At 46.6% G+C, this 1,032,367-nt stretch overlaps 2 protein-coding genes across 4 annotated transcripts; one reads left to right on the top strand and one right to left on the bottom strand.

The window, feature by feature from the left end:
• The first annotated feature begins 338,615 nt into the window (after positions 1–338,615).
• On the top strand, positions 338,616–874,908 carry LOC138491618 (E3 ubiquitin-protein ligase DDB_G0292642-like). Of its 3 annotated transcripts, XM_069618245.1 has the most exons (6): positions 539,700–539,796; positions 539,909–540,061; positions 540,153–540,248; positions 736,314–736,408; positions 829,441–829,608; positions 872,390–874,908. In XM_069618245.1, exons 4-6 carry the CDS (start codon positions 736,343–736,345, stop codon positions 872,852–872,854), a joined length of 699 nt encoding a protein of 232 aa, XP_069474346.1. In that variant the 5' UTR covers positions 539,700–539,796; positions 539,909–540,061; positions 540,153–540,248; positions 736,314–736,342; the 3' UTR covers positions 872,855–874,908. The 3 variants fall into 3 exon arrangements, with proteins under 3 accessions (XP_069474345.1, XP_069474346.1, XP_069474344.1); XM_069618244.1 differs by lacking the exons at positions 539,700–539,796; positions 539,909–540,061; positions 540,153–540,248 and adding exons at positions 338,616–338,654; positions 341,151–341,205; XM_069618243.1 differs by lacking the exons at positions 539,700–539,796; positions 539,909–540,061; positions 540,153–540,248 and adding an exon at positions 681,452–681,639.
• Positions 417,545–567,711, bottom strand: LOC138491617 (E3 ubiquitin-protein ligase DDB_G0292642-like). The gene is made up of 4 exons (XM_069618242.1): positions 567,519–567,711; positions 521,505–521,599; positions 476,163–476,330; positions 417,545–418,323 (listed from the first exon to the last, which is right to left on the bottom strand). Exons 1-4 carry the CDS (start codon positions 567,595–567,597, stop codon positions 417,769–417,771), a joined length of 897 nt encoding a protein of 298 aa, XP_069474343.1. The 5' UTR covers positions 567,598–567,711; the 3' UTR covers positions 417,545–417,768.
• Positions 874,909–1,032,367: the final 157,459 nt, after the last annotated feature.

Raw genomic sequence — 1,032,367 nt, 5'->3', positions numbered from 1 at the left:
TGACTGTAACACCTGGTCAAGATGTGAGGGCCATTTCTGGAAGAAAGTTCTGCAGATACCACAAAGCACGCCAACTGCTTGTGTCCTGTATGAAATGGGAATATCCACACTCAACGCCAGAATAATTTGGAATAGACTAACATTATTCCGAAAGACCAATGCTGATGCAAAATTAGCACCTTTTAATATATTAATTGACAAAAACCAACCAGGGAACTCAGCTTTGGCGGAATGGAGAGAACAAAGCAAGAACATTTTAAATCAACTAAACACCGATGAACTTCTACTATGGAATAACCCTGCCACAGTCAAAAAGAAGTTACTGGAGCTTGACTGGATTGAAATCGGCGAGAGAAGATCAGCCCATAAATCCATGAGAAACTCACCCATTGAGGCCAGAAGGGTTAACACGATGCCAAAATATCTAACGCTAGCCCCATGTAAACATCTAAGAAGACCGTATCTGAAATTCCGCCTCAACATATTTGAAACCAAAGAAATTTTGGAAAACAGGAAGATGATTCGCACAAACAATATAACATGTAGATTTTGCCTAAAAGAAGACGAAAACTTAAAACATCTAATTATCACATGCAGTAAACTGAGCGAACATCGGGAGACATGCCTGAGGAAGGAAATGGACAAACATCAGACCTACACTGAAGAAGAATGGTGGCGCCAGCTCCACAACTGTGAGAGTAAATCATTGATGCTGGCAATAATGAAATTTCTAGCACAACTGCAGTTGCTGTTGGATCAGATATCCCCCAGCACGATTAGTATATAAGCCCTGCCGGTAATTGCATAGATTGAGAGCAAAAGGTCTCCACCCTTCACTCAGAGACTTATCCCTCTTTCTCTTTATATTGTTTTAAGATATATGTAACTTAGTGTAGGGTTTTTGTGAGAACTGTTTTAAGATATATGTAATTTAGTGTAGGGTTTCCGTGAGAACCGTAAAAATGTGGGGGTTTTTTCAAAAGTTTGTTTAAACTATATGAAAATAAAATAAAAAAATAAATAAAAAACAATGTAATGAAGATTGCCAGTAAGTGGGCCAGTTTCTGTTTCTGTATTTTTCTTTGGTAGTTCTCTCGGAGCAATTCTTCCGACATTGGCTATGAGGATTTGCCAAGGCCAGCTGTTGATGGAACTGAAGTTGTGCCACACAAACTGCATTCCTGAATGTAAAGCATTGGCGGAAATGGAAAAGAAAATTATTTGGGACGAGTAGTTAGGGTCCTGTAGCGACATGCAACTTTTTGATATTAGTCACTTAATAATGTAAGTAGAGTCTCCAGACCTCGCAAAACCCCATGCCCATACCTGAGAAGGATATTCAATCCTGTTTTTTTCCTTTTGGATACTGGGACTAGTAGATTTTTTTTCTTAATTGAAAATTAGGAAAAATACAAGTCCCAGAATTCAAAGCAACACCAGGGCTAGATGGCTTCTCACAAATGGCCACAGGAAACTTGAGACCTCTGTGTCTATTCGCAAAGAGTAAGGGTACATTGTGCAGAATTGCTAGTATTTAGAAGGTGAACAATAAATATGTAATTAATCCTACCTCTTAAACTTGGGCACCTACCCATACATCCCCCCTTCTCCATCATTTCTAAATTCTGGAACCAACAAACATTCTCTCATTCCCCCATGCCACCTCTCAATGACACGTTCCTTGTATTTTAGATAAGGAGGCGCATCAGGAGCAGTCCATAATCCACATGGATCCATACAGTGTCATGGTGCACGTGGATCCATACAGTGTCATTTGTGCCCATCTTTTCCCCATGCATCCCGTTTTTGGTAACATTGGTGGCAAATGCCTTTCCAACACATTAAATAAGCACATCCCGCAAACTGGTTAGCTACCATAAACGAGTAGGGTGGTCAACAGTCCCGTATTTTGCAGGACTATCCCGATTTCAGATGCTTTGTCCCCCGTCCTACACACAGCCTGCCGGGGACAGATAAAAGGCTTGACTTGGCTCCTCTGCAGCAGGATACTCTCTCCAAAGCCTTACCAGCTCAGACCTCACACTTTTTTTGCGTGATTGTTCAAATCTCAGGGAAGCACAGCCACTCTCCCTGAGGTCTTGCTATGTGACAACAAAGCATTACAATAATCACCAATATGGGCATAGGCAACCAGTGCCCAGGGAAGGTCTATTGTCCGTTAAGAGGTGCAAATATTAGGTGATAATAAACGTGAGGAGAGCACACCACTACATGTGTGGCTGTATGAAATAATGACTCATGCAGATGACTTCAGATTGCCTTGCATTTTTTTTCATGGTGGATACATGTTTAAAACCCATAGGCTCCTACTGTGATTTTTCATTCAGGATCAGGAAAATGAAAGCTATATTAATTCTCTTGCTCAACATGTTTCTATAAAAATTCAGATTGGTCGGAGTTTAATTACGCTGGACAGTTGTGAGTCTATTAATTGCATGGGGGTGAGTATTATTCTTTCCTTTTATTTTTCAACAGCAAGACAAATGCAAACAAAAAAACTGCTGTTCTAACTGTTCATACCACCTTCTTTATCTCTTCTCTTCATCCTATGAACTTGATCTCCTTTCTCGCTCACTCCTCCTCATTCTGCTTGTGCCGTCACCGATTGCTTCATGACGTGCAGAGACCATCCATCAAGGACCCAAAAGTTCCTTCTTCAAAAGAAATCTTGCCCTGATCGCCCTGTTGAATATGTTTATGGACAGCAATTAATGCGGGGAGTGCAGTTCCCCCCTCCCATAAAAAGGGCCACACCAATATGCCTGTGATGAAATTCAATCTAGTCCTGTCTGTGACTCATACAGAACCATTTAGATCCCTCACACCTGTGCCGTAAATAAGCCAAGAATCAGGCCGGTATGTAGAAAGAATATATATTTAGTAATGAATAGGAAAATGTATATTTGTACAAAATCACAAATTACACCACCTCATTCCGTGGCCCAAATGCTTTTCTTCCTAAAAATTCTCTCTTCATGCAAATTGAAAAAACAAGTTGGATTAGGATAACACAGATCAGACTCTTTAACCCTGCAACATGTACAGTTTCCTACATTCATTATTTCCACCCTGGTTACATAGAGACACGGATCTATAGAATACTTCAGATATGTCACTCACAGAATACTCTTAATGTACAGAATTGTGTAGCACACTAGACATGACAAAGGGCCTCATTACGACTCAGGCGGTACGGGTTTTACGGCGGCGTAAACAGCGCCGACCCTTACCGCCTGAGTACGAGGTCCCTTAGCGCCATGGCGGACTTAACACCTGCTTTTAGCAGGTGTTAAAATCCATGGCGCTAAGGGACCATGGAGTTAATTACGCCACCGTAATTTACGGTGGCGTAATTAACGCCTTCCCCACTCCCATTAAGCCCTATGGGGCAAAAATGGGAATGGGGAAGGGTAAATGGGGATTGGGGACTTATCACCCCGCCAAACTCGGAATGGGGCGGTAAGTCCACCAACCACCATGGCGTAAACGTAGTTTACGCCATGCTGGTAAAGTCACGGCCCAGGCGGTAACTTACCGCCTGGGTCGTAATGAGGCCCAAACAGTTTAACTTTCCCTGTATACTTTGCAAGGGGTTTACTTTAAATGACATGCAACACTTGCCTATGGGCAAAAACAGTTTCACACATGCACAACACTTTTTAAAGCACAACACATTTTATATATATGGAACCCAATGCCATGAGGAATCTCTCTTCTAGCACTTTCAGTAGAGAGTATGCTTTTCAGTCAGGGACTTCACTTGATTTAATTTTGGCAAGACACATTTCTGCCCCAGCACAAAACCACAGATATTCAGTTTACATTCAGCACCCCAGTGCTTTAGGGCAGGGTCTGAGGAATGGTGAATAGTAAGGAATTTTGTTTTTAGGCACCCCTCACTTTAGGGAATTTTGGGGTTGGCAAAAAGAAATAGGCGTACCCAATTACTTTAACCAACTATATTTTTATCCACACTGGAAGCGTTGTTGTTGATTTCGAAATTTCAACAAAATCACCATGGGCCCGTTGGCTATAGGGGAACTAATTAAATGATTACTTGGAAAGTAAATGCTAGGGATCTACTTTGTCTGCCCACCCAATAAATTCTGAAATATATGAAATCAAACCGATCCCCACAAGACTTTTTTTGGTTGGACAGGTTTATTTACATAGAATCTCTCTGGGTTGAGGAAAAAGACATCAAGTCTGGATCATCTCGTAGGGAACGGACAGGTATCTGGTCAGATGGCCTCTCCAGGTTCAATCGTGAATACCTTGAGCATCAATTCCCTTTGATTTGCCTCTACTGCTATGGGTCCCAGCTTAAGGCTATCCCTGGTTTTCCACCTCCTAGGCAATCTGGGTTCTACAATAGTCCCACTCAGATTGTATCAGACAGCTCTCCTTGATTCCCATTGTGCGTCACCTTATAAATCTTTAACCACTCCCCAAATTATCAGGTGCCAGCTCATTGGTTAGTGATTAGGATCAGACATCTATTGTCCACCCCCATTGCAATCATTGGTTGCTGTAGGTACTTGGTTTCATCCCTGTGAATGTATGACTCCATCCAGATTGGATAGCATTTTCATAGTTTCAAATATGCAGTGAAAAACTACAACATGGTAAAAAACTTGAATTTACAAATAAGCATCCTATAATAGGTATGTGTGGATGTGTCTGATCATACCAGACTTAATGAAATGAGTCCTGTGTAGGCAAGAGGTTACGGGTTCGAATGACAGTTCTTTGTGAATTACTAAATAATGATAACAGTCAGTGTCACAAAATGTTACCTACAGTTAAATAATTTGCTAAGCTACTATCTCCCAGAATCTCGGCTTTGTGACATTTTCTGGGAAGCTATCATCACATTCAGCTCATAACTTTAGTTCCCAAAGTTGAATCTTTAGGGGAATGGTGTAATTAGATGGGTCTATAAATAAGCATTTTAATGCTACTTGGACCATTATTGTGCAATTTATGGTTCCAAAGATAAAAGACAAAGTATGATCCTCCATTTAACCTATTGCAATCTACGAATATGAATAATATTATAGCCACAGAATAGTACAACAAACTTCACATGTGATTTGGCCATCTGATTCCTTTGTTGACACAGTTGTTGCAATAAAAGTCATTTACCGTCTTTTTCCTAGAGATAAGGATCATCTGTTGCTTATCTTTAAGAGCAGAGAGGATTGCTCCACCTCCATTCTCATGGGAAATCCCTCAGGGACAGATCTGCTATCATTATCTCCAAGCAGAGACAATACATTTGGATTTTATTTTCAAGGATTATTCAGAGTTCAACTCATTAAGGGCTGCCTTTTGTTTTAACAGGGCCATCTGTTGACCTATTCAATGCTTTAGTCCAGCACAAGCCCTGCCCCTTTCATTGGCTCTGTGAACTTCAAAGACATTCCTTGACTCTGATGAGGATAGGGGGGTGGAGAGCAGTGCCTGGTCCTTCGAATATTATGAGACAATATCGTTTTGGGCTTGCACAGCTTTTCTTCATGCACAGAAAATGGGTATTTTTGAATGTGCCAATTCCTTGAATAGCCGGTAAGATGGTTCATCGAATTAAACACTGGTTGCTGTGATCTGTGTTTGATTTGCAGGTTGCAAGTTCAAATCCCGGCAAGGCCAACTCAGTCTTTCATCCTTTCGAGGTCTATAATGAGTACCAATTTCAATTGGGTAATAATAGTAATGTATGTAAATATGTCCTATGCCAAGCGCTTTAGAAAGCACTATATAAAAACTAATTATTATTATCCTTCACATTCACCCATTGGCCTGGTTTAATATCTTGCATCATGCAATCAATGTCCAACTTTAAATTCTACTTTAGATTAAACGGGCACAGACACTGGAGTTTCACTTGTAAACAGTTCCTTTCAGTCCCAGATGCAATTATCTTCATTTTTCCATGCTGCAGAATGGGTTCATTTCTATTTTTCCGTGGCAGCTTTCTTTTTGTGAAAAGTGCCTTTCCTTTTTCATAATGTAATGAAAGGTAGGCCTCATTTCTTTTCAGCCTTGTTGTTCGCACAGCTGGCACACTTAATTTTAATCTTCCTGCTTCTGACAACACTGTTGGTGTATTTGGCAGGGTTGAAATGTCCATGCTGGCCTACTGTATCTCTCAACCCCTCTGCTCGATGCCAGTGGAAGGGGATATGGAGTTTTTACTTTACCGCTAGAATCCCCCACATCTTGGTCATCAACCCGCTGGTAAAATGACTTCCTTGGTCTGACTCAATCCTTTGTGGGAGGCCTAAATGAGAGAAGATGTGGTTGATCATTAACAAAGCAGCTGTTTCCGCCTTACAATTCAGGGTGGGAAGACATTCTACCCACTTTGTAAACAAGTATGTTACAGTCAACATGTACTTGTTTCCTCTAGAGGAGCAAATTACTGGCCCAATAAAATTGAGTTGCAAATGTGACCATGGCAGTGTCATTGCCCTTTTTTGTAGGGGAGCTCTATGTGTGGTGGAATTTGGCTGAAAATATGCACACACAGGACACCCTTTAAATATATGTTAAGGTCCTGGCCCACGTTTGGGCAGTATACAACCTCTCGCAACATTTCCAATGCCATGTGAAAACCCCTATGACCGGCAGTAGCAGCGCCGTGGGCATGATTCAACATCAGGCTCCAGAATGAGGTAGGAACCACCCACTGGTCACATCCAGATAGGCATCTCTGTACCAACAAATCGTCTTGGATTCGAAACATTTTGGAAACTGTCTTCAACACCCAGAGATCCTGTTTATCAGCACAATCCAATTCTGTTAGAGGAAACTCCTGGCGTCTTCAATGTGTTGATAGATATTTCCAATAAAAGGTTCCTCTTTTTGTGCAGTGATCAAATCTGCATACGGGGCATCTTTACTCCACTGAGCAGTTGCGAATTCACTGTTGGCACACATTTGGGACCGGACTACAGCTGTGTTTTGAATTTCACTCAGCAGGGACACGGATCTATGAAATCCCCCTGCAGGACTCCAGTTTTAGCCAACTGGTCTGCCAGGTCATTCCCAGTCTTATCCGTACCCACTATTTTCAAATTACCTCTTATCTTTTTTCAATATATGGTCATTGATTAGAGGCCACCAGATCATCAATAGACTGGATTAGTTTCCCTTGTTTTAATGGTTTATTGTTAGCACAAACCATGCCTCTATTCTTCCAGTTTATCAGGTGTTTCACGAACCCATTCCTGACATAGTCAGAGTCAGTGATTATCACCAGTTCTTTGAGTTGGTGGTGTACTTGTCAGGCTGAGATCCTGGTGTCTGCAGAAGCTGCTGAGCCCCCGACAATCCACCCAAAATGTGGCACTCTGAGCTGATACTATAAACTGCTCAGTTTACCTCACTTCCAGGGGAAAGGGGGAAGGGACAAATTAACAAACACCAGGCTGGAAGCTAAGACTAGCTGGTTCTTCACCTGTGGTAAAACATAAACATATAATACACCTTGCTATTCATGAGGCACTATACTAACCTTAAGTATCAATATCCTTTACCAAATAAAGTAAAAACCATACCTGGAACTTCTCTACAAAATGCCCAGAGAAGTGATAAGCTGACTAGACTTCCTTACTAGTTGACTTGAATCTCAACGATCATTCAGCCTTCTTAGTAGGTCCATGAATGTGAAATTAACTTTGCAGGTAATCTTCTTTAAACTCAAGAAGCTTGAACAAAGTCTTAAGTTCATTAAAAGTAAATGGAAGTTCTAGTGTTTCTGGAAAGTATTTATATTTCTTCTTATTAATTTCTTTTTAGAGTGTTTTTACTTAAATAAACAGTTCTTGAAACTTGCGTCAAAAATCTCACGTGGAAATCTCTTGAACTCGCATAGGGATCCAAACTGAGTGAAGATCGTCGAAGCGCTGTAGGTTAATCCGCAGGAAAAAACCACACGCGCTTATCCAAGGAGCGAGTAAACTCACACGCGCTGAAATCGAACCGCGAGAGAAAAAACCACACGCGCTTTGTCCAGAATGCGAAAACACTCACACGCGCTAAGTCGAAATCGCGGGAAAAAATCCACACGCGATTAAACGAAAACACGCACACGCGCTGAAGTTCAACCGCGGGAAATATCCACACGCGCTTAGTCCAAGATGCGAGCACACGCGCTGACGACAAACCGCGGGTAAAAATCCACACGCGCTTAGTCCAAGATGCGATCACACGCACACGCGCTAAAGTCGGAACAGCGGGAAAAATCCACACGCGCTTAATACAAGATGCACACGCGTGGAAATCCAACCGCGGGTAGAAAAAACACACGCACAAGAGTATCACGCGACACCATAGAGCTTGCGCTAGATACTCAAGCGAAGACTCTCACGCGCAGGCTTTTGTTAACGGAAAAACCACGCGCTTGATAGAAAACGTAGCGTAGCAAAGCCAAACATGCGACAGCAATATAGTTCTTAGTTAATATTTTTCATATGAACTTGAAAATCAGATTAAATCTTCTACAATGACATTATAGAAAGAGTCTTGAGTTTTAAAAGGACTTATCTTGTGAAGAGTCTTTGAAACTTTTTTCTTTTTGGATAACACGAAATCTTCTTACTCCTGTTCAGTGCCAAAATGAATCTCCGCAAGATTCCTGTTTGCTTTTCCAAATAAGCCGCTCGACCGCTTGAAACTTGAAACCCCTGAACAAGTTAAGCAGGAGCAGCTTAATACACGACCTCTCAGCTGGGCAAAGACGATGAAAGGCAGTTTAGAATGTTCACTGTCTTCCCTATAAACAATCACCAGCCAATCAGAACTTAGACTGAGGACCTCCATCTTGGCTTGGGGCATTCTCCATAGACTGCAATGAATGTTAAGGGCAAAATTGGCTGTTTTAAAATTAAACTCATAATAACTTCCAAAAACCTTTCTATACTAATTTTCCCCAGACCTAATGTCTCAGAATATGTCACTGTATCCTAACAGTACCTGACAGTACCCCCCTTCTAACGCCCAGTCCCTGGGCCTTTTTTCAATGGAAATTTCTTATGGAATTTTTCAACCAAATGAGGAGCATATACATCACTTGCTTTCTCCCAAGTGCGTTCTTCAGGACCAAAACCCTCCCAATCAATGAGATACTGTAGCTTTCCTCTCACTATTCTAGAGTCCAGAATTTTCTTCACTACAAATTATTCTGAATCATCTTCCTCAAATACAACTGGTGAATGAGTAGGTGTCAATCTAGTTCCTTTAACCACAGGTTTCAACAAACTAACATGAAAATTTGGGTGAGTTTTCATATGTCTTGGTAATCTAAGGCGAACAGCCACTGGATTTATCACCCTTTCAACAACAAACGGCCCTACAAAACGAGGGCAAAACTTATTTCTTCCCTTAATTCTCAAAAATTTGGTTGATAACCATACCAAATCTCCCACCCTATACTGGGGACTAGTCTTTCTTTTAAGGTCCGCAAATCTTTTATATTTTTGTTTACTCTCCACCAACACCCCTTTTGCCTTCTCCAAATTTCTTTTCATGATCTCTAGTCTCTTTTCCACTTCCGGGTTTTCAGCATCATAATCGATCTCTATACTAAGAAAACGAGGATGAAAACCTCGTCCCAAATAAAATGGAGACATTGAGGTGGCATCCTTACTACAGTTGTTATATGCAAATTCTGCCACCCACAACATATCTACCCACTCTTCCCCTGTCTGTAGATAACATCTCAAATATTTCTCCAACTCCTGATTTATCCTTTCCACTTGCCCATTGGTTTCGGGATGGTAACCGGATGATAGACATACCTCAACTCCCAATCTCTTACAGAAAGCTCTCCAAAATTTAGAAATAAATTGAGACCCTCTGTCTGAGATGACCTGACTGGGAATTCCATGCAGTTTAACTACTTCTTTCAAGAAACTGTGAGCTAAACTATCAGCGGTAACCTCTCCCTTCATTGGAATGAAATGTGCTTCTTTAGTGAGTAAATCCACTACAACCAATACTGATGTACACCCCTTATCTAGTGGTAGATCCGTGATGAAATCTAAAGACACTGAATACCAAGGCCGCGGTGGAACTGGCAACGGTTCCAATAACCCAGAAGGCTTTCCGATGAGGTTCTTAGATCTAGCACAAACTTCACAGGTCTTAACAAAATTAAGAGTATCTTGTCGAATTTTCTCCCACCAAAAATGTCTTCTGACCAACTCAAGGGTTTTTCGATATCCTGGATGTCCTGCCAGAACTGAATCGTGACATTCCTTCAAAATCTTTTCTCTAAGTTCAATAGATGGTAAATAGAGTCTGTCGTCTAGATAGGGTAAACCATCTTTAATCTTGCGAGCTGGATCCAAACGAACCCAATGTTCAAGTTGTCTCTCAGATATGGATTCTCGTACTTGTTTAAAGATTTCGTTTTCTTTCTCAGTTCCACCAAGAACAAAACGTTCTGGAGCGATCAGAGGAAGTGACTCACAAACCGACTTAACTTCACTTTCTGGAAATTGCCGTGACAGAGCATCTGCTTTTTTATTTTGATTTCCTGGCTTAAAAGTAACTTTAAAATCATAATCTGCAAAAAATAAAGACCACCTTAGTTGTCGAGGTGTCAGAGTTCTTGCTGTCTTCAAAAAAAGTAAGTTTCGGTGATCAGTTAATACTGTCACAGGGTGATGTGCTCCTTTTAAAAAATGTCGCTTTTCTTCAAATGCTGCTTTGATAGCAAGAAGCTCGCGATCTGAAATGGTATAATTTTCTTCCGCTGGTAAGAACCTCTTAGAAAAGTAGGCCACTGGATGCAATTGTCCAGTAACATTATGCCTCTGCGACAACACTGCTCCCATTGCCACATTGGAAGCATCAGCCTCTACAAAAAATGGCTTGGAAGTATCAGGATGAATCAAGATAGGAGTAGTTATGAATTTCTCCTTCAATACTTTAAAAGCCTCATTAGCCTTAACGTCCCAAACAAAAGGAACTCCTTTCTTCAAAAGTCGAGTAATTGGAGTCACCAAACTGGAGAAGCCTTCAATGAATCTTCGGTAAAAGTTGGCAAATCCCAAAAAACTCTGGATCTCCTTCACCTTCGTTGGAATAGGCCAATCACGAACCGCTTCCACCTTTTTCGGATTCATTTCCAGACCACTAGGAGTGATCACAAAACCTAAAAATTCCACTGAATTCGTATGGAACTGACTCTTCTCCAATTTAGCGTAAAGATTATTCTCTCTCAATTTTCTCAAGACCTGCCGAACGTGAATTTTGTGTTTCTCCAAACTTTGGGAAAAAATCAAAATATCGTCAATATAAACAATAACAAAAATATCAAGAAATTCCCGAAGAACCTCATCGATAAAAAATTGATCTGGCCTTTCATTCTGTCAGGCTGAGATCCTGGTGTCTGCAGAAGCTGCTGAGCCCCCGACAATCCACCCAAAATGTGGCACTCTGAGCTGATACTATAAACTGCTCAGTTTACCTCACTTCCAGGGGAAAGGGGGAAGGGACAAATTAACAAACACCAGGCTGGAAGCTAAGACTAGCTGGTTCTTCACCTGTGGTAAAACATAAACATATAATACACCTTGTTATTCATGAGGCACTATACTAACCTTAAGTATCAATATCCTTTACCAAATAAAGTAAAAACCATACCTGGAACTTCTCTACAAAATGCCCAGAGAAGTGATAAGCTGACTAGACTTCCTTACTAGTTGACTTGAATCTCAACGATCATTCAGCCTTCTTAGTAGGTCCATGAATGTGAAATTAACTTTGCAGGTAATCTTCTTTAAACTCAAGAAGCTTGAACAAAGTCTTAAGTTCATTAAAAGTAAATGGAAGTTCTAGTGTTTCTGGAAAGTATTTATATTTCTTCTTATTAATTTCTTTTTAGAGTGTTTTTACTTAAATAAACAGTTCTTGAAACTTGCGTCAAAAATCTCACGTGGAAATCTCTTGAACTTGCATAGGGATCCAAACTGAGTGAAGATCGTTGAAGCGCTGTAGGTTAATCCGCAGGAAAAAACCACACGCGCTTATCCAGGGAGCGAGTAAACTCACACGCGCTGAAATCGAACCGCGAGAGAAAAAACCACACGCGCTTTGTCCAGAATGCGAAAACACTCACACGCGCTAAGTCGAAACCGCGGGAAAAAATCCACACGCGATTAAACGAAAACACGCACACGCGCTGAAGTTCAACCGCGGGAAATATCCACACGCGCTTAGTCCAAGATGCGAGCACACGCACACGCGCTGACGACAAACCGCGGGTAAAAATCCACACGCGCTTAGTCTAAGATGCGATCACACGCACACGCGCTAAAGTCGGAACAGCGGGAAAAATCCACACGCGCTTAATACAAGATGCACACGCGCGGAAATACAACCGCGGGTAGAAAAAACACACGCACAAGAGTATCACGCGACACCATAGAGCTCGCGCTAGATACTCAAGCGAAGACTCTCACGCGCAGGCTTTTGTTAACGGAAAAACCACACGCTTGATAGAAAACGTAGCGTAGCAAAGCCAAACATGCGACAGCAATATAGTTCTTAGTAAATATTTTTCATATGAACTTGAAAATCAGATTAAATCTTCTACAATGACATTATAGAAAGAGTCTTGAGTTTTAAAAGGACTTATCTTGTGAAGAGTCTTTGAAACTTTTTTCTTTTTGGATAACACGAAATCTTCTTACTCCTGTTCAGTGCCAAAATGAATCTCCGCAAGATTCCTGTTTGCTTTTCCAAATAAGCCGCTCGACCGCTTGAAACTTGAAACCCCTGAACAAGTTAAGCAGGAGCAGCTTAATACACGACCTCTCAGCTGGGCAAAGACGATGAAAGGCAGTTTAGAATGTTCACTGTCTTCCCTATAAACAATCACCAGCCAATCAGAACTTAGACTGAGGACCTCCATCTTGGCTTGGGGCATTCTCCATAGACTGCAATGAATGTTAAGGGCAAAATTGGCTGTTTTAAAATTAAACTCATAATAACTTCCAAAAACCTTTCTATACTAATTTTCCCCAGACCTAATGTCTCAGAATATGTCACTGTATCCTAACAGTACCTGACAGTACTGCAGTGAGGATGGCTTGATGTACGGCCATAAACTCTGCCACCTGACTACATTGGGGTCCTATTTTGTAACCATCAGAGGGATCCATGGTATCATTAACCCTGGCATTCCCAATGCCACCCACTAGATCTTTTCCTCCGTTATTGCCAACATGGTAGGAACACCCATACATGTAAACTGTGGGTATCCCCTGACAAGTGTATTCTTCATTGACTGTGTGTGGGGATGTTAGGTACACCTCCATATTGTCTTTGGTCAGTAGACCTTCGTCCTCGAGACAGTTTTCTTGAGCCCAGTCATGCAAGTCTGCCAATCCTTGCGCTAGAGGACTCTTCTTGTTTTGGCCATATCTGACCTCCACAGGAAAGCCTTGCGTGGACAGAATCCAGGAAGAAATTCTGGAATTGCTCACATTCACTGCTCAGATGCTATCACTTGGTAAGTACTGCAAGTGTTGGTAAGGAGTCGCTACAATGATGTGTTCTCCCCGGGATAAATGGGTGGTAATTATTCAATGCCCATACCGTTGCCAGTAGTGCCTTTTCACAGTCGTTGAATTTTTCCTCCACAGAGGACAAAGTTTTGCTCACATAAGAGATAACATTTGACCTTGTTGTGCTTTTGGTATAATATTGCTGTTAGGCGGGCATCTGAAAACCCTGTCGCCAAGTAGAACTCCTATTCCTTAATGGGGTAAGCCAAACAAGGACCTTGGAAAAGGATTTTGTTCAGTTGTTTAACTGCCTCAGCTTTCTCTGGACCCCACTCCCACTTGACTCTGGCCTTTAATAAATGGACCAAGGGTTGAGTGACCGCTGCATAGTGTTCAATGAACTTTCGACTACAATTAGTGAGCCCAAGAAGGCCTCTCAATTCTCGCAGAGTAGGAGTCTTTTAATTTCAATAAGGCTTCCACTTTCTTCGCCTGGGGTTTGAGACTCTCAGGGTTTATTTCATCCCCTAGAAAGTTCATTGGGCAAGAACATAGCACATGTCATGATTCCTAACTCCGGGCATCCGGACCAGGTCCATCTGTCCCGGGAGCAGGCATCCAGATACTTGGGAAAAACCCAGCAGCCCCGGCTAGGGGCTATCTGGGTACAGTCCTGACGCCGTAGGCGCCAGGCTCATAGAAGGGGTCAGTCCTGGCGCCATAGGTGCCAGGCTCATTTGCTTTCACTTACCTCATGCAGACCATGCTGCTCAGCATTCAAGACAATGTGAAGTCTGAAGGGGGACTACTTTATTTCAGGGACTATTTTCTTACTCGGGTGTGGTCTTGGGAACTTCTTACCTGGGACTACTTTGAAGGCTATTTAAACCACGCCCGAAGAGTAGCTCACGCTTCTCGTTATTCTGGATCCAGCAGCGTAACTCTCACCGTGCCTGCCAGCCAGCATCCAGTCTTCTGCCACACCCGTCTCGAGTCTGGAGCTCCTAGAAAAAAGGGAGAAAGAAGGAAAAAGGTTAGAACAAGAACAATACTTATTTCCTCACCTGATTCTGGATCCATCGCGCCTTCGAATAGGAAGAAAGACGTTATTTGATGCGTGTCGCATCGCCTGCTGCAGCGCCGTGCTATACTCACCAGTCTTCGCAGCACCTCCACGATCCACCTCTGTCTTCATCATTTCTTCGCCAAACTCCGGCACCTAAGGGGAATAAAGAACAGCAAGGTGAGCCAAGAGAATAATAAGGCAATATTAGTCACCACAATAGACTTACCTGATTTTACCGCCGGAGGCATTCTTCATCTCCACGGGCCGGCGCCGCCTCCATTCATCTTCGCCGAACTCCGGCACCTAAGGGGAACAAAAGGACAGCCAGGTGAGCCGAAAGAACAAACCAAAGGAATCTCTTTCACCATAATAGACTTACCTGATTTTACCGCCGGAGGTATTATACCTCAAAACGCCATCATTTCTCACTCTGCACCTGTAATAAGGGAGAAAGCAACAGATTACATACAGGTGTCATTTACCGGACAGTGTTGGATAATACAGACTCTTACCTGAACTTTACGAGCCGCATGAGGCAATCTTCTCTAGGGTCAAGCTGCAAGGAATTGGACAAGAGTGAAAGTCAGACATTTTGAACTCTTACGAACTATATACTTACTGCTCCTCGCCAGGAACCTCACAGTCAATATTGTTCTGGAACTCTCCAATTCCTTCGGACCAGTGAAGTAACTAGTTATCCACGCGCCCCTGCATTCTACGCAGGATGGAGAGCTCATCCTTTAAAAACCTAAGGTGAGAATATAAAAAGAGACATCAGAGGTGATTAGAGGGGAGAACAGTGTGGGGGGGGAGGGTTATCACTCAAATCCACGGGTGGCTAATTCCCTTTCTCCACTTTCAGGAGAATACTTCTTCGGGTCAAGCAGACGAGATTAGGTGGGCCAGTCCAGTCTGTCATGTCTGCACTACGCGTCACGTGGGTGGAAACCGCAGCTGTCCAGTTCCGATCGACGCCCCTGTGGGAGCCAGGTGAGCGTAACAGCACATTTCTGCAATATGTTCTTCCACAGTTGAACTCTTCATCAATACATCATCTACAAAGGCCTGGGTTCCCCTTTCACCCAAATCAGGCATGGCCCTAGGCAGGACGATATTGAACTAATTTCTGGAGTTTATACTCACGGGTACTGTCCAGTAACCGTTGGTTAAATCAATGGCTGGATATACGTTTGACCCTTAGATCTGTGCCACCCCTTCATCGATGTAGGGAAGTGGCTGTCAAGGCACTCTGGTGCTAGGCGCAGGAGCGACGCAATACCAACCACCCCCACTATGGTCGTGGAGCCTGCAAGTCGAAGCTTACGCAGGCTACCCGGACCAGAGCAGGGAAGGAGGGTTAGGGTCTCGCTGGTTGGATAGGTTGGGGGGTTTTAGGAAAACCGGATTGAGGATTGGGTAGTGGTTGTGGATAGGACGGGGAATTTTTAGGGAAAGGGCTGATTTTTGCACACTTTAGATGTACTTGGTACCAAGTAGCTATTCGCACCCCAATTCCACATAGTCAGACTTAGGCCCCCTCACTGGTTAATCTAACGTACAAGTCTAACCCATGCACCTAGTTCAGTCCACAATTAAATAGCATTACTTTCCAGCATGCACACTTAGCTCTGGTTTTCAGTGTCCTGTCCGTGGTGGAGCCGTCAAGTCTTGTGGCAGGTCCGTAGTGTTCTGTGCTGGTCCAAGCTAAAAGAAATAACACAAGTTAAGTTTTTGCCTCTGAATTCTGGTAACCTTCACATTCATTCCTCATACGCATTCAAACCACACAACATTCATTGCTGCCACCCGAGCTCTGATCACGGGCTTTTGAGTGTGCCAAAGTTCACCACTTCTCTGGGGCTTTTCCACTAGTTCCTGATGTGGAAAATTGCCAGTTTTAAACTCCACAGGGGTCGTCCTTCAGACCGCCGCGGAAAGTTGCCACATGTGTTTTCGCCTCCCGTGCGCCTTGTTCTCCCTGGTCCCAGGAGGTGGGAACACACGTACACGTTGGGTACGGATATTTCCGTACACTTCACTTCCCCACAACAATACAATCGCGGATCGGCGACGCGCCAAGAATACACGCCCACTTATCTTTTCAGTAGGCGCAGGGGCTAGGAATGGGCGGGCTAAAGCCCCCTGCGCTTCTCCCCCGATCCCTCTGATTCCCAAGATGGGTAAATGGACTTATCTTGTGGGAGCGAGGGGCTGGACTGCTTCTCCGGTGGGGCGGGGCCCCTCGCGAATGATTCTGGTGGAGCTGGGCTCTGCACGTCCTCTTCTTCCGAAGTCTCAAGCGCAAGCCCCGTGCCTCGGGGCTTGCGCATGCGCGTTGACGAGCCACACCCTGCTGGGCTCCTGATTGGCCCGCAGCGGCCCCGGGCATGCTGGGAGTTGTAGGCAGGAGACTGCTTCTGCTGGGAGATGTAGTCTTTTAGGGCTGCTTTTCTGCAGAAGGGGCACAGCAACCTTTTAAATGGATACAACTTTCTAGACACAGCTCGTACGCCCTGTCTAAGCATCACAGCCCCCACCATGCCCCTCTGTATCCCTTGTCTTGGTCTGGTCTTGGCTTTAGCCCTGACAGTGGCCATCTTGACATGTAGACCCGTTTGTTCCAGTCCCTCAGGTCTAGTCCCCATTACCTATTTGGTTTTAGTAACCCCAGTACCAGGTTGTTAAAGGTACTGTGGATCGGACAAATTATCCCACTGGATTCCAAATTGTTAATAATCTCTGTGAGTGGCTCCATGGACGGTATCATTTAACGAATACTAGAGCCATCTCTGGGTCTGTGGGTATGGTGGTGAATGGATAGATGTACGTCCACAGTCATGAATTTACTGAAAAAATATCCTGAAACTTCAAGAACACCAATTTCAGCTTCTGTCTCTGCTCCTCAGTCTCACAGACATCAGGAAGATTGATCCATTCTTCGACCATCTGCCTGAAACCTGAAAAGACTGTGGGATTCAAAATTTCAGCTGTATTCTCAGTTAGGTGGAGAGATCTCTTTTAATGGTCTCTACCTGGACATGAGGTTCCTTGGATCGAGGTAGTTGTTGTTAACTCTAAATATCACCTTATCCTTCCTGATGTCACAGTTTACCTCCTCTATCCCATAAGGGCAAGAAGAGTACACCAAGAATTTCCCCTATGACAGGTACAAATATTTTCTGGAGGAATACCATCACTGGTGTCGAAACAGTTGTTCGTGATTGGTCTGATGATTTAATTCCCAAAATCAATAGAATAGTGTTTGGCATCAATCGCCATTCCAACAGAGGCGTCTACACCCAAAGTGATACTTTGAGGGTCACTGTTATCCACCAATATTTGAATGGTGATGTGTTGTAGATCCACTAAAGGGGTTGGATGTAAATCTAAACCTTGGTGGAGGTGAGAATTCAAGTTTATATAGGCATCTTTATGTTTGAGGTTCTGACCTCGCTTAATTTTGAGGGGAAGGGTGAATTGTCACACCTGTCCTGGGATGGTGATCTCTTCTCCCACTTGAAGTTGAACGACATAAGGCAGCAATTGAGCTGACCGAAATGCTCTTTCAGCGTTGTCAAAGTGCATGAGGCTACCTCCTAGCCGTGACCATACTTTGTTATTGATCAATTCTAGACTAATTGTGAATCAATTTAGAATGTCACTACCTAAATACAAATCAGAAGGGATATCTCTAATGACCTAACAATTGTGTTCTGTAATTTTGTTGTCAATAGACATTTTTAGCATACACCTGCTAGGTAGGAAATGTTTAGAATTTGGTATTTCCAGACCCACTTCCCATTTGTCAGTCATCTTAAAGGTTGGAATGGTTTGGTCTTTTTGGAGTCTGCTGAATAATTCTTAACTGATGAAGCTTTTTTCCTTTATTCAGGCATACACTGGCGAGTATTGGCTCCTCACCCTCATTTATCTGTATATGGAAAGACAAGTATGTGCCCTTTTTCTGAATGTCAGTCAGACTTTCAGCTGGTTTTTCAGCTTGCTGTCCAAGAACCACAAGCTCCACTACATAAAAGGTCCACTTTTATTCTGGGTCACATGCTGTTTTTTTCCCTGCAGGGCCTCCACGTGCCTACAGGTCGGACGTGGCCTTAGGAGTGAATTGGGCCGCACGTGCAGTTTCCTCTAGGAGTGGCAGGGTGGGGCCACGAGTCAAAACAAATGGGCGTGGCTGGGACCAGGCTATTTAAGCCTGCCCCGCCTCCATGCAAGCGCTTCGTGTTAGTCTGCTTATAGCAGCGTAACGCTCAGAGCCGCCTGAAGCGCAGCCTTACCTGATTCCAGCAGCAACGGAAGTCGGAGCACATCCTTACCTGATTCCAGCAGCAACCACAGTCAGAGCGCATCCTTACCTGATTCCAGCAGCAACCGCAGTCGGAGCGCATCCTTACCTGATTCCAGCACCAACTGCAGTCGGAGCGCATCCTTACCTGATTCCGGCTCCTAGCCACAACACTTACTCAGGAGTCCACTTTTGGCCAGCATCATCGCAGATCCAGGCATCCTTCACCCACCGGCAGATCTTCGGATAACTGTATTCCAGTCCGACATCTCCAAACAATCCCTGCAAGAGAAAAAGACAAAACAAGGTTAGAAAAGCGATAAAGACATTACACTAAGGTTCCGCTTAGCCCAATCCTCGCGCTTGACCTTAAAATCAAACTTACCACCTATTGGGACATTGTGAACTCCCTTTTCTTCCATTGGGGCTCGCTTCTTGCACCGCAACTATCGCTGGGCCTCATACCAACTATTGGGGAAAAGGAAAGACATTACAAAAGATATGGACAATAATCAAGGAAAGACATTACAAAAGGATACGGACAATAATCATTTTTGAAAGGATACTTACCTTTGGAGTGGTTCAGCCACAGCCGGTCTGGTCTGCCACACCCATGGACCAGTGAAGAAACACGGTCTATCTAAAGCACCCCTGTAGTGAGAAGCAGGACGGAGAGCTTGCCATCATAATTAAACAAGTGAGACTATATGGGTCGGCGCATGCTCACCACATTCTGGGGAGAAGGGCTCGAGTGGGACCACAGTCATATCACAGCATTCTCAATGCCTCTCATATTCTTGAAGGGGCAGTGCCAACAACCAGCGCAGTCCACAACACAAGAGCTGGGGAAGAAGCCTGACCAAGGGGAGCCAGTGCCAGGGAGGGCTGCAACCGTGCCCCAATGTCCCCACAGAGACAAGGTGAGCGTAACATTTCCTCTTTCAAGGGATTCAGTGTTCCTTCTAACATTTCACTCGTATACAATTTTCAAAGTGTTCTCTTCCAGTGTGGTATGCCACTTGCACCTGGGAGGAAGGTTGTTTTTCAATAGTTGAGAAGGGTTCCCACCACCAGTTTATTCTCCCCAGTGATGATGGTGATTTCTGGGACTTGATTATTCTGGAAATGAAATTCCAATTGATAGGTATACCACTCAATAAGGTGGCAGGTGCTATTCGGACTCACATAAATTGTACTTCTCTTTAATTTGATGGGCTGGTTAGTCTGGGTCCAGAGGACCTTGTTCACACAGTCGATCAGAGGTGATAACCTCCGAAGGAACTCCTTTCCCAGTAAACAATAAGTGCCCTCTGGAGTCACGACTATCACCAGGTGTTTTAAACAATGTCAGCCAATTATTATTTCTAGATATGCAGCCCCTTCGACAGGAATACTGTTCCCATCAAAGTTTTGGAGTTATCCAGGAATAGGTATGAGGGGAATCTGGTGACTCTTTCCCCCTTCCTAAATTCAGTCAGTCAAAAGTCGTTTTGAACTGGAGAGTAGCTTGGGATCCAGTATCCACCAGAGGTGATAATTCACACTGACCCTGTTACATGACCTAGGTATAACATCTGCCCTCTTTTTCCTCAAGAGTACAAAGAAAGTGTGAGTTATTTGCCAGCTCGGCGGCCACTTTCTTAATATTGAACTCTGTTACGATTTTATCTTAGGTAATGTTCTGTGTTGGAGATCGGGAACCTGTAGGAAGGAACTTACATTTGGAAATCGTATGTGTAGTAGGGGGAACCTCTTTCTCTCCAGATGCTTTTCTGTCCCCCTTTGTCTGAAAACAGTTCTCAGATCCTGTTTGTGGGGAGGATACCTCTACAGTCTCTGTATGATCTGGCTTGCACAGTTAGGGTCTGGGAATCTCTCAATCGGGGTCAGTCTCTATACCTACACTATTGGATTCAGGGTCTCTTGGAACCCATATTTCTTTTAGAGAGATACCCCATTCCTAAAAGAGTATATTTGCTTACCTGAATCCTCTGGGCACCCTTCTCTTTCAAAGGGAATAGTTAGGGAATAGTTTTTTTGTTTCTTCACAATGTGAGTTTTTCTTTGACCTCTTCTACTTACCCTTTGTTCTTTTGGTTCTACCCTCCTGGGAGTAGAAGAGTCACTATCAGGCTGAGTGGTTTCCATGGGTTCTATTGTGGTAAGAAAGGAAGCTTCCTCAAGGGCTTGGCATTTCCCTTCAACCAGGGCCCCATCCTCAGGAACCTGTTGATAGTCAGGACTCTCCTTCAGTCATTTCCCCCATGGGGCATCAGCCCCAGTGTTGGGAGATTCTGGGAATCATCGTTAGGTTGAGGGTTCGGATGTGCCCCAGGTTGTCAGTCCATTGTTGGACCTGTCGCTCAAGTTGCATAATTCTCTCTTGGTTGGAGGGCGGTATCTGCTTATACTTCTGCTGTTCCTTAAAAGGTTAACTGTGCCTTCTAGAGAAGTAGCTCAGATATTGGACATTTCCACCATAGTTTTCTTTTGTGGTTCACACTTCTCCTGGGTTCAGAGATCTAGTCCTGGACCCGGGTCGGATGAGGAGGATTGTTTTGCAAGTTAGGATTGTGAGGGTACTAGTTGAAAAAATACAGGTTGGGAGGTGGCTTGGTACTTATCTCTGGTGGATAATTTGAAGTGAAGTTTCCCAGGAAAGTACGTACCTGACTGGGCCCCCCCTTTTGTCATGGGGGCATGTACACATACCCCAGGATCAGTCCTGTTCCCTTGTATTAAGGATTTACATAGGTGGCAGGATCAGGGGGACATTTTGCTGATACTCTGCCTGGCTACCATTCGATTGTCTCTCATTCAGCTTAGCAGCTGGAGAAGTATTTTTAGGCCCCTCCCATCACCAGGTCCAAAGGAGGGGTGGATTTTACCTCTGCCACTTTCTCAGCAGCAGGTGTGGTAGTTGGCTTAGTAGTTTTAGGGTTGTTTTTACTGTCCATGGGTTAATGGACCGCATATATCCTGGTGGCTTGCTCTATTACCCAATCCAGTGTGCTGCGCTCATGGAAATCGCAAGCTAGTTGGGTAATTATATATTTGAGAAGACTGTGGAAGTATGTAGTCAGAAATTCCCTGCTATTCGTATTCACCAACCTGGAAGTCTGCACAAATGCACGTTTTAATTGTTGTGCAAACTCCCTAGGTATCTGATCTTCCCCACATTGTAAATTATATGCAGCCTTGAGTGCCTCTTTTTGGTTCTTGTGAGTGGAGAAGAGTTTAAAAATGGTCACCATTTGTAATGATCCTGGCCTTCTGGTCCTGAATAGAAACTCGCATTCTCCGGAGAAAACGTCCAGTTCACAAACTCCATGTAATTGACTTCATTTTTAATTCCAAATGATGTCATCATTTGTTCATACATTTCCAAATGTTCCCACACCAAATACTTGGCGTTCTTGTAGTATGGGGTTAAAAAGCTCTTTATGGCCTTAATTTGCCAGATTGGATCTTTAACTAAACCCCTTTCTCTGTTTTGTAGTTTTTTCTGGCCCTGAACCTGAGTCCATTCACCTTCAGAATCAGAGCTGCCATTTGAAATCCAGTCCCTGTCTTCTAGGCGCTCTGTATCTCTATGAGATTAGGAATACCTTTCAGAATCATGGGATCTGGACTCCTTTTGCCTGTGCCACATGAGCTCTCAGGGTAATTTTTCCTGTTGTCACTTTTTGATGCAGGATAGAACACAGTTTCTTCAGACTGTTGCCAATGTGTGCTATACCTCCTTCCAAATTGTCTGGGGGAATCTACCCATTCACCCTAAATGCCCTTCCTGGGCTGAAGGTTTTGCTTTTGTCTTTCATTGAAGCGGGCTAGGTGTTCTGTTTGCAATATCATTTTCTATAAATGTAATTCTCTGATTTTCTTATCCTATGAGTTTTCAGGGTCAGAAGTACTCACAGGACTATTTTTGGTCTCCGGTCACCTTCTGGGGGTTTGGTAGAGGTGAATATTCATCAATGTCGATAATGACTGGCCTTCCTGACCAGGTTGGCTAGGAATAGGCAAGGACATCTGCCTCCTGTGGCCCTGTTCCCTTTAAGTGGTGTGAATGAGGTCAGTTCCACTCTGTATCTGGGAGTTTGTGGTTTGTGGGTAACTGGCATGTTGCTCTTGATGGGAGGGGCATCTCTCCTTGGTCAGAGGGCCCTATCCCATACCATGATTGGTCAGGGTGTCTCAATGCCTGTTTATATTTTTGGATTTCACTATTGAAATTCTCACAGGTGTTTCTCTCTGCAGGGATTTCCTGCTTATTCAGAGAGTTGAGCTTTCAACTCTGACACAGATGTTTGGCTGGCTTCAAGCACACTGCTCTGAGCCACCAATCAATTCTTTATTTTCTGGACCTCTTCATGAAGGGTTTCATATTCCCTCAGAGATTCTTGTGTTATGTGTGCATGTTCACTGCTCTTTTCTTTTAAACGGACAAGTTCTCGATCTTGAGTGTCTCTACTATGCAATGCCTGCAATAGGTCAGCCGCTGCTTGTCTCAGACTCTCCCTAAAATTGATATTTTCTTCCCCAATTCTGGTCAGCTCCGGAAAACCAGGCTGACCTTTTTCTGCATCCATTTTCATCTGATTCACTTTTTTCAACAGGACATTGTTATCCTGGTATAAGAAGTATTTTTCCTTAATCAGTTGCATTTTCTGTTTCTGAATATTTACAATTTCGTGCATATGATCAAAGTAGTTTTGGGAGTCAACCCCTTTTATAATTAGCAGACTATTTTCTTCTTTACTCTTTTATGGACTGTTTAAAGGGCGCAATTTCATCCAACAATGCTCTACTGTGAATAGTCTGGTCATTCGATTGGTGTTAAAGGTGGCTTATTGTTTCTGTACTCTCTTTATGTGTGTCTTGCAGTGCAGCAAATTCAATTTCTTGCTCTGTGCTGGCCTGTAGGCAGGTTCTTACCTCATTTTGAATTTGCTCAATGAGGTTTTCTTGTTTTATTTTAAAAATGTGGCTAATTTCTCATTTAGCCTCTAGCTTCTAGCTGTGTGAGTGATTGTTGGATTCGAAGAAAATAGTGCCTTTTTTATGTATTATCTATTTATTTGTTTTGGTTTTAAGAAGAAAACCTTTCCAAAATAGACTTCATATAACGACAAATAACAATTTTAAACCAACTAAATTCATTTTTCAAAAAGAATATTACATATAACATATTACATAATTATTTCCTAAAACATGTTCATTAAACTACTCCATTACCAATTTCGTTTTTACACACATTGAAAAGAACTTAATGTAGGCAAAATTAATGCAACAACATGTAGCAGTTTTAAGCCTAATAAATTCATTTTTACAGGGAGAATATTTCACATTACATATCACAAACTACATAAATCTTTCTTGAAACATGTCCATAAAATTACTCAATTCATTAAAAATGTTGCACACATATTTTAAAAACCTCAGAACAGTCCGAATTAATGACACTGAAGTTCCATGCATAATGTTCATCGATAAAAGATCTAAAGATACCCATTCAGTGTTCGATACATATTTACTCAAATATTCAATTCTAGGTAATCTCAGTTCCGGATAACAAAGCAAGAGATATGTCTCCCCTTCCTCATTGTTTTGGCAATGTCTACAGCTAGATTTTTATTTCTGTACTTCTTACTATTAAGATTTCATTTGTTGGAAGAACATTAAGTCTAAAACACATAAAATCATTCCTCAATGCTTTACTAGGGAAGCATTTCAGATAAGGTTCCATTGTGCCTGGTTCTTTATAGTGAGGCGCCACATGTACATAAAGCCTAGTACCTAAAATTATACCCACTGTGTTGCCCCAGTCTCTCAACTGTATCATTTTCTTAACCTTTAAGGGCTTCATTAAGAATACTTCCATAGAGACACCTGCTGTATACAATGTGTCTAGGGTCTCCTTATGCAGCTCATAAATGAAGCCCTTTTTTGTATTTCCTGTATCACTGCTCAGCAGGGAATATAATGAGCTTTCCCCCGTTTATGTATAATTTTCAGGTCAGGATAAGTCTTTTCCATACAATAATGCTCTGAATCGAGTATAAACCCAATTCATAGCTCAGTACAGCTTAAGTGATGCTTTTCGGAATGTAATATAAGACGGACCTCCAAATTAGGGCCTCATAGTAGTCAAGCTCATCCAGAATTCAAAGGGGAAAAAAATCCAATCCGTAATAACATTTCGGAACGACCGTTGCAAGATAGAATCTGATAGAGGGTATCATGAACTTGCCATATCTCCTATCTATGTATCTCAATTGAATTGCTAGTTTGCTAGCCTTATCCCTCAAATAGTTTCTTTAAAAACCCTTCAAGGGGTTCGCTATGATGGGATAACCCAAGTACCTCATGTTGGGTTTTGTACCAACATAGTCCCATCAAGACGCCAAACATTTTTATTTTTAAGACACTTAGATTTCGAAAGTTTAAGAATAACAGTTTTTGCTGGATTAATTTTCAAATTATTGAGAGACATATATTGGTCAAATGTGCTACTCAGTCTCTGTAGATCAATAGGGGTGAGATCAAATAGAACAAAGTCATCTGCATATGCAATCCATGCTATTTTTAAACCTCCAATTTTATAAATTAGGTGTTAGTATGCAGCCTTGTCTAAGACCGTTGGAAGTTGTTATAGGCCTTGTTAATTGTCCCTCTGAATTAAGCATCACCTCTATCCATGAGTCAGCATCCAAATAGACCAAAATGTTTAGTAGACCTCCTTGGATACCTAATTTGTCCACTTTTTGCCACAGGGTACGTCTATCCACACTATCAAAGGCCATAGATGGTATTCATGGATGTAACAAAAATGGACTGGCATGGGATTCCCATGCCATACCCTGCAAACTGCACATTAGTAAACCACCACAGACTGTCACCATTGAACTCCTAAAACCAATTTGATGATAGTCTAGGATTTTATTCTCAACACACCAGACATCAACATGTTCTAGAGGTATGGAAGCAAATATCTTTGAATCATCGTACATAATTCCTATCGGCCTATAATTTACAGGATTAGTTTGTAAACCTTTTTTATAGATAGGAATCACATGAGAGGTCTTCCAGCTTTCCGGCATTTCCTCAAGTAGCAAAAGGTCTGTAAATAAAACACTTTAGACCTGTGACCACAAATCAGCATTTTTTAAAAAAAGAATATTGGTTAGTTAATTAGGGCCCCCTGAATGAGCTAGACTTCATCCAAAAGATTGTTCCATTAGAGATATTAAGCTTCCAATTTTTGTAAGTAATCTCTTTCTGTATATATAGCGATAACCATTCTGTATACATGCTATGAAAATGGTCTATCCAAATCTGGTCAGGAAATGGATTTGTTTGAGCAGGGCATTGATTATTTTCTAATTCATTGATCTTAGACCAGAAAGCTCTACAGGAATTGTCATCATTCACTCACAACCCTGTTGGTATAGCTGATGACGATAAAAAAATCAACCAATATTTATGTTGTTGATTCACTTTATTTATCATCCTTTGGGTTTCGATACTCCATTTAAATTCCCTCTTAATCACTCGTTATTGCGGAGGCAGTTCTTTTTCTCCTGGACCTGATAGTCAAAATTATGTCTATGGGGCCTCCTGTTTAAGGCTCTTTCTGATATCATTTTCCCCAAAATATATTTAGCCATTTCATTCAAATAGTCTTGAAAATTAGAATGAGAAAATCTAACTATCTTTACTTCCATGTTTGATTCTTCAAAGTCCTTCAACATGAGAATGTTGAATTTCCCCATGATATTCCTATTTCAGATTAGGCGATTACCCTGGACATTCGTATTTAGTATTAAGTTGTCATATCAGTGGTATCAGTGACTTCCCTACCGAAAGCAAAACTCAGTATGGCATGGTCAATGTGTTTGGTACATTGTACATCAGTATTGAGAATACAATCATATACCATTTTACTGACAAATATGTAGTCAATAGTTGATGAAACCCCCCTCGCAGACCAAGTCGGGGAGTCCAGCCACATATTAAATAGACCCCAACTTTCAAGAACAGTACTTCATTTGGCCCCCTGCAACCTTTTATGTAGAAAGTGCGAAGCTTGCATGCACTTAGCACTCTCCTGCTCCCTATTTTTTTAAGTCAACATGACAATGTCAGTATATGCCTTAGTATTGCAATCCACATTGAAGTCCCCTGCAACAATGATGTCCCCCCTTGTGGGCACTTAGCCACTCTTCGACCTTCACTAAGTATATCCAGAATTTTGTCTAGATTGTCATTGGGAGTCCAATAAATATTTATTAAAAGAATGTCTCCTATATTGGAAAGAGGCAATCAATAGAGGCACAGCAAGGGTGCATCTATAAATCCTCCATACATCTAATTTACGGATGCCCAGTCCGTTTTGTGTGGCAACAACTAGTCCAGCCACTGTCTGCCTAAAGTCCCTTGCACTGCTAGCATGCTAGTTAGTTCATATCCATCAATAGTCAATAAACCCACATGCTGTGTTTCTTGCATAAAGAATATAGAAACGGTTTGTAGATATTCACAAAGCTTTGGTCCAGTGGACAGCCAAGAGAAGCCTCGCACATTCCAAAACATAAATGTAATGTGAGGTTATAATCAGAGCTAAAACTGATGTTTAATGTCTTTTAGTTGTAAAATAGAATCCTTCAGGGTTAGTGCCAGCCACCATCAGTTAATCTCATCTTTATTATTGTTGGCTTCATTTGGCTTCTCTATTTCATAGGGTTCCCTTCTGGTTTGAAATTTAGTTAATACCTTTCTTTCATGTTCAATATTACCTGTATCATTAATAGTTACACAGTTAAAGGGAAGTAAATCATAGCCACATTTGTGCAAGTTCTCTGTTTCTTTAACAAGTAAATCATACACAAGCTTTGGTGGAATAACCAACCTCACATAATCGTATCATAATGAGTGAATAAAGTCAACAAGTCTAATATCTTTAGACGAAATTAGTCTTAGGCCCGGAATCTCATTAAACAAACTTTAGATTCTAGTACCGTTCAGGGTCGGGGGACCACCACGTTTAAACATGAAGCTTAGAATCTTTCCCAAGGTCCTCGGGAAAGATGGTCTCTCTCAAGTTCACCAAATCATACCCTCTCTCACTTGTGATTTTCAATCTGGACCCTGACACAACACAGTCCCATGGCAAACATTGTATGGGAGCGTCTCTAGTAGATCAGAGGAAGGCAGAGTGATTATTCACCCGTGTGCCAGGTAGGCCAGGTCCCCCCTCAGATGGTAAAGAACAGACTGCTCTCCCTGCCATGACTCCTACGGATCTACCACCCAAATCATTATCTTCCCACCTTGTTGATTCCTTCCCCCCGAGAGTTACAATATTTAGCCCTATCCATGAAAGGATGTTGAACGTGTTTATCCATGTCCCACTTTTTGCTCCCACCAGTAAGTTCCATAGGAGCTTCTTGTTCAAATGTAGTCATGATTTGATATGGTAGTTCATTTATATAGCGCCTATACACAATGTGTTTCAAAGCGCTTCAAGGCGAGGGAGGGAACAAGGGAAAATAAAATGACATTCTTACAGGCCATGAACAGTAAGGATGTGAAATTAACTATCGTACTCGGCCTGACGACATTTCAGATAGTGCAAGAGCTAAGACATAGATAAGGAAGGGAGGGGGAGAGTGGGAAGGAAATAGAAACAGACAGGCGACTACCGTACTAGGCCTGACGACATTTCTAGTAGGGCCAGAGAAAAACAAAAGGTGACGGAGAGTGTTGAAGAAAGGTGGGGGGAGGAACAAAACAAGTGACTATCATACTAGGCCTGACGACATTTCAGATAGTGCTGGGGGGGAATGGAGGCAAAAACCAGTAAGGGGAGGAGGGAGGAGACAGAGGAGGTTGCTATCATACTGGGTCCAGGTACAATTCTGATAGAGTAAGTGCATAGAAGAAAGTAAGGGGAGAAGATAGGAAAATGGAGAAGGAAAAAGAGGAGGGAATAGAGAGTTAGCAGTCAAAAGAGTGGAGAAGCAAGAGGGGAGAGTGAATACAATTGCAGAAGTCAGTAGTAACACATTACGAGGAGGGCGGTTAGGGATTAATGGCGCCGGTAAAGGTGCCGGAGCCGTTAACCCCTTACCGCCCCATTACGAGGTCCGCTCGCGGGACCCGCTCAGGACACCTGGTTTTACCAGACGTCCTTAGAGGGTCCCACGAGCAGCCCAGGATGCTAACAACAGGCCCGTCATTAACGGGCCCATTGTTAGCATGCTTCCCATTTCCATTGAGTCCTATGGGGGCTCAAATGGGAATGGACCGGGTCCGGGTTCCCTGATTGGGGAAATACCGTGCCCTCCAAGGTCGGAATGGCCCGGTATTTCCCCATTCAGGGAACCCGGATCCGGATTTGGGGGTAGCCATGCCCTTCTACCTCCAAACTCGTAATGAGGCCCATAATGTTGCAAGCCAGCATACAAGATGAAGATGGGAACAGCATGATTCAGGGCCACCATGAGTACAAGATGCAAAGGAAGTCCAGCATGAGAGTTGAGAAAGGGTGACGCACAGTGAATGAATGAAGTCCATAAAAGTCAAATCCAGCATTAGCCACAAGACGGTGATGGTGAAACCAGAATTTATCAGGACAGACTCCTGCAGAAGTAGGCTTGAGGGTGTTGAGGGGGGAGCAGGGCAGAAGAATTAAGCAAAACAGGCAACACCTGTGTGCGAGAATGGTGGAGGCACAAGGGAACATCACAGGGGGACCAGAGGGGGTGGGGATGGCCTGTGAGGACAGAGGGAGTAACACATGTTGGTGCATGCTTACCTGCTGTCTGAGCAGGGGGTCGGGCCCTGGGTCCTCCTGGTCTGAACAGGTCCAAACAGGAATTGCCCTTTTTTTTGTCTGCACTTCACTTAGGACGCACGGGCGAGATACGCTCTTGATCTAATAGTTAAGAGCAGGAAGGAAGAGGCAGGGCTAAGAAGGTGGGTGGTGCTTAGACCAGGTGACCTAGATCCACATGCACCTGCTCCCCATCTACAAAGGAAAACAGGCTGGAGGGCTCCTTAAGTAGGGAAAAGGAGTGGCACGCAGGAAGTCTCCAGGTGCTCAGGGCTTGCTAAGTGGTGAAAAGAGCGGTAAGCAGGAAGGCACCAGGTGGGCGGGGCTTGCTAAGTGGTGAAAAAGAGCGGCAAGTAGGAAGGCACCAGGTGGCCAGGGCTAAGGCCAGGTGACCTAGATCCACTTGCACCTGCTCCCCATCTGCAAAGGAAAAGAGGCTGGAGGGCTCCTTAAGTAGGGAAAAAGAGCAGCAGGCAGGAAGGCACCAGGTGGGCGGGGCTTAGGCCAGCTGACCTTGATCCACTTGCACCTGCTCCCCATCTGCAAAGGAAAAGAGGCTGGAGGGCTCCTTAAGTAGGGAAAAAGAGCGGCAAGCAGGAAGCCACCAGGTAGGTGGGGCTTGCTAAGTGGTGAAACGAGCGGCAAGCAGGAAGGCACCAGGTGGGCGGGGCTTGCTAAGTGGTGAAAAGGAGCAGCAAGCAGGAAGACACCAGGTGGGCGGGGCTTAGGCCATGGTTAATGATATTCCTCACCAGCTCACTTAACTCCTATTTTGAGATGGTCAAAGGTAAATCTTTAGTTTCCATAGTTTCTTTACCCAGGGACAGATTTGGACAAGAATCCTGCTCTCATCTAGTCTTACTTTTTCCTCTCACATTCTTGCATTTTACTCTTCCTCCCGCTCTTACCTCCTCTAACATCTACTACTCCCTTGCACACCTCTGCCCCTCCCTACTCCCTCCTCACCTCTGCAATATTGTAAATTGTTCTTTATACTGTTTTCGAGTTGTGATTCAATTGTCATCTTATGCTTGCTGTATGTTACTTGTTCTCATGTAAAGCACTTTGGAGTAAAGGGCTATATAAATTCAATAAAATACAAAATACAAATACAAGAGATTAGAGGGGGGCGCTCTTGCACACAAAGCCAAATGCTGCCTCATGTGTGAGCTCCAGCGGTGAGCTCAGGTCCTGGACAAACAGCAGTAATATCGTTTGGATTCAGCCCTTATTTGATATGTGGGTGCATGAAGGTCCCAGGCACCTTCTGACGGGAAATCCTGGACAACGGATTGCTAGGAAAGAAGTTACGCTGTTTTCCGACCTGACCCTGTGATGCTTTGTTCATGGAGCACGTCGCCGTCTCTGACTACGCTCTGTGGTGAGCTGTAAAACTACATGAACTGCACCAGACCTGCAGAGCCTAAAACCCTGTAGCCGGTCGGACGTACTGCCAACCCTGAACACGGTTGGGGAAAGGCCCCAGTATACTCACAGAGAGTGAGTGGACTTTTATGATAAGAAGCTGTACGCAGCTCTCTGTGGATTCCCCCCTTGGCCTCACCCGGCCCCCATGCTGACACTGGCCGCAACGAGGGCGAATCCGTCCAATACTGAAGTTAAGGGCTACAAGGAAGTCAGACAGGGCACCCTCTGAATTCCCAGCTGGAACAATAGGTGAGGTGGAGTGACCGACAACACTGTGCGAGAGGCTGAGCTTTTAGTAGGAGAGACGCGTGGCCCGGATGGGAACGCAACTTTAAGGCATAAACACCGCCCCGAGCAGTGCAGACCAAGGCTTCTCCGGCTGCATGTGTGGGACACGAGCCGACAGAACATCAGCTGAGCAGCAACACTGACGAGACCCCACTGCCCGTTCAGATGTGGGTGTGGACCTAAGCGTGCCTCGACATGGGAGAGAATAGTGAAGGCAATGGGCGTGCCACTACTGTCATGACCCCTACCTCTGACCACCACTGGCAAGTCAGCTTGCCAGGTAGAGCCGGGTTTCGGGGTTGCATTATGGGCTCAAAGGCCTTAAAACCTCATTCGAGACTCTCTTGGAGTCAGCCCTGGCACCTTTGGCTCCAGGCTCATAGTCATTATGCAGAGCACCTTTAAGTTGGGACTATTGAACTTGGACTACTTTCTTTGGGGCTTCAGTCAACATGGAGGCTCTCACATAGCTCAGTTACCAAGAACTGAGCTATGCAGTCTAGTGTTTAGGGTGTGATTGGCCTGGGACTACTTTACCTGGACTACTTTCCTAAAAACTATTTAAGCCACACCCAAACAGCAGAACACACTTTGCGTTATTCTGCTGTTTGCAACGTAACGCGCACTGTGTCCAGTCGGGCCTCCAGCATTCTTTGGAGCCAGTTATTCTTGGACCTGCGTGCCTGCAGCGAGATAAAGAACATTGTTATTGGTGTCTTACCTGCGAGTAGCATCCTGTCTTCAGCCCATCGTTAGCTCCTGATTCTGCTTACCCAGAGACAATTGATCCAGCAAACTCCATCTTCAGGGCACCGCATGTTTTCTGGAGCGCTGCAACCTGAAAAGGAGAGAGAAGAACAGCATTATTGAGTGCATACTCACGAATCCACGAGAACAGCTAAAACCAAAAGATTCATACCTGGTTAGTCACCTCTTGGTCAGCATCGCTCCGGAACATCAATACAACCAGCGAAGAGTACTGCGACCTACGAAGGAAGGGGAAAGACACAGGTTAGCAATAACAAGGCAAAACAGGGCCGTATATTGCACATTACTTACCGGACAGCTTCGCTCACACTGCTCCTTCATTTTCCAGCTCGTGCTTAACTCCAACCTGCACGAAAAAGGCCAGAATCTCTTGCACACCTAAAAGAAAAAGAATAAGACATTAATAACAATAAGAGGAAGGAAAAACAAAATAGAATACAAAGACTGGAAAGCAGCAAGACCTACCTTAAAGACAATCAAAAGGGGCTTGCACCAGTGAAGCAACTTGGTCGCTCATGCCCACACGAGACTATGCACCCCTGCCACGAAGAGCGGGACAGAGAGCATGCCTTCTAAAGAATTAAGGCTCAACTTCCGTCGGAGGCACTACCCAGGGATCGGAAATAGGGCTTGAGGCGCATAACATCCAACCAGGGCTGCATGGCGTCCCCGTGGATACCAGGTGAGCGTAACAGAACGCAAAGCCTAAAAACAACTTAATCCACCTGGAGACATCAGAAATGGACCAATTGGCACAGTTGCTGGGACAGTTATGTGCCGAAGTACAGTCAGCCAGGCAAGAAACCAATGCTCTCAGGAGGGAATTAATTGATTGTTACTAAAGATCATAACGATGAACTCAGTAGACAATTACTCCAATCAGAGGCAGGACAAACCCCATTGCCTGGAAACATTCCGCCGGCACAAGCACCAACCTCATCAACCAGTCCAGTACAAATAACTCTTCCTGGGGCAGTTCCGTTAGCACCACCCAAATGATTCAAGGGGGATCCCAGGAAGTATGCTATGTTCATGAACCAGTGTCATCTTCATTTCCTCTGCAGACCTGGTGCATTTCCCAACGACCAGGCGCGGGTTGCTTTTGTTTTGTCGTATCTGAGTGTTAGTGCTGCAAATTGGTCGGTACCATTTGTAAGTCAGGATGATCCATTGTTATATGACTTTGGGGGGTTTCAGATAGAAATGGAAAACTCTTTGCTTGACATATCCAAAGACAAGCGTTAGGCAACAAACTTTTATCATTCCATCAAGGAAATTAAGACTTGTTAATGTATATAGCAACCTTTAACAGATTAGTCGTTGAAGCTCGATGGCCTGAAAGTAAAAGAAGCACATTATTTCACAGAGGTCTAAGGGGAGAATTGAAGGACGACCTAGCTCAGATGGTTGACCCACATAAAGACTGTGCTAAATTCTTCAATCTGGTTGTGCAACTAGATCACAGACTACAAGACTGAAAGGCAGACCAGACTAGATTAAACACTTGGGCAATGTATGTTCGGTCTAAGGATAATGTCTCACGAGTATCAGAAAACACTGTAGAACCCAGGCAAATCGGAGGTGTACGACCCCCGTTAACAAAAAACGAAAGAGACAAGAGAAGGCAACAGCAACTATGTTTGTATTGCAGAAAATCAGGTCACTTCCTCAAAGACTGTCCAGTGAAACCTCCAAGGAGATGTGTAGGGGCCACAGAAAAGGAAGAAACTAAGGAGTCAGAAAACTACCAAGATCGGCAAGCATAGAGGTCAGTTTGTAGAGGGAGAAGAATGAGCCATCGACCTCACACTTTGCATTACCAGTGAACCTAGTCAATCACCAGCAACCGTCTTGGATGCATGCCATCGAAGCATACATAGACAGCGGAGCAGTTGAGAATTACATAGATCAAGAACTGGCAGCAGAGATGGGGCTTCCCTTATGTTCAAAGTCGACCACTGAAAAGGTTACCACTGGGGAATGGACAGAAATAGCTTCCATACCAATAACCCAATATACAGCAGCACTAACTCTACTGTAGCAGGACGGACACCGAGAATCTATTTCCTTTGATCTCATCAAGGCTCCTCAGTTTCGACTAATATTAGGGATGCCATGGTTAGTAGCTCACAATCCTCAAATAGACTGGCGTGCCAAGAAGCTGGCCTTTTCCGATGACTGTGCTCTTACCTGCTATTATCGTGAAAAGAAGGAATCTGACTTAGGCATATCTGCAACTTCCAGCGCAACAGCATTAGTACTTGGCGCAACTAGTACCTTACCAAGTGAATACCAAGATTTTCAGGATGTGTTCCAGAAAGAACAGGCTAATACACTGCCACCGCACAGGGCTTACGACTGTCAGATTGACCTCATACCTGGTGCACAAACTCCTTGTAGCAGAATCTATGCACTCACTGAACCAGAAAATCTCCATTTGAAATCTTACCTAGACCAGTACCTGGTAAATGGGTTTATCCGCCCGTCTAAATCACCGTCAGCCAGTCCCTTATTCTTCGTACCAAAGAAGGAAGGAGATTTGAGGACTTGCATTGACTATCACGCATTAAACCAGATCACCGTAAAGAATCGTTATCCATGCTGCTCATTCCCGAATTATTAGACCAAGTCAAGGACGTTCAAATTTATACCAAACTAGACCTTAGAGGAGCATATCACCTCGTCCGGGTAAAGAAAGGAGATGAATGGAAAACCACTTTTCGTACTAAATATGGCTTGTACGAATATCAGGTAATGCCTTTTGGACTTTGCAACGCTCTCGCCGCATTTCTGTACTTCATGAACGATGTCTTACGGGAATTGATCGACATTTGTGCCTTGTTTTACATAGATGACATCTTAGCGTATTCTGCCTCAGAACAGGACCATGTCAAGCACGTCCGCTCCGTTCTTACCGAGCTCCGCCAACACCACCTGTATGCTAAACTCAAAAATGCTTTTTTCATGTAACCGAAGTTGAGATCCTTGGTTTCATCCTTACTCCGAAAGGCATCACAATGGATATGCACAAGGTAGATGCAATTCTGAGTTGGCCGTCATCAACTTCGCTTAAGGGAGTCCAGAGCATGCTGGGTTTTGCAAACCTTTACCGCCGATTCATCCCAGATTTCTCTCAAATTGTGCATCTGATTACGTCACTACTGCGAAAAAACAATATGAAGTTTGTTTGGACCGAAGAAGCAGAGAAGGCCTAACAAGAGCTTAAGGAAAAATTCACTTCCGCCCCAGTCTTACGACACCCTCGTCCAGACGTCCCTTACATTGTAAAAACAGATGCCTCCAGTATGGCTATGGGAGCTGGTCTCTCACAAAGGGACCCTGAAACCGGCCAGTTACATCCCGTGGCCTTCTGGTCGTGAAAGTTTTCGCCTCAAGAGCTCAACTACGCTATCACAGACAAAGAACTTTTGGCTATTAAATCCGCTTTTAAGGCTTGGTGACTTTATCTCCTTGGAGCCAGACATACAGTCACAGTAATAACGGATCATCGAAACCTGCAATACCTAACAACTGCAAAGGCTCAATCCTCACGTCAACTGCGGTGGGCCCTGTTCTTTGCCGAATATGATTATTCGGCTGTTTGCAACTTAACGCTCACTGTGTCCAGTCTGGCCTCCAGCATTCTTTGGAGCCAGCTATTCTTGGAACTGCGTGCCTGCAGGGAGATAAAGAACATCGTTATTGGAATCTTACCTGCGAGAAACATCCTGTCTTCAGCCCATCGTCCGCTCCTGATTCTGCTTACCCAGAGACAATCGATCCAGCGAACTCCATCTTTAGGGCACCGTATGCTTTCCGGAGTGCAGCAACCCGAAAATGAGAGAGAAGAACTGCGTAAGTGAGTGCATACTCATGAATCCACGCTAACAGTTAAAACCACAAGATTCATACCTAGTTAGTCGCCTCTTGGTCAGCATCGCTCCAGAACATCAATACAACCGGCGAAGAGTACTGCGAACTACGACGGAAGGGGAAATACACAGTTTAGCATATACAAGGCAAAACAGCGCAGCGTATCGCTCATTACTTACCGGAGAGCTTCGCGCACACCATGCCTTCATTTACTGGCTCGTGCTTAACTCCAACCCGCATGAAAAAGGCCAGAATCTCTTGCACACCTAAAAGAGAAGGAATAAGACATTAATAACAATAAGAGGAAGGAAGGAAAGAACAAAATAGAATACAAAGACTGAAAAGCAGCAAGACCTACCTTAAAGACAATCAAAAGGGCCTCGCACCAGTGAAGCAACTTGGTGGCTCACGCCCACACAAGACTACGCACCCCTGCCACGAAGAGCAGGATGGAGAGCACGCCTTCTAAAGAATTAATGCTCAACTTCCGCCGGAGGCACTACCCGGGGATCGGGAAGAGGGCTTGAGGTGCATAACATCCAACCAGGGCTGTGTGGCGTCCCCGTGGATACCAGGTGAGCGTAACAACTACTCTTTGTGTAACACCACGAATGCAGGGAACCTAGTGGGACACTTTTTTTTTTTTTAACTTTTGTTTATTCAGCTTGGTACAACAGGCACAGGCAAGTTACAGTAAAGCATGTAAAATCAACAGAAATGCAAAGGGGATCATGTTCATCACAGATCAATATGGTACAATTGAAGAAATCACATAAGGCAATACAGGGAACAACGTACACCTATGGGGGGCACATGCGAGGACAGAACAAAGACAGTTGGGAGAGAATCAAGAGTCATCTGGAGCTGAGGCAAGAGAAGGGTCCGGGGATGCAGGGTCAGAGTCGGTGACGGTGGAGGACATGTATGAGCGGAATTTTTGCCATATATTCCTAGGTCTGGAGTGGGCGGACTGTTGCATCGTCCAGGACTCCTTGGTGTCAGAGGCCCACGTGGCTGCCCTGAGCCACTGTGCGTGAGTAGGGGCGTTCGGCCGAAGCCAGCAGAGTATGATTGTACGCACAGCTAGTAGCATGCAGAGGCTAGCCAGTTTCCTGGAATCACGGTGAAGTTCAGGGAAATCATGAAATAGACACTGCATTGGGGATGGGGAGATGGGGCACTCGAGAATAGATGAGATAGTGGAGCATACTGAGGTCCAAAATTGGGTGAGTCGGCGGCAAGACCAGATCATGTGTATATACCCCGCTTCTTCACCGCCACATCTAGGGCACCTAGGGGAGGAGTCACTTGACATACGGTGTAACCTAGCCGGGGTATAATGATATCTGTGGAGCACCTTAAATTGAATTAATTTGAATCGGGAGTTAAAGGAGATCAACTGGGTGCGTGCACACATATGGGTCCACAGCTCGTCAGATATTTCGGAGCCGAGATCTGACTCCCAGGCGTACCTCAGTTTGGAGAATGCGGGGGGTGATCTGGTTTGAAGCAGGGTGTATAGCCTGGAGGTTTTTCCCCTCATAGGAGAAGGCGAGGATAGTTCGGTAATTGCAGGTTCATCTGGTGGCAGTGCCGGAAAACTTATGTATTTGCGCTTGAGTACCCCCCGGAGAGATGAGTATTGGAGCCAAGCGGAGGGTCTCCGCCTAAGGGAGGCCGGGAGGTCGGGCCATTCTATAAAGTTTCCCTGTTTGAATATGTCGCGTAGCAGTTCGTATCCCGCCTCAGCCCATGTGCGGACCACCGAGGGAGGGAAATGTAGGACTTCCGGGAGGAAGTTCCAAATCGGAAAGTTGCCGTGAAAGGGATGAATGGTACCCAGTATTTGCCAAGATTTATGTAAGGCTAGGGATGTTCAAGCCGTAGGATCCAGCGAGTCCGACACCACCGGCATGGGCGTGACCACTAGAGATCGGATATCACGGTCACTGACCGATAACCTTTCCAATCTGACGTGGGGGGGATCCGATACATTGAACCAGTGTGCAGTGTGTTGGAGTTGTACCGCCAGCCAATAATTAAGGAAGTCCGGAGCTCCAAATCCTCCAGCCTCCATGGGGGTGGCAAGGATCTTGAGCTTTAGACGGACCGCACCTGAGTGCCACAGGAAGAGTTGAGGATACATGTCAATGATTGAAAGAATTCGGTTCCCGGCCATAGCGGGACATTCGCAAATCTATACAGGAGCTGGGGAAGTACCACCATCTTCAGTACCCCTATCCTGCCCGCCAGCGAAATCGGCAACTTGGCCCAGCCCTGTAGTTTTGTGATGAGGTTTGTAAGGTATGTCTGATAATTCTCCTCGCGGACCCGTTCGGTGTGACGAGCCACCACTATACCTAAGTAAGTAATTTTAAATTGGGCCCAAGCGAACCCCATGGTATCAGGGGGGGGAAGTGTGCTGGGAGTAAGCGGGAAGAGGGTTGATTTAGAGCAGTTTACCGTGAGACCGGAGATGTGGCCGAAGAAGGCAATATCCTTCAGTATTGGGGCCAGGTTGGTCTCGGGGGAACGGATGAAAAGAAGAGCATCATCAGCATACAGGGAAACTATGTCTGAGATACCGGAAGTACGTAGACCCCTATGCGCATGGTTACCCCTGGAATCTCAAACGGCATTCAGAAGCTGGCAGATGTGAACACTCTGATCCCATTGTGTGGGCGTTCTAGAACTCTTAGTGTGAATAGCACTGGACAAAGATAGGTATAAATTGCCAAGTTCTGGGGATTGGGGATGCATAACATTCCTTGTACAGCTTGGCAACACCAAAGCTATGGAAACTCCAGATAACATGACAACAGCGCTATAGGTCTTTGTGCAGAGAGCACGGCAGGGCAATGAAACAAGTCGAGTGCACCCTTTGGTGATGGTTGGGCCACCGATGCGTGCATGAACTGATTTGATTGAGTGTCCTCTGGGCTAAAGGGCCCACACCCTACGAATTGAGCACCACAAGGGCCATACCGCGGCACCCGCTACGGTGAGCCCAGGCACTGAGATATTATTACAGCGAGTGGGGGCTGAACCTGGGGCCCGGGGGGACCACACACCACCTGGAATGCTCGTACTCATGTTAGCAGCGTAGGGACTGCATGCTGCAGCAATTTAGTTACATCCTGAGGGTAAGTCACCGGTGGCAGTGTTCCACAAAGAGGTGAACTCTGCAACAAGTGCGGATACCTTTGAGTGGAAGGGGAAGACCTAGACAAATGACTGTGCTACCGGAGAGCAAAGTGTGTACGAGAATATTGAGATGGCACTCCAACGTCGCAGCGGGACTCAAGTGGTCACACATTCACACAAGCAGAGCCCATTCTTGGTGTGTCACAGGGGCTTACGTGGCTTGGGAGAGGCCCAGGGAGGAGTGGTCGGTATTCCCTCAGTGCCTAGAGACACCCCGCATCTAAGGGACTCTGTCCCCAGTGAACAAGAAAATGTCCAAAGGGGCACACTCAAAGAAGAGTGCAATGGATAGGTTCAGCACACTCACTAACAAGACAGGGGACAGTGGAGCCAGCAGCGCCAACGCCCCAGAACCACAGCCATCGAACCAGACATCTGCCGCCATGGACCCGCAAAGTGTTTTCACCTTAATGCAGCAAGGCTTTGCAGCTATTAACAACAGGTTAGATGGTATCAACGTGAACGTCACAACAATTCGCAATCATCTGGAAAAAGCTATGCAGCGCATAACGGAGACAGACACGAGGATCAGCACTGCCGAGGATTCTCTGGTGGCGCTGCAGAACACTGTGACAACCATGGCAAAGGATCTGGGCACGGTTAAGCTGAACTTCGAGGACTTAGAGGCGAGATCCCAACAGAACAATATAAGGATAGTCGAGGTCCCGGAGGACGCACTGAAGGGCCTGATGGAACTGGCTGTTGAAGAGCTCCTGAAAGACCTTTTGGGAGATCCCAGCTGGTCACCAATGTTTCTGGTAGAATCCGCACACAGATCCATGGTGGCGAGACCAAAGCCCGGGCCTTCCCCATGCCGATAATAACAACGATTATGAACTACCGAGATAGAGATCTGATGCTACAAGCCACACGTGACAAGTTATAGCTGAAGATGGGGTCCAGTGTCATCTGCATTTTCCCCGATTACACCCTGGCAGACCAGCAAGAAAGACGCATGTTCACAGGGGTGAAGAAATTGCTAAGGGAATGCAGAATACCATATGCAATGCTATACCCGGCCAGGCTGCACATGTAGTATAAAAATAAGACGTACTTCTTCATTTTTCCTGAGGCGGCAGTAACCTTTGTGGAAGCGAACATACCCCTACCCGAAAAGCTACCAACGGAGGCAGAGGAGGGCTAACAGGAAGGGACAGCCGACCGAAAGCAGAAGGGGTCGGAGGCGTCTGGCAGACCAAACTTCTACATAATGTGTAATGGTAAAGTACTTGATGATGTAGACAGGCTTTAACCGACGAGACATTTATGTGATACCAGGACCTTGGCCGGCACTGCAGTGACTGCATCCTATGTGTGTGCATAGTCTAGTTAAGTGTGTTGGGGAGGTAGGAGGAGGGACATTTGTAGTGTTGCGTTAAGCATAGTTGAAGTTCGGGGGAACTATAAGGGAGGGGGCTGTGGAGGGGTGTTTGGATGAAAATGTTGGAAAACTGCACCGATTCATTGCTAGATACACATATGTTATCAGTAAACTGCATGGGGTTGTGGGAACCAAAGGGAAATGATGTCAGATAGAGAACCAGGGGGAATAAAGTTGCTTAGCTGGAATGTGAGTGGCCTTGGAATGCCGGTAAAAAAGAGGAAAGTAATGGCTTATGTGAACAGACAGGGGGCACGGATGATATTCCTACAGGAGATGCACTTGCTTGATTACCAGGCTGGCAAAATTGCCCCCTGGTGGAGGATCACCTGTATTACACCTCATATTCCACTAGGGTGCGCGGAGTCATGACTGATACCTAGATCGCTCCCATTTGTACATTGCACCACAGAGGTTGATCCCAAGGGCAGATACATGTTGGTACATGGGAGATTGGTGGGTGTGGACATTTTACTGATCAACGTCTGTGGTCCGAATATAGATGACCCTGAGTACTATGCAGAAGTTTTCCAGCGGTGTGCTAAGTACCCCACTGCACAGGTTATTTGTGGCAGTGATTTCAATACCATACTCGATGTGATCCTAGACCGAACTTCTGTAGCTCCCAGAACCCTCACAAATGCAGCACACATTATACAAACACACATTAACGACCTGGGATTGAGGGATACCTGGCGGCCAATACGTGGCGGGCGTGTAGGGCTTACACCTTATTCGTCAGTCCATGATATGCATTCAAGGATAGATCTTTGGCTGGTATCCTAAAGAGTATTGGGCTGGGTAAGGGAGACTGGGATACTGCCCAGAGCACTGTCAGACCATTCACCTATCACATTGCTACTGGATATTCCAAAGGGGATTCCGCAGAAAGCACCCTGGCAGTTAAAGGCAGCAGCGCTGACAGACCCAGTGTATAGATCTAACATTGCGAGACATATTTGTGAATTTTTTAAAAAAATTGTGGGATCAGTGTCCAGACAAGAGGTCCTGCGGCAAGCATTTAAGATCTACATTAGAGGCATCTCTATGTGAACAGAGCTGGGAGTCCTTCGCAATATTCGCAGGGATCTCAGAAGGAGGGAGGAAGTGCTAGCTAACCTACATGCGCAGTACGCAACCAGACTGTCGGATCAGATCACTGCTGATATAAAGACAGGTTCCGCGAATCAGCTGAAAGTGAGCTGTGGTATTTTCATAGGCCTGCTGCAGTGCGCCGTTATGGGGAGCTGGAAAGGTCAGACAAACTTCTGGCACATATGGTATGTAATGAGAGAGGGAGTATAAACTTACCGTGTATAGCAAGGACAGACGGGGTGGTTACTAAACAAGAGGAGGTCAGCGAAGTGTTCTATGACTTCTACGCCAAATTATATTCCCCCCCCCAAGCACTGCGACGAATGGGGACATAGATAGCTATTTGGAAACAATACCCACTACGCTATTGTTGCCCTAAGCACCAGAGCCCCTAGACGGACCGGTGACACTGCATTAGATATAGGAGGCTATTAAGAGACTTCCTGCTGGGAAGGCCCCTGGCTCTGATGGATTGAGTGCAGAATTTTATAACGAATTTTACATATTGTCTCCCCATCTTCTTGAGATGTGGGCTGATGCGTTAGAAATTGGCCAATTACCAGACACGACACGTGAGGCAATCATTACTTTACTGCTAAAACCGGGCAAGCCTCCTGAAGAGTGTGGATCCATTTGTCCGCTATCACTCATTAATACTGACGCGAAGATATTCGATAAAACACTAGCCTCTCGACTAAACCCCCTGATGCCACATATGGTGCATGAGGACCAAGCAGGATTTGTGCAAGGCAGATCCACGGCAACCAATATAAGGAGATGCTATAATATGCTGGCAAAAATCCCAAAAGACACCAGTGGGGCGGCAGTCACTCCGTATATTCAGAAGACCTTTGATACAGTTTATTGTCCCTTCCTGTTCAGGGTACTGAATAATTATGGGTTTGGCTCAAATTTTATCAAGTGGGTGCGCATTCTTTATAAGCGACCGTTTGCGAGGGTGAGTGTGAATGGGGTATTGTCACAAATTTTGGCATTGGGGGGCAGTAGACAGGGCTGCCCGTTATCACCATTACTGTTTGCATTAATATATGGGGTAGCTGCTGGTACTCTTGATCAAAGGAAGTTTGCCTGGCATTTCGGTGCTGGACTAGCCTTATGGGCGCGAAACATTTTTATTTTGCAAATGGATATTTCTCCTTTGTGAATAGTACAGTGAGCAAAAAGCGATGGCTGCAGACTCTCATTGTGGGTAAAAACCACTCAACAGGTTATCATGCCATGTTCTTTCTAGAGAGGGGCGTCTGCTACCTTTTTTGTATTTTTGCAAGGGACTTGGAGTTGGTCACCTTAAGTTGCCTGGGGGGAATCCAGACATGGACCCCTTGCTCACTGTGCTCAGAGAGGCACAGCTTCACCTCACTGATAAGGCCCAACATGGCTGAAACACGTGTATGGGGTTGCTGTTGGTACTCTTGTTCAAAGGAGGTTTGCCTGGCATTTCGGTGCTCGACTGCCCTTATGGGCGAGACAAAGACTGATATACAAATGGGTATTCCTCCTTTGTGAATAGTTCAGTGAGCAAAAAGCGATGTCTGCAGACTCTCAAAGTGGGTAAAAACCACTAAACAGGTTATCATGTCATGTTCTTTCTAGAGAGAGGCGCCTGTTACCTTTTTTGTACAATACTTTAAGCACTTATTCTTCAATGGGCAATTAGTTACCTGGGATAGAATCAAGACTACCATTGGGAATACTACACTAAAGAAATTGCAGTACCTCAGATTACGCTCAGCGCCAGCATCCACGTGGGCCGGGTTCCCCAGTAAGCCGCCCTCTCACCCAGGCTTGAGGTATGTACTATCCCCCAGCACTGTGAAGAAGATTGCATCTGCGCTGTATAAGATAACTCTGTCAACTAGGAAGTCACAGACACCAGATGTTAAAGGGGAGTGGGAAACAGATTTGGAAACTACGATTACAGATATACAATGGGTGCAACACTGCAGTCTAACCAAACATATATCATGTAACTCTAAGTATTGTTTTATTCACTTTAAGATAATCAATAGACTGTATCTTACTCCAGCTCGCCTCAGGAAAATATACTCTGTGACAGATGGGAAGTGCCCTAGATGTGGGAATGAGGAGGCAGATATTATGCACATGCTGTGGTTGTGCCATGCACTTACAATGTAATTGACAGATGTCTGTAAGGCACTGGAAGCAATTATTGATCTCCCCATGGAGTGGGAAGCCAGTTTCTGCATGCTGGGCTATGTAGGCAAAATGAACACTGTACGCTGCAGGCTCCTGAACCTTGGCCTGCTTTTAGCTAAGTGGGCTATACTGATGTGTTAGAAATGTAGGAACCTCCCCTCATTGAAAGAGTGGATGAGTGATATGACCTGGGCAAATGAAAATGAGGAAGTGTATTCTACTTTGCTCCCTATGTTGAGCCTTCTGAAAGATATATGGGGGGATTCAGACAGTATTTGCATGATAATAGTGAAAATACGGGCAGCCAGTTTGAAGTGGTGTGACGGATGTAATATGGTATCTACCTGACTATTCATATGTATAATCTGACCACTGTATGGCGTAACTGCAATATTGTAATGTGATGAATGAGTGAAAAGTTAAATAAAAGTTAAAAAAAAAGAAGGTAGATAATTTAACTCCCCAGACATGACCGATGGGGCCCCACCCTCCCCACCCTTCCGCTTGTCCCTTTGTATACCTTGTCCTTTATTCCATTGTCTATTACCTTTGAATACCTTTGAATATTTCATTTAAGTTGTTATCACTGAAGAGGGATGGACAAATTCACCCCTCCTCCCCCTCCTATAAGGTACATGATGCGAAAGAAGGCCAGGAGACATCATGAACACTCATACTATTTTGGACCAATTCCTAATGCTTCATTGATTGATAGGTATGTAGTGAGGTACTTACTCAGCCAGCCCTACAGACCAGGTGTGGTACAAATCTTCCCTAGAGTGGACGAGGAGCCTCAGGCTGCAACTAAAGAGAGATCAATTGTCAATATTGGCTAAAGAGTGCTGAGAAGCCAAAGCCACTGACGTCATTAGAGACACCACGACTTAGCAGCGTTAGACAGGAAGCACACGTGCCATCCTCACACCGGGAAAAAGCACACACTCAAATACATGAAAAACACGAGCGTACAGGTCTATAGTTGGAGAACAAATACATATACATACTGTCATTGCTTTTATTATTTTGTCATTGTCTTAATGCAGCAACATGGAAACCGCAAGAAGCAAGAGATCCTGAGTACAGCTTGCAGATGTTTATATGCAATTAACCTTATGGAACTGCGGGAGCACCGATGGGACCTGACAGAGCCAAGTGTGACTAACGTATGGACAATATAGAATAGCATGGACACTGTAGGAACCGCATCATGATTTAGGAAAATTACAGCAGGCCTCAAGCCTCTCAACAAGAGATGAGCTGAGCCGAATTCAGGCTGAACAGAGAGCCAACATGTGAGGCAGGACCCACTGCCAAGGCCACCAGTTAGGAACAACATTCCCTGAACGACAATAACACCAGCTGCAATAAATGCATACAATCCCTCCTAATTCAGAGCTGCAAAAGCTCCAAATCCTGTTCTCTGAACACGTGACCCGGCCGACTCAGACGATGAATAGAAACCAGAGCCGGGAAAGAGAGTCGATCTTACGCCGCCAGACAGAGGCTTGCAACAAGGATGTTACAATGTGAGACAAGTGTTGCACGAGATGAACAAGCACTCTCATAGTCTAAGGTGGTGCACACAAGTTACAATACAGACATATAGTCATTCTTATTACCTTGAGAAGGTACACCAAGAGCTGAGAACCTTTGCAGATCCCAGGCCTTGGGGACGCCAGCTCTAGCCAAGCACAGTTCAGTATCCTAGGAGTGGAGAGCAATGGGCAAGAACCAATGGTAAGACCCTCACACTGCCACATTCTATAGAGATACTAATTTGGGGACGGACCAGGCCAGCCACCTGACATGCAAGGGCCAGTAGAGTAACTCATATAGGGGATTATATAGGTTGTTAGACTCCTGACAACCAATCCAGTAGGCTGATAGGTTTTTCTGGAGAGGGGCCCAGATTGTGACATCATTCTGATGTAGTTTTGGGACAAAACTGGCCTGAGAGCCAGGAGACATTGCGATGTCTGTGGATTTCTTCTATCTGTGTACTGATACCTGTTGGCTTTGGCTGTAATAAACCACAGTTTGAACTTGCTCTCTGACTGGGCCTATGTTCCTTTTGGGGTAAGGGGTTGGGCCTTCCAAGAGATTGCGAACTCCTAATAAAGAAAAATATAATAATTATTACCCTAGTAGCCCTCAAACCTACCTGGGAGTTTGTCCCCAACAGGTTGGTAGCCAGAGGATGGTTGACTGCGCCAGCCTGGCACCAAGTTGACTCCTTCGCCGCCGAACCTGAGAGGCTGTGTGACCTTTGCATATTTTGAGAAAGACAGGAAAATGCGTGCCTGTTTAAAGGTCGTCAGGAGCCCTTTGGAAATGATCCTGCCCGAGATGGGTGAGTTTTCCAGGCAGACCAGGACAGGGGGGCAAGCACCTTGGCGGGGAGCCGGCAGCCAAGCAGCACCAACACAGCACGGAATGTAAGTATCGATCCAGTCTGACAGCAACTGTGGGTGTGAGGGATGGTATTGAGTATTGTGGAGCATCGTTTAGTATTGTCAAGTATTGTTGAAGTATTGTTTAGTAGTGTCATAGCATCGTTTAGCACTGTTGCAGTGAGTAGGGACAGGAGCGGAGGTAGAAGTCCTTTTTACGTGTTTAGGGCACATTTGATTTTCGAGGTAAAAGGTTTTGGTGAATTCCCGTAAGGATTAGAAAGGGAGTCCTAGATTGCGGAAGGTGAGTCGGCTGGTTAAGTCTCCTGGAGAGAGGCGTTTCACGCGTTACGCGACCCAACGGGTGCAGTTCGATCACAAGATAATATTGGTATACTCTGCCTGGAGAGCAGGAAGACAGCTGTGGGGGTTTTCTGTGAGTTTGGGAGTAACGGGCTATTATTGCGTGCTCATGATATTCAATTTACCTATATTGTGTTGATAGTTAGGTGTACATATAGGACATAGAGAGCTTGAGGCAGTGAGGAACTAGTGTTGCGAATGTGGGCTTGGCAGACGAGGTGAACCAGTGGCGGTGTGTGGAAGGCACATTCACAGGATTGTGGTTGTGGGCCTGAGGAGGCAGCGATTGTGAAGGAGGGGTGGTGTGCAAAGCACACCTGATAAAGTGTAGAGCCAGAGAGGCTCATAGAAACTGGAAAGTATTACCATTGTATTGTGACTTTTATCCCTGAACAGCGGATTATCGAAAACCTTGGCTTGAGGTCAGGTAAGAGGTATTGAAATGTATGCAGGTCATGGTGGGGGGTTACTCCCCTCCAGCATTTGTGTAAAACACTTCCACCTTAGAATGAGAAAATCTGTAAATATAGTATAGAATGGTCCAAAAGTACAGAAGGGTAAATCAACCAAACCATGGCCACCTTGTGGAAGTTTCTCGAAAGACATGCAGCAATCGCTAGTGACACACATACAGGGTGCTTACAAGGGGAAGAAATTGACCAAATGCATAGCCATATTTGAGTTGTGGCACATGTTGCAGAGGGAGAGGGGGACACTGCAAGGCGTCAGTGAATGCTAAACCAGCAGGAGGTGATGAACCAAGGGACTCATCCCTCTGCACCTCCCCCTTCCCCTCCAAGTGTAGTATCTGATGATCTGATGATACAGATGAACAGGGAATGTATCCAATGAGGTAACTAAGGGCAGCAGAGGGGTACTCAAATCTGACATATAAGCCACCACCATACACTAAAGAAGAAAAGCCGAAAGGTGCAGGACAGCCAGCTAGTGATGCGGGGCGAGCAGCGAGGTGCAGCAGTGTGCATAGGAGGAGTTTGAGAGCATAAGCACAAATTAATGGATAGCAGCGCAGGTACTCTTAAAACTTCAAGGGAAAACAACTGGAGAGGCAGAAGGGGCGACTGAGGCAATAGACAACCTGAAGCGGGACAGTGACACGACAGACTGGGCAGAACTGATGGAAGAGGAGGACAGAAGGGAGAAGGACAGGGAAGTGAGGTTAGAGCATGAGGACAGGGAGAAGAAGAGAGGAGAAACTGGAGTGGGAAGACCAGGAGTGAAGAAGGGAAGAAGAGAGGGAGCATTTGGAAAGCGAATGAGAAGAAATGATAGAAAGGGATCTGAAGGAAAAGAAGAGAGCTGAAAGAACTGGAGAAGGCAGAAAGGTGGAGAGAGATAGTAGAGCAAGAAAAACGCAAGTTAGCAGAGAGGGAACAGAGGAAGTTGCATTTGGACAGACTGACAAGAGAACGAGCACGCAGGGAGGAAGATGAACGGGCAATAAGGGCAGTGAGGATGCAGGCAGCATTGGATAGTGAACAGAATAGGTGCAAGGAGGACAGACGAGCTGAGCCAGATAGCACAAATTCAAGAGGCAGGAGCATGACAGAAGGAAGTGGAGCAGGCGTAAGGGCCTGGGCCAGAGGCAGCAAGTATGATTTAGTAGACATCAATCTTAGCATGAAATCTAACACATACTTGACATCGAGGAGACTACGTTTTGCCGATGATTTCTGTAGTAACATGCACACAGGATCCGACAATGATGACAAACACACTGGGGAAGCATCACACACAACACATATGTTAATAGACTAAGGAATCTCCCATGACATCAGAGGCAGGAGATCACGATAGCTTGTTCGAGAGGACAATTGTCTAGAGCTTATGACGATAACAGAGTACCCACATTGGAACCAGCAGATATATGCACAGACATTGAGAACGAGAGAGGGCCTCGACAAATTAGACTGTACCGAAGGACACAGGTAGAGACGGCGACATACTCAGAGATGCCTTTATTAGAAAGTGGAGGGGCGAGACCTTAGTATGTGCCATGGAAGCACTCAGACAATGAGAATGTGAAGAGTGGGTTACCAACATTGAGCGCGGGATCGGGAAATGGATTTATGAGATGGAGAAGATGACAGCCAATCACAGATTAGCAGTGGGTGACGTAAAGGGTCTATTAGTATGGATACTAGGAGATGTAGTGGATGACGTAAGGAAGAGGGTAGGGTTCCCAGTGGTGACTACACCGAACATAGAGCACAATAGGGTACCATTTGTAAACTGTAGGGCAGCAGTATGACAAGCATTACAAACACAGTACCCAGACATGTCAGACATTGGGGCGATTATGTCGCACAAAATGAGGGAAGAGGAAGATCCCGTGCAGTACATTCAGGAGAGTCAAGAGTGTTGGCGCCTTGAAACTCGTGAGCCTTGGGACATAACAATAGCAATATTTTATCACATTTTAGTGCACGGACTACAATAACCAGTACAGAGGAATTTCAAGAAATTGGTGGGGATGGAAGCAAAGGGATAGCCAGAAATATAGCTCACAATAGTGCACCATTGTAGATTGCGGCAGGAGAAGGTTAAGCAAAAGGCGGAAGATAGGAAGGCAGATGAGGTCAAACTAGTGCAGCGGAAGCTATTGAAGTATGCGATGGAAGGGCCGGTTATAACCAGCCCCACCCCACAGCAGCAGTATCAACAACCACAACACTTTGCACCACCCTCTTGACGCTGGGCCAGCAAACCTTACTTGAATTCTCCTTCGCCATCAGCTGTTTTATTCAACTGCGCCACACTTTTAGGCCACTCCATTCACACGGTTTCAAGTTTGCTAAAGTGCATTGTGGAACATCCAGATTCTATACATACCTATGAGTATACATTGGCTCATCGCCTGCATTCACATTCACTATGTAGCCAGCCTTATGATCACTTTGTCTACTTGCGTTTCAGCATCTGTACAGTTATAAAACGACTTTGCATTTTCTTCAGTGCTTCTTCGCACAAGCAATCTTCATTTTGATCCCAAAATGTTGCTTTTCTTTAATACTTCATCATCAGATTCTCTGTAATGTCTATATTCTTCTTTGACATCTCTTCTGAGTGTGTCAGTTCTACTTCGCATGACATCACCGTCTTCTTTCTCGTCCATTTTCACACTTCTTCTGGGATTTCTTCCAGAAGACCATTATTTCTTTGTGCATGCATATAGGGTTTTCTTAATGGATACCTTGTTTCAAGAATTGTTTGCAGCATAGGTGCCCTCACTGGTACTGCGCATGTCGCAATTTCCGGTTCCCAACATATAGGCAACATGGGGGCGGAACATTTGGTTGAGGTACTTGGCTCCTCCTCTACACTCCCCCTTCTGGCCGATTCATGGACCACTCTCTCATCAGTCTTCACATCCAGACATCTTTTTCTGAAATAGTGCTTCTTTGGAGTCCATATCTTCATGACTCCCTTCAGACATCCTGCTGATTTCACATGCTCATCAATGCTCCAGGACTTGTGACTGAATTGTCCATTCGGACTGCAATAGATTCATCTTCCCACCTACTTCTGGTGGTTCCTTCGGGTATAGGAACTTCGTTCCCTCAGGTGCCTGAATACTGGTCTTCACATAGTCTCTGATCTCTTCTTCTGTCAGCTCTTTAGGTTTGAATCCAGATTCAACATCGATCACAATCTTCATTCCTACTGCTTTCTTTGCAGTATTCTTGCATTGTGTGATTATTATCCTGATCAAGGAACGTGAAAATATTTGCCATACATTGTGGAACCTATGAGGAGATCGATGCAAACTGTCATCTACAACATCTTCTACTTCATCTTCCCTCTTAATGTGCAAGTTTGTCAGCATCATTATGGCCTGTGTCAAGGTGCCATTCTCTTCATCGTGAGAAGGTATGAATGTGCAACAAAATTCTCCAATTTTGGCACAAACATCTCCATCCATTGCTGTGCTCATATCCAAGACATATCTATTCTGGAGAGTCATCAGTCATATAGCTCTCCGCTCTTCCTTGATAGCATTGAATCCCTTTATGGTAGTGTTGACCGGCTGCAAAAGCTCCCATCTGGTAATCTGCAACCACTTGGCATTTGCCATCATCTGTATCCCAGGCATAACGATTGTTGTGAACACTGCTGAAGTCTGGCTGAACAGTCTATTCATGGAATAGCATTGAAAACTTCTATCGATTTTGCTGAGAAATAATTCTTCCTCTTTGTTCGATTGAGAAATCCAACTGATCTCCTCTTCCTTAGATGTGCATCTGCTTTTGAAAAATCTCCAATATTCTGGTCACTCTTTGATATCACCAAAGCTGGAACATGGACAATCACTGTAGAACATAGTCCTCCCCAATTCCTGGGCAGCTTTATGTAAGCTCTGGATCCGCAGGCCCAGTAGTGATCCATTATCACCACTGTCCCATCCTTCATTCCTGGTACATCGAAGATTCGACCACAATGTCGATTCTCTCCAACTTTTCTTGTGCCATTATTTCTAAAGCATAGCTCTGCACAAGCCAAAGGCACTATCTGCAACAGGCTTCCTTTGTCTTCGACCCATGTCAGCAACTTTACAAGCCTCCACCAGAGAGGTTTGCATCCTTTCTCCTATAAATGGTTTATGATGACCAGTTACTGCCACATCTCTCCATATGACTGCTCCTTCCCCCCAGCCATCAGGAGAAAGTACTGTTGCCCAGATTTGCATCTGATCTCTTTCCTTGCAGCTTCATATTTCTTCATCAGTCTTTCCTTGACAATTGAGCTTTCCATTTACTTCCCATCTGATTCCTGCTCCTTTCATTCCAGGCTGTTTGTACATTATCACATGATTCCTGGTGAACGTTCTTGCTCTTGTCTTTAAATCTTGAACATAATCATCCCCATCTGGTGCAGACCATTCCATCATCCATACCAAAGAGGTTGTTCGACCCTGGAATTGACCTCTTGTAAGACAGAGTGCACGGTGAGTCAGGCAATGAGCTGTCTGAACATCTATATCTATAGCTATGAATATCTTGGACTTTCCCATAGCATAAGGTAGGAGAGAGCACATACTTAGCAGTCCTCCTCAGAAGACTCTTTCCCACTTCTTTCATGTGCTGATACCACATTTTGCTTCCCAAATGTGCTGTACTATCTAACTAATCATTTAATCCATAATCATCTACCCTTGCACTTCTCTTAGGTCTCTTTCTTGCCTGATGAGCCCGTATAAGAAACTAACTAAACACATCAGTATACATCCTTCCTACAGGGGAAATCATAGGAACACTTGTCAGAGAAATCAGTGACTTTTCATGTGTCACTGGTGTGGGGACGATCACATATGGTCTTGGCTTTCTTGCAATCTCTAGCTCTGCAGAGATCACTGGAGTAGGAAGGATCAAAGGGACTCTCTCTTAGCACCAACAAAGTACACAGTGTGAATCAATAGATGCAGGAAAACAATAATAAATGCCAAACATGCATATATTATGCACCAGTATGTTAGACCCCACCATCAGTGTCTCTCCGCGCATTATTGAGCCTGCTGACTTTCTGGAATGGCATTATGTTCAATAGACCACATCATGCTGTAATTACTTTTAAGGAAGGAAAAAACCTTTTTAATCAGACAATCTCGTTATACTCTCAGGCAGCAGTCTTATCTGCTCCATTATTTCCATCAGCAACCTCCTAATTGCAGGACGATTTATAGGATCTTGTTAAAACACATAAGTGTTATTATTTTGCCAAAGAAGGTAAGGATGAAATTGAACTATGTACATAAAACTAGTAATAAGTAGTTTGTGAGCATTGCCATCAGATAATACCATATGGCCAACCAAAGAGAAACTCAGTGAAAAACGAGTCTGGAAAACTGCTCCCTTTTCCAGTCGTCGAAAATATAGTCAAGATCTGGCATCCTTTTAGTCTATTAACACCTTGCCAAAGTTCAATGTAAAAGATCTCTGTGACTCAGCAACAAGTGTGCACGCCTGCTGTAATATCTATAAGGAGTGTCCAGAAAAAGCCACAGTCCAAATGCACATTTGCATTAATCTAATCTGCAGTGTTTGCATCCTTCTTCCTCATCATCGATCGAGTCTGCACGTGCTGATCTTCTTTTTCTTGACTTGCTTCTGAATGGGGTGGGGGTGTGACGGCCTCACCAGCATACATCTTTACATCTCCCAAGTGTATACAAGCTTGCCTCTCTTGGACTTTAACTGCTAATGGAGTAATGTCTTCCACTACAAACGGGCCACTGAATCTGGACTTGTGCCACTTTCTAGTGAAATTCTTAATTAAAATAGAGTCTCAGACATTAAAGTTTAGGAACACATAGCTCTTTATGTCTGGTTGCTGTATTGTCTTCATCTGTGTCCTGAGCCTGACACCCCTTTCGCTTCAGTTGATCTGAAATGACAGCGATACTAACGGTCATACATGTTAAGTATGCATGTAACTCAGTTCCTAACAATTCTGCAGTTGTCTGGGCATCACTTCTATTCATCGATGGAGGAGTCAGAGGCGTTCTCATCTGCTTCCCTGTAACTAGTTCATGTGCTATAAGGTGGTGGTCCGACCCGGGCGGATTCCTTAATACATATAATGCAAGGGGCTGGTAATGTAGCCACTCCTTCTCCAGTGTGAATTTAAGCTTGGCTATTTCCTCTTTGAGAAGACCATTGAGTCTCTCGCATATTCTGTTCGCTTGCGTGTGATAAGCAGAAGAAAACGTATGTTCAATACTGAGTAAAAGGCTTTTCTGTTCAAATGCCTTGTTTGCAAAAATGGACACCATTGTCGGACCTTAGCACCTCTCATACTCCCCATCTAGGGAATACTTCTTGAACTAAAAGCTTTGCAGCGCAAGTGGCATCAGGATGCATGGACCATCTTCAATTCATCTCGAAAAGGGGCACACCACCATTATCGTGTACCTGTAACCATTACATACTTGCAGCATATCAACATAGTCAATATGTTAATGCTGAAAAGGACCATTTGGAAGAGAAATCACTCCTCTGATTGTTTGCAGTGTGTGCCCAGCAGTAAACTTTTGACATCCAATGCAATTTACTACATAGAAAGCAACAGGTTCTAGCAGGTTATGTATGAACCAGTCCTCCACAGTTGATGCTGCGAGGATCTCCCTAGTTACATGCACAGGGTAGTGTAGATGTTCTTACACCACCCTTAATAAGGCTACAGGCATCACCGGCTTTCCAGTGCTGTCCTGCTGCCACAATGCCTCAGAGGGGGATAAAGAGCACCCTCTCCATGTTCTTAGTTCTTTATCTTCCTGTGGAGCACAGCCTTGATCTTCCATCAATTGCATTCTAGACAAATGGTTAAACCCTCAATTTACAATCATAATCGTGACATTTTTTTCTTTCACATTTGGAGCATCAGGACTCATAATTTCAGGTGAATATGCAACTCTTTTGGCCTTTTCATCTGCTGCTTGGTTACAGCGTGATATAAAGTCATTTCTCTTAGTGTGTACTGCACATTTAACTATTGCTATGGCTACTGGGAGTTGTAGTGCCTTAATGAGCCTGTTCAATAATGCAGCGTTGTTGCACAGGAGGGCCATCAGCTCAGAGGTAGCCCCTCTTGCAACGTGCTAACCCTTCATGCACGGTTGACATCACATAGGCGGATTCACTATACACCGTCACTTCCTGCTCTGCATGGTTTTCGAGTGCAACAATAGGCGCTACCAATTCTGCAGCTTGTGCCATAAAGTGAGACGTAGTCTTGCACTCGTCATTACCTCAAAATCCCCATTAGCTCTGTGCCTTACCACGGCAGTACCTGAATGCCTTTATCCATTAGTTTGATCAATTTTCGAAGAGCTGTCAATAAAGAAAACCTTCCCTCCTGTTAGAGCATTCTCCTTGTTTGTTTGTTTGTTTGTTTATTTGTTAATGCGTGCCAAACCGGTGGGTAGCCGGGCGCAACAGTTTACATGAAGACTTAAGCTTGTTACAATGTTAGGCATGAGTATGTACAACACAATGGCAAAAGAGAGCAAATATAAGTGAGACTAGGTACAATCATATAAAAGCAAGCAGCAAAAAGCAGATATATACAGGAATATATACAAGTAGGTACCCAGAGGGCATGTCTTAGGGTGTCTAGGCAAAGGTAGGTCGTGGCTAGGTAGGAGGTAGGGTAGAAGTTATGTGTCATTGGCACGCAGCCAATTGATTATCTTGTACCTGAACTTCGGGTATGGTTGTTCCGTTCTGAGTTCAAGTGGTAGTTTGTTCCAGCAGTGAGCAGCTTTAACGGGAAAGCTGGATCCTCCTGCGGTAGAACGTTTAAACCTTGCAATCTCTAGTTTAGAGGTGTTAGCCGATCTTTTGGGTCACAAGGAAGTTTTCCTGTTAATTTTTTCCATGAGATACGGAGGGGCTAGGTTGTTTAGACATTTAGATGTGAGGGATACTGTTTTAAGTAGGATTCTGTTGGTTATTTTTAACCAGTTGACCTCTTTCCTGAAATTAGTGATGTGCTCTCTGTACGGGATATTTAGTGCTGCTCTTAAGGCATTGTTCTGTAGTCTTTGAAGTTTATCGGTGATATATTTGTTGGTTCCAGAGTACAGGGCATTACAGTAGTCTAACCTAGACATGATAAGGTCATTGGCTAAAGTGATGCAGCTGGTAGTAGAGAGATAAGGTCTAGCTGTACGGATAAGTTTGCAGGTGTAGTTGGTGGAGGAGGCGAGGGAGTTGACCTGTTACTTTAGGGTAAGGGAGGAGTCCAGATAGTATCCAAGGGTTTTTACCACAGACATCACCTTGATAGGGTTGTTATCAATGCTGAAGGATGTGTAGTTTGGGCATAGTTTTTCGATGTTTACTTCAGAGCCTAAGATTAGTAGTTCTGTTTTATCGTCATTCAGGCAGAGGCCATGTGCGGCCATCCATGCCTGAATGATGGTGTATATCTCGTTCACCAAGGCTAAGTCTGACTTGTAATTGCCCGAAAGGGGTATGAGGATCTGGGTGTCATCTGCGTAGTTCGTGTAGATGACACCCACACCGTCCAATTTGTCAAACAAAGGCTTGGTGAAGATATTATACATGGTGGGGGAGACACAGGATCCTTCTGGGACACCGCAGGGTATTTTGATGGGGTCAGCTGAATTGGTAGTGGAGAAGACTGGTATGGTTGCGATTTGCTAAAAATGATTGGACCCATGCTATAGCATCACCAGTGAAGTTGGCAGCAGATTCAAGGTGGTTGCATAAGATTGCATGGTCCACCAGGTCGAATGCAGCCAACAGGTCCAGCAGGAGGAGCAAGGTTGTTTTCCCGTTGTCCTTAAGTTCCTCAATTTGAGTCTTGAGATCTAACAGAGCTGTTTCCGTGCCGTGGAGTGGGCAGAAACCAGATTTCCGTGAGCCAAGCAGGTGGTTAGCCTCTAGGTAATCCTGGTTTTGAATGTAGGCAGCTTGGTCTAGGATTTTTAGTAGGAAAGGCACTGTGGTGATAGGTCTATAGGTGGGGATGGTGGGATCAAGAGTTTGTTTTTTCAATAGTGGTAGGACCCATGATTCTTGGTTGGTACCGTGTTGGATTTAAAGGAAGAGTTTATAAGCTTGGTAATGAAGGGAGCTAGATCCCTAGCTGCATCCTTTATTAGTTGTGCAGGACAGAGGTCGCCCTTACAGTTTGAGGGTTTGAGGGAGAGTATTATTTTTTCTGTGTCAATTATGGAGATAGATTTGAATCTAAATGGTGTATTGCTCTTATTCTCCTGGGATTGGGGTATTTGAAGGTGCAGGGATGGAAGAGTAGCCTTTTTTTTAGCAATTTTACATTGTAACAAGGAAATTTTGTTAGCAAGGGCATTTTGTATATTTGTGCACCAGGCTTTGTTTTAGGGGCGTTGTCTATTGGTTGAATGGGGGATTGCATCTCACGGAGGATGGTGAAGAGCTCTTTAGTATTGGAATTAGCTTTAGCAATCCTGTCATTAAAGGTGTTCTTCTTAGTTTAGATAATTTCTTTTTTGTACAGTTTGGCAAATTCGGTTAGGTTATTTTTGTTGTAATCAGTGGGAGAGTGGCGCCAGATAGATTGGAGCTTTCTTTTTTGTAGTCTTAGGGATATGAGATGGGGCGTGAACCAGACATTTAAATGGGTTTCCTGTTTAGCTTTACATAGTTTGGCTGGAGCAACTGCGTCTAGTGCTTTGGTCATAGAATTATTAAAAGTATTTACCAGGGTGTCTGGGTTGTTGCTTTCCAAACTAGATATGGCTGGAAGTAGGAGGGGGATAATGTTTTCAGCAGTCATGTCCTTCTTGCTTCTGGTCAGGAGAGGGGGAGCCATGTTGTTGATTTTGGGGCTGAGGAGATCCAGAGTGGCGGAGAAGGTTATTAAGTAGTGATCCGTCCATGTTTGTGGAGCAATATCGGTTATATTGAGGTTACAGTTTAGTTCTGATACCCAATCGAGGGTCCTTCCTTTGATGTGGGTGGGGGAGAGGATTTTTTGGACAAGGCCGTGGTCCTTGAGCAGGGCTGCAACTGACTCTGCATGTTTATTGTCAGTTTCATTAAAGCCAATGTTAAAGTCTCCCAGTAATAAGGTTTGGGATTGGTCTTTAGTGTTGATGGCTATAAGGCTAGTTAGGTCATCTTCAAAGGTGCCTAGTGGCCCTGTGGGTCTGTATATTAAGAGGATTGAGAGCGTGCGGTTGTTAGAGAGGGGCATTTTGGCTGCAAGTACTTCACAGGATGGGTAGGAGACTGCTGTGGCCTGTCTGATGGGAAGGGTAGATTTGCAGATGATGGCTTGTCCGCCGCCTCTGGCATTAGGCCTGTCTGCTCTGAGAATTTGGTAGTTATCGGGCACTGCTAGCATCAATGTTGGACCTGCCACCTCGTGAAGCCAAGTCTCAGTTATGGCCAATAGATCTAGGTTGTCCTTATTTAGGATGTCCGCAATTTCTGTGGCATGGGCCACCATAGATCTCGCATTGATGAGGGATCCTAGTAATGTTAGAGAACTATTAGGTTTGCTAGTTTGAGAGATTTTGAGTGATCGGGTGTCCAAAGTTGCGCAAGTTATGGTGGGGGTTTGATCATTGGTGTAGTTGGATTGTATGTGTGAGTAGTGCAGGTTTTTAGGTTGGGTAGTGGTGCGTCTGTTGGCAATATTCTGGTGGTTTCCTACAGGTTCATAGATGCTAGGTAGTCTGGACCTAAGTCTCAGGTTTCTGTCCTTAGAAGGGCTAGTTTTGGGAGTGACGGCCATAGTACTAACTATAGCAGTGAATAGTATTAGTGTCAAGGTGAGGTTCGTGGGGAACATTTCTTAGCTATTCCAGAGATGTACTGTGAACTGGCCTCTAGATATTAAGTAGATGCTTCAGTGATATACCTGAGTCATTCGTGTCTGGGAGGTACAATGGACTAATATTTGGTATGTTTGTCTTGTGGAAATGAAGTCAGGGTGTTCAAGCAAGCTGGCATCTAGGTTTGATTTTAGCACAGGACCTAGTACACTGGTAACTGGAGAGTAGCAATTAGTACATTTAGGTTCAGTTAGGTTGTGGAGATGCATGAGGGATTTCGGGTGACATGTGCAAGCTGGTGCCGTAGACCAGAAGGGTTCGCCTGAATGCAGAGTTCACAGGTGAGGCTCATAATGGCATGTACAAGCAGGTACAGTAGACCTGAGGGGTTCACCTAGATGCAGAATTCACGGGTAGGGCTAACAGTGGCATGTGCAAGCAGGTACAATAGACCAGAGGGGTTCACCTAAATGAGGAATTCACAGGTAAGGCTAACAGTGGCATGTGCAAGCAGGTACAACAGACCAGAGGGGTTCACCTAAATGCCTAAACGAAATACAGAATTCACAGGTAAGGCTAACAATGGCATGTGCAACTGAGTGCACTAAATATAGTTAACCAGAGGGGTTCACCTAAATGCAGAATTCACAGGTAAGGCTAAAGTGGCATATGCAACTAAATGCACTAAATACAGTTGACCAGAAGGGTTCCCTAAGTGCAAATTCACAGGTAAGGCTAACAATGGCATGTGCAAGCAGGTACAATAGACCAGAGGGGTTCGCATAGATGCAAAGTATACAGGTGATGATGAGGTGGCATACGCAATGCAGTACAGGTTAGTTACGATGGCGGGTTAGCAGGTGGATGCGTTCATATAAGTGAATTGGCTACCGTGTTTGCAGCATTAGCGCTCAGCATATCGGGCTAAAGCATAGTTAAAGACTATGGGCCTCATCACGAGTTGGGCTGTAGCCCTTAAATGCGGTGGTAACGGTATTACAGCCGCATTTAAGGGCTGGCCCTATCATGAGTTGGGCGCTAAATGGGCTGTTTTACCTCCAACCTTTCTCTGGAGGTGAAAATCCCCTGTTTTCGGCTGTATTACCGCCGGCTGTATTAGCCCGCATAATTAGCGCTGAAAATACCCCATTGAATCCAATGGACCCAATTGGGAATGGGGATTTACCGTTAACACCCAACTCGTGATCCAGCGGTAATACAGCCAGACCGTTCGGTGTTAGGGCTATTACAGTTGGTGGTATTACAGCCGGGAATACAGCCCAACTCGTGATGAGGCCCTATGGGCCTCATCACGACTTCAGCGGTAACCCTTAAATCCGGCAGTAGCGCTATTACCGCCAGATTTAAGGGTTCCCTAAGTGCAAATTCACAGGTAAGGCTAACAATGGCATGTGCAAGCAGGTACAATAGACCAGAGGGGTTCGCCTAGATGCAAAGTATACAGGTGATGATGAGATGGCATACGCAATGCAGTACAGGTTAGTTACGATGGCGGGTTAGCAGGTGGATGCGTTCATATAAGTGAATTGGCTACCGTGTTTGCAGCATTAGCGCTCAGCATATCGGGCTAAAGCATAGTTAAAGACTATGGGCCTCATCACGACTTCGGCGGTAACCCTTAAATCCGGCAGTAGCGCTATTACCGCCGGATTTAAGGGTCCGCTGAATCAGGGCTTCGGCGGATTTCGCCCCAGCTCTGAGCTGAGGGGAAATCCGCCGAAGGTTTGCGCTATTACCGCCGGCGGGAAATCCGCCGGCGGTATTAGCGCGAAGATTCCCCATTGAGCCCAATGGGGAATGGGGCATTCCCGAATGGGCTCAGTGGGGAATGGGGACTTATATTACTGCCAAACTCGTGATCCGGCGGTAGGGCTAAGCCTGCAAAAGGGGTCTTGTATAGGAACTATAATCAAACACCCATGCTCTGACATAATTGCACAGTCCCAGAAACTGCTGTATTTGCTTTATCATGTGCGGTTTTGGCGTATTCATAATCACCTAGCCCTTTCAGGTGTAACTTTCTTCTCTTCAGGCGAAATCAACTGGCCTATGTACATTACCTCTTCTTGACAATATTGCAATTCCTCCTTGTCCAGTTTATATCTGTTATCTGCAAGGATAGTCATCAAGAGAATCGAGTCTCGTCTACACTCTTCTTCTGTTGTGCTACAAACTAAAATGTCATCTACGTACCGTAACACAACAATTGGCAAATCAACAATGCTCAGGTCCATCTGCAGGACGCTATTAAAAATTGATGGAGACTCACAACACCCCTGGGACAAACTTGTGCTTTTCAGCTTCATCTGACAAAATGTAAATTACGTAAGGTCTTGGGATTCCTTATGCAATGGGATTGATTATGTATCCTGCGTAATCCTAAGTATACTATCTGATAGGATGGGGTAAAGGTGTTACAAGGAAGGGGATACCACGTCTCGCCATCTAATGTCCCACTCCCTGAAGACCCCTCGCCCAGGTGATCCTCCCACACTGGTCCACCCGCAGGAACTGGATCCAAAAACGATGTCCGTGTCCTGGCCACCTGCATAACAGATCCTCAGGGATCAGTGAGTGAGACACCTTCTGGTTTCTCACACCCAGCACAAAAACACAGATATTCAGTTTACATTCAGCACCACTCTACTTTAAGGCCAGTTATGAGGAATGAGGAATGGTGAACAGTTAGGAATTTCATTTTTTAGGCACACCTCACTTTAGGGAATTTTGGGGTTGTCAAAAAGAAATAATAGTACCCAATTACTTTAACAGCCTTTATTTGTATCCACACTGGAAGCGATGTTGTTGATTTCAAATTTCATTGATTTTCAAATATCTCAGGAGGCAATATGCTTACCTTGGCAGCAAGATGACACTAGCAACACAGGTTCAATCCTCAGGTCCACGCTTAGAAACCTCTGGGTATTAAGCACGTTATAAATAACCTATCATATCATAACAAAATCACCCTTTGTGCATAGGCTATAGGGGAACTAATTAAATGATCACTTGGTAAGTAGGGATCTACTTTGTCAACCCACCCAATCAATAATGGAAGATAATAAATCAAACATATCCCCACAAGACTTGGTTTGGTTAGAAAAGTTTAATTGCATAGAATCTCTCAGGGTTTCATGCCAGCTCATTTGTTAGCTATTAGCACTGGACATCCATTGTCCAACCCCACTGCAATTATTGGTTCCTGTAGGTACTAGGTATAATCCCTGTGAATTTATGACTCCACCCATCTGGGATACCATTTCCATAGTTTCAAATATGCAGTGAAAAACTACAACATGGCAAAAAACTTTAATTTACAAATAAGCATCCTATTTTGGAATTTTTCTTATTATGCCGGAGTTTATGATATGAGTCCTGTGTCGGCACAAGCTTGCAGGTTTGAATTACAGTTTTTCGTGAATTACTCATGAATGCTAAAAGTCAGTGGGCGTTGTTATAAATCGGCCGGTCCGGAAACAGCAGTGCCATTAAGTCTACCGGCACCGTTGTTTCTGGCCCGGCAAACTACAAGTCTGCCTTCTGGAGCCGCTGTGCCCGACAGGTCAGACCCAGCCGGGTGCACCGACCAAGGTAGGCAGACGTGGCACGGGAGCACTGGCACCATTTTTAATGGTGCCAGAGCTCCTGTATCCCCATTCCCATAGAGTCCTACAGGACTCTATGGTAATGGAGATTTATGAAATTGCCAGTGCCTGACTTCCCGGCAGCCGGACTTGGAATAGCCCGGTGGCACCAGGAAGTCAGGCGCTGGTAATTAATTCAGAGTCTTGCGGCAACCCACCGGACACAGAATGAGGCCCTGTGTCACAACATTTTACATACAGTTAAATAATTCACTAAGATGCTATCTCCCTAAATTGCTGCTTCGCGACATTTTCTAGGAATCTGCCATTCTGTTTCAGCTTATAACTTTAATTCCCAAGGGGGAATTATCAGGGGAATGGGCTAATTAGACGGGTCTGCTCATAAACTTTGTAACGATACTTTGACCGTTTTTGTGTTGTTTTTCGTTCATGAGATAATGGACAAAGTATGATCCTCCATGTAACCTATGGCAATATACTGAAATGCATAACAGTATAGCCACAAAATAGTACAACACACTTCACATGTGATTTGGCCAACTGATTCCTTTGTTGACACAGTTGTTGCAAAAAAGTCATTTGCAGTCTTTCTCCCAGAGCTAATGGATCATCTATTGCTTATCTTTAAGAGCATAGAGGATTGCTTCACCTCCATGCTCATGGGCAATCCCTCGGGAACAGGTCTGGTATCATTATCTCTGAGCAGAGACCACACATTTGGATTTTATTTTCAAGGATTATTCAGAGTTCAACCCATTAAGGACTGCCTTTTGTTTCAACAGGGCCATTTGTAGACCTCATCAACCCTTTAGTCCAGCACAAGCCCCGTCCCTTTTCTTGGCACTGTGAGCTTCAAAAACATTCCCTGACTCTGATAAGGATAGAGGGAACAGGGGCAGTACATTTCATGAGACAATACCATTTTGGGCTAGCACAGCTTTTCTTCATGCGCTGACAACTAACATTTTTGATTGTTGTAATTCCTTCACAAACTGGCCTGCTTTAATATCTTGCATCATGACATCAATGTCCAACTTTAATATATACTTTAGATTAAACTGGCCCAGGTACTGGAGTTTCACATGTTAACATTTATTTTTAATCCCGGATGTTCCATGCTGCAGACTGAATTTATTTCTATTTTTCCATGGCAGCTTTCTTTTTCTGAAAAGTGTCATTACTTTTTCATAAAGTAATGAAAGGTAGGCCTCATTTCTTTTCAATCAAAACTTCGGGCTCCTGGTATGGAACCTATTCTACCCAGGAGGGTTAAATCAGAAACAAAATACACCAATGAATAGGTTCAAGGGTACTCATACACAAAGGGCTCCCACAATTGGTTTGAATAGACATCATCAATGGTTTGTTGGACCATAACAGAACATAAACGTAAATGCTTTAAAACACCATTTACCACCAATGCTCGGCACAAAGTTGAAAATGGTGTGTGTGCAACAAACCCAACCTCTGTGGAGGTTTGTCAAAACAGACACAGTTCAATTGTGAAACAATTCAAAGCGGAATTCTAAAGACAACTTAAAACAACTAAGAGGCAACAGATAAGATTTTTCATGTGTGAACAGCAATCAATGTGCTGTGAATTCGGGGAGTAGTGTGTCTACAACAGGTGTTTCGGCCGTTTAGAATTGGGCTAAATGAGCCTCAACTTTGGGATGGCCATCATAAGGACAAGGTTCTGTACACGGGACGTCTAAGCTGTGGGGAAGGGAGATCACAATCAGGTGGGTGTATGAGCCACAGAACTAATTTAAATTGACTGAATAAAAAATGTGTAGTCACAAAATAGAAAACACACAGCTTATCTATGTAGCAATTGATAGGCACTGTATTAGAGATCCATACGCCACACTGGGCTGGTCTCTAGGTACTCCTGTTGTGTTAAACAGAAAAAAGGGGGGGAGTGAGTCTAAACCCCAACCGTTATGTACATAATAAATATAAATGTATACAAAGCATAAAAGGTATCTTACCTTTCACCGAATAACTACAGGTGAAAAGGTCCAATGTGTTGTAAAGCGGTCAGCCATCAAAGGTATGGCTGCAAGTAAACAGAAAGTCACAGTTAAATGTCTGAATGTAACGACTGCTCATGTGGAACTAAAAGTGCCAATGCTGGCGAATTTACCTTTGGTGGTGGGCTAGATAGGCTGTCAAAAGGCTGCATGCAGAGAGCGGGGCATCTTCGAGTGACTGAAGGAGCACACTGCACAACGTGGGAAAAAGCTGTTGCCAAGGCTGCATGAGTGTTTTATATGGCAGCCATGTTAGGATCAGGCTGAAATCGAGCAGCCAGAGAAAAAATGTATAGCGCTCGAACTGGTGGAGCATAATGATAATAAATCAATTTAGAGGGCACACGGGATACACATCTGTCTTAAAAATTAATTTAGGAGCTAAAATTAGCCAACTGGTTGTCATGGTAACCGTCATGTGACTCATACAAAAAAATCATATATCAACAGAGTGTAAGATGACCTCATGGGAATGTTAACAAATTTGTTGAAAAGTCGGCGCATGATTAGAAAATGAGCCCAATATGTACAGCTCTTGGAATGCATAGGCAAATAGTAAAGCAATAATAAATACATGGCACATAATGCAGGTACATAATTGCATAGTCATAGAAAGCCGCAAAATGCATTAATAGGTACAACTCTTGGAATGCATAGGCAATAGTAAAGCAATAATAAATACAAGGCACATGGTGCAGGTACATAATTGCATAGTCATAGAGAGCCACAGAGTGTACTGATGAAATACCAGCCGTGGGCAAAAGAACATATAAATTGTACCGTTATCCTAAATAGATGGCAAAAGAGAGCCGCAAGAAAATGCTCACTAAATGTGCACACAGACATAAGAATTGGACTGGATGGAAATCGATGTATAGAAAACTGAAAAAACAGTAGCATTTGTTGGAAAACCATTCTAGTAGGCATACCGGGCACATAATTTGGTCCAGATGTAAAAATATCTAAACAAATGAATGTTCAAGAAACCAAAACACAACATTTTTTTAGAACAGTGTTACAATGGACATTCAAGTGTGTCAAAGATGGTTTAAACAAAAGACTTCCATTCCACTGAAATGTTTAAGCCAGAATTTACAGTGTTAAGTCTGTGCACCCACCGTTGCTCTAACTGAGTCAATGTTTTATTCAAATCCCCACCCCTCCTTGTCGGGTTCACTTTCTGAAGAACAAACCACCTTAAATCTGTGTCTTTGTTATTTTTACTAGTAAAATGTTCTACTAGGGGCTTGTCTGATATTTTGTTCCTTATGCAGGAACGATGCTCGGAAATGCGCATTTTAATTGCACGTACTGTTTTCCCCATGTATAGAAGATTGCATGGACACTGTATGATGTGTATAACACCCTTGGTGTTACAAATGGTGAAATCATTCATAGTCCATTGCACCTTATCGTGTTCAAATGATTTCTTTTGTAGGGTCAGAGGGCAGACGACACACTGGCCGCACCTATGGTGTCCAGAGACAGGTGGTAGATCCCAGAGTGTGCACTGTGGTTGGGAGGATGGCTCTGTGAAAGTATGGATGAGAGCATCTTTTAAACTTCTGTTTTTCTTAAATGCGAAACATGGTACATGCTGCGATGTGCCGGGATGGGTTACCAAGTGCCAATTCTTTTCAATCGTTTTCTGGATCAGTGGACTCAAGGGTCCAAAAGTGGTGACACACACAAGTCTACCCAGGTCTTTTTTTGGTTTTGTGCTCAAACAGATCTCTCTGGGAGTATATCTTGCTCTTTTTTTCGCTTGGTTGATGGCTTTTTTGGATAGCCTATTTCAATGAGTCGTTGGGTTAATCCTTCTGCATGTAGATGAAACTTTTCCAACTCTGAACAATTTCTACGAATACGTAGGAACTGTCCATAGGGTAAGTTATACTTGAGGCCCATTGGATGGTAGCTGGTAAAGTGCAATAAAGTATTGCGGTCTGTTGGCTTGCGAAAGAGCTCAGTTTTCAGTCGGTCTTCTGTTTTATAGATGTGAAGATCAAGGGATTCTATGTGATGGTGGTCCCACTGCATCGTGAAGTTGATGTGGGTATTTCTCAAATTGATCCCTGTATGAAAATCTTGTAGTTCAGCAGGTGTCCCTTGCCAGATGATAATTACATCGTCAATGTACCTTTTCCATAGTACGATGTGATCCTGGAAAGGATTTCCTGGTGTTAAGACATAGTTGGCTTCATACCGGACCATATAGAGATTGGCAATATCGGGGGCAAAAGTAGCACCCATACTCACGCCCTTCACCTGTTTGTAGATCTGGTCTTGAAACATAAAGAAGTTTTCTGACATTGCAAGTCTAATGCACTCGAGAATGAAATTAGTGGGTGTAGATTCTTGGTCCGCTCTTGTGTTAAAAAAATCACGTATCGTTTCAAGGCATTCTTGTTGGGATATGTATTTGTAAAGGGCCTCAACTTCCATTGTGACCTAAAGGGTATCGGTGGTGAGGACAATGTCATCAAGTAAATTGATTGTGCTAGTAGTGTCCTTAAGGTAGGACGGCATCTTCATTACAAAGGGTTTCAGAAAAAAATCTGTGTGCCTACTAGAATGCTTTTCCAAAAAATGCCACTGTTTTTTCGGTTTTCTATACATCGATTTCCATCCAGTCCAATTCTTATGTCTGTGTGCACATTTAGTGAGCATTTTGTTGCGGTTCTCTTTTGCCATCTATTTAGGATAGCGGTACAATTTATATGTTCTTTTGCCCACGGCTGGCATTTCATCAGTACACTCTGTGGCTCTCTATGACTATGCAATTATGTACCTGCACCACGTGCCTTGTATTTATTATTGCTTTACTATTGCCTATGCATTCCAAGAGCTGTACATATTGGGCCCATTTTCTAATCATGCGCCGACTTTTCAACGAATTTGTTAACATCCCCATGAGGTCATCTTACACTCTGTTGATGCATGATTTTTTTGAATGAGTCACATGACGGTTACCATGACAACCAGTTGGCTAATTTTAGCTCCTAAATTAATTTTTAAGACAAATGTGTATCCCGTGTGCCCTCTAAATTGATTTATCATCACTATGCTCCACCAGTTCGAGCGCTATACATTGTTTTTCTGGCTGCTTGATTTCAGCAACATCTTTTTCCCACGCTGTGCAGTGTGCTCCTTCAGTCACTCGAAGATGCCCCGCTCTCTTCACGCAGCCTTTTGACAGCCTATCTGGCCCACCACCAAAGGTAAATTCGCCAGCATGGGCACTTTTAGTTCCACATGAGCAGTCATTACATTCAGACACTTAAATGTGACTTTCTGTTTACTTGCAGCCATACCTTTGATGGCTGACCGCTTTACAACACATTGGACCTTTTCATCTGTAGTTATTCGGTGAAAGGTAAGACACGTTTTATGCTTTGTGTACATTTATATTTATTATGTACATAACGGTTGGGGTTTAGACTCACCCCCCCCTTTTTTCTGTTTAACACAACAGGAGTACCTAGAGACCAGCCCAGTGTGGCATACGGATCTCTAATACAGTGCCTATCAATTGCTACATAGGTAAGCTGTGTGTTTTCTATTTTGCGACTACACATTTTTGATTCAGTCAATTTAAATTAGTTCTGCGGCTCATACACCCACCTGATTGTGATCTCCCTTTCCCACAGCTTAGACATCCCCTGTACAGAACCTTGTCCTGATGATGGCCGTCCCAAAGATGAGGCTCATTTAGCCCAATTCTAAACGGCCGAAACACCTGGTGTAGACATACTACTCCCCGAATTCACAGCACATTGATTGCTGTTCACACATGAAAAATCTTATCTGTTGCCTCTTATTTGTTTTACGTTGTCTTTAGAATTCCGATTTGAATTGTTTCACAATTGAACTGTGTCTGTTTTGACAAACCTCCACAGAGGTTGGGTTTGTTGCACACACACCATTTTCAACTTTGTCCCAAGCATTGGTGGTAAATGGTGTTTTAAAGCATTTACGTTTATGTTCTGTTATGGTCCAACAAACCATTGATGATTACTATTCTCTCTCTGTAAATTGTGTTGTTGTGTTTTTGACTCATGCAATTACAACATAAAAAGTCCTCTAGAGATCTTTCTCTATGATAACAATTTCGAAGAGTCATTTTTTTAAACCAATTGTGGGAGCCCTTCGTGTATGAGTACCCTTGAACCTATTCATTAGTGTATTTTGTTTCTCATTTCTTTTCAGCCTTGTTGTTCGCACACCTGGCACACTTAATTTTAATCTTCCTGTTTCTGACAACATTGTTGGTGTATTTGGCAGTGTTGAAATGTCCATGCTGGCCGTTCAGTCTACCAGTAAAAAAGTGTGCTTTCAAATTCCAGGACAGTATTTGTGTATTTTTATGCCTGTCAGATGAACACGGTTTCCTTTTGTCTTCAGGCTACCTTTAAACCCCACAGCCAATATTTCATAAGAAAAAAGGAAAACGTATGAACATGTGAGGGTAAAGGGAGTTTTAATACTCACCTCAGTGCCATTAATAGAATCACACCTGTCCGTCATAATCATACTCTGACCAATCGGAATGGTAAGGCATGACACAGAGGTTCTGTTATGCAGCTTTTATGAAACTTGAGACCAGCCCACAGTCTTGAGACTATCCTCCAATCTGGTGCCTGCCCCAAAGGCATTAGAAGCCATAGCAACCGTACATGAGTGAGCCCCCAAAACCGGTATGTCCACATCAGTTTCTGCATAGCCATTTGACTGAATTGCTCGTGCAGAGAGCCTGTCCAGGATGGATAAAAGTCCTGTATTGTTCATCTGAAGCAGTATTAGCTGGCAGATGCCTTCTCAGTTTAGCAGGGAAGCACAGCATCTGCCTGTAAAATGCTTCATGTCAACAAAGCTTTGCAATGAGAGGGATGAAGGGGTTAATGTGCCAGCACAGGAGTGCATGCTGAAAGACTATTATCCCCTTAAGAGGTGTGAATGGTGGCTCATAAATGGGAGGGGAGCACAACACTGCATACTGTTTGGAATAATGACAGAAGCGGGATCCCACAAACTACTCTGCTTTTTTTTTCACTGCGAACAGTTTGAAATCCCAAATGAGAGTGAAGACAGTTTGAAATCCAAATGAGATTTGTTTAGGATTGCATAACTTTGGAGGCTGCTACTGTAATCTTGCATTCCAGATGGGAAAAATAAAGCTGTATGACTGTTTTGCTTGACATGTTTCTATAACAATATATATAGTCAGGTTAGTTTCTTATGAGATTTTATTTTTACTTTTCAAGGCATTGCTATAAAACGAAATATTATTTCATTTTAACCCAAAACCCCAAAAAATACTTATAACAACTATAGCTGTGAAGATATGTGGTCAAGACTGAAAACACAGTCTGAACCTTATTCCTCGTTTCACGGATTGGGGTTGTTTGACCGAATGTATTTGCCCGTGGACGATTTGTTCAAATTATTTTTTGTGGTTGTTTTGACTGCAAATGTATGCAGGAGATCCCCCCAGCCCTCCCCCAAAGCTCCCATATTGTTTATTAACCCAAACCCACCGCACACATATATTTGCAGTAAAAATAAACTCCCTAAATTCGGTCAAATCGACCTTGGGCAAATCATCTGCGGTCAACTTGGGTAATACCGGTTTCACTGCTTAAGCAATGTGTGTGATTCGGAGCAAATCATTTAACTCTACATTGCCCGATCTGCCAAATTTGAAAGTCCCTAAGGGATTTAGTGAGTAGCTTTTGATATTCAAACATCCTCTCTCTTGGTTTACTGAGCTTAAGAGTTGTTACATATAATCAATTTTGAGCATTCACATATTGCATACCACAAAGTTATTTGTCTCTTGGTTTATACAGGGCAGGGAGGATAGCTTTGGGGCAATGCGGTTGTCTTGGAAGCGAGACCACGCAGAGCAGCACAGGTAAGTATTCCGGTCCTGTGCTTAGCGACTGGTCTCTGGTATTAAACGCATTAAAGGTCACTGTCTATACAGATCCAAACTAGTGGGTTTGCAAGTGTTTTGTTGCATAGGAACTTGTAAATCCTGAAGAAATGCTTTGAAGAGAAATCTAACTGGTCGGTCCCATTATGCATAAAACTCCTATAGTCGTTTTATTTTTTTGTGCAGTGCTTTTGTTAACAGGCCTTCTGCAAATAAAGTTACCATAAAAGTGGTTGGGGCGTAGGAAAAGGGGGAGTGCGAAGGGTGACGTCTGGAACATCGTGCACCACAGCATCTGAAATGTCCTGTGAAACAATTTTATAAAGTTGGCCATCCTATCAGAAATCAGTAATGGTGGCCTCCAGGAATGAAAATGGCAGCCAATAATTGCAATGAATTCGTATGGATTGCACTAACCTTTTTCAGGATAAAAAAAACAAATGCACAATCCTTATGAATTCAGCCTCTCTGCCAGCATCAGAAAACGGACATTTCAAAGTTTCATGTGGTTTTCCTGCCAATGTTTTTCATTCCATGGAGGAAATCAAATCAAATCCACAATGGTGTAGATGCAGGAAAACGTTTTTTCTGCATGGCTGTTTGAGTATAATCAGATGTAATTCGAGAATACCTATTGACTAATCAGGATTCAGATCAGTGTTTTCTAGCAGCTGACCTTCTCTCATTCCTGTTCCGCCGCAGACCTCCCTGCCAAAATCCCGGCTTTCCAATATGCACGTAGCTGCCCTCTGATACCTCCGGAAGCGCCCTGGTGACACAAATAGCAGAGCTCTCAAGTTTGCCACTGCTATGCATTCGAAGGCCATCTAATCCTTTTTTTTCTTCCATTGAATTCGGGGTCTTCTAGTTTTCTTCTTTTCCATTTTGAATTAGGAAAACTGCAAGTCCAAGAATTTCAAGGAAAAGAAACAGTGCTGGATGGTCTTCTCACACATGGCAAGAGGAAACTTGAGAGCTCTGGAAAGGTTGTGTTGATGACATCCCAGGTCTCTGCTATCGGACCGTTAGGGGGAGCCAGATTTTAAACTGGCTGAGCTGCCGGAGAGTTGGGCTTTCTTGTGGTCTTTTTTTCGTGCGAGCAAACTGGGCATTAGTAGATAGCGGAATGCAGTGCCAGCAGGCTTGATCGGGTCAAAGGTGGAGGGTGGGCATTCCATGGTCATAAGCGGGGAGTAGCCTGTGTTTGTTACAAAGGAGATCCCACCCACTGCACACAGAGAAGAATGCAGCAAGTGTATTGGACCAGTGGTAGTCACAGGTTAAAATGCGAAAATCCAGTTTGTTGGCAATAGGGAAAACACAACCCGTAGTGGAATCCTGGAGAAAAAACTCTTTATTCTTTAATATTATGTACGATCAACGAATTATGGTCATTGTTGTCAATCTTTTAGTTTAAGAAAAATCGCACTTTTACTAATCAGTCGTATTGGTGATCAGCCTGTACATAATCATCCAGATGGAATAATCAGTTCAGTAGGTGAGCTACATGCAAACAACATAACCCAAACCAAGTTATCATTATATGGAATCAAGATGTAGTGATATCATCCAGGTTACCTTTATGTATTAAGGGCTCTAAAAGAGACCCAAGCATTAATTTGTTGATGCCTGCTAATTGCAACTAGGTGAAATTTGGTGGGTATTTGAATATTTAGGCAAATTTATCAAATCTAAATGTAAAATATTTTGACATGCTTTTAGATAGCAATGATTGAGAGGATAGGCGATTGTAACTATTGTTTATAATTATTTAATAACATTGCCAGTGATTCCGATATAATTGAAAATAAGCACTCTTGCTACCTAAATTATCGTGTGGACCTCATGTGCAATGATGTCAAGATTGACAAAGTTAACTTAATTTGTTGATCGTTATTATGACATCACGCGAGAGCCTAGTGGACACAACAAGCCATGTGCAAGCACACCCAGGAACATTCGCCTAGAGGGGAGATGCAGAGAATGCAGGAGAAATGCAAAGAACAGTAATAGAGGCCAATACATTCACCTAGATGAGAAAATGCAGAACATGCAGGTGAAAGCAGAGAAACAGTGATGCAGGCCAAAAACAATCATCTAGATGATAAAATAAATGCGGAAGATGCAAAAGAAATGCAGACAAACAGTTGCAAAGCCAACAGAAAACAAACTATGGCTTCCGGGGAAAGGGACAGCCTAGTGGATGCTTAGAGACAGTGCAGGGTGAGATTCGCAATGAAATGGAAATAAGCGCGAGGGAGGGCAGTTTAGTAGGACGAAGTAATGGCTGCGTCCCGCACCTGTCTCTGCTAATAGCAGCTGCCCTGCATGCTCACACTCTGCTTTGTAACTCCATTGGCGCCAAACACCTGTGTCGCACAACACCACAGCCTTGTCCTGCGAGTGCTTTCACACAGCGAGTCCGATCCTCGGTTCTTAAAGGTTTGATGCATGAACATAGTGCAATATGCTATGTATCGACGTTAGCGTCTCCTGCAGTCCTGCGTCGAACAACACTGCAGCTTTGTCCTGCGAGGGCTAGATAGTGTGAGCGTCTGCTGCAGAGGTCTGGATGCCACTTGGAGTTTGCAGGATGAAGTTTGCAGAATGGAATTTATTAAAAAGCACAATATGCACTTCTACCAGGCATGTTCTCCGCCTCAATGAGCAACCATTTCTCCATCATCCATGTTGAGTTTATCTCATGCAGATGGCACTGCCTGCACTCCCTAATGAATTAATGAATGTTAAATAAGAGATGGCGCAAACAGATACATTCAAACCTGGCAACAAATGCTTAAAGCAGTAAAGACTTGATAGTCTTGACAGTCTGTGCATCCAACAACAGAAGATCCTTTTCATAGTATTCAGATTGATTTTATATGGCTTAAAGGGTGTCTTATTTATGATTACTGTTTGATAGTGGTGGACCTGTTTACAGTGTAGGTAGATGCATACCCATACCAGCGGCAGACTCTATGGTATATGACGATTTTACCAAAAGAAAATGACCAAAGGTTCTAAAAATGCTACCACCAAAGGTTCGAACACCAAAAGTTTGAACCTTTGGTGGTCGCATTGTAAAAAAACGAGGGCTGTGGGGGTGTACGGGGCTGCGGTGGTGTCCTCCGCATCGCCCCCCTCACTACACTTCATGGTATAGTGAGCAGGGGTTGCGGGGGGAACCCCGCAGCCTTCCGTTTAAAAAAATACAAAAATGTAAAAAAAAGAAACAGGGGCTGTGGGGGTGTCCCCCGCATCGCCCCGCTCACTATTCTTTATGGTACAGTGAGCGGGGGCTGCGCAGGACACCCCGCAGCCTTCTGTTAAAAAAAAAAGAAAAGGACCCTGTTGTGCCGGTTCCCGATCACAGAAGTGAAAGGGAACTGGCGCTGCAGGAACCCAGCATGAAGATGAAGGTAAGTGGGGTTTGTTTATGTTGGGGGTGTGGGTGGGGGTGTGCTGAGGGTGTCGGTGGGGGGGTGTTATGGGTGTTGTGTCTGTGAGTATGTATGTGTGTTTGCATGAGAAAGGTGCAAACTTGTGGTGGTTCGCACCTTTCTCATGCAAACGTTTTGCTCGCGGGCAATCTCTTAGATTCAGACTCTATCACTGTTGCCAAAAAGATTTTTACGAAATGTATTCCTCGATTTGGTCTTCCTGCTGTTTTCAACAGTGACAGAGCACACATTTCACTGGGCAGATGGTTATATGTATTTGTGAGGTCTTGAACATCTCTCTGCATTTTCATTGTGCCTATCATCTACAATCCATTGGAGCATTAGAATGCTGCATTAGGGAAATCAACAATAGGTTGTCTAAAGGATTCAAAGACACTGGCCTTAAATGGTCCAAAGCCCAACCACTGGTGCTGCAGAGGCAAAATAACCCATACAAAAAACATGAGCCCTCACCATAAGAGATTTTGACTGTGTGCATTAAATGCATGGTCATATCCCCTCCTTTAAAACTAAAGCACTATGTTTGGATTTACATTTGGAAAATAGCTGTATTTTGAATCACTGGTTAAAATTGCTGCAGATGTTCCTTTTATTAGAGAGACCCCAGTACCGCTTTTAAGTTACACTGATGATTCTGTCCTTATTGTTAGAACGCCTGTTAGTGTACAAAAGCTAATCAAGCGTTAGAGTCAGATATTTGTGCTTGTGGTCTTCCTATACAAAAAGTAAAACTAAAATATTAATTGTCGATAGAAGGAAATACTCACCCAAGTTTTATTTAAACACCACCACTTTGGAAAGGGAGAAAAGTTTTAACTATTTTGGTGTCTCATTCACTGAGAAATTGGGGGGCATCGACCATTTTTATTAATTCAACAACACTCAAATGAAACAGGTGGTGCTGAGCAAGTTTATTTAAAGCTCATGATTTAATTAAAGAAACACTCTGTACCAATGTTACAACATATCTACCAATGTCATAGGGGGCTGCATTGCGGCAGGTGTAGGGTCGTGTCTGGGGGGGCCTGAACCTGCCTGAGCACTTTGACTTAAATCAAGAAATATGTATAAAACAAGAACAAGCTGAGCTGCAGCCCTATGTCCAGCTTCCCCACCTATTGCCAGATGTGCTTCTCGCCCACGCACTCTGTCCTTGATCATAAAAATCTGTGTTTGATATTTAAAACAATTTGCCAGCTCCACGCTGGCGCCTCATGCATTGGCAATCAAAAGCCGGTCTCATCAACCAGCATGACCAGTTCCAGTCCAGGGGAGTAGAAAATGGTACCCCGCTCTCATTGCCCCATCAGGACCTCAAGACCATGGAAGCAGCAGCGTTACCTTGAACCAAGGTAAGTCAAAACAAACAAAGCGTTTGTATGTATGCTTGCGTTTAGAATGTGTTGCATTGTGTGCATGTTTTGTAATGTGTATGAGCGTGTATATATTTGTCTGAGTGGTTGTGTGAATGAGTTATTCAATAAGGATCTATTCATGGAATTGTGCTCATTGACCTCGCAAAGCATGTGGGTCGAGAATGACACTGCGTGAGCCTGCACGCAGTAGGAAATCTACATGCACTGCATACTCATAGATTCAAACGCGCATTTCAACCTGACCCGCAAAGGGAATCGAGCTGTGCGAGAAACGCCCACAACATGCACCCACACAAACCAACAACATAGCCATCGACCAACCTTTACGCAAAGCTCTGTTTCCACCTCTGACACTACATCCAGCACCCCAGCCACTCAGCGCAAGGTTCCATGTAAGGAACAGCTGCACCCCAGCGACTCTCCGCGAGGTCCCACATAAGTAACGGCTGCACTCCAGCTACTCTGCACAAGGTCAAACGTACGTAATGGCTGCACCCCAGCTACTCTGTGCAAGGTCCCACGTAAGTAACAGCTGCACCCCAGCTACTCTGCGTGAGGTCCCACGTAAGTAACGGCTGCACCCCAGATACTCTGCATGAGGCCCCACTTAAGTAACCTCTGCACCCCAGCTACTCTTCGCAAGGTCACACGCAAGGTCCCACGCAAGTAACGGCTGCACCCAAGCTACCCTTCGCAAGGTCCCACGTAAGTAACAGCTGCACCCCAGCTACTCTGCATGAGGTCCCACGTAAGTAACGGCTGCACCCTAGCTACTCTGCGCATGGTCCCACGTAGGTAACGGCTGCACCCCAGCTACTCTGTGAGAGGTCCCACGTAAGAACAGCTGCACCCCAACTACTCTGCGCAAGGTCCCACGTAAGTAATGGCTGCACCCCTATGAACAGTCACCCTTACTCCTACCTCACACAAACTGCTGGCACATACCCCATCTGCACATGAAACACTTGTGTATGGGCGCATTATAAATGCCATATCATATATCATATCACAGCAGCCCGCTAAAGTCCAGACACCACCCACCAACCCCCTCACTTCTGCAACTACCCAGGCAGCCCCCTCAAGTTTTGGCACCATCCACCAGTCCCCCTCGTAGCTGACACTTACCCAGGCAGCACGCACAAGTCCTGACACTGCCCACCAGCCCCACCCCCACCTCTGACACTACCCCAGGCATCCCCCTCAGGTCCAGACACTACCCACCAGCCCCCTTCAACTCCCACACTACCCAAGGCATTCCCCTCAGTTCTGGACACCACCCACCAGCCCCCCTCACCTCTGCCACTACCCCAGGCAGGCCCCTCAAGTCCTGACAACACCCACCAGCCCCCCTCACCTCCACCACTGCTCCAGGCAGCCCCCTCAAGTCCTGACACAACCCACCAGCCCCCCACCTCTGACACTACCCCATGCATCCCCCCTCAGGCCTAGCCACCATCCACCAGCCCCACTCACCTCCGCCACTGCTCCAGGGAGCCCCCTCAGGCCCAGCCACCATCCACCAGCCCCTATCACCTCCACCTCTACCCCAGACAGCCCCCTCAAGTCCTGATACAACCCCCAGCCACCCCCTCCTTTGACACCACACCAGGCATCCCCCTCAAGTCCTGACATCACCCACCAGCCCCCTGACCTCTGCCACTACCTCAGGTAACCCGCCCCAATTCCTGACAGCACCCTCCAACCCCCATCACCTCTGACACCACCCCCAGGTATCCCTCTCAAGTAATGACACCACCCACAAGCCCCCCTAACCTCTGCCTCTACCCTAGGCAGCCCCCACAAGTCCTGATACCACCCACCAGCCCCCCTCACCTCCGACATGTCAAGGGTTTTGACCCATGTTGAATCCTTAGACTGGGTAGATGTGGGGATGAGCTGTCACCGCCCATTATTCTATCCCAGAACAAACTAAATCTATAGACTGGGTGGATGTGGGGATGAGCTATCGCCGCCCACATTCACGCCAGAATCCAGGAGAACTGCGCAGTTGGCACAAGACCACTACAAAGATACAACCTTCTTGTGGGGGGTTCCACATCACCACTCTACTGTAAGGATGCCATCAAAACAATGTTAAGCAGGGGTCCTATACTATCAAGCAAAAGACCACTCTATTGAAATGCAGTAATTCAAGACAGATCCCAAAAACAGATGCAATACCGGCACTCACCACTATCAGAAAGACGGCGTTTTAAAACCACCAGACTTTTGTGTAAAACTGAACAAATTAACCGAAACCAGACCAAGGAAACACTTGCTAAGAGGTGGATACAATGTAAAACTATATTCTGAAATGACTTGAAGGAAGTAATTATTTAATGTATATGTAAAAATTGTAAGTTTGATTTACACTGGGAACTAAAGTGACATTTAGCTGAATTCTGCCTGACAACTACCCCCGACAGGAGAAACCTGCTCAGCCACTCTTCCCAGGCCTAGCTGGATCCTGCTTCCCCACCAAAAGGAGTTGAGACCTCTCTGATTAGATTAGGCAGGGGCACCTGCAGGAGGTTGCACAAAGCCTTGTCCTGGACTCAGGCAAATGTTATATTGGAGGGGCCGTAAAGTGGCTTCCTCTTGGGAGAAGTGGGAGGAGAAGTGCCTCTGGGAGCCACCCGAGCTGGAGGCGGGGACAGACAGAAGCTTCCCCCATGTGCTTTGGAACCTAAACCACACCCATTTGGGCCAGAGCATAATTTTAAAAAGATAGATAACTCATAGTGCGGTCTGGTCAAAATAATTTAAATAATATCATTATTCTGGTGATTTTTCTGTGCACGTTTTAAGAGGTGTTAGGACCCTGTGGTGTATTCTGGGGGGTTGCTAGCGGAAAATAGGGTCTTACTCCAAATGTCTGCATGTTAAAAATCTGACACTTCATCAATTAATGTCCATACTCCTTGCGCACATGTGTGTAATTTTTGGTAAATGTCCGATATTGGTAAACCAGTCAAAAAGCGCGAAATGTTGTCATTTTTTAATGCAAGCCCCCAGGAAGATCAGAGGCGGACAAGCATAGACCATAAGGAATATATAATGTGTACATGTAATTTCAACAAATTGTGTATCTGGGAAATATGTATTTGAATCAAATATAGATTTGTGGGCAAATTGATCAGGGGAGGATCCTCTGACCCATAAACGGACCTCATCATGATGACAATCCATTTCCTTCCCCCAATCATGGGAGAGGGGAGAATTGGGCCAATGACAAGTAGAGAGGGGCAGGCTTAGCTAGGCCCACGCACACACCCACTTTCAAAACACATAAAAGGAACATTGAAACCCAGGTAGGGACATTCAATTCCATTTGCTGCGGAGCGTGCTGTCCGACGACTTCACATCCAGAGATCCAATACTTAGACTTCCAAGCTAAACAGAGACTACAGAACTTTGAACCAAGAAGGCCCACTGCAGGCAAAAGTATTTGTCAGCAGGCCTCAAAATCTTTTGCAAACTATTCCACAGCCGGGCGAGCTGTCTGAATTCTTTGCCAAGAACATTTGCCAGTACCCAGAAAGCAGTGTTACATCCAGAATCCACTTGATCCAGACCGGAAAGCAGAGCAGTATCCAGAACCAGAGACCGCTGTATCCAGAGAGGCTAGACCAGCAGAGCAGAGCTGACCCAGACGCTGTGAGCAGAACCGCCCGAAGTCCAGTCAAGTTGACCAGATCCGTGACGAGGTCCATTCATTTGAAAATTAGGAGTGAGTATCCGCCAGAACTGTGCAGAACCCAATCTCTTAGTTAAAATAATCTAATCCAAACTATTTTAACCTAATTAGAACAGCCTCCTAGAAATCGTGTCATCTGTCATTTTTAAAGCTGCACAACTGTCACCTTTTTTTTTTTTTTTTTTTGTAAATTATAGTTTATTACAAACTTTTGTTACAGAACATTCACTTTGATTACAACATTTACTTCAGCACTATTCCCATTTTCTCATTCCCATCTCTATTTAATTGTATTTCGGTGGTCTCGCCGTTCTTCGCTATCGTCGACATCACTTTCTGTTCAAAGTATCACTGAATCCATGAAGTTTACGATTGCACATGTCAAGTGGACCGAGCTTCCACTTAAAACGCGAAACCACCACTCGTCCATATTCGTGTGTGAGGGCGCAAACTTCGCTAGATGGAGTGTTCGTAGATCTTTGAGAGTTGCACATTCTGCTATTAGATGTCTAGAGGGTTCTACTGCATCTCCACAATGTCTACAGATATTATCCAAAGTGGACTGATCATGTCTCATAAATAGCATTTCCTTTACTTTGATGACATTTAGTCGGAGGCGGAGGAATTTGTCTCGATGGTAACGTGATGGAAATTGCACCAAGTAGCTTGGCATTACATTCCGTTGAATCTTGATAGGTCCAAGTTTTAGTGCAGATACTAACTTATCTAGTTTCCCTAAGTTTGTCATCCAAGCCCATTCATATAACTTGCGTTTTGCAATTTGGGGTTGCCCAAGGAGCAACTCCATCTTGATGTCTGCAGCAAGCATGATCTCCCTTACTCCTTGGACCCATTTTGAAGTTACATCTGTGTGCGGGTGTCCGATTGATGAGGCAAATATTTCATACGCTGGTTCGGGATTTGGGATCTTCATCTTTCGTAGAAGCGCTAAAGATTTCCAAAGGACGCTAGAGTATAATTCATCTAGTGCCAACTCGTGTCGAATGGCAATAATTGAAACATGTTTTGGTAGCTGAAGCACTGTCTTCCAAAACATGCTTTCAAGCTTGGCCCAAATTTGATAGTCTAAGTTCCACCCAGCTTCTGACCCGAAGGTGATGGCGGGTATTGCCTTTTGATAGTAGAATGTTCTAACAGGTGTTAGCGAAAATTTGCCATAAAGATTGTGAATTCGACGCCCTTGAATTGCCAGCGTTTTCATACGTTGTGTGATATCCTGTGCCCAGCTCCATTCTCGAATCGATTTGTTTAACATTATCCCAAGATATCGGATTTCGTTAACTTCAGCAATTGGATTAGCGTTGATCTTCCACACAAATTTTTTATTTTTGGTGCCTTTTGCCAATCCAATTTGCATTATCTTAGTTTTCTTTACATTTATTTTTAAGTCGTTTGTGGTCATGTATTGGTGTAGTTTAGTTAAGAGACGTTGCAGTCCTATCTGGGTTGTATCAACTAGAACAATGTCGTCAGCATACGTTAAACAGTTGATGTGCTGTCCATTTACTTTAGGCGGGAAACACTTTACATTTTTCAGTGCCAACGGCAATTCCGCGATGTAGAGTTTAAATAAGCACGCGGCAATCTGACAACCTTGTTTCACGCCCCTATGGGTCATCACTGAGTCTGACAAAGTTCCTTTTTCGTTTAGTCGGATCTGTATAGATGTTGTCGTGTGTAGGGCTTTAATGGGTTGTAATAAGTTCTCTGGGCAGCCCCAAATGGTTAGCTTCTGCCATAGTTTTGTGCGATTTATTGTATCGAATGCTTGATGCATATCGATAAAGGCCATGAATAACTTTGACCGTTTTTCTAAGGAATTCAATTTTAGTATATTTACCAAGGTCAAGTTGATTTCTGTGCCGACTCCCTTGGTAAAGCCGGTTTGACGGCAGTCATTGATATTCTTCGACTTAGCCCAGGCAGAAAGTTTCTTTTGTAAGAAGCCAGCAAACACCTTTCCAATTGTGTCAAGTAAAGCGATTGGGCGGTAATTTGCCGGATCCGCCCGATTACCCTTCTTGAAAATGGGTACTATGATCGCTGTTGTCCAAGAAGGCGGGATTTTTCTCAGCTCTGCAAACTTTATGAACAGGTTACAGATGAAGGCCGCCCATTCTTGTTTGTTGGCTTTCAGCATCATATTGGTGATGCCATCTGGGCCCGCTGCACGGGAGTTGTTAAGTTTTAGTATGGCCACAATGATGTCTTCGATATTCTCATCACAGTCCCATTTAGCTTTGGATTCTATTTGGACAGGGATCATTTGGTTAATTTCAGTCGCAAACACTTTGCTAAAGTGGCTTTTCCAGTCACTCTCAGCGACTCCACTAGCCATTGTGTCGGCTTGATTACGAGCAAATTTGTTCATGATTCGCCAAATTTCTCTACAGTTGTTTGTTTTTATGAGCTTCAACATGGCTTCACCACGTTCTTGGTCGCGCATGTGGGCATAAGATTTCACACAGTTGCGGTATTTTTGTTTACGTTTTTTTATCCTTAACTCAGTTTCCACCCCTCCCTCAATTTTTAGTCTATGTATGTCTTTATGCAGTTTCTTTTTTTCCATCTTGACTTTGAGGCTCCAATCATGGGCATGTGTTTTGTGAGGTGGCAACTTCAAAAGAGAAATTTCTTTCCTGCATGGTAAGAGCATACAATAATTTAGCACTGTATCCTTGGTCCATATCAAGTTTTGGAAGTCTATGTCCAGCCTAGTTATTTGTTTGCTGTTTATTCTTAATCTATTATGCCCATTGTTTATCTCTAGGTTCTGGTTCATTTTCATTCCATCTGATTTTGAAGGGAGAATCATAGTTAGAACTAGAGCATCATGATCGCTATTTAATGTCTCCAAAATTCTCAAGTTCTTGATTTTATGCCATGAGTGCTTTGAGATCCAGAAATAGTCCAAAATTTTTTTGTGGCCCATATTGTTCCAGGTATATTTCGGTGGTATGTCGCCCTCCACATGTCCATTTATCATTTCGCAATCTCGTGCTTCCATTGCGAGAGACCATAGTGCACTTCTCGATTGTTGGCATGACACTTCTTTCCTGGTTTCTACGATATAGCATCTATTTGAGTCAAACCAGGATGTGTTCATGTCGCCGCAAATAAGAATGCAAATTTCACCATCTATTTGTTGATATTTATCTATGGTCTTCGTTACGGAAGATATGAATTTTTTTGGAGTTATTTGAGCAGGATTCCAATATATATTAATTATCAGGATGTACTGGTTATTGGAGTTTTTCCCGTTTTGGTGTTGTAATAACGTACTTTGTACGAAGATGTTTGGGTTGTCCGTTTCGATAATTTCCCAGGCGGTTCCGATTTTAATCATGGTTATGAGTCCAGAAAACGGGCGGCCCTGTGCATTTTTCTTTGCCGGATTTAACAGGGTCACATATCCATCTTTAGTCGGTAAGGTCCTCAACCATGTTTCTTGTAGACAAATGGCTAGATTGTTGGTCAAATCGTCCGGAAAGTCAGCATACAAATGATGGAATCCTCGAGTGTTCCAGGAAATCAGTGTCAGCGGGATTCCTTCCCAACTCTGGCATAGCTAATAATTAGTCCTTCCTGATTTCCACTTGCTTGTCGACGGTTGTGGTCCTGGGGCAGTCATTAGATGCTGGCGTAACTCTTCGCGGCGATTTGCATGGCCCGATATGTTCAAGGCTTTTAGTCTGATTTCTGACTGGATGTGAGTTTTTTCAGTCTGCACTTCAGAGACTTCGAAACCCAAGAATAAGAGTTCATCTTTTGCCGATACGATTGTCTTGCGCACCGCCTGTGATTTTATATGGAGGTAGACTCTGTCTGCATGTGTCTCAGAGATGTACTCGACAATTTGGATGTCCTGAGAGGACACCGTTCTGAGTGAAAAAGTCGAATAACATTTGCTCTATTTAGATTGACCTCATTTTCGTCTACAAAAACATTTTCAATATGAATTTTTGTTACCATGGCATTATTCTCCTTGGGCGTTGCCTGTTCAAAGTGTTTTTGTGCTTTAAGTCTCTGTGTGGCCGTTTGTTTCGGGTTCAAAGTCTCCTTCATTACTGAGATCCGCTCGTCGCTACCAGGGCGTTGTACTTGTTTAGCTGCTTGGCGAGGAGCTGCTGATTTCCCCGTCAGTTGTGCTTCAGATGCTCTCAATTTCACATGTTCAGGTACAGTATCGTTTTTGCCAGACTTCGAGATTGCGAGCCATGGGTTTAGTGTTGTCTTCCTGGCCAATTCGACCACACCTTCCATCTTGTTTTGAACGATTGTAGTATCGATAAGTTCCTCCCCGCTTGGCTCGTCCTCATTCTCATCGTAGTATGTAGAGAGATTACATAAATCATCAGATGACGAGTCTGAATGAACGGATTCGACATCTGAGTCTATTCTTTGACGTTTTTTAGAGTTGTTTTTTTGAGGTGTAATCGATTTGGATTTCACCAGTTTCATTTCTTTTGTGTATCTCGGTTTTACTAACTCACCTTTAGTACCTCTTTCGAAGAGTCCAAGTTTGGCAGGTGTAGTTGTAGTCAAGTTTCTTATAAACTTCTTTGATTTACTGGTTTGCTTGTTTACTGTACAATGCTTCTTTTTTTCTTTTTGTTTCTTGTTAATAGGACCAGAACTGATCCCTTGCAGATTCTGTGTTGGGATCTTAGTCGTCAGCGTTTTAGCTGGCCCATTGAAAATTCCGAATGATGTTTTTGCTGACGAACACTGGGCAACAACTGGTGGATGAGGTATTTCGGTTGTTTCAGGATGCTGATTGGTTGCTATTGTAACTACATTGACGATTGAGTCAGGAGCAGGTGCTGCATTTAACCAGCTGTGGAGTTGATTAGCAGTTGTGACGGAGGTAGGATCGCTCAGAATAACGGCACTCTGGACTGCGGGAGTCACGCTCGCCCCGGGGATCTTGATGCCCTTTCCAAGGTTTAGTTGATAACTCCCGTCGCTCAAGGTGGAAGCCGCATCCACTTCAGGCGGATTTGAAATGGGAGTCGTTTTATTAGCTTCCATAGTACCCAATTCAGTCAAACTAACTTGCTTTACACTCTTAATTTCCAACAGGTGTTTCATACATGCAGTTATTGTATCCATCATTGTTTTTCTTTCGGCAGTGTCTTTTCCTGTGATTTCATTCAATCTGTTATGCCACAGTTTAGAGGTTTCAGCTTCTTTGTCCAGACGGTCTTGCAACATCAAATTCATAGTTTCTAGTTTTGAGAGCTTGGTGTTAAGCTGGACCATGTATGCACCGTTGTTTTGGACTGCTTCGTGGAGATTCTCATATAGTTTTGTAAATGGAATTAAAGCTAGTGAAGTTGCTGCGAGGACATTGTTGTGTATCTGTATCGCGGCTGCGGCTGACAGATTTGATTTCGAAGATGAAAGGGCCTCCTTATGGAGATGGGCTGAGTTGTTTTCATCGAGCAATATGCTCGAGTCGGAGATGCCTTGCGCTGCGTGGTCCGCAGTCCCTTTCCCCGACTTAGATGCTCTATTCATGTGTTGTTGTATGTTTGGAGTGGAGTAGTATGAGGAGCTCCTTGCTGTCGATGAGTTTGTGAGTCGATTCAAGTTAAGCGTGTTTGCTTGATTGATGGTGTTTTGATTCCGGGGAGACAGATTTTCACCACAGCTAGCATCGCCATTTTTGTTCCGCATATGGTCATCTGAACATTGTTGAGCTGTACTATTCGAAGCTGTGTTCTGAAGAGCATTTGTCCATTCATCCATCAGAGATTTGACATTTGAGGAGCACACTGTTTTTTTTGTTTGTTTTTATCAATTATGAAGCTCTCAGACAGGCGTTCCTTCATTTTTTCAAAGTCAGCTTTTAGGCGTTCAGTCAGCCTGGCTTCACGACCTGCTAAGTCTACTCCAAGAGTGTTTATCTTTGGGATACTGGACTCTGCTAATACCAATTGGGAATTTGATCTTGACGGCGTGTTTTGTATTAGGGTGCCAGGTGCTCCCTTTCCTCTCTCTGGCTTTAGTTTTTTTGCTTCCAACAAGGGGTCTTGATTTATATTGAGCGTACTTGTCGATGGCGGCGTTTTAGGTGTTTGCTCCAGGGCCTGATTTGCATCACGTGTTGTAGATGTAGGGTGTACCGGGTTGGACCGGCTTGCGCTGTCATCAAGGACATTACAGGGAAAAGTGAATTTGACCAGGCCGGAATCGCTCTGGTTTACAGGTACCTCTAATTCTAGTAACTCGATATCGGTTACGTCAAACGGCGATTGGAAGGCCGTTATGTTCACTTCAATCACGTTTATAGCGCTTTCTATGTTATTCTCCAAGTTCCAGGTAGTCCGGCCGTCGATCGTTGTCTTTGCGGTGGCGCTAAGGTCCGCTTCCACGGCTGCCACACGTGGCGAGACCTCTGCTTCCACCCGCAATGCGCCATCGGCGGGGTCGGCTGGAGGACGAAGTGGAAGCTCATTTCTTAGCCATGGTCGTTTAGGGAACATGTCGGTTTCATCAGCTGGTCTGGAGGCTATTTTTGAAGTCCTTAGACTCTCTGACACAATGTGTACTAAAGTTTTTGGTTGTTCACTTGTTAGGTCCAATGCTGGTATATTGCATACTTTCTGGTTTAACCCATTGGATGGATTACATGCGAGTGTTTGTCCTTCCACACGCTCATCGAGCTCTCCTCTTGACCAATCATACCCTTCAAGCGACCCTGTTTGGTCAGGTCTCCCCCCTAGCTCGCATGGTGACCTCATGTTAACATTATAGTCACGCATTTGTAATGACTGTTTTAGTTTAGCACGAGTTTGAGGGCCCTGATCGGCCATTTAGAGGACTTACCTCTTCACTCTTGGTTTCGCCGCAGACTGCTTCCCACACGGCTCTGGCCTGTATTGTGTACTTGGTTGTATCTTCCCAGCTCGCCTAACAGCCGCACAACAGCCCTGCTATCGGCCTTGTCCCCGCCGGGCTTAACGCCGCAAGGGCAGTAGCTTCGGTGTTATATGCGCCTCAGTAGTCACGTGACGAGTCACGTGGGCGAAGTAGCCCCGCCTCCTCCAGGAAGCGAGGGGAAATCCGGCAAGAGCAGAGGAGCCGCTCGCAGTGTCGGTCCGCCGGTAGGTTTTTTCAATTAACTGATCAGCGTTTGTCCTCAGGGCAAAAAGAAACACACACGAAGCAGGCAGCAGCTTCGGTGTTATATGCGCCTCAGTAGTCACGTGACGAGTCACGTGGGCGAAGTAGCCCCGCCTCCTCCAGGAAGCGAGGGGAAATCCGGCAAGAGCAGAGGAGCCGCTCGCAGTGTCGGTCCGCCGGTAGGTTTTTTCAATTAACTGATCAGCGTTTGTCCTCAGGGCAAAAAGAAACACACACGAAGCAGGCAGCAGCTTCGGTGTTATATGCGCCTCAGTAGTCACGTGACGAGTCACGTGGGCGAAGTAGCCCCGCCTCCTCCAGGAAGCGAGGGGAAATCCGGCAAGAGCAGAGGAGCCGCTCGCAGTGTCGGTCCGCCGTTAGGTTTTTTCAATTAACTGATCAGCGTTTGTCCTCAGGGCAAAAAGAAACACACACGAAGCAGGCAGCAGCTTCGGTGTTATATGCGCCTCAGTAGTCACGTGACGAGTCACGTGGGCGAAGTAGCCCCGCCTCCTCCAGGAAGCGAGGGGAAATCCGGCAAGAGCAGAGGAGCCGCTCGCAGTGTCGGTCCGCCGGTAGGTTTTTTCAATTAACTGATCAGCGTTTGTCCTCAGGGCAAAAAGAAACACACACGAAGCAGGCAGCAGCATCGGTGTTATATGCGCCTCAGTAGTCACGTGACGAGTCACGTGGGCGAAGTAGCCCCGCCTCCTCCAGGAAGCGAGGGGAAATCCGGCAAGAGCAGAGGAGCCGCTCGCAGTGTCGGTCCGCCGGTAGGTTTTTTCAATTAACTGATCAGCGTTTGTCCTCAGGGCAAAAAGAAACACACACGAAGCAGGCAGCAGCTTCGGTGTTATATGCGCCTCAGTAGTCACGTGACGAGTCACGTGGGCGAAGTAGCCCCGCCTCCTCCAGGAAGCGAGGGGAAATCCGGCAAGAGCAGAGGAGCCGCTCGCAGTGTCGGTCCGCCGGTAGGTTTTTTCAATTAACTGATCAGCGTTTGTCCTCAGGGCAAAAAGAAACACACACGAAGCAGGCAGCAGCTTCGGTGTTATATGCGCCTCAGTAGTCACGTGACGAGTCACGTGGGCGAAGTAGCCCCGCCTCCTCCAGGAAGCGAGGGGAAATCCGGCAAGAGCAGAGGAGCCGCTCGCAGTGTCGGTCCGCCGGTAGGTTTTTTCAATTAACTGATCAGCGTTTGTCCTCAGGGCAAAAAGAAACACAATCAACATGTCAATTCTGCAGCTGCAAGCTGTCACCTGTCATTTTGAGTTTACTTTAAATCCAAAAAACTACCTTTATTAAATCGTCCGTATCTCCGGAACTGTTTGTGCTATGAACGAGATTTAACTTTCATCTTAAAGCTAGGATTCTAGGATTTCCGACTTCCTACTCCTTATAGTGCCTCCGTAATTACGCTCGATGCGCGCGAGTAAATTTGCCGCGATTTGACATTTTGCACAATTTCAGCCATCTGTAAAAATCAGCAGCTTTTTGCTTCTCTTTGCTAAAATTCGTTTGCAATCTGCTAATCATTCATAGAGTATTGTTAAAGTGAGCCTGAACTAATATAAAGTAGCCATCACCTACCCTGAACCTCTAGAGGGAATTAAAAGCAATTTTAGCACCTTTTAACTTCCTTGAAAACCACATTAAAGTAATTCGCCTGTGTTTAACACTCATACCTGTTTTCTCTAAGCTTGCTGGGGGAACTGGAACTGTGTATTGCATTACAAAGTGTGATTTGTTGGGATTCTTGAAGACTGTGTGCTCTCCTTCCATTTCTTGTATTGCATAGGGGGGGAATGAATTGTCAAAAGAAAAAGTGATCATATTACCTTTTGCTAAAATCATAAAAAGTTATTTCTGTACTGCATTTTATTCCACCTTGCATTTCCTTGAAACCATCGAGCATTTTCAGCTACCTCATCCTCTACACTACTCCTAAGTAACCAAATCAGTGTACCCCTGTAACATTATCCATTGTTGATCACGGTCATATTCTGAAGTGTGATATCAGTTATCAATTTATTTATAAAGTGTGAAATATATATATTGTTTAAATTTTCAAATAAACCTTTTAATTTGCAAAACAAACCTACTTCTTGGCTCAGTGGGGTCAGGGGGATTCTAAGAGGGGGGTGTTATACAAGGGTTGTCATCCAGAGTACTGAACTGGACATAAAAATACATCAATAAGGGTTTTCCTCAGCATCCCAGACTAGGCATTGACTTAGCTGTAGTGTTGATTGAATATCGCTTACAAAGTGGGGGCTCGCAGCCGGGATATTCTGGGTTAGATTTACCACTTGTGCAGATTAATACAGTGTGCCAACTGACCAGATACACATATCCGGTTAGATCACCACGCTGTTTTACACTGTGAAAGCACCCCTCAAAGGAACGCTCTAAGGAAACGGTCTGTTTTGCAAAATAAAATACTAACTGTTGTAAGTCAGGAGGGAGATCAATCTCCAGCATGACGACCGTGGTAGATATGAAAATAGCGAAGGAGCACCTCTTACATAAGCTATTTGTGAGAGGTGAGTGGACTCATCAGGACCAGGTGGTCTGGTTGCAGGCAATCGCGCCACAGCTCACTGAAACAGGGTCAGATACACGGAGAGATCAGGGTCCCCTACATGTGGCCCTGAGCAAACTATATATGGCCCCTAAGGCAAAAGATGAACACAATAAGATTGCCAGGATAGCTGCATATTTGTATCTATATATGGAAGTCATGCAGGACAAATGTGCTGAAGGCCAAGATCTGGCAAATAGGCAACAGATGGCGTTAGAAAAGGCCCAATCTGACCTGGTCTCTTCTGAGCAGAGGCTGCACGGGAGCCAGGAGTCAGAAAATGACAGCAGACAGTACATCACTAAAATAAAGGAGGATATGGATAGGCTGCAACAGGAAAAGGCTGACCAGGATACCAGATTTCTGGCCTTGCAGAAGGAGTACCAAGAAGGTTTGGACTACCTTCTGCAGAGCCAGAAAAAGCTGGAGCAACAACTGGACTTCAACAGGGCATGCACAGAGCAGGTAGCCACCCTGCAAATTTGATTAGACAGAGAGAAAAAGGAAAGCAATAAATTGATTCTGAAAGACCTGGATACCCAGGCAGAGTTTGATCAGGAGCACCAGAAAGCTGGTGCCTTCCAAAGGCAAAGGGACGACCTGGCAGCACAGATGCAGGCTCTTAGTCAGGAAAGGGATATCTTAGGCCAGGAAGTCTGCCACTTAAAAAGGAAAATGGATGAAAATCACCTGGCCCTCCAGGGACTGGGTGACCTCCAAAAAGAACACCAGAACTTGTTAGAGCACACCAGGAGGGTGGAGGATGCTCTGGCAAGAAAGGAGCAGGCCAATAGGGACACAGCTCAGGAGGTAACCCTCCTTCAGCAAAGACTGGCCCAGTACTCCAGGACCAATCAGGAGGCACAGAGAGAGAATGAGGCTCTCTGCCAGCACAATGATAGGCTCCAGCAACAGGTAGCCACGAAGGAGAGACTGATAGAGTCTAGTAAGGCCTTAACTGAGGAACTGAAAGCGCAGGCTCTTGCATTGCAACAGGGAGCAGGGGCGGATAGAGATGAGGTTCGCTGGGAGAGAGAAACTCCTGAGCATAACCTCAGGAGCCCTAGTGCCAGAGGCCTTCACCTCTACCAGTCCCTGGACTCTGCCACCCCCGTGTTCCCTGGCGCACATGAGCACGGGGCCACAGGGATGGCAGATTACTATCCAGCTAAAAGTATGGGGCTCATAGGCCAGTACCACCCTTGAATGGAGGGGCGGGCATCCGGGTATGGGCACCCAAGCACAGTGCAATTTAGTGGGGAACCACAGGAGAGTAGGCCCACTAAGGGCATCCTGAAAACCTCTGCCCAGTTAGGTCAGTGGGGGGATATCCATCAAATCCTGGTAGCAAGGAGGGATCTGAAGACTCCTCTGAGCGTCACAGGACACAAGAGACCAGATCCCCACATTCTGCCAGCCATTCCCAGGCTCGCAGAATCAGGGAGAACCTGGAAGATCAGACGGGCACCTCTGGGAGCAACGCTTCTGAGTCAGAGGATGAATGGACCAGGGTTACCAAAAGCAAAAAGGCCAATAAGGCAAAAAGGGCCTTGCTTAAGGACCCATTGAAACAAATAAAGGCAATAAGGAGTGGCATCACGCCTTATCATAAGAACGCCAAGTATTCTGTTTGGGAACACATGGAGCTCTATGAGCAAATGATGGAGACTTCCCATTTGAAGGACAGCCAAAGCTGTATTCAATATGTAAAGTGGACCTTCTCACCAGAATACTCCAGTTTCTTTGCGGGGCTGGAGGATCAAAACCATTCAAGGTGGTCCACATACAGGGAGGCCATCTTGAAACATTGTTCTGTGCACAGAAATCCTCAAGAGGCTCGCAAGGCCGCCTACAATTTGCAATGTGGGGAGGATCAGGCCCCACAAGAATTTGTGCAGGAGTTAAAGCGTGCTTTTGCACAGACTACAAAAAGGGTGTGCACAGACAGCAAAAAGTTTGTTAATACTTTTTTCCATGCCTTGCCCAAATACATCATGACCCAGCTAGTGAGAGATTTTCACGAGAAGAGGTCACTAGACTGGGTCATTGAACAGGCCACCCGGATCTATGAGGTGCAGAAGCCCATAGAAAATAAAAATAATGCGCAGAAAAACCCCAAAACCAACAGCACCCCTGCTGCTGCCAAGGTGGCAGAGGTAAATGTTGCCCCCGATTTAGATTTGGAGATGGGGGGGCCTAAAAACCTGCCTGCACCAAATAATTCACAGCCTAGAAGGCCCTCAGGCCAGTCACAGACAGGGAGTCGAGGAGGTAGTCCCACAAATGGGGTCCCTCGCTCCCCTGATTATGTAAGTCCCCGCAACAAGGGAAACCGACCCATCCTGGGTTATGTGTGGACTCCTCCAGCCCAAGGAGGGGGATCCAGCCAAGCACCTGACCCAGGGAACTTCCCTCCTAACGTCCCCCAGGAGGGCCGAAATTCACCAAATCCTGGGCAGAACTTTTTCCCCAGGTATCCACCCAATTTCCAGCCCCAAAATCATCCATCCTTCTTTCCCCAATTCCCTGAGCCCAGACAACCTAATCCGGGAGAGGGTAGGCCAAGGGTGGAGGGGTACCCGAATCTTCCCAACCCAGGGTATTACCAGAGAAGGGATAGCTACCCTTCCCGGGATCAGCCCAGGGGAGAAAATAAAGCCCCGTATCAGCCTGAGCGGGTTTCCCAGTTAGAGCGCCAGGTCCAAAATATGGCACGGGATCTAGGTCACATACTGAGGGCTCAACAGAACCCTCAGATGAGCATGCCACCGCAGAATGCCCCAAACTCTGGACCTGGTGCTCCAGAACAATGACGGGGGCAGCACCCTGATAACCCACTGGTTCCCAGGGAGGAGGCACAAGGGGAAGGGGGGTGTAAAGCCTTGGAGGAAGCTTCCTTCCCAACTTGTAAACAGCCTCTGGAAAACCAGGAACGGGAAACAAAATCTCCTGCCCCTGAAAGCCTGCCTCCCGAGGAGCAGAGGGGGAGTAGGAGAAACAAAGGACCCAAACAGACCCAGTTTGTGGAGGAGGTACAGATCTTCCAATTTGAGGGAGAGGGATCCTCAGAGGATCCTGGGGAAAGGATCTTCTCCTTTAGAGATGGGGGAACTCCTCCCAAAGAAAAATGGGTCCCAAGGGATTCCAATCCAGACTGGGGAGATGTGGAGACTGAGCTACCGCCGCCCATCATCTCATCCCAGAACCGACAATACCAAAATCCCATGGGTCAAACCCATCCTGATGACTGCCTCCAAAAAGGGGGGGGGGCGGCCCAGAACCCGAAACCATTTCCAGTTGCCAACTTTTTCTTTCAGATTCCCCAGGCTCTCCACAGAATTCTGCCCAAATCTCTTCGCTAGCAATGTCCAAAACCAGAAAGTTAGCCCACCAGTTGTCCAAAAATGTACATTATCTGTGCCCCCTTGAGGAGAAGGAGGGAAGATATTATACCCCGGTGCAAGTACAGGGGCAGGGTACAATTTCGGCACTGGTGGACACTGGATCCGAAGCTACCCTTCTGTCCAAAAGGGCCTTTGATGAACTAAATGCAGGAAGGGGGGAGAATTACCGTATTCCTCTCACCTCTCATCCTGGACAACTGCAGAACTTTGACGGGAAGGAAATTCCTGTCGAGGGGACTGCAGATTTGGACATCAAAATTGGGCGACACAAGGTGAAACACCCGGTCATAGTAGTGACTCCAGAGGCACCCCTTGTTTACTAGGGAATGACCTCTTGAGAAGGTTGTCACCCCTAATAGATTGCGTAAACAATGTCCTCTGGACCCAGACTAGCTGACCAATAAAATTAAAACAGAGTGTCAACCATGTTAGTTTAAATGGCACCTGCCACATGGTTGAACAAAAATCTGACCAAGTAGAATTTCACTTCCAGAACAACCAAATTCCAGACGTGACAGTAATAGCAGTAGGGCAACAGACTGGTGATGGGGGGTCCTCTCTATTTCTGAAAATCAACCTTCCTTCCAGTTTAAGGTGGTATTCTACACTGGAAGGAAACACTCTGAAATTCTTTACCAATCCACAATCAGACACCCCCACTCCTATAGTCCAGAAAGATGTGAAATCAGCTCAGAGCCTGATATTCAGCAAATTGGAGAGCAGTTGTTCATCCCTGTTCAGTTAAATGATGGGAAGGACTCTGTTCTCGCTCGAGTGTGTGTGAACAATGATAAGAGCTTCATCAGCGAAGCCATGTTCCGCCAACTCCCAAAAGATCCAGCCATTCCCACATTCAAACTGATAGACAAATGGGAAATGGACCTGGAAGCACCTAATTCCAAACATCTCCTGCCAAGCAGGTGTATGCTCAAAATCTCCATTGGCAACAAGAGCATAGTCCATAATTGTTGGGTCGTGCGAGACGTCATTGCCGCCTTTTACTTAGGCAGTGACATTCTCAATCGCTTTGCCATTAGTTTGGACCTAATAAACTTCAAAGCTTGGTCCCGATTAGCGGATAATCACATGGGCTTTGATGATCAAGAAAAAGCATTTAGGTCAGCTCAATTGCTACCTTATGCAGTTGAAATTCAGCTTAAAGAGGAATTCACCATCCCAGAAAGGACCCGACAATTCTCCCTGGAAGTGAAAGTTAAAAGAGGACAAAAATTGAAGAACTCTGATGCTTATATACATCTAAATGCTTCTCTCCAACAGCAAGGGTTAGGGGTAAACCCAACACCATTAGTCAACATAGAACATGACACCATTCCAATAGAGGTGGATAACAGCGACTTAAAGAGTATTACGCTAGCCGCAGGCACCATTATTGGAATGGCGTTTGATGACCGACATTTCTCCATTGATTTAGGAAATGAACTGTTAGGACCAATCCCCAAGGACGGTTTTGACAGTGATAGTGATGACAATACAACACCAGACAGGATTTTCACCCGGCATGGGGGGAACTTCCTGGTGTACACTTCTTGCCCTTATGGTAAGGAAGATGTGACTTGTGACTTCAGGAGGGATGAGGTGATTTTCCAGGTCCATGAGGGCTGCCTTTCCCACCTGGGGCCTCCAGTCCAAATCAGCACTCTGACCAGGGACTTCTCCACCAAGCTGGAGGAGGCCACTGAGATAGCAAAACCAGAAGTCTTTCCAGGCTTAAGGCAGATGGTGGAAGAGAGGGTCAACCTAGCTGATGCCTGCGTGACTCTGGAACAGAAGCAAAAGTTGAAATAAGCTTTCTTGGATTTCCAAGATCTCTTTGCGGTAGACTCATATGACTGTGGTCGCACCGACATCCACACAACAACAATTCCCACGGACCCTGACATGACTCCAGTGTTTGTGAGGCAATATCGCTTGCCTCTCGCATCCATGGAGTCCCTTACTGAAATAATTAAGAACCTTGAGTCCCGGGGAATAATCCGTCCAGTCCATAGCACCTTCAATAATCTGGTGCTGGGAATATTGAAGCCAAACGGCCAGTGGAGACCCTGCGCCGACCTTAGGGAGCTCAACAAACGGGTCCATACTTCCCGATGGCCTCTTCCCTACATTGACCAAGGGCTGGCCCCAGATTCAGGGGTCACAGGTATTCACTGCAATAGACCTGACCAATGGTTACTGGACCGTGCCTGTCAGTAGGGAGGACCAATACAAACTGGCTTTTACCTTTGGGGGCCAGCAGTACACATGGACCCGGACTCCCTTCGGATACCTCAACTCCGGCAATGAATTCAACATTTTCCTGCATAAGGCCATGCCCGACCTGGGTGCGAGGGGTAACCTGGCTTATGTAGATGATGTCCTCATCAAAAGTTCATCTGTGGAGGAACACATAGCCGAGATCCGTTATGTTCTGACACAGTTGAGGGCCGCCGGAGCAAAACCTTCCTTTCAGAAGGCACAGTGGTGTAGAACCCGTGTTAATTTCTTGGGGCATGAGATTACTCCTCAGGCTCTCTGTCCCCAAGAAAAGAAAGCGGAAGCACTTCAGAAACTGAAAGACCCCACCACTCTGCGGGAACTAAGGAGCCTCCTTGGACTGACTAATTACAGCAGAAAGTTCATTGAGGGCTACGCAGAGATCACCAGACCCCTGATTCATCTCTTGAAGGGGGGGTCAAGTGGGAATGGGGTCCAGAACAATCCGAGGCAGTAAGACAACTCAAGAGAAGCCTCTCACAAGCTCCTTGCCTAGCTTACCCTGTCAAAAACAAGGAGTTCTTCCTGGAGACAGGGTTCTCTAATACGTGCTTGACGGCAGTATTATACCAAAAGCATGACAAGGTCAATAAAGTAATCTCCTATGCGAGCAAAACTTTATCCTCTGTGGAGGAAAAATTCAACTATTGTGAGAAGGCACTCCTGGCAACGGTGTGGGCATTGAAGAATTACCGCCCGTTTATCCAGGGGGAACACATCATAGTGGAGACTCCACACCAGCCTCTGCAATACCTCCAAAGTGACAGAATCCGGGCCGGAAATGTGAGTAATTCCCGAATTACTTCCTGGATTCTGTCAATGCAAGGCTTTCCTGTGGAGGTCAGATATGGCCAAAACAAGAAGAGTCCCCTTGCGCAAGGTCTGGCTGACTTGCATGATTGTGCCAGAGAAAACTGTCTCAAGGACGAAAGTCTAAAAGTCAAGGACAACATGGAGGCATACCTCAATTCCCCACACAAAGTCTTTGAAGAGGACAAGTGTGAGGGAATGCCCACTGTCTATGTGGATGGATGCTCTTACCATGTTGACAACCACGGGGAGAAAGAACTGATGGCCGGCGTAGGGAATGCATGGGTGAAGGAGTTTCCTGAACCCTCCGCTGGGTACAAAATTGGTCCCCGAAGTAGTCAGGTGGCAGAGTTGATGGCTTTGCATCAGGCCATCCTCACTGCCGTCCAACATCAACTCCACAAACTGGTCATAATCACAGACTCGGATTATGTACGGAACGGGTTTGTGGAGCACCTGGTTAATTGGAAAGCCAGAGGCATGTTATGTGCTAATAACAAACCCTTGAAACATGGGAAGTTAATCCAAAACATTGATGATCTGGTCACCTCAAATGGGATGACCATCTACTGGAAAAAGATCAAGGGTCATTCCAAAGTAGAGGGACCAGACAAAACTGGAAATTACTTAGCTGATCAGCTGGCCAAAACCGGGGCCCTCCAAGGGGATCTAATAGAAATAGAGTCCCTGTTGGGGGAAATCCAGGTCACTGCGATCACTAGGTCCCAGACAAATGCTCACAATGATCTCTCAACTGCACAATGGAGTAAGGAGACCCCTGATGCTGATTTGATTACAGCTAAGAAGGGGGATCCAATAATTGGTAAGTTTTACCAACACATTGAGGACCCTGAGAACTTTCCCCTGACGGATACCGATTGCATCGGGAAAGAGGACCTAAGAGTGTTGATGAAATGTCCAAAAAGGTTCCGAATCCAAGACGGTTTGTTGGTAAGGAAATCCCAAGCTGGCCATGATCAGTGGGTGGTCCCTACCTCATTCCGAAGCCTGATGTTAAGTCACGCCCATGATGCGGCCACCATAGGGGGTTTCACACAACACTGGAAATCTTAAGAGAGGTTGCATACTGCCCACACATGGGGCAGGACCTCGGCCAATACTTGAAGGGGTGTCCTGTGTGTGCACAATTTCAGCCATCATCCCTCACACACCGTGCGCCTCTCCAAAAGAGGGGGATGACACTGCCATGGTCAGATTTGCAAATCGACTTTGTAGGCCCTGTAATTCGCTCGTCTAGAGGAAACAAGTACATGTTGACTGTTACATGCTTGTTTACCAAGTGGGTGGAATGTCTCCCAGCCCCAAACTGCAAGGCAGAAACAGCAGCTGCCCTGATGATTAACCACATCTTTTCCCGTTTTGGTCTACCTCAAAGGATTGAGTCAGACAGAGGTAGCCACTTCACCAGTGAAGTAATGACAAAGATGTGGGAGATACTGGGGGTTAAAAGGAAGCTACATATTGCTTACCGGCCAGCTTCTTCTGGAGCAGTGGAGAGATACAACCGAACCATTGTGAGCATCTTAAAAAAGTTTGTGGCAGATTCTGGGCCAAGTTGGGCTATCCGATTACCTCTGGTCCTAATGGCCATCAGATCTACCCCTTCATCTGCAACCAAAATGTCACCATTTGAGTTGATGATTGGACGCAAGACGGTGCTTCCTCAATATCTGCTCTACAGGACCCAAGAGCAGACACTGATAAATGCCTCCACAACTCATGAGTATGTGGAGAATTTAAGGAAACACCTTCAGCATGCTTTTGCCTATGCTCAGCGGAATCTAGAAAGATCAGCTGATAGCATGAAAACCCACTACGACCTGAAGACCATCAGGAAGGAATATACTGTGGGGGACCGGGTCTATCTATACAATTTCCAAAGGAACCAGGCCAAACAGCGAAAATGTTTGCCTACATGGAAGGGACCGTTTGAAATTATAGACAAGATCTCCCCTGTAGCGTACAAGATCCACATCCCCAAAGGCAGTTCGGCGGAAGGGGAAGACAAGTGGGTACATATAAATCAGCTAAAGTGTTGCCATCCCAGGCACACGCTGCAGCAACTGGAGGAGTCCTCTGCAATACCAGAGGGGACCGCTCCAGATTAAGTTAGTTCAAACTCTAAAATATTCCACATATCAAAAATATAGTAACGTAATGCAAATGTTCCCTGTTATATATTGTTTTTAAAATCAGATTGCAAAATGCATTCGGATGTATAAAATGTACATGTTCGCCACACCATTAATAGTGGTGGAAAAATGTCTAGAAATGTGTATTGCCGCTTTTGCTTTATCATCCTAGGAGAGAGGAAACCATGGAGACTGACCAAGGAGGACGACCAGGGACCGGGAGCAGAGACCCGAGGGGCCCGGGGTACCGCCCAATATTCCCATCAGGACCGGCGAGGAGAACCGATCGATCCAACTGGGTGGAGGAAAAGATGCTGAACTGTGCCATCTACAGAATTGGAAGAAGATAATGCAGACATACCAGCACAGGGCTCAAAACATCCTTGGCACCCGACTTCCCCTCAACTTGAATCAAAGCGCAGTCGGGCAGGGGGTTTTGTCAAGGGTTTTGACCCATGTTGAATCCTCAGACTGGGTAGATGTGGGGATGAGCTGTCGCCGCCCATTATTCTATCCCAGAACAAACTAAATCTATAGACTGGGTGGATGTGGGGATGAGCTATCGCCGCCCACATTCACGCCAGCATCCAGGAGAACTGCGCAGTTGGCACAAGACCACTCCAAATATACAACCTTCTTGTGGGGGGTTCCACATCACCACTCTACTGTAAGGATGCCATCAAAACAATGTTAAGCAAGGGTCCTATACTATCAAGCAAAAGACCACTCTATTGAAATGCAGTAATTCAAGACAGATCCCAAAAATGGATGCAATACCGGTACTCACCACTATCAGAAAGCCAGAGTTTTAAAACCACCAGTGTTTTGTGTAAAACTGAACAAATGAACCGAAACCAGGCCAAGGAAAGATTTGCTAAGAGGTGGATACAATGTAAAACTATATTCTGAAATGACTTGAAGGAAGTAATTATTTAATGTATATGTAAAAATTGTAAGTTCGATTTACATTGGGAACTAAAGTGACATTTAGCTGAATTCTGCCTGACAACTACCCCCGACAGGAGAAACCTGCTCAGCCATGCTTCCCAGGCCTAGCTGCATCCTGCTTCCCCACCAAAAGGAGTTGACACCTCTCTGATTAGATTAGGGGAGGGGCACCTGCAGGAGGTTGCACAAAGCCTTGTCCTGGACTCAGGCAAATGTTATATTGGGGGGTCCGTAAAGTGGATTCCTCTTGGGAGAAGTGGGAGGAGAAGTGCCTCTGGGAGCCACCCGAGCTGGAGGCGGGGACAGACAGAAGCTTCCCCCATGTGCTTTGGAACCTAAACCACACGCATTTGGGCCAGAGCATAATTTTAAAAAGATAGGTAACTCATAGTGAGGACTGGTCAAAATTATATAAATAATATCATTATTCTGGTGATTTTTCTGTGCACGTTTTAAGAGGTGTAAGGACCCTGTGGTGTATTCTGGGGGGTTGCTAGCGGAAAATAGGGTCTTACTCCAAATGTCTGCATGTTAAAAATCTGACACTTCATCAATTAATGTCCATACTCCTTGCGCACATGTGTGTAATTTTTGGTAAATGTCCGATATTGGTAAACGAGTCAAAAAGCGCGAAATGTTGTCATTTTTGAATGCAAGCCCCCAGGAAGATCAGAGGCGGACAAGCATAGACCATAAGGAATATATAATGTGTACATGTAATTTCAACAAATTGTGTATCTGGGAAATATGTATTTGAATCAAATATAGATTTGTGGGCAAATTGACCAGGGGAGGATCCTCTGACCCATAAACAGACCTCATCATGATGGCAATCCATTTCCTTCCCCCAATCATGGGAGAGGGGAGAATTGGGCCAATGACAAGTAGAGAGGGGCAGGCTTAGCTAGGCCCACGCACACACCCACTTTCAAAACACATAAAAGGACTTTTGGAACCCAGGTAGGGACATTCAATTCCATTTGCTGCGGAGCGTGCTGACCGACGACTTCACATCCAGAGATCCAATACTTAGACTTCCAAGCTAAACAAAGACTACAGAACTTTGAACCAAGAAGGCCCACTGCAAGCAAAAGTATTTGTCAGCAGGCCTCAAAATCTTTTGCAAACTATTCCACAGCCGGGCGAGCTGTCTGAATTCTTTGCCAAGAACATTTGCCAGTACCCAGAAAGCAGTGTTACATCCAGAATCCACTTGATCCGGACCGGAAAGCAGAGCAGTATCCAGAACCAGAGGCCACTGTATCCAGAGAGGCTAGACCAGCAGAGCAGAGCTGACCCAGACGCTGTCAGCAGAACCGCCCGAAGTCCAGTCAAGTTGACCAGATCCGTGACGAGGCCCATTCATTTCAAAATTAGGAGTGAGTATCCGCCAGAACTGTGCAGAACCCAATCTCTTAGTTAAAATAATCTACTCCAAACTATTTTAACCTAATTAGAACAGCCTCCTAGAAATCGTGTCATTTGTCATTTTTAAAGCTGCACAACTGTCACCTGTCAATTCTGCAGCTGCAAGCTGTCACCTGTCATTTTGAGTTTACTTTAAATCCGAAAAACTACCTTTATTAAATCGTCCGTATCTCCGGAACCGTTTGTGCTAGGAACGAGATTTAACTTTCATCTTAAAGCTAAGATTCTAGGCTTTCCGACTTCCTACTCCTTATAGTGCCTTCGTAATTACACTCGACGCGCACAAGTAAATTTGCAGCGATTTGACATTTTGCACAATTTCAGTCATCTGTAAAAATCAGCAGCTTTTTGCTTCTCTTTGCTAAAATTAGTTTGCAATCTGCTGATCATTCATAGAGTATTGTTAAAGTGAGCCTGAACTAATGTAAAGTAGCCATCACCTACCCTGAACTTCTAGAGGGAATTAAAAGCAATTTTAGCACCTTTTCACTTCCTTGCAAACCACATTAAAGTAATGTGCCTGTGTTTAACACTCATACCTGTTTTCTCTAAGCTTGCTGGGGGAACTGGAACTGTGCATTATAAAGTGTGATTTGTTGGGATTCTTGAAGACTGTGTGCTCTCCTTCCATTTCTTGTATTGCATAGGGGGGAGTGAATTGTCAAAAGAAAAAGTGATCATATTACCTTTTGCTAAAATCATAACAAGTTATTTCTGTACTGCATTTTATTCCACCTTGCATTTCCTTGAAACCATCAAGCATTTTCAGCTGCCTCATCCTCTACACTACTCCTAAGTAACCAAATCAGTGTACCCCTGTAACATTATCCATTGTTGATCACGGTCATATTCTGAAGTGTGATATCAGTTATCAATTTATTTATAAAGTGTGATATATATATATGTTGTTTAAATTTTCAAATAAACCTTTTAATTTGCAAAACAAACCTACTTCTTGGCTCAGTGAGGTCAGGGGGATTCTAATAGGGGGTGTTATACAAGGGTTGTCATCCAGAGTACTGAACTGGACATAAAAATACATCAATAAGGGTTTTCCTCAGCATCCCAGACTAGGCTTTGACTTAGCTGTAGTGTTGATTGAATATCGCTTACAGACACCACCCCCGGGTATCCCCATCAAGTCCTGGCACCACCCACCAGCCCCCTTCACCTCTGACACCACCCCAGCCATCCCCCTCAAGTCCTGACACCACCCACCAGCCCCCTCACCTCCAATACCAACCCAGCCTGGCCCTGCCACATAATCTCCCTACCAGCGCAATGCTCAGCAACAATTTACCTCAACTCCACTGGCCTGCCACCAACATGAAGCATGAGAGCCACATACCCAACAACTGGGGGCACTAATGCAGAATCCATATCTGTAGCTCATCACAGGACTCCTGGTACATCCCAACCAGTGGCACGCAACAGGACAGCAGAATCTAGGAGCAGCTACACAGTCAAAGCACCATGCACATGTCACACAGTAAAGCAATTTGATGCATTGTGACATATCATTGTGCCCATGTGTCATTGCCTCAAACTGCCATATGTGAATGACCTAGGAGGTCACTAGTCCAAGACATAACTGTTAGGACAGAGTCACATGTAATGTCAGTGTATAGTAGCAAACAACAATCAATGAATGAAGGGACTAAGGTAGGAAAACATAGCATTCAAATCCCCTGCAACTAACACAAGTTGAACAGGCATGTTTTGGGGTAATGCGAAGGAAATCTGAGGGTGTGTGAGCCAATCAGGTGAATCATGGGTACAGCCACATATAAACATACTCACATGTGATGAAGCATTACAGTGGCAGATGTGCTGCATGACATGAGAGCACCCACTGGTTGGTAGCTGATGTGTGTTGGTGGGTGTCCATGCATTGTGAGGCACCCCCAAACCCCCACTGCATAAAAGATGAGCGTATGCCACACATTGACAGTTAGGCCCCCAAGCCATGTGACAGTCACATAACAAATGCATAGCAAAATCAAAGTAAACCAGATGCAGCACATGAACAAAGAGACAAGAGCAACTGTGTGATGAATAACGAGAAACTTTATTAACAATATTTTAACTATGAAAAAATACTATGTGGAAAGGGGAAATGTCCAAGGGAAAAAATGAACAAAAATCCAAAAGCACACAATGAACTATCTACATAGACAGTGGGCTCAATAGTCTGCCACGATGTCCTCCCGGGCGGAGTTGCATTCCTTGTCCTCCACTTGGACGCGGGTCACTGTTCTGTCCTGGGTGGCTTGACGACTCGCCTTCACCCTACTCACCTCATCCCCTGCATCCCTGTAAGCCTGCTCCAATATGGCAACCCGCCTCAGTGTCCTTCTTTCCACCACCTCTACCGTGGCCCTAGCCACCTGTGCCATCTTGGCCTGCTGCCCCTTTAACATCAGCTGCATCCTCAACTCCATCCAGATGCACACCAATTGCCTAAAGCGGCGGCGCTCCTCTTGCGAGGTGTCCGAACGTTGCTGTGTTGCTTGCCTTCCCGATGTTGTAGGGCCCTGTGATGATTGCTTCTGGCCCCTCCTATACTGCTGCTGCCTGGCCAAGCGTACACTGTGCATGCACCCCCGCCATCTGGGTATTGCACCACAGGGGGGTACAGTACAAACAGGAGGTTGGGCAGCTCCCTCCACAGTGCACTGCACATCCTCCTGCCCCTGGCCCAGGGGTGCAGCCTGAGCACCCTCCTGGATGCCCTCTTCTGGCCCTGTACGCTGGCCTTCATCTACCTCCTCCACCACCTCCACCTCCCTGAATGACTCTAGAGAGCCTTCCTCCCTGGATGGCCCACAGCCATGGAGGAGTCCCCCACCACAACAACCTCCTGGGACGTACACCCAGCAGCTCCGCCCGATGGAACTTGCTTTCCCCCAGCCAACTCACCCTTGTATGATGTGGACTCAAGTCTGGCTGACCGAGGTGTGTGCTTTGTGCTTTGGTCTGGTGGATTTGTCCCTGCCCTTCTGCTCCACTGTGAGGCCTCCACCTTCTTCATGAGCTGCAGCAACTGCAGAAAACATGTAAAAAAAACATTGACATCAGAAAACGTCGTCAGTGGGTGTGTGAGATACACAAAATAAACATGACAAAACATGCATCATGTTTCAACCATGAACTGACACACACACAATGCACACACAAATGTGTGTGCCCTGGCAAACTGCATTGCAAATGTTGCATGAGTGTAGTGTGAAGGCTCAATCACAGTCATGACCCATGCACATGTGAACAAAGCACATTGTAGAGTGTCCAACAACATATGACCTAAAACAGGCAATGCCATCATACCAATGACCAACCAACACAAGAATGACATGCAGCCATGGTCATGGGTACAGCACCAGGGCACCAGCCCACACAAACACAGTTACCAATGAACACATGCAACAGCATGACCTGCAAGCAAGCAACATGTACCGCCACACATATCGGGGAACAAATTGCAATGATAGGTTGCATCCCAGTCCCGGGGGCGTCAATACATTAATTCCACATACGCAGGCACCAATGCACATGTATCACTGTCAGCTGATGTGCCTGCATGGATGCACTGTCAGGTGGGCCACACATGGACTCAGACATCATGCATGTCACTCACATGTCCACAACATAGCATGTCCACATCTATCTTGTCCAAGCATTTCTCCATGCTCACACACTGCACGTGCCCAAGTACAACAAGCCATGAATGCGCAATCTGCCAATATGGAAATGCCAGTATACAATGACGCCACAAATGGCTTGCATTGGCATGAGGCAGCAATCAGCTGCGTCTCACAACACATACAAACCATGAACAGGATGTAGCATTTGCAAACATGCATGTCACACATAGGCCATAGAGCATTGTCCCACATGGGTACTCACCAGCAGCATCCAGTCGACTTCTCCAGGCCAAGAACTGCGAGTGGAGGTTGAGATAGAACCTCTCAAGGAACCGTAGCTGTATCTGGGTGAACCAGTGGCAGCCAGCACGTTATACCTCCATGGTGGGTTCTGCGTCAAGGGCTGCCACCACCTTGGTATGGCTATCAGTGATGAGGTTGTCCTAACGTTTCCAGACCATGTGCCTGGGGTGGACTGCCACCCGCTCTGCATTGATGGCAGCCATGACCTTGTCCAAGATCCTCAGCCTTGCGTCGGTGCCCAGTGGTGTAGCTCGGTTGAAGAGGGCATCATAGGCACCTGGGACCCGATCCACCAGAATGCTAACTTTGGTGCTGGTGGAGTTGGCAGCCCTCTGCCTCAGTGTTGGGGTGTTGCACTCCCCAGATTTATTTATTTATTCAAATGTGTAGAGCGTGCAACAGCCATAAGGCATCGGAGTGCTTGTTACAGACAGATTTCTTGGTTACAGAGAACTATGAGAAGCATAGACAGATTACATAGATGGGGCAGGCATGGGACCCCCAATGCAGGTATGGACTTCCTATGTCTTGGGTAGGTGCTGTGGAGCTTTGGTGGTGTTGGAAGAGGTGGAAGTGCCAGCAAGTGCAGAGGTGGTAGTTGCAGGCCAAAGACAGGAGTCCAAGCAAAAGTGGGACAGCTGGCACACCAAAACTGTGTTGGTTGCAGGCAGGCACTCACACTCAAGAGGCAAAGCAGGGCAAGAGGAGGCAAATTCAGCAGTAGGTAGGCAGGAAGAACAGTGATGTGTGTCTTGCATCTGCAGCAGCTGATAGCAGAGTAAAGGCCCTTAACACGTAATCTATGTCCTACGTGCAGTGATGCTGCGCACCTACGAGGCACACCTATGCAGCTCACGGCAATGATGATTGATATAAGGCACGCAACGCGAATCACGGGTTGTGCGTGTGAAGGTTACGATCCTGATGAGTTTCGCAGACATAATTTGTTGTGCTATGAAATCCTTCCCTTCAGGGTCCGCGTACCACATTTTTCTTTGGGGGGTTTTGCCTCTGCGTATATGCGCATGTTTTCGTGAACTTTTTTAGGCCTACGTTGTGTCGCGTATGCAATATTTGTATTTCTGGGTGCCTCTGCATATCGCATACCACTTTTCTGACTTGATGGAAGCTTTCCCGGTATCACGTATGTAATTTCTGTGTTTGGGGGTGCCACTGCGTATCGTGTACCATATATTTTTCCCATCTCGGGTACATTTGAGCCTTGCTGGACCACACATCTATGTCGCACATTTCATTTCACAAAGTTTTTTGCGCACGACAATAACTCGGTGTGCCTTCCATGCATCTGTTACACCTGTGACATGAGTGGAAAGGCCCCAAAAGGGAAAGGGGGCAGATGTGGTCGGGGTGGGGGACAAGGTGAGGACACATATGCCTCAGCGCAAGGGGACAGGGACGTGGTGTGGAGACATCTGCCCCAGCCCCAAGGGGGTTGGGGACGTGGTATGGAGACATCTGCCCTAGCCACAGGAGGACATGACAGGCCCCAGTCCACAGGTGGCCCGGCGCCTGGACACCTACGTGGTCCCAGGCAGACAAGGGCAGCACCAACACCTGGTGCCTCTTGGGCAAAGAAGGGACACCATGCATAGCAGGAAGAGGCTCAACCCCAAGACACGGAACAAGACACTGGCTCACAGAGGAAGAAGAACTTCACTGATGAGGAGGTCCAGATCCTCATTGACTATGTGACCGATCCCCATCTTGACATATGCCTATATGTGGGGATCACCCATACACCTGCACAATGTATGGTGCATTGGCAGTGGGTCACGGACCACATCAATTTCTTAGGGGTGGAGATGTGCACTGCTGGAAGCGCTGGAATGATCTCATCTGTCGCACCAAGCACAAGCTCAGAAACAACCTGTCCTCCGCACTGGCAACTGGAGAGGGGGCCACCAGAGTAGCTGACACCTCATGAAGAAGCCACAAGCCAATTCATCCTCCTTGAGCAGGTGCAAGACGTGGGAGGCCTGGAGAAGTATGGGGACACAGTGGCTGTCATTGTGCATTGTATGTTTTGCCAGTCATGCATGACCCACCTTATTTGTGTACTGGCACATCTGGCTGCATTTGTATGGCATCCCTGGGTAATGCATGTTTGCAGGCGTTCAGACTCATGTCACATGGCCATCATTCAGCGAGTTCCCTGTGTGGTGGATATGTGTGGCACCAGTCTGTGTGACAGTACACATCAAACACACGGTACTCCCCCCGTCCCTGGGCACCATGAGAAACCAACATGTACTGTTGTGTGGTACATTCTTTTGGCATGTCACTCTGCACTGCTAGACAGGTACATGTGATTGATGGTGAACTATCACATTATGTTCTGCTGAGTTGCATGTTCCATGTCACCTGCTCCTATGGAATGCCTTGTCATGATGCATATCTGAGCTGTCTGTCACCACGCCTTGTGGTGTGCCCAGAGTGAAGGTGCATAAGTACCCACAGACCTCAGCCCCGAGTTGCAGGCATGATGTTGGTGCAAATTCAAAGGAGTGTAGTAAGGGGTTACGCCATAAACTACATGGTGACCAATAGCTGGTGGTGGGCGGTGTAAGGAAGGCATGGTAACAAAGTTAGACAGACACAAGTGATCACAGTTGAAGGGTGTTTATTAAACTGTAAACATGGGTGAAATAAACACCTAATCTAAACCTAAATCTAAGATAGGAGCAAGCTCCGACCATCAAATAATAATAATAATACTGTCCAAGTGGAGTCTAGTCAAATAAAGTGGGCCTATACTACAAAACACTATTGCCAATCCTTACCACAGTGCTACAAAATAGTGTGGGATAATGTTCACAGGAAAAGAAATGAATGTTTACAAAATGATAAGTCAGTATTTTAAGGATAGGGGTCTCTACGTTTTTAGCACGGGACAAGTGGGACTCTTGAGCACAGCACACTCCATGTGGCTTCTGCGACATGAGGTTACAGTTCTTTTGCTAAATATCATGGCCTCCTGTACCCAAGTCTCTTTCATGCAATGTCTCTTGCTTTAGAGGGCCTGATGTGCCATAACAACAACAAAAAAGTTCCTTCTACTAATCTTCAGGTTGGGCGATTACTCTTCACCCTTGGATCACCCTCAGCCAGGCTCCAATCCTTCTGGCAACGTTAGCCACCCTCAGTCGGGCTCAGACCAACAACTCACTGTGGACATCCCTCATCGAGTTCACGTTTGTCATCACAATGTTCATGGGTTCACCCTAATTTGTAGACATCCCTCAGCGGGGTTCACACTTGATCTTCTACTATTTGTTGGCTCAGAGACTTTCGAGTGGGCGAGGACTTTTACGTGAACCCCAGCCTGCCCACTTTGACCATTATTCCACTCTAATCATTCCTTGTGTGCTCTTCCCTTAGTCGGGCTCGAGCTGTACTCTTTTTCATGTTTGCCCCAGTCTCTTGGGACTTGAAGTTTCTTTATATTTACTGTACCCCTCCTGCCTCACTCCTGCGTTCCAGCCACCCATATGCTTAACGGGTTCCTCTCTTCATCTGTCGTGAGACTTACTCGGCTAGCGTGGCGCTGGTGGGTAGCTCCCTGGGTGAGGGATGAGTTCTGGTAGGAGGTCAGGGTCTCACCACCTGCTCCTCCTGCACCTGGACTTCTGTTAAGCTGCAGGGATATTCATCATTGGGTCTATGTATCCAACTGTAAAATGGCGCTTACCCTAGCAAATTGAAGTATCAAAGATGTGCACTGTATCTAGTGCTTCTACTGTAGAGCCTGCGAAGAAATGTAACTTGACATAATTACTACTTGTGAGTTCCACAGCTGGTTGTGATATAAAAATGTTTACATTGTCCACTGGGAAGGGAGTAAGTGTGGATTAGTAGTGGCTTGGCCATGCAGGGTCGAGTTATGGTTAGGGTGTATTCTATGCCCAGATGAATGCCCATGTTCCTTATCCATGTAAAACCCTTCCTAATTCGCTGTTTGATGAGGAATACCTCTGAGCTCTGAATACAGATTCTCAGACCTCAGCAGTGACACTGTCACCTGATACTGTTACTAACACCAAATCCACAGATCTATGCAAACCCCTGAAGTGTCTGAACTGTACCCAGAACCATCCAATTTTTCTGACTTGATACATTTTTTATGTGCTGTCCTCTTTTCTAGGAAAGGTAATTGAGTGATCTTCAAAACTATTTGTTGGTACACACACGTTCCAGGTACTACGGTGGTGACAAGGAAGACAGGAGGTGGTAATGGTAGTGAGGCGACAGATGCGGTAAACCTGCCTCTCAGGATGCACTGTGTCATAGTGCCAAGGCAATGTAAGATTGAAGATCCAAGTGCGTCGTTAGGGAGGAGTTCAGAGCGATTTCTTGCAGTGTTATTTATTGATTTCTCCAGAGGCCAATATTAGGTCATTTATTAGGTATACCAAACCAAAGTGCATAGTCAGGCTTTTCTGGTGCACCACAATGACAAACTTAAATAGGTCAGGGTATAGGTAACTTGTGTTGAATGCTGTATTATCAGCACTCATGTTTGCTGTGTCCCTTTCTGTCTTCCAGGTCACCATCCGTTTCCCCAATTGTACAGAGTGTGCAGCCATCCTTCTCCAGCAGCAGAAGGAGATATACAGAGGACGACAGTGAAGAGAAGGAGCAGATGAGAGATGGAATGGGGCTAATGTAGCCCCAGCTGGATACATTATAATTGTTCTTTTATAACATGCACGGATCGGGATTCGAACCTGTGTTGTCTGTGCTGTCTTGCTACGCCTTGCCCATGAGCTATCCTTCCTCTTCAGGAATACGGAGGTGCCCCACACCTTTAAAATAAAATCATTGTTAAACAGGGGATGGGCTATGCCCTGAGTTCTTACCTTATGCATTCTTAGGACACAGACAACAAGGTGGATTTTATAGGGCTTCCAATGGGGACCCCTCTCTATTTTTAAATTGAACATTCCTATATTTCTAACATCTAATTCCCTTTCTTAAGTTCCCCTGCCGTGAGTTCTTTTTAAATGGGTCAGGGATCTTCCCTTTCAGCCCATTCTTCCTTGGCGGGGTCACAGGCCACAGGCCATAGGGTAGGACTGACAATGCAGACCCCTTTCCTAACTGATGCATGAGACCAGAAGATGGTCTTGGCGGCCACAGGCAGGCTGCCACTTCAATCACTCTTACCAGAGTACTCTGCCCTCTAATCCCCAAACTTAATTATTTAAACCCACACCTACATAACATCTACCCCATATATAATTCCCCCTACATAACATTCCCCTTCTTCCCACTAATATACTCTATGCGCTATGCATTCTTACAACTATAAACCGTAATCACCCTATATACATAAATATACATGACAAACAATGACATAGAAACATATATGTCATTTTACGCGGGTGACTGCTGCAGTCAGCCACCCAAGTTATCTGCCCCTGTTGAAATGGAGAGCCCACTTTTCTTTTTCTCGATGGCCCCATCCAGCACGTGGGGCCAGCCTCTCTCGCTACACACAGCCCTCACTCATGGATCATCTCTTGGGTGGTCCCCTGCCTGAGTGGGAGTAAGCCTGTCCTCACTGCAGCACCCACGGCATGTTTGTTTTTTCGTGGTGTCTCCATAGCATGGGGACCACGCCCCCCGGCGCTCACCGCTGCACAAGTGGCACAAGCCCTGTTTTTTCAGTGGCCCCAATGGCCTGGCGGGGCAGCCCCACATCACTCCCACAGCCCAGGGCCCTTGTTCAATCTTCTGGGTGGTGCCATAGCCTGGGGGTGGCCCACGTCACAACTGCAGTGCCATCTTGCCTTCAGGTGGCATCCCCATTTTTATGGATGCCGCCAGTAACATTGCGGTCCGCCCCCTCTATATTGCGTTGAATGGACACTTCTCTTCACCTGTTTTGCTCTGCTGTAGCAGGCCGGGACTTTTCTTCAATCAGGCTTCCCTGACAAGCAGCCCGGGACTCTGCTGGCTTCTCTCTTCATCCAGGCTGCCAGGGCAGCCTTCTTGCAGTGCCCTCTCACTGGCTACGAGGTGGGCCGACACAGGGCACGGCCGGGTTGCCCAGGTCAGCAGACCCCAGCAACTCATACTGGGCAGCTATACATAATTCACCGGTGCAGCACTGTGCACATTGCTCGGGGCCTTTACTCTAGATGGGCCCGTCTGGTCTGGCCCCGGGTAGGCTGACAGCCGCATGATCCTGTGGGTGCCCAGGCTGCTCTGGGCACGCAGCCCCAGCCCCCAGACCCTCGAGACGACCATGTTAGCTGGTGAGAACAGGTAAGCCCGCACATAAGGCTTGCATGAGGATATGTATTTTTAGAAATACCCGTTAGCCTACTAATTTATACACGTGTCCTTCGTTCAGAGGGGACCAGCCACATGCAACATACCGCCTCGTGATGTCTTTATAGGATTAAACACAGAGCATTCCTTACCGGCGGCCGGATGAGGTAAGACAGTACATTTATTGATGCTTGTGGTCTCCCACAATATACTGTTAAATAACACGCAAGCAATCTCTTTGGTATTAGGGTACATAATTCAAGTTCATATAAAGCACAGCACTGTTGATTTTTTGCAGACTTTCTGGGAATGTACCAATACCATGTAGTTCTAAACAAGAATCGCCCGTAGACATCACAGATTGTGAGTTGAAGATATTGAACTAAAGAGAAAAGCATACATGAAATTGGCAGGTATGTGTTATTTCAGTGGCATGTATAATTGCAAAAGTATACAAATGGATGTGGATAAAATACGAATTGCTTTGTTTGGTTTAAGTTGATTGTATCTGGGGTGTAGTTAACCCCAAGTTGTTAATGTTTTTTAGAAACTCGCCCTGACGAAGGACACAGTCCAAAATGCATCGCCAAGGGCTTCTGCCATTATGATGACAAAGAGAAATTTGAAAATAACGATGGATAAATGATTGAAATATAACCAAACAACACGTGTCGATCTATGGTAGATTGACTACTAACAAAGTGGCACTAAACAAAGTTTGAAAGCTTAACTGCAATACAATTGAACTAGTATTTACTACACCAACAGGCGTCTCCGAAGCCCAGTGGAAGCTCCACTGAGCTGTTCTTTCCTCCAGCCCACAGTTCACTCACTCGGTCACCAGGCACACGTGTCCTGGTGCAGAATTTTCTTTGAGCCCCAGGAGGGCGCTCGAGGTTGTGGCTCCCCAGAGCTGTTTTTTCTTTTCTCCCTGCTCTCCTTTCTTTCTTCCTCCTTCTCTTGTTTCTTTTTATCTCTCTGTTAATATTTTTTTTCCTGTTCCAAAGGTTTCTTTTCCTTGTCTAGAATCCAAAAAGTGGACTGGGCAGGGGAGTACTTTTTCTTTTTCTTTCTTTGTCCAAGCATTCCATCCAACCCCCTTGGTGAGCTGGGTGGATCAGTTCTATGGATGGATGCACTGTCATGTGGGCCACACATGGACTCAGACATCATGCACGTCACTCACATGTCCACAACATAGCATGTCCACATCTATCATGTCCAAGCACTTCTCCATGCTCACACACTGCACGTGCCCAAGTACAACAAGCCATGATTGTGCAATCTGCCAATATGGAAATGCCAGTATACAATGACGCCACAAATGGCTTGCATTGGCATGATGCAGCAATCAGCTGTGTCTCACAACACATACAAACCACGAACAGGATGTAGCGTCTGCAAACATGCATGTCACACACAGGTCATTGAGCATTGTCCCACATGGGTACTCACCAGCAGCATCCAGTCGACTTCTCCAGGCCAAGAACTGGGAGTGGAGGTTGAGATAGAACCTCTCAAGTAACCGCAGCTGTATCTGGGTGAAACAGTGGCAGACAGCACGTTATACCTCCATGGTGGGTTCTGCGTCAAGGGCTGCCACCACCTTGGTGTGGCTATCAGTCATGAGGTTGTCCCAACGTTTCCAGATCATGTGCCTGGGGTGGACTGCCACCCGCTCTGCATGGATGGCAGCCATGACCTTGTCCAAAATCCTCAGCCTTGCGTCGGTGCCCAGTGGTGTATCTGGGTTGAAGGGGGCATCGTAGGCACCTGGGACCCGATCCACCAGAATGCTAACTTTGGTGCTGGTGGAGTTGGCAGCCCTCTGCCTCAGCTTTGGGGTGCTGCACTCCCCAGATTTATTTATTTATTTCTTCAAATGTGTAGAGCGTGCAACAGCCAGAAGGCATCTTGGCGCTTGTTACAGACAGATTTCTTGGTTACAGAGAACTATGAGAAGCATAGACAGATGACATAGATGGGGCAGACATGGGACCCCCAATGGAGGTATGGGCTTCCTGTGTCTTGGGTAGGTGCTGTGGAGCTTTGGTGGTGTTGGCAGAGGTGGAAGTGCCAGCAAGTGCAGAGGTGATAGTCGCAGGCCCAAGACAGGAGTCCAAGCAAAAGTGGGACAGCTGGCACACCAAAACTGTGTTGGTTGCAGGCAGGCACTCACTCTCGAGCAGGCTGCAACAGTATAGGAGTGAGTGAGTGAGGCAAAGCAGGGCCAGAGGAGGCAAATTCAGCAGTAGGTAGGCAGGAAGAAAAGTGATGCATGTCTTGCATCCGCAGCAGCTGATAGCAGAGTAAAGGCCCTAAACACGTAAGCTATGTCCTATGTGCAGTGATGCTGCACACCTACAAGGCACACCTATGCAGCTCACGGCAATGACAATTGATATAAGGCACGCAACGCGCATCACGGGTTGTGCGTGTGAAGGTTACGATCCTGATGAGTTTCGCAGACATAATTTGTTGTGCTATGAAATCTTTCCCTTCAGGGTCCGCGTACCACATTTTTCTTTGGGGGGTTTTGTCTCTGCACATATGCACATGTTTTCGTGAACTTTTTGAGGCCTACATTGTGTCGCGTATGCAATATTTGTATTTCTGGGTGCCTCTGAGTATCGCATACCACTTTTCTGACTTGATGGAAGCTTTCCCGGTATCATGTATGTCATTTCTGTGTTTGGGGGTGCCACTGCGTATCGTGTACCATATACTTTTCCAATCTGGGGTACATTTGAGCCTTGCTGGACCACTCATCTCTGTCGCACATTTCACAAAGTGTTTTGCACACGACAATGACTCGGTGTGCCTTCCATGCATCTGTTACACCTGTGACATGAGTGGAAAGGCCCCAAAAGGGAAAGGGGGTGGATGGGGTCGGGGTGGGGGACATGGTGAGGACACATATGCCTCAGCGCAAGGGGACAGGGACGTGGTGTGGATACATCTGCCCCAGTCCCAGGGGGGTTGGGGACGTGGTATGGAGACATCTGCCCCAGCCACAGGAGGACATGACAGGCCCCAGTCCACAGGTGGCCTGGCACCTGGACACCTACGTGGTCCCAGCCAGACAGGGGCAGCACCAACACCTGGTGTCTCTTGGGCAAAGAAAGGACACACTGCATAGAGGCTCAACCCCAAGACACGGTACAAGATACTGGCTCACAGAGGAAGAAGAACTTCACTGATGAGGAGGTCCAGATCCTCATTCACTATATGACCGATCCCCATCTTGACATATGCCTATATGTGGGCAGCACCCATACACCTGCACAATATATGGTGCGTTGGCAGTGGGTCACGGACCACATCAATTTCTTAGGGGTGGAGATGAGCACTGCTAGAAGCGCTGGAATGATCTCATCTGTCGCACCAAGCACAAGCTCAGAGTCAACCTGTCCTCCGCACTGGCAACTGGAGGGGGACCACCAGAGCAGCTGACACCTCATGAAGAAGCCACAAGCCAATTCATCCTCCTTGAGCAGGTGCAAGACATGGGAGGCCTGGAGAAGTATGGGGACACAGTGGCTGTCATTGTGCATTGTATGTTTTGCCAGTCATGCATGACCCACCTTATTTGTGTACTGACACATCTGGCTGCATTTGTATGGCATCCCTGGGTAATGCATGTTTGCAGGCGTTCAGACACATGTCACATGGCCATCATTCAGGGAGTACCCTGTGTGGTGGACATGTGTGGCACCAGTCTGTGTGACAGTACACATCAACCACAGGGTACTCTCCCGGTCCATGGGCACCATGAGAAACCAACATGTACTGTTGTGTGCTACATTATTTTGGCATGTCACTCTGCACTGTTAGACAGGTACATGCGATTGATGGTGAACTATCACATCATGTCCTGCTGAGTTGCATGTTCCATGTCACCTGCTCCTATGGAATGCCTTGTCATGATGCATATCTGAGCTGTCTGTCAACACGCCTTGTGGTGTGCCCAGAGTGAAGGTGCATAAGTACCCACAGACCCCAGCCCCGAGCTGCAGGCATGATGTTGGTGCAAATTCAAAGGAGTGTAGTAAGGGGTTACGCCATAAACTACATGGTGACCAATAGCTGATGGTGGGCGGTGTAAGGAAGGCATGCATGGTATCAAAGTAAGACAGACACAAGTGATCACAGTTGAAGGGTGTTTATTAAACTGTAAACATGGGTGAGATAAACACCTAATCTAAACCTAAATCTAAGATGGGAACAAGCTACGACCATCAAATAATATTAATAATACTGTCCAAGTGGAGTCTAGTCAAATAAAGAGGGCCTATACTAAAAAACACTATTGCCAATCCTTACCACTGTGCTACAAAATAGTGTGGGATAATGTTCACAGGAAAAGAAAGGAATTTTTACAAAATACGCCATAAACTGCATGGTGACCCATAGCTGATGGTGGGCAGTGTGAGGAAGGCATGGTATCAAAGTAAGACAGACACAAGTGATCACAGTTGAAGGGTGTTTATTAAACTGAATGTTAAGCTGCAGAATGCTAACTTTGGTGCTGGTGGAGTTGGCAGCCCTCTGCCTCAGCGTTGGGGTGCTGCACTCCCCAGATTTATTTATTTATTTCTTCAAATGTGTAGAGCGTGCAACAGCCAGAAGGCATCTTGGCGCTTGTTACAGACAGATTTCTTGGTTACAGAGAACTATGAGAAGCATAGACAGATGACATAGATGGGGCAGACATGGGACCCCCAATGGAGGTATGGGCTTCCTGTGTCTTGGGTAGGTGCTGTGGAGCTTTGGTGGTGTTGGCAGAGGTGGAAGTGCCAGCAAGTGCAGAGGTGATAGTCGCAGGTCCAAGACAGGAGTCCAAGCAAAAGTGGGACAGCTGGCACACCAAAACTGTGTTGGTTGCAGGCAGGCACTCACTCTCGAGCAGGCTGCAACAGTATAGGAGTGAGTGAGTGAGGCAAAGCAGGGCCAGAGGAGGCAAATTCAGCAGTAGGTAGGCAGGAAGAAAAGTGATGCATGTCTTGCATCCGCAGCAGCTGATAGCAGAGTAAAGGCCCTAAACATGTAAGCTATGTCCTATGTGCAGTGATGCTGCGCACCTACAAGGCACACCTATGCAGCTCACGGCAATGACAATTGATATAAGGCACGCAACGCGCATCACGGGTTGTGCGTGTGAAGGTTACGATCCTGATGAGTTTCGCAGACATAATTTGTTGTGCTATGAAATCTTTCCCTTCAGGGTCCGCGTACCACATTTTTCTTTGGGGGGTTTTGTCTCTGCACATATGCACATGTTTTCGTGAACTTTTTGAGGCCTACATTGTGTCGCGTATGCAATATTTGTATTTCTGGGTGCCTCTGAGTATCGCATACCACTTTTCTGACTTGATGGAAGCTTTCCCGGTATCACGTATGTAATTTCTGTGTTTGGGGGTGCCACTGCGTATCGTGTACCATATACTTTTCCAATCTGGGGTACATTTGAGCCTTGCTGGACCACTCATCTCTGTCGCACATTTCACAAAGTGTTTTGCACACGACAATGACTCGGTGTGCCTTCCATGCATCTGTTACACCTGTGACATGAGTGGAAAGGCCCCAAAAGGGAAAGGGGGTGGATGGGGTCGGGGTGGGGGACATGGTGAGGACACATATGCCTCAGCGCAAGGGGACAGGGACATGGTGTGGAGACATCTGCCCCAGTCCCAGGGGGGTTGGGGACGTGGTATGGAGACATCTGCCCCAGCCACAGGAGGACATGACAGGCCCCAGTCCACAGGTGGCCTGGCACCTGGACACCTACTTGGTCCCAGCCAGACAGGGGCAGCACCAACACCTGGTGCCTCTTGGGCAAAGAAAGGACACACTGCATAGCAGGAAGAGGCTCAACCCCAAGACACGGTACAAGATACTGGCTCACAGAGGAAGAAGAACTTCACTGATGAGGAGGTCCAGATCCTCATTCACTATATGACCGATCCCCATCTTGACATATGCCTATATGTGGGCAGCACCCATACACCTGCACAATATATGGTGCATTGGCAGTGGGTCACGGACCACATCAATTTCTTAGGGGTGGAGATGAGCACTGCTAGAAGCGCTGGAATGATCTCATCTGTCGCACCAAGCACAAGCTCAGAGTCAACCTGTCCTCCGCACTGGCAACTGGAGGGGGACCACCAGAGCAGCTGACACCTCATGAAGAAGCCACAAGCCAATTCATCCTCCTTGAGCAGGTGCAAGACGTGGGAGGCCTGGAGAAGTATGGGGACACAGTGGCTGTCATTGTGCATTGTATGTTTTGCCAGTCATGCATGACCCACCTTATTTGTGTACTGACACATCTGGCTGCATTTGTATGGCATCCCTGGGTAATGCATGTTTGCAGGCGTTCAGACTCATGTCACATGGCCATCATTCAGGGAGTACCCTGTGTGGTGGACATGTGTGGCACCAGTCTGTGTGACAGTACACATCAACCACAGGGTACTCTCCCGGTCCATGGGCACCATGAGAAACCAACATGTACTGTTGTGTGCTACATTATTTTGGCATGTCACTCTGCACTGTTAGACAGGTACATTCGATTGATGGTGAACTATCACATCATGTCCTGCTGAGTTGCATGTTCCATGTCACCTGCTCCTATGGAATGCCTTGTCATGATGCATATCTGAGCTGTCTGTCAACACGCCTTGTGGTGTGCCCAGAGTGAAGGTGCATAAGTACCCACAGACCCCAGCCCCGAGCTGCAGGCCTGATGTTGGTGCAAATTCAAAGGAGTGTAGTAAGGGGTTACGCCATAAACTACATGGTGACCAATAGCTGATGGTGGGCGGTGTAAGGAAGGCATGGTATCAAAGTAAGACAGACACAAGTGATCACAGTTGAAGGGTGTTTATTAAACTGTAAACATGGGTGAGATAAACACCTAATCTAAACCTAAATCTAAGATGGGAACAAGCTACGACCATCAAATAATATAAATAATACTGTCCAAGTGGAGTCTAGTCAAATAAAGAGGGCCTATACTAAAAAACACTATTGCCAATCCTTACCACTGTGCTACAAAATAGTGTGGGATAATGTTCACAGGAAAAGAAAGGAATTTTTACAAAATACGCCATAAACTGCATGGTGACCAATAGCTGATGGTGGGCAGTGTGAGGAAGGCATGGTATCAAAGTAAGACAGACACAAGTGATCACAGTTGAAGGGTGTTTATTAAACTGTAAACATGGGTGAGATAAACACCTAATCTAAACCTAAATCTAAGATGGGAGCAAGCTACGACCATCAAATAATATTAATAATACTGTCCAAGTGGAGTCTAGTCAAATAAAGAGGGCCTATACTAAAAAACACTATTGCCAATCCTTACCACTGTGCTACAAAATAGTGTGGGATAATGTTCACAGGAAAAGAAAGGAATGTTTACAAAATGATAAGTCAGGATTTTAAGGATAGGGGTCTCCCGTCTCTACATTTTTAGCACAGGACAAGCGGGACTCTTGTGCACAGCACACTCCATGTGGCTTCTGCGACATGAGGTTACAGTTATTTTGCTAAATATCATGGCCTCCTGTACCCAAGTCTCTTTCATGCAATGTCTCTTGCTTTAGAGGGCCTGATGTACCATACCAACAAAACCAAAGTTCCTTATACTTATCTTCACGTCGGGCGATTACTCTTCACCCTTGGATCACCCTCAGCCGGGCTCCAATCCTTCTGGCAACGTTAGCCACCCTCAGTCAGGCTCAGACCAACAACTCACTGTGGACATCCATCATCGACTTCACATTTGTCATCACAATGTTCATGGGTGCATTACTCTTCACCCTAATTTGCAGGCATCCCTCAGCGAGGTTCACATTTGCTAAAATAACACTGTTCACTTAGTTTTCTCACAATGTGGGATTCACTTCCCTTAGCTTTCTCCTGGCATCCCTCCATCGGGTTCACATTGCCATTTTAATACAGTTAAAAAAGAAAGTCATTCTAGACCCCCTAGGTTCTTCCCTTACCCAGGTCTGGGTCTCAGCCCCCAGTCAGGCTTTCCTTTAAGACCTCAGTCAGGCTTTCTCTTCATCCCCCAGTCAGGCTTTCCACAGTATCACATACGTTTTCCCTCCATTGGGCTCAAACCTTTCTCAGTGGCTCTTACGCCTTGGCTTCCCTCTGTCGAGCTCGAGGCACTTGACCTTCCACTATTTGTTGGGTCAGAGACTTTCGAGTGGGCAAGGACTTTTACGTGAACCCCAGCCTGCTCACTTTGACCATTATTCCACTCTAATCATTCTTTTTGTGCGCTTCCCTCAGTCGGGCTCGAGCTGTACTCTTTTTCACGTTTGCCCCAGTCTCTTGGGACTTGTAGTTTCTTTATATTTACTTGAGGTTTCCCTTTCTCGCACTCGTGTACCCCTCCTGCCTCACTCCTGCGTTCCAGCCACCCATATGCTTAACGGGTTCCTCTCTTCATCTGTCGTGAGACTTACTCGGCTAGCGTGGCGCTGGTGGGTAGCTCGCTGGGTGAGGGATGAGTTCTGGTAGGAGGCCAGGGTCTCACCACCTGCTCCTCCTGCACCTGGACTTCTGTTAAGCTGCAGGGATATTCACTATGGGTCTATGTATCCCACTGTAAAATGGCGCTTACCCTAGCAAATTGAAGTATCAAAGATGTGCACTGTATCTAGTGCTTCTACTGTAGAGCCTGCGAAGAAATGTAACTTGACATAATTACTACTTCTGAGTTCCACAGCTGGTTGTGATATAAAAATGTTTACATTGTCCACTGGGAAGGGAGTAAGTGTGGATTAGTAGTGGCTTGGCCATGCAGGGTCGAGTTATGGTTAGGGTGTATTCTATGCCCAGATGAGTGCCCATGTTCCTTATCCATGTAAAACCCTTCCTAATTCGCTGTTAGATGAGGAATACCTCTGAGCTCTGAATACAGATTCTCAGACCTCAGCAGTGACACTGTCACCTGATACTGTTACTAACACCAAATCCACAGATCTATGCAAACCCCTGAAGTGTCTGAACTGTACCCAGAACCATCCAATTTTTCTGACTTCATACATTTTTTATGTGCTGTCCTCTTTTCTAGGAAAGGTAATTGAGTGATCTTCAAAACTATTTGTTGGTACACACACGTTCCAGGTACTACGGTGGTGACAAGGAAGACAGGAGGTGGTAATGGTAGTGAGGCGACAGATGCGGTAAACCTGCCTCTCAGGATGCACTGTGTCATAGTGCCAAGGCAATGTAAGATTGAAGATCCAAGTGCGTCGTTAGGGAGGAGTTCAGAGCGATTTCTTGCAGTGTTATTTATTGATTTCTCCAGAGGCCAATATTAGGTCATTTATTAGGTATACCAAACCAAAGTGCATAGTCAGGCTTTTCTGGTGCACCACAATGACAAACTTAAATAGGTCAGGGTATAGGTAACTTGTGTTGAATGCTATATTATCAGAACTCATGTTTACTGTGTCCCTTTCTGTCTTCCAGGTCACCATCCGTTTCCCCAATTGTACAGAGTGTGCAGCCATCCTTCTCCAGCAGCAGAAGGAGATATACAGAGGACGACAGTGAAGAGAAGGAGCAGATGAGAGATGGAATGGGGCTAATGTAGCCCCAGCTGGATACATTATAATTGTTCTTTTATAACACGCACGGGATCGGGATTCGAACCTGTGTTGTCTGTGCTGTCTTGCTTCCAAAATAAACGCGTTGCCCATGAGCTATCCTTCCTCTTCAGGGATACGGAGGTGCCCCGCACCTGTAAAATAAAATCATTGTTAAAGAGGGGATGGGCTATGCCCTGAGTTCTTACCTTATGCATTCTTAGGACACAGACAACAAGGTGGATTTTATAGGGCTTCCAATGGGGACCCCTCTCTATTTATTTTTAAATTGAACATTCCTATATTTCTAACATCTAATTCCCTTTCTTAAGTTCCCCTGCCGTGAGTTCTTTTTAAATGGGTCAGGGATCTTCCCTTTCAGCCCATTCTTCCTTGGGGGGGTCACAGGGAGACCCATAGGGTAGGACTGACAATGCAGGCCCCTTTTCTAACTGATGCATGAGACCAGAAGATGGTCTTGGCGGCCCCAGGCAGGCTGCCACTTCAATCTCTCTTACCAGAGTACTCTGCCCTCTAATCCCCAAACTTAATTCTTTAAACCCACACCTACATAACATCTACCCCATATATAATTCCCCCTACATAACATTCCCCATCTTCCCACTAATATACTCTATGCGCTATGCATTCTTACAACTATAAACCGTAATCACCCTATATACATAAATATACATGATAAACACTGACATAGAAACATATGCCATTTTACATGGGTGACTGCTGCAGTCAGCCACCCATGTTATCTGCCCCTGTTGAAATGGGGACCCCACCGTTCTTTTTCTGGGTGGCCCCATCCGGCACGTGGGGCCAGCCTCTCTCGCTACACGCAGCCCTCACTCATGGATCATCTCTTGGGTGGTCCCCTGCCTGAGTGACTCACTGCAGCACCCACGGCATGTTTGTTTTTTCGTGGTGTCTCCATAGCATGGGGACCACGCCCCCCGGCGCTCACCGCTGCACAAGTGGCACAAGCCCTGTTTTTTCAGTGGCCCCACTGGCCTGGTGGGGCGGCCCCACATCACTCCTACAGCCCAGGGCCCTTCTTCAATCTTCTGGGTGGTGCCATAGCCTGGGGGTGGCCCACGTCACAACTGCAGTGCCATCTTGCATTCAGGTGGCATCCCCATTCTTATGGATGCCACCAGTAACATTGCGGCCTGCCTCCTCTATATTGTGTTGAATGGACACTTCTCTTCACCTGTTTTGCTCTGCTGTAGCAGGCCGGGACTTTTCTTCAATCAGACTTCCCTGACAAGCAGCCCGGGACTCTGCTGTCTTCTCTCATCATCCAGGCTGCCAGGGCGGCCTTCTTGCAGTGCCCTCTCACTGGCTACGAGGTGGGCCGACACAGGGCACGGCCGGGTTGCCCAGGTCAGCAGACCCCAGCAACTCGTACTGGGCAGCTATACATACTTCACCGGTGGCAGCACTGTGCACACTGCTCGGGGCCTTTACTCTAGATGGGCCCGTCTGGTCTGGCCCCGGGTGGGCTGACAGCCGCATGATCCTGAGGGTGCCCAGGCTGCTCTGGGCACGCAGCCCCAGCCCCCAGACCCTCGAGACGACCACGTTAGCTGGTGAGAACAGGTAAGCGCGCATATAAGGCTTGCATGAGGATATGTATTTTTAAAAATACCCGTTAGCCTACTAATTTATACACGTCTCCTTCTTTCAGAGGGGACCAGCCACATGCAACATACCGCCTCGTGATGTCTTTATAGGATTAGACACAGCATTCCTCACCGGCGGCCGGATGAGGTAAGACAGTACATTTATTGATGCTTGTGGTCTCCTACAATATACTGTTAAATAACACGCAAGCGATCTCTTTGGGATTAGGGTACATAATTCAAGTTCATATAAAGCGTAGCACTGTTGATTTTTTAGTTCTAAACAAGAATCGCCCGTAGACATCACAGATTGTGAGTTGAAGATATTGAACTAAAGAGAAAAGCATACTTGAAATTGGCAGGTATGTGTTATTTCAGTGGCATGTATAATTGCAAAAGTATACAAATGGATGTGGATAAAATACAAATTGCTTTGTTTGGTTTAAGTTGATTGTATCTGGGGTGTAGTTAACCCCAAGTTGTTAATGTTTTTTAGAAACTCGCCCTGACGAAGGACACAGTCCGAAATGCATCGGCAAGGTCTTCTGCCATTATGATGACAATAAAGAGAAATTTGAAAATAACGATGGATAAATGATTGAAATATAACCAAACAACACGCGTCGATCTATGGTAGATTGACTACTAACAAAGTGCCACTAAACAAAGTTTGAAAGCTTAACTGCAATACAATTGAAGTAGTATGTACTACACCAACAGGCGTCTCCGAAGCTTAGTGGAAGTTCCACTGAGCTGTTCTTTCCTCCAGCCCACAGTTCACTCACTCGGTTACCAGGCACACGTGTCCTGGAGCAGCATTTTCTTTGAGCCCCAGGAGGGTGCTCGAGGTTGTGGCTCCGCAGAGTTGTTTTTTCTTTTCTCCCCGCTCTCCTTTCTTTCTTCCTCCTTCTCTTGTTTCTTTTTATCTCTCTGTCATTGTTTTTTTCCTGTTCCAAAGGTTTCTTTTTCTTGTCTAGAATCCCAAAAGTGGACTGGGCAGGGGAGTACTTTTTCTTTTTCTTTCTTTGTCCAAACATTCCATCCAGCTGGGTGGATCAGTTCTATCCACTTAAAACACGAACACACACACGTCACATTAATAAAGTAGTGTATTAAAAACCCTGGCATCTGTGTCTTTATTTCTAGGTTTCCCTTAGGGAACAAGCATGTAGCCCTATCTAGCCGGGCCCTAATTGGGCAATGGCTGCACACATACTGCCCTTGCATCTTAGGGTATTAAGAAGGGTCCCAATCTAGATAGTCGCCTAGATCATGTAGAGGAAGTCACTGGGTTAATATGTGAGGCCAAACTGTCCAACATCAGCACAAATATTGTCAAGTTATATGTGATAGATAGCTCAGCTGGTTGACCAGCGAATCACTGCAGGAGTTGATGAAAAGCATACTGACAGCAGAATTTGAGCTAGAGTGTGATATGACAGTACACAAGGAGGTGCAAGACTATCTGAACTCTGAACTATTCTCCTTCAAAGAAGACATTCAACACAACAGCTGGCTGAGATTGCTGGGAAATGATTCAAGACGGCCAGAATGCCTGTGGCCCTGGAGAAACCTATGGTAATCCACTTGCTTTTCTGCAAACTTGAAAGACTGCACCTTTATATCCAAAGGCCCAATCAAAGGTCTGTGAGCCCTAGCTAGCAGGATACTTCCCTGCTCTTGGGCAGGATGTATCTGGCAGTGTATGACAGACCGAGAAGTGTGGGAAGTAAAACAGCCTGATAGTGCTGCCTGGTAACTCACGTCTACTGCAGGACTAACCGGTGGTTTGTCTTTTGGAATTGGCTCGACTTTGAAATTGTGCCCCTGCAGCCGCACCAGTTGCAATTTATTTATTTATTGAATATTTGTAAGGCGCCTATAGAACAAATGGTGTTTCAAGTTACAACAGGGCCGAATATTGCTCCTGTGAAATAGAATATGTTGGGCAGAGGAGGCATCTGGGCTAGCTCTGTCAGGTAGAAGGCTGTTTCGAGGTAAAGATGAACACGTAGAGCTTGTCTTAGTGCCTGAAACATATGCCTACTTCATAGTTCATACTGAAACTAGACATGAATGTTGACCAGCAGTGGAGAAGAGGTCAGGTGTGCTTCATGTAGAATGTTTGAGAAAATTGCCCAGATTAGTACTTAAGAGGTTTGAAGAGAAAGAAAGTGTCTAGTCAGAGATTTGAAAGATAACTGGTATAAAGCGAAGACTGCAGATGTTAGAATTAGTGTTTGATGAGCAGACACGTACCTTTGAGCTATCTCATCGCACAGCAGCTCTGTGCTCTCCAGGGGACATCATTTGAACAGTTCATCAAGAAGCATATGATTGACATTACATTATCAATACTGTGCCTATTACCATCATCCTTTTGATTTTGGCAGAAATCATGTCCTGTTGTCGTAGATGTTGCAGTAGTATTGATCTAGTGGGGATCAATACGGCACCCTCCAAATCAGCTCCACTTGGATCAACCACCAAAATGAATGCTTCCTTCGTCTTTTGGAAATCCATAAAGAAACTCAATCCCTTGAGCAACGGTTGGACAATTTAATGAGGAATAGATAGAGTGGATAATATTAAAGTCATTGCTTGCCATTGTAAAAGTGGGGAAAAACAAGAAATAAAAAATAAGTGTGTCTTTTTAGGCCTTTTCAAATTCCTTGTGCAAACGAAAAACAGGAGAATTATGGGAGAAAACATTGTTTTAGGAGTGTAGTGTTTGTTTTGCAGCAAGAGCAAAAAGGGGTCTGTCAATGCCGACACCCTCTCTTTAGGTTTCAATAAAATTATAATATGCCACTATGATAACCTGACAGGTATACTTTTTACAATTCTTTTTAAGCGGTCTGCAAAGCTTACCCCTTCCATATGTGGATATGCGTGTGTGTCTGTTCGAAATGTTCGGCATACTTCCCAGCATGCAACACACCTGAAATATGGCATGTGGGTAGGTTCCATAGTGTACACAATCTAATAAGTATAAAAAAATACATTTTCCTAATTTTATTTAAGTGATCTGCAATGCCAATTTCCAAGTATTGGTGCGTTACCACAGATACCTTAGGCGCAAGTCATCCAGATGTATGTTGCATATCGGATCATAGGACTAGAGGTTCTTCGCCATACCACCACTGCCATTACCGTATGTCGACATAGAGTGAAAAAAGGCGACATGCAACATACATCTGGATGACTTGCGCCTAAGGTATCTGTGGTAACGCACCAATACTTGGAAACTGGGCCTCCTTCTCCCCCAACCCCTCCTTTGTAACCACTCAATGGTTTCATATTAGGGGCTGGGTAAAAACTGGTTTTCACATACAAAAATGGAACGATACCTCACGGGTGTTGTGTGCACCTTGCATGCTTGGGACAAGGTAACACCTACAAATGTCTATGCACAGATTCATTGGTGTTTTTGCATTAAACGCACATGGTTTTAAAGCATTCTATACAGTAGTAAAGAACCCAGCCTTAAAACAGGTTCATTTTCACTATGCTAGGTGGGTTATGGAGTACCATCACGTCTGACGGATGGAGGACTCATGCCCATATAAAAAGAAATTGGTCCTGACGAAGATGATTTAAGAATATATCTTTGAAACCGGTAGACCTAATACTCTGTGGATGCCTCTAACTTATATGAGACACATGTTGAGAACAACCATCTTTTAATGCCTGCGATCTATATGATAAATGAATGACTTTTTTTAGAATGTATACTGTAACCTTCAATAAACAGCTTTAAGATAGTATGTAAGATTATTCTTGGCATACGAAATTGTGCATGAAAGTGACAGATGCACATGATATGATATGAAAATACAATGGGCCTCATTACGACCCAGGCGGTAATCTTCCGTCATTACCGCCATGGCGTAATGAGCGTTTACGCCGTGGCCCGATGGCGTAAAGAGCGCCACATTACGACCCATCACGCACGAGCATTATGCCATGGCGGTAATGCAATTAACGCCATGGCGGAAAAGGCCCCTACCGGCATCGTAAAGCGAGCAAGGTGCACTTCCGCCATCGTAAGTAGCGGCCACCGTAATTAGCGGCCACCGTAATTAGCGGCCACCGTAATTTGCGGTGGCCGTAAAAAGCAGAACCGGAAATAGCGTCATCGCGACGGAACGGGAAACAGCACGTCTTTAAAAACACAATCCATTGCCATCCTACCGGACAACACCAGATCCAACCCTGACACCTGTCCCAACCAATCACCCACCCATCCAACTACCCAAAAATGCCTAAAGCTGTTAAGAAGGCATGTGACCACCAGCGCCAGGAGAGATTCAGCCGGGAGGAACTCTGCATGCTTGCGGAGACCCTGCAAGACAACGCAGCTGTCGTTTTCACCCCGGAAATGACCAGGACAGCGATAGGGAAAAAGAAGGCCATCTGGGCCCTGGTGGCCGAGCGCGTCAGCGCGGTGGGGACTGTACCCCGCACCCCACAGCAGTGCAGGAAGCGCTGGGACGACCTTCGCATACGGGTCAGAGCCGTCATCTCTGCGAAGCGCAACCTTGCCCTGGGTACGGGTGGAGGGTCGGAATCCCCACTAAAACTCCAACCGTGGGAGGAGATTTGTGCAACCACGATTGGCATGGAAGCCATTGAAGGCGTCGGAGGGATGGAAAGGGGAGCTCCGACATCAGGCGATGAAGGTAGGTGCCTCAAACAAGACATGCCATAGTCACTGCAGTCCATTCATGTTTAGCACAATGTTGCCCTAGAGTGTAAATGCAACACATTTCCACACTGCCCATAGCCACATGCGAGCACCACCCTGTATACACTGCTGGCACCCGCATACCTGCATCCACATTCCACACTAAAAGGAGACAACCTGCATGGCCCTGCCTGAAATCTGCCTCATCTACTGACCAGAATAATGTCTATCATTGTCATTCCAAAGTCTGCAGACCCATCAATAACGCCCTCCCTCCTTTGCTCCACCACAGGCACAGATTCACACCCCGAGGACCAGGACACCCCTGCGACGAAGAGAGCCAAGAAGGCCAATAATACCGTCCCTGCACCCTCAACCTCAGCTGCAGTGAGGCAGACCCCACAACAAGCAGGACCCACTGCAAGCATACCGGACGTCCCACCGGCAAGCACCCCTGTAGTCAGCAGGCCAGCAGCAGCTGCTCCACCTCTGCCAACATTGACTGCCACAGAAGGCACCGGGTCAGCGGCCAGCAGCAACATGGGTGAGACAGCTGCAATAGCTGCATGTTCAGACTCAGACATTGAGGAGCATGAAGACAGAAGCCCCACTGACCTACTACATTCCCCCTGTTTGTCAGACGCCAGCCCACATGAGGATCACACACAGGGGCACACAGAGGTAGAGGAGTGGCCTTCTACCCCATGCCCAGTCCTCAGTCCAAAGGAGGGGAGCAGCCCCTCCATCACACCACCAGCACTGGCCATGGGCCAGCAGGGGCAGCAGTCCCTCGAGGACATCACAGAACGGCAGCAACAACTGTCCACGATGCTGGCTGAGCATGCCGCGGAATGTGTGGGGGCTAGGGCAAACATTGAACAGGCCACGGAGACCCTAAGGGCCGAAGTAGCGCAGAGCACTGCCACCCTGAGGGATGCCATGCAGGCCATGTCCAGGGACATCTGTGCTGAGCTTGCCGGCTTGCGTCGTGCGCTCACTGAGCTCACCCACACCCTACAGGATGTGCATGCACCGGGGCAGGCAGGGACATCCTCCACTGCCAGTTCTGCACAGAGCAGCCCCGTCCGACGTTCCGGACGTAACCTGCGCTCCACAGCCAGGGGTGCCCCGGGAGCCGGGAGAGGGGGCTTGTAACAGCCTGTGGCCACTGTCACAGGCATCTGTTGACACCTACATGGGGTGTGTTGGGGTGTGCAGGGGGGAGGGGGTGTGTTGGGGTGTGCAGGGGGGGAGGGGGTGTGTTGGGGTGTGCAGGGGGGAGGGGGTGTGTTGGGGTGTGCAGGGGGGAGGTGGGAGGGGTTGTGTCACGACGTTTCATAGTTTAAATACACTTTTTTCTTTCCCAAAATGAAATGTGTGGACATTTTCATTGCGTATGTGTGCTTTATTGGTGTCCAGTCCACAGTGTGCATGTCCCAGAGACACACAGTGCCCCAAGTGCAGTCTCCATGTGATTCACACCAGCCGTGTGTGCTAGAAGCAGTGGTCGATGATACTTTGGCGCATTGCACGCCCCTCCTGTGCGTCGCCTCCTCCATGGGGTGCCGCCCCATCTGCACCCTCCTCATCCTCATCGTCAGGTGGTTGCAGTTCTGCGTAAGGGGGCAGGGGCACATTCCGTCTGACGCACATATTGTGTAGCATGACACATGTCATGACGATCTTTGCCACCTTCTCATGGTGGTACAGGAGTGCCCCACCAGACCTGCTGAGGCTTCGGAACCGTGCCTTCAATAGGCCGAATGTCTGCTCTATGACCACACGAGTACGTGTATGTGCACGGTTGAAGTCCTCCTCGTGCTGGTTCTGCGGGTTCCGGACTGGTGTAAGGAGCCACCTCTTCAGGGGATAGCCTGCATCAGCTGTATGTAGGCGAGAATGTATGCGTCAATCATGTCGTCTGATCAAGAACATGATGTGCCACCATGGCTTGCATCCAACTGTTACTTTGGCTCACTTCTACATGCACTAATTGATTCACACAATGCAACCAGTATATGCTCATGGCTCCCATGGCCTGTTTTGCATGCCATCACCCAATGTATGCAGAGGGGTTGAGTGCATTGTGAGTGCCCATCCTCTGTCTCCGTTCTCTGTGTTACTCACAGCCAGTATGCATCATCCCCCCCCCCTTTCAGCCAGGTGGAGTATGCATCATTCCCCCCCCCCTTTCAGCCAGGTGGAGTATGCATCATTCCCCCCCCCTTTCAGCCGGGTGGAGTATGCATCATTCCCCCCCCCTATCAGCCAGGTGGAGTATGCATCATCCCCCCCTATCAGCCAGGTGGAGTATGCATCACCCCCCCCCTTTCAGCCAGGTGGATTATGCATCGGTACGTCATTCACCTGCCCACTTCCATGACATTGGACTCACCGAGTAACCAGGATCTTGGGCCTGCATGTCGCTCCATGTAGCGTGGTATTGTGGAGTTCCTCAGGACCATAGAATCATGGGTTGATCCGGGGAATCGGGCACAACAATGTGTGATGATCATGTTGGAGTCACAGACCATTTGCACGTTGATTGAGTGGAACTGTTTCCGGTTGCGGTACGGTACCTCCATGGCACGTGGAACCACCAATTCCACATGGGTGCAGTCGATGGCACCAATGCAACCGGGTATGCCGGCTAGTGCATGGAAACCCACTTTGGTGTTTGCAATGTCCTGGGCAGTCCGTGGTAATGAGATGTGGTCGTCTGTGTGCTTGAGGAGGGCATCGAGCACTTGGATGAGTGTTCGTGAGAATAATGGTTGTGAAATGCCATGCAAGTGCCCCACTGTGTGCTGGTAGGTGCCTGTGGCCAGGAAGTGGAGTACAGACACTACCTTCAGTAGGGGGGGATGGCGGTTGGAGTTTCTATCATGCTGACGATGTCGTTGTGTATCATGTCTACGATGGCGGTGATGGTGTCCCGGTCCAAACGGTACAGGGTGTGGATCTGCTCAGCAGTGAGGTTGAATGGATTGGCTCTGATGCGTGGGATTGGGGGCTGCCTGCGTGGTGGCACTGGCTGTGTTGGTGGGGCTTGCTGGGCCTGCCTTGCCCTCCTTCTCCTCCTGCGTCTCCTCTGTGCTGCCTGTTGTTGTTGTTGCTGTTGTAGCACATGCATTGCTATCAGGTCCTCCAGCCCCAACATTGCTAGTCGTATTGGTATCATTGTGGAGTGTGACTGGGTGTGGGAAGGGGTGGGGTGTGCTCTTTTTGTACTTCCTGAGTCTGTATTGCCTTCACCTGTGCTGTTTCTGTGCACCTGTGGCAGCTGCATTCACTTTACATGGCCCTTTACGGTTGGTTCGCGATGGCGTAATTAGCACCATGGCGGTAAGGTACTTAACGGGCTGGGTGATGGCGTTAGGTGCATGTCCGCTTGGGTCGGCATTTGCGTACCTTTCCGCCATGGCGCTAAGTATGGTGTGGCCGGTCGCGTGCGCGCACCCTTAGCGCAGTTAGCGGCAGCGTTAACTACGATGCCGCTAATGGCATCGTAGTTAACGGTCACGGGTCATGATCGGACCTGGCGGAAAACGATGGCGGTAACCATTTACCACCATCGTTTTTCACTTAGCGCCAGGGTCGTAATGAGGCCCAATGACCTTCTCACAGGCCATGAACAGTAAGGATGTGAAATTAACTATCGTACTCGGCCTGACGACATTTCAGATAGTGCAAGAGCTAAGACATAGATCAGGAAGGGAGGGGGAGAGTAGGAAGGAAATGGAAACAGACAGGCGACTACCGTACTAGGCCTGACGACAAATCTGGTGGAGCCGTTGAAAAACAAAAGGTGAGGGAGAGGGGTGCAGAAAGGGAGGGGAGGAACAAAACAAGCGACTATCATACTAGGCCCCTGAGGGGGGATGGGAGGAAATAAACAGTAATGGGAGGGTGGAGGAAACAGACGATGTTGCTATCAAATTCGGTCCAGGGACAATTCTGATAGAGTAAGTGCATAGAAGAAAGTAAGGGGAGGAAATAGGAAAAGGGAGAAGGTAAAGGAGGAGAGAACAGAGAGTAAGCAGTCAAAAAGAGTGGAGAAGCCAGAGTGGAGAGTGAATACAATTGCAGAAGTCAGTAGTAACACATAATGTTGCAAGCCAGGATACAAGATGAAGATAGGAACAGCATGATTCAGGGCCACCATGAGTACAAGATGCAAAGGAAGTCCAGCATGAGAGTTGAGAAAGGGTGACGCACCCTGAATGAATGAAGTCCATAAAAGTCAAATCCAGCATTGGCCACAAGACGGTGATGGTGAAACCAGAATGTATCAGGACAGACTCCTGCAGAAGTGGGCTGGAGGGCATTAAGGGGGAGCAGGGTAGAAGAATCAAGCAAAACAGGCAACACCTGTGTGCGAGAAGGGGGGGGCACAAGAGAACATCACAGGGGGATTAGAGGGGGTGGGGATGGCCTGTGGGGACAGAGGGGGTAACACATGTTGGTGCATGCATAACTGCTGTCTGAGCAGGGGGTCGGGCCCTGGGTCCTCCTAGTCGAACAGGTCCAAACATGAGACACCACAAAGGTAACAAAGTTTTTTAAAAATATTGTGGAAATTGCACTTGCTTGACCCAATATTGTAGGTGGGTAGGTGAAGCAAAAAATGAAGGAGTGTGAATAAAACAAAAAATTCCCTCGCGGACTGTCACACCCAATAAACACCCACTTTTTATGTCCCTTTTGGGACCGTTTTTTGAATTCAGTTTGCTATGCAAATCCATTATTCATTGTAGAATTAGGGTCAGCTTCCCTCTTGTCTATCCCTCTTAGATAGGTGGTACACCACTCTCGAACTAGGGACAGAGCACCCCACAGGGTCAGGGTGTTCTTCCAGCCAGGGCAACAATAGCTAACACATTAGTAGCATTGCCAACAAAAGAGATGATAGCAATGACTACATTCCTGTTCCTGCTTTGTGTGATATTGTGAATGATTGTGACAGGAAGGTCTATATCCCTTGAGGAGTTATATTTTTTTAGAAATTGTCATCCCCTGAGTGTTTCTCTGTTCAAAATGTTCTGCATACTTCCCAACATCCTACACACCTAAAATCTGGCATGTGGGTAGGTTCCATGGTGAAGACAATGTAATAAGTATAAAATATACATTTTCTGGATTTTCTTTTTTAAGCTCTCTGTAATGCACCACTAACATATGTGGATATGTGTGTGTTCAAAATGTTCAGCATACTTCCCAACATGCTACAAACACTGGTATGTGGGTAGGTTCCAAGGTGTAGACAATGTAAAAATGTATAAAAGAAAAAGCGTTCTGCAATGCTTACCCTTGCCATATGTGGATATATTTGTGTGTGTGTGTGTGTCTGTTCGAAATGTTCAGCATACTTCCCAACAGGGTACGAACCAGAAAGTTGGCATGTTGGTAGGTTCCCTGGGGTAGACAATGTAAAAAGTATAAAATATACATTTTCCTATTTTTTCTTTTTTTTAGCAGTCTGCAATGCTATGTGTGTGTGTGTCTGTTCGAAATGTTCGGCATACTTCCCAACATGCTACAAACCTGAAATTTGGCATGTGGGTACGTTCCATGGTGTAGACAATGTAAAATTTATGAAATATACCTTTTTCGGATTTTATTTTTTAAGCTTTCTGCAATGCTTACCCCTGCCATATGTGGATATTTATTATTTAGAATTTAGTATTTAGTTTATTTGTATAGCGTGCCTGGCCCAAAGGCATCTGGGAGCATATCTTAGGTTACATAATGTTACATTGACATAGTATATACAAAACAGTCAAGCTGAATAAGCATGTAAAAATACTAAAGCTAGTTACATACAAAATACTTAAAGTTAATGACAGCTAGTTACATACAAGTTGCTTACAAGATAGGTACAGTGAATATACATTAGTATTTACATAGCGAATGCTAGTAGGCGACTTTGAGGGTCATTAAGTGGAGGAATTATGGACAAAGAGGCCGGTGGTTTGCGTGTCTTGTTCAATAAGCCACAGTTTGGCATTGTTTTTGAAGGAGTGAAAGGAAGGTTCTGATCTCAGAGGGTTGGGAAGTGAATTCCATAATTTGGAGGCAAGGACAGGAAAGCTGGTCCTGCACGCTTTCTGAAGCTTCAATCTGGGTATGGCTAGGCCATTAGCTTGGGCAGCTCTCCGAGGAGCGGCAAGAGGTATGGGGTGTGAACTGGCGTGCCAGATAGTTGGGAGCCTGGTTGGCAAGACATTTGTGCATAAGAGCAAGTGATTTGAGAGAGATTCTTTGGACTACTGAGAGCCAGTGTAGCCTGCGTCTGGTGTCTGATATGTGCTGATTCCTATGAATATTCAGTGCTGCCCTGATAGCGTTATTTTGAGTGACCTGAAGCTTGCAGAGATTTGGTTGGCTGGTCCCTAGATAGAGTGCATTACAGTAGTCGAGTTTCAACATAATAAGGGTTCTAGCGAGGGTGATGAAGTTATATGCAGTGAGGAAGGGACAGGAGGCTGTGATAAGTTTCCACGTGTAGGCGCATGCTGAGATTACAGCATTAGTTTGTCTGGAAAGTGATAGGGTGGAATCAAGGTAGATGCCTAGGGTTTTAGTATCGTTAGATACTGTGATGGTGTTGCCATCGATGATGAAAGACTTGAAAATGGGGTCAAGTCTACTGAGTCGGTGGTGGGAGCCTAGGATGAGGCGCTCTGTCTTATCATCATTAAGACAGAGCTCGTGTTGAGCCATCCAAGCATGAATGACCAGATAGACATCATTTAAGGCTTTAGTGTCCAATGTGTGATCTCCTGTGATAAGGATGAGTATCTGGGTGTCATCTGCGTAGTTAGTGTAGGTGACACCCAGAAAGTCAAAAATGTCAAACAGTGGTTTTGTGAACACATTATAGAGTGTGGGTGAAACGCATGATCCCTGAGGTACCCCACAAGGTACTGGAGAGGGTTCAGCGGCGGCAGACCCCCGGCATTACATGCATGTAATGTCATCTGCAAAGGTATTGATAGGGCCTGGAGGCCAATAGATGCGATGCAGGCTGGCAGTTTGGTTGGGTGAGATAGGTAGCTTGACCAAGAGTAACTTTGCAGAGGCAATGTAATGGTTGGGGATGAGTCTGAGCCCGAGGGAATTTTTGTGACTAATGGCAACAACTCCGCCTTTAGTTTGATTGGTGTTACGGTCACATCTAATGATGGAATATCCACTGGGGATGGCGTGGGAGAGTAGGGGACCTGAAGCTGCGTGAAGCCAGGTCTCAGTGATAGCAATGTAGTCTAATTCATGCAATGTGATATAGTCAACAACATCCAATCATTGATCTGTTGACCAAGAAGGAACTAATCCACGTGGTAGCTTTGTCTGAAAAGTGGGCTGCTGATTTTAGATGTTGGCAGCGAATTTGGTGGTTGACCAAATCAAATGCAGTCGATAAGTCAAGGAATAGCAGGAGGGACAGTTTACCGTTGTCTTTTAAGTCCTCAATTTGGGTTTCCAGGTCAATGAGGGCGGTTTCAGTTCTGTGCCTTGGTCGGAATCCGGATTGTCTGAGACTGAGTAGTTTGTTAGTTTCCAGGTAGTTCTGGATCTGCAGATAAGCAGCTTGGTCTAAGATTTTTAGCAGAAAAGGGATGGTGGTGATGGGCCTGTAACTGGTGGGTATGCTAGGGTCTAAGGAAGGTTTTTTTAGTAGTGGGATGACCCAAGAATCCTTGAGGTTGTGTAACGCTCACCTGGTATCCACGGGGACGTCACTCAGCCTGTTCTGACATCTTACGACCTCGAACCCTTCCTTGGAGGCTATTCGACTGGAGACTGGGCCTGAAACACAGGATTGGTAGAGTTTAACTCCCTATTGTCTCTGTGTGCTTGAACCCCTTCTTCCCCGGGGTCCAACCCTTCCCTTTGATCCACAGCTCACCTTGTTTTCTTGGATAGTGTGCTCTCCGTCCTGCCATCAGCGCAGGGGCGCGTTGATTGATGCGGGCTTGTTGCTGCCTAGTTACTTCACTGGCAAGAGTCCTACAGTTAAGTATAATCAGTCTTTTGAACAGTTCTCTAACTTCGTTCCTTTCCTTCCTTAGATGATAGCTTGCGTCCGGGGATGGTGGCGTGCTGCTGAGATGAGTAGCACTGAAGGTGAGTGAGAGAGCGATGTGCGATGCACCCCTTTCGTATTTGCATTGAACTGAGTTATTTTTCTGTGTCTTTTAGGTGCCGCAACATTTTCAGCGAGGATGCCGGTTATGAAAAACAAATGCAGTGGGTAAGTGTGGTATGCGGCGCCTCTTGATGTTTCCACGCTAACCTGGAGTGTCTTTTCCCTCTTGCAGATGGATGAGAAGTTCCAGAGACAGAGTTCCCCCACAGTGGCTGGGATTCAGGTAAGCGTTTGAAGCTCGTATAGTATTTAAAAATTAGCGAAGATTTGCAGAATGCTTACTGATGCCTTTTTTCTGTTCTTTTCCCTTTTCCTTAGGAAGCAGCGTCCCGGGATGGGAATGACACCGCCGAAGATGCCCGCAGAACAGAAGGAGCGATGACTGATGGGCAGAAGCGCCGCAAGGTAAGGCTGTTCCTAAAAGTGTTTTTGTTCTTGCAGGAGCTGAGCGCAGAAGAAAGATGCAGGCCTACTGGAGACCGATCCGAACACGGTGAGTGTCACGCTGCAGGTGCAGAAAACGTAAAGCATGTTTCTCAGCCTGGGTGTGGCTCTGGGTATCCCAGGTGCCTCTGAAAGACTAGACCGCACATGCAGTTCTGGGAACCGAAATATGTGGGGGCATCCATCTTGTCCCCATCAATGCACTACAAGTCCAATCCCCAATGTTATCCTATGGGAGTGAGTGAGTCTGGTGCCACAAGCGCCAAGTCTGACTCCAAGTGGGTCTTTGGAGGGATGGAGAGGCCCTTGAGGGCCATGTAGGTGATCGTGGCCTGGCTCCAGCCTGACATCTTGGAGAGCTGGGGCCATGAGGGTCAGGAATCATGACAGATTGTCAGGGACTATGCCTGTGCTAAATGAGGAGTTTATGAATGCAGTGATAAATGGGGCTAGTTCGTGGGTGGCCTCCTTGATGATGGGGGCAGGGCATGAATCACCCTGGCAGTTGGATGGTTTGAGAGTTTGTTGATAATATTTTCAACCTCAGAGATTCTTAAAGGGAAGAAGCTGAAAGGTTTGAGGGTGTGGGGTATTGGGGCAGTATCCCCGGAGAGGGAGTGGGTGGGGGTGGAATTAGGCTGCAGATCAATCTGTAGGCTGTTTTTTTGGCGTTAATTTTGGATTGGAGTGTAGCGATTTTGTTGAGGAGCGCTTTTTGAATATTCGAACACCATTCGAATATTCGAACATCTTTGCTACAGGTATCAGGAGAAGTGGAAGGTGATTCAAGTTCTTTAAGTATCATAAAGCGCTCTTTAGTATTGTATTCGGCTTGCAAAATACACTTGTTATAGGTCTCTTTTTTGGCTTGAAAGATAGCCTCTTTGTAGTTAAGGGAGGCTACAATAAGACTGTCTTTATTAGCATCAGAGGGATGACTTTTCCAGCGGGCTTCAATGTTTCTCTTTTCTTTGTGAAGCACTCTCAGTTGTGGCGTAAACCAGGAATTGAGGTGTGCACGCGGTTTGGGTTTCCTCAGTTTTATAGGGGCAATGGAGTTCATAGCTTTAAGCATGATGTGATTGTAAGTATCTACTAAGACTGTGGGGTCTGTGCATGACAATGAAACATTGTTTAATGTGGGTAAGATGAGAGGGAGGAGTTTCTCTCGTGTTATGTCCTTCTTATTTCTAGTGCAGATTGCGGGTGCAATGTCCTGGCTATGCCATTGGTCGTTGGCTGAAATTGTGTGGTGGTCGGACCAAATGCATGGTGAATTAGCCACTAGATTAATGGTGCACGTCGAATCGACCAGCCAATCAAGGGTTCTCTCTTTGTTGTGGTTGGGCTCGAGAATGTGATGGAAGAAGCCCATGTCTGTTAGTGTACTGGCAATGTCAAGAGCTTTTAGGTCGTTGGGGTCGTGGAGACCAAGATTGCAATCTCATAGCATGATAATTTGCGATTTGGACGTGGTGTTGTCTGCAAGGGTGGATGTAATGTCATCTGCAAAGGTAGTGATAGGGCCTGGGGGCCTATAGATGAGATGCAGGGTGGCAGTTTGGTTGGGTGAGATAGGTAGTTTGACCAAGAGTAACTCTGCAGAGGCAATTTATTGGTTGGGGATGACTCTGAGCCCGAAGGAAGTTTTGTGCATAATAATGGCAACACCTCCGCCTTTAGTTTGATTGGTGTTACGGTCTCATCTAATGATGGAATATCCACTGGGGATGGCGAGGGAGAGTAAGGAACCTGAAGCTGCGTGAAGCCAGGTCTCAGTGATAGCAATGAAGTTTAATTCATGCAATGTGATATAGTCAACAATGTTCACTGCATGAGCAGGGAGGAACCTGGCGTTGACAAGGCCACCTTTAATCAGGGACTTTTTAGGTGTTCGTGTTTTAGTCATGTTACTATTGGAAGGGCCTGCGGGAGAGGAGTTAGTAAGGCCTAATGCCTTAGGGCTATGTGTGTTAGTGCCTCTAATGCTCAGGGATTTCGTGGTAGTGTTGAGAGTGTGAGCGTGGCGAACTACGCAGGAGAATCTGGAACCTAGTCTGGTGTTCCTGAGAGGCACAGAGCAAGGTTGATTAGGGGTGGGTTTGGCTGCAAAGTGTCCCAGCCATAAGGCAGGGGAATTCAGGTAAGGATTAGTGGGTTGTTGTATGGATGTGGTCTTGGTGCTGGTGCTGTACAGCAGGCTGTTAGGCAAGAGTGAGGAGGGGCGATGTACTCTTGGGTAGGATAGCCTAGAAGAGCCTAGAGTGCTGGCATGACCCAGCATGGTGAGATTAGGTTTCCTGATGAGGGTGGACTGGATAGGGGAGCACTACTGTTGTGGATGAGTGTCCCAGCTAGAGATTTTATTGAGTAGTGTAGCAAAAGAAAGCTGCATAGTAAATGCCATGGACATAGTGAAGTGAGTTCTATGATATCATATGATATGGCATTTGTAACGCGCCTATACATAGCGCCTATGTAGTATGGACCAGTTGAGGCAAGGTGGGCAGTACAGTAGTGTGCTAGGTTTGGCGTCAAATGCGAACCAATAAACACGGTTACGGTCAGAAGGTGCACAAAGGTGAGCTATTTGGGTATGGAGGCACCCAGTTCGCAGCTAGTAGTAAGTAGCAAGAGCGGGAAGTATTTACAGGAGCGCAGAAAGGCAGTCCGGTATAGCGTGCAACATAAGCATCAGAAAACAAAGCATCACGCTAGCAAACAACAAAGTAGGCTAATCCAGTATTAGGGCATTGGGCCGAAACAACATGGTGCATAGGAAGTAGGCTATTCCAACATTAAGTGATAGGGCCAACAAGAGCAATGTAGGCTATTCCAACATTAGAATATTGGGCCAAACAACATGGTGCATAGGAAGTAGGCTAATCCAACATTTATGCCATTGTGTATGCCATTGTGAGCAAGATGCGGGGTCGAGAATACAAGGCAAGTACAATGGGAGTGGGTACACGTCCTAATGAGTGAGAGTAGCAGAAGTACAGGAGCCTAGAATTACTTATGCATAACAGGCGTAACATATGCGTAACAGGCAATGCAGTTAGAAATCAGCGGGTAAAGTCATATGCAAGGCAGGCCAGGCGATTGGAAGAAATCAACGTTTGAAATGCACGACATATGCTAACTTTGAATACAGGTTCCTAGTACAGTAAGTGAGCAAATATCATGGTAAACTGGAATTGCTAAAATACTCTCATTAATCAACAAATTGTGTACTTCGAAAATGTGGTCGATATCCGACTACTATGCCTAGGTGGATTTAAGATAGTATGCGCAAATGTACTAAGGGTAGCTAGCGGGCAAGGTGCAAAGTTTGAATGCTTAGTATACAGGAGTAGTCAGACATGGCTCTTACTTGTGATGCATGTGAGCCACTAGGTGCACGTGGATGACTGCCGAAGTTAATTCTATAGTAGTGCAAGGGCGGGCTAAATCAGGTAAGTATATTCGTAACTCGCGGGTAATGACGAAGCATTAGCAGAGATGCTAATGCTTGGACAGACATGTGATGACTACACAGAAAGCATAATGTAGTAGTCTCACCAAGCATTTAGGTAAAAGCAATCAGTTCATGGTATTGCAGGGTCTAAGATGATGGTGGGCTTCAGTCATGCATTTCCTAGGCGGAGGTTGTGATGCGATTTAGAGAACACAGTTCGAACAATGTCTGAAGGTGCGAGTATAGAGGGGGTGTCTCGCTCTGAGCCCGCCACGCTTCGTCAGCTCAGTCAGGAGCCTTGAACTCCTGCCATAAACAAATGCCAGCTCACGCCTGCCGGTCGTGATTGATTGGATATGAGGAGGTGCCTGACCAATCCGAGGTCAGAGGCACTTCCTTGCTTCAGGGGTACAGATTAAAATGCGGAGGCCATTTTAGGCGGTGCAAACCATGCGGTTTTTGCAATGTGAACGTGATTGGTTTCCGAAGTATTTTGAAAATAGCAAATATGTTGCACTTACAGCGCGGATTTGAGAGGGCCCATGTGAAAATGGGAATGAGGAAGGCTGAATTCAGTGTAGCATGCAGATCTTTGTAAGGACTGCTGGCTATTTCAGTAATACCAGAGCCCTTACCAGTAAGCTGCTGTCGGGTTGAAGTTGGTTGGCTAGCTGCTCCAGCAGCTCACAGGCGAAGGGGAGCTCCTGCTCCTAGGGTGCTGGTTGGAATATGATATGTGTGTGTGTGAGTGTCTGTGTGTGTGTGTTCGAAATGTTCAGCATACTTCCCAACATGTTACAAACCTGAAATTTGGCATGTGGGTAGGTACCATGGTGCAGATAATGTAAAAAGTATAAAAGATAAGCGGCCTGCAATGCTTACCCCTGCCATACGTGTAGTGTGTGACTGTTGGAAATGTTCGCCATGCTTCCCAACATACTACAAACTGGAAATTCGGCATATTAGTAGGTTCCATGATGCACACAATGTGAAAAGTATAAAATGTACATATTGCAAATGTTTGCGTTCTGCAATTCTTGGATATGTGTGTGTGTGTCTGTTAGAAATGTTTAGCATACTTCCCAACATGCTACAAACCTAAAATGTAGGTAGGCTCTATGGTGTTAATTTTCCTAATTCTTTTGTTTTTTTAAGTGGTCTGCAATGCTTACCCCTGCCATATGGCTCTTCGCGCTGTAGTTCTGTCGTAGTCCTACTTAGACTTCAGCAGTTTATTGTTCCTAAACTTTCCACACTATCAGCATTCTAGCTGTCATTAGCGGCACCCACTTTTGAAGTCATATAGGTGACAACAAAGAGTGCTTTTATAGTAATGCGGGTGACAGGATACGGTGCATGTCTCTTCAATAGTGTCTGCAATGGCATTGTCTGTTACATCATGGCCAATCTCTCATGATAATTACAGCAACACAAAATGCGCAAGTTTCAACCGGCCAAGACAATGGAACTTTCACAGGGACAGGAAATTGGTCAGGGTGTGGCGAACCTACCACTCTCGCCATAGGATGGTGGGACCGTAAGTCGACACGCCTGCTGAGCTGAAACGGAAGTACTTCATCATATGACGTCTGAAGGGTATGGAGATCAACGACAAACTACTGCAAGAATAACAGGGTGTTCTTTGTTCTGAGGAGGTGGGAACAATGTGCTATAAGGTCTAAGTAGGACTCTTTGAAGATATGGGGTCGAGTATCTTGAGGGGTGTAATGACAGCGGAGGGAAGAGCGGGTTGTTTGGGTCTGCAGTGTTAGAATGGGAATCTGCTCATATTCTTGCAAGATCACTAGGTTAAGACATCTTTGCCTGTTCACACCCTGAGACTTAGCCTGGCTTATTTTCTGCTACGTTGATAGATGGTGCTTGCAACTTGGACATGTTATACAATGCTGTATGGCATCAGACATTGGGCTAGCTCCTCCTGATGACCCCTGCATGCACCGCAAAGAAGGCAGGAGTCCTTGTTAAAAACTCCAGGGGGCTGTTGCAATCAGGCTTCCAGGCCCAGTGTTAAGGATTCCAATCGGGCGTCACATACTGGACCAGGACACTTGGTTTTAGCCTGGGATGTGGTGCTCAATAATAATGCTTTTTCTTTAATTTAAATGAATTCAAATTTCACACCGCCTTTTACAAATACACTAGGTCACAATGGACCAGGAACCAGGCCGGTTGGTGAAAATAGAATATTTATTTATTTTAAAATTCACAAAAAATCACACACATTTTAATATTGGGCAGAAATCACCAATGGGGTGATAATTACAATAAAAACTACTGAACTACACTTGGTTAACTACACTTGGTTAACCTTCTACAAGAACATATCCAAAGCACAATTGAATAGGAGCACTTTTTGAATTAGGATAGATAGCACCCAAGTTAAGGTTTCCCCCTGCAATGTTCCCTCAACCGACAAATAAGCTAAGATCCAGTTTTGACATAAATGGCACATTTGTACAGTTGGGGCATCTTAACACATTACATAAGCAAGTTACATATTTTATGCAGAGTATGCCAGTCCAACTCTCCAATTTGTACGACATTGCTTCGCCCGTCTAATAATATTTGTTCATTTTTAGTGTGAAGTATTAGGCCTAAAATTCTATAACTTTATACATGTGTATGGATCATCATTAGGCATGTCAGTATTGCATTTCACATTGGTATTATGTACACTTTCCTTGGAATACCCAATTCTCTGTCATTTCCGTTCCCAAGGTGTCAGTGAAGGCTACCACGTCTTAAATTAAAACCCACAAAATTACATAAAAACTGTTAACTTTTTACATTCCTGCGAATTTCTGTTGCAAAAATAACTGTCTTCAAAGTTTCTTAATAAAATAGTCTTTTGAAACAAATGGCTGGCCTTTCTCCTTCACTGGACTATTTTTATTCTCTTCAGCTACCACCAACTGTCACTTCAGCCCTGTCTGGGATGGGGGTTTCCCAGTTTGATTGACGGTTTATGGCCCCCTCCACTTCACAGGTTGGGTTTTAGAACTTCCATTGTAAGAGGCCTCAGCCCAGACCAAAGTCTGCCAAGGTAGCAATTAGCACTTGTGTGTTCCAGCATCTACTGTGAAGGGCCTTCTGTTACTAGCAACCCCCCAAGCAGAAACCTGTTTGGGGCTGATTTCCCGCATGTATCCAATGCAATTTAAAGGAATGGTTCGGTCAAAAATTTGTATTGCCCCTACGGGTCGGCCATGTGTTTTTAAGCCTAAGTCGCTCGATTTTAGAAAAATTTCCTATGGACCTTACCCGAGTTTTCGTCCATTAAACGCACGCGAAAACAGGCATCAGGGAGCTTCCATTTTGTGATAATCCTATCATTTCCCCCATCGCCCTGGCTGACCTGCTTTTGCGGCACTAAATCATATCCCCCGCCCCTGAGCCTGTCATCAGCAGATGCGTACCGCCCGTTTCACAACGCCAAAGCACGTCTCGTGTCAACATTTGCTGCGCTTCAGCTAATGACGTGTCGCCATGGAAATGGCAGGACGCCTCTTTCCTCAATAAGTATAAACAGACCGTTTCACAACACACAGCAGCAGATTTTCGATTCCATTCCTCTCTCTGTGTTACTTTGAGTATTCTGTGACTCGTTTCTGTGCTCTGGTCAGCTACCTTCGTTGCTTGTAGCCCGTGTGAACAGATACCAGTAACACCGCTATAAATTATTTTAGTTTGTTTAACACACAATGGCTACAATAATGCCCTACATGTACGAGCCCGAGTATACCGAGGAGGAACTACTGGAAAGGGAAACACGCGAAAACGATGGGTCTTCGGATGGCAGTTGGGAGGACGATTCAACAGCTGAAGAGCCTGGACTTAGTCGCATGGACGGTGTTTCTACCTGGTGCACATGCAATCGGTGCGAGCTAATGCCAACCGAGAATGAGAACTGCTGCTGCTGTGAAAACTCGGGATGCGTGGCCTACATTTCGGAAGGCGAGCGACGACCGCAATGCATCTCCGAGCTTCCAGACTTCAGGGCAGCCTGCCTCACACGGTCCGTGTTGCTTATGCACGAACTTCGCGCAACTGTTCGACCTTGTAATCCGAGTAACGAGTAAGTATACTCTGCTTGTCATGCCACTCCTATTTCATGGTCTTCTACTATATCCAAAATTATATATACATATTGTAACGCATGAAATTCGTTCAATAGTGTGCAGTGTCTAGATAGCATTTGTCCGAGCAGAATGCCATTAGTTACAAGAATTGTCATTGACAACAAATGTTTATTAAACTTATCTTGGTCATTTAAAAACAGTTTGTTTCATTCCTTTTCACAGGTGGTACAGGCTGGTGGCCTATCGTTCCTTTACATGGTGGCTTCACGGGAGGCTTGGACACCGCGTTCGAAGAGTGATACCCGCCTGTGCCGTTCGTGCCATAAGAGAAATATTCCCGAGTGACAGCGGTCAGTACAGGGGATTTTCTCTCGCTGTGCTGCAACCTGACCTGTACAATGTTTAAAGTCTTGTATTTTTCTGTCATCAAAATAAGATACAAAATAAAACACCACATATATTTTAACAATGGTTGTTTTGTTTTTTTAAATGAATCAAGTGTGTCTCCATTCAAGGATGGACGTCAGACATCTGTGCTCCTAATGGGGAAGGTCAGGTCGCTGTGAAGCAGCGTGGTCACTATCTAAGCTAACATAATATATTCTCAATAATGCATGCACCAAATAACACTTGTTCAAAGTCTTTCAATCGGTTATGTCTCTATAAAAGTCACACATATATCTATACTATCAATTAACATTGGATTATACAGGCCTTAGGTTAAGGGTCTTGACCACTATAATACACTGTTTGAAGTGTGGGTCTGTGCTCACAAAAATCTCCGGTATGTGGCATTTGTTATTGATAGGCAAAGATATACTGCAGTAGGGGTCTAATGTTAGTTGGGGATCTGCTAGGTGGGCATCATGGCATGGTCAGTGGTCTGGCACATGAAGAGAATACCTTGCAGGGACACAGGGTCAGAATGGCAGTAAGTGTCCACTGGCGAGGGTGCGTGGGCAAGGACACGTTTGTGGAGATGAACGAGCTATGTGCTTAGTTCAGGCTGGTTCACATGCAGGACCGTAATCTCAGAGGAAGAGTGATGTGTTACATTTATTAGCTGTTGCAAATACCTCTGGAGTTTTCCAGTCAGAGTGGGAACGAGGGTGGGTGCCATGTGCTCTGCGCAGTGAGGCCTGGTCACCAAGATGGAGTGGAAAGGGCGTACAAAAATGGATGCCCCGTGTCCTGCTCAGTGGTCCCATCTACGTGAATGTCATCCAAAGTTAACATCACATAAGGGCAAGGGGCGGACCCACTACTGGAGGCACTTGGTACGAGTTTCTACTGAGAAGTAAAGGATGAGAGGGGCCTGATGGCCCCTCGCTCCCACACACTTGCCTGCACGCCCCAGGCCCATCCATCCCACCCCCCTCTATCAAAGGCGGTTCGGACCCGGGAATGAGCGCTGGCATAGGGGGCTGTCTCGGGCGCAAATGGCCAAGGTGCCAAACGCATGTACACTTCAAAAGGTATCCCACGCCCAGGGGCCATCGCTCACATGGCCTCCTCAGACCCCGTGTCTCCAGGCAGGCCTCCCCTGAGCAGGCCTCCCCCCTGCAATCAACATAAGTGTGTCTCCATTCAGCAGTCTTCCTGTGCCTTATCTGCACGCCCCAGACCCATCCATCCCACCCCCTCTATCAAAGGCGGTTCGCACCCGGGGATGAGCGCTGGCATGAGGGGCTGTCACAGGCGCAAACGGCCAAGATGTCAAACAGCATGTACACTTCAAAAGGTATCCCACGCACAGGGGCCATTGCTCACATGGCCTCCTCAGACCCCGTGTCTCCAGGCAGGCCTCCTCTGAGGCAGGCCCTCCCTGCAAACCACATAATAGCACGACATACACACGTCATTCATTCACAAACACACCTCTGTTTCTAATACTTTATAAACCACTTGATATGTCTCATGAGAACATCTTTGTGCATTGCAAGTCAACTCCTGAACCTTCTACCTGAGAAGCACTGAGATCTATGCTAATCTGCTTGCCGTCGTGCTATCTGTGACCGCTTCGAGCAAACTCGTCAGTGTACTACCTGTGGCCATCTACCTGTTCTCCTGCAACATACTGCTCGGCCTGCTGAATCCAACTGTTTGTTGGTCAAGGTAAGGCCATGTATCCTAGTCATATTTCGGTCATTGGTCTCATTGCTATTGACTTGAGTTTCAATTATTATTCTATCAATAGATCTATTTATTTTCATCTGTGTCAATTGTTATCGAATTGCATCCTTCGGGGGTCCAGTCTATAATGTAAGCATGTTTCCTTTACGTGCAAGTCAGAACATCCAATGGACGAGTGTTAAGATGGATTTCTGAACTCTGTCCTGGAGGGGCAGAGGTTCAGAAGGCCAGCCCAGTTTCTTGGAACAGGGTAACCTCTGGACAAGCCAGACCAATCAGGGTAGCGGTCGCGGCGGTCAAGACTAGGTCTCAAGAGGGGTGAGGGTGACTGAAAGCCCGCAATGAGCACACAAAGCAAGAACACTTACAAATTACTCCAAGCAGGTGTTATGTTAAAAATATAGACACATTTATTACAAGGCTTTTGTAACATTGACCGTAGCGAGAAATCCCAATAAAAGTCAAGTAAACCAACACATACCAATCAAATCCAATATATATACAAATACAAACGAGTCTAACGAGTTAGACGCATGAAATGTGTAGACCAACTAGATGGGGAGGAAAACAGGCAGTGCGAATAATAATTAGACCCAGTCCGCCTTCAGAGGCACCTAACTAAAAGGAAGTCCGAGCCCTACGAAGAGTGGAGCCTTGTGCTCAAAAGTACCTGCACATGCGGGTGCCAACGGGCAAAAGGGGAGCCTCCTCGAGGGAATCAGGCAGTTCAGTTCGGTGAACAAATGAAGATGAACAGAGCTCCGCGACTCAAGCGCAGCCTCCACTGGGGCCGAAGCAGAGCGCGAGTACGGAAAGGCGTGCTGTTAGACACAGCGGGGAAAAGCTAAGGGCTACTGCAGGAGGGTGACCTGTTCCTAGCGATGCTACTCACCGGTCCCCGATGCAGGCAGATCCAGGCTTCTCTGCGTCAGTTTCAGTGCTGGCAGGTTCAGATACGAGCAGGGGATAGATTCCACAGCAGCAGAAGTTAGAGTTGAGGATGTCCCAAACGCAGTGAACCCGCACAGATTGTTACCACAGCAGGGCAACGGAGTGGCCGTGTGTATTTCAGCCCGATGTACACTTCTCACTTCAGACCTGGGAATGCCAAGTGTACGAATCGTGTGAGAGTGGCAAGGACTTGTAATACAACACAACCTGATGGCGGTTACAGTGCAAGACTCATGGGTAGGCTGGTCAGTCTGCTGGATGGCCCAGAGACACTTCCGAAGGCTTACGTGCAGGAGATGGTGAAGATGGCGAGAATAGTTGTTCCCACTATTCCAAGGGTTCGAAGTACCAGTACAGGCCTTCTCGTTCGATCAGAGGTAGAGAGGGTTTCACAAAGCGACAGCAATGCAGAGGAGCAGTCCTTCAGCGGGTCACCAGCGATTCCTCGGTTCAGCCTCGTAGTTGCAGGATACTTGGCTCCTGTATTCCTTCGTTCGTGAGAACTCAGGAGATCGACATGGTAGTGGTGTTTCCAGCCCCCTCTTATCCACGGTTCCCTTCGCGCCAAAACGGAGGGTACCAAATGGAAGATCTGCTCACAAAACACTCACACCATACGTGGACCTATCATGGACCACGGTGGTCCCAGGCATTCACGACACACTAGACTCTCTGGCACCCAGGATGTGTATTGGGACCAGACATCCCAGCCCACATCCTGGAGCACACACAAGACCTGTAGAAGCCCGCGAAAGCATCTGTGTTTCGCGGGAAAGTACATGCCCAAATAAGGAAGGCCCCGGGTTGGCTCGACCTGGGGAAGCTGAAGGGGGCAAGACGGTCAGCGGACAGGACAAAGAGCCTCGTGGTCTGGCCCTTTTGGGAGCCAAGCCACCATTTTGGGCTAAGCGCGAGAAACACGCTTAAACACCAAAAGGAGCTCAAAAACACAAAGAAACGATCGCTGCCACTAGTCCCGTCCGTGATTCACTTGCACCGTTCATTAACAATCCAAAGAGAGTATCTAGGGCCGGTAGAAGACTAGAGACCCAAGAGAGCAGTACCTTAGCTCACAGTGCCCTCTTGTGCCATGTTGCGCGAAAGCTACAACATGATAAAAGAACTACGGAAAACAACGTTTCCCGGTACTGACTGTCTTAAGGGCATGTCAGTTTCCCCGTAAAAATGATGCGAAAGCCCAGAGGAGTGCGGCAGAAGGCTGTACTTCTCTGGCAAAGTCTAGATCCTGGTGAAAACAACAGCAAAAAGTTTAGGGGTTGCCACATGGAAGGAAAATTACCCACAATTAAGAAATCTTTGCTAACAGTCGCCCCTCCCAGACTATGGACAGGGGGAACTAATCCACCCCTGGATGAGTCTCTTGTTCAGGTCGGTTAAACATTCTGGACAACCCATCAGCATTGCTATGTTGGACACCTGGCCTATGCTCAATAGTGAAGTCGAAGCCTTGTAGACTTATGGACCACCTAAGCAACTTTGGATTCTCTCCCTTCATGTTCATTAGCCACTTTAAGGGCTTATGGTCAGTTTGCACAGTGAAGTGGGTCACATAGAGGTAGGGCCTCAGCTTCCATAGGGCCCACACAACAGAGAAACATTCTTTCTCCACTGTGGACCATCTGAGCTCTCTGTCCTTAAGCTGGCGACTAATAAAACCAATAGGGTGTTCCTTACCCTTCTCATCTACTTGCGATAGTACAGCTCCTATCCCAGTGTCAGAGGCGTCCGTCTGCACAATAAAAGGTCTTTGATAATCAGGGGTTAGGGGTCCTGAGGACAGGGGCCTGGCACAAGGATTCTTTTAAGCCGTTGACGGCCTTCTCACACTCGTCAGTCCAATTTACCTTCTTGGGTTTCTTCGGAGTGGTGAGGGAAATCAGAGGGGCAGCTATGGTGCCATAGTCTGCCATGAAGTTGTGGTAATACCCTGTGAGTCCTAAGAAGGCTCTCACTTGGGTCTGTGTAGTGGGGGTAGGCCAGTCTTGTACTGCTTGTACTTTACTGGGAAGAGGCTGTATCCTCCCTCCACCTACTTCATGTCCAAGGTAAACCACTGAGCCTTGTCCAATCTGGCATTTACCAGCCTTTATGGTCAAGTGTGCTTTCTGAAGAGCCTGGAGCACTATCCCGAGGTGTTTCACATGGTCTTCCCAGGTGGCATTGAAAACTGCTATATCATCCAGATATGCATGACAGAATTCGTCCAACCCATTCAACACATAATTCACAAGCCTCTGAAAAGTGGCAGGTACATTCTTCAACCCGAACGGCATTACCCTGAATTGGTAAAGGCCGTCTGGAGTAGAAAACGCTGTCTTATCCTTGGCATGTTCTGCTAAAGCCATTTGCCAATAGCCAGCAGTGAGGTCAAACGTGCTGAGGTACTTGGAGGCACCCAAAGTCTCCACCAGCTCATCTGTTTGAGGCAAGGGGTGTGCATCTGTCTTGGTGACAGCATTCAGAGCCCTGTAATCCACGCAGAACCTCAGTTCAGAAGTGCCTGCCTTTGAAACCAAAACCACAGGGCTGGACCAGGGACTACTAGAGGGTTCAATCACCCCAAGGTCTAACATCTTGTTGACCTCGGTCTTAATGTAAGACCGTACTTTGTCTGACATCCGGTATCCCCTACTCTTGGTAGGTACACTGTCTCCTGTGTCTATGTTATGTTTGCACCAAGGTGTCAAACCAGGCGACTGTGAAAACAGGGGGGAAAACTGCCTAAGCAAACTTTTCACCTCATCCTGCTGATCAGAAGTCAGGTGAGGGGCCACTCGGACACCCTCAAAGAAGCTATCTGAAGGACCGCTTTGGAACAGGTCGGGGAGAGGTTCAGACTCCTCTTCCTCAACATCTGAAGCCAGTAGCAGTGCTGCGATTTCGACTCTTGGGACGAAAGCCTTCAGCCTATTTATGTGGAACACTTTTGGAGCCTGTCCAGGCCTTCCAAGGTCCACTAAATAGTTAACCTCACCCAGGTGCTCCACCACTGTGTAAGGGCCTGACCATTTGTCCTGTAAAGCTCGAGGCCTTATGGGATTCATGATCAGGACTTGCTGACCAGGTGTAAAGTAGATGAGGGAAGCTTTCTGGTCGTACCAATGTTTCACCAGCGCTTGCCCTGCCTTCAATTTATCACTAGCCAAGCCCATCAGAAGTACCATCTGTTTTCTGAGCCCCAGCACATAATCTACTACGTTGGTAGTAACAGGGGGAGTGGGCATCTCCCATCCCTCTTTGACTATGGCTAAGGGTCCCCATACAGGATGACCGAACAGAAGTTTGAAGGGGCTGAAGCCAACACCCTCCTGTGGTACATCTCGGTAGGCAAACAGTAAGCATGGTAAAAGAAGATCCCACTTTCTTCTCTGAGGTTCTTCCAGAGCCCCAATCATGCTCTTTAATGTTCTGTTGAAACGTTCCACCAAACCATTGGTCTGGGGGTGGTATGCAGAAGAGAACTTGTAGGTGACCCCACATTCTTACCACATAGCCTGCATATACTTCGACATAAAGTTGCTGCCTCTATCAAACACAACTTCTTTAGGGAAGCCAACCCTAGTAAAGATGCCAAGTAACGCTTTTGCAACCGACTTGGCAGTTACAGTTTTCAATGGGATGGCCTCAGGATATCTGGTAGCATAGTCGACTAGCACCAAGATAAACCTATTGCCTGAGGATGTCTGCGGGTCAAGGGGACCAACAATGTCGATCCCTACCCTTTCGAAGGGTATTCCCACAACTGGGAGTGGTACCAATGGAGCTTGGATTGTTGAGCCACTCTTACCAGATAACTGGCAGGAGGCACAACTCCTGCAGTGACTTTCTACTTGCACCCCCATCTTGGGCCAGTAGAAGTGCAAGGATAACCTTTCCTTGGTCCTCTTAATACCAAGGTGACCAGCAAGGGGCACTTCATGCGCCAGCTGCAGGAGGAAGGGTCTTAAAGCAAGGGGAACCACCAACCTCCTATGGTCTCCTTCTATTGACTCTGTGGGCTCACTATACAGGAGTCCACCTTCCCAATAAATCTGATGCATCCCAGGAGGTTCACCCTCAAGCTGGGAGCAGGCCTGTCTCCTTAGGCCTTCCAGAGATGGGCACTCACGTTGGCCTTTACTGAATTCTTCCCTTTCAGGATCACCTTCTACTAACAAGTCTTTTAGTTCAGGATGGTCGTTGGGGTCAAATACTTCAGGCATCGCCACCTCCTCGTCAGGCCATGGCGATTGACCAACTTCCTCCACCGCAGTGGTAGGCGAGTTTGGGGGAATGTTCTCTTTCCCTTGTCTTGACTTGCTTACTCCTTTCGCCTTAGGTTTCCCCTTCGGCTGGGGTGGCGTATTGGTCTTGGCCAATGCTGCCCGTGTTTGAGACCGTGTGCAGGGTCTGTCGTCAGTGTCTCCTACGAGCCCTAAAGCTCTGAGATCATTGCCTAACAAGACCTTTCCTGGGACGTTTCTCTGAATGCTCACTGGAATCCTGACTGCTGTACCATATAAAGTAAGATTTACAGGTATTACATGCGAGGTGGGCCGTCAGCCAACTTAGTGGGCATCAGAGTAGCCCTGGCAACTTCCTCTGAGTCTACCAAGGTAGAATCCACTACAGTTCGACTGCACCCACTATCCCTAAGAGCTGGAGTATCCACTCCATTGATCAGCACACTGTCTTTAAAGTAGTGCTTGGTATTATCTGGAATCCTAGCATAAGCCTCTGCGACTTTAGGCTCCCAGGAACCCAGGGAAACTAAAACTACCTCAGCCTCTATCCCGTGGGGAAGGAGTCTGAAGAGAAGGAAGCTCCTGTAAACTCTTCTTCCTCGTAGGAGGAGAAGGCCAGATTAGCGGAGTGAACCCCCAAAGGTTTAACCTTACACCGGGGATCCCCCTTCACGTGGTCAGTTGCTCCACAAGCAAAACAAGATCCATTGGGTCTGTTTACATAGGGAGGCTTATTGTAACCAGAGTTCTGTTTCGGAGGCTGACCTCCACTACCCTGTGAGTTCTCTTGTGTCTTACCCTTATTTTTCTTTTTGTGGCCCTTTTGAGAAGAAGATTTCTCAGATTCTCCACCCTCCTTATCTTTAGACTTTTTCCCTTCCTCCTGCTTACTAGGATGAGTTTTGTCCTTATGGGACACTCGATGTGACACCCATAAATCTGCGGCAATGGCAAGCTTCTTAGGATCTATCTCCTTCGAATCGGCCAAATGCTGCTTAAGCTCCGGGGAAGAAGATGCAAAAATATTTTCCAGCATGACAAGACTTATCATGCCTTCAAAGGTAGAAACCTTATAACCTTTGACCCAGCCAGTCAAGCTTTTTAAGGATTCGGTTACATAAGATACCCAAGTACCACCTACTTTTTTCTTATACTCTCGGAATCGTTTTAAATATTGGGCAGGAGTCTTTCCAAACTTTAAAATGAGAGTTTGCTTTAGCATTGCGAAATCCGCTCGCTCAGCCTTTGACATTTCCATAATGGCACTATAGCCAGAATGGGACAGTCTGCTGAGTAACCAGGGAATCTTATCAGCATTGTCAACTTGTTAAACTTCACATGCATACTCAAATGTATTCAGCCAGTCCATAATGTCATTCTTTTCCTCATACACACTGAGCAGATCTTTCGGAAACTGTGGATGAGAGGAGGCCCCAGACCCATGTCCAGGACCCTTGGATCCATTTGTAACCTGAAGCTTGGCCAGTTCCAGCTGGTGATCCCTGTCTTTCTGTTTTTCGGCCTGTTCAATTTTTAGTTTGGTCATGTTGAAATGAAGCTCCTTCTGCCTAAACAGCAGATCTAGCTTCTTGAATTCAAGCATGGCCTCCCCATCAACACTGGCAGAGGAAACATTAGACATCTCATCCTCCCTGTCCTCGTGGTCTACCAGTGAGAGCAGCCCCACCTCCTTCTGCACTGTCCTCAGAAGTTATAGCGTCAAGCTGCGCTTCTTGCCACGCCACGATTGTTTGGATCATATCCATTTTGGTGCCTTGAGAGGAGACACCTCTCTCCGCACACATCTTTTTCAATGTTTCGGATTTAGAAGCATTGAAAGTTAACAAGGTATTTGTTTCCATACTGTTAGATAGGACTATGGCCTTTCAAAAGTTATACTACGACAGTTCACTACGTGTCCTGGTAGGAATAACTTGAAATGCCTTTGCTCGTGCGCAACACTGGATACCTTCAGTCGTATCCCACCGCTGTACACCAATTTGTTAAGATGGATTTCTGAACTCTGTCCTGGAGGGGCAGAGGTTCAAAAGGCCAGCCTAGTTTCTTGGAGCAGGGTAACCTCTGGACAAGCCAGACCAATCAGGGTAGCGATCGCGATGGTCAAGACTAGGTCTCAAGAGGGGTGAGGGTGACTGAAAGCCCTCAATGAGCACACAAAGCAAGGACACTTACAAATTACTCCAAGCAGGTGTTATATTAAAAATATAGACACATTTATTACAAGGCCTTTGTAACATTGGCCGTAGCGAGAAATCACAATAAAACTCAAGTAAACCAACACATACCAATCAAATCCAATATATATACAAATACAAACGAGTCTAATGAGTTAGACGCACGAAATGTGTAGACCACCTAGATGGGGAGGAAAACAGGCAGTGCGAATAATAATTAGACCCAGTCCGCCTTCAGAGGCACCTAACTAAAAGGAAGTCCGAGCCCTACGAAGAGTGGAGCCTTGTGCTCAAAATTCCCTGCACACGTGGGTGCCAACGGGCAAAAGGGGAGCCTCCTCGAGGGAATCAGGCAGTTCAGTTCGGTGAACAAATGAAGATGAACAGAGCTCCGTGACTCAAGCGCAGCCTCCACTGGGGGCAGAGCGCGAGTACGGAAAGGCGTGCTGTTAGACACAGCGGGGAAAAGCTAAGGGCTACTGCAGGAGGGCGACCAGTTCCTAGCGATGCTACTCACCGGTCCCGATGCAGGCAGATCCAAGCTTCTCCGCGTCAGTTTCAGTGCTGGCAGGTTCAGATACGAGCAGAGGACGTCTCTGCATCGTGTAGATTCCGCAGCTGCATAAGTTAGAGTTGAGGATGTCCCAAACGCAGTGAACCCGCACAGATTGTTACCACAGCAGGGCAACGGAGCGGCTGTGTGTTTTTCAGCCCGATGTACACTTCTCACTTCAGACCTGGGAATGCCAAGTGTACGAATCGTGTGAGAGTGGCAAGGACTCGTAATACAACACAACCTGACGCGGGTTACAGAGCAAGACTCCTGGGTAGGCTGGTCAGTCTGCTGGATGGCCCAGAGATACTTCCGAAGGCTTACGTGCAGGAGATGGTGAAGATGCCGAGAATAGTTGTTTCCACTATTCCAAGGGGTCGAAGTACCAGTACAGGCCTTCTCGTTCGATCAGAGGTAGAAAGTGTTTCACAAAGCGACAGCAATGCAGAGGAGCAGTCCTTCAGCGGGTCACCAGCGATTCCTCGGTTCAGCCTCGTAGTTGCAGGATACTTGGCTCCTGTATTCCTTTGTTCGTGAGAACTCAGGAGATCGACATGGTAGTGGTGTTTCCAGCCCCCTCTTATCCATGGTTCCCTTCGCGCCAAAACAGAGGCGACCCAATGGGAGATCTGCTCACAATACACTCACACCATACGTGGACCTATCACGGACCACGGTGGTCCCAGGCATGCACGACACACTAGACTCTCTGGCACCCAGGATGTGTATTGGGACCAGACATCCCAGCCCACATCCTGGAGCACACACAAGACCTGTAGAAGCCCGCGAAAGCATCTGTGTTTTGTGGGAAAGTACATGCCCAAATAAGGAAGGTCCTGGGTCGGCTCGACCTGGGGAAGGTGAAGGGGGCAAGACGGTCAGCTGACAGGACAAAGAGCCTTGTGGTCTGGCCATTTTGGGAGCCAGGCCACCATTTTGGGCTAAGCGTGAGAAACACGCTTAAACGCCAAAAGGAGCTCAAAAACACAAATAAACGGTCGCTGCCACCAGTCCCGTCCGTGATTCACTTGCACCGTTCATTAACAATCCAAAGAGAGTATCTAGGGCCTGTAGAAGACTAGAGACCCAAGAGAGCAGTAACTTAGCTTACAGTGCCATATTGTGCCATGTTGCGCGAAAGCTGCAACATGATAAAAGAACTACGGAAAACAACGTTTCCCGGTACTGACTGTCTTAAGGGCATGTCAGTTTCCCCGTAAGAATGGAGCGAAAGCCCAGAGGAGTGCGGCAGAAGGCTGCACTTCTCTGGCAAAGTCTAGATCCTGGTGAAAACAACAGCAAAAAGTTTAGGAGTTGCCACATGGAAGGAAAATTACCCACAATTAAGAAATCTTTCTTAACAACGAGTCACATGTTCAGAGTTTAGTCGCATAATTAAAAAGAAATCTGTAATTTATGCAAATAATAAGCCGCACATGATCAACTGGTATAGTTCCGGCGACCAAAACAAACCTTGTATTGAGCATGGTATGGTTCATTTACTTTTTTATGACATTTTTATTCATCAAGGTTTTATAATAATCTTGATATTTACTTTTCAGAATTTTCAACAATGCCTGCCTGTTCGATTAGCAGTTGCCCTTCGAAGACCTATGCTAAATCTGAAGGCACTACAATGCATGTATTCCCGAAAACTGTTGATCAAATAAGAGAATGGGTCAGACATTGCGGATATCCACTGGATGAACTGGAAAGTAGAGTCCAACAAGTCTTTGAGGACAAGAGGGGTGATCGATACCGCATCTGCAGCCGGCACTTTCCCTCGAACATGTACACCACATCTTGGGTAACAAAGAAGAATAAATGGCGATTGACACGAAAATTGCTCGCAAACGCTATTCCCACTCTATTCGTCCATATTCCTCCACTGGTGAGTGCAGTGTCCGTTTTTAGCTTTACGCCTTGCAGTAGTGTGTAGGTAGCCGAATGGATTCATTGATATTTTAGGTGTTGTTTCCAATTTGTAATACTTTCGACATTGATATGAGTATATAGCTTTTTGAATAATGACATTTATCAATGTATTATTTTTAAATTACAAAACCCACAAACGAAATCTATATATGGGCACGGGGAAATGTGCTATATTGCGCATTACTCAAGTATTCTGTCTCCTTATATGGCAATTTTAAATATTGGCATTTCATTATCAAACAATATTTTACCATTACAACTTCTTGACTATCACTTGAATCTGAAGCAAGAACATTCTACTTCTGTGACGTGCTCGCAGTTATCAACCACTTCTAGCATGTATCAGCTAATCATACTTGGCTATTCCGCTACAGACTTGTTTTATGCATGTCAAGTAATAATTTTTATGTATCGTGTGATTATTTTACCAATTGTTTGGTTAGTGCTTTCCAATTGATATACACCTTAGTTGTCGTCCCCTGGTGTTTGTTTTCAGTTATAATTAGTGTTATCCATACTAATGCAAGTACTGTCTTTCAGGGAGATGCTGAAGTGTCCACCACATTGACAACAGCCCTAGATGTTCTTCAGCAGCACGAGGTATGGATACTGACAGCTCCATCGACCGTGATAATCAGGACTGGAACACTTGTCATTTGATTGTTCTACACCATGTTTCATTTGTGGTTAGCCATTGATATGTACCTGTGCGGCCGACCCCAAGTGTGTGTTTTGTTTTCAATATTGTAATCCTTACTAATGCAAATACTATGTTTCAGGCAGTTGTTGAAGCATCAACCCACGCACTTGATGCAGAGCCTGACATTCAAGTAATTCCAGGGGAAGCGGGACCATGCGGATACGAATCGGCGCAACAGCTTTCGGAAGTGCGCACCACATTGACAACAGCCCTAGATATTCTTCAGCAGCACGAGGTATGGATACTGACAGCTCCATCAAGCGTGATCATATAACGTGATTCCATTTGCTATACTTTCTTCCCTATTAACGCAAGTACTGTGTTTCAGGGAGACGATGGAGCTTCCACTTCAATCACAAGATCCCATTTAGATGATGCAGATGTAAAGAAATCGGAGAAATAAGTCGATTAAATCTGATCATATTTAAATATTCCTTGATTCTTTTCGACAATGCAACATTTGTGGTTATCTCTTTAATTGTACCTGTGCCGTCGACCCCAAGTGTGTGTTATGTTTACAATATTGAAAACCATACTAACGCAAGTACTGTGTTTCAGGGAGTTGCTGATGCCTCCTCTTCAATACAATCATTCGTGGCAGTCCATGCAGAGCCAGAGGTATGCATACTGACAGCTCCATCGAACTAGGTCATCAGAGATCGAATACTTGTCGTTTGATTGTTCCACACAATGTTTAAATCGTGTTTGGCTATTGAGATGTACATGTGTGTTCGTCCTCAAGTGTGTCTTATGCTAACAATATTTTGATACACAGTAATGAAAATACTATGTTTCAGGGAGTCGATGGAGCCTCATTCCGTGCTGTCTATGCGGATACAGAAAATATAGTCGTTGCAGCGCAAGAGGAAGGGGAGACATGCGGATACGAATCGGAGCAACAGCGTGCAGATGTTGAAGGTCGAGTCAAAAAAGTTGCAAAGAAAAGAAACAAAAATATGGTTAGTTACAAACAGTTCATAACTTTAGAATTTTTTTTGTGCTGGGGACTATTTTATGTTTTTTTCCAGTCGATTCTACTATACTTTATCTTGTGTTTAAACTGAACATCCCTTTTCCAATCTGTCCTCTAGTTACCCGTGGGTCTGCGAACTATACATACACAGACAGTGAAGCAAATGAGAGATGTTGCTTGCCAGACCATTTACACTATGGAGGCTATGGAGGAACTATTAATTCAGACGCAGCATGTTGAGACTCGGGATGCTCATGTCCAATGGCTAGAAAATAAAATGAATGTGTCCGGAGAATCCAGCAAAGTTGTATTGGACCATTGCTACAGTACGACCGCACCACCGCAACAACATGATACTGGATGCATTGAAGATAGCTCTGAAGTAGTCGCAGATCAATTCACACAATGTACACCCGCCAAAAAATTGCAACCAAAAAAGCTGTCAACATTGTTGTGTTCTCCCATCAATGTTGAAGTAGCAGATGTTGAAATGACAGAGAATGAACCAGCAGCAGCATTCACTGACGCATCAGAACTTGATAGCAGCGATATTTCTTTCAAATGTGGTGATATGTCCTCAACGTCACAGGCCGAAACAACTTTGACGCAGGATGACAGTCTCATGGAAGAGGGCAAATACATAATATTCGACAGTGGTTTGATGGATACTATAAGTATGCTGAAATGTGGGCATTCCATCAGAGGGAAAGTATGTGGGAAGCCATTGATTCATGTGACTCGTCAAAAACAAGGCAGTAACGTCACAATACATGCCGCCTGTAGATTAAATCATACATTCTCCTGGTCTGCACAACCGATGCTGGGGAAACTGCCAGCAGGCAATCTACTGTGTGCAGCTGCATTACTTTTTAGTGGCTCCAGTTTTAGAAAGTTAGAGTCTTTCTTTCAGTTTGTGGGACTCCATTTCATTTAAAAAACGCAGTACTACAAATACCAACATGATTATCTGTTTCCGGCCATTAGTGATGCTTGGAAAATTGAACAATTGTCTCTAGCAAGTACATTCGAAGGCGAACGATTCAGGCAAGCCGGCGATGGACAGTGCGACAGCCCTGGATTTTCTGCCAAGTACTGCACCTACCACTTTCAGGACATGGATAGTAAGAAAATTGTGAGTTCGGTGGTCGTGCAGGTAACACAATGTACATCCTCAGTGGCCATGGAGAAACTAGGATTTATAAAATCAGTAGAATATCTGCAATCGAGGGGAATGCACATCGACCTCATAGCCACGGACAGACAGGTTTCAATTGCCAAGACAATGAGAGAGCAGTTCCCACATTTTAAACATCAATTTGACGTATGGCATCTTGCTAAATCAATCAATAAGAAAATCTCGGCTGCAGGGAAAAAAAGGTTTGGAAAGCATTTCAGAGTGGTCCCAGTCTATCAGCAACCATCTTTGGTGGAGCTCCAAAACTTGTAAAGGGTCAGTGGAAATACTACTTGAAAAATGGCGGTCACTGATTCACTACTGTACCAACGTGCACCGCTGGTCAGAAAACCTACATTTCCACCAATGTGAACATGGCCCTTTGTCCCCAGTGGAGGCACGGAAGAAGAAGTGGTTAAATCCATCTTCACCGACACACAAAGCCATTGAGAAGATTGTTTTCGATAAAACTCTATCAAGAGATTTGAGGGGACTGACAGAATTGTCTCACACAGGAGGTTTGGAGGTGTTCCACAATATGTGCCTAAAGTACAGGTCAAAGCTCTTACATTTCAGCATACAGGGCATGAGACATAGGACTCTACTTGCCGTCTTGGCCCATAACGAGAATCTCGGCCGTGAACAATCTAGGACTACGGGTAATGTAAGGATGCCTCGCTACACTAAGGCCTTTTCAAAAAGAAGTAAGCAATGGGTGATCAAACCAGTCTATGAGGAAATGGAGTTCGACTTTGTCAAAGGCCTTATTGTTGCTGTATTAGAGAAGCACAGATATGGAATTTTGAATGTTTCTGTGCAGAGCACTGATCCATTGCCACCCAACATTGCCACTGTGCCATGTCCACCCAAAGGAGAGCTGGTTGTGAAGTACAAATCCCGGTTTAAATAATTGTAATACGATTGTCTTTTTGTAAATAAATGTTATTGTACAGTGTGCATACAAAGTATGCTAACCCTAACCCCTACCTTCACCATCCTGGGTGCAGAACAACCTGGGTATCATCTTTGACTTCTCTCTCTATTCACCTCATATTGCTGACCTTGTCTATAAGTGTATGTATATATTTTTTTGGATGTAACTAATTTTCGCAATCTCTAGTAAATGCTGCGCACTGTTAACTGAGGGGAGGCTTGCGTATTGCAAATAATAAAACAAACAAACAATAAATCTCACTTGCAACTCAACTCCTCGGGTACTTTATACTTTCCCTGACCTTCCCCAAAAAATTAAAAGTCTCAATAGTTATGGTTCTTTGGGGCTTCAAAGCTCGCAGACAACGAGAACAAAATTGGTGGCCTTAGAACGCGCCAAGCGAGCCGTTGCAGATGGGAGAGAAGCCAGTTCGCATTTGCACATTGAGGCGCAGTACATAGATGGATTTGAAACTTCAAGTTCTTACAGATGGCTTTACTACGGGATGTTGCAAAGAAAGAATGTATGCTCATTTCTAGTGAAGGTCAGCGGCTTTGATTTTCAGCTCGCTCCCTGAAGAGGCCCAAAAGTCGCACTGGCAGTATAAGGTTCTATTGTTTTTTGACCTTGAGAGACAGGGACCATGGCAAAAGAACTTCATTTGAAGGTGGGTGGGGGGTGCAATAACGTAAGAGACGATAAGGCAGAAAATTCTGAAACTAGACCGAGTTTCATGTTAGTTCAGTATACGAAAAATCGTTGTCAAGAGCACAGTGGGATTTACGGACTGCATTACGCAGAGACACAATGGAAATTGCAAATATAATGTAAGTAACTCTTTAGACGCTTTTATACCAGAATGAAGAAATTAATGAATGGATGCATGAATAAATGAATGAATGAAGAGCTTTGAAAAGGTTTGTGGGATCGTTCTTATAGCGGGCACATGGGCATGCAGTTCCACATTCCACACGATTGTAGAGCCTAACATACTCCATTGCACTATCCTTGAAGCAAATAGTTTCAGCTCGGCCGTAATAAATAAAATGAATAATATTAATAAAGATCGGCTGGCGAGACTAATTATAAATGTTATGTTTTCAAAACAGGTATATCCTTCCCTTTTGCTACTGCCACCAGTTTCAGACACCGGCAGATGTTTTTTTCAACCACCAGCTGCAGCTTAATGTAAACAACTGCACAATTCTGATGATTTTATGGGATGATCGCCAAGGGCCCATATGCCCTTACGCGGTACTAGCGGCTAGAAGCAACATATCAATCTTTACGCTGGCCTAGTGCCTACTTGATGGAACAGACTTGCGGTTCAACGTGCGACAAAAGTGCTTCTTTTAACGAAAACCAACACCCTGTGTACCATAAAGGAACAGCGCATGACTCACAATAAACTTTTACGGATTTAAGGATAGAGATAAAAGAAAATAAATGGCTTTCGGAGTTCAAATGGCAATTGCTGAATATTCTATAAACATTTAATGTCAAATAAATGTACTTTACCAAATGTACCGTTTCATATTCTGAATTGTGGAGCGCTGTGTTGTGAGTTGATCTGTGGTGGTTTCCGGGTTCTGTGTGAAGTCGCGTAGAAGACAACTGGGCACGTTTGCCTACGCAGCACAGAAACGTCACAGAGAGAGGCGGGGAATATGAATGTTTTGATAATGTCAGGCTCAGGGGCGGGGGTATGATTTAGTGCCGCAAAAGCAGGTCAGCCAGGGCGATGGGGGAAATGATAGGATTATCACAAAATGGCAGCTCCCTGATGCCTGTTTTCACGTGCGTTTAATGGACAAAAACCCGGGTAAGGTCCATAGGAAATTTTTCTAAAATCGAGTGACTTAGGCTTAAAAACACATGGCCAACCCGTAGGGGCAATAAACATTTTTCACTGAACCATTCCTTTAATTCCTTATTTTATTTATTTTTGTGATGAATCAGAATAAAGCCTGTTGAATAAAATCTCTTATATATCTTTCACAGCACAAACACCTTCACATTGCTAGATAAGGGCAGAGCCTTATCCAACATACACTTTTAAACAAGTATTTTTCTTTAATTGCAAAAGTACATTTAAACATGTGGTGACTGCTGACATTGTCCTTGCAAATTCGATTTTTCTCTTCCATTTGGATTCCCACATTGTTTTGTAGCCATAGTTAGTTTCTTTTATGCAGTAATTTGTTAAAAACACAGATGCACTGAAATTGACAGAGGCCCAGAAAGCCAGGGCCTCTTTGACGCATTGATGTTTGATATTTTGAATCCCAAAAGTAACGTATTTGCCGTGTAGTTGAAGTAAAGCTTCTTTTGATTTCTTCAAACCTGAGCAACAGCCTGTCATTCAGGCATACTGCTCTTGTCTGCTGGAGCACAATGTGAATGTGAATGGGCATGGCAGGGTCTCATTAATAAAAGTAGTGTGATGAGGAATCAGAGGACAAGAGCATCAGAGCGGCATCATTTCTAAATGGAACTTTGGGCTTTGCAGCAAAGCAGCACTGCTTTTTCAGTCCCCTTCTTTTGTATATGTAAGAACACACTGCCAGGCTTTCTCAGTGTGCCCCCTTGTTCCATCCTGCCCAATATGTGCTTGGTAAGATGGTGCAGCCATCCTTTTGTAACCGCAAAACGCAGTTTTGATGTGAGGCAGTGTTGCTCACAGGAGCCAGCGCAACCATTTTGCTGTTTCTGCTGAAGTGCAGCTTGGTTGTGGATGGGAGTACTGCTGAGTGGGTAAATATATCCCACACCAGTGAGCATGCATCTGGGGCCACACAGGGAAACCAAGGGTATTTTCTTAGATACAGGGATAGACATGCAAAGAGGGGATTTGTTTAGTGGTTATGCTGAAATTGGATGGCGGTTCTGGTGTGAATACATTGTTTTTGCCTGTTTTATTGTAATGGCTTTTACAATTGCTAATTACTTCTGTCCTGGAATAGGTCTGGCAAAATTTTAGGATTGAACGACTAGGTAGGCTGGTTTTAATGTGTGTCTGATATTAGGACCGGATACCTTTAGAACCTGGTAAGAGGAGGTATCTGTAGGAAAACTCTCTCTATTATCTGTATTTGCGTTGCTGGTTTAGAATACGGAACAATAAAAAGGGGGATGTTCGGAATTTGAAATATTGAAGCCTGGTTAAATAGAAACAGAGCACGGTTTGCAGGTTGAGTGGCCCATAACCCTGTTAAACCACTCCTTGGTGTTTCTGGTTATCGGTCCATTCCCTTCTCAGGGCCGCAAAGGAGTGTAGTAAAAGAGTGAATTATACAGTGGCCTTGTGTAACAGGGCAATTGATCCAGGACGAGTGACAAAAAGTACAGAAAGAAATGCGCAGAGAACAGTCAAAGCGGGCAGAGGAACCCCAAAGGCTTCGCCCTACCATTACATGTTTACCCATTTTAATTGTACTACGTGTGATTTTGTAGATTCCTCACATTACTTGACTCAACAGAATAACCATACTCAATTTCTGATTGAACAGACTTTATAGTTAGACAGACTGGGAGATGTTACATGGAAGTCGATGAGTCTGCCTAGCTGAACCGGGGGTGCTTTATCACATGACGTCTGAAGGGTGTGGAGGTAACTAATGGACTACTACAAGGATACATGGGTGGTCTTTGTTCTGGGGAGACAGGATCAATGTGCCGGAAGGCCTACATAGGACACTTTGAAGATAAGGGGTCGAGTGTCTTGAGGGGTATAGGGACAGCCCACCTGGTGGGCGGAGCGAGTTGGTTAGTTCTGCAGGGATGCTGTTTGTTTTCTTTAAAGATCACAAGGTTAATAAACTTTTGTCTGTGCACCTCCCAAGACTTAAATTGGCCTATTTTCCATTACATTGAGAAAGCCATACACAGCATGGAAATTTAACACAGAAGTGATATTTCATTAAAGAGGCTAAGTGAAAGCAAATGTATAGCCACGTTTCTCATATGCAGGATTTTGCGTGACTGAGGCAATCTGGACTATTTGTGGATGGCCTGCTTTCCTCTAGAGCTTGAGCAGTTAGTTGTATGTCATGGCAGATTCTGCTTTATTGTGTGAGATTAGCGAAAGACCATTCATACACATTGAAATTAGGAATGGAGAGTGAGGACCCTTGTGGATGCACCCATGTTAGCAAACCACTTCGAGATCAATATGTCCCCTAGCTCGAATTCATTTTATTGCATTTCAGAAAGACGATAAAAGACATACATTATAAGCTTCAGCCACCATTGTTAAGGTTGGCATGTAGGTATGAATAGCAAAACAATGAAGTACATAATAAATAGTGCAATTCGGACCAAAGATGTCCAGTAATGGCAAGAATTGCCATTTTCTGCATGTGTGAATGTAAAGGTCAACAGATCTCCTAAAATCGACGAGTTCTTGGTCATTTCTAAATAGGATCTTTCGTAATACGATCATTACAACTGCGCTAGAAGTATATTGAAAAGGGGTTCTGCAATTCCCGATGGCCTTTGATTTCTTGATGTTGCCAGGTTATAATGAATTTTAAACTATGAACAAGACAGACACGTTGTGGGATCTAATGAGCAAATAATTATTTCCGATCCAAATCCACTACCGACTCATAAAATGTCTGCTACCAGCTAACAGTTTTTAGCCAGAAAATGCTAATTTGTAGGCAATAGTATGGCATATGAAGAACGTATCCTTATGGAATATGTTGGGGTCCATGTGTCTGGAAAGTAGAACGTTAATTTCCATAAATGTGGCCTGTTAATAGCCATGTCGAGAGTCTAGGATAAAGACGCAAGGGCTACAAGAGGAGGGAAGATTCAGACACGTTTCAGGCAATTTGGGGTACATTCCTGAAAATATATGGTTAAGTCAACGTGAAGGCCACCTCCATAGGTGGTGCCTGGCAACATTTGTGTACAGGCGCGTTACAATTACTTATCATATCATATCGTCACACACCTTACACTACCAAACTACCAATACTTCATTTGAATCCCATACTATAACACAACTCGAGACTTCTGCTGATACCCATTTCCACACTCTACCCCTGGGCCGGCTATTTGTATCTCACGCTGATATCATTCTACTCCTTTCCTATCTATTACTCTACCACACATACCATCCTCCCTTTTCATTCTGAAAGGCCTACAACTGCTTACCCTTCATAACAGAAGGTTTGTTTAGATGGATCCTGTTTTAAAGGTTTGATTCTTATATTGTTACTTCAACCTATGCTTATATTTCCTCCTATCTTCTTGCCTGCAACCAGTTACTATGAATTACATATGATGTGACATTTCGATAAAATATCTTTTTTTAAATGTAAAGACGCAAAGGCCCCCATCAACTGCAACAGCTCTAAGACCATTTCTCATTTGGAGATATATAACAATTCTATGACAAAACAGGATGCTCATATTATGCATTACAATCTTTATTCTGAAACCACAGCAGCAAAGAAAAAACCTTTACAAACAAAAAAAAAGTTGTAAAGAACAGAACTAAATAGAGTTCAATGTCAATGTAAGGGAGCTCCCCAATCCATCATGGAGGACAGGTCATGTCCTGCGGGAGACCAATGAGCAGGGACCCTTCCATATATAAGTCCATTACTCTAAACCCAACTCCTCTTTCTTTGCTGCTGACACCACAGCTAAGTTACTCCTTTTCGTTGAGTCTTGCATGTTAGTCAGTAGTGGGCCTTGTTAGTACATTAGGCCTTCAAAATGTGTAAATATAATGTATTTCTTAATTTTTATTGGGTTCCTCTATCATGTGAGGAATATTTATGGTTTTGTCATTGTATCTGGAAAGGCCTTGCGGCAGTTACTTTTGCTAATGTGTTTTCTTTTCACAATGTAGCTCTCGCACTGGTATGCCTCTGACTATTAACCCTGTTTGATAATGTTTCCTTTCTAGTGTTTATTTAGCCTGCATGCGCTGGTCTAATGGAATCTTCTGCTTCTCTCCAGGCACGTGCAGGCCTCTTTGATTAATTACTGTCCTGGGAATTCCAGGTGCTGATGCTGGGCCTGCTGTGCGCATTGGTCTCATAGGAAGCTACCGCTTCAGACATGGTGCTCACAGGCCTTTGTTGTTGTTTCAGGAAGCCTCCTTGTGTTAGGAGACATTGGGGAATACTAGGTCTGGTCCATGAGAAATGTATGCTTCAGTCCCAGTGCGTGGCCCCACTGGAATGTTCGTAGGGGGTGTCCTGAGGACGCTGTCCGTATTGTTCTCTGTCAAGTTGAATGTGTCCTAAGAACACTCGCGGTGTCCTGAAATGTTCACAAATAAACAAGATGGTTGTGTTCTGAAGAAGCTTCTAAGAACACTCGCGGTGTCCGGGGAGTGTTCGTAGGGGGTGTCCTGAGGACGCTGTCCGTATTGTTCTCTGTCAAGTTGAATGTGTTCTAAGAACACCCGCGGTGTCCTGAAATGTTCGCAAATAAACAAAATGGGGGTGTTCTGAAGACGTTTTTGAGAACACTCCCGGTATCCTGGAATGTTCGTAGGGGGTGTCCTTAGGACGCTGTCCGTATTGTTCGTTGTTAAGTTGAAAGTGTCCTAAGAACGATCGCGTTGTTCTGAAATGTTCGTAGGGGGTGTCCTGAAAACGGTATCCATATTATTCACTGGCAAGTTCAAAGTGTTCTAAGAACACTCACATTGTTCGCGGACATTAAAAGTTTCCCATAGATCATAGTTGAAATGTTTGACTCTATGGATGTGATATGCTGCGGTGGTTGTTGCCAGGGCATAGAGTCTTGGGTGCATGGCCATTTGGCCATGCACCCAAGACTCTATGCCCTGGCAACAACCACCGCAGCATATCACATTCATATTTGCTTATAACTTTGGGTGAAAAACAAATGTATAAGGAACAAAGGTATTAGATACTATGGATGTGATATGCTGCTATGGTTGTCCTTATTATTGTATACTTACTCTGTTTGGTCTAGTAATGGGAGTCCATGTTTTTCTTCTTCATTTCTGTGATTAAAGAAAATAGCATGTTAGTATTAGTATTTTGTAATGACTTATTACATTGTATAAGCAATATACTTTTATTTTTTTTCGACCCTCATATTTAGTAGAGTACAAATCAGAGTACTGTGCAATTTGCTCAGTTTCTGTATTTGTTGCTAAAATCATTGGGTCTGTGGGAGAAATAAAAATCCATGTTGGATTAAAAAAAAAAACTTTTTCTGTTATGCTACAGTTTATTTGTTTGTTTGTTTTCAGTGTTCACTTGTTGTTTCTGACTAATGCTTTATACTTTGCTTTGTTGTATTTTTTTTGGCGCCGTAACAGATTCTTCATTTGTTTTGATATTATAAAATTTTGGAGCAGTTAGATACCAATTGGCGTATTCTAACTGTCTATTTTTTTAATATGTTTTAGTGGTTTTGATTTATCTATTTGGATATTGTTAAATTTTGGGACAGTTAGATACCAATTGGCGTATTCTAACTGTGTATTTTTTGGCCTAATTTAGTGGTATTCATTTATCTGATTAGCTGTTGTAGAATCTTTGAGCTGTTAGATAGCTTTTGGAGTATTCTAACAGTTTATATTATTTTAACACAAATTTATAATTTTGGGATAGTTAGATACCAATTGGCGTATTCTAACTGTGTATTTTTTGGTCTAATTTAGTGGTATTCATTTATCTGATTAGTTGTTGTAGAATCTTTGAGCAGTTAGATAGCTTTTGGAGTATTCAAACAGTTTATATTTTTTTAACACAAATTTACTTAAAGGTTTAAATACAGTTTATTTATCAAATTTTGGTTTTAAGAACATCAAATAAGCGTTTGTAAGATTTGCTGGTAATCTCTGCTTTAGAGTAATGGTACTATCATTACATTCAAACCATCCACATTTCTTTTTTATATATGCCGTGTAGTGCGCTGAATTGGTTGTGGCTCCCGCGTGGTAGATTATACCTATTGTTGTGAAGGTTTTCTTACCAAGTGATATTTGACAATGTGTGAATCCAGTCAGATTGCAGTTGTTTTTGGTACCATCTGCAATGTAACGTAGAAGCATTAGTATTGCGTATTTACTATGTGCTTGTGAGGTAATTATGTTGGAAGCCAATTTATCTTCTTGTGGTATATTCCATTTCAGAACATATTGTATTTAAATGAATGGTTAGTGTGTTACATATATGGGTTACATTTGTTATGTATTACTATATATAATGTGTTTGTGTGCTGCTTTTTGAATTTGTTAAATGTTCCTATATTATGATATAACAATCAAACATACCCCCTCCACCCCCCCCCACAGTTTTTAGGTAGTGGTACTGTTCTCCGAACATGTCTGCGAACATTAAATAAGTTTGCGGACATCAAGTTCATAAGAAGAGATCTAGTCAGTTCCATATGACATGTATATAAAGTCAAAGTCATTATTGTTAAGTTGTGCTACTAAAAAACTATGAAATTCAGTGAAAAAACGTTATTAAAGGGACGTTATGGTTCCAAGTAAAACCGAAAAACCCTTGAAATTCGCCAGTTATGGTAAGCTAAGCAACCATAACTCGCGCCACCACCGTGCACTGCTAAGACTAACACCCAGGACATCAAAGATGACATCACAAATGTCATTGATGACATCACTGATGACATCACATGTGTATGTACTTCTCATGAAATATGTGTAGAAGGGATTCTTATTCTGTTGCGAAAAAAGTGTCAAGAATCATTGCAAGAAATATACCCTAATAAGTGCATTGAACGATGCATTGATATAAATAGCATCCTATTATGGGGTTCTATCTAGTATACTAAGCTACTCATACAGAAACATAACATTGTGTGCAGCGTACAAGATGAAGGTATGATATTCGTAATGTTAATATGTTGAATAATGAAATGATAATTGTTTTCTTAATAGATTTTTGTGTACTGTGAAATATGTAATAAGTAGCTAATAAAACCCATGTATTACATAATTGCATTACTATAGACAAAACACAAAGACACAAGAACACATACCAATATGGGTATATACAGGGAAAGTGAAGTTAGCAAAAAAGCACAAGTAGTAGCAGAAACAATTCATAACTTAACTGATTAGTTTCATGCAAATAAATGATTGCTCTGTTTCAAAGCTGCTATTTACCCTATGTATATGTATCACTTGATGTGATTGGACCCTAAGGAAAGTAGTGTGAGTACAATGTATACAAATATGACCATATACAGGGAAAGTACAGCCATAAAAAAAACAACAAAACTATCAGAAAGTGCTCATAAGTCTAGTGATTATCTTTATGCACAAAAAGGATTGCTGTCTTTCAAGCTTGTGTTTTCCCATATGTATATGTTTCATATGATGTGACTGTACTCTAAGGGAATTACTGTAAGAACCTACTAGAAGGATATGTCTACAAATAAAATAAAATTCTTAGTTTCTGACTGTTACTGAAGAAAACCATGTGGCCTAGATATGTCAGCAAAAGAAAAAATAGTGAGCCAGACATGTGATGTCATCAGTGATGTCATCAATGACATTTGTGATGTCATCTTTGATGTCCTGGGTGTTAGTCTTAGCAGTGCACGGTGGTGGCGCGAGTTATGGTTGCTTAGCTTACCATAACTGGCGAATTTCAAGGGTTTTTCGGTTTTACTTGGAACCATAACGTCCCTTTAGCAAAGTTTTTTCACTGAATATATATATATATATATACATGTATATATATATATTACATGGCCACGGTAGTGGCCATGTAGTTATGGTTAAGTTGGTGTTTCCATAGGAAGAGCACTTTTTGGGTGGCTTATAACTTCGCTCCCCCTGGACGAATCCACACCAAACTTTGCAAAAAAAAGTATATGGCACACTCCTCAAAGTTTGGTGAGGATTCGTCCAGGGGGGGGAAAGTTATAGGGGGGGTCCCAAAACTTTTTTTTCCCCCATAGACTGAATGGGAAACAACTTTGCGCACGGCTACCGCCCGAACCGCTGGACGGATTTACACCAACTTTGCGGCAGGAGCGGCGGCCTGGTCCCAAAAGCGTGCTTTTGCAAATTTGGTGTAAATCCGTCCAGTAATTTTTTTTAAAAATGACCAAAATGTAAGGCAAAAGAATTAGTGATATCTGTGGTCGCTTCACGGACGGACTTCCCTGTTCGCTCCGCGGACAGCACCCCGATTGGCCCATGGCCTTGTGTCATGTCCGCGGACATGTGACGTGTTCGCTGATTGGACGGCGAGGGGCGTGGAGCGCGTCAGATTTTCTGTGGCGCCCACCATCTTGTATTCGCCGTCCACTGCGTACAGCGCGGTGAAATGTGGATAAACATTTTTATTTAGTGCCCTGTGTTGGTGTGTAAGAGTGTTTGGGGAGGGTGGGGGAGTATGAGATAGGTTCAATGTTTTGTTTTTTTATTTGCTAGACGTTTTTGTTGCGTTCGATTTGTCCGCGGAGAACACGGCTGTTCTGACATTTTGTAAATAAACTAAATGGTGGGGTGTTTAGAGGACGGAGTATGTGTCATTTCTGTTCGCAAGGAAGGTAAAAATGAGCTATGAACACTCGCGGTGTACTTAATTGTTCGTAAATACACAAACTGGGGGTGTCCTCAGGACGCTGTCCGTATTGTAATCTGTCTAGTTGAATGTGTTCTAAGAACACTTGCGGTGTCCCGAAATGGTTGCAATTACACAAAATGGGGGTGTTCTGAGAATGTTGTTTGTATTGTTCGTTGTCAAGGTGAAAGTGTTTTAAGACCACTCCTTTTGTCCGCTAGTAGTACAATTTCCTATGGGCGTCAACCAACTTTTTGTCCAGTAAAGAAACGATAAATCCGGCTGGTGTGCGCCGACATTATGTGATAATCCTATGACTGGCGCTATTGACCTGGCTGACTTGCTTTTGCGACACTAAATCATATCTCCCGCCCCTAGGCCTGATATTATCAAAGCATTCATATTCCCCGCCTCTCTCCGTGATGTTACAGGGTGCGTCATCAAACGCGCCCAGTCCTCTCCAGTCCTAAGTGACTTTACACAGAACCCGGAAGACAACACATATTATGTCACAACACAGCGCGCCACAATTCGGAATATAAAACAGTGATTTAAAAGCAAACAGCGAGATTGTAAATTTTGTAAAGTACATTTATTTGACATCAAATGTTTAGAGAATATTCAGCAATTTGCATTTGTCTTTGTTGTCGATCCGCAAAAGTTCATGTTGAGGCACACGATGTTCCTTTGCGGTACAGAGGGTGTTGGATCAGCTTAGAACTCAGTGCGCCACAATTCGGAATATGAAACTGTGGTTTAAAAGTAAACAGCAGGATTGTACATTTGGTAAAGTACATTTATTTCACATGAAATGTTTAGTGAATATTCAGCGATTTGCTATTGTCTCTGCTGTCGATCAGCAAAAGTTTATTTGGAGCCACGCGTTGTTCCTTTACGGTAGATAGGCTGTTGGTTTATGATAAAAGCAGTAAATGGTCGCTCTGATAATCGGAAGGTTGCTCCAAAAACGAGCCATTAGACCACCCTATTGGTTGGTATGTTGTTTGTAGCCGCTAGTACTGCGTAAGGGCATATTGGTCCTTGGCGATTGTCTCATAAAATGGTGAGGGTCATGAAGTTGCATATTTGGACCTGCACCTGGCAGTTGAAGACCCCACCCGCTGAAGTCTGTAAATCGTGACATAGGCAAAATGGGGCCACATACCTGTTTTAAAAAAACATAAATTAGTCTCACCAGCCGATCTTCATTAAAAATCATCATTTTATTTATTAGGGCGTGAAACTATTTGCTATCGAAGATAGTGCAACGGAGTATGTTAATAATAAAATAATAATATTTTCCCATTCATATAGCGCTAAGAACCGTGAGGTATCTAAGTGGTGCTTATTATTAACCACGGTGTGTGGTGCTCATTTATCGACCACGGAAGGATGAAAGGCTGAGTTTGGCCTTGCCACGATTCGAACTTGCGTTAGCAAGCTGTGCATGGATGTCAAAGCGAGCGTTGTACTCGCTGTGCCACTTGACAGGCTACAGTGAAGTGGCACAGCGAGTAGAGCGCTTGACCGCCTATAGACCGGTTAAATTATTTATATTAACCCACACTGTGTTGTCTGCCTTTTTCAGAGCCCTCTAAACAACAGGGGATCAATTTGGCGGTGATAGTGCGCGGCAGAAAACATTATGCCACTTTCAACGAACAAGTTCAACTTGAGCGGTCTTTAATGCTACGCTATTGTAATTATATTTGGTATAAAATAATCGAAAGGGTTACTTACAGTACAATTGTAATTTCCATTGTCTACGAGTGGTGCAGTCCCAAAATACGACTCTGTGTGTGCCAACGAACTTTCGCATAGTGATATAATATATAAAAGTGGTTTTGTTTCATAAATTTCCTCCTTATCTTCTCTTACGTTTTAGCAACACTCCTTCAAGAGAAGTCTTTCATCACAATCTCTGTCTGTCAAGGTCAAAACACAATAAAACCTTATAGTCTGCTTCGTGAGCCTCTCGGGGCCCGAGAAAAAAATGGAAGCAGCTGACCTTCACTGTGAACGAGCATAAATTCTTACTTTGCAACATTCTGTGTAAAGCCATCTGTAGAAGTTGGTTTTTGCACGCCATGTTTGTATATTGTTTGCGTGATATTAAAAAAAGTTTGTTTAAAGGACGGTATGGTTTTAAGTACAGCCGAAAGACCCCTGAAAACCGCAAGTTATGGTAAGCTATGAAAAATAACTCGCGCCACCACCGTGCACTGCTAAGACTAACACTGAGGACATCAAAGATGACATTGCAAATGTCATTGATGAAATCACTGATGACATCACATGTGTATGTACTTTTCATGGATTTTGTGTACTAGGGATTTTTATTATAATGTTGCGAAAAAAGAGTCAAGGATATTGCAATAAATATAATACCGTTATTAGTGCTTTGAACGATGCATTGATATAAATAGCATTGTATTATGGGATTCTATCTAGTATACTGAGCTACTAATGGAGAAACATAGCATTGTGTGCAGAGTACAAGATGAAAGTATAACATTTGTAATGTTAATATGTTGAATAATGAAATGATAATTGTCCTGAAATGTTTGAAAATTCACAAAATGGGAGTGTTCTGAGGACGTTATTCGTATTGTGTGATTGCTTAGCTGTATGCAATGAGGGAATGGCACGGAGAGTAAAGTGGAAGCCGTCCGCGGACACCGCGGCTGTTCGTGGACAGGGCGTGCTACATCCGGCTTTTTCCAGGAAATCCAACATGGAAAGAAGACTGTATGGATCAGCCAATCAGATGTCGAGGTTGTGGATTTGTGTTGAAAGAGACTGTGTGTGGTGAAGATGGCAGAAATGGAGAAAGTCAGGGTGTTGGTGCTCGGAGATATGTTTGTGCATGGTTTACAGCAGTACGCTGAATGCAGGCATGTTGCAAAGAACTTTGATGTGAAAGGAGTGGAGGTGGTGTGGAGCACTGTGCCTGATTGCAATGTACAGGGAATTGTACAAGTTTGTGAGGATATGGCCACGATGAAGAGTCCGCATGTGGTAGTTTTGCACTATGGTGCTTTCCATTTGGACAACGTCAGTGCCCCTACTTTGTTGGCTGATTTGGAACGCTTGGTTCAAGCCGTAATGGAGATCCTTCCAAATGCGAAAGTAATTTTTTCTGGATTACTACCTAGGGCAATATGGGACAATAGTTCAGTTTTTTGTCCTCAGCAAAACATTGCTAGGTGTGTCATCAACCGAGGCATGTGTGCCTTCATGCTTAGAGCTGGTATGTTCTTCTGTAACAATGAGAATATTGATGCCAGTAATGCTGTTAATTTTAAAGAAGATGGCATTTCTTTATATTTTACGGGAAATGCCTTTCTATTTTGGAATGTAAGGGTTGCTTTGGAGAAGGTTATGTGAAGATTTTAGGAGTAAAGTAAGAAAAAAAAACAAGAAAAAAATACAAAATAACAGGTGTCTGTCAAGCATCTGTAAAAAAAAACGGCTTTTTTCAGTGCCAACTCCAAAGGGGAAATGGGGCACACTATTTAAATTTACATTCACCACGCTCAGATTTTCAATGTGTCCGCGGACATGGCGGTAGTCCGCGGACATGAAAATCACTACGAGGGGGTTAGTATGTTCTATGTTACATGTATATGAAGTCAGGGATATTATGGTTAAGTTGTGCTACTAAAAACCTATGAAATTCAGTGAAAAAACTTTGTTAAAGGGACGTTATGGTTAAGTTGCGCTACTAAAAACCTATGAAATTCAGTAAAAAAAGTTCGTTAAAGGGACGTTATGGTTAAGTTGCGCTACTAAAAACCTATGAAATTCAGTGAAAAAACTTTGTTAAAGGGACGTTATGGTTCAAAGTAAAACCGAAAAACCCCTGAAATTCGGCAGTTATGGTAAGATAAGCAACCATAACTCACGCCGCCACCGTGCACTCCTAACACTAACACCCAGGACATCAAAGATGACATCACAAATGTCATTGATGACATCACTGATGACATCACGTGGCTGGCTCTCCCTTTTTTTACTTTCCTGACATATCTAGGCCACATGATTTTCTTCAGTAACAGTCAGGAACTAAAAATTATAAATTACTATATTCGTAGACTTATCCTTCAAGTATGTTCTTAGAATAATTCCCTTATAGTCCAGTCATATCATATGAAACATATACATAGGAAAAGTCACAACCTTGAAAGACAGCAATCCTTTTTGTGCATTAAAAATATCAGTAGATTTATCAGCACTTTCTGATACTTTTGATGTTTTTTTATTACTGTACTTTCCCTGTATATGCTCATATTTTTATATGTTGTACTCACACTATTTTCCTTAGGGTCCAGACACATCATGTGATATATATATAGATAGGGTAAGTAACAGCTTTGAAACAAAGCAATCATTTCTCTCCATAAAGGTAATCAGTTAGGTTATGAACACTTTCTGCTACTATTGCTGTTTCTTTTTCCTACTTCAATTCCCTTGTATATATTCATATTTGTATGTGGTGTTGTCTCTTTGTGATTTGTGTATAATAATGCAATTATGTAGTAAGTGGGTTTTATTACCTACTTATCACAAGTTTCACTGTACGCAAAACTCTAATATGAAAACAGTTATCATTTCAATATACAACATGGCAAGCTTATGAATATTGCACCTCCATCATGTATGCTGCACACAATGCCTATGTTTCTACATGAGTACCTTAGTATACTGGATTGAAGTTAATAATAGAATGCTATTTATATCAATGCATAGCTTAATGCACTGATTAGCACTTGATATTTATTCCAATAATCTTTGACACTTTTTTTATTAACATTACACTAAGAATCCCTTGTACAGACTTTTCATGAAAGGTAAATGCACATGTGATGTCATCAGTGATGTCATCAATGACATTTGTGATGTCATCTTTGATGTCCTGGGTGTTAGTTTTAGCAGTGCACGGTGGCGGCGCGAGTTATGGTCGCTTATCTTACCATAACTGCCGAATTTCCGAATTTCAGGGTTTTTTCGGTTTTACTTTGAACCATAACGTCCCTTTAACAAAGTTTTTTCACTGAATATATATATATATATATAAATATATATATATATATGGGTTTATTTTTTCTGCTTTAACTTGGCCCTTAATTGTGGGGAAGGCTTCTGTTTTTGCACATAAGCGAGCTGGCTCCATAAGGAGGCTGCAGGTTTACCATGCAGAGGGACCTGGGTTCGCTTCACGCCATTGACTTTTTGTTTTGTTTTTAAATTGATATTTTCAGCTATATTGACACTAGTTCGCCTACTGAAGAGCATCATACGCTGCCAATCTGTGTTTTATTTATTTATTTAAGCGCTGCACAAGGCATAGGTGATTTGCCTTCACTGTAGGTGCCATAACCTCTTCGGTTTCAGGTTCTGCCTGAGTTCTAATATGAGGTTAACCCCTCGTGTACTGCTGGTTACCACACCCTGCTGGGGTGAGCAGTTTGAGGTACACTTGCTCAGTGTATTCCACCCTTAAACTTGGCAGTTTTGTTTTGGTGCTGCTTGTGGCAGATGTCATTATCTTGCCCTTAAGGGTGCCGTCACCTGCACGGTGGCAGGCTTTGCCTGTGTTCTTCTGCGAGGTGACCCCTCGTATACTGCTGGTTCCACACCCAGCTAGGGTGAGCAGTTTGAGGTGCACTTGCTCAGTGTATTCCTCGCTCAAAAGTCGGCAACTTTGTTTGTGTGCTGCATATGGCATTGGTGATTACCTTAACTGTTTGTGTGCCATAACCTGCTCGGTTTCAGGTTCTGCCTGAGTTCTAATGCGAGGTTACCCCCTCATGTACTGCTGGTTGTCACGCCCTGCTCGGGTGAGCAGTTGGAGGTACACTTGCTCAGTGTATTCCTCCCTTAAAATCGCCAGCTTTGTTTTGATTAGGTGCTGCATGTGGCAGTTGTCATTATCTTTCCTGTAGGTGTGCTGTCACCTGCTCGGTGGTAGGCTTTATCTCTGTTCTTCTGCGAGGCTGGTTCCACACCCTGCTAGGGTGAGCGGTTGAGGTGCACTTGCTCAGTGTACTTTTTTGCTAAACAATATGTTTAAGTGATGCCTGGAACACATTTGCGTTTTTAGAATTGTCAGTAGCCCGGATAGCTCAGTAGGTATCAGCTTCTATAAGGGCTGGGGTTTGGACCCCTGTGAGGGCATAACCCCTCTTCCTTGGATATTTTATATTTTATATTATTTATATTATTTATTTATTTATTAAGTACTTAAAAGAAAAGAGTGTGTGGAGGTAGTTGTAAAGAGACCCATGTGGGGGGTTGTACCTTCCTCTCTAGCCATCACTCTGGTGTTAACCTTCATCTTTTAGTTAAAATTCTGTCACCTTTTATCTTAGTTAGTTTTAGGACAACTCAGTCCTTTCCTTAGGTTTTGCTTTCCCCAATAACAATTGCTCCACCCAATACCAGTGCTGATTAAGCTGCAGAATTTTCTCTCCACATGAGGAAGAAAAAATGAGGTGTTATGCCCCTATTGAGGTCTGCAGGGCTTGATGCTTTCTTTAGTGGGTGATGTGTTCCCCTTACTATTTGTCCCATTATGACATTCATTATACTATTTGGACTATTGGTGGAGACAAGGTCAGCTCGTGGGTATCTGTTCAGTTTTGTTGCAAGGCAAGTTGAGCAACCATGTTCTAATTGGATGGAGTGTTTGGAAACACATGTTGGTATCAGAGGGACGAGTTGCCAAATAATAACTTTCTGACGCCTGCCCCATGGTTTTCCTCCAAGGGCTTGGCCTGTTTTCAGCTATCCGGCTAGCAGTATGTTACAATTTCTCCTCTGCTCAAGGAGTACAAGCAGGCGCCTGTACCTTCAAGAGAGTTGTTTAACCGCTTTCTTTATATATAAATATTTTTCTACAGTGCAGCGGATAGAGTGTTGGCTTTCAGATCTGTGCTGAGCCTACTGATGCAGGTTTCTAATTTGGGAGGGTCTAAATCAGTCTTTCATCCTGCTGACATCGATAGGTGAATACCTCACACCACACCGTTGGTAGTAGTGATGAGCAACACTAGTATACCTGAGGGTTTGTAGCACTATATAAGTGCTATTTTGCTATGGGCAATGTGCTTAATGTTTTCCTTCCCCTGATCCCCATAGTGGCCAGTCAGCCTCACATGCATACAGAGACTCAGACCTCAGTGTTTGAAGGGACAGTGGTCCCAGTATTCTTTCACAATCTTTCATTTATGGGGCATGATAGTTATCCCAAAGTCCTTTTTCCCCTCATTCCCCTTCCCGCCATCCTTGAGGGAGATGGCATCATAATATTACACCTCTTGGAGTAACACCTGATGGTTTCTGTTTTTCCTTTTACAGGAGTTCTGACTCATGACCAGTGCAGACTCGCACTGAGCATTTCCCTCCCGTCAGTTTACTTTCCTTTGCGCTACTTCCTGGTATTTCACTAAGTTAAGCGGAGCCCCCTTCCACTGTCAGGAGGTTGGTTAGAAGTGTAAGAGTGTATTTATCTTAAGGGTGTAAAGCAGGGCTTTAGTGTGGTCCTTAGCCTTCTTCTGGGTTGCAAGGTTTTTCCTTAGATAAGTGGGGGAGGTTTTCTGCTCCTTTGGGAAGGCACAATATCCCTTGGTGGGATAGAGGGGTCTGGGAGTGCTACTCATCTTCCATCCAAGTTATTACGGCCCTCTATCACAAGGCGTTCCAACATCTCTACATTATCTATCTCAGAAGGTGTCTGTCAGTGCGATCTCCAGAGGGCTAGGATATATATTTAGTTATTGGCTTGTCTCTCCTAGTCACCTGCATGGCAGGTAGAGCTTTTGGGTTTTCACAGGAGATTGTTTTGCAATAAAGTGCCAGCACAGGGTGCTGGGGGCTTCAAGGTTCTTCGGATTGGCTAAGGTAGAGGTTAGTCTTCTTCTGGTGAGCAACTTCATTTTAACTGTTTAGTGATCAGTTCTTTGCAGTTTAGAGTCTTTGCTAAAACTATGGAATTTAGTGGTCTTCCTTCGGTTAGTTTATGATCCTATCTATCTATCTATCTATCTATCTATCTATCTATCTATCTATCTATCTATCTATCTAAATTCTTGTATTGCGCCACAAACCTGAGGGCCTCAGGGCGCACACAGGAGAAGGAAAGAGACAGACAACAGATAACAAGAACAATTAAAAAAACGTAAAACGCAATACAACCAAAGGAATCCAGTACTCACAGAAGCCAAAGTAAAGGTAAAATATGGCGAGATACAAGATACAGTGCGAAGGCACTGTACAGGGAAGATGAATATGTCTTAACCTTTGTCAAACAAGGAGGTCTTTAGTTGTTTCTTAAAGATGAGCAAGGAGCCACTACTAGCAAGGTGTTTGGGAAGTGAATTCTATAGGGCCCGGGCCCATGAATCAAAGCTTGTGCCTCCAAATCTTTTCAAGGTGAATGGAGGTTGAACCAGGATAGTATTACTGCTTGAGCGCAGAGAACGACCAACTGATTTCTTTTTTAGCCTTGCAGTAAGATAGGATGGAGCTATACCATATAGGCATTTAAACACAATGGTTAAACCTTTATGTTGTAATCGTTGTTGAACTGGCAGCCAATGTAGGCTACACCTAGCTTCGGAAACATGCATATTGCGCTTGAGGCCCATTACAGCACATACTGCACTATTCTGTTTGACCTGTAGAGTCTTAAGATTACCCTGCGAGGAACCAATCAGAAGACTGTTGCAGTAATCCAACTTACAGTTTACAATTGCAGCTGCGATCAGAGCAAGATTTTCTTTAGACAGATATGGACGTATCTGCCATTAGAGCTGGATATAGTAATGGCAAGAGGATTTAAGGTAGTTGGTCTGTTGGGTAAAGGATAACTGAGGGTCAAAAAAGACCCCCAGAGTTTTTACAGATTTAGATATAGGAATAACATGTTGACCAATCAAGAAGTTGTCATATTTTGTGTCAAGTTTCTTTAACCTCTGCTGAGTGCCTAATATCAACAGCTCAGTTTTGGCATTATTGAGGGCTAGAGAGTTTAACGCCATCCATTTCTGAATTTCAGCAAAGATGTGATTAATGTGCTCTAAATCTTTCAGATACTCACCGGTAAGTTTGATGACAATCTGCGTGTCGTCAGCATAGTTGGCGAAATAAATGCCCATAGCTGACAAAAGAGCGCAGAGGATATGTGAGTAAAGGGTAAAGGGTAAAGAGTAAAGGCGAAAGACATGAGCCCTGCGGAACACCACATAGTAGTAAGGATGCCATAGAGTAAGCATTGTCCTTTGTTGCCTTCATGTTCCATGGACCCAGGAATGATTTGAACCAGGGTGATGCTTCAGATGAGCAGTCTATCCTCCAGAAGAAATCCTCTAGGGGATTTATCAACCATGGAGGAGGGAACAAGGTCCAAGCACCTGCAACATCTACAAAGTGGTTCAGATATCACCATAATGGTAGCGATTGGATGTAAGATGCATTTTTTCTCCTTACCAAGTTTGGTCTCTTAAGGGTCAGGGTTTTGTAAATATCTTCCTTTTGTCAGGGTAGCAGAGTCCTTCTTCAAGAGCTTGGGAGATCCGTTGGTCTCCGTCTTGGCGGTTTGGCAGGTTTAACTTTTCAGGTGGGACCCCTCTCTTCCATACTGCTTCTGCCTCCAGAAGACATACCTTTCTTAGTATACATATATGTCTGGGGACAATTGTGTGTTAAGTCTATTGCTTCAGCTCCGCTCAGGATAGGTCGTCCTATTACAGATTAATAAAATTACCTTTTACTCCCATTTTACCTTTTATGAAGATTTGTCTTTCCCACTTGGTTCCCCAGTGTAGTTATGTGACATGTCCTGTTTCTAATACGATATCTTCCTTTAACACATGGGATGGAACTTACAAAGCTTTCACCCCCTAAGGGGTATTTTTCTTTATCTCCAGGAGAGCTAAGTGTTTATCTTCTTTTGTTTGCTATCTAGGTTCCCAAAGATGGTATGAATTTAAGTGTTTTAATTGTTTGATTGGACAACAGGGGAGTTTATTACTCTGATAGGTTTTTTCCTAACCTATTAGTATAGGAAAACTTTGTTCAGTGTTTTCCCCTCTCTTTTTAACCAGTTGGTTTTGGTGGCCTGGAAGGAACGCTGGAATTGGCACATCTTCCAGTTGTTTTTCTTGTAGTGTATTTGGCTATGCCTTGTAAGACAGTTATTCGGCCAGCCTAGCTTTGGGCAATACTCTTGTGGTCAGCTGATTGATCAAATGAAAACATTTTAAAACATTTCTTCTCCTAATATTTTTATTAAATTGTCACTATTGTATTGATCATGTTGTACTAATGGGATGCAAGGGCTTCAAACTTGCATAATATGAGCCTCCTTTCTTGTCATAGAATGGCTAATCCCCCTCACTAACGCGAGATGGGGGTTTAGATTCTATTAAAGACAAGGAGGCGAGTATTATCCCACCCACCCACCTTTGATATGATATGATATGATATGATATGATATGATATGATATGATATGGCAGTTATGACACGCACATACACAGGTGTTTCAAGAGAGAAAATTCTTTGGTATGTTGTTCTTCCCATCCACCCACCCTTCTTGCTTCTGGTTCTTACAGCTATGAGTTGAGGTTCTGATCAGGAGTGTGGATCACAGTTACAAGATGTGGAGGGCGTGATACGAGAGCTTCGCTGGATTTGTCGTCATCCATTATCATCTGATCTGTGCAGTGGACGTCTGGTTCAAGACAGCTACAGAAAGAGGAGTTGGGTTTAGAGTAATGGACTTATATAAGGAAAGGTCCCTGCTCATTGGTCTCCTGCATCGCATGACCTGTCCTCCATGATGGATTGGGGAGCTCCCTTACATTGACATTGAACTCTATTTAGGTCTGTTCTTTACAACTTTTTTTTTTTGTTTGTTAAAGTTTTTTCTTTGCTGCTGTGGTTTCAGAGTAAAGATTGTAATGCATAATACTCGCCTCGTCTTTAATAGAATCTAAACCCCCATCTCACGTTAGTGTGGGGGATTAGCCATTCCATAATCTGCGTAGGCGCTTGCATAATGAATGATGCACAATAAGATCAAGGGTGCCTTTGCAGTTGACTGAACTGAATTGAGCATTTGGCGGGTAGAGTTGCACTTAAAGAGCCACTTAAAACAGAAGTCTGATTTCCACAATGACAACCAAAGATGCAAGCTTTGTCAATTGACATCCATTTTATGGACACCTCTTTTTATTTAGAGCAGTTCATTGGTTTAACAAAGATACAATTCAATCATATTCTCAAATTATATCAGTGGTGCAAAACAGAGCAAAGCCGTGGGGAGAGAAGCAGGGGAAGGAGAGGAGAGAAAAAGGGGAACATGAACGGAAGTAGATTGACATTTCTTTTCAGCATATTCATTGTTGATATATATATATATATCGAATCTGATTATGTGTGATTTACCAGTCAGTGTGCCAAGAAGCCCAATCAATATGCAAGGTAGGCGAGACAAGTAGCCATTCATAGTGCTGTATATATATATATTAAATGGCCTGCGGTAGCGGCCCTCTTGTTATAGTTAAGTTGCTCATCTCATGGGAAGAACACTTTTTGGGCGGCTTATAACTTCACTCCCCCTGGACGAATCCTCACAACTTTTGCAAAATAAGTATATTGCCCATTCTGAATTGTTTTGCAAAGTTTGGTGAGGTTTGGTCCAGGGGGGGCCAAGTTATAGGGGGGGTCCCAACATTTATTTTTTTCCCATAGACATAATGGGAAAAAACTTTGCTCACGCCTACAGCCCAAACCGCTGTACGGAAATAGGTACAGATATCCTAGGACATCTGAAGTGTCCACGAACACCACAGGACTGCCCCAGGACATCTGGAGTGTTCGTGGACTGTCGGGGGTGAAACGACCCGTTTTTTGGCTTCTTATGGCCATATCCAATCCAACCCTCACCCCCCCCCACACCCCCAGAGATTGTTTGTTGAATTTGACAAGTGAAATGCTTCTTTTTTCAAAAATGTTTTCACTGCGCTGTCCGCGGACCCCACAAAAAGTCTGCGAATCCAAGATGGCGGGCGCTACATGAAAACCGGCGCATTTCACGTTTTCTCACCAGCCAATCAGCGGCCGTGCCCCGATGTCCGCAGACCACGCAAAAGTCAGCGAATTTTCGAACCGAGAAGTGAGTCCGCGGAGCGGACATAGATATCACACATTCTTTTGCCTCACGTTTTGGTCATTTTAAAAAAAACTACTGGACGGATTTACACCAAATTAAAAAAAGCACGCTTTCGGGACCAAGCCACCACTCCTGCTGCAAATTTGGTGAAGATCCTGCATTACAGGGTTGGGGAAAAACAGTTTTTGGATGGCTCGTAACTTTTGCGCCACTCAGTGAAACTGCATGTAATTTTGCAACTGTATTCTAGAACTAATCCTGAATGGTTTTGCAAAGTTTTGTGGGATTCTGTCAAGAGGGGGCAAAATTAGAGGAGGGATCCCAAAATATTGTAAAGGCATAGAAATGTGGCATCATTTGACGAATCTGCACAACATTTGGCAAAACGATTTTGGATCTAGATATAAATGGTTTTCTAAAGTGTGGTGGGATTTTCTCAAGGGTGGCGAAATTAGAGGAGGGTCTTAACATTTTTAGATGGCTTATAACTTTTTTGCTATTTGATGAATGTGGACAAAGGTTTTGAGAAAGATGATAGACCCAACCTTCAATGTTTGTGTAAAGACTGAATGGATTTTGTCAAGTGGGGGCTACGTTATATGACTATTGTATGTACATACATTTTGACACTTTTTAAAAAATAAAACATGGGTGGATTTCAAGCAAACTCGTGAGCAGTATTGGCAAGGACATTAAAGCATGGTTTTACAAATGTGCCCGTGTTTTATTTTTTTACAAGTGTAATAATGTAGGTACAAAAAATAGTCATATACCTTTGGTGACTGAGGTATAGCCTGTGGCTGTGGGCAGTAGCCAGATTGTCTGGGTCATGGCATAAGGTCATGATGCAGGCAATCTGGCTACTGGCCATGACCGCTAGGGACGAAACCTGGTGTTAAAGTGGCTATGTCTACCTGGGACTGGCTATGTGGTAAAGTTATTTGAAGGTAGGATAGGTTTGAAAATGAAAAAAGTGCTTGTGGTAATATGTTCATAGGGTTTTGCAGGCTGCCATGGCAAGGGAAGAGGGCCTGTGTAGGGAGCCCTGCCTTCTCTTTCCATGTTGGCTGTCTTGGAAAAGGATGTTCCTTCCTACAGCGGGACGCTGCAGGCGTCCCGCTATAGGAAGAAACATCTATGTTTTAGCACCCTGGGTTCCCGCTTTGGGAACCAGGGGTGCTAATGGCCTTTATCCCCCATTTCAGTGGCTGCAATAGACGATAATGGTTCGTAGCCCTCCTTATTTATTTATTTATTTATTTATAACGCACCAATGCCCTCAAACATCAGGCTGTGTGGTTACAGTATTTGTTGAGGAAGATGAGGTGGAGGAAGACAGCTTACTACTTGCTCAGAAAGGAACAACCTTTCTGAGTGCATTGCGGTCATTGGATTTGGTGTGGTGGCGCATGGAGGTGTTCCCGTAGGAGTACTGTCCAGGTAGTCTGCGACTGAGTCACTCAGTGCATTTCACTTTGGTAGCTTTAGCCTTTGGTACACTCCCAACAGTAACAAATAACTGCCACACCCATGATTCGATCTTGGTGCTAGAAGTAGCCACTTCCTCTACCTCATCTTCTTGGTCCTCTTCATTGTCTTTGAAAGTACTGTGCTTTTTTTCATTGTGAAGGTCCTCCAGCTGGTGGTGGTGGTGGCTCTTGGGGAGGAGGGATGGCAATAACTGATGCCATTTTTAAGATAAATAGCCGTTTTGATAACATTCTTCCAAGTGTGTACTGTGTACTAGATTGGTAATGGATAATATGAACAGGTGTAAGAGGTGTGCAAGGGAAATTTTGAAGTTGAAAGTTCCTAGATCAGTAGAAAATGCAGTTCTGAACTGTCAGCAAAGGACGGATCTTATCGTGAAGTGCAGACGGGTTCTCGGACACGTCATCATGCCGCGCGCCAGGGCATGGACATGTGACGCTGTCCGGAAGGTCCGCAGTCAGATGTTCGTAGACGTCTAGGGATGCAAAACTAGTTGAAATAGTTGCAGAAAGTGTATAGAAGTGTTAAAAATGATTCTAGAAGGTGGGGAAGGTGGGAAAAATGATTCTAGAAGGTGGGGAATGGCAGAGTTTTAAGTTGAAACTTTGTAAATTGGACACAAAAATTGTTATATTTGGTAAGTATGATATTAGTAAGTTGTAGGAAAATTGCATGCTCTGGTAAAAAAACATGAAATTCACTGAAAAACGTTGTTAAAGGGACGTTATAGTTAAGTTTGACTAATAAAAACCTATGAAATTCAATGAAACAACTTTGTTAAAGGGATGTTATGGTTAATGGTTAAGTTGCACTAATAAAAACCTAACGTCCCTTTATGGTTAAGTTGCACTAATAAAAACCTATGCAATTCAGTGAAAAAACGTTGTTAAAGGGACGTTATGGTTAAGTTGCACTAATAAAAACCTATGAAATTCAGTGAAAAAACTTTGTTAAAGGGACATTATGGTTAAGTTGGACTAATAAAAACCTATGAAATTCAATGAAAAAACTTTGTTAAAGGGACGTTATGGTTAAGTTGCACTAATAAAAACCTATGAAATTAATTAAAAACATTGTTAAAAGGATGTTATAGTTACAAGTAAATTCGAAAAACCCCTGAAATTCGTCAGTTATGGTAAACTAAGCAACCATAACTCGCGCCACCACCGTGCACTGCTAAGACTAACACCCAGGACATCAAAGATGACATCACAAATATCATTGATGACATCACTGATGACATCACATGTGCATTTATTTTTCATACAAGGGATTATCGGGAAATGTGTAATAAACTACATACTTCATTACGCAATGTAGTGTTCAAAAGAACATTCCATTGCAGTGTTCTTTCTAGTCCAAGAACCTACACATACAGAAATTTAGGTATTGGCTGCAGCATATGCCACAGAGGTGCTATATTTGTAATTTTCCAAAGTTTTATAATAAAACGGTGAATGTTCTGTATCAGACTTTTCCGTACTGTGAAACATGTACTAAGTAGCTAATAATACATCACTTACTACATATTTCTATTAATACACACAAAACATAAATAGACTACAATGCATACAAATATGGGGCTTATATATGGAGAGTAAAGTAAGCAAACAAGAGGCAGTGTCATTAGCAACTGTGTATAATCTACATGATTGTATTCACGCACAAAAATGATTGCTGTGTTTCAGGCCTGCTTCTTCTTCTATATATGTCCATCATAAGATGTGATTAAAATCTAAGGAAAGTAGTGTAAGAACATGTGAGAATAGCAATATCTATAAATGCAATAACTTTTGAAAGTTAAGTTTTTGACTGTCAGTAAATAAAACCACCTGTCCTAGATATGGCAGTGAACAAAAAAGAAGGGGCTAGACATGTGATGTCATCAGTGATGTCAACAATGATATTTGTGATGCCATCTTTGATGTCCTGGATGTTAGTCTTAGCAGTGCACGGTGGTGGCCGGAGTTACGATTGCTTAGCTTACCATAACTGGTGAATTTCAGTTTTGTTTCCGAATTTACTTGTAACCATAACGTACTTTTAACAACGTTTTTTTACTGAATGTCATAGGTTTTATTAGTGCAACCTAACCATGACGTCCCTTTAATAAAGTTTTTTCAGTGGATTTCATAGGTTTTTATTAGTGCAACTTAACCATAACGTCCCCTTAACAAAGTGTTTTCATTGAATTTCATAGGTTTTTATTAGTGCAACTTAACCATAACGTCCCTTTAACAAAGTTTTTTCCTTGAATATATATATATGTATATATATATATATATATATATATAACAACGGCAGGGTAACTGACTCTGGCATTATCTGATCGCAAAATGGGGAAAAGATTTCAGCCTACAAATGCTAGCTAGGAGTGGATCTTGTTATAATCTTACATTTCTCAAATGGTTATCTAATTTGAACTGCTGAGAGGTCTTTGTCAGGAAGTAAACGCTGACGGTGATGCCAGGTAGACCTTTCAGCTCCTCAGATGCAAAGATCCATATTAACTAAAACCAGCGTTCGAGTAGGATTCATGTTAGGAGGCACAGGCCCCTCTCTTAAGTAGCCTGTAATAAAGGGAAGGTACCATTTCATAATGATGCATGACTACTCTGTGGTTCAGTAGATGTAGTGTATTGCTCGGCTACAGTTCCAGCTTCACCTGAGCACATAAGAGAGGGTCACGAGCCGGATCATTCATTCTGTCAGGCATCTTCACTCCAGCTATGAAACAGTCACTCACTCCAGCATTCTACTCTGCCTCATATACATGACACCACAGACATCCCAAGCCTCAGCACCCAGACAGGACACATAAGCAAATTGCAGCAACTCTCCCTGTAGCATTGAAAGGTGAATGCAAGCAAACCCAAGAAAAATAAGTGCATGTCGAGCCTGTAACCCTTCACAGGCACTAGGCCTTATTACGAGTTGGGCAGTATCCCAGCGATAAATTTGCCGGAATACCGCCCAGACGTATCACCATTACCACCACTTGGTCCGGCGTAATTTCTGCCGGATTACAAGTGGTGGTGGCCATGTAATTCCCTATTTAATTTGAGTCCATTGGACTCAATGGGGATTTTTTTGGGCGAAATTCCGCCGCAGTAATTCTGTCAATTCTGCTGATTTTTTGGCGGTGAATTGGAAGATTTACCTCCATGATTTTCCTGGAGGCAAATCCTGCACTCCATGCCCAAACTGGTAATTTGGCATAATGGTACAGTTGGTGGTAACAGACTGTCAGGACGATCACCGGGACCAGCAGAGGAAGGGTATCACTCACTCAGGCCTTGCGTACTAAGGGCATGTGTGTATATCCGGAATTCCCCTAAGGAATCATTGTAGGCTCCACCCACTCCCGGACTCCGTCAACGATGAAGGGCTGACACCAGTTAAACTACAATATGAAGAATTCACAGTGAACAGCCTTGCTCTGACTTTCCCATCCAGAATACTCATTCAAAGCACTTACACCCACATTGCACTCTCTCGTGTTCACAACATCGTTAACATCACAGCCATTGCCAACATAAGTCATTCCAATCTATAGGTGCTTATCCAGTCCTGTTTTTTTCTAGGCATATTGCCAATTGTAGTACGAGTTTGATCATTGGAAAAGTGGAACTAGAAGTCCCAGAATGCAAAGAAAAAAACAGGACTGGATAAACACCTACAGATTGGAATGAGTCATGTTGGCAAGTATGATACACGAGCATTCGTGCACAACACATAAAACGTTACAACATACACTAGTGGCTGAATCCCAATTAGGGGATTGCATTCGTGATAACTGCCCTATTCCCCTTGAAACAACCAGTGCGTTGAAGATTGTTCAAACATTTGCCTGGATGCAGAGTACAAGATCGGTTTCTCGAGGGCGGGAGAAGCTGCACTATTTTTCTTAGCATTGTGCAGGTGCCCTGCTTTAAGGAGTGCCAATATCGGGGATCAGTGCAATGAAATTACTGGTAACCTTTTGAGAACTCATTCTAAGTAGAAAGGATCAGGAAAACAAGAGCCTGTGATATATTTAGAAGCGCTCGGCAAAGTTATTTTCTGTAAAGTTGCTGAATTCGTTCAGTGACCAATGAAGCCAAGTGTCAATGGTGGTCGTCCCAGACCATGCAGGTATCTTCTGTGACGTCTGGAACGTTACCTCAGGACCCCCGCAGAAGGACTGGGAGCAGCTTTGTTGTTGGGTAAAGGCATTGTAGGGCTGGAGAGATTTGCACAGATTTTTGAAAGCCTAGTTGTGCTTTTAGTTGCATCCACGTGGCTCGCGACACATTGGGTGTTGTTGTCCTCCTTAGGTGAATTTGCCATGTCCGTTCATCTGTCTCTGCTCCTGTTCCCCGCAAAATTCCGTATTTCCCATTATTAGAGTGAGGCGTTTGAAGGCATTTAATTCCATGAGGTACAGATTTCCTTCAGCGTAGTCTACTTCCAGTGGCACACCTGATGTCATCTGCTGCTTGCCTGGCCAGGTGATCTCTTAACGCCTGCCCCCTGGCAGCCTGAGAACCATGCAGATGCTTGACTTAGGCTTGATTTCATTTTGACCAAAGGTTTCCTCATCGTGTACCAGTTGCTTAGCATTAAACACAAGGTTAAAGTCGAGAGGCTGTGCAGAAAAAAAGACAGGGGAACATTTAGTAAACCAATACATATGCAGAATAATCAATCAGTGTATCAAACAATGAATACATTCAGGAGTTGCTTTATTCGATCGTCTAGAGATGGGAAACCCCAAATAAATGAATTGGTTAACAGACTCCAATTTATCTTTACCACTCCACCAAACATGTCCTTTTCATTTTCGTTTCTTGGTACATTGAAGAACCTTAGTTTTCCTGGTGTTAATAGATAGGCTGTTTTTCAAAGCATTTCTACCAAAGGCATCAATTAGTTCTAAAAAAAAATCATCTGGTAGGACAGCCATGTTAATCTTTGCTGGCTAACTGTAGGTGAGACAAATGCTGATTTGGGTAACAACTCTCCCATGTCAGACACATAGAGGTTAAGGAGACAGAGGGCAAGTATGCACTACTGCCTAACTCCTATATAAGTAGAGATGTTTGGTGTCAGGGTTATTTGATGGTTCATTCTCACTTTGATGTTCGACTGAGAGTAAATGGCAATAATTAGTCGCAGCACCCCCTGAGGGATTCCCCATGAGGCTAACTTCCACCACAAGTGATTTCTATTGACCATGTCAAATGCAGCAGATAAATCGATAGTTACCACATATATCGCCTTGACGTTTCAACTCCAGGCAAGGTTTTGGGCAAATTTAAGAATCACACCATTAAGATTCGTGCTATGGTTTTTTCTAATCCCTGTCTGCCATTTTTATATCCTCCCCACCTCGCAAGACCAAGCCAGAAGATGTTGTAACAGCAAGGCTGCAAAGACCTTGCTGTCAGCGTCCAGAATCAAAATTGGCCTATAATTTTTAGGGTCATTGTGGCTACCTCTTTTGAAGACTGGAATCACAAAAGCAGTGTGCCAGGAAGAGGGCAAGATCTGAGTGCCAACCACTTGCCTGAAGTGTATGATTAGAATTGATGACCAGGTAGCATGGTCTTCCTTAAAGACAACTTTTTCTAGCCTATTAAACGGGACAATCCCCACTCCGAGCCTCCCCATGGCTGGAGGCTTCCTTCGTCCCCCGCCGGGGACTCAGGTAAGAATTTTTTTTTTCCTCCCTCCTCCCACCTCCCACCCCACCCGACTTAGCGGGTCCATCCCCGCTCCAAGCCTCCACACGGCTGGAGGCTTCCATCGTCCCCCGCCGGAGACCGCGGTACTTTTTTTTTCTTTTTTTTCCTTCCCAATCTCCCTCCCTTCCGCCCTACCAACCCCACTTACCTTCTTTTTTCTTCTGGTCTTGGGAGCGAACACGCTGGGAACACTTGTGTTCCCAGCGCGACCGCTCCCGATGGCCGCTATGGAAAGGGAAAACGGACTACATTTTCCCCTTCCCGGCGGCCATTTATTTTTTTTATTAACTTTTTTTGTTTTTCTGTTACAAAACAAGCGAAACAGAAAAAAAAATGCCATTAGCACCCCAGTCTAACGTGCCGGGGTGCTAATGGCAATAAGACCCTCAGCGGTGGGGCCAATACCGCCCACAGTAATGCCCCGAGGCTTCGTTAGGCCCTCTCTACTCTCTGGCCTGTAACTACGGTCCCGGGGGCATTACCTGGGGCAGTATTGGCCCGTCGCCTCAGGTCTTATTGCCACAATAATGTCCTGAAGGGAGAAGATCCACCTACAATCGAAATAAACACCCACTGAGGCACTGCCCAAATTGTACATTTATTTGGACAGGGTCTTCTGAGGCATGTTGCTTGGCACCCAATACCAACTTCAAGAACATGTCTCACTGCAATGGCAATAACTCACATACAAATGGCATTAATTCACAACACAGAACCACAGGAAGCTAGGCCATTAAAGGGATTGAGATTTCATTTTTTTCACATCCTCTTTGAATAAAACACCTCAAACGGAATTTCTAATATATCAGTCAGTAAAATCTGTTAAACCCACTGAAAAGCAATGACAATGCCCAGGCTATTACTGTGGTCTTCTCCCTCTTAAAGGGTCTTCCTGATTACCAGTAAGCAATCCCATTTCAGATACTGAAGACGTCTGCAACGCATGCGTGGGTCTCCACAGAACTAAAGGATAGGGAATTCCAGGCGTTTATTAATGAAATCTCCTAGTCCTGGGACATTTGCCTTGATCCTCATACCAAAAACATCTGCTTCTTTGTGTCTCCTGCCTCCAACCTTTTCATCTCCTCTCAGGATGAAATGCCAAAATGTCTTTCCCTGAATGGCTCTCCCACGTGTCAATCCTGAATGTGTCCCTCTCAGGTTTCATAATGTACGTGAAGGTAGCACTGCCCTCTGCAAGAAATGTACTCCAACGCAGGTCCTGCAGCTGGCCAATAAAAAGGACCACTGACGTGGTCTCGCTTGCTCGCCGGGAAGGGACGAGGGATTAACCCTCTGACAGCCACTAGCGGCTGTCCAAAGGAAACAAAACTAGCCAGAAACAGCACAGAGGCTACTACTCTCCACCCATGTTATCAGGGGGCTTGATAAAGTTCTTACATCACATGCTATGCAGTGCTCAGAAAACCCTCAGACCAGATACACGGTTTATTAAATGCAGAGATTGCAAGTTTCCTATACAGAAGGTCTCCAGTCTTGCGTTTTATTTCCCTTTGGATTCTGGGACTTGTAATACTTTCCTTACCATTTGAAATTTAGGAAAACTTCAAGTTCCAGAATTCCTAGCAAAAATCAGGACTGACAGCCTTCTCATGCATGGCCACGAAAAACTTGAGAGCTCTGCAAATGCATTTAATGAATACATAATTAATTTTGTATTGTCTGAATAAACCTCCAGTTGTGTATGCTGATTTTTAGGTAAATGGAAGAAAAAAAAATGTATGTGAGGTTGTTGACATAACTGGTAATTAAATGGTGAAATATCGCTGGACGTCATTTCAGTGTCGGCAGGGTTAGCAGCTGCGGCCCCTGGCTCCCTGTTTAGTGCCCTTGCACCACCTCCAGTTCAGGTAAACATCTCAAGAACAGTGTCCAGGAGAGAAGGCAAAACACGGCACATGAGCCTTGGCTGGGTGGAAGTCTCAACAGAGCAGAAGTGCAGCCAGAGAGAAAAGTTCAGTGGGACAGATTTGCCAAGTGTTTTTCAATGGGATTTTCCCATTGAAAGCACTTTTATAAATTAGGCCAATTGTCTTTTGCGCTGTTACGGTTTGGTGGACTGGGAGGATTTGCCTCGTGTCATATTTTTTTGTTTTTATGCATTCGTTGTTTGGCTAAAGTGTTGTACTGAAACATGAGGTCAATTAGCTCTATTCAATGACCTTATGATCACATGTAATGATGACTTTTGAAAGTCACAATAATAGCTTTCGGGCAAACCTTAGTACACTTTTGACTCATGCAATGACAGTATAGGTTTTCCTGATGTATTTAAACGATAATTTGCACAGGGCTTCATATGTCATATTTTAAGAATTTCCTGCTTATATTTCAAACATCAATAAAGTGTGTTGGTGAAAATACTTCCTGACTCGCTGGGATGAATTTGATTGCATGCATATTTTTTGTAAGTACACATTTGCTACTGCCTACATGCCTCATGTCATTCTGGAATTGCTTATCCAGTCCTGCTTTTTTCTTGCATTCTGGGACTTGTAGTCCTTGGTGTATAATGGGACAAGAAAAGAAAAAAGCAAGCAAGGGACTGATTGAGCATTTTCTAAATTACAATTATAAGAACATTTCACATTTCGGAGTCAGTTTTTAATCAATTATGGCAGCTTCGCAATGCCCCCTTATATAATACTGTCAAGTCAGTGTAAACGGAGTTCAGAATTAAAACGTTACCATTACGACCCGTCTTCTCCCCTTTGTGGGTGGAAAGGTCATTCTAGGTTAGTTACACACATATGGTCATTTTCCTGGGTGCATAGTGGTCCGCAAGCTATGCTCTCCATAGAGTTGGAACTCCGCATACAGATACCAATTGCACGGCAGTTCCCTGGCCACCACGCTGTGAGCGGACTCGCCAGATGCTCATGGCACGTCTGAGAATTGTGTAAACACCCCCCATTTCTGGCACAATTCTCTAGAATATTAATTTGTGAGGGCATGTGAGACACACACACACGATTATATCAGGGGTTCGTGGGAGAATGATGGCGCTGATGTGGGCTGCAGCGGGTTGGGGGAGGAATTAAAGCATTTGCTCTTGATTTGCACTTCCAACTAACCCATAAAATGGATGGAAGAAGACATGCACGCTTCTAAGTGCGATTTACAAGAGTCCGCCCCACCTTTAGAAGCTGGAAAGGAGAAAGGTGGCCAGAAAGAGTGAAGGGGTATTAATGAATTGCGCTGGAAAGATTTTAGGAGCAGTGCTGAGAACTGAAACGCATTGGCAAAGCCAATAGTTTGGGCGTTTGTAGTTGTTTAATTGCATTTTACATTTAGCATAGAGGGAAGGAATGAGGAATGAAGATCAGTGACAAAGGGTGAGAGAAGTACTGTGGGGGAGGGAGAATATAAAAATCCAATAGATGAAGGGTAAGCCAGCAATGGTACACAGGAGCATTGCACATTATTTGAAGGAAGGAGTGACAGCACAAATGGGGGGAAGGAGTGACACAGCAAAGGGGCATGAGGCAGAGCAACAGCACAAGGGGGGCTGACCGACAGCACAAAGGTGGGCAGAGTGACAGCGCTAGCAGGGGAAGGAGCGACAGCACAATGAGGGAAGGAGCAAACGCACAAGGGGGAGGAAGAACAGTGCAAGGGGGAGGAGCAACAGCGCAAGGGGGAGGTACGACCATGTGCATGGGGTGGAGCGACAGCGCAGGACAGGGACAGCGCCAGTGGGACGTGGGACAGCGCAAGGGGGATGCAGAGAAAGCGCAAGGCCGCAGAGGGAAAGCGCAAGGGGGAGGAGGGAAAGCACAATGGGGAGGAGGGAAAGCGCAAGGGGGAGGAGGGAAAGCGCAAGGGGGACATCACAAGGGGGAAGGAGCGACAGCGCAAGGTGGAAGGAGAGACAGTAAAAAGGGGAGGTACAACAGCACAAGGGGGCAGGCTCAACAGCCCAAGTGGGGGAGGAGCGCAAGGGTTGAAGGAGGGCAGCACAAGTGGGGAAGGAGGGACAACACAAGGGGGAGGAGGGACAGCGCAAGGGGAGGAGGGACAGCACAAGGGGGGAGGAGGGACAGCGCAAGGGGGGAGGAGGGACAGTGCAAGAGGGGGCAGCGCAAAGAGGAAGTAGGGTGGCGTAAGAGGGCAGCGCCAGGGGGAAGGACGGACAGCACAATGGGGTGGAAGGAAAGCACAAGGGGGACAGCATAAGGGGTGAGAAGGACCAGCGCAAGTGGGTGAGAAGGAACAGCACAAGGGGGAAGGGTAAGGAAGAAAAGCACAAGGGGAGAGGAGGGAACGTGCAAGTTGGGAGGAGAGACAGCACAAGGAGGGACGAGCGATAGCACCGGGGGAGGAGCAACAGCACCAGGGGAAGGAGCGACAGCAGAAGAGGTGGGGAGGAGAACAGCGCAAGGGAAGGAGGAGGGAGCTCAAGCGGGAGGAGGGCAGCACAAGGGGAGGCGGAACAGCACACGGGGAAAGGAGCAACAGCACAAGAGGGGAGTGACATCTGTTGGTTGTATGTGTAATTTCAGGCTTTGGTCGTAGTTGTTTTCCATTGTAGTTTTGATTTCAATGTGATTTCTTGCAAGGACACCTGTATGTTGTCAGTGGTACTGCACATATCCAATGAACTACAATCTGCAAATGTTCTCACAACTTATTTTATTGGAGAGGTGCAAAGCCACTGCCAACATACAGATGTTCTCATAGAAATCTTATGAGGACATCTGTATGTTGTCGTTGTCAGTGGTTCTGCACCTGTCAAAAAAATAATAGCTTGTATGTTAATACTATCCATAAAGGGAAACCTACATGTAGCCCAACGCGGTCAGGAAAGTAGCCCAAATACAGCCAACTCCCTCTAGCTGAGAAAAGAAAGCTCACTACCCATCCCAGCTTTAAAACTGACATAGTCACATGACATGGTAGAGAACACCTGTTTGGGAGACGCTTATTTAAACAAGCCGCTACTGGATTACATTTGCATAATAGAACAAGAAATAACATGTAGGACCTAATGCACAGAAGCATTTTATAACGGCGCAATCCGATAGGAAAACACTCTGTGAATCAGACCCTTAGTGTGTCGGTCGATTATGCCACAGCATTTCCAGTTGGCATTGTAACCACAAAGTCAGCTTTCTGGCACCCCTTCACAATGGTGTCGCCGATATTTTGGTGGCTACGTACAAACTAAAAATGAACAGTTACAGATGTCATCATTGGTAAAAGCTGTGCAAATATTTTTATTTTAAAAAGCAATAAAACAACATGCAATTCTGTTTATGATTGAAGGATGTTTTTTGCATGTCTGTATGCATCCTTTGCAATCTCTTGGAGCGCCGCTGCTCGAAAAACTCTGCTTCTCTGATCCAGTCATACAAAACAGACTCAAGGGAAACAGTGCCTCCACGTCAGCACAGAAGCGGCAGTACTTACCTGAACGTGGCCCCCGAGGTTTGGAATTGCCCCATTGTTTTGTTGTTCAGCCACCACCTCCTTGAACTTCCCGATAGTGGTATTTTTGAACTCTTCCTCACTGTTGGCCACATCGATGGTGTAATTACGGTGCAGACCCAAGTGAAAGACCTGGTAGCCCACACACATCCTTGCAACTCAAAGCTCTGGGTTTTGCTGCTCGGCTGCTTTCTGCTTGTGATCAGGAGGTAGGAATGTATAAAGACTGCTCAGCTCCTTTCACTTTCACGGTGACTCATGCTCAGAACTCCCTAAAAGATTTGTATTGTTATTGATTGTTGTTAACCATTTCGGTCTCTGAAATGTCATCAGTGTTTACTTTCCTCCCTTTGGTATGGTTCCCAGTCTTTGGGTATTTGGGTGTTTTTACAGGTGGACTATTATTATAAGCTTGGTTTACAGTGACCTTCCTGTCAGGGCCTCCTGTGCAGTCCTACCTGCGTGTGAGTTTGAACCAAAACAGACCATTTGGGCTCTGCTCCAGCAAAAGCCTTTGTCTTCCCTGGGAAAGGGTTGACCCCTTCCTGGAAGACAGGAAATGACCCCAAGGGGCAGGGTAAGGTCCGGTGCTTTAAGTCGAGGCTCTGCCAGGCCAAGAGAACTCACACCAGGGTTGTAATGAACAGTGACTCTTTGATGTAGGCAGACAGAAGGAGGGGTTAGAGTAGCCAGGAGAGAAGCATTGGTCAACAGAATGATCATACATCCTGGATTCTCTCTTGGCTCCTAAAGTTCCTTTAACGATTCCTCATTAATGCAGAGAAAATACTCTGGGTATGACATCACCAGGCACACAATTCTGAAACAGCATCTCTGGCTGACCCCCCTAGAGAAGGATAGGAGGGATCGGATCTGCTGTACACATTGCTTATTTACAGTGTTCTAGGGAGGGCCAACCCCCTGTTAAATTGTCTTTGGACCTATGAAGGAGAAGGATTACATCTGGACCTTTATTAGGTGTACATCCTGCTCCAATGCCCTCTACCTTAGCGGTGAAGATAAAGGTTTCAAGAAGGCACAAATACCTTTCCCTTAACTATCCCCGATGAATGTTTGGTGTGAGATTCTGGCTGAACATGTCTTAGTGCAGCTGAGACCACTAGTACCCAGGAACCTGCTCACTTGAGGGCATAGACCTCTACAAGAATATTCCGGCATTTGCAAGTCACCAATTAATATCACTAAAAATTTACAATATCTATTCCCTATTCCCTACTGTAATCAAAAAGTTAATCACGGCAAAAATATTAGGATCATTCAAGGGGTTTTTGCAAAAATCAAGAGCCTCAATCACAGTGCGTATTTTGTGAGACTGTAGAACAGGATTCAACCAAGTACATCTAATATCGCAAAGCATAGAACAACAAAATATAAATTGACAATCATCTTGCCAGCTGCAGTCGCACATAGGGCATGACTGGTCAGGTTATCCAGACCAGGCTCGAGTAAAGGAATGTAACAGTAATATGCCCAGACAAAGCCTGACAAACACATTCCTCTCAGTCAAGGTTTGGATCAAGGCCAGCATTTGACTTTTTCTTTAAGTATTTTCTAAAGGTAATTTTATGTCCATTCCGGCCCTAGAAATCAATTAGGACCCAGTCCCAACATGCTTTCTTTACAAGGTCTAGTTCAGTGTCATCCAACGTCTCTGGTCTTTTCCATAAGGAGCCAAGACCAATCTTACAAAGCATCTGTTTAACATGTGCAAACCATCCCCATCCATGAGTGTTACAGAAAACATGCTGCATAGCTTCTTTGTAAGCAATACATTCCCGTTCAGTCCAGATTTTGATCCATATACCCTGGGACGTCTTTATGAGAGGGCAAAAGGGGAATGTGCCTCGGGCCCACAGAGCTGCCTGATCAGGATATTTTATGACACGCTGCTGCGTTTCCAAACCTGCTGCTTGTCTGCTGTTGACAAGTACATTCTGCTCTGACCAATCGTGTATTGCCTTTTGTGTTGTCTGTAGCATACACAGTTTGTGCGTTCACTACAGCTCAGCTCCTGTAGCATTCTCACCTTTCTGTGGGGATTATATTGATTATTTTCAATAGCCCAAGTAGAAATACAAATGAATACATTTAAATGCTGTGTTGGTTAAGAAGATATGTCAGTGTGTAAAGTACTCATTGCAGAGATTTGTAATCATATGCAAGATTCAAAAAGCAAAGTCCGGCAAGCCCGCCTCAGAGTTTCCTATGTCTGAAGTTGATAAACCTGCGTGTATATGTACTTTGTTTTGTATCAATAGGTGCTATTATTACCACTTGCACGATTTGGTATAAAAACGAACATGGCCTCAGTATGGTGAAGGTATAGAAATCGGGTCAATCTGACATAGGGTTGTAAAACCTAGGTTGCCACCCCAATGATAAGCATAAAGTGTTCGTCCGGAGAAGTAATTATATGTCCAAATTCAAGACTGGAACCAAAGCACGCATGCTCGTATTCTGGCTTTGCCAGCTATTGATAAAGTGATCCTAGACACAGATTCTAGTTATCTTATATCACTAACAGTACTGTGCTGTCTTCGGTGAAAAGGTTTGCTTTCTCACATGCTAGTGGAATTGTTTAGCCCATTACTTGATTTTGCTTTTCATGAAGGCCATTTGAGTGGAAGGGGTTGTAGACAGAAGAGAGCGTATTCAGTATCACAGGCACCTGGCAAGTATATTTTAAGGTAAGCTTATTTGATACAAAAACGGTTTGTTGTACAATTCAAAGGTTCTTCTGCACAACACAAATAACAATCCACAAGCCTGTGCTTTCAGTGTATTTAAAGCTTTAAAATGCAAAAGAGAAACCCAGATTAAATATTTTGACATCACATCAATTAGTATGCTGGGACTTGAATAATTCCCTTGATGATGGAGACAATGAAGTTAAAATAATTAACATTTTGCATAATATGCTTCTATAACGTGTTGTTTTTAGACATGGTCATGTTGGGTTACGTAATTTGTGTACTTTCTAAGTCAGTTCTATGAAATGGGAATATTTTAGTTAATGAAAGTGCTTCATTAACAACAAATCGCACCTTGCTTATGTTAAGAACTGGAAAAGAGAGTAATTAAGTGCAGACAGTTCAGATTGGGCACAAATCCCCGCTTCACCTCTTAACCAATGTGTGGTCCTGGGCATTTTATTTAATCTCACATTGCCTGATCTGTCAACATTGCCAGTCCATAAATCTTTCATAATTGCCAGCCCTTCAGAGTGATTTTGTTCTCAGGGTATGATCTTCATAAAAGCCTCACAATAGATTCACTGGCTATAGTGTTGTTTCATCTAGAATAATAGGGAGGGTTGATATGTTGCACACAATGTTTTAGGGAGTGCTGTAGGACACAGAACCCCCCAAGAAATACACAAACGCTGAGAGGTGTGCTCACTGTGACTGGTGCCCCTGCCTGGGTGGGTCCTTCTTTATTCGTTACGCTGATGTAAGGCATGCCATGTCATCAGGGTCGTCCTACATCATAACATCCCTCCCAACCTATCATAAACAGAATAAAAGAACAACAACAATCATAAATAAACCGTCCTATACCACTTGGCACCGCCCCAGCACCTCTAATCCCATACCGAGTCCTGGAAAGGCCCTGGTAGTTTTCGCTCTGGTCGCAAAGGGTACTAGACACCCTTGTGTCCTCCTTTCCTGGTTCTAACTCACTTTGCTCGGTCCCGCCTTCCCGAATCTTCTCCCAGATTCCTTGGTGACTTGGGCGCGACCTAAGGCACATAGGCACCACCCGAATTATGTTCCACTCAATCCTCCTGTGGAGTTCCTTGGAATCTGTGAAACCAAATGGCCCTCTCCGTCATCACCATTGAACCATGCTTTCGGGTAGCAACCCAGAGGCTTGTTTCATATGGCAGACACAGCTTGTGGCCCGGGTTCTGCATGCGAGAAAGAACTGTGTCTCCTACTCCCATAGTTGTCTTCTCCAGGCATCTTTGGTTCGTCTCCTTGGCATTGACCTTTTCTTGGTCTATCGAAGCTCCTCTAGATTCAGCAGTACCAGTCCCCTCAACTCATGGTCTGGGATCAGTGACTGCACTCTCTGCCCCAGGAAGGCCTCTGCAAGGGCAACTTCAGTTGTGGCATGCAGCGCTGTCTTATTCGCCATGAGGAACAGCGTCAGGGCCTCCTCCAAATGATGTTCTTTATCCTGGGCAATGATTAACGCCTTGCTGATGGTCCACATGCAACATTCAACATCTCTGTTGGCCTTCGGCCGCCAGGGCGTGATGCGCCGGTGATCCATGCCATAGAACTGCAGGTTCCTAGACACGCTCCTGTCCACCTTTCCCGCATTCCAAATATTCTTCCAGATTCCTCAGTGGCATGGATCGACCTCAGTCACGTAGGCGCCACCCGAATACTAGTCCACTCGATCCTCCTGTGGACTTCCTTGGAATCAGCACAACCAACTGCAGTTTTGGGTGAGGGATTGTCTGCCTCTCTGCACTGTCACCACTGAACACTGCTTTCGGGTCACAACCCAAGGGCTGGTTTTGTATGGCAGACATAGCTTGTGGCAGGGGTTCTGCATGTGAGAGAGAACTGTGTATCCCACTTCCATAGGAGTTCCTCTGTATTCAGCAGTACCAGTCCCCTTGACTCATGGTTTGGGATCAGTAGCTGCACTCTCTGCCCCAGGAAGGCCTGTGCAGGGGCGACTCCAGTCGTGGCATACAACGTTGTCCTATCCGCCATGAGGAACGATTCCAGGCCCTCCTCCAAATGCTGTTTTTTATCCTGGGCGATCCGGGATTCCTTGCTGATGGTCCACATGAACCGATCGACATCTCCGTTGGCCCTCAGGCAAGCAGAGTGTGATGTGTTGGTGAACCACGGCATAGAACTGCAGGAACCGAGCAAAGTCCTCCCCTTGAAAAGGTGGGCGATTGTCTAACCTAACAGACTCCAGGATCCCATGACCAGTGAATAACCCCTACAAGACCGGAACTACTTCACCTGCAGCCTAGGATGCCACAAAGCATATCCTCGGGTACCGGGAAAATTCATCCAACACTACTAGAAAATGCCTTGACTGCTGCACTGTCTCAGAGTCCAGATTGATAGCTTTCCAAGGCACTGTACCCTTTCTGATGATGCTATGGAGACTTCTTAGCTACGGGTGTAGCTGCCTGTCACCAGACCCAGCAGCCAAGGGAACTGTGCACCTTGGCCTCCAGATCTGGAAACCACGCCTTCTCTCGGAGATGCACCCTTGTTTTGCTCGCTCCCTGGGGTCCCACATGGTCTAGGTCCAGCACCTGCCACTGTAGTTCCAGAGGAATGACCAGCTGGGAGCCTTGTAGGATCACCCCCTCAAGGCCAATGGACAGCTCTCCTCTCACTTTACGGCCCTGAAAAAAGGCTCGAGCCGTCAGGATTCTGTGTTTCATGTTGGCCAGGAACGAATTCCACTGGCCTGACTGCAGTTAGACCAGGAGATCCTGTAAGCTCTTATCTCTGCGTGTCAGCCACAATATCTGTCAACCGCACTATCTGTCACTAACATGGATTTTGGGATGGCAGCCATGGTAATCACGCCACCAAAGCCTTCCACCTCCTTGTCTGCATCGTCACAGTTCTTGGCAAGCAGTAGAAGGTGAAGCGACATGTAGTCAGCTCGGTTATCAGCCTCAGCTCTAACCAGAGCATCACACAGTACTGCTGAAGCTGCAAAAGCCATCACTTGAGCATGATCTCAGCATAATGGGGACCAGCTGCTTGTGATCCATAAACACGGTTACCGGGTGACCGCAGATGTGAGGTGGAAGTGCCAGCAGCCATAAAGGACCGCAAGCATTTCCCTCTCTATCTGCGAGTATCAGCATTCCTTAGCAGTAAGGGCTTTACTGGCTGAAGTGGCTTAAAAGATGGAGCACATGTCACCCTGCAAGAGTACCGCCCCTAGCCCCACCGGTTTGGCATCTACCACCAACTCTGTGGCGTGGGATGGGTTGCAGTATGCCATTGGCGTCTCTGCTGCCTTAGTGCCATTGAATGCCTCCTTCTCCGCGTGGCCCCCTTTCCAGTCCTGGTCCTTCTTTGTGAGGATGCTGAGAGGCTCCATCAACATGGCCTTATTGGAGATGAAACACCCACAGAGGTTCACCATCCCCAAGAAGCTACGCACCTCCGACTGGGACATAGGTGGTTTCCACTTCCTTTATGTCATGAACATTGCTGAGGTCCGGGGAGAGGCCCTTCTATTGAGAAACAAATCGGCAAAAATGCACCCAGGTTTGAAGAAAACAACATGTCCTCCTGTTGAGTGTCAGCCCATGCTGCGCAAGCCTCTGAAGTACTGCAGCCAGCCTCACCACGTGCTCCTTCTGTTGTGATGCAAATTTCAGGAAGTCATCGCTCATGTTCAGTACTCCAGGTACTCCTGCCAACACAACCCTGATCGTGTCCTGGAACACCTCTGCAGATGATGCCACCACAAAGCTGAGCCGGTTGTAGCAAAACAGCCCAACCTGAGATGAAAATGTCATTATGGGACCCAAGTCTTTAAGTAGCGGCACATGATGGTATCCAGACTTCAGGTCGATCATCGAGAAGAACTTGGCACCCTGCAGATTAGCCAGGATGTCATCGAGGATGGGTGTGGGATGACGCTCCCTGCGGATAACCTTGTTGGGGAGCCGCATGTCACCTTTTCTAGTTTGTCGAGTTCCTCCTTGACCTTCTTCAGCAGGTGAAACAGGATTCTGCAGTGACGCAGTGCCAGCTGTTGGACCGACAGGGCTACGTGACCTCATCTCCTGCCCTTTGAGGCAGCCCACCCCATCAAAGAGCAATTGGAACTCCTTCAGGAGACAGTCAGTGTCTGTCTGGTACAGCTTATCCATGAAATGTATGAGGCCTAGGTCCTATACGGTGGTGCAGCTAAGGAGAGTGCCAGTAGCCACGGGCATCACATTGAAGGTTGCAGGAACCAACGCCTTGTCATGCGTCACCCTAGTGTGATGAGCACCATCCAGCAGCAGGGGCAAAGACTCCCATTGGTGAAAATACAGATATGCAGCATGGCCAGCCTCAGGGGTGGGCTCAATGTGCAGAATTGCGATAGTGCATGACGGTGAGCGACACTCTGGTGTCAATGAGGTTCGGCACCATCTCTGAAAGAATGGATACAGAGCATTGGGGCTGCCGACACTTGCTCTGGCCCCCCAGGCATATGGCTCAGATGAAAAAGACATCTTCCACATCGGCCACCCCTTCAAGTCGTGAAAAAACCTTCAGAGTAATCGTCCAAGGCGGCCACCTGCTGTTGGCGTGGAGGTGGTGGAGTCAGCTGCGGGCGGCTGGGCTGCAGGACTGGCCGAGGAGCGCAGCACAGCCTGGCAAGATGGTTGGGTTTACCACAGCAGCTACACACTTGTCCAGTCATCAGACATACTTGATCATGTGGTAGAACACCCCTGCATATATCACAGTATGTGTGTATCTCATCTGTGGGATTTCAAGCTCCCTGTCGTGCCTTCTGGTTATTCTTGCTGCATGGTCCCTCTTGGTACTTTGAAATGACAACATGAGCCACTTCTGATCTTTCCAGTTTGGAAACCTCCTCCATGAGGTGCGCTCAGTGCCAAACTCAAGAATCTGTGTCAGTGGGATGTGTGGTTCCTTCAAAACTTGAAGATGCAGCATTGAGGATGCGCAGTGCTGAATGATCTGTGCACTTATTTCATCGGTCTCATCATTCAGCCTAAAAGACTCTACCAAAGGTTGAAGACTGCCTTTATAAGCATTAAGGGACTTAGATCCTGATGGGCTTGGCGTAGACAAAACCTCTTGTAATCCCAATTAAACATCAGGCAAAAATATGTTTGGAGTGACTCCCTCGCCGGCCTCATACGAATCATACCTCGACAGGGTCTTAAAGATCTGGTGTACCTCACTCCTGGCATAAAGCAGCATTATAGCTTTCTTTGCCACGTCGTCAGTTTCTCTCAGGGTCACAAAGAGTATTTCTAGACATTCAACCCACAGGTCCCAATGGTGGCCTAACATCGCCGGGGCACCTGTGACATCAATTTCACCCACAGGTTTTCCCACAAAGGCTCAAGGGTGTCCCATGTTTGGGGATCGTGTCGGCCACTGTGCGTGCGGGCCTGAAGAAGTGGCCGAGGATGATGAAGACACTTTCTTTTTCCTTATCCAGATTAATTCTGTATCACCACTAGCAGTCGTGTTGAAGTGTCCCACAATGCCCAATGGCATGAGAATCCTAGATAGGGCCGCAAGCTGGAACCACCAGTGTACAAAGGTAGTCACTGGAGTGGGGACGTGGGAGGACATCACCATGCACACTTTTTGACCTCACCAGTCTCAGGGGCACAAGCACCCTCGATCAGGGCGCAAGCTGGTGCCACTTGCCCAGGGAGGTCTTCACAGGGGTGGAGACATGGGATGTATTGCTAGGTTCCACATACCCTCATGCACCGCAAAGGTAGCACTGGTCCTGGTGTACCGGGCCCTCAGTCCAGTCAGCTCCACACACCACTAACGGGAACACTCAGGGCATGCACACCACACCACTTATCTGACAGCTCTGCCAAGGCCCAAGCTCCAGACTGGGAGTGAGGGCGGCCCGCATATTAGCAGTGTGGAAACCGCAGGGCTGCTAAGTGTGGTGTGTTGCTTTAAGGTAACACACATGATGGAGTGGCGTAACTCTGTTGTGTGTGAATGAATGGGGCGTTCCCACGATGTGCCAGAGCATGCGCGGATCTCGGACAGAAAGCAGCTTGTATTGTGTAGTCTGTGGGGCCAGAGGGGCTCGCGGTACACCAGGCCCTATGGGCACCTTCTACATTGGCGAAAAGAGAAGGTCTACATCCGTCACACGGCCCCCATGGTTGGGCCAGGCAGCAGTGACTCAGAGCTCAGGTTCATACTGCCGACGTCCCCGGCCGAGGAGTTGACTCTTGCGTCATCGTGAGAGGCTTCTCGTTTTTCATGGTCGCAGAGGTTGCAGCTCCCTAGTGGAGTGCCTTGTGTCTCACCTTTCAATTTTTGGAGCATCCATGGATGCAGGGACAGTTTTATTTTCTTTTTTTTCTTAAAATAGAAAAGGAATAAACATAGTAAAGGGGACTCCACAGTTCGTTTTTGTTTGCCTTCATAGCACCGTCCAACAAGTATAACGGTGCATGTCTGGGGAAGAGGAAGGAGGGAGGGGTTTTCTCCCATTGTTTTTCTGTGCTTCCCATATTTTTTTTCCTTCTCTCATCTGTCTCATGTGGAGGAGGGCCTGACCAACCAGGTGGACTTCAGAGGATACATGTACTTTCCTGGGTTGTGGCCCCTGTCATAGAGGGGGTGCTCGTGTGCCCACGTTTGGAGCTGGTTTGTGCCCAGTGTCAACAGTAAAGGCCTGCACACCCAACGCCCATTTTTGTCAGCATGCAGGACGATCAAGGAGGGCAGGATGCTGCTGGTGAGAGCACGAGTGCCGCGCCACCAAGGTTTGTTGGTCCCTATGCAGGAATTTTATGTCTCAGGGGCGCCATCCAGCCTAGGACCGAGGTCGAACTTGTGGATCGACCACCTTGATATGTATTTTAAGGCCACAGGGGAACTGATAATGAAAGCAAAGTGGCGACCCTCATATATGCGGCTGGTCCTGCTGTCCATCAGATCTTCAAAACTTTACAACCTGCAGATGAGTCTCACGCTGCAGCGAAGAATGCGCTGATGTATGTACGCTCACCGGGACTGGTGCTCGTGGCTGGGCGAGTCCCTTTTTTATTTGTTACGTTCAGTGGTCCAAGTGTAAGAAAACAAGTAGTGGAACTATGTTCCCTACTGGTCTGCAACGCTCCCCACAAACCCCATTGCCATGCCCCCTCCCAAGCACAATACAAACCCCAAAGCACCTGCGCCTGCTGTTTAGGGGAACGTTCAGTGCAGTGCACTGAAAGTGCAAGTTTCCACTTCTTCTTTATTTTGAAAACAAAACCATCTGGAACGGTTTCTTTTTAAAATAAAAGTATAGGAACAGTAAAACTTAATTTAAAGAAGTAGGGTAGCAGCCCTCCCGACCGCTCCCGCCCTCTTCGACCACTGGTTACGTTGACGTAGGATGTGCCCTGTCACCGGCGGTGTACTACATCACCACACCAAACAAAGCTGCTTTTTTTCTTTGCCCTCTTATGCCAACACCACCTGAAAACCATGTCCCTCTTCTAATCTTAGTCTGGATGCAAACACCTGCCCGGTGGCTTCTAAAATGCCCCCACTATCAGACCTGCATAACGAACAGGTGTTTCCCGGAGACTCCTGGTTTTCAGGGTTTTCTCTGGGTCGTTGGGGAAGAGCACTAAACCTCTGGGTTTATTAGGGGCTGCAATAAAATGCGGCCGTTGTCTTTACTCTGCAGAGGTCACAGGATTCCTCTGAGAGACACAAATATCTGCTCAGGCAGCAAAGCTCACAGGGACCCCACTGGGTCAGTTAAACACTTAACGCCTCTTTATAATGAGAAGTGATAAGAACTGAAGGGGCATTCCCTATTTTGCATCAGAAAGGCAAAATAAAGCTTCAGGTAAATTATCCAAGTGGGTGCTTTTTTTCGTGACAAAAACATTTTAACTGTCTCCCATTTCCATTATGTCAAATAAGACATAATGGAAACGAGACACAGTTAAACGTGTTTCTTATGGGGCTTTAAGTGTTGAGAGTATGTTTGCAAAACCTAACGTCATTTTTAAGCTAGCATTTCTTTGCATTCTGAAATTTGTATTCCTCTATTCAAGAGGGGTGGCAGGGGCAAAAAGGTACAATTAACCTATTTTTGCTTAACTTTTCTATTTGGATTTATATATTTGTCAAGATGTTTTATTCGGATTTCTGTACTCCTCAAGTCATTTTGGTAATAGAGTACTCCTCAAGTCATTTTGGTGATACAGAGCATTCTTAAAAGCAAAACATTAGCATATACTCCTACCAAATGCACCGGAGAAGATATGCGGTCACGTGCTTAGTTAGCAGACTGGTCTGAATTCCTGGCTTCATCACTTAACTAAAGATTGTGATCATGGTCAAATAGTATTATCTCACAGTGCCTTTTCTATAGATTCTTAATGAAAAATACGTAAAACCTGCGTGTGCCCTGAATATATGAGGATATTAAACAGAACACATCTGTGCAGTCGATTTTAATTATTAACAAACCAGGAATATTGAAATGTACCCAGATGGAAATAAATTATAGATGCTAATAGTAAATTGCAATGGCTGTGTTATTTTATTTCAGATGTGTGTGTGCGTGTGTGTTTGCGTATGTGCCCCACTTTTTAACTGAGGGTCTGGTCAGGGCAATGTTTATAGTACCTATAGGTGCTGTGAGACGTGTGCGCAGCAGAGGCCACAGAAATCTCGGGGTTTTCGATTTTCAAATCTAGTCATGTCTGCCTACTGTCTGTACAGTATGTGCACCTTTCACATATGATATGTGGCCTGCATTTATAATACAGCCTGTATACTTTCCTCATAACTGCTATTTATTAAAACAAAGTGTCTAGTACCTATACTAGAACACAGGTACCCTTGGTGTGGAATGCTAATGTAGCCCTTGAAATGCTACTTGTTTATTATTCTGATTACAGCAAGAATTAACAGGGTAAGGAAGTACCCATGCCTATTTTGATGGCTGCGAGGCAGCATATGAAGCTATGGGTTATGATTGCGACGATTGCACGACCAAATATTATGGGTCCCTTTAATTTCTTTGTTTCGGTGGATGGGCCATCCTTTGGGCCCCAAAAGTGCTTAAGATGCCTCTGGGATTACTTACAGTTCTCATAGCCCACCATTCCAGTAAATGGAAGGGTCCATGATCCCACTGGGAAAAGTAACTGAGGGTTTATGGGACACGCAGGTGGACTAGGTTAGTGGATTAAGTGCTCACTTGACTTCTACAATCTGTGTGTGTGATCTGCAGATTGTAGGTTCACATTTTGGCAAGGCCAACTCAACCTTTCATCCTTTCAAGGTCATTAGTGTGGTGTAGAGAAAGGGGCCTGTGAACGTCATGACGTCATGACGTCTGATGCCATGACTCGAACGAGGGGAGCAGAGAAACAAATAAAAAGGGTTGGCCAGCGAACATGGGGTCAGTGGCAGTAATCCTGTTACAGTGTGTGGGTGTCAGTTATTTCGGAACGCACTCCGGCGATAGCTGGCCACCCCCCCAGAGGAAGAAAAAAAACTTGAAATAAACAATCGATCACCTCAGCAAGACACAGATACGTGGAGGCACCCAACGCAAGCAACACCGGAACGAATCAGCAGACTGAGCAGAAGGCGCAAAAATAGCGGTGGCATTACACCAACACAAGGAGCCTCAGCCAATGTGGGTGCAGCCACACCAGCCCCAGGGCAAAATAAAATAAACAAACCACAGCTCACAGAGACACACTTTGGCATGACATAAGTGTGCCTCAGAGGGAAACATAAGAGCGCCGAACAAACGCTGCCAACAGGCGTGTGGGAGACAATTCCCACAGAACACCAAACGTGAGGATGTCAGACGCCCAACAAACAACACCAGCAAGAAAGGGGCCCATAGGTCAAGGGGAGAACCATGGGGTGGGGGTGGGGAGCGAGGCCCGCATTTAAAAGCATATTTGTGGCGAGACTCATCACAAGGCTCCTTCATGAAGGCATTTTCCCCATGCGCAGAAGCCGCTGTTGGGGGGCGGTCCTGAGCCCCCCACTGCGTTCCCATAAGCCCCCCCACCTGAAAGGACACACACACACAGCCTTTCGGTTCGGGCTTCCCGGTCGCTCTGCTCGCGGCCGGGATCGCCCCTTTATTTATACACTCGGCGGCGGCGTGCAACGTCACGCCGCCGCGTAAGCCCGTCATTATGGGCAGCGCCACACTCCTCCTTTTTCGGGAGGAACCACAACAACGGCACTTTTAATGATCATAACTTTTAACACACAGCTACACTGTAAACCACCACTGCACACCCAACACCCCTTTATTGTCAACCACCCGGATCCCTTCATCACAGTTTGCACGCTAAGTGTCCAAGAACATGCTCGCTGAGGTAAGCAGGTTTCCCTTGCCCAGCCCTCTGGGGGTGCCTCCTGCCTACCTCCGGCCCGTGGTGTCCCTCAGCCGCGGCTCCCCGGATCGGGGAGTCGAGGACCTCGTCCCGGACATCTCCAGCGTCGGGGTCCTCTGGTGGGTCAGGTTCAGGCGGAGTCTCAGTCCGGGGATCACCCAGTTTCTTGAAGAAGCTCACATTCCGGGTGACGGCAGATCGCCCACCCGAGGCCGTCACCATGGATCCCTTGACAGCCACAACATCCAAAGGCTCGGGTTCATAGGGGAGTGAGAGTTTCCCATGGGGGTGTCGGTTGCGGACTAGAACTTCGTATCCCGGCTCAAGCCGTTGAGGCCGGAGACCCCTTCGCAGGTTTTCTTGGTCAATTCTCACTCGCCTTTCCATTGCAACCCGCTGGTTGTCAATCACTCCCGGTTCTTTCTCCCCAACCTCGGGTAGCAGACCCCGGGGACATCTCTTGAACAGCGCTTCTGCAGGAGCCACTCCAGTTGAGGCATGCGGGGTGGTTCGATACACCCGCAGGAATTGGTACAGGGCCCGTTGTAGGGGTTGACCCTGTCCCTGGGCGATTTGGAATGTCTTATTAAGAGTCCGCATGAGTCTCTCCGCATCGCCATTGGCTCGGGGCCACAGCGGTGACACCTTCCTGTGCTGCACCCCGCAGCTCTCCATTAGCTCGGAGAACCTCTCACTTTGGAAAGGAGCCCCATTGTCTGAGCACAGGGTGTGGGGAAACCCGTGGGCTGCAAAGATCTTCTCCACCGCAACCACCACATGCTCAAACGCCACGGATTCGACAAACTCCACCTCTGGATATCTAGAGTACTCATCGACAATTGCCAGGAAGTGGGTGCCCACCGACGTCGATCCAAAGTCCGCATGGACGACCTCCCAAGGCCGGGTGCCTCGGGGCATCACTTCTATTGCTGGCTCCCGTTGCAGAGGAGAGGCTACCTGACACCACACACATGCCGCTACAAAGTCATCAACCCTCTTCCCTAGTTCAGGAAACCAGACCTTCAACCGGAGTCGCGCCTTGGTCTTGGCTGCGCCTTGATGTCCATGGTGTGCCAACGTGATGACCTCCCTCACTTTTTTTTTTTTTTTTATAAAGTATTTTATTGTTATTAACATAGTACAATGGTCATAATAACAAAGCAACAAGCAAACAAAAACAACTTCAGACTGTCATAGTCGTTCACAATCAGAAAAGGTACCCTGAGCATCAACAGTTGAGCGATCATCTCATCACATGCAATAATGTATAGTATGGTACAAGCACAAAACAAAACCCCCAGTGCACATTCCCCCGCCTGTACATGGGACACTCAGGCCACACCTTCCTCCCACCTGTCCCATATTTTCGACGCTTTGTTGGGACAGCCTCGCGCCGAGTAAATCCTACGCTCCATCATAGCGCATATGTCCATATCCAATTTCCATTGTTCCAGCGTTGGGGAGTCAGGGGCACCCCATTTCTGCGCGATATTGCGCTTAACCAGCCCCATCGCCGTGTGTAGGAGCAATCTTTCCCACTTATTAGCTTCTATCTCATCGGGCACGCCCAGAAGCAAAGCCCTTGGGTCCAGTGGTATGGTGCGAGTCAGAACTCGGGAGAGTTCCCTACAGCATGCGTTCCAAAAAGTTTGTATCTGGGGACACAGCCACAAAATGTGAATAAAGGTCCCCTCCCCATCCCCACACCGCAAACAGTTTGGGTCAGAAGCCCGTTTCCAGCCATATAGACGTGTCCTAGGGTAATAAACCCGGTGTAGTATTTTCAACTGCACTAATCGAAGCCTAGAGGAAATGGCGATTTCCCGGGGATGCATAAGGACTTGTATCCAATCCTCAGGATCTATCACCCCCACATCTACTTCCCATTTTGCCTTTAGTTCATTCAATTCGGGGGTAGCAAAGGAGGATATAGCATTGTAAAGGATGGAAGTGCATTTGGTAGGGATATGCGCCGGAAGGATGTTACGCTCTATGGGGGTATAGTCCGGTAACTGCGTATCTGCTGTCAGGTAGGGTCTCAAAGCATGGGCGAGGCGAATGTAGTGGTAATGTTCCGTATTCGGAATCTGGAATCGCAATTGTAGGTCATCAAATGAGGCCAAACACCCCTGTGTAAGCATGTCCCCAATCCTGGCAATCCCCGCATTCACCCACCTAGGCCACGGCTCCAACTTCTGGGTCTCAGCTAGGTTGTTGTTCCGCCAGAGGGGTTGTGCTCTAGTAGCTTTATTTTCCCACCCAATGAATCGGTGTGCCTGTCTCCACACTGTGATCATATGCGTAGTGGTTGTGGGCGGAGAGGTTCTCGAAAGGGGCTGATAGAGGAGAAGCAGCGGGTCAGTGTTGCGCATAGTGGCTATCTCAGCCCGTATATGGGGCAGGTCTCGGTCCCCGTGGAGAAGGTCATTAACCACCACCAGTTGTGATGCCCAGTAATACGTTTGAAGGCGGGGAACTCCTATTCCTCCCTCCCAAATAGATCTTTGAAGTGTAGTTAACGCAATTCGTGACTGGCCTCCCCCCCATATGAGGTCTCTGAGAAGTGTCTCCACCTGGTGGAACTCCGAGTCGGGGACTTTAAGTGGGGCATTTTGAAGGACATAGAGGAATCTAGGAAGGGTCATCATTTTAAAAAGTGCCGCTCTTCCCATAAGTGTCAGGGGGAGGAGTTTCCAGTGCCGGACATCAACAATAAAGCGGTCTGTGATTGGTCGGAGATTGTTCCTTATATAGCTTGTTAAATCCCCGGATATCCATATTCCCAGGTAACGAAACCCCTGTCGTTCCACCCGGTACGGGCAGTCCTGGGGGATTGCCTGTTCCCCACCCTTCACCGGAAAGAGGACTGATTTCCCCCAGTTGATTCTGAGTCCGCTGAGTTCCCCAAAGCGGACTAACATTTGCGTTACAATGGCAGAGGATGTTAGTGGGTCACCCAGGTACACCAGGAGGTCATCCGCATACAGGGATGTACGATCCTCGTGTCCCTCCGGCCATCTGAATCCTCTCCAGGCGGTGTTTTGGCGAAGCCAAAGAGCTAATGGCTCGATAGCAAGGGCGAACAAAAGAGGGGACAAAGGGCATCCCTGTCGCGTACCACGGCCCAGGGGGAAGGACCCAGAGGACCAGCCATTCACTCTCACTTCCGCCTTGATGTTAACATAAAGTAGCTGCACCCAGCCTAAATAGGCCTCTCCGAACCCCATGCGGCGCATTATTTCCCAAAGGTAGTCCCATCGAATGGAGTCGAACGCCTTTTCAAAATCGATTGCCAACAAGGCCAAGGGTTCGTTTATAATCGGGGATCTCTCCAATGCTAAATGGAGGCGGCGCAGATTCATCCGAGTCGATTTGGCAGGCATAAAACCACACTGATCCGGATGGATCAAGGAGGATGTGACTAACTGCAACCGATTCGCTAATAGCTTAGCAAGGACCTTAGCTTCCCCGTTAATCAGCGATATAGGTCTATAAGAAGCACAATCATGTGGAGGTTTGCCAGGCTTGGGAATGACCACAATGGTGGCCTTGCAAAGATCTGGTGGGAGGGTACCCTGTTCCCGGGCAGCAAGAAACATCCTATGTAGAGGACCGGCCATTTTGTCTACTCCTAGCTTCTGCCAAGTTTCAACTGGGAATCCGTTCGGGCCCGGTGCCTTTCCCGACTGGAGCTGAGACAGTGCCTCTGCAATCTCAGCCTCTGATAAAGCAGAGTCCAGCTGGTCCCTCTGTTGCCCCGAAAGGATCGGCAGCGTCACCTCATCTAGGAGGCAGGGGTTTAGCGGTGAGGTCGGAGCCCGATACAAATCTGCGTAAAACTCTGTGAAGGCCTCGGCAATCCCAGAGTCCGAATGTTGGGTGTCGCCCTGTGCCGTGACAATTTCCCGGACATGGCGCTGCCCCTCGTCTCTCCTCTGCAGCCAAGCGAGCAGTTTACCCGACTTATCCCCAAGTTCATACACCCTCGCCCTAGCCTGCCAATGGGCCTGCTTGGCGTCATCCATCGTTCTGTTACGGAGGCACTCCTGGGCGCGCTGGAGGGATCGGTGGGTCTCAGGCGTAGGATCGGATATATGCTCAATCTCCCTGTCTCTCACTTCCTCTTCGGCCTTTAATATTTCCCGGAACCGGATGTTTCTTTTATGTGTCGTCCAAGAAAGGATTTCACCCCTTAGCACTGTTTTATAGGCCTCCCATAATATCACGGGGCTGTCCACCGACTTCTCGTTAATTTCGAAATATTCACCAGAAACTTCCTCGAGGCGATCTATCAGTTCCGGGGACCCCAGATAATAATTGTTAAGTCTCCACGTTCTAGGGGGAAGGGGACCCTGCATACGCAATTCAACTAAGAGGGGGGAGTGGTCCGAAATGCCCCGGGGGAGTAAATCTGCGGACATTGCCCTATGGAGGTCGGTATGTGGCAAGAAGAAGTAGTCCAGTCTGGACATGGAGCCGTGAGCGCCGGAATGGAAGGAGTACTCCCTATCAGTCGGGTGTAACTCTCTCCATACATCTCGGAGCCCAAGGGCCGATGCAAAACTGGCCAATCTAGTCGAGGTGTCAGGGTTGCGATTTCGGAGATGGGAACGGTCAAAGTTATCATTCATGGTATCATTAAAATCACCCCCCAGAATGAACGTATCAGGATGGTGTTTCCCTATAAGGGTAGTAAGATCGTCCAGTAATTCCTGTCCCAACCCGGGTGGGGAATAAATTGCGGCAATGGCCATCGTCTGACCCCAGATGGTCCCCATGACGAACACGTATCGACCCCTTGGGTCGCGCTCAACCAATTGCTGAGTAAATGGAATGCGCTTGTGTATCAGGATGAGGGTGCCCCTGGAGCCCATTGTGTACCCCGCCTGAAGGGCAAGGTGGTAATTAGTCCTCTGAAAAAAGGCACAGTGTGATCCGGCCAGGTGGGTTTCTGTCAAAAGGGCCACATCAGGGGAGTGTCTATTTAGAAATTGCCTAAGCAGGCGCCGTTTAATCCCGGACCCCATCCCATTCACGTTCCAGGTGAGGAACTTCAGGGATTTGGTGTGGCGCATGGGTGTCCCGTGAGTCTGTGCACAGGATATCTATCACACATGATGGGGGTCTGTACGATTGTAGCAATCAGTGAGAGATGGTGAAGTGGTAACTTCGACCAAAGACAGTGGTTCGTGTCCGTTATAAACATATGACAGTCTTGAAGTAACAAACAAACTTCCAAACATTCCCAACTTACCCCCACCCTATACTCCACCCCAACACGAAGTACCTGTCGCCCAAACATAGCTGGACCTTCAACTTAAGGTAGCAGCTCAAAAACCCAGACCCTAGAGCCGGGTCTAGATAAACAAGAAAGAGGGGGGGGGAAAAGGGAGAAGGAGAAGGAGAAGGAAAGGAGGAAGTTCGGCTAGGGGGGGGGGGTTTTCAGAGGCTCCTCCAGAGTCCCCTCCCATGCGCCAGTGTCAACATCTTCCATGGTGGACTACTCATGCGTCCGGCTTAAGAATACAAACAAAGAAAGAATACTTCAAAGCGCCATTACTAGGCCAGAGGGGCGACAGTCCGGTCAATGTCCTCGCTGATCTGCATCGGGGTCCAGGACCCCCTGTTCATTCCTCTCCGGGTTTCCTCTCGGGGAGGCGTGCCTGGGCCTCGGTCTTCCTCTCGGCCTCCTCGGTCTCGCAGTCCAATCACCTTCTATATGGGCCTCCGCCCATTTCCATGCCTCCTGCGGGTCGCTGAAATGAACCGTGGTTCCACCATGATATATCTTCAGTTGGGCCGGGAAGAGCAGGCCATATTTCACATTTAGTTGGGCCAGCTGTCTCTTGAGTGGCTCAAACGATTGTCGTGCCCGCTGCACTTCTCGGGTGTAGTCCGGGAAAAAGGCGATTCGGGAGCCGTTATGGGTAATCGAGCCTTGTGCCCGCGACAGTTGCAGGAGGGCATCCCTATCTCGGTAGTTGAGTAAGCGGGCGATGATAGTACGTGGCGGGGCACCCGGGGGTGGTCTACCCGCCGGCATTCTGTGAGCCCTCTCCACTGAGAAGAACTTTGAAAAGGATGTGGCCTCGAAGATGTCTACAAGCCACTGCTCCAAGAACAGCTCCATACACTGTCCCTCCTCCCCTTCTGGCAGACCCAGGATACGGACATTATTGCGACGGGATCGCCCCTCTCCATCCTCCACTCTTGATTCAAGGGTCTTAAGGCGGTTTAAGGCCTGGGACAGTTGGCGGTTAATCCCGCCTATATTGTCTTCCACTTCAGAAATACGTTGTTCCGCCTCTCCCGTTCTGGAGGTTAGTTTCTGTAGATCGTGGCGTAGGAAGGAGACGTCTGCCGCCATGCTATCTATTTTGGTCTCCATGGAGGATCGGGAATTAGCAATGGCCGCCATTACATCATGGAGAGAAAGAGGGCCCTCCCCATTGGGGGAGTTCGGTCGCGTTGCTGGGGCCGCCGGGGCCGGGGTGGTGGCGACGGCAAATTGGTCCATGCTGCTCTGTGTGGAGGGTTTCTTCTGCCTTTCTTTCCCCATAGTTCCGGGGAGGCGTGGGGCGTCCGGCACGGCAGGTCGAACAGTGCTAATTACGCCCTTATGGATCTACTCCGGTGTACCGTGTCGCAGCCCCGCAACAGGCCAGGTGGAAGGCCTCGGGGTCCTCCAAACACCTTCCAACACGCAGGTTCCACGAATCCACCGTCTGTATGGAGCAGGGGGGGGGGGAGAGTTAATCCCACCTACCTCTAGCTCTGTCGGGCCAGGCCGCTGCCGTCCTCCACCACTCGGGGCTGGGTCGAAACAGCCCAAGAGCAGGAGCCGTTTGTCCGGGCGACCTCCGGTTGTAAGAAAAGTCAGTGTCCACTGCGTGTGCCGCACCACACCAGGCCGCTTCAAGCCCCAATCAGACAGGAGGTGGTCTGCCCTCAAGCTCCGGCGGCCATCTTGGTTTCGCAGTTCGGGGCCCCCGGCCTTCAGTAGATTGCAGATTATGGCCCTCCAAACGGGCAGACCACAGCCCGGATTTCCGCCGGTCGTAGCCCCCAGCTTCACGGGCACAATCGTGGCGTTGATGTCGCTCGATGTCCCCAGGAATCAGGATAAAGGTACAGGATTGTGTCGGCGCTTACGGGAGCTCACTCAGCTCACGTCCGCATCGCTCGCGCGCTAGCCACGCCCCGCGACCTCCCTCACTTTTGACAGGGGGACGACAATCCGGTCACCCCGGAGCAGCAGGCCCGACTCCCAAAACGACAACTCGTCCTTCACTTTCCACAGCTGCTCAAGTGTTGTTTTGGCCTCATGTGTCCGCCCGGCCACAGCCTCGAGGACGGACTTCCAGGAGCCGTGTTGCATCAAGTGCCTCAGTACTTGAAAACATTCGTCTTGGGCCGCCGCGGCCTCCAGCTCCGCCAGCGGCATCGCGTTTGGTGTGGCCGCCTCCACCACCATCCGTACATGGCTGTCAGCCTCTTCTTCACAGACATCATGCCCCTCTCCCCCGCACACCCCCGGGTGGCGGGACAGGTAGTCCACCGCATTGTTGGCCCCGGGCCGGTACACCAGGGTAACAGAATACTCAAGGAGGGCGAGCATCCACCTCTCAATCCTTGCCGGTGGCTTTGACGATGACCCAACCAGGATTGGAAGCAACGGCTTGTGATCAGTTACCACCATCACCGGATGACCCAAGACATGGAGTCGAAAATGTCTGCAGCCCCACAGCACCGCAAGGGCCTCCCGCTCAATCTGGGAGTACCTCTGCTCAGTCTCTGAGAGTGCCTTGCTGGCATATGCCACGGGCCGAACTCCCCCGTTGCGATCCACCTGAGTTAGCACGGCCCCCAGGCCAAACGGACTGGCATCAACAACGATCTCTGACTCCAGGGCTGGGTCGAAGAATGCCATGGTGTCTTCCGTCGTGAGGGCAGCTTTGATGTCCTCGAACGCGGCCTGCTCAAGTGGGCCCCAGTGCCACGCTGACTCCTTCTTCGTCAGGGCCCGGAGTGGTTCCGACCTTGAGGCGAGGTTTTGGATGAAACGTCCACAGTAGGTCACCATCCCCAGAAAACTCCTCACATCAGACACCGACTCGGGAGGTTGTGCCGATTTGATGTCCTGGACCTTTCTTGGATGGGGCGATACCCCTCCCTCCTTGAACACAAAACCGAAGAATTCAATGGAGGTGCGCATGAACTCGCATTTTTCTTTATGAAGGGTAAGGCCCAGTGATTGGAGTCGTTCCAGGGTCTTACCAAGCCTCCTCATATGGGCTACCTCTGTCTTCGCGAACACCAGAATGTCATCGCTGATGTTGAGGACGCCCTCGAGATCTGCCAGGGCGCCCCTGATGATGTTCTGGAACACCTCGGCGGCAGATGACACTCCAAAACTCAACCTCTTGTATCGGTACAACCCCCGGTGGGTGGTAAACGTTGTTATGTACCTGGACTCAGGGTGGAGAACGACCTGGTGGTAACCTGCTCGGAGATCCAATTTCGAGAAGAACTGAGCCCCTTGTACTTCCGCAATTATGTCGTCGATCGTGGGTGTGAGATGCCCCTCCCTCTTTATTGCCTTGTTAGGGAGCCTCATGTCGACACAGATGCGGACCGAACCAGATTGCTTAGGTCTTCTGGCCACCACGATCGGAGACACCCAGGGGGTCGGGCCCTCCACCTTTTCGATGATGTCCAGGTTTACCAAACTGTCCAGCTCCTTGTCCACTTGCTCTCTCAGATGAAACAGTACCCTACGATGTTTCAGGGCAATCGGTTGGACCGACTCATCAATGTGAAGCCGAACCGGTTTGTCGGTCATCTTCCCGATCCCACTGAAGAGTGCTGCGTACTTGTCTAGGAGATCATTGATGTCTTCCATATAGACTGAATAGGCGAAACTGACAATCCCCAGGGCCTCGGCAGCGGCACAGCTGAGCAGGGTGTTGTCACTCACAGGAGTCACATAGAAGCGAGCCTTGATCTGTGAGCCGTCATGTTCAACACAGGCTACAAAGGCACCATCCAGTGGTATCGGTTCCAGCCCTCCAAACGCAAATATGGGAGCCTTCGGTGTGTCCAGACCTGGGAGGGGTTCAAGCGTGTCATAATGTCCTCTGGCCATTACATTGACGGAGGCCCCCGTATCCACGAGCACCGGGACTGGGGAGTGGTTGACCTCCACCACACATCTGGGCTGTCTCCGGCTCTTCCTTTTCAGAATTTCCACGCTCGAGACGAAAAAGATGTTCTCCTCATCCTCCTCCTCGGCACCCTCCACCTGGGGATCCACTTCTCCCTGATCCACCTGGGCCACATTCGGCGGCGGGTTCTGGCGTGGAATCCACGTCCGTGGCTGGCCTCTCGGCACCATCACGGGCAGGGCTGCACGGCATACCCTTGAAAAGTGATCGGCCAGTCCACATCTGCCACAGGTCTTTCCCACCGCCGGACATTCTGTCGGGTGAGGAAGGTCGTACCCGCATTTCTGGCACGACTCCGCGGCTCTGCCTGCCCTGTCACGGGGTCCACCACCAGGACGTCTCATGCCTCTGCCACCTCGCCACAAAGCGCACACCTCCTCCGATCTCACTGACCGGGATCCTGCCTCCATCTTATTGGCCCGAGCCTCTGCCACCTCATGGCAACGGCCGAGCTCCAGTATGCGGGGCAGAGTGATGCCTGGCTCTCTGAGGACCTGCCTCCTGAGTTTGCCGGAGGAGCATGCCTGGATTAACATCGTGCGCATCATGTCTTCTGCGTCCGTCCACGCACATCCTAGGGAGAGGCGGCGCAAACGACCATAGAAGGTGTCCAGTGTCTCATCATCCTTCTGTTTGGCCGATAGCATAACAAATCTCTCATAGTCCACATTAGCAAGGGGGAGGAAATGTGCAAGGAGTGCCGCCTTGGCCGCATCATATGAGGCATTAGCAGGTGTGAGGGATTCAAATATCTCCTGGACCGCAGGCCCTGCGGAATACAGCATGGTGGCCACTCTGCTGTCATCGTCCGTCACCTGAGAGGCCCTGAAATACATATCAAGGCGACTCATCCATCTCCTCCACCGGGGGCCCATGCTCAAAGGTGGCCCAGATGCATCAAATTCCGGAATGGGCTGCAGAGCAGCGTGGGCCGCAGGTGCTCTCTCCTGAGCCATGATGGGGATTCCAGGTTGGGCAGCTGGCAGAACTGCGGGAGGTCCTTTCAGGGGCAGCTGTGGAGCCGGTACCGGCTGTTGCATTGAAATTACTGGAGGCTGCCCAGGCTGTTGAGGAATCGGCGCAGCCCGTGCCCCGTCATCCGAGTCTTCAGAGTCAAGCATAGGTCTGAGCGCACAGTCACCCCCACCAGTTGTTCTGGAGGCCGCAACTCAGCCACCCTTCACCAACCACAGTGTGAGTGCATCTAACAGTCAAATCCGATACCAGGTACACACTACGAGCCTGGCAGCTCACCTGGGACGGGCACCAGCTCCAAGGACCAAGAACACAGCATGCAGGCGTGAATGTCTCTCAATCACAACCTTCTCCGATGATGAAGAGGATGAAGAAGATACCACAGCGACTTGATGATGAAGGGGACGAAGAAAACTGCTGTCTCCATCCGCTGGCATCCACCAATATATAGGTGTCCCAAAAATTAAGCCATGAGCATGGAGTAGGCTAAGCAGATCCAGCCATATTAACCCTTCTCCTGGCTTTCACATGACGTAGTTGCACCAAAACTACATAAAAATTCACAATCCAAACATGGGTGTGCAGATCAAGCTGCCTGCAAGCAGAATTGCCAAAAATTTGGCCCGGATTCACTTCCCCCGCCAAACCGGAGCTCGGAGAATATCCGCGGCCTGTCAGACAAAATGGCCGCTGGCCGCATGTACGAGCCGCAGCCACGGCGTAAGACGGAGCATCCAGGTGCTCCGTTTATGCAGAAAAATTCGGAAGCCTGCACCGCTGGGCCCGGGCATCCGCACTCGCTCGTCGCCACTGTTGGGGGGAGGTCCTGAGCCCTCCACTGCGTTTCCGTAAGCCCCCCCACCTGAAAGGACACACACACACAGCCTTTCGGTTCGGGCTTCCCGGTCGCTCTGCTCGCGGCCGGGAACGCCCCTTTATTTATACACTCGGCGGCGGCGTGCAAAGTCACGCCGCCGCGTAAGCCCGTCATTACGGGCAGCGCCACAGCCGCCACCCTGCGCTGTGAGCTGTGGCTGCAGCAATTCGAGCTCCATGTCAAATCAAGAAACACCCGAAGATAAACACACCTTCCTTATGCTAAATCTAGGAATGCTGGCCCTTTGACTATTAAACGCGTTGCCCAATCGAAGTTCGGAAGATGACTATGAGGGGGCTAAAACAGCCCTCAACAATAAATTCAAGCCACAGCTAAATCCAGATTACAAGCATTTTCAGTTAAGCCTGGCGATACAAAGACCCACTGAAAAAAATCAATGATTACCACGCAAGAGTACGGGAGATGGCCGGGGGGTGCAAATTCCCTGATGAGGAGTTTGCGGTCCGGCAACAAATCATACACAGCATTTTGTCCGACAAGCTCAGAAAGGCCATTTTATCAGAGAGATTTTTTTTTTTAACTTTCTTTATTAACGCACTTGGCATCACACATTACAAAGTAATATCACAGAAAATAGAAAAGGCAAGGAGTCCTAGCAATATGAAAACAGATTGAGGTGAAAATCAGCAGAGGAGTAATTCAGTACAAGCAGGAGACAGAGGCAGTATTAAATGGTGTAGACTTATCACATTTATAAACAGATATATACCCTGGGTTCCGGCCACCTGCGAGTCAATAGTGGTGTCTTGTGATGGTGGTACGCGCAGAAGATACACTTTGAACTGACCCCATATATCTTTTGTGAGGGATTTGACAGGTTATATAAGAGCCCATTGTTCTTCCATATCGTTAGCCCAGGTAACGGATCGCAGCCAGTGATCTTTTGTCAGAGCCCCTGTGTTAATCCATTGCAGCAATATATACCGCTTGGCAAGTAAGTGATGTAAGTGGACACATTTCTGCATGTGACCTGTATTGGGTTCAAAAACATGCAATGGGCATTGCATAGGGGAGGCAACCATGTCCTTGCTAGTCATTACAGACAACGCCATGCATACATCATTCCAAAAGGATAGAAGTAGTGGGCAATCCCATATCATATGACAATAGTGACCGTCAGCAATTACTCGTCCCCATCTGTGAGAAAGGTTTTAGTCTAGCCGGTGTATAATGGTACCGATGCAGCACTTTCAATTGTATAAGGCTGAATTGCGAGTTGTATGATACATTATTATGTGTTTGTGTTCACATATCTGTCCAAAGATCATCTGTAATGTCTAGTTGCATGTCGCTTACCCATTTGCAGTGGGCGTTAGTTAACGGTACTAGCATACAGTCTTGGATAGACGATATAACAATGAGACCAGGCCACGGCTCCCACTCGCAATCAAAATATAACCTAGGACTGTGTCGTTTTCATGTTCACTGGAAACCCACTCCATAGCTGATTTACATTGCAACGGTATAGGTATATCAGTAGCGGGTATAAAATTCCCATCTGAATACATATTCCCCAGCAAACTGAATATGCATTGCACCCAGCTGCGTCAAGAAACCATGTCCACCTGAGGCAAGGAGGGTATACAGTTCCAAAGTGGGAAATCCCTATTGAACGGGGTAGACACACCCATCACTCTCCATAGCTTACGTCAGGTCAATGGGGTCACGCTGGTAGGATCAAACACACAGTCATCCTCAAACCGAGTGGGAAAAAACAGTGATTCAAGGTCTCTATCGCCGGCAGAGTATCTCTTGTGAGAAACCAGAGGGTATTCTCACTCCTACTCCCCTTGTATCCTTTAAGCAGGTGGCCAGGGAAAGGCCATCACTTTTGGATCCTCCCCCTGGGGATGGAAAAGCAAAGGAGGGCCACCTGGGTGGGGGGTCCTTGGGGATTAAAGTCGGATGCTCTTAGGTGAGACGCAGTATTCCACAACTTCCTTTCAGGAGCGAACCCCTATCCCAGAAGTGGTTTTGGCATATTGTGCCCCACATCATCTTGTTCCTGAGAAGGACAGGAGATATTATCCACCCAGAGGTACTAGAAAGAGGAGGAGAAGGATTGGGAGTGTGGTACCTTTGGACGAGGCACAGTATCCCCCTTATCCTAGTGACAACCAGTCTAACCCTTTCTGAACCTTTATGGGTTACTGTAGATCAGCTCCCCTTTACTCTCCTCTTGGGGTACCTGACAGTACTGAGATGAGGAAGAAACAACTGAGAGTAATGAACACTACACACTCCCCCCACTCTAGCACTGAGACGAGGAAGAAGCAACTGAGAGTAATGAACATCACTTACTCTCACCACTTTGGTAATGAGACAAAGAAGATGCAGGAAAGGTATGAAGGTCAGGCATGCCCTCTTAATCAGAGTCAGGCAGCATTGAATGATGGAACACATATGCAGCCCATTGAAGGACCACAGGTGTATAAAAAGGGGAGTACAGAAGCACATAGAGGAAGCAGCAGCAGAAGAAAGAGAAACCTGGGAAATTTGGGCAAAGATCAATATAATACCTAGGGAATTCGCAGTAATTGCTGTGCTGAGGACTGAGAAGCCAAGATGCTGACACGCTGATGAAGATCCCGAGAGTTTTGCTGAGGTGACTGTGCAGGACTGGTATATCTTGTGCGGGAATGCCAGCAAGACTGCGATTCTTCCTATTGGGACTCATGTTCCCTCTTTTCTCCTCTCACTTTGGCTACCCTCAATGGTTTCTCACCCTCCCCTTCGTCTGAGATCAGAAACCTGGGAGTTATCTTCCACTCCTCTCTCTCCTTCATTCCTCACATCTTCGGCCTTGCCAAGAAGGCCCATTTCCAACTGTACCTCCTCAGAGGCATCCTCACATTCCCCAAGAAGTTCAATGTCACCAGAACCCTGGTACTCTCCAGGCTGGATTACTGCAACAGCCTCTTCCTTAATCTTCCTTCTTCTTCTATCCGCCCCCTCCAGGTAATCCAGAGTGGGGCTGCAAGACTTATCCTTGGCCTTAAACCCAGGGACCGTATCTCTCCAGCTCTAAAATCTCTCCACTGGCTCCCAGTTGCTGCAAGGATCAAATTTAAATACCTCAGCATCATCCATAAGGCTATGAGGGGCCAGGGACCATGCTATCTTCAACTTGCTCTCACCAAATACTCTCCTTCCAGATCCCTCCAATCCCACGGCTCAAACTCTCTGCTTGTCAAGCGCTTCTCCAAGCAAAGAGCGGGTGGTAGTTCCTTCTCCTCAGCTGGCTCCCTTCTCTGGAATAGCCTCCCCCTTTCACTCCGTCTTGAGCCGGATCTCCTCAAGTTCTGCAAGCACCTCAAGACTTTCCTCTTTTCCTCTCGCTTCCCTCTCTCTCCCGTGCTAAACCCTACAGTAGCTGTGATTGGTAGGCTGGGCCCTTATGTGTCTTTCTGGGACCTGGCCTTCTGTCTGATCATCTGCAGCACCCGCCCTCCCCCTGCACTTGCCTTCGGACACCACTCGGCCTGTGCTGCCTCACAGGCCTTCACTTATTGATAGGCTGGTGTCCCATCCTCCACCCATTGCTCATGCCTGGTACTTACCTGTTGCCTTAGCAACAGGCTTCCGCACTTACCTTTTGCCTTGCAACTACCTCACTGGCACTTCACTCCTCTTGGATCATCTAGCACTTACCCCTTTCCCCAGTCCCTTCTCTCTCTCTGCACCTGCACAATCCAAATGTTAACAAGGCCTAGTAGAACCGCTTGTTTCTGTATTGGCGTATTCCATTGTCTTGATGTCTCCCTTGTTCCCTTCTCTTTGCCATGTGGGCGCTTTGAAACACCATTTTCATGATGTATGAGCGCCTTAAAAATGCCAAATAAATAAATACTTAAAGGCGGACAGCAGGGAGCAGAGGCGTAGCCCAGCATGAAGGCCGGCATGTGCTGAGCGAAGCACCCGGGAAACTGGCGAGTTGTTTCTCCCACTCAGGCATGAACTGCCGAACGGAGCTGCAGAAACCTGGTAAGTGTCAGAAGACACTAGGAACACTTGGGCGCTCCAAGGAACCTTGGAAATGGCAACGGTCCACAGAAACAGTGAAATATTGCACTTTCTGAATGCTGTACTGAATGAAAGGTACTGTTTAAGCTCGCACAATTGAGAACTGCTAATGTTGAATACCGAACAGAATGAAAAGAGCAAAACTGCTAATATTGAACACTGAATTGAATGAAAAAAACAAACACTATATTGAATAAAAATAGCAAACCTGCTAATATTGAATAAGGAACTGAATGCAAATAGCAAACCTGCTAACGTGAAATAATGTACTGAAAGAAAACAGGAAACTAAATCATCAAATGAAGGGCTCGACTGCAGAGTTGAAGTCAAGTCTGAGAAACTGTTTATTTTTAAACTGCAATTGAGAAACCACTTGTTGATTGAATGTTGAATTATTCAAAGAAAACTCAAGGTTCCTGGTTACAAGACCTGTAATGGGTGGAACGTGTGGTCTAACAACTAAGCCAAGAGAGAGCACCCCTATATGCTAACATGGAAACCTGGTATGGTATCAAAAGGAAACTCACTGTTGCTGCATCTAAGAGTTGGGGAAGGGAACCCTGAGATGTGAAGAATTGTTGAAAATCAGTTTAAATACAAAGCTTCAAGATACTTCTTTTTGTAGCAGCTTCTGATATTGAACTTGGGGAAGGAAACCATGAGACTTGCTGCCAAAGAACTATATTGAACTTGGGGAATGGTGTCCTGAGGTGTGGAACTATATTAATTTGAATCCGAAAGAAGGTAACTTGAACATTCTGTTGAACTTGATGACATTTGGGGAAAAGAAGCCGAATAATAAGCCTGAGATAGAAATAGCTCAGAACTTCACTTTTGGAGCACTGTTTAGTTTATGGTTGATATCCCTACACATTGTTTCGGCTTAGATGCAAGGGCAAGAAAAGGTTTTGGACACAGACTTTTCAGTTGAACCAATTGACACAGACTATCCTTAGTTTCTTCAGTTAGGGAAATCCCACCTTAGCATTGGGCAAGTTAGGCCTTTTACCATCCTGACATTTAAGTTAATAAAGCCTTTTGTTACATATTGAATCTGTTATCTGTGTCTCCTTCCATGATGCCAACCTCACACTCTCCAGTGTGACATGTGGGAGAGGCATGCCCTCCGCGAACCAAAAAGATGCAAACTACACCTGTGCTACAATCCATTACAAATGGAAATCATGTGCCACAAATCCCCCCCTCTCGTGAGACTGGGTTAGCGTGGCCCATTTCAGTCACACTGTACCCGAGTGCCATACAAACTTGCTGATTTCAACCTCCAGTTCCTTCAAAAATGACATTCTAGGCCATAGTGGAGCATTTTGGAAGAGGTAGAGAAGTTTTGGGAGTACAACCATTTTAATTAATGCTATCTTAACGGCCATAGTCATAGGTAACTGCCCAGACCCTCAATTTAGGCACAAGGTGTGTCATATTCTCACTATAGTTACAATTGTATAGCGCATCGCTCTGTCTGGCGACTACGATCCCTAAGTAGTAGATGAGGCCCATGCGAAACCGTGCAGGTTGTAAGGTTTAACAGTGGCTTGCGTTAGTGGGAAAACCTCTGGCTTATTTCACTTCACCTGCAATCCCGACAGCTCCCCAAAGTTAAGAACATCTCCCATAAGAATCCTTGTGTCCCACTTAGAAACTGGTCTCCGGTATTACGTACGTTATAAAGAACAATTATAACTATAATTATAATTGGCGTTCGGAGAATATGGGGGTCCCTGGTGTATAATATCGCATCATCGGCATAAAGGGATATATTTCAGGAACTTCAGCCCTCCTGATTCTCCTATGTCTATGTTTATACCTTAAAAGGTCTGCTAGAGGTTTGATGGCTATGGCAAATAACAGAGGCGACAGGGGGTAACCCTGCAGGGTACCGCTAGCTATCACAAACTTTGCCAGGTGAAAATATTCACCAGTTACAGCATCCACTGGCTGATCACAATTGTGCTCTAAAAGTACTAATATGGGACTTCAGACCACTATACAACTTAACAGGTTGATAATCATGTCACTCTGCTCGCACTGCACTTATATAGTAATGTACATGTACGGCGCCTGGTGCGTCGGTAATACTGACAGCGGAGCCTTTTGCTGATCAATCAGGGATAGATTCCCTCTTTTACATGCGTCACTCACGCTGAAAGAGGCCGACACGCACGTAAGGCATCGGTCTATTTGTTCTTTCCCGAAATTCCCTACGTGCACACACACGCTGTGGTTCCCATGGATACAACACAGCGGGTCCCATGGGTACACATAACTTCAGAGAGAGACGTGAGGCTCACACAGAGAAAACGCTGCAAGCCTGCAAGATCGAGTCATGGATAAACAGGTAATTTCAATCACCATACTTATAAAACCTCACTATAAAAACACAGACAGGGGGCGTGGCTAACCGCCATGTAGGAAGGACGTGTTCGGCGCAGCTCCGCTCGATACGATTACGGATCCGCCACCAACTACCGCTTAAACTTGACTGCAGCCACTTGAAAACAGAATATAGGTCGTGTGAAGGAGTGTTCCGCCTGTTGACGAAGTTTGGGAGCCTCACGACCCTCTGAGGGCCCGCACCATCAAAAAGAAACGGAACGTCGTACGAGGACAGAAAATGGCGGCCATGACGATGCCCAGCCTGACGCTGTAGCGGAGCCCTGTGACCGACCGGGAGGAACCCGCAAGGGGCCAGCCTTTATGGAACTCGATCTGAAGTGGCAGAGATTGCCTAAGCTGAGACCTGTGCTCCTGTGTCCCGAAGAAGAGCAGCGAGGAGACGGAGGGGGGAGCGCCTGATGCGGCCTTAACTACACCCTCACCGGGCCCTGCTGAGCGGCCCACTGGCGCAGCCCGGCGGGCGGCCGACGCACAACCCCCCCCACGAAGCATCCCCAGCACGGCGCCATCGGACACAGACTGTGTAGTGCCTGCCGAGGCCTGACGGACCACGAAGATAGGACATGACCACTAAGGGCGCCCGAAGCAGACACCGCCAAACTACCATGGAGTCCTTCGCGGCCGCTGGAGCGATCGGACCCGCGGAGGCTTCTGCCCCTGTGGAGGTGCCGGGCGCCGCGAGACCCGAGCCAGCTAACTCCCAACTGCTAGAGGCCATCAAGACACTCCAGAAAACTATGGAGGACAAGATTGATGCGGTTGCGATCGACCTGAATTTACTGAGGCAGGATGTGCGCTCTATCACCGGCAGAACGGACGCTCTCGAGATCCAAGTCCGAGACAATACCGATGCCAAAACTCAACTTTTAAAGGATGTAGACATTTTGGCGCAGAAAGTGAAGAACCTAGAGGACAGGGCTGAGGAGGCCGAAGGAAGGGCCCGCAGAAACAATATCAGAATTATCGGCCTGCCCGAGGGCATCGAGGGCAACGACCCTACCAACTACGTCGAGAACCTGCTCATACAGGAAATTGGGGCCGGGAAACTGTCGCAGGGCTTCACTATTGAAAGAGCCCATCGCTCCTTAGCCAGGAGGCCCCCACCGGGGACCCCACCAAGACCCATAATAGCCAAAGTCCTCAACTATAGGGACAGGGAATCCATTTTGGCCTTCACCAGGATGGGCGGATCCATACAGAGGGACGCCGCAAAGATAGCAATCTACCCTGACTACACCCTGCAGGTTCAAAGGAGCAGGGCCCAGTTCCACCACACCAAGGCGAGACTCAAGGAAGCAGGCCTGCGCTATCTACTCCTCTACCCGGCTAGACTCAAGGTCCTGCGCAACAACAAGGCCCACTTGTTTGATAACCCAGCAGAGGCCTGCGAATGGATGGACAGAGAACAGATCCCGGACATCGAACGGAAGCAGCGCGGGCCCTAGCCGCCCGCAACATAGGAACTTCTCCACTCATTGACTGCAGTCGCCGATTGTACATTCATATGACAATAGTCGTGGCGACACTGATGGAACCGGAGCCGCGCCGGTCGTGGCGCACCTCCTGACAACACCTTCGGAGGCAGCCCCCTTCCTAACCCCAGGATACTTTGGGTGAGTTCACCCGCCCGTAGGGCACCGGAAGACCCTGGTCTGATGGGGCAGAAACGGGGATGTCAGAGCAAGGGCAACCTCGCTAGACGTGTTATGTTTGAAGTTGTGTTTTTTGTTAAGTTAGACGTTGTTGTTTGTGGGGGTTCGAACCCCAAGTTGGGATTGCAGTTTGAATTGGACACAAACCGGACCGGGACCAAGCGCAGCAGAATTGCAACCAGGACGACCAGGTTCGTCAAACCCCTCAACCTCACGCTTCCCACAGCCGCACGACCACACACAGACCATGGCTGAGAGGATCAGAGTCATGTCCTGGAACGTCAGGGGGCTAAACAGCTATATCAAACAGCGACGCATCCACGCCTACATGAAACGCCACAGGGTCGGAATCGCCCTCCTTCAGGAGACCCACTTATGTGGCCCTAAGCTTGCAGCGTTGGCCAAGGTCTGGCGGGGCACCCTAGTGGGCTCCCCCTACTCCACCTACGCCAGAGGCGTCTTGATATGGATCGCCCCCTCTGTCCCAGTCAAGCTGACCCACACCAAAACGGACAATGAAGGTAGGATGGCCCTGGTTCAGGGCACCATAGAGGGGAGGGACGTCCGCCTGATTTGCACCTATGCCCCGAATCACGATGCCACTGTTTTCTTTCGCTCGCTGTACGCTCGGCTGACCCCGAGTGATGAATGCATAACGATATGGGGAGGTGACAATAACTGTACCCTGAACCCTTGCATAGACAGGTCGGATGGTAAACACGGGGACCCCTCCCCACCCGCCAAGATATTGAACGCCCTCACGCAGCAATATGCCCTGAAAGACCTGTGGAGAGTGCAAAACCCCGAAACCAGAGGCTACTCCTTTTACTCCCCCCCACATAAGGTCCATACCAGGATAGACTGCCTGTTCATTAGCGAAGAGCATGTGGCGGGATTTGAGGACACGCAGTACCTAGCCAGGGTACTTTCAGACCATTCCCCTTTGATGACCTCGTGGGTGACCACGACGCCCAGGCCCCCCATCCCCACGTGGAAATTGAGAAGCGAAGCGCTGTTGGACAAAGCCTTCAGCGAACAAATCAGGGAGGGTTCCACACATTACTGGCAGACCAACATTGATAGCGTCAGATACTTAGGCACAGCCTGGGAAGCCTACAAGGTGGTAACTAGGGGGGAAATGATAGCCGCGGCTGGAGGGGCCCTAAAATCCGTCACGTCCCTGCTAGCGCACGCTGAGACTGAACTCCAAGATCTCGAAGCCACCCCGTCCCCTGATCCCGCCCACTTGCAAAAGATGATTGATCTTAAACAAACATGCCTAACACACTGGGAGACGCTGGGGAAGTTGAGCTATACTAAATTCACGGAGAGGAATCATGCCCTGGGCGATAAACCCGGGAAGCTTCTTGCATGGCTTTATAAACGAGAAACCCCCAGATACCCCATTTGCTCCATTCGTAATACAGACGGCCTGACCCTCCACACGCAAGTGGGTATCAATGCAGCGTTCAAACAATATTACCAAACCCTTTACTCCGATCCAGCCCCGCCCCCTGACCACGCGATCGAGGACGCCCTAGACGCCATCTGGCTCCCATGCCTGGAGGACCACTTGGCAGATCCCCTCGGAGCCCCCGTCACCCCTGACGAGGTCACAGCCACCATTAGGTCATTGCCCTCGGGTAAAACGCCGGGACCGGACGGTCTCCCGAGCGAATTTTATAAGGCCTATGAGGATATACTGGCCCCCCTGTTGTCCAAAGTATATAACGAGGCGTATGACATAGGCCACCTCCCCGACACCATGATTGAAGCCACCATCATCCCCCTACTTAAGCCCGACAAGGACAGCTCTGACTGCGGCTCATACCGCCCACTATCCATGTTGAATGTAGACAACAAAATCCTCACCGCATTACTGGCCAGAAGGCTTCGTGCAGCCGTCCCATACCTCATACACCAGGATCAGACGGGCTACATGCAGGGTCGCTCTATGTCCGAGAACCTGCGAAGGCTGCACCACGTGATACACAGCACAAACGGCATGCCCGGTAAATATGCAGTTGTGTCCCTCGACGCCTCTAAAGCCTTTGATTCGGTCCGATGGACATGGCTTTATGCCACCTTAGCAAAGATGGGGATCGGAAAGGCTTTTTTGAACTGGGTAAAACTCATTTACACCAACCCCACCGCCAGAGTGCGTACCAACAACACTTTTTCTGAAAAATGGAGCCTGGCCAGGGGCACTCGACAAGGGTGCCCCCTATCCCCTCTACTTTACATCTTAGCGATTGAACCAGTGGCAGCATACCTTAGGCAGGAATACGGTGACGGGGGAATAACGATAAATGGTGTGAACCACCTTGTCTCCATGTATGCGGATGACATGCTCCTCTACCTGAGGGATCCCGAACACCTTCTCCCCTACATCCTGGAAACCCTAGACGGGTTCCACAGATGTACAGGGGTCCAGATTAACCACAGCAAGTCTTGCTTATTCCCCCTGGCTGCACTTAGTGGAACCAAGGAAGAACACCTCCCCCCTTTGGCCCTTAAATGGGAACCCACTACGTTCAAATATCTGGGCGTCGTGATCCACCGGGACCCTGAGACCGAACATGTTCTGAACACGGGCAGGGCTAAGGAGGGACTGGCTAAATCAATCGACCTATGGTGCAAACTGCCCCTTTCGATGGCTGGTAGGGCGGGACTCCTTAAAATGGTAGCACTCCCCCGTCTCCTACACTTCTTCACCAACGTCCCCTACAACATCCCCCAGCGTTTTTTCAAAGACCTGGCCATGCTATGTAGGAAACTCTTATGGCGGGAGGGGAGGCACAGAGTTGCCCTAGACATTACTCAAAGACCGTACGAGAGGGGAGGCCTGAACACACCTAACTTTGAGCTCTACTACATAGCGGCCCAGCTTAAGCACGTGATCCAGTGGATGGCTGATGATGCCATGACGGACACACGCCTATTGCAGCCCCCAGACGCACCATGGCTGCTCAGGGACCTCCTCTGGATCGGACCAATGCCCAAAACGCTGGACGCGCACCTCATCCGCCTAGGCACTCAAATTTGGAGTCGGGCCTGCAAGTTGGTCAAGCTGTCCGACCCTTACTCCCCACAGATCCCTATAGCCGCCATCATGTTCACTAGGCCGGAAGACCGGAGGGCGATCCGGAATATATGGGAGCCCTCTGGCGTCGCCACTCTGGGCGATCTGGTGGATGACCAGGGCATCCACACATTTCCCGAGCTGCACGAATTGACTGGGGTCCCACTGGGTCAGTTCCTTCTATACGGGGCGGTGCTGGACAGACTTAGGAGGCGATGGCCGGATGCAGAATCCCAATGCGCCGGACACGAGGCCATAGAGAACCTGATAGGTGTGGCAGAAGGGGGACACGAAACCTCTAGGCTTTATGAGATCCTAATTGACAACACCACACATAGCGAACTCACATGCAAGAGCAAATGGGAGGCCGAGCTGAACACACTATTTGGCGACACGGAGTGGGAAACAATAACACACTATCACAAAAAGGTCTCTAGGAATGCCCGATTTCAACTTATCCAATTTTACATCATCCATAGGGCCTACCTTACCCCAGCTGTCATCTCGAGATTCAATGGCGCTGGTGTGGTGCGGTGCCCCAAGTGCCAAGAACCTGCGGCCTCCCTGACCCACATGTTTTGGGCCTGCCCGAACATACGAACCTTCTGGTCGCAAATTCAGACCAAGGTAGCAGAGGAGGACATAACGCTAGACGTGCAATCCCCCAAGGCATGTCTATTGGGCTCGTACCCACGAGGGAAAAAAAACAAATCTCTCAACAGGCTCAAAGATTTGATGTACATCCTCGCTAAAAGGCGCATCGCAATGGCCTGGAAGTGTCCCAGAGCCCCTAAACTTGTAACATGGTGGGAGGACCTTCGCAGATGGACTGTGGCTGAAACCGGGGCCTGGGAGCTGGCGCAAAGACAGCAAAAAATAAATGACTCGGAGGACCTCCTGCAGTGGATTGCCCTCACGACGGCCCTGTTCAGTCCTAAGGAAGCCAGCACCTCAGGTGAGGACCCGGACAGCCCGGGCTCACCCTAATGCCAGCAGCAGACTGCGTAACCCCGGTCCGGGTTCACTTGGGGAGGGAGGGAATGGGAATTATTGCGGATATTTAATTGATTGTCGTGTTGATGATACTGGTTGTATGTTTCTTGAAAAAAACAATAAAAATATATTTAAAAAAAAAAAAAAAAAAAACACAGACAGATTCGTTAACGAGACCGCGCTGTCTCGATCCAGCACCCGTTAATCTAGAAATTTCTATTTATTCAGAGCAAACAGTGAATACTGCACCAGAGAAGCCATTTACGCCTCCCACTTCTACTACTAGGAGAGGTCACCACATATACTTTGGGTAAGGAGCTCCATTGGTGAGAGCACAGTAAATGTATTACCCTTTCTTTATTATATGTGACCGCAGCAAACAAAAAATACCAAAATACATATATATATATACATTTTTTTACATTCCTTTGGTCCTGACTTACACTGGGGAAGGATTTAGTCCACACTATGGGCCTCATGACAACCCAGGCGGAAAACCATGGTGAAAATAGCACCATGGTCCATGCCGGCAACTTACAGACTCCGCCATGGAGAAAGGGGGAATTACCACCCCATTACAAGGTTGGCGGGGCGGTAATTCCCCGTTCCTCCATGGCCCTTCCCCATTCCCATTTTTGACCCATAGGGCTCAATGGGAATGGGGAAGGCGCTAAGTACAGTACCGCAAATTGCGGTACCGTACTTAGCACCAAGGTCCCTCTGCGGGTCCCTACTTTAACAGCTGGTGTAGACCAGCCGTTAAGGTCGGGTCCCACAAAGGGACCTCGTAATCAGGCGCTAATGGGTTAACGGTGTCGCAGCCTTTTACTGTACCTAACCCATTAGCACCAGGGTCGTAATGAGGACCTATATCTGCTGAACTTGATTCCTAAACCATGAACGCTCAAGCCACGCAACTCCACCCTAAGGACCAGGGACCCTCATGAACTGCGGGTAAGAATACCCCCAACAGCTTTCATTGACATCATTAAATTCGGCATTTGCTCCAACTAAAAGTAGCATCCTGTATTGCAGGTCTGCCAAAAACCTGGAAAAGAACTCCCGCTCTATCTGTTGATAAGCTATTGAACTGAAATAACAACTTATCAGACACTGAGCGCGGACAACACGCAACACACATCCTAAGGTGAGTGAATACGGAGGATCGCCCTATAAAGCTTAGGCCACACAGTAAAGTTGTACCTCTACCTAACACAGACATTACGTGTTCCTGTAGGGTTCACTGGTAAACCATTGTCCCGACGAAGGCGAGGAAGGACTCCCATCTCGCCGAAACATCTCTACACTTACGCCAACAGTTGGGGGGGGCACACTTTATAAGGATTTGCCCCACAGAGACATTGACCCCCTAAATGACCCTTTGCTTATTGTGTTTTGAGCATTAGAACTATGGAAACAGTATTGATTCATACAGATGTTTCCTTTTGAATTGCAATTTAAGCTCACAGAAAAAGTATATGAGCAATAACAGTGGACATACATGTCTTATTTTCAAAAGAATACGTGATGACCTTTTGTATATAAGATGTATATAAGATTCCTGTGAGCAAGCAGTTAGTGTAACATTACACAAGGATCACTGAAAATCAAAACTGTAGAGAACATTGCAGTTTGATTGCTTTATTGAATTGTAGGTCACATGGGGAAATGGTCATTCTTTTCTGTCCTCAACTTTCTTCTTTTCACACCTCACTTTTAAATCTTAATTTAAGGTTGTGACACAATTTTAGTTTTAATATATGAAATTGGTATGAAAAAAGAATGTACAGATTTATAGTAAAATGACTTTTTCACACATAAAGACTGTGTTTTATTGCCTAATTTGCAATATTTGTTCAAAAATTGTTTTTCTAGCAATGAGAAAATCTTGATTTAAACTACATATTAGCACTTGCTGGCACACTATTAACAAGTGGTCTGATCAATTACAGTATAGCACTCTTTATGAGGCTCAGAGAAATAATGTAAAAATAACAAAATCATGTACCCTGTCATTGGCATATTCATGTTGTTTATTGGTTTACACTTGCACTAGCCAACGCCAGTAGGGGAACTCCCTTCAGTAGATTTTGTCTGCAGGTTCCCCCTCCCCTAGCTGAAAATTAGAACTACGGCATAGAGCTCATAAGAGCTAGTTTAAAAGTTGATGGTGTGACCACACCGGTTCGTGCAAAGTCTCTGAGACACAATTAAGTTTAAAAAATTCAGTACTTGGATAACTACAGGTCCTCTCATGCACATTGGCAGAAGCAAACATACTCAGTTTCAGTGATGAAGACATTTCAAAAGTTATTAGGGGTGCCTCTATGTTTAACCCGACAGGGTCCGACCAACCATAGACTTTGTCAGCAACAGCAGTGGACCTGTTGAAATTGAAGAAAAGGTACTTCCGGACAGAATTGCATGGCCACTTCCTCCGGGAGTACCTCAAAGCTAACATCACACCCATGGGTTTAATTGTGCGAAATGAACCAGTTTTGTTTCTTGACAATATGTAATACAGGACTAGCTTTATAGCAACAAAGTGCAGTGGGGAACTCATGGTCCTTAAAATAACGACAGCACAAAGGGTTGCAGGCAACATCATAAAAGACTTAGAGAATGGAGAAAAAAAGGTTTGGCGAAAATACTATTATCCAAGATGTCCAGTCAAAACTTCGAGAAACACACTCACAGTTTGGTTCGTTCAAAACTATAACACTAAAAAAAAAAAGAAAAAAACTCACCAAAGATATCGAAGAGTTTAAGTCTACCCGTACTTGTCAGAACATTAGAGAGTCGTAGCAGTGACAATGATTACTAAACACATGACCAACCACGCCAAAGACACTGGAGGGTGTCTTTGCCTTTTTTAGCCTGGGGTGGGGGCCCAAAGGACGATCCTGGGACCCCTAACCAGAAGAGTAATACCCCCCACAGATGTTCATGTGATTCTGCCCACAGAGATGCCCTTGGAGGAGATAGATCCCTCATTGACAATCTCAGTGTTCAATCTATTGGGGATAGCGTTGACTCAATCAGAGGAACACGTATTGGCAAAGGGGCTGACTTTTGTACCATCAAACCCCACAAACTGGTTTGTAGCAGAGTCTGAACTGCCCTAGATTTTAAGAAAACTGAGAATGAAATGATTTTCTCTTGACAATGAGCCCACTAATAATGAGGATGATACAGGGTTCAAGGTCAAGTCCATTATTGCCCTTCTGATAACCAAACACCTAAAGAACTGCTTACCTTTGAAAAGTGCATACTACAGGAAAGACAGTCCACACCCGGCACAATTTAAGCAACTCACAATGAGCATCTTTAAAGAGCCTCAACTCCAACAGAGACCTTATAATCAAACCAGCTGACAAGGGTGGGAGGGTTGTGGTTTTAAACTAAACCTAGTACTGCAGCATGGCTATGGATTTGCTTGAGAAATAAGGGGATTACACCAAACTACATCGAGCTCCCACTAGCAATATCAAGCAACACATTTTGGAAACCACACAATTTGGCCTAGAACGGGACTGAATTTCTCCTAGTGAGTATAAATTCCTCAACCACTCCAAAGGTAAAATCCCCTCTTTCTATGGAATCCCCAAAATACATAAGGACCAGGACCATCCCACGGGCAGGCCCATCATGTCAGGCTGTGGCTCTGTGTTAGAGCCTATCTGTAAGTTCATTGATCACTTCTTGAAGCACATCAGCGCAAGGACTGAATCTTTCTTGCAAGACCCGATGCAAACTATCCAGTGTTTTGAGGACGACATTTTTGATCCAACTAGCGATTGGCTTGTCACCATAGACATCAAAGTGCTCTTTAGGAGCATTCCCCAGGATCACACAATTGAATGTGCCAGGGACTTTTTGACCAGACCAGAAACCTCTCTCCAAATGCCAGCAGAATTTATCTTGGATCTATTAGATATGGCTCTTACTAAAAACTATTTTGTATTTGACAATGTATTTTACATGCAAATGTGTGGTACGGTCATGGGCACCGCTTTCACACACTGGGCCTCATTACACGGAAGGCGGTAATCCAGGGTGCTATTAGCACCCTGGACCATGCCGGTAAATTACCGGCACCGCCTTGGCGGAAAGGGGATTTACCGCCCCATTCCAAGGTTGGAGGGGCGGTAAATCCCCTTTCCGCCATTGCCCTTCCCCATTCCCATTTCTGCCCCATAGGGCTCTATGGGAATGGGGAAGGCGCTAATTACGGCACCGCAATTTTGCGGTGCCGTAATTAGCTCCGAGGTCCCTTAGCGGGTTGGTTTTTAACGCCTGCAAGAAGCAGGCGTTAATTCCTCCAACCCGCAAAGGGACCTCGTAGTACGGCGGTAAGGGTTAACGGTCACCGTTGCCATTAACGGTGACCGTTAACCCTTACCGCCGTCCGTGTAATGAGGCCCACTGTCTTGCCATAGTATACATGGCTTGGTTTGAGGAGAAATGTGTGTACAACAATGCTGACCCATTTAAACACCAAATCAGAAAATAGGCATTGGTTCATAGATTATGTAATCTTTATCTAGAATGGTTCCACACAGTCACTCTCGGACTTCCACACATGGATCAACCAATGTAATACTAAACTTGAATTTACTATTGCTCAGCACTGTAAGGAAGGCATGGTATCAAACAGTGAAGACAGACACAAGTGATCACAGTTCAGGAGTGTTTATTGAACTTCAATGGGTTGGACAAACCCCTATCTAAGCCTAAATCTAAGGATGGGAGCAAGCTACGACCATCAAATAATAATAAAGCAATCCTAGTGGAGTCTGTCAAAATAAAAGGGCCTATACTAGAAACCTATTGCCAACCCTTACCTCTAAATGCAAAATGGTGTGGGATAACAATGTACGTAAAAGAAAAGTGTTCAAGAAATGATATGTCGATTTTCGAAGATGGCTGCCGTACCGTGAGATCGCATACTCACGCCCTCTGTCAAGCCCTAAAGAAGCTGGCCCTTGGGCCGACATGAAGCACTAATATCCAGACCCTAAATACGCAGAGACAATCGCTCCCCAGATCGGGTGAAGAAGGAAACGGCAGATAGTTCGCCCAGCGACACTGCAGTGATTGCAGAATTAAAGAAGATAGCAGTCGCTGAGGAATCAACCACCCCCTAGCCCCCCGGCATGGCTGCCGGAGGAGAGGTGTGAGAGGGGGGCTAGGAGAGCGGACCGGAAACCACCCACTGCAGGGATCCACAGAGCATAGGTGCCCTCACCTACACTGCAACCTCCAGAAAGAGAGTAGCCACCTGGGAAGCTGTCGCCTCGGCAAAACATTTGAAGCTACTGGCACCCCCACCCACCTCAGTGCGGCTGCCGAAGGTGAGGTGTGAGAGGAGGGGAGTTCGGAGAGCGGACCGGCATCCACCCACTGTGGGGGACCACAGAGCGGAGGTGCCCCCACCGAGCCCCTACATACAAAGCGCTGGCACTGCAAGCCTCAGCAGGAGAGAGAGGAGGCGGAGAGGGCTTGATTGGCAGCACGAGAAGAGGAGGGAAGAAGCGAACGACAAGCCGCCGGGGCCCGCTCCCGTGAAACGGTAAGGAGCAGGCACAGCACCCCCAAGGGGCTCAACAGGGTGCAACACATTAACAAGGAAGTGGGACAGCCAACTCCAGAGTGAATCTCGGGCCCGAGGGGTGAAAATAACACCGGAGAGACAGGCACTGGCTGGGAAGCAGAGGGAGTGAGACAACCCAGGGCAAGGGGGGATTCCAAAGGAACACCAGGAAGGAGAAAACGTTCCGGAAGGAAAGGGGAACTTGAGAGCCCCCAGGTGGAATCTCCACTAATACTTATCCACTCACAAGGAAGCCAATCACTCCATGCTACAGCACCCACCAGGGCAGGAGGGGCAGTGACTCACTCAGGGTTGGAGGATGGCGACAAGGGGGAAAAGGAGAAACAACTCAGGAGACCATGGGCCAACAGAGCATCAAAGAAGCTGATCACACCTCCACACAAATAAGGGCTCTATAACCCAGCCAATGAAAATCATCAATGCACCGGAACTAAGGTAACGAAATACAGACCCCTCACACTCCAGATCACTACAGGAGTTCAAGTGCGAGTGGGGAAGGCCTCCATACCCAGGGGTCTGAATGAAAGAGCTGCATCCCAGACAACTAAGCAGGAAGGAGAGGAAGGGAGTAAAACCCTCCAAATGCCAGGGGTGCGCAGCAAAAACCCACAGAGCAAAAGTAAAGCATTCAATGCCCTGCTAGCAGAACCACTAGAACGCTGCTGGGGCCAACATCACGAAGAAGGGGCCCAGAGTGATGCAGAAGCCTTCCAAAAAGAGGAAAACAGGGGAGAAGACTCCCACACCATGGCTTGCCCTGAACAAAGAGGAATCAATGGAGTGCCTGAAGGGCATGGAAGATAGAATGGTTAACTCCTTCCAAGACCAATTGAACAAAATGCAAGTGGACTTACGAAGTTCCCTACAAGATGTGCGTCATGAGATCAACGACCTGGAAGCCAGAGTCGATGTGACGAAGCAGGGCCTATCGAACATCATGCAAAGAGGTCAGACAAAATAGTGAACGCTTGGTTCAGGTGGCCAAAGCGACACACAATCTAGAGAGACAAGCGGAAGACCTGGAAAATCGCTCCCGTAGATCTAACATCCGTGTGAAGGGCCTCAGTGAGGTGACCCTAGAGGAAGATTTGAAAAGCACAATGCAGCAATGATTCGGGGTGCTTCTGACGGACACACGTCCACAAGAAATTCTAATGGATTGCATCCATAGAGTAGGCCCGAAGAGGATGGGACCAGGTCTTTGGCCTCGCAACGTTCTGATTGCTTTAACGCCGTTTGTGGTGAAGAAAAAATATTAAGAGCACCCAGAGCTAGTACATAGATCAAGGTGAATGGCTCCCTGGTGCGGCCATACCAGGATCTAGAGCAAACCACTCTACAAAAACGGCAAGAGATGTACCCTGTGACGACAGCACTCAAAGCGAAGCAAATTGCTTATAAGTGGACCTTTCCATTTGACCTCCTCTTCTTCTGGGAGGGCTGACAGCAGAAGGTGTGCACATGCGAAGAGGGGATGTCAGCTCCACATCCGCTCCCACAAAAAACTCCAGTACTTGGGAATGGTCCAGAGTCTGCAGAGGGAGAACCAATAGAGAGAAAAGGCTTCTAGGCCCTCAAGGCAAGAAAGGAACACCAGGACCCCCAGAATAAGAGCGAGCCGTATTTCTGGTCCATCATCAAAGACGGAGGCACTATTATTAAGAGATAAGTCTAGAAAGGAGGGGAATCCACAGACACTACACCCGGGGATGGATGTTGTAACAATAATTCTAGGCTGAGCCGGAGGGACATGGCCTGCTGTTTTTTGGAATCACCAGAGGGGTGTAGTATCTCCGGGGATATACTAGGTCTGATACCCCAGATTAGAAACTAGAGTGGTTCTCGGGACCACAGGCCCTGGCCGGGGTAGGGGAGGAGGGAGGAGGGCAAATGGGGAGCGAGAGGGGATGAAGAGGGGAGGAGCTGGGGAAGGGTAGGGGGGAGGACCAGAGGGAGGGTGGAAGGGGAGGGGTGTGACCCAGAGGAGCATCCACAAATCACTGGTAACAGATGACAGGGTATAAGAGCAAAGCCCCAGAGAGATATATGGCGCCAAAAATACACAGGTTACGATGGGCTACAATATATCATCCTATAATGTCAGGGGGTTGAACTCCCCATTAAAGCACAAAAAGGTGGAGGGACAAGAGAAACGTATGACGGGCGACATGATAATACTACAAAAAACTCACATAAAAAGAACTGATAAAACAATCCCGCACTTTCACCACTTCACGCAAATATACTAGGCGTACGCCTAGGGGAAAACGGTGAGGGTAATGATTGAGCTTAGAGACACACTTCACGCACAGGTCTGGCAAGCTATGAGAAATCCTCAGGGACGCTATGTCTTCATGACAGTACTGATAGATCACAAACCGGTGACCCTGGCCACGTTATACTCTCCCAATGTAGGCCAAGACGGGTTCCTCCGAGACGTCATGCAGAAATTAGAAAAATTTGCAATAGGATAGATTTTTTTAACAGGGGATCTAAACCTAGCTTGGGACCCCACAATAGACAGAAGCGCAGGCAGATCCCAAGGGGACCGACCAGTATCTAAGACCCTGAGAAAGGCATTTGATAATCTCACTCTGAGGGATATTTGGCGGCACAGAAAGGGAATGGAAAATGGATACACCTGTTTTTCACATGTGCACCAGACACTATACAGAATAGACTATGGGCCTCATTACTAGTGTGGCGGTAAGGGGTTAACCCCTTACCGCCGCATTCTGAGGTCCCTTAGCGGGTCCCACTAAGGCTGGTTGGTTTTACCAGCCACCCTTAGCGGGAGCCGCTAAGGGACGAGGGAGCTAATAACGGGCCCGCTATTTGCGGGCCCGTTATTAGCTCCTTCCCCATTCCCATTGAGCCCTATGGGGGCTCGAATGGGAATGGGGAATGGTTTTCAGAATGGGGACTTACCGGGTCCTCCAAGGTTGGAATGACCTGCTAAGTCCCCATTCTGAGAACCCAGACATGGGTTTGGAGGCAGCCATGGCGCTAATAGCGCCATGGCTACCTCCAAACTCGTAATGACCCCATGTGTGGATGACCCCAACAATCCTGGGGGAGGTCGAGGATATTCAGGTTGGGGCCATATCGCTATCAGACCAAGCCCTGCCGACGGTAAAAGTGACAATGCAAGACCAACACAGGGGCCTATCAGCCTGGATGTTTCCCAGGGAAATACTGGAGGACAGGGTGACGGCAGATATCATTAGGGGGAAAATAGATGAGTATTTTCAACATAATGACAACCAGGAGGCCACGCAGGAAGGGTTCTGAGATGCCTTCAAGGCAGTAATGAGAGGGGAAGCTATCCCGATCCAAGCTCAGAAATGTAGACTGAGGAAAGCGATGTAAGAAGAGTTAGAGGGCCGACTAAAGGAGGCAACAGTAGAGGTGACGAGGAACAAGACCAAAGTGGCGATGAGGCAGATGAAGGAGATTAGAACCCAGATCGAGATACTAAGGACCCGCAATGCAGAAAGGACTCTGCTGTCAGTACGCCAAACGGTATTGCATTGGTGCCAACAAAGCAGGGAGGCTATTAGCGAGACAAGTAGGGAAGGCGGAAGCAAAACGCACTATACAAGGCCTTAGACATCTGGATGGTACACTAGCAAAGGATACAGGGACAATTATAAGCTCCTTTGAGAAATTCTATGGGAACTTGTATTCACTAGACGCTGAAAAGGCCTTTGACTGGGTAAAGTGGCCTGTCCTGATGGAAGCTTTACGTGAAATGGGGCAGGGACCTAAATTCATACGGGTGGTGGAGGCAAATTGCGCAGAGCCCTCTATGAGGATTGCAATTAACTCCCACCTATTGAATAAGATCTCCATCACTCGCGGCATGAGGCAGGGATGCCCGCTGTCGCCTCTTCTGTATGCTATGTATTTAGAGCCACACCTGGCCACCATTAGGAGTAATCCAGCGATTCAAGGTATAAAGTTCGGGGGGGTGGGGAACACAAGGTAGAGGCCTTCACAGAGGATATGCTGCTAACCGTGATGGAGGGCGACACCTCTCTGGTTCAGGTTCTGGAGGAGGTGGAAAAGGTCTCCAGGCTAAAAATCAACCAAACCAAAACAGAACTCTTTTGGCTGGGACCTCAGAGGGCATGTAACTGGGAGAACATCTCGGCAGCCGTTCAATTTAGCAATGGGGCCCCATAACCTACCTGGTTATACAACTGATACCACTAATCTCTGAGATATATGAAGCAAACTACCTGGCACTCCTGTCTAGTTTTTAAATCTCTTTACGGACTTGCTCCTCACTGCCTTGCATCTCTCCTTTCATTTTATTCTCCTTCTCGCTCCCTCTGCTCTGCTGGTCTTTTTAGACTTAATGTCCCCCGTCTCCCTGTGCTCAATCCCGCTTTCGTTCTTTCCAGCTCCTTGCCCCTCTTCACTGCAACATGCTCTCTCTGTCTCTTCGCTCTATTACTTCCTATCCTCTGTTCCGTTCCTCTCTAAAAACTCAACTGCTTCAGTCCTCTGATTGATTGGTACTGGATGTATATGAACGGTGGTTTGCATTTCTGATTTTATGTACTGTTGATCGTCCAATGTAAAGCGATTTGGACAAAGGTGCTATATAAAGCATGATAAAAATACAAATACAAATACAAATACAAATACAAAACGTACCTCTAGGTATGGACCCCCCTACACATTTCTTGGCTAGGGAGAATAGCTACAATTAAAATTATCATACTACCAAGTTTATTATATCCTTTGCAAGTGCTCCCCATTGCAATACCGACGACGTTCTTCAAAGTGCTCGATAGAATCATCTCTCAATTTATATGGCAAAATAAAAAAACGAGATTGGCCATGGAAACCATGATGGCCCCCAAAGCATGAGGTGGACTGAGTCTCCTGAAATTCATAAAGTATTACGAGGCAGCCCAACTTAGGGTGATAAAGGAATGGCTAACAGAAGATAGTATTAGGCAATGGGCAAGGATGGATGGGACAGTGGCAATGATGCCGCTAGCAAGGCTTTTGTGGCTAGATAGACCAGATCAACCCCAAAATCAGGCATAGCCAGATACTAACAGTAACATGCAAGGTGTGGGATTGCCTTCTATGGAAAGGGCACCTGTCAACGCGGCCCTCTCCCTTTACCACACTCTACTTCAATCCACGATTATTCCCTGGGACGAAACAGGGGACGTTCCGTAGATGGAGGGCAAAGGGATGTAGGAAAGTGGGTGACGTGGTGGGGGAAGAGGTGGGAGTTATGACATTTGAGGAGTGCAAGACCAGACTTGACCTAACTGAAAGAAACAGGCTGGAATATTACCAATTACGCCACTGGTTGATGCAGCCCAGAATTAAAACGGTGATGATAAGAACCCTGAGCCATTTGAGAAGTTCACAATGATGCACTCAGGTGGTAAACAACTAATCACGCACCTATACTCAATTCTAATGGGGGAGGGATACAACCCTACCTGGCCATACATGAACAGATGGGAGAAAACACAAGAGGAAGTGATTCCGAGACCACACTGGGAACACCTCTGGGTTAATATCACCAAGCTGACAAGATCCATACAGACCAGAGAAATATGGTACAAAGTCAAGTTCCAATGGCACTATACACCCGAAAGGCTAAACTGTATATACCCAAACACAACCCAAGAATGCTGGCACAGGTGTTCTGGGAAGGGGGACTGGAGACATATATGGTGGGACTGACCGGCTCTAGAATCCTTCAGGGGAGAGGTGCTCAACCAAATACAACAGACGACCAAAAGTCCGCAAAAGTACTCCCCTAAAGAATGGCTATGCAGGGTAATGGAGCCCGACTTGCAAATCCCCACAAAACCCCTTAAAAAAGGCCTCCATGCTTCTAGTGATAGCAGCCTGGTTGGTGATGGCCAGGAAATGGAAACAGCAAGCCCCCCAAACTAACATTGAATGGCTTTGTAAAATATGGGGCATAGTGGCCTTGGAATGGAAAACATACAGAATCAAAGGAGAAAGAGACAAATTCAGGAACCACTGGGGCAAGATAGGGGACTTTCTTAAAGGGGACTACGTCCAACAATGGTGCCCTCAAAATCTGAAACTGTTGAACATATCGTAAAAAATGGGAAAGTTGAAAGCGCTACTCTATGTATACCCTGTTGTTCTGAATGGACTGTGGAGGGAGGGATGGAAGGAGGGAGGGAGGGAGAGAGGGAGGCAGAGGGGAGGGGAAGTGGGGGCAACCTTTGTACAATTCAACTAAAAATCAATAAAAACAAGTTAAAAAAGAAAAAAAAAGAAATGATATGTCAGGATAGTTGAGCAGTTAGCTTCTCTTTCCCACGTTTTCAGCACGGGGCAAGGCGGCATGATGTGGGTTTTGCACACACTTTAGCTTCTTTGCCACGAGCTAACAGTTCAACACATAGCCATCAGGGCCTTCTGCCCAAAGTCTCTCTCATAATGACAATCTCTTAATGCAGAGGGCCTGATGCAGCAAACAAAACACATATAGGTTATTTTCCTTTGCCAAGGTTTCACTTTCACAAGTTCAAGACTAGTCTCCCTCCTTCGGGCTCAGACCACAGGTACCCCTCATCCAGACTCAGACAACCTTTTCTTCAAGATTCACAACTTGGTCTCCCTCTGTTGGGCTCGGACCATGGATCCCCCTCGTTAGGGCTCAGATCCCCTTTTGATACCAGATTCAAAGACTTTCGAATGTGCAACGGGTTTTGCTGAACCCGTTGCATGACCACTTTGATTCACTTCACACAATTACACTACACATGTATCTTCTGCTTTTGTTTCCTTTTGCCAACATACCGTACAGAGACCTTGGATTGAGCACATTCACAGTCCCAGACCACTCGGTCAACGGTATCGTATCTTCTTCTAATGTTCAAATATTCACCAGCAACTTAGATTCGATCGTGTCTTTCATCACACGTGTTTAATAATGTTTCTTCTTGTGCTCACTTTATAATGTTGCCACTTGCAATCTTGACATCAACACAAACCGGTCTCCCCAACTCACCGGCTCTGTTGTTCTCAGTCGCGTCTTTGTTCTTGGAGCCAGGGACGATACCACAGCATATGCTGTTCATCCCTGCCTTGGTCAGTTCAGCGGGAGGACCCTCGATATCTCCAACACACAATGCAGGATTATTTAGCCTTGTTTTCTGGTCTTACGTTTTCTGCTTTGAAGTTTTCTTGAAAGTAACAGCTTCCTGTCAACGAGGTCAAGGGTGTTGCCCCTCTCACGACCCTCTCGTGCCTGGCCATCTTTCTTCTATCGAAACAGGCGTACCTTTGTGTGTTTTACCTCGCTCAGAGTGTGCTCTTGTGCTCTGCCTTTTATCCGAGTGGGGAAATGTAATGGAAGGCAGGTGTGAGTGATTGTCGATAATTGCCTGACCTCTTCTGTCCATAGTATTGGGATATGTCAGGTACACGGCTGAGTGTGAGTCTGTTTTCTCCCAGAACGGGCTGTCCATGAGAAAGTGAGAATGTGTTCATGCAGGAAAAGGGGGAGGTGGGGGAGAGTGTCTAAATATCCCATCCGATAAAATGGGATAAAGGTGTTACAGGGAAGAGGGGGATACTGTGTTTCACCATCCAGTGTCCCACTCCCCGAGGACCCCTCACCCAGGTGGACCTCCCGCACTGGTCCACCTCCAGGGTCTGGATCCAAAGGCAATGGCTGTGCCCTGGCACCCTGCGAGAGAGACCCGCAGGGACTAGCGGGTGAGACACCTTCGGGTTTCTCACATACCCTTTCCCTATGGGATGTAGCCGCATCTGTTTCACAGGGAAACCGGGAAAGGAAATAGGCGTTCCCTTGATCTTTGCCTTTTCGGTGTTCCACAGTGAAGCAGTAGTGTCGCAGGTCTAAGAACCATTGCATGACTCAAGGGTTAGAGTCCTTTCATTGGCTTATCCATACTAACGGTGAATGGTCTGTGATAAGGGTGAAGTTCCTTCCTAAAAGGTAGTATCTTAGATGAGTGATTGCCTATTTGAGAGCAAGGGTTTCTAACTCTAATACGGAGTAGTTCTTTTCACGAGGGAAGAGTTTGCGACTAGTGAATAGGATAGGATGTTCTAATCCATCACAAATTCGTGATAAAACAGCTCCTAACCCTGTGAGAGAGGCATCAGTTTGTAACACAAACTCCTTTGAAAAATCTACCACCTTTAGGATTGGGTTCTGGCACAAGGTTTGTTTTAAGTGATTGTATCATATGTCATTCTCATCACGCCAATGAAGCTTCTGGGGTTCAGCGTTCTTTAATTTATCAGTTAGTCTAGCTGTTTTATCCCAAAAATTGGGAATTAATTTACGGTAATAACCAATCAATCCTAGGAACGCCCTAAGGTCTCTCTTAATCTTATTTGTGGGGGTATTAAGGGCGGCTTTCACTTTTTCTTGTTGTGGCTGGACACTGCCATTCCCTATAAAGAAGCCGAGGTATTTCACAGCTTATTGGGCCAGCTTACATTTCGATGGATCGGGCAGCTAAACCGGCTTCTCTGAGGGTTCTCATGATGGTATACAAGTGGAAGAGATGGTCTTCCCAAGTCTTGCTGTTAATGACTATGTTATCAATATAAACCCCACAGAAATTGGAATAGGGCTGTAATGTCCTGTTCATAAGCCGTTGGAAAATGGCTGGAGCCCCATGCAGGCCAAAAGGGAGGAATTTAAACTGGAATAGTCCAAGGGGCATTAGGAAGGCTGTCCTTTCTTTATCAGGCCCATGTACAGGGTGCTTCCAATACCCCTTGGCCAAATCTAGGGTCGATAAAAATAGTTTATCAATTCATTAATCTATACGTGGCATAGGATAGGCATTGAAGGTGGAGATGGCGTTAACCTGCCTGAAGTCAATGCAAAACCACCAAGAATGATCTGGTTTGGTTACCAATACAATAGGGAAGGATCATGGGCTGGAAGAAGGTTCGATAATATTTGCCCTCAGCATCTTTTTAACTTCCTCTACCACTCTTTGTTTTCGGGCTTAAGGGAGTCTGTAAGGTTTTAAATGAACCACCTTTCCCTTTGGAGTTCTTATATAATGATAAGTACCTTGTACTCTCACAGGCTTTTCGCAGAATAGAATGGGGAATGTCATGACTAGGTCATTTAAGTCTTCTTGCTTCTGTCTAGCTAGCACTTGGGGAAGAAGTTCTGAGTTGTCTATCACCTCCGGTATCACACAAGGCAATATCGAGGTAGAGGTAGAACTTTTCAGTCCTTTAAGAGATTTACACGGTAAAGGTGGGTCTTTTGCTTTTTATCAGGTTGGGCTATTTTATTGGTAAAGGTCCCTGTTTGCTCTAGTACTTCGTATGGCCAGTGCCACTTTGAGACAAGTCTATTTTCAGAGGTAGGTAAAGGGACTAATATCTTTTGTCTTACTGAAAAGATCCTTAAATTTACTTTCTGTTCATAGGTGGATTTTTGTTCGGCCTGAGCTTTTTCCATGTGAGTATGAACTAAAGTTCGAACAAGGTTCATATGCTCTCGTAATCGGGTAGCTGTTTGTGAAAGGGGAATAGGTGCCTTGTCCCTTTCTTCCCAGGTCTCTCGGAGCATGTCTAGGACATCTCTTAGTTCTCTACCGTAAAGTAGTTCAAAGAGAGAGAAACCAGTAGATGCCGGAGGGGTTTTCCTCACTGCAAATAGGGCCCAGGGATGATACTGTCCCAGTCCTTTCCATCCTGATCTACCAATTTTCTCAAAAACGTCTTAAGGGTTTTATTGAATCTCTCAACCAGCCCATCCATTTGAGGATAGTAAACTGAGGTTCTTAAGGTGTAGATACGTAGTAATTCCTTGACTTCACTCATCCGTTTGCTTATAAAGTTAGATTCCTGATCCATTCGAATTTCCTTGGGGAAACCAACCCTAGAAAAGCATGGTAAGAGGTGTTTTAAGGTTTGTTGTGTTGTGTTGTTCCGCATAGGGAACGCCTCTGGGTATCGGGTAGCGTGATCATCGATTACGAGGACATATTTACTACCCAGTATAGAGTTCTCCAATGGCCCAATGATGTCTATCCCAATTCTGCAGAAGGGCACTTCGATGATGGATAAGGGATTCAGAGGGGCAGGTAAGGGAATATGTACACTGGCTTTCTGGCATATCTCACATGTCTGGATAAAGTTCTTTATGTCCACATGGATACCAGGCCAGTAGAACGTCCCACTTATGTGAGCCTGGGTCTTGGATTGTCCTAAATGTCCCCCGTCAAATGAGAATGTGCAATCTCTAACACAATCTTACGATGGGTCTTGGGGATTATTAATTGCACCTTACTTAGAACTTTTCTGAAGGTTTCCTTTCTATACATTAATCCCTGTTTCAGGAAGAAAAAGGGACTTGCCCTTTCTTGTCCTTCTCCCTCAGGAATCATCTGTACAAAAGCCTCTGCGAGTGCTGGATCATTTCTCTGGGCGAACGCTAAATCAGGAAGGATGGTAGGTTCTTCTTTCCTCCTTGCTTCAATGGTGGATGGTTCATCAGCCTCTCCAAGGCCTAAGCTACCTCTCTCAGTTTCGTCTGGTTTACTTTCTTCTTTAAAATGGGGAAATAGAGCCTTCTCAAGAATTCCCTGTGCAATTTTGTCCTCATGACATATTTAAAATGGAGTTTCACCATGATTCTGTAGGAGAACCTTTACGTCTCCCCGGAAGTTAGGATCTATGACGCCTGCTAAGACATCCAGACCAAACATCCGGGCTAGGCCAGATTGAGGGGCCAATCTTATATAACAACCCTTAGGGGGTATTAGAACTAAGTCTGTGGGGACCATCCCTCTTTTCTCTGGAGGGATAGTACTATCTCTGCTACTACAAATGTCAAAGCCTATGGATTATTTCATGGAGGTGAGGGATCTGAAGCTGTGCGACTATGTTTCTGGAATTTTAGGGTCCCCCAATTTGTCTCAATTGAGTCACATCCTATTCCTGACACCACATGCAAGGAAGGCATGGTATTAAACAGTGAAGACAGACACAAGTGATCACAGTTCAAGGGTGTTTATTGAACTTCAATGGGTTGGTCAAATGCCTATCTAAGCCTAAACCTAAGGATGTGAGCAAGCTACGACCATCAAATAATAATAACACAGTCCTAGTGGAGTCTGTCAAAATAAAAGGGCCTATGCTAATAAACCTATTGCCATTCCTAACTTCTAAATACAAAATGGTGTGGGATAGCAATATACGTAAAAGAAAAGTGTTAGAGAAATTAAATATCAGGAGAGTTGAGCAGTTAGCTTCCCTTCCCCACGTTTTCAGCATGGGGCAAGGCAGCATGTGTGGGCTTCGCACACACTCTAGCTTCTTGGCCACGAGATAACAGTTCAACACATAGGCATCAAAGCCTTCTGCCCAAAGTCTCTCTTGCAATGACAGTCTCTTAATGCAGAGGGCCTGATGAAGCAAACAAAACACAAACGTTCCTTTCCTTTGCCAAGGTTTCACTTTCACAAGTTCAAGACTGGTCTCCCTCTTTTGGGCTCGGACCACGGGTCCCCCTTGTCCGTGCTCAGACCCCCTTTTCTACAATGTTCACAGTTTGGTCTCCCTCGTTCGGGCTCGGACCATGGATCCCCCTCATTCGGGCTCAGATCCCCTGTTGATACCAGAATCGAAGACTTTCGAATGTGCAATGAGTTTTGCTGAAACCTTCGCAGGACCACTTTGATTCACTTTACACAATTACACTTCACATGTATCTTCTACTTTTGTTGCCTTTCGCCAAGATACCGTACAGAGACCTTCCATTGAGCACATTCACGGTACCGGACCACTCTGTCAACGGTATCGTATCTCTTCTTCTAATGTTCAAATATTCACCAGCAATTTAGCTTCACTCGCATCTTTCATCACATGCGTTTAACAATGTTTCTTCTTTGCTCACTTTATAATGTTGCCGCTTGCAACCTTGACTTCAACACAGACCGGTCTCCCCAACTCACTGGCTGTGTTGTTCTCTGTCGCTGCTTTGTTCTTGGAGCCAAGGACGATACCACGGCATCTGCTGCTCTTCCCCACCTTGGTCACTTCCGCAGGAGGATCCTCGATATCTCTGACACACAATTGAGGATTCTTTAGCCTTGTTTCCTAATCTTACATTTTCTGCTTTGAAGGCTTCTCGAAAGTAATGGCTTCCTGTCAACAAGGTCAAGGGTGTTGCCCTTCTCACGTCTCGTGCCTGGCCGTCTTTCTCCCCTTGTTCAACTGCCAACTCCAAACTGCTGTACCTTTGTGTGTTTTACCTCGCTCAGAGTGTGTTCTAATGCTCCACCTTTTATCCGAATAGGGATGTGTAATGGAAGTCAGGTGTGAGTGATTGTCAATAATTGCCTGACCTCGCCTAACCATAGTATTGGGACATGTCATGTACATGGCTTGAGTGTGAGTCTGTTTTCTCCCAGATCGTGCTGTCCGTGAGAAGGTGTTCATGCAGGAAAAGGGGGGGGTTAGGTTTCTAAATATACCATCCGGTAAGATGGGATAAAGGTGTTACAGGGAAGAGAGGGATACCACATCTCACCATCCGGTGTCCCAGTCCCACTCCTTGAGGACCCCTCACCCAGGTGACCCTCCCGCACTGGTCCACCCCAAGGGTCTGGATCCAAAGACAATAGCCATGCCCTGGCCACCTGAGAGAGTGATCCGCAGCGACTAGCGGATGAGACACCTTCAGGTTTCAAGTACCCCCAAGAGATTCCCTTTTTAGACCTCAATATTTTCCTTCAACAAGGTGAACTGGTGTGTAGTCTATACAAAATAATTACTGATTGTAATACATTACTGCATTACAACAGCTTTCTCCCGAAAACACTTAAAGATAATCTGCCCTACGGTCAATATCTCCGACTGAGACGCAATTGCGCACATTTGAAAGATTTCTACACGCACGCAGGCGAACTAGACCAGCGTCTTAAAGCAAGGGGCTAACCCTCCAAGATCATCTCAAGATCACACAAAAGGGCCTGGTTCACGCCACATGAAGCATTATTACACCCCCACAGGGAAAAATGCACGGAAGAAAAGATGACATGCATGACCACGATTTGCAACAATACTTCACAATTCCGGGGGTGAATCAAGAAATGTAGGCCTGCAGTCCGCCTGGCTCTTCCAAATGAACCACTACCCGGCATGGCACATAAGAGATAGGAAAATTTACAGGAGTATCTCACCCGCTCCCAGTTCCAAAAAAGTACCCCACAAAAGAACACTTTGGAACCTTAGAGAAACCATCTTATTTGACGTCATAGGAGTCTAGATTTACTGCTCGGACCATCTTACTGGAACCATTGATCTATTGGCATCTTGATTTATCTACAATTCTATGATTGCTGTCCTGTCTGTTCTATGTTTTTCTGTCAGCGCTCTGAGGCCTGCAGGCGAGCTAGCGCTTTGCAAGAGTCAAATCGAATAGAATAGAATAGACATTGTGGGTCACTATCTTTGTGGCTCATGCACAGTATGTAGATTTAGCATAAAGTGCAAATAATTTGAAGTACAAGGCAAGACGTGGAAAGTAAAATACTTCTTCAGTTGTAAAACTGGCAACACAATTTATTGAGTAGAATGCCCGTACGGCAAGCGGAATATAGGCCAAACAAGCAGGCCTGTCCATAAACGAATAATTGAGCACTGATCACGCATTAGGTGCAAGAAACTGGACACCCCCATAGTGGCACACTTCGTTGAACAAAGACACACACCTGTTGACATTGCCTGGTGGGTGGTTGATGTAGCACAAGCTGGAGCATATATGGCAGGGTCATTGGAATACAAGGAATTATGGTGGATATATAAAATCAGATGACACATTTCTGGCCTGATCGAAGACCTGCCATTCCACTGAATAGTCAATTCATTTATAGATTTCCCAATTTAGGGTTACCTCATACGTTCCCTTAGGAATGAGCAAGTAAATGCACAATTGGAACCGCCACTAGTGATCACTGCACCTTGATTTCTGATCTTTATCAATACGACCCCATTGGCAACAACTACCTAATCAATGTGCACAACTCTGACGTATCAGTTCACAGGTGCCTTTTATACGTAGTTGCACATATGTCTGTTTGGTTTGCATTTCTCCTACACAGGGATAACATTATCCCTCCATCAATTGACATCGTGAACCCACCTGGATTATTCTATAAAATCCAGCATGCTGATGCAGTTTTTAGCCAGGTGAAAATATTAACCAGTTGCAGCCATCCATTGGCTGCTCACATTGGGCTCTATAAGTACTAATATGGGACCTCCGACCACTATACAACTTAACAGGTTAATAATCATGTCACTCTGCTCGCACTGTATCCAAGCCAACCACCACCACACCTTTAGACTTCTTGTGAGAAGCATAAACCTCAAATATGTCTTCAACATCCAAGCCAAGTGCATTTTTGAAAGCCCCAACTCTCCCATACCACCCCCCGCCCACATCCCCCTTAAAACTTGGGTGATGAATCCCTGGAAACAACATACCCCATCACTATTGCTACATTGCATGGAGAGGCTAATGTGAGGGAGTGGGCCCGGGCCAAAGAACAGACTTTGGGATATGAAAGAACAAGTGTTCACATGTTTCCTATATCAATTCAAACCTTCAAGGTGTTAGGGGATACATTGAGACATATCACATCTGCTTTAACTTTCCCCTCAGTATATTATCTTAGTGTGATTAAACTGCCTAGGTTAGCATAGGAGAACGAGGGTAAACCAACAATCAAACGTAGGCAATAAGATATTAAAATCATGTTGCAGTTAAATTCTCATCTAGGAACTTCATAGCTTCCTCCGGTAGAGTGAAAAAATAAACCTTGCTGTTCTATTCAATTCGCAGCTTGGCAGGGTATAGCATAGCATATTTCGGGCCTTTGTCACATAGCTTCTTCACTGACAAAAACTATTTCATCTCTTGCTGCACGGTCACCGAGAAGTCAGGGTAAATATGTAGCCTGCTTGAACCCAACAAGAGGTCCTCCTGCACTCGGGCAGCTCGACGGATGGCATTGGGTACTGATAATTAAGCATCCCAGCTATTATCGGACACAGTGGTGCTCCCGGTTTGGGCTTAGGTGCAAGGATCTATGGGTACGCTCCGCTGTGAATTGTGGCGAGACCTTGGGATTGCCCAGGATTGAGAGGCAAGTGTCCTCAATTAATCATTCCAGTGAGTTTTCTGTGTTATCTTCACGGACACCGATATTCCAAATGTTATTGCGGCGTAACTGCGATTCAAGCTTGTCGTTCTTCTTGGTTGACCTCTTTTGATAGCGTTGCCACCTCAATTTTTAAAGTAGATATATCATCTCCAACTATGCCCACTCTTGTCTCATCCTCTGTCAGCCTCTGGTCCGTTTTCTCCAGGCTTGACTTAATGTGCCCAGTTGTGCTTCTAATGTCCTCCAGCTTGCTATGCACAGCGAAGAACCCCTCCTGCATACAAGCCATCATTCGCTGCATTTCAGTGAGTTCAGTTGGTGCAGCGATGGTGTCCATGGCTGTGGTCAATCCCGCAGTTTCAGAAATCTTCAGGGTGGTCTTGGCATATAAGTTTATAGAGCACTGTTTCTACGCATTGCCTTTCGTCATATTGACAGGCTGAATGCAGTGTTTCTTGATGGTAAGCAACTCAATGTAAAACTTTAAATGCGCACTACGGAGCACCGAGCAAGTAAAGCAGCAGCTCCCCAGGTGCCTCTCTACATCTCCTTGGGGTGGTCAAGCCAAGCTGTGATACAGGTGCTATGTGAGTTATGCTTCATGTATGTATTCTCTGCACTCAAGTCCCTGTGCGCCATTATCCTGGTTGCAGCGTGATTCCCACACCAGAGCCAATACACAGTGTCTTCAATTGTAGCAGGCAATTAACTACCATCGCCTCGCCCCAGCTGGAGCCCGCAGGCACTATCCAGATCAATGTCACAGTGACCTTGTCCTTGTAAAATACCGGCACCGCCTTGGTGGAAAGGGGAATTACCGCCCCATTTCAAGGTTGGTGGGGCGGTAATTCCCCCTTCCCCATTGCCCTTCCCCATTCCCATTTTTGCCCCATAGGGCATAATGGGAATGGGGAAGGTGCTAATTACGGCACCGCAAATTGCGGTACCGTAATTAGCTCCCTGGTCCCTTTGCGGGTTGGTTTTTAACGCCTGCAAAAAGCAGGCGTTAAAGTCTCCAACCCGCAAAGGGACCTCGTAGTAAGGCGGTAAGGGTTAACGGTCACCGGTACCATTAACGGTGACCGTTAACCCTTACCGCCGAATGTGAATTATTATGTTCACACAATAGACTCGATTTTTAAAGACATCCATAATGGAGTATTTAGAATGTCTTATCTAAATATGATTTGTTACAGAAATGGGACAAGTTGCATTCGGTACCACTGAATGCACTTTTCTCTTACTGAAACTCTCTCACATTGATTCAAAACCACCTCTACAAGATCCCTCCTGCCATGTATGACATGACTTTATCTGGATCTGAGACTTGTATCATGACCATCAGAGGTTGAGACCCCAACATACACTCCACTTTCCTGGAAGACGGGGTTGAGAACACTTGGACCCGTTTTACAGAATCTTTGCACTAGTGCAACTGCTGTTTGCACTGTATGAACACTATCTCAGACATATGGTAGTGCTGTAATTGCTTTCCATCGGCACTAGGGCAAACATAGCCCTGGTACAAAAATGCATTGCATGTTTTGCCCTAGAACACTGGTGCAATGTTTCTGTAATTCGGGCATTCATCAGGGACGTCAATTCACCCAAATGCAGGGGTAGCGGAAGCGACATCACATGCCCCTTGACCACTGATGACATCACAGGAAGTGATGTCATTCAACCCCCACCCCGAAGAGACATCAAGGGAAGCGATGGAACATGACCTTTCATCCCTCGACAAAACAGGAAGTGGCATCACAAAGCATTGTTTCTAAGTACACTAAGAAAAATATGGTTAAGATATCACTGTAAAGTGATATACATTTCATACAAGAATGGATCACCATATGTATTGTTAATAACAGTGCGTATAGGCTCATATTAACAAATCACTGTGAATGCAAGCATACGTACAAGGCCAAATGATAATGATGTGTTATTATATAACACTTACGCTTAAGCGCTTCATATAGAGAAAATATACATACAATGTAACTCAACCTGTGTTGGTACTCATTTATCAACCTCAGCAGGATGAAAGGATGAGTTGACCTTGCCTGGAGTCGAACCTGCAACCTGCAGATCAAACAAACATTGCAGCAGCCAGCACTCAACCCACTGAGCTATCCTTCTGGCTATAGCTATCAGAAAACCAGCCATTCCAGAAACAAAGGGCCACATGCCGCTGGCCACAGCACATGAGCCTGAATTTAAAATAAAAACACTTATTTTTTAGAGATAGCAAGTGAGACCACAGGGGTAGCAAGCGAGACTTCCGATGCAGATGCGACCCCTGGCGACCCCTAAATAATGTCCATAGCATAAGTCCTTCCACAATATTCATCGGAAATATTATCTTCACTCTCTCTGTCACCCTCTTTCCCTGAGAGTGGACTTAGTTTACCCACGTTTGCTGCCATTCACCCTGCTGACCTGGAACACACACCAATGGTGCTTGCCTTTTTTTCAAGCCTTTTGGGAACCAGTATTCAAGACTGTGCTAAAAACCAAATACAAAGAGACATCAGTGAAAAATTAAACAAAGCATAAGTTGAAAAAGATAGCCAAAATATTTTACTTGCTTCACAGATTCAGCAATGTTCCTTTCTGTGCATTGCTCGAATTACCTCCTTCATAGTTTTTCAAAACATTGAAGTAATCACCAATTGCAACTAAGAGAACAGCAATACACTTATACAAATATTTTAACTATCCCCAGGAATGAGGCTAGTTGGCCTCTGAAGCAAGATATTTTACAGCTACTTTTATGCAGCTCGTTTTGTTTTTAAATAAGTAATTGGGGCTGCAGGGATGATAATGGAAATTATCCATAATAGATTTGCCTTCACTGCACTTAAAGGGGTAGTTAGTTCAGAAATGTTATTGGCACAATGGATCGGGCATGTATTTTAGAGCATACATCGATCGTTCTTAAAAAAAATTCCAGTGCAACTTACCCAAGTTTTTTTCACTTTAACACATGTGAAAACGACAGGTTGGGCACCGCCATCTTGTCCTAATCTTATCCGTTGATCTTTCGCCCTAAATTCAAGTGCCCTTGCGCCACTAATTCAGATCACCTGCCCCTCAAGCTGACATCACTAGGCGCTCACCATGGGCTCCACCTATTTTAATGACGTTAGGGGCCAGCGCATCGAAACTTACCCTGCCATCACCAACATCATAACCTTATCTAACGCAGAATCAGGAATATAAAAACGCATACTCACAAAAAACACTAAACATTTGTTTCTTTTCACAAAAATGATTAAAACTTTATTTTGAAGAAAACAGCCATAGTTGGGAGCGTAACAAATACTTTTAATTTTGACATAACGCTGAAAAGAGGTCATTAAGTTCATGCAAACATGGATAACCTTTCCCAATAGTGGTTACAGCTAGCAAACATGGCATGGTTCTCTGGTGATCTTATAATGCTCATTACGTTCATCGATCGAGTAATCCCAGTCTTTGCATTCTTCACAGAAAGTTATTATTTTCCATCGCCGATTTCTGGTCGATGCACATGGAGTTCCATTACAGAGAAGAAATTAGTTGTTTAAATTTCAAATGCAACACTTTCACATGTGCATATTTTCAGAACCTTTAGTCTGCCATGTTGCTCCTTATCACTGCAACTGCAAAAGGACAGATTGGTGTCTGGTGATCACCACAGATAATGGTTATCACAGATGCGTTGTTGATGATTATTGTCCAATTGTGGTTTTAGAAGCCGTTGACCGGTAAACTGTACCCATGACAGGCGCACAATTGGTATAATATAACTATGTAAATATATTTCAGTACCCAATTTATAATTGTATATACACAGTACATATTTATTTTAACTATCAATTTAAGTTACAATTAACACTTACAATGTCGATTATTTGCGTCAAATTGAACATTCATACGTCACAACGTAAATCATGTAGCATACAGCACACTTGCCATCCTCACCTGCATAAATGTTATTTAAAACTTTGCTTACATTGTGTCTTGTGTTTCCATTCTCCCTATGTGACGGACGTCCAACCGCTTCGAAAGACAGGTCTTAGTACTAGAAACTTAACATTCCTACATAAGCTTTCAATATAATGAATCTTATCGCTTCTTTGTGGATATTCAACACATTTTGGCCTTCAAATGAAATATTTTAAGTATCCCACATATGGAAATATTTACTTCCATTGGAACGGTATCAATGCGCCTGGTCCACAAGATTTACGTATTCTTTCAAAGATGACCTTGGGCGAGGTGCAGACAGGCTTGGATTTCCCTATACTTCAATAGGGCAATGCCCGAAAAAATAATAATAATATTAGTATGGGGCCATTATTTGGGCCAAACGGGGCCACTTCTTTTCTGAAATAAACAGAATTTGAATACAAAAGTGGTGGGTTAATGTATAAAAATGGCACAGACGGACCGGGTAGAGTGGGGGAAGTGGCGATTCCGCACCAGGTTGTGTGGAATGTTGCAGCCAGGACAACATGTGCAATGAGCAACAATGAAAAGAAAACAAAGTTTACATCACTAAAATTCCAGCATGCCTCGAATGAGTGCAGTTTTGAAAGGCTTACTTTGGTTTCAGATTAGAATTAGTAATTTATTGAATTTACTGAAAAATTCTTTCATCAGTGATCCTTCAAAGTTATATTGATGTAGACGTGCACAACTGATTTTGCCAGAAGGCCGAATGTACCTTACATGCTGCCTATAGTGGGCTGAAAAGTAAATGTGGTAGGTAACAGTAGGCGGGGTGGGGTGTGGCAGAAGGCTTTTTCAACTCCCAATTTTTATTAAACACATGGAAAAATAATACGCTTTTGAGGTGTACCGATCTTTATATGTATTTCAAATTTAAATTTGTACTACACCTTTTCCATTCCACTTTTATCATTTCTTTCTTTCCAAATTACATATTGGCAATAGTAGAAAAAATAGGCAAATCATAAAGGAGGAAAACACTGTGCACAAAAATTTCACACGCTATGTTGCTTTAGATTTGTAAGGCACAAGCTCTGCCATTTTGCACAACATCTGGCACGGCTGTAAATGAGCAATGAACCATGAGTATTTGGAAATGTTGCAAACATTTCCAAAAAAAGGTAGCAGGCGCTCTTCTCCAGAAAGAACATGGCATGATAACCTGTTCTGAGATGAGAGTTTGCAGCACACTCTTTTTGCTCACTGCACCTTTCACAGATGGGAAATATCCATTTGCATATCAGTCTTTGTCCCGCCCACATGGGCAGTCCAGCACCCAAATGCTATGGCAATTCCTCTCTGAACAAGAGTACCAACAGCAACCCCATACATGTGTTTCAGCCTTGTTGGGCCTCATCAGTGAGGTGAAGCTTTGTCTCTCTGAGTACAGTGAGCAGGGAGTCCACTTCTGGTTGCCCCCAGGTAACTCAGGTTGACCAACCCCAAGTTCCTTTCAAATATTTCAAAAAAGGTAGCAGGCGCTCCTCTCCAGAAAGAACATGGCATGATAACCTGTTCTGAGATGAGAGTTTGCAGCACACGCTTTTTGCTCATTGTACCTTTCACAGATGGGAAATATCCATTTGCATATCAGTCTTTGTCCCGCCCACATGGGCAGTCCAGCACCCAAATGCTATGGCAATTCCTCTCTGAACAAGAGTACCAACAGCAGCCCCATACATGTGTTTCAGCCTTGTTGGGCCTCATCAGTGAGGTGAAGCTGCGCCTCTCTGAGCACAGTGAGCAGGGAGTCCACGTCTGGTTGCCCCCAGGTAACTTAGGGAGACCAGCCCCAAGTTCCTTGCAAATATTTCAAAGAAAAGGTAGCAGGCGCTCCTCTCCAGAACGAACATGGCATGATAACCTGTTCTGAGATGAGAGTTTGCAGCACACGCTTTTTGCTCACTGTACCTTTCACCGATGGGAAATATCCATTTGCATATCAGTCTTTGTCCCGCCCACATGGGCAGTCCAGCACCGAAATGCTATGGCAATTCCTCTCTGAACAAGAGTACCATCAGCAACCCCATACACGTGTTTCTGCCTTGTTGGGCCTCATCAGTGAGGTGAAGCTGCGCCTCTCTGAGCACAGTGAGCAGGGAGTCCACGTCTGGTTGCCCAAGTTCCTTGCAAATATTTCAACAAAAAAAAAAAAGGTAGCAGCCGCTCCTCTCCAGAAAGAACATTGCATGATAACCTGTTCTAAGATGAGAGTTTGCAGTTTGGAAATGTTGTTTATTTTTTTAAGTGGGAGATGAACAGTGAACCAGACATACTTGATCAGTTAGAAACATTGCAGCGTTTCTCAGCTGTCAGTTTCTGGATCTCGGGTTCCAGTGATGTTGTGCCTAATTTCAGAATAGCATGTATATGGTGGTCAGTGAGTCTTGTCCTTAGCCTGGATTTATGCAATTTCAACCGTGAGAAAACGTGCTCTCAAATGTAGGTACTGTCAAACATGGACACCATCTTAAATGCTTCCCGGGACAGATTGGGAAATTGAGCAGTGTTCAGAGACTGGTAAAAGGCTAATAAAGGCATCTCTCTGTGTTTATTTTTTAGGACACTACAGCACTGAAGTTCAATCACTTCCAGTTAAAGTTCAGGTGGCACATTTTCAACATCAGCAGAGACAGGGTCTGCAAAAAGTTTAAAAGAGGCTTGCTGTGATTTAAATTGTGTGGAGCGATTCCCAAAAACAACTTGCAATTCATTCAGGACCTTCACATGCCGATGTCATCCTACATAACTCTCATGGGGGAAAGCCTCTGCACATGCGGGGAAGTGTACCAGCATCCCTTTCTCCAGTTGGACTGTCAGAAGACTTAACTTTATTTCAAAAGCACAAACTGCCTCAAACATATCAAAGAATATAGTTTGGCTTCCTTGCAACTTCAAATTTAAATAATTCAAATGGCCTGTCAGGTCAGTCAGAAAAGCAAAGAGAGCTATCCAGTCAATATCTTGCATGACAGAAGCGTCCATTAGTGTTTCATCAAGGAATGCTTTTGTTTCCTGTCGTAAAGCAAATAATCACTTCAGAACATTGCCACGACTCAGCCATCAGTGTGATATAGGACACCACCATAATCCGCCTTTGCCTTTTCTAATAACGCCTGAAACAATCTGTGGTTTAAAGAGTGTGCACAGATAAAAATGTATTGTTTTCACAATGAAAGCTATGATTTCTGTGAATTGCAAATGTTTTTCACATAATGCCTCCTGATGTATGATGCAATGATCATTTTTAAAATAGACAACCTTCTCACCCAAGTGTCTTTTCAAGCAGTCAATAAAACCATTTCGCTCTTCAACCATGGCTGGGGCCCCATCAGTGGTCCCGGCTACCAGATTATCCCATGACTTTTTGAAAAGCATTAAAAATTTCAACACCAGTAGTTCTGCCATGTAAAGAAACCAGGGAAGCCAGTTCCTGAAATACTTTGCACTCGTTATTGACCCCACAAATGAAAATTAAGAGCTGGGCTGTGTCACTTGCATCTGTGCTCTCATCAAGGGCAGCATTTTCAGTTGGCTCTAACAATTGTCAGCTATGTCTACAATATGCCACTGAATACTCATCAGTGAAAGGGGAACATATCTAAAAGCATCTTTTTTTCTTTGCTCACTGCCTCGCAACTCACCATCAGGCAGTCGTTTACGAAATCCCCATTTGCGAAAGGCTGTGCTGACCTTGCAATAAGCTGTGCAGCCCTGCACTTGCACAATCTCAATGTCAGCTGGCCTAGTAGGATTGCTGTCTCTGTCTTTCCTCTGTTTCCCCTCCATTGCCTGGCTGCGCCTTGAAACACTTGTCTATAGGCGCGTTATAAATGCCATATCATATCATATCATATAACTAGCTAAGGTGGCACATTCAGATTCTTTTTTTTCCTGCGCAATAACACCTTGTTGCTTAGTCAGCTGTGTTCTTAGCTCACCGCTTTCTTTATTCTCGCTTCCCCCTGCAAATCCTTATATTGTGAATGTTTCTTTTCACAATGTCGGCGGATATTATATTCTGTGCGGACTGCTATGCACTCGAGACAAATAAGGCATGAGTACACATTAGGTTTGGACTCAATGAAAAAAACTTTTCAGTCCACTCATCCTTAAATTGACGGTGCTCCTGGTCAATTTTTCTTTTTTTAACAGCACTAGAATTTGGCAGGGACATCTTTGGAGCACCAACAGTGATTCACTGCACACCATGGCCTGTGCACTGAGATGGAGTACCAATGATAAAGGGTAGGTTCAATGGTAAATTGGCCAAGATAGGAACTCCACTGTTATGCTCCCATTACGACAGTCCAGGTGTAGAGTATATACAAATTATATACTTTTTAGAAAAGCCTACAAGCAGGAGGGGGCACTGTTGCGCACAATCAAGATGGCCGCCTGATCAGAGAGTTCTGATCCCATGAACATCCTGCTTTAAAATTAATCCTAATTTGGGCCAAAAATACAGGAAATAACCTTCCTGTCTGGTGCCTTATTATACATGGCACACCTGGAGCAGATTTGGGCAAAAACCGTGGTGGCTCCGCGGAGTTCTCAGCACAATTTGTAGAGGCGGGCCGGTCCGCTGTCTGAGAGCAGCCACAGCGAGCCAGAGAGAGCCTGCGCCACACCACGGTCGCATGACCAGCACAGGGCCATGTGGGGGAGGAGCGTTCTCACATACGCAGTAACACGGAGGTGCCCGCTCACTTCGCGCTTCTGCAATAGCAGTCGGAGGCGGCCCACGTGTGCCGGTAGCAAAATCCTGGGTCGGGCGACGGATCGGCCGCAGGAACCATCTGATCCCTGACACACTGCTCCAGTGGGCAGGCCACCATCCGCGCAGGGACCCCTGCTGGTTCCCGGCTGATGTCCCAGCACAATCCATGCCCTCCAAGGAACGCCGCGAAGACCCGCGGAAGAGACTATCTGTACACAGACCCTTAGACAAGGAGGAGGAGGGACGGACAAGATGAGCGGCGAGCCGCGGCCACATCGGAGAGCGGGACACGGCCCGCCAACATTGCATAGGTACGCGCCCCGCACCTCAGGGGAGAAGCCATTATTAATTGGACAGTTTTCCATGTTCCCATCATACGTGGGAGGATACAACCCATCCGGGTGAGGGCCAGGAAGTTGTAAACATCTAGAAGTCCTACATATTGGCGATGGGTGTGGGAGATTGGTGGAACGGCCCAGCAACAGCTAACTCTATGAGGGGCCTGCATTTTTCAAATCCGGAGGCCCGCACTTGGCTCCAACCAAGCCACCATCTGTGCGGGGACCCCTGCTGGTTCCTGGCTGACATCCCAGCACAATCCGCGCCCTCCAAGGAATGCTGCGGAGACCTGCGGAAGAGACAATCCGAACACAGACCCTTAGACAAGGAGGAGGAGGGCTAGACAAGGCGAGCGGCTAGCCGCAACCACATTGGAGAGCAGGACACGGCCCGCCAACACTGCAAAGGTACGCGCCCCGCACCACAGGGGGGGAGCCACTATTAACTGGACAGTTTTCCACGTCCCCATAATACGTGGGAGGATACAACCCATCCGGGTGAGGGCCAGAAAGTTGCTGAACACCTAGAACTCCTATATATTGGCACTGGGTGTGGGAGATTGGTGGAACGGCCCAGCAGCACCTGACATTACGAGGGGCCTGCATTTTCACACACGGAGGCCCGCACTCGGCTCCAATCCAAGCCAGCATGCAGGTGGCACATGCCGGTCGCAGGGGTGATTCTGGTCCACAGCCCTTACATTTTCAGCTACCATACCTCCAACGCCCTTGGCCTGACATTAAACAAGCCCTGTTTTACAGGATCACGCATCTCTGAATGATCCTGTGCTAAGTCCTGCAGTTGGGGTCCCCCGCGCTCACAACGGGAGGGTGAAGACAACACGAGGTGTCCCAAAAGGAAAGTGGCTCAAGGCTCCTCTACCACTATTTTCAACCTTGAAGTGCAAGGGGAACACAAGACAAATCACCCCTCCAAGCTGGCTACAACTAAACAAGGGCCTGCCTTGAAAAGAAATCAAACATGTTCTTCACTCCATAGCTGGGATCTCACCCATGTGAAGGCTTAACATTTACGGAAGGGAGACAATAACTAGGAGGGGCTCAGGTGACACAACCCAGTGGTATTGCACCCAATCGCCTTGACAATAACGCTGATGGCTTGCAGAGTGGCCTACCAAATTGGAACCCAGCAGGTAGGAACGTGCAGGCCAGCAACCCGATCTGTTTAGGCTGCAATAAACCAGTATAAGATTCCATTCCAATGTAATCCGCTCTTGATTGTTGCCGGCGACACATGGGCCGCCACGATAAGAAGAGTACAGGTGCGAGGAAAACTGGCCCAATGGACCCAATGGACCTTTGCTAGATCGCCAACCTCATGGGACGCCCGCCAACACATCGATGGGGATGTATAACCCTGCTGACGCAAGAGAAGACCGCCTAATGACTACGGTTCAAAATGGCTTTCTAGCAGTGAATGTCAAGCTAGACGATATTGTCGCAACAATCAGCTCTCTCAAGGCTGGAGTGGACAAGGAAAGCGCTCGCATCGCATCACAGACGCCGAGAACAGGATCAGTACAAACGACGATGCGATAACCCAACACAGCAGGGACATTGCACAATTTTTTGATTAAACACTTTTATTGCTTTTATTGCATAATACACAAAAAATAATGACCCTGAAGGGGTCTAGCAACAAAAAACATCACAAAAGTACATAAGGTCCAGAATTCAGCAACACAAGGTTATGTTAGCAATTACATGTTCACTCTTACATTTCATTTACATTCCGGCCACAGGCCTGTGTTGTACAAAAGTCTTATTGGGCGTTCTACCACTTTTCCCAGATTTTCCCCGCTTTCCCAGGACAACCTCTGGTGGCATACACTCTTCGCTCCATCGCAATGCATGCATCTACATCATCTATCCATTGTGCATGCTCAGGGGTTACACCCAAACCCCATAGCTTGGCAATGTTGCGTTTGATCAGTGCCGTGGTGGTTGCAAACAGTAGCTTGTCAGTGCGAGACATCTCACCCTCGTCCTCGACACCCAGCAACATCAATTTCGGATCTCTGGGCACGATCCGACCCAGTACCTTAGTAAGTGTGTTGCAGCAGTGTTGCCAGTATAGCGTGATATGCGGACAGTCCCATATGATGTGGAAAAAGGTGCCCTCTTCCTGGTGGCAGCGCAGGCAATTCGGGTCTGTGGTTTTACCCCATCGGTACAATCCTACCCTCGGATAGTAAATTCTATGCAGGATTTTGAACTGGACAAGGCGTAGTCTGGCCGAAATGGCAGTTTCTCTCGGGTACATTAGGATCGTTATCCAGTCTTCAGGCAGTATCTCTCCCACATCCCTTTCCCACTTAGACTTTAGACTCGATAGCTCCGGTGTGGCAAATGAGGTGAGAACATTATACATCACCGAGGTGATTTTGGCATCTATGCTATCTAGGACCAGGTTCCTCTCTATAGGGGTGCAGTCTGCCATGTCACGCAGGTCAGGCAAGTGCCGCTGTAGGGCATGACTTAATTGCGTATGTCGGTATCAGTCAGTGACAGGGACCAACCCCTCAAATGGCACAATTACCCCATCCTGAATCACATCCCCCACTTTTGTTATTCCCGCAGTTATCCAATTCCGCCATTTTGGGAGCCTGTCCAGCTCAGGGATATGTTTATTTGTCCACAGTGGCTGTACCGGTGTGGTTTTCCCTTCCCAGTTTATATGTTTATGCGCCTCTGCCCAGATTAGTGCCCGGTGAGCAGCCATTGTTTTGGTGGTGTTGGTGTTAATTTTCCGGTATAGGGACTCTAGTGGGGTTATGTTCGCTCCATCTAGGGTGTCGGATTTAATGTGAGGTAGCGAGGGATTGCCGTGTAATAGGTCGTTTATTACTGCCATCTGACTCGCCCAATAGTACGTCTGTAATCGCGGCAATCCTATGCCTTCCTCCCAGATGGAACGCTGCAGGGTGTGGAGCGCTATTCTCGGGTGTCCATTGTTCGATAAGAGTTTCCGGAAGATTCTGTCGATTCTGTGAAACTCCCGTGTGGGGATGTGTAACAGGGCATTTTGGAGGATGTACAGGAATCTAGGCAGTGCCATCATTTTAAATAGTGCTGCTCTCCCCAGCAGGGTCAGTGGAAGGGCGTTCCAATGTTTGACGTCCTCTGCAAAGCGGTTTATGATTGGGTGGAGGTTTTTCTCTACGTAATCGTTTAAGTTTGTTGTTATCTGAACCCCCAGGTATCGAAATTGGTTAACTTCTATACGAAAGGGGCAATTCTGTATCCCTATGCTACCTATCTCTTTCAATGGAAACAGTATGGATTTCGACCAGTTTACCCTCAAACCACTAAAAGATTTGTATTCATTCAGTAAGCGTATTACTGTTGGGCAAGAAGTTATGGGGTCTGATAGATACAGGAGCAGGTCATCTGCATATAATGAGACCTTATCCTCCCAATCATCTGTCTACCGGAAACCCTTCCACAATTGTGATTCTCTTAACAGAATCGCCAATGGCTCTATGGCAAGCGCAAAAAGCATTGCAGACAAGGGGCAGCCCTGTCGTGTCCCCTTGCCCAATCTAAATGGCTGCGAGAGCCACCCATTAACTCTGGTCATGGCCTCTGGGGACTTGTATAGCAGCTGCACCCATCCCAGGAATTGGTCACCGAAACCCATTCGACGCATTATCTCCCACAGTGCTGGCCAGTGCACCGAGTCGAAGGCTTTCTCAAAGTCTATTGTTAATAACGCTAAGGGACCCTGCAGGAAGGAGGATTTTTCGAGTGCAGCGTGCAGTCTGTGTATATTCATACACGTAGACCTCTGGGGCATAAAGCTGCACTGGTCTGGATGTATCAGTGACAGGATATCTTTCTGCAGTCCGTTTGCTAATGCTTTCGCTAGGATCTTGGTTTCAGTTTTGATTAACGAGATCGGCCTGAACGAACTACATTTTTCTGGGGGCCTATCTGGTTTGGGGATCACTATTATGGTTGCTCTCCGTAGGTCTGGGGGGAGCTGTCCCTGCTCCCTCACATGTGTGTACATCTGCAGGAGATGTGGAAGTATTGCACTTGGTTCTATCCTTTTCCATGTTTCCACTGGGAAGCCGTTCGGCCCCGGTGTTTTCCCAGGGTGTAGTTGTGACATGGCCAACCCTAGCTCTTCTTCAGTAATGGTTGCTTCCAGTAGTTCTCTCTGTGCGCCCGTTAGGGTAGGGAGGGTAATCCCATTTAATACGGAGAGGTTGGTGGGGGCTTCCGGTGACCCATAGAGTGTCGCATAGTAAGCTGCGAAACCTTCTGCAATATCCTGATCTGTCCACAGCAGTTCCGAATTATCGGGTTTGATCATCCTGACCTGCTTATGCCCTTCATCTCTGTGCTCCAGCCAGGCTAACATTTTACCCACTTTATCTCCATCTCATATAATCTGGCGCGCATCGTAGTGTGTGCCTGTTTAGCGTTGTCTAGGGCTACATTGTGCATTTTATTTTGGGCAAGGACCAGTGCTCGGTTAGTTTCAGGCAGGTCTCGTGCCAGATGTGCGCGTTCTGCACATTCCACCTGTTCTTCAGCCTCTTTTACTTTTTGTACTTGAGCTTTTTTGTGCGCCGTTGTCCAGGAGATAATTTCTCCCCGCAACACCGGCTTATACGCTTCCCATAACAATCCTGGGTTATCAATTGACCCTGCGTTTAGTTCAAAGTAATTGGTTGTAGTTTCTTGAATGCGTTCTACAAGCTGCGGGAAGCCTAAGTAATAATTGTTAAGGTGCCATGAAGGTGGAGGGATTGGCCTTGTCGTTGATAGTTCTATTAGTAGGGGCGAGTGGTCAGAGATTCCACGCGGGAGTAGGGTGGCGTTAAGTACTCTTTGCACCTCTGTGGTTGGTACGAAAAAGTAGTCAAGTCTAGAGAGGGATGCATGGACGCCCGAGTGGAATGAGTATTCTCGATTCTCGGGGTGAAGGTCGTGCTATACGTCCTTCAGCCCCAGTGCTGATGTGAAGGTGGCTAGCCTTGTGTGAGTGTCTGGATTCCTGCCCCTTAGGTGTGTGCGGTCCATTCCCAGGTTCATAACATCATTAAATTCGCCACCGAGAATTAGTGTGTCTGAGGAGTCCTGCATTATCAGGGGAGTTATCTCTTCTATGAGATTTGGCAACAACGTGGGTGGTGCGTAAATGGCTAGTATTGTTATGGTTTGATTCCATAGGGTTCCTGTCATGTGCACGAATCTGCCTCCTGTGTCCTGTGACACACTAGAAAGTGTGAGAGGTAGCTTCTTAAGGATCAGTATGAGGACCCCTCTTGAGCCTGAAATAAAACCTGAGTGCAGTGCTGTGCAATAGTTACCACGTTTAAATAGGTTGCATGTGGTGCCCGTCAGGTGTGTTTCTGTGAGCAGCACCACATCCGGTGCTTGCCTGTTTAACGCTTGGGTGACCAATCTGCATTTTATCCCACTACCCAACCCACTGACATTCCATGTCAGGAGACGTAGTGATTTTGTATCAGATCCAGCTCTTGTCATCTGGGTGGGGGGCGGGTTACTGTTGGGCAGTATATGTAGGGTTCCGGGAAGAAACCCAGTCTGTTGTTTCGCCGTGTGGTGCGGATTCGAAGGAGTGAGTGTTTAGTGTTGTTGGACCATACATGAAAAGGGATAAAAACAAAACCCAAAGCAAAAACAAAAACTCCCCCTCCCCCCAGCTCCGTCCCTCGTTCCCCTGGAGGCATCTACTGCCTCTGTAGTATATAGTGTTACCTGACCCCCCTCCCTATACTCCCACCCAACCTGGAGTATCTGTCGCCCGAAATTGAAACAGAACAAGTAAACCTTAACTAAGCCACCCTCAGTGGCACATGAACTTCGTAAACTTTACAGCACCTTCCTGTGGTGCCGGCGCAGACTTCTTAGTTTTAGTCTTAGTCTTAGCTCGTGGGGCGGGTGGCTGTTCGGCCACTGGCCTGATTGTATTCCGTGAGTAGATTGGCGTGGGGAGCGAGAAGTTTGTGGTGCTCCTAGGTTTAGTAGCCTTGGCATTCTGCCCAAAACTGCACCCATTTCATACTTCTTCCCGCTGCGGATTTCCTGGTTGTGGCCGTTGCTGTTGGTCCTGTTCTGGCGGTTGTTCTGGGCTAGGACTATTGCGTCTATCCCTCCCTCTTCTCTCCGTGTTCCAGTTCCCTTCTATGTGCCGTTCGGCCCGGCTCCACGCCTCTCTGGGGTCGGTGAAGTGCACGGTCATGCCCCCATGGAATATCTTGAGTTGGGCAGAGAAAAGCAGTCCATATTTGACACCCATTGATTGCAGGCGTTTCTTGAGCGGGTCAAATGACTGTTGTACTTTCTGTACCTCCCTGGTGAAATCGGGGAAAAAGGCTATTTTCGATCCGTTGAATGTGACCGTGCCCTTCGATCTTGCCAGTTGGAGTACAGTGTCCCTATCTCTATAGTTCCAAAAATCTGGCAATTACTGTGCGTGGTGGAGCTCCTGGTGTCACTTTGCCAGCTGGGATACGGTGGGCCCGCTCAATGGAGAAGAATTTAGAGAATGACTCTCCGTCATAGATATTCGCCAACCAGTCCTCAACAAAGAGTTCCATGCATTTCCCTTCGGCTTTTTCCGGCAGGCCGATTATACGGATGTTATTGCGCCGGGATCTACCCTTGCTATCGTCCACTCTTGCTTCCAGGGTCTTTATCCGTGCTAGCATACTCGTCACTTGCCGATTTACACCTTGCAGGCCATCCTCAGTTTCAGAGATTCGTGTCTCTGCCTCTCCCGTACGGGAGGTCAGCTTTTGCAGATCATGGCGCAACAGGGACACGTCTGCACCAATACTATCCATCATTTTTCCCATCGAGGTCCTGGAGTTGGTAATGGTGCTCATGATGTCTCTTAAGGAAATTTTGACCACATGATCTGGGTCGACCGATGGTCGCCTCTCTGGTGAGCGGGGTGCTGGTATGGCTGCATATTGCTCGATCCTGCTCTGTGTGGATGTTTTCCTGGGCTTATCCTTACCCATTTTCTGCTTGTTGGGGTACTGGTGTAGTACGCTGATGTCTGGTCCCGGAGGAGGGGGGTCCGCCAGGCGCTGGGGATAGGCACTATTGGTAAGTTGCTGATGGTGGCCGCAGTGGCACCGGGCACGTTGCGACCAGCAGGTATTTATGCTTGTGCTAACTTTACAGTTCCCTTGTCCAAACACTGTCTATTAGCCACACATTCAGCAGCTCTTAGGGTCAAGGCGGTGTAGGTGCGCGTATTTGTGAAACGCGAATCGGTCACAGCTTTATAGCACCCACCGGGGCCCTGTGGTTCTGTCCATTGGTAGCAGCCACACGCGCTGGGCAGCGCGCCGCTGTGACAGGGTGTCGCAGGCTGGGCGCCACCGGGTCTGACACCAGTCTACGTCGTGCTCCGCTGGATGATCCCTCTAAAGGGAAGGATGGTTTTCAATGGGGTCGCTTTCAGATTTTCAGTAGGGGTTTACGACTTTTCCTTCGTTGTCAGTGCTGGGGCACTTGTTCTTAACAATGTGGGATCGCCTGTTGTGTCCCAGAAGTGAGAGGAGGTTCACAGCCCAGGTTGTCAGCAGGCGCCGGTAGGGATTGCGGCCCCGGGTGGAGGGCCTTCGCCCGTGGGGGAAGGGAGGGGTGGGTCGCCAGCACTCTCTATGCCACCTTCCCCACTCCTTACCACGTCGCCGGATGTTCCAGGTCTCGAGTAGCGGGTCCGCGTCTCCGGTTGCAGGGGACATGCTAGTCGAAGCGCCCCCCGGTGTGCCGCGTGTCATCCTCAGCTCCAATACTGTCACGCCAAGCGTCCCACTCCGGGCCCGCTCAGGGTCCCCGGACCGAAAGGGTTTCCACGCAGGCAGAGACGCTCACCTCATAGCCGACAGCACGGCACGATCTCGCGGCGGGCGAGCTGCACCTGCGATCGCCGCACCGCCTTGCCACTGTGGTCAGGATATTGTCTGCAGAGCCCGCCAGAGCTGTTCCTGGTGTGCGCCCATGCCGGTGGAGATCGTTGTTTCCCTCTCGGACCGTCAGCTAGTGCACGGTCGCAGTTATGGCGGCCATCTTGGGCTCCGCGCTTGTTAAGGTTCCTGTAACTTCCACTCGATCGGGACGGCGATTCCCCTTACGGATTTAAATCGGAGCGATTCGGTGTAGGAAAGTCTCACACACCGCTGGAGTATTTCAAGGTTCAGCACGGATATATTTTTGTGCAGGATTTCGGCAGGATAAGGCCAGTGGCGCGGGAGCAGCACGGGCTCACGTCCTCATCGGATGGCTGCTGGCCACGCCCCGACATTGCACAATTGAAGGGAGAACTATGCAAAACTCAAGCTAAATGTGAGGACCGAGATCCAGGAGGAACAATGTCTGTATTGTCGGCATCTCAGAATCCTTCTGTAAGGGCCCGATGGAGCGACGTGTGGCAAGTGAGCTGAAAACACTTTTAGGCCCAGAATCCTTCTCAGATCACTTTCTCGTTGAAAGGGCACATCGCACCCTGGCACCACCACCCAAACCTGGGGCACGCCCCGCACAATCATTGTTCATTTACTCAACTACAGAGACATAGACGCAATCCTGAGGCTGTACAGAGAAAAAGGTACCCTACACTATGAGAAAACAGAGTGCACATCTATCCAGATTTTTCGACCAGCGTCCAGACACAAAGGAGATCCTACAAACAGGTCAAGAGACAACTAAGGCTTCGCCGCGTCCCCTATGCTCTCATCTTTCCGGCAAAGTTGTAAATCCAACACGGAGGCAGATCGCACTTCTTCAAGAACCCCACCGAAGCTATGACATACATGGAGGCGTCTGTCCCTATTCCCCCCAGGGATCAGGCACGGTATCAGAACATGCTACCGTGACCAGATGATGACAGACTAGCCCAGCTGACTGAGCTGGGTCTACAGTAATATCCTTTTACGTGCTGCAGGGCCCCCAGCTGGGATGAATGGCTCCAATTGATAATAAATTGTTAAAGTTGGGATTAAGGACCTCTGCTGATGGAGGCCATGCAGCTGCAACGTGCAACCCTCAGGAAAGTTCCACAGGTTATGGGGAATGGGTCACATCATCGGGTTGGGGTTGATGGTGCAGGAGGGGGTGGGGACTGGGCACAAAGTTTGGCCACAATTGGCAATTGTTTAAAATCAGAGAGTTCAGTTTCATCGAGCATAGCAGCAATGGCTGACAGCACCCATAGCCTAAGTCACATAATTGTAATGAAGGAAGACTATGGCGCAGGTTGATAGGAGAATAACCATCAAACTCCTTTCATGGAACGTTCGTGGCCTCAATAACCCGATAAAGGCCCGAAAACTGCAGCATATATTACCAGACATAACCCCCAGATCATACTACTGCAGGAAACGCATGCACTTGGTCAAGTCTGTACTTACTTTCTTCCAAGGTGGGGCCAACTAAGATATTATACTGAATACTCCTCCCATTCCGGGGGGTTCTCACTCTGATAAACCCTGAAACTGGGTTTCCGCCTTCGTGATACCAAAGTAGATACCCAGGGGAGATATGTATTGGTCTGGGGAGAGGTGGCAGAGCGAGAGGTGGTTATAGTCAACACATATGGTCCCAACATCGATGATCCCGATTTTTACACCACCATTCATAACATGATAACCACTGCTGATGATGCAACAGTAATTTGGGTGGGAGACTTCCATACAATCCTTGACACCGCCCTTGACCGGTCCTCAACTTTCTTCCGGTCTCCTATCTAAGACTGCATTAGCCTTACGGCAAATAATGCAACAAATGTCCATGGTAGATATATGGCGGGAACTCCACCCCCAGGAGAAACGTTTCACTTCTTATTCAACAGTACATGATTCCGAGTCCCGCATTGATACCTGGCTTATTAGCTCAACCCTTTCAAACACGGTCTTGACCTGTGAGATGTACCCACGTATGCTCTCGGACCACTCCCCAATATCAATTACTTTAACTATCTGCAACACTACACTGCAGACCAAGCACTGGAGAATGCCCCTCGCTATGTTAAGAGACCCACACATGTGTGAATCATTACACATCGAAATAGAGGAATTCTTTCAATTGAACAAAGGATCTGTAGACCGATATGCCACAATATGGGGAAACATTCAAAGTATGGGTACGTGGCGCAATCATGGCCATGTCCACCAGACTACTGAGATATGTCAGGAAAGAATTAGACACTATGGAAGCTAAGCTCGAACTACTTGAGTTTGAGTACACCACCACACATGGCAAAGAAGCCCTTTCTGGCATACACACGACATTGGGTGAATTCAATAAACTTGCTGAGCGGGAGGTCCAGTACATGGCTGCCCCGGCCCGGGCTCGACGATATGGGGAAAGCAATAAGACAGGGACATTGCTGGCTCAGATTCTCAGGGCTGAGAGCCGCCATACCCCCATCGCCGCCATCCAGACGCTCAATGGGAACATGGCGAATCGTGATCAAGACATCAATGATAAGTTTATCGAATTTTACAAGACACTATACTCCAACCAAGACACCAAATCAAAGGAGGAGATAACAGATTATTTGCATACACTCGATCTCCCGACTCTCACCTCAGAAAAACAAATGATATTGGATACCCCCATATCGCTAGAGGAAATAACAGAGGCGATTAAAATGTTAACCCCAGGCAGGGCCCCGGGAACCGACAGTCTGGGAGCCGAACTATATAAAGAATTTCAAAACATGCTAGCCCCAGCTCTGCTAAAAGTTTGGGAAGAGGCAATGGAACGGGGAATACTGCCGGACTCTATGCGTGAGCCAGTGATAACGGTCCTCCTCAAGCCCCTGGCGGCCCCCAGAAAGCATGGGCTTGTACAGACCCCTTTCACTTATCAATACAGACTTGAAGATTTTTGCAAAAATTCTGGCGACCAGACAATGGCCATATATGCCCATATTGGTTCATCCCGACCAAGCCGGCTTCATACTGACTAGGTCCAAGGCCCTGAATCTGAGACGACTATTCGGAGTGATGGCACAAATAAACCCAAGGGCGAATGCGATTATAGCGTTGTTAGATGCCGAGAAGGCTTTCGATTCTGTCTCTGGTCCTACCTATTTTTGGTCCTCGAGAGATTTGGGCTGGGTCAATACTTTGTAAAATGTGTTCGGCTACTCTACACGTGCCCGGGTGCGAGAGTACTATCCAACCAAACTATGTCACCATTATTCCTGCTAGGCAGAGGTACCAGGCAGGGCTGCCCCTTCTCCCCCATTCTGTTTGCACTCACAATAGAGCCTACGGCTGAATAGGCATAACCATGCACACAGGGGTCTCAGAGTGACCGGGGCATCGCAAATAATTTCTCTCTATGTTCGAATATCGCTTCTCAAAATGGTGGTGCTCCCCAAACTATTATATCTTTTCTGTAACATCCTGATCTGGCCGGGCAGAACATTCTTTACAAAACTCAACACATTAACCACAACATTTGCGTGGGGGTGGGGCGCCTGCAAGGCTTAAATGGTCCAAAATGGCAGAACCTTTCCCAAAGGGAGGGATCTCGGTGCCTGATTTCAAACTCTATTACTTAGCATCACAGGCACACTTTACAAGACATTGGTTCGACTTGGAGGATACAGCAACGCATATCCCCTTGGAAAGATATGCAGCATCCCCCTCAGATTTACAAGCAGTGATGTTCGATCCCAAACGGAAAGACCCCTGCAAATATGACCCCGTGAACACTACTGCACAAGCATGGTTTAAGATTTACAGGAGAATTGATCTCACAACCCCATACGACCCAGAAATACCATTATGTCGTCCCTGGTACAACACCCACATGTGATAAGGCACTACAGAGGGCGTGGGTCCTGAAGAAAAAGTTTAAGATGCGTGACATGTTCCCGAGAGGCAGGTTTTATGAACTAGAAGATTTTACTGAGGCAATGGGTGGGGGATACCTTAAGCAATTTCAATTTCATAGAATGAAAGCCGCCTTTACTGCTAAATGGCCCTCATTTCCAGCAGGACCACCCATATACAAATGTATCGGTGCCATCACAGAAACAGGTGGGCACAGGAAAAGTGTGTCTGCACTATACAATTTAGTTCAAACACACTCCAAGATGTGTAATAACATTAAAGAGACCTGGGAGCGGGATTTAGGAGTGGAATTGTGTGAAACCACTTGGCTGAGGTACTTTGAGCTGACTAAACATGTTTCTATGAACTCAGGGCTGCGCCTGGTCCAATTTAAGATACTACATCAACTTCACTATACCCCTGCCAAGTTGGCTAAGTTTATAGACAGTCATACGGGGAAATGCCCCAAGTGCGATGCCCCTAAGGCGGACTCTTACCATGTGTACTGGGCCTGCCCACCCGTGGCTAAATTTTGGGGGAAGGTGGCAGAAATCCTAAAAGACATCACCACAATTCCGGCCACACCCTCACTACGGAAGTACCTATTTGGGGATATCGGCAAAGTGGCGGTAACCACTAGAGGTTTGTTTAACGTGGTATGTGTTGTTGCAAAGCGAAACATACAGAAATGCTGGAAATCCACAGAAGCCCCTAGGAGGGTAGACTTGTTGAAAGACTTGTCAATGATCAACGAGTGTGAGGAACAGTTTATTATAACCCTACCATCGGCATGCCGACCTAAGGACATTTGGGCACTGTTCAGACTTTATCTGTGTAACATGCTTCCTGAAGAAGAAAACCATGCGCCTTCGCCTTCCTAAACACATGTGTACAATATGACATATGTAAACAGATATGTGTATAGTTCCTTGTTTTGTATTTGTTGCTGTAATGTGCCGTTCACCGGCACTTTCAGTCTTGATGTAACTCTCTTTGAACAAAAATAAAAATTAGTTTAAAAAAAAGAAAGACTACAAGCAACAAAAGAACAAGATCAGATAAAGAACATAGGGCCTCATTACAAGTAGGGAGGTAAGGGTTAACGGTCACCGGTAACGAGACCGGTGCCGTTAAACCCTTATCGCCCTACTACGAGTTCCCTTTCCGGGTCCATCCTTAACGGCTGCTTTTAGCAGGCGTTAAGGACGTGACCCGCAAAGGGACTCTAGAGCTGATAACGGTACCACAATTTGCTGTACCGTTATTAGCGCCTTCCCCTTTCCCATTGAGCCCTATCGGGGCTCAAATGGGAATGGGAAAGGGCCCTGGTGAATGGGGAATTACCGGTCCCGCCAACCTTGGAATGGACCGGTAATTGCTCCATTCACCAGGGCGGAGTCGGTAGGGTTTTGGAGGCAGCCATGGCGCTAATAGCGCCATAGCTACCTCCAACCTCGTAATGAGGCCCATAGCCTCGTTGGCATACCTTTTCATGCGCTTATTGATGGATACTTGCTTCTTGAATAGCAGGCTGCAAGGCATATCAAGCTGCGATGTAATAGATTAAGGTGGTGAATGCAGGGATTGCCTGGCCATAATACAGTAGTCATTTGCAGTTTCAAAGTGGCAGAGCCACACATACAAATCCCACCTTTGAAACACACATTGACCCAGAGCACAAAATGTAGAAACTAGTACAAATGCACTGTTGGAATCCTCTTCTTTCTAAAAAAAAGTCATATTTACCCAATTGCAACTGCCAGAAAATGTACATACCCTGGAAAGATAGTGCTCAATGTAGGAGGGCAGCAGCGGGGACAGTGTGGAGCAGCACTACCGCACCATTCTGTGTTAATGCTGCAAACGTACCTAGACAGTGTGAGCATCTGCCGCAGAGATCAGGATGCCACTTGGAGTTTGCAGGATGGAATGTATTCTTCAGCTGGAAGGAACGAGAGAGGAATGTCACATACCAGAGGGAAACCGTGGTTGCCCAGTATAAACAATGATTGCCCCGTATACACCCTTTATGCCTTCATCAAACAGATCTTTCACTCTCCTCCCCTTTCTCCACCCCACTTTCCTGGTCAGACTGCTCTCTCCTCTCCTGGGTTCTCTTGGCCCTCTGACCGTGCCCCCCCAGCCATGCCAACCTCGTTCACGAGCATCCATCCGATGAAACGAGTGTCTGTTGCTGCCTTCGCATCTACCTTCACCCCCATCTCTCTCCCCACTCCAGACTCTACCTCTGACTCTGCTTTCAGCAACCTCCATCTTGCCATTACTAATACCCTTGACATTCTAGCCCCAGTCATGAGGAACCACCTAAAACATGCCTCTAAGCGTAACACCTGATACAACTCCGAACTTGCAGCCCTGAAACGCAAGTGCAGAGCTGCAGAACGGAAGTGGCAGACCTCAGGCTCACCCTCTGATAAACTGGCCTATCGCATGATCCAAAGGCAATAGACTCTCCATCCGCACCAAGAAAAGGGCCACATCCAGGCTCCCATCTCTGGTGCATCCAACAACAGTGCTGAATTTTTTAAAATCTGCCGGGAACTAGCCAACCCCTCTGCAGTCTCCTCCTCACCTCTTCCCTCCCATGCCATTTGCAACTCACTGGCCACACACTTCACTGCAAAAACACAAGACATCCTGAGCACCCTGCATCTCCCTCCCCATTCCCCACCTCCTTGCCTCCTATCCTCCCATCCCCCCTCTGCCTTTCTATCTTCCTTCTCTCTTATCACAGCTGATGAGGTCACCAGCGTTGTCTGCTCCATCAAGGTCTCCTCCAAACAGGTTTTCCCCTGCTCCTACAGAACCTTTAAGGACGACATCGGCTCCCTTGCCCCTGTACTCGCTGATTTCTGCAACCACTCTTTTGCTACTGGATCTTTCCCCTCCTCCTTCAAGCACTCCTTCATGCGCCCTCTCCTGAAAAAAACATACTGCAGACCTGTCCTGTCCAGCCAACTACTGCCTCATATCTATCAGCCCCTCCCTCTTGGAGAAACTGGTCTTTCCCCAACTGACCCAGTACACTGAACCTGTTGGTTGCCTCCATGACCATCAATCAAGATTTCGAGCATCCAGAAGCACAGAAACTGCTCTTCCTAACACACATGAGGAATTGATCTAATCTTTTGACTCCAACTCTCCAGCTGTTCTCATTCTACTTGATCTCTCCTCCGCATTTGATACGGTCAACCATTCCATCCTCATAAAAAGACTCTACGATACGCTTGGTATCTCGAAGCAGACACTGGACTGGCTGACCTCCTTCATCAGTGACCGTCCATCCCTGGTTACTCTGGGCTCTTTCTCCCACCCACCTCTATCTCCACCTACGGCATCCATCAGGGCTCCAACATTTTTCCAAGGCTCTTTAACAACTACCTTGCTCCTCTTGCACACCTCATTGCTGCCTTCTCCCCACCCTGCCAGTGTTATGCAGATGACACACAACTATTCTTCAAACTTCCCTCTGATTCTCTTCTTACTGCCTCCTTCATGCCTGACTGCTATCTGCTATCCAGTCCTGGTGTACTTCCATTGATCTCTGCCTCAACGCCAGCAAGACTGAGATGCTTTCAATTGGGACTCCTGTTCACTCTTTCTGTCCCTCACTCTGGCCATCTTCTATGGGCTCTCCCCCTCCTCCACCTGAAGTCAGAAACCTTGGGGTCATCTTCGACTCCTCTCTTTCCTTCATCCCTCACATTCAGGACCTTGCCAAGACTCCCACTTTCAACTCCACCTGCTCAACTCAAAGGAATTCTCCCTTCCCTCACTTTCCCGCAGAAGCTCAATGTCTCTAGAGCTCTGGTTCTCTCTAGGCTAGACTACTGCAATAGCCTCTTCTTTAATATACCCTCTTCTTTGCTGAGACCCCTCCAGCTAATCCAGAATAGGGCTGCAAGACTTATCATTGGCCTCAAGACCAGGGACTGCATCTCTCCAGCCCTAAAAACTCTCCACTGGCTCCTGGTTGCTCAAGGATCAAATTCAAATACCTATGCATCATCCACAAGGCTGTTGGGGCCGGGGACCACACTATCTACAACTTACTCTCACTAAATACTCTCCCTCTAGATCTTTACGTTCCTCCAGCACCAACTCTCTGTGTGTTATGCGCTTCGCTAAACAGCGGGCGGGTGGCCGATCTTGTTCCTCAGCAGGCTCTCTCCTAAGGAGCAGCTTCCTCTTCCTCTCCATCTTGAGCCGGAGCTCCTCAAATTCCGGCAGCTCCTCAAGACTCTCCTTTTCACCTCCTCCTTCCCTTCCTCCCTCATTTGCTAATCCCACAGTTGCTTAGATTGATGACCAGGGCCCTTATGTGTCCTCCCAGGTCCTGGCCTCCCACACCCAATCAGCCTGCACCCCTCCCAGCACATTGCCTTACCCTATGTCACTAGGGGCCTGCACTTACTTATTTATTGACGGCTGACCACTCCACCTATGCACTTACAGCTAGCTGCTCACTCCCTAGCACTTCCCTCTTGATGCACCTAGCACTTACCACCCACTCCCTCTTCCCTCCCTCCCTTTCTCTCTGCACTTGCACATTCTGAATGCTCACAAAGCCTAGTAGGTCTGCATCTAGCTTTTATTGTTATGTTTTTGTCATTCCCATGCCCCTCCTTTATGCCCTGTGGGTGCTTTGAAACACAATATACTTGATGTTTTAGTGCCTTACAAATGCACAGTAAAATTAAAATAAATAAAATGTACAGAAATAGCTTAGGGAGAATATTGGCCAGGATAGCCTGCTTAACACCCCTTATCAGCCATGACCCCAGAACATGCGCATAAATGGCCCAGATTTTATACTCCATGAACTCAAAGACTGTCACTGGCAAAACTAAGTTTGTTCACAACGATTTCACAAAAAAGAGGGGCAAGATAAAGAAACAATGACTTTCCTTCTTTTAGATGGCAAGCGCCCTGCACCCCGGTTGAACTGGAGATGTAGCTATCAGGCCCAAGACAGAAGGAGGGGCTGTGCAGCACGCTCCCGACCCTACTGTATGACAGGCCCCCAGCAACTGCATGTTTGCTGGAAGCGTGTTGCACTGAGACAGGCTCTTAATGGGCACATCTCTGTGAAATTAGTGAAGAAAACACTTGGTCAGGTTTCCACAAAAGGCAAAGGCGGTACATCTCCTATCTGTGCCTGTTTTAGCTTTATGATTAGGTTCACTATTGGATTGTGAGGGCTGAGTAGGTGCTTCAGCCCCACAAGTAAACACTATGTCCCATGAGCCCCACAGCAAATGCTATGCCCCATGGGCCCCCACCCTTAAGAAAGCACTGTGCTCCATGAGCCCCATGACCCCCTACCCAAAAAAACACTATGCCCCATGAGATCCACAGAAAACTCCTGAACTCCCTTTACTCTAGGCTGCCACTCGAGAGCCCTAGACCTGCCACACCCAGGCACAAACCATGCTCTTCCCTGACCAACTACACAACCAACCACAACCCGGTCGAACTTAGAAGCCACCACAATTCGACCACCCACAAATAACAACCAATTCCAGGACTTTACCAAACCAAGACTGGTCACGATAAACCACATAATAAAACTAAATCAGGCCAAATCTGAAATCAGGTATGACTGAATACACACAACCAGATGTATACACCACAAAACAGAGCTCCAACCAGAAGGTGAACTACCAATACAAATAAATGCAAAATAACTGTCACCTCGACTCACATTCCAACACACCTTCGACACCACCCCCACCAACATAGTCAACAACCTCACCTGCATCATGAGGGGACCGCCCATACATTCAGACAAATAGGCCATACCACAACCATACCTTAAGTAACAACCCAAAGGAAGCACACAAAGCACCCTAATCCCAATATGTCCCAACAAACCCCAAAATACTGCAACGCATAACCCGCACCTGATGGAAACCTAAATTTCAACCACCAAATTGACCCAACATTGCTGCACATGGCCCCTGTAACCAAAGATGCCAGCTGAACAAACCTGATGCCTTACATGGCTCCCAAACCAACCATGCCAAACAGACCACAACCCGATGCAGCACCTCACTGCATCCCTGACATGGGACACAGCACCTCACCGTGGCCATGCACACCCCTGCAGAAAACCACTGCACCCAAACACAAAACACAGCACCACATCCATGAAACCCATGCAGCACACACTGAGCAAACCAGCAGACAAATCACCCCACTGCTCCATAGTGCCTGAACAAAAAAGAAATGTGCATTCCCAATGACCACCAATTGAAAGCTTCCCTAAAGATGAACAGAGTCCAAAACGTTTCCAAAATGACTACAAGGTCCATAAGCTTTCCAGCGATAATATATGACAATAATGTCCCATGACCAACCAACCACCCCTCGCTCTCATGTCCAAGGAAAACATAAGGTGAAAATGTCCAAAAAGATTAGAAGACACAACGAATATTCTCACCAGAGCTTCTGTCCCAACAAACCACGCTCATACTTAACAAAATACTGTTCTATGGATCTTAAACGTTTCATTATACGTTTACGTCTGAACCCTTTAACTACTATAGAGCATATTGGGTCTTGGACGAACACACAAATGGAAAAGCGCATCTGTCGCTTCTGCCACATCCAAGTTGAGACAGGTCGACGTATATTGACCATTTGTCCTTGCCTCAAAGAACGTTATGAAAAAGGCTATGGCAAATGTGTCACTAACATTGAGGCTGTTGCACAGGATCAATTCTGGGCTGTGCTATTCGGAGCATAACCAATCATCATCACAGCAGCTGCATATGATATTTGGCATAAAGTAACAACGTTTTTTAAAGATTTACTTAGTTTACATTTTCTTTTATAGAAAAATATTAAATGTACTGTAAGTATTATTTCTGGCTGCTTTTCTTTCTTTCTCTTCTATATATCTGCTTAATGTGGTCTTTTGCAATGTTCTTCTTTTTTGTTCTATGTGCTTAAAGTTTTCAAATGTAAACTAATGCACAATAAACAAAAACAAAAAAAAGGAAACATTCCCACACCCGCATGTCCAAAACCACAAAGAGAGATACAACCAAATCTGTTAATCGGAAGAAAACCCCAGAAACATGTTAAACAGAAAAATGTGCACATAAACATAATAAATCTAGTTTCCTAAAACATGTGCCTACACGAGGCCATAAGACAAACAGCATGAAATAATGCAGGCCCCAAAACCTAAACATTCACCCCATCCTCCCCCGGAGAGTTATAACACTTACCTATACCCCAGGATACCACAACACACACACACGAAAACGAACGCAAAGCAAGTCTAGAAACTGGCCTCCAAAACAAAACATCCTACCCCAAAGTCAGTTTCCTCCTTCTGCTTGCGCAGTCTGAGTCGGCCCTACTGCTATTTGAACCTGTGACAGCAGGCTGCACATAGAAACAGACCCTTAAATTCTACCCACGAGCATGGAAGAAGTGAACCACGTGCCTCAGTTCACACTGAGTGACCGCTGGGGACCCAGATTCTAGGTTGCTGCCGAAATGCCAGTCTTTCTTGACAGTTTTATGGATTTCTTTGCACAAGAACATTCGTACATCTCCCATTCCGCTGTCTCTGGCACCGATCTCCTGACGTAATGCCCTTCACCCCCCACAGCCTGGTCTTTGCCCCATCCTCAATCTGTTCTATGGCTCTCCTCCCCAACAGCACCACCCCACCCCCCTTACCCCCGATTCAAGAAATGGCCCTACTCCTCTCACTGCGACCTGTACTGCCACTGCCTTCCTAATTTGGGGGGGTCGATGGGGAAACTCACCAACTCCCCTGCATGACTCTCCCCATTCCTCCCTCCATCTCTCCCTGCCTCCATGCTTAGTGCCATCTGCTCCATTCCCACTTACACCCCTCTATAATCCTCCCTATAATCCCCCCACTTGTTTGCACATGTTGCCCCTTCAGAAATATTTTTCAGCGATGGCCACCGGAGGCCGTAATACCGTGGTGACCTGCGCATTTATATTGGTGACCTGCTACAGCTGACATAAAGACCACCATAATGGTAACAACAGGGGTCTTTTTTTTAGACCACCAGAGCTGACAAAAACAACAGATTACTCAACTCAAAGATGCTCATTTTATCAGCCTCAGAAGGACGACAGGTCGAGTGGTCCAGGGGTTTTGCAGTTTGAGCAAACATAGCAAACAGACAGAGGCACACAGACCCAAACATACCCCCCTTCCATCTCCGCCATGATTCACATCTCGGCACACATGGGGTAGCATACAAAATACAGGTCCAATCATACGGACCCCACCGCCCGGCACTATTCTCAAATCTCAGCACACAAGGAGGTTGCAAACATACAGCCCACAACATACAGACACCCCCCACAATGTACTTAGCAGACGGAACGTGCTGCAATGCGGGCTAGCTGGATGGCTGGCGTGTTCTCGATGTGGCGTGATGGCGAGCAGACCTCTCCTATTGCGGCTGGCGTGGCAAGGCTGAAATGATTTCCTTCCAGCAACAAGCCTTATTGGCCACGCCAGCCGCAGTTCTGGCCCTCTATTGGTTGCAGCACACACGGACTATGCAACTCATAAGAGCTACATTCTACATGTGCACTGAACCAATGAGGGTCAGTGTTATTCCCGGCCCGCCAAGGTAATGGAAGGCAGCCTTTGCTGCTTGTGGGCCGCCCTCTATTAGCAACGTCTTGAACCTGCGGGCCGTATGTTGCGCACACGTGTTGTAGAGGAACAACATATTATGTTAGCCGTCTCTGCTGTCAAATACACAACATATATAGAGTGAACATACTCGTTTCTTGGATTACGAGGGCGAACTGTAGCACAAAATTCATGCGTAAGGACCATCATCATTCGGAACATGGATCTTGTAAGGTAGGCGACTCTGAAGTACAGTGTCAGTGCCTATAAAGTTTGAAGTTCAAATGGGCTACATGCGTCAGAGGGGCCCCAATGTCAGGGTTCCATTGTATGCCTCCTCGGATAATCAGAGGAGGAGTTCACGTAATAACAAACTGTCTAGTAAACCCAGGGGAACTAACATTTTTGGGTCCAAGTTGAGAGGGTCTGCTATGACTCAGACCCATGCTTCCTTGTTTCTTGCACGTCCTTTTGCAGAACGCTATGGATTACCATGGAAACGCTGGCGGCCATGGTATTCGCGTAGATGCTCAGGTCTACAGCGCCGTCCCATGCGTAAGGTCAGGTGACCAGTATTTAAGCCGCGCCTCCGCGCACGGCGGCGCTTCTGAATTTGTCTATTTTCAAAGCTCCTTACCTTGTATCTTGTTTTCTTGGCTTCTTGAATCCCCGGCCCGCCTTGTTACCTCCATTGCTTCTTCCTTGTCATTGCTATCAAGTCTTACCTGCTCATACCCGACCCTAAACGGCCATGGACTTCCTTTCGTCTAAACCCTCAAGTCCTACATGTTCAGACCTGACCCGGAACGGCCACGGATTGCAATCAGCTAACTCCTCAAGTCTTACCTGCTCATACAGACCCGGAACGGCAACGGACTGCATTTGTCTAAACCCTCAAGTCTTACCTGCTCATACCAGACCCAGAACGGCCACGGACTGCGCTGGTCTAAATCCTCAAGTCTTACCTGCTCATACCAGACCCGGAACGGCAACGGACTGCATTCCTCTAAACCCTCAAGTCTTACCTGCTCATACCAGACCCGGAACGGCCACGGACTGCATTCGTCTAAACCCTCAAGTCTTACCTGCTCATACCAGACCCGGACCAGCCACGGACTGCATTCCTCTAAATCCTCAAGTCTTACCTGCTCATACCAGACCCGGAACGGCCACGGACTGCATTCGTCTGAACCCTCAAGTCTTACCTGCTCACACTAGACCCGGAACGGCCCCGGACTGCATTCGTCTAACCATTTAAGTCTTAACTGCTCTTACCAAACCCGGAACGTCCACGGATTGCAACTTCTTCATCCCACAAGTCTTACCTGTGTCATATCTCCTTTCTGGAACTGTCAAACGACTTTTTGGACATTCAGGATTACCGCGCAACAGCGCAAGGACCAAAGGACATTGGCACATCGGCGCAGGATCTAAAGGACATCAGCGCAACGGCGTCCGGATCAATTAACTCTTTTAGGCGTCCTCGTGCCGGTGGGTATAGGAAAACCAAAGAAATTGTGTTTCCCGGACTGCCAACTCATTTCCCACATTTCTGCAGCAACTATCCAGGACACTCATTTGGTAAGCACAAGACTATTGTTTATTCCTTCCTTGCTATTTCTGTACTCTTGGTAACAGTCCCTTTTTCTTGCTTTCAGGGTACTCACTAATCTAACTTGGAACATTCGGTCCCAGTCTGCTTTTCTTGTTTGTGAGTATCAGTTCAGTATCTTGCTTTGGAGATCCCATTGCATCAAGCTTCATGTTAATGTCTGATTAATTTTCTTGCAGCCAGTTGTTGGAGTACCAGAGTGTACCATATTTTCGGGCAATGCTCACCTCAAACTGTCCTTATGTACTCTTGAGGGGTATATTGTCAGAAAGCCTAAATTGCATCACGACGTGTCAAGCCACCACTTAACACCCAAGCAGCTGTCCAGATGCTGGCAGTCTTATGACAAAGCAAAATACTCCTTTTATTCAGTACATTGAAAAGTGCGCTTTGCAGTGTGCACTTTTCAGACTGCATTTGCTGATGCCTTCAGGCTGATACTTTCCTGGACCTCTTGCAGTATCCAGCAACAGTCTTATCACCAAGTTGCCTTTTTACTCCTGTTTTGTGTACTTTAGCATCTTTCTGATGAAGAGCCCCATAGGTTTTCAGTGGACATTTTTTCTGCTCCCTGCTGGTTGCCTGCCCTGTGGAAATCTGCAGCTATTAACCCCCTACCTGCATTAATGTATCTCTCCATTATAATTTAGGCACCCCACAGGTGCCTCAGATTGATTTTCACAGGAAGAAGGCCCCCAAGCATAGCATAATTTTGAAACGGGCACCAACAAGCTCTGACAGATCATAAGTCGGCTCGGCCTATAAGTATACTCTAGCAACAAAGGGAGTGACCAGGAAAGGGCTGGCGATGCAACTTAGAAAGACATGTTTGGTGCCCAGAGTGAACACAGAATGGCTGCAGGGTTTCTTACAATGTCAGTTGAAACTCTAGCCTTCTGAGCAAGTTACTATTAAAGTGCCTCACTGAGAATACTCATGGGAAGGAGCAGCAGGAGTGGGCATCTGGGTCTGGACCCTGAGGTACGAACAAGAAACCAATACTCACAAGACTATAGCTTGTATAGGTTCAGCAAGAACAGAACAGTGACTTCCTCCTAAAATAGGAACCAGAGCACATTTACAAATATAGCAGAATGGACATTACAGAAACTCAACAAAGAAAAGCAACAAAGACTGCCTGCAGGGAATTGAGCAGCCAACCGCTGGACAAAGGACTTACTTAAGCACAAGTGAGGACAAGTAGAAAAATACAAACCAACTCAGAATATTGCAGCAAAAGAACAGGAAGGCTAAGGGTTTCCTACAATGGAGAAAACAGTGTTAGCAAGAGTACTGCAGAATAAGAACACGGGTACAGTGGACTGGAACTGCAGACTCCACACTATGAACTGGAATCAAAGAACCGCAGACTGAACTATAGGCTTGAATTAAGGAAACTACGGACTGATAATATGGACTGGAATCAAGGACACTTTGGACATAAACAACAGACTAGAATCAAGGAAACTATGCACTGAAACTACATACTGAAACTGTAATCTAGACTTGTGAAAACTGATCTAGGTTACAGGAAACCATGGAAAGAAACCACAAACTGATATCAGGGAATACAAGCAGGGAGGGACTGCAGGGAAGAGGCCTAAAAAGCTTCAGGGCAGCCAAGGCAAAGGGCTTGAGGGATGAAGAGGTGAAGAGCTGCAGGTGTGAGGAGCAAAGGCCTGTGATGGTGAGGAGAAAAGGGCTGCAAGGACGAAGGAGCCGAAGGCTGCAGGGGAGACAAGGCAAAGGGATGGAGGGATGAGGAGCAGAAGAGCTGCAGGAGTGAGGAAGCAAAGGGCTTCAGGTGTGAGGAGCAAAGGGCTGTGATGGTGAGGAGAAAAGGGCTGCAAGAAAGAGGGAGCAAAGGGCTGCAAGGACGAAGGAGCTAGAGGCTGCAGGGGAGACAAGGCAAAGGGCTGGAGGGATGAGGAGCAGAAGAGATGCAGGAGTGAGGAAGCAAAGGGCTGCAGGTGTGAGAAGCAAAGGGCTGTGAGGGTGAGGAGAAAAAGACTACAAGGCAGAGGGAGCAAAGGGCTACAGGGACTAAGGAGACAAGGGCTGCAGGGGAGACATGGCAAAGGGCTGAAGGGATGAGGAGCAGAAGAGCTGCAGGAGTGAGGAAGCAAAGGGCTGCAGGTGTGAGGAGGAAAGGGCTGCAAGGGTGAGGAGAAAAACACTGCAAGGCAGAGGGAGCAAGGGGCTGCAAGGACGAAGGAGCCCAGGGCTGCAGGGGAGACAAGGCAAAGGGCTAAAAGGATGAGGAGCAGAAGAGCTGCAGGAGGGAGGAAGCAAATGGCTGCAGGTGTGAGGAGGAAAGGGCTGCAAGGGTGAGGAGAAAAACACTGCAAGGCAGAGGGAGCAATGGGCTGCGGGGACAAAGGGATGTGCATGAAAAGAGTTCAGGGTGGGTTGTGGCAATGTATGTTGAGTCACAGCAAGTCAGCTGAGTACTCCTTCTTATGCGCAAGAAACATAGTCATGGCAGTGGGTCACTAAGTCTAAGGTGTTAAGTGCTAGACTGCGGTCTATAGTGTCAAAAACCATGAAATATCCAACATGACCAGTAGGATCCCATTCCCGTTATCAACCATGGTTGGGGCATCGTCCCAGAAACCGAATTGTGATCACCCTTCTCTATTCCCAGCATGAAACCTAGGTTGTGTGTCTGAAAGACATGTAGAGGAGTCGAGGAATGACTGTAGCTGATTCACAAATACTTTGCTATTAGGTGTGGCTACCATGGCCAGATTAGTGATTGGTCTGAAATTATCTAGAACAGTGAGGCCCAGGGCAGGGAAGATGTATCAGGATCTATGAAACCTATTTATTTATTTCTAAACAATGCAGAGAGTGTGAAACATTAACTGTAAGATGTCTTCCCTCAAAAGACAACTTCAGTTCTAAACTATGTTATTTTTTACAAGTTTGTTGTTGTTCTTGAACGGTACTTGGTGAGTACTTAAATTTAAATAAAATATAAAAAGCTTCAGGGCAGCCAAGGCAAAGGGCTTGAGGGATGAAGAGGTGAAGAGCTGCAGGGGTGAGGAAGCGAAGGGCTGCAGGTGTGAGGAGAAAAGGCCTGTGATGGTGAGGAGAAAAGGGCTGCAAGGACGAAGGAGCCGAAGGCTGCAGGAGAGACAAGGCAAAGGGATGGAGGGATGAGGAGCAGAAGAGCTGCAGGAGTGAGGAAGCAAAGGGCTTCAGGTGTGAGGAGCAAAGGGCTGTGATGGTGAGGAGAAAAGGGCTGCAAGAAAGCGGGAGCAAAGGGCTGCAAGGACGAAGGAGCTAGAGGCTGCAGGGGAGACAAGGCAAAGGGCTGGAGGGATGAGGAGCAGAAGAGATGCAGGAGTGAGGAAGCAAAGGGCTGCAGGTGTGAGGAGCAAAGGGCTGTGAGGGTGAGGAGAAAAAGACTACAAGGCAGAGGGAGCAAAGGGCTACAGGGACTAAGGAGCCAAGGGCTGCAAGGGAGACATGGCAAAGGGCTGAAGGGATGAGGAGCAGAAGAGCTGCAGGAGTGAGGAAGCAAAGGGCTGCAGGTGTGAGGAGGACAGGGCTGCAAGGGTGAGGAGAAAAACACTGCAAGGCAGAGGGAGAAAGGGGCTGCAAGGACGAAGGAGCCAAGGGCTGCAGGGGAGACAAGGCAAAGGGCTAAAAGGATGAGGAGCAGAAGAGCTGCAGGAGGGAGGAAACAAAGGGCTGCAGGTGTGAGGAGCAAAGGGCTGTGAGGGTGAGGAGAAAAAGACTACAAGGCAGAGGGAGCAAAGGGCAACAGGGACTAAGGAGCCAAGGGCTGCAGGGGAGACATGGCAAAGGGCTGAAGGGATGAGAAGCAGAAGAGCTGCAGGAGTGAGGAAGCAAAGGGCTGTAGGTGTGAGGAGGAAAGGGCTGCAAGGGTGAGGAGAAAAACACTGCAAGGCAGAGGGAGCAATGGGCTGCGGGGACAAAGGGATGTGCATGAAAAGAGTTCAGGGTGGGCTGTGGCAATGTATGTTGAGTCACAGCAAGTCAGCTGAGTACTCCTTCTTATGCCAAGAAACATAGTCATGGCAGTGGGTCACTAAGTCTAAGGTGTTAAGTGCTAGACTGCGGTCTATAGTGTCAAAAACCATGAAATATCCAACATGACCAGTAGGATCCCGTTCCCGTTATCAACCATGGTTGGGGCATCGTCCCAGAAACCGAATTGTGATCACCCTTCTCTATTCCCAGCATGAAACCTAGGTTGTGTGTCTGAAAGACATGTAGAGGAGTCGAGGAATGACTGTAGCTGATTCACAAATACTTTGCTATTAGGTGTGGCTACCATGGCCAGATTAGTGATTGGTCTGAAATTATCTAGAACAGTGAGGCCCAGGGCAGGGAAGATGTATCAGGATCTATGAAACCTATTTATTTATTTCTAAACAATGCAGAGAGTGTGAAACATTAACTGTAAGATGTCTTCCCTCAAAAGACAACTTCAGTTCTAAACTATGTTATTTTTTACAAGTTTGTTGTTGTTCTTGAACGGTACTTGGTGAGTACTTAAATTTAAATAAAATATGCCTGTGAGTTCCCCTTTGACCTAACAGGTGGCACAGCTGTGTAAGGAGTCCGTTTTTAAGATGCCTGTGCCTGTAGGCAAGGCCAAAAGGAGGACCCAGACACTGGGGATGAAGATGACCTCATCAGGCATCCGCCCCTCCCACTGGTCACGGAAGGTATATGCTATGTCATCGCCTAGGAATGGGGAGTGTTAGGGAATCTAAGGTACTTTCAGCTTCAGTGACGAGAATGTCTGATTTACAAAGACAAGCTCTGTACGTGTCCTGTCAGCCTATTGGGATACCACCTAGTTATAAATAAATACTGCGTTGTTGTCGTCTTTGTTTGGCTACTTTGTGACCTTACCTTTAGGCATACTGGGGGTAGGGGGAGGGGGGCAAACCAGGGGGCACAAATAAAAAAAGGGGGTGGCACAAACAAAGAAGGGTCAACCGGTCAAATTGCTTTAAGTCAACATATATTTTACCAAGATTTTTGTAGTTATAAAAAATGTGGCAATGTGCAAGTTCAGAATAGGCTTAAGAAAATAAAAGGTTTCAAAAGAATCTTATGTTCAGCAGTTGCAAAAATGCCCAAAAAGTGTTTTACTGTGTGTGTTTTATTTTGACCACATTTTATCATATTTTGTTGCTGTAGCTTTAAATCAATTAATGAACAGATACAATACAAACAAAATAAACAGTCTGAAGTCCCACACGTCTCCTTTATCGGGTACCTTGAAGGTCACCCTGAAATGCACCTCAGCAAAACGTGCATATTACAACTGCAACATGACAGTTCCAAAGATCTTCCACTCAGTCTGGAAAGCGGCTTGCACCGTGAGCCCCCCTGGCCAACAGACGACACATGAGGCTCTGCTTCCCATCTGGGCTTCATGTGTGCTCTGGCGAGCGCACGTGACGCGCCCCATTTATTGAAATCCACACGCAGAGTTACATCACTCCACCGCGTGTGCTTGTTAAAGGGACACCACACGCCTCCTTTTTCATAACAATAACAACATCACAAAACCACCACCCACACACAACACATGGCAAATCAAATCACACCCATAACCAAACCAGGTGAAACACTCTCCAGCAACTCCTGGCTGCTTGATTCAGGGGTCCAGTACATAGTCATTCAGTTGGGCCGATCTACCCCCCCCAGCCCGCTGGGGATACTGTCTGCCCCCTTCCCACCTCGGCCTCTCCTCACCTGCATCCCTTCGGTCCAGGGGAATCTGAGAGCAGTCAGCCCCACCACCTTCATCGGGTTCCTCAGCACACTCTCTGCCCGGTGATGCCCCCAGCCGTGTGCCATCTCTCAGCCTCTTGAAGAATCTGGCGTTCCTGGTACCGGTGGCTGTTCCATCCGAGGCTGTCACCGTCGACCCCTGCCACCATGTCCATGGGGCTCAGTTCATATGTCAATGACAGTTTCCCTTGGGGGTGCCTATTTCTTACTATCACCTCATCTCCCAGGGATAATTGGTGCTGTCAAAGCCCCCTTCTCATGTTCTCGCCCTCATTTCAGTATCTCCTCTCCTCCTCCATTTGGGCGTCATCAATCACAGCCGGTTCCGGTCACCCGCATCTAGCAAGAGGCCCCTCGGGCATCTCCTAAACATTGCATCTGCTGGGGCTACTCCGGTCGAGCAATGAGGAGTTGCTCGATATTCCCTGAGGAACTGGTATAAGGCCCTTCAAAGGCACTGACCCTGCCCATGGGCGATCCTAAACACCTTGTTGAGGGTCCTCATGAACTGTTCCGCTTCGCTGTTGGCCCGTGGCCAAACCGGAGTGATCTCCCTATGGTGTACACCATACTCCTTCAGAAACTGGCCGAAGCTCCCTCCTTGGAAGGGCGGTCTGTTCTCGGAGCACAGGGTCTGTGGCAGACCATGGGTTGCGAAGATCTTTTCCAGCGCCACCGCCACATTGTTGAATGACACAGAGTCCAAAAACTCGACCTCCGGGTACCTTGACCACTGGTCTACCACCACCAGGAAGTGGACGTCTCTCCCCGTGGACCCAAAGCCCACATGTACCGCCTCCCATGGCCGGGTTCCTTGAGCTATGGACTCAATCAGGAGGTCCCTCTGCACCGGGGATGCCGCATGGCACCACACCACACACAGGCCACTACAAACTCCTCTACTCTCCTTTCCAAATCGGGGAACCACACCTTCAGCCGCAGTCAGGCTTTGGTCTTGGCCATTCTTTGGTGGCCTTGATGCGCCAGATCAATCACCTGCTGTATCTTTTGAGCAGGCACGACCATCCTGTCCCCTTGCAGAAGTAGCCCTGAGCCTGTGAATGTCAGCTCATTTCAGACCCTCCACAGCTGTTCCAGAGTCACTCGAGCTTCCTGGGTCCTCTTACTCAATGCGTCACTGAGGATCCGGCAGCATTCGTCACTTTCTGATGCCCTTTCCAGCTCCTGGATGGGCAATGAGTTCAGAGTAGCCGACTCCACAATGATTTACACTTGCTTGTCGACCTCCTCGACACTGGACGCGTCCTCTCCATCACCTCCATCCTGGGGGTGGTGTGACAAAAAGTCAGCCGTGTTGTTTGCCCCTGGGCGTTTCACCAGCGATAGGCCAGACTCCAGCAGCACCAGCATCCACCTTTCAATTCGGGCTGGCAGCTTCGATGATGAGCCCGCCATGATGGGCAGCAAAGGCTTGTGATCCATCACCAGCATCACCGGCCTCCCCAGCACATACAGCCGAAAATGCCTGCGCCCCCACAGCACTGCAAGAGCCTTGCACTCAATCTGGGAGTACCTCTGTTCAGTCTCCGACAAAGCAAGGCTAGCATAGGAAAAGTACCTTACTTCTCCCTCGGTGTCCATCAGCGTTCAAACCGCTCCCAGACCAAACGGACTGGCATCCACCACCACTTCAGATGGAAGAGACGGGTCGAAGAACGCCATCATATCTTCAGCCGTGAGGGCCCTTTTCACACCCTTGAATGCTGCTTGCTCAAGAGGGCCCCATTACCAGGTGGTATTCTTCCTTTTGAGGCCCTTCAGGGGTTCTGACCACGTAGCCAGGTTCCTTATGAACCGCCCACATAAGTCACCATGCCCAGGAATCAAAATTATGTCATATTCTCCGGAGGCCTTGCTTCCATTATGACCTTGACCTTGTGGTGGTCAGGGGACACCCCTCTTTCTTTAAACACAAAGCCAAAGAACTCAGTGCTTGTCCGCAGGAATTCACACTTCTCCTGATGCAGCGTTAAGCCCAGTGCTTGTATGTGTTCAAGGGTCCTCGCCAGGCATGCCATGTGCTCTACCTCCGACTTGGCAAACACTAGAATATCATCACTGATGTCAAATTCTGGAACACTTCAGCAGCTGACAATACACCGAAGCTGAGGCGTTTGTATCGGTACAGTGCCCGGTGTGTCGTGAAGGTCGTCATGTACCTGGACTCTGGGTGTAACACGACCTGGTGGTATCCAGTTTGGAGAAAAACCTTGCACCATGCAGCTCTGCGATGATGTCATCAATTGATCAATTGTCGGGGTAAGGTGTCTCTCCCGCTTGATCGCCTAGTTGGGCAATCGCATGTCCACACAGATACTAACAGAGTCAGGCTACTTGGGGTTTTGAGCAGTCACGATGGGCGACCCCCAGGGGGTCGGGCCTGCCACCTTTTCAATTATGTCCAAGTTCACGAGATTCTCCAGCTCCTTGTCCACTAGTTCACGTAAGTGAAACGGGACCCTTTGCTGCTTCAAGGCCACTGGTTGGATGGACTCATCAATGTGCAATCTCACTGGCTCACCGACCATCTAGCCGATCCCCACAAATAGCTCCTCAGACCTTTTGAGGACCACCTGCACATCTTCCACATATACACTATATGCAAAGCTGACGATGCCCAATGCTTCTGCCATATGCACAGCTCAGGAGAGAGTTGGTGCTCACATCAGTCACAAAGAAAAGTGCCTTGATCAAAATGCGGTCATGCTCCACCTTCGACACAAATGCCCCCACCAACGGGAGGGGCTGATCTCCCCAAAAGTGAAAATGCGTGCCTGTGGATGTTGCAGGGTTGGGGGTTCTCTCATGGCTTCGTAATGCACCCAGGCCATGACATTGACTGAAGCGCCCGTGTCCACCAACACCGGCACTGGCGACCCATCCACCTGCAACATGCATTTCGGCTGCCTACTGGCCTTCGATCTCAGGACCCTCACACTCGAGATAAAGAAGATGTTCTTGTCATCCTCCAGGTCCTGTGCGGCTCCTTCATCCTCCTGATCGACGAGGGCCACATTTTGTGGACGATGCTGTCTTAAGAACCCAGCCCGGATGGCGCTTCTCTGGACCACCACTGGTACCGGAGCCCTGCACATGTGAGCATAATGGTCCATCGTACCGCACCTTCCGCAGGCTTTTTCTTTTGCCGGACACTCCGCCGGGTGCAGCAGGTCATACCCACACATCAGACATGACTCAGACGACTGATTGTTCCTCTCCCTCTGCGGCGAAGCGGGCCGACGGGCCCCTCCTGCCCCAAGTCCACGGCCAATGGCACACTCCTCCGACTTGCTGGTGCGAATCTCGCCATCCATCTTGGACGCATGTTTCTCTGCCACCTCATGCAACCATCCATGCTACAGGATACCGGGCAGCATGAGGCCTGGCTCACGTAGCACTTGACGCCAGAGTTTTCCAGACACACAACCTTGGATCAGCTGATTACGAATCATTGCCTGCTTATTGTCCCAGGCACACAATATTGCAATGCACCGGAGGCGGCAATGAAAGACATCCAATGACTCATTATCCTTCTGCCTCGCACTACACATAGTTCTCGTTCGCGAGAGGCATAAAGTGTTCACGCAGCACATTCTTCGCCTCGGCATAGGATGCATACACTGGTTGCTCAGACTGGAATATCTGATGCACTGCCGGGCCAGCCTAGTACAAAAGTGTAGCCACCTTACTTTCTTCATCAGTCTCTCCAGTGGCCTTGAAATATATGTCCATATGGTCGATCCATGACTTCCACCGCGGACACAGGATCGATGGTGTCCCTGAGACATCAAACTCAGGCATTGCGGCTAGTGCACCCTGTTGGTGCGGAATGCAGGCACCCCCACCGCAGCCAGTGCAGCTCCAGCAGGGGCCCCACCTGCAATTTGATCATCAGCCATGTTGGTGAGCGCACAAGTACCCCTGCCTTGTTAGGGGCCACAACCCAAACTGGAACCAGAGTAGAAAACCCAACACGGTGTCTTGCACCACAAAATATGCTGCAGTCCCCCAAGGTGTCCTGCTCCTCTGCACCATGCAGAGTGGCCATAGTAAAATTGAGCAAGCTGACAGTTGCTGTGCTTCCCAGCTGCACTCAGCACAAGAACAAAGTCACTGGTGAAAATTCCACCCCACCAAAGAGGAAAAACACACAAAAAAGAAGAGAGAGAGAAAAAAAAAATCCCACCTCCTCCTGCCAAGTCACACGTCCCCCTCACCTTCCTTACACTGGATGAGAGATCCAAACTCCCAATTTACAGTAAAAACCCAACGTGGCAGTGGGTTTTCCAAAAATTTGGCGTGGAAGGCGCACAAGCTCTCCTCTAGGGAGCCGCAACCTCCCCCACCAGTATGGCAGAAAATGGCAGCCGAAAAGGCTGCATGCGCCGGCTCTGCGGCCTGAGAGAAAGTTATTTCATCGAGACGCAGCTCTTATCTCACCGCCGCCTTAGCCCAGCAGGTCTGTGCCAGCATGGACGACCACCTCGTCGCCAATGTGGAAGGGGGACCCCCTGCTAGGAGGCCTCCCATTGCACTGTGAGCCCCCATGGCCAACAGATGACACATGAGGCTCTGCTTCCCGTCTGGGCTCCATGCGTGCTCTGGCAAGCGCACGTGACGAGCCCCATTTATTTAAATCCACACGCGGCAGAGTTACGTCTCTCTGTCGCGTGTCCTTGTTAAAGGGACACCACACTCAGTGCTTTTGACCGATAATCCATTACAATTTTCCATCTAACCTTGCTTCATTTTCTGAGTTTACAGAAGAGAGGCTTAGTGGACAGGGACAGAGAGGAGGCAACTGCCCCTTTAGTTCTTTAGCCATGGTGACAGGATCCTCACTTTCCCTCTATAAAGATGTTTACAGTTTTCAGTTTCAATATACACTGTAACTGAGACTTTACGGTGTCAGTGTAGCTGAAAATGCAAATTCTATTGCTTTTTTTACAGTCACGTATGTACTAAAGCAGAATGCTTCCTATATTGCTCAGATGTTATCAAAGAGGTCTCTAAATCCTATTACTTTTTGCAGTTTGTTATAAGAAATATGTGCTTTAAAATGCATTGTTCGACGAGGGCAGGTGTTGGGCTGGTTGCTTGCTCGTGGTCAGGATGAGGGTGCTGCCCCCATCATTAAAATAGAACGTTGGCACCCAAGAAGGCACAGTTCAGTTTCCTAATAACTGCTATCTGGGTGATAGAAACATTTAATTTCGATTGTGCAGTTTCACATGCCATTATCAAATTTAGAAGTGCCATACAATAAAATAAAACGTAAAGGAATGAGTACAAAAATGCAGGGTATTTGCACACAGTTTAAAAAAAATGAACTGGTGGCTTTAACCTGTTTCACTTTGAAAATGTCTTGGTTTTTTCATGTAAAATTGTAGGCAGAGCCTATGGGAAACAGTGTGGGATGTCCAGCATAAATGACCCGCACCCCAGTGAAATTCATGGACCATTCATTCGTGTTGTGTCTGCCACTGGTGAAGTGGGGGCACCCAAAGCCACGGCTGTTTGGGGCCCCTGCCACACAATATCCTGGGGGGGGATTGCACTCTGACTTCCCACAGAAATTATTTCTTTCTGAAGATGGACTGCATGCACTCCAGTTGAAGCATGGCACTCCAGCTCCACTGCGCATGACAGAAACCAGGAAGCTCTTCCTGCTTCCTGGATCCTGTCAGTGTGGTGGAGGCTGTATTGCGGGAGCTGGATGCCATGGAGGACTCCCTCGGTGAAAACCGATTCGGGTCAGGAAACAGACAACAATACAAAAGTATTTTTTGTAAGCGTGTGTACTGCATGTTTATGATGGATGTATGTTTTTATGTATGTGTGCATGCATGCAAGGGTTTGTTATGTATTATTTAATGCATGTGTGAATGAGTGAGTGTAGGGATGTGAATGAGCGAGTGAACGGTGTTAGTAAATAAGCGAATGAATGTTGTGTAAATGGGTGTGTGCGTGCGTTTGTGCTGGGCCTGCTGACAGGGAGCTGCTTTTTGGCAGGTGGGAGATAAGGGGTGCATTACTAAGGCACTTGTAATGGGCATCCACCCATGTTTGTTTGTTTGTTTATTTATTTGTAGAGCGCACCAGACCCGAAGGTATCAGGGTGCAGGAACAAAAGTACTTTAGGCTTACAAGTTGCTTATAGTTACATAGGTTACAAAGACAAAAATGTAGATACGTACGAGTACAGCAGGTAATACATATGCATTACAAATGAATATTCAATACAATAGGTAGTCAAAATGCAGTGCAGGTGCGGGTCGCGCACAAAGGTCAAAAAGTCCAATTTGTTTGCTAGGTCAACATGATAAAGCAAGCATGTTATGTGTTATTATGTGGCTAGACTGGCATTTTGGTGCAGCCAATCCAGCCATGTCATACTGTGACATGACCTCTTTTACTGGGTATTTTTTATTTTACTCTTTATTATGTTTTAGAACATTCAACATAAACAACAATGCAACAAACATTATAACAAACATACGAATGGCACTACTTGTGGAGAGTCTCTCCCAATTGCGATAATCGTGGCGCTTGCTCGTTTCACTATGCACGATTCTCGGGTATTCATTTCCTGGCTGCATGTACATTCGCCCAAGTCCATGAGCCAACGTTCGTATGGCACCCACAGCTAGTTAGATGCCCTCGTTGGGGTTTTCCTCTTGGTCTATCGGGTTTGCAACCACGCTTTCCAGCCCATCAGGGTGCTCAATACCTCTGCTTTCTCTGGATCCCAGCATATCCTGTAGGAGTGTGTTCCAAGCCAATAGCTTGTCACTACTTTCCTTTTTTTCAAAAACTTTATAGATGGTCACGTCTTGCTACAGCACGATAAAAATAAAGTAACAGAGGAAAGGCACGTACAAGGCATTACATAATATGTCAGACATTTTCAAGGCGAGGGCATTGGCAAGCCTTCATCATCGGATATCAATTCACAGAGATATATTCTAAATGGAGTTGAGATGTCTTTAGGTCGACTCGTTCTGGGAAGTGTCATAACATACTGTTCCTCACATTCATTTACGTACGTGAGTTCTCTGAGGAAGTGGTCTATGCGTGGTGCTTGAGGGCTTTTCCAACTTTGGAGCATACATTTTTTCGCTACCACACAAGACACGTTAAACAATCTTCTTGTGACTTCCGCTGTTTTCCCTATGTCCCCAAACAAATATTTCTGGGGGGTGAGAAAGGCCGGAATCTTTGTTATTTCCTCTATGATCGTAGCAACCTCCCTCCAAAACCGAGTGATCAGCGGGCAGGCCCAGTACATGTGGAACGAGTCCGCCAGCGGGTCGCCACACTTCTGGCAACCCCCGGTGCAATCCTCGGTGAACTTGGCCATCTTGGCTGGCGTGTAGTGCAATTTGTTTAAGATTTTGAATTGGATCAGGCAGAGGACAGCGTTGAGTGATACGGACTTAGATAGCTGACAGTACCTAAACCACTTCTTATCTGTGATTGTGCCCCCCATGTGTGCCTCCCAAGTGGCCTTGACTGTGTTCAATGAGGGAGAGTGTGTTTGTATTGTGGTGTATAATTTGGAAACGCTGGGTCCAGTCCCAGAGCACAGGGCCCGTAAGCATTCGTGTGACGGTGGTTCGTCTGGAAATAGCGGCCATCTGCCACTGAATGCTGCTTTTATGCGATAATATTGGAGCATTCTGAGCTGTCCTCCCCCCACTGTGTTCACAAAGTCTTCCAGGGTCACAAATTTCCCATTTGGAAACATATCCCGCATTTTCATTTCCCTGTTGGGGTCCCACATTCTCTGTATATCTGCATCGAATGTCTGCAAAATTCTGGGGGAGTTCCATAGGGGCGCGTCTGGATCATAGGGTGAATCTATCTGTACTCTTTTATAGATCATGGACCAGGCGTGGACGGTTGTGCTGACAGGGTAGAATTTACAAGAATCCTTATGTCATACTTTAAATAAGATGGAACGAAGGTTGATTGGGAGTGCAGAATGTCGTTCTATCAGGATATGTGGTGCTGTGTCTAGTGGGTCGTACCAGTGCTTAGTGAATTGGGCTTGTGCCACAATAATATAGCTCGAAAGCTGGCGCTGCAATGCCCCCTGCGTTGTATGGCTCAACCAGCTTCTCCCACTTCCTACTGGCCGCCCCCCGTTCCATATAAACGAAGTGGCCATGGACCGCAATTTGTCAAAAAACACCCTAACCGCCCAGATCGGGATGCTCCCAAAAATGAACAGGAATTTGGGGAGGACCACCATTTTCAGGATTGCAATACAACCTAGTAATGATATGGGGAGCCTAGCCCATAATTGTAGTTTGGTTGCAAGTGCGTGCAGAAGCTGGTCATGATTGTCAGTGTATAGGGACATTTTATCCTTGGACACAATTATGCCCAGGTATCGTATTTGATACCATTTGAGTACACAGATGTTGGTTGGACATTCGGTTGCGGTCATCAATGGAAATATTTCAGACTTAGAGTTGTTGATCTTGTAGCCTGAGTACTCGGCGAACTCGTGCATGACCTTCATGATGGGGTCTAGGTTAACTTCAGGTTCTCAAATGTAGAGAAGCGTGTTGTCTGCATATAACGACATAGATTGGGTTAAACCTGCCATTCTGATGCCTCTCTGCCCCTGACTCTTTCAAACAGAAGTCGCTACTGGTTCGATTGTCAAAACAAACATTATAGGGGAGAACGGGCAGCCCTGTCTAGTACCCCTTCCTAGTGGGAAGGTTTTGGAGACAGTACGGTTGACAAGGACGTTGGCTCCTGGTTCTGTGTACAGTAACCTGACACATTTAAGAAAGTAGGGGCCCATCCCGAATTTCCCAAGCACAGCAAACATGTATTTCCAGGACACTGAATCGAAAGCCTTTTCGGATCCAGGGAAATCACTGCTGCCTGCACCTCTGGATTAATCTGTGCCAATACCCCTAATAATCTGCGTAGGTTCAACGCAGTCGACCTCATTGGGATGAAGCCACATTGGTCCGGGTGGACCAGCCTGGGCATGTTCGGTAGGAGCCTGGTAGCCAGTACTTTAGCGAATATTTTTGAATCATAATTAATTAATGAGAGGGGCCTATATGAGGACATCATGTGGGGTGGATTCCTAGGCTTCAATAGCGCAGTTATTATCGCTTCCCGCATAGATTCTGGCAGAATTCCCTGGTCTAGCGCCTCCTCCCACACCAGCAACAATATCGGGGCGAGTTCAGCGTGGTACTCCTATATAATTCCACGCCCAAGCTGTCCGACCCGGGCACCTTCCCAGATGTTGAGGATTTTATTGCTTCCGTTATTTCCTCACATGTGATCGGTTGGTCTAGGGCAAGGTTGTCTTCTAGTGGGAGTTTAGGGAGTGTTAAAGCATTCAAATAGTTATCTCTTTCCGCAATGGATTTTACGTCTCGGTTTGCATAGAGCTCAGAGTAGAAGTGAGTAAATTCCTGATTAATACCGTCCTCCCCAATAATTACATTGCCGTTTTTTGTGTTTATGCTAGAGATGGATGAATGATGCTGTTCAACCTTCAGCAAGTTAGCCAAAGAGTGCACTACCTTGTTGCCTTCACCGTACTTGCGTGCCCTCACAGGGTCTAACATATATTGTATTTTGCCTGGCCACCAGCCTGTTGAAGTCCTGCAACAGGATGCTAATATCCGCAAGGGTTTTTTTTTCATGGGTTTCACTATATCTTAGTTCCAGATCCTGTATGCACTTCTCCGCGTCCACCAATTTCGATCTAACGGTTTTTAGTAACCCAGTGGTTTTAGAAAGTTTCCCAGAGCGTCGTGTGTCGATCTATGGAGCCCTTATTTATAGCAAAACATTCGCCGATCTCTGTGTGGAGTGACTCTATTACCTTGGGGTATTTCAGGATGTCGGGTGGCATTCTCCATCTCCTAACTGGTGGGCGCACATCTTGTAGTTCCACTTCCAGGGATATCGGAGAATGGTCGACAGTGTATCTGGGTGTATGTCGCAGCTTATCAGCATATTGGAAAGATAGGAGGAGAGAAGCCAATAATCAACTCGGGATTCGGTATCATGTACAGAGGAGTAATATGAATATTGTCTCTCAAGCGGGTGTAGGGTCCACCATGCATCGATTAGGGGTATCTGCAGTAAAATCTGGTGTAGAGTGGTAGCCGCCCGGGTGGGTTCCCTGTGCGTATTAGATGATCGGTCGAGGCAGCCATCCAAGATTGTGTTAAAGTTGCCCCCCCACAATACCCAAGCATCATCTGCCGGGGCGAGTATATCTAAGATATTTATATAGAAATCAGGGTCATCTATGTTTGGCCCGTAGGTTTTGACTAGAACCACTGCCTTCTCAGCTATGTTGCCCCACACCATCACGCATCGTCCCTGGGGGTCGATTTTGCTGTTCGTGAATTGAAAGCCCAACGAGGGGTGTATTAGTGTGAGTACTCCTCTAGCTTGAGTGGAGTATTCAGTGCAATACCCTTGCGGGCCCCAGTGTGGGAGAAGGTTGGCATTTACTTTTCGGAGTGCATGTGTCTCCTGTAACATCACAATGTGTGGGTGATGTCTGGCGATGTATGCACCAACTTTTTTAGATTTTGTCTGGTTATTGAGCCCTCAGACATTCCAAGACAGGAGTCTAACTTTTAGTCCCTTAGTTGTTGGATTGTTGTGCACCATATGTGCAGGTTTTGGTTATCCTTAACTGTACATGCAATTTCTAAACGGGTGCCGCCTGCAGCGACGTGACCATACATGTTAATGCAATTAACCACCTCACCAGGTCCCCAACTCCCCAGCTTTCCCCACCCCCTTTACGTGTCTTGTAAAATGCCCAACATCCCTCCCCCCGATTCCCCTCCTGCATCATTATCTACATGGCTCCCGCCCTCGAGCGCTCTCGATCCGGGTTTAACAATTTTGTGGTCAGCACCACCCAATAACATAACTAATCAACTATTAAAAAGGATATCCACATATGTATCAATCAGTCCGCAGGGTCTCGTCGTTCCTCGCCCATCTGTGGTCTCATGTTTTGGTCGGCCCCACAGTCTCTGGGGGGCAGCGGGGTGAAGGCCTCCACATACTCCATAGCTTCCGTCAGGGTTTCGAAGAAGTGCTCCTTCCCCCGTGTTGAATCTTCAATTTGGCCGGAAAGATCAGAGTGAAGGGGTCATGGCGCAGCTGCAATTGTCTCTTAATAGGGTTCATACAATCTCCTTTGTGTCTGTACACTCGCTGCGAAGTCTGGGTAGATGTGTATTCTGTTTTCCTTATAGTGTAGCGCTCCTTTTTCTCTGGCCAGTCTGAGGATGGTGTCTCTGTACCTGTAATTCAGGAGGTGGGCAATTATTGTGGGGGGTGGTGCTCTGGGCCTAGGAACGGGGCAAGGGTGCGGTGGGCTCTCTCAACAAGAAAGTGCTCTGAGAAAGATTTTGTATCGAACAAGTATTTCAGAAGGGTTTCTACGTGACCTTCCATCGGGCCCTGGCAGAACGACTCCGAGACCCTGACTATCCGGATGTTGTTTCTCCTGGATCTGGATTCGAGATCCTTGCATTTGTTCTGCATCTTGGATAAGTCCCCTTTAAGTTGTGCTATGTCTCGGCTATGCTGGGCGATCACATCTTCATTCGTGCTGATCCTTCCCTCTGCTTCGGTAGTATGGGTGCTTTCCTTGTCCACCCTTGCCTTGAGGGAGCAGATGGTTGCCACGATATCGTCTAATTTGATATTTACTGCCAGGAAACCATTCTGTATGATTGCCGTCAGGCGGTCTTCTCTTGAGTCATCAGGCATCTCGGTCTGTGTGTTGACTGCTGCCGATGTCGTCGCCGTAGGCCCCTGGGGCTGAGAATTCGTAAAGGAGCTCATTGGGCCTGTTCTTTTGCCACCTGCGCCTTTCTTCTCTTTTCGGCCCATATGTTGTTATCTGTGGAATGGACTGTGCTCTCCCACGTTGTAGAACAGAGATTTCTTTCATTCCCAGATTGCCCAGTGGAGCCCTGTGGTCTCAGCTTGATTGTACTGCTGCCGCATGGACCAACAAGTGCTTTGCTCAGGCGACGTTACCAGCCACCTAGATGTTCTCAACTCAGTCCGTTGTTGTGTCCACTCAATTATATTCCACTCATGTCTACCCTTTGAGAAGGGTGTTTTTCATCAGGTGCGCCTGTATAGATGTGCATTTTATACTGCAGATACAGGCACCGCCACAGCAGTCGTTTGTATAGTGTTGTGTCTCCCCACGTGTGGTTAGTTCAGTATGGTGGGCTTCGCTTTCACGTTTGCTGCAGTGCTGTTTATCCCATTAAAGGATATACCTGCGGGCGTATGGTGACGTGGATTTTTAGCTCAGAAATAGTATCGACCTGTGCAGGTTGTTGCATCCGCACAGGTGTCCCCTCTATATGCCACTGATCATGTGTTCAGCTGTCACTTTGAGGTACAGGTCTGCATTATAGCCTATCTTGCCAGAGTCGAGTGAGCATCGCAGCTCAAAGGCACAATATCCAAGCTTCCACTGAGGTTTCTGTTATTACGAACGATATGGCGCAGCTACTGACAAGACCCCTCTCAGCAGGTCTGCTACCTGTATGGCCAAACGTTGTGCAGGAGGGTATTGTGACGTAGGACTGCGGCCCCAATGCCGTATTCTTCATGGATATATGGGGACAGTGATTGTCAGTATTAGTGCGACCTGGTAGCAGTGGATGAGATATCGGATAGATACTGTCTCCGTTTTTGTCACTGCATACTGGGGCAATAGATGTAATCCTACGTGCTGCTCAAGCGGTGTCAATTGCAGTGCGGGGGGAGCCGTCCCCTACTTCAGATGTAGTGATCAAGACCTGGCCACTCGCAGCACAGTTCCGCAGATAATACACCACTGGTGCCTAGGTACCACAGTGGCCGCGCAATACCGCTCTTATCATGTGCCGTGCAGGTGGGTAAACTGCTTCCTCTCTCTGCAAGCGGTGTTGAGCTGATACGGATTCCAGCTACACCTCCTTCTTTGGTGGTACACGTTTGCGCTCTCCCCTGCTGCGGCAAACGTATGGGGCCAGCCTGGTGTTCGGGGGAGGGTCTTGTGGGCCGTGCCTCCGCACTAGGTTCGCAGTATGTGTGTAGTGCCGGTTGCTCCTTCATTTATTTTTTCAGTTTTATAGTTTGGGTTTAGCTGGTACCCAGGGTTGGTGATTGTGAAAGTCTGATCTCCTTAACCTTAACTACAAAGTGTCAATTGGGCCAGCTTACTGGGCGATGCCAGTGCTCTGTTGTCTCCCTCAAGCACCAGGCTCGGGCGAGGGCTCCGTACTACAAAGTCTTCTCCTGCCAACGGGGCTACAGCCCCTCATTCCGGATGTAATGCGGGTATACTTCCACATCCCGCCCGTACCACACGCCCAGCCTGGCCACGGTCCCGGCAGGGGGGCCTCAGGGCTGGTGTAGTGGCTCCCGTTGGCCGCTGTAGTCTGGCTCTGCCGATCCGACCCCTCCCCTGCCCAGGGCCAGGGTCAGCACAGGAGCGAAGAGGATCCGGGAGGCCAGATAGGCACGTTCACCCCTTCCCAGACCAGGGAATTCACTTGCAGGCAGAGGGTGTGTGCATGTCCTGGACGTATTTCCATTCTGCTGCATCTCAGGGGGGAGCAGTGCTTCGGATGAGTGCACGGTACAAAGGGCTCCGTAAGCTGGAAAGTCCTGGTCGCACCAGCCGTTGGGTCCAGGTTTGTCAGTCGCAGCCGAGTAGTGTTGGGGCAGCGTTTAAGATAGCTACACGGCCGTTCGGCCTGTTCACCAGGTGTAAGGGGTCGCAGGAGCATTGTGTAGGTCGTCGCTCACTCAAAAGAGTATGTCCTGTGCCCGCAGACTGGCAGTGTCTTGGGCTCCTCCCACAGCGCAGCCCAGGGGTGTCTTCTCTCCTGCGGGCTATAGTTGTTTCACTGTGGTACCCTCCTTTGGTGTCCGCTCTCCCTTTTTTCCCGCCAAACCTTATTGTACGGATATCTCAGCGAAACGATGTCGGATTTGCATCAGAGTTTCTCCGGAGGGACTTCCATATGTCCTGAATCTACATCAAGCAGTTTTTTCTCTCTGGGTGGCTCTGTATGAGGATGTTTAATAGCTAAGGATGTGAGCCAGAGAGGAGCTTGATGGTTAGGCAGCCATTTTCGTGCGTGCTTAACAGTGCACCCACTACTTTCTCTTGACCCTCTCTGTACTGCGCTGGTCCATACTACCGTCTCTGCCAATGCCCAACAATTCAAGTCAGCCCACCATGTTTCAAATCTGGGCCCTGTGTCCATCTTCCTTGCCATGGCGATCCGGCATTTTGCCAAGATGCACATCAAGTCCTTCATCTTGGCTACATGTGTTCTTTGTTTGTCACCCCTTGGGAACAGTCCTAGCAAGTATTTTTCTGATGTCCATTGTCAAATTTGCACTCTGCCCATAGTCGCCCTTGCTTTCATATCTTCCCAAAATGTTTGTATTACTGGGTACCCCCAGAACATGTGAAGCATGTCTGCATTTTCCACGGCACACCTGGGGCAGATTTTAGTGACTTTGTTCCCCATTTTGGACAATCTTTTTGGGGTGAGGTACGCTCTATGGGTAACATAGAGCTGTGGCAGCTTGAATCTTGCATTTCTCGAGACCGTTTTTGTATATTTTAGGACTCTTGACCACTCCTGATCCGTAAAGGCCTTCAGGAGTTCCAACTCCCATTGGTCTCGCACATGCAGTTTCTTGATGTTATTAGTTCCCATGAGCTGTACGTACAGCCTTGATATCGTGTGTCCTCCTTCAGAGATGTAATACCACGTATCTAGGTCACCCTGTAGTTCCTCCTCCTTGGCGAGGTCTGGCCACCTCCTCTTGATAGTCTGAACCATGCTATTGTGCAGCATAAACTGTCATGTGTGAATTTCATTTTCTTCTGTAAGGGTGTTGAAATCCACCCCTTTACCCTCCTTCCACAGGTCTCCTACATGTGCCACTCCTTTAGCTTCCCAGTGTGTCCTGTATGTAGCCAGAGCTTCTGGTGCAGTGCCCGCTGTTAGGAAAGATTTCATAATTGTATGTAATTTTCCCTCCATGAGTCAACCCCCAAACGTTTTGCTGCTGTTTACTCACCATTGACTGACTTTGCCAGAGAAGCACAGCCTTCAGCTGCACTCCTCTGGGCTTTTGCTCACTTTTTATTGGGAAACTGACATGCCCTTAAGACAGTCAGTACTGGGAGACTTTGTTTCCCTTAGTCCTCTCCTCATGTTGCAGCTTTTGTGCAACATGTAACCAGTGTGCACTGTATTTTATCATACAGCACACTTGGGTCTCTAGTCATTTTCAAAGGCCCTAGAAACTCTTGCTGGACTTTTTATGAACTGTGCAGATGTGTCATGGACAGGACTAGTGGCAGCTGTCGTTTTGCATTATTTTTAACCCTTTCCTGCCATGTTAACCGCGTTAACCGCGTTTGGCACGAATAGGTGACCTGGCTCCAAAATGACCATGCCATGAGGTTCTTTGTCCTGTCCTTTGGCCATCTTGCCCCTTCCCTTTCCCCAGGTCGAGTTGACCCGGGTCAGTCCTTATTTGGTCATGCACTTTCCCGCGAAACCCCATGCTTTCGCGAGCTTCTGCATGCCTAGTGTGTGTGCCTCCAGGATGTGGGCTGGAATGTCTGGTCCCAATACACATCCTGGGTGCCAGAGAGTCTGGAGTGTCCTGAATGCCTGAGACCACCGTGGTCTGTGATTGGTCCACGTATGGAGTGTGTGTCTGTGAGCAGATCTCCCATTGGGTCCTCTCCGTTTTGGTGCGGGGGTAACTTTGGATAAGAGGAGGCTGAAAACATCACTAGCATGTCGATCTCCTGAGTTCTCACTGAATGAAGGATAGGATCCAAGTATCCTGCAACTAAGAAGCTGAGTCGAGGAACCGCTGGTGACCCGCTGGAAGGTTTGGCACCCTGCACCCGCTGTCGTCCCGTGGGACTCCTCTGCATCTGATTGTCCTAGAAGGTCTGCGAAGGTGCTACCACCCCTTGGAATAGTGGGACCAACTATTCTCGGCACCTTCACCAAAAACTGCAAGTAAGCTTTCTCGGAAGTTTCCCTGGGCAAACCAGTGGGCTGACCAGCTTACGCAAGTCCTTTGCTCTGTCCCCGCCGTCATTTTGAGGAGGCCCTCGAAACTTGGTATACTACTAGCTCTGTGTCCACTGCACCCACACACCGACTTTCGTACACTTGGCATTCCCAGGTCTGAAGTGAGACGAGTGCGCCAGGACCGGAGTGAATGCGGTTACCCTGTTGCCCTGCCGCGGTAACGTCCTTTGCAATTCTGCTGCATTTGTGACCCTCTTGCCCCTGAAGCCTGTTGCAGTGAAACTGGGTCGATTCATCCACCCGTAGCGGAGAAATCGCCACTGTCCCGTTTGGGGATAATCGCTGTACTCAATACCCCAACCGGTGGCCCCTGGCGCAAGGGCCCATTTTTACGCACAAGTGGCCCCTGAGGGCCCCTGGCCTTTCCACTACTACTGCGAAATAGCAACTCCATCCCGACCTGTCGAACTGCCTCTGCCTTCAAGTGGAGGTCCTTCTTGAATAGTGAGAACATATTCTTCATCGCCTCACCCACCTTCCTGAGCTGCTAGAGACCCCTGAAGAGACCCCTTTTTGCCCATTGGAACAACCGCATGTGCTTGCATTGCATGTACTATTGAGCACAAGGCTCCCCTCTTCTTAGGGCTTGGACTGCCTCTTAGGTGTATTTTCGATGTCAAAGGGGCCTAAAGATTACCTGCACTGCCTGTTTCCCTCCCCTCTACTTTGTCAACATATTTCGTGCAGTTAACCCTTTGGACCCCAATGGTCTTGTATATATAATGTATAGATTGTGATGTGTTGGTTTACTTAGTGTTACTGTGATTCTTTTGCTATGGTCAATGTTACAAAGGCCTTGTAATAAATGTGTCTATATTTTTAATATAACACCTGCCTGGAGTAATTTGTAAGTGTCCTTGCTCTGTGTCCTCATTGAGGTCTTTCAGTCACCCTCACCCCTCCTGAGACTTAGTCTTGACCGCCTGCCAAAGCTACCTTGATTGGTCTGGCTTGTCCAGAGGTTACCCTGTTCCAAGAAACTAGGCTGGCCTTCTGAACTCCTGCCCACCAGGTCGGAGTTTGGAAATCCATCTTAACACCCCAAGTGTCGCCAAAGGAATCTGCAGGGAGCATGGATCTTGGGTTCCTTGGATCTTCCACGCCCTTTTCCATAGCACTAGCCCCAGTCTGAGCAGGGCAGGCAGGCCTTTGGCCCAGGGTTTTTCATCCAGATAAGTTCTGGTAAGTAGCAGTTCTGCAGTGCCGGCTGGAATAGTAGTGAGTCCATGGATTCCTCATCCCCCAACCATCGGACCACAAATTGCAGCTGCCCTGTTCGATAATATCTCTCGTAGTCCGGCACATTGATTCCCCAGGACAGGTAGTCCCTTTGTAGAGCGTGTAGAGCCAGTCTGTTCCGCCCTCCTCCCCACAGGAATTCGTGCACTATCGTGTTCAATTTCTTAAAAGATGTACCAGGTATGTTGTAGGGTATGTTTGTAAAATAATATAACAGACGGAGAAGGAACGTCATTTTTAACAGGTCTGCTCTCCCTATCATCCCCAATGGGAATGTCCTCCAAAATTCCATGGACTTCCTTGTTTTCTCTTGGGCCGTTTGCATGTTGGCAGTGTGTGTGTGTGTGCAGGATTGTGATGTGTGTCTATACCCAAATATCGGAAGGTGTGTGGTGCCCACGTGAGACCCAAGTGTGGCAACTGCTCTATGGGAACCTGTCTCCTGTCTAAGTTCTGCGAGGGGGTATACAGTGAATTTTGCTTTGTTTATGGAGATGCTCGATAGTTTGGCGTAGACGTCTATTACCTCTAGCAGGTCAGGAAGGTTTTCGCGAGGGTTTGTGATGGACAAAAGCATATTGTCAGCATATAGTGACATGAGGTGTGTGACATTGTCTATGCATAGCCCTGTGTCTACATATGCTGCTCGCAGGAATACCGCTAATGGTTCCAAAGCCAATATAGGTAGCATTGGGGATAGCGGGCTGCCCTGTTTCGTGCCCCTGTGTATCATCCATGCTTCCGAGATATGCCATCCTGTCTTAACTCTGGCCTTAGGGTCTTTGTATAGTAACCTGATCCACCCAAGAAAGCCCTCGTCCACAACAAAGTGGGCCAGCACCCTGAGCAGCCAATTCCAATTCACAGAATCAAAGGTCTTAACAGCATCTAAAGACGCTATTGTGCATTCGCCCTGTTCACCATTGGTTTGATCCACCACGTGGTGTAGTCTCTGCAAGTTCCATGTGGTGTTACGCCCCGGGACATAGCCTGTTTGGTAGCCCATCGGGTCCTGGCATCTTGGATGCCGGGAGGCTGTCTATTACTTCTTCCAATTCCTCTGCTGTTAAGGGGGCCTCAAGCATCTGTGCATGTTCTACATCCAACTTTGGGAGGTCAATTTGGTCTAGGGCATCTGCAATGTCTGAGTTATCTGCTTCACGGGTGCTCATGTGTAGGGTCTCATAGAATTGCTAAAAGACTTGGTTTATTCCTTCCTGGGTCCTCACCTCTTCTCCAGCATTGATCGGGACTTTCTTAACCTCCTGTTTGGTTAACCAGGCCAAGAGCCTCCACGGTTTATTCCCTTCAGCATGTAGTCTTTGTCTATATTTTGCATAATTTAGATTCCCCAGTTTCTCCCAGGTTGCCTTGCACTGTATCGTAAGGGATACCAGTTCAGGTGGTTCCTCCTCGAGTGAACCCGCTTGCGATTCCATCCTCTCTATTTCCCATTCAATCTCCCCCAGTTCTGTCAGGACCCTCTCTTCAGGGACGTCATTTAGGGGTCGCCAGAGGTCGCAACTGTGACCTCTGAGGTCTCCCTTGCGATATATATATATATATATTTTTGTAATGCAAGCTCCTGGGCTGTGGCCAGCACCCTGTGGCTCTTTACTTCTGGAGTGGCTGGCTTTCTTGTTCAGGCCCCTTAAAAAAAGAATAAAAATAAGAACAGGAGTGCCATAAGTCAGCACTGACCATAAATATAAAGAATAGGAATACCAAATAATGTTTCTTTCTGGAATTCTATACAATAATTGCTAGACTCTTTAAAGGTTTATTTCAGGCACAATTCAGGGGGTGAGTCACTGATTTAGTCTGTTCTTAAACTACTCAACTCAGCATTTCATCCTTCTGAGGATGATAAATGAGTACCAACACAGGTTGGGTGATATTGGGTGTATATTTTTTCTATATAAAGCGCTTAAGGGTAAGTGCTATATAATAACACATCATTATCATTTGGTCATGGACGTCTACTTGCATTCACAGTAATTTGGTAATATGGGCCTATACACACTAATCTTAACGATACATATGGCGATCCATTCTTGTATGAAATGTACATCACATTATAGTGATATCGTAACCATATCTTTCATAGAGTAAAATGCTATGTAATGCCACTTCCTGTTTTGTCAACGGGTGAAAGGTTGTGTTCCATGGCTTCCCGCGATATCACTTCGCGGCGGGGTCAAATGACATCACTTCCTGTGATGTCATCAGCAGTCAAGGGTCGTGTGATGTCACTTCTGCTACCCCTGGCATTTTGGTGAAATGACGTCCCTGCCTCTCTTTAAAACCCACTGTCTACCCAATTGCTGCACCCCTGCCAACTACCTTAAAGGCGTCCCACAATGTTACCGATCTGTCTACGCTACCTGTGTTGAGTTGAATGTAATCATCTATTGTATCTTGCAGATGCCCCTGGACCTCCCCTTCTGGCAGTGTCTCTGCTCTCAATCTCCAGGTCGGTGTTGGGGCCTTCCTGTGCCTGTACGCCCATGTAATTGTCACCGGGGTATGATCTGAGAGTGTTCTTGCTCTGTGATGCACGCTAATGAATTCCCCTAGTGTCTCACTGCCAGTAAAGAGGTAATCTATGTGTGTAAACGTACTGTGTGGGGCGCTATAGTTGGAGTATCCCTCTTGTCTGCATGCAGGTTCCTCCAGACGTCCTCCAGTTTTAGCTGCGTCAAAATGTTTCAGAGTGTTTTCAACGGCGGAGCCAGCTTCTTGTATTTATCATCAGATCGGTCCAGGAGCGGGTCCAATGCACAGTTAAAATCACCGTCCCAAATGAATGTGTCATGGTCACCTGCCCTAGGACACAGACCCCACACCATCAGTAGATGGGGGCAATGGGTCACATAACCCAATGTCACCCCTTTGGGACGTATCAACACAGGGGGCCCGGCTGGACTCAGTCCTGGCGCCTTTGGCGCCAGGCTCATGTAAGAATATAAATGGGAATGCTTCATTAAAGCACCAGAGCGCTTTATTGTACCAGACTATCCATTTGCTTTTACTTCAAGAGCAGTTCCACGTTTAGACTATTTTGGGCATGACTCCCAGGGCTGGGCTGCACGTGCAGAATTCTAGGAGTGGCAGGGTGTGGCAGGCAAGCTAGCACTAGTGGGCATGGCCTCCAGAACTGAACTCAGCTATATAAGCTGTTCCATCCCCTAGGCCAACGCTTCGCGTTACTTTGCACTTGCGTGCAACGTAACGCTCACCGCCGCCTGAGTTATCAGACTTACCTCTTGGATCCAGCATCTTACCTGGGAGTCCGGCGTCCATCCTGCCATCTGCAGATTCATTCTCTGGAACTCTCGATCCTGATCTTCATACTACCGCACATCACGCTCTTCGTTCTCGAAGCCAATTCCTGTGGAAGAAATGAAAGACAAGGTTAGAACATTATTCAACACTCCATTTGGGGTTGCGCCTCAGTCAATCCTTGCGCGTATCCCTAAGGACCACTTACCTGTGGCCGGACCATCTTAGAGCCATCTTTGTTCCCTCCGGATTCCGCCCCGTGCCTCGCAGCTGCAGCAGGGTCCACATCATCGCCTATACGGGGAAAAGGCAAAACAGAGACATTACTTACGGAGCAAACAGCAATACTGGAACGAACAATACAAACACTGCTAAAGCAGACTGAAAGCCGACAGGCAAGAAGAGACAAAGAGAGAGAAACCAAACAACACTTACCTGAAGTGACGTGGAATAGTCGCAGCTGGACTGGGCTACCACATACGAGGGACTAGTGAAGGAACTCGAATCCCGACATCAAGCGCCCCTGCCGATCTCCTGCAGCAACAGTTTTTCAACATAGTTCGTGGGGTCCCTGCCCTCCTCCCCCTCTGGCAGTCCAACAATCCAGACATTATTTCTTCGAGCCCTCCCCTCTGCATCTTCCACTCTGTGCTCAAGGGTCTTTACTTATTGTAATACATCTGACATTTGGGACTGGCTGGTGACAATGTTGGTGGTATTTTTCTGTACCTGCTGTTCCGCTGTACCCACATGGTCCACCAGGGTCCTTACATCCTGCGAAGGAGGCTCTTATCCACCATAACCACATCCAGTTTGTTTTCCATGGAAGCCTTCAGGACCGCTATAGACTCTAGTATAGGGTTGTTGCCTCGGCCTCCTACCTGCTTTCTGGAGCTATTCGCCGCCGCATTTGTGTCTGACGAGGTGGGTTGGCTTTTGTCGTGTTTCTTGCCAAAAGATTCCATGCTGGTCTGTTTGTCTCTTCCACCTTTTGATTTGTCAGGCATTCTTCTCCCTGTGGCATTATGCAAGGCTCGGCCCACCTCCAGCACCTGGACCGTGGCCCCCCTACCCCCGGTGGCATTATCACGTGGACGTCTGAAGGCATCTCTTCCCTGCTATGTGGTCTTCTGTGAAAGTTTGTGGCGTCAGTTTAGTGCTGCCAGCTCAGGCTGGGGTCTTACGCCCCCTTTATTTCTTCCTAGGTCCGTGGGTCCAATTCTTGTGCCCTTCTACAGTGTCTCTGCCCTTCTCTGAGGATTCCTTGGGGTTCGCTTTGTGTCTGTTTGCTATGCATTACTCAATGTCCTACGTCGCAGATGCCCTTCTCCGGACTGGGCGTTGCCCCCTCTCGTGTTTGTTGTGGCCAGCTACCGCCACCTCCCAAGGGGTGTATGCTTGCTTGCGGGGTGCACCTGTCCCGTATGCCATGTGGGTATAGTTCAGTTAGCTCGGGGAACCACTGTGGGTTGTGCTTTCCCACGTATCAACTCATTATGTGCAGTTATTTCTATTGCGTACATCAAGTAATGTCCGGAGGCAATTAACTTCCCATTATGTCTGGCTAGGTCCTGTAGTAGCCTTGCAATACACACCTCAGCCGTTCTACAGGCCGTGTTCTCAGGATTGTATACACAAAGTATGCCCTTGACCTTTATCTGCTGTGTCAGGTGGTGCAGGTGTGATTCAGTTGACCTCCAGGGGGACAATGGACTGCGCCCTCCCACCTATCAAGTTTTGTGTTTTCTTGCCTGTTTCAGGTGCTTATTCCATCTGTTATTCAGAGATGAGCTTCCCTCCTCGTCCTTAGCTAGCTTCCCCTGCGGCCTAGGTTGCGTGCGCCTCACTCGTGTGGTGGGCTGTGTTGATGAGTATCCCTCTGTCTTTGCCGCTGTGTACTGAGGGGGGCCCGCTCTATGTCTGGCATGCCCACACGCACTTTGGGGTGATCCGTGCGATGGTTGCGCCTTCTGGCTGGCGAACTTATCAGGTGCCCACGTATTGTGTCTTCTACCCCTCCTGTACAGGATGGAGGGTTTGGCGTGTTCCAGCGGTCCATTCTTGGCCCCACCCGCTGGATAAATCTTCTGGCTTCTGTGTACTCCTGTGGTGGGCTTGGGGCTAGCTTTGCTCTCAGGCATCTATTTGTTGCCGTGTCACTCACCTCCCTGTGGGTCTGGCCAGCTTCTGCGGGTCCCTCAGGCTCTTCTGCTCACCTTCGAGGCGCTGTGTTGGCTCACGGAAGCGGACTTGCTACCTTCCCACATGCTGGGGCTGCGGGAGTTGTTGCTGTCATGGTGCGGGCCGGCGGGTGTGGGCTCCTTGCTGGTCTTGCCCCAACTCTAGGCAGCCTCCAGGCCTATCAGCCCCTGCTGCGTGTTATACAAGTAGGTGCTGTTTTGCCCTTATGCTGTTGTCCCCCGGGCGGTGTTGCTCCCTCCCCGGGGAGGGCTGGTGTTGCTTGCCGGTGGGGTTGCTCTGGGTTGTTGTAGGTCCCCACGGGGTGGAGGAGGAGGGACGACAGGTCTCTGGGTCTCCTCCGTTACACCTCTGGCCCCCGGACCGCCCTGGCTTTATGCATGCTGGTGAGTGTTTCCCCACTCCACCGCTTCCATTGGGCCGCGCCAAGCCAGTTCCCAGCGCCGGCTCTTCCTCACCATGCGTCCCAGTAACCAGCGCCCTGCTCCTTCACCTGGAATCCTCTGGCGCACTGTGATCTTTGCCCTCACAGGGCGGGCTGGGTACCTCTCAGCCCACCGAGGTCCCGTTAGGAGTCTTCTGGTCTTGGTGTGCTCCCGGGGCTCCGGCCGTGGTGCAGCTGTCCCGCTAGTCGTGCCGCCACTTGCCTCTTGTCCCCAGCTGAACCGCCATCGGCTTCCTCACTGAGACGGTTCCCCTAGATTAGCCGCGCAGCATGCACCAGCCATCTTGGATTTGGCAGGGAGGATCTTCAGCGTTCTCGATTTGCTTGTTTCGCCCTCCGGTTCGCAACGGGAAGATCCCCAGCCGTTCCCTGGACACTCCGCCACCCGGTCATTGCAGCTTGATCGATTTTCATTCAGGATCATCACAGAGCTCACAAGCCCTGCAGCCTACCGCATGACTGCCAAGCCACTCCCCCTTTACTGGGCATTTATAATATAGAAAGCATGATAAGTGTTCTTACATGGCTAGAAGGCATTTTGGTGCAGCGAGTCTGGCCATTTCTTACTGTGGCATGACATTTTTTATTGGGCGTCTGTGATAAAGCAAGTATGGTATGTGTTATTATGTGACTGCACTGGCATTTTAATACAGCCAGTCTAGCTTTTTCTTATTGTGGCATGGCATTTTATTTTGGGCATCTATGATAATGTAAGCATGATACATGTTATGAAAATGTGTTAAGAAAGGCTACTGTGCACTCTTGGTTAGTTGCATCTATTGGATGTTTGGATTGGTGTTACCCTACAAACCCAACTCGACACTGTCTGGCTTTTTACCCAGTTTTCACAGAAAGTGTGCTGTATAATGCACCATTTTAGAACATTGTTAAAATAATTTTCTCAGGGGGAGAACTCCCCACCCAACCCCTAGAACCGCCTTTGGTTGCTTGGTTGGTTGGTTGGTGTCTCCCTCGCTACACTTGGTCACATATTTGTGGGAAATGTTTGCGCCCCCTTAAATAAAAAATTCACCAGTCGCCACTGAGTGCGTGGCTGGTGGCTGAATGGGTATAAACGTGTGAAGGCTGGCGCCTATTCAAAAGACATTGAAGCATGGATGTTTTCTGGCATGTTTTACTGGAATTTTTGGGCAAAGTCATCTTGATGAAGGTTATTACAAGGATGAGGGTTTGAGGTGGGGGTTTATAGCACAATGTGGCAGGAAGTCTGGTGGACATTTTCTTTCTGTCGCCTCACATTTTTTACTCACATAAGAGAAAAGGCTAATATGATATGTGTTCTGACATGGGGTGCATGGCAGCATATGTGCAGTCAGCAAGTAAATGTTTTTGTGGTTCTATGTTCTTTCATCGACACCTATTTTTTGATGGGTTTTTTAATGAACATTTTTCACAGAAAAAAAACATCGAAAAAATATGTTTTCATTTTTGGGGGGTTCACCCCCAAGCCACCCCTCCCGTATCGTTTCTTTTACTATTCCAGAATCCTTAACCGTTTATACGCCTGCCCTGAGATTTTTCGATGGGTTTTTTCAGGGGAAAAGTTTCATTAAAAAACCTGTTGAAAAAATAGCTTTTGATGAAAGAATGGTATACGGTTTTCGTACTGTGGCATTGCATGTTTTACTGGTGTTAAGAGCAAATTCAACATGAAAAGTATTCTTACACGGTGATGCAGGGATTTGGCAAGCATGTGTGCAGCAGCAATAACAGGTTTTCTTCCTGTTGCAGGAGATTTTCTACTGTCATTAAGAGCAAAGCCAAAAAGGGAATGTTTGTACTTGGGGACAGTGCACATACTGACAGAGCCAGCAAGTACATATTTTCTTATGGTATTATCACTGTGCCTAGTATTACTGACCATGCAGAGTTGACTGGTACATTTGGGTGTGAGGACGCTGGAGCTCGCCAGAGCCGCCTTGTTTCTACGTCAGGTGAAAGATTTAAGGTTTGATTAAAACACATACTTACCTCTTTCACCCAGTGCACTGTGTGTCCTGCACCTGCACAGCATGAACATCATGTGCATTGCGCAGGCGCGGGGGTCTAGGGAGGCATGGAGTGTGGCTTGGCCTGTGCTTTGTTGCTCAGCTTCGGGGGCCCACATCATGGCTAGCAAAGGGCTCCCACATTTTGTGTTATGCCTCTCTTCCCAGAGACCGTATAGAGATAGATGTGTGCTATAATAAATCAAGTATAATATGCTTATTATTCAACTCTTAAGTGCAGTGAAGGCAAGTCTATTGTGGATACTTTCCATTGGGATCCCTGCGCCCCTAATCTCTTATTTCAAAACAAAACAAGCCGTGTGAAAGTAACTGTAAAATATCTTCCCACAGAGGCCAAACAGCCTCACACCTGGGGACAGTTAACGTATTTGTAGAAGTCTATTGGTGTCCTCTCAGGTGCAATTGGTGATTACTTCAATGTTTTAAAAACAGTGCAAAGGCAGTTATTCGAGGAATGCATACACAGAGGGGTACATTGCGGAATCTATAAAGTAAGACACATTTCTTTGGTTATCTTTTCCGAATTATGCTTTGTTTTATTTCTGATGTATGTATCTTTGTTTTTCGATTTCCGGACAGAATTATGAAAAAGTCAAGCAGCATTGGGATGTGTTGCAGGTCGGCAACCTTTGTTAGGAGAATTCAGCAGGATGAATGGCAGCACAGGCGGGTAAACAAAGTCCACTCTCGGGGAGAGAGTGACAAGTGAGGGGACAGAAAGCGAAGACAATATATCCGATTAATTAGAAGGACTCATGTCGTTTTTGCATGAGATGATATGATAGGTTATTTATAACGCGGTTCATACCCAGAAGTTTCTAAACACAGACTCAGGAATCGAACCCGTGTTGCTCAGTGTCATCTTGCTTCCAAGGCGAGCATGTTGCCCCTGAGCTATCCTCCCTGCCTCTGAGCTGTTCTCTCGATAGCAATTGCACCAGTGTTGTAGTGCAAAACAAAGTATTCTTTCAATGGCCCTCATTACGATACCTATTAGCACCATGGTTGGTGCCGGTATCGTAACGTGTCCGCAATGGTGAAATAGGGAAATACCGCCCCATTCCAAGGTTGGCGGGGCGGTATTTCCCCATGGCCCTTCCCCATTCCCATTTTTGCTCCATAGGGCATAATGGGAATGGCGAAGGCGCTAAGTACGGTACCGCAAATTGCGGTACCATACTTACCGCGAAGGTCCCTTTGCGGGTCCCTACTTTAACGGCTGGTCTAAACCAGCCGTTAAGGTCGGGTCCCGCAAAGGGACCTCGTAATTAGGCGCTAATGGGTTAACGGCGCCGCAGCCTTTTACGGTGCCGTTAACCCATTAGCGCCAGGGTCGTAATGAGGCCCAATGTATTTTTGCACCAGTGTAATGAATAGTTCAGCGCCAATAGAAAACAATAATAGCACTACAGTATGTCTCCCCTAGTGTTAGTATATATTAGAAATTGCATTTGCACTGGTGCAAAGAATCTGTAATATGGGTCCAAGTGTTCACAATCCCATCCTCCAGAAGTGGAGTCTGTATAGGGGTCTCAACCTCTGATCACTGTGATACAAGGCCCAGTACCACATGAAGTAATGTCATACATAGCACGGGGTGTTATTTTGTTCTCAGTGCATTGCGGCGCAATTTCTACAAAAAAACATACTGGGAAGACACTCTAAACTCAACGATGGCTGGCTCCGAAAAACAACGCTATACGGAGAACAAAAGAATTCACATAACGTGCTTAAAATAGACCCGTCATATATTTTCAAAACAATCTAGGGAGGAAAACACCTTTCTGGGAACTATCGAGCACTCTGCTGTGCTTGCTGATGCCCTGGCCTTCAAAATGCAAGTCATTCTTAGCCTCGAATTCATTATAATGTTATCTAAATTCAGTTTTCATGTTCTGCCTTTTCTGGGAATTGGCTTGTTTATGAGATGCTGTAAAACTGACTAATACCGAAACTGAAAGCAAATGCTGCACTGCCAAAAAATAGCCGGAAGGCGGAGGGGAATTCCGAACACAGCAGAACTAGAAAGGGGAAAGTTAATGCTACATACAATTGACCACCGCAATAGGGGTAGGCTGTCTTGCGGGGAAAGAACAACACCGAGTTCCCCGCCCCTGATCTGCTGTTGCCCTGATGAGCCTCTGTTTTAAAATAATTGAATTACTTACTGGTAATCTTAATCCTAGTCCTACTCTTCCTCTACACAGTACTTACCAGTGAGATATTATCCTCCATGGCAGAACCCATGCCCAATTCAAATTAGTTCTGCTCCTTTCTCCTGCGAAGTTATTATATCTCCAGTACATTCATTTGTTATTTATTTTGCGCTTTCTCCAAATCACTTTACATAGATAATTTGTATATAAAATAATTTTTGGCTGATTGCAGTTGGTGCTTATTCAATGATCCCAGAAGGATGAAAGATTGAGCTCGATTCGCTGGGATTTTAACCTGTCACCTATGATTTGTGAACTGCTAAAGACACACATATCCCAGCAGTGAGCTCTTAATCCGCACAGTATTTTTTTTACTGGTGTTTCTCATAATCCCTTAGTTATTTTTCCCAGTAGGATCATGGAGCAGAATGGTGAGACGGGCAGTCAGAACTGTGACACAGCAGAGTAGGACTGCAGCAATGAAGATTACTGGCACGTGATCCAATCATTACTTCCACGTCTCTCTTCTTAGTCCCAGTACTTTAGTACACGCCATACCAAGAAAAAAAGGGGAGTCGCCTATTACAAGCCGCACAGACCACACCATCACTAATTTATCGTGACATAATTCTGCCCTCTGTATTCAGTTCATTCCAGAGCACAAACACTTGTGCCAAATGTACTTGCGGCCTGACCAGCTGATGAGAATCCACCCTGAAGAACTTTGTCAAACGCTTTTTTGAAATGTGGCAACCTGTCTTTCGAGCGATAGACTCTCCCTGCCTTTGTGCCAAACTGTGCCCCAATAAATGTTAGTGTCTGTAAAGTCTCCAAATGGGACGTCTCCTGAGTTATCAGGAGCCCCGACTGAGACAAGCACTGGTTTGTCCTCTGTACTTGGCATGATGCTATAGTCCTAGATAATGGCCTGACCAACAGTCATCCAAAGATGCAAATATGCGGACACCGCCTAGGTACAAAAAACACTAGAGGAGCCAGAAGTTTGCTAAAAACCTGGGGTGCTTTTTTAGCCCATGTGGAAGTATCCTGAATTCAATCACAGCTAATCATCTAAGCCAGTTCGGAACACGATAATCAACGCCCTAAGGATCTATTGTCCCCCGCAGATATGAACACCATTATCTTTTATAATCTGATTTTACAATAAGCTGGTAAAGCATCCTCAAGCCCAACTGCCCTCTGAAGGTCCCTGACATAAACACCATAACTATTATTAAGTAGAACCACTGTCCTCTGCTCTCAGGACTCTCATTATTACTTCCTTGACCCACACATTTTGTGTTGCTAGCAATATAGCTCGTCCTTGATGTTGTTCCTTTGGGGCAGATTTAGCACTACCCCCAAGTGTTAGGGGGAGACAGAGTTTAATCTGATAACCATATCAGTCTGTTCTGCTGGCCCACACATCTGATGAGGATTTGGCCTAAATCCTGAAAAAGTGATGATGCCTGCCTCATACTGGCCCACTTTGTTTGTCGAATTCTCACTCTCGGGAGGATAGCTCAGGGGTAACATGCTCACCTTGGAAACAAGATGGCTCAGAGCAACACAGTTTCAATTCCCGGGTCCGTGCTTAGAAACCTCTGGATATTAAGTGTGTTATAAATAACCAATTACAATTTAGGGGGAGACTCCAATTTCCTCTTTTTGTGCTGGAATCTTTCCTTGTGCTCTGACCAAACGTGCTCCTGGAAGAAATATGGATCTTTGGACAGCTGCTATCCTCAACTTGCATGAGATGTTATCTTTCCTCAGCAATTCATGAGCGTGTTTGTTAGCTTTCAAAACCTTGTGGTTGTTCTCTTCCAAGGTGTGCACAAGCATCTTGTTTCCTATGAATGGCAACTTCAGTGCAATTGACTCCGGGGAGCTATCTTTGTGTCATTCTCTTATATGCACATGCCTTCTTCAAGAGATGGAGACTCCCCATCTCCACAGCCGCTCCTCTGACCATGTCAATGGAGAAATCAGACTATTTCCAACTGTTTCTGCATCTCTCTTAGGATAAGGAACAGTCCGTCCCATCTTCAATTGCTTCATGCAACCTCTTAAAGCCTCCCAGAACCTATTCTGCAATGTATGAACCATGCAATTGGCTTTTAGTGTGAGATGGGTCTGAGCATATGACGTCTTAAACGCCATGTCAATTTTTCTGTTTGCTCAGTCTCAGTCCGCTGCTCCCATAGAAGACCGGCCCACCAATCTACTGACTCTGGAAGTGTCGCGTCCCCCCATTTGAGTAGACAAGACATGCTATCTCATGGGTCTTTCAACAAAAAGTACAACACTATGCACACCTAATGTTAAATAAATACTGGTAGTGGTATTGGCGATTTTATGATCAAATGCATCTAATGATTATTTAAAAATATTTGAGGTGCGGGGGAGATAATCTCAACCTTGGCATCTGGGTTGGTACATAAACGAAAAAAGAGGTGGTTGTTCCCAAGATGGGGAACTCCCGTCCCCTGCCCACTGTCTAGGGTCTGTATAAACAGATAAATTATTTAACAATATGGTGTGTATTATATGGGCAATATAATATTGCCCATATAATACACACCATATTGTTAAATTATTTATATATTTATTTATTTATTATAATATTATAATATTGCCCATATAATACACACCATATTGTTGAATTATTTATCTGTTTATACAGACCCTAAACAGTGTGCAAGGGACAGGAGTTATCTCATGGTCTTTCCACAGATCCATGTAATAATGTTGCAGTGAAAAAGCCGTCAGGTTCTGGCAACATTTTCCTGGCTACCAAAATGTTTTCCCCAAATATTGTATGAGGGGTATAATTATATATTATTACCTCCAGTCCTAGAATATTTGGGGAAAGTGTTTGATAGGCTGGAGGGTGCATCATTTAGTTTTTTTTAAAGTCACCAACCTTTCGACTTTTTTCATGGCGACATTATTACCTTTCCACTCCTTCTTTATCTTACCTCTCATGGCAGATGGCAGAAAGAGACCAGCCTTGCACCAATAACATGATGTACTAATATCATGATGATTGATCTTCTATTGATCTTTTGATCCTCTATTGATATTGTTGTGTGTGTGTGCTGTGTGTGTTTGTGTGTAATTGGTGGAAATGTAGAAAAAAGGGTAGAGTAGAAAAAACTATTGGGAATAAACTGGATTGTGCAAACCAAATGGGGGATGTGAAAGTACACTTACACTGGGAATAGTTCTTAGAAGATTGTCAGAAGAGGATTATACAGCCCTTTGTAAAATAGATCAGCTGCAATTGTCCAGACAGGAAATATACTAGGATAAATCAAACTGACAATATCTAAGGCGCTCACGGTATCCCATTTCAGGCATTAGTAGCTCATCCAATTCAGTTTTTCTTTTGTGCATTCTGGGACTTCCAGTCATCTTAGCATAATATGAAAGATGACACTGTAACTCACATAATGCAAACAAGAAAACTTCGGCTGGATGGGCTACTCATGCCTGGAAAGGGACTGATTACCTGAGAGTGCCATATCTAGCAGACTGTGCTTGTGTGACCTATCAATGGCCTCTGCATGGTTAGGACCTGGGCCTATTAAATAACATCTCAATTTAGCCGGCAGCACCCTGGCATGCTTCCCCCACGCTCGTGTTCCTGCAATCACCCTGGCATTGTATTACTAAACCAAGCACACTAACTAGCTGCACTAATACTGATAGCACCCTGAAATATTTGAGAAGCAGCCGGATATATATGGTCGCCCCTTGCAATATGATGCCACTAATTCTGATGTTTTTTTGATTTCTTGCACAGGGTGTATGATATTTACTGGCACTGGAAAACTGTTTTTTTATCACTTGGCACAAGCTTTGCGTCTGATGCTAATCTAATGCATGATTTGTGATTGCTATGTTATCAGCTGGCCACAATGCACAGATTTGGCTGATGTTTATCTAATGGCAACAATATTTTACCAGATAGCGAATGGTCTTAGGTGCAATATATTTATGTTAGGCCTATAAAAATGTGTGCAATTCAGTTTCCATCTGTCACTTGCCCACGTTTTGTGGGATCAAAACAAATATACACGTTTTTGTAAAATATATTTTATAATACTGTATATATAAAAAGGGTAACATATGTGGATGTGTTTTCATGCAAAACTTGTTCTATGTAACTGTACATGGAGAGTTTTACAGTAGTGAATTAGTATATTTTCACCGCAATGCGTTACAATGAGTTACTTAGTTCCTGTAATAAGAAAACACGAGACCACTTAAGAAAATATAATGTACCTTGTTTGGTCATTTGTTCTCAAATGACCGCCATTGGCATGTCCGGCAAGAAAAACAACAGACTCCAACCGACAGAAAAGCTGTAAATACTGGACATCACTCTGCTGAGAGCCTGGAGTACCGAAGTACCAAAGTACTGAGGCTTTCATAATACAGATGCCTGGTGGGTTTGATGTCAGTTAACCGAGCATTCCCTGTCAGCCTTTCCTGAAGTCCTGCCCCAGCCTCCTTTGGTGCTTCTCCAGGGCCTCAATGGAGCCGACTCTCCATGCCAGCCCTCTCACTTGGTCGCAGACAACTGGGGAAAGAATACCGGCTGGCTTTTGGTCCAGCACAAATCAAGGCAGCGTGTTCGTGCAAAGACTGTTGATAAGGTTAAAAGGGGATCATTCTGTTCCTCACTTTCACTCATTCTGAAGTGGACACGCGTTTGCTGGGTAGCTGGTGCTTAACAGTTGGAAACGTCCTACCACGCAGGAGAAACGGGTCTGATAATAAGAAAAGAAGTGTCTGGACATGATTTGATCATTAAAATAACCAGCAGCAAACCCCTGGACTGCTTGATTGTCCTCAGCTCTGCCAGGATTTGGGAAAGGGCTCTTATGACCATCATCTCTTCAAGACTTCTATCTACTTGCCGAGGCCGGTGTAAGGCTGGTGTTGCTAGCTGCAAAGACATCCGGATGCTGCACAAGCAATGAAAGGCCTGAGACTAAGAAAACCGAGAGAAGGGATGGGAATCGAGAGCAGCAGACAATGAGTCATCGAATCTGCAGGGACCTGTCTCGCTCCCTGTCCCCTCCCGCTAACATCACCAGCAGCACATGAGCATGCCCATTAATCCACTGAGCAACCCTGGGCATGCATCAACATTAAGTGAGTCATGATGCCCCATTTGCTTCTCTAGCACTCACACTCCATGCAAACCAGAGAATAAAACAAAGCGCAGGGCTCTCAAAACCTCTCTTTAATGTATGTGACGGGTGCACCATCAAGGAAAAAACACCAAAGAAGATATCAAGAACTGGCGCCAACACTGGGACGAGCATAGATCTTTTCTATTTCTATGAGCACTTAATTAATGAGTCCCTGCCGACTTCCCACTGCCCCCTTGCTATGTGCAGTCAATCTTCCCTGCCATAAGCACAGGGAAATCTGTCGTCGTTCGTAAGGGCAGCAAGAAAAATCATGTATGCAGCAAAAAGAAATGCAATGTTGCCTGAGCAGGGAAAACAAATAATCAGAATTAAGAGTGCAGTGGGGCCCCTGAGCAGACACAACATCAGGAACAATTGCCCCCCACAAATCAGTATATGGACCTTTGCGGATACATTTTACAACAAAATGTATCTATAAGAGTAACTTGGTTATTTTTAATACAAAATACATTATAATATATATCAAAACTTAAACGCTGTAGTTAATATTTTTTTTAAAGCACCAAACAAGTCAAATAACGTTTTATTAACATTAACATATGGTGGCTGCCACTTTGGAAGTAAAAATGGCTGACAAATTCAGCACACAATTCAAATGCAGGCAAAGAGTGCAAAACGGGTGTGGTTTTGGGTGGGAATTCATATAGATTTGACTTAAAGATGGGTGTAAAATGGGTGGCCACATAGCCAAAAAAACACAAATGCATCCTCATATGACATCTGCATTGAGAATCATTAGAGAGACCCTCATTCAAAGCCCCTATTTGAAGCTCGTATGTTAAAGCTCTCATTTTAGTGGCAATAGTTTTGGCTTAATGGTAGTGCTTTTAGTGTCACCTAATAGCCAAAACGAATCATCTGAGAGGCGTTGATTTGGAGAAGCATTGTGGGTATTCTTTTTAAGTATGCCTTGTCAACTTTATTTTTCAAAGTTTCAGTAAACAGCCTGTAACACTCAAGATTAGCCACAAGATGGCAGACTATGTCTAACAAGCGAATCGAAAACAGATGCATAGACATATATACACGTACACACGTAAACATTTTACGTTCCCTTCCAAAGCCCCTGAAAACCCTGCTACCTCCAGCCTAAATTTTGAAAATGGTCTGCATAATGAAAGGTTAAGGCATAGGGTTTCAGGCGTACAGTGGTGCAGTAAAAACGGCAGTAAAGTGACTGCAATTCTGATCCACAACTTCACTGCCACATTTCCTTTTCGCCATACTACGAGTTTCAGCAGTAAGGTGTACGATATACCCCAAGCAAAAAGCTAGAGATAAATAATCATCCTTACTGCTGAAACTCATCAGTATTACCACTTGCGGTAATTCAGAAATGAGTTTCCCCTGGAGTGCTATGGACTCCAAAAATTGAGACTAACACCACCACGTGCCAACCTTCATAATCCTGTCGAAATGCCACGAAGTGGCAGTAAAGGTAAACAACTTTGTAATTACTGAGATTTACCACCAAATTCGTAATTGAGCCAATAGCCAGTTCTGGGATTTTGGATCTTATGAAGGATAGACTCTCTGAAATAAATGTGGATGATCTGTTTCTCTTTCAAGCTTGAGGACTTGTGCGTCAACAAGAACAATCTTGAAACGGATGCAATGTCACTGAAATCAGCACACGAGGGCAAGCAAGCGCCATTCCACAACCTCAATGGTGAGACAAACACAGATTGACATGGCTCCTAGTTTTGGTTCAAAATAATTTAATTGAATTTAAGGACAAACAACCCCAAATAAAATCACGAGAATAAAATGGCTCCCAAGAATAAAACTACAAGTCATCAATCAATCAAAGCTTCAATCGTTACACAATAAGGCATTTATTAATAAGTATGATTAAAACAATTAATTTCAAGTCTTATCATATTCTCACTGCATAGAAGTCCGGTTCTCAAATATTTTGCCTGGCTCGTTAGGATACCCAGTATCAACCCAAAATAGAACAAACTACTTTGAAAAGCATTAAACAAAATCTGAAAAATGTTTACTTTTGTGTGCAAGGAAAGGGATTAGACTTCCCATAAAGCAGTGGTATTCAAACCTTTGTATACTCAGGCCAACCTTGAGTAACAATATCGTTTCCGGCTTCCCTCTCCCCCACAAGGTATAACTGCTTATATTTTCTATTAGTACACAGAACGGGTTACTATAAATGAGACAAACTCACCGATTGGTGCGTTTGCGAGCCTGCCCAGACAGTAAGCCCGCTCATGTCCTTGTGCGTCCCTAATGCCAGACTTAGTTTTTTTTTTCCTCAGGCAACCATCCACGTAGTTTCTTCTCCCTGTTCCATGGCAGCCATTTTTGGTGTTTGCATTGTTTTCTATTTACTTGAATGGCCGTCATGGAAAGAGAGAAGGGGCAACGTGTAGTCCCTTCATCTCTTCCATGGTGGTTATTTTCTTTGTTTACTATGGCTGCCACGGAAAGGGAAAACTGACAATGTTTCCTAGTACACTGCGGCCATTGTTTTTCTTTTTTTTCCGGCTACGGCATGTAACGCATCTCGCAACCGAAAAAACCCACCATTAGTACCCCGGTCTAATGGGCCGGGGTACTAATGGCAATAAACCACTCGCGTAAGGTAATGCCCCTGGGGCCTTCATTATGTAACTATGGGCCCTGGGGGGCATTACCTTACATGTTAATGGCCTGCCGGCTCAGGGCTTATTGCCTAATTAAAGGCCATCACTGTAATCCCTTTTTAGAGCATCGTGCCCCCCTGGACATTCTTCGGGCTAACCTAAGAGGTCAGGCCCACAGTTTCAAGACCCTTGCTACAAAGGGATAGGTATTCAATGTGCTCTGTGAAAGCGACTACACAAGGTTTACGATAGAGCAGCAGAGGTCTCCATCTTACATAAATCTCTGAAGACCATTTTAGAAACATAAGGATTCCATAATCTTTAGAGTTTTGCAAAATGAATAATGCACGCTGGGTTCTGTAAAACGAATAATGTACGCATGTATTCAGGGATTAAGAATGGCTTAATTGCCTAGTGAAATAAAATGAGCATTTTGTAACAAGGGCTGAACTTGTAGATCCCCCAATTAAAAAAATGTGCTTTCCACAATGACAAACCTGCTTGGAAATATTCGCCACTTAAATATACTACATATCGTTTTTCTCAGTAATGGTTGTTGTGGATATCCCAGTAAAAAATCAATCTGTGTGCAAAATTTGGGAGTTAAGTAGCGAGTGGTGGTGCTGCAGCCTTCCAATGACAGAGTAAGTCAGGCTTTCCTTTTCCGATGTACATTCGGGCTACAAGATGAGCCTACAAACACCAAGGCACCAGATCTCAGTTTCTGGAAATGATAAATAATGTCCGTTTCCATGATTTTCTCTACAGCACTTAGCAATTTGTTGCACTAAGGTTTTTAATGCATTTCGTTCTTTAAGTACAACATTCCTTCGGCTGGCCCTTTCCCTCATCACAGCCGTGAATCCACCCACTGCTTCCTTGGCGGAGGCGCGGGGAGGGTTTAGCATCTGCCCCCTGGGAGTGAGAGAATCATGAAGACGCTTGACTTGGGTAGGATTCCACTTTCATCAAAGGTTGCCTCATCTTCTTGCAGTGGCTTGTCTGCAAACACGAGGCGAATGTCATCAGTGTCTGCAAATAAGAGAGAGAAACAGTGAACTAATAATTAATTATACAGAATAATCATGGGTGACTTGATAAATGGGAAGAACAAGGACTGAGGTCTGTTTGTACCAAGCACTTGTCACAAGATTGGTAGTTCAGTGGTGATATGAACAAAACACTGAACTTCCAAATCGGTGTACTATTAGCATCCTGATAGGCACATAATGAAGGACACCAGGGGATTTAATGTGCTCAGAGAGGAATGGGAAGTCTCTTTAACGCCTGCAAATGTTAACAGGGACGGTTTCCCTCATCCAAAGCAATGAAAAGTACTAACAATCATGCACACAGCACAAGACGTGCATTTTTCGCTATAGGAAAGCATTTTAGCTTGCACTTTTTAGTTTTGCTTATTGCTCCACCTATAAGGCAAACCTATTGCCTTAGAGTACAGATAGGGAGAAATGGCATTTGATGAATGACAGAAAGCCTGTAGGTTTTGTTTGTTTATTCGACCAGCCATTGACTGTCCATGGCTATGCTAATCCCTTTGGCGATTCCCGTCCAGTTCCTGCACCTCTCTGTCCAAAACACCTCCTCATGGGAACTCTTTGAGCTCACTTTAATTAAGCCTTACCATCAAACTGTGTACTCAAATTGCCTGCCAGTGTTTTTTTCAAAGCAGTCTTCTAAGAGTTAATGGGCCTCATTACGACCCAGGCGGTAAGTTACCGCCTGGGTCGTACCCTTACCACCATGGTGCAAACTACGTTTACACCATGGTGGATGGCGGATTTACCGCCTCATTCCAAGGTGAGTGGGGCGGTAAATCCCCATTTCCCATTTTACCCTTCCCCATTTTTTCCCCATAGGGCATAATGGGAGTGGGGAAGGCACTAATTACGCCACCGTAAATTACGGTGGCGTAATTAGCACCATGGTCCCTTAGCGCCATAGATTTTAATGCCTGCAAAAAGCAGGCGTTAAACTCACCATGGCGCTAAGGGACCTCGTACTCAGGCGGTAAGGGTCGGCGCTGTTTACGCCGCCGTAAAACCCTTACCGCCTGAGTCGTAATGAGGCCCCTTGTAATCAGGCGTTAAGGGTCGGCGCCGTTTACGGCGCCGTTAACCCCTTAACTCCTGACTCGTAATGAGGCCCAATGACTTAATTGGAACTGTACCCATGATACTGGGTGTAATACAAATGCCTTAACCAGGTCTGCCTTCAGCCACTCGATTTGTAAGCACTACCCTTCACTGAAGTCCTGCTAAAAACAACCATTAGCAAAGCCAACAGTTTTGTGATGTGTATACGTTTTGGGCATTTGCCAGGCACTGCTATTAGATGCCCAGGTACTCATCATTTTGCACCTACTACCATTAATGGGCAGTAAATACCACTACGGCAGTGCCAGGCAAGTGCCTTTCACATGCCTACACAAAAGTCCAAACTGTTGCCATTGCCAATGCTTGTATAATGTGGTATCCGCAGTTTGCATGCTTTGATTTCTCCAAATGTATGTACTTTGTACGTTTCTTCTGTGGACAGCACGAATCGCAAATGCTGATGTCCGGGGTATCAAAGCAACACATACTCCCTACATCCACAGCATCCAGCACAGTACATAGTTCCTCTGCACCACTACCATGCCCTCTCCCCCAGGCGAAAGTGTGTACGATTAATTATCCATGATACATCACAGTCTTGAATAAAGACATGAACCACACCCCTGATAAAGGCAACGTGTTGCTTTAAAAAGAAAAATGTTGCTTAGACTTCTTATCAATGCTGCCGTTTCGATCTCCAGGAAGGAAATAATGTATTTCCATTAATTTAAGGATTCAACTAATGGGTTTTTCGACTTGTTTTCGTCTTATTTTCATTCTATAGGTAGACCACTTGCTCCCCTAGCGGGGTCTGAAACACCCAGGCCCCAAGGTCCTTGACTTCAAGATTGACTCTTGCTGCCTGTCTGTGATACTGCATGAGTCACCCCGGCTGCTTCGCTCCCGAACCAGCAGGAAGACTGATGACACAGGAGCACATTGCAGTACCTTACGGTAGCCTTCTAGACAAAGGGAGGGGTCATTATCGCAGGATAGCGACCCTCTGCCAGATTATGGCCTGAGGAAAAGCCGAGGGCCATAAACTGGGTAAGGGTGATTATCCCAAGTGATAATGAGACCTCCTGAGCAGTAATAGCAATACATGTTTGAAGTTTGACAGTGAAGTCAATAATTTCACTTTAATAGTGGATTAAGTAAATAGACAAACTGAGGTGTAAATGCATGTGGCAGAGTGCATAATTTGCACTAGCCACTGGCTAGTGATATTCCACTCTTGGCGAGTAAGAAATGGTGGCTGTGTGTATGCATAGAATTGAGGTGGGGAGTAACATTCCTATGGCTCGCTAGAAACTGGGAATATGAGGATGTTTGAAACTTTTATTTGACATTTACTACAAACAAACATAGTTTTCAGTAAATGCAAATACAAGTTTCACTGCATGGCTGGCCTTTGTTTATGAGCATTGCACCATATGTGAAGTGTGCTAATGGTGACATGCACCATTTTACAAAAAATACTGGTAAATATTTGGTCATCCGTCACCATGAGGCGAGTGCATTTCTTTTAGATCAAGTATATAAAATAAGGAATTCCACCTGCAGATCTAGTGGTATTTTTAAGATGATGTGTCATGTAAAGGCAAACAGTTTCTCTCTAAGAAAGAAAAAGTATTTTCCCATATTTTAGCTTTCTCTTTCATTTCTTAAATGGGATTACAGCAACAACAAAAAAGGTCCTCCCAGAGAGGAACCGTCTTTTTTTTAAAGAAATTGTGCCTAAGAATTGCACTACGGTTTTCTTGTCTACTTTTGTAGACAGAAAATTCATAATGCAGTCAATACCAGAAATGAGTGACTGTACTCTAAATATTCTGATTGGTTGAAAGGAGGTCAATAATAATTTCTGGGTGCATATAAGGGTTAACCCTAGGGCCAGATTGTCACTTGAATGTTTCTTTGGACTGACATTGGGCCTCATTACGACCCAGGCGGTAAGTTACCGCCTGGGCCGTGACTTTACCACCATGGCGTAAACTAAGTTTACGCCATGGTGGTTGGCGGACTTACCGCCCCATTCCGACCTTGGCGGGGCGGTAAGTCCCCAATCCCCATTTACCCTTCCCCATTCCCATTTTTGCCCCATAGGGCATAATGGGAGTGGGGAAGGCGTTAATTACGCCACCGTAAATTACGGTGGCTTAATTAACTCCATGGTCCCTTAGCGCCATGGATTTTAACACCTGCTAAAAGCAGGTGTTAAATCCGCCATGGCGCTAAGGGACCTCGTACTCAGGCGGTAAGGGTCGGCGCTGTTTACGCTGCCGTAAACCCCTTACCGCCTGGGTCGTAATGAGGCCCATTGTTACTATCTTGACTGTGTGTTACACGAAACATGAATTGTTTCCAAATGGAATATGTATTTGTTTTCTAAGTATTTATTTAAAAAATGTTGATTGCATTAAGTCTATACAAACAGTGTGAGTGCGGTATTGACTTCACAGTTATTCTGTGCAACTTTCTTACACAGATTGTAACATCACCAAAACGGATGGCAGACTACAAAAGAGGTAGCAAGGAGATGGACCAGGGAGTTTTGGAAGCAAAACAGGATATCTGACGTTGTTATGTAACACTGCCGGCCGGAAAATCACATCCCTGCAAACGACTTTCATCCAACCTGCACCCTGCACATGAAGCAAACCTGCTGCAGGGTTTATGTCTCGTTGCGGCTCACCGTGATGTTTTTCCGCTGCCCACAGGATGGAATGTGCCACTTGCAGCCTCAGTAGCACAGTTCCCACAATGCTGTTTTCTTTTTCCAAACCTGATTCATGTGATCTCACGGAATCGTGCAAGATGGGTCACCCCGGCGGTATTCCCTCTTAGGTACTGTTTATTATGACATCTAACAAATATGCAAGTGACTCCTTAACCCTCTTAAATCATTTTGTCAGTGTTTGTCACATTTTTCAGGCAGCAGACGGACACATATGATTAAAATAATTCCTGAAACAATTGCTCTTGTGCCTCATCATTGCTGAAGACACGTCAAACTCAGACAACCTAGGAGCGGACGCGTTGGGAAGTCGACCTCCTTGTAACATGGGTGACACCCAAGCTTCTGGCCCTAAATAGGAACCATGGATTAAATTATTTAGAGGCGCAAATTAAAAATGACTCTGAAAAATACGTCAGATGCTTATTTGCCAATCTGGTTGGTGATGAAGTAGAATATCTACTTTCCAATAAGATAATGTAACCAATAACGAACTAAATGCCTGAAAGTATTTTTTTACCTGAAAAGGAGCATTGATCATGTGAGACATACTTTTAACATGCAATGTCACCTTCCATACAAATATTTGTTTCAAGATTTTGCAAATTAGTAGCCTACTGTGTCTTCCACAAGTTCTCCAATGACGAAGCAATGCATCTAAGGATCACTGGAGAATGGCGGTCATTACAACCTTGGTACTAAGTGCACCAACTTTACCACCATGGTGTAAACTCCGTTTACGCCATGGTGGATGGCGGATTTACCGCCCCATTCCAAGGTGAGTGGGGCGGTAAATCCCCATTTCCCATTTTCCCTTCCCCATTCCCATTTTTGCCCCATAGGGCATAATGGGAGTGGGAAAGGCGCTAATTACGCCGCCGTAATTTACGGCGGCGTAATTAGCACCATGGCGGGTTAGCGCCATGGATTTTAACGCCTGCTAAAAGCAGGCATTGAAATCAGAATCAGGCGTTAAGGGTTAACGGTGGCGTTAACCCTTAACGCCTGAGTTGTAATGAGGGCCAATGTCTTTCATCTTCCTTCAGGAATAAATTACTCTAAGAACCTCATCCTCTAGCCATGCCCGTGACTGAAGCCAGAGCAAAAGAACAAGATGCAAATATGGAACCAAACAAGTCTCATAATACAGAACCAATGTACAACATGGTAAAAGTGTGCGGTACTCTAGAAGCAACAACTCTATAATGAATGAACAACCGTGTGAGTTTGTAAAAAGTGAGTTCACTTTCTTTAACATGTGTTTTCTGAAGTGGGCATAGGGCCAATTCAAGACTTGAGTGTGAAGCTGCCTACTTGAAGATCAAAAGTGATGGTGTATCTACCGAACACTAATCATTCCTCTCTCTGCACAAAACTAGTACTTTAAGCGAGCCTGCTAGGGCTAGGAGCAAACCTTGCTAAACATGGCAAGACACCTAGTTTCGTATACCAGCAAGATCCTGTCTGAAACAGAGAAAGCATACTCTCAACCCAAAAAAGAGAGGCTTGCCATTATTTGGGCCTGTGAGCACTATCATCTCCATTTATGGAAAACCAATTCACAGATCACTGAGCAATGGTAAACATGTATGGCAGTGGCAAATGCAAGATGCCCCGGAAAATAGAAAGATGGGGTCTCAGATTACAAGAGTATGATTTTAAATTCATGCACAAGCCTGGCTGAGAATTTAATCCTACTTATTAAATGTCTCATAGAATGAGAACGTTATTATTGTCATTGGTTTAAGAATATTTCAGATTTTAAATTCATGCACAAGCCTGGCTGAGAATTTAATCCTACTTATTAAATGTCTCATAGAATGAGAACGTTATTATTGTCATTGGTTTAAGAATATTTCAGATTCCTTCTTTACTAAATAATTTGTTTTCAGGCTTTCAGCCACACACATAAAAAGACATATACACATTGTGACAAGGCCAGTAAGCTGACCTTGTGGTTGGGAGGCAAATGAATATGTCATCTATGACTTCTGCTCCTTCCCCAGCACAATACTGCACAACTCACTGAGGTAACCATACTGCCCTTACCCCAGGCAGGTGCAACAGGACATAGAGATAATTTAAGCTAAAGATAACTAAAGCGGTCAAACCAATGTTGTAACAGTAACAAGTGCATGCATTAGACACAAAGCACATATGCACTCCACATGAAGAGCAAGTACAATAGGTAATATATGCATTTATGTATTTATAAATGAAGAATATTAACATAGCATCCACAGACATGAAGAACACTAACATAACCAATGTATAAGCTGAGTACAAGAACTATACGCAAATATGGCTTACTAACATAGAAACATAGTGTAGTTAGGCAGCCATCTTCTTAGAAATGGAAGTCACAGCACGCTTTTAAATAACCAAAGGCCTCAAGTCTTTGAGAGAATTCAAAATGCTGAATTCACAGAAATACAAATCCTTGCAGAGCTCAGGCAGTAGCTGCCAATTAGTGCCAAGGTTAGAATGAAATAGGGAGGATAGGCACAGTGGAACAAAGGCACAAGATAGCAGTCACCAAGACAAAAGCAGGATACTCCCAGATGAATTAAAGTTTTATAAGAATACAACCAGTTTTGTTAACAGGTGCAACACAGCCGTAAGCCAAAAGACTCCATGAAGAGTAACTCACGAGTGTCCACAGTGGTAATGGAGAACATGACACGCGTTAATAAGAGCTAAAATCTCAATAAATAGGAGGTAATTCCATTTCAAACATGGTCTCGTAGCATGTGACCCATAATTGGAGAACATTGACTATCGATTAGAAGCAAACAAAGATAATACACCTGTAGCATTCCATTAACGCGCAGGTAGACACGAGACACCACACCAGGCCACGTACAAAGGGCAGTCTCAAGACGAGAGAATGGGGGATGGTAACTCTAATTGGAGGAAGAACGTTTCATGGGCCTCTTTCCCCCTACCCTATATCTGGCTCATATCCTGATGACCTGCCAAGTGTCTAAGGTTGGTAATCAATGTGCCAAACTATCAAAATCCTGAGAGACACGCCGCCGATCAAGTAGTATGCCAACCAACACTGTGTTGTGAAGATTATGTAGTTTAACCTTTATCAATATAGGGGTGGTTCAAGGTGGAGCCATCAGATATGTGTAATCTAATGAAAATGTTTAACCCCTATAGAAGCCATATGTAGCCAAGCTCACTAACCTATCCCCAATCCCCGTAGGTTTTTGTAAAGTGAGATTTTGTTATGACGTCACTGATGACACATCTGCAGTATGTAGGCTGCTGTTTTTAATTTGTATTTCGGGAGTCACAAGATTTCAATGCTTGTATGCAGTCCCTGCTTTATTTGGATTATAATAAAGCAATGTTTTGCCACACACATTGTCCACTCCTTCATTTCAGCCTGGTTTTGGATTTACTCCTGTTACTTTGGAACTTTTTGGGACCATTTTAACATTGTCAAGAGGGGACAGCAATCCCTCCAAGCCGGAGATGAGAGGTGTACTAGTGGGCGACCCAGAGCCAGTCCTACCCCTGGGGTAGAAGGTGACAGCAGAGAGGGACCCAATTATTTCCCCCATGTGCCAGCATGTTTGTGTGCAGACCTTTAACTCCAGCCTTACCTCCTTTATTAGATAATTGCCAGAGTTTATCTGTTACTCTTAGAATGCCTGCATCTGAAGTCAACAAAGCAGCCACAAAAGAAGAGAAGGCATCACCCTCGCCAAGAAGAAGTTGGTCAAGGGAGGAGAGAGAGCCGCCGAAGAGAACCGAAGCTCAGCCACTGAAGAGCACTCGAGGTCCCAGCGTTACATAACACAGAGAGAGAAGCCGTGGCCCTAGATGGTAGAACGGAGGGTCTCGCAAAGCTGCCGGAGGGAGTCGGTGAGCCTGCACATGAGCATGAAAATCCCCTAGATCTCCAGGAAACAAAAAAGGAGCAAATCCCAGCCTCCCTCGAGAGACTTAGCTGGGGAACCCATTGAACGTGGACCTGGAACAATTTGATACGCAGCAAACCCATGCAGAGAAAGTAGGTGGGCTTGGCCCCCTTTTCAATATTTTCCCTTGCACATACACGTGCGTTTGGGAAGACAGGGCCAGATTGGCCCGGGAAAGGTGGCCAATCATCAGAGCGGTAAGAGGATTTAAGCAGTGGGCAGGAAGCAGGAACTGTGGGTTTTGTGGGTAGAGTCCAAGGTAGAGGATAACCAAGAGACAAGCAAGGGCAGGGAGTGAGCAGCAGCTTGTGGAAGATATTTGTGGAGCAGGTGAGGTATTTGCTTAGGAGTGAAAGTGTCTCTGCAGTGTCAGTGTGTGTGGTTGTGTGGAGAGTGTTTAAATAGGGTAGTTTAAGGAGTGATTGGAAAGTGAATGGTTATAGGGTGTTTTGAGTAGTGGGAGGAGAGTAGTAGTGGGAGGAGAGAGCAGTAGTGAAGAGGAGAGCAGCAGTAATTAGGGAGACGGACTAGTGAAGTGGTGGAGTGGGAGAAGTAACATCAAAGGATGCAGGCAAGAACTAGGAGGAGCGAAACATTAGAAGGACAGAATATTGGTGGGAGGAGTAAGCCAGAGTGGTGCGGTAAACCAGAGGGGTGCGGTAGTAGGAGTAGAAGGGAATAGGTGAGGACAGATGTGATTGAAATAGCCTTAATACAACCAGGTAAGTGCAAGCCACTGTTCCAATTTTCATTAGAAAACCTTTGGTTAGAGTAGAAAGAGTTAGGAAGTCCCTGAGGGAGTTTAGAAAGGAACCATCGTTAGAAGAAGACAGTGTTTAGCCAGTAGGGGTCAACATACGGTAGCGCTAACATGGGGGTGTGGATGACTGGGTTAGAGCGGTGGGTCGTTACAAAACAATAGAGACTGGGACGGCCCTAAGTCTGACAAGGAAAATTAAAACCTTTGTACTATCTCAAAAATGTGTGTGTCATCCGTGACAACATAATAAACATCACTTATAGCTAAAAACATCTAAAAAATCTATAACTTATAACATATCGAATTAACTGGGGGAATTGTATAATAACTACAGCACACCGTAGCACAAACAATTGGTTATAATAAAAGCTTTCTTTCCAGAAAAAAAGCAGGACAAATAAAAATAACATGATAACATCCTGAACATTACACCGAGTACAAAAATGTTCCGTTTTAGGAATCTTCTCCATGTTCCTTCTACCGAATGTGGTTTTAATTTGCCAAGTTTTATAATGATATAACATATTTGTAAATCTTGATCAAACATTTCCCTCAGGTATCTTTGTTCCCCTTCCTGGTTTGATGTTTTTTTTAAACTCGTTCTAAATTATGGTGTAGACTACAATGCTTACATTGCACCTGGCAATTTATTCTAAAAAGATTTTTTTTTTATTATTAAGTTATGCTTAAAAAATCTTAAATTCTTCCTCTGATATATCCAAATTCTTTAAAGCTAGCTAGATTGCTGGATTTTATTAGAGGAGTGCCAATTATGTAATTTAAATTAAATTCCAATTTCTTATCAATTCCCTTAAATCTTTAAATTATATTCTATACATCACCACCACCTCCACCCTTTTTGCTTGAATTGCAGTCAACTTTCGTAAATGGCGAAATCTTTTCCTGCTTTGCCTCCAATACATTTAAACTTTTGATTGACAGATGATCCAAGACATGATGTGTCATATCGAAACGCATGTATTTCTGCCATATACACTTGTTTAAATGAACAACTGAGCAGCCGCCATAATGTTAAGGAAACTTGTTTAAAGCTAAAATATTTACATCTGCTTTCAAATAATGACTTTTACATGGGCTTTTCAGGTCAAATGGAAATGAAAGCTCATGCATACCAAAATGACTATAACTTATATTGTTTCGAATTTCTCAGAGTTTAAAACCCATTCAAATGTTACTTTTTCCCCCCCAGAAGAATTAAACATCATTGCTTTAGTTTGAGAGCTATGAATCTTTAGGTTTACAGAACAATATTTTCCAAATGCTGTGACTGAATGTTGTAGCACTATATGTGCCTTATCCAGTAGTATAGCCTCATTTGCATATGATAGTCACCTTAATGGCATGTCTGATAACTTTGGTACATTCTTGTAATGCGCATGGTATATGTCTAGCAAAAAATACTCAGGAGTCATCTAATAAGATTATTATCCTATAAGTAGCAGCAACATGTTGCTTATCTTTTTGTGGACAGGAATAATAATATTACATTCCCAGGATTTAGGAAAAGTATTTCCTAAAATACATGCTTTAAATAAAGTTTCTAACACCATAGACCATTCCTCAATTTGCATTTGTATTGGGAATGTCAATATCCGATCTGGGCTCTGTCGCCCAGACTGTTCATCAGCTTTATCAGGTGGCATACTTCTTTAATAGTGGGCAGTGGCGAACATGCATAATCCTTACATTTAGGTCTCACTATTGGAGGTAAGATCTGCAGTTTCGCCCCCTGCCCCATTTTGTGACTAAAACTGTATGTTGTGTTTTGCGCTCTCCCCCACGCGCCTCCCGTGTATCATCAGCACCATAGCGGTGTGTTTATTGTGAAGGTCTCACCTACCGGACCTCCCCCGGCCTGTGATTGCCACTTTCCAACTGTACAGAGCTAATGACTGGCTAATAGGGCTTCCTTAAGCACTCCCTGTTGGGCAGCCCCCTGCCCACTGCATCCCCCACAGCAAAGGGCTGAGGTGTCTGCAGGTGAAGCAAGCATCCACCTACCACAATTACAAGAACTGTCTGCGCCAGTGCCCCTGGTGTTGACACCACTCACGGCCAAGCTCAAGGTGCAGGAGAGTGTACCTGGCAATTAGCGTCTGCCTACTGCTGGGTTTTCCGCTTCATCCCCCCACCCCAAGCAGCAACCCACCATGCCCTCGTGCCCCCTACTCATCTGGGTGGTTGCCAAGGCATAATCCCTTCATCAGCCTTGATCGTACCCCCACAAGGCTCGCCGCAAGACGTCACCCCTCTGCCCATCGCAGGCCCTAGAGCAGAGGAACCAAGGCTGGGGACTGCTCCAGTAGAAGCAGCTCACAACAGTATCTGCACGTGCCAAAGGGGGAACAGACAGCCAACATGCGTCAAATGGCAAGGTAGGCAAAAGACTTGAAATAACAGTTAATGAGCCCCTCCATTTGAACTCTAAAGCACCGATACCTGCACTAGAAACAACATCCACTAACCGAAAGCACACAGGACATCCTCTAGGAACTCAAGTGTTAATACCATCTCGTTTGAATGCCTACTGTATTGTGAAACCTAGGCCTTTTTTCCCCACTATACAGGAAACTCCAAACGAGGTGTGTTTCTCTCGTATTGCCCATTCTTTTGAAACCTAGCCCCTTTCCCCACTATCCAGATAATTCAAATCTAGATGCGTTTTATTTTTTCCTTGCAGCCTTTTTTCCCTAGTTAGGGTGCTATTTTCATTAAATTTCTAAATGTATTCAGCTCTTGTCTTTGAAACCATCTTGTTAGCGTGCCACATACAATCAACTTGTTGAATTTCAATGTCACCCCAGCAGGAGCTTTGTCTTCTCGTGCTGTGCCATTTCAACAAGTAGTTGAACATACTGAAAACAGACCCTACACTCTGCAAAGTGTATGAATGGATCCTAACGCAACAATGCAGGCGCGTTCCTATTGCAGGGATGTTGAGGCAACTGAATTGTATTTAAACAGAGTAACTGCGGAGTAATAGGGTGTTACGGGAAGTACAGGGTAATGAGAGAATGCAAGTGAAGGGAGGGTCGGGGGGAGAGAAGAGGGCCACAGGGGCTACGCGAGTGCTAAGTGGAGGTCAGGAGGGCAAGTGCCAGGGATTGCATGAAGTGCAAAGGGTGAGGGTCCAGATGCTAAGTGTGAAGAGGGGGGTGAAGTGGGCGGGGTGGCTGGTGCCCAATAGAACTCAACAGAACCATGCAGCCAGTCACTGCGGCAGACGGGGGAGTTATCAGTGGATGTGCAGAGTGAAGGAAGAAGAGAAAAGGAGGGTCTTGTGCTGCTTCAGGAATTTAAGGAGATCTGACTCAAGCCTGAGAGGGGCAGGGAAACCATTCAAGAGGGGGGCTCCTGCGGAGGAGAGATCTACCCCCCACTCTTTACTTAGAGAAACGTCTGATCTGCAGAGAGTTGGAGCTAGCGGACTGAACAAGCCAGTGCTGGACTCTAACACTGCAAACAGGTTTATCAAACTGTGCTCACCCTTTCCCCAAAATTCCTGGCACTACTGCTGGCGGCACAAAGGCAAGCATTTGAAGAGTTGAAAATGTAATAGGCTGTGGTCATCCTCCCCCAGTCTGGCTAGCTATATACATTGGAGTCACCACAAGAATTCAGAGCACCCGCTGTAGGCCAGTTGGTTGAGGACTATGGGCCTCATTCCGAGTACGGCGCTAACCAATGGCGCTATTAGCGCCTTGGTTGACGCCGTACCCGGACCGGCAGCGCCTTGGTGGATGGCGGAATTACCGCCCCATTCCAAGGTTGGCGGGGCGGTAATTCCCCATTCACCAAGGCTCTTCCCCATTCCCAAATCAGCCCCCATAGGGCTCAATGGGAATGGGGAAGATGCAAATAACGGTGACCGTTCATTACGGTCACCGTTATTGGCTTGGAGGCCCCTTTGCGCCCTAGACTTTAACACCTGCTCAAAGCAGGCGTTAAGGGCGAAGGCGCAAAGGGAACTCGGAGTATGGCGGTAAGGGATCACCGCCACCGGTCTCGTTACCGGTGGCCGCTATCCCTTACCGCCATACTCGGAATGAGGCCCTATGTTCCCAACACATGCTAACTAGATTTTCTGCAATTCTGGTTTGACAAAAAGTCACTGTCGCCATCTGTAATTGCTCAATTAGCTGTGGAAAGCAAATGCTGCCAACTACATAGCATGCAGTGAGAACAGGTTGTTAGGACTGCTGGGTTACTGAGGAAACGCCACCATGACACGCCCGTGAGAGAGCTTATTGCCATAAAAAGGAATTCACATTTTACCACTGAAAGCTGCAATGGGAGGAAATATCAGGCCTGTGGGAGGCCACACAACACATTCCTCAGATGATAAAGATCTGTGTGTCAGCCAGCTACAGTCACGAGTATGAAGTAGCATGGGGAAAGGTTATGAAGACTCTGACAGTAGTGGTTGAGTGCATTAGGTAAATCTTTTGTTTTACCTTCATACTTAATTTATTTGCCTCTGCCAACCAGCAGAGGCCATCTCTAATTCCTAGAACCGCGCTCCCAATGTGCAGGTTCTGTCTCAATTTATTTCGCATGACCAAGCAATGGAGCCACTCTCTGACTCCTAGAACGTAGTTGGGCCTGGATACCTTGAGCTTAAAGGAATTACTATTTACAATTTGGTTTGTAGTGGATTGCATGCATTATATTTGCATAATTTAAGTGGTCAGCCAAAACGTGGTTCGACCACCCATGGTCTTTATTAAGGCTGAATTAATACATTTTGAATTATTTGTGCAGCCTATTGTGATACATTGTGTCAGTGATTGTTAGTATTCAGTGTTAGGTATAGTTTTGTAGCATGGTTAAAAACACGTTCATTTACAAAGTATTTATGAGGACATCGTGATTAAGACATTCACAACGAACAGTGGGGGGAGAGAGAAGGGAGGGAAGAGGAGAGGCAACATTGTGTAGTTGTTATCTTGTGTTAATTGCAGTGTTTTCACACTTGCAGAGCCTTACTCGAAGGATGGTGAGTTGTTTGAGCTGACACGGAAAGCCTTACCTAGTACATTGAGTCTCGTTGCCAGTTGGTGGGTCTTTGTGGATGGTGTGTTAGGCCAAACAACTCACCAGCCTTCGAGTAAGGCTCTGTTTACAACTATAGACTTTTCACACCAAACGGTCTAGATTAGCCACTTGGACAGAATGGGCATGATTCTGGTTCTCGCCCTATATCGAGACGTATAGTAATATTGTGCTATATAGGGAACTATAAGGAAAACCACAACACGTGAAATAGCTCACTAGCTAAGAGATACTCTGGGGGTACGTTGGACCTATGACCATTGTGAGTGAACTGACAGACAGAAGAGGAATTAAACTATTCCTTTCTGCTTTCCTTCCCTCCCACCTTTCTCAAACTGATAGTATTGACATAGCAACAATCGCAGAATATATAGAAGTATGTGCTGAGATTTAACTCTATGATACACTAAGAATTGTGAATGTATTAGGCATGTATGGAAAAAAGGAAAGAAAATGTACATGTGATAAGAAACTGTTGTATTGAATGTTAGCTTCGATACCTAGGGGTATTTGAATACAAACTGAACAAATTTGACGTAAACTGAAACCACGAAGCTTCCACGCTACCTTTCATCCTCTTTTGCTTTGGGTGTTTGTTTTTTTATAGCTGAATTAATGCACACATGTTGAATAAAATGTACAGAACTTAAATTCTTAGGGCATGATTTAGTGGGATTCTCTTAGTCTTTTTTTCAGAGGACTGAGGTGTACAGTTTTCATTGTTCATGCTGTGGCAATAGTTTCTCTTTGGGTAATGGGGGAGTAGATGGAAGGTGAGAGGGATTGGGGACTGATGGAAGATACTAGTGAATGGAAGGTGAAAGGAGCGGGGCACTTATTGATGAAGACAAGGGAGCAGATGGAAGAGGAGAGACACTTAGAGGAAAAGCCTTTTTAAACTGGATCTGAACCCCCACTCCCTTGCTTCCCCCCTGGTGTCCACTAAGCTCTCTAGCATCTTGCTGGCACACCAATACCCCCCCAACCTGCCCCCCGGCACCAAAAGCTGCCTCCGCCACTGGGAGAAGGGAACATTTCGGAAGGGGTACAGGAGAATCTGTGATTTTGGAAGTGATGAGCAGATAAAAGGGGACAGCAGAGTTTTCACTTGCACTGCATAGGGCGATAGATCCGTGAGCTTTCTCCACTACAAGGGCACTTCTCTGTGAAATTTATATTGGTGAGGTTTAATATCTCCATCATATATTTCCTTATCCCACTGATTGGGTGACGTTACACATGTCACCCAAAAGACGTGTCAAATCGAGTGATCGTGGGCAAACACTATGTAGGCTGTTTCCAACCAGTCATATACCTAAACACACTCCAATGATAGAAAAAGATAATTTTAAAAACATGCAACATTTGTCCCTAAATTCATCATTGCCGCACTCGTGACTGCTATTAACTCACCCCACCCTAAGTCCACTGCACCTACACAGGCCCCTCTGGCACTCTTGCCGCTGTTCTTAGGCCACGGGGTGTGGGGTAAAGGAGTTTTGGGAGGGACAATATGGCCCTGGGAAGCACCTGGGTTCAGGGGCACAGGGAGGACTGATGGGGCACAAGGAGGGCCATTGGGGCTACTGGGAAAGGTCAAGTGGGCACATAAGGGGCACGGGGCTCATAATGAGTGCCACGTTTTTGTCGCAAAAACTGCTCATTACATTTTTCTTAGCAACAAAACAAGTGATTTGGCAAAGACGTAAACAGGGACGTCATTTGGGAGTCGCCAGGGTTATCAACTGCGACCCCTGGAGGCCACATCTGCAACCCATGGGGACACCCTTAAGACCTCAGCTTTAAAAAAATAAAAAAAGAAAATACATACAAAATAAAAAAAGGGTGCTCCTGGTGTAGCGGGCCCTCGCCACACCGGGTTTGGTGGGTCCCCGGCCCAGTCCTCACCACTCAGGGTGAAGGCTGGGCCGTGGAGGCATTCAGTAGGGGTTGGAGCTGACCATGACATGTGGCACATGTCACGTTCAGCTCCAACCCCTTCTCTCTCGGCGTCCTTGCAGCTCACATACAGGAACCAGAAATCTCTCGCAGCTTCCTGGTTCTTGTTTGGGAGCAGCACGGAGGAGCCGAGGGGGCCTTGAAGTATGGACCGAAGCTGCAAGAAAAAGGTAAGATTGCGTTTTTTGGGTAATATGATGTGGGTTTTGCATGTGTGAAGTGCACGTCAGATGTATGTATGTGAATGGAGGGTGAATGAGAAGTGATATAATGTGTGTTTTTGAATGTTCTGGGTGGGTGTGTGCCTGTGTAGAGAATGCAATAAGTGGATGTAAGAGATGGTGTGAATGACTGGTGGGTGAATGAGAAGTGATGTGATGTAAGTTTTTGAATGTTCATTGTGTGCCTGTATGCAGAGAATGTAATGAGTGGATGTAAGAGAAAGTGTGAGTGACTGGTGGGTGAATTAGAGGTGATGTGTGTTTTTTAATTTTCTGGTTGGGTGGGTGTGTGCCTGTGTAGAGAATGTAATGAGTGGATGCAAGAGAAAGTGTGTGACTGGTGGGTGAATTAGAAGTGATGTGATGTGTGTTTTTTAATGTTCTGCCAGGGTGAGTGTGTGCCTGTGTAGAGAATGCAATGAGTGGAGATGTAAGAGAATGTGTGTGTGAGTGACTTGTGGGTGAATGAGTATGCATGTGATGGTGTGTTTTTGAATGTTCTGGGTGAGTGTGTGCCTTTGTAGAGAATGTAATGAGTGGATGCAAGAGAAAGTGTTAGTGACTGGTGGGTGAATGAGAAGTAATGTGATGTGTGTTTTTGAATATTCTGCCAGGGTGGGTGTGTGCCTGTGTAGAGAATGCAATGAGTGGAGATACAAAAACGTGTATGATTGAGTGACTGGTGGGTGAATGAGCATACATGTGGTAGTGTGTGTTTGAATGTTCTGGGTGGGGTTTAGTGTGTGCCTGTGTGGTGAATCCAGTGTGAGTGCAAGAGGAGATGTATGGGTGAGTGACCGGTGGGAGAAAGGGGATGAATGTATGTGTAAGGCCTTGGGGACTGGGGATCACTGGAGCATGTTTGCCATGTTCTTTATTGACTTTACATGTTTTACTGGTATTTTTGGGCAAAGGCAAGTTGATGTTTGCTATTCCCTGGCTAGACTGTCATTTTGGTGCAGTCAGTCTAGCCATTGCTTACTGTTGCATGACATTTATTAATCTGCGTCTTTAAAAAAGCAAGCATAAGTAGTGTTACCTCGCTAGACTGATGACACGGTATAGCGGCCTGTGTACTCTCCACTGTAGCATGAATTTTTAATAACTGAGCATCTATGATGAATCAAGCAAGGTAAGTATTCTTATGGGTCTAGAATGGCTTAAATTGGAACCAATTTAGACAGGTTATCCTATTATTACATGTCACTTTTAATGGCCAAACCAACGGGAGTATGTACTTACATAGGAGTACTGGCATATATTGGCAGAGCCCATTTTGTACCCAATGCCAGTAATGATACTATAAACAAACGTCTTAAAGCGAACATAAGTATGGTCTTATATGGGACTAGCATATGTTGGTGGAGCCAGCATGGAAATGTATGGGCACAGCCAGCATACAAATGTTTTTTTATACTGGCATATATTGCAGGGACCAGGGACCGGCATGATAATGCATTGGGAAATGCCCTATGCACCTTCGGTGACTTGCATGTATTGTACCTTTATGACAATTTACCCTACACCCTAAAAAACTGATTGTTGGCCTTTTACCCACATTGTTGGCCATTTACCCAAATTTTCCCAGAAAGTGTGCTGTGTACTGCACTATTTTAATCCATTATTCAAAACATTTATTCTGGGGAGGGAGAAGAATCCCCCCCGGGACCTCCCCAACCCATTTTCGTTAGTTTGGACTCCATTGCTATGCTCAGTCGCAATCACATACTTGCGGCAAATATTTACACCCTCCAAATAAACAACTCACCACCCACCACTGGTGGCTGGTATATTTGTGGACCAGGCACCGCCCCTTCTCTCTATATTATGTTAAAGATGTATGCTTTGATTAAAAAACATATTTACTTCTTTCACTTGCAGTAGTGAATGCCCCTGCAGCAACATAATCATCATGGACATTGCGCACAGATGGCGGTCCAGACCTGTCCAGCATGTGGCGCGCACTGTGCTTTGTTAAGGAGCTTGGGGGAGTCCACACAGCGTGGCTCGCAGGGGAGCTGCCAGATGTTGTGCTATGTCATTGGGCACCACTGGGTCTGACAAAGGGGTAGTGTGCAGTGCACGCCTTGAAATCTGTCAGTCAGTCCCCGGTGAAAAGCAACTTGTGGGTGTTTTCAATTTTAAATAACTCTGAATTTATCTGTGCAGCAATGATATCACATTAAATGGTGTTTTGTTTTAAAGTCCTCTGGCACCCAGTATTACGCTTAGATAATACAAACTATAGGGGGTCTTGGGTATATTGAAAGAACCTTTCCCAGGTATTATACTCCAGCAAAGATAACATTATCAGGTTCACTCCCCTCTGTGTACACAGACCAGTCTAATAGGGTTCCTCTATCGTAATGGTAGATGAATCCTATATACATTTATAACCAGGGAATTTTGTTGATACTAAATCCTCGGCAATTATTTAATTTCCAGGTCTTGCTCATGCAGCATTTCTCTCCTGGTGAAACAGCAGGGCCCGCCTCTCCAGGTCAGTGCTTTTTTGGCTTGTTTAACACAGCAATCCCACAGATAACACGTACTTCTATGTCCATTGATCTATAGAGGTTTCATACACTAGCTGTACCCTGCGTTACAGATTTTGGTTACCCTGTTAGAAATACTGCATTATGTATGTTTTACGTATAGACCCCACGCCGAATGTGGAAGATGGCATTCCCCAAATGTGTAATTGTGGACAAATCATGCCTCCCTCTATACCTCGGTTCTCATATCTGGCTGAAATGAGAGCTCCTGGAAACACGAGTGCTAGATGCATCTAAAAAATCTGAAGGTCGTTTGCCATCACTTCCTGTGATATCACTTGGGACATGTCAAACTACATCACTTCCTGTGATGTCATCAGGGGGTCAAGGGCCGTGTGATGTCACTTCTGCTATCCCTGGCATTTTTGTGAAATCACGTCCCTGGACGTACATTTGTCTGGATACTGTGCAAGATATTTAAAACAAATACAATGAGACTTTTCCCTGTTTATAGCCATAGCTCTCAACTCACACGCTTTTGGCGCGTGTCACCCGCCTTGTAAACAGCTGACTCACCCGCCAAGCCAACTTCACGCCCATTCGTTTCACTGGGCCTCTCACCCGCCAAAAATAAAATCGGGTGTTTTCACCCGCCTTTGCGACATAAATGGTTGAGAGCTATGTTATAGCTCACGTGTAAAAAGCAAGAACTCGACAATTAAAGTAGAGGCTCGAGAGAAACGTCTGTCCCTCGGAACGGAGACGCCAGCACTTACCTAAATTTCCTACATTTGCCACCTCGTTTAATTTTTTGGCCACCAGCTCCTTGAATCGCTTGATAGTTGTACTTTTGAAGTATTCCTCGGAGTTGGCAACGTCGATGGTGTGTTTACTGTTCAGACCGTTCAGAAAGACCTGGAACACCTCACCCTGATCGCTCATCTTTGAAGCTCGAAGGAAAGAGTCCTGCGTATGTCTCGCTAATCTCGGCTTCGGTGTTTAGTGAGAGGCGGCAGTTGATCGCAAGCACCGACCGCTATTCCTTTCGGTTTCATTTCAGACTGCTTCTGAAGGCGTTTCCTCTCACATTCATACATGTTTAACCGACTGTGTTCCTGAAACTTGATTTGTTCTATTGCTTAGTTCCCTTTCAGTCGTTTCCCAACAAATCTCTCAAACGTTGCCACATTTTTGTAGCATGCGCTTGCCAAACCAGGCGAGAAATTCCTGGGGCTCAGAACCGATGCCCGTGTAAAGTAAATGAAAATATGACGAGCAGCAGCACTGGTTTTCCTCAGTTGTTGTCACTATCAGCCATGTTTAAAATCACGTAAACAGATACATACGTTTGGAATTATTGTGTTTTTTTAACACGTGAAGGAAAAATATAGAAAACGCATTGCTTGATTTTTGGAAAGCAGAAATTCTGTCATTGGATTGATTTAATACAATTAAAACATTAAAACATACCAATCATGCATTTCCTTCAAAAGAACTGAAGGACTGAATGTCAGTTAAAGGTTCTTTAACTTCTTGTGATGATGAGGCCGCACCAGACAGTTCTAAGGCATCGGGCAGCACCAAACAGTTAGAAGGTGTTATGGGTGACCCTCCCAATGTGCATTGCCCCTTTAAGGGGATGTGTCCCTCCCACGTGTGTATTGCCCCCTTTAAGGGGCAAGCTAATAAAAGGAGCTCCTGCAGGCACGTGAGACAGAGCGGCTGCAGACTCCCAAAGAGGAACGACTGAGTCCGTGTCTCATTATTGATGTAGGCCGCAGGCCTACACGTGTAGGCGCAGTCCTGCATGCCCTGAACCCGTGGGGCCCGCATGCCAGGATGGCAGCCGATGTCCGCACGGTCAGAGGCCTGGCAGGCTGTGACCCCACCTCATGGTGATGATGTCCCATAGCACCAGGGGCCCTGCCGGATGTCCAGGGCAGGCCCCAAACCCCCACAGATAGTGGGCCTGTGTCGTGCTCACAGAGATAGCACCCAGGGGCGACTGCCGGACGACCATGGCAGGCGACCCCCAACAGAAGGCATCTCCCCCAAATATTTTTTGGTGACATGCCTCGTTTTTGTATCCCACATAAAGCTCTGATACAAACATTTTGCTTCCCCGAAGATAGTCAAATGGTCGTACAGACACAGAAGATAGAAACTCTTCATACTCGGGATAGGAAGCCTAATAAGTTAGCTGAACATGATATGATGATATGGCATTTATAACGCGCCTATACACAAGTGTTTCAAGGCGCGACGAGGCAAGGGAGGGGAACAAAGGGAGCACGGACAACGATCCTACTAGGCCAGGTGTCATTCAGGTCGCGTTAGTACATGTTGTGAATACTCACTGAGGAGTGCTGAAGAATGGTGGCACTTGATGTTTACGGGCTCCAACACAAAACTGACAAGGGCGCTGACCTTATTTTTGCATGAGATTGAAAGGAGCCTTGAGTTATCTGACGCCGCAGTACAGGGACTTCAGGGTAGTGCTTAACACTGTGTAAACTCTCAGATGAAGTCCATAGGGACCTTCTCGATAAGGCTCTGCTAGCACCAAAGGCTTGATCCCTGACAAAAGGATGGAACTTTACCTCATGCTTATCTCATGCTTATATGTTCTGCCTTGTCTAGTCTTGTCTTGCTTTGTATTTACGATTGGATTCTGACAAACGATGTATTTTAAAGGTTTGTACAAACCAAAAAAAAATAAAGAAAAAAAACAAAAAAAAAAAACATGTTGATATCTCTCAACCTTTTTACCCTCTTTCTGCTGCAACCTTTCTAGGATTATCGCCCGGGAAGGACAAAAAACATAAAACATTGTAAAGCTTCCAGATTATGTAACATTCTGATCACCCAACAAGTTAATCTAATGTTAGGTGGCTGTTGTGAGGACCCCGGGAGTGGTGGTCAGCACGGCTCGAGGCTCCCGCACGCTCAAGGAGACCAGGAAGCAGAGGGTACATTCATGGACTCCCTCCCGTCTCCGTGCTTACCCAGACGACCAGGGCTGCCCCTTTCATTACCTCTGCGTCATCACCCATGCGCAATGACGTCTCGGGAGTGCTCTCGGGGAATGGGTATAGCATTAGGACATAACATTCCTTTTCCAAATAAATAAAATTAACTAGCTGAGGCTGCAACAGTGAAGGGCGGTGCCTTACGAACAGGTAACCTCTGAGTCTTACTGAAGGTGCCAGGCTGCATGTAGGGAGTACCTTTCGCGATGCCGGGGTGACTGTAGTGTTGGACTGATCTCTTCTGGGGTTACCTTGACCTCTGGCGGGGACTGTTCGGGATTTATAATTTTAGTTAGTTATTTATAACACACACAGCTCTTCGTAGTCTTGCTTCCAAGGCGAGCGCTTTGCCCCTGAGCTATCCTCCCGAGCCCAACATTTGTCTCTGGCTCCTTCCTTAGGGGTGCTTTTTCCTTGTTGGCTAAATCCAAACAGACTGCAGGGTATCCACTTTCCTCGGCTGGGTCCATACTAGTCACTGGGGCCGGTGTTTCTAACCACACTTGCTGTGGCAGCTTCTTGAACCATGACAAACTCCTGGAAATTAGGTCCGGGCCTCGACTGGCGGTGACCATAGTGCCATGTTTGTCCACTACTGTCCATTGTGCGTCGTCAAACAGTAGCCTTACTTTTGCTCTGTTAGGGTTTTTGAGAGCCAGAAAGTGGTCTCTCGCTAGATGGCATGATGTTTTTGTGTATCTCTTGTCACTGATGCGTGCTTTGGACTGTACTCGTTTGGAATGCACTTTCTGAGGGTCAGTGGTCTTTGTCGGGATCGGCTGGTGCAGTATGGATGAGTTTAAGACAGCTCTGAACATGAGGCCGGACAGTGGGACGTTCGTAAAAGTGTGTGGGGTGAGTCTGTAGTTCCTCAGAAACTGGTAAAGTTCTAGTTACCAGGGGAGACTTTGAGCTTTGGCAATCAAGGATTATGTGCATCGGATACAAGTGAGGCCTTGTGCCATCCCTGTGAAACCCAAGGTTTGTTCATTCCCGGCCACTGTGTGCAGTGCACCGAAGGACCGCAATGGCTTCCTTCTCGATGAGTACCTTTGCTCAGTGGGATTGAGCGCCCTGGATGCATATGCAATGGGTGTGACTTCCCCTGCCGTGGACTTTTGGACTAACACTGCTCCCAAACTTACTGGGCTTGCGTCATCGTAGAGATCTGTCTGAAGTTCTGTATTGTAATAAGCCATTGTGGTTTCAGCAGACAGAGAGTCCTTTATAGCCTGGAATGCTTCTTGGCACTTGTTCCAGTTCCACTTTGTAGAGGTTTTGGTCAAATCTGGCAGAAGCTCAGACAGTGTGGCTAGGTTGTTGATGAAACGGCCACAGTATGTCGCCATGCCCAAGAAAACTCTGACTTTGATGGGCGTTGTTGGGGCGAGGCTGCCTTTATGACCACCACTTTAAGAAGGTCAGCCGATACTTCCTTGCTTTTGAAGATGTAAAAGAAGGATAGTTCTTCTTTAAACAATTCACATTTTTCATGTGTAGGGCGAGTCCTGCATCGTCCAAACAGTCCAACAAAGCTGCCAACCGTGAAAGGTGTTCCCCCTTGTCGGCTGCGAATATGAGGATGTCATCACTGACATTAAGGACCCTAGGGAGTCCTTGCAGGACCGTCTGGATGGCCTGTATGAAGACTTCAGCCGCTTGTATCTCTGCAGTCCGAGGTGGGATGAAAAAGTGGTTATGTATTGGGAGTCCTTGTGGAGTTTTAACTGGTGGTAGCCAGCAAAGAGGTCCAGTTTGGACCATACTTGTGACCCTGTCAGATCTGCAAAGTTTTCATCGAGTGTGGGGGTGACATGTCACTCTCTGATCATGGCAGTCTTTGGGAGACGCATGTCGATGCAAACTTGCACCTATTCGGCTCTTTCGGTTTGTGGGTGACAAACATGGGTGAGACCCTGGGAGGGAGTCCCGTCATATTTTCAATGATGTCCGCTTTCTCCAGTTCTTGGAGTTCCTTATCCACTAAGGGCTGCATGTGGAACGGCGTCCTCCTGTGCCGAACAGCCTTACGTTGCACTGAGGTGTCGATGTGGAGCTTCACTAATCAACCCTTTAGGCATCCAATGCCACGTAGCATGTTACAAGGTTTGGCGAGGAGGGCCTGGACTTCGTCGGCCATGGACACATCACAGACTAAATGAATGAGATCTAGATCTTCAGCGGCTTTCCAGCTTAGTATACATTTCAATCCCATGTTGACAACACAGATTTTAGACTGTACGCTGACATCCCCTCTAGCGAGCTCCGTGAGAAAAACACCCAAAAACTGGCAGGGGTTTCTTGCTGCCATAGACATAGAGAAGTGTGTCTGTGGTTTTTAGGACTGAACGGGGGAGCATCCTTGTGAGCGTCGAGAGGGGCATACCTTTGACAGATGCCCTTGTATTGATAGTCAGCATGATGTCTTATCTGGATATGTGGATCACACACCTGGGCTACTTTCTCTTGGTCAGCTTGCTGCCTCAGTTCAGAGCTGAGATCATGTGTACTTTGCCTTTCCGCTTTGTTGTGGGGTGTGTCTGCACAGCCACGTTGCTGCCTACTCTTCATCGCCTGTTTCTGACGTGGAGGAGTCCTCATCTGCGTCCACTTGGCAAGCTTTTTTCTGTTTTCTCTTTGGCTTGAGCCTCATCTGTGGAGGGAGGTTCAGTGATGGTGGCGCAGATGAGCGGCACACTTTGGCACCACAGGTTGTGCCCTGTGCTGGGCAGTCTCTTCTCATGTAGCGTGGTTCACCACACCAGCCGCATTCCTTAGACATGGATGGGCTTGAGCGCCAATGTGTGAGGCTGTTTGACTCCCTGTTGTGTTTCCCCTGCTGGGATGGTCAGACACAGTCATGATGGTGGTCGCTTGAGCAACTTTCAGTTTCTTCAATGTGATTTCCATTTCTGCTGCGATGACATGGGAGAATTTGGGAACAACGCAAAGAATATACTCAGAGACATGTGGACTGAATATACCAAAAGCAAGAAAGTGCAAGACACATTTGTGTAAGAAAAGGAACTCCACCTTTACAAGGACATTCAGATTGCTAGAACAGCTGAAAAAACACCAATTAGATGCAAAATAATGGTGGAATGCTCGTCCACCAATGAAATACATGTGCTACAAATCAGGAGAGGCACAGAATAATGCATTACAGTGACACTAAAGAAGGAGAGGACAAGAGGAGAGAAATATTGAGGTGTGACAGATGTGGCAGTTCTAGGCATTTAGCCAATGATAGCCTGCGCCCAGAAAAATGCAAGGAAAGTGCAAAATGTGGAAGAGTAGTACACTTTGCCAAAGTGCGCAGGACAAGGAGCAGCAAAGTAACGGCAATGGAAACAAGAGAAGACAAGACTGATAAGGAGTCCTCGAAAGACGATGTGTCGACAATACTGATGGTCAGTATGGGAAAGGCAAAAGAGACATTCCCATTGTATAATGAGGGTAGATGTAAAAGAAACAAGAGTCATGGCCGACTCTGGATCAGACTCATTGCCAGTAGATATCTATAAAGCAATGCTAGCACGATAAAAGGTTGCAGTCAACAAAACAAGAAGGTAGCGAAAAGTATTTTGGGTAAAAAGTATTCCGCTGCTGGGATACATCAGGTGCTGGATATTGGATATAGATGTTAGCAGGGTCAGAGTACTTGGGCGTCCAATAGCAGTTCCTGGCAAATGCCCAATACTTATACACAAGCCAAAACTGTTGGCTTTCTCAATGCTTCCTTTTAACAGGAATTTAGTGAAGGACATGCATAGAGCTTACAAATTCAGTGGCTGAAGGCAGACTTGGTTAAGACATTTTGATGACACTAGTAGAGCATTTACAACTCCAATTAAGTTATTAACTCTCAAGAGACTGCTTTGAGAAAACACGGGCAATGACTTCGAGTGCAAAGCTTGATGGTAAGGTTTGATTAGAGTGATCTCAAAGAGTTCCCAAGAGGAGGTGTTTTGGGCACATAGGGGCAGGAACTGGGTGGGAATGGCCATATGAATAAACATGACCATGGGCAGCCATTGGGTGGGTAAATAACCAAACAACACCTACAAGTTTTTTGTCTCTCCTCATATGCCATTTCTCCCTATCTGTACTCGAATGTAATAGTTTTGGCTTAATAGCCCAAACTAAAAAAATCTATCCAGTGCTTTTCTCCGATTCATTAGGAGGTATCAAGGATTATGTGCATTGGATACAAGTGAGGTCTTGCGCCGTCCCTGTGAAACCCAAGGTTCGTTCTGTCCCGGCCACTGTGTGCAGTGCACTCAAGGAACAAATACAGAAAATGTTACAAGAAGGCACCAACGAGCCTGTGGAGTCAGCGGAGTGGTTGAGCTTGGTGGTTTTAATTAATACATCTCAGTCGAATGTGTTGACGATATGCATTGACTTGCACAGCCTGAACCAGGACGTAGCATTGGCCAGCTACCAATTAGCTAGTATGTACTTGATTTTAATGATGATGAAGGAAGTACAGTTCTTCTCCAAACTTAATATGGGCGACACATGTTATCACATTTGTCTATATAAGTAACCCAGAGCCCTAGCACCTTTTCTCACGCTGTTTGAAATTTTCTAATTTATATGCATGTCGTTTGGTTTCAGTTTTTCTAAGAATAATGGACTCTGTTTTAAGCAAAGTGGCAAATGTGTCATCATTTTAGGAGGGAATCCTGGTGTTTGCAGTGTATGAACAGACACATGACATGGCATTAAGAGAAGTATTAGAACAATTACAGGCAGCTGGACTCAAATTGAAGCAGGGCAAAAGCCAGACCAAGACCAACAAAGCTGAGTACTTGGGGTACACAATCTTAGCAAGTGGAATAAAGTCCAAAAGGAATCTATTCCAAGCCATACTGGATGCACCATTTCTAAAAAACAAGGATGAGCTCCGATCCGTTCTGGGGCTGGCAGTGCAAAGTTTGTACCACAGATCTCAGCATTAACTGTCAACATGAGAAGCCTGGTGAAGAAAGGCACTGATTTTGAATAGTATTAAAAAAAATGGATCTTGGTAGTGAGGTTGACGCAACACACTATACACAAAAGTCAATACTAATTCATCAGTTTAGTTCAAATATTATATCACAAAGTTAAAAATCAACTAATATGCATAATAAATCATGTTTTTGGACATCTACCATTTCCCACCTTTCATACTCATTCAAACTAACACACATCCAATGTCAAACAACATACACTCGAACCACAGGAAAGTCCAACTACCATTGAGGTCTTTCTTGTATTCATAAACAAAACAATATATTCTTTCTTTTACACCCTTGATTCTAGATGGTGTGCAAAAAAGTCCAATTGCATTGCTCATAGACTGCGTCTACATATGTTTCGGTCGGATATCAGTAGGCCTGAAGTTATAGCCCAAGGTAGTTCCGACCTTCTGCAGGACAAAAATGGGTGAGGAACTTCCCTCGTACTCGTGACAGATATTGGTGGAAGATGTCTTCAACAGTTTCTTTCTACATAAAACATAAACACATAAACAACATCTATTTACAACCCAACCTCATTTCTTTTTAACAGCATATAACCTTATGCATATCAACCAAAAATGGTTGTCAAGGCTGACACTCACCTCCAATTTTGATTGTTAGGGGTGGCGCAAGCCGTGGGAGTGAATCCAAAGTGCTCCAGAGGGCAATATACTGAGGAGCCTGAAAAACACATAGGCCCAGAATTAACCTACAGGTAACCCAGTATAATTTAGGCTAACCTAGCATTGTTGCGAATATGACAAGACATACCTGTTAATATAAATTGAAACTTGATCCAAATGGCATTAATCGGCTAGATAACTAGTCAGTTGGCCTTCACAGTGATGTGCGTCATGTAAATCCTGACATCTATATTACCTGAAACACAATTAGATAGTGTAACACTTTAGTATCTACACCAGTGAACACTTAACAATTGTGCAACATGTTAGGGAGAATTCTCAAAATGTGCTAATTCCCCTTACCTTTTGAGACCCCCAGCAACTTTGCTGGATTTCTAGGATTTTATTTTTTTGACCTGGGAAGAGTGTGAACCTTTTTTCCCACTCTTCCATGTATTTTGTGTGTGTTTTACTTTTGTGTTCTTTGGTTATGGAGTTTTAAACAACTACATAGGCATTTTCTTTTTATATGTTTCACACAGCACCTTATGTGCAGTGGCACAGGGGTGTCTTTCTGGCTCCCCAAGGTTTAAATACCTTCTCTGGGACTGACTACTGTCTACCAGAGCCTGTAAAGTTAAATTGGCTTTACTATTCTGTTTAAATTTAATTACCCAGCACACACTAACTTCCTATAGAGTGCTGGAATGGTTGCTTAGCTTCCCCTGAGTCAAAAAACTCATGTAACAGTCAAATGTTACCCTTTCCTACTTTAAATGGCTGGTAGCAGTGGTTTAGATCAACTACTGTGATTTTTCCCGACTGCTAAAAACGGTAGCTAAAAATCGGTTCAGCCAAGTTTTTCAATATGGCGCCCAAGACCTATCTGTAAAAACAGACTCTGGTCATCTTTTTTTGCCATTTCTTTTAGGAAAGGTCCTTCTTGTGTTTGTCTCTGCACGCCAAACCAGATTTGTACCCTTGGTTCGTTGGCCTTTGGCAAGCTTCAGTGCTGAAGCCCTCCTCTGGCGCCTGAGTGTCTAGGATGGACAGGATTTGAGGGAGGTGCCCAAAACTCCCTGTGCTTAGTCTCCTAGGAGACCTGAATGAACTCTGGTGTGATTGGCCGGCTGACTGTCCAGCAAGGACAGCCATCCTGCTGTGTGATTGACAGCCAGGATGGAATGAATGGGGAAAACTGTTTAAAAGCAGAGTCTGACCACTCTACCAGTAATTATCCGTGCGCACAACCTCTCTTGTTACAACTACGCCGACGATACCCAAATTATCCTAAGAATTCCCAAGACTAACACCAACCCACGCTCTGACCTTGAGGCTTGTCTCCGAGATATTGACCGATGGATGACTTGTCACCACCTCCTTTTGAACCCCGATAAAACTGAAATCGTGGTGTGCGGCAATGCCACCTTTCTCCCACAACCACTCCCTACAACGGCCCACCTCCCTCTCCCTCCGATATATAGTCAAAAACCTAGGCTGCACTAAGGACTCAGGCCTAACCCTCTCCCGTCAGATCAATAATGTTTCAAAATGCTATCACTATCACCTTAAACTTCTAAGCCGCATCTTTCCTTAGCTCTCCTACCCCAACATACTCGCCGCTGTTATGTCTATTGTTATGTCGAGACTGGACTATGCCAACCCCTTATACCTGGGAGCACTGGCATACCAACTCAACAAACTACAAAGAGCCCAAAACGCTGCCGCCAAACTCCTCCTCGCCCTGGGACAAAGAGACCACATCTCTCCCACTCTTTGAACCCTCCACTGGCTCCCAGTCAGATGAAGGGCCACCTTCAAGACCCTATGCATTACCCACCGAGCAGTGCACAAGACCGGCCCAACATACCTACAAGAAAAGATAAAACTTTACCTCCCATCACGCATCCTCAGATCAAGCACTGCCCTCTTTTTAGCAATTCCAACCACCAACTCTGCCAGGATCTGCTTTTTCAACTTTAGCCCCTATTCTGTGGAACTCTCTCCTTGCTCATATTCGACAAACCCACAACTACATGGCATTTCGCAAAGTTCTAAAACCATGGCTATTTCCATAATGCCGAATATGACCATCTAAGACTGCTGAAACCTTACTACTTAACAAAAACAAAACATTTTCTGAAATCCTGAGCAATAATGCCACTGAAGACGGCTAATAAATTATGAATAAGTTTACTCTGAATGCAGCAATCGCAAACACGGACCTTCATTCCAGAACAGCGATTCCGCTAGATCAAACCCTCCTCCCATACACTCACATCTCATATTGCTACGTTCACTCTCTTCTCTACACCAAAACACAATTAGGATGCAGCTACACCCCTCGCTCAATTTCGTCCTAGCTGCACACACAAGGATCCTAAACAGGCCTAACGCAGCCAGAACCCAGTCCTGGTAACCATGCCCTGACTGCACACATTATACTGATATCAAATACCACCACACCTAATGTTAGGATGCAGCTACCATCGCACAGTCACTTCAGCTGCACACATAATTGGTCCACCCATGCACAAATTTAGATCAAGAGAATGTAAGGAACCAGAACTTCAGGAGGCAAAACAAAAAGTGGATCAAAAAGAACATGCTCAATTGTTAACACCAAAAAGCCAAGACACCAAGACCGATACACAACTAGTGTTTGTGAGCAAGTAGAGCATCCAATCTAATAGGATCAAGAAAACAATATTGAAACACTGGTCATTACTAGCATGCGATACAAAATGACAAGGTAACCTTAACAATAAACCAATTTTTCCCTTTCAATGAAGTGATAATCTAAAAGATCTTCTAGTTGATACCAACCCCAATCGAACCAAAAAACAACGCAGCAAGCACACAGGAACTTATCCTTGCCTTTCGTGCAACAATTGCAACAATGTGACTAAGGGCAACATCATAACACACTCACGTACCGGTGAAAGAATTCCATTGAAGGACTATGCTACATGTGAATCACAGAATGTAGTGTATGCAATTAAATGCCCATGTGGTCTCACATATGTTGGACAAACCAGCCGCAAAGCGTGCATACGCTCGAATGAACACAAATCTAACGTAAGAATGAACAATCGTCATTCACCTATAGCAAGACACTTTCAAGATTATAAACACAAGCTCTCGCAAATGATGTTCCAAATCTTGGAAGTAATCAGAACCAAAGACTTGCGTATGAACACAACAAAAAAACTTGAACAACGTGAAGCATATTGGATAGATAGGCTAGAAACAGTTGCACCAACAGGTTTGAATGAAGAGCTGGATCTATTTTGTTTTTTATGAACTTAGTATGATGAAAGATGTCCCCACAAAAGAACAGGAAAATAAGGGGAAATAAGAATAAGCATTGGACATAAGTTTGACTCAGTTCATAAGTATCAAAGCAAAATGCCATGCCATTTTATTATCACAACGAATATGAGCAATTATGAGTATTTATGTGATATGTAAATAACATTGGACAATGGATTACCACACTATGCCATAGAAGTTGTATGTATAATGAGTATATAGCAAATCACATCTACAGCTATTACGAATTATAGTATAAGTACAATTGATGGCACTGAGCAAATGTTACACTTTCATTAGGAATTATTGACACATATTTAAAACACTTAAATATTTACACAGGATCTGACAGTTGCTGCAATTTGCAACACAGCAACATATCACAGATACGACAAACATTATGTCTTTGAGATCATGGATGCTATCACATCAGAGGGTATGGCCATTAGAACCACTTAGTTTAAACACTATAACCTATGGCGAATCATGTGAGGAACATAAACGTGTTGATTTGAGATATCAACATCATGTACTTGAGCTCTAAGAATTGACAGGTATCACCATGTGGACAGGTAATGTCCTCTGAGCTTCATTAACACAGTTATGGACACACAAGTATCCTGCACGCGAGATGCATTGATCGTATTGCCTTGGGTAACGAACATTGCATATTAGAGTCATACTGAATTTCACCAGACACCATACATTTCTAATCAGCTTGTGAGCAACACACACACTTTAAATACCTACGGTGCACACCGTTATGACTTTTGAGGTTGTTCGGACTAATTTGGCTCCATAAGCAAAATCTCACAGAACTACAATTCCCTAACAAAAACGGACCACAATTCAGCATCATTGTGTGCACGACCCGATGACGTGAAAAATTTAACGATGGTCCACAGCCCGCAGCGTTCTGTTGCCTCGGGGAACCATTGTTGTCCCAGACACCACAATGCTGCAGACCCTCGGAGCAAGCCCGGATGGAAGCGCTAACAAGTAAACATTCCTACAACGATCAGCCCGTGTAATTAGAATTCTCTTGGTATACTTTCGGTTTCTAACTAAGTCACGTGTCCTCGTTAAGAAAGTACCGGCTGATTGATAAAGAGAACTTCGAGTCTCCATTACTGAATCTCCTTAGGAGCACATCTTGTCAGCGTCTTGATGAGGTGAGCAAACGCAGTGATTTATCTTTTTAATTTTCTTGCAATACGTTCTAGCTAGCAAGTTGGCAAACACCATTATCAGAGTATGGACATTAAAGAATAGAAATGTGGTGTTTTGGTTTCTTTACAGAACATTTCCTCATATAGAAATAACCATTTGCACAACCACATTCAGCACCAAACTGAATATGGGCCTCATTCCGAGATTGGAGGTAGCCATGGCGCTATTTGCGCCATGGCTGCCTCCAATACCGGGTGTGGAACCGGTTTTGTTCAATGGGGACTTACCGGTCCATTTCGACCCTGGAGGGACCGGTAAGTCCCCATTGAACAAACTATTCCCCATTCCCATTTGAGCCAACATAGGGCTCAATGGGAATGGGGAGGGCGCTAATAACGGGCTCGCGAATAGCAAGCCCGTTATTAGCGCGTTGGTCCCTTAGAGGGACCCGTAAAGGACGTGTGGTCCAACCACACGTCCCTTACGGTTCCCGCTAAGGGACCTCGGAATTGGGCGGTAGGGGTTACCGGCACCGGTCTCCTTACCGGTGCCGGTAATCCCTTACCGCCCAATTCATAATGATCCCCTATATCTTGGTATGCTCTTAAGGAATGTAACACAGGAGTGCACGACAGAATTATTTCGCAGCTAAAAAGTGTGCAATATACAATTGTGAATTCAAGAAATTGATTAATAAGGAAAGTACACAACAATCTGGCAGGTATGTGTTAATTTGATGAAAAAGGATTGTGAATGTTGAAAAATGTGATTTGTGATGTTGATCTTGAATTTATGATATTAGGGGTGAAGTTAACCCCTGGCTGTTAATGTTTTTTAGAACCAGCCCTGAGGAAGGACACAGCCGGAAATGCATCGGCAAGGGCTTCTGCTATAAGGATTACAATAAAGAATATTTAAATATGAAAATGCAAAAGTGATTGAAATTCAAGCAAACAATGGTTGTCGATCTGCTAACGATTGACTATTTGTAAAACATGATAAATTCAAACCTTATATGGAAGCACATTTGAAGTAGTAATTACTACAAAAGTAGGCGTCTACAAGCTCAGTGGAAGTTCCACTGAGCTATCCCCTCCCACCTATGCACCGTATGCCACCTCACTCTCTCAACTGACCTGGAACACGGTCCCTGAGGGCGTTCAACCTACCAGCGCTTTCAGGTCAAACCAATGATATATAGAGCGCTATATAAATGCCAAATAAACACACATCTCCTTTGCCAATGAATCCATGGCCTACTGTGATGTTGATGCTCAGTGTACCAATCTGATACATGACTCACTGTGATTTTGCACCAGAGTAGTACAGTGTGGGTCATACCATACTGTGAATTTTCCCACAGCAGCCAGATTATCTAACATGTGCACCCATTCAATAAACTGATGCTAACTAGATAATGAATGACCTGGGTTTGTTCCAAATAGTATTATCTAAAAAACATTTGCAGTATGGCATAAATGACTATTCTTTTTGTACTGCAATGCATACCGAATGAATACATATGTATTTTCCTGAAAATATTGTTATTCTTGTACAATAAACAATTAATATATGGCCTGAAATAATGCTGCATACACATACACCCGAGTGAATCAATATACTGGGCGTAATCTCTATGCATGCAGAGGTTTTGTGTATTTTCATGATGCAAAGTGTAGAAATTATTGTGACATGATAGGAAAATAAATGGGGTACATGCAAAACAAAAATGTATCAGGTAGGGTGAAAATGGCACCAGAATGACTACAGAAAACTAGCAATCTCAGTTCAGTACTAATGTTGCCATGCAAAATAAAACCATTGCTGCAACCCTCGAAGATAAGGACAGGTGTACAATGATTGTCAATATCCCATTTGAATGAGGATAATTGTGGGCATTCACAGCACAGCTCTTGCACCACTCAAAGAGATACATAAAATTACTGCTAGACTAATTAATGGCACCAAAATATGTGAATAAAATGGCCCTACATTTTGAAACTTACATTGGTAACCAATAAAAACCTGTAATATAATCAAGAAAGCTTAGATGGCATAAAAACCTGTCAGCACTTAAGTGATGCCATGCCTAACAGAAGAACTTGTGAAATTGGAAGTATTTCACAATTACCAAAGATACATCATGGAGAGATAAACACATTACATTAGAAAAGAAAGAATCATTTTATGGCTATTGTTAGCTCAGTGTTTGGGACAGCCTCCCCTCTATGATCGGGAAGGCATCATCGGTTTTGCAGTTTAGGAAACATGATAAGTGGCTGGCCAAATCATTTCTGAAATAAGTTTATGAAGCTCGATATGGAGCTGGTCATTACCACCATGTAGTCATACTATGCCAATGTTCCATACTTGTTATGTATTGTGCATTTTCTAATGCACTCCACAGATTAAGAACAAAATGTACATTTTATGTGTCACATACATACATAGATATACATTCATACAGAGAGGAGATCACATTTCAAATATGCTTATTTAAAAATTACCTTTATCGATCTTAAACATTGCATACACAGTTGCATTTTTTGTAATGAGTTTTGGGTGAAGAAGTAAAGGCGCTGCCGGTCCTGGGCAGCATGGACAATGTGTTTCCAGTGGAACACATTTTAATGGTGTTTTTTGTCTTCCACAGTCAAATTCTGAGGGAGTTCTTCTGGAATTCTTTTTTTTATATGTAAATATTCAACCATTTTCTTCACGTGCATACTGTTTGGTGGGTACTCACTGCCTTCCAGCAATGAATCAACAGTAATTAGATCATCTGAGGGAGCATCATCACTGTAAATACCAGGAATATTGTTGTTGATATTTTCATAGTCTTCACCTTCCAATAACTTTGGATGTTCCTGGAAAAGCCACCACATTGGAAGGTATCTGTGAACGCAGCTAGGATCCTTACGGCTGCATTTACAATGACAGTGCCAATTTTGGATTTTTGTATCAAATGTGACATGGGTTCTTTTGAAAATGCACCACTACTCTTGCTTGCCAGTGTACACAGAGACATATACAAATCGAACTCAAAAACCTTGATCTTCATACAAACACAGGTACACAACACATACCCCTGCATCACTCGCAGCTGCAACTATTTCCTGGCATTCTTTTTCACTTGTTGAGGAAATAAGGTTTTTGTTCATCATTTCTTTTAATGAGTTTACCTGCAGTTCATTAGGGAACTGAAATAGGTCTGTTTTTTTTTTGCCATTTCCATATGTTTGCGTCCTAGTGTTGGATGTCCACTGCGGCAAGCCATTGCCTTAAATTCCCTACATTCGGAAATTTTACAAGCCAATGTTTGTCAGATGTTTTTTGTATATGTATTTGTGCTCTTTGTCCACTTTTAGCACAGGGCAAAAAATATATTACATTTTTGTAATCCACGCAGTGAACATGATCCGAGGTAATACCATGGGTTTGCTGCTGGTGTCGTCTCAGTGAAGACTACATGGAAAATTGAGCATCACAATGATCACACTGTATTGTTTTAGAAGATTGTTCACGCTTATTTGTTTCAATAGGGGTACCTTCCTGTTCCCCTGATTCATGTGGTGATGAGTAATGTGATCCACTGGAATTAAAATAGGCATAATGGTTATTGCAAGCCTGTTACTGCTGATGAATTAAGCTAAGTTAATTCCACAAGATACCTAGGCATCTTTATAAATGATTGAAAGTAAAACGTAAACTTACACATAACAGCATAATGGCTAAATGTACATATGGTAGCCGATTTAAGTACAGGTTTGAAATTCTTATATTGTAGACATTTTCATTAGTTCCAAAGTAACCATGTTTTAGATAGTTTTAAGCATTTCAGTAAAAAAATGAAATTTAAGATGCTAATTTAAATTAAACCATACCTTGTTAGGAATCATTTTCTCTCAATGTATAACCTCTAAAACATAGTGTAACATATTTGTATATCCAGATAATATTAAGAAAACGTTTTGAAATCATTATTTCCTATTTTTGTGTGATACTGAATGATAACTGCACCTTGCAACCACAAGCTACTGACTGAACACGTGTATTTTTAAAAGACCTTGGATTGATGTGTGGTAGATGGGATGGAGATTGGCTGTCAAAAACCGGGGTAACTGGCGCGTATGGGAAAAATGGAGACTTGGCCACCAATAAAATATGCTGTTACGTTTTTTGTTTCACGTACTTCCAGCGGTCTAGTTTCTTTGCAACATGGCCACCGCCGAGTGCCATTTAGTCATTCTGCATTCGGCGTTTGGCGCGTTGCAACGTTCTGGATTCCTCTCCTGTTTTGTTAGCGCTCCGTGTTATTTCTCTTGGCGGTGTTCCGCCCTTCCTTCTATTTACTTTATTTTATTTCCCTCTTGCCTACTGCTCGCCTTCCATTCCTTTCCTTGACTCCTCCCTCTTCCATCCTTCCTTGCACTCCACCGCTGCTATTCTTTCTCTGCCTGTACTTGCCTTGCTCTGTTTCTTCCGCTTCTTCGCTCCGGCGAGGCTTCTCAGTTTCATTCCGGTCCAGCTGCTTCCTCCCTCCGGAGTTGTTGTTCACTATGTTCCTTCTAGGAATCCTCGGATTTCCGGTGTGATTGACATTGGTTCTTGCTTGCGGTGCTATCCTTAGTTTCCGGCCATTCTTCCACTTCTTGCAGTCCTGTGATTGTACATTTGGCGCCCATCCTACCTTCGGTTTTTTTTTCTGCCAGTGGCTTTTTCCCCCCGCAACGTTTCTCGGCTGCTTCGGGAGAGAAGTCACTGGACTGCCAAGATTTGGGTCACAGTGGCTTCCTCTTGAGGCAGACCCTACCTGCATAAAAAAAATAAGGAGATACCACCAAGAAGAAGAAAGAAAGGATTGGAGATCTCACCACTTTCCTCAGGTGAGGAGGAGGGGGAGGAAAGGGAATTCTTCCTCTCAGAAGGGGAGGAGGACATAACAGATATTTTTGATATTGGCTGCCAAGCTCTGCCTATGGGAATGTCTTACAGCCCTGGTGTAAGACTTGGGATTGCCTTGTGTGGAGCTGCTTGCTCATAACAAACTGTAACACTGCCTTTCCTTCTCTCTGTGTGATAAGAGAAGCAATGTGTGCTGGCTTGATATAGGGAACTTGGGAGTCATAGATTCCTGATTTTTGGTGGGTATCTAATGTCAGCTGCACTGCGGCTTCAGGAAACCCACCTGACGTGTTGATGCTCATAATTTGCTTTTTTTCATGTTGCTGGGGTTGAGACTGCTTGACTAGACATGCCCTGGCCTACTGCAGGTCTCCCTCTTTTTTTGGTGTGGATTCTGTAGACATTTCGACAACCACGTGGGGGCACCTGAGCGTACTGGAGTTGCCGTCTCTGCAGAAACACCCCTCCTGCTTTGTGTTAAAGGGACGAGCATAGCTATGCTTACACAGTGACAAAGGCCTGGCTTCTGCATGTGGCATGGTGGTGGTAGCCCTGGGCTACTCACAATGCTGCCTTTGCTCCCAACATAAAGAAATCGCTTGTGGGGGCACCCAACACACATGGCATACACACTATCCACCAACACGATCAGGCATGGCATTTCATCCCATAATGCATAAATTGCACTGGGTATGTTCCAGGGAGTACTTTCTGCAAAAAAGGTTAACCGTTCAAGCCCCCATTAAAGTATTACATGAGTATCACTGTTACACATTATATAACCAGTAACTAAGCTAGGGCTGTGGCTGGTGACAGGGTAAAAGGTCTGAGCCTGTCAAAGGGGGATGGGGACCCCTCTGAATCTGGGGCAGAAGGCCCAACAGTCTGTTATCCAGAGCCAATTGTACCAGAGAGGTGGTGCACGGGAGCTGGAAGTGCCCCAATGTCTGTCCCTTCTACATCTACCACTTCTGATCCCCCATACCTGACATACCACATGGTAGCCAGTGTTTCTCTCTTGCCTTTCATGACAGCCGAAACCAGAGTTCCTAGAGACATAGAACCGAACGTGCAGCTCACCAGTCAGAGAGGAGACCATCTTGCACTACAGACTGGCAATGCAGACACTCAGTGTACAAAAAATACAAACACAGAGACTGACTTTGTTTTTAGCCGGACACCATTGCAGACAAAGGTGGTAGGACAATAGAATAGGGGGCATGGCTGAAGTGGGGCGTTATGCTTTTCCAGCTCTGCAACCCAGGCCGAGGTGCAGAGTAACGTGGACACTGGAGCAAAGAACTAGTTGAGGCACAGAGACAATGGAAGGATTAGGGGATGATAAAAGGGGACCACGTGGGTTATTCAGATGAGGGGAATGATTGAGTAAGCAGACTTCAAGACTTGGCGGATGAAGGTCAGTGAAGAGGATGATGGAAGGGAATTACAGAGCGCATGTGCAAAGTGAGCTATTGGCTGTTGAGAGAAAGTGCTACTTGGGTGTGAGAGTGTGCGTAGGGTGAGTGAAGAGAGTGGCTCAGGTTAAGTGTAAGAGTAGGTGGAGTAAATGAGAGTGAGTGGGAAAAGGTGAACGTAGTATAGTGGAGAGTAGTGGGAGAGGAGTGTAGTAGGGGGCATTGAAAGGAGAGTGTAGTACAGTGTAGTAGAGAGTAGTGGGAGGAGAGAGTAGTGGGAGGAGAGGGCAGAGTATTAGAGTGGAAAGGGAGAGTAGCAGTAGACATAAGACTGAAGAACATCATAGGGACTGTCTGAGGAAGAAAGAGAGAGAATAAGTTAGAGTGAGAGTACGAGAAGGGAGGACTAAACAAGGAAGGGAGAGGAAGGAAGAACTGGGCAAGGAGTATGAGAACTGGTGAAGTATAGATACAGTAAGTCCTGCGTGATTGGACGGCACCATTTGTTGATATCTTTCTTCTTCTGGGACACCAGGTTCGGATCCTCTGGGCGGACCCTGGAGGACTAAGAGAGATACGGTGGTTGTCTTTAGGTCATCATATCTAGTCATCAAATGTAAACTTAGGGATCTAAGGGATAGGGTGGAGGGACACATCAGTTGGGTCATATTAAAACATTTAATAAAAACCCTTGAACATTTTCTGAGAGTAGGTGTGTTCTGTGAGTGGTCAGAAATGTGAGGCGGACACAAAGTTGTAATTTTCTCATGATCAGACACCTTTATTAAACAGACATGGGTTGGATAAACGCCTCTCTATTCTTACCCTAAGGAGAGTGCCCCTACCTAAGAAACTAAAACTAAAGACCAGTCTGGTTCAAGTCATTAAACTTATAAACTATCCTTGTGTCCAAAACATTCTAATCTGGCCTTCCCACTAGAACTGAACAACTAAGGGTGTAAGGAAATGTGTCATAATCTGTGCTGGGCTGGATTATGGCTATGTGTATGTTATGATGGTGTGGTGATGTCAATTACATTCCATTTGGAGTGTTGGTGTGGTGATGTCATTGATATTCTGGTGGAGTGTTGATGGTTGTTTGGAGTGCTGGGTTCCACTGGTGTCAGTTGAACTTAATGTGCTGGGCTGGATGGACATCCCAGTGCTTTCTCTACTTGCCAACTAAGATAAATAAACCTACATATAAACTACATACCTTCTAGGGTTCCTTATGGGGAAGGAGGCTTAGTTTATATCACTGGCGACGAGGATGGTTCTGGTGCTGCTGGGAAGCGGCAGCTGGCGTGAAGTGCTGCTTTCCAAGGAGACATCTATCCAACAGCAAGAAGCTGCGGGCCGGGCGGTGCAGTGGAAGTTCAACCCAGGGTCCAGGTCGGTGATCCTGTGAATATCCTGCAAGTTGGGCGGTTGCAAGAACAGCGGAGGTGGTCAACCGGTGGCCCTGAGGTGTTTGGAAGGGGGCACGTTGTCGTGTGGTCCAGAGGTTAGATGCTGCTGTGTACAGCTGTCATCTGAGCAAATGGGACGGCTGTCAGCTAAGGGTCCCAAACGGACAGAGGTGGTCGCGTGAGTGGAGGTTGCCGTTGTGGAGGTTTGGCAATCCGGAGCGGGAGAGGGAAGACATCAGAATCCCTTGGGCTGTCGGGAAGCCTAGGGGGCAGCTGTTGGTGTGCAGGATTGACATTTGACTTGAGCCAGCAAGGAACGGGCCGGTGTGTATGTCGGCGTGGTCTGTGTTCTTGCGCTCCTACTGCGTTTCTGGGGTACTTGGTGCCGTTGACACGGTAACTGCGGTAGCAACGGACGTCAAGGTTTACTCCTCGCTGCCAGAGGACGGACTGATGACGTCAGCAGCCTGGGGGTGTATGTTCCAGCATGGAGGGCTGGAACGCGGCGCCGTCGCAGCATTCCAGCATGGAGGGCTGTAACGCGATGCTGCCGCGGCATTCCAGCACGGAGGGCTGGAACGTGACGCTGCTGTGGCATTCCAGCATGGAGGGTTGGAACACAACATTGCCAAGGTTGTTCGTTTGGAAGTTCGACAGGTGCTGCGAGAATGTTGCGCAACCGAAGGGCTGGTCATGTGGACTGCTAGCGAGGATCGAGTCAATGGGCAGAGGAATGGAGAAATGGGAACGGTGTGGAAATGGTTCTCGGGCCGTGCCGATTGTTGTGAGGATGGGTCTAGCCAGTGCGCGGACGTCGATGGACACTTCACGTGTGCTCCGGTGTGGAGTTGGTGTCGGGAATCTTACATCCAGTGCGGATATTGGTGCCATATCTATGTGCTGCATTGGATAGAGTTGGATCCAGATTCATGGGGACACACACAACTGGAAGGCTGCAGTGAATAGGAGGTTTAGTCGGAGGTAGGTGTTGGGTGAGGCCGGTCTTAACTGTTAATGCCATTGTTTATGTGTTGTGGCCTCCGGGGTTAGTAAATATATGGGTCGGGGCTTTGGGTTAATGTTAGCAGTTTAAGGCCTGTCAATTTGTGTACTGCTGTTGTGTTTATGTGGTGGCTTAATGTTTAGGACTTTCCTCTGGGTAACATTTTGGGCTCGTAGGTGGGTTCATGGGCAATGTTTGTAAGGTTTACAATGTTTTCCTTGCAGGATGGTTTAATTGGACATGGGGGTGTGGGGGTGGCGCAGGGACTTTAGCGCCGTGTCATATTTGCATGTGTTTGCCTTCACTCCATGGACATGCTGGGATTGGCGCAGGTACTTCAGCGCCAAGGATTTTCGGCCAAGGGTTTTGCATTTAATGTTTTGCATTTCAGGGATATTTTGGGGTTGGCGCAGGGACTTTGGTGCCATAAGGTTCTATATATGTACATGGGGTTTGTATGTTGTCTCATGTGTGTTCTGTTGTTTGCCGTTCGTGGGGGTATGTCCCCTGGTTATGTGTGGATGGTGCCGGTGTTTTGGGGGTAGTGAGGTGCTTGTCATTTTCAGGCCCTGCATTTTGTTATCAAGTTGGTGCTATGGGACTTTAGGGCCATTCTACCTGTACTTGTCTTGCAGCTATTGCTGTGCGTTTTAAGGACAGGTTGGGGTTGGAGCAGGGACTTGACATTGTTGATTGGTTATTGTGGGGCTTTATGTGTTGTTCTTTGGTGTTATATGGGCTTTCGTAGGGGCATGTCCCCATGTCATATTTTTAGGGTGCTGTCTGGTGCTCACATGGGGCAGTGAAGTGAACAGGGTAATGTGAGATGCTGCCCGGTGTTTTGGGGGCAGTGATGTTAGGGGTGGGGTAGCGATGTTTCTATTTAGTGTTGCTCTGGTTTTGGGTTTAGGAGCAGCAGCGATGTTTCTATTTAGTGTTGCTCTGGTTTTGGATTTAGGGGCAGCATTGCGTTCTATGTTGTGGGGTTAAGGTACAGAGTGGTGCTGTCCACGTTGTGGTTGTATGGGTAGTGAGGTACTGCCTGGGATTTTAGAGGTTTAGTGAGGTGCTGTGGTTTGGTTTCACGCATTAGTTTCAGGGAGTTATTTTGGGGTAGTCTAATGAGGTGTTGCTGCCTAGTTATTGGTTGTTAGTTGTTAGTGCTGTCCCTTTTGTGTTAGGGGGCTTATGTGCTGTGGTTAAGGGGGAGTGAGATGCTCCATGTTGTGGTTAAGGGGCAGTTGGGCTGTCTACTTTGGGGTTAAAGGGCAGTGTGGGGCTGTGTGTGTTTCAGTAGGTGCTGTTCGTTGCTTCAGGAGGGGCTGTGTGGTGATGCAGTCGTGAGGGCAGTAAGGTGCTGTTGTTGATTTGGGCAGTGAGGTGCTGTGTAGGGTACTGTTAGGGGTGGTTAGTGCTTTCTGGTTATTTTAGGGGTAGTGATGTGCTATCTGGTGATTCCAAGGGGCACTGGGGTGCTTTTTGCAGTCGTAAGGGCAGTAAGGTGCTGTTGTTGATTTGAGCAGTGAGGTGCTGTCTAGGGTCCGGTTAGGGGTGGTTAGTGCTTTCTGGCTATTTTAGGGGTAGTGAGGTGCTGTCTGGTGGTTCCAAGGGGCACTGAGGTGTTTTTTGTCCATTTGTGGGGCAGTGTAGGCTGTTTATATTTTGGTTAAGGGGCTGCTTGGTGCCATGTATGTTTTGGTTAAGGGGCAGTTAGGTGATGTATGGTTTTGGTTAAGGGGTAGTTGGGTGCTTCTGGTTATTCTAGGGGTAGTGAGGTGCTAAGTGTGCAGTGAGGTGCTGTCCAGTTGTTTTAGGAAGGATGGTCAGGTGTTGCGTGTTCCAGGAGGTACAGTGAGGTGCTACCTAAGGTCTGGTTAAGGGGCAGTTGGGCTGTCTACTTTGGGGTTAACGGGCAATGTGGGGCTGTGTGTGTTTCAGTAGGTGTTGTTCGTTGCTTCCGGAGGGGATGTGTGGTGATGCAGTCATAAGGGCAGTAAGCTGCTGTTGTTGATTTGGGCAGTGAGGTGCTGTCTATGGTCCGGTTAGGGGTGGTTAGTGCTTTCTGGATAGTTTAGGGGTAGTGAGGTGCAATCTGGTGGTTCCAAGGGGCACTGAGGTGTTTTTTTGTCCATTTGTGGGGCAGTGTAGGCTGTTTATATTTTAGTTAAGGGGCTGCTTGGTGCTGTTTATGTTGTGGTTAAGGGGCATCTAGTGTGCGGTGAGGTGCTGTCCGGTTGTTTTACGAAGGACGGTTAGGTGTTGCGTGTTCCAGGAGGTACAGTGAGGTGCTGCTTAAGGTCTGGTTAAGGGGCAGTTGGACTGTCTACTTTGGGGTTAAAGGGCTGCTTGGTGCCGTTTATGTTTTGGTTAAGGGGCAGTTAGGTGATGTATGGTGGTTTCAAGGAGCAGTGGGGTGTTGTTAACGCTGTTCATGTTTTGAGTTAAGGGGCTGTGAGGTGCTTTCTATGTTTTGGTTATTGGCTAAGGGGCAGTTAGTGCTCTATCGTCATATTGAGATGCTATCTAAGTTGCTGATATGCTGTGGTTAGGGGTAGCGAGGTGCTGTCATGTTTTGTTAGGTAGGTGCTCTCTGGTTATTTTGAGATGCTGTCAAGTTTGGTCAAGGGCAGTTAGAGCTGCCCGGTTACTTTAAGGGGGCAGTGAGGTGCTGTCTGGTGGTTTCAATGGGGCACTGAGTTGCTGTGTATGTTTTGGTTAATGGGCAGTTAGGTGATGTCTGTGTGTTGGTTAAGGGGCAGTTAGGTGATGTCTGGTCATAGGTAGGTTATGGGGATAGTGTGTTCTTGAGTGGTCTTGTGGTAGGATCAGAAGTTCTGGGTTTTGTTTTGTGTTTTCAATCGAGATTTTGGCTAGATTTGTGGTGTAGCACAAGGGCTCAGTTGGGAAGTGTTTCTGAGTTGATATGAGCTATTTAGTTCTGCGTGATGAGTGAGGTTTCATCCAATGTTGTGGTCTGTGGTGTTAGGGGTGTTGTGATGTGTTAGTGTAAGGGAAGGAGATGTGTCATAATCTGTGCTGGGCTGGATTATGGCTATATGTGTGTTATGATGGTGTGGTGATGTCAATTACATTCCATGTGGAGTGTTGGTGTGGTGATGTCATTGATATTCTGGTGGAGTGTTGATGGTTGTTTGGAGTGCTGGGTTCCACTGGTGTCAGTTGAACTTAATGTGCTTGGCTGGATGGACATCCCAGTGCTTTCTCTACTTGCCAACTAAGACAAATAAACCTACATGTAAATTGCATACCTTCTAGTGTTCCTTATGGGGAAGGAGGCTTAGTTTATATCAAAATGTCTCTGATTTTATGATTGACAAAAATTGTTCATGATCAAAGTAAATAGATACATCTATCAGAAAAGTATTTTCCAAGGAGAAACCCTTGGATCCAGAAGGTAGTTACCTTCCCCTAGATATTTAGGTAGAATACCGAAAGTGTCTCTTCCAAACAACAGTTTCTTCATGTTTAAGAAGGATGGCAAAAGTGTCTCTTTCAAATAACAGTTTATTTGGTACTTTGAGCTAGTTTCAGAAAGTTCTTATGTGGATAATACGTTCAATATTATTCAACTCTTCCTTGGTTTCCTTGTACTGAGTTTATAAAAGTAATTTTTCAACTGAGGAATTTCACACAAGGTTTTCTTTAACATCGCCTGTATTTTTGCGGATTACCTTATGTGTTTCTTTATCAGGACACCTCTTGTGAACTCTTCAGATTTCCTGGTGTACTCCCCTGCCAGGAGTCACAATGGAATGGAACTCTGCCTTGTCATTGTCACAATATCAAAATGTCTTTGTTCGACTTCACAACTTCAAATGCCTGGTGCATCTATACACCAAAACCTCCTCCATGTGTTCTCAGTTTCCCTAGTATACTTATCTGCCAGGTGCAACATGGGTACATTTCTTTCTATAACTTTAATGGACTTCCTGATAAACTCCAGTAACAGGAATCCTTTGGTGCATTCTTCAGATCCCCAGGTGTACTCTCCTACCAGGTATCTTCTGACAATTTTAAGGTGCATATTCAATTTCAAAGTGACTGGTCTATTTGGCTACTAGAACTTCTTCTTTGGACTTCCTAGATCCCATGGTATACTCCCCTGCCAGGCATCTAGTAAAGATTTCTTATAACTTCATATGCTCCCGGTGGACGGCCTGATATACTCCCCTGCCAGGAATCCGTTTTTGGGTGTTCTTCTCTGCCAGGTATACCCCCCCTCTCCAAATGTCAATTGCCTGGTATACTCCTTTCACCAGGACTGCTAATGAATTTCATTGTCCTTCAATATGCCACAGTTGCATTACTTCGCTGTATTTCTATTTGTTTGCTTAGGGTAATACTTGTTCCAACTTTCCCCACATAGACATCTCACACATAGGGATTTGTTGCACTTTATCTTGTTGGTATTCAAATATTCTTAATCCATTCACTTTTTATATGCCTGTCCGCACACCCCATGGTCACCAATGGCTCTGGGTAGACTCACAGGTGATTTACATTGTCCCCGACCTGTGGCGTGTCTCTGCAATGAAGCTTCCTCTGTGGGACCGCCAAATTCACGCTGCAGACCTTCTTCCAGTGTGTCTTTCAGCTCCGCGCTCGCCCACCGGTTTCTCTCGCTGGCCTGGACCGGAGAATGCTGCATCCCAGCATGACCATATCTCTGGGGGCCCTGTTGCTGCTCCCTGTGCTCTGACGGTCCTCCAAAGGTGCCTTCTCTATCCCTCGCACCAAGTCGGTATGTGACTCTTGCGTTTCCAAGCTGCCGCATGGACATGCCTGTTCACTCGACTTCCTCTGGCACGGCCCTCTGCCATTCTGTCTGCATTTTGAGTGCAGATGTCATGCCTGCTGATTCCTGCTCCCCTGTCCTCACTGGTGCTAGGGGTTCTGCTGGTCCACGTACAGAACGACTGCCGTCTACTTATAGAACGGCTGCCAGACCGTTCTTTACTCCATGGAGACTGTCAGGTAGGTTGCCATGGCGATGTTGTCGCGTTCCGGTATGCCGGTCGGGAACTATTCCACACCTCTCCATGGTCCCGTGACATGGACAGTGTCTCACGCCAGTGCTGCGTCCTATCAAGACTCTACTTAGACCTTTTGGGTACAGTGATCAGGTGCTTCTGATTGTTGTCAAACCAAGCTTTGTTTGTATAGTACCCGATTCCTTGCATTCCTTGATTGATACTCCTGACGACTCAGCACTGTTATACGGACTGCTTCTGACTCTGCCCATGGTCTTTGTTTGCTGTGTTCCCTGATGACTTAGGCTCGCGCAACGGATTGTCTACTCTTTCTGGATTGATACTTTTCTGCCTGCATATTGCGATCCCGTTTTCTACAGCGGGTTACAAGCGTCCGGTTCTTCTGAACATTCCTCGTTGCTCGGAGCCCTATGTTAACCTCCCACTCCAACCCGCGGCTCTCTTGAACCCCTCGTCACTCAGACCGCAACATAGCCTCACCTTCCATTCCGGGGTTACATTGAAGATACCACATTGCACAGACTTCTGCCTCATCTCTCCAGTATCAGACGCTTCCTGTGCAGTGCACTACTTGCAGTTAAAATACCTTTCGTTATATATTGCACACTCAGTTTACCTCTCGAGGATCCACGATCAACCAATCACCTCCTTACCCTCGCTACTGTTCCACGGATTGTAACCAATGCACCAGACTATTTGGACGCTCTGCTGCTTGACCCTCCCAGTGCACCAACCCGGCTCTAGCACGTCCCTGGTGCCGTACGGGTTATAGTCCCTTAAAAACCTTTCCCTCCTATCTTCCTCATTTTTTCCAACTTCCGTACTACATCTTGGACAAGTACAGTGGATTGCCAGCAGACCTCTCCTACGGTAAGAGATCTGAACAGTGGGGCTACTCAGAGGCAAGAGGGGCGTAGGGAATTGAAAGGTTTTTACCACTTAATCCTAATGATTTGCCTTACTAGGGGGAGTCAAGGAAGAGGTCCTACACTATCACCAAGGAAGGTCTGGATCCCTATATTCAGGTTAGTCTAGCTTCTTCCAGAGTTGTCTTGATCTTAAGAAGGATAGTTACTGACTTATCACTCTTTGTTCCAGCCTGGTGTTTTTCCTTTTCTTGTGGATTCCTCGCCCTTTCCAAAGATTGACTCCTCTAGCTTTTCTTCTTGTTAGCAGTTAGTGAGGTGCATCATTGGGAAGGTCTCTTTCTTCAGTTTAGAAGTACCCATAGTATCTGAGGCCGGGCCGAAATCCACACCAGGACCCAGCAGGTATTCACTTACCACTAAAGGACTTGTCGTTGTTCCTGGTAAGTCATACCTTCTTTCAAATTCAATACTGTAAGGTTTGTGACTAATTGTGACAGCAGAAGCCATTTTTAAAGGTCCTGCATACTCGTGATTCAATCAAACAACTAGTCTGCATATTCAGTTTTGTGTTTTTTTCAATCCGCATCAACTCCTTCCTCCTCTTCCTAGTCTCAGTACTTGAGGTTTTAATGGAGTTGAAGTCCATAGAGATCATGGGATTTCTAAATGGCTGTTGGTTAGAATGTCTTATTTAGAAGAACACTGGATATGAGAGATTGTAGGTGTGTTATGTATGTTTGAGGTATGAATGGAACTCTGTCTAGAGTGACTGAAAGGAATGGGTTCTATAATAAGGAGGATTTGTGGGGTGGCAGCAAGCCATCAAAACGTGGGTATTATAAGATCTTCAGTGGGAGGTGTAGAAAACCGTCTCTCATCTAATGGAGTCACCACCTTCCCCCGATAGCTGTCCCCCCGTGTGATCCTCCCTCATATTACCATACCCAGAGTCAGGATCAGGTAGCGACTGCCGTCTCCTGGTCACATGGGAAGAGATCATCACCAGGGAATCAGTGATGACTCCACAGGATTCATCACAGTTCTTAAAGCCATCTGTGACAGGCTTTAAACTGAAATGTGATGGGATTACATCTAGTTCAAGCACAGGTGGTTGCTAAACTTTGTAGAAGCAATATGATTCGAATAGCCAAATAAATAATGAAAAGCACTGACAAGGAACAGGATTGAGCATGTGGATAATTAAGTTTAATAGTCACATTTTAAGCAATATTTAATCTAGTCTATTGTAAAGTTTCTGATTGCTGGGGAGAAACAAAATCACTGACTTACGATTTGCAATCCTTAAAGGGGAAGTGCGCTCAACAATTTTATTGTGCCGATCGATCAGCTATGTACTGTTAAGTATGCTGTAATCAATCATAAAACTTTTTCCTATGCATCTTATCTTAGTTTTCCTCACTTTTACACATGCAAAAACAAGGGGTTGGGCGTGGCCACCTTGTGCTAATCTTGTCCGTTGAAGCATCGCCCTAAATTCAAGTGCCCTCGCGGCAAGAATACAGACCGCCCGCCCATTAAGCTGACATCACTTGTCTGAACGATCGGCCCCACCTATTTTCATGACTTTCGTGGCCAGCGTAGCCAAGTGCCCCCTCATCACCCACGCCAGAACTTTACTTAACGCAGAACCGGGAAGATAAACACAGACATCCTCACACACATCGTACCTTCTCTTTTTTGCCCGAAATACCATTGGAATATAGAATTCTTTAGGAAAACATCAATAGTCTGCAATGTACCAAGTGCTTTTTTTCCATATAGGTTATAGCTAACGAACATTGCATGACTCAAATGTAGTTTCTCCAATTCTTGTGTGTCCTTATGTTTCACCAGCAAAACATTCGAATGACCCACACGGTGCTCCTTGTGGGAGAAGAGCTGGATTCTTTGCACTTTCGAGCGCAACGCTTACGCTTCTGCAGGTTGCTACATCTGGAAGGCTGACAGGTTGCTCCTTGTTGCTGGTACCGCCAAAGGGCAGATTGGTCCTTGTTGGTCATCCCACATAACGGTAATGGAAAAGCGCTGTTATGGTTATCCGCCAATGTTGATTGAAGAATCCATCCGACGATACCTGAAAACTATGGCAGACACAGAACGGTATAATATATCTGTGTACATAATAGAATAAAAGAATATATTTCAGTAGCCGTTCTGTAATCGAATATAACAAGTTACTGTATATCATAACCGGATGAAACCTAATCATGAACACAAACCACATATATTTAACAGACACATGGCAACATGGGGGAGTATTAGAGACCACGAGGTGCATAAAAGGTTAGCGCTGTGAAGTAGGTATAGCTCCCAATGGGATGCAGAGCCAAATGCAGAAAACAAGGACAAAGATAGCAACCTTTTAGGTTGAACCACAGACAGATGGCATTATAACGAAACTCATAAGATTACCGATCGAAAAGCAAACCAAGTGCCCACGGAAAATGTTCATCCCCTGCCCGAACACCGACTTTATGATGCTCAATGATACAATGGTATGTTCCATGGGACAACGCGGTTTAGATATCACTAACCTGCATATAGGTGGTGTTTGCGTGACATCGATGAATAATCGTCACAATATGCTCCAGCTAACAACCCAAAACAAGGCCAGTAAGCAATACTGCCATAAAAATCAAACCTCTATTCACTCCTCTTTATACTATACACAAACTACAATCAATACTAGACAGATAAACAAACTGCCAGTTATGCAATCGTTTTGTTACACTGCGCAGTATAAATATAAACTAACAGAACATTCCAGGTGATCTCATACCTAGGCAAGCTTCCCTACTTCTCTCCACCTCTTTCCACCATATTCTGCCAGCTTCTCTGAAACCTCTTTAAAGCTATGTGACATGCTTGCATCTCCTTCCCTTCTTAACTTCATCCTATTACGGCTAAAACCTGCCTGCTCATTTCTCTACCTCTGCCCCATATTGACTGATAATGATTTGTTTATTTATATAGTACTTACGCTTAAGCGCTGTACATAGAACAAATTTACATAAATCATCCCAACCGAGGTCGGTACTCATTTATTGACCTCAGAAGGATGAAAGGCTGAGTTGGCTTTGCCGGGATTCGAACCTGTGAGAAGCTAATCAGACATAGATCGCTGCTGCGAGTGCTCAACCCGCTGAGCTATCTTAATGGCTTACTTCAACATGTCTCCTCCTTCTCTCTTCCCTTCCCTTTCTTTGTATATCTCGCCACCGCTCCTTCTTGAGGTATCTCCCAACTTCCATCAACGTATGCCCTTTTACTCTCTGATTCTTTCCCTCTTTTGACTCTCTCCACCTCTGGGTCTTCTTCCTGCTTCTTACTCTTCACCTCCACGTTCTGATTCTCACCTCTTCTTGGTTATTTACCACTTTGTTGCTTGTCACCTTTTCATTGGTTATTATCTCTTAGCTCCACTCCCCGTCCTCCTTCGTATTCTCCATCTCCTCTTTGATGGACTTGCTCACCTCATCCTCTTTAATTCCCTCTTCCTCTTTGCTTTCCTCTTCCTCCACTCTGTCCTCCTTTCTACAGGCCTGGTTTCTTTTCCAGCTCCAACTCCTCTTGTTTGGCCTCCTACTGCCTCAAACATGATCTTGTACTGCCCCACTATTGTCTCCAAGTGCCCACACTCTCCTGACACAACTCATACCAAATGTAGGGGCCTGGATTCGCCTCCGGGAACTTCCTTTTTACGACACCAATGGGGGACAGTCAGGATACCCTTGTACCTCTTTGCCACAGGGTCACTACAACTGTTTAAGGACTAGGAACTACGAGAGCATGGGACAAAGGCCCTGAGCCAGTGTTAACCCACACACACACAAAAAACAGCGCAAACCCAGACCCATGGCAGGAAAGTGTAATCAGCTGCCTGACAAGGATCCTCCGGTAAAAGGTGAGAAAATATCTTCCAGTGGACCCAGTAGTTGGGCAGGGAGATAGCCCAATTTTAAATTACCCCAAGGGGAGCGAATAACCCCAGTGATAGTGTGAAACTCACTATGTTGCTTTTGAAGTGAGTGGATTTAAACCCGAAGTAAGGAAAAATCTGGATACAGGGTGCACTCATCTGAGTATTTGAAACGTTTATGATCTATTGGTATAGATTAGGACTAGACTTTTACAAGATACATTTAGGAGTTTTGTGTTTGACTAAGGATTCCGAACCTCTTGCTGTCAGAAAGGGTTAGGCCAGAGGCTAAGGGGATCATTCCGAGTTGGGCAGTAAGGGTTAACGGGCACCGGTAATGATGCTGGTGCCTGTAAACCCTTACCACACAATTCTGAGGTCCCTTAGCGGGAACCGCAAAAGACGTGCGGTCAGACCACACGTCCTTAGCAGGTCCTGTTAAGGGACCTTTGAGCTAATAACGGTACCGCAATTTGCTGTACCGTTATTAGCTCCTTCCCCATTCCCATTGAGCCCTATGAGGGCTCAAATGGGGAATGTGGAATGGTTTACTGAATGGGGACTTACCAGGTCCTCCAGGGTCGGAATGACCCGGTAAGTCCCCATTCAGCTAGACCAGACCCGGTATTGGAGGCAGCCTTGGTGCTAATAGCACCATGGCTACCTCCAATCTCGGAATGACCCCCTAAGTCTTCATAAGCTTAAATTGTAACTTTTGTTGGCCATCGTTGGACTCTTGTTTGGATTAGATTAGGGCATCCCCAGTGGGACAGTGACTCATTAAGACTAGGGGCTTCATTACGAGTTTGGTGGTAAATCTGGTGAATTACCACCAAACTGGCTTATCGTTACCGCCACTTGGTCCCGCTGATTAACCGTGGGATTACAACTGGCGGCAGGTCAGTGTTGATTCCCATTTTCAGGATTTCAGCAGAATTACCAGCTACGGTAAATCCGCAGGCAGCAATTCTGCTGATTTTGCCAACTTTTGGCAGTAAGGTGGAGGATTTACCGCCAGCTTTTTGATTTGGGTAAATCCAGCAAATTTGTAGTACTGCCGTGCAGTAATGCAACGATAAAAGAATTACTGCTACATTAGCGCCTTTTTTACCTGCACCGCTGTACTTGGAGGTTTCTTATTTATGTTATGACCACAAAATCATCTTCAGGGGTGAGGACAACACCTACCAAACCCTTTATTGTTGAGTTATCCTTTCATTTGTATTTTATTTTAGTTGTCTCTTATTATTTTTACACAAAACCCATAGGGCCTTTAGGCATTCCTCCATCCTGACCTTGATTTAAAATAAACCTAACACATTTCCCTTGGCTTCTGTCTATCCCTTTTCAGCAACCTACCGGAACCCATGAGCCTAAGGTGGCTAGGGGGCAGATATTGCCTTTTAGTGATGCAGGACGTTCTTTCAGTTGGGGCTCTTCTCTGCCCAAACTGAAACCTAGGGGCAAAGATCTGTAGACCAGTCTGCACGGGGCTGATGGTGGAGGACCCTAACAGTCTGGGCCATCTAATCCCACTCTGACACCACCTACCACCAAGCTGAGTGGGACCAACATCACACAGCCATGGTAATAAGAATGCAAGTAAAGTTTTATTCTGGTAGTTATAATGTTGGGCCTAATACAAAGTAAAAATGCCCTCCACAACAGCTGCTTCCCTGATCGCTAGCATTTTCTTTAAGCAACTATAATAATGGGTAATCAGTTGAAAATCTTCTCTTGTGCACAAAAAAAACTCCCAGAACCAGGATTGTTTTACCACCAAGTCTCTTGAGTTTTGTGACCCTCAACCTAGGGATTCCTTCCTGGGATCATGGGAGGTGTTGTCAATTCACATTAATGCAAATATATATCAACAACTATATATCATATACTTGGGGTTTAACCATAAATGTCTCTGGGCTTCCAACCCACAATCAAAGGCGATTACATCCCAGGATACCGCTTCACAGCTCTGTCACTCATATTCCCGGGTGTGTAAGTGTGGTATACATAGAAAAAAGCCTATCCAAAAAAATCAAGGTAGAAATGACAGATTTATTTGGCCATTTTTTTCCGAAATGTTGGTTTAGTTTTATTAAAATATAGGTGTGGGGTGGGCCAAGGGTATTAGTTAGGGTAGGGTGAGGATCGTGGAGTTGCAGGGGTCTCCCCGCATTATAAAAATAAAGAGCAAAAAGCAAGTAGGAATTTTGGTTTTTCTACCCAAAAAATGCGGTAATTTCTCTGTTCGTTGTTTTTTATTTGTTTTTTTGAATGGACAACCTGTAAGTGTTGCACATTTCTTTCTTGGCTCTACTGATTCAAATTCTCTGCTTCACCTCCTAGATTTCTGGGGGAACCACATGGATCTTGGACACAGTAGGCCTGCGCAGAGGCAAAGGGTAAGGCTGGGTGATTCCAGATGAGCCCCAGAACTTCCACCAGGAGGCTAGCCACAGATGCTTGTCTATATGAAGTGTCTGGTTATGTACTATTCCTTCCTGTCTTAGGATCCTGGCCGTACTCCACAATGGCTAAGAGAACCTCTCACACTCCCTCTGATGTACCTCATTTTCATCTGCTCACTTCCACCTTACTCTTCATATTCTCCTGGGTCTACACCATCTACTTACTCTCAACCACATCCTTTTTCTTCACCACTTCCTTACATTCCTCTTCCTCCCTACTCTTCACTGCCTCATTTCTCCGCACAACGACCTTACTTTTCACTATGTTCTTACCAGGCACTACCTCCAGGCTCCTTTCTTGTACTTTGGCCTTCCCAGCTTCCCTCCCCATTATCAATGCGACCTTCATAATTCACACATCTTTAATTCCCCTCCCCTTCCTTCCTCCCTCCCCACCCACCCCAAGACCACTGTTTGTCCATCAGTCCTCATTGTGCCAGCTTTCGTGCCTGGGCTACCTGCTTCGTCTGAGGTAGCGCCTGTCGCGCTGGGATGGAGCAAAGGCACTGTTAGCGCTATCCACCAGTGCAGGTCTCCACTGGTGTCCAGCCTCTGTTCTTGTATTGCAGTTTCCCATACTCCGGTTTCGGCTGTTATCCACCTTGTAAGGTCCCCCACCACTGTGCCACTCTTGGATTTGTGGGGCTCTTCCATCCCATGGCTATGCGTCTTTTCACCGTTATGTACATTAGGTCCTTAAGCCTGTTCAGTGGCTTGTTTTTTCTGCTTCGTTTGTATCTGCCCAAGATGCAGGCCGCTGGTGTTTGCACTTCCACTTCAATGCCCACTCCTGCCACTCTTGCCACAGCTTGCGTCCAAAATCCCTGTATCGCTGGGCAAACCCAGAACATGTGGGACATTCCTGCCCTGGGTTCGTTACATTTGGGCATACTTGGGTTCTTGCTCCGCTGAACCTTGATATGGCTTCTGGTGTGAGGTATGCTCTATTAGTGATGTAAAGCTGTATAAGTTGCAAGCGGGCGTTTCTGGAGATCTTTTTGTGACAGTGGGTTATTTTCTCCCATTCTTTGTCTTCAAATTCTAGGCCCAGTTCGTTCTCCCACTTCGCCCTGCATTTGAGTTCATTTCTGGTTGTGCCCTCCATTAGTGCCTCGTAAAGTCGTGAGGTTTCGTGGCCCCCTTCAGCCGTGTTTAGCATGGATTCGATGACCTCGTGCTCTGATACTAGGTTTGTGGTTTCTGGCCATCTGTCCACCATACTCTGCACCACTGCTCTATGGAGCAAGAACTGTCCTGTAGGCAGTCCTGTGGCCTCGTTGAGTTCAGCGAATGTTAGGATCTCTTGTTCTTGTATCAGGTCCCCTAGTGTAGCCACACTGTGGGGCTCCCATTGGCTACAAGTTTCTATTTTTCCCCAGGGGCTGTTTGCCATGATTGCTGCTATGGGGATTTGTGGGGAGTACAGGTCTTACACCCTCACTGTCCTGCAGGCACGTCTCCAAAGCTGGGTCCCCAATTTGACCCGGTATGGCAGCCGAGGCAGGGCCGGTTGTAGGAGTCGGGTGTCTGTTGTGGTCTCGTCCGCCATCCACCTCACTACATGCCTCAGTTGACTCGCTAAGTAGTATAGTTCAAAGTCTGGGATTTTCAAACCTCCCTTTTTGTAGGGTCTCTGTAGTGACTCCAACACCACTCTGTGTATGCCTCCCTGCCAGAGGAACCTTCTGCAGAGTTTATTTATTTCTCTAAAGAATTGAGGGGGATATTGAATGGGCCATTGGTGAAGTTATGTAGTACCACCATTTTAAGGAGACCCGCCCTCCCTGCCACAGAGAGCGGCAGTTTACCCCAAAAGTCCATCGATTTCTCGAGGGCATCTTTGGCTCTAACCGTGTTAAAGATGTGTTTAGTTTTAGGGTTTCGGTGTATAGTGATTCCCAAGTATCTGAAGGAAGTTGTCTGCCATTGAAGGGCCATGGGGGGAGGGATCTGGATTCATTACCATGTAGTGCAGAGAGAGGGTAGAGGCAAGACTTGTCCTTATTAATCTGAATCCCCGTGTATCTATGGAATCCTTCTAGAGTATCTAGGATATAAGGCAGGAGGTGTTCCGGGTTGTGTAGATATAGTAGTGTGTCGTCAGCGTACATTGAAATAAGGTGGGTTACGCTGTCTATCTCAATGCCCCAATCTCCGTGTTCTTGCCTTAGGTAAGCCACCATGGGTTCAATGGCGATGATATATAACATGGGGGATAGCGGGCATCCCCACCCTTGCCTAACTTTATTCAGGTGTTTGTTTGTTTGACTCAAAGCCAGACTGGTTTGGCTGTGACAGTTTTCAGCTTTGCAGTCATCACAGGAACTTGGTCTGAATCTTGATACAGGCCACACCCCATTTTGGAATTCATTTTCATGCAAGTGTGGAACAGGGCTGTTGCAGCGGAGCTCCATGCTCCATGCCCAGCATTGTTCGACTGTGTACCTAGATCAAGAAACTGAAGGTTTTTTAGTGTGAGGTTGCTCACATCTGATGTTTGGTTGTAGGACTCTACTCCTTTATCTGCAGCCGGCCACGTATTCCCTAACCCTATAACTTCCAAAATAATGTCCTCTTTGCAGGCAGCATTTTGTAATCCCCTGTCTCGAGCAACCCTTATGTTACCATGCAGGAGTTAAGTTTGCCCTGTCTGAACTTCACTTGGGAGGTGGAAGTACTGCTAATCCTTAAAGGGACGAGGCATGTTCTCGTCCACCTTTGACATGCCCTTTCAAGATGGCCAAGGCATGGTGGAGTAGGCCAGGGGATCCTCCTCCCACTGCCAGTGGGCCAATTAAAGCAGAGTGAGCGGCAGTACCTGGGCCCCATGTCCACCCCACTCTTTAACCCAAGGCTCAGGCAGGGAATATTGTTACAGTTCCCACTGCTCTTACTTTATGTTCTACAGAAAATAACAGTAGTTCTTCATGGCTGAGACAGCTTACTCTGGACGGTGTGTTTTAATGCGAGGGACCATTGCTGGAGCTAAATATACACTGGTGAGCTGTGCCCTTCAGCTTTAGGATCCATGCAACATCATGCCGTTTTGGCTGCCTCTTTTTGTCCTCTGGCTGCCATTTGTAGCTGTGTCCCTCCTTTCCATGTGCACCTCATCTGCTGAGTGCTCTATTTCTCTGCTTTGCTGTAGTGTAGCAATATATGGAGTGCTGTGTTCAGCATTCACCATGAAACATACCGCTTTGCAAAGAGTCAGTAAGCTGAGGAAGTAGGTCCCAGTGATAACATTGTGTATGGTGGGGCTGCTGATGATGGCAACAAGTAACAGTACCAGTGCAATATCAGTTTTTGTTTGAGATTGCTGGGAACCCTGGGGAGGTCCTCTAAAGGTTTTCATCTCAGTGCTATGCATGATGTCATTTTTTCTTGCTTGCCCAACAGCGGTCAGCTTGTGACTCATTTAGTTTGTGATTTAGATGACTCAAGAAGTCTTGAGCGGATAATCATGCAAGATATGAGGATTCATGAAGTACAGAACCCAACAAACCCTGAAAACAAAGAAAGGAGAGTGGAGTGAGTCGCAGTCTTCCATGTCTCCCTGTGAAGTCTGACTGCTACTTCTACACTTTGTGGGTGGATCCCATAAAACCCTTGGTACGCCGCGGAGCGGCTGCGGAGTGGAGTGAGTCACATTCTTGCAGTCTCCCTGTGAATTCGGATTGCTACCTCTACACTTTGTGGGCGGATCCCATAAAACCCTTGGTATGTCGCAGAGTGGCCGCGGAGAGTCGAGTGCATCGCAGTCTTGCAGTCTCCCTGTGACGTCTGACTGCTACCTCTACACTTTGTGGACGGATCCCATAAAACCCTTGGTACGCCGCGGAGTGGCCGCGGAGTGTCGAGTGAGTCGGAGTCTTGCAGTCCTGCAGACTTGCCGCTCACTACCGAGCTGAATATGGATGAAGGATGTCTCCTGAGAAGCTCAAAAAGGCGGGGCGAGGAGCTAACTTCCAACCCGGATCTCCCGGTCGGTGTAGACCCGACGCCCAAAGGTAAGCTACCTGTGGAGGCCGCCTTAAATACAAATTTGCCAGCTGACTTGTTACCGGACTTTACTCTCAACCCTGTTTCACAAGCACCAGCGACAGATACAACTGTACTGACAGGTGTGATTGGGGAAAGTAACATCCCGAAAACACACGACAAAGCTTTCCTGTCTGTCCCCCCACCTACCACCCACCGACCACCCCATCCCACCTACAAACAAGAGGAGGGGGGGACCACATGAGAGGGTTGGTTGAGGAAGTGGGGGGAGGGGAGGGGATTACAACAAACGGCCCACACTAAGTAATAAGCAGAGGGGGAGGACCGGTACCACCAGCCCTACAACAGCCGTAACTGCAGACACCATCCATTGGAACTCAGCTGGTACAAAACACCAGGAATACAACAGCAGAAATACATCATATACGAAGAGAACCAAACGGCGTGTTTCCTGTAGCGGGTGTAAACCTCAGCGACCTAAATGAACGTATCAACGGCGATTGTTTTTCCCCCTCAGACGAAACCTCATCTGAGAATGACCCACAATGTCCCAGTTGTGACAAGCACCCCCCTAACAAGACACCCTTTGAGGATGTACTCGATACGGGAAGTACAACGAGTGAAAACTTGTAAAAAGAACCGCAAATTGAAAAACTCAAAACCAACAAGCACTAAATCAAGACCCTCCAAATGCACAAAAAATAAGTTGAAGAGACAGATGAAAGAAAATAAAGTGCCAGTGCCTCCTGTAAATCAGAACGAAAACACAACAGGAAAGACAGTGAAAGAAAACCTCCCTGTGAACCACCTTGGGGTGGACTCCATTCCACTTGAAAAATCTCGAACCTACAGGAAAATTGTCCCAAAAAGAACTTTGCTATCAGGAAACCTGGCAAACTTTTTCTTCAAGCACAAGTTATCAAACCAGATACCGACTGAAATGGAACCTCTTGCGGCACACAAACTATCCAATGCTGAGCTGTTAGAAAACACAACAGACGAGGCAGAAGAGATTGGCCTACAGTGACTTTCCAGAGGATGACTTAGGGCCACCCGAAGGCATGAATCAAGCAGCTGGGCTCGCAGACTCTCAATCATTGGCTAAACCTGACAGCTTCTTCTGAATCTCGGATTACCGATGGTTGAGCAAGCAGTTCTAACCTTGAGCAGCGATACATCATTGACAACAATCCTGCAAGCCTTCAAAAAGGCCCCAAAACCGGGGTATCCCATGTTTAACAGAGAAATCAGTCAGCACCAGCTGTCATGGCCATGGGCCCCAGAACACAAATACCACACCATCTAGTGATGGGGGCAATGGGTCACTTGAGTCACTTATGTCCCTTTTTGACCTATAAACACAGGGGCCATGGCTGGACTCAGTCCTGGCGCCTCTGGTGCCAGGCTTATATAGAGATGTGAGCAGGAGTACTTTATTTCAGTGCAGGAGTGCTTTTACTTTATTTCAGTGCAGGAGTGCTTTTATTTTACAAGAACTTTCCAGGAGCTGAAAGCCTTTATTCCAGAGAACATCCTCATGTGCTGACTCATCGGGTGTGGCTCCCTAGGCCTGTTCTTCATGTGCTGACTCATCGGGTGTGGCAGGCTGAACCTGGTGGGGGTGGCTTCAGAAGATCAGCTATATAAGCTGCTCCATCCTTAAGGACGGTGCTTTGCGTTACTGTGCACTTGGGTGCAACGTGACGCTCACCGCTGCTTGCACCCGTTTACTTACCTTTGGAAACCAGGCGTTCTCCTGCATACTCACCTCCAGGAAACTGGTTCTTCATTGCTTCATCTGCAGACTCATCTCCTGACATCCAGTGATCTTGATCCTGACGCTGCAGCACCACACTCCGCATCCACAAACTCAGACCCTGTGAAGAAGAAGAAAGACATGGTTAGAACATCCGTCCTAGGGCAGCACCGCATTTGAACCCTGCGTGCCTTCTAGTTAACAATTTAACAGCTACTGTACCACTGCAAATTCTTTCCTCACTCCCTTCGGCTGTCGGCTCGAGCTCCGCAGCTTCTGCCGGGCCGGCAACATCCCTAACAAGGGAAGAAAGCAAAAGAGGAAATATCAAAAGTGGAACCGACAGCAATACAAGATAACAAACTTTACAATACAACAAAAACAGACGAGGAAAGACAAAGGCAAACAGGAACACTTACCTGAAGTATAGTGGTTTAGTCGCAGCAGGTCTGGACTACCACGTGCAATGGACCAGTGAAGGAACTCGGTCCAGATCATACAAGTGCCCCTGCCAGAAGCAGCAGAACGGAGTGCTCGCCAAAACTAATCAACAGGTGAGCTTTCCAGCGACAGCGCATCCCACAGGTACCACGGTTTGGGAGAAGGGGTTTGGAAGGGGATCAGGCGCACAAGCTGGCATACTCACGCCCCCTATTCTCCACGCAGGAGCAGTCCCGAGCAGCATCACCTATTACCACCAGTCACCACATAAGCGCAGAGGGTGAAGTCGGACCCAAGCGACCCCTCCCCCGGGAGGGCTGCAACCGTGCCCCAAAGCCTCTGCAGAGACCAGGTGAGCGTAACACCTGCTTGCGATTCCAAATGATCCTAAAAGGAATTTCCGGGCTCGAAACTTGCCTTTTAGTAAACCAGCAACGGACTCAGGGAAACCTGGAACAGGCGTAAACCACACATTGGACGGCCAAATAAGGCAACCTACAACAACCTCCTTAGATCCTACCGCCAGACTCCCACTAATAAACTACAGAACGACATCTCAAAATATGGGCAGAAGCAATACTTACGAGCCGCAAAAATGGTATAACAACCAAAACTCTCCAACAAAAGAAACCAGTACAAGAAAACCAATTAACAGCACAATGGCTTCAACACACCAGTATTGGGCCCTAGGTATGGAACCAACCTTGCTAGGCTCTGATGATTAATGTGGTGTCCTGATTTGATTTCTCTGCTAGTTCACAGGATGGGGTTGAGGTGAAGCCCACAACTCGTTTTTTTAGTGTTCAGGGTTTTTATCCTGGATACCTTGCGTTTTATTTGCTGTCTTAAAGGGATGGTCTAGTAAACATTTTTATTTAAAAAATAGATAGGCCACATTAAAAAAAAAATACTAGCATCCTCCGTTTTAAAACTTCCTATGTAAAGTTTTGAGCTATTCAAGCTCAAAATTTGAAAAAGCAAGCACAGGGGCGCAGCCATTTTGTGAAATGGAGGCCCTCCTGTGCTGGCTTTTGCTTTTGCAGCACTAATGAAGGAAAAGCCAGCCAGCTGTAGTAAACAAAGTCTACCGCTGGGTGGCTTTCCCTTCATTAGTGCCGGGACTCGGAGGACGCGGACCGGAGACCAGAGCAGGAAAGCTGCAGCTGAATCTCGGTAAGTGCTATTTATTTTTTTTACAAAAAATAAGCACTAGCTGCGTTTTTTTTCCTAAGTTTTCCGGGCTGGAGGAGCCCGGAAAACTTAGAAATAAAACCGCAGCTTTAAAAACGTATTTATGTTTGCGGTCGCTTTTGAAGCGACCGCAAACATAAATAAAACATTGTTGTGTTGGAAAACGCTGCAGTTTTAAAACCGCAGCGTTTTCCAACACAACCGCCTTGTGTCTGCCTGAATCTGCTTTACCATTTGGGGCTCTCGGGCTCCCGGGGAGCCCGAGAGCCCCAAATGGAAAAGCAGATTCAGGCAGACACAACGCGGCATTGCGGAAAACAACCGTGTTGTGTCTGCCTGAATCTGCTTTCCCATTTGGGGCTCTCGGGCTCCCCACGGGGAGCCCGAGACCCCCAAATGGGAAAGCAGATTTAGGCAGACAACGCAGCATTTAGCATTTCCCATTTGGGGCTCTCGGGCTCCCCACGGGGAGCCCGAGAGCCCCAAATGGGAAATCAGCTGCAGGTAGAAACACTACGCGGCATGTAAACATAACCGCGTGTGTTTCTGCCTGCTGTGGCTTTCACTTTGGGTCTCCGGTGCTCCTGGGAGCACCGGAGACCCAAAGTGATAGCCACAGAAGGCAGAAACACACGCGGTTGTGTTGGAGAACGCTGCGGTTTTAAAACCGCAGCGTTTTCCAACACAATAACGTTGTATTTATGTTTGCGGTCGCTTCAAAAGCGACCGCAAACATAAATACAACGTTTTTAAAGCTGCGGTTTTATTTCTAAGTTTTCCGGGCTCCTCCAGCCCGGAAAACCTAGAAAAAAACCTGCAGTTAGTGCTTATTTTTTGTAAAAAAAATAAATAGCACTTACCGAGATTCAGCTGCAGCTTTCCTGCTCTGGTCTCCGGTCCGCGTCCTCCGAGTCCCGGCACTAATGAAGGGAAAGCCACCCAGCGGTAGACTTTGTTTACTACAGCTGGCTGGCTTTTCCTTCATTAGTGCCGCAAAAGCAAAAGCGAGCACAGGAGGGCCTCCATTTCACAAAATGGCTGCGCCCCTGTGCTTGCTTTTTCGAATTTTGAGCTTGAATAGCTCAAAATTTTACATAGGAAGTTTTAAAACGGAGGATGCTAGTATATTTTTTTTTATGTGGCCAATCTATTTTTTAAATAAAAGTTTTTACTAGATCATCCCTTTAAGGAAGTGGATTTACCTCACTTAGCACAAAAAGTCTGTTTTACGTGAAATTTAACTTTATTTATCAATTGTTTCATATGGACTCATAGTCCCAATTGTGGTCAGCCGACACGTGTTTCAACTGCGTGGGCGTGGGTCTTTACCAAGGCAATTAAATTGAAATAGACTGCTCCAAGTGAGGTACGATGCTGGTGAGCTTTCAGACCGATGGATGACAGCTGGGCATCAATTATGCCCTTGAATAGATTCAATGCGGACGCATAAGTGCGTCTTGGTCAGCTGTCCAAGAACCACAAGGCAACATATCTATTCCTTCCACGCACTTATCCTCAAGTGTAACTATTGGATCTTCAACACCATCGAGAAACCAGACTTCTAGGAGGCTTAAAGAGCAAGTCCCGGGAGAAAACGTCTGAAAGTCCGACCTTCTGTCAGTTATGTCTACAGTGACTATAGCTTTGGCACCATTCTCCAAACTATATGAGTCAATCCATGAGACATTAAAAGATCACACCTCACTCATTGCAACGATGAACAGCAAACCTTTATTTTTAGAAGGATTTGTGACAGCACTGGAAATAAACAGAAAAGCCTATTACCACACTAAAACAGAGGCAAGTTCACAAACCACACCACAGGAAGGTGAAAGCAGACCCAACTCAAATGCCGTGCACCACCCGGAGGGTTATAACGAAAACAACTGCTATCAAACAGTTGGCCAGATTGATCTAACAACGGAAACAACACAGCAACTGAATCCTGACATCCAGTCAGCAAGTAAAGGAAATCTCAGGAAAAAAGAGACCAGAACCGTGCAAACGGCCATAATACGGAAACCAGCAATAACAAACCATGATAAAAGTATCAAGGCATATTTAATCTCTGAAAATCTAAAAAATATCAGAGGTGATAAACTGAAGAACCCAAAACAACAAAGCAGCGGGGCAACCTCAACACTCCCTAGAATTGTCGACAGAGAGACCCTAGAAGGGAAGAATCACAGCAACCTCTACCTCATGCGCACGCATCTACGACCAAAGACACAGAACTTGAAACAGTGGTGGTGAATTCACCAGACCCAAGAAGGGTGGTACTGGTATTAAATAAAGACCTGGAGGGTTCACCTGATCTGATGGACGTCTCAGAATATTCATTTGAAAACTCAGAGTCTGAAATTCCAGAGCCTGTAGAGACGATCACTTCGAACGTGAGCGCAGAAACTATCAGTAATACTCCTTGCCAGCACTCAGCGGAGCAGAGAGACACTGGTACTCTCAACCACAAAGGAGACTCCACGACTGATACTCCTAATCACAAAGGAACTCCCACAAAAGAAACTTCTTCCTCGCCTTCCTTCCCCTTTATGACCTTGTCTGAAAAAAGGAAAAAAGCCCAACAGAAAGCCGTCTTAGCGAAAAAGGCCGAATAAAAGAAGGACTGCCAGGTGCTGAAGTTTCCAAAAAAAGAGTCGAAAAGCTCAATACTCGGGACACGAAACTCAGTCCAGACAGGCGAGACAAAGGGAGATCCATCGAACAACAGACTACACATAGAAGAGACAAGGAAAGACCTAAAATTAAGGAAGGGAGACAAGAGAGACCTCTGTGGTCTAACGATAGCAACCCCAAAGAAGTACAGCAGACCTCACATCCATCAAGTAGTCTGAGGCCACTAAAGCTATCAAGAATATTGGGGTAAAAAGACAACTTGATCTTAAATCCCAACGCCATTTTGCAGTTCTTTCATTGTGTGCCCAATTCGAGATTGATATCCACGGACGACATCCAAATAGTGGAATTTGGTGAAAAGCATGTCACTGACACAGTATCCCTCCACATCAAATCACTAGTGGTTACAGATACTCTTATTGAGGCAACTGATCACCTCTGTAAAGTGGGCTTCGATCTAAAATCGCTCAACCGGCTCGACAAGCAGTTAGATCTCTCGCGCAGAGGATTGTATGTTGTAACACGAGAAGAGAAAGATCGACCAGACAACTGTAATAGAAATTGACACATTACAGATCCTAAAATCCGAAGTGAGAAACAAACCAACATTTTGAGAAAGGATCAGACACGAGAAGTCTCATTCAAAACCATTTCAAATCTGGACACTCCTCAAAGCCCGGTTATGACACAAGACCAAAAACAAAAAATACAGTCAGGAGCTGAGCGTAGTCCAAGTCAATCGAGGGAGACAATTAGTCCAATCTTAAAGATCACATTCAACCAAGATAATCCGGAGGAAGAAAGGCGGGTCTACATTGATGATCAACAAATAAGACACAAGAACATTTCTGTGACACAATGGAGGTGGATCTCAAAGGTTCATCCACACATTCTGAACAAATAGCAACCCAAGAAGGAATTTCAGTGGGAAAACAAGTTTGCTACTACCAACAATACGAACTACAAAGAAAACTGAAACTGGGATCATGGAATACAAGGGGGTTCAAACATTTGACAGCACCCAGTGATTTAAACTTGGGAGCATTCGACATTCTTTGTCTTCAAGAAACATGGTTGACTACTCCCCCCCTAATGGATGGCTAGGACACAAGACTCTCTCCAGCAAATAAAGGACCCAAGGGGCACCCTATCCCTGGGCTCCTGATGGCCATAAAATCGGGCTCAGGCTTATCTATACAAGAAGTGCTGGTCTGTGAGCTTTTGCTCCTGGCATTACGAGTTGACTGGACCACGAACGACCACTCGAAAACTGAGACCAACACTCAAAGTCTAATCGTCATCAACTGTTAATGGATCCCTGAGTTGACTTCGAATGGGACCTTCATGGAGCTAATCACTGCAACAATTGACATGGCCTTAATCAAATATGATATCCCACTGTTCATAATATGTGGATACCTAAACTCTATCTGTTATATGTACCCTCTCCCTGCGATTATACACAAACTGAAATCACCAAGAGAAGTGAGAGGGAAATGATGGTCTGCAGCCATGAGATCAAGGAACATAATCTCAACGGAGCAGTGTAACCCAGTAGCGAATCCTGCGATTCCATTTTGGCTCAGAGGGGACTAGTCAGCAGACATAGGGCCTCATTACACAGAAGGCGGTAAGGGTTAACGGTCACCGGTAAGGGTACCAGTGACCGTTAACCCTTACCGCCTTACTACGAGGTCCCTTTGCGGGACCCGACCTTAACGGCTGGTGTAGTTGGGATCCGCAAAGGGACCTTGGTGCTAATTACGGTACCGCAATTTGCAGTACCATAATTAGCTCCTTCCGCATTCCCATTATGCCCTATGGGGCAAAAATGGGAATGGGGAAGAGCCATGGAGAAAGTGGAAATTACCGCCCGCCAACTTTGGAATGGGGTGGTAATTCCCCTTTTCTCCATGGTGGTACCGGTATGGTACCGGCGGCAACCATGGTGCTAATAGCACCATGGTTTACCACCTACCGTGTAATGAGGCCCATAGATCAAGTGTTTATTTCTGCAGAACTGCCACACCACATCACTGAGCACGAGATTATCCAAACCAAGAGAACAGTGACCACAACTTGATACTAGTGACCTTGGTGAAGGGAATTGAAACCCTGAAGCAAATGATGAAAGCAGAGGTCACAGTGAATAACGGAGTCAATTGCCTCCAGATGAAATCGAACTACATTAAAACCATAACTGGAAAATATGTTATGACATCGAACAGATTTTGTGGTTCTACTTGACCACTACAAAACTTCAAAATCAGGTCAGATAAAAGTGGAAAAAACGACGCAACACTTCTACAACAAGGTATTAGTGGAAAAATGCAAAATAATCAGACGTCTTAAAAAAGCTGTTGCCAGGTCCAACTCCAGAAAACTAAAAACAGAAGTTAAGACTGCTATACAAACTTATAAAAACTGGATAACCGGATGCAAAAGAACTGTCCTCCAGAAGGATGCCGAGCACATGCTCAAAGCTTTGAGCAAGAAGGACTCGAGAGACTTCTGGCAGCTGATAAAACAAGATCAACCACCCACCTATGATAACCAACAGAATTATGTCAGTGAGTCAGCATGGGAACAACATTTCCTGGCTTTGTTCAAAGATGTAGGAGAAACTCCAGCCCCTACAATAACACCTAGCACCAAAGCTTGGAATTTGGGTATTAACTTGAATTGGAAGAGATCCAATTGAAAATCAAAAAAACTAACCACAACAAGAGCACTGGGTCCTGATGGCCTAAGTAACACAATGATAAAAGAAAACCTGGAGGAATGGGTGACTTTCATGAATGCCGTCTTCGAGAAAATCTGCAGAACACAACAAATACACTGTTCTTGGAAGACTGCAACAATCGTCCCAATTTTTAAAAAAGAGAGAAAAGATGAATGCCAGAACTACCGCCCAATTGCGCAACTGTTCGTCATAGGTAAGATCTTTGGCTCCTTTCTTCTCACTAAATTCACCAGCTGGACTACCACCAACGGCTGGACTGACCCTTTTCAAACAGGGTTTATACAGAACATTGGCACAGTAGCAAATATTGTGCTACTTAACATCTAGAAAGCACAGAGTCATCAGTCGGGCACCAGGATTTTTATCATTTTCGTGGACTTAACGCAAGCCTTCTACAGAGTTAACAGGCGCAGATTATGGCAAAAACTAAAGGAGCGAAAGTGCCCGACAGACATTTTGGACCCCTTAATACATCTGCACTCGGATACCTCGATAAGAGTACGATTAAATCAAGAAGGTCTTCTAAACCAGCCAATCCCAACTTCGAGAGGGGTGAAGCAAGGTTGCCCCCTCGCTCCTGCAATCTATAGCTTCTACATTGCTGACATCACTGACTTTGAACCAACTATTTGTTCTTTTCCACCAAAGTTAGGAAAAGTTAAACTAACAAGACTACTGTATGCAGATGATAGCAGTAGGACTGCAAAGACAACTGGACAGCCTGCAGCGTTATCTACAGGAAAATAACTTGGAGATAAACGAAGGAAAAACAAAAATCATCTGCTTACAAAATGCAAAGCAGAGAAAGTCCAAGCCAACCTGGTTTCTGGGTGAAAAAAGAATCGAGGAAGTAGATACGATTAAGTACCTCCTCGGAGACTTGTACAACAACAGCGTCACAGAAGCGCCGGCTCAAGACTTTCTAAAAAAGAAGGTCACAGTGTTGATAACACAAGGCCGATTGATGGACAAAATATTTGGGTGGTCCTCCATTGTAGGACTAATTAACTTTTACAGAAACAAGGTGGTTCCAACAATAACCTATGGAGCAGAGGGATTGCTCCACATGTCGACCAAGATCTGGTCAGTACTAGAAGGCATGTTCTGGCGATCCGTCCTAAATCTACCAAACTCAGCGGGAACAGTCAGAATCAGAAACAAACTATCTTTATCCTCTATAGAAGCAGTCGTGCAATGGAAGGCCTTAAACTTATATCGAAAAACATTGCCTCCCCTTTGTGCACCGATATGTGGGATAATCCACGACAAAATCTTAAAAGCATCAAGCACTGCCCTAAGCAACTGGGTCAGTAAACGGCAAAAAACACTTGAGGAGATTGGATGCTCGGAAAGTGACCTTGTCTTGAACCCGCTGATAGTAAAAAAAAAAGCTATTTGAACTCGACTGGATAAACACAGCTCATGAAGCGGGTAAAAGTAGTCTTGCAAAGAACTTACCTGCAACTGACATAAAGTTAAACCATCGAAGAGGCTACCTGAAGAAATTCCCAGACAAATTGTTCAGAGACACCTTCCTCCGTATGAGATTAAACCTCTTAAACACAAACGAAACAAGCTACATTCAAGGAAGATCCCTCTCAAAAACATGTTGTTTCTGTGACCACACGGAAGAGACTGAATCTATTGAACATCTACTGATGAGTTTTTCTAGGTGGTGGTCCCTGAGGGAGATGCGTTTGAACCCAACACTGAGTCAATTTCCCACAATGGACATGGAGGACCACTTGAAATCATTAATATGTGGAGAGAAAACTAAGATGACCACTATCTCAGTGTCAATGATGAAGCTCATAATTCCAAACCTTTTGGGAGAAGCTGATCACGGGGAGATTGAGAACCGGGACCCACCTGCTTGACCTGTTTGACTTGGACTCTTGCCTTTATTTTGACTCACCCTTTATCTCCTTTTATACTTGCCTTCCTGTTTCTTTGGACCTGGATGGACAAGATGTTGTTGATGTAAAGTTCTGAAAGTATTGTTAATACAATTAACTCAAATAAATAAAATATAAATAAAAATGAAAAAAAAACCAAACAAATGCCTGCTCCAGCCTTCCTTAAAGTAGCTGAGGTGATGCATACTCCTTAGTTAGACCTCAGTCCTCTGTATTTAGGGTCTATGCCTATCTTGGGCTACAAATATGTCCTTTCCCCCGAGTGAAACACTCAGAACCCAGGATTTGACTCCCAGGGAAATCCAAATCAGAGTTTTCCCAAGGAGAGAACCCAATCCCCACCTCCTAGAACTAATTACCTGGAAAACTATCCTCCTCTCCCTCCTGCTAGGTTCCAGGATGATAGATCACAGTACCAGGGCGAGAGGAGACCAAGCAACATATATAACAAGTAATTAGCATTATCAAAAGTACTCTCCTAAGAGAGATAGTTACCCTTCTAGGAAAAAACAGTGATTTGACCAGAGACCGCCCTGCAGTCTGGAGAGTGGAGAATAATTCTCACAACTTGAGGGACAGGTTCAACGTTTCACAGAGAGCATTAGTGAAATCATGAGATCCAAATGGGGTAGTACTGAGTGTAATACTCACAGAAACCTTGGAGGGAATGAGTCAACAGGTCAGGATGGACAATGATAAGAGGAAATTGTTCTACTTAAAGGGATGGTCTAGTAAAAATGTTTATTTAAAAAATAGATAGGCCACATAAAAAAAAATATACTAGCATCCTCCGTTTTAAAACTTCCTATGTAAAATTTTGAGCTATTCAAGCTCAAAATTCGAAAAAGCAAGCACAGGGGCGCAGCCATTTCGTGAAATGGAGGCCCTCCTGTGCTGGCTTTTGCTTTTGCGGCACTAATGAAGGAAAAGCCAGCCAGCTGTAGTAAACAAAGTCTACCGCTGGGTGGCTTTCCCTTCATTAGTGCCGGGACTCGGAGGACGCGGACCGGAGACCAGAGCAGGAAAGCTGCAGCTGAATCTTGGTAAGTGCTATTTATTTTTTTTACAAAAAATAAGCACTAACTATCATATCTGTGAACGCACAAAATGATAGTGAAGGTACTTCCTGAGAACCTTTGAGAATAAAACAAGTTACCGAGTGGTTCTCCACTTTGGAGGGAAATACACAAAAATTAGAACCGTGGCAGACCTGGATTGCTAGGGAAAGGAAGATCTCTTGAGCTTTAATGAAACTCCAGATAATGCCAAAAGTTCAAGATAGACTTTTGGATAGGAAACCTCAATCTGGTATGATCAGTGGGTGGTGCTTACCTCATTTTGAACATAATGTTAAATTATGCCCATGACCTGGGATTTCAAAAGACGATGGAGATCTTACGTGAAGTCGCTTAATGCTGGTGACACATGGGTGAAGACCTAAATACTCATCTTAAAGGGTGTCTGGTGAGAGATTAGCTCCAACCAAGATCTCCCACTGCTTAGGCTCCTGTACAAAAGAGAGAAATGAAATGATCATGGTCTAATTGTCAGATCGGTCCAGTGATTCATTCTTCATGAGACAACAAATATATGCTGACTGTTACATGCCTCTTTTTAAAATTGATTGAATGCTTCCCTAACCAAATTGCAAGGCTGAAACAGCTCCTATTTTATTCACAACCACATCTTTTCTTGTTTCAGTCTTCCTCAAAAGATTGAGTCTGAGTCTGACCAATGTAATTTTAACAATGAGTTATTGACTACGATTTGGACAATTTTAGGCGTTAAGAGAAAGTTGGATATCACCTACCAGCCAGCTCCCAGCAGAGGGGGAGAGGGAAGTGGAGCGTTATAATAAGACAATCAAAGGAATTTTAAAGAAGTTCATGGTGTATTCTGGTCTCAATTGGGACTTGAGATCACCATTAGTCCTGATACTCTACTCATGCTTCTGCTAGAAAGATGTCCCTTTTTGAACTCATGACCCGTTGAGAAATCATCTTGCCTGAACATCAGCTGTACCGGACACAGGAGCAGATGTTGATCAACACCGCTACCACTCATACATTTGTAGAGAACTTCTGAAAGCATCTCCAATATGCCTTTGTATATATCCAGAGGAACCTGGAGAATTATTCGGTAAGTACAAAGACCTACTATGACCTGCAGACATCCAAAAAGACGTATGAGGTAGGTGACACGGTTACCTCTATAATTTCCAAAGTAACCAATCCAATCCAAAGAGCAAAAACTCCTTATTTATTTATTTTGTTATTTATTTTTCCATTTGTATAGCGCGCTAAGCCCTTGGGCAGCAAGGCACTGATTAGATAAACCAGTTACACTTAACAAGGAACCATAGCATATAACTCACAGGATAATTCAGAGTACATGAAACAGTCCGCATAGGTGATCAGTACAGGTGCATTGTAAAAATGTTTGATCAACACTCTTTGTTTGTTACCCAGCCTGGGGGTGAGCATAGGGAGATAAGTTAGGTGAACAACAGTTTTTTTAGTGCTTTCCTGAAGGCCCACTATGACTGTTCGGCATGGAGGGTGGGCGGGAGTGAGTTCCATTGTTTGGAGGCAAATGTAGTCAAGCTGGATCCCCCAGCTTTTTGTCACTTGAATTTCGGTTGGGTGATGCAGTGGGTGTAGGATGCTCCTGTTGGTGTGGTCGGGTTTACTTTGGTGATTTTTTGGGATAGGTGGGGGGCACTTTGGACAGGATGATCCATTTACAAACCGGGAGCCAGTGGGCACGTTTTCTTGCGGCAGTGATGTAGTCAGCTTTGGGAATGTTGAGTGCAGCTCGGAGAGCATTATTTTGCATGACATGCATTTTATGGATATTGGCGTCTGTGGTACCTGCAAAAAGGGCATTGCAGTAGTCAAGTCTCGAGCCTATGGTGGCGCGAACTATAGCCATGCAACTATCTAGCTGCATTTATCAGTTTGGTTGTGTGGGCGGCGTTGGAGGCGATGGCACTCAATTGTCGTGTTAATGAGAGTGACGCATCTAGGTATAACCCCCAGAGTTTTCACTACAGGGGAGATCGCAATAGTTTATTTATCTGTGTTGAATGATGAGTATTTTTATTTTTTTATTTTTTATTTAAGTGTATATGGTAAATTTACCTTTTGCACTACCAAAAACAAATTAAAAGAATTTACAGATAAGTTAAAACACACATTTAACATAATAAAATAAAATACATTTTACAAATCCATTGTAAACATTTGCACATAGGAAAGAAAAGACTCCAATGACATAGGAACTCAAACGCTTAGTCTGGATTTCACCTTTTCCCAAATGTAATATGCCCCACAGTGAGGACAGGTGATTCTGCTCCATATAGGAGGCTCCAGAATTGATCAGAGCTTATATTTCGATAAGGAGCATACCAGCTGTCATAAAAAGGTTGCAATCTAGGACTCGGAGTCAATGCATGCTGGGCAGTCTCCTATATCTTGCCACAGAACCTCAAGGTTCTAAATTCTTGGGGTATTCCCGACCAGGCCCCAGTATAAGCCAGGATGGGCAGTATATTAAACCTTAGATAAAGTGCAAAATGTACCAATTCAGGTGAGTGATATTTAACCAGATAGCTATGCGAGCCATCCACGGGCGAGCCCTGATGGGTTTATTGTACATATCTGGGACGTAGTGCCAATTGGTCAGTAGTCATAGCCCGGTCATAGGCTTGCGTCTTCTCCTCAGTTCTAGCTAGGTGAAATTTGATCATTGTCGTAGGGACAACGCTCAGTCCAATGGCCAAAAAATGGGACAGCACAGTTTTCTCAATCCCCCGAAACCACATACTCTGGGACACCCTCCGTGAGTGTTCCACTGATTGAGTCAGAAGATTTAAATCACAGTTAGTGTCCAGGGTGATCTTGGCCCACAGCCGACAAACTGCAAGTTTCCACAATGAGATCAATGACTGTAGACCAAGCTCCAACCTGGCTGCCTGCACTGGTACTGAGCATGGCAAGTCCAGCAATGAGCGAAGGATGTTCACCTCAAGCCGTACCAGCCAGCCAACAGAACTCTCCGGAAGTACCTCGAGGCATACATGATCCCTTAGATAATAAACTGCTTATAGACCTTCAATTTTGTCTCTATAGACCCCCCGCTTAGTCTATTGACAATGCTCCTAAGAGCTAACCAATGTGTTACTGATCTTTCGAGGCTTTGATTGTCATACCCAGATATTTGTATTCATCGACTTGTTCCAGGGGCTGGTCGTCTATTTTCCAGACAAAATTGGGAGCGCTGTGCGCTCGCTTCCCAATAGTCATAATTTCTGTCTTGCAGATATTAACCGTGAAACCATTTTCTCTTGCATAGACGGCCATTTCGTCCAAAGAACGTTGCAGCCCCACAGCTGTGTGATCAAAAATGACAGCGTCATTAGCATAGGTGAGACAATTGATGGCCTCAGTGCCATATCTAGGAGTATGGGTATTCAGAGCTCTTAAGCATTTTTAGGATGGACTGCTGCCAAGTCCTAGGAATAGTACCCGTCTCACAAATATGCAAGAACATCTGCCGCAGGACCACTGCCCAGTACTCAGGGTCGCTCTTAAAGATGACATTACAAAGCCTGTCTGGGCCAGCTGACCAAGAAGCAGTCAGTTTTCTTATTACCACAGACAGATCTGTGTCCCTGACCAGCTGTCCTAACTCCGTGTTGACCATAGACCTACAGGTCTGAGGCAATGGGGAGTCCTGTGTTACCCCATTATTATGCTTAATATGTGTTGCCCAACAGGACTCTTCTACAGCATATATTTCGAGAGATCCACCCTGTGCCAAATTAGACCGGATGAAATGCCAGAATTTCCTAGAATCTCTTTCTAGGATAGGTTTGTTCATAATCCTCTAGTCGGCACTGACCTTACTGTGACGATGGTTTGTAAGCCAACATTTGTATATGCCCTATAAAGCAGAAATGTCTTGATTTCTTGTTTTGAAATTAAGAGAGTAATGTCTCTTGACCTAGCGGATAGCCGTCCTGAGCTCTCTTGTCCTACTAGCTATGATTGCATCATAGGGAATTCCCAGCCTTTTGGTACCACACCTAAGGATGATTGGCCTATCAAATTGTGGCCCATACCAGGAAACCAGAGTGTCCAACTGCCAGCCACAAGAGTGTAAAATCGAAGTCTCCCTAGCATCTGCCCTGCACAACCTGTCATTTAGTTCTCTAATATGGCTCAGCGCCCAACGCAATCTGTTTCCCTGGGCATTTACCGTGGGATTACTTACTAACTGTTGAGTGATTGTTGGCTTGATATCCTGTAAGGCAAAATTCAGAATGGCATGATCATTCATAGGTACTGGCATAACTTTCAATAGTGGGAAGTGCTTACGTAGTGTACCATTCAGAAACATGAAATCCAAGCAACTATAGTGTCTACCATTAGACCATGTATAGTATACGTCGTTTGAAATCAGGTACTGAACCTGTAAGTCAAATTCTGCCAGCAAATCCTGCCATAACGACCCAGGGCTATATGCTTTGATCTATTTAGTGCTTTGCCATTAGGCCTTGCCTGCCCATTTTCATAACAGTCAACATTAAAGTCCCCGGCCACCAAAATCACACCCTTAGGATGCCGCTGTTGCCAACTGCAAAGGATATTAATAGGTGCCCCCTTTAACCCTGTGGTCTGCATGCCCCCAGGGGGGATGTACTAAGTAATTACCAGTAAATTCCCATCCCCAAAGGGTAGCCCAGTTATTTCCACGCAGAGGAGATAGTCTTTAAGACCAGCAATTACAATTTCTTTTCAGAATAAACAACTTTAATCCCCAAGCATAGACCGCCCACTGGACCAAGGAGGAAACAGGCCTGTGGCGCACCTGTAACAGAGTTGGTTATTCGTGCAGGGCCCACAGGCTCTGCAGACAGAAGACAAAAGCAGATGCAAGGCCAGCACGGCAGGGGGGTATCAGCACACCCAGTAACAACATCACAATTGTATGGGCACAGATACTGCCTAAGTGGGTTTAGGGGTCCCTGAGGAAGAAACGAGCAAGCAAGTGTGATGCAAGGTCACAAAAGAGGAACAGTCTCTCGCTGACACACGGCTGAGCGCCTAAGCAAGCCCACAGTCTGGGGGAAGAAGAAGCCGGCGCCCACATCTTCATGAGATAAACCAAACTGGATGCATAGATGGCATGAACCTAGGTCAACCTAGGGGTCAGGATTATGGCAGCTGGCAACGTGCTTGGGCATCATGGTATGCTGCCTAAGTAGGCAGAAACAGTAGTCATACAGGTTCTCCCCCACCGGGGAGGACATAACAGAATGGTAAAGCGAATCTGCAGACCCATCTCGGTAACAAGCAAGCAGGCCTGAGACTACGGACCCCGGGCATATCAGTGGTCCTGCTGAGCAAGAGTGGGCCACAACACACACAGGCACCTGGGTACAAATACTATCAGGTCATGCAGGACAAGCTAAAGCGCAAGTACGGAAGGTCAGAGTGCAGCGGTGCAGTTGGCTCAAAGCAGATAAAGGCTAAAGGCCTGCACAGGGTTGCCATTGTTGAGACGCCACAAGTAGTAACTAATAGATACACCACAGTACCCCAAAGGACAAGCAGTGGAATAGTGGCACACCCACCTTTAATCACGTACCGGAGAGCAGTGAAAGCTACACACCTGGTAAAGCGCAAGTACGGAAGGTCAGAGTGCGGCGGTGCAGTTGGCTCAAAGCAGATAAAGGCTAAAGGCCTGCACAGGGTTGCCATTGTTTGAGACGCCACAAGTAGTAACTAATAGATACACCACAGTATCCCAGAGGACAAGCAGTGGAATAGTGGCACACCCACCTTTAATCACATACCGGAGAGCAGTGAAAGCTACACACCTGGGCGGAACGATCACTAGCATGTGTGCTGCGATTCAGGACGACAACAAACCATGGCATCTAAACCCCAAAAGGGTAAAGGGAAGCAACTCACCTTGGAGTCATGCACCAAAACTGCGCACCCAGCAGAGAGCCCAGCCCAAGCGACCTCAGCATGTCAAAGGGAGCATCCAAATGGCAGGCGTAGATCAGCAGATCCTAGCGGCCATAGCTTTTCTGAAGGAGTCGCTTGAAGCTAAAATGGACATCATCAGCATAGATGTCAACTTGCTTAGACAGGACGTAAAGTCACTCGCTGAATGCACAGGAACACTCAAAAAGACAGTAGTGGAAAATACTAGTGGCCTTAAGGACACCTCCAAAGAGGTCAAGGTACTGCAGCAACAGGTGCGTAATCTGGAGGACAGGGCCAAAGATGCGGAGGGCAGGGCTAGACGCAATAATGTAAGAATTATTGGACTCCCGGAAGGAGAAGAGGGTGCAAATCCGACGGAATACATAGAGACCCTGCTACAGCAAGAAATCGGTCCGGGCGCCCTCACCCAAGGCTTTATGGTCGAAAGGGCGCATAGATCACTGATGAGGTGACCACTGCCAGGGGCCCCGCTGAGAACAGTAATAGCCCGGATATTGAACTCCCGAGATAGGGAAAAGATCCTGGAATACTTCCACAAAAGGAGGGATGATCCAACAAGTGTCTGCCACAATAACTGCATATCCAGATTACACCCTATAAGTGCAGAAGCAGCAGAGGAACTACATATCGGTGAAATAAAGACTACGTGTGGCCAACCTGAAGTACATGTTGTTATAACTGGCTAGACTGAAAGTGATTCACAAAGGTCGCGCAGTTTTGTTTGACAATCCGGAGGACGCGAGTGAATGGATGGACACGCAGAATTTGCCAACCGGGGCAGAGGTTGGACCAAGAAGAGCCGACTACATGCACTTCGGAGACCGGGTCCACTACAGGACTTCAAAGGTCGATAAATACATGACACAGCAGCAGTAAAACCCACCAGACGGAAGCCTCAGAAAAATGAGAGTGGCTGAAATGCAGGATTCAACAACGTGGTGCTTATTTAAAATCACACCACGCAAGAGTGTCCTACACCTCAGATTGGATTTGTTTGTTTGGAACCGGACAGTTTCGTATCCGCCTACTGCAGTGATGTACCAGGACAAGATCCTGGGGCGTAAGCGAGAAGTGGGGATGCCTGAGCACAAGGATCTGAGCTGGGCAATTGTTTGGAGGGGGGAGGGTGAGGGAGTTGGGGTAGTTAGTTGGGAGTTAGCCTATGAAGCCACACTGTATTTGCTGTATTTGAACATTGAACCGTTTATGCATAGTAGTACTGTTATGGGTGATGGGGGAACTTAGAATAGTATCCTGAAATGTCAGGGGTCTGAACAGTTATTTCAAGCGTAATAGAATTATGACTTATTTAAGATGTCAGAAAATGTATATTGCACTCCTGCCAGAAACTCACCTTACAAATGAGAAACAAAGCTTACTTGCTAAAAAAAATGGCGTGGCATGACGCTGGGCTCGCCATACTCAGCTTATGCTAGGGGCATACTGATATGGGTGGCACCGTTGGTATCTTTGATGGTACTGGAGACCTCTCGAGATAAAGAGGGCAGGATGTTTGTTTTACGGGGTCGGGTTGAACACAGAGAATTTTGTATTATCAATATGTACGCACCAAACAAAGATACAGCGGCATATTTCCGCAAGTTATACCCACTAAACAGTCCTCACATTGGTACATTGATATGGGGTGGGGACTTTAATTGTACGCTCAACCCTATATTAGATAGATAGATCAAATGACAAATGTATGCACCCTGCCCCCTCTGCTAAAGTCTTATCCACACTGTTGCAAGCATTTAAACTCGCAAATGTATGGCAGACTCTTCACCCGCAAGTCCGAGGTTGTTCACATTACGCCGCACCCCAGGACTTGCACACTAGGTTGGATTACATTTTCACTGAGAGGTCTATCTGAGGGAATTCAAGGAGGCAGAATATAAAGCACGAGTGCTGTCAGATCGTGCTCCTTTGTTGATTACATGGCAGGTCCCACCCGCCCCCCCCGAGAGCATGCATCCCAACATGGAGACTTAGAAGTGAGGCTCTAAGGGACGAAGCATTTCGCGAACATTTAAGGCAAGGGGTGCAGGAGTATTTTACGCATAACACTGGAAGCATAGAATCAGGGGGCATAACGGGAGGCCTTCAAGGTGGTGATCAGGGGGACGGCGATTGCTAAGGCAAACAGGGTCCAAGCCGCAATAGAGAACGACTTACGTAAGGCGGAGATAAAATTAGAAGCCATGAACGGTCAGCGAGATTCGCCCAGCCGGAGTGCCCACTAAACGGTTACACTCCAGCAAGTGTGCTTAGTACACTGGGACAGGTTAGGTAACCTGAGTTATAGAAAGTATGTGGAAAGGCAACACGCTGAAGGGGACACACCGGGATGCTTGCTAGCCTGGTTATACAAAAACAAAACAGATCAGAACGCGATTCGGCCAGTCAAAGCTAAGAATGGGGAGATCTGTGAGATGCAACAAGACATAAACAAATGTTTTTATGATTTCTATTAGACATTATGCGAATAGACATTGGATACTCATGAGTCAGAAACAGAAGAAGCCTTAGTGCTCATAGATATTCCACAGTTAGATGCAGAAGAGGCAGAAAAGCTAGAAGTTCCCATAACCTAAGAGGAGTTGGAATGCACCGTAAAAGGGTTGCCATCGGGAAAGGCTCGTGGAATGGATGGTTTGCCAAGTGAGTTCTACAAAGAATTCATGGATGAGATCACGCCCTCACTGTTGGCAATGCTGAATGAAACACTAGATAAGGGCATTGTGCCACTGTCCTTAAGGGAGTCAATTATAGTTCCTTTATGGAAAACTAATAAACCTGAGATTGATTCTCTTACAACCAAGACGGAAAGATTCTGACAGCTTTGATGGCTACCAAGTTGAAACCAGTAATTCACAAACTGGTACATCCGGATCAATCAGGTTATGTTCCAAATAGGAATATCACATGTAATTTAAGATGTCTGCACATGTCACAGACCAGACCCAAGACAGCACCCAGCTTCTGGCAGTGACCTCGCTAGATGCAGTCAAGGCATTTGACTTGGTCAGTGTAAAGACTGGAGGGGGGTTATCTGTACTCCTGCCCTCTATATGGCAGAGTAGAAGCACAGAGCACCCTAGCCAAGATGCTCAACGAGGTAGCTATGGACGAGCAATCAAGGCTTGAGCTCTGAGGAGGTGATGCAGGCTGGTTCTTAAGTACAGTGTAGTCCCCAAGCACCCACAAAGGAATATCCACACACTATGTTAGTGAAAACACAGTTCTATATATAAATAAGGCTGTGATTATGTACACATACAATAACACACTTTGTACTCAGGTAATTCAAAAATGATAAATATATACAGTCTCTAGGTGGTACCACAATTACTTCTTAGATTCCATTAAAATGCATCAACTGTAGACAGTTTCAAATGTCATACAAATCAGTTAATAATGTGAACCAACAATAGACTTGAGGAGGAAAACAAGTTGATTTTATATTCTGCCATTAAACAATTGGGAGAATAGTGGCCCGGTTACCTAGACACAGTTCTGTGTGAGGATCCCCCCACCTGGGCAACCTGTAAATAAAGTAAATAGACAAGCTCAGTCCATATATTGCTTATAAGAGTCTTATTTCCTTCTATAAAGGTTCTACTACCCCAAAGTACCTGGTTTAGCAGATTTCAACGTTGGGTCATTGACGGATCCTTCGTGATTGAAATCCCTTTAAGGCAGGAGCCACGGATCGTCGAGATCCCACGAAGAAAAGGTGAACAAAGGCGTCGAGGCAGCAGCTTCGGTCCTGGCGGTGCACGTCGACTATTCGGTCATGGATGTCCTGCGAAGATGAGGCGTGCAGTGCACCTCGACGATGATAGTTCATTGCGAATAAGAGTTAATGAAGAACTTTGACCCAGCAAGGGCGTCGGGTCGTTGGCATGTTTGTGGTCTTCGGGTGGCCGGAAACCCACCAGCAGATTCTCCTCTCTCCAGAGGGACAAAGCGGTCGACGGTGATGAGCAAGGGAGTCCTTGATTCAAAGTGTTCTTAGGCAATGAAGCGTTGCGGCTCCGGTCGTCAGCGGCACGGCATCAAGCGGTCCCCGCTTCTGATCAACACGGCTTCGATGGGCCTCCAGCGGTTACGGCGATCCTCCGAACCCTGGTTGACGAAGGTGGACGGATGTCTGGGTACTTCTCTTCAGTTTCCTCGGCGGTCCCCATCTACGGTCGACAGTCTTTCGATTGACCCTCGTAGCTAGGGAAGAGGTCTCGTAGCCAGGTCGTCTCTTGGATCCGTTTTTTGAAGGCACAGCAGCTTTCAGATTGCGTCGAAGGGAAACAGAAGTTAACCACCTTCTTCCGGCTCGGCTTGGAGAATAAGCATCAAGTTTCGACTTCAGGTTCTGAACGATTTCCATCAGTGAGAGGTCCCCAGTTATACTGTTTGGTCTCTCATTCACTCTGTTGGGTCACACTCAGGCAACCAATCATTCAGAATGGCATTCAGGCAGGCAGGCAGTCAATCAGGCTCACAGTGCATGAAGGCCATTCACTTCCCTCCAGACACTCACAACAAGGAATGTGTATTGGGACAAGTACCCAACCATTCAACACTCCACACTGCATTCATACCAGTTTCGGGTAGGGCTGTCTCATTCATTGTGTTGCATACCAGAAACCAGACACCTATAACATGAAGTGCATATTGGTCACACATTCCATTCACCCAGGTCCCACCCCAAGGGTGTACCCACAACATACAGTCACTGGGAAGGCTCCGGCCAGTCTGGCCTGGACTGCCCCACAATACCATATATGGAACATCCACCCAACTGCCAGTCAGGGGGGAGGGACAGAGTCAGAGCTTTCCAGGACTTTGGGAAAACAAGGTAATAGGCAATAGAAAGGAAGAGGCCACAGGGGCCATCTTGTCTTCTATCAGGAATCAACTGATTCCAATGGCAGGGCCTGGTATCCCAAAATGTAGGATACTCATAGCACCTGTTAAATTCAGCATGGTGCTGCCACCAGCCCATACCCTGCTCTGTGGGCCGCACACAAGTGCCCAAAAACATACACTAGGGTTACAGGGTTGTACCCCCACCCATGGGTGCCATAAGGGTATCTCAAGTGTCTGTACACCAAACCAAAAAGAGGAAGAGCTGCAGTGCCAGGCATAAAATAGCACAGAACACACCTGATAAAAGGACTACAGGACAAGGACATGGAGGCCCTGTCCCTCCAATGCATTTCCAGCATCACAGTCAGGTGCGCTTGGCTACTAGCAGTATTGAAAGAGTTTGGTATAGGCCCCACATATATCCAATGGGTAAAGGTACTATACAGCAACTCAATGGCGAGAGTCAAGACAGGCTCCACTATATCAGAGCAATGGAGGTTAAGCAAAGGCACGGCCCTATGTTATTTATATTGGCCTTGGAGCTGCTGGCGGTATATCTAGGGAAGGAATATCAGACTGCTGGTATCAGAAAACTGTGTGACACGCATTTGATCTCCCTGTATGCGGATGATATGCTTCTTTACATAAAACAACCTGAGACAATCTGTAATACATATTAGACGTGTTTGAGCGTTATTTCGGACCTTTCTGGGATTACAATAAATACCCAGAAGTCAAACTTGTTCCCCCTTGCAGGGTACAGAGGGAAGACTGAGGGCGGGTTACCAAAGTTACTGATTAAATGGGAAATCGATACATTCAGATCAGTGCTTTAAGTGGGGTAGAAATTGACGGGGGGCCCTCGTTTGGGGGCATGGCTTGCATTGTGGGCGTGGCCTAAAACGTGCACAAATCATTGTAAGGTGCGCAAACAAATATATAAATGTATGTGAGCATTTATATATTTGTATGCATACTACTATGGTTTGTGTACTTTTCAAGCCTTATAAACATAGCAATGTTACATATTTCTATGTTTATAAAAAGGTGGCTTGAAAGGTGCACAACATTGGCAGGACGCATTATCCCCCACTTAAAGCACTGATTCAGATACCTCGGAGTAGACATTTTCCACACCCTAAAATAGAACATGCGCAGAACACGCTGAAGGCGGTGAACAAAAATCGAGAACTCTATGAAATTTTGGCCGCACTGTTGAAAATGGAAGTGCTTCCGAGGCGGCTTCATTATTTTACAAATGTTCCATTTAATATTCCCAAAGCCTTCTGAACACTACTTGCAGAGCTTCCTGTGGCACAACTCGAGGTGTTGGATGTCGCTGTGGAAATTGCAGAGACCATACGAACAGGGAGGTATAAAAGAGCCGGACTTTGAAGGGTATTTTGTGGCGTGCCAACTACAGTTTGCCACGTACTGGCTGACAGTTTAACAGACCCTAGACACGAGGTTACTACAACCGGCATGCACTCCATTCTTTTTAAAGGAAATGATATGGACCATAGCGCCACGAGATCCCGAGCCCCCCCTGTTGCTGAAACTAGGCATGATGATGTGGCATAGAGCCTGCTGTTTACTGGGTAAAGGAACACCCTACTCACCCCAGATCCCACTAGTGATGCTAAAAAGAGAAGATGAGCAACTACGGCTGAATGTTCGGAAATACTGCGAGATTAGCGGGGTGGCAAAATTGGGAGATATACTGAAAGAAGCACGGCTGATGACCTTTAGCGAGGTCGTCTTGGAATCAGGAGTTAGGGAGGGGCAACACATAACCTATGCTACACTTCTCCATAGAATAAAATTGAAATGGCCAAGAGTAGAGGGCATATGGGAAGAAGATGAAACAATTGAAACACTATGATATCTCTGGAGATGGACGCGCAGTATCGAGATTGTATGAGTTACTGACGATGAGGCCAGATAGAAATCTAATACGGATGCAGCAGTGTTTGGAAGTAGATTTTCAAGAGCAGTTGTCGGACGCTGCCTAGGGTAGGACTATAGGGTACCACAAGAAAGTGTCCAGAAATGCAAAACTACAGCTAATCCAGCTGTATGTCACTCATAGAACATACTTAACTCCGAATACAATTGCAAAATTTTATAACGCAGCAGAACAAACTTGTCCGAAATGCGGCCTGATTAATGCAGACCCGATCCACATGTTCTGGGCTTGCACGGAAATACGTCAATATTGAAAGGAAGTGGCCCGGACCCTAACTAAGGTTGGATTGTCGTCAGACTTGGTCTCCCCAAGGCGTGCTTGCTAGGAATCTTTCAGAGACCGAAGAAGGCCAGAAATGCAAGTAAACGGAGAGATCTGGCATACATGCTAGCAAAGCGCAGGATAGCAATGGGGTGGAAGGCTTGTTACGGCCCAGTCATAGGTGTGTGGTTGAAGGACATCCAGAAATGGGCACTGACAGAAACTGCTGTGTGGCACGAGGCATCCCGTTGGGGCCAGGAGGAACAAACCATGGAGTTAGCGGCTTGGAGACAGTTGATACAAGAACTGGCTTCCCCGACACGTGATGACTCCCAAACTCAGACACATACACCATCACAATCTGCGGGATCGAGACTTGGTGAGAAGTTCAATTAATGTAATATATATCCTAGCTAGACATAGTATGTGGAAGAGGCTGGGAGGAAGGAGGGGAAGTGGGTGGGGGGAGGAGTTGTGAACAGGCGAGCGATATGTGGTAAAAGGCAGAGCTCAGATCTATAAAGGCCACATAGACAGGAACGTCCAAAATGTTGACATATTTAGTTAAAATTAAATAGAGGTTCAGGCCCTGGTAAATAGTGCCAGTCCCTGGCTTAAATGCCAATTGCGTGTCTGAGAGAACGTTGTTCTCATGAATCCATTCCTTCAGTTTTTTCAACAGAATGACTGCCAACAATTTCAATGTGCCGGGCCGGTAGGTATGTGGGTCTGCTAGGTCACCGTTTTTAAATATTGGGACAAAAATCCCAGTATACCAATTCGGTAGTATTGTGTTTGTAGAAATAAGTGCTTTGAAGAATTGGACCAAAATAGGAGTCCATAGGTCCGGTTATCTCAGAAAAATATCATTAGACACACCATCTATCCATGCACTTGCGTGTTCTTAATGTCACTGGGCCTAGTAAGATCGTTGTTTATTTTGTTCTCCCTTGTTCCTCTCCCTTTGCTTGGTCGCATTCTGAAAAACTTGTGTATGAGCGCGATATAAATCAAATATCATATCATATCTAGCCTCAGTGCTTTGTGAGTCCTTTCCCTGGAAATCACATGATTCACCTCATCCACCTTAAAAACATTTCCCCGTCGGCAGTTGGCCTGCCGCTACTGTAGTTGGTCCGTCAGTGTTGCATACGTACAAAGCCTGAAAATGATCTACCACATCTTTTCAGTTTTGTGGATCTCGGGAAGCTCCCTTACGCCTATGTCCAGAACATTAGTGTTCCTTGAAACTATGAGCCAAAAATCTTTACTGTTTTCTCAACTATCGTCTGCTATCTCCACCCTTCTCTTTGCTATTTCATCTTTGAAGGCGCATCACATCTCTCTTATGCAGCAGATGTCAGGGGGATGACATTTTACAGCCCGCAGTAGGGGTTCCATCTTTTCCTTGCATGCTTGAGGGAGGCATGACTTCCTTGCTCTGGCGGGACGCTCTATGTGAGAACGTAGTGATTTCAGAAGCCCCACAGTGTGTAATTATCTGAGAGAAGGTATCTATAATGTCTCCTGGGTTAGTGCAGTATTCCAGGCAGGTTTAAATCTCCTCTCTGCAGGCACAAATGACCTCCTTCAGTAGGTAAACCTCCTGTTTAGCTGTCCACTCCTTTTTAGCTGTCCACCAGACTACCCTGAAGCCATTCCTCATTATATTACTCAGAAAGGCAGAACTTTTTGCTGACGAAGAATCCCCACAATCCCAAGCCCCAGGTACGGAGGAGAGGATTATGGTTACACAGTGGTTGGTGGGGCCGGTGAGTTGCGCTGAGCCTGTAGATTTTAGCTACTATTACATATGTTATATGACAAAATAATGTCTCTATAATGCACAATAAGGTCAATGTCAATTAAATCCTCAGATAATCCTTCTGTTTTAAGTTTATTTTCATATCACAGCCAACACGTGTTTCGACACTAGGTCGTTTTCAAGGCCAAAAACAATTTCTTTTTCACTGATTTCCATTCATTACATGCTATCTTTTCTTAATGGGCAGTCTTCCAATGTGTACAGCTCCTTCAGGTTTCTTCTTGGTGCCTTTAACTCTTTAGTTCATTTAGTGTTCTGCAAAATCTATATTAATCAATTGATGAAAACAATTGTAGTGGCTAGGTCTTATGTCTTAGCCTACAGTTATCCAGTGCCTCGAGTTGGATTTCTTGAAGGGCAATTATGTGGACTTGTTCTTTGACCAGTTCCCTAAACAACTGAGTCTTCTTGTTCAGGGAATTGAGACCTTTGATATAGAGGGACTAGATTGTGTGCCCTACTTCAATCATTTTGCATGCAGATGTCATTCTCACTGCATCCGTCTGCTTTGCCTTGTATTCTCTCATTTTTTGTCTGCTTTCCCCAAGCATTGGGTCCTAAAAGAGATTTCTCCTCCCACTTCCCCCATCCCCTTGAACAGGGCATTTCCTTTCCCTCCATTATAAACTTTTCCCCTCCTCCATCTCTACCCGTCAGGGTGATCGGCCAGTACCATATGCCATTTTTGTGGCTTCAGTTTATCCCCCATTGTTTAAGCTCTTAGTATGTGAGCACAGTCCTTATCATCACAGCTCCTCAGGATTAGCTTTGAATGGACGTTTCCATAAATAGATCTGTTTGTTTGGCGATCTACACTGTCTTCTTCTAGCCTCAGGTGCTCCCCCAGTTGTATGCAGGGTCCTTCTATCCCGGCGGCTACAGGCGAGTTCCGTAGTGAGTTTTGTGTTTGTGTTTTTCTCTTTGTGTGGTCTTTTCTTTGCTGTTTTGACTTGCCATAGTTTAGGGTAATATGGGATTTACACACGCTCTTGGGTAGCAAGCTTCCCCTTTACTGGAATCAATGCTGGCTTGGGCTCTCTCGGTCAGATGTCCGCTAGCTGCATCTTCTATCTGAATTGAGCTTTTCTTGGTTTGGTCCAAGAATGCTTCCATTCCTTCCTTTATCTGTTTGTTTAATCTAGTAATCCTGGGTCGAAGGAACTGTGAAAATGTGGCGCTTTCTCACAGGGTTGTTCCTGTTTCCAGCTTGTTTCTGGTGGTAGTCTGTTATCTGTATGACCTTCCTAGTTGCTTTCATTCTTTGTCCTAGGCATCTCCTCGTGATTTTCCCAGACAAGGGTTTCATCGTTAGCTTCCAAGCTCAGATTCACCCTACCGTGGCTTTCATGATAGGTGGTGCCTCGTGTCTCTGACTACCCCCCGGTAACCGATGCACCCCCAACTGGGGAGGTGAATGGAAAACTGTGATTGTCAGGGGAATCAGAGGACCCCAGCAGTAGAAGCTTCTTTATTGCTGGGCTGCTCCTGGTCCGTTGCGGCTCTGCAACAGGTTTCCAGCCAGGCACCCCCTAGACTCCGACGTCAAGGGTTTCACTGCCAGCCTCCCTGGGCACGTTTCACTCAGCCTTGCCTCCTCCCTTCATCAGCTCTCCACCCCGGTGTCTGGTGCACTCTCCTGAGGTGGGGAAGGGATCCCATGGGGGGAGGAACAGCATTTTGCTTACTTTTGTGTTGCATCTAGACTGCTGCAGCACTGACTCGCCTGAGGATCTCCCATGGGGTTCCCTCAAGGTATCTCTTCATCCCCTGCTATTCCCTCATCCGCTCACAGCTTGTCATCTGATTTTACCAGCTCCTTGTATGATGTGGAGGACAACCAGTCTTTTCAACAGAGTGTGCACTCTCTTCGCGCCGGGGCGCGGTCTTGACTCGCTATGTCTGCTATGATCTTCTGTGGCCGTGGCTGAAGGCTGTGGCCTTCCATCTTTAATTTAGTTTCGGCCCTTCACATGGCCTCTCGGATCTGCGCCCGGCATGGGTGTTGCCCCTCAATTCATGGAGTTGGGCATTTAAATGCCTTTCCAGCTGAAGAGGGTCCGGAGCAGAGTCAGGATGTGTCTCCCCTCTCCATCATCTTGGCCATGCCCCAATTTGGAAATGTTTTAAGTGAAAGGAAGTGTTGAAATATTATCCGATAAGCGGTAGGACTGAAATCAGCAGACCTATTGTATTTTAGAACTTAATGCAGATATATAATTGATTTTGTAAATTAGTATTTGTGTGAGATACATGCAGGCAGGTTTTTTCTGTTTTTGTAGACCAGCTGCCTGTGATTGTGTAGTGTGTTGACTTCCCTTGCACAAAGCTGGATATTACCTTTGATTTACTTTTACCTTTAATGTCTTTATTTAAATAAATTCGAGTTTTGATAAAACCACCAGTTTCTTGCCCAGAATTGAGAGGTGGGATGGTATAAATTGGGGGCATTAGATCAATGTGTCCACCGGACATGATATATATACATTGACCAAAACATATCGTACAGTTTTACTCCAAACCAACAATAGGTACATCTACAGCGATTTGTGCCCAAGTTGTTGCTTATTTGGTGCCCATCTATCCAGCAGTATTTGCACTACATGTGTTAAATGGAAGTATCTCTTTCTGAATGGGAAAATTAAGAGGAGTAGGCTGAAACAGCTGTTTTTTTTCTTAATACGTTTTGAACCATTTAACCCATTGTCCACAAATATCCAGTTCAGTGGAGCCCATAGCAAGCATTTGTTATGGAAAATGTCATCTAAATCTGTCCAGCAAGTCTAAAGTTAGTAACAATGGAATGTTGGGAAAAGTCAATGCAAACAGGTTTTATCTTAAATGTATAGTATATATGTATGTTGAAAAGGATGGGAGACAGCAGAAAACCCTGCGGAACATGATGTGTTCTTGCTCTAGATCAAGGTGAACTGACTAAGAGTGACTGCAGAACCATCAACCATCTAAGAATGATGTGAACAGCCTCTCAGATACTGATCAAGATGTCATAGTCAACCTCATTGAAGGATGAAGAGAGATCAAGTAGGATCAGCAGGGGAGACTTGCCACTGCCAGCAGGCATTAGAGCATTATCTCACGCTTACACCAGGGCAGTTTCAGTACCCTTAAGGAGTCTGAATGCAGAATGAATGGAGATCAACAGATACTGATTGTCAAGGTGTGCCTTAAGATGTTTCTGTATTTCACTTTTCAGCATCAAAGCCAGAGAGGTTAGAATGTCAATGGATTGAAAGGTAGACAAAATTGATAGTAGTGGTTTGATCAGTTCTTTTAAAAAAGAAATCCAATGGTACCAAACCCTCCATTAACAAATCATTCTAGCTATCTGTCACATAAGGAGTATTGGCCTCCGCACACTCATGGATGACGCAAGTCGTTATGAGATTAATAGCTGACTCTGTGGATTTCAGGTTTATGATACTATTTATCATCACCTCAGGGAAGATGGGCGCGAAAAGGAAAGAGATAGACCTGGCATCCCACTGGGGACTAGCAGCTGTCGACATATTTGCCAGACCAGACAGGAAGTGGTGGGAGGGGGGGCTGTGAACCAACAGTGTGCCAATAGGACGGTTTACCCTGCCAGACTGCTTTATGATCTTTTTGATGTGTTCTTTGTTAATGTTAATGTTAATGTTAAAGGACATTTGTACCGCGCACTATCACCACCGGAGTGGTCCCCTGGCGCTCTGGCGGCTCTGAAAGAGGGAGGGAGAGGTGGTTTAGTGGGTGAAGGCTGGAAAAGTGCAGGATTGCAGTGATGTGCTGTTGGCAGCCTCAGGCCGGTGGTTCCGTCGGCTGGGCCTGGGGTGTATGCGTCCGGTAGTCGTCGTGTGCTGATGTGCGGGTCTATGTGTGTTTTTGTTTTGTTGTTGCAGTGTAGTGAAGTTCGTGCGGTTTGTTGTGCTGGAGGTTTGTGGTTGTGTTTGGTTTGGAGTTTGAGAGGTGTATGCAGAGAAGGAAATTGTTAGTGGCATTGGTTAGTTGGTAACTCCACCCTGGATTGACCAGTTGGGCTCGTGTAATCATACACGACGGGGTGCTTGCGCACCCTGTGCCTCAGAAGGTGCCCGTTTTGCATTAGAGGCCCCTTGAGCATTTAGCTGTCCCCTCCGTCCTCTTAATCAATAACTTTGCATGCTCCTCACCCCCATCCACATGCCCAGCGTACCTGCTAGTGTCCATACTTCAGATTGTGTGGCGATTGGTGGTATCTCGTCCGTTCCACAACCTCGTGGTATCTAGTTGTAGATGTACGGGCGGTGGGGGATGGTAAGGATTGGCTGGGGTTGTTGCCTCCGTCTCCCTGGGTCTCGCAGGTGGACCCGTGTCCAGCGTCAGCCCTACTGGTGCTCAGAGTACTTCTGTCGGTTCTAGGGGCTTGTAAATGTCCTTTCCTGTTGAGTCATTTGTCTTACTGTTTCGGTTTTAGTCTCTGGTGTTGAAGAGCCAGGTTTTTAGTAATTTTCTGCATTTAAGGTGATCTTTGGTGTTCCTTATTACTTTTGGGATGTTGTTCCAGGTTTTCGCGGCTAAGTGGTAGAAGGCGCTGCCTCAGAGTTTTTTCTTGATGTAAGGTTTTAGTTCCAGTCGGATTTCGTTGGTTGACCCGAGTGGTCTCGTTGGCTTGTAGATTGTTATTTTCTTTTGTAGGAATTCTGCTCCTTGTCCGCAGATTGCCCTGTGCGTTATGCACATTGTTTTGAAGGTGATGCAGTGTTTTACTGAGAGCCAGTGTAGTGTTTTTAGGGCCGGGGTGATGTGGTCTCTTCTGGATAGTTTGAGGAGTAGTCTGGCTGCTGTGTTTTGGATCCGTTGTAGCTTCTTCAGTAGGTATTCCGTTATACCAAGGTAGAGGCTGTTTGCATAGTCGATACTTGACATGATGAGGCCGACGATAGTGAGTGTTTTGTGTGTGAAGGAGAGGAAAGGTAGTATTTTTCTTGCCATGTGGAGGAGGAAGAAGCAGCATTTCTTGACTGTTGCGTTTATTTGCGGTTCTAAGAGGTTAGGGTGTTGTCCATCAAGACTCCCAGGTTTTTACTACCTTAAATGGTGATGGTGCAGGTCCCATTTCCGTTGGCCACGGGATGGCGGTTTCATTCTCTTGGTCTTTGGATATGATCATGATTTCTGTTTTTCCTGGGTTGATTTTCAGGTTGTTGGCATTCATCCAGTTAAAGACTTCTTTTAAACAGTCGGTTAAGTTTGAATGATAGGCTTAGTTGTCTTCGATCTTGTAGATGATTTGAGTGTCGTCTGCGTAGTTGTAGCATTTGATGTTGTGTTTCTTGAAGATTCTGATAACTGGGTTTGGTAGATGTTGAAGTACAGTGGTGATAGTGAGGATCCTTGTGGTACTCCACAGTCGTTGACTCGTGGGGTGGATTTTAAGGGTTTGATCAAAACGGTTTCAGTTCTGTCTGCTAGGAATGATTTAGTCCAGCGTAGCGCTGTGTCTGTTATGCCTATGTCTTCTAGTCTTTTGGTTAGGGTGTCATGGCTAACTGTGTCGAAGGCTGCAGAGAGGTCGAGCAGAATAAGGGCTGATGTTGTGTTTGAGTCTGCGTTTGTTTTTAGGTCATCCCAGATGGATAGTAGTGCTGTTTCTGTACCTCTTGTGGGTCTGAAGCCGACTTGAGCTTGGTCTAGCAGGTGGTGTTCTTCAACGTATTCTTGGGTTAGTTTGTATACGTAGGTTTCGAGGAGTTTGGCTGGGTAGGGGATGTTGGAGATTGGTCTGTAGTTGGAGAAATCATCTACGTCCCTGCTTGTGTTTTTCAGAAGTGGTTTGATGTAAGCCGATTTGAAGACCCTTGGTACGGTTCCTGTTGCTAGTGATAGATTTAGAAGGTTTCTGAAGTATTCTGCTGGCGTTCCTTGTGTGAGGATTGATTTGTAGATGTCCGGGGACAGGGATCCATCGGTGAGCCCGCTTTCTTGCTGTGTTTTACCAGCATTGCGAATGCCTCTGCTGATATTTCAGGAAAGTTATTGAGTTTGTGCTGTGGTTCTGAGTTCGGTTCGTTTGGTTGTATGTCGCTGCTGGTTGGCCTCTGTTGGATGGTTTGTCGGATGTCATTGATTTTTTTTTTTTTTTTAAAGTGGTCTGCACTTGTTTGTACAGATTATTATTGGCCAGATCATAATGTATCAGCCATTTCTGCTTTACCTGGTGATAGAGTTGTTTTAATAGGTTTTGGTCATCATTGAAGCAGGGAGGTATGATGTGTTGGCATTTACTATCACTGAATTGAACCACCATTTCCGGGCCTCACTAACATCAGACATCCTGGCATTCACTGAATACCTCCCACATGCCAGTTCTTCTGGAGCAGCATCCAGGCATACTATTGTTGATCAGGTGAAAAGTTCTTCCTGGTGTATTTCTGAACAAGAGTGAGTAGCTTGGTGTGTTATTAGAAGCAGAAAGGGAAATTATTTGGAAAACGCACTAGAGTGGCTTGACCACATGTGGGTGGGGGCTGAGAATCCAGAAATCAAAATGTTTTTTACAATGGGAAATTCAAATATATGGCTCCTTAAATGAGTGTAGCGACCTTCTAAGCCAAATTGAATGCAGTTATGTGTTCCAAGAATTCTGTAGCCAATTTTTACAGACGAGGAGTCTGTGCATAGATTTTTGTCATCCACCACAATAGCATAAGAAGCCTCCATACATTTCCTGTTTTTGAAATGTAATATAATTACAAAGAGCGTATTATTCTGGCCCATGTGGTGCTAGCAAAAATAAAATTTAAAATAATGGCTTTATACCAAGAAAGTCTGAGCGTTAAAGCTAGGCATTCGCAAAAAGGGTGGATCAACCTGTCCTTCATATAGCAGAATGATGGCGGATGATAGCGACAACTCCACTGATTTGGCTAGTCTAGATAATCTGATTAAGGAGAATTCCGGGACGAAAAAATCAACCACTATACTGGTCCAGAAGGATTGGGAAGACATAGGCCCTCATTAGGACCCAGGCGTTAAGGGGTTTACGGCGCCGTAAACGGCGCCGACCCTTAACGCCTGATTCCAAGGTCCCTTTGCGGGATGGTGATTTTAACGCCTGCTTTTTGCAGGTGTTAAAACCCATGCCGCAAAGGGACCTTGGTGCTAATTACGCCACCGTAATTTACGGTGGCGTAATTAGCGCCTTTCCCCATTCCCATTATGCCCTATGGGGCAAAAATGGGAATGCGGAAGGGTAAAATGGGAAATGGGGATTTACCGCTCCACTCACCTTGGAATGGGGCGGTAAATCCGCCATCCACCATGGTGTAAACATAGTTTACACCATGGTGGTAAGGGTACGACCCAGGCGGTAACTTAACTTACAGTGAAGAGAATGGATCTAATTGGATACGAACAATTACCCACTGGCCTAATTGCCCACTAATCTAGAAAAGGTAGACTTACCAATACATCAAGGTCACTTCAATATGCACACAGTGCAGGTTCCAGACTGCTGTGGTGCTGCTTCCTGGGAGCATGGACCTTAACTGTTCCATGCTGAGGTCCAACACCAAGAGCCTGGGCGTGTCTGCATTTCAGCCATGGTCTGGAAGCTACAGGTGCTGCCTCCAACAAAGGACTTCAAGTTCCACCACTGCTGGAGAGTGGAAGTGCTCATCACTACAGTGCTGTTGATAGTGTTGGGCAAGTGTGTAGTGATGGGAATGCGAGTACCTAATAACTCACCTAAGGATAGACGGGATGGAAAGAGCGTGCAGAGACTTGCTTGCAAAAGGCTGCGTTGGCGCAGCCACTTAACCCTCTCACAGCCAATGGAAGACTACTTAAAATTTGACTTCAAGTAAATATACTTACTTAAAGACTTCACAAGACTGAATATATGGACTCATTTATTTCATCATCTATTCATAGTTGATTCAAGAGGTTTCTTCAGAAATAAACGTATTACAACGATATAAGAAGGTATATGCTCGCTGATGATCCTACATCCAGCTCCTCATAGAACCTACACATGTGTATTCATTTAATGCTTATTTCACCCATCAGTCCATAGACAAAAAACATATTTATGTTCATTACAGAGTTCATGGCACATACCACTGTGAACATATTATTTCTGATATTATCTATCTTGGTACACATTTATTATGGCTTTAATGTAATTCAGATCACGATAATACAGTTTCCCAAACTTTTTATTGACCGAATTCCATTTTATTTAAGTAACCTGGGAAGGTAAAACACATGATCATGCTGGATCAATATTACATTAACAATGTATCATTGAATGATGCAATCCTACCAGTTGGCCACCATTACAGCCCTGTACTGAACATCTGGGTCTCTCAACCTTTGCTCTTGAGAATGCTTGTAGTAATATATTGATATGTTTATTCTAATTCTTAGCCATATATTGAGAAACAGCTGAGGCAAGAAACACTGCAAATATACATGTGTCTAAGCTTGCCACGTCCACACACACTAAACCCATCGTAGTACCCGAGGGAACTGACTGATGTGTGATTCTGGTGTCATAAGCTTTTGGGACTAGTGTGATAAATGTTCTCAACACCAGGATGCCGCATCTGACCCATGCCTTATTAACTAAGCAATAGAATTCCTTTTTTTGTGGTTGTGTTTGGCAGGCCCACATGCCAAGACACCCAGTGCCTGATAAACATAGGTGTAAGGTATATGAGGAGGTGCCCTGCCTGACCGCATTGGTGGACGGTGGTGGTTGCCAAGGGAGCCTGGTGCTGCCAGAAGTGACACTAGGCCAATCTCAGAGTCAGCATTAGGAGGATGCCTGGGCTGACCCCAATGAGCCATGTGCAGAAGGCAGGGGCACTTATTTCACAGGATATCTGTAGCTACTCGAGACACCTAAAGAAAATCAAGGAGCTTTCCTACTGAATCGGCAACACTGGCATACTAGGCTCACCTTGCACAGATCCTGATCCCCCTGTAGAAACCTTCAAAGAGGGGGACCTAAACTAGACCAGGGTATCCCAGAGAAAACCAGCCAGCAACCTAAAATCAAGAGGGAGTTAAGAACAGCATTATGGAGATTCCTGAAGTTGCAGTGCAGCAGAGAATGGAGACCGAGTCAAGCCTAGAAAACTACAAATCCCATGTTGCCTATTCCAGTACAGCACACCTGACTTCCGTTATCACAGGGAAAGGCTTGGAGGCAGAGCTAGTGTTTGTTAGGCAGAAGGATATCCACATAGGGGGAGGGACAAGCCAATCCCAAGTCCCACACTAACGCTGTAAGCCAGGCCCAGGTTTGAAGCCCGGCAGCCAGTCCCCATTCTATCTACCACGACTGATTCCCATTCCACCAAAGGAAGGCTGGAAGGAGGAGCCAAAACCCTGGAAAAACTCAAAGGATCAGTCAATAGGAGGTGGAGGGAGCTCAAAGAGCTGGATGGAAAGGGGAAGAGAAAAAGCTAGAGAAGGAGTAGAAAGCAGGACACTGAAGCATAGGACCTAGGAAGTTAGTCAAGTGAGCGGGGAGCAGGAGGGCCCAGGAGGTTGGGGAAGGTAAGTCCAGGGAAGGGCACACACAGATAGGAAGAAGTTGGGAGAGTTCTAACAGAGATGGATCATATCAAGAGTTGTAACACAGGGGAACAAAGGGATGAAAAAGGTTGAGAGGAGGAGAGGAAGTTGGTACAAGAATATAGTGATGAAAGATGGATAAGGAAAGAAAATGAAAAAGAGGAAAGTTAATCAGAGTGGGAAGAGGGAGTGTTGAAGGAGGTGGGGGAGTGGAGATACCTCTGGAAGCTGAAAGAGGAACTGTCAGAAAGAAGTGAGGGGGAATCCTTGGGTTACCTCAAGAAGTGAATAGGTGGAAACTGAGACCAGTAAAGGACTAAGGCAGGCAGTAATACAGAGAGGTGTAGAGGGACGTTTTGGTGAAAAGAAGTTAGCACACCCGAAGACAAAAAGGGCTACCGCTAGAAAGTATATAATAGAGAAAAACACTTTGCGGGAGCACAACTTGAGGTCAGGCGACTGGGAGGAGAGAGGAATCGGCCCTGGTCATTGGGGGAGCAGAACCCTAACAGAGAAGAAGGAACTGTGCAACCTAGTGAGAAGCTGGTCCCAGTTTTAGGGCAGCTTCCTCTCGTCCTCTGGCTCCAATCTGTTTTGGGAGGCTTGCACTCATGGCCCCTCTTACACAATCCACCCACAGGTACAGAGCTAAGAGCAAAGGAGAAAAGACCAAGAAATTGTGAGGGAACATTGTGCAGGAACTCTGAAACCTGGGACAGAGAACGCAAGTTAAAAGGGAGGTCCAAGAACAGTGGAAAATAGTTTGCAGAACACCTTAAAATCTGAGACCGTGAGCTCACAAATTATTGTGTGGATTTTTCTGGAGACACCGGGCCCCAGACCTATTGAGCACTGGCAGAACCTTTTTTGGAACACCTTAATTTAACAAGTGACACTTCCTTTTGGATATGTTTTCCCACAGAACTATCCACCGAGAAGAACCATCCTCACAACTTTTATGTTAATTGAGACACTATTTCTTTATTTTGGTCAATCCTGTACACATTTATTAATAAAACCTTAAGTTAACCCGATTCTCTGGACTGTCCTGTTTGTCATTCAATATCTGCTGTGTGACAGATAGCAGTCAGAAAGAGCTGAGACGGAGGAACCAACAAGGTAAGTGAAACCTAAGTTCACAATGACATATCTGTCAAATGGAGAAAACAGGTTACACTGAGAAGGGAATCAAAGAGAAATACAGAGTAAATTGGAACTGAAATGGAACAAAGTGGCAGCGGAGTAACACATGTAAACATAGACAAAGGAAAGAAAAAGAGAATGAGAATGTGTCACTAATGGGCTAAACTGGTATGCAATAACAGAAAGACAAATGACAGGATAAACTGGAACTTGAATACACGAGAGAGAGAAAAACTAAGGCAAATTGGGAATGCTATCAGGTGAGGAGAGGGACAACCAATGTAGGTGGTGTCTTATCACTGGGATCTAAGGAAGAGACAGAAAAGGGAACTTCTTATGTATACCACTAATGAGAAAGTGAGTGAGGGAAAAGAAAAACAGGTGTAAGATGCACTAAATCTCATAGACAGAAAGCACTGGGATACTCTGGGACTCAAATCAAATGGAGGGATGGTGGGGGCATGCACCGGAACAGATGGAACTTAGATTGCTTTGGTGGCTTTGTCGTCCCACTACCTTGGAGAGTAGTCAGAAAGAAATGGATAGAGGAAATGGATTAAGGTAGACAGGGACTAAATGCAAAATATGAGCTGAATCTTTACGATGAAAAGGAAATCCCCAATTAAACTAGGTATTGGAGAAAGCTATCAGCCATCACTTCTTCATGGGCTCGAAATGAAATGAGTCAGATAAAGCAATATTAAAGAGGAGTATGGCAAGGAAGCAAAATGTAACCAAATTAACAGACCACCGAAAAGAAGTGGAATAGAGTCATATAAACTTGCTGACAGATATAATTAAAAAGTACACATATAAGCTTGAGAAGGGAAGGGGTATTCACACCACACAACACAGCCATAGTTATGCATTCTTTATTTTCTCTCACAAAATGTACAATTATGAATGTTGTCTATATTTAAGCCACATTAACAACGAGCAGTCATTGAGCAACAAATTGCTTCAGCTACATTTGTGTATTCTTTGAGCTCAAGTTTATAACAATCGTATTCTTATATAGAGATACACATTTTTAGATATGTTCATAATGCCGTGTGCATTTCTCCCTCAATCGTGTCTTTACTACAACATTACACACCAGGATTCGTCAGGTAGTACCTGAGGCGGGATTGGTGGTATGTGAGGAGGTACAGGTGCTCTAAAGCTTGCCTGCCTCTGCTGGCCTCTCTGAGACCACACTGGAACCTTAGTTTGCCTGGGAGCGATAGGCTTGGTGCAGTCTTTATACCAAGCATTTGGTTTACTTGCCTTGCACACCGTACCAATCTCAAGACAGGCAAAGCAGAACTCAATGTGGCACTGTATGCATACAACAAACTTGCACATCGTCTTGTGCTCAATCATAACCCCGCAGGTGGGGCAGGCTCGGATGGAAGGGCAGTTTTTGATTTCACTGCCTGGGAGGTCTTTCACGATGCATTCTTCTAGGATCTTCAGCCGAGGATCTGCACAGCCTGGGTTTTCACATCGATCAGATGATGTGCCAGCCCCTTTCCAAGGACTCATGCACTGCCAGCAGAACTCAGTAGTTGCCTTGTTCATTGATCTGCAGATTATACACAACACCCTCAGGTTGGTCAGGTCCTTGCGTTCCACATATGATTTGCACCCTGGACACTGAAATTCAGAAGAGAAGATAACAAAAATCTAAATATTATACATGAGAAATAACATCTTTTACTCTTAACTGCAGTATTCAGTACGAAAGTGACATTCCTTGACTGGGATGACCCTTGCTTTATATTTGAGACCAGTTTCCAGTAACCTTCACTTAACCACTTATATTTCTTTGAGCCTTTTAGTTGTGGCTGATAGAGGTAGGTGGGGCTCTAAGCCAAACATAATCTCATGGAGTGAAAAGAGAGGATACAATGTGAGAATGAATACACATCAAACCTGTGCTTTGCTATCCTCCCCGAACTATACATATCACTTCTTTGTTATGAAGACATGTATGTTTCATGAAATGTATTGTCATAACATGACCTGAGAGAAGGAAGGAAGGGGGTTTTGTTCCACTGAACCCGTGCTGCTTGTGGCCTTCATCAGCTTCTTTTTTGGAAACAAGATGAGGCATCCCCATCCTGAGACCCTATTTAGAGGCTAGGCAGCGCAATTCACAATGTATTGGGACTTTAAAATCGTACACTGGCTGTTTCCATGCTCCCCTTTGTCCCTCCGTCTGCCTGACCCTAATTGGTTGTCTTCACACTCATGTGTCTCCAAATTTCCGCAAAGTCAAACTCTCAGGGCAGCTTTGCCTTGGCAGCATGCGAAGGGCAAAGGCATCAGGTGACTCACTGCTGCCACAAAATTTAGCAAAGTGCCCCAGACCACTCACTAACCAGGTAACAGATGCCTGCCTACTATAATGTGCCCCCAAGCACCACATCATAAATGAGCTGTTCACCCACTGTATTAAATCCTTGCCCTAGATCTTTTGTTGACACCACTATAATTAGTTTCTTGATGTTGTAGAAATTGAGTTTGCCCTATATTAACTGGCTCCCACATATATTAATTGTTTTGCCCGATACTTAATTGTAAATTGTAATTGTTTATATTTATATAGCGCTTATACACAAATGGACTGCTTCAAAGCGATTCAAGGCGGGAAGGGAGCAAGAGAATACAGTAATCATTTTTAGGGCTTGAAGTTTCCATATGATCAGACATAAAACTAGCACACAAGTTTTACAGTCGCAAACATGCTAGGGAGGGGAGACAAAAAGGGGGGTGGGCAACACAAACAAACATACTGGTCCTAGTACCTTCAGGTCATGCATGAGTACAGATGGAATGCGAGGAAGGGGGATAGAGGGGAGGGGATAAGTGCGCCCAGTCCAGCGGGTCCTTGGTTAAGTTCAAAGAGATGGCCTGCTCATGGAGTGTAAGCTGAAAGTGCAGGAATGATGAACTTAGTGCAACAGCCCAGAGGATAGTGCAAGAGACTGGCGGGGGAGCCTAGGACCTGTAGGGCTCTGGAGGCGAACCAGGGAACCAGTCAGCAGAACTGAGCAGAGTTAGGGAGGATGAAGGAGGCTGAGGAGAGAGGACGTAGGTTGTCCCCCCTCCCACTGTATTGTGTTCCTTGGCGCCTCAGAGTAGTTGTTCTACCATAGATTAATTATTATTGCCTCATTGTATTTTAATCCATGTCGACCTAGATTAATTGTCTGTATAAGATTTAGTTGTTAGAGCAATTTATTTTGATTCTATGCACAAATCCGCACAGCTACAGTAAGCATCCCACGACGCGCAATATCCACATCATGCAAGCTATTTAAAATAACGCTCTCCGAGCAGCACTCAACATCCCGAAATGAGAACACATCACCACGGCAAGAAAAAATGTCCACTGGCTCCTGATTCGTGAACGGATCCTTTCTCAAAACTCTTTCAATCACCCACAGATGCCTGTCCAATTCTACCCCGTACCTCACACAGAAAATCACAACGTCCATTCTACCAGATCGGCCAGATCAGCCTACGCACACCGTCTTGTCCTGCCAAAATTCAAAAGGGCCAAAGCCGCCGGAACAAGCTTCCGGACTATGGCAGCCAAACACTGCAATTCACTACCGCCCCCCTTGCGAGCTGACCAATCCTACCGGGCCTTCCAGAAAGCCTAAAAAACGTGGCTCTTTGTATAAATTGAACAGGGGACCCCCCCTCTACACCTGAACTAATGTTAAATCTGCTTAAAAATTGCTTTGTAACAGCACCTTGATGCCCTAGGGTTCAGCGTGCTATATAAGTGTTAAAATAAATACAATTAAAATAAATGTCCTAAATTAATTGATTTTGCTCTATTACTTCTTCCTCCACTGTATTAATTGCTCATTGTTGCCCAACTATATTTTGCTCCTTTTCATCTTAGATTAATTGTTCTTCCCTAGATTAATTGTTGCCCCTCTATATTCATTGTTTTGCTCTAAACTAATTGCCACCCACGCTGTATTTTGTTCCTTGGCATACTTGATTAATTATTGAACCTAAATGTAATCGTTGTCCCACTGCATTTTGATCCTTGATGTACTAAATTAATAGTTTGCTGTGGATTGTTGGCCCACTGTATTAACTGTTTGCCCAACATTAAATATTTACTGTTTTCTAATCTTTTATATTCTAGACTGTTTGCCCTAGACTAATTGTTGCCCCACTAAATTAAGTGCTTGCCTTTTGTAACATTGTTGCCACACTGTCTTTTGTTCCTTGGCTTCCTAGGTTATCCTCTTCCTGCTTGATCTCTCTTCTGCCTTTAACACGGTCAACCTTGCCATCCTGCTCAAATGTCTCCGTGATAACCTGGGTATCACCGGACAGGCGCTGGCATGGCTGACTTCTTTCCTCACTGACCGACCCTCCAAGGTCCAACTTGGGACCTTCCTCTCCGCTATCTTCTTCTCTACCTCCGGTGTCCCCCAGGCGTCTTACCTCTCTCCCTGGCTGTTCTACATATACCTGGCACTTCTTGCCCACCGCATTGCCGCTCTCTGTCCCACCTTTCAGTGCTATGCGGACGACATTCAGCTCATTTTCAGGCTACCTTCGGCCACCTCTTCCCCATCTCTCATTTCTGACTGTCTGTCTGCTATCCAGGAGTGGTGTGCCGCCAATGACCTCTGCCTTAATGCCAGTGAGACTGAGATTCTCCTCATCGGCACACCCGCTCCCTCCTTTCCTGTCACTTTCTGGCCGGCCGCCCTTAGCCCCCCTCCTGCTCCTGCCTGCGAGGCAAAAAACCTTGGGGTCATCTTCGACTCCACACTCTCCTTCTCTCCTCACATCTCTGATGTCTCTAAGAAGTCACACTACCAGCTGCACCGCCTCAGAGGTATTCTACCTTTCCTCTCCTTCCCCCAGAGGCTCACTGTCTCCAGAGCTCTGGTTCTCTCTAGGCTGGACTCCTGCAACAGCCTCTTTCTAAATCTGCCTGCCTCCACTCTCCGCTCACTGCAACTCATCCAGAAAAGGACTGCAAGACTCGTCCTTGGCCTCAAGACCAGGGTAGCGTATCTCTCCAGGACTGAAATCTCTGCATTGGCTCCCAGTGGCTGCGAGGATCAAGTTCAACACCCTCTGCATTGTCCACAAGGCCTTCTGGGGCCTGGGGCCTCAATACCTTCAAGGCTCTCTTCCTAAACATCTTCCCTCTCGAGCTCTTCGCTCATCCACTTCCAACTCCCTGAGGTTCAGTCACTACTCCAAGCAACGAGTGGGTGGTAGATCTCCTTCTTCGGCTGGGGTCGCCCTCTGGAACAGCCTATCTGCCTCCCTGAAACTTGAGGAGAACCATCTCCGGTTCCGGAAGCACCTCAAAACCATTCTCTTTGCTTCTGCCTTTTCTCCTCCTCTCCCCTGCTGACCTCCTGGTTGAACTGAATCTGCACTGGTGACCTGGCCACCCTCTGTTCTCGGGCCTGGGTTCCTCACCCACTAGTTCACACACACCAGCACTGCCTGCCTGGTAACCCCCGCACTTGGGGACTGTTTCTGTATCCCTACACTCCAACTACCAGCTCTTAACACCTGACGTCTGCACTTACCTTTGCACTTGCCACCTGTTCGCCATTACTTTTACTTATTGTTATTATTCTATGCCCATGTACTGCACTGTCCCTTCCCCCGCACTTTCCCCCTTGCCCCCTTCCCATGCACTTGCGCGATCTGAATGACACCTGGCCTAGTAGGATCGATGTCTGTCCTCCCTTTGTTCCCCTTCCCTTGCCTCGTCTCGCCTTGAAACACTTGTGTATAGGCGCGTTATAAATGCCATATCATATCATATCTGTTGCCCCACTGTATAAATGGCATGCCAATGCAGTTATGCCCCTTACATGTACCCAACATTACCGATTTTCCTCTTCCGCATGTAACCGGTTCACTACTAAATCTCCTATCTCGTCCAGTATACATACACAAATCCCCCCACACATCTACCACAGGAGGAAAAGTTACTTGATCAACATTAATGTTGTACTACAAAGCTCTTCTCCTTAACTCTACTACTCATCGCCCAACACACACATCAGTGGCTTAGCCAGACTGAGAGTCTTGGAATCTCCCATCAGGATAAACATATTCTCACAAGTCACCGCTAAAAATATAGAAGCATAGAAGCACTCGAGAATTTCGTACTTCCAAACCTGCACCTATAAAGAACACAGGTTTCGCATGTGCCTCTCCCTCTATCCCACTAACAACCCCCAGCCACTCGCCCTCATCTTTTCATACAGGGCCACATGCCACAAGGCAAAAGTCACTATCCAAGAGCTCTGGGGGGTGTTCTCTACCCTGCAAGACCCTGAAAAATAGTTTTTAAGTGTTCAAAATAAGTGTTTACGAACACTCTTAAAATATGTTTAGGTTCCTATAGTTGAGGGCATTATTTATTTTTGAAGGACCTTCTGACGGTTTCTTTTCCCTTCAAGAACCTCAAAATTGTTTTTGCAGGGGTAATAAACATATTTGAAAAATACAAGGTGCACATACAATGTCTTTTTTGTATTTTTTTGTGCACACGCAAAATTGAAAAGTAAACGTTTCGCAGCACAGGCAACAGCTGAACTTTTTGAACTTTCAATTAAAATCCATAAGCTTTGCAGACAATTCCACCACCTCCTAGTGACGTGCACTTTTCCTAGGGTCATCGTCCTGGGCTGCTCTGTACACATACCGGCTCTCGATATTTGCAGTCACTTGCGTTTGTTTACACTACTCTAGATACCCACAGCCACAAAATAGTTCTGTCGGAGTATGGCCAATAGTAGTGCATTAAACTAGGGACGTCATTTGGGGGTCGCCAGGGGTCACTCCTGCGACCCCCGAGGTCTCCCTTGCTACCCCTGAGGTCTCCCGTGCTACCCCTAAACATTTTTTAATAAACATTTTTTTATGGAAGCTCATGGGCTGTGACCAGCGCCATGTGGCTCTTTGTTTCTGGAGTGACTTGCTTTCTTCAGGCCTCTTAAAAAAACGGGATTTCACAAGTGTAACACTTTGAGCAGTGACCCTGAATAAGAATAGGAATAACAAATAATTTGCCTTTTAGGAATTCTATACAATAATTGCTAGACTCAAAGGTTTTTTTAGGCACCCTCCAGGGGGTGAGTTACTGATTTAGTCTGTTCTTAAACACCTCAAATTCACAATGCAGACAAAAACGCCCAAAAAGCATTTACAGTAGACTAAGCATCCATTTTGCACTATGTAATTTGCTTTTCGCAAGTTGCAGTTATAGCATGTTTTTTTTCTGCCGTTGTGTCTGTAACGATCATCACAAGTCTTTCCATCTCAGTGTCATCGGTCACTTGACAAAATTCTTGTGCCTAAAAGCTTGTGTACAATGTAGAAATGTTAAGAATGATGGCATGGCGCGCACTCTGGTTCCCAGTCAAGTTTTCATGCTGTAGTAACCAACTGTCTTCTCCTCCAAACGTTTTCTTGACTCCATCAATCATCAGGGAGGCTGTGTTTCTTTTCCTTTTCAGGCGTGTCTAGTTACATTTCCTTTTCAGGTGTTTCAGGTTAATTCACATTGATGTCTCTAAGGATTCTGGTACTTGTATTCTCGCACTTTTTTCAATTGCAGGTGATTGGGATCCAACTCCCTCCAAAGCACAAATCTTGCCCTTGGTAGGGGGAGGGGGAAAACCATGTTTATGCCTCTCCATAGTAAGGCATGATGGCCCTGGTGCTGCAGCCTCTTGAGCCCGGGACTCCTGGAACATAGTGTTAAGAATGATGGCAAGGTGTACACTCTGGTTCCGAGTCAAGTTTTCATGCTGTAGTAACAAACTGTCTTCTCCTCCAAACGTTTTCTTGACTCCATCAATCATCAGGGAGGCTGTGTTTCTTTTCCTTTTCAGGCATGTCTAGTTAACTTCCTTTTCAGGTGTTTCAGGTTAATTCACATTGATGTCTCTAAGTATTCTGGTACTTGTATTCTCACACTTTTTTCAATTGCAGGTGAGTGGGAAACAACTCCCTCCAAAGCACAAATCTTGCCCTTGATAGGGGGAGGGGGAAAACCAGAGTGCGTGCCCTGTCACTATTTCTTAACATTTATGTTCCAGGAGTCTCGGGCTCAAGAGGCTGCAGCACCAGGGCGACCATGCCTTACAATGGAGAGCCACAATCATGGCTTTCCCCCTCCCCCTATCGGGAGTAAAATTTGTGCTATGGAGGGAGTTGTTTCCAGTCACCTGCAAGTGAAATTAAATGTGAAAAATACAAGTACCAGAATCCTTAGAGACACTGAAGCCAATTAACTTGCTACACCTGAAAAGGAAATGAAGACACGCCTGAAAAGGAAAAGAAACACAGCCTCCCTGAAGATTGATGGAGTCATGAAAACGTGCGTTTGGAGGAGAAGTCAATGCAGGAAAACTTGACTGGCAACAGAGTGCGTGGCCTGTCACTATTTCTTAACAGTTATGTTTCAGGAGTCCTGGGCTCAAAAGGCTGCAGCACCAGGGCGACCATGCCTTACAATGGAGAGCCACAATCATGGCTTTCCCCCTCCCCCTATCGGGAGTAAAATTTGTGCTATGGAGGGAGTTGTTTCCAGTCACCTGCAAGTGAAAAATACAAGTACCAGAATCCTTAGAGACACTAAAGTCAATTAACTTGCTACACCTGAAAAGGAAATGAAGACACGCCTGAAAAGGAAAAGAAACACAGCCTCCCTGAAGATTGATGGAGTCATGAAAACGTGCGTTTGGAGGAGAAGTCAATGCCGGAAAACTTGACTGGCAACAGAGTGCGTGGCCTGTCACTATTTCTTTACAATGTAGAAATATTTGACCACAGCAGATAAAGAGGCCCTTAATTTCATTGCGCCACAATTAATGCTTTGTTGTAATGTGTCTATCTTTCCCATCTCTCTGGCATGCTGTTCAGGATGTTTGTTTGCATGTATGAGGTAACGAGCCCCTAGAGTACGGGATGCCGTGTGAGTGCTTTGCTTTCCCCGCGCTACTCTAAATACTTTAATACACAGTTATGAACCCTCCCAATGGTATGTATTTTGCCAACCCCTGAAGCCTGAAAAGTAGATCCACGCATGCTTGACGTGTGGCCAACTTTGCACCAGACCTGCAGATGAACTGGCCTGCTGTTAAATCTCGGTTACCAGTTTAATGGTATCCATTACAGAGTGTAATTTGCTTTCTGACTTTGAGCAGATTCCACAATACAGCTACCCACATTCACACGCTTAGGGCGTTAGTATCCACACATACAAGGTATAGAGAACTGTCTTAACTCATTTAGACAGAGGTACACAATCCGATCAAACATTTCATTTTTTAATCAGTATACACAGAATTTCTACAAAAACATACTAAAAAACATATAAAACACAAGCATTATTTCCAACTAACGGTATACCAGCCCTGCCATGGAGCACTCTGGGAACCCCAAGCCCCACAGGACCAGGAGAAAACAAAATCTATACAAGTCTCGATATTATCCATAATATGGAGGGAGCCCAAAGTTTCTTCTAGCCAGACCCTAACCACTAATGTAGGAATATGCTTCTTTTTAAGGAAATCAAGGTGCAGTCTCTGGTGTTCACCAGAGATTGCAATTATTGTTTCCTTGACACCACTGCAAGGAAACCCTTTACATTGTTAGTCTTTTACTCAAACCCATAGAGTATTCATGAGTTTCACTGATACCATATTGCCCTCACAATGAGGGACAAGAGAAGAAATAAGATGTGCCTTCAACATGCAAACCAAGAAAGGAGTACTTTTTTTTAATGTATTTTTTTTATTTATAATTAGATTGTTAGATTGAAAACAAACTTTTAAATTATGGTTCGTGTGCTCAAAAGAGTCTCAACATTAGTTTCTTTGAGTGATTAGATATCTTTCCAATTATACAGAGTTCAGTTATTTCTTGTCCGTGATGAATGTCCAGAATTGAACTATCATGGTGATCAGCTTGATATTTTTACCAGATATTATCTGAAGCCACATTTCCTCATCTCCAGAACCGGTTGTCAGATGTTTCATCGTGCTGGCAAATAGAATCCTGCGCTCAGTTAGCGTGGGACATTCCATGAGAATGTGGTAGATCGTGTCTTCTTGGTTTCATTGTTCTCAAAATCTGCAGATATTTTCTTAAGTGGGTATTTGATTGGTAGTAGCAAAGTATTCTCTGGTTTACAGGACACTGGGGATCATTCCGTGTTAGGAGGCAGCCATGGTGCAATTAGCACCATGGCTGCCTCCAAACTCGGGTCCGGGTCGGCGGAATGGGGACTTACCGGGACATTCCGACCTATGCAGACCCGGTAAGTCCCCATGCCGAATACCATTCCCCATTCCCATTTGAGCCCCCATAGGGCTGAATGGTAATGGGGAAGGCGCTAATAACGGGCCCGCAAATAGCGGGCCCGTTATTTGCTCACTGGTCCACTAACGGGACCTACTAAGGAAGTCTGGTCTGACCAGATGTTTTCAGCGGATCCCGCTAGGGAACCTCGGAATAGGGCGGTAAGGGGTTACCGGCACCGGCATCCTTACCGGTGCCGGTAACCGCTTACTGCCCACCTCGGAATTACCCCCATTGAGTCAAAGTCGTAGGTATGTGTTTGGGATTGATTTGGAAGGAAATGTTTCTAAGTAGGGAAGTAATTAGTTCACAGCTCTTGATTTGAGTACAGGAATTATGTTCATTTTGTACATTGCTTTTTCTTCGATGGTTTGGATTCAGTCATTCTCCTTGATCCTCTTTTTCGCTTTCGTAGGTCTATTAATCAGAGTCTCAAGTGAAATGTCATATTGAAGGAGCAGAGTTTGACAGGCTTCTTTCTGGGGGGGATTAGAGTCTCTTTGGTTCACATCAGGATCCTCATTGCTGGCGTGTCATCATTGTTGATAATCTTCCGGTATATGTCAAGCTGTTTCCAATTTTGGATGGATTCAAGGGACTGAAGTGCTAATTCATACTGTATCCTTGGTACAGGGAATGAGGGAGCCAGCAAAAAGAACTTTGCACCAGAATATGCCTTCAACCAGTGGCCAGATGTTAGAGGAGATGTTAATTAGACTTTCTCTTCCATAAAGTAGGATGGCAGGCACCTTTTGCCTGTAAATGACTATCGCTGGTTTCATCGAATATGCACCATATTTCCTATGGATAGTTAGGGCTAGCCTGGCTAGAGTGAGCGCTCAATGAAGAGACCAGCTCTGTTCCACCTCGGACTGGTTGAGCCCTATGCCGAGGTATTTGATTTCCTTAACTTCTTCAAGTTTTTTCCCATCTAAGTACACCTTAAGAGATGTGTGTTGTTTTCTGGTGCAGTGCCCCAGTGACATACATTTCGTTTTGCTTGAGTTGATCTTCATATAATTTCTTGTGATGTAATTATTGAAGACATCCAACCTTTTTTGAAGACCAACTTTGGTCCTGTCCATGAGCACCATATCATATGCGTATAGTATATACGGGACGGGAGTCACGTTCAATCTCGGAGGATTGGTAGAAGAGGATGGGACATTTCTGGTTATGTCAAGCAGGTAGAAGTTGAAGAGGATGGCGGCAAGGGGCAGCCTTGTTTCAATCCATTGATGGTTTTTATAGCTGAAGATAGGGCACCATCTTTAGTCAGACGGATTTGGATGGTGGTGACGCTATAAAGAGCTTTGATGGGGGCCAGCAACTCACCGGGGCATTTCTTTTGTTCAAGTTTTTTTCACAGTATACTTCTGTTAATACTGTCAAACGCCATTTGCAGATCAACAAAGAGGGCGTGGACTTTGGTCTTAATTCTAAATGATTCTTGCTTGAGTACGTTAAGGATTAGCAAATTTATGTTGGTGCCCACATTGCTCGAGAATCCAGTCTGGCGGGGATCTTGCTTATTATTAATTGTAATCGCAGCGAATATCTTGCCTATCGGGTCCAGCATCGCCAGCGGGCGGTAATTAGCAGGCAGTTTTCTGTCTCCTTTTTTCAATACTGGGACTATAATGGCCGTTTTCCAAGTAGTAGGTATTTGTTGGTTTTTAGAAATTAGGCCAAAGATTTGCAAACAAAGTTTTGCCCAGGCTTCCGGCGGCCTTTTAATGATGTTGTTGCTAAGGTCGTCCGTTCCGGGAGCTTGTGAAGTATAGAGCTTTCTGATATGGGCAAGAATTTCCTCATAGTCCATTAGCTATACCAGGGTTGATTCTCAGGAGGGCCGTTGTGGTTATCAGGGTCCTGGTTGGTAATGTGATTGTAAAGTAGGCAAAAGTGCTCAATCCAATCTTTCTCAGTCACATCTGTGATCATTCGGTTTTGCAGTACGCGATTTTGGCTTAGCAAAGCCCACAAATCCCTGGTGTTTCTCTTACTCATAGCCTTTAAACATGGATTCTGCATCATTTTGTGCAGTCGTCGCTCTGATAGTTATGAGCCAATTTCTATATTTTAGTTTGATTCTTTTGACAATGTCAGTGTAGTCACTGTGTTTCGTTTTCTTGGCTATTCTTATTGATTTCCTTAGTTCTTTCTTGGCGAGCACGATTTCCTTAGAGTAGGTGTGGTTATGATTGATTCTACTGTCAGGGCACTGTTTAGGTTTTTGAAAAAATGGAGCAAGAAGCCATTCATAATTTATCTTTTCTTTCTCTTCCTTATTAGAAGTTCTATAAGTCTCTTCCAATCTTTTCATTTTTTCGTCCGATATGCGAAGTCTATTAAGCCCAGTTGTTATTTCTATCTGGAGGCTTTCCATTTTGTCCATGCATTGATGAGGTGCATCCCAAGTGGTGAGAAGTTTGGCATGATCACTGTGCAAATTCGTCAGAATTTCGAATTTAGTGATGTTATTGAGCAGATTAGGTGAGGTGTATATGTAATCAAGGTATCCACTGGAATTGCCTCTGTGCCATGTGGGCCTAGCTGGTTTGTCACCTGGAGTATTACCATTGAGGAGGGTAAGATTACATCGCTGCATTGCCATTATCCAGAGGTTTGCTTTGACGCTTCGTTTGGAGTCCAGAATTTGGATGCCATCTTTTTGGAACAGATGAAGGTTAAGATCGCCACAAATAAAAACATGTACTTGTTTATATTTCGCATAGACAGTATGGAGGGAAATTAGTATCTCATCCAGAAATCCGTCATTATTGGGGATAGACGTGCTCCAGTAAATGTTGAATAAGGCGATCAGTTAACATTCTTTCCTTTCATGTTTTCCCGGATTGTCCGTATGGTTCTGTTCGAGTATGGTTATTTGAAACCAGTTGTTAATGGACAATGTTTCAATTAGATCCAGGTGAGCTTCAACTTTCCATAACGTTAGGAGGTCAGAACTAGGGCAGCCTTTTGTGTTAGTTATGGCAGGAGTCATGTGAACCATGTACCCATCACAGAGAGGAAGTTGGGAAAGCCAGATCTCTTGGAGACAGATGATTTTGTAGCTGGACAGATCGTTGTTTCCTCCTTGAAACAAGGAGCATTGTTACACTCACCTGGTTTCTGCTGAGGCGTTGGGGCACGGTTGCAGCCCTTCCAGGAGTAAGATCATCCTCTTCAGGTTTCTCCCCCTGCGGACAAGCTGTGGGCGGCGACAATTGGTGGCACTGCTCCTGCGTGGGTATGAGAAAACGTGAATGTGCTGATTGGTGACTGTTGTACCTCCCAAACCCTTCTACACAAGGTGCGATTTCTGTGGGCACGTACCGGGCCATAAGGCTCACCTGGTAAGTATGGATGATGAGCTCTCCGTCCTGCTACTTCTGGCAGGGGCGCTTTGTGATGGGATCTAGTTCCTTCACTGATCCCTGGTAAGTAATAGTCCAGTCCAGCTGTGACTATGCTTCTCCTGGTTGGTGGTAAGTGTCTCTCAATGTCTTTTGTCTTTTCCCCTTTCTGTTTTCTCTCAATGTCTCTTGTCTTTTCCCCTTTCCGTTTTCTGTCTTGGTATTATTGCTCTCAATGTTGTTGTGATGGAAATGCGGCCCAAAAGCAGCTGTGGAGGCGTGGAGCGCGGCCGGGAGGAAGATGGATGAAACCGCAATGTCCGACAACAGGTGAGTGATCGTTTAAGGGAAAGCGTGAGGTTTGGTGGTAGCGCGACCGTAAACTTAATGCCTGTTAAGTGTCTAACCTTCCCTTTTGTTTTTATTTGCAGGTGCTGTGGTCGCGGGTGGAGCCCGTCATGCTGCAGTGTCAAGAAGGAGATTTCAGCATCCCGGAAGATGTGAAGGTGAGCCGCGGTGCCAAGTTGAAGATGTCTGCTTTCCGAAAGATTTGAAGGTGAGCCGCGGTGTGTGGGATGTTTTTACCCATGCATCCAAGCCCAACCATAAAACTGCGCATTACTGGCATTGAAAACATCATGATGGCCAGAACTCCCCAGAAAGTGCACAGGGAAACATGAAAAATAGGCTGCCACCCATTTTTGCCTATGTTTGTGAGCACAGGAGGGCACTGCCTAAAACCACCATTGTGCTACACACATAGTAGCCTGAAAGCATTGGGAATGGCAATGCTGATTGCCAAAAGCAACCCAGAGCTGTTGGGAATTAATTTTCTTGATGTCAAAAATGTGCTAAAATCATGGCTCACAAGACCACTCTAAAGATTCAACCTTCTTGTGGGGTGTTCCACATCACCACTCTACTGTAAGGATTCCCATCAAAACGATGTTAAGCAAGGATCATATACTATCAAGTAAAATCCCCTTTTTGAAATGGAGTTAATTCAAGACAACTCCTAAAAAAATGGGTGCAGTACCGGCATTGGACACAAACCGGCCATAACGGTCTAAACTCTGACAGGAGAACTGTACTTCAGGAGTTGCAAAAGGATCCTGAGCCAGCTGGAAACTTCAAAGCCTTTTGGTTAATTAAAATTCTTAAACACCTGCTGTTCCCAGAAGACAGGCTGATTCAATTACCCGTCCAAGAGGCTGGGAAACCTTCTCACCTCAGAACTCCACACAAGAAGGCAGGATATCACATGGCCCTGTAGATTGAGAGGGAAGGGTTTCTCCTCCAGCCTGCAGGACCCAACACAATAGACTCTTTCCATTGAATAGGATATGCTGATTTAGGTGTTTACTGTCAACACACTGCTCTGGGAGATGCCAGCAAAGAAGGCCATGTGACCATCTGACTCACCGAGCTTCTGGGGGCGGACCCAAACACTGAAGTGAAGTGAATGGAAGGCAAATATATGTTTTATAAGAATACTGATAACTAATTGTAACCAGATGACAGAAATGTACAACTTTGGGATCTTTAAAATGACACATTCACTCCCAGTTCAAAACTAGGCTGGTCGCTCTGTGATGTTCTGAGGCAAAACCCTGCTAATTATTAATACTACCCACACTGTGATTATGCTAGAGACACAGTACATTACTGGAATATGTGTAGAGAGATGGTGCACATCTGTGTAATTTTTGGTAAAAATCCAATATTGGAAAACCAACCAAAAAGCGCAAAATGTTGTCATTTCTTAATCCAGGCTCTTAGAAACATCAGAGTTGGAACAGAGACTACCTTATGTGATATATGATGTGTGTATGTAATGTCAACCACTTGTGTATCTGGGAAATATGTTTAGTTATGAAAATGATTTTCTAAAGCAAAAGCAAAGGGGCGTTTCTTCAATAGACTGTAAGACTCTGACTCACTCTGACACACTAACCCTTCTCAAATCAGGGACCAAAGAATCCTTTGACCTATCAAATCACGAGAGGGCTAGGCCTGCAGAATGAGCCGACCCACCCACTTTCTAAAGACATAAAAAGAGCCACTGGAAGCTAGACAGGGATATTAATTTTCCAACCTTCAACTGAATTCCTGCGCAGCACTCTACCGGAGAACTCCAGATCCAGAACTCCAGAGATCCAGACTAACTCCAGAACAAAAACTCCAAAGAGCTGAACTCTTTAGCAGGCCTCAAAATCTTTTGCAAACTATTCAACCGCCAGGCTGTGCGGTTTGCTGCTTGCTAAGAGTCCTGTGTATCCAGAACAGAACCAGTACCCAGAAAGCAGTGCTATATCCAGAATCCATTTGATCCAGACCAGCAGAACCAGACATCCGTGCAGTGCCGAGTGCCAGACCAGACCGCTGTATCCAGAACCGCAGACCAGACCCAGACCGCTGTGAGCAGCACCGGTGCCTGATTGACCTGCTGAGCAGAGAGAACCGCAGCTAAACCTATTGACCAGATCCGTGACGAGGCCATTCCGTTTAAATTTATAGTGTGAGTAACTCGCCAGAACTGTGCAGAACCAATCTCTTAGTTTAAAATAATCTAATTCAAACTATTTTAACCTATTGAGAACTGCATCATAGGAATCGTGTGTTCATTCTGTCATTTCAAAGCTGCAAAACTGTCATCTGTCATTCTGAGCTTGACTTTTATTTTGAGAATCTACCTTTACAAAATCGTCCGTATCTCTTGAACTGCTAGTGATAGAAGCGAGAATTAACTTTTGTTTTAAAACTGAGATTATATGCTTTCCAACAAGCTCTAAACCGACTTATAGTTCCTCCGTAATTGCGCTCGACGCACGGAACTAAATTGCCGCAATTTGACATTTTGCTTAATTTCAGCCACGTGTACAAATATTTGTCTTTTGCTTCCATTACGGAATTCCGTTTTCAACCTGATAACCATCCCTGAATCATTGATAGGGCTGGCCTGAACTGATTTAAAGTATCTCTCACTCACCCTGAACCTCTAGAGGGAATTAAAAGCATTTTTAGCATATTTTTCACTTCATTGCCACCACATTAAAGTATTTTGGGCCTGTGTTTAAAAATCATCCCTGGTCCTCTCAGCTTGCTGGGGGGGAATTGGAACTTTGTATTGCATTTTTGTTGGTATTCTTGAAGACTGTGTGCTCTCCTTCCATTTCCTTATATTGCATAAAGGGGGGGAGTGAATTGTCAAAAGAAAAAGTGATCACATTATCTCTTGTTGAAATCATATCAAGTTTATTTCTGTACTGCCTTTTATTCATCTTTGCATCTCCTTGGAACCATAAAGCATTCCCAGCTACTTTGTTCTTTCCGTACCAACTCCTAAGTAATAAAATAAGTGCGCTAGTGTAACATTATCCATTGCTGATTGACATTATACTCATAAGTGTGATATCAAATATTAATTTATTATAAAAGTGTGATATATATCTATTGTTTCATTTTTCAAATAAACCTTTCTAATTTGCAAAACAAACCTACTTCTTGGCTCAGTGGGGTCAGGGGGGTTCTAAGAGAGGGGCCTTATACAAGAGTTCATCATCCAGATTATAACTTGTCATAAAAATATATAAATAAGGGCTTCCCTTGAGCAATCCCAGACAAGGCACTGACTTAGTGGGTATGCTTGATTGGAGTCATTAACTGGTGCCAAGATGAAGATGAGCTGCGATGCCAACGAAGACGCGCACAGGTGAGAGCAGGATCCCGAGGTGGTAAGTATGGAGGCCGAAGACAGGAGTTTTCAAGGTAAGTTGAATCCCAGGCGGCGGTGAGCGTTACGCTGCATGGAAGTGCAAAATAACGCGAAGCATCTGCCTCAGGAATCGGAGCAGCTCATATAGCTGTGATCGTGGGGACGCCCACTAGGCTTGGATTGCCTGCCACACCCTGCCACTCCCAGTGAGTCAGAACGTGCCAGGCAACCCAATAGCAGTAGCCCCACCCATGAGTGCACGTGGGGTTGCTTTAAAGATGAAAGTTCCAATGTTAAACACACAGTGCACCCGAAATGAGATGCTATATCCATAATAAAGATATTTTTGACCCAAATGAATGTCTCGTTTATTGTTCTTTATGAGCCTGGCGCTGAAGGCTTCAGGACTCTGTCCATCTGGGCCCCCTGTGTGTGTGACCCTGTAAGGTCTGCGTCCTTGGCCCGATGACCATGACAGCACTCCCCCTCAAGGCCCCTCTCAAGGGTGGTCTTCCTCTGGGTCCTGGTTTGGTGGGATTATCGCGATGGAATTGCTTGATTAAACGTGGAGCAATGACGTGTTCACTGGGTTCCCATGTCCGGTCTTGAGGTCCATAACCTTTCCAGTCTATAAGGTAATACAATTTGGACCAAACTACTTTGGAGTCCTAGATGGATTTAACTTCATACTCTGGTTCCCCATCTAGTAATTCGGTCTCTGGTGGAGGATTTCCGGACACTTTATTCATATAATGTGGAAACAGAGGGATGCAGGGTGAAGCAGGGATTCCAGAAGAGGGGTATAGCTCTCACACTTATCTAAGAAAGCTCCCAGATCTGGCAGCATACCTTAATGAAAGCTTGGGTAAGCCCATGTCCAATCCGCATGTCCTCAAACACATGCTCCAGTCAGAGCACAGCCCAGGCCACGCTACGCAGGTGCAGGCCACAGCACCAAGAATCACCCCTGGGAAGAAGGGAACAGGATTTAAAAACCAGCCAAGCCAGTCAGACCACTGTTGTCAGAAGGAGAGCAGCAGACCTTGGAAGAACCTTGTTCTGGAGACCCTGAGGGAGGGGAGCTTGTCAGCTGAAGGAGTAGGTACTGCTGGAATAGGTATTGGTGTGTGGTAAGGAAGCAGAAATATGGAGTAAAGAGGAGGAAGAGATTGGTTTGAAGAAATAGCTCTTGGGATTTGAAGAACTTAGTAGTGAGGAGCAACAATGAGTTCCTGGCTTGTTGGATACAGATAGAGGAATTGTTTGGGTATAAGGGTATATCCTTGGAAAGTAAAATTAGGGGTACCATCTGGAAAGAGAAGGAGCAGAATATTGTGAAGGAGAGAGAGGTTATCTTGAAGGAGAATGTGGAGGATATCATGTTCATGTAGGAACAGGAAGATATCAGTTTGTAGAAGAAGGAAGATGATAGAGTGAAAGAGTGAATGAATGGAAGCAGGGAAATACCATCAGGTAGGAGGACGATGGAGATATTAATTGGGAAAGAAAGAAGGAAGACGTCATTTAACAGAGGAGAGAAGTGAAGACAATCATATTGGGGATTTTTCTTGGGGGGGAGGAGGAGAGTCAAGATTTAGGAGGAGAGGCGTGGTGCAAAGACCGAAAATGAGAAGGCCTGGGGAAATCATATTCAAAAGGGGAGATACCATATATAGCTATAATATTGTGAGCAGGAGGAGAAGTCAGAGTTACCATTAGGAGAGAGATGAAGGAACTTAGCAGCTAGAGAGGAGACTAGATACGGACCATCATGGGCAGGTAAAAGAAAAATAGACCAATCCCTTATGCAGCAAGCAGAGGGACATTCCAGAGGCCAAGGTTGATTAATTGGAGAGCATAGACGCAAGTGGAGCAAGATGACTGCACCACTAAGCATGTGAGAAGGGAGGCAATACTAGGTATAGCCAGGACTAAGGGGGCCCAACTGTGATTAACAATACGGGACGGGGAGGGTGAATGGTGAGAGTGGGGCCATGCTTCCTTTGCCAAGCCCCATGAAGAGCGCATCATAGCAACCCGAGAGGGACCCCTAGGGGGCAGCGGGCTGGAGGCACCTAGAAACATGTCCTGTCACTGGCATCATGTCCTACGCTCTAGGTGTGCAAAGGAATTGAGAAGAGCTGAGACAGAGCTGCATGGCACCCCGTGGTGATTGCAAATGGTTCGAAAGGCAGCTGGTGCTGGAAGACCCATACCTAAGATGATAAATCTGTGGAAGGAAGAAATCCATTAATGTAAGTCTTGCCTGTGTTGTACATCATCCAGATTAAGGCACAATGTGCGCTCTAGGCCACGCTAGTTGCTCTAGACATTTTACATTAATGTGATTGCCAGAATACAGCCATCAAAACAGCGAACAAAGAGGTTTCTATGCATATGTGCACATTTGGAAATTATTATTGCACTTTAGAAATCTCTATGCATGAATATTTGATAGATTGAACAAGGCATACATTCCCCATGCGAGGTAATTTAGCCTACAACTGAGGAAAAACAGGATACGACATGCAATGCCACTGATAAACATTTTTACGGTGTGCTTTACTGTGTACTTATTTCTTACATATTACTCTTTCTCACAAGCTTTCCTCTCTCTCGTCTCTCTCTACCTTACTTTTTCTTCCCTCTTTTTTCTCTCCTGCCTCTCTTAACCTTTGTTTTATCTATCTCTACTCGCTGCACTCAACACTGCTCTCCATTTTCCAGCCTTTTATCTCGCCTCTTTGGACTACTACTCTTTCTGGAAAATGACATGCCATTGTTATAGTGTATTTCTTATGTTCTAATAATTATGTATGTATTGTATGGTTCTGGAATGTAGCCATTTCAGAACCATTGCAGTGTGAAGATGCCTGGTTGTTATACGCTCCGGGGGCTCTCCCAATAAACGCAAGTAATCACAATATAATGCCTCATTGATATTACTACATATGGCGACGAGGAGAAGCAGCAACATACATGTGTACAGAGCCCCCGGGGAAACTAGATTTCGTGGATTGCCAAAGAGCAGTTGTGCGGCTAGCTGAGAGCGTGAAGGAACCTGCCGGCGCCTGCATTGAAGGGAAAAGCTGCTTTACACTGGATAGTTACAGTAACGCCCCCTGTCTTGGCGTACCTGCGGTGAGCTGATGTTGGGCAAGTTTTCGTTTATATAAAGGGATCAGATCAGTTTGGTGCCGTGCGAGCGCACGCATTTTATGAAATTCTCCTGCAACGACGACACAGAAGTTAGAGGAAGGAACCCAAAGGCGTGCCAAAACATGGCGGCCATTTTACAAGACTAATTGTTTTTAAGTACTTTTTCCAAGGCAACACCATTACGGAACATTTATAAGCCGTGACTGTGAAAGGAAAAAGATACAAGCACGTTTCAAAAGGATGTTATACAACCGTATATGTGATTAAATGAACAGTAAATCTCTGACAGTCACGTGATAACAAAAAGGCTGCATTAAACACTTGCTCAGAAAAAAAAATAAAAAAATGTAAAGCATGCAGACTTTTCTCTGCAAACTAAAGCTACTTGCCTGACATCATGCAGCATGTTACAGCACCAATTCAGTTTCTTCCGGAGCCTAGAAATCCCACATGCCCATGGGAACAGTGGATTGACGGATTACAGGTATACTTAAGGGAAGTTGGTGGAAACAAATAAACATTTTTTTTAAAATTAAAAAAAAGAGGCCACTTTGCTAAACTGCATAGGAGCAGAGTCTTTAAGCATTTTTAGGGCACTCGCTGACCTGTATGGTGCTGAAGGTGTGTCAGGCGACAACAATCGCAAATTTGAGTGTGCCCTAGGAAAGTTGTCTAAACACTTTGGTAACAAAACCAATGTAGTGCTAGAAAGATACACATTTTTTTCACATTGCAGCTCTAAGGGGACTTATGTCCACATGTAAGTTCACTGGTGTCGACGAGGAGTATCTGAGAGATCAGTTGGTGTTGAATGCGGCAGATCCACGTATACAGCAGAGAGTGTGGCAAGCCAGAGACCCATCGCTTGAACAAGCACTAGAGATCGCTAGAACGATGGAGCTGGGCGATCGTTGTATGAAAGAAAGCTTTGATAAAGGTAAAGATAGAGAAATCAAGATGGTCCAGGAGGATAGGAAGGAGGACACTGATGAATCTTTGGTGGCAATGGCGAGAAGAATGACCGCTAGTAATTCTAGGGAAAACTTCAAGTGATGAAGAGAAATGGGCTACAAGAATCCGAGTCAAAGCCATTGCCAAAAGTGTGGCTGGTATAAACACAGCGATATTGAAAAGGAATGCCCTGCAGCAGCTGTAGAATGCTACAAATGTGGGCATATAGGACACTTTGCTAAAGTGTGTATGAATGTTTGTGGAAGAGGGGGCAAATTCAGTAGATATTCCATGAACAGAACGTCACAAAACATGGTGAGGGGTGTTGAAGAAAACTTTGGATCAGACAACATGTTAGCCATCAGCAGTGAAAACACCCATGTACAAATCCTCACAGTCACTTCGATAGAAGAGAATAAAGGACCTTGATTGAATATGCAAATAAAGGGAGTGTCCATACCTATCATGGTTGACACTGAGTCCCCATACACCATGGTGGATATTGACACATTTGTCAAAGTACTATCTGGCAACCTTCAAGAGATACAATGCACTGGGGTGAGAGCAATAGGATACGCTAAAACCCCCATAGATATCATTGGATGCATTCGAGTGAAGTTGCGTTTCCGTGACAGAGAAACGTACTGCAAGTTATATGTAGCCAAGAATGGTTCATCTGTAGTGGGATGGGGAGAACAAGCCACTCTACGGGTTGGGATTCAACCTGATGAGGAGGTTCCTATTTTGAGTGTTTAGAAAGATAATAATGACATTAAAGGTGTGCTTGCCAAACAGTTTCCCAAAGTGTTTAATGAAAAGATTGGACTCCTGAAAGGGTTTCAACATAAGATAATTCTTAAAAAAGGAGCAATATCTATAACACGTAGAGTAAGGGTGTTCCTATCGGCACGAAAGAAGCATTAGAAAGAGAACTGTCTCAATTGTGTGAACAGAGTATAATTGAGCCTATAGAAAGCTCAGAATGGTTAGCCCCTATAGTTTTAGTCAAGAAATCAGATGAGGCCATAAGGATGTGCGTAGATCTGAGAGATCTTAACAAAAATATCTGGATAGATAGACACCCTCTCCCAAACATAGGGGAGTTGTTGATGACCATGAAGCCAGCCAAATATTTCACCACATTAGACCTATTGTCATGATGCCTACCTCCAAGGAGCCAGGTCCGACCCAGCAACCCCAGAGGCAGGCATCATTTCCCCCAGGGAAGTGCCAGCGGGCCCAAGCTGGGGCCCTTTGGACACAGTCCTGGCGCCTTAGGCGCCAGGCACATGTTGGACCCCTGTCCTGGCGCCTTAGGCGCCAGGCTCATAAAGCTAGACATGTGTTCAAGTGTTTTAATGTGCACTTACCTGATGCAGACCATGCTGCTACATCCAGGCCCTCTTGAGGCCTGAATGGAACTACTTTACCTGTGGGACTACTTTCCCCTGGGTGTGGTCGGGGAAAGATACATACCTGATCGGTGGAAGAATACATACCTGGAACTTCTTCCAAAGCTATTTAAACCATGCCCGATCAGCAACTCACGCTTCGCGTTGTTCTGCTCCTCGCAGCTGGACGCTCACCGTGTCAGCTCCTGCATCTGGACTTCAGCCACGCCTGTCAGCATCCTGGGTCACCTGCTAAGAGAGAATTGGAGAGAAAGAAGACCTTACCTGCTAAAGCTGCATCACAGAGACATCACACCGACAATCCTGAAAGGGAAGACATCATTTTAAAAGCATTTCGCTTCGATCGCTGCAGCGCTGCATTTCACTCACCTTTCCTGGGCACCTCCATCTTCAGCAGCGATCATCCTCCGCAGCCACTTCCCAGAGCCTAGAGAGAAAAAGACAAGAACACAAGGTGAGAGAAGGAAGGGAATAGGAAAAGCTCAGTTTCCTTCTAAGACTTACCTGTTGGGTCATTCCCATTTCATTTCGGGTCCTGCCGCTTCCTGGCATTCCGGACCCCGGCCCCTATGGGGAAAAAAGACAAAGACATTGAATGAGCGAATGCAAAGACATTACCCGAACGCTCATCCAGAACTTACCTGTCATTTACTGGAACTGCACGTTTCACTTCGGGTCGGCGCCATATCTCCGGCATTCCGAACCCCGGCCCCTAAGGGGAAAAAGACATAAGCGTTAGCGCTTGCTGCAATAAGACAATGAACATTAGTATTAAGCTTGAACTTTTGAACTTGCTACAGAACTCTTACAGCGCCTTACCTGAATAGTCAAGCTTATTTGAACTCCCATCAAACCTCAATCCAGTGAAGTAACTGGGTTTCAACGCGCCCCTGCATCAGAAGCAGGATGGAGAACTCATCCTTCCAGACCCTAAGGTGAGACTTCACGGGGAATCGAGGAAGGGTATCGTGGAGGGTTGGAAGGGAGTGGGAGGCTTGAGCATTATTCCGTCAGAAGGTAATACTCCCTTTTCACGCACAGGGGAATATTCCTGCGAGCCAGTGAGTCCATCTTCAGAGTCCTACGCTTCACCATTGAAGAAGCATCAGCACTCGAAGCCAGACCTGCGCCTCCGTGGGAATCAGGTGAGCGTGACACCTATCCTTGGAATACCATCAGATAGCGCTGGAGGAAGGATCCAAGTGTTTGACATCGTTTATCACTCCACCAGGTGCCTTCATGTTTAAGAGGATGCCATTTGGACTTGCTTCGGCTGTAGCAGTCTTCCAGAGACTAATGTTGCATTTGTTTGGAGGCCTTGAAGGAGTATATTGCTTACAAGATGACATTTTAATATCTGCCGAGACGCAAGAGGAACACGATGCTAAACTGACAGGAGTGTTACAAGTGATTCAAAAAAGTGGACTCACCTTAAAGTTGGAAAAGTGTAAGATTAAGTGTGACAAAGGAGTTGATGAATTCTATTATGAACATTCCAGAGCCAGACAACAAGGACAAATTGAGAAGTTTTTTGGGCATGCCAGAGTACTACTCTAAATTTGTGGGTGATCACACAAACAAGACCAAATGTATGAGAGAATTAATGAAAAAATGCACAAAATGTTTGTGGTCAGATGGTTGCAAACAGGAATTCAAACAGATAAAAACTACAATCAATGATGCCCCTACTTTAGGGATGTTTGACTGCAAGGCAAAAACTATGATATCTGTGGATGTCAGCAAGATTGGTTTAGGGCGAGTATTGGAACAAGTTCAAGACAAAGGATTAGTGATGATTGGGTGTGCATCAGGAATCCTGAAGGGTGCAGACCTAAACTATTCCACAATCGAGAGAGAAGCTTTGGGAGTTAAATGGATTTTGGAGCACTTTAGGAATCTAGTGTGGAGGCTGCCCATTCTTCTCAAAACTGATCATAAACCATTAGTGCACATGTTACAATCCAAAGCTCCACATTTAATATCACCAAGGATTAGGCGTTGGATTCTAGATATAATGCAATACAACATTTGCATATGCTATACTCCAGGTAAAATAAATTTGGTTGCTGACTGTTTCTCCAGATTGCCATGGGATTTTGAAAGCGCAGCCAGTGAGTCCATCTTCAGAGTCCATTGAAGAAGCATCAGCACTCGAAGCCAGACCTGCGCCTCCGTGGGAATCAGGTGAGCGTGACAGAACGCGAAGCCTACCCACAATTTCCCACCCGGGCGCTATGGAGACTTCCGAGACAGATCAGCTGGCCCAGCTTTTGGGGGAATTACGGGCAGAAGTGCACTCAGCCCGCCAGGAGACTAACGCTCTCAAAAGAGAACTGATCCTATCCAAGGAAAGAACAGATGACCTGGCCAAAAGGTTATTGCAGGCCCAGGCAGGGCACACTCCTTTACCTAATTCCGGAGGTACTTCCACATCAATGGGTTTGAATAACACGGTACAAATCAATCTACCTGGACACATGCCTTTGGCCCCGCCTGAACGTTTTGCGGGGGATCCCAAGAAATATGCCGTCTTTATGAACCAATGTCGTTTACACTTTCTATGCAGACCCGGGGCCGTCCCTAACGACCATACCAAGGTAGCCTTTATACTATCTTACCTCAGTGGCAGTGGCAGTGCTGCCGATTGGTCTATTCCATTGGTAAATCAGGATGATCCCATTCTCCAGAATTTTCAGGGTTTCCAGGCCAGCATGGAAAGATTGTTTGCTCGACACTCTCAAGGACAGGCCCTTGATAACAAACTGCTATCCTTATGACAAGGTAATCAGGATCTCCTGTCCTACGTTGCCACCTTTAATAGACTGGTTGTGGAAACTGGATGGCCAGAAAACAAAAGGATCACATTGTTTCATAGAGGCCTGCGCGGAGAGCTTAAGGATGTTCTAGCTCAGATAGTAGATCCACCCCAGGTCTGCGCAGACTACATAGACTTGGTGGTTCGACTTGATCACAGACTTCAAAATAGAAAAGCAGATCGGTTCAAGTATGAAACCCGAGTACCGATCAAAACCCACGCTAACTCCAAGAGTACCGACGTATCCGAACCTATGCAAATCGGCGGTGTTAAAGGACCATTAACGCAGAAGGAACGAGAGAGAAGGCGGCAAATGCAACTTTGCCTGTATTGCGGGACTTCCGGTCACTTTCTTCGAAATTGTCCGGTTAAACCACCTAAGAAGGTGGTTGGAGCCACTGATAACGATTTATTGACACCTGATTCGGGAAACGACCTAGCCCGACAAGCGTAGGGGTCCGCTTGCCGAGCTTGAAAACAAACTCTTTGACCTCGCATTTTGTCATGCCAATGGTGCTCGTGGACCCAAAACAGCCTCAGCTGTTGCATGCTATAAAAGCATACATCGACAGTGGAGCTATTGGAAATTACATAGACCGTGAATTGGCTTCCAGGATTAAGCTCCCTCTCCGCCCGAAAGTAACCCAAGATGTCATTACTACAGTAGATGGAACCGAAATAGCCTCAGGGCCTGTAACGCATTCCACTGTTGAAATGACACTGGTGGGTCAGGATGGACATTGGGAAGCAATCGTGTTTGATGTGATCAAGGCCCCACAATTTCAAGTAATTCTTGGAATTCCTTGGTTAGAAACACATAATCCCAGAATTGACTGGCGAGCAAAGAAGATAAGTTTTCCTGATTGTGAACCATCTTGTTACCCAGGAAATCCAGTTATGGGTCTAGCCTCAGCAACTTCCACCCCTCTACAGCTACCGTCAGAATACCAAGAATTCCAAGACGTTTTTCAGAAGGAACAGGCTAACACGTTACCTCCCCATCGGTCTTATGATTGCCAAATCGATCTGGTACCCAATGCTCAACTACCTTGTAGTAGGATTTATGCTCTTACGGAACCTGAGAACCTACATTTGCGTCAGTATGTAGATCAGTACCTAGCCAATGGTTTTATTCGCCCGTCCAAGTCTCCTGTCTCCTCAGCTCTGTTCTTCGTGCCGAAAAAAGAGGGCGACCTTAGAACATGTATAGACTATCGCGCCCTAAATCAAATAACGATTAAGAATCGTTATCCTCTGCCCCTGATCCCTGAGCTTATCGACCAGGTGAAAGACGCTTGTGTGTACACCAAGTTAGATCTCCGAGGAGCTTATCACCTGGTGCGTATAAAAGAAGGCGACGAATGGAAGACTGCATTCCGCACCAAATTTGGGCTCTTCGAATATCAGGTGATGCCCTTCGGTTTGTGCAATGCACCTGCCGCCTTTCAGTACTTTATGAATGATGTTCTTCGGGAACTTATCGACGTCTGTGTCATTGTTTATATTGACGACATCCTGGTGTACTCTTCTTCAGAATCCGATCACAGAAAACATGTTAGGGCAGTTCTTGAGAAATTGCGCCAGCACAGACTATTTGCAAAGCTCGAAAAATGTGTTTTTCATACCACAGAAGTGGAGTTTCTCGGATTCTACCTGACACCTCAAGGAGTCCGAATGGACTCGCGAAAGGTGGACGCCATCCTCAAATGGCCATCTCCTAGTTCGGTGAAGGGAGTTCAGAGCATGCTCGGCTTCGCCAATTTCTATCGAAGATTCATCCCGGAATTTTCCCGAACAGTCCAACCCATCACAGCTCTCCTAAAGAAAAACAAACGCTTTGAATGGACTCTTGAGGCCGAACAAGCCTTTCAGGACCTGAAAACCAAATTCACCTCTGCACCTATATTGAAGCACCCGCACCCAGATCTCCCTTACATTGTGGAAACCGACGCATCCAGTTCGGCCATGGGAGCTGTCCTGTCGCAAAGAGACCCAGAAACTAACCAACTACACCCTGTGGCCTTTTGGTCCAGGAAATTTTCTCCTCCTGAAATCAACTACGCAATTACCGACAAAGAGTTACTGGCTATTAAATCTGCTTTCAAGGCTTGGCGTCACTACCTTCTCGGGGCAAGACACACCATCACCGTAATAACGGACCACAGAAATTTACAGTATTTAAAGACGGCCAAAGCTCAATCTTCACGACAACTCCGATGGGCTCTATTCTTTGCGGAATTTGATTTTGTAATTACCTATCGCCCTGGCTGCAAGAATGGTAAAGCGGACGCCTTATCCCGGATTGGCATGGAAGAACCCAATTCGAGTTTAGAACCTGTGCCAATCATACCTGAACAAAGAATCTTAGGCCTAACTTCTTTGCAAACTATTGAGGACATCCAAACGCAAGTAAAACAACTTCTAGACTCTTCAGCCTTACTGGAATGGAGTCGAAAGGGTCCTCATTACACCGTTAAGGATGACTTACCCTACTTCCAGGAGCGGTTGTTTCTGCCTAGTAAAGAATTGCAAGAACTTGTTATTGCCCATCATCATGAATCATTAATGGAAGGACACCCTGGTATCGCTAAAACGGAGGAAAAAATCAAACGCCATTTCTGGTGGCCTTCTTGGAGAAAAGACATAAAGTCTTTTGTATTGTCTTGCGGAATTTGCGCCCAAAACAAGGGTCAAAAGAAAAGGCCAGCAGGCCTACTTCAACCCTTGGATATTCCACCGGCACCATGGCACACCTTGTCAATGGACTTTATAACTGACCTGCCTCCTTGTGCTGGTTACAACACTATCCTTGTAATTGTGGATCTATTCTGCAAAATGGCCCACTTTATCCCTTTAAAAGGTTTGCCTTCAGCTTCCACCTTGGCCAAGGAATTTCTGGAGAATATAGTTCGCATACATGGTTTCCCTTCCATATTAGTCTTGGATCGTGGAAGTCAATTTATCTCCCATTTTTGGAAGAAGTGTGGCCAACTAGCACAAATAGATGTGCGGCTATCCACCAGCCACCACCCCCAGACCGACGGACAAACCGAGAGAACCAATCAGACTCTCTAGCAATATCTTCGGTGCATGTTACACCAATCCGAGTTAAATTGGAAAGACATCCTTTGGATCGCAGAATATGCATACAACAATTCAGTGCATTCTGGAACCGGACAAACTCCTTTTTATACTTTGTATGGTCACCATCCTCGGACCTCTGATCTAGATCCACCTCTGACCCTGGAAATGCCCGCAGTAAATCATCTGCATTCCACAATAACCCGAGCCTTCAAAGAAGCTGCAACTCATTTACAGCAAGCCAAGAAAAAGTATAAAGAAAACGCTGATTTGCACCGAAGTAAAACTCCTCCTTACCAAGTAGGAGATCAGGTATGGCTAGCAACGAAACATTTACCCCTCAAGGGCCAGCGAACCTTCAATCCCAGATTCATAGGACCTTATCCCATCAAGGCTATAATCAATCCAGTGGCCTTTAAACTGGATTTACCGTCTAACATGCGTATTCATCAAGTTTTTCATGCATCACTTTTGAAGCCAGTACAACCAGGGACCCGACTGTCCAAGCCTCCAGACCCAGTTCAAATTGAAGGGGAATTAGAATTCGAAGTTAAAGACATTTTAGACTCCAAGGTGTTAAAGTCCAAACTCTTCTATCTTGTTGACTGGAAGGGATATGGACCTCAGGAGAGATCGTGGGAGCCTAGTAACCATGTTCACGCACCTCGATTAATACAAAGGTTCCACCGGAGATTTCCAAACAAGCCAAAACCCCCAGAGGGAACAACCTTGGGAGGGGCCTTGAGGGGGGGTACTGTCATGATGCCTACCTCCAAGGAGCCAGGTACGACCCAGCAACCCCAGAGGCAGGCATCATTTCCCCCAGGGAAGTGCCAGCGGGCCCAAGCTGGGGCCCTTTGGACACAATCCTGGCGCCTTAGGCGCCAGGCTCATGTTGGACCCCTGTCCTGGCACCTTAGGCGCCAGGCTCATAAAGCTAGACATGTGTTCAAGTATTTTAATGTGCACTTACCTGATGCAGACCATGCTGCTACATCCAGGCCCTCTTGAGGCCTGAATGGAACTACTTTACCTGTGGGACTACTTTCCCCTGGGTGTGGTCGGGGAAGGATACATACCTGATCGGTGGAAGGATACATACCTGGAACTTCTTCCAAAGCTATTTAAACCATGCCCGATCAGCAACTCACGCTTCGCGTTGTTCTGCTCCTCGCAGCTGGACGCTCACCGTGTCAGCTCCTGCATCTGGACTTCAGCCACGCCTGTCAGCATCCTGGGTCACCTGCTAAGAGAGAATTGGAGAGAAAGAAGACCTTACCTGCTAAAGCTGCATCACAGAGACATCACACCGACAATCCTGAAAGGGAAGACATCATTTTAAAAGCATTTCGCTTCTATCGCTGCAGCGCTGCATTTCACTCACCTTTCCTGGGCACCTCCATCTTCAGCAGCGATCATCCTCCGCAGCCACTTCCCAGAGCCTAGAGAGAAAAAGACAAGAACACAAGGTGAGAGAAGGAAGGGAATAGGAAAAGCTCAGTTTCCTTCTAAGACTTACCTGTTGGGTCATTCCCATTTCATTTCGGGTCCTGCCGCTTCCTGGCATTCCGGACCCCGGCCCCTATGGGGAAAAAAGACAAAGACATTGAATGAGCGAATGCAAAGACATTACCCGAACGCTCATCCAGAACTTACCTGTCATTTACTGGAACTGCACGTTTCACTTCGGGTCGGCGCCATATCTCCGGCAATTCCGAACCCCGGCCCCTAAGGGGAAAAAGACATAAGCGTTAGCGCTTGCTGCAATAAGACAATGAACATTATTATTAAGCTTGAACTTTTGAACTTGCTACAGAACTCTTACAGTGCCTTACCTGAATAGTCAAGCTTATTTGAACTCCCATCAAACCTCAATCCAGTGAAGTAACTGGGTTTCAACGCGCCCCTGCATCAGAAGCAGGATGGAGAACTCATCCTTCCAGACCCTAAGGTGAGACTTCACGGGGAATCGAGGAAGGGTATCGTGGAGGGTTGGAAGGGAGTGGGAGGCTTGAGCATTATTCCGTCAGAAGGTAATACTCCCTTTTCACGCACAGGGGAATATTCCTGCGAGCCAGTGAGTCCATCTTCAGAGTCCTACGCTTCACCATTGAAGAAGCATCAGCACTCGAAGCCAGACCTGCGCCTCCGTGGGAATCAGGTGAGCGTGACACCTATCCTTGGAATACCATCAGATAGCGCTGGAGGAAGGATCCAAGTGTTTGACATCGTTTATCACTCCACCAGGTGCCTTCATGTTTAAGAGGATGCCATTTGGACTTGCTTCGGCTGTAGCAGTCTTCCAGAGACTAATGTTGCATTTGTTTGGAGGCCTTGAAGGAGTATATTGCTTACAAGATGACATTTTAATATCTGCCGAGACGCAAGAGGAACACGATGCTAAACTGACAGGAGTGTTACAAGTGATTCAAAAAAGTGGACTCACCTTAAAGTTGGAAAAGTGTAAGATTAAGTGTGACAAAGGAGTTGATGAATTCTATTATGAACATTCCAGAGCCAGACAACAAGGACAAATTGAGAAGTTTTTTGGGCATGCCAGAGTACTACTCTAAATTTGTGGGTGATCACACAAACAAGACCAAATGTATGAGAGAATTAATGAAAAAATGCACAAAATGTTTGTGGTCAGATGGTTGCAAACAGGAATTCAAACAGATAAAAACTACAATCAATGATGCCCCTACTTTAGGGATGTTTGACTGCAAGGCAAAAACTATGATATCTGTGGATGTCAGCAAGATTGGTTTAGGGCGAGTATTGGAACAAGTTCAAGACAAAGGATTAGTGATGATTGGGTGTGCATCAGGAATCCTGAAGGGTGCAGACCTAAACTATTCCACAATCGAGAGAGAAGCTTTGGGAGTTAAATGGATTTTGGAGCACTTTAGGAATCTAGTGTGGAGGCTGCCCATTCTTCTCAAAACTGATCATAAACCATTAGTGCACATGTTACAATCCAAAGCTCCACATTTAATATCACCAAGGATTAGGCGTTGGATTCTAGATATAATGCAATACAACATTTGCATATGCTATACTCCAGGTAAAATAAATTTGGTTGCTGACTGTTTCTCCAGATTGCCATGGGATTTTGAAAGCGCAGACACTGAGTCAAGGATGGGGTCTGAGCCTGATGACATCATAGCCACAATAAACCCAAACATAACAAAAGAAGAGTGGAAAGATACAGCTGGAGTCGACCCAGAACAGCTGGCCCTCAGAGAAGCCATTAACAGTGAATGGAAAGACTATGATCAAAGCTTGGGAGCATATTCTCAAATAAAGGATGAGATATCTATGGACTCAACACACATTTATAGAGGGGATCGTGTCATCCCTCCCACAAATTTGAGGGGAAAGATAATATTGTTGGCCCATGAAGGACATTTGGGCAGAAGTTTAACCAAGAGAAGAGTAAGGAGTAATTACTGGTGGCCAGGAATGTGAAGGGGCATGGAAGAAAGTGTCAAGAACTGTATTACATGTGCAGCAAGCGATAAAGTGAAAACTGTAAGGAAAACGCCTTTACAACCATTGGAGATTCCCAATGAGATGTGGTATAAGCTGGCGATTGATGTCATGGGACCGTATGAAAACCTAGATACTGTCAACATCTACATTGTAATTCTATTGGACTATACCTCAAAGTGGGTCGAGTGGGGAGTTGTGGAAGGGAATGTCACCACTGGGAAAATATTGCATTTTTTTAATGAGATTTTTAATAGGGAAGGTGATCCCAAAGAAATAGTTTCTGACAATGGAGCTCAGTTTACATCACATGAATTTCAATTGTTCTTAAAGGATAGGGCAATTGAACATGTAACTACATCACTCTATCATCCCATGGCCAATGGTCTTGTTGAAAGAATGAACAAATTTGTAAAGAGTGTAATCCAACTGGCTATAGCCAACTCACTTCCATGGAAAGATACACTTAAGGAAGCTCTTTGTACTTATAGAACAACTCCGCATTCCACCACAGATGTAGAGCCTTTTACCATGATGCGTGGTAGGGTAGCATCCAATCGTTTGAGACCCGCATGGATGTTCATGGACACAAGTAAAGGACATTTTGACATTGAGCAAGTTATAATAAGGGTGAGAGAGAAACAAGCAGAATACAAGGAGTATTACGATTGGAGAAATGGAGGGAAGGAGAACATAATTAGAAGTGGAGACCGGGTCTGTATTAAAGAGCCCAAGAAAATGTTAAAAGTAGAATCCAGGTTCAGGTCTACACAAAGAGTACAGAGTTCGTCTGGAAAATCAGTTGTGTTGGAGGATGGAAAAAAGTGGTCATACGATGATGTTGTAAGGGTGGAAAGGGATTCCAATATACCAAGTACCAGTAAGTCAAGTACACATATGCCAAGCACCAGTAAGTCAAATACTCAAGTGGCAACAGATCACGCAAACAGGAGAATACAGGACAGCAGTTCTGACAGAAGAGACAATGAAGCAGGAAGTAGGAGTGATGTTTCAGGAGGCGTATTATCCAAGAGAAACCACAGGATGATCCAGAACTTTAACAATGACTATATTTATTATTGAGAGGCGTTTGGATACCTAGGAACACAGATGTATCCTTTTTATATCAGTAATGTTGTACTGTTCTTGTGTTATTTGTTTTGTTTTGTTTCATTGTATTTTCATTCTTGGTTTATTCTTCCTTCTTAATATAAGGGAGGGGGATGTTATAGTGTATTTTTTATGTTCTAATAGTTACGTATGTATTGTATGGTTCTGGAATGTAGTCATTCCAGAACCAATGTAGTGTGAAGATGCCCGGTGGTCATATGCTCCGGGGGCTCTCCCAATAAACTTAAGTAATCACAATATAATGCCTCATTGATATTACTACAACCATACGAGCAGTGGTCAAAGTGTGCGGTAGCAGTTGGGAGCAGTGCTCCTCTACTTTAAAATAAAAAAGGTTTTACTGTTCCTATACTTTTATAAGTTCCGAAGTTGATTCTTGCACTTTAGTCCACTGCACTGAACATTCGCTTAAACAGCAGGTGCGCTTGTTTGGGGGTTTGAAACTGTGCGTGGGAGGGGGTGTGTCGATGGGGTTTGTGGGGAGCAGGAGTGGGGACCACTGCATACGAGATGTTGAGAATATGCTCCAACCAGGGAATGCATCACTTAAGAAATGTCATACACTGTTTGGCAGCATTTCATGTAATTTCACCCTGTATTGAAACGTTTCAATGAACTCATGGCTGGGTTGAGGAATGGGGTCCCTAGTTGTTGTTGCGCAATGTCATCCCGAAAAGGAAACAAATGAGGAAAATGCTTCCATATGTTTCCGGAAACAAAGGGTGTGTACGCGGGCCAGATCGGAACAAACGAAAAGGGTAGTGGAGTGAGGAGCAAGGGGGAGATGACAACACTGGGCGAAATGGAGAGAACAATAGGGGGTGCCAGTGCTCCAGATAAGATTTAGAAGTGGGAGAATTGTGCTCTGTTTTTTAAAGCTGAGAGTAGATTGACTTTATTAGGGAGTAAAAAACGAAGTCCCATTCCAAAAAGGAGTATTTTGTAAGCAAGTAAAAATATGTTTTAAAACAGAAATATTTTTTCTTTGAACCTAGTTATTCATGCACATTAAAAGATACATTTTTTACCTTTTTGAATCAGACTTTAGCACCCTGGAAGGGGGCACTGGCCAATCAGGATGTTCGGAACGCGGGCTGTATTATCTTGTAAGAGCCTGCGTTCTGGGCAGCCTGAGTGCTGCTGGACAGTGCCCCCTTCCCTTCTCCACTCCTCCTTCTCATGCCCAAACTCCTTCAATTCTTAGCACCTGTGTAGTTTCCTACACTGATGGTAAGAGTGTGCAATAAAAAAAAAAAGAAACTTTCCTTGGTGCCCAGCATGGCGCTGCACAGTGGTTTCCCAAATCCATTTTCAATGTTAATGACCCCACAGTCATCAACATTGAAAACGGACTTGGAAACCCGGCACCGGACTGTGCAGCAAGGTAAGCTTCCTTTTTTTTTTAAAACACAGCATTAGCACCCACGTAGGGAAGTACACGGGTGCTAAATGCGATATTCACCTCGGCGGTGGGCTGACCCTGCCGGTAACGGCAGGCGACCTGCGTTAAGGGATCCTCGCTTCGTTCAGGCTCTTAACTTGGGCAGCGGGCCGTTACCGGCAGGGTCGCCCACCGCCTCGGTATATATCGCCTCAGTAACAAAAGCAGTTGTTTGCTATGGTACTGTGTATACTACTTGTACAAACATATCCATGATGCGGTGTGGGTGAAAACAGGGGTCAAAGCTCATATGTGTCCTTTTCCTATTTTTTGTTGGGAGTATTTTTACTCCATATTTTTGCTTTTTGGGAGTATTTAGCTATTTTTAGGGAGTACAAGTGGCGGATACACCCTTTATCTATTGGACTGGGCATTCCCAGCATGGGGGAGGGCAGGAAGGGGTGGCAAGAAGCAAAAAAAGGAGAGGGAGGGGAGGAGGCAGCTTCTGGGGGTGTCCCACCCGAAATAGGGAGAAAAACAAAAAAGGGTGGGAGTGAGAGAAGAGAGAGGGTGGGTGGCTCTGAGGGGAGAAAAGGGGGGATAAAGTGGGCTGCACCCTGAATAAAGAAAAAAGTGGAAAAAGGGACATCAGCGGGAAACATGAAGGAGACCGAACAGGGCACGAAACCAGGCGGTAAAGAAAGGAGAATTGCAGGAAAGGCACTTTGGAATTAATGTTTCACAAATGAAAAATTGAGAATCCCCTTAGACAGAAGAAAAGTAAACAAATCACATTTGCATTGCTAGCACCAGTTGTAATAACTGTGTTTATTCTGCCTGCGGTGTCCCCTCCTCTTAGAGAAGGATCTATGACGTGTCCTCTACTTTTTTCGGCCGAATTACATTTCGCCAATTCTTTTTTTAGTGTTTTTGCATTTTTTTATTGCAAAAAAAAGGGGAGACCCCTCAACCTCCCTCCTCAACCCCCACTCCTTAAACCAAACTGTTTATGTAATTCGGCTAAGTGATAGGTCGAAAAAAGTGTGCAATATGTTAGAAAACATGGAGATGGCACAGCAGGCCATTTTTGTGTGCTGAGGACATTTGAATGGCCTTGGGAGACAAAAACAAAACTGACAGAAGTGAACTGAAGAACAGGGAGACAAAGTGATTTTCTCAAGATCAAAACATTTGGGTGAAGTAAGGAAGCTGTGATTAGGATCAGGGTCTTATGGTTCTAAACAAGGCAATAAGGCTACATCTCCTGCTTGTCAATTCTTTGGTTTAATATAGAAATTCATACTGGTGTTCAGTTTATTTTTTAAGCGTTCCCATATTTGTCAGAGAGGTAAACTTGTGCAAAGAGGGAACAATATAAAATCATGCAATTATGGTAAGGTGTGGAAACCAGGATCAGAATCAGTTACTTCTTTCCTTGGTTGCAGAAGTGAACTCACACAATGATTTACTCCTCAATGCCATCACAGTGATAACACATGATCCTATGCTCCCGTGATGGACCACTGTATTATCCCTTTAAAGCAATATTATTGGAAACTCGAGGCTACATCATGTTAACAAACTCATATTAATAATGAACACTGAGATATGAAAACTAACAAAAGCCAGTTATGCTCCCCTTTAATAGATGAGTAGTATACCGACTGGTTACATTAAAGGTGTTCCAAGCAGCAACGTATTGGTGGTGATTGCTGCACTAAAATGATATTACAGGAGTGTGGTGTGTCCTCGACCTTGTGCCTATTCATATACAAATGTGAAAAGAGTTAATTGTTAACTTGGCTGCATGTGCCAGAGGTCATGGCTTTATCACACCAATATTGTCATGCCTGCGCCATGGGCGCATCCATTACGCTCAATTTGGACTATATGTTTATCATTTATTTACAACAGACTCTTGGATCCATCCATATTTACTTTGGGAACTTTATTTCCCATTTGCGAGACTTTGGTGCTTTATTATTATTTCCAACAAACTACGCATACCATAATGCACCTGGCTACAAGCATCGATTCCTGGCTGTTCCTATTGGTTATCAAAGGAACTACACCCCCCAGAAGCCCTAGGGACTTGCCCTGCTTCCACCAGCCCAGGAACAGAAAGGGAGGTGGCCGATTGCCTGCGGGTGTGCTTCTCCAGGTGCAACCAATTAGCCTGCCCCTGTGCTGGGCTAGGCAGTATAAAGGCTGCTGCCTGCAGTGGCTCAGCCTCTTGCATCTGAGAGTCCTTCCTCCACCTTTTGCATCTTCCTACGGATCTTGTATGCTGCTTACCTTCACACCTGCTTGGACCCTGCCTTGTTGCTTGCTCCACCCTGCTTCCTCCAGCCATAGCCTTCCAGGCTCCCTGCCTCACAGCCCTGCTCCTCTGGGCTCTCCACACTGCAGCTGATCACGCTCTGCTGCCTTCCAGCCTCCGCCCTTGCCCTGCCAGGCTCTCCACATTGCAGCCGATCACGCTCTGCTGCCTTCCAGCCTCAGCCCTTGCCCTGCTGGGCTCTCCACATTGCAGCCGATCACGCTCTGCTGCCTTCCAGCCTCCGCCCTTGCCCTGCGGGGCTCTCCACATTGCAGCCGATCACGCTCTGCTGCCTTCCAGCCTCTGCCCTTGCCCTGCCGGGCTCTCCACACTGCAGCCGATCTCGCTCTGCTGCCTTCCAGCCTCCGCCCTTGCCCTGCGGACCCTCTACATTGCAGCTGATCACGCTCTGCTGCTTTCCAGCCTGAGCCCTTGTCCTGTGGGGCTCCCTGCTCTGCAGCCTACCTCACTCTGGCTACCTACAGCCCTTGTCCTCTGGGCCTTCCTACTTTGCAGCTTATCACTCTCCGCTGCCTACTACCTACCTTTTCCGCTGGGTTCTCGGCCTAGCAGTCCTCTACAGTCCTCTGCTACCTTCTACGTTCAGCGGCCCTGTCCCTCAGGGTTCACTCCTTACTGCCCGGCCCTTACGGGATCCTTGCCGTGCAGTCTGCTTTACTCTGCTGCCCTAAGCCCTTTTCCTCTGGGCGTTCTACCTTACAGTCCTACTCCTGTGGGCTTACTCATTGCTTTCCTGCTCCTCTGAGCTCTCAACCTTGTTCCTTACTGTCCTCTGCTATCCTATCCTGTTACACAACTTTCCTTTCATTTCCTTCTGCTAGTTTGCTATCACCTCCTTTCCTGGATTTGTCTGTAGTATCTTCTCTTGTACTGTTTGTAGACCCTTTTGTACAGAGCTTGTCTGTTGGTTCCCATCAGTCAACCTCTGCGCCTTCCCTTGTCCTGTTTCTACATTACAGACACCCAGAGCTGCTGTTCCAAGTCATGAGCAAACAGCGTGGGCCTCTGTTATAGCAAACTGTGCAGAAGGCTAGAGTATTTCCAAGGTTCGTGGAATACTCTTTTCCTATATCTGCATACACCCCAAGAGGGTATTCAATCTGTATCTTTTCCCTTGCTACTCTTGCTTACTCTTCGTTCTCTTTCCTTTCCGCTGTGTGTGTTCTTATCTGTCCACTTTATTTGGCACAACCACCCAAACCCTTTCTGGGTGTCCTGTGCCACTCTTAATAGAGTGCCACTCCTGACAGAATGCAAGAGCCAAAGATGTCTTGTTCCATAGGCCGGAAAGGCTCACACAGACCAAAGATGCTTTCCTTTCGAGTTAAGAAACCTTTGCATAAACCTATGGTTTCCCTAAAGACAGCAAACAAGAACCTTAGTCTAAAGGACAGTCTCGCCTTATTAAACAAAGATTTACAAGCACGGTACTATACTCACTGGCTAGCTGACCCTTCTTCCATGTACAATTATTATGACATTTGCGACTATGATCCGCAGTCCTTATCTGTTGCAGAGCTACAGCAAGATAATTAATTCTTACAGATCTTGTTAGACCAAACAGTGAAAAACTCTCCTGCGTCTTCTGACAAGCCTTCTAACACCGCAACAGCTAAGGATATATCACTCATTGTGGGAGACTCTAAACCAGAATACGCTGTTGCCAGAGTGATATGCGCAAGATCAGCTTGGCAAGCCCCCCAGAATGCTGGAAAACCTTATTTGACAGGACAAGGCAGTCATTATCCTGAGGTTTGTGCATCTGGTCCTGGGTACAAAAGACCTATACTAACCATTGGTTGTCTAAATGCTTCCACAATATCTACTAACCACAATAACCCTAAGGTCAGTCTTCCCATTGCTGCAACCGAATTTTCTACCACACCAGCTTCTGAAGCTTTAGATCAAACAAATGATACTTACCTGCTACAAGAACAACTCCTACGCCTTAAAAGAAAGACCGAAGACCTCTATGATGACTTTGTTTATTTGCATTATTAGAATCTTATGAAGGGACACAAGTTACCAGACCATCTGACACTATGTCCAACACCTGACATCTTATCTTTAGAGATCGACATGATAAGGCCTGGAATTGCCATACAGAAAAGTATACAGACTTATACCAAGCAGATGGAAGACCTAAATATAGCATATGTATCCCTTCTAAAGACTGACACAGCTCTTTCACCTTCCAGCCACCGAAACTCAGGTTGTTGTACTGACAGAAAAGAATTAACTCCTCCGGTGGGTCAAATCACGCACACAGCCATTACACCACAAAACAAGGGTGGTCGTCTGATTGGAAATCCCTCTGAGTCAAAGGATGGTTCCGCCCTCACCCTTGCCTATTGTCCAGTACTCACACTTACAACCTCTTCTGAAATGACAATGGCAGCTGAAGAGACTGGCGCAGTTCACACCGAGGATGCTGAGTTGGCAAGCGGGGCTTGCCAAAGTGTGGCTGTGCTATCAGACAACACTCTTGAGCAATCAACATCTTCAGTTTCTTCGATACCCCCTGAATCGCCAGTGGTTGTGGTACTCGATCCACCAGTAGTTGCAACACCTGAACTGTCTGTAGCTGCTACAGCACCCGAACTTCCAACTGCAATTCATGATCTTCCTGCTACTGGGGTTCCTAAACTCCCTGCCACATTTGAGACTCCTCAAGTCTCTGCTGCAAATCTTGAGGTTGCTATAGCTACTGTGATTCCTGAAGCTACTGCTAATTCTGATGCTCCCGATGCCCAGATTTCTACTTCCTTCGCAGCTGTGCTCGCTGCAGCAGAATCCTCTGCTACACAACCTGATCCATCAGCACCTTCTCTTCCTGATCCTACATCCGCCATGCTAACTGTTGCAAAGTCAGCAAAGGGTTTTCCTGTTAAGACTACTGCTCCAGTTGTTCCTGCTGGTGTATCTATAGCACTAAGACTGCCAGACTCTACTCTACCAGTCTCAGGTGCGTTCCAGCCCGCTGGCTCTCTCATGACACCCACACACCCAGTTGCTACAGCCTTGATACTCTCTACAGCCATTCAAGATCTCACTGCTGCTGTAACCTCTGAACTGTCTACTAATCATGGGAAAACCGCCGCTGTGACTCCTGAACTCTCTGCGGCTAACCCTAACGTTGTCATTGCTGCTCCGGATGTCTTGGAAAGCCTTCCTAAAGCTACCAACTCTGCTGTACCTATGGCTCCACTTTCCAGCACCATATTGTTGCCCGTCAAAGCAAAATCTATCATGGAGCCTGCAGCAGTTTTTCGCAGTTCCTCTTTTCATGCACACACAGTTGGGGTCTGTGTTCCAAAGACTTCGTCTATTCTGATTGCTACATCAAAGGTTCTGAACATTGGTACTATCTCCGTCATTCAAGACTCTCACCTTGCAACCCGTTTCTGGTGCTTCATGATGTGCCTTTTTGGATTAAGACTCTTGTACAGTGTGACAGACATTCTTCCTGTAGGTCGGTCTTCAGGGAGCCTGGAGAGGGGCCTGGAGAGGGGCATACTGTCATGCCTGCGCCATGGGCGCATCCATTTACGCTCAATTTGGACTATATGTTTATCATTTATTTACAACAGACTCTTGGATCCATCCATATTTACTTTGGGAACTTTATTTCCCATTTGCGAGACTTTGGTGCTTTATTATTATTTCCAACAAACTATGCATACCATAATGCACCTGGCTACAAGCATCGATTCCTGGCTGTTCCTATTGGTTATCAAAGGAACTACACCCCCCAGAAGCCCTAGGGACTTGCCCTGCTTCCACCAGCCCAGGAACAGAAAGGGAGGTGGCTGATTGCCTACAGGTGTGCTTCGCCAGGTGCAACCAATTAGCCTGCCCCTGTGCTGGGCTAGGCAGTATAAAGGCTGCTGCCTGCAGTGGCTCAGCCTCTTGCATCTGAGAGTCCTTCCTCCACCTTTTGCATCTTCCTACGGATCTTGTATGCTGCTTACCTTCACACCTGCTTGGACCCTGCCTTGTTGCTTGCTCCACCCTGCTGCCTCCAGCCATAGCCTTCCAGGCTCCCTGCCTCACAGCCCTGCTCCTCTGGGCTCTCCACACTGCAGCTGATCACGCTCTGCTGCCTTCCAGCCTCCGCCCTTGCCCTGCCGGGCTCTCCACATTGCAGCCGATCACGCTCTGCTGCCTTCCAGCCTCAGCCCTTGCCCTGCCGGGCTCTCCACATTGCAGCCGATCACGCTCTGCTGCCTTCCAGCCTCCGCCCTTGCCCTGCCGGGCTCTCCACATTGCAGCCGATCACGCTCTGCTGCCTTCCAGCCTCTGCCCTTGCCCTGCCGGGCTTTCCACATTGCAGCCGATCTCGCTCTGCTGCCTTCCAGCCTCCGCCCTTGCCCTGAGGACCCTCTACATTGCAGCTGATCACGCTCTGCTGCTTTCCAGCCTTAGCCCTTGTCCTCTGGGGCTCCCTGCTCTGCAGCCTACCTCCCTCTGGCTACCTACAGCCCTTGTCCTCTGGGCCTTCCTACTTTGCAGCTTATCACTCTCCGCTGCCTACTACCTACCTTTTCTGCTGGGTTCTCGGCCTAGCAGCCCTCTACAGTCCTCTGCTACCTTCTACGTTCAGCGGCCCTGTCCCTCAGGGTTCACTCCTTACTGCCCGGCCCTTACGGGATCCTTGCCGTGCAGTCTGCTTTACTCTGCTGCCCTAAGCCCTTTTCCTCTGGGCGTTCTACCTTACAGTCCTACTCCTGTGGGCTTACTCATTGCTTTCCTGCTCCTCTGAGCTCTCAACCTTGTTCCTTACTGTCCTCTGCTATCCTATTACACGACTTTCCTTTCATTTCCTTCTGCTAGTTTGCTATCACCTCCTTTCCTGGATTTGTCTGTAGTATCTTCTCTTGTACTGTTTGTAGACCCTTTTGTACAGAGCTTGTCTGTTGGTTCCCATCAGTCAACCTCTGCGCCTTCCCTTGTCCTGTTTCTACATTACAGACACCCAGAGCTGCTGTTCCAAGTCATGAGCAAACAGCATGGGCCTCTGTTATAGCAAACTGTGCAGAAGGCTAGAGTATTTCCAAGGTTCGTGGAATACTCTTTTCCTATATCTGCATACACCCCAAGAGGGTATTCAATCTGTATCTTTTCCCTTGCTACTCTTGCTTACTCTTCGTTCTCTTTCCTTTCCGCTGTGTGTGTTCTTATCTGTCCACTTTATTTGGCACAACCACCCAAACCCTTTCTAGGTGTCCTGTGCCACTCTTAATAGAGTGCCACTCATGACAAATATGCCCTCCTAAATAATAATGTATAGGTTCTAACTACTACGGTTCTTAGAATACCCTGTCTCTTATTTGTTTGAAGGTACTAATATGTGTACAGATGTAAGTAAACACACTTGGTTATTGCATGACATTGTTCAAATTGATTATATCCATCACAGCCTTGATAAAGCCTTGCATTAATGAGAAACACTAGAACGTGCAGAATGTTAAGTGTCAGCTCTTTTCTGAATCTGTAACTTATATATTCTGTTATTAGCATAATCTATCTGACCAGGTTGTAGAGGGTAATAAATGGAACAGTCTATTTTTAAGTGTAGGTAGGTGGTGCGGCCAGCTGTGCTGGGGATGGGACCGTGATGGATGAAGTGCTAGAGTGGAGGCAGAGAAAGTGGGGGAGAGGTGCAGGTTAGCGGCAAGGGAAACATGTTAGCTAGAAGGCACATAAGAGGTACGTTAAGAGGGTAACTCAGAGGTAAGGGGGTATGCTTTTAGTCTGGTTTTGAACAAAAATGGTGTAGACTGTTTCTCGGATGTCCGGGAGAAGTTGGATAGAGGAGGATTGATACGTTGGTGCCTTACTGTGGAAATATTTGTGAACCAGGAGAAGAAAGTTAAATCTGACCCTGTTTTGCATTGTCAGCCATCCAGCATGGTGTCGGTATGAGGAAGTAGGTTCGAAGTGAGGGAGTTCAAAGAGAGCCCTGGTCGCAAAGTTAATGATATTTTCGAGAGGACAGAAAGCATAGTTGGGGAGACCAAAGCGGATTCTGGCGCAGTAGTCCAGTTTATGGAAGACGAGAGTGGTTAAGAGATGCATGGCGGTGTTGTAAAGATGGAGGTGCCTGATTTTCCTAATATTTAGGAGGTTGAGGTGATCCGCAGTTGCAGTTTGGAGATGAAAGTAGGGAAGATATGAGAAGGGCTATTGATGATGCTGAGGTTTATAGCTGAAAAAGAGAAGGGAATTATCAGGAGGGAACTGGATAGGCAGGGAAAAGTCGAGAGAGAGTATTTGGCAGGGAAGAGGACCACCTCTGTTTTGGTAGAGTTTAACATCAGAGAGTGCAAGTTGGAAATTTTGATAGAGAGATCAGAAGATTGATTTCTCGTACCAACTCTTCTTGGACGACACTCAAAAGGAGGCAATTAGTGCCCCAAAAGCAGAGGTGTAGAGTGTAAAGAGGAGTGGACCCAAGACAGAGCCATGTGGAACACCATCAGTTATAGGACTGAGTTGAAAGGTGGTGTTGTTCCAGGAGACAGAGAAATGGCGAGATGACAGACAGGATTCAATCCAGGCAAGGATTTGATCGCAAAACCCAAGAAAAGAGAGAGTATTAAGGAGATCATATTGATCGACAGTGTCCAAGGCTGTGAGCAGGTCAAGGAAAATTAGGATAGAGGAGAGGTTGGAGTGATTAGCAGAGGGATGAAGTTGGAGACATTTATGGGAACAGCTCCTTTGGAGTGACAGGAGCGAAACCTGCCTGTAGGGGGTCTCGAAGGTTGTGATTGTCTCAGAAACGTGTAGGATGGTTGAACATAACAATTACTTTGGAGTAGTGCGGAAGGAGAGACACAATTTATATTGTATTTTGTACAATTACAACATAACCATAAACACAAACAACAAACATGAAAAGTTGTCCTATGCGTTCCCCTTCAGAAATCCATCCTCCCCCTCCCTGGTATCCTCCTGCATTATCGCCTGTCCGTCCCCTTACCCCACTTGTCTCACCCAGTTCCCTGAGTTGCCTTGTTGTTTCTGCTCCTTGGCCCCCTCTCCCTTCCCCCGAACCCTCGATCTTCCCGCCTATCCCAACTCTACCCATTTACCCCATATTTTTTCATATTTCTGGGGACACCCCTTTACCTGTAGAAATTTCCCTTTAGCTCCGCGCAGTAGTCCATCCACTCCATCCACTTCTGTATGTCTGGCTTCGTCTGATCACCCCAGCCCACTGCCAGTACCTTTTTCCCCATCATCATGGCAGTTCTGATGAGGTCCTTCACTCGTTGTTGAATCCCAGGTCCCCCATATATGCAGGAGAGTCAATTTAGGGCAGTCTGGAATGGGGTGCCAACGGCACTGGATATCTTGGCTCTGAACCAGCCCCAAAAGGATGGCAACTCTGGGTTCTCCCACAGTGCATGAAAGAATGAACCCGTCACCTCGCTGCGCTTCAGACACTGGGAGCTTGGCGCCCTGCACAAGGATGCAGTCCCGACCATAGTACGCCCTGTGCAGGATCTTATATTGTATCAGGTGCAATCTCATACCTATGCTGGCATCTCTTGGTGAGCATAATGCCTCCACCCAGTCCTCCTCTTCCATTGCCCCTAGGTTTGCTTCCCATTTCTCTCTCAGCTTCTGTAGGGGCTGGAAGTGAACCCGCTAATCATTTGTTACAACTGTGTGATGGCCTTCCCCTGAATTTCCCCTTCCATAAGATTAGCTTCAACCAGGGACCTCTCAGGTTAGTCTCATGTGTACCGCTGCTCTTGGGCCATAGCATGTTGCAGTCTGGTGTATGTGTAGCCTTCCCTATTCTGCAGGCCGAACTTCTCTCGCAGCTGTTGAAAAGTGGCAAGCCGGTTCTGAACAAGGATGTCCCCCACTTCCTTTACCCCTTTTGTCCTGTCAACATTTCTGACTGGCCTGTTTGCATACTTCTGGCATGTCTCAGTTCTCCCAAATGGAGGCCTCTTTTGTCACCACCCATTTCCAGTCCATCTCTCTTAAGAGCCGCTCTACGAGAGTCCATCGTACAGATCCCTGGTGCATCATCCCCTGAGGGAGCCGATGCCCATACAACCTCTGCCATGCCGGCCGTGCTCCCATCCTGCTCAGGTCCAATGCAGTATGAGGCAGCTCCCGCCCGCTGAGCATCCACTCATTCACAACCAACAGCTGGGACACCCAATAATAGTGTTTAACATTTGCACACCCCAGCCCACCATCCCACAATGACCTACTCAGTGTTCATAACGCTATCATCTGGGTTTTGTTCCCCCATATATTCTCCCGCTGCAGTCTCTCAATGGTTCAAAACATCCCTGCTGGGACCTTTACTGGAGTGTTTTGTAAAAGAAAGAGCAGCCACGGTAGAGCCATCATTTTAAATAGGTACGCCCTGCCCGCCATCGAGATCGGGAGTCGTCCAGTGCTTGGCATCCATTTTCAGTCTGTCCAGGACTGGGTCCAGGTTGTTCCGGAGGAACTCTGATGTCTCCATCCCAACTCTGATGCCCAGGTACTCAATGGAGCCCCACGCTATTATGAGGGGGCACCCTCAGGGATCGCCTTCTCCATGTCTTTTATTGGTATGAGCATCAATGTCTCCCAGTTTATCTTGAGACCACTTACTTCCCCAAACTCCCTGAACACCTCCATGACTCTTGTGCCGGTATTTCGGGGGTCACCTGCATAGATGTCTGTGTATAACAATATGTGTACTTCCCTGACCTCCGGCCAGGCGAAACCCTTCAGCAGGGGATACGCCCTTACCCTGACGGCTAGAGGCTCCATTGCTAAAAGAAATAAGAGTGGCGAGAGTGAGCAGCCCTGCCTAGTTCACATTTGCAACAGGAAGTCTAGTAAGATGCACCCGTTCACTCTGACTCATGCTACCGGGTCGGTGTATAGCAGTCGCACCCACTGTACGAATTTGGGGCAAATACAAACCTTTTCATGGTTGTCCAGAGGTACTCCCAGACTAACGAGATGAAGCCTTCTCCGAGTCTATTGCGATCAGTGCGTGAGGTCCTTCCAATGAGGAGGCCATGTTCATGGCATTGTGTAGTGTCTGAATGTTCATCCTGGTGGCCCGCCCCGGCACAAACCCACACTGATCCGGATGTATGAGTGCTCTAATGATTGGGATATGTTTATTGACTAGTACTTTCGCTAGGACTTTGGCCTCCCCATTGATCGGGAAGATCAGGCAGTACCCATTACATAGCTCGGGTGGTATCCCTTTCTTATGTATAACCACTAAGGTTGCCTGCCGAAGATCCTTTGGGAGAGCACCTCTCTCATAACACTCCATAAACATTGCCCTCATTTCCTCTGCTAGCCCCTGCACCATCAGTTTCCAGAACTCTTCCGGAAACCCATTTGGTCCCAGAGCTTTGAGCAGATTGAAGTTGTGTAATGGCTGCTTGGATCTCCTCCAGGTTCGGATTCATCTCTAACCTAGCACACTGCTCCTGACTCAACTGCAGCAACCCAGTCCCCTTCATGTACTGTTCTATAGCTGTATAGTCCTCGACCTCCTGCACCCGTACAGTTCCCTGTAGTAGTCGGTGAACTCTTAGCTATGCCCTCGCTGTTGTTCTGTATCTCCCCATCAACCTGCCTAATTTCCTTCACCCACCTGGTCCCGTCATCTCTTTTCTCAAGCCACGCCAAGAGCCTTCCACATTTGTCACCTACATCAAACATCTGTGCCTGATTGTCCCTCTGAGCAGCCCCAGCCTCATCCCGAGCCTCCAACCCATAGTGGTGCAGTGCCCTAGCCCAAGCCCTCCTGCTTTCATCAGTTTGTCCTCGTGGATCTTGGCCTTCGATGTCTCCACCTCCCATTCCAACTCATCCCTCCATTCCACCATGGCCCTGAGGTGTTGTCTAATTACTTGCATCGCCCTCCCCTGCAAAACTATCTTGTAGGCTTCCCACAGAGCAACCGATCCAGCGTTAGTCCGGAAGTATGCATCTGATTCCTCCCGGAGAGCGTCTGCTATCTTCTCATTCTTTAAGTAGTACACATTCATCTTCAAACCCCCCACCCCTGAGTGTTCTCCACCCCCTTTAGAGTGACCAGCAGTAGGGGATGGTCCGAGATCACCCTCGGTAAGTATTTGGCTGCAGTCACCCTTCCCGTCTCGGTACTCAGAAGTAAGAAGTAGTCAATCCTGGAGAAGGGTGCGTGGGCGTTAGAATAGAAAGAGAAACCCTTTTCCCAGGGGTGGAGTCCCCTCCAAATGTCGCTCATCCCATTGCATCAATAAAGGTTTTTAGTTTCGTGGGGGGTGCATCTGCTGACCACTCCAGGGAACTCTACCCAGTGACGGCTGGGCTGTGTCATTAAGGGCACCCCCCACTAGCATCAGGTCCCCCCATGTTTTGCTATCAGTGGTTGAACCCGCATTAAAGTAGAAAGCTGTAGGGTGGACAGGGGTGTACATGCTGACAATACATACCGTCTTCCCCCCACAGGGAACCCTTCACCAGAACCACCCTCCCCATGTCCTTTTCTACCTTGAGTAACTGCAACGGTAAGGGCTTTTTAACCAGTATTGCCACTCCCATGGATCCCCCAGCGATGCCTCGTGCTCCACCACTGAATATGGGGCCCTTCCCAGGAATTTGCATTTCGTCCCCAGCATATAGGTCTCCTGAAGGAGCATTATGCCCACTTTGTCGGGCGCCAGGAATTTCGCCACAAGTCTTTGATCGTGTGTTGGAGCCCATTGACGTTCCATGACATGCAGGTCAGGGTCCTGCCCATGTGTCATCCTTTCCAGCCATCACCTCTTAGCGACACAGGCTCTACTGCTTGGGTAAGGCTGATACACGTTGCTGGTGGCAGCCTTGGTACCCATTCCTTCTGGTATGATCGCACTGACTAAAACTTAATTGAAACTGTGAACTCCCCACAACATGCCGCCCCTCTCCCCACGCTTCCCCCACGACTAGAAGCATCTGTCGTCCCATAACTGTGTTCTTAACCGTGAAACCCGCCTGCCTCTGGAGGGTGCTCTAGGGGTATGTGTAAGCCATGTTTCTTCAGCTCCACTCCAACAGTTGTAGAAATAGGGCCTCATCACGAGATTGGCGGTAACCTTTAAATCCGGCGGTCGCGCTATTACCGCCGGATTTAAGGGTCCACCAAATCAGGGCTTCGGCGGATTTCTCCCCAGCTGTGAGCTGGGGGGAAATCCATCGAAAGTTCGCGCTATTACCGCCCGCGGGAAATCCGCCGGTGGTAGGAGCGAAAAAAATTCCCCATTGAGCCCAATGGGGAATGGGGCATTCCCGAATGGGCTCAGTGGGGAATGGGGAATTCCATTACCGCCAAACCCGTGATCCGGTGCTAATAGCGCCGGGGGTTTGGCGGTAGGGCTAATACCGCCGGCAGGAATACCGCCGGCGTTACCGCCCAACTTGTGATGAGGCCCATAATATGGTATAGCCAGCTTCCAACGTCCTCTATACTGTTCATGTTATACAGGTTCCACTGTCCATGTTGTGCTCTTTTCTCTCCATCTCCGCCATCACTTTCAGTCCGGTGTGCTGGCCTCGGCCGCTCTTGGCCAGGTCCTTCGGCCTATTCCCTCGCTGTCTGCCCAGTCCCATGCTTCTTTCGGGCTATGGAAGAAGTGAACCCTGTTTGACCCCATCACTCTGAGGATGGCTGGAAACATCATAGCGTACTTCATGTTGACCTCCCGCAGCCGCCTCTTAACCTTCTCATATTAGTGCCTGGCCTTCTGCACCGCCCTCGTAAAAGTCTGGGTAGACTGTTACCCTCGAGCTGTTCACCAGTACCAGACCTTTTTTCCACATCTACAGAATTGCATCCCTGTCCCTGTAGTTTAAGAGCTTTGGCATTACTGGCCTAGGACGAGCCTCCCCCACCCCCCCATCGTTACTGGGGATTCTGTGGGCCATTTTCACAGAGAAAAACTGTGACAATCGTGTAGGGCCCATCCACTCCGTCAGCCACCCTTGCAGATACAGCTCCATGGAGGGGCCCTCTATCTTCTCTGGGAGCACCAGTATCCGGATGTTGTTGTGCGTGCCCTCCCTTCTGCATCCTCCACCCTTTCTTCCAGTGCTTTTGTCCTGCTCTTTAACTCCTAACTGTCCTTCTGCATCAGAGAAATGAAATCAAATGGTATTTTATTTATATCACGCTCGTACACAAGTGTTTCAGAGGTATTGCGTCCTCCACTTCCGAATCTCTATTCTCTACTTACCCCACTCTAGCAAAGATTTTATGGAGGTCTTGCCTTAGGAAGCTCACCTCTGCCCCCACAGCATCCACTTTGCTCTCCAGCGAGGTCATGGATTCCTTGACAGCAAGGAGCAGTTCATTAACGAGGGTATTCCAGGGAGCCTCAGTGCCTCCAGCCCTTCCACTCTGTCCTCTGCTCGCTTGATCCTTCGGGGGGACCGTAAACGAGTCCATCTTCGCTTGGGTGGGTGGCTTCTTTCCTTTGTCTTTCGCAATCCCTCCAGTTGATGCCTCTTAAATGGCTCTCTGGCCTGTTGCATTGTGGGGCTGGCCTCCTTGACCCTATTGTGCTCTTGCCGGGGTGCACTCCCAACTACCCCTGGTAACTTCTTCCCCCCCACTCAGCTTGCCGGAAGATGAGAGTTTTGGGTAGGGGATCTTCGCTCCCCCTGCTGTGTAGCCTGGGTCAAAGCCCCTCGCTGCGTCTCTGAGTGGGCACTCTTCCTTGCTTCCTTACTCCCTGTGGGGCTGTTATTGTCTGCCCCTCCAGACAGACGTCTAACTGGCACTGGCCACTTGTGAGTCTCTTCTGCGTGCCCCTGCTGCCAACTGGTCCTCCTTTTCAGTCCTCCAACATTGCTGCAGCACCTGCGCTGCTTTTGTTATTCTCTGGGTTAGTTTGAGCAACATGTAGCTCTCTTTGTATAGAGTGCAGTGGTCCGTGCCACTGGCATTGCACCCTCACACTCTGCTTACCATCCTTGGAGGTGTGGAGGCCTGCCCTGTCTCTCACCTGTTTCTCCACTGCTCGCTGACTTGGACCCCTCCCTTGTGGCTTTTTGCTTTCTTGTGCTGCTGCCTGGCCTGGAGGCGACCACCCCCAGGCCCTGGTGGCTGTTCTTCCTAACGATGGAAGCTCCTCTGCGCCAGGGGAGACGCACCACAGATGTCCAGGGATGGTGCAGGTCTTCTCGCAGCATCGGGCTGCGCTGCCAGCAAATCTGAGGATCTCAGCTCCCGGCCACATGATTCCGGCAGCCCAATAATTACTGGTCCCAGTCTCTGCCAGTCCAGTTCGCCTCCTCCGCTTCAGTCGCTGCCGCCGGCCCACCGGAGACCACACTCCTGTCCCAGAGGGGCCTGTGCGGCTGGGGGAGGAGTCTGTGTTGCAGACTCCTGCAGTGCCACCATTGCTGGACCTGCGGGACACTGCCAGAGCACCTCTCTGCACCCCTGCTCCCCTCCTTCAGTTGCCAGTTAGGAAGGGGTCTGTCACTGGGTCCAAGATTCTGCTGCTCACTGGGAAGGAGAGAGCGGGCCACCCCTCTCCTCTCCTCACTCGCTCCTGGTCCACGTGCACTTCAATTTCTCCCACCGTCCCTCGCACACAGCCACCCGGGTCCTGCTCTGGTGCTGCAGTAGGCCACGTCTGGCCTCTGGGGCTCCTTTGATCCGTCCCAGCTCCACCGCCCTTGCTTCTTCCGGCTCAACGAGGGTGCACGACCATTTTGGTGCGTCCAGGCTCTCCCCCAGACCGGGGTTATATTTTCTTATCACGAGCCTGGTCCCGAACTGCCATTGGCCCAGGATGGGCTCTCACTATTGCGCTTCTTGCCCCCACTTTCGTCAGCTCCTTGGACGATGTTTTAGGGCACCTATGGCCCTGCTGTTCCAGCGTCGGAGCGGAGCTAGATCGCGACAGGTCTAGTCTGCCCTGCCGTGCAACAGCGCCCCCAGATCCTTGCCTTGTTAGAAGAGGGATGACTGTGACCCTTTTGAAAATAGAGGGAAAGCAAGCAGAGTTGAAGGAAAGGTTGAGGAGGTCAGCAAGATGAGAGGCCACTAAAGCGGCAATAGGCTTGACTAGCTGAAGAGAAAGAGGGTCTGATGGGACGCAAGAAGGCTTCACCTTCATCAGTAGAGCTAGGACTTCTTCAGTATTACTGTCACTAAAGTGGGAGATAGAGACAGAGGGTGATAGAGTAGGGAGAGTGTCAAATGTAGGAGGAAGTGTGAGGAAGGTCAGGAGAGAGTCTTACATTTTGGAACATTTTACAGTGAATTAGTCAGCTAGGTAATTAGCTGTGAGAGTGGTGTTCATAGTCATAGGTTTAGGAGTGAGGATTCCGTTTAGGTGCCCTGTAGCCAGCGCAGATGATTGGAGTGAGAGTCAATGAGGGTGAGCTAGTATTCAATTTTTGCTCTATCAAGAGAGGACATTAGAGAGTTCAGGGCAGGGGGGTAGAATTGCAGGTCCTCATGCATGTGGGTACAACTCCATTTGCGCTGCAGCCAATGCATTTCTGTGCAGAGACAGCATATAAAGGAGGTGACCCATGGTTGAGGAGGCTGAGACTTACGGATGAAAGTTAGTAGTGGGAAGTGAGAGGAGAATGAGTTATATAGTAGGGATCAGAAGCTGGAGAAGGCAGTGTTAGTGGTAGAGGCATCAGGTGTGAAGGAGGAGAGTGAGATCTGTAGGTCCGAGAGAAAGAGTGGCATGGCAGAAGGTTTAAATGCCCTTTTAGTAATAGTTGAGGCAAGTACTAAGGAGAGGGCAGAGGGTGGAAATTATATGGTGGAATAAACAACTAAGTGATCAGATACAGATGGTGTGATAGTAGTATTAGTGGCTCAGAGAGTGGTTGAGATGAATAAGAGATCCAAAGAGTTGGCCCCGGTGTGGGTAGGTAGATTATGGATCGAGTGGAGTACGTGCTCACTAAGAAAAGACTGAAGTCCTGATTTCTTAGAAGTGTTCAGAGAGGGAATGTTAAAGTCATCTAAGAGAATGAGATGGTGTTTAGTGGAAAGATAATCATGGGGTTGCCCAAGTTCATCAAAGAATGGTTCAATGGGACCAGGAGGATGATAGATGGAGATGATCTAAACCGAGTGAGGCGGAGCAATAGTAGAGATGGTGAATGAAAATGCATGGCATGACAAGGAATGCAGTAAGGTGACCAAATGGAAGCTCCAGGAAATTAAAGAACCATCCAGAAGAAACTCACAAGGAGAGCTGGAGAGCAAACGTGTATTTCTTAACTGTGGCAGGAGCTGAGTTCAAAAGGGTAAGACATCAGTTTCCAAACTTTAAGAATTCTATTTCCTGAACAGAACAAGTAAGCCCTGTTGAGCTCTTGTAGCACAAGATCCTCAGCCATTCTAAGATGGCCGCTTGCAACGAGACGACCATGAAGCAGCATCCAAGACCAAGTATGAGCCCTCCTCTGGCTGCCATGCATTGGCCAGCCTTGACTCATAATGATCCTCCCTCTTTGAGCCGACAGGCAACGCCGGCCCCATGAAAGGCCACTGTTTAAGGTCTAAGTAGGTTTCCCCTGTCTGGCCCTGTCTGCCATCTGCTGGCATGGCGGTGCTCCCTACGCACTCTACAGAAGTCCCAACTCCATCTCCAGCACCTTCCTCTCTACTAGGCTTCCCATCCGATGACATGATGCTCATCAAACTTCAGGCTGGTCTGACATCCCACACAAAAGGTAAGATACCCTCACCACTGGTATCGGCAATGAGCTGTATTGACGATCCTGCACTATGCTGTTTTCCTTCCTTACTATCTCACTCCCATCCATTTGCCCTCTCTCATGCCACCCTCATCCCCAGCGCTGTTTTCGTAAAGTCCTGCTGAAATCCCTGTCCCACGATCCGCACAAACTACATGGCCTACCAACACCCTCCCGGTTCCTACCACCCATGCTTGCACCGCGCTCCTCTGATCTCAGCATACCTTTGCCTGCAGCCCCAATCTTACTGCAACATGCGAGCACTGAGGCCAGCCCCTATAGACTCCATCCACATGTAGTCACACACCATGACAGACACTGTGACTGTGCTTGCACAGTGAGTCCTTTTCTCAACCCTACTCACTACCTGCTACTGCTTTTTCGCTGCACCCGGTCTCGTCCGGGACAATGCCCCTGCTACCGAGAAACTCCTTCCCTAGCAGTCATACACCCACATGATATTAGATGTTAATAAATTTGGTTTTAACCGTCTAAATTGGTCACTGATCATATGTATGGGTGAAAAATGCACACCATCTGAGTTGTAGCCTGTATCTAGCCACAGTTGTGTGGAAGGGCGGAGTAGCCTGAGCTCAATTGTTGTTGTATGCTATATTGAATATATATAGGCCAGGCCAAGAGTCACACAGACATACAAGGTCAGCAGACTTGTTCGGCCGGTGCAACCAGCATTGGAGTCGGGAGGGCTGGGAGAGCTTGTATCAGAGAGAAACAGAAAGCAGCAGATCAGGGCTCAAAGGAGAGGAAGACATTTATCGTACAACTGTTTTTCTTCCCAACGTGAGTGCAAGGGGTCTGGGTTGCGTATAAAATGAATGTAGAGTGCAGGAGGAATGCTTTCCATGCGTTTAAACTAGAATTACTTTTTCATTGTTCCTCACTAAAGATGTTCATCGGTTACATGATAGTTTTATTTTTAGGATTGATGGCTTGTTATGTTATATTTTTATTACGAAATAGACCCTTCTGGTATATACATTATTAGTAAGGCAACATACTCACAACATTTTTAAAGATACAATCTCATCAATACACAGCAGGTATTAGTAGACCTGTGGAATTAATCAGTCACAGGCAACTATCTTAAAATATTTTTTAAAAAATCTTTAATTAATAAGTACAGACTTCTTCTTTATTACAAAATTATCGAAGTGACAAGTGTGTCCCAAAAAAGTGACTTGTGCATGGAGTATCGAGGTACAACAGAATTATACATTCATTATTGTTGTATAATAAACACTTTATGACTTGTATGTCTTCACTCTAATGTGCTACATATAAGGAATTATTCAATTAATTCTAGGATATCACCATATAGCTTGTAGACACATCCAACATGTTTCGTTCTCTTTATACATGTAAACAATTGGTATCTCTTGACATCTTTAAGAAAAGGTTGGATGAGATTATAAAGGAAATGGATGAATTTAAAGAAATTACAATAAAAGAGCGAATTAGAAGAATGAAAAAAGACCTCTCCAACTTAAGCCACGAAAAGGCGTTCAGATACACCCAAGATGGGTATGACCCTTTCACAAATCCACAACAACGACAATTACAACAACAACTAAGAAATAAAAGAGTCATGTTCAGCAATACATTTTATAGTTCTTTTAGCTCAAGTGACGAGAGTACTAACAATGATTTACAACTTCATAATCCTAATACAAGAGGACAAACCTCAGTAAGAAATAGAGGTGGCTACACAAATAGGAGAGGCAATATGCAGAGAGGGTGAGGAAAAAGAAACAACAGCCAACAGCATTTTTTAGTGCAGGACCCAGCAAGAACAGTTTGGGACTACGGACCTCAACAGACCAGGAGCAGACAGAATTACTGATTAATTTGTCTACATATGCACCCAATAATGACAAAATGAAAGTACTTAATAAAGATTTCAGATTTGGACCAACAGCTAATTATGACAGCTTTAAACAAAGATCTGAAATACAACAACTATTACGCAAGATACATTTAAATCAGTACTTTATGAATAAAAATTTTGGTGTAGACGAAAATCAAAGTGGTTTGCGAAAACATTCCATATTCTGTCCACCTACCACCAGCCATTCTCCAGAAGCTATTGTGTTTGAGATTCGGGTACTAAAAAAAAAAAAAGGAAATTGGGATCCAAAGAGCATAAAAATATGTTTTAAAATCTTTGCAATGCAGAACATACAGCAATCGAATCTTTAATCAATAATAAAAATATTGTTCTACGAAAGGCCAAAAGGGGGGAGCCATTGTGATGTTAGTCCGAACTATTTACATTGTTCAATGTGAACGCCAATTGGAAGATTCCAATTTTTATGAAGAATTAGAAACAGACCCTACAATTTCAATGAAATTTGAAAAAGCTTGTGAGAGGGGTTGGATATCAAAAAGGGAGTCTGAATATTTAGTAGCAGATATTCTGAGTGTTCCTAAATTGTATACATGCTTACCAAATCTGAAGATGGCTGCCAGAGGAGGGGCTTAGGGAGAGGGCTGTCATTGGATGGGGGTAGTATGACCCAGAGGACAGTGATTGGTTTAAAGGAGCAATATAGTTTATAAGTGAAAGTGAAACTGTTTTTTCTTTTACAGAGGATTCCCAGCCTAACGACAGGGAATATTCATGAGCATGTGAATCCATGCCAGACCCCATGCTGGAGAAAGTATCATTATATAATCGGATACTGCACACAGCTACACTAGCTACACTTGAGATGATCGAAGAGTTACGCTTGAATAAGCATAGAAACAACTCCACACAAGATTCATTTATCTTATGGTGCTAGAATTAGTTAGCTCTAACAAAAAACAACTTTTTCTTTAATAATAAGTTTTATCATCAGATACATGGAACAGCAATGGGATCAGCTGTGGCCCCCACCCTTGCCAATCTTTATGTAGAAAGTTTTGAAGTGAATAGGGTGTTGACGGACAATAATCCATACGTAGAACACATCACACTATGGAAACGATATATAGATGACATACTAATGGTCTGGCATGGAGATTTCACATCATTCAACCTGTTTTTCCAATGGTTGAATAGCCAAAACCAATTCTTAACTTTCACATCCAACCATAGTAGAAATGAAATTAAATTTTTGGATATTGTAAAGAAAGTATTGTTTATTAAACCATATCACAAGACCACAGATAGAAACTCTTCACTCTTCTTCTCTAGTTTCCACACGAAACGCACATGGGAGAATCTGCCTGTGGGACAATATTTACATTTACAACGTAACAGCACAAAAAAAACCTCCTATATAGAGGAATCCAAAAAACTGAGCACAAACCTGAGACAAAAAGGGCACCCAAAACAAATAATAAAAAAAAGCTTGTAAAAAAGCGAGTAACAACAAAAGGGAAGCTCTGTTAGAATATAAAAAAAAGGGGGAAGAACAAGATAGCATTATTTTTGTCAGCACCTAGAATCCGTTATCAAATCAAATCAACAATAACATTAAACAAAATTGTCGGATTCTACAAGGTGATAACAGTCCTCTTTCCCTGCCGAAATGTGCTTTTAAGAGAAGTAAGAATCTAAAAGAAATGTTAACCGAAAATTATATATATTTACTGACCGAAAATCAGAGGAGCATTACTGAATGCTGAGGTATGGAAAAACCTCAAGGCCATACACCATGTGGGCAATGTAGTGTCAGTGATCAAACTAACAGTTGACCTGGGTTTAACCAGAGTTTGGTTACAAAAGGCATTCACAAACTGTAATACATCGATGGTGGTTTATGGCATTAGATGCCCATGCAACAAACTTTATATAGGCAAAACAGAAAGAAAGCGAAGATCATAACAAGTGAGCACAAAAGCTGCATACATAATAGAATACTTACAGCCCCCATGGTGGGACACTTCATTAGTTTGGAACATAAGTGTTATGAATTATAGTGGACCATATTACTGAAGATACATCAAAGTAGTGACACGATGAGGGACAGAAAAAAACATTCAGAAATGGAACAATGTTTAATTTACCTCACTAAAAGCCATGAGACAGGTCTCAATGAATGCATTGACTGGTACTAACGGTGGCGCGATTAACATAACTTCTGTAGGAGGGAACATCAATAAATACTACAGGAATCAATACGGAACCAAAAGAGTATTGGTTGAACATTACCCTAGGATATAAGGCGATATTGTGTGTCGTGATATAACTAATAATGTTTACACGACGTCGACCCCAGACTGGTCATTTTTTATTTTTCCTTTGTCTGGTAGACCATAGAGATAGTCAGTAGCCTGCTTAGTAATTATAAAATAATATGGGAAACATTGTTAAAGATACCAAGCACTGAACCTGTATAATGAGCTGATAACGGAATTAATATTGGTAATATAGTAGTAATACATATTACCATTATTTAATATTCATTAAGTCTTTAATGTAATTTCCATGAGCAAGAGTTATTTAAGCTGGTAAGCAATGATGGTGTTTGAACAATGATAACAAACATACTGTAACCAATAGAGCGGGTGATAGACAGTGAACAATGGCAGCCCTAAAAAACCTTGAGTAAGTATATGAGCGTCATGACGCTCTGTGCATCTGTAAAACCGACAGCGTCACATGACCATAGACAATCGTAACGGATACAATACACCCAAATAACATGAAGGAAAGAAAAACTCACAAGCAGCTCTGGACATTACCACGCTATATCGCTAGGAAGATCGGTAATTCGATATCTTTATGGGCGCGCTATATGAAAGGAAGATTCACTTTCCCTATGTTTAACTAAGCGTTGTTGTGCATGGTACACCTAGTTATGAACTGTGTGCTGCATGTACTATGATAAACATGCAGAAAAATGAAGTACTGCTACATGTCTTAAAGGTCACAATCAACAATCATATGAACCATTGAATAGTGGCTAACTCCGCACAAACAAAGAACTAACCCCTCTGCGTTAATGGAAACAAAGAGGCAGGATAGAAGATGTGCGTAAAGGTGAGAGAGCGACCCCTCAATTGACACCCCTTAAGTTATAATCAATCCTACCGTTCCGTGAGTGTAAAACTGAATAGATTTCTCCTTTCTTCTTCTTTTTCACATGATTTTTTGAAATCAGCAACTTCAGGAAGTACCCTCACCTGATGAATTGTACCTGGTCACCTACAAGACCAGTAAGTACATAATAACTTTTTGACCCAAAAAAGACTGATTGCATTAATTAAAACTCACAATGACTGTTTATGGAGGTTAAGTGGTATGTTTGGTTTTACTTTTCTAGGTGAATAGCCTATTTAACAGGCATTTGACACACCAGTACGAGTTAAAGACAGACTGGTGGTAAGCATTAATCCCGTTATTTAATTATGAGATGATGTTCAAATTGTACAATGAATACAGCACTAATTAGGCTTTTTCTACATTATTTTTCAGGCAACTTGTACTATCAATACAGACAAATTAAAGCAAAGACGACACCATTAATTGTCCAACGCTTATATATTCTGTCTCGTCACCATCTCGTCGTTTTAAAAAATATAAGTGTTGCTCATGCAATAGGGTATGGAAAATCTGCTGAAGAAGTTCTCAAAACCTTTTTTACATGTATAAAGAGAACAAAACATGTTGGGTCTGTCTACAAGCTATATGGTGATAACTTAGTATTAATGGAATCATTCCTTACGTGTACCACATTAGAGTGAGGACATACAAGTCATAAAGTGTTTATTATACAACAATAATGAATTAATAATTCTGTTGTACCCTGATACTAGATGCACAAGTCACTTTTTTGGGACACGCTTGTCACTTCGATAATTTTGCAATGAGATGTTTTTTATTTATAAGAAGAAGTCTATACTTATTAATGAAACATTTTTTTTATTTTTTAAGATGGTTGCCTCTGACTGATTGATTAATTCCACAGGTCTACTAATACCTGCTTTTTATTGATGAGATTGTATCTTTAAAAATGTTGTGAGTATGTTACCTTGCCAATAATCTATATACCAGAAGGGTCTATTTTGTAATAATAGTATTTTGTCAGGGACGACCTCTTCTGATTTAATTACCATGAAGTTTCTCCCAAGTTTAGCGCTTTGTTATGTTATATTTGCCATTATAGTTGCTTTTCTAATAAACATAGCCGCTTTTTGGAAATAATGAGTTACATTAAAATGCATTAAATGCTTCATCTAATACACATGCCTCCAACCTTCAATGCCAACCCAGATATTACTGATACACCACAAAACAGCATTCTACTCGACTAAACACCTGAATAATTGATGTAAAGTAATTTGATAAATAGTATTAATGCATATCAGAGATTTAAGGCAATACCACAGTCTCAACCCCAACTTGTGACTCCTTAATCCAAACTGAAGGGCTCGAAAACAGACCTATGCATCATATTTTGTTAGTGAAGGCTGGGAACATGCGCGTGAACAAAAACACTGACTGCAACACTTAAAAGTTGTCACAGAGAAGAGTGTATGAAATGTGAAAGAGAGTAAGAAGGCAAATAAATATCAACAACGACTTACCTCTTTATATTCACAGAACTGCTTGGCGGCAATCAGGGCCATTTTTTCCTCAAACATGCGCTGTTCATCGTCTGTCAGCAGAGCGTGCCTCCGAATCTCCACATAGGTCCACTCCTTACCACATTTCTTACCGTCAACATCAGCAGGGCAGTGAAACTTGACGCTGCCCTGAAAACGAGGAGGAGCAGAACTAAATGAGAAGCAAAATCACACGTGCGCTCGATTGAGTAGTCTAGAGGAAGGCGAGTAACACATATAGCTATATCTCCATTAACCTTTTCTCTGTATGTTTCTCTTGATTAATGTTATATGATTGGGTACTCCCAATTTTTTGTTATCGAGGGGGCGGCACTATCAGTGGGAGACTAATGTGTATAAGACAAGAAGTGATAGGTCGCCTACCCCTACCTCAAGACCATGAATCGCAAAAGGTTATGTCCAAGGTAGCCTTATATAATTTTCAGGTTACACCCACCAACCCTCATACAAACACCTCGGTTATTGTTCAATTTTCAATTTATTATTCAAAAGATTAGTATAAAAAACATTAATGTGCAAAACAACACTTAGAGAAATATAAAAACAAACTGTGCTGATCACTTACAATCTAAATGGCGACAAAGCACCAGACCTTTCAGAACGTCAATGACCATAGTGAAAGGTAATGGGAAAGGACAGTATATCTTACTGTAGGTATGTACATGTGTACTTACAAGGAAGAGTCAACATATATTGTGGTCTCCCAACTTCTAATGTATACCTCAAAGGTGTTTAACCAGAGTGAATGATGTAATGTTGTGTTCTTAATTGGTTAATCACTCTGTGTAAGGTAACTTGTATGAATACAGGGTAGCAGCGGGTGATTTAATACACGCCAGCTATCCTATCGTGGTTTATTCAAAGTGAGAGGTAGGAATCGGCTAATACACACGTTCCTAATAACACGTCGACATATGTTTCGGCCTTTGTGACTCATACGGGATTCTCTCTGGTACCGTTGGTCAAGATGTAGGTAATGGCCGTCTTCAGGACAGAAGCAGATTTGAAAATGTTCCGTATTGAATACTTTCCCATTAATAGAATATCTGGATTCTCTTGATTATACACTGCAGTATGAGACATGCTAGAAAGGGGAGCATATAATAATCAACCGCACTGAAAAGACACCATTTTGAATATGAGAGATTTCTAAGCGCGGACCCGGGATTCGACCCTGTGTTGTTCTGTGTTGTCTTGTTTCCAAGGCAAGCAGGCTGCCACTGAGCTATCCTCCCGGGACAATATATATGTATATATGATACAATATAACATTACACGAGATTAGCAGATCTAGCCACTGCCATCTTTGGCTGCATGGCTCTGACTCTGTATTATTCCATAAACCTATTTTATTCTTTAGACAACCATGATCTATTGGTAAGAAAAAGTAATAACCTGTAACTGTGGTGCTCCAGCATTGGTATCTTTCATGGATTTACATGCTTTGGATATTCCCTATAATCACTTGGGAAGCTTCAGTACAATCAAACAGCAGTTTACTGAATAAATGCACTCATTACAGCAGCCTAGCCACCTAACATGTGCCACTTTCTCTGCCAGCCAGTAAGGTAGGTAGGCCAAAATCCTCATCCTGGGAGACAGTCTTCAGACTTGAACTAGGCACCATTACATGCAGTGCCGGATTATCCATTAGGCCAAGTAGGCACCGGCCTACGGGCCCCACTCCTTTTAGGGGTCCCGGGATAACGGATCAAAATAAAGCAATGCAGAAAATTAAAAACGTATTTGGAGATAAGTTGTGGGGGGGGGACCTGACATTTCGACTGCCTAGGGGCCTCCACAGGGTTTAATCCGGCACTGATTGCATGCTAAACTACATAAGGCGAGGTGGCCAAGTTGCATTTCAATATATAAAAGCTACAAACACCGGAGAACTACAGTTACCTTCCAGCATTTAGTCTTTCATAAATGCACGTGCAAGGTATCATATCTTTCCCTAAAGAAAGAGGTAAAAACTAGACATTACCAACACAGGTTCTGCATTGCCTGCCCTGCGGATGCCTCTCCCGAAGCTTGCTTACCAAAGCAGTAATGGCTGATTGTAGGCGTAGTTTTAGGATTGAGGTAGCATATATCGGATCTGGGAACTTGGTCAGATATGATGGTATTTCATGGAGTGGGTTCAATAAAAAGGCACATTTATGTGTTACAGGTTTCCCAAGTGAGTCGCCAGTCCCAGTGCCAGAGCTTTAGTTTTTCTTTGTCTGGGAATTCTGTTAGTAAATCAACGGTGATATCAGCCTCATCAAGAATTGAGATACAGCGCGCTTGGTATGATTGCAGCGGCCCATTGGTTGTGGAGTCTAGGGTTGATTTTAAAATTGGAAGGAGAGTATTGATGGTGGGTGAGATGGAGAGGCATTTCCTATACGAGGACAGGATTTGCCATGCTACGATTGCTGACAATGGTATTAAAACCTTTTTCTACTGAGCCCTCCCTTGAGAGCAAATATTGCTTCTGCCCCCCCCACCCACACCCCCAAGCTATCACTGCTTATATTTTCTGATAAATGCTTATATTTTCCATTGAAACCATTCGCCCTAATACTTTATAGAGATTATCCTGCTCCTCCTGGACATGCTTCGATCCTACTTAGGGGGGCCACCAGCCCCCCAGTTTGCATTTGACTGTTCTAGAGAGTACAGATTACCTTGTGCCCCCCTGCTTTCAGATGCAGTACATTGTGATTATGCTGTCCATTGGTGCTCGCACTCTCTTTCCTCCACGACTTAGCTGGAAAGAATTAGCAAATGCATGGCCACCCTCAGTTTGTTAACATTATGCAAGGTGTCTTTTCCATTTAAGTATGAATAGCCCTTAATCTGCAGATGACCAATGTTGCACTTATCCACTCATTCAAATACTGAGCTACCGCCCTTGGGTACTGCGGAGGGAGGTGCGGGGACCTAACATGCCAGTCATGCTTCCTTTCATCTCTAGTTAGGGTAGAGCCCCTTAGCTTATTTGGGGGAGGGGCAACATTTTGGTAAGCAAAATGTTGGGTTTGCTGGTGGTACCCTTGGTAAGGATGTCCCCTAGACATTAGACTTCCATTAATATACTGGACAGGTTACCATGTACCCATTCTAAGTGACCTTCTCTTTGCTGCTCAAAATAAGGTGCAATGTTTCTACAGCTAAAAATTGTGTAAATAATGTGAAGTTTGAGTGCTTTTCAAACTGCACAGAGGCCCTCATATACACCATTCACTGGAAAAATGACTTTTCAAATGCAAAGATCTTCTCCATCAATATACCTAATAAGGTCTCAAGCTTGACCCTGTGATATGATATGATAAGGCATTTATAACGCACCTATACACAAGCGTTTCAAGTGTTTCAAGGCACGATGAGGCAAGAGAGGGGAAACAGGAAAGATAGAGACAGCGACCTTACAAGGCCAGGTGACATTGAGATTGCGCAAGTGCAGGGGAGGGGGAAAAGTGCAGGGGGAAGGAGGGCAGTGCAGTACATAGGATAACAGTTCAAAAGAAAAAGTGTGGCCTGCTGGTGGCAAGGGTAGGTGCAGACATCAGGTGTCAAGTGCTAGTAGGGGCTGTAGGGATACAGAAAAAGTCCCTGAGTGCAGGGATTGCCAGGGGGGCAGTGCAGGTGTGCAGCTGGCGGGGAGGGACCTGGGCCCGAGATCAGAGAGTAGCCAGGTGACCAGTGCAGTTACAGAATCAGCCAGGAGAGGGAGAGGGGGAGAGAAAGCAGAAGCAAAGGGGATGGGCTTGAGGTGCTTCCGGAACCAGAAATGGTTCTCCTCAAGTTTCAGAGAGCATGGAGGCTGTTCCAGGAGGGCCCCGGGCAGAAGAAAGAGATGTACCACCAACTCGCTGCTTGGAAAACTGACTAACCCTGAGGGAGTTGGAGGCGGATGAGCGAAGAGCCCGAGAAGGAAGATATTTAGGAAGAGAGAGTTGAAGGTATTGAGGCCCCAGAAGGCCTTGTGGACAATGCAGAGGGCTTTGAACTTAATCCTCGCAGCTACTGGGAGCTAGGGAAGAGATTTCAGTCCTGGAGAGATTCGATCTCTGGGCTTGAGAGCAAGGACAAGTGTTGCAGTCCTGTTTTGGATGAGTTGCAGAGGGCGGAGAGTAGAGGCAAGCAGATTTAGAAAGAGGCTGTTGCAATAGTCCAGCCTAGAGAGAACCAGAGCTCTGGAGACAGTGAGCTTCTGAGGGAAGGAGGGGTCTGAAAGGTTGGGGTCCCTAGCCAGCCTTAGCTGTTCATAACTGCACCAATGCCCATTTACTTGAGTCACATCTTGGGTAACTGATTTGCAATCTTTTTTGTTATTAGTGAAATCTGTTTATTGATTTTAGAGATAACACTCATTTAGAATCACATGTTTTAACATTGCCAATTTTGCAGCAACCATTTAACACCCCCTGTCCCCCTCTCCCACCGCCATGCTCATATTCTTCCTCTCTGGCCCCTCATCACACTAAAATGATCACTGTAGCAGGCCTCAACATGTAGACTTGTCGCTAGCTAGTGCTAATTGACTCTTGGCAAGTACAACAATCGTGTGCTGAGAGCAGGTGGAGAACTGGGGCGGCTCGTGACGTTGTATGCCTTGCTAGTAGCTTGAACGTGAATATTGTACCCCTGACTATAGTTTGTAGCAAGTTCGGCTGGCCAAACATTTGTACAATACTTCATAGCAGACAGTGCCATGCAACAGACTGGCACAGCCACCAAATCCAGCGTCGCTATATATTGATATGCAGGAAGTCTTTCACATGGACCTGAGCCCATGGGTTTCGTTTTTTATTTTTGTATTTACTTTGCATTTGTAAGCCGCTTATACATCAAGTAAATTGTGTTTCAAAGCGTCCACAGGGTAACGGGGCGCAAACATGGGAATGAAATCATGGCAAATATAAACAAAGAAAGAGAGAGGCGGTCCTACTAGGCCTTGTGAGCATTCAGAACGTGCAAGTGCAGTACATTTGTTGTACAAAGTGTACAAACATACATAGCTCACACATTTAAGCGTTCATGATTTCGTTGTGGACTGATGCAGTGATCTTTTCCATTGTGACAAGGTCCCAAAAACATATTGGAACTCATCCTTTTGCGGGTGGTTTGCTTGTTTTCTATGACAGTGCTAGTGTGAGCTAGGCTGGTATATAGCATGAGTAGCAGTCTTTATGGTATGATTGGAAAAAGCTTCACCTTTTCAAGTACAAAACGATGTGTTGTTTCACGTGGTGTTCGATAATAAAACACAAAAGGACAGCATTCATATGCTACTATTCTCACCTCTTTGTTAGGGGGCATGGAACCTGGTGACAGTGGAGTCACCAGATTTCCACACATAAAGGTTGACGTAATAAAGAAAGGGTTTGTCTTAAGCATTTCTGCGATACTATTTCCTCTCATCCGTTCCAATTACTTGGGGCAGAAGAAACTGAGCATGGAGTATGATATGATATGAAATTATATGATAAGTCATGTATAACATGCCTGTACACAAGTGCTTCTAGGCGCATCAACACAAGGGGGGAAGACGGAGGGAGGGCAAGTGTAGGCTGTTCCCAGGGAGCTGCACAGGTGTTAGAGGTGTAGGTTTCACGAGAAAGGCGCAGGGAGAGACAGTTGCGCAGGCCTTCAGAGTTCAACACAAAACATACCAACTCTTTCTGCCTACCTACGGCCCTTCCGCTTCTGTCTCGCTCACCAAATCTCCTTAACATACACTCCCTTAAATTGAATGTTTCTTTCAGCACGTTTGCAAAATCACAAAGCCCAATGACAAAATATAAATGCTATTACCTATGCTATGTTTTGATTACCTGTGAGATAGGAGGGTTCCTTCTCCCGCCTCACACAGTTTTCACAAGTTGGAAGTCAAACATTCCTTTTTCCTTGTTATAGACATATTTTCGAGAACAATCTTTTAAAAAAGAAGTAGGTATTCCCTTCCCAAGGAAGCATCCCATAAAGAAGGAATACATGTGGATTGCAGGAGCGCTTGAGATCCAAATGTGCAAAAATAGCAATGATTCTCTTTACACACATGAAACAAAATGTCTGCTTATGCAGAACATGTTTCCTCATGAATAATTTCCATGATATCTGATCCCCGTCTGTGGTCTTATACCCATTACGCTTGCTCGCTAAGAAAAAGCAAATAATCCTCGTGCATTCAGGAAAATGTACACAAAATACTTGTGGAATGTGCTACCAAAAACCAACGTATGAATAGATACACCTGTAGAGTGCAGCAATAACTAATGAAGTACTTGTAAATTAGAATCAGACTAACCTACGAATTACCAATTAAGCATCTCCCACATGAGTTTTAAAATGAAATTATGGAAGGATGGCATGAAAAAGCATAATAAATTAACAAGGCCCATGCTCTGCTCCCACACCAGCCAAACAGCTTTGCCCTGTCCCCCCAATCAAGGCTGAGGTCGTTTCTTCGCCATTAGTCGGCTTGGCTCCAGCGACCTTCCCACTTTGCAGTGAGTAGCACTTGTTAATTTTGCAAAATGCGCGCGAACACTTCACCAAGCCTGCAGCCAGCAGGAGAGGAGCCAGAAGCACTACTGCAAGCAAGCGCTCAAGCTGGGCTTTTTTTTTATTGTCCTACACTTTGAAAAGCCTCACTTGCAGAATCAAACGGGAGGAAAAAGACATTCCTGCCCCCGTTGTTCAATGAATACGAGGGCAATTGCCCCTGCTGCCCCAGTGCATTCAGCTCCTATGAGTGGATGAACTCATGTAAGAATGGTTGGGTCGATATAATGTGGGATAAGTGAATGGTGTGTGAGCGTGGGGGGGGGCTAAGTGGGGGAATGGATGGAGAGTGTGTATGTGTGGGGGAGAATGGATGAGCAGTTAGATATTTGAATGAAGCCCCGCTTTCTTTCACCTCAGATTGTATTCACAGCACAAGTGCATTTTTATAAACACAAATGCTCCGCCAAATTACTGTTATATTCAAAATACGTATTATTATTCTGTTTTTGTTCCCGAACTGCGATGTCATACGGCCCAGTTTTTTTCCTGTAATTGCTTTGTTTGCTATGCTCTCCCAGATGTGTGCTATGCTCTCCCAGATGTGTGCTTTGCACTTCAGTGTATCATGTTTTTCATCATGTAGGAACTAGTTGGGTGAGAGGTGGGCACTGTCCCACAAACATTTACAACAAAACGGTACACAGGGCATATGAAGTACTTCTGGATCAATTCTGGATCAAAAACAAAAAACATTGGACCTAAATAACGCAAAGGGGGCTCTCCCGTGAGAACCTTCATTACAAAAAAATCCCAAATAAAGTACATTTTGACAGGGTTATGGCTCTGGCCCTGTCAAGGGGTACCAATAATGCCATTGGTGGTGTGGGGGAATTGAGGGGGACCCCGGTCATGGCTCTCCAGCATGTGTGTGTCTATTGTCTTCCTTCCTTGAGTCATCTGATCTTCTGATCTTCCAGTAAGATTTTTGGCCGGGTAGGGGTACTGAAAGTGTCCTAGTGTCTGTCCAGGACGACATGGCCAGGCTGGTGGACGCAGGGGGAGTTGGCGCCCTGATTTCATTAGATCTGTTAGCAGCTTTTGACACTGTGGACCATCCTGCCCTGCTGACCCGCCTGGCCCAGATTGGAATATCTGGGCAAGTGTTGGCCTGGTTTTCTTCATTCCTGGCCGACAGAACGGAAATTCTTTCTCTTCTTCCTTTCTTGTCTGGCTTTTGCCACTTCTGCCTTGTCCCCTATTCTCTTCAATATTTACATTTGGTCATTATTGTGTCTCATCCGCTTCTTCAGCGTCAGGTGCTATTCTTATGCCGACGACACTCAGATCCTGATTCGTTTAGATTTCAAACAGGCTGAGGTGTCGCTGTGCCTTCATCGGTGCCTTGCGGTTGTGGGGGAGTGGATGAGTCGCAATTGGCTGAAGTTGAATGGGGACAAGACGGAGGTGCTGGTGGTGGGCTCCCCTCCTGATCCCTCACTCTTCATTTCTTCCTTCTGGCCCTCTTCTCTTGATCCCATTCCCATCCCTACGGCTAAGGTGAAAAACCTGTGAGTGATCATGTCGGCATCTCTTTCCATGGATGCCCAAGTATTGGCTGTATGCCAGACTGGCCATTTTCATCTTAAGATATTGAAAAAGGTACTCCCTATGATACCGGCCCCATTGCGTCCTCTAGTGGTTGCGGCCATGGTGTTGAGTAGATTGGATTACTGTAATTCTCTCTACCTGGCGCATACCCAAGGGCCTGGTCCAAGGTCTTCAACGCCTACAAAATCTCGAGCATGTGTCATAACGGGGGTCACCCTACGGAGCCCATATTTCTCCAGTCTTGCGCTGCCTACACTGGCTTCCGGTGGCTCAGCGTATTGGATTTAAAGCACTCTGTATCGTCCATTGGGCTCTTTATGATCAGGGGGCAGAATACCTATGTTCTAAATTCAACCGCTACCTCCCTAAACGCCCCTTGCAATCAGTGTCGGCAGGCTTACTCTGCGCCCCCCTTCCAGCGCGCCCGTATTGGTGACCGGGCTTTCTCTATAGCCACGGCACAGCTAGGGAATGATCTTCCACTGGCAGTAAGAAAACTGCCTAACCATCCAGCCAGTGGATAAATGTACAGTAATAGGAGAGACCAGGGAACACCTACTTGAAGAGGGGAGCAGAGTACAAACAATGTCAGTGACCACATGTCTGGAGGTTGGAATATGGAGACTGGAAAAGGGGCGGAGTAAGGGCCTTTTGATGACTTCCTGGGGACATTATTGCCCACAAGGAAATTCATGGGATTCATTTAGCTAGAGATTGGTATGGGAAAGCAGCTGACTCAGACAGCCAATGAGAGCAGAGAAAACCTTCCAGGCAAGAAGGGGGGGGCTATAAAAAGTCGGCAGTCAGTTGCTAGTGAATGGTCTTTGGGTGGGGTCAAAAGAAGAAAAAAGAGGACCAAGCGACCAGAGAGGACTGTGGAGAAGATGGTGAACTTGGAACTTTTGCCAGGTTTGGCGGGAGTGCAGGTAAGATGTTGTGATTGCGAGAGTGGGACACATTTTGGCCATTTGTATGTATTTGGGCGAGTGTGTGAGGAAAATAAGAGCAGGAGAGTTAGGATGGGTAGAACTGGTAAGCACTTAGATCAGTGAGCAGGTCACTATATGCCTGAGTGTAATTTAGAGAGCAAGGTGCTGTATCACTGGAAGTTGAGGAGGGCACCAAATCCAGAGTGGGAGCTGGAGAGAAGTACAGGCAGGAGTAGTGATAAGTGATTAGGGTGGTGGCGAATATTAGAGACCGGAGACAGGACAGAAGCAATACGTTTAGGAGACTGAGTGTAGAAAGGCAGAGGGCAAGGGAGCGAGGGAGAGATAGGATAAGGAGGGTGCAGAAGAGCAGAGACAGGTTTATCGAGAGGAGAGTTATGGTTAAAGTTTGAAAGATGGGAATCCAGACAAAAGGCTTGCCAGAGACAGTCAATGGCCCATCTAAGTCACTAAGAAAGTCCCGGTAGGGAGTTAGAGAGACATGGCTACAGCCCTTAGTCCCTTCTTAGGACCGGGACAGACTACATAGGAGAGGTCCCCTGGCTACAGAGAATCTGTACTGTGATAAGAATACTTGGGAGTGAGCAGCTTGGGCAAGGGAGATGGGAGCTCCCTTCAAGGACAAGAGAAATGGTACATGGACCCTCCCCCCTAGACTGGAGCCCCAGTTTTCTCTTCATTGTATGTATATTTATGATAGAATTTGAAACCGTATTCACAGTATCAGGTGACTCATTGAGAACACTCACAAAATGTCATATTTTTAAAATAATTACAAAATTTGTAAAAAGTGCGATAAAAATATGCCTTGTGTAAACAGAAGTTTTAGGCCTGATCACAAGTTGAGCGGTATCCTGGCTGGGATATCGCCCAACTATATTAGTATTAGCACCCACCGGTCCGGCAACAATACCGCCAGATCACGGGTTGGGTGCTAACTGTTAATCCCCAATGGGGAATTTTTGGCGCAATCACTGCGTGGTAATACCGCCGGTGGTAATTGTGCCAAAAATTGGAATTTACCCCCAGCTCAGGGCTGGGTATAACTAAGCCAGACTCGTGATAGGGCCAGCCCATAAATGTGGCGGTAATACTGTTACCGCCGCATTTAAGGGCTACTGCCCAACTCAATTTCCAGGGATGCACAGAGATGCCGCTTGTGTATTTTAGGCAATTTGCCATGCTGTCTAAGAATGCATTTCAGAGAATAAAGTTTTAATGGAAATGCACAAAAAATCTATTATGTGCTTTTTTGTATTAATTGGCCAACATAAAACATCAGTATCCTGCATCAGGGGCTAATGTCCCCATTAATCAGCACTAACTCCATCAACCAGTTTTTCCATCCTCTCTCATCAGCTAGAATTCCACCAATTAGCACATTAATCAGTAGTACCCCATGCGTTAACAACATTACACCTAGCACTAGCTCACTGTAGTTTCATGGTTTTAAGCAACAAATAGAACATTATATAAAACTTATGCCACAGATCCAAGGTAAATATAGCACTGATAACGACAAGAGCTGTACACAAACTATCAACCCATATAATGACAATGAGACTGTGCAAAGATGTAGCAAACTCAGAAAGGACTTTCTACAGTATAGGAACGAAAACAGCTACAGCACTGAAAACAAGCATAAAATGGAAACATAAATTAAAATCTGGCAAACTATGGTAAATGTAATAACGTCCATAGATCCGTTTGGGGTTAATTAACAACACAAGTCAATCACAAATTCAATTCCAATCAAATCCAATCTCTGTCGTGGGAGGGGTACATCACAAGAACATATGCACAGACAACAACAAACACTAGATTTTGCATTGGTTTCAAAGTTGCAAGAAGGCAGTATAAAAGAGGCCAGAAAAACATCAAGACGATAATCAGGAATTTAAACAACTCTAGCCCCAGCCCCATTTGCCACAGCAATATTGTCTTGAAAGAAGCTCCGGATTTATGGGGTAACATATATGTAGATCCCTATTCAGTATCTATATATGCCAAATAGATCTAATACTCACTACTACACAGAAGCAAAGCATAATCTTGCAACTGTCCAGGTGTCATCTGCTTTGAGCCTGATGGGTAAGAGCCCGCCCCCCAAGGCGAGCTGGGAACAATAATGACATGGAAGCAGTGGATTGACTGCCCCAGCACAGGGGGAGAATGATCTTGTTGACAATGTTTTTCGTTACAAACTCCTCTCATGGAACATTGCAGGGGTGAACAGACTCTTGGTTGACCAAGGCTGGTGTTCTTTTGTTCGTAGGTTTCATATTATAGCGTTACAGGAGACCTGGACAGTTTATTATGTTTTTTTTTTTTGATAACACATTTTATTACATTTTGTGCACAAATACAACATTCACTAACTACAACCGTGGCGGTTTGCATACAGGTGAAAGAGCGGCGCGGAAGGACATAATTGAACAAGTTTAAATGTAGACAATCAGAGGGACACACGCGCTATAAGGTATATTGGCAGTGATTGCAGCAAGCATTTGCAAGTCATGATATTATTCCGGACGTCCCAAGGGTTGGCATTGGCACATACAGTTACACAGGGATGCGTGACGATATACAATAATCATAGTACAACAGTGTTATAATGTCTGTTCCCATTTTCCCCAGATCTTATCTGCTTTGCCTGGGCAGCCTCTAGCTTGATAGACCCGGCGTTCCATTAGGATGACAGTATCTACATCAGTTACCCAGTGGTCATATTTTGGGGTGTTCTCAGAGCCCCACAACTGCGCAATATTCCTTTTGGCAATTCCCGTGACGGCCGAGACCAAGAGTTTTTCAAAGCGTTATAGTTCCACTGTATTGTCAATGCCCAGCAGAAAGAGTTTAGGGTTTGTCGGGATTGAGCGACATAAGACTTTGGAAAGTCTCGCGCTGCATTTATGCCAGAAGCGTTGAATACGTGGGCATTGCCAGAGAATGTGGTAGAAGGTTCCTTCCTCCTGTTTGCAGCGTAGGCATCTGGGGTCAGTCACGCTGTTCCAATTATACAGGGCTATGCGGGGGTAGTAAATCCTATGAAGTATCTTGAGTTGAACCAGTCTGATCCGAGCAGAGATTGCACATTCTCTGGGAAACATTAGAGTCCTGATCCAATCTTCGGGTTCTATGGAGCCAACGTCACTTTCCCATTTTGTCTTCAGAGACAGGAGTTCCTTCGTGCTAAATGAGGAAATAGCATTGTACATGGTGGATGTGATTTTTTTGGGTACACTGTCAATAACTATGTTTCTCTCCATGGGCGTGCATTCCGGCATATCTGCCATCTGGGCTCTGTGCGTGGTGAGTGCATGCTGTAGCTGTCCGTAGTGATAGTGCTCAGTTTCAGGGAGGTTGTATGCTGCAACGAGCTCGGGGAATTGAATCAGTCGGTCATTCACGATTATCTGCCGAATTAGCTGTATCCCAGCTGTAGCCCAGTTCGGCCACTTCAGAAGATTGTATATGTTTGGAAGATGAGCATTATTCCAGATGGGCTGGACTGGGGTAATTTTATTGTCCCAGCCTAGGTGTTTATGTACCTCTCTCCATATCTGGGCTATGTGCGATGCTATCGTGCATTCTGTTGAGCGGGTCTGTTTACAGTAAAGGCTTTCGATTGGGGACATCCCATGCCTCGCAGCTAGTTCGGCTCTTATATGAGGGGTTAGTGGGTCCCCGTGCAATATGTCGTTGACTGTTGCCATCTGTGACGCCCAATAATAGATCTGTATGTTTGGGAGTCCTATGTCTCCTTCCCAAACCGAGCATTGTAGGGTTTTGAGGGCAATTCTCGGGTGTTTCCCACCCCATAGAAGTGTGCATGTTGTGCTATCTATTCTGTGAAACTCTGCGGTGAGGATGTGAAGAGGGGCATTTTGGAGGACATATAGAAATCGGGGTAGGGCTAGCATTTTGAAGAGTGCCGCCCTGCCTAGCAATGTCATTGGTAATGTGTGCCAGTGGGCTGCATCCTGCTCATATCTTTTAACTAGTGGGTGGAGGTTTTGTTTTACATAGTTATCTAGTCTATTGGTGATTAGGACGCCCAAGTATCGAAACTGTGTGTTTTCTACCGTGTATGGGGATCCTGTCGCCGGTATGCAGTCTACACCTTTTACCGGGAACAGCACAGATTTGGACCAGTTTACTTTTAGCCCGCTAAAGATTCCATATTCTATTAGAATTTGTGTGACCACCGAGCAGGATGTCGCTGGGTCGCCCAGATATACCAGGAGGTCGTCCGCATATAGGGATACTCTGTCTTCCCAGTTTGGCCCCCACCTGAAGCCAGACCATGTGGTAGAGTTCCTCAGGAGGACCGCTAGTGGTTCCATAATGAGCGCAAACACCATCGCCGACAGTGGACAGCCCTGTCTGGTTCCCTTCCCTAAATTGAAAGTGTGCGATGGCCACCCGTTTACTTTAACCTCTGCAAGTGGATTATTGTATAGGAGTTGTACCCATTTTATAAATGGTTCCCCCGAAATGCATCTTGCGCATTATGGCCCATAATGCCTCCCAGTGGACTGAATCAAAGGCTTTTTCGAAGTCTACGGATAGTAAAGCGAGTGATTGGTGCAGGGTTGGTGCTCTCTCTAGGGCCAGATGCAGTCTACGGATATTCATTCTGGTCGACCTCTGGGGCATAAAGCCGCATTGGTCTGGGTGGATTAATGACGTGATGACCTCTTGCAGTCTGTTGGCTAGTACTTTGGCTAGTACTTTGGCTTCACTATTGATGAGGGATATTGGACGGTAGGAGGTACATGCCTCTGGGGGTTTATCTTTTTTGGGAATCACTATAATAGTGGCTTTGCGGAGATCAGGTGGAAGCTCGCCTTGATTTAGGGAGTGCTCAAACACGGAGAGTAAGTGAGCCAGGATATCTAGATGATTTAGCTTTTTCCAAATGTCCAGAGGGAAGCCATTCGGGCCCGGGGTTTTGCCTGTCTGAAGTTGTGCAATGGCGGCCGATATTTCGTCAGTTGTTATTTCGCTGTCTAGGGTACTGGCTTGTTCTGTGGTGAGAGTTGGGAGGACTATATCAGCTAGTAAAGCGCTGTTTATGGCGTCGGGGGGAGGTTTATATAGCTCCTCATAGAATTCAGCAAAGCGGTCGGCAATCTCAGCATCGGTATGGACGAGGTTAGTGTTCAGAGTTCTAATACACTTCACTTTCTGTTGTCCTTCATCACGCTTTTCTAGCCACGCGAGCATTCTGCCCGCTTTGTCTCCTGTTTCGTAAACACGCGCCTTCATGGCAGCATGCGCTTTTCGGGCACAGTCTAGGCTAAGATTGTGCAGTTTCTTCTGTGCCAAAACCAAATCTCTGTTCGACTCCGGAATGTCTGTAGTGATGTGTGCCATCTCCTTGGACGTGACTTCAGCCTCGAGTTCATCGATTCTCTCTCGATGCTCCTTCTTCTTGTGGGATGTCCATGATATGATTGCTCCACGTAGGACTGGCTTGTACGCCTCCCATAATGTACCTGGATTATCAACTGAAGTTGCGTTAAGTTCAAAGTAGTTGGCAGTGGTTGTCTCCAGCAGTTCTTGGAATTCAGGGAAGCCCAGGTAGTAGGAGTTCAGCCTCCCCGAGGGTGGAGGTCGAGGCCTCTCCGTTTCCAGTTCTAGCATCAATGGGGAGTGGTCGGAAATTCCCAGTGGGAGGAAGGAAACGTTGCTTATTTTATGACTGATTTGGTTTGGCAGGAAGAAGTAGTCTATTCGAGACATCGACGCATGGGCTCCTGAGTGGAAAGAGTATTGTCGGGAGTCAGCGTGTAGGGCTCTCCATGCGTCGCATAGGCCTAGTGCTGACGCAAAGGAGGCTAGTTTGGTCGTGATGAGGGGATTCCTGGCTCTCAGGTGTGTGCGGTCCAGGGTATTATCCATGACCTCATTGAAGTCTTCCCCCAACACCCAGGTATCTGCCGGTCTAGCTGCCATGATGGGGGAAATTACATTTAGCAGGTCATTGAGGAGAGTTGGCAGGGAGCATACTGCCATGAGTGCTAGCGTTTGGTTCCAGAGTGCTCCTTGAATAAATACGAATCGGCCTCCTCTGTCTTGTATAATATGGGTGATCGCTAGCGGAAGTCTCTTGTGAATAAGGATGAGGACACCCCTCGCTCCCATGGAGAAGCCAGCATGTACCGCTGTGCGGTAGTTTGATCTTTGAAAGAATTTGCATTCATTTCCAGCTAAGTGGGTTTCGGTCAGAAGGACTATATCCGGGGAATGTCTATTTAGATGTTGGAGAACCAGTCGTCTCTTAATGCTGGCACCGAGCCCATTCACATTCCAAGCCAAAAGTTTGAGCTTTCTTTGGGACGGGGTGGTTTCAACTGCCATTGACGTTTTGGGATTTAGTTTCGCAGTTGCGTGCCCTCTGTTGCACACGCGGAAGTCCGATCGTGTTTGCACCATTCCGCACGCTCTGCAGGTCCCTGTATGCTGAACCTTGAATAAACCCATAGAGTCCAACTCCCCCCTCCCCATACTCCATCCCCAACTGAAGCATCTGTCGTCCCAGTGTTAACTTCATAACAATTTAACTGAACTCTACATCTATTTGCCCTGAGTCAATCCGATTCTAGAGTACCAGTATGCCAGGTGGTGCGGCACAGAGAGAGACTCAGTGCAGGAAGGCGGCGCACCTCTTTGCGGAGCTTCGGGTGTTCTTCTCTGTTCAAGGGGGAGGGGGCCACCCGCGTCCGCCAGCCAGTTTATCTTATTTCTACGTTCGTGATATGTAACATAGCACATGTACAGTACCTTGGCAGTGGTCTGATGACTGGAGTAATATCGCTGTTTCTAGGCTTCTGCATTTTGTGGGTTCGCAATCTGTTGTTGTGGTTGTGGATCCATATCCGGTGGTCTCTCTGGATGTGGTCTGTTCCTTTCTCTTCTCCCTCTTCCCGCGGTGCTCCAGTCGCCGTCTATGTGTCTTTCAGCCCAACTCCACGCCTCCTTAGGATCCGTGAAATGCACGGTGGTATTTTTATGGAATATTTTAAGTTGCGCAGGAAAGATTAGTCCATATTTCACCCCCATTGATTGCAGGCGTTTCTTAAGGGGATCAAAAGATTGGCATGCTTTCTGCACTTCTTTGGTGAAGTCCGGGAAGAAAGCAATCCTAGATCCATTGTACGTAACCGTCCCTTTAGATCTCGCTAGTTGCAGTACTGTGTCTCGATCTCTGTAGTTAAGGAACCGTGCGATGACTGTACGCGGCGGTGCTCCTGGTACGATCCTGCCCCTGGGGACGCGATGGGCGCGCTCGATGGAAAAGAACTTGGAGAAGGACTGTGGATCGTATATGTCCGCGAGCCAACTCTCGAGGAACAGCTCCATACAATCCCCCTCTGCTCTTTCCGGAAGGCCTAGTATGCGGATGTTATTACGTCTTGATCTACCCTCACTGTCATCTGCTCTTGATTCCAGGAGCTTTATGCGTGCCAACATACCAGACATCTGACGGTTCATCCCGCGAAGGTTATCTTCTGTTTCGGAGATCCGCATCTCTGCTTCTCCTGTGCGTGAGGTCAGCTTCTGCAGGTCGTGTCTTAACAAGGATACATCTGCACCTATACTGTCCATCTTTTTCTCCATAGAGGTTCTGGAGCTGGTAATGGCACTCATAATATCTTTGAGGGAGATGTTCTCCTCTGTGCAGTCAGTGTCATGTTGCAGCGGTCCCTCCGGGGAACGAGACACTGGTGTGGACGCGTATTGTTCGATCCTGCTTTGCGTAGAGGTCTTCCTGGGTTTCTCTTTCCCCATATCTGGTTCTACGGTAGGGTGACTACAAATATTCAGGTTGTTTCCGGAGGGCTATGCCAGGTGGAGGGCAGCGGGGGAAGAAATTTCCCGGTATGGTCACCTCGTATCTTCAGGGCCGTGGCCCGTTGTGGGTGCCGCTTTGGTGTTGCAGTACGTTACAAGGAAAGGAGAGCTCCCCAGGGTGCCGGCCCGCGTGCACACCGTGTCGGCACGAGCGGCGCACCCAGCCCTTGTTCTTACAGCGCACACTCGGAGGAAGGTAGCAGAAGTGCGTGCTGGTCTGGGCCTAGAGGGCTATCGGCAACAGTTCGCCACAGGAGGCGGGGGGTGGACCCAGGCAGCATCCGTGCAGTGTGGCGGTTTCAATTCTCCATAGACGGCTAGATTGGCACGGTGTTGTTTGTTGTGATTAGCAATAATCTCATCGGTGGTATTCCTTTCGTGCGATGGGTCGTTCTACGCCTATGCTGGAGGTCGGAAACTTGGGCGTGGTAGAGTTTAGGGTGCAGTAAATGTTTGCCTGGGGCCTGGGGATGGTGCTCAAAGAGGCCAATTACAGTCACCCCCGCTCCTTACCGCCAGCTGGGTCCGGCCGCGGTGGAGGGCAGCCGCTCCGTGTGGTCGTGGATGTTTGATGGAGAGCCCTCATGCTCCCACCTCGCACGGGTGCACCGTCAGATAGAGAGGTCCTTCGACCCCGGGGGAAGCAACGGGTGGGAGGCGGGAAGTCCCCGGTCGGGATCCGCTCGGTTCCAGCCGAGTAGGAGATGTTGCCGATTTCAACACACTCGTCGCCGCCCGTACCTCCACAGCCGATACAGTACTCCCCTCCCTCCGGGTCGTCGTGGGTCCACAGGGCAGGCACGTTAGTGGAGCGCGGTACCCATCATGGGTCCGCGTTGTGCGGCGGCCATTTTATTGGTCATACGGCGTCTGGAGCCGCCGTCTGTAAAACCCTCCAAAGTGCGTTTCTGCGCACCGATTTTCTCCAGGATTCGACGTGAAGATGCCCTGTCGGTTCTCACAGCCGGGGGGCCATTCAGGTGGGCTCTTACGAACGTAGGAAGGCAGGATTCTTTCAGGATTTGGCTGGCGGCACGGGAGCAGCGCGGGCTCACGTCTGCATCAGCCGCCTGCTGGCCACGCCTCCAGTTTATTATGTTTGGGCCAAGGATTTCAGTCCATTCATGTGCCTGCAACTAGAGGCCCTCTGGTGTCCTACTAATTCTGATTGACATTATTTTAAACTGGAAAGTCGAGATAACGCAAACTTTTTGTCCTGACCTCCAGATGTTGTTTATCTGGATCAGTAAGGATGAAATGATTTGCCTATTTAATTATTATAAAAGGCCATGGATTTCGCATGGACTGGTAATCCTTGAACGCTGCCAGGTCTTAATAAATACTAGGTTTGTTCCCCTATCTGTGAAGGAAAAATATATTATTGTGACCAGGGATTTTAATCTTCAGCTGGAACCCCTAAGGGAACTAGAGGGGCTATGGGATAATCAATATGTAGCATGGGACATTCCGTCCGTGAATGCGCCCCTCCCCCCACAGCAAGAATGCACCGATCAGCTGTAGAGTCTGCCTGTATTATGTTTAATTTAAACTTGAGGGCCTGCAATGGGAGATTCGCTAAAGATCAGCCTGCACAAAATACTTTTAATGGCCATAATGGGAGTTCCCTTATTGACTGTATCTATGTTTCGGCAAAGGATTGAAATAGAATCAGAAACTTCGAGATGTAGCAGTGTCAGATAGTTGTTTAGCTTCCCCAACCTCCTCCTCACCTGGGCCTTCTGATGAACTGTCCTTGGTGTCTATTGTGGTCTTCTTACGCAACTTCCGATTGTCTTGCATCAGTCTTTCTTTAGATAGTTTCTTCTTCTTATCGTGCAAGTCGGGTCTAGCTTCCTCAGAGGCCACCTTCACAGGGAGTGGTACCTGCCCAAGGGAAACCCAGAGGAGCTAAGCCCCAAAGACCACGGAAAAAGTCCCTGTCTGCAACAAAAAACCCTGGTATTCCTCAAGATCAATAGTTGGATATTGTCCAGAACTGGGAATGTAGAACGGAGATCAATGCAGGATACAATCCTCAGTAAGTTTTGTCTCAACACTGGAAGGGCGGTAGTAGATGCTGGATGATGATTCAACGTGGAGGCAGTCCTCAAAAATAAAGATTGAAGAATTGTAGAGGTAGGGGGGAACTCCTTGGTCAGAAAAATAGCAGAATACAGGTGTGCACTAAGAGGTAAGACTGCACAGAAAGGAAGAGATAGGACCTACTAGTAGGCACGTTATATAAGGGCACCAAAAAAGAAATAGTCTGAGCAGACTAGCAGAACGCCCGCAAGAAGATCGGAATAACAGTGCTATGCGAGCAAGGTAAGGAAAGTAAAAACGAAAGGCTTGCGGTAGTGCTGCGAAAGAAAGCCCAGTACAGAAGTAAACAAGAGTAAACAAAGTATGAACAAATGAGAAGGAATTGCGGAAGATACAGCGAAGATACTCTCCATTTAGAAGAGTGAGACGGGCAAAGTATGGAAAATAACAGTGGAGAGGAGATAAAAATGCAGAAGACCGCCAAGAAGAGTCTGTACTTCAGTGTGTAGCGATATGAATACAAGGCTGGTGATGCCGACAAAACAGGAAGTGCAAAAGGGATACAAACAACCGGCAATGCATCAGGAAAGAAATATAGAAGATGACAAAGACAGAACTACGGAAAACCAGAAAGGTGAAAGACCGCACCAGGAAAGGGTGGAGGGTTCCAAGAAAAGACAGGAACCGGGAAGAATAAACAATGGTTGAATCCTAAGCGGAAAACACTTGGCGGAGTAGTAACCAGTGCTGTAGCAAAAGAAAACAGATACAACGTGCCGTGCCATGGTCGTGGCTAGTGTTTATATCTATAGCCGCCATGTTGGATGAGGACTAGACAGTAACACCGCGTTACCCTGAAGGAAGTTAATGTCTCCAGGCATGCCATACTTTCCACGGGCAAATCCTGACAATCAGAGAGTGGAGAGTGATCACTCCCCCCTCGGTTTGTATCTCAGAATTTAATAAATGCCGATCTGAAGCTTATGCCACCCCCAAGAGTCAATTGAAAGGGATAGAGGTCATGCCCGTAAAACTCTGAAATGGCTTGATATCATTGATCGTGAAGTTAAACCTTGTATTTATGACTCAATCCTTTTAAATTTCGAAAATATACCTGAAGCAGACATAACTGATAAAGCATTGTTGGACAAGCTGAAAAAAATGAAAGCTAAAATTCTCCCATTTGTATCTGCCCCTCCCTACTAAAGAAATAGCAAAGACAAGAACAGGTAAGGTAGACAGGTATGCCGATGTGTATCGCCTAGTGAAAAAAGAAATAGAAAACTCTGTTAGTTCTAGTACTGGGGTGGATAGAGTTAAGCAATGTCCCCTTAAAGCCAAATATAAGAGTTTGAGTACCTCCAAAAAGAGTTCACTGCAGAGAGATGGGGGCTTTGTATAATGCCTTCAAATCAGGGGACAATTCCCTTCTCTGAAAAAATGGTCTCCAATAGGGACCTCAAAATGGATCAGTCCCTGTTATGTTGTATTAGCAGTGAATCTTTAAGGTTACATTTTTCAGGCTTCTATTATGATGCTTCCCCTCTTTCCTTTTCTTGTGTCTTACCTACTGTGTCTGTCTCTGACTCTTTGTATATTGCTGTGAAAGAGGTTGAAGTTGCTCTGGGTACTTTGAAAAGGTTCCATGTGATAATGTCCCTGCAAATATTTCACCATGCATGAATGGCGCAGTTTTTTGCAGAGATATTATCATAAGGAACATTTTTTTTTAACGGAGCTCGGGCCACCCCCGCGTCCCCGCTCCCATTTATCCTATATACTGTACCCATATAAAATGACACCTATGCCGTTTCCCGGGACTATATGTATGTCAACATTATATATGGGGACATTATTATCTGATACCTTTGAAAAGTGGTAAGCCTGCAGGGCTGCCCTAATACTGATCGACTTATTTAAACATTAGGTGTTAGCCTGGGCTCCTATTTTGTGTAAGTTTTCAATGCTATTCTCGCCCTAGCGACAACCCCCGATTCTTGGCGCAAAGCATTGATTGTCCCAATCTACAAAAAAGAAGGTAGGGACAATCCTTCAAATTACCGACCGATATGCAGTGATTGTCCCAATCTACAAAAAAGAATGTAGGGACAATCCTTTAAATTACCGACCGATTTTCTTTTTAGATGGTGTTGGTAAATTATTTGGCAAGATTATACTGAACCACCTCAAAGTTTGGGTGTACAAAAATAATATAATCAGCGATCTTCACGTAGGGTTTAAGAAGGACAGAGACACGTTGGATCAGTATTTAATACTTTTTTTGCTAATTAAAAAGTACCCAGTTTTGTGCAAAAAATATTTGTATGTGGTATTTTTTGATTTAAGAACCGAATTTGACTTTGTCTCAAGGACGACACTGTGGCAGATATTAATAACATGTGGGGTCCCCTCTAGTCTGATTTTTATAATAATTCAGTTATATTCAGACATGAATGCATTTGTTCGATATGGGCTTGGTAGGGAGTTGACCAATTAGTTTGATGTAACTATGGGAGTTAGACAGGGATGTGTCTTGGCACCACTTCTTTTTAATATTTATATTCAGGAGATAATAGATGTCTTACTGAATGGCTGCCAAGATTAACAAAATTGGCTTTTTGTAAATATCCGGCCCTGTTTTATGCAGATGACGCAGTTCTGACAGCAACTACTCTGCAGGGTCTAGAGAAATCGCTATCTTTTTTTGTGGCCAAATGTAAGGAGCTACGACTTAATTTGAATGTCAGTAAAACGAAGTCGGTGGTGTTTAGTCCTCATTATTCAAAGCATTAATTTATTCGTTTGAAAGCGGAGGGTGCCCTAATTGAGCAGATTGACCATTTTGATCACCTTGGAGTGAGATACCGGGAGTATCCCGGTTTGGGAGGCCCAGATCGATAAAGCAGTGATTAATCTGGAAAAGTTAAGTGGGGCCATGAAGTCCTATTTCTTCCGCTATGGAAGTGGAGCCGTGTCCCCGGCCCTCGATCTATATAGCAAACAGGTTTTATCAGCTGTTTTGTTTGGGTCAGAGCTTTGGGGGTACGCCAATGTAGGACAGTGGAACACCAAAGAAAACAAGTGCTTAAATCAATTGGTGCTACTCCCTTTGAGTGCTCTTTCAACAATCACTCATCTGGAGTGTGACACCATCCCTATAGGTGCCCAGCCCATGTTTAGTTTAAGAGTTTGGTACCAACCAGGCCTGGGAAAGTGCATTGATGCCCTGTTACACCTTATATCCTTGGACAGAGGAAAGAGCCTTAAATGGTTTGCTCACATAAAAAATATGCTTTCTGTCTTGGAGTACTTAAGTTGTGGGATAACCCCAGGGGTAGTAGTTGTACAGTTCTGAGCAAAGTAAAATGACAGCAAAGCTGTGAGCCCGTGAGAAACTTTTGGCAGATGCCGCCAAAGGCAGATTGGGTTTTCATTATCTCGCCCACAACAGTGAGTTTAGAATTTAGCAATATTTAGATGCAATTTCACCCCCGTTTGAAAGATCTCTGTATCTGCGCTTCAGACTGGGTATTTTCCCAGTTGCATCTTTTGCACAGTCTTGGAGCAACTCTGTGTCCGATATCTACCCAATGTGTGGGATATCCAAAGAAACAGTGCTGCACTTTTTCCTGATATGTGATAAGACCTCGGGGTTAAGGTGTGTGTATTTGAAGCCAATTTTAAGGATCCCTGGGGTTCGCACCGCAAATTCCGTTATGATATTTTTAACACAATGTATGCTTCCTCGAGTGGTATTTGCAACTGCTCGATACATCCAAATGGCGTGGCTGCTAAGAAAGAAGTCCGCGAATTAGTTATTTTATTAATCTGGCTTTTGGAGTTTTATCTCTCAAGGGAGCGAGCATAGCTCTCCTTTTTTAAAAAAAAGTTGCTATTTCTGTGTGTTGTTTTAACCTTTCTTCAAAATTCTGTTTTTTATCAGTCTGCTTTTTTGTATCCCATGCTTTATTTTAATATGGTGCTTTGTTTCAACCTAGTGATCTATACCAAATAAAAGTATTTTGACTGACTGACTGCAAAGCAAAATGATTCCTGAATACAGAAAGAGGTCAAGAATCAACCCTAGAAATGATCCACTATTGACTATGTTCGACGTTACTTTGAAATGTTTGGCCAAAATATTATTAAAAGAACTGATGGCTTGGGTTGAGGACCAGCATTCACTCACCAACTGTCAAACTGGATTCATAAATGGTCATGGGCGCCTCTCCTGTTTATTATTTATATGGCCGACCTGTTTTATACAGTTTGACAAGGACGATTAGTCCCACGGAAGTAGAGTCAAATGAAGATACTATGTCTGGCTTTCACTGATGACATCTTAATACTAGATCAGACACCTACAACACTGTAGAGAGTCATGGGAGAATTAGGCCACTACATCAGGTCTCTGGATCTTCAAATTAATTGTAATAATGCAAAAGCAATTGTGTTTAGTAGCCAGCACAAAGTCAAAACATCTAAGTGGAACACTTATGGCCACAGGTCCGATACTGTTCTGTCCTATATTTATTAAGATTTGAACTTTAGTAACAACAGAAATTGGAACATTGTTCAAGAACACCATTCAAAAAATGAACAAAATATGGCTGCTCTCAGACAGCGTCATTTGAGGAATAGAGGTTATAATGTATAACCATTAATATAGGCATATAGACACAAGGGTCTGCCTATGATATTCTATGGTTGTAAAACCGGATTAATCGAGAACCCAACTTGATTGCAAATGATTAACTATGATGTAATTAAGATCTAAATTGGGTTAACGTCATTATTAGCCTTGTCTTAATGTCACTCTTAGCACTATCCATAAACATACAACATGCTAATGGACCTACGCTACTATGTGTTCTAAAAACAGAACTTGCCAAAGAAAGTGAGTGGATTAGTAGGAATTGGCTTAGCATGCCATGAGCTAATAGACAGTCTTAATATCTCTGAGATATAGGCTATTGGGACTCAGACTTTGCAATGGCCAATAGACACTTGTGAATGATAATTGATTATTGAGGAGTAAAAAATAGTGCGCTGTGTGAATTTGGTGACTGCAGGTGGTGAGTGTCTTTTGTGTAATTGGTTAGTAGATTGCTACTTGAAACTTTTACCCCTGTAAGATGTTGTAGTCCATTCATTCACTAATTAATTAATCTATTAAAATTAAGATCAAAAAGCAATATTGTGAACATAATCGAAGACACCTGACAATTAAAAAGTATGAGCACATCATCAGTTTCACCTCCATGTGGTGTATGGTACGCCTGCATGTAGTAGAACCCTCCCATGTTCTCATCAACTGAAACTACACATGATGCTACAGTTTAATAAACTAAAAACATGTGAGAATTTGGGGATCTGGGAAAAATCATTCACTTTCTGGACCATATTATTGTGTGTGTGGCATTAAACCTATTATTGGGAGTCTTTACCACCTATGTAACGATTGTGAGGTTACATGTACAGAACACTTTGTGTTCTTCAGATACTGTAAATGTGTATTTATGGATGCACTATCCAGGTTTTTTAGTCAAGGACACTTGTAAAAAATAATCAAATAATATTTATAGAGTTCAAGGTGCAGGGGAGGAAAAGTAGACCTGGCACACGTCCACTACTACAAATACGTAAAGAGAGAAGAGGATCCAACAATTTGGAACCCTCCCGTCCCCTGCACACTATTACTAGTCCGTCAAAAATATGGTTCAATAATTGTATATCTATTAGAATAGTGTATTTCAATCACAATTCATGCTAAAGAAAACTTTTTAGACAGTAATTTGGTAAAAAGAAAATTATTTAATCGGAAAAAACAGATAATTCTTTCTTTCTTTCTCGGATGCAGAGATCAAATGAAAAAGGTCAATGGATTGTGTAAACCAACTTAAGTCTGAAGTTCAAAATTGAAAGTCTGATGCGTTTCGAGATTACAATCTCTTCTTCTAGAGCCAAAATATGAACTGTAAAGTAATGATACAATTTGTTTAGAAATAAGGAAATAAGAGTACTGTAGAAACAACAGGTAACTTCACCTATGGACAATACCTAAGTTCAGAGGTAATAGGCACTACCTAGCGTACCAGATTCTCTAATGGTGCATTGGTAAAAGATTTGCCAACTCTAGGAACAATTTAAGTTCACTCTGAACAGTGTAGACCGAGATACATACATGTATAGAGACTAGTATCTAATACAAAGGCATAGTAAATGTTATAGAAAAGCACTCTACATATTACAATTCTTAGGTGCATGAAGGTGCATGCAGGTGTGAGTACTCTGGTGTCTCAAATAAAACAATCTTATTGCCAATCACACATTGACCTAGCTTTGCACGATCAGAGGTAAGTAAATAAGTTAAACCTGTGATGTACACTTAATGCTAAAACCATGATGTAGCTATCCCAAGACAAATAAAGTAAGCGTACCTTATTGTGAAAGTAGCAGGTGCTCATAAATATATGTTGTCTCAAGAGCTGTGCGGTGTTATGCAGTTAGACTGGCTGGAAAAGAGTGAATTTCCCTTCCAACCGTGGACTCCTAAAGTAAACAGGACAAAGACTTGCACTACGGAAACCAGCACAGTGATGTATAGAGAGCAATGAAGTCAGTCATGGTAATTTTAAACCAAATAGTCTCAAGCGGCTCACCTCAAGAAAGCAATGATATCTTGATCCCATGGAGTGATTCTCTTCTAGAAACAAATATCCACATGTGTTGAATAAAGTAGTCTGACAATGACTTCTTCTTCACATTAAGTTCATGAGTAAGTCCTGTGAATCAATATGGGTTACATGTTACCCTGTGTCACTTAGTGCCTAACTGGAAGTTAAGGCTAGTAACAGTCATTATATGAGCAAAGACGCTTAATGAAAAAAAACACACTCACCCAATTCTCGGATGGTTCCAGTAAAATCAGTTTCAAACAATATGTGCTCTCTCAGAGAGTGAGGGATGACACTTGACTCCCTCTGTCTGTTGCAGCGGTAATCGCCTTCTTGTCTGAGAAAGAAACCCATAAAGTGTATATTGTAATATATGTTAACCGTAGATCCATATTGCGAGTCCTAACTCCATAGCCATTGTATTATGCTAACCTGAAAAATTATGCCGTGTATTGCGTGGTCATCATGTGCAACCTTCAGTCGAATTAAACGTGCTTAGGCTCTGTGGGCAATATGTGTCCAATATTGCGTATCGAGGGTGTCGGGAATGGTCTCTCTGGTGGGATGCCTCGGGTAGTCAAGGCAACAGTAGAGGACACCAAGGGGTCTGCGTGTATTCACGAGCTCCATCAAATGCGGAGCAGAAACTGAACATTGATGATGGACTACGGGAGATACTGATGTAATGGGATTCAAAGAAGGACTAGTTATGTGGTGTTAAAGAAGCGCGCCATCTTAAAATGATAATTCTGCAATAGTACGAGTATAATCGGAATCAATGAAATCACATGTGGTAGTAATAGTAATACGTGTACATATAACTGAGTGTCAAAAAGAGTTGCCAATACTAATTTAATCATGGTCGCTGTTATACAGTTGTCTCAAGCTATAGTGAGATATCATTGTGTTGATTTGTGGAAAGATGTGGCTCCAGGTTAGGTTGCCATTTCACTCTTATGGTGCCCTCCATGTTAGTCAAGGTGCTGACTACATAATGGTCTTTGCAATTGTACATATCGGTGACATCCAGAATGAATTTAATAATTTGCTGTTTTAATCCAGTGTGAGACATAACGGTGAGCCGGTATGACAAGGTCCGAACTTAGGCTAATTTAACAGGTGTTCCACCGTTGTTTCTTGTTAACAAGACTATGTGCATAATTAACATCACTGATTCCACTTAAAAGTAAGAATGTGTGTTACTTCTGTTCTACATTGTCAATAACCAGATGCAGATGGGTCGGTAAAACAGATCCCGGACTACAGTCGCTTTAATTTAACAGGAGTTCCACTGCTCGTTAGTACATTAAATGGATGTTACTTAAGTCACTCCAAGACTATTGATATTAGAACTATGAATAGTACGGTTAGTTGGTAATGGATGTTACTCTCTGTGATAACTCCTCCACATAGTGGTATCACCTATGGATTACATTATTTTTGTAAATCAAGAAATTAAGGAGGACCAAGGTTACAACTCCATAGTGGTGGCATTAATGTTTTCAGATGAAGCATCTGAGTGAGAACTCCTCATTCAGACCCTTCGGGTTCAAGGCATCTAAAAGGTGAATTCAAACTTTTTCTCTACGAGAGAGGATGGATTGATAGTTACCCCCTCTGTGTGGTTTCTTTACCACTTCCAAGACATGGAATTTCACATGAGCCACTGTGTGGTGATATTCCGTGAAGTGTCTCGCTAGAGGCGATTTAATATTTTTGCACCTGATATTTGATTTGTGCTCGGTGATTCTGTCCTTCAATGGTCTTGTGGTTTGACCCACATATAATTTGCCGCAGGGGCATTTGATTGCATAAATGACCCCTACTGAGATGCATGTAGCAAAATCTTTGAGTTTATATTTCTTACCCGTTTGGGGATGTGTAATTACCTCTCCTTTGATCACATTGTTGCAGTGTGAGCAACTCAAACAGGGATAGGTTCCTTTATTTCGGGTGCTCAATAACACAGTTGTTTTTCTTTAGGTGACTTTTCCGCTCTTACCAGTTTATCCCTTAGATTACGACCTCTTTTAAAGGCCATCATCGGTGACTTTGGAAAAAGTTTCTGAAGTAATGGGTCACTCTGTAGGATCCCCCAATGTTTTTTGATTGTTCTCCCTATCTGGAAGCTTTGGCGCGAATATGTAGAGATGTAAAGTAAAGGTGTCACCTTGTTTTTATCTTTAAAGGTCAAGAGGTTATCTCTACTTACATTAGACACTCTTTCTTTGGCTTCTTCCAAGACAGTGCTGGGGTAACCCCTTTTTTCAAATTTGTGCAAAAGTTTTGTGCATTCCACATCTTATCCTGCCGGATCATAGACAATCCTCTTAAGTCGAAGGATTTGGCTGTAAGGTAAAGTGCCAAGCATTGATTTAGGGTGGAAGCTTGTAAAGTGTAATAGATTATTTACATCGGTGGGTTTATGGTAGATATTGGTGGTGATCTGAATGTCCACGATTTCCAGACAGACACCCAGAAAGTGCAGGGAAGGTTTACCTGTTTCCAGCGTGAATTTAATACTCTGATGAGCTGAGTTCAAGTAGTTGTAGAACTTTGTCAATTCTTCAACTGTACCGCACCAGATACCAGAAATATCATCAATGTATCGTTTCCACATAATGATCTTACTGGACCATTCTATGTTCTCAAGTCCGTGCATGTGTTTGAATCTGTACATAAAGGTATTTGCATACACTGGGGCCATTGCTGACCCCATTGATGTACCAGTGGCTTGAAGGTAAAATTTGCCCTGGAATCTGAAATAGTTGTTATTGAGAATTAAACTCAGAATTTGCATGATAATTTGTGGGTCGCCTCTGGTTGCTTGCGAGTTGAGTAGAAGCCACTCTACTGCTTGTATCCCTTCATCATGGGGGATCGAAGTATAAAGGCTGCATACGTCCATGCTGAATAGTATGCAGTCCTGGCTTAAAGGTGAGATCTCATGAATGCAATTGAGGACATCTGTGGTATCTTTCAAGTAGGTTGGTATGTCGTGGATAAGTGGTTGTAATAATCGATCGATGTATATAGATAGTGGATCAAATATACTATCTGTACCCACAACTATGGGTCTCAGAGGTGGGTTAATGTGGTCCCTATGTATTTTCAGCAGACCGTAAAACACAGGTGTGATAGGATGTTGATTAACGAGAAAGTCACAGGTTTTGCTGCTACTCCAATCATTTTCAAAGGCATCTTAAACCAATTTCTCCATTAGAGCCCTTATCCTTATGTTCGGGTCCCTGTTCAATTTGGTATATGTGGTCTCATCATTTAGTAGATCCAAGCATTTTTGTGTGTAGTTTGCCGTGTCCATAACCACAATTGCTCCTCCTTTCTCCGCTGGTTTAATAGTGAGATCTTCATCTTTAGCAAGTGCTTCAATGTGATCCAAATGGTGATTTTTAACATTGAAGGGTGTAGATGTTTGGTAATTGATGCGTTTTAGATCAGCTAGTACATTATTCTCAAAAAGGTTCAGAATGGAATTTTTTCATTAAGCGTCTTTGCTCATATAATGACTGTTACTAGCCTTAACTTTCAGTTAGGCACTAAGTGACACATGGTAACATGTAACCCATATTGATTCACAGGACTTACTCATGAACTTAATGGGAAGAAGAAGTCATTGTCAGACTACTTTATTCAACACATGTGGATATCTGTTTCTAGAAGAGAGTCACTCCATGAGATCAAGATATCATTGGTTTCTTGAGGTGAGACGCTTGAGACTTTTTGGTTTAAAATTACCATGACTCGCTTCATTGCTCTATAAACATTTCCGCAGTGCAAGTCTTTGTCCTGTTTACTTTTAGGAGCCCACGGTTGGAAAGGGAAATTCCCTCTTTTCCAGCCAGTCTAACTGCATCACACCATATAGCTCTTGAGACAACATATATCTATGAGCAACAGCTACTTTCACAATAAGGTACGCTTACTTTATTTGTCTTGGGATAGCTACATCATGGTTTTAGCATTAAGTGTACATCACAGGTTTAACTTATTTACTTACCTCTGATCGTGCAAAGCCAGGTCAATGTGTGATTGGCAATAAGATTGTTTTATTTGAGACACCAGAGTACTCAAACCTTCATGCACCTTCATGCACCTAAGAATTGTAATACGTAGAGTGCTTTTCTGTAACATTTACTATGACTTTGTATTAGATACTAGTCGCTATACATGTATGTATCTCGGTCTACACTGTTCAGAATGAACTTACATTTTTCCTAGAGTTGGCAAATCTTTTACCAATGCACCATTAGAGAATCTGGTACGCTAGATAGTGCCTATTACCTCTGAACTTAGGTATTGTCCATAGGTGAAGTTACCCGTTGTTTCTACAGTACGTTTATTTACTTATTTCTAAACAAATTGTATCATTCCTTTACAGTTCATATTTTGGCTCTAGAAGAAGAGATTGTAATCTTGAAACGCGTCAGCCTTTCAATTTTGAACTTCAGACTTAAGTTGGTTTACACAATCCATTGTCCTTTTTCATTTGATCTCTGCATCCAAGAAAGAAAGAAAGAAAGAAAGAATTATCTGTTCTTCAGATACTGTGACAGGGACAAAAATTAAAACACTAATTTGAAAATGAAATTACAGAATGGAGTGTAATGACATACAAATAATGTAACCAGGGGTATGATTTTGGGAACACACAGATAAAATTGTTAGGAACTTAAAATCAATAAGGATTTTAATATTTTTATAGCCGAGAATGAAATGATTAGCATGTTATATCTTTGTATCAGTAATTTGTAAAGGTTTGTATAAAGCAAACGTAAAATTAAATAAATAGTGCCTGTATTAGCCTAAAGTCCTCTCATTTGCCAATAGTCTGCTAGCCCCAGTAAATAAGGAACAGAGAAAAGAAGTACCACATTGTCAGAATACTCCTTCCAAAACTTTACCCCGTCGTGAAGAAGAAGAATTCTTCCCATTTGGGAGGAGAGCGTTGTAGATAGTAAGGGGACCTGCCCCAGAAAGCCTTGTGGATTATGCAGAGTGTGAATGTTAACTTAGAGGCTTCCAATTAGATTCTCTTTTCACAGTGCTGTTTTGTCTTTTTCTTCTTTGCACAGACTGTTAATTCCACCCTTCAAGGTGCATTCAACATTTGTAAGTAGTTCCACCAAGAAGTGACATGTATTCTATCCAAGTTTCCCACCACAACATAGCATCTGAATGTAGTATTCCTCTTTCTCCCTCTGGGTGGTGCTTGGCGGTTTTGGGATGTTTAAATTCCCATTCACAATTACTGTGGTAGTGGTTCTGAAGCCATTTCAGTTAATCACCACTTGTTCTCTCGTCCCTCCACACCTCTATCCACTACTGCTTGTCAGTCTGCCGCAGGGGCCTCACCTTTCATCTATCGTTCTTTAGTCCTTCAGGAGCCTGTGGTTCGGCGCCATGACTACAGATCAACTTGTGCAACTGCTTTCACTGATCAGCAGCTATTTAAGCCCTGGGATGTCCTTCCTCTTGCCAAATAAATTTGAGCCTTTATAAAAGAATGTAAGACCCTTTGAAAGGATCATAGACTCAGAGCTTTACGACCGTATGGCCATATAAACGCCACATGCCATGCACCCCCTGTTTTTCATTTTTTTTGTTTAAAAAGGGGACAGCAACACACTGTAAAAATTCACAAATAGAATCTATACATCCCTAAAGGATCTGAAAACGTCACCCTATAGCAGTGCTTAATTTGTAAGAAAATAAGTGCTAGGGCCCACATATTTTCTAGCACTCTTGTGGCACTGCGGGTGGGCAGTTCCCCACCATTGATGCCACCACCCACCGCTGCTCACCACAGTGTCGACACATTTGGGGTTAAACCACAACTCGCACCTGCTCATTGGGGTTGATGGATGCTCTGGCTCTCATTACTTGATAATCAATCTGAGTCTTGAGACAATGAGTGCCGGCTCAGAAATAAGTGCCAGGACTGAGACCTGGCAAACATTCCCACAAATTAAGCACTGCACTATACAAATAACACATATTTTGATTGCTTAAGATGCTGCATTTTTTTAAGCAGAAGGATATTGTGAACAAACTGCAGGACTGGGTTCCTTATTCCACCTATAACTGGTAGAGCCACTGAAGCACTCGTAAGAAAATTATCAATCTTATTGATGTGGTGATTGAACAGCAATCGAGCAAGGCAACAACTTTCACTTACACCTCTGCAGACCGGAAAAGGACCAGGTGTGACTGCAATTAAGGCTGCAGGGCAGTGCACCAAAGCTGTGCTGTAGGAATAATGTGCCTAAAATACCCTAAGTAAGGTATGATTAATACCCATGACCCTGGGGAGCACCAGAGATAAACATGATTCAGACAATCCCTCAGAAAGAAATAGAAAGCAAAAAACATGGTCCAACAGATATATCCTAGCAGGCTAGCAGGCCCTGCAGGCTAAGTAGCAGGTATTGCTCCACCATGACATACCCCAATCTAAACCTAAACATCTATGACTTCCCTACGCATAAATAAGAGTAGTTTGAAATGACGTTGCGGACTACTAATGTTTAGGTAAGTCTCTTTATTAAATAAAGGGGAGCTCCCCAGAGCCTTACACGGTACTGACCGTTTCCTCTTCCACTCTCTAACCGTCGTCGCGGTCACGCGGCTCCCACTCTATACATGGACAACGAGCGCGCGTGACTGCTGCGAGGTACATAGAGATTCCTTACACATCTTTTCCCCATAACAGAACAAGTAACACATTACTTATAGAAAATTATTTAACATATACTCTAACCAATGAAAATAACATTTTTTTTTTATATGGTGGAAAATTTCTCACATCAAAAATTAAAATCTCAATATTCTTATACTAACAAAACTTAGATCCCACATGTCTCTTTGTATTTGGTTCACAACAACTTAATATTTATAGTCTTTAAAGATCTCACATTTCTTAAGTTTCATAGTCTCTCATCCACACCGGCTTTGATCTAGACCTATGTGAACATTCTTCATCCATTTCTCCTCCATCATCTATTTTCTCTTTTCCATTTACTGCTTCTCCTCCCTTCCTTTCCTTTTCTGTCTTATTACTCCCACTGATACTCCTTTCTTTCACTTGCTCATCCATTCTACTCACTTTCACGTCCCCCACTCTTGCCAATCTACCTTTAGACCAAACTTCTCCTCCTTCCATAATGACCACATTACCTTTTACAGCACATATTTTCTTCGGTCCCAAGAACTTACTCTCTACACATTTGTTTACTAGTGTAGGATTTTTAACATACACCATCTCTCCAATCTTCCATTCTTGATCTTTCACCCTCATTCTGTCATCAAACACTTTCTTATTCTTTTCTTGACTCAACTTAATAAGTTTCATAATGCGATCCCGATCAACATTTACCACCTTGGCCATTCCAAGCCATCCTGGACAAAGCCTTGTCCCAGGTTCTCTACCTTTCATGGATACAAATGGAGACACACCAGTTACAGAGTGTGGTGTAGTGACATAATTCCACGTTAACATCTTTAACATCTCCCTCCATGGTTGTCCTGATTTCATGGCCATCTGCAGACCCCCTTTTATGTATCTGTTGACCCTTTCAACAAGACCATTCGCCTTGGGGTTATACAATGCAGTTCTCGTGTGTTTTATGCTATAGCTTTCCAGAAATTTTTTCATAGCCATAGATACAAATTGTACCCCATTGTCAGACACAATTTCAACCGGTACTCCTTCTTTCAGGAAAACTTTCTCCAAGAACTTAATTAACTCATTGGCTGTGACTTCTTTCACCGCTTCCCACTCAAACCATTTCGAATGAAAGTCAACTAGAACAAATAGAAACTTCAAACCATCTTCCAGACCTGCTACTGGACCCATTATGTCCACCGCCAACTTTCTCCAAGGTTGGTCTGGTATTGCATTAGGTATCAGCGGAGCTTCTCTTACCACCCTGCACTTATCACTAGTTTGACACATCATGCATTCCTTGACATACTTTTCTGCACACCTATCAATTCCCGGCCACCAATAATTTTGTCTCAACTTCCTTTTCATTGCAGCTTCTCCCGGATGTCCCTGATGAGCCAGCCTAACCAAAACCGACCTGAGAGTTTCTGGAGGAATAATGCACTTTCCTCTTCTTAATCTGTCACCCCACAAATTTATTTCATCTCTTATCTCCCACCATGTATTAAATTTTCTATCCAATTCTCCTTTAGCTGGCCACCCCCTCACTGTCCATACCTTTACCAGTTTTAGGTCCTCATCTGTGCTTTCTTCTCGTGTCCACACCTCTTCACTAATGGCACCCTGTATTTCAGCCACTACAGATTCTTGCTCTTCCTCTCCACCCTCTACAATATTTGTATTCACTGGTAGTCTTGACAGACAATCTGCCACCACATTTCTTTTTCCAGGCAAATAACTCACCTCAAAATTAAAACTTTGGAGTCCCAAACCCCACCTGCTAATTCTTGGGGAACCCAACGCCCATCTTCCACTTTCGAAAAGTTGAACCATGGGCTTGTGGTCGGACCTGACTACAAACTTTCTTCCCCATAAAAAATACTTGAAGTGGTTTACTGCCCAATACATGGCCAAAGTTTCTCTCTCTATAACTGAATATTTGCATTCTGCACCTCTCAGCATTCTAGACGCAAACGCAATAACTCTCTCCGTGTTGTCTTTGTCATACTGTACTAGTGTTGCTCCCAGCCCAAGCATGCTCGCATCCACTACCAAAACAATTTTGTCATTTGGATCGAATCTACCTATGGACGGTGCTTCACACACTGCTTGTTTGATATTCTCAAAAGCCTCCTCACATTCTGCTGTCCATTCAAATTTCGCACCCTTTTTGAGCAAATTTCTAATAGGAATAGACACTTTGGCTAAATCTTTCACAAACTTGTGATAATATTCAGCCAATCCTAAAAATGATTTAATTTGCTCTTTGTTCTCTGGCACCGGTGCCACCTTCACTGCCTCCACCAAACTTCTCTTGGGCCTTACCCCTTTTTCATCTATTTCATGTCCCAGATATTCTACCTTGTGTACTGCAATCTTACACTTGTTCCTTTTCACTGTCAACCCCGCCTCCCCCAATCTCTTCAACACTTGTCTCAACACTTCCTCATGTTCTTCCTGGGAGCTCGCATATATTAACACATCATCCTGGAACACGATAATGTTCTTTACTCCACTCAACACTGTCTCCATCACTCTTTGGAATACGCTTGCCGCTGAAGCTAGTCCAAACGGCATTCTGCAGTACTTAAAAGTTCCAAACACGGTGATGAATGCCGTTAAATGTTGACAATCTTCCTTCAGTGGAACTTGATGGTATGCCTGAGAAAGATCGATGACTGAAAATACCTTGGCGTTGTTCAACACAGACAACTTGTCCCCAATTATAGGTAGGGGATGCCTATCTATCAAAATATTTCTGTTCAAGTCCTGCAGGTCTACACACAGTCTAATGTCTCCATTAGCTTTTGCTGCCACTACCACCGGCGACAGCCATTCCGAGCTCTCACATCTTTCAATTATTCCTCTTTGAAGTAGGGATTCCACTTCCACTTTTAGCTTCTCATTTAATTCATAAGGTACAGGTCTCACCCTGTGCACTTTTGGATTGGCTCCTGCCTTTAGTCGAATTTGGTGCTCAAATCCCTTTAACACTCCCAATTCATCTTGAAATACTTCAGGATATTCTTTTTCCCACTTATCCTTCACTTCCGCCATGTCAATAGGCCTTTCCGCATTCGCTTGAATTCTGATCCCCAGTTTCCATTGTTCACCCCATCCCAGGAGCGATGAGCCCTCTTTAGTGACGTAAATCTCCGATTCACAGCTTCTCCCTTTGTACTTTATGGAAGCCTGGAACATCCATACAACTTCAATTCTCACATTCCCATATGCATAGGGTTCAATATTGTGTTCTTTCAACTGCCTTACATCTCCTCGCATGCAACACAAAAATGTTGTTTCCGACATCAAGGTCCACGGAGAACAACTGTCTACCTTCATTGTTACTACCCTTCCATTGATCATGAACACATCTGTTGGGGCTCCTCCTTTGTTGGATACTTCCGATATTTCCAGTACATGCTTTGTCTGGCTACTCATGCTCATTGCATGGTCTTCTTCTTGTTCCTGTATTCTTCCTCCTGCCTCAATATTTTGCACCACTCCAGATTTGCGGCAAACTCTTGCAAAATGACCCTTTTTCTTGCATGTTAAGCAGGATATGTTCCTGGCTGGACAGAACATACTTGTTGAAATGTGGCGATTACTCCCACACTTGTAGCACCTTATCTCCTTGTTCGGGATCCCTTTACGGAATCCTCTCACCGCGGCTACTTCTCCTTCCGATTTTTCTCCCTTCATAGTAGTCATGTACTTATGTGTCTGTTCCATGCTTCTTGCCGTATCTATAACTACCTCTAGTGATGCATCCTTGGACAACAGCCTCTCTTGTATCTTTACATTATTTGTACACCGAACCAATTGGTCCCTTATTAAAGAGTCAGTTAGTATTCCAAATTCGCATGTATGGCTGAGAAACCTCAAAGCTGCAATAAAGTTTTCCACTGGTTCCTGCGGATCTTGTATTCTTTGGAAAAACTTGTGTCTCTCAAAGGTTATATTTTTTTTAGCTTCAAAATGCGCTTCTAGCTTTCTTTCCGCCATTGAATATTGATCCACCTCCCCTTGACCCTGTTGGGGAGGATCAGGCAAACCGTCATACACACTCCTGCCCTCCGTTCCTAGATTTTGTAGTAAAATCGCTTCTTTTCTCGCTGATGCGAATTTATCCCCTCCTATAGCTATGATGTAAGTATCAAATAACTTCTTCCACCTATCCCATCTTATTGGTGGATCTCCAGGTTCTGCTAGAAACGGTGGCGGCGGTGACATACTTGCTGCAGCCATGTTTTGTTTATTATGCTGGTGTATATTCACACCCAACAGCACCTGTGCACTGTCTCTGTTCCCCTGATACTCTTCTTAATTGTGGCGAGACTTTTCTTATTATTCCACTGTCTTTTTGTGTCTCCAATGGCTACTTAATGTAATCCAGTTTTCTTTTCCAAAATTTTTTTTTTTTTTTCCAGAAATCTCCTGTGCCAGCTTCCCTCCTTGGTTGTGCTTCACCCCTCCCACCCCCTTGCTCCTCACCTCTTCCTGTGGATAAGAGACAGGGTGGGCGGCATCAACATAGAACAGCTGTCTTTTCACCGCTGATTGGAGGCGGAGGAACGTCCCTCTGCAGAGCCGCCAAGACAGCCTCCCTGCAGCGCCACGCCTCCAGGCCGCCGCGGAGACAGTCCCTGTGCGGCCCCACACCTCTCCTTTTGTCGTTCTCGGATTCACGCCGCCTTCTCCCCGCAGCGCCGCTCCTTCCAGCCGCTGCGGAGACCGTCCCTCTCTCTGCCGCCGCTCGCCTTACGCGACTCGCCTTGTCCACCTTTTGTGCCCGCCCCTGGAATCGCAGGCAGGCTCGGACGTCCCTCTGAGGCTCCGCGGCAATCGCAGGCGGGCTCGGACGTCCCTCTGAGGCTCCGCGGCAAGCTCCCCTTCATCCGATCCTCGTCGCCAATTGAAATGACGTTGCGGACTACTAATGTTTAGGTAAGTCTCTTTATTAAATAAAGGGGAGCTCCCCAGAGCCTTACACGGTACTGACCGTTTCCTCTTCCACTCTCTAACCGTCGTCGCGGTCACGCGGCTCCCACTCTATACATGGACAACGAGCGCGCGTGACTGCCGCGAGGTACATAGAGATTCCTTACATAGTTGTAGTAAAGCAGTCATAGAACCATCAGCTCTGTTCAATGGACTGGACTGAAGTTCCTCCAAGACTCCAATGTGTGCAACGGGGAATGCATAAATGTTTGCAAAATGCATACACCATGTCTCCATCCATCTACCCCAGACTTGTACTGTTATCCATTTAAACAAACCTCTGGAAAAGTCGCCTAGTCTGTGCTGTGGCCTTTAGGGCACCCGATCATCTTCCCTCAACTACACTTTATTTCACCTTGAATTGCTTTCTATATCGAAGTCTGATTTCCCTGGGATTTCCCTAGGGCTAGCTACATCTAACAGACATAGCTGGCTCGGTCACATGTTATTCTGTTTTGTATGACATTCACTGCTGAACCAAAACATACTCCTACATTTGGGTTGCTTTTTCTTGGTGCCATAAGGCATTTAGTGGCTTTTTCTACATCTGCACTTTATGCAGACCATATCTCAGAGCGTGTGTGGCAGACCCCAGGATCTGCGCGTTAGGGGGATGGCCATCAATCACTAGCTCAGCTGAAACTGCTACCCGGCACAGAAAACTCCATTGTGTGTAGAGCAAGTCAGTTCAAACTCTAGGGTTGGGGTGATCCTTTGTCAGTTGAAGGGCATTTTGATGTGCCTAATTCCTGCATATTGTCATATTTATAAAGAGGCGCTTGTTTTCCTCGTTGTGTGGGAGGGTCGGAGAAAGTGGTACGGGATGTGACATGGCGGGGCGACGAAAAGGGAAATGTAAATAAAGCCGTTTGGTATGAACATTCAAAAGGTGTAGACGTACCTTATTGTGCGGGCACGCCGCACGTAAAACATATCACTTTCATTTTGCTTAAGCATTCCCAGTGCCCATCTGGAAAGAAAGAAAGTCTATCTGACTGGAAAGGGCAACGGAAGCAAATGTACCGGACACTGGGATCTTGGATTTGGCTCTTGGTTCTTTCTATGTACATTCCCTCTTTCCATCTTCATTCGAGGCTTCTTCCCAACATTGACCCTTACCTCTATCCATTCACCTAGGACACTGCTTTCCTGCATGCCTTCTCTTCTGTGCTCTTTCCTACGTGTGTCATGGTTAGGCATTCAGGACATTCTGTCCGTACATTCAGACCTGTTCCTGCTCTAAACAAACCACTTCTAAAGTCACGTTGTAAATGGGTTTCCAAATATGTGCTGCCTGCATTTAAACTTGGTCAGCTGACTTTGAAAGTTCAGCGGGTTTATTTTCCTGATAACTGGAGGTTGCCATGGAAGCTTGGAACACCGTAGCTAGGAGGAAGGAGCCGGCGCCCAGAACATCGACGGCAGGCTCACGTGACTAACCCTTCTTAGTCCCGCCCCTACTGACATTTCGTTGCATCTGATTACGCTGAATTCCTCGTACCTGAAGTTAAGTGCTTACCTTGTTTTCTGCTTTTTGACCTTGCCTTTTGGAGTGTCCTAGTTCTGTTTTTTCTTGGCTTCTGTGCATTTACTCCTATGACCCGGACTGTATTACCGACCTTGCCTCTGCTTACCTTTGCCTTTGTTGTTTGGCTCATCGGATTTCAAGACTCGGACTGCCTTCTAGACCTCGCCTTCGCTTTATCCCTGGTTTTGTTTGCTGCCTGTCAAGACCACGATACGGATTGCTCTTCTAAACTTGCTTCTGCCTTACCCATTGATTTGTTACCTTTTCGGCTCCACGACTCCACGACTCCTTCTAGAGCCATCCGCTTGGCCTCCTCCAACTCTCTGTGAGTGAGCCGGTTTTCCAAACAGAGTTTTTGGGGTAGATCCTTATCCGCTGCCGGTGCCTCCCTCTGGAACAGCCTCCCTGCCTCTGTCTTGAATCAGACTTCCTGAAGTTATGGAAACTCCTCAAGGCCTTCATTTTCTCCTCTTCTTTCTCTCTGCCTCTCCCCTGCTAACCCCATCTCTCCTCGTTTCTTTGCTTCCTTCTTTCTCTTCCCCAACCTGCTCAGCTAGCCGACTGGTCGCCCGGTGCACCTCCAGAGCACACAGGTGCCAAGCTCCCCCGGCAGTCCTGCACTTGCCTCCTGGCCTATGCACTTTGCTTGGCACTACTGCATTATGCTCCATAAGAGGGGCAACTATCCTGCACTCTATTGGATATGGAAGAAATAATTTATGAGGTAGAGAACCCAGTAGAGAGTCTAGAAGATTCACAACTGGAAGTATTGGAGTTGAAAGCAGTGAATATTTATTTGCCAGACTGCAACAGGCATGGTAACATTCGTTTTTCCGTCTTCCCAACAGAGGGGATTGAATCTGGTTTTGTTACTTGAAACCAGGACACCAAATCTTCTCAATCTGAATTTTTACCACAATTAGAGATTCAGATATCACATCGGATTAAACCACGAGACCCGAGGAACATCAGAGATCCTGCATCTCTTATTGCTTGTTTCCTCCTTCACAAGCACACCAGAAGGATTCTGCAAACATCCAACAAACATGACCCATTTATGTTTGATGTTTTGAAAAAGTCGATCCATAAAGCGTTGGAAAACTGCTGGTGCATTTACCAGTCCAAATGGCATCACACAGTATTCAAACAAACCAATGGGAGTGCGAAATGCCGTTTTCCATTGGTCTCTGGATTTCACTCTGAATAAATGGTAAGCTCCCCTTAGATCAAGTTTACTGACTGCTACTGCTCCCTCGACTGCCTCCAGAACATCCTTGATTAGGGGCATGGGATATCTGTCCTTGACCGTGACCTTGTTTAACACTCTAAAGTCTATGCAAGGCCTCAATTCCTCAGAGTCTTTTTTGGCAATAAAAAAAAGGATGCACCGGCAGGAGACTTGGAAGGACTGATAAATCCATTCTGGAGCTTTTGGTCAAGATATTCACAGAGAGCCTTCGCTCAGGGATGGTGAGCGAAAACATCCTACCAAACGGGACGATGGCGTCCTGGGTAAGTTCAATACAATAGTCCTCTGGTTGGTGAAGGGGAAGGACCTTGGGAATGTGATTCTCAAAAACATCAGCATATTCCCGAAAAACGAAGGACATCTTGTTGACCCCTACAGGTTCTGAAGAGGAAACAGATATTGTAACTCGTACGTCCATCGAGGACTGAAGACAGTTTTCCTTACACTGGTCTCATCCAAAAGTGAGTGTGTTCTGTGACCAAATGATGGATGGAATATGCTTTCAGAGCCATAGTATCCCCAGTATGATGGGAAAATGAGCTGCTCTTATCACATAAAAAACGATTGTCTCCTGGAATCTGGCCCAACTATGGGGCTCATCCTTATCCCAACAATACGACCAATGGATAACGGATGTAGATATCTGTGTGCAAATGGAAAGGAGAATATACACTACCAGAGGATGCCCAGGGAAAGCACGCAAGATCTGGCAAAAATGGGAAGACACATAGTATGTTGTGAACTCATGAATAGACTTCATAGACGTTTGGAGTCCTTCAGAGACCCATCTGCACCATGTATAATTTGGAAGCCTTGTAACCCATTATATGAAGGACTTGATATTTTGAAACTTGAAATGTGTATGAAGAGCCGTGCTTAGAGAATGCTTGTATGCCCGATCGATGCGATCATATTATTTGTTGTTAATTTGTATGTTTATAAAATCAATAAAATATGTTATCAAAAAAAAAAAATGATTGTCTCCTGATGGTCCAGGATGAACACTTGCAGCGGAACTATGGTCTGGGACGATGGGCCCGGAACAAAGAGGCTGGCCGTCCACTCCTTCTATCTTTTGTTCTTCACTCCTAGTGAGGAGAGAGATCTTCTTTCGTGTCGCCCATTGGACATCCATGAAGTTTCCGGCTGCTCCACTGTCAAGAAGTGCCAGGACCTGGGTCTCTGATGATTATTTCCATCTCAGTGTGGTGTCTATCACCAGTAGTCTGGAATCGCTTCCTTCATTAGGGGGGGGTTTGGAACCATTTGACAGACCCCGATTACCGGTTCCTCCTAGAACCAGGGTTTGTCGTTTCCCGTCTCCTAGGGGGTACTTCGGGACAATCCCTTAAAAGATGACTGTGTGAGGCACAATCCATTCAGAGGCCCTTGTCCTGATGCCGGTTTCTTTCGGTAGACGTCGGGGGTCCCCTTGTGGCCCCAATCTGCATGGGTTCTACAATGGAACAAGGAGAAGCGGTTGAGGTGGTTGGTGTACTAGAGGGTACAAATGGGCGTCCCTTCCGTGAGTCGATAATCAATCTAAAGGGCGGCGGAAGAAAGTTCTTCGAAAGTAGCCGCACGAGGGAGAAGTGCCAGTTCGTCCTTCAGATCTTTGTGAAGACCCCTGCGGAATACCGTGAACTGAACAGACTCTGGCCAGCTTACTTCACTGGCCAATCTCTTGAATGCAGATATGTAGGTCAGAAGATCAATGGTCCCTTGGTGGATGTCCAAAAGTGCATCGAAGGTTTGCTTCAATAGTATCAAAAAGGCATTGTCATCTTGAAGAACTGGATTGGATGAAGTAACCAATGGTGTCACCCATGCCAGGGCATTGGCTACCATGTTGGAGATAAGGAACCCCACTTTGGAGCGATCTTATGTATAGGTCGTAGGGCGAAACGTGAAGTAAACAATACATGCATCCAAGAACTCCATTACTTTCTTCTGAGAGCCATCAAATTTCCCAGCCACTACACCGAGAGGGGTTGATCCAACTGGTGGGTATCTTTGCTGGCCACCATCTGTCTCAGCACTGCGTTTTCAGACTTGATTCCTTGCATCTCCATTGACAGACTCTGGACGGCGTCCACCAGTTCCTGCACTTGTTCTGCCATAGCCATAATTGGGCGTTGCAATCTGTCAGCTTTCGCCGATATCACCTGGGTGTCTTCATCGCTATCGCTGTAGGAGATGTCTGAATCAGAAGGTACCGGAAGTTTTTCTTCAAGGGTGCCTTTTTTGGTGAAGAGATAGGGTCTGTTCTGGGAGTTCGCCACTTTGATGGACTAAGAAACAGATCCAGCAATAGGGCAAACCACCTGTGCAGCCCGTTGCAGGGGAAAAAGCCTGATGGCGTAAAAAAACCCTGAGGTGATGTTTAAACAGGAAGTCCACTGTAATTGGTAAGCATGGTCAAACTGCGTCTTGATAATGGTGCTTTGGTCGCTGGGATGAAGTCAAATGCAGAGAGAAGGATCTAAGACAGGTAGATCCCTTGAAGTAGCAGAATGGCGCCAAAGACTTAGGGTGGAAGCCGCTTCCAAAGTGTAACAAGGTAGGAGGTCCAGACGGCTACCGCACAGAAAGCAGCGGCAGAAGTAACCGAAAGGCAAAGAAAAGCTAGGAAACGAAAAGTATGAGCCGAGGATGGGTAGAATACAATTTAGCAAGAAAGGGAAATATTACGGAGCGGCTGCAAGCGGCAAGATGAAAAAGGCAGAGAAGCGACTGCGAGCTGTGGATAAGGAGCACGCGCGGACTCGCATAGATAAAGAAGGCAGGAAAGAGCCCCAAACTTACCAGAAAGAATAGTAGGCGTCTTGTATGGAAAGAGACCGGCGAGAAGAGCCAGCGGGACGATAGTCCAGGCGGACGTGCCGAAAAGACCTGAGACAGAAGTCTGACTCACGGAGAGAGAAACCGGCATGAGTTGGCTGGAACAAAACTTAGCAGAGGACAAGGAAAGAGGGGGCAGCCCTGAGGCGGGTGGCAGGAAAGTTTGAAGGCAATTCCACACAAGAGGAGACAAGGAAGAAGCGAGCACAAGCGGAGTACAGAACTCCTAGAGTTGCAACGCACTGAGTGGGTGGAGCAACCACCCGGATATAGAAAACAAAAAGGGAAAGACTATAACGCTCCTCTGTGTTACCAAGAGCGGCACAGTCAAGTCCTCCATCTACTCCAGGGTATCCATAAGCCTGTCCTCATGTCATAGGGCCACAAGCTGTTTAGGCTTGTGAGGAAAAGAAGCTGTTAGAAACTCTACAGAATCAACCACCACAGGTCCCAACTGGAAATAACTGAGGCTACACAAGAGGTAAGTTCTCTTAGACTGTACAGTACCTTGGGTTAGAAGAAAAACAGTTCCAACTGGCTTCTGTTACTGTGCACTTCGGCAGATCATGTGTTCCTGGGCCCCAGTCGTGGGTACAAGAGGGAGGATGTCTGGAGGACTGCTGCACTGCAACAGGATGATCGGCGACAGAAAAGGACCAACTTCTATTCAGTGGCACTTCGCGGTTTCAGCTCCTAGCATGTAAGCCAATAGCACCACCGCAGACTCTTGGCTGTTGAGATGAGCTTTCCATGCATCTGGGGTCCAGATCTCTGTTGAGCAGACTCAGGCTCAGTCAGTTCTGCTTCTTGGGAGTCCGGAGGAGCTTCCTAGTGATCTTGGCCAACTTAAAAGCAATGCACACAAACCGGTGTCCCTCTCCCTGGCTCTTCGGTTCGAGCAGCAACTGCAGTGGAATTTAAACCAGCTCCGAGAGGATGTCCAGGTGGCTTACTTTGGAGTTGATTGTCCCACCAACTCAAGGGGAGAAGTCGTCCTTGCAGGGCTTCTCTAGTCGAGGCAAATTCAGAGCTTCAGCACAGCAGCAGGGCTTCACCAGGCAAACCAACGGTCCAGGAGTTGCAGCAGGTGTCTCTTCCAAGTTCTTATTTGGATTCCTTCGTCCAGTGGTCGACTCTGCCTACAAAGCCAAAAACCCTCACCTTTTATGCAGGTTTGTCCCATTCATTCCAGCCCAGCTGTCAGTCACCCAGCAGGGAGGCTGTCCTTGTCGGACAGCCAGCCGGCCAATCACATAAGAGTGCATTTCTTTCTGCAAGGAGACAAAGCATAGGGAGTTTCGGGCACCTCCCTCACTTCCTGTCCCTGTCAGACACCCTCGTGCCAGAGGCAGGCTTCACTCGTGAATCCCGCCAAAAGCAAAGGGAATATATGGACCAAACCTTGTTTTGTGTGCTGAGTAAATATCAAGAAGGACCTTTCCACAAAGAAATGGCGAAAAAAGAAGACCAGGACCATTTTGACAAAAATGGCACCCATGGGTGCTTTACTGCAGCTGCGAACGCAGCCCGCGGTAAAAGCACACCACGGTAGTTAAAAGTAAACCACTGCCACCAGCCATTCATCGAGGAATGGGTAACACAAAAATGTTACATGATAAACTAGACAAAGGGGATACTAAGTAACCCCTCCAGCACCCATGTCTCGGTAATGCTTAAGGGGAATGCTAAGTAATCAGGTCGTACAAGACCTTTAATGAGCAACTAGGGACCAAGCGTTAATAAGAAAACAGTTAAGAGAGGCCATACCTGACAATGCCGGGGTGAAGCACACCGGCCCAATCCCAGAAAAACCTGCCAGAAAGTAGGTCTCTGGAGAGGCTAGCTGAATCGGCCAGTTGCGGGCCAGAGGCGTCCTAGCTACAAAACCACTAGCGGGTGGCAATATGGCCATCCAGGGCACGTCCGGCGCATGGACGGGCACAGATGGACTTGCCTTTTGCATGCCTTTGGCGCACATCAGACCCACCCAACCGCTGCATGAGCAAGTCTACAGGCACATAAGAACCTTGCGCGGTTTGTCAGGTGACCCGCAAGGGAATAGTAAACAATAAACATCAACAAAACACAGCCGTCAGTCCAGCGGCACCAACATTTCAAAATTAAAACAGAATCAACAAATCTACAGAAATAGCAAAGGATATTTTAGGAAGGGGCCACAGCAAAATAAATAGCAGATTAAAAGCAGTTAAACGCAATGAGTATACAAGCTTTAAAACAATTGAGTACAAGTCTCTACCTTTGTCAGAAAAACTAGGAACTGATAAATTGGCACACTCACAGATACAGACCATCACATGATTGCCACATCTGGAAGCTGGAAAAGATTGACAGGAATTTCAACATACCTGATCCAGGAGACTGCGGCACCATCCGGTTAAGGAGTTTGGATCAACGGCATGCCCACAAGACATTTCCACACGAATAATATCATCATCATCACCTAATAATAAGAATGAGGATTTTAAAACCTACAATATTGAGATTGTATGTAGAAAATGCACTAGTAGTTAAAAAGTAAATGTTCCTTTTTCCGTCTCCTTAAAAGATACTGGGCCTCATTACGAGGTTGGTGGTAACCTGCCGATGCGACCGGCGGGTTAGTAGTAAACTGCTGGTGCGACCAGCGGGGTTTGCGCCAACCCCGTAACACCCAATCCAGCGCCTGACTTCCCGGTGCCACCGAGACATTACAAGTCCCGGCGGATGCGGGAAGTCAGGCGACAGATTTTGTAACTCCCTAAACCCATAGAGTTCAACAGGACTCTCTGGGAGTGGGGAGACGGAAACACCAGCACTGTTGCTAACGGTGCCGGTGCTTCCGTGAAATGTCTGTCTACTGGGGCCACTGTGTCCGGCGGGTCAGACTTGCCGGGGACAACGGCCCCGGCAGGCAAACTCATAGTGTGGCAGTCCAGAAACAAGGGTGCCGTTAAGCTTACCAGCGCCCTTGTTTCCAGACCGCCACACTCGTAATGAGGCATGCTGTTTTGACATAAACCTTATAGGAAACAAACAACTACTGAAGGGCTGCGGACAGCCAAACATGTGCAACAATGAATGATAGATGGAGGAACAGATACTCCGTAGGCAAAAGGAGAAACAAAGGACTATATTCTATTAACGGAGAATAATAGACACAGAGAAGATAAGCTATTGCTTGGTCACTATAGAATATAGGGGGCAGATATAGCAACAATAGCAGACAGTAAACATGTTTTGGAGATATCCTAGAGCTACAACTTACTTCCCATAACTTCAGACAAAATGATGGTTTTGATAACTTAATTGGACTAACTGGAAATATTAGGAAGAGATGGAACAATGTGTTAACTTTCAAAGTTCGATAGACGTCATCATGGCGCTGGGTAAAAAGAGTAGCAAAAAAGCAAACACTGAAAAGTTCATTCTCATAGAGAAAAAAGAAGACCATTTTCAGTTTAAACTTCATTGGTTGACGGAATGTTTTTATAAGGAATACAAGCCCGGGATGGCTGTCTTATCTAAATGACCTAACAATGGCATCAAGGAACACACATAACAGTATTCACTGAAAACAAATGACATTTCCTGCCATAAAAACCTATTGACGCGGAGCTGTTGAATATAACATGTTCTGAAGGGTAGGCACAGGAAGTCTTAAAGTGAGCCCCTGTACTTTAAAATTAAAGATGTTCTTTTAGACACATACTGAAGTGAAAGATTTTATTCAGCTCAATTTATTTGCAAAGACCATATAAAATATTCTCATAAAAAAACACAGTAGCAATAAAACTAAAACATACATGCATTTCAAACTAAATCAGTTGCCCTCATTTTGAGATGTAGAAGAAAGAAATATTTTTAAGAAGGCACTTTAGATTGATTTCACGTAAGACTATGGGTTTTTGCATAACTTGTCAACCTTTGGACATAAGAATGCAGATAGAAACCCTTTGCACGGGTACAGCCTATGTAGTTTACATATTTCTCGCCAGGCACTTATTGTCATTTCTATCAGTAGAGACCATAGTTTAAAGTGAAACCTGTGCATCTCCAAGTCTCTTGGAAATTATAGCTATATTTGCATTTATTCTGGCCTACCAATAAGAACTATCATATATTTCAATATATTTTTTTTCCAAATATATTTTTATTGGTTTTATACATGCATTGCATTGGATGTTTGCAGGTACATAAATAGCGCTGGGCGCTGCGCGCCGCGCGCTTGAGTTCAGTTGTGCAAGTGTTAAATCAACAAGGACAATGTCCTTCATAACAGAACAACAGTCATAACAACAACAGGTCAGGGGAGGGATTCTGGGGTGAGGACAGCGATTAGTTTAGCCCTGGTGGGCCGAAATGGGGTAAATGTGGGTGACAAGGGGACTTTGTGTGAGCTTTTATGCCCTTGATCGATTTCAGCTCGCAGTGCGTGGGATTGTTTAGGCCTTAGAGCCTCATTCCTGGGTTCGTTGACAGGCCAGACCCTGGACCTCTTTGTACCTCCGCACAGCCTTGGCCCCTTTGTGTTTAGTCGGTTTTGTTCATCCAACGCAGGGAAGGGGGTTGTCGTGCTAGGCCTGGAAATTGTTGGGTAAAGTCTAGAAAGGGAGCCCACGTTTGGAAGAATTTATCTCTGTTTCCGAGTCGTAGGGCAGTAATTTTCTCCGCTGCAATTATGTCCCAACATTTTGTCCACCACATTTGCACTGCCGGGCCCTCTGGGTTTTTCCACAGCCTGGCTATGGAGATTTTTGCCGCCGTGAGCAGATGGGAGCATAGTTCTGCTCTATGCCCGGAGAGGGGGAATTGGTCTGCCCCGCTTGATCCAAGTAGGACAATGCCTGGGTCCCAAGGGATGGTGAGGCCTGTGATTTTGTTGATGTGGTCCAGCACTGTTTTCCAGAACTCCGTGGCCCTGGGACATGTCCAGAGTAGATGAAAGAGTGTGCCTTTGTCTGGGCACCCTCTCCAGCAGGACGGGGGGATTGCGGGATTGCATTTATTGAGTATCTCTGGGGTCCGATACCATCTGAAGCATACCTTAAATGCACCTTCCTTGTTGGTAACGCATTTCGAACTCCTGTTCGCTCTAGCCCAGATGTGGTTCCACTCCTCCACCTCGATAGGTCTCCCTATGTCGTTTTCCCACTTTAGCATGTATGGCTCTTTGCGTGCTGGGTCGGTTCTGTCCAAGAGCTTATAGAGGGTGGAGATTCTGCCCTTTGGCGGGGGACCGGTGAGGGTGAGTTCCAGGGCGGTAAGGGCTCTGCTTCCATGGCGTTTCACCTCCCTGTTCGATAGCCAGTGGCGGAGCTGCGTGTATCTAAATCTCTCGCTCTCTGGCACATCAAATTTTTCCTTGCAGGCCTCGAAGTCCAGGGGGTTTCCCTCCTCATAAAAATCTTGCAGTCTTTCCAGCCCTCCATTCTTCCATCTCCCAAAGTTCTTGGGGTTACAGCCCGGGGTGAAATCTGGGTTTCCCCAGACTGGGGTGAGGGGGCCCGTCGTGCTGCGTAGATTCCAGAGTCGCGCTGCTGTCTTCCAGCTTCTTACAGTATTTACCGTCGCCGTTAGAGGGCCCATGTCCCCGATTGCACTGGGTTCCTTTAGGTGTGGCAGCGACGTTATTGGACTTGAGCTCCAGGCCTCCTCCAGCTCCAGCCAGCGGGGTTTGGAGGTGGTGGGGAGCCAGGCGAACGCCGACGAGAGCTGAGCAGCCAGCACATATCTTGCCACATCGGGCGCTCCCAGGCCTCCAGTCTCACGGCCCCGGAGCATGATCCTTCGCGAAATGCGTGGCTGTTTCCCCTCCCAGATATAGCTCATGACATATTTTTGTAGCTTCTGGATCTCCTGTTTCGGGATCAAGGTGGGTATGGCAGCGCACTGATAAAGGAGTCTGGGGATGAGGTTCATTTTCAGGGCAGTGATTCTTCCGAACCATGAGATCTCCTGCTTTTGCCATCGTCTGATATCAGCTCTGAGTTCTCTCAGGAATGCCGGGAAGTTTGCTTTGTATAGTCTGCTGGGAGCGCCGGGGAGCTGGACCCCCAGGTATGGGAGGTTCTTCTTGGCCCAGGGTATCTGGTATTTTTCCTCCAGGTCTGCTACTAGCTGGCTCGGTAGGTTGATGCTCAGTGCTGTAGATTTGGTAAGGTTGACCTTAAAGCCTGAGGCGTCCCCGAATTCTAGCAGTTCTTTCCATAAGGCCTTCATGGATTCCTCTGGCTTGACTAAGGTGAGAAGGACGTCGTCGGCGTAAAGGGCGATTTTATATGTTTGGGCCTTGATTGACAGCCCTTGGATCTTTACATTGCGGCGAATTCTGGTCGCGAATGGCTCCATGGAGAGGGCGAATACCAGGGGGGAGAGGGGGCAGCCCTGTCTAGTGCCCCTTGAGATTTTGATCGTGTCGGATCTGACTCCATTCATTCTGAGGCTGGTGGAGGGGTGTTGATAATTAGCTAGTGTCCATTTTATAAAGTTTGGGCCGAAGCCGTAATGAACGAGTGAATTTCGAATGTAGCCCCAGTCAACCATATCGAAAGCTTTATGTGCGTCCAAGGATAGTACCATCGCTGCCTGCCCCCTCCTGTTGGCTGATTCAATGACATTGATAGTTCTTCTTATATTATCGTGGGTGCTACGGCCGGGTATAAATCCCGTCTGATCCGGGTGGATGATAGCCGGGAGCAGTGGGGCCAGTCTGTTCGCTAGGGTTTTAGTGAAAATTTTTGCGTCATAATTCAGGAGGGTGATTGGTCTATATGAGGTGCACTGGCTCCGGTCTTTTCCAGGTTTCGGCAGTAGCACTGTGATTGATTCTTCCATGGAAGGAGTGGTTGTGCCTGAGGATAGAAATGAGTTAAATAGGGTAGCCAGGTGGGGGGCTAGGATGTATGCAAACTTTTTATAGAATTGGGCCGTGAGCCCGTCTGGGCCGGGGGTTGAGTTTTTCAGTTTGGTTATGGTTTCACTGACTTCTTCTGACGAAAAGGGGGCTTCCAGGGCCTCAAGTTGCGGACCTGGGAGGGGAAGTTGTACTTCAGCTAGGTATTTGGCTTGTGCTGCTTCGGAGGTGGGAGCACCCGACATAATCGATCTATGATGAGAAGCCATTATTTCCATTTTCTCTTTGATAGAGTAGCGAAGTGTCCCTTGCTCATCAGCGAGGCTGTGGATGAGGTTTCTAGTTTGTAGCTTTTTTAGTTTGTGAACCAGGAGCCGATTTGCTTTATTGCTGTGCACATAATAAAACTGTTTTGTGTAAGTTAGCGCTCTGACAGCTTTGTCGGCCAGGTGCATTTCTAGGGAACGTTTCGCCTTTTGGTGGATGCGGCTCGCTTTCCTGTTTGGGCCTCGTTTAAGGGTGTTTTCCGCTTCTGCCACCTCTGCTTCGAGTGCGTCTTGCTGTACTTTATCCCGACGTCTGAGTCGGGCTGTGCAGTCGTTCACCGTGCCCCTGATGACGGGTTTCATGGCGTCCCAAATCATAGCCAACGATGAGTCTTCGGTAGTGTTTTCCCTGAAATAATTCTTAAGGGCTTCCGCAATTTCAGTTCTGGTTGCGATGTCTGAGAGGATGTGCTCTTGGAGTTTCCATTGCCTCTGGGGTGGCTCCGGAAGGCAGGATACCCTTAGGTTCAATGTGACTGGAGAATGATCTGAGAGGGCTCTGAGCCCGATTTGGATGGCTTCGACACAGGGAATGAGGTTACTTGAGATTAGAAGGAGATCGATCCGTGAGTATCCCAGGTGCACGTGAGAGAAGAAAGTGTAGTCCCTCTCCCCCATGTTGGCCAGTCTCCATACATCTATGGTGTCGGTTTCCCTTAAGAATTCTGCCATGGCCAGGGCTTTGCTGAAATCATCATTCGATGGTGGGAGCGATTTGTCAAGATTTGGGTCGGGAGTCAAGTTGAAGTCACCCCCTATGAATAATTGACCCTCTCTGAAGGCAGACAGAGTTGGTAGGAGATTCCGCAGGAATTTGCTTTGCCCGGTGTTTGGGCAATATATGGCGACGATGGTGATGGGTAGTTCTACCAGGAGGCCTTTTAGCAGGAGATAACGGCCCTCGGGGTCCCGTTTGGTGGTTATATTGGTCAAAGGTAAGTCCCGGTTTAACAGGATGGCCACCCCCCTCTTTTTGAGATCTGCTGAAGCAAAGAAGCTTTTGTTGTATCGGTGGAAGGCAATGCGGCGTTCGTCGCTCCTGAGGAGATGAGTCTCCTGTAGGCAAGCAATGTCAGGTGCCAGTTGAGCGAGCCTGTGTTCCACAGACTTTCTTTTCCGGGGGGAGTTTAGACCCTGGACGTTCCAGGTCAGCATTGAGAGTTCCTTATCCGGTTGAGACATTATTAGGTAGGATTGATAGCGGGTTTATGTGGCATCTTTTGGATTGTAGAGCTGGGGCCTCCTCAGCGCTGAGTGGACCCTCCGCCACTGCCTTGGGGCCGCCGTGCGGGGAGGGGGGCGCTCCGATTACTTGTATTTTGACCTTCGTTTCCACGTCACCTCCCGCCCGAGCCCAGACTCCGAATCTCATTTTCCCCCCGACCAAGGAGAACCAACAACATAAACTAAAACATAACTTAAAACAGTTAACATGTACAGGTATCCAGACCAGCCTTCTACCAACGGGGCTGTCGGCTGGGTCACGGACGCCAATTGTGTCGGAGACCACGGGGTCTCATGCTGTAGTGGTGAAGTTCTTGCAAATCAAGAGAGCGCTCCGCCGGCAGCTCTGGCCCACCCGGCTGTGAGGACACAGGGTAGGTTGGCGCCGCCCCGAGTAGGCCATATAAGTGTGAGTATTTAGGGTAGCCCTTTTGGCCCCCAGGAAGGTGGGCCGGTGTATGTTGACAGGTTCTGGAGAGGATCAGCATGGGACCGGGAAGACCGGCCTCTCAGTTGGTGTTGGTTTTATTCCCCCTAACAGGAGGGCCGCGCATCCTGCGTCGGCCAACCACCCGGGACCAGGAGCAAGAGGCCCCCCCCCCGACCCCCTCGGGGGAGCGGGCCGGGTCCCCTGGGACCTCCCCCTCCAGGTCCGGATTCATAAACACTGCAGCCTCCCGCGGGGATGGAATTTGCTGAGTCTTTCCCTCCCAAGTGAAGGAGAGACCTGAAGGGAAGCTCCAGCGGTAGGGGATTTTGCGCTCTCGTAGCCAGTCGGTCATAGGTTTGAGAGCTCTTCGTTTGGCTAGGGTGGAAGCAGCTAAGTCTTGGAACAGGGCGATCTCCGAGTCTCGGAAGTGGATCTGGCCCATGGCCCTGGCCTCCTGCATGATCTCCTCTTTGAGTTTGTAGAAATGAATCCTGACCAGGACATCGGCCGCCCCATTTGACCTCTGCCTGGGTCTAGCCCTGTGTACTCTGTCCAGTTCCAGGGGAGAGTTGTCTGGGAGGGTGATAATGTGGCGGAGAAGGTCGGAGACGTAGGATGGGAGCTCCTTCTCTGAGACTGCAGCTGGGATTCCCCGGATTCTAATGTTATTCCGCCTCGAGCGGTTTTCAGCGTCCTCTTGTCTGGCCTCAAGCGCCTCGCACCTGCACTCCAGGGCCCTGATCCTGTCGGCCCCCTCTCCGATCTCAAAGTTCTGCTCACATAATGTAGACTCAATCTCCTCGGCTCTGGCCTCCACCTCCCCCACTCTCTTGTCTAGCTGGGTAATTTGGGTCTTGACCTCCTCAGTGCCCTTCTGGAATTCCCTGGTGAGGGCCGATAGAAGCTCATGGAGGTCTGCTTTCGTGACCGCCTGTGATGCTTGGTCACCGGGGAGGCCGTTCCCCATCCCCGTGTCCATGCGTTCACCCCTCTTGCTTTTTTCCCCCGCAGGAGGCATTGTTAATAGAGTAGAAATATCCGACTGTTTGGCGGCTTTGCCCGATTTGGACATGGTAACCCGGGGACGCCCCTGCAGCTACGACGGGGGCGGAGGGGCCACCAGCCAGGCCCGAGGGGCAGCAGAGCGTCCAGTTAGGGCGAGATGCGGCAGGTGCCGCCTTACCTTGTGGCAGTGCTTTAGGGGGGGCTACCTCCCCTCCCCGGAGGTGCCCGAAGCGTGCGGCGAAAGGAAGTCCAGGGGCTCAGGAGAGTGAGGAAGAAGCTGAAGGGAACCCCGGCGCGGGCCCAACCTGCAGGGTAGGAAGCGTGGGGAGACCCCGGGGTCGTTAGTTGCCGGGTTCGCCTTGCTTCCGGAGATGAGCCCCCCCTGGGAGGTATGCTGGGTGATGGGGCCTCCGTGGCCCTGAGGTGGATGGGCCCCGTCCACACTGAAGCGGGCAGATCCAGGCGGCTGCGTAACTGAAGTTGAGGCTTTGTGGCCGAAGTGAGGAGGAAAGGGCGGGGGCTGCTGCGGCGAGCTCGCATCAGCCCCTGGGCGTCTATTCAATTGTGGCCTCTGTCCAGGTCTGTCCAGGCCGGGGGGCCCCCCCTGATCGTTCCGCAGGACCGCCGGTCCGGAGGTCTGGAGGCCGGGTCCCCAGGCGGCCCGCAGCTGCTGGGTGCCCTCCGGATCGGCTCAATTTGCTGGTCTGCCCCCACAGGAGGCGGGAGGCAGACGGTGGTCGCCGAAGTAATTATCCAGGAGGGAGGAGGGAGGAGGGAGGAAACCAGCCCCCACCCGGGCACCGCGGCCCCGATCGATCGGCTGGTGCGTGGGGCTGGCGTAAAACGGCAGACCGCCGATCCTTGGAGCAGGAGAAGCGGGGGAGGGGCCCCCAGAGCCGGAACCACCCTCGGGCGCAGCCGGGCCCCCGAAGGGAGCCGGAGAGCCTCCGGGGCGATGTGGTGGCCGAGTCGCTGGGTTCCGCCGGCCCGATCCCGCACCCGGGGTGCTCCGATCCAACCCCTAGGCCCCGGGGTTAGTGCCGGGCAGGGTGGGCGGCCGCCATCTTGCTACGTCCTGCGCTCCCTCTTGGTGTGTCGCAGGCGGCGGATCTTTGCCATCCGCGTCTGCAGGGCTCCACTATGCCGCCCCAGTGTTCCGCAGCATCTCAGCTGTCGATCGCTGAAGAGTGGATCGAGAAGATCTATCGTTCACCGGGCATTTTCCGTGGCGACGTGACACCAGCCGGGAGCTCTCACTGAGCACGTCCGACTGCCATGGCTCCAAGCCACGCCCCATTTCAATATATTTTTATATTAGCCCTTGTCTTTCAATAACTAGCTAAAACCAAACAATGTTTTTATTTTATTTTATTCAGAATCTGTTTAGAGTTTGTCCTCTTTGTATCGTTTTCTAATCATGTCCCAATATGCATAATAAAAATAATTAACAAATAATAGAAATTGAGGTTTGAATGTTCCTTGCAAAGTCAAATCCTTGTATAAAATCCATCAAAGAGCATCTGGGTTTGCATGTATCCAATATGTATTAATTATTCCTTTAAGCACTTTCATTACCAACCCAGGTAATCCCTTTCTAACCTGAGGGCTGGTATTGACTGGCAAATTCTCAATAGGCATATCTATGTCTTACTGTTCAATTATCGCAGACAGAATGTACAGCCTGAAGCAAGCACACCCATACAACATTTTAAAGGTATGTGTGGGTTATAGACAATGGCCCTCATTACAAGTGTCGCTGTATTTTGCTGGTGGTTTTGTGGAACCGGTGGCACCGTTTACGGCAACCGTAACCACGGAATCACCGGCAGATCACAACATTGCGGAGCGTGCATTCTGGCATACCGGTAACGGTGTGACAGGCACGACGGAAACATTGTAATGGTCGGTTGAAATTGGTGACACCGCTAGCAACAATGCTGGTAGCTCTGTTTACGGCATGTCACTGCCGGAAACAACGGCAATGGAAACACCAGCGCCGGAAATGTCACTGCCGGAACAGGAAATTTGTCAGTGGCCATTTGGGAAAACCCAATCCACTTAAAAATCACCCAGTACCGGTTGCAGGAATGGCATCTCGCATCCCGTGAAAGATGGCAGCGGAAGCCAGACTTCACTCAGCAGGAGCTAACCATCCTGACCGACTGCATAGTACAACATGGATCATTTTCAAATGTAGCAGTGGTGGTGCTTAATAATACCTTGAAGTCCACTAGACAATCTCGCCTCCTCCAACAATTCTCACCAGCTAGCTGCCCACACACTAGATAGCATGTCCTGAGCCGCAGTGCAATGCTCTCTGTGTCTGTGCTCTCCAGGGCATGGACCCTTGAAACCATATGCTCTCTGATATTGCCTAGCACTGGTTCTAATACTTTTGTGTGTTTTGTGTGTGGGTATGTCTCCATTGCTGTGGAAAGAGGACTCTAACTGGAGGGACACATTTTTGCTTATGGCAGAAATGCCATTTTCCTGTGTCTAGTGAATGGTCAGCCTTCTACTCCTCACCTCTTTCGGGTTGAGATGGATAGTGTCAGATAATTCCCTATAACAGCACCACAGGTGGTTCAAGAGGGCTATTGTACCCAATGAAAGGCAAGCCAGGATCTTATCTCTCCTGACTGACACCTGGCACAGGGTACACTCAACCATATTAGCCTTGGCTGGTAAACTCCCTCAGGTACCTCAAACTAATGTCAAACCATTGAGGATGATGAGAAAAGAGGGGCATGCATCCCACCTGAGATTCTTGGGCCTGTCAAATCCTCCTATTGGGCTTAGTGACTCCTCATTCTGACCCCTGCTCTACTGGCTGCTCCCTCCTCCACCACCATTTCACCTGCATGCTCCTTCTCCCTTTCCTCCTCTACCACCACTCTTGCATTTGCCGCCTTCCTTTTTTACTCCATCACTCTTGCATGCTCCTCTTCCCCTGCCCTGTCACATGCATGCTCCTCTTCCACCCATCCCTATTCCTCTTCCTCCCCCTCTTCATCATTACCCATCATCACTAGTGCAAGCCCATCATCCAAACCACTGCCGCCCACATTCCCATCATACACCCCAGAAGAAGCAGCATCTGCTGAAGGGGGAGGCAGATTTCCATCACTATACATCAAGATAGCTGCACGCTCTGATTAACAGCTCAGCATTTTCAGTCTTCCACTCCATCATTTTCCTCCGAACCAAACTGGCTTCACAAAACAAAATCGCTTCACAAATTAAGGAAAAATAAGGTTTCCCAATAAGTATAACAAAGATTTCAGAAAACAACATACAACACAACACACACACACACACACACACACACACACACACACACACACACACACACACACACACACACACACACACACACACACACACACACACACACACACACACACACACACACACACACACACACACACACACACACACACACACACACACACACACACACACACACACACACACACACACACACACACACACACACACACACACACACACACACACACACACACACACACACACACACACACACACACACACACACACACACACACACACACACACACACACACACACACACACACACACACAGGCCAGCTCTTGCCTCTCCATCCTGCAGCCAAACTCAACCCACAAAGGAAATAGAATGTGTAATGTTCCTTTATAGGCATTCAGACTCACTTTTGACCTAAGAATGTACCCAAATCCTCACATGAGTGCCCAAATCTCAATAGAACATCAAGATCTACCTCAAATCTGCCCCAAATCCTTAAATGAGTACCAAAATCCTCCCGTGGATGCAACCAAATTCAGCGGTTGAGCCTGCAAGAATTTACAGGTGGATTTGGGGAATATTCACTCAGTCCTAGAGACAATCAAGAAAGTAATTCTCTTCCATCGAGCACTGCTGCCCTGCTGGTTCACTCTGGAATGGAGGACACCAATCAGATTCTGAAGGGATTCGCCCTGGCAGAGATTTAAAGTCAGAATAACTCTTGCCAAATGCGCGCTAACTGCAACAGAAGCCCATTTGTGACGAGTTTGTATTTCTATTTTGGCCCAAATGTGCGCTAACTGCAGCAGAAGCCCATTTGTGCAGAGTTTGTTTTTCTATTTTGGCAATAAAAGTGCTAATGGAGTCAAACCCATCATATTCTGCCAGTTCAATATGTATAGATGTATAGTCACATGGGTGACAGGGATCAGAAACCAGACCAAATCAAACTGAGAACTGAAGATGTATTAAGGGATTTCGCAAAGGCTGAGCAAAAGGAACACAATTGGGGGGGCAGGGCTGTGGTTCTCGACACTGTCCATATACCCCAGGTTTGGTGCGCTCTACAAATAATAAAGTAAATTAAACTAAACAATATTCCATAATTTGTGTTTAGTAGGGAATTGGGTTTTGTCCTTTATTCTGTACTCACCCAATGGCCCTCTTGGTTGCCTTAGGTCTGGCTTCCAGGTTTCCTGCAACCGTCTTCATTCTCTTAGTCTCAGGCTTGAGGATTTCCCACACCCATCTTCTCTCTCCAAGTCTCTCAGGTGTTAGGGTTTTCAGCACCCTTCTTAACTCTCAAAGGGCCTCATTAGGAGTTTGGAGGTAGCCATGCCGTTCTTACCGGCATGGCTACCCCCAAACCGGCTACCGGGTCCCAAAAATAGGGAATTACCAGGCCATGCCGACTTTAGCGGGCCCGGGAATTCCCATTGTCGAGACCTGGTACATCCCCATTCCCATGTGAGCCCCATTAGGGCTCAATGGGAATGGGGAGGATGCTAACAAAGGACTTGTTAATGACGGGTCCGTTGTTAGTATCCTGGTTTGCTCGCGAGTGTCGGTATGCACGTCTGGTCAGTACCAGACGTGCATTCCGCCACCCGCGAGGAAACCTGTAATGTGGCGGTCCGGAATGAACAGTGCCAGTACCTTACCAGCACCGTTCATTCCGAGGCTGCCAACCTCCTAATGAGGCCCAAAGTCTCTTGCATTTCTGGTTTATACTCTGGTGCTCAATAATTCTTGCAGGTGACAGGCACTACCTTTAAAGTGCTAGAAACTTGGAGGAGCTTTTCTTGATGTTCACTAACCTACTTTTCAATTCATACTTTCACCTCCTCCTGCGTATCAACCTCATCCGGCTTTCCATCTTCCACCGATTTACGATCTCCAACAATCTCCTCTTACCACTTCCTCCTGATGTTCAATAATCATCTCAACTTCTTCTTCCACCACTTTGTGGCCTGCGACCAAAAACCTCTGTCTCAACCACTCCTTAATTCCTTCTCCCATGTCCTTCTGATGTTCACCACACACCCTCTTAATTATTTTTTCCACCTTCTTCTCCTATTCTAACCTCCAACCATCTATCACAACTTCTCCTTTGTCCCAACACCCTTTTACTTTCTCAGCTCTGCTTTATTCTCTCCAGTCCACTCTGTTCTTCCAGACTCATTCCTCTTGCAAATAATTTCTAAACTCTTGCCAATAGCTCCTGCTCCAAACACTCGCAATATCTGACTGAGAGTGACGGCTTAGTAAGACCTGTAGCCCCTGCGCATGAGCCAGATTCTCTGTGATAATGTGCACCTGTCTTGGAATGTTGGTGAGAGATTGGGGTTGGCTGTGGTTAATGGGTTTCAAAACTTTTCTAAACTCTTGTCAATATCTACTTCTCCAAATACCTACATTATCTGACTGAAAGTCCAGGCTTAGAAAGCCTGGTAGCCCCTACACCTGGGTCAGATTCTCTGGGATAGTCTGCACCTGTGTTGGCAATTTGGTGGGAGACTGGGGTTGGGTGTGTTTAATGGGTTTACCTCGGCTCACTAACTGACTGGGGAGGTGGAACAGACTCTTTAAATGACTCATTCGTCAATTTGGATTTATTATAAGTCATTGTTGAAGTCTACAGGGAGGTGTGCCAGCTGTGGTGTATCTCGCAGTCTGTACAGCACGGCGCTAGAAGCTCCTGGCACAAAATGCCATGCACAAAAGTGTGCTGTGCTGTACCCCAGGCTTCCGACACCACTCTATGCAGATTGTGAGCAGGAACAGAGAAGCTAGGAGTCTGGCACCGGAGCCTGCAGCACTTAAATGGGGGAGTGGGCAGGAGCGGTGAAGGGGTGGAAGGTGCCACATAGCAGCCGGTGGTTCATGGGGGACCCCCCAACAAGGAAAGGCAAGAGGGCCACACACAAAAGGTTGCATCCGCAGGATTGTGACTTTTTGTGTTGCAATTCGTGGTGCAACCTTTTGCACACAGCCTTTGGAGATAGAAACCTGGTGTGCTGCTTCACTAAGTCCAGTATTTGAAAATGCTTCTAAGCTCGGGGTAAGTGTTTTAATCTCTGCTTTGCCTGGCAATATCCGGCACTGTCAGAGGTCTTTGTGATCTTCTGTGAACTAGCTATTTGGGTTACACAGGAGTCCTGTGAGGTAGGTCACACAAGAATTCACAAAGGGCAGTCAATATCTGTGTGGGCGCCAGAGCTAGATTGTGATTATTCACATTGTGTACTCTACATTACTCAGGGACCGCTCCCAGTACCCATTGCTTAAAGGGACAGTGTCATAGCTTAGTTTTTCATAGAATGAGGGGGGCAGATACTTGTTCCTGGGGTCATTGATCTGCTGAAAAGGGGCAGGTTGTTGCCCTTTTGTTAGAGAGGGTGCTTCTTCGAGGTGTCTTAAAGGTCCAGTGTCATTGTTGCATTTTCTGTGACTTCCCTCTACCCTATGGAGGGGGCTAAATGGGTGTGACCAAGGGATCCACACCATTCCACCCCAAGGCCCATCATCCTCTAGCTTGGACATGTATTCAGCCCCTTTAGTCACCCCACTATAAATCCTGAAACAAGGCAGGAGACTTCCTCACTGTATATGAGATTTAGAAAGCGCAATCTTAGCTAGGTGGCAATGGAGAAATGTTCATTGGAGAAGCACCCGAAGTTCACAAGTAGTGTCCATGGGTAGCAGAGGAGCTGAGATTGGTAAAGGGGAGTTTAGGAGGGGGAGGCCCTAGAGAGGGAGGAACAAGGTTGAGTGAAGCAATCAGTGGTTGGCAAGATGTTCTCTGAAAAGTGGGGTCTTCGGGTTGTTCATGGAGTATAGAATGGAGTGGTCCTACCTTATCTGCATTGCTTCCTATAGTAGACTAAGCTACTCCAACTGGTTCTGAGAGCTAGTCTGGGAGAAAGGGTTGGCAGGAGAAACATGTATGGGTACTGTCACATCTGTAACAGGGATCAAACGAACCAGACACCCTCAGAAAACTTATGGGTAAAGTGGTTTATTGGGTATCTTGTAGAGTGAGTGGGTGAAATAATTAGCAGAGAGGGCATACAGTTTTACTGATTTTTCAGGATCACTAGGGTGGCTGTAACTAACTGAAGGTTGCAGAGGAAATCAAAAGTTCCAAATTGATTTCTTCGGATTTTTGAGACTCAAGGGTTCCCTTCCAGAGGAGGTGATAACAACACAAAGTAAGTTTTTCTCAAAAGTCTGCATCCAGCAAAAAAGCTGTTCAATGTTCCTTCTTCCCCTCAGAAAGTTGTTTTTCTTATGCACTGGCCGATCCTTTGCCTTCTTTTTCTTGACTACCCCTGTCTGTTCCAAATGGTCAAGCACCATAGAAATTCTGTGATACCGGATCAAAGGAATGGGCCTAAATTGGGGTTCTGGCCTATCCCACATCCTGCATGTGAACGAGGAAACTGGTCAGAGTGAAGGGACAGCAAACTATTCTGTACTGCTCTCATTGGCTTGTAAAGCAAACTTTGATCCCCAGTGCTCTGGCCTTTTCCCTACTCTTCTGGAGCTCCCTCTGTAACTCGGGTGCCTCAGGCTTCTTCCTCTTCCACTGTTCCCTCTTCTCCCTTTCCCACTTTTCAATTAGCACCTCTAGAAACATATTATCTCTCCTATTAGGTGCTCTTGCTTTCTATAACCTCCTCTGGTCTGTATTTTACCAATCCTCTTCTTTTGCAAGCATTACTGTCACTGTCTCTGAATTCCTCACTCTCTTTGACCCTACTGCCATGATCCTCACCTTCTTCACTCCCATGAGCACCACCATCCTCTGCTCCACTATAACTTTCAAGACATTCATCCCTCTGAGCACCTTCAATGCTCTTGTGAACACCACCCTCCTCTGCTCTACAACACCCTCAAGATATTTAACTCTATGGGCACCATTGCCACTCCTCTGAACCCCACCCTTCTTACTATGGTCACCCTATGTAGCCGGGCCCTAACCATCTGGGTCTCTTGTCCCAGTATCTCTATCAGGTTCTTGTACTTCTGATTCACCGCCTCTGTGGGCTTGTGCTCCGGCCCGACTCCTGCACTCATAGGCTCCTGCTCCAACCCCCTCTTCTTCATGACCGACACTGTCAAGCAGGTCAGCTCACACACTAAACATACATAGCTCAGTCTAAGAAACATCCCAGCCAGGCCTGGGTGGGAGGTGGCATATGAGGACAGGTGTTACAAGTTTGCAACAGTTATGCATGCAAGCAGGGCTCTGCCACACACATTTGGTAACATCACGTGAAATGCTCTACTGTCTGTGTGTACCATTTCAGGCAAAGAGACAGTTTTGCCCAGCCTTATGCAACCCACATGAGACTCGGCAAAAGCACACTGTCTCGTGCATTCTCCTAAAATTCCTCTGACTCGACTCATTTGCCTAGGAGGTACGGCTGCTGCAAGGCATGTGTTGCTGCATGGTCACTCAGCTAGGACTGTTTATTTGAACTCATCTGCGCTGATGCACAGGAACTTTGAGGCCTAGCCATCAACACAGATTAATTTGTTGTGGCCTTTGATGATCAAGAGCAAGCTCATTACTGTTGAGTACTCTGATCAGGAATCCGGCCTAAGGGAGACCACCACCTGCAACGGCATTGCCGACTCTGTCCTGGACCCGGCAGATCCGATAAGTCTTGGTCACAGCGTGGGCTGCCGTTTTAGTCACTGACAGTGTGTGCTTTTCTCTGTAGGCAGAGGCAAAGGCAGTCATTGGCCAGTTCCTCAACTCTGGAACGATTCGGACAGACACCTTGCAGAGTAACTACCAATGTTACCTGCTCTACATTGTTCTGCACATCCCTCATAGTCTTTAAATTTCCCCAGCACTGATGATATGGTCTCATTTAATGCACCTTCCTTTATTAACAGTTATGGGCTGGAGGAAAACTCACAGCAGGCTGTTACCAAATATGCTGCAGGGCTGGGCCTATCACTCTTTCTCTTACTTCCCAGAAGCCCATGTCCTTCAGCTTGCGGAAAGACTGCAGGAGGCTTTGAAATATACAGACTACGGTACAATTATGCCCACCCAGAACTGTTTTCTTAACATCTTCCAGTAGCTATCGTGGTCCTGGCACGTACGCCACTTGCCTTATATGTGCACAGTTTCAGAAAGTGCATTGTATTGAGGAAGGGGTTGAAACCGGCCAGATGTTTTTAACTACTACTCCGATGATCCTTCACTATTGACTATGTTGGCTAGGGCTGATTAAAGTTACAGTTGAAAACATTTGGAGAGCCATGAATTGCATACCCCTGCACTAAGGCGTGTTTGTGTCTTACATGTGACACAGTTGAATGCAATTCAGTGCAGCACTGAAATTACCTACACATTTAACGAGCTCTGTTAACTGATTTTCAATTGGAAACTAACATCCTGCACACGCAAATTAGCAGCATAAATGCACTGGGAAAAATATGTAACTCTGATTTGTACTGATACTGTAGTACGTGGATTTTGACATACTCTGATACTAACTTACAGAGTCCCATTCCACAGTTTAGTGTTTACAGCAATAATATGCCATTGATACAATGAACTGAAGAAACAATACGTGACATGACCTTGCTTTTTTATGCCTATTCTCTATAGCAGACAAACCATTGGTGGAACATTATAAAAAAATGAAACACTCTCGTGATGAATTATTCTGGTGTGTCCTGCAAACCCTGAGCCCACACCCCCGTGGAGGCGACAGAGATTTGAAGCTCTGTAAATTGGAGCAGAAATGGATTTATAATCTTGACTCTGTCAAACAGGGATTGAATCTTTACATAGAATGGAACCTATTTCTCCACAAATAATTGAACATATAGTCAACACTGTAGATGAGCAGCATTGGTCTGCGTTACGAACTCACACATAATTACTCTAGCCGGCGTTTTGTGCCACACCAGATCTATACATTTTGGACGGTAAATAACATCGAAATGCGCCCAATGCTCCACCCAACTTCCACCATAAATGGTTTTGATATAATCTAGAAATTTCAGGCCCCGACATTATTTAGGTCGGCGATACAAGGATCAACTCCCGTTTTGGCCTCCGGGTAGTAATACACTCTCCATGGAGGCTCTGTTAAACAGGGAGCAATCTCTGTATCAAGCACGTGCCTCTTTCTGTTGTAATCCATCGTAGACAGGCTTTTCCATGATATACGTACATGATTCGGCACCAATAAATGACACGTGGCGCTTTTTTTTGTCCCAATGTCGTTACCAGCTCTAAGACACTTATAAAATGCCACAATTGTTTTGACTCATACTAGACCATATAAATAAAATATATGCTAGCAGATGTATCTGTCAATAGAAAGGGAAAACGGCCGTCACAACATGACGGCAGCTTTTAAATAAACTTGGACGTTCTAGTCCTCCAAAACGTGGTCACACAATCCGGCTCCTTATAGCCAGATCACGTGATCGGGGCAAGCGAATGCAGTTCCCAAAAAAGCAAAAATAAGAGATTTCCACGTCGCGGTTTCGGAAAATAAAAGTAAGTTCTTATTGCTCGTATTGATAGATGGCAAGAAAGTCTTTTCCTTCATAACAAGACTGTGGCCACACATTCACATGTGCTAACCGAGCCCCGTCTCCTTCTTCTATAGACAGCTTGTGATATCCGAGACGATGTTGCTACAACAGGATTTGATACTCTCTCCCGCAAGAAGCCCCGTTCCGTTAAAACAAAACAACTTCGATTCCAAATACTTCGGGCAACGCACCTTAAACAGGCTAACACATGCAACGTGCGCACTAAGGTAGGCAAGAAAAGAACCATGATGATGCCGAGTGGCATTTGACTAGCAACATGGGAGTCCTTCCAAATCACAGTAGTGTTTATTGATTTAGTCCTACAGTTAAACGCGCAGAAGATAGTTTGTGGCCACTGGACGCGGTCGCTAAATTAGAAGATCCGGCATTAAGTACTGTGAAAACTGCTTAAAGGTACATATTTATGTGGTCCTTTTCTGTATCTGAATAAGATATGCTGTTTGGAGATAATGATTCAACTGCTAAGTCACTAAACCCATTCTTTTCTTCCCTTCCCCCTCCCTACCCTCCCTTCCTTGTGCCCCTCCCTTCCTTTCCATGGGCACTGTTTCAATCACTAGACATTAGTGTCCCAAAAAAGCTGTTAATAATGTAATGAATTAATGTGATAAAATATCACTGTCACAAGCGAACAAATTGAGCCCTTATGCTGTTTTTGTATGTATAATGAAATTTCTTGATGCGCACTAAGATATGTTCTTTGGTTGATAGAATTTGCACTTTTACATTGTGTGATATAATGAAAATGACAATCTATGTAATCTGGTCGATAAATACTTTTTTTTATGGTTTATTGTAGAAACGCTGGTAGTGAATGTTATAAGACCGCCAAACACAACTTCATTTTGGATCATATGTGTCCTGATGAAAGCCTTAGCCGGATAAATAGGCGCCTGGCCATCTATTCTGACATCATCCATACATGGGTCAATAGTCTAAGGCTGGAAACAGACTCATTTCTGTTGACACATTTCGAATGGGGACTTTTTCCTGAAAAAGATATTCGTATTTAGTCACCCTTAAATTACTAACATCACATTATTTGGTCTAGAACAAGCATTGTTGTGATAGAAAACCAGCTTCTGTCTTGTTGTAATATTCGTGTCATTTGTTTATTTGTTTTTTATGAATGGGACACGTGTTGTCCATTTTATCATATGCTAAATAATAAAACCTAATATATTTTTGTAAATTCCGACCCTATCCTCTTTGATTTTTGCTCGTAAAGATGATAGTTGATTTCCACCCCATGTGAAGTTTAATCTTCAACCAAGTGCGACATAAGTAGGTAGCTCGCTGTGGACACTCCTTTTGTTCGACATGTTACATAGTCCTCTCCCAACGAGCCCCTAACAAAAAAGGACATTCTGATATTTTTGTGCTCGTTTAACGATTTCTCTCTCCTTATACAATGCAAGCCATGGAATGCTGGTTAGGTTGGAACCTTGTTTTCCCTCAGGGTTCCAGGGACTACAGTTGAGGATTCAGGATGGGAGAAGCCACTAGAAGGATGTCTAAACCTATGCTCTCCCCTTACTTCTAGCCTATACCCTGTAACTAAAATAAAGCTTACTTACCTTTTGTACCAACTGGCTCCTTTGTGATCACTGCATCCTGACTGCCTTCCCTGAATTTGGACACTACAAAGGACACTACAAATTGTTATATTGGGAGGGTTAGCCATTGTATTCTACACGGAAGAACTGTGGAGGTTAGCTGTTGTACTGCGCTTAGAACAGCAAATATTAGCCAATGTATTGCACATGGAAGAATTGTGGGGGTAGTCATTGTATTGCGCTTGGAAGAACTATGAAGGCTAGCCAGTGTGTTGCACCTGGATCCATTTCGAGGTCAGCCTATATACTGACTTTGAAGAATGGTGACGGTTGCGCTTAGAATGTAGAATTTAGCCACGATAATGACTCTAGGTTAACAAAGCATTTGGCATATGCTTTGAATCTAGGAGAATGTAGCCAGCTAAGGAATCTTGAACTTTGTAGAATGTAGTCACTGAATCAAATCTAGGTGACTTAGAGTGTAGACAGTGTATTCAATCTAGGTTACTTTAAGAACGTAGCCAATGCATTGAACTTTTTCGCACTCTATGTATATGGAAAACTAGCCATAGGCAAGGCTACTAACCTGCATGCATCTGCCATCATACACCACTCGAATACACGATGCCCTACACCTCTGCCTTAAGAATGCAGCTTTTGTTCACAACAAAAAATCAATAGGTAGTTGCATAATGACTATCCTGCTCTTGCATACCCTCTTTAGACTTCTCATCACCCACCCAATGCCAGCTCAACATGGGTGGATAGCAGGGTTTGGGCACCCCTTCATATTTTCGTATTGGCCAATATACACACATGCATACTTGCACCTCCTTGACGTTTCCATACCTGGTCCGGTTCCCCGAGGGCGTTCAAACTACAGCGCATTGTGACCATACTAATGGTGAAAGGCGCTATACAAATGACGCCTTACATTAGATCACATTAAGCGAGAATTAAACATTTTGGAATAGTTCACAAGCTTTGTTGATAGCTTATTCAAATTTTAGATTAAAAAAACATTTCTTCACGTTAAACATCACTACTTTGTAGGTTTTTATAAATGGTTTAACTAAGGCCAGGTTCCAAACAGATTTTGATTTTCTCCATATCTTTCCTGCATTGCTATATGAGCATTTAAGCTCTATAAATGAGGGAGACTACCAAGGGAATGAAGGTTTCTAGGGTTTAATATTTCTCAATGGAGCTACAGAAATACAGAGATTTTGGAATGATGCTTGAAGAGTGTTAAAAAATGGTTCACATGTTAAGGTTTCCCCAATAAAAGTTAAGCGTTCAGGCAGGCTGTTCCAGAACTGTGAAGACAGGCAGGAGTTTTTTCTGGACTCTGCTCACTATGTGTTAAGGGGCTGGTTTAGAACTGCCTATAAAAGCATGAGAATTAATTTTAAATATTCTAATCTAATGATCAGTCCATGTGGCCTAGTGGCTATACTCAGAGTAGAGAGCTAATAGGTCACTATTGTGCCGGGTCTCACATCTATTATTTTATTTAGTGTCATGGTTCCTATCCACAGTAGGGAAACCTCCCCCGAGCCCATGAGACCTGAAGGATAGATTCCATTTGGACCAGGAGTTATCTAAATATCTAGACAGTGACCCTTCACGTGAGATGGTTCATGTGAAGAAAAGAGAATCTTTAAGCTATCAGCACAGTTAGATGTTAAAATCCCCTAGAAACAAGAACTTCTTGAAGAAGAGAGCCTGAAAGGATAGAAACTGTGCAAGGCCGTCTACAAAATAAATTGCTGGTCCTGGTGGTCGAATGCAAACGAAAATTCTAATTGGAAGAGCTCTGTTAAGAGCCATATTCAAAAAATAAAAAATATGAAATATTGCCCCAAGAGTCAATCAGGCACAGTAATGTTCAAGTAACTTCTGAAAAAATACCCAAACCCTGTGATGCTGGAAAGGCATCGGAGGGACAGGGCCTCCGTATCCTTTACTGCTTTTTATCGTGTGTTCTGTCGTGTTTTCCGCACAGGAGTTCATGTGAGACTCCTGGTGGTGCAGCTCTCTCTCTTTTGGTTTGGTGAACGGACCCGTGGGATACCCTTATGGCACCCATGGGTGGGGGTACAACCCTGTGCCCCTAGTGTATGTTTCTGGGCACCTGTGGGTGGCCCACAGAGCAGGGTATGGGCTGGTGGCAGCTCCATGCTGAAATTGACTGGTGCGCGGAGCATCCTCCATTTTGGGATACCCCGGCCCTCCATTGGGATCAGTTGATTCCTGATGGAAAACAAGATGGCCCCTGTGGCCTCTTGCTTTCTATTACCCATTACCTTGTTTTCCCAAAGTCCTGGGAAGCCCTGACTCTGTCCCTTCCCCCTGACTGGCTGTTGGATGGAAGTGCCATATATGGTGTAGTTGTGAAGGCCCGGCCAGACTAGCTGGAGCCTTCCCAGTGATGTATGTTGTGGGTACATCGTGTGGGTGGGACCCGGGTGAATAGAGTGTGTGACGAATATGCATTCTGTGTTGTGGATGTCTAGTATCTGGTGGTTGACACAATGACTGAGACAGCCCTGCCCGAAACCGGTATGAATGCAGCTTGGAGTGTTGAATGGCTCGGTACTTGTCCCAATACACATAACTTGTTGTGAGTGTCTGGAGAGAAGTTAATGGCCTGAATACCTAGTGTGCCTGATTGGCTGCCTGACTGCATGAATGCCCTTAGTCGTGATTGGATGCTTGTGTGTGACCCAGAGGAATGAATGGGAGATCAACAGTATATCTGGGAACCTCTCACTGCTAGGAATCGTGTTCAGAAGCTGAAGTCCACTACGACGAGTAACTGGAGTAACTGAAGCTTGACCTTGAAGCCCTGCTGGACGAGAAGAATTGCTGTTGCTCTCCTTCGCAATCTGAAAGCTGCTGTGCCTCCAAGGACTGACCCAGAGAGGACCTGGTAAGGCGCCCTCTTCCCGAGCTACGAGGGACCATCGTGCACAGCTAATCTTTGCCAACGCTCCCTGGTAGACAGATCTTCGACAGGCTGCCGACCCGATACGGGGACTGGTGCGGAACTCCAAAGAGAAGCACTCGGACTGTTGTCTGCCACTGTCGACGACCGCCGTCGCCGACCGGAGCCGCCGTGCTCCCGTTTCCCTAAGAACTTCAATTGATCATCGGACGCTCTCGTCTGCATCGTCACCCGCTTGTCTCCCGCTGGAGAAGGCCCGACCGTCGACGCGCCGAGGAGCATCCACCGGTGGGTTTCCCGCCACCTAAAGACCACAGAGACGCCGACGACTCGACGCCCTTGCTGGGCCACAGTTCTTCATCATCTCTTTGCGGTCCAGAACTATCGTCACCGAGGTGCCCCACATGCCTCTTCTTTGCAGGACGCCAACGCTCTGTCGTCGACGAGCACCGCTAGGAACGAAGCTGCCACTTCACTGCCGTAGTTCAACCTGTTCACCCTCGGACGTTTGACGACCCGTGACTCCTGCTTTAAAGGGAGGACACTCAAGAAGGGCCGTCAATTCCCCGACACCGAACGCCGAGTTCCTCGACACTTCTTGAAGATCCGTGGCTTCTGCCTTAAAGGGAGTCACTCAAGAAGGATCGGTCGACGCATCGTCGGAGAACTCTACTCCACCAGGAACATTGGGGGGGGTAAAACCTTCATAGGAGGAAGTAAGATTACTGAACATTATATGGACTGGGCATGTGCTATATATCTTTATTTACAGGTTGCCCAGGTGGGGGGATCGCCACACAGAACTGTGCCTAGTGGTAGGGGTCAGCATTCTGCCTACTGTTTCAACCATCTTGCGTTCCTTCCTATCTCTATTGCTGGTATCCCCGTTATTGATCTGTGTGACATTTTAACCGTACAGTTGATGCACTTTAATGAGATTCGATAACATTGGTGGTACCACTTTAGAATTGTATATATTTATCATTATTGACTTCCGAGTACAAAGTGCGTTATTGTGATCGTGTACATACCTTTGAATATTAATTATATAAAGACTGTGTTTTCAGTAATACAGTGTGTGGATATTCCTTTGTGGGGGTTCGGGGACTACACTGTACTGAAGAACCAGCTGTTACGCTCACCTGGACCCCACAGGGGTGTCGATCGGACCCGGACAGCTGCGGTCTCCTTCAACGTGATGCGTAGTGCAGAGATGACTGTCTGGACTGGCCTGCCTAGTCTTGTCTGCTGGACCCGGAGAAGTATTTTCCTTATATTCGTAAAAGATGAGCTCTCCATCCTGCGTGTCTTGCAGGGGCGCGTAGATACCAGTTACTTCACTGGTTTGAAGGCGTTGGGAAAGTTCCGGTAAGTATTGACTCTGAAGTCCCTGGCGGGATTGGTAAGTATCAAGTTCAAAGAGTTCAATGTGCCCGATTTTCACTCTTCTCCCCTTCCTTCCTTAAGTTGCAACTGAGTTCGTGAGAAGAAGGTCTCGTAGCTGCTGCTGGCGTTCAGGTAAGAGTCTGTGTTACCCAACGCTGTCCGGTAACTATTGCATGCGTTAACGTGTTGTTTTTCTCCCTCTTTACAGATGCGGCATATGAAAATGTGGAGAGTTATGGAATAATACCGCCGGTGGTAAATCAGGTAAGTCTATGGTGGTAAGAGGTTGTATTTGTTGATTCCCTTGGCTTACCTTGTTTTTTCTTGTGTCCGTTAAGGTGCCGGATTACGGCGAAGAAATGATGGAGACAGTGCCGGATCGAAAGATGCTGTGAGAACTGGTGAGTATGGTGCCGTGCTGGAGCTGGCGAAGCGACGCGTGCAGGACTGATGTACTTTCCAGGTCCGGAGATGAAATGGTTCCGGAATTAGGTGAGGAATTTGAAATAAGTTCGTTTTCTAACCTTGTCCTTTTCCTCTTCTTTATTCTAGGAGCCCCGGATTCGAGCTGGGCGTGGCAGAAGACTGGATGCTGGCTGCAGGCAGGGTGAGCGTCACGCTGCTGGATGCAGAATAACGCGAAGCATGTGCTACTGTTCGGGTGTGGTTTAAATAGCCTCCAAAGTAGTTCCAGGTAAGAAGTTCCCTAGAGCCACGCCCGAGTAAAAAATAGTCCCTGTAACAAAATAGTCCCATCCAGGCTTCATGTAGGCTTGGACTCTTTTGCAGCATGGTCTGCATCAGGTAAGTAAAGTCTATGAGCCTGGCGCCAGGACTGATTTCTATGATGAGCCTGGCGCCTAAGGCACCAGGACTGAACCCAGACAGCCCCTAGCCGGGGCTGCTGAGGTTTAAACAAATGTCTGGATGCCTGCTCCCGGAGCTGAGGGCCTTGGTCCTGATGCCCGGGGGTAGGCATCATGACACCAGCCTGCATCACCTCCTGAGAAGCTAGGCCTTGATTGCTCGACCACGTACCAATAATAGAGAATCTTGGCTGGGGTCCTCTGTGCCTCTCCTCTGCCATATAGAGAGCAGAAGTACAGACACCCCCTACCAGTCTTTACACTGGTGGCAGTGGTGGGATACTTATGGTTTTAAGAATCAGTGTATAACAGTGCCACTTACAAAATATCGGCACTTTATTAGATTAAGGTTTGGGTGTGTACAAAATAACTGCATTACAAGCAATGGAGTCTATTGCGAATGGTAAATTGACTTGGATGAGCTTAGAGGCTCTCCAGAGTGCTTGTGAAGCCAGGGAGTTAGACTTTGTGGATAAGCCTAGGGCTGAGCTGATAGCTGCCCTGGTGGACTACGAGACTGATGGTGAAACTCTTGATGAGGGGGGGAATGCAACCAATGAGGACTCTGCCCCTGGGGTTTCTACTGAATCTGTTTCTGGGAATACTGCCATTCCTGCTGCCTCTGTTCTGAACCCCAGCAATACCTTGGAGCTTGAGTTATTGGCCTTTGAATATCGCAAGTTGGAAATAGATGCTGAGTTTAAGAAGGAGGAGTTGGCTCAACAAGTGGAGCTCAAGAATAGGGATCTTGAACTCAAGAATAGGGATCTTGAACTCAAAGACAAGGACACTGAATGTCAGAGAATCCAGCTAGAGAAAGCACGAGTGGAGACTTCAGCGAAACCCAGTGAGAGTGTCAGGTCCCCAGCAAATAAATTTATGAAGGATTTGGTTGGTGTGTTTTTAGAGGGTTCTGATATCCTCCAATGGATTTAAGCGTTTGAAATGGCTTGTGCAATTCATGATGTTGACAAAAGAGATTGGGCTAAGTGTTTGCTAAGCAGAGTGCCTCAAACTGGATATGACTGTATTCTGAAGCTGAGTGTGGAAGAAAGGGGTCAGTATGAGTGTATGAAATCTGCTTTGATTGCCAAGTTTGGCAAGACACCTACCCAATACCTTAAAAGGTTCAGGGATTTTAAGAAAAGAGAGAATGTGTCTTGGGTTGACTGGGCGAGTGCTGCGCACGTGAATATGATGGGGTGGATTGATGGTTACAAGGTGAAAACGTTTGTTGAATTGTCCCACCTGTTGTTTTTTGAGCATTTTTCTGAAGCCTGTTCACCGGAGCTGCGTCAGTATGTTGCTGACCAGAACATTTTGGATCCCTTTAAGCTGGCTAGGTTGGCTGACAAGTGGGTCTCCCACCGGGTGTCCCCTAAGGACTCCAGTGGGAAGGACAAGGACAAAGAAAAGGGGCCTCTCAGAAAGCTGAGGAGTCCCAAAAGCAGTCACAGGTGAATAAACCTAAACCCTTCTCTCCTAAGACCCAAAAATCTAGTGGGGTAAGTCATCTGGGGGTGGGAATAAGAGTAGTGGTCCACCTGCTGCAAAGCAGGCTCCCGGTGGTTCCAGTACCGTACCCCGCACTCCCGGCACCTGTTGGGACTGTGGGGCTCTGGATCACAAAAGGGGTGACTCCAAGTGTAAAGGTAAGGCACTGTCAGCCTGACCTACCCTTACTCCATGTCTGAGGTGGAGGCCACTGTCCTCCCCTCCTCTACAGGGATCACATTTGGTGCTCCTGTAGAGATTTCCTTAGTGTCCTTCGGGGCCTGCGACCAGTACGCGGAAGTACTGGTGACTATCCCACAGAACACCCGTAGGTTTTTGAAAAGTGTCCTCCTGAATGGCCAGCCTTCTACTGGTTTGAGAGACACTGGGGCAAGCATGACAGTGGTGGACAGGACCCTGCTCAAGCCAGAGGACTATGTAGATGCTACTCTGAGAACCACCAGGTTAGGTGGTGGGCCTCCCAAATTATCGCCTGTAGCCCGAGTCACACTCGTAATTGGAGACAAGACAGCAAAGCTTCCTGTCCTGGTTCAGGACATTGTCCCTGCTAACATTCTGTTAGGTAACGATCTAGTAGAGTTGGGGTTGATCACGGATGGTCTTCCCATGACTGCTGCTGCGGTCACTAGATCACAGGTGGCACCGGGTCTGGCTGTGAGTCAGGTACCCGAGCCAAAGGCGCAGCCTAAGGCACGACGAAGGAAGAGCAAGAAGGCCACCTCTGTGGAGGAAGCTCCTTCTTTTCCTGCTGTTTCTACAGCACCCATTGGGATCCATGCTCCGGACGGGCTGGGTCCAGTGCTAAACCCCGTCTCAACTCCTGTGGGAGAGGTTCTCAACCCGGAGGATCATCCCGATCTTCAATGCTTGTTAGCTGAAGGGGGACCCTCCCGGGCAGACTTCTGTAAAGGACAGAGGGAGTGTCCCTCTCTCAAGGGTCTGAGGAAACAGTCCCTGTCCCAGGCACAAGGAGAAGTGCCTAGGACATTCCAGATTTATTGGGAGGGTGAGCTCTTGTTAGTGAGCCCACTAAGCCTGAACCTGGTGCCCTCAAGAGGTTGGTGGTATCCCAGGTTTACAGGCCCTTCCTACTGCAGTTGGCACATGAGGTGCCCTTGGCTGGTCATCTTGGTAGCAAGAAGACTAAGCAGAGGCTCTCTGCCCATTTCTACTGACCTCGGATGGGAGTAGAAGTGGAGTCCCACTGCAGGACCTGCCCAACTTGTCAGTTGTCTGGCAAGACTGGAGGCAGTATCATTGCCCCACTGCAGCCATTGCCAGTGGTTGGCACACCATTTGAGAGGGTGGGCATCGACAATGTCGGTCCCCTTGACCCTCCCACGTCAGGTGGACATCAGTTCATCCTGGTTTTGGTAGATCATGCCACCAGGTACCCTGAGGCTATACCCCTTCGGACTGTTACTGCCAAGGTGGTTGCCCGGGCGCTCCTGGGCATTTTCACCCGTGTTGGATTCCCCAAGGAGGTTGTCTCTGACAGAGGATCCAACTTCATGTCTAGTTACATGAAAACCATGTGGAAAGAATGAGGGGTAACCTACAAGTTCTCCACCTCTTACCACCCCCAGATAAATGGTCTAGTTGAGAGGTTTAATAAAACTCTCAAGGGCGTGCTAGGTGCTTTGGAAGAGCCCATAAGGAGGAAATGGGATCTCCTCCTGCCATGCCTACTATTTGCTTACAGAGAGGTACCTCAAGAGGGTGTTGGTTTCAGCCCCTTTGAGTTACTCTTTGGACATCCCGTGAGGGGGCCCCTTGCCTTGATCAGAGGTGGTTTGGAAGCCACCCCTCCCGGTCCCGCCAAGCAAGTGGGGGACTATGTGTTAGGATGACACAGATGATGGGTCAAGCAATAGCGAATCTCAAGGCCAGCCAGGAATTGAACAAATACTGGCATGACCTTAAAGCATCGCAAGTGGATTGGACTCCGGGACAGGGGGTCCTCGTGATGGAGCCTACCAAGCCTCGGGCATTGGCAGATAAGTGGACTGGACCCTTCAGGATAATCTGCAAGATGGGCAAGGTCAATTATCTGGTTGACATGGGAATCCCAGGAGTAGCCCCTCAGGTATTCCATGTTAATAGGCTCAAGACTTTCCAGCCGAAGTCTCATGTCTCTTGCTGGCTTCAGAGCAAGAAGAGGATGAGAGTGAGCCCCTTCCTGATTTGCTGCATAGCAACCCTCAGGATGGCTCAGTGGAGGGAGTGCATCTCTTTTCAGATTTCACAACCGAGCAGCAGAGGGCCTGCAGGACTTTGCTCCAGCAGTATGCCTCTCTGTTTTTGCTGATGTCAGGCCTTACACCATGGTGTAAGCACGAGATTGACACTGGTGACAACGTGCCTGTCAAGAGCAGGAGCTACCGAATGTCAGATATGGTTAAGAACCACATCCAGGCAAGATGTTGGATCTGGGTGTTATTGAACCCTCAACCGGTCCCTGGTCCAGTCCCGTGGTCCTTGTCCCCAAGGCAAGTTCCCAGGCCGGTACCAAGGATTGGAGGTTCTGTGTGGACTACCGAGGAGTCAATGCCGTCACCAATACTGACGCGCACCCATTGCCCAGGGCTGATGAGCTCGTGGACACCATAGGTGCTGCCAGATTTGTGAGCACCTTTGACCTCACCTCAGGCTATTGGCAAATAGCTCTGACGGACCATGCCAAGGAAAAGACGGTGTTCTCAACACCAGAGGGACTCTACCAGTTTAGGGTCATGCCTTTTGGGTTGAAGAATGCCCCTGCCACCTTCCAGAGATTGGTCAATCATGCTCTCAGTGGGTTGGAAGCCTTTTGTGTGGCTTATTTAGACGGCATTGCTGTCTACAGGTCCTCTTGGGAAGAGCACTTGACACATCTGGGTAGAGTGTTGCAGGCCTTGAAAAGGGCTAACCTCACTATCAAGGCCACCAAGTGCCAGATAGCTCAGGGGAAAGTCAGTATCTTGGTCATGAGGTAGGAGGGGGTCAAATCCAACCTCTCCCCAGTAAGGTACAGGATGTACAGGACTGGGAGACTCCCACTACTCAAACCCAGGTGAGAGCCTTTTTGGGCCTCACTGGGTATTATCGCAATTTCATGGCGGACTATGGACCCATAGCTGCACCACTGACAGCTCTGACTTCACCCAAACAGCCTAGGAAGGTTAATTGGACTGAAGACTGTCAGAGGGCCTTTGATGGCTTGAAAGAAAGTCTGTGTAGGGCACCCGTGTTGTGTGCACCTGACTACAGCCGGCCCTTTATCGTCCAGACAGATGCCTGCAACACCGGAATTGGAGCAGTCTTGTCCCAGTTAGATGACAAAGGGAGAGAACACCCTATCATATTCATCAGTAGACAACTCAAGGGTAGAGAATTTAGGTGGGCTACTGTTGAAAAGGAATGTTTTAGTATAGTTTGGAGCCTTAGGCGTTTTAGGCCCTACCTTACGGGGTCTACCTTCAAGGTCCAAACAGATCATAAGCCCCTGAAGTGGCTTATGCAGACGAAGGGTGAGAACCCGAAACTGCTCTGGTGGTCCATTAGCCTGCAAGGGCTAGACTTCACCATAGAGCACAGACCATGGAAGAGTCACGATAATGCAGATGGCCTTTCCAGAAGGTATGTTGACCGTCTGGATGAGGGTGTCTATCCCGTGGGAGATTAGGCACCCTCCACCTCAGTCTGGGGGGGCGACTGTGATGCTGGAAATGCATCGGAGGGGCAGGGCCTCCGTATCCTTGTCCTTTACTGCTTTTTATCGTGTGTTTGGTCGTGTTTTCCGCGCAGGAGTTCATGTGGGACTCCTGGCGGTGCAGCTCTTTCTCTTTTGGTTTGGTGAACAGACCTGTGGGATACCCTTATGACACCCATAGGTGGGGGTACAACCCTGTGCCCCTAGTGTATGTTTTTGGGCACCTGTGGGTGGCCCACAGAGCAGGGTATGGGCTGGTGACAGCTCCATGCTGAAATTGACAGGTGCACGGAGTATCCTCCATTTTGGGATACCCCGGCCCTGCCATTGGGATCAGTTGATTCCTGATGAAAAACAAGATGGGCCCCTGTGGTCTCTTGCTTTCTATTACCCATTACCTTGTTTTCCCAAAGTCCTGGGAAGCCCTGACTCTGTCCCTTCCCCCTGACTGGCTGTTGGATGGAAGTGCCATATATGGTTTTGTTGTGAAGGCCCGGCCAGACTAGCTGGAGCCTTCCCAGTGATGTATGTTGTGGGTACCTCCTGTGGGTGGGACCCAGGTGAATAGAGTGTGTGACGAATATGCATTCTGTGTTGTGGATGTCTAGTATCTGGTGGTTGACACAATGACTGAGACAGCCCTGCCTGAAACCAGTATGAATGCAGCTTGGAGTGTTGAATGGCTCGGTACTTGTCCCAATACACATAACTTGTTGTGAGTGTCTGGAGAGAAGTGAATGGCCTGAATACCTCGTGTGCCTGATTGGCTGCCTGACTGCATGAATGCCCTTAGTCGTGATTGGATGCTTGAGTGTGACCCAGCCGAATGAATGGGATGTCAACAGTATATCTGGGGACCTCTCACTGCTAGGAATCGTGTTCAGAAGCTGAAGTCCACTACGACGAGTAACTGGAGTAACTGAAGCTTGACCTTGAAGCCCTGCTGGACGAGAAGAATTGCTGTTGCTCTCCTTCGCAATCTGAAAGCTGCTGTGCCTCCAAGGACTGACTCAGAGAGGACCTGGTAAGGCGCCCTCTTCCCGAGCTACGAGGGACCATTGTGCACAGCTGATCTTTGCCAACGCTCCCTGGTAGACAGATCTTCGACAGGCTGCCGACCCGATACGGGGACTGCTGCGGAACTCCAAAGAGAAGCACTCGGACTGTTGTCCGCCACTGTCGACGACCGCCGTCGCCGACCGGAGCAGCCGTGCTCCTGTTTCCCTAAGAACTTCAATTGATCATCAGACGCTCTCATCTGCATCGTCACCCGCTTGTCTCCCGCTGGAGAAGGCCCGACCGTCGACGCGCCGAGGAGCATCCACCGGTGGGTTTCCCGCCACCTAAAGACCACAGAGACACCGACGACTCGACACCCTTGCTGGGCCACAGTTCTTCATCATCTCTTTGCGGTCCAGAACTATCGTCACCGAGGTGCACCGCACGCCTCTTCCTTGCAGGACGCCAACGCTCTGTCGTCGACGAGCACCGCTAGGAACGTGTAGTTCAACCTGTTCACCGTCGGACGTTCGACGACCCGTGACTCCTGCTTTAAAGGGAGGGCACTCAAGAAGGGCCGTCGATTCCCTGACACCGAACGCCGAGTTCCTCGACACTTCTCAACGATCCGTGGCTTCTGCATTAAAGGGAGTCACTCAAGAAGGATCAGTCGACGCATCTTCGGAGAACTCTACTCCACCAGGTACATTGGGGGGGGGGGTAAAACCTTAATAGGAGGAAATAAGACTATTGAACATTATATGGACTGGGTTTGTGCTATATATCTTTATTTACAGGTTGCCCAGGTGGGGGGATCTCCACACAGAACTGTGCCTAGTGGTAGGGGTCAGCATTCTGCCTACTGTTTCAACCATCTTGCGTTCCTTCCTATCTCTATTGCTGGTTTCCTCGTTATTGATCTGTGTGACATTTTAACCGTACAGTTGATGCACTTTAATGAGATTTGATAACATTGGTGGTACCACTTTAGAATTGTATATATTTATCATTATTGACTTCCGAGTACAAAGTGTGTTATTGTGATCGTGTACATACCTTTGAATATTAATTATATAAAGACTGTGTTTTCAGTAATACAGTGTGTGGACATTCCTTTGTGGGGTTCGGGGACTACACTGTACTTAATAACCAGCCTGCATCACCTCCTGAGAAGCTAGGCCTTGATTGCTCGACCATGTACCAATAATAGAGAATCTTGGCTGGGGTCCTCTGTGCCTCTCCTCTACCATATAGAGAGCGGAAGTACAGACACCCCCTACCAGTCTTTACAAACCCCACCCCACAAATCTTTTCATAGGGCGATTTGCCCATTGAATTGAAAAGCTAATGAGAACTGCTGGGTGGGAACTACACCCGACAACATAGGTTGAACCATGTTTCTGTGATAAAGATGACATCCTATTTATTTTCTTGAATAAAATGACAAGTGCAGCATTCGCGATTGCCAAATGCGTATTGATAAGAGCACAGTTCAGGCCAAAACTAAGAGAGGCAACCGAAGTAGGGATCAGACGCCAAGATTTGGTACGGTTACTGGTGTCTAAACATCTAAACATCTACCGACTGAGTTGTGAGCTGACTTTTCATTTGCCTGGGCAGAGGAAAGCTGAATAAGATTAGACTCATCCGAGATACTATAGATGAAGTTCTGCACTCATTTCGCCCGTGTCCGAGGGGATATATGACCGGTGCCAATGTTAAAAGGAAAAAATCTAGCTTTGCGAGTGAAAGGGCCTGGAAAAATCAAGAAGTAAAAAACAGAACTAATTCAATAATGATGATTCGCAATTAACCTAGGAGTATAAAAGCAGAGATAAAGGAGGGGCCTCACCAAAACAATTTATAAAGCCCCAATTTGCCTTAAACAGGTGCAAACAGACTTTCCATCAGAGCTTTGTGCTGATGTGGGCCAATTATGCCTGTGTGTTACCCTCTGGTGACACAAGAGTGCAAGCGCTCAGTAGCACGGTGAAAAACAGTGCCGGATTACCCGATAGGCAAAGTAAGCACCGGCTTATGTACTTCACTACTTTCAGGGGCCCTGCCAGTGCTTAATTTATTCTGGTATTTGCCGGGGCTGGACACCAGCACTCTTTTGGCGGCACTTCTCAGCTGAGCAGGCCAGCTGTCACCAAAAGCAGCAAGTCAGAAGCCCTGGTGCGCTGCACTGCATTAGCATTCTTTTTACTTTCTTTAAAATCATATCTGTCTTCCACCACGTCCATGTGGCTACACCCTCCTGACGACTTGCATTTCAGTTTTTACTTGTGTGTCTGTGCGTGCCGCTAGGGCCCAAGCACAGACTCATTGAGTCTAGGACACACCCTGGCTGGTGCAAACGGGCAGGGAGACGCAGGACTAGTAGTCATCAGAGGCCCAGAGTGGTGCCTGCGGCATCAAAAGGGAACTTGTTTTTCGGTCCTGAACCGTCATCTCTGTGTTGGAGTCGCTCGGCTTGCTTAAGGTAGGTAATAATAAAACCAATTGTCAAGAGACTATTCAGTTTGTGGTGTGCCATAAACATGATTAGTTGTATTTTTAATACAAGACACGTTTCCAAGTAGCTGTTATACATATTGCAATACTGTCTATGAGGGCGAGCCAGTAGCTGACGGACAATGTGTCGGTGCATAGTTGGGGGAGGAATGGTGGCAGTGAGACATACACAAAATATGGTGTACACGGCACCAAGGTATAAATTTGTTATTCATAAATGAGGCCGTTTCTCGTCAGGGTAAGTATAGTAAGGTGAAAGCACCCGTAGATGGTCCTGGGTGCCCCGTTAGTGCTACTACCCCATGCCAGATTTTGTACCATACAGGGAAGGGAACACCGCCAGTCAGACATGCTTTCAACTCAGCCTGCACAGAGCTACAGTAATCTAATACAGAACGCTTGTTGTAAGCAACACATCATCAAAACCTAATATAATTGCTGGTTGGTAAAATTAAAAACGCATAAGGAGATAACTTGCGTTGGGAGCCCTGGTTGGTAAAATTAAAAACGCATAAGGAGATAATTTGCGTTGGGAGCCCTGAAATGTCGACTGACTTTGGGCCTCCACAGGGTTAAATCCGGCACTGGTGGAAATTTTAGTTAAAATAGCACGAAACAGCACAGAAAGAGAAAGAGCGGATATCAAGGGGGCACACATGAAACTAAGACTAAACTCTGGGGGCATGCAGCTAAAATTACAATAATAGTACAATCCAAACACATCTGTGAGCAACTTGATACAGTAGAAACCATTTTGAAATAAGCAACTTAAATTTATACCGGGGTACACTGCCTTCAGGTAAAAAGCATGGGATGAGACCGCAGTGGATTATCACAGCAAGAGTGGGATATCTCATTCGGCTTCTACTGCATCCATTGCTAAAGTATACATTATTTGGCAATAGCAGAAATTAAATAGGAGCCATTTTTATGCAGTCACAAAAAATAATTTTGTGCAATACATAACATTCACAGTTTGTTCATTGAAAACAGAGCACACACATCTGCGCTCTTTCCATGCAACTTAGGCATTGGAGTTCATTACAGTTTTGCCGGTATCCTGCCGGTAATTCCAGCGGGATACCTGCAAAACTGCCTTACCGTTTCTACCGAGGTATTATGGGTGTTGGAGACGCCAGTAAATTCCCATTCCATGGGATGGAAATGCCAGAATTACCAGCCCTGCTACTAGTGGTGCTGGTGATTCAGGCATTTATTTGCCGTTAGGGGCGTGAATTCCCGGCAAATCTGGCCTGCTGGTAGTTCACTTGTGTTTCTGCGGTCCGGTTAAAAATTACGGTGCCAGAATTGCCAGCATTATTTCCGGCATTTTTCCAGCATTTTTTCTGGATTGGGGAACTCATACTGAGCCCCATTTGGGCTTAATATAAAGTTGGCAGTGCAATTAAAAAGTAGCAGTATTCCGTTGTTAAAGCAAAACCAAAAGTTGATGTTTGAAGGTGTTGAACAAATCATACCCACAGGCACAGCTCTGGGCTACTCTTCAGACCATCGTTTTTCAGCCTGCCAAGCCATTAGAGAAGGGGAAAGACCATATGCAAATCAGGCTTTGTCCCACCCCAAAAGGGGCAGTCCACCCCGAAATGCTAGGTCACATTCCTTTGCACAAGACCACAAGCAAGATGTCGGCCCTGTGCCTGCTGGGTCTAGAGACCAAAGCTACTACTCACTGATGCCATGGTGCCTTTGGTGGCGACCACACACTTTATAAATAAAATTTAACATGAAATAACTTAATCAGGCCCAATGTGACCAAAACATGTCTGGTGATGCTTGTGGTCTCGTGCAGAAGGGATGTGACATAGCAGTTCGGGCTGGACTGCCCTTTTGGGTTGGGACCAAGCCTGATTTTCCCCTTTGTATAACGACTTGGCAGGCGAAGAACATTGGTCTGGAGGGTTGTACAGAGCAATGCAGAGGTTAAGATGAATTTTAAACTTTTCAGCCATAACCTTTTTTGCTTTGCTTTAGTAATTCTGTTACTGCCACCTTTACCGCACTGCTGAGATATACTGTTGGCCTTGAAATGTGAAGGATTTACCACCAGAAAGATGCCAGCAGTAAATCCTCATCTTTAAGGCCAAAAATCAGATTTACCACTGTCGGATTACCGCTAGTGGTAAATCTGGCAACATCCCATGGAATCCTATTGGCTCCAAACATGGGTACTCACACTATGTTACCACCACTCATCAACTCTGTGGAAGTGAATGGCAGTAAAAGTAGCCAAGTTTGGATTTAATGACGTCCATTGTATTTTACCAACGTGTTCTTTGTGAACATTTTCGCAGTTTGTTTTTCAGTTTTGATACACGATTCTTGCATGCATCCTTAAAATGAGTCTTGCAGGTTGTTTGTGTGAAATACAACACAGAGCGGGAAATGCAGACAGCCTGGTTAGGTTGAAATATTATAGTGCTACATTTAGATTTGTAGATCTGTTAAGATGTGTTTGCGTGGTGGGGTGCCAAATAGTGTTTCACCCAGGTCAGACTCCTGACTCGGCCCGAACCTTGAATTCCCTGACTCTCTGCCTCCCTCAGCCCTAGTGATGGGGGCATGTGGTGGAGGACGTGTGGGCCAAAGGGAAGGAGTGATTTTTTTCCCTTGGGATAATTGTCTGAGGAGAACGAGAAGAAGACCTCTTTCAGCTGGTGAGGAAGGCGTCACAAGAGATTAAGAGGTAATACATCACCTCAATGGAGCGGCTCCAGAAGTAAGAGCAAGAAAACCATTACGGGGAGGGAGACGCGAGAAATGTCAAATTCAACATATCACATTAAACAGGCAAGCAAAAACCACGCGGACAAAAAAGAGCCGAGAGAATAAATACATGCAGAAAATCGACGCATAACAAGAAGACGGAACAGGCGCCAGTACACAAACTGGGGACCCACACATGAATTCGGAGAAGGGGTAGGAGCCGAATGTGACATGTGGCATATGCCACAGCGTGCCACAGCATGCCACCAAAAAAAGGAGGATTTTAAAGGATAGTTCCGGGACTTTTTTTTTATTGTCCCTACGGTTCGGCCATGTGTTTTTAAGCATAACTCGGTAGATCGTAGAAAACTTTCCTATGGACCTTACCCGACTTTTCGTCCATTAACGCACTCGAAATCAGCCGCCATTTTCTGATAATCCTATCATTTCCCCCCATCGCCCTGGCTCACCTGCTTTTGCGGCACTAAATCAAATCCCCCGCCCCTGAGCCTGACATCAGCAGACGCGTACCGCCCATTTCCCAACGCCAAAGCACGTTTCATGTCAACAATCGCTGCGCCTCAGCTAATGAAGTGTCGCCATGGAAATGGCAGGACGCCTCTTTCCTCAATAAGTATAAACACACCGTTTCACAACACACAGCAGCAGATTTTCGATTCCATTACTCTCTCTGTGTTACTTTGAGTATTCTGTGACTCGTTTCTGTGCTCTGGTCAGCTACCTTCGCCGCTTCTAGGCCTTGTGAACACCTGTACCATCTCTGTAAATTATTTTACTTTCTTTACCACACAATGGCTACAATAATGCTGTATATGTACGAGCCCGAGTACACCGAGCAAGAACTACTGGAAAGGCAAGCACGCGAAAACGATGGGGATTCGGACGGCAGTTGGGAGGACCAGTCAACGGATGAAGAGCCTAGACCATGTCGCATGGACGGCGTCTCCACCTGGTGCACGTGCAATCGGTGCAAGCTAATGCCAACTGAGGAGGAGAACTGCTGCTGCCGTGAAAATTCCGGGTGCTTGGCCTACATTTCGGAAGGCGAGCCAAGTCCGCAATGCATCACGGAGCTGCCAGAGTTCAGGGAAGCCTGCCTCTCACGGACCGTGTTGAGGATGATGATGGTGCTTATGCACGAACTTCGCGGCACTGTTCGTCCGCGTAATCCGAGTAACGAGTAAGTATACTCTGGTTTTGATGTCAGTGATGCCACCACTATGTCATGGTCGTCTCCCACATATAAAATTACATCTACATATCATTCGAATGCATGTAAATTGGTTCCATATTGTGCATTTTCTAGATAGAATTTTTTTCAAAGCAGAATGACATTTTTTACCTGAATCGACAGTGATAAGAAAGTTTTGTCATTTTAATACAGTTTGCATCTTTCGTTTTCACAGGTGGTACAGGCTGGTGGCCTATCGTTGCTTCACTTGGTGGCTTCACGGGAGGCTCGGACACCGCGTTCGGAGAGTAATACCTGCCTGTGCGGTACTTGCCATTAGACAACATTTCCCCAGCGACAGTGGACAATACCGCGGATTTTCCCTGGATGTGCTGCAACCGGAACTTTACAATGTGTAATGTTTATTATTTATGTTCAATTGAAATTAAGATCTAAAATAAAACCCAACATATATTTTAACAATGGTTGTTTTGATTTTTTAAATGAATCTAGTGTGTCTCCATTGAATAGTCTTCCTGTGCCTTGTCTTGTCACACCACATGTCTCCGGCCAGCATCCTCCCTCACGCTGGCCGCCCACCTTCAATCCACATAACCGTTGAACCCATATGCAGCAGACATACATATGTTATTTTGCGGGTTGGCATCAAGCCTCCCGGCCTTTCCTCCTCCCCCAAAAATACTTACCACACCACTGTGTTCAAGCGTTGGCAATAAAAGGAAGGCTGTTGGATTTTATTGATACAAAACATGGTTATAGGTAAATAATCAATATGTTTGATCATAATAAATCATCCTTTTGGGCACCGGGTACAGAGATGACCCCCTCTGGCCCGTGCCGCCTTGCCACCACAGGCCAGCCTGCTGCTGACTAACTGCCTAGGCAACCGGGGTCTCCAGGGTGAACTGCACCCATATATTCTCCTGGGAGGGTGAGGTATTTATAAACTCACCCCCCTGCCTTCCATGTACTAGATCCTGCAGCCTGCCTCTTACATGCAGTTAGATGGCCTCTCCTTGGTGAGGCCCTGCGGCAAACGAGTCTTGTCTGCACGACCACCGCCCTAATCCACACCCCCCCGCCCTATCAAAGGCAGTTCGCACCGGGGTACTTGTGCTGCCAAGTGGAGCTGTCAGGGAGCGATAAAGGCCAAGAGGTGCCAAAGACCATGTACACTTCAAAGTGGTCTATAGAGCATGGGTTGTTGTTCCCATGTCTACCTCCAGACCCCGTGTCTCCTGCCAAGCATCCCCCCTCACGCTGGACGGCCCCCTGCAATCCACATAAGTGTGTCTCCATTCACGAGTCTTCCTGTGTCTTGTCTGCACGACAACCGCCCCAATCCACCCCCCGCCCTATCAAAGGCAGTTCGCACAGGGGTACTTGTGCTGCCAAGTGGAGCTGTCAGGGAGCGATAAAGGCCAAGAGGTGCCAAAGACCATGTACACTTCAAAGTGGTCTATAGAGCATGGGTTGTTGTTCCCATGTCTACCTCCAGACCCCGTGTCTCCTGCCAAGCATCCCCCCTCACGCTGGGCGGCCCCCTGCAAACCGCATAATACCACGACATATACACGTCATTCATTCACAAACACACCCCTGTTTCGAATTATTTATAACCCACTTCATATTTCTAATGTGAACTTCTTTGCGCTTTGCTAGTCAACCCGTGAAGGTGCTGGTTATCTGCTCTTCGTCTCTGTGAACTTCCGTGACCACTTCGAGGAAACTCGTCAGTTTGCAACCTGTGAACTGCTCCCTGTTCTACGACAAGAAACTACTCTGATCCCTGCGTCTAACTGTTTGTTCGTCAAGGTAAGGCCATGTACCATAATCATTTTGCGTCCAATTTCTTTTCGTTCAAGACAGTACATGCAAGTAACTAGTCACATGTTCTGAGTTTAGTCAAATTATTTTTCTATTTTTTTAAAGTTATTCAAATACTTATCCGCATGTGAATAACGTGTATAGTTCCAAGAACCAAAACGAACCTTGCATTGAACCTTTTATGTGTCATTTAATTTTTTAACACATTGGTATTCATAGAGAATTGTTGATCTTTACTTTTCAGAACTTTCCACAATGCCTGCCTGTTCCATTGGCGGTTGCCCTTCGAAGACCCATAATAAATCTGAAGGTACTATAATGCATGTTTTCCCTAAGACAATAGATCAGATAAGAGAATGGGTCCAATATTGCGGATATCCACCGTCTGAGCTTGAAAGTAGAGTCCTAGAAGTCTTTGCGGACAAGAGGGGTGATCGATACCGCATCTGCAGCAGGCACTTTAGCTCAGACATGTACTCCACATCATTGCTAATAAAGAAGAACACACCGCGAGCGAGGCGAAAATTGCTCTCAACCGCTATTCCCACTCTATTCGTCCACATCCCTCCACTGGTGAGTCAAGTTTACGTATTTATCTCTCGGCCTTGCGGTAGTGTTTAGCATTAGCTAACAATAATTTCCCCATTTATGTATCCACTCAATATGAAGGCGGAAGATTCTCCATCCGTGTCGTTATTGCAGTCATCAGCCACTTCAAGCGCCTATCGGGTAATCTTACTTGGCTATTCTGCCACTGACTTGTTTTAGGCATGTAAATCAATAGTTTTAATTTATCGTGTAATTATTTTATCTAATGGTACACCCTTGTACTCGTCCTCTAGTCTTTGTTTTCAGTTATAATTATTGTTATCCAAAATAATGCAAGTACTGTCTTTCAGGGAGATGCTGAGGAGTCCAACGTATTGACGACAACCGTTGATGTCACTCAGATGCTCGAGGTACGTTTCCGGACAGTTCCATCGATGGAGATCATCAGATCTTGCATTCTTGTAGCGTGATTGTTACACACAATGTTCTTTCGTTTTTAGCCATTGATATGTCCTTCTGTCGTCGCACTCCTATGTGTCTTCTTTTTTCAATATTGTGTTCATTACTAATGAAAGTCCTATGTTTCAGGGAGTCGATGGAGCATTAGTCCAAGAAGAAGGGGGAGCATGCAGTTACGGGTCGGCGCAACAGCTTGCAGAAGTGTGCACCGCAGTTACATCGTCCCTTGATGTTCTTATGCATTTCGAGGTATGGATACTGACAGTTCGATCAAGCGAAATCATATGACGTGATTACATCCGCTATACTTCCTTCTTTATTAACGCAAGTACTATGTTTCAGGGAGATGACGGAGCTTCTTCTACAAGAACATCACCCCTAGTAGTTGATGCAGATCTCTGGGTGGTGACACTTCCAACGATCGAGCAAATCGAATCATATTTACATATCCATTATTTATTTTAGACAACTGATCATTTGTGCAGGTCTATTTAGATGAGCCGTTGACGCCTGCACAAAGTTTATGTTCTTTTTAACAAAATAGAAAACCATACTAATGCAATTACTGTGTTTCAGGGAGTTACTGAAGCATCATCTTCAATAATATCATCAATGGAAGTCTATGAGGAGCCCGAGGTATGGATCTTGACAGTTCCATCTAACTAGATCAACAATGCGTGAATAATTGTCGTTTGAATGTTCTACACAAAGCGTTAATTCGTGTTTTGCTATTGAGATGTACGTGGGTATTGGTCCCCAAGTACATTTTGTGTTTTCGATATTATTATACATACTAATGAAAGTTCTATGTTTCAGGGAGTCGATGGAGCGTCAGTGCGTGATGGATGTGCTTATGAAAATATAGTCGTTGCAGCGCAAGAGGAAGTGGAGACATGCACACACGAGTCGGAGCAACAGCGTCCAGATGTTGAAGTTCGAGGCAAGAAAGTTTCAAAGAAAAGAAAGCAAAAGAAGGTTAGTGTCCTGGTCACTATATTATGTTGTTTTTCACTGTTAATAGTTCAATACTGTAAGTTGTGTTTAAACTGAACATCCCTTTTCCAATCTGTCCTCTAGTTGCGAGTGGGTGTACGAACTAGATCTACACAGACAGTGAAGCGAACGAGAGATGTTGCTTGTCAAACCTTTTGGCAGGGACTTGAGACTGGAGATGCATCGTGCCAATGGGAAGAATATGAAGTGATTGACAACGGAGCTATACCACATCCAGCCATTGATAGTGAATGTCCTCCCGGTAGTTCGGATGCAGTCGGAGATCAATTCACAGAATCCACACCCGCAAAAACTAAGACCGCGAGAAAGTTGAAGAAATTGTTTTATTCACCCATCGCTGGAGAAGGAACAGATGTTGCAATGGAAGAGAATGAAGTGGACGACAATGAAACACCATCAATATCACTGAACATAGCGGAAGACGATATCAGAGATTCTACCTTTCATGTGAGTGACATGTCCTCAACGTTACAGGCCGAACCAGCTGGGATGCAGAGTGACCGTATAAGGAAAGAGGCCAAATTCATTGTATTCGATAGTTGTTTGATTGATATTATTATTCGGATGAAATGTGGGCATTCGGTTGGTGGGGAAGTATGTGGGGAGCCATTGATTAATGTGAATCGTGCAATTCGAGGCACTAACCTTAAAATACATGCCACCTGTACAAAATATCATCCTTTCTCATGGTCTGCACAACCCATGCTGGGGCAACTGCCAGCAGGCAATCTACTTTGTGCAGCGGCTGCACTTTTTAGTGGTTCAAGTTTTAAAAAGTTAGTCTTTCTTTCAGTTTGTGGGAATCCATTTCATTGCGAAAACTCAGTTCTACAAATACCAAACCGATTATCTATTTCCAGCCATTAGCGAAGCTTGGAGAATGGAAAAAATGTCTATTGATAGTACATTCGCGGGCAAACGGTTCAGGCTAGCCGGTGATGGACAGTGCGACAGCCCAGGATTTTCAGCCAAGTACTGCACCTACCACTTTCAGGACATGGAAAGTAAGAAAATTGTGAGTTCGGTGGTCGTGCAGGTGTCACAAAGTACATCCTCAGTGGCCATGGAGAAAGTTGGCTTTGTAGCATCATTGCAAGAACTACAATCGCGGGGAATGGTGATCGACCTGATAGCCACAGACAGACACGTTTCAATTGCCAAGACAATGAGAGAAGAGTACAAAAATATAAATCACCAATTTGACGTTTGGCATCTTGCAAAAACAATCAATAAAAAAATGTCGGCTGCAGGTAAAAAAAAGATATGCAAGGTATTTCACAGTGGTCCAAGTCAATCAGCAACCATCTTTGGTGGAGCTCAAAAACATGTGGAGGGTCGTTGGAAATTCTACTGGAAAAATGGCGGTCAGTAATGCTACACTGTAGCAACGTTCACCGCTGGACCACAAACCAACATTTCCACAATTGTGAACATGGCCATTTGTCCACAGAGGAGGCACGGAAGAAGAAGTGGTGGATTTCTTCATCACCCACTCACAAAGCCATTGAAAAGATTGTATTTGATAAAACTATAACAAGAGATTTGAGGGGACTCACGGAATTCTGCCACACAGGAGATTTGGAGGTGTTCCACAATATGTGCCTAAAGTACAGGCCAAAACGATTGCATTTTGGCATGGAGGGCATGATAAATCGGACTCTTCTAGCGGTCTTGGCACATAACCATAATGTTGGCCGTCAACAAAGTAGGTCGACCGGAACTTTAGGGACGCTTCGCTACAATAAGGCCTTCACTAAAAGAAGTAAACAATGGGTTATCAAACCAGTGTTTGAGGATATGCAATATGACTTTATTGAGAGACTTATTGTTGATGTCCTAGATAGGCACATACATGGAGTTGTGAACGAACCTGTGCAGGGGACAACTGCATTGCCACCCAACATTGCCTCTGTTCCATGTCCACCTAAAGAAGAGCTCATTGAGAAATACACATCTCGGTTTAAATGATTGTAATTTGATTGTCTGTTCTCTCGAGTCTCCTCATGTCGCAGGCCCATTGAATATGTGTAGCTATGTATTGTGTAAATAAAAGTGATTGCTCTGTGAGTCCTGTGAGATGGCCTTACACTGAATGTAGCTAACTAGGAATGTGTGCTCATTCAAAGTGAAGGTCAGCTGCTTTGATTTTTTCTCGGGTGCCGGAATGGCCCACGACTCAGTATAAGGTTCTATTGTTATTTGACCTTGACAGGCCGGGACCATCCCGAAAGACTTCTTTTTGGGGGTGTGTGGCAATAACGTAAGAAATGATAATGAATATAATTTCAGAAACGAAAGCCATTTAATGTTCATTCATTAGAAGAAATAACGTCGGCATAGGAGTGGTATTTCGGGGCTGCCCTACGCACAGACACAATGGAAAATGCAAATATAATGTAAGTAACTCTTTAGATGAGTTTATACCGCAATTTAATTACTATACAGTAGCTTTAAAGACGGGTTAAGTTGTACTTGTTCGTTCTATGTGGCATATTGTTTTGTACCGCGCACTATCTTGAGGAGAACCATCTCCTTTTACGGAAGCACCTCAAAACCTTCCTCTTTGCTTCTGCTTTCTCTCTCCCTCTCCCCTGCTACAACTGGTCCACTGTCTGCGACCTCGGTCCTGGGCCCTTCCACTCTCCACCTGCACTGCCTCCCTGTCAACCCCTGCACTGGGGGACTGTCTCAGTATCCTACAGCCCCCCCTTGACGTATAATACCCAGTTGCACTGTCCTAGCTATGAAATAATTTCCCGACCTAATATATAAAATGAATAATTTTAATAAAGATCTGATGGTGAGACTAATTTCATTTTTTATGTTTTTAAAACAGGTACATCCTTCATTATTGTATGTGTCACGAGTACCAGACACCGGCGGATGGCTTTTTCAACCGCCAGTTGCTTCTCCGCGTGAACAACGTTACCACCCTGACCATTTTATGGGACGATTGCCAAGTACAAGTATGCCCTTACGCGGTACTAACGGCTAGATGCAACATACAGACCGTTGTGGTGGATAGTGCCTCGTTGTTGGAACAGCCATGCGATTATCAGTGCGACCGAAGAGCTTATTTTATCATAAACCAACACCCTGTGTACTGCACACGAACATCGCTTGCCTCAAGACGAACTATTTTGGATCGAGAGCAAAGAAAAATGCAAATCGCTGAATATTCTCTAAACATTTGATGTTCAATAAATGTACTTTGCCAAATGTACAATCTTGCCGTTTGCTTTTAAACCACAGTTTCATATTCCGAATTGTGGCTCTGTATTGTGAGATGATCTAAGACCCTGTGTACAGCAAAGGAACATCGCGTGCCTCAAAACAAACTTTTTGGAACGTGAGCAAATAACAATGAAAATCGCTGAATATTCTCAAAACATTTGATGTCAAATAAATGTACTTTAACAAATTTACAATCTTGCGGTTTAATTTAAAAGTACAGTTTCATATTCCCAATTGTGGCGCGCTGTGTTGTGTGAGCTCATCTGTGTTGATTTCCGGGTTCTGTGTGGAGTCGCGTAGAAGACGCCTGGGCGCGTTTGCCTACGCAGCTCAGTCACGTCACGGATAGAGGCGGGGAATATGAATGTTTTGATCAAGTCTGTTTCAGGGGCGGGGGATTTGATTTAGTGCCGCAAAAGCAGGTGAGCCAGGGCGATGGGGGGAAATGATAGGATTATCAGAAAATGGCGGCTGATTTCGAGTGCGTTAATGGACGAAAAGTCGGGTAAGGTCCATAGGAAAGTTTTCTACGATCTACCGAGTTATGCTTAAAAACACATGGCCGAACCGTAGGGACAATAAAAAAAAAAGTCCCGGAACTATCCTTTAATTTGAAAAAAGAAGAGACAGATTTACCGTGACACTTTTTTTGGGGCATGGCATGTGACACCTGCTAGTGGCACGTGGCACTTGTAGTGGTGACATGCAGTGGCACGTGTCACTGGCATATGACACATGCCATATTCGGCTCCAACCCCTACTGTGAATTCGTGAAAACCAGCCCAAACATTTTGAACGCCACCTGCCTTGACGTAGAATTGTCCTGCGATGTAAGCTCGATGTTGTCCTCTGTGACACAACATAAAACCCCACTAACAACAACCAAACACACAGCAACAGTGGCATGTGTATCTTTTCGTGAAAGCCCCGCCATTTAGCCACACTGTGTACGGGTTATGCGACTCCTCCTCCGTTGAACGCCCAATTAACAAAGCAAGGGAAACAAGAAAGTCGAATTCCGTGACGGAACGGCATTTTTATATAAAGGCACAAAATGTGCAGCTAAGTAGAAAAATATCCTTCCATTGCATTGCGGAATGGCACTTTTCTTGTTTTACATGGGACATGGCGCTTAAAATTATGCCCAGAATTATTCTGGCCCTTACCTGTGATATCGTCTTTTTTACGAACAAATTTCAGAGTAGTATCTGCCGGGTCAAAGCGTTTTTCGTGTTCTGTACTCATCTTTAGACCGTTTAAAAGTTTCGCATATTCACAGAGCCAGCGCTGCAGTACTTTGTGTTGGGCTCGCGCTCTGCTTTCGCAGGACTGACGATTTACGTTGCTTTCACTTTCTTTTCAACTGCCTCCTTCCCCAGGCCCATGCTTCCTGTTTATAAGCACGGAAGAATCCGGGCAAATCCGCTTGCACAATGCACACTCAAGGCCCTTGTCAATAAGGCCAAAACAAACTCAGTAATTGCTAGGTTGAGTAGCAGGTACTGAGAGAGCAACTCTCCACACTCAAAAAACCTTGGCAAAGCCAACATTGGATTTTCGGTAGACATACGTCTTTAAGAGAGGCATTTTCCAGACACTGTCATCGTGGGGCTACCTTGCAATAAGATGGCAATATTTAAAGCACCTGGGCATATTATAGGGGCCCCTGGCAAACCCCTATCTAATGCCTAGGCAAAAGCCTAATCGATTGACTTGTCTAATTCATGTGTTAAGAGAAATTCAGTGCAAGGAGTATATGCAGGAACACACATATTATAAAGAAAGTGGCTTACAGCACACTGGATTAAGACATGTTTTCACACCAGGAGTTTATATCTGCAATGAATCCATTACCTTTCAGAAGACTACTTAAAAATAACAATTAGATTCAATTAAAAGAAGAGCTAGCTGAGAGACACCACAGAGGCTGGTGGGTGGGTAGGGGCAGGCAGTTGGTGGGAATTGCTATAGGGACTAGCATGGCCATGGGGGTCAATGTGTGGGTACACAGCTAAACACCTAGAGTGTGACCCTCCTTGCAACCCATCTCTCCTATCTTCACTCCATATCCCCACGCCAATACAGACAGGGCTTACAGTTTCCACAAACAGCCAAAACTAAAAAAGGACAGAATAGTGGCTGCGTTTACGGTGTATACACTGAAGGCATCAGAATGCATGCATTGGTCCTCGAGTTTGGACCTATTGTCAGCCTATTAACATTTGAATGGCGTCTAGATTAGAGATTTGCTGCTCGGCCTTGTAATGCCCATCTAAGCAACTGGGGAAACTTCATCAGTCTGCAGTTGAAATACATTCTTTACAAACAAAGCAAAAAGTGGATTTTCATCACTTTCAGAAATTAAAATTATAGGGATAATGATCATAGTCCGCTGGAGATCACCTTAATTCACCAGTGAACGTGGACAGGTCCGGTGAGGCATCGTTTGTGAGAGATCGCCTTGATTCACCAGTGAAAGTGGACAGGTCCGGTGAGGCATTGTTTGTGAGAGATCGCCTTGAGGTCCGGTGAGGCATCGTTTGTGAGAGATCGCCTTGATTCACCAGTGAAAGTGGACAGGTCCGGTGAGGCATCGTTTGTGAGAGATCGCCTTGATTCACCAGTGAAAGTGGACAGGTCTGGTGAGGCATCGTTTGTGAGAGATCGCCTTGATTCACCACTGAAAGTGGACAGGTCCGGTGAGGCATCGTTTGTGAGAGATCGCCTTGATTCACCAGTGAAAGTGTAAAGGTCCGGTGAGGCATCGTTTGTGAGAGATCACCTTGATTCACCAGTGAAAGTGGACAGGTCCGGTGAGGCATCGTTTGTGAGAGATCACCTTGATTCACCAGTGAAAGTGGACAGGTCCGGTGGAAAGGGGAGATCACCTTGATTCACCAGTGAAAGTGGACAGGTCCGGTGAGGCATCGTTTGTGAGAGATCACCTTGATTCACCAGGGAAAGTGGACAGGACCGGTGAGGCATCGTTTGTGAGAGATCGCCTTGATTCACCAGGGAAAGTGGACAGGTCCGGTGAGGCATCGTTTGTGAGAGATCGCCTTGATTCACCAGTGAAAGTGGACAGGTCCGGTGAGGCATCGTTTGTGAGAGATCGCCTTGATTCACCAGTGAAAGTGTAAAGGTCTGGTGAGGCATCGTTTGTGAGAGATCACCTTGATTCACCAGTGAAAGTGGACAGGTCCAGTGAGGCATCGTTTGTGAGAGATCACCTTGATCAAGGGGAGATCACCTTGATTCACCAGTGAAAGTTGAAAGGTCCGGTGAGGCATCATTTGTGAGATATTTTTCTGTACATTTTTTTTTCAATATTTACTTTTTATTGAGTTCTAATCTTTTTTTAACAGAAACAGAAAATAAACAATGCTACAGCAAAAAGAAAATTCCCCATCCCCCCACCCCCTCTATCCAAATTCCCCCCCTGGGTCCTTAAGTGGCAATACTTTCACATGTAAGCAATCAACATATATCAAGAATACACAAACGTTGGGGGCAATATTGCAGATTAAAGTCTGATTGTAAGAACTGCAGTACCTCTGCCCAGTCTATGAAAAATGTGGTCTGTCACCCTGGCTTGCATACTAGTCCATTCCTGTGCTACATAATTCCAAATCCTGTCAAACCATTCAGTCACAGTTAGCGGATTCTTGGATTTCCATTTTTGAGCAGCTGCAGCACCAGATATGTTGTACATTTTGGTTTTGAGTTTCCTCGCATAGCGGAGTCAAAAATCAACAACTTAGAGTTTAGAGAATTTGGTTTTGACTTACCAAACACTTGTTGCATATGGGTATCTATCTCTGCCCAATATCCTGCTAACACCGGACAGTGCCGCCATACATGACCCCAATCGCCTATTGCACCACGCAGTCTCCAACTCAGCTCAGACAAAGAGGATTTGATTGTGTACAAACGGGCAGGCGTATAATGCCACCGTGTGAGTAATTTTTGCCAAAATTCCTTCAACTGTATGGAAGGAGTATATTTAGGTTTGTCCCTCCACAACCCTTCCCATTCATTGGGCCTCATTATAAGGTTACCGGTCCAGGAACTACGGTACCGGTAAGCATGCCGGTACAATGGTTCCCGGACCGGCAAACTACGCCTACTGCTCGCGGGTGCCATTGCGGCCGCCAGGTCTGACCTGGCGGCCGTACTGGCACCCGCGAGCAGAGCATGTCAGAGGCAACGGGTGCCGGTGCATCCGGCTTCCCCACTTCCCATTGAGCCCTGTGGGGCTCAAATGGCAATGGGGAAGAATATTTTCCGGCACCCAGGAATGGGCAATTACTGGGTCCGGCAATGCCGTAATGACCCAGTAATTGTCTATTCCTGGGTGCCGGAAAAAAATAATACCAGCAGCTGTGCCGCCAGCCTCGTAATAAGGCCAATTGTCCTTGAGCCCCCAAAGTTAACTGCCATCTGGATTTATGATTTATGGGTATGTTAGGAGATGACCCATTCAAAATTGTATACAAATTCGATATAAAAGCCCTATTACCTGGATCAGTAGTAACACACTTTTCTCGAATTGAGTCAGTTCCCTTATTGCTGCCGGCCTAAGTGGGGGGCCAGTATCCAAGGACGCACCTGATAATATTGATAAAACTCTCTATCACCCAATCCAAAATCAAGCTTACGTTGATCAAATGTCTTGAGAGCCCTACTGATAAATAAATCCTGGTTATTGCATCCCGTCTGCTTCCATTTTAAAACTGCCCGATGATCACAGCCCGGAGAAAACTCGGTACTTGAGAATATCGGAGTGAGAGGAGAGGAAAATGTCATCAAATTATGCCTTTTAGCCGCCCCATCTCAAACGTCTTCAAAGAGATGTATAATTTTACTTTTATGAATATTAGGGAGCGGTTTATTTTGACATGCCACAGTACTTCCCCTAGCTTTGACCCCCCCATGCCCGATCCATCTGCAGCCAGCATTTATCTTCGTCCGTACCCCACCAATCCTTAACAATTCTAAGTTGAGCTACTTGGTAAAATGTATAAAAGTCGGGGAGCTCAAAGCCTCCTCTTGCAGTGGGAGTTGTTAAAACATCCTAAGCCACTCTCGGAGGCTTATTATTCCAGACATATTCAGATATCCTCCTACATAATGTGTTCAAAAATACCGTTGGGATTCGAATCGGGAGCACCTGAAAAAATTATAAGATTTTAGGAAGAATTGTCATCTTTATGATGTTCATCCGTCCCAGCCAAGTAATCATCAAGGGGCCCAGTTTCCAAATTAATTCATAATTGTTTTCAACAAAGGGGGAAAATTAGCCTGATATAGGTCTTCCAAATTAGGTGTAATATTAACTCCCAAAAGCTTAATGCTTCCCGGAGACCATCCTAATTTGGTTTGTGTATGTAAGGCAGAAACTGTAGAAGGGGACAAAGATAGGTTTAAAGTTTCTGATTTATCCATATTAACTTTCAGACCCGCCACCGAACCATACTGCTCCAATTCCCTCTCTATTCTCTCTTAGGATATCTAAGGATATCTCTGGTTCTGAGACTGCGATTAACATATCTTTAGCGTACGCCATGATTTTGTGTTGTATCCCCCAAAAATATATTCCTAGTATGTCCTGTGTTTGTCGGATTTTTGCAAGAAAGGGTTCAAGAGCAATGACATACAACAAAGGTGACATATGACAGCCATGTTTTGTACCTCAATGCAAGGGAATGGGGGAACAAAGTTGTCCATTTATTAACAGCCGGGCCACTGTGGAATTATAATTAACCTTAATTCTTGCTATAAATTGCAAACGAAATCCCATTTTAGCCAAAACCTGAACAACCACTATACCCGGTCAAAAGCCTTTTTGGCATCCAATGATAAGAGAAGTGCTGGGATCTGCCTAAGTGCCACTTTTTCCAATACATAGCACCCCCGGAGTACATTGTCATGAGTCTGTCAATGTTTTATAAACCCTGACTAATCCGGGCAAATAACAGTAGAAAGCACCGCCTCAATCTTATTTGCTAGGACTTCTGAATAAATCTTAGCATCAAGGTTAATTAAAGCGACAGGTCGGTAAGACCCTCAGAGCCCGGGGTCCTTACAAGGTTTCGGGAAAATAAAAATCTATGCTTCCTCCAAAGAGGCAGAGATACTCCCAGAGCTCAAGAACGAGTTGTAAAGAAGTGTTAACCTTGGGACCAGAACATCACTAAACGTCTTGAAGAAGGGGGCAGAGAACCCATCCGGTCCTGGGGACTTATTAAGAGGAAGTGACTTGATGACTATCATTACCTCTTCAGTGGAAATGTCCTTCTCCAGAACCTCCCATTCCAACTGCAAGATCTGAGGGAGCTGTACTGTCTGGAGATTTTGAATTTGTGATCTTTCATCTGGGTCCTCCGTATGGTAGAGATGAGAATAGAATGAATGGAATTGTGATATCATTTGTGGCGATTCTGTGACTATGCTCCCATCCGGCAATGTAATCGATAGGATAGTCTGTGCAGCGCTCTTCTGGCGTAATTGTCACGCCAACAGTCTATCCGCCTTGTTATCTTGGACGTAGTACGACTGGCATAAATACAGCAGAGATTTCTCCACTTTTTTAGTTAGAAGTAGATTTAATTTGGCTCTAGCAGTTCTATAAGCTTTTAATATCACCAGACCTTTACGGTTTTCCATCTCCCTCATCACTTGTTGCAGTTCTGCCTCCAGTGTTTCCACCAACGCAAACCTCTGTTGCCTTTTAATTGCCGCCTCAACAATAAGAGAGCCCTGTATAAAAGCCTTAAATGCATCCCATATCACATTAGCCGAGATTTGAGACGCTGTATTTATATAAAAAATTTCCACTGTCTTAGCCTCAATATTCCCCCTCACCAGAGGACCCTGAACCACCTCTGATGGAAATCTCCAGGTCCATACCCGTTAAGTTACCCCTTCTATCTGTATCTGTATTGTCAATGGAGCATGACCAGAGAGCGCAATTGGATGGCACGTCATGGACGTAACTGCGCTCAGGAGAGTACTGGAAAGCCACACATAATCAATGCGGGAAAACGAATGATGAACATGCGAATAATATGTCTATCCTTTCAATTCCCCCTTTAGAGCCGGCCACACATTAACCAAGGCAAGGTGCACAAACTTTCGTTTCAACAAATTTGAAGGTACATATTGTGCCGTTGAGGTGACCTTGCTCCGGGTCTCAAACTATATTAAGTTCCCCTAATAATATGATGTCACCCTCACAAAGCTTTTCCACCTGAATAAGTAATGATTTCAGAAAGCCCTCCTGGCCCGTATTTGGAGCGTATATTGACGACACCATTACCTTTTTACAGCCTACTTCCAAAATGGCAAACACAAACCGTCCCTCTTTGTGAACGTGCATTTTCAAAACTTTTATTTGGGGGCCTGATTTCAAAGCCAACAGCACACCTGCTTCTTAGCCTTTGGATTTGCCTGTATGAGTAGTGGGTACCAACGGAGACGCAGTTTATGTTTATCCGACAAACATATGTGCGTCTCTTGGAGTGCCACCCAATCCGTGATGCTCCAAAAGAGCATCCAGCTTCCTGCACTTTGCCAGTGTATTCAGGTCTCTAATGTTCAGTGTGAAACACTTAAATTGACCCATTGGACAGCCATTTAGTTTATTTCAGCTTGCATACCCCAAGATCAAGCGTATCCTCAAGTTCACTCCAACAATGCTATGTGGACTCACCCCTCTTCCCCACCCCACCAACTTCCCCCCACCCCCCTAACCCCAATGGGTCGCAAACCCCCACACCCCTCTCAAAGTCTCCTGGTGTGAGCCACAGTTCCTAACCAAATCCGAGGCACCTGGCCCCAGCATGATCCCACCATTCCCCCAGGACAACTTGCGGGGCATCCTAAAACCCCCATCTGTACAATGACAGATATTCCCAAAACGAACCACTGAATAAACTACTCATCTCACCCTCCTTCTTGTGATGATAGTGAGGCATTTTCAGGTCCATAACTTTTTGAGACGCACACCTATGCCTCTTAATCAGATCCTTTGGGAGTTGGGCCTCTCAAGCGGGCCTTCCAGTCTTCCTTCTGTTGCTGATTCTGCTTCCTTGTGCGACGCAAGACTACAGACCTTTCCCACGATTTCACTTGCTGGGGCATGCGCCCCACATCCGATGTTGGTGCAGCTTCCCCTTCTTCATCTTCAATATGCAATAAAGCCAATCCTTTCTGACGGGACATGACCCTGCATTGTATGCCCTCCAAGGAGAAAAGAATTCCAAACGGGAAAGTCCATCGATACCCAATTCTCCAGTCCCGTAGTGCTCTAACAACAAGCTGCATTTTGCACCTTTTCTGGAGAGTGATTTGTGATAAATCCTGGAAGAGCTGGATTTCCAAACCGTTATAGGTCATTGTTGTTTGTTCGCGTGACATTCTTATGATCTGCTCCTTTTGCTGATATGAGGTGCATGCCAACAATACATCCCACGGGCGAGCCCCCGGATCACTCCTCTTAGGACCGGTCCTATGGAGACGATCTATAGATATTTGTACATTCCCCTCGCCTGGGATCAAGTCCGCAAAGATCTGAGTTATCGCATCTTTGAGCTGTGGGTCTAAAACCGTTTCCGGTAGATTTTGTACCCTGATATTTGAGCGATGGGATCTATTCTCTAGATCTTCATACTGTATTTCCAGGTTTTCGTGTTGCTGTGGCCAGTTCCTCTAAAGCTATATCCGTCAATTTGCTGTCCTGTGAGAGAACTTGTATTGCCTGTTCGTTGGCCTTAACCCACTCACCAAGGGTAGCAATGGCTTTACCAAAGTCTGTTAACAATTGTTTTATTTCCATAGAAAAGGACTTGAATTGTGCTTGAAAGGTTGAGAATTTTTCCTGAAATGCTTGAAACCTTGATGCAAAGTCCTCTTTAGCCGCCGCCATTTCCTCTTCTGGGGTGTCAGTATTGTGATGCTGAGTGGGTCGCATCCCTGGGCAGGTAGGGGCTGTCTCCAAGCCCGTTGCGCCCCAGAGCTTTTGCAGTTGATTGTGTTTGCCCTGTGAATCCTTGGAAGCTGCTAAGTAAAGTGCTTTTTTCTTATCCCTCAGCATATGACAAATTACACCAGCCAAAGCGTTCCTGCTGAGATTGGGAGTACTGCAACTACCGTGCGCGGAGGCGTTACGCTGTTGACTACATCACAGACTTGATTCATGCCATATTGCCACTGTCCTATCTTTTGAAGTGGAGGTGTTTACAATTGCATGCCGCCACACTCTATAAGTTGAGCTGGAGTGTTTATCACTGGTTAGGCGCGTGTTTATAGTCTGTGTCCTTCCCCCAACAGTGATACTCTGTCAATGTAGATGTGGCAGCATATGCTTCACTGCCCTTCTTAGTTGCTATCCTCTGCCACAGATCCTGTAGAGACTTCTGCGTTTAATTTGCTTCCTGGACGAGTGGCAATTAAATGGCTCTACCTCCTGTAGCCGCTTATGGAGCCCACTGCCCAGTTGTATACCACTGAATTCAAAGGGCAACACCCAAACCATAACCAGTACTGTCTCTTGATAGCCATGTAGCACCACCGACATCTGCTCTCTAAATGATAAGATGACCCACATGCTTAGCAGCCCTTTTGCGGTGGATTGCCTCTGTCACCATCCTGACTAGCACCCCAATGAGCCTGCCTGCTCGGAGTTAGATCCTTCACTGAAAGTCTGCTGGCCTTTGGCATCTATGCAGGCCTGCGCATATGCATGCATGTTGTAGAACCAATCTTACCGGAATCACCTGCCACTAGGTGCTAAAGCATTACAGCCCGACTCATCTGCTCTCTGTATGTAGATTATGCAAACCTTGCACATCAAGCTTTCCCTTGGCTTGCTTCTTCGCTGTTCGCCGTAAAAGAGGCTTTGATGCAGGAGGGGGCCGCCCAGATGGCAGAGCGCGACAACGGACTTCCCCGCCGTGCTGCTGCACCCGGCTATCTTTGATCCTTCTGTTTTCCCAAGTTCTCAGTTTACGTTTCCCCTCCGGCGCCGCTTGTGTTAACTCAGTCGGCTAATCACCCAACTCGCCTGCTGCTGCAAAGCTTTGGGGTCCGTATCTACAATATTCAGATACATCACGTCCACGGCCGACCAAAAATGCTCCACGTTACGGCTCGTTCCGAGGTCACAGCAGCGGGCACTAGTGCTATCCTGTGGAGTTCAGCGAAGTTCTGTGTCCCCGCCTGCCAGTGATTCTTAGCACTCCTCCTCACAGAGATATGACAGGATCAGCTATCCGATCGGGGCCCCAGCATTTACGAGTAGAGATTGTGCGAAGCAGAACCGTGCCCAGTGCGAGCCAGGTGCGGCTTTACAGGCCTGCGCTCCATCAGTCTCTTACAGCTCCCTCTTCAATATGCCAACATCCGTACACCCAGATGTGCCTTTACTACGTGGCAGCTTTCCCGATCTAAGCTGTATTCATTTATATCATGCTTCAAAACGATGAACGGCCACTCCCAATGATTAGAGTGGAGGAGCGACGTGTAGACATGTCCTTAAGGCACAACGGCCACCGTGGAATCCGTTATTTTTTTTATTTGTGATATAGTTGGTTAAAACTTTTCACAAAAAATAAATAAACGTTTTTTTAAAATCCAACATGGATTTTTTTCCCACAGACCCAATGATTTAAGAAACAAACACAGAAACTGAACAAATTGCACAGTACACTGGTTTGTAAACTACTAGGGTTGAAATAAAGCAGAAATGTCTATTATGCAATGTAATAAGTCTTTATAAACTATCTACACTCACATGATCTTTTCTTTTATCACAGAAATTGAAAAAGAATATCTGCTCCAGTTACCCAAGTCATGACAAAAATATATCCAATCACAAAAAATCAAACAGTAAGTATACTATAATACAACTCATAAATACTGCTCCATAACACAACCATTGAAGCAAACATCTAATCATACACCACAATACAAAATGTTTACTTCTGCCATGCACCGAAGACTGTAGGCCCTGGCCACAACCACCGCAGCATATCAGACCCATAGATCACACCCATAGAATCAAACATTTTAACTGGCTATATGGGCTACTGCATTGCATTTTTTATGACCGCGGACAGCCGCTGTGACCGCGGACATGACAAACACATCAGGGGTGCCTGCCACCTAAACAAATACAGCATTTGACCCATCTCTTACTCCCCAAACCTCCCCAAGCACTCTTGTTTTATTGTTCTCCGCGTACATACATGTCTTTGAAGAGAAGGAATCGAGCTGTTGAGCATCCTATCCTTTTCACTTCTGAAAGTTTGTCAAAGAGAATATTGACAAACTGAATTTTGTTGTCTCGTGGGTATGTTTCAAAGCCAACAACTGTACCCAGTGCTCCATTAACTAGTCCTTGGTCCACGTCAAGGTTACGTTTAAGCATTACTCTGCAATTTAAGGATAATTTTAATATCTTTTCCAAGCCTGCTGTGTTTGAGATTGATTTTTCTAAACTATTTAGTCTTGTTGTGGCTTGGTCACACATGGGTAGTGTCATTCCATGTACATATAGTTTGTCTGTGGCGCTAATTTCCATTATTGGTTGCATTTCTTTACTTAAAATTATTTCATTGAATTTGAAACAGCTTTCAAGAGTTGGCATTAAGGCCATACAATTGACATTTTTGTGGGCTAATTGTTCCATAACATCTGTAGCACATGCTTTATCACCGTGCATGAATGTGCCGGGTTTTCAATATTGCTTCTGCTTCTTTAGAAAGTATACCAACTCTGATACTTTTTAAGATGTTGGCATAAGTGAGATCTGCAGATTGGCGCATGTTTTCTGTTAATTCTCTGTATTGGAAATGTTGCCAAAGGTTGACATTTCCAATGCTGCCAACAGTTTTACGGCAGAGTTTGTGTCCTAATGTTTTAAAAATAGGCTCACCTTTTACTGGTGTCAATTGAAGAAGATCTCCGAAAACAATAATGTGTTTTCCTGCAAAGAGCTCTTCATAGTTTGTTTTGAGTACTTCTTGTAATCTGAGGTGAAACATAGCCAACATTAGGTTGGACATCATGCTCACTTCATCTATTAGTAGCATTTTCATTTGTTTCAATACTCTGCGTAGTTCCATTGCAGCTTCTGCAGAAAGTTTGTAATAATCTAATTTGTTTTGGTGTTCTACTGACAGGAGTAGTAATCGGTGTAAAGTGACACCACCTATGGTGTAGGCAGCTAAACCTGTCGGGGCAGTGACAACAGCTGACAGTTTGTTGTTTGTCAATTGTTGAAGGAACTTACTGACGATTTTGATTAGGAATGTTTTGCCAGAACCAGCTTCACCACTGACATACAATAGTATAGGTTTGTAATTTTGGCAGGTGCATTCTTTGTTTTCATGTCGTACACCATGTGCAATTTCTTTTGTTACTTCTTGAAAAATGCTACGTTGCTCATTGTTTAGCTTTGATTGTAGTATAGTTAAGTCTTCTTTATCTTCATACTGACACATGGTGTTTTCTACTTCTATCATAGCTAATTCTGCCTGATTTGTTATTAGTGGTTCTCCCAGTGGTTCTTGGCTTCCTGTGACAGAAGGTTGACTACTGTCAGGAGTGTCCTTATCTAGTTGGGCCTGGAGTTCTTCTTCGTGTTGCTGTTCATTGTGCAACATTGTTTTGTACTGTGCAAAGTTTACATCAGTTATACTGCTTTCATTTGCTTTGAAAGCGTCTTCATATGAGTCATAGTTATCTAGTATTTCTTCTTCTTTTCTCCATGGTTTAAAGAGTTGTAGCAGGGACATATAATATACTTCTTTATGTTGAGGAGTCTTTAATGACAATTTGATATGATTCATTAAATTTGGTTTGGTGAGTTTTACTAAGCTGCCTTCACAGTTTGTCACTTTGTATTTACGGTTTTGTTCATCAGGTTTTATATTATTTTTGTATGTGTAGTTTTGGGCTATGTGGTATAGAGACATGGTTTCCAAAGTGGTACTCCTGTTTGGGTAGTATATGTCCAATAAATTGTTTTTTAAAATGTCTTGGCTGTTGGGATCATGTTTGGCTATTGTTTCTATATCTTCGTATGATTTTAGAACTCCTTTTCTAGATTTAGCTGGACCAAGACTTAGCCATACTATATTTTCAGATTTACCATACAATCGATCAGCTGCTTCATAGGATCCACATTCTCTATGGGACAGCATTTTTATGCCCAAGCTGTATAATTTCTGAGACACTGTTTTATCTGATGACAGGTCATTCCAGAGGTCTTGGAGCTCTGTCTTTTCTGATTTGGTTAAGTATGCTGTGACATATCGTGCAACTGCAGTAGAATTGTATGCAATGTACTGCACATCTATGTTTGCATTCCATAAGTGGGCAATGATTGCATTGTAATCATTGATATATTTTTCTTCTTTTCTTTTTATGCAATATGTATTTTTAGGTGACTTACCTTTAACGCTATGTCTAACTGAAGACATGAGGTTGTTCACTTGACCTGTATTTGTAACTGGTCTAGGGAAATCAAATCGGCATTTGGTGTAGTATTTCCCTTTGTTTTTGTATTTGCGACGACAATATTTGCCACATTTTTTGGAATTGTACAATTTTTCATGAAGATCACTATTTGTGGATTCTGATGGAATTTCACAAGTGACATATTTTTCAATAAACGGTAAAACAGTGGCATCACTGTCTTGACCAAATTTAGGAGCATCTTTAATCCATAAAAGCATGTGGACATGGTGAAAATATCTTGAAACATTAACAGGATCCTGAGAACAAAGTTCTCCAGGTGTTAGTATATCTATGTTTGTTTTGTTTTTGTTTGATATGCGTAGGAAAGCATGTAAATCTTCCCATGCATATTCTGCACAACTTAATGTAACAAACCAAGTGGGTGGGCCAAGGTTTCTGATCATGCAACGTACATCTCCATGACGTCGAAACCAGTACTCTTTAGTACCACGCATATTTGCTAATAGATTTGTAAGATTTGCTTGTAAAACCTCATCTTTTTGTTGAACTTTTTGCAATAATTGTGTAGCTGTCATATTTTGAAAGTGTGATCCTGATTTTAATATGTGTGCAACTCCGTAACATAAAGTTGCTAGTTCACTTTCAAAGAGTAGGTGGAATATGTATTCCACATTTTGTCGAAATCTGGGATCTTCAGAATACATTCGTAATGAGCGATATTCTGATGCTGATATTTGAATAGGTCTATCACCGTATCTTCCTCCTTTGCCAGTAAGAAAGAGTAGAGGAAAAGCACATGCTTCTATACTTTTTTCCCATATGCTGATTGGTGATCCTTTTGTCTGACGCATTTGGTACATTTCCAGTGCATCTTCTATGGTGTCATTAGAGTGCAATGGATGAATTGTATAATGGTCTAAAGTGTTTGATATTGTAGCAGGATCTAGGAGCTCAAATTGAACAGCTTCTTGTGTCTCTTGAATTATTTCACTTGTATCTTTCAAGTTTTCTTCAATATTAATTTCTTTGTAATATTCATTATTCTCTTTAAGATAGTGCAGGGCTTCTCTAACTTTATGTAAATCTACCAGTTGTTGCCAAATTTTTTTGTCTTTTGTAGGTACTCCATTTACCAAGATAATTAAAGATTGTTGCATTGGACGTTGCACTCCTAAAGTGTGCACTTTTTCTTTTAGATCTAATGGTAAATACACTACTTTTCCACGAATGCCTTTCACTAATTCAGAGGGAGGTAATTTTGCAGTTTTTGGTTGACGGCGTGTTATTGCTTGAAATGGGTGCACTGTTTGAATTATGATGCTCTCATATAAATTAAGTTGTTAAAGGGGTTTTGGTAGTGGACATAATTACAAGTTGAAGCTGTTTTTTTAAAAAATATATTTTTATTTTATATATAAACCACACGACATTACAACTTGAACATAAATAAACACATTTGACAACAAACAGCACTGCAATCCCCATCCCTCCCCCCTATGAGCCTGTATGGTGTTCGCCATTGGTATCCGCTGTGAACGGGGGGGGCGTCATCGCTCTCAGATTCAATTGGAGCCGACCCCGTTCCAAACAGTTCAGCTATCAACAATTTCCATGCCGCGAGAGAGCACATTTCCTCCTCCTCCCCTGCAATACTGGTATCCCGCCACACAGCCGTCTCGGCCTCCGCCCATTTTTGGAGATCCCTCCACCAGACCTCCGTTCGTGGCTTATGACACTCCTTCCATCCCATGGCAATCCTACGTTTAGCAAGCACATAAGCCAAATCTTTCAATTTCTCGACATGTCTAAGTTTACGCGCTCTGGGATATCCCCCCAGTAAGCAGGCCCAGGCTGAATCCACTTTGAGCGTGACACCCTTTCCTGCCAGCTTCTGCGCCACTTCACCCCAATAGCCTGCAATTACTGGGCACGCCCAGAACATGTGTATCATGTCTGCATTCTCCTCGTCACACTTGGGGCACGCCTGGCGTCCAACATCCCGAAATTTGGATATTCTCAAGGGGGTCAGGTATGCCCTGTGCGTTATATAAAGCTGTATTTGCTCAAACCTGGCGTTTCTCGATACTTTTTTATGATACCTGAGGGCTCGCTCCCACAACCCATCTGCCATCGGGGCCCCCATCTCCGTTTCCCATTCCAGTCTCAAGTGCACTAAATCGCTCCCAACCTTCGTCATCAACATCTCGTACAACCTAGAGACCTCATGCCCGCCCTCCGATGTGTCATATAGTATCTCCACCGTGGCATCCGGTTCATCGGCCAGGGTAGTTTCGGGCCATCTATTCCGGATCTCCTGCACTATCCTGTGATATGTCATATATTGACCCCTGTGCAATCCCGACCCTGCCTCTAATTCTTCGAACTCCAAGATGGTCCCATCCTGCCAAATATCTCCCATGGTGACCAACCCCACTGACTCCCAGTATATCCGGATGGTTGCTCTGAGCTGCCCATCTCCCTTCGTCAGTGCGACCAATGGGAACTGCAACACACACGGCAAAGGGTTACCCATCATCCGGCAGGCCCGTTTCCACATGTTCCGTCCCAAAGCTAGCATTCTAGGCCGCTCCCTCATGCATGCATTAGCCACCCAGATCACCTCTCGCAGATAAAAAGGGGAGCAATCCCTCCCAAACAGCCTGTGTTCAGGGGTCTCGTCATCAGAGAGCCACCTGGACACATATTGTAGCTGCGCTGCCACATAATATGCCTCAAAGTTCGGCAGTTTGACTCCGCCCTTCTCGTAGAGGTTCTGCAGCTTCCACAGTGCGACTCTGTTGCGCGTGCCGTGCCACAGGAATTCTCTGCAAACACTATGTAGCCTCACAAAAAACTTCTTAGGAATCATGTAGGGGATGTTGTTAAAATAATGCAGAAGCCTGGGCAGTACTACCATTTTAAGCATAGCTCCCCGGCCCATCATCGCTAGTGGCAATCTTTCCCAGAACCTCATACATTTCTCGATCTTCCCCACAGCAAGTTCAGTGTTATGCTTGTGCTCTTCCACAGTCGTGTGATACACGTCAATTCCCAAGTATCTAAAGCATCTCGTCGCCCACGGGATCTGCAACACTGGCAACCTCTCTACCGGAGTCCCCACATAGCCCCCTAGCGGAAATAGAGTGGATTTCTGGGGGTTTACCGCTATACCGGACAACCAGGCATACCTCCCCATCACCTCTAAGATATACTGCAAATTTTCTTCTGGGTATCTTAGGTATAGCAGCATATCATCTGCATACAGGGATATAAGGTGACACTCTCCTCTCACATCGATGCCGACCGGGTCATATTGCTGCCGGAGGTAAATCGCTAAGGGTTCTAGGGCCAGGATGTACAACATTGGGGACCAGGGACACGCCTGCCTAGTGCCTCTGCCCAACTGCCATCTCTCTGACACCACTGCACCCGTACGGACCCTGGCTAGTGGTGCACTGTATAACATCTCGGCCCACCTAACATAACCTGGTCCCATCCCGTACCATCTCAGAGCCGCCAGCAGCCAAGGCCACCGAACAGAGTCGAACGCCTTAACCGCGTCCAATGCCACTATCGCCATTTCGCCGTCATCACTACAACCCCACTCGACCACCCTGTGGAGGCGCCTGTGGTTGTGAGTAATGTTCCTATTAGGGACATAGCCCGTCTGGTCAGGGTGGATCAACTTGCCGATCACTCTACGCATTCTAGTAGCCAGGACAGCTGTCAGGATCTTGCTATCTTGGTTCAGAATCGACAGGGGCCTGTAGGAGCCACAATCATGTCCCGGTTTATTTGGCTTGGGGAGCGGTATTATAATCGCCTCCCTAAGTGACTCCGGCAACCGTCCCATCTCGTACGCTTCGTTGAGCATTTCCAGCATGGGCGGGAGCACTTCCTCCGCATAAACTTTATAAAATTCACTGGGGAACCCATCTGCCCCTGGGGCCTTGCTAGTGGGCAACTGTCTCACAATCTCCTTCAGCTCTTCCAGGGTGATCGGAGCATCCAGCTCCTCTCGCTCCTCATCGCTGACCTTGGGCAAGCCTACATCTTCCAGCACTTCGTCTATCTCCTCCTGGCTGCACCCCTCGCAATCTTCGTATAAGACCTTATAGTATTCCACGAATGCCCTGTTCACGCCTTCTTGGGTGTCTACCTCCTCCCCCTTTTCATTGGTTACCAATCTGATCGGGGATCGTGGGGTCTCGCTCTTGTACAGCCAAGCTAAGAGTCGGCCCGTTTTATCTCCCCCCGCATGCAGTCTCTCAATATACTTTCTATAGTTCAAATTACAGAGCCTGTCCCAATGTTCCGCACACTCCTGTTGCAATTTGGAGACCGCCTCCGCATCTGTCCCACCACCTTTCAACTCCTCCTCCAGCTCAGTCTCAGCTCTATGCAAATCCGCCAGGACTCCCCCCATCAATCCCTTCGACTTCGCAATGGCGATCCCCCGCATTACGACCTTAAAGGCCTCCCATAAGGTGCCGACTTAACCCTCCCTTTATTCACCTCAAAATAAGCAGTTATCTCTTCCCTAATATCCTCTCTGAAGGCAGGGTCTTTGAGCGCCTCCGCCCTAAGGCGCCATGTTGGTATACGCGCTCGTGGGGAATACAGTTGCCATCGCATGACCAGGGGCGAGTGGTCAGAGAGGACTCTCGCCCTGTAGTCTATATGGTCGCACTCCGCGACTATGTCTGGCGTAGTGAAAAAGTAATCAAGCCTCGTGTGCAGTAGATGCGGAGCCGAATAGTGCGAGTATTGTCTCACGCTCGGGTGTTTCGCTCTCCACACATCTACTAGGCCAAAATCCACCAGCAGCGTCTGCAATACCTTAGCCGCCGGACTGGGCTTAGCCATCTTGTCATCCGACCTATCCTCCCTGGGATTCAACACGCAATTAAAGTCGCCACCCCATATCACCGTTCCCCCCATCCCAACACTGAGCTTGGTGCACAGCGTCCTAAAATATGTCGCCGTTTCCTGGTTAGGCGCGTATGTGTTTACAATGCACACTACTTTGTTCTCTACCAGCCCCCTCACCATAACCAACCTCCCATCCTCCTCCACAACCTCCTGAATTAGCTTGAATGGGACGTGTGGCGCCACCCACACCAGCACTCCTCTGGCATAGGCGGAGTACGTTGATCCTACCACTGTTCCCTTCCACTTCCTCCCTACCAGCTCCAGTTTCTCTCGCTTTAGATGTGTCTCCTGTAGCAGGGCTACGTCTATCTTCTGCCTCTTAAGATACAACATGACTTTATTTCGCTTAAGATAACTGTTAAGCCCCCTAACGTTCCACGTTAATATCCTGAGGTCTCCCATGGCCTATCAGTAGTTTCCACCCCCCATCCGAGGCAATCCCTCCCCACTTTGCGAACACCCACTCCCGGTTTCACCCCCAGGCTCATACAAAAACTAAAACTCCCCCCCCAAACCCCTACCCCCAACAACTGCCCAGCTCCATCCCTGGATCTCAGGCATCCCTGTGTTCGGTCCTCCTTGGAAAACCCAAATAGAGAACCCGACAGGGTGTCACCCCACTAACAGTGACTAAACTAAACACAAAAAGGGGGTGTAAAGGGCGGCTTCTGGCGGCTCCTCTACTTCGCAACCATGTCCGTGCATGGACCACGTTTCATAACCCCTGACGCGCGCATGTTCTCAAGCGAGTTCAATGACTATATTCTAGTCCCAATGTTCATGACCCGACCGGGCCTACAGCGTTACTTATCTCGTCCTTTATTTTCCACCGGCCGTCTGAACATCTGACTCCTGAGGGCAGTTTTGTGCATCCAACCACTCCATAGCATCCTCCGGGGTGACAAAGAACAGCAGCTTGCCCTGAAAGAAAACCTTCAGTTTGGCCGGATAGAGCAACATGTATTTAAGCCCCGCTTCCCGCAATCTCCTCTTCACCGATCCGAAGTTCATACGACTGCGCTGTACCTGCAGGGTGTAATCGGGATAGGCCGTTATATTCGCCGCTCCTCGTTGTATTGTGCCTCCCTTGCGGAAGTGTTCAAGGATCCTTTCTCGGTCCCGGTAATTAAGGATCTTGGCTATCACTGGCCTGGGCGGGTTTCCCGGTGGTGGCTTCCTAGTTAAGGCCCTGTGCGCTCTCTCAACCGCAAAACCCTGCGACAGGGTGCCTCCCGTGATCGCCTGCAGTAGCATGTTTTCGATAAATTCCGTTGGATTGTAGCCCTCAGTTCCCTCCGGCAGGCCCACGATACGGATGTTGTTCCTCCGGGCGCGTCCTTCTGCCTCCTCCGCCCTACTCTCCAAATTGTCCACGCGTTGCACCAGGGCATGGAGTTCACGCTTATGCACAGCGCAGTCCGCCGCGGTAGGGCCCAATTCTTTCTCCAAAGTCTCCGTGCGCTCTGCCAGAGTACGTACGTCCTGCCTTAGGAGGTTCACGTCCTCCTGCACTGCCCCAACCTGGAGTTCCATTGCGGTCTTCAGTTCAGCCACAGCGAGCTGGAGCTTGGTCCCCCAGGTCGCTTTCAGGTCTGCGATCGCAGCGAGGACCTCGTGGTTCGCACCCCCGGCGGCCATTTCCTTCGCTTGCGTTTTATCTTTGCTTTTGGCTCCGTCTGGGCCGGGAGGCGTTTTAGCGTATTCGTCGAGCGTGTGCTGTTTGGTCTTCGCTCTCAGGGGCTTGTTAGACATGTCTCCCGTCCTTCTATCCCCGCTCGGATCTAGGGCAGGGTGTCAAAGTGCGCTCTGCGGGTGCCCCATTGTTATCGCCACATCTCTGACACAAAGTTCCTCTGTCCTCCGGCTCCCCCGGCCATCTTGTCTATTACCTAGCTAAGCCAGGTCGCGTCTCACCCTTTGAGGCGCACTTTAGGCCACAAAGGGCCCGGGTCACAGTTCCCGGTCACACCGCCCGCTCCGGTTACAAAGTATCTTCGGCCAGGCCCTGCTCCCTTCCCAGGTCCACGCCGTCGGCCTCGCAGGACTAGGTGTCCTTAATGACCTCGATGCACCCGCGTCATGCACCTACACCACCACCACGCTCCAGTGCGACCGTCAGGCGCCCAGATCAAGCACCCCTTTGTTCCTTCGTTCGGCGGTGGCGGCCATTTTCTCGTTCATCGCACTCTCGCCTCCAGGTCTTCTTTTAGCTTCTTGTTGCGCTCTCACGGTGCAGGCCCGTATCGAAACGTGTCCACACGTTCACCTGAGATTCATGTACGCAGTCATATCAGTCTCAGCCAAATTACATCGGTCCTTGCACGGTTTTCAGTCGGATAATGTACGGATCTTTGGGAGCCCCCGTACAGACACGTCCTTTCACATGGCTTCCTAGCCACGCCCGTGGATATAATTCCAAGTTATTTGTGATAGCACGTGAAGGAGTTTGGTTGTTGTCAAGTTTTGTAGTGCAGTAACTGCAAAGTATTATGGGGTCAGTTATTTCGGATTTGTTTTCTGCTATAAGATAGAGAGCTAATTCAAACCATTTAGAATCTTCATTGTCTTCTATTTTGCATGATAGGTCTACAGTTTTTGTGTTACTTTTATAAAAAGTTCTGCGGCAACATACACACACATGGTTTGGTACTTCAGCTGAAGTACTTTCAAATTTTAGTATTTCTTTTTTGTATGTGTGTAGTGAAAGGTTGCCATGTGCAGAATTGTTACGAAGTTGGTTTACAGCTAATTCATCTTGTAAGTGGGTTTCACTTCCAAGATATTTTATCTGGATATAGTCGATTTCTTCTAGTAGGTCTTTTGCTGTACCATGTAGAAGAATGTTATTTAAATTGGCAAGTGCTAAAGCAGGGCTTTTAGCATAGTACAGTTTATGAACTAGATTTCTTATACTTGCATGATGTGTTGATATCCTTTTGATATCATGGAAGGTTGTTTTGCAAGTAGGTCCTGTAATGCAGGCCAATGAATGTCCTTGTAGTCCTGTGTACTTGCGTACTGGACAAGCATCCATATTTTGCAGTAGTTTAATTTTTATTTTGTCTTTGCTTTTCACATATTGATTGAGGAATTGGCGTAAAGAATTGAACAGTTTTTTGGGAATGTTACACATTGACGTGCATGGCCATTTGTACACTAGATGTTCTGATTCAGTTGAATGGAGGGGTAAATCTACGTTTTCAGGGCATATTTTTGTAAGGAGTACTTCTTGTTCCAATATGGTATTATTAACTTTTTCATAACCTCGACCACTGCTATGTATGGCAATTGTATTTGTTTGCTTTTGTTTGTACGCTTCTTCATTAAAGTATGATTCTGTGCTTGTAGTGTGACTCCATTCACCTCCACAGATATTTAAGAAGTTATTTCTGTTGACATTTCGTTTATTGAGAAGTCTTTTTTGTAATTTAGTTATTAGTTTTGTTACTGGTTTCATTCTGTTTAACACTAAAATAAATAACTTTCTTTTGAGAAGAATTGCACTGTCTATCAACGCTTCTAAGATTACTTTCCTACGATAGGTTTGAAGTGTTGAACCTGGTTTCTCTCCTGTTTTTATAAGATTTTGAAGGACTTTGTGACGGAACATTTTGGCTAAAATACTTTTCTTGGTATGCTTACTTTGTACTATATCAAGATTTGTAGAAGGAGTTTTATTTGTAGTGATAATTGATATTCTGTTAATTGTTTTTTGGGTTGTTTTACTTTTTGATAGAGGAGGCAAAGTTTTTGTACTAGAAACTTCTTCTGTTTCACTACATGACTGTATTAGCTGTTGTGTTTCAACTTTTTTTTACAAATTCTGCTATAGATGGATGTTTATGTTGGAGACTTTTCATTTGCTCTACTTCTGCGTTCCTTTCTACGGAGTTGCTTTTTGGTAAGCATTCATTAGGGTCTGTTGAAAAAAATACAGAAGGTATGGGTTGGGGTGTTCTGCAATGCATGTGTGTTGTGTGCATGAGTGTTTGAGTAAGATGATAAAGATGTATTTAATGGTCTGTGATTGTGCATTGGGAAGTACATCTACTAGGGATGGGTATTCTTGAATTAATGTGTTACTAAACTGGGGTTCAGATGACAGAAAAAAGTAAGCCAGTGGTGTGGAGAAGTATAAATAATATATCTAAAGCTATACAATTAAAACAGTTGTTTCTTCTACAGCATCTAAATTCTAGCGGCTGAGTTGGGTAATTTGTGTGGCGAAAAATAGGAATTTGTGGGCCATTCTGCTAGTAAATCACTGTTTAAGACGGGGGGATTTTTGGTTAGAATGGTGCAGAATCTCTATTTTTAGGCACAGAAATAGCATGAATTAACCTTACAGTGTGTTTGAGTAATAATTCAAATATTATGGTAGCAATCCATTTACTTTTTTTCTAAAATGAGCAGTTTGTTTCTCAGTTGTTCTTTGTAATTCAAATTTGGCTGCTTCTTTTCAGGAGAATGGTCTTCACTGCAATTGTAAAAGAATTAAATTAGTAATTTGGTTTGTATATAGCACTGTTTTTAATTCAGACATAGATTTTTTAAATTGAAATGCTCAGCGCCTTCCTCAAAACCATTAAAACTATCTTATGACTAACTGTAGGAAAGAAAATATCTTTACTATGGCTTGTGAAATTCATAATGTACCACTGTATACCACTATTCCTGTAACTAAGCTTTCCCACGTAATAGTGAGTCCATGTCATAGCCTGCTTTTCCATGTAATAGTGAGTCAATGTCATAGCCTGCTTGTCCTATATAAATATAAGTAATTATATAAACTAAAAAAACTAAAACCAATTATGTGTTTGTACAAATATTATTCTTTGAGATTTTTGATTATATGTAGTCTATATATTTTATTTCAAAAATGTTAGTTTAACATTATTTGCGTGTGTGTGTGTGTATGAAGAAATTAAACGGTATAAAGGTTTGTAAATCACAGTTCTTTTTAGGACAATGAAAAAATGATCGTAGATTCATTTTACAGATTATAAAAGGTAAAAATCGGTTAGAAAATGTGTTCATGTACTGTATAGAAAATATGCATACTTGTAGTTTGTGTTCATGCATATGGATATGGACGAAGCTGCAAGTAGAAATCTTGGAGACTTGTATAGTATTTCTCGTAGATCGTGCTTGCCAATGGTATGAGACTTGTACTCCGAGAGATTCACCGTACATTTGCAGTGCTGATCTATGATGATGCAGTTACATGTAGAGGTTTTGGATTTGATTGGTGGATGGTCATGTGATTTCTTAGCTACATCCAATGAGGGAATGGCACAGAGATTGAAGTGGAAATGGTAGAAGGGCTGTCCATGTTACGATATGTTCGCGGACATGGCGGTAGTTCTAGGACAATGCGTATTACATCTGGGATATTTGGGGTGGTGAGGCATGCAAATGAGATTGAATGTAGCAAGGGATTAGTCAGTGAAGTTTAGTGAGTGTGTTGTGCTAGGAGAGGTTTTCTCAGATATTCTTTTTGCTGAGAGAAGAACAGATAGCTATGGCTGTGTGTTTCAAAAAACAGATTGTGTGGAGTTTGGGAGACTCATGGATACATTGGTAGAAGGTGCATGCAGAAAGCTGTGGAGTATCTATAGATCTTAGATTCCACATGTGGAAGTGCACTGGCATGGAGTGTGTGGAATGAAGTGGTTGGACTTGCTACCTCTCTGTGCAACTTTGAAGATAGAGGAATATCCAGACATAATTGTAATTCATTGTGGAGGGAACAGTTTAGGACATGTGTCTGGAATTTCTTTGCAATTTGCAATGAAAGAAGGACTTCAGAAGATCATGGACATGTTTCCAAACTCCAAAGTAATTTTTTCACGGATTGCGCAGAGACAAATGTGGCTTCGTTCTTTCTCATGTGGTCCACAAATGGAGAAAGCAAGACGTAATGTCAATAAGGCTGTTTGTGCCTTCCTAAGAGATTTTGCCATGTCCTCTTTTCACAATGAAAATATTATGTTTTGTAGTACATACATTTTTCGCAGAGATGGAGTCCATTTTACTTATGCTGGCAATCAGATTTTTCTGACAAATGTACAAAATGCATTGCAACCTTTTTTGAAGTAGGTGTTAAGTATTTATAATTTTTGACATACAAACACATCCCAAAGGCTTTTTTCAGAGCCACCACTTCCTCCCAGAGAAAAATGCAATGGTTACAATAGGGTAGCACCCCACTTTTTTTATGTTCGCGAACTTTCAAGAAATAGAAAGGGCCCTGTTTTATTTATCTTCACTTTTTATTTTTAACTGTGAAAGGCGGCTCTGAAAAGAGCCTTATTTTTTTTTCATTTTTGTTATTTTGTATTTTTTTGGTTTTTTATACACAAAACACTGGGATAGGAGGGGAAAGGAGGGTAAAGGGGGGACACCAAACACAGGGGTAAGAGGGCAAGCTGAGAGAGGAAGATGTAGAGTGGGTTTTATTGGGGTAGTGAGCAGGTCTTCTTGTGCTCTGAGACGATAGTTTCAAAAGCACTCCAAAGTCACTCCCCCTGCAGAGTACTGTATCACAGTACATACATACAACTGTGACCCTCGAAAGGTAAGGGTCATCAGAATTCTGTATGGCCTGTGAGGCAGCTTGAGGAAGACGCTGTCCCACAGAGGTGTTCCTTGTGGTGACAGGATCAGAAACGGAGGATGAAGTAGAGGCAATCAACCTACTACGCTCTTCGCAAGGTACAACCTTGTGAATGGCCCCAGTGTGGAATGAGTTCAGGTGTCGCTTCATGGTCGTGGTCCCAAAGCTATACGAACCATGCCTCCCGCGACTGAGTACCATTTTGCACTCATTGCAGGTGACACGGTTCGCACGAGCCTTAGGACCATTCCCATGAACGGTAAACAACCGCCACACCCAAGAATCACGCCGAGGGCGGGTAGTAGGGATTTCCGCTACCTCATTCTCGTCATCCTCTTCTTCCTCCTCTGTATCCTCACTCCTGTTCCCCTCTTCAGGCCCTTGGGGAGATGGTGGTGGTGGAGGTGGTGCTGAGGCAGATGTAGCACCAGGTGGCAATAGTGGAGCCATGGATGTCATCGGCTTGGAGATGGAAATCTCAAAATGTGCAAAGTATGCAGCAGAATGCAGTGTGCTCTGTGGAATATCCAGAAATACAATGAGAATGAGCTCTAGGGCGTGGTCTTTTATAGGGGTGCTTGTACGTGGTTCGCGGACATGCGCGCCGTCCGCAAGACAGATCGAACTCCAAAAAAGGTTCAAAAAGTCACAAAAACTATGTGGAAATGTAGGATTAGTATGTGGGATTTGTGGTATGGTGAGTTTTTAATGAGAAATATTGTGGATTACTTGGAAATGTACTTTTAAACTGTTCGGGGACACGAACAGTGTCCGCATTCAGAACACGCGATCAGCGTGGGCGAGGTCACATGATTGCTTCGTGAGCATGTTCGCTAAGGAAGCGGCCGTCCGCAGGACACCCAATGTACGGACATTGTTTTGCGCATGCGTGTTGATGTTCTATGGACAGTGTTCGGGTCCTGAACTAATTAAAAGTGCGTCACACGTAAAACGAACAGTTACGGACAGCCGTTTGTTCTTAGCACAGTTTAACTTACTTGCGAACAATACGGACAGGCATAGCGTCCCAAGCACACCTCCATTTAGTTTATTTACAAACAATTCAGGACACCACGAGTGTTCTTAGAACAGTTTCAACTTGCTAGCGAACACTACGAACAGGCATAGTGTTCTTAAGGACACCTCCATTTTCGTTTATTTACAAACATTTCAGGACACTACGAGTGTTCTTAGAACAGTTTCAACTTGCATGAGAACATTACGGACAGATATAGTGTCCTCAGGACACTTACATTTTCATTTATTTACGAACATTTCCGAACAACAGCGCTGTCCGTGGACACCTAAATTGGTTTTAACACAAAGAACTGAAAGTAATTACAACACAATATAAAAAATGTAACTTTATTTGACATATATAAACAATTTATGACTGAGAAGGTGGGGCAGAAACGGAAACAAAAACAGGAGAATTAGGGAGTTCAACATAATTGGGATCAGGTGAAGCAGGGATGGAAATGTCATCAAAACGTTTTGGTCCATGGAGAGGGTTTGGGGTTAAATGAGTGGGATATGGTGAGGGGGGACAAGTACAGGTGGGACAATGGTATGTTGTTGGTAGTTTTAGGTGATCAATGACATTTGTGATGTCATCTTTGATGTCCTGGGTGTTAGTGTTAGCAGTGCACGGTGGCGCGAGTTATGGTTGCTTATCTTACCATAACTGCCGAATTTCAGGGGGTTTTCGGTTTTACTTTGAACCATAACGTCCCTTTAACAAGGTTTATTTACTGAATTTCATAGGTTTTTCGTAGCGCAACTTAACCATAACGTCCCTTTAACACAGTTTTTTACTGAATATATATATATGATGCTGCATGAATATGCTTTCAGCTTGCTGCTCGCCACAGTGAGATGCAGTGCCAGCCAGACCCTCTTCATAGTGTCAAGGGGGGGGGCTTGTGAAGGCATTTAGGGGATGTGCCTTACACATGATTGATCAGAGACGCTTTCAATTGACCGCAAGTGATCAAATCAGATTATCACTGCCCGGGAATTAGAAAGAAAACCCCAGATTTTCCTCTGTACTCTTTGGCGTTTTAAAAAGGGTCTAGATAAAACATAGGAGATAGCTTCACAAAAAAAGCAAGAACCTGTTGTCTTACCAACTTCATTCTTCATTGAACATTGTCAGGGTAATTCATAGATTTCAGCGCAGAGGCAGCGCACGCGAGCAGCGCAGAGAGCTAGCGTACGCCAACCGTGTGCGCCAAACAGCATTCTGGCGCACCGCATATTCATGGAATATCCAAGCCATTTTGAGTGCTGGCACTGAGAACATCCCGCAGCGCCAGTTACACCCCCAAAAACGCCCCTTGCGCAAGGATAAGGCATTGAAATCCCCAATGCAGCGCAAAGGGCCGCGCTAACCCTGCACCAGTTCATAGGGCTGGGACAGTGCATTTGGGGGTGCGGGGTAGATTCACACGCGATAGGCCTTGGGGAGCGGGGTACGTGTATACTGAGGAGTGCGCGTGGAGAATCACACGCGATAGGCCTTGGGGAGTGGGGTACGTGTATTCTGAGGTGTGCACGTGGAGAATCACACGCGATAGGCCTTGGGGAGCGGGGTACGTGTATTCTGAGGGGTGCGCGTGGAGAATCACACGCGATAGGCCTTGTGCGAGCGGGGTACGTGTATTCAGAGGTGTGGCATGGAGAATCACATGCGATAGGCCTTGGGGAGCGGGGTACGTGTATTCTGAGGGGTGCGCGTGGAGAATCACACGCGATAGGCCTTGTGCGAGCGGGGTACGTGTATTCAGAGGTGTGGCGTGGAGAATCACACGCGATAGGCCTTGAGGAGCGGGGTATGTGTATTCTGAGGGGTGCGCATGGAGAATCACACACGATAGGCCTTGGGGAGCGGGGTATGTGTATTCTGAGGGGTGCGTGCGGAGAATCACAGGCGATAGGCCTTGAGGAGTGGGGAACGTGTATTCTGAGGGGTGCGCGTGGAGAATCACACACAATAGGCCTTGGGGAGCAGGGTACGTTTATTCTGAGGGGTGCGCGTGGAGAATCATACGCGATAGGCCTTGTGCGAGCAGGGTACGTGTATTCTGAGGGGTGCGCGTGGAGAATCACACTCGATAGGCCTTGTGCGAGCGGGGTACGTGTATTCAGAGGTGTGGCATGGAGAATCACATGCGATAGGCCTTGGGGAGCGGGGTACGTGTATTCTGAGGGGTGCGCGTGGAGAATCACACGCGATAGGCCTTGAGGAGCGGGGTATGTGTATTCTGAGGGGTGCGCATGGAGAATCACACACGATAGGCCTTGGGGAGCGGGGTACGTGTAAACTGAGGGGTGCGCGTGGAGAATCACACGCGATAGGCCTTGGGGAGCGGGGTATGTGTATTCTGAGGGGTGCGTGCGGAGAATCACAGGCGATAGGCCTTGAGGAGTGGGGAACGTGTATTCTGAGGGGTGCGCGTGGAGAATCACACACGATGGGCCTTGGGGAGCAGGGTACGTTTATTCTGAGGGGTGCGCGTGGAGAATCATACGCGATAGGCCTTGTGCGAGCAGGGTACGTGTATTCTGAGGGGTGCGCATGGAGAATCACACGCGATAGGCCTTGTGTGAGCGGGGTATGTGTAGCTTGGGGGTGTGCCCTCTCCCCCCTCCCCAGGCCCTGCAGGCAGCCCACACCACAGGGGACTATCCTGCACTCCTGGCCATGCCCCGCAGACTGCACATCCACCCAGCCCATGCCCCCCAGCCAGCCCACATGTCACCATGCACCAGTGAGCACCGACTCATGTCGCCCTGCACCCCCACCCACCTAGCATTGACGGCCACCTGCCAGCAGGCCCCAACTCATGTCCCCCTGCACCCCCACCCACCCAGCATTGACGAGCACCTGCCAGCAGGCCCTGACTCATGCCCCCCTGCACCCCCACCCACCCAGCATTGACAGGCACCTGCCAGCAGGCCCCGTCTCATGTCCCCCTGCACCCCCACCCACCCAGCATTGACGGGCACCTGCCAGCAGGCCCCTACTCATGTCCCCCTGCACCCCCACCCACCCAGCATTGACGGGCACCTGCCAGCAGGCCCCGACTCATGTCCCCCCAAACACGTTATCATGATCCACAATCATGGGCCTCATGGCCCCCCAAATCCCACCGCACACCACCCCTGTGCAAAGACCCAACCAAGTATCCCATCCACCCCACATTGAAATGCCCATTACATGATACAACCCAAATGGCAAGAATGTACATCAACACATGTCTGTCACACACACACAATGGGTACTGGTGATTGTGAAAACCTACAGCGTGACATGCATGAAACCAATGAGAGAATACCACACATCAAAGTAATAAACCAAAATGTATTGAACACAAAAAGAATGTAATCAAATGAAAATATAAAATATTTTTATTTAAAAAAGATGAAACGCAGCATGTCCAAAACACAAAAAGAAAAATATGAAGTCTGAATCCAAATAAATCCAAATGAAAATGTGTCCAAAGTCTCCGGCCACCAAAATAAATCCAAAGGAAACGGAAATAGTAAAATCCATTGCTAATAATAGATAAATCCACTTTTCAACTATGTACAAAGAAGTAATCCAGGGTCCATGAGCCCAACGAATGAAATGAAACCTAGCAAAAAAATGACCTAATAAAGAACTATATACAAAAAGGTGGGGCATAGTCCAAGCACCCCAAATGAATGAAAAAGATAAAGGAAACCTAAAACTACGAACTATATACAATGGCGGCGGGCAAGTCCTACGCCTCACTTTTGGATTTCCCGGGCCAGGGCATCATCGAACTCCTGGTCTATGTCCTGTAGGCGGGCCAGTTCCATGGCCCTGAGGTTTTGCAGGTCATGACAGTATAGTAGTTGACGTACGGCACCCCTTCTTTTTTCTGTTGGTCTTAACTTCAGAAGTAACCAACATTACCTTGTCTAGTAAGCTACGGCGGTTCTTATATTGTTAAATGTGGCCGTAGCCTCTGACCGCCAGCTGGATGATCCCCTTCAACCGGCATGACGTTCAGACTGCTTGGCTACATTAAGTTAGCGTTGACTGAATTATCAGTCGTGTTTTTAGAAAAGTACTGTGTTTTTCAATTTTCTAATTAAATGGTATTATTCAGATAATGAGCTCGAAACATGATTTAATATGTATATTTTAAACATATAATGAAATACAAATAAAACATTCATGGTTTCTAAATTTCTTTGCTTTTGGTATGGTTTGATCTGTGGTTCTGAATTTGGGTGCCCCCCTCCTAGTTCTATAGACGGGTTCCTCCATAATTTGTTTTTTTTCCGCTGACACACTTTACGTTTATTATTGTTGTTACTTCCTCTTTGTCAGCGAAGTAGAGGTTCTCCCATCTCCTGTTTCGCTTTGCAGGGACGATGCCATGTCTACCTCCAACTCCCTGCGAATTGCCTCGAGGCACTCGGCCCGCCTCAGCACCCTGCACATGGAGTTCTCTGCCCCGACCATAGTGAGCCGTGCCTCTTCTGCCCGCCGTCATTCCGCATCTATGTGCTGGCCCAACCGCTGATACACGGAAGACACTCCCATTCCGGGGTCCTCCTGCCCTCTGGCCGATGCCTGCCCCTCTGATGTTGATGGCCCCGAGCCATCATCGCTCCCACATTGTGCCTGTGCTGCTGTGCCTGTGCCCTGCCTCTTGCTGCCTGCACGTCCTCCTCCGGCTGGGGTGCAGTTGTTGGGGTGGCCACCCCTGCTGGACGTCCGACTCCCGACTGTGGCAGGGATGTGTCCTCCACCAGCCTGGCTGCTGGGTCAGAGGCAGCTCCACAAAGTACCCAGGTGATACATGGGCCGGAAGATGGCACGGAGGACGACTGGCGCATAGGGGGCTCAGGTGAGGAGGGGGTCGGAAGAAGGTCCAGCACACGGAGGAATCCAGCACTGGTGACCCGTCCTAGTAGGTCAACGTGGTCAAAGAGGCATCCGAGATGACGTGCAGTGTCTTCACGAAAACACTGCAGGTCAGCTCACATGCACCGTTGACGCACCGCTCGACTCCAGACGGGTCTGCCTCTCCAGGACCTGGATGTGGAGCGTTGGGTGTATACGTTCCAGGACCCTCATCTGGTTGTTTGTTAGATGGACCCGGCACCCCTCAGCATCCGCTGCCTTCAAGAGGCATTGGGCCTTGTTGAGGGTCCTGGACCTGAAGTCCTCCCAGCGCTTCGGACGTGTTGAATGTCACGGGCTGTCACGACTCGCTCCCTTCGCTCCCGTTCCCACCACTTGGGGGCATGATTTGGGGTTTATTCCCTACTGGACCTTTCCTCCGAACCTTATGCTACAGTGCTGTGATGAATTTGGAGCGCTAAATCCCTATTTTCCAAGCTACTTCCCTTCCGGATCCATTCCAGGTTTTTGGCAGCCAGCATGCTTCTTTAACCAAATGACTATGCTTCCCAGAATGCCTGGCCCACTGCTCCACCTCCACCCTTGCAGGACAAGTTTGGGTGGAGGATAGGTAACAGCTGTGGCTGCAGGTGCAGCAATCAGCACACCTGAGGCATGTGCTCGTTAAGCAGCTTTAAAAGCCTCAGTCTTACTTCAGTCCAGCGCTGGTCATCGTTTGCAGTGTTCCTGTTGTGACTAGTCCCTTGTTCCTTGTTCCTTGCCTTTGTACCTAGTTCCTAGTTCCTGTTTTCTTGTTCCTCCGCCCTGAATTTCGGATTCATGCGCTAATTGATTTCTGCTCCATTGATTCCCTTTTTGGCTTCCTCTGTTTTACAGGCAGCATTTCTCAGTGCTTTCCCCTTTTAGATGCAGCCCAGTTTGTCTGTGTTCTATATTTCTTTGACTCTGTCCTTTGCTGCTGTAAACCCGTATGCCTTAGCCTTCCTCTTAGATTAGCATCCTGTCTTTCCCTTGGAGGGGTAGGGGGAAGTTTGCATTGGTTATTTCGTTTTTCCCTGCTCCTGATCCTTGTTTTCCATTGGGATCCATTCCATGTTTTCCATTGCACAACTGCATTTATTTCCCATTTGATATTTAGGTGTGGTGTGCGGTTGTAGCTAGCTTCTGTGTGAATGCTTATGTTTTCCTCACTAATTTGTAAACACTATTCCAACTTAGGTATTTAGTTTTCCTCCTATTGCTGTTATAGCCTTTCTGGGTCCCAGTTTCATCAACAGGATTCGTGGGCTAGCTGACATTCAAGAGGTTTATCTCGTCCTCGTGAGTACTGTTCTTTAGTTCCCTTATTTAATACCATCAAGAGTGTTAGTTCACAGATCCTGTCATTGCTTGCCCTCCACGTGGGTTTAGCGCTGTCAGTACCTGTAACAGCAATTGGGGGTAAGGCGCTTGCCGACTTTCCTCGCGGTCAGGTGCTTACCCCACATCCCTTTTCATATATTGGTTTTGTTGTCACACTCTATTTGCACTCCTGGGTTCTAGCATACATGAGTCGTTGTTCCTGTGTGCACGTAGTTTAATTCGAAGCCTTTCACTGTGTAATTTAGTGCACATTTCCCTTGCCATATTCGCTGCCTTTGTACTCGCCTGACTAATCTTGACACGGGCTGCCACCCCCTTCATGTTGATGGCAGCCACAATGTCCATCCAGATCCTCTTCCGTCCTTCATTGTCGGCGTGCAAACTTCCAAAGAGGGCATCATACTGCCCCAGGACTTGCTCCACCAGGATACCAACTTCATTGGCACTGAAGCTGGTAGCCCTCTGCCTCTCTGGCTGGGGGTTGCCAGTGGTACCAGGTGGTGTTGTGTCAGACATGGCAACCCCAGAGGCAGGTGTGGGTGGGCAACTGGGTCCTGGGGCTGGGCTGTGGAGCGATGGTATCCCAGTTGAGAGTCTTCTGTTCCAGCAGGGGTGGTCACAGCAACTGGACCCCTGCAGATGGCTGACATGCAGGCACCAAACAGCAGGGCCCGTGAGCAGCAGGCAGGCAGTAGCAGATGGCAGGTGGGAGCGTGCTCGGGGCTCTGGGGGGCAGGAAAATGGCCTTCTGGGCAGGAGCATGGTCTTCCGTGTGTTGTCGCGTGGCCAACTTGATACGGAGTGATTTGGCGCGTGAAAAAACTGCACATCAGCGTGTAATTCGAGGAAAGGCCCTTAGCGCGTAAGCGCATCTGTGACGTTACGCGCACGGGCATTTCCCACAACACGGGTGCATGTTCATTGTACACGTGAAAAAACTGCACGTCCGGGTGTCACTGTGTGTAATTGGAGGAACGGCCCTTAGTGACGTGGCACGTGTGGGCTGGCTTAAAAGATACGCGTAGGACGCCATTTCCTTGTACGTGCTTTTTGTGGAGAGCGAGCGGGTGATTCTTGTACTTCTTGCCGGTTCACCCCTGATTACTTCACAACGGTTCCAGTTCGCACTCCCTGTTTACTCAGACAGCGTTCAATTCTTCTTTTGGTGGGGGTGTTGCCAATGCAGTGAGTCATGCACGTATTTTTCAACTGTGGTTGCCCCCCTGTGTCGCGTACCCATTCAGAGGTCATTGTAGGTTGCGTGTATCACGTGTACGCTTAATTGTGTGTTTCTGGGTGCCACAGCGTAGTGCGGGTTCATCTACCAGGGTTCGCGTGCACGTTTATTTTGTTTTCGGCGTGCCTGAGCGTTGCGTGACCCGTCATCTTCCCCCAGGGGTCACAGACAGCCTTGCTAGAGCACTAGGGTACGAATTCCATCTAGTACTCTACCCCTTTCACCCCAATTGCCCAGGACAATTGTTTACTGCAACTCCCATACGCACAACAACATCAGTGCCATGGTTGGGAGGCGACCAAGCAGTAAGGGAGGCAAAGGTGGCCGAGCTCAAAGAGGTGGGTGTGGTAGGGGACGTGACCAGGATGTGCAGGGTGGCCCATGAGGCCAGTGTGTGGAGGACCAATCGGGGCCACCTATGCCCCCCCAATGGCTGGGGGAAATGTAGCTGACACCATCGCAGCTCAGCCCTTAAACCGGCCCATATTGTCAACTGAACTGGCACAGGATGACTCCCAGGCTGACTTCCGTGTCACCAAGTCTAAGCCACGTGTTGTGGTGAAAGTTGCTGTCACCAAGCCACGTGGATCTGGGGCAGCTGCAGCTCAATCCACCCCAGCTCCGAGTCTCCCAGCCGGGACAGTGTCGGTCCAAGTCCATCACACCGTGGTTGGCCCTGCCAACATCATCCTGCAGCCAATGCCTGCAGTGAGACCTTTGGTCATTGTGCCTTTGGAAACCTCCAGTACCCAGTCCACCTGGCTTCTGCCCCTACCAACCAGAGTGGCATAAGCCACTCAGGATCTGCACCACCTTCCAAGAAGAAGAAGGGTGCTCTTGCACTACAGGCTGGGACCCCAGACACGGCTACACACTCCGGCATGTCAAGGAAGCCTAGCTTCAATGACGCTGAACTAGATACACTTGTGGCCTATGTGTTGGCACGTAGCCGCGAAATGGTGGTGACTGCAGGGTGCAAGACTACGCCTGCTCAACGTAGGGCCCACTGGCAGACCATCAGGGACCACATTAGTGCCCTTGGATTTGTGAGGCGCACAGCTGATGATTGCTCTAAGCGGTGGAATGACCTGAAACACAGAGCAAAGAACAAGCTGGCTTCCAATCATGCCTCTACTCTGGTGACTGGTGGTGGGTCTCCACCAGAGGACGACCAACTCACTGAACATGAGTCTGTCGCTGGAGGCTTCATCACAGAGGATCAGATCCGAGGCGTGGGAGACCTACCAGATATTGATGCATTGTCCGGTGAGTGCCCATGCATGTGTGTGCAATCCATATGTATGTTGCTTGGGTGATGTGTTCTGATTGAGTGCCAGGTGAGGCTGTGTAGTCATGACTGGTATGGGTCACCCATGTGGTCCTTCCAAACCATTCCCCGGCCTTGGGTTTGGGTATGACAGTATCCCTTCTGACCACAGTTGCCAATTTGCACCAGATTACTGCAGTTGCCCTTCAACTGTCATCTTGCAAAAACATTGTTCAAAATGTTTTCATGTTCATTCAGCCTGATTGTTTCAATCCTTTCCATTTTTAGGACGCATATTTTTGCCGTACTGCCACAAATGTAACATACTTCTGTCATAGATTACACCCCACAATGATCCACATTTAATACCTTGTTATGGAAATGATTTAACCATTCAGGCTGATTGAGTAATGGCCTGCACACAATCATTTTTGGGCCCTGTTTGAATGTTGAACATGACTGTTGTCTTCTGTCATGTTCAAGTGACCAACCATTGATGTATTCATCTGCCTGCCATCACTGTATCAGTGAACACTGGATCTGTTGCAGCATGTGGCACATTCGTGTTTTGTCACACTATTTTGCATGTTTTATCTCATGATGTCCATCTCACATGGATGGGTGACAGTACTGATTTTCTATCATAAGGCTGTACTTGTCAAATGTACCATGGCTATGCTACGTGCCATCTGTGTGCTGGCATGTGTCATGTATGTGTATTGGACATGCCACTGACAGGCTAATGTGTAATGCCAGTAATATCCAGCATGCAGCACATGTGTTGCTTTTCCATCTTGGAGTCCTCAGTGTCTGTTTTTTGCCTCCCCTTCCAACTCATTGACAGTGCATGCATGCCAGGGTTATAGTCATGTGGGACATGTGTAATTTATGTACTGGATCTCTGCCTCGTCAGGCCTATGTGTGTGCTATGGTGCTCATGCCTGTTTCCATTTGTTATCTTTCATGTTTTTGCAGGTGATGAGGCACTTGATGCTGTTGAGGAGGAGGAGATGGTGCAGACCCAGGAGGAATCACAGCCACAACCGGGCAACACTTGAGGATGTGCGGTGGTGGTGGGTGAAAACCCATTTGTCCTATACACCATGCTGTCCATGGGTGTCTCTGGGTACACCTCCGCAGACCTCTATGAATCAGGTGTTGAATCGGACAGTGAGACATATGTGCAGTCGCAGGTGAGTGTTCCTGGCAGGGATGCTGTTCTGTCCAACCCACCTGCACCGGGGGTAGACCCCTCTATGGGGATTTCAGTGTTGGTAAGTCCGCCTTTGGCGGTTACGGATGCAGGGTCACACTCCACAATATTTGCACCTGTTCCTGTGCCAGCAGATCAAAGGAGAAATACAGTCCTGCAGCCTCAGTCAGTGCCAGCACAGCAAGGTGAAGATAGCCTTGCCCCAAACAGGTGTGGTGCCCGCCAACGTGGTGGCCGTGCACCACCTGGCAATACTCTGTGGGAGAACTCCATGTACAGTATAGCAGCACAACAGGGGGCATTGTGTGAAATGATGGCTCAGGCAATGGATAGGGTGGCCACTTCCATTCTCCCCCCTGAAAGGCAGATGGAGCTCCAGCAGCAGGCAACAGACTCCATTTGCCGCTCACACAGGGAGGACATGTTGGCGTCCAACAGGGACCGACAGGCTGGACTGGAGACTCTTCGCACAGCCATATCTGTAGAGTCACAGGCCCACAGGGAAGCCCTGAGGTTAGAACACGGGTCCCTCAGAGATACTCTGGGTGAACTTAAGGTTTCCCGGAATTTTAGGTCAGAACAGCAGCTGGAGCAGCTCACACGTTCACTCTCAGCTGAGCTCCAGGCAACCCGTGCGGAGATCCGGGCATCACGTGAGGCCATGCAAGCAGAAATGCGTGCTACCCGTGAGGTGCTGCATGGGGATCTCCGTACCATCATCCTGCAGAACCAAACCTTCCAGACCTGCATGCTTGCTGCCATGGAGGACCATACCAGGGCTTTGCGTGGGCTGCCTCCCATATCACGCCCACCTCCTGATGTAGCACCAGAGGGTGATGACAGCAACAGCAGTTCTCCCACTGTAGCGTAGCCATGCAGGCCATGAGCCTATGGAGGTATTTTTTTTTCTCAACATCCATGCATGTGGGTGTTGGGGTGCACCCTGTACCTCGTCCCTCCTGGGTGGCCTCCCCCCAAACGACCCCCCCCCCCCCCGGGTCCACACATAGCCATTTTTTTTTACAGTGTGTTGCTTTGTGTGGCTCCCGTGGGCATCCACTGTGTATTCCAGCTGGGCACATGCAGGCGTGTCCTGTCTTTGGGTTAGATGCTTGGTTTCCTGACACACACACCCCTCCTGCTTCCCCTTTCCATGGGCTTGCAAAGGGTGTGACCAAATGACAGTAACTTACACAGTGACATTGGGCTCCCATGAGTTGTGTGGGCAGTCTGTATTCAAAACTGTGTGTACATCCCTAGTATGGATTGTTGTTGGATTCTACACTGCATGGTGTATTGATATGACCTTGTGCATCCATGTCTTTCTCCTTATATACATGTAGGTTCTTCATGTCTTCACAAGGCTGTCTCCTTTGCAGATGCAGTTCATGTTGTATGCAGTACACTGAGACATTTGCCTGACAGCAACACTCTGCAGTTGGAAGGGGTCGATGTGCTGCCTTATTCAGGTTGTGAGACTTGAACTACTTTAATTTTTTCCTGTCATATATTGCCACGGTTTCATCCTTTACTGATGTTTTGTGTTGCTGGTAAGTATTTGTTCATGTGTGCTGTTTCTTATTGATTACTGAGAGCATATTGTCTGTGGTCTGTTTACATCAGGGACAGTGCACTTTGTGACACTTGTGTCATGTGTTGTGCATTCATTTTCTTGCTTTCACATTGCATGCCATGCCATGGTGTGTTGGGTAGCTGAGATGGGGAGGGGTAGGGTGACATAGCACTATTTTGATGTGGTATTTTGCAAGGGGGTAGTCATTCCTGCTGCATGAATGTGTGTCTTTTTGTGACAAAGCATTGGGTGTCTTTGTAGGTAGGGATGCACACAATGTAACACTTCCAGGTGAACAATCTCAGGCTGGCATGGTTGTGACAGTTGACTGTCCCTTTTGTCATCATCATTGATTGTCAACTGGTATGTGCCAGGCCTGTGTGCACTCCGCAGGGGTGGGATTTTAGGTGAAGTAATTTGCCACAAGCTGGGTATGGGCTGCCTCACCACGTGCCCTTTCACCTCCCATGCGCAGCAGCCGTGCATGTGGTTGGGGATGTGGTGGCACCACCATGTCCACCGGCACGCCCAGCGGGTTGCAACGTTGTGCAGGACACATGCTGCCACTATGATCCTGCACACTACTGGGGGCGCATATAGCAGCTGCCCACCAGAGCGGTCAAGGGAGCGAAAGCGTGACTTGAGCACTCCGAATGTGAGCTCCGCTATGCCCCAGGTTGCAATATGGGCTGTGTTGTATCTTACCTCGGGTGGTGTGGTGGGGTTCCGAATTGGCGTCATCATGTAGTTGCTCAGAGGGTAGGCACTGTCCCCTGGGGAGGTGATGATGGCTATCATTAGTGGGGTTGTGACATTACTCAGTATCTGACATGCATTCATGTGCAGAGGCATTTATACTCATCAATCAGCCATGTGTCGCCATGCCGCCCAGCTTCCAGGTCCCAGTTTAGGGGTGACATTCTGAAAACGAAACTATCATGGCTTGACCCTGGATAGTTGGCATATACTGAAGTGATGATTCCTTTGGCATCACATACTACCTGCTTTTTGATTGAATGCCAGTGCTTGAGGTTTCAATATATATGTTTCGATATATGTTTCGATATATGTGCTATATGTGCTCAGTGGCCCTGGGAGGATGTAGAGCCACATGGGTGCAATCAATGGCACCTAGCACTTTGGGGAAGTGTGCCACCCTGTAAAAGTCCTGGACCACGGCCTGCCTTTCTGCAGGTGTTCTGGGCATGTGTATGTGCCTGCGGACTGAGGGGCGTGCAGTCATGATGGCCAACACCTGGTGTAGCAGAGTGACTGTGTGGCCTGTGACACACCCCCCACTATGGCACTTGTCCGCTGAAATGAACCAGTAGCCAAGAAGTGCAGTACATTGAGCACCTTTTCCACGGGGCTCAGTGCTTGCGAGCACAGGGTGGTTGCAAAGTAAAACAGCCTGACACATCTTTCGAGCAGTCCTTGCTCTTCATCTGAGGCTTATTGGTGATACAGCAATGATTTGCATCATAATATTCCTGTATTTTAATTCATCGCTGGTTCCAGCCACGCTACACGCCAGACCCCAGAGCACGGAGGGCTCTCCCTTACAATTGCCGCAACAGCGATGAATTAAAATACAGGAATATTATGATGCAAAGCATTGCTTTATCACCAATAAGCCTCAGATGAAGAGCAAGGACTGCTCGAAACACGTGTCAGGCTGTTTTACTTTCCAACCATGATTAAAATTGCAACTCAAGCAATATATGATTGATTATTGTGTTGGCACAGTGAGATTGAGAAAACCTTTCTTCAATAATACCTAGTATGTTAGCATTATATTTGGAATATTTGATTTACTAATAACTTTTTGCATGACCCTAACAAGCTGCTTTTTAATTCCTGGTGAATGCTTTTATTTGTAGACCCTGGAGTGGCTGGAGAGAGCGAGATTTGATGTGATGAAAGCTGTGACGTGCCAGTCACGATTGACGCATGCGCGAGCCTCGTTCTGGCTACGCGCATGCATGTTTCAATAAATCACGCCCGTGTGGGCAGTTGCCCCCGGGACGGGGAACGGAGCACATCGCGTCCCGTGTCTTCTTGTGTGCATGACTGTGTGCAAGTGCGAGTGCGGTACGGCCCGAGGCACAGGCGTACACATTACATCTGGCGATGAAGCGGGATGCAAGCGGAGCGTTTGTTGACACGCCGTTGCGTGTCAATCATCATAACGCTACACCGCTTAGCGTTACGAACCCGGCGCGAACACAGTGGAGGTGTTTTCACGCACGGTAGGAGGCATTAGCGGCCTGAAAAGGTGCTCATGCGCCACTTATAACTGAAAATACATCTGACCAATTTTTGGAAACTTGGCAGTCCTCACCATCCAGGAGGACTGCACCTGGACCAGTTGTCACTACAAAAGGGGCAACGGCAGGGGAACACAGGCACAGGGGAAGGCCCTCGCCAACTCGAACATTCCATGATGACACAGTGACCCAAGGTACGTCCACGGTTCTCCCAAGTTAGGTTTGCGGCCTCTAAATCACCACAAGGTGCCTGTGCGACCTGTGAACATGGCGGACAGTGACGGCGAGGCAGAAACAGCGAGAGTGGTTGTAAGGAGACAATAGGGGGCTTTGTTACCCATGCAAGAATTTGACACGTCCGGTCCCCCCTCCAAATTGGGCCCAAGATGGTTATTGTGGATAAAGAAATTGGATATATACTTTACGGCAACTGGGGAAACCAATGACAACGCTAAGATAGCCACTCTCCTATACTCAGCGGGCATGGACGTTCCACGCATCTATGAGTCCCTCAACCTGCAGGTAACCACCTATGATGCTGTTAAAACTGCTCTAAAAAACGACTTCATTCCGTTGTCCAACGTGGACTACGAGAGATTTCTGTTTTGTGGTGAAAAACAGCGGGATGAGGAGTCACTTGACCAATTCTGCGCTCGCCTGCGACAAATGGCCACAACTTGTCGATGGGACAATGAAGAGTCCATGATCGGGAATCTGGTCATCCAAGGCTGTAGCTCAAGCAAGCTACGTAGGCAAGTGCCTGGATGGTCTCTGCAACAAATTTTGGACAGCGGAAGAACCTATGAACTGGCAGAATCGAGGGGTGCCAAAATGGACGCAGCGGTGTGTCCGGGAAAGTCGGAAGAAGCATTTGCCGTTGGAAGGCAGTTGGCGTCGAAAGCCAAGTGGGGCCAGAAGCGCCAGGAAGCTGGTCCGATGCAAGGGGCGATGTCTATCTGCCAATATTGCGGATATGACCTGCCGCACTCCGAGGAGTGTCCCGCCAAATCGAGAACATGTGGCAGTTGCAATGGACCTGGACACTATGCCCGGATGTGTCGCGCTCCCGCCCCAATAACTGTACAGAGGGGCCCGGCCAGGGCACTTGGCAGGAGTTCGAGGGGGCAGAGGAGCATCGCAGCTTTAGAACAGGAAATGCAGAAGCTTAACATGGCCGAGGAAGAGGAGGACGAGGAGGATGACGTGTTCTTCATCTCGAGCATTGCAACAGGGGTGAAAAAGAAGAGACAACCCAAATGTGTCGTGGACATTCAAGGAGTACCGACACAAGTGCTGGTTGACATGGGGGCCTCAGTATGTGTGCTAGCGTCCGATCACTACCAGTCTATCCTGGGACCACCGGCACTAGATGTTTCGACGGCGAAAATGTTCACGTTTGGCGGAGACACACCACTCCCAATCAAGGGCGTTTTCATTGCGCCTGTGTCCAAAGGCGGCAAGACCATAAAAGCCCGATTTTTCGTCACAGACGTGAGCCCTCACTCTCTACTCAGCTGTGCGGCAACGGAGGCCCTGGACCTACTGCATTTTTCATGGGAGGTCTACCAAGTGGACATTGAGCAGCTACTGGGCAAATTCTCAGGAATTTTCAAGGGTGTGGGGAAATTGAGGGCTCCCCCGGTACGTCTGCACATTGACGACACCATCAGACCTACGGCTCTCAAGCATCGCAGGATCCCGTTTCACCTCCGAGAGAAAGTAGAGGAGGAGCTCCGCTCGCTCATGCAGATGGACATTATTGAGAGGGTGGAAGGCCCAACGCCCTGGGTCTCGCCCATTGCGGTGGCCCCCAAGCCAAAAGAGCCTGCAGCGGTGCGCATATGTGTAGATATGCGTCTCCCCAATGCCGCCATCAAGAGGGAGAGACACATTACGCCTACTCTCGATGATATTATTGGAGAACTGCAGGAAGCAAGAGTTTTCTCGAAATTAGATCTACGAGCGGGCTATCATCAGCTTGAGCTCCACCCAGACTCCAGATTTATTACGACCTTCACGACGCATGAAGGTCTCTATCAGTTTAAGCGCCTGAGCTTCTGCATTTCATCTGCCGCTGAGGTCTTTCAGAACACCATCAGGGGGGCGCTGGCTGGCCTCAAAGGTGTTTTGAATATGAGTGATGACATTTTAGTGTTTGTGGAATCGGAGACAGAGCACTTGAAAAGGCTGGAGTGCACACTGAGGAGGTTGGATGATTTGGATCTTACTCTCCACCGTGAAAAATGTGAATTTTTCAAAGACGGGATTAGGTTTTTTGTTTTCATTTTTCACGCCAGTGGTGGATCACCTGATCCGGCTAAGATCAAGGACATTCGAGAGGCCACAGCACCCCAGTCACCCACCGAGGTGAGGAGCTTCTTGGGATGGTAAATTACTGCGGGCGTTTCGTCAAAGGTTTGGCCTCTTTGTTGGAGCCCCTCAGGGCGTTGACCAAGAATGACTCTGTATGGACGTGGGAAAGGAAGGAGCAGGAGGCTTTTCAGCTCCTCAAGAATGCCCTGTCTGACGGGGACACCATGGCATACTTTAACCCATCGGTGGAATCCGAGATTGTTGTTGATGCCAGTCCCGTGGGTGTTGGAGCGGTGCTGCTGCAGCCAGACAAAAGAGGGGACATGTGACCTATCGCTTATGCGAGCAAAGCGCTTTCGGACACGGAGAAGCACTACACGCTGATCGAAAGAGAAGCTTTGGCCATCCTATGGGGCTGCCGTCATTTTCGTCTTTATATTCTGGGAAACCCCGTTGTGGTGGTGACAGACCACAAGCCGTTGCTGCCCATCCTGGCGGGCGTGTCATCCAAGCCACCACCCAGAATTGAGCGTTGGATGTTGGCCCTGATGGAGTACGGGGTTAGACTCGTGTAGAGGCCAGGGACCAATAAGCCGGCGGACTACCTGTCGCGTCACCCCAGCACTGGGAGTGTGGAGAAGAACGACGAGGTGGCTGACCTTCAAGGGCTACTCTGTCATGTGGTGGAAGGTGCGCTACCGGTGGCGCTATCGAGACTTGCCATAGCGACGGAGTCGTCCAAGGATGAGGTGTTCCACATCATCAAGGCTGCAGTGAGAAGTGGAGACTGGAGAGAGGTACTAAGAAATAACTCCAGGCGGCAGGCAAACGCCCAAAAAGACCTTCAGGCACTTTGGAAGGTAAGGGATGACCTGTCCATTTCGGATGACGAATTGCTGCTAAGGGGGAGACAAATCGTAATCTCACAGGCTCTAAGGAATCGCATCCTGGAGTTAGCACACATTGGCCATCAAGGGGTCGTTAAGACCAAAGCGAGGCTCCGACCCAAGGTGTGGTTCCCGGATCTTGAAGGGATGGTCGAGCGTTTTGTGAAAAGGTGTTTGCCATGTCAAGCAGCGGCTCCAGGGGACAAGGCCCCACCGATCAGCTCCATGGAACGGAGCGAAAAGCCCTGGGGAACTGTCCACATGGATTTTGGGTCCACAGGTCGGGGCATGTATTACTTAGTGGCTGTAGACCAATGGTCAAGGTATCCTGAGGTGGAGATAGTGGAATCCACTGCAACGGAGTACACCACCAGGGCCTTAGATAAAATGTTTGCGACCCATGGGTTCCCAGAAATAATATGCTTGGACAGTGGGCCCCCATTTACCGGCAGTCTGTTCGCCCAATACCTCAAGGATGGAGGCATCCATCACCGCAGAGTGTCGCCTCTGTGGCCTTGTGCCAATGGAGAAGCCGAGAGGCTAATGCGTACTTTGAACAAAGTGCTAAGGATATCCGCTCATGGGGGTGATGACCTTCCGAAGAAGCTCGTGGAATTCCTAAGAGAGTACCAGACCACCCCTCACCAGTCAACCGGGGTGGCTCCCGCGGAAGCACTGTTTGGATGCTGCCCCCGTGGCATGATACCGGAAATGGATGGCCGAGGGCCAGGTGTCATCGACAACGAGAAAGTAAAAGAGGAGCGCGAGGCACACAATCAGAGGGAAAGTGAAAGAAGGGGTCTACAAGACAAAGAAGTGCGTGTAGGTGACTCAGTGCTAGTCCGGAACCGTCACCCAGAGGGCAAACTCTCTTTGCCATATGAGCCACACCTGTGGAAGGTCACGCACGTGAAAGGGACCATGGTGACGGCGGCCTGTGAACGTGGCACGGTCACCCGCAACAGGTCCTTCTTCAAGAAGGTGGACACTTCGTCGGAAACCTTTGATCCCAGAGAGAGCCCTGACTCCGAAGCGATCCCAAAGGGTCCAGCTGAAGATAGCCCGAGGGTTGCAGTCCCATGTGGAGACAGTCCCAGCGAAACCATGCCAACTACCTCGAGGTATCCAGGGCGGAGAGACCGCAGACCGCCTGCTCACCTCAAGGTCTACGTCCTGGACTCGGGAGACTGAGCCGTGGTCACGGGAGGCTTCCAACTAGCGAGAGAAAATGTTTGTGGGTTAGAAGTTTGCACTGTTGTTGGAATATAATATTATATTGTGTTTTTCGTTAAAGAAAAAAAGGGATGTGACGTGCCAGTCACGATTGACTCATGCGCGAGCCTCGTTCTGGCTACGCGCATGCGTGTTTCAATAAATCACGCCCGTGCGGGCAGTTGCCGCCGGGACACGGAACGGAGCACATCGCGTCCCCTTTCTTCTTGTGTGCATGACTGCGTGCAAGTGCGAGTGCGGTACGGCCCGAGGCACGGGCGTACACATAACAAAAGCTACAAGACTGTAGCAGCAAGCAAGCACCATATAAACGTAGGCCATTTGTATTCGCTATTAGTAATAACATGATTGTTATAATTAATGTCTGATTAAAAAAAATAGACATAGAGCAATTCTTAAACGTACCATCCATCAACCGATAGAGGCAAGGGAAAAATAAATAGATAAAAGAGAAACGTTTTATGGTATACAATGACGCATACGACCCGTGAGAAAGGCACTGGGAAGTCTTTCAACAGTCCGAATTTTGAGCCCTAGAACTGCCCATTGAATGCATTTCCATATTTCCTTCCTATGAAATACGTTCTGCTCAAAACACTTTTCGTGACTCAAAATGCAACTTGTGCAGTTGTTTTGATTTTGAGAGAGTGGCGAGCAGAGAAGCAGTGCTTGTGTGGGGTGAGCAGTGAATGGTGATGAGTCATGCCAGCGAAGGCGGCATTGGCAATGCCATCATGCCGCAGTGCCACTGCTGCCGTTGGGGCGCAGCACATGATTTAATATTTCACGATACATGATGTGAGTGCACATAGCATCCCAAAAAGTGTTGTGGACGTTTCTCTTTCCCTGTATTATGGCACGCCTGTGTCACTGTGCCCTGGTGTTAGGGGTCAATATGATCGCCAATGGAAAAAGGTATTGATTTGGGACAGCCAGGAAGTTTTGATTGGGTATTGAGTGGTAGGCTGGTATCGATTGGCAATGCAGGACTTGTCCCAGGCCAGAAGGTGTTGATCGATAATCATTTAGGGGTGGAGGGTTGGGGAGGCAGGTGGAGGTAAACCAGCAGCAGGGCGTCAAGGCTTTCACTCTTAGACGAAGGCATTTATTTTATAACCACATTTTAAAGAAAATAGCTGCTGGAACTGATTCTGTGTCATCGAGTCAGAAATAGGGAATTATAAAATAAAAGTAACATAAAATTGCATAACTACTTAACTGCGAGGGGCCCTGAGTCCCACAACCAGAGCCCACAGCCAAAAAAGAAGTGCCTGTTCGCCTTTGAGCAGGCACGTTCCCAGTCCAAAGACAACCCTAAAACTGGCAGAAAAAAAGTCATTTGCCCAAGGGGGCAGTCGAGAACGTGTTGATTCGAACTTCCGGTCTCCACGTCCCACAGCTTGAAACAGGGACAGATAAAAAAGCATTAGGAAAAATGCCCCACATTCCCAGATTGCAATGCAATATTATTTCAGGACAAACTGGTTAGGACCTTCTCATGCCTTTTTAGTATAACATCTCATCTGTCAAAGGAGGACAGGGCAACTCATTTACATAACAAGATTAACATTTAAAATCTCATCACCTCCATGCCACTGACTGCATTAATGAAAAATCGTTCAAGGCCTGGCCTGGCATTTAAAAAACATGATTGCAACCTGAAAGTCAACCTGTGACTGCGTTAGCGGCCCCCAGGGTAGGCACTGGACTGATCGCCATTAAAGCATCTATGCGAGGCAGGCCATGCTTGATCGTTCAGTGCATGCGTGTTGTGCATATTTTTTAAATGTGGTATGTAATACTTATTGGTTGGCCAGATAGAGACAGGCGCTATTGTAGAGTTTCACACTTGTGGTTTATAGGTTGAGCGTCACCTGTTGGCAGCAGAATATAACTGTATTTTAGTCTCTCTCAATGCGCAAAAGTTGCACATCATGAATCAGCGATATATTTGTGTCAATGCTTGTGTCCATGCCCTATCTCAGTTGACTGCAACTTAGCATGACATGGCACGATCATATGCGCCAGACGACTCTTCAATTGATCACGCATGCAATGGTGCGTTATCAGGTATATTGTAATGAGGTGTGTTTGAGGGATTCTTGCAGATCTTGTCACGGTGTAACTCAAGAGGAAGAAAGCAGTGATTATGTCAGATGCAGGCTTAAACAACTTTTACATGTAATTGCATTACACTTACTGGTGCAGCTCTCTAATTGCTGTCAGATGTGTTTGACTTTGTCTCCTCTATTTTACATGCACTATGTTAGTTGTAGCTACTTTTCTAAGTTTGGCCCAGGTGTCCATTTGGTAGATTTGTTTGTATTAGTATTGCCTATCCAGAGTGCTGAGCTGTGATTTACATAGACCGGAATGTCACCTCCTGATGAGGGAGCTCACCTTCTGGCATTCACGTTAAAGGCGATAAGCCAGAGGTACATTGATCTCACATCCACAAAATGCATAGCAGATTAGGTTGCTTGAAAGGGAGACATTTGAGAGAGTAAGAGAGAACTCTAAGCAAAAAACAAAGAAAGTGGCCCCAAGAAAATTACAAGATAGAGGAAGGGTGGTAGGAGCCATTTTTCATTATCATTTGTATAGCTCCTTTCACCATTGGTATGGGCCTAGCACGCTGTAGGTTCAAAGAGTCCAGGTATGGAAACCTTTGTCAAAGGAGTTTAAAATTAGTGTGTGCATGTTAGCCAAAGCGAAATTGGGTAGGGACGGCCAGGAACTTAATAGCTACCCATGCCAAGAAACATCTGAGGCTCTTGCCACATGCGGGAGGCATTTATCCACACTTCTAAATTATTACTATGCCATGAAAGATTACTGATAGGGGAAGATCTCCATGAGGATGGGGCTCTGGGTAATTTCATATGCAAAGCATATCTTACAGCAGGCCACAAAAGGGAGATGGACAGCCCTTACCCCAGCAAAGCCCCAAAGGTGCCCCTTGCCCCGCCAAGATTCTATGGGTCTCCTACACCCATTGCCATTTGTAGAGAGCTGGTCACTTGAGGATAAACCTTTTGTCCCTTTGAACAAGTGTGGATTGCCCCGGCGGGTTGATCTCTCTTGTATGGAAAATTGTTCTGCAAGTTATAGTTGTTATCTCTTGGGAACTTCAAGTCTCATGTACTTTTATCCAGACAGTATGTAAACGATCTTACTGCTTTCCACAATAACAGGCGCAGCAGGTTCACACCAATGTGTCTCAACCGTAGACCGGCAACTGCACTTCAGCCTGGACTTACGAGACACCTGTTCACGGGACCACCGAAGAACACTCCTGCCGCACTCCGCAATATCAAGAGCAATTCAGTATGGTGTCAAAACATGTGCTGCTGATAAAACAATAACAACTGCGGTTGGAAAAAGTAAAGTTCTCAGAACAGTGTCAGTCGACACGTGTTTCAGCAGAGCTTCTATTGATCATGTGTTATTCTTGCCATGTGCCCACCATCTTCAGGACCATTCCTGAAAACATAGGTTTTCCAATACATTTTGTCTCATTATGAGTTCGGCATTGTGGTAAAAAAAGTGGTGGTACATCCATTACAACCACCTTTTTGGTGGTAACTGAATTACCTGTGGTTTAACTGCAGTGCTGATTTCCAAGTTCGAACTTCAAGTGGAGGATTTACCTCCAGCATGGGAGTAAATCCTCAACTTTAAGTTAAATCATGGGCGAAATGACTGCAGCAAATTACTGCTCACAGTAATTCTGCCAAAATCCCTATGGAGTACTATGCCCTTCAAAAACAGGGATTTACACTGTCCTTTCCTCACCCGTAAACCCGCAGTAAGCCCCTGGGACCAAGTGGCGGTAACTGTAAAAATGTTTGGTAGTAATTCGACAGATTGACAACCAAATTACCCCAAACTCATAATGAGGCCATTGCCTTTTTGACGTAATCAGAGTTTGTTGTAGCAAAGTTTTATCAGCCCCTATGCCCAAGGTGCAACAATACTGTGCTGAAATATTGCTTCAAATGGTGTATCTTGTTAATCAGCCATTGATCAGCCCTGATAGTTTATATACGCTCAAATGCAACCTTGCCCAAGTCTAAAAGATGGTATTGGCTATTAAACGGAACTATGTTCTTGTATTTTTCCACAGGATGTCGTTAATTAACCATACTTCACTGGTTCATCTGAAAAGGTGATGCACCTAATAATTTGATGATGATTCATTCGCGGAACCTATGCATGGCAATGTGATGCCAGTGTCCCTAACCTATTTCTGCATATTCCACTTATGTATATGATTACTGCAAATGTAGGTGTAGATGATTGTAATCACTTCCTGTAACAATATAACTGATTTATTCATACTCTTTTTTACTCATTGTATTTTTCATTACTCTTTTAGGCATGTATTGTTGGTGTATTGCTGTTTATTATCCCACCTGGTTTTGCAGCTTGTCCCACTACTGCCACCGTTTTCTCTTCCCTGGCTTTGTTCAACGGCCTTTTGACCGTTGCACTGCAAACATGTTTGTTTTGCACTGTTGGCAGGACTTATGCCGGTGCACCCTCTGTCGAGTCACTTTGTGGATCTCCTTCCAGAGGCCATGCCAATTACCTGCACATTCTCACGTTCGCACTTAGGGATCTTGTTACCAGCTGTCAAAGAATTACCAACAGCTACTGCCAGAAGCCAAGGAAGGGCCGCACTAGGATTTGGGGGTTGAATAGGCGAGGGCGTGTAAAACGTACTGTGCCTGCTCACAGCATTTACCGTAAACAAGAAGCATGACACATTCAATGTGTGATTTCCTCAGTTTAAAATCATCAATGCATTTACCATCTCCAGTTGAGCAAAACAGTAGGCAATTGCAACCAAGGCAGCTGTCGCCAAAATGTATTCGAGACAAGTTTATATGTAATAGTTTCTTACGTTTTATTTAATTTGAGACGATAGCAGGAGATATCTTCGTTTTGTACAGACGCATTTAATGCAAGAAAGAAACCTGTGTTTATAAGGAACGCGGAACAGGAACAAATAATCAACTTCAAACACATACAGGTTAGACCTGTTTACTGCTCTTTAGGAATCTCAGTTATTTGCTTACTCTGCATTTAACTACTTGAAGATGAGAGAGAGAGAGACTAGGGGGGGAGCACATTCAGCCAGCTGGCACCACCCTCGTGTTTGTACACAAAAACAAGATATCACTGGTCAGAGGGCACGGAATGGGGGCGGGGAGGAGGGAGAGCAAGATTGTGTCTTTATCTTCTGCAATACTTCACTGGCTTGATGGAGAAAAACATACTCTCCTGGCAGTCAACAATTGTACCATCAGTCACTGTGTTGCTTGTGAGCCGTGGTTGTCCACTTGATAAGCAGTGGGAAGTACTATTACACTGCCCCCTTTGTGTTTAAGGATATCAGGCTTTAAGCCAAAACTACTGCATTAGAGTACAGCTAGGATGGAGATGGGATGTGAGGAGTTTGTGGGTGTTGTTTTGTTATTTAGCCACCCATTGACTTCCCATGGCCATGCGACTTCCCATGGTTATTTCCTCTCACTATCTGTTCCTACCCTCCCACACAAATCCTCCTCGGACCTCTTTGACCCTGCTTTATCAAGCAGTAAGATCAAACTCTGTGCTGAAAGTGACTGCAAATGTTATTACAAAGCAGTCTTTAGAGAGACAATAGCTGTGTAGTGTGCACATTGTTCTTGCTATACTCTTCTGTGTTAGCTGGAAGCATCCACTTCTGCTGTTTGTGGCGCCCATGTTCATATGTGGCGTAACGTGATGGAAAGGCGTAAGAGCCTTGAGTAAGGCTTTAACACATTTCAATCTTGCCAAGCCACATTTTTATGCATTTGTATGGTGCAGAGGAGGGGTGGAACCCAAATTGCGTTTCTGACACCTCCCTTTCTCTCTGCCATACAAATGTTCCAGCATTTGCTCATGCATGGATTTTCATGCTGGTGAAAAATACTGGAGATCTCTATGGGGTCTGCCAGTATTATGCACTAGCATAAAGCAGCCAGACCCCATATGGATCCATTGTACATGCTTCCTGCCATGCTCGCATGGCAGCCAGAGGGCCTCGTTACAAGTGTGGAGGTCGGAAACAAGGGTGTCAGTAAGCTCACCGACAACAGTGTTTCCGGGCTGCCACACTACAAGTCTGCCTCGGGGCCGCTGCAACCGACAGGATGCAGCGATGTTTAGGATGCTCCTGCCCTCCATTTTGTTCCACTTTGAATTGTGCTAATGGTAAGTGAAACAAAAGACAATACCTATGAGTTCTTATCCATGAAAGGGCCAACAATACAAACAGTATATTGTGAAATGCTGTACTTGAGAGGCACATTTGGACATATCCATCTTTTTTTAGCACTGGAAAGGCTGTTTAATTGACACTTATGTACACTATTTGGTACCAAAATGTGCATGATACCTGACTGATATCTCGCCATTCTAGATGCTGTCTATTAATTTGTCATTACGTGTCTCCTTGATCAACAGGGGATGCTGTTGGTGCAGATACATGTAGTGTCCACACTGTACACAGCTGCATCGATCTAAGGCACATAATTATTCTGTTAAAGCATTTGGTGGCCGGTAAGCAGCAAAGAGTGCTTGGTTCGAGCCTCATCACAGACGTTCTCCTTTGATTATTTTAATTTTGGTCATTTAACAAAAGCACTTAGACAGGGACCATTTTTACTCTGATCGCGTGTTAATTACTTTTAATATGGGGTAGTCATATACTCTACACAAGGTTATTAAAACCTGGTGTGTGAGTTCAGGCAGGATACATTGGCCTAGAGTCTGGAGAAGGACATCATTAGTCTGAATTCAAAGATTTCGAATATGTTTTCAGTTCAATGTTTATGAGATGAACAATTCCAGTAGGTGACTTGTACTGCAAAAAGGCTTCCTCATTAGATGAAAATAATAGATATAATGAATTGATATTTCATTTATATTGCGCTCATACACAAGTGTTTCAGAGCGCAAAACAACGATCTTACTAGACCCAGTGACATTGAGAACGCGCAAGTGTATGGGAAAGGGGAAAAGGGAAAAGTGCACGGAAGGGGGAGAGGTGGAAAGTGTGGAGCAGAAGAGAAACATAAATAATAATACATACGTTAAATAATTAATAAATGCAATCAAAAATGGTAGTGCAGCCATCAAGTGCTGGGTTTAAGGCAACAGACAGGGTATGTCTGATAAGTGCAGAAAGAAGAGAAAGGGGGTGGGGGACTGTATGGGTACAGATACAGACCCCAGTGCGAGGAGTGGGCCGGGGGCAGTGCAGGAGGGTGGCAGGGTGAGCAGGTACCTGGGCCAGGAGGACGGAGGGTGGCCAGGTGTATGGTGCCGAAAGAAAACAGATCAGCGGGGGAAAGGGGAGGGTGAAGGCAGAAACAAAGAGGAAGGTCTTGAGGTGCTTCCGGAACCGGAGATGGTTCTCCTCATGTTTCAGAGTGGCAGGGAGGCTGTTCCAAAGGGAGGCCCCAGCCAAAGACAGAGATCTAACCCCAGCTCGTTTCTTTGAAAAACGACTGAGTTAGAGGTAGAGGAGAGAAGAGCTCAAGAAGGGAGGTATTTACTCCTTTTCTCCTGTTCTCCTTTCAGCCCTCTTATGGCAACCAATGTCCTTTTACTTGCTGTTTCGTTTGGGTATGTGATCGGCTGAAAACAGTAGTTCTCAGTGTGCAGTTGAGTTTGTATACTCCAAAAACATGTTTTTGCGCAGACTACATCGGTAGATGGCAATTTTATTTTATTTATGGTTCACTCAACTCCCCCTAAATAGCATTTGTTCTCTTGTAATTCTTTCTAATACTTGACCTAAATAATATTCGTTGTTGAGCAGATCTGCCAATCCGTCTATCGGAAGCATTATTTAAGCAGTACGGGGCAGTGACACCTGTGTGGCTAGCCACTGATCATCAGCACCCGCCTCCACCTCCCCAGTCCCTCCCCCCTTCAAATATACCACAGCAGTTTTGGCCTTTGCTTCATGGGATCTTCTAGTCTTGGGTCAGTTTAATTGAATACAGTAATCTCTGACACAATAATGCTCTGAGTGTTGTTATTATTTTTTTACTCTGCTCCATGTTAATAGTAAATCTTAAATGGGGTGCATTCAAAACATCTTTTGTCAAAATAAAACTCAACATCAATGCTCTGTAGATAGTGACTGTATTTTATGGTTCATTTAGCTCCTGATACTTCTCAAGTACAGCATAAACATTCTGCATATATATGTGGATATATGATATGATATGGCATTTGTAACGCGCCTATACACAAGTGTTTCAAGGCGTGAAACACTTAGCTGCTGGTCATGAGTCCCCTAGACCCATTATGTGTTACCTGAAATTGCAATTCATGTGAGGGCCTTGGTAAAGGTCACTGCTTGCCAACCATGAAGGTTTGTTGCTTTTTATGAGGGGATGGTAGCAGTGGTGACCCAAACTTGAGTGTGACTTAGGCACATAAGTTCAAGCACACATTATTGCCAGAGCATTGGTTCATATGAGGTTATAGTCCTCCCCTGGGAAGCAAACAGTTCCAAGAGTTGTGGATTCGATCTTTGCCCTGCCCAAACCATTTCTGAGACCTGGCAAGAGAATAATAGCCTCCCCCAGCCTCAGCATGGAAAAGGGCATCTTTTGCTTTGAAGAAAAAAATCTTTCCCTTCATTCGATGATGGCTGGGTCTTTAGATACAGTTGCAGCTTTTCACTCTAAATAAAGAATAAATTACAGGAGGGAAAGTTACGGAAGTAATGTTCCCTGGCAAGAGATTCTCGTGCCAGGGATACTATGGGCCTCATTACGAGGAGGGTGCAAAGGGATACCGGGCTCCGTTAAGGACATCAGTGCCGGTAATCCCTTTGTGCCCTATTCCGAGGTCCCTTAGCGCGTCCCGCTATGGGCGCCTTTTTGCGGTACCCTTATTACATCCCTTCCCATTCCCATTGAGCCCTATTGGGGCTCAAATGGGAATGGGGAATGGTCTGGTGAATGGGGACTTACCGGTCCTGCCAAGGTCGGACTGGACTGGAAAGTCCCCCTTTCACCAGACCAGCAAATAGCACCATGACTACCTCCATACTCGGAATGAGGACCAATGTTTCAGTTTTATCACAATATAACATCAGAAACAAAGTATTTACAAAGCTTAACCAGTATCTTTGCAGCCTTCAATTCACATGCTGGAAACACAGGAGACATCTGCTCATTACAGATGGCACTAGTGGTCGGAGCAGTGGTCGAAGAGTACAAAAAGAAGTAGCGGAATTATGTTCCCTGCTGCCTGCCCCTGCTCCTCACAAACCCCATTGCCACGCCCCCTCCCATGTGCAATCCAAACCCCCAAAAAAACACACCTGCTGTTTAAGGGAATGTTCAATGCAGTGCACTGAAGTGCAAGTTTCAACTTCTTCCTACACTTTTATTTTAAATCAAAACCATTCCTGAATGGTTTCTTTTTCATTTTATTTAAAGTAGAGGAGCACCGCTCCCAACTGCCCCCACCCACTTCGACTAATGGGTCTGAGTAGTCAGAGGAGGAAAACCAACATTCAAGATGGTGGAGAGAGTAGTTTAAGGTATGGTCCAGCCTCTTGAGCCCAAAGCAGCCACAAGTTCACTCAGGGACAAAAACCATTCTACCAATTACAATCCAGTTTCAGTAGGGAACTCAGTATAAAAGCACCCATCCCCAGCTGCTCTGTGTGGGTAACAGAAGGCTCATGTTTGGAGAAGGCTAGAGAGCAGTAGAAAAAGCAGAGGCTGGAGAGATTAAGGAAAGTAACGAGGTGGCAGCCACAGAGAGCACAAGGGTGACAGAGGATGTGGCAACATCAGAGGGAAAGAGTAGACAGGAGGAGTTAGTGAGAGTTAAAGGGGTGAAACAGGGCGTGGTAACATCAGAGAGTAAGTTTGGACAGAAGGAGATGGGTTAAAGGAGTGACAGAGGAAGTGGTAACATCAGAATGAGGTGATAAGATCTCAGCACGGGAGTGATAGTCAAGCAGAGGTGGTAAGAATTTGGTTGATGGAGGCAGTGTTGAAACCCAAAAGAAGGAGGGGTGATAACTTCAGAACCCATATATGACAGAGAGCAAGTAACATCAGAGGGAGAGAGTAATACATAGTAAAAGAGAAAGGAACACCACAAGTGGGAAGCTGTAGGGAAGGTGGTGCGCAGGTGGTTGGAAGTGTGACATCAAGAGTAAATATCCCAGAGGACACAAGCCATGGCAGGAGGAGGGTTAGAAGTAGCAACTGTGGGCAGAGAGACCATAACAGACAAGGTTTTAACATCATGAGAGGTAGAAGAACATCAGGTGATGAAGGAAGGACCAAAGAGAAAGAATCAACTCTTAGATAGCCTGATCAAAAAGGTTCTGGTGGGCCCAACCAGCCCAAGGCCGGAACAGACAGTGGGAGAAAGAACAAGACAGGGCTAGGGAGATTATTGGGAGAGCAGAGAGGAAGGGGGAGAGTAATCAGGAGGAAGCACAATCAAGGTCACACCCTAGGAACTCCTCTCCAGCTCTCCATTAACCTACCCAATGGTGCAATATTACCCCAATTGAGCTTTGGGGTACAGGATGCTGGAAAGCCTGAATTTGGATCAGACAAAGAAGGGTTCAGGTCACTCTAAAGCTCACAACTCCAGTGCGGGTAGAAGAAACCCCTCTTTATCTGTAGACACAGAGACACTTCAGCCTAAGACTGGGAAGGCTTAGAAATCTGCAACCAACAGAAGAGAACTTGGACAAGGGGAGGGTCTATGAGGGAAGGGACATAATCCAGTATAGAGAAAACCACTCTGACCTTTTTGTTTTGTTTGGGAAAATCCCATTTTCCTTTAAGCTGCCCCTGCTAAAATATCCACTAATAACAGATAGTGAACTACAGCATATGGTCTTGGCTTTCTTCTTAATTCAAGACAGAACCCAGTGACAGTACCTAAAGCATACTGACACAGACCAGGAAGAACTTTGATAATTTTGGGGATATGCCACTGGTCTAACTCATAAAATTCTCCAGTATCCAGTAACCAATTGGACTAGCCGACATATAGGAACCAGCAAACTCAGGCACAATAATCGTGCCATTTGTTCAATTGAGGCTTTCAAAGCTCAGAGCCCCTGAGATGGCCAATGCTCTTTTCATTTGGTTTTGTCAACTGCCCACCATGAATAATGATAACTTTTTTTATCTGGGACATGTTGTTTATACTGACTCCTATATAATAAGAGGAGCCAATATATTGCTTATATTGCATTTTCAGTATGCCATAAAAGTATAAACACTGTACAGTACATACTTATGTATCAGGCATGTTTTCATCTCCAGGAATGTAAGTTGGACAGTGGTGTGAGGTGGTTTGGATTGCCCCTGTACAATAACTCAACTAATCTCTTGATTTTATTTCTACCTTCACACCCATTACCTGCTCTCTTTTGTCCCTGGCATTAGCATGTCCAGAAGTTGCTTTCCTGCCCCTTCAGCAACCATCATGGGTACATTGTATTTGTATTGCATCCAAAATAGGTAGGTTTGCCTGCCCTGGAACATACTCATTCTAGGCCTTCACGGTGAACCCACCTTACCTTACCACTACTGTATAGGTCTCTTATGATCAGCACCTTCAGTCAGTGGATGTCAGCATGTCACCACTCACCTTCAAGTCCCTTCCCCTGGCCCCTCATATCAAGGGCCTTTTACTCATTCTTAATTTATATTTCCATGTCCTAAAAAATAAGACAAAAATAAAGCCTACATGCTTATTACATGGTTGACTGTATTTGGTTATGATGTCAAATGCTATTTTGTACAACTCTGTTAATGAGCACCTATTATTTAACAACATTATTCAGTGCATATTGTTTGTTATTCAGCATATTAATGGGATAAGATCTTAATATAACCTTGTAGTCTTGGTTGCCAAAGGAATCTATCACCCAGATCGTCTCAGATAGTCCTTCAATTCAACACAATGAGGTGTTGTGGAAGAAGAGTGTGTGGCCTAATCCAAGTATCAAAAGGAAAGGCCATAGCCACAGCAAACGATACGTGCCAGGAGTTTTCAGCAATGGCCATGCGTATTCATAACTACTTGACACTACTGACAGGTGGGTCCCTTGCATTGAATAGGGAATACACAGAGATCACTTGTGCAGAAGTTCAAACCTAGCGCCTATGACTGCTCTTTAGGAAGCATTTACAGGTACATATAAGGTACATATAAGCTTAAGAACTACACTGCATGTCACCTTGTCCCGAGACCACCTTGGGGATGGCATTGAGTGTCTACGGTGGGTGCGGGACAGTGGAAAATGCAACATGTTGAGTATGGCTAAAACCTCTCACATTGGAATTAGTTTGCATTTAGGCCTATCAGCTATGGCAGAAAAATGTAAATTAATATGTTGGAGCAGGCCCTCCAAGACACAGGTTGGTTATTCACAGCAAAGGGTAACATCGCATGTCGGCTGATATTAGAAATGTCAATGCAAGTACTTAACATAGGCAATATGGTAATAAAGAAGAAAAGTTACTGTGGCTTGTCATTAATTTCTCTGTATGCCAAGGTTGTCCCAGCCCATATGTAACGGCCAGCCTTAGACCTAACTGCTTCATAAGAAATGGCTGTGCCATTAACTCAACCTGAGCCTCATGTTAAGCATACAAGGACTGGAAATTCTCACAGGTAATGCAGAGTTCCAGAAACATTGTGTTGTGAAGAGTTTCTGAAACAGTTGGAAATGTTCTAACCAACACCTATAGGTCCATCATGTTCATCTGCTGGTATGGATGACTGGTGTGCAGCATGTGCAAGGTTATAAAAAGACACACCTAATCAAGAAGCTGGGATGATCTTGCATAAAAGAACCAGAGGCCACTAATCAGGGATGGACAAGAAGAGAATTACCCATGCTCTCTTGCTACGGATGCAGAAGGCGCCTGTAACCCAGGCTCTTGAGGCAAAGCCTGCAGGAAGGGAATCACATTAACAACAACACCATGAACCTAAAACAAAAAAATTGTTTGGAGTAAAGGCTGAAATTGAAGCAAAGACAGACTTGGAGACTGATCATCTCCAGGTAAAGAAGTAGGAGCAGATTCTCCAAAAGTGGTCCAGAAGTAGGCCAAACTGTAGCTACGAGGCAGGGACTAAAAAGATCATCGACCTGTCATTACATATACCACAGGGAGCATAGCTGTGAATCCTCGACCTCAAGTTGCACACATCTTGACAACCTCTTAAGCTATGCTTCGTGTGGCATCATGTATCTTTGAGTCAAGGGTGAAGCACTATAGGTTCTAATCAGAAAAACAAATGCAGCGTGTGGAACCGGCCTCAACTATGCATGCAGTAACAACATGGAAGCCCAATGTGGTACAGACTTCCTGTATCAGGGTATGCCGCCACCTCCTATTCATGTGGTGTAAGGACACTACTACTATTAGCACCCATCATCAAGCCCAACACTAAATGGATCCTCTTGAGAGACTTGAATTTAGGATTCAACGATAGCCTTGATCACAAAGCAGAAGCTCTATACTCCTCCATGAAGGACATGAGCTTTACCAAGCTAGTGAACTCCCCCACCCACATCAAAGGAAGAACCCTTTATTGGATCCTCTCGCTCACTACGGATATCTTTATTGATTCCATAACCCTGTTAGACTGGTCAGACCACCAAAATATTATGTTCACCATCAACACTCTTGAACCCCTGTAACCACCACTAAAATCCCCAATTCTTATGAAACCAGAAACCTCTGCAAACTCATTCTGGAAACCCTAGAACCAATGCTTTCCAGAGCTTTAGACACGTCCATCCCCGATGACAATCCTAACATACTAGCAGACGCCTACCACAACTGCCTCACGACAACCATTAATGCAGTAGCCCCACTCACCACAAAAACCAAGCGATCAGAAAAACGAGCATGCTTCTGGTTCAATGAGGAACTTGTCGCACTCAGGAGAACCAAACGTGCTCACGAACACACCCATAGAAAACATCCTACACCAGAAACTGAAATAGCCTACCGGGAGGCTAACCAAACTCACAAAAAAGCCATCATCACCCATAAAGCCAATGCCTTTAATGCCCGAATCAGTAATGCTGCATCCGACTCAAAAGAACTATTTTCAATACTAAAATAATTGGAAAACCCAACACTAACCACAAATTGCACAAACTTCAGTAAAGAGTGGTGCACCACTATACAAGACGCGATTGCTGCCAAGATTAACCTCCTTCAAAATCAAATCCAAACCAAAAAACAACTCCTAGTACATAAATTTGCCACTGCCATTCACCTGCCCACTGTCAATGACAATAACAAACCAACTTTTCAGTTCACTCCAGTTTCACGAGAATTAGTGTTCAATACCATATCCAAGCTTAAAGTATCCAATTGTAAGGGAGACTCTGTCCCTGCGGAAGTAGGCAAATCATGCGCCCACGCACTGAAACCCATCATAACTAAATTCATAAATGCCTCCTTCGACAAAAACGTGGTGCCAGCCAGCATTAAGGAAGCTTGGGTTACCCCATTGCTAAAAAAGCCTAACCATGACCCCGGTGTGCCCACGAATTATAGACCAATAACAACAGTCCTGTTCCTACTAAATATCCTTGATAAAATAGCCTACAACCAAGTCCAAGCACACTTAGAACAGAACCAACTCCTGGGCACCAGACAATCTGGTTTCCACCCTAACCACAGCACGGAAACAGCCCTCATGGATCTTAAAATCCAAATGGACACCATTAGAGATTCAGGTAAGCTCTGTATCCTACTCTTATTGGACCTATCTGCACTGTTCGACCTTGTGGACCATAACAAACTCTGCTCCACCCTAGCCAAAGATTTCAACTTTTCCAAGGACGCCACCACATGGATCAAATCCTTTTTGGCTGAACGAACATCTAGAGTATCCATAGGCAAAGAAGCTGCGGACCCCATACCATTCCCCATAGGTGTCCCACAAGGTTCCTGCCTATCTCCCACACTCTATAATGCCTACACTAAACTCCTCTTCTCAGCGCTGGACGATATGGGTGTCATCCACACCAACTTTGCAGATGACACCCAGATCCTTATCCCTCTCACAGGGAACTACACCCAAGACACATCCACCATAAACAAAATCTACTCAATAATCCAAAACTGGATGGCCTTAAACAGTCTCTGCCTCAATGATGAAAAAACAGAGATTCTCATTGTGGGCTCCCAAGCCAAAATAAACGCCCTTCAGCCAGACTGCGCCACCATCAATGTAGACGCAACGGCATCCCAGTACTCAAACATGTAAAAACTTTAGGCATTTACCTGGATTCTAACCTCTCCCTGACCAACCACATCAGCGCACTCTCATCCTCCACCTCTTACCCTTCAAAACGTATCTCCCTCAGCCGCCAATTCCTGACCCCCACTAATTGCATCACTCTAGCCAGGGCCTTGATTCTATCAAGACTTGATTATTGTAATGCACTATTGCTAGGTACCTCTACTACCAACCTAAATAAATTGCAGTTGATACAAAATAAAGGCCCGAGGGCTGCTCTTGGAATAAGAAAATCTGACCATATATCAAAAACTAGAAGAGAGCACCATTGGTTACCCATTAAAGCCAGAATCATATTCAAAACATTCTGCATCACCTTCAAATGCCTCCATGAAAATGCTCCCATCTACTTAAACCATGTAATATCAACAAAAAAAACAAGCACCAGATCCCTAAGATCAAGCAACTACTCACTGCTGGTAATACCTCACTACAAAAAGACTAGAGCAGGGGCACCAGTTTCCAACATTTACCCCCCAAACACTGGCAATCTCTCCCGCTCTCCATCAAAAATGAGGAAACCCTCTTGGGGTTCAAAAAACTGCTGAAAACTTGGCTATTTAACCAATATTAATAAACATAGCCATCACAACATCATGTAAATATGTCTTCCCCTATGTATATATTGCTGTGCTGTGAATATTTGTCCCCTGTTTTTTTATTATGTACTGTTTTCCAATACAACTTTGCAATACCTTTCAATGTATGCATCCTCAAGCTGTCTGTAACCTCGCCGTGATACCCAAGGGCCTGGGCGAGTAACAAATGTAATACATAAATAAATGAAATAGACAGTGCAATGGTGGGTAGTTGAGAAACAATGGAAGATCCAAAAGAATAAGGCAGAGGCAAAATGGTACATTAAGGCTACCCCATGCTAACAGTGACGGAAAGGGCAAGGCCAAACAGGGCACTGCCAGAAAGAAAGAGGAAAGCAGGAGGAGCAGAGTGGCCCAAGTGGCGATGCAATAATGAGGTTGCAGCATTAGGGAATAAGCAAAGTAAGTGAGAATAAGTGACTAATGCATGAGTCAAGCAGCCCAGCAAACAGAAGGGGTGCAAGCAGGACGGACACGTTTGAAGATAAGGACACAACAAAGCAACTGTATCCCCAGGGAAGTGGGAGAGACTAGGACATGTCTTCCTCAGTCACCAGTTGGTTGTATTCCTGCAGCATTGTGAAAGTGAGGTTAGCTCTCAGATCGGTTTTTGCTATGGTGCCTGCTAGCATGTGTCAGATTATGTATAATTGGCAGACGTCTACAGGAGCTGTGCGGCAGCAGGAGAATGTTGCCAACTAAGTCAGTAGTCCATGCAGGAAAATATGTGCTATGTACTATTTATGGGCGAGTGTTTCTTTCCCATAGATGCTGATTGTACCTGGTGCCAGTGGGGCTACACCCCCCATGGCAAATGTAAGTGCCAGTTGGGAAAACAATAGGGTCGGGACTCATTCAAAGCATGACACTATGCCCACCTTCAGGGCAGCTGTAGAACACAGTTTCCATGGGAAGCACAGACAAAATGATGGACCAATGGGGAGCATGGATTGGCGGTGCTGGTTCCCATGCTCAATCACAGGCTGTGTGTCCCTCCAATTGATCAAGGAGTACAGGCACTCATGTTAAATCCCAGAAATCACAGATGTCATTGACTACCAAAACACCAGAGATCAATGTCAGTGCCACAATACGTGTGGACCGATTGAAGGGATCGGGATGATAAGGCTTCAGTAAGCAAACGTGAAATACTGGGTATGTGCACATTCACAGGGTAGTTGGAGGCGGTAAGCCACTGAAAACATCCAATGGCTTATATGGAAGCAGCCTAAAAAATGAGGAGAGAATTTCTTGGGTATATTGAGTAGTGGTGGGTTCTTGAGGAGATTCACACTTCGTCCCCGATTTGATGAGATGTTTCTGAGGATTTCCTCTTATCAATGGATTATTTTACAATCTCCTTATTGGTTTTTAAGACTAATGAGTTAACGTCTTGGAAGTGAGAGGGTGGGCTTTGTGAAATCTGGAGGCCGGGGAAATAGCTGCACACTCTGGGATGCTGGCCCTGGAGACGGCCTCGACTCCATTCCTATACATTTTGGCCCCTTGACTTCCTGGGATACCCACCAGAGTGCATAAGATATGACGTGCCTTCAGAAAAGGAGGATCAGTGGGAACTGAGGAGCCTTGCTTGAGAGCCTGTAAGCAGAGCCCCCAGCGAGCTTCATATTAACATTAATGAAAATCAGCTTGAGAAACAACCTAACATGAAAAGCAGGAGGTTCCACACGTCACCCCCTGCTATACTGGAAGTAGTTTGTAGTCCTTCTGAGAGATTAACATATCACACCAAAGATAATTGGAAGCACTGCATACTTCTGTAGTGCCAACTTGGGGTCAGATGAACAGGGACAAAATAGTACCCGTTTCCAAAATGACAGAAGGTCTCATTATGGTCTCAATGCACAGAGAAGGTTGGACGTTCATAGCAGAAGTAGATTTACACAAGAAAATAGTTGCCAACTCTCGTCCGAGCCAATTTGAAAGCCCCCTCTTCATTAATGCACAGGTGCTACGGGTCTCCCATTTACCATTCCAATTGTCTCCCATTTACCGTTCCAATTACATGTCCACATAGCATGTAATTGGGGTTTCCGCAGAGTGGGAGGTGTGGGAGTTAGGAGACAGAGAGCCTGGAGAGATGAAAGCAGAGGGAGAAGTGAAGGAGAGATGAGGGAGCGGCTGGAGCAGAGAGAAGAGATAGTGTAGGCAGAAAAAGAGACAATGGAAGGCGAGAAGCAAGAGGTATGGAGAAAGTGAAAAGAAGCAAAGGAGTAGGAGAAGAGGAGTACAACAGAGGAAGCAGAGGGGGTAGGTTGTAATGCCAAAGAAGGAGAGGAAAGGAGGAGGAGGTAACAAATCTGAGGAAGGAAGGAGGGGAGGAAGAGGAGACAAAACATCTAATGAGAAATGGAGAAGAGTAGGAATTGTTAAATATACAATGAGGAGGATAGGAGAGGAGGAGGAAATGAAATATCAAAGGAGAGAGGTGGTGGATGTAAAAAAGTCAAAGGCAGAAGGAGAAATTTTTACCTGGGGATGGATGTCGTCAGGTGAAGCAAGATAAACATAGAGAAAGCAAAGGAGGTGAACCAGGAACATCTAGATGAAGGAAAGGAGATTGAAGCTACATGCTGGAAGAGAAGTGAGTGAAAAGAAAAAGAGAGGAAGAGATTGAGAAGAGGAAGTGGACAGACAGCTAGTGAAAGGAGATAAAGACTAACACAGAGAGAAACAAGTAGCAAGCACTAAATGGAAGGCATAAGTAGAAGAGGCCTTTTAGAATTGAGCCAATAAGGTTTCCCTAAGCTCTTGGAGAAAGAGCAGATCCTGGCCCCATGTTATGCCTGACTAAAGAAACTAGCGAATATGGTGCCTGCTTAAGCTCTAGGTTGGAAAGGTGGGTCTCCAATTCCACAAAGGAGAAGAAAGGCAGAAGTACCATGGGCTCCATCTGTTGTTGCAGAGTCTGACGCCTGACCTCCATCGGACAATATTAAAGTACCAGCATGGGAGTATCTAGTAGCCAAGTACAGGAAAACCAAAATAAGACCCTGATGACCCCATCAACGACCAAGAAAAATGCAAATCCAAAAAAGAAGTGTTTAGGACCCAATGAAATCCCAGAGACTTAGAAAGACTTTGATGCACCCAGGAGAAGGTCTGTAAGAAAAAGAAAATGAGACCTGAGGGCCATGGAAGGGTTTGGCAGAAAACCAGAGCACTTGTTGCACAGTTCCTAACCCCGACATCATTGGCACAGTCATCACTAATCCCTTTCATAACCAAAATAAAAGTGAACAGTGAAATTCCAACTGGTTTTGAATCATCTGTTGTTTCCGTTGCCATCATAAGACATTCTATCAAACCATCAGAGGTGAAAGCCAGACTAGGTGCAGGGGTCCCAAAGGCTGTTGATCATAGATACAACAGAACATGCTAAACACATTGGTGGTGTTAACGTAGTTATGGACCATTCCTGCAGTATCCATATGATCACACCAATTAGTCTAAAGAGTGTTTGCATAGCAACAGAGATATTGATAAGGTGTTTGCATGATGCTTTCAGTGTGAGCATTGCTGTGAAGATGATACCCCAGACAGAGCACTTATGTATGCACAATGCCATCAAGAAATGGGAAGTTTATTGTGCAGACTTGTTGCCAGTGCTGCGCTTGCCATAGGGGACAGTGGGAAAAGCTATGGAGGATCCTTTGAGGAGGAACATGTTGGGTTTAGACCAAAAAGCACATTTGTCTTTTATTTAAGCTGTACACAACGACACAGGTATTACTATCTGCCCTGTTGATAAGGGAGGGCACTAGTGATCCTTAACATTGATGGGTATGATAATTAATGTTAAAGAAATTGAGGATTAACAGACACATATTCCAGGCTAGAGAACGACCCCACTAAATATATAAAATCCCATTTGAAAGCTCCTTTAGACCGTGCAGAAGAAATGGGGTGGATTACTGATAAGACTAAACATTCCTTACCACACAACACCCTAGAGTACCAATAGTTTACCTCTTACAAACAATACATAAACATCCAGCTAGACAACCAGGGAACTGATATCAGTAGCCACAAGTGGTTTGTCACAACCACTTGGCACTTATATGTACTTTTTTCTGAACCCATTAGTGCAAAAGACCAAAACTTATATCAGACACCACACATTTTCTGCATATGTTACAGTCTACTACTTTGGCAGAAAATTATATTATTTTTTTCAGTTGATATCATGAGTTTGTATACATCTATTCTTAACACACAAAGCCAAGTGGCAGTTGAGTGGATGCTGATGGATGAAGATAACATTGGGGCTTCCAAGGAATTTATCATGGCTTTCTTGCAATTCATTTCTCAAAATGCCTATTTCAAATTTAAAGATTAGTATTACCTACAGATGTCAAGGACAGCAATGGGGGAGCATTCTTATGGAAATAGTTTCATGCATACATTTATTTGAGACAGATCACATTATCAATCACCCGGTTTGGCACAACTACTTGAAATATTGGGGGAGGTACATAGATTTTTATTTTGGAATATGACAAGGTACTCTATTGACACTATAATACTTTTTTGGATACCTCAATGCGATTAATAAACACATTTAATTTACAGCAAACATTTGTAATCCAGACATTAATTTTCTTGATCTCAGGTTTATCCCCATAGTACCGAAAATATGCACCACCATATTTCACAAATCAATTGATAGAAACAATTTGCTGCATCATTTATGTTTTCACCCACCAAGCACATTATGTGGCTTGCCCTATGGGCAATTGCTACGTGTCAAGCGTATTATCAGTGATGAACATTTATATCAAGAAGAATTGAAAAAAAACATTGACTACATTTGTAGAGGGAGGATACCCACAGGGTGAGTTAGCTGAAGCATGAATGAAGGTAGATAATTTTCCTAAAGAATCATGCAAACTGTCTTAGATAAACCTCAACCAGGCTCAGTATATGTCTCTAAATACTGTATTCAGATCAACAAAATCAATAAAATAATCAAGAAACATTGGAGTATTCTACAATTAGTTCGACTGATGAGAGATTTTTTTCCAGCATTGCCAGTGTTTTCATCTAAATGGAGTAACAATCTTAGAGACTTTTTAGTTAACACAAGTGGAACTAAACAAACTAGAGTTGACATAAAGAGGAAGGGTACTTACCCATGGTTAGAAAGTACAAATTGCAGCAATATCACAAAAGGTGACATTGTATATCAACCACCAACAGGGCAGAATATTAAGAGATTTTGCTTCCTGTGACGCCAGCCATGTAATATTTTCTATTAGGTGCCCATGCAGAATCTACTATGTAGGACAAGCCAGCAGAAAGGCAAGACTATGCTGGAATGAGCACAGATGACATTTTAGGACCAATAACATCAATTCACCAGTAGTCAGGAATTGTCATGAAAATAAACACCAAATAACACACATGAGATTTCAAATACTGGAAGTAGTAGCTCCCCAGAAGATCCACATGTCAATAAGTACTAAACTAGAACAGAGAGAAGTTTATTGGATAAGTCACCTTGACTCAGTTTTCCTTGGGGGAATGAAAGAAGAGTTACATTTACATTGTTTTATCCAATCAAGTGGCACAATTCTATTATTCATTGGTGAGATAATGTTGACACTGCCATATTCTAGAAACTTTGGGCTGCACATTTTGTATTGCTTAACACCTCTATCAGGAAGTGTATTGTGATTTTGTATATAATATGGTACATTGCTGAGTGATTAGATCACTGAATTGCTGAGAATTATTCCTGTAATAATACCATTGAACCCGTGTATCAGACACTAGGCCCTTTAAGACGGGGTAGCAATACTCTGAGATAGATGGGGATGCAGAATATACTCCAACATCAAAAATCAGACCGACTCACGAAGTTGGCAAAGTAAAACTGTTTTATTTTCAATTGTCTAAAACAGGGATTACAACGAACATCAACGAAACCGCTCGATTTTCTCACTCAGCGAGTTTCATAAAAAACATAGCTTTTATAGTAAAATCTCTTCATCATTGACGTCAATCTACGCGGCAAACTACAAAAACCTACCTGGGAAAGTGATAGGCTTACAATGAACATCTAGGTATACTTTTCATACTTGTCGGGAAGGAGATTGGGTATCTAACATCAGGTGGGCAACTAAGCCCTCCTCTAGTGCAAGTTACTAGTAACGTCTATAATTGGTTGGCACACCCCACCCCTCTGTAATTTTCCACACAAGCTAGCAGCGGGCAGGCTGGCACCCAGGTGCTGGTGGGCTGGTCATAACCATAGCTTCCCACCTCATTAGCCCACTATCTATCACCACTCTGCCGTCTGCCAGTCAATTATCCCTTTGAACATTGTCCTTGTGAATGTTCTCTGTGCCTGAGAATAAAAGGGAGTCTAGGCACACTTGTCTCTTGGTTTTGCTATAACTCAACTTTAGTGTCTATTTTCATCCGACCATGTGACTGCAGGCCATGTTTCATAGACTTTTGCTGTATTACACTCTATAAAATGATAAACCTCTGACGTCTTCAGTGTTCTTGCATCTCACAACAAACAGGAGTTTCTTCTTTTCACACGTTAATTGTAGCATCTGCATGAACATCCAGGCACACGGTGGCCTTGACTTTCTGCTGCTGGGCCAGCCAAGCCTTTCTTGGATTCACCTTCCGTTCATTAGCTGCTTTCATACTACGCCACACTAAAAAAGCCTTTCTGCTCACGGGGTCCAGATTCTGCTAAAGTGTGTTGTGGAATATGCATAGTCAATTCATTCCTATGCCTATACATTGGTGCATCGCTGCAATCTATTTACTATGTAGCCAGCCTTAAGAATTCTTTCTTTGTCCTACTTGCGTTTCTACATCTGTACAAGTGTAAAATTACTTAGTATCTTCTTTATTATTTCTGTAGCATGAGCATGATCTTCTCGAGCCCGAAATGTTGCTCATCTTTAACACCTTCTTCTTTGCTTCTATAGAAGGACTACACACGTCAGCTCTTTCTGGGTGTGTCAGCTCTGTTCTGTATGGCATCACCAGTCTTCCCCTGTGCTCACTTTTCCCACTTCCGCCGGGACTTTGTTCAAATGGCCATCATATATTCGCGAATGCATATATGGTTTTCTCAATGGGAACCTTGCTTCCATGATTCTTTGCGGTATTGGTATTCTTACTGGCACTGCACGTGTCTCACACTCTGGCTCCCAACATATAGGCATCATAGGGGCGGAGCTTTGGGTGGGGGTACTTGGCTCCACCTCTACACCATCATGACCATCATGGTTGCAACCAGAACCAGGATTTCGTTTTATCAATATATTGTACAAACTTTGCATTTCTGATGTATTCTGATTGTGTACATAACTTGGTACATTACATTCTTGAGTGATTAGATCACTTCAATGTAGAGATTTTTTCTATATTAATATTATTCTTGTTGAAACTTTAACTATGATCATATAAATATGAACATATTGCACAAATGGATCTGTTTCCATAGTACTAAGCTTATTTAGATATTATTATGTTCAGACAACATTTGTTTATTGGGATGCATCTACCATGGTTTGTACTTCTTACGATAATAACCTATATAATATCAACTATATGTACATCACACCAGGTGTATTCTGATATGGGAACACATGATATCTTGTTTGACTTTGTGAAATTGTGTTATATTTCCATATGGAAATTATGTGTCTGATCTTCACATTAGAAATTATATTCTCAATATATTGAGCAGTTGTCCTAGAACAGAATTAGGTGTTCTTGAACAGAATGATTTACAATAGGTTTGAACATTTGAGTCATATAATGCTGTCTGGTTATATCACGGATCATTCCGGGACGCAGTGACGTCTTCACGTGGATACGTGCATGCGACTTTCGCGTTGTACATTGTATAAATACAGCAATGTTCTAACCTGCTGTTACACAGATGCTGTGTTCGTTTAGGGAAGCTGACCCTCTTGTTGAGTTGTATCATCCAGAGCTGCCACTTACTGATTTTACTCTAACAATGTGAAAACTACTCTAACAATGTGTACTATTTTTCATTTTTTTTTTTTAAACAAATTTGAGTCAGGACAAGGCTTCTATGCCTTATTTTCTACTACATGACCAGGTATGCTTGTGCAATCAGGTATCATTTTAGTATGGTTCAGCATTACATCAATTGAGAATTATTTGATTATTTTGATGCAGATTATGGCATCTATTTATACTTGTTCTATGTTTGTGTAATGATTCTTTTAGCTCATCACTACAGATGTCTGACATGTCTCAGACAGGTGTTTTCCATTTCTTCTAAAGACAGGTATGAAGTTTACAGATGGTTATATTTTTTTCAAAGATGTATTCCTATTGAGGGGTCATATTGTAAGCATAATTATCTACATTATAACTATTCAAAATTTGAAGATGGGCTCTGCAGTCCCAAATGCATTGACCAACACTGTCAGCCTTGCAAGACTTTGATGAAATTGGAAATGGAATAATAAATATGATTTTAAATCAAAAAGAAGAAGAGCAAAAACGTTTTGGGTGAATCTTATTTGCATATTTAAAAATTGTAGTAGTATAAACTACAGGGGCGTGACCAGAACTGTCAGAGGTTCCCTCAGTATTTTTAATTGTTGAACAATTCCGCTTCATGATGTGTGGATCTGGTATGCACCAAACACTAACTTATGTGTATTGAATATTGTCTATGAATGGTTATATTACTATATACAATTAGGATCATGCCCACCTTTTCAAATTTGGATGTTGTTTTCTGTGAGTAGTGTGAGACAGGCATGTTATCAAGAGATACACAGACTCAGAAGGGTTAGTTTGAAAACCTTAATGTACTAAGGTTCCTGGGTTGGTGTAATAACTGACTGGCCCTAACTCTAAAGGGGTAATTCCCTTAACAGATTTTTCTAATGGCCGTCGTTGTCTAATAATCAAAAATATTAGTCTACCTGTGTCTAAACCTATGCTTGCCCTCACTCTGTACAAAAAAATGTGATAGGAAGTATTTTTATAAAAAACGACAAATAGTGGTTCAACACAAAGTGGGAAACCAAAGTTGGTTTCAGGTGGTCTTCTCACCTGGTGCTGTTTAGTCAATGTCACACAAATTAGTTCAATCAAAAGAGCTGTTTGTAGGACCTTCCCCACAGGCCCCTTTGTAGTTATTCCAACTATTGTTAGTTTGTTAGTGTCTTTGAGTTCTTTGGGGTTCCTTTCCCCAAGCTTCATCTTATGCAAGTATCAGAGCACCATGAAAGAAATGTAACACAGTTCTGTTGTTTAGCTTCTCGGGGTTCCCTTCCCCATGCTTCTGCTTATTCAAACTTCAAAACACGATGGAAAAAATCTAACATGATTCCTCTTGTAAGCTTCAATCCTTTCAACACTGCACTATAAAGATAGCTAACAAGTCTTCAACTCAGTTGGGACTCTTAGGGTTCCCTTCCCCAAGATCATACCCCTTCCAACTTTCAAGCACAAAATACAGTTATCAAGATGCTTTCTTTGATAGGCCTCTCAGGGTTCCCTTCCCCAAGTTTAGGCCTCTTCCAACTTTCAAACACAAATCATAATATGTCACAAGTCCTTCTTGATTTCACAGGGTGCCCTTTCCCCAGATTTAGGTCCCTCTACTTCAAAACACAAAATTAGCTGGTCAGAACGTACCTTTTCCTTATTGACAATCTGTTTCATACACCATCCTTTCATGGGGTAGAATTAGAGGCTTTTGAAAATGCCAGGCGTATCTGAGCGTGGCCACTCTGACCCCCCCCCCTCTTTGTTTTCTTCCTTTGACTTTGGATGCTTCCTGCACCGCTTTACTTCTTCTTTCCTTCCTGTGCCCACTTGCACTGTTTTATTCTTGCTTTTCTTGTCTTTCACTCTTCTCATGCTATCTTGAACCCTATTTTCTGTTTCTCTTTTATCGTGCCCCTGGCACCTTTCCTTAACTTTTCTCATACCCCTCTCTTCTCCGTTATGGGCCACTCACACCCTTGTGCTTTTCTTAACTTACTCTCTCTTTTCACTACGATCGCTCTTTTGATCGCTTTCTGCTCCGATCTGAATTTCGCTTTACTTTCTGCTACATTCTGCACTTGTACACTTTCTGCTTTGCTTTGCTTTCAGCTCCGCTTTTAGCCTTTACACTTTCTGCTTTGCTCTTGCTTTCAACTGTGCTTTGAGCTTTTATACTTTCTGCTTCGCTCTTGCTTTTGGCTGCACATTCAGCTTTTATACCTTCTGCTTCGCTCTTGCTTTCAGCTACACTTTCAGCTTTTAACTTTCCTTTCTTTGCAATTCCGTGCCGTTTTTAGTGTCTGTGCCTTTCTGCCACTCCTCTCTTATCCCAAACGCACTCTGCCGAGTTTCTCTCACATTCTCCACGAAACTCACCGGGCAGCATCACGTTACGAGGCGGTTCCTCCAGGAAATGCGAGGTCAAGGTCTCAACACCTGCCCCTTAAGCACCCTTGGGTTTGGCACAGGCCCCAAGGGAACAAGCACTCTCCTAAACCTGGCTGGCAGAATGCAGGCTGCGCTTCTCCGGCTCCCTCGAGGCATGGCTCCCTCGCCACTCTGCAGCCCTTAATCCACACCGGGCCAGCGTTTCCACATGCCGTCCTCCTCCAGCCTGCAGCTCCTGCTTCTCTCTGCTTCCGGGCTCCTCCGGTCCGGACTGCATCCCCAGCTCGCTCATTTCTTTGCGCATTACCACACCTTTTATAGTGAACAAACCAGTCAAGTGGAGTCTGGTGTGAGTAGTTACTATTGTATCCTGACTCTATTAGTGGGACAACCTGAGTTCTTTCTAGGGTAGGTTTTCCCTACTCTCCCCATGTTATTCCTATGGGTAATCTATACTGATCTTAGTTGCCTCCTCCTCATCTCAGTATTTGTTGGAAATGGGGAGGGGGAGATTGTAAACGCCCCCTTGAGGTTAAGGGAAAGAGATTAGAAGTGTAACCATATTTAGATTGAGTTCTGATCCTCTTATCAGGGACTTGACCAGGGACATAAGAAAACCTCCTGATTCGACCTTCCCCCAAGGAGGACATTTGCCCCTTCTTTGTGTCTGCCGATGGCTTATATGTATATGGTTCTCAGTGGTATTCCCTATAATTTGGAGAGGATGAATGGATCTTGTTGTCAGTGCCCTGATCTTGTGTTACTTGCGCCTTCCTCCCTCTTCTTCTTGGGCAACCAACTCCTTCCCTTCTCGCTCTGTGGTCATGATGGACAGAATGAGCTCTAAGGATTTTGTTCCCTAGATATGGGTCATGGGGATCAAGATATCCCAAGAAGACATGTCAGACTTCCTCCTCCACCGCTGTTCCATTTGCATACCGCGTCTCTCCTAGGGTATTCTCCTGCCTTCCCTACTCAGGTGATCCTCCCTCGCTTGTCCCCCACCAGGGTTGGGATCCAAAAGCGATGGCCCTCCCCTGGCCACCTGAATAGAGGATTATCTGGGTCTACATGGGAGAATACCCCTAGGTTTCTCACAGTACCCTTGCAGGAACACATTATCTCACCTGGCTGCAAGTCCCTTCTGGGGAACTATCTTCCCTCCTAATGATTTTTCTTTTTTCCTCTCATAGCTGAGCTGTTTGAAAAGTTTATTCGGACAGAACAATATCCATTAAACAGATATATAAAAATATCACAATAAAAAGACAAAAGAAATACATTAATCTCTAAAATGCAACATTGGTCTCTAAAATGCAACAATATACAATATAATTCCTACCCACAGCTAAAATATCACAATAAGGCAATTCATTAATCCTCTAAAATTCAAGAATAATCGATACAGTACATGACCATACATTACAAGATGATTTAAGATACATAAACAAATCTTCTTATGGCTCTGCTTCTCAGCAACATAGCAACCGTAAAATATGAAAGCAGTACCCAGGCAGTAAATTTAGTTTCAGCCTTTCATAACCGCGTCAGTCCTGGTCTATACAAGCGCAAGTCGTTGCGTCTCAGTACTTGCAAAATAGTTTGTTCTCTTATGATTGCATAACCAGGGCAGAACAAAATCAAATGAGCCAAATCTTCAAGGGGGGCACCACAGGCAGGACAGCTTGGGTCATCTGGATGGCCTGTCCACTTTGCTGTGTTCCCCCTCAAACGCAGGCAATCAAAACGAGCCCTAGTAATAAGCCAGCTATGATGACCCACCATAGTCCAAGTGAGAACGGCTGAAGGGAATGCAACCCACTAATAAGCTGATGATGCACATCAGCCTGCGAGGGCCGCACTGCATTGATGCGAGTTGCAGCTCGTTCCCTGATTACCACTTTCTGGTTGCAGGTGGCATAGCCGCCAAATTTACCCTGGGCATATGCTCACTTACAGATGTAAGCCAGGTTATTTTATGCCACGAGTCCCTTCTCATAGTTGCTTTAATTATAAAATGGCACAACTCAGCTTTGGGATTTCCCCATATTCTAAGCCATAGTAAACCTGGTGCAGCTGCCCACTCATCCTCCAAAAACGGCATCCCCAGTTCTCTATGTACATATGCACAAGAAGAAGAGCCAGGAAGTCCCAAAAGCCTTTTAAAATAACGTGTTTCCCTTCCTGCATGTCACCAGGTCTTTGGAACCCCCATAGAGCTGCTCCCTAGAGAGCGGCTGCCTTAACCTGCATGGAATAGACCTTGAGTGCAAATTCCAGGTGTTGACCCTTACACCTAGAAGAGAAACGATGGAGACCTCCAGGTATTGGCACATTTTCAAAGATTGTTTTGTTACATGTGCCTTACTCGAAAAACACTCTGAGAACCTCACACTCAAATAATCATACTCCTTTACCCTTGGGATAATATCCCCTATACAAGCAATGGGGTGCATCTTGATCGTCTTCTTACTACCACTGCAACCGATGATTTTACTGAATTTATTTTTAAACCTAAGCTAGTCATGAAAGAGGCGTAAGCATCCACCAATGCCTGTAGTGCCCTAGGTGTTTTAGCCATGAGTACCATGTCATCAGCGTAGGCCAAAACAGGGAATGGCCTACCCCTCACTCGCAAAAAATCCACAGCAGTGTTTAGTAGAACCTGCAACAACCCATTGATGTATAATGTGAAGAGAATCAGTGCCAGTACACACCCTTGGCGTACTCTCAGTATCACATCGAACCACTCGGTACACCTCACCCCTGGGCCAAAATGAACATTGGCTTTGGTGTTCGAATGGATCTCCCGCAAGACTGTCACAATATCAACCGGACAGCCCAAGGACTCAAGCACGGCCCCCAACCTAGAACGATCAACCTTGTCAAAAGCTGTGCTGAAGTCCATAAAAGCAAGGTAGACCGTTTCGCCTTGAAAAAAACAATATTCCATATAAATAGATACAGGTTGAGAGCCTGCTCCATAGTCCCCAAACCTGGGCGTAAACTAAATTGAATGTCTATAAGGACATTGCTCTCAGTGAGCCAACGCTCCAAATGCCCCAGTAAAACCTTTCAAAAATTTTAAATACTGTGTCCTACAAAGAAATTGGACGATAAGAGGAGGGTTTTAGTGATATCCCCTTTTTAAAAAATGGGGAGGATTGTTGCTATCTTTCATGACGGGGTATAATGGCCCGAACCTAGACAGGCATTAAAGGTACTCGTCAACAACGGAGCCCAAAGGTCGAGCTGGCTCATAAAGAGGTCCGCAGGTATGGCATCAGGGCCAGGAGCTGGATTACAAGATTGTGCCTTAGTTACTTCCTCCAGAGAAAAACATAATACTACTTCCCTACTCTGAGACTCTTCTCTGGCTCTGCCATCATCATAAAGAGTGCCAAAATAAGAAGCCCAGTCAGAAGCTCCCACATGTGTCCCCATAGGACTATCAGGAGAACACCTTGATACAAATTCCCCAAAACCCTTTGCATCATTGACCCTGATAGCCTCCAGTCTCCAGCTCCCATTTCCTTTGCTCAAGCGTCCTGCGGTAGACAGTCCGTGGATGTGCAATGCAACGTCTGTCCACCGCATGACACCTAAGAGCAGACAAAAGTGCTGATTTAGCTGCTCTACATTTTTCATCAAACCAGCCCCGTTTTCCTGATTTGCCTATCAATCTCTGAACCATCAAGAAGCCCCCTGTTAGGGCCTCCAAGACACCCACAAATAGGCCCGCCACTTCCCAATGATTATTGGATTCATCTAGGATCCCCAACAATGAGGACCATTGACTGGCCAAAATTTTTAAATGCAGGCCGGAGTCCAAAATTTTCCCCCACTGAATTCTTTTTCGGGATAAAGCATCTGCCTCTACTTGACATGTGAAGCTAGACACACTAGGGTCCACAAATATTAAACCTTTCAAGGTTAGGACCAGTGGGTAGTGGTCGCTATTCCCCTCCAGGGCCAGCTTTCTATATATTTCCAGAAGTTTAACGTGAGGCAAAAGTAGTCTATTGTGGAGGACCCCACATGATTACTAAATGTGTTTTTACCGGGGATATCAGGATTAAATTGCCCATTAACTGAGCGCAAACCCCACTCAATGAGCCAAATGCTCATCTGGAGACCCCTGGAGCAAACCGTCTTATCGGCCATTACAGGTTCAAGGACCCTAAGCATTTGTTCTTCCGTGGGTTTGTATAGATCCCTACGGAGGCCACAACCCATTTTGAGGTTAAAGTCCCCTCCCCAAATAAGCCTTTTCTTAGAATTCATAGAGTCATCAAAATACAAGTCTACAAATTCCTTGACTTTACACCAAACCTCCACGACTGTCCCATTTGGACTATTGTACAAGTTCAAAAGATCAAACCCCCCAACACCTGGGAATTTAAACCTCAACAGTTGTAGAAATTCGAGCCCAGTCTCTACCACCTCAACCCCACAAGGGAGAGAGGCTTTAACCAACACTGCCGGACCCCCAGAGTTCTGCCCTCTCCTGTTCTTTTTGGCAGGAATGCCATATGACACATAACCATCCAAACGGGGCAGTACCAGGTCCCACGTTTCTTGCAGTAGGATGATCTCATGAAGCTTCATGAACTCCATATTCTCATCCATCTGCAACTTGTTCCTTGAGCCAGCTATGTTCAAGAAATTAATTTAAGATACTTCCCCACCCCGCAGGAATCAGGGCTGGGAATATTAGATGATGCTCCCACCTGGGTAGTACAGCATACTTCCTCTGGGACAGGTCTGTCAATGGTCCCTGCCTCCAACAGCAAAGATGAACCAGGATTTACATTCTGTTAATCCTGATCATACATTGACACGAGAGGCTCAAAACGGTTCAAGACTGCACAATTCCCAACTCTGATGGGCCGCCCCTGATGGTTAGGGGCTCTCCTTTCCACCGTAGTCCAGGGAGAAACAAGTGCCCTAATGGGAACACTCAGAGGAACAGCATTACCTTGTGATAAAATACTGGGTGGGGGTCCTAGACCTCGCCCAACTGGTGCAGCTACCAACACCCTTCCTTGTGAGTAAAAGTAATCCATGCCCACCAGTCTGCTTTTAAGTTTAGAGCCATTAGCCCTCAAACATCTAGTCAGATTAGAGCTAAGCAGGTGATTCACTATCACGGCGTTGGTAAATGAAACCACTATACAGTCACTCATGATAGACTTCCTCGTGGGGCCCACCCAACCCACTCTTCTAGCCATCAATACAGATTTAGGGTTTATGCTAGGGCCCATTATATTTGAGTTGATCCAGTGGGGGTCCTTATAAATTTGCCGGTCTGGGAACTACGGTACCGGTAAACTCGCCGGTACCGTAGTTCCCGGACCGGCAAACTACGAGTTCTGCTCGCGGGTGCCTTTTCACCCGCCAGGTCTGACCTGGCGGGCGAAACGGCGCCCACAAGCAGAGCATTTTGGATGCACCGGCACCATTGACGTATGGTGCCAGTGCATCCAGCTTCCCCATTCCCATTGAGCTATCGGGCTCAATGGGAATGGGGAAGAATGTTTTCCGGCGCCCAGGGAAGGGCAATTACCGGGCCCGCCAGGGTTGTAATTCCCTGGTGATTGCCCATTCCTGGGTGCCAGAAATAAAATGACACTGGCGGCAGCAGTGCCTATATCAGATGCACGGCTACCGCCAGTGTTGTAATAAACCCCAGTGAGTCGCTTTATTCATCAAAGATGTGGAAGTTTCAAAAGCACCCACTGGTAGACTCTGGACTCCAATAATCACTCCCACGAGGGGGGCTGCCTGCGGGTGGAGATTAAGAACCACACCAACCTTCACTTCACTTCCCCTGTCCATTGATGTCCCCGGGCTAATGTGATTAGAGGGTACCAACCAGCAGAGTTGTCGTGAGCATCAGATCTCTCAGGGTGAGGAACCTTCTCTTTCACATTCCTCAGTTTCACGTTTACCACTTGAGTCACTTCTTCGCGCACTACCATCCATCTTCTCATATAATGGTGTAATAGGCCACTTGCTTTTTTCCTTGTTCCTCTTCCTCAGTCTTTATGAAGTTCTTGAAAAAGTAGATTTTCCTAGTTATTTCTTCTCCTTCCCTCTCTGCAGTGCCATTGGTTCCTTCAGTCCTAGTGTCGGTTATCAGCAGGTTTTTGTATATGCTGTTCAATTTTATGTTTTGTGACTGTCTGGTATTGTCCCCCACTTGCGGGTGTTGGGTTGCTGTGTGTCTCCTTTTGTCTGCATATGTCTTGGCCTTTTGTCTGTATGTTTGATCATAGTCTCTGACCAGGTCATAATATCAGTTCCATGTAATAATGTCGCCACAAAAATCTCGCCATGCAAAAATCTCGCCGAAAAATGGCTGTTTTTTGTGGCGACATTATTGCATGTAACATGCGGGGGACACCCCCGCAACCCCCAAACTTTTTTTCTTTTTATTTTTAAAAATGTCTTTTTTTTTTTTTGCCCCTGTCCCCATATATATGGTCACCCAAATAATATCGCCACAACATTTTCCCGGCGATATTATTTACGGCGACCATATATATGGCGATATTATTACCTGATACCATAATATCCTGATGCATCTAGCTTTATGTGTGGAATCCTTGTCTTCAACCTCCAGCCCTTCATCAGTTCTGCCGGGCTTTTCTCTGTGCTCTCCTGTGGCAGTGCTCTAGTTCACCACAGCAAGGTTTGTGTTATATATTTTTTTTAAATACATAGCATATACATGTATATACCAAATCCAAAGGGCACAAACTTCCCATTGTTCAATTCCCACGTTTGATTGCCAGTTATACTCTAGAGCATTATCAGCCTTCAATGACGGTCACCATTGCCTTTCCGAATTGCATCCACTATTCCCTCTCTCAATTTCTTCATGTTTACCATTGTGATGCCTCATTTTGCATACATGCCAACATTCTGTGACCAAAAATCTGTAGGAATCTTAAAGTTTCAAAAATAGTCAGGCGAGGAGGTAATGATAGGAATTGGGCGCGTCAGCAGCCCATTGTCATTGGATGAGCCCGCCGCCGCGGGTGCATTCAATGACAATGAGGCACCTGCCACGCCCTCTGCCATCACGCCAGCTCGGGGGAGCCCTTGAAAGACTCGCCAGAGTTGACGTAATGGGGGGCTAATGGTGCCTTTTGTGAAAGGCACTCGCGGCGGAGGGGCGCCCTTAGCCCACCGCCGTGGGCGCCTTTTACATCAAAGGCCTGCATGCTGTGCCTTCTCCCACTACGCCAGCTCGGGGAAGTCCTTGAAAGACTCCCCTGAGCTGGCGTGGTGGGGGGCTAATGGCGCCTTTGGCCAAAGGCACCCGCGGTGGAGGGGCGCTTTTAGCCCACCGCCGTGGGTGCCTTTGACATTAAAAGCCTGCATGCTGCGCCTTCTCCCGCTACGCCAGCTCGGGGAAGTCCTTGAAAGACTCCGAGTTGGCGTGGTGGGGGGCTAATGGCGCCTTTTGCCAAAGGCACCCGCGGCGGAGGGGCGCTTTTAGCCCACCGCATTGGATGCCTTTGACATTAACAGCCTGCATGCCGCGCCTTCTCCCGCTATGCCAGCTCGGGGAAGTCCTTGAAAGACTCCCCCGAGTTGGCGTGGTGGGGGGCTAATGGCGCCTTTGACCAAAGGCACCCGCGGTGGAGGGGCACTTTTAGCCCACCGCCGTGGGTGCCTTTGACATTAAAAGCCTGCATGCTGCACCTTCTCCCACTAGGCCAGCTCGGGGAAGTCCTTGAAAGACTCCCCGAATTGGCATGGTGGGGGGCTAAGGGCACCTTTTGCCAAAGGCACCCGCGGCGGAGGGGTGCCTTTAGCCCACCGCCGTGGGTGCCTTTGACATTAAAAGCTGCATGCTGCGCCTTCTCCCGCTACGCCAGCTCGGGGAAGTCCTTGAAAGACTCCGAGTTGGCGTGGTGGGGGGCTAATGTTGCCTTTTGCCAAAGGCACCCGCGGCGGAGGGGCGCTTTTAGCCCACCGCCGTGGGTGCCTTTGACATTAAAAGCCTGCATGCCGCGCATTCTCCCGGTATGCCAGCTCGGGGAAGTCCTTGAAAGACTCCCCCGAGTTGGCGTGGTGGGGGGCTAATGGCGCCTTTTGCCAAAGGCACCCGCGGCCGAGGGGCGCTTTTAGCCCACCGCCGTGGGTGCCTTTGACATTAACAGCCTGCATGCCACGCCTTCTCCCGCTACGCCAGCTCGGGGAAGTCCTTGAAAGACTCCCCCGAGCTGGCGTGGTGGGGGGCTAATGGCGCCTTTTGCCAAAGGCACCCGCGGCGGAGGGGGCGCTTTAGCCCACCGCCGTGGGTGCCTTTGACATTAAAAGCCTGCATGCCGCGCATTCTCCCGGTATGCCAGCTCGGGGAAGTCCTTGAAAGACTCCCCCGAGCTGGCGTGGTGGGGGGCTAATGGCGCCTTTTGCCAAAGGCACCCGCGGCCGAGGGGCGCTTTTAGCCCACCGCCGTGGGTGCCTTTGACATTAAAAGCTGCATGCTGCGCCTTCTCCCGCTACGCCAGCTCGGGGAAGTCCTTGAAAGACTCCGAGTTGGCGTGGTGGGGGGCTAATGTTGCCTTTTGCCAAAGGCACCCGCGGCGGAGGGGCGCTTTTAGCCCACCGCCGTGGGTGCCTTTGACATTAAAAGCCTGCATGCCGCGCATTCTCCCGGTATGCCAGCTCGGGGAAGTCCTTGAAAGACTCCCCCGAGTTGGCGTGGTGGGGGGCTAATGGCGCCTTTTGCCAAAGGCACCCGCGGCCGAGGGGCGCTTTTAGCCCACCGCCGTGGGTGCCTTTGACATTAACAGCCTGCATGCCACGCCTTCTCCCGCTACGCCAGCTCGGGGAAGTCCTTGAAAGACTCCCCCGAGCTGGCGTGGTGGGGGGCTAATGGCGCCTTTTGCCAAAGGCACCCGCGGCGGAGGGGGCGCTTTAGCCCACCGCCGTGGGTGCCTTTGACATTAAAAGCCTGCATGCCGCGCATTCTCCCGGTATGCCAGCTCGGGGAAGTCCTTGAAAGACTCCCCCGAGCTGGCGTGGTGGGGGGCTAATGGCGCCTTTTGCCAAAGGCACCCGCGGCCGAGGGGCGCTTTTAGCCCACCGCCGTGGGTGCCTTTGACATTAACAGCCTGCATGCCACGCCTTCTCCCGCTACGCCAGCTCGGGGAAGTCCTTGAAAGACTCCCCCGAGCTGGCGTGGTGGGGGGCTAATGGCGCCTTTTGCCAAAGGCACCCGCGGCGGAGGGGAGCCCTTGAAAGACTCCCCCGAGCTGGCGTGGGCAAAAAAAAAAAAAAAATGTAAAAAAAAAAAAACTTTTTTTTTTTTTTTTTTTTTTTTACAAAAAAAAATCGGTATTTGGTGTTAAAAAATCGGTAGGCGGTAGGACTGCTTCAAAAGCGGTATCCTACCGCCTAAATCGGTAGGGTTGGCAAGTATGCATTTTGTTCCATATGGACAGTTACTAAGCTCGTTATTTTCCTTTGTGCTTTTGGAATTTTCTTCAAAAGTTTAGGGCGATACTTCCGTATCCACTGCAGTGGTGTAGGCTGTGTGAGAAACCTGAAGGTGTCTCACGCGCTAGTCCCCGGGGATCTGTCAACAAGGTGGCCAGGACACGGCCATCACTTTTGGATGCAGTTCCTGGGGGTGGACCAGTGTGGAAGGATCATCTGGGTGAGGGGTCTCCGTAGAGTGGAAGTGGGACACCGGAAGGGCGAGACGCGGTATCCCCTTCCTTGCAACACCTTTACCTACCAGGTACGATACTTAGGAACTCAACCCCCCACCCTTTTCTGACACACACACTTTCTCACGGACAGCTCACTGTGAGAGAAAACGGACTAACACCCGAGCTGCATACCTGACATGTCTCAATACAATGGCCAGGCAGGGTTAGGCAATTACTGATCATTACACCCACCTGACTTCCATCACACTTCCTCACATGGATAAAAGGCAGACACTCTGAGCAAGGTAAAGCATGCGAGGAAGCAGCCATTCCAAGATGGCAGTTTAATACAAAGCGAAAGACGGCAAGACCGAAGAGGATTGCAAGGAGGGAAGTGCCCTTGACCTTTACAATGAAAGACAGTTACTTTCATGAACCTTCAAGAATAAGAAACATAAGACCAGGAATTAAGGCTGAAGAATCCTGCATTGTGTGTCGGAGGTACCCGGGGCTCTCTCACATTGATAGTCAAGGCAGGGAGAATCATGTGACACCATGGTACTGTCCTTGGCTCCTACAACAAAGCAGTGCCAGTAAAATCAGCACAGCCAGCCGGTGATTTGGGGAGCCGGATACCAGACGGATCTGTGTTGAAGCCAAGGTTGCAAGCGGCAACATTGTATAGAGAAGACTGAAGAGAACAGTGTGTGAAACGTATGTGGCAAGTGATGCGATATAATTAAACAGCAGATGAGTGACTGAACTTTGAAGCCAAGTTACGATACCGTAGACAGAGTGGTCCGGCACCACGTGGGTGCTCATTCGAAAGTCTCTGTTAGGTATCCAACTGCAAGATGGCAAATGTAAAAAGGATAGGAATTGTGAAACCGAAGTAGTCCTGCAATGGGTCAAGCCAAACCCTGTGCACATTCGAAAGTCTTTGATAGTTGATGCTAACTGAAATTGGTCCGAGCCCAGCCGAGGAAGACTAATTGTGTTAAAAGGGATCTGAGCCCGGTGGAGGGGCATCCGGGGTGAACCATGAGTCACCCGAGAAAAAATATCCTACGAACATTGTGAAAGAGGATTTGAGCCCGGATAAGGGGGATCCAAGGTGACAAACATTGTGTTAAAAGGATCTGAGTCCGGCTGAGGGGGATCCGGGGTGAATAGTGAATCACATGAATTGATTATTTGTGAAAATCTGAAAGAGAAAAAGAACTTATAGTTTATTTTGTCGCATCAGGCCCTCTGAATGAAGAGACCTTGATAGGCAAAGGGACTTGAGCCCATAAGGCCTGATGCTAATGATTTAACTGTATCTATGTGCTCAAGGAGCCAAAGACTGTGCTACGCTCGAGTGAACCGCCTTGTATCGTGCTGAAAACGTGAAGAAGGGAGTCCAACGGCCTGAATATCCTGACATATCATTTTGTGAACACTTCTGTCTTTTGCATAACATTATTTGCCACACTATTTGTATTTACAAGTTAGGATTAGTAATACGTTTATTAGTCTAGGCCCTTTTATTTTGACAAGACACCACTAGGACTGAGTTATTATTATTTGATGGTCATAGCTTGCGCCCATCTTTAGATTTAGGATTAGATAGATGTTTTTCAAACCCTTTCTGAAGTTCAATAAACACCCTCGAACTATGGTCACCTTTGTCTATCTTACTGTTGATGCCATGCTTTCCTTACATGTGGTGTCAGCAGTGGGATGTTATTCAATTGATAAAAATTGAGAATCCATGCTGATAATCATTGTACCACCAGAAGGGGAAAATAGAATTGTTCAACTCCTTGACTCTGACCCTGTATCCAGTCTTAAAGAGGTTTTGCTTTCTCACCTGCACATACCAACTGGTCAACAAGACTTATTTTTTAGAACCCGGTTGTTATTAGACACGCTCCCACTCTCTCATTATGACATCCAACAGTGGGATCTAATAATATTAAAAACATGGCCAGCCCATACCTTCATTAGACCTAGTGCCATCAATCCCCCTTGTCCCGAACCTTTTTTTTGGTACCAAGTTATCATCAGTCCCTGGTCCATCAGGGTTAGAGACCAATCTATCTAAGTCATTCCCTTTGGCGCAATCAGACTCAGAAGGGTCAGACGACTTCAAAACCTTACCTGAAGGAGTCGAGACCTGCTTCTTTTCTGATTCAGAAAAAACTACTGAAGGAAACCTTTCCCCACCGGAAAAAATGGCTGACCCAGCAGCTGTCATGGCCCAGTTGGCTGCCCATCAAATTCAGGCTGAAGCTAGGCTTCAAGAAAACTTGATGAAATTGGTTGAGTTACAAGCAAGACCCCAGCTACCACAGGGGATACTTCAACTATACCTAGAGGGTGAATATCTAGGTAACTTCTTTCTGAATTTCAAATGATTAGCCGAGCAGTTGGGATAGGAAGAACATCTGAAAAGATGTTACTGAGAGCACCTGTTGAAAGGTAAGCTAAAGACTGCCTACCAGCTACTTAATCTTGCCCAGGGAGCCACCTTTATAACCATAACAGAAGGGCTATTGAAAAGAGTAGGCCAAACCTGTGACTTCTGTCAGCAAAAATTGAGGGTAATTCGATTAAATCCTGGAGAAACCCCCCTTGAAATGGGTGAACAAATTAATAATACAATCGCTCTTTGGAATAATAACAAAACAATGGGAGAATTGATAGAAATTTTTACATTAGAACAATTCCCCAATTCTTTACCCCATTTTCTGCAAAAAGCAGTATTACACTTAAATCGACCTACCATAGCCATGGCCACTGAGACTACCCAAAACCACTCGTATGCAGCCAAACACTTCCACTTGGCACACCGAAGTGAGGAAAGGAAAGATTACAAACCTACTCACGGACCCCAACCCCAGGCAGTAGATAAGGGAGGAGGGTCATATAAAATCAAGGGATGGATGCTGAAGGAAAGAAAGGAAGCTAAAAGACCTGACCCTAGAAGTAGAGAAGAAAGTAAAAGGGAGGAACCTAAAGGAAACAGACCAACTCCCCTATCTGCTTTTCATGCAGAGAAACTGGTCATTTGCCAGACACTGTCCGATTTTTTTTTAAAAGAACCACTTATGGAAATAGGCTGTCTAAAAGGGGAAGAATGGGAAGAACCCGAAGATCTGGAAACCTTCAGCATATGTTTGTGTCAGTCTTCTACTGACTTCACATATGAAAAGGCCTTGGTAAATGGGAAACAAGTGAAAGCATTAATTGACTTGGGTAGTGAGCAAACGCCATAAGAGCCGATTTGGTCACATCAACGGACCTCGAGAATGCCATCCTAGTTAGAGTTACCTATTTATTTATTTATTTTGACATTTATATAGCACACCAAGCTCAAAGGCATCTGTGCGCTTTCTTACAGAGTGTGGAAGTTACAGTTGTAGTACAAGCAAGTACAAGGCAAACACAACGATGATAATGGATTTACAGACAGATGGTGTGAACATAAAACAAACATAGTTTATGATTACAGGTCGGAGCAGGAGGTGGTGGTGACGAGCTAAGTGTGGGGGGGGGGCTTGTTTTCTTAAGCTTTGAGTGAAGAGGTGCATTTTGAGTTGGTTCCTGAAGATCCAAAACGAGTCTTGCGCTCTGAGTGGGAGAGGCAGTGAGTTCCAAAGTTTGCTGGCAAACGTGGGGAAGCTGCTACCGCCTGCCTTTTGGAGCTTCAATCTGGGAGTGGCTAGGCAGTGCTGTTAGACTGCTCAAGTAGGTCTAGTGCTTTGTGTCACTGTGATGCTATTGGACAGGTAGGCGGGGTCCATCTGGTGGAGACATTTGTGTGTGAGGGTAAGTGATTTGAAGACAATGCGTTCCTGTACTGGGCGCCAGTGTTGTTGGTGTCTGGTGGCTGAGATGTGTGCAGATCTAGGGATATTAAGCGCACCCCTAAAGGCATTGTTTTGAAGGACCTGTAACTTCTGGATATTCTGGATCTTCCTCCCGGTGTATAGTGCGTTGCAGTAGTCGAGGCGCGTGAGGACTAAGGCTCTGGCTAGAGTAAGACAGCTGTCTGGTGAGAGGAATTTTCTGCAGGCGCTAATGAGTTTGCATGTGTATGCGGTGGCTGAGGTGGTGGCATCTACTTGTTTGTTGAGATTGAGAGAGGATTCTAGGTGGAAACCAAGCATTTTAACCTCATTGGCAACTTTAATGGTGTGTCCATCTATGATGAAAGACTTGAAGAGGTGATTAAGTTTGGCGATTCTGTGTTGAGAGCCGATGATTAGCAGCTCGGTCTTATTGTTTAAGCATAGCCCGTGCTGTGCCATCCAATCTTGGATAGATCGGTATATGGCATTGAGGGTGGCCATGTCAGTGTTGTGGTCTCCTGAGATATGTATGAGGACCTGGGTGTCATCTGCGTAACTGGTGTAGATGACACCCAGGTCGTCGAGGCGGTCAAAGAGGGGCTTTGTGAAGATATTATATAAGGTGGGGGCCACACAGGAGCCTTGTGGCACCCCACAGGTGACTGGGGTGGGATGAGCTTTGGCTTTGGGGGAAAAGACTTTCATTGTTCTGTCGCTTAGGAAGGAATTTATCCAGAGTGTGGCATTAAGAGAGAAGTTAGCTGCTGATGTAAGGTGTTCACACAGGATGTTGTGGTCCACCAGATCAAATGCAGTGAAGAGGTCTACTAGAAGAAGCACAGCTAGTTTCCCATTGTCCCTCAGATTGTGCATTTGGATTTTTAGATCCAATAGTGCTGTTTCCGTCCTGTGTCTTAGGCGGAAATCAGACTGACGTAACCCCAGGATGTTGTTAGTTTCCAGCAAATTCTGAATTTGCAGATAAGCTACACAATCAAGAATTTTCAGGAGAAACGGTACCGTTGTTATAGGGCGGTAGTTAGTGGGAATGTTGGGGTCAAGGGTGTTTTGTTGTAATAGGGGTAGTACCTATGCTTTTTTCAGGTCAGATGGGACGCAGTTGCTTTTGAAAAAGGCATTGATAAGATTGGTGATGAATGGAGTGAGTTGGGATGCACAGTCTTTGATGACTGTGGGTGGGCAAGGGTCACCTTGGCATCTTGAGGGTTTGTGTAGTTTATCTAGGCCGATCTTTTTGGCTTTAATTGTAGATTGGAGGCGGCTGATTTTGTTTTGGAGGACATTTTTACTGTTCTCGCACCAGATTGCATCTTTTTGTACATGGGGATAACGAAGTATACCCTAAGATACCTGTGTACATTAACATCAGGGGCGACTCATGTCTGATATCTTCAGCCATCATTCCATGGCACCCTGAAGAAGTCATTGTTGGTAAGGACTTCCCCAAATTCTCCACTCTTTTGCAGGAACCCCCACCTTCCCATAGGGAGTTTTCACCCCAAGACTGCTGGCATTCTAACTACTATTCCCCAAACTCGTTAAAAACTTGGATTAAAAAAGGGCCCACAAATCGTGATTAGTACAAAATAGATTGTTCGCAATCCATCTATACCAGCGGCTTTACAAGCTTTTTGTTTCCCCAATTCTGTTAAGAGTTCCCCAAAGGAGAAACAAGGCAGAGTCTCTATGAACTCGGCAGGGGGCTCCTCTATTAGCCTTTCCAAATCATTATTGCTGCTGTACAAACTGTTAAAATAGCTGATTCACTCCTGATCCAAGAAGTGCACTTCCAGAACTGTTTCGTAACCAAGACCCAACCCTCCCATGCTCATTGTTATAATTCTCCAAAAGAATTTTGTATCATGGATAGCAGCTGCCAAACATAGAGCTTCCCACTGCTCCAGTGCAGTATCGGTCCTTCTTTTTGTGAGTTTGCGTTTATATTCCTGCCTTCTTATCCTTATCGCCACAACATTAGGTATGGGTGCTTTGAGAGCAGCAAGGAGTAGCCCCTTTTTCTCTAGGTATCAGAAAGCCAGGATTTTGCTCTAGCGACCTATTATTCTTAGCAGGCTTAATTGGGCAAAAAATACATCTGAAGTTCTCCACAAATAGGTAAAAAATGTGCAATAGTTGTTGGTGGGTATGTAGAATCCAGGCAGGTGATAAGCAATTCCTTGTTTGAGACCACAACCTTAGTGGAAAGCTCTGGCTCCATGTCTGCTTTCCAACTAAGCACTCCGCCTTTGAAGCACTTTACCAGCGGATGAGTATAAATGTTATCCATGGAAGTCACCTCCCTCCCAACGTCCAGTCCAGTCAAGTGAGAGGGGGAGATGGTCGCTTTCACACCTCTCAGAGATCTCAAAATGTCTGATGACAACCTACAGCAGGCAAACAGGGGTTGTAGGTGCCCTACGGAAGCACCCATAGCCTATGCTTTTCGCCAGCTGCTTTCGGGAGTTGGTGATAATCCGCTTCCTTATCATGTGGTCTGCTACATGGACCAATCAGGAGTCCTGGTGGGTGGGCGTGCAGGGAATGGATGGAAAGGCCTAAAGGCTGTGGTTGGGGCTTGTGAGCAATGTGCAGGGGCCTTGAATCCTCCTTGCTCTACTTACCATGTCAGCGGTCCATTTCCCAAACAGCGGGTCGGCTTCCTCATCACGTGGTGACATGGTCTTCTCCAAGGACCAATCAGGAGGGTTGGTGGGCAGGCGTGCAGGGAATAGAAGGAAAGTCCTTACGGCTGTGCTTGGGGCCTGTGAGCCATGTGCAGGGGTCTTGAATCCTCCTCTCTGTACTTACTGTGTCAGCAGTTCATTTCCCAAATAGCGGGGTCCGCTCCAGGCAGCGAGGACATAGTCCTCTGCTTCCTTATCACGTGGTCTGCTCCACAGACCAATCAGGAGCGGTGGTGGGCGGGCATGCAGGGAATGGATATAAAGCCCTGAAGGCTGTGTTTGGGGCCTATGGGCCATATGCAGGGGTAGAGGGCCAGGAATCCTCATCACCGTACCTACCACGTCAGCGGTTCGTTTCCCGAAAGAGTGAGGTTCGCTCCAGGCAGCGATGCCATAGTCATCTGCTCCCTCTTCACATGGTCTGCTCCAAGGACCAATCAGGAGCGGTGGCTGGGCGGGTGTGCAGGGAATGGATGGAAAGCCCTAAAGGCTGTGTTGGGGGCCTGTGAGCCTTGTACAGGGGCCTGGAATCCTCCTCACCGTACTTACCGTCTCAGCGGTTCATTTTTGAAATAATGAGGTCTGCTACAGGCAGCAATGGCATAGTCCTCCGCTTCCTCATCATGTGGTTTGCTCCACGGACCAATCAGGAGGGGTGGTGGGCGGGCGTGCAGAGAATGCATGCAAAGCCCTAAAGGCTGTGCATGGGGCCTGTTGCATGTCACCCCTCCTGGGAGCATGGTAGCTCCCAGGACTTTGTGATAGGTCACATGGCAGCAGCCATGTGACCAACTTAATAAATGGGGCAAGCCGTTTCCGGCTCGTCAGTCTAACAAAGAGCAGACTCAGGCGTCTTCTTGCAGGCACCATGCTGGTACAACGCCGCGTGCAGCAGGCCCAATGGTGGGGCCCTGCCCGTGGACGGTGCCCCTGCTGGGCAACAGCGTCGGTCTGGATGACATCTGGCGTGTGACCACGGCTGTGGGAGCAACCCCGGCTTGGGTGCCCCCAGAGCCGGGGCTGCGGTGAGCTGGGTGCCCCCAGCCCACGTGTTCGTGTCTGGTGATCCAGAGCTCACAGGGTGATCCCTGTGATTCGTCAGCTGCGTGAACGCAGCCCGAAGAGTACAGGTTGGGTGATCCCGACATCTGCGTGGCTCGCTCCGGTGACCCGGGAGCAGGCCATAACAGGGCCTGTGCGCCATATCAGAGGGCTTGGGCCTGGAATCCTCATTGCAGTACTTACTGTGTGAGTGGTTTGTTTCCGAAGGAGCGAGGTCCGTTCCAGGCAGCGAAGCCATAGTCCTCTGCTTCCTCATCACGTGGTCTGCTCCATGGTCCAATCAGGAGCGATGGTCGGCAAGCGTGCAGGGAATGGATGGAAAGAACTAAGGGCTGTGCTTGGGGCCTGTGGGCCATGTGCAGGGGCCTGGAGCCTGGAATTCTCATCTCAGTACTTACTGCGTCAGTGGTTCATTTCCGAAAGAAACTAGTATCCAAATACTAAGTGCATATGTATACTTCACAACTCATAAACACAATATCTCACACAGAAGTCAGAAAAATGCAATCAATATAAAATCATTATACAATATAAAATTCCTAGTCGAAATGCAAAGTGCAAATAGGCAAAATAAATATGCATAGACAGGTGGCTGGCCCGGTGCCCATTCACATCTGATGACTGACACCCAAACACACAGAAATACAATATCAATTACTGCAACTGCAACTACTGGCATTAGGCCGGAGAAGGTTACACACGAAAATGGGTAAAACGCAGACAGAATTACCATTACAAAAATAAATGAGATGACATCAGATTTAAAACAGCAAAAGTAAAACTTTGGCCCTTGGCTGTTTAATTGAGTCTAGGTCTAGATATGTGTAAGGAAGAACCAAACATGTGAGGCACGAGAGGATGATTAGAGATGAATAGTTCACCTTCCCCCTCCTTATGGCAGGTGCCCCAGCTGGAGCAGCGTTAGCCTTAGCGGGCTCCTGATGTCTCAAAAACTTGACTATGATTTTAAAGTCAACAGTAAAGATAAAAATTGCAGTACAGTCCAATATTTCGTAGTTCTTTCGAGGGTTTAATAGACTTACTCCAGGTCTAATAGTTTTGATTCGCACTTCCCACTTATACTAAAGACGGTTGAGGCAAGGAGGCAGTTAACAATAAAACAGTTACCTACAACTCATCAGTATATCCCTGCTCTTGGTGACTCCAGCGTTCCAGGACTCTAGGGGAAGTGCAGAAAATCCAGGAGTCCAGAGACCACACAATGGGTCAGGGATTCTGTTCACTTTGGAGTTGTGTCACAGATTGTAGCATCAATTAAATCAAATGCTGGAAACACCATTATGTTTTATAGGCACCTTACAAATACTCAATAAATAAATACAAATAAAATTCTTGCTCCAGATATAAGAGGGAATACCAATCATCAAAAGCAGAAGGTAAGATGCAAAATAAGAGTCAGTGGAACAATGAAACATTAATCCCAAATGAAGATTGCCCCTGCTAATAGCGCAGGGAGCTCTTGATACTATTAAAGACAAAGAGGCGAGCATTATGCTTCAACTTCATTTATTTCCTCTCTCCAGCAGTTTCAACAAATTAACACTATTTCAACTTTCCATTTGAAATTAAAATAAAAAGTTTTTTTTTTAACGCAAACTACTTTTCCCCAATAGTCTTAGGGCCACTGCAGTCACAGTGTCCTGGTCACGTGACCTAGTCCATCACTTCCTGTGCTCTCCCTCTTCTTGACTGCTTTCCAACTGCGATCCAACTGAAAACTGAACTGACAACTAGACCAACATAGGCTCTGCTCCTTCGATCGTTCTGTTGAGCTGTTCTTCCGCATACCAACTTGCGGTCTTGCTCACCACATCTCGCCTTCTCCCATAGCGATCTCAACTGTTCTTTAGATCATCTCCTGATGACAGAAGCAACAGTACATGTTAGGGAGGCGGATACACACCCTATTCTGGGAAGTAAGTAATGTAAGCACATGGATATACCTCACCCAACATCATTATAGATCAACCTTAACTCTCCTGCGTATCTAGGGCGGCAAAGTAATGCTCACCTCCTTGTCTTTAACAGAATCAAGAGCTCCCTGCACTATTAGTAGGGGGAATCTTCTATGTCAAGATGGAGGCGAGCATTATGCTTGTTCAAAGCTTCTTACCACTGACTCTGCTACTGCATGGACCGGTTTAAAGTAGAATGTTCTAAACGTGGTATCACTAGCCCAATCGGCCACTCTTCGAATATCTTGCAAAGTCGGGCCTGAACTAGTGCTTTTGAAGCCATTGCGCCTCTAACAGAATGCGCTCCAAACTTAGCCATCTCTATCCCAGCTAAACACATAATTTCTCTCACCCATCTTGCTATGGTGGCTGTTGCTACGCCTTTGTGCGGCTTCCTACGCGCTATAAGCAATTAGGTCGTTCCCATTGGCCTCAACTCTGCTGTCCTACTCTCATATTCTTTTATGCATGCTGCTACACACCACTTCGGATGTTCCTGCATATATGGACAGACTTTTGTGGAAGAGCTTGTCTTCATTCTCCTTACTAAGTTAAATGTCACTCCTTCTGGCCCATATATTTTCCTATCCACATCTAGCGCTCTGACGTCTGCTACTCTCCTACATGATACCATACACAACAGCATCGCCAACTTTCCAGACAGTTGTTCTGACAGGTACTTGTTACCGGGCTAATCCGCTAGCAATTTTAGCACCACTGGCATGTCCCATAAGGAGTCGTACTTTGGTTGTGGCGGGTTTCTAAATCTTATTCCTTTAAGCAATCAGATAACCGCTATATTCTCTGCTACTGGCACCCCATCTATCAGTGTGTGACCCGCTGATATTGCTGATCTGTACACTCCTATTGTTCTATAGGCCTTCCCATCTTGAAGAAGCTCCACTAAAAAGTTTAATATCTCCAATAGAGGGGCTGAAATGGGATGAAGACCTCTCCTTTTGCACCATCGCGACCATCTGTTCCAAGCTGCGTCATAGCTCCTTCTGGTTGATGGTGCCCACGACTCTGCGATGAGGCTTGCAGCCTGCGCCAAAATTCCCGGGAGATTCTAGCGTCTCCTCCTATCCTGCACGCCATCAGTGGGAGAATCCCCCTCACTCTCAGAGGGTGAAACGACCCAGCTGGGTCCGTGAGAAGACTCTCTCCAGGCGGTAAAATTCTTGGGCAATCTGTCACTAGCTCCTTGAGTGCTGGAAACCATACTTGCGATTTCCATATTGGGGCCTCTACTTTCAGTGTTGCTGCCTCCCTGCGCACCTTTGCTAGCACTCTGCACATCATCATGAAAGGCGGAAATGCGTAGTGCATCTCTCTTCTCCAGTCTTGCAGAAATGCATCTACCCCTGCTGCTGCCGGGTCCAGTCTCCAGCTGAAAAATGTCTTCTTCTCAGCGTTCAGTCTGGATGCAAACAGATCTATGTGTACTGGTCCCCAGATCTCTTCTATTTGCTGAAATATCCCCCTGTCCAGCATCCAGTCGCTGGAATCTGCTAAATGTCTGGAGTTCCAGTCCGCCACTACCGATGTCCCTGACTCCAGGCAGGAATGCCAGAAGTCCTTGACTATTTCCACTAATAATCTGGACTTCGTCCCTCCTAAATTATTGATGTATCTGACTGCTGATATGTTGTCCATTTTCAGCAGGATACATTAATTCACTTTGCCTTTCGTGAAAGCCTTGATCGCAAAGGATCTGGCTAACAGCTCTAGACAGTTGATGTGTAGTTTGAGTTCTTCCGAACTCCACTTGCCCCCTGTCTGCAGTTCTCCACAGCGAGCTCCCCAGCCCGCTCTGCTGGCGTCCGACTCTATTACTATGTAATATTCCATGCTTCCATGTTCTGTAACCACCACTCCAGTTCCGTTTAGGACTCCGGATCTATAGATACTAGTTGGTGGTACCGTAAGCCCTGCTGTAAGTGTTTTGTCTTCAGCCGCTGAATGGCTCGATATTGCAGGGGCCCTGGAAATATGGCCTTGATTGAAGCTGCTAGCAAGCCTACCACTCGCGATATCGTCCGAAGAGAGATAACCAGTTTGCTGAGACAGCTCCTTATCTCTCTTTTTATATCTCTTGTCTTTCTGTTTGGCAACTCCAGGGTAACTGTCCTGGTGTCTATGATGAACCCTAGGAACTCTATCCTCTTTGCTGGTCTCATCTCTGACTCACTAGGAAACTGAGTGAGGCCAGGAGGCTCCCCACCCACTCTGTCTGGTACAGGAGCGTGTCTCTGCTGCTCGCCATCAGTAGGATGTCATCTAGGTATATGATTATTCGTATCCCTTTCTCTCTGATTGCTGCGGCTACGGGCTTCATGAGTTTCGTGAACGCCCATGGCACCGATGCTAGCCCAAATGACATTGTCGCAAATTGCCATAATCACCCGTCCCAGTCGAAAGCCAGAAAGGGATGCTAATCCTCTTGGACTGGTATCGTAAGATAGGCATCTTTTAAATCTATGCTCGAGAGCCAGTCGCCCTGCCTGAGCATATCCCTGAGCTGATGAGTCCCTTCCATCTTGAAATGATGATAGACTACCCAGCTTTTCATTTCCTTCAAATGTATTACTGCTCTTATCTTGTCTTTCCTGTGTACTAGAAACATACTGCTTATGAATTTCGGATTTCCTTTGCAAGGTTCTATTGCTCTCTTCATTCGCTAGACTCTGCAGCTCTGCATGTAATGCCTCCTTCTCTGCCTGCGCTGAGAATAGTGCGTAGGGGGTGGGATTGGGTTGGGGTCTCTGTAAATTCTATGCGCAGGCCTCTGGCTGTCTGTAAAACCCAGGCGTCAGTGGAAAGCGTGCGCCAGTTTTCCCAGAATCTCGCTGTCCTTCCCCCTACTGGCAGATATGCGTGATCTCTCACCTGTGGGGAAGTTCTGTCCTCTTCCCTGGCTGTCACGATCCACTTCCTGAAACCCCACGGCCGGTCCATGGGCCAGGAGGGGTCTCGGCTCGGGCCCCCAGCAAGCTTATGCATCTTTTGCCTAGGCCCTCTTGGGGCCAGTCCTGGCGCCTTTGGCGCCATGCTCATACTTAATGAAGACTTGTGCCTGGGAACTCATTTATTTCAGTGCCAGTCAACATGGAGGCATCCACATAGCTTGGCTCCTTGGAACCAAGTTATGCGGTATAGTGTTTTGGGTGTGGTAGCCGAGGGACTATTTTACCTGGACTACTTTCTTGATGCTATTTAAACCACACACGACTTGGATAACACGCTTCGCGTTACTTTGCAATCCTGCAACGTGACACTCATCGTCTTCAGCTGAATCTGTGAACATCGGAAGAACAGCATCTGCAAAACAAAAGGACATTGTTAATAGCAGCAGCTTACATGTGATTCCACCGCTAGCTGTCCTTCCGCTCCTGCAAACAGCATCCAAGGAACAGCGAGCCTCCTGGATCGTCGGATCTGCAAAAAGGAGAAAACAGGACATTAGGTATTTTACAATTGTGCCGGCAGCTTACCTCACAAGTCGGCCATCGACCAGCATCGCCCACCGCAACCTACGGGAACAAAAGACAACAGGATAGCAAAGGCAAGGCATCATAGTGCTGCGCATAGTGCCTACTTACCGCATCAAGGCGCTCTCGAAGCACCATCACCTCCCAGCGAGTCCCAATTCAGCCAACGTTCCACAGCGAACTTCCGCGCACCTAAGGAGAGACAAAAGACATTATTTAAATCCAAGAAAGGCATACAGTATAACAGTAATAAAACCTACCTGAAAGACTCTAAAGGGCCTGCATCAGTGAAGTAACTAGCTCGCACTCACCCACAAAGGACAACGCGCCCCTGCCAAGAAGGCAGGACGGAGAGCACGTCAAAACTCATAACAAGGTGAGGAAAGGTCCGGGGCATACGGGGTGTTGGGAGGCTCTAACCCCAGTTGCCCAGTCTTGAACATTGCCCACCTGTTTTCCAGGCAGAACTTCTCCACTGATTACACCTGGGAGCGGCTGAGGAGGGTACCAGAGTCCCCACAGCTGGGTGGCGTCCCCATGGATACCAGGTGAGCGTAACACTGGCCTCTGCTACGCCTTCCTCTAGGGAAACGGCCTCTCGGCAGAAAAATGTGTCTGGTTGATTGTTCTCCCAATAATGGGCTCTGTTGGACTGAGGCCTTCTGGAGGTTTGATAGCGACCGGTCGCTCGGCCTCTGTACCAACTGGTCCCGCCAAAAACTCTCCCAGGGAATATTTTCTTTATAGAGGGTTGGACCTTCTCCAGGGAGGTATAGGTTCCGACGACCTTCCCATTTCCTTCCTGGAGTTCTCCCCAAATAACAGTCCCTGGGCTGCTTCGCCCACTTCGTAGGATTCCAAGTCCCCTAGTTTGGGGTCTATCTTGAGTAGCAGCCCCCTTCTGCGCTCGGATGAGATGGCGCAGTTAGCGTTTCCTAAGAGGCAAACTGCCCTCTGCACCCAGTTGGCAAGTACTCCCTGGTCTACTTCCTCTCCTGTGTCTTTCGCTCGGCCAAATCCATGATTTTTGCCAACGGACCTGCTAGATGCAGGACCTTTTCTTGGCAACTTCGCCATGATCGATCAATCCCTTTCCTAGGATCTCTGTTGGTCTTTGCCACGAATGCCAATATTTTCGGATCCAGCTCTTGGGCCTCTGCCACTTTCCCTGGAAGTTCCGGCTTTGGGCACTCTGCCCTCATCCTTTGTCTCACTTCTTTTTCTAGTGCTTTTCGCAGTCTTTGGGTCATGTATTTAGAGACCCTCGGAGATGGCACCCACTCTAAAGACTTTGGATTACAGATGTCCTCCGAGTGGAACATATCCGACGGCTCTTCGTCTTCTAAATTGTTGGGCTTCCTCAACCTTTTCTTCAGCAGAGGAAGTGCCTCCTCATCTCTTTCTTTGTCGGCTTCCTCTTGCGAGAAACTCAGAGACACTGTGGGTTCCTCTTCGGGGAATCCTTCCCCTTCATCGCCCATATTATCTTCCCCTGGGTAGGGGGCTTGAGGCTCCGCACACCCGACTTACTCATGAAAGCTTCTTGCAATCTGTTAAATGTGTCGGTAGCCTCTGGGGCTCTAAGGTCTGCCCCATTTGTCTGGCCCGGGGGTCAGAAGAGTTCTTGCTCTTCCGGGCCTTCGTACACCCCTGTGGGTCCACTGGCGTGACCCTTGTGGACGTGCTTGCCTTTGTTAGGGTGCTCTTGTCTTTCTGGCTCAGGAACAATTTGATTGTTTCCAACCTGTCTTGGAGGGGCCTGACCCCTTGAGCCACTGCCTCGATGAGTGAGTCCCCCAGCACCTCCTTAAAGCTATAGGCTAGGTATTCTCAATAGACAACCTCCGGCTCTTTTTCAATCAATTCCAAATCTGCCATGTCTCTGTGCTGGAAAGTGCCTTATGGATACCCTTGTAGGTGTAGTGGCATGTCCACTAACTCACTTAACTGTGTGGATGAGGCTGCACCCTGGTCTGCTAAGCAGGCTTCTGGATATGGGATACTGCGATATATGAGCTTTTCTCGCATTGTGTCTATTGAGATCTGTACCAAATGGCCTTTGTTGGTACGAATCTGCTTTGCGAGTGTGAGGCCGACTGTAAATGCCTTTGGAAAGACTCTCAGGCTGAGGATGGAGCTCCTGTTCTCCCAAACTTATGCTGGAGCTCTTACTGCTCCCGCAGTATATGCAACCTCTCCCCGCTTAATGAACGTGTGTTTCAGGCTCCTCGTGCTCACAAAAGATATGCCTTTTATTGGGACTAATAGCTATCCGGTGATTGCGAGCGAAGCGCGTACTATCCCTGATGTACGCCGCTTTGTTCTCGCATTGCGGGCGGAGGCTCCTCCCTCTAGAGGGTGGGGGCGCCTCCTACCACCAATCAGCTATTCGTCTGCTCTGGCGTGTCGAGCCGATGCGCGTGGCTCAGCCCCGCCTTCCCAAAGGTGGGTGCCGCTCTGTTCCGGTCAGCGGAGACTCCAGGCGAACCCCTGACGTGCCGAGAATGCAGCATGGGGGCGCTGCTGCATGACAACAAACTAAGTACAGAATTCACTCCCAAAAACAAATGCGCGCGCAGATTAACCTACACTTTCCCACGCAGTTGCTTTTTGCTTGCCATTGTGCGCTCTATATACTATAAGCTGTTATATTCATACTTATCACTACGCAGCTAATAAAATGCCACTTATCTGCTTGGAGAACAGGAAAGAAGAGGGGGAGAGCACAAGAAGGGATGGACTAGGTAACGTGGAAAGGATGGAAAGTTGAAATAGTGTTAATTTGTTGAAACTGCTGGAGAGAGGAAATAAATGAATTTGAAGCATAATGCTCGCCTCCGTCTTGACATAGAATCCCACCTTGTAGTCAAACTGCACTGTCAGAACTGCCGATCCTGACCAGCGGGTAAACCAGTTAGAGGGAGGGGGAAGCAGTGATAAGCAACGGCCACAGTTGCGTACAATAATGTGACATAGAAATATATATAATTAAATGTAGTAAGAATCCTCAATGAACAGGGTACGATATGCCTCATTGAAGCTCATGTAGCTGCACCAATTCTCCAGAGAATCAGCTTAATCTCTAAGTGGGGGAGATGGAGCAGTGTAGCAGTAAAGAGGTGTAGTGGTCTAGTAGAAGCTAGATGAAAATCAGCATAGCAAAGGATAGCAAAAGCAGTGAACAACAGGAAACAGGCAGCTCCGCTCTGCTAAGAGCCTTAGGAAAGGGCCTCAGTTCCTTCACCTGCTTCCAAATCGCTCACTATTCTATTTCAGTAATAATAGTAGTAATGGTTCTATAGTGAAGATAATGGTGATGGTGCTGTACCTTTGGTGATATAGTAGTGGCAGTAGTCTGGTGGTATTGTGGTGTATACTAGGGCATATATATATCAAACAGTACACGCTCACTGTGTACTACCAGCTAAAATGCGCTTCTCTCCGGCGGAGACAATTATGATATGATATGGCATTAAAAACATGCCTATACACAAGTGTTTCAAGGCGCGATGAGGTAAGGGAGGGGAAAAAGAGGGAAGACAGAGACAGCAATCATACTAGGCCAGATGACATTGAGATCACGCAAGTGCAGTGGGGAAGGGGAAAAGTGCAAGGGGGGGCAGTGCAGCACCTGGGATGACAGTGAATTAAATAAAGATAATAAATAGAATAATAGGATAAGAAGTGCAGCCAGCTGGTGGCAAGTGCAAGGGTAAGTGCAGACATCAGGTGTCAAGTGCTAGTAGGGGCTGTAGGGATACAGAAATAGTCCCCGCGTGCAAGAGTTGCCGGGGGGCACTGCAGGTGTGCAACTGGTGGAGGGGGGACCTGGGGACCTGGGCCCGAGATCAGAGTGTAGCCAGGTAAACCAGTGCAGTATCAGATTCGGCCAGGAGATCAGCAAGGGAGAGGGGGAGAGAAAGCAGAAGCAAAGAGGAAGGTCTTGAGGTGCTTCTGGAAATTGGTTATGTAGGGTAAGAAGGGAGGGTAAGGAGCAAACAAATGCTGCCTGCCTAATACTCCACTGCCAGCAAGACCCCTGCGACTTTTGTTCAGGCATCACAGCCTTCTTACCACGCTTCTTGGTACCCCAACGTCACCTTGTACTATCACCTTCATCTCCCCTAGGAGAGCAGTGCACAGGCCGGCTTAGCTCACCCTTGGCTGCCCTCCAACAGCAGCTGCAGCAGCTGCGCATCAGTGGAAGCACAGTGTGGCAGAGTGCTCCAGCCCAAGATCTGTTGACGCCATCAGCATCCTGCCTGCATCCTGCCCAGACCTCGAAACTGAAGGAAAAGACCTGGCAATGGGACGGGGAAGAGCCAAGCTGCACCACTCCTGCACCCAGTTGCCGCGTGGTGAAACTCCTCTCCGGGTCTACCTTCCCTCTGTGGCTACTCTAATTTTTCCCCATTCCCATGCCTTCTGTCTTAAAAGGGACTCCATTGGTCAGCACTCTGATTTGAGAATGGCTTTGTTATGCCAGTTCTGCCTACGATTCACCGGTTTCCAGAAGACCATATATTTACAGGTTCATTTTCCACCAGTTTGAGTAAAGAATACAATTATTATGATTTAAATTAGAGGTGCAGAAGATTAAAAAGCCATATTTGACTGCAAAACCCTTGTGTTCCAGCAGCAGTCAGGAAGACAAATGTGACCATTGAACCTGCAGATCACTGCAGAGCTAGGGCTGGGAGCGCCTGTAGGCTGACTCAACAAAGACATGTTTGCATTATAATTTCAGCATGGGGCATTTATGAAAGTGGGTCTGATTAGCAGACTGCCCTTTCAGAAACAGAATTACCCACATCATGTTATGCAAATAAAAACAGTTTAAAAAGCTAAGGCTTTCATACATTTGCAGAGTCTGTTTGTAGGTCTGTGGTTACCTGTTTCATGGTGAGAAGGACATTGGTGAATAATGGCTTGTAGTGGTGATTTGGTCGAGTGCTTGGGTGTTTGTGGTGTTGTAATTGTTAAGAAGTTACGTGGCGTGGTTGTGAGGGGAAGGGTGATGATACGAGTGGTGTGCATGCTGTATTTGCGATGTGTTTCATTTGCCTGGCTGGGGGTTGATGTGTACTAGGGGGATGTTGAGTGGTAGATTGTGTGTAAAGGGGATGGAAAAGTGGTCATACCATGATACCCATATTCGATTTGAACAGAAGCCACATTTTTGTATGCAGAGTGGAGTGGGGATAATTTTCAATATGGGGTTGTTTTTTGGATGGGAACTACCTAGGTTGAAATCACCATTGTAGATGTGGGTGCAGGGGGCGCTGTAGTTTTTAATTTCACTGCACTAGTGCCTTTTCCTTGAAAACCGAATTTAGCTGTGGGTATTTTTCAAACCTGCACCCTAATTTCACTGCATTTGTGCCTTTTCCTTGGAAGCCAAATTTAGCTGTTGGTATTCTTCAATCCTGCACCTTAATTTCACTGCATTTGTGCCTCTTCCATCTTGCGCTCAAATTTGCATTGCTTCTTTTTCTCCCTTTGTTGCTACTAGGCCACCTGTGAGTTTAGGCCAGAACCGTGCAGTGCAGTCACCCTTCCGCCACCCTACTGGCACTCACTCTCTCTCCTATCTTCTCCAATAGCTACTCTATCTCCTACCCCCTTTCTCTCACTAAGTCTGGAATCAAAAAGCACAAATAACATATCCTGCATGCAAACCCTGGCCTTCCAATCGCAAACACCTATGTCAGTGCAACCTCCAGAGTTTCACTGATATCCTTTTCTTTGTCCCCTCTCCAGATTTATGGACTCCTCATCTCATCTCTACTCTCTCCCCTTTCATTTCCTCTCCCATTAACAGTGGCACCAAGTGGGAAGTCATCTTGGCTGGCTTCTCATCCTCACGTTGCATCGTTAATGTCTACCACACTGGCACTATCCTGGTTCAGGGTCCTCAACCCAACCTCCTTCTCTTTGACCAGATCCTGCCGTCCCTCATTAACTTCCTTCCTTTTCCTGTACTCCCCATCAGAAAACCTTCAAAGGCAGAGACCTCCTCCAGCTGGCAACTCTTAACACCCGCTCAGCCAACAAACACTCTGCTGACATCTGCCTCCTTCTTGAAGACACTGGGGGTCATTACGAGTGAGGCGTTAAGGGGTTAACAGCACTGGTAAAGGTGCCAGCGCCGTCAACCCCCTAATGCCTCATTACGAGTCTGCTCGCAGGAACCCGCTAAGGGCGCCTGGTTTTACCAGGCGCCCTTAGCGGGTCCCGCGAGCAGACCAGGTTGCTAACAATGGGCCCATTATTAACAGGCCCGTTATTAGCACCCTCCCCAATCCCATTGAGCCCTATGGGGGCTCGAATGGGAATTGCGATGTACCGGGTCCGGGTACCTTGAATGAGGAATCACCGGGTCCTCCAAGGTTGGAATGGCCCGGTAATTCCTCATTCGAGGAACCCGGACCTGGTGCCCGGTAAGGGGGTAGCCATGCCGCTAATAGCGGCATGGTTACCCCCTACCTCGTAATGACCCCCACTGACCTCGACATTCTCACACTCACTGAGACATGGTTCAATGCCAGCTCAGTCATTGGTTTTGACTTCCTCCTCCCTGTCAGCTTCAATATAATTTCCAAGCCTCGACCACACCGTGCTGGCAGTGGGGTCGCCTTAATCTATCCTGAGTGGGTTCCATCCTCTATCTTACCCACCCAGTCCTACTCTTCCTTTGAGAGCCTGGTATGCAAGTTGGTCATCTCTCCCTCCTCCACCCCATTGCTACCATGTCCCGGCCTCCAGGTGCTACCACCCTGTTCCTCTCTGAATGGGCTGATTTCTGCTCTTCCTTACTTTCAACCACATCCAACCTCCTCCTCTTGGGTGACTTCAACATCCAATTGGACTCCCCTGTCTGTTCACTGACCTATGCACCTCACTATCCTTCTCTATCCTCCTCTCTGCTCCAACCCATATGGCTGGACACACTCTGGATGCCATCATCCACTTGGACCTCTCTCTTGCCCCCCTCCCCCATCTGATGCCCCCCCCCCCCTGATCGCTCCCCTCTCTTGGTCAGACCATTTTCTCCTCTCGTCCACCCTGGGTCCCTTCGGCCCTCCTACTGCACCCTCAAAAGCCTTGCTAACCTTGTTCACAAACATCCGCCCAATGAAACAAGTGTCAGCTGCTGCCTTTTCCTCTACCTTCGCTCCCCCTTCCACCGCACTGCAGACTCTTCCGCTGACTCTGCTCTCAGCAACTTACACTTGGCCATCACCAAAACTCTTGACATCCTTGCCCCTGTCATCAGGATCCGCCTGAAACCCACCTCTAAGCGTAAACCCTGGTATGACTCTGAACTTGGAGCCCTGAAACAAAAGTGCAGAGCAGCGGAATGGAAGTGGCAAACTTCAGGCTCAGCTTCTGACAAACTGGTCTGCCGCCTGCTCCAAAGGAAATAAAGACTCTTAATCCCTGCCAAAAAAAGGGCCCACATTCAGGCCGCGGGTATCAAGTGCATCCAATAACACGGCTGAACTTTTCAAAATCTGCAGGGAACTAGCAAACCCTTCTGAAGTCTACTTCTCCCTTCTTCCGTCGCAGGCCCATTTCAAACACACTAGCCTCACACTTTGCCACCAAAACTCAGGACATCCTAAACACCCTTGTTACTCACCCGCCAAAGCCATCCCACACCCCCTTGCCTGCCTTGGCCACTCACCCTCCTCCTTCCGCCTTCTACTCCTTTGCCCGTCACTCCTGAAGAAGTTACCAGAGTTGTATGCTCCATGAAGGTTTCTTCCAAACAAGTTCACCCCTGCTCATCCAGAACCATCAAGGACAACATTGGCTCTCTGGCCAATGCACTTGCAGATTTCTGCAGCCTCTCTTTCGCCGCTGGATGTTTCCCCTCCTCCCTCAAGCACTCCCTTGTGCACCCCCTACTGAAAAAAACCTTCTGCTGATCCTACCTGTCCGGCCAACTACCGCCCTATTTCAATCACCCCCTTCCTGGGGAAACTGCTGTAGAAGCTGGCTTTGCCCCAACTCAACTCGCATTCTGAGCATCCAGAAGCATGGAAACTGCTCTTATGAACACCCTTGAAGAACTGCTTGCATCCCTGGACTCCAACTCCCAGCTGTCCACATCCTTCTTGATCTCTCCTCTACCTTTGACGCTGTCCACCACTCCATTTTCATACAAAGGCTCCACTATACCTTTGGCATCTCGGAAAGGGCACTATCGGACTGCTCTTCCCAAGTCATCCTTGGCAATTTTCCTCTCCTACTTCCATCTCCACCTCTGGTGTCCCACAGGGATCTATCCTCTCCCCCTGGCTCTTTAACATCTACCTTGGTCAGCTGGCACTTCTCATCTCCTCCTTCTCCCCCAACTTCCAGTGTTATGCAGATGACACTCAACTCTTTTTCAGACTTCCTGCTGACTCACTCGCACCTTCCTTCATCCCTGACTGCCTATCTGCCATCCAGGCCCGGTGCACTTCCAATGATCTCTGCCTCAATGCCAGAAAACCTGAGATCCTTCCTATTGGGAACCCTGCTCCCTCCTTCTTCCCTTCTCTCTGGCCTCCCTCCATGGGTTTTCACCCTGCTCCTTCTTCTGAAGCCAGAAACCTTGGAGTCATCTTTGACTCCTCTCTCTCCTTCCTCCCTCACACTCAGGACATTGCTAAGAAGTCCCACCTTCAACTCTTCCTTCTCAAAGGAATTCTCCCTTTTCTCACTTTCCCCTAGAAGCTCAATGTTTCCTGAGCCCTGATTCTCTCTACGCTTAACTATTGCAATAGTCTCCTCCTAAATCTTCCTTCTTCCACTCTGTGACCCCTTCAGCTAATCCAGAATAGAGCAGCAAGACTTATCCTTAGCCTTAAGCCCAGGGACAGCATCTCTGCTGCCCTAAAAGGTTTTCACTGGCTCCTGGTTGCTGCACAGATCAAATTCAAATCCCTCTGCATCATCCACAGGGCTGTCTGGGGCCAGGGACCACACTATATGCAACTCTCTCTTACAAAATACTCTCCTTCTAGACCTCTCCGTTCCCCTGGTACCATCTCGTTGAATGGTAAGCGTTTAGCTAAACAGAGAGCAGGAGGTTGTTCACTTTCCCCAACTGGATCTCTCCTTTGAAACAGCCCCCATCTCCCTCTATGGCTTGGGTAGGACCTTCTGAAATTCCCAAAGCACCTCAAGACTTTCCTGTTTTCCACCTCCTTCCCTTCTTCCCTCCTCTGCTAATCTCACAGTTGCTGTGATTGGTGTTTTGGACCCTTATGCATCCTCTGGGCCCCTGACCACCAACACCTTATCTTCCCAGCTTCTGTCTACCTTCAGCACCTGTCTCGGCACACCTTCCGCTCTGGAGACTCACACTTTTCCACCCAATGCAACTCCAGACCCTATAGCACTTACCATAACTTGCACTTTATCTGTGTCTCACCCATTAGCATGGACACCCCAGCACCTACCCCACTGCCCTCTTCCTTGCTGCACTTGCACATTCTGAATATTCACAAGGCATAGTAGGCTTGTCTGTTCCTTCCTGCACTGTATGTATTACTGTATTTGTGGTTTTAATGTACTTCAATCCCATGTCCCCCCCCCCCTGTTGCCCTGTAGGTGCTATGAAACAAAATTAATTTCCTGTATAAGCGCCTAACAAGCAAATAATAAATACATAAATAGTGAGGTCATACCACTCAGTGTGGGATTTGGGATTGTTTGCTGGATTGCTTGCTGGGGGCATGAAATGATGTGGATGAATGTTTCTGTAGGTATGATGAAGGGGAGCAACTGAGAAAGAGAGATATACAGAGAGAGAGCAAAAGAGAGAGAGCTTCAAAGGTTTATGGTGGGTGATATGATATATGATATGATAGGTTATTTATAACGCACTTAATACCCAGAGGTTTCCAAACGTGGACCCGGGGATCGAACCCGTGGTGCTCCGTGTCGTCTTGTTTCCAGGGCGAGCACGTTGCCCTGAGCTATCCTCCCGAGTGGGTGGCATTGCTGAATGTGAGTCTTTATAAATGTTGGCAATGCCCACACCTGTTTTCTTTGGGCAGCCCCTGTTGTGGATGAGGTTGTGTGCAAGGACCATGTCAGGGATGATAGGTGTGTGGTGGGTATTCAGCAATGTCTTTGTGGGAAACAACATGTCTGAGTGGTTGTGGTGATGATGTTGTTGATTTCATGAGTGTGTGTGCAGATGCAGAGTGCCAGTTGAAGAGCATGCAAATGTATGTAAATAGTTGCCACAGTGAGGCGCTGTGCTGGAGTTTGATTTGTATGTTGTTGGTGTGCTTTGCTATTGTCATGTTTGTGGCACCCATTGACAAACAGGGCCTAGCAGAGGGCACAGAAAGTTATATAGAAAGATATTCACTCCAACTCTTAGCTCTGTACACCCGTAACAGAGGCAAACCGGGGGCACAGAAGGATATACAGGGAGATATTCACTCCTACTGTAAGGGTGTAGAAGTCGGAGACCGACACACAGGTGGTATGGTTTTGGCTATAGACTTTTATTAGTGAGCAAATAAAATAGAAAGCCCTATCTGACCCTAGTTCTAAGTAGGGGTTCCCTGCCCAACTAATACTAAGGAAATTGTCAGGATGTCAGTCTAAATCAAAGAGTCCACTGTCCTGTGTCGAAAGCCTAATTCCATCCCTTACACTGTAAACCCAACTAAAAAAGAGGGTGGTCTTCTTGGTCCAGAAGAATGGCTCCCTTTTTCTGGACAACAATCAAAAGTTCAGTCCTGGGTGAAGCAAACAAAAATTGTTCTTCTCCAGGAATGTAAATCAAAAGTCTCAAAGAGGTTCTTTGAGTGTATTCCATCAAAACACACAAAAATCTTGTATCTTCACATCGTTAGGAGGATGACACCCTCTCCCTGACCTTTCTTTGGTTTCTCAATTCAATGATTCTCACAATGCCAGGACAAGTGTCTTTCTTCTCCTGGCTTTTAACGGATGTTTCATAAAGCCAAGAGGACACTTCCCTCCTCATGGTTGTTTCCACAATGTTCATCAAGACCAAGGGGTATGTCTCCCTTCCCCTGGGCTTTCTCATGCTCCTGAGGATGCCAAGAGAATTACTCCCTTCTCTTGGCTGGTTCAACACTGTTCTTAGGACCCAGGGCTATACCTCTCTTCCCCTGGCCTTTCTCAAGCTCTTCAGGATGCCAAGAGAATGACTCCCTTCTCTTGGCTGGATCAACAAAATTCATAGGACCAAAGTGTATGTGGCCCTTCCCCTGGCCTTTCTCAGGCTCTTCAGTATGCCAAGGGAATGACTCCCTTACCTTGGCTGTTTCACCAATGTTCATAAAACCAAGGGGTATGTCTCCCTTCCACTGGTCTTTCTCAAGCTCTTCAGGATGCCTAGAGAATGACTCCCTTCCCTTTGCTGGTTCAACAATGACCATAAGGCCAAGAGGTATGCCCCCCTCCCCCTGGCCTTGCTCAGGCTCTTCAGGATGCCAAGAAAATGACTTCCTTCTTGTGGCTGGTTCAACAATGTTCATAAGACCATGGGGTAAATCTCCCTTCCCCTGGCCTTTCTCGAGCTCTTGAGCATACCAAGAGAAAGACTCCCTTCTCTTGGCTGTTTCACCAATGTTCATAAAACCAAGGGGTATGTCTCCCTGCCCCTGGTCTTTCTCAAGCTCTTCAGGATACCAAGAGAATAACTCCCTTCTCTAGGCTGGTTCACCAATGTTATTAAGACCAAGGGGTATGTCTCTCTTCCCCTGGCCTTTCTCAAAGTGCGCTTCAGGATCTCTAGTATTCACCATGTTCAGAGTCTACCTGGTTCACTACCCTGCCAGGGACTGTACTATGATGATGATCCTGGAGGCAATTTGTCATTGGCTGTGGGTCCCAGACCCTTTCCAGTTCCTCTTGCTCCTCAGAAGTTACACCCTGTTCACTATCCTGCCAGGTATTCCCCCTTGTTGGTCCCAGCAACTCCTTATTAGTTTTTCTCTTTGTCTCTGGTCTCAGACCCTTTTTTGTATTGGTTTCCTTATCTCCTGTGAGTCCCAGACCACTTTGGTATAGGCTTCTCTCTCACTCAGGTTGCAGACCCTTTTTGCATTTGCCCCTTTGGGTTCCAGACCCTTTTGGCAAAGGTTTCTCTCTATTTTGGGGCCCCCACAACAATCCCGGTCTCCCCACTCTTTTCTGTGTGCTTACCGGCGTCTCACGGTTGGGTACGGGATTTGATTCCCCTCTCCAGCATCTCCTGATCCTACCAGGGTCTGAAGTGGTTCTGGAGCGGATCCCTGTGGCCTCCAGGCCTTCTCCGATCGTGAAAGAAACTTCTGCAGTTCCGCAGCTGTTCCCATATGCCTCCTGACCTCCAATGATTGTTCCAGGGACTGCAGCGACTCTGCAGTGGCTACCTGCTTGCGAGTCTGCATGGCCCAGGCGGTTCCTTCACTCCAGCCTTCTTGTTCGGTTGGGTGCTCCACCGACTGTCTCCCGCTCCAGCCTTTCCATTACGGACCTTCTGGCGACATAACTGCAGGCGGGTATTTTTCTTGTCCCCCGCTGGTCCTTCCTTTGTACAGGGTTCGAATCTAGTGGTTCCGCCAGGGAGGGCCTCTCTGTTTGGAATTCCCTCTTCTGTATTAATGGTAGCCCGGCCAATACGAATCCTTTAACAATTAGACTGTTCAGTAGAGGTGCTCTTTGTGCTTCTACACTTCTTCCTCGTCCCAGTACTGATGTTGTGGAGTCCGAGTGAGTCAGTTGGTCTGTTCCTCTTCTCAGTACATAAGGGATATAAGTCCTTTGAGGAGTCCACAGTCTTCCTCGTCTCAGCACTTCCTACCTGGCTGGTATGGCAAAGGTACATGGGTACACTAGGGAAGGTATTAGTGCGAGGGAGGGGTAGGAAGGTGTGGTAGGATGGTGTATCAGGGTTAGGTGGGCTATGGGGATACTGCATTCTCCCCAAGTCTGCACTAATCCCATAGAGGGCTCCCCCCCCCAAGATATCCAGCCGCTGAGTACCTCCCACAGGGGGACTATCAGGTAGCACCCTCACCTCCCTGACCTCATGGGAAGGTGCTCCCCCTAGGGGAGAAGTGACGACATCCGGGAATTCATCACACTACCCTTTGCTCTGGATGCCCATGTAAGTTACTTATATTCCCCAATTAACCCGGAAGTAGTCCAACCTTAAACAGATAATAATGGGGAATAGCAAGCCATTCCTCTTTTTATTCTCTCAGAAACAGAAGAATCACGAGATTGGGGTAACAAGCTTTACACACAGTTGTGGAGGACAGAACAAAGCTGCAAAATGGTGGCTTTCAAGGGGGAGCTCAGATTATAACCATGCCTGAAAGTAGAACAACATAATACACAGAGTAAAATGCTTTGATTTAGCAACTCTCAGACTAGAAGAGTCTCAGAATAAGTGTCCACCTAACTAGAAGTATGTCGATAATCTCATCAGGCTCCAAAAGCCTCTTAGTATAAAGTCATGCCAGCCAGCACCTCTGCAAGTGAACAACCCCACACATTTTAAGGATTATGCTGGGCTAGGAGATTTTTAACTCAACAACTGAGCTGTTATTTTCAGATAGCTTACTTACGTTCATGGCATTACAAAGGTTGAATTATAAGATATGTATGATTTGTGGGCGCCAAGGCTTCCCTTGCCAGTGATGTTGCAGCCCAACTTGTCAAATATCTTGTCTGATAACCAGCGAATGCATTTCAGATTTGTATTTCACTAATGGAGAACAGGTACTTTTTATAGTAAAATAAAATATTAGAATAGGTAATTTCTGCTAAAAAAAAAAGTACAAAGGACAGTGCACCACCAGAAGCCAGGACACTCGCAGAGTTGAAATCTGCTGCCTCAAAAAGGACAGGACCAGAAGACAAGCCTTCTCTGCCTACGCCCCAAGACTATAGAACCTCCTCCCCGTCAGCATCAGACTCGCCCCAACGCTCCTACAATTCAGAAAATAACTCAAGACCCACCTCTTCAAAGATTCTCTCCGCCTCAACACCTAGGCCATCACATTGCCCTGTGCCGCCTGAATTGCTAGATGCCGTCTGCACCTATCCTCCTCGCCACCCTGTACAGCTGTAACCCTCCTCTGTGCCACTCTGTATCCTACCCCCTGCTGTATATCTGTTGTTACCTCTGAAAGGCACTCTGCTATGCATCTCTACTGTTGTGTACCTCTGTAAAGCACTCCTTTGTCTATCTGTATTGTTGTATAACTCTGTCAAGTGCTCCGTTGCTTCTTGAAGCTAGGTCCGCGCTCAATAAATGTTAATGTTAAATATAATTTATACCGTGCACTATCTTCACCGGAGTGGTCCCCTGGTGCTCTGGTGAATCTGAAAAGGATGGAGTATGGGGTGGTTAGTAGGGCATAGCGGGAAGAGGTAGAGTGAGAGTTGTGATGTTCTGTTGAAAGCTTCAGTTCGGTTTGCACCATTCGCTGAGCTTGGATTGTGATTTACGGCTCTGGGGTGATGTCTAGAGTGGTGTTATTTTTTGGAGGTGAGTCTTTTTTAGTGTCCCTCCCTGGCTTCCTTCCATGTGTGTTTGCTGCAGTGTGTTCTGTTTCCAGTGGTGTATTTGTCATTCCCATACCTCTCAACTCACACACTTTTGGCAGATGTCACCCGCCAGTTAGGCAGCTCTCTCACCTGCCAAGTTCCCTCCATGCCGATAGGAATCAATTGACTTTCACCCGCCAAATGCAAAATCAGGTTTTTTCACTCACCCAGGGGCCATGAAAGGTTGAGAGCTATGCATTCCTAGTGGTTCCCATCTGACGCTGAGGCGAAAAGCCATAATAATAATGCCAGAGTGCCAATCTGTAGCCACCACCGAAGTTCACCTCCAGTTCTGAACCTCTGAGCAATGCAATGTGGGTATGGAAATTAGCTGAAGAGAATTTTGCTACATTCCAGCCACAAGGGGGTTGTTTTGGGCGAGCTGGTCTGCGCATTGTACGCCTTCGGGGGTATATAAGGGGGCTGCTCACGGTCCCAGTCAACACTGCGGTGCCGCGTCGCACAGCCAGGGAGCAGTGCAGGGGCCTCGTTGGCAGCACATAGTGCAGTTTTCTACGCGTCAATAAATAAAATTAAAAAATAAATATAGGAAAATATATAAATATATAGGAAATAAGGAGATAATTTGATAAAGCTTTTTAGGGGGATTGCATTATACAGTACTGGGGGGGGAGGGGATTATTTAGGTTTCAATTAAGAAGCCTGGGACTCCTCACCCAAACTTTAAGGCAGTACTCGCGGGTGGCCGTTGGCTCGGGGGCTAGCTTATTGTGGGGAGAGAAGCATGGGGTATTTGTACCCAGTTGAAGCATTACAGGTGGGGTAGGGGTCAAAGAAGAAGGGATTGGTCGATGCGCAGGCCCTGAGGGAGGCCCTGGAAATTATTAGCAGGGCAACCAAAGCCCAGCTCGAAGGGGTGGTGGATAAAGTTATGGAAGAAAGAGGGGCCGGTGGAGAAAGGCCGCAGCGGAGAGGGGCGGCAGATGGGGCTCTCGCGGCAGTGGTGGCATATAGCCCTGCGCCCGGTAGAGGGGAGGTTTGGGAGAAAGGGGTCAGGAGGAGCAGGAAGGAGATTACCAGGAGAGCGATCAGGGGGAAGGGGAGGTAGGAGCGGGGTCAGGGAGGCAGTTGGGGGACCAAGAACAGGTGGAGGATGCTGGGGAAGGGAGATTGCAAAAGGGCGCAAGGCATGTGGAGGGTGAGGTGAGGGGTGCCGGGGAGGAGAGAGGGGCAGCGGTGTGGAGGGGTAAGGGAGGAAAATACCTGCAGAAGAGTGTAGATGGGAGGTGGAGAGAGTGGTCCCCTCAGAGTAGTGAGGAAAAGCTAGAGGTGCGGAACGGCCTCCCCGCAGGGTAGGGTTTCCGATGGAAGGCATAGGGCAGCCTCCGCGGTTCCAGAGGTTGAGACGGGAGAGGGCTAAAGAACGGCCCCTCCACAGGACTTACGAGGGCAGACTAGAGGGCACAGCACGGCCCCTAGCACGGAGGACCAAAGGGTGGAGGAGAGGACCCCTTGCCCGAGAAGGGAGGACCAGGCAGGGGTTCCTGCGGCCCAGCCAAGAAGACACCATCAGAGCAGCGGGGCGGACGCCCCAGGCTCACCCGAGAAGGAGCTGCCCAATACGAGCATGCGCTCGCAACAGCCATGGTATTAAATTGGGGTTGAAGAAGGGGATGAGGAGTATGTGGGACAGTGTGAGGATGAGGGCTATAGTGGTGTAAGAGGGAGGGAAAGGGGGCACGGTGGTTTAAGGTGGGGAGGGGAAAGTGAAGTGAGGTATGCAAGGGGGCAGCAGGGTAGCTGGTTGGGTGGGACTGCTGGTATGTTTTGTCCCCGCAGCAGGTGCCCAGTGTGGAAGGAAATGAGAAGTGTTGGAGTGGACGCCAGGTTGCGGCTGGGTGACAGCAGGGCAGAAAGAGGTGAGAAGGAAGGGGATTGGGCAGCGGCTTGGCACAGAGGGGGCGCAGGGTGGGGGACAGTAGGGGAAGGGTTCGGGGTACGGGAGACGGGGGGAGAGAAGGGCTTGCGGGCCACGGGGGCCGCAGAATTGCTGGGGAGAGTATCCTTGGTGGAGGTGCAGACGGACAAGGTGGATGAGCCTGGGGTACCCGAGGTACAGGCCCCGAAAGAAAAGGCTTCAGAGGGTACGGGAAAGGATAAAAAGTTTCCATACATGGGCATTACAAAGCCATTCGGCGCGCATTTGATGGGGTCAATAAAGGATAAGATATGGGCAGGGGAATTTGTGGATGTGTTCAAGCTACTACATAGGGAGGTGAGAGCGAAGGAGGGGTCTAAGGAGGCGGAGAGGGAGCTGGCATCGCGGCCAAAGGTGCCGGTGACGATTGAGAATTGGATGTCGGCTTTTATTATCTACGCGAGCGTCTACTGCGAGAAATTCCCAGAGAGGTGTGTGGCACTGTTAAAGTATATGGATGTGATAAGAAAAGCATTCACAAGTTTTGGGGGTTTCGCGTGGGTGCGTTATGATGAGGAGTTCAGGGCAAGGATGGCAGAGGACAGCCAGGGGGTCTGGAGGGAGATCGACATGGATCTCTGGTTGCAATGGATGGCGCCAACGAGGTCAGCTCCAACTTTACACACGGCAAGCGGCTTACCCATGCCTTAGCGGCCCTTTCTTGGTTGCCCCGCTTCGGAGGGGGTGGAGGGAGGAGGCAGAGTTCAGCCCTCAGCAGCAGGCTGGGCCTTCAACAAAGAGGGCTTCACAAGGGCAGTGTGTAGGTTCAGACACGAGTGCAGCAGATGTGCAGGGCGGCACCCGAACACACAGTGTTTCCAGCGGGGGACAGGGTGAGAGGGCAAGGAGCAGGTCGAGGGGTTGTGGGGAAAGGCTTTTACTCCAGTTAAGGTGGAGGTTCTGGAGAAGTGGCTTCGTTTTTACCCAGACAGGGAGGGGGCGAAGATTTTGGGAGAGGGTTTTCGTGAGGGTTTCCGGTTGGGTTATCAGGGTCTAAGGATGCGTCGTTGGGCGGAAAATTTGTAGTAGGCCAGGGAAAATGTTGAAGTGGTAAGGGAAAAGTTACACAAGGAGATGGCCGCGGGGAGAGTGGTAGGGCCATTTGCAGATTTGCCGGGTGACTTGGTAGTCTCCCCATTGGGGGTCGTGCCCAAGAAGGTGCTGGGGGAATTTAGATTAATACATCATTATCGTGGCCAGAGGGCATGTCAGTGAACAATTTTATTGCCCCAGAGGAGTGTGTGGTGTCATACGCGGGCGTGGATCAGGCGGTGTGTCTGGTGAGGAAGGCTGGTTGCGGGGCGTTCATGGCCAAGTGTGACATCAAGGCAGCGTTTAGGTTACTGCCGGAGCACCCAGAGGATTTTTGGCTGTTGGGAATGCAATTTGAGGACCGCATTTACATAGACAAGGCCTTGCTGATGGGTTGCGCAATTTCTTGTGCGTTATTTGAGCGTTTTAGTTCGTTTTTGCAGTGGGCTTTTACATATAGCTTGGGTTTGCAGGGTGTATTACATATAGCTCGGGTTCGGAGGGTGTATTACATTACCTGGATGATTTTCTGTTCGTTAGTGGGGCGGGCAAAGAACTAGAATGCAGGAAGATGCTAGGGACTTTTCAGGCTCTGATGCAGGAATTGGGGGTGCCGTTGGTGGAGGACAAGACTGAGGGACCGGCAGTGGTGTTGACCTTTTTAGGGATCGAATTGGATTCGGTGGCCATGACCTCACGCTTGCCGCACGACAAGGTGAACTAAGAAAAAGTGTCTAAATTTAAAGACACTCCCGTCCCCTGCACACCATTAAAGCTGAAATAAATCAGTCAATACAGTATTTATATTTTCAAAAATATGTAATTCAGAGTAATCAACTCAAGGTAAAACAATATATGTACATTTGGTTTAGCAAATTAAATTGTACAAACAATAGTAATTTACACATAAGGCCATCATATAAAGCAAAGGAAAAAACCAAACAATATGTTCTTATGTTCAGGTGTGATTTCCAACTCTATGCGTTTCGGGGAAACTCCCCTTCTTCAGGAGCAATAGAAATCTGATTTTGATGAAAGCGAGCAGCAGTGATTTTCAAAGATGCATGTCACAGCAGTAAGCATATGTCTTTTGAAGTGAGTGGACGAGACACGTGTATTCGGGTGACACCGTCTCTATTTCCAGTGTTTCTTTCACAGACTGGGAAAGCAGAAGCTCTCAGCTTGGAGAAGGCAACCTCAAGGAGGTTTAGAGGAGCAATTAACAGTGTTATTTAGAAAGGCAGCCCAGTATTACTGGTCCAGAAATATTCCACTTGAAACATTCAATCAGAATAATCAACAGACATCTTCAAAGTTGGTTGCAAAAGCAGAGTAAGATCTACTTGAAGGATATCCTCCCTCCACTCTCGATGGATCTCTACTTTTCAAGAAGGTGTTTCTGTGCCCGTGAAGGAGATAACTCAAGAAGCGTCATGAGGATGGATCTAGGAGAAATGTTCACTCTATGCCAAACTCTGTTTGTTTACTTGGGAGTATCACCGGCGGTTTATAGCTATGTCTGTGTGGGTTGGATAATCTAACCCACACAGACGTAGCTATAAACCGCCGGTGATACTCCCAAGCAAACAAACAGAGTGAAAGTTATCTCCTTCGCGGGATCGCTGATCCATTATCTCGTTTTTAATGGCAGAGATTCCATGGACTGGCACCAGGAGCGGAGCAGAGGGGGCAGCGGATCCCAGAGGTGCTGGTGAAGATAGGAAGTTGAGAGCGTTGTCTTTAGTGGAGGGTTCGCTGGCCCCGACGTCAAGGGCGGCATACAGGAGGGCATGGGCGGAATTCATAAAAGGGTAGCGCGTAGCTGGAAGGGTAGGGAGGATGCGGAGGAGCGAAGAAGGGATAATGTGGTCAGTTTCCTATTGGGGTGTATGGACAAAGGATGGTTGAAAGCAACAATAGCCGGGAAGCTGGCGGGCATCGCTTTCTATGGGAAGTGGTTTTGGGGCCTTCAGCCTAGCGGTGGGGAAATGGCAAGCAGTATCTTAGAGGGCTGGGCGAGGGAGAATAGGAGGGAGAAGGACAGCAGGAAACCAGTCTCAGCGGCTTTGTTGGTAAGCTATGCTGGGCTTTGGACAGGGTCTGCTGGTCGGCTTGGGAGGGGGCCATGTTCTCGCCATGTTTTACTTGGTTGTTTTTTGGGGTGTTCAGGGTGTCAGAACTCGTGGGGGGGGAAAGGCGGGGAGGTTGGTCTGCAGTGGAAGGATATTTATTTCTCGGAGTTGGGGTTGGATATTAAGATTAGGAGGTAAAAGACGGATCAAAGAGGGAGGGGCTGTTGGGTATTGCTGGCGTGGGGCAGTACGGAGTTGTGCCGGGTTAGGACAGGTTTGGCTTGGAAGGAGTTATGTGGGGGGAGATCGGGGTTGGTTTTCCGGCATGAGGATGGGGCGGTAGTGTCGGCGTCGGCGGCTCAAGTGTTGGGAGTATTGAGAAAGGCATTAGTGGCTGTGGAGGAAAAAGCAGAGGAGTTTGAAACACATTGGTTCAGGATGGGTGCAGCATCTGAAGGTAGCCGGTTGGGGTTATCGGAGGATAAGGTGAAAATCTTGGGGCGGTGGAGGTCAGGGAAGTACAAAGGGTATATCAGGGATCTGAGTAAAGTGGCTGTCTGAGAGTGGGCATGGGGCAAAGGGGAGGGCTGGGGGTTTCCGGGAGGTTGAGGAGTGGAAAGTGACAATGTAATTTCTTTTGGCTCGGAGGACGGGTGAGATGCCGCAGATTTGGATTGTTGGTCATTTCATTGTGAAATGGGCAGGGAAGGAGGTGGAGAAAAGGATTGATTTTTGGTACTCAATTGGGGTGCAGTTACAATGTGGCGCTTGTGAGATGGTCGGGTTTAGGGGCGCTGCGATGGGATCAGCTGCTGCCCATGTTGGCGGGGCTGAAGGAGCGTTATGGGGTCCCAGAAGGGATGATAATACACACGGGGAGAACAATTTGGTCCGAAAAACACAGGTGTGGCTCTGTTGAGGAGAATGAAGAGGGATTTGCCATGGTTTCGGGAGATATGGCCTAAGGTAAGTTTGGTATGGACGAAGCTGTTGCCGAGGAGAGTATGGAGGTGAGCGGTAAGTGAGGGGGCAGTAGAGCTAACTAGGAAGAAAATAAATAGGGAGATGATAACATTTTGCTGTTTGGTGGCGGTGCAGGTACTGGAATAGAGAGATAGTGTATGAGGATTTTTCGGTTTTCTGGTAGGATACCGTTCATCTGTCAGTTTTTAGGAACAGTTACTACCTTTTGGATACAATTGCAAGTGCAGGAAATAATAAAGAGTTGGGGGTAGAAGGAAGCATGGTAGGGGTGGGACAGAAAGAACACCTCAGGGGAGGGTTTTTCTGATGCCGGGGGCATGGCCCCTTTGGATGAGGGGGGGGAGCACAATGGGGGAATAGTGCAGGAAAGGAGGGAGGTGGTGCTATTTGCACAAACGGGCTACCACAGGGGTACAAAGAGGGGGAACAGGTATTGAAGATGGAGGGGCATGGTCCCAGGGAGAAGATGGGAGGAAGCGGGAAGGAAGGCTTGAGAAGATGGTAAGGAGACAGTAGGGAGCAAGGGACAGGTAGGGAGGATTTTGAACTGATTTGATTATTTAATTGTTGGGGGAATTGAGAGTGTTTAATTATTAAATTTGTTTGGAAAGTTGTTATAAACAGATTTGTTAGTCTGTAAGGCCAGGGGCCAGGTTAGCGTTTATTTGTGAGCTTTGGCCTGTCACATTAAAGTGACCCTTTCCACTGCAATGCGAGTCTAGGTGTTTTTGTGCAGTAAACCCAAATGGGTTTTAAACACATTTTATGTTTTAAATCCACCACAACTTTGTTAGTGCTTGATCAATAATACTGGACATGTGGTAAATAAACACTAAAACGGTAAAGCTGTGCTGTGCCTATGATTAAACGAGATTCTATGTTTATAGAAATGCTCCCAACTTGAAAAGGGCTGCTCTGCTGTTGTTTTGGCACCGGCTCCCACATCATTAGCACAGCACGTTTTCACATAAACTGCAGAGAAATCCCCGAGCAGAGAAAGGCCTCCAGCCTCCTCCCTGCCTGTTTCATTTCTGTGAAAAGGGGTGGAACGGTCTAAGAACAGAAAGTGAAACTTTTCGCCAATAAACAAATCTAAAGCGGAAGCACCAGTACCGGGGCTTCAGACTCCGAGGCAGAGACGTTTAATATCCCCAGGACTCTTTAGTTGTCTGGTTATTAATCCTTGAAGATGGGCGAGACTGAGGGAAAACGCTATGACCCAGCTGACACCACCCTGAAGTTTGTTCGGAAAAAGGACGATATCACAGGTCAGAGGGCACTGGGCGGAGCGGAGCCGGGAGGCGGAGGCTGTGTCTTTGTGTACGCCGGTACACTGTACTTTTTGGCTTTACTACCCATCTGTTTAATAAAACGGTCATCATGGTAAATAAAATATTATTATAGCAGTTGGGCATACTTTCTCAGTGCCCGAAATCTGACTGGCCAACTTACAAAACGGTTTTGCGGAACTGTAGACAGGCGGCGGGCGCATCAGAAGCAGTTTGAGCTGCGCACAGATTGCTATGCATATTGTAGTATGGAATTTCCCAAGCACATGCATATTGTCGTTTTGGAATTTCCCAAGCACTGTATCATATGCCAACATTTTGCAGCACTTGGGAGGGAGATTCTGCTACAGAAAAATTCTCCCATTGGGGAAGTAATTATTTTAGGCGGATGAAAGTAAAAACAGCAACATTTTTTGTAACAAAAATTGGGAGTCTCCATTCTAGATCGTGGGGGTTGGCCAGTGCACATTGCTAATTTGCATGTCTTATTGACATAAGTGACATCACAGAAATAATTAATTTGAGGTGTGCAATATATAAATGGTAACTAATATATATATTTTTTCGACAAAACATTTTATTATGCGTTTTCACATTGTAAACTTCAACGTGGTTCCATAGCTCCCAACATTTTGTGTAACCAAGGCGTGTGAAAACACCCGATTTTCTTTTTGGCAGGTGAGAGCTCATAGAAGTGAATGGGCGTATGAGGTACTTGGAGGGTGATTCAGCTGCTTGCATGGCTGGTGACACCCCCAAAAGCAGGTGAGTTAAGAGCTATGTGGTTGACAGATATACATGCATGCAAGAGGGCACAGTGGCATTGTTGCTGGTGCTGATCAGTAGTTCGGGCTAGTCCTGCAGAGTCCTGTTGTATTTGGGACCGGACTTCCTTCACAAGTTGTTTACCGGGCTTTAGTAAGTTCATTGCGTCAATGCGGATTCAAACATTCTGGGGAGTTTCCACATGGCTGGTGGTTTGGTATTGGCATAGCTCTCAACCATTTGTCTCGCAAAGGCGGGTGAAATCACCCGATTTTGTTTCTGGCGGGTGAGACGCCCATTGGAATGAATGGGCGTGCAGGAGGCTTGGCGGGTGAGTCATGCATTTGCAAGGCGGGTGACACCCGCCAAAAGCGGGTGAGTTGAGAGCTATGGTATTGGTCCCTTTGCTAGTGATATTTCACCCATCTGGGTATGGGGGGCGGTGAGTTATCCCAGGGAATTTTTCTCAGATTAGTCCAGGAATGCGGCCCATGTGTTGTGAAATCGGCTCATATTCTCCAGGCGGATGGCCGTGATTTTTTCGTCAACTACTATGTCCCAGCATTTCATCCACCACATGGGGAGAACTGGGCCATCAGGGTGCTTCCACAAGCAAACAATAGTGATTTTAGCCGCGGTAAGTAGTTAGGTGCATAGGTTTGCAATGTGTCCCATGAGTGGGCAAGCTCCTCCTTTGATGTCTCACAGTAGAACTATGCCCGGGTCCCAAGGAATGCTTAGACCTGTGATTAGCCGGATGTGTTCCAGCACCTCTCACCAGAATTACGATACTTTCGGGCAGGCCCAAAGTAAGTGAAATGAGGACCGATAGATAAGCATCCTCTCCAACATTGAGGTGAGATCGTCGGATTACTTTTGTTTAATAGTTCAGGAGTCAAATACCATCTAAAGATGGTCTGGAGAGTGCTCCTTCCCTTAAGTACTGACTATGTGCTAGGCCTCAGACAGCGGGTGGCACAAATGTTAACAGAGGCTACTGAGAATTTGTATTTGCTCTCCACTCTTGCTTCTTCACTCTCTTTGACTGCTTACTCTCTGTTCTCTCCTCTTTTCCCTTCTCCCTTTTCCGTTCTCCTCCCCTTACTTTCTTCTATGCACTTACTCTATCAGAATTGTCCCTGGACCTAATATGATAGCAACCTCGTCTGTTTCCTCCACCCTCCCATTACTGTTTTTTTCCTCCCCACTCCCTCCCCTCCAGCACTATCTGAAATATAGTCATGCCTAGTATGATAGTCGCTTGTTTTGTTCCTTCCCTCCCTTTCTGCACCCCTCTCCCTCCCCTTTTGTTTTTCTCCGGCTCTACCAGAAATGTCGTCAGGCCCAGTATGGTAGTCGCCTGGCTGTTTCCATTTCCTTAGCACTCTCCCCCTCCCTTCCTTATCTATGTCTTAGCTCTTGCACTATCTGAAATGTCGTCAGGCCGAGTACAATAGTTAATTTCACATCCTTACTGTTCATGGCCTGCAAGAATGTCATTGTATTTTCCCTTGTTCCCTCCCTTGCCTTGAAGCGCTTTGAGACACTGTGTATAGGCGCTATATAAATAAACAATCATATCGTATCATAAAGCAACTTTCAGCCCCCTTCCTTATTAGTGTCACTTTTAGAACGTTTATACATTCAATCCCAAATACGATTCCAATATTCTAGTTCCAATACCAGCCCCAGGTCCCTTTCCCAGTTGAGCATATTTTTTTCCTTTCTATTCGGGTTAGTATAGGGTTGAGACTTTGCCTTTGTATGTTGGTATTGTGAGTGTGCGTTCTAAAGCTGACAGGCCCCTACCTCCATTGGCCCTAGCAGAGCCTTGCGACAGCCAATGCCTTATTTATGTGTAGTGAAATCTTTCTTCAAATGTTATGGTCAACCCATTGACCAGGACGCCTGATACCTGTGTTAGTTCCCACTTCCTCCATCTGGTGAATCTGGGGTTGTTCCATATTGCGGTTAGGGGCCCGAGAGTGCCTTTGCATTCCCATGTGCAGGCTGCATTCCTCCAGCTTTTTATTATGTTCTTGGTAAAGGTAAGTGGGGCTGAGTTTGGGAAGGCACAGTGTGCTGTGAGATGTGGGTTTGCTGTTAGTGGAGCTGGGCTCCAGGCATCCTCTAGCTACTTCCATCGGGGCTGGTGGGTGGTTAGTTGCCACGTGAAGGCATGAGAGAGTTGAGCCACACTGCAGCATCTAGAAAAATCTGAGAACCCCAGCCCACCCGTGCCTGTACTTCGCAGCATGATTCGTTTCGCTATGCGTGGATCCCCCCCCTCCCCTCCCCAAACGAACTTCAGTATTCTTTGTTTTAGTTTTTGGAGGGCACCCTCCGGGATGTGGATGGGCAGGGCTGAACAGTGGTAGATTAGCCTTGGCACAATATTCATTTTCACCTCCGTTATTTTCCCCAAACAGGAGACCTTCTGCTTATGCCAGCGTTCTAGATCTTTGTGTAGCTCGTTGAATAACTGTGGGAAATTAGCTTGGTACATGCCTTCTATTTTGTTTGGGATTTGCACCCCTAAGTAGCTGACGCGAGATTTAGCCCAGGGGATGGGGTGTTTGGTTGCCAGAGCTACCCTGTGCTTTCGTGGAATGTTCATTGCCAAGGCTGCAAATTTAGAGTAATTGATCCTAAAACCTGATGTGTTACCAAATGCCTCAATTTCTTGCCAGAGGGTTTCCATTGAGCTGTCCGGCTGAGTTAGGATGAGAAGGACATTGTGCGCGTACATAGCAGCTTTATATGTGTGTGCCCCCACTTTTAGGCCTTGTATGTGTGTATTTTCCTGGAGCTTTGTGGCGAATGGATCCATAGATAGTGCGAATATCAATGGTGACAGTGGGCAGCCTTGGCGGGTGCATCTAGATATGTTGATTTTAGCTGATCTTGCACCATTTATCCTAAGGGAGGTGGTGGGATGCTGGTAATTGGCCATGGACCATTTTATGAAGTTGGGACCGAATCCAAGGTGGGACAATGTTTGGCTGATAGCCCAATCTAGCAGGTCGAAGGCTTTGTGTGCATCAAGGGAAATAGTGACTAGTTCTGAGCTCATTCTGGTGGCCCTTTCTATTAGGGTTGATTGTGCACCTTATGTTGTCTTCAGTGTTATGCCCGGGAATAAAGCCTGTTTGATCTGGGTGGATTAATTCGGAGAGAACTGTTCGTAATCCAGTTGCTAAAATTTTGGAGAAGATCTTAGCGCCATTGTTCATCAGTGTGATTGGCCTGCATGAGGCGCATTGTTTGGGGTCCTTGCCTGGTTTGGGAACGAGTACTGTCAGTGTTTCATTCATCGATGGGGTGATACCCCCCATTGTTAGGAAGGAGTTGAAAAGGGTGGAAAGCTGAGGGGCCAGAATATGGGAAAATGCCTTATAAAACCGCGCTGTGAGTTTGTCAGGTACCGGAGCAGCGCTCTTCAGTGATTTTATTGCCTCTCTAGTTTCCTCTGTTGTGATTGGAAGCTCTAGGGTGTCAAGCTGAATAAGGGGAGGGGGATTTTGTATATATCGCAGGTAGTGTGTTTGGGCCTCAGGGTCTATGTAGGGCCCAAAATGGTTTCTCTGTGATGTTCAACCAATATTTCCATTTTCTCTCCCTCCGTGTACCAGAGCACCCCAATCGCCCCCCTGAGCTTTGGAATATTATTCCTCATGTGTACTTTTTTCAGTTTATAAGCTAGCAGTCGATTTGCCTTATTACCGTTTACATAGTAGTATTGTTTGGTATATGCTAGCGCCCTTGCTGATTTGTCAGCTAAGCGGACCTCTAATGCAGTTTTTGCTTTTTTGAGGTCCATGCCCCCCTTGGTGGTTTGGTGCTTTTTAAAATTCCTTTCAAGTTACTCCACTCTCTTTTCTAGTTTAATCTATTGGAGTTGACCATTCCGTCTTAATGAAGCTGCAGTACTAATTAAGACCCCTCGCACCACTGGCTTCATGGCATCCCAGACCGTGGCTAGTGGGCATTCCCCTGTTCCGTTCTTTCTAAAATAGTGTGTGAGTGTCTCTCGGTTACCTCTTTTCCGATTGAGGGATCTAATAGGATAGAGTCCTGAAGCTTCCAGCATTTCTGGGGGACACACAGGAGGCCTTGAATTCGCAAGTCTGCTGTGACAGGTGCGTGGTCTGATAGCGCCCTTCGCCCTTGGGAGAATTTGAACCCTCTCCAGACAGGGGAAAAGGGCACTGGACATTAAGAGAAGGTCAATCCTAGAGAAGTCTTTGTGTACGTGTGACAAAAAAGGTGAAGTCTTGGGTACCCATGTTATCAAGCCTCCAGATGTCCACTGTTCCCTACTCCCACAGGAATTCGGCTATCGCTAAGGCCCGGGAGAAAACTGCCCTTGTTGGGGGCAGAGCTTTATCGATTTGTGGGTCTGGGACTGAGTTGAAATACCCCCCGATCATAAGGTGGCCGCAGAGTGGCAGTCTCTGCAGTGTCTTGCGAGTTCCAGCTGGTTTCCTGTGCTTTGGAGTCTGTCTCCTGTTTCTACTACTGAGTGGGTTGAACTTTTACTCAAAACCCCTCTTTCCCGCGGAGCGGCCGCGGAGCGGCTGCAGAGTGGCAGTCTCTGCAGTGTCTTGCGAGTTCCAGCTGGTTTCCTGTGCTTTGGAGTCTGTCTCCTGTTTCTACTACTGAGTGGGTTGAACTTTTACTCAAAACCCCTCTTTCCCGCGGAGCGGCCGCGGAGCGGCTGCAGAGTGGCAGTCTCTGCAGTCTATGGCAGCTAGGGCAGGGCGGCTTGCGAGTAGGAAAAGCCGCACCCCCCGAGTGACTCAATTGCCTGCCGCTGCGGTAACCAAAAAGACTTTGACATCGGCGGGAGTTTCAATCCCCGCCACTCACCCGGAGTCAACGCCACTGCAACCTGATACCCCAGGTCCTCGACTGCGGAGCGCCAAATCAAAGATGATCCAGGTGCCTAACCAGGTGCCTAACCAGCCCATCCAGCCTCACTTGGATCTCGAGGCAGACTCTTTGGCGCCAAGGCTGGCTTCCATCATACCCGGACCGTCCGCAGCAGTGAACCAGGGTCTGGGAGTACGCCAGCTGGATGCCTGGGATGCCCGGGATGCCCGGGATACCCAGGAGTCTGTACTGTCGGCTTGGACACCAGTTTGTCTTCCTGCCAGTCCCCCGTCAATGGAGAAGTCCCCCGCGACCGCCAGTTACCGTCTGCCGTGTGAAGCATTTACGGGGCTGCCCCTCGGAGGAGAGGAAGCGCCGTATGTCGCAGGTGAGGAGGGTCTGGTGGGTCGGGTGGGTGAAGATGGGACGGCGGGTGACAAGCTGCCTCTCGCTGACCCCCCCGGGCTTGCCACGCCCAGGAGCCTGTAGCCCCAGTCGCCAGGCGGATGATGAGGTCAATAGAGATGCAGCTCCAGGAGATGATCTGCTAGTCCCGATAAGTTTCGAGGCAATCCGCCTTACAGTGGCACCTATCCTGCACTCTCCCCCCCCAGATGTTGGCGGTCCTCTGGAGGTGGACGTGCTGGAAGGAGAGAAACTAGCAGTTCCAATTGTAGCGGCTCCTCCCGACATGGGATTGTTCGACCCTCTGATAAGGGCTGCGAGAGCCGACAGGGCAACCAAGCTAGCTCAGGTCTCCACACATGTCTCACATCCAAAAAAGAGAGGAAGACTGATCCGCAAGAAACGTTGTGCATATTCACACCAAAAGCTGGGGATAAAAGCCCAGCAAACACAGCGTTCAAGACATCCCTGCGCTTCGTCAAACCCCCAGTATAATCAGCAGAAGGATGATACAACACAATTGTCGGTGAACAACAAATTCTTCGCAAATCTCCTAAAAAAGAAAGCCTTACCCTTAAGGGAACTTTCGGATGCAGAGATTTTAGAAGTAACAGCGGATCAAAACGCCCCCTTAAATGCTATGGGAGGCTCTTCTGACTCGCGTCCAGCCTTCTCACTGAAACCCCCACGCTTCTCCTTTGCAGGACCTGTGGAAGAAGCAAACATCAGGTGGCACTTTGGCTCTCCCCGAATTGGTGCACGATCCCTGCTAACGCCACCTACCAAGATTACATCCGACCTGGAGAGAGCTACTAATTTTCCAAACTCCCAATCAGCATTGGCTGCTGGCACGGCCCTTGAAGCAACGGGCCCCCGTGCCAGGCCTCCGTCGGTTGGATCGATGGTCTCAGCAGCCACATCATCGACAGCCAAGTCTTTTCTGCAAACTCAGGCATGCGTAAGATCTCCGGTGACCACCCTCACCGACTTAGACGGTACCGAAGATCCCCCCTTCAATTACTCTCATCGAAATGAAACAGAATTCAGTGTATCGGCACCTTCGACTCCGGATCAATCTGATCAGGGGTCTATTGAGGTGCCTGGCTCAGAGAAGCAAGGGAAAGTCTCGGTCTCAACTGAGCCTCTTATGCAAGAAAAGGGCTCCGCATTGGTGGCACAAACAAGCTATGGGACCCCCAGTCCTTTTATTGTCCAGCAGCATGGGAGCACCCAAACGGTATCTAGCCTAACGAGCCCTTTACATTCAAACGAGAATGGAGGAAAGTCCACAAAAGACACCTCGCCTAAAAAAACGGACCTAAGACTTATTATGTCAACTGTAACCCTGGCCATGGCTCCATTTTGTAAACTATATGAGTCAATAAACGACTCAATGAGAGACCACACCTCCATTATAGCGATGATGAATAGCTGTCTAATTTTTTTGGAAGGCTACATCAACGCTCTGAACAGCAAAATGGAAAAGGGCACCAAAGATGAGGAGTTCGGTCAGTCTTCAGTGCAACCAACGAAAGGCCCCCTGGTGGATGCTAGTTCCCAGACCCCGGCCCCAAGCCCGCAACCTCAACTTGATGAACCGAGAACAACTGTCAGCTACGTGCCCCGGTGTGAGGGACTGACCCCGCCCAAGCCACAGTCCACTAAGGCCAAGGGAAACGGAGCAATATGTGATAAACCGGATGAAATCACTACAGACCAGGGGCATGTCCCGGACAGGAAAGTAAAGGAGGCTACTTTTGTAACAAAACGTCATCCTATGACCCAAAAGCAAACGATTATAAAGTTCTTTCCCCCCCAACCGACCATTAACAAAGTACAATCGGCGAAAGACCAAGGTGAAATGAACCGCGGGTCCGAGACCCCCCTCAACTGCGAAACACCAAAATCAGTGGCTGAACGGTAAATTCCAAGTCTGATGTCGGGGCACAATGAACTAGACAGTGCTCCCGTAAATAAGGAATCTGAATATGCGATTGACGAGGACTTACTGAACTGTAGTGTTTACACACTTTCTGATGATCAAGAATCACCAAATAATTCTCGCCATATGAACAAGGAGCCCCTGCCCTTTTGTACTCTGGAAAGTCGCTGTAAGAAGCTTCAAAAAAAGTGTAGCTGGGGGGCGGGACCGTCGCAAGACAGCAGCCCCAAAAGGCACCATACTAACTTCCAAGAAGCGGAAAGGGAAGAGCTCAATTTTGAAAATCCTCGCTTAAGACCGGGGGAAAGAAGACCTGACTCCCCTCCAAGATCCCGTTCCCCGTCTATAACTAAATGGGTGTACGCCACCCGGGACAAATGGTTTGCGGAAAATCGACTTTCCCCAGCTACAAATACGAAAGACAAGCAAAAGCTGCACCTCTCCAAACCTGTTGTAAACAAAGGACGAGGGTCAACGGCACATGCTTCTAAGTCAAAACGAAATTTCAAAATCGAACAGCTGCCAAATAACAGAAATTACGTGATATTAAATAGAAGCTACCTGCTACAACTGCTCCAATGTATACCATCGCTCAGGAAAATCGAATCAAACGACCTTACCAGGGTCGAACCTTTTCACCAAGGAAAAATGGCATGCACTTATCTGCACGTACAAACAAATTGGGCTAAAGTGAGAATCTCAGAGGCGGCGGAACAACTATTAAAAATGGGCTTTGACCTGTTCGAATTGGAAGAGAGTGTACTATTTACCCCTCCCACCAAATCTGCAGAATCAACAAATCCAGCCACATCATGCACTGTAGTTGCGAAAAGTAATAAACCACAATCGTGCTCTCAACCTGGCAAGGAGAGAGGATTCCGACAAATTTGTACATACAATGAACCAGCTTTACAGATGGTCTCCCCCCGGTCTTCCCTTTGGAATCCCATTGGTAAAGAGGAGAGCCAGCGTCTTAAAATGGCAACAAAGATAGACGGAATTGCCCTAAACGATCCTTTGGGTACAGGAAGATGCCCTCAAGGACCCAGGTTGAGAATTGTAAAGACCATACATCAAGTACCGGAGGGCAAGAAATCCGGCACCCATGAATCTCAACAACAAGCTCCACCAGCCGAACAATGGGCATGGTTGCCCAACGCACTGATGATAAACAAGAACAAATAGCAATTCGTCGCGTGTCTGTCCGCACCACTCGCCTTAACACAACAAACTGGTAAACCAAATATCTCCCTGGGGTCATGGAAATCACGTGGTTTCCGGCATTTAACGAAACAAGGAGACGTAAACTTGGGATGTTTAGACATCATCTGTTTGCAAGAAACTTGGATGACAGAACGCCCCTCCTTAGACGGATATGATTTGACATTTGCTCCAGCTGTTAAAGGACCTTTTGGCAGACCGTCATCAGGCCTTATAACGGCAATCCGCTGTGGATCCGGTCTACACCTAAAAAACACCTTGAGAGTGACATCTCACTTATTGACCACAGAAGTTACCTGGAGTGTGGCAGAGGTGGAAAAGAGAACGCCCAGAACACAACCCTTAATCATCTTCAATGTATATTGGAACCCCGCGATTATGACCGATTCATTCTTCTTAGCACTGATTGAGGACGCAATCGATGAAGCACGAACAGGGTGTCCTGAGGCCCTGCTGATCATCTGCGGAGATTTAAACGCCACCTGGTCACCACGTGATTCTGCCGACGACCTACCTCTTTTCTCGACTCTAAGAAGTGAACGTGGCGTGGCTTGGCTGTCGTTGATGTCATCTCGTGATTTGCTCTGTGCTGAGGATCTTTTCCCAAGAGATGAGAGGCCGCCCACCTGGGAAAGAGGTAACTCCTCAGCGGACCTGGACCCCATCTTCGTAAGCAGGCTTTTGGCAGCGTTGACCACTTCGTTCGAGGTACGCAGGTCTTCGGCCAGCGACCATAACCTGCTTGTACTGGAATGGATGACTACAAGGCTTGTGAACTCAGTTATGCCAGCACAAGTGGAGTTAAATAACCAGCAAAATCGTTTAAGACTCTCAGAATCATCAATCTCAAAGATACAGGCTAAATATCTGGCAATTGGAAACGAGGACAATCGTCTGAGTGACCCGCAAGTACCAGACTACCAACCTCTCTTGGTTCCTTTTAGAGCTAAATTTGTCGGCCTCAGACACAACAACGACTGTGTTAGACATCAATACAGTCGAGAACTGGTCCTTAAACGGAGATCGGTAAGACAAGCTAGAAGGAAATTTGCCGCTTCTCCCTCACCTGGAAACCAGGCAATCTTGACTCAAGAAAAGAAATCCTACAAATCATGGCTTAAGCACCACCGTAGCAAATTCTACCAACAGGATGCCGAAGCGATGCTGAAGCTTGTAAGCGGCCACCACCCCCGTGAATTCTGGGCACTCTTAAGATCCTTTTTGTCGCCCCACGAGACTCTACCATCTAATCCTATTGGGGAAATAACTTGGATAACATTCTACTCAAACCTGTTCAAAGCACCAGCACCATCAAGTGCCTATGAACTTAATACTAAACGGGCACCATGGATAGACTTGAGCAGGGAATCTGATATCCTCAAAATCCTGCATAGATTAAAGCCATCGCGAGCACCCGGCCCGGACGGAATAACAAACCTCGACCTAAAGAAATACCCAAGTCAGTGGGCTGGGTTGATAAGTGAAATCTTCAAACGCTGCAAACAGGCAAGGCAAATTCCGTCTTCATGGACAACATCTATCATAGTCCCGATATTCAAGAAGGGCAGGAAAGAAGATCCAAAAAACTATTGCCCTATCGCACTTTTGGATACGGTTGGAAAGGTGTTTGGTTCTTTACTACTACAAACATTCCAGGACTGGGCGAGGGAGGCCGAATGTGCGGACCCGTTCCAAACAGGATTTACAAAAAACAGCGGTACAACCACTAACATTATGTTTCTCAGCGCACTCAAAAGTAAGTTGTTGGGAGGAGGCCCACGAGTGTTCTTTGCGTTCATAGATCTGGCGCAAGCTTTCGATCAAGTAAACCGTGAGCGCCTATGGAGAAAACTGAGTCTCTGGAAATGCCCGGACGAACTCCTCCAACCGATTCAAGCTTTACATCAAGAAACAAAGATGCGAGTGAGACTTACCCAGGCTGGTCTGTTATCATCTGAAATTCCAGTTGACCGCGGAGTGAAACAGGGTTGCCCACTGGCTCCGTCACTCTTCATCGCCTACCTCAGCGATTTCAAAACCTCGGAGAAATTAATCCGCTCTTTTCCACCAACTATGGGCAAGTTGAAAACATCGAGACTACTTTACGCTGATGATTTAATGTTAATGGACTTGACTCCTATCGGTCTCCAGCGTCAACTGGACCATCTGGCGACATACATCAGAGTAAACGATCTAACTATAAATACAGCCAAAACCAAGATCTTGATAATGGAAAAACACAAACGTCCTAAGGAAAAACTTGCCTGGTACTTGGAGGGGGCAGCACTGGAAAAAGTTGTAAGCATTGTATACTTGGGAGTAGCTCTGGACTGCTCAAGTATAAATGCAACCCTCCAAAGCAGCTTAATAACCAAGACAAAAAACCTAGCGGCACAAGGCCGGGCATTGGACAACAAGTTCGGTGGTTTTTCCCTGTTACCTTTGATTAAATTTTACAAGATGAAAGTGGTGCCAACCCTCACCTATGCTGCGGAAGCCCTCCCTCATACACCGACAAACCTGTGGCTGAAGCTTGAGGGTTTATTCTGGCGCACCGTCCTAGGCCTCCCTAAGTCAACATCAGCCCCCTTGATCAGAAGAGAGCTTGGCCTACTATCGTTGGAAGGGACCGTGGAAATCAAATCGATGATACTGTACAGGAAGTTGCTGCTTTCGGACTGCCCTCATGTGCTAGCTATTGTACGCACGGAACTATTGACACCTTTCCCCTCTGTGCTAAAATCCTGGGAAATGGCTCGCAAAAAAAAGCTCGTGGAAATAAACTCTTCGGAGCAGGATCTTATCGGCAATGCGCTAAAAATAAAAAGGAAAATCAGTGAGCTTGACTGGATCGAAACCCTGAACATTGCTTCTAAAGCAAAATCTGTCAGTCATTTGCCTTCCTATCAGAACAAATTAAATATTGTACCGAACTATTTGAGCAAGTTCCCAAACAAAGCAGCGAGAAACTTGTTCTTGAGAGCGCGTCTGAACCTACTGCCGACAAACGAGATCTTAAAACTCAGAGGACAAAGTAATTCAAATACGTGTCGTTTTTGCAAAAACGAGACACACGTAGAAACCATTCGCCATCTTCTTTTAAATTGCCCCGGAACCAGAGCCGTAGGCGAGAAGTTTCTACTACCACACCTTTCTGCATCTTATACCAGGGATGAAGAAACGTGGTGGACACGTTTGATGAGCGGAGAAAGAAATACCTGGACTATCGCCATTACACAGACTCTGAAGTTTATTCTATCTCTTTGAAAACCCTTTTCTTCTTCTCTCCTCAACTTTCAGTCCTTAGCTCTACTCCGACTCTTCACTTCGTTTTGATTTCGATCTGTTGTAAAAATCATTAATTTGATTAAATCAACTAAATAAAAAAAAATAAAAAAATAAGGTGGCCCTTCGTGAATGCCAGGATGGATGGTATCATGTCATGTAAGAACCGGTCTTGTGCGCTATTCGGATATTAGATAGAGCAAAAGTTAATGGTTGCTCGAGAAGATACCCTTTCACCATCAGAAATCTTTGCCCCAGGGCAAGGTGCGCAATACAAATAAAATAAATACAAATACCCATGAGGTCCCGCTTCACAGTGACTCGTGTTAGGGGGACATTCACACTCAGCAGGAGAGCTATGCCTCTTTTTCTCCCCTGCCAGTGCGAAGTAGCGCTTTTTAAATCTGTTGAAGGTGATTTGTTTTTCATCTACCTCCAGGAGATGAGTCTCCTGAAGATAAACAACATATGCGGATAATTGCGCTAATCTCCGCTCTACCGACTTCCTCTTTCCCGGGAGGTTGAGGCCCTGCACATTCCAAGTTCTGAAGTTCCCTGCCCGCGTCAGCTGTTATGGGCCCTGTTGAGTCTTCCGTCCCATTGCAACTCCTCCCCAGCACTGTGCTTTGTGAGGTCCCTTACTGCGTACCAATTGTCTGCGTTGGAGTAGTTGATGTTTTGTTGTGTTTATTCACCTTTGTACTCACAACACTTTTTAACCCTTCCCCCCGTTGACCTCCCCCCTTGCCTCCCGTAACTAGCGGTTGAGTCTAGCCCTCAACCAACCGGGTATCCGGCTCCAGCTCGCCACTGACCGTATTGCTTAACCTTTGGAAAAACATTGTGAATGTTGTGCAGCAGAGCATATCATATTGTGGGCCAACTAGCCCTTTTTGTAACCTTTGGCAAAAAATTGTGTCGTGGAACTTATCTTAAACGGCTTGGGTGCAACCCTCTGGATATTCAGCACTAGCACTCAGACCCCAGCCCGGGGCCAGGACCCAATGATAGAGAGGAGGTCCGGCGCAGAGTGTATTTGGAGGCCCATGTGCCATGAAAATACTAGTAGCCAAGTATTGCTGTTCAGTCCTTATCTGGTTTCTTGTTCTTCTGAGGTGGGCCTGGATCCTGCGCCTATGTTCCACCTGGGACCAGGCTGCTGTGGAGGCTCTCCCGGTGGATGCGTGGAGTGTTGCTCCTTTTTCTGCAGCTTTGCTCTCCTCCTCGGGACCCAAGAGTTTTTCTGCCTTCTTCGGATTCTGAACTTGCCATTGTTTGCCCTCCCAAGTAGAGTTCAGCAAAGTAGAGAAACCCCAATTATATGGGACCTTCCTTTCCCTCAGCCATTCGGTAAGATGCTCCTGGGATTTCCTTTTCAGTTGTGTGCTATTCGCTAAGCCTTGGTAGAGCAGAATAGTTGCGTCCCTGAACTGGATATGTTTAGAGATCCTTGCCTCCTGCATTAGTTCCTCCTTCACTTTGTAGAAATGCACCCATGCTAGCACATCCGGAGGAGTGGAAAAAGCTTGTTTGATTCTGGTGCGATATACTCTATCACTCTCCAGCGGGGCACTATCTGGTAGCATTAGTATGAAGGTCACTACTATTTTATGTGAGTTTTTTTTTTAAATAGCGTAAGCTCTAAACTGCATCGCTTCCAAAGACTCAGCAATTTGGAAGATAAGACACAGTAAGACTAAATGGTTTGCTCAGGATCACACATTTTGATTAAGTGGTGATACCAGGATTTGGGCCTGTTCTGCGATTTAAGCATTTCACCAGATGTCTTTTCAGCTTTAGTCCATGTTATAGTTTGTGTAATACCCCATAGGGAATAACTGGAAGGGTGCCCCTGCGCGTGTGCATGTGGGGGACGCTTCAAATAAAGACAAACAGAATCTGAAAAGCTGCGTAAGCGAAGTGCCGTTGGCGGACTGTTGAAAAAAGCCCAACCCTGACATTGGAGGGTTGAGCACAGTGCTCCACTCGGCGCCATAAAACACGATTTACCTGGTTGGTCCTGCCAGGTAAAACTTGTGTCCTGTTGCCAGGAGAGGCGCAGCACCTCTATCAATACTGGATCCAGATTCATTGTTTTCTCTCGGCGCCTCATTGTCAGAAGAGGAGCCGCACAGGACTAACTGCTGCAGCCTGGCTCACGTGTTGCAGGCTCCCTGTGGGGATGGGGGAGTGCCGTTGCTCCACCGCTGCCACCTGTTATATTGTCACAGGGGCCCGTGACTTCCAATTGCGCCACTCACACAATAACACTCGGGAGCCTGGTTTGATGCTCGGAACTGCCAGGAGAAACACGGCTCCGTCTTCGTTCTCCTGTAGGGCCGACACCTCACCCTCGTGCTCTGCATTATCCTCTTGAATGAGGGCGACGTTGGCAGCCAACTCGCCCGCATGTTCTTCCATGGTTCCGTGCCCTTGACTCCGTCTATGGCTGGCCATGGCATCTTGCAGAGTGTTGTGGCCTTAAAGGACGACAGGACGCTGTAAGGGGTTCCAACTGTCTTTATTGTAAGACAAACGGGTGGACCTTAAACTGCCTTAACTTCATGGCTTCCCAGTTAACTCACTGTAGGAAGGGTGTGCACAATGATGGCACGCTGCAAGCTTCTAGGGCCCCCATGTAGCCTCCTGTGGCTGTGGACTTATGCCCTAGAAGCTGTGACTGGAGGCTGCTCTAACCTCCTGTTACTGCCTCCTTATCAGGAGCAGCGCTGTGGCATGACCTGCTTGGTCTGCCGCTGCATCAGCACTGGCGGGAACGTTTTCCCACGGAGCGTGGGCTCGCGAGATCACGTTATGCCGAGATCTCGCGAGAACACGCTCCCGCGATCACGTGATGTCCCCACACACCTCCTTTGCTGGGAAAAAAAGTCTGCAAACTTGCTGGGCTTCCTTCTCTCTCTCTGAGGTCGGCTTAGATCTGTATCTGGGGCAGGATTGCTGGAGTACTCTTGAGGAGGTGCGGGTGATTCGAGTTCTCCTTGTCTTGTTCTTCGCTGTGCCTCCCTGGGTGTAGCTGGAGAGTTGGGGCTTGAGAACTCGCTGCCATGGTGTGGCTCCAAGGCATCTCTTTCTGAGGGGCGAGGGTTTTCGAATGTTCCCTGGCGGTCTTGATCTTCTCCGATATCCCAGTGTGGTTGTTCCCTGTCTTCCTTCCTGCGGTACATGGCCACTCTCTCTAGATTCCATTTCCTTCTGTCGCTGGTGCAAATGTGGTTTGACCCTCGCTCCATGACTTATATGGGACTGCTGTATTTGGAGCCAGTCGAAGTGTCTTTGTGGGGAAGGCGTATTTTCAACAGGTCACCTCTGTTAACTGCTGTGTATCGAGCGGCTCGACGCAAGTCCCCTTGGGTCTTCATGGCTTCTTTGTTGCGCTGCATGCGAAATGCTACGTCATCCATGTCCACGTCTTCGTCAGCCCTCACTTGATGGAGCCAGGGTGGTACCAGTGAGGATGCTGCCCTTCTCCCGCTCAGCAGATGGAATGGCGAAACACCTGTGACGGCGTTGGGGGTGAGGCGGTGGGCTGCTACAGCTTCCTTGACTGTCTTGTACGGGTCTAGGCCCGAGGCATGAGCCAGTTGTAGCGCCCCTTTGATGAAGCGGTTTGCCCGCTCAACCAGGCCATTGGCCTGTGGATGGTATAGGCTTGCTCTCCGCTGTCGGATGTTGTTGAGTTTGAGAAATGTCTCCATTTTTCGTGGAGACTAGCTGGACTCTGTTGTCTGTGACGAGTTCTTCTGGTAGACCTTCCCGCTGGAATACGGCGGTGAGTGCTTCAATGACTGTGCTTGTGGTGATGTCTGAGGTGAAGTCAGCTTCCACCCATTTGGAGAAGTAGTCGACCATGACTATCCCGTATCTGTGTTGTCCAGGGGCCCAATGAAATTTAAACCTAGTTTTCGCCACACCCCTTTGGGGACTTCGGTGGGCAGCATGGGGGCTTGCCTCACAGCTAGGCGCTGTCACTGTTGGTGCACTCATGGCACCTTTTGACCATTTGTCTTATGTCCTGGTCCATGCCTGGCCACCAGTAGGTGTCGCGTATCCTGCGTCTGGTCATGTTGCATCCCAGGTGGCCTGAGTGTGCTCTGCACAGTATCACCTTGCGGATTCCGCTGGGCGGGATGATTTGATCGCCTCTGAGGATGAGACCGTTCATGGTGGTGATTTCCTCGTTCACTTTCCAGTAGGGACGAAGGCCTTCGGGGATCGCTCTCTCGTTGGGCCATCCTTCGCGAACCCAGGTACTAACGTGCCGTAGGGCATCGTCCTGTTCGAACTCCTCCTGCCAGTGGCGCTCACTCAGGTCCATGTACTCGCCGTTCCTTAAGTCACTGATGGAGGCTACGACACACTCATCTTCCAAGAATGTGGTACCGGGGGCGCTTTGGTTCAGGAGTCTGGACATGCAGTCCGCTTGTGCGTTTTTCCAACCCGCAATGTGGGCTATCTCGTATGTATATTCTTGAAGTTTTGCGGCGATCCTGGCCAGCCTCGGGGTGGCAGTCTTGGTGCCGCCCGGGCTCAACATGTGAATGAGGGGTTTGTGGTCGGTAATCAGCTTGAATCTCGTCCCCCATACGTACGATCTGAAGTAGTCGACGGCCCATACGCATGCCAACATTTCTTTCTCAACCGTGGAGTAATTCTTCTCCGATGATGACAGCGCTTTGGATGCAAACGCCACAATATTCTCAGTGTCTCCCTTCTTCTGGGTCAAGGTGGCCCCCAGGCCATACGCGCTGGCGTCTGTGGTAATGCAGGTGTCCCATTCAGGGTTGTATGGTTTCAGGCACGGCGCGTGTAGAATTCTCTTTTTGATTTCACAGAAAGCTTTGTTCTGTTCCGGGCCCCAAGAGTAGGCTGCCCCCTTCTTCAGAAGCTCCCTCATGGGAGACGTGGTCTCGGAGAATCTAGGGACGAATTTGGCATAGTACTCCGCTAGGCCCAGGAATGAGCGTAACTCCTCTTTGGACATCGGAGCCGGGGCTTCTGTTATGGCCTGCATGAGGTTCTTCTTGGGACTGACGCCGTCACTTGAGATGCAGTACCCAAGGTATTCTACCTTGTTCACTCCGAAGATGCATTTTTCATGGCGTAGGTGAATGCCCTCCTCTTGAAGCCTGCTCAAGAGTGTCCTGAGTGCCTTGTCATGGGTCTCGTTGTCTTTGGCATACACGAGGATATCATCTTGAAAGAAGGAAACGTTCGTGAGTCCTTTAAGTAAGGATTTCATCATCCTCTGAAATGCGGATGCTGCCGACGACAACCCAAATGGCATGCGGGTATATTGGAAGGTGCCGAAGGGAGTGATGAACGCTGTAAGGGGGCGAGAGGATTTGTGCAGGGGGATCTGGTGATAGGCATCTCGCATGTCCAGCTTAGAGAAGATTGCTGCCTCTTTCATCATGAGGACGATTTTGTTGATGCTGGGGAGTGGAAAGCTATCCGTGATTACCTCTAGATTGAGGCTTCTTAGGTCGATGCAGATCCTGAGGTCGTTGCTGGATTTCTTTTTGACCAAAACTACTGGACTCAGCCACTCTGATGATTCCACGGTCTCGATGGTTCCTTCTTCGACCATCTTCCGAAGGTGGGCATCCATTGCGGGTCTCGCTGTGGCAGGTACTGCCCTGACTTTGTGTTTCACCGGGATCGCGTTGGGTTTCAGGCGAATCCTGTGGACAAAGTTTCTCACCTTCCCTGGGTTCTCGGAAAACAGGTTCGGGAACATCTCCTTGACATTTTGCGCTGCTCCTGAGGAGACCATGAGTACCTGTTCCGGAGTGCTGGGATCTAGTTTCATGCTGAGTTTGTGTTGATCGTCCCATCCCAGCACGGCTGGGCCTTTGGGTGAGAAATACACTTTGGTGGTGGTAGACCTCCCTTTGAAATCGATCCGGGCTTTGATGTAGCCTAAAAGGTCAACAGTTGCACCACCGAACACCGTCGGTTTTTGCCTGGTCAGTCTGATCTCTACTTTTGCTTGTCCCATCATCTCCTTGTATGTGTTGATGGGGAGGATAGTGAGGTCAGATCCCGAGTCTGCCATGACGCGCGTTTCCATTCCGTCAACCTTAATGGTGCAGTGGGGCTTTTCCCTCCTGGCATGGGGGGCGTTGACCATGACGACCATGGATCTGTCCTGTAGATCGTCATCATCGCTTGAAGCGCAGTCACCATCGACATGGAAAACAGTTTTCTCCCGCCACGTGCATGCCGGAGCCACGTGACCAATGCGTCCGCACTTAGAGCACTCCTTGTTCCTGGCGGGGCAGTCGCGATCATTCGCCATGTGCTTGGTGCTGGCGCATCTATAGCATTTGGGTGCCTCCTTTTGCCTGGGACCTTTGTCTCTGGGGCCGTCGCGGGACTGCTTGTCTCTGCGCCCTCTCCATTGTAGTGCCGCAAGTTCGGGCACGGGCAGGTGACTTCCCGCCTCTTTGCGTCTGCTGGAGGTTTCTTCCTCCGCCCTGGCAATTTGGATGGCCTTGTCAAGGGTGACCTCCTTTTCTTGTATGAACTTGTCCTGCACTTTCCTAGAGTTAGTGTGAACGACAAGCATGTCGCAGATGACTTGTTCTGCGTTTTCGCCAAAGGCGCAAAGAGAAGCCAGTTCCCTCATCCTGGTGATGTAGTCGTCCACGGGTTCGCTCCCTTCTTGTTTGCAGGTGTAGAACCTCAGCCTGTGCAGTACAACGTTCTCCTTATTGGTGAACCTCTTCACAATGCGACGAGTCGCTTCCTTGTAGACGTCGTCGTCGTCGTCGTCATCATCGGCCGCAGGTATTGCCTTCAAACTGGCAAAAATGCGCTGACCTTCAACCCCCAATGCATTTAACAGCTTCGCCCTCTTCCTGACGGGGGCATACCGCGTGCCGCCCACTGCTTCCAGATAGGTGGAGAAGAGGAGCTCCCACTGCATCCATGGAATTGCTGGTGTCTCTGGTGAAGGAAGAAAGGCAGGGGGCGGTGTGGCGCCTTGCACGGTGGGCCCGTGGGTATTTTGATATCGTCGTCAGTTATGTTGTGGCCTTAAAGGACGACAGGACGCTGTAAGGGGTTCCAACTGTCTTTATTGTAAGACAAACGGGTGGACCTTAAACTGCCTTAACTCGGGACAAACATTTACTCACAGTTCGGTTCAGTTCAGCTTCATGGCTTCCCAGTTAACTCACTGTATGAAGGGTGTGCACAATGATGGCACGCTGCAAGCTTCTAAGGCCCCCATGTAGCCTCCTGTGGCTGTGGACTTATGCCCTAGAAGCTGTGACTGAAGGCTGCTCTAGCCTCCTGTTACTGCCTCCTTATCAGGAGCAGCGCTGTGGCATGACCTGCTTGGTCTGCCGCTGCATCAGCACTGGCGGGAACGTTTTCCTGCGGAGCGTGGGCTCGCGAGATCATGTTATGCCGAGATCTCGCGAAAACACGCTCCCACGATCACGTGATGTCCCCACACAGAGGGTGGCAAAGTGCCCTGTCTTGTGGCATCTCCACACTGCCGACCCATCTCCGGACATGCTCCAACATGCAGCATTATCTTGCCGCAATATTCACATGCTCGAGGGGGCGCTTCTTCCATTCCTGCTCTCTGGGTCGCCCCGGTTCCTGCCCCGCCTTTCCTGGTCTGGGTACAGATTGCGAGAGCTTCACCCACCTTCAGCCCCTTGATAGCCTCCTCCTTCGTTGCCGATCTTGGAGTGGCCAGCTCATGGGCTCTTCCAAGCTCCAGCATCCTTGCTAGAGGCATCCCTGGCTCCTTTAGTATTTGAGTGTGCAGCTTGTTTGAGCGGCAGGCCACTTTAATTTGACCTCGAAGCTCGGCATCCTCATCCACAAAGGCGCACATGGCTGCAAGCAGGTGGAGCCTGGTGTAGTAAGAGTCCAAAGACTCATCTGGGCCTTCGGTCGCCTGCCTCAACTGGAAACTTTCGAAGTCAAAGTTCACCATCGGTGCAAAGCAATCTGTCAGCACCTGTTTCGCTTCTTGGTATATTCCAGTTCCTTGGGGCAATGTCTTATATAGCTTGTGGACATCTCTACCAGCATAAAGTAGCGAGAGCGTTTTCCCCCTAGTGTCCTCCACTATCTCCTCAGCCTCGTAGAACATTTCTGACCTCTCCAACCAATGCTCCCAGTTGGCCCCCAGGGACGCAGGGCTTCGCTTGACATCCAATTCTGCCACTCGATGGCTGTGGAACAGAGGACCTTGGGGCTGGATAGGTCTGCTCCTCCCCTGTCCTGACATTTCGTCCCCACCTGACCTCTGATTGGGCCCCTGAAAGCTACCTGGACCTGGTGTGCTGAATGAAGTACTGCTGGGGGCTCCTCTTTTCCCACCGAACCGAGGGTCAGTGTACATCCTGGACCTTTAGTGTCTCCCATCTTTAACCGGCCCACCTAAGGGCCACTGGACCACACTGCACAAGCAGTCTGCAGGTGAGAGCTTGGCAGGCAGGGTTACCCACACATTGCTGGCAAAGTGCATGGGGACGTACCTGCTGATAGGGTCGGCCTCCTTCCTGCACGTCCTTCTTAAACCAGCCTGCCCATACGAGGGCCTGGGCCGCACCGCACGAGCACCCACCTTTGAGGTCTGGGCCACACCGCCACTCACACAATAACACTCGGGAGCCTGGTTTGTTGCTCGGAACTGGTGCACAGGGCCGAGTGCCGTATTTTTATTAACTAGGTCACATGGAGGCACATGTTACAACACCACCTGGGCTGCTCCTTGATACGTGGTGCTCCCCGGGAGGATGAAGGGCGCACCACCAGATTGGTGCTGGGCCAGGACCCTGCCAAGGCAGCCCCCATTGACTACCTGGTCTGCTGCTGGCAGATACAGCCTGGGGCAAATTAATTTCCTGGGGTACCCTTTGCTTCTTCAATCAATTCTGGGCAGCTTATGGTATAAGCGGTCCAGCCTGGAATCCTTGCCAGGGACCCCCACTTTGCTGCTATTGTGCCGGCTCCCCCTGACATATGCAGCCCGGCGTTAGAGGATTTTGAGGTCCCCTTCACATTGCTGCTTCCCTGCTTGATCTGCAGCACTGACGACCTTGAGACAGCCCTGGTCAGGCTTCTCCCTAGCAAGGATTTTTTAAATATAGTTATAATATTATAAAGTGCACTTTATAATTATTTTTTTATATATTTGATGGACTAGTACTGACACAGCTGTTTAGGTGTAGGTGCAGTGTTTTATAGTGTGAAAACATACAAAACTGCTGGTGTACTGTGGTGAAGTGAAGTTGATATCTATATATTACAATCAACAACTGAAACAGCTGAACACAAGCACTCCTTTGTCTGCCTTTCCTTGTGTGGTATATCCTTCCTCCTAACTAGCGTTTCTTACTAAGGGGTTTGGGGAATACTTGTATCTATGGCCATTCCTAACCACGTCTTTTTCCTACAGAGGCACAATCAGGGTGAACTGGACTCCCAAGTTAGTGGGGGTTGACAGAGACAGGTAAGAGGCGGGTTAAGTATTTATAAGTAAGAACATGTGTATTATGGGCCCCCCCTACACCGCTCTCCCACGAAGTGTACTAGATCCATCCCCCACTACATTTGGGATGAAAGAGCCCATATAATTTGTATTAAAGCAGTGATTGGAAAATTACACATATGGTATTATTTGTAACTAACCGAACACTATATAAATGGACCCCCCTAATTTGCATAAATAGTGACAGCAGTGATATTACAGAAAAATAATATTACAGAATGAGTCTTTAATACGCATTGCTATCATGGGAAGTTAAATTAAAAACACGTTGCCATGAGCAGGACACAAATACAGTGTGACGTCCAGCATATGAATTGTCACTGTTAATATTTACCTATGTGACAATATCAGGATTGAGGCTTTTCTTTTAAGTAGCAGACAGTGTAAGCTGAATACCTTGTAGAGACAACACATTTTAGCAGATAAGGCATAGTTAGATAAAAGGATTTGCTTGGGAGCTCACACTTTGGTTAAGTGAGGAAGCCGGGATTTAAGACCATTCTGCAATTCAGGTACTGGAACGCATCTGTTCCCAGATGTAATTGGTAGAAATATTGTTTGCAAAAGGCCTTTTTAAAACTTTTCTTTGAAAACACCATTAAACCGGGATTTAAGACCATTCTGCAATTCAGGTACTGGAACGCATCTGTTCCCAGATGTAATTGGTAGAAATATTGTTTGCAAAAGGCCTTTTTAAAACTTTTCTTTGAAAACACCATTTGGCGTTGAAATTAATTGCAAAAATATGTTAACTGTGTTTTGCTAACTGAAGCTAACTGCTGTTGTTGCAGAAGTTTAATCATTGTTTTTTTGTATTGTGTATATAGTTGGGTTACGTGCAAGTCTGGTTCCAATCGTAGGAGGATGAACGCGTTTACTAAAGCGCTTAGGAAAAGCAGTAAGCGAGATAATTCAGTTGCACGTGTGGAATGAAATTCGAAGGCGTTGCTACACAGGCTATTGCCTTAGACATATACTAGATATCAGCAGATCATTGTCTATTTATAAGACGCCCTGACCAGATTTACCTTTTCACTAATGGATTTTTCGTTACGTATTGAACCGAATATTCCCGAACCTGTCACATGATTCTGCTTGTTGAAGCAGCAGTTGTTTTGAAGATTGTGCGATACAAATATATTACGATGGCCCCCTGATGAGGTTCTTGTGATTTTTCGCCATGGGCATCAGAACGAAACATGTCAGGCTTTTAGGGTACTGTACTTGTCAACAGTTTGTTATGTCAGCTTATTAATTTTGTATAGGACCTTTATTGAGAAGGATCCGTGAATAGTTTTATATGTTAAATAAGCTAGGATAGCCTTTAGAAATATAGGCCTTCTACTACTGTCCAACGCAGTTCTAGTGTAGCACAACGGACTAACCTTAGGTAGTTAGTTTATGCCAGATTTTTTTCTGTATCAGGTTTTTTATATAAATTGCACTTTGTTTATAAGATGCACTTGTCACTTTTTCATAAAATAAATGTATTACTGATGATTTTTTATAAACTTTTTAAATGTTTTTATTACATTGTGAAAGCTTACGAATAAAATTTAATAATTGTTTAACTGATTCTTTTGTTCAAAGCAATTGTTTTGGGTAACACGTTCAATATTTGTTGACTGACTGGTGTTCTTAGGTCTAATCTAAAAGAGACGACAAAAAGGCTATTGGGTTCTTTAGTTGTATTGTTAGCGCTTAAACCTTATTCAGGGACGAACCCTATAGCTGTTAAATTTCCTGAGTCTTTTTTTGGTTTTGTTGTATATAGTTAGTAATTCAGAAGCTATAAATAGGAATTATTTTGACTCTCAAAAGAAACTCCAAGAAGATTGCAAGAATGCCATGTTATGGCAGTGATTGGGCCTTGGGCAGACAGACTGAGTTGTGTCTACTGCAGGATGGCCTTGTAGTACAATAACGCCTATTTACCTGGGAGGTGTTGAGGCAGTGAGAGTAAGCAATTTCACAGGTCTTAAAACGTTAACAAAATGAATAGGGCTAAAGTGGGGGTGCAAAATAATATACACACAGGAGCAGAGTATATAGGGGCTGTTTGACTTGTTCTCCTTGAACAGCGAGGCAGTAGTGTCATTTTGCTTTGCCCCTGTGGAAATCACTGGGTGTAGCAGCGTTTTTGTCTCCTCTCCTGCTGGGTTCAGGCTTGGTGACATGTTAGCATGCATCTTGCAAAATTATCAAGTGCTATTCACTTCAAAATGAGATGGGAGCCTTAATTGAAGGGGGCGAGCAGGCAAAAACTGTTTGGCGGGCACCAGAATAACAGGAGGAAGGAAGCAGGGGATCCTAGAGAAGAATGTTGCAAAAGCAACCCAGTAGGTCCAGTGAATGTTGTTGAAATGTATGTTTATACCTTACTGTAAATCATATGGATCTTTTCCTATTCCTGATGATAAATGTGCTTTAAAATGTGGTGTTTCTACCTGGGCATGGGTAAGACTCCCTCACTTCACTCGGTGTGGGATCCTCTGCTCCCATAGCAAAAATCAAAAGCTGTCACCCAAGAATATAGGCACAGTAAGTGAACGTATCTTAAAGTGAAAGCCACAAATTTAGTTCAGTTGACCTTTTCCATTAGAAGAAAGTGCACAAGACAATGAAGCATTGGCCTTTCAAAAAAATTGTCACCGGAAAAGAAATGTGAGAGAAGCGATGTCCCAATAACTACGCAAAGGGCCTCAGAGACAGCCGGATACAAGTATTTGTGGCTCTAATAGATTTCTCCAGAGCCTTTGAGAAACGTGGATTAAAATATGACTGAATTCTAAAGATGCATTAACAGCGCCAATCAGAACATTTAAAGGGCTAAGGCAAGGATGCATATTTGCACCATGCCTATTTAACCTTTTTATGACCGACCTCTACCAGCCAATGAAAGGTATTGGCCTGGTCTCACCTAAATTGGGGGGAGAATCAATAAATTGGTTGGTCTATGTGGACTGTTTGGCACTGACTATACACCTGTAGGGTTACAGCACCTAATAACTAAAATGATCGAATATGCTGAAGCAAATGGATTGGTTATTAATCAAAAGAACTGCCAGATTATTCAGTTAACCCATCCAAAGATGGCCAGAACAAAATACAACTTGCAGGTAAGTAACATTAAGATAGTACCCCAGAGGGAGCTAATTTATTTAGGGTTCCAGTTATGGGACAGAACATCTCGTGAAGACGTGTTTTGATGACACTTTTATGTGTTCTTTTGGGTAATCGTCAGCAGTGGGAACATGACAACTTGGGTGAAATCATGGTAGCCAAACACTTTAACAAGCTTTCCGGGCTCTAAAACGATTGCACCCGCCATCTGAAATAAGTGGGCGGGAGCTGTCCAGCCGCAAGTATCCTCTGCTTGTGCCCTGAAAAACAGCACATGGCCACAACCACCTCTCCATTCTTCAGTATTGCAACCTCTCTTGCCAGATCCTGGGCAAATATTCATGACACACTTGTTCCCTCATCATTTCCCCTCCTAACCCCTGAGTTTGGCTTTCAACACATCTCATTTTTTAGTTTTGGCTATTAGGTGGCACTGAAAGTGCTACCTATAAAGCCAAAACTATTGTCATTAAAATATGAGTTTTAACATGAGAGCTTGAGGATGCAGGTTTGTTGTAATGCTTTTCAATGCAGGTTGGCATATGAGGATGGATACAAGGTAGTTTGACTATGTGTCCCACCCCTTTAATACCCATTGCTAAGTGAAATGGATGGGATTTTCTGCCCCTTCCCACCTATCTCCACCCACGACATGCCTCTTTTTGCGCTCTTTGGCTGAATTTCGACTTTGTGGTAGATTTGTCAACCATTTTTACTTCCAAAATGGTGGCTGTCATGTTTTAATGTTATAAAAAGTTATTTCAGTTGATTGATGCATTTAAAAATAATTACAGCACCTTTTAAGTAACGTTACGTATTTTACAGTTTAAAAAAAAAATGAAATTTAGGCAGGTATTGTAAGAGTTAAGTTTTCTTTTAAAATGGCTTGCAAAATGTACATTTAGGGACTTGTGAGGTATTTGTCTAGTGTTTTTGAAGAAAGTAGCACCTCATTGGCTGTGCAGTTAATGCTGTGATTGGATGTGCTTGTGTTGTGTGTAGAAGTAAGGTTTTATGTCGATGAAAATAAAGCCACTGTGAAGTTGTGTGTGCGTTGGGACTGATGAGCAGGTTGGGTGAATGAAGCAATAACTCACCCCTCCTTTCCACAGATTCCTGCCAATCCTTTTTGATATAACCTCTAAGAATTTCAAAGAGTCCTATCTTGACACGTTCATATTGCAAGATGTAAACAAATCATATGAAAACTTGCTATTTAACGGAAAGTAAAAACGTAGTCTTTCTCCAGCCCCCATTTTGTTCAGTGAATTCTCAACATGCTAAATGTGCATTCTGCCCACCCGCTTAAAAAGAAGGCCTTTCTATGCAATATCCATACAGAGGCATGTTTTTCCATATACATCCTGTTTTTAAAATTGCATTAAGGGCTAGCCATGTCACTAACCACGAAAACGCGTGTTAAACAAGCAGTTTATCGAAGACACAACTGTCAAAACACATAATAAAGTATACATGGAAATCCTGCACTATACTGTATTGCGCAACTTGTGCAGTTTTTGGCCAGAGTGTGCTAGTATAACGCACATCGAAAAGTGACTGTCCTAAACATGATGTGTTTACCTGCTGGAGAACAGTGTGGCGAGGTCCGGGATCTACAGCAAGTAGCTCCAAAGGCAGCTCTCCTGGTGGGGCACAAGATGAGGGGTGTCCACTCTTCTCGTTCTAGTGGTCTCCAATGTAAATCAATGGTGGTATGTTCTGTCCAGCAGTCCTCAATCCAAACGTCCAGCTGCAGAACCAAGACAGTGTCTGTTATACCCTTGTCCTGATCACCCTATGGACCCTGTACACACGACACAGAAGACAGGTGTCCAGACAACCTTCTCCTTATTTTTCTACTTCCATTTTTCCCGCCCACTTCCCTTGTCCCTCCCTTTCCTCCCGCCTCCCGCCTCCAGCTCCCTCCCATAGTCTTGAGTCCTTTACTCTTAAAGGGGTGATGTGCCCATTCCCTGCTAACACCCCCCCCCACTTAACATGAGACTTCCCGTGCTACATTTGTTCAATCAACCTTTGGTGTCTCCTTACCGTCCGATGGGGCCTGCTAGGTGATTCGCAGGTCTCTCCCATATTTTCTCGTTGCAGTGTTTCATATGCCTCTTCGCCCCTGCTCCCTCCGCCTCAGCCGCCGCCTCTTCCTTTGGTTCTGGTTCCGTCAGGTATAACTCGTGGAAGAGGGAGGCCTTCGTCGTCATCTCGCCATGGTCCCCTGTCATGGTTATCACTTGTCCTTTGTCCGTTGTCACTAGGAGGGGGTCTGCACGGTTTCGTGAGTCCCTCCTTTTGTATTGTCTCTGGCGCTCTATGGCAGTCTCCTTGACCGGGAGTTGCGGCTCCTCGGCCTTTCATTTGCAGTCTGCCCTTTCCTTGGCTTTCCTGGTCTCTCCAGTATCTTGCTCAGGTGTGTAGTCCTTCACCTGGGTGACCTCGAATGATCTGTACTGGGTGTTGATGAGGGCACGTTCTAGTGCCGTCCGATGGCTGAGACCGCTGCGCCCTATGGCGGGACTGGGTACCATGTGGATGGCGGCTGGTACTCTGCTGTCTCCCTGGGTTGGTAAAGTTGTTCGTTCATGACGTTGATTGTAGCCTCTGCGTTCACAACACACGGTTTGTGCAGGTCTCCAGTCCAGACTATGACCTTGGGTGCCATGGTGTTGTCTGACGTGGTGCTGATTATTCTCCTGTATTCTCCCTGTACCCGTCATAGGAGTGGTAGTGATACCCCTGCCCCCGGTTTCAACATCTCGTATGACTCATGAACGTTTTGCCGTGCGGGTTGGGAGCGTGTGCCGCATTCTGATCAGGTCCATACCTTCCTGGGTGGCTTAACTCAGGGTAGAGTAGGTGAACGTGTCCGCATGGGCTGGGCAGATAGTTGTATGCGTCGGAGTGATGCCTGGGTGGGTTGATGGTCATGAAATCCGGCCGTGTCTCCGGCAGCATCCGGTACCTCACTTGGGGGGGCGATTCCTGGTCCCTTACTTGTGTTGGCCCGTCGTTGAGCCCTCTGGTTCGTGCTGGTCATCAGGTCGGGCTCAGTAGTAGAGCCAGTCGGTATATGGGGTCAGCAGACAGTCTCTCACTGCACATCTCTTTGAAGTGGTTTTCTTGGCCACATTTTATGCATCTCCGTCCGATGGCTGGGCATGGTCTTCTGTGTGGGAACTCAAATCCGCACCTGTAGCATTGTTTGTCACTCAGGGCGTGGTGCCGTGGGCTTCTGAGTCCTGTCATCCTATTGTGATGGCTGCGATAGTGGCATATTTATTTAGGCATTCAATGGTGGCTGCCTGCATGTCCACTCGCTCGTATGTTCTCGCTAGGTCAATGATTTTTTGTAGTGACAGGGGCTGTTTGAGTAGGTGCCTTCTGAGCCTTGACAAGGTGCACCCTTCTATGACCCTCAGCCGTATTGCCTCATCATCATTGAAGTTGACAAAGTCACAATGCAGGATCTTTCTCTGCAGCTGAGTGACGAATTCCCCTGTGGATTTGTGAGGGAGCTGTGCACATTGGTGGAACACATAGCGTTCATAGTCTCTGTTGGGGGTTTCTGTCAATTTGCTGTTAATTGCTGCAAGGAGGTGCTGATACATGCATTTCTCCTGCATAGGAATTGTCTTTGTTATTCCCTTGATCTGCTTTCCTGCAAGATTGGCAAATATGTCCATTTTGTTGGGCGGGTCGTCGTCACATACTGCTCTCATGAAGCCCTCAAATTCTTCAACCCACTATTCCCACCTTTCGCCTTGAACGCGGTGTGGGTGCATGGTAAATGGGTTGGGCCGTCTCAAGAAAAGGGCATAGGATGCTGGTCCTGTGTCTTTGGGGGCCTGGGCGCCTACAACGGCTGCGCCTTGGACGTTGTCCGTCATGTTGTTGGAGTCGTAGGGTGCTGGTGTCATGTTGCTGTGGTAGATCCAGGTGGGCTGGCCTTTACGGTGGGACGTCCGTCTTGCCTTGTCCTATTCCTTTGGTCTTGCCCTTGCTGGGCGTTACGTGCATCAAACGGCAGTACGGTGGGCGTTATTTGATTTAGTTGTAGGTCTTTGCTGCGGCTCTGCCGTACTGGGCACTTCTGTCGTGGTCGCTAGGCCTCGGACTATTTGGCGGCACTGTTATGAGCCTCCTTACTTTGAGGCTGCTGGTGGCGCGTCTCTGAGTTCCCTGCCGTGAATCCTCGGTGAGCCATGGGTTGTTTGGAGGCTCCGATGCGGGCCTGTCTTTGTGGCGATGTGTGTTCAGGGCCACGTGTCACTGGGGGTCTGCAGAGCATGTTGGCGACACGTGTTCAGGCTGCACACCGTGCCTGTCTGCGATGCTTTCTGGACTGCGTTAGTATGGCTGGTTGGGTTGGTGTGCAGTATTGATTCTATGGGCCAGGCCGGTATCTTCCTTCCACGTTAAGTGGTTGGGGGAAAAAAAAAAGAAAAAAAATATATATATATATATTTTTTTTAGTTACAGGTTGCCCGTGGGGCGGGCTGGGGGATCCATGTGTGCGAGGGCCTGACGTGGGCAGGGGTTTCTGCCGTGGTCCTTGAGGTGTGACCAGTGAATTGTGTCACTGCGCTCAGCACTGCGTATGGCTGTGAGTAGTGTGACCCCGACCTCCTTACCGTCCTGATGTGGGCTGGTGCGCACATGGCGTACGTATTATTCCTAGAGTTCGCTGTCCTCCAGGTGGCACGTGCGTGTAGGCCGGCCTGTACCTCGTGTGTTGGCGCTCTGCCTCCGGCATCTGTCTTGCTCTGGTCACCGTGGCTTCGCCGGCTCCAGATAGTAGCAGGTGATCCGTCTGCACGTTGTATTTTCGCAGCAGTTTGATCCGCTGGGCTCCTTCACTTGTCACTGTGCTGGGCACCGCACTGCTGGGCACGGACCTCCTTCGTGCCACGCTTCCACTGCGGTTCAATTTGCTGGGCTTTCTTCTTGTCCCGCACATCTAATGCGGTCCAGTTTGCTGGGCTTTCCGCGGCCGTCACTCTGCTGGGCCCCTTTCCGCCTACCTCACTGCTAGGCTCATGTGCCTGACCTGCTGGACTGTCCTCGCCCGTTACTCTCCTGGGCCCCTTTTCACCTGCCACACTGCTAGGCTCATGTGTGTGACCTGCTGCACAATGTGGGTGCGATGGTCTTGTCACCAGTGTTTACACACTTGTCCTGATCAATGGACCCTCTACACACAACACAGGAGCCCAGTCTCCAGACAACCTTCTCTTTATTTCTCTGCTTCCATTCTGCCTCCCACTTACCTTGTCCCTCCCTTTCCTCCCACCTCCCCTGCTCCCTCCCATAGTCTTGAGTCCTTTACTCTTTACTGCCCATTCCCTGGTAACAGCATCCACCGCAGTGTGGGGTTCTCTGTCTGATAGGGGTTTATCTGAGGGTGGGGTGGACCCAGGTGCATTATGGGTCACACCTACTGGGAGGTGTTGCCATAACAATGACATGGGCTACCCGGAAGAATCTGGGACACCAGGCAATACTAGTACTGGGTGCTGCGGCACGAAACACCACAGAGGTGTTGAATATGTAAAACAAAAGGTTACGTTTCAAAAACTACATTATTTCCTGACATTCGTTGAGATTCAATATAGCATGAAGAAGAAAATAATACAATTGCAAAAATAATACTTGTTACAATTTCAGTACATGCTCACCATACTCATGTATCTCCAGTACAGAAAATGGCATCTTCTAATTACGCTCAGCACTATGAAAAGTAAAACGCTATTTAAAATGGATACACAACTATTGTCCCTATTTGTGCCCTGTACATCAATATATATATTGATTAGCAGAAGTAATATTTAAGTTTTTGCTTTTAGAATTTAGGTCTACTATTTTTGCAAAATTTTATTCTAATTTTGTTCCAGTAAGAGCGCCAAGGTCACATTAATAATGGGATGCTTTTTATATCGTCTGTCTTTTTCTCCTCCTCTTCTCTGTCCTACTACAATACTCTTTCCAAATCCATTACACTGATTGTTTAATTGTACATGTATTAATATTAGGTGTTGCAAATTAATGCTGTTCTATGCTATGCTGTTTGTTCTGGGATAATATTATATATACTGGACTTTATGCGTAACATGGAAACTAGCACCAATTTTGAGCTATTTTGCACTAGTCAAATGTTTACATGCACTAAGCACTTTAATGTTAGTAATGTACTATCATTTTATAGCTGAAATGCACTAAGCACTTTATAGGCTACCATAGCTCTCAACCATTTATGTCGCAAAGGCGGGTGAAAACACCCGATTTTATTTTTGGCGGATGAGAGGTCCATTGAAACGAATGGGCGTGCATGAGGCTTGGCGGGTGAGGCAGCTGTTTACAAGGCGGGTGACACCCGCCAAAAGCGTGTGAGTTGAGAGCTATGGGCTACATGTGGTCTACCCGGAGTTACATATCCGGGATGTTGCTGCTTTGCTATTTTGCACATGGTAGCTTTTTGAGATCTTAAAGTCCAGTGACAGATTACAGCATGCAGTTTAACTCATGAACGGTATCTACAGCCTATATATCATTTTTGTTATGAACAGTGTTTAACATTTGAGGCAACGCCAGTCTAACTAATTATGCAATGAGGTAGGCTTTGGGAAGTGTTTTATGGTGATAGAGTTTATAAACATCATTATCACTGTCATTAGACACACGTCAATGTTCCTAAAAAGACGGCATGCGTTCAGAGTGTAATATGCCCTAAATATAGCTGTCCCTGCAGAATGAATGCCATGCACTAAGCGCGCATTATTCTTGAAGTAATGTCACAGGTGGCAGGGGCATTTTGAAATTATTTTTATTTTCACTCTTAAGCATCCGTCAATAACAGTAGTAACATTGATTAAATAAGTGGCTTTTATATTAATGGACGTTCTTAACATGCATAAATGTTGCAGCAATTGTTAAGTTTTTTGCACATGCAAAGATGTCTGCCACGATTTTCGAGTCTAAGCTATGTGTTGAAAACGGAGACATTCTATCTGGAATGGAGATCACAGAGACGTTGTATCTTATTTAAAGTCACCTTGTTTATGTTTTGCACTTTGAACGTGATGATGCAGCCTGGCCTGTTGACTGCGAAACGTGTCGTTTTCCTGCAAATTTCCTTGCCATGCTGACTTGAAACAATAAAGGATTGTCAGTTTGGATTTAATTTGGTGTATGAGCCTTTTTGCAGAGAGTCATCCAGGCTATCTTTGCTGTTCCTGGGAGTGCATTCATTCCGCCGACCTTCTTTTCCCGGTTCCATTGTGGATCTGGGGACCTGTTTTTTTGTTTACTATATATATATATATATATATATATATATATACATATATATATATATATATATATATATACAACACTACAACACTATGATATAAAAAGGCATATCCGGGGGACAGACCGAGCGTTCAAAATTTTGAAAATTAATATTCAATATAGCATGAATAAGAAAATAATACAACTGCAAAAAATAATACTTGTTACAATTTCAGTTCGTGCACACCATATTTGTGTCCCCAATACAAACATGCATTGGCAAAGCCAACAGTTTTGGCTTGTGTAGAAGTATTAGGCATTTGCAAGGCACTGCTATTATATGGCCAGGTACTCGCACAATTTTGAAGCTGCTACCATTGATGGCCAGTTAATACCACCACGGAAGTGCCTGGCAAATGCCTTTCTCATGCCTACACAAAAGCCAAATCTTTTGCCATTACTAATGATTGTTATAAAGAAGACTTAAAAAGTACCCAAACCGTATTAAGGTAAATTCTTATAGAAATATGTTAGGCAAAAAGTGTACAATTGTGGCATTATTCCCCCATCCTGAATTGGCGAATACAAATACCAGAGTGCATTTCAGCTGAAGGCAAAAATGGCCTATGGTTTAAAAAAAAAAGTACTTTCAAGACTTAAAGGCTCATAACAAAAGACAATGGGCCTCATTACGAGTTCGCCGGTCCGAATTCAACGCAGTCGGTAAAACCTTACCGGCAGCGTTTACCGGACTGACGAATTCCGACCTTCGATCCCGGAAACACCACCACCCCGAAACCGCCACCGTGGAGACAACACACCCGATAACTGCGTCGGCAGACACAGCACGACGACACCCACAGTTACCGGCAATAGGTAACATAACACTGTGCTCATTACGAGTAGCATGGACACAGATACTCTGCCACAAAATTGGCAGTAAAACTGTGAACACCGTGGCGCTACCGCCGCCACGCAAAGATGGCGTTAAACAGTGTCAGGTGAGCTGAATCAGGCCATATGTGCACCAAAAGAGTCCAGATGGAGCTAGCAGGCCACTGGGAGCCTTCAAAAGGGCCACACCCAGGCCAACTCTAAAGACAACTATGTAGGCAGCCACTGTAGCAGCTTTGGGTCTGGGCCTATTGAACCTACAGGCAGCAGTGCACATGATGGTGGCAGCAGTGGTGCAGGGGAGGAGGAGGCAGAGGCGGAGGAGGCATAGGCGGCACATAGCAAAGCCTGCACCCATACCAAACCCAAATGTGCAGCCGGCACGACCCTGCAGGCTGCCGCCAATACCCTGCATCAGGGCCTCACAATGGAACCTGACCCCAGGGCAGATCCACACATTATATCGGCTGGACAGTCCAACAATCATGTCCATCGTCACCATGATTGAGGACGACAACAGCAACTGCATTGGCATACGGACGCAATCCTACCCCTGCTGAAGGTGGTCTCAGTACTGCATTTACTTTGGACTGGAACGTCTCAGCACACTCTTGGTGAGCTGCACGGGCTATCACAACCCTGCTTCTCAAGAATACTGGACCAGGTACTGGATGCCCTGCTGCGCCATGTGTCGGAACACATCGCCCTCCCCCGTACCCTGCCCCAGGTCATTGCCACCAAGTTGGCCTTCCATGCCATTGCGGCCATGCCAAATTGCATTGGTGCAGTAGACTGCACCCACATAGAGCTCACCGTACCACGTACAATGGAGATGGTGTACCGCAATAGGAAACTATACCACTCACTGAATGTACAGATGGTATGTGACGCTGGACAAGTGATAACACATTGCAGCGCACATTTTCCAGGGTCAACACATGACTCAATGGTCCTGCATAATTCGACATTGCCCTGGTACATGGAACGCTATGCTGGACAAAGCACATGGCTATTGGGTGAGTACAACTGCCAATGCACGGCCCCTGTGAATGGGGGGAGGGTGTCCAGGGCAATTACCTGTGTTTTGGGGTTCCTACAACTGGCAATGCATCACCCCCTGGCCAATGAAATGGACAGTCACCACAACTCACACATTACAAAGCTACACATCACAGGTGGGCACAGTGTGCCCGTACACACCCTGACTAAGGTGGTGCACAACCAAGACATGTACTGGTAGCACAAGCCAATATCCACCCACCCACACAATGCGCCAGTGCCCCCCCAATGCACATGATGAGTGGACATCCGACATTGTCCATCGACCACATCATCACAGTGTCCATTTACGGACTCCTCCATGTATGTACACCACTACACGATGCCAAACTTATCGCCCACTAATGAGCACGAGGGCAACTACATATGCACAGCAAGTCATAGGACAATGTCCAATCGCCCATGAGGACAACAATGACCCAGGAATGGCATTCACACACTGGTCAGACCATTGCTTGTCCCATATGGATGATTGACTAATGACACATGATTGCACTGCATCTGATCAAGACATGGCTACCACAAACACTGAAATGTCCCCTCCATTTACATCCCACGTAGGTGACGCAGGATATGCACTCACGCCATGGCTGATGACGCCCGTACGGAGGCCACGGAACAGGCATGAGGAGGCCTACAACAGGGCACACGTCCGGACACGTGGCATGATCGAGAGGACATTTGGCCTACTGAAGGCCAGGTTCCGCTGCTTGAGCAAATCTGGCGGTTCACTGCTGTACAACCCAGTGAAGACGGGTAAAATAGTGCTTGTGTGTGCCATGCTGCACAATATGTGCATGCGCAGGAACGTCCCTCTGCCCCCAGACACAGAGGATGATGGTGAAGTAGATGATGAAGATGACAATGGGGATGGGGATGGGATGGCTGCACCCACTCGCAGGGGGGGCACATGATGGACAACATGCACGAGATGCACTTATTTTATTCAAATTTACTTTTGAGAGACTGTACATGAACAGCATTGCAAGATTATGATGATGCATTTCAATAAATGGATTGATTGCAAATGAAATAACGGATGTCCACTCGTAAAATCATTTCAAGAAGTGATTTATTGACAACAAAGTAGGTAAGAAGGTGAATTGGATATGAAAGCTGCACACCCGTGCCCACCCACCACCCAAACGTACCCACCCACAACCATGCCCCAGACCACTAACCCCATCATGGACCTCCCCCACCACCCAAACGTAACCACCCCCAACCATGCCCCAGACCACTAACCCCATCATGGACCTCCCCCACCACCCAAACGTACCCACCCCCAACCATGCCCCAGACCACTAACCCCATTATGGACCTCCCCCACCACCCAAACGTACCCACCCCCATTCATCCCATGTTTCCCTGATTGTCTTGTGGACAGTCATTACCACATGGCACTATTTCTGACCGCGCTTATGTGCATGAGCGTCCTTGCCAGAGGGTGCACTCAGCCGACTGGAGCGCCTCCGTGGGCTGCCAGTGACAGAGCTCGTTGGGGTGGTGGTGGTGGATCGCAATGGTAGTGCGACTGGTGGCACACGTCCAAGAAACACCTGCTGGGCCACATACATGCACTCGGCGATGGAGGACATGACATTGTTGCCCTTCCGCACATGGCGTGCCAAGTTTACATTTGTAGTGGCGAAACACCCAATGGCCCTGGGTAGCTGACGCACCGATGTTGCATTGTTTTCTCGCTGCAGCCTCACCTCCTCCCACTGCTTTGTCCCCTCCTCCTGCTGCAGCCTCAACTCCTCCCGCAGCAGCCTAGCCTCCTCCTGCTGCTGCATCGCCTCCCACTGCAGCTTCGACTCCTCCAGCTGCCTTTCGACAAGCCGGGATAGGGTGGCCTGCTGTTCCTCCATCCGCTGCATGCGTGCACTAATCTCTGCCATGGAGGGTGTTGGTGACCTCATCGGGCTGTGCAGTGAGGGGGGGCTGAATTGCAGGTTGTGGAGGGATGACAGGTCATCCATGTTGTCCTCCTCGTCCTGTCCTCGATCTTCGGACTGCATGACGGGCACTGTTGCTACTGGATGCAGCATCCTCTGCAGGGCAGACGGCCTGCAGGATGGTTTCTGTGGCTATGGTGGGAGCGTGTGCCACTTGTGTGACGGCAGCCTGTACTGGGATGGTCACGTTGGCTGGTGCATCCGTGCCACTTGCAGCTGGTCCTGGTGCCTGTGTCCCGGAGGTGCTTGCGTCCTCATCCCCGGCAGGTTGGCTGCATCGTCCACATGCAGATAGACGTTGCGTCACCGGTTGTGCATTGTCGCTGTCACTTGTCGTGCCTGTGGGAAGACAGAGGGCATTCTTTCAGTCGTGTGGTGGTATTTGATGGGTCCATCACATGCATCACACTGAACGATCTGTGACCACTTGCATGTACACACATTTGACTGCTGATGCACTCAGGTCTGTGTGTCACAGCTTGTACTCAGTCACGTACTGTGTGCATGTTCAGGGGGCATGTACTGAGTGCTTGTTTCTAGTCATCTGGGTGATTGGTGGGTGCATTGGGTGGTGTCCAGTCAACTCGTCGAAAAAAAACTGGTCGACTGCAATTTGGTCGACGCAATTTGGTCGAAAACCAAATGGTCGAATTTTTTTTTTTATTTATATATTTATTTTTCGGGTTTTCGTTTAGTTAAAAAAGGGTTTTTTAGAGAAAAAAAGGGGGTTGGGGGGGGGGACCCCCCCCAAAAAAAAAAAAAAAAGGGTTAAAATAAAAAAATAAAAATTTCGACCATTTGGTTTTCGACCAAATTGGTTCGACCATTTGTCTGGTCGACCAATTTTTTTCGACGAAATGTCTGGCAACCGCATTGGGTCACTCCTGCCCTTGCTGGGGGGGTCATCAGTGGGTGCATTGGGTCACTTCTGCCCTGGCTGGGGGGGGTTCATCAATGGGTGCATTGGGTCACTCCTGGGGTCCATTCACACTCATGGCTTTGTACATTTATGCACTTACCGTCATCAGCAGGTGGGCTCACTCCTGCCTCTGCATCGCCAATGCCTTGTGTGCCCTCAAGGTGCAGGACACGGCTGCACCGCTCCTCCCACAACTGCAGTTTCAATGGGGATGCTGGTCCTCCACCATTGCTGTGCTGGCGGTGTGCAGCAATAAGGTTACGCACTCTCAGCCGGAGGTCATCCCACCTCTTATGGCAGTCCTTTATAGTGCGTAGGGTCACCTCTACTGCAGTGCACTTGAGTGCTGCTTCAGCCCAGACTTCCTTACGGCGTTGCTGGGTGTTGCGCCGCTGGTCTGAACAGCATTTCTGCATGCTACACTATGTGCCCAACAAGCACTGTGAGCTTTGCCTCACTAAACCTCTGCTTGCGCTATCTTGTTGCAGGAATCCTTGATGCCATTGTGGTGGATGATTCTCACAGCTCAGGGAGGTGATGTGGCCTGTGGTCTGTGAGGATGGCAGTGGATTGTGGTTTAGATAATGGCTGCCTCTCTCTTTCCGGTATTCGCGATCATGTTGTTTCCGCATCTGGTGATTCCGTGTCCATGCTGGAGGGGGCGGTCACGGTTATTCCACTGATTTTTGGGGCGATATGTCCATGTCCGTGGGTGTTTACGTGCTGGCGGCGACACCGTTTCCACGTTGGTCTGGTGCGCGCCACTGATAAGCCGTAATCGGCTGTTGATTCCACGACCTTGCGGTCGCGGAAACGGTGTCACCATCTTCACAGAATGTACGGTTTCCAGGTCGGCGAACTCGTAATGAGGCCCAGTGTATGAAAAGGTTACCTGTTTGTGTTCAATGGCCTCACTTGAACAAACAAAAAAGCAAGCCTTTTATATGGAAGTAGCAAAGCCCCTCTTTAAAGCAATATCATTTGGTATAGTCGAGGCAGGCACTAGTGCCTGCGGGGCCCCAGACCAATGCACAGACTGGGTAGAAGAAAATGGCAAAACCTTTGATGTCAGACTTTCCGAGTCTGCCAAATGTCCCTACCCTTCTGGTTTTCCAATTTTCCAGTAGGTATGAGATTGTGATGGGTTTGAAAAAATGGCATGCCCGTTGCTGTTGAATTCACCTAGCCTATCAAATGTGCTCACCCCTTGATTGTACAACGACCCTGCCGGTCGGTAAAGAATGTGGCAGTAAATTTGCTGCCACCATTGTTTTGCACCGACTGATTCAGAGTCCTGCGGGCGGGAGGAGTCACTCCCGCCAAGTCTGATTTAGCAGGATTAACACCACCCGCATGCAGGCGGACATGGAAACACCGGTTCTGTCATAGATGGAACCGGTGTTTCCATGGTCCCCATCCTCATGGAGTCCTGTGGGACTCCATGGGAATGGGGTTTTACAGAATTCCTCCTCCGGATTTACCGGATCACAAGGTTTGTAATGCCCCAGTGATTCCGGCAATCACAGAGGCGGAATGGTATTAGAGTCCGGCGGCAGCCTGCCGGTTTTTCCGGCACGGCTACTGCCGGACTCGTAATGAGGCCCAATGTCTCCAGAGCTCTGGTCCTCTCCAGGCTGGACTACTGCAACAACCTCTTCCTCAATCTGCCTAAATCCTCCATTCGCCCCCTTCAACTAATCCAGAATAGGACTATAAGGCTTATCCTTTGCCTCAAACCCAGGGACTGCATCTCTCAAGCACAAAACTACAGCCACTAGCTCCAGTTGGCTACGAGGATCAAGTTCAAGACCCTATGCATCATCCACAAGTCTTTCCAGGGCCTGGAACCACACTATAGCTGACTTTTTCCATAAATACCTCCCTCTTAGAGACTTTCAGTCATCTAGCTGCAATTCTCTCCAGATCAGAAGCTATTCCAAGCAGGCAGTGTGGGGTAGATCTCTTTCCTCGGCAGGAGCATCCCTCTGTAATGGCACCCCTGCCCCTCTCAAGCCTCTAACTGATCTCCTTAAATTCCAGAAGATTCTCAAGACCCAGTTTTCCTCTTCTTCATTCCGTCCGCCCCCCCCGCTAATGCTCCCCTCTGTTGCATTGTCTGGCTGCCTGGTCCCTTCTGATCTCCACAGGGCACCAGGCCCTCCTCACCCAGTATACCCCAGCATCCTGTCCCCCCCCAACAACCTGCACTTGCCCTTCTAGGCCCTTTCCCCTGACAAGCCTGGCATGGTGTTCATCCCTACCAAGCCTGGTTCACCCCTGTCCTCCTGCTCCGCATGTAGTCCTCACTCCCTGCTTCCCCTGGCACTTGCCAACCTGGCCTCCCCTTAGCATTTGCCTAGCCCCGTTGGCCCTCTTTGTCCCCTTCTCCTCCTCCTCCCCTCTGCACTTGTATACCTCCTCTTACCCTGAACCTCCCTCCCACTCTAGCATTTTCCCTTCTACTCTGCCCTACACCTCCACCTCCCCAGTCCCTCCCCGTGCACCACTTCTTGCATAATCCGAATGACACATGGCCTAGTAGGACCGTTATTGGTTTCTTCTGCCCTGCCCCTTTTTTGTCTTGTGGCACCTTGAAACACATTTTTTTGTATATGCGCTTTACAAATAACCAATAAATAAATCAAATTAATTAAGTCTAACCTTGCTGGAAAGTAGGAATCATGATAAGTGGCTGCAGATAGCAAAAGACCAAAGGACAGTGTTAGCCAACATTTAAATAACGAGCAAACAAATATGTCTTGCCAATGTGCACTATGATATATGTTCCAGTGGCCTTTGCACATTTACATCTTACCGTGGAGGCCCACATGTGGGGAACAACCAGGTGTGCATGCATCAATGCAGAAATCAATTTGATTGCTGGAATAGATATACACTGGAGCCAGTAAGCCTTTCAAAACTGCACTCATTCGAGGCATGCTGGAATTTTAGTGATGTAAAAAAAAATTGTTTTATAGTTGCTCATTGCAGGTGTTGTCCTGGCTGCAACAGGCTGCCCAGCCTATGTTAAGCAGAGCGTCTCGCTGACGCTTCATACCTGATTTTCCTGGTGATGGTGAGGTTGACGCCAGACTGCCTCGGGATCAGAAGAGAAGGTGACAAGAGAAACCAACCCAAGACCCACCACAATGCGACTAGGGGGCCCTGGATCAGTTCCCCATGCCACAGGACTGCACTTCCCAGATTTACGTGGCGTAGGAACAGTGCAAGCACTGACTGGGAAGGCTGGTGATGTTGGGTCCAAAAGGTCCGCTCTTGAGTGCGTGAGTGAATAGAGACGTTGATCCAAGGTCCAGTCAAAAGGAGCAGAAGACAGCTGACGAGGAGCAGATGACAGCAGACCGGAATGATGACAGCAGACCAACCAGTTCGAGATCCAGACCAGAGGCGCAGGAAGGAGAGGCAGACTGGAGAGGAAGGATCGAGCAGGCAGCAACAGGGGGAAGGAGAAGGGAGCAGGCACAGGAGAGGCAAGGAGGAACAAGGGCAGGCAAGGAGAGTCCTGGGCTAGGGAACCAGAGACTAAGAGAGCTGGAGCAAGGCAACACGGAATAAGACAACTAGGAGCAAGGACAAGAGTCCAGAGCAAACGTTAAGAAGCAATGCAATGTGTTTCACGGAAGCTCTTATATCATCTGCACCCTAACCAGGCTTGTAATGCAAGCCACTGTTGCCAAGTGCCCAAAATACTGTGCATGTGCGGATTGAGGGATAGGGAAATCCGTGCATACACGGGGAGCTCACAACAGACCTGCCCTGGACCCGCCGTGACCCCACACTGCGAAGTGGAGAGAACCGCCAACGCGGGTAGAGACACTAGGATGCTGCCACTGAGGGAAGATGTCGGGAGGCCAGACCGTGTGACGTAAGTAAACGCGAGCGGGTAGGGCTTCGAATCGGGTGGCGGGAGGAGCCCCGTAACGGCTGGCACATAACAGCATGGTGCGGAATCCAGTCCCACTCCCAATAACCATGGGCCGCGGAAAAGTGGAAATAGTATTAGCAGAAAACTCACTAATTGTAGGAAAGACCAGGTCCTTGTGAAGATGAAAATCAGCAGTGATCTTTGTAAGAAACCTCACATAGGGTTCAAAAGACACCAGTACCCCTAACTTCCCCAATCATGGACACTAGAAAAGGGTATTTATAAGAAAGAAGGCGGATGGTGAGTTCCTATATGGATTCAAAGGGAGAGGCAGACAAGGTCTTCAGGTCTTCCAAAGAGGCAGACAGCTAGGTTCTCAATTGGAGTAATAGGGGAACCCTAAATGCCCTCACCCCCACCAGCTGTTTTTTCAAGGTACAGTAAAGCAAGCACAGCCCTGACTTCCTGGATATAATTTAACACCCAAACTGGGTTACATGTATGATGATCAAAGTCAGCCTTTGGATGTCAAGTAGAGTAAGAATGCCAGTGTCTACTGTTGGCCCTAAGGGTGGAGGGGCATGCTGAGGCAAGGCCAGGACAAAGACCCTCCCAAAGACCCTCCCACTCAAGCCGTAAACTTACAGGAATCAGGTTGTCAATTAAAACTGAGATTGGGTAGGTGCTGACAGAAGGGTAACAGAAGGGGACATCCAAATGGCATGGATCCATGTGGAGGATAGGGAACACTATTCAGGTCTATGATTGACCACCATTCTCTGAGCCCTGCGCAACAAAGAAGTGAAGCAGAGGTGGAGAAGAGGTGGTCTGCCATGGTGCTGGCCTGTAATTGCAGAGTTTTTCTGCAGTGTCTATTGTTTTTGGGAGGCGTGGCTTCATACAAGATCTTCCCTGCAAAAGACTTTTAAGCTACATTCACCTGCGGAACGCGGAGCAGCGGTGGAGAAGAAGTGGTCTGCCATGTTCAGCGGTGGGCCAGTGGGCAAGCTAAGGTAAGGCTCTTGGGTACTATTATAAGCAGCTGACTGTAACTATGTTATTCCTGCTGTCCACTGAGCCCTCTGAGCCTAACAAAAAAGTAAGCATCTGCTGGGTATAGGGAGTTCCACTTGGCCCACGCCGGTGCTGTGTTACCTGCCTGTAAACTGTTCACAGGCCGGTTGTTTCCTCCCCATATAATCCTGCCAAAAAGGAGGATTATATAGTTTGTGGCTTGGGGTGGCTGCGCTATAATCCTTCTGACTAGGAGGGGGGCCTTATTGTCTCGGACCGTAACGTTCTCTGCTGGGTAATAGCCACTTAGTCTGGACAAAAAGACCCAACATGCCAGCAAAAAGGAAGGGGAATAAACCCTGCAGGGTAGGTCTATGCAGTGCGGGACCGACAGCGGGAAAACGGACACATAGCCCCACAAATGACCAAACTGGCTGCACTCTGCCACCGCGAACTAAGAAGGGAAAAAAAGACTTTAAGTGTCACAAGGTGGTGACCCAAACCGACATTTCTGCTTTTTTTGGCAGCAAGACAGCCACTCGGAAGGGGAGAGGGAGTACCTGTTGCCCCGAACTAGGCTGTAAACAACTCAGCCTCTGAGAGTGCCTCTCCCCACCTCAGAATCCAAACTTCACATCTAACTAGGCAGCAGTGACAGAGTACTCTGACAGCTGTTATTTTATTGACAACAATGGTTCCCTGTTGAACCTATGTAAGGACCTTAAAGGTAACTCTACGCCATCCAGGAGTAAGGAAGACATGTCAGCTAGCCCGGACCTGGAGAAACTGGTCACAACATCAGAAAGCTCCTCAGGAAAGGAAGACAGTAAACCGAATTTCTCTGTGTGATGATGAACCTGAGAAAACTTATCAAAACACTCCTGCCTGGAACACCTTAACAAGCAGGTTAGCTCACTATTCTTATTGTGCACAGAAATGGCTGATGCTCAGCATGAAACCAACTGCATGCTTTGCCTCGTGATTGACACTATCATGGCCTCCAACAGGAATTGCTTGAATCCCAACTTCCAGCAAGTGTGCTTGAACACTAACAACCATCGGGAGTGTTTTAAAGGGCTACAGGACTCCCATGCTAGCATGAAGGGAAAACATCCCTCTGAAACCAACGAGGTGGTTGATCTGGTAACTCAAGAAACTGTGGCAGAATCCATTAGAGTTACGGTCAGCTCTAGGGAACAAGTTCTTGAAATCATTGCCATAAAGCAGGCCATGCTCAACGCACCGAATGTAACCTGCATACCATCTCGAAAGAAGCACACCTTAACAACTCAGTGCTTGCAGGTAGGAGGGGCTGTGCAACCAAAGATGAAAACTAGCAGTCCCCATACCGCTAAACGGCAGCTGGCTGCGGCACTATGGGAAGTGGAAAAAACTCACTCACAAACATACTAACAGATGGCACTATAAGGGAGGTAGCATTGCGGGGACCTACGACCTCTCGGACAACCATACAGGAACTGGGGGAGGGGGTGGGGCTCAGCTACCTCCCGTAAATGCGGCCTCCTCTGTGGTAGCCAGGATGCAGGGCAGCTGGGTGAAAGCCCAAGACAGTGGAAACTGATCACTAGCTGGACAAGAGACTCCTTGTTTGGTTTTATATTCGAACACATGTGGCCACCGCTCCTTTCTGGTTAATCCACTGGGCGGGTTGGAACTATGGATGTCTAACCTTTTTATTTTACAGGAAACCTAGTTAATTGCTCTCTTCCATATGGATGGTTATATTACACTTTTTCCGTTTGCCCTTCCTGTGCCTAGGGGCCACCCGAAGGGAGGCTTATGTATAGGGGCAAAATCAGAGTATAGACCCAGACAATACATGTGCATCAAAGAAGATCTGAACCTTTAGGGTGTTGGTAACAAGGGGGTTTGCACGGCAGATACGATCCCCCTGGCCACAAGCGAACTGAGGAATGCAGTCCGCGACACTGTGTGTTCGTGAGCACCCCACAATAAGAGGGGGTATTCTGTTGGCAGGGGATTTTAATGTGAACTGCTTGGTTGGCCGAAGTCCTGGTAAAAAAGGAGAGGAGAGCTCACTTGGCACAGGGCTTGGCCCTGATTGGAGGGCTCTCCTGGTGGAGTTTGATCTTACACCACTCCTCATGAATACAACAGAGCCAATTTACACCTGGTGCAATGGTAGCTCATCCTCCCTTATTGATATCATCTTTGTTAACCATGTGATCTGCGATCTAAGGCTGAACCTGCAGTTTAAAGAGTTGACTATGAGCTATCATGTCACATTAAGAATGACTTGCAAAATGTCCAAATCTGCCCCATCAGAAAAAGTGAAGTGTAACCCCACTGTTAATTTCAAAGGTAATTTGTTGGTCTTTTAGAAATATAGATGATCTGAACACAGAAATAAAAAAATCATGATCTCCAAGGCGAGAAACTAAGGGGTTGTGACAAAAAGAAATGGACCCTTGACTTTAAGGGAAATAAACCTTGGGCACCTTATGATGCTGCCATTGTGAACATAAAACACATAATGAACACTGAGTGTTGTAAAGTAAAGAGGAGTGCTTCTCTGTCAACTAGGGATATTAAGAACAAACTGTCTGTCTTAAAACGGACATACCAACGGTGGCTCACTGATCATTGATACAGAGACACTACATCCAAATGACAACACAAACAGAATCATACGTACCCTTGATACTAAAATGTTTTGGTTCATGATACGCTCCACTAGAGGTGGACAACAGGCCATAGAGGTTAGTTCATTGCTGATGAGGACTGGGCATCCTATATAATACTTTTGATATGATATGATATGATATGGTATTTGTAACGCGCCTATACACAGGTGTTTCAAGGCGCGACGAGGCAGGGAGGGGAGGAACAAGGGGAGACAGACAACGATCCTACTAGGCCAGGTGTCATTCAGATCGCGCAAGTGCAGGGGTGGGGGAGGGGGAAAAGTGCAAGGGGAAGGGGAGGGGGGGAAGTGCAGTACAAGGTAAGTGGCGTAAAGTAATAAATAAATAGGGCCAGCTGGTGGCAAGTGCAAGATAAGTGCAGAACAAGTGCTGGGGAAGGGGGGGGGGGCTGTAGGGATACAGAGACAGTCCCGCAGTGCAGAGGGGTTCCAGGGCATCAGTGCAAGTGGAGAGTGGTTGGGCCCAGGACCGAGGCCGTTTAGAGTGGTCCAGTTGCAGGATCAGTGCAGTTTCAGTGAAGAATTAATTAGCTGTTCAGCAGGGGAGAGGGAGAGAGAAAGCAGAAGCAAAGAGGAAGGTTTTGAGGTGCTTCCGGAACCGGAGATGGTTCTCCTCAAGTTTCAGGGAGGCAGGAAGGCTGTTCCAGAGGGAGGCCCCTGCCGCGGAGAGAGATCTACCCCCAGCTCGTTGCTTCGAGAAGCGCCTAACCCTGAGGGAGTTGGAGGCGGATGAGCGAAGGGCTCGGGAGGGAAGATGTTTGGGAAGAGAGAGTTGAAGGTATTTAGGACCCAGGCCCCAGAAGGCCTTGTGGACAATGCAGAGGGTTTTGAACTTTATCCTCGCAGCCACTGGGAGCCAGTGTAGAGATTTCAGTCCTGGAGAGATACGGTCCCTGGGCTTGAGGCCAAGGACAAGTCTCGCAGTTCTGTTCTGGATGACAGGGAGCTTGTGTCCCAAGTACTAAGGTCCGACCGGGAGATGCCCTAAGTGTATGGTTTCAGGGAGTCTGTGTACGTAGCACCAAGGTTTGTCTGGGGGAAGCCTCAAGCGTATGGTCTCAGGTAGAGGCCATAGACTTGGTGGTGCTAATTAAGAAGGTGAAACCAACAAGGGCAATGGGACCGGGCGGCCTCTCTAACATAGTACTGAAGAAGGACCCTGCTATGTGGGCTAAACTGCTGAAAACCTATTTCATCCATATTTGTTCTTGGCATGAATCTATATTAATCCACATTTACACACAGGGTCTTCTCACCGATCCTGCCTGCTATAGACTCCTTGTGATGCTTAATTGCATCTCAGAAGTCTTTGCTGGCATTTTGCTTGACATGCTCGCTCGGTGGTCAGATGAACACCAACTCCTCAGTAAACATAATTTTGGCTTCAGACAGGGCTTCGGCACCAAGCATGCCCTATGGGTACTTAATAACCTTATTTTTGATGCTTATAGGTACCCCGACACACCATTAAATGTGTGCTTTGTTGATTTTAGCTCAGCTTTTGGCATGGTTAACCGCGAGAAACTGTGAGAAAAACTATAGATCCCTGTGTGCTACACTTTATAAAACAACTACACCATAAAGCCACGGTTAAAGTCCACTATTGCAGGATGGCAGTTTGTCTCAATCCATCGAGACAAACATGGGTTTAAAGCAAGGTTGTGTATTGGCACCACTACTATACAACCTATATATGGCCGACCTGGACAAGGTGATGAAAGCCACCCATAACAATCCTCTGCAGTACGGGCTTGAAGCAGCAAACACACTTACCTATGCAGACGACATTGGCCCTCATTACGACCCTGGCGGAAATCGACTGACCGGACCGCCACAGCGTAAATAGCGTTTCCGCCATTGCACGAAGGAGCAAAGTGCGGCCCATTCCGACCCATCGGGCACGAGCACCACGCCATGGCGGAAGTGCAAAGTCCGCGATGGCGGAAATGACCCCAAAACGGCCCACACCGCCGCCGTACGGCGCCCCAGGTGCAATACCGCCACCCCACTTAGCGGTCACCGCAGTGTGCGCCTACCGGAAAGTACGGTGGCCGGAAATATACGGAAACGGAAGTTAAAACACGGGCCCGGAACGGGAAACATCCCGGCGTACACCTATAAATACACTAAAACCACACAACCACTAAAAACACTACCCTGAGACACACCCCAACCCGTCAACCACCCTAGCGAAACCTAGAAAAATGGGAAAAGCAGCGAAGAAAGCGTGCGACCGCAAGCGGCAGGTCCACTTCTCCCGTGAGGAACTCACCGTGCTAACAGAGACCCTCCAGGAGAATGCTGCCGCCGTCTTCTCCACGCAAATGACCAGGACGGAACTTGCAAACAAGAAGGCCATATGGGCACTGGTGGCACAGCGGGTAAGTGCGGTGGGGACCGCACCCCGCACCCCACAGCAATGCCGCAAGCGATGGGACGACCTGCGGATACGCGTCCGCAGCATACTCTCTGCCAACCGCAACATTGCCACAGCCACCGGGGGAGGTCCTGAATCACCCATCAAGTTGACCCCCTGGGAAGAAATCTGTGCCTCCACCATCGGAATGGAGAGCATAGAGGGAGTCGGAGGGATGGAGAAAGGAGTGCAGACATCCGAAGATTCAGGTAGGTGGCCCAAATAAAAGAATGCCAAATCCACAAAGTCCATCCATGTGAAGTACCATGCGTCCACAAAGTGCAACAGAAACACATGTCCAGGAGAACGTCCACACACATCGGCCTGATAGTGCACGTTAAAACCCACAATAAATACATAAATAATTAAAAACCCCTAAAACACGCACTACACGTGCAGCAGGCACACCCTAACTGCAGGCTGCCAAACAACTGCACCCTCACTCCACACACAAATCAAAGCACCCCCAAGCCCCCGACCCAAATCACCCTCAGGTACCACCCCAATGCATGTGATACAATGCCATTCCAATTCCCACAGACCCATCATTAACCCTCGCCCTCCTTTACTCCACCACAGGGTCCGATCCAAACGACGAGCCACAGGACACCCCTACCAGCACACCTGCAAAGAGGGCCAAGACCAACGGCCAGAGACCCTCCACCTCAGCTGCACGCATCAAGACACGGCAGCAGCACAAATCAGGTGGCAGCACAGAGGAGGGAACATCAACAGGCACCCCAGCAGCCAGCATGGCCACAACACCACCACCACAGGTCCCCCCAATGGATGCCACAGTAGGCACTGCTTCTGGTGGCAGCAGCACCATATGCGACACCCCATTGATGGCAGCATGCTCCGACACAGAAAACGGGGATGCCGAAGTCAGATCCATCCATGACCTGTCCCAATCCCCCTGTCTGTCCCATCCCGTACAACATGAGGATACCACGCAGGTGCACCCACAAGACGACGACTGGCCATCCCCCCCAAGCCCTGTGGCAAGGCAACATGAGGTCAACAGCCCCTCTGCGACACCCCCGCAAATGGCCATGGCCCAGCAGAGGCAACAGTCCCTCGACCAGTTGATCGAACAACAGCAGCAACTGGCCAAACTCCTCAAGGACCATGCCGATGAATGTGGGGGCACCAAGGCAGACATAGAAACATCAACTGAGACACTTAGGGCAGAAATGGCGAGAGGCACAGAGACGCTAAGGTCACAAATTGAGAGAAGCACTGAGAGCCTGAGGGGGGAACTGCATGCGACGTCCAAAGACGTATGTGCCGAACTTGCCGCAGTGCGCCGTGTGCTCACTGAGCTCTCGCAAACCCTTAGGGACATGCATGGACGTGAGCAGGCAGACACATCATCCGTTGCAAGTTCCGTCCAGGGCAGCCCCCAACGTAGATCTGGAAGGACCCGGCGCTCCACAGGCAGGGGTGCCCCTGATACCCGCAGAGGGGGCATGCAATAGCGACTGCCCACTGACAATGAGCATCTTTGGACACTGGTGTTCGGGGGGGAGGTAGGAGGGTGGAGGGGGTGTGTTGGGCTCACTTGGGTGGCGGGTCGATAGGGTGTTTAACATGATATCACATATGCCATAAACAGTGCACGATCAACCAATGAGATGTGTGGACATTGATCTTTGTGTACTAGGCCATCATAGGCGTACAGTCCATATTGTGCATGTTCCAGACACACACAGTGCCACGTGTCCCGTGTCCATGTATCAGCCACCAGGCATGAGTGCTAGAAGCATACATCAATGAGATGCTGACGAATGTCACGGGCCTCCGGTGCCTCGCAGACTCCTTGAGGTGCTGCCACATCCCCGCCCTCATCATGACCATCATCCGGTGCTTGCAGTTCTGCGTCAGGGGGCATGGGCACATTTCTACGTACGCACATGTTGTGGAGCATGACACATGCCATCACCATCTTTGCAACCTTCTCATGGCGGTACAGGAGTGCCCCGCCAGACCTGCTGAGGCAGCGGAAACGGCCCTTCAGTAGGCCGAATGCCTGCTCAATAACTACACGGGTACGTGAGTGGGCATGGTTGTAGTCCTCCTCATGCTGGTCCCGTGGGTTCCGGACTGGTGTGAGGAGCCATCTCTTCAGTGGATATCCAGCATCACCTGTATGTGGACGAGAAACGTAGGATGTGGAATGCCATTGATACGTACGCACACCCCCCCCCCTTCCTGCCAGTACATTGCCAAATCACATACCCCACATCATCATGCATGCAATGAGACTCACCGAGTAGCCAGGATCTGTTCCCTGCGTGTCGCTCCATGTAGCGTGGTATTGTAGAGTTCCTCAAGACCATGGAATCATGGGTTGATCCAGGGAATCGGGCACAACAATGCGTAAAGATCCTGTTGGAGTCACACACCATTTGTACATTCAGGGAATGAAATTGTTTCCGGTTGCGGTACTGGGCCTCCATGGCATGTGGGACGACCAATTCAACATGGGTGCAGTCGATGGCACCAATGCAACCCGGTATGCCGGCAAGTGCATGGAATCCCACTTTTGTGTTGGTAATATCGTGCTCCGAGCGTGGTAGAGAGATGTAGTCGTCTGCGTGCAGCAGGAGGGCATCGAGCACTTGCAATAGTGTCCGTGAGAACAGTGGCTGTGAAATGCCATGCAACTGTCCGACTGTGTGCTGGTAGGTGCCTGTGGCCAGGAAGTGTAGTACAGACACCACCTTCAGTAGGGGTGGGATGGCGGTTGGGCTATCTATCATGCTGTCAAGGTCAGCCTGTGTCATGTCCACAATGGCGGCTATGGTGTCCCGGTCCAGACGGTAGAGGGTGTGGATCTGCTCATCAGTGAGGTTGAACGGATGTGCTCGGAGGCGTGGGATTGCGGGCTGCCTGCGTGGTGGTAGTGGCTGTGCTGGTGGGCCTTGCTGGCCCTGCCTTGGCCTCCTCCTCCTCCTCCTGCGTCTCCTCCGTGCGGCTGGTTGTAGTTGTTGTTCGTCTTCTTCTTGGAGTCGGAGCACTTGCAGTGCTATCAGGTCCCCCAGGGCCAACATCGCGAGTCCTGCCGGTAGCATTTCGCTGTGGTTGTGGGAGGAGACTGGCTGTGCAATTTATGTGTTTCCGGGCTGTATGGCCTCCACCTGTGGTGATTAATTCCACCTGTGCAAACTGCTCTCCCCTTTGGCCGAGCACGTCCCGCGCACAACGCTGCAAATCTGGTAATTGTATCTTGCTATTGCAATCATGTATTTGTACCCGATGGCCGTGTAAGATTGGTTGATATGTTCATTCTGCTGTGGTCCCATTGTTTCCCATACTATCTGTGCAGTCGCGAACGGACTTGTGAAGGGTCAGTGGAACGTAGTACTCGAGTAACGGTGGGCCCTCAGGCATCACTGTACCGAGTTGCAACGACGGGCGTGGCTTCCCATTTGTGGGTGAAGGCAGTTGCCATTTTCACACACAGCCGCACTCGATGGAATGATTAGTGATCTCAAACGGCCACAGATGCCTTCTCGACGTGATGTTGCAATTGAGGAATTCGAAGGGCGGCGCTTTCGGTTTCCAGCTAGCGGCGAGGAGATGCCCACAGGTCTGACTGCAAATATAACGTCCTATTGTTCTATGTCCTTGAGACAAGGCCCATGGCGAGGGAGCAATGATTGATATGAATAGTTTGGGATGCGCAATGGCTACGTGGGCGATGAGGCCGGCCATTCCCAAATACATGTTACATCACATCACTGGATTTACGGGCTGGGGCACTGTGGATTTAGCAGGCTGCATTACGCACAGACTCAATGGATATTTCTAATGTCATGTGAGTAAATATTCAGGCGTTTTGATCCCGGGATGAGGGAATGATGAATGGATGCATGGGCAGGTGATTTGATACAGAGTTTGCCATGTACAGGGCTTCTTGGGATCTATCCGCCTCCCCTACGCTATGTGATGCAGGGCTGCCATAGTGGGACCATCGTCTATCTGGCCTTGTTCAGCCCTCCCTGTCTCGACGCGCCCTCAGACACTTGTGTCCATGCACGTTAACATTCCCATCTGATGGATTCTGTTTTGGCAGACGCATGCATAGGTACACTCGTTCGTGATGGTGTTTACACCTAGGTATGGATGGTTATGAGTCGCAAGTGGCTTTGGGGTGTTGATGATCCTTTGGAGTGGGCTAGCATGCAGATGGCTGTGGATTTCGTGTGATCATTGAAGTGAGTTGTTCGAATGTAGTTCTGATGGCCATTCTGTTCTTGTTCTTTTCTTTTGGTTGACAGGTATCTCCTCCCCTTTTGCCACTGCCATCTGTATGCCACTCCTGCAGATGGATTTTACTCCCGACACCTGCTGCTTCGTGTTAATCGGTGGAGCAGCATTACGATCTTATGGGACGATCGGCAGTGGCCCACATGCCCTTACGCAGTACTGGTGGCTCCGAGCAACATTTCGGCCTTTCAGCTGGACTAGTGCCTCCCCATTGGGTCGGCCCTGCGGTTCTGTGCGCTTCCATGTTGCCTTTTCGTGCGTGAATGTGGCTCTGTGTACCATGGGGGAACAGGGCGACACTCAGGTAGTGGCTGGTCATTTCTTGCGGATGCAGCCCCCAATGGTGATTTGTGTTTTGTAGTTCATGGCCTGATGGCTGTATGGGCTTGGTGACTTTGATGTGCATTAAATTCAATTCTGATTTGGCCCGTGTAGCTTTTTTCTTTGCAAGTGATGTGGCATGTGCCTATTTGTGGGGCGATGTGTTGTGAGGAGATCTGCATTGGGTTCCTGCTTCGGGGTTTAGTTGCGTGGTACTGTACTGGGCGCGTTTGCCTACTGTGCCCGTGAGGTCAGGGATGGGGGCTGCCTGTATGTCTGTTTGGTTGTTGTCATGCTCAGGGGCGGGGGATTGGGTTTTGTGTAACAGATGGCGGTCAGCCAGGTGGACTGGTGGAATGATGTGATTTTCGGAATGTTGCTGGTCACAGGTGCCTGTGTTTGCGTGCGTTTCTTGGTGGGGGACTGTGGTCATGTCCATTGGGATGGCTTCTGTATTCGTGCCATCTGTGCCCTGCAGCTCCCATTGGCCCCTCTTGTGTTGCTTTTGTTCGTTGGCATGCATGGGTGCTTTGTGCATTTCAATGGTTGCATTGTGACTTCATTGCACCTACGGGGAGTTGTACTTTGTGGGCAGGGAGCGGTGTACAGGCACTCAGTGGGGCCGTTTACGGTTGATTCGCGATGCCGTACTTCTCGCCATGGCGGAATGGTCCATTCCGCCATGCCTGATGGCGTTAGGTGCATGTCCGCTAGGGTCGGAATTGGCGTACCCTTGCGCCATGGTGGTGTTTGCGGTTTGGCATGGCGCGCGCGCGCGTGCTTGGTGCAGTTAGCGTTGGCGTTCACTACGGTGTCGCTAATGGCTTCGTACTTTGCGGTGACGGGTCGTAGTCGCACCGAGCGCTATTCGATGGCGGTATTGCATTTCCGCCATCGTTTTTCGATTTCCGCCAGGGTCGTAATGAGGGCCATTGTCATTCTTGACAGAACACCTATGGGTTTACAACATTCTTTGAATGCCCTACAGTCATACACTGAGAAAAATGACCTTAGGATAAACCTAGTAAAAACTAAGATAATGGCTTTCGGTAGGAAAAGGCAGTGGAGAATGATGTTTAACTGGCACCTAGGCCCTAATTAGCTGGAATTAACAAATAGTTATAGGTACTTGGGACTACAGGTAAGGGCGTCCCGACCCATACTTATTTATATGACACTATAGAACCTAAGGTATGGGTAAAGTAGTTGACCATTAAGAAGGTGATATACACATGGGCATGATGTTCACTAGAGGCAAAGATAATTGCATATAAAACTATCGTGCCTGGGATTTTGTATGCCCTGGAGACTCTCCCCAGGAGAGCAATACATTGGCTACCAAAATTAGAGGGAAAGATCATGAGCTCTCTTCTGGGATTACCTGGCAACGTCCCAGTGGAGATGATAAGACTGAAATTGGGCCTGCAGTCTCTGCTCTCTACCTGGACGGTGGCAGCTTGCAAACTATGGGTCACTATGATATTTGGGGGAAACAGGTACCCTTCGCTGCTGCACTCTAGTGTGGCCCGTTGCGAAACGCTATTCCCGCAGTTTATGCTATAAGGAACTAGAGAGCATGGTAGAAGCTCATTGCACAGAGCTATCTTTGGTTTGCCACTCTGAGCATGAGGTCCCCGTTTCCAAGACACCTGCTTCCAAGACACCCGTGTTGCCACAGAGATATCCTCCCTTTGTCCGGGACTGGCTGGAGGTAACCTTTAGATGAGGAAGTGGTCTGACCAAAAACCAGGTGTCATATTGGTAATTGAAGTGGAGCAATTTTTGGTGACTAACACATCTAGTGTGGGTCCCTTACATACGGCGGCCCATGTATCCATTGTTAGTCCTACCATGAGGTCTGTTGTGTCTTGTTCTTGCCGTGTTCCCAGTACTGGCTTACCCTGTGTTAAGATAGCTCAATAGTAGGATTTTGGTGTACGATATATCCTGGTGGGCTGTAGGAAGTGATGACCAGGAGAGAAGCGTTAGTATTTGGGGGAGCTGTATGGGACAGATATTTCCCAATGTCTACAATATGGCATTTGAAGGACTTGAAGTAAATTCAGACAGGGCACCTCCTTTTCTATGTGGTCACAGGTCAGTTTTTAACTAAAACAAAAGTCTGCTGGGGCGGATGGGGACATTGAGCTTGGCAGTGCATTCATTTGCGCACCAGGTCTCTGTGGTGGCCAGCAGAGCCATATTCCCCTGTTCCATTACACATTTATTTTCTGCAGCATTTTCTCCCAGAGCAAAATATATATTAATGCAGCCAAATGGAATGTTCTTATCAAATGTTATATCTTGGTTGTCACTGAGGTCTTCACATGAGAGTGACATGTTTTAAAATGGGCGCATTTCAGAGAACAACAACTGTGCACTTGATTGTATGCTTAAATGCGGCCTCCAAACTGCAGTCCAAGCCGATAGAAATCGTTCCACTGTACACACAGGACGTGGAAACCTGACATGATGCAGCATTTTGCTCTTTCTGCTAACTGCCAGAACTTTGTATCAGCTTTGTTGCTTTGTGAAATCGAGAATAAACCAACAAACATTTGTGTTGGTCAATGACTTTTGTCTTCCGAATAGTTTTTGTTTCACTTAAAAAATAAAGGTCCCTCTTATTATATCTCTTGGTTACCTTCTGAATGTCCCTTTGACCCAGCTAAGGAATGGATTTATACACTTACAGAAAATACAATTCGGAGGCTTCCTCTTCCCTGAATCTGTGATGCTATGTAACAATTGGATCTGTTATTCTCATGCTCACATTTTCATATTCCACATTTATATCAGGTGATGATGACGATGTCCTCCGCGTAGAAATGTCGTGTGGGCATGCAGTGGACCCCAATTCATTGACTGGATGGTGTCGGAGTCTGCTTGACCAGGTATGAGAAAATTGGATTTGTCCCAACAAAGGTAGAAAGTTGCCGCCAATCGAACTTTGGTCTGTCTTCATAATGACTTTTCTATGATTGTGACTATTAGTAGCTTTTTTTCTTGTTGCTTCCACAGTCATGCAGTTTCATTTTACTTTGAATTCCAAGCAGTACTTATTTTTACCCATGTTATTAATATTCACCTTGTGCATCAACCTTTATGTTTCATTAGCGTTTTGATGAAGCAAAATGTTGTGCGGATAACAGGTTGGTGAGCACAATGTGCAGGAGAGTGTGCATTACATGCATATGGACTAAGCGGTTTTCATGCACTAAGAGGGTGTACATGTGACAAAAAATCAGTCATACCTAAGTGAACATGCCTGTCATGTCAGAACCCAGCTGATCTGGTTCAATTTTGTATTTTGTAACTCGTTAAGTAAGGCATATTTGAGATCCGATATTAAAATCTCAACATCTATGCAACTCTTGTAAAGGTCATTCCTGCCGGGGTCTCTGTGAGAGTAAAACAAAAACAAAAACAAATCCAGGCGTATCTGCTTTAGCTGCAAGTGTTGATATGGTCGAGACAAAATTGGAGAGGTCGGTAAGAAACTCTACAATTCCTGGAATGCTGCTTTCCCTTGGTAGACCATTGAAATGGAACACTTTTCATCAAGAGAACTGATAGTACCCGAATAATGTAGAATAAACGGCACTTAGAATTGGCAAATCCCAAGAAGCATTCTATAATAATCGGGGGGCATGGCTACATGGCCATGGAATAGGATGTGGTCCCAACGAGCTCCTGCTGATCCTCAGACGGTCCGATGGAATACAGATGCTTAGAGTCAACTATGCAGCGTATGTAAGCATGAAGTCATGGAGCACATCATGAGTTGAATACCAAAGTGAATTGCAGCGCGGGAGGTAAACTGGGAGCTCGAGGAGTTTGTCGGATTGTAGCTGTGGAAATGAACAAGATGGCGGTCGTAACAGAACAAAGGAAGCAGCCGCGTGGCCGCTATCCCGAAAGATCGTAAGGAAGTGAGCCGTGTATAAGCCCATCAAGGACGGACCCCGAATGCCACACATTTGCGGTGTGGACAGACAATAAACCAGATTGTGGCCATAAAACAAGCAGCCCGACGCAGGTTTCATTAGTAGAACCGGAGCGGTAAGCGGACCAAACGGTTCAAGCAGCGACGCGCATACGAGCAGCACAGTGGATGGGGAAAGCACACCCAGTGACCGGACGAGGGGCGCATGGCGGAGGATTAGGACAGAAGAGCTACGGAAAGAGCGAACAATGGTGCAGATTCACTCCAAAAATTCTGCATGGTCGTACAGTGTGTGCGGCTCCATACATATTGAAGGAGCGGGCAGGACAAAGACCGGAATGCTGGAGAAAACACAGAAGTACCTGACGGAACAGTTGATGTCCTACAAAAGCACACAGCCTCGAGATAGGAGCTGGCAGTCGGCGTAAGGAACATTGAGACGCAGACAGTGGATGGTTACAGTGTAGCAAGCACGGAAAAGCAGGGATTGGGCTGGCAAAAGGTGAAACTGACATGATTGGAAACAACACAGAAGCTCGCATATAGCTGAGGGTAGGCAGCTGCACTGCGCAGTGAGAAGACCGCATGCAAGAGGTACTATGTGTAAGAGGAAGGAGTCGAAGGCTGGCTAGGGGGCATAGCCGCTGGCGTGCTAGTGCAACACACATTAAAGTAGCCCACAATTGGGTTAGAGTGTGTGCGAAGAGAACCAAAGGAACGTAGAAGGCCAATACATGTGGAACAAAGACTGCACCAGCCAAGGAGGATACTGTGGGGCAGGAGAAAGGGCGCAAAACGGTCCTGGGCAGTATTAACAACACAGAAGTGATTGGGAGTCAGAAACTGGTGCAAACAAGAGCATGTGTATCAAAGGGGAGTGGTACAGACACAGTGGATCTCAGGAGATCACAAAGCTGTAAATGGGTCTGGTGGATTACAGCAGCCGCAGAAAGAGTCCTGTAGAGAGTAAGGCTACCGGAAAGCAATAGTACGAACCCAACTGATGGCCATAGCACCCCCAGCAAACTCAAGGAACTGTACTAACTATACCAGCAAGTGAACACACACTGGTGACAGCTGACTCTCCAGAGTACTTATGACATAGAGACCTGGGTGGAACGTCGCTGAGCCGCAGGAAGAGGGGTGTCAACAAATCAGAGAAGGCGGACAGAACTGTGAACCCACTGTCAGACCTAACTGTACCCACTACGAAACCTGGGGACAAAGAAGGCGACTGAGCGAGTGAAGGACACAGGAGCAAATTAAAAGCCCCAACGGCAGAGGTAACTGTGCAGTGAGGTCGACCTAAGAGAACAGGGTGAGTGCAAGAGTCAGACCCCACAAGACAATACACTGAAGGCGCTTCTCAGTGGACAGTATACACATCCTGTAACAAGTGCATTGAGGCAGAAAAAAGCAGTACAGTGCACAGAGGTGATAGAATGGTGACTAAATCCAATAAGAGCAAAGGGAAGCAGTCATCAATAGACTCATTCGCCAAACCGGCACAGCAGACAGACAGTGCGAAAACAACGGCGCAAGAGACCAGAGAAGGGGAAACGTCGGGACAAATAGATAAACAAATACTAGAAGCCATAGCAGAGTTGAAGACATCGCTGGAATTCAAAATTGACGCTATTAGTATAGATGTGAATCTCTTGAGACGGGATGTCAAAGCACTAGCACAGCGCACAGGAGTGTTGGAGAAAGAAGTGAAGGCGAACACAAGCAGTTGTAACGAAAATTCCCAAGTATTCTCCATTCTGAAACAACAGGTGCAGAACCTTGAAAGGAGGTCAGAGGAGGCAGAAGGGGAGGCGTGAAGGAATAACGTTTGGATAATTGGACTCCCACAGCCCGAGGAAGGACCAAATTCCGACCAACTACATAGAAGACATGCTACTACAGGAAATCGGAGCTGGAACACTCACCCAAGGGTTCACAGTAGAGAGGACGCATAGAGCCCTGACAAGGAAGCCGCCGCCCGGAGCCCCGCCCGACCAATAATTGCCAAGATACTGAACTACAAAGACAGGGTGAGGATCCTGGAATACTTCCGAAAAGGGGGCACGATTAGCCGAGCATCGGCATCCGTCACAGCATACCCGGATTATACTTTTTTGGTACAAAAATAAAGAATGAACTACAGCACTATCAAGAGAAGGTTACGTGCCGCAAATCTTAAATACATGCTGTTGTATCCGGCAAAGTTGAAGATGCTACATAAAGACTGCGCTGTTTTCTTCGAGGCCCCTGAAGATGTAAGCAAGTGGATGGATATGCAGAACATGCCGATGGAAAAACAAGATCAGACGAGAGAAGAACGTGATAACTGACTCTGATTTTTGTGATTGATGCACTCTTGAATAGTATTGTTACTAACAAATACCATTCTGACAGAGACATTTAAGTAGTTAAGCAAATGGTTTCCATACTATTGGCGGTATGCAGGAGGCACAAGTGCTGCTAAATTGTAAGCAGCACTAGGAATCACGCTATCACCCTCATTAGTTAGTGTAGTTAGAATACTAGTAGTTCAGTATCCTACTGCTGGGCTCCGAGTAACGGCATTGGACCGTGAAAGGAATGAGATGCGGGGATGCCTGAGATCCAGGACTGGAGCTGGGCAAATGTTGGGAATAGTTGGGGAAACGGGAGGGGTGGGAGTTGGGGTAGTTAGATGGAAGTTGGCCTACATAAATGCACAGGGAAATAAGAGGGGAGATGTGAAAGGTGGGAAGGAAGCTGAAATGGTAGAAGATTATGGGTGACCTGGAATGTGCGAGGGTTGAATAGCTATATCAAAAGGAACCAGGTGATTCCAAGATGGCGGCCGAGCCGGGTAGACGTGCTTGAGCGTAGCTCCATCTCCCAGCTCGAGGCTGCAACAACAAAGAACATCAGACAAGGCACTTCGGACTCGCAGAATGCCGAATCCTCAGTAAACAAGAGCAGAGGGCAAGCGGGGGGATTGGCGACAGCAGTGACTGCCAGGGGCAGAGACAACCTGCTCAATCGACGGCGGGAGATGAGAGACCGATGACGGACGGTGCGAGAGTGGACAGCAGCAAACAGAGCTCATGGGGGAAGAGAAGGTGCTCCAAAAGAGACACAACGTGGAGATCCGTGGAGCTCTGCGGGTGACACTACACGCAGAAGCCGACCAAAGACCGGGGCGGTGAGAAGTCCGCTGCCCGTGCAGGAGGTTCGGTCGACAAGTGATCTGCGATTGGTGGATCTGACAGCAGAGACCGACAACCCAGCACCGAGGGACCCCTGAGAGGAGTGAAGAGCCTGGGTGACTCGACCCCGGGGGGGTGAGAGAGAGACTCCAGACCTGCGGGCGCAGGGACCAGGGTGACACAGGCGAGGCACAAAGCTCAAGGAGCCCACCCAGTGCATCACGCAACGGTGAGCCCCCAACGGAGGACCAAAAAGGAACAGTGACACAGGCATTGGGCCTACGCAGTGGCCCCCAAGCTATCGCCCCCCCCCCGTGCCGGCCCGCTCACCCAGAGGCCACAGATGGACGGCGGAGAGGCACCGGGACAGATCCCGATCCAGGCAAAGCCACAACCACCAGGAAGAGCGCTGCAGCAACGCCGGACCATAAGACCTGGCGGAACCACGCAGCACCACACACGGTGAGAGACTAGTGCAGCTAGGGCGGTTGAGGGACACCAACCCCCCAGCATCAGGCAAGGGCCCCCACCAAAAACCACACAGCGGGAGAGCTACGCTCAGGGGACAAGAGCGGGAGCATTAACAGTGCCGGGGAGAGCTATAGGGACCCACAGAGGAAACACAGCATAATGGAAAGGGGTCCCAGTGGGCAAAACAGTTGGGGGTGCGGAAGAACAAAACGAAATGTAAGGGAAGCAAGGGGATGCCATAAACCCATAAACCGAGAGCGCGGGGAGTACAAGGGAGACTTCACCCGCCCACGGCGACTCCATACCAGCAACCCAGGCCACGGGGCAAGTGCGCAAATGCAAGGGGAGATGCCATATCGGATACAACCCCGTCCGCTCGAGGGGCCATACACCACTCGAAAGGGCAGAACCAGCAAAGAGCGCAGGCTCCCCATCGGAAAAAGTTGCACAGATAACGATAAAGCCAAGCCCGCACACATGTCAAAGTCCAGGGGACGTCCAGCAGAGCCGGCGACACAGGGACCATCCTCCAAAGCGAAGCAGGACCAGAATTTATCAGATCTCTGAGGGGTGGGCACCACGTCGAACTCGAAGACCAACACACAAGAGAGTAGAGAAGAGAACCTACAGACAAGGACGGAGAGAGAAGAAATGGCCACCAAAGAAGATATGAAGGACTGGTTAAAGGAATTCCAGGATTAATTTAAGTCCTCTGAGCATTCGCAATTCAAAGCAACTAAGGTTGAATGAAACAGGCAGTACAAGAATTGAAGGTGGAAATAGGGAATCTAGAGGAAAGGACAGACATATTGGAGAAATCCGTCCAAAAATCTCGATGAAGAAACACAGCAATATGGAGAGGTACAGGAATGCCTAGCCAGACTTTCCCACAACTTGGAAATCCAGTGCAAGGACCTCGAAAATTGGTCCAGAAGATACAACATAAGAATAAAAAATATGGCAGAGACCGTTGAAGAGAGACAGCTCAGGACGGCTGTACAACAGGTCTTCAAAGACATCTTGGCGTAGGACGAAGAAGTCGAAGTCCTGATAGACAGAATCCATAAAGTGGGCCCGCGAGGGATAGGGGAACCAGGGGCCCGAACAAGGGACATCTTGGTGGCAATGATGTCATACACGCAGAAGGAACAGATTCTTCGAAATGCCAGGACAATGGATCACATAAGGATGAATGGGGTGGAAATATCCCTCTTTCAAGATTTGGCACTAACAATTCTCCAAAAACGCCGGGAAAGGGCACCAGTCACAAAGGAATTGAACACGAAACAAATCTGATACAAATGAATGGAAGCAACAGAGAGTCACTACATGTGAGGAAGGTCTACGGATAATGAACGTGCAAGATCAGGAAAGGGAACAGGCCCCGGGAGGAGAGACCACCCATGGACAAAGAGCCCCACGAGGATGGACAACCATAAATAATAGACCCAGATGCCCCGCGAAGAACCAGGAGATCAATCAACAACCATCCTAGACCTCCGGGGAAAAACGACGAAAGCAACCGGGATTACGGAATAAGGACATAAGGAAACATAGATGAGAATCGAAGGCGGACACGCAAGTACGGCGGGGCGGGAGACGATCTTGGGATCTCAAGAGACCTACAAGTGGGGTTTAGGACTCTCCACAAACTAGTTACACCTGAGTTTAGAGAGGGCATGGCGCGGAAGGCTCCACGCCCTGAGCGATCATAGGACCCAGAGCCCTCTTCAGGGAAGTTATGGGAATGGGAGGGGAGAGAGAGGACTGTTGAGTTGGGGAAGGTAACAGGAGGGGGGGGACCACCACCGGAAGACAAAGCAATCAATGCAAAGGGACGCAAGAAAACAACATAGGACTCGACCATATCAATGAAGAATGGGGCTGAAAATCCTAACATACAATGTTAGAGGGTTGAACTCCCCGGTAAAAAGAAAGAAGATGGAACATTTCCTACATAAGGGGAAATTCGACATAATAATGCTCCAGGAAACATAAAAAAACAGGATCACGGAAAGATATGTATGAAAGTATAAAATCATTTCCTCCAAGCAAATGACAAAGAGAAGAAAGGGGGCGTCCTAATAACATTCGCTAACTCCCTCAACATTTGGATCAAAGAGACTCTCCCCGACGAGCAAGGAAGATTCCTGTTTGTGAATGTGCAAATAGAAGGCTTTCCCCTGCCTCCAGAAACAATATATGCCCCGAACACAGGACAAGATGGCTTCTTGAGGGACACCGTGAACAGATTGGAAACCTTTGCAAAAGCTGAAGTGATACTAACAGGGGGCTTCAACCTAGCATGGAGCCCAAAGTCGACCGATCAAACCCCAAATCCATGGGGCGGGGAACACCATTGTGGGCCTTGATAAAGTCCATGGAGAAGCTGGTGCTGGAAGATGTCTGGCGGGGAACTCGGGCCAGACCCCGGGGTTCACACATTACTTGCATGCCCATGGCACAAGCTCCAGAATCGATTACATCTGTGCATCCACAGGTCTACTTGGGAGGATTGAAGAAGCAGAGGTTGGTCCCATCACACTATCAGATCACGCTCCCCTGTGGATATCCCTCCACACGACACTCAGACGATCAGGATTGTGGCGATGGAAACTACCGGAGGGAATAATTCAGGAACCAGTCATGCGAGAAGCACTTATAGAGCGCATAGTGGACTATTTTGCACTAAATGACACACCAGGAATCCCAAAGGCTACCATATGGGAGGCCTTCAAAGCAGTGATACGTGGATACATAATAGCACTTAAAGCACAGAGGGACAAGCAAAACAGCAAATGGGAAGACGACCTAGAAGCTAAATTGGAGGAGATCAGGGGGGAAATGACCCACAACCAGTCGTCGAAATTGAAGAGAGCCAGCAGACACGTACAGGGGCAATTGGAGTCCTTCCGGACCAAACAGGCGGAGAGACAGCTACTCTACCTGAGACATTGGTATGTCATGAAAGCAAATAAAGCTGACAGACTCCTGGTAGACAGTTAAAAGGGAAACAACAAGCCCAAACTATTGAAGCACTGCGGGATGAACATGGACAGACAAGGACATGTTCGAGGAAGATAGGGGAGATCTTTAAACAATTTTATCAAAATCTATATACGACGGATAACCCAGTGAGGGAGAACAATCCTCTTATTTGAAAGATACCACCCTTCCGACAATATCACAAGAGGAGAGACTACAACTAGACCGACCCATCACAGCGGAGGAGGTGAACAGAGCAATCCGGGAACTGCCGAAAAATAAAGCCCCAGGGCCGGATGGCTTCACAGCAACGTTCTATAAAACCTATGCTGAAGATATGACCCCGTTCTTAACTGATCTATATAACACGTTCAAAGACACGGCCAACATCACACACTCCATGAACGAGGCAACAATATTAGTTTTCATAAGCAAGGGAAGAATCCGGAGCTCCCAAGATCTTACCGCCCTAATGCGCTGATAAATCTAGACGGCAAGCTGTACAACAAAATCCTAGCCAATAGACTCTCATTGGTGCTACACAAGCTGATATACCAAGACCAATCTGGATTCATATCCAACAGGAAGACTCACGATAATACCAGACGGATAGCACACCTGAACGAGAAGATTGGAATCACGCAAACCCCGACCATATTACTGTCGATAGACGCAGAGAAAGCGTTAGACCACGTGGAGTGGTCAATGCTTTTTCGCATTCTGGGAAAAATGGGTGTGGGCAAGGACTTCATCAAGATGGTATGCGCCAACTACAATACACCCTCAGCCCGCATAGCGGTAAATGGCGAACTATCAGACATGATAAAGATAGGAAGGGGTACCAAAAAGGGGTGTCCTCTCTCCCCACTCTTATATGCAATATTCCTAGAGCCACTCCTGGCGCGCATCAGAGAGGCCCCAGACATCAAAGCTATAGACATGGGAGGGATCACCCACAAGACGGCAGCCTATGCAGACGGCATGCTGATGGCCCTCATGGACCCGTCAAGATCTCTGCCTCCTCTCATATGAGAAATTGAGGCCTGTGGTGCCATATCGGGACTGAAAATCAACAGGCAAAAGTCCGAAATTCTAATCTTGGCCGGAGACAGACAAGAGATCCACGGACAGGCAGGAGCGCTACAATTGAAAGTGTCAGAAGGCGGAATCAGGTACTTGGGAGTCACCCTGACCTGCAAAATCAGAGACCTCTATGAAGCAAACTACCCGTACCTCCTGGGAAGAACCAAAAGGGACCTGGAAAGGTGGCACCCGTTATCGATCTCATGGTGGGGGCAGATGGCAGTAATCAAAATGTCAGTCCTACCCAGATTATTGTACTCCTTCCAAGCGCTTCCCATCCGGCTTCCTCCCACCTTCTTCAAAGCACTCACTAAAGCAGTGTCCGAGTACATCTGGCAAAAAAAGCCCCCAAGGCTCTCCAAACTAAATCTCACAGCGCAGAGGACGGAAGGAGGTATGGCATTCCCACATTTCCAGAAGTATTATGAAGCTGCCCAGCTGTGGATTCTGAAGGAATGGATTCCAGACAATTCCCAGAAGCAATGGGAAACCCAAGATAGGGCGGTGGCAACGTCCCGACTCCGACACCTCCTTTGGACAAACACAGAGTATAGGCACCCGAATGTACAAGTAAGTGAGGTCATGAAAGCATTGCTGGAAGTCTGCAACAGAACAACCAGACAAGGAATACTAACAGTAGATTCAACCCCCTTCATGCCACTGTTTAAAATCCGGAATTTCAGCCCGGCATGGAGAAAGGGGCATTCCAAAAATGGGAAGGGGCTGATTGCACAAAGGTGGGTGACATGTACAAAGACAATCAGATCAGATCCTTTGCAGAATGGCAAGAACTTCTCTGCCTCACGGAAAAAGACAGGTATAAACGAACAATTACACCACTGACTATCCACCCCACGGATCATACAGGCAGCAACCAGGACGCTAACTCCTTTCAAGGCATACACCATGACACAGTCGGTTCGAAGAAGCTTGTCTCGACCATGTAGATTCCTCAATGCCCAAACAGAAGAGATCAAGTGGCTGTATATGAAGAGATGGGGAAACAACGCTGGGGAGAGCTGTTACAAAAGAACAATGGGAGTAGGTATGGAAAGTCATCCCCAAGTGGACAAGAGCAATACAAACAAGGGGGACGTGGACAGAAATCATGATTCAATGGCATTATACACCAGAAATACTACATAACATGTACAAAAATGCTTCGAATAAGTGCTGGAGAGGTTGCGACGCCGAAGGCACTTGGAGACACATCTGGTGGGACTGCCTGGTGCTGCTCCAATACTGGATGGACGTAAAGACTCAGGTGCAAGCGATGTTCAAGGGAACAGAAAAATTGGGAGAAGAAGTATGGATGGGAGGCCTGTGGAATCCCCGAGACAAGACACTAATAAAAACACAGAAGAGTTACGTTATGGGGCTCCTAACAGCAGCCTGGCTAGCAATAGAACAGAAATGGAAGCAGAAAACGCCATCATCCAACCTAGAATGGCTCCAAAGAGTCTGGTCCCACCTAGCGATGGAACGCATCACATACAACATCCAGGGGGACCGCCAGAAAGTCATGACAGACTGGGGAATGGTGCTGGAATATCTGCAGAGCGACTATATGGCACAGTGGTGTCCCCACAAAATATGCATCCTGGACATGTTTAAGTGAATTGACAACATACAGAAGAGCTTCATCTAGGAACCAGAGAACTAGGTAATTCCAGTGGGGGAGTGTAGGAGGGGGGTGAGAGGAGTTGGGGGCAATGTTGAGTGCCCCACTGTTGATGTTTAAGAAATGCAATAAGAACACGTTAAAAAATAAAAAAAGGAACCAGGTTATGACTTATCTGAGACGCCAGAAGATAGACATAGCGCTCCTGCAAGAAACACACCTAACCAAAGATAAACTGGACACGCTAACGCGGAAATGGAGCGGGATGACAATAGGCTCATCATACTCGGCATTTGCCAGAGAGGTCCTGATTTGGGTGGCACCGACTGTCCCTTTCAAGGTTCTTCAGACAGTGGTAGACAAAGAGGGTAGGCTGATCATAATTAGGGGATTGGATGAATGTAAAGAAATATGTGTTATAAATATGTATGCCCCAAATCAGGACACATGAACTTATTTTAGATCATTATATCCTAAGATTAGCCCATATAGAGATTGTGTGGTAATTTGGGGGGGGGGGATTTTAATTGCACTTTGGACCCGACGAAAGATACATCAGATGATAAATGTGCTCATCCAAACCCAGCAGCCAAGGCGCTGAACACGCTTTTGAGCACGCTAAAGCTAGCCGATGTATGGAAAACAATGTACCTGCGAGATTGGGTGTATTCGCATTATACTGCCCTGCAGAACATACATGTGAGGCTGGCCTATGTGTTTGTGGGGGAGGAGGAGCTGCACGAGTTCACATAGGCCGAGCATAAAGCGAAGGTCCTGTCAGATCATGCCCCTTTAGTTATCACATGGCAGATGTCCCCCCCAAGCCAAAATCCCAACCTGGAGACTCAGGGTCGAAGCACTGAAAGACAAAGCGTTCCGGAAGCATATGAGGGCGGAGGTGAAAGAATATTTTAAGAACAATACCAGCAGTGTAGACTCAGCTGGCACGCTTTGGGAGGCCTTTAAAGTGATAGTAAGAGGAGCGGCTATAGCCAAGTCGAAGGGGATGCAAGAGGTCATACTGCGAGATCTACAAAAAGCAGAAAGTAAATTGGAAACAATAATGCGGACCAGCAATAGATCACTGGGGGAGGCCAAGGAACAGTCCTGCCTACAACAAGAATATAGGGAACATTGGGGAAGGTTAGGTAAACTAAGCTACAAGAAATACATAGAGAGACAGCACATGGAAGGAGATTAGCTGGGCAGACTGCTTGCCTGGTTGTATAAAAGTGAGACCACACGGCAGACAATCATCTGCGGGAGACTCAGGAAGAAGTAAATACGTGTTTTTATGATTATTATACACACCTATATAGTGAATCCACAGAAGGAGAAGAGGGGGATATACAAGAGGTGCTGACTGAGATCAATCTTCCTGCATTAAGTAAAGAAGAAAGTGATAGTTTAGAGATACCCATGACGATTGAAGAACTAGAAAATGTGATAAAAGAACTACCTACTAATAACTTTCCGGGGGCGGATGGGCTCCCCAGCAAATTTTATAAAGTATATAGGGCCGATATTCTCCCTCCGCTATTAGCAATGTTAAATGAGGCACTAGAAGTTGGTAAATTACCTGAGTCCATGCGCAAGTCGATAATTATTCTCCTCCTCAAACCGAATAAACCAGATATGGAATGCGCATCATATAGGCCTCTGTCATTGCTGAACCAAGATGGGAAGATTCTTACAGCAGTTATGGCAAAAAGGCTAAGACCAGTTATAGGTAAACTCATTCACCATGATCAGACGGGTTATGTTCCATAGAGAAATATTACTAACAACCTTAGAAGATTACATCACATAATTGATTACACCAGTAGGGAGACACAAGAAGTAGCAGTGGTGTCACTTGATGCAGTGAAGGCGTTTGACTCCGTCAGATGGCCTTGGTTGCTAGCGGTCCTTGAAACGTCGGCATTGAGCCCACATACATTAAATGGGTGCGGCTATTATACAATGCGCCAGTAGCAAGAGTTAAAACGGGCTCCACTATCTCAGAGCAGTGGCAATTGAGTAAAAGCACAAGTTAAGGGTGTCCATGGTCCCTGATGCTCTTCATATTAGCGCTAGAACCATTAGCAGTCTGTTTAGGAAACAAATATGGAGAAGTGGGTATGAATACGCCGGGAGGAAGGCATTTGATCTCGCTATATGCAGATGATATGCTCCTATACCTGCAGAAATCGAGTCTGTATCCCCTAGGAGAGTATAGAGGGAAGCCCATACAGAAATTACCAGTGTTACCAATTAAATGGGAGATGGAAACGTTTAGGTACCTAGGGGTGGACATAGAACACGACCCCAAGTTGTATTATATACATAACACAGTGAAGGCGGTTGACAAAATTGAAAAGTGTATATCATTCTGGACGAAACTACCATTGTCCATGATGGGGCGCGCAGCATTACTGAAGATGGTGGTGCTGCCGAGACTCCTACACTACTTTGCCAATATCCCTTTCGCAATACCTAAAACCAGTTTTCAAAAAGCTTCATATGGCATAATTCGAGGAGCAGAGTGGCGCTGCAGAAACTCCAGAATTCATACGAACAGGGGGGTTTAGGACTGCCCAATTGTGAGGCGTATTTCGTGGCTAGCCAACTACAATTTGTGTCCAAATGCCTGTCAGATGAACAAACACCGGAATCTAGGTTACAATAGAGCAGAAAGTACTCTGTTCTTTCTGAATTAAGTTATATGGCTGCTTGATTTGTATAGGACAAATGAGCACCTCCTGATACGCCTGGGGTGCACCATGTGGCGCAGGGTACTTCAGTTATTGGGGAATGCAGCACTGTATTCTCCGCAGATACCACTAGTGACGTTGGAAGGAGCAGAATAACAGGTTAGGCAGAACATGAGAAGGAGCTGGGAACCCATGGGTGTAGCGACGGTGGGGGATGTACTAAAGGAGGGGGAAGACCAGGGATTTCGAAGAGTTGATGGTAGACATCGGGGTGCATTGGGGGCAGTACATCACATATTCCCGACTTCTGAGGAGTCTAAGAAGCAGGTGGCCCGAGACCGAAGTGTCCTTACAGCCATACGAAATTATTGAGACATTTTTATGATGTGTCGGAAGGTGGGCATGAAGTCTTGCGCATATATGAACTATTAATGTGAAATGTTGGGGGAAGATGGAACAGACGAGGCATAAATGGGAAGCAGACCTGGGGGAGCCAATGTCAGACGAGATGTGGAGCAGAGCTAGGGTTATCATAATAAGGTGTCGAGAAATGCCCGACTTCAACAGATTCAATTATATGTGACCCATAGAGCATATCTGACCCCGAACAAAATAGCCAAGTTTCACCAAGCAGATATACAGACATGCCCGAAATGTGGGGAGGTGGACGCAGATCTAGTACATATGTTCTGGGTTTGCCTTGAGATTGGCAGATTAAGGAGAGAGGTACCTCAAACATTAGCAAACACAGAGATTAACCTGGATGTGAGTTCCCCTAAGGCTTGCCTATTAGGTTGCCTCCCAAGACCCAAGCAAGCTAAACCAGTGAGTAAGCTCAAAGACTTAGCATACATCGTGGTGAAACGTAGAATTGCGATGGGGTAGAAAGCACAAGCAAGACCGGTAGCACAAGTATGGTGGAGGGATTTGTTAAAATGGGCCAATGCAGAGGCCGCTGTGTGGCAGGAAGTGGCTGGCAGGGACATGGAACAACAAGAGAGAGAGGTGGAGGCGTAGAGACAATTGATAGCTGATCTGGAAGTCTCAGAACAGAGTACCCATGCCTTAGTAGAGATCTCTGGACAAGATGAGACCACAACTAAGTGAAGGGAACCAAGGTGGGCGGGAGTTGAAATGATGAGTGCGGCGTAGGACTGGGAGGGGTGGGGAGGGTTGTTAGAGGGAGGGGATTTAATCATATAATTGAACGTGTAATGGTGGATGATTAACAGTTTGTGAATTGATATGATTATGTGTAAAAACCAATACAAATTGTTTGTAAAAAAAAAAAGCATTCTATAATAATCCCTAATGTCGGTCTTGGCCAAGACAAAATGAATTCCTTACTTTACTTACTTTCTTGGGATCCATACAAATCCATTGCAGAGACAAAATATAGCCTACAGAGCCGACAGACGTCTGATAAAAATGACATTTGCCAATTTGGCTCACTGATGGTTCAGGACCTCTGTGACATGTACATGTAAATCCATGGTTGTGGAAAAATGCAATATGTTGTTCAAGTACTTGAATACAAAAATGTATAATATGTCTTGAAAAATGCCATTCATGAAACTGCAGTGCTGTATTTTAAGGTGATCAACACCAGATCTAAAGTATTTTAACTCAGTGCAGAACCTGTTTCCAAGCCCACCTGCAACCCCTTCTATAGCCCCATGGTTTGAATTGATGGTTTAGTACTCGCCAAGCTGTGTGCCTTCTTATAGATGACAACATTGTTGGATAAGTCTGACCTGATTGATTGTTAGAATGGGGAATACTTAGTTTGCTAATGCTTGTTGGTCCTACAATTTAGAAAGATCTGTGATCTGGGGGCGTGTCCTCAGGCTGCAGGGCCCACTAGGCATGGAACCTCGTCAATACCTGTCTGAGGGGTCCATAGATCATGACTTTCACCATGCTCTGTGTGCCTGGGACATTGCTGAAGGCATTGCCTACTGGACCCTGCTGCTACGAGTAACTGTGTATGGATCATTGACAAGGTGGCCCTTGCTGTGGATCCCACAGTGCATGCTGTGTGGCCAGATTGGTTCTGTGTTTGAGAGAGGAGTGGGTGGGAGGCAGCCCTCACATCCCGCCTCCTGTCTTAAAGGCCTTCTCCTACATTAAAACATTTTCCTGGACCATGTTTGACAGAAGAATCAGTAAGGGGACTGAGCCAGATTATAGACCTTCAGGGGTCTGACCTGGTCTGACACCAATCTGCATCCTTAGTTTGCATATGGGAGGGGCTGCAAGGTGGTAAGAAGTGAGTATGCTGCTCAAGTGGTTTCAGGTGCAAAGACCTTTTTTATTGTAAACCATGGCTAGGGTGAATAGGTGGGTGGAGTAAGGAACTACGTCTCAGCCTAAGAGTTGCAATGGAATGGCTTGTTTAGGACCTTTTATGTGTAGCAGCTGGGTGGGAGATGCTTATGTGTGCTCATGAGGCATGAGGAGGCTCTGGCCTCAGGGGACACATAGAAGATGCAGTACCATTGACAGCTAAATGGTGTCCCCACAAACCTATGCTGTTGGCTGCCTTACTTCATACTAGGAATGGCTCATTGATATCACTTCTCTGCACTCGGGTAACTCCAAGTCTTACTCTAAACATATCTCTTCTCTGATACTTGTAATCTTTCCTGATCCAGTTGTCAATGCACTCTCAGTTGATGACTTTGCCTGCTACCACTTTTCCAAAATATATAAGATATGGGACATCCAGGGTGCCCTCCTCTGTCTCTCTGCCCGCCTCTTCTTTACTTCTCTCCACTACCCAGGCTTTGAATCTTGAACATTTTGGGGTGAGTTCTCGGATAAATCAGAAGCGAGCCCAACATCCCATTAGTGCTGATTGAAGTGCATGAACACAAGTGCATAGATTGTTTTGTCTCCAAGTGATCACCGCCTGAAAGACACAATTATTTATATAAGCTGATACCTATTTCTTCATCAGCATAACTGATTGGCCTGTCTTAGTGTGCCCTAGCCTCTTGTGATGACACTGGTCGTTCGTCAATCATGCTAGGGCAGAAAATGTCAGTGTCAATTATTCCTAAAACAGACCCTGGAACTGCCTCGGGACCTTCAACCTCAAAGTATATTAGGAACTCTTGCACAGGAACATTACTCGCTCTTGTTCTGTGTTAGGATGCTATACTGTACTTGATTAAATAACTGTACCTGTTTTTGGACTTTTATACCAGCCTGACCATCACCCATGCACTCTGCTATATTGTTGACATCCAATTTGGATGCCCAATTAACTTGTTGCAGGGGCAGTTTTTTCTGTTTTAGTGTCAACGCAGCTGCTTCATCAGAGTAAAAAAAAGGCAGCAGTGAAATGACCACAATTAAAACAGAATCAAGGATCGAAATTACGATTGGATAAGTAGGAGCTACCACTGGGGGATGAGGCGCTAGTACATAGGGTTCCACAAATCTAACTTCCTCAAAAGATGGAAACATTATTTTGTCCAGTATTGATGACCCCTTTTGCTTTAAATGTTGTATAGATCTAGCCAAATGTTTATTTATAGTTTGTCCCACAGGCACAGAATTGAATTCACATAGGTGTGCTTGATAGACAATAGTTGGCCTGCCGAGCCAAAAGAAGCTCCTGGTAGATGTTGATATCAAGTTAACCAGGCTCTTCTAGAAAACAAGCAAGAGCTAAATAGCTAAATGCTCTCCTCAGTTTCGATCCTGAGAATTGTTAGTAAAGTGCATTTGGAGGTTTTCCAAATTACTGTAGACCTTTATGCCCCTGGTGTCTGATTCAGGAAGATTTCTGATTTCAATTCAGGAAGGAACTTAATACTTCAGTCAATACATTGCTGCCACCTAGGCTCTGTGTGTTCTTGCATCACATCCCACCTCTATGGCCGGAAGATTCCATACCACATATTGCAACTCTGCCTTCTTAGATCATACATTACCCTCAACACCATGCAGTGGTCAGTTGCTTCCAAGCTAGGGATGTGATATATAAAATGCCATTAACAAATACACCCTCCACCATTCCCTTTCCTCCCTGTCAAACCTTCCACCAACCACCCAGGGCTGGGGAAGCAGGTATCATCTCATCCGTCATCTCCCCATGTGCTCCTGCTCACACCGTCCAATAGAAAAACTGTCAAAGAAATATCAATTCTGATATGCTCCCACTTCTCTCCTTTCTTCAGCCTTTCATTTTCCTCTTGTGTCTGTTTCAAGGTTGGCAGCCTCACAAATTTAACACTGACCCCAAAAACCCAGCCAAATATCGACCCATCTCTCTCTGCTCACTATTCCCATGTTGTTTAACATGAAGTCTTTAACAACATTGCTGGCTTCATTGAGGCCAACAGACTCATTGACACACTTCAATCTTGACTTCTGCAGCAGACATTCCATAAAGTCAACTCTTAACAATGTCTCAAACTCCCTCATTGCTGCTCACCACTACGATCTGTCATATCCTCCTCCTCCTTGATCTATCTGCCACATCTGACAAAGCTGACCATCCCTTCTTCCTTCAGACTTTCTCACATCTTGCTTTCATGGTACCCCGCTTATTTGGTCAGACTCTTACTTGCTGATCACTCCTTTCCATTTACTTTTTTCAGGGAATACTTTGACCTCATCCAGGAAGGGTCTTTATATTTTCTCCTATTATTCACAATAAAACACTTCCTCTCTCACCAATATGATCTCCCCTTTTGGATTCTCGTATCATCTATTTGCTGATGATACTCAAATATTGTTATCATTCTGTTGGGTGAAGGAGTTCTCCAATAAAACACAATTTCTGCACAAGGGATCTTAGTCTCCGGTCAAAGTCCTCTTGGAACTTCCACGCGGGGTGCGGGTCTCGCGAGCTGTCATTCCACTCAGTCCAGACAGCGTGTTTACTAGCACTCTTCACAGACATGTAAAAGAGACGTTCAGTTCTGGTTCCTTTTTCTCTCTCTAGCTATGCCAGCTCTGCTTCCTCCTTAGTCTCTGCTCATCCTGTCTTCTGGTATTGCTCCACCTCCCCTCCACCAACTCTCCCTCCTCTCTCTGGATATTTCCTCACCACCTCCAGTAACTCTCCAACTTCCTCAAGCAACTTCCCAACCTCCTCTTGATCTTTCCCATACTCCTCTATTAGCTCCCCATGCCCCTCAAACAACTATGAAGCCTCCTTCTTTTGATGCCTTCTAACCTCCTGTAACAATTCTCCATGCTCCTTCAAAAATGCTCTACCCTCCTTTTCTGATGTTTTCCAACCTCCTATAATCTTCTCTTTGTGTCTCTGTGCCTCTTCCTTCTTCTCATTGCCAACTCGATCCAAATGTTGTCATACTTCTGCTCCAATAATGTAAAAACTGGTCTGTGTTGCTTTGTATAATGTCTTTGACCCTTGTTTTGCTCCCTGGCCATTGGCTTTCACCTAAATCCTGGGGAAGCTTGGTTGTGATTGGCTAGTCTCTGGTACCTCCCCCTTCGGCCTGAATAGTAAAACAGAGGCTATAAGAAGGGGGCTTCACCATCTCAAATTCCATTGGGCCGGCCTGAATTATCCCTGCTGTTTGTGCATTGCAGTCCCTGACACTAAGTTGAATGGGTAAGTGTGCCTGCGTGAAAATACCTTAGGGGCTCTGAAACATCCCCCCTGGGCTTTGGGAGGTCAGGGACTGCCTTGTCTGATCTTTGTGATAGCAATCAGGAGCTCCTTGGTATGAGGGCCGGACGTCAGATTTGCAGATTTTATGGTATTCAAACCTTATTGGTTTGATTGAAAGCTTGAGGACACGTTAGCGGACCAGTGGAATCCATGTGGCACCTGACGGCAGCCAAATGGGTCTCTTCCATGGGTGTCTTTTGTCTGCTTTCTTTTCTTCCAGGTTTAAAGGGACCCGAACAATTTTCCAGAGGGACATGGGTGTATGCTTCAGTAGTAAAGTAAGGTGTTTGGGCCCAAGGAGGGTGAGGTTGGTGTTTTGGAAATTTGTTTGGGTTGGTTAGGGAACTGGAGAATTATGGGTTGAGCAGTTTTCTTGTGACAGTCGTCTCCTGCTAAGTAAATAGGCTGCAGTGCAGGGCCCCAGAGGATCCCCCATATACTTTGTATATGGGGGATCAGGAGTCCCTAAGGCCAATGCACTACCAGCACATAAAGCCAAGCAGGGCACTTTGTCACACTCCCCTTCCTTCAACCTTGAGTGTCCACTCCCGTCACTAACTGTTTATCTACTATCCATCACTGAACAGTGCTGTATCTCTTATTGCTCATCTCCTATGAAACTGTAGGGATCCTTCTTTCAGCCTCCCATGCCACACCTCTTATCCCTTCTCCGCTGTGCTTTTCATCTGACCTCCTTAGCCTACTTCCCAAGGCTCGCCTCCTGGATTGTCCCTTTGACAGCAAACAGATACTTTATCACCTCCGTTGATATGGCTGCCAGGTTTAACTTTCGGAACATCTGTAAAATCTGTCCCCATCTCACTTTTCACTATACCTAAGCATTTCTCCATGCTATTTCTGAACAGGCTGTATTACTGGCCCTGCCACCTCATGAGACTCCCCAATAGTCATTTTCTCCTCTTCACAAGGTATTGAACATTGCTTGCCATACCTGCTACAACCCCCCACGATCCTTGTCCATCTCTATGAACCTACTTCACATAGGATGACTTTCCAGGCAAAATCGCTCTCAAGCAAATTGTTCCTTCTTTTGTTTAAATGTAATCAATGAGCTATTCTACCTCCCCACCCAATGTCAGGTCTGTCTAACGAGACTCACCTCTCTCTATGCTCTCGAGCTTTTCTCAACCTAACTGTCCCCTGACCACTGTGTGCTGTCTCCCGCTTTCACTGCTTCACTACCCTTTTGGCTTTCCATCTCTAAATCTCCCTTTTCCTTGAAATCAAGGACATTCCAAAGCGACTTGCTACTAGATCGCCATTAGCAACCACTGTCTAACCCATGAGGAAACACAAGAATCTCATGGCCTTGATTACCATCAATGCAGGCAGTAAAACAAGATTGGTACCTGATTTGGAGTTAGAGTTACTCCCCTTTCTGATGTTCCAAAGGACTTTATTGAGGATTGGTGATACTACCGAATGCAGTATTTCTGCTTACATAATTACACCCACCATCTTTGTAGTGGTAACAGCTCCACACAAAGGCAGATGATTTTACAGAATTCGACTTCAGCAACCTATAATCATCCTATCATATAATACTATATAATAAAAGGCCAGATGTATGAGTGTCCTAAGCTGCCCTGTGCGCTTCGCCTGTTATCACCGCTAGCGGGAGCTGTTGCCTTGCATATACAACAATAAGACTTCAAGTTCATGTTCGAGGCAAACAAAATGTGTATTTTATGTTATCAGTGCTAAAGGGAGATGTTGCCTTACACATACAACAATACGACTTTATGTTCATCTTCCAGACAAACAAAATGTGTATTTCAACAATGATAACATACAGTTAGCTGTAGAAAAGGCCCAAGACAGGGATACCACTTGAACATCATACTTCAAGTTGCATACACTAAGAAAATATATACATTTAAAAAAAAACAAATAAACAGAAATTCATTTAATTGAGCACCAATTCTCTAACAAAATAAATTACTTTTTTTTGGAATGCACTTATGTATTATGTAATTATTAATTGTAATATTTCTTGGTACGTATTATTACATCAATAATACTCCTCATGTGCATTTTCAACTTTATTTGACTTCAATTTACTTTATTTTATTATCTCATTTCTACTTCGAATCATGAAGCACGTGACTTGTATTACTCTGACATCCCTCAACATTATATATTTGCGTCCAAAACCCATAAGTTAGCTGTAGAAAAGGCCCAAGACAGGGATACCACTTGAACATCATACTTCAAGTTGCATACACTAAGAAAATATATACATTTAAAAAAAAACAAATAAACAGAAATTCATTTAATTGAGCACCAATTCTCTAACAAAATAAATTACTTTTTTTTGGAATGCACTTATGTATTATGTAATTATTAATTGTAATATTTCTTGGTACGTATTATTACATCAATAATACTCCTCATGTGCATTTTCAACTTTATTTGACTTCAATTTACTTTATTTTATTATCTCATTTCTACTTCGAATCATGAAGCACGTGACTTGTATTACTCTGACATCCCTCAACATTATATATTTGCGTCCAAAACCCATAAGTAGAATCCAAGACAAAGCGAAGCAGATACAACAATTGGCCGTATGTACTATGTTGAACTTTCCACAGATTCTGTGAGATTTTGTTTGCGGTTACTAATTATCCACGTAAAAGGAGCAAGATCCTTTACACATTTATTTTTCTATTAACATAAATTAGGTTAAAATACACCATATAATACATTTACACTATCAAAATGTCATTCTTCGCGCACATTAGCCCGTGTACACAGGCGTTTACACTAGTTGGTAATATTCCAAAATGCCAACTAGCTCAATATACACTCATGAGAAGGAAGGAGCAGGACCAATCATGACTATGAATGAGCTGGGAGTCGACCTCCTCCACGCTAACTATACTTGAAGGGCAGCAATGTCCATATCTATTTTGAGGCTCATCTTTGAGGAACTTGCCTGCCCTCCCTAAGGGGAAGAGATGAGGGCGTTGTCTCTGTAACAGCCAAGAAAACCACAGGCACCGTTCTCCAATGTATCTGCCCCACCATCAAAGCTCCTCAAGTCCGATCTATCCTGTCAGAAATTAACAAAAAGGAGTCGGAAATCTGTGTCCTTGTTGCATTGTCCTTACCACTTTCTCAATTGTCTTATGTACTCTTTGGTGAAGTACTTCCAATGGAATCTCAGCTAGCCTCTGTTCTGGGTTGTTGCTCCTCACAATTAACCCATAGTGCTAAGTGTGGTGCTCCCTGCATAGGGTGTTGAGCTCTATTAATACTAGGAAGCTGAATTTGTCACATGTTGCGTCACTCAAAGCCTAGTGGGGGCCACCTAGACTGCTGACAGGAGCTGTGTCCAGCAAGCATTCATCCTCCATGGCAAATCCGGCCTTACCACCCATGCCCCATCCTGTGCTTGGGCGTCTACCAATTCTGATCCCCGTCTTCAGACAACCATTAAACAACTACTTTACATGCCATATGTTCATTTTTAAACCCCTCATAATGCATCCCTTCCACAGCATCGGATCTAGAGCTACCAAACCTGACACAATTTTAGGGTTCAAACTTATAAACCCCAAGTATACAAAAAATGAATAGGAAATCAATTTTTTTAGACAATTTATCAATGCTATACCAAGACACATTTCCACAATCTAATTGATCCTGTTCATGCGAGGAGCACAAGGCCAGAATCATCAGCCAGAAGGTTTCAGTGTGGACATTGAGTGCCTGATATGGAGTGTTTGCACATACTAACTGGTGTAATGTAAGATCCTTATTATACACATCAATTCTAGGCTGCATAGATACATTTATTGTGCTAACTACTTAGAGGTCACAATTAACCAACTTCTGTGATCACTTCATAGAGAAAGCAAAAGCAAGCCAACATCCAGGCAGTCAGACTCCTTGTTCCCAGTGCTCATCCACCTCACAGCTGCTCCAGAGCCGACCTCCCCCAGACCACATTCATCATTAAGCTCAAATGGCAGAATGCCAGAGATTGATTTCCTGGTAATTGGGATTTACCTGAAGATGGTACTGAACCCTCCTAAAAAGTATTCAAGAATACTAGTGGTCAAGTGTGTTTTGCTAGCCCTTTAACTCCAATTGCTACACCAGTGACATCACCTTACTGAGTGAAGTAGCATACATGCTAACTTGCTGGGTGACCTCTTCAAAAGTCTGTAGTAAAGAACAAACAATGCCCAATGTTTGCCACGGTATAGTTGTTAAGTAGGCACGCTCCAGTTGTCGGCTCTTGCTATTTCAGTAGTTAGTCACTGCACTGTTCTCACAGCTGCTCCAGAATATGGAGGGTTGACTAAGTCTGTATTGTGGTTTTTAGCTGGTCCTAAGGGAGGTGGTGGGTGATGGGGTGATTGCATCTTTCCTAACATATTCTGGGCATTGTAGTGGCAGCTAAAGTGGGCACAGATTTTCTGGGTCATACTTACCATCTCACTTAATGGCACATACTACCTTATGAAGTAGGTCCCCACAAGAAGGAGGACATGGGGAAAAAAGCACGTCAGGTTTTGCTCACCCTCAGGACAGTTACATTAGATGTGCTGTCGGCTGCCACATAGCCCACCTATAAATCACGGTGAGTGAGCCAATGGGCCACAACCTTTTTTACTTTCTCCAAGAGAATATGGCCGGCTGGTGAATGTCATTAGGCATCTGCAGCGCTTTGCTTTGCGGACAAGAGGTAAGAGGAAAGTTGACCTAATATCCAGTGATGGGCATGAAATACGTGCCTCCATCGCTCGTCATCATCTCCATTGTTTGGTGAGTTTTCTTACCCTCTCTATCCAGTGCCATTTCCACTTCTTTCTTAAAATGGCTGTTAGAGGTCCGGGGGCGCTGTTGCGCATTATAAAGATGGCTGCTTGAAAGAGGAGCTCCGTTGCCCGGCATCAATACGTGCCTAAAATGCTTGACCAAACGGTGCGTTATGCTGTAAACACGATTTGCCTTAACCAGAGAACACCTACGCTACTGAATCGTCCCGGTCTTATCATGCCCTGCTCCCCGGGGAGCTCAGTATATCTTTATGGGCAAAGAGGCGCGATTCCGGCTGTATGCCGCTCCTCTCTAGCGGAGTAAGCCTGCCGGAGCTGGAGTGCTCGGCACAGGGACTGCCCTGGAGTCCTGATCGCTACATCGACATTGCAGACGAAGCCTGCTCTGGGGAATGCAAGCCTACCATGTGCTCCCACTGAGGGACCTCCCAGGTCAGTTTGCCCGCCCCTCGGCCCTGTGCACACTGCCCCTGTGCTGAGCCACACTGTTGATGCCACTCACCTCAATGATCCAGATGCCACGCTGCCTGACCCTGTGCAGCTATATTGTGAGCCACCCACAGTGTTTGAGTGGGTGGCCACCCCAGCGCTACTACCCGTGGACTGCGCAGTTCCTCCTGCATTACCTACATCTACAGTATCCACAATCGGCACTGCAGCCCTGTATACTGCGAAGAGCGGTGTAACACTCGATCTCTCATGATTTGGCATGGGGACCCACGGACCTGTGCTGCTTGTGTGGTGAGCTGCTGCACCTGGACTGAACTACGCACTCCCACTTTCTCTGGCAACCTCCGGCCCCAACTTTTCTCTGAACTCCTTAGGGGGACCACACACAGTCTGATTCCTTGCTGTGTGCACTGCACTAAACTCTCTGCTTTCATTAACTGCTCAAAGCTGCAACAAACAAAAAATGATAGTGAGGTACCTCAGGCAGCTGTTATATCCCAGAAAATACAATATCTCTGCGCACCACCCCCGGAGCCTCCCACCTCAAGGTTTCACGCGGCTGCCCACCTGCTTCTCACACCAAGGGCATAAAACAAACACAGAGTGTCCTCATGGCTGCTTTATCAGTACACAGCCTTGACCGCACAGTACTCCCCATAAGGCCGCCGCCTTTAGCAACCCCAGCAGACAGGGCGGGATCCACCTACTGCATGAGGCGCCACCAAGTCCTAATCAACATCACCGGCTCCCCCAAAGGGGCTCTGGTCCACTTTTGCCTATGAGATGCATTGCTGCAACTGCTGAGACATACCACAGGGATGTAGGGTGCTGCCCTGCACTGACCTGACAGGAGAAGCGATTCCACAAACAGTGTCAACCGCACTCAATCGGCTGCTTCAACAAGGTGCTGTACTACGCATATTGCCCCAACTAGCACCCAAGTATGAAAGCAAAATACTCCTTGCAGCTACTACAATACTTCTGGAGGGTACTACTGAACACATTGCATGACAACTGGGGCACCCCCTGCACTCTTTGCACGGGCCACTCAGACAACTCTGCTATTGCCTCCGGCAGCTGAAATTCGCTTTTGCAACTCGCGACAACCCAACAGGTCCTGCTGCCGTTGGCCCAATACTGCTGCTACCGCTACCGGTCCGATCTCTCTTACCAGCTGCCACACTGCATGTCCCCATTTGTGTAACAGAGTAACAATGACCAAAGGAGCCGGGAAGAAGCAGAGCTCGATAAATATGTTCGTCAAAGCCACACCTAAGGCAGCAGATGGAACTGATGCTGTGGAGGGCGTGGCTGGTGGGGTTTCTGAGATAGGCGAACCCAGTGAGCCCCACCGAGTGATGGAGTACATGCGAGAGGGATTCACTGCCATACTCACAAAATCGGATGACATGAGTCGCACAATCAGCTCCATAAAATCTTGGATGGAAAAATCTGACGCCCGCATAATGGTAGTGGAAACAAGAATGGGCACAACCAAAGACAAGGTTGTAGCCCTTAGAGCGGACGTCACCTTGCTCTCGAAACCAAGAATTAGGATCTTGAGACCCGATCAAGATGCAAAAACCTGTGGATAATAGGGATACCAGAGGAACACATAGCAGGGTCAATGGAGGAATTTGTTGAACGCACCCTGCTCTCCTTACTGGACACCCCGAAATTATCGCCACAATTTGCAATAGAACAGGCCCATTGCACGCTCGCTCCCAAGCCCAAACCTTTCGCTCCACCTCACCCAATCATAGCCTGAGTCCTAAACTATTGAGACAGAGACACGCTACTAAAGGCAGCTTGAGCCAAGGGTGAGCTACTAGTAGGCTCCAACAGGATACACCTGTATCCTGATTTATTGATCACTTTCCAGCAGGAACACAAGACTTTTACGGCCACGAAGAAGAGACTCCATGACCTCAATGTGAAATATACCATGCTTTACCCAGCCAAACTGAGAATTGAACACAGCAACAAAGTGTATTTCTTCGCTATACCTGAGGAAGCTTATGAAGTTCCTAAATGATCACTTTCCTGGCTGACCACAGACAACATACTTCCCCGCTCCCCGTACCCTCTTGTTGGCCGCTCCCCGAAAGGATTCGGACAGAGGGCGACAAATAACTATATACCCATAGGCATTTCCCCCGAAGTTACTGTTGACAATTTCACCATTTAGCTTCTTTATAGTTGGGAAATATGCACCATAACCTGTTTGTTTAAAAATGTAAGCTAGGCTGTGTAGATGCCGGGACAAGGTCGGCAGACAGCCCCCCCATGCAAAGTTGCAAATGGTGTTCGATTGTTGGCGTAGGGGCAATCATTCCTTTCATTGGGGCAGAGGTGGGGGTGTGGTCTAGGGTTGTGGGTCAGTTATACAAAAAATGCTTGGCATGCTTGTGTTTGTTGATAAAATGCAGCGCTATATAGTTTTGGCTCCATTGTACTGCCTGAAACGTCATCCATTACGGCACAAGGCCTATTTTATGTTTTGATTTGAGGGGGGTTGAGCCGTTGCAATTATTGAGCTGGAATGGGCGTGGTCTGGGCAACCCGACCAAAATGCAATGCTAACAGCTATATACTGAAAGACACAGGGTGCGTATCCTGTTCCTACAAGAAACACATGCACTGGCTGGGAGAAATTTGCCAGAAGCTGGGGCAAACAAAGGTATTTTACCTTATACTCGACTCAATGTAGGGGTGTTATGACCCTTACCTATAAGTCCATACCATATGTCCATAAGCAGGCACAATTAGATCCACTAGGGCGCTATGTACTACTGCGGGGTGTGCTAAAAGGTCAAGGAATAGCCCTACTAAATGTATGCCGACCAAACATAGGTGACCCTGAATTTTACTCAGGAGTGTTCAAACTGCTGGCGTTATACCCCCTAATACCAGTATTGTGGGGGAGGGGTGACTTCAACACAATAGGACGTAGATCTTGACAGGTCCAGAAGTAGGCCTCAACAGTTGACTAGGGCTGCCCAGAAGATACAACAAGGCCTAGCTGATCTTGAGATGATAGACGCCTGGAGGATGCTCAACCCAACATTACCTAAATACTCTTATTACTCCACATCCATGACTCCCACTCCTGGATAGACATGTGGTGGCTATCCAGCGTTCTCATAATCCACCTTGGTGGCACTGACATACTGGCTAGAACCTACTCGGATCACTGCCCGATCACACTGACGCTAGCACTGGGTGACGCACTGGACGAGTATGGAGGTTTAAACCGCAGGCATTACTAGACTCCGTCTTTGAGACTGAAATGGGGAGATGTGTAGATGAGTATTTTCAGATCAACACAGGCTGAGTGGGTACACAGGCGACTCTATGGGAAGCCTTTAAAGTCTATGTGCGCAGTTTGGCCGTGGCCACCGAGTCGGGTCTGCTCAAGGCGATAGAGCGAGATATTTACACTAATGAAACTAACGTAAAACGGTTGAAACTGCAGTATGCATCCATTCATACTATCACTGCCCTGGTAGACATTAAGGCTGAACTCGACAGATTTCGGATACACGCTGACAGAGAATAAAAATGTCTCGGCAATCCAGGCTTGGCAAGACAGTACAGGGAGAGTGAGCGACCTAGCAAGCAGCTGGCCAGGATGGCACGACAAGCGAGAGGAACCCACAATATTTGGCTCGTACGGGACGCGACCAGTGCGCTGGTTCACACCTCACCTGATGTGACTGAGGTATTCCACTCCTTCTATGCTGCACTATATGCCAACTCTGATATGGCAACCCTCCCTGAGATAGACGTATACTTAGACGATTTGCCATTATCAATGCTGTCCAACAAGGCCCGGGAGATTCTTGATCGACCCATCTCTTTGGACGAGATCTCTGACTCTATTGAGTCCCTTCCACCTGGAAAGGCCCCCAGAACGGATGCCCTCACTATGGACTTCTTCAAGCACTTTCAATCCCACCTTGCCCCTCGTTTGACCACTCTATGGGAAGAATCCTGTAAACCGAAAACACTCGCCCCCCACACTAAGCGAGCCGTGATCACAGTTCTGCTAAAACCTCATGAACCTGCTGAGCAATGTGAGTCCTACCATCCCATTCCCTCCTAAACTCTGATGTTAAAATATTCTCCAAAGTCCTGGCCCTCAGACTGGCCCCTTATATGAGACACATCCATCCAGACCAATCTGGTTTTGTTCCTGGCCGTTCCACAGCGCTCACTCTAAGACGCCTTTTCAATGTCCTGGCTCGGATAATCCCAGAAACACAAGCTGCCTCAGCGGCTCTTGATGTTTGAAAAGCGTTTGATTCAGTTTCCTGGCAATTTATGTGGGCAGTATTGTGTAAATGCAACTTTGGGCCTCGATTTATATCATGGGTACAACTTCTATTTTCGTCACCAACTGCTAGAGTTAATGTAAATGGGTCTCTCTCGGCATCCATCAACATTTGCAGCTGGACCCGACAGGGATGCTCATTATCTCCCTTAACATTCGCTATTGTGATGGAACCCCTTGCAGACGCGATCCGACACAGACACGCCCAAAGGGGGATCAGACTCTTGGGCAAACCCGAAATTATCTTGCTATATGTGGATGACGCACTACTGTTTTTGCGAGACCCTGCACAGAATCTTGCCCCAATCATGCATGATGTCCGATCCTTTGGGATACTATCTGGGATTCAGGTCAACTGCGCTAAATCCGAACTATTCTCCCTCACCGACACTACTGTCGCCCCACTTGACCTTATGGGATTTGCCTGGACGCCTCAGGAAATCAAATACCTTGGGATTGTTGCAGTACGCCACCCAACGCCACTCTATGCCCGCAACTACGGGATATATTTACCCAACCGTACAGCCAAACTTCGCATCTGGGTGAAGCTCCCACTCACAATAGCTGGGAGAGTGGCGTTCCTTAAAATGATCACCCTCCCGAAGCTACTATACTTCTTTCTGAAGATACCAAAGTTGCATGACACTGCGTTCTTTGAGACACTGAAGGTGGCGAGTAACAATTTCTTGTGGCACGCAGGAGCGGTCAGACTAAAATGGGATAGGTTAACGAGGCCCTACATACAGGGTGGACTCACCGCCCCAGACTTTGAAAAATAGTGCATAGCAGCACAGGCGTACTATGCAGCCTATTTGTTCGACGTCGACACAAGTCAACCACATGTTAAAATCGAACGACTTGCAGCAGGAGCTTGTGATGTGCGTTCACTGATATTACCATTGATGTGGAAAGACCCTACAGCCTGCAACCCCATTGCAGTGACATTGCTGGCGGTGGGCCAAAATATGGAGAATGCTAGACAACCCCCGCCCTTTTCATGGGGACTTGCCATTATGGAACTTTTTCCCGTTGTTCTCTAAAATATACAAAGCATCTGCATGTCAGTGGGCAATGGAGGGCTATACAACCATAAGGGATGTCTACAATATGGGGTTCTTTATTACGCTTCAAGATCTGCCCAGGCCTACGCAGAGACTTTCCTTGTGTTGGCTCCTTGCATGAGCTGTTAAGCTGGCTTGGCTGGAATTCCCTTCAGTGCCCTATGATGAACCACTGCTGGATGTCATTATGGGGGTGTACCTCTTCTCAGTACCGGTCAAGGTCCATGAAGAAGGCTCTTTATGCCGAAATGTCTCGAGACCACACATCGTTTGGGCCAACTACCCCTGTCCCGCCACACCATCTGATCTACATCTAGACGTAGACCAAAGACTTGGTTACCTCCCAGTATCCAGTACATCATGGAAATAAGAATTAGGATGTGCTTGTGAAAACAAACCCTAGTCCATTGTTTTCTAACCTACCATTTAAGTGTTCTGATTATTACATCATCGTTTACCATATAAATGTTGTGTTATTTCGTGAGGGTTACATGATCTTTAAAATGTGATCTTTGTAAAGGGAAACCCTGGAAGAATTTACTGCTGTAAAAGTGACTTGCATCATTGTATGTGTATGAGCATCTTTGTTTGCCTATCTATAAGGAATTTGAACCTATTGTTATGTTTGTCTTCTCTGTCTTTTTAGCTCTCTTTTCTCCATAAAAGGTCTGCCAATTATTAGGCAGTTGTCTTTCAAAAAAACAAAAAAACTTAAAATACTATGGGAAACTATACCCAAGTTGACTGGACATTAACAAAATAAATATGTTAGCAGTCACTACTTATGTGTTTTCTTGTTTTCATCCTTACTAAACATGAACACACAGGGCCTCATTACACGGACGGCAGTAAGGGTTAACGGTCACGGTTAATGGCAACGGTGACCGTTAACCCTTACCGCCGTACTACGAGGTCCCTTTGCGGGTTGGAGGATTTAACGCCTGCTTCTTGCAGGCGTTAAAATCCAACCCGCTAAGGGACCTCGGAGCTAATTACGGCACCGCAAAATTGCGGTGGCGTAATTAGCGCCTTCCCCATTTCCATAGAGCCCTATGGGGCAGAAATGGGAATGGGGAAGGGCAATGGCGGAAAGGGGATTTACCGCCCCTCCAACCTTGGAATGGGGCGGCAAATCCCCTTTCGGCCAAGGCGGTGCCGGTATTTTACCGGCATGAGCCATGGCGCTAATAGCGCCATGGCTCACCGCCTTCCGTGTAATGAGGCCCACAGTCTCTTTGAGACTTGGCCTGTTAAATAACTTAACCTTTGCATTAAAATGAATACAGAGGTATAGAAAATGTTGTTGTGGTAGGACGCCACCCCTGTTTCAATATTACCTCTTCTCATGGCAGAGCATCCAGGCTATACGACTTGCTGCAATGCTGAGGTAACAAACCTCTTACGAAGCTCTGTGAAACCTGGGCCAAAGACCTAGCCATAGACATTACCGACGAGAACAGGGAGGATAGCTCAGTGGCAGCGTGTTCGCCTTGGAAGCAGGATGACACGAAGCAACACAGTTTCGATCCCCGGGTCCGTGCTTAGAAACCTCTGGGTATTTAAGCGCGTTATAAATACACAACTAAGACAAAAAAACAAACAATTACGCAAGTAAAAAAACAACAATTCCTGTAACAGCGCCTCGATGCCCGTGGGCTGTGTGAGCGCTTTAAAAATGCGAAATAAATAAATAAACATGTGCCTGCAGACCCAGGCTGTCTCCTTGAATTCCAGGTTTCAACTAATACAATTCAAGGTACTACAAGCCAGACTGCACCTCTTCTCTTGCACTCAATCCACCCAGTGTCCCAGATGTCACTCTGACGTGGTTGGATATCTCCACATGCTCTGGGACTGCCCCGAACTAAGAGTTGTCTGGGGGGAGGTATGTGATACTATGGGCCTCATTACGAGGTGGCCGGAATGGGTTTAATGGCGCCGGTAATGGTGCCGGTGCTGGTAAACCCATTCCGCCCTATTATGAGGTTCCCTTGCGGGACCCGCTCTGAACGTCTGGTCAGACCAGACGTCCTTTGCGGGTTCCATAAGGGGACCAGGGAGCTAATAACGTTATTAGCTCCCTCCCCATTCCCATTGAGCCCTATGGGCGCTCAAATGGGAATGGGGATGGGTTTTTTGAATGAGGAATTACTGGGTCCTCCAAGTTTAGAATGGCCCGGTAATTCCTCATTCAAGGAACCCAGACCCGAGTTTGGAAGCAGCCATGTAAGCTCCAAACTCGTAATGAGGCCCTATGACTCGGTTTTTTCACTCATCCAGGATTGGATGGCTGAAAGTGGTTTAGCCCTCAACAGCACGAAAACCGAGCTGATGATTACAGGTACGGGAGCCCAACTTCAAAAACTTGATTCAGAGTTTTGTGAATTTAAACTGCCTGGTTGCACTATCACTACACTCCCTAGGGTTAAAAAACTGGGTGTAATCTTGTATCAGGAGATTAACATAAAGGCACATGTGAGCAGTGTTGTGTCATTGTCCTCCTATTATCTCAAACTACTAGTTCAATTGAGATTGCCAGGGCTATAGTGGGATCTAAACCTGATTATTGTTCAAGTCTCTTGTATGGTAGTGGTAAAGGTGAAATTGCCCGACTGCAGACAGTGCAGAATAATGCAGTGCGGGCTGTTGAGGGCCTTCACCGGTAGCCTCTAGAATGGTTGTATACTAATTGACCTTTTCACAATTGACCTCGGGAGAATTGACCTCGGTAGAATTGACCTAAATTAGAAGGTCAATTAGGAAATATATTTGTATTTGTATTTATTAATCTTATATAGCGCTTTATACCAAAGCGCTGTACAGTTACAGCAACAGGGTACATTTAACATAACAAAACCTGCAACCCCCCCACCCAATCCAAAACCCCTTGCAACCCTCCACCCAATCCCCTTGTATTATTTATAATCCAAAACCAACCTAATACATATATAAAATAACTAAAATAATATAAAGGTCAGTTGTGCAGAAGGTCAATTAGGACCATTATAATTAGGCCAATTGTGCAAAAGGTCAATTGTAAAAGGTCAATTTGGGTAATACCTCTAGAATTGCCTTTAGCCTATTTTCTATAACACATATATGGCACAAGTCCGGCATATCTGTCTGACAGGCTTTGATGGCAATCCGCTGTGAGGGCACTTCGATCTAATGACATTTCGCTTTTGTCTGTGCCCAAAGTTAGACTGACTATGGTGTCTCAGAGGTCCTTTTCTTATGCTGCGCCAACGTGTTGGAATGCACTTCCACCCAATCGGAGAGCATGTCGTTCTCTTGATTGCTTTAAGCGTGGTCTGAAAACTGCTTTGTTTTGTTGACTTTCCTTAGCCTTCTTTGATGTTCTGGATATTTGACTGGATGTGTCTGTCTCTTCTGTTTTAGCTCTCCTATGCCTGCTGGCCTTTCTTAGCGCTATATGAATAAATTAATAATTAAATGAGTCGGGGCAGCTTTTGATTTCCAATAGCATAGTATACATTTTTTAGCTTCTCTACAAGCTACATTGAAAAGCCGCTGAGTGACCACCAACACCATGCCTATGTCCTCAAGGAGATGCTTGACAGGCGTTAATACAGGGGGAATGTCCAACATCTCATGCAAAGTTGCGGCCACACTTTCCCAAAAACAGGCAACGGTAGGGCAATTCCAAAACATGTGAATTGTATTCGTCAGAGAACATCCGCACTTCTTGCACTCACCAGAGGCGCCCAGTGTAAATTTAGCAACTTTCGCCGGAGTATAGCAAAATTGATTCAGCAGTTTAAATTGGATCAGTGTATATCAAGCACACATTGAGACCTCTTTTGTAAGTGAACAGCATTTCTGCCACTGAGCGTCTTAGAACTGGAACCCCAAGTCACATTCCCATTTTAGTCGTACATTATAATTGAAGGTTGAGCATTCGGCATCAGCCCATATAATTTAGATACTAGCCGCCTTGGCTCTCCACATGTTACGATTGGATTTATAAGTGGGTGGGTCTCCGGTTCCCGAGGAAACATAAGCCACAACCGTGTCGCTGCGGCTTTCAGACGATAGTATTGCATAATCATAATAGAACTGCTGCCAAGTTTGTTCAGAAAATACTCTAAGGACACGAAACAGATCACCCAGGGTTAAATCAGTGGTGTCCCCCAGGATTTTTGCAAGTCTGCATCAAAGGTAGACCCGGACCATTCCAGAGCAATATACATTTGTGAGAGAGCACAGTGAGTCCCAATCTATGAAACAGCCTAGCCCAAGTATTAACAGTTAAAGGGTCAAAGGTACAGGAGTTAATGTACCTCTTACAGAAGATAACAACTATAAGGATAGTAGGGGCCGCCCGTATTTCTTAAGCAGCAAACGCATCACTGCAAACTCTGGGGAGTACCAATATCCTGCATACTGCGCTTGAGAGACCAAATAGTATAGCTCCACGTCAGGCGCTGCCAACCCGCCAATATGGTTCAGTGAGCTTCTCCCAACTTATTCTAGCCGCACCAGGTCCCCATAAAAACCTGACCATCATAGAACATAGCGATGGGAAAAAAGGCCCTACCTGGCCAGAATGGAATGTTACAGAAGAAATATAGCAGCTTAGGAAGGACTATCATCTTCAGTAAACATAGTCGTCCATATAACGATATCGGCCACTTTGCCCAAATCCAAAGCTTAACAGGATATACTCGGCAAATTGTCTGCATATGAAGCTCTCTGTTGTCTAGAAATATGAATGCCCAGATATTTCAACCAGAAATCAACTCAGTGAAATCCAAATGAGTCAGAAAAGGGAAGCGCAGCATTAGTAAGAGGGAACAACTCAGATTACGTCTTGTTAATACTGTACCCGGAATGCCTAGTTAATTCATAGACTTTAGCGATCATAGGGCCAAGATTCACCTGCGGGTCAAGGATGCATAGCAAGGTATCATCGGCGTACATTGAAATGACATGTGGGAGCCCAGTAATGCGTATTCCTCTGTGCCCATGTTTGGCCCTATGATTCTCAGTGCAAAACAACAGAGGAGATAGCGGACACCCTTGGCGCATTCCTCTTGCTCAACAAATAATAAATAACAGTGTAGAGTTTGTCTGCACCCTAGCTGTTGTCTGTGTGAGAAACCTGGAGGTGTCTCACCCGCTAGTCCCCAGGGATCTGTCATCCAGGCGGCCAGGACACAACCATCGCTTTTGGACCAGTTCATGGGGGTGGACCAGTGCGGGAGAATCACCTGGATGAGGGGTGTTCGGGGAGTGGAAGTGGGACAACGAAGGGTGAGACGTGGTATCTCCTTCCTTGTAACACCTTTTCCCATCCTACCAGGTAGGATATCTAGGAACTCAATGCCCCCCAGCCCCCTTCCTGACACAAACACTTTTTTCATGGACAGTTCACCATGGACGACAACGGACTAACCCCAGAACAGTATACCTGACATGTCCCACCACTATGGCCAGGCAACGTCAGGCAATTACGGATCATTACATACACCTGACTTCCATCACACTTCCCCACACGGATAAAAGGTGGAGCACGAAAGCACACTCTGAGCGAGGCAAAACACACAAGGAAACAGTAGTTCCAGGATGGCAGTTCAGTACACGGAGAAAGACAGCGAGACCAGAGAGGGTTACATGGAGGGACGTACCCTTGACCTGTAAAGACCATTACTTTCCTGATCCGTGGAAAGTAAGAAACTGAAGACCAGGAACTAAGGCTGATCAAACCTGCACAGTGTGTTGAAGGTACCCGGGGCTCTCCCACATCGATGGTCAAGGCGGGGGGAACGATTGACCCTGTGGTACTGTCCTTTGCTCCTACTACTAAGCGCCGTCAGAAAAGACAGCCCGGCCAGTGAGTCAGAGAGATTGATACCAAACCAGCTTCTGTTTTGAACCAAGGTTGCAAGCAGCAACATTGTATAAAGAGAACAGTGTGTGAAGCATTTGTGATGAGCAACGCAAATACAATTGGAAGACAAAGGAAGTAGTTTCATTGGAACAAAGGAAGTGTAATGCAACGCGTCAAGCTACACCCAGTGCACATTTGAAAGTCTTCGATAGTTTAATGTACATCACAATTGGTCCAAGCCTGGCTTAGGCAGACTAATTGAGCAAAAGGAAGGGATCTGAGCCCGGCAGAGGAGGATCCAGGGTGAACCGTGAGTCACCCGAAAAATAATTCTCTGAACTTCTTTTGAAAGGGATCTGAGCCCGGAAGAGGGGTATCCAACGTTGAACTTTTGTTTTGAAAAGTATCTGAGCCTGGCTGAGGGAGATCCAGAGTGCATACCCAAGTTGAATACTGGTGAAAGAAAAATAACATTTGCGTATTGTTTTTGGTACAGCAGGCCCTCTGCGTGGAGAGACTTTCGAGAAGTAAAGAGACTTGGCCACAGAGGGTCCTGAACTGGGAAAATTGAACTATATCCTTGTGCCGCAGAAGCCAGAGTGTGTGCTTAGCTCAAGTGACCCGCCTTGTCCCGTGCTGAAAACATGTGGAAGGGAGGTCAACGGCCCGAACATCCTGTCATATTATTTTGTGAACACTTCTTTCTTACTGCATTATTATTTGATGGTCGTAGCTTGCTCCCATCTGTAGCTTTAGGTTTAGATAGACGTTTATCACACGCTTGTGCAAGTTCAATAAACACCCTTGTGGTCACTTGTGTCTGTCTTACTATTTATACCATGCCTTCCTTACATGTCGTGTCAGCGGTGCGATGTGACTCAATTGAAACAAATTGAGGAACCCTACAATTTCAGAAGCTTAGTCATAGAGCCTCCAACCCCTCGGTTGCCACAAAAGAATCAATATGCTTCAATATCTGTAGCAGTAGAGAGGCTACTATCCCTCCTGGGAAAAACAGGAATGATTCCCACAGAGTTAGTTTTGATAACACCTCCCGGGCTTTGTATAAGATTGGCCCCAAAATCTGGCGTAGCCTGGAAGTTCGGTATAGGTGTTCTAGCAGGCGCCATCGATACCGACTTCCAGGGAGACATAAAGGTTCTCTTACAGAACCATGGCGAGATCCCATTTGAGGTCCATTGTGGGGACAAAATTGCCCAAGGAATTCTTGATAGAGCTATATTTCCTCATTTTAAAGAAAGTAAACCAGAAGAAACAGAGAGAGGTACCTTAGGCTTTGGGGAAGCTGATGAACCATAAAACACTGAAGAGAAAAACGGAGAACCTACCATCTATCCCGGCCTAGCCTTCGGCCAGTGAAATGACCTAGCTCTTGCTGAGGCTTTCTTACAAGCAATTTCCGAAGGAGAGGGTGTAGAGAAGGCAAGCCCTTTTTTCTTCTTAAAGCAAGGATTGCTATATAGGAAAGAAACATCCACTGAAGGTTTGAGTAAAACCCTGTTAGTAATCCCCAAAACCCACCGAAAGATCGTGCTAGAGATTGAGCATTCCCATAGGGGACACTTAGGACAATCCAAAACACAGGCACACATCAGTGAGAGGTTTTACTGGCCAGGTATCCATGCTGATTTTAAAACATTTTTTTATTTTTTTATTACTTGTTTGAATCACTTCATGATTTTTACAAGGAGTGGTTTGTCAATTTTTACTTCTCCGGAATAAGAGAAATGCAGAAAGGAAGAAAGCAGAAGAATATGTTAAAAGTTGATGGCTTCCCTGTGTATGTGGGTAGAATCTTCAAGTGCTTTTTTGTATAGGATTGTTGCCTTGTTCGATTTTTTCCCAGTGCATTAAAAATAATTTTTGTTGTCGCTATTTGTCATGAGGTTTTTTTCTGCGCCTATGAGACAGGCCCACCAGGTGTCTTCTTCGCACAAAAGAAGTGAAGAACATGGGTGTGTTAAATATGATCTTCTGATTGATTGTGTTTCTGGGCACGACAACAATAGATGTCTTATTGTTTGGATCTGCGCTTGGTTTTTGCAGAGTCTGCATTAATTTGAGTTTGAGATGTCTCTGACTGTCCAGATTTCGTTAGTGTCAAGAAGGATTAGGCGCACTCTAAGAAACACATTTCTTAGTGCTTTGTTTGGAAATTTCTTAATTAAGTCCTGTGTCTGGTTCAGTTTTTTTGTGTTCGGTGGAAGATGAGTTGTCACTTTGTTCTTTGCAGCAATTTCTAATGTACAGATCCATTCAAGCTCTTCCATTTTTTTTTTTACCCTTTATGGGTTTTGGATCAAGTCTTCTTCTGTGCATTGTATCATTTCCAAATTGTCTTTATTTTTGTTGCCCATACGTTCAACATTTTGCAGCGGGCTCCTTTGATCTGAGTGTTTATCAGGTTGTAGATCCTGGGGCTGTCCGGAATCAGAGATTTCCTGAAGAGCATCATGCTGTCACACTCGATTGTTGCTTTTAACGAGAGCAAGCTCAGTTTGCATCTGATCGAGGGCATTGGGGTTGACTTTGGCAAGTTTAGAACGGTTCTTCAGAAGTATCCTTCCAGTTTCAGCCATATGTTCTTCAGAATGTTTGGCATCTCGTCAACCCCATATGTTAAGGATAGTATCATCTTTGCTCTGTAGAACTTAATAGCTGGTAGAAGGGAGAAACTGCCAAATATGTTGTCCACAGCTCGAGTTTGCGACGTGAGTTTCCTTATTTTATCCGAGAGAGCACGCTGCATTGTGTTTTCCATTCTTGAGCTGTCCAGCGTAACTCCTAGGTACTTAAACTCAGTTGCTTTTTCAATTTGCGAGCCCTCCAGGTGCCATCTTAGTTTTTCTTTTTTCTTTTTTGATTTTTCCAGCGACATGACCTTTGTTTTTCCCTTCTTTATTTCTAAGTTGTTTAAACTAATGTACTTGGAAAGATTGTCTAGTTGCCTCTATTGCTGTGTGATCTAAAAGGATCATGTTGTCTGCGTACAGCAGTCAGAATATTGTTGTTTGTCCGATTTCTGGCGGGAATGACCTCACATTTTTTTCTGTGTCTTTAAAATCTCCAACGTATGTGATGAAAAGTGCTGGGGCGAGGGGACAGCCTTGTTTTACCCCTCTTGTGGTAGGTATTTCTTCCGATAACAAGCTCTGTTTGCTCAGTCGCACTCTCATTTTAGTTTTAGTGTAGAGTCGCTGATGGGCAGTTTCAGGCTGAAAGTTTGGCCCATAGTTTCTCTCGATCGACCTGGTCAAACGCTTGAGCCAGGTCGATGAAAGCGAGAAAAACCCTTGTGCTCCCTTCCATAATCTTGCTTTTTATGATACTCAGAAGCATGATGTTGCCAGAGGTTCCAATGTTTTTTCTTGAAACCTGCTTGGAACGGGTCAGCACACAGCGTATTTTTAGCCCAGGTTTGGAACCGAGGTAGTAGTAGGGAGCCGAAGACCTTCCCGATTACTTCAAGTAACGAGGTCGGGAGGTAGTTTCTCGGGTCTTCTTTGCTGCCCTTCTTGAAGATGGGGACCAAGCTTATGAAGGTTGCACACTCAGCCGGGTGGCTCTTTAAGTCAATGTTCGTTATCCCATCCGGACCCGGGGCTCTTGATGTTTTCAGTTTGTGTATAACGTCTTCAATGGTGTCTCTATCTTGTAGATCGTCCCAGGGTGTGATCTTTTCGTCTTGCTTTTGGGGGATGTTATTAGATGGCAAGTGGAATAGGGTTTTGAAGTACTTCACCCAAGTGGCTTCACCTACACTATTTGAGAGGGCGTCATCAGTTGATGATTCTGTTGATCTTATCAATTACCAGAATTCACAGGAATTGTGGCTACTCACCAACTTCAACATTGCTTCTGGGTCTTGTTGGTACAATGTTATCCAGTAGCTTTTGATCCAAGACTTTTATTTCTTCGTTTCTTCATACAGCTTGTCCCTGTAGATCTTGGACTTATGTTTTAACGCCATTCTTTTGATTTAGCACAGTGCCCCTCTTTTCTCCACCAAGATTTTGTCGAATTTGTGTTTTTTCATGTTTGATGGCCGTTTATCTTATTTTACAGTGGGCATGTATAGTGTTAGCAGTGGCGGGTAGTCGGTTGATAGAATATTTACAGCACCTTCCCTGGCATCTGCCAGGGTTCTGTAGTTTCTCGTTAATTCTTTGATGTTCCTTGCACTCAACCTGAGTCTGTTGCTGCGGGTATTACTTTCGATTTCGGTGCTTGCAGTTAGTTTCTGGGCAATCGTAGACTCCCATGTTGTAGTCAGGAGATTGTGGTCGCTGAATTTGATCTTTATCACTGCAAACAAAGTTATTAGCAACAGCATGGCACGTGATGCAAAAATATAGTCAATTGTCGCCGAGGCGTCCACTCTTTCCCGGGCTGGAATACGGTTTGGTCGGTTGAAGCACTTGTCTATGTTAAGGAGTTGTCTTGAGTCCATGAGTTCTAACCAGAGAGTGCCTCGCTCTTCCGAAGGGGACTTGTTGTTGTTTCCTTTCGTCGCTGGGTCTTGCATCCTGCATGTTGCATTTAGGTCGCCACAGATGAATATGTGTGTCACTTGGTGTTCTACGTAAGTGTCGTCGATTATTTTTTCCATCATCGAAAGAAAATTTGTGTTTGTGATCGCTTGGGGGTTCCAATAGGTGTTGATGATTATTACCGCTGTGTGGTCCTTTCTTCCTGGTTGCATGTTAAGGTGTTCCCATTTTATCAGTATTAGCAGTAGGGAGCTGTTCGCTAGAAGAGTCTCTTGGATGTGAATCCCACTACCTGAACGGACGGCGGATATAAGTCCCGAAGAGTGACAGCCTTTTAAACTTTTCAGGGCTGGTGATTTTCCAAGGACGTAGCCGTCTAGATGGCTTTTCGACCAGCCAGGTTTCCTCAAGACAAAGAATATTGAAGGCTCCCAAGTCTACACCGCCAGTTGTCGTCAGGTGTTGGTGACCTCTCGTATTCCATGATCCCATCCTCAGCATCACTTGCATAGCCTTGCGCGCATCCATGTAGTCTACATTTATTCAGTTCCGTGAAATATGTCAGAAAACCAGTACTCGCATCAAGGACTGTCCCTCTGAATTCTTTTCCAATCATAGAAGTCCCCTTTTCAAGAATTGGGATGGATATCATTGGACCTTTAGAAACATCTAGACTGGGTAACAAATATGTCCTTGTGATTGTCGATTACGCGACCAGATACCCCGAGGCATTCCCTATGCGGAACACCACCACTCAGCAACTTCTAAAGCACCTCCTACCATATTTTTCCAGGGTTGGCTTTCTGAATGAAATCCTCATGGATCAAGGTTAAAACTTTATGAGCAAGCTCATGGGGGAAGTCAAGGAACTACTATATATTACCACTGTGTACCATCCGCAAACAGATGGTTTGGTAGAGAGATTCAATAATACGCTTAAAATGATCCTAAGAAAGTTGGTAGATAAGGATGCGAAGGACTGGGACTGTATGATCCCCTCGGCACTATTTGCATTGAATAAAACCCCGCAGGCATCTACTGGATTCTCCCCTTTCGAGCTGCTCTATGGTAGAGAACATGGAGATGTCCTGGACATGCTCGGGGAAACCTGGGAAGAACGAGAAGAGGCACCCATTCCCCTTTCACAGACTGCTACCAGACTGCAAGAGCATATGAAACATGTTCGAAACCTAGTCTATACTCATATGGAAAAGGTCCAAATCCAGCAAAAATCCACCTATGACAAAAATGTGAGCTTCAAATCATTTTCCATAGGACAGAAAGTATTGGACCTCTTGCCTACCTCGGAAAACAAGCTTGTTTCTAAGTGGCATGGGCCATATGAAATACTGGAACAAACAGGAACCTGTACTTATAAGGTAGCACAACCAGACAGGAAACAAAAGTACATCTATATCATGTAAATCTCTTAAAAGAGTGGAAGGAAAACCCGTCTACCACTAATGCCATGATACTATCCTGTTTGGTGCTAGATGAGGTAGACAACTTTGAATTAATTCCTCAAGAGCTTTCTAGGCAACAACAAGAAGACTTGAAAGAGATAATAATCTCATTCCCCGATGTATTCTCTGAGAAACCAGGAACAGTGAAAGGCACCTATCACTACACTAGAACACTTAAGGGAAAAGTGGTTAATCTGAAACCATAGAGACTCCTGGAAGCCCGCAAACAGATATCCGTTGAAGAAGTGAATAAAATGTTAAGAGCGAACATTATCGAACCCTCTTCAAGCCCATGGTCCTCTCCTATCATATTGGTCACCAAACCTGACCATTCCTGCAGATTTTGCATAGATTACCGCCAAGTCAATGCCATTTCCGACTTCGATGCTTATCCCATGTCACGCACCAATGACCTAATTGATAAACTCGGAAACGTCACCTTTCTATCAACCCTGGACTCGACAAAAGGGTACTGGCAGGTACCAGTATATGGGCCTGATAAGGAAAAGACAGCTTTCCCAACACCCATAGGACTGTTTCAGTTCAAGGTCCTCCTGTTTGGTTTACACGGGGCTCCAGCCACTTTCCAATGGCTTATGGACAGAATATTACAGCCCTACTCTGATTTCTGTGGAGCTTATATTGATGATATCGTCATTTATTGTAAAACTTGGGAAGACCACCTTTTCCATCTCTTCACTATTATGAGGGCTCTCAGAGAAGCTGGCCTAACAGCCAATCCATCCAAATACAAACTAGCCCAATCAGCCGTGCAATACCTCAGCTTCTTTGAAAGGAATGTTAGTGTGCAACCTCAACTTGTAAAAGTGAAAGCTCTGCTAGATACCCCTACACCTAATACTGAAAGAGATCTCAGAGCATTTCTAGGATTAATCGGTTATTACCATAGATTTATCTCAAACTTCTCGGACAGGACAGCCAGGCTGACAGATAAACGAAAGAACGCTGAACCGCAGAAAATTCATTTGACTGATGAAGATGATATATGTTACAACAACCTAAAACAAACCCTGTGCCAGAACCCGATCCTAAGGGTAGTAGATTTATCAAAAGAAATTGTATTGCAGACAGACACCTTCCTTACAGGGCTAGGAGCAGTCTTATCACAGATTTGTGATGGATTGGAAAATCCCATTTTGTTTTCGAGTCGCAAACTTTTTCCACATTAAATAAATTACTCTGTGCTAGAATTAGAGACCCTTGCCATCAAGTGGGACATTATCCATCTCATATACTACCTCTTAGGAAGAAAGTTCACACTCGTCACGGACCATTCTCCACTTATTTGGATTAGCCAACGAAAAGACTATAACCCCCGAGTCATATAATGGTTCTTAGACCTGCAAACCTACTGTTTCACTGTGGAGCATCGAAAAGGTAAAGACCAAGGGAACGTGGATTTCCTCTCTCGGTTCCCCTGTGAAACAGAAGCGGCTACATTGCATAGGGGAAGGTTATGTGAGAAACCTGAGGGTGTCTCACCCGCTAGTCCCCAGGATCTGTCATCCAGGTGGCCAGGACACGGCCATCCCCTTCCTTGTAACACCTTTTCCCCATCCTACCAGGTAGGATACCTAGGAACTCAAACCCCTGCTCCCACCTACTTTCTCATGGACAGTACACCATGAGCGACAACGGACTAACCCCAGAGCCGTATACTTGACATGTCCCACCACTACGGTCAGGCAAGGTCAGACAATTACGGATCATTAAACACACCTGACTTCCATCACACTTCCCCACACAGATAAAAGGCGGAGCACGAAAGCACACCCATAGCGAAGCAAACACAAAAGGAAACAGCTGTTCCAAGATGGCAGTTTAAAACAAAGAGAACAACAGCGAGACCAGAGAGCGTTACACAGAGGAAAGTACGCTTGACCTGTAAAGACCGTTACTTTCGTGAGCCTTGGAAAGTAAGAAACCGAAGATCAGGAACTAAGGCTGATCAGACCTCCAAGGTGTGTCAGAGGTACTGGGGGCTCTCCCGCGTCGATGGCCAAGGTGGGGAATAGCGATTGCCGCTGTGGAACTGCCCTTGGCTCCTACAACAAACTAGTATCAGAAAAGACAGCACAGCCGGTGAGTCAGAGAGACTGATACCAAACCAGCTTGTGTTTTGAACCAAGGTTGCAAGCGGCAACATTGTATAAAGAGAGCATTGTGTGAAGCGTTTGTGATGAGCAACGCAAATACAATTAGAAGACAAAGGAAGTAGTTGAACTTCATTGAGCTTTGGGAGGCCAAGAAAAGATACCATATACAGAGTGGTCCGGCGCCACATGGGTGCTCATTCGAAAGTCTCTGTTAGGTATCCAACTGATGCTGAGTGTGAGAGAAAGAATTATTGAGATCATAGTGATCATGCAACGGGTCAAGCTAAACCCTGTGCACATTCAATAGACTTCGATAGTTTAATGTACATCATAATTTGTCCGAGCACGGCTGAGGGAGATTAATTGAGTGAAAGGGAGGGATCTGAGCCCGGCAGAGGGGGATCCGGGGTGAACCGCGAGTCACCCGAAAAAGAATTCTCTGAACTTGTTTTGTGAAAGGGATCTGAGCCCGGAAGAGGGGCATCCAGAGTGAATACCCAAGTTGAATACTGGTGAAAGGAAAAGAACTTTTGCTTATTGTTTTTGGTACCGCAGGCCCTCTGCGTCAAGAGACTTTCAAGAAGTAAAGAGACATGGACACAGAAGATCCTGAACTGGGAAAATGGAACTATATCCTCAAGCCGCAGAAGCCAGAGTGTGTGCTTAGGTCAAGTGACACATCTTGTCCCGTGCTGAAAACGTGGGTAAGGGAGGCCAACGGGCCGAGGATCCTGACATATTATTTTGTGAACACTTTTTTCTTTTTCATGAACATTACCCCACATTATTTGTAAATTAGTGTTAAGGATTGGCAATATGTTTTTTAGAATAGGCCCTTTTATTTTGAAAAGACTTCACTAGGACTGCATTATTATTATTTGATGGTTGTAGCTTGCTCCCATCTGTAGCTTTAGGTTAAGATGGTGTTTATCACACCCTTGTGCAAGTTCAATAAACGCCCTTGGACTGTGGTCACTTGTGTCTGTCTTACTAATGATAACATGCCTTCCTTACAGCTGAGACTAGACAAGCTTAACACAACTAAAAAAAGTAAGCCCCAAACCGATAACGTTGCAAGAATCCCACCGGGAAACTCCATGATACACTGTCGAAAGCCTTTTTGGCATCCAAGGATGCCGCCACAGCCTTTGCACGTGGACCAATTTGAGAAAATATATAGAATAGCCTCCTGAGATTAAGCGCTGTAGAGCGAAAGGGGATAGATCCAGACTGATCCGGATGCACCAACCTAGTCGTGTATTGAAGGAGTCTAGTTGGCAAAATTTTCGCAAAAATCTTCACGTCTGCATTTGTTAGGGATAAAGGCGGATATGAAGTAAACTCATTCAGACGGTGTACCATGCTTCAATAGAACTGTTTTTATTGATCCTCGCACCGAAGGTGGGAGGCCACTCATATCGAGAAACTCTTCCCATACCTGCAGCAGATGTGGAGCCAATATCGATCTATACTTGGACAGTTCAACCCCCAGACCATCAGACCGCGGGGCCTTACCGGGTGACAGAGCAGCAATAGCGGTAGCTATTTCCTCAGATGTGGTAGGTGCATCCAAAGCAAGATTTGCATCTTCAGAAAGTTCAGTGCCCTCCAAATATTTTATAAGGTCCTCATCTGAGCTTGTAGCTTTATTCAAGTACATTGTTGTATAATATGCCTTAAATTCTGCATTGATTTCATCTTCAAGAAGTCCGTTTGGTCCCAGAGGACCCAGTGATTCCCATTATGATGTGCAGTTTGGATTCAAGTCTAACAGCTCTAGCCAAGGAATTTCCTGGTCTATCCGTCTTGCCGTATTTACGAGCAAGCACTGGTCTAGACATGTATAATACTTTCTTATCTGCCAATTCTTGGAATGTTAGCAGGTTACCCCTAATTAGTCCCATTTGCGCTTTGTCTTTCGCTGTACCATACTCATTTACAAGTTGCCTAATCTGCTCTTCCACCTCATGTAAGCGCCTTAAGAGTCCTAGTAGTCAATGACAGCAACTCCCCCAACATAAATACTTTGAACGCTTCCCACACAGTGGAATAGAGTGCAACAGACCCGACATTTTTGCGAAAGAATTCTTCAATTCTAGCATACAATGACTCCGTAAGATTGGCATCATGCAGCATCTAGGGAGACATGTGCCACAGGGGGCAATGTTTGTGAGAGCGAGTGAAAACCAAAGATAATACAACTGGAGAGTGGTCCAAAAACGTGTGTGGAAGGATCATGCACTTCCGTACTTTCCCCATCAGGTCAGTGGATAAGAGCCAATGATCAATCAATGATATTGGGCCGGGGGCGTGGCTAACTAGCCATGAAGTAGGACGGGCCTGAAGAGAGCTGCTCCGGAGATCCGACGTCGATCCTTGGAAACACGCATTAAAAATTGAAAAGCCGCTACAGGACTGGAAGCATTGGAGTATGAATGTGTGCCCCTGCCACAGCCACAGAATTCAAGGGAATTGGGTTACGCAACAAAAGTGAAACTGACATCGAAGCATTCGGCTGCTCCGATACAATGGGCCTCATCACGACCTCGGCGGTAACGCCGGCGGTATTAGCGTGGAGGCTATTAGCGCGACCGCCATAGCCCCCGGCGCTAATAGCGCGGGATCACGAGTTGGGCGGACTTGGAAGTCCCCATTTCCCATTGAGCCCATTCGGGAATGCCCCATTCCCCATTGGGCTCAATGGGGAAATTTCGCGCTCATACCGCCGGCGGATTTCCCGCCGGCGGTATGAGCGCGAATTCTCGGCGGAGTTCACACCAGCTCAGAGCTGGGTTGAAATCCGCCGAGGCCCTGATTCAGCGGACCCTTAAATCCGGCGGTAATAGCGCTACCGCCGGATTTAAGGGTTACTGCCGAGGTCGTGATGAGGCCCAATGTGTCCAAAATGGCGGACAACAAAGGAGATGCGTCTGCGGGTGTGAAAACAGCTGTACGGACCCGAGCGTGCAGCGGATAGAGGAACGCTGTCCCTTGGTGGTTGTGCGGATCCTTGCGCTTGAAGCGGTGAGCTGGGTTCGCTGACGGGGATGCGGAGCTAGCGTCAAGAGCCCGAGGTGACGAGCGGACCCGGGTCGCGAGGGTTGTGGTCGCATGGACAGATTGGTGAGGACCGGCATCTGGAGCTCGCGCGGCGCCCCCCAGCCATACAAGATCATCGAGTGTGCGACTCCCTGCCACCCGCGTGTAACGGGCTCCGGAGACACAGGCGGGCACCCGGGTGTGCGTGCGACCCGAGTGAACAACAGCTGCTGGGCCTGGGCGAACGAAGAACAGAGGCTCAAAGACCGTGCTCTGAGCGATCCAGTATATGCAGAGGGACCCGAGTGTGCAGGACTGGTAAATAGGGCTCTCTAAATTGAACCAACACTGGGAGTCAGACGGGACCGAAAAGGGGATCGGCGAGGCTCGCAGGGCACTCCTCCCGCACGAAGGACATGATCGATAGTATTGAACAATAACCAGAACGAGTGCTGGCATCACATAAATGGGTGCACGATGGCGCGGACACCAAACAAGGCGCCCTGTGCCCTGCTGCACATTGCGTTGGTCGCGGCGGAAAGGCCCTCGCGCCGAACAACGGCCAGGTGCGTGGGCTGTTGTGTGGCGGTGAATCATTGGGGAGTAACGTGTGTCCCCTGGGCCCGCGGCTGCAACCTCCCGTGGGGTGCTGCCAGGTGGACTGCAGCCACTGCGCTCCATCGATCCATCGACGGGTGGCAGGGCGTGCTGGACAGCGAATCCACAGGGCTGCATACCGCAGTCCCATTCTGAGCAGAACCCCGGCACACACGAGCGGCACGCCCGTGCGGAACGAAAGAGGGAGACACGGGATTTTGTAAGCTAAAGGCGGAATAGGAGCCGCACTAAGGGAAAGAACCTTGGGTGACCCACAGGAAACTAAATTGCCTACAAGTAAGCATGAAATCGGGGCCAGCGGCAAGATTCGAAGTGTGGCGGCTATCGGCCAGGGGGGACGCCAATTGAGCACCTAACAAAAACTGAGTTTTTTCACTGTGTCAGCAAATACAAGTGCCAAAGGCCAGGTGAAAAGGGAAGGCCCCCAGCTCTGCCTGAGACATTGCTAACATTGGAGAGAGCGAGGTACAAGGCTGGGCGGGGTGGCAGCTGGCAGGTGTACTGCCTCAGTGATCGCGTACAGTGGGCACGAAACATAAAGAGCCAAATAGACTGATCGCCCAACTGAGACCAGCAACAATCCACAATAAGCAGTACAGCCATTCGAAAACGTGGGAGGACATAACCCACCTGAAAATATGGCACAGCGCATACGGATCCATGCGGGGCATGCCGAGGATAACAGCCCAGACCTGGAGTGACCTACCAGCGTCACGGCGTGTCTGAGAAACAGACTTGCAACACCACAGCCGAAGTGACCCTGGATACATGATCAAATTCGTAAAATGACGGGGAGAGTGGTCAATGGCAAAAGCAAACAACCCACAATGGATGCGTTTGCCAAGACACAGCAGTCGCCGGTGGCGTCGACGCATACTGGCGCAAACGCGCCCACTGAAAGTTCCCCGGGGACCGAGAATCACCAGGTGCTAACGGCCATAACGGAGCTAAGAGACTCATGGGGGATAGCAATGGCGGATTTGCGAACCTCCCTGGAGGCTAAAATAGATGCAGTGGGGATAGAAGTCAACTTGCTGCGACAAGACTTCAGGGCGCTGGCAGTCAGAACGAGCAGTTTGGAAAGTGCGGTCAAAACTAACACGGACACCAGCACTGCAAATGCAAAGGAGGTCCACATACTAAAACAGCAAGTGGCTAACCTGGAGAACCGTGTAGAGGAAGCCGAAGGAAGAGTGAGACGGAACAACATCCGCGTGGTCGGTCTGCCGGAGGGAGAGGAAGGCCGGGACCCTACGGACTACGTGGAGAATATGATCCTGCAGGAAATAGGGGCCGATAAACTTTCGCAAGGCTTCACAGTGGAGCGAGCGCAGAGAGCTCTCATGAGAAAACCAAAGCCCGGAGCCCCCCCGCGCAATAATTGCTAAGACATTGAACTATAAAGACCGCAAGAAGATTTTGGAGTATTTTCGAAAAGGAGGAACGATTGAAAGAGCCGCGGCTACTATTACAGCGTATCCTGATTGCACAATGCTGGTCCAGAGGCAACGATTTAGCTACGTGGCGGTGAAAAGAAGGCTGCGAATGGCCAGCATCAAATACATGCTACTGTACCCTGCAAGATTGAAAGTGTTGTACAAAAGTAGAATGTTCTTTTTTGACACCCCGGAGGAAGCGGCTGCATGGCTGGATTTGCAGGGCTACCCGGAACAAGAGGCTGCACGGGCCCAGGAAGAGCACGGTAAGTGATTGGGATGGTGTGTGCATACTGGTGTCTCACATTGCGGGGTATCCCAGTAGAGACTTGATTAAGACATTGAAAGACGGGTGTGGATAGGTAGTGTCAAACTACACTAAGAGAACATTGATTTTGCTGTTATGTGGCAGACTGGAATATAGAGTATTGAGCACATGAGCAAAATGCATAGCATGCTGTGGTTGATTTGTAGCAAAGAGGAGCGTCAGGACACAGGCACCTTACCCCCCAAGTAGTAGTAGTAGTAGTAGGATAGCCATTAGGGCGACCTCACCCTGCTGAGCTTCGAGTACAGGCTATCGCCAGAAAGAGCTAGATGCGGGGGTGCCTGAGATCCAGGGATGGAGCTGGGCAACAGTTGGGGGGGGCAAAGTTGGGGAAGGAAAGGGAGGTGAGAGGGGAAGGGAAAGAGGGGTTTGGGGTGCTTGTAGTTAGAGGGAGTTTGAAGTGGGGAACGAGCCTATATAGACTGAGAAGGAAGATATTTTTGGACTGCACCGGTGAGGAAGGAGGGGGAACTCTACTAGGCCACGGGGGACCTTAAAATAATTACGTGGAATGCCAGGGGGCTTAATAGCTATTTAAAACGGAACAAGGTCATGTTGTACCTGCGCAGACAAAAGATAGACATTGCACTGTTGCAAGAGACTCACCTGACGCGGGAAAGGATGGAGATGGTGGCTAAGAAATGGAAAGGAGTTGTGGTGGGTTCGTCATATTCTGCTTATGCTAGGGGAGTGCTCATCGTGGTGGCGCCGCATGTCCCGTTTAAATATTTGCAGGAAATAGTGGAAACAGATGGGAGGATGGTCATAATGAGGGGATTGGTGGAGAACAGGGAGATAAGCATTGTAAATACATATGCCCCGAATCAAAATACAGTAGCATACTTCAGAACGCTGTGTACTAACCTCAGCAGGTGTGTGGAGAGTGCGGTGATCTGGGGAGGGGACTTTAACTGTGTATTAAACCCCAAGATGGATAGATCGATGGGAAGAATGATAGACCTGCCCCTGCGGCTAGAGCGTTACGGATATTACTAGATGACTTTGGCTTGGAGGATGTGTGGAGGACGAAACGCCCCCAAGAAAGGCAATACTCGCATTACTGCGCCCGCAGCAGTTACATTACTGCCGGCAGTATGACCACCGGCGGTAATAGCCCTACCGTCGAACCCCCCGGCGCTAATAGCGCCGGATCATGAGTTCGGCGGTAAAGTAATTCCCCATTCCCCATTGAGGCCATTCGGGAATGCCTCATTCCCCATTGGGCTCAATGGGGAATTTTCGCGCTCTTACCGCCGGCGGATTTCCCGCCGGCGGTAATAACGCACATTTTCGGCAGATTTCCCCCCAGCTCAGAGCTAGGGCGAAATTCGCCGAAGCCCTGATTCGGCAGACCCTTAAATCCGCCGGTATTAGCACTACTGCCGGATTTAAGGGTTACCGCCAAAGTCGTGATCAGGCCCTATGTCTTTGCTACATCGGAAATAATAACAGAGATCACACAGGCAGAATATAAAGCGAGGGTCCTTTCGAAACACTCGCCCCTGGTACTCGGATGGCAATACTGCCCCCCGAGAGCAAGGATTCCGACATGGCGCCTCTGGGCAGAGGCACTCAGGGATCCCTTTCTTAGGGAGGATATGAAGGGAGGAGATTATAAACTATTTTGAAATAAATACTGGTAGCGTGGACTCGGCGGGCACATTATGGGAAGCCTTTAAAGTCGTGATGAGAGGGATAGCCATTGCAAAATCTAAAGGCCTGCAAGGGGGGATCCTGGTTGACCTAAAAGAAACGGAAAGGAAACTGGAAAAGGCATTGGTGGGAGGAATGAACCCGAAGGAAGACATGGAGCTGATACTTAAACTGCAGCAGGAATGTGCGGGGCACTGGGAAAGACTGTGTAACCTCAACTATAAAAAATATATAGAGAGACAGCATGCGGGAGGGGATAAAACAGGAAGGCTCTTAGCATGGTTATACAAGAGCGAAACCCCCAGACCCACGATTAGAACAATAACGAGAAAAGATGGTAGGATAGTGGACACCCAAGAGGAAGTCAATCAGGAGTTTGCAGATTATTACAGGTCATTATATGATGATGAAGGAGGCAGTAATTATGAGACGATAATAGAAACACTGGAGGACATAGGACTGCCTAAGATAAGCGTTGAGGAAAGAGAGGAGCTAGATGCACCGATTACTTTGGAGGAGTTAGAAGAGGTGGTGAGGCAGCTGCCTACTAGCAAGACTCCGGGGGCTGATGGATTCCCAAGTGAATTCTATAAAGTATATAAGGAGGAGGTGCTCCCCCCAATGTTAGAGATGCTAAATGAAGTGTTTGAGGTGGTAAGGTTGCCAGAGTCACTTAGAGAGGCGATTATAATACTGCTCCCCAAGCCCAACAAGCCTGGGCATAGCTGTGGTTCTTACAGACCTTTGTCGATGCTGAACCAGGATGGCAAAATATTCACAGCTATCTTGGCAAACAGATTGCGGAGAGTCATTGGCAAACTAATACACCCCGACCGGACAGGCTATGTCCCAAATAGGAACATAACTAACAATCATAGACGACTCCAACGGGTGATTGAGTTTGGGAGCGAGAACGAAGGTGAAATGGCAATCGTGTCCTTGGATGCAGTAAAAGCCTTCGACTCGGTCAAGTGGCCATGGCTGCTGGCAGCCCTGGCGGGCTATGGAATGGGGCCGGGATACATATAATGGACGAAGATGCTATATAGTGAACCGCTGGCCAGAGTTAGAACAGGAATGGTGACATCAGAAAGATGGCAACTCCGTAGAGGCACCAGACAAGGATGTCCATGGTCCCCAATGCTTTATATATTAGCTCTGGAACCCCTGGCAATATACCTTAGACAACAATACGATACCATAGGCATTGCCGTGGGTGGGGAACGACACCTGATCTCCTTATATGCGGACGATTTGCTGCGGTACCTGCGGCCCCCAGAGGAAAATCTCCAGTACATCTTGGAAGTGTGGTAGAGATATGTGGGGTTGTCTGGTATAGCAGTGAACCCCCAAAAATCCAGCATTTTCCCATTGGGCGGCTATAGGGAGACTTCAGTGGGACGGCTACCGGTGTTACAGATACCATGGGCAGCTAGTAATTTTCGCTATCTGGGGATTGACGTGTACCACACAGTGGAAGAGGAGCATAGACATAATACTGAGGTGGCCATTAAGAAAATAGAGAATTGTATGAGATTTTGGGTGAAGCTGCCCCTAGCAATGATGGGACGTGAGGCAATGCTAAAGATGGTGGTTCTACCTAGGCTCCTGCACTATTTTGGGAATATACCATACCTGATACCCAAGAAGTTTTTTGTTAAACTGAACAGTATGTGCAGGGATTTTTTGTGGCATGGCACGCGGAATAGAGTGGCACTATGGAAGTTACAGAACTTTTATGAGAAAGGGGGGATAAAACTGCCCAACTATGAGGTCTATTATGTAGCGAGTCAACTGCAGTATGTGGCTAAATGGCTTTCCGATGAAGAGACCTCCGAATCCAGACTGTTTGGACAAGATTGTGCCCCATTTTATTTGAAAGAGATGATGTGGTTGCCCAAGACAGAAATGGAAGGGCGCCCCAATATGATGGTATAGGGGTGGAAGATGTGGCATAGGGCATGCCTGATGATGGAGAACCCATCCCCATGTTCCCCGCAGATACCATTGGTTGCACTAACAGGGAACAATAAGCAGCTAAGGATGATAATCAAGAACCACTGGGAAACAGTCGGGCTAGTGACGATGGGGGATATCTGTCGGGAGGGGGCCATTGTAGACTTTGAAGTGCTGGGGGAGGAAACGGGGTTGCACATAGGCCAGTATATTACGTATCACAGAATGGTGCAAAGAATCAGGAGAACATGGCCCGAAACGATACTGGAAGAAGAATCAGATGCTGTCATAGATGTAATATATGATATAACGGAGGGCGGGCATGAGATTTCTAGATTGTACGAGATGATGATGTCTAAGGTTGGGAAGGAACCAACACAATTGAGGCTAGACTGGGAAGCGGAAGTAGGAGCCCCGATGGAGGATGGGATGTGGGAACGTGCCCTGGGGTACCATAGGAAGGTTTTCGAGGAATGCGAGACTAAAACAGATACAACTGTATATAACACACAGGGCATATATGTCACCCCAGAGGATATCTAGGTTTGAAAATGCAGGATGACAAGCATGTCCCAAATGTGACGAAGAAAAAGTTGGCATGGTACATATGTTCTGGTCATGCCCGGTTATCGAATGTTTCTGTGGTGAAATAGCACAGAAATTGGCAGAGAAGGGGGTCAGGATTATTATAGATACAGCCTGGGCCTGCTTGTTGGGGGGGATCCCCAGACCGCAGAAACTCAAACATGTGAGTAAATTGAAGGACCTAGCATATGTGCTCGCAAAAAGGAGAATTGCCATGGGGTGGAAGACATGCCACAGACCACGGGTGGAGGTGTGGTGGAAAGAGTTACAGAAAGGGGCGGAAGCAGAAACCGCGGTATGGCTAGAAGTGAGCATTGGAGGAGGGGAGGAGGAAGCGGGAACCCTGATGGCCTGGAAATCATTGATAGCGGAATTGTTTGGGTCAATACAAGACCTGACAGAACTCATGAGTGGGGAGACCCCACCACATGATGCAGAAAAGGAGTGTGGGCAGGAACAGGCTCGTGTTGGGGGGTGGGATAAGTGTAGCAGTGACTTAAATTAAGTATTGTACAACTGAGCTGTTGATATTGCACTGCATGTTTGGATTCTATTGTTTTTATTCTTGTTTTCTTGTTTGAATAAACCAATAAAATTGTTTTTTAAAAAAAATGATATTGGGCCTTATTACGAGGTTGCCGGTCCAGAAACAATGGTACCGGTAAGCTTGCCTGTACCGTTGTTTCCGGACCGGCAAAATACGAGTCTGCGAGCGGGCTGAAAGGCACCCCCTCGCAGACCATGTCGGATGCACCGGCACCATTGACGAATGGTGCCGGTGCATCTGACCTCCCCATTCCTATTGAGCCCTGTGGGGCTCAAATGGGAATGGGGAGCAATTTTTACCGGCACCTGGCAAAGGGGTATCAGGTAATATTTTCGCAAAGGGGAATTACTGAGTCCGCTGGGGCTGGAATACCCCGGTAAGTCCCTGATGCTGGGTGCCGGTAACAAAATGACTCCGGCAGCAGCCGTACCGGTTTTACCAGCACAGCTACCGCCGAAGTCATAATGAGTCCCATTAAATCATGAACTGTGGAGTATGCCCTTCAACACCACATATCCCATGTCTTGGGAGTATACGCACTCTACCTACAGTAAATATGGCTTTGGGGTGTATTAATGTCACCACCCCGCTGGCTTGTGAGGAGTATGTCATGCAGAATCTATGCTGGCCCCATTTGTAGGCAAAAGACTTGTGTAACAACCCCAACACATGAGTCTCCTGCAACAGGGGGACCTTGGGGCATGTCTCTCATGGTACATCAGTAACCTCCTGGCCTTGGCCGGGTTGTTAAGCCAGCGCACATTCCAGGAGATGAACGTCAATGCCTCAGCCGGTCCACACTCATTCCCACCAGACATTGCCATCCGTCAAACCCACCAGTATATTAAGGCTGTATAGCCAGGTCATTCATGCAGTGCAATATACTGTTTGCCCAAACTTTTAAACTAAACCCAACATTAAAATCATCCTTTACCCCCACCTCCCATCTCCCAACCTTCATTCCCAACCCCACCATCTCCCCCAACTTGATGAGGAGTACCCATAACAACATCAGCGTAAATCTCCAGGGGCACGTTGTGAACAGAAACTTATCATAAGGTTCCGCCGTGCCCCCGGGCTTGATACTATTCAAGCCACATTGTGCCTTAAATTAGTTGTGCCTTGATCCAGGATCATAAGAGATGTACGCTATATTCACTCTCCGGCATCAGTAGACCAGAGTTCGGAGCTCTGGCTAGGTCCCGGTCTGCCTGGGCTTCCTTTCGGGGAAAGCGGAGTCGATGACTCTACGGCTTTTGAAAAAGTGCACCCTACCCGCCTTTTGTATGTGCAGTTTTGCTGGGATTATTAGGGTGCATGGAAACTGCAGAGCACAAAGGAGTCGCTTCACCAGCTTATAGGATCTCCACATCACTTGAAATCCAGCAGCAAACTCCGGATAAGTATGGATTTTACGCGACTCAAATTGTGGGGTTCCCCACTCTATGGACAGTTTCAGAATGAGATCTCTGTTCCTATAGTTTAACAATTTGCTGATGTTCGTGCACGGGAGAGGCGCACACGGTTTAGTGACCGGTGCAAGCACACGATGGGCACGCTCCACAAGAAATTGCATTGAGATTTGTGATGCCCTGAGTATTTGTTTCAGGGCCTCCTCAATAAATGGTTCCATCGCCCTCTACACAGCGTTTTCAGGCACACCCACAATACGAACATTATTGCGGCGGGAGCGCAATTCATAATTGTCGCATTTCACATGTATTGCAGCCAAATCTGTCTTTAATGCCGACATTTCGTGATCATGTCGCTCGACCTTGCCTTCCGCACCGCTAATTCTGGTTTCAGCCTCTGAGATGCGCCCACTTTCCTGGTCCAATTTGAAGCACAGGGAGCTTATGTTCACCACAATGTCGTCCAGCATTATGTTAACTAAGGCAATGCCGCCTTGCATGGCAACCATGAGCGGATCAGTCTGTGCTGTGTCAACTGGTGAATTCATTTCTATGTTATTCACAGGGGCCTCAGGTCTCAGTGCGCTCACCGCTGAATGCATATGGGGCAATTAGTGCTATGCCTTTCTCGTCGCCTGCTAAATGCATATGGATTTTTTCCTGCTTTGGCCTTCTCCTATGCCTGCAAAATGCAGGTGTGAGGTTCTCAGTGCTTTGTCCTTCTCTACCTACAAAGAGCACATGGGGTCCTTAGTCCTTTAGCCTTCTTTTCCTCTTTGCCTCTGTCTTTGCACCTCTTCTCCCCTGTTGATCTGTTTTCTCTCTTGGCATCGTGCACATGGCCACCCTTCTGTCATTCGGGCCAAGGTACCTGCTCACCCTGTCATCCTCCTGCATTGCCTCCGGGCCACTCCTTGCACTGGGTTTCTGTATCTGTAACCATACAGCCCCCCTCCCACTTTTCCTCTGCACTTATCAGATATACCCTATCTGACTAAACTATCACCTGTCACTTGCTGGTTGCACTACCATGGTTCATTGCTTTTATTTATTTATTTATTTTATTCAGTATTTATTCTGTTCTCTTCTCTGCTTCGCACTTTCCACTTCTCCCCCCTTCCATGCACGTTCCCCCTTTTCCCTATTTCCATGCACTTGCGCTTTCTTAACGTCACTAGGCCTATTAGGATCGCAGTTTTTTTTGTTCTCCCTTGTTCCCCGCCCTTTTGCCTGGTCGTGCTCTGAAACACTTGTGTGTGAGCGCGATATAAATAAAATATAATTTCATATCATTTCATTTCTACTTCGCCTACAAGATGGGATATTGGTTCTCAGGGCTTTGGCCTTTTACAACATCTAAACATTCATGTGGGATTATTTAACTTTCTCCTCTACTTAAAAAAGGCATGTGTTTTTCTCAGTGCTTTGGCCTTCTCCTCCATCTACAAAATGCATCTTTTATATTCTCAGTGCTTTGATCTAGTCCTATGCCTGCTGCTTAGGCCTTATCCTACACCAACAAAATATACATGGTATTCTCAGTGCTTTGGTCTTCTCCGTCTACTAAATTCAAGTGGGGTTCTCAGTGGCCTTCTCCTCTACCTACCAAATGCACATGCACTTCTCAGTTCATTGGCCTTCTCTAAAACATCCAAAATACACCTGGAGATCTTCCTCCTTTGGCCTTCTCCTCAACCTACTAAATACACATGTGTTTCTCAGTGCTTTGTCCTTCTCTGCCTACTAGATGCATGAGGGGTTCTCAGTGCTTTAGCCTTCTCTCGTGCCTACTGAATGCATGTAGGGGTATGTGTGCTTTGGCCTTCTCATCTGCCTACTAAATTCATTTGGTGTTTTCAGTGATTTGGTCGTCTCTGTCTCTAAAATGAATGGGGGGTTCTTCCGATTTGGCCGGTATTAAGCGCGTTATGTTTGTTTGTTTATTTATTCATGGTTATGAAAAACCAATTATAATATAATAATTATAATACTCCTATAGGGGTGTTCAACATGCCCACCTAACAGAATGATTGGGCCATAGGTTGATGAAGTATATCCATACTCAAAGGCAGGAGCTGCAAAAAACAATAATAAGTGGGTGGGAGCAGTCGGGAGCAGTGCTCCTCTACATCTTTTAATTAAGTTTTACTGTTCCTGTACTTTATTTTAAAAAGAAACCATTCCGGAATGGTTTCATTTTAAAATAGAAGTGTAGGAAGAAGTTGAAACTTGGACTTTCAGTGTACTGCACTGAACCTTCCATTAAACAGCAGGCACATGTGTTTTGGGGTATGTATTGTTCATGGGAGGGGGCGTGACGATGGGGTTTGTGGAGAGTGGTGAAGACCAGTAGGGAACATCGTTCCACTACTTCTTTTCATACACTTCGACCACTGGAAATGAGGGAATCTAGCGAAGAGACCTACCCCTGAACAGCACAAGGGTCGCCTAAAGGGAAGTGTCAGTAGAACATAGGTCCATGGAAGTTCATGAATCCTCGTGTCTTGATGAGCAAGGTAAGAACAGTTAATTTCTACAATCTGTGTGCTGAGAACAATCCACGATATCCCAGATAAAGTCTATTTCCAGTTCCAAAATAACAAGGAAAAGTCACACAGGTTACACAAGCAGAATCACAATCTAAAAGCAGGTCAAAGAGAAAATTCAAGGTCAGAATGTCCAGGTTAAAGCCAACAACCAAACATCAAAGCCAAATCAGAATCCGGAAGGGGGAAGTTGAGGTACAAACCATGAGTCGAGAACTTGATAAGCAAACACGTAGGGAAGCAATCCGAAACATGCCACAGCAGGGCAAAGCAGAGCTGTGAAGCACAGATAATACTCCCTACCGTTCTTTGAAGTCCTACGATACAGCGTTCTGCTTCCGAGTTGTGTCATTTTTTACAGAGGAACAAGCATTGTTATGTGCGCACTGATGCTGCATGCTTTTGCGCTAGAGTCCCTGGGAATCGTAGTCCGAAATGGTTTCTCCTACACCTACTAAATGCATATGGGGTTCTCTGTGATTTGGACTTCTCCACTGCTACAAAATGTATGTGGGGTTCCCAGTGCTGAGCCTTCATTTCCTACTAAAAGTATATTCCTGCTTTGGTTTGTTTCTCTGCCTACTTACAGGCCGATTCATGGAATAATTAGCGCGGCGCAAGTGGGCAAAAACGTGCGAATCGCAGTGGAATAGCGAAAATCGCAGTGGAATAGCGAAAATCGCAGTGCAATTGCGAAAATCGCACGAAAAGCAGCGCACGTCGATTCATGGAAGGCCGTGCGCGAGAAAACCAGCGGATGTGCGATAAAAAAGTGCGCGGCGCACGTTGGCGCACAGGCCATCTAACAGCGTGCGCCAGGTCACAGCGAAAATCGCACAGGCCACAGCGAAATTCGCACATAGCGCGGCGCACGCAACAAAAGTAGGCGGAACACGGGCGTAACACTCGGAATGGGGAACAACTTGCCAAAACGTGGGCGTCACGGGGGAAGTACAGGGCACAAGTGCGCGGAACGCCCACACGCTCGCCTACAACACGTATTCATGGAATAGAACAGTGCAAAAAAGCGCACGCTCAAACCAGCGCACAGGCACAAACACGACCGCCACAAGAAAGCAGGCGGTAGCGTCTCTGCGGCTGTAAGAAATGTGCGCCAAAAGGTGCGCCAACAAATAGCACCTATATACTGCCATGATGAATGTCCCATACTGTGGCCCTCCAGGAAAAATGACGTGCAAAGGGGTACCCACAAACACGGACACCCGCTGACTAAAAATACGTGTGCGTGTATACCGGGGTGCGCGGGAAGTCTAACACGCGATTTCAGCAGGGTACGTGCATCACAGGGGTTCGCGTGAAGTTATTCACGCGATCGGGCCTGGGGGAGCGGGCTACGTGTATTTCAGGGGTTCGCGTGAAGTTTCACACGCGATCGGGTCTGGGGGAGCGGGCTACGTGTATTACAGGGGTTCGCGTGAAGTTCCTCACGCGATCGGGTCTGGGGGAGCGGGCTACGTGTATTACAAAGGTTCGCGTGAAGTTCCTCACGCGATCGGGCCTGGGGGAGCGGGCTACGTGTATTTCAGGGGTGCGCGTGAAGTTCCACACGCGAATAGCCTGGGCGCGTGTATTTCAGGGGTGCGCGGGAAGTTCCACACGCGAATAGCCTGGGGGCGCGTGTATTCCAGGGGTGCGAGTGAAGTTCCACACGCGAATAGCCTGGGCGCGTGTATTTCAGGGGTGCGCGGGAAGTTCCACACGCGAATAGCCTGGGCGCGTGTATTTCAGGGGTGCGCGGGAAGTTCCACACGCGAATAGCCTGGGCGCGTGTATTTCAGGGGTGCGCGGGAAGTTCCACACGCGAATAGCCTGGGCGCGTGTATTTCAGGGGTGCGCGGGAAGTTCCACACGCGAATAGCCTGGGCGCGTGTATTTCAGGGGTGCGCGTGAAGTTCCACACGCGAATAGCCTGGGCGCGTGTATTTCAGGGGTGCGCGGGAAGTTCCACACGCGAATAGCCTGGGCGCGTGTATTTCAGGGGTGCGCGGGAAGTTCCACACGCGAATAGCCTGGGCGCGTGTATTTCAGGGGTGCGCGCGAAGTTCCACACGCGAATAGCCAGGGCGCGTGTATTTCAGGGGTGCGCGGGAAGTTCCACACGCGAATAGCCTGGGCGCGTGTATTTCAGGGGTGCGCGGGAAGTTCCACACGCGAATAGCCTGGGGGCGCGTGTATTTCAGGGGTGCGCGGGAAGTTCCACACGCGAATAGCCTGGGCGCGTGTATTTCAGGGGTGCGCGGGAAGTCCCACACGCGAATAGCCTGGGCGCGTGTATTTCAGGGGTGCGCGTGAAGTTCCACACGCGAATAGCCTGGGCGCGTGTATTTCAGGGGTGCGCGGGAAGTTCCACACGCGAATAGCCTGGGGGCGCGTGTATTTCAGGGGTGCGCGGGAAGTTCCACACGCGAATAGCCTGGGCGCGTGTATTTCAGGGGTGCGCGGGAAGTTCCACATGTGATTTGACAGTGTGGGTCCTCCCAGGTGTACCCTGTACACCCTCCACGGCCCCTGCAGGCAGCCCACACCACAGGGGACTACCCTGCATCCCTGGTCATGTCCCGCAGGCAGCCCACCCACCATGGGCATGCCCCCCAGCAAAGGCACATGTCTCCTTGAACTAATGAACACCAACTCATGTCCCCTTGCACCCCCACCCCCCAGCAGTGCAGGGGCAGCCTCCACCAGGCCCCCACTCATGTCTCCCACCACCCCCACCCCCCAGCCACCAGGGGCACCCTCCACCAGGCCCCCACTCATGTCTCCCACCACCCCCACCCCCCAGCCACCAGGGGCACCCTCCACCAGGCCCCCACTCATGTCTCCCACCACCCCCACCCCCCAGCCACCAGGGGCACCCTCCACCAGGCCCCCACTCATGTCACCCACCACCCCCACCCCCCAGCCACCAGGGGCACCCTCCACCAGGCCCCCACTCATGTCTCCCACCCCCCAGCACTGTGGGGCACCTGCCAGCAGGCCCCCACTCATGTCTCCCACCACCCCCACCCCCCAGCCACCAGGGGCACCCTCCACCAGGCTCCCACTCATGTCACCCACCACCCCCACCCCCCAGCCACCAGGGGCACCCTCCACCAGGCCCCCACTCATGTCTCCCACCACCCCCACCCCCCAGCACTGTGGGGCACCTGCCAGCAGGCCCCCACTCATGTCTCCCACCACCCCCACCCCCCAGCCACCAGGGGCACCCTCCACCAGGCCCCCACTCATGTCTCCCACCACCCCCACCCCCCAGCCAATAGGGGGACCCTCCACCAGGCCCCCACTCATGTCTCCCACCACCCCCACCCCCCAGCCACCAGGGGCACCCTCCACCAGGCCCCCACTCATGTCACCCACCACCCCCACCCCCCAGCCACAAGGGGCACCCTCCACCAGGCCCCCACTCATGTCTCCCACCACCCCCACCCCCCAGCACTGTGGGGCACCTGCCAGCAGGCCCCCACCCATGTCCAACTCATGTCTCCCACCACCCCCACCCCCCAGCCACCAGGGGCACCCTCCACCAGGCCCCCACTCATGTCTCCCACCACCCCCACCCCCCAGCACTGTGGGGCACCTGCCAGCAGGCCCCCACCCATGTCCAATCCATGCCCCCCTGCACCTGGGTCCCAACATTCCCCAATCATGTCCGTAATGCCCATCCTCCCCTGCCAAAAGGCCCAACCAACTATCACACCCACCCACATATCAAAGGCAATTACATGTTACACCCCCAATTCAAATAATGCAATTGAACACATGTCTGTCACACACAATGGCTGCAAGTGAATGACAAAACACCCAACATGACATGCCTGAAAGCAATGAGATGATACGACACATTGAAGAATAAAAAAAATAATGTATTGAACAGCAAGTAGAATGGAAATGAAATAAGAAAAAACACAAAGCAAATCAAACAAAACAAGATGAATGTCCAAGAAAATAATCTGAAAAATAAAAATAAGCCAACGAAGAACCATGAAGAAGATCATCCTGGGTCCATGAGCCCAACCAAATTAAACCTAACTATGACTACTAACTAAAAACTGAACTATATACAAAAAAGTGGTGCATTGTCCAATCGCTACCAAAAAAAATCAAAAAAACAAAGGAAACCTAACCCTAACTATACAACTATATACAAAGGCAGCGGGCTATTCGGACGGCTCACTGGTTGTTGTCATGGGCCAGGGCATCATCGAACTCCTGGTCAATGGCTTGGAGGCGGCCATGTTCCCTGGCCCCGAGGTCCCGCAGGGATAACGCAGTGTCAAGCTCAAACTCCCTGCGCAGACCCTCGAGGCACTCAGCCCGCCTCAGCGCCCTCCGCATGGAGTCCTCCGCCCTGACCATCGTGAGCCGTTCCTCCTCTGCCCGCTGCCGCTCCACACCTATCCGCTGGCACAACCGCTCCCACACGGAAGCCACTCCCATTCCAGGGTTCTCCTGCCCTCCGGCCGATGCCTGCACCCCTGATGTTGATGGCCCCGAGCCATGATGCCTCCCACGTTGAGCCTGCTGCTGCCTCCGACGCAACTGCCTGTGCCAGCACGACGGCATCCAGGCTGATGGGAACCACCGACGCCGTCGTGCACGTGCCCTGCCCGATGATGCCGTCACATCCTCCATCTGCTGGGGTCCAGTTGCTCTGGTGTCCACCCCTGCTGGATCTCTGACTCCCGACTGTGGCAGGGATGGGATCCCCACCGAGCTGGCTGCATTGGTCGGGGCAGGTCCACAGGGGGCCCTGGTGGCATCTGGGCTGGAAGACGGCAAGGAGAACGACTGGTGGATAGCCTGCACAGAGGAGGAGAGGGCCGCCACATTGGCCAACACATGCAGGAAACCCCCGAACATGGCCGATCCCAATTGGGCCACGTCGGCACGGTGCACTTCGTGATGCCGTGCGTGCTCCTCCCGGGAAGCACGCACGGCATCACGAATCACAGCCGTGCGCATCGCGACCCCAATCAGGACCTTCTCCGCACGGCCAGGGGTTCCCACGTCCGCAGGTGGAGGGGAGTCAGGTGACATGGACATCCCCTCTACCTGCGGACAGGCCTGGGACGGGGCATCCCTGCTGGTGCATGGTGGTGCACTCACAGGGTCAGGGACAGCGACATGCACAGGCCCCTCCACGGTGACCTGTGCTGCCTCCTGCCCCTGGCCCTGGACTGCACCACTTGCACCAGCAGGGATGCCCCCACCAGGCCCCATGTGTGCCCCAGTGGCGGCCTCCTCCTCCTCTGTGCAAACCACCAACCTGGATGGCTCCTCACCGTCTCCCACCGTAGCAGGCCCCTGTGGGGGCTCACCCACCCCTTCCACTGCAGCCGTGGGGGCATCCCCGCCGCCTTGCTCCACAGCGCCGTCTCCGCCCTCCTCTTCACTAGCCGCTGCGTAGAGGGAGACAAAGAACACAAGCATCAGGGCACTGTACAATGGTCCCCTAGACAGGAAGCAATAGCAGATGAGCACCACTGTCAAAGTACACTTCCATCATGTCCCTCCACAACACATGGGTCAGTCCAGGCAAAACACACACAGTAACAGGCATGGTGCATGCCATGGACATTTCCATGCATGTCCAATGGACTCTTGAAACATTCAATGATATGTAACTCACATGCATCATGGCTCATGCCTATCACATGCACACACTTCACCTCAGTCACATCCATCTGGCCCCAAACACACCAAACACAGCGGATACAAGGGTAATTTGGCTGCTTTACTGAATCTGTGCATTGTCACACACATGTGTCATGCATCCATGGCATGCACAAGTCACAGACACGCAGGTCAGGCACACAGACATGGCTACCATATTTGTACCTGGCATCAGCACCCATCCCTCACCCCCACCCATGTCCAGGTACAGAGACTGGCATGCTCTCATGTTCTAAATCTGCATAGGGCTCCCCATGCGGCATTTCAACACATGCAACAACCATGTGGGTCACACATCACTGGTCGCACATGCATTACCATGATGTCCCTGCACACATACATGCATACATGGCCTATGGCACACATACAGGCAAGTATCATAGAACCAGCACACCGCAACATGCCCTGTCTCACACAGTAATGCATGGACACTTACCGCTCAACTCCAGACGGGCCTCCCTCTCAAGGATCTGGGCGTGGAGCGCTGGGCGTACGCGTTCCAGGACCCTCATCTGGATGGGACTCATGCGGCCCCGGCCCCCCTCCACGAGGCGCCGGGCCTTCACAAGGGTCCTGGACCTCAAGTCCTCCCAGCGCTTCTTGATCTTCAGGACGTCGCGGGTTGCCACCCCCTCCGCGTTGATGGCAACCACACAGTCGGCCCAGATCCTCTGCCGTCCTTCCTTGCTGGCGCGGGACGATCCAAAGAGGGCATCATACTGCCCCAGGATATGCTCCACCAGGACACCAACTTCGGTGACAGTGAAGCTGGTGCCCCTCTGCCCCTCTGGCCTGGGGTTGCCACTGGTGCCAGATGTGGAAGTGCCCGACATGGCAACCCCAGAGGCAGGTGTGGGTGGGCAACTGGGTCCTGGGGCTGGGCTGTGGAGCGATGTCATCCCAGTCGGGAGTCTTCAGTTCCAGCAGGGGTGGACACAGCAACTGGACCCCTGCAGATGGCTGATGTGCAGGCACCAAATGGCAGGGCACGGTGGCAGCAGGCAGGCAGGCAGCAGCAGATGGCACGTGGGAGGCTGCTCGGGGCACGGGGGGGCAGTAACTCGGCCTTCTGGGCAGGAGCGTGGTCTTCCGTGTGTTTTCGCGTGGCAAGCTTGATACGGAGTGATTTGGCACGTGAAAATCCTGCACGTCAGCGTGAAATCCGAGGAAAGGCCCTTAGCGCGTAAGCGCGTCAGCACGCATACGCGATTCTATTGGACCAGAGTCCCTCAGCACGTAAGCGCGACTGTGACGTGACCCGCACGGGTGTTCCCCACTCAGCACGTGATGACGGGGCACACGTGGAGATACTGCACGTCAGAGTGTCATCGCGTGTAATTGGACAAAAGTGCGCGTACACGCGATTGGCCTATGTACGTGTATTTAATGGGTGCGCGGGCACTTACACACGCAAGTACGTCAGCGAACCTGTATCCCGTGGTGCGTGTGAATTTCCACACGCTATTGGACTGGGAACTGGATTCCAGGGGTGCGCGGGTCACACGCTCGCCTAGAACACGCGCAAAGCATACATTTGCGGACTTTAACAATAACAAGCTCAGACGCCAGGATGAACATACCGTTCCTAGCAGCAGTGGCAGTGGGCTACCAAAGGAGGAGGAGGAGGATAGTCAGGGCCAGAATATTCACCCCCAGAACCAGCCTTTTCGGGATGCCTGATGACCAGGTGTATGGGAGGTACAGGTTTCCACCACACATTATACTGGACCTGGTGAGTGAGTGGGAGGATGACCTCACATCACCCACCCTGTGCTCCCAAGCACTCAGCCCCCTGGAGAAGGTCCTCAATGTACTGCACTTCTTAGCCACTGGATCATTTCAGCGGACAAGTGCCATAGTGGGTGGGGTGTCACAGGCCACCCAGTCACGCTGCCTACACCAGGTCTTGAACATCATCACTGCACGGCCATCAGTCCGCAGGCACATATACCTGCCCAGAACACCTGCAGAAAGGCATGCTGCCGCCCTGGATTTTTACGCTGTGGCACGATTCCCCAAAGTGCTAGGTGCCATCGACTGCACCCATGTGGCTCTACGTCCCCCCAGGGCATCTGAGCACATCTATAGGAACCGCAAGCACTGGCATTCCATCAACGTGCAGGTAGCATGTAATGCCAAGGGAATCATCACCTCAGTATATGCCAACTATCACGGCTCCACCCACGACAGCTTCATTTACCGAATGTCCACCCTAAGCCGGGACCTAGAAGCTGGGCGGCATGGTGATACATGGCTGCTTGGTGAGTATGTATGCCACTGCACATGCATGCATGTTGGATACTGAGCAAGGTCACAACCCCACCAATGATACCAATCACCACCTCCACAGGGGACAGTGCCTACCCTCTCAGCCCCCACATGATGACGCCAATTCGGAACCCCACCACGCCACCCCAGGTAAGATATAACACAGCCCACATTACAACCAGGGGCATAGTGGAGCGCACATTCGGAGTGCTAAAGTCACGCTTTCGCTCCCTTGACCGTTCTGGCGGGCAGCTGTTATACGCTCCCCCAGTAGTGTGCAGGATCATAGTGGCAGCATGTGTCCTGCACAACGTTGCAACACGCCGGGGCCTGGCCGTGGACATGGTGGTGGCCCCACATCCCCAACCACATGCACAGCCGCTGCGCATGGGAGGGGAAAGGGCACGGGGGGAGGCAGCCCGTACACAGCTAGTGGCTAATTACTTCACATAGAAATCACACCCCTGTGGAGTGCACACTGCCCTGGCACATTCCATCTGACAATCAATGATGACTCAACCTGACACTGATCCTGAATGTCTGGAGAATGAACCGTCAAAACCATATCAGCCTGATATTGTTCACCTGGAAGTGTCACAATGTGTGCATCCCTACCCACACAGACACCACCAATGCAGTTTTGTGAAGTTACACATTGAAGCAGCTAAAATAAATACCCACTTGCAAAATGCAACAAGAGGACAGTGCCATGTCAGCCAACCCAACCCCAGCACCGCCACACGACACACCGTGCCATGTCATGCTAATTGCAGGTAAACAAAGTAATCCCCACAACATGACATCAGTCTCACTATGTACAGTGGCACTATTAGAAACCTGCAACACCTGAAATGCTCACAGCAATGCCGGACCAACAACATACTTGAGCACGTAGTACCATTAACATGACATCACAAATGTTACATATTAGTAGTCTCACCACCTGGAAATGCCTGCACTCCCACCACTACCAACTGTGCAGTGTTGTCGCCATGTAGAGTTGTAGGTGCACTGCTGCCAACATGGACCCCATCTCCAGACTAGAGGTCCTTGTGTGGACATGAGGAAGGGACCTGCAAATTGGGAGGTAGACACAGAAGAAGAGTTACACATCAATGCAACATGCAGTGAACAACACAACAGCAATATGCACTAGGAATGTATACACAGTATTGACTACAGACTGCCCACACAGCTCATGGGAGTCCAACGTCACTGTGTAATTCACTGTCACTTGGGCACACTCTTTACAAGCCCATGGAAACGGGAAGCAGGAGGGGTGTGTGTGACTCAAACCCAAGCATCTGAACCAAATACATTACAAGCCTGCATGTGCCCAGCCACAATGCAGCGTATGCCCACAGGAACCACGGAAGCCAACAGATCGTCCCAAAAAAATTGGGAATAAAAGAAATCAAAATAAAAATAAAAATAAGAAACAATCAAAAATGGCCATTGATGGGCCCGGGGGGGTTGGGGAGGCCACACAGGAGGTCCGAGGACAGGATGCACACCAGAACCCACCTGCGTGGATCCTGGGAAGATAAAACACCTCCATGGGCTCATGGCCCACACGGCTACCCTATTGTGGGAGTATCACTGCTGTCGCTATTATCACCCTGTGCAGCTGCATCCGGAGGTGGTTGCACTATGGGAGGCAGCCCACGCAAGGCCCTAGTCTGCTCCTCCATGGCTGCAAGCATGCGGGTGTGGTAGGTCTGGTTCTGGAGGATGAGTGTGCGGAGGTCCCCATGCAACAACTCACGGGATGCCCGGACCTCCGCCCTCGTTGCCTGCATCTCAGCTGAGAGCGTACGGGTGAGACGCTCCAGCTGCTGTTCTGTCCTTTGGTGTGTTGAAGCCTCAAGCTCAACAAGAGTCGTCCTGAGGTGAAGGAGCTCCTGCCTCAGGGCTTCCCTGTGGCCCTGGGACTCAATGGAGATGGCCTCCTGCAGAGTCGCCAGTGCCGCCCGCCTGTCCCTGTTGGACCCCAACATGTCCTCCCTGTGTGACTGGCAGATGGAGTCGGTTGCCTGCTCTAGTCGCTCCATCAGCCTTTCTGGGGGGACAATGGAAGTGGCCACCTTATCCATGGCCTGAGCCATCATCTCGGATGATGCAGCCTGTTGGGTTGCCATACCGTAAATGGATTGCTCCCATGCGGTATTGCCGGGTGGCGTACGGCCACCACGTCGGCGGGCACCACACCTGTCTGGGGCAAGGCGAACTGCGCCTTGCTGTGCCGGCACTGCCTGAGGCTGCAGGACTACATTCCCCCTCTGATCTGCTGGCCCAGGAACAGGATCAGATGTTGCGGAGTGTGACCCTGCATCCGTAACCACCGAAGGCGTAGCTGCCAACACTGACATCCCCATGGAGGGTTCTGACCCTGGTGCAGGTGGGTGAGACAGAACAGAATCCCTCCCTGGAACACTCACCTGCGACGGCACGTAGGTCTCATCCGAATCAACACCTGAGTACAGCTCGGGGGAGGTGCAGCCAGAGACACCCCTTGAGAGCACGACCTGCAGCACTTGTGGGTTCTCCCCCACCACCACACCACGTCCCTCACTGGTGGTTGGTCGGCCCTCGGACCCCTCCTGGGTCTGCACCATCTCCACAACCCCAGCAGTATCAGGTGCGTCTTCCCCTGCAAAGACATGAAAACAAAGAAATGGAAACAGGCATTAGCACCATGGCACACATTGAGGGCTGAGAAGCAAGAGAACCAGTACTTGATTGACACATGTCCCACATGACTAAAACCCTCCCATGCATGCACCCTCACTGGGTATGAAGTCCAGGCAAATGGCACACACTGATGACACCAAGATGGAAGATGAACACATTTTCTGCATGCTGCCTGGCAGTGGCATCACACATTGGCCTGTGATTGGCAGGTGAAACACACATGCCATCACACAGATGGCATGTACCATTGCTATTGAGTAAAGATGGAGAGGAGGGCAGCACCTATTCATTCAGTCCAGTTCCCGCATGTAATAGCTTTTCTAATTCTAACAGGTCAGATTTTTCACCTGGAGCTGCCAGTCTGAAATGGTCAAATTGCACAGGGACATGTGTGTACAAATGATATCCAGGTAACAAAGTCACTCCACTTTACCATACCCATGTCAGACATGTGACTAGTGGACAGCGACATGCCTAGTGAAAGTGGTGGAATGCAAACAAACTGACTGAATGAACAGTGAAAGAGAAGCAAATATGTTGTGGCAAGGTGACACTTCAAGGGCAACTGGCGTGCAGTTGGGCTAGATGTCTACTGTTGGCAGAAGGGATACTGCTATGGCCAAATGCAGCTGCGCAGGAAGGATTGCATGAAGCACATGGCTGACCCATACGACTCAGGCGCACACACTCTCACCTGGCACCCGAACAGAAGCCCTCACACACACACCATGCACATGGATGACACACACATGCATGTGCACTCACCGGACAATGCCTCGTAATCAGCCAGATCTCCCACGCCTTGGATCTGTTCCTCCGTGACGTAGGTCCCAGCGACTGACTCATGTGGAGTGAGTTCCATGTCTACTACTGGAGACCCACCTCCAGTCACTAGAGTTGCGGCATGACTTGAGGCCAGCTTACTCTTTGCCCTGCGCTTTAGGTCATTCCAGCGCTTATAGCAATCATTGGCTGTGCGCCTCACAATTCCAAGGGCACTTACGATGTCCGCAACGGTCTGCCAGTGTGCCTGGCGTTGTGCAGGTGTGGTCTTGGATCCTGCAACAATGACCATCTCGTTGTCATGTCCGGACACATACTCGACAAGTGCATTCAGTTCGTCATCCGTGAAGCTGGGCTTCCTGGACGGGCCGGACTGTGTAGCCGTGTCTGGGGCATCAGCCTGTGCCGGACGAGCACTCTTCCTCTTCCGCTTGGAAGGTGGTGGTGATCCTGAGTGTCCTGCGCCGCTCTGCGTAGCTGCCAACACTGACATCCCCATGGAGGGTTCTGACCCTGGTGCAGGTGGGTGAGACAGAACAGAATCCCTCCCTGGAACACTCACCTGCGACGGCACGTAGGTCTCATCCGAATCAACACCTGAGTACAGCTCGGGGGAGGTGCAGCCAGAGACACCCCTTGAGAGCACGACCTGCAGCACTTGTGGGTTCTCCCCCACCACCACACCACGTCCCTCACTGGTGGTTGGTCGGCCCTCGGACCCCTCCTGGGTCTGCACCATCTCCACAACCCCAGCAGTATCAGGTGCGTCTTCCCCTGCAAAGACATGAAAACAAAGAAATGGAAACAGGCATTAGCACCATGGCACACATTGAGGGTTGAGAAGCAAGAGAACCAGTACTTGATTGACACATGTCCCACATGACTAAAACCCTCCCATGCATGCACCCTCACTGCGTATGAAGTCCAGGCAAATGGCACACACTGATGACACCAAGATGGAAGATGAACACATTTTCTGCATGCTGCCTGGCAGTGGCATCACACATTGGCCTGTGATTGGCAGGTGAAACACACATGCCATCACACAGATGGCATGTACCATTGCTATTGAGTAAAGATGGAGAGGAGGGCAGCACCTATTCATTCAGTCCAGTTCCCGCATGTAATAGCTTTTCTAATTCTAACAGGTCAGATTTTTCACCTGGAGCTGCCAGTCTGAAATGGTCAAATTGCACAGGGACATGTGTGTACAAATGATATCCAGGTAACAAAGTCACTCCACTTTACCATACCCATGTCAGACATGTGACTAGTGGACAGCGACATGCCTAGTGAAAGTGGTGGAATGCAAACAAACTGACTGAATGAACAGTGAAAGAGAAGCAAATATGTTGTGGCAAGGTGACACTTCAAGGGCAACTGGCGTGCAGTTGGGCTAGATGTCTACTGTTGGCAGAAGGGATACTGCTATGGCCAAATGCAGCTGCACAGGAAGGATTGCATGAAGCACATGGCTGACCCATACGACTCAGGCGCACACACTCTCACCTGGCACCCGAACAGAAGCCCTCACACACACACCATGCACATGGATGACACACACATGCATGTGCACTCACCGGACAATGCCTCGTAATCAGCCAGATCTCCCACGCCTTGGATCTGTTCCTCCGTGACGTAGGTCCCAGCGACTGACTCATGTGGAGTGAGTTCCATGTCTACTACTGGAGACCCACCTCCAGTCACTAGAGTTGCGGCATGACTTGAGGCCAGCTTACTCTTTGCCCTGCGCTTTAGGTCATTCCAGCGCTTATAGCAATCATTGGCTGTGCGCCTCACAATTCCAAGGGCACTTACGATGTCCGCAACGGTCTGCCAGTGTGCCTGGCGTTGTGCAGGTGTGGTCTTGGATCCTGCAACAATGACCATCTCGTTGTCATGTCCGGACACATACTCGACAAGTGCATTCAGTTCGTCATCCGTGAAGCTGGGCTTCCTGGACGGGCCGGATTGTGTAGCCGTGTCTGGGGCATCAGCCTGTGCCGGACGAGCACTCTTCCTCTTCCGCTTGGAAGGTGGTGGTGATCCTGAGTGTCCTGCGCCGCTCTGGACACTAGGGGCAGGAGCCCTGGTGGACTCTGTATCAGGAGTGTGGGATTGCACACTCAGCATGGGAGTTGGTGCAGGCATTAGCTCTAGTGTGATGGTGTCAGGGGGAATGTCAGCAGCATGGACTAGGACCGACACTGTCCTGGCTGGGTGTGTGAGGGCTGGGGTGGATGGAGCCGCAGCTGCCCCTGCAGCCTCTCCGCCCTGCCTCCTTGGTGCAGCAGATGACCTTGCTGCCCCAGATCCACGTGGCATGATGGCATCAACGTGCACCAGCGCACGTGTCGTAGCCCTGCTGACCTGGAAGTCAGCCATGGAGTCAGCCAGGTCTGGTGCCACAATGGGCTGGTCCAACAAGGGCTGAGCATGGATGGTGTCAGCCACATCAGCCTCAATGGGAGGGGGGGGGGGGATTATGGGTGCCCGTGACTGGTCCTCCACACATGGGGGGACAGGCTCACCCTGCAAGTTACGACCACGTCCCCTACCGGATCCACCACGGCCACCACTGGTGGCTCTTCCACCTTTGCCACCCTTACGGAATCCTCGCCTCCCAGCCATGGCACTGATGTTAATGTGCGTATGGGAGTGGATGTAGACTATTGTCCTGGGCAATTGGGGGTCAAAGGGGTTGGGTACCAGATGGTAATTGTACCCTAGTGCTCTAGCAAGGCTGAATGTAACCCCTGGGGAAAGATGACGGGTCACGCAACGCACAGGAGGCCCAAAAAAGGGAGATGACGTGCACGCAACCCCTCCTAGACCACGTGTGCAGAAAGAAAAACCTGCACTACGCTGTGGCACCCAGAAACACAAGAATGAACGTATGCGTGTCACACGCAGCCTAGAATGACCTCTGAAGGGGTAGGCTACACACGGGGCTAGCACAGATGTTAGATACGTGCGTGACTCACCGTCTGCCAGGTAAACGAGCGTGTAAAAGGAGCACGTTTGGTTGGCAACACCCCCGCCAAAAGAAGATTTGTCCGCTGTCTGAGGAGACAGGACAACAGTAGAAGGGAACACTGTTTGAGGGAACAGGCCCAGGTAAACCAGTAAAAGTGAAAAAAGAGCAAAAGCTGTCAGAGGTAACAGGGAATACGAACTAGAAACGCCGTGAAGTAAATCGCGTGTGAAACGACAAGAAGTACAGAATTCACCCACTCGCTCTCCACGAAAAGCACGTACAAGGAAAACGTGTTCTACACGTACCTTTTATACAGGCCCACACGTCCAGCGTCACTTACGCGGCGTGTACGCGCTAGGGCCATTTCCACCTATTACATGCTTTGTCACTTCTGCGTGTAGGGCCATTTCCACCAATTACACGCTTTGTCACTGCGTGTAGGGCCATTTCCACCAATCACACGCTTTGTCACTTCTGCGTGTAGGGCCATTTCCACCAATCACACACTTTGTCACTTCTGCGTGTAGGGTCATTTCCACCAATCACACGCGATTACACTCTGACGTGCAGTCTTTCCACGTGTGCTCTGTCATCACGTGCTGTGTGGGAAACACCTGTGCGGGTCACGTCACAGACGCGCTTACGCGCTGAGGGCCTTTCCTCAGTTTTCACGCTGACGTGCAGGATTTTCACGTGCAAAATCACTCCGTACCAAGCTGGCCACGCGTACGCACACGGAATACCACACTCCTGCCCGGAAGGCCGAACTACTGCCCCCCAGAGCCCGAGCACGCTCCCACCTGCTGCTGCCTGACTGCCTGCTGCCCCTGCACTGCTGGGGGGTGGGGGTGATAGGGGACATGAGTGGGGGCCTGGTGGAGGCTGCCCCTGGTGGCTGGGGGTTGGGGGTAATAGGGGACATGAGTGGGGGCCTGGTGGAGGCTGCCCCTGGTGGCTGGGGGGTGGGGGTGCAGGGGGACATGAGTGGGGGCCTGGTGGAGGGTGCCCCTGGTGGCTGGGGGGTGGGGGTGGTGGGAGACATGAGTGGGGGCCTGGTGGAGGCTGCCCCTGGTGGCTGGTGGGTGGGGGTGGTGGGAGACATGAGTGGGGGCCTGGTGGAGGGTGCCCCTGCACTGCTGGGGGGTGGGGGTGGTGGGAGACATGAGTGGGGGCCTGGTGGAGGGTGCCCCTGGGGGGTGGGGGTGGTGGGAGACATGAGTGGGGGCCTGGTGGAGGGTGCCCCTGCACTGCTGGGGGGTGGGGGTGGTGGGAGACATGAGTGGGGGCCTGGTGGAGGGTGCCCCTGGTGGCTGGGGGGTGGGGGTGGTGGGAGACATGAGTGGGGGCCTGGTGGAGGGTGCCCCTGCACTGCTGGGGGGTGGGGGTGGTGGGAGACATGGGTGGTGGCCTGGTGGAGGGTGCCCCTGCACTGCTGGGGGGTGGGGGTGGTGGGAGACATGAGTGGGGGCCTGGTGGAGGGTGCCCCTGCACTGCTGGGGGGTGGGGGTGGTGGGAGACATGAGTGGGGGCCTGGTGGAGGGTGCCCCTGCACTGCTGGGGGGTGGGGGTGGTGGGAGACATGAGTGGGGGCCTGGTGGAGGGTGCCCCTGGTGGCTGGGGGGTGGGGGTGGTGGGAGACATGAGTGGGGGCCTGGTGGAGGGTGCCCCTGCACTGCTGGGGGGTGGGGGTGGTGGGAGACATGGGTGGTGGCCTGGTGGAGGGTGCCCCTGCACTGCTGGGGGGTGGGGGTGGTGGGAGACATGAGTGGGGGCCTGGTGGAGGGTGCCCCTGGTGGCTGGGGGGTGGGGGTGGTGGGAGACATGAGTGGGGGCCTGGTGGAGGGTGCCCCTGCACTGCTGGGGGGTGGGGGTGGTGGGAGACATGAGTGGGGGCCTGGTGGAGGCTGCCCCTGCACTGCTGGGGGGTGGGGGGGGTGGGAGACATGGGTGGTGGCCTGGTGGAGGGTGCCCCTGCACTGCTGGGGGGTGGGGGTGGTGGGAGACATGAGTGGGGGCCTGGTGGAGGGTGCCCCTGGTGGCTGGGGGGTGGGGGTGGTGGGAGACATGAGTGGGGGCCTGGTGGAGGGTGCCCCTGCACTCCTGGGGGGTGGGGGTGGTGGGAGACATGAGTGGGGGCCTGGTGGAGGCTGCCCCTGCACTGCTGGGGGGTGGGGGTGGTGGGAGACATGAGTGGGGGCCTGGTGGAGGCTGCCCCTGCACTGCTGGGGGGTGGGGGTGGTGGGAGACATGCATTGTTGATCAGTAGTGCAAGGTGACATGTGGGTTGGCTGGGGGGCATGCCCATGGTGGATGGGCTGCCTGCGGGACATGAGCAGGGGTGCAGGGTAGTCCCCCGTGGTGTGGGCTGCCTGCAGGGGCCGTGGAGGTTGTGGAGCGTACACCTGGGAGGACCCACACGGCCAATTCACGTGTAGTACTCCCCAGAACCCCTGAAATACACATACCCTGCTGAAATCGCGTGTGGAACTTCCCGCGCACCCCTGAAATACACGTACCCTGCTGAAATTGCGTGTGGAACTTCCCGCGCACCCCTGAAATACACGTACCCTGCTCGCACTGGGCCAATCGCGTGTGGAACTTCCCGCGCACCCCTGAAATACACGTACCCTGCTCGCACTGGGCCAATCGCGTGTGGAACTTCCCGCGCACCCCTGAAATACACGTACCCTGCTCGCACTGGGCCAATCGCGTGTGGAACTTCCCACGCACCCCTGAAATACACGTACCCTGATGAAATCGCGTGTGGAACTTCCCGCGCACCCCTGAAATACACATACCCTGCTGAAATCGCGTGTGGAACTTCCCGCGCACCCCTGAAATACACGTACCCTGCTCGCACTGGGCCAATCGCGTGTGGAACTTCCCGCGCACCCCTGAAATACACGTACCCTGCCCGCACTGGGCCAATCGCGTGTGGAACTTCCCGCGCACCCCTGAAATACACGTACCCTGCTCGCACTGGGCCAATCGCGTGTGGAACTTCCCGCGCACCCCTGAAATACACGTACCCTGATGAAATCGCGTGTGGAACTTCCCGCGCACCCCTGAAATACACATACCCTGCTGAAATCGCGTGTGGAACTTCCCGCGCACCCCTGAAATACACGTACCCTGCTCGCACTGGGCCAATCGCGTGTGGAACTTCCCGCGCACCCCTGAAATACACGTACCCTGCTCGCACTGTGCCAATCGCGTGTGGAACTTCCCGCGCACCCCTGAAATACACGTACCCTGATGAAATCGCGTGTGGAACTTCCCGCGCACCCCTGAAATACACGTACCCTGCTTGCACGGGGCCAATCGCGTGTGGAACTTCCTGCGCACCCCTGAAATACACGTTCCCCGCTTGGCGTTTGCTGTTTGCCAGCCCGGTGAACTGGTCCAGGGTTAGCGCAGCCCTTTGCGATGATTTAGCGATTTTGATGGCTTTTCCTTGCGCGAGGGCGTTCTTGGGGGCGTTACTGGCGCTGCTGCAGGGTCGCTGCGATTCTCTGCGCCACGGCTGGTTTGGGAGCCTGAAATCCATGAATACGCTGTGCGCGGAAATCGGTTTTAGCGCACGTGCCTGGCGCAGACAATCGCACGCGGACACTCTGCGCCAGCCGCTTGCGACACTTTTCTGCGAAATTCTATGGATTACCCTGTAAATGTTTTTGTGGTTTCCAGTTTTTTTAACCTTTTCCTATGCATCTTAAATGCAGGTGGGGATCTCAGTGCTTTGGCCTTCTTCTATGCCTACTAAATGCACATGAGTTTACTAATAATTTGGCCTACTCCTTCGCCTACTAAATGCACTTGGGTTTCTCAGCGGTTTGGTCTTCCCTGCCTACCGACTTCATGTGGGGATTTTCCTGTTTTCCTGCTTTGGCTTTCTTCTACAGCCACAAAATGCATATTGTATTCTCAGTGAGTTGGCCAACTCCTACACCTACACAATGCACGTGGGGCTGTCAGTGCTTTGGCCTTCCCTTCCGCCTATTAAATGCACCTGGAGCTCTTAGTGATTTGGCCTTCTCTACCTATTGAATGCACAAAGGGTTCTTCCTGCTTTGGACTTCTCCTATTTCTTCAAAATGCATTTGAGGTTCTCAGTGCTTCGGCCTTCTCTTAGGCCTACTAGATGCCTTCTCCCATGTCTCTTAAACGCATTTGCGGGTAACAGTGTGTTGACCTTCTTCTATGCCTAATAAATACACAAACAGTTCTCAATGCTTTGATCTTCTCCTATGCTTACTACATGTATATGTTTTTTCCTTCTTCTCCTGCTAAATGCATGTGTGCTTCTGTGTTTCGGTCTACTCCTATGCCTATAAAATGCATCTGGAGTGTTTAGTGCTTTGGCTTTCCCGGCTACTAAATGAATGTTGGGTTCTTCCAGCTTTTGACTGCTATCCCTACAAAATGCACATTGGATTCTCTGTAGCACTAGGGAGTTAGGATCAAATTTTGGGGGGATTCGGGAGTACAGGATTTGTGGGCGTGTGTGAATTGTGGGTGGAGAAGCAGTATACCCCACATACATTTAGTAGGAGGGGGAGAGGGTCAAAGCACTGAGACCCCCACAGGAATGTTGTAGGTGAACAAGAGGTATATACAACCCAAATGCAAGTGAAGTTCTCAATGCTTTGGCCTTCTCCTCCAGCTACTAAATGCCGTGAGGTTTTCTGTATTTTAGCCTTCCCCAATGCCTCTTATATTTATGTAGGGTTCTCAGTTCTTCACTCCTCTCCTCCACCTACTAAATGCAGTGAGGTTTTCTGTGTGTTTGCCTTCTCCAATACCTCTTAAATTTATGTAGAGTTCTCAGTGCTTCTGCCTTCTTCTATGCCTTCTAAATTCATGTAGGGTACTCAGTGATATAGGGCCTCATTACGGCTTTGGCGGTAGCCATGCCGCTATCGGTGCCATGGCTGCCATCAAAACCGGGTCTGGGTTCCCTGGGGAATTACCGGGCCATTCCGAGTTTGGAGGGCCCAGTAATTCCCCTACAGTGAACCCAGGCCCGGACCTTCCCCATTCCCATTTGAGCCCTCATAGGGCTCAATGGGAATGGGTCCAGGGAGCTAACAACAGGCCGATTACGACCGGCCTGTTGTTAGCTCCCTGGTCCCCTCGCGGGACCCGGTAACGACGCCTGGTTTTACCAGGCGTCCTTACCGGGTCCCGCGAGGGGACCTTGTCATTTTGCGGAATGGGTTTAACGGGTCCGCCTCCATTAGCGGAGCCCGTTAACCCATTCCGCAAACCGTATAATGAGCCCCATTTCTCCACCTACTAAAGGCAAATGTGGTCCTCTGCACTCAGGCCTTCTACTGTGCCTTGTAAATGCATGTGCGTTTGCCTTACCCTCCTACTAAATGCACATGAGTTCAGTGCTTTTGCCTCTTACCCCACCTGAAAACTGAACATGGAGTTATCACAGCTTTGGTCTTGTTTGCATAAAATATATACAAGTGGTTATAAAGGATTGGGCCTTCTACTCTGCTCACACAATGCAAATTGGGTTCTGGTGCTTTGGACCTCTCCACCTACTAAGTAAGCGGATGACAGCCCGGAAAAGTGCAGGAGGGGAGCCAGGAAAAGCACTCTTCTCCCTTTTATTTGAACTTGAAGCCTGGGAAAGGCAAGAATACCTAATGAGGCACTTGAAAGACATAGATCTGCTTTGGCATTTTGCTCTGCCTACAGAAAACACGTGGTTTTCTCAATGCTTTGTCCTTCTTCTATGCCTAGATAATGCATGTGGGGTTCTCAATGCTTTGACCTTTTACGCCTAATAAATACGCATGGGATTTTTCTTGCCTTTGCTTTCTCCCTGCCTACTAAATGCACGTTGACTCTCAGTGCCTTGGTCTTCTTCACCTACAAAATGCACGCACATTTCTCAGTGATTGGGCTTTCTACTCCATGTACTAAATGCGCCTACACATACTAAATGCATGTGGGGTTCTTCCTACTTTGGCCGTCCCTCTGCCTACAAAATGTATGTGAGGTGTACTGCCCAATCATCCACAATTCACACTAACCCACAATTATTGTGCTCCTGAATCCCCCCAAAATGTTATCCTATTTCACTAACTCTACCTTTAGGGAGATATGTGTACAACCTTGTGGTGAAGACTGCACAACCATCTAACTAAAATGTGGAGGGGGTGCACTCAACCAAAAAGTTAAAACCAAGCCTCTCTATTGTGGGTACCTGTGGCAGAGCAGTTGGGCCTATCGCCAGGGAGGGAAGTAGGCTGACACAGAGGAGCAATTACTCCACACAGTTAACCAAGGAACCCACACCACACTAGTGTTCTGAAAAATGCATACCTGTATTTAGATACACACATAAATGTATCTTTTAGTTTAAATGTGTCGTTAGGCAAACACAACACTTTGTAAAAATACACAGTGGGCTTCATTATAAGCCAGGCGGTAGCCGTGCCATTAAAAACGGCACGGCTGCCGCAGGAGTAATTATTTTCCCAGCAGTACAGCCCCGGCGGTCCCTTCGGCCAGGCGCCGGAAAAAAGAAACTCCCCATTCCCATCGTGTCCCAATGGACTCGATGGGAATGGGGAGGACGGCAGCACCGGTACCACTAGTAATGGTGCCGGTGCTACCGTCGAAGTCTGCGGGCGGGTGCCGTTCGCGCCCGCCAGGTCAGACCTGGCAGGCGGGAGGCCATCCCGCCCGCAAACTTGTACTCTGCCGGTCCGGTAACAAAGATGCCGGTAGCTCACCGCCACCGTTGTTACTGCGACCGCCAGGGTCGTAATGACCCCTCGTGTCTTTATAAAATCTGTAAATTGTCAATGAAGACGTTTCTCACCCCTATGCTAAAATGGAATCCCACTGTCTAGTGATAAGCACAAAACACATAGTGAGAAGTGGGAGGGGAACAGACCCCAGTGGTGAATATCAAACCCTGTCCCAATATTCCTAACCTTTAGGACATAGTATCATGATAATAGAAATGTAAACAACACAGTAAATGTTGGACCCATAGGGAGGAAAAAGGGGAAAATAAAAAATGGCACACAGTCAGAGGCCACCACAAGCTAGTACATTATACTCGAGAAGAATAGATACAGTAAAACTAAAAGATACATTGGCCCTCATTACGACCCTGGCGGAAATCAACCGACCGGACCGCCATAGCGTAAATAGCGTTTCCGCCATTGCACGACGGAGCAAAGTGCGGCTCATTCCGACCCATCGGGCACGAGCACCACGCCATGGCGGAAGTGCAAAGTCCGCGATGGCGGAAATGACCCCAAAACGGCCCACACCGCCGCCGTACGGCCTAGGTGCAATTCCGCCACCCCTCTTAGCGGTCACAGCAATGAGCGGCAATCGTAAAGTACGGTGACCGGAAATATACGGAAACGGAAGTAAAAACATGGTCCCGGAACGGGAAACATCACGCCGTACACCTATAAAAACACTATTTCCACACAACCATTAAAAATACTACCCTGAGACACATCCCAACCCGAAATCCACCCTAGTGAAACCAAGAAAAATGGGAAAAGTAGCGAAGAAAGCGTGCGACCGCAAGCGGCAGGTCCACTTCTCCCGTGAGGAACTCACCGTGCTCACAGAGACCCTCCAGGAGAATGCCGCCGTCGTCTTCTCCACGCAAATGACCAGGACGCCACTTGCGAACAAGAAGGCCATATGGGCCCTGGTGGCACAGCGGGTAAGTGCGGTGGGGACCGCACCCCGCAACCCACAGCAATGCAGAAAGCGATGGGACGACCTGCGGATACGCGTCCGTAGCATACTTTCTGCCAACCGCAACATTGCCACAGCTACCGGGGGAGGATCGGAATCACCCATCAAGCTGACCCCCTGGGAAGAAATCTGTGCCTCCACCATTGGAATGGAGAGTATCGAGGGAGTCGGAGGGATGGAGAAAGGAGTGCAGACATCCGAAGAATCAGGTAGGTGTCCCAAATAAAACAATGCTAAAACCACAATGTCCAATCATGTGAAGTACCACGTGTCCACATAGTGCAACAGTAACACATGTCCAGGAGAACGGCCACATACATAGGCCCGATAGCACACTTTAAAACTCACATTAAATACATAAATAATTAAAAATCCTAAAAACACCCTCTACACGTGCAGCAGGCACACCCTAACTGCAGGCTGCAAAACAACTGCACCCTCACTCCACACAAAAAAGAAACCACCTCCAAGGCCCCAACCCAAATCACCCTCAGGTACCACCCCAATGCATGTGATACATTGCCATTCCAATTCCCACAGACCCATCAATAACGCTCGCCCTCTTCTACTCCACCACAGGGTCCGATTCAAACGACGAGCTCCAGGACACCCCTACCAGCACACCTGCAAAGAGGGCCAAGACCAACGGCCAAAGACCCTCCACCTCAGCTGCACGCATCAAGACACGGCAGCAGGACAAATCAAGTGGCAGCACACAGGAGGGAACTCCAACAGGCACCCCAGCACCCAGCATGCCCACAACAGCACCACCACAGGTCCCCCCAATGGATGCCACAGAAGGCACTGCTCCTGGTGGCAGCAGCACCATAGGTGACACTGCATTAATGGCAGCATGCTCCGACACAGAAAACGGGGATGTCGAAGTCAGATCCATCCATGACCTGTCTCAATCCCCCTGTCTGTTCCATCCCGTACACCATGAGGATACCACGCAGGGGCACCCACAAGACGACGACTGGCCATCCCCCACAAGCCCTGTGGCAAGGCAACATGAGGTGACCAGCCCCTCTGTGACACCACCGCAAATGGCCATGGCCCAGCAGAGGCAACAGTCCCTCGACCAGGTAATCGTGCAACAGCAGCAACTGGCTACGCTCCTCAAGGACCATGCCGATGAATGTGGGGGCACTAAGGCAGACATAGAAACATCAACTGAGACACTTAGGGCAGAAATGGAGAGAAGTACAGAGACACTAAGGGCACAAATGGAGAGTAGCACCGAGAGCCTGAGAGTAGAAATGGAGAGAAGCACCGAGAGCCTGAGAGTACAAATGGAGAGAAGCACCGAGAGCCTGAGGGGGGAACTGCATGCGACGTCCAAAGACGTATGTGCCGAACTTGCCGCTGTGCGCCGTGTGCTCACTGAGCTCTCACAAACCCTTAGGGACATGCATGGACGTGAGCAGGCAGAGACATCATCCGTTGCAAGTTCCGTCCAGGGCAGCCCCCAACGTAGATCAGGGAGGAACCTGCGCTCCACAGCCAGGGGTGCCCCTGATACCCGGAGAGGGGGCTTGCAATAGCGACTGCCCACTGACAATGAGCATCTATGGACACTGGTGTTCGGGGGGGAGGTAGGAGGGTGGAGGGGGTGTGTTGGGCTCACTTGGGTGGCGGGTCGATGGGGTGTGTAACATGATTTCACATATGCCATAAACAATGCACGATTATCCAATGAGATGTGTGGACATTGATCTTTGTGTACGAGGCCATTATAGGCGTACAGTCCCTATTGTGCATGTTCCGGACACACACAGTGCCACAAGTTCCGTGTCCATGTATCAGCCACCAGGCGTGAGTGCTAGAAGCATGCATCTATGATATGCTGACGAATGTCACGGCCCTCCTGTGCCTCGGGGACTCCTTGAGGTGCTGCCACATCCCCACCCTCATCATGACCATCTTCAGGTGCTTGCAGTTCTGCGTCAGGGGGCATGGGCACATTTCTACGTACGCACATGTTGTGTAGCATGACACATGCCATGACCATCTTTGCGACCTTCTCATGGCGGTACAGGAGTGCCCCGCCAGACCTGCTGAGGCAGCGGAAACGACCCTTCAGTAGGCCGAATGCCTGTTCTATGACTACACGGGTACGTGAGTGGGCATGGTTGTAGTCCTCCTCATGCTGGTCCCGTGGGTTCCGGAGTGGTGTAAGGAGCCATCTCTTCAGTGGATACCCGGCATCACCTGTATGTGGACAATAAAGGATGTTTGAGGAATGCCATTGCTACGTACGCACCCCCCCCCTTCCTGCTAGGTCATTGCCGCATCACATACCCCACATTATCATGCTTGAAATGAGACTCACCGAGTAGCCAGGATCTGTTCCCTGCGTGTCGCTCCATGTAGCGTGGTATTGTAGAGTTCCTCAAGACCATAGAATCATGGGTTGATCCTGGGAATCGGGCACAACAATGTGTAATGATCCTGTTGGAGTCACACACCATTTGTACATTCAGAGAATGAAATTGTTTTCGGTTGCGGTACTGGGCCTCCATGGCATGTGGGACGACCAATTCCACATGGGTGCAGTCGATGGCACCAATGCAACCCGGTATGCCGGCAAGTGCATGGAATCCCACTTTTGTGTTTGTAATTTCCTGCTCCGAGCGTGGTAGAGAGATGTAGTCGTCTGCGTGCTGCAGGAGGGCATCGAGCACTTGCAATAGTGTCCGTGAGAACAGTGGCTGTGAAATGCCATGCAACTGTCCGACTGTGTGCTGGTAGGTGCCTGTGGCCAGGAAGTGGAGTACAGACACCACCTTCAGTAGGGGTGGGATGGCGGTTGGGCTGTCTATCATGCTGGCAAGGTCAGCCTGTGTCATGTCCACAATGGCGGTTATGGTGTCCCGGTCCAAACGGTAGAGGGTGTGGATCTGCTCATCAGTGAGGTCGAACGGATGTGCTCGGAGGCGTGGGATTGCGGGCTGCCTGCGTGGTGGTAGTGGCTGTGCTGGCGGCCCTTGCTGGCCCTGCCTTGCCCTCCTCCTCCTCCTCCTCCTGCGTCTCCTCCGTGCGGCCGGTTGTAGTCGGTATTCGTCTTCTTCTTGAAGTTGGAGTACTTGCAGTGCTATCAGGTCCCCCAGGGCCAACATGGCTAGTCCTGCCGGTAGCATTTCGGTGTGGGTGTGGTTGTGGGAGGGGGTTGGGTGTGCAATTTATGTGTTTCCAGGCTGTATAGCCTCCACCTGTGGTGATTCATTCCACCTGTGCAAGCTGCTCTCCCCTTTGGGCGAGCACGTCCCGCACACAACGCTGCAATTCGACGAATGGCATCTTGCCATTACAATCATGTATTTGTACCCGATGGCAGTGTAACATTGGTTGATATGTTCATTCTGCTTAGGTCCCATTGTTTCACATACTATCTTTGCAGTCGCGAACAGACTTGTGAAGGGTCAGTGGAACGTAGTACTCGAGTAACGGTGGACCCTCATGCAACACTGCACCGAGGTTCACCGACGGGCGGGGCGTCCCATTTGTGAGTGAAGGCAGTTGCCATTTTCACACACAGCCGCACTAGATGGATGAATTTGTGATTTCAAGCGGCCACAGATGCCTTTTCGACGTGATGTTGCAAATGAGGAATTCGAAGGACGGCGCTTTCGGTTTTCAGCTAGCGGCGAGGAGATGCCCACAGGTCTGACTGCAAATATAACGTTCTATTGTTCAATGTCCTTGGGACAGGGGCCATGGCGAGGATGCAATGATTGATATGAATAGTATGGGATGCGCAATAGCGAAGTGGGCCATAAGGCCGGACGTTCCCAATTACATGTTGCTTCACAACACTGGAATTACGGGCTGGGGCACAGTGGATTTTGCAGGCTGCATTACGCACAGACTCAATGGAAGTTTCACATGTCATGTGAGTATGGAAGCAGGCGTTTGTGATGGTGTTTTCACCTCGATATAGATAGTTATGATTCGCTAGTGGTTTTTGGTTGGTGATGATCCTTTGGAGTGGGCTAGCATGCATATGGCTGTGGATTTGGTGTGATCAGTGAAGTGAGTAATTCAAATGTAGTTCTGATGGCCATACTATTCTTTTTCATTTCGTTTGGGTGACAGGTATCTCCTCCCCTTTTGCCACTGCCATCTGTATGCCACTCCTGCAGATGGATTTTACTCCCGACACCTGCTGCTTCGTGTTAATCAGTGGAGCAGCATTACGATCTTATGGGACGATCGCCAATGGGCCACATGCCCTTACGCAGTACTGGTGGCTAGGAGCAACATTTCGGCCTTTCAGCTGGACTAGTGCCTCCCTATTGGGACGGCCCTGCGGGTCGAGGCGCTTCCATGTTGCCTTTTCGTACGAGAATGTAGCCCCTGTGTGCCATGAGGGTACAGGGCGTCACACGAGAAGTAGCTGGTCATTTCTTGCGGATGCAGCCCACAATGGTGAAATGTATTTTGGAGTTCATGGCCTGATGGCTGTATGGGCTTGGTGAATTTGTTGTGCATTAAATTCCTATTCTGATATGAACCGTGTAGCGTTCTTCTTTGCAGGTGATGTGTCATATTCCTATTTGGGGAGCGATGTATTGTGAGAAGATCTGCATTGGGTTCCAGCTTCGGAGTATAGTTGCGTGGTACTGTGCTGGGCGCGTTTGCCTACGAAGCCCAGTGAGGTCAGGGATGAGGCCTGCCAATGTGACTGTTTTGATGATGTGATGCTCAGGGGCGGGGGAATGGCTTTTGTGTAACAGATGCCGGTCAGCCAGTTGGATTGGTGGTATGATGTGATTATCAGAATATGGCTGGTCACAGGTGCCTGTGTTTGCGTGCGTTTCTTGGAGGGAGACTGAGGTCATGTCCATTTGTGTGGCTTCTGTATTCGTGCCATCTGTGCCCTGCAGCTCCCATTGGCCCCTCTTGAGATTCATTTGTTCGTTGGCAGGCATGGATGACTTGTACATTTCACTGGTTGCATTGTGTGACTTCATTGCACCTACGGGGAGTTGTGCAATGTGGCCAGGGAGCGGTGTACAGGCACTCAGTAGGGCCGTTTACGGTTGGTTCGCGATGCCGTACTTCTCGCCATGGCGGAATGGTACTTTCCGCCGTGCTTGATGGCGTTAGGTGCATGTCCGCTGGGGTCAGAATTCGCGTACCGTTGCGCCATGGTGGTAATTGCGGTTTGGCATGGCGCGCGCGCGCGCGCGTACTTGGTGCAGTTAGCGTTGGCGTTCACTGCGGTGTCGCTAATGGCATCGCACTTTGCGGTGACGGGTCATAATCGCACCGAGCGCTATTCGATGGCGGTGTTGCATTTCCGCCATCGTTTTTCAATTTCCGCCAGGGTCGTAATGAGGGCCATTGTAATCAGGCATTATCATAGGCAGAAGAGTAGTTAAATAGCAAGAATAACCCACCAACCCAGAGCCCCATAGTAGGCAATCACATTCGTAGTTACTGAAACAAAGGTTCTAGGAAGGCAGAACAACCCTTCTTTTACAGGTGTGATTTACAGGAACCGAACAGACACTTGAAACTCGGTCCAACAACGGCAGACTACGTAAAGAAGAAGAATCAGCTCTCCTAAGAGTGCGACCCTCCAGCCAAGAGTAAAAAAACAACAACCGGGGTGGCTCCCAGAAGACTGAGGATCCCAGCATAGCATGTCCAGCAAGCTCGGTGAACAAAGGAGGGCAGCAACACAAGCAAACAATGGCCCCACGATGAAGACTATGGGAGAGGTGACTCAGGACAGCCCAAACAGTTTTCTACACCAAAGGCGGCTCCACCAATGCCGTCAAAATGAGGAAGGTGGCAGTAAATCAGCCCTGCAGCAGTCCCAGCACAGAAGGTCCAGGCCAGCCCATGAAGAGGACCAGGCGGAAGAAGACGACAGCCCAGGAGGAATGTCCATCAGTGGAATCAAAACTGAAACCAGGTACACACACACAAGCCCAGCCAGCAATGTTCCCCCTAAGCTGTGCGCATGTGCGCTTGCCCAGCTTTCTTCTGGGTACCGCTCAGAAGAATTTAATCAGCGCACACAGACAATTCCCATCTATTCTAAAAGATTTAATAATGCAGAAGCCACAACAAGTATCTAATATTTGCGTTTCTCTCAAAATAAAGCTAAATTATACTATTCTTGATATTCTGGTCTAGCCTATTTATATTTCCCTACTATGCAAACTTCATCTTAAAAACCTAAAAATAGAATACTCCCGCAACTTAGGGTAAAAAAGTATATGAAAAAGTGGCTCCAAGAACAGAACATATAACTAAGATATGCCTGTACACATTAACCAAATGTAACCAAATTATCTTCCATCCCCACCCATGACTCCTATATTTCACTCTACCATACTTATATCGTATGACTCGAACTGTTCCCCAGGCCACATTTAGATATTACCAGACAACCTTGACTCTGCCTACCTTAGCTCTGCAAATGGTTACCAGACTTAGATACAAGTCTTGTTTTATGTTTGTTATAATAATATGAATGATATTCAAGCACTAGAATTAAAGCATTACCCACACTATATAACCCAAGTGTCAGCTCAAATATTGAATATCGACTGTAAGTAAGCAGGCTACTAGGATGTTAGCCTCATCCCATGCTTCCTATTCTTTGTACATATGTCACACATGCACTTTGAAAGCCCCCCCCCCTTGCAAGTTAATGCATTATAAAACTCAAATATTAATTTTCCCTCTAAGGATTTTGAGTAGTGTAAGTGTGTCGAAGAAGGAAACTGAGACAAAGGTGGCATGGTTTTGGTTATAAAATTGTATTTATTGAATACAAAAAAGGATCTGTCCCCATCTCTAAGAGGGGGTTCCCAGCCTCGAACTAAAACTAAAGAAATTTTCAAAATGTTTGCCAAATCAAAGTTGCACCATCCTGCATAAAATCCTACTCTAACCCTCAAGCTATAACTAACGGATAAACTAACAGAAAGTTCCTTCTTCAGGAGCATGGCTCCCTCCTGCTGCTTCTTGAAAAGTGTCCAAAGAATGGACTTCAATCTTTCATAGTTTCACATGCTGTGAATATTCCCCTTCGTCAGGCTGGGAATCCCCGGTTACTTTAATTTAGTACTTTTCCTATGGAAAAACGTTGACACCTTGAGTGTCACATCTACGTCGTTGTGGGTGCTTTTGGTCCCTACCAATAGCACATAGAGTGTGTAGCGCCGCCCCAGCGGCTTCCCCTCAAAGTTCAACCATCTTTCTAGCTGGTGGGATTCCTAGAGTTCTTCTTGTCACTGAGAAATTATCTTTATACACAAAAATATCTTTTGAATGGATTGTGTGGTAAAGTCCCCATTCTAAGGCTCCTCATTGGCTGGAGGACTAAGCCCCGCCCCTGCCAGGTACTAATATGAGTGTTCCTCCCAATGCCACTGCTCTGCAGGTCGTGGATTCGAAAAGATCAGTGGAACTTTGTGGGTAGAATCAGGGGATAGGTTCCTATATGTTCACGATTTCCTGGTTTGTTGGGCACATTGCCCTGTTTTTAGGGAGTAAAATGGGTGATGCATATGCCTCACAGCTGTAAGGCTGTTTTTGAGTAAGTGTTGTCACAACTTACAGAACATAATGTGGATAGTAAGTAGTGGCCCAGGAATTCTGATCATCATATTCTATTGTGCAGTTATTGTGATGCATTTATCGTCCTTACACAAATTAGGAGCACATTTTCTCCTGGCCTTGAATTACTCCATGAAAGTGTTACATGAACTCCTATTGCCATGTTTTCTCACTAACTATGCATGTTCACAAAGTGGCTTAGATCGTTATTCAGTTGCGCACATGGAAAGTAATGTGCGCACGAAGGCTAATCATTTCCTCACTTAGGGAAAAATAATTAGAGGGAACATTGCCAGCCAGTATGGCCAGTTTTGGTCTAAAAAATCAGCAGCAGCTATTTGGCACCAAAATCTTCTCAGCAGGTAAGAAAACCTGCATCCTTCCTAGAAAAATCGAACAGGATTGAGTGGAAGAACACTGTCTCCCCTAGATATATCACACACACACAAATACTGGGCCTCATTATGACCCTGCCGGTCCAGAAACAAGGGTGCCGGTAAACTCACCGCCACAGTTGTTTCCGGACAGGCATATTACAGGTCTGTCTGCTGGAGCCGCTGTGCCTGACACGTCTGACCCTGCCGGGCACATTGGCCACGGTAGGCAGACCGGTAACGGAAGCACCGGCATCGTTAGCAACAGTGCCGGTATTTCTGTGTCGCTACTCCCATATAGTCCTATGGGACTCCATGGGAATGGGGACTTACATTTTACCGGCGCTTGACTTTCCGGGCTGCTGGAGTTATAATCTCCCGGTGGCAACGGGGAAGTCAGGCGTCGGTAAATATTTACGGTCCGACGGCAACCCGCAGGTAGCACCGGCAGGGTTTCTGCCGGACCCGTAATGTGGCGCACACACTCCCAGGCATAAACCAGTCTGCCAAATACACAGAGGGGTTACACAAAGAGGATATGCATTAGTCAGCACAGAGCCAGGAACTGATCTAGGCCAGTTGAAATCAGTGTGGAGGGTGCATGGCTAGGCTCAACGCAAGTCCATATGTGCACAGCAGCCATTTTAGTGGTTTCCCTGAACAAAGCCCCAAAGCAAAATAGCTGTGAGCAGGACTTAATCAATGTATTATTAGCCCAATGACTACCGTAAATTTACATTGGACCACTAATGCTGTAAATCGACTTTCACCTTTGGTGAAGCCAAAACTAAATTACAGCTGACACCAGCCTGCTCCCTAAAAACAATGTAGGGTGTTACCATCAGTCTGGGGCTAAAATGTGGGGGCATAAAAAGCACCCCTGTGCCAGGACCTTTATGGGCTGCCATTGACCTTATAATCAGACTATGTAAAGGGTTGCAGTGGCAGAGGGACTTAAGTAGAAGTCCCACAGGCCACAAAAAGGAATGCTGGGGAGTTCACAGTCCATTACCCCTACTGAGGGGTCAACGCAGAGCGCCCCGCCCAGGCGCTCAGAATGGCATGCTGCAAATGCTGACAAGCTATCAGACAAGGGGGATAAGCGCAAGTGCTAATGCGAATGGTAGTTGTTGGTGGGGGTGGGGGGGTTATGGTTGTTGGTGGGGTGGAGGTTGTGGGTGGGGGTGGGGTGGTGTTTGTTGTTAGGGGTGGGGGGAGGTAGTTGTAGTAGGGGATATTGTTGCCTTATTGCCAGTATAAAACACACTTGACTCTTCTTCATGTTGGTAATATCAATTTAATGCAATTCAGACAGATGCATTCATTGCATGTATGGGTGCCATGTGTCTGGAGTAAAACATAATTTCCAATGAGCTCCTGGCAGACCATCCGTCCTTCTCTTGCTTCCCCACGTAGGGCCTGGGGTGCCCAGTCCACTCCTCCAGCCTCTTCCTCATCAGAGCTAGGGGGGTCATTGACCTCATCTGCGGGCATTGCTACATTCCTGCGTATGCACATGTTGTGCAGCATGGTGCAGACCACTATCATTTTCCCTACTTTTTCGGGGCTGTACATCAGTGCACCGCCTGTGTGATGTAGGCACCTGAACCAGGATTTCAGGAGGCCAAATGTCCTCTCAATGCAAGATTGTGTTCTCCTCTATGCATCATTATAGACCATCTCCTGTGGTGTAGTAGGGTTTTGCACGGGGGTCATTAGCCATGGAAACTGCGCGTATCCAGCGTCACCTGCAAGACATGAATGGACTGTGTGAGACATGGCAGTGTGTTGTCTGTGGTACAAGTGCATGGTCCTGATGTGCATACTCCTATGTGCATGTCTCAGTGGATGGTCACAAGACACCTTGTGTGCATCAGGGTTGTTGGGGCATGGTCAACATGACTACCTTGCAGTCATATGCATTGTGGGAGTCGGCAATCATGTGTAGTCTGTCAGTGATGTGACATTGGCAATGCACTGTTCATCTATGGTGTGGCACTACGCCATGTGGGGTATATCGATATGCCTAAAAGGGTTGTACTTTGACATGATTGCGTGGTGCTGCCTAGCATGGCTGGATGCCCTGATTTATTACATGTGTGAAGTCTGTGTCCTGGGGTGGGTCCTCAGGGTGCCTGACGTATTCTGGGTGTCATTGTTGTTGCATCATTGTACTTGTGGTTCATTCACTTCACTACTACTGACGTGCCCCATGTGCATGTGAGTGCTTTTGTCAGTCAGGACTGAGTGCTACTTACCCACGAACCAGCTGTGCTGTCCTCTGTGCCTCTCCATGTACGCAGGCAGGGTGCTGTTTCACAGAATCAGTGCATCATGTGTCGCACCAGGATACGGCGCACAACTGTGACTGATGGTGAGGTCGGCATCATAGGTCATCTGCACGTTCATGGAGTGATATTGTTTCCGGTTGCGGTATGCCTCTTCAGTTGCCTGGGGTGGTACCAACGTCACATGGGTGCAGTCCAATGCTGCAATTGTGTTGGGCAAATGTGCGATGTTGTAGGACCTTGCCTTTGCTGCATGCACCTGTGCCTGGGTGTTGGGGTGCGTGCATCATTAGGGCATCCAGGACTTGGTCCAGCACCTTTGAAAATGTGGGATGAGACATGCCATGCAGTGCCCCTACTGTCTGCTGGAAGACACCTGTGCCACAGAAATGTAGGACGGACACAAGCTTCAGCCGAGGGGGGGAGCTGTTCGGATGGAAATGGCACTCTGCAGTTGTGCCTGTGTCAGGGTGAGCAGGTCGGCGATGGTTGGACGGTCCAGTCTGTATGAGGTGACTAGTTGCGTGAGTGTCCCTGGGGATGGTCGGACATGTGGGATTGGTGCCCTCTGCTGCATGTGTCTCCTATGCCTTGGTTGCGCCTGTCTCATTCCCTGCTGTGGTCTAGCATGCTGCTGTAGCTCAATGTAAAGTAGCAGGTTGTGGAGCCCATAATCTATGTCTGCTTGTGGATGCATGTTGCTTCGATGTGTGTTGGGGTGGGCCTTTCATACTCCACCTGAGTGGATCTGGTGCACCTGGGCCTTGATTTGTGACAACTGTTTGCATTTACCTCCACCTTTTTGGTGGTGGTAATTCTGATATATTTTTTGCGGAATAACCTCCGGTTTTTTAGGTAATTCCGCAGTTTTTTTACTTGTAATGTGACAGTAATAGGTTTTTGTTTTTTGGAGGTAATTCCGCCCATGGAACTACCTCTGGCTCGGATTTCTGCAAATTATTGTCGGAGTTACCGCTGGAGGTGATCCGGCCGATGGTAACTTCTCCAGAGGTGTTACCGCCAACATTTCTGTAAGTCATAGTTTGGCGTAGTGGTAAAGTTGGCGATAACATAGTTACCGCCAACTTTACCACTTACTGCCAGAGTCGTAATGAGGCCCTTTTTCTTTAAAGAACCATATTCTGTGAAACTAAGAATGTGGCGACCAGGCATGAAAGCAACAGCTTTTTCATGGGCAGGATTTACGGCCTGAGAAGCCTTGAAACACTTGTGTATAGGCGCGTTATAAATGCCATATCATATCGTATCATAGGGACCAACATTAATTCAGGGCAGACACTGTACAGCCTTCTCCTTTGCACAGCCGTTCATTTGCATGTTTAAAAAAGGATTTACAACATGCCACCTGTGAGGTGTTAACATTTCTACATATGTTTATCCTTTAAAACTTAGGCTTTTCCTGGATGCGAAGTCCACTTTTCTAATGTATTAAGGTCCAATGAGACTTTAGCAAATAGGAGAAGTGGCAGACTTTTTAGAAATCCTCATAGTGGCCATGGTGCCCACGTTGCTCCCATAATGAAAGATTTGATGAGATTTTGCTGCTGGAAAACACAACATCTCCTCTCAAACCCTTCCACCCACCGAGTCCTGACTTACCTGCATGCATGGCCAATAGACAAATGACTTACATCGTAACACAGAATAAATGTAGTGTTAAGCCGAGACCCATAATTTCTCCCAATGGTGAAATGTGAATATAATGTCATTAATCTCTATCAGACCATTAAGCTGCCAGTGTTTTTTCCAGCACCACAAACAAAGACAGGAAAAGGCTTGCGCACCTTTGATGCTAGATGGACATTGTGCGCCTCATCATTAGTTACAATAAAAACATGTTATATGTTAATGGCCTCAAATTTGAAAAAAAAACACCTACTTATGAGTTAACGATTGCTGTAACCCCATGTAGTACTTTCTGCGTATCACATCCAGTAAATAAAATAGTGTTTTTTTTTAAGTATTTAAAATGCCACATATTTTTACTGTTACCATCATACTCATCGATGCCCTGTGCTGTGGTATAATATTGACACAACGAGTACTTCTTGGGTGCACCTATCAACTGTTTTGACGTATGGACTTGTGGCAAAAGTTAGAACAATCTATAAAGCAACCTTAGAAAAAATGACTGTAGAATGCATACACGCACGCTATGTGCAGGCAGCCAACAGCTAGGCCAAATGCCCATTTGAAAGGGGGATAAGTGCCAAATGTGAGTTGCAAATGGTTCACCCCTCTATGTATGTGAATCAGCAACTTGGCGATGAGTATATAGCTTTGCAAGAAATTTCTCCTGAGTGGAAGAAATTCCATAAAACACGGTATTTGACCCATCTTTGTTCTCAGTAGAGGGGCTCCCACACTCCCTTTCAATTTTGTAAAACTTGGGGTTTCACCCTAAGTAGCCCAGGGTAATCCAGACAGGGGCCCCTTGGTCACTGTGCCTTAGGCTCAGCTTCACCTCACTGAAGAGGCACAAAAAGGCCGAAACATGTGAATGGGGTTGCTACTGGTACTCTAGTTCAGAGGAGATTTGCCTGGCCTATCGGTGCTGGACTGACGTTGTGGGTGGGACAAAGACTGATATGCACATGGATATTTCTCCTCTGTAAAGGGTGCAGTGAACTAAAACGTGGTTGTAGACCCTCCCGAGTGGAAGAAATCCCATAGAACAGGGTATTTGACCCATATGTGTGCTCAGGAGAGGGGCTCCCACATTCCTTTTGAACTTTGTGAACATAATGTGACTCAAACCTGTTTTATGCATCTTCTTCAATATCCACTTTAGGATCTGGCCCACAATTTGTTCTATACCTTGTAACTCAGAAATTACAGCATAATATTCAAGCACAAGGAGAACATAGGTTCCGTTGTTGGATTCTCTGTGTTATATCTAGCAATCATTTTAATGGGAGCCCGTGCACCTCTTTTGATGTATTAAATTGTGATGTGATTCCTCTTCAGTGTTTCCTCTTCTGTAAAGGGATATAGGAACTGTAACATATGTCATGTCAAAAGGATAAAAGGAGACTTATAAACATAGCTATAATGTCACTTATTCATTTTCAGAGAGTTCCATTTTTGACCTCCCCATCATGTGTCCATCTATAAGGCCTGTGGACATACATTTCTCTGCTTTTCACAATTTGCAGGGCAAGATTAAGTTTCACTGTCCTGCTGATGTTGGCGGGAAGAAATGTGGGAAAGAATGGACGTACGTCGAGATTCGGAGTCATGCTGTGCTTACAGATGAAGAGCAGACTTTGTTTGAGAGAAAAATTGCTCCCATTGCAGCCAAGCAATACTGTGATTATAAAGAGGTGAGTTGTGTTCATTAATTTCGATCTGATGACACTCCATGTTCTTAAAGCTATAAGTTAAGACCATATCAATCCACATTTGTAGACGTGCATCACACTATTGAGCCGTTATAATTGCCACCAAACTGAACTCAAATACTTTGCCTACCACTAGGTTGGAGATATACCGATCATTTCAATAGGACCTGCAATCATCTTGAAAGTACATGCAAGGCTCATAGACTGTTCAATTGTATTAACTTCCATTACAATCCAAATCAAGCATCATGCTCTGAAGCAGGACAACTTGAAACAGAAATGAATGAAGTGCACTGACGTCCTGGTTATGAAACTACTGCAGTGCTATCTATCATGGTACATGGACTGAATACTGTAAAAAGAAGAGAAGAAAACATTGGAAATTGCCTGGATCGCAATTTCGTAGATTCATGTTAAGCTTGTGATACCATCTTCCATACCTTGTTACTTTGTCAGGGTTGTATAGGCTGCCATAGTAGAACGTGTGGTGTCCCTCCAAAGACATTGAGTCAGAAGACAAGGCTCGTAAAGATATATTAATCCCTATGCAATATAATGTATGGGTAGTACCTATCCTAGTAGAGTGAAACAATTTGAATTCAGAGCTCAAGGTAGGATCCAACATAGCTTGGTTGATTCTTGGCATTACTATAAAGACATGCATTTAAATTCAATAAGTTTAGATGTATGCTGGATCAGACATTAGCCTAATTTAACTTAACTATACACGCTGTAGCGTAGTCTTATATACATTTTTCGAAAGTGTGTCTGTCTGTTTGTCCGCTATAGAAATGAAGGGGCAGCTATTCTAAAGGGGTCTAGGGATCTAACAGGGCCAACCATCCACGAGGAATCTAATGTGTGGTTTAAAGTGGCGCCTCTGGTGGATAAAATCAAGACAAATGCTTATTTTGCTCAATTTACAGTTGCTTAACTGGCGCCCCGGTGGATGAAATCGGAATTAATGCTTAGTTTGCTTTACGAATGGCCATAGCTATTTTGCTTAACTAACAACCATAACAAAAGCTAACAATTTGCTTAAGAAACTACCATAATAAAAGCTAAGAATGCACCAAACATTAGTACAAATCATCTGGGATAATTAAATGAATACAATAAAATCCAGGAAATGTAGTCTTATCGACACTCAACAAGCACACATCCCCAGTGATAAACAGATCTATAATTTAATCATCATGCCAACCAAGGGATGATTTACTTTTGGGAATTTGTCTGATGCCCAGTGTAGAGTGGCAGCCTGGGCATCAGAGACAGTTTAACAGAGCCATCAAAGGCTTCAAGGAGAAGCAGGCGGACAGGCAGCACAGAGACATCAAGACTCACCAAACCTGTAATTCAATCATCATGCCACCCAAGAGGCGAACTCATTTTGGAAAGTGACCTGATACTCGGCGTAAAGAGGCAGCCAAGGCAGCATTGAGAGTTGAACAACGACATCAATGACTTTAAGCACAAGCAAGCAGACAGGCAGCAGTGAGACAGCAAGATACACCAGAATAGAGACAAGCTATCATCCGATGCTCGGCGTAAAGAGGTAGCCAGTGTAGCAGTAGAAAAGCATATTCAAAGTTTGGTTTACTTTGTAGCCCGGGCAACGCCGGGTATATCTGCAAGTATATACTATATATCAAAGCAGAGCCCCAATTTCTAGATACCAGTTAGGGCCAATAAATTATAATAAAGTTTGGATGAATATGTGTCATATCTGATTATCATGAAGATGCAGGGGTCTGACTGAAATGATCATCTAGCTTTGCTGTGACCTGTCACGATGGAGGAGGAACACAGCCCAGGATGCATGCATTCATTTGGAGTAATCTCAGGATTTTATGGGGCTGGAAACAGGGCGGGCTATAAAAATGGAAGGTATACAACAAACAAATGTGGCCGTCTTGGCAGTGTACAGCAAGTCATGATTACAAGAAAGGTAACCAAAATGACACAGGCAAACCTCTTACTCTCGCGTTCCTCCGGTCTCTTTAGGATTTTCAGGATTAAGGGGAGAGAAACTCATACTGGATTGTGGGGTATGTCCACTAAAACCCAAGAGGGAAAACCCTGATTACCACTGTCTGGATAGTGGAGTAAATCAATGTTGTGCAAGGGCCTCTTCTGGGAGTGTTAGGCAGAAATCCCACTTGTTACCATATGAGGTAACCCCCTGAACATTTGTGTTGTTTTCTGAGTTGCAACATGCTTTTCCTCCAGCCAGGCTTCATCTCAAGCCAGGCTAAAATATGGCTATGTGTTTTTGTCCTCTGTCTTGAGAGATCTTATGACTCCTAAGGAAGGACGTACCCGAAGTCTCCCTCCCAGAAACTCCATCTCTCAGTTAATCATGTGGCTATGCTGGTGGTGGCTTTTCCACCAGTGTAAAATGGCTCCACTGAGTGGACTCCTTTTTACCTGTCTGGGTCCTTTTCATCAGTATTCATCAAAATGAAGATTGTAGTTCCTCGAAGAACTGAGGGGCCACATGACAGTCCCTTGTCCCTCTTTGTGTATTTGAGCATTGGAATAAATATGGCCTTCTTTGGCCACAATGTGTCTGTGTGTCCCAGGATTAGGGACTGTAGTCAGTCTGAAACCAGTTCTGGCAGGCATCTGCCTGTCTCGGATAGTGCGGATTCATTTCTTGTGTGAGATGCCTTTGCAGAATCCATGGTTGTTCTTGGACGATGGTTTGTCATTGGCTGCTCAACCCTCTGTTTGAATAATGTTTGGTGTGTGATTGGGTGATTTGTTGTGGTCTTCATGCACTTGTTGCTCAAAGAAGGACAGAAGCTCTGCACCAGCACCATTTGATGTACAGAAGAATCAGACAGCAACATTCTGCCTATCCAAAAAAGGCCAAATGGAGCCGACAGCAGCGCTTCTTTCCCCAGATTTGATGGGGACAACTGGATCACAATGTTCTGCCCAAGGGCCTTGTCTCTCTGAAGCCCCTGACCATTCCAGAATTGCCAGACCCATAAGCGGGTGCCCCTTAGCTGGCAGATCCTGGAAGGCTCTCTGAGCAGAACTGATCCAAGACTCTTAACCACAGGACCCCAGGGAAGCTCTCTGGTACATTCTCGTTTCACCTAGGAAACTCTAGATGCCATGCTGCCATGAATCCTGCGACTAGCACCAGCAAACCCTCCTTCTCTGCCCAAATGCTGTGCTTGCTACTCTCCAGTGTTCATTCTTCAACTTTTCTTCAACATCCGTTTTTTTTGGGGTCCTGCCAATCCGACCTAACTCCTCACAAGTCTGATTCTGTGCCCGAGTACAACGTGGGACCCCTGCATCCCGGAAACCACCGCCAACAGCCTACTCATCTTCCTGGGAATCACCAAATCTAGAATAACTATCCATCACAAGGGTCTGGGGGTCTCATCTGCTTTAGTCTGCCGTCCCATGAGTCTATGGTGGTGACTGAACAATCCGTAAAAAAGCAACCACCCCTGTTAACTGCCTACTGCATCCTGCAGAACTGCTGACCCGGGACAAGGGTATTGCATTCATGACCCCCTGGCACTGCTGGTGAACAGTTTCTTTGTTTCTTTCTCCCTGGGCCTAGTCTTCTTTTTGACATACTCTTGAGGGTGTCCATCCAACGGAACTTCAGTAACTGCTCATTGGGGGCACCTTAGCACTGAGGTAACTCTCTCACATCAAAGATGCCCCCAACAGGCAATACTGGTCCTTCTTTGTGATATGGCAGGTTTGTTATGCTATTCTATGGTAAGCTACATTATGCTCTCTCATACATTTAGGCCTCAGATCCTCCATCTTGCCTTTGCCTGATGCCTCCTTCTGCACTCCGCTCCTCTGACATGACTAAACCCTGCCTGGTCCAGAGAACAAGGCAAAGGCACACGCCAGACCTTCTCTTCCGTTTGCTCACTACAAGTGTAGCATTAGCACCATATACAGTAGATAACAGTAGGGTTTCTTCGAATTCCACATACCCATATTACAATACAATGTACCCGCAAGGCTTCGTCACAAGGTAACAAGTGAGATGTGGACAAATGTTGCCAAATGTCTGCAAAGTCATTCCAGGTTTCACCCAACATTGTGAAAATGCTATAATAATAAGATTTCTGATGTTTGTTAATCTGCTTAGAATCACATGCTGTGCATAGGTCCGACATCCAGTGGTCACTGCGGAGTATTGCATTTTGTTTTTCGTAGTCGAAAAGGGGACGTCGACAAGGCGTGTCTGAAACACTATCCCTATAGTGACGTGCGTTGTACCCACAATCCCTCACGCGTCGAGGTCCCTCAGATTGTTTTTTTCCGCCCAGCTTCTGGTCGCCTTCACGCGGAGCTCCTCGAGAGACATTGCAACTCCTCGACCTTTGGTCGTTTTTTCTCTAATATTAATAATCCCTCCCTCGACGCAGTTGTAAGCTGTTCTCCGCCGAAAAGAATCTTCGACGGAGGGTCGAGCGGAAGGAATCCTTCGGCGCTGCCGAACACGTGGCCTGGCCTCGCAGGCCATATACAGTAGGGAGAGTGGGGTCGTGGGACATCTCTGGGTCTTTTCTGAGAATGCCTTTCCCTTTCCCCTTCCTTTCCCTTGGGGTGTTTATCGCGATTTATTGCCTCGGCTATGGAGAGGACACCGTTTAGGTTTTGCCCACTTTGTAAAGGCAAATTCACTTGGAAGGACAAGCACTCACGGTGTAACCGCTGCTTGCCCCTCGATCACAAGGAGGAAAGGTGCGCGGATTGTCGGCTTCTTAAGCCTAAAACTCTAAAAGACCGAAGGGTTAAAAGGTGGGCGGCCTACGCGATGTCGAAGGCCGAAGGTTCACCCGCCGCTGCTACCACCGACAGTGACGAGGAACGCGATAACACGACCTCCGCTACGGAAGTCGAAACCCCCTCTAAGGAGCGCTTACGCGCTTCGTCGTCTGTCCCCGGCCCCGACGGGCTCGGCTCACGCCCTGCTTATGGGGATGAACACCCCGGCGACACAGACGCACACAAAGATCCACATAAACACACAACCCACGGCTCTTCTTCGACGAAGTCGAAAAGACCTTCGGCGCCCAAGGAGACGCAGGTTCCACCGGCGGCCTCCTCGGACCGTTCGGGTTCGAAGCCCCTCTCGCAACCGCAGCCGCGACCTGCGACTGGGCTTTCGGCAAACAAGGGCGCTGCCACCAAACCATCGGCCGGTGCGCACCAACAGAAAGCGCAGACCGCCGTAGAGCGTTCGATACCCATAGCGTCGAAAACTCAAGCTTCCGCCGACAAACGAGTCGCCGACAAGCGAGTCGCAGATAGCTTAGCAAGGATCGCTGTAGCCGACGCCCAAAAGCGTACGCCGAAGATTACGTCGAGCGTTACGCATCAGTTAAAGGATACGCCGAAAAAGCCCGAAGGGAAGCAGGGACTACCCCCTTCAGTCAGGGAGTCTCCCGACTCACCTGAAGGTTTTTCGGAGGGCGACGGGACACTTTCCTCGACGCTTTGGGAGAGGTCGAGCCATTTCGAGTTAGATAACCCTATGTTTCCCCCGCCAGACCGCTCTGGGGTACCCCATGAAACAATGGAAAGACTCTACCTCTGTATGGAGAGGATGGAAAGGTTCATGACCGCCCAGGCCTCTCAAACTCACAAGAGGACCAGAGAAGGGCCTCAGGAGGACCCCAGGGCCAAAAATCCGAGGCTAGTCGATCCCCAGCAGGACACAGCCTCAGACTTCCAAGATGTATATGACCTCACTGGGGAGGAACAAGACTTCGAGGAGGAAGATGATTTCATGGACAATGAAGAACAGAACCAGGAGGAATGTCTGGAAGACAGAACAGACATTATAGAAGAAGGCTTCGGGGTTAACCCAGAAGAGGGACATTCACACCCCTGGCAATCACCATCAGTGTATTCCGACACTGATGTCCTAAACCTAACTCCTCCGGACAATTCTCCAGTTAGGAACACGTCTCCAATTGACGATCAGCCCACGTTCAATGCACTGTTGCGCAGAGCAGCAGCGCATTTCGAACTCGACACCGGGGAACTCTCTCCAGAATTGGACTTTGTAGAAAGAGTGATTAAAGAAAAACCCCCGGTCAGCCAGACCATTCCACTCCTCGCTTCAGTGAAGAGAAGGATCATACCTTCGCTGTCCACTCCCGCAATGATCAGAGGGGTCAATCCACGGATTGAAAAACTTTTCACTCCTTCACCCTCAGACCCCCTCTACATTAGGGGACATTCCATTCCGGATTCCCTAGTGGTATCTAATACTAGAAAGAGGGCAGGGGTACCACTTTCCACCAGTGAGGCACCCCCTGACAAGGAGGGCAAGAGGCTATATGCCCTTGCAAAAAGAGTTACTTCCTCGGCTGCCTTCTCAGCAAGAATTGCCAACAACAATTCATTGCTTGCAAGCTACGCAGACGCGCAGTGGGCCAAACTGCGAAAAGACGCCGAGGAAGCACCGGAGCCTTTACGTACGCGCCTACTGTCAACTATTGGCGAAGGAACCCAAGTGAACCAGAGCATTGTTAAAAACTCTCTGGACGCGGCAGAAACAGCAGGACGTTCCTTGGTACAAGGAATACTCCTAAAGCGCCATGTATGGCTGCGCAACTCAGGCTTTAAACCAGAGACACAGGCGTCTTTGATAAATAAACCTGTCGAGGACGCTAACCTCTTCGGAAAAGCGGTAGATGAAGCCCTAGAGATGGCTAAAAAAGAGTTCGACACTATCAAGACTCTTGACCAAATCTCTAAGCCCACTACCAGGCGCGGCTATGGCAACAAACGCTTTTTTCGTGGCCAACGCCAACACCAACAACAAAATCAACATCAGCAATACCCTGCCACCAATTACCAAACCAATAGTGGGCAGTACAGCCAAAGAGGCCAACGCCGGGGCAAAGGGAGGGGTCGGGGATCCACCCCCAGAGGCTCCCAAGCCCCCAACAACTCCAAGTGACGCGAAGATTCGCGTCCCCTCCCATGCAACACCGGTCGGGGGCCGGATAACATCCTTTCTTCCTGCATGGGAGGAGATAACGTCAGACCGTTGGGTACTGTCCACCGTAGCCCACGGATACTGTATCGAATTCAACAGTTCCCCATCCTACAGACCCCCGAGGGGACGTCGCATGACACCGGAACATCTTGCCATCCTTCTCCAAGAAGTACAACTACTGCTGGAAAAAGGAGCCATAGAGGTCGTGCCTCTATCTCAGGTAACGGAAGGTATTTATTCAGTGTACTTCCTTGTACCCAAAAAGGATCTAACCATGCGCCCTGTATTAGATCTGCGCCCAGCGAACAAGTTTATCAAACCCCAAAAGTTTCGTATGGTAACCTTACAGGAAGTAATCCCACTGCTTTCTCAGGGAGATTACATGACAACATTGGACATGAAAGATGCATACTTTCATATTTTAATGTTGCCAGCGCACAGAAAATACCTCAGGTTCATGATAGAGGGCAAACACTACCAGTTCAAAGTGCTACCCTTCGGCATAGCATCAGCACCAAGGGTATTCACGAAGGTGCTGGCAGTGGCAGCGGCCCACCTGCGCAGGTTGTCCATCCCAGTCTACCCTTACCTCGACGACTGGCTCATAACAGGGGATTCTTACGAAACATGCTTCTCCAATACCCAAAAGACAGTAGACCTTTTGTTCCAGTTGGGCTTCTCCATCAACGAAAAGAAGTCCAATTTAGACCCCAGTCAAATCAAGCAATTCCTAGGGGCTCTAATTCAAACAAAGGACGGCCTCGTCTTCCCCTCCAAAGAGAGGGTCCAAAACATGCTGTTTCAAATCCCTCAATATGTAACCGGTCGAGAGGTGACGGTACGCAAGGCAATGCGCTTGCTAGGAATGATGGCGTCGTGTATTTATTTGGTACCTCACGCGCGCCTGCGCATGCGCCCAATGCAAGAGTGGCTCAACAGCCAGTGGTGTCAGGCCAGCGGACTATGGGAGGATCTAGTTGTGGTCTCGCAGGCCTTAGTTCTCTCGCTACGGTGGTGGACAAAGGAAAACATGGAAAAAGGGAAACCCTTTGCCACACCCGCGGCGGAAGCCACTCTAACCACAGACGCATCCCTCACAGGATGGGGGGCGCACCTATCCCATCAGACTGCTCACGGAGTGTGGACTCCGAACGTAGCATCCAAACACATAAATCTACTGGAGCTACTAGCTGTGTTCAAGGCGCTAAGAGCCTTCCAGGAACACCTACAAGGCAAAACAGTAATGGTCCTTACAGACAGCACCACAGCCATGTACTACATCAACAAGCAAGGGGGCACCCACTCTCCAGGCCTGTCCAAGCTGGCCCAGAATATATGGAAGTGGGCTCTCAAACAGGACATGTTCCTACTATCACTACATGTACCCGGGGAACTCAATCTGATAGCAGACAGTCTCAGCAGAGATTTCCCCCTGCCCAAAGAGTACGAATGGCGCCTGCACGAAGACATCGTCTTCGACGTCTTCACACAATGGGGATTCCCAGATATAGACCTGTTCGCAACCCTGGAAAACTCACAATGCCTAAGTTACGCCTCCAGGTACCCCCAGAACCAATCCAAGGGGAACGGTCTGTCGATGCAATGGTCAGGGAAATTTGTTTACGCTTTTCCCCCGACTCCCCTTCTCAACAAAGTGGTGCACAAGATGCACCAGGAACAAGTGACCATGATACTAGTGGCCCCAATGTGGGCACGACAACCATGGTTCGCTCACTTGATGGAGATGTCTCTATCCCCCCCAGTAAAACTCCCCTGCCCGTACAACATGCTGTCTCAGGACAAAGGCAGGACTCTGCATCCATGCCCCCAGAACATGAACTTAGCAGCTTGGCTCCTGAGATCATAGAGTTCGGACATCTACAACTCCCGCAAAGATGCATGGACATCCTCAGGGAAGCCCGAAAGCCGAACACTCGCCACTGCTATTCTAGCAAGTGGAAAAGATTTGTCATCTGGTGCAGGAGTAAAAGCATCAACCCTATTGACTGCTCTCCCACACATGTGGTCCTATACCTGACCCACCTATTGGATTCAGGTCTAGTGTTTAACTCCATTAAAGTCCACCTAGCTGCACTTTCTGCATACACCACTTCCCAACTCAAAGTGTCGTGGTGGAGGATCCCTGTTATAAAGGCCTTCATGGAGGGAGTAAAGAGAATACACCCCCCGATAGCTGACCCAGCTCCCGGATGGGACCTTAATGTGGTACTTACCAGACTCATGGGCTCTCCATTCGAACCCATGCACAAAGCATCTCTTAAACACCTCACGCTTAAGACTGCTTTTTTAATAGCTATCACCTCCATCAGGAGAGTAAGTGAACTTCAGGCTCTTTCTATTCTAGACCCCTTCGTTACAGTTCACAAAGATAAAGTGGTTCTACGCACTCACCCTAGGTTTGCTCCGAAATTTATTTCTAAATTCCACGTAAACCAATCTATAGAACTACCAACGTTCTTTCAAAATCCTTCCAATTTGGGAGAAAGGACTCTGCACACACTAGATGTACGCAGAGCGGTCATGTTCTACATGGAAAGAACCAGACCACTGAGAAAGACTAATCAGTTCTTCGTCTCGGTGGCAGCAGGAAGAGAAGGAGATGCAGTTTCAAAATCCACTATTTCTAGATGGATTGTTCAATGCATCACTCTCTGCTATACTCTTGCTAAGAGAGAACTGCCCTTTAGGCCAAGAGCACACTCTACTCGAGGCACGGGGGCATCCATAGCATTCATTGCAAATGTTCCCCTTGAGTCCATCTGCAAAGCGGCTACCTGGAGTTCTGTGCACACCTTTACAAAACACTACTGTCTAGATACACACTCTAGATCTGACTCCCAGGTGGGACAGGCAGTATTACGACACCTTTTCTCTACTGTTCCTTCTCATAACCCACCGCCAACTCCGGGTACTGCTCGCTAGTCTATGCACAGCATGTGATTCTAAGCAGATTAACAAACATCAGAAGAGAATGCATTACTTACCGTAAAAGCATTTCTGATGATTGTATCTGCTTAGATTCACATGCGCCCGCCCTTCCTCCCCGCTCGGATGGAAGGAACATAGACTTCCTTTATATATCTCTCTCTCTCTTTTCTGTACTCACTCACGTCTAGAAGGCTCCCTCAGGGCAGAAAAATACAAACAGAGGGACCTCAACGCGTGAGGGATTGTGGGTACAACGCACGTCACTATAGGGATAGTGTTTCAGACACGCCTTGTCGACGTCCCCTTTTCGACTACGAAAAACAAAATGCAATACTCCGCAGTGACCACTGGATGTCGGACCTATGCACAGCATGTGAATCTAAGCAGATACAATCATCAGAAATGCTTTTACGGTAAGTAATGCATTCTCATACCTGAGGAACGTTGCCACAGGGCCTTAAGAAAAATCTCCCTATCAAAGAATATAAGGTTTGTGTTCAATGGTCAGGTCTCCAGTCTAACAACAAGATCCCAGGATTGATGCCCTCTGGCAGCTTCATTCAGTTCACTTGCAGATTCAGGATATTTATAGTGGCCCAACACTCTGTCTTAGCCGTATCTTAATACTTGCACTCCTGCAGCTGTAGTTTCAACACATGTGTAGCCTTGGCAAGACTGTGTCCACCTCCATGCCCTGTGGTCCTCTTTCCTAACACACTCCAATGGGGGTAAGAACTTGCACCATTTCTCCGTTGGCCCAGGGTCTCCTTCAACAGATTCTGGCAGAACCACCACTGATTCTACCTCTTCCACCCTCCCAAGCCGCAGTGCATTTCAGACTGTTGTTTCTATTACCCACCATTGCAGGCCGACCTCTGGGTCAGGAGCCTGCCACAGACAGTTGGTTCTCCTTTGGCATTGTGAGCCCACCACAGACTCTGGGTTATCCTTTAGTAATGTGTGCCCATCACAGCCTCTTGGTTCTCTTATCTCTCAGTTTCATGGTACTCCTATAGGTACAGGTATGTAGCCACCAGCAGACTGCTAACTCCCCTCTTAATTCTGATGGTGCTGCATTGCCAAATGGTCTTCGCTATAGCCCCAAGAAGGCTGTCTATAAGATAGCATCTCAGCTACAATGCTCTGTAAACTTCTCATCCCATCTCTTCCTCTCTTTTCTTCCAAAGTTCTGCTCTGCAAATGACCCAGTGATTCGAATACTGTCTACACTACCTCACTGATGGCTTCCTTATTACCTCTTTTATACTGCTCAACTGGCTTAAGTGTCTCAAAGCGTGTGATTGGCTAGTCACTTATCTCATTATCTCTGTGCTATCAGATTGTGCCTTCCTTCATAGTTTCACCTATTTCTCAGGCGTCTCTGTGCCCTCATTCAGGTGTCTCTCCACCCCCGTTCAGGTGTCTCTTCGCTCCTGTTTATCATTTCCATGTGTTCTGCAGCCCTGGGGCCTTTGTGCTTATTCCGAGATTGATTGTTCTATGCTTTGTAAGCCAGAGGTTTAGTATGGCTGGATATTATTTTTGAATAAAACATATTCAGTATGGTGACTGGGAGGCTATGCAGATCTCTTCCCTGTCCTGTCGCTGGTCTCTTTCACTTCTTTCACTCCCTTGTCCATGTGCACACAGCCTGCTCTCTATCAGTGCTTGAGAGCCAGTGCTTTTTTATTGCATTGTTAGTGATCGTTCCCCGGCGCATGGAACAACCGCTGAGGCATCTCCTCACTCTGTGAGCAGACTCACAGTGTGACAAAATGGTTGTGCATGAGTACAGGGATGAGTAGCCCCACATTAGTACTAAACCAGTAATTCTCCCATTCCTTAAGGTGAAAATGGCACAGCCTGAAAGGTATACCTCCTTCGCCGCCACTTTTGGTAGCTTAGGTTGAGACAGGGTATATCTTCAGGAGGGTTATGCGCTGTAACAGTAGCAACCAAAACAACGTTAGTACAATCATTCCAAAATAAAAAATGTCCAATAAAGGGTTCTATAAAAATAGGGCCTTTAAAAACACAGCGTATGCAAACAAACTAATTAAAAACCCTAACAACCCCCTTCCTTCTATAAAATAAACAAAGAGAATGTGAATGGGAACTTCATGTTGATAAGCAGGGCTGTTCAATGATATGTCTTTGCAAGCTATTGTATTGAATCCGATGGACTCATCACCAATTCCCGGGCGTTGACCTCCTCCCATGTGGCCAGGTGACGAAAGTCACTACCTGATCCAGACCCTCGGGTCTATAGTATGAGGAAGGATCACAGGGAAGGGGACAACTACCGGGGAAAATGGATGATTCCATTAGATGAGATGCAGTATTCTACCTTTTTTCCTAACATAGACCCTATAAAATCTAAGTTCTTAAGGCTTGTTGTCACGCAACAAATTCCCCTTGTCATGGAAAACCCCTTCCCTTAAGTCACTCTAACCAAAACTCCATGTATACCTCCAACATTCACAACACACAGAAAACATCTTCTGTTTCTGACATTTCTGCATGTGAAGTTTTCGAACATCATGTTGTAAATCCCATTATATATATGGACTTCAGCTCCCATAGAGCCTCACGTACTGAGACAAAGAAGGGGAGGAAAGAGTTATTGTAGATTAAGCAACGTCCAAAGACCAACGTGCATACTAGTTGTTCTAGTCACATTAAGTTGCCCTGGACATTTAAAAATGACAACCGAGGCAGTTCTAGGTCAAATTCCAGCATTTTAAATCCCCAACACAAAAAAGACAGATTTTCTTTGGCCGTTTTTGTGCAGGCTTCAAAATGTGGTATTACTACATAGAACCCCCCTCCTTCGTCACACCCACGCTCTCCCGCTCATTCTCTCGTTAATCGGGGGGTTAAACCTCCCCGGACCTGCCCTTTCCCCACCCACCTTCGCCTTCCCACATCTAAACACACATTCCCCCCACACATTCTCATACAAACACATACACACACGAACACATACACTTTTAAACTTACCTGTCACTCCTACGTCCAGTCTGCCGGGTCACACAGGGCCTGTCGGGCCCTGCGCGCACTGGTGTGCGGCAGGAGCCTGACAGTCCGATTTAGAAAGACTGCTCCGTGCGGTTACAGAACAATCTTTCTAAATCGTAACTTTTTTCCATTCAGAAAAAATAAATAGTTATTTTTACCTAAGACCACCGAGACATTCACAGAGAGAGTATGGGAGGGAACCGCAGAGGAGAAGATGGACACTCATATGCGGCAGCTCGCAACGCGAGCTACAGACACCAGCTTGGCGGAAGAGAAGGAGAAGTGCCATCTGCTTACCCGAAGGACTGCAGGAACACCGAGAAGCACAGTGGAGCTCCTGGAGGTAAGGTTGAGTCAGGAAGAAGCGTTTTCGGTCCTGAATGCAAAAAGAAGCCGACGAGGAGACGCGGAGCCGCAGGGAATGCTGAAGAGACGCCTACATCCTCTGGGAAGTTAGGGCGGAAGCTTCACCGCAGCGTCACGCTGTGAGTTGGGGACGCTACAAACCACCGGTGAGCCAGCCCAGATCATTGGGGACCCTGGGGCGTACCAGAAAACCAGAAAACAAGTGAATGAAGTATGTGAGATTGACATTTTGGACAATATTCAGAAATGATTCAAACACAGGCAAAACCTAATGTTAGATCAAGGTTTAAAAGCAAGAATATTTAAATACCAACAAGAATAAGTACAGCAACGCAATCTGAAAATTGATATATGCAGGAGTTATCAATGTGGGGGAGAGATGAAGCAAATGTTACCCTAAGCAAATACAATCTACTAGGGTCAAGACAATCTGGATTTAGGCCTAGACATGGAACCGAAACGGCTCTCCTTGATCTTAAAAACCAGCTAGACGAGCGTAAAGACAGAGGAGATGTGTCTATTCTCCTACTCCTAGACCTATCAGCTGCTTTCGACCTGGTAGATCACAAGGTACTGTGCAATCACCTCAAATCGGCAGCCAACTTCTCCACAAAAGCCACGGCATGGATAAATTCATTCCTGGACCAGAGAACTATAAGAGTCTTCTCTCCTTCATCAGCAGCGGATCCAGTCCCCATCACCTGTGGAGTCCCTCAAGGGTCATGTGTTTCCCCCATGCTATACAATATTTTTACAAAGCCTCTCTTTGATATATTGGACAAGCTAGGGTTCTCATATACCAATTACGCCAATGATACCCAGATCCTTATCCCAATCCAAGGTGACTATGAAAAAGACACCAGACTCATAAACAAAATTTACCAAATCATCCAAACTTGGATGGCCACTCATGGCCTATGTCCTAAGGACGATAAGACCGAGCTCTTAATCATTGGTTCTACCAATAAACTGAACAAACTATCCCAGCTTTACAATTCCATCACGATCGACGACATCAAAATAAAGGTAGCTAAGGAAGTTAAAACCTTAGGCTTCTACCTAGACTCAGCTCTCACCCTCGACAAGCAAGTAAATGCCACAGCCTCAGCAACCAGCTACACCTGCAAACTCATCCATGCTTGCAAACCATACCTTTCCATAGATAGTTGCACCACCATTGCGCGAGCCCTCATCCTCTCCAAATTAGACTACTGCAATGCACTGTACCTAGGTACCAGTAAACATAACACTAACAAACTCCAAACCCTGCATAACAATGCCCTTAGAACAGCCCTAGGCATACCCAAAGGACAACACATATCTACCTACAGAAGAGCCGTCAACTGGCTGGCCATCAATGACCGTATCAAACTCAAAACTCTGAACATTACACATAACTGTCTGAACAACAAAGCTCCTGCTTACCTGTCAGAAAAATTCACAAAGCACACTTCTGAACGCCCCATCAGAAAGGCCCTCTCAAATAGCATCAAAGTCCCTAACTTTAAACTGAAAAGAACTGGTGGGTGTAGCTTCCCGGTTCGAGCAGCGCAGCTCTGGAACTCCATCCCAGATGCACTTAGAGCCACCCCCTCCTTCCATGTGTTCAAAGCCAACTCTAAACTCTGGCTTAAAGATAACGACCGCTAAATGCCCCAACTATACCAAATACTCTGTATATTCATTGCAAACACTGTAACTGTAACTTATCTATACTGTAAATCATCCGACAGTGCTACACAAAAGATTCTGATAAATGTAACATATCTGTCATGATCTCTGCTTCCAAAAGATCAGGACTTGCCCGACTCCCTTGGAAGCAGACCCATAACCCCGGTTCCGAGTGCCAGCCAGTCCCAATTGGGACCTTTTGGACCCTGTCCTGGCGCCAGTGGCACCAGGCTCATAAAGATGCCCAGTCCCAGCGCTGGAAGCGCCGGGCTCATAATGCTTGGGTGGACTTACCTGCAGCAGACCATGCTGCTTACTTACCTGCCAGTTGAGCCTCTGATCCTCTTCTGTTTGGGACTACTTTTCCTGTTGGGTGGGGCAGGAGCCACTCCCTAGGTTCAGAACACTGGAACTCTTCTGGAAAGCAGGAACTCTTTTCTTACCTAGGCGTGGCTTTGGAAGGAGACACCTAAGCACTACAGGAGGCTATTTAAACCACACCCGATGGATGAATCTTGCTTTGCGTTATTCTGCATTCTCTGCAGCAGAACGCTCATCGTGTCTTCTGCTTCTGATCCTGGGCCTAAGGGAACAAAGGCTTACCATCCTGGAATCCAGTCTTCAGCAGCACCTGTAAAGACAAAGAAAGAACAGGTTAGCACTACGGTCTTCAGTGGCAGCGCATCTCTTACCTGGTCCATCGGCTGTCACCAACGCCTCGCGCTGCATTCCGGCATCTGAAAGACAAAGGGTTACCTACTCTTCGCATGCTCCGGAGGTCTTCGCACTGCATTCCGGCATCTGAAAGACAAAAGCTTACCAGCTCTTCGCACGCTCCGGAGGCCTTCGGCGCTACATCCCGCATCTGAAAGACAAAAGAAGGTGCGTTTAAAGACATTGGGCAACTTTATTACTCACGTGCCATTACTCCTTCCCACGCCGAATCCAGTGGGTATTCCAGCACCCTTCAGCTTCTCTAAAGCTCCGAACTTGTACCTGCAAGATAAAAGGGACAGTTAGTGCGCATCGTGAAGCAGGCTACAAGCGCTTACTTACGTGCTTCCAGGCGCTTCTATTCCTCACGCGGGTTCGATCCTCAACTCTCATCAGCCCGCCATCCGCCATCGCCGGAACCCTGCAAAACAAGAGATATCATTACAAAAGACTTTTAAGACATTTGAAGTGCCCAGAACTTACCGTTCGTGCAGTTAACGACGGACAGCAGTCCTCTGAGGTCAAGAGGCCTGCACCCTTATCCAGTGAAGAAACTGGTTACGGCACCCTGCCCCGAGGCAGATGGAGAGCTCGGCGTTCACTTACCTAAGGTGAGGGCGTTAACCTTTGGGGTTCTACAGGAGAAGAGAAAGGGAAGAGGAGAGAGGCACCCAATAACCCCAGTTCATTAATCCCATATTTTCTATCTGCAGACATCTTACTCTTCGAGTCAGACATACAGTGCACAGAGGTCCAGCCCAAAGAGCCAACCGTGTGTTACACATCACCTTTGAAGATACGGCATTCACCCAGTCAAGACCGGCGCCTCTGCGGGAATCAGGTGAGCGTTACAGAACGCAAAGCCCTACCGCAAAACTCCCACCCAGGCGCTATGGAAACCTCGGATACCGACCAGCTAGCCCAGTTACTTGGGGAACTAAGAGCAGAAGTGCATGCAGCCCGTCAGGAAACGAATGCTCTAAGAAGGGAACTGATTATTTCCAAGGAGCGAACAGACGATCTCGCTAGACAATTGCTACAGTCACAAGCCGAACAAACTCCATTACCCGCATCAGGGGCAAATCTTCCTTCAACATCCTCTACGAACCCAGTGCAGATCCACCTACCTGGGAATGTACCTCTGGCTCCGCCCGAACGATTTTCTGGTGACCCAAAGAGGTTTGCAGTATTTATTAATCAGTGCCGGTTGCACTTCTTATGCCGACCAGCAGCCTTTCCAACTGATCAAGCTAAGGTAGCTTTCGTGCTTTCGTACCTTAGTGGCAATGCGACAGACTGGTCGATCCCTCTAGTTCATCAAGATGATCCGGTTCTCCATGATTTTCAAGCTTTTCAGCTCAGTATGGAAAAACTGTTTGCAAGACATTCACAGGGGCAGGCCTTGGACAATGAGCTCCTTTCATTGCGACAGGGTAATCAAGACCTTTTGGCTTATATTGCGTCTTTCAACAGACTGATAGTGGAAACTCGATGGCCTGAGGACAAAAGGATTACGCTGTTTTATAGAGGTCTACGTGGAGAGCTCAAAGATGTTTTAGCCCAAGTAGTGAATCCCCCGCAAGACTGTTCGGACTATATTGACTTAGTCGTTCAAATTGACCACAGACTGCAGAACAGGAAGGCCGATCGTTCCATGTTTGATGCTCGAGTATTTTCCAAACCACCAACTCCTACCAAAGGAGTAGACTCCGGGGAACCCATGCAAATAGGGGGCCTGAAAGGACCACTAACACAAAAGGAGCGGGAAAGGAGAAAACAGCTGCAATTATGCCTCTATTGCGGAAACTCGGGGCACTTTCTTCGAGACTGTCCGGTGAAACCAGCCAAGAAGGCAGTAGGAGCTGCAGTTACCAGGGTCACAAACTCTGAGCAGGGAAACGACCTTGCCCGACAAGAATAGAGGTCCTCTTGCCGAGCGTTAAAACCAGTTCCGTGACCTCGCATTTCGTGATACCTATGGTCCTCATTAGCCCTGAACATCCGGATCGATTACATGCGATTGAAGCTTACGTCGACAGCGGTGCCATCGGCAATTATGTGGATCATGAAATGGTTTTGAGGATGAATCTGACTCTTTGTCCAAAGGCTGTAAAGGACGTCATTACTACGGTGGATGGTACGGAGATAGCCTCCGGACCAGTAACGCATACCACCCAAGAAGTGACGCTAGTAAGTCAAGATGGACACCATGAGAAGATCGTGTTCGATGTGATCAAGGCCCCTCAGTTCCAGATTATTCTAGGAATTCCTTGGTTAGAGAAGCACAATCCTCAGATCGATTGGCGAGCAAGAACGGTTCAGTTTCCAGAATGTGTCTCTACTTGTCACCCTCGACCTGGTGTTGCACTGGCAGCAATTTCCTCGGAGGCTCCCCAGTTACCTCCTGAATACCTAGAATTCCAAGATGTTTTCCGGAAGGATCAGGCTAACTCTCTACCTCCTCATAGGTCTTATGACTGCCAGATAGACCTGATACCTGGATCTACTCCTCCTTGTAGTAGAATTTATGCCCTCACCGAGCCTGAGAATCTTCACCTCCGACAATACCTGGATCAATACCTAGCGAATGGGTTTATTCGTCCTTCCAAGTCCCCTGCTTCCTCAGCTTTGTTCTTCGTTCCAAAAAAAGAAGGGGACCTTAGAACTTGTATAGATTATCGCACCCTGAACCAGATCACCGTTAAGAATAGATATCCGTTACCTTTGATCCCTGAACTCCTGGACCAAGTCAGAAAAGCATGCATATATACAAAGCTGGATCTTAGAGGAGCCTACCACTTGGTACGAGTAAAAGAGGGCGATGAATGGAAGACGGCCTTCCGCACCAAGTATGGGCTATTTGAATATCAGGTCATGCCCTTCGGACTTTGCAATGCCCCGGCCGCCTTTCAATATTTTATGAACGATGTCCTCAGAGAGCTCATAGATGTGTGTGTTGTTGTTTACATTGACGACATCCTCGTTTATTCTTCATCGGAAACTGAACATCGGAAACACGTGAAAATGGTCCTCGAGAGATTGCGTCAACACAAACTTTTCGCTTAGTTGGAAAAATGTGTTTTCAACGTGACTGAAGTTGAATTCTTGGGATTCATATTATCACCTAGCGGAGTGCGTATGGATTCAAAGAAGGTCGATGCAATTCTCAAATGGCCATCGCCATCCACCGTAAAAGGTGTTCAAAGCATGTTAGGCTTCGCTAACTTTTACCGCAGGTTTATCCCCGAATTCTCTCGAATAGTCCAGCCCATCACCGCCTTGTTAAAGAAAAACAAACGTTTTGAATGGTCTACCGAGGCGGAACAAGCTTTCCAGAATTTGAAGACTAGATTTATCTCTGCACCGATCTTAAAACATCCTCGCCCAGAACTCCCCTACATCGTTGAAACTGATGCTTCGAGCCTTGCCATGGGGGCAGTTCTATCACAAAAGGACCCAGTAACCAATCAGTTGCATCCCGTGGCATTTTGGTCCCGCAAATGCTCGCCTCCTGAAATCAATTACACTATTACTGATAAGGAACTTCTAGCTATCAAGTCCGCCTTTAAGGCTTGGCGGCATTATCTTCTGGGGGCCCGACACACTGTTACTGTGATTACAGATCACCGAAACCTGCAATATTTGAAAACCGCAAAAGCTCAATCCTCTAGGCAACTCCGTTGGGCACTATTCTTTGCCGAGTTTGACTTCATAATTACCTATCGACCTGGTACAAAAAACGGTAAAGCTGATGCCCTTTCTCGGATGGGAGTGGAAGAACATTTGATCAATCCTAAACCTGTACCTATCATTCCCGAACAAAGAATTCTAGGTGTAATCGCCACACAATCCATAGAGGAAGTTAAGGATAAAGCCAGGCTACTGGTAACTCCAGCAGACATACAGAATTGGCATCTGCAGGGAAAGGACTTTACGGTGAAGGACAACCTATTATATTTCCAAGAACGGTTATACCTGCCCAGCACAGATTTACAGAAAAAGGTAATCTCTTGTTATCACGATTCTTCAATGGAAGGACATCCCGGTATGACCAAGACCTCGGAAAAGATCAAGCGCTACTTCTGGTGGCCGTCTTGGAAAAAAGATATCAGAGACTTTATAATGTCCTGTGGAGTATGCGCCCAAAACAAGAGTCAAAAGGAAAAACCAGCCGGCCTCTTACGCCCTATTGACATCCCGCCTCGCCCTTGGCATACGCTTTCTATGGACTTCATCACCGATCTACCTCCATGCTCCGGATACAATACGATCCTACTAATCGTGGACCTATTCTCCAAGATGGCGCATTTCATTCCACTCAAAGGCTTACCAACAGCAGCAACTCTGGCCCGAGAATTTCTCGAAAACATCGTCCGACTGCACGGTTTTCCTTCAGTTCTAATTTCGGATCGAGGTAGTCAATTTATTTCTCATTTTTGGCGAAGTTGCTGTCGGTCGGCTCAAATTGATGTGAGACTTTCGACCAGCCACCACCCTCAAACCGACGGACAAACCGAGAGGACCAATCAAACTCTGGAACAGTATTTGCGCTGCATGCTACAACAAACTGAAAAAACTTGGAAAGATATCCTTTGGATAGCCGAATATGCCTACAATAACTCTGTCCACTCGGGAACTGGGAAGACCCCGTTTTTTCTTTTATACGGTAGTCACCCTCGAACCTCGGAGTTGGATCCACTCCAAGATCTTGGAACACCAGCAGTAGACCACCTGCATTCTACAATCACCCAAGCCTTTAAGGAAGCCGTTTCTCACCTTCAAAGGGCTAAAGAACAATACAAGAAAGGAGCAGACCAACATCGGAAGGAAGCCCCCCAATATCAAGTAGGAGATCAAGTCTGGTTATCCACCAAATATCTACCTCTAAAAGGACCACGCACATTTAACCCAAGATACCTTGGTCCCTATTCCATCACTACCATAGTAAATCCAGTAGCGGTCAAGTTGGACTTGCCCCCTCACATGAAGATACATCCGGTCTTCCACGTCTCTCTATTAAAACCCGTGCAACCTCAAACCCGACTAACTACATCTCCAAAACCTATTCTAGTTGATGGAGAACTCGAGTTTGAAGTCAAAAGCATCCTGGATTCCAAGATCTCCAAATGTAAACTATTTTACCTGATTGACTGGAAAGGCTACGGTCCCCAAGAAAGATCCTGGGAACCTGCAGAATATGTCCACGCGCCTCGTCTAATCAAAAGATTTCATCGAACATTTCCTAACAAGCCCAAACCCCCGGAGAAGCCCGGTTTGGGAGGGGCCTTGAGGGGGGGTGCTGTCATGATCTCTGCTTCCAAAAGATCAGGACTTGCCCGACTCCCTTGGAAGCAGACCCATAACCCCGGTTCCGAGTGCCAGCCAGTCCCAATTGGGACCTTTTGGACCCTGTCCTGGCGCCAGTGGCACCAGGCTCATAAAGATGCCCAGTCCCAGCGCTGGAAGCGCCGGGCTCATAATGCTTGGGTGGACTTACCTGCAGCAGACCATGCTGCTTACTTACCTGCCAGTTGAACCCCTGATCCTCTTCTGTTTGGGACTACTTTTCCTGTTGGGTGGGGCAGGAGCCACTCCCTAGGTTCAGAACACTGGAACTCTTCTGGAAAGCAGGAACTCTTTCCTTACCTAGGCGTGGCTGTGGAAGGAGACACCTAAGCACTACAGGAGGCTATCTAAACCACACCCGATGGATGAATCTTGCTTTGCGTTATTCTGCATTCTCTGCAGCAGAACGCTCATCGTGTCTTCTGCTTCTGATCCTGGGCCTAAGGGAACAAAGGCTTACCATCCTGGAATCCAGTCTTCAGCAGCACCTGTAAAGACAAAGAAAGAACAGGTTAGCACTACGGTCTTCAGTGGCAGCGCATCTCTTACCTGGTCCATCGGCTGTCACCAACGCCTCGCGCTGCATTCCGGCATCTGAAAGACAAAGGCTTACCTACTCTTCGCATGCTCCGGAGGTCTTCGCACTGCATTCCGGCATCTGAAAGACAAAAGCTTACCAGCTCTTCGCACGCTCCGGAGGCCTTCGGCGCTGCATCCCGCATCTGAAAGACAAAAGAAGGTGCGTTTAAAGACATTGGGCAACTTTATTACTCACGTGCCATTACTCCTTCCCACGCCGAATCCAGTGGGTATTCCAGCACCCTTCAGCTTCTCTAAAGCTCCGAACTTGTACCTGCAAGATAAAAGGGACAGTTAGTGCGCATCGTGAAGCAGGCTACAAGCGCTTACTTACGTGCTTCCAGGCGCTTCTATTCCTCACGCGGGTTCGATCCTCAACTCTCATCAGCCCGCCATCCGCCATCGCCGGAACCCTGCAAAACAAGAGATATCATTACAAAAGACTTTTAAGACATTTGAAGTGCCCAGAACTTACCGTTCGTGCAGTTAACGACGGACAGCAGTCCTCTGAGGTCAAGAGGCCTGCACCCTTATCCAGTGAAGAAACTGGTTACGGCACCCTGCCCCGAGGCAGATGGAGAGCTCGGCGTTCACTTACCTAAGGTGAGGGCGTTAACCTTTGGGGTTCTACAGGAGAAGAGAAAGGGAAGAGGAGAGAGGCACACAATAACCCCAGTTCATTAATCCCATATTTTCTATCTGCAGACATCTTACTCTTCGAGTCAGACATACAGTGCACAGAGGTCCAGCCCAAAGAGCCAACCGTGTGTTACACATCACCTTTGAAGATACGGCATTCACCCAGTCAAGACCGGCGCCTCTGCAGGAATCAGGTGAGCGTTACAATATCTCTCTTGTAAGTAAAAATGCCTTGTAAGCAATGCTCGATATATGAGCCTGTAATATATGATCCTGTAACCTAAGAAATGTATTCTAAATGTAATATATGATCCTGTAACCTAAGAAATGTAACGTATTCATGTACCTGTAACCCAAGATTTATTTCTCTGCAAGCGCCCAGTTGCTTAACGGCCAGGCGCGCTCTATAAATAAATAAACAATACAATACAATACAATACAGTGAACACGACTAAAGCAAGTGTGGATATCACGTATGGGAAGTAACAGTAAAGTTAATAGAGAAGTCCTTGTAAAGAGAAGACACCAGGCAAATGACATTTGGGGGAAGGATACCTGGCAGGGGAGTATACCAGGGGATTTGTAATACCTCCAGTGAAAGGATTCCTGGAAGCTGGCCAAGCAATCCATTGAAGTTGTGAGAAAACGGTACCATTGTGAAAGGATTCCTGGCAGGGGAGTATACCAGGCAATCCATTGAAGTTGTGAAAAGACTGACCATTGTGGCATGATACCTGGCAGGGGAGTATACCAGGGGCTCTAAGCAGGCCATAAAAAGAGGTCCTGGCAATCAAATACACCAGGCCTTTGAAAACTGTATAAAGAGCTTTAACAGCTCCATATGAGGACTCCTGGCACAGGAGTATACCAGTTAGTCCTCTAAAGAAGAGATGCATGCATGATGCCCTAGTAGTCAAAGTTACCCAGCATTTTGAGAATTGTGGGGAGATACCTGGCAAGGAAGTATAGCAGGTGATCTGAAGAACCCATAAGAGGATTCCTGGCAGAGGAGTGTGCCAGGTAATACAACAGAAGTTGTAAAGAAAAGCTTAACAGTGATATCAAATACCTGGCAGGGAAGTTTAACAGGGAGTCTGGAAAGTACACCAAGTAAATCTTTAAGTTTACAGAATGAGAACTGTGTAAAGCCAATGCAAAGACATTGCTGTTCAAGAAATGCACCTTTTGCTACAAAGGCACTGATGGATGTTTTGAAAGATATTGTGTGAACAAGAAATTTCTGAATCCAGGTTAAAGCATTAAGGAATTGTTGAAAAGAGAGACACTTTTGGTGACCTCATAGAACTGCTGTTTAAAAGAAACACTTTTGCCATCCTACTAGAAATCCAGCGGAGTGCAACTATCCTCTGGTTTCAAGGATTTCTCCTTGGAAAAATACTTTTGGATTTATTCTTTATGTTTTGATAATGACATTTGTTTCCACTAAACATATGTCAGAGATATTTCCTTGCACTCTTAGTTGTTTGTTTCTAGTGTGAGGGTCAGTTTAGAATGTTTTGGACGCAGGGACGGTTTCTACATTACTAATTACATGACACATACTGATTCTTAGTTTTAGTTGTTTTTAAGTAGGGATGCTCCTTCCTTAGCTTCTAGGCTCTTTAGTTGCAGTCAAGCTGTTGGTGAGATGTTTTGAGTCGCACGCTCCCACTAGCAAGTCGGCATTGAGTCGGTTCGATATATAGGCTCACGTTGCATCGAGTCGGCATTCATGACATTCAAGTCAACAGCTTTGAACGGTTCAGAATGGGTGTTGAGTCAGCAGCGAAACAATGCTTCCACTGAGTCGAGACGGTCAAGTCGATGGATTCCAGCAGGTTGAGTTGGCGTGCAAATCAGTTGCCTCTTCGGAATTCAGCCGGAGATCAGGTACATTGATGCAGTCCACAACAATGGGTTGAGCCGGTGTCTACATAGCTGGAAGTACAGCAAGCATTTTAAGGTTTAGAGAGTGCCAAAAGCAGCACCATAGGACCTGTAGGGGCTTGCAGTGCATCGAACTAGCTCACAGATGGCCTGAGGTGATGAAACAGGGACCAAACTGCTTCTGGTCTTCTGGTTGGCTGGGGGGCCCGATCCAGGGTCTTCTAAACAAGGTGAGTCCTTCAATTATGTGCTTGCACTCCAGGAAGTTGGCTGGCAGTTACAGGGGTACTTCACCATCAGTGAGCAGTTTAATGGTTCCAGTAGAACGGCCAGCATAGAGGCCTTGGTCCAGAGCAGTTCACCCCCACTGCTCCTTGGGGATGGATAGGGAGCAATACTTGCCTTTGCCATGGATGCCTCCTTTCTTCACTTCTCTGGCAGAGGGCTTTGGAATAGATTTTACTCCTAACAGAGGTCCAGTGAATCCTTTGTCTTGTCTTGAGGGCCCAAATAAGAATCCATGAAGGAGGGGAAAGACAAAATGTCACAGGAGATTGTTCCAAAGAATGCCTGCTGTAAGAGGTTAAATCTGGGGTGTTGTTGACAAGTGCTCTTTGTCTTCTGACACCATACCTATGCTTTCTTCTGCGGGAATTGGGAGGGACAGGAACTTGTAGAGAGCCCTAGCAGAAACAAAGATGGTGGAACCCCTCATTTAGACTACCTCTCTCCTCTGCTACTCTAACTCCACCCCCTTCCCATCCCTGCTGACTTCAAAGGGACTCCACTCCAGTTATCTCAGTACTGACTTTGAAGCACTGATAACGAGAGAATCTCCTGGGGAGGGTTCATGTGCCCTGCGGGTAAGGTGTCTTGCGTTTCCTGCAAGAGGATTACAGAGGCAGCTTCCTGGGTCACTGACTCACATGACAGATGGGGATACATTCAGGCCAGACAGCTAACTCACATTTCCATGTCAAAGCTGAGCCTTGCTCACCAAGCTGGCACTGTATGATATCAAATTATGTGGATGTATAATTGTGTGATCCTATCAACCATCATGCCATAACCAGGCATGGCTTAGTTTTACAGTTTAACATGCCACCAAGCTGACTAGGTTACACAATTATTATATTTTGAATCAGAGGTGCAGATGATTAAAAAGCCATTTCTCACGGCTGGTACTTTTTTCTGCCACTGTCAGAAATGAACCTGTGACATTTTTACCTCCCCTGTGCCACTGCAGAGGTGGTGCCGAGGCTATCAGTAAACTGTCCCAGCAAATGCACGTTTATACTATCATTTTGGCATAAACATTTATTAAAGATGGATCTGATTAGTAGAGCTCTTATAGAAAAATAATTACCACATCATTTTATTCATTAAAAATCAAAGAGGCTCACGCCATCCCACCCTCACCAGATGGTATTATTTTGTACCTCTAGAGTGTCTCTGGAGTATCCCCATGTGGCTGTTTTGAGAATGTTCACACCCTAGTCTTTTATGTGGGAGAACCCATTGTGGGGAGGCTGGGTGGACTCTGAGGCATCCCTCTGCAGAGGGCAGGTCCTCAAACAGATGCATTCACTTAGCTCCAAGAGACATGAGGTATCTGACATCCCCCTTAATGTCACTCTGTTGCTAGCATCCCAACAAAAGGCACAGATTATTTGTTTCTCTGTTTTGCAAATTGCAGACTTTGGCTATAACTGTTCAATGCAGGAAACTCTGGCCACCAGGTTCTCCCTCAAAGAAAGAAAACAGAAGCTTTCTACAGGCTGCTCAGCATGCATTAAAAGATTGGAAGACAAGGAAGCCTTTTTCAATTTAATTCAGATAGAAAGTGTAGAACATATCACACAATGAAGGGTTTTGGTGAGACAAGAAGGTCATTACTATTGGCTCTGAACAGCAAAATGAGCTGCAGATCCATTTTTCTTTACTCTGGAACATTGTGGCACATACTTTAAATGGAGACAGCCACATACATGCAGACCCACAGAATGATATACTGTCAAAAACAGACAGACTCTTTCATCACACCACTCTTTAACACTGGGGCCCACACAGAAGATGCTTCTTTCCAAAAAAAGACTTCCGTAATTCCAGTCCTTCCTCTTCATCCTCCACTCATGAAAGATGGTCAGATTTCCTATTAGATGAACCAGGCTTTCACAGGGATCAGAACTGCTGGGAACGACTGCTTGTACTCTAGAAGAGCCAGGTTAGCTTGACATCAACAGCTCCCAGAAGCTACATTTGATATGCAAGGCCAGTTGTGCCATGTAACATACATGATATGATATAATAGTTTATTTATATAACGTCTATACACAATGTGTTTCAAAGCGCTTCAAGGCAAGGGAGGGAACAAGGGAAAATACAATGACATTCTTACAGGCCATGAACAGTAAGAATGTGAAATTAACCATCGTACTCCGCCTGACAAAATTTCAAATAGTGCAAGAGCTAAGACATAGATAAGGAAGGGAGGGGGAGAGTTGGAAGGAAATGGAAACAGACAGGTGACTGCCATACTAGGCCTAACAACATTTCTGGTAGAGCCGTAGAAAACAAAAGGTGAGGGAAAGGGGTGCAGAAAGGGAGGGGAGGAACAAAACAAGCGACTATCGTACTAGGCCTGACAACATTTCAGATAGTGCTGGGGGGGAGAGGGGTATAAGCAAGGGGAGGGGGGGACACAAACGAGGTTGCTATCATACTAGGTCCAGGGACAGTTCTGATAGATTAATAATACAATTGCAGAAGTCAGTAGTAACACATAATGTTGCAAGCCAGGATACAAGATGAAGGTGGGAACAGCATGATTCAGGGCCACCATGAATTCAAGATGCAAAGGAAGTCCAGCATGAGAGTTGAGAAAGGGTGACGCACAGTGAATCAATGAAGTCCGTAAAAGTCAAATCCAGAATTCGCCACAAGACGGTGATGGTGAAACCAGAATGTATCAGGACAGACTCCTGCAGAAGTAAGCTGGAAGGGGGATGAGGGGGAGCAGGGTGGAAGAACCATGCAAAACAGGCAACACCTGTGTGCGAGAAGGGAAGGGGGCACAAGAGAACATCACAGGGGGGGCAGAGGGAGTGGGGATGGCCTGTGGGGACAGAGGGAGTAAACACATGTTGGAGCATGCTTACAACATTAACTCTGTATGTAGAGTTATGAGTATGAAGGAGCATAGCACTCATCTAGAAAACACTCAAAAGCATAATGGGTCATATATAATGGACAAAACGTTATAGTTTGCATCTGGCGTGGAATTTAGATTTGCAGCGCACTATGTACCAGCTCCTCATTCCCTTGAGGTAGATTCTACTTACTGGATGATACCTGATGTAGTGTTAAGAAACAAAGGCAGAAAAGGCACATTAGCATAGAGGAACTGCCAGACAGAGAGTAAAAAACGCCACAAGAGTCAGGAAAAAGAGGTATGAAAAACTACCAGGATGATCAAAACGAACAAGCATTGCAAGGTTCATTGAGAAGCAGAAGAAAATTCACCACTGATGCTTAAATAGAATGCTTTCAGGAAGATGCTGCAGGTCAACTCTATTAAGCTGTGCATGCATGGGTTGCAACCCCTGCACTTCACACATTCTCAGAGAGGGAGCTCTGGAACTCTGTGGTAGCCATCATAATGAGTCTCAGCTTTATATCGAAGGATGGGGCCACTAGGTCTGGAATCGGCACCAGTGATGGAAGCAGTATGAGGCACCAGCTCAAAGGGGGGAAAGGCAATTCTGGAGGTAAGTCAAGTCCCGGTTTGGATACATTTTGCTTTTAAGTTGAGGGAGAAGCCCACGCAGAAGACTGAGGGGGCAACTCCGAGACAGGCAGTCGTTCATTGTGTTTGTTTCTGTTCCAGAGTCTAACTACAGCATGCAATCCACTTTTCTTTATCAGAGGGTTGTGCCGGTGAGGAAAGCCTAGGAGTTGCTTTTAGCGCCTGCTCATTAAATTTGATCCCTCAATAAGACACTTCCATTTCACAAAGACATAGGGTATAATTCCAGAGGTCATTTTTACAAATAGAATAATATACCATGGTATACCTCAGAGCTGAAGAAACCCAAGGTCGGTGCCAGTCACCCGGAAGCTGAATTGATAAATGATCTCGGAGAGAAAGATGAAAGCACATTTCAAGTAGTGCTTTCCAGTTATTGCCAAGCAGTCTCCTAACATGAAAAGGAGTTTTATAGTTGTGGAATCAAAAAGGCTGTCAATGATAATAATAATAATTAATAATAATAGTTTCAGTATGTGTAGATCTATGACCTCAGAACATCTGGATGAGTCCAGTAACAAATCCAGTTGCTTCTTTGTTCACAAAATATACAACACACAGGAGACAATACTGCCAATTTCTACACCAAGTTTACCCCCAAGTGTGTGGTTTCTGTGCGTGTCTCTTGAGTGTACTGGCTAGGAAAGACATGCGGGGAACAAAATACAAGATGATGGGTATACATGGGTATAGCTCTGAAAGTTCACAAAGCAGGGTGATACTTTCTATATTTAGAGGCTGCAAATCAACCATAAAAATGCAAATAAATAAATAAAATGTGCCCCATCAATAGGTTGGAGTTAGCTAAATACCGAGATTTGCTACCTAATACAATGCTAGAAATTATCACAGCTCATTTTGAAGACGTCTTCTTTAATACAAATGGCCAGCACTATATATTTCTTGACAGAGCAGATGTCGACTCTCTGAGAGTTTTCCAATACCACAAAGAGGAACTTTGTCACATAATCACTAACCTGGTCAGCAGAGGCGTACAAGAATATTGTGAGAATCCCCTCGAGGTCCCTACTGTTCCCAGCCTACCAAAGGGGAGGAACTGGGCACTGCAGGAATCCCAGGGAAACCCTCTGGGGTAGGAAACCCTGTTGCTGCTCTTCAGGAGACTGGTGGAGCGTCTTCCTCGAAACGTGAAGTCCTGAAGGTTTACTGGGTTGAGACTGGTAATGCGGACGACAGGCACGAAGGCTGGAGTCTAATGTATGTAAAGAAACAGGTTAGAAATGGGAAAGGAAGGAGTAAGCAGCAGGTTGGAGGTTTCTAGAGAGAACGTAGTGTACCTGAATAGGAACCCAGAGGAGATCACGATTTCGTTCCGTAGGTCCGAGGGTGGAACTGGAGGATGGAAACCACGGGAGGAAGGAGGTGAAGTCTAAGGGCAGAAGGAAAGAGGGTTGAGTAGGAAGCAGGTTATAGCCGCAAAGCCCCCGGAGTGTTTCCTACCTTTGCGGGGCAGAGTTCAGTCTTGGACCGTGTTGATTCGCCGAGAGGAAGAAACAGCGGCTGACTGCTGAACGCGGTGACGGATTCACACGAAGAGCGGGGATGGTAGAAGCGTTTGCAGGTAAGATTTCTGAAACGATACAAGGTATAGGTAGTAGGCAGAAAAGAAAGCACACAGAGCTAGGAGGCTGCATGAAGAGGTTCTTAGTATCGAAACTTACGAAGCGTCTGTATACGAAGTAGCGACGCAATGCTGGGATTGCGTTCCTGCCCGAAATACGGTCACCTGACCGTTCGGGGGCGGAGGCTCCTCCGCAGTAGACACTGTAGGAGGCTGGTTCGGTACAGGTCCGTAAGATTCCGCCATCTTGGGAGGATCTTGTGCAACGTAAGCCCCTGAATGGATGCAACGGACACTCACATATCGCCGCCGACTCCTCCGCCACCACGGCCACCTGGATAGCGGAGTCATGACAGCAGGTTTGTCCCTGAATATTCCAGTAATTGTTGACCTACTGCTGATATCCCCTTTGTAGCCACGGTTTTAGAAAATGTGTTTGGCAACTCCCACAGAAGCATCTAAATGCAAACAACATTGTATTTTTATTTATTTATAAAGTGCTTACGCCTAAGTGCAATCATTTGAAAAGAAGTACAATAACAATTGAAGAGTGACAATAAACAAATGGTTACATTAGGCTTGAGAAGAAAAGAAATAGGATTTAAGATGCGAGTAAAAAGGTGTAGGGAGGATGAGGAGCAAATAGAGAGAGTTCCAGTGTTTGGGAGCAAGGAGTGCAAAAGAGCGGACACAAGATTGAGCACAGGGTGGTTTGGGTAAATTGAGGAGAAAGAGAGATTGAGATTGAAGAAAACAAGGGGGGTGTAAAAGGAAGATAGATAGAGTGGAGCTAAACCATGTAGACATTTGAACATTAAACAGAGAAAGCAGAAAATAAGACGGGATTCGAAAAAAGCCAGGATAGAGAATGCAGAGCAGAAGAGATGGAAGAGCGAGAGGGAAGGAACAGAATGCTATGGGTGGAGCGGTTGTGAATAGGGTGGCAAAGAGCCAGGCGATAAACTGGGAGGCCAACCAAAAGGGAAGAGCAGTAAAAGAGATGAGAAAACACAAGAGTAGAAACCAGAATTTTTGCAGCTAAGATAGAAAGAACTGGTCTGATTTTGCAGATGTTAAACAATTGATAGTGGCAGCTCTGAGAGATGTTAGAGCTGTGGGCAGAAAAGGTGAGGGAAGAATCAAAGATCACTCCGAGAATACGTGCAGTGTCAGAAAAAGAGAGATGAACGGGAGGAAGAAAAAGCGAAGAGATTGGAGTGAGGGAGGGATTGAGGAAAATGGACAGAAAAGCAATATTAAATTGCAGGTATTGAGAGTACATCCAATGTTTGATATCAAGAAGGTACGTAAAAAGAGAAGAATGAAGATTATCAGAGAAGTTAGAGAATGACAGAAAGATTTGTAAATCATCCGCATAGATATGATTTGAAACCCAGATTTAGCAATAATGATTGGTAGGGGCTAGTTGCAATGAGAGCAAAGAGGAGTGATCAGAGCCCTGGAGGATACTGAATTGAAGAGGAAGTGGAGTTAAACAAGTGCCAGACCAGGAGACTGAGAACGAGCGATCCAAAAGATAAAAGCAAAACCAAGATAGAACAGTGCCAGAGAAACACTAGGAAGAAAGAGTGGTTAACTGAGAGGTGTGGTCCACAGAGTCAAAAGCTGCAGAAAGATCCAGAAGAACAAGAATTAAGGAATGTTTGGGATGGCGTACAGAGAGCAAGGAGTTAGAAGTAGATTAGTGCTGTTTCTGTTGAGTGCATATGTCGGATGCCAGATTGATGAAGAGAAAATAGTGAATGCAGATGAAGAAAATCAGAAACTTGTGAATAAGCTACCCATTCAAGAAGTATGGAAGCAAGGGAAAGAGGGAAATAGGATGATAGTTAGTAGGGAGAGATAGGTCAAGTTACCTTTTTGAGGATTGGGATGATAGTGGCATGTTTAAAGGCAGAAGGCAATATAGCAGTGGAAAGGGATAGGTTTAGGAGTGTAATCATATAAGGGATGAGTGAAGTAAGGACTTTAGGAATAAGAGCAGAGGGTATATGGTCATCAGGAGTGGAAGTGGGATGGGAAAGGAAGAAGTGTCAGAGTTTGTGAGAAGGGAGAAAGATAAATAATAATGTAACCCCTGAATGTAGCATGTCAACACCACTACACACACACACACACACACACACACACACGCGCACGCACGCACACACACACACACACACACGCTTACTCTAGACTCCTTGATTCTAGTTTTCAAGTATGCACCTCCTCTATGGAGGGTGAATGGTAAAATGGGAATGGAAAGCTCTTTGGGAAGACAAAGACCGGATATCAAAGGCAAGAGGTCTCTGTCTCCACCCTTCACACCCCTCCTTCATTTCACTCTGGGGCAAATTGATCTTTCCTTTCTTTAAGATGAGCTATCTTCTGACCATCCTTTCAAAGAAATGGTGGCCTCCATAAAGTGGAATACGCATTATTTCTTATTTCCTATTCTCTTATTGGGTTTGTGTTTTATAAAACAGTTACATGCCTTACATTTGCTTCCTAGTGCCTTGAGACCCTACAGCATGCTTCAAAGACTAGGAAAGAAAATAAATACATTAATAACATTGTTTTTTTTAAAACACACAGTTCAGAAAAAAGGACCAAACAAAAGAAGCTTTGGTCTGTGCTGTGCCTGCGCCCTGGGGCCAAGAGAGGGACCCTGAGACGAGTCGATGCCCTTAAAACACCCTCTGTATGGACCATCTACTTAGTTGGCCCTGATGACACTTTAAGGAAATAGAAAGGATGGGATGCAATGCATTGTAATGTGATGTATTATGTTAGTCATCTTTTCTACTGTGTGTCAGGCTGGCCACTGAGTATCAACAGACCGCCAGACTCAAAAAGTGCAGCAAAGGTTTGATCTGGGTTGGTATACAGGTTGGGGGCAAAACAACAGACGGGATGGATACACATTACTAAAATGTCTCTCATACGTTCATCAGTGCTCCACTCCCCCTCCCCCTTGACTGTCACTTTTCAAATCCGTCTCTTTCTTTCACTCTCTCTTTACTGATGTAGTTTAGGGTTTAAGGTGTAGTGGTCTCTCCTTGACTTCCCAGTGCAGGTTTAATGGGGTTCCTGAATTCTAGTTAGTGAAAGTACAAACAAATATTCTTGCGCCACTTGAAGGGAGCATTAGAGTTTTCTCGTGGAGAGGTGGGTGGCTCATACTGTATTGACAGCCTTCTTGGGATCCTGGCCACCCTTTTGGGGTTTCCAAGCTTTTCCTGGTTCTGCCCACCCTTTCCCTGCCACTGCTGCTTCCCCACCAGTTCATACTTTCTCCTGCATCTGCAGGGTCAGTTGGGCCCCCATCGAACCTCCTGATACTGTCTGGGTACCTGGCTTGCACAAATGCTTCCCCCTGTTAGACAGCTTTCCCAGTCTCCTCTCTCCCCCACCACCTTCTGAGGTATGTTAATTGGCTGTGGTTACAGCTCTTTCACCCTGCTAATATCCTCATGCTCCCTCGCAAACTCCTTCCACCTTCTGACCTTCTCTACCCCCTCTGCCTTCCATTGTCTAACTCCATGTGCTATTTCTTCCTCTAGCTCATCATTCACTTCTCTGATAATCACTGCAACCACATTCTCAAACTCTCAAACAACCTCCTCTTCCTTCTTCTCCTCTTCCAACTCTAGTAGGTCTTGTTCACCCATGCCTGTACCACTCTCCTACTTTACCACTTGGACATCTTCTCTAATTATTTCCTTAACCTCACTATCTTCTATTTCCCCTATCACTTCTTTTTTTTTTTTTTTTTTTAATTTTCATTTAGTTTATGCAAACTTTTGAAAAACTTTATCTTTAACATAAAATCAACATTCCATCTATCGTCCTTAACTATTTTTCACTAAGCATCTTATTGGTCTATTTCTCAAGACTTGTTCTACCCCCAATTCCTCTACCTTTTCACCAATAGATATTCTGTCTTGTCAGTCTTTTCAGAGAGGTTGGTCTCCTGACCTATAACTGTGCGGGTCGCTGTTTTAGGCAACCACCGGATTCATTTTTAGACACTTCTGCAGGAGCTCTAAAAATCGCATTACTGCAATCAGCAGTGGCTTGCTTTCAGTCAAGTGTAGTTGTCTCCACCATTCTTCTTCAGACAGCGTCTGGTAATTTGTCATCATCTTTCCCATGCAACTATCACGTTGATTGTTTAGTTCAGTACAGCTTAGAATGAGGTGTTTTAAATTTTCGTCTTTCTCCCCACAGAGTCGGCATAGAGTGTTTCCCCTTGATATCGCACGCCTGATTCCCAGAATTTCTTTTGTTTCTAGAATGTTTAGACGAAACATCAAATAATGTTTTCTGAGGTGCTTGCACGGAGCCAGTGCCAGATATTTCTGAAGAGTATTCCGTTTTTTTGCTTCTTTTGGTTGATTTATCATGGATTTTTGGCAGGCTCTTCTCTTCCCAATTGTGATCCAGTCGAGATCCAGCAATTTTCTTTTTACAAAATCTGGATTATTCCATAATGTTAACTCATCCGTCCCTAGCTGTTTGAGGATTTCTCCACATTGCTGTTTCCAGTCTCTTAGGGCCGACTTTTTTGCACCTATTTCGTTTCCCAATAGGATTTTGAACGGTGGTAGGTTTGCTTCGTCGCGCATTTTCCTAAAGAGCAATAGCTTGTTCCATGTAATCCTTGCGTTCAGAGTGGATATTCCTACTTCGTATAGAACACACGCAGTCGGTGTACTTTGTGGTATTTGGAGAACTTTTTTCCAGAAGAAACCTTCACACCTAGACCATATCTTGTGGTCACAGCCAAACATGTTCTCTGCCCCATAGATCAAGATCGGTGTAATTTTATTTTGGTAAAATTTTCTCACTGGCTCACACGTGAATTTCCCGAATTTCTTCTGCATTACGATCCCTTGTGAGGTTAATTGTTTCCAGCTATTTAGAATTTTTTTTACCATTGGTTCGTCGTTTATGCTGGAATTGATTATTGTGCCTAGGTATTTTGTGAATTGCACTTTTTCTAGCTTCTTTGATCCCACAAACCAACTTGATCTATACTTGCAAGATTTCCTTCCTCTTTTGTTCTCCAGGACTAGGATTTCTGATTTGGCTGCATGTATCTCTAGCCCGAGTTCTTCTGAATAGATCTTCAATGCAGACAATTTCCTCTGTAGACCGATTGGTGTTCGGTCCAAGATCACCATATCATCTGCATATAAGATGTGATGCAGTTGGAATCCATTGATGGTTGGCGGAAATGAGGTCACGTTTGCCAGGGCTTTTCCTACTTCCGAGATGTAGAAGTTAAACAGGGTTGCCCCTAATGGGCAGCCCTGTTTTACTCCCCTTTCTGTGGGAATTGGATTTGACAGATTTCCAGCTTTGTCTAGCCTTATTTGAATGTGGGTGTCGGAGTAAAGTTCTTTAATGGCTGCACTCAAACTCTCATCACAGCCTCTCTTCTTTAAATTACACCACAGGATTTCCCTGTTTACACCATCAAACGCGTTTGCCAGATCAATAAATGCCAGATAGATTTTCTGGCCCGATCGAATGGCATCTATTTTTAGTAGGTTTAGTATTAGGAGGTTTGTGCTGCAACCCACTCCCTTTACGAACCCAGACTGTCGGTCATCATAGATTTTTTCGTGATTAATCCACAGTGTGAGTTGTTTAGGGAGCTGAGTTGCAAACACTTTACCTATAACGTCAAGGAGGGCGATGGGCCGGTAATTTGCTGGCTCAGACCGTAAGCCTTTCTTGAATATCGGAACAATGATTCCTGATTTCCAGGTTGCAGGGATCCTTCCTTCTTTTATTATCGCCTTGAACAAGATATCACAAAATTCCGACCATTCATCGATGTTTTCTTTTAAGTCAGCATTCGAGAGGCCGTCAGGTCCAGCGGCTCTGAATGTACTGCTGTTTGCAATTGCGGTTCGAATATCCACTCTGTCTATTTGTAAGTCCCATGGTACTTTTGTGTGGATCTCCACTGTACTTGGACCTTTCCTTCTTTTGAACAGATTTTTGTAGTAGCACTCCCAATTCATTTCCGTTACCATATTTGTTATGATCGCTTTTTCTGAGTTAGATGATTCATTTATTAAGGCCCAGAATCCCCTGGAATTCCTTTGATTCAGCGCTTTCAGGATTATCTCGGCGTCGTTTTGCTCCATCTTAGCTCTGTGTAACTTATGCCAGTTGTTATATTGGTTTCTCACTTTTTTGGACTGGTTTTGGTTTGCTACTCCTTTAGTGGCATTAATCGATCTTAATGTTTTACTCAATTCCCTCTTTTTTTTCGCCACTTCCGGGTCGTACTTATGTTTGGAGAAGTTTTGGTTCCTTAGAGCCTTTGTTTTTTTAGATTTATAAATTTCCAGTAAATGCTGGTATTCAATTGCCTCAGTCAGGCCTTGCTCCTGAGATCTTTGCAATTGTTCAGATATCACCTTAATATTTGGTTTCTTTATCCTTAGTCTGTTACGCCCAGGTTCCACTGAGATGTCACATCTCCATTGTTCCTTTTTTTCTACTTTTCTCCATTTCCATTCCATTGATGTAATATTATGATCACTTTGGATGTTTTTAGTGACTGCGAAGGAGACTATTTCATGTAGTATGTTCTCCGAGACAAAGATATAGTCTAAAATAGATTGCTGAGTTCCTCTTTCCCATGTCGGTTTTGCTGGAATGTCCCCTCTTGTTGCTCCATTAAGCATTGATAAATTTCTATTTGCCATTTCTTCTAGCCAACATTCATTTTTAAGTCTCGCCCCGTTGGTCTTCGTTGTTTTTCGTTGGTCTAGGTCAATAAATTTCCTATTGAAGTCTCCACATAGGATAATTAGTGCCTTTGAGTCTTCTGTTTTAATTGTGTCTATGGCTTCAATGATATCGTCTTCAAGCTTTTGGTTGAACTTTGGAGTCGTGTTCCAGTATATATTTAATATATATAATTGGTCCATCAACTTCTCTGTAGGCTCTGTTTGTTCTACGCAAACCTCCTGAAGGAAAGGTGACAAGTTACGGGCCGATTTTATCCTTAGTCCACATGTTCTTTTAATTAGAGTCAGTTGTCCTGACATAGGCCGCCCTTTTTTTTGTTTTATAGCTGGATTTATCACTACTTCGTAACCGTCCACACATGGTAGATTAGAGACCCATGTCTCTTGCAAACATATCAAGTCTGCCTTTTGTATTGTCTCAGGTGGAGATCCTAGGATATGTGAAAATCCTCTGGTGTTCCACGAGGCTATCACCAGTGTCCCTATCTCGCCATAGCATTAGCTCCTCTTTGTTGAGTTCAGTGATTTTGCCAACCAAGACCATTTTTTCCTTTCATCCTCGTCAGAGTTTACTTCCGGGGATTTAGAGTTCACTGGACCTAATTTTTCGCGATTATCCAATGTTATTTTGATTTTCTTCATCTTTATATCATAGGGAGGACCTACTACTTCAGTCTCCATTTCAGTGTCTTTAGACTTGACGTTGGACACGTACTCCTTTATTATGCTTTTTTCAGTTGTTTTGATTGCCGCTAGATCTTTCTCGTTTGTTTTTTGTACTTTTGATTCTTTTGTTTTTGCATCATCACTTCCCTTTAAGGTGTTGTCTACTTCGTACACTTGATATCCAACTTCCAGGAGTTGTCTCTCACTCATCATGATCAATTCTGCATCTTTTTTGTCGTTGATGTGCAAGAGTACAAATTTCTGGTTCATCTCAGCCATGATTTCCACACGATCAATCCGAGCACTCTTTATTGCTCTTAACAAAGGGATTTTTTGGAATATCTGTAGAATGGTGTACCGATTTAATGGGGTATCACCTTTTCTTCCGTCAATTTTCTCAACCAGTAGTCTGTACTGGTGGTTTTTTCGTGTCGTTTTGTTACCGACAATCAAGTTAGGATTTCTTAACTTAGCGGACTCTTCGGCATTCCCTCTAGGTGCTCCGACTTCTCTTGCGGATTGTTGTGGATTTTCTTTCGGGAGCTCAGTGCCGTGCATATTGTTCTCCTGCTCATCTAATATCGCATTTTTTGTAACTTCCCTGCTCTTAGATGAGTTTCCCTGCTTCAACATACTCTTCAACCTTTTCTCTTCTAAGGTGAGAAAGATTTGTGGATCTTCCACCTTTTTTGTAATTTTCTTTGTTGTAAATTGAGTTTTTTTAGGTGTTTCTGGCCACGAAATCACTCTTTTACTCGACATTTCATCTTCTTTCTCTTTCTCGTATCCTTCCGTAGATGGTTTCTGCGGGCTTGCCTCTGACTCACGATCATCTTGTCCAGTGTTACTTCCATTTTCGGTAGTTTTCACTACCCTATTATCGTCCTTATTTTCTTCAGCATCAGACACACTGTAAGTTGACATATTCAACAATTCCTCCTCATCACCTTCTATATCTTCCGCATCCAGCTCAATTGTACTCCCTGTCGGTGACCTATTGTCTTCAGTCAGGTTTTCTGGCTGTACTTTGTTATCCACAATTTGGATCTCATCATCTTTTTTTTTTCTTTCCCCTTCAGTGTCGATAATTCAGAATTATTTACAGTTATGTTCAATGCTTTAATGTTTCTGAAGAAGTTAGCTGAACTACAAGCGTTCCTGTTCTTTTTTACTTGTTGGTTCTTAGATTTTTTATTACAATCATTTGAGTTTGACTTAACTATTTTTGATCTCTTCTCGTTACTCACTCCTGAACAGATTTTCGGGTTTTCAAATATATCATACCACTCCCTCTCATTCTTTTTTCCAGGTTCAGTTACAGGCTTACTTCCAAGATTCTTTGTATTTGTGTCAATGGATTTAGACGTTTCAGGTGGGTTTGGTGGTGGGAGAGCTTGCTCTTTATCTTCTTCTTTTTCGTTTTGCTGTTTACTTTTCTCAACCTGTTTTTCTATAGGTTTCGTAGAGACAGTCGAGGAGCAAGTCCTTGTTTTCTGTGCAATCTCTACACCGTTATACTCCATCCTTCCACAATCACTGTCATCATGCCTAATTACGAGCTCCTTATCATAACAGCAATTCTGTTGAGATACCCTTATCTCTGCTTCTTTCTTTTTTTTTTCAGACGGTTGCTTAGTTACTCCAGAGTTTTCGGGTAACTCTAATGTCTCTAGGTTGATCACTGAGGTCTGGCTCGTTTTCACTGTTTTTGGGACCTGTGTTGTATTTGAGTCTCTCCTTCTTTCTCGTTCGTTTTGTAGTAGCGTAAGGGCTTGCCTTGTCACTTCTGCTAGGAGTTTCTTATCTTCAGAGTTATTTCTTAGGGATTCTTTTAAAGCCGTTAGTGAAATATCATTCCCTCGTTTGGCTACCACAATCTCAGAGGTCATTTCCTTAAGGTCTGTCTCTAGTTTGATCATTTTAGAGTTTAGTAGGGCGATCAAAGTTGTTTGGTCTCTATAGTTCTCATTTAGGGTCTCGTACAGCTTCATCAGAGGCGCAACAGCTATTGTTGCGGCAGACATCAGAATTGGACTTAGCTTCGATATTATTATTTCAACACAATTCGATGTTTCGTCTGTATTGTTTATTCCCGTCAGGGGTATCTCCATGGATTTCCGCCAATTTTCATTTCTCATAGTTGTTGTACCGTCTTCATCATCCGAATCCATGGATGGGATTAAGGTGGCACGTCGTTTGGACCTTTTCGGTGATTGAGTCTCACCAGATGTATTTCTTCCCATACTTTTCTCTTCTCTTTGGCCTTTGAGTCTTTTCCTCAGACGTCGATCCTCACTTTCGGGACTTTCTCTTCTGCGACTTCTCTTTTGAGACACTATAATCTCCTCGTTTCTAGATTCAAATGCTGGCGAGTTTGTTTCTAGGGTCATTACTTCGTGGATACTCCTATGCTTAGGATAGTGTAGCTCTGCAGATAGTGGATTTCCCTCGTTGGCGCTTATTTGAGATAGCCTTCGAGTTTGCAGCAGTTTTGCATTCATTTTTGCTAGATCTTTTATCACTTGATCCACAATCCCAAATGAATTTCTTCTTTCTCCTGAATTTAGATTATTTTGTGGTAGCGTCGTTGGTAGTGTAGAGCTTTCCATCCATTCATTAGGTGGTGACCACATCACCCTAGTACCCTCCGTTTTTTCTAGCGCAGTTATGTGTTCTTTTGTGTTTAGTTTGGCAAGGGAACCCCTTGTATCTTGTAGTGATTTGATCAATTGCATTGCTCGTCTCCTTTGCTCGTGGTTGCTGTCATTTCTATTTTGTCTAACTCTGGTTTATGCATCTCAGCTACCTTTGTCCAAGCCAATAGTTTTAGCGATGAACTCGATTTTAAATGCTCAACCTTGGCTGCCGCTCTTTGTATCTTCATTAGGCTTATGTTCTTATCTTGAGTCAATTGGGCTGGGTCTCGTATTGGGTCCTCAGGCCTTTGCCCGAGGTAAAGGGTATTGGGAGATGGCTGGTCACTCAGAACCTGGTGTATCATAGCAGTGCAGACTTCAGCACTCTTTGTTCCTAATTGGGTTCCCTCAGATTCGCTGTTCCTTAACTGTGCCTCGACCACCTGCATCTCTTTTTCCATTTCCATGGTTGCTCTGGGTTTTTTTCCGTGCAATTCTGGGGATCCGATGTACTTTGCCCCTTGCCTCTCCCTGCAGTTCTCAGATAGAACCTCTTTTTCAGTCTCAGGCCCATCTTTGGTTTCATTCTCGACAGCCTCGTCCCGCTCTTGGTCTTCGTCACTTTCAGAGTCGCTTCCTAAATCGAGAGTATCCATCGAGTCATTAGTGGTTCCTTCTCTTCTCAGCCACACCATTCCCATATGTTCATGAGAGCCGGTAGACCTGGGTGCCTCAGTGCTGGAGTACTGCTGCTGCCCAGTGTTGACGTTGTTGGATGTCATCTTGGGGCCGTTAACTTGGGGAGTGACGCTCTTACTAACCATAGTAGCGGCTACATGGGCATTAGAAGAGGCGAAGGACTGATTAAGAGCTCTCTCCATGTCAATAGGATTTCCTATGGTAATGGACGTCGCATTCAGCCCTCGCTTAGCTTGAGCACGTGTATTAGCTTTATTCGTAGTCCCCCTCATTGCTGCTGGCATTATCGGACAGTTCTATTCTTGAAGCGACCAGCAAGCACCAGATGAGACTTACAGTACTTGTTTTGTACCACGCTGCACAAGCTTTTATCAAGGACCTTTTGGCAATGTTGATTGAACTTACCTTTGGCTCCAGGTCGGGATCAAAGAGGGAATACCTCCGCAGTCTCCCGTTCCCTAGTCTCTAGTCGAGCTGTCAGCGCCAAACAGCCGCACAACAGCCAACGCCCTCCACCCCTACCGGGCTCAACGCCGCGAGGGTGAAAGCAGATGCTTTTTCAGTGTGTTTTGGGTCACGTGACTCCTCACGTGAGCAGCAACAAGGCTCCGCCCCCTCCTGGGAACGAAGCAACACGCTGCCGGTGACTAGAACAGCTGATGGTGTAAATTTCGCCATGCAGCTTCTATTTCGTGGGTCTCTGGTGGACAAGCAAAATCCTCAGCACAGGCAGCACAGACAACGTCTTTATCACTCTCCTCAAACTCTCTTCTTTCTCAACCACATTTGGTCTATTCCTGTCCACTCAGACACTATCTCCCCTTTACTCCTCTGTGCCTCACCCTCCTACCTATAATGTATCTTTTAAAGTGTATTCTCCTGTGTCCCTCCTCTAACCACCTTCTCTAAGAAATATCCTACATCCTCCACAAGTCTCCAATCTCCTTCTCCTGCATTTCCTCAACCTCATTTTTCGGCTTGCCAACCTCCCCCAGTAGTCTTCAGACCTTTTCCTTAAGTCTGCCAAACCCCTCCTTAAATACTCCCATGTTCTCCTGAAATTCTCCAGCCTCCTCCAACAAAAACAAACCGTCCTTCTCCTCCTTTACATTGCCCAAACCCACCTCCTGACACACTTCTGTCTCACTCTTAGATTCCATTAACACCTGTTTTTGCTCTTTCCCTCCTCCAGTAAGACTTTAACTTTCACCTCAATATCCTCACCAATTTTCACAAGGGCTGTCTCCCCTTTTTGCCCTCCAGCTCCTCTTCTCCTGTCCAGCTCATACCACCCTCCTTCTCCCTCCACACTCCTTCCTCCAACTCCAGTCGCAGTCTTCCTTCCTCCTATCTGCCACACTGACCGACTGGGAGCCTGGGCTTATATAGTGCCTTGGCCCCTCCTTGCAGCCTCTCCTGGGTTAAGGAACACAGGTGTGCTGACTTGGGGTAGGAAGGAGTTGTAGTTTACTGAGTCTGGGTATGTCTTCTGTGACTGCTGGACCACTGCCATAGGAACGGCATCCACCATCTTGGAGTTCCAAATTCTCTCCTTAAGTGTGTTTTATCTATCTGGGCAAGAGAAGCCAGGCGTGCAGGCACTGCCCGCACAATGCTCCATAGGACCACTGCTCCTCAGTTTCCTTAAAGGGGACCACTTGTCTTTCCCATTGGTTCCGAGGGAGCTTGGTTAGTGGATGCCTGTATTTTGGGTGATCCTTTAAAGTAGGATTGTCCAACTCAGTCCTCGAGGGCCGGAAACATATCAGCCTTTTAGGATACCACTCATCAATATTCATGAGATAGATTTGCATACAATGATTCTAAATACATGCACATTTCTTCTCATGAATATTAATGAGGGATATCCTGAAAACCCGTCAGGATTCTGGCCCTCGAGGCCTGGAGTTGGACAACCCTGCAAGGGACCAGTGCCCATTTTAGTCTGGTGGTGGGTTTCACTTATGAGTGCCTTATATTCCCAAGGGCCATCTTTCAGGGTGTCAGCCTGTGCCAGATCGCGAGATTACCAGGATATCGAGCGGCGGAAACGGTAAGCCAAGGTTGCCTAACGGCAACCTTACAATGAGGGCCAGTGTCTGTAGATACCTTCATGTGATGAGCCCCTGTCCTAGGACTTGGTCTAAGTGGGGTTGACCAGGAGATCCACCAGATACCACCCCTGTCTCATTATGAACTAGCTTGGGGAGGCACCTAGCTGCCTTTTTCCCTCACTAGATATCCCCAGGGTACACAGGGGACCTAGTCATATGGAAGCTTTTGGAAGGTGTTCATGGCAGCATTCACATGAGCAAGGATGCAAAAGACCCCGCAAAAGACATACTGGAACATTGACATACATGTATCTGCATATTAATATTTGAGAAATTTGAAATTTAACATGTTTGTATTCTCTGCTATTCTCACTTTCAGTGTCCCGGGTGCAAATCGTTCGTGGAGCGCAAAGATTTGGAGAACCTGTGGGTTTGGTGTGTAATCTGCAAATCCATGAAACACAAAAGTCATGAATTCTGCTGGCAGTGTCTGAAACCCTGGAAAGGCAGCGGCAAAACATCTGTTCGATGTGAAAACCCAGGCTGTGCAGACCCCCGGCTGAAGATCCTAGAAGACTGCTGTGTCAAAGACCTCCCAGGCAGTGAAATCAAAAACTGCCCTTCCATCCGAGCCTGCCCCACCTGCGGGGTTATGATTGAGCACAAGATAATGTGCAAGTATGTGATGTGCAAACAGTGCCAGGTCGAGTTCTGCTTTGCTTGCCTTGATAATGCTAAAGCTTGCCAGGCAAGTAAAGGGGGAGCCTGGTATAAGACCTGCAGCAAGCCCCTTGCACCCAGGCAAACTCAGATTCCAGTGTGGTCTCGGGGGTTGCAAGTTTAGATCTAGTTCAACAATCTCGGTCCCCTTTATTGCTGGTTAAGGTATTTACCATCAATAACATGGTGGGAGGGACTTGGATTCAACTTAACAAGGGTCTTGTTTAAGAGATTTAGCCACCTGGATTTCCAATGGCAAACACGCTCCAAGCCGTGTTTCCTGCACAGTCTAAATCTGTGTCAGCCATAGGGGTTTGTCATGCCCTATTACAAATGCAATCTATCCCATGCCAGTGCCCCGTTACAACAACCTGAGCCATGTAATAAGGCATTGATTGGCACGGTTGTGGCCTTCCCCCAATGCTGTTGTAATCCTGTGCACTTTATTGAATTAATGGTGTATGGCAGTTGCTGTAACCAAGGCATTTATAATATCCTACCTGTCCAGAGTAGTTCATTCTGTTGTAGGCTGTATTCCTCTGCAGTTGTAGTCAGTGTTTCAATAGTGATAGATTGGCATGGCTCTTTGTTTATGCATCCTGTGCTGTGCGAAATCAGGACTTGTTTCCAATTATTCATTAAGGGCAAAAAGAAATTAGAATTGAAGACTCAATATCAGCGGAATGGATTGCCACAATTTAGACCAGTGATATTCAACCTGCAGCTCTTCCTGTGTTTTGGACTGTGTCTCCCATGATCCCTCACTCTTGACTGATGGTGAAGACTGGTGGGAGTTGTCGTTTTTAAACATCTGGGAGTCAAAGCTTGCAGACCCCTGATTTACAATATATGTCTACACATTGGGGGTCATGAAGACCCTGCCGGTCCGGTAACAACGGTGCCGGTAGGCTTACCGGCAATGTTGTTACCGGACTGGCAAAGTACAAGTTTGCGGGCCAGATGCCTGTCCGCCCACCCAATCTGACCTGGCGGGCGGAACGGCACCCGCTCGCAGTCCTATGGGACTGAAATGGGAATGGGGATTTACATTTTCCAGCACCTGATGTCACGGACCAGCGGGGCTATAATGCCCCAGTGTTTCCATGAAGCCAGGCGCCGGAAACATTCGCAAGTCTGGCGGCAGCTGCTGGTTTTACCGGCACGGCTACAGTCGGACTGGTAATGAGGCCGATAGTCTTCCACTTCTGAGGAATTATCTGAAGACCCTTTATAATATGTCTTGAATTTCAATATATCTTGAATTTTAACTTTACATGGCCCTCAAGATGTTTGTTTTAATCTACCACCCCCAGGGTCCTGAGCCATATACTATACTGCCTTGGGATAATGGGAACTGCAGGCCAACACATCTGCAAGACCGCAGGTTGCCTAACCTTGCATATATAGTGCATGTTAATATGGCACGAGATGCAGCAGAATGACCATTAGCTCATTAGAACAAGTTCAAAACAAATTCCGATGTATGGGAGACAAAGTTGCTTAATGAACGAGAAAAAATGTGTGCTTAGTAGGATATGAAGCATGCCAGGTGTTGATTCTGAAAACTGCAGTGCTTGGGATCTTTGCCTTGCATCTGCATTACTTGAGAAATTCCACTCACTTTCCCCCACAGTATTAAATATTGTGTACACCATTGGAGAAAGTTGTTCAGTTCCTGCACCACATCCAAATGAAAGTAAATGTGCTGACACAATGACCCCCATTGTATTAGAATTCATTGGACTCAATGGGGCATTTTGGGTGAAATTACCGCTGACGTGATTCCGCTGATTTTGCCGATTTTTGGCACAAAGTGGGAGATTTACCTCTAACATGATGCTGGAAGTAAATCCACCACTCCAGGGCCATACTCTTGTATGGCAGAGGGGGGAAAAAGGCAGTAAATTCTGTTACCGCCAATTTTTTCCCGCACAGCCATACTCGGAATGAGGCCCTATCTCTAAAATGCTGTCTTAGATCTGTAAATGTATGTTATTAGATAATTCTGTTTTTCAGTAAATGTTGGGTCTTATGTGAATCCTACTCTTGCTCTTTATTAATATATTATTCGTCCTTTATTGGACGTCCTATAATGGACTATGAATGTACATCTCGAGATAAAAAGTTTTATTCTTAATATGTTTAATAAAAGTTTCTTCTGTTCAATGTTTTAAATTATCCAGTTCTGCTTACGAAGTTTTAATTAAACTAGACATTCTGGTCTTCGTTTATTGATCTATAACTACACAATAAGTACACTCTTAATCTATTTAACAACAAAAAAACGACCAATTTCCCCTCTCTAACATTAGAGCGCTAATTGCAATTAAAATAGACAGATAGCCTTAGGTTTTATGCTGTTATGACGATTTAATTTCTTGACCATTTTTTATGACAATTGTTTGATGATTTTTGGTCAGTGGTACTTTGATGCATATTATTTAAAGTTTCTTTCATGGCAATTATTTTGAAATTACTTCCCAGCTTTCTTTTCACAATCTCTTCATCCCCCCTTTTTTGTTCTTGCGATTTACATGGGAGATGGCATTCAGACCTCTTCACTCTTGAATGGCCATGTACACATCATGCTAACCCCTTCATCTGTCCTTTGTTTTTTTCATTGTCCTCTAGCGTTAAGCATGTTCCCCCTGTTCTTCCTTCTCCCTTTTTTTTCTTCTGTTCCATGCCATCCCTTTGTTCTCAAGACCTATTTATTCCGCCCTGTTTTTTTCATTTTTAAACATACCTTTTCTTTTTCCTTTGCATCAATCTAGTTGTTTGTGTGATGACTATTTGGCAAGCTTGCTATTCGGTATGATGGTCACCTTTGAAATTCATCAGAAAGGTATTTGTAGACTGATTCATAATAGGATTGCCATAACAATAAAATGTAATCCCCTCTAGCCTATTGCAAAATGCAACTTGTTTCTAGTGTTCCAATGTCTTGTACTTAATGAGTGCCTTACACTAGACATACGTTCTTAATTTTGCATAAAAGTCTTAGGAGTGGCAATGGAACCGTCACTGTATACTTCAGTATACAATTTTAGACATGTGTAGTTTCCTGCTGTCGTAATCACTCATATTGTGTCTCATGTTTATTTTCAAAGAAATGTAGTATCATCTGGAATGACCACCCACTTCAAGAAGGAATATCAAAACATTGTCATAAATGCTATCAGATTCCGAAAAGAATGCCACACTTGTTACACGCAAAAACTCCCAGGTGGCTCTGTGGCATTCAGTAATGCACCAACCCTGATGCCGTGACCCTTGTTCCAATGCAGTCACAGAGGTTTTACTGCATCTGTTTTCCTAATTTTGTCATACGTACAGATATGGGAGCATCCCTTTGTAGCTTGGCATGAGTGCTGAGTGGGTGGCAGTCAAATGAAGTGCTACATTTGGGATGGAAGAGGCACAGTACAGTGAGTAACGTGACAGCTGCAAAGGTGCAATTCATGGCAGCACTTTGTGCATGGTTAACATAACATTTGGTAAGGGCAGCAAAGGAATTTGGTTGTATTCTGTTTTAGTGCTTAATTTAAAGAGACTGCCTCATTACGACCCTGCAGGTAACCATGCCGGTTTTTGAGGCATGGCTACCCCCATTCCGGTTACCGGGTCCGGGTTCCCTGAATGGGGAAATACCGGGCCATTCCGACCTTGGAGGGCCCGGTATTTCCCCATTCAAGGAACCCGGACCCGGTACATCCCCATTCCCATTTGAGTCCCAATAGGGCTCAATGGGAATGGGGAGGATGCTAACAACAGGCCCCTTAATGATGGGCCCGTTGTTAGCATCCTGGTCTGCTCGCGGGACCCGCTAAGGAAGCCTGGTTTTAACAGGCGTCCTTAGCGGGTCCCGCAAGCAGACCTCGTAATGAGGCGGTGGGGGTTAACAGGGCCGGTTGCTTAAGATGTTCAGTAGATTCATAGGTGTTTGGTTGAAACTCTCATCCAACTGTGCCTGCCACCTCAGATTTCTGGAGAAACAGGAATATCCCTTGGTTAGAACCATACATTTGGCGGTCATTAGGAATTTATTCCCTTAGGAACGTAAAGGTTCCACCTGCATTATGACTTCACTGCCGCTAGGGTAGTAAAACCATTCTGCACATGCAGTCTTTATGAATTAAATGCTTCATGTTATGTTTTTTTAGAAAATTATTTTAAAAATGCACTTCCTTTGTTGTGGGACAGGAGTGTTTGACACAGCTCTTACCCCATGAAAATAAGGCACAGAAGAATCAAAAATGAATCTTCTGTGCACTGCATCAAGGGGCAGGGCATCAGGGTTGGTTCATTAATGCATCTTTTGTTCCATACGTGGAATCATTTTAATTAATTTATCAAGTGGATAGGAGAATACACTTGTACACCACTTTTTTGATGGAGGTAAAACAACAACTTGTGTGGTTGCTTGAATTTAGAACAATGGCATACATGTGTTTTATTCAACCTGTAACAAACAGACTATTTGAAATATCACCTGTTTTATGGTTACTACAACACTTATAATGACCTTCAGTGTAAAACAACATAATTTAATACTTTGCTTCCACAGAACATTTGTACTCTAATTCAAAACTGTAAAGAATGAAATGTACCCAAATAAAGTGAAACGTAACCAATCTGATTATTTAACCCTAGGACAATAAGGGGAAAAGCAGACACAACACAATAGCCCATATCCAAATGATATTTAGAACACAGGTGCCATAAAGAAAACGTGTACTATATTTGTGAGCAACATTTCGAAAACAGACATTTCTTTGGCCCCAGAATATACATGATATACATCCGAAAGAGCTATGCGAGACACTATCATTTCACATATAGGCATCTCCTTGTCATTCAAGCACATCTTCTCCATTCAGTAGACATGCATAGTCCACAATGTGTGCAGCAGTCGTGTGCTGAAAGCTCGGGTTATCCCACCCTCACCAGATGGCATTCTGAAACACTGACTACCTGCTGAGAGCCATTACTGTGGAAGGGGAGCAGGCCATTGTTAGCAGCTACAAACTCTATAGTTCAGATGGTCTGCATGCTGTTTCAACATTTCGGCAGCTTTCAGCAACATCAGGAATGCTTTAAAAAAGTACTTTCAATGGGTCGGACAGAAAAGCATTCCTCCCTTTCACATACATGCCAACATTCTGTGACCAAAAATCTGTAGGAATCTTAAAGTTTCAAAAATAGTCAGGCGAGGAGGTAATGATAGGAATTGGGCGCGTCAGCAGCCCATTGTCATTGGATGAGCCCGCCGCCGCGGGTGCATTCAATGACAATGAGGCACCTGCCACGCCCTCTGCCATCACGCCAGCTCGGGGGAGCCCTTGAAAGACTCGCCAGAGTTGACGTAATGGGGGGCTAATGGTGCCTTTTGTGAAATTTATTTATTTATTTATTTATTTCACATTTTTATAAAGCGCTCACACAGCCCGCAGGCATCGAGGCGCTGTTACAGGAATTGTCTTTTTTGTTTTTCTTAGTTGCGTAATTGTGTGGTTTTTTTTTCTTAGTTACGTATTTATAACGCGCTTAAACACCCAAAGGTTTCTAAGCGCGGACCCGGGGATCGAACCTGTTGTTGCTCCGTGTCATCTTGCTTCCAAGACGCGCACGCTGCCGCTGAGCTATCCTCCCACCGCCGTGGGCGCCTTTTACATCAAAGGCCTGCATGCTGTGCCTTCTCCCACTACGCCAGCTCGGGGAAGTCCTTGAAAGACTCCCCTGAGCTGGCGTGGTGGGGGGCTAATGGCGCCTTTGGCCAAAGGCACCCGCGGTGGAGGGGCGCTTTTAGCCCACCGCCGTGGGTGCCTTTGACATTAAAAGCCTGCATGCTGCGCCTTCTCCCGCTACGCCAGCTCGGGGAAGTCCTTGAAAGACTCCGAGTTGGCGTGGTGGGGGGCTAATGGCGCCTTTTGCCAAAGGCACCCGCGGCGGAGGGGCGCTTTTAGCCCACCGCATTGGATGCCTTTGACATTAACAGCCTGCATGCCGCGCCTTCTCCCGCTATGCCAGCTCGGGGAAGTCCTTGAAAGACTCCCCCGAGTTGGCGTGGTGGGGGGCTAATGGCGCCTTTGACCAAAGGCACCCGCGGTGGAGGGGCACTTTTAGCCCACCGCCGTGGGTGCCTTTGACATTAAAAGCCTGCATGCTGCACCTTCTCCCACTAGGCCAGCTCGGGGAAGTCCTTGAAAGACTCCCCGAATTGGCATGGTGGGGGGCTAAGGGCACCTTTTGCCAAAGGCACCCGCGGCGGAGGGGTGCCTTTAGCCCACCGCCGTGGGTGCCTTTGACATTAAAAGCTGCATGCTGCGCCTTCTCCCGCTACGCCAGCTCGGGGAAGTCCTTGAAAGACTCCGAGTTGGCGTGGTGGGGGGCTAATGTTGCCTTTTGCCAAAGGCACCCGCGGCGGAGGGGCGCTTTTAGCCCACCGCCGTGGGTGCCTTTGACATTAAAAGCCTGCATGCCGCGCATTCTCCCGGTATGCCAGCTCGGGGAAGTCCTTGAAAGACTCCCCCGAGTTGGCGTGGTGGGGGGCTAATGGCGCCTTTTGCCAAAGGCACCCGCGGCCGAGGGGCGCTTTTAGCCCACCGCCGTGGGTGCCTTTGACATTAACAGCCTGCATGCCACGCCTTCTCCCGCTACGCCAGCTCGGGGAAGTCCTTGAAAGACTCCCCCGAGCTGGCGTGGTGGGGGGCTAATGGCGCCTTTTGCCAAAGGCACCCGCGGCGGAGGGGGCGCTTTAGCCCACCGCCGTGGGTGCCTTTGACATTAAAAGCCTGCATGCCGCGCATTCTCCCGGTATGCCAGCTCGGGGAAGTCCTTGAAAGACTCCCCCGAGCTGGCGTGGTGGGGGGCTAATGGCGCCTTTTGCCAAAGGCACCCGCGGCCGAGGGGCGCTTTTAGCCCACCGCCGTGGGTGCCTTTGACATTAACAGCCTGCATGCCACGCCTTCTCCCGCTACGCCAGCTCGGGGAAGTCCTTGAAAGACTCCCCCGAGCTGGCGTGGTGGGGGGCTAATGGCGCCTTTTGCCAAAGGCACCCGCGGCGGAGGGGGCGCTTTAGCCCACCGCCGTGGGTACCTTTGACATTAAAAGCCTGCATGCCGCGCATTCTCCCGGTATGCCAGCTCGGGGAAGTCCTTGAAAGACTCCCCCGAGCTGGCGTGGTGGGGGGCTAATGGGGCCTTTTGCCAAAGGCACCCGCGGCCGAGGGGCGCTTTTAGCCCACCGCCGTGGGTGCCTTTGACATTAACAGCCTGCATGCCACGCCTTCTCCCGCTACGCCAGCTCGGGGAAGTCCTTGAAAGACTCCCCCGAGCTGGCGTGGTGGGGGGCTAATGGCGCCTTTTGCCAAAGGCACCCGCGGCGGAGGGGAGCCCTTGAAAGACTCCCCCGAGCTGGCGTGGGCAAAAAAAAAAAAAAAATGTAAAAAAAAAAAAACTTTTTTTTTTTTTTTTTTACAAAAAAAAATCGGTATTTGGTGTTAAAAAATCGGTAGGCGGTAGGACTGCTTCAAAAGCGGTATCCTACCGCCTAAATCGGTAGGGTTGGCAAGTATGCTTTCAATATGAGGATCATGATTCTGTCCTTTAACCAAGCACGGGTTGAGACGGGATCCCACCCAGCACTGTGAAGTTTTTGAGGACAGAATGCTTGGTCCTTTCCTAATCCTTTTTTTTTCAAATTACAAAATGCACTAGCTTACGAAGAAGAGTTAAACAAGTAGAAAAAGACTATAATTGTGTTGCCACACAATTAACTATTATCAGGCTGACCTCTCGCTCCACCTCCCACGTGGCTTTCAAGGTTGTTATGATTGTTTTTTGTAAAACTTCTGTAAATAAGACAGTACCTATTTGACCAGAGGGGCGGGCTTCGGTTCTCTCCCATCTGCGACTCATCATTAATTGCTGCAGTCCAGGCCACACACGTAGAGAGAGGTGAGGCTGCTCGGTGAGAGCTTGCCACTAAAAAGCTGCTCTACCTACTATTGAACTGCATGGAAATATTTTAATTAGCAGACTCTGTCTGATTTTTATTCTTTAGGTCGCCGCATTATTTTTAACAGTGTATTTAGAAACGTGAACGATTTGCTGTTGGGAGTGCTTACTGTGGATACATTTGAACGTCGCATTGCCGGTTAGTCCTCTTTCTTTCTCCTGCAGAGGGGCGGGCTTCGGTTCTCTCCCCTCTGTGACTCGCATTTATGTGCTTTGGGCCCTGCCCTCGCAATGGGCACGGCGAAGGCGCACTAAAAGGCAAGCCCGTCTCTGCTAAGGATGGTGCAGACGGTTATACCTACTATTCCATGAATAGTTTGCAGGCCTATTCAATCTACGGGCATTCCCGCCAGGCTGGACTCGCACTGCTACTGTTGATAGGACTGCTTCGAGGCTGCAACAGCCGCCTGGTGCGGATAACAATTCTCTTATTTCGCTAATGCTGCTTAACACACAGCAGTCTCTACTGGAACATGCAGACGAAATCCATTGCTTACTTACTGATCGCCACCCCTTTCTGTCTGCTACGCCTCGCGGAGACCTGGCTACAGTCATGCTGTGGGCCTGCGTTGGTTCAAGCCATCCCCCCTGACTATTGTATCATTCAACTGGACCAGCAGCCGCCCCAACATGGAGGAGGTATTGCAGTTATTTTTAAATCCGAGCTGTTACACAGATCAGCTGCCCCCATGGTCTGGCCATGGAGGCCTTACTTTTTAGATGTATAATTTCGCCTGCTCTCACCTGCCATTTTTTATTGGTATACCGCCCCCCCCCTCCCAGTCCTTATGGATATTTTCTGGACCTTTTTACGGATCTTGTGGCAGATCTCCAACTAAAATATCTGCATTTGGTAGTTCTTGGGGATTTTAATCTTAAATTTAATCTCCCCAGGCCCCCAGCTTTGAATCTTTTCTTTGACTGTTTGACCTAGAGTTGCACCAACATGTATTAGGACCTACACATAAGCAGGGTAACACACCAGAACTGATTCTGGCCAGGAAAAATCTACTGATGGTTCAGTCAGTAGTTCCTGTAATCTGGACAGAGCACTTTAGTATCCTGTATGTTTGAAATAGTGAAGCCCAGGCCCAAAAGTATGGTGGCCTCGGTCACCATTAAGTGTAAGACGGCACCCGCTGTCTCACTCACTCATGTTTTTCAGGCACTTCATGAGGGAGCAGATAAAGCTGCCCCTTTACACCTTGTTCAACCTCGCAGACTGCCCTCGGAACCCTGGTTTTCGGACCATTTGAGGGCTGCACAACTCAAATTGAGACAGGCAGAGCGCAAATGGCGCAAGGCCTACGATCCCACTCTTAAGGGCCAATATAAGATCTGCTCTGCAGCTTATTCTCTGGCCATCAAAGTTGCTACAACACTATATCTAACTAATGAGATAAAATCTTCTTTATGCCAACCCAAAGCCCTGTTCACAGTAGTCCAATCTGTTTCCTCTACAGCTAGACTTACCTCCAATAGTATGCCTACTCGGGTACTGTGCGGCGACTTATCTAACTATTTTGTGACCAAGATTGATACCATCCGTGCCAACATAATAACGCTGACAAATTCCTCCCCTTCTAATGAAAAATACACTCCTGAAGCCCCGGATCCTGTAGGCCCTATGAGGTGGTCTTCCTTGCCCAGGTTCTCAGAGGAGAAGGTGCTTGCTGCTATTCATAGGATTAAGTCCTGCTCTCTGTCGGACCCTATCCCTTTGAATATTATGAAAAAGATCTTCCCTGACCTCCTTACTATAATTACAGCTGCCATTAATGGCTCCTGCCAATCTGGGCTGTTCCCGCCAGAGCTCAAAGCTGCTAGAGTCATCCCTCTGTTCAAGAAACCTTCACTGGACCCTCTATCCTGTCTAATTTTCAGCCTATTTCTTCTCTCTCTTTTCTTACTAAACTCCTTGAATCCCTGGTGTCCCCTTTGCTCTCTTCATTTCTGTAATCCTCCCATTTTCTTGATCCTGCCCAATCGGGTTTCCAGCCTGGCAGGGGTACGGAGACCTTTCCGGTTTCCGTTCAGGATGATATGACCAGGCTAGTGGACCTAGGTGGCGTGGGGGCCCTGATTCTATTAGACCTATCAGCGGCATTCAACACTGTCGACCACCCCATTCTGTTATCTGGCCAAGTACTGGCCTGGTTCACTTCTTTCCTGGCGGACCACACTCAAACCCTCGCCATGCCTCCTTTTCTCTCTGCCTGTGTCATCTCAGTTGTGGGGTGCCACAGTGCTCTTCCTTGTCTCTGATTCTATTTAATATTTACATCTGGGCACTTGTGTGTCTCATCCGCTCCTTCGGCATCAGTTGCTACTCCCACGCAGACGACACTCAGATCCTGATCTGTCTAGATCTTGATCGGAGTTAGGTGTTGTTGTGCTTACGGGGGTGCCTGGCGGCTGTGGGAGGGGGTTAGAGGAACCACAACTGGCTAACGGAGACAAGACTGAGATTCTGGTGGTTGGCTATCCTCCCGATCCTTCATTCTGGGTGTCCTCCTTCTGACTCCCAACACTATGTTATCTTCCAAGACCTGCGACGAAAGTGAAAAATATGGGTGTAGTTTTTTTCCACATCCCTGTCTATGGATGTTCAAGTGGCAGCTGTTTGTCAATCAGGACAGTATCAGCTGAAAGTGCTAAAGAAATTGCTTCCCATGATCCCTGCCCCTCTTCGTCCGCCGGTGGTGGCAGCCATGGTGCTATCCCGGCTGGACTACTGTAATTCCCTATTTTCTTTTTTGTGTTTATCAAATTACTTTGATTTTACAAAATGCTGCGAAGGTAGGTGAGAGAGTCTTCATCTCTTGATGCTGATTGCTTGTCGTTCTGCGGGTGAGGTAGTTTGTCTTTCTAGTGCTATGTGTGAATATGTAGTTATTCGCCTATCAGACTTTCTGGAGGGTTTTCTTCTTTAAGACATTCTGCAAGGGCTGCTTCTAGAATCTTTACTGCCGTGATTGTCCATGAGGTTTTGTTCCAGCTTATAAGTCGGTTCCACCAGACTTCCCCTTCGCGCAGGTCAAATGGCTTTAGTAGCGGGAGTAAAAAGGCTTGCCTTAGGTCGATTGTTTTCATGCAGTTTGTTAGAAGATGGCGTATTGTTTCAATTTGTGTGGAATCTTTGCATAATCTGCAGGTACTCGAGTTGGTTAGACCTCTCATTGCTCTGATTTCGTTTGTTGGTAAGAGTTTTAATTTTGCCCTTATGAAAGATTGCCTTAGGGTTTTGTCTGGGAATCTTCTGATGACTGATGTGTGGTCATTCATTTTTTTGTTTTTGTTGCGGCAGATGGGCAAGGAGTTTATTGGATGCTGCTTTTTCTTGCGTGAGTATCCAATCTTGTAAGTCCATTTTCTTCTTGATTTTGTTGGGGGTGAGGAATAGGTCTTCTTTGGTGCAGCCGAGTTCTGCCAGGATGTTTTCTTTTTTCGCCGCCCAGGCTGATAGTAGTTTACAATTACCTCTTTGAATTTCTTGCTCGACCAGTTTGTATTGTCTAGGTGCTTCAGGCATGATTATTTTCCTGTATAGCGACATTTCGTTCGTGTCCACTGTCGCTTTCAGGGAGGATAGACCTAGTTCTCTTCTGATTGCCGCGATCGCTGTTGATTTAGGGAGTCGCATTACTTCTCGCCAGAAATGGCCCTCCAACTTGTCCCAGATGTCTTGTGGGATTGTCAGAAAGGCTTCCCCCCCCGTATGTCAGGGCTGGGACCACTTTGCCTTTGAAGAACTTTATGGTCGGTAGCAATGAAAAGCAGCCAAATTTCCTGTCCGTGGCTCGACCCTGGGCTGCGAGTTTTCTGTTTTTTTCCCAAAGATTGTGCTGCATTTTTGCCTCGTTTCCCGAGCTGTCGATCATCACTCTGAGATATTTGAACTCCTTTACGACTTCAATTTCGGTATTCTCGATGAACCAATGGTGTGTTTTCTTCCTGGCTGCCGATTTTTCAAGAATCAAAACGTTTTGTTTTCTCTTTGTTTATTTTGAGGTTGTTTTCTGAAATGTAGTTTGCTAGGTTGTTTAGTTGGCGTTGCAGCCCGAGGGGGGTTTGATCGAGGAGTATAATGTCATATGCGTAAAGGAGCCTTGGAATTGGAGTGTTGCCCAGTTTCGGTGCAAATGTTCTGAGTTCTTTGCCAGAGTCTTTATAGTCCCTGAGGAAAGTCGTGAAAAGTGCTGGTGCTAACGGGCATCCTTGCTTTACGCCTCTGTTGATTGTAATTTCTTTTGATAGGGCTCCAGCATCGTTTAGTTTTACCCTCATTGATGTGTCTCGATGCAGTGCTTTTATAGGCTCTAGGAGTTGAGTTGGGCATTTCCATTCTTCCAATTTGGACCATAGCCTGCCACGGTCGATTTTGTCGAAAGCCTGTGTTAGGTCCACAAAGGCTACGAAGACCTTGTGTTACTGTGCACGGGTTTTGTTCTTTATGATGTCCAGTATCATGCTGTTTACTTGTGTTCGATGTTCTTCGTAAAGCCTGATTGGAAAGGATCCCAGCTGGGTGAGTTTGTGGCCCACCTTTGGAAGCCTTTTAATAGCAGCGAGCCGAAGATTTTCCCGATTGTATCCAGTAATGCAATTGGGCGGTAGTTGGTGGGTTCGGATCTGTCTCCCTTTTTAAAGATCGGGACCACCGTGGCCATTGTCCATGAGCAGGGTATCGATTTTGTGGTTGTTGCTGTTTCAAAGACGAGGCTTATAAACTCGGCACATTCTTTGGGATTGTTTTTCAAATCGACATTGGTTATTCCATCTGGTCCTGGCGCTCGGCTTGACTTTATTTTGCGGATTGCTCCTTCTATGTCATCCGCATTTGAGAGGTCCTCCCAGGGCGGTGTTTGGCGCGCGTGGGCCTTTGGGACTTTGGAATAGGGCGGAGAAATGGATGGTCCATCTTTCTTCGCTCACTGTGTTGGCTAACTTGTGGGCCTGGTTGCTGTCTGCCTTTTTTATGAGTGACCAGAAATCCCTAGAGTTTCTTCCCATTACCTTTTTGAGCATCTCTTCCGATTCTTGTTGGTATAGTTTCATGCGGTGGGATTTCAGCCAGGCTCTGTAGTTTGTTACTTCTTCTTTCAGTCTTTTTTTCATGGATATCGATCTGGATTTTGCTGCATGACGTTTTAGTTTTCTTAATGCGCGGCGCTTCACTACCAATAGTTTGTCGTACTGGTGGGGACGCTGGGGTTCGCCTTTTTTCTGATGCATTGAAGGGTTAACCTGTTATTGAATTAGCAGGGGTTGGTAGTCTGGTTCCACTCTGCGCCTGTCAGGTTCTTTTCCAAGTTTCTTTTTGTAATTTTGTGTCAGATCTGCTATCCTTTCAGTGGTCAGTCTTAAGCGGTTTCCTTGGGTTGATACTTCCACCTCTTCCGACATTGTGTGTTTTTCCAGATGTGGTGTGGACCATGTTATTTGGAGGATGTTGTGATCGCTTGCCCCTGTGCGTAGGACCTCGAATGAGGTTATGAGGTCTAACATTCCTAAGGAGACAAATATGTAGTCTATTGTTCCCGCTTGGGATGCTCGTTCCCAGGTTGGGATTTGAGGTTTTATTGATGACAGCTGTGCCGTGTTATGGAGGTTTCTAGAGTCCATTAATTTTAGCCATTTCTTGCCCTTTGAGTCTCCTCTGGTAGCGGTATTGGTGCTGTCGGGTGAGAGATTTTGTTCAGGCATTTAGCATTCAGGTCACCACAGATGATTATTTCGGTTGTTTCTGAGTTTATTTGTATCTCATCTATTTCCGACTCAATTATGCGTAGAAAATCATCATCTTGAATTTTGTCTGGGTTCCAGTACGTAGTTATTATTACGATTGGGGTCTCCCAGCTTTTGTTCGTCTTTTGGTTTTGACGGGTCCACTTCACCCTAACTGATAGGTGGCTCTGTGAGGCGGATCGTTCTTTTTCTATTGACAGACCGCTGCCTATTCGAACTGCGATCAAGAGGCCCGCTGAGGGTCGGCCTGTTTGCCCTCTTGAGGCTTTGGAAATTGTTAGTTCGTAGCCATCCAGGGCTGGCGAGGTTGTGAGCCAGGTTTCTTGGAGTGCTAAAATGTCAAAGTCTCCTAGATTTGTTTTTCCTGTTCTCATCAGGTGTTTAAATCCTTGTGGGTTCCACGAGGCCATTTTCAAGGTAGGTGTCGTTGAGAGCAGTCTTGTTGATTTTTCTGAAGATGGTTCCTTCTCTGCTCTCGTTGGTCGTTGCTATTTTGTAGACCTGTTTGGGGTTGTTTTTGGGAGCCAAGCCCATAGTTGTTTTATTGGTCCAAGGGAGAGTCTGTTTTTCTTTGTCTGTTCTTTAGCGTTAAGGTTGTCTCTCAGTGTAGAGGTCTTTTCGTGTGTCGTTTCTTTTTCAACATAGTTATTTTTCTTTCCGTTTTCCCTCTGTTCCGGTAGTTGATCTTTTTCTTTTTTGTCTGTGAGTCTTCTGCTCGGGAGAGGATATCGTGCGTTTTGCGAGGTGGTTGCCGAACTGTAGTCTCCTTCTCTGTTGGCTCTGGGATGGTGCATCTGGGCATTGTCTGGGATGCAGGGGGTCTGCTGGTTGGAGGTTTGAGAGTCTACCTGTGCTCCGTTAGGAGATAACCTCTTTGTCGTAATTCCTCGTCGGTTTCTTTGGACTGATTTATTCCTGCGTTTTTTTTTTATATGTATATATGCTTTTGCCTTGCGTGCTTTGTGGTACGGTTCTACTAAAGGAATGTCTTCTGGTCTCAAGTGTTTGAGGGACTTGATGTTTCTAAAGATTTTCATTATCTATTTAAAATTACTGCTTCAGGGTTGTGATCTGTTTGTTCTATTTTGAAAGTTTTTGTCTGACCGCTTTCTTTTTTTTTTTGTTACTTGAGAGGTCCTTTCTTTTCTGGGCTTGCTCCAGAGGGCTTTTTTTCTTGATTGGGAGCGACTTGTTGGTCTACGACCAAGCGCTCTTTCTTTTGACCTTCTGGAGATGTTTCTTTCAGGGCGGTGGTTTTCTTTATTTTTGGTGTCTCTTCTTTCGTCTGAGCATGAGGCTTGTCTTTCTTGGAGTACTGGCGAGACTAGATTTTGTTGGGTCGCGAGGTTTGGTCCTTTCGGGTATGTCGAGGTTCGACGTTGTAGTGTTAAGCTGTTTCGTCTTCTTTTTTTTTTGCGCTATTTCCCACTTTGATTTAGGTGGTGTGGAATCGATGCTGATTGCTGTGTCCACTTTGGCATCTAGTTCAGGCGTTGAGTGCGTAGTCAGGTTCATTGAATTTGTGTCAGCCATGAAGTCTTCTATTGATCTTGGCGATTTTTGTGTTTGTTGTTGTCTCGGTTGTTGAGTAGGAGGTGGATTAAATTGCTGGTGGGTGAGAGTGATCGGGTTGCTGAGTAGTGTCTTTACTAGGCGTGTTCTCTTTATGGTCATACTTTTTAGGTCTTTGGTCGATTTGTGTTTTTCTGCAGCTGTGCTGTTTTTTGGAGCTTGAAGGGATGGACCTATTGTTATACAGGCTTGATTGGGCGGCTGGTTCTTCTTGTGTGTTTCTTTTCCTTTGGTTCACAGGGTTTTCTTTGTTGTGGGCACATCAAGTGGTCTGCTTCGAAAACTGAAGATCTGGGGGCTTGACGGTTGCTCTGTTTGGGTTTCTGCGGTTGACTTATGTTTTAGTTCGCCCCTTTCGGCTCTAGGGGTGTAGCCTTTGATTTTTGCTTCTTGTTCTTTGGCCGTGATGAAACCTTCTAGGAAAATTAATTTTGTGTGCATGAGGGCAATTAGGGTTGTGTTGTCTTTTAACGTGTTGTTAAGTGTCTCGTAGAGTTTTCCAAAAGGTGCTAGGGCTATGGTTATGGCTGACATTATAGTCATCATGTCCGGTTTCCTTGACAGAGTTTCCGTTGTTGATGGGAGGCTTTTTCTGCCATGTCTTGCCGGTGATGTTTGAGGTTGTTCGGATCTTGATCTTTCTTGGGATTGATTGTGTGGGAGGTAGCTTCCTCGTTGGGTTCTTATTGAGGTGCTTGTTCTCGAGGGCCTAGGCGTTGACGAAATCTCCCAGTCCACTCCAGCTTCTGGTGTTTGAGGCTGCAGGGACTTGTTTTGGGGGCTGGTGTTTCTTTCTACCTCTGACTGGTTTCCATTTGTTTGGGAAGGTGATTTCTCCTCCGGGAGTGACTTGGTTTCTTTTTGGGGCGGAGGGTCAGTAGGTTGTGGTGATTGTGCATGTGGGATCGACACTTGTGGTGTTGATTTGTCCGTATGTGTTGTAACAGTTGGCATTGTTGGTTCAGACAGAGTTCTATTTGAGTCTTGACTCGGCTGGTTTCCTTGTTTTGCATTGTCTGTCGTTTTTTTCTCGGAGTCTGGGTGCTTGGAAGTCGTTTTGCGGGCTTTTGGTGCCGGTACTGGGTCTATAAGTGCTTCCAGTATCTCGTTGTCTGTTAGTTCATTAAGGACTTCTTGTTTTCTTTTGCCTTGCCTTGAGAAGAAGTCTTTCAGGGAGTTGTAGAATGTGTTTTTTAGTAGTGCTTCCTTTGATGGATCCTGCTTGCCTTTTTTTATTTTTTGCTGATTTTTTGAAGTTTTCTTTTTTCTTGAGCGCCATTTGCAGGCGTTATTTTGGGTGTTTTTAGTCCAGTGTGAGCCGGGCCTTTTTTTGTCTTTTGTTTTCTGTCGGTTTTTGTCCTTGCTTCAGAATCTATTGCGTGGATTTCTTTGTTGCCTGGAGCAAACTCTTCCCAGACACTGTTTGGTTGAGTTCCGTCGATCGCCACTAGGGGCGCTCTTCCTGGCAACGGGGGCTCTGGAGCGGGGAAGCCGCGCTGTGTTCCTCCCAGCCTTCGCCGCCTACCGCTTCCTCCTCGGCTTTTGGTGCATGGACCAGGGCCACAACAAAGCTGCGGGCGGCCTCGCCGCTAGCTGGCACCTCCGTGAGTGCTGGTGCCGGCGGTGATCTGGGCGGGTGCCTCTGTTCTCGCTCCTCGCAGATGCTGCCGATCTCCGGTAGGATTTCTTGAGTGTCTGTGGCGCTCGTGTTTTTGCTGTGTGCTGGCTCGGCGGCGTTTGCTCCTCCCGTTGGAGCCGAAACCCTTGCAGCCTGTCCTTCAACAGGCTGCACTGGGCTGCTCTCAACTGGAGGGCGTTGACGCGGGGCCAGTTCTTCATTTTGTTCAGCGTTTGGTTCCTTTGGTGCGGGATCGGCTCGTCGTTCCCTTTGAGCCTGAGGGGCCTGTTTATGCAGTTTTGCCATGCAAGCTGGTTCTGATGATGCCGGATGATTGATTTGAAAGTCTTTGGCCAGTAGTGTGACTTTGTTTGTGTCATGATTCCTGCCCCTCATGCCCCCACCCCTCTAAGATGTCAGGCTGGAGCCAGGCCACGATCACCTACATGGCCCTCAAGGACCTCTCCATCCCTCCAAAGACCCACTTGGAGTCAGACTTGGCGCTTGTGGGACCAGACTCGCTCACTCCCATAGGATAACATTGGGGATTGGACTTGTAGTGCATTAATGGGGACAAGATGGATGCCTCCACATATTTTAGTTCCCAAAACTGCATGTGCGGTCTAGTATTTTGGGTGTGGTTCAGCCCAGAGACACCTGGGATACCCAGAGACTATTTAAGCCACGCCCAGGCTGAGAAACATGCTTTGTGTTTTCTGCACCTGCAGCGTGACACTCACCGTGTTCGGATCGGTCTCCAGTAGGCCTGCATCCTTCTTCTGTGCTCAGCTCCTGCAAGAACAAGAACACCGTTAGGAACAGCCTTACCTTGCGGTGCTTCTGCCCATCATTCATCGCTTCTTATGTTCTGTGGGCATCTTCGGCGGTGTCATTCCCATCCCGGCACGCCGCTTCCTAAGGAAAAGGGAAAAGAACAGAAAAAAGGCATTAGTAAGCATTCAGCAAATCTTTGCTTATTTTTAAAGACTGTACGAGCTTCAAACGCTTACCTGAATCCCAGCCGCTCTGGGGAAACTCTGTCCCCGGAACTTCTCATCCATCTGCAGGAGGGAAAAGACACCCCAGGTTAGCGTGGAAACATCTAGAGGCGCTGCATACCGCGCTTACTCACCGCATTTCTTCTTCACAACCGGCATCCACGCTGAAAACGTCGCAGCACCTAAAAGACACAGAAAAAGAACTCAGTTCAATACAAATACGAAAGGGTGGCATTGCGCATCGCGCTCTCACTCACCTTCAGCGCTACTCATCTCAGCAGCACGTCGCCATCCCCGGACGCTGGACTTCATCTGAAGAAGGAAAGGAACAAAGTTAGAGAACTGTTCAAAAGACTCATTATACTTACTTGCCGGACTCTTGCCAGTGAAGTAACTAGGCAGCAACGAGCCTGAATTAATCAACGCGCCCCTGCTCTGAAAGCAGGACGGAGAGCACACTTTCCAAGAAAACAAGGTGAGCTGTGGATCAAAGGGAAGGGTGGGACCCCGGGGAAGAAGGGGTTCAAGCACACAGATACAATAGGGAGTTAAACTCTACCAATCCTGTGTTTCAGGCCCAGTCTCCAGTCGAGTAGACTCCAGGGAAGGGTTCGAGCTCGTAAGAGGTCAGAACAGGCTGAGTGACGTCCCCGTGGATACCAGGTGAGCGTTACAGTTTGATGCTGCAATGTTGGAAATACAGTTGTAGCCCCCACTTGAAGCGATGGAATTTGTGAGGGGGGATTTCTGGCCGGAGTTTGATAAGGCTGGTAAGCGTGCTCTGGTTGTTTGTTTTGTGGCTAAGTGACTGGTAGTTTGGGGGATTTGTAAAGCCGGGCGCGAACTTCGCAGGCGTCTTTTTTCCGCGTCATCCACCTCTGTTGTTGGTCTCCCTGGCGAAGGTTGCGAGGGTTGCAGGTTCATTTCTTTGCAGCCTCTTAGGGAGAATTCTCTCTTTAGGCTGAATTTCCTAACCTAGTGAGTCCCCCAGCAGCTTTGCTGGATTTCTGGAGTTTGTTTTTTTCTCCTGCCAAGAGTGAGACTCTTTTTCTCCCACTCTTGGACATGATTTATGGTGTTCCTTTGACTGTTAATGTGTTTTATGGGCTATGGGGTCCTTTACTCCATAGGGTCTCATGTGTTTTTATTATGTGTGTTACACAGCACCCTCCGTGCAGTAACACAGGGGTGTCATAGTGACCCCCCACCATAGACTCCATACCCTGGGACTGACTACTGTCTCCCAGGGCATGTAAAGTCACCATTGGCTTTACTAGTCCCAAATTATTAACAGAAACCAGTACAAACCATCATATTGTGGACGTACTGTCGGGGCAATTCGATTGCCCCGGGGTCTGTTAGTCGAGGGGGCACGTCTCCGCCCCCCCTGATCGAGTTTTGGCTGGTGGCAGTGGAAACTACTTTTTATATTCGACCGCGAATATTTTCCAATGGGATTTTCCCATTGTTCGAGGCTACCAACTTTAATTATTTAATTCTCATAGCCTCGAACATACCGCCGGTTTATTAAATTAATAATAATTCGCCGGTTGGCATTTTTTGCCAGGACTCGATTCTAAAATGGCGTCTGTGTTCTCTTCTGTGACTCCAACCCAAGTCGAGCCCTTTGTTCCACTTTTTGGCGGGCTTCTCCACAGAAGCCTCCAAAAGTGGTGCCACTCTGTCTGGGTACCACAGGGGGTGCAGGAGGGGGTTTAGGCACCCTGGACTGAGTTACCTTGGTAACTCAAGTTGCACTCTTCCGGCTCACCACTTAGCATTTTTGATTGACAGCTAGGCTGAGTGAATGGGGGTATGCTGCAGGGCTTTGGGGACTGGAACTTCAGAAGTCGCCACAGGACCTGAGAATCCGACGAGGGAGAAGCTGAGCCGACCTACCACGACGACACCACCGGTGGAGCCCTGCGGAACCGACTCGCCACTTCCCGACGACAGAGAAGATCTCCCGGCTGGAGAGGCTTCTTCCCCTGACTGGTGGGCACAATCAGTTTTACCTTCCTTCTTCGCACCCCAGACCGGTTTGTGGTCGAACTGCCCATGCCAAGCACCCCGGCGGCCGGATAGCAACTCACCACTGAACCGCGAATCCTCCTGTCTTCCTCCACGACGAGATCCTCTCTTCCCCCGGACGAAGCACCGACTTGCATCCGCTGCCAAGAACAACTGCCCCCGCTGGAGTGTTCTCACCACTTTAAGGTACCGTGTCCGCCAGGCCTCCCTTTCTAAAGATTGCTACACGGTAATAATAACTCCTTAACCTTCTGGACTGGGCTGGCCGCCTTGACTCTTTAACTGGTCCCTTTCTTTGGTCCAACTCCTTTTTGAACCATTACAAGACTTTTGTGCACTGCAACCATGTGACCTTGGACACATTTCGTTTGATCCTCTGGTAGTGGATCCGGCCTATTGAACTCTAACTTCATGGTTTTACTTTGCCTTTCCCTCTTGCTATGTTCTTGTAAAAGTGTTGGGATCTGTTTCAACCTGTTCTCTGCTTTTCTCTCCCTTTTTAAAACGAACTATTAGAGTGCCGTAAGCGCTCACCGCTGTCTGAAAATAAGTGGGGCTTTACTTAAGACTTGTCTAATATTCGTCTAATATTCTTTTAAGGGAGTGTATATCTTTTAGTGACCGTGTTTTTGAATTGCTTACTATTAGTGCCTGTGTGTTTTTCTAGATGTGGTTTTAAATAAATAATTATATCTCTTTTACACCAAGCCCTGGTCAGTGTTTACTTGTTCTATTGTGTTCTCTTGACCTATTGTGAATACTCTGTATACTGCCTAACTCTTCTTGAGGGAAGTCTGACTGCTCAGCCACAGCTACCAAGTGAATCTGTGTGGTACAGACTGCTACTAAGTGGGTTTACTGCCAAACACCTGTAGTCTTAAATATTTTGCAGTGGTCCCAGAGGGAACTGCACAGGTTTCCGCCTAATACAGCCTGGCAGCCTTTCAGTCCTGACAAGGACTGCAAAGGCTGCTCAACTCTGCTCAACTCTGCTTGAACTCTGCGACCGCTCTGCGGTGCTGGGCAGATTTTGTAGGTCATCCCACAAAATGGTAGGCTGTTGAGTGGAGCGCAGAGCGAGAGGCAGCCTGGGTTTCTCCTGGGTTTCTCCTGCAAATTCCCTATAACTGGCACAGCCTAAGGGACTGATACAGCGGCTCCAGCGCCTTCAAAATCTTGCTGCCCGGGTGGCTACGGGCTCGTCCTACGGGCCTCATATTTTCCCAGTACTCCGCTCCCTTCACTGGCTCCCAGTTGCTCAACATAACAGATTCAAGGTGGTGTGCATTGTTCAGCGGGCGCTGTCTGATCAGGGGGCAGAGTTTCTTAGAGTAAAGTTTACTCACCACTGTCCTCCGCGCAGCTTATGTTCCGCTTCCGCCGAGCGACTATGTGTGCCCTCCTTCCGCCGTGTGCGGATTGGAGGGCAGGCTTTTTCTATAGCAGCTGCCATGCTTTGGAACGAGCTGCCGATAGCTACCAAAAAGATTTCTAACCATCTGGTTTTTAGGAAGGCCGTCAAGACACAACTGTTCGAACTGGAGGTCCATGCCGTGGGCTCACCTTTCCCACTAGCACCAAGGTACCTTAGGGTGACTGTGCTCTAGAAGTTTCATTAACATAATATAACCTTTTCCCAATATCGTCAGCGTCGCACTGATGTTGTTTATGTAGTTGCCTTGGTTCAAAGTAATTCTTAAAGCCACTGTCATCAATTGGTGGTTTCATTTAGAATCCTCATCTTTCTTGTCTGTGACTTTGTTCTATATTCTGGAAGTGTCTGAACCACAACCCACAACATGCAATTCTCTACTTCTTGTCTCTCGTTTAACAGTAGCAACACATATTCATGAAAGGTGCCAGTCACAGTTATCAAACTGTATTCATCTTTGGATCTTTCTGTCTGTTCAATTATAGTAGACAAAAGAAGTGTTAGAACCACAACTCCGAGGATATATGGCCTCTATGTTATTCTGGGCTTCACCATCATCACAAGGCTGGTCTTTTGGACTGGTGGAATCGCAACGCCCAGGGTCTTATTCTTAGATTCTGTAGTCTTTGTCATTGCCTCTGTGCTTTGTTTTTGGAATCCCAGAACAATAACTCCCTCTGTGCACATTCTCTTGACTTTGTCAATGATACTGCACCACACCTTTGAAGTGTTAGAACCACAACTCCCACAGTACACTTCTTCCTTGGTTCCCAAGTCTTTGTTAACACCACTGACTAGGCGTTTGTATTGTTAGAAGCACAACTCACACAGTGCAACTCTTGCTTGGTTGGCTTAGCTTTGTGAGCACCTCTGTGCTATGCTTTTGAAGTGTGTAATGGAGTCATTGGTCTAGGGGCAAGAAAGGGGATGAGAAACCCCAGGCTGATTAAGACCACCAGATACATAATGTCGGAACGGAGGTGGTATATTCAGAATCCTCTTCCTGTCCTCTGAACAAAAAAGACTAAATAAAGACTAATGCCCCCATAAAGGTTCAAGAATGCTCCATCAGTCAGATGGTTTCAGGTACCCACATATCTAAACTGTGACTGCGGTCACAACCATTTCTCCCACGACATACCAGGTCTGCAGAGCAGACCACGAACTTCAACTCACCCTGAATTGCAAGATGGAGATGCCATGGCTCTGGCTGTGAACAACCTGTGATCCAAGTAGCAAGGAAAGACCTGTACTGGTTAAGGAAACAATTTCAGAATGGGACCAGATTCCCGAGATGGTAGGCTACGTTTGTATTTGCTAGGCCCACAGAGCCATGGGCCATCTCGTTCCCATTTCCACTCACTCTGTTAAATCATGGATAGAGCTGATAAAACATTTCCAATCACAACGGCAAAAACAATAGACTGCCTTAGCTGCCCATGATCCATTACTTTGTAAATTCACTTAACCACAGACCAGTGTATAAAAAAGGGTGCCAGTGTGGGAGTTTAGAGTCGGTGTAGAGAGCAAAGCACAATACAGAGAGAGAGATGATCGGGGACAGGAACGAGCATGAGGATGGCAGGCATAGGAGGAAGAGAAAGGAGTATGAAGAGAAGGCAGTCAGAGAACGGGAGGTGGAAGAAGGCGGGCTAAATCAAGGAAAGTGAAGCATTGGAGAGGGAGGAGATGGGGGGAGAATATTTACTGAAAGGAGAGGAGAAGAAAGAGCAGTGGAAGGAAAACCTTTTAAGGAAGAAGTGTGATATTAGTAGGCAATGGGCATCACTGGGGGATGGAGAGCATCCAGAGGGTGAGGGAACACACTATTCTAGAGAAAGAGGAGGAAGAGGAAGAAAGCGGGAGAGACAGCTGTTAACAGGAAGAGGGTAGAGAAACTCACACCATGAGGCCCAAGCAACATCAAATGTGCCCAAGCAAAGAGGGCTTGCAAAAAGAGGTGCAACCAAGAGGCGGAAGGTGGAATTAGTCCGGCCTCCTCTGGAAGAGAGTCAAAATAGCTGAAATGGATAGTGGAAGGAATGGGCAACCTGGGGCCAATAGCTTGTGGGGTGCAATCCTAATTGCTCTAGCTAGTAGCACTAGATCACAGCTTGTGAAATTGCCAAGTCAACCAACAATACTGAAGAATACTTGCCATAGACAAGTGACTGAAGTCCAGTGGATAGGAACCACAGAGCTCGTCACCAGAGACTGGATCAAGTGGACTGGGCAAGTCCACCAGTGATACTAAAGGACACGGGCCAGTCGTCCGGAGTCATTGACTGCTGTCCCAGAAGCTACCTTGGGTACATGGGGATTGATAGGTGTCCCAAAGGTTAAGTGCAGGTCCAAATGTCCCCAAAGGAGAACTGAGTCTGTGGCAGACTCCTAGAAGAACCGAGAAGAGTACTCCAAGAGATTGCCTACATTGATGACGGTCTGTCAAACTTCCCAAGACAGATGGGGGGGGGGGGAATACACTGTCAATAACTGTGCATCCACGGCCTCAGAGGGCCAGCCATTTTCAACAAGACTCTTCAATTAACATTTTGGTACACTGTATTATGACCAAGAGGGTGAACGTGGCTGTTGGTCTGGAGTTTCTAAACCAATTGCTCCGTTTCACATAGTGGAAAAACATGACCTTACATAGAAGTCTTATAAAAAAAGTTGTATTCACTGTGAGCTTATTTTCTAAGCCCCACAGTGCAAAAGTAAGGTGTGAAAGCAAGGCGTTAGCCACTTACACCTTACACATTACCTTTACAGTCCAGGGCATTTTACAGCCATTTAGAGGCAGAGAAGGTGCACAAAACAGAAATAACAATTCTACTGTGCCTTCCTTCTCTGACTTCCAGAGCACATGGTTTAATGCCAGCAAGGTATTTTCATGCTGGCGTTAAACTAATGGATTCCTGTGAAATCCCCCTGCATAAACACGTGCTAAAAGCAGGTGCATTCCATAGTAATCTATTGTAACATCTGTCTACAAAGCGTATTTTGCATGCAACATTTCTTTTTTTTTACATAACTGAGATTAAAATGAAATAGTAATGGTGATTTTGCCTGTTTTACTCATTCATTTTCCACTCCATTTTGTAAATTTGCATAATTGTATACAGCGGACCCAACAGCATGTAACTCCAAACATTGTGGTCCCCTGCATTCAGACTACACTTTTTAAAAAATGACCCGCTATGCGTCTAGGGGGGTTTCTTAGGGAAACTAAAGCTCAGATAACAGAACAAAAATAAATTAGCTCAGCTCATTTCACCATTTAATACAGTCCACCTGCATCCCCTTTTTATGTCCTCACATGGTCAGGATAGCAATGGTTGCATTTTCTAACCATTCTCAACGCCATAGGCTTCTTTGTGGTATAAGAACGCCAGTGAAAAGGACCACACATATATTTAAGCCCACAACGTCTCTTGAGCAGCAATTGCGAAACAGCAGACTTGGGGAACAAAAGTCTCCTGAGAAGCTTGTGGTGCTTCTCCAGCCACTCACACTCTGGGTCGTAGAAAAGTCTCGTCAGTCCCTGCTCCTCGTTTGTGGTTCCTTTGTTGGTTAGATGCCTTCTCTTCCTCCACTCTTTTCAGGAATAGGGACCTCAGTTAGTTCACATATTCTTGCAAACAAGATCCAAAGGTTCCAGTAGGCACAAGTTCCTGTAGGTTATGCAGAGGCTGATTAGGCTCCTGGCCACCTCCCTGTATAAAAGTCAGGTCCTACTGGGCACCTGCCCACCCACTCTTTCATACCTACAGCGACTGATAATGTAAATGTGGTCTGGGTGGCGAGTACAGCCATTACTGTACTCCAATAAAAACCCACCACTCTTACTACCTAATATCAGATACCTACATGCATTTGGCCTAAACTGTATAAACTAGCCATAATTTGAATTTAGCCTAAATTGTATAGGGTGGATATATTGTGCGCTTAGCCTAATTGTGTAGATTAGCCATACCTTGCTTTTGGCCTAGCTACATTGGTCATTCATTTCTTGCATTGGGCCTAATTGTGTAGGGTGGGCCTGCTTTTCGTTTAGCCTGATTGAGGGAAGTAGCCATATTTTGCATTTAGCCTAAATTGTACAAGGCAATCATGTTTTGCATTTAGCCTAAAATGTATCAGGCAGCCTATTACATTTAGGTGTTCTTATTACAGCGCCAAAGTTAAATCTCAGTGTGTCCATTGGTGTGCCAATGTCATATCTTATTGTATTCATTTGCTGTGGCCATAGATAAATCCAGACCCTTTCCATTTGCTCTACAAATGTTAATTCTAGGTGTTTCTATTGCATTGGTGTGCCAAAGTCAGATCTGAGCTTTTTCCTTTGCTGTTGCCATAGTTAAATCTAGGCCCTTTCCCTTCACTCTGCCAAAGTTAAATTTAGGTGTTTCAATTGCAGTGCCACAGTTAAATCGTGGTGGTTTTCAACTGCTTCAACCTAGTTGGCGCTGAGTTTCGTTCCATAGCGGTGACAAATTTAAATCATTGCCTACGTTGAATCTAAGTCTTTTCACATTGCTCTAACACAAGTTGAATCTATGTGGTTTTGAACTGCTTCGACCTAGTTGATTCTGAGTGCAAAATGTAAAGCTCTGTGCATTCCATTGCTGTGCCAAAGCTGAATCTAGACAGTTTTCCATTGCTGTGCCAAAGTTATGTCAGGGTGTTCCCCATTTCTCTACCAAAATGTACACTAGATAATTTTCCATTGCTGTGCCAAGGCTGAACGTGGCTATATCTCCATTGCTGTGCCTAAGTTGTTTCTAGGTGACTCTAGCATTCACTCCTCACCCTGCCATCCCAGCCCCGGGCGTACCACACACAGCCCCAGTCCTCCCCCCCCTTCTCTGCCCCAAATTTCTCCGTTCTCTGTGCAGACCCCCCCCCCTCGCAGCAGACATTTCACCTTTCTTAAGGCGACTCGGGCAGCTCACTGGTACGCCACTCTTCAGAACCCCTTCAGTACCCACCAGCACCCGTCCCTGACAATTTACCCCACTAATCCAACTCCACCCCGACTGCTCCCGCACAGAAATAAGGCAGCTCGCTGGCGTGAAACCCCCCCTAACTCCATCTTTACACCCGAGCGCACATCTTGCACTATACCACCCACCCTGCCAAACCCACCCTCACCCCACCAATGGCAATGTTGCACCACCCCTCGGCTGCCGCCTCACTGTCCTCTACCCCAGCCCCTCGGACACCTAAGTCACACTTCCCCTCCTTCAGCGCAGCACAAGCCGTCCTGCAAACACAGCCCCATCAGCAAACGTTCCTTCCCTCACGCACATGCCTGTGCCCCTCAAGCGTCCCACGTATCATACAGGATGTGCTCATCGCAGACCGACAACTTGATCTCACATTCTCCTCCACAGTCCACCTAATGGCATCCTCCTACTCTCCTCACTTCTGACCCTGCCCTAGCCATTTTCACCTCTCCTCTAAAACACCATTCCCAGATCAATATCCCTCTAAGCCTCCCTCCTTCGAAACTTCCCACCATGCACTCAGACATCCCTGCTTCCCTCCCCACAATGCCCAACCCGCTACCACTATCCTGCGTACTGTCAATGCCAGACCGGTCGCCAAAAATAAACACAACATCTTTCATCTCATAGCCACTGAAAACCCTGACTCCCCATTCATCACTGAAACCTGGTTCACCGATTACTTCAACCCCATTGCACACAATGCCTTCCCTCCCAGCTACTCCCTGCTCATACTTAACAGGCCCAGCAGAGCGGGGGGTCTAGCAATCCTCCACTAAACAGCACCTTTCAGTAATAGCCACTGAGAATCTACCTTGCGACACTAAACGCAAATCTATTCTCGCTAAGTTCCACATTACTCCTTCCATCACTCACATCTTCCTTCTCCTATATAGGCCACCCAGCTACAACTGAAATTTCGCCGACTCTCTCTGTGACTTCCCCTCAACCACGCTGATCCAGCACCCTGCCCTCACTTTGTTAGAAGACTTCAACATCTGGTTTGAAGTTCTTGCCAACCCCATGACCTGCTCCCTCACTGACAATGTGCAAGCTCTCGGCCTAACACAATTGATTTCCCACACAACCCACATTGCAGGACATACCCTAGACCCTAGATGCACTATTCTGCACATCAGGTCTTGTCTCCCCACTCCCGCCTCGCTCCCTCGTCTGGACTGATCACCCTGTTATGTAACATTCTCACTTCAACACCACCAACACCACCCACCCCCACAACTTCCACTAAACATCCCCTCGCTCACCCCGGCCACACTCCCTCTATGGAATAAAATTATCATCAACCCAGACTTGGCCAATTCCCTACTTCACACACTACTGAATTTCTCTCGCAATTAAGGAAAACCCTTGATTGATCTCTGCGACTGATGGCTCTCTCCGAAGCTATGCCCCCCTCACAGCAACACATTGTCCCTCCAGACGATCAACTCCATACCAAAAATGGTACACATCTTTCCTCAAGGCTTTCAGAACCCTCAGGCATCACCTAGAACGAACCTGGAGGACCAGCCCTACTCCAAAAACAAAACATCCCTTGCAAGACTGAACAGGGCATATTTGTACAAAATCAAGGCAGCCAAAAAAAACGACTATGCAAACAGAAATCCATGCAGGGAACTCCAAAAAATCCCATGGGAATTAAATTCTCCTATTTGCCTAACCCCACCCTTCCCCTAACTCACAAGCGCTGTGCGATTAACTTTTCAACCACTTTCATAATGTTGCGCTTCAAAGACATCATGCCATCACTACAAAACTAGCTTGGATCCTGCCATCTACATCCAGCCCTCTATCAAACCTGAACTTTTCTTCACCCTCCTGACCAACTTTCTCTTCATTCACAGCTCTTCCCCAGACTGATTTCTGCAACCTACTAGCACTTAGCCGAATCTCAGTCTCACCTGGAGTTCCTTGCCCATCACCCCTTCTAAAAAAGAACCCTACCGCCACCTATACTGGCACACATAGACTCCTCGACCCAGCCCAATCGGGGTTCCGACCCCTCTGTTGAGCAAACCCTGTCTGGTCTCTATCTGGAATGGCCTAAAGAGAACTGCTGATTCAGAAGGGTGTGCTGCACTCATCCTCCTGGATCTATCCATGGCCTTTGATAGCATCAACCACACAATACCCAGGAACAAATTCCTTACCCTAGGCATCACAGACCCCACCCTTAATACAGTCACCTCTTTTATTTCCAAACGCTTCCAAATCATTCTCCTCCCTCCTTTTTCCTCTGCCCTTCTGCCAGTCACAAAAGGGGTGCCACAAGGATCCTCACTTTCACCCCTCATCTTCAACCACTAACTAAGCCCACTTCTAGCTCTCATCAGCTCACACAAGCTTACCTGCTACAACAACGCAGACAACACCCAGATCATTTTCAAAAAACCCAAGACTCCAGTCTCTACACTTCCCAACCTCCCCTCTTGCCTCTCGGGGAACGACCTGTGGATGATGACCAACCACATAATCCTCCACCCGGGCAGATCAGAAATCCTAATATGTGGCAAAACTGACCTTATCCCCCAACCTTTACCTTGGTCGTTTGTCATGGAGCCCCACCTGTCGCCCCCAACTCCTTAATAAATTGTGGATGCACCATGGACACAGACCTATCTCTCTCCAAACACAACTCCATATCCAGAACCTGCCACTTCCAATTCTGCATCCTAAAACAAATTGTTCCCTACCTCTCCTATCCTCAAATAGTCTCTGAATTACTGGCTATTATCATCCCCTGTCTAGACTACACCAAACTCCCTCTATCTCGGTGTCCCAGCACGCCAGCTCAGGAACCTCCAGCGCATACAAAACGCAGCAGCTAGGCTGCTCCTATCCCTCTCACCCAGAGAAGGTATCGCCCCCACACTCAGAATATTGCACTGCCTCTCTGTTAGCCTAAGATCAGTATTTAAAGCCATGTGCATCAAACACTGAGCCCTCCATAATACAGGACCTGAGTTCCTTCAGAACAAAATCTCCTACTACCAACCCCCCAGAAACCTCTGATCGGGCTCAGCTATTCCCCTTTACCATTCCACCAGAGATCAGCTTTCTCGATCCTAGCTCCTACAATCTGGAACACTCTTCCTCTGCACATCTGCTGTGCCGAAAACTACATTTCCTTAAAAAATAGTCAGTCAAAACCTGGCTATTTGCTGCATTATCCTGAAACCCCTCCCTAAAAAACATCCAATTCCAAACCAAACTTAGACACACTCTGCACCAGGTGGAGCTGGCTGCATATGCAGTGACCACGACCTCTCGGCACCTGCCGGTGCTGGCCGCTTTCACAGCGTCCCGGACCACACACACTATCATACACCAATCATGACCCTGGTCTCCGACAAGCACCACTAGCTGAATAACAACCCTTCATATAAGAAAAGACACAGGATTGATAAATCACTGCACTGGGCATGTACAGGAAAACAGGCAAATCAGACTCAGAGTGGTGATAAAATCACCCACCATCGCAATCGGTCAGATTGGGATGCACTGCAGGGAATTGTCATGGTGGGACATGTGTCATAGCCATGTCTTGCGCCAATAGACCATGTGGTAGTCCGTTTTGGAATGCCACAGGAGGGCAATCAAAAACCAGCCCTGGTATCGCTCTGGCAGGACTTGAGGGATGGGCAAGTATTGCGCACACATGAACTATAGGAGGGGCCACCCATGGTAAAGGTAACAACTGAAATGGTTCGGTAAGCGCTCGATATCTGGGTAGACTCACTACGCTAAGTGCCTAGAAGAACCTGGAAGTACAATCTGTGCTCCTCTTGTTGAAAATAGTTGGAGCATAGACTGTCGCTGTCGCTAATGGTTTTTTCGCAGCCGCAAGAATCGACAGAAGAAGCCAATTACCTGAGCGGGCACACAAACAACAAATCATAACCGAATTCTACTCGTTAAGTATAACGCACCACTCTGGTGGACACTGGCCGCAGGCATTACCATCCAGACACAGCAGAATACAGCAAGGACTATGACAACATGTATTTGTGCTGTTCACATAATTCTCTGCCTACTTACACCAGACTATGCCTCAACACATCTGACATCAGAATGCAGCAAAGACCTATGACAAATTCGGGCACTCTGAACACAATAGCATGTTTCTAGCACCCACACCATCTCCTGACACCTCTCAGCACCCATTCACATGCCTGACCGCATGGGTTGCTGTCTACTGGAGCCTGGCCAACCCTGCTAAGCCTTATTTGGCCAAATGCACACATGCATCCTAATCTTATTCCACGACTTCCAACACTTTGGGCTTCGGTTTGCCAAGGGCATTTCCACTACCAGTTAATTGAGACTATAATAATGGTAAAAGGTGCTATATAAATGAAGAGTACAATACAATACAATACCACTCACTCTCCTCCTCATAGCTTAGATAGCACCCTTTAGCTATGGGACCGGGCACTATTTCTTCAGGAACCTAACCCTCCACTGGCTCCTCGAGCAACACGTCAACACCTCGCTAAGCGCTCATATCAAGCCGTACCAACCTATAACACTCCTTCTCTGTAGGGTAAATCTCAATCTCTAGTTCTCTTTCCACCATATCCTCCTTAGGTCTTATTTTCTCCTATTCTGTGCCCTTTTCTTCACCACTTACCAGTTCTTGTCCACTCCTTCTACTCTTCTGAATCTCCTTTTACCTCCTACTCCTTAGGTCTTATTCCCTCCTTCTGCTTCTCTGTTCTTCGTTTCAACCATTCCTCCTCCTCAGGTATTACTTCCTCCTTCCACACATATGCCCCTTCTTTCACCAACTCCACCCTTCTTCTAAGCTTTTCTACACTCCCTCCTACAGCATTGCTGCTTCAGTTTCCACATTTGCCTCTGATCTTACTCCTCAAACTTTTCTGCCCTATCTTTGCACCAGCCTCCTCTCCTTTCTCATTCTCAGGTCCTTCAGCCTCCTCTGCTCCACCAGCTTCCCTGCTCTCCAAAACTCCACACTCAGGTTTCCCTTGTGCTCCCTTTTCCGGAGCCCAGTATGCTCTATTTAGTTTTATTTGGCAAAGCCAGATACTCCAATCCTGCACTGCTTACTTGGCATTTCCCCTGCATCTTCTCCATTCCTACTCATCTGTGTCCCAACCCAAGGCATTGACCATGCCTGAAGCAGACTTCTATGTTTCTAAAACTTGCCCCTGAGGATCCTGTATATCCCAGATGCCAGTGAGGCATCTTGCTAAACTCTCTAAGGTCCATAAGCATTGTGTAATTGCTCTGCTTATACATATCTTCCCCAATGCCACATTGGACTATGCCCCTCAAACTCAAATAATCGCTAAAAAGGCACCCCAGAAGCTCACATCTCTATCTACGTTGAGCAAACTATACTCACCTTGTCTTATCCAGCAAGTCATCCACCAACCTGATCCCAGGCAGGAAGCAGCATTCCAAAACAGTTTCTTCCCCTGTCCATTGATTGCAAGCTTGACCAAATGGATGTATCCCTAAATAAGAACGTGCCACTCCTTCTCAGTCTGGCAGTCTATTCAGCAATCAGATCCTAGGTTATGGACCTTTTTTCCAGTCTTCTTGACTTCTTTATGATCAATGCCAGTGGACCAGCTCCAAATGCCTCATCTGTCACCCTGTCCTCTTCGTACTCCTGAATCCACGCAATGATATCAAAAATATGAGCGATGGTAATGCTCAAAATCAAGGACATTATTACCCTCTTCTAATTGTGGTAATTTGAGCCCAAACTAGGTGTGCTACTCTATGGGGTATGTTGTCCCATAGTAATTATTTGATCAAGTTGTTCAAATCTGTGAGGTCTCCAAAATGCACAGGTTTTGCTATCATTGATAATATACTAAGTTTACTCTTGGCCCAGCTATCACCCTAATAAAGTTCATTATACCTCATAAAGACAGGTTTACCACCGCTCAGTGGGTGGCCCAAGTCAATATTCAATCGTAACATCTCACCCATTTTTGTGTCCATTGTTCCCTCAATATCCGTAGATATCCAGATGTCAAGGTACTTCAGTGTTACCAGGCACCACTTGATATCCTACCCTTGCAATAGGTAAAATAGACATGGAAGCGACCCTAGCATCACTTTTGACATGTTCCAGTTAATTGTATAGCCTGGCACTCTTCTGAAGCCTTCAATCTTCTCTACCAGGCGCATCAAAGAGGTTCACACATCCCTTATGCCAACAGTGTGTCGCAGCCATACATGTTATTCCTCCAACGCATACCATGCTGATTCAATCATAGGGTCCTCCGAAATCCAGGACAATAAGGGTCCTATTACCAGGACAAATAACAAAGGAGACAGGATGTAACTTTGACATGTTCTTCTAAGTTTGAAAAACTCAGAGCAAATACCATTTGTAAAACCTAAGCAGTCAGGACAGTGTACAACTCTCAATGCAGTCTAGGAGCTATCGCCCAAAGCCCATCTTTTCCGTTGCTCATGTCAAATGCGCCCATTGTAAAAAGCACATATTCTAGGTTATTGGACAGCTTTGTATTCAAATCATACTTCCTTTTCATCAATTCCTAATGTAGATTGGCTGATTTATTTGCATTGCAATCCAGTTCCAAACACTTCACTTCACCTCTTCCTCTAGGGCTCTGAACTACTTCACTGTTTCTTTCCTCTACTGACATAAGGTGAATCACATAACCCTTCATCATTCACTTCAATGCCCCCCCTCACCCCCATGTCATTGTGTTTACAACCTCCCCTGCCTGGTTCCTCACAATCTTCTGCTTTAGATTATCTTAGCATAGAATACTCACATTCAGCTACCAGTTGCTTGAACACTGTAGCGTTTAGTCTGAGGAACAGTGACTGGCACACCAGGACATGGTCCGATAGGATCATGGTAATAATATCTGTTTCTAAAAAGCTGGGTGCAATTTTAGGGGGCTAAAAAGTCATCCATTCTGGAGTGTATGTCGTGGGGAGCAGAAAAAAAGCTATGATCCCTGTTGGTCAGTCCCACAGTGTCTATATGTCATCCACATTATATTTCCTTATCAGTGATGACAAGGCTCTATTACATCTGCCCCCTCCACGCTTGTCAAGAATGGAGGTCTATTAATGTGTTGAAGTCTTCTCCTACTACTGTTGAGCTGTTGCCCTGGTCTTGCAAATGTTGTGATACTTGATGGGAAAAAATCAGGATCTTCCGCAATGTGCACATCCATATTGAAAAACTATACATCAACGTCTTGGCCACTATCAATACCACGCTTCGCATGGTATCCTTGGTGGTTTTCGGGACAGAGATCGGGGCATTTTTACTCACCAGACTAGAGACAACACGGAGTGAGAGTTTTAAGAGCAGAAGAGTGTGCAGCCCATACATCCATCCCTTCCAGAGTTTATTCCACTCGCCCTTCACCAGATGGTCTTCTTGCAGGAAGGCAATATCACATTATATGTTGTTAAGATAGAATCTTCTTTCATTTCATTAGATTAAGACCCTTAACTTTACAATTCAGACCTAAGCCCCTCCCCCAAAACGTTTCTAGAAGACAAATTTCCCAAGGCCAAAAATAGTCAATACAACAACCTCCACAATTATAATAAAGGCGTTAAAAAGACTGTAAATGCAGTAATTCTAACAGAAGAACTTGATATAACGCTAATACAGTCTAAACGTAAAGAGCACTCTGTGTAGGAGACCCCAACATAACTAACACAGCCTGAAACCACCTGAAAGGCGGGTAAGGGTTACACCCAAAAATAAAACTTGAAAAGCTAACCTCTGCACCCCTTCACAAATGATCATCAGTGCCAGGACCATGAGTCCACCCACCATGCATACCCTCACTAAGAAACATGCCCTAAATTCATTACCTGCAAATTACATTAGGACTAATGTGGTTTCATGTAACTGATATTTGTTTTCTGGCATTGAGTATAATAAGGGTAGCAAGTGGATCAACACTTGATTTTCATGCATCCAGTGCAATGTGCCTCCACACTGATAAAAACGTATTCTAATTCATTGGAGAGTCTTAGCTAACTATCAGTCCAAAAAGCAGTATGAGCACTGAAATATGATTATACATAAATCTGTTTTCAACCTGCAGGAGGAGCTTCAGACCAGCTATGCCAAACACCCTGCTGGCAGCGCAGATCGCTCAAGCAAAGCACGATGCAGAGTGCTTCAGTTGTAGCAGTGTGTTTTCACTGTTTTCGACCTGTGGGAGGAGCCCGAGACCAGCTGGGCCAAAACCCTGCTGGGAATGCGCATTTAAGTGCCCTGCAGAGTGCTACAGTTGTAACAGTTACAGCAGATTTGAGCCATTACGTCTACACGAATGGTAAACTTGTCCCATTCCCAACTAGAAATGAACAATGTATGCAGTAAGAAGCAAAGGGATTTAGTCTCTACTGGTGAAGCCAGAAGACTCAACATTGTGCCCAATATTTGACAGTATGGTTATACAAGAAAATGACTATGAGTGTGTGCATAAAGGTGATAGGGGTTCCGCAGTTATCGAAATAGCCCCCCAAATAATAACAGACTACTTCAAGCTAAATGCTGAGGGTCCTGCAGTGGACTCACATGCTATTGCAATGTCTGAGAGGTTAAAAACAGAGACTGGCAGATCGAACCAGGATAAAGCAGCAATGATTCCAGATTTAAGTATTAATCTTTCAGGTACATCAGCTTCATTCATTTCACCATTTTTCGTTCACCTATACCAATGCCTGACTTTACTCCCCAACTAGGGGATGGCCGTCGTTCAGCCAAAGTCCTGGAAGAAACCCTCTCTAGTTTGGGTTTATCTCAATTGATTAATGAGGCCACGCATAGTAAAGGTAATAATTTAGACGGGGTGGCTACTTACAACATCGAATACCACTAAGCTAAATGTTTCCTTACATGCATGGTCCGATCACTGCTTTGTTTATTTAGAAACATTGCTAACAAAGGATCCAAAGAAAAGGAAGCATTAAAAAAATTGGTAACTTCTAGAAATGTTTGGAGATTACAGCCAGAAATCATGGAGGCCCGGATTACTCCACTTTCGGACAATATTTCTAATTTAGAAACTTCCAAGCAAATAATGAAAGCACTTCAAGAGACTATGGCCCTCATCACAAGTTTGGCGGTAATCCGACGCAATTAACGCCAAGCGCATATAACGTTACTGCTGTGTCATGCGGCGGAATTAAACTAGCGTGAACGTGTCCCTGACTCCGGCGGTAATGCTTTTAGCGCCCGTTTGTAACTGCATGGAAATAAGGGCTACAACCAAGAATGTGGTGCTAATAGTGCTGTCGCTGGAAAGCCCAGCACTATTAGTGCCAGTGGAAATTGCATCACCACCAGAATGGGAAGCATTGCAGTGGCCAATAACCACTGAACGTAAATAGCGTTACCGCTGGGTCATGAGGCAGAATTAGCAGAATTAACCTGGCGGGAACGTGTCCCCGACTCCGGCAGTAATGCTTTTAGTGCCTGGCGGTAACGCTTTTAGTGCCTGGTTGTAACTGCATGGAAATAAGGGCTACAACCGAGAATGTGGTGCTAATAGCGCTACCGCCAGAACGCCCAGCGTTATTAGTGCCAGTGGAAATTGTATCACCGCCAGAATGGGAAGCATTGCAGTGGTCATTTTGAAAAACACAATCCATTAAATATTAAATATCTTCACTTCCTGCAACCATTCGGTCCTGGTAAGAAGCCAAAATTTCCCAAGAGAGGATAAGAGGCAATGTGGCCGAACATCGCCTGCGCAAACCCAAATTTAGTGAGGGGGAGCTGGTGGTCATCACAGATGAGGTGATTGTCCACTGTGAGGAACTATACGCCAGTCGCCAACAGAAGATCACTGGGCAGCGCATGACAGCCATCTCGAATTCCATCTGCCAGAAGGTGACAGCAGTTTCAAGCGTACCATGTGATGGAGAGGACTGCCGCAAGCGATGCAACAACCTGAGGATCATTGTCCAAACACCGCCGGGGGTTCCTGATGACTGGAGGGGGCACTGTTGAGCCACTGGTCCTCACCGCATGGGAGGAGAAACACAGTCCAGTGCTGCACCTAGAAGGAATAGAAGGAGTCGACAGTGCGGAGGAAGGGGCCAACAGCCAGGATGCAGGAGGTAAGTGAACCCCACCCCAAACACAAATGCACAAATGCATGCAAAAATAACAGCCCGTCATAAGATGCCCCAGTGGAAAGTGGCACAAGTGAGTAGAACCAGAAGCAGGGCATGTCAACAAGGCAGAGTGACGGGGTGGCCCATCAGCCACCCTCCACAGTAGCCATGGGGCTGGGCACCAAGGACACCCCTGAGCATCACTGCAGCGAGAAGGGCAGGCAAGTGCACCAAACAAATGCCATGCACACCATACCCCTACTGGCGCACCATGTGCTAGCAGATTGAGGTGCGTGAGTGACCACAACACCATGCAGCAGTCACACCAGCATGTTATGGGCCCAGTAGGCCTGCCCCATCTCAGCATGGCAGACAAGCCACAAGTGCACGTCCCACACACCGACATGTGCCCAGCCTGCCAATCACCATGCACCACAGTGCAGCGCTGCTGGCTGCACAGCAGTACCACACAGAGCCATGACAATGCCATGTACTAAGCCACCCTCCCCCAACATGAGAGTGTATAATGATCTTGACTAAAACATAGCGCCTCTGTGCACTTCTAACTAAAATATAGCGCTTGTGTGCACCTCACCCAGAGCTATAATGGGCATTTGCTTCAGGCCTCAGTGGAAGCTGCACATGATGCAAACTCTTTTCATTTTATTCAATTTGTAAACATGTTTTCAGTGCTGTCTAGTGCTTATGTTATTTTGAAATACTTCAAGGACACGCTAGAGAGAAACTACATGCATAGACAGCTAAGAATGAGCCAGGTGCTGCCTTGTAGTTGATAACATTGTTGTGGAATGTAGTTATTTTTGCTGCTTTCATGATAAAGGGAAAAGCTTTTTCTTTTTGAGTTGTGATGGGTCACTGCGGCTGGGGGCCCATGGGAACTTTTGAATCGGCAGAGACTTGGAAAAAGCCAGAAAGTTCTGGAAAATGCAATCATGCATTTGTAATTGCTTAAAAATGGGGGCGCCAGGACAGTCGGACAGAGAGAAAACTTTGCTGGTCGATGGACGCATTGTGCCAGGCCCATTGATATGAAGATCTCTCTGCCTGCCTGTGGGTGAGCTGGCGAGATTAAAGCATTCTCTAGCGCTGTATCAACGGTGATGTATGTCTTCTAAACTACTATTATGACTTCTTATTCTTGTTGTTTTTATGCATTTATGTATGCTTTTGGTGAATAAATAGGCCATATAAGAGCCATTTTATGATCTAACTGAGTGTGTGTATATGTGAATCATGGTCTCCCAGCATCCAAGGTTGTTTTTCAGTTAGTGTACTGGGGAGAAAAATAAGCAACATATCCATGTACTTTTTGTAAAGCAAAACATTTTGGCGCTGTGAGCAGGGTGTCTCGTGATGATTAATTCTAGGCATCAAAGGATCTGTGCTTGAGCGCTGGTAAGCAATTATTATAGTGTAAGTTATTTTTTTTTGCGTAGTGGGAGTTGGCTGCGTTAATTAGTGTTTTGTGTGTGCGCTTTGTGTGACTGTGTTCAGGCTCCAGTGAATATGTTAATGTGCAGAGACCATTGTCAATCATCCTAAATATGAATACCCTCATGCCTCAAGGGGGAAAGTCCCCTCATGCCTCAAGGAAGCATGGGTCCGACCTCTCATAAAAAAACCGACACTTGACCCCACCTCCCCTAACAACCACCGCCCCATAACCACAGTCCCATTCCTCCTCAAGATTCTAGACAAGGCAGCCTACCTGCAGGTCCAGCACTTCCTCGAAGAGCATAACCTCCTAGGACTAAGACAATCTGGCTTTAGGCCTAGACACGGGACAGAAACCGCCCTACTCGACCTCAAAAACCAAATGGATGACGCAAGGGACCAAGGCAAACCTGTCCTGCTCCTCCTACTCGATCTCTCTGCAGCTTTCGATCTTGTAGATCACGATATCCTTTGCCATCACCTCACCTCCACACCCAACTTCTCCCAAGAAGCTACCACATGGATCACCTCCTTCCTCCAAGGCAGGACCATGCAGGTCTTCTCTGACCTAGCCACTGCGTCACCCACCATCATGCTATGTGGTGTGCCCCAAGGCTCCTGCCTTTCCCCTACCCTATACAACATCTTTACCCGCCCCCTCTTCCTCATCTATGACGCCATGGGCATCTCATACACCAACTACGCCGACGACACTCAGATCCTTCTCACATTAACAGGTGACTATGACACTGACTGCGCAACTCTAAACAACATATATAACACAATCCAAATGTGGATGGCCATCAACGGCCTTTGCCTTAACTCCGACAAAACTGAGCTCCTACTCGTAGGTTCCCCAGACACCCTCAATAAAATTGACGCCCAGTTTAGTCACTTTATCATTGACTCAATCAGAATTCCAGTACTGGACACAGTAAAAACACTAGGGGTCTATCTTGACTCCAACTTGTCCATGACAAGACAAGTAAATGCAATCGCCTCCTCTGCGGCTTACCATGCAAAACTCCTCAACGCAATCAGGCCGTTTCTGTCCAAAGACACTTGCACCAACATAGCCAGAGCCATAACTGGTTCCTGGCTAGACTACTGTAATGTTCTCTTTCTAGGGACCTCTAACAAAAACCTCGAGAAGCTGCAAGTAATCCAGAACAGCGCCCTGCGTGCTGCACAAGGCATTGCCAAGAGAGAACACATCACTGCTGCCAGAAAAGCATCCCACTGGCTCCCCATAAAGGAAAGGATTTTATTCAAAGCGTTAAGCATCACCCACAAATGCATCCACCTCTCAGCCCCAGCGTACCTATCCCAGAGAATCCACCCGGCCGCCTCCACTAGACCTACCAGGACACCCTATGCCAATATGCTCTCCGTACCCAGGGTAAAAACAGCTAGAGCAGGTGGCGCCAGCTTCCCCTACCTTGCTGCTTTACATTGGAACACCCTGCCCACCTCTCTGCGAGCTGAACCCTCATTAATTGCCTTCCGCAAAGCCATGAAAACTACCTTGTTCACCTAACCAACCCCACATGTTTAAACCTTCATGACTAACATGTATGATGTACTATGGTGTTGATGTATTATGGTGTATGATACTCCTTATCGCTTAACACAGGATCTTGCCTTACTGTAACCCATGGCACAACCTGTACCTGTAACTAAGTTCCCCTACAAGTAACAGCGCCACAATGCCCCTGGGCTGTCTGCGCGCTATATAAAAGTAATAAATAAATAAATACCCTGTTTAGGAAGAGAGATACAGTGTCTTCTGCAGGTGGAGATGGCCTTAGTGTCATTATGATTTCCGGCTGGGCAAAAGGCGCATAAGATGAATTAGCAAAATAATGGGTATGCAGCACTGGGCTGAGCAAGCCGTGGGGTAAAAAGTTGAAAGTTTGGGCATTTCAGGGCCCGCAGAGGTAGTGTTGTGTTTACATTAGCTTCCAGCGGAGAAGGGAAAGGAAGGGAAAGTAATTTGCTGGAATTTGCTGCTCTGGGGAGGCAAGGGTGGATTCTGTTTTATGCTTACAGCAAAATGCATCAGAGAAATGTGGAACTGGAGGCAGATGTTCTGTACTTGAAAAAGGAGTTGGCTGCTGAGAAGCAAATTTTACTGATGCAACAATTAGAAAAGCATCCTTGCAGAATAGAGCTGCTATTGATTATCTGTTATTGAAACATAATTTGGTGTATAACACTTTTGAAGGAATGTGTTGTTTAAACCCGAGTGACCATTCCCCATCTGTGGAAAAGCACATCCAAAGTTTGAAGGACTTGATGAAAAAGCAAACACAATAACACACTGGCAAATGGTGGCATTGGCTGTTTTCTTGGATTCCTGATATTGGAGGAACTTTGCTTCATGCCTTTGCTTGTAATTGTATAATTGTTATGATTTTCATTTTCTGTTGCTGTTGTACTCAATGTATTTCTAGTTTAGTTATGATGTTTTGGTTTCAGAAGCTGGCTTTATTGCCACTGAGTTATGGAAGTCAAATGTCCAAGAGTTGATTGTAATGCTTTTGACTAAAACATGGTGTCTGTGCCAAGTGCATTTTGGGTGCTCCCAGAGCCATAATGGGCATTTTCTTCAGGCCTCAGTGAAATCTACACATTTTCTTCAGGCCTCAGTGAAATCTGCATTTGATGTGAACTTGTTACATGGTTTATATTATTCCACTGGCAAACATGTTTTCTTGCTTCTGCATTGCTTCAAGGACTGTTTTGAAGACAGAGCCAGCTGGTACTTGATAATGTTGAGAAGGAATCTTGCAAAGCTGAAGAAAAGTTATGTAGCTGTTTTCGCGCTTTCAACAGAAAGGGAAGAGTTTTATCTATTGGGGTTACCATGAGTTACCGGGGGCCCACGTGAACTGTTAACAGGTAAAGACTCTGAAAGCCAGAGAGTTCTGGAAAATGCTATCATGCATTTGCAGAGGCTTAAAATGAGGGGTACTGGGACAGTCAGGCATGAAGCTGCTGTCGAACAGTGGTCGAGTGGTCGCACTGCTTCCATGCCCGTTGATGCAATGATATCTCTGCCTCCCTAAGGATTTCTTTTGCGGTTGCTTCAACAGTGAAGTATTTTTAAACTCTTTACATTCCTTATAGGTGTAGTAATTAAACATTATTTTTACTGCATGTATGCTTTTTGTGAATAAATGGCGTAAAGAGCCATTTTACAGTTTAGCTGAGTGAGTGTGTGTATAATTGCCTTTCAGTGTTTAATGTTTCTTCATTTTGTGTGCTGGGGCTATGAAATATTTGCTGTGCACTTTTGAAGCAAACCAACAAGGCACAGATTAAACAACAGCGGAGCCAGCACGCAGCCCTGCTTGACTCCCCTATTGATAGAGATTTGAGCAGAAAAAAAGCCTTTGTTACTCAATCAAACCTGCACCCTCGCGTCACAGTGAAATAACTTAATTATGTATAGTAGACCAAGCAGGCAGCCCATTTTTTCAATGTGTGGCACAATATGGCACAATTAACTCAATCAAACACTGCCCTGAAGTCTACATATGTAATACATAGCCCTGGACTTCCATTTTGTCTAGCCCCATTTCTTGATCTATTAAGTAGCCTTATATTGTGCTGCATAGAAGATCCAGGACAAAATCCAGGCTGGAAAACATCCAGAACATCATTTGCCTCTGCCCAATTTTGCAGTTCTTTTAGGAAGAAAGAGGCACATAACTTCTCTGTAACATCAAGCATGGACAACAATCTATAGTTGGCAGGAGCTGTACAGTCATCCTTTTTATAAATTGGCAATAGAAAAGATTGCCACCATGAGTCAGGGATAATATGCTCTGTACAATCTTTATAATAAAGAAGCTCTAGAATCGTAGCCCACCCCTCGTGGTCTTTCTTAAGGACCACGTTGGCAAGCTCATTAGGGCTGGGGACTTTGGAGCTTTTTAACGTCATCACAGCCTCTCTGATCTGTTCTTGAATCACACTAATAGGCCATTGCAATGTACACTTATAATCTACTGATGTAGTCAACACTGTTGTATTCATATTAAAGGCGAAGTTTGCTCAGAAATTGTATACTCAGAAATAAATGCCCGATCGGTTGGGCCAATACATCGATCGATCTTAGAGAAATGTACAATGCATCTTATCTTAGCTTTTCTCACATTTACACATGCAAAAATGATCGGGAACCGCCATCTTGTGCTAATCGTATCCGTTGATTCATCGCCCTAAGTTCAAGTGTCCTTGCGGCAGTAATTCAGATCACCTGCCCTAAAGCTGACATCACTAGGTAAAACAATATGATCCGCCTATTTTAACGATGTTCTGGGACAGCGTAGCCAAACTTGCCTGGTCATCACCCACATCATAACATTACCTAATGCAGAAACATAAACACACACATCTACGCAAAACGTGAACGTGTTGTTTCTTTTCACAAAAAGGAGTCAAAAACATTTTGGGAAGAAAACAGCAATAGTAAGGAAACATGACAAGTCCTTTATTTTTGACAAAACGCTATGAAGAGATAATTATGTCCACAAAAACATTGATCACATTTGCCAATAGACGTTATAGCTAGCAAACATTGCATGCTTTGCGTTTTATTTATAACTGTGAACAGTGATCTTATAATGCTGATTCCGTTCCTCAATCAATCCAAGTATTTGCATTCTTGAGTGAAAGTTCTTATATTCCATCACTGACGTTTGATCGATGCAAATGGCATTCCATTAGTGTGAAGAAAGCAGTAGTTTCACTTTCAAATGCAACACTTTTACATGTGCACGTTTTCAGACCCTATCAGCTGCCATGTTCCTCCTTATTACTGCTACCACAAAAGGGCAATTTGATGTCTGCTGATCATCTCAGATAATGGTGATCACAGATGCATTGTTGACGGTTATTGTCCAAGTATGGTTGAAGAAGCTGTTAACTGGAAGATTGAACCCATGGCAGGAGCACATCAGTAGAACATAGCTATGAACATCTGAGAATGCATACATATATTTCAGTACCCAGATTATAATAGAATATTAACAGTACATAAATAGGCTAACTATCAATTTACGTTAAAGTTAACATGTACAATGTCTATTCTTTGCATCAAATTGAACATTCATATTGAATATATGTTCTAATTATTCTTTATTAACATTCTCAAATACTCAAAGTTAATGTCACATTTACATATTTGTAAGGCCCCAGTTGGCCCTAGGAGCATAAAGTAGCTCCTGGTAGCTGTTGATTTCAAGCTAACTAGGCTCTGCTAGGCTAGAAGCAGGAGCTAAATAGCTCCCAGCTCCCCTCAATTTCAAACCCTGCTATAGACCCATTGTTGCAGAATAAATATTCAATTTGTACTTCATTTAATCTAAAAAATCCCTGCGGCTACTATTCAGTCTGTAACAAAAGGAATGAATTGCTATTTGCAAATGTGGGCCACTTTTTTATTTTGAACGGCACAGTTATATGCCACAGTCTGACCCTGGGTGCAGAACACGTAGACCAGATATTGCTGTTTGCTAGTGTTAGCAAACAAGCATTACTGCCCTGGGCATGTATGTATTGTTTGATATGGATGCACAGAATGGAGGCCATCCTGCAGCAGTGTGGCTGGGGTGCATATCTGTCTGCCCATACGGTTCAGATTGGGCTAGGTGGTAATTGCCTCACTGTAGAAAAAGTCTTTACAAATAAATGCTATTCTTTCTTCAATGTAAAATCAAGCACATTGTATCATGCCTGTACACGTCCAAGCCATCTCCTCACTTCTCAAAAAACAGAATTCGAATACACACTATGCAAACAGGCTTTTCCACCTTGACCCCAATACGACTTCTGAAAGTATGTCCGTCGGTTAAATAATTTCACTGTTAGGACTCTGCAACCTATTGCAACATTACTCAGTGCACCTAGTTCCCAACACTTGATAAGTGTATATTGCTGTTAGCTAACTAGCTATTCGGTACACACCTTCAGTGCGGATTAAAAACGCACAAACTCAATTCAGAAATAATATTGGACATATAGAGATGGTTACAGCATGAAATACAGATTCATGGATATAGATGGATAAAAAGCTGTATGTTATTATATAGAGATGATATAGGCAGACCGGGAAGGATGCAAATGAGCGACTGCCCACCAGGCTGGGTGGACTTTTGCTGCCAGGACCACATGTGCAAAGTGTAACAAAAAAAGTATGAACTCACTCAAATTCAAGCATGTCTAGAATGAGCAGAGTTTTGAAAGGCTTACTGGCTTCTGTGTAGATCTAGTCCAGCAATCATCTTGATTTCTGCAATGTTGCAAGCACACCTTGGTGTGTGACTTATGTAGGCCTCCACAGTAAAATGGAAATGAGCAAAGGCCACAGAGGCCTGTTCATAGCGCACATCAGCAAAGTATGCATCTAAATTACATATTCTTTCTCCTGTTAGTTCAATGTTGGCTAACACTGTGGTCCATAAACCTTTGGCCTATTGCAATCTGCAGCCACTTCGCACGATTCCTACTTGCCAATGAAGTTAGACTCGATATTTTAATAGAGTTTTTCCTTGCTTTAATTTTGAATGACTACTGCTCCACTTTTCTAATGGGATTCTTGAAGTCTTGTGTGGTCATTAGAAAAAAAAGAGTTTGGTAGCACCCCTAGTAATAACCATGAATGATAAAATGATGGTAGAGTGTGGTATCCCCTTTGTGCACAGTTCAATAACACACGCAGAAGGATATAACAGTCAGGTTTTACATATCCTTATAATAATACCATTTCTGGTCATATTTTATGCACATAATAGACAACGTGCAAAAGGCCTGAAGCGGTCAGATCTTATCACGCCAGTGATTACAGAGGCCGAGTAGGGCATCAGCGGGCTACCCGGTCTGTCGGGGGCACCCGCTGTGGGGGTGACTGAAGGAGAGCAGTGCTCAGGCAGGGCCGAAATGCGCCCGCATGATGGCCAGCACATGAAGCAGGGAATTCAGAGATCTTAAACGAGTAACAGAGGATTTGGATGTCCACCCACTGCAGGGGATATGCTTCAGTGTGTTCGATGGGCGCAACCATGTGGGCACTCACCAGGATAAGGTGCAGCGATCTGGTGGAGGGTGTCACAGGTAAAAAGTCGAGTAGCGCTCCAGCCTCACGACCAGCCCAACGGCCGCCGCTCTGAGTATCTCAGAGGGTTCCCGTCTCCACTCAGCACAACCAGCGCCGCAGGATCATCAGAAGCACAGCCGCGCTCAGTTTCTCACGCCGCAGGGGAAGTCTTCAACACAGCACTGACATGTCCTCCCATAGCGATACTGGCCAACCGTGGAGCCACAGGTTCTCAAGACTTTCCACAATATGTGAGACTCTTCATATGCCGAATCGGTATAGATTAGCATGTTTTATTGATGTAAAGGATTCTATGGGACCGGAGCTCCCAGCTCAAGCAGCCATCTTGTTAGCTGCACAACAGAGCCACCCTGCAATCACTCTTTTGGCACTGGATCTTTCCCCTTCTCCCTTAAGCACTCCCTGATGTGCCCACTCCTGGAAAAACTTTCAGCAGACCCTACTTGCCCTGCCAACTAACGCCCTATTTCCATAACCCCCATCCTGAGGAAGCTGCTGGAGAAGCTGGCATTGCCCCAACTCAACTCACATCAATCTTGATTCCGGGCATCGAGAAGCATGGAAACTGCTCTTTTGAACACCCGTGAAGAACTGCTTGCAGCTCTGGACTCCAACTCCCCAGCTATCCTCATCCTTCTCAATCTCTCCTCTGCCTTTGACACTGTCATTCCATTCTCGTACAAAGGCTTCTCGATATCCTTGACATCTCGGAATGGGCACTGGACTGATTGACATCCTTCCTTACAGACCGCTCTTCCCAAGTCATCCTGAGCAGCTTCTCCTCTCCTACTTCCTTCTCCACCTGTAGTGTCCCCCAAGGTTCTATCCTCTCTGCTTGGCTCTTTAACATCTATCTTGCTCTGCTTGCACCCCTCATCTCCTCCTTCTCTTCCAACTTCCAGTGTTTTGCAGACAACACACAGCTCCTTGTCAAACTTCCTGCTGACCCTCTTGCACCCTCCATCATCCCTGACTGCCTATCTGCTATCCAGTACTGGTGCACCTCCAATGATCTCTGCCTCAACGCCTGTAAAACCGAGATCCTTCCCATTGGGACCCCTGCTCCCTCCTTCTCCTCTTCACTCTGGCCTTCCTTCTCAGGCTCTCTCACAGCTCCTTCTTCTGAGGCCAAAAACCTTGGATCATCTTTGAGTCCTCTCTCTCCTTCCTCCCTCACACTCAGGACATTGCCAAGAAGTCCCACTTTCAGCTCTTCCTTCTGAAAAGAATTCTCCCTTTTCTCACTTTCCCCCACAGCCCTGGTTCTCTCTAGGCTTGACTATTGCAATAGCCTACTCCTGAATCTATCTTCTTCCACTTTGCGATCCCTCCAGCTAATCCAAAATAGGGCTTCAAGACCTATCCTTGACCTTAAGCCTAGGGACTGCATTTCTCCTGTCCTAAAAAGTCTTCACTGTCTCCCAGTTGCTGCACAGATTAAATTAAAATCCCTCTGCATCATCCACAAGGCTGTCTGGGCCCGGGGAGCACACTTTCTTCAACTTTATCATACTATATACTCTCCCTATAGACCAGTGCATTCCTCTGGCACCAACTATTTGTGTGTAAAGCGTTCTGCTAAACAGAGGGTAGGTGGTTGTTCACTTTCCTCAGCTGGCTCCCTCCTATGGAACAGCCTGCAGTATGGGCTGCAGATTTGTCTTGAGCAGAGACATTTGTATGTTTGCTTTCTGATGGACGTGCAGTTGAGTTTGTACTAGACAGTTTTGTGGTTGTATTATTTGATCGAGAAGGGCTTGGTAGTTGTTTCTGTAGCAGTATTGTTGGTTGGGAGATCTGTTGTAGATTCTGTTTGCATTAGTTTTCTTTTGAAAGGTTTTATTTTTTGTGGTACAGGGAACATATCTCAATGAGGGGTACAGGGAACATATCTCGATGATGGCTGTGCACATAGCCTGTGGTATTCTAGGATGCAAGAAATGTCAGTGTTGACTTTGTTTGCATCAAAGTTAACCAGGAATATACCATTGAGTGTACATAGACATGAAAGTGCTATGTAACTCATACCTTCTTTAAAGACTGTGCTACCTATGTCAATCAATTTGTGATTTAGGGTTAGACCTTGCGATTTGTGAACAGTGACAGCATATACAAGAGATAGAGGAAATTGTCCTCTGCGTACATATGTCTTTGAAAGAAGGAAACATGCTATTTTACGGAATTTTTTTTTTAACTTCTGCAAGTTTGTCAAAGTGGATTTTGACAAACTGAATGTTGCTGTCATGTGGATATGTTTGGAAGCCAACAACTGTACCAATTGCTCAATTGACCAAAATGTGTTCTACATCAAGGTTACGTTTTAGAATTACTCTGCAGTTTAGGCACCAAGTCAATATTTTCTCCAATCCAGCTGTGTTGGAGATACATTTTTCTAAGCTATTTAGTTGCTCTTTGACACAAAGGGAGAGTGTCATGCTGTGCACTTCTAGTTTGTCTGTGGCGCTGATATGCAGTGTGGATTGCATTTCTTTTTTTAACATTGTCTTATTGAATTGACTGCAGCTTGCAAAGGTTGGCATCAAGGACATGCATTTTATATTGTGTGTGTTAATTTTTCCATTACATCAGGAGCAGATGTATTTCACCCCTATAGCTTATGGATAAGTCTACTATTTAAGATGGATTTTGCATCTTTAGTAAGCAGACTAGTTCTAATGTTTTTTAAAATGTTAGCATAGGTGAGGTATGTAGACTGATGCATGTTTTGACATAGTTTTCTGTACTGAAAATGTTGCCAGAGATTTACATTTCCAATGCTGCCGAGTGTTTTGCGGCATTGTTTCCAAAAGTTTTAAAAATTGGTTGACCTTTTACTGGTGTTAACTGTAGGCGGTCTCCAACAACAATAGCGTGTTTTCCTCCAAACAGTTGTTCGTAGTCGGTTTGTAGGGCTTCTTGCATTCTGAGGTGAATTAAAGCCAACATGAGGTTGAAAACCATGCTTACTTCATCTATTAGGATCACTTTGATTTGTTTCACAATTCTGCATACTTCAGTAGCAGCTTCTGCTGATAATTTGTATTATTCTAATTTGTTTTGGTGTTCTACTGGAAGGAGCAGTAGTCGGTGTAAAGTTAAATCTCCTATGTTGTAGCCAGCTAAACCTGTTGGGGTTTCATGTCCCATAGGCGGTGTTGGTCTTTCTGGAGTAGATGGAAGCTGATTGGGCTTGTATTCTGTCGTTCCCCTAAAATGGCGCTCCAAAGTTCCTGCAACGTTCCAGTCTTTCCTCTTCCTCTCCCGGCTTGGTCTCCACCCATTGGGACTGTGGAAGGAAGTTATCATGGGCAGTATATGGAGATCTCTCGCGTTGCTACTCTAAGCAGTGCATGCTTTGTGAGTTCATAATAGATTCTGTGGTGTTTGTCATTTGTATTAGCCTCTTCTAATTTTCTCTTCTTGACTTTCTCCCTTGCAGCCATCTGAATATATTCCCTAGTGCCCGCTCTCTAAGACTAATCCCGCCGGAGCTGCCGACCTCCACCATACATTAACATTCTTTCCGGCTCCTAAGTGTTCTCCTAGCTGTTTACTCACTCAAACACTTTCTATTCTTTCAGCGCGATGGCAGCTTTAGCTTCAGAAACCTGTTATGTACCTGCAGACAGATGTATTTGTCCCGAAGGCTTCCTCCGCATCGGTAGGTGTACCTGCTCTTCTTCCTCTGCTACATCATCCCTTACCTCCACAGTCTTTCACTTTCTCTCTATCTTTTCAGCCCAGCAGTCACCCCGTTACAGCCTAGCACCCCAGCCTCCTCCTTTGAACAGTTGAAGAACTTTTTGGTAATAGTCGCCTTCTACTTTGCATCACAGACTCCTGTCCAAAAGATATGCCCTTACCTGTGTGTTTTACTTTCCAGCAGAGTAGGCCAGCAGCATCTGCCTTTAGGACTTTACATTGCCACACCTTGGTTCCACAAGGAAGAGCCCCCAGATCTCCATAAGATGCCAGACCACAAGAGATTTTTTCCCCAGAGGGTTTCTGTTGGAACTATGTTCCCTACAGATCATATCTGGTGCAGGGGAGCAGGGTGACTGGGGGGATTCTGAAGGTCTTCATACAGCTGCTTTGGGTCCAGATCAGTGCTGGAATTATTTTTGTTGCTGCTAGTTCTCATTTCTGATAGGGGGCTGGTACAACAGCCGAAAGGTTGTTGTTTGTTAAGTTTTGTAGAAATGTGCTGATTCTTTTAATTAAGAATGTTTTACCAGAATCAGCCTCACTACATACATACAGGAGAAGAGGTATATCATTTTTACAGCTACACGTATTAGTTTCATGTTTAAAACCATGTTCAGTTTCTTTAGTGGCTTCTAGATACATGGTGAGTTGCTCATCATTTAGCCACGATTTCAGCATAGACAAGTCTTCTTCAGAATGTTAATATTGATACATGGTATTTTCTACCTCAGTCATGGCTATTTTTGCTTCATTTAGAATGAGTGGTTCTCTAAGTGGTTCTTGGCTTCCTGCAAGTGAAGGTTGTCTGCTCTCAGGAGTGTCTTTATCTAGTTGAGCTTCAATTTCTCCTCTTGTTGGTATTCCTTGTCCAAAATGTCTTGGTATTGTTTAAATTGACATTTGTTATAATGCTTTCATTTGCTTTGAATGCAGCTTCAAATTACTCATAGTCACCTAATAATTGTTTTTTCTCCAAGGTTTAAAAGTTGCAGTAGGGACATGTAATGCAGTTCTCTACGATGCATAGATTTAAATGATAATTAGGCTGGGTTTCGTACATTGTACTAGGCTTCCTTCACAAGTTGAGACTGAATATTTGCCAGTTGTCTCATCTGGTGTGACATTGTTTTTGTAGGAGTAGTTTTGGGTTGTGTCATACATGCACATGTTTTCTAAAGCAGTACTTATGTTCGGGTATTATGTGTCAATTAAATTGTTTTTTATAGTGTCCTGGCTGCTGGGATCATTTGTGGCTATTGTTTCAATCTCTTAGTATGATTGTAGTACCCTTTTTCTGGATGAAGCATTAACAAGGTTTAGCCAGACAAGTGTTCAGATTTGCCATATAAGGCTGTACCTGTTAAACTGTCTGCAGCTTCGTAGCACCCACATTCTCTATGGGAGAGCATTTTGTATACTGAGGCTGTACAATTTTTGTGACTATGTTTTGTCAGATGATATCATCCCAGAGGTCTTTTAGCTCTGTTTTCACAGCTTTGTTGAGATCGGCTGTGACAAATATTGCAACTGCAGTGGAATTGTCTGCAATGTATTGTAAGTCTATGTTTGCATTCCACAAGAGGGCAATGACTGCATTGTAATCATTGATGTACTTGTATGCTTCGTCCCTTTTAATCTTGTATGTGGTTTTAGGGGATTTGTCTTTTACACAGTGTCTAACAGAAGTCATTAATCTATTTACTTGACCTTTTATGGAAACTGGTCTAGGGAAGCCAAACCGACATTTAGAGTAGTATTTACCTTTGTTTTTATATCTACGTCAGCAGTATTAGCCTCACTTATGTTGTTGGAAGCATAAGATTTGTGTACGTAGGTGACTTTCTGTGGTTTCTGAAGGGATGTTGCAGGTTATGTATTTTTCAATAAACTGTAAAATAGTGGCATCACTAGAGCGCCAAGAACAGCATGAGAAGGAGGCGCAACCGACAAATACATGCCTAAAAAAGGCAATTCTGAACTAGCAAGATGCCACAGACAGAAGCAGCAGAAGCGGAGAGCACAGCGAGCAGTGGCGCAACCTGGTGTTAACACAAGATCACAGGCCATGAGACTGGCACCTACGTGACACTGAAAGGCTTACCAGCAGACAAGTTTGGTTCCCAGTGGGAGCAAAACCTAATACCAAGCTAACATGTCCAACCAACGCACCTACCCATGCGCTGATACTGGTGGCTGACCTTCACATTCCGCAGGTGCGGCGGACGACCCCCCAATGAATCCAAACACCACACAAGCCAGGCAAGCTGAAGGACTCGCAAGACTGGCTCCACTCACGGTGAATTAAAACTCTGGCTGATACTGAAATGGCATCTAATTTACCCAAAACAAAAGTGAAGCAGCCAACAATGGAAGACTTCACGAAAACACCACAGCCAGCGGACAACCCCAAGAACAAAGAAAGGAACCTCCCAACAGATTCCACACCAGCACGCAATGACCAGCAGATACTATACGCGATCGTGGACCTGAAAATTGCATGGGAAACCAAATTGGGGGCAGCCATGGCGGAAATCAAAACATCATTAGATCTTAAAATTGGGGCAGTACAAGAGGATGTCAACCTACTAAAACAGGGTGTAAAGAAAATATCAGAGCGCACTGGCGAACTGGAGAAAGAAGTAAATTCAAACATAACTGCCTGCGCATCACATGCCACGGAGATCCACATATTAAAACAACAAGTGAGCAATCTTGAAAACAGAGCAGAGGAAGCAGGACGAGCCCGTAGAAACAACATACGCATCGTGGGGCTCCCGGAAGGAGAAGAAGGACCAAACCCCATGGATTACATTGAGACCATGCTGCTACAAGAAATCGGGGGTGGGTCTCTCACCCAAGGGTTCACGGTGGAGAGAGCACACAGAACCCTGACAAGAAAACCTCTGCCATGGGCCCCCTCCCGAGGCCGATAATTGCCACAATTCTGAACTACCATGATAGGGAGAAGATCCTGGAATTCCTCCAGAAAGGGGGCACAATACAAATAGCATCAATGTCCATTACGACCTACCCAGACTATACACTCCTGGTGCAAAGGCAGCGACTGAACTATGGGACAGTGAAGAAGAGGCTGAGAGAAGCGGGATACAAGTACATGTTGATGTATCCTGCAAAACTCAAAGTACTCCACAAGAACAGGGCACTGTTCTTTGAAACCCCAGAAGATGGAGTGGTTGGATGCACAGAATTGCCCGTCTGAGACCGACAAACAGTTGGAGGATGGAGCATAGATGTGGAGAAGTGGACCCAAGGACTGAGGTGCTGTATAAATTGAGACACTGGGACTTGAATATAAGATAGAGCAACATAAGCTGAAGATCATTTAGGTGCAAAGCAGTATATACAGTAGTGCATAGTATATTGTGACATGATAACGGGAGATACAGCAGACCTACTCCCATACCCCTATAGATAGTTTACATAGGTTACCTATAGTGCGGTAACCTCCTGCTGAGTTCCTAGTACCGGCATGCCGAGAAAGGACTAAATGCAGGTTTGCCTGAGTTCCAGGGATGAAGCTGGGCAACAGTTGAGGTTGGGAAGGGTGGAGGGAGGGAGGGGAGTTGGGGGAGTTGAGGTGTTACTAGGTAGAAAATGGGACTAGACACCTGCACTGCTGAGTTGAAACAGAAAAGTAGGAGGGTTAGATGAGGGACTGGGTATGGCTGCAACATGGGAGACCTTAGTATAGTGACCTGGAATGTCAGGGGGCACAACAACTACTTAAAGAGAAACAAGATCATGATGTACCTAAAGAGACAGAAAATAGACATCGCCCTAATACGAGAAACACACCTCCCGAAAGAAAAACTAGAGTTAATAACGAGGAAATGGAAAGGAACCCTTATAGGAGCAACGTACTCCGCTTATGCCAGAGGGGTGGTCAAATGGGTGGCACCGCATGTCAACTTCAGTTGCTACAGTCTACGGCTGAGGCGGTCAGGAGGATGGTAGTAATACGGTGACTGATAGAAAATCGAGAAATATGCATTGTTAATACATATGCTCCTAACCAGGATAGAGTGGCCTACTTTAGGACCCTAAATGGTAAAAGGAGCCCGCACTTGGGGAGTGAAGTTATATGGGGCGGCGATTTTAACTGCACACTGGACCCAAGGGTGGATAGGTCAGATGGGAAATTTGACAAACCCACCCCTGCTGCCAGGGCCCTGAGGACCCTGCTGGGAGACCTTTGACTGGAGGATATGTGGAGGCAACACCACCCACATGATAGACATTATTCACATTAATCTGCCCCACAAAACTTGTACACACAGATAGACTACGTGTTTGCCTCACAGGAGATAACGGGGGAAATAGGGCGATCAGAATATAAATCGAGAATCTTTTCGGACCACTCGCCATTGGTTTTGACATGGCAATACGTGGCTCCGAGAGCAAAGATCCCTACCTGCCGACTTAGAGCAGAAGCATTGAAAGATACGGTGTTCAGAGAAGACCTCAGAGGAGAAATCATAGAATACTTTGGAAATAACACAGGAAGGTTAGAGTCAGCTGGAACCCTATGGGAGGCATTGAAGGTGGTAGTGTGAGGAGCAGCTATAGCCAAATCCAAAGGGCTGCAGGGAGGCATATTGTTGAGACTACAGAACACAGAGGCGAAGCTAGAGACAATCCTAGGTAGAGGAGGAAACTCCCGGGAGGATGCTGAAACCATCAACCAATTGCGGCAGGAATGTGTGGGAAACTGGGAGAGATTTTGTAATTTAAACTATAAGAAATATATATAAAGGCAGCACGCTGGGAGAGACAAGCCGGGGAGACTGCTAGTATGGCTGTATAAATGCGAGACACCCAGACAAACGATCAGAGCGGCACGGGGGGAGAGTGGACAAATATTAGATACCCAAGAGGGTGTGAATGAAGGGTTCCTTGAATTCTATAAACGATTGTATGAGGACGCAGCAGGTGATGGTGGGAGCGAGATCGAGGAAACACTAGAGGACATTGGCTTACTAAAAATAAGTGCTGAAGAGCAAGAGAACCTAGAAGCCCCAATCACACTGGAAGAGCTAGAGGCGGTGGTTGAGCAACTACCTACCAGTAAGACCCCGGGAGTGGATGGACTCCCCAGCGAATTCTACAAAATGTATAAGAAGGAAGTGCTCCCCCCCACTATTGGCAATGTTAAACAAAGCATTTCAAATAGGGATATTGCCAGAAACCCTTAGAGAAGCGATCATTATTCCACTCCTCAAACCCAATAAGCCAAGCATGGACTGTGGGTCATATAGACCACTGTCTATGCTGAACCAGGAAAGCAAGATACTTACAGCTGTGTTAGCAAATAGAATGAAACATGTCATAGGCAGACTAATACATCCTGATCAGACCAGATATGTTCCACATAGAAACATATCCGACAACCTCAGATGGCTCCACCATGTCATAGAGCAACCATCTCAGAAAGGTGGCAATTTAGCAGGGGCACTAGAAAGGGATGACCTTGGTCCCTGATGCTGTAAATTCTTGCATTGGAACCCCAGGCAATATACCTGAGACAACAATATGAGGAAGTGGGGACCTACACAAAAGGGGTGCCCACTTAATATCGCTGCATGCAGACATGTTGTTATACTTGAGGTACCCTGAAGAAAATCTGCAATATATCCTAGAAGTGATGGAGCGATTCGCATTGCTCTCCGGCATTGCAGTCAACCCCAAAAAGTCATGCATATTCCCCCTTGGAAGATACATTGAGTTCCCGTGAGAACAACTGCCAGTACTACCAATACCTTGGGAGATCAGTTCCTTTAGATACCTGGGAATTGACATCCATCACACAGTGGAAGCAGAATATATACATAATACTGAGAAAGCAGTGACAAACATTGAGAACAGTATGAAGTTCTGGACTAGGCTCCCCTTGGCCATGAGCCGGTCAAGTGGCACAGTGAGTAGAGCGCTCGCTTTGACATCTGTGCAGAGTCTGCTACATCTGTGCAGAGTCTGCTAACGCAGGTTCGAATCCCGGCGGGGCCAAACTCAGCCTTTCATCCTTCCGAGGTCGATAAATGAGCACCACACACCGTGGGTAATAATAAGCAGCGCTCAGATACCTGAGGGTTCGTAGCGCTATATAAGTGCCAAATTATTATTATTTTTTTTATTATGGTGGGGAAGGGGGCGCCACTGAAGATGGTCGTATTAACAAGGCTACCACACTTTTTTGGGAACATACCATACATGATACCTAAGAGATTCTTCTTCAAACTTCAAGGCATATGCTGGGGCTTCCTCTGGGCTAGAACCAGGAATAGGATAGCCATATGGAAACTACAGAACATATATGACAAAAGGGGTATTGAACTGCCTAACTTTGAGATCTATTATTTGGCCAGTCAACTATGATACTTAACTAAGTGGCTAGCGGAAGACTCAACATCAGAATCTAGACTGTTGAGTTCTGAATGTAATGTGCCCTGTTTTTCTTAAAAGAATGGATATGGCTGCTTAAACAAGAGATAAAAGGGTGCCCGGGATGCTGGAACTGGGTTGGAAAATGTGGTGTAAAACTTGCCAGACTATAGAGAACCCGACCCCATGTTCCCCACAAGTGCTGCTGGTGGCATTAATTAATGGAGACGCGCAATTGAGGAAGACGATTTGTAGGCATTGGGAACCAGTGGGAATTGCAACAATCAGAGACAAATGGCAAGAGGGAGAAATGAAGGAATTTAAATATGCAGAATCGGTGTAGATTAGCATGTTTTATTGATGTAAAGGATTCTATTGGCCCGGAGCTCCCTGCTCAAGCAGCCATCTTGTTAGCTGCGCAACAGAGCCCCCCTGCAATCACTCTTTTGGCACTGGATCTTTCCCCTTCTCCCTTAAGCACTCCCTAATGAGCCCACTCCTGAAAAAACGTTCAGCAGACCCTACTTGCCCTGCCAACTACCGCCCTATTTCCATCACCCCCTTCCTGGGGAAGCTGCTAGAGGAGCAGGCATTGCCCCAACCCAACTCACACACCAAACTTGTTGGTGGTCTTCACAACCATCAATCTTGATTCTGGGCATCCAGAGGCATGGAAACTGCTCTTTTGAACAACCGTGAAGAACTGCTCGCAGCTCTGGGCTCCAATTCCCCAGCTATCCTCATCCTTCTCAATCTCTCCTCTGCCTTTGACACAGTCATTCCATCCTCATACAAAGGCTTCTTGATACTCTTGATATCTCGGAATGGGCACTGGACTGATTGACATCCTTCCTTACAGACCGCTCTTCCCAAGTCATCCTGAGCACCTTCTCCTCTCCTACTTGCTTGTCCACCAGTAGTGTCCCCCAAGGTTCTATCCTCTCTGCTTGGTTCTTTAACATCTGTCTTGCTCTGCTTGCACCCCTCATCTCCTCCTTCTCCAACTTCCAGTGTTTTGCAGACAACGCACAGCTCCTTGTCAAACCTCCTGCTGACCCTCTTGCATCCTCCATCATCCCTGACTGCCTATCTGCTATCCAGTACTGGTGCACCTCCAATGATCTCTGCCTCAACACCTGTAAAACTGAGATCCTTCCCATTGGGACCCCTGCTCCCTCCTTCTCCCCTTCACTCTGGACTTCCTTCTCAGGCTCTCTGACAGCTACTTCTTCTGAGGCCAAAAACCTTGGATCAACTTTGAGTCCTCTCTGTCCTTCCTCCCTCACACTCAGGACATTGCCAAGAAGTCCCACTTTCAGCTCTTCCTTCTGAAAGGAATTCTCCCTTTTCTCACTTTCCCCCACAGCCCTGGTTCTCTCTAGGCTTGACTATTGCAATAGCCTACTCCTGAATCTACCTTCTTCCACTCTGCGATCCCTCCAGCTAATCCAAAATAGGACATCAAGACCTATCCTTGACCTTAACCCCAGGGACAGGGACTGAAAGTATTCACTGGCTCCCAGTTGCTGCACAGATTAAATTAATATCCCTCTGCATCATCCACAAGGCTGTCTGGGCCCGGGGAGCACACTTTATTCAACTTTATCACACTAAATACTCTCCCTCCAGACCAGTACATTCCTCTGGCACCAACTATTTGTGTGTAAAGCATTCTGCTAAACAGAGGGTAGGTGGTTGTTCACTTTACTCAGCTGGCTCCCTCCTATGGAACAGCCCTGCAGTATGGACTGCAGATTTGTCTTGAGCAGAGACATTTGTATGTTTGCTTTCTGATGGACGCGCAGTTGAGTTTGTACTGGACAGTTTTGTGGTTGTATTATTTGATGGAGAAGGACTTGGTAGTTGTTTCTGTAGCAGTATTGTTGGGAGATCTGTTGTAGATTCTGTTTGCATTAGTTTTTTTTTTAAAGGTTTTATTTTTTGTGGTACAGGGAACATATCTCAATGAGGGGTACAGGGAACATATCTCGATGATGGCTGTGCACATAGCCTGTGGTATTCTAGGATGCAAGTAATGTCAGCGTTGACTTTGCTTGCATCAAAGTTAACTAGGAATAGACCATTGAGTGTACATAGACGTGAAAGTGCTATGTAACTCATACCTTCTGTAAAGACTGCTGCCTATGTCAATTAATTCGTGATTTAGGGTTAGACCTTGCGATTTGTGAACAGTGACAGCATATACAAGAGATGGAGGAAATTGTCCTCTGCGTACGTATGTCTTTGAAAAGAAGGAAACATGCTATTTTGCGGCAAATTTGTGTAACTTCTGCAAGTTTGTCAAAGGGGATGTTGACAAACTGAATGTTGCTGTCATGTGGATATGTTTGGAAACCAACAACTGTACCAATAGCTCCATTGACCAAAATGTGTTCTACATCAAGGCTACGTTTTAGAAGTACTCTGCAGTTTAGGTACCAAGTCAATATTTTCTTCAATCCAGCTGTGTTGGAGATACATTTTTCTAAGATATTTAGTTGCTCTTTGACACAAAGGGAGAGTGTCATGCTGTGCACTTCTAGTTTGTCTGTGGCGCTGATATGCAGTATGGGTTGCATTTCTTTTTTTAACATTGCCTTATTGAATTGACTGCAGCTTGCAAAGGTTGGCATCAAGGACATGCATTTTATATTTTGTTGAGTTAATTGTTCCATTACATCAGGAGCAGATGTGTTTCACCCCTATATCTTATGGATTAGTCTACTATTTAAGATGGATTTTGCATCTTTAGTAAGCAGACCAGTTCTAATGCTTTTTAAAATGTTAGCATAGGTGAGGTATGCAGACTGATGCATGTTTTGCCATAGTTCTCTTTACTGAAAATGTTGCCAGAGATTTACATTTCTAATGCTGCCGAGTGTTTTGCGGCATTGTTTCCTAAAGTTTTAAAAATTGGTTGACCTTTTACTGGTGTTAACTGTAGGCGGTCTCCAACAACAATAGCGTGTTTTCCTCCAAACAGTTGCTCCTAGTCGGTTTGTAGGGCTTCTTGCATTCTGAGGTGAATTAAAGCCAACATGAAGTTGTAAACCATGCTTACTTCAGCTATTAGGAGCACTTCCATTTGTTTCACAATTCTGCATACTTCAGTAGCAGCTTCTGCTGATAATTTGTAATATTCTAATTTGTTTTGGTGTTCTACTGGAAGGAGCAGTAGTTGGTGTAAAGTTAAATCTCCTATGTTGTAGCCAGCTAAACCTGTGGGGGTGTCATGTCCCATAGGCGGTGTTGGTCTTTCTGGAATAGATGGAAGCAGATTGGGCTTGTATTCTGTCGTTCCCCTAAGAAGGCGCTCCAAAGTTCCTGCAACATTCCAGTCTTTCCGCTTCCTCTCCCGGCTTGGTCTCCACCCATTGGGACTGTGGGAGGAGTTATCATGGGCAGCATATGGAGATCTGACGCCTTGCTACTCTAAGCAGTGAATGCTTTGTGAGTTCCCTTTGTGGGTCCTTCCTTAACGCCTGTTTTTTCTAGGCGTTAAGGACGGGACCCGCAAAGGGACTCTAGAGCTAATAACGGTACCGCAATTTGCGGTACCGTTATTAGCACCTTCCCCATTCCCAGTATATTGTGACATGATAACGGGAGATACAGCTGACCTACTCCCATACCCCTATAGATAGTTTAGATAGGTTATCTATAGTGTGGTAACCTCCTGCTGAGTTCCTAGTACCGGCACGCCAAGAAAGGACTAAATGCAGGTTAGGTTTGCCTGAGATCCAGGGATGGAGCTCGGCAACAGTTGGGGTTGGGAAGGGTGGAGGGAGGTAGGGAGGGGGTGAAGTTGAGGTGTTACTAGTTAGAAAATGGGACTAGACGCGTGCGCTGCTGTGCTTGAAACGGAAAAGTAGGAGAGTTAGAGGGGGGACTGGGTATGGCCGAAACATGGGAGACCTTAAGATAGTGACCTGGAATGTCAGGGGGGTCAACAGCTACTTAAAGAGAAACAAGATCATGATGTACCTAAAGAGACAGAAAATGGACATCGCCCTAATACAAGAAACACACCTCCCGAAAGAAAAACTAGAGTTAATAAAGAGGAAATGGAAAAGAACCCTTATAGGAGCAACGTACTCAGCTTATGCCAGAGGGGTGGTCACATGGGTGGCGCCGCATGTCAACTTCAGTTGCTACAGTCTACAGCTGAGGCGGACAGGAGGATGGTAGTAATACGGGGATTGATAGAAAATCGAGAAATATGCATTGTCAATACATATGCTCCTAACCAGGATCGAATGGCCTACTTTAGGACCCTATATGGTAAAATGAGCCCGCACTTGTGGAGTGCAGTCATATGGGGCGGCGATTTTAACTGCACACTGGACCCAAGGCTGGATAGGTCAGATGGGAAATTCGACAAACCCACCCCTCCAAACTATGAATCTGCCTGCCGGAGCCACTGTTCCTGACATATCTGACCCTGCTAGGCGCAACGGCCACGGTAGCCAGACTGGTCACGGAAGCATGGCTCCATTAGCGGTTCTACGTTATTTTGCCACAGGATTTTTCGTTGCGGGACTTTTCATCGCTGTTTTTTTATTAAAAAAAACTATTTTTTTTTTATTTTTTAAATATTCCCTTTCATCCACACATATTTATTTAATTTTGGAACCCCCCCCCAAAAAAATCCCCTCCCCCGCGACGAAAAATCCCACGGCAAAAGAACTGTATAACCCATTAGCAATGGTCCCAGTGCTTCTGTCCCCCCACTCCCGTAGTCTGTTTGGTTTCTATGGGAATGGGGACTTTTTACTGTGCATGACTTCCCGTGCCACCAGAGTTGTAATCTCCCGGTGGCAGCAGGAAATCAGGCACTGGTAAAGTTTTATGAGTCCGGCGGCAACCTGCCGGTAGCACTGGCATGGTTACCGCCAGACTCTTCATGAGGCTCATAGAGTTGCTAGTTCACTTTCGAACAGGAGGTGGAAAATGTATTCTAAATTGTCTGAATGTGGAGTTTTCAGAATTCATTCATAAAGAACGATATTCTATTGCACTAATTTGTGTTGACATTTGGTCATATCTTTCTCCTTTTCTTGTAGGAAAGAGTAGAAGAAAATAATATGCTTCTACACATTTTTCCCATATGCTTATTGGGGATCCTTTAGCTTGATGCATTTGCTATGTTTGTAATGCATCTTCAATTGTGTCTTTGGAGTGTAGTGGGTGAATTGTGTACTGGTCTAAAAGGTTAGCTGCAGCAACATGATCTACACATTCAAATTGGCCAGTTGCTGGTGAATCTTTAATTATTTGGGTGGTTTATCTTAACCCTTTAACTGCCATGGGTATTTCCCCCAGTTCCAGGGCCTTTTTTGGTGATTTCGGTATGTAGCCATTCAATAGCTTGTAACTTTTTTCTTACATGAGATATCTCGGCCAAATTTGGCTCCTTTTTTCCCCACATGTAGGCGGTCGTAACGCCTCCCAGGAATCCTAGGTTGCTGTAGGGGAGTGAGAGAATATAAGCCAAAACGGTGAACATTTTGGGTTTTTTCAAAAAATGCCAATAAAATGATGTACAAAGAAGCCTGTGTTTTTTCCTTGTAAGAGCTAGGAACAAATGGTTTGCTGTGCTGAGTGCCGCAATATCCTGGCTTTCAAGAATAGGTTGAGTGGAAACAAAAAAAATTATTTTGATGTGGTTATCAAACGTTTTGTGAGAGGTAGGCGATTTTGCCCATTTTTGCCAATTAGACATGCATGAACAGAATGGAAGAAAAGGGTAGGAAAGCCGAATTGGAGGACAGAAAGGCATATCTTTCTGAAAAGTAGACACAATTCCAAGTTTAGGAAGGGGTGATTTGCATAGGTCAGGTAACAACAAGATAGGGGAAAATGCCATAGATTGGAGGAAAAGCGGGAAAATGACCCAAAAAAAAGGTATGTGTTGGACATGGTTGGCTTGGTACGGCAATGGCTTCTATGAATTTTGAGAAAAGCAATGCTCTGCTACATTCCCCCGACTCTTGCAGTTAGGAGAGCGCACATTTTTTTGTAGTGTTTTACAAAACAAGCAATACCACAAGCCAAACACTGAGCCATGGTGCACAGGAGTTTTACACTCACGGCCTGAACAGACGCACTTAGCATGTGTAAATCGGGAAAACCAATGTGGTGAGGAACGGCAAGCATACATTTTTTGAAAGAGCACAGGCAGACCTTTTCAAGGGTAGGTGACTTGTGCAGGTTACAACAGAGTATGGTGCCTAAAGCAGCGACTAAATGTAGGTCACATTTGGGAAATGAAAGGGTTGTGTGACAAAGGGCACCAGCAAATGGGTCAAAACGTTATGAAAACCACACAAACAGAACACATGGCCTACCATCCCGCGTTCCCACAGCTGTTCCGATGAAAACAGTACCTCACATGTGCGGGTGCACCTACCTGACAGCCAAGGGGAAAGCCTAAAACACAAGTAACCCCAAGTCTGTTTTCAGACCGGAATTTCAGACGCTCTGCCGACCGGCACACCATACAGATATGGGCCTCGGGTGTCCAATCCACCAAGGAAAACAGGGAACCCCATGCATTTCCGAAAAGAGGACACCCGTGGGAGTCCACAGAGGTATGAGTTGCACACATCGCCCCAGAATGTATTACCCAGACACCCCCGCAAAGTCCGAAATGTGGGAAAAAAACACATTTTCCGCACATTTGGCTCGGCTCACTCATTGAAACACGCCCCCAACAGCACATGGCCTACTGTCCCACGTTTCCACAGGTGTCCCGTTGAAAACGGTACCTCACATGTGTGGGTGCACCTACCTGGCCACCAAGGGGAAAGCCTAAAACACGAGTAACCCCAAGTCTCTTTTCAGACCGGAATGTCAGACGCTCTGCCGACCGGCACATCATACAGATATGGGCCTCGGGTGTCCAAGCCACCAAGGAAAACAGGGAACCCCATGCATTTCTGAAAAGAGGACACCCGTGGGAATCCGCAGAGGTATGATTTGCGCACATCGCCCCAGAATGTATTACCCAGACACCCCCTCAAAGTCCAAAATGTGGGGAAAAAACGCATTTTCCGCACATTTCGCTCGGCTCACCCATCGAAACACGCCCCCAACAACACATAGCCTACCGTCCCGCGTTCCCACAGGTGTCCCGATGAAAACGGTACCTCACATGTGTGGGTGCACCTACCTGGCCGCCAAGGGGAAAGCCTAAAACACAAGAAACCCCAAGTCTGTTTTCAGACCGGAATTTCAGACGCTCTGCCGACAGGCACAACATACAGCTATGGGCCTCGGGTGTTCAAGCCACCAAGGAAAACAGGGAACCCCATGCATTTCCGAAAAGTGGACACAACCGTGGGAATCCGCAGAGGTATGATTTGTGCACATCGCCGCCCCAGAATTTATTACCCAGGCACCCCCGCAAAGTCGAAATGTGGGAAAAAAATGCATTTTCCGCACATTCCGCTCGACTCACCCATCGAAACACGCCCCCAACAACACATAGCCTACCGTCCCGCGTTCCCACAGGTGTCCCGATGAAAACGGTACCTCACATGTGTGGGTGCACCTACCTGGCCGCCAAGGGGAAAGCCTAAAACACAAGAAACCCCAAGTCTGTTTTCAGACCGGAATTTCAGACGCTCTGCCGACCGGCACAACTTACAGATATGGGCCTCGGGTGTCCAAGCCACCAAGGAAAACAGGGAACCCCATGCATTTCCGAAAAGAGGACACCCGTGGGAATCCACAGAGGTATGATTTGCACACATCATTGATTATTATGGGCTGAAACCCATCTGTATTCACTGTGCACCCAGATATACCAGTAAAAGGGGGCACAAGAGGCTGAGCCATTGCTGGAGGCACCCACTGCGACTCTTCAGCCATGTCAGGAACTGGCACATTGCGTGGAAGTCCTGCACGTCCCCTCCCCCTTCTAGATCCCCTGCGTGTGGGAAGTGTGCGCAAAGGTACATGTACTCTGTCATCCTCTTCGTCATCAGATGATGATGAGGAGGAGGAGGAGGCGGCGCCGGAACCTTCATCCATTGAAAACTCACTTCCCCAATCACTTTCCTGCTGACCCTCAGAAGCACTATCTGTTTCAGATTGCATATCCACCTCTGTGCCCGAGGCAGACTCCATCACTGCAGCTAAAGCCTCTTCACCAGACAGTGATCGACGAGAAGCCATGAGTGCTGTCGCTATGTAACCCTTCACTGCCCAAAGACCAGATGAAGACTGAAACAATAAGTATGTGTGCTTCTCAAAGTATGGAACGTAGTACAGTTAGTGGTATTCAGTGCCACAAACCTACACCACACAAGTACACCAAAAGGTCCAGACTTTGCTCAGAAACTGTAGCAGCCCTCTGCAATATGAGGTACTCTCAACACGCTACAAGAAATGGAGTACTATTTTGCAAACACTCAACGTGAAATGCTAAGGACCAGCTGACTGCTTTCCTACAAGTGGTTAGACAGCTACAACACACCTGCACCTAAAACAAAGACAACCAAAAAGCTACGGACGGTGTACTCTTGCGCTATACATTACACAAATACAAGTGTAGGGACGAAGATTGCACCCACACTACCAATGCACAAACAGCCAACGTGTGTTGCACCATGCCCTACTCCATGGGATGCTGGTGGATGGGAAATGGAGGTGAGAAGCAACCATGCAACATATAAGTGATTGGGTGAGTTGAAAAGCCAGAGGCAATCAAGACACAGACAGGGAAGATAAGAAAATTACATGGCAGACCCTTCCAGACAATTGCTAGCACACTTTTGAAGAAAACACCAGCACATTCACATAGGGCTCTGTGTTGGAAAGGGGAAGGTCACAAGGACGAAATTAATGCAAGGGCAAGCAAGTGGAATTAGGTTGATGAAAGTGATGATGGGTAGCAAAGAAATAAGCAGCATCGACATATACAAAATACATTGACATGCCATGAACAGAAATCAATTGCAAGGAAGTCGGAGTATCGCAGTCACCACACTTACTGACATTTTTAGTCCATCAGTTACTGGCTTCCCCCACGCACAATAGCATCTGGGCAAAGGTCAAAATGTCTTCAATGAAAAGGTCCATGCCTCTTTTTGATAGGTGGACCCCATCTTTGTGAAACATCACTTCCCCTTTTATGAAGCCATGGTGTATAGTTCGAATTCTGTCATTCCCCTTCGTCAGTCTGGCAAGCTCCCCATTGAGTTTCCTCACCGAGGAGTTGATAGCCCTTGCATCCCTGGAATTCTCCAATCCCTCCTGGGAATCATCTGGGACCAGGCCACCACAGTGTTTGCAAACCTCTGTGCGATCCATTCCAGTTCCACCATGAGCTGCTCTCGTACCCCCTTCCGTCCCACAGACGCCAGTTAATTTCCTCCCAGGTGCACAACTATAAGGTCAGGGGGGGAGACATCTCCTTTGGCCTCGACATCGCTGATGGCTCCTCGGAGCTGATGAAGGCGCATCCCCCCAACCCCAAACCAATGCACTGCGAGGACATCCCTTCCAGACCCAGATGTGGTTGGCCCTTGGACAAGTCGTGCGGCCCTTATGATGAAAGAGTGTCCGAAAATCCAACAACCCTCATCCTCACTAGGAAATGGAAACAGGAAAACCCCCATGAATATGGCCAGACATACAGTTTACCAATTAGCACAACAATTGCGTCAATACATGGCTCTTGTAACAATCCCAGACACACACTTCACCCAATCGGACATGCACCTCTCATGTGAGATAACAGTAGGTCGATAAGTAATAGAAACATTATTTTCAGGGGAAAGAGGTGAAGAAGACAGTATGTCACCTTGTGCCAAAAACACAGTTGTGCTGGCGCAATTGTAATCAGTGAAGGTTTCTACTGCTGTGGGCCACCAACTGCACTGAACAGTGGTAAGGTGACTGGCACATGCTACACCACTATACTTTGGCAGGGTGACTACTCTGCCAGAGGAAGTCCACAGCAAGTGTGCTTTGTACGCTCTCTGAATATAGGTACCCAGACAGAATGTGCCCCATTTACCACAAATGGATGCAACTTTAGACACTTTGGTTGGGAGTGCTTCGGCCTCAGCTCCAGGAACACTGGTGAACTTGGGGGCACTCGACTACCAAGGCAGAGAGGCGGCCAAGGTCACACACATCGGCCACCACCACCCTACATCTCTGCCTGGCCAGCACTACAGCTTTCCCCTCCAGAAAGGGATGGGGACCCTGCCGGGACACCCTTCACCCACTGCTGAATTTGGGGAACAAAATATCCACCTTGGAGACGGACACCCAAGGCCAATTACATCACCCCACCCCCCCAACGTCCTGCCTCTCTAGCTACCCTGTGTTACAGCTTCTCCCCTGGCAAAAGAATGGGGACCATGGTGGGGCTCACTGGGACCACTGCTCGAATTGGACCACAGAAATGGTGACCGTTGCAGTAAAAGGAATGCGCTCTGTACCAAGTGTGCATAGCATGCTAAGAAAAAATTACCATCTGCATAACTACCGGAAACATTATTGAAAGTTTGCTGCTACTTTTGTCAGCCAAACTTTTCCTTCTGCAAATCAGCCACCTTCCTCAATGCAAGGCACACCCATCACTGGCCCCCGAACCTCCCCACTACCCTTTCCCACCCATACCACTGACACTGCAGCCACAGTTCTTCCCACCACAGTAGCTCTCCTCCCCCACATTACCAAGTAATATATGTAGTACTTACATAAGTCAGCGATAGCTTTTCAGTAGCCGCAACTGCAAAGGAAACATAAAAAAATTACATTCAGTGTTTTGCCTACCAATAACACATCCAAACTTTCTGGCAGCTATCTGTACATTTTTCAGTTCCTTCCACCAGATACATGACACTTCACAGTCATCTACCACCACGGAAGGCTGGACTGCACACTGATTGGAAATGGAAATAAGACCAGTGGGTGTATGGCATCCCCAGCACAAAAAACCTCCTGGAAATCATCTAGGACCAAGCCACCAGTGTTTGGAAACCTCTGTGCAATCCATTCCAGTTCCTTCATGAGCAGCTCCTGTATCCCTTCCCCTCCCACAGATGCCAAATCATTTCCTCCCAGGTGCACCACTGAAAGGTCGGGGGGGTGCATCTCCTTTTGGCTGGACATCGCTGATGTCTCCTCTGAGCTGGTGAAAGCACTTCCCCCCGACCCCCAAGCTAATGCAACGGGAGGTCATCCCTTTGAGACCCAGATGTGTTTGGCCCTCGGAAAAATCGTGTAGCCCGTTGGATGAAAGAGCATCCAATTATCTACACAGCCCTCATCCTCACTAGGAAAAGGAAACAAGTAAACCCCCATGAATATGGCCAGACCTACAGTTTACCAAATAGCACAACTATTGCGTCAACAAATGGTCCTTGTAACATTCCCAGACACAACTTCCCCCATTCTGACATGCACCTCTCATGTGAGATAACAGTAGGTCGATACATAAATGGCCCATTCTTCTTAGGGGGAACGAGGTGCAGAACACAGTATGTCACCTTGTGCCAATGAGGCAGTTGTACTGGCGCAATTGTCATCACAGAAGGTTCATGCTCCTGTGGGCCACCGATTGCACTGCACGGTGGTACGGTGACTTGCACATACGGCACTGTTACACTTCGGCAGGGTAAGTATTCTGACAGAGGAAAAGAACTCCACAGCAATTGTGCTTTGTATGCTCTCTGAATATAGGCACCCTGACAGAATGTGCGCCATTCACCACAAATGGATGCAATTTTTGCCAGTTTCATTGTGAGACCTTCGGCCACAGCTCCAGGACCACTGGTGATCTTGGGGGCACTCAACTAAAAAGGCTGAGAGGCACCCAAGGGCACACATATCAACCACCAACTATCTCTCTGCCTGGCCAGCGCTACAGCTTTCCCCTCCAGGAAGGGATGGGGACCCTGCCGGGGCACCCTGCACCTACTGCTGAACTTGGGGGAGAACACCCACATGGGAGACGGGCAGCCAAGGCCAGTGACATCACCCCCCGACTGTCCTGCCCCTCTAGCTACCCTGCGTTACTGCTTTGCCCCCTGCAAAAGAATGGGGACCCTGGTGGGGCTCACTGGGACCACTGTTGGAATTGGACCACAGAAACGGTGACAATTGCTAAAAACGGAATGAGCTCTGTATCAAGTGTGCATTGCATGCTCAGAAGAAATGACCGTCTGCATTACTACCAAAGTTTTTGCAAAATTGTAGCTAATTATGTTCAGCAAACTCCTTTTTCTGCAAAGCAGCCACCTTCCTCAATGTAAGGCACACCCATCACTGCCCCCAGGACCTCCCCACTACCCATTCTCACCCACACCACTGACACTGCAGCCACAGATGCTCCCCAAATGGGTGGCGGAAGCACCTCATGCAGGCCTCCCTGGGCCTCCTACAAATGGCTGCGTGAGGTACACCGCCCCTCCATTTGTGGTGGGGGGGAGAGGGCCCCCAAGAATGGTGGGACAGGCCCCCCAGTGGGTGGGGCAGCAAGGTTTGGGAACCCCGGGGCAAGATTGGCACATCAATGTGCCTCTCTGCACCAAGGGGAGTTGGGTTACCAAAGGAAAAAATTGAAAATGGTGGAACGCTTTTTAGGGGAGGCTGTGGGGCAACCCAAAGGGTCAGGGAATTTTCTAACGGGATGGGGCATTGACACCCCTACCCCCACCTGCAATGGAGTGTGTGCCATGTCATGCAGCCCTCCCTGGGACCAGATATCTGCTCCTAGGAACGGACGCCTGAGCCCAGAGAGGAGTGCAGGACAGCCCCCCTTATCTGCCCCTGGGAAGGGCTACATGAGATGGGTCGCCCCTCCAATTGGGGTGGGGGTGGTGAGGTGTACCCCCCTTCACACTAGAAGATTCCACAGCGGTGTAGGGGGCCCCTCCACCCCCGCTAAAGGGCAGCCTGCCATTTTGAATTGTGTTCTTTGTTTACTATACCTGCCTTGGCGCAGAGGCGCACATTGGTGTGCCAAACTGGTGCTGGGGTGCCCTAACCTTACTGCCCCACCCACTGGGGGGCCTGTCCCACCATTTTTGGGGGCCCTCTCCCCCCACCCCAAATGGAGGGGCGGTGTACCTCACGCAGCCGTTTGTAGGAGTCCCAGGGAGGCCTGCATGAGGTTCTTCCGCCACCCATTTGGTGTGAGGTACACTACACTACACTTTAGGGCGGGCTGAGGGGCACCCTAAACCGCCAGGTAATTTTCTAATGAAATGGGCGGTGACCCTCTACCCCCCCCACACCAAATGCAGGGGAGGGCATCTCATGCAGCCCTCCCTGGGGTCAGATGCCCCTTTCTAAGACCAGATATCTGCCCCCAGGGAGGGCTACAAGGGGTGCCCCCATTTCCCCTTGGGGTAAGGGGGAGAGGCCCACCCCTCTTTTCTGTAAAATATATCCCTGGTGGCTAGTGGCACCCCCACTCCCACCCAAAATTCCCTTTTTGTTTTTTTGCTTTTTGTTTTTTATTTTGCCCCCTTCCCTGGGGGCAGATGATCAGCCATCTGCCCCCAGGGTTGTACACATATGTGCCCCCATGTTTTGGAGGCCAGGGGGGGGGGCGAGGGCTGCTTACTGTAAGCAGCCCCCACCTCCCCCCTTCAAAGACATCCCTGTGTCTAGTGTGCATTGCTGCCCACGCATTGTGCGCCTTGCGCCCGATCCGCGGGCAGCCATGCTGTCACACAGGGTGTCCTTGGAAAGGGGAGAATCTCCTCTTTCAAAGGACACCATTTCCGAAAAAATCCCTGGTGGCTAGGGCCCCCAAACCCCCTGCCCCTTCCCATCACATTTTTTCTTCTCATGTTTTATTATTATTTTTTTGCCCCCTTCCCTGGGGGCAGATGATCAGCCATCTGCCCCCAGGGTTGTATACATATGTGCCCCCATGCTTTGGGGGCCAGGGGGGGTGAGGGCTGCTTACTGTAAGCAGCCCCCACCTCCCCCCCATTCAAAGACATCCCTGTGTCTAGTGTGCATTGCTGCCCGCGCATCGAGCGCCCTGCGCCCGATCCGTGGGCAGCAATGCTGTCACACAGGGTGTCCTTGGAAAGGGGAGAATCTCTCCTTTCCAAGGACACCATTTCCGAAAAAATCCCTGGTGGCTAGGGCCCCCAAACCCCCTCCCCCTTCCCATCATCTTTTTTTCATTTATTTTTTTATTATTATTTTTTTGCCCCCTTCCCTGGGGGCAGATGATCAGCCATCTGCCCCCAGAGTTGTACACATATGTGCCCCCATGCTTTGGGGGCCAGAGGGGGCGAGGGCTGCTTACTGTAAGCAGCCCCCACCTCCCGCCCATTCAAAGACATCCCTGTGTCTAGTGTGCATTCCTGCCCGCGCATCGAGCACCCTGCGCCCCCGATCCGCGGGCAGCAATGCTGTCACACAGGATGTCCTTGGAAAGGGGAGAATCTCCCCTTTCCAAGGACATCATTTCCGAAAAAAATCCCTGGTGGCCAGGGCCCCCAAACCCCCTCCCCCCTTCCCATCACTTTTATTTCTCCATTTTTTATTATAATTTTTTTGCCCCCTTCCCTGGGGGCAGATGATCAGCCATCTGCCCCCAGGGTTGTACACATATGTGCCCCCATGCTTTAGGGGCCAGGGGGGCCGAGGGCTGCTTACTGTGAGCAGCCCCCACCTCCCCCCCATTCAAAGACATCCCTGTGTCTAGTGTGCATTGATGCCCGCGGCTCGCGCGCCCTGCGCCCGATCCACGGGCAGAAATGCTGTCACACAGGGTGGCCTTGTAAAGGGGAGAATCTCCCCTTTCCAAGGACACTATTTCCGGAAAATTCTCTGGTAGCTAGGGCCCCCAAACCCCCTGCCCCCTTCCCATCATGTTTTTTTTCTCGTTTGTTATTATTATTTTTTTACCCCCTTGCCTGGGGGCGGATGATCAGCCATCTGCCCCAAGGTTGTACACATATGTGCCCCCATGCTTTGGGGGACAGGGGGGGCGAGGGCTGCTTACTGTAAGCAGCCTCCACCTCCCCCCATTCAAAGACATCCCTGTGTCTAGAGTGCATTGCTGCCCGCGCATCGCGCGCCCTGCGCCCAGTCCGTGGGCAGCAATGCTGTCCCACAGGGTGTCCTTGTAAAGGGGAGAATCTCCCCTTTCCAAGGACACCATTTCCAGAAAAATCCCTGGTGGCTAGGGCCCCCAAGCCCTCTCCCCCTTCCCATCACGTTTTCTTTTTTTTAAAATTATTATTATTATTTTGTCCCCTTCCCTGGGGGCAGATGATCAGCTATCTGCCCCCAGGGTTTATTAGATGTGTGCCCCCATGCTTTGGGGGCCGGGGGCAGGCTGCTTACTGTAAGCAGCCCCCCTCCCCACCTCAAAAACGTATCCCTGGTGGTCCAGTGGGCATTTCTGGTCACGGATCGAGCGCTCTGCGCTGATCCGTGACCAGCAATGCTTCAAAAATGGTGTCTTTGGAAAGGGGGGAATCTCCCCTTTCCAACGACACCATTTTTTCTAAAATCCGTGGTGGTCTAGTGGGCCCCAGGGTCCTAAACCCCCTCCCACCTCCCTACAAATTTTTATTTTTTATTTTCCCTTCCCTGGGGGCAGATGATCAGCCATCTGCACCCAGGGTTGATTAGATATGTGTCCCCATGCTTTGGGGGCCGGGGGGAGAGGGCTGCTTACTGTAAGCAGCCCCCCTCCCCCTCCCACGTCACAAACGAATCCTTGGTGGCTAGTGGTCATTGCTGGTCACGGATCGAGCGCTCTGCGCCAATCCATGACCAGCAATGCTTGTAAAATGGTGTCTTTGGAAAGGGGAGAATCTTCACTTTCCAAAGACACCATTTGTTGCAGAATCCCTGGTGGTTTAGTGGGCCCCAGGGCCCCAAACTCCTCCCACCTCCCTTCGAAAATATATATATTTTTTCTCCTTTTTAAAAAAAATGTTCATCCCTGGGGGCAGATGATCTCTGCCCCCAGGGGTCTCCACAGCCGTGGCGCCATGCTTTGGGGGCTTGGGGGACAGGGGGCCGTTTACCTAGTAAGCAGCCCCCCTTCCCCCGCTCCCAAAACAGATCCCTGGTGGTCTAGTGCGCATTGCTGCCCGCGGATTGAGCTCTGCGCCCGATCCGCGGGCAGCAATGCAGTCACACAAGGTATCGTTGGAAAGGGGAGGATCTCCCCTTTCCAATGATACCTGCCTCGATCTCCGGCTTGAAATACAGCCGGAGATCGAGGCAGCGGGAGAGGGGCTCTTACCTTCTCTCTTCACCGCGGCAGCCGACAATGGCTGCCGCGGTGAATTTACTTTCAATTTCATGTCGGCGTGCGTCACGCACGCTGACGTGAAATTGAAGGAAAACCCAACCCCCGGGCCATGAAGAGCTACCTCCCCCTCACATAGCCCGGGGGTTGGATTACAGTTTTGTGCGATCCCTGCTTTGCAGGGATCGCACAAAACAAAGTGCCTGAAAGGACGAGATAGCTCGTCCTTGGCACTAAAGAGGTTACGTTTTCCTCTATGTTTGTATCTTTGTAGTATTCATTGTTTTCTTTTAGATATTGTAGGGCTTGTCTAAATTTTTTCAAGTCGACTAGTTTTTGTAAAATTCTTTTGTCTTTTGTTTTACACCATTAAGTAGTACAATCAAAGATTGATCTATTGGTCATTGTACTCCTGCCCTTTAGTAACCCAGATGGAGGAAATTTGGCTATTTTCAGCTGAAGGAGTATTATAGCTTGAAATGTGTGTACTGTTAGAATTATAATTCTCTCATACAAGATAAATTGTTGGAGAGCCTTTGGAAGTGGGAATATTTGTAAGTTTTTAGTGATAGCATTTGGTTATTGTCAAGCTTTGTGTGGCCATATGTGCAAATTACTGAGGGATCAGTTATTTTGTATTTATTTTCTGCTGTTAGATATTAAGCTAATTGGAACCATTAGGATTCTTCATTGTCCTCCGTTTTGTAGGCAAGATCTATTGTTTTGTGATCTTTTTATAAAAAATATTCTACGACAACAGACATACTTGGTCTGGTATTTCAGCAGATGTGTTTTGAAACTTAGCTATTTCTTTTTTGTATGTATTTGTTAGGAGGTTGGTGCGTGTGAGGTTTTCAGTAATGTTTTCTGAAGTTACTGAATCGTCTAAGTCAACTTCAGGTCCAAAGTACTTACTTTGGACCTGCTCTGTTTCTTGAAGGAGTTCTTAGGCTTTTCCATGTCAGAGAATGTTATTTAAATTTTGCAGTTCTAGAGCAGGACTTTTTATATAGTATAGTCTATGCACGTAATTCTGTATAGCGCAATGGTGTGTTACTAACATGTTGATGTGGTAGAAGGTGCTTTTGCAAGCAGTTTCACGAAATGCAGGCTAATGAATGTCCTTGCAGACCAGTGTGGCTGCGCACTGTTCAGGAGTCCATGGCTTGTAAAGTTTTCATTCTAATTTTGTCTTTTAGTTTCACGTAGTGATTGAGGAATTGTCAAAGATTTGAAGGATTGTTGGCATATGTTACATATTGAGCTGCATGTCCATTTGTAACTGGACGATTTGTTTGGGCAAAATGAATATTTGGTTGAAAGTTTGTTGTGGACGTTTTTTCTAAAAGTGTTTCTTTTGCCTTAATGGTGTCTCCTACCATTTCATACCCTTGGCCATTACTGTCTATGGCAATTCATTATTTTTTTCTTGTTTACAAGCCTCTTCATTGAAATATGGTTCTGTGCTGCTACAGAAGTTTGAAAAGTTATCTATATTCACATTGTGCATGTTTAGAAGTTCTTTCTGTAATGTATTGATTCATTTAGTTATTGGTTTAATTCTGTTTAAAATTAATATAAACAATTTTCTCTTTAGTACAAATACCCTGTTAATTAGAGTTTAGAGGATTAGTCTCCTGTTGTAGTTTTTAAGGGTAGGTCATGACTTTTCAGCTGTTTTCATAAGATTGTGAAGAACTCTATGGTTGAACATTTTTTGTAACTTAATTTTTTTGTATTGCTTTATAGTGGTTATTTTAACACTAATAGATATAGTGTTAGGTACATTAGTAGGTCTGCTTTTCTTTGTATATCTTTTTTTCCTTTTAGTTTTTGCAAGAGGGGCTTTAGCTTTTGTAGTCATGGCTGGTTTACTCTTCTTGAGTGAGGTTACTAGCTTTTTTATTTTAATGTTTTCTATTCGTTGTTTTAGAGGTGGATGACCATATGGCTTGCTTTTATTATTATCTGCTCCATTTTTTCTTTCTTTTCTACAGAGTTGCTTTTTAGTAGGCATTTTGTTGCATCTGTTGGGAAAACAAAAAGTTTGGGTTTGAAAGTTGTGGAATGTATATGGATGTATTGTGCATGGGTGTGATTGTGGAGATGAATAGTGTGTTGTATGTTTGTGTAGTGGTTTGATAGTTGTGGTTGGGAATGTTGTAAGAGTAAGAGTGTGTACAGGTGTGAAGGGTTTGGGTTAGTGAGTAAGAGAGTGGTCGTGCAAATGAATAATTTGGGACATTGGGATGTTTTGAGGAACACATTGGGTGTTATAATGGTAGTGGTGAGATGGGAATCGAAAGAGTGTGCATGATGCAATATAATGAGTAAGCGTGAAATAAATAATGTTGATTTGAAAACAATGCTCTATGTTAATATATAGCGACACCACATTGTTGAAATAATAGATGAGCAAACTCCTGGAAAAGCTGTCTGTAATAACGCAAGAATATGGTAAGTTGAGTTATGCTTTATTCTTCAACCCGTACACCGTGACACCAATCCCCTCCCAGCTCCTTCCCTTCAAAGACCAACTGCCGCCACGAGCGTGGAACCCGGATAGATTCCACCAGCTCCTTCCCTTCAAAGACCAACTGCCGCCACGAGCGTGGAACCCGGATAGATTCCACGCGCCTGGGACATAAGACAAAGGCTCGCCGAAGCGCGAGCAACTACAACACTGTCCACCTGCCAGTTTACACTCCACACTGAATCTGTTGGTTGTCGCCATGACCATCACTCTGCCTTCAGAGCGGCCAGAAGCACAGAAACTGCTCTCCTGAACACCTGTGAAAATCTGCTCTGTAACCTCATTCCAGCATTCCTTCTGTCCTCTTCCTCCTTGATCTCTCCTTTGCTTTTCACATGGTCAACCACACCATCCCGATCAATCGACTATGTGAGAACCTGGGCTTCATGGGTCAGGCCCTGGAGTGGTTGACCACCTTCCTCTTGAACCACCACCCCAGGTCCAACTTGCTTCCTTTCCCTCTGCCACCTCTCTCTCCACCTATGGCATTCCCCAGGGCTATAGCGTCTCACCCTGGCTCTTCAACCTCTACTTGACCCCTTTGGCCCACCTGACATCTACCCTCTGCTCTAACTTTCAGTGTTATGCAGATGACACTCAGCTCTCCTTCAGGCTCCCCTCAGCCTCCTCTCATTCCTCTTTCATTCCTGACTGTCTATCCTCAAAACAGGATTGGTAAACCTCCAACGATCTCTACCTTAATGCCAGTAAGACAGAAATCCTTCTTACTGGGACCCCTGCTCCCGCTTTCCTTCTCACTCTCTGGCCGTCCTCCTTGGGCCCTCTTCCTTGACCCTTCCTGCGAGGCAAAAAACCTTGGTGTCATCTTCGACTCCTCTCTCCTTCTCTCCTCACATCTCAGACATCACCTTTCCCCAGAAGCTCACTGTCTCCAGGGCTCTGGTTTTCTCTCTAGGCAGGACTACTGCAACAGCCTCTTTCTCAATCTGCCTTCCGCTATTCTGTGCCTTCTGCAACTAATCCAGAACAGGACTGCAAGACTTATCCTTGGCCTCAAGCCGAGGGACCATATCTCTCCAGCCCGGAAATCTCTCCACTGGCTCCAGGGGGCTGCAAGGATCAAGTTCAAGACCCTATGCATTGTCCACAAAGATTAATGGGGCTTGGTCCTAAACTACATCCAACACTCTCTTCTCAGATACCTTCCTCCCTGAGCCCTTTTTTCAGCTACCTCCAACTCTCTACTAGTCAGACACTTCTCCAGACAGAGAGTGGGTGGTAAGTCACTCCTCTGCAGGTGCCTCCCTCTGGAATGGCCTACCGCCCCTCTCAACCTTGAGCCGGATCATCTTAAGTTCCGAAGCAGCTCAAAACTTTCATCTTCTCTGCTTTGTCGCTTTCCCTCCCCTGCTAACCTACCTGACCGACCTGTCTGCTGCACTGACTGGCTGCTTGACTAGCATAAGAATCTCACTGGGTACCAGGCTCTCTCTTGATCAGTCACTCCTGCACTGCCTCCGGGCCTACCTCGCACTTATGGGCTGTAACTGTAGCCTCTACAGTCTCTTGCCTCATTGCACTTACCCAGAGCTGCGCTGCACTGGCTGCACTACTCAGAGCATTGCTGCCCTGTTCCCCTTCCCTCTCCTTGGCCCTTTACCCCCTCCTCCTTCCCCCTGCACTTCTCATTTTCACGCTTGCACGATCTGAAGGACACAAGGCCTAGTAAGAACGTTTGTCTTGTCCTCCATCTATTTTCACTCCCTTGTCTTGTCACGCCTAGAAACACTTGTGTACAGGCACATTATAAATGATGAATCTTATCATATCACGAACAGTATATTAATATACTTACTCTGTAGGATGTGAAGAGTGTTCCTTTTTTTCGGTAGCAGTCTTCAGGAATTTTCTTCTTTCCTGTAAATTGTAAAAGAAAGTTAGTAGGTATATTTGGTAATAGTCAAGTACTTTTAGTAAGAGAGGTTGTTGTTTATGAAGGTAGGAGTTGTTGGGAAAAAGAATTAATAAAGTTCTGTTATGGATGGTGTACTAAAGTATGTTAAGTATGTTGTGAGAACAATTGGAGTATGAATAGTGGTGTTTGGGAGATTAGAAAGAACAGGGCAGAAAAGGGTGTAAGAAAAAAGTGCATGGGCAGGTTACTTTAGTGCTGCTGATTTTAATGAAAGAAGTGTTGTGTTCATGGGGAAATGTATTTGTAATGTGTTGCAGTATTTTTAAAGAATAGGGACAATGTGGCCTAGTGTTTATGCAATGGTGGATTATTGTTGCAGCAGTGCTTCGTGTATTATAGTAGAGGTTGGGAAAGAAGAGTACTTTATATGTAAGGTGAAGTGTTGTGTATAGATACGTTGGCGATATACTGATATGTGTGAGCAGATGGAGAATGGTGGCATTGTAAGGGATGTAATGATTGAGGTTGGGGTTGGAAAGTGTGACATTTACATTGAATGAAAAATGGAAAGTGCTGACTGTTTAAAAATGTTTGTTTTTAGGACTATTTTCATGAAAGTTGAGAAATGCATTTGTGAATTTATAGGAGCATTGTGTATAACTTTTTTTGTAATAGACAACAAAAGCAGATGGAAAAGATTTGTAGGCCATTTTTAAGTGGCATCTGGTGTGTGTATGTTTAATATGTTGGCAGTACATACATACTTGCCAACATGATCCATTCCCATCTGTAGGTGCTTATGTAGTCCTAACTTTTTTGTTTGCGTTCTGGGATTTGAAGTTGCACTTTTCCCATTACAAAACTTGGACTACAAGTTCCAGATTGCAGAGAAAAGAACAGGACTGGATAAGCACCTACAGATAGGAATGGGTCATGTTAGCAGGTATGCATGTACTGCAAACGTATTACACTCCCACATACCAAGTGCCACTTAAAAATGTTGTATGAATTTTTAGCATCTGCTTTTTCTTTCTTTTAGATAAATGTTACACACAGTGCTGCTATAAATGCACATATGCATCTTTTAACTTTTGGAAAAATGCTTCTTAAAAGAAACATTTTTTTTTTTTCAAAATATTTATTTTAAACAAACAGGATAAAATGATACAAAGCTTAATCAATCACGACATATGGTACAGAAGCAATACAGTTGGTTGCTCTTCCCTCCCCGCCCCATGATCTTAATGTTCCTCTACCTGGCCCAGCTTAAATGCACAGCGTTTTATATCTTTCATTTGACATAAATGTCAAACTTTCAAATCTTCCAGTCCAGTCCTGTTTTTTTGTTTGCATTCTGGGACTTGTAGTGCAAGTTCTAAAATAGCAAAAGTGGAATTACAAGTCAGAGTGCTAAGAAAAAAAGGAAGACGTGATAAGCACCTACAGATTGGAATGGGTCATGTTGGCAAGTATGTATGTACTGCCAACATATTAAACTTCCACACACCTAGTGCCACTTAAACATTTTCTAAAATGTTTGCATCTGCCTTTTCTTTCTTTTAGAAAGATGTTACATATAGTGCTACTGTAAATGCACATATACATTTTTTACCTTTCATCAAACTGCTCCTAAAAAGAAATATTTTTAAATGCACAGCATTTTAAATATTTGCTGCTTGATGTGAGGAGGTGCTGAATTCTGCAATGCATGACATTTTTTAGAGTGGTTAAAAAAGAGAATATGCTTATTGAGAAGATTATTACAGGATAAGTAGCAAGAACCCTGTATACATATGTGTAAAAGATTTGAAGAAAATAATTAAAAAATATAAGCATACCTGTACCATGGCTAGCTAGATAAAATGTTGTTGAATCTGCAAATAGACATCTTGGAGAGTTTTGATGGAGATAGCAGTGATTAACAGGAGATGTGTACTCTCAGAGTTCAAGTGTACATCTGAAGTGTTGAACTGAGATAATAGGGTTGCTTACATGTTGAGTTTTTGGATGTGATTGGTTGATGGATGTGTCACTGTTTCAAATCAGCCAAGGAGGGAGTATTAGAGACAAGAAAATGGAAAGGGTAGAAGGGCTGCCCTGTGTTACGGCGTACGTGGACACCGGTGTAGTCTGCGGACACCGGGCGTGCCATTCGGGTCTTTTAAGAATGTCTGGCATGGAAAGGGGACTGTGGAGATTAGCAAATCTGGTTTCCTGGGGGTGGGGTACAGGAAGAGTTTTGTTTGTTTTGTGCAGTGAAGATGGCTATGATTTTGAGGAAGCAGAGTGTTTGGATTTTGAGAGATTCTTCGATCCATTCATTGAAGGTGTATGCTGAAAATAATGGCATCTCTGGAACTATTGGATTGGAGTAAGTGAATGATTTGTGGCATGCAGTTTGTGGGTTAAACTGGGCAAGCTTGTTCTTATTCTGTGAGAGTATGGCTCACTTTAAATGTCCAGACATTATACTTGTGCATTGGGAAGGGAACAGTTTGGGGTATGTGACTGCAATGTATGCAGTTTGCCCTCAAGGATTTTTTGAAGCCTAAAGGAACTGTTTCCTGCTGCAAAGATTATTTTTTTCTGAAATGAATCAGAGGCAAACATGGAGATGTCCAAATTATTTCAGACCACAAATGGAAGAAGCAAGACAGTTTGTGACTAAATCTGTATGTGCGAAGATGGAATTCATTTCACAGATGTCACAAATGCGATTTTGCTTTAGAATGTTAGGAATGCATTGAAACAGTTTCTGTAAGAAAATTGGAAGGAAAGATGTAGAGTGTACAGTACTTCTGTACGTAAAAGCAAAAAGCAAAAAAAAAAAAAGAAAGTTGTTTGTAAACATCCGCCGCCAAAAAAAGGTTCTGTTCAGAGCCACCAATGCAGAATAAATTATTCACATTCAGTTTAAAGCTCTGAAGCCCTTCAATTGGACGTTCTGTCCGTGGACATTGCAGTAGTCCACAGACGGCACGTGCCACATCCGGGTCTTTTAAGGTTGCCTGGCATTGAAAGGGGAGTGTGGAGAAAGCAGATAGTCATGGATGTCCGCAGACATCGGGGTATCAGCCAATCAGGTTTCCTGGGTGTGTTGTACAGGAAGAGAGGGTAGTAGGAGTTGTGTTTGGTGAGAGCACTGAAGATGGCTATGGGTATGTCTTTGAGGAGTCACAGTGTATGGATTTTGGGGGACTCTTGGATGCATTGGCTGAAGGTCTATTCTGAGCACTGTGGATTGGCTGAAAATCTTGGATTCCATGAATTTGAAGTGTCATGGTGTGGATTGCGAGGAATGAAGTGGGCGTACTTACTCTCGTTTTGTAAGAATATGGTTCACTTAAACCATCCGGACATCATTGCTATTCATTGTGGAGGGAAGAGAATGGAGTAGGTTACCAGAATTTCATTGCAGTTTGCAATGAAGGATACATTTGGAAAGTTGGTGGAAATGTTTCCAAATTACTCCGACAAAAGTGGATGCGTTTGAATTTATTTTGTCTGCAAATGGAAAAAGCAAGACGCAATGTGAATGAAGCTGTGTGTGCTGTTTCTGGAGAGATGGAGTGCATCTAACTGATGTGGGCAATCAGATTTTTTGGAAAAACGTTCAAAATGCATTGAAGTCGTTTTTGTGAATATATTGTGAATATATAAAGTATGGATTCAAGTATTTGTTAGAAGTTGCATTACATAAAAATGAAAAATACCCAAAAACAATACGAAACACTTTTTGTGAGTTACTTAAAATAATTATGTTGTGCAGAATTGTTGTTAGTTTAGTATATAAAACAATATAAAAGTTAAAAAGAGGAAAAAAGGCTTTTAAGAGTCATCATTTTTGCGCAAAAAACAATTTAAATTATTTTCATGCCCCCACCCCATGCCTGGAATTTTATTAGGTGGCCACGGACTACTACACTTTGTGCAGACTATACAGGCTGCAAAGGGGCCTGTGACTTCTTTCTCAATTCTATTTTTTAACTGTGAATGGTGACTCCTAAAGGAACCATTTATTTGTGTTTTTTTGGCTTTGTATTTTTTTGGCTTTGTTTTTTTTCTTCCAGGAGAGGCAAGATAAGGTGGGGGGAGGGAAGGGGCACCAACCACAGAGATGGCGGGGCAGGTGGACAGACAAAGATGTTGGGTGGGCCTTAAATTTAAGGTAAGGGGCAGTGTTTCTTGTGCTCTTTGACTGCGGGCTCCAAAGCACTCCAAAACTGCTCCCCCTTCAGATCAGTGTATAACAGGACATACATAGTACTGTGACCCTCGAAAGGTAAGGGTCAACAGTGTTCTGTATGGCCTGCGAGTCGGAAGCTGGGATCCTCTGCCCCAAAGGAGTATCCTTTGTGGTAACAGGAGCAGTTGAAGATCGGGTCGAGGGTGTCAACCTACTTTTCCCTGAGAAAGGTACTGCCTTCCTCAGAGAACCCTGTTGGTTAGATTTGGAGTGGTACCACATGTAGGTGGTCCTGAGGAATGCAGCACAGGTTTTCTGCGACTGAGTACACTCACTGTAAGAGCCTTCGTTACACCCCCAATTGTTGTAAAAGATTGCCACACCCAGGTCTCACTCAGGGTGCTGGAGATAGGAACTTCCTCTACCTCATATTCCTCTTCATCCTCATCTTTATCTCCACACCTGGTGGGGATACAAGGGGATGAGGGTTGGCCTTAAGAGATGGCATTGATGCCAGATAAGGTCTCCAAGATGGCCTACAAAACAGATCTGCAAAGCAGGTGCTCTCTCATGGATAGCCAGATTGAGAATGAGGAAAAGTAATGGGTGGTCCCTTCAGAGGAGCCGCCTGTGGACCGCGCGACTGTCCGCAGACTACCGAGTCGAAAATAGGCCTTGGAAAGTTAGAAAAATCTACCAGATCAACTAAAAATGGGTATAGGAGCTCAGGAAGGGTACACTTTCAACTTGAAACACCCTAGATTGGTAGAAAATGCCGTTTTAAACTGTCCATGGAGCACAGACACTGTCCGTGGTCAGGCTGTCACGCTGCACGGGTACAGTCACATGACGATGACTGGGGCCGTTAGCGGTGCTGATGGCCATCCACGGACACCCATCAGGCGGGAGACACAGTGCACATGTGTGTGGTGTCTATAGAACAGGTGCGCTGTCCGTGGACTAATTAAAAGAGCATCAAGCAAAAACGGACATGTCTGGACACTGCACGCTGTCCGGGGGCACCTCCATTTTTAGAACGGACACTCCGGACAGTCCAGGGTGTCCCTCCTCAAAATGGAGGTGCCACCATACAGTCGTAATGTCTGCAGACTATTGGGCTTTTTTAAAAAAAAGAAATATCACACAACAATATACAACAAAGTTATAGTATGTATTTATGAAAGGGACAGGGTATCCGAATGGGAAACATGAATGGGAGGATTAGGAATTTCTGTACAATAAGGATCAGGGAAGTAAGGGAGTGATGTTTCATCAAAGCATCTTTCATTTAAATTTTGGGAATTTGATGTGGATGGTTGCTGAGGACAAGGAGGACAGGTGAAAGAAGGACAGTGATAGTGAAAACGGGGCGGCTCGAGGCTCAAAACTTGCTAGTTAAATTGGAACAACGCATCTATCCACGATTAGCTCTTCGGAACAGTGATTCCGTTATATTATGCGTAGATCTGTCTCATACAGTTATATGCAGACATCCATAACCCTTGCATGACTGTCAGGACTTTGATGATCGAATGTAACTATTACCCCCTGAAGAGTTGACTCTGAATAATTGTGTGCTGCTGCTGGCATGTTAATTAAGCATTTATTTCCCTGCACAAGGCCATTAGGATTCCACTAACCTGAGGTTGCCTGTGTAATTAGAACGACTTATGGTCTCCCACATCTAAAAACCTGTGTTGCGTTAACTTGTTAAAATGCGCGGTTCTGTTCTCGGTCTCCTTTTACCAACTCTATAGAGTGTCTGTGGCCTAAGCGCACTGCTCATGTTTCATGGCCGATTTCTTCAGAACAGATGTGCTGTGTAAACTGTCAGATTCTTTTGGCCTTTTATTAACAAGTTACATCAAAGTTTACCTACTGCACGGGCAGCCATCGCTTGTATCAGGCTCTCCACCAATTATTACGCTGTTACAATTTGGAAGTGTCTGCAAGTGTTGTCGGGCCACTAGGCTGAGAGGGTTGGAGGGAGAGCGGTAAGCCCATAATTCTTTATTTTCATAACCTTATTTCTGTACACTTGGGCACTGTTCAAACTACAACTGCAGGGTTTAAGCTAAACCTTTGTCACAAGTTAAAATGGCAACACTTCTGAGAAGTGGCAACGTTTGTGTACCCACAGTAAAAACACTGCCTAGTCTTGACGTGGTTACATCTGAAGATACGTATGCTTCCCCATCACTTACTGATACTGTGCCTGAGGCAAATAACTCTGGATAGTGAGGTATTATTGACAATTTTGGAACAGGGCTTTTTAATCTAATAGCTAGCATGTCCTCCAACATGGTGTCAGAAGGAGAAGGGCTGGCTCATGATAATAAAAGTCCTTCAAACGATTCCCTGGACAGCCCCTCTGCCCTCACAAACATTCTTGATAATGAGGCTACAAATAAGGAGAGAGCATCACTAACAACATCGGATTCTTTATATCTTCCTAGCACCAACTCTGATGGATAAACTCTTTCACGGCGACAGAAACGTTTGGCACAAAAGGCTAAAAATAGGCTGCTTCATAAAACCCAAAAAGCAAATAACACTACAAATAAAAATAAAAAGATGAAAATTCACTGCTGAATGAAGTAGCCCTTTCAGATCTAAGCCAACTCAATGAAGAAAGTTTTGTGGCATTACAACTCCATACTGCTAACTGTGAAACAGCAGTCAACAACACAGCATATATTAATAATTCTAAAAACAAAAACAAAAATAATGTCACAAATAAAAAGCTAGGGGATGATTTGGGAAACTGCCTCAATGAATTAGGCTCTGTTAAGGAACAATCTAACCCATCCTGTGACAATCAAACAAGAGAGATTAAAGAAACAAAGCAATCACAATTATCAACATTCTTTCGTGTAGTAGAGAAATCTAACTCTAGGCAGACTATCCCTTATGCAATACTGGAGCAGGTGGCTGCTATTCCTATGACATCAGCACAATCAAACAAATTGGGGTATACATCTCACACCGTGGATAAAAGTGAGATCTTACCCCCTGTCGCTGAACTAAAACCATCAGAGTCTTCAAATAACTGTCAGGATCCCAACTCTGCCCGATGCCAATTCTTAAGGTCAACATTCAAAAACGTGTATTAAGTTTGGCGCCTCTCCAAAATCCTCCACAGCATGCCCTTGAGGAAGTTGATAACGATTCCCAAAATCAAACACTGATAAACATCATAAAAATGACAATGATGGAGTTGCTTCCTGACTTGCCATTCAAAGCAACTTGGATCGGAAATCTGGTCCACCTTTAAGTATCAACCCTCAAGCTCTAGTATCGACAAGTGGGGGCAACATGAACGAAATATACACCGTGCCGTTATCCAACACAAGTCTAAGGGTGGACCAATCTAAGGACAATGTGAGTAACAATGTGCTGGTAAACAAATTTCAAACAGAAGAGCAAGTTAATGAGTTACAGACAGATAGGAGGCCAACTGAATATAGGCCTCAACTGCCCATTCATGTAAACGATAGTGATCTGCGAAATGTTAACTGGCGCAGAATTACATTTCCGGAACTACCTAGCATTCTTCTTTACAACTTATGCGATGTGGGGGGTCCATCGTCCCTACATCGCTTCCGCATTTTATTCTTACTGAATGAAATCCCATGGCTAAGGCTGATTTCCTCAGCCGACCTTAAACTTGTGGATTTCATACACCCTACCAGATATGATCATGTCCGGATTATCCCTAATTCCCGAAAGATTTTCAACACTATTCTACAAGAATGTGAACAATTTAATCGAATGGGGTACGATATTCTCATCTTAAGTAATGGTTCGACAGAAGGAAGGGACATTGAAGATCCTGTGAATAGAGTACAAACCAATGAACAAGATATGCAAGATCTCAATAATGGATAAGCTCCAACTTTGGGTGATGAACAGCAAGGCTGGAGATGGCTTGCACTCTCGCTGAGGGAATCTATATCTCAAATCAAATCCCTTCAGCAAAACCTTGAGTCCCTCCTTTGAACCCACTTATTGGAATATTCTCTCATGGAACTCTAGAGGCCACTCCAAATTCTTGGTATCCAACGCGTTGTGTACTAAATTAAAAAAATACAAGCTAATCTGTATACAAGAATCCTGGATGACCACTTCTCTTCAACTCAATGGTTTCAACTGCACACATCAATTAGCTAGGAACGGGCTCCGAGGTAGACTCGCTGGTGGTCTATTAATTGCAGTTAAAATCGCTGTAGGAACGCAAATTCTTGAAACTGTGGATGTAACTTTGGGAGTGTTGGCACTAGTTCTGTAAATATTTAATGATCATCTCCCTCTTCACATTTTTGTTGTAAATCTGTATTGGAATCCCTCTTCTGTGTTGGCAGATGTTATAACAAAATTAAACACTTGCCTGATGACTATGTTGCTTAAATATAGAGGATTGCATATCATAGTTGCAGGCGATCTGAACTCAGAAATTAAATACGGTCTTGGACTGAATAAAAAGATGAGCTCTATCTCAACTCATAGCATGGAAAACAATCGAGTGATTGAGGGCGCCCCCTATGACTCCTCGCAGAAAGAGACTCAAGGCCAGATCTGGCGTAAATTGTTTGAAAGTTTGGTTTTATTTCACGTGAATACATCATTCCTCTACAAATGAGTTGACATGGTCAAATATGTCGAATGGGCAATCTAAATCCAGTATTGATCATATTTTTCTCTCAAAAACGCTTTTTGATGCATGTGTTACATTTTTGATGACAGACTCAGATTTAAGTGATCATAAATTTCTTGAGGCTAATTTGATTGTTCTATCAAATCCTCCAATATCACGCCCCATCGATCTCCTAGAATTCTTGTCTATGACGCATTGGTAAGACAAAATAAAATGTGGTCTAATCGATGTATTAGAAGGATGTTAACGTCCCTAATGGATCGCGAAACAAAAGTTAAACAAATCCGTACAATTAAACAGGCAAAGAAAAACTGGCAAAAAAATCATAAAGACAAAGAAGCTATGATGACTGCCTTAAGAGAGACTACTGGTCATCAGCTTTGGACTGTAATAAATTCTTTGGAAACCTTGCAGGCAGCCATACAATCGGTGTGTGTACAGGAGGACCTTTGGGTTAGTTATTTCTCCTCTTTGTATGTAGCAAAATTGGAAATTACTGAGGCAATGTGCCATCAGAAACCATCTTTGGGAGTGTAATTTGTCTATCTCGCTCATTGAACATCAGATTAAATCCTCAAGCTCCTCGAAGGCAGCGGCCCTAACGGTCTGGCTAATGTCAGCTTAAAAGCAAACCCGGAGATATGGACGAAAGCAAAAGCCCTCTTTGTTTTATTTTCTGACATTAAGATCAGTCACATTATTCCAGCCTCTTGGAGAATTTCTTACATCATTCCTGTATACAAAAAAGGGGACAGGCGGTTACCCTCTAACTACTGTTCTATAGCAATTATGGACGCTGATTTGAAAATGTTCACAGGCCTTGTTCTGAAAACACATAGTTGACTGGACCAAATCAAATCACATCCTATCTGACCGACATTTCGGTTTCCGGAAGGGCATTGGAACTGAAATAGGGGGCCTGCGCTCAGCTAAAAAGCTTGCAAGAAATCAGTGAGTCCTATCTATCTGGCTTCTATCGACCTCTCCCTTGCCTTTGACATAGTGGACAGAATAAGACTATGGTCAAAATTGCTCCTTCTTGGGATGCCTCGGGGGATCCTAGCAATTCTTATCCATCTTCACGAGGGCTTAGTAATCCAGATACATTTAAATATGGAAGGTAACTTATGTCGTACCATAAAGACATCTAATGGGCTTAGACAGGGGTGTTTATTCGCTCTGACTTGTTTTAATTTATATGTTTCAGATGTGGGCCTGCCTTTAGAGCTAGGTTCCCTGATTTCTCCCAAAATCGATGGCAACAGAATTAGCTGGAGTGCCTATGCAGATGATTTCTTGCTGGTGGATGGTACTCCCATCGGCCTCCAACGAAAGCTTGTTGCCTTCTCTCTCTATCTTAAGGAAAATGGCCTAATTATAAACGAAAAGAAATCAGTCATAATTTGTTTAACGAACCAGCAAAAAACTTCCTGTTTCAGATGGACCCTGAATAACTATACTCTGATAAAAGTAAGATCTATGCACTATTTGGGTTTTCCCATGTTTAGTGGTACTACTTATCATTTGTACTTGAACTATTTTTTAAACAGAACTGACAAATTTACTTCCCAGATGAAAAATCTGTCACAGGTTTCCCCCCTTCTCACCTGTCTGTGTTCTTTATTGGAGTTCTTTGAAGGAGTCTTCTTGCGCACAGTTCTGTGCGAATGTCCTCGGGTTCCAGCGTGCGTCCAGCGTTTCAACTCCTGGAACGTTCAGAATGTCCGGGAAGTCCTGGAAAACGATGAAGAGTGTACTCGGAGACGGATACACGGAGATCCGGGATGCAAGAGGTAATGTCCTTGTGGACACCTACAACCGAGCTATGCTAAAAGCCCTTGACTCCATTTCCCCTATCAAACAGCGCAAAGAAAAACAGCGCAACCACCTTAATTCTTGGTTTACCCCACATCTACGTGAACTCCGCAAAGATAAACGAAAAACGGAGTCTCTCTGGAGAAGCTCACCTACACCAGTAAATAAAATCAATCTCTTATCCATCACCCTATCGTTCAAGGAAGCCATACTTGCAGCCAAAAAAGAAGTTTATAACAACAGGATCATACAAGCACAATCTAATACTAAGGAACTCTTTAAAATCCTTCAGGAACTAGAGTCTCATGTCGCCTCCCTTAACTCATATACCCCTGACTCCGATTGGTGTGCCAACATACAAAAAGCACTACTAAACAAAATTACCACACTACAGGCTAAAATCAATACAAAAAAAAACTATCTCTTGGACTCAGCAGGTAATACCCAATCCTACAACATACCATCCTACAAACATTCCTTCAAACCCTTCAGCTTCCCACCACTTACCATTAAGGAAGTGGAAAATATCATCCTGAAGTTAAAACCATCCAATTGTCAAGGTGACGCCTGCCCAGCAACAGTTGTAAAGGAAGCAGCGACTGACCTCGCTCCTTTCATCACCTCCTTTATCAACTCCTCCTCTAAATCTGGCATAGTACCAAACAACCTCAAGGATGCTTGGGTAATCCCCCTAATCAAGAAACCTAACTCAGACCCTAGCAAACCTACCAACTATAGGCCTATCACCACGGTGCCTTACCTCCTTAAAAGTTTGGACCGTGGTGCATATCTCCAAATTCAAGATTATCTCGACACTAGCAATTTATTAGGACTCAGGCAATATGGCTTCCGCACGAGACATGGCACAGAGACAGCCCTGATAGTGTTACGTCCACCTGGCTCCCACAGGGGCGTCGGTCGGACCCGGACTGCTGCAGCCTCCACCCACGTGATGCGTAGTGCAGTGATGACTGACTGGATCTGCCCTCCTAATCTTGTCTGCTTGACCCGTAGAAATATTCTCCTACAAGTGGAGGGATGGATTTAGCCACTTGTGGATTCAAGTGATAGCACCCCCACTGTCCTCCCCACTAATCACCTCTGAAGTGCCCTCTCAGCAATCTCACCTTACATTCTTGAAGGATGAGCCCTCCATCCTGCGAAGCACGCAGGGGCGCGTTGTAGACCAGTTACTTCCCTGGCCTGAAGATATTGGAAGAGTTGTAGACGAATCCTGACTCCAAAAGTTCCTGGCAAAGAGCCGTAAGTATATAGTTCAAAAGAGTTCAAAATGTCTGGAATTCACTCCTGTCCAATTCCTCTTTTTATCTTGCAGCTTTGACCCAATAAGAAGATTGACAGCTGAAAGCGCTCCGGTAAAAGTCTGTGTTACCCAACACTGTCCGGTAAATAATGCCAAGGGTTAAACTTGCTGCTTTCTCCTTTTCTTACAGGTGCGGCATAAGAAGATGTGGCGTGCTGATGAATAATACCTCCGGCGGTAAAATCAGGTAAGCATATGGCGGCTAAAGAGATTGTCTCTGTCTCTTCTCTCTGCTCACCTTGTTGTTTCTTTGCCCCCTTAGGTGCCGGGATTCGGCGATGTAAAGATGGAGACAGCGCCGGATCAAAGAGATGCTGCGTGGAACGGTGAGTATGGTGCGGCGCTGCTGCTGGCAATGCAATGCGTTTAAAACAAAGTCTTTCCTCTGGTTTGAAGATGCGATGAATCTGGAATCAGGTAAGAAATCAGGTAATACTCTTGTTCTAACCTTTGCTTCTTTCCTTCTTTCTAGGTGCTCCAGGTTCGAGGCGGGCGTGGCAGAAGGCTGGATGCTGCTGCTGGCACGGTGAACGTTACGCTGCTGGATGCAGAATAACGCGAAGCGTGTGCTGCTCTTCGGGCGTTGTTTAAATAGCCTCCAAAGTAGTCCCAGGTACGTATTCCTCCCCAACCACACCCGAGTAACTAAATAGTACCTAAGGTAAAGTAGTCCCTTCCAGGTCTCATATGGGCTTGGATCTTCTTGCAGCATGGTCTGCATCAGGTAAGTGTGCACCTATGAGCCTGGCGCCTAAGGCAGCAGGACTGATGTCCCATATGAGCCTGGCGCCATAGGCACCAGGACTGAACCCAGGCAGCCCATAGCAGGGGTTGCTGGGTTTTCTCATGGTAACATGATGCCTGCTCCCGGGGCTGATGGACGTGGTCTGGATGCCCCGGGGTATGCATCATGACAGATAGATCTAAAAACTCAGATCGAGGATCTGAAAGACAAGGGCAAACAAGAACTCCTACTTCTACTGGATCTTTCCGCGGCTTTCGATCTGGTTGACCACCAAATCCTGTGCCAGCACCTCAAAATTGCCACCCACTTTTCTGACGCAGCTACCTCCTGGATCAGCTCATTCCTTGTAAACAGATCCATGAGGGTCTTTTCACTGCTTGCCGCCGCTGACCCATCTCACGTCCCATGTGGAGTCCCACAAGGTTCTTGTGTATCTCCTACGCTATATAACGTGTTTACTAAACCACTCTTTGATATTCTTGACCATCTGGGTGTCACCTACACAAATTATGTGGATGACACCCAGATACTCATCCCTATCACAGGTGATTATATAACGGACGTCACAGCACTCAATGCAGTCTACGCCGTCATCCAGGTGTGGATAGCCCCCCACAGGCTCTGCCTCAACGATGAGAAAACTGAGTTACTCATCCTAGGTTCTCAGGCAAAACTCTCTAAACTTGACAAGAAATATGAGGCCTTCATCATTGATGGCAACATCATCAAGCTCACCAATGTCACTAAAACCCTCGGAATCTACCTAGACTCCACCCTCTCTCTCAACAGACAAACCAATTCAGTAGTCTCAGCATCTGCGTATACATGCAAATTAATCACAGCTTGCCGTCCCTTCTTAACAACGGACAACTGCCTGATCCTCGCCAGAACCCTCATCTTATCATAAATTGATTACTGCAATGCCCTCTACCTCAGAACGAGCCAAAGAAACATTGACAAACTCCAGGTAACCCAGATTAACGCTATCAGGGCCGCTCTTAACAAACCCAGGCGCGCCCATATCTCAACTGTCAGACGCAACATACACTGGCTTCCCATCTCACGGCGTATCGCCCTTAAAACCCTTGTGGTAAGCCACAAAGAACAGAACAATGCGGCCCGGCCTACCTGTCAGCGCGCTTCATGCGACACACAGCATCCAGACCTATAAGATCTGCACAAGCGCACACACTCATCATTCCCAGCTACAAGCTGCAAACCGCTAGAGGCTCGAGCTTCCCAGTCCTGGCGGCGAAGCTTTGGAACTCCTTACTAAATGATTTTAGGAATGTCCCATCCCTCCAATCCTTCAAAAACAGAACTAAACAATGTCTCTATGAGGAAGACGATGTTGCTGACACCCTTCTGTAACTCTTGCTGCCTGCTGCGCCTTCTCGATTACCTTGTTCTTTCTGTATCTGACCGACACCCCCTTGTAAATTGTATGTATATATGATGTACTTTGTATATATAATCTGTAATCTGTAACTACCTTCTGTAACACTTTCCTGTAACCACCTTTCCAAATATGTGCCCTGATGCCCTTGGGCAGGCTGCGCAATATAAATAAACAAAATAGAAATACAAATACAAAGAGGAAGGGAATGATTGAGGAGGGAAAATTAGGGGCCAGGAACCAGGAATCAAAGAAGGTTGCGAGAGTGAACTACGGCAGCACACGTCTAGCCACTGCAAGCGGTAGCGTTGAGATGCGCGGGGCCGCAAGGGCATGTCTTCTTTATAGAACGTGCTGCGTCCGACGCGGAAGCAGGTAAACAACGTTCCGTGTTTGACGGCCATGTTGGGAGTACTGCTGAGTGCAAGCCACTATGTGTCAGGGACCAGGAAGTCCAAAAGGGACGCGTCCGATGGTTCATGACAGCATGCCTCCTCCAAAGGCCTGTCCCTCTGGGTTTGCCTGGGTGTATAAGATGATACCTTCTGAGTAATCTGGGGGCATTTAGGTTTGAGATTGGTTCCCAGGTGCTTTAACTAGGAGGGTACCCTTTCCACTCAACCAGGTACTGTAGCTGACCACGTCTGTACCTGGAGTCACATATTCTGGACACGTCGTATTCCAGCTGGTCATCAACAATTACAGGGGTAGACCTTGGGGCAGTCCGGGAGGACTGGACATACGGTTTCATTAGAGACGTGTGAAACACTGGATGGATCCTCTTCCAGGAGTCTGGAAGTTTGAGTCGGAAGGCCACTGGGTTTATGATTTCCTTTATGGAAAAGGGGCCATAGTACCGGGGAGCCAACTCATTCGGTCGGAAATGTCGAGGCAGTAGTTTCGAGGATAGCCAGACCTTATCACCCACTGCATAGGAAGGTCTTGGTCTTCTTTTGGAGTCCGCATAATGCTTGGTGTTAGTTCGGGACCTTTCTAAGTGTTCGTGGCTTCCTTGTGTACGTTGATGAGTTTCAATCCAGGAGTCGACTGTAGGTACTGGTGTAGGATGTGGGAGAATGGAAGGTAGAACCGAAGGGTGGAATCCTTGGCTGCAAAAAAAGGGGCTGGTCTTGACAGCCGAGTGATCCGAATTGTTGTAGGTGAATTCAGCCACAGGTATTAAAAGTGACCAATCATCCTGTAGCTTGGTGGTGAAACAACGAAGATATTGCTCTAGGGTTTGGTTCACACGTTCAGTAGCTCCGTTAGTCTGTGGATGATAACCTGAGGAGAGGGCGCGTTGGATTCCTAGTATACGGCATAAGTGTTTCCAAAATTGAGAGATGTATTGAGGTCCTCTGTCTGATATGATCTTGGAAGGAAGTCCATGAAGTTGAAATATGTGTTCCAGGAAGATTCCAGCGAGTTCTGAGGAAGATGGTAGTTTATACAATGGTGTAAAATGAGACATATGAGTGAATAAATCAATGGTGACCATGATAGTCGTGTATCGCCTGGAATGTGGCAATTCCACAATAAAGTCCATAGCAATGAATTCCCAGGGCCTTGTCGGTAGCATAGGTTGAAGTAGGAGACCCGCCGGTCTCTTGTTATCATGTTTGTTTTGATTGCAGACTGAACAGGCTTGGATGTACAGTTGGATGTCAACTTTCATCTTTGGCCCTCTAAATTGTCTTTGTATTAGACGGAGGGTGTTGGTGATGCCACGATGTCCTGAGTGAAGGGTATCATGACAGAGGTTTATAAAACTTTGTTGTAGTCTCTGTGTGGGAATGACCAGGCCATTATCCTTGAACAGATACCCGTCCTTTGTTCTAAGATTCCATCGATTCTTCCCTGTAAATTCCTTCCAGATCTCAGAGGACTGGGTTTTCATCCGAATGTCTTCCAGGAGACTGATTGCTTGGGCTACAAAAATTGTGTGGGGGAACATCTTTGGGAAGGACAGATCTTCAAGAGTTTCGTAGTCGGGACGTCGGGATAAGGCGTCAGCAATTATGTTCTGTGTTCCAGGTACATGATGGATCTGCAACTGGTACTGGGTAAAGAAGAAGGCCCAACGGGCTTGACGACTATTTCTACATTCCAGAGATTGCAAAACTTGAAGATTCCGATGGTCCGTACGGACCTGAATAGGATGTTTTGCTCCCAGAAGTAGATGACGCCACTCTGTGAAGGCTTGACGGATGGCTAACATTTCCTTTTCCAATACGGAATAATGAGTCTCGCTGGGAGTTAGAGTTTGTGAAAGATAAGCAATGGGATGTTCTAAGTTATCCTCAAATTCCTGCTTTAGAACTGCTCCTATGGCGTAGTTAGAGGCATCCGTCTCCACTAGGAAAGGTCGATTGATGTCAGGTTGAGCCAGGATGGGGGCTTGTGTAAACTCTGCCTTTAATTGTTGGAATGCTTCATCTTGGGCTGTTGTCCATAGAAAGGGAGTATCTTTTTTCAATAATGTAATGCTCGGTTGAACTATCTCAGAAAAGGAAGGTATGAATTTCCAGTAAAAGTTGGCAAGTCCCAGGAAGGATTGAATCTGTTTCACGGTAGTTGGAACAGGCCAGGATAGTATGGCTTTTACTTTTGAGTGATCCATTCCAATTCCTTCTGGACTAAGGACAAATCCCAGATAGAGAACAGCAGAGACATGGAAAAGGCATTTCTCGGGTTTAGCCAGGAGCTTGTGTTCACGTAGCCACTGTAAGACTGCCTTAACATGCTCTTCATGCTTAAGATGGTCCTTGGAGTATATCAGAATATTGTCCAGGTAAACTATGACGAAGAGGAACAGCATATCGGAAAACACCCGGTCCATGAAACGTTGGAAGACCGCTGGGGCACTGGCGAGACCGAAGGGCATGACCAGGTATTCAAAGTGACCAAAGGGTGTTCTAAAGGCTGTTTTCCATTCATCACCCTCCCTAATACAGATCAGATGGTAGCCACCTCTGAGATCCAATTACGTGAAGATTACAGCTCCTCTCACCGCTTCCAAGATATCTGAGATTAAGGGCAATGGGTAGCGGTCCTTGAGGGTGCATTGATTTAAACCATGATAATCAAGACAAGGCCTAAGCTCTTTAGTATCTTTCTTGGGAACAAAAAACAACAAAGCTCCCGCTGGAGATTTGGAAGGTCGTATGGTGCCATTTTCAAGGTTGGTATCCAAGTATTCTCGGAGGGCCCTTTTCTCTGGTTCGGATAAAATGAACATCCTTCCAAAAGGAATCACTGCTGAGGGTTCAGTATCAATAGCACAGTCTTCAGGTCTGTGAGGGGGTAGGGCCTGAACTATGGCAGTTGAAAACACATCAGTGTTATCCTGATAGGACCTAGGAACCTGGATGATATTTGAGACCATGAATGGGCCTTGCTGGTCTGTCAGCGTACCTTCAGAAGATGTCAACGAGGAATCCAGGGATAGACAGTGAGACATACAATGCTCGGAACCAAGAAACAAGGATCCTGCTGCCCAGTTGATGTATGGGTTGTGCTTCTGTAACCAGGGCATACCCAGTACCATTGGGTAATGAGCAGACTTTATGATGTCAAATTTGATCACCTCTCAATGATGGTTTATCGAGAGCTGGATCTCTTTGGTTTGTAGGGTTATGGGTCCTGAAGAGAGAGGTCTTCCATCGATAGCCTCTACAGGTTGCATGATGCCTCGAGTTTCATATGGAATGTGGTGGGTAGTGACCCAATCTTGATCTATAAATATCCCCATGACTCCACAATCCACCAATGCCAAAATGGGGTAGGTTTCGTTCTTGGATGGTGATAGAAAGGCCTGCAAGATCACAAGATTGTTTTGTCCAGGAGAGTTCAAGGATGGAATAGATGTGGAGCAAACATCTCTCTCCCGAAGCTGTGCTCCATCTAGGATCAGGAGCTGGTGTTTCCCGAACGCCGTGGAGGAGGTAAGGGACATTCTCTCACAAGATGTTTGTCTGAGGCACAATACATACACAGCCCAGTGTGAATCCGTCACATTCTTTCTTGCAGGGATATGGGTCCGTGGAAGGCCCCCAGTTGCATGGGTTCTGGATCTGTAGTGGGGGCAGGAGTGGGCTCAGCTTTAGAGGAAGGTTTTATGGAGGTCTTTTGGTAAGGCATTCTAGTCTTCTTCTTTTCTGCCTTCCTTTCCTGCATACGGAAGTCTATCTGTAAAGAAAGGTCCATAAGAGCCTGGAAGGAACCTGGGCGAGCCACTCTGACTAGCTCATCGTTTATTTCTTCATTCAGTCCTCTTCAAAAAAGGTTAAAGCAGGCTTCTGAGGACCAATCTGCTTCTTTGGCCAGTTGCTTAAAGCGTGTCACATATGTAAGCATATCCTGGGACCCTTGTTGGAAATCCAGTAGGCGTTCCTGGGCAATGTAGAGCTGTTCTGGGCGGTCAAACATGGTCTTTAGGGCCTGTACGAATCCATCATAGTAATCCAGGAGGGCATCTTCAGAATTAACTAAAGGCGTAGACCAAGTTAATGCATTCCCAGAAAGATGCGAAATCATAAAGCCCACCTTTGCCCTGGGGGTAGAGAAGGAGTAGGGTTTAAAGGTAAAGTGGACTGAACACGAATCAAGGAATCCACGAAGGTTTTTTGAAGAACCGTCGTATTTATCTACTACTCCGCCCAGCAATACGCTTTCCTTGGTCGCAGAATCACAGGACAGGACTAATTGTTTTAATGCAGCATTCTCGGCTTTAAGATTCTGCACTTCTGTTGTTAACTCCTGCATGCCGCCCATGAGGTCTTGAACTGCCGCCTCCATGTCTGTATCAATTTCAGTTTGTTGCCGTCTCAATCTGTCACAGGTTTCCCCCCTTCTCACCTGTCTGTGTTCTTTATTGGAGTTCTTTGAAGGAGTCTTCTTGCGCACAGTTCGGGTCTTGTATAACCCTGTACGAACGTCCTCGGGTTCCAGCGTGCGTTCAGTGTTCCGACTCCTGGAACGTTCAGAATGTCCGGGAAGTCCTGGAAAACGATGAAGAGTGTACTCGGAGATGGGTACACGGAGATCCAGGATGCAAGAGGTAATAAAGAGGAAGGGAATGAATGAGGAGGGAAAATTAGGAGCCAGGAACCAGGAATCAAAGAAGGTAGTGAGAGCGAACTACGGCAGCACACGTCTAGCCACTGCAAGCGGTAGTGTTGAGATACGCGGGGCCGCGGGGGAGTGTCTTCTTTATAGAACGTGCTACGTCCGGCGCGGAAGCTGGTAAACAACGTTTTGTGTTTGACGGCCATGTTGGGAGTACTGCTGAGTGCAAGCCCCTATGTGTCAGGGACCAGGAAGTCCAAAAGGGACGCGTCTGATGGTTCATGACAAAATCTGGCTCTAAAATATTGCAAATATTCCTTAAACCCACTCCTCAGGTTTTATAAGTTAAAGGTGGTACCTAAATTAATCTACGGCTTTGAGATTCTTCCCTTTGACTCGTCACAACTTTTATATAAGCTTGTATCCAAAATATAGGTAAGATTATTCTCCCGACAGGCGTTCCTCTAAATGTTATACGCTTTGAGTTGGGTCTCTTGTCACTGGACTGCATGATGTTATGGAGAATAATGGGTTTATACAGAAATTGTTTTTTGGCACAAGAAAATAGTCTTTATGCAACAATGGGCAACAAGTTAAGAAGTGGTGTTCAATGTCAAAATGGCTACTGATCCTTCAGATTGACTGCCTTAAAACACTTGAAAACATAGTACTAACGCATAAACCCCTATTATCCAATCCTGATAGAGTAAAGTGGTGTCTGTATTACAGAGATTGGATTAATACAACTGAGAGTGTTTGTGCCTCTAGGATTTACCACCATCTAGTCACCCATGGTAAGCTCATAGGTAATCCGGAGTCCTATCTTATCAAATTTCCTGATCCTAATTGGCGTATTGTCTATTTAAGATTTCGTTTTAATGTTCTACCTACTGGCGAAATTCTGCACATCCTTGCTCGGGACAAAGTAAATCATATCCCATGTCGCTTCTGCCATAGTCATCTTATTACTGAAACACTGAAACATCTACTGTTGGATTGCGCTTGCCTCAAATTGCAACGTGTGAGTGCATTTGGTAAATTTTTTCACGACCCAGCCCATGTTAATATTAAGGATGTATGGTGGAATATGCTCCACAGGAAATGAATAGCATTAAAATTGGCCATTGTCAGATTTCTATGTGTAGATTGCAGGATAACAGATGTATCAAATAAAAGGGTGCCAGACATGGATAATTAATGTTTTCTACAAACAGCTTTCATTTTGCTCTAGATGCACGTTTTAGGTTATAGGTAAATTGTGCATATATGAATGTATTAAATTGAATGAAAGTTGGCTTTGAGAAAATACTATGTTTTAGCTTTAAATGTGTATGTAGGTAGGATGTTGAAATGCTACCCGTATAGTAATGATGACCAAGGACTCTCTGTTTTAAGAGGAATGGCTAATCTACAGTCCTAAGCATTGATGATAGGCTCTGCCTAAACTAAACTGTTTATTGGATTGTAACTGTCTCTTGGATCATACCTTTAAGTTTTCTGTTAATAACAAAAAAACAAAAAAATAAATAATGCATGACAGAATTTTATGTTTTACGTTCATTTGTTTGTTTTCCATCTTTTAACAAATTGTAACTGTTTTGTAAAGGTTTAATATTTGTAAACCATAAACAAATTAAAAAAAAGAAAATATTTTATCACTTGATTTTTGACATAATGTAAAAGTTCTTTAAAGTCATTACTTAGTTCATCCAATTTTGCAGACAAGTTCATGATTTCATTATGTACAGTTGGGGACAGGGCTTCTCTTTGCAATTCTTGGGATTGCGTATTATTAAATTGGGGTGTGGTTTCTTCATGAAAACTATGTACTGTAAAAAAAGAAATTATTTCAGTGAGGTCTGTACAAAGTGCATTATTTGTTTATATTAAAATATGTACTGTATACCATTAGAAATGTAATCATCATTAATTTTTTCTTTTAGGAAGTTCTCCTCCAACCACTCAAGTGTGTTTGCCATGTCTGTCAAAATAAATAAATAGTGCTTTTTCCTTATAAGACATGTTTGTATAAAGTATGGTAATAATGGGGAATAAATACAGTGTACTTACTATTTTGTAAGAGCTTGTTTTCAAATATGTGCCTGGTGTATGTGAGTATGTATGCAGAGTTGTACTGTGGTGATAATGTGAGGTGGAAAGTTATTGAGCTTAGAGCCCTTTGGGTAACACGCATGCAGTGGATGGGATGTAGAATAACTCAGACACCAAATAATCGAACCAACTCAGGAAGATGGTAAAGTTTACTGTTTTAATATCAATTGTCTAAAACAGGGAGTTACAACGGACATCAATGACGCAATGTGAATAAAGCTGCGTGTGCTTTTTTGAGAGATGTTGGCATGACATATTTTCATAATGAGAACATTATATTTGATTTTGTCAACATATAGGGGGTGAGTATAATATAAGGAATGTGTAGGAAATTAAGGTTGTACTGGTAAAAACCTATCAAATTCAGTGGAAAAACAATAAAGGAACGTTATGGTAAAACCAAAACCCCCCAGAAGTTCACTAGTTATGGTAAGCTCCTCTACACTCCCCCCTCTGGTCGATTCATCGACCACCTCTTCAACAATGGTCTCCACATCCTGATACTTTCTCTTGAAGAAGTGCATCTTTGGAGTCCAGATCTTCATCATCCCCATCAGGGTGCCGGCTGATTTAACATGTTCATCCACACTCCAGGTCATATAGTAGCACTGTCCATTCGGATTACAATAGACCCATTGTCCCACGAACTTCTTATGATTCTTTGGATACAGAAATTTTGCACATTCAGGTGCTATGATGCTGGCCTCTATGTATTTTCTAACATCTTCATGAGTCAATTCCTTGGGTCTAAACCCTGATTCAACATCGATAATGATCTTCATTCCTACTGCCTCCTCTACTGTCTTCTTACATTGGGTAATTATTATCTTGATCACACAGAATCCAAACATCACCATGAGCAATAGTGCTCCAAGAAACGTGAAGATGTTTGCCATCCACTGCAGAATCCATGAGAATATGGACGCAAACCAACTGTCATCTATAATGTCCTCTGTCTCATCTTTCAACTGATTATGCAGATTAGTCAACAGCGTTATGGCATCTGTCAAGGTCCCATTCTCGTCATCATGATAAGGTTGGAACGTGCAACATGATGGCCCGACTTTGGCGTAAACTCCTCCTTCCATCACTGTGATCATGTCAAGAACATATCTGTTCTGGAGGGTCATTAATCATATGGCCCTCAGCTCTCCCTTGATAGTATTGAATCCCTTTATGGTGGGGTTGATTGTCTGCAGAAGCTCCCATCAAGTAATTTGCAACCATTTAGCATTGGCTATCGTCTGGATCCCAGGCATGAAGATAGTTGTGAATACCAAAGAAGTCTTGCTGAACAACCTGTGTTCATACGGAATGGACTCATATGCTTCTATTGACTTGGCAGAAAGAAATTCTCTCTTCTGGTTCGATTGAGAAATTCAAGCGCTCCTCTCTTTCTTAAATGTCATGGCCACAGGCCAAAGAACACAAAAACCACACCATCTAGTGATGGGGGCAACGGGTCACTTGACTCACTTATGTCCCTTTGGGACCCATAACCACAGGGGCCCTGGCTGGACTCAGTCCTGGCGCCTTTGGTGCCAGGCTGATATAGAGATGTGAGCAGGAACACTTTATTTCAGTGCAGGAGTGCTTTTACTTTATTTCAGTGCAGGAGTGCTTTTATTTTACAAGAACTTTCCAGGAGCTGAAAGCCTTTATTCCAGAGAACATCCTCATGTGCTGACTCATTGGGTGTGGCTCCCTAGGCCTGGTCTTCATGTGCTGACACATCGGGTGTCGCAGGGTGTGGCAGGCAGGCTGAACCTGGAGGGCGTGGCTGCAGAAGCTCGTTCCATCCTTAAGGCCGGTGCTTCGCGTTACTGTGAACTCGCGTGCAACGTGACGCTCACCGCCGCTTGGACCAGTTTACTTACCTTTGAAACCAGGCATTCTCCTGCATACTCACCTCCAGGAAACCGGTGCTTCATCGCTTCATCTGCAGATTCATCTCCTGACATACAGTGATCTTGATCCCGATGCCGCAGCACAGCACTCCGCATCCACGAACTCGGACCCTGTGAAGAAGAAGAAAGACAAGGTGAGAACATCCGTCGTAGGGCTGCACTGCATTTGAACCCTGCGTGCCCCCTAGATAACAATTTACCAGCTACTGTACCACTGCAGCTTCGTTCCTCATTCCCTTCGGCTGCCACCTTGAGCTCCGCAACTTCTGCCGGGCCAGCAACATCACCTGAAAAGGAAGAAAGGAAAAGAGCAAACATCAAAAGTGGAACGGACAGCAATACAAGACAACAAACTTTAAAATACAACAAAAGCAAATGAGGAAAGACAAAGGCAAACAGGAACACTTACCTGAAGTATAGTGGCTTAGTCGCAGCAGGACTTGACTACCACGTGCCAGGGACCAGTGAAGGAACGCAGTCCAGATCATACAAGCGCCCCTGCCAGAAGCAACAGGGCGGAGTGCTCGCCAAAACTAATCAACAGGTGAGCTTTCCAGGGACAGCGCATCCCACGGGTACAACGGTTTGGGCGAAGGGGTCTGGAAGGGGATCAGGCGCACAAGCTGGCATACTCACGCCCCCTATTCTCCATGCAGGAGCAGTCCCGAGCAGCATCACCTATTACCACCAATCACCACATAAGCGCAGAGGGCGAAGTCAGAGCCGAGCGACCTCACCCCCTGGAGGGCTGCAACCGTGCCCGCAACACCTCCGCAGAGAACAGGTGAGCATAACATTAAATGAGCATCTATCTTTCGAAATTCAAATTCTCCAATGTTCAGGTCACTCTGAGGAACCACTAATGCTGGAACATGAGATAAGCACCAACGAACATGTTCCTCCCCAATCTTTGGTTAGCTTTATGTAGGCCCTAGGCCCACAAGCCCAATATCGATCCATCGGAACAGCTTTGCCTGCTCCCATTCTGGAAATGCCAACTGTAGTCTTGCAGCCTATGTTATCTCCCACACGCTTCTTTCTTTCTCTTCGGAAGCACAGAGTCGCATTCACCAGTGGAATCACACTCATTGGAACCAATTCATCTTCCACCCATGTCAGTTTGGCATGTTTGGCCCATGATTTTGAACACCCATCGTTTACTCTCTGTACCTCCTGCACATATTCTGACTTCAATAGATGAGCTACACTGGACATCAGTCCTCCTTCCCATCCCCTTTTGGACTTCACTTGTCCGTAGACTAACAGCCTCATCATGAGTTGGGCGATAGACCTTAAATATGGAGGTAACGCTATTACTGCTGCATTTAAGGGTCTGCCCAATCTCGGGTTGGCAGCATTTCCCTCCATCTCTAAGCTGGGGGTAAATGTGCCAGGAAAATTCCCATTTTCGGGTGCAATTAGCACCGTGCTATTAGCGTGCGCTTGCGTTGAAAATTCCCCATTGGGTCCAATGGGGAATGGGGAATTGCTGTTACTGCCCAACCCTTGATCCGGTGCTAATAGCGACAGGACTGGGTGGCAGTAACGCTATTAGCATGGGCGATTTCCCAGCGGTAGTGCGCTGGGATACCTCCCAACTCATGATGAGGTCCTAAGACTTGAGTTATATTAGGGTATTCCATTATCTTCATATCTTTCATAACAACTTCTTCCTGTCTGTCTGCAGGATACACAAGCATCTTGCTCTCCTATCCATGTTGCTTTTCCATCTATGAAGTCTTGATATAATCATCCTGTAACGGAAACAACCATTTCAATCTCCATCATAAGGTGGCCCAACTTCCTTGGAATTGTCCTCTGGTCATGCATGCTGCAAGATGAACAAGACACCTGGCATTGTATTCTGGTACTAGTGGCACTTGTTCACTCTCTAGAGCTTCAACAGTTTCTGCATGTTTCATTATTTTATTTTTTTTAAAATTCTTTTTTATTAAGTTTTCAACGGACAAATATCTCAAAACACATCCCCAAGAGGACCAAAAGAAAACATTAGAACAATAAAATAATACTACAATAAAACAATACAACAATAACTCCCCCCCGCTTTTCCCCGGTGCTGCCTTAAGACTGCCACTGTTTCCGACCCACTCGTATAGACTCCTAGGGGTCATACCAGTTCAAGGAGCCTAGGGCGCTGCGGGCGCCAGCCAATCCTGAAGTCATCCTTTAGAAAAGAGAGTACCTCACCCCATTCGCCCACAAAGTTCTGTAGAGCATTGTTCATAGCGTATGTGGCCCACTCCATTGTGACCAAGTCCCATACTTTACGTAACCACTCCTGGAACGTCGGAATAGTTGAAGATTTCCATCTCTGGGCAATAAGCAACATCCCTGCTAATGTAAGCAGCACCCGCACTCTTTCCCTACCCCTGGGCTCACCCGTTGTCTCCGCTGGTCTTAATCCCAGCACGGTCCACTCTGGTGAAGTGCCCGAGCCTGGCCCAAACGCTTGTTCGAACGCTTGTGCAAGTTCGGACCAAAAAGGGGCTATCTCAGGACACCTCCACCACAAGTGTTCCGCTGTGCTCTCCTGTTCACAACACCTCCAACACAGACCAGACGATTCAGGATACATCCTGCGCAGGAGCGACGGGGTGTAATGCCACCCAAAAAGGACCTTGTACCAGGTTTCTCTAAGTTGAGAAGCTCGCACCAGTTTAGGGATTTTACTCCAGAACTTCTCCCACTCCCTCTTCTCAATCCTCCTACCCAGGACCCGCTCCCACCTTTCCATGTATGCCCACTGAGGCCACAATGTTACTGCATCCAGTATCTTATAAAGCTGGGAGATTAATCTTTTCGAGCCATCATTAGTCATGAGAACTCTCTCAAACTTGGTAGGAGATCTGACGGCTGCCTCCCTGTTCGCGGGGTGCAAGAGCCAATGGCGTGTTGGGAATATCTCAATCTCTCCCCCTCCCCAATTCCAAAATCCCATTTACAATCTAGGAATGAGCTGATCTCACCTCCTATAAACATGTCTCGCATTCTACAACGCCCACTATCCCGCCAGACCTTGAATGCATCCCTCTCAAGCCCAGGGGTGAACTCTGTATTATTAAATAGGGGTGTGAAAGGGGAGGGGTAGGTAGTGATCCCCTTATGTTTAACCAGCTTGTCCCAATCATCCGCTACAAGCTTTGTAATATCACTTTTGTACAAGTGCCCAGGCCGATGCTGCTTAGGTAGCCACAGGACCTCCCCCAAGTCGTGTTTTGCCGCCGCCCGATCCATTCGAACCCAATGTTTTTGCTCCCCCTCCAGAAGCCACTCTCTAATCACCCTCAGCTGATTCACATCGTAATATTGTTAGAAGTTGGGCAGGGCCAATCCCCCTTCATTCCTCGGGGCCATGAGAAGTTGCCTACTCACCCTCGCTCTTTTCCCCTCCCACAGCCTGAAATAGATAGAGCAATCTTGGCAGGGTAACCATTTTTATTGCAGCCAATCTCCCAAGCCAGGACACCCGCAGGCTCCTCCACCTATCCAGGTCTTTGCTAATTTTACCCATAAGAGGGGGATAATTAGCCGCGTACCACCCGGAGAGACGTGGAGTCATTCTGACCCCCAGGTATGTGATGCCCCCCGGGCGCCACGCGAAAGTTGTGTTTTTTAATGTCTCTCTTTCTTCTTTCCCCAAGGAAAGATCCACAGTTCGGACTTGTTCATATTAATGTGCAGCCCCGAGGCTTTCCCAAAGTCTTCTAACAACCGCCTACAATTTTTGGTCGATTCCAGAGGGTTAGTTAGGGCGAGCAGCATATCGTCTGCAAAAGCCGCTACCCTATGTTGTCTGCCCCCAAACGGAATGCCATGAATCCCTTCCGACTCCCTAATAGCTTGTAACAGGGGTTCTAGATAAATCGCATACAGCAGAGGCGACAGAGGACACCCCTGCTTTGTGCCTCTTTGGAGCAAAAACGGCCGCAAAGTGGTCCCATTGACCACCACTCGAGCCCGAGAACTGTTGTAGTTTGCTTTGACCATCTGCAGGAAAGAGCCCCCCAGGCCCATCATTTCCATAGATTTAAAAAGGAAGGACCACTCCACCCGGTCGAACGCTTTCTCAGTGTCTAATGAGAGCAGTACCGCCAGGGTGGGGGTTTTCTCCGCCTTTTCCACAAGATGCGCCACCCTCCTGATATTATCTGCTGTCTGTCTTCCCTTTATAAACCCCGCCTGGTCCTGATGGATCAGGTTGGGCAGGAGCCCCTGAAGCCTATTTGCCAGTATTTTCATGTATATCTTAGCGTCCACGTTGATGAGCGCTATGGGCCTATATGAAGTCCTTTCTAGGGGATTCTTACCTGGTTTCAGGATTAGGGATATCTTAGCCTCTGTCATGGATGGGGTTATTCGCACGCTTTCTTTAAAGATGTTAAAAAGATAGGTCAATTGGGGCACCAATATTCTGGCAAAGGTCTTGTAAAAGGAGGCCGGAAACCCGTCAGGGCCGGGGGCCTTACCTGCCGGCAAGTTCCTAATTACCCCGTACGCTTCCTCCTCTGTGACTTCACGCTGTAGACCCAACTGGGTGTCTCCCGAAGAGTTTGTAAACTTATCTTTTCCAGAAAATCCTCTTGGGCCTGGGCACTAAGGGTTCTGAGACTTATAGAGGTGTTCGTAGAATTGGGCCATAGATTCAAGGATGTCTTCCGTTTGGGTGAGCCTATCCCCCAAGTCAGAGTTTAAGGCCGAAATTATGTTTCTAGAGGACGCTCCCTGGAGCAGGAGGGCTAATAAGCTGTCCGCTTTGTTCCCTTTAACATAAAATTTGGGCCTGACCCGCAGGAGAGCCCCTTCCGCTTTCTTTGTGCGCAATATACCAAGTTGGCCCACCGCCTGCCTGTAGTTCCTTTGATTTTGTCTGCTCGGGACCTCGGCCACCCTGTTTCGTGCCTCCTCTACCTCTGTTTCAAGTTGGGTCTCTAGGGCTCTCAGCTGTTTATCCCTCTGTGCTTTGGCCGCTACAAGCTCACCCCTCATAGTAGCTTTGAAGGCATCCCACCTCATGTCTTCTCCTGTGTCCCCCCTGCGATTACAAAAGAAAAGCTCACTCATTTTGCCCTCTATTTGTTCCCTTATAATAAGATCCCTCAATAGGTAGTCCGGGTACTTTCACGCCCATACCCCCTTTCTTTTCTGCCCTATGTCCAACTCCATAGACAGGATTTTGTGATCTCCTATTCCCACGGGGCCCACCTCAATTCCCCTGACCCTTCCCACCAGGGCAGCCGAGACCCAGATGTAATCTATTCTGGACTGTGAACCGTGAATTTCGGAGAGAAAGGTGTAACCCTCCGCGTTCCCTTTTAATTCCCTTCAGACATCTCTCAGACCCACGTCTGTCATTCTATGCCTCAATTCCGGCAAAGCCACCGCTCCCCCACCCGTCCTCCTGGACCCTCCTGATCTGTCTTTAGCCCTGTCCCAAGTTATGTTTAGATCACCCATTAAAATCACCTGACCTGTTGCCCATTCACCTATTTTGTTCAAAATGCCCCTAAGAAAGGTATCTTGCCCTGAATTAGGAGCGTAGATTACCCCTATGGTGAAAATCTCCTCCGCGATTTTCCCCCTCACCATAATATATCTGCCCTCCTTATCCCTAAGCATGTCCTCCGCCTGGAAGTTGACTGAGCCCTTCACAGCTAGAGCCACCCCTCCCGTCTTTGTGGGGCCCAATGCCTGGAAAAGCTGAACAAACCCCATCAGTTTGAGCCGGTTCTGGTCCTTACGAAGTAGATGGGTTTCCGGCAATCCCAGGAAGTCTGGATTTCCCTGTTTCATGAATTGCTCCAATGTTTCCCTTTTGAACGAGGAATTGAGACCCCTAACATTATGGGTTACCCATTTGAATATAGATACCTCTATGACGCGCCCCCTGATACCCAGTGGCAGCACCTAGGGGAATCCCCTTACCCCAAACCCCCTGTCCCACCTCCCCCCACCCGTTCCCCGAAGACCCTAGAACCTGGTCTTCCCGAACTCCCCATAATCCTTGCAGGCTTTCTAGCCTTTTCCGATCCCATGATGTTTGCCCGAGACGCCTCCCCTCCTCCAGAGAAGTATAAAACTGCTTTTAGGTCCACCACCCTTATGATTTGTCACACCTCCAATTAATTCTCATCTATCCCAGTTCCCTCTTCCAATAGACCGCCCGGTTCTCCTCCTTTCCCAGGGTGCCCCCGCGCTCCGGATTTCCTTCTTTTGCCCTCGCCCACAACCGACCATTCCCATGGCCTAGGTCTCATCCCTCCCTCTCCCTGCACAGACTTGCCCAAGCCTGCCACCACTCGTTCCCGTTCCGAATCCCGGTCAAGCTCAATCTGCAGTATATCTGCTCCTTCCTGCATCGTAGTTATGCGCTTCTGCATGCCGTCCCACTCGAATAGAAGCCTGAATGGGAAAGTCCATCTATATTTGATTCCGCGTTCCTTGAGCTTTGAAGTAATCGGACTCCATTGCCGCCGTATCAGCAGTGTGCTGGCCGCCAGGTCCTGGTAAATTTCTATTCTATGACCTGAAAATGTCAACGGCTCCTTTTGTCTGGCTGCCCTGAGAACCGCCTCCTTCTGGGCATATCTTGTGAAGGCGGCCAACACGTCACATGGTCTGGCCTTCGGGCTCTTGTTGAAATATCCCACTCTGTGGACCCTATCCAACTCAATCTTATCAGGGGCAGATTCCCCCAGTAGCTCTGTGAAAATTCCCTGAACCGTCTCTTTCAGGTCCCGGTCCTGGATTGTTTCCTGCAGAAGTTTCAACCTGACATTGACTCTCCGAGATCTGTTTTCCATGTCCTCCATTCTAATCTCGAGGTTGCGCGTCGCAATGTCAAGTCTCTCAAATGCCTCACTATTTTCCGTCGATTCTTTGCCCAACTCTTGTAGGCCTTTTTCAATTATATCTGTCCTCTCACCCAACTGGCTTACTTCCTGCTTGATTTCAGCCAAAGCTTGTTGTATATCCGATCTTATTAGTTGAAATTGTTCCTGAAAGGTTCTATCCAGTGAAGTCTGAAGCGAGCTCAGTTCTCCTCGCAGGTCTTGGCGCGTTATCGGCACAGCCCCGTCAATACTCTTCTGGGGGGTCTCCGGCCCCTGAGATCCCCCCAGGGCAGGCCTACGCTCATCACTCGAGTCTTTATTTGCCCACATTGATGCTAGGGGGCCCGCGGATTCCGCGTGCGGCCTACTTCCTTTAATCACCTTGCCTTTGGACCTGGAAGCCATTCCTGTGGTGATGAAACTAGTATGAGTCCTATAGGGTCTTTCCGGAGGTCTCACACCCCCCTATATCGCCAATCCCCAGAATGTAGCTGCTGAGCCGGCTGTAGTAGTTGAGTCCCAAAGGTTCCCAGGACAGCCTAATAAGCGAACTAGGGGTACCTCTCCCTTCGGTTTCTTCTTATTCTGACGCTTAGATGTGCTGCTTCGCTGAATTGAAGTTACCTGTTACGCTCACCTGGCTCCCACAGAGGCGTCGATCTGAACTGGACAGCTGCGGTCTCCACCAATGTGACGCGTAGGGCCGAGATGACGGACTGGACTGGCCCACCTAGCTTCGTTTGCTTGGCCCGTAGGAATATTCTTCTGCAAATGGAGAAAGGGAATTAACCACCCGTGGAGTTGAGCGTAAATTACCCTCCACCCCGCTGTTCTCCCCACAGATCACCTTTGATGTCCCCTCTTATAGTCTCACCTGATGGTTTGAAAGGATGAGCTCTCCATCCTGCATTGAGCGCAGGGGCGCGTTGATAACCAGTTGCTTCACTGGCTCAAAGGAATTGGTGAGTTCCAGAACAATATTGACTCCAAAAAATATGTAGTTCGTAAGAGTTCACATGTCTGACTTTCACTCTTGTCCGATTCCTTGCAGTTTGCAGCTTGACCCCAGCAAAGAGTTCCTCGTGGTAGCTGACGAAGTTCAGGTAAGGATTTGGCTCATCCTACACAGTTCAATAAAATAAGGCCAGAATGTAAGCTGCTTGTTCCCTTATTCAGGTGTGGCGAGAAAATATGAAGTTCGGGGAATTATGCCTCGGGCGGTAAAATTTGGTAAGTCTATTGCGGTGAGAAGAGTTCCCCTTATTTGTCCTGTTGTCTCACCTTGTCGTCCTTTTGTTCCCCTTAGTGGCCGGGGTGCGGCGAGGATGTAATGGAGACTGTGCCGACCCGTGAAGAGGAATAGTACCGCCGGCGGTAATCAGGTAAGTCTTATGAGGGTAGTTACTATTGCCTCTGTTTATTTCCTTGGCTCACCTACGCTGTTCTTGTGTTCCCCTTAGGTGCCAGAATGCGGCGGGAACGTGCAGAAGGATGAGGTGGATCGTGAGGATGCTGCGAAGGCCGGTGAGTTCAGCGCGGCGCTGCAGCAGGCCAGGCCGCACACGTAAATGCTTCTTTCTTCCAGCTCGAAGGTGCGGTGGATCCGGAATTCAGGTAAGGATCGAAGGTTTGCTCTATTCTAACCTTTCTCCTTCTGTTCCTCCCTTTTTCTAGGAGCTGCAGACTCGAGGCGGGCGTGGCAGAAGACTGGATGAAGGCTTGCAGACACAGTGAGCGTTACGCTGCTGGATGCAGAATAACGCGAAGCATGTGCTGCTCTTCGGGCGTGGTTTAAATAGCCTCCAAAGTAGTCCCAGGTAAGTATTCTTCCCCAGCCCCACCCGATTAAAAAAATAGTCCCTAGGTAAAATAGTCCCTTGCAAGCCTCATTTGGCTTGGAGTTCTGCAGCATGGTCTGCACCAGGTAAGCTTGCAGCATGGTCTGCATCAGGTTCTACTCTATGAGCCTGGCGCCTATGGCGCCAAGACTGACTCTCCATATGTGCCTGGCGCCATAGGCGCCAGGACCGCACCGAAACAGCCCCTAACAGGGGCTTTTGGGCTTGCTCAAAATAACTTGATGCCTGCTTCTGGGTTGCTGGACCTGGTCTGGTTCCCCGGGGGTAGGCATCATGACAGCACTCCCCCCCCAAGGCCCCTCCTAAAGTCGTTCTTCCCCGTGGTTTTGGATTGTCTGGGAAATTTCGGTGGAATCTTTTCACCAATCGAGGTGCATGCACGTGGTAACTGGGTTCCCAAGACCTTTCCTGTGGTCCGTGCCCTTTACAGTCGATTATATAAAAAAGCTTTGACTTCACCATCTTGGAGTCCAGGATGTTCTTAACTTCAAATTCGGATTCCCTGTCTATAAGGATGGGGTCTGGTGGCTTGGCTAGTCTTGTCCCTGGTTGCACTGGCTTCAAAAGTGACACATGAAAGACGGTTTGAATTCGCATATTAGCAGGTAAGCCCAACTTGACGGCCACCGGGTTGATAATGGCCTTAATAGAGTAAGGTCCCAAATATCTAGGGTTAAAGGTCCGCGTTCCCTTGAGAGGTATGTGTTTTGTGGCCAACCATACTTGGTCCCCTATCTGGTACTGTGGAGTATCACTTCTATCCCGATCAGCATCTTTCTTATATTTCTCCTTCGCCTGTTTCAAATGTGCAGTTGCCTCCTTAAAGGCTTGTGTAATCGTAGCGTGTAGATGGTCCACTGCGGGCATTTCTAAGTGTTGGGGTGAGTCAAGGTCTGAGGTTCGAGGGTGGTGCCCATATAGGGTATAAAAGGGACTTTGTCCAGTTCCAGAATGTACTGAATTATTGTATGCATATTCGGCGATCCAAAGGATGTCCTTCCAATTACTCTCAGTTTGATGTAACATACAACGCAGGTATTGTTCAAGAGTCTGGTTGGTCCTCTCCGTTTGACAATCGGTCTGGGGGTGGTGACTGGTCGATAATCTCACATCGATTTGCGCCAATTGACAACATTTCTTCCAAAAATGACTGCCCCGGTCAGAGACCAACACGGACGGAAATCCATGTAAGCGAAAAATGTTTTTGAGGAATTCTTTGGCCAGGATTAAGGCTGAAGGTAGTCCTTTTAAAGGAATAAAGTGGGCCATCTTGGAAAAAAGATCCACAATAACTAGAATGATGTTAAACCCATTACAAGGAGGTAGATCAGTAATAAAGTCGAACGATAAGGTGTGCCATGGTGTAGGCGGAATGTCTAAAGGTTGTAAGAGTCCAGCTGGTTTTTTCTTTTGACTTTTGTTTTGGGCGCAAATGCCACAAGACATCACAAATGATTTAATATCCTTTCGCCAGGTGGGCCACCAGAATTGTCTTTTAATTTTAGCTTCAGTTTTTGCAATACCTGGTTGCCCCTCCATTAGGGTATCATGATAACGGGAAATGACTTGCTCTTGTAGTTCCTTGTATGGCACAAACAGTCGCCCTTGGTAATAAGGCAGATCATTGGTGACAGAGTAGTCCGGGCCTTTCTTTCCCCAGTCCTGCAGGGCTGTAGGATCAAAGAGTTGCTGGATCTTTACCTTTGTCCTCTAGTGTCTGTAGAGTAGTCATGCCAAGGGTCCTTTGTTCGGAAATTATAGGTACTGGTTCTGGGTTCACTTCTGCCTCTCCCATCCCTATTGGGGATAAGGTGTCTGCTTTACCATTCTTACAACCTGGTCGATAGGTTATCACGAAATCAAACTCGGCAAAGAACAATGCCCATCGGAGTTGACGTGACGATTGGGCCTTGGCTGTTTTTAAATACTGTAAGTTCCGGTGATCACAGCAATGGTATGCCTGGCACAGAGAAGATAGTGCCGCCAAGCCTTGAAGGCGGATTTAATGGCTAATAACTCCCTGTCGGTAACCGCATAGTTTAACTCGGGTGCAGAGAACTTTCTGGACCAAAATGCTACTGGGTGAAGCTGGCCAGTTTCAGGGTCCTTTTGAGACAGGACAGCTCCCATGGCTAGACTGGATGCATCAGTTTCCACTATGTATGGAAGTTCATGGCGTGGGTGCTTTAAAACAGGTGCAGACGTGAATTTCGCTTTCAGCTCTTGGAAAGCTTTTTCAGCTTCTTCAGTCCATATAAAGCGTTTATTTTTTCGCAAGAGTGCTGTGATGGGATGTACGACATGTGAAAAATCTGGGATGAATCTGCGGTATAAATTGGCAAAGCCGAGCATGCTTTGTACTCCTTTAACTGAACTTGGTGAGGGCCACTTAAGGATTGCGTCCACCTTTCTTGAGTCCATTCGGACTCCCTTTGGGGTCAGGATAAACCCAAGGAATTCAACTTCTGTGGCATGAAAAACACATTTTTCTAGTTTTGCGTATAGTTTCTGCTGGCACAATTTCTCAAGGACTGCTCGGACGTGCTTCACATGGTCAGATTCTGAAGAGGAGTATACTAGAATATCATCGATATACACGACAACACAAACGTCAATGAGTTCACGAAGGACATCGTTCATGAAGTATTGGAAGGCTGCTGGTGCATTGCACAACCCGAAAGGCATCACCTGGTACTCGAATAACCCATACTTAGTGCGGAAAGCAGTCTTCCATCCGTCGCCCTCTTTTACACGTACCAAATGGTATGCCACCGGAGATCTAATTTAGTGTATATACAAGCGTCCTTCACTTGGTCTAGTAGTTCAGGGATCAGAGGCAATGGGTATCGGTTCTTAACAGTTATCTGGTTCAATGCGCGGTAGTCTATGCACGTTCTGAGGTCACCTTCCTTTTTGGGCACGAAGAACAAAGCTGAAGATGCAGGGGACTTGGATGGGCGAATAAAGCCATTGGCAAGATACTGGTCTAGATATTATCGTAGGTGAAGGTTCTCAGGTTCCTTAAGGGCATAGATCCTGCTACAAGGGGGTTGTGCACCGGGTATGAGATCGATTTGACAATCGTACGATCTGTGAGGAGGTAAGGTGTTTGCCTGTTCCTTTTGGAAGACATCCTGGAATTCTTGGTATTCTGGAGGTAGTTGCATGACTGCTGTGGTTACTGTGGCCAGGCCTACGTTCTGATTTTTCTGTGGGTAACAGGTTTGTGCACAATCCGGGAAGGTTATTCTCTTCTCTCGCCAATCAATACAAGGATTATGTGTTTCCAACCAAGGTATCCCCAGTATTATTTGGAACTGTGGGGCTTTGATCAGATCAAATACAATAGTCTCTCGGTGCCCATCCTGACCCAACAGTGTCATCTCTGCGGTGGAATGAGTTACAGGTCCAGAGGCAATTTTAGTTCCATCGACTGTGGTGATGACATCTGAGGTGGTTTTTCGGCAGAGAGGTAGCTTCATCCTGGAAGCCAATTCATAGTCCACATAGTTTCCTATGGCCCCGCTATCAATGTATGCCCTTATTGCGTGCATACGCGATGGCTGCCTTGGATCTACGAGGACCATTGGTATGATGAAATGCGAGGTCTGAGTATCCTTCTTCAAGCTCGGCAAGCGGACCTCTACGCTTGTCGGGCGTGGTCGTTTCCCGAGTCTGACTCCATATGGCTTTTATCAGCAGGTCCCACCACCTTCGTGGGTGGTTTTACAGGGCAATCCCGTAGAAAATGCCCAGAAGTTCCACAATATAGACACAATTGCATTTGTCGTCTCCTTTCTCTTCCTTCTGGGTTAAGGGTCCTTTAACCCCTCCGATTTGCATGGGTTCTGAAGCATCTGCTCCTTTGGGGTTAGCGTGAGTTTTGACCAACACCCGATTCTCAAACTTGGCTCGATCAGCCTTTCTGTTCTGAAGTCTGTGATCTAACTGGACCACTAAGTCTATATATTCAGCGCAGTTTTGAGGTGGGTTCACGATTTGAGCCAAGACATCCTTGAGTTCTCCTCGAAGCCCTCGATGAAATAACGTGATTCGTTTTACCTCAGGCCATCCGGTTTCCACTATCAACCTATTAAAGGTCGCGATGTAGGATAGAAGGTCCCGGTTACCCTGTCGTAGGGACAAAAGTTTGTTATCCAGGGCCTGTCCTTGGGAGTGCCGGGCAAATAGTCTTTCCATGCTAGTTTGAAAGCCCTGAAAGTCCCGAAGAATTGGGTCATCCTGAGTGACTAGTGGAATTGACCAATCAGCTGCACTGCCGCTGAGATATGACAATACAAAGGCTACCTTGGCTTGGCCGTGGCTTGGTCATTTGGGAAGGCTCTAGGTCTGCATAAAAAGTGCAGGCGGCATTGGTTCATAAACACGGCGAACCTTTTGGGATCTCCGGCAAAGCGTTCGGGTGGAGCTAATGGAATATTTCCTGGTAGGTTTATTTGCACAGGGTTACTCGATAATACAGGAGCTGGATTACCCCCGGAACCAGGTAGGGGTGCTTGTCCAGCCTGGCTTTGCAATAGTAGGTCATCAGTTCGCTCCTTTAACAAAATCAGTTCTCTCCTAAGAGCATTAGTTTCTTGACGGGCTGAATGCACTTCAGCCCTCAGTTCCCCTAGTAATTGGGCCAATTGGTCAGTCTCTGAGGTATCCATAACGCCCGGGTGGGAATTTGTGGGTAGGCTTCGCGTTCTGTTACGCTCACCTGGCTCCCACAGAGGCGTCGATCTGAACTGGACAGCTGCGGTCTCCACCAATGTGACGCGTAGGGCCGAGATGACGGACTGGACTGGCCCACCTATTTTCGTTTGCTTGGCCCGTAGGAATATTCTTCTGCAAATGGAGAAAGGGAATTAACCACCCGTGGAGTTCAGCGTAAATTCCCCCCCACCCCCGCTGTTCTCCCCACAGATCACCTTTGATGTCCCCTCTTATAGTCTCACCTGATGGTTTGAAAAGATGAGCTCTCCATCCTGCATTGAGCGCAGGGGCGCGTTGATAACCAGTTGCTTCACTGGCTCAAAGGAATTGGTGAGTTCCAGAACAATATTGACTCCAAAAAATATGTAGTTCGTAAGAGTTCACATGTCTGACTTTCACTCTTGTCCGATTCCTTGCAGTTTGCAGCTTGACCCCAGCGAAGAGTTCCTCGTGGTAGCTGACGAAGTTCAGGTAAGGATTTGGCTTATCCTACACAGTTCAATAAAATAAGGCCAGAATGTAAGCTACTTGTTCCCTTATTCAGGTGTGGCGAGAAAATATGAAGTTCGGGGAATTATGCCTCCGGCGGTAAAATTAGGTAAGTCTATTGCAGTGAGAAGAGTTCCCCTTATTTGTCCCGTTGTCTCACCTTGTCGTCCTTTTGTTCCCCTTAGGGGCCGGGGTGCGGCGAGGATGCAATGGAGACTGCGCCGACCCGTGAAGAGGAATAGTACCCCGGCGGTAATCAGGTAAGTCTATGGGGGTAGTTACTATTGCCTCTGTTTATTTCCTTGGCTCACCTTTGCTGTTCTTGTGTTCCCCTTAGGTGCCAGAATGCGGCGGGGAACGTGCAGAAGGATGCGGTGGATCGTGAGGATGCTGCGAAGGCCGGTGAGTTCAGCGCGGCACTGCAGCAGGCGAGGCGGCGTGCGTAAATGCTTCTTTCTTCCAGCTCGAAGGTGTGGTGGATCCGGAATTCAGGTAAGGATCGAAGGTTTGCTCTTATTCTAACCTTTCTCCTTCTGTTCCTCCCTTTTTCTAGGAGCTGCAGACTCGAGGCGGGCGTGGCAGAAGACTGGATGCAGGCTTGCAGACACGGTGAGCGTTACGCTGCTGGATGCAGAATAACGCATAGCGTGTGCTGCTCTTCGGGCGTGGTTTAAATAGCCTCCAAAGTAGTCCCAGGTAAGTATTCTTCCTCAGCCCCACCCAAGTAAAAAAATAGTCCCTAGGTAAAATAGTCCCTTCCAAGCCTCATTTGGCTTGGAGCTCTGCAGCATGGTCTGCACCAGGTAAGCTGCAGCATGGTCTGCATCAGGTTCTACTCTATGAGCCTGGTGCCTATGGCGCCAGGACTGACTCTCCATATGAGCCTGGCACCATAGGCGCCAGGACCGCACCCAAACAGCCCCTAGCATGGGCTTTTGGGCTTGCTCAAAATAACTTGATGCCTGCTTCCGGGGTTGCTGGACCTTGCTGGTTCTCTGGGGGTAGGCATCATGACATTACCATTAAAGGGGGGCGGGAGCGCCAGGCCCCAAGACTAAGGCGCTTGGGGACCTCGCAAACAGAGCAATCCTTGATCCCTCACGGATTGTATTCAGTTCCTGGAATAGAGCAGCATCCTGCTCAACCGCCAATTCGCCCACCAGGCATGGAAGGGAGCCCCCGCCCCGGGCCCTTAATATCTTTTAAATGGGGATGGTGTCGGAGGAGTGTCCCGCGCAAGCCAAACCTGGGAACCCAGACTGCGGGGGAACTGCCTCCCCCACCCCTCCCCCGTAGCCAGTCCCGCCCTCCGCGCTCCTCACCTTCGTGCCTCCGCAGGCCCCACCAAGCAGCCCCGTCCACTCGAGGACCGTTAGTTCACGGGGTGAACGATGCGACTGGTCCGGACTCCACGGCAGGGCACCAGTCACCGTTGGCTTCCCCGTATCGGGTCCCGGCCAGCTCCGGTCCCACCGTGGCATTCAGGCGCCCACCCAACTCTCGTCCTGGGGCCAAGGACCCAGTGCAATCCGGGCCCGCGCTGCCGGGTCCGCATGGCGCTCCGTCCGCCTCTCGGTGGGTCCCGATAAGCCGGATCTCCTCCCATGGCCCGCGGGGGGAGGGCTATCTCTCCATTGCCCAGTTAGGTGGCAGGCGACGGGCAGCCCGGCCCGTGCCCCCTCCCCCACCCATGCTGGCCAGGGCACCGGTCTCCGCTCTCTCCCTGTCCCCGTACACCAAAGGGCCGCTGCAGGCGCTCCTGTCTGCCCACCGATTATAAAGGCACCCTTTCAGTCTTGGCTCTCGCCCGTCAGCCCGCAGCAGGGTGGTGGATCCGCTTCAGCCAGGGGGGAGCACCGGAGCGCTGTCGGTACACGTCAGGCTGTGCGGCGGCCATCTTGGAATCCTTGCATGTTTCATTTTTAATACAATCAAATTACTTTATACTTGTAATTGTAAAATCTATTTCATTATCGCAATTAGGAGCCAACTTATCACAGGGCCATTCATAGGATCCTGTAAAAAAGTGCGAATATCAACTTCTCTTCTGACAAGAACAGGATAATCTTGAAGTATAAATGTAAAGACAGCAAGCATAAGCCGATGCACATCACTGTCAGTAAGTACTCTATCTTTAACTGTTTAGAACAGATATGCACTGTGAAATTAATCTGGATATTGATCTTGTTTCCAATTCCTGATCAAAACTGCCATTTAGGCATCATTTTGATGTTTCAATGTATTTATAGAGTTCATGTTTCTAAATTCCTGCGGTTCTCTGCAAGTGTTTGCACTCCTGCTAAAATATATATAAGGAGTGTCCGTTCGAATCTTAGTCAAATGCAAAAATTTGCATCAGCAACTGGTCGCTTTATCATCGTTCTTTGTCATCGATCGAGTCTTCACATGCTGAAATTCTTCTTCTTGTCTTGCTTCTGGATTGGCAACGGTGGGATGGAAGGTCTCACATTTATAGGCTTTCATGTCGCCCAAGTGAAGACAAGCTCGTTTTCCTTGGACTTTCACAGCTGAAGAGGTTATATTTTCAATCCAAAAGGGGCCATGAAAACATGCCTCATGCCACTTACGGGTAAAGTTCCTTACCAAGATCAAATCACCAACATATAACTTGGGTGCCGATAAAAGTTCTGTTGTCCAGGTTGTTGAATTGTCTTCATCTGTGTTCTGAGACAGACCCCCCTGACACTTGAGTTGATCTGAAATCAGAGAGATGCTAGAGGTCATACATGTCAAATAACCATGCAGATCATCACCTAAAGTCCTAGCTATACTCTGGGCATCACTTCTGCTCCTAGACTGAGGTGTAAGGGACATTCTCATTCACCGTCCTGTCACTAGCTCGTTAGAGGTGAGGTGATGGTCTGAACCAGGCTGATTCTGAAGGGCATACAATGCTAGGGGCAAGCAATATAGCCATCCCTTCTTCAAAGTCAATTTAATCTTGGCAATCCTTTCTTTAAGGAGGCCATTGAGTCTCTCACATATACAGTTTGCTTGCAGCTGATAAGCAGAAGAAAACTTGTGTTTTATATTCAAGAGAAGTGCTATTTGTTCAAACACCTTATTAATAAAATGTGGCCCATTGTAGGATCTCAGCACTTCACACACACCTCATCTTGGGAAGACTTTGCACACTAAAAACTTTGCTGCGCAAGTGGCATCAGGGTATGTACACGGACCTGCTTTTGATACACCTGAAAAAGGGACACACAACCACTAATAGATACCTGTATCCATTACAAACTTGCAGCATATCTGGCATAAACCAGTCTTCTGCAATTGTTGCAGCAACACTCTCCCTAGTTACATGAGCGGGGTAATGCATCTGTTCAAACACAACCTTTAATAATGCTACTGGCATCACCAGCTTTCCAGTGCTGTCTTGTCACCATAATGCTTCAGTGGGTGATAAAGAACACCCTCTTCGTTTCCATAATTCCTGCTCATCCTGCAGTGCACTTCCTTGAATTTCCACTAATTGGGTTATCCACAATTTATTAAACCCTTCTTGCACTGACAAGGCTATAACTACCTTCTCTTTAATATTCTCAGTATCAAAACTTGAAATATCAGGGGAATACGCAATCCTTTTAGCTTCTAAATCTGGGGCTTCATTCCTGCAAGAGAAAGTCGGTTTGCTTAGTCTGCACTGCGCACTTAGCGACCGCTATGGCTACTGGGAGTTGTAGTCCCTTAATAAGCCTGCCCAATAAAGATGTGTGCTAGGCTGGAGTGCCGTCTGCATGGAGGTAGCCCATCCTTTTACAACGGGCTAATTCTGCATGTATGGTGGACATTACATAGGCGGAGTAACTGTACACTGTCACTTCCTGTCCTTCGTGTTTCTGGAGTGCAATAATGACCACTACTACTTCTGCTGCTTGTGCTGAAAAGTGAGATGGTAGCCTTGCACTTGCTACAACTTCAAATTCTCCATTTAATCTGTGTCTTATTTCTGCTGCGCCTGAATGCCTTTTCCCCACTAGTCTGATCAATTTTCAAAGAACCATCAATAAAGAGAATGTCCCCTCGTGCTAAAGCATTTTCCTTCACAAGGGGTAGATCATCATAAAGTTCAACATAATTAGCACAGTCATGCACATGATCGCCTTCTTCTACAGGCTCAGCTATAAACGTGACAGGATTCACTATTTTACATCTCACAATTTTAATCGTTGGGTTCGAAATCATTACCTCATATGCGGAAGCTCTTTGGGATGTCAATGTGCCTTTGGGTTTCTCTAAAATGGCAAACAGAGCATGCTCCACGAAGAGAGTCAGAGCAGCCCATAACAATACTTGTAGACTTCTCAATTGCTAACGCAGTGGCTGCCAATGACTGTTCGCAAGGAAAGTGTCCACTCATAACTGGGTCTAAAATCCCACAAATAATATGCTATGGGTTTGTACTCCCTCTGTGTAAGTACTGCTGTCATGACTGTCCCATTTGTGTGTGAAAACAGATAAAATTAATCTGCATAATTGGGGAATCCCAAAACAGGGGCCGTACAATTTTTTTTTTCAACTTTTCAGACCCTTCCTCCATTACCTCAGTCCATTCTATTTTTACTTTAAGCACTTGTGTTTTCTATAAAGCTTGCAAAAGGGGTCTTGTGTATGAACTGTAATCAAACGCGGTTGCATTTGCTTTACTGTATTTGGCTTTGAGGTTTTCATAATTGCCTCAGTTCTTTCTTGTGTCTCTTTCTTTCCTTCATGCAAAATCAAGTGCCCTATGTATAACACTTCCTCTTGGCAATATTGTAACTTCTCTTTGTCTACCTTATATGCCTTGTCTGTTAGAATAGTCATCAACTGAATATAATCTTGTCTGCACTCATCTTCCCTGGTGCTACAAATTAAAATGTCATCTACTATTGTATCACCACACTCTTAAGATCAATATTGCCTAAATCCATCTGTAGGACTCTGTTGAAGATTGATGGGGATTCACAGTACCCCTGAGGCAAACAAGTATGTTTCAGTCGAGTTTGGCAGAATGTAAAGGAAGTCAAGCCTTGTGAGTCTTTGTGCAACGGGATCAAGAAAAATGCATTCTTCAGATCGATCACTGTGCAATATCGAGCTTCCACCGGGATACTACACTGTACCATCGGCGGATAGGGCACTAAAGGAAACTCTGCCTCTAAAATCTGGTTAATTGGTCTCATATCTTGTATACGTCTCCACGACCCTCCTTTAGATTTTTGATAGGTTACACCGCAGTCTTACACGATGATTCTGATGGCACCAGAATTCCTTGTTTCATCAGTGCTGAGATAGTCTGAAAAATACCCTCATCAGCCTCTCGAGACATGGGGCACTGTCTTGCTAGAGATAAAATCGCTCCTGGCTTCAGCTTTATTTTAACCTCCCCTATTCCCTTTAATAAATCTATGTCATAAGGGCCTGTGGTCCAAAGGACACATGGTACCTTCTCCAAGCCTTCCTGAAAGTATGCTGGACACTGCCGCATTATCGCCATCCGTTGTTGGACTTCCCTCTTTTCTATCCTTATCCAGTATGTGATGCTCATAAAAAACACCACTTCATCATTTTGGTCTTCCCTAAACATGTCATCAGTGATGTCAATCTGTACCCTTCCTCGAGAGCTACTACTATTCTCCATGGTCTACCCTAATCGTCTACTCCTTCAAGCATTGCCATTTCCTTTCAAACTATGGCTACTTCTAATTCTATAGGGATAGTATGTCCCCCTCTTCGTCCATTGGTATTCGTGGTCTGCACAAAAACTCATCAGGTCGCCTCACGATTTTTCCCACTAAGCCAGGTAGCCATGTCAGTAGAATGCTCACTCCATATAGACAAACCGCTGGATTCACTGGAAGGCCTCGCAGAGCCACTTGCCCTGTGAACGGCAGTATAAATTTGCCCACATTTAAATAGTATATTCCTGGGTGCAGCACATTATTCCTTGTTCAGTGAATGAAATTGTCATGTTAAGTTTTGTCATCAAATCTCTTCCCAAAATATCAACAGGTGTCTGCTGTGAATATAACAAAGGAACAGACATGTCACATTCTCCTATAGAGACTGGTAATTCATCAGTTAAAGGAACTCGACTTGTAGCTCCAGGGAACCCTTGAGCATTCATGGCAATTCCCGACATTGGATATTTTCCCTTTTGTATACATGAATGAGTAGCCCCTATGTCTACTAGAAAACAAAAGGATTTACCTCCTATCATCACATCGACCCTTGGTTCCTCTTGTGGGCCTGGTGTCACAGATAGTACTGAACACATCAAGTCACCCTGTGAGCTGTCCTATTGTGGGTACAGGCTCATCCCTGTCCCTGTGCAAGGATTGCCTCCTACCACAGTGACACCTCTGGGTGTCAGCACTTGTCCTGTGTTTGCATACTGCTGTGTCTGCATAGGCGCTTGTTACGACTGCCCTCTTGGTGGATTAATTTGCACTTGCTCTTGCTTCTGAGCCTTCTGGACTCACGTGGCTTGTCTGTGATATACTGTGTGATCTTGGGCAAACCCTTGCCTAGTTTGTGTGCTATATAGTGGAGGATAAGCTGTCCCCCCTCTTGAAAATTGGCCATTCTGTACATTCCCTTGCAATGTGCCATTTCATCCCGCAAGTCCAACATATTGGGGGTGCTCATCTGACATGTCCTCCTTGATTAATTCCTTCCTGGGTGCTCTGATTCTCATTGTGTGTATCCTGATACCCACCTTGATTATTTTGTCATCCTGCTCTTCCTCTATAGCCCTAACCTCTACCTCATGGCACAAATCCATATCCACCTTGGTCCATCAGGCGCCGATTATTCGCCTGCGATGCACCCATTGCTTCCTGCATTCCCAATCCTTCTCTGCTTGTCAATACTGCCCCTTTTATGGCAAATTTAGACAATTTTTTCTTAACCAGCTTAGCTGCCTCGATTTTCCTAGTCTAGTCTTTCTATTTTTCTCTTTCAATAACCGACAGTGATGCACTCTCGTCAACTGTATTTCAGCCCATGGTGTTGCTTCCATTCCCACTTGTTTCTTCATCTGCCTCTGTACTGGCTCAAGAAACCCCAGACATAAAATGTGGTAAACTGATGGCACCTTTTTTTCCCACGGCTCCCAAGTTTCAAGTTGCCATTTCTCCTGAATATCCTGAATGTAAGCAATAGGGTCTTCACCTTCTGTCATCTTACGTGTCATAATTACACTCATATCTGATGTATCAGATACTCTACCCTGAGAGCCCTCCATACATCTGCTCTACAATTTTTTAACAGTGCTCTGTCATGCGCTGTGTTTTGTGCTGTCACACTTGAAAACCCTGCTCTCCTTCATATGTCATCAGCTCTTTCCCCAAGAATGCCTGGCAGGAGCCCTTTAATGTCCCCTATGGCCAATGTTTTTTACTCCTGTCATTTTTTCTAACTCATATATCCATTTCCCAGCACCCGAAGTCAAACTTGGGAATTTGCACCTTAAATTTGTCCTTGTCCATCTGCGGCCATGGAATACACTGTGGTCTTGCTCCTCCTTTTTCTAATAAGGGAAACTGTGTAAACCCTAACCCGCAGTCGGCTCCCATTGTTAGTCTATCCATGGCAGGGACGATCGTCCCTGACCGTCTTCTTGACGGTAGCAATGTTTGCCTGCTGTTACGCTCACCTGGTATCCACGGGGACACCACTCAGCTCTGGTTGGATGATTTGCACTCTTGAACCCTTTGCCAGTCCCTTGGTAAGGCCTCTGGTTAAAGATGGGTCTGCAATATAGGAGAGATGGATTCAATACCAGATTGTCTTTATGTTTTCCTGCCTCCCTTGGCCTCAACTCCTTCCTCCCCCTTTGGCCTTCTCCTCACCTTAACATTGTAAGAGGTGGATTCTCCGTCCTGCTCCTCGTGGCAGGGGCGCATAGATGTGGGGGGCAAGCAGTGACCAAGTTACTTCACTGGTGCAAGCCCCCTGTGGGAATCCAGGCCTGCTGTGACTCCGTAGGTTTTCTGCTTTACAGTCTTTATGTGCAGTTCTTACGTTCCTCTTAGTTCGAATAATAATGTCTTGCTTCTTTCCTTTTAGGTATGGAAAGATATTTTGGTTTTGCCATGCAGTTTGAAGATGAGCATGGGCCGCTAGGCGAAAGCGCGGTGTGCGCGATGCTGTCCGGTGAGAAATGTGCGATGCGCGGTGCTGTTATGCCTTTTATATTGCTAACCTGTGTCTTTTCTCTCCTTGCAGGTTGCGATGTTCCTCGCCGAACGCCATAATGTTCCAGCAATGATACTGACCAGGAGATGACTACCCAGGTAAGAATTGTGTGGCTTTCTATATTCGGGAGGAAATGTGAGTAAACGCTTACTAATGCTGTCTTTCTTTCTCCTCTTTCCAGGTTATGGTATTCCAGGATGCATCCAGTGCCGGATGATAGAGTTTGCACCTTCAAGTTAGTGGAACTGAAGTCAGCGGTGGATTGAAGACAGGATACTGTTCCAGGTAAGTTTCGTAGTGTTCTTTCTCTCTCTGCAGGTCCTTGGTTTCAGGTAAGCTGGCATCAAAGAACTGGACACAGTGAGCGTTACGCTGCCCACAGCAGAATAACGCAAAGCATGTTCTGCTGTTTGGGTGTGGTTTAAATAGTCTCAGGTAAAGTAGTCCAGCAAAAATAGTCCCAGGCCTGCCACACCCAAAGTAGTCCAGGTACAGTAGTCCCAGGCCTGCCACACCCAAAAGACTAGACCGCATAGCTCAGTTCCTTGTAACTGAGCTATGTGTGTGCCTCCATGTTGGCTGAACCCCCCCCCCCAAGTTAAATAGTCCCAAGTAAATAGTCCCATTCTAATGTTGGTCTTCATGATGGTTATGAGCCTGGCACCAAAGGCGCCAGGACTGATTCCAAGAGAGTCTTGGATGAGGTTTTAAGGCCTTTGACCTGGCCCTAACTGGAAGGCTGACTTGCCAGTGAGGACCAGGGACAAGGGTCATGACACCTGCTCACATATGGCAGCGATTCTCTCTCCTCACTATATGATCGTCCTCGGGGATGCACTGGATATGTAATGGGATCTGGCATCCTGTCCTTAGGCTGTTCCAAATCTGACCATCATACTTCCTTATACATCTGCAGGCTCCCCTCAGGGACACTCATGCTTCCTCCTCCTGCCTCGAGGACAGACTCTCTTTCTTCATCTGACATGTCTCGTCCTGAACTAGTGTGACTATCATCCCTTTCACCCTTACCAGATTCAATCTACTTAAGGACAATGTTCTACATTAATCACTTAACAATCTTTCTTCCTCTCTTTGTTATCGAGGCATTAGGGATCGATCACCGTTCCCTCGAGTTCCATGCTTGCTATTTTGTCTCAACTGTTGATAGGCTTTATCAATCCTTTCTCCGATGCTTTCCACATCAAGTCTTTCCTCATTTAATGCAACTCTAGATTCGCCTGGTGTTATTTCCTTTAATCAGAAGGAATTCTTCTGTTCTATCCCATCGTATTTCTGGGCTTGGCCCTACTGACTCCTGACAAATGAGACTGGTATCAAAACCCTGCTGTCTCCTTCTTCATTCTGTTTCTTCATCTAGTTCTCTTTGCTTTCTCACCTCCCTTCTAATTCTTTCTTCCTCTTGCCTTACTCTTTCCCTTCTTTCCTCTTCTTCCCTTCATCTCTGTATTCTTTTATCTGCACTTCCTCCTCTTCTCTCTTCCTTTCTCTTGTATCCCTGTCTTCTATCGCTCTCTGTCTATTGTCATACTTTCTTTGTTCTTCTGCCATTCTTTTCTTTCTTGCTCTTCCTGATACATCTGTTCTTGTTGCTCACTGCTCTTCCTTTTCGGTTCATCTTCTTTTAATAGCTTCTCTCGTTATGTATCTCTTCTTTCTTGTTCGTCCTTATCTTCTCTTTGCCTAACTTCCTCGATGCATTTCCCATCTAATTTGGGCAATATCTGTTCTCCCATCCATTTGTTCTGCACGAGCGTTACCTCATCAGCTTTATCCTTCTCTCCTTTCCATCTTTTAATCTCCCTTTCTGTTTCTGTCAATATATTTGACCGCTCACTCTTTTCTTGTTTTGCATGATCTTACAGATCTCTTCTTTTTTCTTATTCTCCTCTGGACTATCATTACAGGGAGGTTCGTATGTTGAATTACTATACTCCGTCGCCACTTTAAACTCCATTAAAGGATACAACCCTATTTCTTCCATGCTATCGTCTTTTACTTCGGGTGAGGTAAGGGGAGCTGAGAGCTCAATACCTTCCTCCTTTCGCTGACTAAACATCCACTCATCAGGTGGCGGATCCTCTCTCTCTTCCAGATACATTTTCCAAAGCTCTAGAATAGCTAACCGTTTCTCTAATTTCTCCCCCACGTGAAAGTATGTGGTCATGTGTTGCAATACTGCTTTTCACAGTGATCCTCCTTGTGGCCACTGCATTAACATCCTATCTGCTGTGCCTTTCACCCATTCCGCACTATACTGTTTGAGCTTAGGCATGTGCTTTCGCAGTGTTTTGCATACGTGCATGAGCGGAGTGTCTCCCATGATGACAACTCTCAACTGACTGTCAATACTTACCAGACCGTTAAATACATGTTTATACTTTTACTTAAACCACTTTTTCAATGCCCTTAAAACAACACATATGTGCACAAAGCATCAATCGCCGCTCAAGCCTCTAATTCCTTAATTAGCTACTGTAAGGACTGGAGGGGGGTTTCTGTACTCCTGCCCTCTATATGGCAGAGTAGAAGCACAGAACACCCCAGCCAAGATTCTCTATAAGGAAAACGTGGGTGAACAATCAAGGTCTAAGCTCTGAGGAGGTGATGCAGGGTTGGTTCTTTAGTACAGTGTAGTTCCCAAGCACCCACAAAGGAATGTCCACACATTATGTTAGTGATAACACAGCTCTTTATATAAATAAGGTTCAAGTTATAAACACACACAATAACACACTTTGTGCTCAGGCAATTCTATAATAATAAATATATACAATATCTCTGTGGTACCACAATTCCCTCTTGACTCCTTTAAAATGTACGAACTGGCAACAGTTGCAATAACATATAAGTCTAATAGTAATGCAAACCAATACCAGACATAGGGGAGAAACAAGCAGTTAAACAATTGGCACAATACTGGGTCTCTACCACCAGATACCATTCTGGCTGAGGATCCCCCCACCTGGGCAACCTGTAAATGAGGTATATCAACAGGCCCAGTCCATATATTGTTTTGCAGCGTCTTGTTCCCTTCTATAAATGTTCTACTACCCCAATGTACCTGGTATAGCAGAGTTCTTCGATGAGTCATCGACAGATCCTTCTTAAATGAACTCCCTTTAAGGCAAGGGCCACAGATTGTCGGGATTCCTTGAAGAAGAGGTGAACAATGTTGTCGAGGCAGCAGCTTCGGTCCTTGCGGTGCTCGTTGACGATCGGTTGAAAACATTATGCAACGGATGAGGCGTGCGGTGCACCTTGATGACAAGTGTTTGTTCCTGCAAAGGGAAGACAAGGAAGAACCGTAGGCTCAGCAAAGGCGTCCGGTCATCTGCATCTGGCGTCAGCGAACAGGACTTTACCACGCTGTCTTCCGGGTCTTTGTTGACATCTTTGAGGTCTTCCAGTGGCGGGAAACTCACCGGTGGATTCTCCTTGGTCATCAGCGACCTTGACTTTCTCCCGCGGGACAAAGTGGTCGACGGTGATGAGCAAGGGAGTCCTTGATTTCAAAGTGTCTTAGGCAATGGAGCGTTGCATCACCGGTGAACCAGGTTACAGCGTTACCTCTGAACCTCGGTCAACGCGATGGTCTTCAATATCCGGGTGCTTCACTTCAGATTCCTCAGCGGTCCATGTCTCTGGTCGGCAGCCTTTCGACGGTCTGACTTCCAGGGAGCTTTGGTGAAGTTTAGCTGGTGCATGATGGTCCCTCGTGGCTTGGGAAGAGTTCTCTTAACCAGGTCCTCTTTTCGATCAGTACTTGGAGACACGACAGCTTTCAGATTGCGGCGAAGGAACGCAGCAGCAGGACCTTCTTCTTCTAGCTGGGCTTCAAGGTAAGCATTAAGTTTCAACTTCAGCTTCTGGACAATTTCCATCAGTGAGAGGTCGCCAGATATAGCGTTGGTCTCTTATTCACTCTGTGGGGTCACACTCAGGCAACCAATCATTCAGAAGGACATTCAGGCAGGCAGCCAATCAGGCTCGCAGTGCATTCAGGCCATTCTTCTCCCTCCAGACACTCACAACATGGAATGTGGATTCAGACAAGCAACCAGCCATTCAATACTCCACACTGCATTCATACCAGTTTTGGGCAGGGCTGTCTCAGTCATTGTGTCACTCACACAGATACCAGACACCCATCACATGAAATGCGTATTCATCACACACTCCATTCACCCAAGTCCCACCCCACGGGTGTACCCAAAACATACAGTCATTGGGAAGGCTCGAGCCAGTCTGGCCTGGACTTCCCCACAACACCATATATGGAACTTCCACCCAACAGCCAGTCAGGGGAAGGGACAGATTCAGGGCTTCCCGGGACTTCGGGAAAACAAGGTAACAGGCAATGGAAAGCATGAGGCCATGGGGGCCATCTTGTCTCCCATCAGGAATCCACTGATTGCTATGGCAGGGCTTGGGTATCGCAAAATGGAGGATACTCAGCACACCTGTTAAATTCAGCATGGAGCTGCCACCAGCCCATACCCTGCTTTGTGGGCCACACACAGGTGCCCAAAAACATACACTAGGAGTACAGGGTTGTACCCCCACCCGTGGCTACCATAAGGGTATCCCAAGGGTCTGTTCACCAAACCAAAAAGAGGAAGAGATGCACCGCTAGGAGTCCCACATGAACTCCTGCGCGGAAAATAACACAGAACATACATGATAAAGCAATACAGGACAAGGATACGGAGGCCCTGTCCCTCCAATGTATTACCAGCATCACAGCTCTCTCTCCCTCTGGACTGGTACCACCCTTGCCTCTAGACTTTTTCCAATTATGTCACAACTTCTATCACTCTTCGATATTTTTACTCAACAAAACAAATAGATTAGTCGACTTTACACACAAATAAACACTGTGATCACACTATTTTTTTCTCTTGCCTTTACTTATACCCTGTACAGGGTTTAAGACGTCATCTTACACAAACCTATTTGTCCGTTACATTTTTCTGCTCTATCCCCAATGGGATTTGAGATGTCTTCTTCTGAACTACCTTGAGCCAGGACTCTAGGCGCTAGCTCTTCTCTTCACACAATATTTCCCGTAACTCAAAAATGATCACAACCCCATCCCTTCATTTACCATTCCCCTTTAGTCTACTCACCATTCATTCCTTAATAGACATGAGGCCTTCGGTATCGACCCCTCTCTCCAATCCGACCACTTTGCCTTCCATCCGCAGAGCACCCGTGGAAACCGGGCAGGCATTTTGTCAAAGAGGGACCTTCCCACTGTCTCGGTTCTTCTTGCAAGATTACTTCTATTTGGCTGCTCTCCACAGGAAACCCCACGATATTCCGGCTAATGGCGGAGGATACTCGATCATCCGAAACACTGGAGCAGAACTAGTTTGGATCGTGAACCATCTGCAGTGCTACCACGTGAGCTTAGAGGCTTAGAGCCCTTTGGGTAACACACATGCAGTGGAAGGGAATGCAGGATAACTCTGACACCAAATAATCAAACCAACTCAGGAAGATGGCAAAGTTAACTGTTTTAATGTCAATTGTCTAAAACAGGGAGTTACAACTGACATCAACCGACGTTCACTCAGTTCTCTCCTCGAATCTCATAAAAAACACATTTATATACTAAAGATTCATCATAAGTGATGTCATACTACATGGCAAATGAGAAAAACCTACAAAGGGTTGTGATACGTTCAAGGGGAACATCTAAGTATACTTCCTATGAAGGGGTGAGGTTGCGATTGGATATCTACTGTCAGTTGGACACCTTATGCCTACCTCTAAAATGTGTCATCTTTAATACTATTATCTACACGGTATATCATTGGCTCTCAAACTATAAGGCCCTTCTTTATATGGCCCTGTACAAATGGTTCGCACACTCGTGCTATGACTGGAGCATTCGGTTCACTTAACAGCACGTGAGCTCAGACCTAGGTGCCAGGAGGTGAACTTGACTTTACCTCCCCACCCAATTTGCCCAACGTCTCTCATCACCCATGCCTTCTGCCATGAAGATTGTCTTTGAACTTGGCCTTGCAGAGTATTCTTGTCTCTGGGAATATGAGGGAGTGCCGCCACACACTATTATAGTTCTGGAACTCAATGCTCAACTCTATTTTCATCATGGGTTCACGTGACAGAAGGCCATGGTTTTGGACCAATTTTCAGCATTTAAATGTCTTAGTTGATAAAACTTGGCACGCATGGTGTTTTTTCTTTGCATTTTGACAAGGGATGATTCAGCTTCTCATGTTTACTGCCTTTGAGAATAGGTAACCGGCATTGGCTGCCTACAGGTTTGGTACCAGGCCAGACAGCCTTGCCACTCATGTCCATGATCCCAGCTAATTCTTCCTGCAACACAGTTCTTGCCCTTTCCTCCCTATGTGTCTGGGCTTACTAAATTCATGACACCGATGTCCAGCTTCTATACAATGGTGGCTCTGTCTGCCGTCTTCTCACTACGTTTAGCCTGCTTCTAAGATTAAGTAATCTACTTGCGTTGCTGCCTCTGTAAAGTTATTGAACTGCTTGTATTTTCTGCAGTGCATCACACACATGCAATCTTCTTTTTGCATATGAAAGTTTACTTGATTCTTAATTCGGCATCAGTTTCTTTAAGGTCCATACATTCTCTTTAGTCAGTCTTCGTAGTGCATCACGTTCGTCTCTTGTGACATCACCAGCTCCTCTTTCGCTCTTCTTCATATTCCTTAGGGGTGCTCCTCCCTCAGATGATAGTCTCTTTGTGAATGCATCTGATAGGGTTTTCTCAGTGGATATCTTCTTTCGAATATTCTCTGTGGTATGGTCACAACTGCTGGTGCCAAGCATGGAACAATTTCAGGCATCCAATATATAGGAGGTAGGGGGCGAGACTTCCTGCTGAGGCATTCATCTGGTCCTTTACATTATGATTTGTGGTTGGTGCATTCCATTATTGTGGGTGCTAAATGAAAACATAACTTGTATATTTTCAAATTATTATTTTGTACAAAAAGGTCTATTTGGGTGTAGTAAATATACATAATGTTGTTTTATGTATATGTGTTTGTTGGTTGAATGGTACAACATTTGTTGTTCTCCCCTGTGCCTCTGGGCCTTGTGAATGCTGCATGATTTCTGCGGACATTCGTACTGTCCACGGACTGTACAGATGCTACATTGGAGGGGGTGAGTGTAATATGAGGAACGTGTAGAAAATTAAGGGTGCACTGATAAAAACCTATGAAATTCAGTGACAAAAACGTTGTTAAAGGGACATTATGGTTACAAGTAAAACCAAAAAAAAAACAGACCTTCATAAGTTATGGTAAGCCAAGCAACCATAGCTCAGGCCACCACTGTGCACTGCTAAGACTAACACCCAGGACATCAAAGATGACATCACAAATGGCATTGATGACATCACATATCTGGGGCACTTGTTTTTGTTCACTGCCACATGTAGGCTAGTTGTTTTTGTTCACTGACAGTGAACATTTTTAAAATTCAACAGGTGCTATGTATGTAGACATTAACCTTCCCATATTTTCATAAAGTACTTACATTACACGGTGCACATACATGGGGCAATAAGCAGGCCTCAAACACCAATTCATTTGTATACATGAAGATTAACTCTAGTGTTATTGAAATTTTCTGGGGATGTTTTCTTTCTTCCTTACTTTAGTTTCCCTTTATGTGCCTCTCATTTGTATGCATTGTGGGTCTACATATGTATTGTTTGTACTAACACAAGTGTGTAGTAAGTCTGATTAGTAAGTAACGTTACCCAAAACTCTGATAAAGTGCATTCAATTTACTATCCCAAATTAACAGATTAAAAATATTGTACTTTTATAGAGCATGCTGCAGCATTGCCTATGTGTATGTATAAATAGGTTCCTGTATCAACAACAACACTCCAATACAATGCTAGGTGACTTTATTCTTTAATACATTAACTAGTTCATGAGAGGTCTGCCGATCACCCCTATGTTGCTACCAACATTGTAAACACAACCGCTTGTAGGGACTTTTCATCAGAATTAATTTGATATGTGATGTCGTCAGTGATGTCATCAATGCCATGTATCATGTCATCTTTGATGTCCTGGGTGTTAGTCTTAGCAGAACACAGTGGTGGCGTGTGTTATAGTTGCTTAGCTTATCATAACTGGCGAATTTCTGGGGGTTTTCGGTGTTAGTTGTAACCATAACGTCCCTTTAACAATATTTTTTCACTGAATTTCATAGGTTTGTATTAGTGCAACTTAACCATAACGTCCCTCTAACAACGTTTTTTCACTGAATATTATATATACTTCCTCTTCACTTTCAGACTTTTGCCCTTCTTCTGGGGTTTCCTTGACTTCCATTTCTACCCTTTCTCATTGCTCATATGTTCTTGATTGTCCTACACCAGCAATCACAGCAAAATGGTATAACGTACAGAAGACAAACTTCTTCTCTTGTCTGTGCATCCCTTCAAGGAAGGATATTTTTCGTGATGCTTTGTGCTCCATCACTTGTTCATGTTTGATGGCCTTACCAATAGGGCATCTCCATATGGATAGCCTGTGCCTTTGACATTTCGTGTGCTGGCCATCTTGATCATGTTCACTAGCGGCATCCCTGTTGTTTTTAAGATGGGGCACTTTAGTTTGTTTGATCTGCCCCTTGTAATATTTGCGCTTGCACATCCTTGTCAGGGTTGGCGTTGGTGCTCCTGCTTACCAACTTTCGTAGACATGCATGCAAAGTGTCTATATAGATTCCTGCTCTTTTTATTGACCCTCACGATGAACCCTTAATAATCTGCATCAATTTGTAATGGAAAGTTTGCATTTAAACCTGAGTTTGCTGAACTACCTCATATGTTGCCATCAGTGATAACACTGACGTGGTTGAGGATGTGTAGTACCTGTTTGTTTGTTTTGCACCCTACTGAAATGATTCCTTACTGAAACCTTTTAATATATATTGACTTCATGGCAGTACAAATACATGTGGTGGATGGCAAACTGCAATTGCCATCAATTTGAGAATACTTGAAATATAGTGCATGTATGCACTCTACCATATGAATTTGTATTGTGCTTAAACAATTTCTCAATATTTATCACGAAAGACTCATACTACAAATGTGATATATTGTATAGTTTATGTTTGTCAGTTATAATTCATGTACAGTTTGTAGCATATATAGTATGTTTCTGCCTGCTGACAAGTGTTTCGACCCTCAAAGGTCTTTATCAAGGCAATTGTTATTTACAAGTTCTACCAGAAAGTTAACATTCCTCTAATGAAAAACCTTTTTCACATGAATAAAGTTGCTATCCATATATTCTGTAGAACTATGACAGTACATTCATATGTACATGACAAATGGTCTTACATTCCTATGAAAGCATTCATAAGAAAAAGACAGAAAACACAAAATGTTAGAAAAAACAATGCTCAAATTCTCCAAAATATTTCTCTTCATATATATTATTCAATTATGTGGTTAGCAAAATACAAGTCATCTTACCATGTTTCTTCCATATTAAATTCTCAGTTGTATTGATGCTTCATTGATATAATATCCAATTTATATGATATCAGTTGTCAAAGGACACGTGCAATTTACACGTGGACAAGGAAATAAAGACAAGCGGAAAGCCCGCCAAAGGGCCTTCCCGCTCCAGCTCCTAAGCTGTTTGTCTCTGTGTCTACTTTCAAGCCGTGCGGCTAGCGTTGCACCTCCCCCTTGCTACCGTGAGCCCAGCTCCTGACGGCAGGAGCCCACATCACACTGGCGACGAGGCAGGATCGCCTCCCACCTGACCCGACGACAGCAAGCCACCCCGCGCCCCAGGCACACCAGGGCAAGCAGACCCCTGTCACGCCCTCATCCCCAAAGCATGCCTCGGCAGCATCACACGGCCATCAGAGGAGCGAGCAGACCCTCACTGCATCCGCACCCCAGGCACCCCGAGGGCCCGCTGATTGTAATCGCGCCTTCACTGGCGGGTGCCTGGGGGCTAAAAAAAAAATTAAAGTCTCTTCTAACACCACATAAGATAAGGCAGTAAGTGCGCCACCAACGCGCACGCATTGGAAAAAAAATCCTTTTACAAAGATCCATACATGACCTCCACGGCACCATACGGTGGCCTGCAAGGCCCAGAAAAAAAACAGCAGCACATGGAACACACGTGGGCCCCACCTGCAGTGCCACACAGGATTATGCTCTAGAAGGCACCATTTGCTATGCTGAGTAGTGTGGGCTCCCCTTTGCTCTTGTTTCCTATCCCCTAACTTATGGAATAAATTGCAGACAGTTTTGTTTTGTGGAAAAATTATAGGCTGTAGGCTTATATTTTCTACAGAAAATACACAAAAAACATAATGTTACAACAATGTGCTTTTGGGCACTTCGTGTCCAGGTTTAGAGATGCCAAACCTTTTTCCTCAGCAAGTCTTTGTTACCCTTGGGCATCCGTTCCTGGACACATGCCGCCTACGACTTTCTTCTACCGTGTACCGAAGAAACTACTCGGCGTTCCGGCTCCCTCTTGGTTCGTCTCCTTTCGTATTTTGTAGGGTGGGTTGGGTGGCAAACGTTTCTTATCCCCCTTTTCCAGGCCCTAGGAGCTTACCGGAACGAGGTGAGCTCCTTACCTGGATTGTGCTTTCCCCTTCTCTTGGGGCCATACTTATACCCCAGGCCCCTTTGTTCTTCCCTTGGGGGGCCGGACTTCCCCCGGACACCCTGTTGCGTCCCCTCACACCTTTTCCTGGGGCTTTGTGTTGTTTCCTGCCAACACTGGGGTGGGGGCGCCACCGGCCGCCCCTCCCCTTGGTTTTCGTGCCGTTTTTCCCCCACCCCGCGCCTAACCCCCTAGGCCCTCCATCGTGCCGTACTTTGTACGGCCCGGGGCCTGGAGCAAAGGAGAAACACCCCAGACCACGTGCTCATCCAGTTGCCCTCAGGCCCAACACTGTGCTCAGCAAACACGTGGAACGCACGTGGGGGCCCACCAACAGCGGCAGACACACAAGGGTGAACCTAGCAGGTCCCAGGAGCGAGAGGATGACCAGATAAAAGGGGACACCGACAACAAAAATCCACTGCACACCCAAGCTCATGCTCCAACGCACAGACCCTCACCTCCCAGGACAGGGTCACACGGCTAGCACCAGGCACGCAGGATCTGTTTCGCCAAACAGCACAACTAAGCAAGTAAAGACACTCACTCTGCACACCCAAGATCATGGCAGATTACCCCACACTGATGCCACAGAGGTCACAAGGCCGCAACCCTGACATCAGCACTTCGGACCCTGCACTAGACTCTGTTGGGAACTCTGGATCCAGCAGTTTGAGTTGTGCATGCTGACACAAGACATCACCAGCGAAAAGAAGAAGAGAGCGTTCCTCATGCTCAACCTAGGAACCATGGCCCTGAGACTGTTCAATGCACTCCCCAACAGAGGCACGGTAGATGACTACGAGACAGCAAAAGATGTCCTCACCAGGAAGTTCAAACCTAAAGTCAGTGCCGACTTAGAAAGGTTCAAAATGAGCCAAGCCAGGTAGCGCCTACAAGAAAACATTGATGACTTCCACGGCCGACTACGAGAGATGGCCCTTAGCTGTGACTTCCCAAAAAAAGAGTTCTCAGTAAGGCAACAAGTAATCCATGGATTATCCTCAGACAAGCTTCGGCAGGCCATCCTATCAGAAACAGATCTACCACTGGACACCATCCTGTCCATCGGGCGACTGCGAGAAATGGACTGCCAAACATGTCACAGAGATGGAGCAAATACCAAGCCGCCTGCCGTTAGACACCGAAACACCGCACAACAGCATGTCCACGTTCAACGCCCTACGGCAACAAAAATCCTGGCAAGGACAACCAGCCACCCGTCCAAAAGACTGCCTGTGGTGCGGAGGGCAACAACACAGAGGTGAACCCCGCCCAGCATATGGTATGTCATGCTGCAAGTGCGGCAAAGTGAATCATTATGCATCAGCAGAGGCCTTGTCTAACAAGTGGGTTCTGAACCTAACGTAGTTGGGCTCACCACTGTAAAATTAACATCTGTAAATACCCACACAGCACAGATGTGTGGGCATTTACAGATTTTTGGGTGGGCCTTGTCCGCTCAGGCCCTACCCTGACTATGCCTCAGTGCATCAGTATGCCTAAGCCCTCAGAAGTCCAAAGACCACTCACCCCCGAGGAACACCCTGGACTGGAGGAACAACGCAAACCCCCGGGGCACCCCCCCGGTCAATCCAAGGCAACACGACTGCTGACAAAAGAGCCAACTAGGCAGAGCGCACAGAGGTAGGGAAGGACGAGCACATGCCATAGACAGAGAGGACACAGACAGGGACAGCAGCAATGAAGACCAATCCAGCAGGGTTCAATCCCCAAAATATGCAAACAGGTCACGGAACCCTCAGCGAGAGAAGGTCCACATGATATCAGCTGCACAACCTAGGCATGGCAAGCATACCAGTGGACACAAATCACGCCGATGCACCATAATGGTGGGAGACATCCCAGAGACCATGCTGATCGACACAGGGGCAACGGTAAATGTCATTCCGACCACCAAGTTTTAAAAATTCGACCCCAGACCTGCACTTTGGAGTCTGTATTGCTCTACGCATACAGCTGCAAAAAGCCTCCCCCAGTCGTGGGATACTTCAAGACAGTTCTTGCACATCACAACATCAGCTGCAAAAGCCGCATCTACATCATGGATGCTGGGATGCCGGGATAGAGGCCCTGCTCAGCTGCCCAACGACGGAATGGCTGGAAGTTATCCAGTTCAACTTTGCCATCCAAACCGAGGACATCGAGCACCTGCTCGCAAAACACAAGAAGCTATTCACTGGCATTGGATGTCTCCACATAGACCCTACAATAGAACCACAAGCAGTACGACACAGGAGAGTGCCCTTCCACATGAGGGCAGCCGTGGAAGACGAACTGAGCAAACTGGAAGACCTCCGGATCATCGATAAGACCACCGGCCCCACCCCCAGGATTTCGCCAATGGTTGTTACTGCCAAAACAAAACAATCACAGGTAGTACGCATATGTATCGACATGCGCCTCTGCAACACAGCGATAGGGAAAGAGAGACATATTACCCCCATGATAGACAAGCTTATCGTGGATCTGTCCGTTGCAACCATATTTAGCAAGTTGGACCTCTGATCAGGCTACCATAAAATGTGCCTGTCGAAGGAATCGCGCTACATCACCACATTTTCCTCTCACCTGGGGCTCAGACGATAACCGCTGCCTTAACTTTGGCATCACGTCGGCCGCCAAAGTTTTCCAGCACGAGGTACGCAAAGTCCTCCAAGACCTGCCAGGAGTCACAAATGTCAGGGACAACATCTTGGTGTACAGCAAATCAGAGGCAGAACACGACGACAGACTAGCGGCCACCCTACAGCGCTTGGAGGAGTCAGGACTAACACTTCACGAGGAAAAGTGTGAATTTGGAAAACAAACGCTATGTTTCTTTGGCTTCGTCTTCAACGAGAAGGGCGTATCACCTGACCCAGGAAAAGGGGAAGGCATCAAGAACACACAGGCCCCAACCACAACAACAGAAGTACGACGTTTTTTGGCCATGGCGACATACTGTGGGTGCTTCATCCTTGATTTAGCCACCATTCCCGCCCCCTTGCGAGAACTAACAAAAACACCCTGGGAATGGGGAGAAGCCCAAGAGCACGCATTTCAGAAAATCAAAGACTCCCGCTCCACCGATGCCACCATGGCATTCTTCGATACAACACAAACAACGGAACTACTGGTGGATGCCAGCCTGGTAGGGCTAGGAGACGTGCTTACACAAACCGACAAGGAACTGTCTTCCCCATCGCTTTTGCGAGCAGGGCACTCACGCCGATCGAACGGAACTACGTCCACATTTAAAAAGAGGCATTAGCGATCATTTGGGGGTGCAAACACTTTCACGTGTACATTCTAGGACACCCAGTAAAAGTGATGACTTACCACAAACCACTGGTCCCCATCTTCAGAGGGTCAGCACCACATCCCCGAGCCAGGATCGAGCGCTGGACATTCCAACTACAACAGTTCGATCTTGATGTCCAGTATCGAGCCAGGGCCGACAACCCAGCAGAACTCCTGTTATGGCACCCCCGACCTGCCACCCCCACAGAACGTGAAGCGGCCAAAGAGACAGAGGAACATGTGTGCCAAGTCATTGCATGTGCCAGGCCCAAGACCATGGAGATCGATGAGATCAAGGAAGAAACGGACAATGATCCCTGTCTCCAGCTATCAAAGAAATGGATCCTGACAGGAGAATGGAAGACATTCCTCACAGCCATCAACCAGAGGACACCCCAAGCCCAGGAGAAGATACAAGCAATTTTCAGGATATGCCATGGACTCATCCTCAAAGGTCACTGAATCGTGCTGCCTACCACTCTCCATGAGAGAGCCCTCAAATTGGCACACGAAGGCCACCAAGGGATAGTAAAGACACAAGCATTCCTCAAATCCTGCATATGCATACCACAAATGCAATGCAAAGTCATGACACTCGTCGAATCGTGCTCTGCATGCCTCGCCACACGCCGACCAGGACCGCCTGAGCCAATGGAGTGTCCCACCAGGAGCGAACACCGCTGGGACACCATCAGCAATGACTTTTGCACCATCGCAAACGAGGCATAACTCCTTGTGGCCGTTGACAAGCACACCCGGTACCCGGAGGTGGAGCCAGTCAACTCGACAGACGCAGCATCAGTAACCACAGCGCTAGAAAAAAAATGTGCAACTCATGGAATTCTCTCTTCCATTAAAAGCGACAATGGTCCACCCTTCACAAGCAGAGGGTTCAAGAACTTTGTTGACAGCCTGGGTATCCAACAACCCACATCATGCCGTACTGGCCACAAGCCACTGGAGACGCTGAAAGGTTCATGGCCTCCATAAACAAGTCAATAAGGATTGCAAAAGACAAAGGACGGCCATGGCTACCAGAACTCTACAGGTTCCTCCGTACATATCGGCTGACCCCACACTCAGCTACTCAAGTCAGTCCTGTCGCCACTCGAGGAGACCTCCACCTGTAGACCTGGAGCAAATTGAATATCGACGACGTGAGTACAACGCCTGAGAAGATGTAACAAGAAAGGCTGTACCAAGCACCCTCCAAGTAGGGGACACAGCTCTGGTGAAGAACAGGACACAGAAAGGGAAGATGACCCTTGCATATGAGTCAGGCCCCTGGACGATAACCCACAGGGAACACGGCCTTGCCACCACCACACGAGGGCGGGAGACCGTGACACGAAATGTGTCCCACTTCCAATGGACCTCTCCGGCCATATGGGAGGAAACCTGCCTGACACCGGAGGACGGGCCCTCAACAGGAAAAGGACACAAAGATAACCAGGGACAAGACTTCCTGACACCGGGTGAAGGAGACAAGAAGCCGGCCAGTTCACAGACGCTACATCGAGAGTGAGAAGAACATTATTCACTCCGGAAACGGCTGGTACCCTCAACCAGGCTGCAAGGATACATCTTGAACGGCATCTACACCCGCACGAGAAGGGGAACGTCCAAAACTGGTCGGAGAAGAGTGCCCGAGAGAAAGAAGACCAAGAAAGACAGAAGTGATCACTGTTTCATTTGTTTGTTTGTATGTTACTTTTATCCAAAGTTGAAAAGGGATTTGATTTGATTTCACATGACAAAGAAATAAAGACGAGAGGAAAGCCCGCCAAAGGGCATTCCCACTCCAGCAACTAAGCTGTGTGTCTCTTTGTCTTCTTTCACACTGCGCGGCTAGCGTTGCACCTCCCCCTCGCTACCGTGGGCCCGCCTCCTGACGGCCGGAGCCCACATCCTCTCTCTCCCCAGTGGTAAGATTCTCACAGTTCCTTTGGTAGAGACAGGAGGAGGCTGTGAGGGAGTGCGGCTAAGAAGTAAAAGAAAATGTGGGAACGAGTTGTGTCAGAAGGCGTAGGAAGAGGGACATAGAGGGAATTACTTTAAATCTGGAGTCTGGTGCTGTATGCCCCTCCTATTTGTGGGATCTTCCTTTTATTCAGTGCTGTGCATCCGTGCCTATGGATGACCATGGCCTTTTTAAAAGCATACATGCCAACATTAGCCATTCCATTTAGGAAACAGTGTTCCAGTCTTCGTTTTATTTTGCATTCTGTGACTTGTAGTCCTGGGTTTATCATGGGGACTCAGGACTACAAGTCCCAGAATGCAAATTTAAAACCAGGATTGGATTGGTGTCTCTCAAACGGAATGGATAATGTTTACATGTATGTAAAAGTCCCACGCAACCCACTATCACACAGGAGGGCGGAAATGTGCTTGTGCCCGGGCCACAAAAGCTCGTAAAATGCCCATGCTGCATTATCGACAGCTTTAATTTCTCCCGCATTCCGTACACTTTCTTCAATTCTGTTAACTTTCGCCTATTTTCCTCACAGGTATGGTAGCAATAGACGTTCATATTGAATCGCGAAACACTTATTATTCAAAGACATACTGATACAGCGGGAAGCACAATGCGCCATCACACACAACTACAACTACACAATAGCCCTAAGGAAGTCAGCCCACGGACAACTAACTGAAAGGTAGTCATGATAGGAGGAAACTGACAATGGAATACACCGCCCGACCAAGATGGACGCACTAGGATGCCTCAACAGCATTCTGACCCTGACCATTCAAAGCATCAATTGACCAGTGTCACATTAGATAACAAGAGAATAGATAGCACCAACCCAGTTCCACAACCAAATAAATGGCTGTACTGTCTGGCTCAGACACACCTACCACCCCATACAAAACTCACTACGAGACAGCTGGATACGGGCAGCACCACCACAGCGAGACGGCACATGAGGAACCAGCAACAACTCCACCCACAGGGATACAGCTCAAACAGAACCAGAAGTACCTGAACCAGGATACAGACCCCACTAATCCAACCCTCAATTTTCTGCATCCTCAACCCACACAACTCACACAACCATTTCTCTCCCAGCATTCCGCATGCACTTTACCACACCGCATCAACAACACTTAGACAGCACCTACAGCACACGAGGCCTCACCCAATCCGATACTTGCACCAAAGCCCAGCACTCGGTGTATACCGAGCTGAAGCTGCCAACAGCACACCACCTCTCCCACTCTCATACTCCCCTCCTCCCGACTAACCCTACCTGCCCTCCTTCTATTTACAGATCCGCCAGAGCACATGGGGACAAATTCCCTTTGTTGACGGCATACTTACCAACATTCAGTAACCAAAAAGATGTTGGATTTTTCAAGTTTCAAAAATAATAATTTCCGTAACAAAGACATCACAGGAAAATACAAAACATACATAGTTGGCACCATTGAAGCATTCTAAAATACACAATCCATCAAACAGCACAACAGGGAAAGATGTTAAAATGTTAAAAATGTATAATTCTGAAAGGTAAGTTAACTCTAAATCCAATTACACAGAAAGTAATCATACAGTTGCCCCTGCTCTGTAGCAGCAGCCTGGGCAATACATATGTATTCCTGCAGTGCAAGTTGAACACGGAATGACATGGAGACTGATACCACCTCAGTCTGATATGCAGGTACTGTGTGATGGTGGTACGCTCTGCCACTTGCCTTCACTCGTGGTTCACCTAAAGGTTGTCCCGGCAAGAGTGCAGGACAGAGTCAAGTAGCTGTCAGGTCAGTGGATTGGTCTGAGCCCAATCAAAGTAATCACCTTCCGGCCCATTCTATGGCACGGCCAGAGGCTTCATATTATGCATAACAATCTTTACTTCTGAAACCACAGCAGCAAAGAAAAAACTTTTATAAACAAAAAATGTAATAACAGAACTAAATAGAGTTCAATGTTAATGTAAGGGGGACTCCCCAATCCATCATGGAGGACAGGTCATGCCCTGCAGGAGACCAATGAGCAGGAACCCTCCTCTATATATGTCCTTTACTCAAAACCCAACTCCTCTTTCTTTGCTGCTGATGCTGACGCCACAGCTAAGTCAATCTTTTGGGTTCCTTTGCGTGTGTTGGTGATACTTTGTGTCAGTTGTATTACAGTATTTCTCTTTTGAAAGGGGGCGCTTTTGGAAAGCGTGTTTCTTTCTTTACATTACATTTGGTGTCAGTGAGTAATGGTGTAATAGCGCCCTGTTATGCTACACCCCATTCCTCTCAGGGTTTCTTATCTTATGCCAGCCGTGAGAGCCTGTAAAGCCTTACTTCAGGCTGTCGAGTGAAGGCATGGTTGTTTACTTAGGAAATTCCTTTCACTTCCACGCACGCAGGCCGCCCAGTTCGGCCTCCTTGTTCATTGTTATTTTTCTTTGCCTCATTAGCCGTGATGCACGCGGCCTTCTAAGAAGCTTTGCCTCAGGTCCGCCACGTGCCACAGTACATTAACCCTTTGTAGCACGCTGCTTGTGTGTGTGTGTGTGTGTGTTTAATTACATTGGCAGCGTTTTTTCATAGCCTAATTTCCTCACGCTGCTCGCGTGGGTTTTTCCATGTTCTTAAGGTATTTTTGCCCTAAAATCCTCACGCTGCTCGCGTTTGTTTGCCAGGAGTTTACATTTTATGGCCTGTCATCTTTCTGAGACCTTTGTTCTCGGTGCTGCTGTGTGCCTCACCCTGCTAGGGTGAGCAGCTTTGTATACTCCTGCTAGGTGTGTTCTGTTTTGTTACAGCGGGCCCACTTGTATTATATTAACCCTTTCTAAATAGAATATATATATATATATCCATTCAGAGGCTGCTGCTTCAGGTGTTGCACACGGGGGCGGGGGGTTCTAAGGACAATGTTAGGTCTTAGAAGCAAGACCACACTGAAGTGGGAGAATGGGACAAAAGACTCCCACCAATCCCCTCACGCCCCTGGCCTAGAGGATCGCGGCCCAGACACCCGCCACGAGAGGAATTTGCCTATCTACCAGACGACCAAATACCCTGGTACAGGAACATACGGATGTGCCCACCAGCCTGCCCACCAGCCTGCCCTGCTCAAGCCGACACCTGCGGCATGGACGAACTCGACTGAACCATTCAACAGTAAATAAATACATCGTTAGAGATGCCATGACAACCTAGCTAACGGTCAGAACACCCGTGCAACCATGCACACTGGACACCCCCACACCAATCCACACGAAGAACATACTCAGTGCTATGACATAGGTGACGGACACACCCACTGACGCACATCTTTATTATTTTTCACATAGGGTTTTCAAAATGCAGAAACGCAAGACGCACAAAGCACTCATCTAAAAAGCTTGCTGACGCTTCTCCCAACCCATGCATTGTGATGAAAAATGCAACGAAGACATGATACTGGATATGAAGTAATATGATACCGTAACTTAAAGTGCCGTGCATCAAACATCCCCACCTATGCACCAGGCCCAAGTAGGCCGCAAACAAGAGCCTCCACGAACATTGAACGAACAAGAGAACAATTGCTGACCCTGCAGAATGAGCCCAGCGAGAACTGACAGCCAAGGGGGCAATGTTGCAACTCGCATGCACAAGCCGAAGCCAAGGTCACACCTGCAAACTAAGCCAGACACGCAGAGGCAAATACAATTTTAAATGTGCAGAATTCTGCCTCAACCACGGTCTCTCCTCACGTGACCAAGCCGAACCTGACAGGGGGCCAGACCCAGGAGGGAGAAGTCGCCTGGGTCCCACGTTTTGAGACACAGGCTGCAACAATGAAATTACCCAATGGACACCTACGGCGGTGGGAATAGTCTGCTCTCAAGCATATGAGCAAATCCACGTATTGTCTGCACAAACACATAGTTACATATTGTTGCAAATGACAGGTACACCGCGAGCTGGGAACAACGATGGTCCCAGGCTGGGGGGCTCGCGAGTGGACCAATCAGAACATGGGGCACTCATCACTCACGCCATTAACATTAGCCAATCATCAGGGATCTTCGTGTAACAATTTTCATGTATCTAATAGAAGGGACAACCCAAGTATACCACCTGACTGACCCTTAACCACTAACAATCTCCTCTATACGTGTGCTATACTAACTCTACCACTCGAGGAACCAATCCAGAGTGGCGATAGGTTTTTTGCTAACTTTCCCAGGTGACGCAAGTAGCGCGTCATACTGAGGCAAAAGGGCCTGCGAGCCCCACGAATTTCGAGAGTCAGGACGGACGCGTACGATCCTAGACCCATCCCTGCCGTTGTTTAATAAACAGCAGAACCACCTTGCTTCTTGTGTGTGTCTCATACTCATTTTTGGGATACGCGGGAGGAGTTGGGGCCTCCCTGCCCGGAGGTCCGCGGACGGCCCAGCTGACCCCGGGAGAATTTCCCCCCGACAAGTTGGAGGCACCGCTGAGATCTGCTGAGATCTGTTTAAGATCTGCTTTTATTTTATTTTTCCGAGTGCTCTCGTTGCGAGGAGGCCCGGCGGCGTGGCCCCCTCTGCCGGTGCCCCCTTTTGAGGACTACAGGACCATCGCGAAACTGCGAGAAGACCGGACAGCGCAATCCGGATATTGGCCTTCGGGAGCCGGTTAAGAAGTATCCCGCCCGCAGTTGGCGAGTGTCCAGACGTGGTCCAGACGAGGGGAGGTGGCGAGCCGCTTGGAGGGGTGCACGCGGTCGAGCGGCCCCACATCAAGAGAAATTGGTGAGTATGCCACGCCCAACAAGCAATGTGAAATTGTGAGGGAGGGGGGAGGAATAGAATACGGGAGGTGGGAGGTGTTACACAGGTGCGCGGCGAAGGTTTGATAAATTAGTGTTGACGGTGAAGTGAATAGTAGCTGGACAAGTGCGAGAGCAGTCCGCTACATTACGAAAGAGGAGGGGGCGGAGCACGAAAACATCACGTGCGGCCGCTCGTAGACACTGATTGGCCTAGGTCGCGACCACCTGTAAGGGCATGTGTTTGTGCGGTTTCTTACGGTTTGGTGATTATTGATCAATGAGTAGATGAGGATCCCTATTGATCGAGCAGAAAACTCGATAGATAGATGACGTTTCCCTGTAGGCGGTAGCTAGCTGTTGCCTAATACGGAAGATATTTGGCTGGTTAAGCCCTCCTGTCGAGGGGCGTATCACACGCGAGGCGACGCAGTGTGCGCAGTCTGATTATATTGTTGATTACCTTGTTCCAGGCATGACAAGAGGACAGCTGTGGGGTTAACGGGGGTAGATTGCAAACTTATTTCAAACTTTTAAAAACATGTAAAGAACTTACCAGTAGTTTTGGAAGAGGTCGGTGACGTCACCAGTAGGGCTTTCATAGGATATTTCGAACACAAGGTATTTTTTGGAGAGTGGTGGGGAAGAGAATAATGGTAAGGGAGTGGAGACGAAGATAAACGGTAACAAGTAGATCGGGGCAAGGTGAAGAGGGGGACGTGGCCGCACACGGAGAACGCGGGCCACGACAAGTGAAGAAAGAGGAGGAGGGGTAAAATAAAGTGGGACGGCTGTATAAGAACGTCACACAGGGCACGCAGCCGCAGGGGGCTACGTGCGCCTCGGCCGTAGGGGGCCGTAACGGTGTTCGGTGAAGGAAGAAAAGAGAGAAAAGAATATACAAATGCAAATGCTATATTTTACTATTTTGTTTTAGCGGACAATCGCAAGTCCCCAAAATTACGGGGCCAGGTAAAGATCTGAAATTGTATAGCGTACACTATTAGCAAGATAACCGCTACAATATAGAGGAAGGATAACAATTGAAGTGCTACTATGTCATACGGGACAGGATCGGGAGGGTGGGGGAACACCCTCACTACCCCGCTAGGGCATATATGTAAAACACTGTCACCCCATAGGGAGAAACTGATCAAATACAGCATAGAATGGACACAGGGGACGGACAACAAAATGACGACACCATGGCCGCCTAATGGCAGTTTCGATCCATATACCCAACACTCACTATTAACCCATCTGCATAACACATACAAGGGGAAGAAGTTGACACACCACGTGGAGGTGTTTAACTTGTGGAGGATGTTCCAGGGGTCCCGACCAGGACCAAACGGAATGTTCACTGTGGAGGAAACAAAGGAAGAGAAGAAGATTAAGGAGGAAGAAGAAAATGGGGAAAAAGAGAGTGAAGGCACACAGAACACGGGGAACGGACAAGAGGGAGGAGAAAGGAGTAACAACATAAACGAAAAGGAAATAAAAAAGGAACCGAGCGACGACATGCCCCTAGCGAAGGTAGTGAAAAAAGAGGAAGGGGGGTTATATCCTTTAACGGAACTACGAGAAATAGTGAGAGAACAATTAAGGGCGGCTGAGGGGTACTGGAACCCGGCATACAGCCCGCCACCATATACAGCTACAGGTGGCCACACGGAAGGGGAGCAGACTAGTACGACGGGACCAACTTATACGAAGATGCCCGCAGGGGAGGGGAGGACTAGCGAAGAACAAATCGCAGCAATAGGACATGATGAGTGGGTAGCTGCGCAGGTATTATTAAAATTACGAGGTTCATTAACAGGAGAAGAGAAGGAGGTAGTAAGGAAAATGGACGAGGATAATGACAGAAAGAGCGAAATGAAAGGTGAAGGGGGAAAAAGAAAGGAGGAAGAGCTGTCACGACAAAAGGAAGAGATTTTGGAGGAACGATTAGCAGAATTAAGGGATGAGCAAAATGCACTGATCAAGCAGCTAGAGAGAGAGGAAAGAGAGAGAGCACGGGAAAGGAAAGAAAGTAAGAATGAGTTGGAAAAAATGAGAGAACGAACTGAGAAGCGAAAGAGAGAAGCTGAAAGGGTAAAGGCAGTAGCAGAAAGGGTATCCAGAGCAACACTGCGTGACAAGAAAAGAGAGGAAGAAGAGAAAGAAAAAGAAATGGAAATATGGAAGAGGAGAATACTATCAGAAACGACAAAGAAATACGAAGAAGGGAGGATGATAGAGAGCATATTAGAGCGGGAAAGAGAGAGATGGGAAAGGAAGAGAGAAGAGGAAAGGATATTGGAAAAGATGAGTAGTGAAGTGATGGAGGAATTAAAGAAAAGAGAGGAAATTGGTAGAGAAATAGAGGAGAAAAGAGAAGGGGAAAGAGAAGATAGGAGAGGGGAGAGTGAAGTAAGGAGATATGTACGCAGAGACACAGAAGTAGCAACAACATCAGCACAAAGGGGAGCAATTGGTAAAGAAGAAACGGGAGGAACGGATCTAATAGACTTAAAAACAGTAACGATTAGGGGGAAAAAGACAGATTGGGGGTTGTCGCTCCTGGATGACTTTTGTAGTGAGGAAGAAGAAGGAATGGAGAAGGAAGGAAGAAATAGGGAAAGGGAAAGCCTAGATAAATTGTACATCACCCGGACAAACAGGGAATCACCATGGGCCTGCAGGAGAAAGGAAGAACTGGGGGGAAGTGAGGGGGAAGAGCAAGGAATGGCGGGAAGGCAGACACGTGCAGCTACACCCTCATCATCCCCTCCAACATGCTCCACCACCCCACACTCATCCCGTGCAACATGCCCACCTACACCCGCACCCGCCCCTCACGAACACACACCCTATGCAGGCAGGCTTAGAGACCTCCCTGGACGCAGGCAGGAAGAACGAATACACACGCCCACATTAAATAAAGGAAATGATAAAAGAAGGGGTAGAGATGGAGGAGAAACAGTTACGAGAAAGGAAAATATGGACACAACAGACGATGTAGACGATACGGAAGAAGAGGAGGGGTACACGGACTCGACTTTGGGGAACCCAGGGGGTCAAACAGGACACAACCTAATGCCACTTCTGGAGAGGGGAGGGGTTAGACCACAATACGTCCCTTGGAAGCATGCAGACAAGGAAAATATAAAGTGCAGGCTCCCATCATTAAGTGGAGGTGCGGGAAAATGGATATATGAAATGGAAAAACACACCGCAGGACAGAAACTAGCAGTAGGAGATGTAAAGGGCCTCCTAATATCAATATTGGGGGATGCGGCAGATGACATCTGGAAAAGAGCAGGCTTTCCCGGGATCACAATAACAAACACATCACACGATGGGGCACCATTCCCAAACTGCAGACATGCATTATGGCAAGCGCTGAGGGTACAATACCCAGACACATCAGACATAGGAGCGATTACATCACGCAAGATGCGTGAGAACGAGGATCCTGTTGATTATATCCAGGAAATTCCAGAGAAGTGGCGTATGGAAACTAGAGAACAATGGGACAAAACACCAGCAATATTCTATCATATACTAATACAAGGGCTCCCAGAAGCAGTGCAGAAACAATTGAAGAAAGTAGTGGGGATGGAAGCAAAAGCATGGCCAGAAATACAACTGACGATAGTACATCATTGTAGGACATGGCAAGAAAAGATGAAACAAAAGGAAGAGGATAGAAAAGCGGAAGAGGCTAAATTGGTGGAGAAAAAACTTACTAAATACACGATGGAAGGTGCACTAATAACTACACCTACAACAATGACCCAAAACCCCACACAAGTAGTTGCTGCACAAGATCCCTCCCAAATACAATCACCACAGATTGTAGCACAACAGCCGCCCCCAACATATACGACTAACATGGGAGGAGGATACTCAACACCAGGAGCTGGATATTATAATTATAACAGGGGAAGGGGAGGAATGATGAGGGGGAGGGGATACGGCTATAACACAACAGTAAGGGGGAGGATTCAGAAATTTCTACCCCACCGGGCAACCAGTATACCAGGACAATTCAGGGAGTTTTCCATGGCAGACCAGGGAACCACCGGTATGTTGGATTTGTGGATTACTAGGGCACATGTCACGCACATGTAGAATGCGACCCGGCACACCAGCATGGGGAGAACAGGGACAACAAGGGCCTACAAGGGAACAGCAGGGCCACCAACAACAACAGGCACTGCAACCGGGAAATGTGCAGCAACAACTAGCAACAGAACAACAGCCACAGACATATTCACCACCACAACAACAGGTAGCAATGACACAACAACCTCAAGTGCAGCCAGTTCAGCAACCCGCTCAAATCCAAGACCATAAAGTAACGTCTACCAATTCACAGCTACAGCAAACACAACTGGGAAGGGTGACGGTCCTGGGACACAACCCTTACACAGGAAGTGGTCAATCATTATACCCACAATAGGACAGCCCACAGACGGCCTTGGTGTGTCCCATCCTGTCGGTAACACCTAATAGTGCGGAGGAACCACGCATAGAGGTAACGATAGGTGACAAAAAGTTATCATTCCTTGTCGACACCGGGGCAACCCGGTCTTGCATAAGGGAAGGTAAATTTAAGATGTCAGGTGAGGCCATGAACACCCAAGGATTCTCTGGGGCTAGGGGTTTGGTTCCCTTTACTGATAACATCCCCTTATCAATAGGGGATTATGACATGTCCGTCCCGCTTTTATATTCAAGGGACTCACCAGTAAACATACTTGGGAGAGACATAATGAGCAGGTTGAATATGACAATCTCCTTTACGGAGGACAGCATAATTTGTTCCACTCCTGGAATAAACATGCTCACTGCACGGCAAATTATGCAAGCATACTGTGGACAGACAGTGATTAGGGCTGAGCCAGTAGATGGCGAACTGTTCCAGTACGGAACAGACATGGCATTCGCATGGATGCCAGGAATAGAAGGAAAGATCTGGAGGAGGCCAACAGCCTATTTGTTTAGACCAGAAACACCAGCCAATGAACCAGAAGGAAAGGTGATTTCAGTGAGCATGGAGAGCATTATAGCAACTGCTGATTATATCGCAGTACATGCCTAAGACAGGGAAGGAAGAGCATGGAGGGCAGTGATAGCCCTAGCTGAGGGATGCAGGCTCACCCAGGTGTCAGACGAGGAGCTCTTTTCAGAAGAAAAGGAAGAGGGTGAAATGGTATTTATGATGAGTGTAGATATATGGCTAAGAGTGACATACAAACAAGTGGCACAGAAAATTGCAATGGCACTTGAAGCACCCACATCCACCCCAGTTCCCTTTTTTGAGGAGGAAATGGCAAAAGTCCCAACATCATTATGGATTACGAGTCCCTATGACGTGGGGTGCATAAAAAGTATAGGGGGAGTAAGAATAAAATTGAAAAAAGGTGCAATACTCCCTAGAGTGAAGCAATACCCACTATCAAAAGAGGCAGATGAGGGCATATATGAAACAATAACGGCCCTTATAAATAATGGCATATTGGTACCATCAGAATCACCATGTAACACAGCCGTATATCCAGTGCGCAAAGCTAAAGGAGGGTCTTGGTGTTTCATCCAGGACCTCAGGCCCTTGAACAACATAGTGGAAGCAGAATACCCCATAGCAGCAAACCCGGCCACAATATTGTGTGGCATTCCAGCAGAGGCATCACGATTTACAGTGATTGACCTCAAAAATGCCTTTTTCTCAATACCCCTGCATCCAGATTCACAAAATCTGACAAGCTTCACGTACAGAAACACAAAATGGAAACACACCAGATTGCCACAAGGGTACTGCGAGTCACCCTCAATTTTCAACAGAGTAATACAGATGGACTTGGGAAACATTGAATTGGAAAGCACAGTGTTGCAGTATGTTGACGATATAATAATTTGCAGCACAAGCGAAGACAAATGCAGGGAGGACTCATTGAAGATGCTGACAATATTGGCTGAAAAGGGTTACAAGGTAGACAAAGAAAGGTTACAGTACTGTCAGGAACAGGTACTATACATTGGTCAGCTGATATCCCAACACGGAAGAAAGATTGCACCACAAAGAGCACAAGCTATATCAAAAACGCCATTGCCACTAACAGTGAGGGAACTGCAGCAGTTCCTGGGATTGTGCAACTACTGTAGAGCATGGGTATTTGATTACAGCTCATACATAGGACCCCTACTTGAAGCATTAAGAGAAGCTAACAAAGGGGAGAAAAAATTGGGGTGGACAATGGAAATGAAAGAGGCCTTTGATGAACTGAAAGAGGCAATATCAACTGCTCCGGTACTGGCCACCCCAGATTATGAACGACAATTCTTTATATTTTCACATTGCGACTCAGCAGTAATGAAAGCAGTGTTGGCTCAAAAAACAAGCATGGGATACAAACCAGTAGCATTTTATAGCGGTCACTTGGATCCTGTTATGTTAGGTCGTTTCCCTTGCGAACAAGGTCTCGCCGCAGCTGCTTTCGGGGTAGAGAAATCATCATCTATTACAATGGGGTGCCCAACCACACTATTTGTGGAACATGCACAATTTGCAATATTGAACAAGCCTAAATCCACACTAACCACGCAGAGGGCGTCAGGTTATGAGATCATCTTATCTAGACCAGAATTATCAATTGTCAGATGCAGCACAGTTAATCCTGCAAGGTTTATAGCGGAAGTTATTGAGGAGGGCGACTATGCACATGATTGTACGCAGACTACCGAAATGTACTCATGTACTAGAAAAGTTGAAGAGGATGCGCTGAATGGAGGAGAGCTCTTGTTCATTGATGGGTCATCAACAATAGACCAGAGTGATGGGATAAGGAGAACTGGGGCAGCAGTGGTAAAAATGACAGAGGAATTGGTGTGTGTGGCGGTGAAATGTGTACAATTACCACAACATTACTCTGCTCAAGCAGCAGAATTGGTTGCACTGATCTTGGCATTGAAGGAAAGCTTTGACAAAAGAGTAACTATATATTCTGATAGCGCATATGTCACGTCTACTGTCCACTCAGGATTGACAAAATGGAGGAGAAGAGGGTTTAGGAGATCTGACGGCACCCCAGTGCAACATGCTCTCTTATTAGCTGAATTAATTGAAGTAATAAATGATCCCCAAGAATTAGCTTTGGTCAAATGTATCGCACACACTAATGGAGAAGATCATATCTCAAAAGGAAATGCAGCAGCAGACGCACATGCGAAGTATGCTGCATATTTTGGCGAGATATGGAACCCCCCAGAGTCAGAGAGAGGGAGAGGGAGGGGGATAGCTAAAGAGATGTTGATGAGAGAGGGGTACACCCATCTCCCAGCCACACAGATAATGGAGTTACAAGCGGCTGCACCAATGGCAGAAAAAGAAATATGGGTAAAAAGAGGATGTACAATGTCGCCAACTGACGCACTATGGCGTCAGGGTAACACTGGAAAGATGGTAATGCCATTGGCACTATTGAACACCGCCCTGAGCCAACTCCACCACCCAGCTCATACAGGCAAGGAAGTTATTGCAGCATGAATTAGGGAAGATTGGTTCTGCCCCGAGTTAAATTCCCATGTGACAAATTTTATCAGCAACTGTCTCACATGTCAACAGTGTACGGCCGGTCACACACTGCAAGTGATAAAAGGTACTATACCCCGGCCAGAGGGACCATTCCTGCACGTCCATATTGATTACGTTGATATGATCAACGTATGTCAAGGAAATAGGTATATGATTGTAGTGGTATGCCCATTCTCCAGGTGGATTGAGGCAGGACCCTGCTCACATCCAGATGCATTCAGAGCAGCTACATTTCTAGTGAGGGAGGTTTTCCCCAGGTGGGGAGTGTGCGAGGTACTGCGGTCGGATAACGGCCCGCATTTCGCTAATGAAATGTTCCAGCACATCACATCCTTACTGAACATCAAGCATAAATTTTCATGTGCATATCACCCGCAGGCCAACGGTATATGCGAATGCCTGAATGGCCTACTGAAGGAGGCAATTGCAAAGATACAGCAAACAACAAAGAAGAGCTGGTTGTATTGCCTTCCGCTAGCTCTGTTTGAGCTGAGGAATAGACCAGGCTCCGACCACCACCTCACTCCTCACGAGGTGGTGACCGAACGTCAAATCCGCCTTCCTCTAACGCCAACATCAAGAGCATTCACAGACTATGAAAACACTGCAACTGTTCTTGGTGATGAAATGTACCAATATCTGTCTTCTTTGATTACTAGTGTAGCGTTTGTATCTCAACAGCTCGAGCGCACGCGGGGCGGGTCTAAGAGTTATCAACAAGAAGACGCGGACAAAGAATTGGAAAAGGAAAAACTGTGCAAAATCGCTAAAGGTGACCACGTGCTATTCCGCAATTTCAATCGAAAGTGGAACAGCCCACGCTTCACTGGTCCCCACCTTGTAGAGGAGGTATCTACGAGAGCAGTAAAGTTGCAGGATAAGCGTGCTTGGAATCACCTACACGACGTGAAGATCTGCAAACTCCAGACCCGCCCTAGTGTCACCGACAGGGCCATTGGAAGAACAGCGACAGCGTCACCCACGGAGAAAGAGACTTCTACCACAGCTGACGACCTCAGTGTCTCCATACCCTGCCACCCCCCAGAATCTCCAGCGACAACTACTGAAATAGAAACTGGTAATTCCCATACCGCCCACCCCATGGTCACACGATCAAAGAGTAAAGAGACTTCCGCCAGTTGAGCCCCAAACCCTCTGCCCACAAAACTCCTACCCACTACAGCCACCACCCAATTGAAGGACATTGTCTTGCACATATACACATGTAAACACTTGTATGTTTTCTTTTTCTTTCTCGCACATGCAGGTACCGCGTATTATTGTATTGCTGAGAAAACAGATAACTAACAGCGTCCATTGCCCAGGAGTAGATGCTACTCTCAGACGATAATTATCCTGAAGCCCTATCACACCAATTTGTCTATCACATAAAAAGGCCAAAGTACCTAAAAAGAAGGAGGGTACGTGTTTACTACACAGCATTTATCTTGGCCATAGAACAATCAATGCCCCATCTTCACCAACACTTGCCTGCCCTAAGAGACAGATCGCTTAGATTGGTGTGGGAACAGCTCTTCGCCTGGGCACTGAACGACTACCTGATAGGGAGAGCTTGAAAACAACAACTAACACTAATAACAAGCTTATTGAGAATTTTCAGGCGGGCAACTTTAACGTCGCAAGAATAAGCTGCCGGACTGCAGCAAGGTAAGAGCAAAATGCCGGTGAGACTAGCTTCTGTAATAAAGATGATAGGGGTTTTGATGATCACTGGTTTTTTGGCTGCCTCTGTATGGCAGAAAAGTTATGCTATCAATATTTTGGCTGCACCCAAACCTAATGTACCCCCACCCACGGCTGCAACAGGTGTTACGTCAGGTGGTACTAGCAAGCCTCCACATAAGGGAAATAGAGTTAAACGCAGCACATACTCAGATAATAAAGGCATTGATAATTACATAACAGATTCAGCACACGTCTCGAACAATATGTGGTACCAACACATGACCCAAATAGGTAAGCAGACAACAGAAGACAGCTGCTACGTCTGCTCATTGATCCCATACGCCATGAGCGCTTCTCGAACATTCGTTGCCACAGAAATAGATGAAAAGACAGCACGATGTATAATATACCTGGCACTATTCCAAACGAGATGGCGATTTCAAGGGACGGTGGTGAGGTTGGTGTGGAAAACGCGACACACATATCCATACGAAAACAACTTCCTCAAGACTTATTTGAGTTACCACAAGAGCAGTTTGCATGCTGAAGCATTCAGATACATGACAAGTGGTCCTGAAAAGGGAGAAACGAAGAAAGTAACACTACAATACCTACCATGTGACTGGTATGCCACTGAAGTTCCTTGTACACAAGGATGTTGGGAAAGACCACTGGTAACAATAACAGGGAAGGTGTACATGGACAACAAATGGGACATAGGAGTGATTGGCAGCAACATGGTAACAAGAGAAAATATTACAACTATTGATGAACACAGATGTTGGACGATTTGGGGCAAGTACGTACCCATGCTGACGTGGATGGAGAAGGATGAAGACCCAATGAGCATACTGCCGCTGTCTGCACCTAAGATATGCTACCAACATAGAGGAGAAGTGGACGTGGGATACAACACCAACTGTGCAAGCGTGATAGAGTTACCTGAGGGGGGAGCAGGAACAGCAGTATTAATGGACCATTACTGGGCCTGTGGAAACAAGGCATACCGCACACTGCCCCCTCTGTGGAATGGTATATGCACAATGGTACACATTAATGTACCATCACTAGTGGTGCCCCAGAAACATGTGAACATGGCGAACTTCCCTAAAATGGATGAAGGAAACAAGAGGAAGAAAAGATCTGTACAACCTCAGAAGGGGTCAGAGAACGAAAACAACAACAGCAACAATGTCCTGAATAGAAAGAAGAGACAAGGAGAACCTCTGACAGGAAATTACCTATGGGGAAGGTCGGAGACAGCACTCACTTCAATCCCACCAGAACACAGACTATTCAGCAGAGCAGCAATGTTCTTCTCGTCAATAATACATCCGGGACTACAAGCGTACGCAAACGCAAAATGGCTCCAGATAACCCGATGGGAGCTAATGATGACAATTAATTCTACAGTAAATGGATTCAACGCAATAAAAGAGGAACTGCGAGCAGTGAGGATGGTAGCACTACAGAACAGATATGTATTAGATCTCTTTACAGCAATGGAAGGAGGAGTTTGCGCAAAGATAGGACAATCATGCTGCACATTTATTCCTGCTAACGATGCTGACAATGGTACACTGACAGAAGCAGTATCACAACTGGCCCAGATGCACTCCAAAATGATGGAAGAAAGTAAAGGGGTGAAGAAGGATGACATCTGGTTTTCAATGTTATGGTCATGGATGCCATCATGGCTGTCGGACGGACTGAAGATTATAGTTGGATGCATAATACTGGCTGGAGCTGAATTGATCATATAAGGTTTTGAAAGGCCCGGAAAGCACGCACTACAGACGAAATGATCGAAATGGTTGGTATGCACCCCTTGATGCCGACGGATGATGGCCAGCACACAGACACAATAATAAAAGAAAGAGAAAAACTGCGCAAACAGATCATCACCAACCACCTGGACCCACCATCCGTGAAGCTCGAAAACCCAAGAAACCCAAGGAGCTACATCGGGAAATGGGTATACTGCACACCTGGAGGGAGCTGTGTGTATATGTATTGGTCATTTGAAGACCATGTCAACCACTATGGACACCTGGGAGGAGTAACTAAAATATGGACAGTAAGAGGAGATAAGGAAAAAGATATGTTTGTGGTCGACAAGTCGACCAGAGGGGGGACTGAAGTGGGAGAATGGGACAAAAGACTCCCACCAATCCCCTCACGCCCCTGGCCTAGAGGATCGCGGCCCAGACACCCGCCACAAGAGGAATTTGCCTATCTACCAGACGACCAAATACCCTGGTACAGGAACATACGGATGTGCCCACCAGCCTGCCCACCAGCCTGCCCTGCTCAAGCCGACACCTGCGGCATGGACGAACTCGACTGAACCATTCAACAGTAAATAAATACATCGTTAGAGATGCCATGACGACCTAGCTAACGGTCAGAACACCCGTGCAACCATGCACACTGGACACCCCTACACCAATCCACACGAAGAACATACTCAGTGCTATGACATAGGTGACGGACACACCCACTGACGCACATCTTTATTATTTTTCACATAGGATTTTCAAAATGCAGAAACGCAAGACGCACAAAGCACTCATCTAAAAAGCTTGCTGACGCTTCTCCCAACCCATGCATTGTGATGAAAAATGCAACGAAGACATGATACTGGATATGAAGTAATATGATACCGTAACTTAAAGTGCCGTGCATCAAACATTCCCACCTATGCACCAGGCCCAAGTAGGCCGCAAACAAGAGCCTCCACGAACATTGAACGAACAAGAGAACAATTGCTGACCCTGCAGAATGAGCCCAGCGAGAACTGACAGCCAAGGGTGCAATGTTGCAACTCGCATGCCACAAGCCGAAGCCAAGGTCACACCTGCAAACTAAGCCAGACACGCAGAGGCAAACACAATTTTAAATGTGCAGAATTCTGCCTCAACAACGGTCTCTCCTCATGTGACCAAGCCGAACCTGACAGGGTGCCAGACCCAGGAGGGAGAAGTCGCCTGGGTCCCACATTTTGAGACACAGGCTGCAACAATGAAATGACCCAATGGATACCTACGGCGGTGGGAATAGTCTGCTCTCAAGCATATGAGCAAATCCACGTATTGTCTGCACAAACACATAGTTACATATTGTTGCAAATGACAGGTACACCGCGAGCTGGGAACAACGATGGTCCCAGGCTGGGGGGCTCGCGAGTGGACCAATCAGAACATGGGGCACTCATCACTGACGCCATTAACATTAGCCAATCATCAGGGGTCTTCGTGTAACAATTTTCATGTATCTAATAGAAGGGACAACCCAAGTATACCACCTGACTGACCCTTAACCACTAACAATCTCCTCTATACGTGTGCTATACTAACTCTACCACTCGAGGAACCAATCCAGAGTGGCAATAGGTTTTTTGCTAACTTTCCCAGGTGACGCAAGTAGCACGTCATACTGAGGCAAAAGGGCCTGCGAGCCCCACGAATTTCGAGAGTCAGGACGGACGCGTACAATCCTAGACCCATCCCTGCCGTTGTTTAATAAACAGCAGAACCACCTTGCTTCTTGTGTGTGTCTCATACTCATTTTTGGGATACGCGGGAGGAGTTGGGGCCTCCCTGCCCGGAGGTCCGCGGACGGCCCAGCTGACCCCGGGAGAATTTCCCCCCCGACAACACAGAACATCGGGAGTTCGAATTTTGTACCCACGCTTAGAAACCCTATTTGTATGGGTATTAAGCGCATTGTAAGAAGATAATAAATGGATTTATAACATTATGGCATTTTTTCTGGGAAATTTTGGCACACCTGGTTCGCCTGGCTATAGGCATATCACGGCCGGCTCGGCTTCAGGCTTAGCCTGATTTATAGTTTGAGGTTACCCCTCGTGTGCTGCTCAGGGCCACACCCTGCTAGGGTGAGCAGCTTGAATGTGCGCTTGCACATTTTGTTTTTTCTCTGTGGCGGCGATAATATGAGCCGTGTTTCAAGAGTGTAACCCTTACCTGCTGGGTTTGCTATTATTACATACAAATAAAGATTACATTTGATTTTTCTTCTAACAAAAGTGAGATGTTGGGGAAAAGGTTGTTTTGGGCCTGTAAAGGGTTTTCCCTGCCTAGCCAACCATTAGCACATTTAATAGACCTATAAAGGAGTTCTCTGACTCTCATCCTGCGTTAGTGTATCCAATACAGGTACAGGACAACTCAGACCTCCCCTTTCCCTCTGCACCCACCACACCCCCCCCCATGGTAAGTGGTAAAGTGAATAGGAGAAGTACTGACTGTTCCTCCTTGGATCTAGTAGTTGCCTCCCGCAATCCCTTTTTTCTTCTACTGATAGCCCAGTCTGGGTTTAGCCTCCAGTAGGGTGCAAGAGTAACTTGGACCCCATTTATTCTCCACAAAATGGGTCCGTTTTTCCTTGGTGGGGGCTTTACAATATTTCATCTTTCTTTCTTTCTTAAAAGGTAGTTTTCTCTCCAGGTTTTGAACCAGTGCAAAGTGACAGACCCCAAGTTAAAGGTGGTAGAAAGGTACTTGAGGAATGTCAAGGAGAGTTTTTAGACGTGTTGGGTCAGGTCACCCGGACTTTGGATTGGCTGCTTGCCTGTTGTTGTTGTACAGGTACTGGGGGCTGGATTTTGGGTAAAGATTTGCCTGCTCGGCATCACTAGCACCTACATTTCAACAGGATGGCGTAGGTTCCTTCACATATATCTCCATCCTAAATTGTCATTAGGGAGGACTACTGTTTAAGACCTTTGCCCCTCAGGGGAATAGAGCACGCTCCTTTGGCTGTTCCTTCTAGGGCTCTACCCATTCCAGAGAAGGCGCATCAGGGGGTGCGCACATTTACTCCTCTGCTCGAGGGGCATAAACCCAGTTTTACCCTTGTAAGAGTTGTGGCTCCATTAGGGAGGTCGTACCAGTGAGGGTTCTGCTAGGCCTAGATTACCTCCAGGAAGTTCACCTTAGATCTTCGGGGGTTGCAGTGAATAAAAGGGGGTAATTTTCATTTTCCTCCTTGCCTCTTCCCCTAGCGTCCGATAATGTCAAGCAGGATTAATAGTGGCGGAGGTCAGTGACCTCTTGTGTGAAGGAAAGGTGGTACCAGCATCCTTCACAGTTTTAGATTTCTGAGCACAATAGATACAGTCCTATTGCCTGAAGGGGGGGTGATTTTTTCAACCGATTATTATCTTACGAGTCCTAGCTTCTATTCGTAGTCTTTCATCACTTCAAAATGGAAGGGGTTAATCTGTTCGTTGACTCCCTTCTCCCAGTGGATTGTATGATCAAGTTAGACCTCAAGGATGAGTGCCGGATGCTTCCTGTTTCTCCTCTTTGTCACAGTGGTCGAAGTGAGCGGGAGCGGTCGGGAGCGGTGCTCCTCTACTTTTTAAAATTACCTTTTACAGCTCCTATACTTTTATTTTAAAAAGAAACCGTTCCGGAATGGTTTTGTTTTAAAATAAAAGTGTAGGAAGAAGTTGAAACCTTCACTTTCAGTGCACTTCACTGAACGTTCCCTTAAACAGCAGGGGCAAGTGTTTGGAGGTGCATAGTGTGTGGGAGAGGCTGTTTCAATGGGGTTTGTGGGGAGCAGGGGCAGGCCAGCAGGGAACGTAGTTCCACTACTTCTTTTTGTACACTTCGACCACTGCTTTGTCAAGAGTTTTTTCCTCAGCTCCATTGTGGTTTGGCCATTTTTTCCATGCTTCACAGAGTTAATGGAAAGGGTGATAGCTCGCCTTAGGTCATGGGGGTTTCGGATAGTATCTCTTTGACATGTTTTCTTGGTTTTAACTTATAGGTCTCAGTCTACTTAGAATATGGTGGAGTTAGCGGTGTCCCTTCTACAATCATGGGGTTGGGTTTTGTTATAAATACAAGAGATTAAACTCCACATCTTTATCATTCGGATGACAGACTCTCCTTCGTAAGGAAGTAATCCCTTCCCCTTGAAAGCGAGGTTTTCACTCTGATGGCTTACCTGGATAGGCAGATGGTCAGTTCCATCTGAGTGATAATTCCAAACATCTTCGCAAGAATCAATTTTTTCTCTGAGTTAGGTTTCTGTTCCCTGAAGTCACATTGGAGCTCCTTCAGCGGATCAGGCTCATATGTGCCTGGAATGGCACGGCTCTTTTCCTTTCCCTTTCTGGTTCTCTTCCGGGGTCAGATACCAGCAGACTGGGCTTAGGAGGCCAGGATAGGAGGTTTACACAGACAGAGGTGGTCCACTTTAGTGAAGAAGCTGCATGTCAGTCTTCTGGAGTTGTTAGCAAGCTCTTTTGTAGTCAAGAGCCTTTCTCTAGGATCAGTGCCAGACATCTCCAGGACAGGAGCAACATATTGTTAGACAGGACTCTCTCTTTTCCAAGATCTTGTACCTTTGGGTTCTGATTTAGTGGTTCTCTTTCCCTTGTGCCTTCTATGCTAGGGTTCCCGGCTACATGTAGATTATGAATACCAATGCACTCCTTTCAGACTGCTTCCTCCAGGATTGGTCGGTTCCTTTTTGGTATGTGTTTCCTCCTTTGCCATGATAGCAAAAGTTTCTGGTTCAGCCCCTAGCCCTATAGGTATTGTCGGTGGAGATTACTAGTATCGTCCCTTTCCACCTGTGGCCTATCTCTGTAGCGACATTCTATTATGAGCAGGTCCTTCAGGGACTCCTCTATTATTTATGGGAACATTTTTCATCTTCCTGGTGCTTTGGAGGGCTTTCACAGGACTCTATCTGTGTAATTAAAGACTGTGGGACAGCCTTTAATAAGTCAGGGTACCTTTCAGCTTGCAACCACTGGGTTAGTAGGTGTGTGGCTCAAGTCTTCAGTTCCGTTTCTCCCTTCCAGTAGAAATAGGTATCTTCTGGTGGAGTTGTTTAGAAAGGGTAACATTACATGTCGATGAAGGCATTAACTGTCACTATCTAAACGTGACATGAGGTCATTAAAGGGGTAAACAGTGGATAGGCAGTGCTAGGTCTGCAGAGCCTTCAAGGTCCTTTGGCATTGGGGGGGTCCACCTAAACTAGGTGTTTTTTTTCTTCTAGGGGACGTTTACATCGTATGGGATTAGTGTGTTTTGTTTTCTAAGGGATGGTTGCCTGGGATACAACTGTTTTCCAGGTGGTTTATTTCTTCCTGTTAAAAGGTTTTTTTCCGTTATCACACCATTAGATATGGACAGTTTAATTTTCTCGCCGAGGGGGAAGGTCATTTTCTTGGTTGACAGAAGGGTTAGCGTAGGGATTCCTCCTTCTATTATCCAGGTTTTTCCAGAACATTTTAGTGTTTTAAAATATTTCAGTGGAATAAAGAGGCTCTTAATTTCCTAATACCTCTCAGCTGCTATTCCTCTGGGAACACTTTTGCGGGGTTCCTTGCCCCCTTTGAACAAATGGATTAAGTAGTTATGCGGAAAGAGGGAGTTAATTACTCCTTGGGTTCTTCAGTTAAAAATGCTACTGTGTTTAGGATGTTCTCCTGGGGGAAAAAATTATCAAAGCCGCTGATTGGTCAAGAGAATAATAAATGGAATTATTTTATTTTATCACAAGTGTATTGATCATGTCGGGGGTTAAGGTGGTGCAAGGGCTTTAAACTTGCATAATATGAGCCTCCTGACGTACCATAGAATGACTAATCCTCCACACTAACGTGAGTGGGGGTTTAGATTCTATTAAAGACATGAGGTGAGTATTATCCCACCCACCCTTTTTTCTGTTTTCTTATTCCACCCACCCACCCTGTTCTGATTCATATTGTTTCAGTTTTCAGATGAGAGGTCCTATCCAGAAGAGCTTCTTCATAGCTTCAGGTTGCGGAGAGGTCGAGATTCCTCCAGTTTCGCTAGATCCGTTTCTCCGCGCTACACAGTTGGATTGTTGCAATGGGCGTCTGGTGCAAGACAGCTGCAGAAAGAGGAGTTGGGTTTTGAGTAAAGGACATACATAGAGGAAGGTCCCTGCTCATTGATCTCCCTGCACAGCATGACCTGTCCTCCATGATGGATTGGGGAGTGCCCCTTTACATTAACATTGAACTCTACTTAGTTCTGTTATTAAACTTTTTTGTTTATAAAAGTTTTTTCTTAGCTGCTGTGGTTTCAGAAGTGAAGATTGTTATGCATAATACTTGCCTCCTGTCTTTAATGGAATCTAAACCCCCCCTCACATTAGTGCGGGGTATTAGTCACTGTGCTGACAGCCTAATGAATGTGTTGCATGCTTTGTCCTGCAGCCTGCCTTAGAGTCACATCAATTACCTACCACTGTTAAAAGCGGTAGGATCTGTCACTGAAATCTGTAGGCGGTAGGACTGCTTAAAAAGCAGTAGCCTAGTGCCTAAATTTGTAGGGTTGGAAAGTATGTGAGGGTGCGCTATACAAGTACCTTTAAC

This window comes from Ambystoma mexicanum, chromosome 10, assembly GCF_040938575.1.
Source record: "Ambystoma mexicanum isolate Mex_15411 chromosome 10, UKY_AmexF1_1, whole genome shotgun sequence".
Taxonomy (NCBI): domain Eukaryota; kingdom Metazoa; phylum Chordata; class Amphibia; order Caudata; family Ambystomatidae; genus Ambystoma; species Ambystoma mexicanum.
Note: the sequence above shows the minus strand (reverse complement) of the source record. Positions and strands in the feature narration are given on the sequence as shown.

Bases quoted from the DNA above. Each gene is read 5' to 3' on its own strand.
- LOC138491618 (XM_069618244.1), top strand. From the start codon at position 338,631: ATGGACCGAAGCTGCAAGAAAAAG. The intron at 341,206-736,313 runs GTCAGTGCTTTT...CATTTATATCAG, and splicing joins AGCAGGGCCCGCCTCTCCAG to GTGATGATGACGATGTCCTC. The intron at 736,409-829,440 runs GTATGAGAAAAT...CACAATTTGCAG, and splicing joins GTCGGAGTCTGCTTGACCAG to GGCAAGATTAAGTTTCACTG.
- LOC138491617 (XM_069618242.1), bottom strand. From the start codon at position 567,597: ATGAGTACAGAACACGAAAAACGCTTTGACCCGGCAGATACTACTCTG. The intron at 476,331-521,504 runs GTATGTTGAAAT...CCTCGTTTTCAG, and splicing joins GCCGCAGTCTCCTGGATCAG to GGCAGCGTCAAGTTTCACTG. The intron at 418,324-476,162 runs GTAAGTCGTTGT...TCTGAATTTCAG, and splicing joins AGTTCTGTGAATATAAAGAG to TGTCCAGGGTGCAAATCATA.